Source organism: Schistocerca serialis, chromosome 1, assembly GCF_023864345.2.
Source record: "Schistocerca serialis cubense isolate TAMUIC-IGC-003099 chromosome 1, iqSchSeri2.2, whole genome shotgun sequence".
NCBI lineage: Eukaryota > Metazoa > Arthropoda > Insecta > Orthoptera > Acrididae > Schistocerca > Schistocerca serialis.
In genome coordinates this window covers 100,833,474-101,986,906 of record NC_064638.1, presented here as the reverse complement: position 1 = coordinate 101,986,906, position 1,153,433 = coordinate 100,833,474, and the positions used below count along the sequence as shown (strand labels likewise).

At 43.4% G+C, this 1,153,433-nt stretch overlaps 2 protein-coding genes and 2 pseudogenes across 2 annotated transcripts; 1 reads left to right on the top strand and 3 right to left on the bottom strand.

Annotated features, from left to right (window-relative positions):
* The first annotated feature begins 86,246 nt into the window (after window positions 1-86,246).
* LOC126425672 (5S ribosomal RNA) lies at window positions 86,247-86,364 on the top strand (annotated as a pseudogene).
* A 127,575-nt stretch (window positions 86,365-213,939) lies between these two features.
* On the bottom strand, window positions 213,940-1,028,215 carry LOC126462756 (EGFR adapter protein-like). Its single transcript, XM_050096097.1, has 7 exons — window positions 1,028,091-1,028,215; window positions 712,494-712,571; window positions 343,867-343,965; window positions 274,290-274,510; window positions 249,756-249,950; window positions 240,669-240,840; window positions 213,940-216,476 (listed from the first exon to the last, which is right to left on the bottom strand). Exons 3-7 carry the CDS (start codon window positions 343,924-343,926, stop codon window positions 216,279-216,281), a joined length of 846 nt encoding a protein of 281 aa, XP_049952054.1. The 5' UTR covers window positions 343,927-343,965; window positions 712,494-712,571; window positions 1,028,091-1,028,215; the 3' UTR covers window positions 213,940-216,278.
* Window positions 345,170-347,757, bottom strand: LOC126424626 (uncharacterized). Its single transcript, XM_050087734.1, has 2 exons — window positions 347,580-347,757; window positions 345,170-346,071 (listed from the first exon to the last, which is right to left on the bottom strand). Exons 1-2 carry the CDS (start codon window positions 347,755-347,757, stop codon window positions 345,170-345,172), a joined length of 1,080 nt encoding a protein of 359 aa, XP_049943691.1.
* A 66,977-nt stretch (window positions 1,028,216-1,095,192) lies between the features above and the next one.
* Window positions 1,095,193-1,095,311, bottom strand: LOC126427285 (5S ribosomal RNA; annotated as a pseudogene).
* Between the last annotated feature and the right edge of the window lie 58,122 nt (window positions 1,095,312-1,153,433).

Here is a 1,153,433-nt window from a genome sequence, read left to right as displayed (position 1 = left end):
AGAAATTTTGTGAATTTTTTGTTTCATTTCCTTACAGCGGACGACTCCAGAAGATATTTATTGCTGAAAGTTTTTCAGGCATTTCTCTTTAGAACGTTAGGAGCGTCTGTCTGTCTTCTGTAGTAGTGTGGGGGTGGAAATTGCATCTTGCAGGAGCCACAGGGTAAAGGGTACATCTCAGATTAATCCGTTGCGCAGAATGACAGAATAGCACTCACACGCTCACAGTGTTACAAGTGGAAATTGGAAATGTGTGGTAAGGCCTTACGGGACCAAACTGCTGGGGCCATCGGTCCCTAAGCTTACACACTATTTAATCTAACTTAAACTAACTTACGCCAGGGACGACACACACACTCATGCCAAAGGGAGGAATCGAAACTCTGACGGGTGTTACAAGTGTTTCTGATTTCAAACCCCTTGTCAGTAACTTTGCTTAGTAACAGTGTTTTGTAAAAGCCGCAACGTACTTCGCAGAGATCTTAACTGATATCTATTTAAAGAATTTTGGGAGGTCAAAGAACAATTTGTTTTTCCAATATAGGTTAGGTACGGCTTCTAAATACACTGAAGTCTTGTGAGAATACAGTCCGTGTGAGACAAGTTCAGAATGCAAATTAGCGAAAGACAACGGAATATCATTATTTGGAGACGTGATAGCTTCAATCAATTTCACACACAGTAAATCACTGCGAAGTGAAAGCGCTGAGTGGATTAGCAATTGTGCTAGGGAATGTTAGCGTTTGCCACTGTTAATTAATTCATTCACTTACTACATGTGGAAGAAAGTACGGCGTACACCAACCATCATTTACAAACCTGGAATACACATAATCTGTCACTTACAACTTGTAGTTACTACATCTTAATGTCAGTCACGAATTCATTTCATATGGATAACAACCTCGGTTACGTTGTGGAAAGTAATACTTTACCTACAGCGAAATTAGGCAAATTATATGGCACCGTGAAAATAATTGAACTGTTATCAACCACTCACAATATTTAAACAGCTTTATACGCTATATTGGTGTTGCTTTTGCTGCCTGAGAATAACCATTGATGAAAGAACGACCAACTTCGGGTGCTGTGAATTAATTTATTCACACACTACATCTTTCAGAAGGCAGACATCTATCATCAGGAGACGTAAGGTAAACAATCAACTATTTCCGTGAATGTATAATCAAGATACGGCACCAGCGACCAGTTTAATTATTCGTCTTACCGTTCCAAAAATTGTCATTGATCGGAAGAATTTCATTATTAACCTTAAAACGCTTACTTAAACATGTAGAGCGGTGAATAAATTAATTCGCAGCGGCCGAGGTTGATCGCTCTTTCACCAATGGTTATTCTCAGGATGCAAAAGCGACCCCACTCTACAATTTAAAGATGGCTACGTTTAGAGACTAGACGATTTTCGTTTTGTTAATTTGATGGTATAATATAGTTTGCCCAATCTTAATGTGGACACAATACTACTCCCCGCATTTTTACCGAGATTCTCGCCTCTATGCTGTCAATACCTTACTGACACTAAAATGTAATAACTACCCCTAATATTCTGTAAATGACAGAGAAAGTACATTTTTACAGGTGAGGAACAGATGTTTGGTATAAGCAATAGGAATAAACACAGTCCATTATGTTTAGACTACCTGTAAACGAATCAATCAGTTGAAAATGAATCACACGATACAAAAATAATTTGAGTAGTTCGATAACAGCTTGTGCGTGCTCGAGAAAATTCTTGTGTAGTAATTTCTTGGTAACTGATTTATGACGCCTCATATTGTGATGTATAAAAGGTCGTATCTCGTAATGTGTAGCTACAAGGAGCTGCTGAAAACTAATGCCTCCCAATTCTTTATGTAAAAACTCTTAAAGTTTTTTTTTAAATAAAACAAACTTCATTAACATACTACGTCTTTCTTCTTAATGTCTACATAATTATTTCTCAACATAATCGCACTGGAACTGAACACATTTCACTTAATAAGGGATCGGTTTGATGAGAACGTCATTGAACAATGTTTGACTTTCTCGACAGAGCTACAGTCTCAACTCTGCTTACACTGCTTCATCACTACGAAGGCGAAGCCTTCAAAGGTGTTTTGAAAACAGATGGTAATGGGGTGGGGCCAAGCCAGGACTGTACGGGGGATGATAAATGACAGTATACACAAGGCGCCCGATGGTTGCAGATGTCGCTTCGTTCTCTACAGGCAGGGAGTTGCAATTAGGGCAGCGAAACAGGAAAATCAACTGAGTAATACTCATGACATGTAACGCCTCAACCGATATTGAGAATGGAATAAAATACTCGGAGATATTAATATTCAAAACGTAATGAAACTCTGTTTATAGTACATAATACAAAGTCAAGTAATTTTGTAATTTTTTTGGAAAATGTGTCGTTGTTTAGAATAAGTAAACTAGACACACAGACAAGTGGATAAATAATTACTGTATAAGTAACTGTTTTGGACAAATCGTTTAACTGTTTACGAAAATATTTGCTTTTAACGCCGGCCTGTGTGGCCGTGCGGTTCTAAGCGCTTCAGTTTGGAACCGCGTGACCGCTACGGTCGCAGGCTCGAATCCTGCCTCGGGCATGGATGTGTGTGATGTCCTTAGGTTAGTTAGGTTTAAGTAGTTCTAAGTTCTAGGGGACTGATGACCTCAGCAGTTTAGTCCCATAGTGCTCAGAGCCATTTTATTTGCCTTTAAATTTTATTTATGTTTGTATGGGCTCGAACCAGTGACAGAGATTTTTTTCTCTCTTTGATGCTGGTACATCAAAAGCGTTGGTTTCGAATAATTTAACAGCTCCTCGAGGTGATGGAAACTGTCGTCCTCACGTAATTTACGTAACGTAGAAAAAAAAAACAAACAAACAAACAAAGAGAAGACGTCCGGCCATGAATCAGATGAATACGGACAATGAGTCATCAGTTCATTGATTTCTGCGTCAAATAACCAATTGTTTCAGATGCTTTTCGACAGCATGCGACATTTTGGTTTCATGGATGACAGGTGGCAAACAACTTGTTGTACGCTACTTAGCATTACTTGATCGCCAGTGCATAACTATTGTTGAGAAACGTCTTTTTTTTTTTTTTTTTTTTTTTTTTGGACAGCTGGATTGTGCAAATACAATTAAGTACGACTTTGCACATGAATTTTATATTTCCTCAGGCGTATCTTTTCAGTAGTTGCTTACACTGGTTGACGCAAGCTTATAGTTGAGTTCCGGCCAGATTGTGCAGTATCCTCCGGGATGAGACCTTTTCCACTACTATAAATTCATGCAAGTTGCTCGCCCCTTGGATGCCCCTGTCTTCAGGAAAGTCGCACAGCGATCCTCTTAAATCTTACTACCCGGAGTGTAGATGTACGAGTACTTATGGAGTAACAACCATTTTTCGTCGAGCTTCATGAAATCCATCTCTGGCGAAAGTAAGAGCATGACGACAAAATGTAAACCAATTGTAAACAGTCTTTTCTGAAAGTGATCGTTTACCGAAAGTCTAACGAAGTTATTTAAGTAAGTAGTACAAAAATCATGGAAAGAAATATTAAATTTCCTTTTTTTTACAGCACTGTTTCTTCAGTGCAGTCGTTTTCAAAATAATGGTAAAACAATAGTAATGACACATCTGAACAGCGGTATCCAGCTGTCACTTCAAAAACGTTTTTAACACTCATATCTAAATTACTTTTTTATTTCGTCCTACGTACGCAACTAGAGTAATTCCGAGAGCGCAAGTGACCTTTTGGATGAAATAGAACATAGAGGCTAGGAAATAAAGCATGCGATACCTTACCAACCAAGCAGTTCTCACGTTTAAACATTCCCTTTCTCAGAGGGAGAACTTATCTTTTCTTCGGCGTTGCACGTGGAACAGCATGACATTTCCCCGCAGAGATGTGCCTGTTCATTGATATTCGCCCGGAAGGAGGGAAAAAAAGATAGATTGTGAAGGAAACGTTTCTGAAAGAAATTCGAGCCAACAGGCAGATCTCGCGGCCATAAAAAGTAATCTCGGACTTTCTGGCTGAATTCCTCGTGAAGGGGATTCAAGGCCAACGGCCCGTGCCGTCATTTTTCTTCACACCCTTGCGGAGACACCGGTAGCGCCCGATTGAGGTACAAACGCTCTTTCACAGATACGTCATTCCTACCTCTGCTCGCCGCAGTACCTACCACCGTAAACCAGGAGAACAGCCATAGGAGCGCAACATGTAGCCAAAGCTGCACGTTATAATGGAAATGGTCCCGTCTCTCGCTCATATCGTAATATACAATACTCACATTAAATTTATGACACGAGCCAACGGAATCAAAAATCCAAATAGCAAAATTATTTTCATGTTTTTTCATAAATGAAACTAACATATAAAAGCGAGACAAGATTTATTACCAAATTAATTTGAAATTGCTAATATAATTTGAAATTACGTATAATTTACTTTGAAAACATTTTGTGTCACCGTAAAATTAGAGCGCCCTCAACCTGTTAGCGAAGATTGCTTGCTAATGTGCACCATCCTTCGTAACTTCTGGCTGCTTGGAATCATCACGACGGAAGGATTGCCGTTTTAACGTTTTTCAGAATGGCGACTCAATTTTTTCGTCTTTTTTTTCTCTTGAACACCCAGCTTGGATTGAATAGCTAGAGCTGGAAGTTTTCGAAAGAGTGGTTAACTGTGGTTGGATGCATGGATCTTAATCTTTCGTTTGTGGTATTTGGGATTGTGTGGTATCCTTTCGTTTTTGATATCGCTGTTGGTCTAGTTAGCATAGTTAGGTGTGTAGTCAGCTGGCATACCTATGACAACTTTATGTAAAGGTTTTTAACTACCACCACCAGTCACAAAATTTGTTAACTAATGTATTATTTATTTATTGTGCGACATGTTTCAGGGGAATACCTCATCATCAGGCTGTATGGCATTACCAAAACAATTTCACAATAAGATTATATAGATGTTAAATAGTCTTTTTCATAAATGCTGTGGTTATCCTGTGGAAGAAGAGAAAACCTAGTAAGAGACGATATCACTTTGTAAGCTGCACTAATGTTTGCATCAAAATGTTATGTAACAGTCACCACTTTGTTCTCATGGCGTGGCAGTCTCGTTGTGCTGAGCTGAGATGTTTCCATTTCTTTGGGTCTCTTGGTTTTCTTGATCACTGTTCATTAATTTTCACAAAAGTGCCAGTAACTTGGAAACACGATCACAAAAACACTAATCCGTAGTGCAGTGGACAAGATGGCGGTCGAAATACAGCTGGCTTAAATTTGACTATCGATCGGTCGATCTATGTGGTGTCAGATGTTTACATGTCTCCTGCACATCTTGTTATCGTATTATAGATGTAGGTTAAAGAAATTCATTACAGGTTGAGCAACTGTTACAATATTGTTGTACAAATGGTGATATAAGCACTATTTATTTTACATATTTCTAAGCTATTGCTGGGGCTAGAGTCAAAATACTGTGGTGTTATGCATCTTTTATTCTGAGAGTATTGTACTGAAATTGGAAAAGAAACGCGAATTTTTGAAATATGTCATTTCATTCAGGACACAGTTTTACTATAGACAACGATCTTAAAGTACTACATAATTTAGAAAAGAGCTGTAAAATGGACATCCTGGAAGAAATGGAAATATTCATCTATGGCCACATGGGGAACAATGAGATCCGAAATGAAATGACAGATTTTAAAATTCACGTTTCTACGGAAAAATTTCGGCTGAACTTATCTCCGACTTTAGGCAGCTTTCAGCGCCTACAAAGACTTGGACATCACCATTCTGTATTCATGAAGAGGCAAAGTTAGTTCTCTTTGCTGATGATACAAGTATAGTAATCACACCTGACAAACAAGAATTAACTGATGAAATTGTCAATACTGTCTTTCAGAAAATTACTAAGTGGTTCCTTGTAAACGGACTCTCACTGAATTTTGATAAGACACAGTACATACAGTTCCGTACAGTGAATGGTATGACGCCATTAATAAATATAGACCTTAATCAGAAGCATATAGCTAAGGTAGAATATTCCAAATTTTAGGTGTGTCCATTGATGAGAGATTAAATTGGAAGAAACACATTGATGATCTGCTGAAACGTTTGAGTTCAGCTACTTATGATAAACATCTTAGTAAATTAGCTTACTACGCCTATTTTCACTCATTGCTTTCATATGGTATCATATTTTGGGGTAATTCATCACTGAGGAATAAAGTATTTATTGCACAAAAGCGTGTAATCAGAATAATAGCTGGAGTCCACCCAAGATCATCCTGCAGACATTTATTTAAGGACCTTGGCATATTCAGAGTAGCTTCTGAGTATATATACTCTCTCATGAAATTTGTTATTAACAACCAAACCCAATTCAAAAGTACTAGCAGTGTGCATAACTACAATACTAGGAGAAAGGATGATCTTCACTATTCAAGATTAAATCTAACTTTGCCACAGAAAAGGGTGAACTATACTGCCACTAAAGTCTTTGGTCACTTACCAAATAGTATCAAAAGTCTGGCAGATAACCAACAAGTATTTAAGAAGAAATTTGTAAGTAGGCTGTTTAGGTTTTTTTTTTTTTTTTTGGTAACGCCACCTTTCTATAAAAATCACTGGCTGTGTTGTGTGCAGTCTGTGGCTAGTTTGCATTGTTGTCTGCCACTGTAGTGTTGGGCAGCGGCAGCTGGATGTGAACAGCGCGTAGCGTTGCGCAGTTGGAGGTGAGCCGCCAGCAGTGGTGGATGTGGGGAGAGAGATGTCGGAGTTTTGAAATTTGTCATGAACTGCTATATATATTATGACTATTGAGGTAAATACATTGGTTGTTCTCTATCAAAATCTTTCATTTGCTAGCTATACCTATCAGTAGTTAATGCCTTCAGTACTTTGAATCTTTTATTTAGCTGGCAGTAGTGGCGCTCGCTGTATTGCAGTAGCTTGAGTAGCAAAGATTTTTGTGAGGTAAGTGATTTGTGAAAGGTATAGTTTAATGTTAGTCAGGGCCCATTCTTTTGTAGGGATTATTGAAAGTCAGATTGCGTTGCGCTAACAAAATATTGTGTGTAAGTTTAAGGACTGTCGTGTATAATTGTTCTAAGGGGACGTTTCATAAGTATGTTTTGTGGCTGCCAGCGGTGTGAGTCATTGCCTATAGTCTCTTTGTTGGCGCGCGTCGTTATTGGGATTTGGAGACCTAACTTCTACAAATTCACCGTGACGAGAGGGCCCTGCCCTGTTTAAATCCCGCCAGTTCTGATGCAATTCAGGTGTGTCGTTACGATCATATCGTCTGTCGTCATGTCGGTAGATTCCATAGTTCCTTTCTTGTCGGTCACGTGGTGGAGAATTTCTCCCTGAGTCGTAACTGCGCGCTGGACCGTTGCGTCTAAAGTTATTCTGTCTCCCTTGATAATAATTATTTTGGTTCCCATATTATCTGTTTCTCTGATTGTCTCTGTGATAGTCATTACCGCGGAGAGGTGATCTTTCCCTGTAATAATTACTACTCTGCCAACGGTTGTCGTACGGGTGGTGTCTATTTTGGTCACGATTTGCGTTGTAAGAATAGACCTGTCTTGTCCAGTTATTGTTTCTGTCGTCACGGAACTGTGACGGATGTGACCTGTAGTGATTGTTTTCCTGTTTTCGCATCCCGCGACTGTCTGTGTCAATTTCTAATTCTTGTAAGAGTCCCTGAAAAGCTTCTATGTCGTCTTTGCAACGTCCTGCAAAAATAATATGTCGTAAATGTTCAGATAATTTGATTAAGCAAATGCGGATGAGTTCTGAAGGGCTGTATGGGTTTGAAAGATATTGATTCTTATGCAACATGTCTTCAAAATATTTGACAAGACTGGAAAATTCAGATTGTTCAAAGTGTTTCATCATCATGATGCTATGTTTTACTTGGTCTTGTGTAGCTTAAGACCAATATGCTGAGAGGAACGCATGATAAAATTCTCCTTCACTGTGGCAATCGTGAATGACCGATCGCATTCGCACAGCTGGTTCATTCTCTAAGTAGCCACACATAAATTCTAATCTATGCTCTAATGACCAGTTGGGAGGAAAACAATGAGAGAATTGATGGAGCAACGCTTTAGGATGAATGTCGTTGCCAGAATTCTTAAATGTTTTGAATTTACGTGTAGTAATGAACAGCTTATAGTCAAAATCATCATGTCAGCGAGTCGCATGTCGGTCATTGTTACGTCGTGTCGGCGGTTCAATCTCAAAATTCGGTGCATATTGCCAATTTCTTTCATAATTTCCGAAATGCGCTGTGTTATAATTTTGTGGCTGTTCCGTATTTCTATGTCCCTCTTCCCGTATTGGGGCGCGAGTGTCCTCTGAAATACGTAATTCTTGTACTACTTGTGCCAACTGATCTTGCACTTCCCGGATTTCTCTTTTGTACTGTGTATTGATTTGATTTTGATTTTGTTTGAATTTTCTAATTTCTTCATACTCTTCAGTGTCAGTGAAGGCTACAGGTGTTGTGTCATTCAGATCATCATCTACCTTTGTAGATAAGTTAGTGAACTGATCTGAAAGTTCGGCTACTTTATCCGATAGTGAAATTATTTCCTCTGTATGTTTTTCTGAACCAAGTTTCAGATTGTCAATTTGTGTTGAAATCGTATCTACTGTGTCCTTTAAGTTTTCCTGAGTTTTTGCAAGTTGCGTAAACGTATCGGTAGATGTAACTGAGTCAATTTTAGCTTGCAAGATCTCATGATTTTCATGAACAGTAATTTGCAGTTCTTTTGTGGCTGCTTCGTGATTCTGTAATGCATTTTCATGCCGCGAAAAAATAGGTTGAAAATGCTCACAAATTTGTGTTTTTACGTAATTACAGACTTTTTGACATTTCGATTCAATGTTATGTAACTCAGTAGTTAAATCTTCACGTGTTTGTTCAAGCGTGGTGTGAAGATTTTGTTCCATTGCGTCTAACTGTTGCAGTGTTTGTCTCTGATTTTGTTCCATTGTGTCTAACCTTTTGAGATTTTGTTCCACTGTGTCTAACTTTTTAAGATTTTGTGCCACTGTGTCTAACTTTTTAAGATTTTATTCCACTGTGTCTAACTTTTGAAGCTTTTGTCCCATTTCTTGCATTAATTGTAATAACAATGCAGTGGTGTCTGAAACATGTTCCTCAGTGCTTTTCGGCAGTGAATTTGCACCGGCAACATTCACATTTTGACAAGCGGAAAATGTGTCTTGACTCATTTGAGAAAACGGTGAGAACCCAAAACCTGAGTCTACAGTATTTGCAATATTGTGTTCTGTCATTCCTGATTCCTGAGGCGAGCTGTTGCCGACCGATCGATCGATAATGCTTCCCTGTTCGCTACCTGTTTCACTGTCTACACCATTATTTGACGCCCGTTCCATTTCCCTATGCACAGTTACCAAATTACTACTTTGAACGTCTGTTAATTCATTACACAGTGGTGCTGATAAGCTACGCTCGTCGTCACTATTATTTCTCAGTTTACTTTGTAGCCTAGTGTTATGTTTTTCACACGCCGTTATTGTCACAATATATCGCACGATAACACAGAAAAGCACAATTTGAAGAGCAAAAACAAGAGAACACATTAACATAGCACTGAAAATATTATCTAGTTAATTGCAGCTGCGAAATACTTGGTGCAAATCTACATGCATGCCACAACTGTTTTACTGTAAAACAATAAAAAACTACAACTACAAAGGAAATTCTCTCTATGATTACACGCTAGCAATGAACAATAGCTACACTAATTACACAAACTACAAGAAAAAAATCAGAAGATTCCAGTGAGGTATCCTAGGCTAAGGTACGACATATGAAACGTATCCTTAGAACAATTATACACGACAGTCCTTAAACTGACACACAATATTTTGTTAGCGCAACGCAATCTGACTTTCAATAATCCCTACAAAAGAATGGGCCCTGACTAACATTAAAATATACCTTTCACAAATCACTTACCTCACAAAAATCTTCGCTACTCAAGCTACTGCAATACAGCGAGCGCCACTACTGCCAGCTAAATAAAAGATTCAATGTTCTGAAGGCACTAACTACTGATAGGCATAGTTAGCAAATGAAAGATTTTGATAGAGAACAACCAATTTATTTACCTCAATAGTCATAATATATATAGCAGTTCATGACAAATTTCAAAACTCCGCCATCTCTCTCCCCACATCCACCACTGCTGGCGGCTCACCTCCAACTGCGCAACGCTACGCGCTGTTCACATCCAGCTGCCGCTGCCCAACACTACAATGGCAGACAACAATGCAAACTAGCCACAGACTGCACACAGCACAGCCAGTGATTTTTATACAAAGGTGGCGTTACCAAAAAAAAAAACCTAAACAGCCTACTTACAAATTAAAAGAATTTCTGAATGATAACTCCTTCTACTCCATAGAGGAATTTTTAGATATAAATTAAGAAAAAGAAAAATTATTAAAAAAAAATTTAAAAAACCACAAAAAAATAAAAAAGTTGTTATATTAACTTAAGTATGTTGTTAAATTAACTTAATTATGTCATCTATTGGAAAATTTGACTCGTTCCACATCATTACGAAATATCGTATTCATGATCCATGGAACTAGTATTAATCTAATCTAATCTAATCTAATCTGCCTTCTATTAGCGCTTGAAGCTCTGGTACTTTCCCAACACACATACGACAATTTACAACAGTTATACACATGGTTTCTATATGTACTATCTTCCTAGGTTCCGCCTGCACCCTGTGAGAGTGAAGACCTTTTTGTATTTTCCCGAGACTCTCTAACCTAAAAAACCGCCCAGTCCATGGCACATAGCCCCTGCTATCCGTGCAGTTGCCTCCTGCGTGTAGCGGACTCCTGACCTATTCAGAGGAACCCGAAACCCAACCAGCTTGATTCCTCAAGGTGAACCGAAAAAGCAGGACTGGCACGGTTGATCGTATTGTCGGACAGCGGAACCATATTGACTTTTTTGAGAAAGTTTCTCCAAGCACGCACTGTACTACACCATTTATACATGTCACACTAAATTTTCAGCTATTTAATGACATTTCCCAGTTTAATCAGTTCTGTAGCTAACGCGATAAGGCGCTTCAAGAAAAGTACAGAATATGGATCGAGAGGAAATCGAAGAAAGACGAAAGTAATGAGAAGTAACAGAACTGGGAAAAGCGAGAAACTTAACATCATTATTTGTGATCGCAACGTACATGAAGTTAAAGGATTTTTCTACCCAAGCAGCAAAATATCAAACATAGGACTGAATTTGGGGATGAAATTTCTGAGAACGTACGTTTGGAACACAACAGTGTATGACTGTGAACCATGGACTATGGGAAATACAGAACAGACTCGAAGAATTTGACATGTGGTGCTACAGAAGAATGTTGAAAATTAGATGGATTGGTAAGGCGAGGAATGAGGAGGTACTCCACGGAATCGGCGAGGAAAAGTGTATATGAAAAACACAGACAAAAAGAAGAAAAAAGTTGTTGGCCGTCTGTTAAGATGGAATTACTTCCATGGTACTAGAGAGCTGCAGAAGGTAAAAACTGTAGAGGAAGACAGAGCAGGAACTACATCCAGCAAGTAATTCAGGACGTAGGTTGTAAGTGCTACTCTGAGATGAAGAGGTTTACACAGGAGAGGAATTCGTGGCGGAGCTCACGAAACGAGTCACAAAAGTGATGACTCTAGAAAACGTATTGCACTCCATTGCTCGAAAGTGCTAAGGAGTAAAACATGTGCCATAATGAAGTTGTACTCAGGGTGGGCAAAGTAAAATTAACCCGGAAATTACACTACTGACCATTAAAACTTCTACACCACGAAGATGACGTGTTACAGACGCGAAATTTAACCGCTAGGAAGAAGATGCTGTGATATGCAAATGATTAGCTTTTCAGAGCATTCACACAAGGCTGACGCCGGTAGCGACACCTACAACGTGCTGACATGATGAAACATTTCAACCGATTTCTCATACGCAAACAGCAGTTGACCGGCGTTGCCTGGTAAAACGTTGTTGTGATGCCTCGTGTAAGGAGGAACCATCACGTTTTCGACTTTGATAAAGGTCGGATTGCAGCCTATCGCGATTGCGGTTTATCGTATCGCGACATTGCTGCTCGCGTTGGTCGAGATCCAATGACTGTAGCAGAATATGGAATCGGTGGGTTCAGGAGGGTAATACGGAACGCCGTGCTCGACCCCAACGGCCACGTATCACTAGCAGTCGAGATGACACGCATCTTATCCGCATGGCTGTAACGGATCGTGCAGCCACGTCTCGATCCCAGAGTCAACAGATGGGGACGTTTGCAAGACAACAACCATCTGCACGAACAGTTCGACGACGTTTCCAGCAGCAAGGACTATCAGCTCTGAGACCATGGCTGCGGCTACCCTTGACACTGCATCACAGACAGAAGAGCCTGTGATGCCGTACTCAGCAACGAACCTGGGTGCACGAATGGCAAAACGTCATTTATTCGGATGAATCCAGCTTCTGTTTACAGCATCATGGTGGTCGCATCCGTGTTTAGCGACATCGCGGTGAACGCCCATTGGAAGCGTGCATTCGACAGCGCCATACTGGCGTATCACCCGGCGTGATGGTATGGGGTGCCATTGGTTAAACGTCTCGGTCACCTCTTGTTCGCATTGACGGCACTTTGAACAGTGGACGTTACATTTCAGATGTGTTACGACCCATGGCTCTACCCTTCATTCGATCCCTGCGAAACCCTACATTTCAGCAGGATAATGCACGACCGCATGTTGCTGGTCCTGTACGGGCCTTTCCGAATACAGAAAATGTTCGACTGCTGCCCTGGCCAGCACATACTCCAGATCTCTCATTAATTGAAAACGTGTGGTCAATGGTGGCAGAGCAACTGGCTTGTCACAATACGCCAGTCACTACTCTCGTTAAATGTGGTATCGCATTGAAGCTGCATGGGCAGCTGTACCTGTACACGCCATCCAAGCTCTGACTTAATGCCTAGGCGTATCAATGCCGTTGTTACGGCCAGAGGTGGTTGTTCTGGGTACTGATTTCTCAGGATCTATGCACCCAAATTGCGTGAAAATGTAATCACATGTCAGTTCTAGTATAATATATTTGTCCAATGAATACCCGTTTATCATCTGCACTTCTTCTTAGCGTAGCAATTTTAAAGGCCAGTAGTGTATTTACAATGTAACAAAACCAGTCGTAGCCACAGCAAAGCACAGCTTTAGGAGATTCATTATTGCATTTTCCAGCCTCAGTTTTTGTCCTCCAGATGCGGTAGTAGTGAGGCACCTGCTTGTCATCGGTATGCTGTAATCTAGTGGGCTGCAACAAACAGACTTACAAGACTTTCTGTGGTTCGATCCTCTACTGCTCGATAACCTTCAGTCAACCCAGACCACAGCATTTAAACCCCAGACCTCAAACCTCTCTCCCCCACCTGACCTCCGGAGCGCGTGGGCAGTTCTGGATTCTCCTGCCTGCAAGGGACCATTGCACATGCTTCCAGCCATGCTGCATCTGCGAAGGTTCGACAGTGAACGCCGTCGCTCTGTGCCAGTAGGCGCTATTCATGATGACAGCAGTGATATTGGACCGTCCAGCTATGGGCTGTTAAGCAAATCCTGAGGCTTCATTTGATACAGCGGCCACAGTATTAGCACGTGGCCTGCATTACCAGCATTCGGAAAACAGCACACATTAGATGACTGAACTTTATGACTATAATATGACTAAATCACTGGAAGCCGAACGGAGAGCACATGCTGCATTTATTCTGGGTTTACCACCTAAACGTCATGCAGTGTTGATATGGAATTCCCAAAGATGAAATGAAGAGCGCGAAGTAGTAGCAACCGTAGCTGAAACTCATGCGGTTACCAAACCACGGGAAAAGTAATTTAGGATACGGCGGGATTGTAAGAATAATTTCAACTTACATCAGTTTTTTTCGGAAAAATATTACCTGAATTTTCGTTTTATACATGTAGTATTATTTCTATGGGTATACCTTGTAACGTCCCCTTTGAACAATTTATACATGACTGTGCTTAAACTGACACACAATATTTTGTTAGCGCAACGCAATCTGACTTTCAAAATTCCCTACAAAAGAATGGCCCTGACTAACATTAAACTATACCTTTCACAAATCACTTACCTCACAAAAATCTTCGCTGCTCAAGCTACTGCAATACAGCGAACGCCACTACTGCCAGCTAAATAAAAGATTCAAACTATGGAAGGCACTAACTACTGATAGGGATAGTTAGCAAATGAAAGATATTAATAGAGAACAAACAATGTATTTACCTTGATATCATCATATATAAATATAGCAGTTCATGACAAATTTCAAAACTCCGCCATCTCTCTCCCCACATCCACCACTGCTGGCGGCTCACCTCCAACTGCGCAACGCTACGCGCTGTTCACATCCAGCTGCCGCTGCCCAACACTACAATGGCGAGTATTACAACAATGCAAAGCAGCCACAGACTGCACACAGCACAGCCAGTGATTTTCATACAGAGGTGGCGTTACCAATAAAAAAACCTAAACAGCCTACTTACATAGCCCCCATGCTCCCCACAAAAAATTTTACAAATTGGATTGGGCAGTGGCCAATACAGATTTGATAAAATTTTTCATAATTACAATAACAAAGAAATCAAATGCACACACTTATTGATACAATGTTGGTCAAAAGCTAAAATTTTCTCACAGTCTATAAAGACAGTCCTCATCATTCGTCACAGTAAAATTGCCAATTCTTTTCTCAAAGTCTGAGCAGTAAAAGAAAATGCACACCGAAGTAGTGGATTTCCATGCAATCTTGAAGAAGTAGTGTTGTCCTTCCAACGGAAAGACAGTGCTGACTCTTGACATGCAGACAGGTAATGGGCCACAACAGAGCAAACCCACAGCAGAGTCAGTCGTAGTTTGGAAGAATATTGGTAGGTAGGTCATCACAGAGTAGACCCACTGTAGTCCTTGTAGAGATTACGGTATTGGTGGGCCACCAGAGGTGCAGACCCACTGCAGTCCTTGTAGAAATAATGGAATTGGTGAGCCATCGAAGGTGCAGACCCACTGTAGTCCATGTAGAGACGGCCAGCAGCCATCTGATGCGACTGTGCAGGTGCACAATCACCATCGAACAGTCTTGCGGAGAATATAGCAAGTCCATAAACCACCACTTGTCCACTCACAAAAAATTTTTTTTTGAAATGTCCTTAGAACCAGCCATGCTGTTATCCAGTCCCTTGCTGAATTATTAACACATGTGCAAACACTATCAGTCCCTACTTCTCACATATTGTCCATATACTATGACCAACAGAAACGTGTGCAGTGAAATGTAACTTACAAGTTAATAATAAGATGAACGGGTGTCAATTACAATTTTATAACATGAGAATACAATTACAAAGGTACAAAATACATCATTAAAGAACATAACAATACAGATAACATTTGTAGTACAGGCTTTACAAAAAGAATCGAACTAACATATACATCAGTGGAATTATGACATGAGTACATACATAAAAGATCACAATAACTTTTGAAACATCAACTTCACACATGAGCATTAAACAGAATAAATAATGTGTAAGCATATCTATAAGGTAAATAACATATTATTAATGCCAATTATATTTGAGGATAACAGTATTCCTCATCATAGTGAATGTAGCTTAATATTAAAAGAAGAAAAAATTCTATGAAACTACAGAGAGACAGGAAGAAAACAAATACACAAGGGTACACAAACACATAGGGGGATAACACAAAAAGAAAGGACAGGGTTTGTTGTACTGCAGTATTTTGCATTATTTCTCGGAGATCTCCCTTCATTCTTCATTATTTCCAAAAGTTCTATCTATACCTGCTTTCTGTACTTTTCTCGTATAGCCTCTCAGTGCATTTCTTCAAATTCATCGCAACTCATTCTCTTAGAGGCTACCCCCTCTTAAGCTAACTTAAATCTACTGAGCTCAGATGCTAAACTAAGGGACGAGGCAATGCAGCAGCACATAAAATAATTAATATAAACAGCAATAAAAAATGGAAAATCGCAAAGCAAGCTACAGTAAATCTCAATTACCAAGCAATGCAACATTACAACTAATATGAGCCAATTTGCAGCAACAAGAAAAATAAATGAGTAGTAAAACTGGCTTAGCAGAGTAACAAAAAGTCAAATTCAGTAACACTATGCCTGGCAAACAGCAGTAACTTATACCCAAACATGACATAGCTCAAGCAGAAAAAATAGTACACTAAAGATAACAATGCAGATAAGGGAAATGTATAATCACATCTTAATGTCTAACTAATTAAAGTGGTGCACCACAACAACTTATTGTAAAAAAAAAAATATTACCATGTACTTGAAAAGAAAATTATGTGTTACTGTTACTAGTTCCTTCTTATTGTTCTTTCCTTTCCAAGTGCTCCTTTTTTAAAGAATGTGGATCATAAAATAATTATTTAATAGATCTGTTGACAGAAAGTGTTCACATTAGCAAATGCATTTCATTTTATAAAAGCAATGCTGCAACACAGCTGGAAACCAGACATCAAATGAAATAAGCAACTATGAGAAGCAAAGCATAAAAATATCATTCAATAGTCATGCGGCATTTCGTAAGTCAGTAGCACTCAACTCTTGGAGAAAGACACTTGTCATAATCAGGTGTGCAGATGTACGAATATTTCCCATCAATTCATAAGCATTTCAGTAATTAGCACAAAGTGCGAGTAATCATATGTTTTCAAGTAACGAGGGTGTCGCATTAGCGATGAAAGGCACACTCTAATGGCTTGTTCTCCAGGTGTTTGACACAGCTGTGTGCCCACAACGCATTACAAAAATCATATGTTTTCAAGTAACGAGCGTGTCACATTAGCGATGCCCTCTACAAAGGAATGTCAACAGCGAGTTTAATGGCCTCCCTTTTTCCTTCTCTTCCACCTGTGCCTCTGGAAAGGCACACCCTAATGGCTTGTTCTCCAGGTGTTTGACACAGCTGCGTGCCCACAACGCATTATGTGCAGGTGGTCACTTAACTTTCTTACGGAAATATTTACGACAGCAGTTTCCGCTACAGTGACAGTCTCACATAAAAATATTTCACAGGTCAAGAATTAGCGTTGCAAATCTGTAGAAACAAAATCCTATAAATATAAGTGTCCAAAAAAATTTTCGCCGGCATTGTGATACAGTCACGCATTTACACACACATTTCATAACTCTTAAAGTACGATTCTCGGTTTCCAACATCCTTTTTCACAAGTCAGCGTCCCTAACAACTATTCATTACTCCTTACCTTATTCGTCGACACTTCTTCAATATTGCATCATAACAGATAAGTATCATAATCAAATAACTCATATAGCATCAGCCTATTAATCATAAACATACCTCAGCAGCATAATACACATCGTCGTCGTAAAAATAACATCATAACACCTCAGTAAAATCTCAAAATCGTCGTAGCTTCCTCCAATAATTAAAAAAATTCTCTGCTCATGTCAAAAGTGTCATCTGCCTCAAACGTACATTAAAAATCATGAATCCATATCAAATACATCATTCAAAGCTCTCATAGTATCACAATGGTTCCGAAAAAATATGAAGAGTTCACACAGTACAGACAAAATACAATTTCGTAAGTGTGAAGTTATCCAACGGTGTAATTACGTAAACATGTGTCACTGATGTAGTAAAAAAATGTTTATCTCTCAGTTAAATCATCAGATAGCTGGGTAATTTGTGTGTTAGAGAAATATGGTACTGATGTGTAAAGTTGTATAAGCAAATACCATATTAGCTAGGGTTCCTTGTGGTTGCCAAACACATGGTACACAAAGTAAGCGTGTACCCCCCTGAGGATTAATGTAATTATACCCTCAGGTGTTACAGATTACAGCAATGGAATGAAATGTATCACGGAAAACTTTCTTTGTAATTCAAAAATCTTTAAAAATAAATGTTTTAAGTACAAAATTAATCACTGAAATGCATGTCCTGTAGAGCTAAATGTGCATCTTGTTGTAAGATAATCTCTGTGGAAGTGTCGTAGTTATTTTCCTCCGAAAGCTAAGTTCTGCAGAAGCCATTGTACTTACCTCATGATAAACAAAAGTGAAATGCTTTGCGTAGAGATATCTTAGTTATTACGCTTATTGTTGTGATGATGAAAGTACTGTGCTGTAACGTATTGTTGTGCTATGGAAAAGGCTGTCTCCTTGTAGCTATACCACAAACGTTACTAATAAAACATGTTTTGATTTCCAGAAGAATTCAGAAAAACTGTGCAGATATAAAACAGATACACCGCAAAAGCAACATTGTAAATTGTCACTCATTAGTAGCGTCGTGATAAAACCGTGTAGTTGTCACTTAAACTAACCACTGTGTCGTCTGGTATCTCACAGAAAGTACATTAAATCCAGAATATATTTTCAGGTCAACCAAAATGTTGCATTAAAATCTCATTAGCAGTACTGGTAAATGTTCTAAGTATGTAAGCCTTATAGTCGTTCCATAATCGTGCAGCTAACAAGCAAGAATGTACACACACAATAACACTGTGTCGTCTGTCCACAATAACACTGCATTCGTAATTTCTGTTGAAATAAGTTCTCTTGGTTCTTGACTGGATATTTAACTTCAAACATTGATGCATGGTAACAGTTTCTAAGTCTGACAATGCATACTAGAAATGTGAAGTTAAGAGTTTTATGGCAAAGACAACATGTGAAGTGTGGTGCAATCCTTTACTCTTCATAGTACTCAGAGTTTGAACTTGAATGCAATTGTCAGGCGGTATACGTCGGTAAAGAACGCTGAAATTTTTCTCAAGGCTAGCGTCTTATGTTATTTTTCTCGGAGCCAGAGGGCGCACGCGGCTGCCTGCGGTGCGAGTCATTGTCTGTTCCTTTGTTGGCGCGCGTCGTTATTGGGATTAGGAGACCTAACTTCTACAAATTCACTCTGACGAGAAGGCCCTGCCCTGTTTGAATCCCGCCAGTTCTGATGCAATTCAGGTCTGTCGTTACGATCATATCGTCTGTCGTCATGTCGGTAGATTCCATAGTTTCTTTCTTGTCGGTCACATGGTGGAGAATTTCTCTCTGAATCGTAACTGCGCGCTGGACCGTTGCGTCTGAAGTTATTCTGTCTCCCTTGATAATAATTATTTTGGTTCCCATATTGTCTGTTTCTCTGATTGTCTCTGTGATAGTCACTACCGCGGAGAGGTGATCTTTCCCTGTCATTATTACTACTCTGCCAACGGTTGTCGTACGGGTGGTGTCTATTTTGGTCACGATTTGCGTTGTAAGAATAGACCAGTCGTGTCCGGTTATTGTTTCTGTCGTCACGGAATTGTGACGGATGTGACCTGTAATTGTTGTGTCCTTGTTTTCGCGTTCCGCGATTATCAGCGTCAATTTCTAGTTCTTGTAACAGTCCCTGAAAAGCTTCAATGTCGTCTTTGCAACGTCCTGCTAAAATAATATGCCGTAAATGTTTAGGTAATTTGATTAAGCAAATGCGGATGAGTTCTGAGGGGCTGTATGGGTTTGATAGGTACTGATTCTTGTGCAACATGTCTTCAAAATATTTCACAAGACTGGAGAATTCAGATTGTTCGAAATGTTTCATCATTATGATACCATGTTTTACGCGGTCTTGTGTGGCTTGAGACCAATATGCTGAGAGGAAGGCATGGTAAAATTCTCCTTCACTGTGGCAATCGTGAATGACCGATCGCATTCTTACAGCTGGTTCATTCTCTAAGTAGCCACACATAAATTCTAATCTGTGTTCCAACGACCAGTTGGGAGGAAAACAATGAGAGAATTGATGGAGCCATGCTTGTGGATGAATGTCGTTGCCAGAATTCTTAAATGTTTTGAATTTACGTGTAGTAATGAACAGCTTATAGTCAAAATCGTCATGTCGGCGAGTCGCATATCGGTCATTGTTAGGTCGTGTCGGCCGTTCCATCTCAAAATTCGGTGCACATTGCCAATTTCTTTCATAACTTCCGAAATGCCCTGTGTTATTATTTTGCGGCTTTTCCGTGTTTCTAAGTCCCTCTTCCCGTGTTGGAGCGCGAGTGTCCTCTGAAATACGTAATTCTTGTATTACCTGTGTCAGCTGATCTTGTACTTCCCGGATTTCTCTTTGGTGTTGTGTATTAATTTGATTCTGATTTTGTTTGAATTTTCTTATTTGTTCATACTCTTCTGTGTCAGTGAAGGCTACGGGTCTTGTGTCATTCAGATCATCATCTACCTTTGTAGATAAGTTAGTGACCTGATCCGAAAGTTCGGCTACTTTCTCCGATAGTGAACACATTTCCTCAGTGTGTTTTTCTGAACCAAGTTTCAGAGTGTCCATTTGTGTTGAAATCGAATCTACTGTGTCCTTTAAGTTTTCCTGAGTTATTGCAAGTTGCGTAACCGAATCGGTAGATGCAAATGAGTCAATTTTAGCCCACAAGGTCTCATGATTTTCATGAACAATGGTTTGCAGTTCTTTTATGGCTGCTTCGTGATTCTGTAATGCATTTTCATGCCGCGAAAAAATAGGTTGAAAATGCTCACAAATTTGTGTTTTTACGTCATTACAGACTTTTTGACATTTCGATTCAATGTTATGTAACTCAGTAGTTAAATCTTCACGTGTTTGTTCAAGTGTTTGTTCCAATGAGTCTAATTTTTTAAGATTTTGTTCCACTGTGTCTAACTTTTGAAGCTTTTGCTGTGTTTGTCTCTGATTTTGTTCCATTGTGTCTAACTTTTGAAGCTTTTGCTTTTGCCTCTGATTTTGTTCCATTGTGTCTAACTGTTGCTGTGTTTGTCTCTGATGTTGTTCCATTGTGTCTAACTTTTCAAGCTTTTGTCCCATTTGTTGCATTAATTGTTATAACAATGCACTGGTGTCTGAAACATGTTCCTCAGTGCTTTTCGGCAGTGAATTTGCACCGGAAACATTCACATTTTGACAAGCAGAAAATGTGTCTTGACTTATTTGAGAAAACGGTGAGGATCCAAAACCTGAATCTACAGTATTTGCGAGATCGTGTCGTGTCATTTCGGCTTCCTGAGGCGAGCTATTGCCGACCGATCGATCGATAATGCTTCCCTCTTCACTAATTGTTTCACTGTCCACGCCATTGTTTGACGCCCGCTCCATTTCCCTGTGCACAGTTACCAAATTACTACTTTGAACATTAGTAAATTCATTACTCGGCGGCGCTGATAAGCTACGCTCGTCGTCACTATTATTTCTCAGTTTAGTTTGGATCCTAGTGTTACGTTTTTCACACGCCATAATTGTCACAATATTTCACACGATAACACAGAAAAGCACAATTTGAAGTGCAAAAATAGGAGAACACATTAACATAGCACTGAAAATAATATGTAGTTAATTGCAAGCGTAGCTGCGAAATACTTGGTGCAAATCTACATGCATGCCACAACTGTTTTACTGTACAACAATGAAAGGCTACAACTACAAAGGAGATTCTCTCTACAATTACGCGCTAGCAATAAACAAAAGCTACACTAAATACACAAACTAAAAATCAGAAGATTCCAGTGAGGTATCCTAGGCTAAGGGTCGACATATGTAACGTCCCCTTTGAACAATTTATACATGACTGTGCTTAAACTGACACACAATATTTTGTTAGCGCAACGCAATCTGACTTTCAAAATTCCCTACAAAAGAATGGCCCTGACTAACATTAAACTATACCTTTCACAAATCACTTACCTCACAAAAATCTTCGCTGCTCAAGCTACTGCAATACAGCGAACGCCACTACTGCCAGCTAAATAAAAGATTCAAACTATGGAAGGCATTAACTACTGATAGGGATAGTTAGCAAATGAAAGATATTAATAGAGAACAAACAATGTATTTACCTTGATATCATCATATATAAATATAGCAGTTCATGACAAATTTCAAAACTCCGTCATCTCTCTCCCCACATCCACCACTGCTGGCGGCTCACCTCCAACTGCGCAACGCTACGCGCTGTTCACATCCAGCTGCCGCTGCCCAACACTACAATGGCGAGTATTACAACAATGCAAAGCAGCCACAGACTGCACACAGCACAGCCAGTGATTTTCATACAGAGGTGGCGTTACCAATAAAAAAACCTAAACAGCCTACTTACAACCTATCCTACTGATGAAAGGTGATTATGCTGTTATTCGATTTATCCTTCTGATTGGACAAAATTGCATTTCAGTGGGGCTATTCGGATAGTAGTCATGGCTACTGAAAAAGGTAAATTACTGGCAGACACACAATTACATGGAAGGTTAGATAAAAATACGCTAATTTCTGTTTAATAGTCATTACCTCTAATAATACTGTAATAATTACAATACTAATTTCACATTAATGGAAAGGAACCTTTCTGAAATGTTTCTGTCTCGCAGAATCACCTGCAGCGTCCACAGATAAACTGCTTGCGACTTGTCGCACCGACACAGTATTGTTGATTGGCATTGTGTCCATTCACTGCAACAAGTGACCATTTCCCGTGCCAGAATCCAAATTTCCATTCCGTCGGATCACAAGCTCGAAGATACTGGAATCTGAATCAGTGTCTACAATTTTTCTTTTAATTTTGTTGGCTGTCTTCTTGAATAGGCCAACATTAGGACTCTAACTGGCATCGGCACTTCTTTTTCCGTCACCTTTTGGTTGAGAAGCTTTCTATTTTGCTACTTGTCGCATCACCAAGCTACAATACTTCTTTTCTCTCACTCTGGAGACGTGTAACAAGCGCTTGGCACAGCTCTGGAGATTTTTCTTCCATGTTGTTTGTGTGGAGAAGGAAGGATATCCTGAAGTCTTCTGGAGTAGCTGTTGATGAATTACCGAGTGCTGCACCATTTTCTGTGGTTATTTGCGTTTTTGCTCTTAGGGCTTCAGAAGGAGCGAACCGCCGGGCGTCAGTAGCATCTGGTTTAAATGAGTAGATCCCCGTACAGGAAAATCCACTTACAGCTAAGCGGACTGACGCAGTTGACATCCATGCTTCGCAGAATATCCCACCGAAATGAAGTTTACCAATTTTGGTGTTGGGGTTTCTTTGTTGCCATTTTGTTGCCATCTCAAAGTAGTGTGTTTTGAGGGTCTTAAAAACACATCTGTTCAACGGCTGTAGTACGTGGGTAATGTATCGCGGGAAACAGAAGATTTCGATCTCTTTCTCCCGGCAAAATTCCAGTACTGATAGTGAAGAATATGACAGATGCCTACCCAAAATAAGAAGTACTTTTCCCACAACTCAGTTTTCTCGAAAAAGTTTAAGCCGTTATGGAAATATTTCCTTACTTCTGTTATGGAACAGAATGGTTCAAATGGCTCTGAGCACTATGGGACTTAACATCTGAGGTCATCAGTCCCCTAGAACTTAGAACTACTTAAACATAACTAACCTAAGGAAATCACACACATCCATGTCCGAGGCAGGATTCGAACCTGCGACCGTAGCAGTCGCGCGGTTCCAGACTGTAGCGCCTAGAACCGCTCGGCCACCCAGGCCAGCTGAAATAGAACATTGGGCAAGTTAACAGCTCGGACCTGTATCTTTGTCCCTTGAAGATAACAAGGGGAGGTAAATGTGAACCTGCTGTGTGGCAATAAGCAATAACCGTAATGATCACACCTCTTTTAGCGCTTATTAAGGAAAGCACTTCCTTATATATATATAGATATATATATATATATGCGAGTTCGAAATATTGTTTCACAGTCTCTCCGCTTAGTGCGGCTGCTCTTTCTTTCGAGAGATCCTCTGGTTTATCAACCAAAGATTGTTTCTTTTACAGAAAGTAACACACAAGACCTTTGCAGCTATGTCTGTCGTTGTTTCTGACAGCTATCTTGAAGTCTGCAATATGCACATATTTCTGTGTTACTCCAAACCCTCTTTTTCCATATACGTTATTCTGTTGGAAAGAGAGGTTTCCAAACACTTGGAAAATATACTTGAATGTCCAGCAGCGTTACCCCATGCATCTTTTGCTAAAAGATTACTGATACCCATAATGTTGTATTTCTCCAGTTGATAACTACAGTACAAACTCGAACATGGCATTGCGTAAGCTTTAGTGGCTTCTAGTAGTGATATCCCCTTCATCACAGCTTCAACTGCCTCCTTAATCGACCCCTCGTCCAGTTCCATTCCGCCTTCTTTCCTTTTATAGGTCCTCATTATCTGAAAAAGATGAAGAAATAATCACTTCAGTATTACAAAATAGAAAATATTCTGTAAATACGCCGTACCTATTGTTCAATCAGTTTTCCACTATCTATTCTTAAAAGTCCCGTTCTTGGTTATTCATTCAACCGCAAAGTACATTTAAACCCTATTGTGAAGTAATTCCGCAAAACACTAACAGATGCCACCACCAGGCACCAATCTGGCGTAGGAAGGACCCAGCATCATGCCTCAATAATCCCTAGCGAACACCATCTTAGTTTTACAAATCATGCAATGACCAGTTGTAAGCCACTTACCGTCTACATTTTAAATAAGTCTTGAGTAAATTTCTGATGTCAGAAAGCTAAATAAATCACTCACACAATAGCGTTTAACCTTTGTTGAACGACGTGACAACCGAATCTTCCTTTCTTCTTTTTTGCTGTGTCGGCGAGTGCGCAAAAGCTTACATTTATTCATGTAATCCCTCTATTCAATTAGCCCCGCTTTACCCTATTTGGTACAGACGATAAGTGTTTTAAATCAAGTCGTCCAAGTTACACTAAGCGTAATTGCAGGGAGCAACAATGTCAAACATGTAAATCTTTTGAGCACTCCGAACTGCACACGCAATGCACGGTTTCACAGAAACAGGAGTCTCACAGGAATGACCTCCACCCTCTCTGTTAAAGAGGACGGAGGGTGCTGTGTCCATTGTGCAAAACTCTCAGTTAGGGCTGGACAGACTTCCTTCTGATCGGCTTCGTGAAGGGAGAGGTGTGCAAGCTCGTATTACATATTGGGTCTCAAGAATCGGTGGCAACTAAGTATACTTGGTGAAGTAAAGTGAATCTCCCAAGCTGGGTGATAAGCGGCCAGTGTGGGGTTAATTGATTTAGTTCTACAGTTGCGACCTATCAAAACTAAGGTTCGGTCATTTTGGTACAATAAGTAAGCTGCGTAATAAATTGTTGGATTACGAGTAGTATTGGTAGCACTGATAGGGAAATAAATATAAATAAATGTATGTAAGAGAAATAGGAAGGCGACGACTTCACTTTGTTTTCTGTTTGTCTGCATTGCATATACGAGGGGCGTTCAGAAAGTAAGCTCCGATCGGTCGCGAAATGGAAACGACTATGAAAATCCGATAAAGCTTTGCACAGATGTGTTGGGTAGTGTCTCTAGTATAACCCCAGTTAGCATCACGTCGCTCTTCTCATTTCTGAGCTCGCAGTGAGTGCGTAAAGATGTCTAGAAAATAGTGTCTGCCGCCAAGTACGAGGGCCTGGTGAGAAATTTCGCCTGAAGCTATGCAGCTAACATTACATAACTGTCATGCTGTTTCGTCTTCACGACAATTCTCAGCCGCATTCTGCAGGGGCAATGAAGATGCTCCTGCATCGTTTTCAAATGGAAATGTTAGATTACCCACAATACAGTCCGCAATTGTCTCCCCCTGAGTTTCATCTCTGGTCACATGAACCGCTGTCTTTGAAGACAACATTTTGACACAGACAACGAGGTGTAGGCCAGCGTGGAGAATTGGCGGAAAGCACTGGCGGCTGCCTTCTATGATGAGGCTATTGAAAAGTTGGTACAACGCTATGACAAAAGTCTAAGTCAGAACGGCGACTACGTAGAGAAGTAGCTGAAAGGTGTAGCTAATTGTTACAAGTAAAACATTTCTGATGTTCACTGTGGTTTCAATTTGGCAATCAATCGGAGCTTACTTTCTGAACAGGCCTCGTAATTAGAACAGCACATCGTTGAGCATTAGTCCAGCGTGCGTTCTATATCCTTAAAAAATATAAATTGCATTTCATAAGTAACAAAAATCAGTTTGTGGCATAACTTCTTCGTTTGTTTCATATGGTTTTGTTTTGCGTTTTTTTCTTTAAATTTCACCTTTTTTGAGGAAACTGCGCTGTATATGTTTTTGTTTCACGTTTTTTCTTTAAATTTTACCTTTTTTGAGAAAACTGCGTTTTCTAGAGGTATGTGATATATCTGTATTGTTTTTTTTCTATTTGTACTACAACATTCCTCTGTTTCACGTTAAAAGTCAATAGTTTTCGAATAAAACGAGAATAAATATTGATAGTTATAATTTTGCCATAAAACTGTTTCTTTTTAATTAACAGACAGGAGGATAACTATGCAGAACAAAAATGTTCCGCAGGTTATGCAACCCTTTATAAATCTTCACTGAGTTTCTAGGCTGTTCACCACTTCCGGTTTCTAGAGGAATCTAGTAATACAATGAGTGGACACGCAGACAAAGCAACCAGAATGAGGGAACGTCCGATAGGGGTGTGTATTGTGTACTAAAGCGGGGACCTAGAAACGACGGAGAGTCTTCGCCCCGCCGTGGCCCTCAGTGGTACACAAGCACACAACAGGCCACAGCAGCCCACTCACCCCACCGCCGCCCCACACCGAACCCAGGGTTATTGTGCGGTTCGGACCGCCGAGCGGATCCGTGCCGGGGACCGGCACGCCTTCCCGCTCAGGAAGCAGCGCGTTAACGCGCGACAGGTACGCAGTATTTCAGGCAAAGCAGTTAAGATCTTAACTGACCAAGGGTACTAGGAAAACAACAGTAACGTAAGCTTCTTTGTGATAATCTACGGTAGCCTACGGAAGTTTTGCAACTGTACAGTACTCGGATTCAGAAATAAGCATCGTAGGTCGCTCTCAGGGCAACCTGAAGGGATAGTCTCAAGTAACGGCATGAAAAATATCGCCGAAACATCACAGAAACAAATCCATCCTGAACTGCACCTTCCACAGTCTGAGCGCTAAACGCCTCATTAGGATGCAGAAAAAAGCGGCGCGTTGCGGCACTCTGATTCTGTCCATTTAGGGAGTGAGCGAGAAGTGATCTTTTAGGAATTACCCTGTTTAGTATGCCCATTGCAAGCAGTTCCCTTCGCAATGTTCACACGTAAATTAGTTGAGATAGACTTGCAAACAATGACACAAACATTTCGTGGCGTGTCTGAAACTAATTTTCACTGAGCACACACTACACTCGTCTCTGGTCTGTATCAGTTAGGATCTTCTGTTCCTATGATATGCCCCATGGCTGTGAGTGATACACAATTCTTTATAGCAGTGTTGTGCATTCCCCATTGATGCAGCAGCGAACTAACCGACTTTATTTACTGTGTGGTCATGGGCACGAACTAACACGGTAGCTGCTGCTTGCTATTCCATCATGTATTATCGCCGACCTTTTTTATTGTGCTGAACTCGTGCAACCGACTGGATCAAACACACACGTATATACATATAAAGGGTTGAGAAAAATTGTGTCATGATATCTTAACAGTGGATAGATGATGCCAGTAGGAACCAAAATGTCGCCAAAATATCACAGAAACACATCCAGCCTAAACTGCACCTTCCACTATATATATATATATATATATATGTATGATCACCAGATCTCACGCCGTATGACATTTTTCTCTGGGGACACATGTACCGCCTCTACTACGCGATGTAGCAGAACTTCGGCAGAGAATGCGGGAAGCGACTGCCACAGTCGACGATGCCATGCTTGGACTGGTATGATAAGAATTCGATTACCGTGTTGACGTGTGCCTTGTCACTCACGGTTCACATATCGAATGATTGTAAGAAAAAAAAAATTCATAGTTTCTCTTCAGAATGCAATATATATGACATCTGTACAATGTTTAGTTCTTGTGCAACAAATAATTGAAATTGTTCCCGCGCTATATGTACACCCTATATATACGAGGGTCATTCCATACGAAAAACATTACAGACTTTAAGCGACATATTGCGACCGCATGCGAGGATGGCTCGGTACCCCAGTGCCTGAAACATTTACTGTGTGTTCAAATGTGTGTGAATTTCTAAGGGACTAAACTACTTAAGTTAACTTAATCTAACTTGTGTCAAGAGCAACACACGCCCATGCGCGAGGGAGGACTCGAATCTCCGGCGGGGGGGGGGGGGGGGGGGGCACGTAATTAGTGACATGGCGCCTCTAACCGCGCGGCCACTCCGAGCGGCTTAGTGTGTTTTTGGCCGTGCTACAAGATGGATCGTCCCCTACCAACCCTACTCACCAAACCTCAGTACATGCGGCTTCGACATCAGTCTACAATTGAGGAAATCATTGAGTGGCAGGTGCTGTCCACAACGTTGGCAACGCTGTGTGTATGCAATGAGGGACTATGTTGAGGCACAGTAGTTGATTTCGATTCATTTTTCTTCTAGTTGTCCTCGCGCACAATAAATTTACACAGAGTTTCAATGCGTGCGTTTCGCTTCAACCCTTGCAGTGACCTCCTGTACTGGAAGCCTGTTTTATGTTGGCATTCAGATACACACTGCCGTACCGGTTCAGTGCACATCATGGAATACCGTAGTTACTATGATTTGTGGAATGACCCTAGTATATGTATCTTAACTACTACGATTCCTGTCAGCTGTGAAGGGTCACACACACGCCTAGTACCACTTCGACACCATCTGCGGCGTTTTCATTTTATTTCGAGTATAAATGAATCCTTCAGCGATATTTGAGGACCGTGCTTTATTCGCTCTCGATCGCAACAGCAAGGCGTCAACGGCGTTTAAAATGCCCCGTATGTCCTTTTATGATGACTAACATTTTGTACCGTGAGTTGAGTTCGTTATGACCTTTCCAAAGCTGCTCCATCACAGCACTGCACAACAGGGGTACTTTATTGAGCCCGAATCTAAAATCGAATCTCTTTCAGTCTTTGTGCATGCCGTTGAACTACGTCTTGGAATTATGTACTTTTAGGCTGGGTCAAAAGACCTCTTTGTATCATGTATTCCGTGACAACGTTACAAACTTTCAGGTATGCTGGAGATGTGTAAAGTTATCAGTGTGAGGAATGGGGCCCACAGTGGAATACGTGCGTCGATACTGATGTTGCTCAGGGTATAAACTGGTAGCTCTCAAAGGTGGAAGTATGGATTAAAACAAGGAAAAATGTTTAGTAAATACAGGCTTTAAAATGGATACTTTAAGAGCTATCAGCACTTGTTCATGTTCGATACTGTGAAACACACCGCTTCTACTGCAAGTTCTTTGGTTTTCATATTTTTTGAGAAGATAATATGGACCAAAACAAGGGAAAACTGCCCAGTAAACACTGACTATAAAATGCATTCCTTAACAGCTCTGAAGCGTTTGGCAGGAGAGAAGATGAAATTTTCTCATCTCTCCTAAGATATACATTTCAGAGGCCACATTTAGTAGACTTTTTTCCTTGATATTTGTCCATACCACAACCTCTGAAAGCCGCCTACACTACATTCCCAGCAACAATGGTACCGAAACATGTATTCAAGTCTCAGAGGTATCAGAACGATTTTCGCCTGTAGCTTTCAACTCTATCATTTCCGGACTAGGATCCCTTACGTCAGACTGCTACGGTTAGCTGTTTCCAACATACTTGAAAGTTTGTAACATCATCATCAAATCATTCTGTTCATTAACATTTCACCTTAAGTTAATTAGCTGTATAATATTTAACAAACAGAAAGCTGAGAGTGAGCACGTCGACGGTTTAGATACGTGATTAAATCTTAAAGATAGTTTTGTAGTTTTCTTAGGTCAACCAGTTCGGTTTTCTTTTCTCATATGTACGAGGGCCGTCCAATAAGTAATGCAACATCTTCTTTTCTTTGCCGATTTCAGTGTAAAAAGTGTGTAATTTGTAATGGGACATCATGGAATATTTTCTCTTCAGCCTCTATAATTTCACTGAGTTCCGATAGGTGGAGCGCTATACGTAACCTTTAAAATGGCGCCTATATTGTATCTACATTCCAATCAGAGAGCTGTCAAAGAGCTTCTTTCTGCAGAAAACTGGAGCATCGAAGATATTCATAGGCACCTGCAGAATGTCTATGAAGACCTTGCAGTGAACAAAAGAGCGGTAAGTCGTTGGGCGTGATGCCTGTCATCATCGCAACGATGTCTAGCAAACTTGTCCGATCTTGCACGTCCCGCGTGCCTCCCGGCAGCAAGTAGCTGTGATTCCTGGCATGTGTGGACACTTTAATTCGAGGGGATCGACAATCAAAATCAAACACCTCGCTGGTCAACTGGAAATCTCTCTTGGTAGTGCTGACACGCTCGTCCACCAGCCTGGGTACTCAAAGGCGTGGGTTGCCCGCTGGATTAGAAGGCCATAAAGAGCAGCGAAGGACCATCTGTGTGGAAATGCTTGCGCGTTACGAGATGATGGTGAGAATTTTCTGTGCAACATCGTCACAGGCGATGGAACATGGTTCATCACTTCGAACTGGAAACAAAACGGTAACCCATGGAGTGGCCCCGTACCACCCGTCCTCCGAAGAGAAAGTTAAAATTAAATCAAACAACAAGCTTACTGTTACCAGACACTGTTTCTTTATCTCCATGATGCATTTCAAAGGTTTAAACCTCCATCATTTGTTAGTGCGACATGTGTGTTACGATATTTTGGAGGAACTTTTGGTGCTGTCTAGTGAGAGAAGCAGGACACTATTTGATAACATCGTTTTGGTTTTCTTTTGACAAAAAACTAAATATGTATCTAACGGTACAAACAAAACAGTAAAACAGAGTACTTCCAATGGTCGCAGGTTCCTTTCACTCCCATAATACATCATATGTATACTGTCATATTTTGTAAGCAAATATGGCGTCGAGAAACTATTAGGTGCTAGGATCATATAGCAGAAGGGAAACATTACCACAAAGTGCAAAGAATATACTTCCAACAAAATTATTACAGAATAAATTATAAAGGACTTCGAAGATCTTTATTTTGAGGTGATGAATACATGCATTGGTACAAGTATTTCAGATGGTATATAAAGCCGATTTTGACAACGTAATATATCTTCAACTACATACTCTATGTAATAAGATGTTGCAACCGTTAAGTACAATAATTATGTTGGTTACAGTGGTAAAATTATACACAAATAACAAGTCTGGTTGGGAGTCACAGCTAGCAAAGCAAGGGGAAGAGAAAGAGACGGGGAAGGAGTGATTGGATACAAACGGACTTTATAAAACTAGGGTTCTTAAGATTATATCTGCTACATGTAACAACTGCCTAATGGTTGGGGTAATACATTGGTTAATGCTTTAAGATATGCAGACGGATGTACAGTTTGTGCCATTACTTGATGTGCATGTAGTTTCAAGCTGACAGGGGGTACAAGCTGTTGGTGTAATGATATATTTGTAAATGAGTTCAATACTTTGTACATTTGGTGGATGTCATGTAACATAACTAAATATTTATGGTAAATATTAACGGGCGCGCGCTTTGTTTGTGTTTGTGTGTGTGTGTGTGTGTGTGTGTGTGTGTGTGTGTGTGTGTGTGTGTGTGTGTGTGTGTGTGCGTGTGCGTGCGTGTGCGTTAGATAAACGTTTAGTTTTTTGTGAAAAGAAACCCAAAACCTCGTTCTCAAGTAGTTGTTTCTCCCACTAGTCAGTGGCACAAGTTTCTCCAAAAAATCGTAACACACACACACACACACACACACACACACACACACACACGTCATACTAAAAAATGTAAATCCACCTGATGATGAAGGTTTAAAACTTTGAAACGCTCGTGGAGATAAATAAACAGTGACTGGTAGCAGTAAACTTTCATTTAATGTCAATAACGGTCACGGTAAACCTAAAAATGTTCGCATTTAAATAGTTTAAATCCGCACCCTTAGCTCGTGAAATCATGGCGACGGCCTTCTGCTGGGACTCTGAAGAGGTTATTGTGTTTGATGTCCTCCCTAACAATGTAACGATCAACAATGAACTGTATTTATTTTTGTATCTTCAGGAAATTGAAGAAACGACGCACCGAGTTTGGCTTAAATGGCTCTGAGCACTATGCGACTTAACTTCTGAGGTCATCAGTCTCCTAGAACTTAGAACTAATTAAACCTAACTAACCTAAGGACATAACACACATCCATGCCCGAGGCAGGATTCAAACCTGCGACCGTAGCGGTCACTCGTTTCCAGACTGTAGCGCCTAGAACTTCACGGCAACTCCGGCCGGCACACCGAGTTTGTCGCCACACATATGCAAACGAACTTCTCCTTTTCCCAACGCACGACTTTGCCCAAGTCTGTTCCCGAGACAAGGGGTTGGGTTGTTTGGGGAAGGAGACCAGACAGCGAGGTCATCGGTCTCAACGGATTAGGGAAGGAAGTCGGCCGTGCCCTTTCAAAGGAACCATCCCGGCATTTGCCTGGAGCGATTTAGGGAAATCACGAAAAACCTAAATCAGGACGGCTGGACGCGGGATTGGACCGTCGTCCTCCCGAATGCGAGTCCAGTGTGCTAACCACTGCGCCACCCCGAGACAAGCTCACAACACTTCCTTGATCTGTTCTTCCTCATCCTGCCTACAGCTTGGATCTCGCACATTCCGACTTACTGCCATTGGGCCAAACCAATGACAGACGCAGTCCACGGCATGATAGGTAGGTTATTGATACAGCAAGACGTTGTTTCAGACGTCGACCAGTGGTGTGGTGCCATGTGGGCACACAGCCACTGCCAATGAAATAGCGTAATTCCATCGCGTTGAACAGACGTTATGTTGAAAAACAGAGTTTTGTAGCCACATAAGTGGGGGATAATATGGTAACCCTGAATAAAGCAAACCTGCTTTCAGAAGAAAAAAGGTCGCATTAATTGTGAAACCTCACTCACGGGTAAAAGAAAGAAAATTTGTATTCAGCTGATCTCAGGAACTGGCTCGCAAGCAGAGAACGTGCTGCGGTTGAATGAATGGGCCCGCACGCTGAGAGGAACACGACTCGCGGAGCAGAAAACAATTCGCATGCTCGCAGGCCGGCGACTCGTTACTGCGAATGATCGGGCGCGACCGTAATGGAGTCAGGCTTTAATCTGGGTGGGGCCTGCACGCCGTGAGGAATTGCAGGCCCCACAGCCGACACCGCACTGGAAGACGACCAAATGCGGCCGTGCGGCGCGCCGCCCTCGGGCTCAGGCGGTGCTGCGCTGGCTCCGGCGTCCAATCTTCCCCTACCTCGCCGCTGGCAGTGCTCCAGGCAACCGCTAGGCCCCGCCGCCTACCTGCAAGTGCCGAAGACCCTAGTACGGTGAACCTCATTTGTTGCTGCTGTTAACTCTTCACGGCCTTATCGGTTCAGACCTCCAAGTGCCAGGTGCTTATAATTCAACTGCAGCTACTCTGAGAGCCCAGTGTGGGTTGTAATTACTGTATGGCTTCGGAACTTGGTAGATATGCTAATGCGTTAATGCGGAACCGATTTACACTGGAAAAGAATTAAATGTTCTTTATTCCAGTCTTGGATCGCAATATCAATTCTTGTGACGATGACCGGTTTCAGTGGTCCAAATGGCTCTGAGCACTATGGGACAACTTTTGAGGTCATCAGTCACCTAGAACTTAGAACTACTTAAACCTAACTAAGCTAAGGACATGACACACATCCATGCCCGAGGCAGGATTCAAACCTGCGACCGTAGCGGTCTGTAGCGCCTAGAACCGCTCGGCCACCCCGGCCGGCCTGACCGGTTTAGGTCAGTAATGGCCACCCTCACATCTTTTCTACACCATGTCCTAAACCGATAAGGCCGTAATGGCATCGTCAAAACATATAAATATACTCAGCACAGCATCGTCACATAGATCTAAAGTAGCCGGCCGAAGTGCCCGAGCGGTTCTAGGCGCTACATCCTGCCTCGGGCATGGATGTGTGTGATGTCCTTAGGTTAATTAGGTTTAAGTCGTTCTAAGTTCTAGGGGACTGATGACCTGAGGTGCTCAGAGCCATTTGAAACAGATCTAAAGTAAGGTGCAGAATAGGCCACATCGTCCACACAGTCATTTTTGCATTTTTGCGGCCTTATCACTTTAGGACATGGTGTTGAAAAGATCTGCGGATGGTCATTACTGACTGAAACCGGTCATCGTCAAAAGAATTGATATTGTGACCAAAGACTGGAATAAAAAACATTTGACAGTATTGGCTGGGGAAAATAATTAGTTCCAGTATTGGTCACCAGGTGCAAATCTGGCGCTATGCGCCTTTTGTGTGATGCCACGCTGTTATTTGACAGGTCGTAACGTGAGTGACATCATTCCTAAGATTCACTGACATTACTATCGTAGGTGAAAGTGAAGAAGAATTACAGGATCTGCTGATTGGAATGAACTGTCTATTGAGTCAGAATATGGACTGAGAGTTAATCGAAGAAAGGCGAAAGTAACGCAAGTAGATAAATGAGAAAGTTCACATCATAGCTGGGGATCACGAAGTAGGACGTAAAGGAATTTTGTTACCTAGACAGCAAAATCGGACGGAGTAGGAAGGACATAAATAGCAGACTAGCGATGGTAAAGAATGAAACGTCCCCTTAGAAAAATTAAGAAATTACTGTGCTGGTAAATCTCTTACATTATTTGATTTACGAACAACTCAGCGAAACAGTTTTCTTACTACTTATTCTGACCCTCACTAAACTGACACCCAATATTTTTAGCGCAACGCAATCTGACTCTCAATAATCTCTACAAAAGAATGGCCCTGACTAACAATAACCAATACCTTTCATAAATCACTTACCTCACAAAAATCTTCGTTACTCGAACTACTGCAATACAGCGAGCGCCAATACTGTCAGCTAAATAAAAGATTGCATCTACTGAACGCACTAACTACTGATAGGCATAGTTAGCAAAAATGAAAATTTTGATAGTGAAAAAACAATGCATTTACCTTAATAATGTTCAAAAGTCATCATATATATCTATCAATTCATGACACCCATATTTACAAATTTCCTTTTTCTCGCAGACACACGTCCAAATCATCCGCTTATAATAACCTCTCAAAACTCTGGCATCTCTCTCTCTCCACATCCACCACTCACCTCCAACTGCGCAACGCTACGCGCTGTTCACATCCAACTGCCCAACACTACAACAGAGAATATTCCAACAATGCCCATCAGCCACAGACTGCACACAGCACAGTGATTTTCATACAAAGTGTTACGTGGCGTTACCAACATAAAAACCTAAACAGCCTCCTTAGTGTAAGTTGTAATGTGTCAGTTTAGTGATGATCAGAATAAGTAAAGAGAAAACTGTTTGAGTACGTTGAGTTTTGCTCAGCTGTTTGTAAATCTAATAACGTAAGAGGTTTACCAGCATAGTAATTCATAATTTTTCGTAATGGAACGTTTCAAGAGGGCCTTCCTCGCCAGGAGAAGTCTACTAGTATCACACATAGGCTTTAACTTGAGAAAACAATTTCTGAAAATGTTCGTTTGGAGCGCAGGATTGTATGAAAGTAAGACTGGATGAAAGCAGGGACGGAATGTAATAGAACCATCTGATATATGGTGCTACAGAAGAATGTTGAAAATTAGTTGTAATGATAAGGTGAGGGAAGAAGTGGTTCTCCGTAGAAGCGGCGAGGAAAGGAATACAAGGAAAACACTGACAAGAACAGACAAGATGATAGCACATTTGTCAATACATCAGGGAATAACTTCCATGGTATTAGAGAGAGCAGTGGAGGTTAAAACTTTAGACGGTGAAGAGCTTGGAATATATTCTGAAAATAAATTTAGGACTTAGGTTTCAAGTGCTAGTATAAGATGAAAGCGTTGGCACAGCTGAGGAATTTGTGGCGGGCAGCATCAAACGAGTCTAAACATAGATGACTCAAAAAAATAATAAATAAATAAAAGTAACGTGAGTGAACATTATGGCCACCGAGGAGAGAGACCGTGCGCTACTAAAAAGGTTTCATGTGAACGGAAGCAATTATGGTGCTGCTCTGAGAGAGTATCGCTGACTGAAAGTTCTGAGGTGAAGCCCAAAGTCATTAAATAGTTTAAAAATGGTAACTGAGCCGTGACGGCTTTCCTGCTATCGATTTTCCTACAGAGATCGCCCCCTTTCGGCGCTCGTGATGCGGTCGGGAAGCAGCGCGCACGAGAGAGGATTGGCGGAGCGAACGCGAGGGGTGAGAAAGTGAGTAACAGAGTGTGTTTGGTATTGGACACGAGAGGCAATCTTGCCGCCGAAGACCAACTCTATGAAAACGTCCATTCGGCTCGGCGCCTACTGTATTGTGCGCATGGACAACGTAGCGAAGAATTTTTCTGGCCATTAGCCGATTATATGTTGTCGGTGGTCCTAACTTGTGATCTGCCTTCCCGGTGCTGTTGGACATGGACTTCAAGTGACGTAATAAGGTGATGTCATTGTATTTACGTCATTCGACGGAGACACAGTTTCTGCCCTCCGTATTGCAAGTGTAATGAATCTGGGACAGATTAATGGTTGTTTCTGAACCACGAAACTCTGCGGAATTTATCTTGTGGCTCGCCGTTACGAAACCTGTTGTACCATTTTGACTCTAGTAATTCGCGTTGGCGTCTGATTGCGTCGATATTCAGGTTTACAATTTAAACCTCGGGGCTTCCTGTGTATTATTTCTTAACCTTGGTTCTTATTCTGTTTCAGAAAGCACTCTGCCTCAGCGAACAGACCGATCCACCAATGTATGATCATTCCGCCAGATCATTCTGCGGAGTCTTGAATGTTTGGATCTATCAGGTACGTGTAACTATTGTAAAGCTAATTTATCATTTTATCACTTTCTTGAGGTGATCTTACGTTAGTGTAATTTGAATAACTTCTTTAAAATACTGGGGATCTGAATGTGATTTGGTTCCTGCTTGGAGGCAGTGACAATTTGTTTAACGCGCTAGGTATTAATTTGATGTTGTTTTATATAATATTGATCTAAGTGCACTGCCTTGGGTTTATTAGGATAGGATTATTTATTTAAGGAGTTTAAGCAGCAGCGCTTTTGCTAACGTGTTGAGACGCGCTTTTTATTGAATCGTAATTTCTTACGATTTGTTGTATCTCATAGCCTAGGTTGTGGGTTTGAACTATGCCTTCGGGCCCTTGCGTGCCTTTCTCTTCTAGTATATTCTAACGTTCCATTTGTGCTCCAAGCACATCCAGTAACAGTTGCATGTTTTGAAGTTAATATTGTTTGAGGAAGTATATGTGATACAAAATCGGTCTGAGACTTGTATGCCGGCCGGTGTGGCCGAGCGGTCCTAGCCGCTACAGTTTGGAACTACGCGACCGCTACGATAGCAGGTTCGAATCCTGCCTCGGGCATGGATTTGTGTGATGTCCTTAGGTTAGTTAGGTTTAAGAGTTCTAAGTTCTAGGAGACTGTTTACCTCAGAAGCAAAGTCCCATAGTGCTCAGAGCCATTTGAACCATTTTTTGAAACTTGTATAGCTCGCACCGCTGGTCGCGCCGGCAATTGGTGGTCGAGCGGGACAACTGGCCGTCGTCCACGCTGTGTACGGCGTTCGTGTCTGTACCTGGTTGGTGCCTGGAGCTCAGATATATTTGTAAGGTTAGTGACTCCTGCTAGGCCAAGACCCACAAACGTAAAAAGAATTTCTGTATATGTAATTATTGCCTGTCCTCTCCAGGCGTTAGTCAAGTGGTGTTTCAGATAAAATACGACATGTTTAAAGTTGCTTATTCTATTTATTTAGTTACGAATGCTTTCACCAAGTGTGTCATTTACTGTCTGCAAGTCATGTTGGTCACCGACCAGTTTGTCCTCCAGATACTTAGACTGAAAGCATTTTACTGCAATCGCATTCCATGAAATTTGCATTTACATAAATTGGCTTCTGCAGTTTGACCTGTAACGCTTGATTGACGCCATTCTACTGTTAATCATGGTACAATAATCCAAAATTAGCATCATTCGACTACTGCCATCTGCTGTGTAACTAGTATTCACTATAACGACAAGCTGTTCAGGGAATTATTATTTAATCCTGGTTAGTTGCTTTTACTGATTCAGTCGATATTGGAATTATTGTCTTAAGGGCAAACTTGTGCAAGTTTAAACATCTGCTAGCCATATATTTAGCAAAATTTTTCATTACAATTGTTATTCGATATATATATAAGTAAATTCACTAATTTACACACACACACATATATATATATATATATATATATATATATATATATATATGTGTGTGTGTGTGTGTGTGTGTGTGTGTGTGTGTGTGTGTGTGTGTGTGTGTGTGTGTGTGTGTAATTAGTGAATTTACTTATGGCACTTTCGTTACCTATGCCTATGGCCAGTTCCTTAATTGAAACTAACAATCAGATTATTTAATGCAATAAGATTGAACTTTAAAATTCCAGTGTACCCATGTAGCAGCACAACAACAAAATAAAAACAGTGAATTCTTGAGGGCATACGAATGAGAACAGTTGTGTATTCAGTTAATAAAATAATGACATGCTTTATTAATCCTTTTGTAATTACAACTAGCTGATAAATCTTACACAAAAAAGTGATAAATACAAAGCAGTAAAGGAATGATGTTCGATTGGTAAAGCATACATTGTGATGGAAGCTATAAAAATGTTCCCCTGAATTAATCCCTTTTACAACACAATCTGACTTTGTTTACATGAATCCTCTGTGAGGTCCAATTCTATTCAAATGGAATCAACTACGACCAAATATACCTAAAACTGTTGTTCACACGAGAACAGGGAGTTGTGAACATCATTGAGCAACCCCATGCCGGTGCAGCAGTATTTTACCCTATCATCTTGATTCTGGGGCGCTGTGCCCTAGGAGTTACGAGCTGACTCATCCACGAAAATCCACAAACCATTCGGTCGGGCGTTCCGATTATCAGAACGCGGGACACTTCCCTATCAGAGCCCTTAAATCTCAGCATATTTCAGTGTGAGGTGCACCCGTTCACTGATCTGGCCAAACCACTGATCTGGCCTCCTCCACCTTACCGATGGAGCTGGACCCGCCCACACCGCAGCAGTCGCCGCCTTCTTCATCTGATTCATGGCAGCAGGAGGTGGAACCGTACCTTTCTGGTCGTTTTCCGTGATACGTTTCCACCAGAGCCTGTTGCGTGCTTCATATATTTGTGAGACAACGTGATGGTAAACTAAACGAAGCAGGTAAGACCAATATTCGCCCAGGAAACTATATCTTGAATATCTGTGCAATAAATGAACGTGCTTCGCAGATGACTCAATACAATTGTAAATACTATTCTAAATCGTTCAAATGGCTCTGAGCACTATGGGACTTAACGTCTGAGGTCATCAGTCCCCTAGACTTAGAACTACTTAAACCTAAATAACCTAAGGACATTACACACAGTCATGCCCGAGGCAGGATTCGAACCTGCGACCGTAGCAGCAGCGCGGTTCCGGACTGAAGCGTCTAGAACCGCTCGGCCACAGCGGCCGGCTCTGTGATACACAATTCTTGTCATTGGATCTGATAAATAGTGTGTCACGTTTCCTGGCTTGTGTTTTGTGGTAGCCATCTGAGTTCAAAGAGCAGTCGCAGCTACACTAGCGAACGAACGGGTCGTCCTGTTTTTCGTTTCGTAAGTCTGGCATTTCCTTCTCCTAAGTGCTCTACACACCTGAACCGTGAATTAGCTTTCAAAACAATTATCTTAAGAATTTACTTTATTTTCTAGAAATTCACCAAGATGATTAACACATTTAATCACACTATGTGAGCGTGGAAGGAGTTGCCAGTGGTAAATGAAGAAACAAATTAAAAAATTTTTTTCAACAAATGGAAATTTCATTCCTAAAAGCCCTTTCTTTTAACATATTTAAAATTATAATCAGAAAGCACCCTGTAAATATCAAGTTACAGTTTATTCAGAGGCAGAAATAACAATTTCTTTTTTATAGTATGAGCTTTCGGGCTGAGAACCTTGCCGCTCCTTTTTAACACGGCCATAGTCACGACCGCTCACAACAACCTCTGAAAGACTACACTGGTGCAAATCTGCAACACACCAGATTACTTTAAACTAAAAATTTTAACAACTCACACAAACACATAAACTATGAACCCAGCAAGAGGGATGGAAACGGTACGAAACACATTAAAAAATATTTGCCACCGAAAGTGCAACTTGTTTTTAAAGAACTCTTACGGTGGAAGGGTGGCAACTTTACATACTAAAATGACCATTTAAATAAAATCCATAAAATGCAGTTTTACATAAAATGTACCAACATGCTCTACATTATACATATACTACCTCGCAAGATGATAGGCAAGATAAAAACACATTTCAGGAATTTGGCCTTTACGCTTTAAGTAATAAATTCGTTAACACCGAATCCGACAAACATCACATAGGCACCTATTAACGTGCGGCAGACCGACAGACAGACAGAAGACAGACACTAACTCCCTAACAAATGCGGACGAGAGACTGACCAAGAAAACAAGTAGAATTTAATCAGTAAATGAAACAACATATCTCCAGTCACTTAACTTATAATAAACTGCGATTTCTGGCGAAGACCTAGCGCAGCACCCCCAAATCGCTCTCTCGAACCGTCAGCTGCCAGCCGCTTCAACGGACGCAGGAAGGCGCGCCGATCTCCCGTCTCACGGCGTCGCAGCTCACACTGGCCAGACCGATGTCGTGGGTTGACTCCTGTTGCTCTCGTGTCGGCCGCGAACCCACTACCCCTCGCTATACGGCGCGGCTCACTGGACTGACGTGGCGACCTCACATGCGCCGACGCTCAAGACGGACAAGTCATCTTTTGTCTCAGTGCGCGATCAACCTACCGATCGATCCAACCGCCAATGACCATTGCCTGAGCAAAGTCGAGCAGACTGGCGGCCTAACACATACTGGTACCCGGGACGACAGACAGACACTGACTGCCCCACACTGACCCGGATGACCAACTGAACAGACTCGCCGAGACTGACAGACTGACCGACTGCCGAGCTGATAGCGCCCCTTAAATACACGTGAACAGGCAACCTTTCCCACCAGAGGGAGACACCAAAGCTGTGATTGCCGCAGCGGCGCCACCGCCAGAACGGAGGGCGACTGCTTCACACTACGCGCTGCGGCGGTATCTACAAAACAGCAATTTTTACCACGGCTCAACACCAAACCAGTTTTGCGTGTGAAATTGCCCAAAGAGTAAGTTTGTATTGCATCTCTAGTATTTTTGCGACAATAAGCTTCGTGGTTACGCGGAATCCCTCACCACTGTATTGTGTTACGTCCTCAAATTCACTTGACTCTACAGTATTTCTTTGTCAATGCTCAGTAGTGTATATTTTTGTTGAGGACTTTGTTGTGGTCGCTATGTCGCTTTTTGCCTCATCCATGTTTCATACTGCGTGGATGAGATGCCGAGGCGCTGCTGGATTGGTACTCACGTATATGTAAAGACGCTATTGCTACTCAAGGCCGGTTCACACCATAGCGCGGCAGCGCGTGGTGCGGCAACGTCAACGGCAAGCGTTTTCCGCTTTGACGCGGCAGCTCGCGGAATTTGCGTTCCCACCTGGAAGCGGCAGACGCTAGCGGTAGCCCATGACGGACAGCCTCTGAGGTACAGGGCGGGACCCACTGGTGATGGACAGCCACTGAGGTACGGGGCGGGCCCCACTGAAAGCCCGGTGCGTTTGATTAACTACATCTTACACTTACATGAAGGAAAGACGAAGTTGGGTGAAGACATACCAATTTTTAAATTTCTGTGCAATGTACTCTTTCACATATTTCATTATTCGTGTTTTCTCAATTCACCATAAACAGATTTCATGACTACCGTTCATGATTGTTCACTATCTCCTAACACATTGAAACAATGTACAACAAAAGAGATTATACACATAATTAAGCGAGACAAAAATTTAAAATGTGATATGGTAGCAGGTACAGGAAAACAGTAAGAACACAAAGGCTTGGGGGAAGGGATGAAAGTGGAAGCCACCTGATAGAATTTCGCACAGAGCATAATGTAATCATCGTCAGCACCTTGCTTAAGAATCATGAAAGAATAATACATATTTGGAACAAAATTTTCGAAACCAGATTTTAAATTATAAGACATTTCCCTGTGCAGACCCAAACCTGCAATACTTTATTGGGTACAAGCTGCAGTTTACAACCAAAGAGGCAGTAAACGGTAGCAAATTAAGGAAATGGAACTTGAATAAGTCAAGACCCACAGTTTTTCGATAATCTTAAAGTTACCGTAATGCAACGACTGACTGAAACAGAGGAAGGAATCCGCTAGAATAGAAATGGATATCTTTGAGAGAAGAAGTGGTGAATGCAGCAGAGTATGTGAACGGGAAGAAGGTACAGTAGAAATCGTTAGATAAAATGTGATGTATTAAATTTGACAAGAGGGAAAAATATAAAAATGCAGCAAATAAAGTAGGCCATGGGAAATAGAAATGTCTAAACATGACGTTGACAGAAAGTCCAAAATTGCAACGTGATTTTGCACTTGGAAAACATAGAGGAATGAAAATGAGAAAGAACAAAGAAAACTTTGCTCAAAGGAGAAGCAACTGTCAAGAACTCATTTGGCAAGCCAGAACTAAGCAAATAATAGAAGGCTAGAAAGTGGAAGGAATATGTAGAGTGGAGAGGGGGAGGGGTTGTACAAACTAACATAAGCACAATGTTAGATTCCTGTGAGATGTCTGAACACGCAAGGCAATACTGATCCTACCACTTAGCTAAGTAGACACACTGATGAAATGCGAAACTGTGTCTATAGCATTTACATGTTTAGAGAAAGGTTTTGACAATCTTAATTAAAACGTTCTTTGAAGCTCTGGAGATGTCATCGATAAAACACAGGGCCACAAGATTATCTACAACTTGTACAGAAACCAAACTGCATTTCTAAGTGAAGCAGTAATTGAGAATGCAGAAGTACAGAGGATATAAAATAAAGACTGTGAATAGCAAGAAAAGCGTTCTGAAAAAGAAAATTTGTTCACATCGAATATAAATTGTAATGATTGGATACTATTTTACAAAGGTATTTGCGTGGAGTGCGGTATTTTTGTGGAGTGCAGCCTTGTATGTAAGTGAAACGTGGGCGATGAACAGTTCCCCATGCGGTTCTACGCGCTACAGTCTGGAACCGCGCGGCCGCTACGGTCGCAGGTTCGAATCCTGCCTCGGGCATGGATGTATGTGATGTCCTTAGGTTAGTTAGGTTTCAGTAGTTCTAGGGGACTGATCACCTAAGATGTTGAGTCCCATAGTGCTCAGAGCCATTTGAACCATTTTGAACAGTTCTCTCAAGCAGACAATGGACACTTTCAAAATGTGGTGATCAATGATAATGCTGAAGATTAGATATGAGAATCATGTAACTAAAGAAGAGGAAATTACGGCACAAATTTGACTACAAGAGGGGTAAGTTGACAGGACATATTATGAGGCGTCAAAGAGTGAGGACAAAGGGGTTAGGTGATAGTATTCTGATAATAATCATCTGTTGAACTGCTATTCTACTATTTTATCTATTAATGTAAGCACTGAATTTACTCTTTCATGCACTCCTCCACAATACATTTAAACCAAAACTGAAATCAGCTGAACACCAAATCTTTCTCAACCACCGTCTGACAACTACTGCATTCACTTTCAACTTTCTATAACTATCACTGGCTAGCCACACACACATACAGATACAAGGAGAACAGAAATAAACAAACATTAGTTTTCAGTGTATAGTTCTTTAGGTAGGCAATATGTACATAAACAAACCAAACAGGAAGGGACATGAGGTGAACACACTATAGTTACGACTTCAAATCAGTGTTTTCGGTAAAATGTCTACAGTGTGTGACAGAAGAAAAAAGAGCGAACATGAACATGTGCTTATGTTCCTAATCTAACTTTTAGTTCAACCTGCAGCATGTGACCAGGTGAGGGAAAACGCAGATGTCCGCCAAAAACTGTAAGTAATCAGTTATTCACGTAAAAAAAGATGTGAACTGTTTAATAATCTGCAAGTATCACATATCAAAACAAAACTGAATCATTCTAGATTCCACCGAAGATGCCTTAAAGTAAAAGGCGAAACGCATCTTGAACCAATAAAATACACTGGATAAAGAAAAAAACGTTTGTTACTTACCAAAGGAAATAATCAATAGCTGCAGATACTTTGTAAGTAGGCTGTTTAGGTTTCTTTATTGGTAACGCCACCTCTGTATGAAAATCACTGGCTGTGCTGTGTGCAGTCTGTGGCTGCTTTGCATTGTTGTAATACTCGCCATTGTAGTGTTGGGCAGCGGCAGCTGGATGTGAACAGCGCGTAGCGTTGCGCAGTTGGAGGTGAGCCGCCAGCAGTGGTGGATGTGGGGAGAGAGATGGCGGAGTTTTGAAATTTGTCATGAACTGCTATATTTATATATGATGATATCAAGGTAAATACATTGTTTGTTCTCTATTAATATCTTTCATTTGCTAACTATCCCTATCAGTAGTTAGTGCCTTCCATAGTTTGAATCTTTTATTTAGCTGGCAGTAGTGGCGCTCGCTGTATTGCAGTAGCTTGAGCAGCGAAGGTTTTTTTGAGGTAAGTGATTTGTGAAAGGTATAGTTTAATGTTAGTCAGGGCCATTCTTTTGTAGGGATTACTGAAAGTCAGATTGCGTTGCGCTAACAAAATATTGTGTGTCAGTTTAAGCACAGTCATGTATAATTGTTCAAAGGGGACGTTTCATATGTCGACCCTTAGCCGAGGATACCTCACTGGAATCTTCTGATTTTTTTCTTGTAATTTGTGTAATTAGTGTAGCTATTGTTTATTGCTAGCGCGTAATTGAAGAGAAAATCTCCTTTGTAGTTGCAGTCTTTCATTGTTGTACAGTAAAACAGTTGTGGCATGCATGTAGATTTGCACCAAGTATTTCGCAGCTGCAATTAACTAGATATTATTTTCAGTGCTATGTTAATGTGTTCTCTTATTTTTGATCTTCAAATTGTGTTTTTCTGTGTTGTCGTGTGAAATACTGTGACAATAATGGCGTGTGAAAAACGTAACACTAGGCTCCAAAGTAAACTGAGAAATAATAGTGACGACGAGCATAGCTTGCCAGCACCACTGTGTAAGGAATTAACAGACGTTCAGAGTAGTAATTTGGTAACTGTGCATAGGGAAATGGAGCGGGCTGCAAACAATGGCGTAGACAGTGAAACAGGTAGTGGACTGGGAAGCATTATCGATCGATCACTCGGCAACAGCTCGCCTCAGGAATCCGAAATGACAGGACACAATTTCGCAAATACTGTAGATTCAGGTTTTGGGTCATCACCGTTTTCTCAAATAAGTCAAGACACATTTTCTGCTTGTCAAAATGTGAATGTTGCCGGTGCAAATGCACTGCCAAAAAGCGTAGAGAAACAGATTCCAGACACTAATACATTATTATTGCCATTAATGCAACAAATGGAACAAAATCAGAGACAAATGGGACAAAATCTTAAAAAGTAAGACACAGTGGAACAAAATCTTAAAAAGTTAGACACAATGGAACAAAATCTGAGACAAACACAGCAAAAGCTTCAAAAGTTAGACACAATGGAACAACACCAGAGACAAACACAGCAACAGTTAGACGCAATGGAACAAAATCTTCACACCACGCTTGAACAAACACGTGAAAATTTAACTGCTGAGTTCCATAACATCGAATCGAAATGTCAAAAAATCTGTAATGACGTAAAAACACAAATTTGTGAGCATTTCCAACCTATTTTTTCGTGTCATGAAAATGCATTACAGAATCATGAAGCAGCCATAAAAGAACTGCAAACTATTGTTCATGAAAATCACAACACCTTGCAAGCTAAAATTGACTCAGTTGCATCTACCGATTCGGTTACGCAACTTGCAAAATCTCAAGAAAACTTAAAGGACACAGTAGATACGATTTCAACACAAATGGACACTCTGAAACTTGGTTCAGAAAAACACACTGAGGAAATAAGTACACTATCGGAGAAAGTAGCCGAACTTTCGGATCAGGTCACTAATCTATCTACGAAGGTAGATGATAATCTGAATGACACAGAAGAGTGCAAACAAATTAGGAAATTCAAACAAAATCAGAATCAGATTAATACGCAACACCAAAGAGAAATCCGGGAAGTACAAGATCAGCTGACACAGTTAATACAAGAATTACGTATTTCAGAGGATACTCGCGCCCCAATACGGGAAGAGGGACACAGAAATACGGAACAGCCACAAAATAATAACACAGGGCATTTCGGAAGTTATGAAAGAAATTGGCAATGTGCACCGAATTTTGAGATGGAACGGCCGACACGACCTAACAATGACCGATATGCGACTCGCCGACATGATGATTTTGACTATAAGCTGTTCATTACTACATGTAAATTCAAAACATTTAAGAATTCTGGCAACGACATTCATCCACAAGCATGGCTTCATCAATTCTCTCATTGTTTTCCTCCCAACTGGTCATTAGAGCACAGATTAGAATTTATGTGTGGCTACTTGGAGAATGAACCAGCTGTAAGAATGCGATTGGTAATTCACGATTGCCACAGTGAAGGAGAGTTTTACCATGCCTTCCTCTCAGCATATTGGTCTCAAGCCACACAAGACCGAGTAAAACATAGCATCATAATGATGAAACGTTTCGAACAATCTGAATTTTCCAGTCTTATGAAATATTTTGAAGACATGTTGCATAAGAATCAGTATCTTTCAAACCCATACAGCCCCTCAGAACTCATCCGCATTTGCTTAATCAAACTGCCTGAACATTTACGACATATTATTTTGGCAGGACGTTGCAAAGACGACATTAAAGCATTTCAGGGACTCTTACAAGAATTAGAAATTGACACTGACAATCGCGGAACGCGAAACCAGGAACACAACAATTACAGGTCACATCTGTCGCAATTCCGCGATGAAAGAAGTAATAACTTGACACGACAAGGCTATTCTCACAACACAAATCGTGACCAAAACAGACACCACCCGTATGACAACCGTTGGCAGAGTAGTAATAACTACAGGGAAAGATCACCTCTCCGTGGTAATGACTATCACAGAGACAATAAGAGAAACAGACAATATGGGAACCAAAACTATTATAATCAAGGGAGGCAGAATAACTGCAGACGCAACAGTTCGGCGCACAGTTACGATTCAGGGAGAAATTCTCCACCACGTGACGGACAAGGAAGAAACTACGGAATCTACCGACATGACTCAGACGATATATTCGTAACGACAGACCTGAATTGCATCAGAACTGGCGGGATTTAAACAGGGCAGGGCCTTCTCGTCAGAGTGAATTTGTAGAAGTTAGGTCTCCTAATCCCAATAACGGCGCGCGCCAACAAAGAGACAGATAATGACTCGCACAGCAGGCAGCCGCGTGCGCCCGCTGGCTCCGAGAAAAATAAAATAAGACGCTAGCCTTGAGAAAAATTTTAGCATTCTTTACCGATGTATACAACATGATAATTGCTTTGAAGTTGAAACTCTGTGCACTAGGAAGAGTAAAGGTTTACACCACATTTCACATGTAAAACCGTTTATTGAAAGATAATCTGCTTTTTAACTTTGTCATTGCCATAAAACTTTTCACTTTACATTACTACTATGCTTGTCAGACTTAGAATCTGTTAACATGCAACAATGTTTGAAGTTAAATATCCAGTCAGAACCAAGAGAACTTATTTAAACAGAAATTACGAATTCATTGTTATTGTGAACAGACGACACAGTGTTATTGTGTGTGTACATTCTTGCTTGTTAGTTGCACGATTATGGAACGACTATAAGGCTTACATACTTAGAACATTTACCAGTACTGCTAATGAGATTTTAATGCAACATTTTGATTTACTTGAAAATATATTCTGGATTTAAGGTACTTTCTGTGAGATACAAGACGGCAAAGTGGTTAGTTTATGTGACAGCTACACGATTTTATCACGACGCTACTAATGAGTGACAATTTACAATGTTGCTTTTGCAGTGTTTCTGTTTTATATCTGCACAGTTTTCTGTTTTATTCTGGAAAGTAAAATAGGTTTTAGTAGTAACTTTTGTGGTATAGCTACAAGGAGACAGCCTTTTCCATAGCACAACAATACGTTACAGCACAGTACTCTCATCATCACAACAATAAGCGTAATAACTAAGATATCTCTACGCAAAGCATTTCACTTTTGTTTATTATGAGGTAAGTACATTGACTTCTGCAGAACTTAGCTTTTGGAGGACGATAGCTACGACACTTCCACACAGATTATGTTGCAACAAGACGCACATTTAGCGCTACAGTACACGTATTTGAGTGATTAATTTTGTACTTAAAACATTTATTTTTAAAGATTTTTGAATTACAAAGAAAGTTTTCCGTGATACATTTCGTTCCATTGCTGTAATCTGTAACACCTGAGGGTATAATTACATTAATCCTCAGGGGGTACACGCCTACTTTGTGTACCATGTGGCAACCACAAGGAACCCTAGCTAATATGGTATTTGCTTATACAACTTTACACATCGGTATCATATTTCTCTAACACACAAATTACACAGCTATCTGATCATGTAACTGAGAGATAAACTTTTTTTATTACATCAGTGACAGATGTTTATGCAATTACACAGTTGGATAACTTCACACTTATGAAATTATATTTTGTCTGTACTTTGTGAAATGCTCATATTTTTTCGGAACCATTGTGATACTATGAGAGCTTTGAATGATATATTTGGTAAGGGAGCATGATTTTAAAGTACGTTTGAGGCAGATGACACTATTGACTTGAGCAGAGAATTTTTTTAGGTTTTGAAATTATTGGAGGAAGCTACGACGATTTTGAGATTTGACTGAGGTGTTATGATGTTATTATTACGACGACGATGTGTACTATGCTGTTGAGATATGTGTATGATCAATAAGATGATGCTACCGTATATGAGGAATAAGAAGTATGTTGGAAACCAAGAATCGTGCTTTAAGAGTTATGAAATGTGCGTAAATGCGTGACTGTATCACAATGCTGACGAATATTTTATTTGGACACTTATATTTATAGGATTTTCTTTCTACAGATTTGCAACGCTAATTCTTGACCTGTGAAATTTTGTATATGAGACTGTCACAGTAGCGGAAACTGCTGTCGTAAATATTTCCGTAAGAAAGTTAAGTGACCACCTGCACGTAATGCGTCGTGGGCACGCAGCTGTGTCAGACGCCGGGAGAACAAGTCATTAGTGAGTGCCTCATCAGAAGCACAGGTAGAATAAAAGAAAGGGGAGGCCATTGTCCTCGCTATTGACATTTCCTTGTTGAAAGCATACTGTGGAGCTCGTAATTTATGATATTTACTAAAATGCCTAATGAAATGATTAGAAACATTTTACATCTATTGTCTTTGTAGTTAAGAGATTGCTCATTTTGTTTAATATCTGGTTTCCAGCTGTGTTGCAGCATTGGTTTTATAAAATAAACTTAAATGCATCTGCTAATGTGAACACTTTCTGTCAACAGATTTATTAAATAAGTATTTTCTGATCCACATTCTTCGAAAAAGGAGCTCTTGGAATGGAGAGAACAATAAGAAGGGACTAATAACAGTAACTGCATCTATAATTTTCTTTTCAAGTACTTGGTAATTTCTTTTGTAGAATAATTTGTGGTGCACCACTTTAATTACTTAGACATTAAGATGTGATTATACATTTCCCTTGTCTGCATTGTTGTCTTTAGTGTACTATTTTTTTCTGCTTGAGCTTTGTCATGTTTAGGAATAAGTTATTTCATTTTCTGTTGTTGGTTGCCAGGCATAGTGCTACTGAACTTTAATTTGTGTTACTCTGCTAAGCCAGATTTATTTTTCTTGTTTGCTGCGCATTGCCTCATATTAGTTGTAATGTTGAATTGCTTGGTAATTTAGATTTACTGTAGCTTGCTTTGCAAATTTCCATTTTTTTGGTCATTGCTGTTTGTGTTACTTATTTTGTGCTGCTGCATTGCCTCGTCCCTTAGTTTAGCATCTGAGCTCAGTAGATTTAAGTTAGCTTAAGAGGGGGTAGCCTCTGAGAGAATGAGTTGCGATGAATTGGAAGAAATGCATTGAGAATTTATACGAAAAAAAAGTACAGAAAACAGGTTTAGGTAGGATTTTCTTGGAAATAAATGTTGAGGTAAGAAATGTGTGAACATATAAATACATAAAGCATGCTTAGATAGAATTTTTTGGTGGAAACAAAGGATGAAATAAGAGGAAAGATATATGAAGTTTTGGGTTGGACTGCAGTACCAAATGTTACACTGAAAACGAACCCTGTCCTTTCCTATTGGTGTTATCCCACTATGTGTTTGTGTACCCTTGTGTATTTGTTTTCTTCCTGTCTCTGTGTAGTTTCACAGAAATTTTTTTTTTTTAATATTAAGCTACATTCACTATGATGAGGAATACTGTTATCCTCGAATATAATTGTCATTAATAATACGTTATTTACTTTGTAAAGATGTTAGACATTATTAATTCTGTTCTGTTTAATGCTCATGTGTGAAGTTGATGTTTCAAAAGTTATTGTGATCTTTTATGTATGTACTCATGTCATAATTCCACTGATGTATATGTTAGTTCGATTCTTTTGTAAAGCCTGTACTACAAATGTTATCTGTATTGTTATGTTCTTTAATGATGTATTTTGTACCTTTGTAATTGTATTCTCATGTTATAAAATTGTAATTGACACCAGTTCATCTTATTATTAACTTGTAAGTTACATTTCACTGCACACGTTTCTGTTGGTCATAGTATATGGACAATATGTGAGAAGTAGGGACTGTTAGTGTTCGCACGTGTGTTAATAATTCAGCAAGGGACTGGATAACAGCATTGCTGGTTCTAAGGACAATTAAAGAAAAACTTTGTGAGTGCACAAGTGGTGGTTTATGGACTTGCTATCTTCTCTGCAAGACTCTTCGATGGTGATTGTGCACCTGCACAGTCGCAATAGATGGCTGCTGGTCGTCTATACAAAGACTATAATAGGTCTGCATCTTTGATGGCCCACCAATACCGTAATCTCTACCAGGACTACAGTGGGTCTGCTCTGTGATGACCTACCTACCAATATTCTTCAAAACTTCGAATGACTCTGCTGTGGGTTTGCTCTGTTGTGAGCCATTACTTGTCTGCATGTCGAGAGTCAGCACTGTCTTTCCGTTGGAAGGACAACACTACTTCTTCAAGACTGCATGGAAATCCACTACTTCCGTGTGCATTTTCTTCTACTGCTCAGACTTTGAGAAAAACACTACTATTTTACCGTAATGAATGATCAGGACTATCTTTATGGACTGTGAGAAAATTTTAGCTTTTGACCAACATTGTATCAATAAGTGTGTGTATTTGATTTCTTTGTTATTGTAATTATAAAATTTTTTTTTCAAATCTGTATTGGCCACTGCCCAATCCAATTTGTAAAATTTTTTTGTGGGGAGCATGGGGGCTATGTAAGTAGGCTGTTTAGGTTTTTTTATTGGTAACGCCACCTCTGTATGAAAATCACTGACTGTGCTGTGTGCAGTCTGTGGCTGCTTTGCATTGTTGTAATACTCGCCATTGTAGTGTTGGGCAGCGGCAGCTGGATGTGAACAGCGCGTAGCGTTGCGCAGTTGGAGGTGAGCCGCCAGCAGTGGTGGATGTGGGGAGAGAGATGGCGGAGTTTTGAAATTTGTCATGAACTGCTATATTTATATATGATGATATCAAGGTAAATACATTGTTTGTTCTCTATTAATATCTTTCATTTGCTAATTATCCCTATCAGTAGTTAGTGCCTTCCATAGTTTGAATCTTTTATTTAGCTGGCAGTAGTGGCGCTCGCTGTATTGCAGTAGCTTGAGCAGCGAAGATTTTTGTGAGGTAAGTGATTTGTGAAAGGTATAGTTTAATGTTGGTCAGGGCCATTCTTTTGTAGGGATTACTGAAAGTCAGATTGCGTTGCGCTAACAAAATATTGTGTGTCAGTTTAAGCACAGTCATGTATAATTGTTCAAAAGAGCAAATTACATCTTATGACATACCAGCAAATTAGTCTCGGTGTAACTTCTCATTCCACATGCTATTAAATGCCGTTCAAAAAAATTCATCCATCCCTTCTGAAAAACTGTAGTTACTTTCATATCTCGGTAGATAAACAGAGTTTGAATATTTATCATGCGACGAAATACATGACTTGTTACAAGTTATCGTTTGCAAAAAAAAAAAAAAAAAAAAAAAAAAACCGTTTCGATTTCTTGAACCATTTACGAAATTTGCAGTTGATACAACCACATGGTTTACGACGAGCAGCACGAAGTATCGGTCGCGTCGCGCGGCAGCCCTAGTGGGAACCGGCCTTGACGCGTCGGCTGGCTGTGCAGTCGCCATCACACGCCTCCTCCGTCACCGAAGACGAAGTCCTCGCTGGCCGGCGGTGTGACAGCTGGTGCCGGCGTTGCTGCTGATGTAAGCTGCACTCTGCGTGGCCTGAACGATGACAATGACTCTTCATAGTCCGACCCAGCGTGACGCGGCCTGGCCGTGGAGAACGATTACTACACACACAGGCGAATACACGTCTCTTATTATCACAGTAACATCTCAACGCATCGCACAGACTCACATCAGTATTGATGACATTACACGCACTTGCTAACCGAGCGCGAACATTAGTGGAATACGTATCTCACAACAAATACGTAATTCGAACACAGTCAACATTAACCCACTACCGACATGGCGAGCACCTTTTCCCGTGCTCCTTCCCCACTTGTACAGTCTGACTGGTTTCATGCGGCCTGCCACGAATTCATCTCCTATAGTAACTCCATCTTCTCAGAGTAGTACATGCAACCAGTGTTCTCAGTCTCAATTATTTCTTGTGCAATCTCTGCCTTCCCGTATCGTTTTCACCCTCTACAGCTGTCTCTAGTGTTTCTATAGTTTTCTGTACGTTCCTTTTCTCGCCGATTCCTTACCTTATCAGCCCACCTAATTTTCAACATTCTTCTGTAGCACCACATCTCAAATTCTTAGACTCCCTTCCGTTCCTTTATTTCCACAGTCCATTGTTAAACACTATACCATGCTGCGCTCCAAATACAGATCCTCAGAAACTTCCTACTCAAATTAAAGCCTACATTTGATACCAGCGGGCTTCTCCTGGCCAGCAATATCCTCCTTGCCTGTGTTATTCTGCTTTCATGTTCTTATTCCTTCGTCCGTCATCGGTTTTTTTGCTTCCAAGCTAGAAGACTTTTTAACTACATCAACTTCGTTATTACCAGTTTTCATGATCAGTTTTCGCTGTTCTCATCTCTGCTACTTTCCAGTACATTTGTCTTTTCTATTTTGTTCTCAATCCATATTCTGCACTCATTAGACTGTTCGCCGGCCGCGGTGGTCTCGCGGTTCTAGGCGCGCAGTCCGGAACCGTGCGACTGCTACGGTCGCAGGTTCGAATCCTGCCTCGGGCATGGATGTGTGTGATGTCCTTAGGTTAGTTAGGATTAAGTAGTTCTAAGTTCTAGGGGACTGATGACCACAGCTGTTAAGTCCCATAGTGCTCAGAGCCATTTTTCATTAGACTGTTCATTCATTTCAACGGGTTCTGTGATTCTTATCTGCCTTTATTCAGGATAGTAATACCATCTGCGAATATTATCATTGATGTCCTTTCAAAATGAATTTTAATCCCACTCCTGAATCTTTCTTTAGTTCTGCCATCGCTTCTTTGATGTATAAATTCAACAGTTGGGACGAAAGGCTACATCCGTATCTGAAACACTGTTTCATCCACGCACTTCTTTCTTGGTCTTCCAGCCTTATTGTTCCCTCTTATATTTTGCGCACATATTACCCATCTTTTCGTATAGATTTATGAAACGTCCCCTTTGAACAATTATACAAGACTGTGCTTAAACTGACACACAATATTTTGTTAGCGCAACGCAATCTGACTTTCAGTAATCCCTACAAAAGAATGGCCCTGACTAACATTAAACTATACCTTTCACAAATCACTTACCTCACAAAAATCTTCGCTGCTCAAGCTACTGCAATACAGCGAGCGCCACTACTGCCAGCTAAATGAAAGATTCAAACTACTGAAGGCACTAACTACTGATAGGGATAGTTAGCAAAATGAAAGATATTAATAGAGAACAAACAATGTATTTACCTTGATATCATCATATACAAATATAGCAGTTCATGACAAATTTCAAAACTCCGCCATCTCTCTCCCCACATCCATCACTGCTGGCGGCTCACCTCCAACTGCGCAACGCTACGCGCTGTTCACATCCAGCTGCCTAACACTACAATGGCGAGTATTACAACAATGCAAAGCAGCCACAGACTGCACACAGCACAGCCAGTGATTTTCATATTGAGCGCTACGTAACGTTGCCAATAAGAAAACATAAACAGCCTACTTACATAGAGAAAACATAAACAGCCTACTTACATAGAGAAAACATAAACAGCCTACTTACAGCTTACTCCAATTTTTCTCAGAATTTCTAATATCTTGCACCATTTTATATTGTCGAGTTCTTCCTTTGAGCGTATCTTGGGTTTACTTCAGCCTTGCTTCCGATATGAAGTGCAACGTCAGAACTGCCTCCCTGATGCCTTAACGTTTTCCAAACTGTTCGTCATCCAACAGATTCTTAATTTTCTGTACACTGTGCCAACTGATGGAGTTTTCGCATCTGGAACAATTGAAATGGCTCCGTCAGTGCCATGGATAAACATGCAAGCATGCCCAAAGGAACTTTGCACCGTAATTAAGAACAACACAAGCACCGCAGTATCGTAATTATCAGCCGACACTGGGTAAGCGACATTCAAGTAAACTGTCTTATCTGTACGGGAATATACGTACGTAATGGATGTAAGAGTGCAGCTGGTAGTTGAGGACATATGGAAGTTTCGTCTGGCCGTAGAGTCGTGCACAGATAACGAAATGGCAAGGCGACCGTTCGTATAAGCGGGAAATCCGGGTTCGAATCCCAGCCCGGCAGAGATTTTCATTGCCGTCATTCTATTCGCAATTACAAATACATTTAACGTATCCTGATGTAGGGTTTCCGTGTTTTCGTTAAATTACTTCCAACCAATACCGGGATGAATCTTACTATAAGACCACGGTCGACTGTATGACACATAAAACTTCCTGCCAGATTCAAACTACAGAGCATTTGCCCGCGAAAGGCAAAGGTCCCGAGTTCGAGTCTTGGTCCGGCACACAGTTATAATCTGCCGCTGCAGAATGAAAATTTCATTCTGGACACATCCTCCAGGCTGTGGCTAATCCATGTCTCCGTAATATCATTTCTTCCAGGAGTGCTAGTTCTGCAAAGTTCGCAAGTGAGCTTCTGTGAAGTTTGGAAGGTAGGAGGCGAGATACTGGCAGAAGTAAAGCTGTGAGGAGGCGTAGTCAATGGTGCTTGCGTAGGTCAGCAGGCAGACCACTTGCCTGGGAAAGTAAAGGTTCAGAGTTCGAGTCTCGCTCCAACACATAATTTTAGTGTTCCAGAAAGTTTCATATTAGCCTACATTCCGCTGCAGAGTGAAAAATTTCATTCTGGATACATGTCTCATCCTTGTCAAAGCAGGCCTGTAGCTATGTAAATGTTTGTGTATATGACATGTCCTATATCCTTGTAAAACTGCTATCTGTTTCAGTTAAACTACTCTTACATGTTCCTCGCAATTTCGAAAGTCTTTCACACCACTACATCGCCGGCCTTGGTGGCCGAGCGGTTCTAGGCGCTACAGTCTGGAACCGCGCGACCGCTACGATCGCAGGTTCGAATCCTGCCTTGGGCATGGATGTGTGTGATGTCCTTAGGTTAATTAGGTTTAAGTAGTTCTAAGTTCTAGGGAACTGATGACCTCAGCTGTTAAGTCCCATAGTGCTCAGAGCCGTTTGAACCACTACACACCGCTTCTTCGAGACCCCTAGTTTACTGCCATGCCTATAGCATCAGCCTGTCATCCACAGAGTTACATCTCCACACATTTGGCGTCCTTTCGATCCACCTCCCCTCTCCAGGCCATGAAATCGTTCAGTCAACATAAACCACCAAACATACGGAGCTACGTAGCTAATTTTCGTTGGGCAGGAGTTAAAATTTGGTTACTGTATATTTAGCCTTTCACATCGTATGCCCATAATAACTCGCACGTTTTACGGTTATAATAGCGCTACTAATTTTCGCTGTTGTTACGTTTACTATCAATGTATGTACTTCTATACTTCGATTCATCTTGACTGAGGCAAGCACCTATAATTTCTAAATCGATCACGTGAACTAAATATCATCAATAAGACGACTGAATGTATTATTCAATAACGGTATATCAACGAAATATAGATGAGGCTTCCATCCATGAAGACGAATCACGCAAAAATAAGTATACGGTCTTGTTTCTGGTGGTTCGTTGCACATTTTCAACTTTTGGTGCGTTACTTGTTATTTTTAATAAACACGTTTCTGTTATCCTCTGCCCTACAACTTTCCCTCATACGGATTGTTCCAGAGTGAAGTAAACCTCATTATTTTCCAGTACGACTTTTCCATTGGTTTCTGAAGTTCCCTCTACCGAATTCCCTACTACATAGTGCCTATTTTACCAAGCTGCCAAAGTTGTATTACTCGTTGATACGATGCCAGACGTATAGTTTGAAGAATTTGTTGCTGAAATCTATATTAATTTCTCATGTGACTTATATCTTTGCTGAATAAATCTTTCACCGTTTACATCAATCTTTTTCTGGTGTCTTCTATTTTAACCACCTTATGTACCCTGGCATGACATTTGACAGCGTACTATCTTGTTTTCTGAAGTTCAGAAGTTTAACATGTAGCTACTGCCCTGGAATTTTGTGACAAAAATTTTTCTCATAACTGGCGCTTGGATGCAAGACGTTGTCTTCGAGGAGGAATACAACTGTTCATTACTATTGATCTCATAGATCAGGCTCTACCAGTACCTCTCTTCTACTTCCCAATTTATGTGGTAGTTCCCCTCCGTACATTGCTTGACCGGCATCTTTGGGAGATAGCGAATACTGATGAATGGGCTAGCCACAATAGCTTACGGTATATACCGAGTATCAAACTTTCACTCCACAGTATTCTTTTCAGTGTTATTTATTCCATGGCAGATTTAAAGGATCTGACCGTCAGCCCCTATACAGCGCTATGTTTTAATTTTTCGGTAAATTTTATGATAAAGATATTTAGTCGTAGATTGAAAGAATCAATTTGACACTTACTATCAGCCTCATGACGTCATCTTGGCGTTCACCGGTTCTGTTTGAGGGGCCCGTAGAAAAACAAAATGGGATATGAACTACTGCGATTTTCAAAAATTTAAACGAACCGCACATTTTCTCTTGCCACAGACATGAATATCTTCATTATCTTATCTGAAACAATACTTACAGTATCGGGTAGGGAAAGTAACTGTGTTTACAAAAAATATCTGCTATCCTTTTTGTCTATGTCTGCTACTTCCAAGCTAGTGACACAAACGCAATTGGTGAAAGCATGTATGAAGAGACAAGACCCTAAATTGCACTTCAAAACAAAGCCGCCATGCCTGCTTCTGTAACATAATTACTATGTGTTTCTGGAGAAAGGAGACAAACTGGTAAACAGTAAAACAGGCGCTATATAGTATAGAACGAGACTGTGAAATTATTATCGATGAGATGGAGGACGTTACATCGTCACAGTAGCGTTCGAATGGATCTGTCAAATTATGTGGCGCAGCAGTTGAAGTACAGAACTTTCATTTGGACAATGGTTTTATAATTCACTCTAGAAAAGTTGATGTCCAAAGAATGTCGAAGCTAGAATGTCGAGGGTAGAATGTCGAGGGTATGGCCTCTGCACAGCCTCTGTCGTTAAATTACCTTCTTTTCCCTTCTTCCAAGTGAATTTCCGAAGTTCTTATGAGCACATAAGTAGTTTCTCACAATCCTAGTCACCTACTATGAAATCTAGTACTACTCTTTTTCCGAATTACGTTATCCGAACTCAGGACTATTTTTCGCATCGCTCATTTAACTAAATTGCTCTTTATTTCCGAAGCGACGGAATTTTAATATACAAAGTTGAAATTAGCTGTGAACACTTTCAGGAAACCTTCCGTTGCAAATGAAACTTTGCCTTAAAAAGTTGGAGAAGCTAGATACAGCAGCACTAAAAATTTGGAGTATTTCATGACAGAGGAACGGCTTCTCGCTTGAAACATACGCGCCTTATCAGACATTCGTTTCACCTGCTCAGTCGGTACAATGGGATTACTATTATAATGTACACTGGTTCTCGAGCGAGGTGGCGCAGTGGTTAGCTCACTGGACTCGCATTCGGGAGGACGCCGGTTCAATCCCGTCTCCAGCCATCCTGATTTAGGTTTTCCGTGATTTCCCTAAATCGTTTCAGGCAAATGCCGGAATGGTTCCTTTGAAAGGGCACGGCCGATTTCCTTCCCAATTCTTCCCCAACCCGAGCTTCCGCTCCGTCTCTAATGACCTCGTTGTCGATGGGACGTTAAACACTAACCACCACCACCACCACCACCAGCCACTAATTTTCACGACTGAAATGTTAATTCCTAGTTCTCACTTTCCTGGTTGGGTGTTACGTATCAGATTTTCTGCTACTAGCAATAGTTCAGTTCGTGCTCAGTCTAGAAAGTAGCTTTATTTGCAGCTTCACTTGGACTTGAATCAAAATGTCATTTTCTGACACGTGAAAGAAATACAAGGTAATGTTATTTGTCGAATAGGGTTACACGTAAATGAAAACTAATTATAATCCAAAAGAAATTTAAAAGCGTCTTTGGCCCGTGGTTAAAAGTACGAGGCTGAGAAGTGGAACCAATAATCAGTGTGAAAGCAGAGTCGTGAATTTACTTGTTGGTAGGTACCACAAGGGGAGGTGAACGGGGAGAACTCCACAAATACGTGATACGGCAAACCTTTAGGTAGGCTACACACCACAGTCAGTAGAAGACACCAACGCAAAGGAATGTTTATGTGGTACCAAGTTTTGTTCAGCGATTCACGTGAGGAACGTGTTTGTGACCTGCTTCTCTTTCTTAACAACTATCTTTTTACAGCATCTACGCCGGTGGCGCTACTCTCATTTTTCTCCAACGTCGCGACATAAACAGAACTAACCAAAAGTAGTACACCCTGATACTCACCTCAGATTATGTGGCGTCAGTCGACTTTTACGATTTCCCTTTTACCCCAAGTTACTCTCTTCATCCACATAGAATATATATGGTCTTCTGAAAGCGAATGAATCTTTTTGAAACACCCTGTACTACGGGATTCTCTTTGCCTCTCTTCCTCTCACGATCCCCATGCGAGCTGTGCGACTGAGATAGCAAAAATGTCACACAGTGTGCTTCGAAGGATGATTTTCGTAAGCTGATTAAAAAATAAGTGATTCAAATGGCTCTGAGCACTACGGGACTTAACATCTAAGGTCATCAGTCCTCTAGAACTTAGAACTACTTAAACCTAACTAACCTAAGGACATCACATACATCCACGCCCGAGGCAGGATTCGAACCTGCGACGGTAGCGATCACGCAGTTCCAGACTGAAGCACCTAGAACCGCTCGGCCACAGCAGCCGGCAGAAGATTGAAAGCTGACCCTCTGTATGATCGGTAATTTTCTCTATGTCTTCTATGACGTATCTGATCCCAGGACAGCGGCCGTACGTCTGCAACTATATCTCAAATTTGATATTAGTTATTACGTTTGATGGATAAGGATTCCTAATGGTCATATAGTACTCTACTGCTGATCTACCCGGAAGCTTGTTTCCCATTTCCTTTAAGTTTTTCAGCGAGCTTCCTTACTATATATTTTATTCGATCGTGCAATTTGAGATATCTTCTTACTACTCTTAGTATATCATCTTGAAACTGTTGAAGTCCACTGATGGACAAAGGCAATCTCTAAATTTTTTAAAGCCTTACGTTCTTCAGCAGTGAGCATACACGTTACTGTTGCTTGTTTTCTAGTGCCATCTTTCCACTTTATAGTAGCTTGTCGTCTAGGACCTTTTACTCGTTTTTCGATTTTGCCAGCTCATTTCTTCAATCGTCCAGTAGTTCAGTGTTAATTTATTGTTAATTTTACGGCTGTACTTATTAGTGGTAAATTACTTTAGTCAATCTAATTGATTTTATGGCCTGCTTTCAAACTTGATAAAGCTCTTCCATTTGTTCGGCTGCAAGTGATACACAGTTCTTCCATTTGTATAGCTGCACTAGAGACCCTGCGTCATACGAAAAAGTAAGACGAGTCAGTCCTCTTCATTTTTTCTTTTCCCGGTTTAAGAAAAAACATACTGCAGGTGTAATACTAGTCCTAGATATTTAACCATTTAATTCACGACATTGCTGTCAAGCAACACCGACAGTACCGATTTCCAACAGCCATTATGCGAACAAAAAAAACCTTAACCCATTTCAGTAGAACGGAAAACGAGATCAAGTTGCAAATTTTTACTTTTTATTCATTCTAAGATTAGTTTTGGAGTCGAGACCCATTTTCAAATCATCAGAACCTAGTCGAAAAAAGCATTTCCGAAGATGTCAAAAATGTGCAATGAACATTTACAGTTCATACAGATAACTATGTTCTGACGATTTGAAAATTGGGTCTCGGCCCGAAATTAGTCATAGAATGAATAAAAAGCAAAAATTTGCAGAGTGGAGCGGTTTTCCGTTCTACTGATTAACCTAAGTTACTGACCCTAGGTTACTCCAGCATGCTGGAAGTTCGTCCCTTAATCCATTTTCCTCTCAGTTTTTCATCGACTACGGTTGGCAGCGCTCCCTTGTACGGTACTTTCCCACCAGATGGCAAATATTTGGCAGGCTGCTCGAAGTTGCTTTTTTTATTTTTTTTATTTTTTCACTCCGAATGAGGAAAAACTGTCACACAGGCTTTCACAAAACATGTCAAGGTAATTATCTTGGCTCCGTGGCTGGATTATGAGGAGTTCAGTGGAAAGTCATTTTTCTTCGGTTTACAGGGGCTATTTTCACAGCAGGTTTCCACCCTGTTGCATTTATACTTTACTTTATCTGCAGTTGATTTTGAAGGCTTTGTGTAGCTTCATCCTTACTTTCATTTCCATCGCTGTGTCTAAGGGCCTTAGTATTGAAACGGATTGTAAATCAAATCACGATCTTGTATAATTTTTAAATCTGTACTATAACTCGGTACACTCTCCAGACTTCCGCCTGCAACAACCGTCTAATAGAAGTTCAGTACATTTTCTTATTCCATTTTTAAATGACCACATTCACTTTTTGTATGCTGCAGTGATTTTCTGAAATAAAAATAATCACACTGGAAAGTTCAGGATTTTCCAAACGCACAACATCGCCTTGTACCTAGGAACAAATAATCGATTGAAATTTAAAATTGTTACCGTCTAGAAAACCATGTCAATATCATATTTCCTGGTCTATCTGTTACATTACTGCTCTACTACACAACAATAATCAGTAAGGGAAAACAAATGAAGCAGAAGTATTATGGAAAAACAGTTATAAGTACATTTTGAGATACTAGTAACTGAAAACGAACACAATTTCCATTTTCACGACAGGTAAAATCGTTCAGACATGAACAAAGCTAAGTACCACACATTACGTGTCAAAAGATATTTTTCAGTTTGAAGATACAACATGGTGCACAACCGACGAAGTATGGCTAAAATGTCCACATGTAGATAGCTTCATAAGGTTGTGTATCTGAAGAATGCTAAATATTACACATTTTTAAATGTGTAGAAGGCAAAATATTTGCAGATGATGTGCAAAACACCACCTCGTTTCTAACATCATAATGTTCGAATATAGTATCAGTACTGTGTTACTTGACACAGTCCTGCCGATTAAATATCTGGTCGTAACGTTGCAAAGCAGTACGAAACGGAATGAGCATGTAAGGACAGTATAAGGGAAGGCCAATGGTTGACTTCGGTTTATTGGGATAATTTTAGGAAAATGTGGTTCATCTATAAGGAGAAGGCATAAAGGACACTTGGGGACCCACTGTGGAATACTGTTATAGTGTTTGGTACCCGCACGGATCGGATTAAAGGAAGATATCGAAACACGTTAGAGGAGGGCTGCTAGATTAATCACCGGCTGGCTCGAACAACACGCACCCCGTGGAGATGCTTCGGGAGGCGTCGTTCTTTTCGACGAGAACTATTGAGAAAATGTAGAGAGCAAGCATCTGGCGCTGACTGCAGAGCAATCTACTGCTATCAACGTACTACCATGCTCAAAAGTATCCGGACGATCTGAGCTGCGTTTCACTGATTGACACGCAACTCACATAACGTAACTGTCTTCAGGTCGTCTGCTCTTTTTACGCTACAGTCGTTTGACTAAACAAAATGGTTACTACAATAGGCCAAAAGAGTTAACTACAATGTATGGCTATCATTCCAGATGCAAATTAATATCACGACAATGCAAATATCGAAAAACACGTAATTAGACGTGACACAACCATTACGCTTGTAAACACGTATTTATTACAGTAAATGGCATTGCAAAGCAAGTTTATACTTTTTATACTGGACTGCGATCTGGCACTACAAACCAATAACTATTTTTCTTGTTAACTACGTACGAAAGATAGTAACTACTGTTTCAGTCGGAAATAACGAAGTAGGCGCAGGTTTAAACCTGGCCTTCACCTCTCAATGATGTGAAAATTCCACGTAAAACGGCAGATTCACCTTTTATGAACAACATCGTCTTTCATTTTCAAACAATACAGATAGTTATTTGTTTCACCAGTACCTGCAATATATTGCTCATGTAGCAGGAATTTGTAGCAAGAGATCATCCTTTATTTCAAGAAGAAGTCATTTACTTGCTTTATTGAAGATAATTCTGTTATGGAAAGATTAATAATAATGGCGACGAAGCCATTACCGACAAACGCGATCACGGCGAGCACCAGGAAGACCACAAATGGAACAGAGAGGCATGTAAAAAAAAAAAAAAAAAAAAAACAGGAAAAAAGTGATGAAAAAACAACAAAGTGGCGCCCAATAGAAGGACTTGTACAAGGGCATTGAAACAGACGAAATTATCATTGTTATTATTATTATTATGATTATAAACATAATGTCTCATGAAATTGATATTGTTATGGTTATTATTACTGTTATTACATATAAGTATAATTAAGTTTGAACTGAATTCTCAGAATACGACTTCTACTGGCAGTAGTCTAGCTTTTTAGGCAAACTTTGCCCAGCGGGATTACATACATTAATACTCTTCACATAATATGCTGCATGATAAAAGGTCACTACGTCCTTACCTACATATTTATATGAGACGAAATGCGAGTTAAAAATGAAAAGAGGACAATCTGCTCGTTAGCTGGCCTTCGCGTTTACAGTGCGCCATATTTACAAGTCGACCATAAATATCGTATATACATCAGCACACAATCAGAAGTGGAAAGCCGCAGTTTCAGAAGAAAATTCCACATCCTACTGTATAGCCTGTTCGTGCAGTTGGCTGCCTCGTGACTTTAATTTAGTGATTAAAAAATCAAATCAAAAACATGCATTATGTGGACAGCTAGTGAATACTGATGTAAGCTAACACGGAAATGAGTGTATCTAGCTGGTTGTAGTTAACCTCCATAAACCGTGGAGCAGCCTTCTTTGAGGCACAATCACAAAATGTCCTGTGTTTAGCTTCGTGGTCTGTTGAAATGATTTTATCTACGTGTGTGTAAGATCCTGGTTCGGTTCACGCATCAGATAACCATTTTTAACAAGTACAAACAGATCCTTTTCACCTCCGGTACTGGAAGTTGAACTATGTAGGTTATGTACCGTGGTCTCAGATCCACATTTAATATGACATCCCCACATTTAATATGACAAGAGTCGGGTTGGAGTGGGGCACAGCAGAGGAGGTAGTTGTGCTAGGTAGATACTATGATACGAATTTTCTTTCTCACACGATTTCTTTTTGTTAATAAGCGAATCGTCATGTAAGCCCAACAGGCACTCGTTTCTTATTGTATTTGAATTTGAGATATTGAAAATATTGATGCTGGACTGGGTTTCGAACTCAGATATCTCCTTTCGTTGGGTTTGATGCCTTCGAGACGATGCAGTTCCATCGTCTCGATGTTTCTCTAAGATTCCGAACTCCCCACGATCTCCATGAAGTGCATAACTCGATTCGAATCCCGATCTGGTACAAAAGTTTCCATCGTGTCATTTCAAATTTTAGCAAGCTCACACAAAACAACAGGCAAAGAATGGTTATGATTTGTGACACATCTCCGCGCGTTTCCAACAATATAACGTTTCATACCGCTTTCGACTCATTGTTAGGCACAGCACATTAAATCATGTTATTTCCAGTTCAGAGATGTGCACATATCGCTACTGTTAAAATAAACCGATTTTTAACGTCTACTCGAGACTATAAGTCAACGACGAGATGTTTCCGAATACAGGTAGGAGATAACTCTTCGAGTCGTATTTTCTGTTTCTATCAGTTCGCTGTTGGTTAAAAATTACAATTTCTAGTATTTGACTGCACTTAGTTAACAATCCTATTGTGTCCTGGATTCGAATCACCGTCCAGCAAAAGATTACTGCCTTGTCAGTTCAGGTTTAAATTTGTGAAAACTTCGTTACTTGTGATCGAAACAATATTTAAGATCGTTCGTATTTAGTTAACAGGGAAAATAATTACTGGACCGGACTGGCGTGTTCTAATCAAGTGAAAAATGTTCGTAATGTAATTTCGGGTTGAAACTTGTCTTTTGAAATGTCACTTACTGTCATAATTTGTGTTTACTAGCGTAATGGTTGTGGAATCTCTAAAATAATGTGTTTGTGATATTTACATGATCGTGCTATTAATTTGCACCATGCCGCGCGGGATTAGCCGAACGGTCTATGGCGCTGCAGTCATAGACTGTGCAGCTGGTCCCGGCGGAGGTTCGAGTCCTCCCTCGGGCATGTGTGTGTGTGTTTGTCCTTAGGATAATTTAGGTTAAGTAGTGTGTAAGCTTACGGACTGATGACTTTAGCAGTTAAGTCCCATAAGAGTTCACACACATTTGAACATTTTTGAATTTGCATAACGGTTGAGAAATATACAGAGCATTTATTTCTTGTGGCCTCTTGAAGTAACCAGATAGTATAGTCAAACGACTGTACCGAAAAGAGTGCCGATGCTTGTGCTAGACAGTTACGTTATGTCTGTTACTTAGAAATCAGGCGAAACGCAATTTAGGTCATTCGGATATTTTTGAGCGTGATAGCATATTTCGCGTAAGAACCATGAAGATAAGATTAGACAGATTAAGGCTCGTACAGAGGCATACAGACAGTCGTTCTTCTCTCCTCCTGTTTACGAGTGGAAAAGAAAAGGAGATCACTAGTAATGGTACAGGTACCCTCCGCCACGCACCTTACGGCAGCTTGCGGAATATGTGTAAATATGTAAATTTAGATGTAGAATATCTAGAAGAACTGTAGAAAATGGTGGAAACAGCATATGGCAGTCCCTAGTGCCCATTCCTTCGTGTGATTCTTAGTCACTAGACTGATGTAACAAGTACATCGTGTGTTCCTTGGTACACTGTCCTGCAGGTACAATACTCTCCACTAACAACAAAACAGTTGACTCAGTTATACATTAAGGTGGTATTATAGGCCCTGTATTTCGGAAAAGGTAAATATAAGTTTATATAAATACGAGGACTATCCGGAAAATAAGGCCTATCGGTCGCGAAGTGGGAACCACAGTGAAAATAAAAATTGTTTTCTTTGCAGTAGTTTGCTGCACCATCCAGCTACTACTCTACACAGTCTCCGCTACGAATTAGACATCTTGTCACAGCGCTGTACCAAGTTTCAAATACCCTCGTCGTAGAAGGCACCCTCCTGTGCCTTCCGACAGTTTTCTAAGAAAGACTGCAGCTCGCTGTCTCTGCCAAAATGTTATTTTCATAGCCAGCAGTTCATTCGAGGAGAGACGAAAATCAGAGGAAGCCGAGTCAGAGGTCTTTGATGTGTGTACAAACACTTCCCATCGGAACCGGTGCAGGAGCATCCTCATTGCCCCTACGTTGGCAAGAAGTTAGAAATGCATGACAGGTACGTGAGGATGCATGGAATCAGGCGAAACCTCACGGCAGGCACCCATACTTGGCGGGAGACACTATTCTCTAGGCATCTTTATGTGCTCAGTGTGCGCTCAGATCTGAGAAGAGCGACTTGACGCAGTCTATAGGCATACTAGAGACACTTCCAGACATCTTTGCGGAGCTTCATGGGACTTTCATTGTGGTTCCCATTTTGCGACCGGTCGTTGTGTACTTTCCGAAGAGCCCCCTTGTTTCATTATATTCAGGACGAGAGTAAAAGCAGGGCGAATTGAAGGCTTAAGCGATTCCATCAAGGTAAAGAATATGGGAACTCCAGTTCTCCTGCATAGACAAACCATTGACAGAAACACCCTAACACCCAAACCTCCTCATGTCCGACACTCAGATCGGTATGAAACGCTGTACGTCGATAGAGCATCAACCAAATCTCCGATTTACTTCGTACTATGTGCTGTCGTCCAGCAGAACGGTCGTAAACGTTAATTACAGATAACACCAGAACTACAGGAGAAGCGTAACTGTGAGTAGCTAACATGTATTGCTTCTGTGGGGGAGTTGGTTGAGCGTTAGATGTATCGAGAGTCGTGGATTCATATTCCAATGATGACAACTTTTTTTACAGTATTGTGCGTGCATGGGTTATATGTACTATTAATCTACATCTACATCTACATCCATACTCCGCAAGCCATCTGATGGTGTGTGGCGGAGGGTACTTTGAGTACCTCTATCGGTTCTCCCTTCTATCCAAGTCTCGTATTGTTCGTGGAAAGAAAGATTGTCGGTATGCCTCTGTGTGGGCTCTAATCTCTCTGATTTTATCCTCATGGTGTCTTCGCGATATACACGTAGGAGGGAGCAATGTACTGCTTGACTCCTCGGTGAATGTATGTTCTCGAAACTCCAACAGAAGCCCGTACCGAGCTACTTAGCGTCTCTCTTGCAGAGTCTTCCATCATCTCCGTAACGCTTTCGCGGTTACTAAATGATCCTGTAACGAAGCGCTATGCTCTCCGTTGGATCTTCTATCTCTCTTCTATCAACCCTATCTGGTACGGATCCCACACCGGTGAGCAGTATTCAGGCAGTGGGCGAACAAGTGTACTGTAACCCACTTCCTTTGTTTTCGGATTGCATTTCCTTAGGATTCTTCCAATGAATCTCAATCTGGCATCTACTTTACCAATCATTAATTTTATATGGTCATTCCATTTTAAATCACTCCTAATGCCTACTTCCAGATAATTTATGAAATTAACTGCTTCCAGTTGCTGACTTGCTATATTGTAGCTAAATGATAAAGGATCTTTCTTTCTATGTATTCGCAGCACGTTACACATGTCTACAATGAGATTCAATTGCCATTCCCTGCACCATGCCTCAATACCCCCGCATGTGTGATGCAATTGTTTCTTTGTTCTACTGTTCCGACAGTTTATGTTCATTCTGTGAAACTACAAATGCACTAGCTGCTTCATCACGAGTGGTGTCTGTTCTGTCGCACATGCTCGACAGAACACGACACCTACCTGTATGAATGCACTCTATATGTCTGCTAGCCCTTTTACATGTGATGAAAATGTTCCTCCTATATAGCAGTTTCACGCGCAAACGGTTACATAAACGCGTGACGTTTGGCACGACTCACAGATGGCCGTTTCGTGTGCTCCTTACTTCTCGTGTAAGTTTTAAAACTGGTGTTTTGGTTGATACTTTATCTACACACAACGTTTGGTACCATTCTGAGTGTCTGACATCCGCCTGCAGCGAGACCTGTGGACTGTATCTGTTGCTCAGTCAGAGAGAAGTTTGCAGGCAGCGGAGACAACCCTTGCGCTAATTTTGGCGGCAGCTCGGCGTCTTGAATCTCGGGTGAGCTGGCAGCGCCGGCGGTCGCCGCGGCGGCTAATCGAATCATCGCGGCCGCTGGCGACGCCGACACCGACGCCGGGACGCCATTGGGGGGGAGCGGGGGAGGGGGCGCTCGCGAGTCGCGCCAACTTGAGGACCCCTCCCGGTCGTGGCGCGGCCGCCCCCGCAAACATATCTCTTACGGACGGGCGGGCGCTCGGCGCTTGGCGGCGTTCCGCCCGACTGACTGCTCCGCCGCCTCCAACCCCACCGCCCCCGCACCAACCGCGCTCGCAGCTCCCTGGCCCCCACGTCCGCCGTCCCGTGACGCCGGCGTGCTCGTCGTGGGCAAGATAGCGTGCCTCCCACCAGTAGCGCGGAGACAACATCAAAGTAAACTCTGAGCGAGGAATAAGGGTGTGGCACAGTGCGGGGCGTCTTTCCCGTCAAATGAGTATGCGCGCGGAGGAGATCTTCTTGTACAGTAAACTTGCAGCCGAGCTGACACTGCCGCAATTCATCATTTCACACACTCTGGGAACGAGCGCAGCACTCCCTCGAACTAAACATGATTTTCCTTTCTCTTACGTATTTTGTTGTTGTGGTCTTCAGTCCAGAGACTGGTTTGACGCAGCTCTCCATGCTACTCTAACCTGTGCAAGCTTCTTCATCTCCCAGTACTTACTGCAACCTACATCCTTCCGAATCTGTTTAGTGTATTCATCTCTTCGTCTCCCCCTACGATTCCTACCGTCCACGCTGCCCTCCAATACCAAATTGGTGATCCCTTGATGCCTCAGAATATGCCCTACCAACCGTTCCTTCTTCTCGTCGTGCCACAAATTCCTCTTCTCTCCAATTCCGTTCAATACCTCCTCATCAGTTATGTGATCTACCCATCTAATCTTCAGCATTCTTCTGTAGCACCACATTTCGAAAGCTTCTATTCTCTTCTTGCCCAAACTATTTATCGTCCGCGTTTCACTTCAATATACGGCTGCACTCCATACAAATACTTTCAGAAACGACTTCCTGAGACTTAAATCTATACTCGGTGTTAACAAATTTCTCTTCTTCAGAAACGCTTTCCTTGCCGTTGCCAGTCTACATTTTATATCGTCTCTACTTGGACCATCATCAGTTATTTTGCTCCCCAAATAGCAAAACTCATTTACTACTTTAAGCGTCTCATTTCCTAATCTAATTCCCGCAGCTTCACCCTATTTAATTCGACTACAATATCCTCGTTTTGCTTTTGTTGATGTTCATCTTATACCCTTCTTTAAAGAGACAGTCCATTCCGTTCAACTGCTCTTCCAGGTCCTTTGCTCTCTCTGACAGAATTACAATGTCATCGGCGAACCTCAAAGTTTTTATTTCTTCTCCATGGATTTTCATTCCTACTCCAAATTTTTCTTTTGTTTCCTTTACTGCTTGCTGAATATAGAGATTGAATAACATCGAGGATAGTCTAAATCACTTGGCGAAATATCTACTATAGATTAACGGCTCTTTCCTCGTGCTTGCTTTCTATTTTACACAGAGAAGTTACGGGATTCCTCCTATTATCGTGTCGGACTTACTTTTGCCTGGAGTAGTGCAGCAGCACGGCGTGGCATGGACACAAATGGTTGGAAGTCCCCTGCAGAAATGTACATCCACGCTGCCCCTATAGCCATCCACAATTGCGATAGTGTTGGCTGTGAAGGATTTTGTGCACGAACTGACCTGTTCGATGGTATTCATGACGGGAGATCTGGGTGACCAAATTGTTCGCGAAAAATTGTGGCCCAGTGACGCAGAGCGTTGTCACCTATAAGAATTCTCTCGTTGTTTGCGAACATTACGTCCATGAGTGTTTGCAAATGGTCTGCAACTAGTGGAGCATAAACATTTGCATTCAGTGATCGCTTCAGTTGGACCAGAGCATCCAGTCCAATCCATGCAAACACAACCCACACAACTACGAAGCCACCAAAAGCTTCCAGAGTGCATTGATGACAACTTGTGTTCATGGCTTCGTGGGATCTGCGCCACACTCTAGTCCTACCATCTGCTCTTACCAGCTGAAATAGGGATTCACCCGACCAGATCACGGTTTCGTAGTCGTCGAGTTTCCAACTCACACGGTGGAGAGCCCATAAGGGGAATGCAGGCGATGTCGTGCTATTAGCAGAGGCATTCGCGTCGGTCATCTGCTGCCATAGAACGCCACATTTCTCCACACTGTCAAAAATGGGTACGTTCGTCGACCGTCCCACATCGATTTCTGTGTTGCTTGTCTGCGTGTCTGCTAACACCGACAGCTCAACGCAAACGTCGATGCTCTCGGTCGTCAAGTGTATGCCAACGGCCACTGCGTTGTCCGTGGTAAGAGCTAATACCCGACATTTAGTATTCTAGACACACTCTTGACACTGTTGTTCTCGTAATACTGAATTCCCTATCGATTTCCGAAATGGAATGTACTACCATTCAGCGTTCAAAATTCCCGTCGTGCGGCCCTAATCAAGTCGGAACACTCTTCACAGGAATGACCTGAGTACAAGTGACAGCTCCGCTAATGCGCTGCCGTTTTATAGATCGTGTAAGCAATACTGACTCCATCAGCTTATGAGCATATCGGTATCACATGATTTTCGTCACCTCACTGTATATTACGAAAGAATGTCAGTAGATGAGTACTGCTTTATTAAGATATTGCTTGAATAAGTTCACAGTACGTTCCTGCTTCTGACTTTAAAGTCATTCCATGACTTATTTGTTTGTTGCTATTTTCTGGCATGCAACATATCATCTGCAAATTTCTGAGCGACTGTTATTAACAAATATCAATATGTGAAAAACAACATAAACGTTCGTGGTCGGCATTTAGATGCGCTGAAAACGTATGAACAGCTTTACTTTTGGTCTTCGCAGTAATTCAGATATTACGTCATCTATTGCTTGACGTGTGTCACGAGATGTACTGCGCAGTGCGAGAAAATATTGAAAGCAGTGACGGGAATCCTAACCACTCAGTGTGTGATTTGGAGTAATTATGCGTTTAGATGTGTGTGTGTGTGCGTGTGCATGTGTGAGCGTTGAGGATTATTTCCCTTTTGGTTCAAAAATGGTTCAAATGGTTCTGAGCGCTATGGGACTTAACATCTGAGGTCATCAGTCCCCTAGAACTTAGAACTACTTAAACGTATCTATCCTAGGGACATCACACACATCCATGCTCGAGGCAGGATTCGAACCTGCTACCGTAGCAGTCACGCGGTCCCGGACTAAGGTGCCAAGAACCGCTCGGCCCCAGCGGCCAGCCTTTCCCTTTTGGTCCTGCGTTAGTTGTCCTCCAGCGGTAAAGATTATCTTGCTGCAGAGTGTTGTGTGTTCATTTGTTACGTTTTTGCTTACCACTATAGCGTTTTGAAAGTAACAGTTTTCTAATTTATAGAATAAAAATCAGCTTCAGTTGACAGCAATTTTCTTCATTTATTCTACTACCTGTTTCGAAACTTAAAGCTTCGTCTACATGTAACAGCAAATAATTATATGAACATAAATGCGTGGCAACCCGTCCAGTGAGTTACTGGGGATTACACCAACGCCGAACATACGTATGGGAGCAGAGGACCAGCAACTACAGCGCCCGCCCGGACACCAAGACACGGAAGCTACGAAACCGGTTGTGGAACAAATAAAGAAAATTACTGGCAACTAAAGATGATTTTTATTCTATAAATTACGTTCTTCAGTTGCGGATGTTCATCTCATCAAATATTTTGTAATAATTTTCTTCTAGATGTTCAGATATGTGTGAATTCCTGAGGGACCAAACTGCTGAGTTCATCGATCCCTAGACTTACACACTACTTAAACTAATTTATGCTAAGTACGACACACACACTCATGCCCGAGGGAGGACTTGAATGTCCGGCAGGAGAATCCGTGCAATCCGTGACATTTTCTTGTAACTTCACTTTCCGGTATAAGCAGTTTCTGTGTTTCGTGATGTGCAGATGAGTTTCTATATTTGTGAAGTGGTGTATTCAGTTTTCTGAAAAAGGGGAATCGTTATATTCCTGCATAGCTGAATTTGTCTGTAGTTCTTGTGTCTAATCCTAGTCTTGTTTGTGTTATGTTGTTTGTTCTGAATGTTGCGGAGATCTCTCGCTTCCTCATTAAGTTTCCAGTGCTATGTACTACTTTATTATTACATGTTAGTGTATAACACATGTTTCTTTGTTCTGATGTGGTGTGGTCGGATTCAGATCAACTAAAAGCCAACCAACGAACATGAATACATAGCAGATTATTTTAAAACCTAGCACCCATAAAAATTCTATCACAATACTACGGCAAATAGTAATAGCACTGACATTTGAAAGTTTAAGTTTTCCTATTTCTTTGTGGCAGCCTCTCACACTTCGTAGATGACACGCTGTATGCCAAAGAAACGGCAGTTACTCACTGACTAACGTAAAAAGGTACTATAAAATTATTCCCTCAGTATCTGGAAGAAATAGTAATCATGTAATAACGTTTCTTTCTCATAATGTATCGTAACGATTCTAATTTTACATATCTTAGAACAAAGAAACCCACTGTTGATGGCGGTATTTCACTGAATCGGTTGCGGAAGTAAATAACAAAACGTGTTTTGCATCGAGGTGGTTCAAAAAAAATGGTCCAAATGGCTCTGAGCACCATGGGACTTAACATCTGTGGTCATCAGTCCCCTAGAACTTAGAACTACTTAAACCTAACTAGCCTAAGGACATCACACACATACATGCCCGAGGCAGGATTCGAACCTGCGACCGTAGCAGTCGCGCGGTTCCGGACTGAGCACCTAGAACCGCGAGACCACCGCGGCCGGCTAGAGGTGGTTCAAATCCCATATTGTTTATATTGTTTTACCTAGACAGGAACCAGTAGAGGGGTTCAAGTTACAATGACTTGGTTCTATATTTGCAGCATCAAGTACAGCAGATCTACTGGTGCTAAGTTTTTCTTCAGACCGGTGAACATTAGTTGGAAATTGCAGTGTTAACAATGCTAGGTTTGTGATTCTAGCGGCCATGTGGGTCAGTGGTTCGTTTCAGTCGAGTGGAAGCTGTCAGGATTTAGAGGAACAGCGTTCTGTCACAAGAGTGAAACATTACGGGAGCCTGTGGCCGGCTCATGTGACGAGTACTGAGGAGTGATGAGCTCTCATGAACCCATGAGTTTGTGAAGAGAAGAACTGCATTTTGTATAAGAACGAGTCACACATACATTAAGCACCTCTTGTTGTGTCAACAGATGGATGTAAGAGGTAAGATTGGCCTATATCTCAACTAGTATTTGTTTGTGGACAGGTGTTTACGCATCTTTCCCGTCCTTTTGACAAGTACTACCTGTTGTCACTATACTGAAATACTGGTCACAAGAGAACTCGGCAACTGTGTTGATATTTATTTTTTTATTATCATCTGTTTTTGCCCTCTCAGTTGCAAATTTATTGTGCAGTATGAATAGTTTTGATCGAAGATGATTACCTTCACGTCTATAATCACAGTAAGAAAACTGAGTAGCCGGCCGAAGTGGCCGTGCGGTTAAAGGCGCTGCAGTCTGGAACCGCAAGACAGCTACGGACGCAGGTTCGAATCCTGCCTCGGGCATGGATGTTGGTGATGTCCTTAGGTTAGTTAGGTTTAACTAGTTCTAAGTTCTAGGGGACTAATGACCTCAGCAGTTGAGTCCCATAGTGCTCAGAGCCATTTGAACCATTTGAGCCAAAACTGAGTAAGTAATCCCGTTATTTTACAGTAAGTGGAAAAGTATTGGACATAATTGTTGAATGTGCTAATGTAAATGCTTAAGCTACCAGCCAAGTCCATACAACAGACACACATCACTAAACAATGATATACTACTGTCATCTATTGATTTAACAGGTTGATGTGTTGGCAAATGTGCCAACACCTTGTAGATAGAGGAGGCCGAAATGCACGCTATCTAACGCAGACGGGCGTGAATTCTGGAACAGGATAAGTAGTGAATGCTAATAAGAAAAGTATGCAGCTCCTCGAATACTTAACTTTTATTCCTTCATGTGAATACAGCATTCTTGATGAGACATGTCATACGATAACTATCAAACTATGTAAGGCTAATGGCGCCTTGCTAGGTCGTAGCCATGGACTTAACTGAAGGCTATTCTAACTGTCTCTCGGCAAATGAGACAAAGGCTTCGTCAGTGTAGTCGCTAGCAAAGTCGTCGTACAACTGGGTCGAGTGCTAGTCCGTATCTCGAGACCTGCCTTGTGGTGGCGCTCGGTCTGCGATCACACAGTGGCGACACGCGGGTCCGTCATGTACTAAATGGACCGCGGCCGATTTAAGCTACCACCTAGCAAGTGTGGTGTCTGGCGGTGACACCACACAGGTAACTGCTGGAGCTCCATATTTAAGCAAAAGTAAATACAATAAACGATAAAAAGAATAAATCTACCTCCTGTACGAATATGGAACACGTTCCTGAACGCTCTGCATGAATTAAACCAACTATTCCTTAAACGTGAGTCATTTTCATATGTTTCAATTAGTACTGATCATAGATTCATCAATAAATATTTATTTATATTTAAAAGATTTTAATTCAATTTTTAAATTGGATAAAGACGTAACAACTTCTTTTAGCCTCATACAGAGTCCTAACACCATACAGATTGCCTTAGAGATTTTTGATTGCGAATCTTAAATAGCTACGAAAAATCTTTAAAAAATTGTTGGAAATTTGTGGTAAGTTCATATGGGACCAAACTGCTGAGGTCATAGGTCCCTAGGCTTACACACTACTTAATCTAACTTAAACTAACTTACGCTTCGGCAATACATATACCCATGCCCAAGGGAGGACTCGAACCTCCGACGGCAGGGAAGGCGCCTCACATCGCGCGCCACTACCCCGCGCGGCAAAATACTTCTAAGATTTATAACCAAAGATTTTCGTGCATCACTACTTAATTTAAACATAGATAGTTCACCTCCCAACTATTATCTATTGCTTGTACTCCGCGTTTTTACGTAAAAATCTTACGAGTATTATCACAGCTATTAAAAATATATAAGCTGATATCTTCCGGGCAATCTCTGTGTGGGTCTACAAGACATTGTTTTTTTTTCCTTTTTAGCCTACTTTAAGAACATGTTATATTAATATTTTATTTTTGTTTAACCGATTATTTTCTCCTTTTTTAATCTTCTCTGTGTGAAATTTCTCAGTGGTTATTAAACGGTATCTTTTCCCCTGATCATAACTACCGTCTAATAAGACCTCAATCTGGTTAACTGTTATTCCGTAGAAAATAAAATAAAGTAGCAAATAAAATTAATTTTGTATGATTTTTACAAGACTTTTATATTTATTGTTGATGGGAACTGCTTCAAGAACTAGCAGAGACTGGGCAACTGGCCTGTGGCCATCTACAGTGGTTATCAAAATATGAAATGGAGAACAACAACACGAGGGTAACAGAGATGGCAGAGCGGAATAATAAAGCTACAGCGAAAAGTCCAAGACCGAAAACATAAGGCGTAATGAAATCTCAGACATAATTAGTGGTGTGTAATGAGAACGATACAAGAACACAGAGAATACATAAGTGAAGGCAGAGCTGTGATGTGGCTAGCCTTAAAGTTCCGGGGTGAGCACCAATTGGCTGGTGATGTGCTCGTGGCCCTGTGATGCCACGAAGTCAACACAGCAGAGGTGAGACTCGGTCATACATGTAACAGTTCCGTCTGGTGTCCGTCCACAACTACCTGCACAGCACAGTGGTCCTGAAGGGCAGCCAAGATGTCAGGCATTATCAAACCCCTTCACCTGCACCATCACACTTATAGCAGGTACATGGATCAAACAAGAAGCAGAGTTAATTTTTGTTGTGATCCATGCCTGAGCTACGTTTAAAAGTTAAGGTCTCTAGCTCACCAGGAAGTTAGTTTAATTTTAAAAATTTATACTAAACTGACAGACAGACAAGAAAATGACCTAAAGAAAATCTTACAAAAACTAGAATATCGTGGAGTAACCTGGCAATCAAACTTTTTGTGGTTGACACCAACTATTTCGTTTATTTCTGCAAATTTTCTTATGCTTACGTCATATGCGTGGCTTAGGAGGTGCACTCATAAAATTTTAATTATGACATTGACAAGAAATAAACAATCAAAGAAACTGTGATCTTCAAACTTGGTGATGATTTTAGTCCATCTTTGCATTCTCGCCCTTAAACGCAAGACATTATTGAAATAATGAATGACTTAGACGAAACTGTGGTTGAATATGTCTACATTTCAGCTGTCTAGTTCGAAAATAATCTCAACGTCATTCTAGAAATGATTCACATATTTCTTCGTCCAAGTACACCAGTACCAGTGGGTGCCATGTACGGGGAACACATGGGAACATAACTCAATGAATCAGCATGTGTAACTGTGTTCTGTGCAGAATGACCTGGGCCGTTCTAGTGGAGCAAAAATTTCCCATGGATGGCTTCCCACGTCCTTCATCTTGACACTGTTGCATGACCACATCAGCAGATTCCGGTAGTATGCTCCGGTGGGCGTTTGCCCCTCACGATCACAACCTTTTATCACTACACCATGTCAGTCCTAAAAATCATTCAGTAAAAACTCGCCTATTTCGTCCATGGTGAATCCACATGCTTTCAGTGTACGATATCGGATAAATTTTTCAATATTCAGCGGAGTCTGTGGTGATTTGAAACTTCCTAGCAGCTTTCCCTTGGCGAGATCCAGCGAACAGCAACATCCGACACGTTGAAAACGTCATGCAACATGTTGGAAACTCCAGAATGAGATTTTCACTCTGCAGCGGAGTGTGCGCTGGTATGAAACTTCCTGGCAGATTAAAACTGTGCGCCCGACCGAGACTCGAACTCGGGACCTTTGCCTTTCGCGGGCAAGTGCTCTACCAACTGAACTACCGAAGCACAACTCACGCCCGGTACTCACAGCTTTACTTCTACCAATATCTCGCCTCCTACCTTCCAAACTTTACAGAAGCTCTCCTGCGAACCTTGCAGAACTAGCACTCCTGAAAGAAAGGATATTGCGGAGACATGGCTTAGCCACAGCCTGGGGGATGTTTCCAGAATGATATTTTTCACTCTGCAGCGGAGGTACTGGCAGAAGTAAAGCTGTGAGTACCGGGCGTGAGTCGCGCTTCGGTAGCTCAGTTGGTAGAGCACTTGCCTGCGAAAGGCAAAGGTCCCGAGTTCGAGTCTCGGTCGGGCACACAGTTTTAATCTGCCAGGAAGTTTCATGTTGGAAACTGATCCGTGACTGATTGTCATATGCCAGTCTTCGAACGGAATCTCTGAAAGCATTTGCTCTACTGACAAAGCATCCAGGCGCAAACTGCCCTCCTGGTGATTACGTGGGTGTGCTGCAAAGCAGTGCCTCCGAATTTTTTATTTTATTCTCAGTATTGGAGGTGTTACATGTCATGCATATTACTCAGGCGACGCAATTTGCAACACTCTGTCGCTAGAGGCTTCGAACTGTAGCGTGTAAAGTGACAGGGTGTAATGTAACTATGCCGGTTCTTGAAAAACGGCGTGCTGTAATCGAGTTTCTAACTCAGAAAAGGTGCCTCCAGTTGAAACCCACAGGCGAAAGAAAGGTGCGTACGGTGATGATCGATCCGACATCAGTAATGTGACGGGTTATAAATGCTAGGTTCCCCACTTTCATCCAGGAATATGAGAAAGTGTACATGGAGTTTCGCCACAAAAGATCACAGACGCTAAAAAAGTTCAATACCATGTCGTCAGCAGGCAAAATCATGCATACAGTGTTCTGCGATGTGTAGGGCTTTTGGAATTCATCCCCAAAGGCACCACCACAAACTCTGCAAGGCTTTGCGAGGCCCTCACTGAATTCGAAGAGTTCGTCGATACATCGAGCACCTGCTCCTTCAGCATGACAATACCAGATTACACGCGAGCGCTGCGACATCTGCAACAATCCGACGCCTTGGGTTCTCTGTCATCGACCGTCCTTCATGGATTCCTGCCTGGGCTCCATCCGATTTTCATCTGTTTCCAAAACTTAAAGAACATCTTCCAGGATTTCACTTTGGCAGTGATACAGTGGTGCAAGCAAAGGTGAGGTTGTGCCCCTGTCAACAAAGTCGAACATTCTGCACTGACGGTATGTACGAACTCATGTCTCGTAGGAGAAATGTGTTCGTCGCCAGCTTGGCTACGTTGAGAAATAAATAAATGGACAGGAAGAATAATTATTTCGAATGTTAACAGTGTTTCTTTTTATTATAAAAGCTGTAAGAGTTTCACGAAAAAAAGTCGGAAGCATTACTTTTCGGCATGCTTCGTAGTTGGCTACAGTAGTCACCCAATTGATTCTATCTGACCAGGGCCTCCTCTTCTCTTGCGATTGTCGGTTCTTCACAGGAAGATCAAGTGTGCTACTTAGTTCTACATACGCCATTTAGATCTGTTTGACCAAATATGAAGTATCTGTGCCACTTACCAGTGAGCCATATGATGGTGCATTCTTACCGGACACTTACAACGACACCGCGCAGGTATTTTCTAGTGTTGGTCCTCATTAAATACAAAAAACTAATTACCACACGGCACCCTACCTTACCAAAGTGGTGCGTCATTTAGTTTTAGTATCTGTCCATTCTCATATTGGATGGTTGTGAGACATCGGCTGTGCATTATAAAATCTCAAATCAAACCATTATCAGCCGTTTATACTTCCAGTTTTATTTTAATTTAGCTACCAGTCGGCAGATGACGATCTAAAGGTTAAAAGAAGTCTACGGATATCAGTGAGTGTACGACAGCACCTATTTTCATTGTACATGAGGCGGAATTCTTCCTACATATCAGTAAGTGAATGTGAAGATCGTGTAATTCAACGCTGAAACTAGTAGCAAAAGTAAAATAAAACTAGAAGTTTATACGGCTGAAGGTGTTTTGATTTGACAATTTATTGGCTTTTCACTCCACTAGCGTCTTGATAAGATGCTGCGGCGTGCGGATTTCTACGTTCGCTACTATACCAGACATGTGCCACTCACACTTCACGTCGGGGCTCGTCTCCCCTTTTCTTCTCTACCCATCCCCATATCATTCCCCCTGCAACCACTGTGCTACCCATGAGACACACCGCTCCTCACTCTGTCTTTCCCAACGACTGTCTTCCCCACTGCCCACCTCAGCTCCCACCTCTCATCTCCATAGCTTTCCCATCTAATAGATCACCGAGCGAGGTGGCGAGTGCTTACCTTACTGAACTCGCATTTGGAAGAACGACGGTTCAAACCCGCGTCGGGACGTGCTAAGTTAGGTTTTCCGTCATTTCCCTAAATCGTTTCAGGCAAATTCTAGGATGGTTCCTTCCCTAATCGAATGAGAACGATGACCTGTCTGTATAGTGCCTCCCCCAAAACAACCAACAAACCAACAATGCACCTGCAAACCAAACAAATATTACATAACCTTTATTACGATGTATTTAAAACTCTGTTGACATCCCTCGTGCATGTGTTGGTTACCAGAGCTGCGCGATGCCAGTAACGTCTACGCGTCAGAGGCTAAAGCCTTCGGGCCAGAGCAAGGCAGCTAGAGCGGCAGCATCCGTTTGCTCGCTCCAGACGCAGACCGCAGATAGGGTGCAGAGATAGCTCCGCCGGATCCGATCTGAAGCACTGTGCGCCCGCCGTAAACACACCCGATCGCCGCTGCTACCCGACTCGCTTCATTTCCGGCACGGAGCGAGCGCCGGTGGCCAAGGTAACCAGGAGTTCTTGCACCGCGCCCTCTGCCTCCTGACTTGCAGCAGGAAATTAGACCCCGCCTGCCTTATCGATGGGTTCACGCCTTATTGCGGCGCGCCCAAAGGGGCGAACGTTTTGCATGTGACTATCAGATACGTGGAAGGCAAGTTACGGCACTCTGATTCCCCTCCAGAAACAGGTTTCTCAAATTGTCACCACGTCCTGCCCATCATCAGCCAGCACATTTCTTTCATTAGACATCACCATCCGCAATGGGCTCTTCCGTTTCTGGAGCAGTAATGGTGTGGTCCACAAGTTTCTAAACGGTAGCTCAGTGTTTTAGAGAGATTGGCCACCCTCTGACATAAAAAAAAGAAAAAATTTTGTGGAAAAATCGCTTGGAAACAAATAGAAAAAATTACTTTTGAATGCATTATGGGAACAGCAGTGATCAATGTCTTGTAAATAATTACTATTAAAAACAGTCTTGATCACGATTTATTTTACAAGGTGACCGGTTTCGACCACTACTGTGGTCATCTTCAGACCTACAAGATGTATACAAAGCACTAATTAGAGGGCTACATGCATTAATGAAAATAACATAGAGTTATACGGCTATAAAGCTATAAAACGTTGAATTACCAATGAGTAGGAACCCCTTTCTGTTGGAGAATCACAACTGGAGAAACCAGTGCACGTCTTACTTTATATAATGGAGGCTCCACCCACTTCTGACTGCATGATGTCATTATTAACCAATGAGTTATAAGTCGAATTACAATTTAAAATTTCTTAGTTAAAAGAACATTGTCAAGAATTAGAAATAAATACACGTTAAACTTAGCTTATTTAACAGCTATTGTCAATTAAAAAGCGTTAAAAATATTAAAAAATGTAGGAAAATGAACTTCAGTTTGGCAGTACATGGGTTGCCCTCTCGTGGCCTGTCAGTGAACCATTTGGAACCACTGGTTGCTATGGTGAAGTTAGACGCCGTTGCAAAGATGAAGGAGCAAGCTTTTTCCACTGAAGTTGTTGCAGAGTCGATAGTTGAACTAGTGGTTGCCATGGTGAGGACAAACGCCGATGCAAAGAAGTGGCAGCAGGCTTCTTTCCAATGAAGTTGTTGCAAAGTGGAATGGAAAAGACTGTGGCGTCAGACGATGTATTATTGAGCAGCAACTTGCCTTTATTGAAACGAAAAGAGTAAGCTACAATAATTTGTAGCTGATATATATAACTCATGCTGCACAAATACGCTACGAAGTAGTTGACCGTATATGTGAAATATTATCTATGAAGTTAGTATGTAGATTACAAGTGCCATTTTTTTTATACGGCATTGCTATTCCTCAAGTTACATACCAGTCATATAAGCAAATAAAATTGAAAGAATTTAAAATTATAAAATTATTAAATTATGAGCCATTGTCAATAACAAAATAAAACGATGTGAATTGGCAGTCTAAAAGTATAAAAGCAATAATTCTAAAACAGATAAAATAATGTTTGGTAAAATACAATTACAATGTAAAGATAAAATATTTGCTAAAAGTCTTAATAATTTGAAAGACCTTTTTTTAAAACAAATACAGAAGAGTAGACATTCTAAAGCAGATCATCGAAAAGCTCAAAGAAATGTTTGTCTTTGAACTGAAGTTGTTCGTTTAAAACAGATAATGGATTATTTTTGTGAAGTGAAAAAATTTCAATTTCTTCTAAGGTATTTAGCAGTGGTCCTTTTGGCACAGTATGTAATATTTTCAAATTGCTAGAAATGCAACCCTCAGAATGATTGTATTCATCAAGAATGTTGACCGAATATTGATTTGATACGTGCTGCACCAGTAGTATGTTCTCTGAAACGTGTTAAAAAGTTTCGGCCAGTTTGGCCAATATACTGTTTCTCACAGTCATTACATATTATTTTATAAACACCTGACTTTTGGTATCTATTTGAGTCTCCAATTGTGTGTTTCAGTTTCATCTGTAGGGGGTTATTAGTTTTAAATGCTATTGCCACGCTTGTGTTCTTAAATAATTTATTTATTTTATCTGAGATAGGTCCCATGTATGTCATTTGTGTAAATCTCTTCTTGATCTGGTATTAAAACTAATTTTTACATAATTAGGAATCACATTATTCATCAGGCATTGTTTGTTAAAAGATATTTTGGTTATAAGTTTCATAATTTTAGTGCGTAACCCTCTACACTTCTTGTAATCTCCCAATACCTGACTAGGCAATAATTGAATTACTTTTGAATGCATGTTATTTTCATTAATGCATGTAGCCCTCTAATTAGTGCTTTGTATACATCTTGTAGGTCTGAAGATGACCACAGTAGTGGTCGAAACCGGTCACCTTGTAAAATAAATCATGATCAAGACTGTTTTTAATAGTAATTAAATAGAAAAAAATGGAAGTGTCTTTCAGTAAGAACCTAAACGCGATGGGTTCCGGTTACATTCCAGCTACTACTTAAATCAGCAATGCTGGCCGAAGATCTCCGAGATGTGGAGTGGTACTAATTCTGCCAATGGCCTTATCAAAGAGAGCAGAAGAATGGACAGAGTTTGGGATAGTTAACATCCGTCAAAACGTGGAAAAATCAGGAATTATAAACGACATAAGAATGCAAGACACATAAGATACATACACAGCACATGTGGTCTGTAGCTGAAAAAATGACATGATGATTCCTCCATTGGGAAACGATTCCGGATCTCCGGGAAGAGACTTCTGTGGGGGAGGGACAATGAGTGAAAGATGGTGTAAGCGACGAAGGGATAACTTTCGAGTCGGAGCACGACATTTCAGGAGTCTGAACGTGGTAGGGAAAATATAAAATCTGAAAAAGGACTGAAAGGTCTCAAACTAGAGAACTCGTGATCAGTGAAGTGAAATGATCAGCAGTGCCATGAAATGTTATAACGGCAGTAGAATTCCTTATGAATAGGAAGGTAGGATATAGAGTGACTTACTGTGAATAGTTCACTGATAGGGTTGTTCTCATCAGACACGAAAACAATGACAACACAAATTTTCGAGTCTACACATCGACGTAACAAGGAGAGGTAAAGAATATATGTGAGGATACTGAGGGGGAAATTCGGTATGTAAAGGGAGAAAATCTAATTATCATGCGGATTTGTAACGCGGTAGGAGGAGAAGGAGTAGAAGAACAAGAGAATATGACACTGGTATTAGTAATGCAGGAGAGTAAAGGCTTCAGTTTTGAATTTCTCCTGAACACCGTTCAAAAAACCCGAGAGAGGGAGATATGCCCGGAAAAGGCCTCACGGTTAGACATTCCGAAATCAGATATTGGATTATAAGGCGTGCCTAGGATCTGTTATAAACTCAAGTCACAATTTAATAATCATGAAGAGTAGACTAAGATTCAGGAGAATCGTTGCCGGCCGTGGTGGCCGAGCGGTTCTAGGCGCTTCAGTCCGGAACCACGCGACTCCTACGGTCGCAGGTTCGAATCCTGCCTCGGGCGTGGATGTGTGTGCTGTCCTTAGGTTAGTTAGGTTTAAGTAGTTCTAAGTTCTAGGGGACTGATGACCTCAGATGTTAAGTCCCATAGTGCTCAGAGCCATTTGAACCATTTGAACCAGGTCTTAGGCTATAACGATGCAGTGATGAATATCACTGAATTGACTGCTCCAAAAAGAGCAACACCAGAAGGTGGATTTATAAACATGGGTACAATGAAGGTAACGGCGAAGAAACCGTGAATAATAAAAGAAATACTTATGTACGACAGAAGGAAGGACAAAAATGTAATGGAAAAACAGGACACAACATTGTAAGACTCTTAAAAACGAAAGTCATAAGAAGTGCTGCAAAGCCATAGAGAAATGTTTGAAGAAATGGATAAAGAAAAGATGGTCAACGTGATTAATTCGACATATAGAAAACATCTTCTGTGAATTTAAAAGAACGGGCATCCTACTATCAAGCGCAGAGAAGAAACTGGATGGATCGAAAGAGTACATTTCATGTCCCTACAAGGGAGAGGACGAGTCTGATGCGGCTATAAAACAGATGTGGGCAATCTTTGGGGACTCAGGGGCCCGGTTCACATACACTGACGAAATAAATAACAGCAGCACCAAGAAAGAATTGTGCGACATAAATAAAAGATGGTAGACATCTCTCTACATCTGACAGATCGTATCTATTCCAATTTTGCGACAGTCGCACCAGAGTGGCGCCAGTAGCTGCACGTTGTAACTGTCGTGAGTCTTAGATAGCTTTGAGATTGGACATGGTGGGTTGATGTACGTACGTACTGCCTTTAAGGTGACAAAGACACCACTGACAACTCACTGACTTTGAAAGAGAAAGTGTAATAGGGCTACGGGAAGTTGGATGATCCTTCTGTGATATTCCAGAAAGACTTGGCAGGAGAATGTACAGTCCCAAGAAGATAAGGCTCCTGACAGCTGCGTGGCAATATCCGAGAGAAAAGAAATGTTCAAATGTGTATGAATTCCGAAGGGACCAAATTGCTGCGGTCATTGATCCCTAGAATTACACACTTTTTAAACTACCTTATACTAACTTATGTTACGAACAAAACACACACCCTTGCCCGAGGGAGGATTCGAACCTCCGGCCGGAGGGAACACGCAATCAGTGATATGGCGCCTCTAAGCGCGCGGCCACTCCGCGCGGTAAGAGGGAAGACCACCGTGTTCGGTATATGGCGCTGGCACATCGTACTGCATCTGTAGCAGCAATCTGAGCAGCAGTTGCCACCACAGTGACAAAAAAAAAAAAAAACATTGTGCTCTGCCTGACGGCAGGTCTTGTCACGAGGGAAGCCTCGTCAGAGAGATCCACCGCATGAGCGTCTTGGGAAGTGATTCCAGTGGTGACAGTGACAAAACGAACAATTATAAATTGATCATTTCAAGGACAGCGCCCAGCCAGACGTCCTGTGGTTTGGGTTTCAGTGACCCCAAACCACTTTCATTTGCGACTTTAGTGCTTTCAAGCGAGAGCTCATTGGAGGACAGAGTGGTGGTCTGTTGCGTTTTTTGATGAAAACTGATTCTGCCACGGTGCCAGTGATAGCTCTGAGTTGGTTAGAATGAGGCCAGGTGAGTCTAGACACACCTGCCCGCAGTCTAGACGCAGTGGACCTGTACCTGGAGTTATGGTCCGGAATACGATTGTATATGACAGCAGGAGCACTCTCGTGGTTCTCCCACTTATCCTGAACGATGATTCGATCTGTTGTGTTGCAGTTCATCAACAGCATTCCAGAGACTGGTTTCCAGTATGATAACTCTGGCCCACATATTGCTGTTGTTGCCAAACATTCTGCACAGCGTGCCGACTCGTTGCCTTGGCCTGCTCGATCACCATATCAGTCTCCAATTAAGCACATTTGGGACATCATCAGACAACTCCAGCGTCGTCTAGAAACGCCATTAAACGCCCTGTATTGACTGACCAATTGCAAGAGGCGTGTACCTCCATCGCACGAACAGACATCCGGCACCTGCACCGCACAATGCATGCACGTTAGCATGCTTGCATTCAACATTCTGGCGGTTACACCGGTTATTAATGTAGCAACACTTCACATTAGCTATGGCTTGTCTCTCCCTTACATCGATCTGTGATATTGCAATGTTAATCACTTCTATAAGTTACCTAGACAAATGTATTTCCAAAATTTCATTACCTTGCATTAATTATGGTTCGGTATTGTCATTTTTTTCCATCGATGTATTTACATGAGCTCGTAACTTGCTGTCAAAATGATGGCGACCGTGACATTAATATTTATGAGGTAACACACCGATATGAATGACATGAATGGAACCCGAAAGCCTACACCAACAAATTATGCCTCAAACCATGTGTTTTGGTGAACACACTCATTTTATGTTCACCGCAGGTTCAGATGTTTACATTTATTTACGTGTAGTGAACATTGTTTTTATACTTACTACGTTTTGGAATAGCTGTCTTAAAAACTGCCAACGGCCTTCCCACAATGGTATCACCGGTTCCCGTCAGATCACCGAAGTTAGGCGCTGTCGGGCTGGGCTAGCACTTGGATGGGTGACCATCCGGTCTGCCGAGAGCTGTTGGCAAGCCGAGTGCACTCAGCCCTTGTGAAGCCAACTGAGGCGCTACTTCATTGAGAAGTAGCGGCTCCGGTCTCGGAAACTGACATACGGCCGGGAGAGCGGTGTGCTGACCACATGCCCCTCCATATCCGCATCCAATGACGCCTATGGGCTGATGATGACACGGCGTCCGGTCGGTACCGCTGGGTCTTCTTGGCCTGTTCGGGAGGAGTTTACTTTTACTTTTAGTCTTAAAAACTACCAGTGCGAAATTCTGTAACCCCATTTGTACAGAAATAATTTTACCAACACTTGGATAAATTTAAACATCTGAAAATGGAGTACCAAGCATCCTGAAATGTGATCGTGGGAAAACAAACGCCTATGAAAGCAACTGGTTGCAGTAAATTCACACAAATTACAAAACTCGATGTATTCCACATCTTCTCCTACGCCACCGGACCGATTTCAATCAAACTCTGTATACATTTTACTGACTATCATGTAAGAACCACCCACGTATCAAAGGAGTGGTGATGAGGATGAAAAAGCACTTCAGCCAACAACGTGAGGGCACCCACACATCAATTACCCATTGTTTGAGAATAAGAGCAATTAGAGACTTGCAACAAACATTACACTTAATTTCAAACATTTACAAAACTTTTTCTCGCTGATGACTCTCACAAAATTATGGCTCTGAGCACTATGGGACTTAACATCTGAGGTCATCAGTCCCCTAGAACTTAGAACCACTTAAACCTAACTAACCTAAGGACATCACACACATCCATGCCCGAGGCAGGATTCGAACCTGCGACCGTAGCGGTCGCGCGGTTCCAGACTGAAACGCCTAGAACCGCTCGGCCACACCGGCCGGCGACCACAAAATTATGGAAGCAGGAAATGTGTGGTGCTCTGGGCTGCCACTTCTTTTCATGGCAGAATCTCTTTGGTTGTCACTTGCATCAACCTTACAGCACGGTGGTACGCCGACGATATTCTACGCCCCGTTTTGTTGACATTCATGGCAACCCATCACAGGCTTACATGTCAGCAAGGGAATGACCGCTCGTACCAGGCTAGAGATTGTATTGCATGTCCCCGTGCTTACCAAACCCTACCTTGGCCAGCAAGGTCCCCTGATTGCTCCTCAATTGAGAACGTATGGAGCACTACGGGCAAGACCCTACAACATGCTCAGGATTTTGCAGTTCGACTGAATCTGGGACGATATCCCTCTGGAGGACATGCAACAAATCTCTCAATCAATGCCAAGCCGAATAGCTGTGTACAAGGGTCATACTTGCTCAGTTCGTGAAGTCCTTTCTCTTGAATAAATGCTCCAATTTATTTGAAATTGTCAACATTTGTTGGTCTGTACCTGTACATCACATCTCCCGATTTCTGTCCTATTTGGATAATTCCTTCGTGGTGCGTCGTTCTTTTGTGTTAGTGTGTATTTAGCAATAAAATTAAACAGCCACTATCAAGTATTTGTGGAAAGCGCTACAATGTATCTAAGACAACACGCAGCGATCTATAAATTGCGCCCGCATCTCGTGGTCGTGCGGTAGCGTTCTCGCTTCCCACGCCCAGGTTTCCGGGTTCGATTCCCGGCGGGGTCAGGGATTTTCTCTGCCTCGTGATGGCTGGGTGTTGTGTGATGTCCTTAGGTTAGTTAGGTTTAAGTAGTTCTAAGTTCTAGGGGACTGATGACCTAAGATGTTAAGTCCCATAGTGCTGAGAGCCATTTGAACCATTTTTTTCTATAAATTGCTGGAGCTGCTCTCAGAGCACTTGGAGTGTGGGGTGTTCATGTCTTTGTTGTGTTGTCACCTTTGGAATCTGTGTACGGAAAGTGATCTTGCATCCCAAAACCCAGGTCGTACAAAAGTAATATGGTTTTCTGAGACATGGCGAACAAGTGTTCGTTTAGCTAGTACAATAGATAACAGTTTTGGTTCTGTATATGCCAAAACTGTGACATGCACTTTATGGTTGTCAGAATTCAAAACTCAGTTTCCGGATAGTCTTTTCCACTTCGTAGAAGTTCAGCCGACTGTAACTGAGAATGACGACACCAGATGGAAAGCGTTTGCAGAATGCTACGTGAGCCCTGAAGCTGTCGCAGTGAGTAATGACGGGTTGCAGATGAGATTCAGCCTAACATGAAATTACACTTTAGAACAATGAGTTTGTTGCGCTTTTGTCCTGCGGAAAACAACTGCTTCGTCATTGTGAAGTCATTGTTGATCTCCCCTCGTTCCGCACTTCATTCGCGTGCAGCGAACAAGCGTGTTCTGTATATGTTTACGTATTTTCTTTCATTTGGCTCCCCTACAATGGCTTGCGTAATTGCTCTTTGAAGGAGCACATACGGGGTGCTATTCAATGCGGTATTTTGAAAAAGCGTAGCCATCCACTTTAATTCTGCAACATTTTCGCGTCGTTGCTCTTTCGCGTACAAGCCGGCGGACGCAGGCAACGTGTAGCCACTCATGCGTCGCGTTTGTGTGTGTACGCTGCGTATGAGGTTTACATCCTCTGAGATTGTCCGTACCTCGCCACTCGTGCCCATTGAGGAAACTTTTGCTCAGGGGGGTATTTCCGACATGACTTGCCGGGTTATTGACTTTGAAGCTTAAATTCTCATTACGGCAGAATTTCCATTATACCGCGCCACTTGTGCGCTCATATCCTTTTGTTTTAAACCCTCCTCCTTAATCTTTCGTTCTAATCCTCTTATAGTTGTTACTTGCTCAAATCCCCTTCCACTCTCGCCGACAGGCTCTCGTGCAAGTGCTGCAAGTAGGCACGGAGAGGGTGGGAGAACCTGGAGCTCTACTGAAACGCACACAAAATCGTTTTGCAGAGAGTCTAAGCTGCAGGAAACAGAGGGAGAACGGAACGTTTTGCAAGTGGACCGCCAAACGAAAGAGAAAATATTATGTTTTGGAGAGTAATATTTCGTGGCTGGAGTACATTAACCTGGTTTACTAGCGTTCGTACATCTCACCGATCACAGTGCTGAATTAAGTTACCTTTTCAGTGGTCTAATCGTGTGCAGACTCGGTGTCATATACATTTTGAGCCATTGTCTACATTTACATGGAGACTTGGCAAGCCACCGTACAGTGCGTGGCGGAGGGTACCCTGTACCACTACTGGTCATTATCTTTCCTGTTGCACTCAACAAATACAGCGAAAGAAAAAGGACTAGCTATATGCTTTTAAATGAGCTCTAATTTCTCACATCTTATCTTCGCGATCCTGTGATGTTAGCGGCAGTAAAATCGTTCGGCAGTCAGCTTCAAATGCCAGTCCTCCAAATTTTGTCAATAGTGTTTCCCTGCAGGAATTCTCATTTGAGTTCCCGAAGCATCTCCGTAACACTTAAGTGTTGTTCGAACCTGCCGGTGACACATCTAGCAGCCCACCCTTGAATTGCTTCGATGTCTTCCTTCAGTCCGACATGGTACGGATCCAAAACACTCGAGCGTTACTCAAGAATAGGTCGAACCAGCGTTGTATATGCGGTCTCCTATACAGGTGAACCACTGTTCCCTAAAATTCTCTCAATAAACCGAAGTCAACAATTCGCCTTCTCTACCAAAATTCTCACATGCTCGGTCCATTTGTTATTGCTTTGCAACGTTATGCGCAGATATTTAAACGACTTGACTGTGTCAATCACGAGAATAGTAATACTGTAACGGAAGATTACAGGTTTGTTCTCCCTACTCATCCGCATTAACTTACATTTTTCCACATTTCGAGCTACTTGTCATTCATCACACCACATACAAATTTTCTCTAAGTCGTCTTATATCTTCCTGTAGTCATTCAAATTCGCCACCTTTCCGTACACCACAACATCATCAGCAAACAACCGCAGATTGCTGCCCACCCTGTCCGTCAAATCACTGATCTATCTAGAGAACCACAGCGTACTCCCGACGAAAGCCTTGTCACTGATGAACAGATAACCTATTTGTTGCTTTATAGCCCAGCACTTTACAAGCTGAGCTACAATTTTCGCACATCTTTACAGGCCCTATGCATCCAATGAATGTCTCCACAGGTGGGTAGTCACCTAAGAAAACTTGACTGCAGTGTGGTGACCAACATAAAGCTCTGTTCCGCTCAGCAACCATATTTTTCCATATTTTTTTAGATCTTTAAATTTTTTCCCGTTTTTCCATAGGTTCGTAAACTTTTCCATATTTTTCCTTGAAAATGTGTAAATGTATTTCTTATCTTTAGCCTGCAATAGTGATTCGAATACCCAGTCAAAAGTGCCTGTCAACCCAGAAAAATAAAACTTCCACCAACATACAATGATAACTGCGAAAGCTAACATTTGTATATGCTAAAACACACATGGACTGTGCGGGAGGTTGAGTTCTGTCTTTAGATATCTCAAATGCAGCTGCTGCTTGTTAAAAAATACTTGTATCATGCCATGACCACCTAATAACGATGGCATCCAATTTCACTTATTCATATGTTGATAACACAGAATAACATTAAACTACGGCTGCGAAGTCTTTGTGTATGCTCTAAAGATAGAAATCGTATGTAATAAGTGGTAATAATTAATTGTAACTATCAAAGCTGCTACTAAGGGTGAGTTATCTTGACGCAAAAATAATCTCAAAAACTATGCATCGGACTATAAAAACGAAGAACACCTGTTGAATATCTTTCAGAATGCTGTCTGATGATATGAATGTTAAGCCTCCCATGGCCCAACTGCAGGGGGTGGTAGGGCAGCTTATAAATCGTAAACAGGAACATCCGATTTTCATTGTAGATTCGCATTCTACAAAGAAAATTACGTAACTTTTGAAAGTAACACATTTGTCGTTGTGAGACAGATGATGCTGCAATCGACAAATAACACAGTGGAATTCCAAAACAGTTTTACCTCGAGAAAAAAGCAGTCGACAAAAAAAGAGAATAAGTGCTCAAAAATCGCCACTTCAATGAACTTATGTATTTGCACACAACTGACAAGTATTTCCGACGTAGTCTGCTGACATACATTCGGAGTACGCCTTGTTGGCAATTAATTATAAACTTCGCTGTTCAAGTAGTCCCACGAACAAACGTCAGACGAAGTAAGGCATGGCGATCTTGCAGTCTAAGGCACTGGACCAACGCTGCTGATCCACTGACTACTGTACCGCGATCTAATACTCCTCGAGCTGCTACAGAATAATGTGTTGGACAAACATTACGTTGAAACTACACTGTTCGTCGCAAGGCCAAGGGAAGATACGAATGCAACATTGGGAGATCGTCCTCCAAGAATGATCGATTTTTTTCACCACTTGAGGTGCCATCGATAAAGAATGGATCAATGTGTTTGTCACCAATTATTCCGCAACAGCCATTCTCCTATCCGCTGACAGTGCCGTTCAACATGGCGTATGCAGTGTGGGTTTTACACATTGCAATAATTTATGTTGTGAAACCTACAATTGTAGATCAAGGGATGTAACGCGAAAGGTTAGCACCCATGTACCACCAAATGACATTTCCTGTTACTACCTCATCGACATAAATACCTCCGAAACAGGTAGGTCTTTCGCAATCTCAGTTTCAGTTCATTACAACACAGATTGAGCAATTCAGACCTCAGTAATAGAGCAATAAAAATATATAGGCCTTGATTAATAAGAGTTTCACCTAACACAAATTGTGAAACAGCTTTTAATTTAATTAAAAAGGGAACAGGCAGGGCTTCAATAAGAACAGCTTCAGGTAAGTAAAACTATCAAACAGAAAACGGCCAGGCGTTCTTTAATAATAGCATCAGCTAAGCAAAATTACTAAACAAAAACAGACAGCTTCAGTCAAGCAAAATAACAAAATGCAAAACATGCCGGCCTTCTTTAAAAACAGCTTGACTTAAGTAAAATTACCAAACATAAGACGGCCAGGTGTTCTTTAATAACAACCCTAGTTAAGCAAAACTTACCAAACAGAAAACAGGCAGGCCTTCAGTGATATGAGCATCAGTTAAGCAAATTACCAAATGCAAAACAGGCAGCCCTTCAATATAAACAGCTTTAGTTAAGTAAAATTACTAAATAGGAAACAGATAGGCCTTCTTTAATAACAGCTGCAGTTAAGTAAAAACCAAATAGAAAACAGACAGGCCTTCAGTAAAAACAGCTAAGACCTCAAAAACGAACATTTAACTGGAGTCCACGAATCGAAGCTGAAACTTGCCGGTTCCAAAGGGGGCCCAGAATTCAACCCTGCGAAACTGGCTTCATCTCTCTCGTCGGTGTGCCACGTTCCAGAGCTGGCTAGCCAGGCTATGCACGAAGACGGCACTCGAAGTCAGCTACGAATTCAAATCGGCATACAAACATGAGCAGCAACCACTCGCCGGACTACTTGCCCAAGACTTTTGCGCAAGTGCTCGCCTTCCTCGCTGGGTTGACCTCTCACTCTGTCCTCATAGCTCCGTTACCACTCTCCAGCTCCCCACGCCACAACACGCTCCGTCCCCATCAACAGCCTCGAGCATAGTCTTACACCGATCGCCAGCGACGTCAGCACGACTCACGTCGGGTACTCATAGATTAATTGTTTTATCATGACAAAAAATAAAAACATCTACAGCCGTCCTTATGACTTTATTTTATTTTGCCGCTACCAGTTTCAACGCTTCAGGCTGTTTTTGCTGCGTTACAGGTCGATATGACCCCTATGCAGAACCCATCAATTGCCAGAATTACTGGAAACGCAGATAACGTGTCAACACTCCAACCATTAACTGATGTCTTCTTTGCCCTAATACTCTGCTTCCTATATCGCCCTTGCTTTAACCGTCTTGTATTGTTTCACTTCGCTTATTACGTGGCACTGAATTTTGATGTTAATTTAATCATTGATATTATTTCTGGTACTGCTCTTTGCTTCCATCTTTCTTTGGTGCACTGTCATTTCACTTACTTTGCCTAGTTAAAAGATTGGGTAGGGTTGTTTGGGGGGAAGAGACCAAACAGCGAGGTCATTGGTCTCATCGGATTAGGGAAGAAAGTCGGCCGTGCCAAGGACCCATCCCAGCATTTGCCTGGAGCGATTTAGGGAAATCACAGAAAACCTAAATCAAGATGGCCGGACGCGGGATTGAACCGTCGTCCTCCCGAATGCGAGTCCAGTGTGCTACCACTGCGCCACCTCGCTCTGTAGTTTGATACTTCCTCACATTCACTGAGGACAGCCATGTCATCAGCGAATATCAGTGGCATCTTTCACCCTAAATTTTAAACACGCCCCTTTAAGCAGAAACCTTCGGTTTATTTTGACCATTGATTTTTCGATGTACAGGTTGAACAGTAGGGGAAAGACGCTATCCTAGCAATATATATATTCTTTAATTTGAGCACTTCTCTCTTGTTGCTCTCTTTTTATTGTTCCCTGTTGATTCGTGTACATGTTGCACATTATCTGTCTTTCCCAAGAGCTTACTCCTATTTCTACGTGAATCTAAAACATCTTGCAACAGTTTATACTGTCGATCTCCTTTTTGTATGTTGCAAAATCCTATGAAAGCATCTTGACGTTTCTAGTCTTGCTTCTGCTGTCAAACGGAACTTAAGAACTGCTTCTATGGTGCCTTAAATTTTTCTATAGACGATATAATCGTCATTTAGCCGATTTCCAATTTTCTTATCCATCCTTTCTATATATTACTCTTGTTAGGAACTTGGATGCATGAACAGTTCAGCTAACTGTGGAATAGTTCTCACATATATAATCCTTCCAGATCTTCGCATTAGTTTGAATAATATTCTTCCTGAAGTCTGATGTTCTGCGTGTCTACAGTCTCCGTAGATTCTACAACTTAATTTGAATAATTGTCACTTACTCCAATGATTTTATAAACTCGGACGGAATATTGTCTTCCCCTCCTACATTCTTTGCTCGTAAGTCCTCCAAATACGCTTTAAACTGTTATTAACAGCGTAACCTCTATGTCTTCCAAATCGACAAATATTTCTTCTTATATCACAACACGAGATGGTTTGTTCACCTCATAGAGATCTTCAGTATTTCTACCTGTCCGTTGTGTGCCATGAGTTTATTGTGGAATTCAATTTGTACTTCACGCACTTGATTTTAAATTCTCCAGAAAACTACAATTAGTTAGCTTGTCCTTGTATATTAAAACTGTGGACACGTTTGCGACCTAACACTGTATTTTTCTTGCACAAAGCTATTACGAAAATCCAACAGATTACATTGATTCCCATTTTTCTCGTTTTATTTCCTACAATAATGAAAGTAGCCGTGCTTTACATGCACTGAACATGAATATCACACAGGATGAACCCAGTGATTTGATTGGAGATTTAGATATTCCACGGCATAAAACCGAATTCTTGGCCACCCGGCTGCAGCAGTTTAATCTCCTCACTGATACAGAACGTTTGTCTGCGTTTCAGGAGCATAAAAAAAACTTGAGTGACGTTTCATCAATGAGAGGAGGCTACATTCCGCATTGAGAATGACGGTTTGTTGCAAGACCTGAACACTGCAAACAAACCAGTCGAGTGGAACCACTTTATAGATGGCTCGAAAATAATACTGAGGACAATACTATCGCACAATATTAATGAAAGGTCATCCATCCCTACTGCATATGCTGCCATATCCTAGGAATGTTATACCATGTTAATTACAGTCATCAAGAATGGCCGGTATGTGGAGATTTCAGTCATTGCGATGCTGTTGGATTCTGAAGGCGGTTACACCAGTTATTGCTGTTACCTGTGTGAGTTGGACAGTCGCTCAAGAGAAAAACTCTACGCACAAAAGGAATTGGTTCCATGAATAGCCTTGGTTCATATACATATTTCCAAAGAACCTCGAGTGAATCTGAACAAAATCCCACATTAAGTTGTTATGTTGTGCACAGGGATGAAGCGGCGTTTCACTATCTGTGTAAAAAGTCTCCAAGACTCAGCGTAAAGAAGATCACAGAGGGGATATTCATTGGTTCAGAGATACGTCAACTATTGGGGGCACGCACTTTGAGTCCACTCTAACATCTGATCAGCTGCATGCGTGGCATTGTTTTCGTACCGTGACACCGTTGTTCTTGGGAACCAGGACATCCCAAATGAACAGGGACCTCATGGACGAACATGTTTATAAGGTTTTGGCTGCACCTTGATCATGAAGATGCACTTCCTTTACTCCCATCTTAGTGTGTTCCCGAAGAACTGTGGTGCATTCAGTGAGAGCACAGCGAACGGTTCGATCAGCACATTTCTGTCATGGAACAGCGGTGGACTGCTGTTGTGTCGGCTGATTGTCCGCTGGATATTACAGAGAAATGCTGCAGACACCACGCACAAGAGGAAGGCAAATAAATGGTGCGAAGAAACTAGATAAGTTCAGTTAATGTATATATCCTATTGATTACGGTAGCAACACGAGGTCTGCTCAAAAAACTCCGGGACCTTGTCCACAACTCTTTTCTAAGCTTACCTTTGAAATACTCTCCTCCACAGTTGACACACAACTCCCAATGCCGTTTCCACTTCCGGAGACAGTCTTGGTGCCCCTCTTGCTGCATCGTGCTAAGCGACGTCTGCGAATGTTCCTTTAGCTCGTTTATGGTTGCAAATCTTCGTCCTTTCAATGGGGTTTTCAACTTTGAAAATAAAAAGAGACTGTAGGGGCCTAGTCTTGAGAGTATGGAGGATGCGGCAGCACTGCGATTTCGTTTCTTATGCAGTAGTCACGCACCAACAGGGATGAACGTGCAGTTGCGTTATCGTGAAGCAAGATCCATGAATTGCCCCCCACATTGCAGGCTGTTTCCTTTTCACACTCTCTAGCAGGCGTCGCATTACGTAACGGTAGTACCATCGACTAACAGTTCGTTACTGTGGCACGAATTTGTGATGAAGTAATCCTTCAAAGTCAAAGAAAACTGTCAGCATGGTTCTGACATTTGACCTGATCTGACGAGCTTTTTTTGGAGAACCTTTGCCAACCCAGTGTGAAGACTGAACCTTAGTCTCAACATCATAAATTACCTAGTAGATAGTGTCGGAAGTTCCATGCGGCTTTTCGTGGATGATGCTGCAGTATACAGAGAAGTTGCAGCATTAGAAAATTGCAGCGAAATGCAGGAATATCTGCAGCGGATAGGCACTTGGTGCAGGGAGGGGCAACGACCCTTAACATAGACAAATGTAATGTACTGCGAATACATAGAAGGAAGGATCCTTTATTGTATGATTATACGATAGCGGAACAACCACTGGTAGGTTCTGTGAAATATCTGGGAGTATGCGTGCGGAACGATTTGAAGTGGAATGATCATAAAAAATTAATTGTTGGTAAGGTGGGTGCCAGGTTGAGATTCATTGGAAGAATCCTTAGAAAATGTAGTCCATCAACAAAGGAAGTGGCTTACAAAACACTCGTTCGACCCATACTTGAGTACTGCTCATCAGTGTGGGATGCGTACCAGGTCGGGTTGACAGAGGAGATAGAGAAGATCCAAAGAAGAGCGGCGCGTTTCGTCGCAGGGTTATTTGGTAAGCGTGATAGCGTTACGGAGATGTTTAGCACACTCAAGTGGCGGACTCTGCAAGATGTAGCTTGCTGTCCAGGTTTCGAAAGGGTGCGTTTCTGGATGAGGTATCGAATATATTGCTTCCCCCTACTTATACCTCCCGAGGAGATCACGAATGTAAAATTAGAGAGATTCGAGCGCTCACGGAGGACTTCCGGCAGTCGTTCTTCCCGCGAACCATACGTGAGTGGAACAGGAAAGGGAGGTAATGACAGTGGCGGGTAAAGTGACCTTCGCCACACACCGTTGGGTGGCTTGCGGAGTATAAATGTAGATGTAGATATAGATCATAACCGTAGATTCACGTCTCATCACCAGTTACGATTTCCTTACGAAACATCTCGTTCCAATTACCGCGATCCAAAAGCTCTTCACAGTTTGCGAGCCTGAGGTCTTTCTGGTCTTGGTTCATGAGCCTTGGGACGAACGTGGTGACAACACGATGCATTCCAAGATGCTGTGGCAGGATTTCATGACGTGACCCAACTGAAATGTTACATTGTTCTGCAGTCCCTCGGGCAGTCAGTCTTCGATTGGCACGCACAATATCGTTGACCTTCCTGAGCGTCGTTGGTAGACGTCGAAGGGCATCATGAACGAGAGCCATTCTTTAACATCCGTCCGGCCATTTTAAACCGTGTGAATCACTCATAACACCGAGCACGGCTTAAGCACTCATCACCTTAGGCTGGGTAGCATTCATCTCACGTTAGATGAGGAAAGCTCTACGTCATAGTGACGAAACGCTACGTCATCGTGACATAAATAAACCTAAACCGACTTCATGAGTACGTATATCGATCTTTGCAGTTGTACCACAGAGGTTGCACGGTAACGTGAAAGCTAAATGTAAATACATGTGTAGAAACGAAGTTACAGCAGTTGTGTGGTATGTTCAGCCCGGTTGAATTAGTTATTAAGCTGGAATCCCAACAATTTTGGATGTTATTGTGTGTTACTTGTTACATAATGAATGTCTGAACGAGGGAACCATAAGGAAAGAAAAAAAGATAGGATTGCAGTCATTTTCTTTAAATCCGATGAATCGTTCGTAAATCATGTGGACAGAAACGTGAAATAGGGAGACATAAAGTGTTTCGTATTTTTATTAAAGGCAATGGATTGTACACAATTTTTCTGGGCAGAAACGTTAAACCGAGAAATTAATGTGGTTCCAAAGATAATTCCGAACGTTGGTGGTTCAAATTGCTCTGAGCACTATGGGTCTTAACTTCTGAGGTCATCAGTCCCCTAGAACTTAGAACTACTTAAACCTAACTAACCTAAGGACATCACACCCATCCATGCCCGAGGCAGGATTCGAACCTGCGCCCGTAAACGTTGGTGGAATTTTAACTTTGCCTTCATGTTGCAGATCAACTCAGAAAATTTTGCTCTTCAGAAATAAATTATTGCTGATGATTATAATGTATAATGTAACCTGTTTATAACACGTCATTATTTGTCTTTATACGCTGTATACTGTGAAAAAACAATGATATTTCGTCTATAATTGTTACTCACATTTTAATATTTAAGCAGTATCAACTATAAAAAAAAGTAAGTTTGGTGGTAGTTGCCAAATGATGTTGAACACTGACTGTCACAATGGGTGAGCTACTTGACAAAATAACCTCAACAGCCCACAGTTTTTAGCAGCATGAAGTGATGTTTCATATGCGATGGTGGACTACTGGGTTTATTTAGTCCCTCAATAGACATGGTATAAATTTTGGGGGTGTTTGGCATAATTACTATAGCTATTTCCATATTGCCTAAGAGTCATACAAAAATTATCTAAAAATGGCAACAAATTATGACATGTGTTATAATAGGTCAGTACATTATAATAATCAGCAATAATTTATTTCTGAAGAGCAAAAGTTTCTGTGCTGATCTACAGCATGAAGGCAAAATTAAAATTCCAGCAACATTGGGAATTATCTTTGGGACCACATTAATCTCTCAGTTTAACGTTTCTGCCCAGAAGAATTATGTACAATGCATTGGCTTTTATAAAAATACGAAACATTTTAATTTTTCTCTATTTCACGTTTCTATTCACATGATTTATGCACAATTAATCTAATTTTTTGAAAATGACTAGATGCTATTTCTGACTTTCGTTATTCTTATGGTTCCTTAGTTCAGACATTCATTACACCAAGAAACACGCAATAACATCAAAAATTGTTGATATTACAGCTTAATAAGTAATTCAACTGGGATGAGCATACCACACAACTGCTGTAACTTCGTTTCTAGACATGTATTTACATTTAGCTTTCACGTTACCTTGTAACTTCTGTGATACAACTGCAAAGATCGATATACCTACTCATGAAGTCGATTTAGGTTTATTTACGTAACTATGACGTAGGGCTCTCCTCACGTAAAGTCAGATGAATGCTACCCCCTTAGGCTTCCTGCATCATTTGGTGTGACTCTGTAAAGGTTTTCTTGATTTCCACGCAAAATTTAATGCAGACGTGTTGCTTCTCTGGGCCTGCCATCTCGAAATTCGCAAAATATGCGACATCACGCTCTAACTCAATACAGCACTGAATAATAATTATCAGACTTGCGACAATTAAACTATGTGATAGGTGACAATTTTAATCGCGATATTCCTGTTGAGTGCTTCGAAATCTACAAAGAGCGTCTACTTTGGTTTCTGCAAAAAATCCATTGCGGACCAGTGTTATTCACCATCAGTTGAGAGTACTCTAACTTGACTGGCATCTCTCACTTCGAGATACTGCTGCTGCCGCCATTATGTAGTGAAGCACACTCGGTGTGAGCTGCCTGCGCCGCGGGTTGTCTGCTGCAGGTACTCGGCGAGACAAGAGGCTGCGTAACGTCAGCCTAAGCGGCTTACGCGACCTCGCCGGCTGCTCGCGCGGTGGAGTGTGGCACGCAAAGCTATGCTTAGGCGCGTACACAGGCGCCGGCCCGCGTCAGGGGCTCCGCGCGCCTCGGCGTCTCCTGTCGCACCAGGAGGCAGCCCGCAGACACGTGTCAAGCGTTGCGGCACGCGTGGTACCACACACGAGGCGGTGAGAACACAGTGGGACTAGTATGATCTGGGGATGGCGGTTATCGCTGAAACAACCGCTTTTGGTTTTATCGTTCTTCAGCGACAGTTTAACATTGCTGTGAAAAAACCTCAAAATAACCGGTTTGTCAAATAACCGATTTCCGATATTTTATTCCTACTATTTCCTGCCATAAACGTAGAAATCGATCGAAAACTGGAAAATTTTGTCTCCCTCAGTTTTGTGATACGTGGCGGCCGCTGTGGCCGAGAGGTTCTAAGCGCTTCAATCCGGAAACACGCGGTTGCTAAGGTCGCAGGTTCGAATCCTGCCTCGGGCATGGATGTGTGTAACGTCCTTAGGTTAGGTTTACTTAGTTCTAAGTCTAGGGGACTGATGACCTCGGATGTTAAGTCCCAAAGTGCTTACAGTCATCTGAACCATTCGAGACACGTAGAATCAAAATATTGAATTAAACAGTCAAATAAAAGAAAACTTAGTCCGTCCACTGTTCGCTGCTTTTCTCTAAAAGAGATAAGAGGTTAAATACCACAAAAAATTCCAAGAGTACTATTTATTCCAGTTTTTGAAACTGTTCAAAAGGATGAAACAAAGGTTGAAAAACTCTGTTGTTCTTATTAATCTGTCCGTTTTCAAGGGCTACAAGCAGGTAAGGCATATTATGTAAGCATAGGCAGCACATCAGCTACTTTCTGTTTTTATTATATACTGTTGATATAGCCCGCCCGGTTGGCCGTGCGGTCTAACGCACGGCTTTCAGTGCGGGAAGGAGCGCCTGGTCCCCGGCACGAATCCGCCCGGCGGATTTGTGTCGAGGTTCGGTGAACCGTCCAGTCTGTTGATGGTTTTTAGGCGGTTTTCCATCTGCCTCAGCGAATGTAGGCTGGTTCCCCTTATTCCGCCTCAGTTGTACTATGTCGGCGATTGCTGCGCAAACAGCGGTGGGGACGGAGCCTCTCCGTCGTTTCTAGATCCCCGGTTAAAATACAATACAATATACTATTGATGAATTGTTAAGTTTAGAATTTGTTACTGTTACCATTATTTCCTTCTTCTTTTATTATTTCATAAGAATGGCACATAACTCTGTGATCATTTAACGCAAATGAAGCATTATGCTTCACTGCTACGCCACATCCTAAACATAGTGTGTAAATTTTAAGTTGACAAACCAGAAGAACTCGCAAAATAAGCTTCTCACGAAAAAAGGTGTAGAATCCAAGGCTGATTAGTTTCGAGGATGACATCTGCTGGTGCTAACATCAGCCCGCCACCCCAGCCCCCTGGGAGTGGGGTGGGAGGCTATTTTAAAATTTCAGATGGGAACCCCCATTTTTTATTTCAGAATCAGATTCTACATAAAAAACTACGTACATATTGTTTTAAATATTTGTTTTGATTCTTGGTAAGTGTGTTGTGTTGGCAGAAGAGCCAACACCGTGTTACTAGTGGAGGCCGAAAAGGCACGCGTTTTAGCTCACGCAGGCTGGCGTGAGGAGGGGAGTATACTGACGTGACGTCTGGTACATGACAACGAATTGAAATTCAGAAAGCGGACGTAATTAGTTTGATACTTAACTTTAATCCATTAATGACGAACATCGCTTTCGACGGTACATGATTCAAAATATTATTTGTTCAGAATACATACATAGTAACTGAATATGGCACCTTGCTAGGTCGTAGTAAATGACGTAGCTGAAGGCTATGCTAAACTGTCGTCTCTGCAAATTTGAGCGTATGTAGACAGTGAACCATCGCTAGCAAAGTCGACCGTCCAACTGGGGCGGGAGCTAGGGAGTCTCTAGACTAGACCTGCCGCGTGGCGGCGCTCGGTCTGCAATCACTGATAGTGGCGACACGCGGGTCCGACGTATACTAACGGACCGCGGCCGATTTAAAGGCTACCAACTAGCAAGTGTGGTGTCTGGTGGTGACACCCCAAATTGGCGCTGTAATTCAAGAAAATCCATTTTCTCATTTTTGCGTGGAAAATGGTGACGGATAAATAAAAAATATTTATTTACTTCGTAAATTTTGATTCGCTGAAACTAAAACTCTCCCTCTCTCCCCACACGGTGGGATTTGAGAGAGAGATAACCACAAAACAAACAAAACTTCTTCGAATCTGCTGAAAAAATTAATATCTGGGTCAACATTTCTAAAACTCTAATTCCTCTCTTTCAAACCCCACCCTATGGGGAAAGAGAGAGAGAGTTTTAGTTTTAGCGAATCAAATTTACGAAGTAAAAATTTTTTATTTTATTCGTAACCATTTTCCACGCAAAAATGAACATGTATCTATTGCCCGTTTCTGTCGGCAGTATTATTAAAATAGCACAGATCGCAATTTATATAAAAATACAATATTTCGAACCATTGCAATTTCTTTTTTTTTTTAGATGTTTATTTAAAAACGAAAAACTTTAGTACTGCTGCTACGGCTAACTGATATTTCGGTTTTTTACTCAGATATTAGCAAAAAAACTGGAAGCATATTTATAACCGAGAGCATACAAATATTGAAAAATCCGCTTATTCAGAACTAAAAAAACCAGTAGCGGTTTTAATTGGTCGGTGTTTCCCATCCTTAGTATGACCTCACCAGGGATTGTCTTTCGTTGTTTGAAAGGTTTGCTGTATTAGAGAAAAATTCTGTGTACTTTATCCGTGGTGACTTGCTGTGCGGATACAATATGAGTAACTCCTTTAAAAGAGCACATTGGTTGCTTTAGATCACTGTACAGCATAACCAGAAGTAAAGTGTCGATTTTCTTGAAATAATTATTGTACCCTTTTTATTTTATGTACCATATAATATTAATATACATTATTATATATGATTTCCATGTATCATTATATGTCATTACTATATATTACATACTCTGTTCTTTATAATGCCACATATTTATTACATGTTACATGCAATATCCTTTGCTATGCAAAGTACACAGTTAATTAAGCATGTTTAGATTAAAATAGAAGGCAATGCCCCATTGGTTCATTTGGGATGTGAACCGTGAATTTACTTTCAAAACCTTTTCTTAAGAATTTACTTTATTTACTAGCGATTCATCAAGAACATTAACACATTTAATCACACTATGTGAGCGTGGAAGTAGTTGCCAGTGGGTAACTGATGGAAACAAATCAAATTCTTTCAACAAATGGAAATTTTATTCCTAAAAGCCTTTTTTTTTTAGAAACAGATTTAAAATTATAATCAGAAAGCACCCTCTAAATATCAAGTTTCAATTTATTCAGAGACAGAAAGAACAAATTTTTGACTATGAGCTTTCGGGCTGAGAACCTTGCCGCTCCCTTCTGACACGGCCGTAGTCACGACCGCTCACAACCACCTCTGAAAGACTACACTGGTGCAACTCTGCAACACACCAGTTACTTTAAACTAAAAACTTTAACAACTCCCACAAGCACATAAACTATACACCTCGTATGAGGGATGGAAATGGTATAAAACTCTAACATTAAAAGATTAACTTGCCACCGAAGGTTCAATTTGATTAAAAAAAAAATTCTTACGGTGAGAGGCTGGCACCTTTATATACTAAAATGACCATTTAAATAAAACCCATGAAATGCAGTCTTACGCAAAATATACAAGTTTGGTCAAACATGCTCTACATTAGACATATACCGCCTCTCGAGATGATAGGCAAGATAAAAACATATTTCAGGAATTCGGCCGTTACACTTTAAGCAATAAATTCGTTAAGACTGAATCTGACAAACATGACAAAGGAAGCTATTAACGTACGGCAGACCGACAGACAGACAGACAGACAGACACTAAGTGCCTAACAAATGCGGACGGGAGACAGACGAGCATGCTGGGGACGAGAGACTGACCAAGAAAACAAGTAGAATTTAACAAGTGAATGAAACAACATATCACGAATCACTTAACTTCTAGTAAACTGCGATGTATGGCGAAGACCTGGCGCAGCACCCCCAAATCGCTCTTCCGAACCGTCCGCTGCCAGCCGCTTCAACGGACGCAGGAAAGCGCGCCGATCTCGCGTCTCACGGCATCGCAGCTCGCACCGGCCAGGCCGATGTCGTGGGTTGACTCCTGTTGCTCTCGTGTCGACCACGAAGCCACTACCCCTCGTTATACGCCGCGGCCTACTGGACTCACGTGGCGACCTCACATGCGCCGGCGTTCAAGACGGACAAGTCATCTTGTGTCTCAGTGCGCGATCGACCAACCAATCGATCCAACCGCCAATGACCATTGCCTGAACAAACACGAGCAGACTGGCGGCCTAACACATACTAGCACTCCGGACGACAGACAGACACGAACCGCCTCACCAATGCGGACGAGAGACACCAAAGCCGCGATTGCCACAGCGGCGCCACCGCCAGAAACGGAGGGCGACTGCTTCACGCTACGTGCTGCGGCGCGCTCTTCAAAACAGCAATTTTTACCATGGCTCAGATGATTTTGTCAGATTTATTTATCATTTTTTGTGTTGAATTTGTATGCTATTTTTTCAGAGCGTTACTGTCAGACACCATGGACATTGTTGTCTTTTAGTGTTACTTGTTACACTTTTACTGTGTGCTTGTTGAAACATGTGGGGTATTGTACCTGCCTTTTGGCGGCGACCGTAGCGATACATCAAGGCATGTACTACATGTGACGGACAGGGTAACCTATAGTGAACTGCCGAGTGCTTCACAGACCCTAATCAGAGCGATCACGTGGGCCGGTGAAATGCTGTGACAGAGCCATTGAAGGCTTGGGGAAATACTGGCCGTTACAACTCGGTACTGTAAGCAGGGGCGGATCCAGGATCTCGCTCGGGGGGGGGGGGGGGGGGGGGGGGAAACTTTTTGGTACCTGCCTTCCAAAAAATTAATTACAATTCCAAATAAAACCATTAATACTCTATAAGCGCACACACACACACACACACACACACACACACACACACACATATATATATATATATATATATATATATATATATATAATTTTGTTTTTAGTTTAATTGTGTATCACTATATGTTAAGTGTGTTTAATTAAATAACTTACTGCATTACCTAAAAAATATTCTTCAAATACGACACTTGCACTTGAAAAACTCTGTGTTTGTCTGCGAATGGAAAATAATCTATAAAAATGCTAATGTTCATTTGTTTCCATTCTTAAATCTTCGAAATTAGTTCACCAATTTCTTTCATTTGACGGAATGTTGCCATCGAATTCGCGCATGTGTTTATACGCAGCAAAGACGATACGACTGCGAAAAGTTATAGTAGGATATTTGACTGTGTTCAGGAAATCATCTTATACTCTTAATTACGTCATTTTATGCTCATAATGAGCTGTTTTCCTCATGGATGTAAATATTAATAATAAGATATTTCTATCTTTCTTCTCGTAAAAAAAATAAGAAATAAAATAAAAATGCAAAAGTGTAAATAAAATGAAATTTAATATTAAATATGTATATTCAAAATACTGCTCTTAAATATTAAATTCTAATCTCCTTCTACGCCCACCTTTTTAAAATCTTGTAATTACTTTTTCTACATCTACAGGAGTCTGGTAATGAATATGCATAAGTGCAAGACCAAGGAGGCGGTTTTCATTCATCGACGTTCTTAAATAAGTTTTCAGGCGCCGCAACGACGAAAACGATCTTTCAGCAGATGGAGTTGTCAATGAAGCGTTGCCAGGACCAATAAAAGCTTACGTATTATAGGATATGCATCCTTATCACATCTAGCCAATATATCAAGGGCGATGGTTGGAAGCTCTTTTTGTCGTTTCTTTTCTTGATTCCATTTCTCTCGCCACATCATTTCATCCTGTAACAAAAGAGAAGCAAAGCCTTTGTCCACGTCAAACAACGAACCGAAGCGGTTGGTGAGGGACTCTGCAATTTTTTCAGTTTCACCTGCAGAGATCTTCACAATACTTTCTGGACTGGAAACAGAAAGGTTGAACACATCCAAAGTTTCAGCAGAGAACCTTTCTCGTAAATCAGTTATAGTGAAGTCCAGTAGGGGAGCATAGACTGTTACTCTGTAATATTCTTCTGCCGAATTTGTTTGCAGGTTGTAACGATAAACTTGGCGTCGACCGTGGCGAGGTGTGCGAGGGATATTGAGCTGGATGCCGGTGGCCACCCAAAGTGTTCGCACGCTGTCAGTTTCTTAACAGTCAAACCGCACCTCAACACAACCTTCTTGACTCCATCGGTTCGCAGTAGTTTGTAATATATGATATTTTTTTCTGTCAAATCACGCTTCTAGGCCTACTACAGTGGTGACTTACATTATCACTATCGTGTTTCACTGAATTTGAGAAGCATTAAATGCGAAGCCTACGTTTTTTTTTACGTTGTTGTTTTACGTCCTGTTGGCAATGTGGTCATTTGAGACAGCTTAGTGCTAACTTATTGTAGCTTAATCTACATACATCACTAACACCGATACCCAAGGGGGGACACGAACACAGTCTTCGCGTACGCGCGGCTCATGACAACGCCTAAAGCTGTTCCGCTACAGCGACCACGTACCATTGGGTTTTCAGAGTCCTGTGAAATACTTATGAACTGGTAGCGAAATATATATTACCAATAAAATCTTGTGGGAGGAAAGCAGGTGGGGAATGATGGCATTATAGGTTTCAGAAACAGGACGTAAACAATAAAAGTTCATGAACTAGCAACAGTAGCTCATTTTTTCTTTAAATACAGTTATGACAGTTTAGCAAGCTCTAGAGCAGATTCTTCCTTCTACTCCGGCAGTTTCCTTGGCTATTTGCAATCACCATTTCGTTTCTTCAAGATTTGACTTCCGAAATAAGCAAACGGTTTAGAACAAAGCCACAGCTCTAAGTTCTAACACTGTTATGAAATTCATGCTTTTTTCAGATTGTGGCAGAAGCATACGCTTAGTACCTCAGAATAAATTATATTGATGAGGAAAACGCATCTTCCTCAGTCTTTGGCAGAGTTGTCCTCTGCACTCTGGAGAAAGAGAAATGAATCTGAGTTTTCTAGATTTCAGTATCTGTTTGAACCTGCTGACCGTAACATTTATATTCTTACTGGACAAAATAAAAAATAAAATTGGGGAATGGATTGTGAATGAATCCACAGACGTTATTTTCGTGTACATTATTACATTTGGCTAATTAATGTTTGTTCACATTCCGCATCAAAAGTGAGAAGAAAGCCAAAATGGGGGAGAAGCGTTCATCCAGATCGAAACGTGCAATTGCAGAATAAAAGGGACTGTCGTAAGGTTCTCACTATTTGCAATTAATGAGAATATTTTCAGGTATTCCTTCAGTGCTCATTGCCTAATTATCAACACCATCTCTTTGCAAATTGCCACTAGAACCAAAGTCTTACATACGCACTGCAAAGAAAGTGCTAAAAAAAAGGACACACATCGCTCATGCCTCAGCGAATATTATCATTTTATTCGCAAGTATAGTTGTTTCTCCTGTAGTTTATTCGCTAAATGGAAGAGGCTTAAACGTCTCTTTTTGAATTGTTACATCAAACTGTGTGTCATTGTTTACATCTTCGACTTCAATTAAAACATACTAGATAGGCCGACGTAATCAGCCCCTAAAGCAGTCGGAAAAAAAGATCGGTCAAGCACCAGGGGGGGGGGGGGGGGCAATTGCCCCCCCCCCCCCCCCCCCCCCGCTTGGATCCGCCACTGACTATATGTGACTCTCGGACACAGTGCACTCACGCCTCCATTTAGAACATCACTGCAAACATTAATAAAGATAGAACCAATGTAGGTACAGAGGAGCCAGTAGGCTCATTTTATAGGGAAAATTATGGCGATGATGACCATCGAGACGTGCGACCCTTATAATAAACACTTCTTATAATACAGAAATTTGAATAATTACTATATTGTACGAACTTTGGAAAGTTACACCCCAGCAATGCATTGTGCTATTGAAACAGATGATACATCAGTAGAAAGGTGTCGAGTCCTATCAGGTTACCGTAAGAGAATTGTGTTTCGACGTCCAGTTTTAGAATTATGGGCGAAACCATGTTTTTGCAGTTAAAAACCTTTACTTTTTCACTAAATAAAAATAAAATGAACGGAAATAGCGGTAGCACCCTAATTTAGGGATAAGGAAGGAACATTAGAAGACTGAAACTTATGGATTTATATTTATGTAACATGGAAAAGCTAAAAAACGCGTAAACGTCTACCTGCAACTATGAATTATAAGTAAACTATCAAAGATAGTAATAAATTATGCTCATAAATGAAAAGCTAAGAAAATTTTCGTATAAATTCATGTATAATACGTGCATAAAATGTTGAAATTGTAATTTTTGTATTTAAACTACATTAAGTGTTTAGGATACGAAGGGTTTAAACAGGCGGCAGCCATCTTGGATCGGGATAGTGTGATCTCAACTCTAGTTGAGGCAAAATCTGTGTCAGATTGCGGTTCGGGAGTCGCAGGACGCGTATGGCGAAATTTTTCTAAGTATTGAATTTCGGACATGTAATTTTTCCTAGAGCTTCGTGGTCTCCACTTAGAATAATATTCGTGTCGACCAGCGGTCGCAGACTTGGAATTTTTCTACGATGCACGCCACCAGTACGCTGAAGTTGTAGGAATTTGACGAGTTTTCTTCAAGGCTTAGAATGTTTTAGAGGTTGTTCGCACTTGCAACATTTTCCGTGCCGTCATGGATTCGTGGACTTGACTTGTTTCTGTGGATGTACTCAGATAGTGAGGCGAAACTGTGAAAATTTTCCCGATATTCGTCAGGTGAACTTTGAATATTTTCGTGGTGAGAAAGAGTTCATGCTGAACGACACTCATGGACTTCGATTTTATTTCGTGGTGTTGGAAATACCCAGTCAAGCACACTTATGATCTATTATTATTAAGAACAACAAATTTTACAAACAAATAAATATACTAATTCCATCATTATTACAAAGATTATTAAACTAAATCAAGAATCTTAATATAATACCTAAAACAATTAGATAATCAAATTATAAAATAATGAACCACGTCGTAATTTTAAACATTGTGAGACAATGGGGACTTGTGTTTTGGTAGTATAGCTAGTTTCATAATATCGTCCTTCCTTTTGTCATCTATTCGGAATATTAACCGTTCATTCACGATCGCTATCTCGAAAGTGAAGCCCTTGGTGCTGAAATCTGATTTTGTTGATACAATACAGTTTCTTGCAAAGATAAAATAATTCGTTTTTACTCTCAGAAACATTTCATGTGAGTGTGTTGGTGTGTTAATCAGCCTGCACTGTCTTAGTCTGTCTGCGCTGTATATGAATAAAATTCAAATTTAGTGACTACAAACAGTGAGTTATGCAATGGGTACTTGTGCTGGCACCCATAGACGTCAGTGAAGCCAGATTTACTTACGTCAAGCCCTTTGTTTAGTGTGATGAGTGTTACAGTTGCTTCAAATCTTTCTTTAATGTTTTGTGTAGCCGCGCGGGATTAGCCGAGCGGTCTAGGGGCTGCAGTCATGGACCATGCGGACGTTCGAGTCCTCCCTCGGGCATGGGTGTGTGTGTTTGTCCTTAGGATAATTTAGGTTAAGTAGTGTGTAAGCTTAGGGACTGATGACCTTAGCAGTTAAGTCCCATAAGGTTTCACACACATTTGAACATTTTTTTTTTTTTTTTTTTTTTTGAGTACCGGACACCTTTTGTACAGAACAAACGTGTGGGCTCTGAGCTAAATTACATACTTCTCAGACAAATTAAGCAGTGAACAAGTGTCAGTTCACGGAATCTGATATTTTCTGTTTCAGTATCGTAACATGTCTTAAGACAGTAATTTAGCACTATTATACACCACCCAATCTCAATAATGACAAATAATGCTCACGAAAAAATACAGTTTACACTTAAACAGTAACTGATTGTCACCAAACAAACAAAAATTGTATCTTACACTCCTGGAAATGGAAAAAAGAACACATTGACACCGGTGTGTCAGACCCACCATACTTGCTCCGGACACTGCGAGAGGGTTGTACAAGCAATGATCACACGCACGGCACAGCGGACACACCAGGAACCGCGGTGTTGGCCGACGAATGGCGCTAGCTGCGCAGCATTTGTGCACCGCCGCCGTCAGTGTCAGCCAGTTTGCCGTGGCATACGGAGCTCCATCGCAGTCTTTAACACTGGTAGCATGCCGCGACAGCGTGGACGTGAACCGTATGTGCAGTTGACGGACTTTGAGCGAGGGCGTATAGTGGGCATGCGGGAGGCCGGGTGGACGTACCGCCGAATTGCTCAACACGTGGGGCGTGAGGTCTCCACAGTACATCGATGTTGTCGCCAGTGGTCGGCGGAAGGTGCACGTGCCCGTCAACCTGGGACCGGACCGCAGCGACGCACGGATGCACGCCAAGACCGTAGGATCCTACGCAGTGCCGTAGGGGACCGCACCGCCACTTCCCAGCAAATTAGGGACACTGTTGCTCCTGGGGTACCGGCGAGTACCATTCGCAACCGTCTCCATGAAGCTGGGCTACGGTCCCGCACACCGTTAGGCCGTCTTCCGCTCACGCCCCAACATCGTGCAGCCCGCCTCCAGTGGTGTCGCGACAGGCGTGAATGGAGGGACGAATGGAGACGTGTCGTCTTCAGCGATGAGAGTCGCTTCTGCCTTGGTGCCAATGATGGTCGTATGCGTGTTTGGCACCGTGCAGGTGAGCGCCACAATCAGGACTGCATACGACCGAGGCACACAGTGCCAACACCCGGCATCATGGTGTGGGGAGCGATCTCCTACACTGGCCGTACACCACTGGTGATCGTCGAGGGGACACTGAATAGTGCACGGTACATCCAAACCGTCATCGAACCCATCGTTCTACCATTCCTAGACCGGCAAGGGAACTTGCTGTTCCAACAGGACAATGCACGTCCGCATGTATCCCGTGCCACCCAACGTGCTCTAGAAGGTGTAAGTCAACTACCCTGGCCAGCAAGATCTCCGGATCTGTCCCCCATTGAGCATGTTTGGGACTGGATGAAGCGTCGTCTCACGCGGTCTGCACGTCCAGCACGAACGCTGGTCCAACTGAGGCGCCAGGTGGAAATGGCATGGCAAGCCGTTCCACAGGACTACATCCAGCATCTCTACGATCGTCTCGATGGGAGAATAGCAGCCTGCATTGCTGCGAAAGGTGGATATACACTGTACTAGTGCCGACATTGTGTATGCTCTGTTGCCTGTGTCTATGTGCCTGTGGTTCTGTCAGTGTGATCATGTGGTGTATCTGACCCCAGGAATGTGTCAATAAAGTTTCGACTTCCTGGGACAATGAATTCACGGTGTTCTTATTTCAATTTCCAGGAGTGTATATGATGAAAGGAGCCAATCGGAGACGCCTCTGCAAGATGGCAGGATAACTGTGAGGAACCTGTGAAGCATCTTCGACGACTAGTAAAACATTACTAGAGTTTATTTATTCACAATGTTTATCATTCGTCGTTCTTCTGCATTAGCCTCGGCTGATACTTCTTGCAGCTTGTTGGAGTCTAGCTGAGGTCTGTCGAGTCATCTCGGCATCTGTACGCCCAGGTGAGGTGTTAGCGACCTTGGTGCGTCGGTGGGTTGCTGTAGAGCAAGTGCAGCCGATGCCCAACGTGAACTGGTCTCGTTCTGGATGCTGGGGTGTTCTTCTTCCCACTCCAAATTCTACGCTGACGCTTGACGATCCGTCAGCGGTGTAACAGGTATCGGTTGTCCTGTGGTCAGTTGATGTCCACCCTTCATACCGGCCTGGTAGGTTTTAAGTCCTGGAGGCGCCTGGACGTTGAACAGGAACGTGGATCCCTAGTGGCCCTGTTGCTGGCTTGTGCATTGAAGTTCAGTACTGATCGCACCTTGTGAAGAGGTGTTGTTAGAAGACAGTTTCTCCATCAGTAGACTGTAGGCGGCGAGCTCGAGAAGTTCATCAGGTGAAGACCATCAACATGACCACGTCTTCAGCTTGTTCGTAGACTGTGCTGTCGCATCTAGGACATAGATTCATTACAGTATCGCAATCATGGAATAGACCGTTACTGTTATGAATGCCATCTATCGCAAACATCAACTCATGATGAGAACTGGACGGCTGGAGTATTTAAAGGGAGGCTGTACGCAAGGCTCGATTCGTAACGACCGCACGTGGCCTTCTTATTTTGCTACTTGTATATTCACTTAACTGGCTGTTAACAGCTGCGTCAGTTCCTCGTCACGTGTTCTTATATAGGAGGCAGTGTTTCCTGCACCATATCTTACAAGCTCACGAATACGCTTGTCTCACTTCCCCTGTCGCAGTCTTCTTTCTGCTGAATGCATAGTCTCACTCGGCAGATGGTGTCATAATGTATCAAGGGTCCTGACCCACTTGAGACATACTGCCTCGCTCCCTGCTTATGCGTCTCTGGCGTGACTTGACTTTGATTGTAAAAATTTTAACGTGTTTTAATAAAAATTTCTAATTCCCTACACCTTACTATTCTGTGCAGTTACAAAACACAGACCTCAGTCAAAGTGGAGAAACTATCAACAGTAATAACAAATATCAAAATTTTAAGAACTGGTTAAAATGCAGTAAGCAGGCAGCAGTCAGGTGTATCATATACACACGAAGTCTCTCAGTGACGATTAGATGCTGTAGAGCAACCAAACTGTAGAGACGTTGATTCATACGTTTCATCTGATCTTCCAAATACAGATTCTTTCCATGGGATTGTGATAATATATTGGGTCAGTCGACGTGCGGTAAAGTGCCTTCGTGTTCGTCAATCGAGGCATGTATGCTTGCAAACCTGTGAACACTGCTGTTGCCGTCTTGGAACATGGGTGTCTCCACAGTATACACATCATGAAAATGTAGAAGAAAGAACAACACTCTGTCAGTGAGAAATTTCATATAAACATTCTAGCCCACTCAACGCCTCGCATCACTGCAGTGATATAATTTTCCTGGTACATTCATTGTACATGCGAATACTGTCTGCATAATGTGTCACGAATACAGATGGCACTAAAGAAGCGGTAAATGAAAACGTCTTGCTACATGCCGCAGTTTCACTGCATGAACAACGAAAATGTAGTAAGAGATAAATTTTTTTCTTTCATCGCTTTTTGGTGGCCGTCAGGGACAAAAAATTTGGTATAAGTTTCAAATTAAATGTAAGATTTGTTGTCAGTCTGTTAGCGCTTCATCCTCAAAAACTAGATGACTCAAGTATGGGTATTCTTATGTAGTGCGCTACACAGCTTCCCCTCCCCCTCCCATCTCCCACCTCTTTAATAGGTTCGTGGTGCTTACCCCACAATGACGCTCCCCCAACAATATGTGATACGTGTACCAAGTTTGTTTGAAATCGGTCCAGTGGTTTAGGAGTAGATGTGCAAAAGACATTCATACGTATATACACACATTCATTTTCAAAATCTGAATGGATTCGTAAGCTATTGTTTTTTCAGTATTTCATTACCCAAAGAACTAGTCATACAGCCATTCACATCGTTACTGGCCTAAAATTAAATACAGAAGTAAGTTTCCTTCTATCTGGCAATTTGTATAGTGAAATTAAGATCAATACTTTTGTCGTTACGCTGCAGTTACGTACATGACATTCTTCTATTTATTTACACTTAATGTATCAATATTGTGAGCAGATATACACAGTGGGACTGTGCTGACAGAAAGATAAAGGTGGATGTCTCTGAGTTCTTTTTATCTTGCTGCTCTGATGTGCTGTGATATTGCTCCGTTGCGAGTAAATCGGAGTTATGGAGCGGCATTGCAAAGACTTTTCCTCTAGGTGTGTTAACTTTCATGATGCCGCTAGTCGCGATGTATCTCCTGGATACATGCGGCGATTTCTGTCGTCTGTTTTCATTTCTTTTACTTGCAGTTCTTATTCGTATGGATTTGGCATGTACAGAACGGAACTCAGGGTGTTCATTAGATATTGAAACTAATGTTAGTACTTAACATAATGTCTTGCGTGAAATGTATTAAATAGTTAGACCTAATTATAGATTTAAGAAAATTATTGAACTAATCAGATATGTATGGGAATCTTGCTTACCGTTTACAGATACATTTTTTCACAAACTGTTTTTGCGTGCTCTAATAAACAAATATGTTGTTGTTGTTGTGGTCTTCAGTCCTGAGACTGGTTTGATGCAGCTCTCCATGCTACTCTATCCTGTGCAAGGTTTTTCATCTCCCAGTACTTACTGCAACCTACATCCTTCTGAATCTGCTTAGTGTATTCATCTCTTGGTCTCCCCCTACGATTTTTACCCTCCACACTGCCCTCCAATACTAAATTGGTGATCCCTTGATGCCTCAGAACATGTCCTACCAACCGATCCCTTCTTCTGGTCAAGTTGTGCCAGAAACTTCTCTTCTCCCCAATCCTATTCAATACTTCCTCATTAGTTATGTGACCTACCCATCTAATCTTCAGCATTCTTCTGTAGCACCACATTTCGAAAGCTTCTATTCTCTGACGAATACTTTCAGAAATGACTTCCTGACACTTAAATCAATACTGGATGTTAACAAATTTCTCTTCTTCAGAAACGCTTTCCTTGCCATTGCCAGCCTACATTTTATATCCTCTCTACTTCGACCATCATCAGTTATTTTGCTCCCCAAATAGCAAAACTCCTTTACTACTTTAAGTGCCTCATTTCCTAATCTAATTCCCTCAGCATCACCCGACTTAATTAGACTACATTCCATTATCCTTGTTTTGCTTTTGTTGATGTTCATCTTATATCCTCCTTTCAAGACACTGTCCATTCCATTCAACTGCTCTTCCAAGTCCTTTGCTGTCTCTGACAGAATTACAATGTCATCGGCGAACCTCAAAGTTTTTATTTCTTCTCCATGAATTTTAATACCTACTCCGAATTTTTCTTTTGTTTCCTTTACTGCTTGCTCAATATACAGATTGAACAACATCGGGGAGAGGCTACAACCCTGTCTTACTCCCTTCCCAACCACTGCTTCCCTTTCATGTCCCTCGACTCTTATAACTGCCATCTGGTTTCTGTACAAATTGTAAATAGCCTTTCGCTCCCTGTATTTTACCCTTGCCACCTTTAGAATTTGAAAGAGAGTATTCCAGTCAACATTGTCAAAAGCTTTCTCTAAGTCTACAAATGCTAGAAACGTAGGTTTGCCTTTCCTTAATCTTTCTTCTAAGATAAGTCGTAAGGTCAGTATTGCCTCACGTGTTCCAGTGTTTCTACGGAATCCAAACTGATCTTCCCCAAGGTTGGCTTCTACTAGTTTTTCCATTCGTCTGTAAAGAATTCGTGTTAGTATTTTGCAGCTGTGACTTATTAAGCTGATAGTTCGGTAATTTTCACATCTGTCAACACCTGCTTTCTTTGGGATTGGAATTATTATATTCTTCTTGAAGTCTGAGGGTATTTCGCCTGTCTCATACATCTTCCTCACCAGATGGTAGAGTTTTGTCAGGACTGGCTCTCCCACGGCCGTCAGTAGTTCCAATGGAATATTGTCTACTCCAGGGGCTTTGTTTCGACTCAGGTCTTTCAGTGCTCTGTCAAACTCTTCACGCAGTATCATATCTCCCATTTCATCTTCATCTACATCCTCTTCCATTTCCATAATATTGTCCTCAAGTACATCGCCCTTGTATAGACCCTCTATATACTCCTTCCACCTTTCTGCTTTCCCTTCTTTGCTTAGAACTGGGTTTCCATCTGAGCTCTTGATATTCATACAAGTCGTTCTCTTATCTCCAAAGGTCTCTTTAATTTTCCTGTAGGCAGTATCCATCTTACCCCTAGTGAGATAGGCCTCTACAACCTTACATTTGTCCTCTAGCCATCCCTGCTTAGCCATTTTGCACTTCCTGTCGATCTCATTTTTGAGACGTTTGTATTCCTTTTTGCCTGTTTCACTTACTGCATTTTTATATTTTCTCCTTTCATCAATTAAATTCAATATTTCTTCTGTTACCCAAGGATTTCTACTAGCCCTCGTCTTTTTACCGACTTGATCCTCTGCTGCCTTCACTACTTCATCCCTCAAAGCTACCCATTCATCTTCTACTGTATTTATTTCCCCCATGCTCTCCCTGAATCTCTGTACAACCTCTGGTTCTTTTAGTTTATCCAGGTCCCATCTCCTTAAATTCCCACCTTTTTGCAGTTTCTTCAGTTTTAATTTACAGGTTATAACCAATAGATTGTGGTCAGAGTCCACATCTGCCCCTGGAAATGTCTTACAATTTAAAACCTGGTTCCTAAATCTCTGTCTTACCATTATATAATCTATCTGATACCTTTTAGTATCTCCAGGGTTGTTCCATGTATACAACCTTCTTTCATGATTCTTAAACCAAGTGTTAGTTATGATTATGTTGTGCTCTGTGCAAAATTCTACCAGGCGGCTTCCTCTTTCATTTCTGTCACCCAATCCATAATCACCTACTATGTTTCCTTCTCTCCCTTTTCCTACACTCGAATTCCAGTCACCCATGAATATTAAATTTTCGTCTCCCTTCACAATCTGAATAATTTCTTTTATTTCATCATACATTTCTTCAATTTCTTCGTCATCTGCAGAGCTAGTTGGCATATAAACTTGTACTACTGTAGTAGGTGTGGGCTTCGTATCTATCTTGGCCACAATAATGCGTTCACTATGCTGTTTGTAGTAGCTTACCCGCATTCCTATTTTCCTATTCATTATTAAACCTACTCCTGCATTACCCCTATTTGATTTTGTGTTTATAACCCTGTAGTCACCTGACCAGAAGTCTTGTTCCTCCTGCCACCGAACTTCACTAATTCCCACTATATCTAACTTCAACCTATCCATTTCCCTTTTTAAATTTTCTAACCTACCTGCCCGATTAAGGGATCTGACATTCCACGCTCCGATCCGTAGAACGCCAGTTTTCTTTCTCCCGATAACGACATCCTCTTGAGTAGTCTCCGCCCGGATATCCGAATGGGGGACTATTTTACCTCCGGAATATTTTACCCAAGAGGACGCCATCATCATGTAATCATACAGTAAAGCTGCATGCCCTCGGGAAAAATTACGGCTGTAGTTTCCCCTTGCTTTCAGCCGTTCGCAGTACCGGCACGGCAAGGCCGTTTTGGTTATTGTTACAAGGCCAGATCAGTCAATCATCCAGACTGTTGCCCTTGCAACTACTGAAAAGGCTGCTGCCCCTCTTCAGGAACCACACGTTTGTCTGGCCTCTCAACAGATACCCCTCCGTTGTGGTTGCACCTACGGTACGGCTATCTGTATCGCTGAGGCACGCAAGCCTCCCCACCAACGGCAAGGTCCATGGTTCATGGGGGGAAAAAAATATATGTACCTTGTTTTTCACACACACACTGGAGGCAAGCCCTTTACGTCTCCTTGTAACATGATTGTCCAAGTTTTCTTTTCCTCTCCACTGGTACCAAAGAAAATTCAGCGTTTTCTTGCCATGCTCCTTCAGGCTTGTATTTTGCCAGGATTGACTTTATATCATCTGGTGGTTCTGTAGTCAGCGTTGTTCTTTTGAGCTAATCTTGCAGTACAGACGGAACCAACGCTTTGGGATACAAGTACTCAAGCCTATCCCAGTATTTATTGTTCATTATAGTGAAGTATAATTTTTGGCTTTATCTCTAACTCCTCTGAAGCCTCATTTAATTATACATACACCCCCCATATATACATCCCCGTAAGGAGGACCACATCACCCCCCCCCCTTTTTTTCGGGATATTAGAAACAAGTTTTTCATTTTTGGTATAGCTAAACACGCGATCACGTAGCTCTCTAACCTTTGGGGATATGAAATTTGAAGGCACTTCCTTTATGCTTTTTCTAAATGTGCCTGCGAAACACTACTACTGAAATTCTCTTACTAATTTCAACGCAGAGAACCCATTATCTGCCGTAATGTTCTTACTAATCTCGTATATTGGTTCAGTAAGTCCCAAAAATTACAGCTTTGGCAGAACTGATATTCTGCAAGGGATCTTCTAGCCATACTCCAGAATATATAGGGTGGTCCATGGATAGTGACCGGGCCAGATATCGCACGCAATAAGCATCAAACGAAAAAACTACAAAAAACGAAACTCGTCTAGCTTGAAGGGGTAAACCAGATGGCGCTATGGTTGGCCCGGTAGATGGCGCTGCCATAGATCAAACGGATATCAACTTCGTTTCTTTAAATAGGAACCCCCATTTTTTATTATATATTCGCGTTGTACGTAAGGACCGCTTTTTTCACTTCGTAATAGATGGCACTGTAATAGTCACAAACGTATAAGTACGTGGTATCACCTAACATTCCGCCAGTGCGGACGGTATTTGCTTCGTGATACATTACCGTGTTAAAATGGACCGTTTACCAAATGCGGTAAAGGTCGATATCGTGTTGATGTATGGCTACTGTGATCAAAATGCCCAACGGCCGTGTGCTATGTATGCTGCTCGGTATCCTGGACGACATCATCCAACTGTCCGGACCGTTCGCCGGATAGTTACGTTATTTAAGGAAACAGGAAGTGTTCAGGCACATGTGAAACGTCAACCACGACTTGCAACAAATGATGATGCCCAAGTAGGTGTTTTAGCTGCTGTCGCGGCTGATCCGCACATCACTGACAGACAAATTGCGCGAGAATCGGGAATCTCAAAAACGCCGGTGTTGAGAATGCTACATCAACATCGATTGCAGACGTACCACATTTCTATGCACCAGGAATTGCATGGCGACGACCTTGAGCGTCGTGTACAGTTCTACTACTGGGCACAAGAGAAATTACCGGACGATGACAGATTTTTGGCACGCGTTCTATATAGCGACGAAGCGTCATTCACCAACAGCGGTAACGTAAACTGGCATAATATGCATTATTAGGCAACGGAAAATCCACGATGGCTGCTGTGGTGTCACCGCCAGACACCACACTTGCTAGGTGGTAGCGTAAATCGGCCGCGGTCCATTTAGTACATGTCGGACCCGCGTGTCGCCACTGTGTAATCGCAGACCTAGCGCCACCACCAAGGCAGGTCTCGTGATACGAGAGAGCACTCGCCCCAGTTGTACGAGAACCTAGCTACCGACCAGATGTACGAAGCCTTTCTCTCTCATTAGCCGAGAGACAGAATAGCCATCAGCTAAGTTAATGGCTACGAACTAGCAAGGCGCCATTAGCCATACAGTGATTGTACTTCAAGTCTCCTGTGTATCGTCAAGATCGATGTACCACAATGATATTAAAGATAAGTATTAATCAAGCTACGTACTTTTCTTCTTAACATTAATAACGTAGCCTGTTCCAGTACTTCACGCCCGTCTGCGTTAGTCTAGCGTGCATTTTCAGCCATCTCAACTTCACGGTGTCGGCCCAGCTACCGACACAACATTGGCGACGAGATAAAAGAGTTCTTTCTGATTGCTTACATTTAATTGTGTCATGGCTTCGCCACATTCTCCAGATGTACTGTCCGAATTTTATCGCTTGCAGAATCAGCAGACGCAGGCGTTACTGGATGCCCTTGGACAGCTCGTCCAGGGTCAACGTACCATTCAAACCGATGCGGCCGCCGCCGCTTCTTCGCTACCGCTGCCACTAAACGCTGTTGCACCTCCCTTTCGACCATACGTGGCAGCCGATGAGACCTGGCACGAGTGGTCTCGCCAGTTCAACTTTCATCTAGCAGCCTACAGAATTCAAGGTAAAGAGCGGCAGCCGTTTTTGTTTTCTTGTGTCGGTGTGTCCACATACCGTGTGATAGTGAAATTGTTTCCCCGACGCGACGTAGCAACTCTGTCCTACGAGGAAATTTGGTCTGCATTAGATGCCTATTTCAAAGAAACAGTTAATGTGGTTGCAAAACGGTATACGTTCTTTCGTACAAAACGTACGGCCGGTCAAACTAATAGGGAGTGGGTAGCAACATTGCAAGGACTTACTAGGGACTGTGCCTTTGAATGTGACTGTGGTCTTTCTTATTCAGATACAATGGTGCGTGATGCAATTGCACAGAACGTTTCTGATGTTCGCATACGGGAGCAAATTTTGAAACTAGTTAATCCCTCCCTTCAACAAGTGATAGACATATTGGATAGACAGGACACACTTGACTGTGCTCAGGAATCTTTTGAAACTTCGCCAGCCGTGTGTAACATTAACCGGCCCGCTGGACGCGCTGCGCGGCCCGGTAACCGGGCCTCGTGCACGTCCGCACAGCTGCCGCCGCGCGCTAAGCCACGTGTGCCGCGCCAGCCCACAAATGTAGTGAAATCGTGCCCGCGGTGTGCTACTAGACATTCGCGTGAACATTGCCCGTCACGCCAAGCTATTTGCTTTTTCTGCAATAAGAAAGGACATGTTCAAAGTGTTTGCCAGAAAAAGCTCAGATCAGACAATCACAATCATTCCAGGCCCTTTGCTTCGCGCCGGAATCGAACCAAGGACACTCAGGCTCGTGGACCTTCGCCTATGGACATTCATGTCGTTAATTCCGCTTCGTCCAGTGACACTTTCTCTAACAGTGACTGTGATCGTCCCACAAAAACTGTGCGTCGACGTCGCCGGAAATCACGTCAATTAGCAAGTGATTCTGTACCAGTGTCTATTCAAATTGCACAAAACAGTCGCTTTTGTCGTCAGCAGGACAATAAACTTTTTGTGGACTTAGACTTTGAAGGCAAAGTGATACCATTCCAGCTCGATACCGGAGCTGCAGTTTCATTGCTCAATCACGACACGTACAAACAACTGGGCAAACCTCCGTTGCGTTCCGCAAATGTTAAGCTAACTACATATTCCGGACAGACAATTCCTGTGTTAGGACAGTGCCGCCTTCTTGCAACATACAAGGGACAAACAAAACTTGTGTCGTTTTACGTTCTTCGTTCTTCTTCTGCAGTGAACTTGTTTGGTCTAGATTTATTTCAGTTGTTTAACATGTCTATTGTAAATCAGGTCCTATCAGTGAATCAGACTGTGCCTACAGACAGTGTTTCTCGGCTGTGTGACGAATTTGCAGCCATTTTTGCACCGGGCTTAGGTTGCGCTAAAAACTATGAAGCACATTTAGAACTGAAGGTAAACGCGCAACCGAAATTTTTCAGGGCGCGCAATGTTCCCCACGCATTGCGTGATGAGGTCGCAAGAACGTTACACGATCTCGAATCGCAGGGTGTAATTGAACGTGTGCAAGCTTCTCTCTGGGCCTCACCCTTAGTAATTTTGCCAAAACCTTCCGGAAAATTGAGACTTTGCGTGGACTTCAAGGCCACAGTGAATCCACAGCTAGTGACTGCTACTTTTCCTTTGCCCCGCCCGGAAGATCTTTTTGCTAAACTGTGCCCGGGAAAATATTTTTCAAAGTTGGACCTAGCCGATGCGTACTTGCAAATACCGGTGGACGACGAATCCCAGCGCGTATTGGTGGTTAACACGCATCTTGGATTGTACCGCTTCAAAAGACTGCCATTCGGGTGTGCATCCGCCCCTGCCTTGTTTCAGCAATATTTACAAACTATTTGTGCGTCGGTCCCTACTGCAGCAAACTATCTGGACGATATAGTGATCTCCGGACAGACAGAAGAAGATCATCTTGCGAACTTACGAACATTATTTCAGGTCTTGCGACAAAATGGTCTTCGCTTGAGGAAGGACAAATGTGTGTTTTTTGCTCGTGACTTACCATACCTGGGACATGTCATTAATGCCCAAGGCATACATCCGAGTCCAGATCACCTCCGTGCCATACAAGAATTGCCTTCCCCTCAAAATGTGAAACAGCTACAGAGTGTGTTGGGTAAAATTAATTATTACAATAAATATGTGCGCAATGCCTCTTCCATTTCAGCTCCGCTTCATCGCTTACGCCCTAAAGGTGTTCCGTTCGTCTGGACGACGGAATGCGAACGCGCCTTTCGCCAGTTGAAATCGGCGTTGCTTTCTAATACTTGCCTTACGCCATTCGATCCCCAGAAACCCCTTTTGTTGATGGTAGATGCATCGGATTTCGGGATCGGTGCTGTGCTTGCGCACAAAGTTGGCTCGCGTGATCGCCCTATTGCCTTTGCGTCCAAATTGCTCTCGTCTGCGCAAAGAAATTATTCACAGATAGAGAAAGAAGCTTTGGCTCTAGTGTTTGGTGTTACTAAGTTCCATGATTTCTTGTATGGTCGTCACTTTACCATCATCACAGACCACAAACCTTTGACATCGCTTTTTCATCCGACCAAGCCTGTACCTCCACGTACAGCGCAGAAATTCATTCGCTGGTCTATTTTCCTCTCGCAGTACCGCTACGATATCTTGTATCGGTCCACTGCTAAGCACGGAAACGCCGATGCGTTGTCCCGTTTGCCTGTTGCTGAGGATAAAGCATTCGATTCTTCCGAACTTGCTTGCATGTTCATTGATTCGGAAACCGATGAAGTGGTCGAATCGTTTCCGATTGATTTTCGTCGTGTCGCTACAGCCACAGCTGCTGACCCTGTCCTTGCTACTGTTTTACGTTTTGTTGCTACGCAATGGCCTTTGTCAAAGTCTCGGATCGAGGATCCGTTGGTTCGCCGATTTTTTGCTCACAAGGAGAGACTTTTTGTTCGACGTGGTGTTTTGTTGTTGCGTTCTGATAATGATCAGTCCAGAGTCGTGGTCCCACGTTCGTTACAGTCCTCTGTTTTACGGCTTCTTCACCAAGGACATTGGGGTATAGTGCGAACGAAACAACTTGCTCGTCAGCACTGTACTTGGTTCGGAATCGATGCTGCGATTACGAAAATGTGTTCTTCGTGCCCGGCGTGTGCCGAACAACAGTCCGCACCGCCGCGGAAAGTCTTTGCGTGGCCAAAAGCCACTTCCCCTTGGCAACGCTTGCACATTGATTTTGCTGGTCCATTCTGGAATGCTCGATGGTTGGTTCTGGTCGACGCCTTCAGTAATTTTCCTTTTGTTGTCCGGATGTCTTCCACGACGTCCTCCGCCGCCATCCAAGCGTTGTCTGCTATCTTTTGCATTGAAGGTCTTCCGCAGACTATTGTTTCCGACAATGGCCCACAATTCATGTCCGCAGAATTTCAGTCATTCTGCCAGGCCAATGGTATTCAACATCTGACATCCGCGCCGTTTTCGCCTCAGTCCAACGGTGCCGCTGAACGATTGGTCCGGACTTTCAAGTCACAGATGTTGAAATTGAAAGAGTCGCATTCTCGGGAGGACGCATTGTTGCTCTTTTTGTCTTCGTATCGCTCTCAGCCCCGAGATGGTCGCTCGCCGGCTGAGTTGCTCCACGGTCGTCCTCATCGCACCTTGATGTCTTTGCTGCATCCGCCGCATCAGGTTCCTGTGCAGCGGCAGACTCCTGCTTTTGCTCCAGGCGACGTTGTATTTTATCGCAACTATCGCGGTTCACGGCGTTGGCTCGCAGGGCGCATTCTTCGCTGCCTCGGCCGCGCGATGTATTTGGTTTTGGGGGCCTCTGGTGAGGTGCGTCGGCATCTCAATCAGCTGCGCCTCTGTCGTCGCTCGGGTTCTGCCGCTCCCCGTCTGCTTTCAGCGACGGTGCCGTCCGGTCAGCGCCCTGGGGACCCATCTACTGGCTCGCCTCATCCCCAGGTGTTACCGACGATGCCTTCCATTTTGCCCCATGGCGACGCGCCGCCGCCGCCGCAGCAGCAGCAGCCGCCGCCGCCGCCGCTTGTTCTCCCGCCGGCGCCGCCCGCGTTCGACGCTTCGTTGCAGCCGCCAAGCGCCTCCCAGGGTCACGCGCCGCCGATCGCTTCCCGTGACCAGCTGTCCTCCGCCATGGAACTCCCGCCCGCTCCGGACCACATGACGTCATCGCGCGTCGGCTACCCCGACGCAATGGAGGTTGATCCTTCGGTCCCTCCTGTCTCTTTACGGGCGCATACACCGCATGTTGACGTGCACCCTGGACTAGTTTTTCAGGCGTTTCCTCGCTCCCCTCGGACCGAATGGCCGGGTGCGGGTGGCACAGCCTCGCCTGTTGTTAGGCTCCCCACCTCATCGCATACGTCAACATGTGGTCCTCCCCACGGCGGGCGGAAGCCTTATCACACGACCGTTCGCCGATTTGCGGGGGAGGAATGTGGTGTCACCGCCAGACACCACACTTGCTAGGTGGTAGCTTAAATCGGCCGCGGTCCATTTAGTACATGTCGGACCCGCGTGTCGCCACTGTGTAATCGCAGACCTAGCGCCACCACCAAGGCAGGTCTCGTGATACGAGAGAGCACTCGCCCCAGTTGTACGAGAACCTAGCTACCGACCAGATGTACGAAGCCTTTCTCTCTCATTAGCCGAGAGACAGAATAGCCATCAGCTAAGTTAATGGCTACGAACTAGCAAGGCGCCATTAGCCATACAGTGATTGTACTTCAAGTCTCCTGTGTATCGTCAAGATCGATGTACCACAATGATATTAAAGATAAGTATTAATCAAGCTACGTACTTTTCTTCTTAACATTAATAACGTAGCCTGTTCCAGTACTTCACGCCCGTCTGCGTTAGTCTAGCGTGCATTTTCAGCCATCTCAACTTCACGGTGTCGGCCCAGCTACCGACACAACAGCTGCGATAAGCGGAAGATCAGCGAACTTGGCGGGTTAATGTACGGTGCGGCATTATGGGAGGAAGGATAATTGGCCTCCATTTTATCGATGGCAATCTAAACGGTGCAGTGTATGCTGATTTCTTACGTAATGTTCTACCGATGTTACTACAAGATGATTCACGGCATGACAGAATGGAGATGTACTTCCAACATGATGGATGTCCGGAACATAGCTCGCGCGCGGTTGAAGCGGTATTGAATAGCATATTTCATGACAGGTGGATTGGTCGTCGAAGCCCGCACGTTCACCGGATCTGACGTCCCCGGATTTCTTTTTGTGGGGAAAGTTGAAGGATATTTGTTATCGTGACCCACCGACAACGCCTGACAACATGCGTCAGCGCATTGTCAATGCATGTGCGAACATTGCAGAAGGCGAACTACTCGCTGTTGAGAGGAATGTCGTTACACGTATTGCCAAATGCATTGAGGTTGATGGACATCATTTTGCGCATTTATTGCATTAATGTGGTATTTACAGGTAATCACGCTGTAACAGCATGCGTTCTCAGAAATGATAAGTTCACAAAGGTACATGTATCACATTGGAACAATCGAAATAAAATGTTCAAATGTACCTACGTTCTGTATTTTAATTTAAAAAACCTGCCTGTTGCCAACTTTTCGGCGCCATCTGGTTTCCATCTTCAAGCTGGAGAAGTTTCGTCCTTTGTAGTTTTTTTGTTTGATTCCTATTTAGTGACATATTTGGACCACCCTGTATATCCATGTTGTAAGTGTAATACAGCTTGGCGTCACACAGACAGAAGATTCTTAAGCCGTATTTACATAGCATCAACTGGCGAAATCCCCGCCGACCACGAAATGCTAGTAGATGTTCATCGACAGCGACGTTTGGACAGAGGGAGCTATGTGCCTTGCAGTTATTTACAAACACTGTGAACATTTCACCCACGGCAGCTTTTTTACTTGTTTTACCATCATCAAAACGAAAGCACCTTATCAGGAATCGGAAATTAGAAATGAAAGAGTCATTCTGCTGTCCAGAATTTCGTATTCTCTCGTCCACTACAAAATATACCAACAAGATACAACAAGCCAAAACAGCTTTTATTTTGGCTATGTCTATATCTCTGCACTAACTCTAACGTTCAAATTTCCCTTTGAAATTAGCTATGAGCCTGTTGGTATTTTCCAGAGATGTAGTATATCACCACTGGTGAATATGCTCCAGTTATCAAATTTTTGGCCTTTCTCACTACCCCAGGCATTTTGGTGACTGTATTGTAGGGCCATGTGTGCGTTTCTTTCTACAGTCTCTTCTTTATTTCGTTTCATCCTTACCTGAAATTTAAAATAAGTATGTTATTATTATATTATTATTAATCATTACTATTATTACAGGAGGATTCTACCAACAAATGGAAGACGTTAAGCAAATAACTCAGTCAACGTTTCTTTAGGTTCTTCTTCCTGTTCCAGAAGCCTTTCACTCTTTCCGAGAAGGTTTGTTTACATTCTGCCCAACACTTTGGCCTGCACTGTTTTTCTTTTTGTTGCTCTGATGTAGCTGCATTTTTGTCTACTATGTGTCTGAATATACTCTCTATAATGTCAGTTGGTCTTTTTGCATTTTTTAAGTCCTTTCGAATTACGTTCACCCAAGGTATTGAGTTCTTAAGTGACGATACATGGTCTGTTATTATATCAGTCAATCGCTTTTCTAGTAGGAAGAGCAGATTGGTATTTAACGTCCCCTCGACAACGGTGTCAATAGAGACGGAGCACAAACTCCGGGAGGATGGAGAAAGGCTGGGGAAAGAAATCAGCCGTGTCCTTTCAAAGGAACCATCCCGGTATTTGCCTGAAGTGATTTAGCGACTTCACGGAAAACTTAATCAGGATGGCCGGACTCGGTTTTGAACCGTGGTCCTCCCCAATGCAAGTCTGGTAGTCTGTTGAGATGCCTAAATAATTTCATTCGCCTTTTCTTATGTGATTTTTGAGGTTTGAAATCCTTTTTTTTTTTTTTTTTGTTTCGATTCATTGTGACCTGTAACCGTCTTTGGTATGTCTTTCTTCTAAAATTTTCCTAACGATCTTTCTCCTTTCTTGATTTCTGCAAGTTTGTGTTTTCTGTTAAGGGTCAGTGTTTAGCTTGCGTAGAGGACTGTTGGTTTTATGACTGTGTTGTAGTGCCGAATTTTTGTCTGTCCTGTCATGGATTTATTGTTGCAGAGGTTTTTGACTAACCCCAGTGCTTTTCTTTACCTTTTGAAGGCGATTTCTTCGAGGCCCGTCAGTTCGACGAATTCAAAGTACAGTATTCTGTTGATTTTGCCGTAATTTGTTTTCACCCTCACGATTTCTGTCTCTGAACGTAAGAATTCAGTTTTCTCGAATCATATTTGCAACCCTACCTTTTCTGCACATTATTTAAACATCTGGAGTTGCTATACGTCGCTCTCTTCCATTGTAAGTATCGCCAGGTCGTCCACAAGCATGATGTATGGTACGCAGAGGTTCTTTTTGGGAATGCGCAGTTGGACTGGCCCTAAAACCTAGGTTCCTTGAGTTCTTTCTGCCATGCTTCCGTAACTTCGTGTAGGGCGACGTTGGACAGAATAGCAGAGAGTTAGTCTCACATCTGTTTGAATGTCAAAGGGTCCTCAGGTTTCCCCCATAAATTTATCTTTAAATTTCGTGTCAGTTGGTGTTTGTTTTTGCTTTACAAGTTTTCGTTTCTTGAGATCTAGTTAACTCTCTTCTAAAATATGGAATGGTGAGGGTCTTTCTATCGAGAAATACTCTAATACGCCACTGTCACTACGGAAGCTATTGTCATCGAAGTTGCAGGATAAGAATATCCCCAGCAGATGAGGTAAGATATGTACATTTCCGCCGGCCGGAGTGGCCGAGTGGTTCTAGGCGCTACAGTCTGGAACCGCGCGCCGCTACCTTCGCAGGTTCGAATCCTGCCTTGGGCATGGATGTGTGTGATGTCCTTAGGTTAGTTGGGTTTAAGTAGTTCTACGTTCTAGGGAACTGATGGCCTCGGAAGTTAAGTCCCAAAGTGCTCAGAGTCATTTGAACAAATTTTTGTACATTTTCTGTGCAAGATAAAAACAACAAATATTAGGTTACGTGAGGATTAATTTGATGCACACAGCAGCACCTCCTGGGACTTACCACGTCATTCTCTTCGTCGTATTATCACAGTCTCTGTCCCTTCAACAGTTCAGTTTCTCACTAGTATCTACTCATGCAAGTTAATTTCTTGCAATTAGACTGATTCTTGTTAATTAAATGAACTGCTACAACTACCTTCACCGAGCAGAGCCCCATCTTCGATAGCGAGCCACGAACAGTGAACAGTAGAAACTGTATAACAGAGACATCACATGTCTACTTCCACATCTACATCTATACTCCGCAAGCCACGTTGCGATGTGTGGCGGAGAGAACTTTGTTCCAGTGTCACTTGCCGGCCGCGGTGGTCTCGCGGTTCTAGGCGCGCAGTCCGGAACCGCGCGACTGCTACGGTCGCAGGTTCGAATCCTGCCTCGGGCATGGGTGTGTGTGATGTCCTTAGGTTAGTTAGGTTTAAGTAGTTCTAAGTTCTAGGGGACTTATGACCTAAGATGTTGAGTCCCATAGTGCTCAGAGCCATTTGAAGCCATTTTTCCAGTGTCACTTGCCCCTCTTCTCGTTCCAGTCGCGTATCGTCCGCGGGAAGAATGACTGCTCGTAAGCCTCCGTGTAGGCTCAGATGTCTCTAAATTTATCTTCGCAATCTTTTCGCGACATATCCTTAGGAGGAAGCCATTTATTCGTTGACTCATCTGGAGACGTTCGCTCCCAGAACTGTAAAAATAGTCTATACTGTGTTGCAGGACGCCACTCTTGCAGCGTCTGCCGGTGGAGTTGGCTGAGCAGCTCCGTGACGCTTTTGTGCTTGCTGAATGAACCGTAACGAAACGTGGTACTCTTCTTTGGATCTTCTCTATTTCGTCTATCAGGCCTCTCTGGTACGGATCCCAGACTGAAGAGCGCTATTGGTCGAACGAGGGTTTTGTAAGCTACTTCCTTTGTTGATGGTCTACATTTCTGAGGATTCTTCCGATTAACGTCAGTCTGTCATCTGCCTCTCCCACGATTAATTTTATGAGGTTGGTTTGCTTCAAATGCCTCCGTAAGCGTACTCTTAGATACTGCATGAATGTGGCTGCTTTCAGTTATTGATCTGCAATTTTGTAAAAATTCAGTAAGAAGTCTTTCCGTTTATGCAATCGCAATATGCTAAATTTGTTTAATTTGAATGTCAGGTGCCACTCCTTGCACCAAGTGCTGATTCTCCGCAGGTTTTGCTGCATTTCACTATAACTCCTACGTGTAAACGGTACCATCCGTGAAACACCTCATGGCATTTCGGACGTTATCTACTACGGTGGGTCGTATATATATAAGCTGGCACAAGGTTTTCGACAGAGTCACTTGGAATATATTGATGAACATCCTTAAGGAAATACGAATCAACTGGAGAGATCGGAGACTTATAAGGAACTTGTACCTGGGACAAAGGGTAAACTATGGAGAAACGAACAGTGTGGAAATAGGAAGGGGAGTGAGACAAGGATGTTGTCTGTCGCCAAGTCTCTTCTACCTGTATGGGGAAATACTGGCGAGAGAAGCGCTGAAAGGATGCGGAAACTTCAAAGTTGGAGGACGTCTCATCAACACCATCAAGAATGCAGACGATCTGGTAGTGCTCGCCAAAAATCAGAGACAGCTGCAACAGATGATGAACAATTTGGTGGAAACGGGAAGAAAATACGGCATGGAAATCAAAAGTGATGCGCATATCAAAACATGATAAACCCTTGAAGATAACTGTTGACAATCGGGAACTGGAAAATGTGAATTAGTTCAAGTACCTGGGAAGTTTTGTCACAATGGATGCCCACTACACCAACGAAATTCGAGCAAGAATCGCCATGGCCAAAGCTGCTTTCAACAAGAAGAGGACTCTGCTGACCAGTTTGGTATGGAGGAAAAAACTACATTTGGTGTATTGCACTGTATGGAGCAGAGACATGGACCATGAGAAAGAAGGAGAAAAAAAGAGAGCTGTGAAATGTGGTGCTGGAGTAGTATGGAAAAGATCAAGTGGACAGATCGCATAAAAATGACGATGTACTGCGAAGAGTAAGGGAGAAGAGAAGTATTCTGCGTACAATTCTTCAGAGAAAGGCCAACTGGATTGGACATGTACTTCGGCACGAGGGACTCATACGTGATATCATCGAAGGGAAACTCAGAGGAAACGCAGGACGAGGAAGAAGAAGAATTCAAGATCTGGACGACATGAAAGATGGAAGGAGATACAACAGACTGAAGGAAGAAGCTGAAGACAGGGAACAGTGGAATCAGAAATTCTCCGCACGAAGACATGGACCTGCCACTAGGCACTAACGCTACCATGGAGCCCGTTCAGAATAACATGTTGTGTGCTGTTGTTCTGTTTGCTAGAAACTCTTCAGTCTAGTGAAGCAGTTGGTCTGATATTCTGTACGCTCGTATTTTGTTCATTAGGCGGCGGTGCCTAACTGTATCGAATGCCTTCCATAGGTCAAGGGTCTGTGTGCTGTTTCTCAAGGTAGCAACACCAACACGATGCGATCGGCAATTGTTCGTTACGAAATAGAAGCAGTTCAGAAAGAAGCGTCTCGCACGCATAGCCCATTCAAGATTCCGTACCGTCTGAAACACTCATTTCCGACAACTTGTTTCTTAAAATACGCAGTTTAAGATTGTGCGTGACGTCCTGCGATGCTCTTGCTTTCGTGGAGTTTCCTCTGTTAAAAAGATATGCTTTGCGGCGCGATGGTTGGCGAGAGCCTCCGTGATGTGCTGGGCCCGTCGCTCTGTAGAAGGAAGGAGTACGGAGCGTATCTGCACGGGGCATCGCAGGGGATCAGTTGGCGAGTGGTGCACCACTGGTGTTGTCATTGGGGTGCTACTGACTGTTGGCGAGCAGAACTGGAGTGTGGCTACAGTGTCTACGGTGAGCAGTAAACATGGGATCTGTCCAAGAGTCTTTCCGCTTTCGCGCTGTGACGAGATTCCGGGATTTTGATGTGGCTTGAACATCTACAACGGCTCCCTTGATTAATGTTCAAATGGTGAGCTATTTGTCTGGTGGATCGTTTATCGTTTACCTTCCGTGATTGCTCCTTGTGTCCGCCATGTTTACTTGAAGGGAAGGTTGTTCTTCTAAATCGCTTGAGTGTTGCGTTTGCGTCACTATTAATCGCGAGTGAAATTAATTGATTTGCAACCTGGCTGATTTTGCTATCAGTTTTTGATTTCTGTCAATTCAGACTCATATTCGGCAAATGTGTATCTTACTGAGTGAATTGCTACTTCCAGGGTTTGTGCTGAAGGTTAACTTCCGACTTAAACTGGATTTTGCAATGCAACGTTTTGCCTGTGGGCAGCTGTAGCTTGCCGTCAAAGGTTGGTACTCTTTTTAGTTAAAATTGTGTGCTGGCTTTCGTTCTTTACAAGGTCAAAGTCGTGAGTGACTCTGAAGATTACCTTTTATGAATGTTAATTTGATTCAGCCTCTCTTAACGCCAGAATTAACACCAACTGTAGTTGCAGTTTATTACGCAATCACGAATTTAAGAGACTCTGAGCCGAATCTTATCTCCATTTGTTTTCTACCTTGATGATGCTGTATTTTACTGTTGTAGTGGTTTAAATGAATTGTATATTAATGTTGGTTTGTGTGAGTTATACAGGCTGTTGTCAGTATACAGCCCATGCTGGCTGTTTTCTCCTGTCGGATCTCGCTCACGGCATTCAGGCACGCGGCCGGTTTTGAACGTCAACCGTCAGTAGTGTGCTAATGTGTGTTTACCCTTTTCAGGCTACTGCGTTAAGCAATGATCACCGATAGTTATTGTTATACTGTACTCTGTAAGCTGCAGATTCTTTGGGCATTAATTAGCTTGCTCAGCTGTGATAGGCTTCTGATGTTAAGACAAATAAAACAATTTACATTTGAATAGCCTGAAAGATTGCTTGCTATAAAATGGGTAATCGATATTTGTTGTTTTCCTTCTCTCTGCAAGATGAAGACTCTTTAGTTATTAATCAGGATGTTCAATTTGGTATACTTTTGCTCTTAAGCTAATCTACATTTGAATCGTTTGAAAGCTTGCTTGATATAGCTGTGTTAGCGATATTTGTTCTTATGCTTTTCTCTGTTCAAATGGTTCAAATGGCTCTGAGCACTATGGGACTTAACTTCTCAGGTCATCAGTCCCCTAGAACTTAAAACTACTTAAACGTAACTAACCTAAGGACATCACACACATCCATGCCCGCGTCAGGATTCGAACCTGCGACCGTAGCGGTCGCACTTTTCTCTGTAAGATGACGATTCTTTCTTTATTAATCAGGTTGCTCAACTGCGATAGAGACTTACGCTGTCAAGACAATTTACGTTTGAATAATTTGAAAGCTAGCTTGCTATAAACTGTGTTACCTTATTGACATTCGTAAGGGACTATCGTTTACATGGGCGGAAATTCGTTTATTCAACTTACATCAGTAGTTAAGTTTTTTTTTATTTTGATTGTGAAGTTAAGTCTATGTTACAGTAATACTGTTTTTATTAAACTTTTGGGCCCTAATGCTGTTTACCTTGCACCCCTTCGAGAACTGCTGGTTTAGATGAGAGGTAACTTGTCTAAAGTTAGTTTTAGTTAATTTTGTAACCATGAGTATAACACTGGCTGCTTATGCTAGTATTATTCTATAACCGTATTGTTACTAATGTTTACATCTCTTTTTTATTCTATTCTCAAATAGTGGCTCAGCATTTTACTCCAGCAGTCATGTGCCCTGCTCCCTACCTTATCAAAGAACTTCTACCACTTGGTTATTTTGACTCGCTTTACGCACTCCATCTCCGATTTGTGAGGACAGAAGGTGCTGGCGGTGATGGAGGAAACTTATCGACGTTAGAAACTGTCGCTCTGATCTTCACACCAATGAAGCGGAACGCCGCGCGGGATTAGCCGAGTGGTCTAAGGGGCTACAGTTATGGACTGTGCGGTTGGTCCCGGCGGAGGTTCGAGTCCTCCCTCGGGCATGCGTGTGTGTGTTTGTCCTTAGTATAATTCAGGTTAAGTAGTGTGTAAGCTTAGGAACTGATAACCATAGTAGTTAAGTCCCATCGAATTTCACACACATTTCAGCATTTTTTGAAGCGGAGCGCACGCCGTCGACTCATGTTACTGTCATCAAGTTTACTTGTGTATGGGACCACGATCGCAGTAAACATCTGCATCTGGAACAGTACTCAGCAAACCATTGTGAAGTGTTTGCTATAAAGGTACTTGGCTCGGCTATGGCCACGTCCATATACGTTAGCTTCTTTCTGCCACTCTGTCACATCGACCTACCTTACTGCGCCGGTTCATACAGCCGGCTGGCACATAAACTGACAAGGCGTAGGAGGATCGCATAGCCTCCTCCTATCAGTTTACACTATCTACAACGCTCCAAGGCGAGCAGTATGTTTTTTCAAGGTAGTGGTTAATATTTTGTCCGTCGAGTTTATGTACTGACACGGGCAGGATGGCAATTCCACCGCCGTTTGTAACGCGCAAACCTACTTGTCGAGTGAACGGCCATCGCAAAAGCAGCGTCTTATCGTGTCAGCTTCCAGTGTCGTCTTTGAGACGCGCTTCACGTTGCTACACGTAGCTTTGAAGTGTCACGGCCAGAAGTCGCCCCGCCTTTGGAATAAATCCTGGTCAGAGCTCGGCGTCTGCGCCGTGGCGGACAACGGAAAGCAGAATTTCCCCCGAGGGCCGCTGCAATCGCGCCAGCAATACGGCGCGGGATACGCCGTAAGCCGCTTACGTCTGCGTCCGCCGTCTCCAGCGGCAACCGGTCGTACACGGCGGCTGTTAACTTGAGAGAGCCACGTGCACCACTCTGGACCCGACTACCCGTACAGGGAAGTTAACTGACACGCTGAACGGTGAATCATCACAACGAACTACAAGGTGTTCAAAAAAGTTTCACCCGGTTTCAATGGACTGTGTCATGTACAAAAATGATGGTGGCAACCTTAGGCGAGTTTTAATTTACGCGTCGTAGCTAAAACTCTACCTCGTGGCCAGTGATAAGTTATTGGCTTGTATGCTTGCCGTTACGGAACTACTTCTTGCAACTTTTCCGTTTATTAAACAACTACAAAGGCGTTTTAGGTTCTACCTTTCAACAGGTGTAATCAGTGACAGCAGTTAGGTGTACTTTTGGTCCAGAGTGCGGCACTGCTCTCCTGAAAGTCACATTATTCGACGATGATTGCAACAGTGTCAGTATACTGGCTTTCAATGTAAGGGGAAATCCAAAGGTCGCCCCCGTGTGCTCGTTCAAGACGTTGAGCGTATTCAATGCTTTTGCACATAGACCACAGTGGTCTCTTCGCGGTGCTCAGATGGTTCAAATGGCTCTGAGTACTATGGAACTTAACATCTATGATCATCAGTCCCCTACAACTCAGAACTACTTAAAACTAACTAACCTAAGGACATCAGGCAGCACCCAGTCATCACGAGGCAGAGAAAATCCCTGACCCCGCCGGGAATCGAACCCGGGAACCCTGGCGCGGGAAGCGAGAACGCTACCGCACGACCACGAGCTACGGAGTTCGCGGTGCTAGCCGACAGTTATCTATTCCTTATTTGTCTGACTGGCGTGTTTTTACGCGACGTTTCAGTTACAAATAGAGGATTCATTTGCTACGAGCCCTTCATAATGGTGACAAACAATTACGAGTACAGTTTTGCGAATTCATTTCAGGCGTAGAGATGGAAAAGTAACAATTTCTTTTCACGTTCAGAATTGGAAATGAAGCTACGTTTCACATAAGACAAAAAGTGAACTATGACAAAACTCAGAACTCAGCACCTGAGAACCTCAGTGCAGCAGTGCGGAATAGCCACGCGATCTGAGGCGTCTTGTCACGGTTCGCAGCGGCTCCACCCGTCGGAGGTTCAAGTCCTCCCTCGGGCATGTGTATGTGTGTTGTACATAGCATAAGTTAGTTTAAGTTAGTCGAAGTAGTGCGTAAACTTAGGGACCGATGATCTCAGCGGTTTGTTCCCATAAGAGCTTACCACAAATTTCCAAAAACATTGGTGTTCTCCAGAGTTTCAAGGACTTTGCACCGTTTCCAGGATAGGGCTTACGGTTTTTACTCGATGCACAGTAGTAACGGTAATTGCTAAAAATTTATACAAGAAGCATGTAGTCAGTAGAATGTGTCATGAAAGTGAGGAAAGAAACTTCTAGAGATGATCTCAGAATAACTAAAGGACTGAAACAATGTCTGCCTCCGACACTCTTTAAAATGTATGTGCGGAAGGCATTGGTTATCTGGTGCAAAAAATGCATGGGCATGAGGACTGAAGTATTGAGAATGTATTATTGCCGGCCGGTGTGGCCTAGCGGTTCTAGGCGCTTCAGTCTGGAACCGCGCAACTGCTACGGTCACAGGTTCGAATGCTGCCTCGGGCATGGATGTGTGTGATGTCCTTAGGTTCGTTAGGTTTAAGTAGTTCTAAATTCTAGGGGACTGATGACCTGAGATGTTAAGTCCCATAGTGCTCAGAACCAACCCAATCTATTATTAAAGAGGGGAAAGAAATTTCTAGAGAGGACATCAAAATAACTGAAGAACTGTAACAAGGTCTGCCTCCAACGCTCTTTCAAATATATGTGCGGAAGCTACTGGATCTCGTGTGTAGAAAATTCATGGGCGTGGGAACTTAAGTACGGAGCAATGTATGTACACACTTTTCTATCCTGATGATCAGATAGTTGCAACTAAGGTTGAAGAGAAAACATTTTATACCCTTAGAAAATTGTTACAACAATTTTAAATGTATTATTTAGAAATTAATTTTGAGAAGACGGAAAATCTATGTTGCGAAGAGGAGGAAAGGAGCTTGGCGGACATAAAATTAACGTATGTAAAGAAAGCACCAGCGTGGTATCTTATCACGTGGTGGAAGATGCGGCAAAGATATCCGACAGCGGATCAGGTAAGCAAGGTCGCCTATTCAAAAATTAAGTCCTATACGTTGGTCTTTTAAAGGTTAAAATGCGCTGATACAAATCCATTGTGGAACCAATAACACATTACGGGATTGAGTGTCGGGTACTAACAGAAAGAAATAAGAATTGAGTTAGAGCTTTAGAAATGGCCCAGTTGAGAAAGATAATGTAGGATTTTCCAGACTGACAGAGTAGGAAAGGAGGAAATAAGAGAAAAGATGCATATCCGTTATAATGTTACAGATGTAAAGTAGAAAGACAGCTCGGATGGTTAGGGCATGTTAAAAGGTTGTATGAGGACAGATGCCCAAAGACAGCACTTCCTTACCAACAACCTGGAAGGACAAGAAGAGGAAGGCGACGAAAATGATGGATAAGTAGCATCCAAGAAGCGATAGAGGGAAGACGACGAGAATATTATGAGGAAGAATGCAGTGATCAAGGCTTTTGTCGCCAGAGGTGCGATGTATGGCGATTGGTGTAGAAAGCCCGCGGCAATGTTACAGATATAAAGTAGAAAGACAGCTAGGATGGTCAGAAGAATGTAATTCTTCTTTATTGTCCCAGTAGCACATTTTTAATTAAATTACAGGTTTCAATCACTCTGTATTATCTTCAGATCTAAAACATAGTAAAACAGAATATGTACCGTGTAACATTTTGGAGTAAATAGAAAACTAAAAATTTTTAGATAAGAGTGGAATTTACCTAAGTAATTGCGTCACCAACCCGTCTCGTCTACTCTGATCCACATATCAGATTACTGTGGTTAGGAACTGCAGTCAGTATTTCAAATCGGTACATGTTGGCAGCGGCCAGGGACTGGGGGGGGGGGGGGGGGAGGGGGGGGGAGGATCGGAGATTGGGGAAAGGTATTTTAAGCCGTTTACATTTTACCCGTTATTCTACATTATTAGTGTTTCAACGAGAATTTTTGCATAATTATACGTTATATGACAAGCCCATCACATCATCTCCTCCCTGCAGTTGCTAAACACAATACTCTGATATGTGAATCTGAGTAGATAAGACGGGTTGCAGACGAACTACTTAGGTAAATTCCACATTTATGTACAGTTCTTTTCTACTTGTCATATAATATTAGGTGGTACATAGTTTTACTTTGTTTCGGACCCGAAGATGATCTAGAGTGATCGAAACATGTAATCTAATTAAAATTTGAACTAAGTCAGAATAATAAAGCGGAATTATTTGAAATATCTAGACAAATGCTGAATCTCTCAAGAAAATTGTGTCGACGTCAGTGAACCAGAAGAAGAAGACGAAGGTTTAAGGCCAGTTCCTTTTAGCAGGAGAAGTCGTTACTGGAAGCGTGACCCGGGGTATGCACAAAATTTGTATGTCCAACAGGACTAAACGCAAACCCCGCTGAGATGCGCGTTTAAGAGTATTTCTTAATATTTTAAATTTCTTAACACTGAGCTACCTTCACGATGGCTCAACCGTAAGAGGCACATGGACCGCGTTCCACCACTGGGGTCCAAGGTCTCCTGGTCTCAATGTAGCTGATTTCTGTTCTTCTTTTTGGGAAGGCTTCTTAAAGACTGTGTCCATGTGCCTAACTTTCCACCAACTTCGAGAGAACTGCGATGACGCATAACAATAGCAGTGAGTGTTCGCAAAACTATGGAACGAGAATGGCTACCGCTTGTGTGTCGTGCGTCCAGAGTAAGGTACAATGAAACGTGTGAAAGGAATACTTGGGTAATAGGTACTAGGTAAACTTATATACTAATCGTTATTGTGAAATGCAGCCCATGGTTGTACAGTCACGTAAAAGATATGTACTTGAAGAATCATATGATTCTTTTGAAAACCAACCATTTGTGTTCCTATATGTAATTTAAAATTCATCCCAAGGCTCTATTTTCTTTCATTTAAGAGATATAGTCTTTTGATGACGGCCGCATCAATTTCAAACTCTCCATCAATAAATCTGAGCTTTTGGCGACATTATAAAGGAGCACGTACTATCAATATTGATAGCTACAATAGAAACTGGAGCACGTTTTGTGCCAGGTAACTTGAAAGAAACTGTATACCGAAACGACATACTGAAGGATGTGTGTTCTTGGGCGTGGCAGTGGGCCTACTACTAACAGCAATCACGTCGGGACTGAGAAATGTTACTCTGTAAACTGGACGAAGGTTAGAGTATGATTCTCCAGGCTTAGCATCGCCGTAAGCTTAGTAGCGCTAATGGCTGCAGGTTGTCGCGGCGTATACATTTCTTACCAAATGATTAATTTCATTGGTAACATAAAAAGCAGAACTAATTGTAAAAGAGAAAATGTATTAAAAATGCGAAGAGTAATCATAGAAACATAAGGCAATCTACAAGATGATTTCGCAATTCCCTTGTCAATTTCAATTCCCTTGTCAACGGCACTCAACACTAGGTGTGAGTAAACCGGTAGTCACGTTTCACGAGAACGATGTTTTCTAAACGAATGTTGTCTGATTGTCAATAAACCGTTCTCTTAGAGGTAATTCATTATGTTGGAACACAATGTATGTTCCTAAATGCTGCTGCATATCGACTTTAATGATATGGGCCTGTACTGGATTGTTTTGTTTTACAGGTTCATCTTGATCGCACATACTTTTACACTTCATTGTTATCGGTTTCGGCTATTGACATCTTCAGCTCATGAAGTATTCTGATGTTGTATCAGCGTCAAACTAAACATGTGGTGCTCTAGCTTTTACTAAGTTATTTTTTTTTTTTTTATCAGGCTACTGACTGATTTGATGCGGCCCGCCACGAATTCCTTTCCTCAATATTTCACAAGTAATGAATTTATGTTGCCCCATATAGATAGCGATTGCAATAAGTATTTATCTTGATTACAACCTCAGTACAAAATTAAGTACTCACGTAAGGCTGCTTTGAAATCACAGCATGTGTCCATATGTACAAGTGAACTTTGGCGTGAATTAAATACCTTCTCACAAACAGTACTTGTTTTGTAATGTGAGTTTCGTTTTGTGAAATACGGAGGACATCAATGCTGAGTTCTCTGACTGTGAGAAAAAATCTCCCAGAAACAGATGGAATTGCACGAAGGGAAAACTTTGCAGTAAAGCAGGACGTACGACGTGAAACCAACAGTACCCAATTAAATGGCATTTCCGAAAAAAATAAGCTGAAATCCAGATGAACCATGCTTCAAGATAATGTTTGCTGACTGCCTATGGAACTGTCTACAACCAGGGATCGTGTAAAGTCTTAAACATAAAACCTGTCCAGCTGCCACAAAGGCAGTCAGAATCGTTCACTCAAGATGGCCACTATAATCAGCTGGCCATAAGCATTCTATGTCTGCCCATCTGCACTACCTGGCAACACTGTAGGATGCAAACGTGCATGGAGTAAGTGCTGTCACCCTCCACGATCTGTCGCAGTGCTGTATCTACTCAGGGGCTAGTGTTAAGCACCGTCCAATGTAAGTAAAAAGTTTCGAGTTCCTGTGCTAACCTCTTCATCTCAGAGTAGCACTTGCAACCTACGTCCTCAATTATTTGCTTGACGTATTCCAATCTCTGTCTTCCTCTACAGTTTTTGCACTCTACAGCTCCCTCTAGTACCATGGAAGTCATTCCCTCATGTCTTAGCAGATGTCCTATCACCCTGTCCCTTCCCCTTATCAGTGTTTTCCACATATTCAAAAAAAATGGCTCAAATGGCTCTGAGCACTATGGGACTTAACATCTGTGGTCATCAGTCCCCTACAACTTAGAACTACTTAAACCTAACTAACCTAAGGACATCACACACATCCATGCCCGAGGCAGGATTCGAACCTGCGACCGTAGCAGTCCCGCGGTTCCGGACTGAGCGCCGGAACTGCTACACCACCGCGGCCGGCTCCACATATTCCTTTCCTCTCCGATTCTGCGTAGAACCTCCTCATTCCTTACCTTATCAGTCCACCTAATTTTCAACATTCGTCTATAGCACCACATCTCAAATGCTTCGATTCTCTTCTGTTCCGGTTTTCCCACAGTTCATGTTTCACTACCATACAATGCTGTACACCAGACGTACATCCTCAGAAATTTCTTCCTCAAATTAAGGCCGGTATTTGATATTAGTAGACTTCTCTTCGCCAGAAATGCATTTTTTGCCATAGCGAGTCTGCTTTTGATGTCCTCCTTGCTCCGTCCGTCATTGGTTATTTTACTGTCTAGGTAGCAGAATTCCTTAACTTCATTGACTTCGTGACCATCAATCATGATGTTAAGTTTCTCGCTGTTCTCATTTCTACTACTTCTCATTACCTTCGTCTTTCTCCGATTTACTCTCAAACCATACTGTGTACTCATTAGACTGTTCATTCCGTTCAGCAAATCATTTAATTATTCTTCACTTTCACTCAGGATAGCAATGTCATCAGCTAATCGTATCACTGACATCCTTTCACCTTGTATTTTAATTCCACCATTGCTTCTTCGATGTACAGATTGAAGAGTAGGGGTGAAAGGCTACAGCCTTGTCTTACACCCTTCTTAATACGAGCACTTCGTTCTTGATCGTCCACTCTTATCATTCCCTGTTGGTTGTTGTACATATTGTATATGACCCGTCTCTCCCTATAGCTTACCCCTACTTTTTTCAGAATTTCGAACAGCTTGCACCATTTTATATTGTCGAACGCTTTTTCCAGGTCGACAAATCCTATGAAAGTGTCTTGATTTTTCTTTAGACTTGCTTCCGTTATTAGCCGTAACGTCAGAATTGTTCTCTCGTCCCTTTACTTTTCCTAAAGCCAAACTGATCGTCACCTAGCGCATTCTCAATTTTCTTTTCCATTCTTCTGTATATTATTCTTGTAAGCATCTTCGATGCATGAGCTGTTAAGCTGATTGTGCGATAATTCTCGCACTTGTCAGCACTTGCCGTCTTCGGAATTGTGTGGATGACGCTTTTCCGAAAATCAGATGATATGTGGCCAGACTCATATATTCTACACACCAACGTGAATAGTCGTTTTGTTGCCACTTCCCCCAATGATTTTAGAAATTCTGATGGAATGTTATCTATCCCTTCTGCCTTATTAAACAGTAAGTCCTCCAAAGCTCTTTTAAATTCCGATTCTAATACTGGATCCCCTGTCTTTTCTAAATCGACTCCTGTTTCTTCTTCTATCACATCAGACAAATCTGCACCCTCATAGAGGCTTTCAATGTATTCTTTCCATCTATCTGCTCTCTCCTCTGCATTTAACAGTGGAATTCCCGTTGCACTCTTAATGTTACCACCGTTGCTTTTAATGTCACCAAAGGTTGTTTTGACTCTCCTGTATGCTAAGTCTGTCCTTCCGACAATCATACCTTTCTCGATGTCTTCACATTTTTCCTGCAGCCATTTCGTCTTAGCTTCCCTGCACTTCCTATTTATTTCATTCCTCAGCGACTTGTATTTCTGTATTACTGATTTTCCCGGAACATGTTTGTACTTCCTCCTTTCATCAATCAACTGACGTATTTCTTCTGTTACCCATGGTTTCTTCGCAGCTACCTTCTTTGTACCTATGTTTTCCTTCCCAACTTCTGTGATGGCCCTTTTTAGAGATGTCCATTCCTCTTCAACTGTACTGCCTACAGCGCTATTCCTTATTGCTGTATCTATAGCGGTAGAGAACTTTAAACGTATCTCGTCATTCCTTAGTACTTCCGTATCTCACTTCTTTGCGTATTGATTCTTCCTGACTAATGTCTTGAACTTCAGCCAACTCTTTATCACTACTATATTGTGATCTGAGTCTCTATTTGCTCCTGGGTACGCCTTACAATCCAGTATCTGATTTCAGAATCTCTGTCTGACCATGATGTAATCTAATTGAAATCTTCCCGTGTCTCCAGGCCTTTTCCAAGTATACCTCCTCCTCTTGTAATTCTTGAACAGGGTATTCGCTATTACTAGCTGAAACTTGTTACAGAACTCAATTAGTCTTTCTCCTCTTTCATTCCTTGTCCCAAGCCCATATTCTCCTGTAACCTTTTCTTCTACTCCTTCCCCTACAACTGCATTCCAGTCACCCATGACTTTTAGATTTTCGTCCCCCTTTACATACTGTATTACCCTTTCAATATCCTCATACACTTTCTCTATCTGTTCATGTTCAGCTTGCGACGTCGGCATGTATACCTGAACTATCGTTGTCGGTGTTGGTCTGCTGTCGATTCTGATTAGAACAACCCGATCACTTAACTGTTCACAGTAACACAACCTCTACCCTACCTTCCTATTCATAACGAATCCTACACCTGTTATACCATTTTCTGCTGCTGTTGATATTACCCGATACTCATCTGACCAGAAATCCTTGTCTTCCTTCCACTTCACTTCACTGACCCCTACTATATCTAGATTGAGCCTTTGCATTTCCCTTTTCAAATTTTCTAGTTTCCCTACCACGTTCAAGCTTCAAACATTCCACGCCCCGACTCGTAGAACGTTATCCTTTCGTTGATTATTCAATCTTTTTCTCATGGTAACCTTCCTCCTTGGCAGTCCCCTCCCGGAGATCCGAATGGGGGACTATTCCGGAATCTTTTGCCAATGGAGAAATCATCATCACACTTCTTCACTTACAGGCCACATGTCCTGTGGATACACGTTTCGTGTCTTTAATGCAGAGTTTTCCATTGCCTTCTGCATCCTCATGTCGTTGATCATTGCTGATTCTTCCGCCTTTAGGGGCAATTTCCCATCCCTAGGACAAGAGAGTGCCCTGAACCTCTATCCGCTCCTCCGCCCTCTTTGACAAGGCCGTTGGCAGAATGAGGCTGACTTCTTATGCCGGAAGTCTTCGGCTGCCAATGCTGATTATTTATCAAAATTTAGGCAGTGGCGGGGATCAAACCCGGGACCGAAGACGCTTTTCATTATGAATCAAAGACGCTACGGCTAGACCACAAGGTTATCTATTTCGAAGTTACTCATGTTGCAGCAGTTATTGTTTCGAATTCTCCATGGTGGAGAAATTTCGGGAGGCTATGGTTAGTATTTATTTGTAAAACCCTGTATTGCAAATTCGACCATATGGGTTTTGCCAACTGGAAATTATGTTCCTAATTACCACCTTATAGTGTGTATTGCGTTATTTGAATTGTATTCTAAATATGGTACATGTATTCTGCTTAATTTTTCCTCTCACTTGTAATACTGGATGATATTAATGATACCATACTGGAATTTAGTTTCGTCGCATGGTTTTCTGGGGATTCATGTCTATTTGTTACTGCTTATGGTTCCATATCCGAACTGCTCGATTTAAATGCATTTTAAGTATATTGCCCTTATTTACCGTTATTTTTGATCCCATCTGTGTTTCGCGCTCTAGCATTTAATGAAAGTTAAGGAGAGTTTCATTGATTTCTGCTCAAATCTACTGTTTCGGGTACCTGTTAATAACTTGTGACAACATTTGCTATACTACTCCCGCATTTTTAAGATTCGCGACAGAAAATGCTCCAGTCACAAAACTACAAAGTGTATTAATCTACGTCTACATCCATATTCTGCAAGCCACTGTGAAATACATGACACTCAGCGATAAAAAGCAAAATGACAAGATGTAGTAAGGCTTAAAACTAATACTGTCAAAATTTGCTAACATGTAGTTCACCATTAAATGCGAGAAACTGCAGAAAACTTACGCAACCAAAAATGAAGTAGAATAAAGGCAACGTACTTACAATGCATTTAAATTTAGCAATTAAGACAAATTCGTAAGCAGTAAGGATTACACGTAAGTCCATAGAACACAATTCAAATAAGTAGCTACTGGTTTACATGAAAGCAAAACAAACATGGAATCATCAACCTCACTCAGTATTACGGACGCGAACAGAACGTAATATAAATAAGCACGACATATCTTAGAAGCTAGATTAAGGAAAGGCAAACCTACGTTTCTAGCATTTGTAGACCTAGAGAAAGCTTTTGACAATGTTGACTGGAATACTCTCTTACAAATTCTGAAGGTGGCAGACGTAAAATATAGGGAGCGAAAGGCTATTTACAATTTGTATAGAAACCAAATGGCAGTTAAATGAGTTGAGGGGCATGAAAGGGAAGCAGTGTTTGGGAAGGGAGTGAGACAGGGTTGTAGCCTCTCCCCGATGTTATTCAATCTGTATACAGAGCAAGCAGTGAAGGAAACAAAAGAAAAATTCGGAGTCGGTATTAAAATCCATGGAGAAGAAATAAAAACTTTGAGGTTCGCCGATGACATTGTAATTCTGTCAGAGACAGCAAACGGCTTGGAAGAGCAGTTGAACGGAATCGATAGTGTCTTGAAAGGAGGATATAAGATGAACATCAACAAAAGCAAAACGAGGATCATGGAATGTAGTCGAATTAAGTCGGGTGATGCTGAGGGAATTAGATTAGGAAATGAGACACTTAAAGTACTAAAGGAGTTTTGCTATTTGGGGAGGAAAATAACTGATGATGGTCGGAGTAGAGAGGATATAAAATGTAGACTAACAATGGCACGGAAAGCGTTTCTGAAGAAGAGAAATTTGTTAACATCGAGTATAGATTTAAGTGTCAGGAAGTCGTTTCTGAAAGTATTTCTATGGAGTGTAGCCATGTATGGAAGTGAAACATGCACGATAAATAGTTTGGACAAGAAGAGAATAGAAGCTTTTGAAATGTGGTGCTACAGAAGAATGCTGAAGATTAGATGGGTAGATCACATAACTAATGAGGAGGTGTTGAAGAGGTTTGGGGAGAAGTTTGTGGCACTACTTGACTAGAAGAAGGGATCCGTTGGTAGGACATGTTCTGAGGATCAATGAATCACCAATTTAGTATTGGAGGGCAGCGTGGAGGGTAAAAATGGGAGAGGGAGACCAAGAGATGAATACACTAAGCAGATTCAGAAGGATGAAGGTTGCAGTAGTTACTGGGAGATGAAGAAGCTTGTACAGGATAGAGTAGCATGGAGAGCTTCATCAAACCAGTCTCAGGACTGAAGACCGCAACAACAACAAACATATTGACAACGCAATTCAAAGAGTGTAGTACACACGAAAAGTCATGATCAGAAGCACAATGTGTTGAAAAAACTTCTGTTAGCGATTGATGGACTGATAAGCTAGTAGCGCTTCAAATGGCGTGACGGCAGAGCAACGTCGTGTTGCCGAAAGTCCCCATATCAACTTCAGCCCGGTGACACTACCCTCCAGTCAGACGGCCATTTGTTTGCTGGTTCGTGTGGTGCTGGTGCAGAATCCACACTTGATACCAACGCCCTCTCGGCAATGAGAGAAACTGCTAAATCGCTCGGGCCACCTGTTGAGCAATGCGGAACTCGAACTGTGCCGTATGCTGCTAAATCACGGCACAAATACACAACGGGGGCAAATAAAAGGGATCCGGGCTTCGGTGCGTTACATTGACAACATTTTGAAACAATTTGGGCAACATTAACGGAGGAGAAAAACACTTAGAGTTACTTCCATCAGGCCCGCCCGGCTAGCCAAGCGGTCTAACGCGCTGCTTCCCGAGCGGGAAGGAGTAGCAGTCCCCAACACGAATCAGCTCCGCGTATTTTATTGAGTTCCGGTGTGCCTTTGAATGGTTTTTAAGGCGGTTTGCTGTCTACGTCGGTGAATGCGGGCTGGGTCCACTTACTCCGCCTCAGTTACACTAAGTCGGCGATTGCTGCACAAACACTGGCTCCACATACGTGTACACCAGAATTACTCTGCCACGCAAATATTTGGAGTTACACTCGTCTGGTATGAGACGTTTCCAAGGGATCCACTGGGGGCCGAACTGCACAATAACCCTGGGTTCGGGGTGTGGCGGCGATGGGGTGGGTGGACTGCTGTGGCTAATTGTGGGGATGTGAACCACTGAGGGCTACAGCGGGACAAAGCCTCTCCGTCGTTTCTAGGTCCCCAGTTTAATACATAATACACAACACATCCACCAGGATGGATCATCTGCCAATATAGCCTGCGGAACCTTGGAGCACACAGTCTTCACGCCTCACAGAGCCGTTAGCAGAGGTCAGTCTGGCCGCGGCCTAACTGGCCACCCAGCCCAATAACCTGATCTGTCATTGTGCGATTACTTTGTGTGTTGAGCTCTCAAGTCTAAGATGTATTGTAACAGCTCTCGTAGTCATCAAGAACTGCACCATAACATTTCGGATGAGACTGCAGCAACTCCAGCAGTTCAGCGTCGATACGCCTTAAGTAACTTGATGACCAGGGCCCAAAGTGCCAAGAGACGTTTGGTGGTCACTTCATAGTCAGATAGTACTCTATTTCCTTCCTTCTTCTATGTTTGTTCGTACCCTGGAATTGTGTTCTCCGATCCAGTTTGTCCCACCCTGTATAAGGCTGCCACTGGTTTACACCAGGAAAAAGAACATGGACATTGTAATTGAAGTATGGAACATTCATTTAACATCATACTCAGAACATTAATATATGAAACGCAAAGTATGACAAAACCTTTTCACTGCCATCAACGGTAACAAAACACGTAACTTGAATTATTTGTCCTTACATCCTTGAAGAAATGTATGATAAGATAAAAGAAATAATGCAGATAGTGAAGGGGGACGACAATTTAATTGTCGTGGAGGACTGTAATTCGATAGTAGAGGAGAAGGAAAAGTAGTAGGTGAATTTTAATGGGCGTAAGGAATGAAAGAGGAAGCCACCTAGTAGAATTTTGTATAGAGCATAACTTAATCATAGCTAACACTTGATTCAGGAATCATGAAAGACGGCTGTATATAGGTCAGACGCCTAGAGACAGTGGAAGGTTTCAGATACGATATATAATGGTAAGAAAGAGATTTAGGAACCAGGTTTTAAATTGTAAGACATTTCCAGGGGCATATGTGGATTTTGATCACAATCTATTGGTGATGAACTGTAGATTAAAACTCAAGAAACTGTTAAAGGGTGGGAATTTAAGGAGATGGGATATGGATAAACTGAAAGACCGAGGGGTTGTAGAGAGTTTCAGAGAGAGCAATAGGGAACGATTGACAAGAACGGGGGAAAGAAATACAGTAGAAGAAGAATGGGTAGCTTTGAGAGATGAAATAGGGAGGGCAGCAGAGGATCAAGTAGGTAAAAAGACGAGGGCTAGTAGAAATCCTTCTGTGACAGAAGAAATATTGAATTTAATTGATGAAAGGAGAAAATATAAAAATGCAGTAAATGAAGCAGGCAAAAAGGAATACAAACGTTTCTAAAATGAGACGACAGGAAGTGCAAACTGGGTAAGGAGGGATAGCTAGAGGAAAAATCTAAAGATGTAGAGGCATATATCACTAACGGTAAGGTAAATACTGCCTACAGGAAAATTAAAGAGACCTTCGGAGAAAAAAGAACCACTTGTATGAATATCAAAAGCTCAGATGGAAACCCAGTTCTAAGCAAAGAAGGGAAAGCAGAAATGTGGAAGGAGTATATATAGGGTCTATATAATGGCGATGTACTTGAAGACGATATTAAGGAAATGGAAGAGGATGGAGGTGAAATGGGAGATATGATACAGCGTGAAGAGTTTGACAGAGCTCTGAAGGACCTAAGTCGAAACAAGGCCCCAGGAGAAGACAACATTCCATTAGAACAACTGATAGCCTTGGGAGAGCCAGCCCTGACAAACTCTACCATCTGGTGAGTACGATTTGTGAGACAGGCAAATTACCCTCAGACTTCAAAAGGAATATAATAATTCGAATCCCAAAAAAGGGGGTGTTGACAGGTGTGAAAATTACCGAACTATCAGTTTAATAAGTCACGGCTGCAAATGACTAACATGAATTCCTTACAGACGAGTGGAAAAACTGATAGAAGCCAAGCTCGAGGAAGATCAGTTTGGGTTCTGTAGAAATGTTGGAACACATGAAGCAATAATGACTCCACGAGTTATCTTAGAAGATAGATTAAGGAAAGGCAAACCTACGTTTCTAGTATCTGTAGACTTAGAGAAAGCTTTTGACAACGTTGACTCGAATATTGTGTTTCAAATTGTGAAGGTGGCAGGGGTAAAATATAGGGAGCGAAAGGCCATTTACAATTTGTACAGAAACCAGATGGCAGTTATACGATTCTGGGGGCATGAAAGGGAAGCAGTGGTTGGGAAGGGAGCGAGACAGGGTCGTAGCCTATCCCCGAAGTTATTCAATCTGTATATTGAGCAAGCAGTGAAGGAAACAAAAACTTTGAGGCTAGCCGATGACATCGTAATTCGGTCACTGACAGCAAAGACCTGGAACAGCAGTTGAATGGAATGGTCAGTGTCTTGAAAGGAGGATATAACATGAACATCAACAAAAGCAAAACTATGAAACGGAATGTAGTCGAATTAAATCGGTTGATGATGAGGGAATTAGATTAGGAAAAGAGACACTTACAGTACTAGATGAGATTTGCCACTAGGGGAATAAAATACACTTCTGCCCATTAAAATTGCTACACCACGTAGACGACGTGCTACAGACGCGAAATTTAACCGACAGGAAGAAGATGCTGTGAGATGCAAATGATTAGCTTTTCAGAGCATTCACACAAGGTTGGCGCCGGTGGCGACACCTACAACGTGCTGACATGACGAAAGTTTCCAACCGATGTCAAATACACAAAAAGCAGTTGACCGTCGTTGCCTGGTGAAACGTTGTTGTGATGCCTCATGTTAGGAGGAGAAATGCGGACCATCACGTTTCCGACTTTGATAAAGGTCGGATTGTAGCCTATCGCGATTGCGGTTTATCATATCGCGACATTGCTGATCGCGTTGGTCGAGATCCAATCACTGTTAGCAGAATATGGAAGCGTTGGGTTCAGGAGGGTAATACGGAACGCCGTGCTGCATCCCAACGGCCTCGTATCACTAGCAATCGAGATGACACGCATCTTATCGGCATGGCTCGATCTCTGAGTCAACAGATGGGGACGTCTGCAAGACAACAACCATCTGCACGAACAGTTCGACAACGTTTTCAGCAGCATGGACTATCAGCTCCGAGACCATGGCCGCGGTTACCCTTGATGCTGCATCACAGACAGGAGCGCCTGCGATGGTATACTCAACGACGAACCTGGGTGCACGATTGGCAAAACGGCATTCTTTCGGATGAAGTCAGGTTCGGTTTACTGCCTCATGGTGGTCGCATCTGTGTTTGCGAAATCGCGGTGAACGCACATTGGAAGCATGTATTCGTCATCGCCATACTGGCGTATCACCCGGCGTAATGGTATGGGGTGCCATAGGTTACACGTCTCGGTCACCTCTTGTTCGGATTGACGGCACTTTGAACAGTGGACGTTACATTTCATATGTGCTACGACCCGTGGTTCTACCCTTCATTCGATCCCTGCGAAACCCTACATTTCAGCAGGATAATGCACGACCGCATGTTGTAGGTCCTGTACGGGCCTTTCTGGATACATAAAATGTTCGACTGCTGCCCCGGCCAGCACATTCTCCAGATCTCTCACCAATTGAAAACGTCTGGTCAATGGTGGCCCAGCAACTGGCTCGTCACAATAGGCCAGTCACTACTCTTGATGACCTGTGGTATCGTGTTGAAGCTGCATGGGCAGCTGTACCTGTACAAGCCATTCAAGCTCTGTTTGACTCAATGCCCAGGCGTATCAAGGCCGTTATTACGGCCAGAGGTGGTTGTTCTGGGTACTGATATGTCAGGATCTATGCACCCAAATTGCTTGAAAATGAAATCACATGTCAGTTCTAGTATAATATATTTGTCCAATGAATACCCGTTTATCATCTGTATTTCTTATTGGTGTATCAATTTTATTGGCCTGTAGTGTACCTGATAATGGTCGAAGTAGAGAGGATGTAGACTGGCAAAGTCAAGGAAAACGTTTCTGAAGAAGAGAAATTTGTTACCATCGAGTATAGATTTAAGTGTCAGGAAGACTTTCTGAATGAATTTGTGTGGAGTGTAGCCTTGTGTGGAAGTGAAGAGAATAGAAGCTTTTGAAATGTGGTGCTACAGAAGAATGCTGAAGACTGGATAGGTAGATCACATAAGTAATGAGGAGGTATTGAATAGAATTTGGGAGAAGAGAAATTTGTGGCACAACTTAACTAGGAGAAGGGATCGGTTGCTAGGACATGTTCTGAGGCATCAAGTGATCACCAGTTTAGTATTTTAGGGCACCGTGGAGGGTAAAAAACGTAGAGAAAGAACAAGAGATGAATACCCTAAGCCGATTCAGTAGGATGTAGATTGCAGTAGGTACTGAGAGTTGAAGAAGCTTGCACAGAATAGAGTAGCATAGAGAGCTGCATCAAACCAATTTCTGAAGACCACAGCAACAAGAACAACAACATCCGCCTTCATTAGATACAAATACCACTGAAGGGATCTTATTACTCTCGAGTCATAAATTGGAAAGATCTATAACTTCTACTTTAATTAGTTAATTTTTCGTTGTAATGAATCTCCTCCTTACCTAGAAAAAGAGTTTTATATATTTAAATAAGAGTAAAGGTATATGCTGTAGGTAGCCACACTTCATTACCAGACAGGACTGGCCCTGTTGGCCTGCTAGAGTTACAGGAGTGACAGATGTTAGATATATATAGTCTGAGATCCGACACAGGAACGTGCGAGTCCCAGGCGTGGCGATGCAGTCACTGTAGGCGCTATACTAAATTTTTGCAATTTATATTATAAGCGAAGTAGCTTACAGCAGTTAGTAATTATCTCAGGGAAAGTAGCATTGTTAACTACAATGCCGCGGTGATACCATGATATCAAAATACACTGATCTGCAAAAGTTAAAGGCGTGATAGATAAAGTAACGTAAAATAGTAACGACTTGGCGGAAATGAATGAAAGTGTTGGTGCATGGTTCTAGACGACTAACAGTCGTGCACAGAGAGCTGGACGTCACGTGGCGTGAGATCGGTGTGCCGACAGTACAAGGCACTAATGGCCCACGTCACACAGTGGGTACCATTGAGACCACATTTAAAAGGACTACAAGGGACGCAGTCTTACATTCCACAGTGCACGGCGACTTGTGTGGTAGTCTCTCTGCACGACGAGCAGTATGTCATGTTCCTTTCTCAACTGCATACCAGCGGCAACTTTTACCACGGTGCCAAGAGCAAAGCGATTGGACCTACGAGGAGTTGAGTTGCGTGTTCCTCTCGGATGAGAGCAGATTCAGTCTGAGCGGTGATTCTGGACATTATGCTTACACGGCCACAGGTGGAAACACGTATTAGACCCAGTAACATTGTCGATCACAGTCGGATGGTGGTCCAGGTGCTATGGTTTCTGGAGGCATATTGTTGCATCAGTGAACTTAGAAAATCCTTGAACACAGCACACTCAGCAGTAAACAACAGTGTAACACTGTACTCCATCCCCATATGCGTCTTTCTAGGGGAACATTCGCCCCTGACGTCATTTTTATACGTGACAATGCGCGACCGTATCCAACATGGCAGGCGGAGGAGCTCTTGGAACGACAGGATGTTAGCGAATCAACGATAGTTAGAAGGATTTTTATAAATTTCTTTATACATACAGGGGATAGGCAACACCATGTGAACAGTGATAGTAATAGGATTGTTGTGTTTGACAGTCAACAACACAGGTAAGGCGAGCGTCGCGCTGGACTGTGGTTTTGAGTACGGACTAGGCATCAGTGCAGGTTGTTTACGAGTAGTGCACACTTGCATTCAGAGGCCGAGGTCGAAGTGCAGTGAAAGACCTAACAGAGATCAAAAGATGGCAGGTCGTGGGAGCCCGATTAGCTGCAACGTCAGTAACCAAGACAGCCAACTGATTGAATATTTCAAGAGCAAATGTTTCAACAGTCATGACAGCCTACACAAAACATGTAAAGTCATCATCGTGTAGACTTAATAGCGGGCGCAAATGAAAACTAAGGCGAATTGGGTCAAAACTACAGCAGCTAATAACCATCTTCGGAACACCGTATCTATCGACACTGTCCGCCGAGAACTCCATAAAGCGAATATTCATAGACGACCTATACCGAAACCATTAGTGGTGACAACCAACGCAAAGAAGCGCAAAACGTGTTCTCAGGAGCACAAATACTGGACGGCTGGTCAGTGCAACCATGTCATATTGTACGACGAGTCAACGTTTTCGTTATTTCCAACATCGGGCCGGGATTACGCCTGGACAACGCCAACAGAAGCCTACAATTCTGATTGGTTGATACCAATCAAAAATCATGGAGCTGGAAGTGTAATGGTGTGGGCAGCCGTATCAAGGTATTCTACTGCTCCCATTATTACTCTCAAAGGCCGTGTTACAGCCAACGATTATTTGAACATTTTAGGTGATCAGGTGCACCCCATGATTCAAATTTAGTTCCCCAACAACGATGACATATTTCACACACCCATTCACACAGCTAGAACAGTACAGTCGTGGTGTGAGGAGCATGCAACTGAAATACAGCGTCTTCTCTTGCCACAGCAGTTCCGTACTTGATTATTATCGAACCCTTGTGGGCGGCATTGGAGCGCAGACTCCGGAGCAGACATCCGCCTCCCTCATCAGTACAGAAGTTAGAAGAGATTCTGATCGAAGAGTGGTATAACATTCCACTGGAGACTGTTGTTGTTGTGGTCTTCAGTCCTGAGACTGGTTTGATGCAGCTCTCCATGCTACTCTATCCTGTGCAAGCTTCTTCATCTCCAAGTACCTACTGCAACCTACATCCTTCTGAATCTGCTTAGTGTATTCATCTCTTGGTCTCCCCCTACGATTTTTACCCTCCACACTGCCCTCCAATACTAAATTGGTGATCCCTTGATGCCTCAGAACATGTCCTACCAACCGATCCCTTCTACTGGTCAAGTTGTGCCACAAGCTTCTCTTCTCCCCAATCCTATTCAATACTTCCTCATTAGTTATGTGATCTACCCATCTAATCTTCAGCATTCTTCCGTAGCACCACATTTCGAAAGCTTCTATTCTCCTCTTGTCCAAACTATTTACCGTCCATGTTTCACTTCCATACATGGCTACACTCCATACAAATACTTTCAGAAATGACTTCCTGACACTTAAATCTATACTCGAAGTTAACAAATTTCTCTTCTTCAGAAACGCTTTCCTTGCCATTGCCAGTCTACATTTTATATCCTCTCTACTTCGACCATCATCAGTTATTTTGCTCCCCAAATAGCAAAACTCCTTTACTATTTTAAGTGTCTCATTTCCTAATCTAATACCCTCGATATCACCCGACTTAATTCGACTACATTCCATGATCCTCCTTTTGCTTTTGTTGATGTTCATCTTATATCCTCCCTTCAAGACACTGTCCATTCCGTTCAACTGCTCTTCCAAGTCCTTTGCTGTCTCTGACATAATTACAATGTCATCGGCGAACCTCAAAGTTTTTATTTCTTCTCCATGGATTTTAATACCTACTCCGAATTTTTCTTTTGTTTCCTTTACTGCTTGCTCAATATACAGATTGAATAACACCGGGGAGAGGCTACAACCCTCTCTTACTCCCTTCCCAACCACTGCTTCCCTTTCATGTCCCTCGACTCTTATAACTGCCATCTGGTTTCTGTACAAATTGTAAATAGCATTTCGCTCCCTGTATTTTACCCCTGCCACCTTTAGAATTTGAAAGAGAGTATTCCAATCAACATTGTCAAAAGCTTTCTCTAAGTCTACAGATGCTAGAAACGTAGGTTTGCCTTTCCTTAATCTTTCTTCTAAGATAAGTCGTAAGGTCAGTATTGCCTCACTTGTTCCAGTATTTCTATGGAATCCAAACTGATCTTCCCCGAGGTCGGATTCTACTAGTTTTTCCATTCGTCTGTAAAGAATTCGTGTTAGTATTTTGCAGCTGTGACTTATTAAACTGATAGTTTGGTAATTTTCACATCTGTCAACACCTGCTTTCTTTGGGATTGGTATTATTATATTCTTCTTGAAGTCTGAGGGTATTTCGCCTGTTTCATACATCTTGCTCACCAGATGGTAGAGTTTTGTCAGGACTGGCTCTCCCAAGACTGTCAGTAGTTCTAATGGAATGTTGTCTACTCCCGGGGCCTTGTTTCGACTCAGGTCTTTCAGTGCTCTGTCAAACTCTTCACGCAGTATCGTATCTCCCATTTCATCTTCATCTACATCCTCTTTAATTTCCATAATATTGTCCTCAAGTACATCGCCCTTGTATTGACGCTCTATATACTCCTTCCACCTTTCTGCTTTCCCTTCTTTGCTTAGAACTGGGTTTCCATCTGAACTCTTGATGTTCATACAAGTGGTTCTCTTATCTCCAAAGGTCTCTTTAATTTTCCTGTAGGCAGTATCTATCTTACCCCTAGTGAGATAAGCCTCTACATCCTTATGTTTGTCCTCTAGCCATCCCTGCTTAGCCATTTTGCACTTCCTGTCGATCTCATTTTTGAGATGTTTGTATTCCTTTTTGCCTGCTTCATTTACTGCATTTTTATATTTTCTCCTTTCATCAGTTAAATTCAATATTTCTTCTGTTACCCAAGGATTTCTACTAGCCCTCGTCTTTTTACCTACTTGATCCTCTGCTGCCTTCACTATTTCATCCCTCAAAGCTACCCATTCTTCTTCTATTGTATTTCTTTCCCCCGTTCCTGTCAATTGTTCCAGTTATGCTCTCCCTGAAACTCTGTACTGGAGACTATGAAGTCATTATATGCAGTACACCGAGAAGAACCGCAGCTGTATTTAAGGGCAAATGGAGATCCAACCCCTTATTAATAAACTGTTCCCAAGTAAGTACAGCTATTTGCATTATTTTGCCTATCCCCTGTATCACTCGCTGACTTTCCCTGCAGTTTTCACCCCCTAAAGCTCCCACTACCACAATGGAAGTTATTCTCTAATATCTCAGTATATTATGTGCTATCATTCTGTCCCTTCCTCTTTTCTGTATTTTCCACATACCCCATTCGTCACCGGGTCTGCACAGAACCGTTCCATTTCTTATAACTCCACCTAATTTTCTACATCTTTCTGAATCACCATAAATCAAACGCTTCAATATATTTCTTTTCCACTTTCCCCATTGTCTGTTATTCGTTTCTTTTTTTATGCATAACTCCAGACATACAGTCTCAGGAATTTGTACTTAAGAAGTGTTTGATAATAGTAGACTTCTTTTGGCCTGGGATGCCGTCTTGCACTGTGCTACTCGCATTTTAGTCCTCCTTGCTTCCTTCGTCGTTCATAAATTTTCTTACAACGTAGCGGAATTCCTTCACTTCGTCCCAACAGTTCTCAGATATCACAGTTTATAAGGTGACTTCTCACGTTAAACAAGAAATCCGCTTTCGATTCTCGGTTTGACACAAATATTCAGTTACCACGACAAACTCTTTATATAGAAAGTTAATCATATACAGGGTGAGTCAGTGAAACGGCACGATTTTGTAAAACCACCAAAGATTTATTTACAAGTAAAATCATAATAGTTGAACATGGATCTCAAGTACAAGAGTGGAAATTAAAGATTTAACTTAAAAAGAATCATTTTTTAAATATGGTGTCAGTGAGGTGTCGTCCTTGGTTTTGCACACATTGTCTAAGCCTGAGATGAAATTGTCCCATGACGTTTCGTAGCATCTGTACTGGAATGTTGTTAATTTCCTGTCGAATTCGCTCCTTCAGGTCTTCTTTTGTTCTTGGTGGATTTTCCTGGAAGACTTTGCACTGGAGGTAGCCCCAAAGAAAAAAGTCTGGTGCCGTCAGATCTGGTGAACGGGCAGGCCAGGGGAAATCGCCATTCCTGCTGATTAGACGTCGTGGAAATGCAAGTCTGAGCAATTCCATTGAGACATTAGCAGTATGGCTTGTTGCACCATCTTGCTGGAAGAGTGTTTCAGCATCTGGATCATGTCGATCAATTCCAGGCAGACCAAAAATGGTCAACATGTCAGCATAACGTCCAGAGGTTACCGTCACTGTGTTGCCATCTTCATCTTCAAAAAAATAGGGCCCCACGATTCCACGAGATGACATTGCGCACCAGACTGTTACTTTTTCAGAATGGAGAGGTTTTTCATGAAGTTCGTGTGGGTTATCTGAGGACCAATATCTGAAGTTTTGCTTATTTACGTACCCACTAAGATGAAAGTGGGCTTCATCACTCATCCATAAGTTATGCACTCTTTCTTCATTTCGTTCAATAACGTTAAGCATTGACTGGCAAAAGCGTATACGGTTATTGTAGTCATTAGGTTTAAGGGCTTGCACTACCTGAATTTTGTATGGATGATAGTGAAGGTCACTCTTCAAAATCCGTCTTACTGATCGATTGCTGAGACCAAGTTCTGCGCTGTGCCGTCTCGCGGATTTTCGCGGACTTCGTCCCAACGCTTCGCGCACACGATTAATGTTCTCGGGTGTCCGGATTGTTTTTGTGCTGCCGCCTCTTTTCTTTGTTGTGCTAGCAGTAGCTTCAAAGGTTTTAACCCAAAGGAGAATGGCTTTCCTTGATGGCACGGGAGCCCGTGGCGGCAGGTTGAATTCACGACGAAAGGCGCGTTGAGCACCAACCACACTATCCGCGTTTTTGTAATATGCCTTTACGGCATATGCACGTTGCGCACTCGAGCAACGCTCCATGGCTACTGAGACTTCCACCACTCTAGACGCCCAAGGTCACTTCCCCCACTCTCGCAACCCCCCTCCGCGCCCGACAACCACTATCGAAATCGTGCCGTTTCACTGCCTCACCCTGTATCAACTGTTTCACGTCATTGCATCTCCATTGTCTTCACGCCTATCGTCCCATTCATTTCGAACTAAAGAGCTGTGATGAGAAGTATATTTTGGTTGCTCTAACAGTCCACATGCAATGATTGGGAGCTTTTGTCGTTTGAACAGAAAGGGACCGAAGCTGAAAACTCTCTTTAAAATGATTCTACAAGGTGTTTTGTGATACCAGCATCAATTCACCGAGAGAGGTGGTGCAGTGGTTAGCATACTGCATTCGAATGCGAGAGGACGACGGTTCAAGCCCGCCTCGTCCGACCATCCTCATTTAGGTCTTCCCTGATTTCCCTAATTCGTTCCAGGCAAATGCCAGTATGCTTACTTTGCAAGGGCACGGCCGAATTCCTTCTCCATCCTTCCCTAACACGATGGGACTGATGACCTCGCTGTTTGGTCCCCTTCTCCAAATCAAGCAAGCAACCAACAAAAATTCACATAGATATTGTAAAAAATCACTTTTGGCTAGTAAAAAAAATCACTTTCCTTAAAATACAACTGCCTCATATGAAGTGGCGCATCTGCGCTGGAAGGTATAAATGGCGGAGATAATCTATAGCACCGCGGAAATCCACGTACAGAAACGTTTGGGATATTGGAAGCAGAAAATTCGGTCGAAAGTATTCCAAATGGAATCTATTTTGAAGTTATCACGTCTGACTACTTCTATTTGGTGCATATACAAGTCTACAGCATCAGTCTGGATGACTGCGTGGGGTAGCCGTGCAATCGAAAGCGTCTTGCCATGGGTGTGTGTGTCGTCCCTAGCGTAAGTTACTTTAAGTTAGATTAAATAGTGTGTAAGCTTAGGGACCGATGATCTCAGAAGTTTGGTCCCATAAGAGCTTACCACAAATTTCCAAAATTTTTATGTTTGGATGCTCGTCGACGTCGTTTTGGCGCCTGCCCGCAGTCAGTACCGCTGCCATAATATCCAAAGTGTCAAGCTGATTGCATACACTTCAGGCGTCGCGGCTTCTCTCTCCATTGGTGAAAACCGTATGTGGGTGTCAACTCGTTACTGAATAACGTCAAATTTGTGCATGGTGTTAACATTGCACATAATGATATACATTTTCTTCGTGTAGCCGTAAATAAAATAATATGTTCATTCCTGTCACCATGCGTAATACATACTGGTTACGACACCTTCTCTCTCTCTCTCTCTCTCTCTTTCTCTCTCTCTCTCTCTCTCTCTTCTTGTAGTTTTAGTATATACAGGGTGTTTCCGTAAGAACGTGCAGAACTTTAAAAGGACACAGAGGATGGGAAACTTCTCCTAAAGGTGGAAGAATGGGCAATGAGCAACTGCAGGAGGATGCAGAAGGCAATGGAAATCACTGCTTTAAAGATATATATTGTGTATTCACAGAACATGAGGAGTATAAATAAAAAAGCCAAGAGGGAAGTGAGCATAACAAAAAGATTGAATAACCACCGGAAGGATAACATTCTACGAGTCTGGGCGTGGAATTTCAGAAGCTTAAACAAGGTAGGGAAGCTAGAAAATCTGGAAAGGGGAATGCAAAGGTTCGATCTAGATATAGTGTGGGTCAGTGAAGTGAAATGCAAAGAAGACAAAGGTTTCTGGTCAGATAAGTATATGGTAATATCAACAGCAGCAGAAAATGGTAGAAGGGGAGTAGGGTTCATTATGAACAGAAATGTAGGGCAAAGAGTGTGTTACTGTGAACAATTCAGTGGTAGGGTTGTTCGTATCAGAATCGACAGCATACCAACATCGACAGCAATAGTTCACCGACGTCGCAAGCTGAAGTGATACAGAACGTAATATGAGGATAACGAAAGGGTAATAAAATACGTAAAGGGAGATAAGAATCGATTAGTCATGGTACAGGAATGCAGTTGTAGGGAAACGAGTAAAAGAAATGGTTACGGGAGAATATGGACAAGGAAGAAGCAATGAAAGAGGAGAAAGACTCATTGAGTACTGTAATAAATTCCAGCTAGTAATGGCGAATACTCTGTTCAAGAATCACAGGAGGAGGAGGTATACTTAAAAAGCCGAGTCATACGGGAAGATTTCAGTTTGATTACATCATGGTCAGACGGAGACTCCGAAATCAAATATTGGATGGCAAGGTGCACCTAGGAGCAGATATGGACTAAGACCACAATTTAGTAGCGATAGAGAATAGGCTGATGTTTAAGACGTTAGTCAGGAAGAATCAGTACGCAAAGAAGTGGGATACAGATCTACTAAGCAATGACGAGATACGCTTGAAGTTCTCTAAGGCTATAGATACAGCAGTAAGGAATAGCACAGTAGGCAGTACAGTTGAAGAGTAATCGACTTCCCTAAAAAGGGCCATCACAGAAGTTATAAAGAAAACCATACCAACAGAAGAAATATTTCAGCTGATGAATGAAAGAAGGATGTACGAAAATATTCAGAGAAGTTCAGGAATACAAATACAAGTCGCTGAGGAATGGAATAAATAGGAAGTACAGGGAAGCTAAGACGAAGTGGCTGCATGAAAAAAGTTAATAAATCAAAAAAGAAATGATTGTCGGAAGGAATGACTCAGCATATAGGAAAGTAAAAACAACCTTCGATGGCATTAAAAGCATTGGTGGTAACATTAAGAGTGCAACAGGAATTCCAGTGTTAAATGCAGAGGAGAGAACGGGTAGACGGAAAGAGTACATTGAAAAAGCGGAAGAATTGTCTGATGTGATAGAAGTAGCAGCCTGAGTCGGTTTAGAGAAGATATAGGTTCCCATATTAAAAACAGAATCTAAGAGAACTTTGGAGGACGGGAACAAAAACGTGGAAGGAACAGATAAAGCTGCATCAGAATAACAGAAGTCATTGCGGGAAGTGGCAACAAAACGACTATTCAAGTTGGTGTATAGAATGTATGAGTCAGGCGACATACCACCTGACTTTCGGAAAAATATCATCCATACAATTCCGAAGACTGCAAGAGCTGACAGGTGCGAGATTTAAACAGCTTAACAATTCAAGCATCAAAATTGTTGGCGAGAATAATACACATTAGAATAGAAATTAAAATTGAGGATGTGTCAGATGACGATCAGTTTGGCTTTACGCAACAGAGAGGCAATTCTGACGTTGCGGTAGATAATGGAAGCAAGACTGCAGAAAAAGCAAGACACATAGATAAGATTTGCCGACCTGGAAAAAGCGTTCGATAATGTGAAATGGTGCAAGGTGTTGGAAATTCTGAGAACAATATGGGTAAGCTATACAAGAGCCAAGAGAGAATAGTAAGTACTCGGATTAAAAACGGTGTAAGACAAGGAAGTAGTCTCCCACCCCTTCTGTTCAATCTGTACATTGATGAAGCAATGATGGAAACAAAAGAAAGGTTCAAGAGTGGGCTTGCAACTCAAGGTGACAGGATATCAATCATACGATTTGTTGATGACATTGCTGTCCTGAGTGAAAGAGAGGAGGAGTTGCGTGATATGCTAAATGAAATAAACAGTCTAATAAGTATAGAATATGGACTAATAAAAGAACATCGAAGGAAGGCAAAAGTAATGAGAAGTAGCAGAATCGAGAACAGCTAGAAACTTAAGGTCAGGATTGATGGTTGCGAAGCAGATGAAGTTAAGGAATTCTGCTACCTAAGCAGCAAAATAACCAATCCCGGACGGAGCTAGGAGAACGTCTAAAACATACTAGCAATGGCAAAAAGGACATTTCTGGCCAAGAGACGTCCACTAGTATCAAACATAGGCCTTAATTTGAGGACGAAATTTCTGAGAATATGCGTCTGGAGCACAGCATTGTATGGTAGTGAAACGTGGACTGTGGGAAAACCGGAACGGAAGAGTATTGAACCATTTGAGGTGTGGCACTATAGACGACTGTTGAAAATTATGTGGACTGATAACGTAAGGAATGAGGAGGTTCTGCGCGGACTCGGAGAGGAAAGATATGTGTGGGTAACACTGACAAGGAGAAGGGACAGGATGATAAGACATCTGCCTAAGGCATAGGGAATGACTTCTATGGCACTAGAGGGAGCTGTACAGGGCAAAAACTGCAGAGGAAGAGAGAGATTGGAATACATCCAGCAAATAGTTGCGACCGTAGGTTGCAAGTGATACTCTGAGATGAAGAGGTTGACACAGGTGTGGTATTCGTGGCAGGCCACATCAGACTAGTCAGAAGACTGAATACTCAAGAAAAAAGAAGAAGAAGAAGAAATATTCCATTAAAAAATTTCAGAGAGGGGACCTGGGGTCGAAGAAGACAGCTGAAGGAGATAATTGGAATAAAATCACTTTATTGCCCACTTTTTCATTTACATTAGTTACAGTTGACTGTAAATACCATCACTGACACAATGAACATACCATCCTGCCTCGAGCATGGATGTGTGTGATGTCCTTAGGTTAGTTAGGTTTAAGTAGTTCTACGTCCAGGGGACTGATGACCTGAGATGTTAAGTCCCATAGTGCTTAGAACCATTTGAACCATTTGAACAGGAAAGTCTACTAAACCTGACACTGAATTGTGTTTCAGATTTTCAAGTAGATGTGTTTAAGGCTATATCGTTCTTCACTAAATACCAACACAAACTTTCAAATCTTGAAAGATCTTCAGCTTGTGAGAAATGGGCCATCGACATTTATTTTCTTGTTTCGTTTGTATTGTGGAGAGGGAGACTGTTTCGTACCAAAAAAAAAAATATTCCAAGATATATTTATTTCGTTACACATAAGAGCAAAGTAAATTACTATAGTTGTAACGCAGGCATCGGTATTTTGACTTCTCATTATACGGTTTAATCAAATGTTGCCAACATGAGCGTAACGAACTATTCACCCACGTTAAAACCTAATGTCTGCAAGCGCACGCAGCTACAGAACCTTATCTTTGTGTGTTTGCAGAATTTTTAAATATAAATTTCTAAGGAAAATTGAAAATTTATTCTTGTTAACATGATAAATGAAAGGTTTAGCAAAATGGCAACGTATCGCTGCACATCTTCAAACCCCTACGACACTTCAGGAGCTTCGACAGGAACTGGTGCAAGAGAGGGAGGCTATACCCTTACAGCTGCTCAACCACCTGATCCAGAGTATGCCAACCCGTTGTGCGGCCTGTGTACGTGTGCATGGTGATCATATCCCATATTGATGTCGGGGTATACGCGCAGGAAACAGTGGCGATTTGTAGAGGAGAGGACACGTGTTTCGAGACGGTTTTCTCAACTTATACCCATACCGTGGACTTACAGATCTGTGTCGTGTATGTTCCCTATGTGCCTAGCCTATTAGCGCCAGTTTTGTGTAGTGCCACGTTGTGTGGCACCACATTAATTTATGAGCATGAGTGTAGTTGGAGCTAGGAACATAGGACATGCCATTTCGGAAATCGTTAGGGAATTCAATATTCCAATATCCACAGTGTTAATAGTGTCCCGAGAATACTAAATTTCAGGCTTTACCTCTCACCGCGTACATTGCAGTGGCTGACGGTCTTCAACCAAAAGCAGCGGCGTTTGCGCTGAGTTGTCAGCGTATCCAACGCATCCATTAGGATAGAGGAGCGAAATTTAGCGTGCATGGACTATGGCAGTAGACAATCGATGCGAGTGTGTTTGCTAATAGGACGACATTGCCTTTAGGACCTCTTCTGAGCTCGTGACCATATTGGTTGGATAATAGACGACTGGAAAATGTGTTCTAGTAAGATTAGTACCGTTTCCAATCGATAAGAACTGATGGCAGGTTTCGAGTATGGCATAGACTCCACGAAGCCTTGCACCCAAGCTGTCAAGAAGGCACTATGGAAGCTGGTGACAGTTTCATAATGGTTTGGGCTGTGTTTATATGGAATGGACCGGCCAGTGTAGTGTTGGGCGCCGCGTTTCTGCAAACCTGGTAGAGTGCCTGCTCGTGAGTATTCCATAGATGTCGCTCGCTGTCGTCAAATCTTCTGGCAGGTCGATCTGTCCGAATGTAGCCATATTAAAAAATCTCTTATATGATGAAATCATTAGGAAATGTTCTTCACTATCATCAGAACATTTCGAGAAGCTGTTGCCAGTTCGTCTGTGAAGAGTTCCGACGGACTCGGCTGTTGTCTATTGCACGTTATCAACATTGCGCTAAGATGAAGGGTCACCGTGCGATCGTCAACGAGTATAAGCCCGAGGCCTCCTCTACCAATGGGCAGGGTCTTGAAGAGTAATCATGCACGGAAGAAGTATCCAAATGATGTCAGCATGCATCAGAACAATCTGTGCACCGTGGGGGAGACGTGACACCAACTAGGTATTTCTCTAATCAACTCGTTGAATCACTTCCAAGGCTCAAAAGCCGTTCCCTCTGACACCTTCCGGACAACCAGGAGCAACTTCTTGAAGTTCATCGCCACCATGCGTCTTATGTCATTCATGAACACAACCCCCAAACACATTATACTGCCCCGTATCTGGAAGGGTTCAGTGCAGTCAGCAGGTAGTCAGTATTAATATTCAGGGCGACCAATATGTGCGCGTTCATAGGCTACCCATAGCGGCACCGTACATGTTAGTCCAATCCAATGCATATTTGCGTAATTGCCAGTCCGCAACATCAGTAATAGGTCATCCGCATAATCCTTGCACTGAAAAGGGTGTTCCCATATGGTAAGTCCTGCCATGGGTTGGCGAAGACCGCTGGGAAGTGATTCAAGGACCAATGCACATCTGATCGTGGATAAGGAATATCCTTGCCAAATTTGTCTCATAGTAAGGGCCCTACCAGTCGGCCATAACAAGCACTTTACAGGTGGCTCTGTGTAGTAACCGCATCACCGTAGCGACATATGGCTGCAGGAATTTCATTTGTGTGAGCACCTCCGTATTTAGGAATGGCTGGACCTGTCTAAGGCTAGTTCGAATTCTATGGATGTCAGAGTTCCGCGTGGTCGAAATGCTTTCACCACTGCGATCGAATCTCGGTATTCGCCGGGTGCCACCTAGATGCGGCTGTCGCCGTCGATGGATGACTGGTCAGGTGACACCCAGCGATGCAGTATTCTCTTAAGTCGCGCCGCCATAAAGCTGCTGAAAATCTTAAAATCACAGTTTTGGCAGTGGATAGCAGTTCAGAGTCATGTGTTACCTGAAGGTGTAGGTATTGGGATGACCAGCTCCTCCACAAAGGCAGGCGAAAGTCGTACATGAGGAGGCACTAGTTCCTAGCAGATTTCAGTTCAACGGAGAATCATCAAGACTTAAATGGTCCGGTGAAGCTGAATGGGTATTCCGTTTGGCCCCATCGACTTACTTACCGCCCCCTTGCCTATAGCATCTACGACCTCGTCCTCATTAATTTCCTCCAGTCGTATGGCCTCTGCCTCTTGATCAAGCACCCCAAAGAACGTATGAGTAACGTTTTGTATGTCCATCCTCTTGTTTTCTTCTTCGATGTACAATCGAGTATAATGGTTAACGAAGATAGTTGCTATGTCAATTTATGGCGTCAGATGTGTGATATCTTCTGCGTCATTTATATGCATTAGAAGTCTGCTGTGTCGCTTGTGTTCGTCACCGAGCGAGGTGGCGCAGTGGATAGCACACTGGACTCGCATTCAGAAGGACTACGGTTCAAACTCGCGTCCCGCCATCCCGATTTAGGCTTTCCGTTATTACCCTAAATTGCTCCAGGCAGGGCACGGCCGACTTCTGTCCCCACACTTGTCGTAACCGAAGGGACCTAGCCGTTTGGTCCCGTCCCCCTAAACAACCATCTTATGGTGTATCGATGAGCATCCGGCCGCGGTTCCAGCTAATGTCCTACCTTGACCAGCTGCTCCTCCCAGACGACAATGCACAACAGCAATGATTTTTTCCCTTCGCTCATTGTGTTATCGCCTTTCGTTCAGGAGAACGGCCTAGTTGGTACATCTTCGTAATATCATGAAACAGAATGTCAAGCCTGCTGCCTCCAATGTGAATGTTCGCACCCCAACGCAACCAGGGCACGCCATATCGCCTGCCAGGAACATTTCAGCCCTCAACGTAATGTCGTAGGTGATATCCATCTACGCCCTTCACAAAACTGCCAAACTTCTTCATTAACTTGGCAACACCACACCTGCTGACTATGGAGGGCGATCGTGTAGCTATATACCATGTGGTTGTGGACGCCGCTGGCCACAATTCTGCATCATGGATGTCAAGTTGAAGGCGCATTGGGACGCAGACGCGATCGATGCACCTGGCGGAGTGGCTAGTTACGTGTGTATATCCAGTTCCATCTCCATGGACGTGTTCCCACGAATCTGCCAAATGCAGATCTCGTACCAATGTTCTCAGTTCTGAACATGGGAACTAATCCTTCAGCGCCAGCACGCAATCAGAGTCGTCGCAGAGGATGTAATGAGCGTGCCGTCCTAGAAAGAGCGGAACTATTTCTCCGCAAAGAAGCGTGATCGTTCTCTTCTTTTGTTCACGCCTGACGGCGCATAATGTTGATACTCCCAAATCCAAGTACTGTTACAACCATTCCGCGTGCCGGTGCTTGCCGAGTGACGTCCTCCACTAAGATGCCTTCGTTAAGGATTACCGCTTTGCTACCAGTTTCAGCGGCTGGTAACATTGAGTTTGTCGTAACCATAGAGGGATGATAATTCGTAGACGTATAAATCCTGTAAAAGAGTAATATCTTTATCTGATGCAATAGCATATCTTTGAGTGATGTCGCCTTGCCCGGTGATTGTACGGTATTAGTATTAGTAGATGTGATGTGGCACTCCTGTTGACATCCTGCATGTTAGGTGCACATTGCTTCTTTCACTGTGTCGCCGTAAGGGGCGTCTTGTGACTGATTACATACGGCCCACCTCTTCATCTCAGATAGCACTTGCAACCTACGTCCTCAATTATTTGGTGCACGTAATCCAATCTCAGTCGTCCTCTACAATTTTTGCCCTCTACAGCTCCCTTTAGTACCATGGAAGTCACTCCCTGATGCCTTCACAGATGTCCCATCATCCTGTCTCTTCTCCTTCTCAGTGTTTTCCACTTATTCCTTTCCTCTCTGCGTGGAACCTCCTCATTCCTTACCTTACCACTACATCTGATTTTCAACATTCTTCTGTGCACCACATCTCAAATGCTTCGATTCTCTTCTGGTTTTCCCACAGTCTATGTTTTACTATCATATAGTTCTGTGCTCCAGATATAAAGAAATTTCTTCCTCATATTAGGACGTATACTAGCAAGGAACGCCCTTTTTGACAGTGCCAGTGTGCTTTTGGTGTCCTCCTTGTTCCGTTCGTCATGCGTTATTTTTCTGCCTACATAGTACAATTCCCTAACTTCATCTACTTCATGACCTTCAATCCTCATGTTAAGTTTCTCCGATTTCACATTTCTGCTGCTTCTCATTACTTTCCTCTTTCTTCGATTTACTGTCAATCGATATTCTGTACTCATTAGACTGTCCATTCCATTCAGCACATCATGTAATTCTTCTTCAATTTCACTCAGGATAGCAATGTCATCAGCGAATCGCATCAGTGGTATCATTTCATCTTGAATTTTAATTCCACTCCTAAACCTTTCTTTTATTTCCATCATTGTTTCTTCGATGTACAGATTGAACAGTGGGGGCTTAAGACTATATCCCTGTTTTATTCCATTTATAGTCCGGGAACTTCGTTCTTGCAGTCCACTCTTAATACTCCTTCTTGGCTCTTATACATACTGTATATTACGCGTCTCTCCAGATAGCTTTCCCCTATTTTTCTCAGAATTTCGAACATCTTGTACCATTTTACATTGCCGAACGCTTCTTCCAGGTCAAGAAATCCTACGAACGTGTCTTGATTTCTCTTTAGTCTTTCTTCTATTATCAACCCCAGCGTCAGAACTGTCTCTCTGATGCATTTATCTTTCCTAAAGCCAATCTGATCGCCACCTAACACATCCTCACTTTTCTTTTTTTCCTTTCTTCCGTATATTATTCTTGTCAGGAACTTGGATGCATGAGCTGTTAAGCTGACTGAGCGATAATTCTCACACTTGCCAGGTCTTGCAGTCTACGGAATAGTGTGGACGATATTTTTTTCCAAAAGTCATACATTCTTCACACCAGTGTGAATAGTCGTTTTGTAGCTGCTTCCTCTAATGATATTAGAAATTCTAATGGAATGTTATCCATCCCTTCTGCCTTATTTACTCGAAAGTCCTCCAAAACTCTCATAAATTCTGACTGTAATACTGGATCGTTTATCTCTTCTAAATCGACTCGTGTACCTTCTTCTATAACATCAGACAAATCTTCCGCCTCATAGAGGCCTTCATTATACTCTTTCCATCTATCTGCTCTCTCTCTCCTATGCATTTAACAGTGGAATTCAGGTTGCACTCTTAATGTTACCATCCTCAATTTTAATTGCCCATAATGTGGGGGCGGTGGGGGGGGGGGGGGTCCCCTCAATCATCCTGTCAGAGAGGTCACAGTTCGTAGTAATTGGCGGAAAGTCATCGAGTACGACAGAGGTGATTTCTGGCGTTCCGCAAGATAGCGTTATAGGCCCTTTTCCGTTCCTTATCTATATAAACGATTTGTCAAATCTGAGCAGCCGTCTTAGGTTGTTTGCAGATCTTAATCGACTAATATAGTCATCAGAAGATCAAAACAATTTCCAAAACGATTTAGAAAAGATATCTGTATGGTGCGAAGATTGGCAATTCACCCTAAATAACGAAAAGTGTGAAGTCATCCACATGAGTGCTAAGAGGAATCCGTTAAACTACGGTTACACGATAAATCAGTCAAACCTAAAGGCCGTAAATTGAACTAAATACCTAGGAATTATAATTACGAACAACTTAGATTGAAAGGAACACATAGAAAATGTTGTGGGCTAGGCTAATCAAAGACAGCATTTTATTGGCAGTACACTTAGAAGATGAAACAGACCTACTAAGGAGACTGCGTATACTAGACTTGTCCGTCCTCTTTTAAAATACTGCTGTGCGGTGTGGGATCCTTACCACGTAGGATTGACGGAGTACTTCGAAAAAGTTCAAAGAATGGCAGAACGTTTTCTATTATCGTGAAATACGGGAGAGACTGTCACTGAAATGATACAGGATTTAGGGTGGATAACATTAGAACAAAGGCGTTTTTCTTTGCGGCGGAGTCTTCGCACGAAATTCCAATCACCAACTTTCTCCTCCGAACACGAAAATGTTGTTGACACCGATTTGCATGGGGAGAAATGATCACCTTGATAAAATATGGGAAATCAGTGCTCGTACGAAAGATATCGGTGTTCGTTGTCTCCATGCGCTATATAAGATTGGAGTAACAGATAATTGTGAAGGTGGTTCGATGAACCCTCTGAAAGGAACTTAATTGTGATTTGTAGAGTATCCATGTAGATGTAGATGTAGAAACGTGATATCTGCATTTGCAGGCGGAATGATTTCCTCACTATTATCCGCCCAGTTCTGCCAAGACGAATCCTGTGGCCGGAACTTATCAGACTCAGCTGTTATGGCCACGTCTTCTCTCTGTGCCCAGTTTTAGGAGTTCCTGTCATATGCCTTAAATGTGTCGCAGATGTAAAAGGGCCACCGCATTCGGTGGTGTAACGTCAGCCGTCGTCGTCGGAGATCCAAGCACTCTTTACTCTGGCGTCGTCGTCATTTTTTTGTTCGTGTTTATCTCATCTGACACAAAAAAAGCAATAGTCCGATAATGTGCAACGTCTTTTCTTTCGTCATTTTAAGGACTTCTGTTTGTGTTGTCGTATGTCCATATCCATATCAGGATGTCGTTTAGAGGCCTTGTCGTCTTGAATGTCGGGGAGAAAAGCAGCTGTTGGTACCACCAGCCTCTCAGTTTCGTTATTCGTTTCTGTACCTGTGACATCGGACTTCTGTTGCAGCTGCTCGGGCGGTGGTTCCTCATCTGACGTCTTGGACGCATTGTCATCCACCATTGTCGACTGCACAATGGGGCTGACCGTCATTTGGTATCGGGTAACGTGCAATGTGGAATTCTTCCAGAAGGCGGAAACATACGTCAGATGGATGGATGCTGTCATGAGTGTGGGTACTGCTTCGTCAGCCAGTACTTGACAATGCTCCCATGGGCGCATTCTGAGCGTACATGGCAACCCTTCCAACAACCTGAGAAGGCCTTCGACAGCTCATCGTATGTAATGATTACTCTGCAGCCACCAGTAAGGAGTTAAGATTGGACACATCATGTGAGCTCTATCTGAATTTACGTCATCCTGTTATTAAAAGGATAAGTCATAAAAGTGGTCCACTTTTGCAACAGAGCTTAGCGCGTGACCATGTGGCTGTAAAGCATTGACCATTAAATCTTCTGGAAACTCCAAGGGAAATTAAAAAACTCTACTAGTGACGAGTCTGAGTATCACATGGTCGATTGACAGTGTCCCCACATCGCCGTCGGTAAGTTTGAATTTTGGCTCATCCTTGTGGTCACGTTCAGTTCTATCACATATTACGTCACTGATCAGTTCTGAGGTAAACTGCACTACTCGTAATAGAGAGGTGTATGCCTATCAGATTCTGTGGGTCTGTTTGGTCTCTTCCCACATGAATCATACGATTTGTAAGTTTTGAACAATGCGAATCCAGTACGAAGCTGAATTTGCTGCCTGACTTTCTAGATAAATAAGCCACGTTATGCCAATGGCATAGTTACTGCCGAGAGACACAAGATGTAAGCCGGCCGGGGTAGCCGAGCGGGTCTAGGCTCTACAGTCTGGAACTACACGACCGCTACGGTCGCAGGTTCGAATCCTGCCTCGGGCATGGATGTGTGTGATGTTCTTAGGTTAGTTAGGTTTAAGTATTTCTATATTCTAGGGGACTGATGACGTCAGAAGTTAAGTCCCATGGTACTCAGAGCCATTTGAACCATTTTTGACCACAAGATGTAAACAACCTCAGACGCGCAACGCTCCGCAGTGTAGATGTATACTGCTGTCGGTGCTCCGTTGCTGGAGGCGAACTGTCACCACTCAGCTACGCAGGCAGACAAAATGCAGGGTGGTCCAATGATAGTAGCCGGGCAAAATATCTCACGAAATAAGCATCAAACGAAAAAACTACAAAGAACGAAACTCGTCTAGCTTGAAGGGGGAAACCAGATGGCGCTATGGTTGGCCCGCTAGAGGGCGCTGCAATAGGTCAAACGGATATCAACTGCGCTTTTTAAATAGGAACCCCCATTTATATTACATATTCGTATAGGTTTTTTAAATTAAAGTACAGAACGTAGGTACGTTTGAACATTTTATTTCGGTTGTTCCAATGTGATACATGTACCTTTGTGAACTTATCATTTGTGAGAACGCATGCTGTTAAAGCGTGATTACCTGTAAATACCACATTAATGCAATAAATGCTCAAAATGATGTCCGTCAATCTCAACGCATTTTGCAGTTCGTGTAACGACATTCCTCTCAACAGCGAGTAGTTCGCCTTCCGTAATGTTTGCACATGCATTGGCAATGCACTGACGCATGTTGTCAGGCGTTGTCGGTGGATCACGATAGAAAATATCCTTCAACTTTCCCCTCAGAAAGAAATCCGGTGACGTCAGATCCTGTGAACGTTCGGGCCATGGTATGGTGCTTCGACGACCAATCCACCTCGCATAAAATATGCTATTCATACCGCTTCAACCACACGTGGGCTATGTGCCAGACATCCATCATGTTGGAAGTACATCGCCATTCTGTCATGCAGTGAAACATCTTGTAGTAACATCGGTAGAATATCACTTAGGAAATCAGCATACATTGCACCATTTAGATTGCCATCGATAAAATGGGGACCAATTACCCTTCCTCCCATAATGCCGCATCATACATTAACCCGCCAAAGTCACTGATGTTCTGCTTGTCGCAGCCATCGTGGATTTTCCGTTGCCCAATAGTGCATATTATGCCGGTTTACGTTACCGTTGTTTGTGAATGACGCTTCGTCGCTAATTAGAACGCGTGCAAAAAATCTGTCATCGTCCCGTAATTTATCTTGTGCCCAGTGGCAGAACTGTACACGACGTTCAAAGTCGTCACCATGCAATTCCTGGTATATATTTAAACCGACAAACTCGGGGAGGTTGCAGGGGACATCAAAACAAAATTTTTTCCGTAATGTCATTTTTTCCTATGAGGATTATTTACACCGGTGGAGGCCCTATTACGCTCTTCAGTTGTTCAAAAATGGCTCTGAGCACTATGCGACTTAACTTCTGAGGTCATCAGTCGCCTAGAACTTAGAACTAATTAAATCTAACTAACCTAAGGACATCACACACATCTATGCCCGAGGCAGGATTCGAACCTGCGACCGTAGCGGTCCCTCTGTTCCAGACTGTAGCGCCTAGAACCGCACGGCCACTCCGGCACGCTCTTCAATTGTTAGAGGCCGTATTACGATCTTCAGTTGTTAGAGCGCGTTTTACGCTCTTCATTTGTAGGCAACTGCTGTCTACCAGTGTAGTAGTGCATTTTCTCTGTTTACTAATGGAGCGATACACCTGGAGTGAGTTCACTGATATGGTTGGTGCGTACTACGTAGCGCACCACAAAGGACGAGCTGCACTGCGGGTTTATCAACAATAATATCCTAATCGCCGTATCCCGCATCATACGACCTTTGCTGCTGTGTACCAACGTCTGCGTGAGACTGGGTCACTTAGCAGATTACCTGGACAGGGACGCCGTCGCACGATAAGAGCGCTGCAATTTGAGGAAGCTGTCTTGCAGCCTGTGGAGCGGGATCCTTCAATCAGCACTCGTACAACTGCACGTAACATGGGGACGAATCAGATGAATGTAAGAACAGTGCTTCAGGAGGCATTTGTTACGTCCATTTCACTTACAGCGTGTGCACAACCTGGAACCAGTTGATTATCCATCCAGAGCACAGTTTTCGCAGTTGTACCTGGAACAGTGTGAAATACATCCTACATTTCCCTCCTCTGTGATGTTTACCGATGAAGCAACGTTCGGGCGTGATGGGGTCTTCAACATGCACAATTCGAATGTTTGGTGTAATGGTAACCCACATGCCACAGTTACTAGCGCTCAAGTGCGGTTCTTCGTTAATGTGTGGGTCGGTGTTGTTGGGGACTGTTTAATTGGGCCGTATCTGCTACCTAGACCATTAACTGGCAGGCACTAATATAATTTTCTCGCCAGAGCATTGCCAGAATTGCTGGAAGACGTCTTGCTCTCTACAAGACAACGCATGTGGTTCCAACATGACGGGGCGCCGGCACATTTCAGTCGTCGTGTGCGTCGATTCCTGGACTGACGGTTCCCAGAAACGTGGACTGGCAGTGGTGGTCCTGTACTATGGCCTGCTAGATCCCTAGATATGTCCCCTCTGGACTTTTTTGTGTGGTGAGAGATGCGCAACCTTGTTTACGCAACTGCTGTTGCATCAGAAGAGGATCTGGTTGCCCTGATAGTAGCAGCAGCAGGAACAATTCAGGATATTCCTGGTTTTTTTTTCCCGTGTCAGACAGAACATGATCCGACGCTGTAACATTTGTTTAAGTGTCAATGGAGGCATTTTTGAAAATCTACTGTAACTGAAATTGGGTTGTGTAAATGTGTTGTCTCTTGGTCATAAAAAATGGAAAGGTGTTTGTTGGTTTAATTAATTTGCCGCCAGAAAGATCTTCCTCTACCGGTTTAAATACTCCTCATAGGAAAAAATGACACTAGGGAAAAATATTTGTTTTGATGTCCCCTACAACCTCCCAGAGTTTGTCGGTTTAAATTCATTTCACCCTGTAGAAATATGGCACGGGCGCAATCGATATTGATGTAACATTCTCAACAGACGCTTTTGAGATTCCCGATTCTCGCGCAATTTGTCTGCTACTGATGCGCGGATTAGCCGCGACAGCAGTTAAAACACCTACTTGGGCATCATCAATCGTTGCAGGTCGTGGTTGACGTTTCACATGTGGCTGAACACTTCCTGTTTCCTTAAATAACGTAACTATCCGGCGAACGGTCCGGACACTTGGATGATGTCGTCCAGGATACCGAGCAGCATACATAGCACACGCCCGTTGGGCATTTTGATCATAATAGCCATACATCAACACGATATCGACCTTTTCCTCAATTGGTAAACGGTCTATTTTAACACGGGTAATGTATCACGAAGCAAATACCGTCTGCATTGGCGGAACGTTACGTGATATCACGTACTTACACTTTTGTGACTATTACAGATCCATCTATCACAAGTGTTCCAACTAAAACATTCTTATTTCTTTACGTACTACACGAATATTTAATGAAGAATGGGGTTCCTATTTTAAAAAACGCAGTTGATATCCGTTTGACCTATGGCAGCGCCATCTAGCGGGCCAACCATAGCGCCATCTGGTTTCCCCCTTCAAGTTAGACGAGTTTCGTTCTTTGTAGTTTTTTCGTTTGATGGTTGTTTCCTGAGATATTTGGCCCGGTCACTATCAATGGACCACCCTGTATAAACTGCTGTCCGCTAATTCTGCCCTGACCTACCGGGAGTGACTGATATGTTGTTGGTAATGTTAGCTGAACGAGACGTTATTTATCAGCCTACGTGCTCCAGAGAATACATTTTTTACACGTTAAAGAGTGCTACGATTTTAAATCATTGCCCAGTGGCCATTTTGATTTATTACACGTGATTATAAGATGGAAGTCTTTCTAAGGATTTTCTGTTTTGTTTAATCAGTGTGGCGGCATCACGTAGGGGTACATAAAATTGTTGTTGTTATTATATTGTTGTGCTCTGTGTCTAACACTAAATTGTTTTAGGGAAAGTTTAATGTAGTGGCCGATTTTATATATTGTGATTGTAGGACCAAGATTATGAAGTATGTGCACTGAAATGAGATGGATGTTTAAAAGCAGCCAACTTGAGCGAGATGGACTGGTGTCTAAACCTGGAATCATTGAAATCCATTGCGGGATGTTATGTGTTTTGTCAGCTTCTGTAACTTTTGCATTCTGTTTATATACTGATTTTACAACTGTTAAGCTGCATTTTACACAGTTCCGGTTTTTACACAATGTTTTCATGTTGTTATGCTCCGTTTGTACTCTCGAGAGGTTTCAGTTAAATATTTATCAGCCTTATGCAGCGTTTTGAAGTTAGAGTTGAAATGGTATGTTTTCTGTTTTTTCAAGTTGTTATTTAAATAAACGCACTAGATTTGCAATTGATAACTCAACCAATAGGCCCTAATCTTCTTCCTTCTGCACAATTCTGCCACGCACATATGGCTTCAATATCATGGAAGGTAGTCCACAACATTTCTATCCATATCCTTTTTCTAGACGGAATTTTTCGTCCATTGCCATTCTCGGCAATTCTGAGGGTAAATCTCGTCATTTACTGTATTTTATCTCTCCATTTACTTTTCAGCATTCTTTTGCCTCAGAACGTACAAAACACAGAGATTCTTACCATGTCAGGTTTTTCTACAGTCCATGATTGCTTGATGCGCTCCAGATGTGATCCAGACGTACCTTCTCAGGAAATTCTCTCTCAAGCTAAAACTTGTATTAGATACCACTATACTTCGATTAAAGAGAAGCGCCCTCCTTGCCTATGTTAGTATGCTTCTTACATTCTCCATTTTTCGACCATAATAGGCTGTAATGCTTCCTTAATTTCGTCTACTATGAGCACACCAATCGTGATAAACGAGGCAGAAATCTTGTTTCTGCAGCTTTCATTGGTTTACTCGCAAACCATATTTTACTTTTAGTTTACCTTCAGTTATCGTAATTATTCCTAATTTTCAATGAAGATAGTATGATGACTCTGCAATCGTAATTGCGGCACGTGTAAGGAACCAAAACGTACCGCATCAAACCAAAACAAAGAATTTCTAATGGTCCATCAATCAGGTGTATCAGTGAAGTAGTTGGCTCAGAATAGAAGTAGCACGGAGATCTTACGTCGGCTGCTTTTCCTGTGATGTTCAATGGAGCTATCAAGAAACTGGCTAAGGAACGGTCTTAGTAAAATAATGTGACCGTGTTTTATAGGGAAGCCAGCTACTTTCCACTCTGCATGTTTAATCAGGTAAAGTACCAAATTGAACAACAAAGTTGCGTAGTAATATGTTACTAATCATTCCTACTGTTCAAAATACAATTCCTTCTCACTTTCAGACCGAACGGCAAATATTAACGTCTCAAAAACTAAGATGCACTTTCCAACACATAACAATAATCAGCATTGCTCGCAAATTCCCAACCTTAGACACACACCGCAATCCACCCAACTTATTTGTTAGACTTCCCAACTAATAATGTGTCTCCTACATCCCAACTAACACTGTACGGCCCGTGACTTGCAAGTGAACTGCACTCCATTTATCTTAACTCTGGGCTGTTTGATGCCAACCATCTTGCTAGTCCGTTATTAGGCGCGAAGACGATGATTATGGCTCTTCTGGTCAGTGAAATAGTACTAGAAGTTAAAGATAAAGTATTAAGAGATTATCCCATATTTTTATGTATTTCCATAAACATAATCTGAATTTTAGTCTAACAATAATGAACAACAGAAAATAAGAATTTTTGAGCCCAGGCCAGAAGGCAGTCCCAACTTTCGATGCAGTAATCAGTTGGCACTGTTTCCCAGCCGGATTTTATTAACTGCCGTTCTTACGTCGGTCCTCTTCATGACGTCATTTGTTTGCTACTGTGTCTTTGCTCATCTGAGATGTGACATTAGCAATAACGCTACGACCACAACACCCAGAAATGTTATATATCCTCTCCTTTAAGAGATCTCGAAATCTTTCGAAGACAACAGACTATTTTGAATTAAGTAACGCTTAGTGTATTTCAATGGGAGCAAAGAAACAAGACCTCTCAATAGTAATGATACCACAGCTAACTCTTACCCCTAAGTGATTCCCAGAATTATTCGTTAAAATCGTTACATTCAAGGAACAAGTAAATAACGTTAATCTTAAAATATAATCGTGTTATTAAAATACTTAAGGGAAGCCGATGTATTAATAATAATTAATTAGTAAATTACAACTTCGTTACTGTCTGGGGAAAATGACAACAGAAAACTAGTAACACTAAAGCAAAAGAAATGTACTTCTTTATTATGTATTCTCGTAAACAAGCAAAATAGTCAGATGAGATTTTAACAACTGATAACAAATTTCCCTCAAGCACAATGAATCACAATGATACGTATTTGTAGTTTTAAGTAATGCATATTATTGTATAAGAAAATTGTGTGCATTACCTTATCCATTTCATTGGTTGTTGAGATCTGTGGCTGTGGATTATATATAATTTTAAGAACAACAGCAACCAGCTTCTTTTGAGAGTATTTTTATTTATGTCAACATGCGTTTCTGGCTTTCACGCATCTTCAGTTGGCGTAAAATAATTTAATCTCCATATTAACAGAAGTTTAAATATGTACTACGTCAATTGAAAGCGTATTGACAAAAATAAAAATACATTAAAATGTGCTGGTTGCTGTATTTCTTAAAACAGTATAAATTATATACAGATTTCATGTTAGAATTTTTGTGTAAAATTAAGTTCGCAACTTTATTTATGACCCTTTGTAAAAGTAATTATAAGATCTGGGTTCGGTAACACAACAGTGAACAAAGTCCTCACACATGGTTCACACACAAACATTAGTATACCAGATTACATACATGGATATAAACGAAGAACAACTGAAAGACACTGTTCACAATTAATAAAGAATGTTTATACGAAAGAACTCTTTGACTGAAAATTGTCCTGCAGTGCGGCATTGTTATGTTTTCGTGATTTAATCCACGTATTACCTGATGCTATTTTTCTGCTTCACACAATTATATGTACATGCAATGTGTGAATACGATGGTGAAGAGAGAAAAGAGAGAGAGAGAGAGAGAGACGAAGAGAGGATTCCCCTCCAGGTTTGTGAGGATGCCTCATGTCTCGCTATCCAGTATCACACTACACAGAGCAGGATTACATCCAGATGTTGTCTGGCTTTCTATGTCATATCCAAGTTGCTTTGCAGAAGTTACGAGACTCATTCCTCTCCACATCTCTCAAATGTATTTTGGGTGTCTGATTTTGTAAAAGAACGTCAATGTGCTGATTGTGATAATATAAAAGGATGGCACTTTGCTGTAGAAAAGAGCTGGTATAATGACAAATATTAATGTTAGTTTCTGTATATTCTTCTTTTCTTCTTCTTTGGCTACTGCCTTTGTTCTGCATCAGACGCAGGGTCAGCGTGGTTAAGTACAGATTTGGCACGGTTAATTTTAAGGGGTGGCCAGGTGCCCTTCCTGCCACCACCACATACCCCCTGGGGTGGAATTAATGTACCCCAGCTGCCTGCATACAGTGTAAATCAAGAAATAGTCCAAATGTGTTTCAAATGTCTGTGAGTCGTGTAACTGAGTCGGAATGTGGGGACCAGCCTGGTATTCACTTAGTGGGATGTGGAAAACAGCCTAAAATCCTCATCCAGGCTCGCTGGCACACCGGCCCTTGTCGTTGACCTGGCGGGTGGATTCGAACCGGGGCCGGTGTGCATATCATCGACCAGGAAGCAGCACATTAGCACTCTCGTCTGACATGGCGGGTTAGTTTTTTTATCTTCTAATGTAAATTAAGATCTGAAGAGAACTTCGATGACTTGTGTCATGGTTGTACTAGAACTTGCACATTGAACTATTAAACTGTTTTCTTGCTTCACTTTTACATTTAATCCTTCTGTATACAGTTTTCTCTTTTATTCTACTTAATGTTAATTCTCTTTTTTTCTCATCCACTGACATTTCTTCTACACTTGAGAAACTTAACAGTTGTTCGTCATTTCCAATGATGGCACCTACACTGAGTAAAGTATTCATTCATAATATCTTAAAGTCTTTTACTTACCTACTGTTTATAATGTTTCTATCAGCAGTAAGTTTTGAACGCCTGTTCATACTGATGGGTTACACTTTAGGTAACATTTGGCCATGTAGATTGGTTTTATGTCGGTTTCCCATAATATATTTATCCATTATTGCGTATCCTCATCAATACTCATCTCTGGTTTGCTGACCTTTATCGCATAAGCATTCTTAATTTTATCTAAAATCATCTTCCCTGTGTTTCTCCTTTACACATGCATCTTCACAAGCCTCGATAAAATATATGGAATAAAAAGAGCCATCAGTTGCTGTAGTTAGTATCAAAAGCTCTTGATCTAGATTTCAATCCATATAAATGGATCTTCTTCAAAAATCTTGTTATCTGTCTTAGAATTTTAAAAGATGCATCTATGTTTTTGATAGCAGCCTTGGATACCTGGGCAGGTGCAAACTTTTAAATCCTGCACTGCTGCTTAGCAACTCCACAAATGTAATATACAGAATAAAAGTAACCACCAGTTATGGAAGTTAGTGGTCAAATGCCCCTGACCTAGATTTCAAGCCATATAAACGGGCCTTCTCCAGAATATTATCTTTTAAATCTATCTTTTAAAATTTTAAAGACAGGTAGTGAGAGTGAGAAGAAAGCCTTATTATATGGGTTGAAACCTAGGTCAAGAGCTTTTGGCTACTAACTTCTGCAACTGGTTGCTGTATTTATTCCACATGTTACATTTCCACAGTTGCTGTTGCAGCCTTGCTAGAAGTTTTTTCAATACAATGTTCAAAACTACCAAAACGTCTCTGAGTATCTGCTAGTTGGGTGTATAGATCCATTGCATCACACACCAGAACTTTTGTTGATTTAATACTATTAATTTCTTGTTTTTCTGATTGCTTTTAATGTTTCGGTTATGTGTCATATGTCACAGAACTTCCAAATTCTGACCACTCTCTTCTCCATAATGTTAAAATAACAGGCCTCTTTGCGTTACTCCGCAGAGTTTCTTCCCACTGAAGTGTGTTAGGTGAAATGTATATAATAGAAAAGTATGTCAGTTGGCCGACCGGTGTGGCCGAGCGGTTCTAGGTGCGTCAGTCTGGAACAGCGCGACCGCTACGGTCGCTGGTTCGAATTGCACTCCTGAATCTTTCTTTTATTTCCATCATTGCTTCCTCGATGTACAGATTGAAGAGTAAGGGCGAAAGGCTACAGCCTTGTCTTACACCCTTCTTAATACGAACACTTCGTTCTTGATCATCCACTCTTATTATTCCCTCTTGGTTGTTGTACATATTGTATATGACCCGTCTCTCCCTATAGCTTACCCCTACTCTTTTCAGAATCTCGAACAGCTTGCAAAATTTTATATTGTCGAACGCTTTTTCCAGGTCGACAAATCCTATGAAAGTGTCTTGATTTTTCTTTAGCCTTGCTTCCATTACTAGCCGTAACGTCAGAATTGCTCTGAGCACTATGGGACTCAACTTCTGAGGTCATTAGTCCCCTAGAACTTAGAACTAGTTAAACCTAACTAACCTAAGGACATCACACACATCCACGCCCGAGGCAGGATTCGAACCTGCGACCGTTGCGGTCTCGCGGTTCCAGACTGCAGCGCCAGAACCGCACGGCCACTTCGGCCGGCGCGCATTCTCAATTTTCTTTTCCATTCTTCTGCATATTATTCTTGTAAGCAGCTTCGATGCATGAGCTGTTAAGCTGATTGTGCGATAATTCTCGCACTTGTCAGCTCTTGCCGTCTTCGGAATTGTGTGGATGATGCTATTCCGAAAGTCAGATGGTATATCGCCACACTCATATATTCTACACACCAACGCGAATAGTCGTTTTGTTGCCGCTTCCCCCAATGATTTAAGAAATTCTGATGGAATGTTATCTATCCCTTCTGCCTTATTTGACCGTAAGTACTCCAAAGCTCGTTTAAATTCAGATTCTAATACTGGATCTCCTATCTCTTCTAAATCGACTCCTGTCTCTTCTTCTATCACATCAGACAAATCTTCACCCTCATAGAGGCTTTCAATGTATTCTTTCCACCTATCTGCTCTCTCCTCTGCATTTAACAGTGGAATTCCCGTTGCACTCTTAATGTTACCACCATTGCTTTTAATGTCACCAAAGGTTGTTTTGACTTTCCTGTATGCTGAGTCTGTCCTTCCGACAATCATATCTTTTTCGATGTCTTCACATTTGTCCTGCAGCCATTTCGTCTTAGCTTCCCTGCACTTCCTATTTATTTCATTCCTCAGCGACTTGTATTTCTGCATTCCGGATTTTCCCGGAACATGTTTGTACTTCCTCCTTTCATCAATCAACTGAAGTATTTCTTCTGTTACCCATGGTTTCGTCGCAGCTACCTTCTTTGTACCTATATTTTCCTTCCCAACTTCTGTGATGGCCTTTTTTAGAGATGTCCATTCCTCTTCGACTGTACTGCCTACAGCGCTATTCCTTATTGCTGTATCTATAGCGTTAGAGAACTTCAAACGTATCTCGTCATTCCTTAGTACTTCCGTAGCCCACTTCTTTGCGTATTGATTCTTCCTGACTAATGTCTTGAACTTCAACCTACTCTTCATCACTACTATATTATGATCTGAGTCTATATCTGCTCCTGGGTACGCCTTACAATCCAGTATCTGGTTTCAGAATCTCTGTCTGACCATGATGTAATCCAATTTAAATCTTCCCGTATCTACCGGCCTTTTGCAAGTATACCTCCTCCTCTTGTGATTCTTGAACAGGGTATTTGCTATTACTAGCTGAAACCTGTTACAGAACTCAATTAGTCTTTCTCCTCTTTCATTCCTTGTCCCAAGCCCATATTCTCCCGTAACTTTTTCTTCTACTCCTTCCCCTACAACTGCATTCCAGTCGCCCATGACTATTAGATTTTCGTCCCCCTTTACATACTGCATTACCCTTTCCGTATACTCATACACTTTCTCTATCTGTTCATCTTCAGCTTGCGACGTCGGCATGTATACCTGAACTATCGTTGTCAGTGTTGGTTTGCTGTCGATTCTGATTAGAACAACCCGGTCACTTAACTGTTCAAAGTAACACACCCTCTGCCCTACCTTCCTATTCATAACGAATCCTACACCTGTTATTTTCTGCTGCTGTTGATATTACCCGATACTCATCTGACCAGAAATCCTTGTCTTCCTTCCACTTCACTTCACTGACCCCGACTATATCTAGATTGAGCCTTTGCATTTCCCTTTGCAGATTTTCTAGTTTCCCTACCACGTTCAAGCTTCTGACATTCCACGCCCTGACTCATAGAACATTATCCTTTCGTTGATTATTCAATGTTTTTCTCATGGTAACCTCCCCCTTGGCAGTCCCCTCCCAGAGATCCGAATGGGGGACTATTCCGGAATCTTTTGCCAATGGAGAGATCATCATGACACTTCTTCAATTACAGGCCACATGTCCTATGGATACACGTTACGTGTCTTTAATGCAGTGGTTTCCATTGCCTTCTGCATCCTCATGTCGTTGATCATTGCTGATTCTTCCGCCTTTAGGGGCAATTTCCCACCCCTAGGACAAGAGAGTGCCCTGAACCTCTATCCGCTCCTCCGCCCTCTTTGACAAGGCCATTGGCAGAATGAGGCTGACTTCTTATGCCAGTAGTCTTTGGCCGCCAATGTTGATTATTTACGAAAATTTAGGCAGTGGCGGGGATCGAACCCGGGACCGAAGACGTTTTCGATTATGAATCAAAGACGCTACCCCTACACCACGGGTACTGCCTATTTTTTTATAAGTGTAGTAATTAAGTAGAATCTATTGCTAACACATTTTCTAAATATCATGTACAAGTAAAATGTTTTTGTTTCTAGACACTCATTTCAACATTGTTACACTAACAAATAAGAATTATTTCCAAGAATTGCTTTGACAAAGAAATATACATACACAAGTATTGAGATGTTATCCTAACAAATGGTACAAATGTTAAAAAAAAAGGAAAACATCCAACAAGATAATTTTTTATTCTTTGTTTTTATAAGGAGAAAATAAGTAAAATATAGTTATTCTTTTATTTTTATGAAGAGAAAATAAGTGGCATATAGTTTTAGTGTTTATTATGCCATACTTTCGTTCTTTATATACTGTTCATTTCAGAACTAATGACTTATTTTTATTGATAGTCTATTTTTTACTTAAGTCCATAGTCAATGACTGTTATTTTGTAGTTTATTAGCTGTCTGGTGTGCTTAACTTATTTAGTTTTTCACACGTTTCTTTTGCACAATTCCTACATCATATAATTTGATTTCACACATTCACACAATCCTATGAATGTTTAAGCATGAGGTTGGCGAATGTTTTTGCATGAAGGTGATGGACTTGAGCGAGATGGTTGTGGGTAAGTATTTGATGTACAGCTTCGTTTGCCGTTCCTTGTTGGCTTTGCAAGTGTGTGTTGCTGTTGTGGGGGTCCCATAATGGAATAGAGCTGTGAGTGCAGAATCTCGTGGTTTACTGGCTTTGTATGCGTGAAAGTCATTGTTATGTGTCGCTGAAAGTGGTCGTTTTTCGTTGTAATACTTCGCAGACGACTAGTTTACAATAGGATAGGGATTTGGGAAGGTATGTCGTCTATTCTTCACCCATCTTCTTTCTTGGTCTCAATCTTGCGAATCTTCAACTTCTGTTCTTCCTGCTTTTTCTCTGCTTCTTACTTGCTTCTTGGTTCTTCTCTGGGTAGGATACGGAAATATTTATTGATAACTAGTCGCTCTGAAGTTCTCCTCCTCGTAACAGTTTGATAAATGGTTTGGACATGTCATTTCTACTTTGTGGACGTTTTCTTCAGTTTCATGCATCAGCGTGTTGTTTAATAGCGGTAGTGTGACTTTTACACATATTTTTTGGCCAGTGGTGGCTTGCCCAAACCGTCTTCTCGTCGGTCCGTTTTTTGCTCACTCCGCCGAGTGGGGGCATTCGGGGGTTTACGAGTGGTGAAAATCTGGTGTTTACTTGTCAGTCCCTGCACCGGTCTCTTCTGGCGTTCGGCGTCCCGTCGCGTCTCTCCAGGGCTCCGCTACTGTGCGGCTCGGTGTTCCATCCCAGCAGGGTTCCGCCTAGCGGGCAGACTTATTGCCCACTCTACGAGGGCCCTCTGTTGGTCTCACTGTCCTTTCCCTTCTCTCGACGCTTCTGCCTTGTAGGAGACGTGTCTTGCTAATTACGTCCTTTTCTTTCTTGATACTTCTCGCGTTGCAACTTGTGGGTCGTTGCATCTGGTCTTTGCTGGAGTTTTTTACAATGGTTCTTACTAAAAGTTTTACTTATAATCATCTAACATATGTCTAGTACCTACATTGTTTTACGCCTTCTTAAAAAGATTTACAAATTTTGGCGCCCTTTCCATGTTACAATTCTAAGATATTTTGAGTCTTAACTTGTACAAGAAACCTCAAATTCGTTTTTTATTTTTGTGTACTGTCGTGGTGTATAGCATTTTAGTATTTCATGCTGTTAGACTATCTACGCTTTATCCCTTCACCTTAATCTATGGTACTATTGGTGTTATTTTTGTTTTTGTTTTTATTGAAACTACTTTCTTTTTCCCACCTTCCTCTCTCTTCATTCTTCTTTCTCCTGACGATCTTACCTGCAACATAATCTTGAAATATTGTGCTGATTATTTACCAGTAATAAAATTAATCTTCAAACTTGTACTGAAAGTGTTTAATACTGCCAGTCTTATGTAAAAATACCTCTGCTTTATCTCCTAAAATACCCTCTAATTTTCTTTTACTGTGTTCCAAAATACCTTGAACTTCTTGCAATTTTTCGTCGATTTCTTTAATAACTTCTAACATGAGTTGAGGCGATTCCCCCTTTGTGCATACCATTCTAATTCTTCATCCTCTTTATCTTGCGTCATTCTTAATTGTTTGTTTATGACTGGTATTTCTTCTAATTTTAGCTTTTGCTCAAAGAGAAGTGTGACAATCCCGAATGTTACGCTACCTTTCCCCATATCTATTATCGCTCGTCTCTCATTTAAAAAATTTGCACCTATAATCAAATCTACAGTTAGTTTAGGTATAATCACGAAGTTGGCTTCGATCTTTTGATCTTGGCATGAAAGAGTTAACCTTGTTTGTCTCGTAACTTCCGCAGCATTGTTTCTAATAGGACCTCTCACTTTAATCATACGTGTTTTCAGAACTGGCAGTTCCTCATTGGCATTACACTGCATGAATAAATTTTCTGAGATCGCAGTCAGTTCACTTCCCCTATCAATTACAATATTGACTGGGATATGCTTTACCATGACCTTCACAATTGGTTGAATTTGAAAGAGTTGGTTCTGTTCTTCTTCTTCTTGCATCAACGAATCCTCCACTGAATCATACATGAGTCTTTTTAGGAATTTCCCTTGTGAATTCAAACTTTCTGTAGGATAAACTTCTCTCTCTTTTATTTCCTCTTCTCTATTTCTTCCTTCATTTACGCTTTCTTCAACATCCTCTACTTTTTCCTCATCCTCGTCTATCTTCTCTTTCTTCGTCGCTACTTCCACATAATCGCATCTAAAATGCTCTAATTATCACTTCATAACTTCCTTCATTATATACGTTGGGTTGTGTGCCCACTAGTAACTTATGTTCAACTTCTGTAGACTGCGCATTATCCTCATTGAATTCGCTTTCACTGGTTTCCATCTCAAATAGCTCTGCAATACTCATTACATCGTCCTTTCCTCCTACATTCGTTGTGCATGCCTCTGGTAATTCATCTTCCTCGTCAGTATTCTCCCAATTAATTTCGTCCCAACACGATATTGTTATTTTTTTGTCTTCGTTTTCATCTGGTCTCTGCGGATTTGTTTCTTCCTTCTTCTCCTCTCGTGATAAGATTTTTACTTCTCTGTTCAAGGTGCTGCAATTGTCCTGGGTCGGTGCGTCATTCTCTTTGGCATGGGCGCTTAGCTGTAATTTCGAACGTTTACCGGGGTTTGGTGGTCTTACCTCCACCTCTTCTATCTGTATTCTCTTTTCTTGTTCAGCTTGTTGATAGTGGTTTCTTTGTCGATAATTTGTCGGTCTATTGGTTCTCCAGTACCTGTTCCGGTTGTCGTTATTCCCTCTGTAATAGTTGTTGCCGTTCCTGGGTGAATTATAGTTATTGCCATATTCTCTTCTAAATCCATAACCGGTTCCTTGTTGAAATCTATTGTCGTTTCTTGGTGCGAAGTTATCACATGGCTCGTAATTATTGATTCTTCGCACTGTGTCTTGTGGAGTCCACTGCTTTTTGCTTTCGTTTTCACGTGCGCTTCGTCGTTTTCTTGCGTCATCTTCCGAAAACATGAACTCTAGTTCCCTTAGAATACCTTTAAATGCTTCGACATCATTGCCTCCGCGACCTACTAATGATTGCTGGTATTTCAATGGTAGCTTCATTGCGCATAATTTAATCAACTCTCCGTCACTGTATGGTACATCTAAGCATTGATTCTTCTTTGCCATTAATTCGAAAAATTTCACGGGACTCTTCTCTCCTGAATTTTCAAAATATGGGTTCTGCAATAATTCGTACTTCACTTCACTGGACCAATATCGTGAGAGAAACTTCTCTCTGATATCTTCGTACGATCGGCATGTCGCTGCAACATTCTGCATGGTTTCTGCGACTGTTCCTGACATGTGTGCACATATAAAGTCTAATTTGTGTGCTAGCGTCCAGTGTTCTGGTAATCCTACTCGGAATTGATCAATAAAAGTTCGTGGATGTAATGAGTTTCCTTCTCGAAAGTGTTGAAATTTTCTGACTGTGAGGAAAGGATCGTTGTCGTACTTCATCACAGTTCCATATGAAATTCGCGATTCTCCGCCACTTTTGTTTCTGATCATTTCTCCCGTCGTTCTTTCCGGTTGTGGTAGATCCGTTGGATATTGTCCGCTGTAACTTTCGCCTACCCTTGCGTAGTATCGTTGGAGTGGTACGCAATAATTTTCTTCCATCGGTTGTGAACGTGTAGCTGAATGCATTGCACTGTACTCTTCGCGACCTGGCTTTCCATTGTCACGTATGTTACTTTCCGCCTGTGATTGGAATCGCAAATGCGTAATATCTTCGTCAATTGCTTGTTTTTCAAGTGCTGTTACAGATACGGATGTGGTTACAGACTCTGTGCTTGTTCGATCCTGTTCACTACGCTCTTCAATGGTTTGCAACAACTCTGTTCGCAATTTCTGAAATTGTCGCTTCGTTTGCGCTTCTATTTTGACTATGTGACTATGCGATTATCATATCTTTTCAGCGCTGCTTTTGTGATACGTTCGTGTAACACACTACTTTCAACAATTTCACGCGCTGTACCTGCTGCTTGTCTAATAATTACGTTTATCTGTTTCTCTAGTTTCTTGACTTCTCCCTGGATGTTGTTACGTAACGTTTTGATCTCGTCCTGAGTGTCATTACGCAATGTTTGAACGTCCACTTGTACCTTGTCAATGTCTGTTCTCAATTGATTGTGACCTGTTATTAAGTTTCCTATCATTTCTCGAGATTCTTTTGCCTCGTCTTCAATACGACTTAGGTGTAACTGAATTTTTTTGTTTTGTTCTTTAATCTCACGCATTTGTCTCGTGGTTTCTGCATTCTGAATTTGAATTTGATTCGCTGTGTCTTTATATTGCCTTGTCATGATTTCCGTAATTTGTTGTAATAATTCTGCCAGATTGGTGGGTCCTATTGCGTTTTCTTCCGACGTCCTACGCTCTGTGTTTTCGCCCAAGAGTTGGTTCGCAACCGATTGCATTGAACTGTACGGTGACACGCTTCTGCTCGAATTCCTTGTACTCTGTGGTGATGGAGCTCTGATTACTTGTACTATAGGTTCTACGTATTCAAGACGCAAGTTAGAATCCTCATCGACTGTCTCTCTACTTTCCTGCTCCTCTGTCGTATGCTGACGTACGTTTTCTGTGCCTTGACGTACATTATCCTCATTATGGTGCGTTATATGTCCTATTTCTCGCGATATTGCATTGTCTGTTGTACTGTCCTCTATTCTCTGTCCATTTTCATGCTGGGTCTCTACCTCAATTCGGTCAAGGTCTCGATCTGCCATTGCTAATCTTTCCGAATCCCTTATTTTCTGTTTTAAAAGCAATTCACGCGCCCTACTTCGTGTCATCATGCGCTCATACGATCTCACGCATTTCGTAAACTTTTTGCACACACAACTTGACAAACCATTCACTTACTTGCTGTGTCAGAACCAACTTGTCAACGATGTATCCGCCACCTGTGCGCTTGCATTGGAGAGAAAACTTAATTCTAACAATTTTTAAAATTCATAAATTAATTATGCTATTGTCTCTGCCAGACTCACTTTCTATCGAATACTTTTACTATCTATCGCTGCAGCTACTGCTTTCGACATGTGTAACTTTAGAAAAAAAAAAATTTTACTACGAAAATTTTTCAACAGGATATTTTTCTGACCTAGTTAGGCATGTGGTCGACCTTCAACCATGGTATTTTACCACCCTGGCAGGGACGCCATTTTATAACATTCTGTGTGGTGTCTGTTTGTTCTATATCGTGTCTCCCTACCACTTTCGCGCAACGACGCTCTGAGCGTGTTTTTTAGGGAATTGATTAGTTTGAACCTGGGACCTGTTGCTGGTAAGGAGACGACAGACCACACATGATATGTAGAATTCAGAAGAGTTCAGTGAGACCAGCGATGATATAACCAAATACTTAATGATTTCAGCGTCAGCTCCACTGCACTCCCTGTAAAAGAATCTTAATACTAAGTAAATTTAGTGGAAGGGGTTCAAGGCTTTCCTATTTTTAGTTAGCTGGTAAAATAACGTCGAAAAAGCAGTTAAGTTTACCATTGGAAATTTTATTCTACTCACAAAACATCGTTTATAAATTGCACTAATGATAAATGGAAATGTTTTAATGCAGTATGGTAAAAACCAACTGCGTTCAACAAAAATGTGAACGAATATACCCTGAATGGGTTTCCAAGTTCTACAATGGATCGAAGGATGACCTATGCCATATCACATCTATAATCTAGGTTTAAATTAAGTTTCACAAGAGAGAAAACTATCAAAATGGTCTACAGTGACCCTCAATTATCTTTAATTACTTATCTAACTTGTCGTAAACTACAGTGGCTGATGTGGCTTCTCAATAACTACATAACAGAAAAATCATCGTGTTTCAGATTTTTACTTCAAGTGGCAAATGTGAACACCATGAGCTTTAATTGACGATCGACACTAGTATTACGCAAAAAGGGGTGTAACAGGTGAGACTTCTGCAGTTCTGAGTGAAGTTTTATTCGCTGTTATGCGGCATTGCGTGCGTTCATTACCTTGTCGGTGTTCGTCAGGGGGCGGCGGACAGCACGGCTCTGCTCACCTCGCCGTCTCGGAAGGAACTCTTTCCTAACTTCTCCTTACTACAATTTACCGAAGTTGGTTTAAAAAAAACTATCTGGCTGTGTTTTCATCTGACCAGTCAGGGTCTCAATGTTAACCTGAAGCTCCGCCTACAAAAATTCTATCTATCCAGTGAGAAATGTTATACTTTTCGTGGTGGGGCAATGTTTTTAAAGTTTGCAACGTAACAGAGACGCGAAAAAGTCTCATGCTAAAACTTGCAGCTGGTGTGGTCCTTTAGTGTTATCGTAACATATATACTGTTCTTCTGGAGGGCTCTAGCTTTTAACATTGGCTGGGGGTGGTCTTGACGTAGCAGACGCGAAAAAGTCTCACGCTAAAACTTGAGGGTGGTGTGGTCCTAGCGGTTAGCTGGCGACGTGGGTGTCCGTCCGTCCCTTATCGTAGGTCCTTCCAGCTTAACACGGTTCTGCTCTCGGCTTCTGTTCTCGTTTCTCCCCTCAGAACTGCGTCTGTCCCACAGTGGGAAGGTATGACATGCATTTAGGCATTCTTGTGTTAATCTGTGGTATTCCGTTTGCTCACTCGTTACTCGTATTACTTTGGTTAATTTACTGTCACGATTTATTCGGAGCTATGTGACATACTACTGGATTTGCTTATCATGTCAGGGTTTTCATGGAAGGTGTTGGTTTTTCGTGACACCTTACACAGCAATGAAATTACAGAGTTCAACACTAATTCTGATAGTATTTCAGTCACTAATCTAGTAAGAATTCTTGTACCTTATGGTCAGTATGTACTTTCACTTTTCACCTGACTACATAATATCGCAACTTTCATATGCCAATGCTATGTCTATTCCTTCCTTCACCAATACTGAATATCTTATTTTTCACATACTTAATACACAACTGGCAAAACTAATCGTTCATCTTTCAGCTGAGGCGCCAGGTTTCACAAACTGACACACATGTAATCTGATGCTGCATTCTGAGCTGTCTGAGAAAACTGAAAAGGGAGAATTGAGTTCAGGATGTGCCAAAATAACATTTCTTGAATAGTTCTTTAATTTTCTTGAATTCCTTTTCACATTTCTTGGTCCATCTCCAGGTGACATTTTTGTTGTTTAATCCTAGCAAGGCCTTTGCATCAAGTGCTTGAATGGTCTTAAATTTCCGACAGAAATTAGTTAACCGAAATAAAATTTCAGTCTGGTTCTTGTTCTTGGGCTGAGGAAAATTAATTCCTAACAGGTCCAGATGTGAATTGATGCCATCCACCGTCAGATCTGGGATCTGCCCTATAAATTTAATTTCCTTTTCGGAAAATTCTGGTTTATCTTGACTAGCGCTGATATTGTTTTCTTCAAGTCCCAACAATACCAGTTCGAATACCTCATTATGTTCTTTCCAGTTAATTTTTTATATAATTATTTTCATCACAGAGAATTTTTAACAGTATCCAACAAAATAAATGTTAATTTTTACATATTTATGACTTGCTACAGTGCAGCAAAATGAGAGATTCTGAAGATGGCTACCGCATAGCCTAAAATGGTAATCTTGTTCAAAAAAAATCTTCCAGTCAAGATGATGAAATGAAAAAGTACGTAGAGCATATGCTCGCCATCCAGGTGGCCCTTTCAAATCGAATTTTACTCTTCTTTCCCATGTTAGGCAGCAATTTTTTGTGTCATGTACTTATACTGTAATTTTGTTCAAAACTCTTCTCCTTTGCCCTGATTCAACACACAAATTATTAATCTGCATGTCAGGACTCTAAACTGTTAGCTTCTTCCTAGATAAATAAGAGTGTACAAGTTTAATTTTTTACATTTTTCAGTTTTTGAGCATGGCCTCTTCACACTTTCTGTCTGTCCAGCTGCAGAATTCTTATATCGTTAATGGCTCTTACATCTACTGCTGATGCATCAGTTTATTTTTCGTTGATTTATAATCGCTTAGCATCTTATTTGTTTCCTTGCGCACCGTATCCTTTTTGGATACGGGAATGGTGTATAGTTTGCCTTTAAATGTGTCATGAGGCTTAACTTGGAAGCAATATTTATAATTCTTCATACGCCATGGTTTCTTGGAATCTGCTTGTTACGTTTAAGCAGCTTATAAGCTTCGTCTTTGCTCAACCTTTTTTAACCCTTACATCCATTCCATCTTCTTCTTCAGCTTGCTCAGCTCCTTCATGTGTGCGAATAATTTCTTCAAAAATCATCTCTCTGTCAAGATTCTAGTACATTTGTTGCTTCAGTTTTTCTGTATTGCTGCAATTTTATTGTTAGATCTACATATATATACACGCTCCGAAAGCTTCTGTATGGTGCTTGGAGTAGGGTCCACTGTACCCTACTACTAGCCATTTCATTTCCTGTTCCACTTGCAAATAGACCGAGGGCAAAACGACTGTCCTTGTGCCTAAGAGCCCTAATTTCTCTAGTGTTGTCTCCGTGCTCCTTACGCGAAATTTACGCTGCTTCCAGTAAAATCGTTCTGTCAGCCTCATATAGTTCAAATTTCCTTTGAAGCTGAACACCTTACCGTAATTGTCTGTTACTTTCATGGCAAACTCAGTAAAACCTAACCGTCCATTCCTAATATCAAATTTTTGCTCACAACCCAGACGCTACCATCCCCACTCACAGTAAATATCTATACTGAACACTAAATTCTGAGCCTACCGGGGTTACCGAGTGGTTGTAGGCGCTACAGTCTGGAACCGCGCGACCGCTACGGTCTCAGGTTCGAATCCTGCTTCGGGCATGGATGTGTGTGATGTCCTTAGGTTAGTTAGGTTTAAGTAATTCTAAGTTCTAGGGGACTGATGACCACAGAAGTTAAGTCTCATAGTGCTCAGAGCCATTTGAACTAAATTCTGTAAGTACACTCATGTTCAGACAAAACCAGTGCGACTAGAGGTAGGACGTTCGTATTCACAAGACATGTACGTTAGCATGTACATTAGTGTGTTCCGCAGAAATGATTCGCATTTGAACCATGTCGGATCGCGGGTTCAGGGTCAACATTGATATCACGGCGAAACACCACCTACTGGTAAAATGTGCCTACGGCTCTCGTTTTCGCTATAAATGAACGTAATGAATCAGTGTTATTTCAGCAGATGTGCAGGATGCCTCGCAGACATAAGCGCGAACCGTGCCGCCAAATCAGTGAGTTTGAAAGAATACACATTATAGGCATGAGAGAGTCTGATGTATTCATCCGAGAAACTACTACTCGCATGGGACGAAGTGTTTGAACAGTGCGGCGGGTGTGTGCAGAATGTTCCAAGTAGGCTGTAGAACGCGACGGGATGGGCAGGTTGCACCACCCAGACCGCCCCTTGACACCTCAGCTGAATGGGATTGTAGGACAGATCTGCGTCCTTCTAGGCTCTGGAACAACAGTGGAGCAGTGTAACACATTGCACACTATCAAAGGTGAGAGTCCGTCGCCGTTTACTATCCATGGCTTTCATGAGCATTGTCCACTTCTCCGCCTATCTTTGACGAATATGTAGAAACATGCTAGACGGCACTGGTGTATGGAACGAGTCACTGTGGACAGGAATGGCATGAGATAGTGTTTTTGCACGAATTCGTTTTCTGTTTGTTTGAAGATGATGGCCGCATTTTCGTTCGCCACAGACGGGAGTAATGGCATCACAGTGACTGTATTAGCACAAGACAAACAGCGTCAACTCACAGCCTTATGGCGAGAGGTGCTATTAGTTACAGCCACAAATCACAGTTGTTGAGTGTCCAAGGCATTGTAATCAGCGTGACCTACGTGAATAACCTCTTACGACCTCTTCTGCAGAATACCTCAGACGTTATTTTTCAGCAAGACAATGCACGACTGCACGTTGCTGCATGAACACGAGCCTTCTCGGTGTCACAGGGTGACAGCCTTTTGCCCTGGCCCGCCAGATCACCACACTTATCGCCAATCAAATATATGTGGGATATGTTTAAATAATGGATGCAGTGCTGTGATGCAGTGTCAAGCACCACACATGAACTTCAGAACCAGATGATTGCACATGGATGGCTATATAACAGGAAGGCATTCTCGCCTTATATGCGTCGATGCCATCACGCACAGAACAAGTTTTCAGGGCCGATGAGGGGCCCTGTGCCTACAAGGTAACAAACAGACCACATGCTGAACCGAAGTGACTGAAAGTCTAATCACTTCTGCAGAACATGTTAACGTATGTGTCCTGTCAATATGAAGGCCCTATCTCTTGTCGTTCAAGGTGTTCTGTTTTTTTCTGAACTTGAGCGTATTTTTTTACACAATTTTACCTGGTTCCAGAAGTTGACAACTTTTGCTCCATGCATAGGTAACTCTGGGATCTATATTTTCTTCTTTATGTTTTCAAAATTGTCTGTGGCTCTAACCTCGATTCCAAAAACTAGGATCACTACTGTTTTCCTGTTTTGTCTTCCGACCTCAGTTGTTAGCTGCAAAGCTTATGTTACTTCGTTTATTCGCTCTTCGACAAGAACTTATTTGCCACCGCTCATTTCATCATATCCTGGGAACAGCATAAGTGGTCCATAACATTCGACTGCTCATGAATGATCCCTGTCTGAACAGCCCTCTAATTTTCCTGTACATCCTTATCTGTAACCCTTTTGAGTATGTGTTCCCGATTGTTGCCACTCTGAAAATCTCTTGTGTTTCTGTTATAGCTCCCTCGATTTATTTCTCTCTGAAATGCTCTCTTTCTTCTTCTTTACAGACTACGGCAAAATCATGGCAGCCTATTTTCTTCCTACTGATCATAGAACACTGATGGCGTAACATACTGACGACATTCTGTGTGCACGTATCTGCGTGTATTCCACCTGAGAATCAATATTCGTTGCTAGAGGTACAATGTTCGTTGCACAGTCTATAGAGTTACCATCTATATTTAATTTAACCATGTCACTTTACCTTCTTCAAACTCAAAATTATGGAATTTGTTTTCTTTACATTCAGTGTAACAGTATTAAGTACTGATCAACTGAAGATTTCTAAATCGTTCAAATGGCTCTGAGCACTATGGGACTTAACTGCTGTCGTCATCAGTCCCCTAGAACTTAGAACTACTTAAACCTAACTAACCTAAGGACAACACACACACCCATGCCCGAGGCAGGATTCGAACCTGCGACCGTAGCGGTCGCGCGGTTCCAGACTATAGCGCCTAGAACCGCTCGGCCACTCTGGCTGGCTGAAGATTTCTCTTATTTTTTCTGTCAGTATAATATCTTTGTCACCAGCAAAGAGAATTTTTCGCAGTGTCTAGCACAATTATGAAAGCTGTGGATGTATGTAGGAACAATATTAGCGCTAATATGCTAACTCGAGGAAAGCTTTTATTTACATAGTTCGGTTCTGAAGAACGTTTCGCTAAAAATTCAAAACTGTTGAGGTTCGTATTGTCTTTGGCTAGAAAAGGAAGCTGTACAGTTTCTGCCTCCGTCATTACCCTATCCAAATTTGCCCTCTGCCTCTAATGATATAGTCGTCGACGGAACAGTAAATCGTAATCACCCTTCTTCGAGTGCATCTACAAGGCGCTTTAGGAAGTGGTCGCTGACATACTTTGTGAACGTTCATTGTCAGTACAGATGAATTCTTCAGTAATTCATATCTGTATGCCATTCATATTCTCTTAATAAGCAGCTGGGTACAAGGAAACGTACCACTCTCTCCTTGTAGACCTAATTTCCCTTCATAGCGGAGGGAAAGTTTTATTCCTTATGCGTCTCCCCTTTCCTTGTCCCGCGCCTGCGTCTGCTACAGAGCCCCAGAGAAACTCTTATACTTGCATTTCGGATAACCAGCTGTCGCCGCTGCCACGAGGATACACAGCCGAGTACGCCGTCCGCCTTAGAGCAAAGTAGCGCTTATTAAGCGGTCAGAGCAGCGGAGAGCCTGAGACGTTCATCTGGAGCAAACAAAGACGCGACTTGCTCGTCGGGAAATAAGAACCCAGCGTCCCCGAAGCCGCTGCGGCTTTGGGGACATAACGTCTCTCCTTATAGGACACTGGCAGAAAACAGCTCCTCCAGGGCGCGCAGGGTTGACGACAAAGGAGCGACTTGATTGCCAGTTTCCAAAGAAAGGAAGTCGCTTTCCGGAGGAGGAGGAAGACGCGAGGCGCAGCAGTGGGTGGCCAGACGTGACTCATCGGGACGTTAGCAGTCCCCTCCCCCCTCCTCCCCTCCACCTACTGTCCCGCTACTTCTTCCTCCACCCACCCCTCCACCACCACCCACCCTCCCACTCTCAGCGAACGCGGCCGTTAAACAGCGTGGCGCCGGATATACGTCGTAATTTCGTCATAAGTCTGGAACTGCGGGAAGCAGCGATGCAAGGGCTCTGAATGCGGTGCCCGCCGAGATGTTACGACTGGCAAGTCAAGGACGAGGAATGTGCAACACAGTAGGGCAGGGCATGTAACAAACACTAGCCTGTGTGTGCTTTTGTTATTCAATGGAAACCCCATTAACAGGTACTCAAGTTTACAGCTCAAATATACTAGGACAGCGCGTCAATTGAATTTTTGTTTCATCTACAACGTTTACGCCATATATTCCGGTAAAATACTAACATATGCCTCTTTTTTACGCTTATCATTGCTGAAATTTACTTGTACTCAGCAGTACTTGGATTTTATTTGCCTGCCAAATTTGATAAAGTAGTTGTTTTTATGTTTAAAATTAAATGCCAACAACGGGAAAAATTTTGTGAGGCTCTGTTATGGAGAACTATTGAGTGTGGTTTGTATTCACGTATCTGATGCTTCAGCTATTATCGACACAAGACCTCCCTGCCAAAAGCTACTCTGTTTTTCTATTTCCCTAATTTTTCTGTGTATTCTAGTTTTAAGGATTTTACCATACAGTCTCGAGGCTGTATGGTTTTGTTTTGCGACTTCTAACAGCGTTTACTTACAGCTTCTCCTGCTCGTTTGAGCGTTTGCTTAGGGTGTTGAATAATGTTTTGTTGCAGAGTATTGTTTGATCTTTGATGACTTGACATTCTCTAATTCATTGGTGGTGTTCTGGTATTTTATTAGAATGGTATTTAACGCTTTCATTGTTTTCCAAACTATCTTTCATTAGAACAAAGTTTAACGCTTTCATTTCTTCTCAAACTTGTTTCATTTATTTGTTTTTTTTTTTCATTGCATTCTGCATATACATATCTCTTCCAGGAATTAGGCGTTATTTATGCCTTATGTGTCGAACCCAGGGGAAAACTCGGAAAGACCTAACTGTATGCTTTGGCTCGTCTTTTGGCACTCACGAAATTATTATGTAATTTAAACTCTTAATAAAAACTAAACTCTGTTCGAAAAGAGCTCGGAAGGTCCAACAGCGCCGGCCAACCGCCGTGTCATCCTATGTCTACAGGCGTCACTGGATGCGGATATGGAAAGGCAATTGGTCAGCACACTGCTCATCCGGTCGTTATAAGTTTTCGTGACCGGAGCCGCTACTTAGTCAAGTAGTACCTCAGCTGGACTCAGGACTGAGTGTGCAGCACTTCTCATATATATGTGGAAAAGATATCTATTTTGGTAAGACAGTTGGCCGGCTGATTCTAGTAAATCCGCATTACTTGTCATTACATGTTTTCCGAAGCAACCGTCTGTGTAATCGCTTGTGATTTGTTTAGCGGACGTTTCTACCCGCCGAGCTTAGTTCATTTCGTCTGTATAGTTGGTCAGCTACAGCCACGAGATTATGCGTTTTCCTCGCTTTGGTGTTTTATATTTCAATTCCGCGATTTAATGCAACTGATTTCTTTTAAATCCCGCTTATGTAAATCTAAGCAACAACGTTTATAGGATATAAGTCCAGTCTAAGCGTTTTGGTTGGCAAACTGTGTTTATAAGCCTAATAACATGCCTGCCTGCTGAGGCTTGTTCGCATGTAAACTTAAGATACATCAAAACAGTTATAAACGGATTTCTTTTTCTTTTAACCAAATTTCATGTAAACCCTGAAGCCCCTTCACCAACTGCTGTTTGCATTGCCGCAGGCATTTAATTCAGTTATTTTGTATCTATCTCAAACGCTATTAAAGTTGAAACTTCCTGGCAGATTGAAACTGTGTGCCAGACTGAGACTCAGATTCGGGACCTTTGCCTTTCGCGGTCAAGTGCTCTACCAACTGTGCTACCCAAGCACGACTCACGGCCCGTCCTCACAGCATCAATACCGCCATTACCTCACCTCCTACCTTCCAAACTTCACAGAAGCTCTCCTGAGAAACTTCCAGAACTAGCACTCCAGGAAGGAAGGATATAGAGGATACATGGCTTTGCCACAGCCTGCAAGATGTTTCCAGAATTTCATTCTGGCTATTAAAGTTCCTTATAATGGAAGTATGTTCAAATAAGAATGGTCAGTGTCACGATAAACTGTTCTTTATGGCCGAGGCACCGTGTACCTGAATGAAATTTGTATTTAAACCTATATTACTTGAAATGGCGTCGCCGAGGCAGACATTTATCATTGAGCCGTAAGCCATTTCTGTAGTTTCTAAGTATAATTATTTGCCTAATCAGTCGAAGTTCTTGATCTGTCATTGACTACTAATAACTATGCTGCAACTGCTTAATAATTTAAAATCTATTGGCTTCGCCGTGATAGACATTTATCATTGGGCCTTAAGCTTTTTCTGCAGTTGCCAAGTACAGTTATTTGCGTTATCTATTGCTGTTCTTGACCTGTAATTGTCTGTTAACAAGCAATGCCATATGGCAATTAATCATTTGGTTTCATCTGCATAGTAGTTTGAATTATTTTAATAATTTTATTTCGGTCTGGCAACATGAAGGGATCTTGACTGTTTTTTTTTACTTTTTTTAAAATCAACGTCTTGCTACTACGTACAGGATGATTATTATTGACGTTTAGAAACCTCCGAAGGGACATAGATGACACTGAGAAAAGTAATTTAATGTACGACATATGAAACTGAAAATGTAGGAAAGTACTCCAAAATGGATGGCGCATGTTAACATGTGACCTCACCAGGTGAGGTACTTTGCTGCAAGTGCAGTGGTTGAAAATGTCGATCCAACCCTCGCTGATAGAGGGCAGTGGTACACATCTCGTACCTGCTTTCAAGCAAACGGTGCTATATTCGAACATCCTTTTGTAAATGTGATCTGTTATAAACGTAGTGATTAAAAGGTTGTTTTACTCACTGCAACTAAGCAAAACCTGTTCTTATTTTGTTTCTTTTTTGTCCCCTCATTTTTTTTCCTTACAGACATAATTTAGTAAAGAAAACATAGTTCATTTGCTGGTAACGAAGCAATTCGGGGTCTTACATTGATTTACTTGTGACGCTTTACGTTGGGCTGCAATAAACCTGCGGGTACCGCGAGACCGGTAAAAAAAGTCTTACCTCAATGTGAGCACACAATAGTCTAACACAAATAAGAAAACACTGCGTGCCAGGCGCAAGTCTTGAACCCTAAGCCCTCCGTTGAACTGGAACCAGAACGACGTGAATATCGGATTGGGATTGGGGTGCTCAGGTGCGACAGACCGATATACTCAATCGCTGCACGTACAGCTAGGATCACATGTTCGGCGTTTGTCACCCACATTTGTGGTATTTCGTGCCTTTGCGACCCCATGTGTCTTACATTAAACTACCTGTCTAAAGGTCATCTACGTATCTTCAGAGGTTTTTAAACGTCAGTATGAGTCACCGAGTATAATATCACCTTTTCTTGCCTGATCTGACAGTTCAGGTGTGTCTGTGTCAAACCATTAACAGTAGTAGATATGTGTATTGGCAGTACAACACTGGTTGACAAACAATTATATATGTATTACATTGCAAACGTCATGCACTCTGCAATTATTATTCTTTGGTAGAGAGTATTGTGACATACCCATTTGTGTAATTGTGCGTTTTTGGCTTTGTATCTGTTCATTACGGAAAAGTTGTGCAGAACGTTGTTAACAGGACGTAAAATCAGCTGAAATACATGTAACTGGATGGAAAAGGCATTCTCAGAAGGAAGAAGTCAAATAGAACACCGCAAGTGAGGCTTAAACCAAATTATATAGGCTTCATGTTTTAGTAATCAGTAATCAAGGTTCCAATTACAATGGTACTGGCTTAATGGAAGTATTGGATGTTGCAACTGAGCTTGCTGCAAGGTCAACATTATGTCACATCTCTGCTACGACAGCTTTCAGTTTCACTGCGTGGCCTGCGCAGCATATACCGACGGCCCTCCGAGCTGCTACCTCGTCTGAATCTTCTGTTCAGACTTCAGAAATAAATCATCAATTAAATTTTAAAACTTAACAACATATAAACTCATTCATAGTCACAATAGCAGAAAATATCATAAAACATAATTCAAATACGTTTAAAGGATTGCATTTATTTGTGTATTCTCTCACTGTAAAGAGTTTAATTGTTCTGATAATAAATTTCTGTTCTAGTGTATTTTATTTGGTGGTCGCAGTATCCCACCACTTTCTTACTGAAATATCGTTACATACTAGGCACAACTCACGAAGATTCACCACCGACGCTCCTCGCCTTTTGGATGCCAAACTTTTTTTTTATTTGGAAGTGTATAGCAATGAATCATCTCTTCATGTTTAACTGGTACGATCACAGTTAGATTTTTATCTACGTATTTATTTAAGTGTCATGAGTTAGAGTACTGTTCTGAATGTAAATCATCAAGCGGGTTGCTTTAGACCCAGATTCTGTGCGGTGAATAAGAGCGTCTCTGAAGTTTTTTCCCACGCTGCTAGCGCCTAAGGCGTCAGTTTGCCGGGGACTGTGTGTGTGGTACTGTACCATGTGAAGAGGAGAGTGTCACAGGAGTGTCGTGGCGACCCCCACTCGTACTGGCCCGCAAACATCAATGGCGTTTTTGCGTCAGCAATAAATAAGAGTGTCTTCTATATGATACCACTGAAAACGTTACATACACTACGAGAGTCCCTTAGAACGTCAGTGCTCGTACAACTAGTTAAATGGCGTAATTAACTTTACCACCCACTCAACAATAGTAGAACAACCGAGTATCAGTCGCTTTAAGAAAGTGACCAACCTGCTTTTTCGTTTTTTCTTTTGCGTGATCCGTTGTCTGACTGGTTTAGCCTTGACTTCTTCTCCCGAGCCAAATTCTTCACAGTAGCAGCTACACACAACACCCGAATCATCTGTTGAATACATTCCAGTTTCTCTCTTCCCTTACAGTTTTGTTCTCTACAGCTTCCTCTCGTACACTTGAAAGACAGTGTTTTACATATGTTCCTTTACTCGCTTATTGTACGGAGAACTTCCTCAGTTTCTGTTTTATCAGTCCATGTAGCTGTCAACATCTACATCACCATAGCTCATACGTTTCGATTCTTTTCTTTTCGGATATTCACACCGCCCCAAACGCATTTCCGTACAATGCTGTGCTTCAGACATAAATTCTCAGAAATTTCTTCTTCAAATTAAGCACAGTGTTTGATACTAATAAATTTCTTGAAGCCAGGAATACCCTCTTTGCCTGATCGAGTTTGTTCTTTGTGTACTCCTTGCTTAGTTTGTCATGTGCTATTTTGCTTAAACGCTAGCAGAATTCCATCATCGATCACCTCGCGGTCTACAATTTCGATGTTAATTTTTTTGATAATCTCATTTCTGCTACTCTTCATTACATTTGTCTTTCCTCGGTTTACTCTTAATCCATACACTGTATTTAGTAGACTCTTCTTTCCATTGACTATGTCCTGTATTTGTTCCGAGCTTCCACTAGGGATAGCAAAGTCATCAGCGAATCTTCTCGTCAATATTCTTTAACACTTAATTTTAATCCCATTCTAGAACATGTGTCTTATTTATGTCATTGCTCCTTCGATGTACAGATTGAACAAACAGTAGGGGAGAACGACAGCACAAATGCCTTGCACGATTTTTAATCGGAGATTTTTCTTTCCCAATTTTTCATTCTCATTGTTCCTACTTCATTTTTATTCGTATAGTATAGTAACAATCTTCCCTTTAAATCACTCCTATTTCTGCCAGAATTCCGCACATTTTGCACCACTTTGCATTGTCCAGCGCTTGTTTTAGCTCGACAAATCCTATGAATGTATCTTTATTTTCCTTAAGCTTTGCATCCAGATCAACCGCAACTTCGGAAGTTCCTCTTTGGTGCTTTTATCTATCCTAAATCGAAACTGACAGTCACCTAGGAGTTCTTCGATTTTGTTTTCTTCGATTTTGTTTTCCGTTCTTCTGTACATTATTCTTGTCAGTAACTTCGATGCATGAGGTGTTAGGCTGTTTCTGTAATAACTCTCGCATTTATCTACGATCCTGCCTTTGTTTGGATGCTTTTTTTTCCGAAAGTCTAGTGCAATGTCTCCAGTGTCATGGAAGCCACACACCAGAACGAATACTCGATTGTTTGGTACTTTCCCGCAATGATATTAGAAACTCCGCAGGAATTTTATTGTTCAGCGTGACCACAAGAGCCGCCACGAAGATGAAGAACGCGAGAGCAGAGATGGCTGTGAGACGACGTCAGCCAATAGGTCACTGACTGGGACCGCACCTCGACAGGACCGGCCTCTGCAAGAAGAGAATATAAAAGCCGCTCCTGCCAGCCTCGGCTGCACAGTAGTAGACCGACACGAGCAGATCAGTTATTAGTGATCCATATCCATTGCTTACATGGACATTGTATATAGTGAAGGACACTGACTAATTTACATGTCTCCCATCGCTTGTGACAATTCATTATAAATCCAAAGTTAAGTATTGTCAATTTTCTTTATTGAAATTTGCTTGAATTGTTGAAAAGCTATCCGAGAACGCAGCATCATTTAGGCAGCCTATAATAGACGAGTGGGCAGGGCCCCATAGTTACCTATGCCGTCCAGCTTATTTGTTGACAAGTCTTCTAAAGCTCTTTCAGACACTGACTGATGACTAATAGTGGATCTCTTCCATATCGAATTCAATTTCTCCTTTAATCAGCTCAGTGTGCGGTGCCTCCTTCTCATACAGACCTGCGATGTAGTCTTGCCATCTATCTGCTCTCTCCCTTAAGCTTAACAGCACAATTACTCCCGCACTATTAATGTTCATACTCCTCCTTTTAATTTTACTAACGGTTGTATTGACTTTTCTAAAATCTGAAACTGTCCTTTTGATGATCATAACTTCTCATTATTCACATTTTTCCTGCAGTCATTCCTTCTTAGCACACCCACACATCATATGTGCTTCATTCCTAAGTGACTTGCACTGCTGCCTTCCTGTCTTTTCATCAGCATTTTTGTACCAATTATACACTCCAATTAGTAAAGCCAGCAGCAGACTCATCAGTTACATCGCATGAAAATAGTACTGTCTCTACATACCTTTTATTATATTTTTGGTAATATGAAATGAGAAAAGTTAATAAATGCATTTAATTGTCCTTTGCTCTTAATATATTGTGCTTTAAATACCTGCACCAAATGGGGAAAATAATGTGAGAAAAGCACAAATGAATCCGTGACTGAGTTTAAACTTTGCATTTGAGTTTAGCTGTCATTTGCCAGTTGTTGCAGAAGAGAAAGAACCTCTGAAAACTGCCTACATTAGGCTTTCAACATCTTATGATAAAATGGTTAAAGTTCTTTCTGTAAATATTGTTGATTTTTTATCTGATACTTTTCCAATGAAAATAAATAGTAAATCTGTAGAGAAAAACGTTCTTGCTTTAAATTGTCAGAGATCTGTACACTCGTCCGCATATTCTGCACAGCAATTCTCGCCCACAGCATCAGAATCTCTTCAGCTAAAACCTGAAGTATTCAGTCATTCATGAATTATGCAGTGAATTTTTCAGTACAATATTAGTTTTCCCATGTTGACTGGATACATAGGACCAGATTTCTCAAAGTAAAGTGTATATTACTTTCTTTCCATTGAACGATAATTTAAAAAAAGTTTGACCATATAAGGTTTGCAGGTTTGTATTCTTGTACCCAATTCACTTCTATACATAACTCGTATAGAAAAAACAGAATTCTGAACATATAAGCTTTAAGTGTTATTCAGTATCATGTTTACAAAACATATCCTATAGTTTGAACTCATTGTGAATATATTTTCCTGCACTACAGTGTTTGGTGTATATTTCTCTTTACATCTGCTTTTCCTTCTGGCTATTAATTACAACTCCATTTCATAAATTCACAGATGGATGAGCTACAACAATGGTTTTTGCAGTTATCTCTACCATATCACATAATCTACTCAACTCCACCACATCTCACTGTCCCAAATCACACAGCAGCAAATATTAACCAGTGTTGCACAGTGTAAATATTAGCACTCTCAGTCAAAAATAACTATGGTCTGCTACACATAGCTGTTACACTGTTTTCTTAGCCTTCACAATTAATTTGGTCACTGAACCCACAGGTAGACTCGATCAATGTTATATACCACAATGTAATGTTTCTAGTTCACGTAGCTCCCACAACAAATATTCAAAAATGTAAAGTTCCCCTTCTCAGTTGGTCTTAGACAGCTTTCAACAAGACACAAAATTACGTGCTCTAATTTGCAATAAAAAACTAGGAAAAATAGAATAAAATAAAACAACACTAAATCCAACCTAACCAGTAGCCACACTATTCCCAAGAAAATAAAGGGTTGTTCACACACAGCTTCCAATACCAAGACAATATGTGATATGGATCTGTAGACTCTAAAATCTTCATATGCAATTTAAATGAACTAGCAACATTCTCAGCACCTTTCTAAGATTAAAATCACCATAAAAAATTCGATACCATATTCACGAGCAAGTATGTAAGCTCTGAACAAAAATTAAGCTCTGAAAAGCACATGGCTATATATGGAGTAACTTCTTGGGAAAAATGTGTTCCACTCACACCAAGAGTCTCCAACCACTTCAAAGTAACTCTGTGGCCATGAGATGAGGTGGACCAGAACATGAAAAATGTATTTGACAAACAAAAATGATAAGCCATACCAAAAAACTGTTTACCAAAGTAGGTGCAATTCAAAGAACCATAATCCAACTGAACATTTAATCCACAAAGGCAGCAGAATGTACAGAACATTGAACATAATTATTTACATTTGGCATCCAAGGAGTTATAACTTATAAGCACAAAAGAGGACCCCTGCAGGAAAGACAAATCCAGCTAGACTACACAACAGAAAGTGAAAGAGAAAACCAAAGATATAAACCCACTCCAGATAGAAACAAACATTCTTACTTATAATGAGGACAAATGTACCCATTGGATTCTCTGTGTTTCTTTGGAAGGGAATTATAACTTGAAGTCAAATTCTTCCTTTGTACATTTCATACTAGATCAAACCACTGAAGGAAACAAATCTTCATACAGAACAGTACAAACCAAATGTAATTGTAACTTTCAATATCTTGACCCAAACCTCAGAAATAATTGTAGCCAATAAATTAGAGTGCTTCAGTGATGAGTATGCTAATACTGAGTACTCCTCCACTGCTGCATTCCATTAGCATACTGATGATTTTTTCTGCTGGGACTACAGTGACAAGGTGAACTGCATGAATTAACATGTGCTAAAATCTGGGAAGTGACTCATGGGAATGAAAAAAAAGAGCTCACCAAAAATTTAAGATACTTGTTTCCTCATAACACTTTGAAAGGAGTAGAATTTTCACTATATTCAATTACATTTCACATTCACTAAGACGCTATTATGAGCATAGTAGATAATTTCTTTTGCCAGAGAATAATTCAAACTCATGCAATAATATTGATCCTACTGATCTATCACCTTGCTGATAACCAAAATTATTAATTAGTCCATTCATTAGTAGCAAATACCATATAAATGGGCAACTTTGCCTCTGGAGTACTACTTTGTGAGAACAGCACAACATTGCTAAGATTGCTCTGCAGCAGTGTTTTTCAGATTGTACTACCATTAGTATTGGATGCTGTAAGTATGTGCATTATCCTTGAATTGGTCGCAGAGAAAGTTGGTTTGTTTATAGGTGCAAAAAAATGTTTGCGAATTTCCTGGAAACCTACTTTTATTGCTGTTGACCTTGAAGAGCTGAAGGTAAGTTGATATAAATAAGTTATATGTGCAGACCACTTTACATGAAATTTAAATTTTAGTGAAATTTTCTTGAGCTACTGAAAAGTGAAAAGGGTTATATCCATAGTTGATAGCAATAACTTTGTGGCAGCATATGAAGTCTTCATAATGAAAATACAGGAATTTGTGAATGTTTTAATAAATAGACCAAGTTTCTTCCACAACAGAATTTTTTTCCAAATTTTGCGAACATCTGCTCAGAATATTGTATTAATATCATGACTTCGTTTTTTCTGATACCATTGAACTTGTAAGCAAGCATGTAAGAATTTGATATAATTACTTTATTTAAATACTAGTGTGCTAAATGTTTTCTTTCACACAGTTCCACTGAACAGATATGTAAATATGTGTCACAATTTTGTTTAATCAGACTGCTTAATCCTACTTGGGTTTTTTTTCATTCCTATTTTCTTTCCACATAGGTTGGCCTAAAATGGCGTGATTTTTAAGAAAATTTGAAAAATTAATTTACAAAATTAGGAAAAATAGCGAAAGATATTTTTTGGCTTATGGATAAAACAAAATTTATAGAAAAAGGTAGATTTCTAACAAAGTTACAACTGTGTGTCACTAAGAAACAGTAAGTCAGCACATTAAACTCAATTTTCCATACAATGTTGTCCTCAGCTGGAGGCAGCTTTCTCACAGTTAATTCCAAATTCCAAACATTTCCTTCCACATAAAAACTTTATTACTGCCAAAATTAAGGGATACAGTTTACAGAATTCTGTAAACATGGAAATTAAATGTTGCAGTTCATATTTTTGTAAGTTTACATTAAATCTGCTTAAAAGTGTCACAAAGTTACTCATTTTTACTATAAATATAAAACTTGTAGTGTATCAAATGAGACACCAAAAACCTATAGTATATCATTGTATTCTGAAAAGTGTACCATGAAACATAGTTTTTTTCTGCTGCAGCCCACACTTAGGTTTTGTCCTGTATTAGTGGAAGGGCTATAGAAAGAATATATTACTGCTTATAAACCTCAGAATGATTTGACTGTAGTTCCTATTACAAAATTTACAGAACATTTGCAGATTTGCTGACTATTGTTATATTCTTTCCACATACTCTGATTGTATATTGGTTGGCTTTGATGATGGCCATTTAATTTTACTCTGTATTGTTAATTATTGTACACTGTAAATTATTTTACATCTGTTTAGATGTGTACAGTTCCACAGTTGTAAATATTGTTTATGGGGTTGACAAGCAGTTTGCAGGGTAACTGATATTCAAACTGGATATTACAAGCATCTTTCTGTAGTGTGATCCCATTATAAAAGCTTTGGTACTGCTCTAATAAATTAAAGTTTGATGATTATGAGCTTGCACATAGATGCCAGGGTACCAATTTCTAACTGATGTGCTGCAGTTAATCAAAAAAAGGATTAAAACGCAAAGGTAAGCAGTATATGATTCTGGAGAGGTACAACTACCATAACTGAAATCTTTAGAATTCAATATCTGTTACAAGAAGCACTACAAAATCATATAGATTTAGGGATATAACTGGCAACAATTGTTTCTTGTATACTGTTTCTTATTCAGCATCAGCAATAACTGAAGGTTACTGTTAAGAAGAGATACTTTTAACGTGGGGCACTGAGTCAGATCATAAGAACAGTGGCAGAGACAGATGTAGAAGGAATCTGGGGTGGAGGGGAATGTAACAGAGGTGTCTGCCCTGGGTGGCAATATCAGGGGGCACCAAATTCTTATTCTTGAAGAAAAGGTTTGTTTCACAAAGTGCCTAGGATCAGTTGCACATTGGTCTATCTATTATTCATATGATTTTCAAATACATCCCTGTTGGATTTTCAACATTTTTGAATATATTTTACATTGATTTCAAAATGAATCATAACATGATTTTTAAAGCATGCATAGTGTATGTGATGTTTCTACCAGGAGAATCTCCTTTCGCATCAAGAAATAAAGAACTTTCCCACAGACAAAAAGGGATGGAGTTATACGAGCTGAGCTGAATAAATCTGAATGGGTGAATACCAATAGCTGTTTTTTATGTGGTTGATTGGGTATGTAAATGATAAGGGTTGTCATAATTATTAGCAAAAATCATACATTCAGACTACGAGAGTGGAAATAAAAGACTAACAAGAATAACAGATCAGAAAACACCTTCTCAGTGTACCAAAGAAAGTGAAAGTTTGACAGAAAATTTGTGCCATGACACTACACTAGTAAGGGCCAGTTGAACAGTCCCCAGGTAGCAGCCACCTACGTTCTCTTATCAGAATAACACAGAAAACGTGTTGTATGAACACATAATAATGCCTAGCCAGAAAATAAAAGTGGGATAAGTAAAACAGTGATTCTGGCCGGATTAATGAAGTTAACTGGTTAAAAAGTTTTGACAATGGCAGGAACAGTTAAAGAATTAGTGATGACAAGATTATTTGTTAGAATGAGGAAGGAGAAAAAATGGGGACATAACACAAAGTATATGGAAAAATATGATGATTCCATACTTAAATAACAAATGAGAAACAATTTCCTAGTATAACACTTTTTGCTTCTATAGAGGCCTGATTGATATTGGTACTTCATGAATATATTCTGTTATGTTATTTATGTACATGGGCTAGATAAAAACTGGCCATTTAGGCCAAAATAGTCTTGCTGCAATGTTAGAAAGGCCTATTTCATATTATCTAGCAGAAAGTGACAAAATAGATGTAATCGAATCGAAAAATCACATCACCCTAGGTGCTATTCATATTAACAGCTGTTTCAGTATTGGACAATGATATCTGGACTTTTTATGTAGCAAAATGTTTGATGTACTTTGATGAGATAATAGAATCTTTCTCAGAAAGGAAAGCATGCCACATAAAGCTGTAGCAAGATTAGAGAGAAAAATGCTGAGATATAAAGATTGATTAAATGTGCACTGCCTTGATTGTTTTTGCCTTTACTGGTTTCACGTTTCCTATATTTAATTTAATATCATAAAAAGAGAAAGCTGTTAGCTAATAGGCAATGAAGAGTGCAGATTTTCTGAACATTTCTCATTCTCCTGGTCACAAATAATTCCACCCAGTATTAATTGTGTGCTCATTTTAGGGGGGTAGGATGTCAAGCTGAGGCACCACAGGATATTTAAATTTCCACTGTCCTTGACTATAGGTTTGACAGCTTCCATTACAACATATGTAAGTTTGAATTCCACAGAGCAAAATGTGACAGAAGAATGTTGTGGGTAGAGGTGTGGCACTGCACTTTGCCACGTTTACACACAAATAACATCTCTTACATTTCTGTGAACATATATATGCATACATCACACTTTTCAGAAGTGCAAAATGAACATATTTTTGAGAAATAGAATTTTTAATTTTTTTGCATCCTATTTGAAATGCAGGAGTGGGAGGGGTGGGGGGGGGGGGGAGGGCAATATCAAATTGTTGCCCCAGTTCAGAAATATCGTACATACAGGGCTGAAGAAAATCATATACCTGATAATTTCATATATAATTTAATATCAGAACTCATTCTGGTTAGCGAAGAGAAAGAAGGATTAATTGTGTGAATACTGCAAAAGAATTGTGTATTTATGAAAGTGAAACATACTATGTTGGTATCAACAGTGTGAAGTTGGCAAAATACAGACTACTGTAGTAGGAGCAGTCATAGCAGTAAGCACTTAACCTAAAACAGAAATAATGAGTTTAAGATATTATGAAATTAATAAAAGACTGTTAAGTCATCTCAGAAAGAAGTAGTTTTTTTCATAAAATAATAAAACAAGATAGTGTAATGAATACAGTGTTTCCTTTTAAAGAAATAATATGTATAGTCAATACAGAAGTCCTCTACTTAAATTTGTAACTTTATGAAATTCCTAGCGAATAAAATGCCTTATGTCAGAGGGCATATAATATGGGTTTGTAGCTTGATTAACTAAGAATGAAAAACATTTTAGTTGTTCACAAAATAGGTCTCACCAATCAGACCAGAGAGCCATTTTCTCTCCTAACTATACATGGTACATAGATAAAATTTTATTCTTAACCAGTAGACTTGAAGAAAATACTGGAGTATCACTTAGATGGGACTGAACATACAACTGTGGTCAAAAAGATGTTAGTACCACTCAAAGCACCACAGGTATATGAAAAAGTTAACTGTGATATAAAGTCATGTAAGAGGTATGTCCTCATTCTGAATATTTTAACCATGGAAACTGTTCCAATGTAACATCAAGTGCCAGCACATCGGTCTGGAATGTAACAGCCGAGAAGGAGGAGAGAGGACATCAGCCAATAGTACGCTGGCTAGGACTGCACCATGGGAGGAGAGGCCCCTACACAAAGAAAATGTAAGCACCGATCCATGCTAGCCATGACCTCATGAGAAGATGAGCCATCATACTAACTTTTTAGTCGCGACTTGTGAACTATACTATTTGCTTGCATGGAAATCATATAAATCAAAGGATATTGATTATTTGCATGTCACCATTTTTTGTGACCCATCTTTGTAAATACTGCAAGTACTGTCAGCTTGATTTACTGTAATAAACTCCATTAATAAGATTGTTGCCTAGCTATTTGAGAAAACACCTTCCTAGGCACCTACATTAGACAAGTGCTAATATGGACATTGCAAGAAATGTACAGGAGTTACAGATACTGTGGTGACTCATTTGTTTAATGATGTATTTAAATACATTGTGATTATCTAATGATGGTTATACTGAAATGTTGTTGTTGTTGTGGTCTTCAGTCCTGGGACTGGTTTGATGCAGCTCTCCATGCTACTCTATCCTGTGCAAGCTTCATCTCCCAGTACCTACTGCAACCTACATCCTTCTGAATCTGCTTAGTGTATTCATCTCTTGGTCTCCCTCTACGACTTTTACCCTCCACACTGCCCTCCAATGCTAAATTTGTGATCCCTTGATGCCTCAAAACATGTCCTACCAACCGATCCCTTCTTCTAGTCAAGTTGTGCCACAAACTTCTCTTCTCCCCAATCCTATTCAATACCTCCTCATTAGTTACGTGATCTACCCACCTTATCTTCAGCATTCTTCTGTAGCACCACATTTCGAAAGCTTCTTTTCTCTTCTTGTCCAAACTAGTTATCGTCCATGTTTCACTTCCATACATGGCTACACTCCATACAAATACTTTTAGAAACGACTTCCTGACACTTAAATCTATACTCGATGTTAACAAATTTCTCTTCTTCAGAAACGCTTTTCTTGCCATTGTCAGTCTACTTTTTATATCCTCTCTACTTCGACCATCATCGGTATTTTACTCCCTAAATAGCAAAACTCCTTTACTACTTTAAAGTGTCTCATTTCCTAATCTAATTCCCTCAGCATCACCCGACTTAATTTGACTACATTCCATTAGCCTCGTTTTGCTTTTGTTGATGTTCATCTTATATCCTCCTTTCAAGACACTGTCCATTCCGTTCAACTGCTCTTCCAAGTCCTTTGCTGTCTCTGACGGCATTACAATGTCATCGGCGAACCTCAAAGTTTTTACTTCTTCTCCATGGATTTTAATACCTACTCCGAATTTTTCTTTTGTTTCCTTTACTGCTTGCTCAATATACAGATTGAATAACATCGGGGAGAGGCTACAACCCTGTCTCACTCCTTTCCCAACCACTGCTTCCCTTTCATGCCTCGACTCTTATAACTGCCATCTGGTTTCTGTACAAATTGTAAATAGCCTTTCGCTCCCTGTATTTTATCCCTGCCACCTTCAGAATTTGAAAGAGAGTATTCCAGTCAACATTGTCAAACGCTTTCTCTAAGTCTACAAATGCTAGAAACTTAGGTTTGCCATTTCTTAATCTTTCTTCTAAGATAAGTCGTAAGGTCAGTATTGCCTCACGTGTTCCAACTTTTCTACGGAATCCAAACTGATCTTCCCCGAGGTCGGCTTCTACCAGTTTTTCCATTCGTCTGTAAAGAATTCGCGTTAGTATTTTGCAGCTGTGACTTATTAAACTGATAGTTCGGTAATTTTCACATCTGTCAACACCTGCTTTCTTTGGGATTGGAATTATTATATTCTTCTTGAAGTCTGAGGGTATTTCGCCTGTCTCATACATCGTGCTCACCAGATGGTAGAGTTTTGTCATGACTGATATTTAAAAAACCAATCACTACAAAATCTGTGACTTTTATATATAAATTTTTAGTACCTGTATTAGCACTGTTTCAGTAGTTAAAACATGAAAAACTATATCCTCTTGGACTTAAAGACGAACTCATAGAGTCAGTAGTGTTCAAAATTCTTGATTATGTTGATTCTATTGTTCAAGTATTATCATGCAAGAGCTAATGCTGGATGAAACTCACGGCGAAAATTTTTCTGTGATATGTTTGTGTTCTTTGTTTTTTTTCTGTTTGTAAATATCTATCATTACTGTTTGCAGATTTGTATAGAGACTGACATATTCTCCATTTCCTCTGTCTACTTGTCTCTTCACTCTTTTTTCGTCTTCACATCTAACAGTTTACCTGAACACCATGGCAGAAATACATACACTCAACATAGTCCTCTTTGTAGCACTACATAACAGAGCCACCTTCTCGAAAATATTTTCTGTGTCACAGAGGCTTTTTAAAGACTTTTCTCAAAATCTCACAGTAATTACACTCCTTTCCAAATTCAAAATAATGTTAATGGTCCACCCTATGTTAGTGATCTAACAATACCTTGCACATCCCACATTGTCTAACAATACCTCCCACATTCTTTGGTCTAGTTAAACTGATGCACACCTCACATTTCCTTAACCCTCTCTGCACAGTCCTCTAATGAAATGGGAAGCTCTTACTAAATGGTTAATATAGGATTCAAATATAATGTTATCTGGGTGTTTAAAAAGGGTGTGACAGATCACATTGGCTTTCTCGTCCAAGACTGTATGCAGTAAATACTGGCTGTCTGAGAAAGGAATACCTCATTCAAAAATTCAAATATATTTAAGTATTGTAAAAATAATAAATGAATTTTACTACACAAAAATAAGATTAAATATTCTAATACCTTTAAGTGCAGAAGTTGTGCTACCATGAACCAGTCTAGGCATCAGAATTGCAAAGCTAAGAATAATCCAATAGTTGGAATAGAATACAATATGTAATAAAAGCTGCAAACAGATTATAGGCCTTTAGGAAACATCTTTGAGTTCATGGTTGCTATCTCAACAAGATAACCTTGTTGCTTTATGAGATGGAGTTCTGTAAAAGTTACTCTCAGCCAAGCATGGTGATTTGCGGAGTATCAACGTAGATGTAGATGTACTAGAGAGAAGGGAAAGATGTTGTACTACATTTCCATAGATAGTGAATTATGAAACGTGATCCTCCGTATGTGAGAGACCTTGTAATTTATGACAATGTGTAACCATGTATCAGTAAATAACCACTCCCTCCCACGTAACTGAAATATGTAGGATGTGTACAGTGTGTCTATTTCGATTTGGAGTGCTTAATGCACAGTATTTATTGCCAAAACCTTCATGTAAAATTATTTAATCTCTTGTGGAATTAAAATTTCTAAGATGATCTTTGATGTTCTTAATAATTTCATTGTGTTACATTTGAGAGGTTAAGTGTAACAAATTTTATAACAGGTAATTCATTATTCAAGTGGAGGGTATTTTTTTTTCGTTTACATCAGTTTGTTTCTGTATCCTGTGATTATCATTTCTGATACATAACCTGTGTTCAGTATTTTGGTGTTGTTTAATCTTAAGAGATTTCTAGAAAAATATTCATTGTAATATGCTGTAGATGATGAAAAGTCTTATGGATCCAACCTGCAGAAATTCTGTAAATTGTTTAACATAAAAAGTCAACAGGATTCAGACATCATTTGTAAACAAGTGGGAAACAAGAATTAGTAAGAGAGTTCCCAGCTTTATAAAAGACATGAGAGTAGTTGAATATAAATATTTGTATACAGCTTATAAGTTCCAAGATGAACTGAATCATAACAATAAGACATTATACAAAATGTACTACTGTTAATATCATTCGGCCACACAAATACAAATAATGCAGATTAATAATTATCCACGCATAATCAGTTCAGTCAATGATCTGGTTGTAAAGGTGGGATGTTAGTGTGATGGAAACAATAAACTAAGCCACCCATAGCACACTAAATGCACATGTAACTGAGTAACAACAGAACTGAAAGGAAAAAATAACCACCTGCTTTCCTCTCTTAAAGCACCGTCACAAGGAAGAGTGGCATCCACATGGCAAAAATTAGGCTATGTGATCAATAAAAACTAGCATTTATCCACTCACTAGTCTCAGAACATTATAAGTGCATGAAAAATCCCAAGAGCCATTGAGCAGTGAGTCCTTCTATGGATTTACTAATTAGGTCAGTATTTTAGCAGATGGCTGAATAACCCAAGACTAACTGCACACCACCAATTACAAAAAGTTTTCTCAATGCTGTTGGCTTGTGGTATAGGCTCCAATAATGTGCTGAACTGAAATTACAACATCTCACATCATGCAGAGAATTTGTTGTTGAGGATCTTCTACCTTTATCAAAATACTAATTACTAGCAACTCCTGGATGGAGTGAATAGCAAAGCCACAGGATATCTGGTGAACGAAGTAACTGAATCTGTAAAATGCAACAGAATAATTTCAGTAATGTATCACCAGTACTTACTCCAACATGACGTTTCTTTTGAAAATGATTTTTCAAAAATGACTCATTAATGTTTTATAGAACAGAAATATATCGCTTTGTTTTTCAGTCTTATTTTATTGACTGATGACCGTAGATGTTAAGTCCCATAGTGCTCAGAGCCAGTGATTTCCGCTTATTTTATTTCTGTTCAAAATAGGATGGCTCCCACAAAATGTGAAAACTGTTTCATTTCCCACTTGATTTATTTCTTATTTTCTTTGTACTTTAGTGTTGTGTCCCTATAATTAACTTATAAAAGGAAATAAATGATATTATTCTTTATTATGATTATTGATGTGTTTGACTGACATTAATTCTCACAGTTTATAGACCATGTTATTTTAATGATTCAGTTTGACTTAACACTGTTTTAGCTCATATATTCTTCAAAACACTCTGTATTTCATTTGCAACTTTGTTTATTACAGATGGTATTCCATTTTTAATATTTTTAAATATATCTAATTATCTGTGCATTATATGCTGTACATTACGTAATTATAAGGAAACAAATTTCCTTCTGTGCTGTATGTGAAATTTGAATGCCTGACGTTATATAGGATAAGAAATTCATGAATTTGGTAATTATGTCCTCTCTGCAACCAAACAACATAAAAATTGTCACCCACCTGATAAGAGACTTACGAAACAGCTACATGTGAATTTTTTTATTGATGGACTACAATATTTTCTAAACCATGTCCTCTCCCTAGGCATGAAACACACTTAGCCACAGGAATATAAAAAAGTGAACAATCAGACGAGTGTGAAGTGATAAAATGTTTGTTTTAATGGCAAAAAGGTCTTCAAATATGGCCACCATATCACAGGATTCACTGGTAACCTATTCATTTGTTTTACAATTGTATACTCCTGCCTTGTATTTACAAGTAATGTACCATTATAGTAATACTATTATTGATGCTATGGAACAAAATTTTAATGTCACCATACTGTGCTGTAATCCAAACTCTTACATAGAATTTCTGTGTAGATAATGTGTTTCTCTTGATGCTTTAGTTACACTCAACAGTACATTATTGATATCATGTATAGTTTCAATAAATTACAGCACCTTTGTGCTGTAGCTCTGTAGTAATTCCTGACTTATGTGAAATTCCTTCTTTAATTTGTAAGTTCCATATGCATCTATTATACTCTGTCGACATAGGAAGCTTTAATAACCTGGGTTTCATATATCTATTCAGTAATAAAATCAAGATTCTGTATTTGGAAATCAGTATTTCAATTTTTTCCATCCAATACTAGTTTAATTTATAACAGTTTATTATGACTCTATGAACCAGTGTTAACAGAGAAATAACATTTTGTGGCATTCCTCCTCAGTCAGTACTTAAATAGAAAAATTCTGGAATATGGTAATAATTGCTTTAACTACAGATTTAGTTTAATGTTAAATCTGTTTATTTTTACACAACCCTGAACATTAGTTCCAACACTTTTGATGAATTATAAGCTCTGAAATATAAATAAAATACAGTACATTAGTTCACTCATGAATACATAATATCACTTTACATCACAGATTTAACATCTATGTTGCCATTAACTTTTGTTTCTCCCACCATATATAACATGATCATAAAAATACGAATTCCAAAAAAAAATAGGAATTTTGTAAGTATTTTTATCAGTTGTGTATGGTTAGCTTCATGTTTTCTTTGGTTCTCATCTTCTTATCAACTATCCAAAGTTGGCTCCAATGTTTACTGCAGAACTTTATTGTAGCCTGGAAACTAACCAAAGTACAAAACCTGTTCAAGAAATGGAGAACATAAACCTTGCTCTTGAATTAGCAATTTTTTTCAGTAAGAAGAAACAAAAATCAGGCATGGACTAGTTCATGTGATGTACATCGAAAAAAAGCAACATTCATTTAACACAAGAAAGTAGTTTTTCTTTCTTCAAATAGCATTTGTGAAACTTATGGTCTTAATAAGACTAAGCCAAAATGATTGTTTGATTTTTCTACAAGATACAACTGTTCAGATGTTCACACAGCACACTGTGAAGTACATCTTACACACGTGTTGAAACTGTGAACAAGATGCATGTTTAATTAAGTGTAAGATGTTTACTATAAGATTATAATCTTCAGCCAAGACCTTGGAAACTGTTCCAGTTCCAAATATTATTCCATATGCATCTTTCTTCAAAAGAACTCTAAATAAATGCACACTTTTATTGAGGTGCACTTAGTATACATGGCAGTACATGTTTGTACATGTACTCTTTTACACACCATAAAAATCACTATCAAACACCATGTTTGACATAGCATTCTGCACACGACTATAGATAGACTAGTTCATCATCACACTGTCTCAAAGCAGCAGAGATTGACATACTAAGGTACATTCCACAAAGTCAAATGGATTAGATTGCTAAAAACTGCCACAGATATATATCATAAACATGGCCTACAGTCCACTCAAATGGATATAAGTAGCATTGTCCTTAGTAATGCCTTTTAGGTGCAGCATTAGTTCTTAATGCACTGCCAGCTGGCACTGGTGAATAGTGGTATTTGGTACTCATAACAAAAAGCTTTGATACAAAACTTTCATGAGGTGACAAATACGTCCAAAGAATTGTAATGAGCAAGCAGAATTCCTCATCATCTGATCATCTTAAACTCCATACAGATAATGAGGACAATAATTTTCTTTGCAAAAAACACAGAGTTAACTGCATCATATGGTGCATTGGTTGCCTTATATACACGGAATAATGGACAGAGGTTGTGTAGCAGTGAGTTTTCCAGGCTGTGAGAGAGACCATCAGACTAAAGATGTTCATATTCACTGATGACAATTCCACATTTTAGTTACCAAAACAACTAAGGGATCAGATGAGTGAAAAAAATCGCTTCCCCTTGACAAAAATTAGAATTCAAGCAAAAAATACGACGAGTCACACATTCAGTGCACCACTCATATCTGATATATGGAAAGCACAGATATAACTACCTGTTACTGATGAAGGAAACATACCGCTCTTGGAGAAAGCTTCACATTATTTTGTCTTCCTGTTAGGAGCATGCAAAAAACTTTTAAGTTGAAAGAATTTTTCATGTTTGTGGAAAACATAACTGTCCCAAATTTCTGTAGTTAGGCAGAATTAATTTCCAGGCAACATGTTATTACCTTATTTATTACTGTATGGTGATCAAGATAAGTATTTATCAAAATATATATTACCATCTTGCTTCAGTATAATTGAAAGTTGGTACAAAGGCTTCCTTTCCACGAGAATAAAGATGTGTGTTAGAGTGGAGAGCAGACGTTTTTGTTATTTGACTATCCGCTGCAGTGTGTCCCCACAGACATCAGAGTTTTTGACACTCAGCACCACTCTCCATCGCTCGGAAGAAGCGACATCTGCCAATTGACTGTCCTTTCAGACGTTCAGGTCGGCCATCATCTTGCGGAAATCGGCGAGCGTGTTGTAGTCGGGGTCCGAATCGCTGTCCTTGGAGTCAGACTTGGGGAAGCTTGGGTTGTAGCGGCTGAGCGACAGCGGAACGGGCAGAAGCTCCGGCATCACAGAGTGGTGCGTGATTAGCGCGGTCAGGCTTGAGAACTCTTTCGTGAAGCCCTGCAAATGAAAGAAAACATACGGTTGCAGTTTCTAACACTACGAAATTCCCTTAACACGTATAAACAGTGTAAGACCATGAAACGATTTTATTTTTCTGTTTCGGCGCTTCAGTGCGCCATCTTCAGATCTTGGATGATGCTGAAGGGTTTATCTTAGTTGGTAGTTGATGGTTAGAGTGCAGACATCGCAGTTACAGATACACTATGTGATCAAAAGTATACGTTTTTCATATTAGGTGCATTGAGCTGCCACCTACTGCCAGGTACTCCATATCAGTGACTTCAGTAGTCATTAGACGTCGTGAGAGAGCAGAATGGCGTGCTCTGCAGAGCTCAAGGACTTCGAACGTCGTCAGGTGATTGGGTGTCACTTATGTCATACGTCTGTACTCGAGATTTCCACACTTCTAAACATCCATAGGTCCACTGTTTAGGATGCGATAGTGAAGTGGAAACGTGAAGGGGCACGTACAGCACAAAAGCGTACAGGCTGACCTCGTCTGTTGACAGAGACCGCCGACAGTTGAAGAGAGTCGTAATGTGTAATAGGCAGACATCTATCCAGACAATCACACAGGAATTCCAACTGCATCAGGATCGCTGCAAGTACAATGACAGTTAGGCTAGAGGTGAGAAAACTTGTATTTCATGGTCGAGAGGCTGCTCATAAGCCACACACCACGCCGGTAAATGCCAACCGACGCCTCGCTTGGTGCAAGGAGCGTAAACACTGAACGATTGAACAGTGGAAAAACGTTGTATGGAGTGACGAATCACGGTACACGATGTGGCGATCCGATAGCAGGGTGTGGGTATGGCGAATGCCCGGTGAACGTCATCTGCCGGCGTGTGTAGTGCCAACAGTAAAACTTGTAGGCGGTGGTGTTATGGTGTGGTAGTGTTTTTCATGAAGGGGGCTTGCACACCTTGTTGTTTTGTGTGGCACTGTCACAGCACAGGCCTACATTGATGTTTTAAGCACCCACTTCTTTACCACTGTTAAAGAAAAATTGGAAATTTGTGGCAAGGACTATGGGACCAAACTGCTGAGGTCAACGGTCCCTAGGCTTACACTCTAATTAAATTAACTTTAACTTAAGCTGCAGACAACACACACACCCATGCCAGAGGGAGGACTCGAACCTCCAACGGGGGGAGCCGTACGAACCGTGACATGACGCCCTAGACCGCACACAGTTAAAGAGCAATTCGGGGATGGCGATTGCATCTTGCAACACGATCGAGTACCTATTCATAATGGACGGCCTGAGCCGGAGTGGTTACACGACATAAACATCCCTGTAATGGACTGGCCTCCACAGAGTCCTGACTTAGATCCGACAGAACACCTATGGGATGTTTTGGAACGCCGACTTAGTGCCAAGCCTCACCGACCGACATCGATACCTCCCCTCAGTGCCGCACTCCGTGAAGAATGAGCTGCCATTCCCGAAGAAACCTTCCAGCACCTGACTGAACGTATGACCCGCTATATTGAATTCCAGTATTACCGATGGAGGGCGCCACGAACTTGTAAGTCATACTTTTGATCACATAGTGTAGTTTGCGTAAACCAGTTATGTTGGCCACTGATGCAGCGTGTAGCTGAATCGTGATAACCCTATCAGCATCAACTAAGGCCTGAAGATAGTGCAATGAGCCACGAAATCGATAGCTACACAATAAATAAGACCAAAATACGGCTGTAGGAGTTTCTTTTTCTTACAATATTGGACGGCCAAGGTCCCCAAGACTTCCAGTCAAAAGGATGGACATACAAAAACTTCTGCAAATAGTATCTCTTAATGGTTTTATGCAGCTAAGTGAATCAAAACAAGACTGTTAATATCATCTCGAGCAAATGACATTAGGCAGCTATAAATGACGGTAGAAGCCTGCTAGTTTCGTCTGAGAGGTTGAGAAGAAGAATCTTGATCTCGTTTACTTCCACAACTTATAGACACTAAAACTAATGATTAACGAGGACATATTTATCGTGTCATGACTGGTTTCGTTCTTTTTGAGTACCGTTAGGTTACCGACTTGCGCCAATAGCACGATATACTTGTACAGAGGGTGGACAAGAATGTGGAAATACCAAAAGCGCAACACATCACTATGCCAAATACGGTGTTGGAAAATGACACGAACATTGCTTCCAGGCGTCTCGGAATGGATAAATATAGGTAATGAATGGTTTCAAAGGCAACTTTGCACCATTCCTGCAGAAAAATAGTCATGTTCAAGTAACGATGATGGTGGTGGAGAGCGATCATCCACCCCTCTCTGCAAATTAAACAACAAAGGCTCAATAATATGGAGATCTGGTGACTGTGATGGCAGCAGACATGCGTCAGTTCATCCTCGTGCTCACAAAACCAGCCCTGAACGATGCTACCTGTGAGAATAGGGGCCCTTTCTTCTTCGAAAACAGTCACGATCTCGGGACCGAACGGCTCAGCCAAAATAGTCACTTACTACTTGGCGGTAATGCGATCTCGCAGAGTAAAAGTACTACGATACGGCTGCTCAAATCATTGCCGAACCCCAACTGTGTTTTGCCCTTAGGACGTAAACTTGGCGTCAAGCTGAAAACATTGTGAAGCAATGTTAATCCGACCAAATTACATTCTTCCATTGATTTTTAGGCCATATCTTGTGGCTTCAGCACGTTTTCCTGTCATATGCGTTTACATCACTGATGAGTCGTTTTGGGATTCTACACATAAGAGCCAAAGAAACTGGTACACCTGCCTAATATCGTGTAGGGCCCCGAGAGCACCCAAAAGTGCCGCAACAAAACGTGGCATAGACTCGACTACTGTATGAAGTAGTGCTGGGCGGAAATGACACCATGAACCCTGCAGGGCTGTCTATACTCGTAAATCTGTAAGAGTCCGAGGGGGTGGAGATCTCTTCTGAACAGCACGTTGCAATGCATCCCATGCGTTCATCTCTGGAGAGTTTGGTGGCCCGCGAAAGTGTCTACGCCCAGAATAGTATTTCTGGTGCCACTCTGTAGCAATTCTGAAAGTGTGGGGTGCAGCACTGTCCTACTGGAATTGCCAAGTCCGTCGGAATGCATAATGGACATGAATGGATGCAGGTGACCAGACACGATGCTTACGTACGTGTCACCTGTCAAGAGTCGTATCTAGACATATCAGGGATCCCGTATCACTCCAAATGCCCACGCCCCACACCATCACGGAGCCTCCACCAGCTTGAACAGTCACCTGCTGACAAGCAGACTACATGGGCTGATGAGTTTGTCTCCATATCCGTACACGTCCATCCGATTGATACAATTCGAAACGATACTCGTCCGACCAGGCAACTTTTTTCCAGTCACCAACAGTCCAATGTCGATGCTGACTGGCCCAGGCGAGGTGTGAAGCCGTGTCTGATGCAGTCATCAAGGGTACACGAATAGGCCTTCGGCTCCGAAAGCCCATATCGATGATGTTTCGTTGAATGGTTCGCACACTGACAATTTTTTATCACCAAGCATTGAAATCTGCAGCAATTTGTGGAAAGGTTGCCGTTCTCTCACGTTGAACGATTCTATTCAGTTGTTGTACGTCCCGTTCTTGCAGTATCTTTTACCGGCCGCAGCGACGTCGGAGATTTCGGACTCCTGGCATTCACTGTAGACTCGTGAAATGGTCGTACGGGAAAATTCTCACTTCACCGCTACCTCGGATATGCTGTGTCCCATCGCTCGTGCGCCGACCCTAACACCACTCTCAGACTCACTTAAATTTCGATAACCTGCCACTGTAGCAGCAGTAAGCGATCTAACAACTGCGCCAGACACTTGTTTTCTTATATAGACGTTGCCGGTCGCAGCGCCGTATTCTGCCTTTCTACGCATCTTTGTATTTGAGTACGCATGCCTACACCGGTTTCTTTGGCGCTTCAATGTAGTTCGTCCTGCATACGCTGCTTATGGAGCTCCCTCCGTGTTGCTTTGACCCTGACAGGGTTCGCGAGTGGAACATTCGTTTCCTGCAGTGACTTTTGTACCTCTCTCGCTCTTATTTCTCGTCACAATCGTCTCCAATGACCGATTTCCGCGATCACTCATTTCACACTTTCGCCCGCGAAGTGACATAGAAGATGTTTTTGCATTTACACTGTATGCAGTATAAATCTTTGTGTATTGTGTATTTAAACCGGGGACCTAGAAACGACAGAGCCAAATGTTTGCGTGGTAGATTAATTATGGTGTACGCGTACGTGGAGACAATGTTTGCGCAGCACTCACCGACATAGCGTAACTGAGGCGGATTAAGGGGAACCAGCCCGCCTTCGCTGAGGCAGATGGAAAACCGCCATCAAAACCATCCACGGGCAGGCCGGCACTCTGGGCTACGACACTATTCCGCCGTTCGGATTCATGCTGGAGACCAGCACGCCTTCCCGCTCGGGAAGCAGCGCGTTAGACCGCGGTTATGGCAGCATTCGCCATACGGGCACCAAATATTTGCGACGTTCGAATTTACTCAGCTCTGAAACAATGTACTCGCAACTACACAGAACACTGTTCTGATCAAGACCAACACTTGTAACGTGTTGGGGGCATTGCAACAACCTGCAGGCTTGGGTAGCAGCTGCACTGATGTCTCACCGTGTTTCGAAATTTTTTTTCTAACCCCTGTACGTAGCGTCAGTGACAAAATCAGCAGATGACTGTCTTGGATGCCGCATCGCATGCACTTACTGCTCTCCATGCTTCCGCCAGGTGACGATCGGTAGAATGCTTACGTAATGGTCGTTTCCAGATTTTGTCTCTCTAACGTTACATGTGACAACTATACCGCCCATATCTTGACGCTAGCGCAACTCGCAAATCTGATGATGTTATAAATGATCGAAACCGGTCGTGATATAACAGATGTGTATAACTACTTCTATTTTGGGTCTCACAAATCATTCATGTTGTAAAAATGTTTTGACAAATGAATATGACTGAGTTAAAGTAAATTACTGTGCAGTATATAATCGTAACGGTCCGCAGCTGCAGGCCAGATTAAACAGTTATTTCAAATGTCTCTAAATTTGTGTAACTAAAGATTATTGCTTCGGCTCACCTGGTAACCAATTTGAATGTGAGTGTATCACGAAGTAAATTCATCTCTGGCTAACAGAAAAACAGCTGTATTGGCTGTTGCTTAAGGTACATTACTACATACCAAGTCCATTGAGAACTAGTAGCTAATGAAACAACAATTAAACCTTATTTACTACTGCACTGTAGTGTCGGCCAAAAGAGGAGGTGTAAGTTATGCTTATCCGATACGAAAATTCTAGATAACGTGACTGTGTATTAATTGAATGTAAAGGGCGAAAACGACAAATTCACTTTAGAACTATTCGTTTAGTCCCATGAAATAGTTTTCAAACCTTTTCAGGCCCTTCTTCAGACGGGGCGTACAGAAGTCACAACTATACTTTCGTAGGGTGATACTGGTAGTATGAGCGGCATTGTAGTTATCGAACTATAAACATAGAACCATCCGTTTTAATTGCCTATTGCTCGAAGATTTATCACTTTTCAGTATAAATACTGATTATCATCATAAATCCACCAGCATCCAGGACACAGAGTATAACTGACGTACAAATGATTGCCAGTAGGGAATTAAAGTGGAAGATGCCAGGCGGATAGTAACTAGAAGGCCGCCTATATTCCCGAAACCCAGTAGCCAAAACCGCGCTACAAAATTATATATGTAACTTCTTAATAGGATAAAGGGATCGGAAACTAGTTTATGGGAATAATAAAAATTTGAAAAGTGTATAAAATGCATGTTTGACCATCAGCCGCTCATGGACCATCTTCACGGGTAAGGGTTAAAATGGTTCAAGCCACAAAATTACAATTTTCGTTACTTAAATAATGTATAGAACATGCCATGAATATCAATATACGACACAGGAATTTTAGAAGCAAACATACTAACAACAAGTGTACACTGTTGACTGCTATGTGTTGAACTGTTATTAGTATGTTTGCTTTTAAAGGTCCTATGTCGTATACTGATATTCATGACATGCTCTATGCATTATTTAAGTAATTAAAAATGTAATGTTGTAATGTTGTGGCTTAGACCATTTTAACCCTTATCCGTGAAGATGGTCCACAACTCAAACAGGTCGATATTAAGTTTAAAATAAAAGCGGCTGATGGTCAAACGTGCATTTTATACATTACTTCACGGCTGTTGATAGTCACCTTCCAAAAATGTTTATATGAAAAGTAACTGGTCGAATTTCTCTGCATTTGTACTCTATTCAATATAGACTAATGGGCCAAAACGCTATGACCACCTGCTTAATAGATTGTTGGTCCGTCTTTGGAACGAAATACATCATTGATTCTGCGTATCAGGGATGCGACAGTTTTTTGGTAGATTTGCGTAGGCATGTGGCATATATTTCTACGCATATGGGATGTAATTCGACTATATAACGGGCCGCTGGTTTGCCACCATCTGTCCTATTTTACACAGCAGACAACCCTTGGAGTCCCACGTTCTGTGAAGAGTTGTGGACGTCTAACTTCTCAGCTTCTACTGGTAGTTTCACTGACTTTCTACCTTCTGCCTCTTCCTGTAGATGCTCACGACAGTAGTACATGAACATTCGACCAGCTTCGCCGTTTTGAAGATACTCGTTTACAGGCTCTGCAGAATAATACTCTGTCCCTTGTCAAAGTCGCTTTTCTCAATGGATTTCTGCAACCCATATCGTCGCTAGGGTGATCCTCCACCCGTGGTCTGCTCCCCTTACATACTTTTGTTACCGCGTCTCGTGCCTGCAACGCCAACAGACAGCATCCAACGTAGGATGGACAGTGGTCATAACGTTTTGGCTGATCAGTGGAACAGACATAGAAACATCTTCCCGTGATTTGTATAGTGCCCCCCCCCCCCCCCCCCCTTTTGGGGCCGTCATCTCTGTACTCATTACTCTTTTGGTCAAAGCTTCCAACGTTTATGTCAACAGAGTAACATTAACAGTGCCATAAGACATAATCATTTACGAAGCGAGATGTTTTCTTAATGACCTTTTAGTTTACCTCTTAAACAGTTTCTGGCTCTGTCGCAAATAAATTAACGTAGGACCCAACGAGATATTGGATGTTCTGTGACTGACTTCTATTTATTCATATTAAAATGTAAATGTTGTTGCTACAGTTAGCTGTCATCTGATATGGACCAAAAAGCCGAAGGCACTTCATGATACAATAAAAATGGTTGCATAACATCAAAATATTGTTTCTTTCTACCGTTATCGCAATCTTCTGTCAAGGCTAGACGGAAAAGCTATTTATTATTATAACGAGCTGCTGCTATTAAGGGGCTCCGGAAAGGCTCAAAATCATGAAAAGTTCAGTTTTTACTTTTTTGCGTTTTCTAAATCTGCAGACACCTTTTAACAGATATATAATTTATTCAATTCCGAAGACTACAATTATTTTTAAATTTTTTTTGAAATGTGTTCTACATGGACGTGACCCACTGTGGCGCTGCTAAACTGCTGTCAAATGGTGTTATTATTAACGTCCGTGTTCATCAGGTACATTTTAGTGATGTGAGATAAAGTATGTGTTGTGGCTAACCTGTGATGGTTCAATATATATCGCTGGTGTGATTGTCGATTGTTTCATGTTTATTTACTCTGTCGTTATCTCGAAAATATTCGTAATTAATTCTGTTTCTTGAGTCTCTGTTTTGTTGAAGTATAATAATGAGATAAAGTAAAGTTATTAGAAATCCTCTGAAGGCTTTGAAGAAAAGGAGAAATGTTGGAAAGCCAAAGGTATGTGTTATTACTGTAAACAATAAAGACGATAACCAAGTGAGTGAACCTAACCTCTCAAGTACACCTGCCCATAGCAGTCAAAGTGGGAAAGAAAATACTTCACAGAAGAAGCTTGGTTCAATGAGTGAAAACTATGAATGTTTTATGGGCGAATCGGATGTGAATGAAATATTTGATATGTCGGTTCTCAAAGGAATTTTTTCAAACTGTGTAAGATGTATTCATTGTAGTGAAGTTGGTCTGGAACTCTCCATAATAAAGCACGTAGGACTTGCTAGTGAAATACAACTGAAATGTGATAAGTGTTCATACATGACCACCTTTTGGAACAGTGTTGCAGTAACTGCAACTGAAGAAAATGGTAGCAAAATCTACGAACACAACAACGAGTGATGCTTGCTTTAGACAAGGAACGCCTTCGGGCTGCAGACAGGGCTGTAAAGAGTCTAGAAATACAAGCAAGAGTAAACAGGAAGAGGAACAAGAGGAAGCTGGAGGAGGAGTTTGCAGAGGATGAAGATAATCCATCCTATGGACCTGGAATGCACTAAAAAGTTAATCCAATCTTTGACGCTCGATTCCCAAAACTTTTATTTTCTCATACTAATTACATGTTTTCTAAGGATCTTCCAAACATATTTGTTTCAAACTTTCAGTAAATGTTACACAGTACCTTCTGCATAATTTAACACAGCCTTTTTCCAAAAGACTGTATATTTTTGAATATATAAATAAAAAATTGCAAAAAAATGTTGTGAATTTTCATTACAATTGAAAAAAAATCATCTTTAATAATTGAACTAAAATTTTGTAAAATCCCTGTGTTAAGTTGTAGCCCATATTCCAATAAATAATCTGTAAAAAGTTCAACTTCCTACCTCAAATACTTTGTGAGGAAAGATGTAATTCATAAGCGTTATTTTAACATTGCAAGTATAGGGCGTTCCGGAGCCCCTTAAAAGTACATTAAATCGATTAAAAGTGATAATTATCGACTCCTTCCGACTGATTTCTAACAACTGGGAACGAAACTTCCGTCTATGTGCAGATTTTAAGAAGAAGCTGCTGTTCGCTGAATCAGACGTGTAACAAACTGCCGCAAATAATTTACTTAAAAAAAAAGAGACATACGTTGTGGTACCACGAAAGTATGGGTACAGAAAATGTCGGGGAACGAGAACAGCTTCAGAAGCTAGTCGAGAAGCTCATTGTTCTGCACTTCGAGAAGTACAATTTTCTGCACTGCGACACTTACAAAGCGCTGCAAATTACCACCTGCGCAAGCAATTATATGCGCGGTAGTGGGAAGCGGCAGAGGAGTTGGTAATCACTCAGACGGCCCGCTGCAGGCTGCAGATAACGAGAAGCGAGCACGCAAATGTCGGATGTGCCTGCAAAGCTTTGCGTCACGCAGGGATTGATGGAATAAGACAACTTGTTCGAATTGCCATAAGTTCTTGGTATCCCTACGGCTCAAGAATAAACAAATATACAGCATCGTTTATTCTTAAGAGTAGAGTTCGGTATAAGAAGAGGTGACAAGGGTTTCGCAGCATCGGTTTATGATTTTGGACTTGTAACTCTACATTTGGGTGTTGTACAATTAAACTGTGCTGTATTCACAACACGACAGACGGTAGAAAGAGAATAATTTGGTGAGCTAGAAGAGGCGAGGAGTAATGTGTCCCATACAATAAGGCAAACAATGAATGGAGCAGTGTTTAAGAGGAGTATCAATGCCTTATCCTGATAATGTTAAGTTTGATGCATTTACAGGGTGTAACAAAAATGTATGGCGCAAATTACATGATACATTCCCCATAAGTGGACCAAAAAGTTATCTTATACGAACATGGATCAGGATACGCTTTGTTTACATGTTACAACACATTATCTCCAACTCATAGATCGTGGGAAACACATAATAACAGAACACTGGAATCATGGGGAACATGCACTCTTGGTAACGTCTGGTTACGTTGTGAACCGCCAGTGTTTTGTTTTACATGTTCCTATTGCCATGCAGCATACGACAGTACTTTTTTTGAAGGTAACACCAACTGTTCCAACGATCAGTACGACCGTTGCAAGCACACGGATTACTATGTAGAGTTAATCACAAATCTGGCTCGTGCAACGGCAGTGTACACAAATGCAATAATAGCAGATGCCCATTTGATGGATTAGCTGCAAAGCCGCTGGCGCTCAACGTTTCTACCGGGAGAGATTTCCGGGACGACGGTCCCCCGATAGGAAAACGTCTGACGTCATTGATAGTCGACTTACGAAACATGGGGCATTTAAGACTGAGACCTAGAAGGACGATGACATCGGAACGGGGCCGCGCGGGGTAACCGAGTGGTCTGCGACGCCTTGCCACGGTTCGCGCGGCTTACACCGTCGGAGGTTTGAGTCCTCCTTCGGTGTGTGTGTGTTGTCCTTAGCGTAAGTTAGTTTAAGTTAGATTAAGTAGTGTGTAAGCCTAGGGACCGATGGCCTCACCAGTTTGGACCTACAGGACCTTACCACAATTTCCAAAACATCGCAACGGGAGTTGACAACGACCCTAGTGTAAGAACAAAATATGTAGCTGCAACACTGAATGTTGATCACACGAGCATCTGGAGGATTTATGCATGTATCAATTCCCATCGCGGGTATTCTTGTGTGAAACACAGTTGCGTGTGGTATGCTGGTGCGTTCTATTAGCCGGCCGGAATGGCCGTGCGGTTCTAGGCTCTACAGTCTGGAATCGCGTGACCGCTACGGTCGCAGGTTCGAATCCTGCCTAGGGCATGGATGTGTGTGTTGTCCTTAGTTAGGTTTAAGTAGTTCTAAGTTCTAGGGGACTTCTGACCTCAGCAGTTGAGTCCCATAGTGCTCAGAGCCATTTTTTTTGCGTTCTATTTGTGGGTGCTTCCCATAATTAATGAATGAGTTGGAGAAAAAACTTGGGAACAAAATGTTTTCAGAACCATGTTCATATAACATAATGTCTTCGTCTGTTTGCGAGGAATGTGTCCGGCAGTTTGTGACATACATTTTTGTTACACCCTGTGTATCCCGTTTTCTCAGAAATTATCCATGGTAATAAAACGGAACTTCGCCACGATATAGTCATATCCTATACATTCACTGATCTAGTATCAAGTATCGTTGTTAGGAATCGAGATAAAAAATTGTTAATGAAGTTCTTAAAAATTTATGTAGTTAAAAAAAATTTGCGATCAAACGGCGAGTGCTACCTCTACTATTATCGATCCATTTAACCGTAATACCAGTGTCAGTAAGAGAAAAAAACTTCAGAGCGTAGTTTTTGAGATTAATGAGAGACATTTTGCAAAAAACCTTTTCCAAGTAATGGAAAACACTGCAGAATGTAGAAACAGCCTAAAATTCTCCAGCTTTGTAACTTTTTTCTTCTTGAGGATCAACCAACGCATTCTCCTTTTCCGTCTGAGTGACTTTTCTGCTTATACAGACGAAATGACACAAATTCGGAGACTTTACTTGTAGCATACAGATATGATTTTATGTATACAGACTGAAGCGACGAGTGAAAATTTGTACCAGAGCCACGAATCGAACCCTGATCTCCTGCTTGCTTGGCCCGAACAGTATTTCCGAGGCTCTCCATATTCTGGAATAGCAACTCAGGGCTCTCCATATGCTGGAACAGTACCTCAGCGTCTAGCGTGAAACCCAAGTGCAGGTACTTACACAAATGAAATAACACAACTTTGGAGACTTTACTGGTCTCATATAGATATGATTTTAGGCATATAGTCTGAAGCAGTGAGTGTTAATTACATGTGCAAGGGGAAACTTACAGTATACTGGACCGTCAGCGAGACTTCGGATGGAGGAGGGAGGCATGCCAGGGTAATCTGTGCAGTTTTGTGAACCGGTAAGCGAATGTGGCTTAGTCGCTATCGCACTTGTCTAGTAATCAGGAGAACAGGATTCGATTCCCCGACTTGGTACAAATTTTCACACGCGCTTCAGTCTATATACATAAAATCTTACTGCTTCTGTTGAATTTTCGCCCATAACTTCTGCCTTGGATACTCGCTGTCAATCCAGTTCTTGTAGGATTGCTTCTGTATTAAGGCCATACTTAATTTCTAATTCCTTCAGAACCTTAACACCACCGGCATTTCCTTCACTGAAGCTGATCACAGCATCACTGAGCCCAATATTCACTATATTCAAGACCACAAATACGTTTTGGGGCATCCTGCTCCATACAATATGTCTACAGACTCATTTAAACTGTTTTTCCTGTAAGACATTTCTTCAGAAGATTTGGATGTGCTAGATCTCTATATACTGGCTTTATATACTGGCTCTATATACTGGCTCCAACAGCTTCAGGCATTGGGTTCCTGCTGCCTCAGCTTTGCTGTATTTACACCAGCCAACTGAACCCAAGTTGTGTGTGGCTTCACATCACTCGACATCTTGTGGAAAAGTGTTGCACGTACTGCTTTTATCATTCGTTCCAAGGTTGTTTGTATTTTGGCTATATTATTCAACTTAGGTGACTGACTGTTTTGTCACTTACACGACCTCTAATAGTCTTGCCTTCTTCAGGCTTTCTGCTAGAAAAGTTTTGCCTGATTTTACGCAGTCGGGTACCCATCCGTTTCTACACATGACAGACACAGCGTAAAACTTTTATCCCTTCTGGATTTGGAACACTGCGACTGTCTTGTTAAAGATTTCAGGAATTACTGCAACCAATCGCCGTTTTTTCTTCAATTTTTATTTATTTATGACCTGTTTTGAATCGCCTGGCGATTCATCATCAGATAACCCACACAATACTCCAAACTAAATTGTATCGTCTGATGATGAATCGCCAGGCGATTCGAAACCGGTCATGAATAAATAAAAATTGAAGAAAAAACGGCGATTGGTTGCAGTAATTCCTGAAACCTAGATACAGTCTAACTTTTGCTGTGTTAGACCATCATAGGCCCTGTTGTCAATGATTGATTTGAATGAACTGAAATCTCCATCACCAGTAGCACCTTTAGCATAGCGAACCCCAAGTTGTTCTTGAGAACACTGAAAGATCCTCACATCTAAGGCACTTTCCGCTCCTCCACTGGGTCCCCCCTAAGTTTTCTTAAGTTGTATTCATGTAATTGATTCATTTCGTTATCGGTACCCACTTTCGCATATCCATGGCAATGTTTTGACAATACTTCAAGTATCTTCCCTGTATCAACACTTTCGCCAGCTGCACGCCAATAATTAGATTAATGGCCCCTTTTCTGTCATTATCCGTCAAACGCTATGCAAATGCCATTGTTACCATCATTTTCTTCAACTGGTTACACTGTTGCATATTTCATTGATTCCCTGCAATTACTTCTATTGTTTCCCCTGAAGCACCTGTGTGTCTTGAAACATCAGTAGGGGGCATGACGGATTCACAAGTGCACAAAAAGTTTAGCGATGCACCCAAGCCCATACAAGTATCTGACATTCGACTCAAAAAGGTTACTGGTTTTTGTAAGGGCATTTTCAGAAATTACTATCTCTGTACCATACAAATTACAGCAGGCAGTTAGATTAAACATTATTTTTAGTAAACTTAAACGTAATATTAAACTGATATCACTTGGACAGGTTCTACTATTCGCAAGCTTCTTCTTACGAGCGCTCGGTGATGAAGAACTTCGTTCAATGTTGCTTGCTCTAACTTCATTCCCTAGATGTTTACTTCCCACAGGACATGTTCTGTAGAAACCATTATCCTTATTTCTACCATTCTTAAACATTTACTTTGGTGGAGTCATATTAATGAGAGAAATATAACTCAGTGGGTAATGAGCCTTACAGAATGTGGATAATATCATGCATTACATCACAAACAGGAAGTGATATAACAGGACCTGTACCAGAAATCAACATAAATCACTTCCTTCTAGAGAAACCATTTTCAAAGATATCTTGTCGTAACTGAGAAAGCGTTCATTAAACGTGTAGAAATTACTTTTGCAGTAAATAATTTCAAAATAATTTAAAATTACTTACACTCATCCAAAATGAACGAATCATTCAACAAATTAAAGAGAAATCTCCGAAAGAAAATTTTCCATAAAAAATAAAAATCAACATTTTATACCCACACCACCGTTCGGCTCCCAATTAAGTGCCATAGAGGCGAACACAAACGACCAAAGAAACTGGATTAGGTGATTCGTAGAGAGGGTTGTCTCTGGGAGACTTCTGATCCCAGAGGTCTACGTGTTGTGACATTCCCCAGCATAAGGAAAGAGATAAAGCATCCCACACGTCACAACTACCTAAATATGTAAGGTCGATTTCTCGTAAGGTGAACTAGGTAGGTACAAGAAAAGGGGCGCTTTAGGTGGCTGGCTGCCCCAGAAGCAGGTGAGTTGTGATCAGCCCGTAGAATGAACAACAGAATGTATTAAAAGAAGCTGAAACGCCCGCGGGTCACAAGAGGACGTTTTCACCCAGTTGGAAAAAGACGATGAAAGGACAAATGGCATTTTGGACCTATGTGTCAACATTTATTGAAATAAAACACAGCAGTTATAGCAGAGTTCTGGTCAAACAACCAGACTGGACTCATTTAAGAATAATTTTCAAGTGTGTTAAGTGCTTTAAGCCAGGAGAGCATGGGGACATTGCAAAGAGTAAAAAATGAAATATGTTTTGTTTTTTTGTGGAAGGGATGTGGTTTTTGCTATATAGTGTATACACTGGGGAACTTATTGGCCCCAGACGGCTAGACAAATGTCCAGATTTACATCTCTGAAGTGACAAGAAGATTAGATACCCAACATAGGAAAGAGATGCTATTATATGAATAATTTTGTTCTGAAGTGACAAATTTGAACTAAACTCCCTTTGAATACGCATTGAAGGCCCAACGGTACCGACCGACCGCCGTGTCATCCTTCGCCCACAAACGTCCCTGGATACGGATATGGAGGAGCATGTGGTCAGCACACCACCTTCCCGGCCGTTGTCAGTTTTCGTGATCGGAAACACTACTTCCCAATCAAGTGAAACATGATGTATATATATCGTTTCTCGACTCTTTGTTAGTTAAGTTACATTTGTTCCGTAATAAAAGTTGGCAGTACAAACTGTCTGGAGGCGGTTGAAAGGCTCTCATGTAAGGAAGAGGATTCCAGGACAGCTCATGTGTATTGTCGAGATGTGGAAGAAAAGCTTTCCTTAAGAAATGGGTGTTAGTCATGGGAGCTTACCAGGGCCCGTTCGCACAAATTCTGAAGTAGCTGTTTCTTGACGTAAATCCTTTTGTGCGACAGGAAGCGAGACTAAGTCCCAAATAGCCATTTGAATTAAGCATCTATTCAGTATGGATGTCAATAAGAATCCCGCCTTTTCGTTTTCGCTGCAACGTGAGAAATTTCGTACCATCTCAAGAGAATTTCTGTCGGTCAATGGCCTCCTAGAGCAGAAGATCGTTACTTGGTACCAACCTAATAAATAGTTTTTGGGTGCTTGCACGCTATGTCAGTGAAATTTCTGCAGCATACCAGCATACTCCTCTATTACAAACTTAAAGCCACAGCTACAAGAATGCTGTCGCCCCTCCAACGGTAGCTGGGGTGAGAGGCGAGAGCTTTCGACTTCACATTTCTCGATTCCTCGCTTTTGTTCCGTACTGACTGTGCTGTTCAAAGATGTAAGTGTTTTGTTTGTTAACAACGTGAAGTTCTATTCCCGTATTTCACAGACCGTACTCTGAGTAGCTCACGTTTAATTCGTTCTTTGTGCATCTTGAAGGAGTTTATTAGGTTATTTCTCTCGTTACTTTTGAAATGTAAGCTGACCAGATGACGAATTCTAGTTTTGTTCTTCCAGTCTTCTTAACAATTTCAATCCAAGTTCTATGTAACTAGCTTACTTTTTGTGATAGTTTTCCGATGTTTTTAAGAGCAATATTGTAGTGAGATTTCATGTTGGTTTTTGAATTTGGATAACAATTTGGTATTGTGAAATTGGCCCCATTGATGTAGTCCACTTTCTAAAACGTTTCCTATGATTAGGCGACCCTTATTGAACAAATTTCATCATGAATACTCTACGCTGTTACGTCAATGTGATGGTGTTTCCGCTGGGCGCAGTGACAATGATTGAATCGTGAATGGAATGACATAATATGAATATGTGTCAACTGTACTGACGAATGGTGACACATTGTATTTTATAGTTAAAATCAGTTACTAACGCAGATTCGTCTCACATTATTTTGCTTCACAAGAGATAGTAAATTAGCTCTCCTTTTTGAAAGTTCTTATGTTATTGTCTATTTAGTTCTACGACAACCTGACTTTTAACGGAGACGACTTACAACGAAAAGATCAAGTTCGGCACAAAAATGAACCGTCTACCTATTGTTCATGACGTCTCTGTGATTAATGGCATGGACATGGTAATTATACATCTTTTACACTCCTGGAAATTGAAATAAGAACACCGTGAATTCATTGTCCCAGGAAGGGGAAACTTTATTGACACATTCCTGGGGTCAGATACATCACATGATCACACTGACAGAACCACAGGCACATAGACATAGGCAACAGAGCATGCACAATGTCGGCACTAGTACAGTGTATATCCACCTTTCGCAGCAATGCAGGCTGCTATTCTCCCATGGAGACGATCGTAGAGATGCTGGATGTAGTCCTGTGGAACGGCTTGCCATGCCATTTCCACCTGGCGCCTCAGTTGGACCAGCGTTCGTGCTGGACGTGCAGACCGCGTGAGACGACGCTTCATCCAGTCCCAAACATGCTCAATGGGGGACAGATCCGGAGATCTTACTGGCCAGGGTAGTTGACTTACACCTTCTAGAGCACGTTGGGTGGCACGGGATACATGCGGACGTGCATTGTCCTGTTGGAACAGCAAGTTCCCTTGCCGGTCTAGGAATGGTAGAACGATGGGTTCGATGACGGTTTGGATGTACCGTGCACTATTCAGTGTCCCCTCGACGATCACCAGTGGTGTACGGCCAGTGTAGGAGATCGCTCCCCACACCATGATGCCGGGTGTTGGCCCTGTGTGCCTCGGTCGTATGCAGTCCTGATTGTGGCGCTCACCTGCACGGCGCCAAACACGCATACGACCATCATTGGCACCAAGGTAGAAGCGACTCTCATCGCTGAAGACGACACGTCTCCATTCGTCCCTCCATTCATGCCTGTCGCGACACCACTGGAGGCGGGCTGCACGATGTTGGAGCGTGAGCGGAAGACGGCCTAACGGTGTGCGGGACCGTAGCCCAGCTTCATGGAGACGGTTGCGAATGGTCCTCGCCGATACCCCAGGAGCAACAGTGTCCCTAATTTGCTGGGAAGTGGCGGTGCGGTCCCCTACGGCACTGCGTAGGATCCTACGGTCTTGGCGTGCATCCGTGCGTCGCTGCGGTCCGGTCCCAGGTCGACGGGCACATGCACCTTCCGCCGACCACTGGCGACAACATCGATGTACTGTGGAGACCTCACGCCCCACGTGTTGAGCAATTCGGCGGTACGTCCACCCGGCCTCCCGCATGCCCACTATACGCCCTCGCTCAAAGTCCGTCAACTGCACATACGGTTCACGTCCACGCTGTCGCGGCATGCTACCAGTGTTAAAGACTGCGATGGAGCTCCGTATGCCACGGCAAACTGGCTGACACTGACGGCGGCGGTGCACAAATGCTGCGCAGCTAGCGCCATTCGACGGCCAACACCGCGGTTCCTGGTGTGTCCGCTGTGCCGTGCGTGTGATCATTGCTTGTACAGCCCTCTCGCAGTGTCCGGAGCAAGTATGGTGGGTCTGAGACACCGGTGTCAATGTGTTCTTTTTTCCATTTCCAGGAGTGTATAAATGCCAATACGACGTATAAACTGTTTATTGGTTCCCAGCAAACTTTAACTTCCACACCCACACATCCGTAATCTAGACTAATAATTTGTTATTCCGGAGATGTTACCATTTAACTGATCTTGATTCTTTCATCAGTACAAGTTACAACTTTTACTACAGTCCCTATGGGTCGTTAATTCACATAATTTTCAATTTGTAAATTAGAAAGTCTAAGACTCCCTCCTTCTCCTTGGTTTTTAGTTATATGATTATTAATTTAGAACCGCTGGACTTTTTAATGCAGTTCTCCCTCTCAACACCATCTTTAGCTGACACCGATCCCCATCTTAACGATCTGACTAACGCTTCTAGCTTCTGACAGCTTTCTAATAGCATGGTCGCCTGTTGCTTAATTGACCAATGCTGGAACGACACGACAATGCTCCTGCCGCCAAAAAAAGCCCGTAACGTACGTCCTGTTTACAAGGAGAACGAATTTTGAGGGGGTGCGAAGAGCAGAGGATGAAACCCTGCCCACCTGCTCCCAGCACAATGGCTGCCGAAGAGAGAGGGGCAGTGATGGGGGAACAATTCGCGGTTACATTAAGCAGTGCTGGCACGACACTTTTTCCCCCCTTGGGTGGTTGGAGCAGAAGTGCTACCACCTCGTGGCTGGACTTCGTAAGTGTTGAAGGTAAATGGGTAAGAATCTCTTCATTAACACTCTAGGGAAGAACTCTGGGCCCTTGGTCAACCAGTCCCTCTGATGTGTTGGTTGTGTTACTTTATTTAGTTGGTTATAAAAAATACAACAGTTTACAGTGGTACATCAGATATGGCTCTAGGCATCCGAACACGGTGCCATCTTGCAGGAGCGAGTCGTGGGGCGCAGTGCTTCAACAGTGGCGAGAAGTTTGTGCGTCAAGGAGCGTATTGCATCCCGAATGTTTTCTACATCCAGTTCGTGACGCAAGTCCCGAACTCTCGCCCACTGTAGATCTCCCAGTATCATACGTAAACACCGATATTGAAGTTTTTGTAATGGCTGTAAATTTGTGTTGCAGTTGGTTCCCCAAGAGGAACAATGGTATAGCATCGCGGGCAGGATTGTTGCTCTGTAAAGTCGGAGCTTTGTGCGAACGTTAAGTTGCCAGCTCGAAAATAATGGGTTTAGTTGGTGAAATAAGTGCGTTACTGGGTCACGCCACTCCAGCACATGATCTCTGAAAAGGAGTTTGTGGTGCAGTATGGCTCGAAAGTACTTAATCTGAGTAGTCCAGGGAAGTTCTACATCCTGCAATATCAGTCGATGGTGGGTGAACATGATAACTTTTGTTTTGAATGCACTCGCTGTTAATTGGGGCACTGCACTTGCGCTCGCATGTCAACTTATGCTCCATGCAGTGTTGACAATGACATCAATTGGCAGCGGTACCGGCTGTCTACTGCTATTTATTGCATGACTACGAAAGTGAAAACTGTGACAAGGGCGTAACTAAAGCTTACACAACTCGTGAAATCGAAATTGGCAGTTTCATGTTCAATAATGGTGCTTCCTGCCCCACACATCAGTTCTCAAAGATAATTAGAAACTAAAAAGAGCCAGTAGTGAAACGTAAACTGTGGCAGTAACTGCGGCGTTAGTCATGTAATGGATCATAGGATTTTTTTTAAATCACTCGTAAACAACTGCATGCCGGGGTAAACGATTCAGGGTGTTATACAAGGAGCCCTAACTTTCACAACCACATATATGGTTTCAAAAAGTCTCCTTGTAAGGCAAACTGTACCAGGAATTCCTGGGATCAATAACGGTTATTTTACACACACAAGAAAAATTACACTTTAAAGCAATTCAGACAAAGGGGAAGGCAGTATCAAGTCACTGTCGAACCGAATAATTTGAAGTGAAATTTACCTCTTTTTGCCGATAGTTTACGGTGATTTCTCAGGATTATCTTTGCAAAATTTTCGAGTCCTTTCCAGGGCGTTGAAGCTTGTTTCTTCTAGATCACTGTTCGTCACATCGGCTGAGAAAGAGAGGGTGGAGCAAATCTTTATTTTTGCTCTGCTACTGGCAACATTCACTGGCATTGTTAATTACCAACTGACAAACTCGGCATTGCCCGAGTATTCATTTCGCCAGTTTTCTATTAGAAACGAACCATATATGTAGTCCTGCACTAGACTCGCTGTGAAATGATCCCGGACTATTTCTGTACGCTGGCCGCAGAGGCTTCACGTGTTTTCAGTGCAATTTTGTAAACGTCTATACGTCAACACCTCTTCCAAGCTCGCTATAGACGGCAATTGTTTTCGCCTATAGCCGTTCACGGAACGGAGTTGGAAACAGCCAAAATCGCTGCCAGCTGTCAGGGATTTCCTTAAGCTGACTCGATTGTAGGAGTGTCTCAGTAGTAAAAAGTAAATGCATTAAAACTTAATAGTAAGTAATAAATTTAAACGTCACGTACAACGCGGCATTTTTTACGCATCTCAGTTTTTATGACGTCATAGCTCCAGATCTGTTTGTCAAACCCTGACGTAATTTTGTAATTTTCTAGGTACATTCCACGGCATGTGTGGATATTGTTTGCGAAACTTATTGCGAATAGAGATAGTAGCACAGAAGTAACAACTTTAAACGTCATGCATAATGGAGCAGTTCTTCATGCGTAGCATTATGACGTCGTATCTCCTGAGCTGTGATAGGTAGGCAGCGATTGTTGCCTGACAGTAATGGATATGTGTACCAACTTTGGTTGAAATTTCTCCAGTGGTTTAGGAGGAGATGTGAGACATACATACACACACACATTTTTATAATATGTATATATTTTTCTTGCTCCACTCCTTAGTACTACCAGTTGTCCAACTCCGACGAGAGGAAAGTTTACCTGGCGCTGCCCGTGATGCGCCAGAAACCGCTTCGTCAGTCAGTAGTAGATGTATTAATGTGCGACACAACACAACAATCCCTTTTCAATGGCTACATATGCAATATTGTAGGTTAGATTGCTGAGGTTGTCAGCGGACAGACACAGAACTTCAGCGGGCCGAAATCGACCAACTTCTGCCGATTCGGAACCAGGGAACCGGTGTTGTTCCCTTCTTGAACAAACTGTACAGAAGATTCTGGAATTTCAGGCTCTCCGGCTAGCGCATGCACAAATGTTGCAAACACAGCACTGTTACGAGTGAGTACGCTAATACGCTGCTCATATTAACAACTCGAGAGGTGTAAAACAGAGAGGTCATGGAAATATACACAAATTAACTTAAAATAAATATATTTTTAACTGTTAAGAAAAGTTTTTCAAAAAATGTTTGTGGTAAATCTTCTAAAAATTACAATTTCTTTTAGGATTTTACCAGGTGAGCAGCTTGTAGTGGCTAACCCTCGTTTGTTGTGGAATCAAGGTACAACCATTTTCACGATAATGAATCTCATATTCAGATTAATCTACAAGAAAATACACACGAATTAGAGGCAGTTAAATGAAAAAAAACTAATAGGTCCTACCGTGAAGGAGATAGAAAAGTACCCACTTGGTTGGATTACATTAAGCTATTGAAGCAATACGATCTCCCAACTTTCCATAAGCCGCAAACCCAGGCCACATCAATGGACACTAAAACATGTATCAATAATCTTAGATAAATATTGGTCATCGCTGAGGGACATACTAATTTAGGCCTGAAAAATAGTGCGGATAAGCGCACTGTGGCGTCAGAGTCCCGTAAATGTAGTACGATAGCAACTTCACAGCGCTGAACAACTGATAGTACTTAGAAAAAAAAACTGCTACCTCGGCTGCGATGAAGAAATGATAACATTGTGACCAGAAGCAACCGCTAGTAAGTCACAGCCGAACCTGACAGGTGCAATGTGCCGTGAATGTCACACAAGTGCTAGTAGAAGAGTTGTCATTGCGACATACTAGCGGTTGCGTCTGCAGACGATCTTACCATTTCTTCATCGCAGAGGAGGTAGCTGTTTTTCTAAGTACTCAGGCAAGCTGTTACCGTACTACATTGAAAGCCAAAGAAACTGCTACACCTGACTAATATCGCGTAGAGCCCCCGCGAGCACGCAGAAGTATCGCAGCACGACGTGGCATGCACTCGACTAATGTCTGGAGTGAACTGACACCATGAATCCTGTAAAGCTGTCAATAAATCCGTAAGAGTACGAGAGGGTGAAGATCCCTCCTAAACAGCAGGTTGCAAGGCATCCCATATTTGCTCAATAATGTTGATATCTGGGGAGTTTGGTGGCCAGAACATTGTTCCTGGAGCCACTCAGTAGCAATTCTGGACGTCCGGGGTGTCGCATAGTCCTGCTGGAATTTCCCAAGTCCGTCGGAATGCACAATAGACACGAATGGATGCAGATGATCAGACAAGATGCTTACGTATGTGTCATCTGTCAGAGTCGTATCTAGACGTATCAGGGGTCCCATATCACTCCAACCGCACGCGCCCCACACCATGACAGAGCCTCCACCAACTTGAACAGTCCCCTGCTGACATACATGGTCCAAGAATGCATGAGGTTGTCTCAATACCCGTACACGTCCGTCCGCTCAATACAATTTGAAACGAGACTCGTCCGACTACGCATCATGTTTCCAGTCATCAACAGCCTGATGTCGGAGTTGACGGCCCAGATGAGGCGTAAAGCTTTGCGTCGTGTAGTCGTCGAGGGTACACGTGTGGACCTTCGGCTCCGAAAGCCCATATCTATCATGTTTCGTTGAACGTTTCGCACGCTGACACTTTTTGATGGCCCAGCATTGAAATCTGCAGCAGCTTGCGGAAGCGTTGCACTTCTGTCACTTTGAACAATTCTCTTCAGTCGTCGTTGGTCCCGTGCTTGTAGGATCTTTTTCCGGCCGCAGCAATGTTTTACGGTATTCCTGATATTCACTGTACATTCGTGAAACTGTCTTACGGAAAGTCCCCACTTCATCGCTATCTCGGAGATTCTGTGTCCCATCGCTCGTGCGCCGACTATAACACCATGTTCAAACTCACTTAAATCTTGATAACCTGCCATTGTAGCAGCAGACACTTGTTGTCTTAAATAGGCGTCGCCGACCGCAGCGCCGTGTTCTGCCTGTTTACATATCTGTGTATCTGAATATGCACGCCTATACCAGTTTCTTTGGCGCTACAGTGTATATTTACGGGATTCTGATGCCACGGTTTCCTATTCTTCCGCTTATGCGTCCTATTTTCAGGTCCAAATTAGTATGTTCGTCAGTGATGACCAGTAATTATCTAATATTATTGATGGATGTTTCAACATCCATTCCACTTTATGATGCTACGATCCGTGCCTTACAGAACGTTGGGAGATCGCTTTGGTTTAATGTAACCCAGACGCCAAGTGAGTATTTTTCTATCTCCTTCATAGTACGCGCTATTAGTGTTTTTACTCAAGGGCCTCTAATTCGTATGTTTGTTGCTGTAGATTTAACATGAAGATGCGATTCATTATCGTGAAAGCGGTTGTACCTGACTCCACAAAAAACGAGGATTAGCAGCTACAAGCGGATTCTACAGTTTTTTAGAATTTTTTACCACGATTCTTTTTTTAAACGTTATTGTCACTATGCATAGATCAAGTTTTTGTATGTCCATCCTCGTGTTCTACGATCGTTGTGACTCCAGCCGTTCACTTACGTAATTGAACTGACAACCTGCAGCCGTCATTTTGAAATTGGAAATTTGTGGGAAGTACTATGGGACCAAACTGCTGAGGTCATCGGTCCCTAGGCTTACGTACTACTTAATCAAACTAACGTACACTAAGGACAACACACACACCCAAACCCAAGGGAGGACTCGAACCTCCGACGGGGGCGTCGTTTTGATATTATTTTATTATACTGTAACCAGTTACGGTGGCTCAGTGCACCATCTTCAGGCATTAGCTGACGCTGAGAGGGTGAAATCCGATCGTATACACAATACCGTTAATAGCGAACATATATGAACTGGCTCTCACATGCTGCGAAAATGTAGAATAAATTTCTTTTATTTCACGTTTATGGTCACAAAGTCCTGAGGACAAGTTTGTGGCTATCGAAGTGAAATAAAAGACATTTATTCTCTGAACTGGTTTCCGTAGAATCCTATAACAGCGATGTTGTGTCTGCCCCCTCAGCGTAGCTAAGACCTGAAGATGGTGTATTAAGTAACCGAAACTGGTTGCAATATAAAAAAAAAAAAATATCAAAACGACTGCTGCAGATCATTCATTTTATTATGAATAGATTAAGCTGCGGTTGCCCACATCGAAAATTTATATTTGCGATTGTGTTCGATTCCGGGTTTCGAACAGATACCTCGTTTTCTGGCAAGTACGGGAGTTCCAATAAATCAAATAATTTGTATATCCTAACAAGTTCCACTGCACAGTTGGCATTCCTGCACAATATGACAGATATTTTCCGGATATTTGTCACTGGCGTGACGAACCCACCTTGATCTTGTATCCCTTTGCGGTGCGCAGGATGAGGTAGTGCGCGATGCCGGACGGCTGGAAGTCCCTGGGGACGCGCAGCGACAGCGCGTAGCAGCCGGGCTTGCTGGTGCTCTCGCGCACCATGAACGCGCCCTCCGGTTCACGGCCCAGCACCTCCAGCGCGATCTCCCTGCGAACAGAGACACACAGCTCGAGTCGGAGAACCTTACAACAAGCGGCAGTTAGCCTCCCAAGAGATCTCGTGTACCGTGAATGCGACCTCCACGTCACAACGCAGCGACTCCAAAGTAACCTCTCTGCAAACAAACTCACACGTACGCGTAAGGGCATAGAGACAATGGCATAGCAGTCTGGCTTACTTCTGCTCTTGTGTCCATTCTTCACACCAAGTCTCAGAAGCTCCATCGTAGTATTCGCCCAAGGTCACACATGTAACCTCTGGGGTTGCCGTGTTCCTTGACTTCAAGAAGGCATATGACACTATCTCAAAATGGAAATCTGTCGTTCCATGAACCAGACCTCAGGACTGGCGTCCAGTGCCTCCAGTGCCTCCCTGCAAACACTGTCATACATGTAAACTCGGAACGCGTTGAGCATGACTTAATATGGCCGTTCAAGTAGAAGTTTATCGTAGATCGCTGGAGAAAGTGTAAGCTGCAACGGAAGATAAGGTCTTTCCATATTTCAAGAAGGGCCGAAGGACAGATGCACACAATTATACACTCCTGGAAATGGAAAAAGGAACACATTGACACCGGTGTGTCAGACCCACCATACTTGCTCCGGACACTGCGAGAGGGCTGTACAAGCAATGATCACACGCACGGCACAGCGGACACACCAGGAACCGCGGTGTTGGCCGTCGAATGGCGCTAGCTGCGCAGCATTTGTGCACCGCCGCCGTCAGTGTCAGCCAGTTTGCCGTGGCATACGGAGCTCCATCGCAGTCTTTAACACTGGTAGCATGCCGCGACAGCGTGGACGTGAACCGTATGTGCAGTTGACGGACTTTGAGCGAGGGCGTATAGTGGGCATGCGGGAGGCCGGGTGGACGTACCGCCGAATTGCTCAACACGTGGGGCGTGAGGTCTCCACAGTACATCGATGTTGTCGCCAGTGGTCGGCGGAAGGTGCATGTGCCCGTCGACCTGGGACCGGACCGCAGCGACGCACGGATGCACGCCAAGACCGTAGGATCCTACGCAGTGCCGTAGGGGACCGCACCGCCACTTCCCAGCAAATTAGGGACACTGTTGCTCCTGGGGTATCGGCGAGGACCATTCGCAACCGTCTCCATGAAGCTGGGATACGGTCCCGCACACCGTTTGGCAGTCTTCCGCTCACGCCCCAACATCGTGCAGCCCGCCTCCAGTGGTGTCGCGACAGGCGTGAATGGAGGGACGAATGGAGACGTGTCGTCTTCAGCGATGAGAGTCGCTTCTGTCTTGCTGCCAATGATGGTCGTATGCGTGTTTGGCGCCGTGCAGGTGAGCGCCACAATCAGGACTGCATACGACCGAGGCACACAGGGCCAACACCCGGCATCATGGTGTGGGGAGCGATCTCCTACACTGGCCGTACACCACTGGTGATCGTCGAGGGGACACTGAATAGTGCACGGTACATCCAAACCGTCATCGAACCCATCGTTCTACCATTCCTAGACCGGCATGGGAACTTGCTGTTCCAACAGGACAATGCACGTCCGCATGTATCCCGTGCCACCCAACGTGCTCTAGAAGGTGTAAGTCAACTACCCTGGCCAGCAAGATCTCCGGATCTGTCCCCCATTGAGCATGTTTGGGGCTGGATGAAGCGTCGTCTCACGCGGTCTGCACGTCCAGTACGAACGCTGGTCCAACTGAGGCGCCAGGTGGAAATGGCATGGCAAGCCGTTCCACAGGACTACATCCAGCATCTCTACGATCGTCTCCATGGGAGAATAGCAGCCTGCATTGCTGCGAAAGGTGGATATACACTGTACTAGTGCCGACATTGTGCATGCTCTGTTGCCTGTGTCTATGTGCCTGTGGTTCTGTCAGTGTGATCATGTGATGTATCTGACCCCAGGAATGTGTCAATAAAGTTTCCCCTTCCTGGGACAATGAATTCACGGTGTTCTTATTTCAATTTCCAGGAGTGTAGATCTATATCGTTGACGTCAGTCTGTTGAACAATTATGGCACACGTTTTATACTCAAGAATTATGACGTTTTTAGAAAACGAAAATCTCCTCTACAAAATAATCATGGATTCCGCTAACAGAGATCTTGCGAAAGTCAGCTCGCTCTGTTCCTCCACGTCGCTTTAGACAACGGCGCTCACGCTGAAGCCGTGTTCCTTGAATTCAGGAAGATATTCGATTCCGTCCAGCACCGCCAGTTAGTGAGAAAACACGAGCTTTTCGAGTATCGGAACAGATTTGCGATTGGGTTAAAAATTTCCTTGCGGACGGAACACGTCGCCCTTAACGGAATAAAATCGACAAATGTATAGTTATTTCCGGAGTACCCAAAGGCAGTGTGATAGGAACGTTATTGTATACAATTTGTATAAATGATATAGTAGAAAGCGTCGGTAGCACTTCAAGACTGTTCGCATATGATGCAGGTGTCTAAAGGAAAATAGCAACGCCGGAAGACAGTACAGATTTGTAGAATGACCTGCAGAGGATTGAATAATGGTGCAGGCTCCGGTAGTCGACACTGAACATAAATCAACATAATATATTGAGCGTACGTAGGAAGAGAAAGCCACTACTTCACAACTACGTTACTGATAACAATCTGTAGCAAACAGTATCTACCGTAACATCTCGAGGAGTAAACTATTTCAAAGCGGCCGTAAGTGGGATGACCACATAAAGCAACTAGCAGGAAAAGCAACTGGCAGACTGTCATTCGGAGGAAGATCTTGACTAAATGTAAGTCGTCCACGAAGGAAGTGGCGGGTAAGGCGCTTGAGTACTCTTCATCAACATCGAATCATCACCAGACAAGACTTATAGAAAAGATCGGGACAATATAACGGAGAGCGGCACGCTTCGTCACGGGATCGTTTAGCCGGCGCGAGAACGTTGCCGAACCGCTCAACAAATTTCTGTGGCAGATGTTGCAGGAGTGGCATTGTGGGTCACGCAGAGATTTACTCCTGAAATTTCTAGAGAGCATTTTCCGAGAAGAGTTGGACAACATTACTTCCTCCAACATACATATTGCGTAATACCCGTGCCGGAAAATTCAAAACATTAGATCTCCCTCCAGAAAGGGTTCAAAAATGGTTAAAATGGTTCTGAGCACTATGGGACTTAACTACTGAGGTCATCAGTTCCCTAGAACTTAGAACTACTTAAACCTAACAAACCTAAGGACATCACACACACCCATGCCCGAGGCAGGATTCGAACCTGCGACCGTAGCGGTAGCGCGGTTCCAGACTGTAGCACCTACAACCGCTCTGCCACCCCGGCCGGCCCAGAAAGGGCCACTCCGGCAAACTCTCCTCAGACACATAACCAGAGTGTGCGGTAGTAGTGCTCACTGGAGACCTCTCGTTACAAGTATGAGCACAAGGATGCGCGGGCCTCAACCTCCAACACTTTGTCCCTGCAAAGAAGAGCACGCTGATAATCTCCTGGGATAACAAGTAACAGTACGTGCTAACTGGTGCTTTTGTGAACCATAAAAGAGAGCTCGAGTTTGCAGCTCATCATCTCTAGAGCACCACACTGATAAAAGTCGACGCTACAGGATACAGCAAGGCATATGACACTATCTCAAAATGGAAATCTGACACGCTCCAGAAACATCTCGATCAACTCATGAGCCACTTCCAGCTCGAACTGCCTACAGACGAGGACATACTTGTAGACTCGCTGACACAGGATACACCGAATAGCAACTGTTGTAAATATGGTAACTTTGGATAATTCCATAACATGCAAAAACTAATTGTTGCCGCTGGGCATACTGGAGCTCTACTTCACCACAAATGTTCGCTACAGTTTACGGTCAAGCACTTCCAGCAGCAGCTTTAAGGACAGACCACAAAAGAGTGCAGCAGCTGGGCTCATTTGCAATTCTGTCGTTGTACGACAGGGCCCTTGGTTCGCGGCCAACACCTCCAACACGATCTCTCAGCAAACAAGATCACATTGGTAACGTCTGCGAAACGTAGCGAAAGTGTGTCGTAGCCGTGCTTGCTGGTTATCTTACATACCATGCATGTGTGCTTTGGTACGCAGACTGTCACCTTTAGCACAATGTCCCTGCAACGAATTTCGCACCGGAAAACATTGTAGGCACCACCTACAGCCTTCGCTGGAGTTCTCGGGGTCTATGAACGCAAATCCCCATCCCAAAGACCAAAACCTCCAGCACGATCTCCCTGCGAAGAGTCACACTGGAAAGCTCACCTTGTTTATCCTGTAAACAAGATCACAATGGAGACGACTAGTAACAACATAAAAATGACATATGTAGTGTGCCTTCACACACTAATAATGCGTGCTATGGTTCGCGGGTCATTGCCTCTAGTACGGTCTCCCTGTAAACACAGGACTCACAGCAGCATAGATCGCTGACAAGAAGGCTTATCTCACGGATCTGGTAATGAGATAAGAGTATGAGATGGCAATGAATAGTATCACATCAAATAAGTCAGCAAGTGTTGAGGTTATGCTGCCAGGGGTATTAGAAAGTAGTGGTAAACATAGGTATAATAACATTTTTGATCTGGAGTAAATAATGTTTATGAAACAGGTGATAAGTATCGTTTTTGTAAGGAGACGATGCTTTACAGCTTTTAAATATTTTTGAAAAATTATGATTTGCGCAATAGCTGTACTTTATAAGATTCTGTTATCCTGCAAAAAGTCATTTTCTTTTAAAAAGCTCGTGTTTTATGTATAGGAAAGTGTTATCTTCAAGTACTCAGAAAGGATCAGATGGATGAATACGAAGAGTAACTGGACAACGAGTCTCACGCTGCTGCACTGTTGCTTAGCATAATGTTTAGAAGAAGAGGTAAAGAAATTGAAGGTGAAGCGGACGATGACCACTTGGATTAAATAAAAGGTAAAAGTACTAACGAAAAATAAGTAACATGAATAACTATCACGAGACACCACCGTACCACGATTAAAAACAGTTGAAGCGGAGGATTAATTCAACGTAATCATAAGGAGTAATTTAAAAAGTAAATGGTAAAAGTGTCAAAATACAAAGGGGCAACATGTTCTTAATCTAAGAACAAACGCCTGACTGGGACTAGGGCACCGCGCGGAGGTAGTTCCCTCGCCCGCGAAAGACAAAGATCCCGAGGTCGAACCTCCGGCACAAAGTTTTAACCTGCCTGGAAGTTTCATATCAGCGTACACTCCGATGCAGAGTGAAAATTTCATTCTGAAAGCAGACGGTGTTTATGAATCACTGGTGCGGTTTTAATAATAAATAATAATAAATAAGTTTATTACTTGTATAGGCGAGCCGTACAGCTAAAGCAGCGACAATTGTCCTAATATTTTATGCTCTACCGGCTGTTCGCTTGTCACGCTTACTACACAGGAGTAGCGCCTGTTTGCAATAGGAGAATGCTTTCTGTGTGCTCCGTTTTGAGGTGTGCAGGTCTGTGATTACAGTGCAGTATGAGTTCTGAGCACGGTTTAGGGAAGATCCACCACAATAGAATAATACAGGTAGGTGATACCGACAGTTCATGGAAACCGGGTGCATTTGTCAGGGAAAGAGCTGTGGTCGGCTTCACGTGCTTTATGCAAACGTCGAAAGAATGCGCGAGGTGTTTCACCGAAGTCCTCGCAAGTCACTTAGTGAAGCAAGAAAGGCATATTTTATGCCAGAGATTATAGTGTGGGAAGAGTTGGGTAAGCCGCTGCGTTTTTAACCGTAAAAAGTAGGATTATTATAGACCCTTACACCAGAAGACAAAGTGAAAAGGGGTGTCTCTTGTGAATCGCTGCAGTTAAAAACGGAGTACGTTGGTTTTTAGTAAGAACAATCTTGTGCGATGCAGCCATTTTCCATGTGCTGACAACGTGAGCACGCACTAAGTCCGTATCTGAGGAAGCGAGAAACAATATACGCTTGTTGAAAACAGCCGGCCGCTGTGACCGAGCGGTTCTAGGCACTTCAGTCTTGAAACGTGCAACCGCTACGGTCGCAGGTTCGAATCCTGCATCGGACATGGATGTGTGTGATGTTCTTAGGTTAGTTCGGTTTAAGTAGTTCTAAGTTCTAGGGGACTGATGATCTCAGCAGTTAAGTCCCATAGTGCTCGGAGCCATTTGAACCTTTGTTGAACAACAGAGTGGCTCTCCAGACGTGAACGTTTTCTCTGTGTTGTCGTGGGAGAAAGTGCACTGTCAATTTTTGCTCAAACAACAAACAGTGACGGGTAACTCATTTGCAGACATGTTGGAAACCTTGTTGTTACCTCGGCTGAACACCAGTAATGACAATTACATTTTGCAGCTGCAACATTTTCACATGGATGTACGAGAGCTTCGTAATCGTATTCTTCGTCAAGGTTGGATTGGACTTCCTGCTACAGCAGACAACAACCTTCTCCCCTGGCCACCCCGTTCGCTGGAGTTAACACACTGCGATTCCTTTCTGTGTGGGTTTGTGAAAGACGGAGGACGTATAAAGCCAATGCCCGTGCCCCTCGAGAAGGTTTACTGCAATTCACCACGGAGGACATGCTAAACCGAGTATGGGAAGAATATAAGTACCCTGTAGATATGTATCGTGTGACCAAACTTAAACTGCACCATTCATTTATAAACATCCTGTATAAAAACGAAGAAAATGGCTATGTCATGGTCGCTAGCCTGCACCCAAGTTGTCGACTTCGCGCAGCGTGCTAAGGACAATAAAGTGGGACTCAGCTTACTGCGATTTTTGGCCGAAAAATAACGCCGTTCTGCAGTAGCCCGACAAGCTCTCATGAAAATAGCTTGGATACAGATGGCAGCCTAACAGTAAGACCTCGCGCTTGCGGAAATACACTAAGATGACAAAGGTCATGGGGTAGCGATACGCACATATACAGATGGTAGCATTGCGTACACAAGATATAAAAGCGTAGTGTATTGGTAACGCTGTCATTTTTACGCAAGTGATTCACCTGGAGAGGTTTCCAACGTGACTATGGTCGCACGACGGAAATTAACAGACTGAACGCGGAATGCTAGTAGCAGTTAGACGCACGGCACATTTCATTTCGGAAATTGTTGGGGCATTCAATATTCCAAGATCCACAGTGTCAAGAAAGTGCAGAGAATACCAAAAGTCAGACATTACCTCTCACCACGGACCATGCAGTGGCCGATGGCCTTCACTTAACGATCGAGGGTAGCGGCGTTTGCTTAGAGTTGCCAGTACAGATATGCAAGGAACGCTGTCTGAAATAACCCCAGAAATCAATGTGAGACGAACGACGAACAGTGCGGCCAAATTTGGCGTTAATGGGCTACAGCGCCTCTCCTGCCATATCGGTTGGACCATCGTCAGATGAGCTCTGATTTCTGTTAGTGAGAGCTAATACCGGTGTTCGAGTATGGCTCAGACCCCACGAAGCCATGGACCCAAGCTGTCAACAAGCTGGGGGCTGTGTTTACATGGAATGGACTGAATCCTCTGGTCCAACTGAACCCCTTTGTGACTGGAAATTGTTACGTTCGGTCACTTGGGGACCATCTGCAACCGCTCATCCATCTCTTGTTCCCAAACAACGATGGAACTTTTATGAATGACAATGCGGCATGTACCAGGTCAACACTGTTCGCGTTTCGTTTGAAGAATATTCTGGACAAATAGAGCGATTCATATGGTCACCTAGATTGTACGACATTAATCCCACTGAACATTTATGGCACATAATGGAGAGGTCAGTTCGTGGAGAAAACCCTGCCCCGTCAACCCTTTCGCAGTTGTGGATGGCCATGGCTCAATATTTCTGCAGGTGACTTCCAACAACTTGAAACTTCCTGCAGATTAAAACTGTGTGTCGGACCGAGACTCGAACTCAGGAACTTTGCCTTCCACGGGCAAGTGCTCTACCATCTGAGCTACCCAAGCACAACTCACGCCCAGTCCCCACAGCTTTACTTCCGCCAGTACCTCGTCTCCTACTTTCCAAACTTCGCACAAGCTCCCCTGCGATGCTGCAGAACAAGCATTCCTGGAAGAAAGGATATTGCGGAGACACAGCTTGCTACAGCCTGAAGGATGTTTCCAGAATGAAATTTTCACTCTACAGCGGATTGTGCGATGATATGAAACTTCCTGGAAGATTAAAACTGTGTGTCGGACCAAGACTAGAACTCGGCATCTTTGGCGTTCGCGGTCAAGTGCTCTACCTTCTGAGCTCTGAGTACGGGGCGTGAGTCGTGCTTGGGTGGCTCAGATGGTAGAGAACTTTCCCGCGAAAGGCAAAGGTCCCGAGCTCGAGCCTCGTTCCGACACACAGTTTGAATCTGCCAGGAAGTTTCATATCAGCGCACACTCCGCTGCAGAGTGAAAATTTCAGTCTCTTCCAGTAACTTGTTGAGTCAATGCCACGTCGAGTTTCTGCACTACTTCGGGGAAAAGGAGGCCCGACACAAGATTAGGAGGTATCCCGCGACTTTTGTCACCTGAGTGTAAAGAGGAGAGAGGCTAGTAATCTAGAAACGGCTGCCTGGGACTAGGCAGCGGCGTGGTGTATCTCAGCATATTTGCAAAGTATGAAACGGAAGAAAGTAGCTATCTTAGGGTCGGGAGCCCAAGTGGTTGACTGGTGAGCGTGCTAAAACACAATAAGGAGAGACTCCGCGTGGTGCAATATTTGACTGAAAAGAAGCCCAACCAGCTGTTTTGAAAACAGCTTGCATACGGATGGCAGCCTAAAATCAGGGTCTTGCGGTTGCCAGAATAGAAAAATGTGGGAGGTTGCTTGCCCAGGGATGCCAGCCCAAAATCACGGCGTGCCACACGATTCGTGCACCATACGTGCCAACATACGAACATGTGGCTTACACACGGAAGTCAGCCTAAAAACGGATTAGAGAATTAGAATGCTGCTTACCTAGGGATGCCAGCCTGAAACCAGGGCGCTGCTCGGAGGTGGTGGGCCTCGGATCGCGTGCCGAGGCTGTCGCTGCGCTCGGGTGGCGGCGGGGGCGGCGTGGAGGCGGGGGCGGGCGCGACGCCTTCCAGCAGCGGCAGCTCGGAGCCCACGGAGACGCACCGGCGCGGCTCCTCTTCCGAGCTCTGTGACGACCTACACAGTCGTCACAACACAGAGTTTATCTCCACTCCACTTGCGCGACATCACCATACCACAAACAGGCTTGCAAGATTAACCTTCACACGGTATCAGCTTTGGAAAAACACAGCAGGCTTTTACCAGAAATATTGACCCTCAGACAATGTGTCTAACAGTGTATTTTAAATACGACAGTATGCCATCTTAGGCATTGTAAAACATTAAAACACTTGATAATGGGAATTTAAAGCCGAAATCATGATCGTGTAAATGTAACACTGCAAATAAAAAAGTCTAATGTCGGGACTAACTTTAAAGAAATATATCATGACTGTGGCCCCACATCATGAAAAAATTGTTATATTACATGTATGCGGTCTTTTGTTAGCCACCAAGTGATTCTAGCAACTATATTGCGATATAGTGTAAAATACTACCACATAAATAATAATGGCTTACCGTGAGACCCATCCCTACTGTTGAAATTACAAAACCATTCTTTCATGCTATAATGAAGTTGCAAACTAGTAAAAAAAATCTTTGTGGTAATGTTCCCACACTTTCCCTGAGGTGATGAACTAAATCACGCACCACTCGTTTCCCTTTCTTCAGCAGATTTCCCTGTATACAGTTGCGTATTTACGCGATAATTTTGTCTCACAATCTACAGGAGGCCACATTGTCATCCTGTACTTTCCAGGTTTTGAACGAATGCACACCTTGGATGGACACCGTCCCCTGTAACCACACAGGTGCTCATCAACTGTAAGATAAGGCCCAAACGAATAAGAGGAAATGCATGCATCAATGCACATTTCAAACACAGAACACATGCTGTATATATTCAGCTTTTCATCCAGTAACACCATTTCTTTTTTACCAAACCAGAGCCATCTCAGGATACCACGAAATCTTGGAAACCTCTTTATGGCTAGAAAAATACGGAAGTCACGTATTCCTGAAGCCTGTTTCCAGATGGTACTGTCATATTTTATCCGTTCACAACTAGATACAAAATCAGGCGCACTAGTTGCCTGAATATCATTATCATCTTCACATTTATTCACATCATTCTCATCGTATACACAACTCTATCACCTCTCTTATCTGCATTTCCAACAACTGATACATTATCACTATGACTCTAATCTGCATCTGCTAAAGCCTGTTCCAGCCTGTAGCCCCTTTCAAAGCCTGTGGAATTACTCATTGTAAATAAAATATAATACCACGGTCGTACTTCAACAAAGCGCAATTCCTGTGAATTTCTTCCAATAATGCACGTGTATGTATTTTCTAGGAATTCGTTACAATACTGTTAGTTCAGAAGGTACATTGTTGCCAAACTTTTATTTATGTATTAAGGTTGAAAGAAAACAGTGAAAAACACATTTGTATACGTGACGTTTTTTCTGAGCCGATTCATAAAACTTCAAATTATTGTACAACGTACCGTGACATAACCATAAATATTTTGTCCTGTTATAATAAATGGACCATCAAAATTCCTCTGGAGAATGAGAAGGTTACGTCTACGTTAAAACGGTACCATCATAGTTAAAAGAGCCCTGGGGTCTAAAAAGACCCCAGTCATCAAGCAAAGTTAAAATTGACGAAATTACCAAACATTGCCTCAGGACAGGATTTCCTGGTCTGAGGCCTGCGGGTGGACACAATAAAACACTTAGCAAATGTTAAAAATTACATTTATATTGCTAGTTATGTCTTTCGACAAATTTTTATTACCTTAAATTATTTGCTAAAGTCGATGCACGTTGTAAACTTCGAATTACAACGAATGCATAATTCTGGTTTTACAACACCAACAGTCAATTTGTTTCTAGAATTACATCTTAAAAGATTCATGTGACTGAAGATTCTTTCAACATGGGCATTGCTGCATGGAATCGCCATTATCGTTGGGATAATTCTTTATGTTAGGTGTGCCATTGTTTAAAATCGTATTCAAAAAATACCGTACCACTCATTATTCGGTACCGGTCATCGCACACGAGGCTAGAGTGACGATCAGTTCGGTAAGAGACCGAACACATCGCAACCCAGACCGCAATCGGGGAACTGCAAGGTTAGTTCCATCATTCTGCTGCAGCCATGTGTCTACAAAAAACTTGTCGCTTTGTGCCAGTGGTACAAGTAACAGTGCTACCAGCGCTGATTTATCACATGAATTTTTCTTCTGCAAGTCGCCTACACATGTGACAATCAAATACACTCCTGGAAATTGAAATAAGAACACCGTGAATTCATTGTCCCAGGAAGGGGAAACTTTATTGACACATTCCTGGGGTCAGATACATCACATGATCACACTGACAGAACCACAGGCACATAGACACAGGCAACAGAGCATGCACAATGTCGGCACTAGTACAGTGTATATCCACCTTTCGCAGCAATGCAGGCTGCTATTCTCCCATGGAGACGATCGTAGAGATGCTGGATGTAGTCCTGTGGAACGGCTTGCCATGCCATTTCCACCTGGCGCCTCAGTTGGACCAGCGTTCGTGCTGGACGTGCAGACCGCGTGAGACGACGCTTCATCCAGTCCCAAACATGCTCAATGGGGGACAGATCCGGAGATCTTGCTGGCCAGGGTAGTTGACTTACACCTTCTAGAGCACGTTGGGTGGCACGGGATACATGCGGACGTGCATTGTCCTGTTGGAACAGCAAGTTCCCTTGCCGGCCTAGGAATGGTAGAACGATGGGTTCGATGACGGTTTGGATGTACCGTGCACTATTCAGTGTCCCCTCGACGATCACCAGTGGTGTACGGCCAGTGTAGGAGATCGCTCCCCACACCATGATGCCGGGTGTTGGCCCTGTGTGCCTCGGTCGTATGCAGTCCTGATTGTGGCGCTCACCTGCACGGCGCCAAACACGCATACGACCATCATTGGCACCAAGGCAGAAGCGACTCTCATCGCTGAAGACGACACGTCTCCATTCGTCCCTCCATTCACGCCTGTCGCGACACCACTGGAGGCGGGCTGCACGATGTTGGGGCGTGAGCGGAAGACGGCCTAACGGTGTGCGGGACCGTAGCCCAGCTTCATGGAGACGGTTGCGAATGGTCCTCGCCGATACCCCAGGAGCAACAGTGTCCCTAATTTGCTGGGAAGTAGCGGTGCGGTCCCCTACGGCACTGCGTAGGATCCTACGGTCTTGGCGTGCATCCGTGCGTCGCTGCTGTCCGGTCCAAGGTCGACGGGCACGTGCACCTTCCGCCGACCACTGGCGACAACATCGATGTACTGTGGAGACCTCACGCCCCACGTGTTGAGCAATTCGGCGGTACGTCCACCCGGCCTCCCGCATGCCCACTATACGCCCTCGCTCAAAGTCCGTCAACTGCACATACGGTTCACGTCCACGCTGTCGCGGCATGCTACCAGTGTTAAAGACTGCGATGGAGCTCCGTATGCCACGGCAAACTGGCTGACACTGACGGCGGCGGTGCACAAATGCTGCGCAGCTAGCGCCATTCGACGGCCAACACCGTGGTTCCTGGTGTGTCCGCTGTGCCGTGCGTGTGATCATTGCTTGTACAGCCCTCTCGCAGTGTCCGGAGCAAGTATGGTGGGTCTGACACACCGGTGTCAATGTGTTCTTTTTTCCATTTCCAGGAGTGTATACCGGGGAGTTATAATTAAACTTCCCTATTTAACACGTTATAACACGGAAACTAATTACCGTAAGAGTACCAAACTTAGTATCATTAATAACCCAGTGTATGGCATGCCTGATTTCCATGTGTCACAGCGCCACGTCCAGATCCAACTATAGCCAACAGGAGTCATCGTGATCCGTAGTCTCACACACCTGACCACACGCAGTGCACTTGTTGACGTGTCAACATGGGCTTGGACAAACAGGGCATTACTGAAGAAACTCTATTATCAAAACAACAGAACGCTGCAGCTGCACATCGAGAATACCGCCTGCTGGAAGGATTACGGAAGGGTTCACTTTCTCCACATGCTGTGTGGAGCATGATGAAGAAGTTCGAATCAACTGGAGAATTGAGCGTCTCTCCGGGAAGAGGCCGACGACCGGTTGCACCACAGGTGGTTGATAATATCGCTGTTTCTATGGCAGACAACGCTGCGCGCAATTCCCTATCGTCAGGCAGCGCGCGTACTGTCACGACAGTTGGACATCCCGTGCGTGATCTACTGTACGGAAGGTGCATCCAACCGTTCTCGAATGGTTTCGGTACAAGATCCATATCGTACAGCAGTTTGCACCACAGGATGCACAACGATATGTTGACTTCGCACTCCACTTTCTCGCAAGGATTAAAGTTGACGGGGTCACGCCCTGGACCATCCTATGGACCGACAAAGCTCATTTTTCTCTGATAGGGCACCACCGCATATCGCTTGTGAAGTTCACCTGCTTCTCCGAAACGCGATCGAATTATCAGCCGATCGTTTCCAAATACTTGGCTGGCACGATCAACTGATCTCACTCCTTGTGATTTCTGGTTGTGGGGCTACCTGTAGGACAGGGTTTACAAGGGGAACATTCACACATGTAGTGTTCTACTTTAATGATGAGCAATTCTGCTAAAGACTACAAAATTGTCCTGCAAAGGTTTCGTATTATTTTATAAATAATTTCCTCATAGGGAGTAAGCTAATCGTCCTTCAAGAAACTTTGAAACGGTGTGCCTCGTCGTACGTTTCTGAAGATTAAATCTAGAATTATTGCTGTCATACATGTGGGGTCCCATTTCTTTGCTCTCCTCTCTCTCTCTACTACGCCAGACCAGCTATGGCTAAAGAAAACACACAGATACTACCCTAGTGCCGGCCGCTGTGGCCGAGCGGTTCTAGGCGCTTCATTCCCGAACCGCGCTGCTGCTAAGGTCGCAGGTTCGAATCCTGCCTCGCGCATGGATGTGTGTGATGTCCTTAGGTTTAAGAAGTTCTAAGTCTAGGGGACTGATGACCTCAGATGTTAAGTCCCATAGTGCTCAGAGCCATTTTTGAATAATATTTAATATCCAAAACAAAATACCAATTCATTATGATTTTTCAAAATATTATAGTAATGGAATTTTTAATAAACTAAAATTATATTGAGGAACGTAATATAACTCGCGCAAAAGATAAGAAATCGTCTGCCAAAAAGCATGCCCTAGTGCCGACCGCTGCCAAAAGGCATGACACCCCATAAAAAACTAAAACTCCTCCCGAACAGATCATGAAGGCCCAACGGTACCGCCGTGTCATCCTCAGCTCATAGACGTCACTGGATGCAGATATGGAGGGGCATGTGGTCAGCACACCGCTCTCCCGGCCGTATGTCAGTTTCCGAGACCGTAATGACACACCATAAAATATAAAAGGCAACCTACATTGAAAAATTTTAAAAATTAAAATAAACTCACCTGAATCAGTCATTAGTAGAGAGCGTAGGACAAACCGAAAATGCGTTTACCTCATGGAGGCAACGACAGGCATAGCAGAGCAGAACAGAACCTCGCGTGCAACCCGAAAACAGCCGAACACTACAACGGTCCCCGAGGCCCGTCCGCGTTCACATAGAGTATACTTATGGAAGATAGGAGCTCATGCAAAATATTGGACTAGTAGTAATGACAGTCACCATGCGGCGCTGCCTCGGGTTTAGTGTGATAACGGCGTAAAATACAAATAGTAATGGGTAAATTAAGAAATAAATAAAACGTAATAGATCATATGGAAATATACACTATGCAGAACAGGCCGGACCGAAAACTATGCACAGAGACATAGAAAACCCTTATATTCAAATGCGGTGTTAGAGAATAATAAAATAGAATGTGTAGAGCAATTAAATATAGATTAGACTACGAATCGATGGCTAAAAGGCAACAATGAAGAAAAGACAAAATACAACTGCATACACGTGATAAGTGACCGAGGTCCTGGTAATAAAAAGCTACAAACTAATAAATTGTTTAAAAAAATGAGAAGCATGGAATCATAGAAAACCTGATTCTTGCTTGATAACTGATCATTGAGTAATGTATCCTTCATGGAGTGTGAATTTTTAACAGTTTCGATCTCTTGAAGCAGTTTGAGCCTCTTACCCTTTTGTGTGTGGTGAAAAACCCTTCAGTTTCCGATCGTAAGTGGCTGGTGGCCGCTGGATAATTATTCTTAACTTGTCCCTTCTTAGTGAGTTAACGCTCCTGAAACCTAATTTTAAAAGCCCTTCCCGTCTAGCCAATATAATCGGCTTGACATTCACCGCATATACGCCAGAGACAGCGTGTTTACCTTTCTGGTGAGCCTAATTGTCAATGCATTGATACTGGTTTTTATTGGAGATAGTAAACACCATTCTTGTATTTCACCACGAAAGAGATTAGCTGTGACATAGGACACATTACCTAAAAATAGAAGCTTAGTAAACCAGTAATTTTGAGGAGCAGAATCGAAGGAGATTTCTCGATCACGAGGCAATGTTTTTGACATGTATGATTTGTAAATTATGGAGGAGCTGTAGCCATTATAGAAAGCGACATTTTACAAGTTTTCCAGTTCCTTTCTTATAGGTTGAGTGGTATGTGGAATTTTAGTGACACGTTGTATCATTGAACTGAAGTAGTTCGTGTTATAGGGATGACACGACATATCGTGTATAGCTGAGTCGCTTATAGAAGACTTGAATTATCCGATCGGTTTTTGAAGCTTATTTTGTTTTTATAGAAGTCGAGAATAGGACCACGGCGGATTTATTGTAATATCGTCACTCCCTTATATATTCAGATAACCTGATGATGCCCTGTCCGTGGGCAACGTGTCGCTCTTAAGTTAATAAATAAAACTCTGTAAACTACGGCTGTTTTTAAATAGTATAAATTCAGCTTTAAAATAAAACCATTTCAGTGCAATAGGTGACTGTTGACATCAGTTTTGGCGATACACCGAGAAACGCCTTACAACGTTCACATAATGGAAAACAGTAACATGGGAAAAGGTTTGAACCGAGACATTACAGGAGGGGAAAAGTATAGCGTTTGGAGTTTAACAACAATTTCGTTAGAGACGGAGTACAAGTTTCGGTTGCAGAAGGAATTAGTTTTGGAGTGAGGCACATGGCAGCATGCTTACATACGGGAGTTATTTCAAGGAATAAAATCAGCCGCATCCTTCTTTAAGTAACTATCCTTGCGTTTATTTTGAGAAGTCAGTGAACGCTCATATTAACATAGCCAGACGATGGTATGAGCTCAAGTCCAGTGCTGTAACTACTGTATCGCCTATTCGAGCCGAAGCAGAAAAGTGGTATGTCATACGAGGCCTGTCCAAAAATATCCTACCTTTGGTCAAAAAAATATTTCAAATGCCTGACGGGGTTGGGACCCCAATCCCCTTCAAAGTAGGCCCCTTGTGCCCACCGATTCTTCCACTGCTGGAAACACCTCTGGAAGTCTTCTTTTGGAATGGTGTTCATCTCCGTCGTCGTGTTCCGCATTATCTCTTCGCTACTCTCAAAACGGGATCCTTTCAGTGGCATCTTCAATTTTGGAAACAACGAGAAGTTGCAAGGAGCTATGTCTGGAGAGTAGGGAGGTTGTCGAACGACTGTAATTCCATGTCTGGCCAAGAAATTTTGGATCAAGTGCATGAATGTGCGAGGGCGTTGTCGTGATGCAGTTGCCAGTTTTTCGCCGTCCAAATGTCTGGTCTTTTGCGCCGAACTGCGTCACTGAGTCGCCGGAGAGCACCTTGATAGTACTCCTTTGTCACTGTTTGTCCTTCCGGTGCGTATTCGTGATGCACAATTCCACGGACATCAAAGAAGACAGTTAGAATCACCTTGATTTCGCTTCGCACTTGCCGCAGTTTCTTCGGCCTTGGAGACTCGGGATGCTTCCATTACGAAGGGAAGGCTCTGAGCACTATGGGACTTAACTTCTTAGGTCATCAGTCCCCTAGAACTTAGAACTACTTAAACCTAACTAACCTAACGACATCACACTCATCCATGCCCGAGGCAGGATTCGAACCTGCGACCGTAGCGGTCGCGCTGTTCCAGACTGTAGCGCCTAGAACCGCTCGGCCACACCGGCCGGCATTTCCATAGCGAAGACTATCTTTCTGTTTCTGGGTCGTACCCGTACACCCATGACTCATCTCCAGTTATCACGATGTTCAGAAACCTAGGATCAGTGTTGGAGGTGTCTAGAAGGTCCTGTGCAACGTCTTTTTGTTCTGGAGACAACAACTTGGGCGCGAATTTCGCAGCCACTCGGTGCATGTTCAAATCATCAACCAAAATTGCATGTGCAGAAACTTTACTCACTCCATCCTCTTGGGAAATCTCCCGCACGGTCAAACGACGATACGCCATCACCAAATTTTGCACCCTCTCAACATCAGCTGCAGTCCGGGCAGTTTCCGACCTGTCAGAACATTGGTCACTCTCCGCTGATGTGCGGCCATTTTTCAGTCAGTTGAATCACTCCTTGATTTGCGTTACACCCATCGCATCTTCTCCAAACACCTGCTGAATCTTACGAATTGCTTCGCTTTGAGAATCACCAAGCTTTTGAGAAAATTTGATACAAAGTCTTTGCTCAACACGTTCAGCCATCTTGAGAGAATTGGTAATTCGACGAACACGTTGTGTAATACCTCACTCAGCGACCGACAGGCAGCGACTGACGCCCTGAAAGGCGGAGACAAAATTCAAGCATGCGCATAAAGGTCTCTTCCTTTACTGTGTACAGTGGCACAGCGCTATCGCCTCGAAAATCAAATGTCGGATACTTTTTAGACAGACCTCGTGTTCTTCTTCCTGGTGACGTGAGTTCCCTATAAAACCCGTCAGAATTGTTGGGCGCTATTCTCCTTGCAACTGAAAATTCCTCATAGCTCTGGATTTTATAAATTTTCTGCAGCACTGTCACTGCAGTTCTTGGGGTTTTTTCTCGAGTTACCAGCCGATGTAGAAAACTAGTTACAGTATTTAGAAAGTAATCACAGTGATCTGAAGGTTACCTATCTCAAAGCAACTTACTATGTATAAATCTCATACGTACTATATGTTCTCATTGTCTAAAACTTAACTCCGTCCGAACAGGCATTGGAAGGCCCTACGGTACCGACCGGCCGCCGTGTCATCCACAGCCCACAGGTGTCACTGGATGCGGATATGGAGCGACATGCGGTCAGCACACCGCTCTCCCGCCCGTATGTCGGTTTACAAGATCGGAGCCGCTACTTCTCGATCAAGTAGCTCCCAGTTTGCCTCACAAGGGCTGAGTGCACCCCGCTTGCCAACAGCGCTCGGCAGACCGAATGGTCACCCATCCAAGTGCTAGCTCAAACCGACAGCGCTTAACTTCGGTGTTCTCATTGTCAATTAATTATAAAGTAGGTAGCATTAGCCGGCCTGTGTGGCTGAGCGGTTCTAGGCGCTACAGTCTGGGACCGCGCGACCGCTACGGTCGCAGGTTCGAATCCTACCTCGGGCATGGATGTGTGTGATGTCCTTAGGTTAGTTAGGTTTAAGTAGTTCTAAGTTCTAAGGGACTGATGACCTAAGAAGTTAAGTCCCATAGTGCTCAGAGCCATTTGAACCATTTAGGTAGCATTAGTGTGATTAACAGAGGATTGTGTTTCAATAGGTTTTCATGAAAGTAAAACAACCTTTCCTCCTCCATTTCGTTGGTTAGCCGGTCTACACAACGAATCTGCAGTATTCTTCCATAATTTAGTTTAATGGTGTTGGCTTACGTAGCAACGAATGGTGCAACTAATCAGTGTGTCCTTGTGGCTTCGACTTCTTGCCATGTACAACTTCATCAACATTCGCTGCTACACTGTCATCACAAGCAATCAGCGATTGGCGAAATCCTTCAAATTTGAAAGGACTAGTCAATGAACAAGTATCTTGTGCACAAACGAAACAGTGTTTGAAATATGCTGGTGGGCATTTTCAAATGGCAATGCCGATATAGAAACGTAGTGAAGAAAGCGTAATGCTCTGGGTATCTATGAGTTCCATGGCCTAGCTATTGAAATTAACCGAAATCGATGCGCCTCGGATTTCACCTCTGTAGTATTCCAAACATGCGTCGGCACCAATGGGTTCCAGCCTGAGTCGTGGCAAGAAAGTGAACAACTTCTTGACAATCAACAGAACTGCGTCTCTATTGTCAATCCCACTACAGCTGTAGGTATCCGTTTTGGCATTGGTAATATCCTCAGAATATGCAAGCCGTCCCGAACGCACTAGACACAGAGGAATTTTGAGGACAGCCAAAGAACATTTGCTGGACTAATGCAGTGTACACCCAACACTAGGTGTGAAGCACTACTACTCGTCATGGCTACGAAGATATCATTGTTTGCAACTGTTCTTGTTTTTTTCAACCCATATTTCCTCAAATACGTCGTTACAAGCCATACTGATAGCAGTTTCATTACACGATAAATTATACTCACGAAAGCTCATAATCGGCCAATATTCGAGCTCCAGTACGTATTCAAAGGTCGTTTGTTTTAAACCGTCGCGATATAATGATCTCCTAGCAAACGTTTCACACGCAACATATCGCCGGCCGAAGTGGCCGTGCGGTTAAAGTCGGTGCAGTCTGGAACCGCAAGACCGCTACGGTCGCAGGTTCGAATCCTGCCTCGGGCATGGATGTTTGTGATGTCCTTAGGTTAGTTAGGTTTAAGTAGTTCTAAGTTCTAGGGGACTAATGACATCAGCAGTTGAGTCCCATAGTGCTCAGAGCCATTTGAACCATTTGAACACGCAACATATCCATGTTGCTGATTAACCCACGCACCCGCTATCGCTTTGTAACCACACTACTTTTGACGTCATATTTGTAATTTTTGAACCCGCATGCTTCCCTTGGCGTTTAAAAAATTAATAATTTATTACATTTGATAAATGTGTTACGTTCCTTGATTTATTAAACTGGTCGTTATCCTGCTGGGCACTTGATGTACGGAATTCCGCCACTGTGTGTCCACTGCAAAAGCCGACATAAAATTACGTTCTTTTCGAGGGAAACAGAACGCGTTCCCGAATACTCGGATTAACAGAGCTTCGTGGTAATGTTCTCTGAAATCCTAACACTTTCTGGGAATGAATATGGACATGCAGGACGTGTTGTTATTTCAGGCAGACCAAATTGCTTGCTCGGGCAAACCTACATTACGAACGAGATGAAATTTGAGGGCCGCACAAACGCAAATTACACATGACAAGAGCCAGTCGATTGATCACCTGTGCTCATAAACGAAACATTTCAGTCCCAAAATTGCTATACTTGTCCATTGCATATGAGATCAAGCTGTGCGAAATCATCACACTCACTATGCTCTGTACTCTGAAAATACATTTTGATGGTATTTGCTCCACAAGACACGAGAGATCAAACTAGGAAAAAGAGATTACAAAAAGTTACACCATGTTCGACTGCTGCAAACACCGACCCTTTGCGAATTTTGATAGGCTAATCAGTAACCAAACAAGTGGAGCCGTTCGCTGAGTTTGCTTCTTACTCGCGGCTGTCGCGTTAATTCGTGCTCGTAAAGTCAGCACCGGAAAGCAGGGAGGAAACATAATTAGCGAACTTAATTAGTGAAGTCTGGCACGGAACTTGAAACGTAGAGGCACAGCTGCATATTGAATAAATTCCGCTTCAGTTGGAACTTAAGTGGTGCTCCAGTAACTTGAGCCTAAAGAAACTCTATTAACTGCTCCAAGACCACTGGAGTCGAGCGATCAAATCAAATAGAGAAGCAAAGGTCGGGCGATGCAACCAACTGCAGAATGTCTGAGCTGCACGAACGCCAAGGGGCCCGTCGGTTCTTCACAGCGTGAAATATCGCAGATCGTAATTGCCTTAGATCGTCGCTCGCAACACCGTGTTCTGCAATTCTCTGAAGTTGCACCACCTTTGCAAAAGCTACTATAAAGGGCGTTTTTTCTATTTTCCCATAACCATGTGAGGTAATCAATGTTACTCACATGAGCTGACACCCCTACTATCACTTCTTTTGAAGAGATCGTTGGAGCCTCTAAAGAAGAGGCAGCTAAAACACAAAAGCACAGAAATATAAAACCATGGTCACCAGTGGAAACAATGTTATTATTTAGGTTACCTTGTCTTTATTGCAAGTTACTGGTCTTACGAACTAACTGGTTTATATCTTGCAAAAAAGTTAATGTCTGTTATTTCAAGTTCAGAGATACCACATACACGCAGAAACAGGGTCTCGCAATGGGTTCACCATTATCCTGCTCCCTTATTAACATATTCGTTACTATGGTTGAACGTAATATGATCCAAAACCTTAAATTATTTTACAAAAAATGTAGTGATTCGGGAAAGGTACACTGATGACATTATTATATTATGCAGAGGCTCTTTTCAGGAATGTGACAATTTTATGGAGTAATTAACCAAAATACAATATTCAGTTCACTATGGAACGGAGTGAAAATGGAATCTTTTTCGTTTTTAGACTTATGATGAAGTCTGAAGCTAAGTCGCAAAAATTATTCCATTCCACTGTGTCAGGGTGCTACAGTAACAAATTTCGAATTATTTCAGAATAAAAACAGACTTGGATGGGAAATTATTTAATATCAATGACGAGTTTCATCCTTTTGAGGCATCATCACACTGCGTAAAAGAATCTGGATATGTAACCCGCCCATCATAAAGCCATATAAAATGGAACATGGACATAACACTAGCGGTATACGTAATCCGTCCGCCATACGAACATGTAAAGTGCAAGGTAGACCTCGAGCACAGCAGCTGATTTCACCATAGCAAAATAAAGAAGGGCCACGCTTGCGAAATAAACGCGGTATGAGCCAGCCGCACACAGCACACTGTCCGTTTGGCGTGCACACAAATATTACTGTGAGAAATAGTAACATTTGTGCGCACGCCAAACAGAAATTGTGTGTGGTTTCATATCAATGTCTCACGTGTAATGGCAACTAAAAGATGAAAAACTGCCTATCAGTCACAATAAAATTAAGCACTTGTCTAAAACGATGAACTACATACCAGACGAATATCAAGACTCTTATAGATCATTGTTCCATGGTCAAACAAACAATTCTTTCGTTTGATCAATATATATTATAAAAGTAAGTATACACTGTGCATGCCACTAGAACTCAGAAACAAGTCTCGGTACGATCAAGAGAATTACATGGTGCAAAAGCCGTCTATTTTCCAGCCATGAAGAAGAATCCCGTCTTTACTTGCAGGGCGTGCTTTTGAAGATACAAGAGCTGTGAAGTTTTTCCCTCAATAAATTACTTAAATATTCCAGAACATTCGAGAGCATTCCAGAACATTATAGAGTATTCGAGAGCACTGCACAACATTCCAGAATGCTTCGGAATGTTCCACAATGACCCGCGATGTTCTGGAATGTTCGGGAATAATCTGCAACATTCGGGAATATTCCAGAATGTTCGAAAACATCCCGGAACATCCAAGATCATTGTGTAACATTCCGGGATACTCTAGAATGTTGTGGAATGTTCTGGAACATTGTGGACCATTCGAAGGCTTTTTTGGTATGACTGGAATTCGCCATTGGTGGGGCTACCCATTGGTAGGAGTATATAAAGCAAGACCCGTCGTGGGCGCGAACGTCAGTTTCCTGTCAGTACGAAGAGAGGAACCGGAACAGTAGTGCAGTGAGTGAATAAAAACAAACAGTGAAGTGTGAGTAGTCAAAGTGATACAGTGACTGAATATAAATCGAAAATAAAGTGTGAAAAGTGTGTAAAGTGCGCTTATTATATTTGTTAACAAAAACTTAATTTGGTTAATATTTTAGACAATGCTCAAACGTTAAAGAGGAGGTGGTCTTACCAGTTCCGGAACAAAACGGCGAAAACAAAAAGGACAGTGAATAAACGAAACAGATGAGGAGCGCGAAGCACGTTTAAGTTCTCAAAAACGACAATGAGCACAGTGAGAGACAAAGAAACAGAAGAACAAATAATAAAAACGGACTGAAGAATGAAGAACTGTGACACAATCTTATAATAAAAGACTGTGAATCATGCCAGCCATGAAGATATCACCCTATGAGTAGCGCGGACAAGAACTGTGACACAATCTTATAATAAAAGACTGTGAATCATGCCAGCCATGAAAATATCACCCTATGAGTAGCGCGGACAAGTAAATAGCTCAAAAAAATGGCTCTGAGCACTATGGGACTTAACTTCTGAGGTCATCAGTCCCCTAGAACTTAGAACTACTTAAAGGACATTACACACAGCCATGCCCGAGGCAGGATTCGAACCTGCGACCATAGCGGTCGCGCGGTTCACCTAAAAAGTGAAGCCCTCCACTTCGACTCGACGAAAGAACACAACAAACGCAAAGATGTCCTAATCGGAAAATCTGATAACATCTGCCAATTCTCAAACGCAAAAAAATTCAGTAGACAAACGCCAGGATTCCGTTGCATGAATGGAAAAATTATTACTAACTTCTTGAGCGAACCCGGGTACCACAGACAGTTATATTTTATATCTCACTGGAGTTCGTTAAATAACATCATATATACCTTTGGCCTCTCGTTTGTTCTACAAGACGTGAAAATAAAGCATTATTAATAGACATTTAATATTATTCACTGCTTTTTTTCTCCAACGAAAGATCATCGGTTCTGCTATCACAACAGACACTACAGCTTCCACTACTAAAAAATACCATAGGTTTCCTTTCTTCGGAGATATTTCTGATAGGATGTCTGATTCCGAAAAAAACACAACCCTGGCTTATGATATTCTCAGAACATTGGCCAAAAATTTTGATGCAAGGGATGAATGCTTTGTGGTAGGTTTACGTTATCAGGTTACTACTGCATCTCTTGTCAACAATGTGACGGCAAATATATACGTCAAACAGGCATAAGTCGGTTTAAAGCGCATACTATTTGCGTGAAATCAGGATCAGCACTAAGTGCGTATTTAAGCGACGGAGGACATCAGTTCACGGACATACACTAGTATATGCAAACCATATACTTGTTGAATAACTGTGAAAACCTTCATATTTTACAGCAAACAACAATTTTCCGATCTTTAAAAAAAAATCCTGAAAGCACCTTAGACACCAAGACACAACTCAGACATAGATGTATTTGGGAAATTTTGACTTTCTAACCAGGCGGACCAGAGTTCTTATTTTTCGACAACGAGTTTTGCTGCATTAAAAACTTTTACTGTTTATAAACTCTCCACTGATTTTCAAATTGCGTGGAACAATCTCCATTACAAATATTAGTAGCCGCATCGCACGGGATTTACCGTATTAGTTTTCTATCCATATATTTTGTACGTTTTGTATCATTTGTGATTTAAATTATAATTTATATTTATGTACGGCATTTTCCCGTCTTTCACTTTGTCATTCAGTGTACTACCCCACTTTCTCTAGCGCAATCTCGCTCGGTTTCCAGATACCACGGTCAATACAGTTTTCCTCATAGATGCTTGCATAAGGCTTTGGCAAGTTCAGTGTTCCTTATGGCCGTGCCCGCATCGTCTCCAACTGATAATCTGGTACGTTTTTTAACTTTTTGAATCTGGGATTCACATTCGTGTAGAACTTTATAAAAGACATCATATTTACGCCAGTGATTGTAACACTTCCTTTATTTCACGATTGCAATTTCGGAATTAGGCCATTACCAAGTGCAGGTTTTTCTGGCTTTAACCCATGTCAACTTAAAATGAGCTGACACTTTCTATGTCGTTGTCATTACTATTAAATACATTCGTGATGCTGTTACATATTGCGAGCACATATCCATATGTCATAAAACAACAAAGTCTGTACACACTCATGTACGTTAGCCGATTACTAGTGACGACATGTAAATGTGTCACCTCATTTTACGTTCACATGACTTAAAGCCACAAAAATCAGCACTTGATAACGGCCTATGGCCGAAACTGCAATCGTGAAATAAAGGAAGTGTTATAGTCACTGGTGTAAATGTTGTCTTTTATAAATTGTACATTTTATTGGTATTTAAAGATATTTTTTTACGCTTTGCAGAGCTTATTTTATTCTCCACGCTGCAAATACTCGTCTTATTTTGTTTTATGGTCACACCGTTTTTTTATAAAATTGACAAACGCTTCCAGACTGTTTTATCAGTGACGTGAAGGACGGTGAAAGACTTCAGGACGGCGTAAAATATTGTTGTAAAGACAATTTATGTAAGTATCTAATGTACACGCCTATTATATTCCATATAACAATATTTACTAAATCAGAGCTAAAAAAATTGTAAAATACTTCCTTTTTAATCCCTGTTTAGATTACCTGAGGATGCGTCTAAATTGGCGTGAAACCAGTCGTGATTTTTTTCTGTCTTACAAAAATGTGGACATTTGGGTGCGGTTGCCCGCAATTCAAAATAATACGATGTCTTTGCATCTCTACCATACACTGTATCCACAGTGTTTCGCCTTTCAAAAAGCAATCCTTCGTGCGTCCGCCCCCCCTCCACCCCCTCCCCCGACAAATGCTCTCGATCTCTCCATAATTGTTCGTTTCACTGCCAATTAATCATGGCTGCTTTTTACTTATTTCGCCCTTTGGTAATGTGAGACGCAGATGTCTTTCTTCGTCTACTCTTGATTTAAGATCTGTTAAAAACTTTTTTTTTCCTTTTTTCAAAAAAAATCTTCAGTCGGAGTAGCCATGGTCGTTTGTATCTATATCTTACCCAAGAAGAACAAAGTGTGAGGCGTTTCTAAGCGTATTTCATGTGACACTGATATGTAAAGTTTAGTGATGAACTGAAAAGGTTTTAGTGCTAAACTAATTTGTAATTGCAATTTATGTAGCCGACAGGCGTCGATAATACAAGAATCCTCTACAGGCGGGACTGCTTTTGAAAGCTACCTCGGTTAGTACGCTCTTATAAGGTTATATTGTATTGTATGGAACTGGGGTCCTAGAAAGTACGGAGAGGCTTCGCCCCCGTCGTAGCCCTCAGTGGATCACAACCCCACAACAGGCTACAGCAGTCCACTCAACCCACCGTCGCCCCACATCGAACCCAGGGTTATTGTGCGGTTCGACCCCCAGTGTACCCTGGACCGCCCCCCCCCCCCCCCCCCCCCCCGGAACATCTCACACCAGACGAGTGTAACCCCAAAGTTTGCGTGGTAAAGTAATGATGGTGTACGCGTACGTGGAGAAAGTGTTTGTGCAGCAATCGCAGACATAGTGTAACTGAGGCGGAATAAGGGGAACTTGCCCGCACTGGCCGAGGTAGATGGAAAACCGCCTTAAACAGCACCCACAGACTGGCCTAGCGGGTTTGTGCCGGGGACAGGCACGCTTTCCCGCCCGGAAAGCAGTGCGTTAGACCGATCGGCTAACCGGGCGGACATTTCCACGTAACTAGCAACTCGCCCCTGTTTCGCGTCCTCATGGAGTTGTGGCAGATGTTTACTGCTTTTCGCGCCAGAGACCGCATCCTTTTTAGCTCGTAGCTGCCTTCATTGCCATAAGATGTCACACCAAATGCCAGTTGAATACCGAAAAGGTAACAATACATATATGAAACACTCACCATTACTGCAAACAATAACGTAGATACACAAAGCTTCCTCGTGAATCAGTCTTTAGCCTGAAAACAGAAACAGAAAAACGCGGAGGGGGCTTTAATTTATAATACGAGTATGTACAGATATTTCGCCAGTACTTAAATCAAACTACACATGATTCATTGTCTGCTTAGGTTTAGTAGTGTAGCATTCCGGTGCTGTCAAATTCCCTACTTATGCAGCAAATCCAGATATCTACCGTTTCCAATTTTTGCTCTATTGCGCTGAGATCGCACTCTGGACGTTAAGACAAAATCGGAAGAATTCAGTGAAAAGTGAAACGGTGCGGGAGATATGGGAGAGTGAGGGACCAACAGATCTTCCAACTGTATTCTTAAATTTCTTCTCAGTACCTGTTCTCCTTTAATAACAGATTGATATGTTGCCCTAAGTCAATTATCATGGAGATCTTGGACGTCTAGGTGTACTGGGATGTCATTTCACAAGCGTATTTGCTCAGGGTTGCTGAGGAGGGATTGCATGTCTCAAAATAGGTAGAAATTACGTGGGGGTTGCTTTTATACACTCCTGGAAATGGAAAAAAGAACACATTGACACCGGTGTGTCAGACCCACCATACTTGCTCCGGACACTGCGAGAGGGCTGTACAAGCAATGATCACACGCACGGCACAGCGGACACACCAGGAACCGCGGTGTTGGCCGTCGAATGGCGCTAGCTGCGCAGCATTTGTGCACCGCCGCCGTCAGTGTCAGCCAGTTTGCCGTGGCATACGGAGCTCCATCGCAGTCTTTAACACTGGTAGCATGCCGCGACAGCGTGGACGTGAACCGTATGTGCAGTTGACGGACTTTGAGCGAGGGCGTATAGTGGGCATGCGGGAGCCGGGTGGACGTACCGCCGAATTGCTCAACACGTGGGGCGTGAGGTCTCCACAGTACATCGATGTTGTCGCCAGTGGTCGGCGGAAGGTGCACGTGCCCGTCGACCTGGGACCGGACCGCAGCGACGCACGGATGCACGCCAAGACCGTAGGATCCTACGCAGTGCCATAGGGGACCGCACCGCCACTTCCCAGCAAATTAGGGACACTGTTGCTCCTGGGGTATCGGCGAGGACCAGTCGCAACCGTCTCCATGAAGCTGGGCTACAGTCCCGCACACCGTTAGGCCGTCTTCCGCTCACGCCCCAACATCGTGCAGTGGTGTCGCGACAGGCGTGAATGGAGGGACGAATGGAGACGTGTCGTCTTCAGCGATGAGAGTCGCTTCTGCCTTGGTGCCAATGATGGTCGTATGCGTGTTTGGCGCCGTGCAGGTGAGCGCCACAATCAGGACTGCATACGACCGAGGCACACAGGGCCAACACCCGGCATCATGGTGTGGGGAGCGATCTCCTACACTGGCCGTACACCACTGGTGATCGTCGAGGGGACACTGAATAGTGCACGGTACATCCAAACCGACATCGAACCCATCGTTCTACCATTCCTAGACCGGCAAGGGAACTTGCTGTTCCAACAGGACGATGCACGTCCGCACGTATCCCGTGCCACCCAACGTGCTCTAGAAGGTGTAAGTCAACTACCCTGGCCAGCAAGATCTCCGGATCTGTCCCCCATTGAGCATGTTTGGGACTGGATGAAGCGTCGTCTCACGCGGTCTGCACGTCCAGCACGAACGCTGGTCCAACTGAGGCGCCAGGTGGAAATGGCATGGCAAGCCGTTCCACAGGACTACATCCAGCATCTCTACGATCGTCTCCATGGGAGAATAGCAGCCTGCATTGCTGCGAAAGGTGGATATACACTGTACTAGTGCCGACATTGTGCATGCTCTGTTGCCTGTGTCTATGTGCCTGTGGTTCTGTCAGTGTGATCATGTGATGTATCTGACCCCAGGAATGTGTCAATAAAGTTTCCCCTTCCTGGGATAATGAATTCACGGTGTTCTTATTTCAATTTCCAGGAGTGTAGTTGGAGAAACAGGGTAATTCACATTGCCTACCCATACCGTACTGTTTAGCCACACAGTAGAGCAGTACTCTACAGTTCAATGTACAACAGAGTAAAGCGCATAGAAGGAAGAGATCCACAGGAGATGTCACCAACTTGCGCACAATGTTATTTCAATTTCTGGAGTTGCAAGCTGTTTTAGAGAAGTACTCCTTGAAATGTGTTGCATCAAACATCATATCAAGATAGTCTGTGTCGTGGTAAATGCATCTGATTTCGGAACGTAAGTCGAACTTTCCTTTTACAGTGTTAAGATGGGACGGTACATCTCTGTTTTAGGTGCGTTGAGACAATAGATTGCTGATTGTTAGTCACTGTGCATACCTCCGTGACTTCCTTTCGCTATACACTAGACAATGACATATCTAAACGTATTTCAGTGTTCGCTACAGTTGTTACAATACAGCTTATTCTCTTGAGGATAAGACGAAGTTTCAAGTATGGCGGAAAACCGGAAGATACCGGTCCCTGACCAGGAAACTTCTGAGATGGATGTTATACGTGAAAATGAGAGCACTGTTAATCAATAATTGGTCTGCTGACGAAGATTAAAATCCACGTAGACACACTCTTGTAAGAATTTTATAAACCTGCTCAAATTGCACAAAGTCCTGTTATGTCAACAGCTGTTCACAATGACGTCATTAGCTTCTGAACACGTCATCACCCTTATCAACAAACCACGGATGATACGTTTAGTTGCTCCTCCCATTTTACTTGTGACGCAGTATTCTGAGCGATACCCACGTGAATTTATTTTGTGTTGCCACTTGCCCTGTTTTCCTTGACTGTTGGAACATTAGCGGACATGCCTGCAGCGAGCGTACTTGGCACTATGAAGTCTGTCGGGTTCCATAATGTTTGCATCTGCTTATCCGAAAACGTAAAATAAGTCTGCTATTACCGCAACCAGAAACAACGCTATTGGACTTGGACTGATCGACTGTACACATCCGATTCTTAACACAGTTTGAAGTCGTAAAACTTTTGCGTCGACACCACGTCAGTGAAAACAGCACTCCATCTGCACTGTAGTAGTAGTAGTAGTAGTAGTAGTAGTAGTAGTATTTGCTGTCCCCATTCCCCGTGATGGACTTCTAAATTTCGGGCAGGCCTGCCTAGCATAAGCATTAGCAGCAACTACATAATAAATGAGTTTACTATACAATACAAACAATGGTTCATAGTTTTCCATATTCCACAACCAGTGTTCACCTCAGTAGGTGTATATTATACGTATACAAAGATGGGCAGGATGAATGACCAAAACCTTTACGAGGAGATACCTGAGGACAAACGTCAAAGATTCCACGAAAGCATGCTAACAAAGTTCCAGTGAGGAAGGCAGGAATGTACTGAGTGCCCTTCGTACCATCCTTGTAGGAACCCAAAAGGCGAGATTAATCATAGCACGCCCAGGGCGTTTAAGTTGTCATTGTTTCTGCTTGCCATACACTAATGGGATGAAAAGAAACCATAACACAGAATAAGGGTAAGTACCCTGTCACAAGCACTTTACAATGGTGTCCATAATTTCCTTTCCCCTGGACTCTTGTCCAGAGACTGCGATGCCACAGCAAAGTCGGCAGCGCGAATCAGTACCTTCGACATTATCGTGGACTTGCTGCAATATACAACTACGTGCCGCGCGGGATTAGCCGAGCGGTCTCAGGCGCTGCAGTCATGGACTGTGCGGCTGATCCCGGCGGAAATTCGAGTTCTCCCTCGGGCATGGGTGTGTGTGTTTCTCCTTAGGATAATTTAGGTTAAGTAGTGTGCAAGCTTAGGGACTGATGACCTTAGCAGTTAAGTCCCATAAGATTTCACACACATCCAACTACGTATGGGAGGCGCTCCAGAACACCACTTCTCCCTCTTAGCCACAACAATGCCCTCGCACTGAGGCCTATACAGTGTTGCCCACGCAAGAGCTCAATCCCAGTCCGAGATCTCAGCTACAGCAGTTGACACCATTGTCTAGCACCAACGAGTAGCTAATGTTTATCCAAAACTTATAGTGTTGTTAATGCTGGACATTGTACCTCACGATAAATGTTTCTTAATAAGTGCATCAGGTGATGCTTTGCTAGTCTATAACAGATCCAAATTATCCAGTACTACTGTGGCAAGAAAGCGTGTCAAAGTACAGTAAATCTGTCATTCATTAATCCAGTAAAGTGAACTAATATTTCATGAGTTCTAGTTTCATGAGCCTTCTCCAAGAGCAACCGAAGAACGCACAGTTGTGGTCAGATGAAAGTAGTTTCGCCTGGTTACAACACCAGCAGTTCAATCAAGCTGCAAGAACCTAAGTCCTGAGCAATACTTTATAGAACCTCAGCAAGTGGCTGATGTTCTGGTCATTTACTATGACAGAAAAACAGAGACAGATACACGGAGATGACAAAAGTCATGAGATAGCGATACGCGCATATACAGATGGCGGTAGTATCGCGTACGCAAGGTATAAAAGAGCAATGAATTGGCGGAGCTATCATTTGTGCTGAGGCGCTTCATGCGAAAAGGTTAATAATATTATTATGGCCTCACGACGGCAATTAACAGACTATGAACGCGGAATTGGAATGGCAGTTGGGGATAGACGCATGGAACATCGAATTTCGGTAATCTTTTGGAAATTCAGTATTCCGAGATCCCCAATGTCAAGCGTGTGCTGAGAATAGAACATTTCAGACATTACCTCTCACCATGGACAAAGCAGTGACCGATGGCCTTCACTTAACGACCGAGTGCAGCGGCGATTGCACAGAGTTGTCAGTGCTAGCAAAAAAGCAACACGGCGTGAAATAAACGCAGAAATCATTGTGGAACGTACGACGAAAGACTCTGTTAGGACAGTGCTATGAAATAAAGCGTTTTGAGCTGTGGCAGAAGACGACCGACAGTAGTGCCTTTGCTAAAAGCACGACATTGCCTAGATCTCCTCTCCTCAGCTCATGACCGTTTTGGTTGGACCCTTCGCCACTGGAAAACCGTGGCCTGATCAGATAAGCCCAGGATTCGAGTATGGTGCAAACCCCACAAAGCCATGAAGTGCAGTTGTCAGCAAGACACTGTGCAAGATGTTGCTGGCTCCATAATGATGAAGGATGTTAAGGTTTTTAACATGGCTGTCAATCAGCGACTGTTGTATAATACAAAATTTTGAAAAACACAGCTCTCAGTCGCGAACACAATTAATATGTGACCTACTACTTTTTACGGCTCACATACGTACATCAAAACTTTTTTGGTTTTTATAACGTATCTATTACAGCAAGCAGTAATGTCATTTAATGGATTATTTCGTAAATGTCTTCTTTATGCATTTATTCTGGAATTTCTGCACAGCAACCAGTCATTCATTAGTTGTATTTTATATTGTGCAGTATACCGATATTGTAATTACTTCATGTACACCGTTCACTTGTTTCTTTATTTCCCTCTCTGCAGTTACGAGAGATATCTACAAAATAGCTTGTCATACCAATTAGCCACCAGATGGCGGTATTGTCTTGAAGTTGCCGTGGCGCTCAAGTCACATGACGTTTCAGTTTTGTACTGACTGTAGCAGAGGACACATGGCAGCCCCTAGTGGCTTCCACCTCTGTTGCATTTTAATTTATTTCTGACTATCTGACGCTGTCAGGTATGACCGCAGCTTTCGTATTTTTTGGTACGTTATGCTGTAACATTTAGTTTTAATTTTGTCCGAAGAAGGTGTCCCTTGTGACACCGAAACCTAAAAATGGCTCTGAGCACTATGGGACTTAACATGCGAGGTCGTCAGTCCCTTGAACTTAGAACTACTTAAACCTGAATAACGTAAGGACATCACAAACATCCACGCCCGAGGCAGGATTCGAACCTGCGACCGTAGCGGTCGCGCGGTTCCAGACTGAAGCGCCTAGAACCGCTCGACCACCCCGGCCGACACCGAAACCTAGGTCACAAATTAATTGTGTTCGCATCTGAGGGGTGTGTTTTTCAAAAGTTTTGATGTGGGATGTATTTACATGGAATGGCCTGGGTCCTCTGGTCAAACTGAATCGATAATTGACTGGAAACGGTTATGTTGGGGTACTTGGAAGCCATCTGCAGTATTCTTTGACTTCCTATTCCCAAACCACTATGGAGTTATATTGGTGACAATGTGCGACAATTGTCCACGATTCGTCTGAAGAACGCTGACAATTCGAGCGAATGACTTAAACACCCATATTGCTTTAGTTGAAAATTGTTCAAATGGCTCTGAGCACTATGGGACTTAACATGCGGGGTCATCAGTCCTCTAGAACTTAGAACTACTTAAACCTGACTAACGTAAGGACATCACAAACATCCATGCCCGAGGCAGGATTCGAACCTGCGACCGTAGCGGTCGCGCGGTTCCAGACTGAAGTGCCTAGAACCGCTCGGCCACACCGGCCGGCCTTTAGATGAAACCAGTCGATCACCTTTCGGGCATAATCGAGAGATCAGTTTGTGCACAAAATCATGCACTGGCAACACTTCCTCAATTATAGACGGATATGGAAGCAGCGTGGTTTCGTGCAGAGGACTTGCAACGACTTGATGAGTCCAAGCCACGTCCAATTGCTGCACTATACCTAGCAAACGGAGGTCCGACAAAAAATTAGGAGGTATCCCACGACTATTTTGACCTCAGTTTTGTCACATACTTGACGCTCACGGGGTACGCTACTGCTTGGACGGCTTACCTGCTGCCGGCGAGGTGGAAGACGCGGAGCGCGGGCGGCGGCAGCGCCTTGGCAGCCTCGTTGACGTAGCCGCCCAGGCCGAGCCCCAGGCCGGGCACGCCGCACCCCTTGCGGCGGTGCGCGTGGGCGGCGGTGGGCGACGCGCAGCCGCTGCCCTCGCTGCTGCTCCCAGCGGGAGACGTGGCACCGGTCGGGACGCCCACGGCTGCTGCCGTGCCGTCCTGCTGGCGACAAACAAGACGTCATGCGATATAAAGAGCTGTTGAGTGGGTGCAGCGCGTAGGCGGTGCTAAACACCACTGTAGTGGGCAGGTATCATCGAGTAAATCATGAGAAATTACACAGGCTGTAGTCAAATGAAAACGAGATACAGTACTGGCCATGAAAATTGCCTCACCAAGAAGAAATGCAGATGACAAACGGGTATTCATTGGACAAATATATTATACTAGAACTGACATGTGATTACATTTTCACGCAATTTGGGTGCATAGATCCTGAGAAATCAGTACCCAGAACAACCACCTCTGGCCGTAATAACGGCCTTGGTACGCCTGGGCATTGAGTCAAACAGAGCTTGGATGGCGTGTACAGGTACAGCTTCAACACGATACCACAGTTCATCAAGAGTAGTGACTGGCGTATTGTGACGAACCAGTTGTCGGCCACCATTGACCAGGCGTTTTCAATTGGCGAGAGATCTGGAGAATGTGCTGGCCAGGGCAGCAGTCGAATATTTTCTGTATCCAGAATGGTCCGTACAGGACCTGCAACATGCGGTCGTGCATTATCCTGCTGAAATGTAGGGTTTCGCAGGGATCGAATGAAGGGTAGAGCCACGGGTCGTAACACATCTGAAATGTAACGTCCACTGTTCAAAGTGCCGGATTGAATGAAAGGTAGAGGCACGGGTCGTAACACATCTGAAATGTAACGTCCACTGTTCGAAGTGCCGTCAATGCGAACAAGAGGTGACTGAGACGTGTAACCAATGGCACCCCATACCGTCACGCCGGGTGATACGCCAGTATGGTGATGACGAATACACGCTTTCAATGTGCGTTCACCGCGATGTCGCCAAACACGGATGCGACCATCATGATACTGTAAGCAGAACCTCGATTCATCCGAAAAAATGACGTTTTGCTATTCGTGCACCCAGGTTCCTCGTTGAGTACACCATAGCAGGCACTCCTGTCTGTGATGCAGCGTCAAGGGTAACCGCAGCCATGGTCTCCGAGCTGATAGTCCATGCTGCTGCAAACGTCGTCGAACTGTTCGTGCAGACGGTTGTTGTCTTGCAAACGTCCCCATCTGTTGACTCAGGGATCGAGACGTGGCTGCACGATCCGTTACAGCCATGCGGATAAGATGCCTGTCATCTCGACTGCTAGTGATACGAGGCCGTTGGGATCCAGCACGGCGTTCCGTATTACCCTCCTGAACCCACCGATTCCATATTCTGCTAACAGTCATTGGATCTCGACCAACGCGAGCAGCAGTGTCGCGATACGATAAACCGCAATCACGATAGGCTGCAATCTGACCTTTATCAAAGTCGGAAACGTGATGGTACGCATTTCTCCTCCTTATACGAGGCATCAGAACAACGTTTCACTAGGCAACGCCGGTCAACTGCTGCTTGTGTATGAGAAATCGGTTGGAAACTTTCCTCACGTCAGCACGTTGTTGGTGTCGCCACCGGCGCCAGCCCTGTGTGAATCCTCTGAAAAGATAATCATTTGCATATCACAGCATCTGTCGGTTAACGTTCGCGTCTGTAGTACGTCATCTTCGTGGTGTAGCAATTTTAATGGCCAGTAGTGTAGATGGAAAGAAGTAAGGAAACATTATTATTTCAAAAGAAATCGTCATAACTACTAACATATTTATTTCTTGGTGAGACAAAACGATCAGCACCAGCATGAAAAAGTATTTGTGGTTGCCTACGTATCTATGATTATTTCAGGCTTTCACCTCTTCGTCCGAAGCAAGACGATTGCCACGAATGTCTATTTCAGGGCTCCGACAACGTGGAAATCACACGGGGAGAAATCGGGATTGCTATGGGATATGTAATATCTTCCCGGCGAAACTTCTGCACTGTAGTCGACAGGACAGACATGGCAGCTCCGGGAAAGTCATGATGACCTTGTTTGACTGCACGGACCCGCTGCTCATTGACCTATTGCAACACGGCGCCACAGTTAACGCACAGCCGTATGAGCACACTTTGCAAAAACTGGAGCGCATAATCAAATCCAAAATGTCAACACGGCTTCATTCTGTTGCAGGACAATGTCCGCTCATGTTTTGACAACGTCGTTTAGACCCCGCTGCAGAAATTTCGCTGGGAGATCTTACACATCCTCCATAGTGTCCTGATCTCTCCCCAAGCGATATCCGTATTTTTCAGCCCTAAAGAATGACGTTCGTGGACGTAAGTTCCCTTCCAACGAAGAGGTGCACGCCTAGATACAATCATGGCTCCGTAGACAACCGCGTACATTCTTCCAGGAAGGCACTGGCCCTCTTGTCGCAATATCTTTACAGTTATGACGATTACTTTCCAAATAATGAACAGCTTGCTTATATTTATTCCATCTGTCTCGTTTTCATTTGACTGCTCCTTACGTAATACTACGTTTTCGATGATCATGCAGCAAAACTTCAGAATCACGCATGGCGTTTTAATTTGTTTCTTCTTTACACCACACTCTATTCGCAGCACATTTTTCAGATAAGATGCTGATGAACGTACATGCCAAATTATATCATTTTACGACACACGGTTCAGGTGTGACGTAATAAACATTGAGAAGCGTAAAAAACTACGTTTTCCAAAAAAAGAGAGCGCAAATCTACATCTACATCTTCAACATACTCCACAACCCACATAACGCTCTGTGGCGCATAGTACTTCTGATCCGACCTTCCCTGTTCCACATGCGAATGGAGCGTAAGAAGAGTGGTTGTCGGTAAACCACTGTATCAGCTCTAATTTCTCGAATTTTCTCGTCGTGTTCATTTCGTGAGATGTATGTGGCAGAAAGTAATATATTGTCCGAATCTTCCCGGAAAGTGCTCACCCGATATTTTAATAGGAAACGTCTTCGTGATGTCCAACACCTCTCTTGTAACGTCTGCCATTGCAGTTTGCTAAGAATCTCTATATTGCTCTCGCGCCCACAACTAAACGAACCAGTGACGAAATGCGCCGCTCTTTGTTTAAATAAAAACAAATTTTTAATATAACATCTTTTTAAATTGGACTAAAAAGTGTAAAATAATTTCTCATCGACCCAAACAAATTCCTAATGGCTTATGGATATCCCCGGGAATTTGTGACAGTGAATTTTTAATAGCTGCGAAAATACTTGTAAGATTTGTAACGACAAACGTGGAATGCATGCATCAGATAATCGGATGTGGACTATTCAGCCATCAGTTATGTATTACAAGTGCCCCACATTCACCGTTACATATAAGTAGTTTCATAGCTAATCAAAATTCCCAAGCACAAATTTTCAGGACTGTCTGTAAGAGGTTGGGGTCACAGCTACGAGAAATAATTTTATATTTTTGAGTCTAGTTTATAAACATATTAAAAACTTATTTTATTTAAATATTTGTTTTCTGAATTTTAGTCTTGTCTGTGGGACATTTTGGTGAGATTACAACAGAGACATTTGGTAATTTTTACGTTTTTTTCAGTTTCTTTTCAACTGAGTCAACCATTATAATGCTTTCTTCTACGTACATCTCACGAAAAGACCGTGATAGTAAAAATTAGAGAGATTAGAGCCCATACTGAGGCTTACCAGCAATCGTTCGCCCGACGAACCATTCGCGACTGGTATAGGAAAACGTGGAAATGACTGTAACACGCAAAGAACCCTGCGCCACTCACCAAACAAGAAAGCAAGTTAATACTGAATTGTCAATGTTGAAAGTTCCGCGTCTATAGCTCATCCATAAATGACAGTGGCACATGAAGTACCTTACCCCACACACCAGACAAGAAGGGAAGTTAACACTGCAATGTCATTCTGTCCCGTGCTGTGTTGTGTTGAAAGTATCAGGTCTCTAGCTCATCAGGAACCAATTTAAAACCAACTGCAAAACTTTTCCAAGCAGACAGGCAAGAAAGCGCCTAATAAAAACGTGTTAAAAATAACTACGTGTTTATTTTCATGTGAGAGATTCTGCAACTTAGAACAACCTTGTATCGGAGGCCGAGAATGCTTCCTTAAACGTGATAAAGTTAGTCCGTTATTTGAATATGGTCACTTGATTGAAACTGTCTGTGAATAGATACACGATATAGCAGATCCTAAACATCCGGCATGTCATAGAGACAGCAAGGGAACATAATATCAAGTTGTTCACATACTTCATGGATTACAAGAAAGCTTTCGACAACGTGACATTCAGAAAGCTATGGACTATCTCACCGATACGAGCACGCCGAGACGCCTGATATACCTGACCCGGCAACTGTATTTCTCAAACAAAGCGACAGTAACAGTCAATAACACCTTGAAATGAAGCAATTTCAGAGATTTTACTGGTCTCATACGGGTATGATTTTATGTATATAGACTGAAAGTGGGAATTTAAAGTGGACTGGAGTGGCAGTGAGAATTTAGATCGAGGAGAGAGGCTTGCCAGGGTAATCCACGCAGTTGTATCAACTGCTCTGCCAAGGTGGCTTAGAGATTAACGCACCTGCATAGAAAGCGGGAGACCCTGCTTCGATACCAGGCCTCAGTACAAATTCTCACTCGTCGGTTCAGTCTATATGTATAAAATCAGTAACACCACACACATCTTTTCTGCTAATGCCGGCGTGAGACCAAGTTGCGGTCATTCACCACTATTGTTCATTACGTATAGTGAGGACATCATGAGAGAGTTTCGTGAATACTAGTATGACGGCACCGTTGCAGGTGGCAGAATAACTAACAGTATCAGGTACGAAGAAGACACTTGGGTAACTGCGACAGAAGGACATCAATTGGAAATCATCATACAAAGACTGGCCCAACGAAGCGGAGAATGTAGTCTTAAAAACAAAATCGAAGTAATGGTTGTAGATCGCCCTAATGACAACAGAACTGTCATAATAAGAATTGCTGGCTACAAGGTCGTCAGTCGCTTGTCACCAACACTAGAGACTGCAAGCCTGCGATCCGTAGGCGCATTTAGATTGCGAGAAATTTCTACAGCAAAACTTGCTCGCATTTGGAACAACATCTGCATCACTGCCAAGAGGCCTGCCCTTGTCCGAGCACTAATCTTCCCTATCGAGACCTACGCATTAGAAATTTCGAAAATGAAGACGGCGGATCGTTGCAGGATTGCTGGAAATGTGGTTCTATAGAAGATCACTTCGAATATCGTAGCACGGCGAATTAATGAATCGATCCTGAGGCAGTTCGGCATCAGAACATCTTGTCAACAAAAATCAGTTGCAATATTTTGGTCACTTTACCAGAAGGCAAGTGTCAATGGAAAGAACGATCACAGAACGAAAAGCAGACAGCCGAAGACCTAGAGGACGCACAACATTGCGCTGAATAGACAAGATCCATATCCTGACCGGGGTTGGCCCAGAGCAAGCAAGTCACCGTGCCCAAGACAGAGCGTCTTGGCAATAGGTCGTCAAGAGCCATACCACGTGAAGCCACACACTGCTACGTAGAGTTATACCAAAGAGAGGCACAGCGGCTTTTGCTGTTCTTCACACTCAGGCTATCTAAATAAAATACGAGTGTTATGGACCGAACGGTGTGGCTTTCAAGTGTAACCATCGGCTTTGATCACTTCCCTGCTCAAAGCCTCACTCCGCGATGACGTCTCTCCTACATTCCATTCTAGACGACCAGATAATACGAAGTCTGACTGGGAATAAAAAGAGCAAACAGAGTGCTGGTGCTACTCGTGAAAGTTATTTTTCATCAGTGCTCTTCGTGAAAGTTATTTTTTATCCTATAGTGGAGCAGGCTGCCAATTAAAGCTGAAGTGCATGTATAATTATTTGCTCCGTAGGAGGTAAGCAGAAACTCCCGATGGATCAAGGGCGACAAGCCTCGAGGCGTAACATCAATCAAGGTAGGCAAGGTCACGCTGCACAAGTGAACGCCTCGTTTGCATTCGCAATTAATCACGTACTTCGACCGCCGCGCACAACAATAGCTACATTACTCCAACAACTTATCCGTTGATACTGTGAACGTAATTCGTTTTATGTAATTTTCATTATAATAGGTAATCAATTACAATAAGTGATATCCTGTCACTAGCAAACTGAAGTTAATCATAATAATAAATTGAAACTTGAAAATCCTGCGTGATTGTTATTAGCCTGTGACCCGAAAAGCCTTAGAATCGTTAGCTCACAGTCATTTCCTAATAATGCAATAACGCACTGTCTCTGGACGAAACAAAAAACCGACTGTAGATACAAAGACCGGCAGTTTTGTGACTGTCACCCCATCACTTTGTCGACTCGTCATGTTCGTTGGTCTATACGACGAGAAGTTGGAATTCATCAGCAATTAGTGGATCGGTTAATTAGCTACATATTACGCGGAACATAGCAAGACGTATGGCAATAACCTGGAACGACACAGTTTACGATTTATTGATATAATTCACTATTGTGATACCATAAGAAGGAAGACGAGAACTTGGGTTACGTCAACGTCTACGTCATTAGAGACAGAGAGAAGTTCGAACTGGATAAGAATGTGACAGGAAAACCGCGGTAGGGACCATTTCATCGATAACCTAAAGCGATTTATTAATACAACGTTAAACACAAATTTCGATGACCAGATGTGAGCTGAACACAGCTCCTCCGAAATACAAACCAAGTAGCAAACCTCTTGGCTATCTCACACGTTTCAGTGCGTACACAGATAGATGCCACAAACTGTAGAAGACTATATACATATATAAATAACGAAGCTGGCTTAAGATTGAGATCTCCATGAGGAGAGTGGAGAGTTTTACAACCGTAGGAAATGTGTGCCCATAACAGCTGCTCTAGCTGTTGTGTCTTTTATTTTAAACAATGTAACGATTAAGTACACAGTAAGGTGTGATGTTTATGTGTAACAAGGAACAGTTATATGAAGTGGTATGCTGACTGCGTATCTGATTACGTGTGTGTCTATTTTTACCTGATACTGTTTTAAACAAATTGTCCACTAGCAAGAGAACAATACTAGTAAACCAAAACTGATTAAAGCTCGTGCGCGATAATGGCAAATTAGAGGTAAGCACATTCAGGCAGCACGTTTTGTACTATCGCGAAATATGGGAGAGAGTGTCACAGAACTGATACGGGATTTGGGCTGCGATTCATTAAAAGAAAGGCGTTTCTCGTTGCGATGGATTCTTCTCACGAAATTCCAGTCACCAACTTTCTCCTCCGAATGCGAAAATATTTTGTTGACACCGACCTACATAGGGAGGAACGATCGCCACGATAAAATAAGGGAAATTAGAGCTCGTACGGAAAGACGTAGGTGTTCATTCTTTCCGCGCGGTATACGAGATTGGAGTAATAGAGAATTGTGAAGGTGGTTCGATGAACCCTCTGCCAGGCACTTAAATGTGATTTGCCGAGAATACATGTAGATGTAGATGTACTCGACCTTACTACGGTCCTGTAAATCCGAGTAAGTACAAAAGTGGTCCCTGTGCGAAAATCCATAAACCGTGTCGCCCTTGATAACGCGTTGTCCTGCTCTCAGGACTAATAAACTAAATACAGTTGCAAAAGCCAAGATACAAGATATTTGACTGAAACACATTTAGAATTTGATTAAAGAAAAACGACTTGGAACTGGGAGGTGGAACATGACTGAGGAGCATGACTGTAAAATCTTACTATAATGTCAAACTGACTTGCAGTTGTTAAGCCATATCATGAAAATTACATTTACGTAAACAAATGATCTTAAAAAATACAATAAAAAACAAAGCTGGTCTCATTAAAACTCGTTCCACAGCAAAAGAGCACAAATACTTGAATATTGATTACCTTATTGTAGATCGAAGTGACAATATGTACAAAGATTCATCACAATTTCGTAATAATATTAGTAGCATTCTCTTACATAATTTTACTTCAAATCTTATTTACTCTGCCTGAGCGACAGCTGCCTCGCAGTCTTCTTCGACACGTACATATTTGTAATCGATACATCGCTTATGCTCCCGGATAATAGGTTAAAACTTAAAATTTTCATTACATGTACCTATTTCAACGCATAAGCTGTTTCTGCCTCATAGAAGGTCAACGTTTGATGACTGAACACGTAACGAATGTTACCTCAGAATACCGAAAATGGCGTATTTTAAAATTTAATTTTTTTTATTATCACATTGCTGCAATTTACACCAAACAACGCTAACAAGTATAAATATTAAATTAACAACGTGCACTGAAGTCAAATAAACGGAACTAAATCAATGGAGATGCAACGACACGGGATAATACAGTATAACATCATTCCAGTTTGGGGATTCCATCTTTTAAGTGAAATTCTGGACGATCTTTAAAATACCCATTCACAACCATTGTAACCTAGACAAAGGACTGAAAGTTTCTACCCGCAAATATCCTTATACGTGTGAATATGTGGAAGTAGGAGGATTCCAGCCTCATGAACTAAGTGGATGTCCCTATAATTCATACTTAAAATCCAACAGTTCCTCTGTCACCGGAACACAGTGCGCACTTTTCTTCAGTTGAATCCTCTTCTATCGTACTTTCTCACCTAGTTGATCACGAAATTTTTGTCGTATTCTGCAGTCATTGTTTTGCCCTTTGCAAGATAATCGATGTATGTTCAGGTGTCAGACACCGCGGTCGTTCACCTCTATTTATTTCCAGCTGTGTAGTGGAGAAAACTGCAAGAATTTAGAATGATAAATCTAACGAATCCAACATGTCGCCACTTCTGCTAGGGAGAATAATTTTTGCATTGCAGTTACGAATAATTTTTGCAGGCCCGACAGATGCAGCTGCGAAAATCAATTATCTGGAAGACAGTCAGAGCGGCGCTAAAGAAACTCTGCAGAGAAAAAAAAATGTAACAAACATAAAAAGTGCTCCTAAATATTTAATAACGTATAAAGGGCAAGAGGAAAAAGTAAAAAAAAAAAAAAAAACAAATATTTTGGGGACATTGTTCGAGGAAACGGTTTAGAAAAATCTGTATAGTGGAAAGGATAAACCAGGTAGAAAAAGCGTATAGTATAACTGATAGCAAAAAGTGCAAGAAACTTAATATAAAGCACAGCAAATCAGTAGTGAAGCCAGAGTGCCTCTACATAGCGAACGTCAAGCCTGATAAATTAGAAATATTTGAAAAGACAACTATATGGTATACATTAGGCGTTCAGAAACAAGCAGCGTTTTGGGAATTACGAAATGACGACAAGATGTATCAGAACATAGAGAATATGTCATAAACAATAACGAAGAGGCGATTACTACTTTTGGACAAATTTACAGAATGAATGACAATACGCTCACCAAGCAGATCTTCAACTATCTTAGACAAAAAACTATGAACCACGTTGAATGAAGAAGTTAGGGGACATTCGTCCCGAATAGTGTGTTCGTGCGACCTCCGGACCCCACTAGTGTTTTGTTTCAACATGCTTTCGCAATTAACAGCTGAATCGAAAAAAATTCAACTAACTTTAAGAGCTTCTGAAGAGCGTAGTTTTCCTGCTTAGTAACAAACAAAATTAATTACACAAACAGTGATACATTTAAGATATGCTATATTTTAACGCGAATTCGGCCGTGAGCTGAGTAAAATTGCCGCCTGCTCACAGCAGCACGGGGGGGTAAGTAGTGCGGCCACTGTGGGATTAGTGGATGTGAGAGGGGAATGTTTTTTGGTTGTTTTCCAGTGCTGAAAACTCATGGACGTGTGTGCCTCATACCGATAATCTGCTATAGCATAAATTTCAAATGGAAATTATATCGATTCTCGAGTGTACATTACGGAGACTGCCACCTTCAAACGTGGTACGTAATTGTAGCGGAGAATATGAAATGAAATTAAGTCTGTCGCATTTAAATATATGTACAAGTACTGTCAGTAATCAATGAATCATCCGATCGCACAGGCAACATAACAACGCTTCGTCAAGCACTTACAGTTCACAGTTTTGGGTTCGCAGAAGGTGTCACCAATCTGAAACAGGGAAATGTCAACACGAAGTGTTCCTTCTAGTGCGGTATTTTAAAGATTAGTGCTTCGTTGGGAGGGGGGGGGGGGGTGATCGACGGTCAAATTATAGCGCACTATATACAGCTGATGTGCTGGGGGCTCGTAACAAATGAAATTACAAATTAATGATAATATCGCTACGTATAGGCCCCAGGTGTCGCCGCACAATGTCAGATTGGCTCTGAATAAATAAGTTTGACGACCACTGCTCTAGAATGTTCTGAAGAAGAAGACGAAAATTGTGTGCAAAATCTGTCCTGCGCGCCTTGACTACCGAATAAAGAACAACGACACGTCGACGCCTGACGCCATATTATCGAAGTGCAAGTCGTGGGAAATTCTTTCCTGTAAATATCATGGGTGTTTTGATTTGGTGCGATCAATACAAAACTATCACAAAATGTCAAAGCCCAGAAATTCACACGAAATGTCAACGCTTTGACGACATATCCGATGTTCAAGCCAACGTGAGAAGCCAGTTGAACAACTCAAACTAGAGCTTTTTCAACAATTTCTCTGCGTTGTACGAAAGACAACTTTGTAGACTTGGTAGAATGTCTGAACCATTAAAACCACCGGCTTATAGTTTCTCTATGTAGTATTAACGCAATCCTCAAACTTTCCGGACTGGGTTATTGGTGCCCTCTCAAATCTCTATGCTGCATTTCCTATGAGCGGCAATAACGAGGGCAACTTTAAAATCCTCGGTAACGTACACTACCGCCTATTAAAATTGCTACACCACGAAAATGACGTGCTACAGAAGCTAAATTTAACCATATGATATGCAAATGATTAGCTTTTCAGAGCATTCACACAAGGTTGGCGCCGGTGGCGCACCTACAACGTGCTGACATGAGGAAAGTATCCAACCGATTTCTCATACACAAATAGCAGTTGACCGGCGTTGCCTGATGAAGCGTTGTTGTGATGCCTCGTGTAAGGAGGAGAAATGCGTACCATCACGTTTCTGACTTTGATAAAAGTCGGATTGTAGCCTATCGCGATTGCGGTTTATCGTATCGTGACATTGCTGCTCGCGTTGGTCGAGATCCAATGACTGTTAGCAGAATATGGAATCGGTGGTTTCAGGAGGGTAATACGGAACGCCGTGTTGGATCCCAACGGCCTCGTATCACTAGCAGTCGAGATGACAGGCATATTATCAGCATGGCTGTAACGGATCGTGCAGCCACGTCTCGACCCCTTAGTCAACAAATGGGGACGTTTGCAAGATAACAACCATCTGCACGAACAGTTCGACGACGTTTGCTGCAGCATGCACAGTCAGCTCGGAGACCATGGCTGCGGTTACCCTTGACGCTGCATCAGACACAGGAGCGCCTGCGATGGTGTACTCAACGACGAACCCGAGTGCACGAATGGCAAAACGTCATTTTTTCGGATTAATCCATGTTCTGTTTAACAGATGTTAAGTCCCATAGTGCTCAGAGCCATTTGAACCATGTTCTGTTTACAGCTTCATGATGGTCGCATCCGTGTTTGGCGACATCGCGGTGAATGCACATTGCAAGCGGGTATTCGTCATCGCCACACTGATGTATCACCCGGCGTGATGGTATGGGGTGCCATTGGTTACATGTCTCGATAACCTCTTGTTCGCATTGACGGCACTTTGAACAGTGGACGTTACATTTCAGATGTGTTGCGACCCGTGGCTCTACTCTTCATTCGATCCCTGCGAAAACCTACATTTCAACAGGATAACACACGACCGCATGTTGCAAGTCCTGTACGGGCCATTCTGGATACAGAAAATGTTCGACTGCTGCCCTGGTCAGCACATTCTCCGGATATCTCACCAATTGAAAACGTCTGATCAATGGTGGCCGAGCAACTGGCTCGTCACAATACGCCAGTCCCTACTCTTGATGAACTGTGGTAACGTGTTGAAGCTGCATGGGCAGTGTACCTGTACACGCCATCCAAGCTCCGTTTGATTCTATGCCCCGGCGTATCAACGCCGTTATTACGACCAGAGGTAGTTGTTCTGGGCACTGATTTCTCAGGATCTACGCACCCAAATTGCGTGAAAATGTAATCACATGTCAGTTCTAGTATAATATAGTTGTCCAATGAATACCCATTTATCATCTGCATTTCTTCTTGGTGTAGCAATTTTAATGGCCAGTAGTGTATGTTTTTTACTAGATTAGATAAAACTGCACAGAGAATCGATTTCTTGTAAAAAGGGCTGGCTAAAACTTACTGAACCTCAGGGGCATTCGCAACGGTGGAAAACCAGTGGGGTGATGAGTATTATTTCAGTAAATGATATGTTTTGTATTCAGAAGAGTGGATAGGATGTGGTCTGAAACATATTGTTTCAGAGAGCCTTTCAGCACACCACAGATGTGTCACTGGGGTATGCAAAAGTAAACAGCTGGGAGAAATTAAAGAAAACTTCAATTCTCAGTGGATACAGCACGGAACAGAGGCAAGAAAGAGGCTGAGTAAACTTGAAGCTAGCGTGTATTGCAATTTAAATATACATTCGGTGTTATCGCTTTCATCGCCAGACGGAGAAATATATCAAGCGGTCGTTTTCACAACGAACAGATATTTCACCCACGTATTTTCAGAGGTTTCGCGTACGATAAGCCGTCGGCAACCTCTGTTTGTGTGAGGAGAATCTGAAACCAGAGAGAAACGTTTAGTGACACAGCAAAGGTAATAGTACCACAATCAACAAGAGGGATACGGGAATATGCTTCCTACGACGTTGCGAAACAAATACAACCTCTGCTCTTTGAAGGAACGACGGATTAGAGGCGCGGTACAGATTGAGACATACAGTTCGAAGAAACTGTGTAACAATATTAACAGTCTTCAGCTGAACGGAAACTTCATTTCGCGGAATAAATATTTTTATAAGTCTACACATCTTGACGTTTAAACATTTCTGCTATCTGATATCAGGTATGTGCGCACACTGGGAGCGTGCATGGAATGTTTGTAAAACGAACAATTATAGCAATAAATTACGTTGTTAACTGTATATAGGATCGCCATAATTACCTATTGTTTTATTTGTCACTATATCATTACTAATTTGTGATCCATTTCAACGTGTGCTCCTGGGTACGCCTTACAATCCAGCAGCCAGCCGCTGTGGCCGAGACTTTCTAGGCGCTTCTGTCCGGAACCGCGCTGCTACTACGGTCGCAGCTTCGAATCCTGCCTTGGGCATGGATGTGAGTGATGTCCTTAAGTTAGTTAGGTTTAAGTAGTTCCAAGTCTAGGGGACTGATGACCTCAGATGTTAAGTCCCATAGTGCTCACGGCCATTTGAACCATTGTTTACAATCCAGTACCTGATTTCGGAATCTTTATCTGACGATGATGAACTCGTAATCCAGCTGCAATCTTCCGGTATCTCCACACCTTTTCTAAATGTACTCCCTTTATGGTGATTTTTTAACAGTGTATTCGCCATTACCAGCTGAAATTTATGACGAAAGTCAACTGTCTTTTCTCGTCTTTCATTCCTACTACTTAACTCAGTGTTCTAGTTCTTCCCCTATTAACACGTCCAATGTCTCATTACTATTAGATTATCGTCTCCTTTTAAATACCAAATTACTCGTTCAGTATCCGCATGCACTTTCTCAATCTTTTCATCTCCTCCTTATGACGTCGGCATGTGTACCTGAACTATTGTCGGTGGCATTGGTTTGCTGTCGAGTCTGATGACACTAACCTTATCACTGAACACTTTACAGTAACTCTTCGCCCCACTTTCATTTTCGTAACATGCTACTCCCGTTGTACCATCTTCTGCTGATGTTGATATTACCCTATATTTGTCTGATCGGAAATCCTTATCACATTTCCATTTCACTACATTGAATCCACCATATTTGCATTTCCTTTTTAGGATTTTTATAGCTTCCCTATCACGTTCTGGTTCTATGTCACCCTTATCTCATGGTTACATTCCCCTTGGCACACACTTCCCACAGGCACAAATGGGGGACTAATTCGAAATCTTTTGCCAAAGGACATACATTAATCAATTATGGGCTAGATATCTTCTGGGTATACATAAAGTGTTTTAATGCAGTAGTTTCCGTTGCCTTCTGCGTCCTTACGCCGTTGATCGTTGTTGATTCTTTCACCTTTTAGGGGGAGTTCGCCACCGCAAGAACAAGAAGGTGGCTTAAAACTATCCGTTTCTCCGCCTTCATTCACAAGGCCGTTGGTGGAACGAGGGTGGCTCTTTATACCACGAATCTTTGGCCTCCATTGTTAACGATGTTCAGTCAAAATTTACGGTCACGGGACAGAGGACGCCAGTCAAAGATGCTATACCTACGAAGACGCGGACATACACTCCTGGAAATTGAAATAAGAACACCGTGAATTCATTGTCCCAGGAAGGGGAAACTTTATTGACACATTCCTGGGGTCAGATACATCACATGTTCACACTGACAGAACCACAGGCACATAGACACAGGCAACAGAGCATGTACAATGTCGGCACTAGTACAGTGTATATCCACCTTTCGCAGCAATGCAGGCTGCTATTCTCCCATGGAGACGATCGTAGAGATGCTGGATGTAGTCCTGTGGAACGGCTTGCCATGCCATTTCCACTTGGCGCCTCAGTTGGACCAGCGTTCGTGCTGGACCTGCAGACCGCGTGAGACGACGCTTCATCCAGTCCCAAACATGCTCAATGGGGGACAGATCCGGAGATCTTGCTGGCCAGGGTAGTTGACTTATACCTTCTAGAGCACGTTGGGTGGCACGGGATACATGCGGACGTGCATTGTCCTGTTGGAACAGCAAGTTCCCTTGCCGGTCTAGGAATGGTAGAACGATGGGTTTGATGACGGTTTGGATGTACCGTGCACTATTCAGTGTCCCCTCGACGATCACCAGTGGTGTACGGCCAGTGTAGGAGATCGCTCCCCACACCATGATGCCGAGTGTTGGCCCTGTGTGCCTCGGTCGTATGCAGTCCTGATTGTGGCGCTCACCTGCACGGCGCCAAACACGCATACGACCATCATTGGCACCAAGGTAGAAGCGACTCTCATCGCTGAAGACGACACGTCTCCATTCGTCCCTCCATTCACGCCTGTCGCGACACCACTGGAGGCGGGCTGCACGATGTTGGGGCGTGAGCGGAAGACGGCCTAACGGTGTGCGGGACCGTAGCCCAGCTTCATGGAGACGGTTGCGAATGGTCCTCGCCGATACCCCAGGAGCAACAGTGTCCCTAATTTGCTGGAAAGTGGCGGTGCGGTCCCCTACGGCACTGCGTAGGATCCTACGGTCTTGGCGTGCATCCGTGCGTCGCTGCGGTCCGGTCCCAGGTCGACGGGCACGTGCACCTTCCGCCGACCACTGGCGACAACATCGATGTACTGTGGAGACCTCACGCCCCACGTGTTGAGCAATTCGGCGGTACGTCCACCCGGCCTCCCGCATGCCCACTATACGCCCTCGCTCAAAGTCCGTCAACTGCACATACGGTTCACGTCCACGCTGTCGCGGCATGTTACCAGTGTTAAAGACTGCGATGGAGCTCCGTATGCCACGGCAAACTGGCTGACACTGACGGCGGCGGTGCACAAATGCTGCGCAGCTAGCGCCATTCGACGGCCAACACCGCGGTTCCTGGTGTGTCCGCTGTGGCGTGCGTGTGATCATTGCTTGTACAGCCCTCTCGCAGTGTCCGGAGCAAGTATGGTGGGTCTGACACACCGGTGTCAATGTGTTCTTTTTTCCATTTCCAGGAGTGTATATACCTTTTCAATATATGCTTATCCATTTCAGAACGAATGAAGTACGATAGGATTGTAACTTATTACGCAAATATATCTTACATCGGTTTCAGATTACATGAAGCAACCGATACCGCATAATCACCAATTATTGGACAAACATTGCTGGTAAGAGGACTCCCCCACATGTCTCCACGCTCTATGCATCTACGCTGCTGCTGCGTGTTTTCTAATGCTATCTACACAGTTTTCGAGAGTTCTTCATCTACGTCATTTCTCACCTCTTGGAAGGCGCCAGGAAACTTCTTTGGTTGCATGGCGACATGTACGGCCCGCTTCCATCTCATTTTCGTTTGTGCTGTAAATATCTCCACCTTATACCAACCTGTTTCCTGATCCACTGCTTTGTTTATCTGTCTCTTCAAGCACTTCCCATCATGCATCACATCGCTGCTCTCTGAGAACCATCATTTTGGCAGTCAAAGTGTATATTCTACTATCACAAGTTAAAATTAGAGATCTACGTTGCTGTAGGTTTTGCTGTTTCGGACACAATGGAATACTTTTTTACCAGAAACACCGTGTGCCATTCTTTCTTTATTTGTTACTTACGTCCCGCCCCGGCTTCGAATGGGTAACATTAACAAAGGGAATCCACCAGAGGTCACTTTCTGACACAGTCGAAACCTATCAGGGTGAAAGAAGAGTGCAAGTAAAGGGATGCCTATTTTGAATTAGGCACCGACTCTCAATAGTTTCCGAGAAAATGGCTGTCAATGTTTCGATGTCTCATCACCATTCCGCTCACGAATCGAACAAAATCTAGATACTCAGCAGTGCAGTGGCTAAGAGCATAGGTTCGAATTTCTGCGCTCCTTGTTTCTTTCTCTTTTTTGTCGCGGAAGTAGCTGTTCGCCAATACTTTTTTGTGACTTAAAGGCAACATAACTACTGACAGAAGAAATAAGCATCTCCAATCTTATTCGGAAATAATTTTATCATAACAAAACTTGTATAATCTTATACAATTAATAGCAACCGGAAATGAAAAACATGTAAATTATAGTATTTCAGTTTTTCCTTTGATTTTTACTTTCGCACTCCAACAGAAGCAGGACATTTCCCAGGCCGATATACATCGTAAAAATCATTCAAAACATGAAAACTAGGAGCACCACGAGTACCTTATTATTAGTGTGAATATAATTAGGAATAACAACTTCATTAACTTTGCTAAATACCTCACGATCCAGCGATAATTTCGAGGCAAACCACACATATCGAAACATTATCTCGAATTTCATCACCTGCAGCTGATTCTGGGTTGCTACAACGGCATACACACTGATGGAATTACTTTTAATGACTCTATCGGTATTCCAATTTCATTGACAAACTGACCACCATATGAGGAGGAATCGTTTCGCCCACGCTACGAGTCGGTAATGTGCAGAAAATGCTCCATTTTTATGCAAGGTCACAAAACTTAAAAGCCAAGAGAGATTGGATGAGAACACGTGGTGAAAATATCAAAACTGCTCTAAGCCACTGCGCTTCCTACGCACTTTGTTTTACGCCCTGCGAGAGAACTGAAGAAATGACGTCCAAATTTTTACCGTTATTTTCTCGGCACTATTGAGTGTCCGCATCTAAGCCATAGTGGATGTCCCTTCAATTTCAACCTTCTTTCACCATGAGAAATTTCGGACTGTGTCAGAGAATGACTACTACTAGAGGACGTATCTGCTTATCGGTAATGAATTATATACGCAAGCTTTCCTCGTGAATCAGTGTATCTGTTAGTGAAAACCATATAAAAATCCTTCAGTAGCTCCTGAGATGAACCTTCCCATATATACAGGAAAATGCATCGGTGAACTTTAAATTCTCTACTGTTTGTTTATTACGTTATCCACCTTGTAGTTACACTATGTTAAATAAAAAAAATCATCGCCTGGTTCCACGTCATTAATTTTCCTTCCTTTATCGCTCCGCATCTCAGTTGGTAAAAACGGAACCTTTACGGGATGACTTTGTTGTCTGTCTATCCGACTGTTAAGGCTCCATTTTCTAAGGAAAGCGTAAAGGCATCACGCTGAAATTTATGCCACGTATTAAGATCTGCAACCTCTTGGCCATCGGAAACATTTCAGCTCCTAACTCAATGAAATCGAAAGATACGGCCATTTATGTCACGTATGTCGATACTAGCGTGTGTCGGGTCTGGTTGTCTAGTGGGAAAGTGCGTGTCTGGAAACCGAGACGTTGTGGGATCGAATCTCGGTTGGGCTTCGGATATTTCAGTCTTCGTTTTAACCCAGCCTCCACCTTTCCACGATGTGGAGCGTCGCCAGAAACGACTAATGGTTCGGATTCCACGTAAAACTGTAGGTCCCATTTCCCCCAAATGCACGATTGGCGTAGATTCGGGGCGCTCACATTGCCGAAGTGACGTCCACTGAGCCACACGAAATAATTATTATTATATGTACTCATAACTAAGTTTACACGCAACCCTCAGAGCGCGGTTTCTTCTTCGATGTGTTCACACCAAGATGATGGTGTGATTGCGACGTGAGAGTCGAATTCGAGGTACCGGCGGTTCAAATCATCATACTGTGCTCCAGATACAAGTTTCCAAGTTTACGTATATAGCTTACGGAAAAAAACAGGGTAACTGCTTTGGAAAGAGCACAGCCTCTTTACCCAACCTTCTTTACCCAGTCGGAGCTTCTGTTCTGTCTCTGATGACCTCGATGTCAACGTTGGTGGGACATTGAGTTGTTCCATCATTGTTTTCTCCTTTTCAGTTGATCATTCTACATTATGTTGGCCATATGATTTTTGACTTCATATCTGTTCTGCGCTATTACGTTCTTCATTATTGTTTAAGGTCCATCTACACTAGAATCAAACGGTATTATCTCACTAGCAAAACTAAGGTCGTTCATATATATTTCATTGTGCCTCCTCCTTCTACTTAGTTCAAGCGGATCCAAGCCGTCTTACACTATGTGATCAAAAGTGTCCGGACACCCGGCTGAAAATGACTTACAAGTTCGTGGCGCCCTCCATCGGTAATGCTGGAATTCAATATGGGTTGGTCCACGCTTAGCCTTGATGAAACTTCAACTATCGCAGGCATACGTTCAATCAGCTGCTGGAAGGTTTCTTGGGGAATGGCAGCCCATTCTCCACTGCACTGCTGAGAGGTACCGATGTCGGTCGGTGAGGCCTGGCACGAAGTCACCGTTCCAAAATATCACAAAGGTATTACGTAGGATTCAGGTCAGGACTCTGTGCAGGCCAGGCCATTACAGGGATGTTATTGTCGTGTAACCACTCCACCACGGGCCGTGCATTATGAACAAGTGTTCGATCATGTTGAAACATGGAATCGCCATCCACGAATTGCTCTTCAACAGTGGGAAGAAAGAAGGCGCTTAAAACATCAATGTAGGCTTGTGGTGAGGTGCAAGCCAACTCCATGAAAAAACCACCGCCTCGGAATTTTCCTGTTGGCACTACACACGCTGGCAGATGACGGTCACGGGGCATTCACCATACCCACACCCTGCCATCGGATCGCCACACTGAGTACCGTGATTCGTCACTCCACACAACGTTCTTCCACTGTTCAATCGTCCAATGTTTACGCTCCTTACACCAAGCGACGCGTCGTTTGGCATTCGTAGTACATAACAGTGGATCCTGTTGCAGTTTGGAATTCCTGTGTGATGGTCTGGATAGAAGTCTGCCTATTACACATTACGACCCTCTTCAACTGTCGGCGGTCTCTGTCAGTCAACAGACGAGGTCAGTCAACAGACGAGGTCGGCCTGTACGCTTTTGTGCTGTACGTGTCCCTTCACGTTTTTCACTTCACTATCACATCGGAAACAGTGGACCTAGGGATGGTTAGGATTGTGGAAATCTCGTGTACAGAGGTCTGACACAAGTGACACCCAATCACATGACCACGTTCGAAGTCTGTGCGTTCCGCGGAGCACCCCATTCTGCTCTCTCACGATGTCAAATGACTACTGAGGTCGCTGATATGGAGTACCTGGCAGTAGGTGGCAGCAGGATGAGAAATGTATGTTTTTGGGGGTGTCCGGATACTTTTGAGCACATACTGTACACCTGTCATGTTAAATTTTGGGAATGTTTTCTCATACGACGGATGCACTACAAGGATAAGTTTTTGGAGTATCGTCGTGGCCATGTAGGGCACCGTGTGATAAAGGCATTTAAAAACATCCGTAATTATTGTTCCGATTTCTTTTATAGCTGAAAAAGTTAAAACAAGTGTTTCACCAATTTCTGCTGGCAACGACGTTGTATTTTTTGATATATTACGAAAAGGCTGTGATGGAATGTGTATATTTACATCGTTTACAAACGTTCATAATGTTATATCTTTATCTAAATACTTCATTTGAAAATCTTCGTTATATGATAAAAATACACTTTCGCGGAAGCTATATTTGAAGTTCCAACAACCGTAACATGTAGTTCCTGAGTCGACGTCGGATTTTTGGAATAACTGCAAACTCTTCTCTTATGTGACTTTCAGTAGCTTTCATCTACTGTGCAGCTTGCCTCTCAGAATTTCTCTGCCTCTAATTGTCTACGAATAGCATAGCGCTTATAATTTGTTTACCCAAGCAGATGACATTTCCTTTGTAATTCGTGGGAACAACATCATATACTCCAAAGTGTAACGCACTCTGTCAGCAGTTACTGCACCTTACGTGAAGCAATGGTGCGTCCTAAGAGCCCGGACACTTGGTGCAACTACAGTAGACACCATGGACCACAGCAAATTTATAGGAGTAAGCACAGCCAAATATTTGACAGACATTACAAAGCTGGTTTCCAGAGATCTGTCCGATACAGAATTACAGGAAAAATGTATTTGCGGTCGTATGCAGAATCAGAGTGATTAATGTGTTTTGGAAAAGAATTTTGGTTCTCAAGTCCACGAAACTTCAATAAAATGGATGTCGGCGTGAATGCCTCCTAAACTATATCTGACTACCGCCAGCAGCACTGTCCGCAATAGTAGAAATGTAATCATGGTCATATAAAGTGTCGGAATTATAATGTGATTTGGAAAGAATTGTGTTTCTCAGAGCCACGAAGCTTCAGTACAATGGGTGCCGTAGTCGATGCCTCCTCAAACAATATCTCACGACCGCTAGCAGCGGTGTCCGCATCATCTGTTACTTACGTAGCTCCTTGGACGTTCCTTCTGTTTCAAAACTCGATGCGGCATGTTAGTACAGACCTAACAAAACAATTCATAAAGCAGCAAGAAAGGTATTACGTTGTTCTTGGGACTCGTCGTGTGAAACGGAAACAATTACCATATTAGCCAACTACAGGGATCTGTGCCGCTGAGTATTGTTCAGGAATTACTGAAAAGTTTGCATGTCTTATTCTTTTCAGTGGTGCAATCCAACTCCATGAAAAAAACCACCGCCTCGGAATTTTATTGGACCACAGCAGATTTATAGGAGTGTGCACAGTCAAATATTTGACTGACATAGCTAATGAGGAGGTATTGAACAGAATTGGGGAGAAGAGGAGTTTGTGGCACAACTTGACAAGAAGAAGGGACCGGTTGGTAGGACATGTCCTGAGGCATCAAGGGATCACAAATTTAGCATTGGAGGGAAGTATGGAGGGTAAAAATCGTAGAGGGAGACCAAGAGATGAATACACTAAGCAAATTCAGAAGGATGTAGGTTGCAGTAAGTACTGAGAGATGAAGAAGCTTGCACAGGATAGAGTAGCATGGAGAGCTGCACCAAACCAGTCTCAGGACTGAAGACCACAACAACAACAACACAACATTCTTTTCACAGAGCATGTAGCTACAAACCTATGTCAGTATATTTTTAAAAAAATAAATTAAAGTCTGTTAGAGTTAAACTAAATATAAAATACTCACAAACGCGTCCAAATTCAGTCTCCAGCCGGCCGAGGTGACCGAGCGGTTCTAGGCGCTTCAGTCGGGAACCGCGTGACTGCTACGATCGCAGGTCCGAATCCTGCCTCGGGCATGGATGTGTGTGATGTCCTTAGGCTAGTTCGGTTAAAGTAGTTCTAAGTTCTGGGGGACTAATGACCTCAGATGTTAAGTCCCATAGTGCTCAGAGCCATTTGAACCATTCAGTTTTCAGATCGCATTGATTTATTTCCACATAACTGGTTTCGGGCCAGTTGGCCATCTTCAGATCATCTGTTACTGAGAGACCTGTAGAATTTAGAACTGAGAGTTCACCGTCATGACAGTTGCGCAGCTGACCCGAAACCGGACATATGGAGATAAAGGACAACGGTCTGGAGACTTAATTTATAAGTAGCGATCGCGGTAACTCCATCAAGATAATTACGTCTAGTTTTGTGAAAATATGTCATTTTTAAGACAAAGGTCTCTTAAATATTAATAAACAAATAACTCCAAAATGAAGTTTTCATTCTCTTCTGGATCCGGATCACACTATGGACCTTAAAACCTTCTGCAGGGCTACTGAAAGTAGTTGCGGAGATGGTCTCGTTACTCGACTTATTTCTTTTTTTTAATTTTCCACTACAGCGATGATGAGGATATAGGTTCTTACAGCGAACTACCATAATCAGAATTTATGCTTTGTTGAAACTGAAAGTTTCATTTTTCCCCACAGCAAAATTGAACATTACATCTGCATTACCACGTAACTGCTGGGATAACACGCGATGAACAAGCTTGAAAGCAATCAGTGGAAGCGTGCGTTTCGATTCCCCTGTCAATTTATCCGGCGTAGGATTTCGCAGCAAGCATATCCATATTTCACTAACTGCATCTTCACCGCAGCCGCGCAGCTAGTATCTGTGTTAATTTCCTGGGGGCTTAGCGGTGAAGTGGGCTGCCATAGCGACCACAGATTTCCAATGCGTCCGACATAATAGCTGCTTACGTCACGCGGGCAGACCGCACAGTAATGCCCGTATAAGCCGTCGCTCCAGTTACAGGGGCAGCGCAGCGGCGCGCAATCCGCCGACATTTATGTGACTGGTTGCGGGCGAGGGCAGTGCGAGGCCAGTAGCCTCCGTGTGTGTTTGTGCGTGCGTGTGTGCGTATACTCGCGACTTGGCCTCTACCACCGCAGGCTTACAAAGTGGTTACGTCTGTGTTAAGTAGTCTTTCAGTGTCACACTGGATGCCAGTGGCTGTCAAGTAACGTCGAGCAATAATGCTTTGCCGTGGTATTCTGTACTCAGTGAAGTTACTCGTAATTGATTGCCGAAAGTAGCTTTCCGATGGGCTGTCGTCGCTAAGCGCTGAGACTTCACACAAAGGATTACGCGAGTTACCAGAAGAGGTAATTCTGTACATTCTGTACATTGCTTTACAACAGTCACAGACTATACTGGACGGTTTAATGAAATACGAAATCTGTACCAAGAATGGACCTATTACTCTGTAGCGTAGTGTGCACCGTTTCGAAACTTCCAGGCAAATTAAAATGTGTACTAAACTGGGACTCGAACCCATAACCTTCCGTTCGAGAACCATGTTCTTACTAAGATTTTTTACTCCGCATTATTTTCTTCTTCATCCACCGCCTCCTCCAACTCTTAAAATGATTCAAATGGCTCTGAGCACTATGGGACTTAACATCTATGATCATCAGTCCCCTAGAATTTAGAACTACTTAACCCTAACTAACCTAATGACATCACACACATCCATGCCCGAGACAGGATTCGAACCTGCGACCGTAGCGGTCACGCGGTTCCAGACTGAAGCGCCTAGAACCGCACGGCCACACCGGCCGGCCATGCACCCATGCTGGCTGCGTATCACCGGCAACGAAGGCTGGAACTGACACGACAGTTTCGCAGCTGGACATCCAGTAAGTGGGGACAGGTGTCTTTTTCAGATGAATCACGTTTGACACTCCATCGGCCAGACGGCCATTGGTGTGTACGGCCCTGCAACAACCTTTGTAAGCGTTCAAGCTGAGCAGGGAGCGTTTTGGTCTGGAGAATGTTTTTGTAATTTTCTCTGGGTGATCTCGTCACTCTGGAAGGCACAATGGATTAACATAAGTATGCATCTATCCTTAGGGACCGTGTCCCTCTGTTAACGGTATACTACGCAGTCCACATAGCTGGCAACGGCTTCTACACAACGGTGGTGACTACTTTGAAGGACAGTAGCAGGTGCCAACAACTCTTTTGCATCGGTTTTGAATAAATAGTTGCCACTATTTAAGTTCCAACCTTCGTAAATTTTTAATACAACGTGGTTTTAAATCGGGCTGAAAGTATCAAATAACTTCGGCTAACCCCGTAAAGATTCATAACCTCAAGCAAATAGTCCTGAACATTTGTGGATGTGAATTTTTAATAGCTATGACAATTCTCATAGCAATTATATAGCAGAAAGTAAGGCACATGCAATAGATACCTGATGCACGGATAGTTCAGCGCCTAACTACTATCTGCTGAATGTGCCTCACGTTTTTTGTTATAAATGTTGTCTCTTCTTTCCGACATGTCCGAAAAAAACACACATCGTTTTGACCCTGCACCTATTATGAATCAAGAAACGAAATAGTTAATGATATTAGCTGCCAGTGGGCATTGATTTACATCAATGAGGCCAATTGATAATTTGTGCCAGACCCGAATTCGAACTAGGATCTCCTGCCCACTAGGCTGATGCACTGACCACTACACCATCCAGTAGCAGTGATCACAAGTACCTCTATCGGTTCTCCCTTCTACTCCAGTCTCGTTCGGGGAAAGAAAGATTGTCGGTATGCGGGTTCTAAAATCTCTGATTTTATCCTCATGGTCTCTTCGTGAGATATACGTAGGAGGGAGCAATATACTGCTTGACTCCTCGGTGAAAGTATGTTCTCGAAACTTCAACAAAAGCCCGTACCGAGCTACTGAGCGTCTCTCTTGCAGAGTCTTCCACTATAGTTTATATATCATCTCTGTAATGCTTTCGCGATTACTAAATGATACTGTAACTGGGTGGACTACCCTAGCACGTTCCCGCCAGACACAAATTTTCAACTTTTACCACACACTTCTGATGTAATGACCCTGCCCTTTAGCCTCATTGCTCGCGGCATCTCGCTGATTCCCATAAGACGTCGAACGAGTGCCCCACCGGTAGCGTACTAGAATAGTCCACGTGGTTGTGGTTACCACTACCTCCGGATGGCGTAGTGGTCAGCGCAGCTGCCTAGTAAGCAGGAGACTTGGGTTCGAATTCCAGTCCGGCACAAATTTTCAGCTTACCCCATTGATATAAATCAGTGGATTGTGGCAGCTAATGTCTTTAGTTTGAAAGAATGAGATTTTCACTCTGCAGCGGAGTGTGCGTTGACATGAAACTTCCTGGCAGACTGAAACTTAGAAGACGAGGTATTAGCGGAAGTAAAGCTGTGATGACGGGGCGTGAGTCGTGCTTAGTTAGCTCAGATGGTAAAGCACTTGCCCGCGAAAGGCAAAGATCCCGAGTTCGCGTCTCGGTACGGCACACAGTTTTAATCTGCCAGGAAGTTTCAATGTCTTCAATTCCTTCGTATATCGTCATACCAATTAAAAACTCACTAGCACCAACTTTCAGGACCATCTGCTTGGGATTAGGAATCTGTATGGGTCTAGGAGAAATTATTTTACACTTTTTAGCCGAATTTCAAAATGTGTTAGATTAAAACATTATTTGTATTTAAATAATTATTTAAGAGCTCCACTTTCGGGGATGCCCTTCGTGGTCCATAATACCATACTCGAATCCATCAGAGAAGTCACACCAGTGAACAACCGACTGATAACCATGCGCGTTCAGTGCGCCAACAAAAAATACACACTAATCAATGCATACGCCCCTCCTAACCATAGCAACAAAGGAGACCCACAGTCTGCAAATAAATTCTGGTCAAACCTTGAGAAAGAATTATATATAGTCCACAAGGATGACATCAAACTTCTTATGGACGATTTCAGTGCAAAGATCGGCTGAGAAAAAATGCACAGGAAAAGGGAAATTATCCCGCACACAAATTCACCAACAGATAGGGCACACAGCTCATAAAACTTTGCCAGCTGCACAGTCTCAAGCTCTTGTCGACATCCCTCAGAAAACACCCCAGAAAACAGAAAACCTGGCGTTCACCAGGCCAGCAGTTAGGCGAGTTCCAAATTGACCACGTGGCAATCTTATAACCAGCTCAGTAAGAGATGCGAGATATAAAGGTACGCGGGGAGCCATCATTGATTCTGACCACTACCTAGGAAGCATCAAAGTCAAGTTCACCCCCAAGAGAATTTTCTGTAAGAAAATTCCCCTACTGAAATCTGACACGAAAAAGATCACTGACTCTGGAGTGAACGAGGTTCGGGGAAAAAAAAACAACATACTAATGACTGACAAAATTTCCGCCAAAAAATCACAGAAAAAGTACAAGCCCTCGTTTCTCTGAGGAAGAACACCAAGCACCCTTGGTGGGACACTGTGAGAATGCACTCGTCACCAGGAAATTGGCATACCAGAAATACAACAGTAACAAGCCCCAGAAAATTTACAGGTGTTCAACAAAACAAGAAAGGCAATAGAAAAGATTATTACACAATTCAAGAGGAAATACCTGAAGGAGCAGCTAGACTCTATAGAGGACAACTTCCGCAACTACAACACAAGGGACTTCTACAGGACGTTTGCAGGGTACATCCGATGATACACACCACCGATCCTCTGCTTTATAAATAGTGACGGAAAATTGGCACTGACGGATAAGGAAAACTGCAAGGTGCTGGCACAGTACTTCTCATAACTTCACAAATGCCCAGAACCCACAGAGAGATTCCCAGGCGAAGAACCTATAGACAGACACACAGACTCACTATCCCCGACACAAGAGGAAGTCCACAGGTACATCCTCAGCCTCAAAAACAACAAGATATCTGGTGAAGACGGCATAGTGGCCGAACTACTGAAAAACCTCGGACCAAACTCACTCGAAGAACTCACACAGATCATCACAGATATATGTACGTTTGTAAAGTTGCCTGACGACACTGACAGACACGACATCTAAGGTGAAGTTCAAGGGGAAAATCTCCGAACCATTTGAGACCCCGACAGGCGTTCGCCAAGGTGACGGACTCTCACCGCTCTTCTTCAGCCTAGTGCTGGATAAGGTCATCGAGGAATGTGAGAAAGAGATGCAAATACAAGGCCCCTGGAAGCCAGTGCGACTTGAACGACCCAAGAACTAGTTGGAGGTCGGCTGTCTAGCCTTTGCAGACGATCTGCCACTACTGAGAGATAACGAAACCACAGCAGTAAGACAGGAAGAAGAACTCAAAGAGTGTTCAGAAAAAGTAGGGTTACAGATCTCCTTTCATAAAACTGAGTTCTTCTGCACGAAATTAAACATACCAAATTTGAATACAAAGTATGGCAAGATCAACAGGGTCACACAGTTTAAGTACCTAGGTGAAGTGCTAGAACCGACAGGGAAGGAGAAAATTGCCCAGAACACATGGTTATTGAAAATGAAGAGAGCCTTAGACAAGACACAGGGTATTTACAACAAGAAATGTCTGTCCACCAGCACCAAAATTCGCCACTACAACACTGTAATTAATCCTGAGGTACTATACGCCAGTGAGACACTGGTCACACACAAAGGCCGACCTTGAGAACATTCTCACATAGGAAAGAAAAATCATTAGGAAAATTATTGGACCAAAACTCACGGATGAAGGATATAGACTTCACTCCCGGAACACAACAGAGAAGTTCTCCAACATCGCAGCGGACATTAGGAAGAGGCGACTAAAACTTTATGGACACATCAGCAGACCTCCACAGACCAGATACACAAACAGAATCCTCAGATACATCCAGGGACTCAAGACCACTACACCCTGGATGACATAAGTCTAAATTGATCTGGAAAGACCTCACATAGATTCAGCGGACGTCATGGAAAAAGGCATCTGTAAACACACGGTGTACAAGTGGAGAGTGGGCTCAAAGAAAACGGCACCTAAAGCCCAAAGGCCAAAGTGGACTGAATAAAAGGAGAGAGGCTTTAGTGAACGAATGGAGTACTGGAAGAACAGGAAGAACAAGTAGTCATGAATGTTTCGCGTGCTGTGGAAAAAGGCCTGTAACGTGTATATAATAATAATTATTATTTTCTGCCTTTTAGTCTTGTGTTTGTGAACTTTCTCAGTATATTTTAAGATTTTGCCGAGAATATATGTTATATTTAAATAATTATTTTATATTTAAATAATTATTAATATTATGTGCGATTGGACCCTAGCAGATCACTCAAATCTACAGAGTTTCCAAGTATCTATCTTTGCTCTCTGTGGACCTTTCCTAATAATTTACATAATATCGCTTTCTTATTTGTCTTTCTGTGTGGTACCAGTTTTGCAGTTTGCTTTGAATTAACTTCGCTATCAGCTCGAAATTATAAACATAGAATAGAACCAGATGACAAGGCAATATTAACGCTCTCTCATGTGTATCTGATCCGTTAAGTGCAAGGGTAGCGGCGACTAGTGTTGATAACGCTGCCCTGCACGACCGGCGTGTTGTGCGGGTAGCATGGGTATGCTTTCCAGGCGTTCGCACAGCTCAGGGTTTCGCTCTCGGCTTACTCGTTTCAACGTTGTTATTCTGCCGTCTCGTTTCCGTTCTCCGGTTTCCTCTTACTGTTGTTCTCCTGTTCCCCTTCAGCTCACAGCTGTTGACAGACTCTGTCCGGTCGGCCAATCTGCTGCTTCTTTCTGTCGCCCCGAATCCTTGTCACAACATTTGCAACAATAATATAACAGTATTAATAGTGAATAGCGCTTTAGCAACAGTTTCTTCGATGGTCCAAAAGGTAGCAAGCCAACACAAGCGACGCCTATAGAAGGAGAAACAAAAAGTACATGAGAAACTTCGACAGGAATCGGAAGCAAGTAAGTCTGCAAGTTTAGCCAGAGGGCGTAAGTGGGCTCAAGAAATTTCCGAAAAGCAACTCAGTGTCAGACGTGAAAATTCCAAGTAACGAATGCCTCAAGGACGATTTATTGAGTCAGTGGAGGCACCTTTCACTTCACTTGCCAATGACGAGAATGACGTGTTCAAGCAAGATCAAATGCAACAACCAAAGAGCATATCTATCGCTTTGCTAGTGACTCACTTCGTCATGCTCAAAGAACAGCGATTGAGACTACTGAAGCGCATATACGAGTATGTGTCGACTGGAATCAGATGTATTGAGGCACAAGGAATTAAGAGCGAGAGAGACTAGTCAGAAACTTGAAGCAAGTATACGAGATCAACGTGAGACCTAAGTTCAACGGGTAGCTCATGAGGCATATTGTGGCAAGTGCTGTGATATTTGTCAGAAAAAATACTAGCATAATCACATAGTGGAACATCGTTTGATTACGCCAAAGCAGTATTTGCCACCGGAAATTGATGCTAAAACAGACTTATTAGTTTGCTCTTGACGCAATATGTACTGGAAGAGATCAGAGAGTCATGCTCCGTCCGAGGTGTATCGAAATAACTTCCTACTGGGTGATATTCCTGGTGAAACTGCGGTTTTAAATGAACCAGAACAATGTTTGTTTCAGCGCGTCACTCCGTATATCAATGTGATGAAACTGGCACTTAGTATTGGTCAGTAACAACTCGAAGGACATTCAACACAATTTGCTCTCGATATCTTTCAAGTCAGTGACGAGATGTCTGAAATGCCTCCTCTATCGAGCACAGACGTAGGAACAGTTGTGGTGACCGACACTCTCGAGAACAGGAATTTATCCAGATATCATAACATTTCATCGAATCGTGTCTACAGCGTACTTGAGTGGCTTACTGCAAATAACCCACTCTACAAGGATGAAACAGTAAATCGATTTGCGTGATTAAATACGCTGCATGTCGTCCGCGTTATTGCAGCCAGAAAGCCGAAGCAAGCTACTTATGTACCAAGTCGTTTACTTTACATGCAAATTAACAAAACAATGCAAATCGTAAATGCTTCCTGTACTCAAAGAAATGAAGGGATCTTTTAATTCGGACCTGCTGGACACGAATGTTTCACCACGGAAAATTTAATTCGTGCTGGTATTCTACCAAAAAGCCAATAGGTTATCAATTTTTGATATCGAAAAATTATTTAAGACAATGAATTTTACGAATGACTTGATTCGGAAACTTGAAATCAACCAGGTCCGTTTCCAGTTGACAATCGCGGCTATTTTAAAGAAATCTTGATGCTGCAAGGCATGACATTCTGGTGTTCGACAATGCCTTTGTTGTTGAATATGATTACCTAAGTGACACTTTCAATGGCAGTTCATGCGACAGGGAAAGCTATGGAAATATTTTCCCGAATCTTTGTACTTCGTTAAGCTTACTGTTCGCCGGACATAATTTTGTAATTCTGATTGTTGTTGGGAGTGCGTATGGTCTTGTGTGTCATGATAACAGGTTTTATTTCACCGATACTGCTAACTAATTCCTTCATACTATCCGCTGAACTGTGCATTCCACTGCAAGTAAATGGTTTTCAATTGATGCCACTAGTGTTGGCGTCAAAGGAGGAATTATACCAATGGAGGAGTATTTACTGGCACCTTCATCGATACAGACTTTGAAGAAGTTCTTGTCCAAAATAATCCAGAGCCAGAGCCAGTAAAAGTGTCACATTTAGTTCCTGAAAAAACAACTGTAATGGCACGAGCAGCCATACGGAAATGATGATTTTCAGTAAAATAGAAACTTAAACAAAATTGTTCAGAAAACTAAGGACAATGCTACGAATGTGAATAGAAAGGAGAAAGCAAAGGTATTTTCAAGGATCCACCTCTTTCTGTAAGGCAACAACGGCCTGAACGTACTGTGCTTGGTAAAAATTACGCAAAGAGATTATTTCCAGCAGTGAATTCTAGGATTGGATACTCGTTTTTAAAGAGCTAACTTTGTTTTATGCGCTCTCAATGTTTCAATATTTTCGAGTGCAGCTGACGATTAATGCATATGACTGAGCCATAAGAGAAGAAGGTGTTGTCGAGGACCATCACTTAAGTCTAAAGAATAAAATCAGATAATTAACTGCTTTAGTTAAAAATAGTTTTATTACTTCAAAATCAACGAGTAGTTTCGAGAACTTATAAGCCCGTATTCAAGTGTACAAAACAGCAAAAGGGAAGATAAAGAAGCTATAATAAGACACTATGTACGACTTCACGCTTGTTTGTTATAATAGTCGGAGGAATTCACTGTCCAACTATAAATACGTGGCTGATAAGAACGGTTTGGATAGAATGAAAACATAGATGTTGCAGCAGATATCCACAAAATATCATAAGAAAAGTGAGCTGTCAACGGACCACGCTGTGATGTCACAAAACTCGATCAGCTCTTCGTCCATGAATCCTTTCCCGCCCCGTGTGACGACGGCTTTATAGTGTTGGTTAACAGCAGTGGTTCTATTACGTGCGCCGGCGATGCACCAATTATTACTTCCAAGTCTGTAAATTCGATGCGCCCTGTTAGTCAGGAAATTTTCGATCCAGCCGCAAATCTGGGTAGAACGCACTTTCTTAAGAAGGCGCCGACGAAGAGCGCGAGCTACGTATAATGGGTGTTTCGGAACTCGTGCTGGTAACCACGGAGATAGTTCTTTTGTTCAATATATGTGGTTACTTAGTAAATATTGTTAATGTTCCAGTATTATACAATAAAAAGATGTTAATTATGTAGGACTACAGTTACCTGTATGGTAGTGATGAACCTTGGAAAGTGGGAAAACCGGACCAGAAGAGAATTGAAGAGTTTGAGATGTGGTGCTATAGAAGAACGTTGAAAATCAGGGCCGCCCGGAGTGGCCGAGCGGTTCTAGGCGCTACAGTCTGGAACCGCGCGACCGCTACGGTCGCAGGTTCGAATCCTGCCTTGGGCATGGATGTGTGTGATGTCCTTAGGTTAGTTGGGTTTAAGTAGTTCTAAGTTCTAGGGGACTGATGACCTCAGAAGTTAAGTCCAGAGCCATTTTTTTGAAAATCAGGTGCACTTATAATGATTAAGGAGGTTCTCTGCAAATCGGTGAAGGAAGGAACACACGGGAAACATTGACAAGAAGAAGACACAGGTTGCAGGACATGTGTTAAGACTGTTTTTCGAAGTTTCTGGGAATCGTGAAATTGAGGTGGGACACGGGTGCCAGCCCGATATTCGCCTACTCGGAAGGGGAAAACCGCCTAAAAATCACATCCAGGATGACCAGCACACCAGCTGTCGCCGTTAATCCGCGGGTGGATTCAGGTCGATGCTGGCGCGACGTCGAATCCCGGAAATGGCGTGCTAACACGCGCGGCTGTCCGGACAGGAGTTAACAGTACAAAAAGTCTTTAATAAAATTTCGTTTCGTGGATATTTTCATTCAAAAGTATCTTGAATTCATATAGAGTAACAGCCGTGCCCAATTGACGCAGTGGGTACAGATTTCGGATAGAATGCTGGAATTCGATAGTTCGACACTGGATCTGTGTGTAATTCTCTTTTCTAATTTTTTATTTTTATTTTGAGCTGTGTGATACTACATATGGCTTCTTGATCGCTATACAGGAATTAAGCAGGTCTTTTACAAAATACGTGCAATTATTTAATACCAACACAGGTATGAGAGTACAATCCTTTCTATTAGTCCACTCTTCACGACCTATTTTGCCTTTGAACGCTTACTCTGTATGTACCCTTGTACGCGCTGTACATCTTCATGCTTTCCGGTCCGTTGGGACCATTGCTTACCTTCCCCATATTAAAAATAAATATAGCACAAAATAAAAGAATTTTTTTTAAAGAAGTCAGCCCCTCTCCTTCTTGGTCTACCCCTGCTGTTTTTATGTTAGATAATTCTCCTACAACAACATAAATCACGCATCCAGTTCGTCTGAGATATTGTGTCGCACTGTTTCATCATCTACATTCTACACCAGTTTCCAGTATACCATTCTGCGATTTGTTCTATCTACTAGCTACAGTGACGAAAAAAAATCGCAACACCAATAAGATTGTGTTACACAAACGAAAGTTGTTAGACGTCTGAAAGACGATATCTATCCAAATTTCGCACCAGTCGCATACGGGTGGCGCTAGTTGCCCCACTATGAGGATATTTTGAATACACGCTGTAATGATGGCGAGCGTTAGTTACCTTTGAGACTGGACGTGATGAAGTTATTCAAGAACACCTTCAAGGCGACAAAGACGCCATTATCAATCAACTCCTCACTGAGTTTGAACCAGGTCGTGTAACAGGGCTACGAAAAGCTGGACGTTCCTTCTGCGATACTGCAGAAAGACTTGCAGGAATGCAACCACTGTACATGATTGCTGGCAGAGGTGGTCGCGAGAATGTACGATCGCAAGAACATCTGGCTCCGGTTGGCCACGCGGCGCTATCGACAGGCAAGACCATCGTGTTCGGCGTATGGCTCTGGTGCATCGTACTGTATCGGCAGCAGCTGTTTGAGCAACAGTTGCCACCACAGTAACACAACGAACTGTCACTAATCGGTTACGTCAAGGCCAGCCAGAAAACCAGAAGCTCTGTAGCGTGCATTCCACCGACCCCAAATAAGCCATTTACGACTTCATTGGTGTCCAGCGAGACTTTATTGGTGGGCAGGGTGCAGCTCTGGTGCGTTTGGGTGCCAGTGATTGCTGAGTGTTGGTTAGAAGGAGGGCAGTTGAGCACCTGCAATCAACCTGTCTGCGGACTAGACACACTGGATCTACACCTGGAGTTACAGTCTGGGTTGCGATTTCTTATCACAGCAGGAGCACTCTCGTGGTTATCGCGCAGATCCTCACTACAAATTTATTCGTCAGTCTGGTAGATCGACCTGTGGTCCTGCCATTTACGAACAGCATTCCATGGGGGAGGGGGTTTCCAACTCGATAACGCCCACCCACATACCGCTTTTGTAATCCAACATTCTCTACAGAGTGTCGACATGTTGCCTTGGCCTGCTCGATCACCAGATCTGTCCCCAGTCAAGTACATATGGGGTATCGTGGACGACAACCCCTGCGTCATCTAGAAACAGCACTAACCACCCCTGTATTGAACAGCCAAGTGGAATAGGCATGGAACTCTATCCCACAAACTGACATACAGCACCTGTATCATGTAATGCATGCTCGTTTCCATGCTTTCAGACAACATTCTGACATATACACCGCTTGTTAACGTACCAGCGTTTCACATTTGCAATGGCTTACCTTGCGCTTATATTAACTTTTTTTTTTTTTTTTTTTTTTTTTTTTTTTTTTTTTTTTTTTTTTTTTTTTTTTTGCTGCGACATTTTGCCGACAGTGTAGGATGGTTCAAATGGCTCTGAGCACTATGGGACTTAACGTCTGAGGTCATCAGTCCCCTAGAACTTGGAACTACTTATACTTAACTAACCTCAGGACATCACACACATCCATGCCCGAGGCAGGATTCGAACCTGCGACCGTAGGAGTCGCGCGGTTGCGGACTGAAGCGCCTAGAACCGCTCGGCCACCGCGGCCGGCAGAGCAGGGTGTCATGCCTACCACTTTCATGATCATTATATTTCTTTACGTCATTGCATCACCAATAGGTTAATAAACCTTTTATAGGTAATTACCAAACTCCGTTACTTTTATTCTACTTTGAGCACGCTTTCATGCTGCTCTCGCAACTGCGGATGTAGCTCTGCTGCGAACAGGTCAGAGAAGCTGAATGTTTGTGATATGCAGAGAGATTTACACGAGCACCTGCTCTGACGAGAATGTACCTGTTGTGAAAAACGTCCTACCACTAGTAGCTCATTTAATTGTTACAACTACCTGCTGTTACTGAATGTAGTGTGTATGTTAACACCTGCACTAATGGATTTTGTAATTATTATTCTTCTATAACAGGTTCTTTTATAAAATGCGTGTTTGACTGCTTTTTTATTTAAAACCCAACTATCGGCTGGTTTCAGTCACATACCATCTTCACGGATTAGGGATAAAACAGTTTAGGTTACAATATCTGCCACTACTTAAATAATGGGCACGTTCCGTATAAAGAGTACACCATGAATTCCAGTGTAAGACACACGACTTCTAAAGGCAAACACAAATAACTTGCGTAAACAAAGCAGTACTGCGTTGGTCGTCTGCTACCTTAACCCATTAACGCCAACCTTCACCACGCTCTCCTAAAGGATAGGTTCGTTGTACGTTCCATATTGATTTCTGCGGTTATTCCACGCAGTGTTGCTTGTCTGTTAGCACTGACAATTTTACGCAAACGGCGCTGCTCTCCGTCGCTAAGTGAAGGCCGTCGGCAACTGCGTTGTCCGTGGTGCGAGGTAATGCCTGAAATGTTGTATTCTTGCCACACTTTTGACATTGGGGATTTCGGAATTTTGAATTCTCTAAACATTTCCGAATTGGAATGGCCCATAAGCCTAGCAGCAACTACCATTTGGCGTTCAAAATCTGTTAATTCACATCGTGCAGCAATAATCACTTCGGAAACCTTTTTTTCATAAATCACCAGAGTACAAATGACTGCTCCGCCAATGGACTGCCCTTTCATATCTTGTGTACGTGAACGCACCGCCATCTACATACCAGAATATCTCTATCTCATTACTTTCGTCACTTCAGTCTATGAGAAACATTTCCACGTATGTAGGGACGACAGCGTTATTCTACACAAAAACACCACCAAGTAGAGCTAGGGAACTGATTGTTGAAGCTGACTGTAAACAGTCATAATATCTCTCTTGTGTACATAGTTCCGCGTAGTCAGCGCGTACACAACTTTCCCACTAGAGCGCGCCCCACTAAGCACAACAGCGCAGGCGCAGCGCTCGTCCGTCTCCGCACCACAAGATGGCGCTGCCATAGAGACGGACCAAATTCTGCTTTCGCCGATCCGCGTATTAATATGTAACGCAGCCAAAGAGATTGCTGCTAACGTAGAACCTTTCCTCCTCGCGGATCACACTCGCGCAATGATACATGAACGCGCAAGGTATTATAACGAGTGTACAGACCTCCGATTAGTCAGTCTGCATTTGTCTGCACCAGTCTGTACAAGTCTGCATTAGTCTGTACCAGTCTGTACGAGTTCTACATTTGTGTGTAACAGTCTATAGTCAAGTTTCAGTCTGTGCTTAATTAAGATTACCATATTCCTGTACGTAGCCATGAAGATAAATGTATAGACACTTTTGTCAAGTATCAGAGATATATATGAGAATAAGATTAACGTACCAATACCAAAGGAACTTCAGATTGTCGATTGTAAATAGCATCCAGAAACAAGTTAAGTAATTTTTATGCTTTTTATTATTTTAATAAATGTGTGTGAAAATTAATCAAGTTCTGTTTAAAGTTGGTCACCGTCAATCTGCTACTCTAAGCGTGCAAGTGGCATTTCTATCGTCTGACCTAACGGCAGAAGATAAACACGCCACGATGAGACCACGAGACATATTGCTGACACTCGCCTACTTCGTTAGAGCGACAAGTCAAATAATCTGATGGTGTGTGTACTGAAGGTCTCACAGTACGCACACCACAATCTCCGTAGTGCACCCTGCATGCGGACCACTGGGATAAGAGAGGATGCGAATGCAACTATTTTCGCGTTAATTATTGCCAGTGTCTCATTTCATGCTTTAATTTGGCATAAGTGGTTGTTTATTTAGCAGTGTTGTGCAGATTTCTCAGACAAGCAGACGCTCCTGATGTGTGGTCCGTAAAGAGAATTTGCCGTGTTTAGCTGAGGGCGAGATGGAGGGGAGCCGGCATACCTGCGAGGCTTGGCTGCCTACCTGGGGAGTAATCGGCGCGTGTAGGCGCTAATTAAGACTGCGGAGGAGTGCCGCCTGATGGATATTGATAACGCCGCCTAACAGGTTTCCCGTGTCCGTGCCACACCGCCCCACGGATGCAGTCGCCCGTGAACACTGCAGCTTGCGCCAGATTCCATGCGCCTGCGGCTAGGCTGTCTCCAGTAGCCACAGCCGACTCCACACGGCGCAGCTGACTTGTTGCTAATCACTCGTGACCGTGTCTCTTCCACCACAGACATCCTGAAGGGAGGTTGTGGCGAGGTGCGCGCACGGTTGTCCCCTACTGGAATCCGAAAAACTAACTTTTAATTCATTCCAGAATTCTGACGTCTGACGTATTTCTAGCAAGTGATTCCACAAAACTGCAGATTTAGTATTGCTGAAGACGACCAGAAAAATATTGTGACTTTAGCAATAGCTAGATAACTTGTTTTTCGTAAGTTATCACAGCTTTGGTTTCGGTGCTATCCTGACATCAAGGCAGATGTGAAACAGTATAGAACATTACCAAAGCAGAATCCTCAAACTGCCACTTATTTGTACATCCCATCAGCAAGCTGCAGAAACGAAATGGTATGACCTAGCGAAGAATCTGAGCCCAGTTGCCTCTCTCGCCAGCAGCACACAAGACGTTCGCCTGCTCAGCTGAGTGGTTAAGTGCTTTCCCATGTAGTGGGCCCAGGTTCGATTCCCAGCCGGGTTGGAAATTTTCTCCGCTCGTTGACTGGGTGTTGTGTCGTCCTCATCATTTCATCCTCATCACCGGCATTCGTGTGAAATAAGACTTGCACTCGGCTGCCAAAATCCCTGGATGGGGCCTCCCGGCCAGCAATGCCATACGACCACTTCACTTATTTTTTTCAGTTCAAGGATGATTCAACTGCCCCTACAGCTGCGTTGCATGCAATCTGCAACACCTTCAAATGCCAGATTTTTGTATTCTCTCGCTCGCTACCACAAACCGTCAGCCCTACAGAAAAAATAAACAGAAGCTTTTTGCAGGAAATTTAATTTAGTTAAATTTTGTACTAGCATACGTTTTCGCTCTCCACCGTAGTTTTCGAATTTATTCACGAAAAACGTACAGAGGTAACTTCAAACGCATATTTCTTCAATCACTAGAGAACTATGGCCTCCAGAGAAACGTATCCCAGAACAAACATTAACTGCATTAAGTTTCCTGAAAAAAGGTCCTATTCATTTTTTTCTGTATCATTAATAGTTTGCTAATAGTAAGTGAGAGAATATGAAAATTTCGTATGTGGGTTTTTAAAGTGTCGTGGGTTGCATAAAGCCCAGTGATAGGGGCAGCTGAATGAACCTATATAAACGTGTTGTATTAAATGCCTGGCTGGCATCCATATCCAGTCCCAACAATGACACTCCCCCTCGCTGCACAACTTGAAACCACAAGATTAGTTTGTTTTCTACTTATTGACAAACAAAACTTCTAATAGCTTAGAATACAATCACTTTAAATGGCAGATTGATTTTAATAGACCCTGAACAAAACGGTCGCGGCCGGCCGGAGTGGCCGTGCGGTTCTGGGCGCTACAGTCTGGAGCCAATCGTTCGCTACCGTCGCAGGTTCGAATCCTGCCTCGGACATGGATGTGTGTGATGTCCTTAGGTTACTTAGGTTTAATTAGTTCTAAGTTCTAGGCAACTGATGACCTCAGAAGTTAAGTTGCATAGTGCTCAGAGCCATTTGAACGATTTGAAGCAAAACGGTCGCGTTCTGCTGTAAGCGTAGTGATCTATGTTTTGTTTGTGGATCCAAATGCCGTAGATGAAGAAAAAAATGGTCGTGAAATTTTAACATCTAAAACAAGTCCTCTTCAGAAAGGGTTGGTTGGTTGGTTGGTTTGGGGGAGGGGACCAAACAGCGAATTCATCGGTCCCATCGGATTAGGAAATCAGCCGTGCCCTTTCAAAGGAACCATCCAGGCATTTGCCTAAAGTGATTTAGGGAAATCACGGGAAAGCTAAATCAGGATTGCCAGACGCTGGTTTGTACCGTCGTCCTCCGGAATGCGAGTCCAGTGTGCCAACCACGGCCACCTCGCTCGGTTTCAGAAAGGGCAGTCTAACTCAATAGAAGGGAAACACATTGTGTTTTGTAATGCAGGTGTCACGAAAACACAGTCAGATATCGGGTAGGTAGATCAAGGCGCTCCAGTGCTACACTGTTTTAGAGTTTACTGTTTCTGTCTCATCGAATCAGTAACATAAAAAGTGGCCGTACTCAAAACCTTTCCTCCTCTTAGTCAAATTAGTTTCCCTCATATATTCCAGTCTCTGGGTCAATATTCGTAGAGGTACGGAATCGCTGAGAAATAGATATCCGCAGACTGAGGATTGTTTCCGAAATGAAACATATCGCTGCAGAGTGTCCACTGTTTCGAAACTTGCTCGCAGATTCAAACAGTTTGTTGGACCAAGATTCGAATCCGCAACCTTGAGACAGCCAGACAATGCTCAACTACTTTCTAGGTTCGAGCTTCAATTCTACCAGTACCTCTGCATACTTCATAGAAGCTCTTCTCGATGGAATGCTAATCTAGCACGAGCAAGGTAATTTTCTCCTCTGCAGACTTCACAGAAGCTCTTCTCGATGGAATGCTGGACTAGCACGAGGAAGGTAGTTTTATGTGCACGAGTCTCGGTCCGGACAACAGTTTTAATTTGTCAAAACTTTCCACAACAGCGGTTACTAGGTTATGTGGTGAAAGACTCAGTTTGAAAACAATTTCTACAATGCGGCTAGGTCGTTTCTCAGAGATACCTTTCGTTCCGCATCCACCAATGCAACAAAGGGTACAAAAGAGTTCCTGTGAAGTCTCTAAACGATGAAAGAGATACATCCAAGAATTAAGATTTGAGAGCAGGTCCTTAGAAGCACTTGTATGCGCCATTCAGTGAGAGTCCTACGTAGTTTAACTTCCGTGTTCTGCCAACAAAACGAATCGTAAGCGCATTAATTTCATCCTTCTTGGAATAGTAATTTTAACAAACGTTGCGGGCGAGTGCCGTTCGAGCATGCGAAATATTACCACTGAGGCTATTATACTGCTTATTTTGAGCTCTGAGCCGTTAAGGTCCATCCTCGTCTCTCATATTTGTGTTGAAGCTCTTCAGTGGTTGATTTTTGGGTTATACAGGGTGTTTCTGTCTTCTCCGATAGAATGACGAATTGTTTGCCGTCGATGGCGATGTACAGTGTCATAGCGGTTTGCGACCGAAGATGGTACTATAAAAGTTGGGAATCGGTGACACTGAAAATTACATACGCAAACGAGTGGAAACGAATATTAACGACTTGCTCCTTGACATAGCAGCGCTTATCAAGACCTGAATGTTGAAAAATGGAATGAGACTTCTGTTTGCAGATGATGTGGTGATTGTGCTCGAAACTCTGAATGAGGTGACACAAGATACGAGTACCTCTCAATTTACGCTAGAAGTGAGGAAACTAGGGTTACCTGTCAAGTTGAGAAAACGAAGTACGGTACTTTCTCGTCGACAAGACGATACTGACGCCATCGCTATAGAAGGTCACAATTTTGAAAGAGTTGCAAAATTCAAGTATCTGGGGTCAACATTGCCGAATAAAAGTGAGGTACAGAAGGAAATTGGACAGTAAGTGCGAACCAGGTTTACTACAGTTTACCACCAAACACATGTTACGCATCGTATCCCAGGAAAGCAATATACAGCTATACATGCCACTAGGGCGACATGTTGTATAGTATGGTTGTGAGACATGGGCAAGTACACGGACAATGGAAGAGCGCATTCGGGCGTTTGAGAGGAGGATTTTAAGGAAAATTTGTGGCCACGTATACAACGCCGAAGCTACATTGTATCCCGTTGTAAACTATTCCTCCACCTCTGTTTATCTGAGTAAGGCTCTTCATCTCCTCGTAACAGCTGCAACCGGCACCTATCTGTACCTGCTTACTGAGTTCAAAGCTTAGTTTCTTTCCATAATGATCACGCCCCAACACTACCCTCCATTATCAGACTATTTCCTATCAAGCGTTCCTTTCTCTTAAGTCATACCATTCATTACCCGAACTAGCCATCTGATTTTCATCATTCTACATCTACATCTACATGGATACTCTGCGAATCACATTTAAGTGCCTGGCAGAGGGTTCATCGAACCACCTTCACAATTCTCTATTATTCCAATCTCGTGTAGCGCGCGGAAAGAATGAACACCTATATCTTTCCGTATGAGCTCTGATTTCCCTTATTTTATCGTGGTAATGGTTCCGCCCTCTGTAGGTCGGTGTCAACAAAATATTTTCGCATTCTGAGGAGAAAGTTCGTGATTGGAATTTCGTGAGAAGATTCCGTCGCAACGAAATCGCCTTTCTATTAATGATTTCAAGCCCAAATCCTGTATCATTTCTCCGACGCTCTCTACCATATTTCATGATAATAAATAACGTGCTGCCTTTCTCTGAACTTTTTCGATGTCCTCCGTCAGTCCTACCTGGTAAGGATCCCACACTGCGCAGCAGTATTCTAAAAGAGGACGCACAAGCATAGTGTAGGTAGTCTCCTTAGTAGGTCTGTTACATTTTCTAAGTGTCCTGCCAATAAAACGCAGCCTTTGATTGGCCTTCCCCACAACATTTTCTATGTGTTCTTTCCAATTTAAGTTGCTCGTAATTGTAATACCTAGGTATTTAGTTGAATTTACGGCTTTTAGATTAGACTGATTTATCGTGTAACCGAAGTTTAACGAGTTCCTTTTAGTACTCATGTGGGTGACTTCACACTTTTCGTTATTTAGGGTCCACTGCCACTTTTCGCACCATTCAGATATTTTTTATAAATCGTTTTGCAGTTTGTTTTGATCTTCTGATGACTTTATTAGTCGATAAACGACAGCGTCATCTGGAAACAACCAAAGACGGCTGCTCAGATTGCGTCCCAAATCGTTTATATAGATAACGAACGGCAAAGGGCCTATAACACTACCTTGGGGAACGCCTGATATCACTTCTGTTTTACTCGATGACTTGCCGTCATTTACTACGAACTGTGACCTCTCTGACAGGAAATCACAAATCCAGTCACATAACTGAGACGATATTCCACAAGCACGCAATTTTACTGCGAGCCGCTTGTGTGGTACAGTGTCAAAAGCCTTCCGGAAATCCAGAAATCCGGAATCGATCTGAAATCCCTTGTCAATAGCACTCAGCACTTCATGTGAATAAAGAGCTTGTTGTGTTCCACAAGAACGATGTTTTCTAAACCCATGTTGACTGTGGAATTACCTTCGAGGTAATTCATAATGTTCGAACACAATACATGTTCTAAAATCCTGCTGCATATCGATTTTAACGATATGGGTCTGTAATTTAGTGTATTACTTCTATTACCTTTCTTGAATATTGTTGTGACCTGTGCAACTTTCCAGTCTTTGGGTACGGATCTTTCATCGAGCGAACGGTTGTATATGATTGTTACGTATGGAGCTAGTGCATCAGCATACTCCGAAAGGAACCTAATTGATATACAGTCTGGACCAGAAGACTTGCTTTTATTAAGTGATTTGAGTTGCTTCACTACTCCGAGGATATTTACTTCTACGTTACTCATGTTGACAGCTGTTCTCGATTCGAATTCTGGAATATTTACTTCTCTTTTGTGAAGGCATTGTTCTGTAACAGCACATTTAAAAAGCTTGCATTCTCTTCTTGCCTGCTGAAACACTTTTCTTACTTTTATAAGCGACTAAACTCCCGGTAGACGAAAAACATCATTGGGAAGCCGTTTTCGACTGTCGTGTTTGCAAGTTGAGGCCGAATCCATTCTGCAAGCCAGGTCAAATATCGGTTTTCTGATCGTTAGTTGTTTTACACAAATTGCATCTGGAAATTAGCTGTTAAGTTTTATGATTTAGTCAGCACTGTAACTGTTACTCTTCAGCCAAATATTAGTGCCTAGATAACTTCTTGCTAAGTCAAAAGTTTCTTATTCTCCTTTGTTGTACCGTCTCCATTCACTTACTTTTTCTTCTGTGTCGTCCAGATTAAACAAGGACGGAACGTGACTATCCGCAGCACGTTTCAAAACGATTGAGCGCTTACATGAGAACGCAAAGAGGAAATCTGGCTTGAAGAACCGCATTTTCAAAATCAGTATTGTGTTTACATAAACAACCAGAAGGCGTACTGAGAAATAGGTTTGCGAAAACATTCCGTGAACGTAGAAAAAAATGTGAGTGAATCGCGGCGGACAGTGTCAGAAGACGCAGTAACACGGAGCCGTCATCGCACAAGTCTCGCTGGCGGTCTACAGACTTGTAATTCGGAAATAGCTCTCTGCCGAGGTAGAACCTGGGCCCACCCGTTAAAGCCATTGACGGGCTCGTCTTGACTGCGGCTCTCTCTCGTCTTCTCCAGCAGAGGCGCCATTAGCACGGTTTACGGCACCTGCTCTCACTACCGCTGTGCCACCCCCCCCCCCCCCGCCTCCCACGCGCATCGGCCCACACTCAGCTCTTCCGCCGCCTCACTCAGCCTCCCACCCCCACCTCCTTACCTCCTTACACCCACACACCAACCATTTGCCCTGTCGTCTTATAGCCGCTTGCTCTGCCTTTAGAGAACGGCGACCACCAAGTGCGGCGCGCTTCTGTGTGATTGAGCAATCCGAAAGGGCAGCAGGGTGGGGAACAGAAAAAAAGCTGACGACGTGATCGCAGACTGTGAATATACTATAATACACGATGAATACTCATCGTCAGATAAGTAGTGAGTACCTAAATCTGCATTCACACTTACACGCCCGAAAACCACTGTAAAGTAAAGTAAGTGGCAGAGATAAGAAACAGTGCGAGTACGAGATAGTTGTTGGTAGTTGCATATATCAAAATCAAGGAGAAGGAAATTACTATTCCTGAATGAACGCCGGGAACAGATGTAAAAACAAAACATTACGTAAAATATTTATGTATTTAATGAACACTACAACTACGTACCCTCAATTTTTTTTCGAAATCTTCGTCCCCTGCCCCTCACTGTTTTGTTTTTCATTTCGACATTTGACTAATAGCAAAACATGTAGCATCGATAATACAAAATTGAATCATATATCATGAAGTATTCCAAAGCAGCGTTTGTCAGAAATAAGCAAGAAACATGTTTATACTGCTGTACGTGTGCCCGATACGTATATCTCTAAATGCCAGTTTCATGTTCAGTTGCCTAATAAGTCTTCCCAGATAAATATATTCTAAACGTATATTCTCCGTCTCTTGGCTCAAATGGCTCTGAACACTATGGGACTTAACTTCTGAGGTCATCAGTCCCCTAGAACTTAGAACTACTTCAACCTAAATAAGCTAAGGACATCAAACACATCCATGCCCGAGGCAGGATTCGAACCTGCGACCGTAGCGGTCGCACAGTTCCAGACTGTAGCGTCTGCATCTTTTAATTTTGTGAAATACACAACATCTTGTATTTTCGTTTCCCTTTTACATTTGGTATACATCACTTAATTTTCGTCTTACCGTGTCGCAAAAAATAGTTTTGGGACCTTGTGATCCCGGAAATTGGCCATCCTAACAAGGAATACACTTCAATTCTGATCGTCTTTGAATATGTTGTGGTTAGAGCCACAGCAGACGGAGTATTCCACCTTCATCATGGATGCATACAGCTGCATACACTGCGTCACGTGATACACTACGTTATCAAAAGTATCCGGACACCCCCAAAAACACACTTTATTCATATTAGGTACATTGTGCTGTCACCTACCGAAATTTACTACATATCAGCGACCTCAGTAGTCATTAGACATCGTGAGAGAGCAGAGCCGGCCGGAGTGGCCGAGCGGTTAAAGGCGCTACAGTCTGGAACCGCACGACCGCAGGTTCGAATCCTGCCTCCGGTATGGATGTGTGTGATGTCCTTAGGTTAGTTAGGTTTAAGTAGTTCTAAGTTCTAGGAGACTTATGACCACAGCAGTTGAGTCCCATAGTGCTCAGAGCCATTTGAACCATTTTTGAGAGAGCAGAACGGGGTGCTCCGCGATCTTCGGACGTGGTCAGGGGATGGGTGTCGCTTGTGTAATACGTCTGCACGCGAGATTTCCACACTCCTAAACATCCCTAAGTCCACTGTTTCCGATGTGATAGTGAACCAGAAACGTGAAGGGACACGTACAGCACAATTTCGTACGGGCCGACCTCGTCTGTTGACTGACAGTTGAAGAGGGTCATAATGTGTAATAGGCAGACATCTATCCAGACCATCACACAGAAATTCCAGACAGCTTCAGGATCCACTGCCAGTGCTACGACAGTTAGGCGGAAGGTGAGAAATCTTGGATTTCAAGGTCGATTGGCAGCTCATAAGGTACGCATCGCGCCGGTAAATACCAAACGACGCCTCGCTTGGTGTAAGGAGCGTAAACATTGCACGATTGAACGGTGTGAAAACGTTGTGTGGAGTGACGAATCACGGTACACAATGTGGCGTTCCAATGGCAGGGTGTGGATATGGCGAAAGCCCGGTGAACGTCATCTGCCAGCGTGCGTAGTGCCAAAAGTAAAATTCGGAGGCGGTGTTGTTATGGTGTGGTCGTGTTTTTCATGGAGGGGGCTTGCATCCCTTGTTGTTTTGCGTGACACTATCACAGCACAGGCCTACATTGATGTTTTAAGCACCTTCTTGCTTCCCACTGTTGAAGAGCAATTCGGGGATGGCAATTGCATCTTTCAACACGGTCGAGCACCTGTTTATAATGCACGGCCTGTGGCGGAGTTCTGACACGACAATAACATCCCTGTAATGGGTTGGCCTGCACAGAGTCTGACCTGAATCCTGTAGAACACATTACGGTTATTTTAAAACGCCGACTTCGTGCCATGCCGCGCCGACTGACATTGGTTCATCTCCTCAGTGCAGCACTCCGTGAAGAATGGGCTGCCATTCCTCAAGTAACCTTCCAGAACCTGATTGAACGTATGCCTGCGAGAGTGGAAGCTGTCATCAAGGCTAAGGGTGGGCCAACACGATACTGAATTCCAGCATTACCAACGGAGGGCGCCACGAACTTGTGTTACTTTCAGCTCGGTGTCCGGATACTTTAGATCACGTAGTGTACCTTTCAGTACAAAGTACACTGAATGAAAGAAAATAGCAGCACCAAAAAATAATTAATTTAGAGCAAGAAATTTCGGCAAGTGATTTGTCTAGGTAACACATTTAAGTGATCAACATTGAAAGACCTAAAGTTATCAACATTGCAAGACCTAAAGTTAATGTAAGTTATAAGCTACTGCAGAAGTGAAATGGTTGCTGTAACCGAAAGAATGTTGAAAGCAAGCATGATAACGTGCATACATTGTGTTGTACATGTGCTGGATGTCAGTTTGTGCGACGGAGTACGATGCCTGTTGCACTTGGTCGGTCAATACGGGGACGGTTAATACTGATTGTGGAGTTGTGGAGTTCTCGTTCGACGATGTCCTGTGTGTACTCGATTAGAGACAGATCTGGTGATTTAGTAGGCTAAGGCAACAAGTCGACTCTCTGTAGAGTACGTTGGGTTACAACAGCAGTAAGTGGGCGAGCGTTTACATCCTGTTGAAAACACCATCTGGAATGGCCTTCATGGATGGGAGCACAATAGGTCAAATCAGCAGATTGACGAATAAATTTGTAGTCAGTGGGTGTGGGATAACAACGAAAGCTCTCCCGCTGTCATACGAAATCAGATCACAGAACAACCTTGAGATGTAGATCCACTGTGTCTAACACGCAGATCGGTTTGATGCAGGTCCGCAACTGGTCTCTTTAAACGAACTAATAACCACAGTGGTACCGAGGCAGAACCAGCTTACATCAGAAAACACACCAGACCCCACCCTGCTCTGCAATGAGCTCTCGAGTGACACCACTGAAGTCGCAAAGTGGCGGCGAAGGTTGAATGCGTGCTGCAGGGCGTCTGAACACGATGGTTTTTCCTCTGGGTAGTACTAAATGGCCGTATGGACCACGGTATTCTTTCGACCGAACATTCTCCTGACCTCCGCTGCCAGCTATCATGTACAGTGGCTACATTCCTGCCACGTATTTCCGGAATACCGCAGAAGGAACATCCAGCTTCTCGTAACCTTATTACACGATCTCGTTCAAACTCAATGGAGTGTCGGTAATGGCGTCTTTGTCGCCTTAAAGCCTTCTACTTTCTTCGCTATAGTCAGTTCGGAGTAAACAGTACACGCGTATTACAAGCATTACATTCGGTAGGAGAAGTAATTCGCCCTCCAGTATTTTAAACCGGGTAAAACTTGCGTCCTCCCTCCACACAGTTCTCACCCTTACCTTCCGCTCCCTTAAATGCGAACAACAAAAGAAACTACAAATAAGGCAACAGGATAAACATATTGCTACTGCTAGGATAAATCACGTTAATACTGTGTAACACCGCATCTGGCCATAACAGTGACTTCAGTTCATCTAGGAAGCGAGCCTATGCATTTCTTTTTGACTAGCATCAACTCACCACGTCCAGTGTCAGAGGTAACTAATGCTCACGACCGTTACAGCGTGTATTAGAAGCAAACCCGATTTATACCCCCCATAGTGCCACTGGTAGCACCACACTTATGCGATTGGTGCGAAATTTAAATGGACATCACGTTTCAGACGCAGAAACACGCCTACCAACTCTCATTTATAGGCAAAGGTCCCGAGTTCGAGTCTCGGTCCGTCACACAGTTTTGATCTGCCAGGAAGTTTCATATCAGCGCACACTCCGCTGCAGAGTGAAAATCTCATTCTGGAAACATCCCCCAGGCTGTGGCTAAGCCATGTCTCCGCAATATCCTTTCTTTCAGGAGTGCTAGTTCTGCAAGGTTCGCAGGAGAGCTTCTGTAAAGTTTGGAAGGTAGGAGACGAGGTACTGGCAGAAGTAAAGCTGTGAGGACGGGGCGTGAGTCGTGCTTGGGTAGCTCAGTTGGTAGAGCACTTGCCCGCGAAAGGCAAAGGTCCCGAGTTCGAGTCTTGGTCCGTCACACAGTTTTAGTCTGCCAGGAAGTTTCAACTCTCGTTTATGTCGCACTTCTCATTCTTGGTACTGCGATTTTTTTTCAGTCGGTGTTATGTGTGTCAGACAATCAAGTGCAGATGTTATACAGCTGCTATGGCCACTGGACGAAAATGATGTCATGCCCCGTCCATCTTTACACGTAAGAAGCCCTCTGGTTGACCATTTCAAAGGGGAAAAAATAGAAATTGTGGCAGAGGGTGGGATAAAAGAGGAGTGAAGAAATGTGATTGGACGAGCTGATACGCAAGTAAAACATTGACGTGTGGCTAAACTAAATATTTCTAAGACAGAATAGGCTTAGAATCACTCTGATTGGTTACCAAATAGAAAGGGGAGAGGGATGGGGAGGGGAGAGGACGGGGAGAGGCGGTGATGTGGCTTAGGAAAGGGGCTCGGCTTAGGAGAGGAGAGTGGCGTGTTAACGTCATGAATTTCGCCCTGTCCTTGTATTTATGAAACGTGACGGTCAACAGTCATATTTTGTTCAGAATACATTAGTCTCGGTCAGTCGATTATGAACGTGTTTCGATTTAAGTAACAGTCAAGCAGAAGATAAACTTTTGTTTTAGGAAATGTCAGACTCTGTAAAAGTCAGTAGGAGAGAAAAACGACAGTGGAAATAAAATTAACAATGAGGCAGAAACTGATAAAGTATAATTAGGTAAGTGTCCCTAACTGCTGAAGACACGATTTACTGTCTACAGTGGGAGTCCGGTAAGCAGTGAATGACCAATAGCAATTAATGCGGGAAGCGCTTTGCGGGCAGCAAGCGGCCGGCATTACTCTAATTACGGCCACAGCCACAAAGCGGCTGAGCGCCGGCCCGTCCGCGTCTCACGGGACGCGGCGACAATGCCGTCTGGCGCTGTCCCTACCCCGGTATCCCTACGCAGCAAGACGGCCCTTGCAGTTAGGGCCCCTAGCAGTTCCATTAGCAGCCGCTCCCGGAGCTGTGAGCCGCTGATTGCCGAGGGGCCCGCGCTGCGCGCTCAAATTACTCCACCTGCTGCGTCCGCCAATGGCTCTCCAGCAGCAGCCGAGCTCAGGCGTACTGAGTCACACAATTCAGGTATAACGCTTAAGGGGATTAGAGGGGCCTTCTTGCAACCAACTACTGGCGTTGTATTTTACACCCTTGTGGTCACGCAAATAGACTGATAATCGTTTTCGACTTCTTACCAAGAGACATCAGATGAACTGAATGCCTTACGTAGTACATTATCAACGATTTTACGATGCGTTTCTTTAAAAAATAACTTTTCTGCAACGAGTCACGATTATCTGGAAATTCCATTTTTCTGTGTGTACTAGGCTATTTTTACGTAATTTTTTATGTGTGACATTGCAGTAAAATCAACACAACGTGAAATGGCATAGTACACAGAGAGAAACTCACTTGAAAATGTGAATCATTTCCCCAAACACGACGTTTAATATACTCTACTGGCCATTAAAATTGCTACACCACGAAGATGACGTGGTACAGACACGAAATTTAACCGACAGGAAGAAGATGTTGTGATACGTAAATAATTAGCTTTTCAGAACATTCACACAAGGGTGGCGCCGGTGGCGACACCTACAACGTGCTGACATGAGTAAAGTTTCCAACCGATTTCTCATACACAAACAGCAGTTGACCGGCGTTGCCTGGTCAAACGTTGTTGTGATGCCTCGTGTAAGGAGGAGAAATGCGTACCATCACGTTTCCGACTTTGATAAAGGTCGAATTGTAGCCTATAGCGATTGCGGTTTATCGTATCGCGACATTGCTGCTCGCGTTGGTCGAGATCCAATGACTGTTAGCAGAATATGGAAACGGTGGGTTCAGGAGGGTAATACGGAACGCCGTGCTGGACCCCAACGGCTTCGTATCACTAGCAGTCGAGATGACAGGCATCTTATCCGCATGGTTGTAATGGATCGTGCAGCCACGTCTCGATCCCTGAGTCAACAGATGGGGACGTTTGGAACAGTTCGACGACGTTAGCAGCAGCATGGACTATCAGCTCGGAGACCATGCCTGCGGTTACCCTTGACGCTGCATCACAGACAGGAGCGCCTGCAATGGTGTACTCGACGACGAACCTGGGTTCACGAATGGCAAAACGTCATTTTCCGATGAATCCAGGTTCTGTTTACAGCATCATGATGGTCGCATCCGTGTTTAGCGACATCGCGGTGAACGCACGTTGGAAGTGTGTATTCGTCATCGGCATACTGGCGTATCACCCGGCGTGATGCTATGGGGTACCATTGGTTACACGTCTCGGTCACCTCTTGTTCGTATTGACGGCACTTTGAACAGTGGATGTTACATTTCAGATGTGTTACGACCCGTGGCTCTACCCTTCATTCGATCCCTGCGAAACCCTACATTTCAGCAGGATAATGCACTACCGCATGTTGCTGATCCTGTACGGGCTTTCTGGATACAGAAAATGTTGGGCTGCTGCCCTAGCCAGCACATTCTCCAGATCTTTCACCAATTGAAAATGTCTGGTCAATGGTGGCCGAGCAACTGGCTCGTCACAATACTGTCGTATCGTGTTGAAGCTGCATGGGCAGCTGTACCTGTACACGCCATCCAAGTTCTGTTTGACTCAATGCCCAGGCGTATCAAGGCCGTTATTAGGGCCAGAGGTGGTTGTTCTGGGTACTGATTTCTCAGGATCTATGCACCCAAATTGCGTGAAAATGTAATCACATGTCGGTTCTAGTATATTTGTCCAATGAATACCTGTTTATCATCTGCATTTCTTCTTGGTGTAGCAATTTTAATGGCCAGTAGTGAATAAATAAAAGGTAATCGTGACTGGCAGAAAAGTTATTTATAAGCTGGTTTCACGGTCGCTGGCTTTCACAAAACCATTTATAATGGATCAAAGCAAACTGTCTGAGGTATTTAGATCATCTCACGCTAAGAAGACGAAACCGATGATGAAAATATTTGCGTGATCCAGGGCTGTTAAATCCAATAAAAGAAATCGGATGGTGAGTCACATTCCACAATAGCGACCGTTTCTGCCAGTTATTGATCTATAAATCCTTTTCTGCTCCTGTGGTCAGTATCGAATACTAATCTCTTGTTTTTGTTATTCTTATCCACTTTCTGTATTACATCAATTGTGGCCTTTTGCGGATCGCACCTTTTACTTGGTCTGCTAATATCTCCTTTTTTCCTTTTCGTTCAAAGTTCTTTATATTGCGTGGTAGTCTCTCTTCAGCCATTCTTTGTATATGTACCTTCCGTTCCTTTTTGCTTTCATTCAGTGTTTCTTTCAGATTCCATATTTTCAGTTCCTTTTAAATATCTTTATTTCGTGTTCTTTGACATCCCTTCACTACTCTACGAAAACTCATTTCAACTCCTCATTTTTCTTGTCTTTTATTTAACAGCCACGACACACTTGCATACAACCAGTAAGGCAATGCGAGTGTTTTACAAATTTCAGTCGCGTTTCTTTCTGTGTTTTCTGGCATAAAATTCTACTAAATATTCCAAAGATAATTCCAGTTCTGTTCAGTTATATGAACGCGTGCGTCTGTTCTTTAACAGCCGGCAGCATTCATATAATACAGTTAACAGCATCAGTTCCTTTACTTCCCCCCCCCCCCCCCCCCCCTCGCCCGCGCCATCAATTTACGTAATAAGATCTGTTCAGCATAATCTGTAACGTTCCTCGTTTTCATATATCTAAAATGGTTAAAATATTTTATCTCCTCACTTGTTTCTTCATTATCTACCATCTTAAAAAATGGTCCAAATGGCTCTGAGCACTATGGGACTTAACTTCTGAGGTCATCAGTCCCCCAGAACTCAGAACTACTTAAACCTAACTAACCTAAGGACATCACACACATCCAGGCCCGAGGCAGGATTCGAACCTGCGACCGTAGCGGTCGCGCGGTTCCAGCCTGTAGCGCCTAGAACCGCTCGGCCACTCCGGCCGGCCTCTACCATGTTAGTTCCCACTGAATATTTTCCACAGAATAACATTAACTTAGATTTACTACCAGATATTTTCAATTTACATTTCGTACTTAATGTATTTAGTTTGTAAATTCTTTTTTCTGAATCATTTTCTCTAGAAAAAATCTGTGTAATATCAGCAGCATTTAGGAGTAATTTTAGCTTTGCCAAACTGTTTACTGTTTATTTGTACCCCCTGCGTCATAAGTATAAACACTGAGCAGCGGAGGGAATAAACTACAGCCTTATTTTACCAGTTCATTAATTTCTGCCTGTTCTGTATATTGCCCTTCTATATCTACAACTGATGTTTATTTATACAGATTCTTGGTATGTGATGTAAGCTACAAAATATAGCCTCCGTGCTCCCTTAATTCTCCAGAACTGTTCTCTAATCACATTATCGAAATCTTTCTCAAAATCTGGAACAGCAATATATGCCTTTTTACTGAACTCTCTGTTCTATTCAACAAGATCTCGTAAAATAGAAATCGCATCAGTAACTGCTGATCGTACCTTTCTAAATTTGAAGTGTTCTGTCACTAGCAAATATTGCTGTAGTTTTGCAAACGTTTAGAAACATTACAGTTCGCAAAAAACTCGGCTGAAAGTAATCAAATGAGGACAATATGTAGTACAAAGTACCAGCACCAAACGAATAAAATTGTGGATAAATGAATTACAACTACCACCAGCAGTACTCTTTCTCGTGTAATTGCAAAATCTCACTATACTACGTCATACACGACAGCCAGTTTTCCGAATAAATTAATGCCGAATAACCACCAAGGAAGCGTAATAAACTTCTAATGTTCTCGTTACACATAAATCATTAATCAGACAGCACCAGCGCCACTATGAGATTGTTCGCTGACGACACTGTTATCTACGCGACGGTAGCGTCGTTGGACGATCCGTAAATTTTCCAATTGTTGTGATGTACGTTAGCACAGTTTAAATATGGATCAATAGAATGTAACAGAAGTAACTTAGTAATGTATAAATAAATACCGGAAAAAATTAGTACACCCTATAAGAGGTTTCTATTTCATTCAGGATTTATTGTCGCAGCAGCGCGCATAGAGTACATGAATTGATTACATTTACAAATCAACAGCAGAAGCGGTTCTGAGGAACCAGATATTACCCCCTGCTGAAAAATCAATACTAATGCGTGGGGTAGCCTCTAGGGTCGGCAATGCAGACGCTGACACTGGCATCCAGTCGATCGAACTTATCGTACTGTCCTGGGACACGATATTTCACACTTGCTCGACCTGTTCACGTAGTTATGTAAGAGTTGGTGGTTGACGGGTCGCACGAGTCATTTCTCGTGCCATCATAACCCGCACGTGGTCGATTGGAAACAAGTCTGGGGATCGTGCTGGCAAGGGAAGTTGCTGCACGTCTTGGACGGACCGTTTCAAGGGCAGTGTTTAGGCGAGAATTACTCTGCTGAAACAACTCATCATCTTCCTGTTGCAAAAAAAAAAAAAAAAAAAAAAAAAAAAAAAAAAAAAAAAAAAAAAAACGAATATAACAATATTCTGCACATACCGAGAGCTGGTTAACGTCCGGTTCAGAAACACCAGAGTTGAACGAGAGTTGTAGCTTACCATACCCCCATACAATAAGGCGTACAGTGGGACAGTGTGTCTTGGACGAATACACTCTACGAGACAGCGCTCATCAAGTCTTCGTCGTACGTACAAACGACTGTCACTAGCGGACAGGCAGAATCCGCTCTCATCGCTGAAGATCACGGCGCACCATTCTCCCTTCCAAGTAATCCTCTGACGGCACCAGTTGGGCCGTGCAGTTCAATGCTGTGGCATGAGTGGAAGACGGGCTAGAGATGTTCGTAACTGTAGTCCCGTGGCATGAGTGGAAGACGGGCTAGAGATGTTCGTGACTGTAGTCCCACTGCTAATAATCGGTTCGCAACAGTTTCGTTTTGCAACGTCTGGGCTTACAGGCCCTGTTATCTGTGCTGTGGTAGCTGTACCATCGTCACTGCTACGCTTAGAATACGGTGATCAGGGCGTGCGTCTGAGCTGCGTGGACGTCCAGAACCTCGTCTACGGGTGTAGAGTGTTCACCTGGCCACTGATACCAGCATCGTTGCACAATTGACTCATCACGTCCAACTTGTGTGGCAGATCTCCGGAAGGACCGTCCCGCCACTCGGAAGGCCACAATTTGACCTTCCAAACTCGGTTAGTTGGCTGCAGGTAGCACGAGTGCGTCTCCGAGGCATAGTACCTGCTTGCTTCACACGTTTGAACCACAGTCTTCTGGTCTGGAGCACTCCTTATTAAAGGATAGACGCATATAGCGCTCTGACAGCTATGCCATTACGCTATCTGCTGGCGGACGACTTTGAAACCATTATCAGTACATCTACTCTCCCAAGGTGGCATAATATGCCGTCATCGGATCAAAACCGACGTCGTTTTTCGAGGTGTATTAATTTTTTTCCAGCAGTGTATTTAGTGGCACAACTAAGGAGCGGTTTGAAATGGCACCTTCATGTAATAGTGAAGATGAATGGAGACTTAAACTTGCTGGAAGGGTCCTGGGAAAGTGCAGTATATCTGTACAGGAAATCGCAAACAATATTCCAGTGTGACCAACTCTGGAGTATTGTTCCAGCACTGGAGGCCTTTTTAAATGGACACAATAAACAGTGGGAAATATTTAGAGATGTCCGTCCCTGGTAGCTGAGTGGTCATCGTGACGGAATGTCATACCTAACGGCCCGGGTTCGATTCCCGGCTAGGTCGGAGGTTTTCTCCGCTCAGGGACTAGGTCTTGTGTTGTCCTTATCATCATTTCATCCCCATCGACACGCAAGTCGCCGAAGTGGCGTCCTCTCGAAAGACTTGCACCAGACGAACGGTCTACCCGACGGGACGCCCTAGCCACACGGCATTTCCATTTAGAGATGCTGTTCTAGGATCGTTACAACCAGGTATCGTCCATAAGCAAGTGTAGCACAGATTAGAAGGGAACTTTAACGGGAACAGAGGTGACGTAGGTCTCGCGAAGACTTAGTGCGTATATTTAGAGATCATCTATTCGATAAACACTGTGCCACCATTCTACATGAACAGTTAATTTAACCATTAGGCTACCTGAGCACGCTTTCAGCATTAACTAAAACTTTCATTGCCACTGATTTTTCGTACTATTCTTCCCTGACACTCCAACAAGAGGTTCTCCAACGGGGTTTTTGGGAATACCGCTATAGGAGTTTACCCTGCCATTTAGAACTGCTGAAATGAAACTCACGGAATAAATGGGGATGAAATCAACGCAGATTCAGTAGTAAGAAATGGTATCTGTAAATTCTGTTAGGAAATGTTGAACGTACGAAAGTTTATAGTAATATAACTTCAGGTAACGGTTATTGATTTGAACCCTATTGATTTTATTCGTTCATTTCATGTCAGTGAGTTTAATTCAGTTACTGAAAACAAGTCTCAGTTGGCTTCTCCCGTCTCAAAGCCCACTGTTCAACCCTGTAAGTGTGTTACAACGGGGAAAAAGATATGTATACTGGAAAGAGGTTTCTCATAACATGAAGTTGGTGGAACGGTATCTTTCGGAGAATACCGAGAAAACGGAAATGGTGATACTTTAGCTACAAACGGAACTTTTGGGAAACTCACAGCAACAAGCTGTTACTTGTGCGTCAGGCCTTCAATAGTCTTCGCAGTCAGAACCTAATGCTGGTTCTATGAAAAGCAGGTTTTAACTTCTACCCGGGACATCAGTATGACTTATAAAAAGATAATTTATTCTTACACAGTTACAGCCTACTGCGTTACGTCATACAACCACACACATTATGTTATCATATCTGCGTATAAAACTTCCTTCAACTTCAAACTACCATTGACGCCTTGTCCCAAAAACAGTCTCCTAGATCTACCTTTGCTGCTGTTCCTGTTTTCATCACACAACTATTGTGAGTAGTTCCACCAACACGGTCACCATTTATTTTCGTTTCGTATATGCAAAATTTATTTCACCCAGCACCAGCCAAACATTTTTTTGCTTGCATACCGCTTTCGACGTATGACTCAATGTTTCATTCAACGATTTGTTTCAATAATTTAATGCTGTACTAACACTATATCAGAGAACTGACCATTAGCAATTAAAAATAGTACATACGCACTTGAAATTTGTTAACTGTTAATCCCAACACATATTATGATGACAAACAAGCAGGGCGGCGAACCCGGCTTTGTTTTTGATGCTGGTCAGCGCAACACCTGTGCGGCAATTCGTAGTGAAACGAATATTCTGATACATTACCACGCACCCAGAAGTATGCTCATAATATCTGACACATGGCCCTTGGTTGTATGTCGGAGCGACCACCCAAAGTGCGGCTGGTCCCGGCGGAGGTTCGAGTCCTCCCTCTGGCGTGGGTGTGTGTGTTTGTCCTTAGGATAATTTACATTAAGTAGTGTGTAAGCTTAGGGACTGATGACATTAGCAGTAAAGGCCCATAAGATTCCACACACATTTGAACATTTGACTACCCAAAACGGCCGCTTCTTGTGATAGGAAGTGAGCTATGTCGTCATGTACAAACTCGGTGGGGAAGACATTCAATCACGGCCATTCGGCAAAACCGACCAGGAAACGTAACAGAGGCAAATTCTTCTCCACGACCTTTATCTCACTTTCAAAGTTTCTCCTTGATTTTGTTTACGGCTTTGTCGATATACAAATCGAATAACAAACCAGTCTCACTCCCTTACTAAAAATTCGTTACCTTTTATGTCCTTCAACATATCATGAAGAATCAGTGCTTGTGAAGTATCCAGTACAAAAGTAAACAGTGAGAATAGCTCAACGGAAACAGGTAAAGGTTGGCGCCGACAGATCTAGAGAAACGGGGTTAACATAAATAAATGCTTGCAGAAGAAAAAAAGTTCCGACGTAGTATTTCCATTCACACCGTTCAGTAACGACCATTTTGAATCGATGTGCGGCACGCTGTAAACAAAAAAAATAAAAAATAAAAAAATACACTTTGCGGACGATCTTTCGTGAGAAAGTAGTTTGCTGAACACATACGGAACGAATGTGTCATCTGATTCACGGTTCGGTCGTCATATACCATACCTTCATTTTCTTACTGAGTGACCCAAATCAGTAAATCGGCTTTTAGGCAGCAGGAACATGCACTAACGCTGATACGTCAGTTAAGCTTTGAATAATGAGCCACAATTATAACTGCCAGAGCATAGAAAATGGAGCACTGAGAGATAAAAAACCATGTCTATGTTACTCGTGCATATTTTCAGACTGATATGTAAAAGGAGTTCTCATTATTTATGCAGCCCCTATCAGGCACCGTTATTGCCAAAGCGCGCTGGATGCACTGCGTCTTTCCGTCAGTGTACAGTCTCAAGTCCTACAGTTATTGTACGAGTAAACACATGCTATACGGATAATCAAGTATAATGTCAACGTTTTCATTCTGAGTACCGAGAAACACGAGATATTTGCTAAAATTTAAGGACTTTTTCGACAAAATAAATTCACCATTTGTTTCAATTTAGGTGCAGTTAGGATAGTTGGAGAAATGTGGAACTGTTAAAACTTCGTCTCCAATAAAACTAAAGCTTTCCAGAGCTAAATTTTGACACACGGCGACAATAATCTGAGGCACTAATTTCTTCTAAATTTTAGCAGCCACTAGAAACTCAAGGTGTTCAGAATAATGAAACTGGCTCGTTAAGTAAGACAGCTGGGAAACCGCCAGTAAAAGGCGAGAGAATCAGCAATTATCAACGGCATGAGGATGCAGAAGGTATTAAAGGCATACGGTGTGTATCCACAAGACATGTGGCCTGGAATTCAAAAAGTGTTACGATGATCTCTCCACCGAGTAAAGATTTCGGATTAGTCCCCATTCGGATCTGCGGAAGTGAGTGCCAAGGAGGAGATAATCATAAGGAAAAGACTGAGTAAAGTTTGAACGTGCCAAGGAAGCTACAAAATCGGGAAAGGGAAAAATAGTGTTTCGGTGGAACCAAATAGAAAGAAGATAAACATTTCTGGTCATATGAATGTAGGGTAATATCAACAGGAGCAGCAAATGATAAAACCGAAGTGAGATTCGTTATGAATAGGAAAGTACGACAGAGATTACTTCGAACATCTCAGCGCTGGGATTCTTGTTATCAAAATCGAAAGTAAGCATACGCCAACAACAATAGTTCCTATGTACAAGACGACGTCACAATAAGAAGATGAACCGGTAATTTATTGGTTGGCCCGTAAGTTCGCAACGTTTTTTCATATCTTTGATGAACACAACAGATTCACAAAACAAAGACTTTAATCATCAATAATATACTCTCCTTCACTGTTTACAACACTCTGCCAACGCTGGGGTAATTTGTCTATTAATGATTGTAGCAATAACGTAGTTTTGAGGTAAAAACTCGTCGAGACATGTTAAGAACGCATTTTCACGCGGAAAGAAAGTTACTTCAATGTTATTCGATAGGCAGCGGAAAAGATGAAAATCTGAGGGCGCAAGAGCAGGTGAATCAGGCAGGCGCAGAATCACTTCCAAATCCAACTCCTGTGTAGTGATTTTAGTCATTCTAACAGAATGCGAGGGGGCGTTGTCCTAGTGTAGTATCACTTCATGCAGTCTTCCTGGTATTTGTTCTTGAATTGCGTCCAAGGTCCATAACATTATCCTTTGTGGATGCGCATATGGCCACCCGCTGATTTTTATGATTTTGGTTTAGAACCTGCGGTACCCATATACCGATTTTTGAATCTTCGGCATTGCACGCAGATGTCGTACGATGATGGAAAGATCGCAGTTCATCACATTTGCCAGTTATCAAGTGCACTGACGTGGATCATTGTGGATTAATGCGTTTTAATGAGCTTCATCAAACCGCGAAGAACTTGAAATGAAGAGTCACTAATGTCAAAACGGTGCTCTGTAAAGGAAAAAACCATAGCCGTGCTATGTGCAGTGGCTTCATCCCCACACACGGTGCAAATTTTTCTGGCTGCCTCCATCGCTGTCGCCCCTCTACTAAACTCAAACAGAAGAATATATCGTAAATGTTCCAATTTCACCACTTGGCACTCCATTTTCTAGCGTTCACAGCTCTGCTCACTGCCTCGTAATGACAAAACGACAAGATACAAACTCAAAAAGCAAAAGTTAACTACAAATAAAAAATAAGCCCACAGCAACCAGAATACCAAAATGCAAACAAAACCGCTACGAACGTATAAGGATGAGAGTCAACTCTAAACCAAACCTTCTACTGATGCTATAGGCGTGGCGAACGAACTCTCACAATTGTAAAAGAACTATATGAGAGTGACTAGTTACTTAGTGGTAGGACGAGTATTCCGGTAACACACATGGCATTCAGTATTGATATTTATTAAAATAACTGCTTGGTGTTGATAACCAGTTTTTACAATGCCAATGAATTTTCAAAAACCGTTTATTTACTGCAGTTTAGACTTCAGTTATTTTTTGCTACTTCCAGCCAATACACCAGAGTCAAATTAAAATAAATATTGGCTACACAATAAAATACGGCTAGTGACACTTGTAAGAAATGGTCTCAATAGGACCACACAAGGCAGTCAAACGACACGAATGAGACGGTGTCTCGCAAGGATCAGTATTTGGCCCACTCCTGTTCACAATCCCCATTAACGAATTACACGGTACATTGGCGGACTCATCAAATCTTTGCTCATGGCACAGATATCCTGATAAGGGCCAAATCACATTGGTACAAAAAAAGCCAGCAGAATATAGGAACAAGCTTTCAAATGGTTCACAGCAACAGCTTAGCCCTCATTTTACAAAATCTAAATACAAACAAATCAAAATAACTTATAGGTACACAAAGTACAGATCAGTGGGTGTGCACTGTTGGGGAGCCCACTGTGAAGTTTCCGACTATCTAGGTGAATGATAAATTCAGGTGGAACCACCATGTGGATGAGTTAAACAGGAACCTGAGATCTTCCTCCCTGCACTTAGAAATCTTTCAGTACATTCTCCTGACAGACTATTGACTACCTCCATCCGGTACTGTGGTACAACATAGGCCAATCTTCTGAGATAACGTAACTCAGCTGAAAAAGATACTTACTCGAAGAAAGAGTGCAATACGAATAAACTGATGGGTCAAAACATTATGACAACCTGTGTAGTAGCTTGTTTCTCTATCTTTGGAATGAAATACACTGATTCTACATATCAGGTACCCAATGTTCGTTGGCAGGTTTGCGGAGGTATGTGGCATTAGATGTATACGCGGGGGTCATGTAATTCATGTAATTCGCGCAAATAATGGGTCACTGATACGCGTACTCGGTAATATAGCCAGATAGCGACCCAGATAGGTTCCATACGATTTACGTCAGGCAAATTTGGTCGTCGTAACATCAATGTGAGTTTAGTCAAGTCACCGTAGTACCGTTCTGTCTCCGAGGCACGGATAATTATACTGCTGTAAGATGATGTCGCCGCAGGGTAACACATCAAGCATGAAGGGATGCATGTGGTTTGCAGCTGTCAGCGTGTCTTTGATTACTACCACAGGTCCCATGCAAGTGCAGGAGAATGTTTTCCGTAGTAAAATACTGCTCCCACCAGTCTGCGTCCGTTGCGCGCTGCACGTTTCGAACCTCTGTTCACCTCGATGACGGCATTTGTGGAGACGACCATCGACTTAGTGCAGCAAAAATATGATTGACCCGAAGAGCCGATAGTTCCAATTAACTGTCTGACGATTGGGTTAGCATGTGAACAAATAGGGGTGTTCTGCTGTGGATCTCCAAGTTCAGCAACATGTGATGAAAGGTGTGCTCTGAAATACTTTTGCATATACCAGCATTGCGCTCTTTCAGCGGAAATACCACAGTTCATCAGTAGTAGGCAAAGTTCGTGTTACCCCACTCTGCAATGGTGCCAAATTTATTCAAGATGGCGGATCCAGATGGCGGCGGTAGATACGGCAATGGTACAATGACGTCATGGTAGGAAGTTCAAATTTTGGCGGGAAAATAGGTCAATTGGGGAACCTGCACTAACTTAACCCCCTCCCCTCCCCCCAGAAAATGGCGGGAAGTTCAAATTTTGGTGGGAAAAAGGTCACTTGGGCTACCTCTACTAACGTCAGAAAATGGTGAGAGAAAAATCACTTGGGCTTCCTTCACTAACCTAAGTCATCTGACCACCACCTCTTCCTAGGAATTGGTGGGGAAAGGACTCAGCCAGTGCTGGGCTGCTGGACAGGATGGATGTAAGTCTTTATTCTGCATGCAGTGTTTAAAACTATTTGAGGCAGTAGCTCCATCCAGTGTGTTCACAATGAGGTCTGGAGTCCAGCTGATCCAGTACACAATACTGCCACCAGAGGGCATTGTCATCCCTTCCATGACATAATCCAAGATGGCGGTCTGGGGGAGGGGAAATAGCGGTAAGGGGACTCAGCCCATTCTGGGCTGCTGGAGAGAGGATGGAGTTTACTTTATTTATTCTGGAAGAATTTATATAGCGATGGATTTCACATAGTACATTAATTATACTGATACAAAAACATGCTACATAGCCTACAGACCTGCAGACTACACACAAATCACCGAAATATTGCAGTACACTGATATACATACACGCAAACAGATCGTAAATTGTCAAAAAACAATGCATGAAAAAGGCTCTGCAAATATGCTGACAACGCATAAACAAACGAAAATAATACAGTGCACAAACCCTCATTGCATGTAAAAAAAGCTTTCAAACTATTGTCATCCGCAGCATATCAGAGGGCTGACACTGCTGCGAGTCACCGGCCGACAGATGAATGCAGAGGCGCAAGCTATTGATATCAGGCCACTACCACATACAGCTAGTAGGTGAAAATCGCGTCTATTTTCAGGTACACAGTTACAATTCTTCGAGTGCTATACTGACATCATATGTCCACGTAAATAAGAGCCATGTCACCATCTGGATACGCACATGTTCACTGTTGCTGGCGTGATGCCTCTCTACCTTCGTTCCAGTTAAGGCCTAACTACCAAGTGACTCACCCTCACAGACACTGCTAAAAGGTTTTTATAGCTATGCGGACGTCATAGGTCGCGCTATAGAAGTCTGTTACAATGCTTCCCAGAACAGCACAGAGAGCATTGTTCCTTGTGATCCTAACAGGACGTAAGAGACACCTCCAGCCACGCATGTCTTTACTGTGAGTGACATCTACCTGCAAGACCAGTGTCAATTGAGAGATGTCTGCATAGTAGCTCACCCACACAGGTTCTCAATGTTATACTGATGTCACATGTCTATGCAAATTAAAAATGGTTCAAATGGCTCTGAGCACTATGGGACTTAACTACTGTGGTCATCAGTCCGCTAGAACTTAGAACTACTTAAACCTAACTAACCTACGGACATCACACACATCCATGCCCGAGGCAGGATTCGAACCTGCGACCGTAGCAGTCGCGCGGTTCCGGACTGAGTGCAAATAAAAGCCAAGTCTATCTCTTGGAAATAGTAAAGTGCTGCAGAAATAGTTAACAGTCACTTCTGTAGGAGCTTTCGTGTCTCATCTTGTCTGTATGGAAATTGTTGTCCCAACAGGAGGTGTTTACGAAAGCAGCCCAGAATAACACCAAAGGTGTTGCCCCTCCACCAAAACTCTTTCTCCATCGTAAACAAGCGATGTCAGTCAATCATTATGTGGTACCCAACAGCGTGTACCAGTGGACAGATGGGATGGAAAAGACACCGTCGATGTACTATAATAATAAGCATCACAGTTGATAGTGGGAACAGTTTTAGCAATTTTACAGTAATTTCGATACCAACCAATAATGAGACAGCATTTTTCCCTATTTCAGTATCATCACTAAACCGCCCCTTCTCTACTTTGCAAGTATCATACTAAATGTATATCTATTCATTGTTAATTCTCAAACATATACATCATCAAAGTATACCAGACATTGCTCTACATATTTCTAGCATCTCAAGCAACATGCTCGATTTATGATCTATGTGGATGGGTCACAGAGCATTTTCGCAGTCTCAGGATAAAATTAGAGACTGAAAGACCACCTTGTACTGCCTTTGACCAACGCCACCCCCCCCCCCCCCCGCCCCCCGCGGGAACCATTACCGATTTAATTCGCAGCCGACCAGAAGTAGACTTCTACATTCCAAATCCCGTGAATGAATGGAGCTTGCTGAGTCACCGCCCATCCCAGTGCATAAGATTTCTCCAGATGGGTCCATGTCGAGGACGTTAGCACTTATTATTGTTGTACAGTAACAGATTTGAAAGTGTTGTAATAGCAGACGGTTAAGAAGAACAAGGAACGGGTGATTTTTACACATGATAGAGCTCCAAACGGATGGAGTGCGAAGCATTTTACGTAAATCAACTGTGCTAACAATTTTAAAGTATTGTTCTAGTGTCTGAGATCAGTACCAGGAGGGTACTGCTCAGAGACAACATAAACACACGCACTCCTATGGCTACATGGTTCTGCACTTAAAACAAGTTATAATGTTAGATCACTTGAGTTTCCAAGCTATCAGCTGTGTGGAATGCATGTAGAATGCAGCGCTGTTAATATTCCAAGGTAAGAAATATATTTCCAGAGCATGTCATATATTCTTCTTATCTCTACGATTAACTGTGGTAACAAACTGTAAAATGAAAAAACTACTTCCTTAAAACATTGGCTCTGTGTGATACATGCACAGTATAGCTTTCCAGATATACACTCCTGGAAATGGAAAAAAGAACACATTGACACCGGTGTGTCAGACCCACCATACTTGCTCCGGACACTGCGAGAGGGCTGTACAAGCAATGATCACATGCACGGCACAGCGGACACACCAGGAACCGCGGTGTTGGCCGTCGAATGGCGCTAGCTGCGCAGCATTTGTGCACCGCCGCCGTCAGTGTCTGCCAGTTTGCCGTGGCATACGGAGCTCCATCGCAGTCTTTAACACTGGCAGCATGCCGCGACAGCGTGGACGTGAACCGTATGTGCAGTTGACGGACTTTGAGCGAGGGCGTATACTGGGCATGTGGGAGGCCGGATGGACGTACCGCCGAATTGCTCAACACGTGGGGCGTGAGGTCTCCACAGTACATCGATGTTGTCGCCAGTGGTCGGCGGAAGGTGCACGTACCCGTCGACCTGGGACCGGACCGCAGCGACGCACGGATGCACGCCAAGACCGTAGGATCCTACGCAGTGCCGTAGGGGACCGCACCGCCACTTCCCAGCAAATTAGGGACACTGTTGCTCCTGGGGTATCGGCGAGGACCATTCGCAACCGTCTCCATGAAGCTGGGCTACGGTCCCGCACACCGTTAGGCCGTCTTCCGCTCACGCCCCAACATCGTGCAGCCCGCCTCCAGTGGTGTCGCGACAGGCGTGAATGGAGGGACGAATGGAGACGTGTCGTCTTCAGCGATGAGAGTCGCTTCTGCCTTGGTGCCAATGATGGTCGTATGCGTGTTTGGCGCCGTGCAGGTGAGCGCCACAATCAGGACTGCATACGACCGAGGCACACAGGACCAACACCCGGCATCATGGTGTGGGGAGCGATCTCCTACACTGGCCGTACACCACTGGTGATCGTCGAGGGGACACTGAATAGTGCACGGTACATCCAAACCGTCATCGAACCCATCGTTCTACCATTCCTAGACCGGCAAGGGAACTTGCTGTTCCAACAGGACAATGCACGTCCGCATGTATCCCGTGCCACCCAACGTGCTCTAGAAGGTGTAAGTCAACTACCCTGGCCAGCAAGATCTCCGGATCTGTCCCCCATTGAGCATGTTTGGGACTGGATGAAGCGTCGTCTCACGCGGTCTGCACGTCCAGCACGAACGCTGGTCCAACTGAGGCGCCAGGTGGAAATGGCATGGCAAGCCGTTCCACAGGACTACATCCAGCATCTCTACGATCGTCTCCATGGGAGAATAGCAGCCTGCATTGCTGCGAAAGGTGTATATACACTGTACTAGTGCCGACATTGTGCATGCTCTGTTGCCTGTGTCTATGTGCCTGTGGTTCTGTCAGTGTGATCATGTGATGTATCTGACCCCAGGAATGTGTCAATAAAGTTTCCCCTTCCTGGGACAATGAATTCACGGTGTTCTTATTTCAATTTCCAGGAGTGTATATAGCGTCCACTGTTCACGTTCTATCACGGTTCAGAAATTATACTATGCCCACATCAGTCCTATATAAAATGATCGTTAGTAATGGAGAATACCTCTTACAAGGAAAGAGATTAACACATAGCAGCAGCGTCCGACATGTGTAATTTCAAGTCATGCCACCACTATCTCTGTAAACAGCACATCTGTCAAGCAAATGTATACATGGGGATTGCAGTGCCTCACAAATACCTACCGCTAACTTAGAATCATCTTAGTTATGAAACTGAAGTCTCAACTTTACACCCAAGATGCGACAGGAGGAATGTGTTTAGAGGAATGTGTCGAAGCAGGACGGTCACGTTTCATCACGCATGAGATGGAAGTCCTCTGATGACCGAGAGGATTGTCGTTAACAATCCCAAGTAGACAGTACTCTAAATCACATACAGCACACGTGGTTGTATACGAGGCGAATGCAGGCTATGTCACGCGACTGATGCATCCCGATAGAACAGCGGAAAAAATGGTCGAATGACATGCAGCAACATCTCCCTCTCTAGAATGCATCATCATTCTGCCATTAAATCGTACCTCGTTACAGCTCCATCTCAATTGATCACCCCGTCCACTCTCTGTTACCCTTTAACGCAGATGCATGAAAGTTTAGAGGCAGATGTTTCTCTGTCTCCATGAAAAGCGTCGAATACAGTAGTCAACTCGCGTGTCTCACTGTTACCTCAATAGACACACAGTAGACTGCTGACTCGACGGACAAAAGAGGTTGTTTCCCTGGTTCGTTTCACTTCCATGTCGACGTTTTCTCGGATTCCTCTTGCTGTCGCGTACTTGTTCCCATGTACAAATTGTTCTGCACCAACCAGAAGACACGCAAGTACTTCCTCAATTTCCCCGCATTTCGGTGTATACTCCCTCAATTTATACGTATTTTTCTGTCATTTTTCGCAATTCACCGACTTTTTGTCAGTTCTGCCCATGCGGCCATGACATAACCTCTTGTTCCCTGTTCTACTGGGAGGCACAGTATGCACTGTACTCGATTGCATCCAGACGCCTCCATCCCATATATTCCATATTTGCTGAGCGTGTGCTCTGTTTCCTGTATGTCTGTGTATGTGCAAGTGTCACGGCTCCCAGCTACGATTACACACTTTTGTTGCCGCCTCACGTGCCCGCAGCAACACCAGGCGGCATCCAACGTCGGGGTGGAAGTGGTCATAATTTTTTGGCTGATCAGTGTATAGTGTAATGCTCATAACCAAACATACTGCAGAAGCCTTTTGAGGAACCATGAGATTCTGACACTTACTTATGATATTTGTGGTTGATATTGGGAGTGAATTTGGACTGAATTCTGCTTTGCATAATACCAATACTAGAAGAAGTAAAAATAATTTTGATACAGAAAACTAATATATCTCTGTAGGGTTCACAATGGTGTTTTGTATCTGCTTCAGGAATATATACTGCAGAGCCAAAGAAACTGGTTCATCTGCCTAATACTGTTTAGGGCCCCGGCGAGCATGCAGAAGTGTCGCAACACGACTTGGCACGGACTCGACTAATGTCTGAGGTAGTGCCGTACGGAACTGACACCAATAATCCTGCAGGGCTGTCCATAAATCCGTAAGAGTACGAGGGGGTGGAGATCTCTTCCGAAAACTCGAGGCAGATTAATCTACCAAGTCCCGTACGAGTTCGGGTATAGCGTGTGCGTTCGCACACAAGAAGGTCAATGGCTGGGAAGCCATATTTTAACTATATATGACGGTAGTATCTGTTCCCGAAAAGTTACCGTAGATGACCATGCAGCTTTGGTGCCACGAGTAATGAGTATGCTGGGCAAACATCCATCAGGCGCACTACGAATGTAGTGGTGTGGACATGCTGGGAATGTGGGTCTCACGGGGAGCGTGCAAGGGATAAGTCCCTGCTGGCGCACTATTCTCTGTGCACTCGGTGGCTCATCTTGGGTCGGACAATGAGATGGAATTCCGCGTTTACATGAAGTGTGAATATGCAAAAATCAGGACGTATCGCAACCGCAAGAAGCGCTACGGCAACATGCTGAAGGTCATTTTTGAAAGAATGGGTGTCGGTTAAATATGTGAAACCCCTACAACACCCTGAACGAGAACGAACAGAAGAAAATTAAAAGTCACTTGTGTTACACGAAGAGTTTTTTTCAAAACCTTTTGTTCAGAATTACTCGTGTTCGAATTCTAAAGATTTTGTGTGATTCAAGAAGAATTGTTAAGTTTTATCAGTGTTCATTTTCTACTTAGAGAAGAGGTTTCTTTGTCTTTCTGACATCAGAGAATGGGAGTTTTGTGATAATATTTCTGCACACTTAGTGCTATGACCCAACAGGGGACATGAAAAAAGGGGTGGCAGGGGTTTGGGCCTCGACGCACTGGCAGTGCGGCGTGTACCACGCCCTGACCATCCTTCAAAAAAAAATAAATAAATAAATAAATACTGTATATATTAATGCGTTGTGTGATAGTGTACAATTTTCTGAATATAAAAAACACGATGGATAGAGCGTCTGCCATTAAAAAGTCGTAATCGTAAAAAAAAAGCGTGTTCGGTCAGAGGTTTAGCTGCTCTTTGTAATACACTCCTGGAAATGGAAAAAAGAACACATTGACACCGGTGTGTCAGACCCACCATACTTGCTCCGGACACTGCGAGAGGGCTGTACAAGCAATGATCACACGCACGGCACAGCGGACACACCAGGAACCGCGGTGTTGGCCGTCGAATGGCGCTAGCTGCGCAGCATTTGTGCACCGCCGCCGTCAGTGTCAGCCAGTTTGCCGTGGCATACGGAGCTCCATCGCAGTCTTTAACACTGGTAGCATGCCGCGACAGCGTGGACGTGAACCGTATGTGCAGTTGACGGACTTTGAGCGAGGGCGTATAGTGGGCATGCGGGAGGCCGGGTGGACGTACCGCCGAATTGCTCAACACGTGGGGGCGTGAGGTCTCCACAGTACATCGATGTTGTCGCCAGTGGTCGGCGGAAGGTGCACGTGCCCGTCGACCTGGGACCGGACCGCAGCGACGCACGGATGCACGCCAAGACCGTAGGATCCTACGCAGTGCCGTAGGGGACCGCACTGCCACTTCCCAGCAAATTAGGGACACTGTTGCTCCTGGGGTATCGGCGAGGACCATTCGCAACCATCTCCATGAAGCTGGGCTACGGTCCCGCACACCGTTAGGCCGTCTTCCGCTCACGCCCCAACATCGTGCAGCCCGCCTCCAGTGGTGTCGCGACAGGCGTGAATGGAGGGACGAATGGAGACGTGTCGTCTTCAGCGATGAGAGTCGCTTCTGCCTTGGTGCCAATGATGGTCATATGCGTGTTTGGCGCCGTGCAGGTGAGCGCCACAATCAGGACTGCATACGACCGAGGCACACAGGGCCAACACCCGGCATCATGGTGTGGGGAGCGATCTCCTACACTGGCCGTACACCACCGGTGATCGTCGAGGGGACACTGAATAGTGCACGGTACATCCAAACCGTCATCGAACCCATCGTTCTACCATTCCTAGACCGGCAAGGGAACTTGCTGTTCCAACAGGACAATGCACGTCCGCATGTATCCCGTGCCACCAAACGTGCTCTAGAAGGTGTAAGTCAACTACCCTGGCCAGCAAGATCTCCGGATCTGTCCCCCATTGAGCATGTTTGGGACTGGATGAAGCGTCGTCTCACGCGGTCTGCACGTCCAGCACGAACGCTGGTCCAACTGAGGCGCCAGGTGGAAATGGCATGGCAAGCCGTTCCACAGGACTACATCCAGCATCTCTACGATCGTCTCCATGGGAGAATAGCAGCCTGCATTGCTGCGAAAGGTGTATATACACTGTACTAGTGCCGACATTGTGCATGCTCTGTTGCCTGTGTCTATGTGCCTGTGGTTCTGTCAGTGTGATCATGTGATGTATCTGACCCCAGGAATGTGTCAATAAAGTTTCCCCTTCCTGGGACAATGAATTCACGGTGTTCTTATTTCAATTTCCAGGAATGTAAAACAAACTGATTTAATGGATAAAAAAACAAAAAAAATGGATAGAGCGTCTGCCATGTAAGCAGGAGATCCCGGGTTCGAGTTCCGGTCGGGGCACACATTTTCAACATGTCCCCGATGAAGTACATCAACGCCTGTTTGGAGCTAGGGTGTCCATTTAATTATCATTTCAGAACACTTATGTACGCCGAAACCGCATGCGATTAGCTTGTACAAAGCGAAGCTGCGTTAGTACCGGCGGTGTTGCCGCTGACTTGCAGTAGCTCGTGGGGGCAGAGCAGCGGGTGGCTTACCCAGCGGTGAGGAGGGGCCGGTACGTCCCTGCGCTTGTGCAGCTGCGCCGCGTACGCCATCCGGAACGCCTGGCCCACGGCAGCGTGCAGCTCTTCTGCCTGAAACACAGCACGCCGTCAGCTGGCCTCTCAACAAAACAGTACATAGCGCAAAAGGGTAGTACTGGGAGCTAGGATGACAATTTTGGTTCATTCACTTACCGCTGCGTCACCCGCAGGTTTTCGACGAGATTAGACCGCACATCGGGAATTAATAGACTTTGAAAGGGAAATGTATCGGAAATAGGAAATTCAATATTCTGCGATCCACAGCGCCAAGAGTGGCCGACAGCACCATATTTCAGGCATTACCTCTCACCACGGACATTTAGTGGCCGACGGTATTCACTTAACGATCGAAAGCAGGGGCGTCTGCGTAGAGTTGTCAGTGCTGACAGACAAGCAACACTGCGTGAAATAATCGCTAAGATGAATGTGGGACATACGACGAACGTATCCGTTAGGACAGGGCGGTGACATTTGGCGTTAGTGAAACAGGGCAACAGACCAACGACGTGAGTGCCTTTACTAACAGCACGACATCGCTTGTAGCGCCTTCCCTAGGCTAGGGGTCATATCGGTTGGACCTTACACAATTGGAAATGAATCTGGATTTCAGCTGTTAAGAACTGATGGTAGGGTTATAGTGTGTCGCAGACTCCATGAAACCATGGACCCAAGTTAGCACTGAAATTTAATACATGCAGATGACGGCCAATGATCCTTTCAGTGCGCATGCACACCAAGCACAAACTCTTACGCCGCTTTCACACTATACGGTTTTGACCGTACGGCAAAAAGCCGTACGAGTTTTAGCCGTGCCTGTGTTGCTTTCACATTACACGGCTTTTTGACGTGACCAGTTGTTGGTGTCTATTCAGTTTGCTTAATGTGTGTATCAAGATGAACCGTAAACGAGTTGTTGCTTTGTGGTTGCTTCATCGTCGCCGCAAAAGAAAAGGTCGTCTTTTGTGGGTACACCCCATTAACCAGAGAAGAGACGAAGTGGGTTTATTTTATACACTCTTTGAAGATTTGAGGAACGACGGAAATAAATTCTTTAACTATTTCCGAATGTCTATTACCTCGTTTGACGAATTACATAGAAAACTAAAGGATGTGTTACAACGACAAAACACACAATTCCGCAATTGCATCCAACCTGTTCAAATGCTGGCTATCACGTTAAGGTAATTTAATACATAAAAACTAGTTCTGTTTATTTACTTATTTATTTGTGTTTTACATTTTTATTACGCTCAGATTATGAAGTAGAAAAGTCAATATCAATATCAGCAGTTGAAACCAAAGAGTTTGTAGCAGGACTGACTGTACTGTCACTTTGTGGCGACAGGCTCTCTGCAAAAACGTTGTAGAACTGCGTTGTTGATGGTGGGCCTTCATGGCTACTTGTGGAAGGCGAAGGGTATGGTGGTGGCACTTTATTAATTCGTTGATAAGAACTGCGACCTTGAGAAGTCTGTAATGGTTGTTCGAGAAAAGTAGTTGGGTTTGGTGCAGCTGGAGGAGGACGAATCTGATGCGTATGGTAAGAGGATATTGGAGCAGCATTTTCCATAGGTGAATAAGAATAAGCTTGAAATCTATTATTATAGGGCATGGGAGGTGTGTAATGGGTAAATGGAGGAGGTTGAGCTGTCAATATATTTCTCCTTTCATATATATTTTCTATAACTTTGAGGACTCCCATCTGAAACTGAAGATAATCCTGTTCATCAAATTTTTCCAGATGAGGCTTCAGACTAAGTAAAAATGACATTTTGCTGCAAGGTTTGTCTTCTTCCAGAGCTCGTAATATTTTCATTTCGATTGCATCAGGTTTTCTATGTTTTCTGTTTGTATGGCACTCGCTTTTGGATGTTTGTTGTGTGGGTGCTGTATCAAATGGCCCAGAAACATTCTCAGTATTTTCGACGGAGCCCTGCGTTTCTATATCTTCTTCCAGTCTGGCGGTGCGTTCCGATTGAAAACTGTCCTCCGTCTCTCGAGCATCATACAGCTTTTTTAGAAACTGCAGCTGATCAGAATATACATACTTTTTCATTTTCTTTGCTGCTGAGCCACTTTTTTTCGCAGCTTGAATTTTTATGTTTGACTTCACAAAGGAGTCTCGTAGATTGGTCCACCTCCGTATTACTTCTATACCTACATCAAAAGAAAACAAAACTGTATGAAAACATTTTAATTTTGTATAGAAAAAAGCAAAACTGTAACAAAAAATGTCCACTGCAAACTAAATGTCACTGATTTTTTTTCGTTTTGTTCAGGTATCTGGCAAGCGGTTGTTCCTTCACTGACTTACATTTCCAGTACAGAATTGGGATTTCTACAGCAAGTAAAGTGGTTAATGATGTATGCACAGCAATTTGGTCATCACTGCGGGAAGAATGTATACAAAGACCGACCAAAGAGGTATGGGAATCAATAGCGGCTGGATTTGAACGTACTGCTAATTTCCCCCACTGCTTAGGAGCGGTGGATGGAAAACATATCCGTCTTACTGCCCCATTTAATAGCGGATCAATGTACTTCAATTACAAAGAATACTTTTCTGTGGTTCTGATGGCTGTAGCGGATTCCAACTACAGGTTCATTTATGTCGACGTAGGAAGTTATGGCAAAGACTGTGACTCTTCAGTGTTCAGACGGTCCAGTTTATGGAAGTCAATAGAAAGTAATTCCCTGGAATTTCCAGACGTCCAATGTCTGCCTGGTACGGAAGGTCCAAAAGTACCCTACTTCTTCGTGGGAGACGCAGCATTTGGCCTACACACGCATTTGCTCCGGCCTTTTGGGGGAACAAACTTGACAGTTGAGAAACGTGTATTTAATTACCGTTTGTGCAGAGCAAGGAGGTATGTGGAATGTGCTTTTGGCATCCTCACCAATAAGTGGCGGTTGTTTCACCGACCTTTAAATGTTCATCCAGATTTTGCAGTAAAAATGGTTAAAGCTTGCATTGTTTTACACAATTTTGTACGTCAGAGAGATGGATTTATAATTGAAGACACCACATCCTTCACTGGTTTGGAAGACTTAGCCCAAGATGCCAACATAAGAGGAGGACTGACAGCCAACGCCATAAGGAACACTCTTTGTAAATATTTTATGACAAATGCTGGAAGCGTGTCATGGCAGATGTCAAAGATATAAATTAACAAGCCTTTTCCTTTTTGTAGATTGTTTGTGAAAGCCTGCGACTGTATAGTAAATAGTTTTCTTTATAAATAAATTACTGCTACCACTCACGTTTTTAATCGTTTTGTTTATATTTTGTACGACGCGTTTCGGGAAATAATTCCGATCTTCAAGTGCGTTTTTTTCTCTAAGTTTTCATTATGTGTAGTGTTTTTTTATTTGTGAGGTCTTGTGCGTGTTTCTCTTATAAATTACAGTAAAGAAAACAGAATGCAAGACCTGACACATAAAAAGACACCACACATGATGAAAACTTAGAGAAAAACGCACTTAAGGATGGGAATTATTTCCCGAAACGCGTCGTGCAAAATATAAACAAAACAAAAAAAACGTGACTGGTAGCAGTAATTTACTTATAAACAAACGATTTACTTTTAGAATAAAATTTATAACGTTAAATAAAAACTGTTTAAAACGTATTAAATGTAATATTAATATATTAAATAAATACTTACCAAACGCATTTTTATCTTTGTCTTCCATCTCATCAAAATCTTGCTTCAGTGCTACGCAAACTTCCCGCCAAGCATTCTTTGTAGCAATACGATCTCTATACGCATCTAGAGTTTTGTCCCACAGAACAGGTCTTACTTCCACCAAGGTTATCAAAAGTTCAGTATCAATTTCATCCATTCTTCTACACTTTTCAGTAAACAAGAATAAACACAAATGAATAAAACGACACTACAACGAACTAGTCGACGCCGTACGGCTCAAAACCGTCCAGTGTGAAAGCATGCACTTAGTCACGTAGGCCACTGTTGTCGAACTTGCCGTACGGCGACCGTCTGTTGTAGTGGCAAGACACGGCTGCAGCACGGCACGGCAGCGGCATTTTGCCGTCGCCGTATAATGTGAAAGGCGCCATACATTTCTTCACACCTACAGCCGTACGGCTTTTTGCCGTACGGTCAAAACCGTATAGTGTGAAAGCGGCGTTACGGTAATCGGAAAGATGCCATGAGAAATGAGGCTAATGACTAGGAGCACTCCATCTGTTAGTGTGTACTATAAGGTGAGTATTTGGGTCTGGCGGGAGCCATCCTGGGGAAGTCCGTGCTGTTGCAGTGACCACTGTGTTTGGATGGCTTCGTGGTCAGCGTATCTGCCCAGTAAGGCAGGAGACCTGGCTTCGAATCCCTATCCAGCACTAGCACACTGGACTCGCATTCGGGAGGACGACGGTTCAATCCCGCGTCCGGCTATCCTGATTTAGGTTTTCCGTGATTTCCCTAAATCGCTCCATGCAAATGCCGGGATGGTTCCTTTGAAAGGGCACAGCCGACTTCCTTCCCCGTCCTTCCCTAATCCGATGAGACCGATGACCTCGCTGTTTGGTCTCTTCCTCCAAACAATCCAATCCAATCCTACCCAGCACAAATTTTCAATTTGCCCCATTGACAGAAATCAATGCCCACTGGCAGTTAATGTCTTTAATTCCTTTGTATATTAATACATACAGATGGGTTCCACGATACCACCAAAGAACTGGAGTATAACAAATGAAGCTGCATACTTGACCATTACCTACATTATAGTCTATAGGAGAAAGGCACGAATCTCGGCGTGCAGCCAGCAAATACATTGTCCATACCTTTTAGTGTTTTCTTTCGCTAAAATATGAAAAATTGTGTGGAGTTGTGATTTACAGAAATTCTTTGTTTATTAATTTATGAAAAATTGTACATTAAAACATGTAGCGCAAGGATTCTTGTTGCGGTGAGCGCTTTTTCCATCACCAGAAGACTGAAATCTCAAACACAATACACAACACAGTTAAAGGGTCAGCTTTTCGAAACCTCATAATTGTCTCCTATTATGACATAGAAGTCATAAATTTGGTTCAAAATGCCTAAAACCTGCGTCTGTATTGGTGAAAAATACTTGCCACCATGTGACGTCACCGTCGTGCTCGGCGCAACCTCAAAAAGTAACTTGTTGACACATACAAAAAAAAAAAAGGCCTGAGCTCGGAAGTTCATGTGAGGTGTAAGGTGGCTTTTTACCCATCTGTTCATCTGACTGCTTCGATACGCCTTGCCACGAATTCCTCTCCTTTGCAAATCACTTCATCTCTGAGTATCAATTGCAACCTAGGTCCTCAATTATTAGCTGGATGTATCCCAATGTGTGTTTTTACCCTCTACAGGTCCCTATAGTACCATGGAAGTCGTTCCCTGATGTCTTAACAGATGTTCTACCATCCTGCCCATTCTTCTTGTCAGTGTTTCCCATTTTTTTCCCTTGACGAGTCTGGTTCAAAAGGTTCAAATGACTCTCAGCACTATGGGACTTAACATCTGAGGTCATCAGTCCCCTACACTTAGAACTACTTAAACCTAACTAACCTAAGGACATCACACACATCCATGCCCGAGGCAGGACTTGAACCTGCGACCGTAGCAGCAGCGCGGTTCCCGATTGAAGCGCCTAGAACCGCTCGGCCACAGTGGCCGGCTGACGAGTCTGCGAAGAACCTCCTCATTCCTTACCCTTTCAGTCCACCTGTCAAATTCTTCCGTAGCACCACATCTAAAACGCTTGTGTTCTCTGCCCTACAACGCTGTGCTCCGAACGTACATCGTCATATGACTTAACGATGTTATGTTGGCACCAGATTTCGCCACAATTCTGCCCAGCACTACCATGGACATGTCACCCCCCCCCCCCCTCCCACCACCCTACCCACATTTTCACCCCTTATCTTGACGCCTTTGCGATGGAGGTCACAACAGCGACCCCAGCGTTGAAATAACGCTGTTTTCTTATAAGTAGCCGACGAAACACGTCAGATACACCGTCGATCAGAATCGACAAGGAAGGCCTCAGGGGGTGGCGTGAAGGATGTCAATGAAATGATCTCTGTCGTTGGAGCGTGCATTTCCACACTTTTCGCAGTCGAAAACGACAGTTTGCAGTGTGTTGAGCAACCTTTGACACTGCTGAGAGCCCCGGACGATTCAGCCTAAGGACATCGTGGGCCTGAAACCTCACTGAACGTGACAGCACGCGTTTTGAGTCTAGAGCGACCGCAATTTTTGCTTTGGGTGCAGGGTGGATCCACGAGGGACCGTTCTAGAAAATCCGGCGAAATATGAAACTGATCCGAAGCTGCGAAAGGGATTTATGCTTTTTCAGCACGTTTCGCGCCCTCCTGTAACAGCATCACGTGGGAGAGGGTGGGGGTATGGAAGTGTGACATTGATACATGTATAAATAAAACGCCGAAGGGTCCGTCTAACACCACCAGTTCACCAAATACCCTCGGTGCCACCCGTACTCCTTTGTTCGGCACCGTAAAAACGTCCTGAACAAAGTCAGCCATTCACTGATTCCTAAGCGCAGATGTGATATGCAGCATAGAATAAGGGATCACCCAGCACGTAGCACGTAACGACGTTAGATTTAGCAGCGGCCTCCTCACCCGCTGTAGCTCAGGTCTGCCTAAGCATTCAAGTAACACAGGTGCTATTAACCTGTGCTGCACCTGCTAGAATTTAAGAAACATTTGCATTACTGCCCCAGTGATTCACGCTCAAGCGCGTAGTCATTCGGACACAATAAACTAGAACTGTTACACTGATTACAGTGTGGCTTTCGTCCACTGTTATATCTTTTAATGAGTGTCGTGTTGCTTCTGACAAGACGCTGTCCGCGTTTTCGAGCCACTGAAACGCTACCCCCCTCCAATTCATCATGACGTATATTGTGGATGAATTCTTGCGACCAGTAATTGCGCGAGTGGGTCGTTACATACGACTACCGCCCTAGTCATTACTGGTCAGAAGGTTTTCTTTTTGCAACTCGGACTAGCAACAGCAGGGCGGGGGTCGGGCGAGGCTGGGATACCGCGGAGCTTTACGAGCCTGCGATCCTCCGAGCGCCACCCCTGCTAAGTTACGTCCTCTAATTACATCCGCCGACACGCACCGCGGCTATTTACGTCTTCCCAGAATCCCCGCATCTGCAGGGAAGTCCAATCTGCGCACCGCGTTTGTACCCGTCACGAAGATTAACATCTCGCGGGCAGACTGTGTCCGATGCTATCGCAGCGGGCTGTCAGTTATAACAATTGTCCGTGATCGATACTGCATCCCAGTAAAAGCTGCGATACGATCTGGTAGCCGCTTGGTGGTCGATGCAGCAGAGTGATGGATCACGCTAGGGAGGGAGGGTCGCCAGTCGTACAGGCTGTGACAGTGACAAGTTCATTAAAGCCCAAACAACTGACAATATTTGGCATCGCTATCCTGAAGTATAGTACAAATGGTAGAGCGAAATACCTTTTCCGTCCTCAAACGTTTTCTCTCACAGCAACGTCATATACAGGGTGTCCCAGCTATCTTGTCCACCCAAAATATCTTTGGAACAATAACAGCTATTGGAAAACGACTTTCACCGGTATCAATGTAGGGCTGGGGCCCATGAATGTACATATTTGGAAACATTCTGAAACGAAAGCATATGTGTTTTTAACACAAACTTGTGTTTTTTTAAATGGACCTCCTATATTTTTTCTTCAGCAATCCATAGCATGACAAAGCACATACACAATGGCGTTGATTGCATCGCAATATTCCCATTACATCCCGAGATATTAAGACGCGAAGTTGACGCTTGAAACACCCGACATGCGCTGCTAGTGCACGCCCTGAGGCTCAGGCGTGAACCCCATGCTGCCCGTAATCGCGATGTGATTGACATGCGTAATCACACTTCCATACTTATCAAGAGGTCCGAAACGAATAATACGGTCTGCTGCCATCCTGCTGCGATTGCGGGCAGCATGGGGTTCACGTCTGAGCCTCAGGACGTGCGCTAGCAGCGCATGTCGGGTGTTTCAAGCGTCAACTTCACGTCTCAATATCTCGGGATGTAATGGGAATATTGCGATGCAACCAACGCCATTGTGTTTGTGCTTTGTCATGCTATGGATTGCTGAAGAAAAAATGTAGGAGGTCCATTTAAAAAAACATAAAAAACACATATGCTTTCGTTTTAGAATGTTTCCAAATATGTACGAGGGGCGTTCAGAAAGTAAGCTCCGATCGGTCGCGAAATGGAAACGACTATGAAAATCCGATAAAGCTTTGCACAGATGTGTTGGGTAGTGTCTCTAGTATAACCCCAGTTAGCATCACGTCGCTCTTCTCATTTCTGAGCTCGCAGTGAGTGCGTAAAGATGTCTAGAAAATAGTGTCTGCCGCCAAGTACGAGGGCCTGGTGAGAAATTTCGCCTGAAGCTATGCAGCTAACATTACATAACTGTCGTGCTGTTTCTTCTTCAAGACAATTCTCAGCCGCATTCTGCAGGGGCAATGACGATGCTCCTGCATCGTTTTCAAATGGAAATGTGAGATTACCCACAATACAGTCCGAAATTGTCTCCCCCTGAGTTTCATCTCTGGTCACATGAACCGCTGTCTTTGAAGACAACATTTTGACACAGACAACGAGGTGTAGGCCAGCGTGGAGAATTGGCGGAAAGCACTGGCGGCTGCCTTCTATGATGAGGCTATTGAAAAGTTGGTACAACGCTATGACAAAAGTCTAAGTCAGATCGGCGACTACGTAGAGAAGTAGCTGAAAGGTGTAGCTAATTGTTACAAGTAAAACATTTCTGATGTTCACTGTGGTTTCAATTTGGCAATCAATCGGAGCTTACTTTCTGAACAGGCCTCGTACATTCGTGGGCCCCAGCCCTACATTGATACCGGTGAAAGTCGTTTTCCAATAGCTGTTATTGTTCCAGAGATATTTTGGCTGGACAAGATAGCTGGGACACCCTGTATATACGAGGGTCACTCCAAAAGAAATACACACTATTTTCTTTTTAAATCCGTCTTTTATTCTACATGATTGAAACTTTTACAGTGTGTAGATACACCCTTTAGGAACAATAATTTCATTTCTCCACATAATTTCCATCCCTCTCAACTGCCTTACGCCATCTTGGAAACAGAGCCTTTATACCCGCACGGCAAAATTCTGGACCAACCTGTTGGAGCCACTGTTTGGCAGCGTGCACAAGAGTCATCACCTTCAAACCTTATTCCATGAACAGAATCTTTCAGTTTCGCAAAGACATGATAGTCACATGGAGCCAGGTCAGGACTGTAAGGTGGGTGTTTCAGTGTTGTCCATCCGAGTTTTGTAATCGCTCCCAAGGTTTTTTTAACTGACATGTGTCCGTGAACTGTCGTGCAACAGCAAAACATCCTGCTTTTGCCGATGTAGTCGAACACGACTCAGTCGAGCTTGAAGTTGCTTCAGTGTCGTCACATATGCATCAGAATTTATGGTGGTTCCACTTGGCATGATGTCCACAAGCAAGAGTCCTCCGGAATCGAAAAACACCGTAGCCATAACTTTTCCAGCAGAATGTGTGGTTTTGATTTTTTTTTCTTGGGTGATTTTGCATGATGCCACTCCATTGGTTGCCTCTTCGTCTCTGGTGAAAAATGATGAAGCCATGGAGCCATGTTTCATCACCCGTCACAATTCTTCCAAGAAATTCATCTCCACCATTCTCGTACTGTTCCAAATTATTTTTTTTTTTTTTTTTTTTTTTTTTTTTTTTTTTTTTTTTTTTTTTTTTTTTGAGAGCCACTGTCAACATCCTCGGAACCCACCTGGCACAAACCCTTTTCAACGCCAACATTTTCAGTATTCTGCAAACACTTCCTTCCCCTATCCCAACGTAGCATGACAATTCGTTCACTGAGATGCGTCTGTCAGCAGTCACCAATTCGTTGACTCTCTGCACATTGTCTGGAGTGTGTGCAGTACGAGGCCTGCCGCTGCGAGGACAATCCTCAATATTGCCGTGCCCGCTTTCATCACGTAACCTGCTTGCCCACCGACTAACTGTACTGCGATCGACATCAGCATCTCCATACACCTTTTTCGACCTCTTGTGGATGTTTCCCACTGTCTCGTTTTCACAGCACAGGAATTCTATGACAGCACGTTGCTTCTGACGAACGTCAAGTATAGCAGCCATCTTGAAGACATGCTGTGACGGCGCCACTCACGGGAACAGGCTGAACTAAGTTTGAAAACAAGCGGGAAGGATGTATCCTTTTCACACATGCAGAATGAAAACTGTATTTTTACAAAAATAGTGTGCATTTCTTTTGGAGTGACCGTCGTATGTACAGAATATAGACTGAGAATAAACGTAAGTAAGATGAAAGTAATGAAGAGTCACACAAATGAGATTAGTAATAAACTAAACCACCTAATAGACGAAGTAAAGGATTTCAGTTATTCTGGCAGCAAAAGAAATCTTATTAGCAAAGCGAGGAGGAGGTTACAAGAAGTAGACGAGCACAGGCAAAGATGTCATCCCCCGCTAAATGAAGACACTTGTTATTCATTTCATAAAGGTCAACCCCTGGTTTTGTGCCCACATTCCGCTTATAAAGCATGACGAACATCGATGTGTTGTACCTTTCCGCAATCGTGGAAACGTCTTCTTTTATTTGTTGCGCATATTACATTTTAGATGAAAAGGGGGCGACATATGCGGTAATACTTAAGAGAACAAGTATGTTATTTCGACCGTTTTTGAGCGTGTGTCAACATTGAGAAGCTATGGAAGCCAGAAGAATTACTTTTTCACACCTTAAAGATACAACCTGTTTTTCTATTTGCAGGCGGATTGTCGTTATTTTCTGGTTAGCCGTTCAGTCGCTATAATGTCAAACGCAAGACGCTGTGATTGTGCTCGCCATATTAGCTACTGCGGTGGAGGGAGCACGGTTGTAAAGCTTGAACGTCCCTTGGTTACATCGTAAGTCATTACTAATGCAGGACCGTATTTGCAGAGCTTAATGGCAGACCTAACATTCCCGTACAGCATTGCCGCGTTAAGTTATTGTTGTAGGTATACGCCAATAAAATGGGAAACTGCAAGTAAACACTCGATATACAAGCAGCAGCTCTCAATAAATGAACAATTAAATGTATTGTTATTGAGGGTAAGCCATTGTCCTGCAAAGGCTGTTTTTATTTTTGAAATAAACACTATTTCAAGCTTTGGCGCTAATTTCACCCAGTTACTAAATGGGAAATCGTTTAACTTGAAAAGATTATGCAGGAAAGAATGATGAAAGATATAAAACGTATCTTAACCGCTTTCGCTGCTTGCTGAGGTCTCGCTCCTGTTGCTACAGTCGCCTAATTGGATCAGCATCGGCTCTGTTGATATGTTAAGCAAGTGGATTCTTTGTTCACATCTGTTTTCAACTCACTGAATTCCACCAGAGCCTTTGGGCAACAACTTCTAGAAATTAGCGACAAAACTGTAATTAACTTAATCATTTATCTCAACATTCTTCTTCTCCTTTCCTACCGTGTTCTTGACAAATGCCAAAATAAGTTCAGTGGCGTTGAAATTGCAGTGGGGCACAGGCAATGACACACGTTCAGTTCCCTTATCAGTGAATTCCTCGTATGACGTGTGATCAGATGCTATTGCTTTCTAGCCATTCAGTTATAAGAGTCCCCCCTCCATTTTATAGGTCGATTTTGTGATGCTAGATTATCATCACGTGCTAATGAGCTTGTTCTACAACCGCAGGTCTGTTTCGTACGTCTCGAAAACACTCCTGAGCCATTCCTTGTGATGTCTGACATAATCTCACAATGACAACCTGCACCTCCTTTTTGCGCAATAAAACATAAGCCAGAATCTTGCACCAACTCATCTTCGCTCCTATTATGGGAAATTATAATCGTTGTTCCAGAACCTGGAGATGTTTGAATTTCTCGTTCCTGCTATCCAAAGTTTCCGGAACGATCGGCAGCACACCATCTCTCAAGTGTTTAATAAATAGTCCACCCAGTGTTTTGCAAGTGTCTTGTTTCCCGCAAGACCTGCTCCCTTTTTCCTGCTACTCGGTTATTTTCCATCAGCACAGGTTTTTTGTTGAAGCCCAATTTCCAAATAGTACACCAAAGGGTCGTTTCACTCATACCAGGCAAGTCCTCCACTACAGTCTTCAACTTTTCCAATACTACTGCTGCAGCTGTAAACATTATTTCCCACATAAAAGTCATGGATTTTCTCCTGACGACACCCTGTACAAACTCGTCCAATCCAAGCTTCTGTCACCTACTAGAGCACTTCTCTGGTGATTTAACACATGAAGTTTCTCTTCATACTCTCGAAATTCTCTTCCTTGTACTTTCACTAATAAAGATACATTCAAAAGTTCTCTTTACTGGCTGTAATGCGGAACTGTGCATGCCCTGTTCTTTTTTGCCTCAAAGTAAGCACGAGCACTGAACACCCATGGGCTTTCTATAACATCGTAAATGATTCATGGTTTCACATAACTACAAGACAACTACTAATATCACGATGACTCTATCAGTCGGGTACACAGCGAATGGCAGAACTGTTGTTTCGCATCTGACAGGAAGCGCCAATGTAAACCCCGCAACTATCGACAATAAAGTGGAAATATTTGTTCATAGCTCTCGCAACCTAACATCCATGAGCACTTGGTGCATACAGGCGCAAAAGCAAATAAATTAAACCTGTGATTTAGAGCTTTATGTACATTTACATGTATAAACACAAAGAGCCGTGAAAAGCAACAACAGAGCTTGCCTTTACATTTTTCTTCTTGTTCATACGTATCAACATTAAGCGAAATGCAGCACTCTATGTCCGCTATTATTCCCACAGGACTGACCCGACAGTAACGATAGACTACTTATACGTAGAGAATAGCTGTATTTTTAAACGGAGCAAAGAGAAATGTTAATGTAATAACAGTCTGGCTTCCGTGACCCTTCGGAGTTGTTACTCCCTAAGAAATGCTCCAGTAAATACGATTTAACTACTACTGCATACGTCGCCATCTTTTCAACTAAAACGTAATACTCATACACCAAATAAAAGCAGACATTTCCACGATTGAGGCAAGGTACAAGGCTGTTCGACATACGATGTAACCAGAATACGAACTCATAGTGTAATTTCAGCCATTATACACGCAAAACGGACAGTAATATGAAGCACAGATCTTATCCCGAGAAAAATATTTGAGAATTTATCGTTGGAGAACAGCACTGTGAATCGTGTATTATAGAAAACCCGAGCAAAATGAGAGTCCAAGTTTTTGAGATGTTGTGCTGTAGAAAGATCTCGAGATTATGTGGATTGATAAGAAACGAGGAGGTTCTCTGCACAATCGCCGAGGAATGGAATGTATGGAAAACACTAGCAAACTGCCGCAGGACAACAGAGCTGTTAAGACACGGGGGAGTGTATTTACATGGTTGTGGAGGGAGCTGTACAAGGTGATCACTACAGGACAAGAGGGAGACTAACTAAAGCTACTATGCGAGATTAAGAGGTTGGCACAGGACGGAAAGTCAATGCGGGCTGCGTCACACGAATCAGACTACTGATTAAAAAAAGAATCTTCAGTTAATTTGCTCACAGCACGACGTGTCTACAACTGATTTTGGTGAAAATGTGCAACGTCACCTGGTCGTAGCACATTCATATCTACTGAAGGTTACATGATCACGAACCTTCGCCTGAAACTTGACTATTTTCTATGAGATGCTAAGAAAACCTCGGTTTTCACTACTCCTATAATATTGGACTCGCCACTTGCTTGTTCATCCACGTTGTGCTATCATGTATATTATTTTTTAATCACTTTGACTCGTTATTGTACGATATGCAGCTGTTCTTGAGTTTCTCGGCGAAATGTGTAACCCATCACAATAAACGAACAGTTGTCAAATTTCGGTGGAGAACACTACCAGACCCACAAATCTCTGGACAAAGTTGTCTTGAAAGAAAGCCAGTCAGTCTGATGTCCCGTCTTACATGAAAATCGTTGTCATTGTTGAACCTACATTTAATGCCACGAACATAGACGTACGACTTCAAGAGGAGGAGGCATCGATAGTGTTATGAACATGGACCCACGACCTGTGACGTATCATATCGCTCCATATCACGGTAACAACTAGTAAAACAAACTGATCGCCAAAAGCAGCGACTAAGGTGGTCACATCTGACGATGTGCCGTGTGTAACACCAGAATGTTGCGCCTAGCCGCGGCGCTTAGCGTGAGTGTAGTAGATACAGTACCTGAGACGTTTTTCACAGACTGGTACGTAGTGAACACATCAGAATGCAGCAAATAACTGACTTCGAACAGTGTTGATGTTCGGTGCAAGACGCATGGATATCGTACCAGAGATTGCAAAAGAATTAGGACTGCCGAGGTCAACAGTGTCTATCGTACATCTTCAATATTGTAATGTTCCCATACACGTAGGCCGCCACAATGGACGAGCATGGAACAAACGGATGCCACATTGTCTCCGTAAAGTCGTACGGGGCGATCGACGGTCTTCGGCGAGTCAGGTCGGTTTAAATTTGGGTCGTAAGGAACCTACACTGAAGCGACAAAGAAATTCGTATAGGTATGCGTATTCAAATACAGGCTATGTAAACAGGCAGAATACAGCGCTGCGGTCGGCAACGTCTATATAACAAGTGTCTGGTGCAATTGTTAGATCGCTTACTGTTGCTACAATGACGGGTTATCAAGTTTTAAGTGAGTTTGAACGTGGTGTTATAGTCGGCGACCGAGCGATGGGACACAGTATCTCCGAGGTAGCGACGAAGTGGGGATATTCCCGTACAACCATTTCGCCGTGAATACGGTAAAACATCAAATCTCCGACATTGCTGCGGCGGGAGAAAGACCCTGCGAGAATGGGACCAACGGCTTTTGAAGAGAACCGTTCAACGTGACAGAAGCGCAACCCTGGCGCAAATTGCTGCAGATTTCAATGCTGGGCCATCAACAAGAGTCAGCTAACGAACTAACGAACTATTCAACCAAACATCATCGATATGGGCCTTTGAAGCCGAAGACCCACTCGAGTACCGTTTATGACTGAACGACACAAAACTTTACGCCTCGCGCGGTCCCGTCGACATCGACAGTGGACTGTTGATGACTGACAACATGTTGCCTGGTCGGCTGAGTATCGTTTCAAATTGTATCGAGTAGATGGATGTGTACGTGTATGGAGACAACCTTATTAACCCATTGACCAGGCATGTCAGCAGGGGACTGTTAAAGTTGGTGGAGGCTCTGTAATAGCGTGGAGCGAGTGCAGTTGAAAGTGACCCCTGATACTTCTACATACGACTTTGGCAGTTGACACATATGTAAGCATCCTGTCTGATCACATGCATCCATTCATGCCCATTGTGCATTCCGACCGACTTGGGTAATTCCAGCAGAACAATCCTGATAACATTGCTATCCTGAATCAAAGTAAGAAGAATTACATGATCTTTTGAATGGAATGAACAATCTAATGAGCAAAAATTATGGACTTGAAGAAAGACGAAAGTCTACCGAGACAGCAAAAGAACCAATGACGGACGGAGCAAAGAGGACATCAAAAGCAGACTAATACTGACGAAAAGGGCATTCCTGGCCAAGTGAAGACTACTAGTATTAAACAGGCCTTAATTTGAGGAAGACATTTCTGAAAATGTATATTTGGAGTACAGCATCGTATGGTAGTGAAACGAGGACTGTGGGAAAGCCAGAAGAGAATCGAAGCGTTTGAGATGTGGTGCTACAGACGAATGTTGAAAATTAGGTGGACTAATATGGTAAGGAATGAGCAGGTTCGGCAGAGAATCAGAAAGGAAAGGTATATGTGGAAAACACTGACAAGGAGAAGGGACAGAATAATCGGAAATCTGTTGACCTCAGGGAATAACTTCCATGGCATTAGGGGGAGCAATAGAGGGTAGAGATTACGGAGGAAGACACAGATTGGAATATATCCAGCACATAATTGATGACGCACGCTGCAAGTATTAGGATGAGATGAAGAGGTTGGCACAGGAGAGGAATTCTTGGCGAGCCGCGTCAAGCCAGTCAAAAGACTGATAACTCAAAAAATAAAATAAAATAAAATAAATATCTATCCTATGACAGCCAGTGTGGCATATTATTCCCATTTAAAACGTTTGACTTGAATGTGAAGTACTCCACCCGAACAGTTCTCAGAAGTTCCAACGATAACGGCCGACCGCCACGTCATCTCAGCCGATAGGCATTACTCGATGCCCATATGGAGGGGCACGTGGTCAGCACACGACTCTCCCGGCCGTTGTCAGTTTTCGTGAGCGGAGGACCTACTTCTCGATCAAGTAGATCCTCAATTGGCTTCACCAGGGCTGAGTGCACCCCGCTTGCCAAATGCGTTCGGCAGACCCGGAGCAACTTAAATAAATACAGTTTAAAAATTAATATCATCCGAAAATCTACGTCAGATAAATGTTAGGTAGGTATATTCCAAGTACGCCAAAAAGTGTAACAAAACAAGTAAAGCGAAAGTGAAACAATTAACTGGTCACGCAGTTCCCGCGAGAAATACGACTGTGACCAGCAAAGAGATTCCGTAACGCTGACAGCTAAGCAACGACATTTTACTTCTTTTAGGTGACGTATGGGCCAACAAGGAGGATTTAAGATTACAATGCTGTGAGTCTGAAAACTGACATTTTGCCAACTTCATCACGTCTGAACTTGACGGTCACAAGAGATATACCTCGTGGCCTGTTATCGAACACTTTCATGGGTAAATGAAGTCATCATAAAGGAACATAACAAACTAACCTGAGATTGCACGAGTCGTAATCTGGGCGCCTGCAGGTCGTAACTGGTTTCTGGCTGCACGAAAGGTCAAGAAGCGCGTGACGTGGCAAGGTCACAGCCGGCGCAGTGCAGTCTGCCGTCCAGGCACGACGCCTTCCTCCGCCGGACTCGGCAAGACGGTCTCTGGAGTGGTGCTACGGCTACTGCCGAGAAACGCGTAAAAACAGATCGCCAGTTTCAAATATGTCTATTTCATTTGCTTTCGTTATCTCTGACACTCTGTTCTCTGAGCTTGGGCGTGTCGGCAACTTAGAATACTAAGATCTTTGAAGCGTCAGAGTCGGGCAGTGCCAAGGTTATCTTGCATGTTTCTGGCGTGTGGTCAGCGAACACACAAAATTTATTAATTCGAATGTCCTGCGTGTTTAGGTCGGAGAACTTGCTACGCAGTTCCTTGTGTGAAAGAGACAGGCAGACAAACAGACAGACCGACACAGAGAGAGAGAGAGAGAGAGAGAATTTGCTCCCTACCGATTATGCAGTGTAAAGAATGAGCTACGCTCATCTCTTGTTTTTGAGACACAATCATTTGTGCTAGTAGCTTTCGATACTCCGATATAGATTTTTTTTTTTTTACGATGCTGTGATGAAGATCATTTCTGACATTACGTGTCAGAAATGACCTACAACGGATGCATCAAAGCCGCAAAGCCCCCAGCTATTTGGTGTTAGAAATGACTTTCATCTCATGCATTAGAGCTGCACAGCACTCAGATTTCAAGGTGTGTGTTGATTTCGTTGGAGCCACATAACGAATGTCAGTTATATATTTATTAGGTGTGCTTACCATTCAGTTGATACGCTCAGCTGCCTCGCATTATATAAAATTTATAATGCTGATACCAAAACAACAACACATACTTCAATTCCATCCTCATGAATGAAAGTATTCCTCTTGCACTGCATAATACCACCGTGAGACGTTTCTCAGCAGTCACCCACGCGTATTAAAAACAAGACACACTGCTGCACTAAACAAATTTGAAAACCAATTGATTCAAAAGAACAGCAATTGCGGAGATGGGTTAATTGCTTGCATCCAAAAATGGGGCAGTTTATTATTATTATTATTATTATTATTATTATTATTTCTTGAGAGTCGTCTTTCATTAATTGGTTTTATATTCTCCTTAACTCCGTATGTTGTGCTAATATTTTCAGCCCTATATACATCAAGAATATGGATTGAACGCAAATTAAAGCATAACACAACGAGTAGCATCAAAAATTAGATTAGTGATAAACTTAACGTTAAAATTGGTCACCACAAAGTAGCTGAAGTGGAGATATTCTCCTACTTTGGAAGTTAAATAATAAATAAAGGACGAAGTAAGGAGGACTAAGGAGGAGAGTAGCACAGGTGAGGTGGGCATTTCTGGCCAAAATAATTTTTAATTTGAGGAAGAAATTTCTAAAGATTCACGTTTGGAGCACAGATAGTGAATCATGAACTGTCGAAAAAGTGGAAAACAACACGATCAAAGCTTCTGAGATGTGTTGCTACAGGAAAATGTTGAAAATTAAATGGATTGATGAGGTAAGAAATGAGGAGGTTCTCCGCAGGATCGACGAAGGAACGAAGGAAGGAACACAAGGAATACACCAAGAACAAGAATGATCAGGATGACAAGACGTATGTTAAGAGATGATGGTACCAGGGAGGTGAAGAGGGTAAAAACTGCAGAACAAGACAGAGATTAGAATTTATCCAAACTTAGGATGTAGGGTACATGTGGTACTATTTGATGATGATCGTCAATTCTTTAAGTGAACAATAATGTCTACCCCCCCCCCCCCCCCCCGCCCCTCCCAGACATTCAAAAAATAACTTCATTCACTGTTCCCCGGCAGAGTTAAAGAGTCATAAGGGGGAAAGTTAAATCCTCTACAAATCTGGTACACATTGCGATCTCCGTTCTACGATATCGTAGCACGCCAGTATAGGAGCCTCAACGAAGTGGCGTGGAGGTTTTAATGTCTACCATAATTGCAGATACGTTTAAGGAGGGTGTTGTTATTCCCATTGCAGTAGGTTTGTTTATCGATTGTCTTTTTTTATCTGTCGTTCACTGTTGTTTTTTGAGTTTACATATTGCCATTTTGTCATCTAGAGATGGTCAGTGGAGCTGTGGAAGCTAGGAAACTAAATGTTAAGTGGGATAAATCGGAACATTTCCGAAATATTCTTCGGTCTGAGTTCAAAAGAGGGGTGATGGCAGGGCAGGCAGCCAGAAACACTTGCGTCGTGTATGGGAAGGATGCCACTGCACAGAGCACGGCAAGAAAATTGTCTTCTCGTTTTAAGGAGCATCATTTTGACATCAATGACTCTCACCGTAGAGGAAGACCTGCGAGGTTTGATGAAGATCGTTTAAACGCATCAATCCGCAATGCTCCATGTCATTGTACTCGAGAACTGGCAGATGTCATGAACCCATCATGGTGCGACATCTTCATGCAATGGAGAAGATTCAAAAATCTGCTGTTTGCGTACCGCATGCTCTAAGTCAAAATCACAAAAACGATCGTGTGACCATGTGTGCATCTCTGCTTGCTCGTCATAAAGTGGCTCGTGAACGATACCGACTACTTCCATCCTGTACCGTTCCTGGCGACGAGAAATGGTGTCTTTATGCTGACGTCAGGAAAAGAAGGGAATGGTTGAGCCCAAACAAAGCAGCAATTCCCCGTACGAAGACCAGCGCGCATCCACACAAGATAATGTCATCCATCTGGTAGAACAGCGACGGTCGCAGGTTCGAATCCTGCCTCGGGCATGGATGCGTGTGATGTCCTTAGGTTAGTAGTTCTAAGTTCTAGGGGACTGATGACCACAGATGTTAAGTCCCATAGTGCTCAGAGCCATTTGAACCTCTCTGTATCGAACAACCTTCAAGGAACTTCCTTTCCGGATAATAATGCGCTCCGAAGATGGCTCGACGAGTTCTTCACCTCAAAACCACATGAGTCCTAAAGTCGCGGAATAGAAAATTACCATAACGTTGGCAGATTGTTGTAAATAGTAAGAGAGAATCTATTATTGATGACTAAAGTCTTTGTTCAGTATACCTGTTGTATTTGCACCAACCCAATATGCCGCGGGGGATACACGCACGGTATCTGGCGCCTTGCCACGGTTCGCGCGGCTCCCCCCCCCCCCCCCCCCCCGTCGGAGTTTCGAGACCTTCCTCGCGCATGGGTGTGTGTGTTGTCCTTAGTTAACTTAGTTTAAGTAGTATGTAAGCCTAGCGACCGATGACCTCAGCAGTTTGGTCCCAGAGGAACTTATCATAAATTTCAAAAACTTATACTAACCCATTATCTACCAGGAAACAAAAAATTGCATAATTCTTTTTGGAGGTGGCGAAACTCGACGACCATTGCTCCCACTTGACTAGGCGAACTCGTCCTGCAGGAAGTACCAACGCTAAGACGACAGGAAGCAGCTATTAAAGACTGTAGATCGATCATGCAAAAAATTTACTTAGTCGCAATACAGTAACGAATTTACTAAATACACGTTCGAAGTCACGCAAGTCAGTATGGAACAACAGCTATGTGAGATGATTGAATGGCTTTAACCTAACACGCACGTGGAAAACTAACTGTGATACCTCGGTGATCATCATCTTGCAACTGATCCCTCGAAACTATTGCAAGTGTTCAGATTCCAAAGAAAATATAAATGGGGACTTGGTGGAAAGCCCAGTTCGTGACTCTGGATTACCTGAGCAGACTCCGAACCATACCATAAAAGTGTACCCTTTAAGAAAATATGGATCAGCTGACGACTTTACAGAAGCCACGCCGCTTGCTATGAAGTGGATACAAGATGTGGACACTGTAGTCAGCAACTAGTCTCGCTTGGTACATATCGTAATTCTATGTGTTTCTTGTGCGATACTATGTTCTTTAAGTTCTCATGCATGTGTTGCCCATTCTTATTCGTATTTATTGTTGCATTTATATTTCTGCTATCGTCAATGCTTCGCAGTTGCTAAGTGCTGGGTGGCTATTATTAAAGATCAGCAACACACAGAGGTCCAATGTGGGCGATAATAATCATCTGGTAGCGAAATTTGGTAAATAATATGCATGCATTAAAGCTGAACCGATCTATGCTGAAAAAATTTGTTCCAATTTTGGCCACCAGGCCCAAATCTGGCACTTTGAATACAAGAAAGACATATAGAAATGTTTCCATATGTAGTGGATTAGGAGCGGGATGTGGATTGAAAAGGTCAAACAAGTGAGAAAGGCATAATGTTGATTATACCGGGTGATCAAAAAGTCAGTTTAAATTTGAAAACTGAATAAATCACGGAATAATGTAGATGGAGAGATACAAATTGACACACATGCTTGGAATGACATGGGGTTTTATTAGACACAAAAAAACACAAAAGTTCAAAAAATGACCGACAGATGGCGCTTCATCTGATCAGAATAGCAATAATTAGCATAACAAAGTAAGACAAAGCAAAGATGATGTTCTTTACAGGAAATGCTCAATATGTCCACCATCATTCTTCAACAATAGCTGTAGTCGAAGAACAATGTTGTGAACAGCACTGTAAAGCATGTCCGGAGTTATGGTGAGGCATTGGCGTCGGATGTTGTCTTTCAGCATCCCTAGAGATGTCGTTCGATCGCGATACACTTGCGACTTCAGGTAACCCCGAAGCCAATAATCGCACGGACTGAGGTCTGGGCACCTGGTAGGCCAAGCATGACGAAAGTGGCTGCTGAGCACACGACAATCACCAAACGACGCGCGCAAGAGATCTTTCACGCGTCTAGCATTATGGGGTGGAGCGCCAGCCCGCATAAACATCGTACGTTTCCAGCAGGTGTTTATCAACCAGGCTGGAGATGATGCGAATCTGTAACATATCGGCGTACCTCTCACCCGTCACGGTAGCAGTTACAAAACCAGAATCACGCATTTCCTCGAAGAAAAAAAGCCCATAACGGTAGATGTGGTAAATCCAACCCATAACGTGACCTTCTCGTCGTGCAATGGAGTTTTCACGACATTTCTAGGATTTTCGGTAGCCCAAATTCTGCAGTTGTGGGCATTGACAGACCCTCGGAGCGTGAAATGAGCTTCGTCTGTCCACAACACATTACTCAACCAATCGTCATCTTCCGCCATCTTTTGAAACGCCAACACCGCAAATGCCCTCCGCTTCACTAAATCGCCATGTAACAGTTCATGATGACGATGGACTTTGTACGGATAGCATCGGAGGGTATGCCTCAGTGCTAACCAAACAGTAGTGTATGGAATGCCGGTGCGACGTGCGACTGCACGAGCGCTGGCTTCCCCGTGCATAGACGAACCCGCTACAGTCTCCATTTCTTCCTGAACTGTCTCAGCAGCATTACGCCTTGTGCTCTGTCGGTCATTACGGGGTCTATCGTCTAAACAACCCGTGGCTTCGAACTTCGAAAACATTCTCGCCACAGCTGCATTTGTCAACGGAACTTTAATCGTTCGAATCCCCTTCCTATGGCGATAGGATCATAACGCTGAACTATCACATTCCCCATTCTGATAATACAGCTGGCTCTCTCTCATTACAGCTCCTTTTATACACGATTGTCATGCGCAGTCACTGACATTTTGCTGTCCATCGCCATCTGTCGGATATTTCGTCAACTATGTTTTTTTGGTTGTAATAAAACCCCATGTCAGTACAAGCATGAGTGTCAATTTTTACCTCTCTGCGTTATTCCGTGGTTTATTAACTTTCCTAATTTATACTCACTTTTGCATTCGAGCAAACGGTGTCAATTTCGAACATGGTTTCTTTTTTTTTTTTTTTTTTTTTAATGTGAGCTGTTGCAAACGTAGAAGTTACACAATTACTGTCCTCGCTGTAAATCAAGTAAAAGGTCCAGAATGAGATTTTCCCTCTGCAGCAGAGTGTGCGCTGATATGATACTTCCTGGAATATTAAAACTGTGTGCAGGACCGAGACTCGAACTCGGGACCTTTGCCTTTCGCGGGCAAGCGCTCTAACAACTGAGCTCTCCAAGCACGACCCACGCCCCGTCCTCACAGCTATACTTCCGCCACTTGCCCGCGAAAGACAAAGGTCCCGAGTTCGAGTCTCGGTCCGGCACACAGTTTTAGTCTGCCGGGAAGTTTGAAGTGAAAGTTGTTCTTATTTTGTGTTTCTTTCCTTTTGCCTCTTCTTTTCTTGTTTACAGACATTATCTAGTACAGAAAACGTAAGTAACTTACTGGTAACGACGCAATTCGGAAGCTTGTTTACTTGCGTCGCAATCAAATGGTTCAAATAGCTCTGAGCACTATGGGACTTAACATCTTAGGTCATCAGTCCCCTAGAACTTAGAACTACTTAAACCTAACCAACCTAAGGACATCACACACATCCATGCCCGAGGCAGGATTCGAACCTGCGACCGTAGCAGTCCCGCGGTTCCGGACTGTAGAGCCCCTGGAACCGTACGGCTACCGCGGCCGGCGCGTCACAATCCCATAGCTTTCTGTTGTACTAGGTGCACTGTGCAATAAATCAGCGGAGACGGGCAAATAAAATATCTTATCTCAACATAGACACATAACTGTGTAACGCAACGAAAAAAATGCAGCCTGCCAGACGCATGACTCGAATCCCGAGCCCCGAGCGCTTAGTTGCGCACGTATGCCTATAGTCTCACCGACGTGAAAATTTGTCTTGGGTTGGGACGTTCAGGTGCGAAAGACCAGCAGACTCAACCGATGCACGTTCTACGACGTACCTGATCTGACAACGTCACATGTTCAACAACTGTCATCCACTTTTGAGCTGTTTTCCGACATTCGCAGCCCCATGTGTCTCGTATTACATTACTTATCCCAGCGTCGTTAGCGTTGCTTCGGTGGTTTTTAAACGTTAATAACAGTCACCCTGGGTAGCAGCTGCCATGTGCCATATGATAAATAAAATAATCACTGAATAGGTTGGGCGTGGGTAGGATGCTGCAAAAACCAGCACGGTTTTAGGAAACAGCGGTCATACGAGACACAGCTGGCCCTCTTTGTGCACGATATACAACAGGCTCTAGATACCGGCTCCCAGGTTGATGCCATATTTCTCGAATTTCGAAAGGCGTTCGAGTCAGTTCCGCAATGTCGCTTGCTACAAAAAGTGCGCGCTTACGGCTTATCCGATGACATATGCGGTTAGATAGAAAGTTTTCTAACAGACAGGGAGTAGTATGTCGTCCTGAACGGGGTGACTTCAACAGAAACAAGAGTAACTTCAGGTATGCCACAGAGCAGCGTAATAGGTCCTCTGCTTTTTACGATTTACATAAACGATCTGATTCATGGTATTTACGGTGGCCTTAGACTGTTTGCCGATGATGCTGTAGTCTACAGGAAAGTAGTATCACACGAAAGTTGTGAACAAATCAATGAGGATTTGCAGAAAATGAATGTGTGGTGTAATGACTGGCAGTTATCTCTCACTATTAGTAAGTGTAACCTAGTGCACATAACAAGGCGAAAATCCCCATTAATGTATGAGTACAAAATAAATGATCAGTCTTTGGGAGCGGTAACATCAGCCAAGTATCTGGGTGTAACTATTCGAGTGACTGCTCGGGTAAGGCGAACTCTAGATTGCGGTTTATTGGTAGAATCCTGAAGCGATGCAGTCCTTCAACAAAGGAAATAGCTTACAATACGTCAGTTCGTCCAGTCTTAGAGTAGTGTCCGTCTATATGGGACCCTTACCAGTTGGGTCTGATTCAAGAGATTGAGAAGGTCCAAAGAAGAGCGGCAAGATTCGTGACTGGTACAGTTAGCTACCGCGAGAGCGTTACAAATCTCATAGAAAGTTTGATGTGGGACACACTTGCCCGCATCTCATGGTCGTGCGGTAGCGTTCTCGCTTCCCACGCCCGGGTTCCCGGGTTCGATTCCCGGCGGGGTCAGGGATTTTCTCTGCCTCGTGATGGCTGGGTGTTGTGTGATGTCCTTAGGTTAGTTAGGTTTAAGCAGTTCTAAGTTCTAGGGGACTGATGACCATAGATGTTAAGTCCCATAGTGCTCAGAGCCATTTGAACCATTTTTTGACACACTTGCAGATAGACTACGCGCTAAACGGAAGTGGATGCTCACTAAATTCCGAAATCCAATCTTCACCGAGGATGTAGAGCATATATTATTACCACCAACTTTCAAATCGCGCAATGATCACGATTCAAAGATAAGGGAAATAAGAGCTCGTACTGAGGCGGTTAGACAGTCTATTTTCTCTCGCGTGATCCGCGAGTGGAACAGTGGGGGGGGGGGGGGGGGGGGGGGGGAATATGGCTTTGGTGCGAATTATGCCCTCCGCCACACACCGCTTGGTGGCTAGCGGAGTATATATGTAGACGTAGATGTAGAGGGAAGTGAGTTAGTTTTCAACGATAGTAGTGCCAGAGGAAAGGCGGGCGAATCTCAGTAGGCGGTAGCTTATCGCAGCTTCGACTGCGCGACAAGAAAAAACACACAGCTCGCATACCGCGTTTCCGGGCCAGCGCAACTGTCGCTATCAGCCGTTCCGTAGCAGCGGGATCCGCGTAAATTCCGCGCCACAAAATGTGTATCCACGGAGCGGACGCCCCGCGGTGTTACGTGCTGCGTGTACCGACCGACTGCCCCTGCAGGTTAGCTTTCTGTCTGCCCCCACCCCCCTCCCCCCCTACTGCCGCCGTGTTGTGTTCCAGCACCGTGCACGCGTCGCCCTGGGATTTACTGCGTCGTGCTGGAGTTACGCGTGTGGGACACGCCTCGGCTGTTCCTTGCTTTGTTCGTCCACGATTCCGCCTGCGCGCAGACGAGCTGCCGTAACACAGCACAACGCCGAGATCCTTCGTGCACTTGCAGGATTTTCTCCACCACTTAACCCGTCTCGCTGATTTGCCTCGGTTTTTTGTTTCCTTTTTTTTTCAGACAGCTACCGAGCGACGAACGTCTAGCGGGAGGCAGCGACTCCATTTAGCTCTTGCACGGCAGTTACTGACCACACAGCAGTTTTAGCTTCAATGTATACCGTGACATAAAGTCCGGGAACACTTCCAATTATTTATTGCACAAGAACTAAACATTGTACACACGTCACACATATTGCATTTTGAAGAGAAACTATGAAAGCTTTTTTTTACAAACATTCGACATGCGAACCATGAGTGACCCGGCAGATGTCAATACTGTAACCGATTTCTTGCCACACCCTTGCCAGCATGGCATCGTCGACTGTGGCAGTCGCTTCCCGTATTCTCTCCCGGAGCTCTGCTACATCACGGGGTAGAGGCGGTACATACACCAGATCTTTAATGTGTCCCCACAGAAAAAAGTCACACATAGTGATCGGGGAGACCATTTCATGAAACAGCTGTCCCCTTCTGTAGCACGGCCGATCCATCGATGCGGCAGCTCCGTGTTCAGGTACCCACGAACTTCACGATGAAAATGTGGTGGAGCCCCATCCTGCTGAAATATGAACGGAGATTACGATTGCATTTGAGGCATCAGCCATTGCTGCAACATGTCCAAGTAGGAATATCAGCGACAGTGCTCTCGGCGAAGAAGTTTTCGACGTGACAAGGTACAAAAAACATTTACTTTTGGGGAATCACGCTCAAATGCAGTGCATTCGTGTGGATACCTTATACCCTAGTTCCAACAATTATGCCTGTTCACTTTCCCATTAGTGTGAAAAGTGGCTTCGTCGCTAAAAATTAAGCGATCAACAATGCCATCCCCATCCTCATTCAATTGTTGCAACTGCGAACAAAACTCAAAGCGCTTGTCTTTGTCGTCGTCACTGAGCTTCTGTACTAGCTCCAATTAGAATGGTTTCATAGACAGCTTCTGTAACAGGGCTTTCCACACTGTCATTGGAGCCATTTAGAGTTCACGGGATGCACGACACACCCATTTCTGATTCCTGTGGCGAGTACAGGTGCGGAGCGAGCTTTCTGTGTGTTGGAGTTCGACAAAAACAAGTGTGCTGCAGCTGTTCAACGGATGTTTAGAACCAAGAACGGTAAGAAGCCACCGACAAGGAAGGCCATTCGTCACTGGCACAACAAATTGATTAGGACGGGCTTCTTGTGCGCATCAAAGGGAAGCGGACGTCCCAGTGTGAGTGAACTGAATGTGGAGCGCGTACGAGAGACATTCTGCTCCTGCAAGAATTATACCAGCGACGACTGAAGAGAATCGTTCAACGTAACAGAAGTGCAACACTTCCGCAAATTGCTGCAAGATTTGAGTCTGGGCCATTAACAAGTGTCAGCCTGCGAACCATTCAACGTAACATCATCGACAGGGGCTTTTGGAGCCGAAGGCCCACTCGCGTATCCTTGATGAATGGACGACACAAAGCTTCACGCCTCGCCTAGGCTCGTCAAAACCGACATTAGACTGCTGGTGACTGGAAACATATTGCCTGGACGGACGAGTCTCGTTTAAAATTGTATCGATCGGATGGACGTGGACGGGTATGGAGACAACCTCATGAATCCATGGACCCTGCATGTCAGCAGTGGATCGTTCAAGCTGGTGGAGGCTCTCTACTGGTGTGGGGTGTATGCAGTTGGAGTGATATGGAACCCCTGATACGTCTAAATAAAACTCTGACATGTGACACGCACGTAAGCATCATGTCTAATCACCTGCATCCATTCATGACCACTGTGCACTCCGATGGACTTGGGAAACTCCAGCAGAACAATGCGACATCCCACACGTCCAGGATTGCTACAGAGTGGCTCACGGAACGCTATTCTGAGTTTAAGCACTTCCGCTGGCCAGTAAAGTCCACAGACATGAACATTATTGAGCATATCTGGAATGCCTTGCAACGTGCTGTTCAGAAAACATATCCACCCACTCGTACTCTTACGGATTTATGGACAGCTCTGTAGGATTCATGGTCTCAGTCCCCTCCAGCACTACTTCAGACATTAGTCGAGCCCATGTCACGTCGTGTTGTGGCACACTCGCGGGGGCCCTTAGTATATTAAGCAGATGAACCAGTTTCTTTGGCTCTACAGTGTATTTTACATCACATTTTCTGAATTTATGAGAGAAAGCCTTAGGGCTCGATAACCTTGCTAGTATCCAAGGCTGAAGTATTGCCGTCGGTAACAATTCTATACAAGGTGTCACTCTTATTGTCGCGTTAGTCGTTGTATTGTTGCAAACCGGTCAACATGGCAGCTCCGTTGCCGATCTACACCTAGGAGGAAATGAGGGCAGGAATGCGCTTTCTGTTGCGAAAGGCGTTAAACCTCCGGAAATTATTCGTCGAATACAAATGCAGTATGGTGACAGCTGTTATCACGAAGCAAGATCTACGAATGGGTTGACCGTTTCAGACAGGAAAGAACGGGTATGCCATCGATGGCAACAACTGAGGACAATTTTGAAGTCGTTGAGGGTATGGTGATGGAAAACTCACGAATTACAGTGGACGAAATCGCCAATACTTTACATAGTAATAGTTCAGGGTATCCACCTTACACTATAGGCTAAGTTTCAGGAAACTGTGTGCAAGGAGGGTACCGAAAGAACTATCAGCGCAGCGTAAGTCGCATAGGACGGGCATCTCTCGTAAAGACGAGGGTGGTGAATTTTTACAGCAAAGCATTACTGTAAACTAAACGTCAATGTATCATCCCGAACCGGAAAGTAAGGCTGCGAGCGTGGTTTGCAAACACCCATCATCACCAGAAGTTGAGAAATTTAAACGTCAGCCACCAGCTGGTAAGATTACGTTAACACTATTCTGGGACAAGTAAGGTGTGATAGACGCTCATTTCAGCCCAAGAGGCGAAACTGAGAACAGTGAGAGCTATTGTGATGTGTAGCGAACTAAGCTGAAGCCTGTAATCAAATCCAAAAGTAACGAAAAATTGTGAAATCGTATCATCCAGCAGCAAGCTAAAGCTCGGCCATATTCTGCCAAACGGACGACCGAAACAATAAATGAGTTGGAATTCGAATTGCTACTGGAACACACGCCATACGGTCCAGACCTGGCTCCAAGCGATTTCCGTCTGTTTGTTTCACTGAAGGAAGCGCCCAAGGGAAGAAGATTTGCAATCGATGTAGAAGTCATTGACGCGGTGCAAAATTGGTTGCACCTGTAACCAAAAAACTTTTTTTTCGACAGATTCAAAAAACTGATTAAAGTTTGACAAAGTGCGTTGAAGTGCCGGGAAGTTATGTAGAAAAATAATATATGCATCAGTCTTCTAAAATTAGAAAAAAATGTTCTTTTTCTAAGTCCCTACATTCTTCGACTTTCCCCTGTAAATAATAGTTTAATAAAATAATTTTTAAACAATTACAAATTATTTAGAAGACACTCTACTGCTCCTATTGATTGTTTAGAATTTTCGAGAGTACTATGGAGGTCTGTTTTTCCTGTTGATGGCATTTCAGCGGTATAATGCGTCGATAACATACACTCGACTGTTCTGTAGCTCCACTTCAGTGTCATTAGTGCCGCGTGGAGTGGCTGCGCGGTTGGCGGATTGCGCGGCCCCTCCCGCCGAAAGTTCGAGTCCACCCTCGGGCATTGGTGTGAGTGTTGTTCTTAGCATAAGTTAGTTTAGGTTAGTTTACGTAGTGTGTAAGTCTAGGGACCGATAACCTTAGCAGTTCGGTCCCTTAGGAATCGACACACAATTGAACATTTTGTCAGCAGCAAGCTCGTCCAGTTTCCAGTTCTCCTATCTGCAGCTTGCTTCAGAGGATCCGCGTCTTCTTTACCGACTGCGACTGCTCCTCTGTCGTACAAATACTGAAAGAGATATGAACCTGTGTGTATCATTTGTCGATGTAGAGATGGCGTCCTCTTGCCAAATAAGATTCCATAATATTTGTAGCCATATTTCCGAGTTTTATAAATACTTTTCAGTAGCTACTAATGTAGATCAGCCGCTGTCCCGGTGTAAATTAATAAACCCAATAAAAATATAGTTTCACAATTACACAAAACAAACTTCTTCTTCAGACTCAACCTTTTTCCGACGAAAAATATCGTGTGTTTATTAGCCATTTGTACAAAAATATCCTTTGACTGTGAAAAAGGTAAATAACTTATAGAAAAGTTTGATACAGCATTGAATATAGTGTATCTTCAAGTTTGATTTACAAATCTTCAATGTGACTTCCCTTTTGTCACATGACAAAAGCCCTATCTGTAATCTGTCGAAACCTGTGAAGCAAGCCTTGATGTATGGTGGAAACATGTTGTGTTAACCGTTGTCACAGCTCGTCGACACTCCCCGGAAGCAGAGGAACAAACAGTTCGTCTTTAATGAACCCCATATACAGAACCCCACACACAGAAGTCTGTTGGGGTTAAAGCATGTGGTTGGGGTGGTCAGGGCATTGCTCCACCCCGCCCAATCCAAGTCGGCAGATTGCTACAGATACACGCGACAAATTCACGATTATAATGTGGTGGTGCGCCATCTTGTTGGAAAATAAATTCCGTGCCCATATCATATTGTAATTGCAGAATTAGATAATGTTCGAGCATGTCAATTGTTCAATTGCTGCGTCAGAGACTGTTGACCGACCCTGACCTGGCGTCGTATATGGTATAAGGATGTACCAGTTAATAACAGTTTGTCTTTGAGGTGATGACTTGCCATATTCAGTCCTGAATTGTCTCTGAACTATAGTAGCGGATTTGGATTCATGAAACCATAAACCATAGTGCGCACGTCCTGCACCGTTATATGGCTCCATGATGACTGTTGGGATAACTCATTTCCGCATGCCACCTAGCGGGAACGCCGGGAACTAACAGTGTTAAGCGTGAATAAAACTTGAAGATATACTGCGTTCGGTGCTGCGTCAAACATTCCTGTAAGTTAAATACCCGTTTCATGATTAAAGGGTACTTTCATATAATTTATACACAGCCTGTACTTTCTGAAAGCCATACGTTTAGAAATTGAGTATGAATTGATCTGAACTCTTCTGTAACGTACACACCAACAGATATTATCGTGAACAATTTCGTTCCCGGAGAGCGAGTGCTAGTAACACGAAGAAAGATTTTCTCAAACTCGAAATGCAGAAGGGCCAAGATCGACAATAGCCCTAGTACCGTTATCCAAAGACGAAGCAAAATTGAAATTCTCCTCCGGCACTATTCATAAACAGACTTCCTACCTCTGAGTTTGGCAATCTGCGCTGTAAATCTTTCAACACCTACGTAACATGCTCCTGCACAGTAATCTCGTCAAGAGGTGCTAATCGCGAGTAGAAAAGCTTCGTCTGCCGTCACTGAACGATAGTAATAATATTACCAGCACTACAGTCATATGAAGCGCCGTAGGTCACGTAGTACAATTAAGCTGTGATAAAACACAAAAAATGGTTCAAATGGCTCTGAGCACTATGGGACTTAACTTCTGAGGTCATCAGTCCCCTAGAACTTAGAACTACTTAAACCTAACAAACCTAAGGACATCACATACATCCATGCCCGAGGCAGGATTCGAACCTGCGACCGTAGCAGCAGCGCGGTTCCGGACTGAAGCGCCTAGAACCGCTCGGCCACACTGGCCGGCTGATAAAACACAGAAACGTACATTCGGCACTAGCGCTATTGACCTCTGCTGCATACGTCGCTAGTACAAGGCGCGCGCAAATTCGCGACGTATGTACGCAGCTAAAGGTTAGCCAACCTCTTGACTGTAATCCGTGTTTTCACAGTTGGGTACTATGTACCACTAAAGCCACAAGTGAAAGTTTGCCTGACTTCGTATTATATGTTTGCTAACCGCTGCGCGTTTTAATAGTATAATGTCAAGCAGTGTAAGATTAAACACAGAGAATTGTATGTAGTGGAATGTGAGAAGAACACTTGCGTGGCTACTAGTCGACAGAGTCAAATATGGTCGCAAACCATAGCCGTCGTCAAGCGAAAATAGAGGTTGTTAACCGCACGCATCGTATATAAGAACGCTCGTTTCGTACTGAAAAACGGAGCAATGAATATGCCACTTTCTCTGGGATACACAGATTTTGAGAAAACTTCCAATTAACAATTTTTAATCGTATCTTCTATCCTAAGGACACAAATGATATCATTACCCTTTCGCACATCTTACCAAGTCATCATCAGAAGTGACCCCCATGCACATTACGAACGCCGATCAGGTCTGTAGATGGCCTTTATTTAGGCCCTTTTTCAGTCTGATGATGACTCACTAAGAAATGGAAACGGTAATTATACTATATGCGGGAAATGACGAAATATACACCCATGTTCAGAATAAACAGAACACCTTGAACGACTAGTGACTGGACGTTCATATTCACAGGACGTGTAAATTATCATGTTCTGGAGAAATGATAGGTATTTGAACCATGCTGACCCGCGCATTCAAGATCCCGCAACATCACCTAGCAGTATACCGTGCCGGGGGCTCTCCTTTACGCTATAAACCGAAGGTAACGGTTCAGTGCGACTTGAGCAGACGTGCAGAATGCCTCGCAGAGACGTGTTATTGGAATTAGAGAATGCGATGTATTCATCCGGAACATTGCTGCTCGTGCAGAATGGTTCACGGCAAACCGAAGAACACGACGAGACGGGTCAGGTCGCACCACCCAGACCACCGACGCCTCATCCGAAAGGCAGTGTAGGACAGATATGCGTCCTCCACGGCAGTAGTGGAACAGTGTAGCACATCGTTTACTATCAGGGAACAGTGAAACAGTGTAGCACAACTTATACTATCAGGGAACAGTGGAACAGTGGAAAAGTGAAACACATGGTATACAGTGGAACATTGTACCACATCGTATATTCTCAGGCAACAGTGTAACTGTGAAGCACATCGTATACTATCAGCGAACAGTGGAACAGTGTAGCACATCGTATACTATCAGGGAATCAGGGAACAGTATAACACATCGTATACTATCAGGGAACAGTGTAACACATCGTATACTATCAGGGAACAGCAGAACAGTGTAGCACATCGTATACTATCAGGGAACAGTGGAACACATCGGATACTGTCAGGAAACAGTGGAACAGCGTAGCACATCTTATACTATTAGGGAACGTTGGAACAGTGTAGCACATCGTATACTATCAGGGAACAGTGGAACAGTGTAACACATTGGATACTATCAGGGAACATTGGAACAGCGTAGCACATCGTATACTATCAGGGAACAGTGGAACAGTGTAGCACATCGTATATTATCAGGGAACAGTGGGACAGTGAAACACATCGTATATTATCAGAGAACAGTAGAACAGTGTAGCACATCGTATACTATCAGTGAACAGTGGAACAGTGTAACACATCATACACTATCAGGGAACAATGGAACAGTGTAACACATCGTATACTATCAGGGAACAGTGTAACACATTGGATACTATCAGGTAACAATTGAACAACAAAACACATCGTATACTGTCTGGGAACAGTAGAACAGTGGAACACATTGCATACTATCAGGGAACAGTGGAACAGTGTAGCACATCGTATACTATCAGGGAACAGTGTAACACATCGGATACTATCAGGGAACAGTGGAACAGTGTAACACATCGGATACTATCAGGGAACAGTGGAACAGTGTAACACATCGTATACTATTAGGGAACAGTGGAACAGTGTAACACATCGTATACTATTAGGGGCGACAGTCCGTCGCCGTTTATTACGGCGTAGGTCACGTGTGCGTCGTCCACTTCTCCACTTTTGACAAATGTGCAGAAGCATGCTAGACGGCAATGGTGTAGGGAACGACATCACTGGGGACAGGAATGTCATCAGACAGAGTTTTCGGACGAATCCAGCTTCTGTTTCTTTGAAAACGACGAGCGCATTTTGGTTCGCCACAGGCAGGCGGAGCGATCCGTCACTCCACAAAACGTTTTTCCACTGTTCAATCGTCCAATGTTTACGTTCCTTAAGCCAAGCGAGGCGTCGTTTGGCAATAAACTGGTGTGATGTGTGGAATTCCTGTGTGATAGTGTGGATAGTTGTTTACCTATTACATATTACGACCCTCTTCAACTGTCGGCGGTCTCTGTCAGTCAACAGACGAGGTCGGCCTGCTCGCTTTTGTGCTGTACGTGTCCCTTCACGTTTCCACTTTACAATCACATCGAAAACAGTGGACTTACGGATATTTAGGAGTGTGGAAATCTCGCGTATAGACGTATGACACAAGTGACACCCAGTCACCTGTCCACGTTCGAAGTCCATGTGTTCCACGGAGCGCCCCATTCTTCTCTCTCACGATGCCTAATGACTACTACTGAGGTCGCTGATATGGAGTACCTGGCAGTATGTGGCAGCACAATGCATCTAATATGAAAAACGTATGTTTTTGGGGATTGCCCGGATACTTTTGATCACATAGTGTAGCATGGATGGCTACCCCACAGAACGACATTCGCTCCTTATACAAGGCGTGCCATCACGCATGGAATAAGTTATCAGGGCCCATGATGGACCCTGTGCCTACCAGGCACTGAACAAAGGTGCCTGCAGTACTAATGTACATGTCCGTGAATATGACCGTCTTGTCTCCAGTTGTTCAATGTGTTCTGTTTTTTCTGAACATGAATATTGCCTGAGAAGAAAGTGAAACATTTACAAGTCATTGGCGGATATAAATGCGATCTCGGACATGTATACTCCATCGGCGAGTATGTAAATGATTAGTGTGGCGCCGATAGTTGCGATGCCACAACGTAGGTGCACGCTCTCGTATGTTGGCACTACGAGAGAAGACTAACTACGCCGACCACAGCGCCCTATGGCCGACTCTGTGGAGCTTAGGCAGTGACATCTTGATTTCGCCCATTTCATCAAGAGCAGACGGGCTGGAAATATCGCTTCTACCTGAGAGTGGGCTACCTTGGTACATCTACATCTACATCTGCATTTATACTCCGCAAACCACCCAACGGTGTGTGGCGGAGGGACTTTACGTGCCACTGTCATTACCTCCCTTTCCTGTTCCAGTCGCGGGAAGAACGACTGTTTGAAAGCCTCCGTGCGCGCTCTAATCTCTCTAATTTTACATTCGTGATCTCCTCGGGAGGTATAAGTAGGGGGAAGCAATATATTCGATACCTCATCCAGAAACGCACCCTGTCGAAACCTGGCGAGCAAGCTACACCGCGATGCAGAGCGCCTATCTTGCAGAGTCTGCCACTTGAGTTTGTTAAACATCTCCGTAACGCTATCACGGTTACCAAATAACCCTGTGACGAAACGCGCCGCTCTTCTTTGGTTCTTCTCAATCTCCTCCGTCAACCCGATCTGGTACGGATCCGACACTGATGAGCAATACTCAGGTATAGGTCGAACGAGTGTTTTGTAAGCCACCTCCTTTGTTGATGGACTACATTTTCTAAGGACTCTCCCAATGAATCTCAACCTGGTACCCGCCTCACCAACAATTAATTTTATATGATCATTCCACTTCAAATCGTTCCGCACGCATACTCCCAGATATTTTACAGAAGTAACTGCTACCAGTATTGGGTCTTTGTATTAGTTCAGTTAAAGTTTGGAGAGCAACGAGTATTTGTTAGTTTTGAGATTATACAGAACAGTCATCCTAACTTCACATGATTAGACATGGACTACGGCTTCACATCTATGTGCCCATCCTAGCCAAAGTTATGTATGCATTTGATATTTACTTGTGTTTTTGACTCTATTAAAGTTATATGCAGTACCGAACTGCTTCACCTCTCCTGCTCCTACTCTCGGCCTATATCACAGAAGCAGTTCACAGGAGCAGACCCACGCACCGCCTATCCTGGCGGGATACAAAAATTAGAGTTGCAGTTCTCTGCGTCACATGGAACGGAAACCAAAAGTCTGTAGTGTTTATAGTGTATAGTTCCGTTACCAGGCCTGGTAGAGCAATAATGTGCGTGAGTAGCATCAGATGTTGTGTTATCATAGTCAAAGACACGCAGGTGATGCGAATTTGTATGTGACAGCGTCATCACCAACAGACAGAATATGGAAGGGCCTCGTTGAGCTCTCCATTTGGCCGGCTTGTCGAATCGTGCAATATTCTGATCTATGAGGCATTCGGATGCCACAGTGGCCTGATGGCGGAGTTCATGGGAATGTTTGGACGGGCGTACTCGTCATCAGGTTCCTGATCGACCACATCTCACCTTCGCAATGGAGAATCGACGTAATATTCATCGAGCACATCATAATCCTTTCACTTCTACGTCTGACATCCAAAACAATGGACCCACTGCCACATACAGTGTCATCCCGCACTATTGGTCGGAGAATAGCGGTAGCCAGACTAGGGAATTATCGTCCCTTGCGTATGCTGCCGTTATCATCAACAAAAAACAAACGGCTTTGCTAGAAGGGGTGCCATGGCTGGGAAGTATGGTCTGCTGATCAATGCCATCGCACCGTGCTCAGCCATGAACGCGGTTCTGCACTGCCGCAGATGTCCATCGTCGATGAGTATGGCATGTGATCACCGAGGGAACTCCGACGGCACAACGTACGTAATGGGCATAAGGCATCATCAAGCGTTACCTCTCACACGACACTATCGTGGGGCCATTATGCAATATGGTAAGTCTCGTACATACATAGCACATATCCTTATAAACTACGGACGTGATTAGGAGGTATACTGTCCCAGTGTCATTATTCCGTGTATCAAGGATCAGTCACAACAGTTGTGGGCCAGCTTGTCTTCAGAGAGGTTGCAACAGCTTTAGGACCCTTCCCAACTAAATCAGTGCATGTATCCAAGTGGGAGGGCGTGCTACGTCATATTGACAAGTGGGCTCGTACTGTTCTTTCTAAATTTGACTCGAATTTCTTATCACCGAAATAACATCACATGCCCCCTTGATACGTAAAGCGCCTAAGGTATCCTGAATTACAGATAAGAGAGCAATTTACTTTATTTCCAGTTTTACTATTTCACATACCTGAAAGTAAATGTATGGGCGCTGTAGTACGTACGGAGTAAGGAGTCAGCGGAAGTTTCTTACGCTGGCTAACAGAGGCGGTTTGCCATATAGCGCTTTCAGAGCCAATGGGATCACATGCCAATGCAGAAATCGCTCGTGACGTCAGCGAGGAGATACGTAGGGAAAGCGCATTTATTCTGGCGCGAATAAACACATGGTAATAAAAGTTACCTTTTGCCGCTAAGACATCAGGTCGAGTCTGTGGGTCATAAATACTATATTGTAAGAGGTCCATGATTAAGGAATTTATTGCTAGCGCACTCGAGCAGATGTAGTTTCGATGCACTGCTCACGCACTGCCTGCGATATGTAAGCTATAAGAGAATCTCAGACCAGAGAACAGTAAGAGCTGTGTCAGTAGTAGTAGTAGCTAGCAGTCGCGTGTATGGAGTTGGCTGGGCCGGTCGTGGGGAGCGGTGGCGGTGTCTGAGCGATGTAGCATAAGGTAAAAATAGCCGCGCGTATATGTAGTTTGTTAAACTAAATTTGTACTATTGTTATATCAAGGCCCATGTAGATGTTTAAAAAAAAGTTTAATAAAAATCTTTTTTACATAATTAACTATTTGACAATCATTCATCTTAATTTAAAGAATTTAATGATTTCTGCAATCCATGGTCATCCCGATTATCGTAAAGAAAAATTAGTTGTTTCTTTTTATACAGGACAAATATAGCGGCCAGCATTGCACTGGGCTGTGCCAGAAAAATTTCTTATATGAGCAGATATATACGCGTTATCTGGCGACTTCATTGAGGTGAGAATTTTCCGTTTATTCAGTATGATCTTTCAGGGCCATGACGCAGCACTGCTGACGTCCAACACAACATTTCAATAATTTTATAATGCTAGGAAACCCCTTAATATTAATAAATACATGAATAACTTCAGGATAACCGAAGATGCACGATCTTATACGAACTACACCGATTGTACCCTCAAGTTACAGACTGTGCGCCATAGACGGCAGTCGTCGAGAGGATGCCTTTCGATCTAGTCATGCGGTAGACCATGCTCTTCTACCATTAATAGTTAGCTTATAATCAGCGTGAACAAGTTCATTTCGCGGTGTTTACTGAATAAACGCACCATAATGGAATCTCGAGTAAAAATTATTTGTACAAAAAAAACTTCTTCCCGCTTCATTACGTAAGACGTAGACAGTAGTATCGCACTTTCAGAATCCGAGGGCGCTGCTACGGCTTTGCAAGTAGACATGAAACTACGAGAGCACCGCCACATAACAGGTAGGAATAATTCCTACGTGGCGGCTCACTAGGAATACTCAAGGACGGACTGGCTTAACTATCGCAAAACTCGCGTGCGAAAGCTTGGGCACCCGATTTTAATTCCATTCGGACTAGGTCCTTTTTTTTTTACCTGTAATAATATTATATTTCGTTTGATAGTGTTCTTACTAAAATTGAGTATGTCTAACGCATCTATACTTGTTACCAAATTAAAGCCTTCCATCCGGTTTTTCTCTCTGTAAGTGAAGACCAATCTCAAGAACTACTGTAGGAATTTGGATGCGGTTTTCTCTGGCAAAAAGACTGATTCAGGAGGAAAGTTTGTCTATACAATGTACGTCGGCGTGCTGAAAAGCAATACCTCCCATTTTTTTTTTACGTGAAAACTCTTGAGGCTTTCTCAATGAAACTAACGTTATTACCATTCTACATCTTCATTCTCCATGTATACATATTTGTAGCTCTCTGCTGCCACAGGTTTCGAATTGCAGCTTGTAACGTGGCAGCGCGTAACGTAGCTATGTCCGAGCGTGAGGAACGACGTGCTACAATCGAGTTACGAATTCGTAAAGTTCCTGCTCACATGAAACACCCTCTCCTTCAGCAATGCCAGACACTGTGACATCTGCAACGATGCGACGCCGTCGGTTCATCGTCATCAATCATCCTCCATACAGTAAAGACTTGGCCACATCCGCTTTTCATTTGTTTTCAGAACGTAGAGAGCACCTTTATGGACTTCATTTTGACAGTGATGAAGTCAGCAAAGTTAACATTCTACAGTGTCGGTATCAACAAACTGGTTTATCGTGGGAAGAAAAGTGTTCCTCGCCAAGGTGACTGTTGAGAAATAACTGTGTAAACATGAAGGATGAAGATATAAAACGTTAATAACATTTGTTTAAAAAGCTTTAAGATTTTTCTCATAAAAAATCGGAGGCATTACTTTTCGGCCCTCCCTCGTATTACTTCCATAACTCACATTAACGTTATCAGATTTACAGCGCAATAAAAATAATTACAATTACCATGTCATGTATTACATATCGTGTTCATCATATTCATAAATTCAGAAGTCTACTCCATCATAACACTCTCAAAGTGTTGCAGCCTAACGACTAAAACAGCTTTTACGATGTTGTCAAAGATGCACTTATTCCAAACATTACAAACCTGTCGACAGCCATGTGCAATAACATTACATTTACTACTGGCGTGCCAGACTTAGTTGAACTATTGTGTGCTCGGTAATCAGTGACTAAAGGTCACTTAACGGCATGTATATTCTTTACAGTACGATAAAATCATATATGAAAGTATAAATATCGTGAAATAATGACAGAGATAGAATTTATTTATTGCTGACGTGCCAGAGTTAACGAAAATATTGTAAGGTAGATCATCAGAGTCTTAAGGTTACATACAGATATACGCAGACCAGCTTATTGACAAATTGTATAGATGAATGAGTCACAGAAACACAAATTTCAAAAATATTTTAAGTGTATATTCTCTGTGACAGATCAGTAGGACGAGATGACAATCTATGACAAGAAAATCTGTAAGTATGAGTCTGCCTTTTATTACATGAAGTTGGGTGATAACAGGAACCAATAAAGATATTGGTGTATGAGTACACTTAAATTTCACTTGACAGTATTACATACAGAAAAATGACAAAATATTGTTCTAAAAACCATGTATATGTATCTCACATTAAGCAAAACACATAGCGCAAACCACATTATGTAAAGAACAAGGTACGGAACCAAGCAGCAATGTCCGGAAAATACAGGTGACAATAATTCCAAGACATGCTTCGATTAGGTGCTTGATAATGGCTCACGGCCGAAAGTAGCTAAACGCACGAATACAATACAACCTACGACGGAAATTTATTCTTTTATTAAACACTTAGAGGCTGTGGATCCCCACGGAAGCAAAATCGAAAGAGAATTATAGGTGATGGATGGAAACCACAGAGAAGAGAACGACAGAGCTTCAATAAATTTAAGTAAACAAGTAATTTTTCATTTATTTAAACACAAACTCGTAATGCAGTACCAGTCATTAACCTCTTAAAATCTCCCAAAAATCCATATTAAATGCCGGTAGTACGAAAACATGACAGTATATAAATACATAAATTTTGAAATTACATCATTTTTAGAAATATACTTTTTACTCTACTCTCTTTGAAGTAAGATACATTGTTTGTCGCTAAGAAACTTGGCCATCCTTATAATCTTTCGTGTATAACCGAAAACTGTGAAAAAATACATAAGTGAAATCGGGTAACCCCGGAGACTGAATGAAAACATTCGTATCACTGACGTTACTGTCAGAGATTTGTGTCAGTCGCTTGTCTCATACTGAGTGAAACCACTATCAGTTCCCCACGTAGTCAGACAGAGTCAACGTAAAGGGCAGCGCTAAATGTAGGTACGGAAAAACGCCTAAGTTCAAGATATTTCAAACAAATAGTCATCGAATTAGATTACTTTTGGTACCCAATAGAGACGACTTATTTTAAATCGTCAAATGGCTATGGCACTGTGCTTTCCCATTACCCCTCAAATAACGTCAAATAGGTTACAGCGGGACTATACCGTTCATTTCAGCTATAAGCCCTGTATAATATGACACGAAACCTTTTAAAAATCTGTCAACGTGATACAGTCACGGTACATTCACTGAGAATATACTCCAATATATAAAAGGTCGAAATTCCTTTACACGAACAAAGTATTAAACAAACGTCTGAAGAAGGCAGAAATCACGGTGTATAAAAATGGTGGGGCTATTCCACCCAGTCAAGAGGCTATTCTGCCCAATGTGCTCCAGTGCCAAAATCTCAGCTATTTGTCACAAGTAAACATTTTTCGTCCTTTTGCACCAACACACACTTCGTGAAACCACGTAGCGTATTTCTGGCACTTTATCCAGAGCAGCTGCCTACAACACTTGCTAGTGCTTGTTCCATATCTTCCTCGGGTCATGAAGCACTTGGCTTTTTTCACTTTCAACGTACGAACCCTCTGAAAAGAAACCAATAAAACGTATCCTCTAGAATTTCGTAATAAAGCATTAAACTAATAATTTGACTGAGGGGAAGTAGTTCCACGTGTAGGGGGTGAAGTATCCTCATGTGCAGGCCTTTGACGAAAAGCCAGCAATATTTGTTGATACACACTGTGTAACAATAGGAGTTTAAAATTTCACGTTATTGTGCATCGTTCACTTTAATTTCTTAGGTTATATTCCTTAACGTGGCAATAATCCATCATTTGTTCTTCTGTCCTGTCAATACTTTAAGAGAAAACACATTCGGCGACAGAGAGATACTGGCACAAACTTAATGCAGAAAGACTTTGACTCTGTGAACTAGCACACTGTTGCAGCATTTCTTATTTAAGGTGGATTAGCCCCGTGAACGGAATAGCCCCGATATCCTATGCTGTTCCGTACTAAAACGGGAAGAGTCGTCAAAAAGTCCCATTAATAAGATGGAGACGGGCCGCGACATTTTTGTTATGGCTGTGCTAGCAGAGTGCTGCGGTACTGTAGCCAGAGGATTTCAACGTGTACCACAGCTGCAAACAGAGAAAAAATTAATTACATAGCTTTATTTGTTCAAGGTGATAATTAAAATACCTATCCTCGTAATGATCTTCGCGCATATACCTTAACGAAGTCTGGAGACAGATCTCTATGTGGGCAGAATTTTAAAACTGATTATCTGCGAAAGGAAACAAAAAAAAAAAGGAAAAAAAAGTTTCTGCGGGAAACAGTGGCTCAGATACAGTACGCCGCAGCAAGCAAGCGAGATAATCGAGACAGGAAAGCGGTGTTTACGGCGTCGGCTCGGAACGCCTACTCCGATGAGGCCGAACGACTCACTCGCGGCCTGCTTAGCATGGAAATGAGGCCGGACGCAGTGTGCCGCGACGCACCCCCGCGGTGCGCAATCTAATTGCGTGCACGCACGACATGTCGGCAGGCGTGCTGCGCCCACGCACGCACTGCCGGCCCGCACGTCATGTCAGATTGCTGCCGATTACCGGCGTCCGCCTAGGTGCACGGACACGCATCCGAATGTTTACATTTCTGTCCACCTTTAGAGGTTTACATTCCAGTTACAGCAAACTCAAAATCCTGTACTAGCGAGGAGCTGACACTGGTAAAGCGTGAGCAATAAATGCAAACAAAAGTACAGCGCAGTTTTAGAATTAGAAAAAATGGCTCTGAGCACTATGGGACTTAACTTCTGAGGTCATCAGTCCCCTAGACCTTACAACCACTTAAAACTAACTAACCAAAGGATATCACACACATCCATTCCCGAGGCAGGGTTCGAACCTGCGACAGTAGTGGTCGCGCGGCTCCAGACTGTAGCGCCTAGAATCGCTCGGCCACCCCGGCCGGCTAGAATTAGAAACTTTACAATTTAATTGAAGATACCAATCTATTAAGCTTCACCTCACTTCGATGTTTCTTTTACAACACAGATTAAGAAGCACAGTAGTAACTAAAACAGAAGGAGTAACACTTCCATTAGCAGATGCTGCGTACCAAAAAACTAACACGAAGGACATTTAAGCATGTATTTACCAACTCAGATCAGGCAATGGGCCACTATTAAATAACACTACAAATCAAACGGGCAACGACAACAGACGTACAGATAAATTTAAGAAACAACGCCCAACTGGCTTCAATTAATAGTGAAAGTGTGTTCCCCTGCCAGCCCAAATTGTGCTCCTAAATTACAAAGCAAGCTCGAATCTATTAAGCAGCAGTATTTGTAACATAAACAGACAGCAAAACTCAGAAATGTACATAGCTTGTCTTTCCAAAATTCATATAAAAGTGTATAACTACAAAGTGTTCCAAAATTCCCGTTACGAACTTCCAGAACTTGTAGAGGAGAGTGAGCACACTATGTTTTGAACAGGAACTCAAGTCTGGAAACGTACCGTACCCGTTTACGACGGTTTCAATTCAGATGTTTAACTCGTCCACTTCTGGTTGAGGAATCGAATTGGGCGTGACGCAGTACAGTTATCTGGTAACATTTCGAAAAGGAACATAATGAAACATCCATTTATCACTTCAGCACATTTGTATGTGTTAACACATACGTGTTTACATTATTCCAAAACAGAACGAAACCCAGCATACTGTACGCGCAGAACAGTACTGATGCATTACAACAGTGGCTCGATGTGGCGACAACCAACGTTGATGTCTCTCCATCCCGCCAGGTGTCTCTTCAGTTTCTAGCGCAGCGGCCACTAGATCTTCCTCTCTCTACATCAGTCTCATAGCATATGTAATGCATCACTAACTCAAGGTATTTTCCCAGACAGGTTAAAATATGCCATTATCACGCCTCTCTACAGAAAGGGGGACACCACAGATGTCAATAACTACGGCCAGTATCCTTGCTTACAGCATTTTCAAAAATCTTCGAGAAACCAGTGTACTCAAGTGTGGTTAGCCATCTCAACAGTAATGGGATACTTAGTAAATCACCTTTCAAAAATGCTGTTCCGTTGAGCAATATACAATTTGACTGTCCACATAATAGAGTCTTTAAATAGTAAAATGTCACCAATAGGAATTTTCTGTGACCTGCCCAAAGCATTTGATCGTGTGAACCATGACATTATGTTACAGAAATTACAATTCTAAGGTATAAATGGAATAGCATATGAGTGGTTTAAGTCATACCTACAGAACAAGAAGCAAAAAGTTTCCTTATATAGGTCATGTGATTTAAATAAGTTTGCCACTTCATCTAACTGGGGTGAAACAACGTTAGGTGTTCCACAGGGTTCAATCATGAGTCCCCTCCTGTACTTGATATATGTGAAGGACCTCCCATCCTATCTGAAAAATGAAGCTGAACTGACACTGTTTGCTGGTGATAAAAGCATCATTATTAATTCAGTAAAAGAAACTCCAATTGAAAATGATACAAATAAGGTCTTTGTAAAAGTGATTAATTGGTTTTCTGCAAATGGTCTTGCTCTAAATTTTGAAAAAAACACAGTACATCCAATTTTATGCTTCAAAAAGTACGGTTCCTTCAATAAATACAGGGTGTTTCAAAAATGACCAGTATATTTGAAACGGCAATAAAAACTAAACGAGCAGCGATAGAAATACACCGTTTGTTGCAATATACTTGGGACAACAGTACATTTTCAGGCGGACAAACTTTCGAAATTACAGTAGTTACAATTTTCAACAACAGATGGCGCTGCAAGTGATGTGAAAGATATAGAAGACAACGCAGTCTGTGGGTGCGCCATTCTGTACGTCGTCTTTCTGCTGTAAGCGTGTGCTGTTCACAACGTGCAAGTGTGCTGTAGACAACATGGTTTATTCCTTAGAACAGAGGATTTTTCTGGTGTTGGAATTCCACCGTCTAGAACACAGTGTTGTTGCAACAAGACGAAGTTTTCAACGGAGGTTTAATGTAACCAAAGGACCGAAAAGCGATACAATAAAGGATCTGTTTGAAAAATTTCAACGGACTGGGAACGTGACGGATGAACGTGCTGGAAAGGTAGGGCGACCGCGTACGGCAACCACAAAGGGCAACGCGCAGCTAGTGCAGCAGGTGATCCAACGGCGGCCTCGGGTTTCCGTTCGCCGTGTTGCAGCAGCGGACCAAATGACGCCAACGTCCACGTATCGTCTCATGCGCCAGAGTTTACACCTCTATCCATACAAAATTCAAACGCGGCAAACCCTCAGCGCCGCTACCATTGCTGCACGAGAGACATTCGCTAACGATATAGTGCACAGGATTGATGACGGCGATATGCATGTGGGCAGCATTTGGCTTACTGACGAAGCTTATTTTTACCTGGTCGGCTGCGTCAATAAACAGAACGGCGCATATGGGCAACCGAAAAGCCCCATGTTGCAGTCCCATCATCCCTGCATCCTCAAAAAGTACTGGTCTGGGCCGCCATTTCTTCCAAAGGAATCATTGGCCCATTTTTCAGATCCGAAACGATTACTGCATCACGCTATCTGGACATTCTTCGTGAATTTGTGGCGGTACAAACTGCCTTAGACGACACTGCGAACACCTCGTGGTTTATGCAAGATGGTGCCCGGCCACATCGCACGGCCGACGTCTTTAATTTCCTGAATGAATATTTCGATGATCGTGTGATTGCTTTGGGCTATCCGAAACATACAGGAGGCGGCGTGGATTGGCCTCCCTATTCGCCAGACATGAACCCCTGTGACTTCTTTCCGTGGGGACACTTGAAAGACCAGGTGTACCGCCAGAATCCAGAAACAATTGAACAGCTGAAGCAGTACATCTCATCTGCATGTGAAGCCATTCCGCCAGACACGTTGTCAAAGGTTTCGGGTAATTTCATTCAGAGACTACGCCCTATTATTGCTACGCATGGTGGATATGTGGAAAATATCGTACTATAGAGTTTCCCAGACTGCAGCGCCATCTGTTGTTGAAAATTGTAACTACTGTAATTTCGAAAGTTTGTCTGCCTGAAAATGTACTGTTGTTCCAAGCATATTGCAACAAACGGTGTATTTCTATCGCTGTTCGTTTAGTGTTTATTGCCGTTTCAAATATACCGGTCATTTTTGAAACACCCTGTATAACACAGCAACAGAAGTCAGTAGACAGGGTAGAGCATACTAAGTTTTTGGGTGTACATATAGATGAAAATCTTAGTTAGAAAATTCATATTTCGAATCTTCTAAAGTGACTAGGTTCAGCAACTTTTGCAATCAGAATAATTGCAAATTTTGAAGATATAGAAATTAGTAAGGTAACATACTTTGGATACTTTCACTCTCTGATGTCATACGGAATATTATTTTGGGGTAACTCAACATTTAGACAAAAAGTATTCACTGCTCAAAAGAAAGTGGTTAGAATAATGTGTGGGGTTCATAGTCGCACAACATGTAGGCATCATTTTAAAAGATTGGGAATTCTTACAACAGCCTCACAGTACATTTACCCACTAATGAAATTTGTTCTCAACAACATGGACTAGTTTAAAAACAACAGTGACATTCATGATTATAATACCAGAAAAAGGGAAGACTTACATTATCCTTTACTCAACCTATCTTTGGCACAGAAAGCGGTAAAATATGCTGCTATAAAAGTTATAGACAAATTACCAGATGAAATAAAATGTCAGACAGCAGTACTAGCTTCAAAAATAAATTGAAATCATATCTCGACAACGCCTTCTATACCATAGATGAATTCTTGACTAGAAATAAATAAATCTATAAATATAGTATATGCATTTTGTACCATTTATGCGAATGGGGTGAATAATAGAAATATTAATCTTTAACTATGTATTGTAATATATAAAAAATCTTGTTTCATACGTGCATTTCTTGTGCACTTGACACGTTCCACATCGTAACGGCTACCGTACCGTGCAATTGATCAATGGAACACGCAACCAACCAACTAACTAAATGAAATTAGGTGACCATCTGACGTAGTACACGTCATCCTGTGTACCCTCTCGCATACCAGGACAAGCCACCGTGAGACTTTTCTCTTTCCCTCAGCAAAGATAAACGCGTTATACATCTGAAACGAAACCTTCGTAGAACGGAAATGGTACGTTTCCGGACATGTGTGCCTATTCAAAATATTAAGTATTTACTCTCTTTTACAAGTACTAGAAATTTGTAACGGAAATTTACGAATACCCTGTACGATTTGAACCAGGAGACACACGGTTTCAGTTAAGACAGGGTAATTACACTTACTTTTATGCTGAGTACACATTACATGCACAACTCATAATATTCGTAAATTAACCACAGAGCACAAAGGCAATGGACACGCATAAGCGTGAAGCAAAACAAATTTACGAATGTAGCTACCGGTAAAAGCTTCTAAGGAACAATTGAGTTAACTGAAGCAAAAATGACAGTATAGAAACATCACTGCACATCGGATGACTCCAACTAGCTTCTCGAACAGTCTGTGCTTAGCCTTAAATGTCTGTACATTCCAAACAGCAGAAGTAATATCTAGGCCGTCTTTCACCACATTCGTTCACTGTGTTCCTCAGCCCTGTAGACTGACAGACTGGCAATGCAGACTTTCGCTGAAAGTACTACACAATTCTGGCCGATACTCCCAGCGTCCACGTAAATACAAGGCACCCAGCCGCTGCCTTTGGATGGCCATCCTCTGTTACCGGCCGGCAACAACTGAAGCCGAGCTGATGTGGGCGGCGTTAAGTCGACACGACAGACGGATAGTGTGCCCCGTGCTTAACAACAGGCAAAGAGGTTGAATCGCACTTCCCATTACATATTTTAAGGGCCAATGGATCACAACTAACGTGCGACAGATCAAGTTACACATACATATCCTGCTCGCTACAAGGACACTACAATGTCCAAATTTCATCTACGTATTATCGTATTATCATTTTCTGAAAAATTATAAAATATCAGCGCCAATTAGTTACAGAAACTTCTTAATTAGCCAAATAATATCGTATACAAGCTACAGACTCAAAATATAGGAAACATAAGAAGGGTAGGAACACTGTTTGCGTATATGCGCACACACAACTCTTTCCCAAATCAAAATAATACCTATGGCACGGGAAGATAACCGAAATTTACTTTTTGTGCTTAGAAAACATTTACTATCTCTCGGGTGCACAAGATTGTTAACTAAAGTCATAACTCAGACACTTCTCAAAGGCATTTTCTAATTTTTAGATTCTGACTTTTACTGATTTTGCCAACCATTTTCGATCTCTGCATATTAAAGGCAGGATGACAGCATCGAACTAAGGACTGATGAAGAAATGCAACAAGTGCCTTCTTTTATATTGGACTCGCTAGGCATATCTCGTTTTCTTCGACGCCATTGGTATTAGTTATCGTGACCCACTGGTGTCTTTCATGTTTGTTTTCTATCTCTAACCACGGCGACAGTAGAGCGGGTGAACAACGGTGAAGTGTAACCTACGGAAACGGTTCTTAAGGGAACGGCCAATAAAGTGAAGAGTTCAACGGTTTAAAGGGTGACATTTTGATTAACTCACAGCGTGCCCTTATGTCCAGAACGATAATCGGTATAAATGAAGAAAATCTTCAAATAACTTACGGGTTTGCTGCCGGGTGACGTCGTCGACCACTGCCGATATTTCGACAGGAGCACACCCTGCCATTCTCAAGGCAGTTGTGCCTTGAGAATGGCAGGGTGTGCTCCTGTGGAAATATCGGCAGTGGTCGACGACGTCACCCGGCAGCAAACCCGTAAGTTATCTGAACATTCAGTTCGCCGAGAAAAGTTAAAGAAAACCTTGATTAAAAATTAGGTGGTCTTCCAGGTTGGGGTGGGGGGTGGGGGAGTGAGGCGCTCCTAACACTTGGAGAATTTTAAACTTCTAAAAACCCAAGACTAAAGCCACGGAACAAGACCAGAATAAAACGAGAACTGAAGGACGATCTGTTTAACTGCTAATATCCATTCAACAGCCCATATCGCATATATATATATATATATATATATATATATATATATATATATATATACACATAATGTTTAAGACAACTGGTTTAAACATACTATGCTGTCATCTTCACGTCTTAAAATCTTTCTTTAGTAAAATGAACATGTTTTACAACAAAAAATTGTAATATCTGTAGATGACAGCATAGCCTGTTGAGATCGGTGGTCTTAAATTAAAAAAAAATTTGGACAAAGAAGGGGATATCTGTTGCAATTCATAAAAAGTGAGAACGCAGCATTAGGAAATGGGACAAGTCAAGGAATGTCTGATATGAGAGTATCTGAAGCTCAATGGATACGATGCTGCGATGATTGCAAGACGTGGACCCACAGATAATGCTAATGACGTTGAGAAGAATAATTTGTTTAATGTTTTGACGAACCTCATAGATGGCATTGGCAATATGAAAGAGCTCTATCTTTTAGGAGATTTTAATGTTCGAATGACTAAGCAGGATGCCAGAAAGACTGCACAAGAATCTGGGGCAGAAGTAGGCAGGAACGTGTGAGCCGTACTGTCTTATGATATGGAATGGTTTTTTTCAAAGCGAAGACATGTATTAGTATACATGGATACAGTCTACAAAGAAATTAGATTCTATTGCTGATTATGCTATAGGAAAACAAAGTACTTGTATTAAGGTGGAGGAATGCAGAGTCTACGAAGGATCAAGATGTGGATGTGACCATTTCCTGCTTCGGTGTGCACTTTGATTCTCCTTTTTATACGGAGTTGTTGAAGGCCAGGCCAAACGTATTATTTGAACATTTCGTGGAGCTATGTAAGATCTGTCTTGGTAGACGGCAAAGCCATGTCGAGTTTAAAGAAGACTTCATCACAAACACATTTAGAGAAGTCGCAAGAATGATTGTGTAAAATATTGAGACTCTATGGTGAGATCGTTAAAACTAGTATCGAAAGAAGAACTGAGGAAGTAGACGAACAAAGTGGTTTCCGGGCAGACTGGTCTTGTATTGATTGTATCTGCAGAATTGGAAGGCAACTGACAAGGGACTGGCACGGAACTTGGTGACACGCATAGGTTTTTATAGAATTGCGTAAGGCCTATGACAGTGTACCATTTTCTATGATGTGAGAAGCAATGAATACTCAGAGTATTCACAAATATCAGGTACCAGCCGATAGAAAGCTGTATTCGGATAATACTGGTCTTGTTAAAGCTGGGAAGCTACTATCACAGAAATTTAAGGTTAGTTAACTGAGACAAGGATGCTATTTAGCACCTACCCCTTTAAAAGTGAAGCTTTGAAATATACGAGAAGGATGTGCAAAAACATGGCAATTTAATACATGATGAAACCTGTTTCTCCCTCAATTTCGCCGAGGAAGAGGAGGATGTGTATTTTATATTAAGATGCCTTCAAGAGGAATATCAGCAGTGTGGTATGGAAATACACTTGATAAAGATTTAATACTTGGCTGTCGGAAGTACAGGAAGGGATATTGTTATGTATGATGGATCTATGGTGAAGTATAGCCGAGCATACAAACATTTAGGGACAATCATTTCGGATAAAGATGGAAGCAACGAGGAAATAAAGCACAGAATGGGGAAGGAAAATGTAGCAATCAAACAGCTACACTCCATAATTTGGAATAAAATTACGTGAAGAAATTTAAAAGGAGGATATACAAAACTCTAGTAGAGAATATTGCTCTGTATGGTGCTGAACTGTGGTAAGTGGCCAGGATCAACGAAAAGAAATTAAAGGCAACGAAGTTGTGATCTAACTCAAAAATAAAATAAAACAAAATAAGAAATTGTTACTAAAACAGATGGGATTTTTCCAGGATATTGCAGATGCAACGGAAAACAAACGCTTAACACGGTATGAACATTTTAGAAGAAAGACAGGGGAAAGCGACCCTCTCAAATATGATACTGGAGACCGCCATGACACAACAAAACAGAACTGCCCTGACTACATTGGAACAATGAAGTGAGGCGTGCGACACGAGACAGAGCCAAGAAAGAAAAAGACTGTCAAGATAGAAGGAGATGGCAATTTGGATGCGACGGACGCCGCATGATGTAGAGAACTCGTAGAAAGAGCAATAGGTGTTTGTTGAAAGTTAATTCCTGATGAGTTACGCAGTGCCATTTCATCGTAATGACTCAAGGATCTGCGAAACCTAATTACTTTTTAGAGCCAAAGCGAACGTGTTCAGAGACACTGGGGGCGAGGGTTGCGGGAAAGAGAAAAGTAAAGCCTCCGCGACTACTCTAACATACGAAATGTAAAATTAAAAACACCTTCAGCCGGCTGTGATTTGAATGTTATTTTATGTGCGCAGTTTCGACGTTTCACTTCGCCGTCTTCAGGACAACAACAATAATGACAATGTCAACTACATAATACAGCGGCAGTGCAAGATTTAAAGGGATGAATTATACACAGTGGTAACATGTGGTAAACACTTAACAAAAACCAAACTATACAAGGTGTGACATCAAAGTCAAGATGAACTAAGCTATAAAATGACAGAACAGTTGCACACTGTATGAATATAGACTCGGAAACCAAATATGTATGTGCCGTATAGTAGTATAGTGAAACTACCAATCGTAGATCAAAACTGCATGTCATTTTTACACAACTACAGTGTCATATATTCATAAACAACTAGAAAGTAGTGCTAATGTCAATGTCCGTGAATCCAGTGAAGGGAAACCATCACAGTTATATTACATGGCATATGTATATTTTGTTCCCGAGTTTATGTTCGTACAGTGTGCAACTGTTCTCTCGTTTTATTTCTTAGTTTATCATTGACAATGACGTCACACTTTGTACAGTTTGGTTTTTGTTAAATGTTTACGACAGATTAAATTTTACACCGCCTCTTTATTACGTAGTTCAGACTCTCATTATTGTTGTTGTCTTTGCAAAGGAGCCTGAAGATGGCGTAGTGAAACGCCGAAATTGGTCACGTAAACAAATTACGTTAAAAATATAGGCTGGTGGAGGTGTTTTTAATTTTATATTTTATACTGAACAACCAAAGTCTCTCAGACATCTTGCAGAAAGATGGACTTACAGAGACAATAAACATACGGGTTGCTCTATCGTGGCAGCATTATGATATTTCACTCCTCCCACTTTGCTGAGTGCTCTCATTGCTGACGGATGAGCTGCCGGGAAAAAGAAGGCTGGTGACCATCTGGCAGCACAAACATGCGTGGCGAGACTTATCTCCGGAATTCATGACTCCTCGTCGCGCAGTTAAGACATCCGACATTAGCGAGAAAGGAGCCACGCACACATTCCTATTATAAATTACCACAACTCTCGGACAAATGGGAGACCTTTATCCACGGATGTTTTCACGACCATTAGGATACAGGGCGCGTTTAGACCGCGGAGATGAATCCAGACGTGGCGTAACGCCCTGGCGGAAGATGAAAAATTGCTGCGGTTATTAATCATGACACGCTCGCTCCCTTCATTAGCCATCGCGGAGCGCCAGCCATTTGCGTCGGCATGGATATTCTCGCCGTCATTAGGTTCGGTCTTTCCTTTGACCGCGCTAACCATGCAAAATGTACGTATCTCGTAAGCTGCGATCTCTGAACGTCGTCTGAACAATGTCGCGCCTGCATTTGGAGCTTTAACATCTAGTAATAGGGAGAGACGAAATCGATCGCTTGAGTTTCAAAACATTAAAATGTAAAACTTAAATATATCCTCGTGATATACGAGGGCAGTTCAATAAGTAAAGCAACACATTTTTTTCCTCGGCCAATTTTGGTTGAAAAAACCGGAAATTTCTTGTGGAATATTTTTAAACATTCCCGCTTCGTCTCGTATAGTTTCATTGACTTCCGACAGGTGGCAGCGCTGTACGGAGCTGTTAAAATGGCGTCTGTAACGGATGTGCGTTGCAAACAACGGGCAGTGATCGAGTTTCTTTTGGCGGAAAGCCAGGTCATCTCAGATATTCATAGGCGCTTGCAGAATGTCTACGGTGATCTGGCAGTGAACAAAAGCACGGTGAGTCGTTGGGCAAAGCGTGTGTCATCATCGCCGCAAGGTCAAGCAAGACTGTCTGATCTCCCGCGTGCGGGCCGGCCGTGCACAGCTGTGACTCCTGCAATGGCGGAGCGCGCGAACACACTCGTTCGAGATGATCACCATCAAACAACTCAGTGCTCAACTTGACCTCTCTGTTGGTACTGCTGTCACAATTGTTCACCAGTTGGGATATTCAAAGGTTTGTTCCCGCTGGGTCCCTCGTTGTCTAACCGAACACCATAAAGAGCAAAGGAGAACCATCTGTGCGGAATTGCTTGCTCGTCATGTGGCTGAGGGTGACAATTTCTTGTCAAAGATTGTTACAGGCGATGAAACATGGGTTCATCACTTCGAACCTGAAACAAAACGGCAATCAATGGAGTGGCGCCACACCCACTCCCCTACGAAGAAAAAGTTTAAAGCCATACCCTCAGCCGGTAAAGTCATGGTTACAGTCTTCTGGGACGCTGAAGGGGTTATTCTGTTCGATGTCCTTCCCCATGGTCAAACGATCAACTCTGAAGTGTATTGTGCTACTCTTCAGAAATTGAAGAAACGACTTCAGCGTGTTCATAGGCACAAAAATCTGAACGAACTTCTCCTTCTTCATGACAACGCAAGACCTCACACAAGTCTTCGCACCCGAGAGGAGCTCACAAAACTTCAGTGGACTGTTCTTCCTCATGCACCCTACAGCCCCGATCTCGCACCGTCGGATTTCCATATGTTTGGCCCAATGAAGGACGCAATCCGTGGGAGGCACTACGCGGATGATGAAGAAGTTATTGATGCAGTACGACGTTGGCTCCGACATCGACCAGTGGAATGGTACCGTGCAGGCATACAGGCCCTCATTTCAAGGTGGCGTAAGGCCGTAGCATTGAATGGAGATTACGCTGAAAAATAGTGTTGTGTAGCTAAAAGATTGGGGAATAACCTGGTGTATTTCTTTGCTGAATAAAACAACCCCTGTTTCAGAAAAAAAACGTGTTGCATTACTTATTGAACTGCCCTCGTAGATCTCAGTGACAAAATATCTCAGACTCTTTTAATAGCAATTTTTATTTTATGACGATGCTTTTCAGCAGCAGCTGTCATCATAATGTGTACATCTATAAATTAATCAGGATTTTAATTTTTAAACATATTATCTATTGCTTGAAAGTAATTACTAGGTTATTCCAATCAATCAGTGCCACGTTTCGTTACAAAAAGTTTTTGGATCGTAACTCACTGTAAATTTCTAAGAACAACGTTGACACTTAGCTCCATTGCTACACATAACAAGCAAAACATTCTTATCTCTGGCGTAAGTAGTCATAGAAATACAGAAATTAGTGCAGAATTAATTGCTGTGCTCTAGAGGACGGATGCATGCTGAAGAAAATATTGCTATTAAATGTGACTGAATCAAAAACATCTGTTGTTCAAAAGAAATATTAAAATTTAATTTCCTTTAAGCGCTGTTGGTACACATGTTAACCCTTTGAGTACCAAGGATTTCTGCTTGAAACAACCATTTTAATAACTTGTTCTTTTTTGAAGTGTCGATGTCTTTCACCTGAAACCACCGACGTTATCACTAAACAGAGACATTCAGGGGAACATTGACGTGCTTCTACGAATGTAGTGATCGTAGCAGTCACTTACAGCGTTCAAAGGAAGGGTCGGCACAGAATTAGCGCTACGTGACAAATGTTAATATTTGTGTGAATCCCCAAGGGACCAAACTGCTGAGGTCATCGATCTCTAGACATACACACTACTTAAACTAATTTAAACTAACTTATACTAAGAACAACACACACACTCATGGTTGAGGGAAGACTCGAATCTCTGGCGTAAGAGGCCGCGCAATCTGTGACACGGCGCCTCAAACCACGCGGCCACTCCGGCGGCAGTGCTGCATGATTGCAGATTTTGGCAGGTGCTTTTCTTTAATTTTTTTTTTCTTTTTTTTTTTTACAGTGATCATACTGAGGAGTTCATTGACAGCGAAAGTAAGCATATCTTAAGTCACTGTAACAAACATTTGAGTTGATACTACTGCTTTTACGAGTGATTTCGAAATGACAGAAAGTACTGTTCATAAGAGTTCTTTAAATTTTAGGCCCGTTTTTGCTTGTTATTTAGGACAATAATATGTTCACCTCTCTTCCCCCTCCCCCTCCCCTCCTCCCCTTGAACCATGGACCTGGCCGTTGGTGGGGTGGGTCGCGTTCATCTGCAGCACAGATAACGTGTGGTTCCTGAAGAGGGGCAGCAGCCTTTTCAATAGACGCAGGGGCAACAGTCTGGATAATTGACTGATCTGGCCTTGTAATAACAAGCACACAACGGCCTTACTGTGCTGGTGCTGCGAACGGCTGAAAGCAAGGGGAAACTACAGCCGTAATTTTTCCCGCGGGCATGCAGCTTTACTGTATGGTTAAGTGATGATGGTGTCCTCTTGGGTAAAGTATTCCGGAAGTAAAGTAGTCCCTCATTCCGATCTCCAGGCACGAACTATTCATGTGGATGTCACATCAGGATAAACAAAACCAGCGTTCTGCGGATCGGAGCGTGGAATGTTAGATCCCTTAACCGGGTACGTAGGTCAGAAAATTTAAAACAGAAAATGGATAGGTTGAAGTTAGATACAGCGGGAATTAGTGCAGTTCGGTGGCAGGAGGAACAGGACTTCTGGTCAGGTGAATAAAGGTTACAAATACAAAATCAAGTAGGGGTAATTCAGAGGGGCGTTTAATAATGAATAAGAAAATAGAAATGCGGCTAAGCTACTATGAACAGCATACTGAACGCATTATCTTTGCCGAAAGAGACACGAAGCCCACGCCTACTAGAATAGCAGAATTTTACATGCCAATTAGCTCCACAGACGATAAATAGATGGACGAAATGTATGATGAGATAAAAGAAATTCTTCAGATAGTTAAGGAGACGAAAATTTAATTGTGATGGGGGACTGGAACTCGATAGTAGGAACACGAAGAGGACGAATAGTAGGCGAATATGGAGACGAACAGTACGTGAATATGGGCTTGGGGAAGTTGTCATGCCCTCGTGAGCACGTCGGAAAGACATTTTCTGCAACGCTTGCGTCAAATATAACTAGAAGATGTTCACAAATGTTCGATATGCTGTCGTATACTCACCACAACTCTGATATTTGCCGTCACAATAGAAGGCCGTCACAATCCCGAACGGTTGATGTTTTTGTTGTTGCTGTTGTCTTCATTTCGAAGACTTGTTTGATGCAACTGTCCACGCTAGTCTTTACTGTGGCAGCCTCTCCATTTATGCATAACTGCTACAATCAAAAGCTACTTGAACCTCCTTACTGTAGCAAAGCCTCGGTCTTCCTCCAGTATTTTTATCCCTTCTGCTAGTCAAGTAGTACCACAAATTTCTTTTCTCTCCAGTAGGATTAAGTCCTTCTTCATTAGCTATCCGATCTCCAAATATAATCTTCAGAATTCCTCAGGAGCTTCAAATTCTCGTTTTATGATTTCAAACAGCTTTTTTCTCTCTCTGTAGTATCGTATATCTTTGTGTTCCAGACGCGTTTCTCCTTTCCCATTCAAGATACTTCAGTCCATTTTTTGTGCAATGATGCAGCTTTGTTGTTATTTATAGATTCACAACAGTTCACACCAGAATTTGTGTTTCGATAAAATGTTACACTTACGCGTCTGTCTAATCAAAATCTGCATTTACTGTCATTTAGCGATATGTTAGAGAGTGTTACGGAAGAGCGCGCTGCAATATACTCTGTCCAGTCCCATTAATGTGAGCACATGTCAGAAGCCTGAATAACCACCTTTTGCAGCGCGGCCCGCTGCGAGATGTGGAGGAAGAGAGTTAGACTGTGGAAGGTACCGATAGGGATGTGGAGCTTTGCTGACTCCGGTACTGTGGCCAGCTGCGCAATGTTTCTCGGTTGAGGATCCACGACACCAACAGCCCAATCGTGCTCGTCTCCCCGATACTCGACTGGGCTTAAATACGGGGAGTTTGGTGGCCAGGAGAGTACGGTAAACTCGTCCTACTGCTCTTCGAGCAGCGCACGTACACTGCGAGCTGCGTGACTCGTTGCGTTATCCTGCTGGTAGACGCCATCGTGCTAGGGGAAAACAAAACTGCATGTAGCGGCGGACATGGTCCCAAAGGGCACATGCATACTTCTGTTGATCCACTGTGCTTCCTGAATGATGAGATGATCCAGGGAACGCCACGAACACATTCTCCATACCACAACGCTCACTCCTCCGGCCTGGAACCATTCGTTCGTCCGATGGAACACAGAACGTGATTCATTTGAAATCGCTGCCTGTCGCCACTCAATGAAAGTCAAATTCTGCTACCACATCCTACACAGGAAACAAAAATGGAAAATTATCCCTCGTCTCGATGCCCCACTTGCTTCCCCATCCACTGTCTGCAAGAAATGGTGTGTACATTACCATTTCTAGGTGAGGTATCATATATTGTAGCCAAAGCACTGAAATCCTGCAAGTATAGGCTTTCCTACTATGTCAGGAACACGACAGCCCAGTGTGTTTTGAATATCAAAGATAATATCCAATTATTAGCCAACAGTGGGGTATACAAAATCATCCTGATTGTGACAAATTTTACATCGGTCAGTCAGGCAGAGACATAGCAACTAGGCTGGCTGAACATGAACGTAGCTGGAGGTTACTGTATTCAGAGTCTTCATTTGCTAAGCATGTACTGAATGAGGGTCACGTATACTTCACCTATATACTTCACCTACCAAACAAAGGCCATAAACTCAGCCTGCTGGAAGCCCTGGATATTAACAAACATTTTGCTCACAGTCCTGATCTAATCCTAAATGACCAGACACAGCTCAACACTTCCCCTCTCCTAAACTTCGTATAATCATCTCTGTTGTGCATTACTTCCCAGGCTGTCTCTTCCCACATATTCCCATTTTCCTGTATTCATTAAGTTCTTCTGTATTGTTGAAGTTGTCTTTGTATTCCATATAGACTGTAGTTTCTATAGTTAAGGCTTTCGTTTTAACTGGTACTTGTATTACCGTCCATGTTCAACACCCCTTTTCGTTGTTTCATCAAATATTGTTAATATTTTACTTTGTGCATTTATTTAATACAAAGTGTTACACAGCCACTGTTTTGATTATAATGTTAGTACCCCCACACTTTCAAAGTTTGTATTTACTATAGGTTCCCTCAAACGCCTCCATTTTCCTGCATTTATTTATTTCTGTTTATCTTATTGATACTGCTTAAGTTCCTTATGCATTCTGCGGTTAAACTGATAATTGTCTCTTCCTTTAATTGGTTTGGTTATCACTCTCCATGTTTCAGACCTCCTGATGTAGCCTTGTCTAGTACTAATTTTATTTTAATTTATTAGTTTTGTTTATTAATAGAAACTGTTATGTAGGCATGCTATTCCTACTCTGTGTTAAAGGTTTTCATGTCTAGTCCATTGTTATTTACGTATTTTTACCTCTTCACCGCATTACCACCACACTGTCAAAGATGTTAGTTACTTTCAGTATGTTTCTACTTCATTCTAGACGCGTTACTTCTCTTCCAGTGTTGTTTGCGAACATTGTAACTTCTTTGGTGATAATACTCAGTAAATGTCTGAAGATGGCCTTGTAAGCCGAAAACCGGTTAACAATAAAAGTAATACTGTAGAACAAAAGAAAACTGGTGCTTTTCATTTATTATTCTGCCACTGACGTGCAAATTCCAACCTTCGTCTCTGATGAACAGCAGTCCGTTTGACTGTATGAACCACATGCCTGCTGCGAAGGTCCATACGCAACAATGCTCGCTGAATGGTCGCCGAGGAGACACTGATTCGTCTGGCCGACAGTTGCTCGTCTCCTTACCCTTACGCATCTCCTTAGCCAATTGTGTGATTGGATTGAGGAGTTCCTAGATAACAGGACGCAGCATGTCATTCTCAATGGAGAGAAGTCTTCCGAAGTAAGAGTGATTTCAGGTGTGCCGCAGGGGAGTGTCATAGGACCGTTGCTATTCACAATATACATAAATGACCTTGTGGATGACATCGGAAGTTCACTGAGGCTTTTTGCGGATGATGCTGTGGTGTATCGAGAGGTTGTAACAATGGAAAATTGTACTGAAATGCAGGAGGATCTGCAGCGAATTGACGCATGGTGCAGGGAATGGCAATTGAATCTCAATGTAGACAAGTGTAATGTGCTGCGAATACACAGAAAGATAGATCCTTTATCATTTAGCTACAAAATAGCAGGTCAGCAACTGGAAGCAGTTAATACCATAAATTATCTGGGAGTACGCATTAGGAGTGATTTAAAATGGAATGATCATATAATGTTGATCGTCGGTAAAGCAGATGCCAGACTGAGATTCATTGGAAGAATCCTAAGGAAATGCAATCCGAAAACAAAGGAAGTAGGTTGCAGTACGCTTGTTCGCCCACTGCTTGAATACTGCTCAGCTGTGTGGGATCCGTACCAGATAGGGTTGATAGAAGATATAGAGAAGATCCAACGGAGAGCAGCGCGCTTCGTTACAGGATCATTTAGTAATCGCGAAAGCGTTACGGAGATGATAGATAAACTCCAATGGAAGGCTCTGCAGGAGAGACGCTCAGTAGCTCGGTACGGGCTTTTGTCAAAGTTTCGAGAACATACCTTCACCGAAGAGTCAAGCAGTATATTGCTCCCTCCTACGTATATCACGCGGAGAGACCATGAGGATAAAATCAGAGAGATTAGAGCCCACACAGAGGCATACCGACAATCCTTCTTTCCACGAACAATACGAGACTGGAATAGAAGGGAGAACCGATGGAGGTACTCAAGGTACCCTCCGCCACACACCGTCAGGTGGCTTGCGGAGTATGGATGTAGATGTAGATGTAGATGTAGACAGATTTCAACAGCCGTAGTTCACCCCTGTCATTTATGACGCGAGGTACACCACAGAATCCTCGGCGCCGGTTTTGGATACCGCCATTTTGCCAATCACGATATACCTCAACCACGGGGGCTCGCGAACAGTTTACAAACCTAGAGCTTTCGAAAATGCTTCTACCCTAGGCTCGAAAGCCAATAATCATGCCCATTTCGACGTGGGTAAATCGCTCCGTTTCCGCATTACGGTAAAGACTGCACTGTTCCCAGTGTCGCATCGACGCAATTTATGTACCCTCCACTGCTGGTGCTGCCACCTGCTGCCTGTGACTGATTACTGCACGCTGACGTCGAACATAGGCGGTATTCATATTAACGTTATTGGATCGTGTATGACCAGATGACATGAAAAACAGACTTTGGCAGAATAGACGAGCAAAACTTTGACTCCATACATGTACGAATTATGCTGTGAAATGTTGCGAATCTATAAACAAAAAGAAAACTGTAGTATTCTTCAATAATTCCCTTAATGTAGAAAGAAAAACTCGTCTGGACCGCAAATAAATACTAAATTGCAGGAAAAAAGCCTTTGAAATAAAAAATAAATATTTATCTACTTGCTGCCCAAAACGGCGTCACAAATTTATTTTAACCTAAGCTAACGTAACATTCTTCTCTTATGGGACCTGTTCGTTATCCAAGTTCCACTTCAGCACCAGGCAACATGACACTTTATATTTATCAAATTCTGCGAAAATTTCACATTTGTGGCTTACCTCGAACTGCTAATAGGTTCTGGTCTGCCACAGTTGTATGGTTAGATTTGAAATAGTTGTGGCATGAAATAATTTACAGGTACTGAATAACGGTTGCACTGCATTAGACAGTTCTTTCTTTCCTTTTTGTGTTTGTAGTCAGTAACAGAAATCTGATTGCCAACTACCTGTTGAGTTGTTCCACAGTTTTTTTTTAGATAGCGAATTCGCAGATGTTGTTTGTGAGCAAAGAGATATTCCACCAGTTAGTGGTTAGAGTTCTCAATTCATTTTTCTTATTTTTTATGTCTACTGCATCCTATTAATGGTCTGTCTGCTGCGAAAAACTAACAGCATTGTAGTTCTTGTTTATACATTTTCCTCACAAATGCTGCTAAAGAGCCCGCGCAATGGGACGCAACGCATATCTGGAACTACTGTATGGTGTGCAACTGCTGTCAGCTCCGTCAGATATGTCTCATCGCTTTAGCATTACACATATTCCTTAAAGGTTTCATTCCGATGCACGAAAAGTTGCCTTGGAAGACGAAATGACATCGACAGATATGTCTGCAAAGAACATGCACATCGCTTCTAAGTACTAAAAACAGCAGTATTATTATCCTCACATAACATAGGCGTTGTCGACCGCAGCGCAGTATTCTGCCTGTTTACGTATCTTTACATTTGAATAAGCATCCCTACACCAGCTTTTTTTTTTCTTTGGCGCTTCAGTGTAAATATGTGGAAATACTGACAAGAAGAAGGCAAAGGATGGTAGGGCACGCGCTAAGACGTTAGGGAATAACTTTCATCGTACTAGATAGAGCTGAAGAGGATGGAAACTGTGAAGGAAGACAGAGACTACAATACATATAGTGAGGACGCGGAGTGCATGTGCTACTCTGAGATGAAGGGGGTTGGCACAAGGAACTCATGAAACACACAAAATGAAAAAGAAAAATATACGAGGGTCACTCCAAAAGAAATGTACACTACTTTTTTTTTTTAATCCATCTTTTATTCTACATGTTTGAATGTTTTGCAGTGTGTAGACACATCCTTTAGGAACAATATTTTCATTTCTCCACATAATTGTGACAGCCAGAGCGAGAGCACCAGCAGCAGCGAGTACTGTTTGTATAAAGCGTTTATTTTGCATTTTGTTTACGACCTTCCACTAAGGAAGGGATTCTATTTGTGTTTATCTGCTCTGCATAGTAACTAACAGTTCTTGATAAAACTTTACGTAGTTTTCGTGTTAGATTTCTTAGTGTTTTCTTGATCGTTTAGAACAGAAAGCGCCCTAAAACCGTCTTTTGTTTGTTTCGCGGCCGTTAGCCACTAGTCACTTGAATCAGCAGTTGCCTTGTGACAGCCAGAGCGAGAGCACCAGCAGCAGCGAGTACTGTTTGTATAAAGCGTTTTTGTACTTATTTGCTGCGCTTAGCTTTTAAATAGTTTTTCTGGGAAAACCTAGCGTAGTTTTCGCGTCTCGTATTTCAGTGAGTGTTTCTTGATTATCAGAGTAGCTCATCAGAAGATTATCTTGGGAATTTGTCACCGTATAGAGTAGGGTAAACATAGTCATGTGTAGGGACTGTGGTTGTTGTGAGCGGACGCAAGGAGAATTGGCCACTCTTCGGGGGCAGGTGGAGGCTTTGTCTGTTAGGCTCATCGAGCTCGAGGCGCAGGCGTCGGCTCGTAGTGGCGTTGGGGCAACTGTGGTGAGACCTATGCCTACTTCGGTGGCCTTGGAATCACATGGAACCCCTGATGTCGCTGCGTCTTCCGGCAGTGAGCATCTTACCGGTCAGCCATCACTCCAGGGTGAATGGCGGACAGTGGTGGGCTCGCGCGTGCCTGGCCGAAAGGCGAAGGTGGGATCTGGCCGCGTGGCAGCTGCCTTACCCCTTTCCAACAGGTACGGGGTGCTTCCTAGTGGTGATGACATCGTTTCCGAGCCACCACAGGATGCCTCGCCTGTTGGGCCAGTGGCCGATTCTCCGGCAAGGTCCCGACAGTCACAGAGGGCGGGCCTATTAGTTATAGGGAGCTCCAACGTTAGGCGGGTTATGGAGCCCCTTAGGAAAATAGCGGGTAGGTCGGTGTGCTTGCCGGGGGGTCTCGTCCGTAATGTGGAGGAGGCCCTTCCGGCAGCTATTGAACGCACTGGGTGTGACCGGCTGCAGATAGTAGCACATGTCGGAACGAATGACGCCTGCCGCTTGGGTTCTGAGGCCATCCTTGGTTCCTTCCGGCGGCTGGCTGATTTGGTGAAGACAACCAGCATCGCACGCGGAGTGCAAGCTGAGCTTAATAGCTGCAGCATAGTGCCCAGAGTCGATCGCGGTCCTCTGGTTTGGAGCCGTGTGGAGGGTCTAAACCAGAGGCTCAGACGACTCTGCGACTATGGTTGCAAATTCATCGACCTCCGTTATTGGGTGGAGAACTGTAGGGCCCCCCTAGACAGGTCAGGCGTGCACTACACACCGGAAGCAGCTACTAGGGTAGCAGAGTACGTGTGGCGTGCACACGGGGGTTTTTTAGGTTAGAGGGACCCCCCCCCCCCCCTTGGGCGAAACGATAAAATACCTGACGGCTTACCAGAGAGGACATTATCATCGTTGATAAAGAACGTCCGTCCTCAGAGACAAAAAACAGGAAAAGTTAACGTAATATTGGTAAACTGCAGGAGTATCCAGGGCAAGGTTCCTGAATTAGTATCTCTTATTGAAGGAAATAGTGCGCATATAGTATTAGGAACGGAAAGTTGGTTAAAACCGGAAGTGAACAGTAACGAAATCCTAGACACAGAATGGAATATATACCGCAAGGATAGGATAAACGCCAATGGTGGAGGAGTATTTATAGCAGTAAAGAATTCAATAATATCCAGTGAAGTTATTAGCGAATGCGAATGTGAAATAATCTGGGTTAAGTTATCAAAGGTGGGTCAGATATGATAGTCGGATGCTTCTATAGATCACCTGCATCAGCAACCGAAGTAGTTGAGCGCCTCAGAGAGAACCTGCAGAACGTCGTGAAGAAGTTTCGTGATCATACTATTGTAATAGGGGGAGACTTCAATCTACCAGGTATAGAATGGGATAGTCACACAATCAGAACTGGAGCCAGGGACAGAGACTCTTGTGACATTATCCTGACTGCCTTGTCCGAGAATTACTTCGAGCAGATAGTTAGAGAACCAACTCGTGAAGCTAACGTTTTAGACCTCATAGCAACAAATAGACCGGAACTTTTCGACTCCGTGAATGTAGAAGAGGGTATCAGTGGTCATAAGTCAGTGGTTGCATCAATGACTACAAGTGTAATAAGAAATGCCAAGAAAGGAAGGAAAATATATTTGCTTAACAAGAGTGATAGGGCACAAATCGCAGAATATCTGAGTGACCACCATCAAACGTTCATTTCTGAGGAAGAGGATGTGGAACAAAAATGGAAAAAATTCAGAAACATCGTCCAGTACGCCCTAGATAAGTTCGTACCGACTAAGGTCCAAAGCGAGGGGAAAGATCCACCGTGGTATAACAATCATGTACGAAAGGTACTACGGAAACAAAGAAAGCTTCATCATAGGTTTAAGAGTAGTCGAATCATAGCTGATAAGGAAAAGCTGAACGAAGCGAAAAAGAGCGTAAAGAGAGCAATGAGAGAAGCATTCAACGAATTCGAACATAAAACATTGGCAAACAATCTAAACAAGAACCCTAAAAAGTTTTGGTCATATGTAAAATCGGTAAGCGGATCTAAATCCCCTATTCAGTCACTCGTTGACCACGATGGCACCGAAACAGAGGACGACCGAAGAAGGCAGAAATACTGAATTCAGTGTTCCGAAACTGTTTCACTGCGGAAAATCGTAACACGGTCCCTGACTTCAGCCGTCGCACGGACGCCAAAATGGAAAATATTGAAATAAACGATATCGGAATTGAAAAACAACTGCTATCACTTAGTAGCGGAAAAGCATCCGGACCAGACGAGATACCCTTAAGATTCTACAGTGATTATGCTAAAGAACTTGCCCCCTTTCTATCAGCAATTTATCGTAGATCGCTGGAAGAACGTAAAGTACCTAGCGACTGGAAGAAAGCGCAGGTCGTTCCCATTTTCAAGAAGGGTCATAAATCAGATGCGAATAATTATAGGCCTATTTCGCTTACGTCAATCTGTTGTAGAATAATGGAACATGTTTTGTGTTCTCGTATTATGACGTTCTTAGATAATACAAATCTCCTTCATCATAACCAACATGGATTCCGCAAACAGAGATCATGTGAAACTCAGCTCGCCCTATTTGCCCAAGAAATTCACAGTGCCGTAGACACTGGCGAGCAGATTGATGCCGTATTCCTGGACTTCAGGAAGGCATTTGATACGTTTCCGCACTTACGTTTAGTGAAAAAAATACGAGCTTACGGAATATCGGACCAGGTTTGTGATTGGATTCAGGATTTCCTAGAAGAAAGAACACAACATGTCATTCTTAACGGTTCAAAATCTGCAGATGTAGAGGTAATTTCGGGAGTACCGCAGGGAAGCGTGATAGGACCTTTATTGTTTACAATATACATAAATGACTTAGTTGACAACATCGGTAGCTCCGTGAGGCTATTTGCAGATGACACGGTTGTCTACAAGAAAGTAGCAACATCAGAAGACTCGTACGTACTCCAGGAGGACCTGCAGAGGATTAATGCATGGTGCGACAGCTGGCAGCTTTCCCTAAACGTAGATAAATGTAATATAATGCGCATACATAGGGGCAGAAATCCATTCCAGTACGATTATGCCATAGGTGGTAAATCATTGGAAGTGGTAACGACCGTAAAATACTTAGGAGTTACTATCCGGAGCGATCTGAAGTGGAATGATCACATAAAACAAATAGTGGGAAAAGCAGGCGCCAGGTTGAGATTCATAGGAAGAATTCTAAGAAAATGTGACTCATCGACGAAAGAAGTAGCTTACAAAACGCTTGTTCGTCCGATTCTTGAGTATTGCTCATCAGTATGGGACCCTTACCAGGTTGGATTAATAGAAGAGATAGACATGATCCAGCGAAAAGCAGCGCGATTCGTCATGGGGACATTTAGTCAGCGCGAGAGCGTTACGGAGATGCTGAACAAGCTCCAGTGGCGGACACTTCAAGAAAGGCGTTACGCAATACGGAGAGGTTTATTATCGAAATTACGAGAGAGCACATTCCGGGAAGAGATGGGCAACATATTACTACCGCCCACATATATCTCGCGTAATGATCACAACGAAAAGATCCGAGAAATTAGAGCAAATACGGAGACTTACAAGCAGTCGTTCTTCCCACGCACAATTCGTGAATGGAACAGGGAAGGGGGGATCAGATAGTGGTACAATAAGTACCCTCCGCCACACACCGTAAGGTGGCTCGCGGAGTATAGATGTAGATGTAGATGTAGATGTAATTTCCATCCCTCTCAACTGCCTTACGCCATCTTGGAACCAGCGCCTATATACCCGCACGGTATAATTCTGGACCAACCAGTTGGAGCCACTATTTGGCAGCGTGCACAAGGGAGTCATCATCTTCAAACCTTGTTCCACGAAGGGAGTCTTTCAGTTTCCCAAAGAGATGATAGTCACATGGAGCCAGGTCAGGACTGTAATGCGGGTGTTTCAGTGTTGTCCATCCGAGTTTTGTGATCGCTTCCATGGTGTTTTGATTGACATGTAACCGTGCACTGTCGTGCAACAGCAAAAAATCCCGCTTTTGCCGATGTAGTCGAACACGACTCAGTCGAGCTTGAAGTTTCTTCAGTGTCGTCACATATGCATCAGAATTTATGGTGTTTCCACTTGGCATGATGTCCACAAGCAAGAGTCCTTCGGAATCGAAAAACACCGTAGCCATAACTTTTCCAGCAAAAGGTGTGGTTTTTAATTTTTTTTTTTTTTTTTCCTTTGGCGAATTTTCATGATGCCACTCCATTGATTGTCTCTTCGTCTCTGGTGAAAAATGATGGAGCCATGTTTCATCACCAGTCACACGATTCTTCCCAGGAATTGATCTCCACCACTCTCGTACTGTTCCAAAAGTTGACTGCATATCGTTTTTCTTGTTTCTTTATGAGCCACTGTCAACATCCTGGGAACCCACCTGGCACAATCCATTTTTAACGCCAACACTTTCAGTATTCTGCAAACACTTCCTTCTCCTATCCCAACGTAGCGTGACAATTCGTTCACTGTGATGCGTCTGTCAGTAGTCACCAATTCGTTAACTCTCCCTGCAAATTGTCTGGAGTGTGTGCAGTACGAAGCCTGCCGCTGCGAGGACAACCCTCAATATTGCCGTGCCCGCTTTCATCACGTAACCTGCTTGCCCACCGACTAACTGTACTGCGATCGACATCAGCATCTCCGTACATCTTTTTCAACCTCTTGTGGATGTTTCCCACTGTCTCGTTTTCACAGCACAGGAATTCTATGACAGCACGTTGCTTCTGACGAACGTCAAGTGTAGCAGCCATCTTGAAGAGATGCTGTGACGGCGCCACTCAGTCACGGGAACTAAGTCTGAAACCAAGCAGGAAGGATGTATCTACACACTGTAAAATTTTCACACATGCAGAATGAAAACTGTATTTTTACAAAAATTGTGTGCATTTCTTTCGAAGTGACACTCGTATACAGGGTGTTACAAAAAGGTACGGCCAAACTTTCATGAAACATTCCTCACACACAAAGAAATAAAATATGTTATGTGGACATGTGTCCGGAAACGCTTACTTTCCATGTTAGAGCTCATTTTATTACTTCTCTTCAAATCACATTAATCATGGAATGAAAACAGACAGCAACAGAACGTACCAGCGTGACTTCAAACACTTTGTTACAGGAAATGTTCAAAATGTCCTCCGTTAGCGAGGATACATGCATCCACCCCCCGTCGCATGGAATCCCTGATGCGCTGATGCAGCCCTGGAGAATGGCGTATTGTATCACAGCCGTCCACAATTCGAGCACGAAGAGTCTCTACATTTGGTACCGGGGTTTCGTAGACAAGAGCTTTCAAATGCCCCCATAAATGAAAGTCAAAAGGGTTGAGGTCAGGAGAGCGTGGAGGCCATGGAATTGGTCCGCCTCTACCAATCCATCGGTCACCGAATCTGTTGTTGAGAAGCGTACGAACACTTCGAGTGAAATGTGCAGGAGCTCCATCGTGCATGAACCACACGTTTTGTCGTACTTGTAAAGGCGCATGTTCTAGCAGCACAGGTAGGGTATCCCGTATGAAATCATGATAACGTGCACCATTAAGCGTAGGTGGAAGAACATGGGGCCCTATCAAGACGTACTGATGTGCTTGATGCTAGTACTATAGAGCAATGAGTCGCATGTCAACACAAGCACCGAAGTTAACATTACCTTCCTTCAATTGGGCCAACTGGCGGTGAATCGAGGCAGTACAGTACATACTGACGAAACTAAAATGAGCTCTAACATGGAAATTAAGCGTTTCCGGACACATGTCCACATAACATCTTTTCTTTATTTGTGTGTGAGGAATGTTTCCTGAAAGTCTGGCCGCACCTTTTTGTAACACCCTGTATACTTCGACGCAAAGTGGCCCTCATTCGTGTGCCCCTACCTTCTTGCGTCCATCGTCGATTTTGAATGCGTCAAAACTAATGAATGCAGCACTGAACTTGTGCCACGCAGACGCCGTTTCCTGCCGGAAGGTGGACGCAGTACGGCAGAGCAGCGGACTGGGAGGCTGGGGATCTCGCGTGCGGCAAGCGGCGCCGGCTGCTGTTGCGTGCAGCCTGGCCGGTGCTGCTGTCTGATGCAAACTGCCGGCTACCGTTAGCTGCCGCCGGCTCCCCGCTCCACCACAGCATCCCGCCTGCGGCCGTGGACGTCCCAAAACGGCTCCACTACTACACAGGTCTGCACGGCGTTGTCATTGGTGATAAAACATTCCGAGTCTTTAAAATAAGGATCCGTCGTATTCCTATTCAAACTTCTCAAATGCTCGACGTTTCCATACCTTTGATAGTTAGAGATAGCGGTTATCGCTGAAGCAACCGTTTCTCGGTAATATCGGTTTTAGTTTTCCGCGCTAGCTGAATATGACTGTTAAAACCATTCAAAATAAACGCTTTCTGATATAATCGATTTTCAGTTATTTAATATTATTGTTTCCTGTAATAAACCCTGATATCGAACAAAGACTGAAAAATTCTGACTCTGTCAATTTCAGGGTACACAGAACCAAAAAATTTAATTAAATAAACAAATAAAAGATAACTTACGCCGTCCACGGTCCACATCTTTTCTCGAAAAGTTTTGAGTGGTTGAATATAAAAAACAAATATCAGCGTTCTCCTATTCTCCTACTGATTCCTGTTTTTAAATAGTGTTGTAATCGGGGATCATATCACTATTTGGGAGCTACGAGCGGGTGGAAACTGACGCTGAAGAATTCTACTTTTCGTGTTAATTTGTCCGTTTTAAAGGGCTACACGCAGATATTATGTAGACACAGGAAGCAGATAACTTACTTTCCATTTTTATTATAGCTATGAATTGCTGTTAAGCTTTTAATTTGTTACTGTTACCATAATTTCTTTATTATTTCATCGATATCGAGAACAAATCTATAATATTTAAACCAAAGGAAGCATTGTGCTTGCTGCGTCACTTCGTTAAAACTTTTCAGGCTAGGGCTGGGTGCAGGTCTGAAATATACCGGATGTTTGGTGACAAAAGCGGGATACTACCGTATACAGCAGTTGGGACCCGTCTTGCACACTCAACGTACTTTACGCCATGACTCACGGCAAGAAGGACATTATTGTCTCAGCAGTGGTATACCAGTTCTTATACCATGTGTTTGTTCATCGGCAATGTTACTAAAACAGCACTAATAGTTTTCCCATATATTTTAAAACAATGCAAATTTTGAATAAAAATTACTGCTTTTTTTAATAAAGGTGTATTTAAAAACGAAAGATTTTATTGCTTCTGCTATGCCTAATTGATATTTCTTTTTTACGCAGTTGTTAGTAAAAAATGAAAAGCAACTGTTATAACCGAGACCAGACAAATACCGAAGAATACCACTTACTCGGAACTAAAATACCGATATCGGTTTTAACCGGTCAGGTTTTTCCATCCCTTCCACAGGTGTGCCACCACATGATTCGCCCCTGTGTCTTCCCCTTATCTATTTTGACAACGGTGGCACTGTTTTCTCCTGAGGATACTGTTTTAATGCAATGCAACCGGTTGTGACAATAAAGAAATCAGCAATTACAGTTGTCTTGCGGTTCATTTTACTTCCATTCATTATGAAGTTTAAACGGCTGTGGCTGCCCGCATTAGAAAGTTCTATATGGCAAATAAAGTAAGTAAATAAAAGAAGACATACTTCGTCCACCGTTCGCTACCTTTCTCGAAACATAATGAGAGTTTGAAAACTACAAAAAATTTTCCAATGTTCTCCTACTGATCCTACGTTGTAATCACTCATCGTACCATTATTTGGGTATTGCTAATAGTCAGTGGTAAAAGGTGAAAACAAAGGTTGGAGAACTCTATTTATCGTGTTAAGTTGTCCGTTTCTAAGAGCTACAAGCAGAGAGACAGAAGGAAACTGCGTTGACGCAGGAAGCAGATCAACTAATTTCCGCTTTCATAATAAACTATGAATGAATTGTTAAGTTTCTAATTTATTACTCATGCCATAAATTCCTTTTTTACTACCTCACACAAATGGCAGACAAATAATAAGCTTTTGTGTGAAATTTGTAGCGTTCCTTTTCTTTAACTACTTCGCATGAAAAAACCATCTTTTAATTCAAATATATACCTTTATTTTTAACGGAAATTTTCTGCCGACAGTAACAAAAACGCTGTTTCAAAAAAAAAATTCAAATGATCAATTTAGGTAGTTGTTTTTTTTTTTAAATGTTGTCTACTACCTAAAATTTTAACACCACTGCTACGGCAAATTGATACATCGGTTTTACGCGCGGTTATCGGTAAAAAAGAAAAATACCTTTTATAAACGAGATCAAACAAGTACCGAAAAGCACTGGTCATTCGGAACTAAAATACCGATATCGTTTTAACCGGTTCTTCCCATCTCTACTGTTGCATCTTCTTGAAAATTCTACTGCCGTCCGTGGATGGATGAATACTATAGACTCTAAAATAAAGAGTGTTTTCATGCACATTTTTGGAGTAGTATAGTCGCTGGGTAAGAATCTGACGGATACGTTTGTTACTTTGTCTCCAACACAGAAGAGCTAGATAAATTCCTCGCCTTTCTGAATCACATTCAGCCGAAAATCAGGTGCAACATGGAGATTTAGAATGAAGTCGGCCTCCTGTTTTTAGATTTCTTGATGTACAGAAGACCTGACAACATTCTAAGGTAAACAATTATAGGAAATTACCAAAGCAAAAGCTTCATACCTCCACCCAGCCTAAAACTAAGCCGTTCTAAACAGTCAGCATGAGTGACAATAAGAGCTTGCGATCAGAGGTAAATTTCGTTACGGAAACATGGATATCCAACGGCTGTGATGGCCCTCCCATGAATATGGCCTCCGAACGAAGAGGTATTAATAATTATGCAAACAACAACGAGGGACGTCCTGCACATTTTAAGGCTACCGTTAGTGTCTAGACGAAGCGACCGCTTAGGCAGAATCTTTCGGAAGGATGGTTTAAGGACTACATCCTTCAGTCAACACAAGATACAAGATTAAAGTCACAACACTCCATCTTTACTCTAATGGTACAGCAACCTCTTGAGATGTTGAAAGAAGAATAGGCATTCTCGGTTGAAAAATGCTTTTTATGTATTTTATTTTTGAAGCGTTTCATTCTCACAGAAGCATCATCAGACGTCTGGTAGAAAAACAAGTTTCCTCTGTAAAAATTCATGAGCCAGGAATCACCTATAAAGCTACATTACCAGTGGAACGCGTCACAAATTAAATAAATAAAAAACCATTTTGCGACCGAGACCGCGTGTTCTTTCTTGAGATACACGATTTTTTCCGATCTACACAAAACGTGCCTGACTGTATCCTCACTGTGGGAGACTATGAAGTAACGAGTGGTTATAGCAAATAATATATCGGCGAGACCGGAATGACAGTTAAAGAATGCGTTGCAGGGCAACAACTCCTCACACTTTTATGATAAAAGATGAAATCACCTGTAGCGGAGCACCAAGAAGAATGTAGTCAGGTTACAGATTTTTAAGAACATATACATGCCAGCCAGAGAAGGAAATACTTCCAGAAGGAAAGCCAGTGAAGTAGTCGAATTATCGAAAAATGCATTCAGTTCAAAAGAGACGAATGCTACAGTCTTCCGTCTTCGTGGCTACCCGGTATCACAGAAGTACGCACCAAATCACAGCTTGAAGATAGCACACTGTGGTTAATCATGGCAACAGCAACTTTTTCAACAATTTCTGGCGCAATTGGCCATATGCCTCCCCGAGGAGCAATCCCCAATTCGCCAATTAATTCAGATTACCGAATCACGTTTTTCGAACCTAGTGTGGAAAGACGACCTCTCCGTATTCCCTTAATCCGCCGATACTTGTGTACAGCATCAGCACTATTGCTGATGTTTTGATCAAATGCCTTTATGGATAAAGCCCTGCTAATCTTGCCCGGATCCATGTCGACTTCTAGAAGTGTAATGCACACTTATTCTTGTGTTTAAACAGCACATCGCCGTATCAGTATTGGGGCCTAACGACAAGTCATGACATTAACACTACTAACAACGCAAATCCTGTAGAGCACAGTCTGACCATTCTTTCTTTCTTTCGCTGACGTTATAGTCACGCAGCGGTCGCAGGGTCGGCTTGGTTACAATGGATTTCAGCCTCGTGATGCCAACTGAGGACATACTCGACTGAATAGTAGCTGCCTCGGTCAAAAATACCATCTTACGACCGGGAGTGCGGTGTGCTGACCCCACGCCCCTCCTATCCGCATCCTCCACCGAGGATGACACGGCGGTCGGATGGTCCCGGTAGGCTACTCAGGCCTGAGGACGGAGTGCTTTTTAGTGTTAGGGACGGCCGGATGATCTTCCTGCCGCCACCCCCCCCCCCCCCGCTTCCTCGCAGGACGGAATCAGTGTACCCCAACTGTCTGCGTTGAGTGTAAATGTCTGCAACGCGTGTAATTGAGGTGGAAAGTGGGGTTCAGTCCGGTATTCACCTAGCGGGATGTGGAAAACCGCCTAAAAACCACATCCAGGCTGGCCGGCACAACGGCCCTCGTCGTTAATCCGCCGGGCGGATATGATCCGGGGCTGGCGCGCCTACTCGAGTCCAGGAAGCAGCGCGTTAGCGCTCTTGGCTACCCTGGCGGGTTTAGAGAACAGTCTGAACATAACTTCTATAAAATTAGGTACGCATACGGTAAATAGTTTTCCATCTAAAGTGACCCAACCTGCATGTAAGCTGTGCATAAAGGAAAGAGAAATGCGCGTGGTCCAAATGGGGAAATACCTTGACATGAGACACTTCGATTAGATTGTTATGGCCCAGCACCCGTGAACCAGCATCTCGGAAACGATAAAGTTGGTCTGCTGTCCGTGTACTACCGTCATGCTCATCTATCAAAATTAGTTGAAGAACGGCCAAACTACGAGTAGGCGACAAGGTGGTTGGCGTACACCCCTCATCACACAAAATGGAGGTTGGAGGCTCACGCACTGTTCCAGGCGGCGACGTCTGTACAGTTCTGGTGCAAGCTAAAGTGTTTCGGAGCACACAGTTCAGCGTACGTTGTTCAAGAAGGGACCCCGCAGCAGGCGACCGCTATGTTTCCGTGGTGACTCAACGACACCGTCAGATACGATCCCAGTGGACACAGGATCACTGGCCATTCATCAATGCAGACGTGTCGCCTCATCAGGTGAATCGCGTTTCTTGTTAGACTTTGTGGATGGTTCTGCCCGGGTACGACATCATCTAGACGAACGGTTGCTCGGATGCACCACGCCACGGACACAGGTCAGTGGTGGCAGAATTATGCTATGATGAACATTCACGTAGGCTTCCTTGGAATCTGTGGCAGAAGCCGAACAGGTTTGGACTATTGATGAACATTCACGTAGGCTTCCTTGGAACCTGTGGCAGAAGCCGAACAGGTGTGGACTACGTGAACGTTACTACGGACTTCCTGTATCCCTTCATGCTTGATGTACTTCCCGACGGCGATGGCATCTTCCGTGAGGATAGCTGCCGTGTCACATGACCATAGTGGTTCTCCCAGTGGTTTAAGGAGCATGAGGGTACATGTTTTGTTCACTAAGTTTGCCTGATATATACCAGATGGAACACATTTGGGACAGTACTGGATACCAACTCCGAGTCCATAAACCATCGGCCCATAATTTGCGGGAATTGCATGACCTGTCCACAGAGATCTGTGTCCAAATTCCTCCAGAAACCTGCGAAGCCCGTGTGGAATCCATCCCATGCTGAATTGCCGCTCTACTGCACTCCCAAGGTGGACCAACTACACATATGAAGTGGCTTAGAAAACACTTATCCGACGATTCAAAAGTATTGCTCGTGCCTCTGGGAACATACCAGTTTGGATTAATGTCAACAGATAGACGAAAGTCAACGAAGAGTGGCACGTTTTGACGTGAGACATTTATGGATATGCTCAGCTTCAGTTGCCGACGCTTGTACAGTTGAGTTGTGCTTCAGGGAGAGGTTTACTGTTGTAATTCCCAGAGAGCATGTTCTGGGAAGTGTCAGAGAACAAGGAAAAAAGAGGTACATCCATAACTAGTCACGAACCTCCAGACGGTGTCAACTTACATTTGATCTACGGCATCTATAACCGTGTAAAACGTTACCTCCCTCCTCTCTCTATCCATCCCCCACGTCCCTGTCCCTTTCTCAGTTCATCTCCACCATCCCCTCTCACTATACCCCCTCTTTATCCCCTCCTTCCCCTCTCCCATTTCATCTCCTTCTCTTTCCTTTCTATGTCCGTCTCTCAATCCATCTCCCCCTCCCCTATCTCAGTCCATCTCCTCTTTCCCCCCTATGTGCACTCATCTGCTTCTTCCTCATCGCTGTCTGTACTTGTCCTCCTTCTTTCCTAAAGCTATCATGCTCACCCCAATATGAATCTTTGATGCACCTGCAACTAAAATGTATTTGTAATTAGCTGATCTCATTGCACAGCTCTACATACAGTCCTCTATAGTTAGTTAAAACCACAGCCATTATTAAAATGACACACTTAATTCTGAAGGGTACTAGACACTAAGGTACTCAAAATCACCCTCGATATCTTCGGTAATAACAATCCCCGGAACGTAGGGTATATCAAAGACGAAACGGCGGTAAAGTGGTATCGCAAAATAATAGTTCAGCCTCTCTTTACGCAGAACTGCTTAGCGCAGTATCAACTGGAAAAGCAGTCAGGAGTAGATATCCAACTCAGTCCCCCCCCCCATGTGAAATTGCAGAATCAGGATTGTGTGAACGGAAGATGATTATCATCTCCGCTTTTTCAATGTTTTAGTAAATTTCAGTTCATACTTTCGTGAATGCGCAGACATTGGATGCATAGCTGTGAACCAAATTATATAAGTTAAACGTTTTCTACAAGTGAGAACATGGAACTACTGTGAGAAACTAATGACAACTCCAAGTTAAGAGTCGTCGGCCCGCGAAGTGTGCTCTGGTATCACATTTTGTTGGAAACTATGTAGATTCGAGCACCGAACCATTTCACAGCTGCATAATTAATAATCTGTTACATGTCACCAGAAACTTTACTTCTGAGTTGTTTTAAGAAATAAGGAACTCCGAAAAGCTCTACCGACAACCTGTTGCACACCTCCCATTCAGAAAGTGAAATTCCTTTCAGACGACGACTTTCAAGGTAGCGCAGGGGAGCCATTTGCGGTTTCTTTTGCCAAGTGCCTCGAAGTCAAGCAGTGTGAAGGTCCAATGTTGTGTGACCGGATTAAAAATCGAGTGCGCTGAGAGCGACCTACAGACGGCACGGCAAGTCTAACAGCAATATGTAGGTACTGCATGTTCATCCTGAGAAGGTGATGTATCGGCGAAACCAGATGTAAGTGGTACATATTCTCTGATTTTTCTTTGCGGAGAAGTGGAACGAAATACACTTAACAATAACGTAGGAATAGGCTCTTAACTGAATAATAAATTAAGGTACTAACAGTGTCTCTAATTCTTACCAATAGGCACCAGCGAAAACTACTTCGTCTTCTTCCAAGGATGCTCTTTTAAGGTCTCAGCACATTATGAATTCCTTCAACGTCAGTCGTCTTGCCTACTTGAGAAGAGTCTCGAAACAGTAAGACGATATTCTACAATTCGTCGCACTGGCGTCTTGAATCTCCCTTACAGATGCATATAAGGTTTCCCCAGAACCAATTCAACAGATCGAAGTCTTCAATTCGCCTCCCTAACGCTGCCAAACCACCCTGAGATTACTCACTACGGTGACCGTAAACAGGCACTTACGAGTAGTGCAGAGTAATAATATAAGAAAGAAAAGGAAATTGAGTAATGGGGTACCACAGTCATCAGCATTATACGCTATACTTTTCAACCTTGTCCGCCCCGATAGCTGAGTGGTCAGCGCCGCGGTCTGTCACGCCAAAGGGCCCGGGTTAGATTTCCGGCTGGGTCGGAGATTTTTCTCCGCTCAGGGACTGGTGTTGTGTTGTTCTCATTATCATTTCATCATCATTAGTGGAAGGCAACAGGAAACCACCACTGGAATCACTTCCCAAGACGCTCATGCAGTGGACCTCTCTGACGAGGCTTTCCCCATGACCAGACCTGCCGTAAGACAGAACACAAAGTCATTTTTTTCAACTTTAATATTTCTGACACTTCTGAAACCAGTTAGGATATGCTGACGTTATAAGCTTTTATTTCAGCACAAGGTGTTCCGAAGTGCTGAAAACACTCTGACTGATGATCTCAACAACTTACACTGCCAGAAAAAGAAAAAGTAGTAGCGTTTCAGAGTTTTACAGTTCAATCAAGATTCATTGTTGCAACAGTGCACATGTAGTACATGAACTGATTACAAAAAAATGTTTCAAATGGCTCTGAGCACTATGGGACTTAACTTCTGAGGTCATCAGTCCCCTAGAACTTAGAACTACTTAAATCTAACTAACCTAAGGACATGACACACGTCCATGCCCGAGGCAGGATTCGAACCTGCGACCGTAGCAGTCGCGCGGTTCCAGACTGTAGCGTCTAGAACCGCTCGGCCAATCCGCCCCGGCAACTGATTACATTTACAGATCAATAGCACACGCGGTACCAAGTGTCGACTCGTGCTGAAACATCCATATTAGTACGTGATGTAACCTCTACGGTCGGCAATGCATGGAGTGGCTCAAGAATCCAGTCGATCGTAAAAATGGCGAATGCTGTCTGGGATAGGTTATGTAAATCTTGCTCGCCCTGTTCGCGTAGTTCTGTAAGTTTTGTTTGTTGACAAGTCGTACAAGTCACTTCTTGTCCGATCATATGCCACACGTGCTCCATTGGGTACAAGTCTGGAGATCGTGCTGGCCAAGGAAGTTGCTGCATGTCTTGCAGAGCACGTTGAGTTTCACAGGCAGTGTGCGGGCGAGAATTATCCTGTTGGAGTGACACATCACCTTCCTGTTGTAAGAACCGCAAAAGAAGAGAATTGTAGCATATCGCTCCCAGACCATAACGCCCAGGGTCCGGTCAGCACTCCACGATAAAGCGCTCGCCAGGTCTACGTCGTACACACAAACGACCGTCACTTTCGTCCGTGCAGAACTCGCTTTCATCGGTGAAAAGCACGACGTGCCATTCCATCTTCCAAGTGGTCCTCAGACGTCACCAATCGTCGCGCGGGATTAGCCGAGCGATATGAGGCGCTGCAGTCATGGACTGTGCGGCTCGTCCCGGCGGAGGTTCGAGTACTCCCTCGGGCATGGGTGTGTGTGTGTGTGTTGGTCCTTAGGATAATTTAGGTTATGTAGTGTGTAAGTTTAGGGACTGATGACCTTAGCAGTTAAGTCCCATAAGATATCACACACACGTCACCAATCGAGCCGTGCACCTTAATGCCTTTGCGCGAGTGGAAGACGGGCTAGAGGTGTCCGTGCTGTCTGTTGGCGGACGACGTTGAAACAATCATCAGTACATCTACTGTACCCCAGGTGACATGTGCTGTCGTCGGCTCAAAATCGACGTCGTCTTTCCAGGTGTACTAATTTTTTCCGGCAGTGAAATGAAAACGTGGCAAATGGGAAAAAAGTAAGTAACCTGCTTATTATTTCAGGAGTAATCGCCATAATTTAATTATTTACATCTCTGTGAGGCAAGACGGTCAATGTCTTCGTGGAAAAATGTTTGAGGTTGTCGTATACGGAACAGTGATTGTACCCAAGCATGTACCTCTTCAGCAGAAGCAAATCGCAGGCCTCGAATATCTTTCTTCAGGGCTCCAAAAATATGGAGATCACATGGGGAGAGATCGGATTGTAAGGAGAATATGCAAGCGCTTCCCAGGGAAAGCCGTGGTAGCTGGCCCTCCGCTTTTGTTTTTGTTTTTGTGGCTGTGACCCCCATGATTGACTGGCCCGACCGCCACACAATTATTTGGTGGCACCTGAAGAAGCTTTATGCTTCGCAACTTGTCGTGCAGTAAATTACGAAACTATTGGCAACTGAAGTGGATTTTTATTCTATAAACCTGAAGAATGACGCTCGTGATCGTCGATTGCTTCTTTCGAAGAAGTTCATGCCTTGGTACGGTCATGGTTCCGTAGGCAACGCAAAAATCCATGAAGGCACTGACCATCTTACCTCTCAGTGGGACAAATTTATTAATAGCTATGGTGATTACTCTTACTTTTTCTTCCTCTGTCTGGTTTTCATTTAAGTGCCTCTTACACATACATGTTTCACCATGTGGAGACTCATATCCAATCTTCCTAAAACCGAAGTTAGCCGTTACCACTTACAGAATAGTGCTGCAGATTATAGAGTGGAGGTCTGTGTGAACGACACAGTGATTCACTATCAAAAAAATGGCTCTGAGCACTATGGGACTTAGCATCTTAGGTCATCAGTCCCCTAGAACTACTTAAACTTAACTAACCTAAGGACATCACACACATCCAGGCCCGAGGCAGGATTCGAACCTGCGACCGTAGCAGTCCCGTGGTTCCGGACTGCAGCGCCTAGAACCGCACGGCCACCGCGGCCGGCGATTCACTATCAGTCACCCAAATTAACATCGATTTACTCTTGACAGGACGCTTTCAGGAAGAATTTTAAAAAACATTAAGCACATCACACAACCTTATCTTGAAACATTGCACTACTAACTGGGGAACGTCCACAGGTACGCTTCGAACTTACGCGCTCAGGCTGAATATTGAGCTCCGGAATGACTGAACAGCCCTCACGTAAATAAGATGGACACTTATCTCTATAAAACCATGAGAATCATCTCTGGATACCTAAGAACTACTCCATTATACTGGCTTACGACGCTCAGCCACATAGCTCTTCCTCTGTTAAGACGAAAAGAAGTCCTGTTGAACGAAAATTCCAAAAAAGAATAATCTTCAACTTCCCAACCGTAAAGATATTCGCGGTTTGAGAACAAACCGAGAAATTCACCTCTTTCCAACAGCTTGCTGACAAAACTTCACCATTGGTATCAAATGGAGTGAGACCTGGACTACGAAGGCTCCACCTGAAGAGAAACGTCTTATTGGTCCCCTAAAGAGACCTAAGAACTCTGAAGTCCCACGGCATGAATGGAAGAATATAGATCGCATCTGAACACGGAGTCTGCGCATACAGTCTGCACAGATGTAAGTAGCCCAGCCCAAGCTGTGACTGTGGAGTGCAGAACCAGACAGTGTGATACACTGCCGAGGAATGTAAAATGAGAGTCTACCTGAATTAACAAACGACTTTTTGATGGCTACACCATCAAGCCTTGACAGGATAAGGAGATTGGACATCAGCATGTAACACCTGTTTCTTTAATGTATTATCTGTTTTTATATCCATTTATATATTTTTATGTGCTCTTGACTATATTTCATGTGCAGTCCTATACACTTAAAACGTAGATAATTCTGATTTTAAGTCATTACCTTATTTCATATTGCTGCTCAGTATTACACTAAATACTTACACGACGTGTGTTCAAGATATTCATCACTAATGTTGAAATCAGATACTATCGGATTCTCTCCATTACGGGCCTTACCAACCTTTTCACGCACCGAAAAAGAGCTATTATTCGCAATAGCAAGTGGAAATTTCGTATAAGGCTTTCTGCATTCCCCTATGATCATCCAACGATGATACTATATATATACAGGCGCATCGTCAGCGAAGTATCTTATACTCACTGAACGACAGTGCCTCAGGTTGTCGAAAAGTGGTACATACAGCACATACATACTTTTAAATTGACATAAAATCCACCTGATGATAGCGGTTTAAGACTCGAAACGCAATGTGGAAAGTTAAGTAAATTAGTGTTCATACCTATTTCCGTTTTCAGTTGATTTTCATTACGTTCATCATCAAGCCTAATCTAAAATGTTTGCATTTAAAGCAAAATTTTGATCTAAAGAGCCACAAAACAGGGCCATGAGAATTCCAGAAGGCCATTAACGTCACTTTACTTACAGACATCTGGTTCATGGACATGTTGACTGCAAGAATACTTTGACACAATTGATTTTGCGGATTATTATTAGAGACCAGTACAACCAATTAATCAAGTAAGGTAGCCACTGATGATATTTGTCTATAATATGCAGGCGTATCAAAATCACCACCTCGAATCGATCTGAGTCAGTATCACATACCTTCACGTAAATTAGCGCGTTGCATGTTACGCTACCTGGTAGTCCTCGTACAGTTTCATCAAATAATAATATGCAATTTTCCGATAATGCATGTTAATGATTGAACAATTGTATAATTTCGAAACTTCCCTCTTTCTGACGATTCAGTTCTAGAGAACATGTAGTACTGCGAGGCAGTGAATCATTGGAGTTGGAGCAACCTTGGCAAGCGAAAGGTGAGAGGAAGAAGGCAGAAAGGGAGTGGAGTGTGTGTGTGTGTGTGTGTGTGTGTGTGTGTGTGTGTGTGTGCGTGCGTGCGTGAGTGAGTGAGTGTAAGAGAGAGGGAGAGGGAGAGAGAGATAGGATGAGAAGGAGAGGAAGGGGTGCACATTGAGAAGACACAAAATGTATTTGGTATCGACACAGCCACAGTCGTCATCATCCTAATCTCCTGGCAAGTAGTGAAATTGGAGGGCCGTGAGCTCGTGACCTCACGTCTTCCCGGGACGCCAGAATTCAAACCCGGAATCCTCAACGCGGCTGGAGTACCAGCTCGCAGACAACTGGCAGTCACGAGCTGTGTCTGCAGAAAGGATAATGTCCTGAGGCCGAAAGTTGTCCCAAGACGTCCCGAACTCTTTGAAGCTCTGGGCCGCCGTTTCATTGCTTTGTCTCTATAGTTGCTTTCCATGGAAGAGCTACGACCAAGGATTAATGAATTTTACTCAAGAAAAATTCAAAGAATTCGGAATGGTCATCGAAAAGTCTGATTCAATGTACAGAAAATTCAAAATAACTTTCGGTGAAACTAAAAGCAAAGCCGTCTACATTAAAGGACGACACGGAGCTCGAGTGTTCACTGCAGAGGAGGGGTCAGATAGGACAAAATAGGACATTACGGGCCTCTAGGAGAAGCAGAAACTGTCTGCAGACTTGACAGAAGCAAAAAAGGATGTTGGGTTGAAAGAAATCAGGGATCCAATATTAGCGTTTGAGAGAGAGATGCGTTCAAAAAAGCCAAGGGCACAGGTAACAATCCTTTGGAATTTCTAACACCGCTGAAGCAAGAGACAACCAAATAACTACCAAGATAGTGTGTCAAAAATATAAGACCTGAAATCTAACATCGGGCTATCGAAAGAATATCATTCATAAAATCCCAAGAAACTAGATGAATGAAGAACAATCAGTTTCATAGTTCATCAGTCGACGTTATTGCGAAGATTAATATACAGGAAAAAGAAAAAAAAAAGTGGAGCTTTAGAAAAGTTAAAGGCACCTGAGAAGCAGTTCTGACGTTGCACTTGGAGCCAAGACTAGGTACGTTCATAGGATTTGTCGATAAATAGACAGTGTTCGACAACGTATCTTTATAATCGTGTCAGATGTTTGAAATTATCAGAAAAAACGGTATACGTTGCAGGGAAAAACGAGTAACACACACAATAAGAACACGAATCAAGAGTGGCCAATAAGAATGGAAGATCAAGAATTAATTTCTCAGGTTAGGAAGGCTGCAAGAAAGGGATGAAGTCTTTCTTGCCTATAGTTCAGCCTGCACGCCAAGGAAGCAATGGCGGAAAGCAAAGAAAGATTTCGAAAGTGGAATTAAAATTCAGGATGGAAAGATGTCAATGAAGGGCTTCACTGATGAAATTTCTACCCATCCACAGTGAAAGTGAAAAGAAATTACAGGATCTGTTGCATGGAATGACCAGTATAATGAGTACAGAATGTTGACTGGGAGTAAACCAAAGAAAGACGAATATAATGAAGAGTAGCTGAAGAGAAATTAATCATGAACTTAAAAGCAAAACTAATGACCGAAAAGATGAGAAAGTAAAGAAAATCTGTTACCTTCAAAGCAAAATAACAAGTGACGGACGAAACAAAGAGTAGGGGAGACTGTTGTACCTAGACGATGATTGTGGTCCCTATTTCAGTCTAAGGACTAGTTTTAGAATCACATGAAGGCTTGCGCTCGCGAGCATTTTCTGCCATTTTCTGCAGTTTTTTTTATTGCTAGCCGGCCGGTGTGGCCGAGCGGTCCTTGGCGCTTCAGTCTGGAACCGCGCGAGCACAGTATTGAATGGAAGTGGCCCATGTATTGTGGGAAACCAGAACAGAATAAAATCGAAGCGCTTGAGTTGTGGCCTTACAGAAGGAAACTTAAAATTCTACAGAGCGGTCAGAAACAATTTGAAAAGCTGTAAATATGTTGCAGGGGAGATTATGCTAAGGAATAACTGTCAAAAAAAAATTCGAGACGTTGTTAAGTTTTCGAATTATTTAGAAATGAAGTTAGCCAATCAGGTAATCGCGCGCGTAGATTCAAGCACTTGCATGCGCTAAAATGTGGTAACGCACAAACATCTGTAGATCCTTGAGTTACCACTTGTTCAGTTGCTCATTACAAATTAAAAATGTATCTTTTTCGGAAGTGATAAATTTAAGCTAGGTGAGCGAAAGCTACGACTGTTCGATTTTAGGAAACAAAACGAAGAACACCTTTGTCGGCACTGTCTCTGGCAAGCTGCTTAGATTTACACACGGGACGACCTGATCGCCTAATCTGAATGCTAAATAGTTCGGAAACGGCGCTGTGAATCGAATTTTGTATTTAACAATTATTTCTCAGCACAGCCTCTCCTGCAATACACTTACAAGTTTTCAGACTGTTTCTGATCATCCTTGTCTCAAATGGTGTCCGCAGAATCGGCAGAGGTAAGGAATAGGTGGAAAACACGGACGACAAGAAGGACTTCAGGGAATAGCTTATATAACAAGTTTGTGTGGCCATCCTCCGCAGGAAGCATATAAATACCTGTTTTGCAAATCAAACTGCCTTTCCCTGCTGCTGCTTACTTTATTTATCCCACACGCGTTTCGCCTTCTTTTAAGGCATCATCAGTGGGATCTATAATAATACAGTTTTGTTAGTTACAGATTATCAAACAGTCCACTTCGCGATTTTTTGTAAAAAAGAAATTGCTTACGACTTTCTGATCTGCGATTCCTCACATCTGGTCTGGAGGTCGCACTACCACTTTTATCACTGCCATATATTCACATCTTTGTGTTTTCGCCATCCACACACTGTTCACCATGTTTCTCACTCTTTTCTGTGGTGGACTATTGTTCTTTTGTCACTCGATACAACTATTTCATCGTACACTTCTTTTCACAGCGTAAATATTGCAACTCCATTACGTGTTTCATCTTCTTTGGTATGTTTACTTATTTGTTGCCAACCTAACGAAATATATGTTCGTTACTAACTTCTATTTATGATGTTTATACCGTGTGTGTGTGTGTATGAGTGAGAGAGAGGGGGTGGGATAGAGCCGTTTTTTGAGGGGGATGGGAGGGGGTGGGTGGCTGAAAACTTTGGTGACAGCTGTTTTGACTTTTCGTTTCAGTATTCTGGGGGGAGTCATGGATGAGTCAGTGTAAAGGTGTTGGGTTCTATTATTATTACATTGGACAGTATTATTATATTTATCCTTTTTGCGAACATCATTCTATTATCTTATCTATTAGTTAAATAATGAATTGCTTGGCATATGTACTTGGTCATTCAACAGGATTTTCCCCTCTGCTTTGGTTTTATGTATGTGGTAATTTTCTTGCATGGTCAGATGGTGTTTTTTATTGTTGATTCTAATTATTTTCATGTGATCTTCTCTACTGGTTGGTTTGTGGTCATTTTCTCTTAGGTGTTCTGCAAATGTGGAGTGGTTTGTACCACATTTTCATGCTCTCATGTGTTCCATGTACCTGACATCAGATGTTCTCCCTGTTTGCTCTATGTATGTGCCTTCACAAGTGTTACACTGTAACTGGTATATACCTGCTTTCTGGTATATGTCTCTGTTTTTTGTCAGTTTTGGGGTGTGTTTTTGTATAGAATTGTCTCTTGTGTATGCTATGTTTATTCCCTGTCTTTTGAAAATGTTGGTGATTTTATGGGTGAGTTTGTGTTTGTATGTCATTGTGTGCCATCTTGTGGTTTCTTTCATCTTTTTCTGATTACTAGGGGGAGGTGTAGACATCCGAGCAGCTGGAACTGCCACATAAAATCTCTCGCAGTGTTTGGAAAAGAAAATTGCAGGTGGTGTTTCATTTGGAGAACGGTAGATGAAACGTAATTCATCTACGAAAGAACTGAGGAAACAAACCTACAAAGAAAAGCGGCGTTTTTCGCGATAGGGTCGTTTAGCAAGTGCGAGAGATTTACGTGTGTGACATTTTAAGACATTTTAAGAGAGACGTTATGTTCCACTAAGAAATAGTGTATACGTTCCAACATTAATCACGAGTCATATTACGTCCCGACCATCCCTCCCAAACGGATATCGCGATATGGCTATGGCGGGAACATACCAGCAATTAGAGCTCACACGTAGACTTAGCGAAGTACCTTTCGTGAGTAGAACCTCCTGCCACACGACCTAGGTTAGCTTGCGTCGTATAGGTTTTTTTATAGATCGAGGTATCACTTACCAGACGGAAACTATGCAGAAGGCCACTGGCAGAACATTACCAGCTCAGAGGTGGTCAGCAAATTAAATATTCTTTCTTTCATTGTTCGTAGACTTCAACAATAATTTCCAATCAACAGCTACGTTGACCGATATGTGCTGCTACACATACGAAATAATAATAACGCCGTCTCCGTCACAAACAATTTCTGCAGTCAGCCTCACATCACAGAGCACTGTTCGTCAAACTGTGGCAGGCGGGTCGCATGCGGCCCGAATAAAGCATACGCGCGGCCGCGGTCCTCAGTTGTCTTTCATAATATTGTCCATCTAGCAACTAACAGCCGAGTCCAAAAACATCAACTAACGTTTACATATTATTAAGAACGCAGTTTTCCTGCCAAGTAAAAATCAACAACAATTAAAGGGGCAGTCATATTTTAACATTTACTTAATTTTTATTGACTCTGGTGCATTCGGCCGTGAGCTAAGTGAGGTTTGCTGCTTACCTCAGGGATAGAGGTGTAACTAGCGTGGCCGCTGCGGAGTTACAGATTGTGAATGCAGCAATGTATTATTGTTTGTCTTCCAGTACTGCTGGCCGGAGTGGCCGAGCGGTTCTAGGCGCTACAGTCTCGAACCGCGCGACCGCTGCGGTCGCAGGTTCGAATCCTGCCTCGGGCATGGATGTGTGTGATGTCCCTAGGTTAGTTAGGTTTAACTAGTTCTAAGTTCTAGGGGACTGATGACCTCAGAAGTTAAGTCCCATAACGCTCAGAGCCATTTGAAATATTTCTTCCAGTACTGATAACTCATGGGCGTACGCGACTTGAGCGATGTTACTACGGTATACACAAATAAGCCAAAACATTGTGACCACTGTCCATGGCGACGTTGCATGCCGTGTGGTGGCGTTGCGGGCGCGTGACGCGGTAACAAAAGTACGTAAGCCGAACAGACACGTACGGGGGATCACCCTAGCGAAGATATGGGCTGCAAATGGGGAAATCCACTGAGTGACTTTTACAAAGGGCAGATTATTGTTACGCAGAGTCTGTGAACGAGTATCTCGAAAGTGGCGAAGATGGTCGAATGTTCATTTGCTACTGTCGAGAGTATCTACGGAAAGAGCAGGAGGGGCGGTGAGACTGCTCTAGGGTAAGGTGGTACAATTGCGATCATTTCGGACAAATGTTATTGTAACTGGAATTGTACTGAGAAAAGAAATAATTTTAACTATGGCACTTGTTCTTGGATGCATAATGAATATGTAACACAAACATTAGACACTTACAAATGCCGGCCGCGGTGGTCTAGCGGTTCTAGGCGCGCAGTCCGGAACCGCGCGACTGCTACGGTCGCAGGTTCGAATCCTGCCTCGGGCATGGATGTGTGTGATGTCCCTAGGTTAGTTAGGTTTAAGTAGTTCTAAGTCCTAGGGGACTGATGACCTCAGAAGTTAAGACCCATAGTGCTCAGAGCCATTTGAACCACTTGAACTTACAAATGTTGGTATAAACACAAAAATAGATTACAGAATTGAGAAAAATCGATCGAAAACTACAAATCTGCAACCTATGACTGTTCTTACAGTCAACTTATAATAAGGTTGCTGCACCAGTCTGCCCCTCACTGAATGAAATAGTATTTTTTTCATTATTTTGTTTCTTTACGTTACCAATGTTTCTCTCTTAGACCGTTGTTGTTGTGGTCTTCAGTCCTGAGACTGGTTTGATGCAGCTCTCCATGCTACTCTATCCTGTGCAAGCTTCTTCATCTCCCAGTACCTACTACAACCTACATCCTTCTGAATCTGCTTAGTGTATTCATCTCTTGGTCTCCCTCTACAATTTTTACCCTCCACACTGCCCTCCAATGCTAAATTGGTGATCCCTTGATGCCTCAGAACATGTCCTACCAACCGATCCCTTCTTCTGGTCAAGTTATGCCACAAACTTCTCTTCTCCCCAATCCTATTCAATACTTCCTCATTAGTTATGTGATCTACCCACCTAGTCTTCAGCATTCTTCTGTAGCACCACATTTCAAAAGCTTCTATTCTCTTCTTGTCCAAACTATTTATCGTCCATGTTTCACTTCCATACATGGCTACACTCCATACAAATACTTTCAGAAATGACTTCCTGACACTTAAATCTATATTCGATGTTAACAAATTTCTCTTCTTCAGAAACGCTTTCCTTGCCATTGCCAGTCTACATTTTATATCCTCTCTACTTCGTCCATCATCAGTTATTTTGCTCCCCAAATAGCAAAACTCCTTTACTACTTTAAGTGCCTCATTTCCTAATCTAATACCCTCAGCATCACCCGATTTGACTACATTCCATTATCCTCGTTTTGCTTTTGTTGATGTTCATCTTATATCCTCCCTTCAAGACACCATCCATTCCGTTCAACTGCTCTTCCAAGTCCTTTGCTGTCTCTGACAGAATTACAATGTCATCGGCGAACCTCAAAGTTTTTATTTCTTCTCCATGGATTGTAATACCTACTCCGAATTTTTCTTTTGTTTCCTTTACTGTTGCTCAATATAGAGATTGAATAACATCGGGGAGAGGCTACAACCCTGACCATGGTCATTGTAATACCTCTCGTGGTAAGATGCGCCATGTTGCATGCGAGTGGCTCATACCACTGTTTTTGCGATAAACGATTTAAATTCTAATGACATTTGCGTGCGATTAGGAACGTTGGAAGTCACGCACTTCCTTTGTTAGGACAGTTTGTCTGGAGTAAGTCATTTCACGGAAATCAGATAAGGGTCGGAAAGCGAGAATATATGCACAATAGAAATATTGCGCTAAAACGGACGCTAAAATTTAAGTGTAGAGATATGGAAGAGCTACTAGGAAGTCGAATGTTAACGGCACATTTTCAGAGGGATCAAAAATATTTTTGCAGTGACAGGTGCAGTGGAAGGAGAATGTATATATGGCAGACAGATACTACGTGTCGGTGTTGGAAGTGGTAAGGACAGTATAGAAAACGAAACAATATCGTGTTAACCAGGCTAATGTCTGACAACATCAAGAAATTCTAGGCTCACTGAACTTTGCCCCTTTGAATCCAAGGAAGTGGATGAAAACTGCAAAACTTATAGTAGATGGAAAACGCATGCAGGCAGACAGATGTCACAGACGTTTGGAGACTTCCTACACACCCGTTTCTGTCGCGCTCGTGGTGGCGGTGCGTAACACCGATTACGGCGGTCATACGCTCCCTGGAACAGCTCGGTCTTCCAAGAATCCGTCTGTTACAAGGGAAGAGAACACATAGAATGTTCATTGCTACATATCACTCGTGGCTGTCGCATACTAAGAAATCTTGATGTGCCGCTGGGAGATTCCCACGAAGTCCCGCACGTCTGGAATAGTTCGGTCGCTTGTTGTTTCCCACGCTGCCTCCTCCACAAGATGTGCTGACCATCTGGGTGTGTTCTCGACCACACAGCGACCTCTAACAGAGATTCCCACTGAAACTAATGTATTAAAGTTTAGTAATGTCAGCTTTAATAACATCCGAAGCTTCTATTTTTATTTTTTTTTTTTTTCGTTTCGAATGCCACAGTCACAAATTTATTGAAAGATATTACTATTTTCCACCATGCCTCTTACGCTGTCACTGTCATTTATACCGCTAGCAGATGATTTCGGCTGTTCGCCATTTTCAAGTGTGTACTGCTATATTCGTGAATTTACAACATCACCCTTCGTGAGTGTATACAAATATGCATCTGTTATTTTAACATGTAGCCGCTGTCGTAGTAAACACGGTCCAGCACAAAGTTTCACATTCATTAACGCTTTAAAGTAACATTAATGCCGTAGTGGCATACGTGCGTTAATATCAAAACTTACTTGCAGGCTGAAAACACGAATCAACTTTTGTACCAAGGCCAGGATTCGAACCCGATGCGCTAACCACTGCGCGTTCTACCCCAGCACACCTCAATCCCCACTCCAAATTCCCACTCACACCTCGGCGCACTTAGTTTCATCTGATAAAAACTTGTATCGCACAGAACATTGATCAGCCTTGGCTGATTCAACACCGTCCAGTTTATAGTCAACAGTTGTTCAAAAATATACCAACAAGGAGAAGAAAGCTTGATACTTCATCGGAGGAAGACAGTAGCAAACCACGTCACTAGGATCTTGCCCGAGGCCCACGAGAAAGACAGGCAGCGGCGCGTACGTCACGAAGGTAGTCCTGAACGCACTCGCTCGCTCAGCTCAGCAGACAAAATGCGTTTCTTAACCTGTTAACTCGCAGCTGGGCGTGTAAGTACTAACGAGAATTGCATCTTCCACTGAAATCTGCTGTTATGAAGTCTTACTGATTAACAGTACTACAGGAAAATTTAATTTAAGATCAGTACTCGATAAAAATGGTATAACGGCTTGTTCATAGCATTCAGTCTCTTCTGCTTAACAGTACTCATTACATGCTGGAAGTGGTGCCTTATGCAACTGATAATCGTTTTAGCATGATTTTATTTTATTGTACGCCAATACAGCCGTAACTAATTATAAGTAGGCCCAGGGACTTCCCATCATTATAGGACTAATAACAGTAAGAGTCCATAATAGCGGATTGCAGTGGAAGATTCAGTTTTCGTTGGTACGGTCACGCCTAGTTGCGAGTTAACAGGTGCAGAAACGTACTTTGTCTGCTGATCTCAGCGAGCGAGCGGAGGACTAGCTTTGTGACGTACGCGCCGCGGCCTGTCTTTCTCGTAGGCCTCGACCTTGCCTAGAACGGCGATGCTCATTGCACGCATCTGGCCCCCTACGCTCATTCCCTGCGTGTGGGGCTACTCTGACTTAAGCTGTCGCCACTCATGGTGCAATTTAGGATTTTTCACATATGTAAGTGCAGTCCAGAGATGAAAGAAATGATAACACACAGAAAAAAATGTAGTGACCGACTGAGGATCGAACTCCAGACGTTTGTATTTGTATTCTGATACTAATCCACTTGGCGAACAAACGGAAAAATCAAAACATTTGATTTATGTGTGTCAGTGAAATCAAGTACCATACTTCCGAGGATACACGGAACAGAGACCTTTACTTTCATTTTCTTTTGTTGGTGGATTCAATGGCCTCTGTAAGCACACGATATATATGTAAGCGTGTGTCCATTTTGTTACGAGAGACCAGAATATATCGTGTTACTCCGTTGCTGCTTTAGAGGTAAGGCAATTTAATTTATTTGCTATGTGCACAGGGACCAAAGTTATCAGTTTTGAACGGGGCCAGATGACTCAGTGCGTAAGGGGCTGAATGTATTTTGGCTCCGTTACAAAACTAATAACTTTGGTCACTGTGCGTATAGCAATAAATTAAACTGTCTTACCTCTAAAACAGCAACGAAGTAACACGATATATTCTGGTCTCTCAAAAAATTTATATATAAATATGCTAGCTACAGGCTCAGGCGTGCGCCATGCTCGCCATAATACTTGAAATGCACATGGACTTCATTTGGCTGATAAACAAGACCATTTAAAAAATCCAACTTTTTTGAAAAATATGTGACCTGGACTGGGAGGCGGTACTGATTATGGTAAATTACTAACACTCAGTTTCTTCAGCAAAATTGCATTGCAAGTGAAGTTTGTCTTTTCAAAAACATCTGACAACTGAAGTAACATTACTCACAATTGATTCACAAACAATGAGATTTAGACAGAAAGTATTATCTAACTTCATTTATCCAACAACAATGCAGATCGTCAAATTACACATAGCTCTGTCAGCAATTCTTAAAAGTATTACAAAAATGAAATATCTAACTAGCCTTTTTATCAAAACAGTTTACGTAATTTCCGGGATTACTCAACAATTGCAAATTATCAGCCAACTCGTCTATACTAACTCGCTGGCAAAAACAGAATCATAATTAAGTAATATTTTTAGCTAGATTCTATGAAGACTTCTGCCTCCATGTTCAACAATATTGACATACCTAAAGTAATATAACTCTTGGTGGCTTCACACAGTACACCACAGAAACCGCCTACTCCGTCGTCTTTTCCTCACAGATAGCTACCAACGACTGTGCGCCCAGCGCCCTCTTACTCCAACAAAGCAGTACAGTATCTTTGGCTCTGTGATAGCGCACAGTCAGCGATCCATATTATCCAGTCTATCAGAGACATTCATTGTTTATAGTACACTAGTTTCATTTTAATTTATTAATATTCGCCGGCCGGCGTGGCCGAGCGGTTCTAGGCGCTACAGTCTGGAACCGTGCGACCGCTACGGTCGCAGTTTCGAATCCTGCCTCGGGCATGGATGTGTGTGATGTCCTTAGGTTCGTTAGGTTTATGTAGTTCTAAGTTCTAGGGCACTGATGACCTCAGAAGTTAAGTCCCATAGTGCTCAGAGCCATTTGAACCATTTTTATTAATATTCTTATCTTATTCTGGTGCCACATACAAGTGTGCCCCAGTATACACTCCTCACACACTTTATATGTTGATGTTTAGCCAATGTGTATAGTTGCTACCTCAACACACTGTAAATGTGCCAGTGGCGGAAAGTAAGAAAAGAACAAAGCTGTTAAATGTTAACACAACCATTATTTTAGAATTACATGATAAAGATGCAGGCAATAATTCGAAAAGAACGGACTCTTATTAGTAAAATAAAGGTGCTAGTTCTTCATGCCAACGCATATGTTGGACTGTTCCTGTACATGAAAGTGATAGTTCTCTGGCAGTTCCACGTTTGCTGTTCTAGTTTCCCGCGAATCTATTAACAGAATATCGTTGATATTATAAAATACGAGTCTAAGTGATCCTTTTTTTGTTAGAAACTTGGTTGCAAGTTTATTCGTTCCAGCGGGAAGCTTTACATGGCTCCGTTTTTCATAGTGGGACAGAAACAGACCTCGCTGCCAGCGATCCTAGTCCAACGGGTCACATTTATTCGACAGCCAACAGCTCCTCAGGACCCAGATATACCAACATAAATAAACTCGCGGCCGCGAGAGAACTCCCGCACTGGCGTCAAGGTCCACTGTTTGCAACCGCCAGGTAGAGCAGCACGGGCAACAGCCTATCCTACAACCACCCACACAGGCATCTAGGCTTTAAAAACCGCCCAATGACGTGTAACAAAATAATGCCGGATGTCACGTTTCAACACAAACTGGACAGTATGTACGGAAGACAATCACCAGAAAACAGTAGTTTAGTCGCCCTGAAGAGGATCGAGGACCGTCATAACGCCAAGACGCTTTAGTTTCAATACCAGTAAATCCTCACTCCGGATTCTTTAAAGAATAGAACTGCCATCTAGAAAACAGCTTCAAACGTATGATTACGTAACAAATAAATTAGTGTATTGAATATTTGATGTCAAGCATGTAAAAATTTTGTGAAGACGCAATACCACAATTATGTTGGTTTGTTAGTTTTGGATTATTCATCCATAACTACTGAAAAATTGAACAAACATTTGAAATTGTGCTTATAGGTTGTTGGAATCGCTTATTGCTTTCATTCAAAAACACAGCAAGAATATAACCTGGATAATTTCCACGCCATGGGTTACGTTGCTGGAAGACATACACAGTTCCAAATTTCATACTTTTCTCACTGAGTTTAACAATTAACGTAAGAATATACCTCTCAATAAGGAGGTTAAGATGAAACTTCCCGTTTGAACAATTATACAAGACTGTGCTTAACCTGACACACAAAATATTTTGTTAGCGCAACGCAATCTGACTTTCAATAATCCCTACAAAAGAATGGGCCCTGACTAACAGTAAACTATACGTTTCACAAATCACTTACCTCACAAAAATCTTCGCTACTCAAGCTACTGCAATACAGCGAGCGCCACTACTGCCAGCTAAATAAAAGATTCAAACTATGGAAGGCACTAACTACTGATAGGGATAGTTAGCAAATGAAAGATATTAATAGAGAACAAACAATGTATTTACCTTGATATCATCATATATAAATATAGCAGTTCATGACAAATTTCAAAACTCCGCCATCTCTCTCCCCACATCCACCACTGCTGGCGGCTCACCTCCAACTGCGCAACGCTACGCGCTGTTCACATCCAGCTGCCGCTGCCCAACACTACAATGGCGAGTATTACAACAATGCAAAGCAGCCACAGACTGCACACAGCACAGCCAGTGATTTTCATACAGAGGTGGCGTTACCAATAAAAAAACCTAAACAGCCTACTTACAAAGACAATGTTAAAATCCATCAATAAGTATGTGAAATATATAAGCACTCCGTCTTTAGGCCACAAGTGGTCCATCGGGACCATCCAACCGCCGCGTCATCTTCAGCTGAGGATGCGGATAGGAGGGGCGTGTGGTCAGCACATCGCTCGCCTGATCGCTATGACAGTTTTCTGTGACCGGAGCCGCTACTATTCGGCTGATTAGCACCTCAATTGGCATCACGAGGCTGAGTGCACTCCGAAAAATGGCAACAGCGCATGGCGGCCCGTAAGGTCACCCATCCAAGTGCCTGCCACGCCCGACAGCGCTTAACTTCGGTGAGCTGACGGGAACAGGTGTATCCACTGCGGCAAGGCCGGTGGCTGTTATGTGAAATACTGAAAGTCCAATTTCTGTTGTCTCAGGAATGGGTTAGAAAGGCAGTCTTAATATGGAATCGGGTGACTGGATGATTGTGTTAGCCGTTCAGTAATATATTTGACGTTAATGATTTTAGATTTCGCCTAACATGAAACTGTGAATACTTTTAAAAACCTGATGATGGCAACTCAACGAAACTGGTTACGTAAATGAAGAATTTTATCAGCAGCTCAAGGCGGTAACCTGACATTTTTTAAACACCGGTATATAAGAGTTTTGGGGCGTCACCTCCTGAAAATATATTTAGTAATATAGGTATGACACTATGTAATGTCCAGAGAGAATTTATTAAAATTCGCACTTTTATTTAAATGTTTTTTCCTTCAGTCGGTCTACTTCCGTCAGAAGAAGCGTGCGTGCCCAATTCGTGCTACTCTGAGTATTAGCAGGCGTGACAATATTGTGACCCGACAGCGTAAAAAAAGGTGAAGTTATGTGTCATGATTGAATAGGAGACACGGAAGGGGAAGTTCGGCCGCCTAATTGGAAAGGTTTTTCCTATCCTAAGCGCCCGCGAGCTCCGATCTCTGATCCGTCACGAAGTACGACTAGGAAATAGTATTCAAATGGTTCAAATGGCTCTGAGCACTATGGGATTTAACAGCTATGGTCATCAGTCCCCTAGAACTTAGAACTAACCTAAGGACAGCACACAACACCCAGCCACTACGAGGCAGAGAAAATCCCTGACCCCGCCGGGAATCGAACCCGGGAACCCGGGCGTGGGAAGCGAGAACGCTACCGCACGACCACGAGATGCGGGCGGAAATAGTATTAAGTAGAGGTCACTGTAATCTGTTGTGTTATGTTGTGTATGTGTGTATGTGTGTGTGTGTGTGTGTGTGTGTGTGTGTGTGTGTGCGAGCGTGAGTGTGTGTGTCAAGCATCAAGGACGCCGCCAAGTTTGTGACCATCCGACAGAAGGATCACCACCAACAGTATCACAGGCCCTCACTTCGTGAAACACTGCGGAGAGGTTTGGAAATTAGACCAGAATACTGGTGCAGAGACTCGTGATCAAGGACTTAACGCTAGCGCCCCTCCTTCCGCTCCGCCGTAAAGACAAAGAGAAAATTGTCAACAGCACTCGGACGGTCACCCATCCAAGTAATGGGCCCGCCCCGACGGAGCTTCGGTCATGTGACGGGAGCCAGTGTATCCAACTCTGGTAGGCCACTGACGCTCAACAACGTAAAAGTGGTAGGCCAACATTGTCGGGAGTACCAGACTTGCAGCTTACCGCTGACCACGGCGGCTGTGGCTAGCACAGGACACGGCAGGCGGTTCGCACATAGAGCGGTGGCGGCGGCGGCTCGCGTTATGACAGCGGGCGGTCTCATTAGAGCGGCGCGCGGGTAAGTAATTGCAATTATAATGGCGGCGCTTTAAAGTCACGTGGCACGCCGCGCCGACACGTGTGCCTAACGGCCGGCCGGCGCCAACAGTAGTCGCAATTAATTACCACACGTGTCCTGCTCGGGCCCACAACCTGCCGCTGCAATACCGTTACGGCGCGCGTGCGTGTCTGTGACTGCCACGTAGGTTCTGGAAACGCAGTTATTTCTACTGTCACATTCTGCTCGTAACTTCCAAGTAGTGAGTTCATGATTACAAATGGTGACGGGGAAAGGGGGGGGGGGGCACAAGAGAAGTTTGAGCAACAGATTTTTTTTATTTACTGCAGAATTCTCACGCATTTCTATGTGGTGCGTCTATAATGCATGTTTCCGATTCGTCCCACTGCTATCAAACCATACGATGCGCGTTTACGTGATAGACGGGGTCCACAGGAAATACGGGCCCTGAAAGGAACTTGTCACCTCACTCTAGTTGCCATGCCGGACATACAGGGTGGTTATAATTGAACTTTCACGGCTTGACTCAAAAGGAGAGGTTCCCAGCGGCGCGATCCACTTCTAGAAACTATGATGTAGGTTAAGATTCCGGGTATCACACACTGTAGCCATTCACCCTGGTGGGCCTTCATTTACGAGTAACTGAAGAAAAAAAAATCGGAATTATACGTATGTCTAAGTCAGCAGCTTTAAGATAGTTACGATACGTTGTATGGTTGCGTGGTATAACGACTAGGAAATAACGTTCACAAGCCGCCACGTGTACGACATTATTTTTATTTTTAAATCTTTATCGAAAAGACGTTCGTCATGATTTTTGTTCAATTAATTGATGTAAATGTAATTTTTTAATTCCATTCCTTTGTCACATAATTTTAATCATGATATCAACTTCTTCATTTGCTCTTATTTTTCTTCCTATCATTCTTCCTCCGCTTCAAATCTTTGTACTTTTGTCTTTAATTAATTCTATGTATTAATTTAGATTTAATTTCTTCTGTATTATCGCCCTGTTAGTTTGTCCAAGTTATTGCGTTCGTTCTATCTATGTCTCATTTTTCTTTCATTCCATTTCACTTATAAACCCGTCTTTCATTTAAATTTTCATCTGCGTTATTTCGTCCATAGTGCAATAGGTATTTAGTTAATGTTTTAAATGTTTGTATGACGATTACTGTGCGAGAAAATTGCATATCTGGTAACAAAAACACATTTCTCACGCCTTTTCACAAATTCAAATAAAATATTTCGTGTTTTCTTTTATAACTGATAGATTGGAATTTTCAAATAATTTAACAATATTATAGAAAAATACAATTGAATTAATATTCACAAAAATTCGGATTGGGTAAAGAATGTTATAAAAAATTAAACAAATAAAAAAATTATACGGTGATTAAAATGACGTGACAAAAGAAGAGAAGTAAACAATTACATTTAAACCAATTTGCTGAATAAAAATAATTATCGAAGTAATTTCGATAAAGATTTAAAAATAAGTAAAACTACTGTATCTAACGAGATTCGAACCTACAACAACCTCCAGGTGAAGCTATTTCCCTACCCATTATACCACGCAATTAGACTACATAACGCAAATTTTTAACCCTATGGAGTGCCATATAATTCCGAAATTTTTCCGTCAGCTACTTACAAACGAGAGCCCACCAGATTGAATGGCTCCAATGTACGATACGTGGGATCTTAACGTAGATCAGCGTACAGATAGTTTCAAAAAGTCGATCGCAACGCTGGGGACCTCACCTTGCCGGTGTAGGTGGAAAATTATTTACCGCATCGATATCCAGCTTCGTAGGAACGATGTTCAGACTGTCCGCCGCTGGATTTGCGTTGTTGGTAGTGTTAGTTTCATGACTCTCCATTAGACGCCGGTACGGGTACAGTGACATGGCTTGAAACTCGAGCTCAGTGTGCATTACAGTTGCAGTCACTCGATATGGGTCTGGACAGAGAGAGAGAGAGCAGGTGTTCACTCGTAAAACTGTTTTAGCAAAACAACACCAAGAGTGCTGCTGCTCTTTGCGAATATCGACGCACTGAAAAAATACAGAGAAGTCCCCTTTCCGCACCGGGGTTGAAGACCATGATTCGGAATTTAGAAGTAACTGGTGCTTTGGGAACTACCCCTGGAAAAGTACGACGGCCAGTTGCGCCCCCAGCTGTTGAAGAACTTACTGTTGCCCTGGCTGAGAATGCTGCATGCAATGTGAGACCTTCAAGCAGTGCACGAGCTGTGTCACGACTGCTGAACGTTCCACCGTCAACTGTTGTTTCGGACAGCAGTAGAGCAATCTCTGGTACCTTCCAGGCTGTCGTGGATGCGGACGGTTGTCACACGGAGCAGTGTTTGTAGCCAGCAACGCAAACAAGATACATGTGGAAGTTAAAATGTGTTTATTTCAAATGTTTACATGTTATTTCTCTTCCGCGTGTCCTTACAAACGTTTCCACAACGTTTCATTGTCCTACGATCACTAGTTTTCCATGGAGGCCCGCTCAAGCAGCGAAAGTTGAATTATAACCAATCTGTACACTGTGAACGGTCACTGTATCCGGGGCTAGGCGGGAAATCAGTGTCTCGCTGTGAAGATACCCACTGAAGTCCGTAAAGCCCCCACGTGTTATCGACAGCGTGAGTATGTTAAAACGCGCATCTGCGAAGTATTAAAGAGGTCTAAAATAGTAACTCGCTCACCCCCACAGGTGGTCGCTGTGACTAGTGAAGTTTGTAGTGTCACGTCCTGCGACGCACACCACAGGGGCCGTGTATCTCGTTAACCCCGGAGGTAGAGTAATGATGTGGCATGGCGCAAGCGCTAATGGAACTTCCTGATGTTTCATAGTAGCGGTAAAAAACGGAGGCTCGTATTCCGGTTGGCACCGTTTGTGAACTGCGGTCGGTAGTAAAATTTTTGAATCCACGGAACATAGTGCGAGTTGAAATTTAGCGTCAGCTGTGCCAGGTCTGCGGGTCTGACGTCTTGAGCAAGCAGATGGTGCGTCTCTGGTGTAAATGCTTTGCATCGCCAAAATGTTTATGCTGAGTAGCACAGCGAGAGGGCATCCATCATTACAGGTGCCCTTGTGGAGCTTGTGGGGGAACGCATTATGGAGAATCGCTTTACAATCATTTCCCATAGATATGCCACTCCTTGTTTCACGAAATTCTCACGGAGCACCCTTTGTTCCTGAAATAGTGCGCCAGTTGGGTGCCAAAGCAACTGACAACAGAACAGAAAACAAACAGGTATGGTGGCAGCTTTGACTTTCTTTTCTGCAGCGGTGCCATGATGACGGCGCCGTGTTTCTGGAACGGATCGTCACAAGTAATGATACGTGTGTTGCACGCAATGCCCAGAGACCAAGAAAATCAGTGCACTAACGTCACAGTGGCTCTACCTACATAACAAAACTTGGGCAGACTGTGTTGGTGCAGAAAGTACTTTCAGCGTTCTGAGGCAGACGAGTGATTTCTCCACAATAGAGGTGAAATGGCGAATGCTGAGCATTACTGTGAAACACTGCCCGTATTGCGATTGGCCATTAAGAACAAACCGCGTAGGATGCTTTGTGCCAGCATTGTCTTGCAACATGATAACGCTCGGCCATACACAGCTCAACGGACAATCAAGCTCCTGCCAAACTTTGGCCGGGAGATGTTTGATCATACACCCCACAGCCTTGCCCTCACTTCCAGTGAGTCCTATCTATTCTGGAACCTCAAGATATTCCTGTCCACTTGGAGTTAGCATTTTCAGAGGGACAAAGGGGCACAGACCGTTGTCAGACAGTGGTTCCAATTTCAGGTGGCAGACTTATATGACATGGGGACATAAAACATGGTCCCACTGAATACCGGTGGTCAATATGTTGAAAAATTAGCTCAAAATTTTCTGCATTTGTTCCAGTAAATCTTCCAATTAAATTTTGTTTTGTTTCTGTTCGTGACCCTAGAGAAACTTAATTTATAAATGTGCCTTGGAGAAATGATTGTCAATGATTTGTTAGTTGCGGCTTGGGTTCTCTAGTGGTAGGTCACAGCAAGAGTCACAGATTTGGTTCCGTTCAGCTTGGTATTAGTTGATTAACTTTTTTAGTCTAGTTTACAACAGAGATCTTCCTGTCATGTATATAGGTGGCAGGGGGAGAGTCCGACATACAGTACTCGGCAGTGAAGCCTATGGCTGCCACCATCAGGTTGTTGCAGGAGAGGAGTGACTTTGCATGGTATGCATTCCAGGCAAATTTCAGAGCTGCATCAGATGCTGGCCTTGCACTCAGGCACTGCTATTCTGCTAACCAGGCGTGCTGGAGGCCTGCTTCAGCTGTGGTAATTGCTGAAGGAGAAAATCCTGGCCTCTACCTCTGGCTGACAGCAGTGGATGTAAGCAGCTGAGAGTTTCACTTCGATCCTCAGCTCACTGGAGCGGATGCTGGAGTCCAAAGGCAGGCAGTCCCTTAGGATGGCGAATGGAGATGACTGCTCCAACACGTATTAGCTGAGTAACAATGCTTCCTCGACCAACTGAGGTAGTTCACAGTGATCGCCGATTCAAAGCAGTGTGTCCGGTATTTACGCATCAGAAGGGCTTGTTCGTGAGCAGATGGCCCAGCTATCTGGACCCCTTTGCCGCAACACTGCCAAAGCATTCCAGATTTCGGTAATACCATTGACCATCGACCGAGCAGTCATGATGGTGTACCGAGTAGAATGTGGTGGCGAAATGCTGCGCTAGCTGGTTACAGCAAGCAGCAAGATTATGGGAATTTGCATTTCTACTAGCCAGCGTCGTTACATATTGAACATCAAATTTCACGCTACCAAGCGCAATGAGAAATTCTATGCTCTTAACAGTCACTACATAACTTCACAGAAAACTATTACATTTCCTTGGTACAGTGGTGATTTCAGTGCTCTCCTACGGTGATGGGGATATGAAGTTTCCAGACATCCAGACATTGCCGAAGTAGATTCTCCATCTTTGCTCTATACTTTCATCAAAAGGCCGTTACTGAATTGTAGCGTGTGATCTCCTGGCACACAGACTCTGCCACCACTTCTCAGCACAACGTAAATGTGAGTACAGATATACTTGTCTCACTTTGGATTCGATTCCATGTAGATAACCCCTCCTTCTTCTGCACAGATTAATGACAACAGCAGTTTACCAATTGTCTGTAGACAAAGAAGACTCTTCAAACCTTCACAAATATTCTACCACTGCAGGACGACTGTAGCAGACCCTGAAGAACATGACCATGATATACTGTGGGTGTACTTCATTTATGGACACAAAAGTATCAGTTGAATGAAAACTAGTTATTTAATGAAAAATAAATTTTTTACGTGCGAGGTTTTAAGTCGGATTACAAAGAATAAAGCAATTTCTTCTAGCCACACATGGTTCGCTAAACCTACACACAGTGCAGAAAATTTTTGACTGTGAATTTTTAACAGCTGTGAAAAGACTTGTGATATTTAAAACGAAATTTGAGGCTCATAGAATAGCTAACAATTAGAAGATCAACTATTGTTGCAACAAGTTTTCCAACTCGTATGACACATATGTTGCACACATCTTCTCTTCTCCTTCTCTCTGTCCGTCTGCGCCTCCCCTCCCCACTCTAATGATCTTCTTCCCCCACCACCCTTTCTGTCCATCTCCTCGTCACCACACTCCCTGCTCAGCCACGCCCACCCACTTGTATCCCCATTGAAATGCAATCCGATACTACCCAAAAAAACATGCCAGTCATGTCACACAGGTGGTGTTACCTAACTGTTTCACCTTGAACCCCAGCCCTACTAAGCAGATAAAAGAAAGGGAGTTAGTAAAACTGGGGTACAATACCATTTTCTGTGCTACAAGAAAGCAATTAAGAGTGAAATTTCAAGGGCGAAAAGTCTCCCGTTCAAGGGTTGGGATCTTCTCATACTCTACTGAGTGGAGTACAGAGGAAATGCAGACATAAATTCCTGCAGCCCATGTGAAAATCTGGGGAAACAAAGATTATCATTGTTCAGTTTTAGGGAGTTAAGAATCATTGTAATGGCGAAATTGAGCGTTGTTTGGAGAGGTTTTCCGTATTCATTTACCAGATGCTGGCCTTCGCTTACACTTTAATGAAACAATCCAGAAGCTGAGCTTTGAAAACAGATTTTGTTCCACTTTAACTATGGCAGTCAACATTACAACATTTACAGCTTAAAAATACTCCAAAAATTCCATTAAGGTAATGAAAGCCAGGTTGTGTAACTGATCTATAGAAGGAATCAAAGTTGAATTAACGTTTTTAATGACTTTCAGAATTAATTAGTGGCATTCTAGGTTTTTTTGTATTCATTACGATTTTCTCCATAGTTATGATTCTTTATTCTGTATCAGATTTTTCATTTTCGTTGTCAGCATTATTGTTAGGTGAATATTGTTGTGATCTTCAGCCAGAAAACTGATCTGATACAGAGCCACAAGTCAGTTTGCGCAATGGAAGTGTTTTGTATTTGTGTGATTACTGAAACCTATAGCCACTTGAAGCTGCTTACTGTGGCCACAGTCTTCCTATTCGCTCTTCACTCTTCACTCATCCGTCACAAAATTAATTATTTGCTCATGCTTTATTACCTGCCCTATTAGCCTGCCTCTTCTTTTGAAGAATAATTTGTTAAAATGTCGGCTCAACCGCCCTTCGCAATGATAAACAAAAAATTACGCAAATTGTAGGAGCAAGCTGCATCATCAGAATTATTCTGCTAGAACAGTATAAAAGTGGTTCTTGTAGAATAATTCTGATGAAGAAGACCTGCTCGTTTGAAATGCACCAGTTTCAGTCCATTCCCATCGTGGAAGCTATTTGATATCTACAGTTTAACAATTATTTTAACAACTACTATATCGTATCCATTATAGGTAAAATCAAAAAATTATCTCTTCTGAAAATTTATAGCTCTGTTACCTAATGAGTTAGGTGAGATGGATTTAATCATATAGGGAAGTAATCAAAAAGTGGTATCCGAATTCACAGTAATGATATTTAGAAGATGTACTTCCAATACGCTAGTGAGAAATGCTTACCTGTTAGATATGAAAAAACCATATAACAACCAACAGTCTGAAACCAAGTAAGATGTATTTTTTGTCGAAATTAATTGTTATGCCACAAAATATTCTCAAACTTACCGAACCAGTTACAGAAAAAATGGGAATTTCTGAAACTGGCCCCTTCCCTAATACAGTTTAGCGGTTGTCCATGATCAGCACCCTGTAAATGCAACACGACGTTAAGAGATGTCACCCAGATAAATATAAATCCCCCTTAAAGACAGTCTGGTTCCAAATTAAACGGGGATCTCTAAGACTCAGAAAGGAAAGTTAGATCGCAGGCCGATCAAAAGATCGAACAGGACTTGAGATTTCCCGAACTGTGACGTCAACTGTTCGAACAGTTCGAGTTGTGTTCAAACACAGCCCTATTTTAAAAACTGAAAAAACCGAGCTGAAAGAATAGAAGACGAATTCTGCAAATACGCAATGAGATACTTATTGCAAAACGTAACAACTGATAGCGCATCTATTCATCTTTTCATACAGGGTCAAATGGCTCTGAGCAGTATGGGACTTAACATCTGAGGTCATCAGTCCCCTAGACTTAGAACTACTTAAACCTAACTAACCTAAGGACATCACGCACAACCATGCCCGAGGCAGGATTCGAACCTGCTGCCGTAGCAGCAGCGCGGTTCCAGACTGAAGCGCCTAGAACCTGTCGGCCACCGCGGCCGGCTTCATACAGGAGAAGACGTATTCATTCACGGCAGTTCGCTGACACCCAGTGATTCAGATATGCCATTCGATTTAAAGCAACTGCAGTTTCCCATGAGCCTTGCATTCGCCCTGAGTACCAACAAGGCACAGGGTCAGTGACTTTGTGTGGCAGGTATTTAACATCCTGGGCAATTCCGGGCACTGCAGCTAGCTCCATGCAAAAGTACAATAAAAGACGGGATGCTTCTGATCATAGAGCGTGTGTAACGTATAAGTGTTACTAGCCCTGTAGACTGTTTCACTGCGACACAGATCCTACAGAGAAGCGGTAACGCTTCCGAAATAAACTGCTTTCTTGCTCTGGGCCAGATGAGATGCCACGGATCGTGAGATCGCATCTAGTGGCCGCGCACGTTGCCGCCAAAAGCAGGCTCTGTGTCCAGACGGAACAGGACGAGGCCCAAGGCTGCCCTCGTGAATGGGAGCTTTCACACAGCGCCCGCGCAGGCTCGCCCCTCTGAGACACAGAAGCGGCCACAGATAACTTCAATGGCGCTGCTGTTCGCGAGCGTTTATTTTTTCCCCTGACGGGCGCTGATCGTAGCTCGATATAGGACGCGACGTCAACGTCACGGACAGCAAAGCGTTTGTCGTGGACTGGTCGACCGCCCTGTCAGCGAATTTACGCCCTACTGACGACCACGTGGAGGCTTTTCCGGTAGCGGAGCTTCCCAGCAAATTCATTCGAAGCATCCGAGGTGGAGCGAGGGAATTTGAAACGGATATAACATGTAAACTGCGCCAGTACAACAATCTGTTACATGTGCGCCAAGTAGTGCGTAGTTCGTACACCTGGTTTGTTTTACTTACTTAGGATACGTCCATTAAGTACGTGATCTCATTAAAGGAGGGGCAATTCAAATCTCATGTCAAATTTTTAATTCAGAAAATATACATAATTACGAAAGATAACATTTTGTTTTATGCAATTAACTCCGAGCAGAGACAATAATACTAACCAGTCTTTGCAGCCCCTCTGAAATGACCACTCCGTCCTCAGGCCACAAGCGGTCCACCGGGGCCATCCGACCGCCGTGACATCCTCAGATGAGGAAGCGGATAGGAGGGGCGTGTGGTCAGCACATCGCTCTCGACCGGAGCCGCTACTATTCGGTCGAGTAGCTCCTCAAGTGGCATCACCAGGCTGAGAGCACCCCGAAAAATGGCAACAGCGAATGGCCTGTCTGGATGGTCACCCATCCAAGTGCCAGCCACGCCTGACAGCGTTTAGCTTCGGTGATCTGACGGGAACCGGTGTTTCCACTGCGGCAAGGCTGTTGCCCCCTTTGAAATGACGTGAATGCTTTATACGTGTGTATACCCGGGGTTTCCCACTTTGAAACAAGTGTCGCACAAGTGTCAGATTTCATCTGAGAAGCTCCCTGCCGTGCCGGTCGAAGTCACTGCGTGCCAGTCAGTCTGTCATGCTATTCTGCAACGCATACAAGGCCTACGTTATCGAGCTAGACATGAATTTGTATCAAAATTTTTACTGTTCCTATGGTAATCGAGCAAGAAGTTAATCGTTTGTGGTAGGAAGCCAACCTGAAATTCACCGACAAGAATTCTCTTAGCGATCATATAAATGAAGAGAATGAAACAGCTCAAAGGAAGATACAAACAGTATTTTCTTTCGTCCGCAAAGAAAGTAAAGGTTTAGTGACATTTAATGTATATAATATAGCAACAAAAGGGCGGTTTCTTAGCGATCTGTCAAGACAGTCAATGCTATTTTGGTGAAGCCTTTTTGTACTCCGTACCTATGTCTGTCTGTCCTTGGGAATACTACAAGAGGGTTGGCTTATTCAAAATTAAGTGTTTTTAATCACGTATTAAAGATATTGTTTCCTACAATTTAGAAACAAAACGGTTTTATTAAAGTGTTTTAACTGACGTTTATAAAAATTTTAAAAATCATTTTTTCGTATCTTTACCCAACTACTGGGTAAACCTCACGTTAAGGGGTAGGGTTGGGCCCCACCACATCTCAAAAGATATCTCCGTGGGGTTTGGGCGGTTCATAGTTTAAACAAAACGCCTCATGTAATCACTGGACGTCCCTTTATAGGCGAGAGATGTGTCAACAATTATTCGCGGTAAATCATGTGCCCACTGCGAACGTTACTCGCATTTCATAAAGACAGCCAAAGAATACGGCACTGTGATCTAGCGCTGTTAAAAACAGAAATCAATGTAATACCATTGTATACTCTGACACGATTGTCATAATGAGCATGATTAAAATATAATTTAAAAGTTTATTTGACACTACAATAGTGAGGCCATTGTCTCAGTATATGAAAACTTTTCTTTGAAAAGAAATGGTTACATTACCGGTTTCAGCGAACTACGTCGTCATTTTCAAATGTAAAAACATAATTGGAGAATGTATAATGGGAATTATAACCAAATGACAAAAATTACGAGAAATAATGACAGCAGGCAACTGAGGCAATGGTTGCACAACCAAGCTACTAAAAGCTGTGCCTATGCTTGCCCAAACGTTCATTCCATGTCCTAATGTAGAATAGATAAAAACTACACAATGGTGAAATTTGCCAAGAATTCTTATAATGTGTCCTGCTGTGACACAACGATCGTATGGCTGATAAAAATTCAGAAATCGTAAATGTATCAAGCACAGCAAGCTTCCATGTGGAATGCAGCACATAATTTTACAACGTTCGGAAAAAGAATCTCAAAACACAACGTTTTTTCCTGTAGGACTGACACACTACTAACCTGTTAACATAATGTTGCTCCATTTGCCTGGTAGCCCATTGGCCGCATTCCATATGGAAGCTTACTGTGCTTAATACACTTACGAATTCTGAATTTATATCAGCCATACGATCGTTGTGTGACGACAGGACACATTGCAATGGTTCTTGGGAAATTTCTCCATGGTGTAGTTTTTATCTATTCTACATTAGGACATGGAATGAACGTTTGGACAAGCATAGGCACAACTTTTAGTAGCTTGGTTGTGCAACCATTGCCTCAGTTGCCTGCTGTCATTATTTCTCGTAATTTTTGTCATTTGGTTATAATTCCCATTATACATTCTCCAATTATGTTTTTACATTTGAAAATGACGACGTAGTTCGCTGAAACCGGTAATTAACCCTTTATTTTTAAAGAAAAAATTTTATATACTGTGACTACGGCCTCACTACTGTAGTGTCAAATAAACTTTGTATTACCATTGAATGCTTAAAGCAAAATTTTGTAATGTGCTTAATTCAAAAGAGCATCAATGGACAGCTCCGAACGACACTCACTTAGACGTACATCAGACTGAATCGGCGAAGAAGAAGACACAATAGGAAGGGACTTAGATTTCGAAATGTATTCGGAAGTGTCTAGTGACCTGCACAGTCTATCGTAGGGTTTTTGAAACTGAAATGTCAAAGGCAGTAAGCTACGAAGAGGACGTTATACAAGCAGAAATTCAGAAAGAACCGGAATCTCGGCAGGCGGTTGACCTTCAAACAGAGCTACTAACTAAGAACAGCGGTAGCAATTTTATTTCAAGTGGCGCATCTATTGTACATTACGTGTACCCGGCTCTGGACCATATTTTGTTTGAAGTGCATTTTTAAGTACGCTTTGTGAAGCAGAACAGATACGATTTTTAAATTTTATGCGTCTAATCTGGTTTTTAAGTTTTTCATTGTAATTGCTGAAGCTCGGGTTAAACGTTACCTTGGTTATGTTTACAGGGGAACAGTTTCAATGGCCACCCTACCACACCTAATGATGGAAGTCAGTTGTCCGAAACGTTTACTCTGATAAATAAATTAACTTAGAAGGTGAGTTTGAACATCCCTTTTACCATTGTAGCCCTGACAATGGACATCCTAAGTCTGGCAGACGTCGATTTGGTCGATCCTCGAATATTTCGGACAGACGCGTAGGAAACGTGAAGCTGCGACAGCAGGAGATGGTCTTGTGCCTCACACCCGCTGCAGTCTTGATCTTCACTGTATACTGACGGTATCGAAATGAATTATAAAACAATCACTCCTCCGTGAAACGAATGCCTAGTGGAAATCTCAATATCTCTCAGGCAAGCAAGATATACTGCCTCATTAAACTGCAGTTACTAATTACTCAATATTTTACTGTTATTTATAGAGTGATTTAATATGCTGCGTTTCTTGCCTAATGACGACAATTTGTATCCGGAACCGGTTGTCGGAATAAAAATTCCTCTGTGATGGCCAGTCATCGCTCTTCCTCATCTGCCTCTGTCGACCATTACGGAGTACTGCCGCAGTTCCTCTCGCCTCGGGTCGGGTACTAACCGACCTCAAGCCCGGCTTTACGAGCAGTGTTTATTATAGCCGTGTGTCGGGACGGATGCGTCTCTCTTTAGTAGCAGCGCAACCAACGCACCTGTCACATAATTTCTATCTAATATTGCTTTACAGCGCTCCCCGCTATAAATGAGTGCGGCTTGCCCCTTTATACAGTTGTTATTGTCGCTTATTACGTCGTATTATTATTCTTCTGGCTGCCTCCCGGAATGCCACAGTTACCAGGCTGATTGTTGGCATGAAAGTCTTCACATCAATTCCCGGAAATTCGTCAGATGTTTTCCTACCCTTTGAGACAACAATTGTGCTCACTTACATGAGCCAATCTGGTATCCGTCGGGATATAAGGAACATCATAGACAAGAGCATAGGACAGCAATGAACAAATTAACTATCTGAGAACATGTCGTGAGAAGCTCAGAACTCACAGATACAGTCAAACTTCTTTTCGCTGTATAGAAAAGGATTATTGGCTATCCGGAAACCATGTACATTATGAAAATGGATGTACGTATATACACATATTATCCTAAACGACTGAACTGATTTCAACCAAATTTGGTAGACATATCACTTACTATCCAGAAATCATCGCTGTGGGAGTACGAACAACCTTTCTATCAAAGGGGCGGGGTGGGGTTGGAATCTCTATACTCCACTATGCGCTTATACCCACATTTTAGTAATCCAGTAATTGAGAGTGAGAGCACTTAGACACTTGTAACAAACTGTATACACAAATTCAAAATGATAAAAGAGAAAAAGTTTATCTAACTCCCTTCGAAAAGGCCTTGGAAGGCCCAACGGTACCGACCGGCCGGAAAAAAATTTATCACTTACTATATATTCGCTGTTCATCTAGTAAAGTTGACACATGAAGAATGACGTTCTAGTTTATTACTTCTTTACTACACCCTCTATTCGCAACGTATTTCGCAGACAGTATTCAAATACATCGTTGAATGTGCTTACAAAGACAAGATAATATACCATTGTACGACACATAGTTTGGAAAATATGTCAAATACTGAGAAGCGTGAAAAACTGGATCATCAAGTATGACGTTTTAGTTTCTTGCTTCCTTAGTACTAACTCTGTTCACAACATATTTCGCAAGACAGTATTCACAGATGGCATTAAATGTACCTAGTAAAATATATCATTGTACAACACAGAGCCCAGGAGATATGACGTCATAAACATTGAGCCGCGTGGAGATGAAACTGCAAGACCAAATTAGCTAGAGATAACAAGTGAAATATATATAGAATACGTGTGGAATATTTTAAATGTATATGAAATATATTTGTCATATGGGTACGCGGCCAAGGCCACCGTTAAAAAGCACATCCTAAACTCCTGGTACGATTTCAACCAAATTTTGTACACATATTATTTACAACGTGCAAAGAACTGCAGTGGGGATAAGACCCACCAGCTTCCTATTGGGGAGAGCGTGATAACGTGGAGAGAGAATGGGGAGTGGGGAAAGGGATTGGCCGGCCCGTGTCACCGAGCGGTTCTAGGCGCTTCAATCCGGAACCGCGCTGTTGCTACGGTCGCAGGTTCGAATCCTCCCTCGGGCATGGATGTGTGTGATGTCCTTAGTTAGGTTTAAGTAGTTCGAAGTCTAGGAGACTGATGACGTCAGACGTTAAGGACCATAGTGTTTAGAGCCATTGGAACCATTTGGGAGCGGTTGGACAGACAGCGAGGAGAAGGAGCAAATGGTCTACATCTACATCTACATTTATACTCCGCAAGCCATCCAACGGTGTGTGGCGGAGGGCACTTTACGTGCCACTGTCATTACCTCCCTTTCCTGTTCCAGTCGCGTGTGGTTCGCGGGAAGAACGACTGTCTGAAAGCCTCCGTGCGCGCTCTAATCTCTTTAATTTTACATTCGTGATCTCCTCGGGAGGTATAAGTAGGAGGAAGCAATATATTCGATACCTCATCCAGAAACGCACCCTCTCGAAACCTGGCGAGCAAGCTACACCGCGATGCAGAGCGCCGCTCTTGCAGAGTCTGCCACTTGAGTTTATTAAACATCCCCGTAATCTATCACGGTTACCAAATAACCCTGTGACGAAACGCGCCGCTCTTCTTTGGATCTTCTCTATCTCCTCCGTCAACCCGATGTGATACGGATCCCACACTGATGAGCAATACTCAAGTATAGGTCGAACGAGTGTTTTGTAAGCCACCTCCTTTGTTGATGGACTACATTTTCTAAGCACTCTCCCAATGAATCTCAACCTGGTACCCGCCTTACCAACAATTAATTTTGTATGATCATTCCACTTCAAATCGTTCCGCACGCATACTCCCAGATATTTTACAGAAGTAACTGCTAGCAGTGTTTGTTCCGCTATCATATAATCATACAATAAAGGATCCTTCTTTCTATGTATTCGCAATACATTACATTTGTCTATGTTAAGGGACAGTTGCCACTCCCTGCACCAAGTACCTATCCGCTGCAGATCTTCCTGCATTTCGCTACAATTTTCTAATGCTGCAACTTCTCTGTATACTACAGCATCATCCGCGAAAGGGGGGATGAAAGGGGGGAGGTGGGGGGGAAACGTTGTCCATCTTCTTCTCCCCTTTCTTTGGACAAAAGGAGATGGACAGAGAAAGGGGGAGAAGAAATGGACAAAGACAGAGGAAGGATGGACAGAGTGGAAAGGAGCAGATGGACAGAGTGGCAGAATGACATGGACAGAGGAGGGTCGAGCAGATAGACAGAAAGAGGGATGGAGGAGCTGGACAGAGTAGGGGTGGAGGAACTGGACAGAATAGGGGTGAAGGAGGAGATGGACATATAGAGGAGGAAGCTGGAGTTGGACTAATACAAGATTGGAATAAATACATACCGGGCAATGCCGGGTACTCAACTAGTTACGTAATAAACTACGTCTCTGCAAAATGAAACTGGTACTCAACTGTAATTTAGACGTCCGTCTAAAGAATTCACGGTTAACTGGTGCGGGGAGGAAAAGTAAAGAGGAAAAATGATGTGGTCATAAAGTCAAGGGTGCTCCAAAACAACCACTCCAGTGTATTTAAAATACAGAATTTTTTTTTTTAAACGAGGGTCTCTTATTGCTACAGGAGGTGGTAATACTCAAAACAAAAAGAGAAATTCTTATAATTCTATTTCCGAAAACGTACACCTGCTGAGAGATGGGCCGTTTAACTTGCGACGAGTAGCTTCTACCTATCGGTGGTGTGGGCAGAATTCACAAGAGATGGCGTAGTAAACTACCAAAATATACACATGAGGGCACATACAAATCATCGAGCAATCACGGAGCTGAGGTAACTGGATCGCTTCAGTATCAATGTATGGGCAGGAATTGTCGGTTACAGACTCATAGGGCCACACACTTTAACAAGAGATTATCAGGTGCTTTGTATCACCGACATCTGCGTGTTAAATCGATCTTGCGACAGTATCTCAGCGCAACGTTTCAAGGGCGATGGACTGGTCAAGGAAGTCCGGAAGCGTTTTCTCCAGTTCAACGGACCTGAATTTAATGGAGTTCTGTCGATGGGAACAGTTAAAGGAACTGATGTGTTTCCAACCCATGGAGGATGTGGAGAAGTTACATGAGCGTGTGACCAATGTATGTGACGCAGTTCGAACGAAACCAGGTGTATTTGAAAGAGCGCGTGATTCACTGCGAGGAAGGGCTGAAAGCTATGTCAGGATACTCAGTCATGATATGCAGCATGGCCGAGCGGTTCTAGGCGCTACAGTCTGGAACCGTGCGACCGCTAGGGTCGCAGGTTCGAATCCTGCCTCGGGCATGGATGTGTGTGATGTCCTTCGGTTAATTAGGTTTAAGTAGTTCTAAGTTCTAGGGAACTGATGGCCACAGCAGTTAAGTCCCATAGTGCTCAGAGCCATTTGAACCATTTGATATGCAGCACTGCCTGGAGTCTACTCCTACATAGCAGAGAGACAGATGTGAACGAGAATGGTCCACACATTAACAGGTATTATTTTTTTAGTTGACGAACTTTTCTTCTGATTTCGACCTAATATTACATCCTGTAGGGTAATGTGACACTTATTTTAAATACCCTGTATTAATTTGAAACTGTAAATCTATACAACGTGTAAGTGCAGATATTATTGCTGGTGACTGAGGTCTATATACTTCACATCATTACATCAATAACTGCGTCATTTGCAAACTAATAATTACAGCTATTATAAGTCGTATATTTTCATGTTGGTTAGTTCCTCCAAATATTTGTGTCAAGAGCGAGCCATTAATGCTTATTTTCCGCTGGGGAGCAGGTCAGGTGTTTACATGTGAACGCAAAACGGTAAGTCTATACTGACAGGCGTGGTCCACTTAGTGCAGTTACGACCATGTGGAAAACATCGGGTCATAAAGTTTGTAACGTGTTTGTGAAAGAAGTTTAAGTCCAAGAATTTTATGAAAGTCAAGTTTACATTTTGAAGTTCAGAAAGGGTACTTTTGGAGACCACTCTGAACAGTTTCTTTTTTTCATGTTTCTCCCCTAAGAAGAACAAGAAAAGTTTAGGGTTTAACGTCCCAAGGACGACAAGGTCATTATAAACAGAAGTTTGGATTACTGGCGAAATGGGAAGGAAATCAGTCTTTTCCGACGCATCATCTCGGGACTTATTCGATTTAAGGAATCCTAAATATGGACGGCCAAATGGGGATCCGAACCACTATTCTCTCGAATGCAGGACTCGGAGCTGGGGCCTTTGCCTTTCGCGGGCAAGCGCTAAATTGCTGAGCTAATCAAGCACGACCTACTCTCACAGTGTGACTTCCACCAGTGCCTAATCTCTTACTTTCCAAACGTCACAAAAGTTAGAATGAAATTTTCACTTTACAGCGGACTGTGCGCTGATATGAAACTTCCTGGCAGATTAAAACTGTGTGCCGGAGCGAGACTCGAACTCGGGACCTTTGCCTTTCGCGGGCAAGTGCTCTACCAACTGAGCTACCCAAGCACGACTCACGTCCCGTCCTCATAGCTTCACTTCTGCCAGTACCTCGTCTCCTACCTTCCAAACTTCACAGAAGAACACAGTTTTAATCTGCCAGAAAGTTTCATATCAGCGCACACTCCGCTGTAGAGTGAAAATTTCATTCTAGAAACATCCCCCAGGCTGTGGCTAAGCCATGTCTACGCAATATCCTTTCTTCCAGGAGTGCTAGTTCTGCATCGTTCGCAGGAGAGCTTCTGCGAAGTTTGGAAAGTAAGAGACGAGGTACTGGCGGAATTAAAGCTGTGAGGACGCAGCGTGAGTCGTGCTAGGGTAGCTCAGTTGGTAGAGCACTTGCCCACGAAAGGCAAAGGTCCCGAGTTCGAGTCTCGGTCCGGGACACAGTTTTAATCTGCCAGGAAGTGTCACAGAAGTTGTCCTGCATTCCTTGACTAGAAATCCTGGAAGAAAGGATATTGCGGAAACAAGGTTCGGAAGGTGGGAGATGAGGCACTAGTGCAAGTCAATCTGAGAGGTTGGTGCGTGAGATGTGCTTTGATAGACCAGACGACGGGTACTTGCCCGCGAAAGACAAAGTCTCGAGTTCGAGTCCCGACCTGACACGAAGTTTTGATCTGTCAGGAAGCTTCATTAATTAATTGGGTTTCTCTTCATGCCGGGTGTTAGGCAATATGTGTAAAGAGAACGTATTTCTCGACTATTTAGTTTTCTCTCCTTGTGGTTACTTGGGTACCCTCTCAGGACTGCAAGATAACGACAGTGGCAACGTAGAAAGTGAAAAGCCGTTTTTCGGGTTCGTACCTCAAATGGCTCTGAGCATTATGGGACTTAACATCTATGGTCATCAGTCCCCTAGAACTTAGAACTACTTAAACCTAACTAATCTAAGGACATCACACACATCCATACCCGAGGGTTCGTACCTCAATCGGTAAACACGGAACCATTACAGGATAATGTTGTTTTCCTCCTGTCTGTGTGTCCGTCCGTCTGCTGGAAACTCCATTTCACAGGAATACTAGCGTGTCTGAGCCGTTGCCGATCGCATGTCAGGGTCGGTTCTTGTTTTGATATCTTTGGTGTTGTCCTCTCTTCACAGTCTTGCCTTCTTGGTCCGTTTTGGCTTTAAAATCGGCTAGGGACGGAGTGAGCAGCGAGTACTTGGACTATGGGCAGGGGGCGTATTCGTGGCAGCGAACGTGTAAACAGTGTAAAAGTGTACCGAGTTGGCGGCCGTTAGGTGTCGCACGTGGAAGCTTGCTGCTGCGTGGCGTTGGTTGGTCGCCTTATGCAGTAGGACGTGCAGTTCTGCACGACTCGGCAGGGACTGCTAACTCAACGCGAAGTGGGCTTCTGCTATTATCAGCCGCGGACGTAAAGCTGTATATCGAAATACTGACTGAGTGTCTCCGGCCACAGCAGCACGCTGGTATTGTATACCTGGTCGTGGCCGTCTTTTAAAGTTATGACTGCTTGAAATCAATTAGCAATTGAGCTCGCTAGTTATCTGTTTTGGTTCAGGGTTATCGCTTTTGTGATCCGGTACTGGCTCAACCTCTCAGTCTTAACGCTATATCACTTTAGTGATGTTTGAGTTCCAAGCTGTTATCGGTCATTACACAGTGGCATGTACACTGTCTTACTAAAAGGGAATATTTTATATTATAGGCTAACCTATTTCTAGTTGGCCTGTGATCAGAAATTTGTTTTAATCACTGATCTGTACGGTTGTTTTCCTCACTTGTTGCAAGGAGCTTTAAATGTCTACTGTCCAAAAGTTACTTGTGCATATTTATTGTTTTTCTCACTGGTAGTTTTAAAATAAGTATAAGCAAGTTATCATTTACTTATAGGCAAAACAGCTCAAAACCGTTTTCCCCTTATTTACGGAGATCTATACATATACATATATTTGCCGGCTGCTTTATTCCTAGTAAATTCTTATACGCTGCCCCTTGTGCCGCTTGGTTATGCGTTCATCTGTGCGGTGAATCATCCTTCTTATCATCTGCGTGGAAACTAACTGGTGACGTTTGTACGTTATAGATTTCATATGTAATTCTGTTTGTGGTTGTTTTGGCTCGGCGTTGGTGTGGGGATTCTAGTTGGGCTGTCCGTTGTCCCACGCCGGCAGGTCCGCTGCGTGGGTGTGGTCCGGTGGTTGTACCGGACGCTGCAGACCTCGTGTACACGGCCATTGAATGAATGCTTGTGGGTGCACCGTTAAGTGCAGCCTTATGTTCTTCGCTTGGATTGCTTTCTTATTGTAATCTTAAGGTTTTGCTTAAGTATTAACAGCTGTAACTACTGCAATTTCGTTGTTTTGATGTTAGGCGGGTGCCCCATTTTTTGTTTTCATTTTGATCTACGCCCTTGTCCTGAAGATAAAGGCGTCTCTGATCAACAGGAACCGGCTACCTAGTTCCTGGTCCTTGTATGAATTTGTTTTACTGTTTTTAATTTAAACTATTGCTTGATTGCTTTATTCCTCTCTTTTATACTTTCCATTATTATAACACGAATTGTACTACACTCGAATGTTTAGTATAGTTATATCAATTTACTATAACTATGTTAGTAAGATGTCACGGTAAATGATGTTCAGTTATACCATCTTGGCCAGTCCGTCCATGAGTCTGTTTCTCAGGCACTACAGCTGCTGGTTCCTGGTGAGGTGTTAATTACTATTGAAGGTTGTATGTTTTGGTTTGCACGCCTCTCTAGGGCAGCGGTATAATAACGGTATCAGTACCGAGTGGTAATTTATATCACACATTAAGGTCTGACGGTCGAAGAAAGTTAACTTCCTAAGTCAGTGCAGGCGAAAGACACGGCCATTTACGTCACACATTTTGATACTCGCAAACTCGTATGTGAAAAGCTGTAGCGCACTTCCCGATGACCTAGAATCAAGAAATTTGGCAAAAAGTACGTTTCCACGGTGAAACTAAAGGAAAAAATTCGAAAATTGTTAATTTTTAATTATATCACAGGGAAAAGTTCCTATCTTTATCATTTGTTATTCAACTGGGTGTCCGTCCGAAAAAAGTGTTTTTCTGTCATTTCTTATCCGACTGTTTGTTCTTCTGTTAAGACCCCATTTTCTCAGTAGACGTGTATCTTACCTATATCGATATTGACAACACGCGAATATCGTCGAGATTCCCTTTCCTGGCATGTATGAACTATATGTACACATAATTAAGTTGTACGGTATGGAATCCTCAGTGCGCGTGGCCCTCGGTGCGCGAGTCCCACTCGCACTTATCCGACTTTTTTTTAAATTCTACGTTGCCTTCATGCAGCGGATAGATTACCAGAAGTTTACTGGTTTTAGTTACCATTTCGGATCTTGAGTCGATGTGACCAAGATGGTCGTAATTTGAGTGCTCGACATGTTGATTTTCTAAAAAGATTCTGATTCTGACAACGGCTCATAAGAGTCGAAACTAGTAACCTGTTGTGTGTCCATCCAACGTGATCAAGGCATTTCTGTAAAGAAAAGTTCACTAAGGTGACAAAACCCGTGAGACACGTTCTAACATCGTGTCGAACCCCCTTTTGACTGAGGCAGAGCAGCAACTCGACGTAGTATGGATTCAATAAGTCGCTTGAAGTCACCTCCAGAAATATTGAGACACGCTGCCTTTATAGCCGTCTATAACTGCGACATTGTTGCTGGTGCAGAATTTTGTGCACGAACTGACCTCTAGATTATGTCTCATAAATGTTCTGTGGCATTCATGTCGGGCGATTCTGGGTGGCCAATTCATTCGCTCGCATTGTCCAAAACGTTCTTCAAACCAATCGTGGACGATTGGGGCCCGGTGACATGTCATCGTTGTTTGGGAACATAAAGTCCATCAATGGCTGCAAATTGTCTTAAAGTACCATTTCCAGTAAATGATCGGCTCAGTTGGATCATAGGAGCCAATGTGCTCCATGTAAACATAGCCCAAAATACAGTACTGGCCATTAAAATTGCAACACCAAGAAGAAATGCAGATGATAAACGGGTATTCATTGGACAAATATATTGTACTAGAATTGACATGTGATTGCATTTTCACGCAATTTGGGTGCATAGATCCTGAGAAATCAGTACCCACAACAACCACCTCTGGCCGTAATAACGGCCTTGATACGCCTGGGCATTGAGTCAAACAGATCTTGGATGGCGTGTACAGGTACAGCTGCCCATGCAGCTTCAACACGATACCACAGTTCATCAAGAGTAGTGACTGTTGTTGTCTTGTAAACGTCCCCATCTGTTGACCCAGGGATCGAGACTTGGTGGCTGCACGATCCGTTACAACCATGCGGATAAGATGCCTGTCATCTCGACTGCTAGTGATACGAAGCCGTTGGGATCCAGCACGGCGTTGGGTATTACCCTCCTAAACCCACCGATTCCAATTTCTGCTAACACTCATTGGATCTCGACCAACGCGAGCAGCAATGTCGCGATCAGATAAACCGCAATCGCGATAGGCTACAATCCGACCTTTATCAAAGTCGGAAACATGATGGTACGCATTTCTTCTCCTTACACGAGGCATCACAACAACGTTTCACCAGGCAACGCCGGTCAACTGCTGTTTGTGTATGAGAAATCGGTTGGAAACTTTCCTCATGTCAGCACGTTGTAGGTGTCGCCACCGGTGCCAACCTTGTGTGAATGCTCTGAAAAGCTAATCAGTTGCATATCACAGCATCTTCTTCCTATCGGTTAAATTTCGCGCCTGTAGCACGTCATCTTCGTGGTGCAGCAATTTTAATGGCCAGTATCGTAGATAGGTGTGTTGTAAACGTAAGAGTACCGACTTTGAATGTGGGACGATAACCGATGCGAGCTGCGTGCGTCATAGCACTTCGAAGCCAGTTGTTCGGCCACCATTGATGAGACGTTTTCAGTTGGTGAGAGACCTGGAGAATGTGCTGGCCAGGGCAGCAGTCGAACATTTTCTGCATCCAGAAAGGCCCGTACAGGACCTGCAACATGCGGTCGTGTATTATCCTGCTGAAATGTAAGGTTTCGCAAGGATAGAATGAAGGGTAGAGCCACGGGTCGCAACACATCTGAAATGTAACGTCCACTATTCAAAGTGCCGTCAGTGCGAACAAGAGGTGACCGAGACGTGTAACCAGTGGCACCCCAAGCCATCACGCCGGGTGATACGCCAGTATGGCGATGACGGATACACGCTTCCACTGTGCGTTCAGTGCGATGTCGCCAAACACGGATGCGACCATCATGATGCTGTAAACAGAACCTGGATTCATCCGAAAAAATGACGTTTTGCCAATCGTACACCCAGGTTCGTCGTTGTGTACACCATCGCAGGCGTTCCTGTCTGTGGTGCAGCGTCAAGGGTAACCGAGCCATGGTCTGCGAGCTGATATCCATGCTGCTGCAAACGTCATCGAACTGTTCGTGCAGATGGTTGTTGTCATCTGTTGACTCAGGGATCGAGACGTGGCTGCACGATCCGTTACTGCCATGCGGATAAGGTGCCTGTCATCTCTACTGCTAGTGATACGAGGCCGTTGGGATCCTGCACGGCGTTCCGTATTACCCCTCCTGAACCCACCGATTCCATATTCTGCTAACAGTCATTGGATCTCGACCAACGCGAGCAGGAGTGTCACGATGCGATAAACCGCAATCGCAAGGCTACAATCCGACCTTTATCAAAGTCGGAAACGTGATGCTACGCATTTCTCCTCCTTACACGAGGCATCACAACGCTTCATCAGGCGACGCCGGTCAACTGCTGTTTGTGTATGAGAAATCGGTTGGAAACTTTCCTCATGTCAGCACGTTGTAGATGTCACCACCGGCGCCAACCTTGTGTGAATGTTCTGAAAAGCTAATCATTTGCATATCACAGCATCGTCTTCCTGTCGGTTAAATTTCGCGTCTGTAGCACGTCATCTTCGTGGTGTAGCAATTTTAATGGCCAGTAGTGTATTATGGGACCACCACCAGTTTCCACAGCGCCTGGTTGAAAACTTGAGTCCATAGCTACGTGAGGTCTGCGTCACACTCGAACATTACGATCATCCCATACCAACTGAAATCGGGACTCATCTGCCAGGCCATTGGTGTCCAGTCGTCTAGGGTCCAACGGATATGGTCACGAGCCCTGGATAGCGCTGCAGGCGATGCCGTGCTAGGCAAAGCCACTGGCGTCGGTCGTCTGCTGTCATAATCCAGCAACGGCTAATTTCGCCGCACTGCCCTAACGGATGCCTTCGTCGTACCTCTCACACTGCTGCGGTTGTTTCACGCAGTGTTGCCTGTCTGTTACGCACACGCCACTGTTCTCGGTCGATAAATGTACGCCGTCGGCCACTGTATTTTCCCTGGTGAGAAGTAATTCTCGGCACAGTCTTGACACGGTGGATCTCGGAAAGCCCGCATCTCGTGGTCGTGCGGTAGCGTTCTCGCTTCCCACGCCCGGGTTCCCGGGTTCGATTTCCGGCGGGGTCAGGGATTTTCTCTGCCTCGTGACGGCTGGGTGTTGTGTGAGGTCCTTAGGTTAGTTAGGCTTAAGTAGTTCTAAGTTCTAGGGGACTGATGACCATAGATGTTAAGTCCCATAGTGCTCAGAGCCATTTGATCTCGGAAAATTGAATTCTCTACCGATATCCGTAATGGAATACCCCATGCGTCTAGCTCCAACTACCATTCCACGTTTAAAGTTTGTTAATTCCCGTCGTACTGCCATAATCGGAAACCTTTTCACATGAATCACTTGAGTACAAATAACATCTCCGCCAATGCACTGTCCTTATATACCTAGCGTACGCGATTCTACCTCCACCTGTACACGTGCATATTGATATCCCATGACTTCTGTTATCTCAGTGTACTGACCAAAACAGACAGCGTGCCCCAACTGACGTCAGGTAGTGTCGCACCGTGTGCGAGGATCAGACACGGCGCACGCCACGTGTAGGTGGCCCCTATGAAGGCGTGCTGGCACGCTCGGCTGTCTCATCGGAAGGTGTCGCTGCTTTAAGCGCCCAGCACGGCCAGTCGGTTCGCTCAACGCGAACACTAGGTTATCCCCGAGAAACGCAATAAAACTCCAAGGAGGAGTGAGCGCTCGTGCTAACACGGGGCGACCCCACAATCACCTCAATCTCCCGACAGCGTTCGAGGGACAGGGTGCGCCCGTTTTTCATCATTAGGCCAGCGCTTCGGCGCGGTCGCGAGCGGAAAGACGGCCATTACACAAATTGAAGACCGAAAACAAATGGGCTGATTCGCTCCGACGTACCTCTTTCACACGGCTATTGTTCCTGTCGGTAACTCGACATCCACGGTAATAATGGTGAGGATAGCAATCTGGCTGTTTAATTAAAAGCAAGCAAGCGGGCGTTCTCAGTTCACGGGCACAGCACTGAGAAATCGACTTAGCAGGTACAGACTGTTAAAGAAAGACAGTTGTCAGACGCAAGGTGAAAAAGCATACACTGTCGACATAGTGCTCATCCGAGCCAAAACTATTGCCAGAGTCAGGGAGGCGAGATGGTCTCAACCAGACAGAAAGGACCTCATTTTTGTGGAGGGGAGGTCGATCTTCTGACGGGTCTGATGCGGCCACGAATTCCTCCCCTGTGCCAACCATTCCATCTTACATTAGCACTTTCAGCCTACGTCCTAACTTATTTGTCTTCCTCTACAATTTTTACCCTCTACAGCTCCCTCTAGTACCACGGCAGTTATTCCCTGATGCTTTACCAGTCCTATATCGTCACGTCTCTCGTTCAGGTTGGTGTTTCCCATACATTCTGTTCCTCGGCGATTCTGCGAAGAGCCTCCTAATCTCTTACCTTATCAGTTCACCTAATTTTCAACATTCTTCTTTAGCCTCACATCTCTAAAGCTTCGATTCTCTTATGTTACGGATTTCCAGTTGTCCATGTTTCACTACCATACAATGCTGTGCTCCGAACGTAAATTCTCAGAAACTTCTTCCTCAAATTAAGGTCTATGTTCGATACCTGCAGTTGTCTCTTGACCACGAAAGGGACCATAAGAAAGACATTGTGACAGAGCTATCTTGTATCTGTGTGTTAATTTCGAAGTATATGATTTCATCACCAGAATCTACTGACTTTCAGTGGACAATAACTTCCTTGCTGTCTCTCTCTGTTTAATTAATTCATTATTAGGCGACGAAACACTTGTATTAGGAGACGAATTCTGATTCCTGTAACACAAGATCAGCAGGTTTTCGATCTGTTAGGGAACAATGACAGTTAGGACAAAGATACTTATTCCATTATTTCCTAGTCCGCGTAATAATAGACCAGCTAGACACTTTCGTTCTTAATGAAATTTTCCATAATTTTTCTCCATAATTGCGACTCTATTTCTGAAATCACACCTTGAATCTCACCCTCGTGCTCTGCAACTGATCGTGGTTTGTTGGCGTCCACAAGAGACTTGAAACACAACCACATGTAAAGATGACATGGTGTCACATCATAAAATCAGAGTGCCCAACTGAGACTATAGTTGACAGAAATCACTCGGCCAGGGAACCTGTATCGTAACAAGTCCATTGTTGCAATCGATATGTGACAGATCTTATTGAAACTAAACGTGTTCAGGATTCACACGATGCAGCTGAGACTACAGAAACTCTCTAAACATACTGTTGTAAGATTCACCTTCCTATGTTAATGAGTTTCCGTCACCATCTTCGAAGAAGTACGGGCCAATTACGCCCTCAGCCCAAATGCTACACCACACAAAGTAACTCTTCGTGGCTGTAATGACTTCCCCATAACTAGTCCAGAATTTTCTGTGCCCCTTTGCCTAAAGCTTTGCTTGTTCACGAAGCCATTCAGCAATAAGTGCAGATCATTAGTGACTTAGTTTCTTGGTTAAATTGTTAGCCACTCTTAGTTTCGCTGCCACCCAGTGCCAAAATTCTCGACGCTTTTCGTGATCGATTGCAGTCAGTTCATGTATCAGTTGGATTTTAAAGACCCAAAGGTCCAGATCTTTTAGAACTCGTTGCTTGTTGGTTGTGGGAATACCCAGTTGTTGTGAACGTCGGCAAATAGATTTTCGGGCCTAACGGCTACATTATTACTCGCGCTGGCGATGCTGTCCGTGGAACGACTGTCACAAGGACGCCCTCAGAATTCGTTGTCCACAGCCGAAACGGTTCTCTCTGATCTAGCGATCAGCCTTATCACAGTGGACCTATACGGTGCTTTATGACGACCAAACATTCCAGAGGGTTTTCAAACAGTCTCCGCACAACATTTACCACATATTCAATCATGTTTAACAACGACAATATGCTGTTCCGTTGTGTAGCGCTCCATTACCGTCCCAAAGAAAACAGTATTAGGCCTGGTGCCACCACAGTAACGCCAACTTGCGCGTGGGCGGGACGAAAAGTCCCTCGGCTGGAAGTCTAAGCGACCGTCGGCACGCCCGCCCCCGCTCATGTTGGCAGCAGGAACATGTTACTGGAAGCATACAGTGTACCAGTACCCGAAATCACAAAATTACTGAGAATCGCCCTCACATTTCTTCGCAGTGCTTGGTAGGCTCCGTTCGTGACAGTACACTGTAGGCTTTATTTCGTGACCAGCCGTTGCGCGGTAGTATCCGCTTCATGTGTTCTTCCCGTCCGCCACGGAAACAACCGGAGACCGTTAAGCTTAGTTTTCTCAGCTTTTATCAAGTCATTCGCGCGAGAACGCTCGTAGCAGAGCCGACAGTGTTTGCAATGCAAATATTAGTTTTGCACCTCGACAGATCAGCCTCACGGTTTTATGACTGTTAATTCGGTAGTCTTTTTCTTGCTGCCGCCCCCTGCCCGTGTACTCGCAACGTGTTTCCACTCGTGTCTCTTTACCGTAACACGTAATTCGAACCCTGGGGTTCATCTTTGTTAAGTGGCATCGAAACACCCTCTATCGACTGGAAAAGTTATCGTTTTCTTTGTTCCTATTTCAGGTCTTCCCACGTACTTGTGACATGCCCCACAACAAGCCTAAGGATCGCCTATGTAGCCAGAAATAGTGAGCTGGCTACTTACCATCTATTTATATAAGGACTGTTTACGAGAATATATCTCTCCTTAGCTTACTCACGTTGAGCTCGAACTGGCGATCGGTAGTGATTAGTGAGGAGTAGAAGAACTTCTTAGCCGAGATCGCTATAAAGCATTATTGTAGGTAACCTGGTTTCGGTAAAACTAAGCTACCATCTTCAGATCTACAATCAAATTACAAGAAGCGCCACAAACTATTAAACAAATATTGCAATATTAACCCATGGAAGAATCAAAATGACAATATACCTTCATAAAGGTTGTTACAAATATCTTGTGCCAGCTAGGTTTGTGAGTTGAGGATTGCGTTTTGGTTTCTCGTGGTCAGGATACTCTGGCTACAGACGTCCTTTAATATTCGGACTGTAATTATTTTTGACGGTTGTCTGTTGGTGTCCGCGTAGTATTCATGGTCCTGATATAGGCTATCACATCGTCTAAATGTACCTGGAAATACAATGGAAAGTTTTTGTGTGTAGTTGGCACAAGATGTTAGTCATAACCTTTATAACGGTATGTCGTTATTTGGTTCTTCTATGGGTTTATGTTACATTGTCTGTATAGCATTCTATAGCGCTTCTTGTAATTTTATTACAGATATGAACATGGCAACTTAGTTTCACCGAAACCGTTTATCTGCAATAAAGTTTCTGTAGCGACCTTGAATAAGAAGTCCTTCATCTCCTGTGAAAAAAAAAAATCTCTTCTATATTTTTCTATATAGAAGTGTATTACTGCTCTGTAGTCTCTCCCTGTTCACTAACCAATTAATTTCAATCAGCAATGGAAATCTCTGCCGTACGTGAAGGAGAGTCCGACGCCATCATGGTCCAGAGAGCAACAGAGCATCATGTGAGGTTCTCCTAATATGATAGCAACGAAGACGGTGACAGGCAGAACTGATTCATTTCTTTCATCTTGATCCCTCTAAAGCCAAAAGAAAAGAGCAAGTTACAATCACGCGGAGATCCCCAGCAAATATTTTACAGCGACCACCTAGACATAATCCAACGAACCAAGCGTCTGAGACGAGTTACAGAGAAACAGGTTCTCAACGCGAACTGCTATATATTCTGGCTGGGGAGATCGATGACGTGACCTAAATGTCACGTGTTTTCAGCCTGTTCTACGCGTGCTACTGTACGGGATCTTCAGCGTGAAAACATCAAAAAGAATAATGTTTTCATCAGCATGGAGGTGCCAGAAGTACAGAACTGAATAATTATGTCCTCTCGCAATATTTATTTCTCGGGAAAAGTCCCGTACCGTGTTTAGTTTATGAACTCAACACCGAGGAATCTGGTACAATTAGGTGGTTATATTTATGCAAATTGATACGCAACGTCCAGTATGTAAATGTTGGAAAAATGTTGCCGAAGTGTCCGGGAGATATAAGGCACTGAGGCTGGTTTTTATCTCAAGATCTCCAAAATGCTGCTAGCCAAGTGGATACCGTGTATCAGAAAATCTTGACAATCAGCAGCACTGACGCAGGTAGAAATCCCTTAAAAGAAGTATTTGGAACTACTTACACTCTATTATCTTACCTGTCTTTAATTATGTCAAGAAATGAAACAAATGTCAATATCTGAAAGAAATGAAAATGATGCGTTAGTAGAAATATTCGAGATAACAGCGCTAGAGGAATTTTTCATATCCTAAACCGGGGAAAAGAAGAAGACATGTCAACGAATTATCCCTGAAAGAAAGATGAGGAGACTAAGATTTAATGACCCATTGATGACAAGAGCATTAGAGACGGAATACAGAATCAGGCTGTGGAAGGATGGGAAATAAAGGACGTACATCACTGAGGACGATAACGTGTCTGTAGTTGTACCTTTAAAACAGTCGACGATGCGTGCAGAGGCGCCTGTAGCACATCCCTCGAAGAACTATCGAACCATCTTGATGCCCCAAGCTATTGGTGAAGTTAGGTTGTCTACTTAATCTAGCCGAAGTATTCAAAAATTTACAGGCAGCTGCATGTCCTCGGGATACAAAATTGGTGTAGCTACCCGATTTTCAGCCGCTTTGAGTACCAACATAGTAAAGCCATTATGTTTAACGTAACGAGACCAGGCCAGTAACTCATCCAGACTAGTTCCCCGTTAACTATTGAAAAAGCTGCTGCTCCTCTTTAGGAACCATGTTGTTGTTCTCGCCTGTACAGATACTCCTATGTGGTTTCAAATCCGGTATGGCTGTCTTTATAGTAGAGGCAAGCGAGCCACCCAAGTCGCCAAAGACCGTGCTTGTATGGGCCAAGTATCAATTTTGTTTTGAAATTTACATAAAAACATATTTTGTAGAATATTGTTTGGTTTGTGGAGTGCTCAACCGTGCCGTCATCAACGCCCGTACGAAGTCCCAATTTTCACACGAATGATGATGATGATGATGATGAAGATAATTAAATGAGGACAACACAGACACCCAGTCCCCGGGCAGAGAAAATCCCCAACCCGGCCGGGAATCACACCCGGGACCCGTGATCCAATTTGACATGACTCATACAACACTGAAACATTAAGTCAGCCAGTCAATTAAAAAAAAAACTACTGCGTTTACAACAAAAAATCTATTGTCTGAGCTTTAGTGTCCCTCAAATCGTTGACAATGGCATTACTTTAAATTCAGCTTAAGAGAAGACCCATCGAAATGTGTGTGACTTGTGTTTAGAAGCTTGTTACTCATATAAATCGGATCTCTTCCCCCAAGAGTTAAAGTAAAACACTCCGCTGCAGAGTGAAAATCTCATTCTGGAAACATCCCCCAGGCTGTGGCTAAGCCATGTCTCCGCTATATCCTTTCTTTCAGGAGTGCTAGTTCTGCAAGGTTCGCAGAAGAGCTTCTGTAAAGTTTGGAAGGTAGGAGACGAGATACTGGCAGAAGTAAAGCTGTGAGTACCGGACGTGAGTCGTGCTTCGGTAGCTCAGATGGTAGAGCACTTGCCCGCGAAAGGCAAAGGTCCCGAGTTCGAGTCTCGGTCGGGCACACAGTTTTAATCTGCCAGGAAGTTTCATATCAGCGCACACTCCGCTGCAGAGTGAAAATCTCATTCTTAAAACAAAATAAGTCATATAGTTGCTTTCATTGCAGATGAATAAAAAGCTCGGTGATTAATCTAGAATGAATTTTTCATCCACAGGCGAAGTGTGCGCTGATACGAAACTTCCTGGCAGATTAAAATGGTGTGCCGGACCGGAACTCTAGCCCCTGAACGTTGCCCTTCGCAGGCAAGTGCTCCACCAGCTAAGAAGCCCAAGCACCATTGGTAAACTGTCCTGGAAGCTGTACTTCCGCCAGTTCTTTGTCTCCTACCTTCCAAACTTCATAGTCCTTCTGGGAAACTTGCAGCACTAGCTCTCCTGGAAGAAGTAAATCTGGCTGAAGTGAAATTGTGAAGACGGGTCGTGAGTTGTGGTAGGGTAGCTCAGATGGTAGAGCACTTGCCCGCGAAAGACACAAGTCCTGAGTTCGAATCCCAGTCCGGCACAGTTTTAATCTACCAGGCAGTTTCATATCAGCGCACAATCCGCTGCGTAGTAAAAATTTCAGTCTGGAAACATCTGTACGCTGTGGCTAAGCCGTATCTCCGTTATATCCTTTCTTCCTCTAGTGATAGTCCTCCATGTCTCGCCAGAAAAATCCTGCGAAGATTGGAAGGTAGGAGACGAGGAACTGGCAGAAGTAAAGCTGCGAGGAAGGGTTGCGAGTAATCCTTGACTATCTCAGCTGGTAGAGACTTGCCTGCGAATGGCAAAAGTCCTGGGTTTGTGTCCCCGTCCGGCACCTTTACTATGTCAGGAATTTTCAGCCAATTGAGGGCTCAGTTTTCGTCCTCCCCAGCCCGCTTTTCCCTGGTGTTGGCACCGGTTGTGTTGCGCCCTTTATACACCTCTCCCTTTCTCTGCCACTCACGATGAGACCGAGTGAGATAACAGGTAAACAACATGGTACACACTTGGAGGCACATGGTCGCTGTTTGCTTACTGCGATGATTACACACAACAGATGTGAGAGAGCCGCCTTTTAGGAGAGGATGCGAGAGGGAGGCCTTTAAACTATAACTCGCGCAAGCGGACAAAGATGATGTTATTCACAATCTCGTTTAGAAGTCGACGTTACGTGAGAATTTAGTAGAGAAAAGTTTTTCTATCTCTCCTGCGTTGAGTAGGGAGCAGTGTGCCCACAGAGACCAGTTGCGCTGGCAACACGGGACAATGCGATTGTGGGAGAATCCCTACAGCCAGTGGCATTTAAAAAGTGAAAGAATTTTAGTAGTCGAACAAGAGTCACTTCTAGAGGGCAGTGTTAGGCAGCGGATGTGGCGTAGCAACAGTCTGCGTGCAACATGAATATTGTCTTGAAAGTGACTCATGGTAGTCGGAAGCTCAATCGTGTAATATAACTACCGTTCCATACCTTCTCTGTGATGAGTCTTGAAAACGCCATACATTCACACTTGGTCAGGTTGATGAAGAATGAGCTACCTATTAATCGTAGGAAGAGATCGACGCGAAAGTTCTGCCACAAAGTAATATTTAAATTTTCGAGCACTTCTTGATTTTGTAATTTTAAAAAATCACTATGGTTTTACTTTTCTTACCAGTAACAAATGGAAGAAATTTTTTAGCGATATAAATTACGGTAGCACACCTAACACTTGTACCCATTAAAACAGCGATACCATGAAGAAGGTATGCAGCTAACGTGTGAATGTCCAACTAACGAAATGTGCAACATACTTAAATATGCAAATCCATATCTCCTTCCATACTCAGCAAGTCACCGTACGACGAGTTGCGAAAGGTGCCCTGTACCATCACCAGTAATTTCCTGTACGTTCCACTCGCAAGTACAGTGAGGGAAAAACGGCTGTCTATAGGCCTCTATATGAGCCCTAACTTATCGTATCTCATCATCGTGGTCCCTGCGCAAAATTTATGTTGGCGGCAATACAGTTGTTCCACAGTCAGCTTCAAATGCCGATCCTCTAAATTTTCTCAACAGTGTTCCTCGAAAAGAACGTCACCTTCCCTCCAGAGATTCCCAACTGGTAACAGATCTAGTAGCCCGCCTCTGAATTGCTTCCATGTATTACTTTAATCCAATCTGGTGCGTGTCCCAAACACTAGTAATACTCAAGAATAGGTCGCATTAGAGGAGGAGGAGATTAGTGTTCAACGTCCCGTCGACAACGAGGTCATTAGAGACGGAGCACAAGCTCTGATTAGGGAAGGAGGGGGAAGGAAATCGGCTGTGCCCTTTCGAAGGAACCATCCCGTCATTTGCCTGAAGTGATCTAGGGAAATCACGGAAAACCTAAAACAGGATGGGCGGACGCGGGATTTTTTATAAATTAAAATAACAAAATGCGTACGTAACACAAATGGGCATTTATTTTTTTTTTATAGCCAGCTATCCTAGCCACTTTTTTTAATAAAAAAGGAAAAAGGATTTTGGAAGCTTTGTTTTTCTGCTTTTTTATTTTTATTTTATTTTATTTTTATACAAATGGATAAAAGGAAGGCCGTTCCTCTTCGGCTACATAAACAGAATAATAGAAAGTCGTCCCGTTACGACAAAGGATGCTCCATACTATAGCCCGCTGCGAATTTTTCGATGACTGTCTTCTCGTTGCTGTGTTGTTTCCGTTGTTTGTTCCATCTCATACAAAAAAAAAAAAAGAGAGGAACTGGGAAGAGGTGCTATGGTTGTCTTCTCATGTCATCGATAATCCAGCAGCGAGGTGGATTATGGAATGCGCTCCGAAGAAAATTAGAAAAATATTGCCTATATTTAGGGTTCTTGACGATCGCACAATGTCGTTCATTGAGATAATACCAAAAATCGGGTACTGTCTTTTCGCCATTACCGAATGGGTAGTGAACAGCGTGGCCGCTGATCCACGTCACAGAGTTCGTTTTTGCTCTTGGGAAATAAATCTTGTCGGGGAAAAGAAGTGATCGGGTAGTTATCCTGTCGGGAGTCGTGCGTGTGAGAAAAGCCAATATCTGATGCACCAAATACCAAACGTCCTTTGCCGACCCGCATTCGAAACGATGTTCATCCGTGGCAATCACTTGGCACACTAGGGTGAATCAGCGAGGTGAATGTGATGTAGGCGGGAGTGGCACAACTGTTTCCCATTAACAGTTACGTACCATGCAGATTGCACGTCAGTATCAAGGGTGGTGGCATTCACTGCCTGCCACACAGCGCGCCACTTTGTAGTGGGGTGTTGGCTTTCAATCACATTCGGCGTCCTGTTCATTTGCATGGCAGCATATATCGCCCTCGCCATCATCAAGCGTGTGGGTAGTAGTGCGGTGTGGATGTGGAAGAATTGGCTACTGTAGAAGAAATCACAGGGGGTGCGAGTGAGATTGGTCGTAAGGCTTCCAGTAAGAGACTTGTGAGGCACGTCGGACTTCGTTGCCACAGTTGCAGGTGACAGCTGACGAACAGGGCCTTCGTTCTGTCCTGAACATGACAAAGGCCTAAACTTCCTCTGCTCCTCGGGAGAGTTAGGGACTCGTAACGAATCTTAAATAACATGCCCGTATTAACAAAGGATCCCAAAACCGCCAACATGCGGCGAGCCAGGGTAGGTGGTATCGAGAGTATCTGTGCAAAATGGGGGATACGTGACGCCAAATAGACGTTAGCATACCGTGTCCGTTGCAGGAGGTCTAGATGTCTCAGACGGTGGTCACTTATTCCTGCTCTCATATGATTCAATAAACTCCTGTAGTTAAGGACTGTTGAACGCTTCATGTCAGATGTGAAATCAATGCCAAGACAGCGGATTGTGTCACTGATTCGTAGCGGTGCGACGCTCTCGTCGGGTAGACCTCTGCCTATAGACAGTGCGTGTGATTTGTGGAGATTGAGATGGCTCCCCGATGCCGCGCCGTAGGTCGCCACCCACGCCAGTGCTGCACGAACATCGTCATTATTGCGAAGAAGGAGTACCAGATCATCCGCATAGGCAGTGCAGTAAAAAGTTTGCCCACCAAGGGACATCCCAGTCAGGCGTTGTCAGAGGCCGCGGAGGAGTGGTTCCAAGACGAGGGCGTACAATATCGCCGAAAGAGGGCAGCCTTGTCGCACCGATCGCTGAATCTGTATCGGCGGCGTGAGACGGCCATTATATAACACCTTGGACGTCGCGCCGCGTAGGAGACGCAGCAGTACATTAACTATGACGTCCGGATACCCCATGTGTCGCAGTACCTCCATCAAAAAGGTGTGGTCGACTCTGTCAAAGGCCTGACTAAAGTCGAGTGAGGCTAAAACCCCTGGCAGTTGGCGAGCTTTGGCTAGCGTGATCATATCTCTATATCGGCACAATGCAGTGCGAATATTATGGTCACCACCTAACGATGCCTGGTCCTGCGACATAACACATCGTCCTGATCGCTTTAGGCGTGCCGCCAGAAGCCGAGTGAAAATCTTCAAGTCACTGTTGAGTAAGGTCAAGGGCCGATAGTCACTGATCTTGGATCCGCCTCGTGGTTTGTGTACGGGCGCAATCAGTCCTTCTAGGAAAGCCCCAGGGATCTGCGTCGTGGGAGACATAAGATCGCGGCAAATGTCAGTCCATGCTGGTGCCAGTAATTGTTGATATGTCCGGTAAAATTCCAGAGGAAGGCCATCAGGTCCCGGGGACTTATGAGCAGCCCCAGCCTGTATTGCTTCAATGATTTCCTCTTCCGTTACATCTGCAGTCAAATCCGCCGCCGCTGTCGGAGAGATCGTGCCATAAGTGAGTTGAGAGACTTCGGCGAACACCTCTGGGGGATGTCGGTGTTCCGAGTACAGCCTAGTGTAGTGAGCATGAAGGGCGTTTCCTATGTCGCGCTGGGTATCAAGGCGTCGTCCGTCTTCCGTCGTGATAGCTTGGATCAGGGTCCTGCGTCGGCGCCGTCGTTCTGCAATGACGTGGTACATGGACGGTTCCTCCTGTGCCAATCTGTCTTGAGTGCGCGCTCTGACGATCGCACCCTCAAGGCGGCAACGTGTTAATCTGATGATCTATGCCTTGGCACGGTTCACTGCCACCTGCCGTGCAGGTGAGTAAGGCAGTGTTGTACATTCCCTTAAGATGCTGTAGTAAAAGTCCATGGTATGTCTCTTCCATGCTGCAACATCTCGGCCGTAGCCTATCAAGGTCTTCCGGAGGACTGGTTTGGCGCAGAGTAACCACCACGACAGTGTAGACCGGTAGGTGCCACGCCGGCGGCTACAAGAGTCCCACGTGTTCTCTATAAGGCGGCGGCATTCCTGAGAACCTAGGTGGGCAACGTTCAACTTCCAAGGACCACGGCTGTGCCATACCTTCTGGCGGCCGATGATGATGATGATGATGATTAGTGTTTTAGGGCGCACAACAGCGAGGTTATCAGCGCCCGTTCCCAAAAGTTCAATTCAGAGCCGAATCGTGAGAGAAGTGGTATTGTTCAAATTGCAAGATCGGACACAGCACATCAAAACAGGGAGATAAAACTAAAAATAAAATAGCAGTACAAACAGGGAAAAATAAGTAACGGTGGCTGAGTGACCACTTACAAATAACGGGTGACCAAACCACTTTACAGCACATTAAGATCTCAATCCCAATATTTTGGGAAGAAGGCCAGACAACACACAAAAACGTAAAACTCTAGTGACACTCGCCTCATTATTAGTTAAAAGAGAGGGTAGGTCCGGTGGGAAACTGAAATCTTCCCTCAAACCTGCATATAAAACACACTCAGTTAAAATATGCCGTATCGACAGCTGTGCCCCACATGTCTGACACGTTGGTGGCTCCTCACGACGTAACAGAAAACCATGAGTCAAAGGACAATGTCCTATTCTAAGCCGTGTAAGGGCGACTTCCTCAGCGCGTCGTTGTCGGAAGGAGGTGAGCCACGGTCGGACAGAATCCTTCACCGCTCGCAACTTATTATCCCTCACGTCCAGCCACTGAGCCTCCCACCAACGCATGACCTTCCGAGTCACGAAAGACATAATGGCCTGCAGGGGGACGGAACAGCGAGCAGGAGGTGGGATGGAGCAAGCCTCCTTGGCAGCCGCATCTGCAAGTTCATTTCCAGGAATCCCTACGTGCCCTGGAACCCAGCAGAAAATCACATCCTTACCCTGCTGTTGCAAGAGCAGGAGTGCGTCCTGCACCTCTTGCACCATCCGATCTGCAGGGTACATTTGTTGAAGAGCGTGTAGAGCACTTTGGGAATCGGAGCAGATGATGAATTTCGTGCCACGATGTCGGCGCATAGCGCAGATGTAGGCCTCGTGGTCAGAAAAAGCTGTGGGCCAAACTTCGGCAGCTCTTGTCCCCACAGCTATGGAGCGCGAGATGCAAATCCGGTCGATGCGGCTGGAGGAATGGCTGGTGTAGTGAATAAATCCGGGCCGATCACTACAAACATGTTCCCACGAGTCCACAAACTGAAGATTATTTATAATTGTCGTAAGTTCTGCGCAGGGAGAATGATGTGGTAAATGGTCCTTAGGTGCTTGGCTACAGTTGAAATCCCCTCCGATTATCAAGGCGTCCTGACGGCCAATAAAGAGGGGCGTGATTGTATGAGCGAAAAAGGTGGATCGTTCGCGACGCCGACCAGATCCTGACGGTGCATAGATGTTAATAAGTTTTACTCCTTGGATAATAAGAGCCATGCCTCTGGCGTCAGGGAGATACTCGACGTCTTCTGCGGATATACCTTCGCGGAGGAGGATCGCCACACCACTGCCATTGGCAGACCCATGTGAGACCCAAGTCTTGTACCCATAGGGTTCCTTGAAGTCTGCGACATACACCTCTTGAAGCAGCGCAATGTTTATGTCTGCTGCGTTGCGTAGATCCTGTAGCATCGCTAGTTTATGTCGGACACGTATGTTGTTGATGTTAATCGTCGCTAGACGGTATGTCTGGTCAGCCAAGTCGGCAACTGGGTTGTGTAGGAGGCCAGGTGTGGGCGGCAGGGCGGCCCCACAGAGGCTGACGATACAGCCGTAGTCACTGTGGTTGGTTGGTGCTGGGTACAGCCGAGGGAGCATCTCTGCCTTCGGCGTCCTCCTGGTGCTGTGGCTCATCCTCGACATCATCCACCCAAGAATCAGATGCAGCAATTGGTAACTGTTGATTAGTGCTGCCAGTAGAGCGCTTGCGCGCATGTTCGGTAGCAGAAGTGATGTTGTCAGACCGAGGCCCAGAAACTGTATCCGCCGTAGCATCGTGATGGGAAGGGTGAGTTGTGGTGGTAGAGTCCTGAGTGTCGTCCGATGCCGGATGTTCGTCCGGGTCACACATCCGAAGCAGGCAATCATCGGATGGCGTATGGCGCCGTTTCTTGCGTTTTCGAGGGGACCGTTGTTTCTGGACATGTTGTTCTGTGTCAGAGTGCGGGCGACAATCATCTGATGCGGTCTCCATTGGTAGGAAGGCAGAGGTCGGGACAATTTCCGTTTCTACTTCCATCTTCTCTTTAGGCTCGTCTTGGTGGCACAATTGATCACCGTCTTGAGGCAAGTCTGCCGATGACGTGGTAGAGGGGGATATGCTGTCCGCCACACTGTCATCGACCACTGACTGCAATACGGTGTTACGATCCTGGGCAGGAACAGCTGTTGCGGTTGCAGCCGCTGCATACGTGATGGGGAGTGAAGTAGGCGTCGCCGTGGATGGAACTTCACCAACCGGTGTCTGAGTCAGTCGGCGTTGAATGCAGGCCGATCGGACATGTCCTTCCTGGCCACAGCCGGCGCAAGTACGCGGTTGTCCGTCGTACATGACAATGGCTCTGCAGCCGCCAATTACTAAATAGGATGGCACATGCTTCGTCAGTTCAATCTTAATCCATTTAAGACGGGGTACGTCTCAAACGTTTGCCATTTTTCAGCCAAGTGGCTTAGCACGTTACGGTTTGAAAGCTGTCATCACAACATCTGGCGGGACTTCGAATGGCAGCTCGAAGACCCTCAGAGTGCGAAGGCCTAATCCAGCGTGGTCGATCGTGACAGTTCCTACCTATGTGACCATCAGAATGCTTAAATTTGAGTCCATGAGTGTGTCGGCACACAACATCAGTGCACGCCTTTTTATTGATCAGTTTTATGTAGACGACACTTTGTGTTATAGAAAAGTGGATCCCAATGATGTCTTGAGGTGCAATATGAAGTTCTTCCCGGATGAAACGTTCAATGTCAAGTGCTCGAGGTCCTGCGTAGTCCGCTTGAAATGTGATCTTAATTGTGGACTTGCGATACGAGTGCGCCATGGCACTACCGAGACACGGACGCGTGACACTCGCCGCAGCGGAAGGTAAACAGTAAACACTCGCGCGCGCGGTGCGCTAACACGGGGACACAGGCACGACGGCCTTGCCCCACCGCTGCTAACAGCGGACTGATTGAACCGTCGTCCTCCCGAATGCGAGTTCAGTGTGCTAACCACTGCGCCACCTCGCTCGGTTCGCACTAGAACCCTATATGCTGTGACCTTTACTGACGAACGGCATTTTCCCTAAATTCTCCCAATAAACCAAACCCGACCATTCGCCTTTCCTACTACAATCCTCAAATGCTCGTTCCATTTAATATCACTTTAAAACGTTACGCCCAGAGACTTAACCGATCTGACTGTGTCAAGGAGGACAATACTAACGCTGTATTCGAACATTACGGTTTTATTTTTTTTAGGCTACTCATCCGCTTTAAATAATATTTTTATACATTTAGAGCTAGTTGTCATTCATAATAGTGGTCATATAACACTTCCTTGGGGTATTCCTGTCGATACCTTCGTCCGTGATGAACAGTTGCCGTCGAGGACAGCATACCGTGTTCTATTACTTAAAAAGTCTTCGAGCTACTCACTTTATCTGATAACCCATTCCATGAGCTCGTATCTCCGTTAACAGCCTGAAAAGGGGCATCGTTCAGATGCTTTCCGGAAACCTAGAATAACGGAATCTGCAGTTCCCCTTCATCCTTAGTTCTCAGTATATCATGTGACCCAAGGCCAAGCTGAGGTTCGCACGAGCGACGCTTTTTAAAACTGTGCTGATCGTGTGTTGTGTACATAGTTCCGCGTAGTCAGCGCGTACACAACTTTACCACTAGAGCGCGCCCCGCTAAGCACAACAGCGCAGGCGCAGCGCTCGTCCGTCTCCGCACTACGAGATGGCGCTGTCTTAGAGACGGACCAAATGCTGCTTTCACCGATCCGCCTATTAATATGTCACGCAGCCAATGAGATTACTGCTAATGTAGAACCTTTTCTCCTCGCGGATCACACTCGCGCAGTGATACCTGAACGCTCGAGGTATTATAACAAGGTACAGACCTCCGATTAGTCAGTCTGCATTAGTCTGCAGTCAAGTTTCAGTCTGTGCCTAATAAGATTACCATATTCCTGTACATAGCCATGAAGAGAAATGTATAGACGCTTTGTCAAGTATCAGAGATATGTGAGAATAAGATTAACGTACCAAGACCAAAGGAACTTTAGACTGTCAATTGTAAATAGTATCCAGAACCAAGTTAAATTATTTTTATGCTTGTTATTATTTTAATAAATGTGAGTAAAAATTAATCAAGTTCTGTTTAAAGTTGGTCACTGACAATCTGCTACTCTAAGCGTGCAAGTGGCATTTCCATAGTCTGACCTAACGGCAGAAGATAAACACGCCACGATAAGACCACGAGACACATTGCTGACACTCGCCTACTTCGTCAGAGCGACAAGTCAAATAATCTGTTGGTGTGTGTACCGAAGGTCTTACAGTACGCACACCACATCGTGGAACCCCATCGAAACCTAAGAGGAACTGTGAACTATTTCCTCATTGTATGCTGGATATGTTCGTTTAGCCAGCATGGGCTTGTACATTAACAGAGCAATAACACAGACTTTCTATTCATTTGAAACTGCCAACTTTCACTCCCTTATCTTTTTGGGACATTATTTTAGCTAACATGTGTTTTGAACAGTTGCAGAACAGTAACGCGAACGAGTTACATGCAGAAATATTATTTTCGGGCTCCAATCTGCCCTGCATAAAGTGTGTTACATAAATCAAATTTTGCTCATTTTCAAGTGCGACTCAACATGTATGTTAGATCACTAGTGTTACCTGCATTTTAATAAATTATGCATTTTAGAAGTGGGAATATCGTAAATTACACCAGTACTATCAATAACTTTACATATTTTTGGTAAATAATATGGACATTTTAGACTTCGTAACCGCTCTGTGAAATGTAATGTACACATCATTGTGTGTGTGGGGGGGGGGGGGGGGGGAGGGGGGGAGGGAGAGGGAGAGGAGGGGGACGGCAGGTGTTTTACTGATGAAGTTTATGTATTTTTCATGAATAATGCAGACATTAGATATGGAAATCCTGTAAGTTTACATCAGCTTGTCAACATTATTTCGTATTTCTGATAAATAATTCTGCTCTCTCGAATACTATATAACATTGGGCTACTTTAAGCAATTCAATTCATTCAGATACTTTTGAACATTGGCAACATTCCGTTAGAGCTACTGACAGCCTTGGGAGAGCCGCCCATGACATAAAACTGGTGAGCAAGATGTATAAGACAGGCGAAATACCTTCTAACTTCAAGAAAAATACAATAATCCCAATTCCAAAGAAAGCAGGTGCTGACAGGTGTGGAAATTTCCGAACTATCAGTTTAATAAATCATGGATGCAAAATGTTAAAACAAATCCTGTACAGAAGAATGGAAAAACTCGTAGAAGCCGGTCTCGGGGAAGTTCAGTTTGGATTCCGCCTACGCGAGGCAATAATGAGTCTACGACTTCCATAGAAGATAGGTTAAGGAAAGGCAAACCTAAGTTCACAGCGTTTGTAGACTTAGAGAAAGCTTTTGACACTTTTCACTGGTACACTCTCTTTCAGATTCTAAAGGTGCCAGGGTAAAATAGAGGGGGCGAAAGGCTATTTACAATTTGTACAGAAACCAGATGGCAGTTATGAGTCGAGGGTCATGAAAGGGAAGTAGTGGTTGGGAAGGGAGTGAGACAGGGTTGTAGCCTATCCCCGATGTTGTTCAATCTGTTCAAAAAAATGTTCAAATGTGTGTGAAATCTTATGGGACTTAACTGCTAAGGTCATCAGTCCCTAACCTTATACACTACTTAACCTAAATTATCCTAAGGACAAACACACACACCCATGCCCGAGGGAGGACTCGAACCTCCGCCAGAACCAGCCGCACAGTCCATGACTGCATCGCCTTAGACCGCTCGGCTAATCCCGCGCGGCGTTCATTCTGCATACTGAGCAAGCAGTGAAGGAAACAAAAGAAAACTTTGGAGTAGGAATTAAAATCCATGGAGAAGAAACCAAAAACTTCGAAGTTTGCGATGACATTACAACTTTGTCAGAGATAGCAAAGGACTTGGAAGGGCAATTGAACAGAACTGACGGTATCTTGAAAGGAGGATATAAGATTAACAAAAGCAAAACAGGAATAATGAAATGTCGAATTAAATCAGATGCTGAGGGAATTAGATTAGGAAATGAGACATTTAAAGTAGCAAATGAGTTTTGCTATTTGGGAAACAAAATAACTGATGAGCTCGAAGTAGGGAGGATATAAAATGTAGAGTGACAATGGCAAGAAAAGCATTTCTGAAGAAGAGAAATATGTTAACATCTTGTTTAGATTTAAGTGTCAGAAAGTCCTTCCTGAAAGTATTTGTATGAAGTGCAGCCATTAATGGAAGTGCAACAAGGTCAATAAACAGTTTAGACAAGAAGTGAATAGAAACTTTTGAAATGTGGCGAAGATTAGATGGGTAGATCAGGTAACTAATGAGGAGGTACTGAATAGAATTGGGGAAAAGAGAAATTTGTGGCACAACTTGACCAAAAGAAGGAGTCGATTGGTATGACACGTTCTGAGGCATCAAGGCATCAGCAATTTAGTACTGGAGCGAAGTGTAAAGGGCAAAAATCGTAGAGGTAGACCAAGAGATGTATACATTAAGCAGATCCAGAGGGATGTAGGTTGCAGCAGTTACTCGGAGATGAAGAGGCTTGCACAAGATAGAGCAGCACGGAGAGCTGCATCAAACCAGTCTTTGGACTAAAGACCACAACAGCGACGACAATTGACGTAAACTATGTTTAGTAGTATAAAATAATCATTTATGAATGAATCTGTACGTGTGTTTTCCTGATGCACCTCTTATATATTTCATAAATAATACAAACATTTTAGATGTGGAAATAACGCAGTTACACCAATTTTATCAATAACTTATATATTTTGAGTCTCGGTGCGGACATATATGTGTGTGTGTGTGTGTGTGTGTGTGAGAGAGAGAGAGAGAGAGAGAGAGAGAGAGAGAGAGAGATGATATTTACTGACAAGGGAGAAATTTTACTAAAGAAACTGTCTCAGGATCTTGCAGCGTCTCGCCGCCTTCTTCTGCGTCTATGGATGACGATGTTTCGTTTGTGGGGCGCTCACTGCGCTGTTATCAGCGCCCGTACAAATTCCCAATCTTTGCTCAGACCAATCTCGCCACTTTCATAAATGATGATGAAATGATGAGGACACACAAACACCCAGTCATGACGAGCAAGGTGAAAATACCTGACCCCAACCTTTTTTTTTTTTTTAATCTCATTTTGTTCGTTTTTGTTCGTTGCATATTCTCGGGGCGGATGTCGCAAGACACCCGTTTCAGTTCGTCGCCTCTGACCGAACACGTTGCGTTACCGTGCCGGCCGCCCTGAATCGAACCCAGGACTTCGTTCTCGGGAAGCGAGAACGCTACCGCGAGACCACAAGCTGCGGACTCCGTGTATGGAGGCAACCCTGATGTGTGACCTCATGGGCACGGTATTAGGTACAGTACGGTACGCATGTACGTCCCAGAAGTGTCCTGGAATCGGCACAGCTGTACTATTAACTAGCACAAAAATTGTTGCCTATCCATCACGTTCTCACCAACTGGAAACATTTGGTCCTGGCTTGTCCAAATAGTCTGGCGCCGCCAATATTGTTCCAATGGCTCTGAGCACTATAACTGTTGCGGTCATCAGCCACCTAGAACTTAGAACTACTTAAACCTAACTAACCTAAGGATATCACACACATCCATACCCGAGGCAGGATTCGAACCTGCGGGCCGGCCGGAGTGGCCGTGCGGTTCTAGGCGCTACAGTCTGGAACCGCGAGACCGCTACGGTCGCATGTTCGAATCCTGTCTCGGGCATGGATGTGTGTGATGTCCTTAGGTTAGTTAGGTTTAAGTAGTTCTAAGTTCTAGGGGACTGATGAAGTCAGACGTTGAGTCCCATAGTGCTCAGAGCCATTTGAACCATTTTTTTTTTCGAACCTGCGACGGCGCCGCCAATATATCAGCGTCCATCATTCAAGCTGGCTGACTCGATGCTTAGTCGGGTTAGGTCCGTTGTTCCTGCACACGATTCTGTGCACTTCCACACTGAACCCATAAACCAACAAATGTGATCATTTAAGCTTTTACTGTAAAAGGTACGCACAATAAGACAAATTTCGTTGTTTGCTGTCCTACATGACACTGCAATTTCAAGGGCCAGCGGTGTACGCTCGCGTCTGGCATGTGCGCGAAGCTTGGTTCTGCTAAAAGCCCCAGCATTTGAAGCATACCACACACAAGACGAAGTAGCTGGACCCTGGCGGCAGATCGGCAGTCACGGCGGTGTGTGCTCAGTGAGTAGCGGGCGCTCGCGTTGCAGTGTCAACAGGGGCGTGGCGCAGCGTGCCGTGGCCGGCAGGCAGGTTGCGAGGGCCGGCGCCGCCCACGGCAGAGAGTAGGGGCGACGGACATGGCCACAGCACGGCTGGGCGACACACCTGCCGCGGCAAACACGAGTGGCTACCGGCGCCCGTCTCTGCAAACACGCCGCCTCACCTAGGCTCGCCTGTTTGTCCACAAATCGCCGCCAACTTGCGTCATCCAAACCACTCACACCGGCCATCGGCCAGCACAGCAACGCCGCCTTCGTATTCTCATTGTCTGCAACACCTTCACTCCCGTTGGTTAGTTTGCAAATTTAGTTTACCGACAAAATATTCATTACCCCCGCCGCCCTCCACCTTGTAACCACACAGTTGTCGATTTACAACGCTGCCGAACGTGTGTAACTGGTATCAGGCGATCATGCGACCATCCACTGCTGACTTACGTTATAGCAGTGAAGTACACTACTGGCCATTAAAATTGCTACACCAAGAAGAAGTGCAGACGATAAACGGGTATTCACTGAACAAATATATTACACTAGAACTGACATGTGATTCCATTTTCACGCAATTTGGGTGCGTAGATTCTGAGAAATCAGTACCCAGAACAACCACCTTTGGCCGTAATAATGGCCTTGATAGGCGTGGATATTGAGTCAAACAGAGCTTGGATGGCGTGTACAGGTACAGCTGCCCATGCAGCTTCAACACCATACCACATTTCATCAAGAGTAGTGACTGGCGTATTGTGACGAGCCAGTTGCTCGGCCACCACTGACCAGACGTTTTCACTTGGTGAGAGATGTGGAGAATGTGCTGGCCAGGGCAGTAGTCGAACATTTTCTGTATCCAGAAAGGCCCGTACAGGACCTGCAACATGCGGTCCTGCATTATCCTGCTGAAATGTAGGGTTTCGCAGGGATTGAATGAAGGCTAGAGCTACGGGTCGTAACACATCTGAAATGTAACGTCCACTGTTCAAAGTGCCGTCAGTGAGAACAAGAGGTGCCCGAGACGTGTAACCAATGGTACCCCATACCATCACGCCGGGTGATACGTCACTATAGCGATGACGAATACACGCTTCCAATGGCACCCCATACCATTACGCCGGGTGATACGCAACTATGGCGATGACGAATACATGCTTCCAACGTGCATTCACCGCGATGTCACCAAACAAATGCGACCGTGATGATGCTGTAAACACAACCTGGATTCATCCGAAAAAATGACGTTTTGCCATTCGTGCACCCAGATATCGGTTGGAAACTTTCCTCATGTTAGCAAGTTTTATGTGTCGCCACCGGCGCCAACCTTGTGTAGATGCTCTGAAAAGCTAATCATTTGCATATCACAGCATCTTCTTCCTGTCGGTTAAATTTCGCGTCTGTAGCACTTCACCTTCGTGGTGTAGCAATTTTAATGGCCAGTAGTGTATTATTTGTCAAAAAATCTCGTTCCGATACACTGAACGGTTCAAGGAATTAAAGGCTTGCAAATTTTGGGTGATTCGCCCTGCAGTCATCCAGTCACTTATTTGTGCTCAAAGAAGGAAGGCACGGAGAACTCACTTGTGCCGCTTGTTTACTACGAAGCTCTCGCGGCCGGCACTAAGTTGCGTATGGCGGAATTTAGTCCGCGCGTCAGCTGCAGCCGGCTGGGTCCTCCGTCACTCCGTGTTTTATTAAAAAGCAGGCCTCGCGCCGGGAGCCACTCTAGTGCGCCGCCTTGCGTAATAAGCGCAGCAAGTTCCGTCACCGCTCAGACCCCTACTTTGGGCGTAGCGTCTGACGGAATGGAGGCAACGACTCCGAGAGGAGATGTCGCCGCCGAGGCAACCGGACGAAGGTGAGACGGCGGCGTGCCTCACATTCCAACAGGTCTTTGGCGGAGGCGCCGGACACGGCGAGTGGGCGGCGGGGGTAGCGCTCGACAAGCACCGGCGGCGTCCCCATTAGCATGGCGGACCTCTGCGTGCCACACCCTCCATTGCTCGGGCACTGTCGAGCCACTGTCCTCAGTGTCTTTGCGGAATGCTGCCGCAACTTAAACAGGAACGTATCCTAGTCGCTTGTTTTAGCGGACGAACAAGCACTTCCAAATTATTTTTTTACTCACACTCTCTTTCGCCGATCTTCCAGTTGCTTTTCAAAAGAAGAGCATAAAACATTAGCAACATGTTCACAGCAGTCGTACAATCGCATTCGGTCAAATTCAATTAATACTTAACTAAGACTGCAATTCTGAGATAGGGAATGGTTCCTGCAGTTTGGATGTGATTGTTTACTCCTAAATAGCAAAAGGGCTATGTATTGGGGGTACTATGTTTCAATCCTGTTGTATGCCTCACAGATGTGGGTAATGATGTCAGGGAGAGAATTCTTGAGAAATAATATTCTGATGACAAATATGGGCAGGTTATGGTATGAGAAGGTCAGGGAATCAGTGAAGGGGGAGCTGTGGTATCGTCCAGCAATCGCAGTGACACACCAAAGTCAGCAACGCACGTCGATACCCTAGACATTAGTGATATCTCGCTCCAGTCCGTAATGGCAAATCGAACAGGCTGAAGAGACATATCAATCGCATTACCCTCATATGGAGGTCAATTAGAACATACTTCGTGACCGCCGCAGAAGTAGTCAACATCATCGAGTAGGACTAAAAAGTCCCAGATGGAAACGTACTTTAGTAAATGTTGAACTTCGTTCTTCAAGAGAACGGTCTATTAACTAGTGCACGAAGTGATATTTTAATAGTAAATGACAGTAACGAACTATCAATCACTCCAGTGGCAAATGTTATCTCCCAGACCAATAAAGGAACCCACAGTTAAGGTTGGACAATTGTAGTTTCTTCTCATTGCCTAGATGGTACAGACATGCTAAGAGATTGTAGAAGGGGGATAACGAAAAGGTACACGTGGTGAAAGGAAAGGGAATAACACATTGAGGAAAACCAAGGGACAGGTCGCAGAAAGAAAGGGGTGAAGGACTTTGTACGAAAGAGAGGAGAAGACTGGGTTAAGGTGAAGAAGGTGATTAAATTAAGGAAGACAACCACAAATTGTATTCCCCGTGAGCTAAAGGCTTGAAATTATAAACATTGCTCATAAAGAGATGACACTACAGTATTAATTCGCTTTCTTGTCGGTATGTTTGGTAGGGTGAGGGTGAATAATATTGGTAATGCCTGACATCTGAGCTGCCCTGGACGACAGGTGTGTTGTGTGCGTAGCATCAGAAAGCGTTTCAGGCAGCAAGTGACCAGATGGACATGGATGAGCAGGCAGAGGGGTGGCGGGGTTGAGGGTGGGGGTGGGGAAGACGAATATAGCTTCCTTCTCTTGTTTGTCTGTCTGTTCAGTACAAATTTTCCATTTGATTTTAAACTAACTTCCCAAAGGACTAGAGACTTGAAATTGTAAACAAAACTCAGAACTGAATGACCGTGCAATATTAGGACGCTTCCTTGTCTGGTGTGTGCCAGAAAGGTGCATTCTGCACGACTGCCATTTGCCCCTTTTCCTATTCCAGATGTGGTTGGTCCATGAGAACAACTACTGCTAGTAAGCCACTGTGACAGCTCGACTGTTTCCAATTTCTTCCTTCACGGACTACAAAATACATTTAGGAAGTAGCCATATATCGTCTGAGTCGGGTGAAGAGAAACTGAAATAAACCTGAAACTTACCAAATGTCTCTGTTCTAATCCCATTAAAATGTTTGCAATCGATAGAAAAAGTCACTCACACAAGACTGAAAAGCAGAAAATAATTATTTAAACAATATGAATTTTTAATGTATCACGCTTTTAAATAGGACTAGGTTCCTAACACCATACAGATATTCCTGACAATTACTTGGTTATGAATTTTCAATAGCTATGGAAATACTTGCAAGACATGATCGAAAAGCTTGGGCCCAAGCAACACATGACCAACACGTGAATAGGTCACGTGCCTGCTATTACACTAATTAGTAATTGATGCATGACTACTTCACCCACTTCATTATTATCTGTTGCATGGTCCCTGTGTGTTTCGTTTTAAATCTTACAAATATTTTCTGTCAACAGAGCATTACATAAAATTTGCGGGCTAAATGTCTTGGTGTCTCACTGGGTCAGAATGTAACGTATAAAAGACTCCTGGAAAACACTAGCCAAAAGGTGAATACCCGAAGTAACATCATAAAGAAACTGACTAGCACAACTTCGGGTGCTGAAGCATCCACTCTATGCAGCCCAGCTTTGGCACTACTATAAGCAATGTCTAAACGCTGTGCCCCATTATGGTAACACAGTGCTCATACGAGCAAACTAGACGTCCATCTGGTTGAATCAATGAGAATTATTATGGGTACACCGATCTCTTGTATCACCACCTGAGCTGCGACACGAGGAAGCAACCAATCAAGAATGCAGGGAGCTGCATCATCTTAACTAACCCCAACGGCCGTCCTCAAGACTGCTCGATAACACGCGGCGTAATGGAAGAAATAACAAGAAGTTTGACATTAAAGAAGACTGGTGCAAGAGATGAATGTTGCAACAATAAAATATCAAAATATTCAAGATCTATCTGTCAGCCTACCAGGATTTGATATGAAGAGAAATAAATGGACAAAATTGAAGAAGATGAGAACTCGTCACGCCAGGTGCCACGTTCTGGTGCACAACTGGGGACTCGAAAACTGCGATTGTGCGGCCCGAGGACAAACCGTTCAACGTAATGTCACAGACTGCCTTCTGAGAAAGACGCCAGGACTATTTATAGTCTTTATTGATGCTGCTCCCTCTGCTATCAATTGGCTTCATTCACTAGATGTCGCCGGCCGGAGTGGCCGAGCGGTTAAAGGCGCTACAGTCCGGAACCGCATGACCGCTACGGTCGCAGGTTCGAATCCTGCCTCGGGCATGGATGTGTGTGAAGTCCTTAGGTTAGTTAGGTTTAAGTAGTTCTAAGTTCTAGGGGACTTATGACCACAGCAGTTGAGTCCCATAGTGCTCAGAGCCATTTGAACCATTTTCACTAGATGTCCAACTGTATCTATTTTAAAGAACAGTCGTAATTTTGTAGTTTCAATGTTCGTCTTGTTAACAATATTAAATTATTAATTCTCAGAATTAGTTTTTTGTCTAAATTCTTAAAATTTATAATTCCACATAATATGCATTTCTTAAGATTTGCTGTTGTCACCATACCGTAAATAAATAAACGGCTACTGAAAATTCGCTGTCATAGATTTTCAGAAGCAGCTATATGGGGTTCGGAATTTGTATGGGGCCTGGAGAAATTATTTTATACATTTTATATATCCGACATAAAAACGTGATATATGAAAAATTCATGTTTATTTAAATATTTAATCTCCAATAACGTAATTACATTTGAGCATAGGATATGCTCCAGGATGCTGTAAAAGTTGGACTTTACCGTCTTTGGTTTGTTCTGAATGCATCTCGACCGGTTGAGACTGGACGTGGTTAGTTCATGTTAATCAAGACTGCCTTTGAGGCGACAGAAGAGGCCATTATCAACACCGCACTGAGTCTGAAGAGGCTACGAGAAGTTGGATGTCCCTCCTGCGATACTCCAGAAAGACTTGCCATAAAAGTAGCCACTGAACATGATTGCTGGCAGCGGTTGTCAAGACAATGTACGGCCAGATGGGCAAGAGGGAAGACCATCAGCGTGTGGCTCTGGCGCATCCTACTGCAGCTGCAGCAGCAATCTGAGCGGCAGTTGGCACCACAGTGACACAACGAACTGGTGCAAATCGGTTACTTCAGGGACAGTTCTGAGCCAGTCGCACTGTAGCGTACCTTCCTTTGACCCCGAACCAACGCCGGTTACAATTTCAGAGTTGACAAGTGACAGCTCATTGGAGGGCAGGGTGGAGGTCTGTTTTGTTTTCTGACTAAAGCTGGTTCTGCATCAGTGCCAGTGAGGGCCATGTGTTGGCTACAAGAAGGCCACTTGAGGGCCTGCAACAAACCCGTCTACCTGTGGTAAGGTCTTATGGGACCTAACTCCTGATGTCATCGGTCCCTAAGCCTAGACACTGCCTAATCTAACCAACTTACGGTATGGACAACACACATACACACGCCCGAGGGAGGACTCGAACCTCCGACGGGGAGAGTCGCGCGGACCGTGACAAGGCGTCTCAGATCGCACGGCTACCCCGCGCGGCTGCCTACTAGACAGACTGGACCTACAACTGGAGGTATGGTCTGGGGTGTGTTATCGTATTACGGCAAGAGCACTCTCGTGGTTACCCCAATCATGCTGACTGCCAAATTATGTATCCAACAGGATAACGCTCGCTTACATACTGCTGTTGTAACCAAACATGCTCTACGGAGTGTCAACATGTTGCATTCGCCTGCTCGATCACCATGTCTGTTTCCAATCGAGCACATACGGGTCATCATCGGACTAAAACTCCAGCGTCATCCGCAACCAACATTAACCGTCCCTGTATTGACAGATCAACTGCAACAGTCAAGGAACTCCATCCCACAAGCTGACATCCAGCACGTGTTCAACACAAGGCATGCACGTTTGCATACTTGCTTTCAACGTTTTGGTGGCCTCACCGGTAATTAATGTACCAGCATTTCACATGTTTAATGAATTATCTCACTCTTAGATTAACCTGTGATCTTGAAATGGCAATCGCTTAAATATGCTGCCAACACAAATGTATTCCCGAAATTTCATAGGGTAATGAGTCGTGCGCAGCTCTTGTTTACGCCATTTACCTTTTGTCACCTTCTTTTACGGTACTGCCTCCTCGTTTTCTTATTCCACTTGAAACGTCCCCTTTTTGAACAGTTATACAAGACTGTCCTTAAACTGACATACAATATTTTTTAGCGCAACGCAATCTGACTTTCAATAATCCCTACAAAAGAATGGCCCTGACTAACATTAATATATACCTTTCACAAATCACTTACCTCACAAAAACCTTCATTACTCGAACTACTGCAGTACAGCGAGCGCCACTACTGCCAGCTAAATAAAAGATTCAAACTACGGAAGGCACTAACTACTGATAGGGACAGTTAGCAAATGAAAGATATTAATAGAGAACAAACAATGTATTTACCTTAATAGTCATAATATATATAGCAGTTCATGACAAATTACAAAACTCCGCCATCTCTCTCCCCACATCCACCACTGCTGGCGGCTCACCTCCAACTGCGCAACGCTACGCGCTGTTCACAGCCAGCTGCCTAACACTACAATGGCGAGTATTACAACAATGCAAAGCAGCCACAGACTGCACACAGCACAGCCAGTGATTTTCATACAGAGGTGGCGTTACTAATAAAAAAACCTAAACAGCCTACTTACACACTTACTGGCGTAACTAACTTCTGCCTTACTTGCCCATGAGTGGTTGCCAGCAGTGCTTATTGATAAGTGCACTGTCGTACCATCTCTGGAGCGACCGATAGTATTTCCGGATCGTCGTGTGTCTGGAAGTCAGTTGGAGACGGACCAGGAGTGCAGCCGAGCACAGAGCAGCGTCAGGGACGGAGCGCCAGTGAGGTGCTGACAGACAGTACTTAACGATCGCTGGCGACACACATGCACTGTCAGACGGAAGGATACTGGAGCAGGAACGACTGTTGGTTGGTCGTACGGTCGGTCGTCTCATCGGCCGAAGTCTATTTAGTCTTTTGACCGTTTCCGAGTGTGAGGCAGTCGGTCGTTTGGGGCAAATCAGCGAGGAAGTCTCCGTGCCGCATAGTTAGGCCGGAGCCGCTGGCGGGGTGCAAGCGCGGTTGGAGTTACGAGGCGCATCTTGCGAGGTTACGAAGTTCGTGGCCCTCCAATCCTGGGCACTAAAGTTGAGTGCTCACTTAACCTACTACGAAGCTTCAGCTGCTGTCACATCTTTTCGTTTGATCCTGGTTGTTACTTCCTGGGAGGTTCCCGTGAGCAACAATGTGTGTGCACTGGAGTCGGCTAGTATTGCAGCCATCCTGCCTGTGTGTTGTTTAACTTAATTTAATTCATTCCTTAATTGATGAAGTGTACCAGCTGTATATTCTGCCTTGTGGCCGTTGACGTTTTGGTTACTTGCCCTGGTCGTTAACGTAGTTTTCGGCAGCGTTGATGCTGTCCAGCACGGCGTGTAGTTCGACAGCTGAGGTGTTGCTGGTAGTTTTGGGTGTTTGTTCTGACTTGACTGGATTGGGCACCACTATTCAGAACATTGCTCTGTTGATATCTTGTTGTCGGTATGGTGGTCGAGTGGAGCAGAACTGATCTTGTTGGTTGGTTCGTCGATTGGCAGTCGGTTGGGTTGCTTTCCGACTGCTCTGGCTGCCTGTCTCTCCTAAACGTGCGTTAGTGTTACCTTCCCAGGCCGATCCTTTGAACCTTAAAAGCGCCGCTCCTTGTGTTTCACATACTGATTTCCTTTTTAATCTTAAGTACTCTGTGTGCTCTTCAGCCGAGTTTTCGCTTAATAAAGTTGGAAGACTTTTCTTCTTAGGCTTTAAGCCGTAAAAAAGAAAATTGTTTCTTGTTTGGTATGTGGCCTTCAGCTGAGTTTCAGGATTTCAAAATTAAAATTGAAACTTCCTTGTGCCTAGATCTCAACCCGTAAATTTGTTTCAAGTTGGTATGTGGCTTTCAGCCGAGTTTTCAGCCTTTTCAGATCAAAAGTTGAAAAATTTTGTCTACGCCTTAAGCCATAAGCAATATTTTCTAGTTTGTATGTGGCCTTCAGCCGAGTTTTCCAGCTTAAATTACAAATTGGAGATTTCTTTGTCTGGGCTTTAAACCTTGAGATTGTTTGGGTTTCGTATGTAGCTTTCAGCCGAGTTTTATGTGAAGCATTTTAGGATAAAGCCTTTAGCCTATTTCAGCTGAAATTTAGAAGCTCTTCCATTTAGGCCTTAAGCCGTACAATTGTTTTCTGCATGGTATGTGGCCCTCAGCCGAGTTTTAATCTCTCTTAAATTAAAAATTTTAAATCCGTCTTGTCCTTAAGTCACAAGACTGTTATTCTTTACTATGAGGCCTTCAGCCGATTTTTACACGAAATATTTTAAGATAAGGCCTTCAGCCTTTTCAAATTGAAAGCTATTCTTCCTAGGCCTTAAGCCATTAAATTGTTTTGTTGATATGCAGCCTTCAGCCGAGTTTTTAGCCTATTTATCCTGAAGATTTTTTTTCTTTTTTCTAAAGAAGTGAAACCTCCAGAAGAACTCTTGTACCTCAATTCCTTGCTTGGGCCTTGTGCATTGGATTTTCGATGTGACCTTCAGCTGATGTAAATTAAATCAGTCTTTCGTTAAAAGCTTGAGAGTTTTTGATTCTTGCTTGTGTGATTGTCTGTTTTAAGAAATAAAGTTTGTATGTTGAGTACAACTGACAGTAATCTATTTTGGCCCCTTTCTACAAATATAACCGCTTCCGCTCTGTACTGCTAGCGCAGGGATTTCACCTTCATTAATTATTTTTTGGTGCTGCCACTTTTTTCGTCAGTGTATTTTGAGCGTATCTGATATGAAAACGTGATATGTGAAAAACCGATTTTGAATTTAAGTATTCATTCTCCAAAAGCGTAATCACATTTGAGCATAGGATGTGCTCTAGGATGTTGTAAAAGTTGGACGTTACCGTCATTGGTCTGACCTGAATGCACCTGGATCGGCTGAGAGCCTGCAAAGCCTGACCACAGCAACAGCGAAGTACCGCAGTGATGGAGCAGAGGTGGCTTGTCGGTGTTGGTCTGCTGTGTCGCGGCGCCGCGCGACAGCAGGAAATTAACTCAGCGGCGATGGCGCGGGGAGGGTTCAGGCCAGCGCGGAGCATCTGCCGCCCCCGCACCCAGCAGCGCCTGTCGCAACCTCCGGTCGCACGCCGCGGGCCGCCAGCTGCCAGCAAACAGGCCGCATACGGGCAGCCGCCGCTGGAAGGTACTCGTGAATCACTGAGGGCGCTGGTGAAAAACCAGGCCCTCCCAGGAGCCACAGCACTAACGCCTCCTCTAGACTTGGCAGTGACCTCGATTAGGCGAGAACGTAAGTCCGCGAGTTCTTTCAGGTACATCATTCGACTCCACCTGTAACCATTCACTGATGATCGCATTCCGCAGAGCTAACAGACTGCGCCGGTGTTAACTGGTACCTTTCATCTTCTGTTCCAAACAGTCCTAGACATTTTTATGGGATTCAGATCTACATCGATACCTACATGTACTAAGACGAAAAAGATGATGCACCACGAAGGAATTATGCGAAAGATTTATTCAAGAGAAAGAGCTTCTCAAACTGAGCAAGTCAATACTGCGTTGGCCCACTCCTGACCCTTATTCAAGCAGCTATTCAGCTTATAGTTCATAAGACTTGTTGGATATCCTCCAGAGGGCATCGTGCCAAATTCTGTTCCAATTACGGGGCCCTGCCCATTGTGCCCCAAATGTTCTCAATTTGAAAGAGAAGTGACGACCTTTCTGATCAACGAAGGGTTTGGCAACTACGAAGACAAGCAGAGACTCTCGTCACATGCGAGCGGGCATCTTCTTCTGGAGTGTAAGGCAAGGATTGCTTGCCGTGAAGGGCACAAACGTACGTACTTGTGCTGTAAGGGCGCCGCGGGTGACAACCAAAGGGATTCTGCTATGAAATGTCACCCCAGACCATCGCTCCTGGTTGTCGAGATGTGTTGCGGCCGACAGTCACGTTGGTAGCCCACTGGTGTCCGGGGCATCTTCAGACACTCCTTCGATCTGGAATCTCATTGATTGGATAAGAATTGTCCTCAGTGAGGAGTCCCGCTTGGAATGGAGCCTCGACGAACATCGAAGCAGTGTCTGGAGGAGCCTTTCGCTCGCCATACGATCTGACAACCAGGAGTGCTGGTCTGGGATGCCATTTCTTTTTATAGCAGAACGCCCTTTGTAGTCATCTACATCTACATGGTTACTCTGCAATTCACACTTAAGTGCTTGACAGAGGGTTCATCCAACCATTTTCATACTACTTCTTTATTATTCCACTTTCGAATGGCGCATGGGAAAAAGGAACACCTAAATCCTTCCGCTCGAGCTCTGATTTCTCTTATTTTATTATGATGATCGTTTCTTCCTACGTAGGTGGGTGTCAACAAAATATTTTCGCGTTCGGAAGAGAAAGTTGGTGATTGAAATTTCGTAAACAGATCTCGCCTTTGTTTCAGTGACTGCCACCCCAACTCGCGTATCATATCAGTGAGACTCTCACCCCTACTGCGCGATAACACGAAACGAGCGGCCCTTCTTTGCACTTTTTCGATGTCCTCCATCAATCCTACCTGGTAAGGATCCCACACCGCGCAGCAATATTCCAGGAGAGGACGGACAAGTGTAATGCAGGCTGTCTCTTAAGTGGGTTTGTCGCATCTTCTAAGTGTTCTGCCAACAAAGCCCAGTCTTTGTTTCGCCTTGCCCACAATATTATCTATGAGGTCTTTCCAATGTACGCTTCTCGTAATTGTAATTCCTAGGTATTTAGTCGAATTGACAACCCTTAGATTTGTGCGATTTATCGTATACCCAAAATATGTCGGATTTCTTTTAGTACCCATGTGGATGACCTTGCACTTTTCTTTGTTTAGTGCCAATTGCCACTTTTCGCACCATACAGAAATTCTCTCTAGATTATTTTGTAATTGGAATTGATCGTCTGATGATTTTACTAAAAGGTAAATTACAGCATCATCTGCAAACAATCTAAGGGGGCTGCTCAGATTATCATCTAGATTATTTATGTAAATCAGGAACAGCAGAGGACCTATGACACTACCTTGCGGAACGCCAGATATCACTTCTGTTCCACTCGATGATTTACCGTCTTTCACTACGAACTGTGACCTCTCTGAGAGGAAATCACGAATCCAATCACGCAACTGAGACGATACTCCATATGCACGTAATTTGATTAATAGTCGCTTGTGAGAAACGGTATCAAAAGCCTTCTGGAAATATAGGAATATGGAATCGATCTGAGATCCCTTGTCGACAGCAGTCATTACTTCATGAGAATAAAGAGCTAGCTGCGTTGCACAAGAACGATATTTTCTGAATCCGTGTTGGTTATGTATCAATAAGTCATTTTCGTCAAGGTGAGTGATTCATATTGTTCGAGTACAGTACATGCCCTTTCAGCACAGCGGTACGTCGACAACACTCCGGTGCTCCGCTTAATTGCCCAAGGCAAGCCATCCTGGATAAGAAAATGCGCACCCTCAAAATGCGGGAGTTTCTTAATGCTTTCCAAACCCTACTTTGGCCAGAAAGGTAGCCGCATCCTTTTCCAGTTTAGAATGTTTGGAGCCATATGGACAGGACTCTCTTTCCAGATGAGAATTGGAACACTACGGACTCAGCCCTCGATAAGCTGGGGATTGTGACGATCTAACGCACCAATTGGATAAAATTTGGTACGATATCCTTCAGGAGAACATCCAACAACTCTGTGTCGGTGCCAAGCCGAATAATTGCTTGTATCAGGGCCAGAGGTGGACCACACATTACTGACTTGATAATTTGTGAAGCTTTCTCTGTTGAATAAATTATTCATTCTTTCTTCAACTGTAATAATTTGATTTTCTGTACATGTACATCACATCTACCAATTCCTGTCCTATTCGGACATTCCCTTTATTGTCTGTACACGTACATCACATCTACCGATTTCGGTCCTATTCGGATATTTCCTTTAGGGTGCTTTTTTTCTTTTTCTTTCTTAAAGATTACGTACTCCGTAAGCCACCTTCTGATGTATGCAGTGGGGTGCTATGTACCACCACAAGTCGTTTGCCTTCCTGCTCTACTCGCAAACGGAAAGAGAGAAAAACGACTGCCTATATTCCTTCGTACGACGCTTTTCTTCCCGGCACCAATGCCCCATTGTAAAACACTTTTCCCTACTCAAGAATGGTTTGCTTAAGTGTTCTATACGCGGTCTCCGAACCGTGACCAGTATGTCTCCACAGATATTCTTCGTGAAGGCGAGGAAGGCAAGGCAACACTTCATGACAGATAATGTTGAAATAAACCTCCTGGTTAACGTTGACGGTAAGGTTTTTTTGCGACCACGTTTGGCAGTGTTACATCGTTGCAAGCGATGCATATTTCCTTGCAGACACATTAGATAATACGTGTTCGGGTAAATTAATTCATGATGTGGTCATGGGTAAGCGGAAAACGCGATAGGTCGTTTGTGCCACCCTACCTTCACGTCGACCCACGTTACTGGACTGATTACAAACAGCCGACCGGCACATACACACTGTCGCGAATAAGCCGCATGAAGTGGTGAGTTGCCAACGTAGTAATGCTGCACAATGTGTGCATGGAGAAGGCCAACCTAAAGTCAGTAGGGACGCTAGGAAGCAGCATCGCTGTAGCAGGTTGTAGAACAAGCTGCTGGAAGGATAAGAGGGCAGGAGGAAGGTGCGTGATCGCGTGAGAGGCGCTTCAAGCGAAGCTTTATAAACGGCGCCGCCGGCGTTGCAGGAGACTCCGAACTCGCTCTGCTTCAGATGCTGGACCTGAATTCCTCTGCCCCGGCACGGGACTTGGCTCCTCGTGGCACTTATCCGCAGAGGGTACGTGCAGCATTGCGCAGCATAGTCAGTGTGTATGTGCCTCGTACGGATCGACAGTAGCTTCCTATCCCTTGTTGTTGAGTCTGTCATTTATCAGACTTCTTCGTCCTTTTCGCACAGTTTCCTTATCTGCGAATAGTAAAACCTGGGTTAGACACCTGATCTACGAGTTCGACGAGCTTCAGCTGCTATCCCGATCTCGATCCGCTCGCAGAACACTAAAACTGCTTCACTACCATTGCTTTCGTCCGTAGTCGCGTGTCACGTGATCGTCTAGTACGAGTCTTACACTGCCTACAGGCCATTAAAGCGACCAGTCTGCTGTTCTAATTTAATGACTAACACACTGTTCCCTGAGCTTTATCTTTCGCGGTAAGCAATGATGACAATCTCTGCAGTGCAGACACAGTGATGTCCTATAAAGCGTGTTCACAAATTCCCATTACAAACTTCTAGGACTTGGAGAGGGGAGTTAGTAGATAATACTTTGAATTGCAGCCTATGTCCGGAAACGTATCATCTGTGTGTTATAGCCATGTCGGAACGTGACCACTTTTGCAAGTAACTGATTCGGCCTGACTCAGCAGATCAACTGTTTTACAGTTCCATTCATTAACAGCCAAAGACATTGCTCGTGTAGTAGACGGGCCTCTTCAACGCGTTGTAGTACAGCTTCTTCCAATACAGATGTGCTGCGCCTCCCTGGAGGACCACAGCCACGCCTACTGGCGGTTTCTTGAAGTCGTTGCGTAACTGTGGCGAAAAGGATGTGAGATGTAGTCGGACGCTGTGGGGAACGATCTTGATTAAGCCGACGAGCAGCTCTTCCAGTACGGTGAGCTTCGCCATTCACATCATGGCGATCCACTCTGCAAATGTACACTCAACTATGTTGCTGTAACAATCACACACATACGTGAATGAGGCTCGAACCAGGTCAGAGAGGTAGGATAGACGTCAAATGACATCAGCCAATCCGACGTAACCACCTAACGACCCACCACCATAACCTCCATTTGCATACCTACCGAACAAATATGTTTTCAAACGGTCGTTGCACGGAAATGGTACGTTCCAGGACATGGGTTTCTATTCAAAATATTATGGACTCACTGCCCTCAACAACTTTTAAAAGAACGTATAGGGAATTTCCGAACATACTGTATCTCTTACGTCTGTCTGCTGTAGAGGTGTATGGAACAAGTGTCACGCTCGTGTTTAATGATCGTTTTGGAGAGCGAGCAGACCTTTGTGGGAATAAATGTGGATTCAGAAAAGACATATCGCTTGAAATTCAACTCGTGATTTTTTAATGTAATGTGTTACGTCCCCCCCATGAACCATGGACCTTGCCGTTGGTGGGGAGGCTTGCGTGCCTCAGCGATACAGATAGCCGTACCGTAGGTGCAACCACAACGGAGGGGTATCTGTTGAGAGGCCAGACAAACGTGTGGTTCCTGAAGAGGGGCAGCAGCCTTTTCAGTAGTTGCAAGGGCAACAGTCTAGATGATTGACTGATCTGGCCTTGTAACAATAACCAAAACAGCCTTGCTGTGCTGGTACTGCGAACGGCTGAAAGCAAGGGGAAACTACAGCCGTAATTTTTCCCGAGGGCATGCAGCTTTACTGTATGATTACATGATGATGGCGTCCTCTTGGGTAAAATATTCCGGAGGTAAAATAGTCCCCCATTCGGATCTCCGGGCGGGGACTACTCAAGAGGATGTCGTTATCAGGAGAAAGAAAACTGGCGTTCTACGGATCGGAGCGTGGAATGTCAGATCCCTTAATCGGGCAGGTAGGTTAGAAAATTTAAAAAGGGAAATGGATAGGTTGAAGTTAGATATAGTGGGAATTAGTGAAGTTCGGTGGCAGGAGGAACAAGACTTCTGGTCAGGTGACTACAGGGTTATAAACACAAAATCAAATAGGGGTAATGCAGGAGTAGGTTTAATAATGAATAGGAAAATAGGAATGCGGGTAAGCTACTACAAACAGCATAGTGAACGCATTATTGTGGCCAAGATAGATACGAAGCCCACACCTACTACAGTAGTACAAGTTTATATGCCAACTAGCTCTGCAGATGACGAAGAAATTGAAGAAATGTATGATGAAATAAAAGAAATTATTCAGATTGTGAAGGGAGACGAAAATTTAATAGTCATGGGTGACTGGAATTCGAGTGTAGGAAAAGGGAGAGAAGGAAACATAGTAGGTGGATATGGATTGGGGGACAGAAATGAAAGAGGAAGCCGCCTGGTAGAATTTTGCACAGAGCACAACATAATCATAACTAACACTTGGTTTAAGAATCATGAAAGAAGGTTGTATACATGGAAGAACCCTGGAGATACTAAAAGGTATCAGATAGATTATATAATGGTAAGACAGAGATTTAGGAACCAGGTTTTAAATTGTAAGACATTTCCAGGGGCAGATGTGGACTCTGACCACAATCTATTGGTTATGACCTGTAGATTAAAACTGAAGAAACTGCAAAAAGGTGGGAATTTAAGGAGATGGGACCTGGATAAACTAAAAGAACCAGAGGTTGTACAGAGATTCAGGGAGAGCATAAGGGAGCAATTGACAGGAATGGGGGAAATAAATACAGTAGAAGAAGAATGGGTAGCTTTGAGGGATGAAGTAGTGAAGGCAGCAGAGGATCAAGTAGGTAAAAAGACGAGGGCTAGTAGAAATCCTTGGGTAACAGAAGAAATATTGAATTTAATTGATGAAAGGAGAAAATATAAAAATGCAGTAAGTGAAACAGGCAAAAAGGAATACAAATGTCTCAAAAATGAGATCGACAGGAAGTGCAAAATGGCTAAGCAGGGATGGCTAGAGGACAAATGTAAGGATGTAGAGGCCTATCTCACTAGGGGTAAGATAGATACCGCCTACAGGAAAATTAAAGAGACCTTTGGAGATAAGAGAACGACTTGTTTGAATATCAAGAACTCAGATGGAAACCCAGTTCTAAGCAAAGAAGGGAAAGCAGAAAGGTGGAAGGAGTATATAGAGGGTCTATACAAGGGCGATGTACTTGAGGACAATATTATGGAAATGGAAGAGGATGTAGATGAAGATGAAATGGGAGATATGATACTGCGTGAAGAGTTTGACAGAGCACTGAAAGACCTGAGTCGAAACAAGGCCCCCGGAGTAGACAATATTCCAGTGGAACTACTGACGGCCGTGGGAGAGCCAGTCCTGACAAAACTCTACCATCTGGTGAGCAAGATGTATGAAACAGGCGAAATACCCTCAGACTTCAAGAAGAATATAATAATTCCAATCCCAAAGAAAGCAGGTGTTGACAGATGTGAAAATTACCGAACTATCAGCTTAATAAGTCACAGCTGCAAAATACTAACACGAATTCTTTACAGACGAATGGAAAAACTAGTAGAAGCCAACCTCGGGGAAGATCAGTTTGGATTCCGTAGAAACACTGGAACACGTGAGGCAATACTGACCTTACGACTTATCTTAGAAGAAAGATTAAGGAAAGGCAAACCTACATTTCTAGCATTTGTAGACTTAGAGAAAGCTTTTGACAATGTTGACTGGAATACTCTCTTTCAAATTCTAAAGGTGGCAGGGGTAAAATACAGGGAGCGAAAGGCTATTTACAATTTGTACAGAAACCAGATGGCAGTTATAAGAGTCGAGGGACATGAAAGGGAAGCAGTGGTTGGGAAGGGAGTAAGACAGGGTTGTAGCCTCTCCCCGATGTTGTTCAATCTGTATATTGAGCAAGCAGTAAAGGAAACAAAAGAAAAATTCGGAGTAGGTATTAAAATTCATGGAGAAGAAATAAAAACTTTGAGGTTCGCCGATGACATTGTAATTCTGTCAGAGACAGCAAAGGACTTGGAAGAGCAGTTGAATGGAATGGACAGTGTCTTGAAAGGAGGATATAAGATGAACATCAACAAAAGCAAAACAAGGATAATGGAATGTAGTCTAAATAAGTCGGGTGATGCTGAGGGAATTAGATTAGGAAATGAGGCACTTAAAGTAGTAAAGGAGTTTTGCTATTTGGGGAGCAAAATAACTGATGATGGTCGAAGTAGAGAGGATATAAAATGTAGGCTGGCAATGGCAAGGAAAGCGTTTCTGAAGAAGAGAAATTTTTTAACATCCAGTATTGATTTAAGTGTCAGGAAGTCATTTCTGAAAGTATTCGTATGGAGTGTAGCCATGTATGGAAGTGAAACATGGACGATAAATAGTTTGGACAAGAAGAGAATAGAAGCTTTCGAAATGTGGTGCTACAGAAGAATGCTGAAGATTAGATGGGTAGATCACATAACTAATGAGGAAGTATTGAATAGGATTGGGAAGAAGAGAAGTTTGTGGCACAACTTGACTAGAAGAAGGGATCGGTTGGTAGGACATGTTCTGAGGCATCAAGGGATCACCAATTTAGTATTGGAGGGCAGCGTGGAGGGTAAAAATCGTAGAGGGAGACCAAGAGATGAATACACTAAGCAGATTCAGAAGGATGTAGGTTGCAGTAGGTACTGGGAGATGAAAAAGCTTGCACATGATAGAGTAGCATGGAGAGCTGTATCAAACCAGTCTCAGGACTGAAGACCACAACAACAACAATGTGTTACGTAACAGGCTCCACCATTTTATGGCACAGAAACAACTCTAAAAATAAATCTGACGTTTCCAACATTCCTAGCTGTCCTCTACAGGATGATGAGTCTCTTTAAGAGGGTCATATATCACTGGCGAATAACTTTTCGACTCCTCTCAACAATATCTCTTCCTAGTTTGTTTCTGAGCGCATATAGAAGAGTAGCACTGTTTATACAAAAGTCGTGACGACAAAAAATCGTACCGAAATACTGAAAGCCCCGTACGATGCAGAGGCCGGTAGCTGAATTCAAATATTCAACGATGTGGTGTATTCCAATTAAATAAGCGAAAAGACGCATTGCTGTTCGATCACACTATTCGCAATTAATCAGTGGAAAGATCTATAGGACAATGAGAACACAAAATTAGTTGAAACTTCCTGGCAGATTAAAACTGTGTGCCGGACCGAGACTCGAACTCGGGACCTTTGCCTTTCGCGGGCAAGTGCTCGCAGGAGAGCTTCTGTAAAGTTTGGAAGGTAGGAGACGAGGTACTGGCAGAAGTAAAGCTGTGATGACGGAGCGTGAGTCGTGCTTGCGTAGCTCAGTTGGTAGAGCACTTGCTCGCGAAAGGCAAAGGTCCTGAGTTCGAGTCTCGGTCCGGCACACAGTTTTAATCTGCCAGGAAGTTTCATATCAGCGAACACTCCGCTGCAGAGTGAAAATCTCATTCTGGAGACAAAATTAGTTGTAGTAAAACTGATGCCAGGCACATATTTATTGAAATCGTAAAAAAACGTGATCTACCCAGAAAAAGTAGATTACAAATGTCTTTAGACCAATTCTTGAGTATTCCTTGGCAATCTGGGACCCTTACCCTATAGGATTAATAGTGCAGACTGAAAAGATCGTGTAAGACGTTCGCCACGGATTCGTTTAGTGACACTCCACTGCTGACGGAAGCAATGGGAATGAAGTAGCGTTGTAGTGTCCTGCGAGCGGATCAGGGTGAGAGCTGACGCTATTTCCAGTTGTGAAGTGGCTCGTCCAACTAGTAGACCAGGTGTTTGAAAACGCAAGCTGAAATATTTGCAGATAAGGTAACTCGATGGGGGTTCGATTCCCAGCGGGGTCAGGGATTTTCTCTGCCTCGTGATGACTGGGTGTTGTGTGATGTCCTAGGTTTTAGGTTTAAGTAGTTCTAAGTTCTAGGGGACTGATGACCTCAGATGTTAAGTCCCATAGTGCTCAGAGCCATTTGAACCATTTGAACTCGATGGGAAAAAGACAGGAAGTCTGATAAATGACTGACAGTCAACAACAAATTTGGATAGGAACTACCCTCAAATCCTACGAGGCTCTAACACATTATGTTGTGCAATATTGCCCGTGCCTTGTGCGGCTAACTGCCATGAGAAAGTGTCTCTTGCCGGGGGCAGAGAAACGCAGGTCCAGCGTCTGAGGCAGTGTGATAGCGTCGCGGAGACGCACATCAAACTTCTGTGGCAGACGGTACAAGATCGTGGGAAGGTTTACTGTTAGAATTATCACCAAGAGTGAGGCAACGTATTTCTTCCAATTTACATCTCGCGAAATGACCGTACCGAGAAAGCAGAGATACTCGAATTCACACGGTCTTACTAGCAGTCGGGTTCCCCACTCCACACTGGAAACGTGTTGGTTGGTTAATTTGGGCAACGGGACCAAGCAGTGAGGTCACTGGTCCCATCGGATTAGGAAAGGATGGGAAGGAAATCGGCCGTGCCCTTTCGAAGTAACCATTCCGGCATTTACCTGGCGCGATTTACGGAAATCACTGAAAACCACCGAGCGAGTTAGCGCAGTGGCTAGCACACTGGACTCGCATTCGGGAGGACGACGGTTCAATCCCGCGTCCGGCCATCCTGATTTAGGTTTTCCGTGATTTCCCTAAATCGCCCTAGGCAAATGCCGGGATGGTTCCTTTGAAAGGGCACGGCCGACTTCCTTCCCCATCTTTTCCTAATCCGATGAGACCGATGACCTCGCTGACTGGTCTCCTTCCCCAAACAACACAACACAACTGAAAACCAAAATCAGGATGGCCGGTTGTGGGTTTGAACGGTTGTCCTCCCGAATGCGAGTTATAGAAACAGGAGGGGCGATACATACTTGTTATGTATGTGAATGAGCACGACCATGTAGATCATTAGCTGCTTTTCTCGTGGTCTAAAACACAGGAGCAACACGTTTAAGCCTTCGGTAGCTTCAAGGGCGTCCATACGATAGTTTGTAGGAGGGTCCTAGACCTGAGGAAAAACAGTAGTTTCAATATTTTGCTGACTCGTAAGTAACCATAAAAAAGTTCCAGTTCTGGCACTCTTAAAATCCTGCGCAACGCCGACCTATAAATCATTTTCTTAAAAGATGGTACAATATTTTTTTCCTTCGCTGGGAGCTAGGGGAGGACCGCGGCAACTCCTTGCGCTTTGGTATGGGCGACCTTGAATAACTTGAAACTATTAAGTATGGATCTTGATTTAAAACGTTCAGTCCCGACACCTATTAGAAGACATCAATATGGCGTGTGTCCACGCTTCGCCTTTACGGCGTCTCTTCCTGTGCTGGGGACAGTTTCAATAAGGTGTCTGAATGTCTGTGGCGGAATAGCTACACATTCTTCCTCAAGAGCCGAAACAAGAGAAGGTAGAGGACGTTGGGGTCTGCAGTGAAGTCCTCAACACGAAGCATTCCACTGGGCCCAGGTAGGGACACTAGACAGGCCACTCCAGATCAGAAATGTTATAGTCTTCAAATAATAGCCACACAGATGCTGTTCTATGGAAGGGTGCAATGTCATGCTCATACAAGCATCGTATCCGAACCTTTTCTCAGCAGTACACAGTAATGCTCTAAAGTGTATTCATGTCCTTCCGCAATTGGCATTGTCTTAAGCGCAATAAGGGACCACACCCTGACCCCGAAAAACAATTCCAAACTGTAACGTCACTTCCTCTGCGCTTCACTGTTGGCCCTAAACACGATGGCATATTAATGTTCCCCAGGTATTCACCAAACATATCTGCTTCCATAGGATTGTCACAGGGTAAAACGTGATTCTTCGCACCAAATCACTCGATTCCATTAATCCACTGTGCAATTGCGTCGCTCTTTTCACTACCTCAAGGGTCGCTTAGTGATTTGTGGCTTATGAGGAGCTGCTCGCCTTTGAAACGCATTCTCTGCTGGGCTGCTGGTAGCACTTTGGGAGTCACGAATCATTCGTTCCGCTGACTCCCTGCGACTTTCCACAGCCACCTTGCGTAATGCTTGACAGTCCTATGTCCGTCACTACATGAAATCCACCTCGCCTTGGTTTAGCGAGCCCATAGGAGTCCATAATAGCCTGTTGATTTACTGTATAAATACACTTCCTGCTTAACCTGGGAGTTAATGTTAATGGTCAGTGTTTGATAAAAACTAACAATAGCCATCCCACGCGTTCTATCATTTGTAAACCCAACAGCTTAGGGGTCACACAGTGCATAGGCTGAAGAGTATCAAAATAAGCAATATGTGCTTCGAGTCACTTGCTTGCTGGGTGGTAGAGATCGAGATCATATGCATCATAGTGAATATCATTAGCATGATGATTTATATTGCTCCGGCCGGCCGGAGTAACCGAGCGGTTCTAGGCGCTTCAGCCTGGAACCGCACGACCGCTACGGTCGCAGGTTCGAATCTTGCCTCGGGCATGGATGTGTGTGATGTCCTTAGGTTAGTTAGGTTTAACTAGTTCTAAGTTCTAGGGGACTGGTGACCTCACATGTTAAGTCCCACAGTGCTCAGAGCACATTGCTCCGAGTGGCTACTGCGATAAATCCCTTAACAGTGGTTTTTTCCTAACAAAATATCATAACTGGAAATTTTCTGCCAATAATGGTAGAAGACACAAAATTGTTTAAAAAAAATTATTTTTCAACACATGCGTGCAATCAATTCAAATCTTGTACAGTTTTTTTTCTGCAGGAAAGCGATATTTTAATTTTACGGATGGGAAATTTCTCAGTTTACTTATTTCTGCGAATTTAAGAGATCAGAGCCGGGCGTAGTGCGTGGTTAGATTAGACTGATGTCATGAAAAAGAAGAAGTGGAGAAGAAAAACTGCAACACTTGCACCCGCGATTACCAAGACTCTGTAAGGGCTCCCTCTGTTCATTTTCTTATCTCCCTGTGATTTAATGTTCCCTGCAAAGCCTGGCATTTGTAGGAAGATAACGTAAAATAATGGTGCCAGCTAGTTCATCCGAAATTTACTGAAGTAAACGCTTATTTTGTTACTGCGCTTACAGACAGAAAAGGCAAATGCAACTACGAATTCATCGAAGCATTTTTACAAAGGAAGTTCCATTTTGCCGTGACGACGGCGTCACATCGTCCGTTGGCAACAAGGATTTCATTAGTGCAACTGAATTGTCTACCAAAAGTATTACCTGCTGCTGCGTGAGAAATTGTTGGTGGCTATGGAAGTATGTGCGTTTCTTTGGTATTCCTGCATAGGCGATCTTGAAAGCATGACTTGGTGCTGTCTGATTTATGAAACAACAGAGCTACGAATTAGCTCAGCTCCTTTTCTTCTACTATATAATTCTTGAGTTTATGAATTCATGCATTTATTACTCTGTAGTTGTGATTAGAGCAGGTCAAAGCACTAACCTCAGTGAATCGTAACATGTGTTCTTCCGAGCCGAGAGCGTAGTTCGCTTCTGTCGATTATGTTTGCTAACTAGATAAATAGTTAAGACAAAATTATGATAGCTTAGCGTCAGACAAACTCACTTCAGAGCGTACATTTACGATTTTATCCAGGACGCAAATGGTGTCTTGCCCGTTTTAGTTTACTGTTGACTCTGACAGCGGCGGTCCCCGAACCCAAATAATTACGGTACATATAAAAACACAACGTAACTATTCACTGAACGTTAGCATTGGATATGGGAAGCTCTGCTAGGTAACTGCTAAACGAAGATGCAAAGGACGGTAGACATTTAGACATTGGAGTTCCCAGCACTGGAACCTTCACCAGATATAAGAGCAAAAAATCGGGAACGCTTCGAAAATAACGAACTTCAAGTATCGTGGCTGGATGCGTTGTGTTTCCTATGTATATTTTGTTGAGATAGTCACGGAAACATCGTACCAAACATATAGTAACCTGTGGGTCATGTGATGGGCCGCCCAAAAGGGCAGAGCCACAGAGAATGTAAAAAACTGAAAAAGAAGACAGGAGAGAAAGACTTTTCAACAGTTGACCAGGAGAGGTGCTGTACGTCGTATCCCTCGTGTTCCTAACTCCTCGCTGTGAAAGAAAGCCTGTTCCTTGGCCTACGAAAGCATGAAATAGGAGGAAAATTATGATTTAAGGCTCAGTTGACATCGAGGCATTTACAGGATGTTCCAACAATGGGGAAAGAAACTGTTCGTGCCCTTTGAAACATATCATCCCGATATTAGCCTGGAGAGATTTAGAGCAATATCGGTAAATCTTAATCTGGATAGCCGGTCACGGATGTCACCCATCGTCCACTCGATTTCGAGTCCAGTGTGCTAAGCGCTACGCCACCTCGCTAGGTTGTAAACGAACTCTTTTGTCGCAGTGTCACTATCACGGTATCATTGCGTCCAAGTAGTACAAAAATGTCCGGGATAATGCAGGAATTTAAAAAACAGGAAATGTAGGGGAGCCCACGAGAAATGGTTGCAGGAGATACGTGAAGAAATCAAAAATGAAATGGTTGTTGGAAGGACTGATTCAACATAATCAAAAGCCAAAGTGACCTTTGGCGAGATTAAAAGCAAAAGCGATAACATAACGAAGACGAGAACAGTCCTGTTAAACGTAAAGGATAAAGCAGTTAGGTTAAAAGACTACATTGTAGGGGTGAGGAATTGTCTGATGTGTTAAAAGAGAAAATAGAAGTCAGCGTCGAAGACAAGGAGATCCAGAATTAGAATTCGAGTTTAACACAGCTTTAGAACACTTACCATAAATTAAGGCAGAAAGGGTAGGTAATAATCCTTCGGAATATCTACGAGGGTGAGTAAAATGAAAACCTTAACTTTGTAGCAACAAATCGAAATTTCTCGCCGTTATCCTGTAAGTTGGTAAGCGTGCTACAAACAGCCTGCAGAATGGCCTGTAGGTGGCAGCATAGTGCAGATGCACACATACCGTCGCAATATCAATATAAAGATGGCTGCCCCATTTGGGACTTGCACCAGGGAAGAACAGCGTTCTGTTATTCGGTTTTTGCGTAGTGAAGGTGTGAAACCTATTGAAATTCATCGACGAATGGAGGTTCAGTACGGTGATGCATGTTTGTCACAGCAGCAAGACTAAGAATGGATCAGGAAGTTCGCAATGGTGTGACTTCAGTGGAAGATGCTCATGGTCCAGGTCAGGCACAAGGAGTTGGGGCTCCATAGAGAATTGCAGCAGTTGAAGCCATAGTGAAGGAAAACCGCCGAGTGACAATGAATAACATTGCAGCCTGTTTACAGATTATCCATGGGTTCAAAATGGTTCAAATGGCTCTGAGCACTATGGGACTTAACATCTATGGTCAGCAGTCCCCTATAACTTAGAACTACTTAAACCTAACTAACCTAAGGACATCACACAACACCCAGTCATCACGTGGCAGAGAAAATCCCTGACCCCGCCGGGAATCGAACCCGGGAACCCGGGCGTGGGAAGCGAGAACGCTACCGCACGACCACGAGCTGCGGACAGCCATGGGTCAACACACCACATTGTGCATGATGTGCTCCAGTTTCACAAAGTGTCTGCAAGATGGGTGCCACGTCAGCTGACTCCTGAAATGAGACAACGATGTGTTGAGGCTTGTGAAGAACTTCTTCGGCGCTTTGAAAGAGAAGGTGATGGCTTCCTTGCAGGAATCGTAACTGGGGACGAAACCTCAGTTCACTTCCACCAATCGGAAACGAAGAGAGCGAGCAAGGAATGACGCCATTCCTCAACACCAAAACCAAATAAGTTTCGGACAGAACCATCAGCAGGGAAGGTTATGCTGACACACTTTTGCGACGAAAAAGGAGCATTACATGCCTAGAGGGACCACTGTCACCAGTGCATCATACGCAGATCCACTTAAAAAACTATCTGTGGCCTGCAATCAAATCAAAGTGATTTGGATTGCTGTCAGCAGGTGTCCTTTTGCAACATGACAATGCAAGGCCTCACACTGCCCGTACAACAGTTGCAACAATCACAGACCTGCATTTTCAGTGTCTTCCTCATCCACCATACTCGCCAGATCTTGCCCCGAGTGATTTCCACATGTTTGGACCACTCAAAGGCGCAATGGGAGGAAAGAAGTTCTGTTCTGATGAAGAGGTAGGTCACGCGGTGCATGAGTGATTGCGCGGACTACCAAAAGAATTTTTTTCTAAAGGAATTTATGCGCTTTGTAAGCGCTGGAGGACTTGCATCGACGTGGAGGAGATTATGTTGAAAAGTGATACAGCTTTGTACCACTTCTGCACAATAAATAATATTTAAAACAATATTTAAGGTTTTCATTTGACGCAACCTCGTAACACCATTGGAAAAAGCGGCAATCGAACGAATATTCGAGTTGGTGTGTAAAGATCTATGAGCCTGGAGACGCACCATCAGACTTTCGGAAAAATTTCATCCACACGATCCCCAACAGTAAGTGGAGGAATTATTTCAAAACCAGCTTAACAGCTCATACGTCTAAATTACTTTAAGAATTATACACAGAAGAATGGAAAAGAAAACTGAGATCGTTAGCTGACGATCAGTTTGGCTTTAGGGAAGTTAAACGCACCAGAGCCATTTTCGACGTTGCGGCTGATAAGGATAAAAAATAAGAAATGGCTAGACACAGTCGTAGGCTCCGTCGACAAAGAATCTAAAATGGTACAAAATGTTCGAAATTCAGAGAAAAATAGGAATAAGCTATTGGAAAAGACGGGTAACACACAGTATGTACAAGAATCAAAAGGGAATAATAAGCATGGAAGACCAGGAACGAAATGCTCAGATTAAAAAGGATATAAATAAGACAGGGATGCCGTCTTCCGCTCTTACTGTAGGTCGAAGAAACAATGACAAAAATAAAACAAAGATTGAAGAGTGAGATTAAAATTCAGAGTGAAAGGATATCGATAACATCTGCTGATGACATTGCTATCCTCAGTGAAAGTGAAGATTTAGAAGTCCTGTTCAGTGAAATGGTCTACTGAGTACAGAATATGTGTTGATAGTAAACCGAAGAGAAGCAGAAGAAATGAGATAAGAGATAAACTTTAACATCCAAAATAGACGAACTGAAGGAACTGTGCTAGCATCGAAGCTCAACAATGCGTAATGGACAAAGCAGGAAGGACATAAAGAAGAGACCCGTGCAGACAATGAGGGCTTTCCTGGCCAAGTGGAACGTACTGATATCGACATAGGGCTAAATTAGAGGAGAAATTTTCTGACAATATACAATCGGAGCACAGCACTGAATAACAGTGAAAAACGGACTGTGGAGAAACCGGAAGCGAAGAAAATCGAAGCATTTTAGATGTGGTGCTACAGAAAAATGTTGATAAGTAGATGAGGTGATAAGGAATGGAAATGTTCTCTGAAGAATCGGTGAGGATAGAAATATACGAAAACACTGCCAACAAGGAAGGACAAGAAGGTAGAACATGTGTTAAGAGGTAGGGGAATAAGGTCGATGATACTGGAGGGAGCAGTAACGGGTAAAAACTGTAGAGGAAGATATAGACTGGAATACATCGAATAAATAATTGAGACAGGGTGCAAGTGTTACTCTGAGACGAAGAGAATGGCATCGAATAAATCATAAGGCTGAAACAAATGAATGAATGAATAAATAAATAAATAAACGTTCTGCTATTAATTTTGAACAAGTTGCTGTTTGAAATATCGTTTTAACCTGTGACATTCGAATCAGTCGTCATGTATTTTAGTAAAAATATTTTTTGTTCCACCGTCCTCTCGGAAAGTGAAAAAACACTACACGAAGCAATAACAGCTTGAAAACCACTGACTACATGATGTTATTTCATTTAAGTATACGTTCATGCGACAGAAATGGCTTTTTGCTAACTTTCCGGAAGGTCCATCTCAGGGTGCATTCGTGTGCTCTACGTCTCGCTTTTCCAGTCTCTTTGCGTATTTTCCTTAAAAAGCAGCAAATTATTAAAAAATTCGCCTAAGGTGTTATGTTGCAATTTCTGTAAACACAGCTGCACCTTTCGCGGTTATTCGACATTCTCGCAACTAGCTGTGAGTAGCGACACGGTACGGCAAGTAGAACGCTAGCCAGAAATACACCCTGCCTCGCCAGCTAAACGAAGCTTTGTCTCCGCTAATGGCGATTCCCTGTTCGCTTTAATCACTTACGCAAACTGCCAGCACTTTTGGTGCGTTTGGACACCACACAAGGCGGTGCGAGATAGCCGTCACCCCGAAATTGCTACCAGTACTTGGTAGGGTGTTTGTGCCCGCTGCGCGATAAAATCATGATACACTTATGAGCTGTTTACGCTGTCACTCTGCACGCTTTTCTCTGACGGTGCACGAACAAAACGGCGTTCCTGCTATACAGGAAGATATGAAACTATAAACTGTAACACGAAAGAAAACGCAGCGCCGACAAACGTACAGCGAAAAACGACTAAGACAAAACGAATTTAGCGATCAAAAGATGCATGAGGGAAAACAAATAATACAATGTTTTCGACCTCGTTTAATACTACTGCAACACAGTGAATGGATTTATTTTAAAAATTTATTCTCTTTTGCACACATTGCACATTGAAAATTTAATACAGGGAAAACAAATAATACAATGTTTTCGACCTCGTTTAATACTACTGCAACACAGTGAATGGATTTATTTTAAAAATTTATTCTCTTTTGCACACATTGCACATTGAAAATTTAATACAGGGTTGTTTTCAGCTGGGGGGAGGGAGCACAGGGGGAAAGGGGGCATTGGGGCGAATCTGTTACTGTGTTTTGCATTGTTTTCTTCAGCATCAGATTTTGACACACTGTTCCATGTTGTCCATCGTTTCATTAATTCTCCCATTCCAATGCGCATCTAAATACACTGACGGAAAAAAATCGAATCACCTTAAAATAGCTAACGTAGAGTAATGAAACTTCGGAAGTAAATTTGTCTAGGTAACATATTCAAGTGATTAACATTAAAAGGTCACAGGTCAATGTAAGCACGAGATAAGCAATTGCAAATGTGAAATTATGATACATTAATAAGTGGTGAAACCCCCACTACGTTGATTACCAGCGTGCAAACGAGCATCTATTGTGTTGTACAGGTGTCGGATGTCAGTTTGTGGGATAGAGATCTACACTGCTGGCCATTAAAATTGAAAAACTACTGGAAACAGCATCTACTACAAAATATCTAGAAGTAAATATCCAGAGCGGCCTCAAGTAGAATATCCATATAAAACAAATAGTATAAAAAGTACACTACTGGCCATTATAATTACTACACCACGCAGATGACGTGCTGCAGACGCGAAATTTAACCGACAGGAAGACGATGCTGTGATATGCAAATGATTAGCTTTTCAGAGCATTCACACAAGGTTGGCGCCGGTGGTGACGGCTACAACGTGCTGACATGAGGAAACTTTCCAACCGATTTCTCATACACATGACCGGCGTTGCCTGGTGAAATGTTGTTATGATGCCTCGTGTAAGGAGGAGAAATGTGTACCATCACGTTTCCGACTTTTATAAAGGTCGGATTGTAGACTATCGCGATTGCGGTTTATCGTATCGCGACATTGCTGCTCGCTTTGGTCGAAATCCAATGACTCTTAGCAGAATATGGAATCGGTGGGTTCTGGAGGGTAATGCGGAACGCCGTGCTGGATCCCAACGGTCTCGTATCACTAGCAGTCGAGATGACAGGCATCTTATACGCATGGCTGTAACGGATCGTGTAGCCACGTCTCGATCCCTGAGTCAACAGATGGGGACGTTTGCAAGACAACAACCGTCTGTACGAACAGTTCGACGACGTTTGCAGAAGCATGGACTATCATTTCGGAGACGATGGCTGAGGTTACCCTTGACGCTGCATCACAGACAGGAGCGCCTGCGATGGTGTACTCAACGACCAACCTGAGTGCACGAATGGCAAACCTTCATATTTTCGGATGAATCCAGGTTCTGTTTACAGCAACATGATGTCTAGCGACATCGCGGTGAACGCACATTGGAAGCGTCATCGCCATACTGGCGTGGTGGTATGGGTTGCCATTGGTTAGACGTCTCGTTCACCTCTTGTTCGCTTTGACGCCACTTTGAACAGTGGACGTTACATTTCAGATGTGTTACGTACGACCCGTGGCTCTACCTTTCACTCGATCCCTGTGAAACCCTACATATCAGCAGGATAATGCACGACCGCATGTTGCAGGTCCTGTACGGGCCTTCCTCGGTAAAGAAAATGTTCGACTGCTGCCCTGGCCAGCACATTCTCCAGATCTCTCACCAATTGAAAACGTATGGTCAATGGTGGCCGAGCAACTGGCTCGTCACAATACGCCGGTCACTACTCTTGATGAACTGTGGTATCGTGTTGAGGTTGCATGGGCAGTTGTACCTGTACACGCCATACACGCTCTGTTTGACTCAATGCCCAGGTGTATCAAGCCCGTTATTACGGTCAGTGTGGTTGTTCTGGGTACTGATTTCTCAGGATCTGTGCTCCCAAATTGCGTGAAAACGTAATCACATGTCAGTTCTAGTATAATATATTTATCCAATCAATACCCGTTTATCATCTGCATTTCTTCTTGGTGAAGCAATTCTAATGGCCAGTAGTGTATGACTGTTGCACTGTATCGGTCAATACAGGGACGATTAGTGATGTTGGTAGATGAAGCTGGAATTGTCGACCGATGATGTCCCATATGTGCTTGATTTGGAGGCAGGTCCATTGAATGAGCAGGCCAGGGCGTCATGTGGACACTCAGTAGAGCATGTTGGGTTACTACAGCCGTATGTGGGCGTACGTTACCCTGTTAGAAAATATCTCCTGCTGTTCATGGATGGTAAAAGAAAAGGTCGTAACACGAGACTGACGTACAAATTTGCAGTCAGGGTGCGTCGGATAACCACGAGAGTGTTCCTCACACCACAGGTCCAGTCTTACGGCTCACTGACAGGTGGGTTGCATACCCTCAAGTGGCCTTTTCCTGACCAACACAAGGCTACGAATGGCACCGAGGCAGAACCAGTTTTCATGAGAAAACACGACGGACCTCCGCCCTGCTCTCCAGTTGGCTGTTGCTTGACAACACTGAACTCGCAAAACGGCGGTGGTTTGGAGTCAGTGGAATGCATGCTGCAGGACGTCTGGCTTGGAGCTACCATTAAAATAACCGATTTGCAACTGTTCGTTGTGTCACTGTGACGCTAACTGATGCTAAAATTGCTTTGCTGCTGCAGATGCAGCGTGATGCGCCAAAGCCAAACGCCGAACACGATTGTCTTCTCTCTCGCTAGCGCCAAGTAGCGCTCCGGAGCCCAGTCTTCTTGCGACCATAGATTGTCGTGACCACCGCTGCCAGCAATGCTGTACTGTGGCTACCAAGGCTTTCTGCAATATCGCAGCAGCATCCAGCTTCTCGTAGTCCTATTATACGACCTCGTTCAAACTCAATGGAGGTGGTGGTGGGGGGGGGGGGGGGGGGTGATAATGACATCTTTGTCGCCTTAAATGCATTCTTGACTAACATCAACTCATTACGTCCAGTCTCAAACCCAACTAACGCTCATGACCGTTGCTGTGTGCATTTAAAGGAAACCATATTTGCATTCTCGCGAAATTTGAATAGACATTATCCTTCCGGTGTAGAAACAGGCCTACTAACTTTACTTTATGTCGCATAACTCCTCCTTGGTGTTACGCTTTTTCCCCATTAGTGTAGTTGTGCATACTTTTCATAATGGTCTGCTTTTCTTATGTCTTGGTGTAGGAGATGCAACTGTGATTTCGTTGTCAAATAAGTCTATGTCGCTTACATCGATCCGATTTATTGAGCTTTGAACGATCTCCAAAATGTTTCCGTCTGTCGTAAGAGGCGCTGATCACACATCATCACTGACTGCCACAAATTCATCCAAATATTCTGTAGGGCATTGTCATAATATGTAAAATTTTCGCCTTCTATCCCACTGGGTAAAAAAATTATAGTATTTGTATTTAAAACTGCTTTGACACTGAATTCACGCTGACTTCGATACACTAAACGCCGGATTCGAAAACTGACTAGTTTTGAAATTGTAACGGTTCAGTTACATTCGCAATTTTTATTCCCTCTTAAAGCAGTGATTTAAATCTTACAACTAGGATAATGTTTGCTGATTGATGATATGTGGAGTTCAAGTGGGTGAAAATCCTTTCATTAATTGTTCATAGTATATGTATTACATGTTCAAAACGTTCGACTCACCACCCAGATGCACACTCCATGGAGGGATCCGTAAATAAGAGATGGAACAATGAACCATGAAGCACAGAGTTTACAAATACTGTTGGCGTGTCAAAAGAGTAGTGATTCTCCAGCAGAAAGTGGTTCCTACGCAATGGTCTGAAGATGACCACAGCAGTGGTCGAAACCGGTCACCTTAAAAAATAAATCGTGATCAAGATTGTTTTTATGGTAAATATTTGTAACACATTGACCACTGTCACTCCCATAATGTATTCAAAAGTAATGAAAAAGTTTTGTTTCATACCTTTTTGTAGGTGTTCAATACGCCCCCCTTGAGATGCAGGGCAACGGTATTCAAATTGTTCCCACACTGCAGCTAGCATGTCTTGAGTCACAGCTTCCACAGCTGCTGTTATGCGATGTATCAGTTCATTCATTGTTGTTGGTAACGGAGGCACATAAACAGTCATTTATAAACCACCACAAGAAATAATCATATATAGCCAGATCCGGCCAGTAATGTAAGGCTGAATCGTGTGGTCCATAATACCACACGTTGTTTGTCACCTCCACGAAGAGCTTGCAGTAGCTGAATGGTTTCGTGTGTAAACGTCGACGCAACACATACCAGACGGACGTCGGGGGCATGTTCAACTGTCGAGCTGCACGTCAAACAGATTTCTGCGGACTCCTTGTGAAAATATGGCGGATGTGTTCGACGTCAGTCTTAAGATACGTGGGAACGGGCCGGCGATTTGCATTACACAAACATTTTGTTTCTCGGAATTGTTCATGCAATCGTCTGATGTTCTGTGGTGTAAGAGGATCCACACCATACCTAGTAAGAAAGTCACGCTGAATCGTTGTTGCTGCCCTGCATTGTGCAAAACATAGAACACAAAACGCTTTCTCTTGTCCCACACCATTTTTACTACAGCTGAAGTGGGCGCATATTGCTGCTACCTAGCGGGAACCATGTAAAACTCGGCAGTTTCCTCTTTCCAACAATACGTTTTTCACGTACATATCCAAAATAACATAATAGTTATGACTTTTTAAAATCGGATGATTTTTATACGCCCTGTACAGTATTTATAGCTGTGACAGTCACCCCGTTCGAATGCACAATCTTCATTTAAATTTATCTACAGATTTGTACTCATTAGTAACCTATGAGGGAGGTAACGTGAGGAGACTGCAGCTGTGAAGTCGCACGATCGGGTTCCGAAGCGAGCATGAGTGTGAAATTTAATCTGAACCTTTAATTAATATGTTGTTCTAGGGCAGTGACAGTGCATAATGAAGCTGATCAAATTACCGCAGAGGCAAACCAGCACATCTGTACCTAGTGTGGCGCGAATTTGAAAAAAAGACACAGCAACTCGAGGCATGAGAGAAATTAATGACGTACCAGCTTCCCGTCAGCAACTCGAAATAAAGTGGTATGGAAACTGTTAGAACGTCATCGCTGAGTGAACTGCGAAACTGCACATCAAATTAACGAATAAGGAAACATAGCTTAATTTTCAAATATAAGGAGAAACAATTGGTGTTACTCAAGAGAATTTAAGAAAGCAGTCAATATTCGGAACAAGATGAAGGCGCTTGGAGAAAATCAAATAACCTCAGAGATGGTCAATACCCGGTTAAAGAGTTGATAAGACTAATCAAAATAATATGGAAGACGGAAGAAATACCAATCGAATGGAAGCTAACTCTCTTTGTACCAGTCCATAACAAGAAATGAAAAACAGACTACAAAATATTCGATTGGTGAACGCCAGCAACTGAGGAAAATATTTATAGAATAAAAATCCGCTCCAGTTCGTAATTTATTCCACGACCGTTATCGTAGCTTAAAGCTTCATCTTCAGGTGTCACCAAATAATTACGAAAACATGTATGCGTGGCGGTCGGGCCAGTCAGTCAGTGGGTATCACGCCCATGTAATGGGAACATAGGAGCAATGATCACAGTGCCCGTCCGGGCAGCACGACACGGAAGAGACTATAGTAACTATAGAGTGTTTTTTACTACTGAATACGATCGACGAGGTGATTTCCTTGATAATACTGGAAAATCTTAAGCCGTACGCCAAGGAAATAGTAGGGTATTAACAAGCATGTTTCCCGTCGAAAAATCTGTAACTGACCACATATTTAGTGTGAGGTATGGGAGAAGTATAGGGACTTTAACAATTCGCCGCATTCGTAGATTTTTTTAAGGGCACATTATAGTATTCATAGATCGAGCCTATACAACATCCTTGTTGGAATATGGATTTCCTGCCGAATTATGTGTTATCAATTTTACCTTATAGATACATTTCACACAATTTGATTTATTTAAATATACTTTTTTTCTAATTAGACAGTGTCATTTACAAAGAAGTTCTTTTTTTTTGCTTAATTTTTCGTAAGGTCAGAATAAGATGAAAATAAAAGAATATCGACAATAGAAGCAGTAGAGTTTACTTGGAGATTACAACTATTATAATGGCTTAATTGAAAATGTTCACTTGTCATGTAATCCGCCGATGATGGAATAGAAGTATAGAAAAACGGAATGTTTAAAACTACTTAATGTATAATAATAATAATAATAATAATAACAATAATAAAATAATAATATAATTATTCCCGTGGAGGCCCGGGAAAAGAATAGGCCTCCGGTATGTTCTGCCAGTCGTAAAAGGCGACGAAAAGAACAAACCACTAATAGGGCTAACCCCTCTTTTAGTGTGATTAGTTGGTTCAGGACAGAACTAAAGAAGCCTCGGACAAGCGCCGTCATGGTCGGGGACGACGCTTGAATCCTATGCCCGCCCACAATGGTAACGACACTGCTAGCCAACTGGAAAATGATTCAAATCCAAATAGAAGTGTTTTGCAGGATATGCTTCCTGCAACCACCCTAGAAGGAAAACAAAGACAGAGGATGAGATGGTCAGATGAAGTTAATCGACACCTCATGTTCTGTTATTACCAAGCAACAAACCTAGGAACCAACACAACTGGATACAGATCACAAGCATACACAACATTTATTACCAGATACCCAGAATTAAAATTTTTAACAGAACAACGACTAGCTGATCAGATCTGTGTAATAATGAAAAATAACAGGATACCCCAGTCAGAATTAGAAAACATCAAACAACAAGTACAACAAATACTGGAACAAAATAACGTGCAATCAGAAGAAGAAGAAAATACAGTAATGCACTCAAACATCCCAGAGCAAACAAACATAGAACAACACACATCAATTAAACAGTCAGAGGAAAACGAAATCTTAAGACAGCCACCAGAACAAGCACAAATAGAACACGAAGTGACACACATGTTAGATACAGAAGAAAAATTTCAGCTGACATATGTAGAATACAAAGACACAAATACAGACATTAGACCATTCTTGCATAGACCGCCAAATAACCCACAAGTCGAAACAACAATAAAAACTATCAACACAATCATACACAACAAAATAAATGAAAACACAACTATGGAAGAGTTACAACTACTGGTTTATATAGGAGCACTCACTACACTAAATATACACACTAGGCAGAGATCAGAACCAACCAACACACAGTAGAAACCCACAAAACCAGCATGGCAACACAGGCTACAGATCAGAATAGAAAAACTGAGAAAAGACATCGGACAGCTAACACAATTTATAAGAAATGAAATGTCAGAAAAAAAAACGAAAAAGGTTAGGTAAAATCTCACAACAAGAAGTGATAGAGCAATTAGATGAAAAGAAGCAGAAATTACAAGCATTGGCCAAACGACTTAGAAGATACAAAAAAAGTGAAAACAGAAGTAAACAAAACCAAACAGTCAACACAAACCAAAAGAAATTTTACCAGACAATAGATAACACACACATTAAAATAGACAATCCACCAAACATAACAGACATGGAACACTTCTGGAGCAACATATGGTCAAAGCCGGTACAACATAATAGGCATGCACGGTGGATATAAGCAGAAACAGATATGTACAAGATGATACCACAAATGCCTGAAGTGATAATTTTGCAACATGAAGTCACCCAAGCAATTAATTCTACTCACAATTGGAAAGCCCCTGGAAAAGATAAAATAGCAAATTTCTGACTAAAGAAATTCACCTCAACACATTCACATCTAACTAAATTATTTAACAGTTACATTGCAGACCCATACACATTCCCTGATACACTTACACATGGAATAACTTATCTGAAACCTAAAGATCAAGCAGACACAGCAAACCCAGCTAAATATCGCCCTTGCCTACCAACAATATACAAAATATTAACTTCAGTCATTACACAGAAATTAATGACACATACAACACAGAACAAAATTATAAATGAAGAACAAAAAGGCTGTTGCAAAGGAGCACGAGGATGTAAAGAGTAACTGATAATAGATGCAGAGGTGACATATCAAGCTAAAACTAAACAAAGGTCTCTACACTATGCATACATTGATTACCAAAAAGCTTTTGATAGTGTACCCCACTCATGGTTACTACAAATATTGGAAATATACAAAGTAAATCCTAAATTGATACAGTTCCTAAACATAGTAATGAAAAATTGGAAAATCACACTTAATATCCAAACAAATTCAAATAATATCACATCACAGCCAATACAGATTAAGCGTAGAATATATCAAGGAGACTCATTAAGTCATTTCTGGTTCTGCCTTGCTCTGAACCCACTATCCAACATGCTAAATAATACAAATTATGGATACAATATTACTGGAACATACCCGCACAAAATCACACATCTGCTATACATGGATGATCTAAAACTACTGGCAGCAACAAATCAACAACTCAACCAATTACTAAAGATAACAGAAGTATTCAGCAATGATATAAATATGGCTTTTGGAACAGACAAATGTAAGAAAAATAGCATAGTCAAGGAAAACACACTAAACAAGAAGATTACGTATTGGATAACCACACTGACTGCATAGAAGCGATGGAAAAAACAGATGCCTATAAATATCTAGGATACAGACAAAAAATAGGAATACAAATATAAAGAAGAACTAAAAGAAAAATATAGACAAAGACTAACAAAAATACTGAAAACAGAATTGACAGCAAGAAACAAGACAAAAGCTATAAATACTTATGCTATACCAATACTGACCTACTCATTTGGAGTAGTGAAATGGAGTAACACAGACCTAGAAGCACTCAATACACTTACGCGATCACAATGCCACAAATATAGAATACATCACATACATTCAGCAACTGAAAGATTCACATTAAGCAGAAAGGAAGGAGGAAGGGGATTTATCGACATAAAAAACCTACATTATGGACAGGTAGACCATTTAAGAAAATTCTTTATAGAACGAGCAGAAACTAGCAAAATACACAAAGCAATCACTCATATAAATACATCGGCTACACCACTGCAATTTCATAACCACTTCTACAAGCCTTTTGATCACATAACATCAACAGATATGAAGAAAGTAAATTGGAAAAAGAAAACACTACATGGCAAGCACCCGTATCATCTAACACAGCCACACATTGATCAAGACGCATCCAACACATGGCTAAGAAAAGGCAATACCTACAGTGAGACAGAAGGATTCGTGATTGCAATACAGGATCAAACAATAAACACCAGATATTACAGCAAGCATATTACTAAAGTTCCCAATACCACAACAGATAAATGCAGACTTTGCAAACAACAAACAGAAACAGTAGATCACATCACAAGTGGATGTACAATACTAGCAAATACAGAATACCCCAGAAGACATGACAATGTAGCAAAAATAATACATCAACAGCTTGCCTTACAACATAAACTTATAAAACAACACGTTCCCACATACAAGTATGCACCCCAAAATGTACTGGAGAACGATGAATACAAATTATACTGGAACACAACCATTACAACAGATAAAACAACACCACATAACAAACCTGACATCATACTCACCAATAAAAAGAAGAAATTAACACAACTAATCGAAATATCCATACCCAATACAACAAATATACAAAAGAAAACAGGAGAAAAAATTGAAAAATACATCCAACTGGCTGAGGAAGTCAAGGACATGTGGCATCAGGATAAAGTTGACATTATACCAATTATACTAACAACTACAGGAGTCATACCATACAATATCCACCAGTAAATCAATGCAATACAGCTACATCCAAACTTATATATACAACTACTGAAATCTGTAATTATTGATACATGTTCAATTACCCGAAAGTTCCTAAATGCAATATAACACATACCATACAGTTAAAAGGAAGTCACGCTTGATCAAGGTCCGTGTCACTTTCCATTTTTAACCAGACTTAACGTCTGAGAAAGTAAAGAAATAAAATAATTATAATACAACAACAGAAACGGAATCCCCTTCCAGATGTTAAATTCCAAACAAGTAAATAAAATGTCGACTACAAAATGCAGCTCAGAGCTTTTCTTACGTGTTGTACCTGTGTAACTTCCAAGACAACTTCCTCTCTATCCGCTCCAACAGTCAAGTATATGCGGCTTCGTTAATGACTTCATGTTCCATACCGCATTTCACAGAGGGCGGAATTACGTGTAATCACTTTTGTTAATGGCAACAGATGAGTTGCTGGTAAAGTGAATGCAGACGTCTCCCATGTAACGATGGTATAACCGACTGGTTTTAAGAAACGATGGCCACTCTAATGTTTTTTTTTCAGTCAGTAAGATTTTTTAGTCGAAAGAAACAACCGAATGTAACTGACATAATGTTCTCACTCATTCTCTGGGTTAGAGTGATTTCATTTACATACTTTTGAAGCCTTTGTGGGTATACATGAATTTGCTCTAGGTTTGCCAACCTTACTGACTAATATCGTATTTTACTTCAAGAATAATTTCTAAAAAATGAATTATTTTCAAAATTAGCGTTCATTTTCTTAAATACGAATTTCGTGAACTACTCGCATTAAATACTAGTTGGTTTTAAGAAGTTAAGAGCTGGTGCTGTATTATAAATTTATATTTAATTGTGCCAACTGTAACTTTTTAAAAAGCTTTTGAGCCTCCATTTCCTTCTTCCTGTTAGCATACACCTATAATCAAAAATTCTGTTTCGGTAAATGCTGAGATGATGCGAACATAAAGTAAATATGACAAAATTTTTCAATTGCGTGGTGACACACTTGTTTTTTAAGCATATATTATTGTCTGTCGGAAGTTTATTTATTTATTTATTTATTATAATTATTTGCCACAAACATTTGTCATCATACTTTTCTTAACTCCTTTAATTGATACAGTTCCGTAATACGAACCACCATTGCCGATATTGTATATTGGAGTCAATTCATTTTGATCGCTTTTTACGCAGTCATGAAATTTATTTCATTCCCACATCACGGAGCGTTTCGGTATTATGATCCAGACACAGAGTTTACTGTTAAGAAAAAGCCAGTTCACAATCATAGACAAAAAACTCAACTAACAGCTACTTATTGACGCTCAACAAAATGCAAATATCGGAACAGCGATAACGGAGTGCGTCAGCAATAATAATGTAACAATGGCAAAACGACGGAATGTTTCTGCTCAGAATTGTCACCGGACTACATGGACTACTTCCAGTTGGTTGCTCTCACAGCCTCATTCCACCCAAAAGAATGACTCGATAATTCAACCGATACATCAAACTATAAGCCATTGAGTCGATTGCTTTCCAACAATTGACTGAATCGACTTTTTCTCTCACCACCATTCCACCACCATTTCCCATCACCATTTTCATGGCCGGGTGACAGTATTCTTAATGAATTATATCTGATACTCAATTAGAGCCCAATGCTTCGCTCGCGTATGGCCTGCAAATATTTTTTTATTTTATTTAATCGAATTTTTATGTTGTTCACAAATTGCAACACCTTCTAGGCTTTTCACAATAATCACGGCCATATAAGCATGGTCTTTTCCCAATGCACTTCTGACCAAAAAGCGATTGTGGTAGCTGGAGTAATCAGTTTTTGTTAATCATGCCTCTTACGTTGTTGTGGAGCAGCTTTCATCCTCTAACAAAAATTTCTTTGTATCTAACCAAGAAGTGAAATACCAATGTTCATAAATTTAGCTTTAAAGGTTTTTTAATGTAATGAAATATTTTCTTAAGAATTCTCATCCCCTGTTTCACAGCGCTGAATTTCCAGAAACACAAACAGGTATTCTAACTGAGGACTCAAATACCAATTGTCATAGATGTGGTCTTACAAATCCGTTAGTAGTTCTCTAGTAATTATTTATTTTCACCTACTATTTTACCCTCTTAGTGGTTAAATTTCTAAAAACGCTGAAACATGTATTTTATTATTTTCCGATTGAGAAATCAAATACCAGTTTTCGTAGTTCTAGCTTCAAAACAGCCATAATACCGAAATTTTTCAAAAAAAAAATCTGTCACCCCTCTTTCACCTCCTTAGAGTTGGAATTTCAAAAAAGCCTTTTTAAACGACGCCTCTGGATAAGATCCTCATCCTCTCCAAACTTCAAGGTTCTATCCTTAGTGGGCTGGGCTGGGCGATGATGAGTCAGTGTATCAAGCTCATCCTCTTTCACCCCCTTAGGGGTTGAATTCCCAAAACCACTGAAAAATGTATTTTTTCATCTCTAACCGAGAAGTCAAATACCAGTTTTCAAAGATTGAGCTTTAAAAATACTTTTGCAATGAAATATTTTCATAAAACGTTTCACCTCTTATTACACCCTTAGTGGTTAAATTTCCAAACACAGTGAGAAGCTTATGTTTTTATTTCTAACAGAGAAGCCAAATGCAAATTTCCATAGACTTAGCTTCAAATAATCTTGCAAAATGAAATATTTTCATTAAAACTGAATTTCCAAAAACAGTAAAAATCTTATTTTTTTATTGCTAACTGGGACGTGAAATCTAAATTTTCACAAATTTAACTTTAAAATGAGTTCGTAATAAAATGTTTTTACAAAAAATCTCATCCCCTATTTCATCCCCTTAGGGCTGCGATTTCGAAAAATCCCTTCTTAAACGACGCCTGGATGTATCAGATCCAAATTTAAAGTTTCTAGCCTTAGCGATTTGGACTGGGTGACGAGTCAGTCAGTCAGTCAGGACATTGCCATTTATGTGTTGTTGTTGTTGTTGTGGTCTTCAGTCCAGAGACTGGTTTGATGCAGCTCTCCATGCTACTCTATCCTGTGCAAGCTTCTTCATCTCCAGTACCTACTGCAGCCTACATCCTTCTGAATCTGTTTAGCGTATTCATCTCTTGGTCTCCCTCTATGATTTTTACCCTCCACGCTGTCCTCCAATACTAAATTGGTGAGCCCTTGATGCCTCAGAATATGTCCTACCAACCGATCCCTTCTTCTAGTCAAGTTGGGCCACAAATTTCTCTTCTCTCCAATTCTATTCAATACCTCCTCATTCGTTAGGTGATCCACCCATCTAATCTTCAGCATTCATCTGTAGCACCACATTTCGAAAGCTTCTATTCTCTTCCTGTCTAAACTATTTATCGTCCACGTTTCATTTCCATACATGGCTCCACGTTTATATATAGAGATCAACAAACGGTAGCATTTTATACGATACCAACGTTCTACGGCGTTATATAATTCCCTCATTTTACACTATATGCTTCTATTAAGGGATACTATAAAAGGATATGGTGTCACTGAAGAATTCATTTCCCATCCAGTTTAAGACAGAGTCTATGTAAAACTTTGGAAGGAGCTAGAGACACGGCCGCTTTGCTCTGCCCCAGTTTTACAACTTTCCAGATACCGGCTGCGTTCGCTACGGAGACTTCACCTTCAAGCGATTATAGCACAAGTCGAAGAGCCGCCGGCAGCCGGTATTCAGAGGCAGATAAAGCCAAGTTTGGACGGCAGACGCCCCGCTCGGCAGCCGCTTACTCGAGTTTGTTGAATCAGCGGATGGCGGCGATGTTGGATCAAAGGATAAATCCCGCGCGGCCCGATCCGTGGAAGAAGCGACTTCCGCGAGTTATTAAGCTGAGTTACGCTCCAATTATCACGCTCCGACTAAGCCGTAGTTTACACTCCGCAAGAGTCGTTCCCTGTGGCGGCGGCGGCGTGTGAGCGAAGGGGCTGGTGCGGCGCAACCGGAAGACGGAGGTGGCGAAGTTGGCAGCAGTGACTGCTGCACACGTGTGCGAGCGGGGGCCATGTGATAGCAGCCTGCTGCCGCTCAGCTGGCGCCCCACACCGGCGTACAACGGAGACTCTCTTGGGAACATCTATTTTTACCGGAAACGGCTCAGAGGGGAGGAAAATGCGTTGTGCCATAAGCGAAGGACTACAGGAAACAGAAACAATTCGGCGCGAAATGCATCTCTTACTCAGTTGACTGTTAAGACTAATTTTATGTTAGTAAACCGTGAATGTAATTACCCCACTACCAAAAAGACCAGTTGCTGACAAGTGTATTACCGCACTATACGAGAATTATTTACAGGATAGAGGCTGAGAGGGGCGGCAGAGGCAACCATATGCAAAATTTGAATACAAGGGCCGGCCGCGGTGGTCTCGCGCTTCTAGGTGCGCAGTCCGGAACCGTGCGACTGCTGCGGCCGCAGATTCGAATCCTGCCTCGGGCATGGATGTGTGTGATGTCCTTAGGTTAGTTACGTTTAAGTAGTTCTAAGTTCTAGGGGACTGATGACCACAGCAGTTGAGTCCCATAGTGCTCAGAGCCATTTGAACCATTTTTTGAATACAAGGTTTATCATAATCAATAATGTTATAAAAAGTATCTACACTCCTGGAAATTGAAATAAGAACACCGTGAATTCATTGTCCCAGGAAGGGGAAACTTTATTGACACATTCCTGGGGTCAGATACATCACATGATCACACTGACAGAACCACAGGCACATAGACACAGGCAACAGAGCATGCACAATGTCGGCACTAGTACAGTGTACATCCACCTTTCGCAGCAATGCAGGCTCTATTCTCCCATGGAGACGATCGTAGAGATGCTGGATGTAGTCCTGTGGAACGGCTTGCCATGCCATTTCCACCTGGCGTCTCAGTTGGACCAGCGTTCGTGCTGGACGTGCAGACCGAGTGAGACGACGCTTCATCCAGTCCCAAACATGCTCAATGGGGGACAGATCCGGAGATCTTGCTGGCCAGGGTAGTTGACTTACACCTTCTAGAGCACGTTGGGTGGCACGGGATACATGCGGACGCGCATTGTCCTGTTGGAACAGCAAGTTCCCTTGCCGGTCTAGGAATGGTAGAACGATGGGTTCGATGACGGTTTGGATGTACCGTGCACTATTCAGTGTCCCCTCGACGATCACCAGTGGTGTACGGCCAGTGTAGGAGATCGCTCCCCACACCATGATGCCGGGTGTTGGCCCTGCGTGCCTCGGTCGTATGCAGTCCTGATTGTGGCGCTCACCTGCACGGCGCCAAACACGCATACGACCATCATTGGCACCAAGGCAGAAGCGACTCTCATCGCTGAAGACGACACGTCTCCATTCGTCCCTCCATTCACGCCTGTCGCGACACCACTGGAGGCGGGCTGCACGATGTTGGGGCGTGAGCGGAAGACGGCCTAACGGTGTGCAGGACCGTAGCCCAGCTTCATGGAGACGGTTGCGAATGGTCCTCGCCGATACCCCAGGAGCAACAGTGTCCCTAATTTGCTGGGAAGTGGCGGTGCGGTCCCCTACGGCACTGCGTAGGATCCTACGGTCTTGGCGTGCATCCGTGCGTCGCTGCGGTCCGGTCCCAGGTCGACGGGCACGTGCACCTTCCGCCGACCACTGGCGACAACATCGATGTACTGTGGAGACCTCACGCACCACGTGTTGAGCAATTCGGCGGTATGTCCACCCGGCCTCCCGCATGCCAACTATACGCCCTCGCTCAAAGTCCGTCAACTGCACATACGGTTCACGTCCACGCTGTCGCGGCATGCTACCAGTGTTAAAGACTGCGATGGAGCTCCGTATGCCACGGCAAACTGGCTGACACTGACGGCGGTGGTGCACAAATGCTGCGCAGCTAGCGCCATTCGACGGCCAACACCGCGGTTCCTGGTGTGTCCGCTGTGCCGTGCGTGTGATCATTGCTTGTACAGCCCTCTCGCAGTGTCCGGAGCAAGTATGTTGGGTCTGACACACCGGTGTCAATGTGTTCTTTTTTCCATTTCCAGGAGTGTATATCGAGCGTCCAAGAAACGCTGCGACAAATTTCGAAGGGTTGTCGAGGATATTTTGTGGAACAAATCGCGGATAGGAAACTGTGCCTGAAAACGTCATCCAACAGGGCGTTGAAGTTTTAGCCACAGGCACCTGTCAGAAGGTCATCACTTCGGCAGCAAACGTGACTTTACACGCTGACGGACTGTAGGCGCAACATTGTTTGTTACTCAGTGATCACGACAGATTGTCACGATCGCCAGTACTGTCACATGTGCTGCAGAAGGGGTGACATAGTGGCAGGCGCGGTCACCTATAATTTCGTTGTTCTGTTGTATCGTTGGATGACAATTCTAGACAGGGGTTCTTAGCCTCGATTTGTTCCTGAAGACATTCTTCTGGGAGTTTGTCGCAACATTTCTGGGTTTCCCTGTATATGTACAATACATTCCTATTATATTAGTGCCTTTTCTGTCTCTAGTTTAAAACATGTGAGATCAAATCTGTTTCAGAGACGGAGATTTAGAAGCAGCTTTAACCTTACATGTTTTAAATGTGAGACAATATAGACTTAGCAAGCAACTTTTGCTATGTGCAAATTGATGCAAACAGTACTAGGCGACTTGTTTGAAGGTCTATATGTGGCTATCTTCAATCCACACGATAATAGTTTGGCCTGAGTATTCCAGTGTGGGCTAGACAGCAATGAACAGTTTATATTTTTCTAATAGTGACTATCTTCCTTTCTTCATTTCTCCTTTCCGTTCTTCTTTCCATTCCTACTCTCTGACCTTTTATTGTTATTTAATCAGTAATAGTTAGCTTGCAGCTAGTTCTTAGAAGAAACAAATGTAGAGGAACACACAATGCCGAAACGGTCGTGCGATGCCAAGTAACGAAGTCACTATGACACATTATGTACTTTAATAAATAACAGTAAAAAAATATACGCTTTTTGTGAACTTATTTCAAAATGTAATTTGTAAATACATAATCTATTTAGCTACTTTGCTAATGAAGATGGATAAATGTACAGAAATCTGTCGCGGCAATTTAAGCATGTTCTAAAGATGGCCGCATATAGCGATCTAGACATCCTGAAAAGTGTTCAGCATTACACTACGGCACATACCACAGTTTTATTGTTTTTCATGTCAAGAATAGTCTACATCGAAATCATGACACAATGACTAGGCCTTTATATTCTGATTCTGTAGATCAATGGTGATGTTGCAGAGCGAAGATGGTGGCACAATAAAAAAAAAATTTAAAAAATCACTTACAACCCACAAGTGTTTTTTCCATCGCTAACTTCAAAAAACATAAAATCGCAGCAATACACTCGAAACGTTAACTCTTTTAGTATTTCACATTTTATTTTAAGATGGCACAGTGACTGTATGTCATGATGACGACTTTAATGAAATTCTGATGTCACTCACTAAAAACAAGAATTCTTCTTATTTTTGTTTCGTATATTTAATATTACACCGGGGAATTTCTTTAATACTGTGACCTATAAGGTATTTTAAAAAGCACAGCTAAACAGAGTGAAAGAACAACTAAATCCACAAATTGACGAGTACCAAGAAGGCTTCAGAGAGGAGAGATCATGCGCAGAACAGATCCTGAATCTAAAACTTATACTCGCTTATCAAAAACAGAGGAGCAAAAAGTTCGTGGTTACATTCAGAGACTTCAAGAAAGTCCATGATTCTGTAGACAGACCCACACTGTTCCTAATTCTAGGGGAGATGTGTTTTTTGCCCGCATCTCGTGGTCGTGCGGTAGCGTTCTCGCTTCCCACGCCCGGGTTCCCGGGTTCGATTCCCGGCGGGGTCAGGGATTTTCTCTGCCTCGTGATGGCTGGGTGTTGTGTGCTGTCCTTAGGTTAGTTAGGTTTAAGTAGTTCTAAGTTCTAGGGGACTGATGACCATAGATGTTAAGTCCCATAGTGCTCAGAGCCATTTTTGGAGATGTGTTTGGATGAAGAATCCAGTGAACTGGTTAAACGTACGACACAACATCAAAGGTCAAGTTCAGAGGAAAGTTGTCGGATGCCTTGTAAGATTAAAACTGGGGTGGGACAGGAAAATGGACTCTCCTCTTTGCTCTTTCATTGTGTCCTCGATAAGGTGATCAGAGACTGAAAGGACTGAGTGAAATACACGTGGGGTGTAAGAATAAAGGAGTACGGGTAGATTGTCTAGTATCCGCAGATGACATTGTGATCTTGTCCGGATCACTAGAAGAGGCAGTTAAGCAAACCACAGAACTGCAGCGACAGGCAGCTAAAGCAGGCCTACGGATCTCTATCGAGAAGACGCAATATATGAAAACATCACGACAGCTCCTAGATGGATGACAATAGAAGGAGGGAAACTTCAGAAGGTGGAGAGATTCAGATACCTTGGAGAATGAATAGGTATCGGACTGACCGAAAAAGAAGCAATGGGAGCACGAATAAACAAAATGAACTTATAAACTATCAACACCTACAATAAAAAGAATATTTCGATAAATGCAAAATTGAAACATTACCAAACAGTGATCCGCCCTGAAGCTCTATATCCAGCAGAAACTCCCAATTTAGCAAGAACCGGAGTGATCAAGAGGCTAGACCTGATAGAACGAATGATTCTCAGAAGAATATTAGGCTCTCGAAGAACAGAAGATGGTCAATTTAGAAACCGAGCCAGCCTGGAACTGTATACCAAGATAGGAAAAAATTATGACGTCTTCAGGGAAAGGAGCATGTTCTTCGGACAAATCCTCAGAATGGACCAGGGGATGTTAACACGGCGAATCACACAATTTGTGGTGAACAAGAAAACCAAAGTAAGATGGATCCTAGAGATACAAAGAGATCTGGAAGAAATGAGAATACAGGAACCCGAGATATACAACAGGGTGATTTTTAAATAAAAAATTCAGCCCTTCATAGCTTTCGAGGACAGAACGAGACCCAGAACAAAATCTCTTTGGACAGAAGAACGAAGAAGGCTGCAAAGTATGAGAATGAAAGAATATTGGGAAAGAAGAAAGACCATAAGGAACGAAGCTGAAGCGAATTACCGTGGTCCTAAGAAGGCCACAACGAAAGAAAAAAAAGAAGAAGAAAAAGATTACACTCGATTTTTGCACGAACACGGAGAGGAATCCGAGTCCTGCTTTTTGTTCGAGATGGACGTCAGACGTGCCTTGCCCTACGGCGACCTCCGAACATAATCGTGAAGTTCAACGAACTCCGAAAGCGAGACGGCTGGAGTCAGATTACACGCGTACTTTACAAGCGAGGCAATCTTGTTTGCCAATAAACCAATAAACGGACGCGCAGTCCAGCCTGTTGAAGCGCCCAGGGTAGAGGCCACGTCAGAGCCACAATCTGCAATATATGAAGGCGGAGGTCGATCGCGTTACCGTCCAGGCCCCAGATCAAAGAACACTCGCTGGCTTTTCGCCACGGATATTGGTGGAGCACAGTGCGGACCACACACAGTTTCGTTTAGTAGCTACAGTGCAACTTCTATTGTCGCTATTGAGATACAAACGAGCATTGGGGTACAGCAGTAACATACGAACGGACCCAGCCAGGCTTTACGCAATAACAATTCAATAAACTGTGAACACTTCGACAACTTGGAAACAAACTCGATTCATGGTTAGCATCAGTGATTACCAACAGAGGAATCATGGGCTCGGATATGTAAGAGTTTTCTGTGGAAGGAGCGGCCGGGAATGGCGTGAGTGTAGACACGATATCGCAGAATTGTGTCATACACTACTGGCCATTAAAATTGCTACACCAAGAAGAAACGCAGATGATAAACGGGTATTCATTGGACAAATATATTATACTAGAACTGACATGTGATTACATTTTCACGCAATTTGGGTGCATAGATCCTGAGAAATCAGTCCCCAGAACAACCACCTCTGGCCATAATAACGGCCTTGATACGTCTGGGCATTGAATCAAACAGAGCTTGGATGGCGTGTACAGGTACACCTGTCCATGCACCTTCAACACGATACCACAGTTCATCAAGAGTAGTGACTGTTGTTGTCTTGTAAACGTCCCCATCTGTTGACCCAGGGATCGAGACTTGGTGGCTGCACGATCCGTTACAGCCATGCGGATAAGATGCCTGTCATCTCGACTGCTAGTGATACGAAGCCGTTAGGATCCAGCACGGCGTTCGGTATTACGCTCCTAAACCCACCGATTCCATATTCTGCTAACAGTCACTGGATCTCGACCAACGCGAGCAGCAATGTCGCGATCAGATAAACCGCAATCGCGATAGGCTACAATCCGACCTTTATCAAAGTCGGAAACGTGATGGTACGCATTTCTTCTCCTTACACGAGGCATCACAACAACGTTTCACCAGGCAACGCCGGTCAACTGCTGTTTGTGTATGAGAAATCGGTTGGAAACTTTCCTCATGTCAGCACGTTGTAGGTGTCGCCACCGGTGCCAACCTTGTGTGAATGCTCTGAAAAGCTAATCAGTTGCATATCACAGCATCTTCTTCCTATCGGTTAAATTTCGCGCCTGTAGCACGTCATCTTCGTGGTGTAGCAATTTTAATGGCCAGTATCGTAGATAGGTGTGTTGTAAACGTAAGAGTACCGACTTTGAATGTGGGACGATAACCGATGCAAGCTGCGTGCGTCATAGCGCTTCGAAGCCATCATAAGAATTGGGATTTCTGAGGTTAATCGGTGGATCTCTAATATCAATGAGACAATGTATCTACACGCGTGAACCACCGCAGGGGACATCCCAGGTATTTGAAGAACGGACATATGTCATATCCGATCGACGGTATACTATGAAGTGAATTGTCACCATTTTGCAATGAAAATAAAATGGATGTGGCCGAAACGTGTATCCAGGCGAGAGAATGATACGGAGTCTGCAGAATAAAAACTAGCCTAGAAAACACATTGCTTGACAAAAAAGGTGAAGCACGCAAACGACATGGTCGGTCCGATGGAACCTCGTAAACGTGCATACCGTCGGCGGGTACGTACGAGGGGCATTCAGTAAGTAACGCAATAGTTTTTTCGGCCAATTCCGGTTGAAAAAATGCAGAATTGGTATGGGACATCACATAATATTCCCACTACGGCCCGTATGGTTCCATGGAGTTCCGATACATGGCGGCGCTATATGCAGCCTTCGAAATGGCGTCTACAAAAGAGGTGCCTTCCAGGTAAAGAGCTGTCAATGAGTTTCTTTTGGGGGAAAACCAGAGCATCGCAGATATTCATAGGCGCTTGCAGAATGTCTACGAAGACCTGATGGTGAACAAAAGCACGGTGAGTCGTTGAGGGAAGGCGTCTGTGTTCATATCAACAAGCTCACGCAAAGCTGTTCGATGTTCCGCGCGCCGGCCGGCTGCACACAACTGGGACTCTTGCAACGTTGGGAAATGCGGATACTCTCATTCGAGTGATTGACGAATGACAATCAGACATCGCGCTGCAGAACTGGACGTCCACCAGTTGGGATACTCAAAGATGTATACCCGCTGGGTTCCTCGTCACCTAACACAAGATCACAAAGAGCAATGAAGGATCATCTGTACGGAACTTCTTGCGCGTCACAGGGCTAATCGTTACCATCTTCTATCGAGCGTAGTCACAGGCGATGAAACATGGATTCATCATTTCGAACCTGAAAGGGAACGGCAATCCGTGAAGTGGCGACACACCACTCTCCTCCGAGGAACAAGTTCAAAGCCGCACCCTCACCCGGTAAATTCATAGTTACTGCCTTCTGCAATCCTGAACGAGTTATTCCGTTTGATGTCCTCCGTCATGGAAAACGACTTCATTGTGTTCGTCGCCACAAAATGCAAACGAACTTCTTGACAACGCAAGACCTCATACAAGTTCGCAGACCCGAGGGGAGCTCACGAGACTTCATTGGACGTACAAGTATACACCTCGGCGGGTATTTATAAGGCGCAGTCAAATGAAAACGAGACAGATGGAAAAAAAGGAAGTAAGCTGTATCTTATGTCAAAAGTAATCGCCGTAACCGTGTGGTCATAATTAAAGTGACTGTGTTCCAAGCGCTGCAATGTGGGCTGTATAGAGCGCAGGACGCTGCAATATCGTAGGTAAATTCATTAATCGCTGTGCTTGCGATGTATGCTGAAAAAAACAATACTACCGTTTTCCGCCACTGTAAGCAGTCAGAACGTGGTTTCGGTGCAGGAAAAGAAGAGTAACGACCAAACACAGGCTACCGGTGTTTTCCCCACGGCCGTTCGCGCTTCGCAGCTGAAAGATGTCAAAATCGCTGTCACCTGTCAGGGATTTCCTTAAGTTCACTCGACTGTAGGGGTGTCTTAGTAGCGAACTTCATGCATGCTGTAGCATCTTTTTACGCATCTCACTATTTATGACGTCATATGTCCTGAACTATGTGACATGTGTCATGTTGTTGTTGTTGTGGTCTTCAGTCCTGAGACTGGTTTGATGCAGCTCTCCATGCTACTCTATCCTGTGCAAGCTTTTTCATATCCCAGTACCTACTGCAACCTACATCCTTCTGAATCTGCTTAGTGTATTCATCTCTTGGTCTCCCTCTACGATTTTTACCCTCCACGCTGCCCTCCAATACTAAATTGGTGAACCCTTGATGCCTCAGAACATGTCCTACCAACCGATCCCTTCTTCTGATCAAGTTGCGCCACAAACTTCTCTTCTCCCCAATCCAATTCAATACTTCTTCATTAGTTATGTGATCTACCCATCTAATCTTCAGCATTCTTCTGTAGCACCACATTTCGAAAGTTTCTATTCTCTTCTTGTCCAAACTATTTATCGTCCATGTTTCACTTCCATACATGGCTACACTCCATACAAATACTCTCAGAAATGACTTCCTGACACTTAAATCAATACTGGATGTTAACAAATTTCTCTTCTTCAGAAACGCTTTCCTTGCCATTGCCAGCCTACTTTTTATATCCTCTCTACTCCGACCATCATCAGTTATTTTGCTCCCCAAATAGCAAAACTCCTTTACTACTTTAAGTGCCTCATTTCCTAATCTAATTCCCTCAGCATCACCCGACTTAATTAGACTACATTCCATTATCCTTGTTTTGCTTTTGTTGATGTTCATCTTATATCCTCCTTTCAAGACACTGTCCATTCCATTCAACTGCTCTTCCAAGTCCTTTGCTGTCTCTGACAGAATTACAATGTCATCAGCGAACCTCAAAGTTTTTATTTCTTCTCCATGAATTTTAATACCTACTCCGAATTTTTCTTTTGTTTCCTTTACTGCTTGCTCAATATACAGATTGAACAACATCGGGGAGAGGCTACAACCCTGTCTTACTCCCTTCCCAACCACTGCTTCCCTTTCATGTCCCTCGACTCTTATAACTGCCATCTGGTTTCTGTACAAATTGTAAATAGGCTTTCGCTCCCTGTATTTTACCCCTGCCACCTTTAGAATTTGAAAGAGAGTATTCCAGTCAACATTGTGAAAAGCTTTCTCTAAGTCTACAAATGCTAGAAACGTAGGTTTGCCTTTCCTTAATCTTTCTTCTAAGATAAGTCGTAAGGTCAGTATTGCCTCACGTGTTCCAGTGTTTCTACGGAATCCAAACTGATCTTCCCCGAGGTTGGCTTCTACTAGTTTTTCCATTCGTCTGTAAAGAATTCGTGTTAGTATTTTGCAGCTGTGACTTATTAAGCTGATAGTTCGGTAATTTTCACATCTGTCAACACCTGCTTTCTTTGGGATTGGAATTATTATATTCTTCTTGAAGTCTGAGGGTATTTCGCCTGTCTCATACATCTTCCTCACCAGATGGTAGAGTTTTGTCAGGACTGGCTCTCCCACGGCCGTCAGTAGTTCCAATGGAATATTGTCTACTCCGGGGGCCTTGTTTCGACTCAGGTCTTTCAGTGCTCTGTCAAACTCTTCACGCAGTATCATATCTCCCATTTCATCTTCATCTACATCCTCTTCCATTTCCATAATATTGTCCTCAAGTACATCGCCCTTGTATAGACCCTCTATATACTCCTTCCACCTTTCTGCTTTCCCTTCTTTGCTTAGAACTGGGTTTCCATCTGAGCTCTTGATATTCATAGAAGTCGTTCTCTTATCTCCAAAGGTCTCTTTAATTTTCCTGTAGGCGGTATCTATCTTACCCCTAGTGAGATAGGCCTCTACATCCTTACATTTGTCCTCTAGCCATCCCTGCTTAGCCATTTTGCACTTCCTGTCGATCTCATTTTTGAGACGTTTGTATTCCTTTTTGCCTGTTTCACTTACTGCATTTTTATATTTTCTCCTTTCATCAATTAAATTCAATATTTCTTCTGTTACCCAAGGATTTCTACTAGCCCTCGTCTTTTTACCTACTTGATCCTCTGCTGCCTTCACTACTTCGTCCCTCAAAGCTACCCATTCTTCTTCTACTGTATTTATTTCCCCCATTCCTGTCAATTGCTCCCTTATGCTCTCCCTGAATCTCTGTACAACCTCTGGTTCTTTTAGTTTATCCAGGTCCCATCTCCTTAAATTCCCACCTTTTTGCAGTTTCTTCAGTTTTAATCTACAGGTCATAACCAATAGATTGTGGTCAGAGTCCACATCTGCCCCTGGAAATGTCTTACAATTTAAAACCTGGTTCCTAAATCTCTGTCTTACCATTATATAATCTATCTGATACCTTTTAGTATCTCCAGGGTTCTTCCATGTATACAACCTTCTTTCATGATTCTTAAACCAAGTGTTAGTTATGATTATGTTGTGCTCTGTGCAAAATTCTACCAGGCGGCTTCCTCTTTCATTTCTGTCCCCCAATCCATATTCACCTACTATGTTTCCTTCTCTCCCTTTTCCTACTCTCTAATTCCGGTCACCCATGACTATTAAATTTTCGTCTCCCTTCACAATCTGAATAATTTCTTTTATTTCATCATACATTTCTTCAATTTCTTCGTCATCTGCAGAGCTAGTTGGCATATAAACTTGTACTACTGTAGTAGGTGTGGGCTTCGTATCTATCTTGGCCACAATAATGCGTTCACTATGCTGTTTGTAGTAGCTTACCCGCATTCCTATTTTCCTATTCATTATTAAACCTACTCCTGCATTACCCCTATTTGATTTTGTGTTTATAACCCTGTATTCACCTGACCAGAAGTCTTGTTCCTCCTGCCACCGAACTTCACTAATTCCCACTATATCTAACTTCAACCTATCCATTTCCCTTTTTAAATTTTCTAACCTACCTGCCCGATTAAGGGATCTGACATTCCACGCTCCGATCCGTAGAACGCCAGTTTTCTTTCTCCTGATAACGATATCCTCTTGAGTAGTCCCCGCCCGGAGATCCGAATGGGGGACTATTTTACCTCCGGAATATTTTACCCAAGAGGACGCAATCATCATGTAATCATACAGTAAAGCTGCATGCCCTCGGGAAAAATTAAGGCTGTAGTTTCCCCTTGCTTTCAGCCGTTCGCAGTACCAGCACAGCAAGGCCGTTTTGGTTATTGTTACAAGGCCAGATCAGTCAATCATCCAGACTGTTGCTCTTGCAACTACTGAAAAGGCTGCTGCCCCTCTTCAGGAACCACACGTTTGTCTGGCCTCTCAACAGATACCCCTCCGTTGTGGTTGCACCTACGGTACGGCTATCTGTATCGCTGAGGCACGCAAGCCTCCCCACCAACGGCAAGGTCCATGGTTCATGGGGGGTACATGTGTCATACAATGATATAATTGTTTAGGTACATTCCGCGTCATATGTGGATACTGTCAGCAAAATGTGTTGCGAATACATTTAGCAGCAAAGGTCACAATGCGGAAGTTTTTCACGCATCTCATGACGTCATAATTCTTGAACTGTGATAGGTAAGTGATTATTACCCCCACAGCGACTGTTGCCTGAGAGTAAGGGACGTGTGTACCAAGTTTAGTCGAAATCGGACAAGTAGTTTAGGAGGAGATGTGGAACATACTACGGCTATTCGGAAAGCAAAGTTCGATCGGTAGCGATATTGAAACTGCTGTGAAAATCAAAAGTGATTTATTTGTTCCAGTTAGCTATTCATTCTAGCTACTTCTCTACAGAGACAACTCTCCAACACCCTCGTCATAGAAAGCAGCCGCCTGCACTTCCCGACAATTCTCTAAGCTTGTCTACATCTCTTTGTCCGTGCCAAAATGTCTCCACAGTCGCGCTTCGTGTGAGCTGAGATGACCTTAGGGAGAGCAAATTGCAGGCTGTATTGTGGGTGATCAAATGCTTCCCATCGAAAACGCTGCAGCAGCGTCTTCACTGTCGGTGCTGAGTGCGGGTGATAAATTGTCATGAAGATGGAAATGCATGACAATTATCCTATGTAGACTGCATGTCATCAGGCGAAATCTTTCCCAGGCCCTCATTCTTGGCGGAGATACTGTTTTCTAGGAATCTTTAAGTTCTCACTCTGCCCTCTGAACTGACAAGAGCGACGTGACGGAATCGATGCGCATGCTATAGACATTGCCCAACACATATGTTCAATACTTCATAGGATTTTCACTGTGGTTTCCATTTCGGCCATCGCATCTTACTTTCCGAGTAGCCGTCGTACATACACGTTTACACACATTCATACACAATTCTTATAATATGCATCGATATCAGAGTGCTAGTTTACATGTAAAAGAGAACTTCCCACAATTTCACCAACAATCCAGCCAAATGCTATAATTCCAAACTATCTACGATCGCCACCTGATGCGCAAAGTACCAGAAAAAAAATTGTTCTTTCTGGGAAGTCAGCATGTATTGCAGCTACGCTTGTGGCTCCGCAATAAATTATTGTAAGAGGGCAAAGCGAAGAGTGGAAGCATAAAAAGAATGAACAGAAGGTGAATAAAAAGGAAGACAAAAGGGAGAACTAGACTGAGTGATGTAGCAACAGTTACTGGACGTGATCGTCGCTCAGAAAATATGTGTGACACACATAACCATCGTTACTCCATAAAACTTACAAATAAACTGATACACAGCGAACTAGAGACTAGTGTCGCGTGCAGATGTTGCGTGCACAGTGAGTAATGCAAGCTAGATACGTATCTACTGCTAGCTAGGACTTGACAACACGAATCCGCAGTGAGTCTGCTACATTACTGTAGTTTTGTGCTGTGTGCCTCTTCCCGCTGCACATTTAGGTAACGGCCGTTTTATGTGACTGCACGCTGCAGTGCAGTTTGTGACCGACATAGTGCTGACGAAATAACGGTCTCCTGCTGGCGGAAGCATTAATAAAACTTTATTGGCAGTAAAATCTGGACAAAGGTTAGTGTAACATATAAGATGACGTTGCGTATAGCTGCCTCCGGGTCCTATGGAAATTTTATGCCTCTCCCTGTTCTCGGTTACTTCCGCGGCGCTGAGTTTAAACTGCCGAGTCTGCTTTTGCTGCCGTGCGCAGCCGCTGCCGAGAATAACGAGGCATATAATCAACGTGAGCCTACACAAATTACAATGTCTGTAAAACTGTTAATAATTCATCTTCTTTTGCGGCGGCCTGGGGTGAGGGTGCATGCGTTACATCTGAGAAAAATACTGAGAGAGGTGGCTCAGTGGTTAGCACACTGGACTCGCATTCGAGAGGGCAACGCTTCAAACCCGGACCTGGCCATCCAGCTTTAGATTTTCTGTGATTTCCCTAAATCCCTCCGAGCAAATGACGGGATGGTTCCTTTCACGAGCCAAGGCCGATTCCCCCCCCCCCCCCCACCCCTCCTCACCGACACAGAGCGAGTTCGAACTGCCTAATGGCCTTGATATCGACGGGATGCTATAAGAGAGAAGTTTAATCATCTCCACAAGCACGTTGGCATTATTTACGATAGTTTGGAGGACGGACAGTGCGATAGTAAGCTGTCAGTTGTACACTACGGGCCATTAAAATTGCTACATCAAGAAGAAATGCAGATGATAAACGGGCATTCATTGGACAAATTTATTATACTAGAACTGACCTGTTGAGTACATTGTCACGCAATTTGGGTGCATGGATCCTGAGAAATCAGTACGCTGAACAACCACCTCTGGCCGTAATAACGGTCTTCATACGCCTGGGCCCTGACTCAAACAGAGCTTGGATGGCGTGTGCACGTAAAGCTGCCCATGCACCTTCAACACGATACCACAGTTCATCAACAGTAGTGACTGGCGCATTGTGACAAGCCAGTTGCTCGGCCACCATTGCCCAGACGTTTTCAATTGGTGAGAGATCTGGAGAATGTGCTGGCTAGGGCAGCAGTCAAACATTTTCTGTATCCAGAAAGGCCCGTACAGGACCTGCAACATGCGGCCGTGCATTATCCTGCTGAAATGTAGGGTTTCGTAAGGATAGAACGAAAGGTAGAGCCACGGGTCGTAGCACATTTGAAATGTAACGTCCACTGTTCAAAGTGCCGTCAATGCGTATAAGAGGTGACCGAGACGTGTAACCAATGGCACCCCATACCATCACGCCGGGTGATAGCCAGTATGGCGATGACGAATGCACGCTTCCAATGTGCGTTCACCGCGATGTCACCAAACACGGATGCGACCATCATGATGCTGCAAACAGAACCTGGATTCATCCGAAATAATGACATTTTGCCATTCGTGCACCCAGGTTCGCGGTCGAGTTCACCATCGCAGGCGCTCCTATCTGTGATGCAGTGTCAAGGGTAACCGCAGCCACGGTCTCCATGCTGCTGCAAACGTCGCCGAAGTGTTCGCGCAAATGGTTGTTGTCCTGCAAACGTCCCCATCTGTTGACTCAGGGATCGAGACGTGGCTGCACGATCCGTTACAGCCATGCGGATAAGATGCCTGTCATCTCGACTGCTAGTGATACGAGGCCGTTGAGATCCAGCACGGCGTTCCGTATTACCCTCCTGAACCCACCGATTCCATATTCTGCTAACAGTCATTGGATCTCGACCAAAGCGAGCAGCAATGTCGCGATACGATAAACCGCAATCGCGATAGGCAAAAATCCGACCTTTATAAAAGTCGGAAACGTGATGGTACGCATTTCTCCTCCTTACACGAGGCATCATAACAACATTTCACCACGCAACGCCGGTCATGTGTATGAGAAATCGGTTGGAAAGTTTCCTGGTGTCAGCACGCTGTAGCCATCACCACCGGCGCCAACCTTGTGTGAATGCCCTGAAAAGCTAATCATTTGTATATCACAGCATCGTCTTCCTGTCGGTTAAATTTCGCGTCTGCAGCACGTCATCTGCGTGGTGTAGCAATTTTAATGGCCAGTAGTGTATTATTTTTCTGCGTGAAATAGTTTCTCTTTTTTCCTGGCCTTTGTCTCATATCTTCACAGGGTTGGCATGTTGATGTTGTACCCATCACTTTGTGTTCAGTTTTATTGCTTGCAAAGTATGAGAACGTTCTTCGAAATGTTTGCGAATCGTGATAAGGAACGTGGGTACCAGGACAGTACTCACCCAGTCGGGTGTAAGAGACTCCCTAAAAACCACATCCAGGCCGGCTGCCTCATCGGCCCTTGTCGTCAGTTCGCCGTGCGGATTCGCTGAAGAACCGGCGCGGCTCCCCGAATCCTGGAATCGTCCCGCTAGCTCGAGCGGCCATCCGAGAGGGTCTTCTGCGTCGATAACTGATACTCACTATACCGGGTGATCAAAAAGTCAGTATAAATTTGAAAACAGAAAAAATCACGGAATAATCTAGATAGAGAGGTAAAAATTGACACACATGCTTGGAATGACATGGGGTTTTGTTAGAACCAAAAAAAAACAAAAGTTCAAAAAATGACCGACAGATGGCGCTTCATCTGATCATAATAGCAATAATTAGCATAACAAAGTAAGGCAAAGCAAAGATGATGTTCTTTACAGGAAATGCTCAATATGTTCACCATCATTCCTCAACAATAACTGTAGACGAGGAATAATGTTGTGAACAGCACTGTAAACGATGTCCAGAGTTATGGTGAGACATTGGCGTCGGATGTTGTCTTTCAGCATCCCTGGAGATGTCGGTCGATCACGATACACTTGCGACTTCAGGTAACCCCAAAGCCAATATTCACACGGACTGAGGTCTGGGGACGTGGGAGGCCAAGCATGACGAAAGTGGCAGCTGAGCACACGATCATCACCAAACGACGTGCGAAAGAGATCTTTCACGCGCCATCTGTCGGACATTTTGTGAACTTTGGGTTTTTTTGCTTCTAATAAATCCCCATGTCATTCCAAGCATGTGGGTCAATTTTTACCTCTCTATCTACATTATTCCGTGGTTTACTAAGTTTTCAAATTTATACTGACTTTTTGATCACCCTGTACTTTGAGGATATAAACAAGCAGTTACTTGATAACAGAAGCGGAGTGTGTGCTGTTTTGAAACTTCTAGATAGATTATAACTGTGCGCAGTGCTGGGCCTAAAGAGTTATCCAGGCACGACTTATGACACGTAAAAAAGCTTCACGCCTGCCAGTACCCCAGACTTTACAGCTGCTCCTGTGAATTCTTTGCTGTACACGTACTCCTGGAAGTAAGGATATTACCACAGTCTAACATAACAGTAGCGACACTCCGTCTCGTTTCTGTTACCCACAGCACCCCAAGAGGCCAGCAAGCGTCACTTCCGAGTACGATAACGGATGAGTGGAACTACTAACGTTTAATATTGATTTGTAACATAGTATTTACAATAGGGGGTGTATGTAGTACCATAAAAATCGCCAGTAACTAAAAAATGACACCACATTTGTCATTCATTAGTTTCCACAGGACTCTGGAGATACGAAACGGTACATCACAGAACAGTTCATTTACGACTGTCTTGTAATGTACAGATGTATACTGAATAATGTCGTTTTCCTTTAATACCAAAAATTGCTAGTAACCAGCAGAACACCTGACGTTTTGCGGATAGGAGCCGTATATCTAACCCAAAATGCGGAGTAATGTTTGCTACACATTCAGCCAAATCACTGAATGTGGAACGTAGAAAACCTGTATGGAATGTAATGCCTACATTATTTAACGTAGCAAATAACCCACCGCACCTGTAGCTTAAGTGAAGACCACATAAACGTACTAATAAATCGTCAAAAGCAATAAAACTGTTTCGCATCACAGAAGAAACCAGTTCTACAATTGTTGCTAAATCTGAGCCAGAAGTGCAAGAATCTTCAACACATTCGTTTTTCAAGCAAAAGTAATTCCGTTTTCAAAAATATTTGCGTGTTAGGAAGTCGAGCAAAGTGTAAGAATGGAAGAATCATTAGACTCTACAAAAAAATTTTAAGTATCAAGGAAAGTGCCTATGATAACAATAGACATACATGCTTCTCACGCGTGAAGTATGTTTTTACATTCTCTTACTTTCAGTAAAATAAGCTGCAAAGACACGCATATTGGAAAGCATTCTTCGTGAGTAAGTTGACGTTTATGTCACTGAATCAATGTTACTCGGTTGTTTATACGTGTATTTCACGATAATTCATGTCTCTTGGTAATTTACTAAAGCATGGAACGCAAAGGTATAAGAAATATTTCGTTAATTAAGCGGAAAGGAACAGTATCCTTGTGACGCTTGTGACTGCTTCCTCACCGCTTGGAGCGCTAATGTCGCTCCAGCTGTCAAACGGTAACAACTTTTCGCACGAGGGAGTGTCGTTGTGTGTGTGTACTAGGCTGTGGTATTACTGTGTGACGATCTTAGGCACATTCGATTCGTGAAGAACATCTTTGGCTCGCGGCGATAGACCCTTCGATATCAGTGTGAGGAGCATGTGAAGTAGTCAGTATGTGGTGAGCTGTGACGCAACACGTTCCGGCAAGCTCTTGTGGTGAGGGGCCGTGGTTAGCCGAGGCGGCTGCTTGGTGTGTGTTGCGGTTGTGCTCAGCCCTGCATACAGTTATCGGGACTTGGTTGTTTAACAGCATTGGTACCAGATCAGATTTTCTGGCCGCTATTGACTGAAGTGGAATTAACTATTATACCGTGACGGATTACATCGACACAGCTAATTTTCAAAGACGGAAGATGTCTCCTCATTGAGCCACAGCAGTACAAGGAATAGTACATATACCGCTACATTTCCTCTCAAACTTAAAAATGCTTGACTTAAAATTATACTTCAGTGCTGTCTTTCCGTCTTCGTGACTTCATTAATCGCATTTGAACTTTCTTGATGAATCCTACTTTCCGCTAAACAAATTATTGGTACAGTGCTTACAGGTGGGGTTCCCATTTTGACATTTATTCATGTGATCAATTAGCCACTGACGCTTGTATTTATGAACATATTTACACGTGTATAGTTCGCATTAATATACAAGTTGTCAAGTCTAGTAAGTAATTAACCTCATAATTTTAAGTTTGATGTCTAGTGCATCTAGTGAGAATTAAATCTAAAACGTGTTTTATAATTGTTACTGGTGGAATACTGTTATTTCTTTTTATCACGTGTCGAGATCTTTTAGAAGATTAATGCATTTCCTCTCGGCAGTAACACCATAGGTCAAATTGGTTAGTCTCCTGTTTATTAAAAAAATTAACCTACCTAGTGTGAGCTGCCACATCTTATGGTACGCAACATAATATTGGAAAATGTATCTAAAATTCCTTGTTGTAATTTGGAGAGTAGCTCTGAGTGCCATTTGTTTTTGTTAACTAGTGTCGTGCCGCAATCTGATGGAGTAATATGCACAGGTCCAGACTGGTGCGATACCGAATGTAATGGTTGTTTGATGAATGCTAATGTTTGTTATTTTTCAGATGACCGTAAGTATTATCTGATGTAATCTGTCCTGATGGCCATAAGGAAATTCCGGCGGGCGCACTCCATTCGTTTCCCAGCGCCACTTCTTGTGGTATGATGTATAATTGTTTACACAGCTTTCGTTGGACCACTGAACCAGATAGCTTAGATTATTTTGTTAACTAACTGTATTTTGTTAAATTGCCAAATTATGGTTGGTTCTTAAAATCATATCATCACCTTCAAAGTGTGTTTCATTCCATTCCTAAAATCATTATTAAGTAATTGTATTGTTTTTTAATTCAAAAATTTACTTCCTTTTATCGAATGCATGTCTTTAATCAAGAAATGTTTGAAATTGTCATTCTGCACATTGTTCACCTAGACTTCGCTCCACACAACCCAGTGACACAACAGTGATGTTTTGTCGTATTGTATCTCGATAGCTGAGATGCACTGACTGTCAAAGGCAAAGTTCCGGGTTCAAGTCGTGGTCCGCCACACAGTTCCAGTCTGCTACGAACTTTCAACCATGCGGTACACTACACCCTGGAAATGAGAAGAATTACATATTACCCAGGAAAAGCCCTGATCGGTTCACGGAAACTGTGCCGAACAGGTGAGGGAAGGTTCCGAACTGGAATCATTTACACAATAGGCACCAGCTTGTGACATACCTTGTCATATCAGGCCCCATACGCTGATCAGTCAGAGCATTACGACCACCTACCTGATGTAAGTAGGCTGTTTAGGTTTTCTTATTGGCAACGTTACGTAGCGCTCTGTATGAAAATCACTGGCTGTGCTGTGTGCAGTCTGTGGCTAGTTTGCATTGTTGTCTGCCATTGTAGTGTTGGGCAGCGGCAGTTGGATGTGAACAGCGCGTAGCGTTGCGCAGTTGGAGGTGAGCCGCCAGCAGTGGTGGATGTGGGGAGAGAGATGGCGGAGTTTTGAAATTTGTCATGAACTGCTATATATATTATGACTATTGAGGTAAATAAATTGGTTCTTCTCTATCAAAATCTTTCATTTGCTAACTATGCCTATCAGTAGTTAGTGCCTTCAGTACTTTGAATCTTTTATTTAGCTGGCAGTAGTGGCGCTCGCTGTATTGCAGTAGATTGAGTAGCGAAGATTTTTGTGAGGTAAGTGATTTGTGAAAGGTATATTTTAATGTTAGTCAGGGCCATTCTTTTGTAGGGATTTTTGAAAGTCAGATTGCGTTGCGCTAAAAATATTGTGTGTCAGTTTAAAGACAGTCGTGTATAAATATTTCAAAGGGGACGTTTCACTGATAGCGAGTGTGTCTACCTTTGGCAAGGATAACAGCGGTGACATGTCGCGGCATGGAAGCAATGAGGTATTGGTAGGTCGCTGGAGGGGGTTCACACCACATCTGCACACACACACACACACACACACACACACACACACACACAAGTCACCTAATAAATTCTGGGGTGGGGGCGGTAAGTTGAGACACCACGTTCAATCACATCCCAAATGTGTTCATTCAAGTTCAGATCTGGCGAGTTGGGCGGGCCAGTACATTACTTAGAATTCGCCAATGTGTTCCTCGAACCGCTCCGTCACATTCCTGGCCTTGTGACATGGTGCATTGTCTTGTTTGTAAAGTGCCACTGCCGTCGTGGAACATGATCCTCATGAATAGGTGTACGTGGGCTGCAACCAGTGTACGATACTCATTGGCCGTCATGATGTCTTACATCAGCTCCAATGTATCCATGGATGCCCCTGTGAATGTTTCGCAGCGTATAATGGAGCCATCGCCAACTTGTCTTAGTCCTGTATACAAGTGTCAAAGAGCTGTTGTTCTGGAAGGCGACGGATTTGCTCTCTCTCATCGTAATGATGATATAAGTGTCGGGACTCATCAGACTATGCAACGCTCTGCTACTGCGCCAAAGTCCAGTGTCATCGACAAGTGCCCATTTCAGTCGTAGTTGCGAGTGTCGTGCTGCATGGGTCGTAGCCTGCGAAGGGACCTCGTTAGGAGTGTTCGGTGCACTGTGTGCTCAGACACATTTGTACTCCGCCCAGCTCTTAGTTCCTCCACAGTTCGTCACCTTTCGTGTTTTATAAGGCTGTCCAGCCTATGACGATCGACATCTGTAATGAAGGGTAGCCGCGCAACCTAAAGATGTATATACGTGGTTTCACCTTCGTTTCGCCACGTGTTGAAGATACTCACCATAGCACTCCTCGAAGACCCCACAAGTCGTACAGTTTCCGAAATGTTCGTGCCGAGCCTGCGGGCCAACACAATCTGCCCTCGATCAAACTCAGATCCCGCGCCGTCCCCATTCTACACACGGACAGCACGTGCACTGATACGACACGCACCGCGCGTGTGTCTGAAAGTTATTTCTCGACAGGTGACGCTGCTACCACCTGGACGGATTTATATCGTTATTAGGACGGTGGTCAGAACGTTCTGACTGATCAGTGTAAGTATTTTATGCAAATAGAATTTTTATGTGTCACAGAAATTCAGATATTGCAATGTTTTTACGAGCAGGAGCTTACAGATCCATAAAACTGTAGCGGGAGGATGGTCCCAAGGGGATATATGAAAACTGCGCCCAGTGAATTTCGCACCCAATATTACTAGAAACAAAGTTGCGGCCTACAGCAGCTCCACAGTTCTCTCCTAAGGAAACTGCTTCCTATGAGTCATAGTCTACGTACGTTCCCAGTGACCTCATCACCCCACAAGATGACCATCTGAACTATCACCCTTAGTAGGACGCTTAACTTGCATAGTGTTCAGTTCGCTCGAAATGGTTCAAATGTCTCTGAGCACTATGGGACTCAACATCTGTGGTCACAAGTCCCTTAGAACTACTTAAACCTAACTAACCTAAGGACATCACACACATCCATGCCCGAGGCAGGATTCGAACCTGCGACCGTAGCAGTCGCGCGGTTCCTGACTGAGCGCCTAGAACCGCTAGACCACCGCGGCCGGCTCAGTTCGCTCGCCTTGTTTGTTTGTGTACTTATGGGTTCTACATGGAAGCATCAGCGACCATCCATGCTTATCCATGTGGTCACTCGGAAGACTACGCTCATATTATAAAAAGAATCAAAAGAGACGAGACGGCGATTTCGCGCTGTTCGAAACAGAAGTCAGTCTACTGCCGCGGAAGGCTAAAGACCAAAGATTGTGAGTTGCTTAGTTCAAACGAGCATCAATCTGGAGCCATGGATGACGCCCGCTTAGAAGCACAAAAGATTCTGAATGATGCGAAGAAGAGGGCACGAGAGGAAGAGACTGTGGTTTCGAAATACCGGCATATGCCGAAGAATTAGGTACTTGCACAATCGACGGTATCATTATGTTAGTGGAATACCTAGAACACCAAGTAAGGAAGACTACATTATACAACTATTGGGTCAGCTCACATGAAAAAGAGAAAATTTTTCTGATTGCGTCACACAAAAAATAAATAAATTATTATCACATTCGACTGTAAAAAAAGCTGGTGTTACATATCTCCTTTAAACATCTCCAAGTCAGTGTTATACAATAATACCTCACGAGACAGCCCTCATCTCGATTACGTGCGGAGTTGGGACAGACGTATTAATGAATCTTTGATAGAACTTTTCTGGGAGCGAATTTCACTATGCCCAGTTTACAGTACACCATTCGGAAGGCCAGAGAGAGCTTCGACAGTACACAAGTCGCGAAATATGGTAGGCCTACTTACGCAAGTCGGCTGTGTGAGAAGTGGCTCGTTACATAATTAAAATTCATTTTTCATATAGAATATATTAGGGGCAGTCTATCATTAGACATAAAAATGGCATTACGCTTCCACTCTTGTCCCTCTGTGATTTTAAAGCAAGACAAAATTTTTAGTTTTCAAGTGGTTTTATAGTATGACTACTACTATCTCTGATTGACGATTTGAATACGGACAGACGAATGATGTGAATGTGTCGCTCGAAACATGTTTCTGTATGTTAACATTGCTTTATCGATTTTTATGCTCAAGTTATCTCATACAAATATAATTTGATTTCACAATATCGCCTTCTTTAAAAATATACCGATTTTGTTAAATAAAGGCTTAAAAACAAATTGAAAAGAAATAGGCTCTACCTTGCGTTACTCATCCTATCGATACTTTCGTTCCGAGATTTCGACATTAATATCGACACCAAATATCGTATCGAATAAGGTGCTGAAAGAGCCGTAGTAGAGATTATCAAACTTATGTACTCACTCTACGGGAAAGTGACATCACGGGAAGGTTCTCCAAACTTACCTGAAAGAAAGAAAAAATTTCATTATTTGCTAGTAAATCTACAAAACTAAGCATCAATTATCTTACAGTAGGTCTCTGCTTATTTTACGAACGGAATGTAAAAATGCATCCAATCTTGTCATTGGCAGAAAACATTAACGAGACTCTCTATGTTCATGTGATCAACAATACTACGACCGTGGCTATGGAACTAAAGTCTCAAAAAAATATGTGGAAGCTCTAACTGTACCTTTAATTATTACGAACACTAGAGTTCATTACAGGAATTTATACCGGACAGAGAGTCTTTTACACACATAGTAATGAAAACAGCTATTTGCCGTAAATAATTATTCACCATCAGATCCAAGGAAGGTTGACGATCCATTCGAATGAATACCCAATTTATTATAGATGAGTTTACATCATACCTTTCATAACGAGCACCAGAACAAGAGTAAGTACGTATTCTATGCTACAAATCATTATGTTGTTCATTACTAGAGGCTACGGAAAACCATTTTTTAGTACAAAGAGTTATACAGAATCACAGCTTTATGGTCCACGACTGTTTGTCGTATGCGGTAAAGATGTGAACAGCATGCCGATGCAGGAGACTGATTCTCTTAAAATGTGACAGTATTCACTGCCTTGTCGCGAAAACATAAACACTAATGTAAATGTCAGAACGACGTGCCTATATGTGAGTCTTCATGTTTCAGAAATACATTAATAATGGGTCTTCTTACATTTGATCAGAGAAGTAACATTTGATTCAGCGAGAGAAACTGTTTCTGTCTCCAGTGTGTATTCTGATTACAAACTTATCAGCAAGAACAATATGACCACCAACCTACTATCGACATAAACTGGTCCAGTCGATAGCAGCGTCACCTGGCGAGGAATGACTGCTGGTCAGACGGTGCATGTGGTGAGCATGTTGTCCGTGTATAGGGCGGGTGAGGTGCGCAATCTATCTACGTTTGGCAACTGGAAGATTGTGATGAGCCGGAGGATTGGCACAGCATTTCGGAAACTGCAGGACTTGTCGGGTGCTCGAGGAGTGCTTTGGTGAGTGTCTTCAACATCTAGTGAGACAAGGTGAAACCACGTCCTGACGTCGTGGGGTTGGGCGGCCACCCTTCATTACAGATGTCGAATGTCGTAGGCTGGGCAGATTGTCAAAACAGGGTAGGGGGCGAACAGTGACGGAACTAACGTCAGACGATAATTTTGGATAAAGTACTAGTGTTTCTGAACACACACTGCACCGAACACTCCTAACAATGCAGCCGACGACCCACGCATGTGCCACGACATCGGCAACTATGGCTGAAATGGGTACGTGACCATCGGCACTGAACGTTGGCGCAGTGGCACAGCGTTGCATGGTCTGGTGAATCCCGATACCTTCTTCTCCGCGCCGATGGCATGGCGCTTATCCGTCGTCTTCCAGGGGAACAGCTCCTTGACACTTGTACTACGCGATGGGGACATGCTTGCGGCACCTCCACTATGCTCTGTAACATTCAAATGGGCAACCACGGGTCCAGTGGGGCTCGGGCAATGCACCATGACGGCCAAGGAGTATTGTACACTGATTGCAGACCACGTACACTCCTTCATAAGATTACGTTTCCCGAAATCCGTGCGTTTTTCAGCAAGATAATGCGCCATGTCACAAGGCCAGTAGTGTGATGGGATGGTTCGAGGAAGACAGTGGCGAGTTCCAAGTAATGTGCTGGCCCGCCTAACTCGCCAGATCTGAACCCGATCGATCACATCTGGGATGTGACTGAACGTGGCGTCAGAGTTCATCGGCGCCTCCCAGGAATTTATGGGAATAAAGTGACTTGAGTCTGCAGATGTGATGCTAACTCCCTCCAGCGTCCCTGCTAGGTCTCACTGCTTCCATGCCACGACGCACCGCTGATGTCATACGTGCCAAAGGTGGACATAGCGGCTATTAGGAAGGTAGTCATAATGTTCTGGCTGATCAATGTACTGGTTTTACAGCCACAAGCCAATTTATTCTAAAAACGCAAAGTAGGGTGATATTATTCTGTGTGTGGACAATTTTATTGAAGCTGTAGTGCACAATATCCTGTGTAAAAACCTAAATTTTGTCGCTACAGAGCTTGACACTTGCATTAACCACGACAGTGATCTGTAATTCGTTATCAGAACAACGAAGAATTTCCGTTTTCTTTTACAATCATGTAACACTTCGGACTACAGTTAGTGAACAATCACAGTATCCTGGTGTATCCGACGGAAAATTTTGTGTCTAGGATACTGATCGGCTGGACTGTAACTACTGATTGTTGCTACAAGAACAAGAAAATAGGTCGTTCCTTGTAAGGACTGTTACGTGGCTCTTCGCAAATATGCGAGTCCAGGAGTCGTAAGTATACGGTACAAAGACGTCTGTAACGGAAAGGGGGAAAATGCCTTTCCTGCTATAATCTGGGGTACGGACTTCATAAAACTCGTTATTCATTACAGAATTGTCACACATTTCTAAAAATGACTGTCTCTGATTACACTGAATCTTAGATGTTGCATTGCTGAGTGCTATGGACAATGTTATGGCTTTACCAAAAATGGTTCAGATGGCTCTGAGCACTACGGGACTTAACATCTGAGGTCATCAGTCCCCTAGAACTTAGAACTACTTAAACCTAACTAACCTAAGGACATCACACACATCCATGCCCGAGGCTGGATTCGAAACTGCGACCGTAGCAGCAGCGCGGTTCCGGACCGAAGCGCCTAGAACCGCTCGGCCACAGTGGCTGGCTATATGGCTTTATCAATCACTATATAATTTGTATTTGTTTGGTTGCAGGTTACTCATGGGAATTGCGACTTTTTCTCGGAGAAGAAATGGTGTGCTGGGTTACAGATTCCACAGCCTTCCAGAGCCTATTCAGAGAAGAAAATAAATATAGCTGCTGTATATATGCCCAGAGTTCCATTCCTCCTGCTCCACAACTTAATCACAACAGTAGTTCACCATTTGCCTGTGGCCACAGACGACAGCTTGCTATGAGCGTATTCAGTTTTACAATCGCTCAGCGAATATAGCTGACTCCAAACAGCACGGTATTCCTATGTAAAACGTAGGCTAACTTGTACTTCTTCCGTGAACCCAAATTCATCAGTGGGAAAGACAAAATATCATTTTCTAAGCCGGATGGACTTCTGTTCCATGAATTGGGACCTTCTTATACTCCCTGGAGTGCAACATACAGTCATAGAATTACGAATTTAACAGTCAACTCGTCATGGCTACACACGAATCTTCTTGACTCTGAAGCGCCACGGAATAATATGGTTGTCACAGTCGAGTAAAATTTTGAAGCCTTAGTCTGGTAGAGCAAGAGGTGAGCAAAGCAGGACAGGATCCAACAGCTGGGTGGAATGCCAACAGGGAGGAACTGTAAATGTTGCATGACGTACAGATGCAAGAGAGAGCTAATCGTTTCACACCATAAGAGGTGGGTGTCCAAGGCCCCACTGCAGCAGAATGCCATGATAAGGGGTGAGGGATGCTGTCATTGTGATAACTATGCAGACTACGACTACGTGATTACTCTGCTACTCATAATAAAGTTCCTGGCAGAGGGTTTAATGAAACACCTTCGTGCTGTCTCTACCGTTCCACTCTCGAACGGCACGCGGGAAAAATGAGCACTTCATTTTTTCTGTGCGAGCCCTGATTTCTCTTATTTTATCGTGATGATCATTTTTCCCTATGTAGGTAGGCGCCAACAGAATGTTTTCGCAGTCGGAGGAGAAAACTGATGATTAAAATTTCATGAGAAGATCGCGTCTCAGCGAAAATCTTCCTTGTTTTAATGATTGCCACTCCAATTCAGATATCATGTCTGTGACACTATCTCCCCTATTTCGCGATAATACAAAACGAGCTGCCCTTCTTCGGTCATTTTCGCTATCATGCGTCAGTCCCGCCTGATGCGGATCCTACACCGCATAACAATAATCCAGAATCGAGCGGATAAGCGTTATGTAACCAGTCTCTTTAGTAGACCTGTTGCACCTTTTAAGTGTTCTGCCAACGAATCGCAGTCTTTGGTTTGCTCTACCCATAACATTATCTATGTGTCGTTCCAGTTTAGGTTATTTGTAATTGTAATCCCTAGGTATTTAGTCAAATTTATAGCCTTCAGATTTGTGTGACTTATCGTGTAATCGAAATTTAGCGGATTTCTTTTATATTCATGTGAATAACTTCTCACTTTTCTTTATTCTGGGTTAACTGACACTATTGGCACCATACAGATACCTTACCTAAATCATTTTGCAATTCGTTTTGGTCATCTGGTGACTTTACAAAACTGTAAATGACAGCATCATCTGCAAACAATCTAAGAGGGCTACTCGGATTGTCTCCTATGTCGTTAATATACACTCCTGGAAATTGAAATAAGAACACCGTGAATTCATTGTCCCAGGAAGGGGAAACTTTATTGACACACTCCTGGGGTCAGATACATCACATGATCACACTGACAGAACCACAGGCACATAGACACAGGCGACAGAGCATGCACAATGTCGGCACTAGTACAGTGTATATCCACCTTTCGCAGCAATGCAGGCTGCTATTCTCCCATGGAGACGATCGTAGAGATGCTGGATGTAGTCCTGTGGAACGGCTTGCCATGCCATTTCCACCTGGCGCCTCAGTTGGACCAGCGTTCGTGCTGGACGTGCAGACCGCGTGAGACGACGCTTCATCCAGTCCCAAACATGCTCAATGGGGGACAGATCCGGAGATCTTGCTGGCCAGGGTAGTTGACTTACACCTTCTAGAGCACGTTGGGTGGCACGGGATACATGCGGACGTGCATTGTCCTGTTGGAACAGCAAGTTCCCTTGCCGGTCTAGGAATGGTAGAACGATGGGTTCGATGACGGTTTGGATGTACCGTGCACTATTCAGTGTCCCCTCGACGATCACCAGTGGTGTACGGCCAGTGTAAGAGATCGCTCCCCACACCATGATGCCGGGTGTTGGCCCTGTGTGCCTCGGTCGTATGCAGTCCTGATTGTGGCACTCACCTGCACGGCGCCAAACACGCATACGACCATCATTGGCACCACGGCAGAAGCGACTCTCATCGCTGAAGACGACACGTCTCCATTCGTCCCTCCATTCACGCCTGTCGCGACACCACTGGAGGCGGGCTGCACGATGTTGGGGCGTGAGCGGAAGACGGCCTAACGGTGTGCGGGACCGTAGCCCAGCTTCATGGAGACGGTTGCGAATGGTCCTCGCCGATACCCCAGGAGCAACAGTGTCCCTAATTTGCTGGGAATTGGCGGTGCGGTCCCCTACATCACTGCGTAGGATCCTACGGTCTTGGGGTGCATCCGTGCGTCGCTGCGGTCCGGTCCCACGTCGACGGGCACGTGCACCTTTCGCCGACCACTGGCGACAACATCGATGTACTGTGGAGACCTCACGCCCCACGTGTTGAGCAATTCGGCGGTACGTCCACCCGGCCTCCCGCATGCCCACTATACGCCCTCGCTCAAAGTCCGTCAACTGCACATACGGTTCACGTCCACGCTGTCGCGGCATGCTACCAGTGTTAAAGACTGCGATGGTGCTCCGTATGCCACGGTAAACTGGCTGACACTGACGGCGGCGGTGCACAAATGTTGCGCAGCTAGCGCCATTCGACGGCCGACACCGCGGTTCCTGGTGTGTCCGCCGTGCCGTGCGTGTGATCATTGCTTGTACAGCCCTGTCGCAGTGTCCGGAGCAATTATGGTGGGTCTGACTCACCGGTGTCAATGTGTTCTTATTTCCATTTCCAGGAGTGTAGATCAGGAACAACAGAGGGCTTATAATACTCCCTGGAGTAAGAAAGCGTTAACTCACACACAAGAGAAATTCAACAGTACACTGACTTCGCAAAACATGCCCCTCCCACTCCTGAAAGACAACGTTGAAATGCTTTTCAGTTCAGGGTGATCAGGGAAACTGAATTGGACAAGAAAAACAGGCCATTTCATGTCACTGCCACCTCACAGAAGCACAGAATCACACAAGCCAGTGCCGTATACATGTTTCTCCTGTTCGACTGGAGGTCTCAGTCTGCAGGCGTCCAGTCTTGGGGGTGGACATCTGTTGCTGTATCCACTGCTCGTCTAGCCATCTTCAATCTTTGATGGGACAGCAAGTCCTTCTGGGGGAAAAGGGGGGGGGGAGGGGGACATAGTCAATGTGAACTGCAATGCCACCATCTGAGTTAAGACTTATGAAGCTCCATCATCCAGCGAGCTTTCTGGTGGCCCAACCAGCAAGTCCTGGGAGAGACCATCAGCTGTCATTGTGGGTGTGTGCAGCTGCCTCTGAGCGTGTTAATTTCGGGCATGCACATTTCTATGTTGCTAGCCACAGCGTGCCTCAGTACGATTTCACACACTTTTGTGCAGAGCCGGTGGTGCATCTCCAGCATGCAATCCACGGTACATTCAGACAAGTTCTGGTCACTCACTTTCCGGAGCTTCTAGCGGCCATGCTAGCGCTAATGACTGCTCACACAGTGTGACCAGTGGCTTGGTGACGTTGGAGGCCACTAAGGCCGCAGGCAGCAGCAGGTCGAGGATGCACGCCGCGCGCTGGCGTCATAGCATTCCTGGCGAGGTGCACGTCACTCCTGTCCCACTTCTGCAGGCGGCCTGAGACTCAAGACACTGTGCATTTTTTAGCAATAAAGGTTTACTATTTTAATCATGTTTCACTAGCGCGTTCTGGCGTCCCGCAGGCTGCCATACACCAGCTAAGGCAGCAACTTTGCCGGTGCTGACTGTATGGATATCAGTGACTGGAAGTGACGGTCTGCCTGAGAGGTCAGCGCGGCTGACTGCCAAGCGGGGGGGGGGGGGGGGGGGGGGGGTCTGGATTCGACTCCCAATATTACGAGGGCCCTTCCTTGGTGGGAAGATTGGTACAGAGTGAAAGCCTCGTGAGACCAGCTCGGGGCCTACTCGACTGATCAGCAGCAATTCCCAAAGTCATGAAACCCGACACGTCCGGAAGAACTGTGTGCTGACCACACGAGTCTCCGTACCACGTCACTAGTAGAGGATGACACAGCGGACGGTTGGCCAACTTTGGCGCGTGTAGTACCAGAACACGGCAGAACTGTATCCTTGCTTCAAAACACAACAAAATTATTACTTTTGATGATTTACTATAAAACACGGATGGCGATGAAGTGACGATGGTATAGTGATGGTGACAATAACGAAGACACAGTCGGTAAATCTCTTGGGATCAATTCCGAATGGGTTTGTGGTGGATAGGAATGAAGGATGGAAGGGCACGGAAATAGGGAGATCTTTTTGAGCTGGAAATGTAAAACAGGAGTGAGGGTGCGTCTGATGATCTCAGAAAGGGTATGGTAACTAGGACTATACCCATTATGATGCATGGCCTTAAAGCTAATTTCTGGGTTAGGAAGATAGTGTGTATTGAAGTTACCTTGAGCAGTATACAGAACACCGTAGACGACGCAGTTCTATTGAAGAACGTTGAAATATATATTGGATAAGATATGCAGTTCTCCGCAGAACCACCGAGGAGATAATATTAACAAGAAGACGGTACAGGATGATGTGACATGGGCTGAGACAGCAAGGAACAGAGGCGCAATACACAGAATTCTAGAACTTGCAAGGTCCGGGAAAATTTTGGGGATCTGCAGATTCATGCTACGTTGGCAAAGGTGGCGATATATAAGTGTTTTGTAGGTGTAGAAAATTATGGGAGGTTGTAATCCTCATGTGTAACCTATTAACAGTTTACGTAATTTTAGAGTATTATAGACATTTTGTTGTGTTATTAATAGATGGGGACGTCATGTTAGTTTGTGGTCGAGGTGTAGTATAAAATATCTTATTGTGTTTGCAAGATGGAGCAGACGGTTATAGATGATGAGGTGGAAGACACGAGGTTGGAAGTGAGTGGAAAGACGTCCCATGATTATATGCTGGGTTTCCACAGAATCACTTCTGAGGTACCAGTGGTTACATCAGGAGATAAAGTCAATTATGTGGATATTGAAGACTAGTGAGTAGCTTGGAGGGTAGGTGGGAGGAAAAAGAAAGTACTGGAGTGGATGTTTGGGGATAGGAGGCTCAAGGGTGTCAATGATATAAAGAAGTTAGAGTACACAGTATAAAACTCATTTTTGTTGTACTCCTACGAAGTGAAGGGGGTATGGTATGCGGTAACATAAGAGGAGCGGTGTATCAGAAAGGAAGTTATAACACAAACCTTATTAATTGGAAGTGCGTATATGTAAGTCTGCAGGCTTTCGTGGCCGTTGTCACTGAAGTTAAAATCTTCTGGGTTATTAGGCCGCGTCATGTTTCTTCTAAAATGTTCGAAATTTCGACCCCTCTGCTGGGATCTTCCTCAGGATCTTTTGGTGTCCACTACTGCTAGAACACTGTCAGAGACGAGTGTCGCGTCCACTTACAAAGGGGAGTTTTCTGGCGTTCTGCTGGAGAAGTGATGGTATTGGTTAAAATTCATATGGCTACCATTGGTGGGCCATAGTCATAGGCTAATGCAAAAGAAGGGGCGTTGCTATCTCATCTCCTGTGGATACCATTGGCGGTCATGGTCACTGAATAGAAAGGCACTATTCCACACTCATGCTGGAGCAGGATTGTTGGTTGCAACCCTGCAACCGCTATTGGTTGGTCGTCATCAGTGGCTAGATTCGAAACAGACAGAGCAAGAGAGGGGGAATATTTACCCGAAATATTATTGTCCGCCGAGGTGACTTGCAGCGCTTTGTTTATGCCGCTCATACACGGCGGCCGCGTATTTACTTCCTTGATGGCGGGGAGCCACGATGCCTGAAGCCTATAGCCGTCGTCTGTATTGAAATTACAAGCATACTTGGAAATTTCAACCGCTTCTCGGACCTTTCTTCTATAAATGTTAGTTTCGTTAGCCAGTACACGTATGTTATTAAAATCGATGTCAGAGCCATAGTTCTCGAGATGTTCCGCTACTGCCGATTTTGCACTTTGTTTTAGCCGCATGTGCCGTTAGTGTTCCTTACTGCGTTCTTTAACAGTTCTTCCTGTTTCGCCTATATACACTTTGCCGCAGCCACATGACACTTGATAGACGCCTACATTGTGGAGGTAATCAGGTGCATCCGTTTTCCGTAGGAAAAAGTCTTTTATTTTGTTTTGACCAAAGCCGGTCGGAGTGGCGGAGCGGTTCTAGGCGCTACAGTCTCGATCCGCGCGACCACAACGGTCGCAGGTTGGAATCCTGCCTCAGGCAAGGATGTGTGTGATGTCCTTAGGTTAGTTAGGTTTAAGTAGTTCTAAGTTCTAGGGGACCTCAGCAGTTGAGTCCCATAGTGCTTAGAGACATTTGTTTTGACTAACGAAAGATGTCTGAATACCATTTTTCTTTAAAATTCTGCTTATGCGATCAGTGACCCCAGAAACGAACGGTAACCTGACGGAGTGAAAAGGCGGTTCGTCGTCATTCTTATCAGCGGTATAAATATTCCGCCTAAAAGCCCTCTCGATTGAGTAACTATCATACGTCGAACATTTCAGAAGAAACATGACGCGGCCTAATAACCCAGAAGATTTTGGCTCTGGCTCTGAGCACTATGGGACTTAACTACTGAGGTCATCAGTCCCCTAGAATTTAGAACTACTTAAGCCTAACTAACCTAAGGACATCACACACATCCATGCCCGAGGCAGGATTCGAAGCTGCGACCGTAGCGGTCAAGCGGCTCCAGACTGTAGCGCCTAGAACCACTCGACCTTCAGTGGAAGTACGTATGTTTGCTCGCCGTGTTCGTGTTCGAAATGCGGGTCGTTCTAAAGGCCGCTGAAATTTTGTATGGCGTGACTGCCAGCACTCTTCCGCTTGTACTGTCGCCTGTGTGAAGCTGGTGCTTCCGCCAGTCACACAGTTCATCAGCAGGAGAGATAGAGCAACGTAATTATTGTGGTCTGCCCTGCCCTAATGTTATTCTCTCGGGATTATCTGTCAGACAATGTTCCGACGTGTTTCTGGACGACTTTGTACTGGCTCGTGAAGAGTTGCCGGTAGCAGGGATTCGCAGTGGAGCAGCAGCGCTAGCGGCAGTGTTGCGGTGGCAGGTGAACAGCACGGCGGGGAGAGCCACAGGTGCCGCCTGGGTTGTGGCCTAGACTGCGGCCGCGGCCGACGCCCCGGCCGTAATTCGATCAGGCGGGGAAAACGGCGAAACGCGACACGCCGCCAGCCACCGTGTCGCAGCGGGGGCCTTCCTGCCGTGCCGGGGGCGCGCCCTGGAGGCGGCGCTGCTACTGCGTGCAGTGTCTGTAGCCCCGTAGTCTCGTTACCGCAACAGCATGCTGCTACGACAAGATCCACGGCGTCTTATCCGGTGCTAGGTAAGCCCATAAGAGACTAAAATTATACCGTGTGACAAAAAAAAGTAAAGAAAAGAACTCACGATGCACCACGAAACAGTTATCCGATCTGGACGGTAATTGATAGCTGAGATATGCAAGCACAGACAAACAAATAATTACTGTTTAAAAAGGATTGGTTGATTATGTTGTAAGGGGTTCATTATGTAAAAGGTTTACTGTTCACTACCCTATTGGAGTAACTGTAATTTCGATGTATTGCTCACGCGCTGCCTGCGATATAAAACATCTCTGCTGCAGCAGAATCGCAGGTCAGAGCAGTCTCGGCCGAAGTTGTAGTCGCTCGCTCTAACAGAGCAGAAGTAAGTAGTAGCTCACCGCTACAATGCAGTTGCTAGCCATGTAAGAGCAATAGCAGTCGCAACTGGTGCAGCGAAGTTTATTGCCATGTAGTGTAACGTAAACTTTATTATTGTTCATCGCCATGCGCGTACTTAAATTTGTTGTCTTAGGTGTTAATATGAATCTGTTTCAATCCTTTTGTGATTTGTCAGCTCTAATTAAGTCAGACTTGTAATGTTCAGTTTTTTATGTAATGGTTTACAGAAATGTTTTCAATTACAATGTTCTTCAGAACATAATTTTTTACCAGTTATTTACTTAAGTTTAAATATTTTACAAATTTTCCCATATCGTAGTCATGTGTTGTTTAATAAACAGAGGACCAGCTATCCAGCTCTGTCAACAAGTAAAGTCAGTCTTTTTTCTAATAATGCAAGCCTCAGACTAATGTTGTTCAGTAGTAGTAGATAGGCCAGCATTGCACTAAGCTGTGCCATTTGGGAGCAGATATATAGACAGCGTTATCCGGCGACACCATTATGATGTAAGAATTTTTCAGTTTATTCAGACTGATTTCACAGGGCCATTATGTAGCGCTGCTCAACTCCAAAATTTATCAGTTTCAATTCTCAGTCAAATTAGTACAGGAAATCCTTTTATTTACGGGAAGTCATTTAGTCCAGAGAAAAACTTTCACAAATTGAGCAAGTCAATAACGCGTTGGTCCACCTCTGGCTCTTTTGTAAACAGTTATTCGGCTTCGCACTGAATGATAGTGTTGTTGGATGTCCTCCTCAAGGATATCGCGTCAGATTCTGTCCAATTGGCGTGTTACATAGTCAAGATCCCGAGCTGGCTGGAACGCGCTGCCCATCCTGCTGCAAGCGTTCTCAATTTAGAGAGATGCGCCGTCCCAGCTGGCCAACGTAGGGTGTCGCAAGCAGTAGAAATTCCCGCCGTGTGCGGGCGTGCATTATCTTGTTGAAATGTAAGCTCAGGATGTCTTGCCACAACGGACAACTAAACGGGGCGCAGAGTATAGGATGCCTACTGCTGTGGTGTGAGGATGCCGCGCATGACAACTAAAGGGGTCCCGCTATAAAGAGAAATGGCACCCCAGACCATCACACCAGGTGGGCGACAGGTAGATATCGCCCCGTCGTCCGGGACGTCTCTAGACACGTCTCCGCTGATCATCGAAGCACGACTCGCCACTATTCTACTGGAGTCAATGAGTTTCCAGACCCTATGCTTGCGTAAGGACCAGAGGTGGACCAACGCGTTATGACTTCTCAATTTGGGAAGCTCTTTCTCTCGAATCAATCATCCGACTTTTCTGAAATTCCAATCATTTGTTTGTTTGTACATGTACGTCACATCTACCGATTTCCGGCCCATTCGGATAGTTGCTTCGTGCTGTGCCTTTTTTTTTAATGCCAGAAGATGAGGAACAAACGAAACGGAAGAAAATTTACAGGTTGAAAGGGTACGTCAAGTTACTGTGGTCATTACAAAAATCGACTGATATTTAAAAAGAGCTTGGCGGTAAGAGACCAGTTTTCAGTATGACGTTGTCCATCTCACTGTCCCCCCAGCCACCTTCCACCTCCCCTCCCCCCCCCCCTTGCGTTCATGCCAGCACTGTTTCCTTTAGGAAGGGCGTCGCAAAGCGTTGTTGCCTCCGCTGAGGCAAGCTGGTTCACAACTGTTGTAACTGCTCCTCAGTACCCTGAATAGGCCTACTGGCAATGCAACGGCAGAGCAGACAGTTCACAGTGTCAAGAGCAGTTAGCTGGTCGATGATTGTCCCGTTGGAAACTGCATCCGATACTGTCGCATGTGAGGTAACACATGAGGATACAAGATGTTCATACAGTACCGTTCCACCGTCAGATTTCCCTCAAGCCCCACTCTATGACAGCAGGGGCTACACCGCAGTGACTCTTAGAAACATTGGACGAATAGGACGGCCGTGGTTGCCGCCATACTTGCCAATAATGCTCATTCTGTCTTACGCCGAACTGCGAATCATCGCCGCATACAGTGCGACACCCATAATCCGCAGGCCATCGTTCCAGGTCACGGCACAACTCCAAACGCAGCCGTTTGTGTTGTGTTGTCGGCAACCTACAGATGGGACGTAAATTCCCCAGTCTGGATGCTGCTAGTTTCTAACCAACGGTGCGGGAAGGACAGAATGTTGCAAGAAGTCCATTACTTGTTCTGGCATGGCAGCTGTGGATACGAGGAGGTGACGACGTGCCTGATGCACAACACGGCGGTCCTCCGTGGTCATGGATAGACGTGGTCGACCGTAACATTGGCCGTGACCATGCCTGCCCTCTTGTTCACATACAGTCCAACACAGGGCCACTGTCACACCAGAATCATCCAAAAATCTGATTACTACAAGATTCGAACAATTGGTCACATGGAGACTCACAATGAGACCCCTTTGAAAGTATGTCAGGTGCTGACAACGCTTGTCCCAAGGATGTGACTGTTTCGGTTTATGTTACAAGGGTGGCACCACTCTAGGTCGCTGAGCAGAGATGGTTTATGCTTCCTCTGGGGATAAAGTGATACACTATCTGATTAAAAGTATGCGGACACCCCCAACGACATAATTAAGTGCATTGTGCTGCCACCAGGTACTCCACATTAGCGACCTGAGTAGTCATTAGGCATCATGAGAGAGCAGAATGGGGCGCTCCGTGGAACTCACGGACTTTAGAACTTGGTCAGCTGATTGGGTATCACTTGTGTGATACGTCTGTACGTGAGATTTCCGCGCTTCTAAACATCCCTAGGTCGACTATTTCCGATGTGATAGTGAAGTGGAAACGTGAAGGGACACGTACAGCACAAAAGCGTACAAGCCGACCTCATCTGTTGACTGATACAGACCGCCGTCAGTTGAAGAGGGTCGTAAGGTGTAATAGGCAGACATCTATCCAGACCATTACACAGGAATTCCAAACTGCATCAGGATCCACTACAAGAACTATGACAGTTAGGCAGGAGGTCAAAGCGGCTGCTCATAAGCCACACATCACGCCGGTAAATGCCAAACGACGCTTTGCTTGGTGTAAGGAGCGCAGACATTGGACGATTGAACAGTGGAAAAACGTTGTGTGGAGTCACGAATCACGGCAAACAATGTGGCGATCCGATGGCAGGGTGTGGGTATGGTGAATGCACGGTGAACGTCGTCTACCAGCGTGTGTAATGCCAACAATAAAATTTGGAGGCCATGGTGTTATGGTGAGGTCGTGTTTTCCATGGAGGGGGCTTGCACCCTTTGTTGTTCCGCGTGGCACTATCACAGCACAGGCCTACACTGATGCTTTAAGCACCTTATTGCTTCCCACTGTTGAAGAGGAATTCGGGGATGGTGACTGCATCTTTCAGCACTATCGAGCATCTGTTCATAATGCACATAATGGGGCGGAGTGCTTATACGACAATAACATCACTGTAATGGACTGGCCTGCGCAGAGCCCTGACCTGAATCCTATAGAACACGTATGGGATGTCTTGGAACGCCGACTTTGTGCCAGGCCTCACCGACCGACATCGATACCTCTCCTCAGTGCAGCACTCCGTGAAGAATGGGCTGCCATTCCCCAAGAAACCTCCCAGCACCTGACTGAGCGTATGCCTGTGAGAGTGGAAGCTTTCATCTAGGCAAAGGGTGCGTCAACACCGTACTGAATTCCAACATTACCGATGGAGAGCGCCACGAACTTGTAAGTCATTTTCAGCCAGGTGTCCGGATACTTTTGATCACATTGTGTATACTGCTGCTCCAAGCGGTGCTGAGAAGTTTCATGTGAGCCGAGGTGAGTGATGTTGATCACGGAGAGTGCCAGGCGACGGGCGTCAGAAGCGGAGGCAGTGTCCTCTTTAGCAGAGTACACACTTAGTTTTTTTTTTCTCAAACGTGTGGCTCACCGCTGTCGAGTGTGCAGATGTGGCTGAGATTTCTGACATTTTGGTCACGTTACGTAACTGCGTGTCCCGCAGGGAAATGTGGGCTAAAAAGATAATGCTTCGATCAGGCACCTTAGCTCAATGTTTTTGGTAGTTCTGCCATCCCGTGATTCAACTGTTCTGGTTCGTTGGAAACTTATGTAACTCGTTTGTTACATAAACTGTCCGTTGGTAATTACGTTACATACCGCGATGAATGAAGTTTCCATTGTGCATTAATCGGTGCAACTATTCGGAATCAGGTACCGATTTAGTAGATTTAAATTGATATATGTATTTGTTCCCGGTGGTAGGTGCGTAATGATTTGAACTTATTACGTGCTGTTGTACACGTTCTAGCTTTGGAGGAGGCATCTGAAGTATTTAAGCAGTTAACAATAGAGGCCTACTTAAAATTAATGTTGTTAACATGTTGTGTCTTGGGTCTAATACGTTACTATGTCAGGTGAACGTTTGAGTAATGGCTCACTCTGATGTAAAACTAAGTGCACGGGTGATGATTAGTTGTCCAGCTAAAATTGTGACGTAACCTGTTGTCATGAGTAATGGAACCAGGTGGATGCTGAACAGCTACAAGGCCTGAGTAAGACTGTCTGAGATGCAGACACGGAACAACGAAAGTTTTTTATCGAAGGCAAGCTATCTTTCTTTAATGTTAGATTTTTAAGGTTGTATCATATAACTGTCAACTTCCGTAATCATTCTGAAGTTCTGTTTTAATTTAGGTTTAACTGTCATTAAATTGCTTGTGAGCTTTGTTTTTACAGTTGTGGGTCTGTCTGAACTTGTTTCTCTTTACGAGATATTATCTGGCATAATTATCAGCGTTTAAGCTGTTAGTTGACCTCAATTTAAATTTCATTACTGAAAGGTGCTTGCTGACATGCTCTAAGGCGCGATTTGTTCATGTTATTGTGACGTGCTACATGTTTTTAAAGGCCGTTATTTAAATAAATGTACAAATTTTGTCTATTTCTAACTCATCTCAATCAAACGGCCCCAACCTTCCATACTACCGCTCAGTAGCGCCATAAGCTGTCTCACACCAGTACACGCCATCGCCGTGTTCTTCAGAGCGATCACACAACATGTGTGTGCACCGTATTAGCCGTTGCAACAACACTAAACACGAACAAATGTAATACACTCAAGTGGACTTTCTATCTGTCACAGAGAACTTCAGTTCTAATCATTTACATACCTGCCGATGGCCTGTACATGTACCAACTTACAGGATACATTAACGACCGACCATCTCTTCTGCTTGCTTCACTTTTCTTTTTTTTTTTTTTTTGTCGGGTGGTATAGTAACTGGCTAAGATAAAACGCCAAGCTGTGTTCTGAAGGCAAGCATGGCCAGCGTACAAACTGCACTAACGCATACAACAAAAGAGTTTTTTTCAGTTTAGATATGTTTCTTCAGTATTTAAAGTTTGTACGAGTTGAGCTCCCACTAAAGATAGGTAATGCGAAAAATACTGAAAAGTATAGGTGAGTTACCCTGCAGTCATCATGCTCAAAAGCAACATAATCTATAATGAAAGACAGAACAATGAGTCACCTGAATAAACGAATAAACGCAATCTTCTTAGTACAGGGCAGCTTGGCTACCGAGTCAGCAAAAGAACAATATCGAACATAACAGAGTTTAATAATGCGCTACTTGAAGTTATCGATGGACTGTGATATGGGCATTTTCTCGGCTTGTCCAAGTCTTATAACCAGTTGACCATGAATCATTTGTAATCGTTGAGTCGGCGGAAGGTTCTGGCCTCAGTGTTGCCACAGCTTTGTAGAGGATAATTGTTTTCACCTGCAGCCGTTTGCGATTCAACCTGAAAGCTGGCAACAGTGCTGGAACTTTCAGGGATCTTCTTATGCCGTCTCGTCTACAGAAGCAGTAGTTGTAACAGGAATAGTGAATGAGTGATTCAAGTTAAACTTGGAAAATAGGGTGTATCAGGTAAAGATCGCCCACATAAAAAATCAGTGAAACAATTATCAAACCGGAAACATGCAAAGGTGTTCCTCAGGAGATTATATATGGACTTTTCAGACAACATAAGACACTAAGGGAAAATTTCTATTTGCTGATGACACAAACGAAACGCCACAACTCCTACAATTCTGTCAGTACTTACCCTCGTGCTTACCGCATATCTATTCTGGCAACGTAGATTTTCCTCGATTGTGATGGTTTGGAATAGGGTTTCCAGCACGCCCCAAGTGCACTTTGTTAGAGAAGCTACAGCACTAACATGCAAGCCGTGAAAGGAGCTTACTCACGCGTAACAATAAGACATTTACTTTCAGTAATTTTTACTTGAAAAGCCATCTTGAATATCGGAACTCTTCGCCAGAAGATAAGCATAAAAGTAGTAATATCACATAGTTATTCATTTGCTTTACACATGAATAAAATCTGCATTCATGCATCTGTAAGGAAGTGGTTTGTCCTATTGAAGAAGATGGAGTGTCAAATGGAAAAGAAAAGATCATTTCTAATATGATCTCATGCACTAAGATAAACATCCAACAAAATTATTTATAAGGACCAGACATAAGCAAAATTGTAAGAAGCTTTATATAGGACAAGTACGGTGCAGCTAAGTTTTGCTGAAATAAGTTAATATGTTGTTGACTTCTCTACACTTTTTTTGACATCTTCGTGCTTCTCTGTATGCATAAACGCCTGAAGATGAACAGAACATGTTCGAAACGCGTTATATTATGTTAGATTGAACATAAAACAAATAAAAGTGACAGGTAGCCGAAATTACAAATAAATAATTATCCCACACAGTCACTGTTCACAAACGTAGCCACAAAGACCGAAAATAAGTAATTTGCTAGTTTGGAAGCTAAGTAAGTTCCGCATATGAAAGGATATGAACAGTTACTTCGTAACAAGAATATTTTTGGGACTTGGTTATTTATAAACATGCAGCCAGTCTCGTCTGAAAACGCTTGTTTACTCCAAAGAGATAAATGAAACCAAGATTACCTTCAGGAACATTGGCCTTTCTTTTTGGAACATCTTGTACCTTCGCCGTTTTCAACGCTTGTGCTGGATAGTCATTTCAAAGAGAATACCGATTGCTAGTATGTGGATATCTGCCGCATAATAAGGTTCACAATCGTTTTCAGCTCCTACAAGCCAATAACCACCAATGTCTTGTAAAAATAAGTACTAGTAAACATGTCCCAAAAGTTATGATCCACAATGGAATATCTTCTCAGGCTCTCGTGGATTCCCCGAGTCAGTGTCACAAAACGTGTGCAATGTGTAATATTATCCACAGTACGTGATTGCGATATTTTTATCAGTTTTTCGTCTGGGTTTATGAGGTTAGCGGCGTTTCCGTCTCTCGTTCCTAACTCTTCATTTCAGAGAACCAACTACAGTCAATCCCCTCAGTTATTTATTCAGCATATCCCAATATGTCGTCAACTACAATATGTTCCCTCTACTATGAAAACTATACCCTCACATCAAAGCACATGTGCTATCGTCCTTGCCCCTCTCCTACTTAGCATTTTCTATACATTCCTTTACTCGCAACAGATTTGGAGAAGCTCCTCATATCTCAGCATTCCAACCCACTTAATTATAAGCGTCCTTCTGCAAGAATATATTTCAAACGCTTCGGTCGTCTTCTTTTAGCTTTTCTACTGTCACTTCCGTGCAACTGTGTACTTCACACGTACATTGCCAGAAAGTCAAGTAACGGTCTCTCTTTGGTACCGGCAGATTTATTTCAGAGAGGAATGTTCTCTATGCCTTAGGTAGTCTACTTCCGCTATTGTATTTGCTACAACCGTGGTCCATTTTTTCTACCAACATAACAAAATCCCATGACTTCGTCTCTACGTTTTACGCCTGTCTTAATTTTGGAAGGAGGTCATCCTAAGCATCCACTGTGATCTCGCATTAAAAACTTACGTAAGGAAATTTGATAGCAGTATCAGACGACTGTTTTTGTACCAGAAGAAGATTATGAATAGATCACACCACATATTTCAGATCTCAAAATAACTGCAGCTTTCATAGAAGGAAGTAAGGTTTTTAACGTTAAGTGTTCATCTGTGTATGGTATAAAGTAAATCCAGATACTGTCAACCATAACTGAAATGTAGACTGTTTCCCTGAGAACAGTGAGAAATTTTAATGTCAATGCGTGAGGTTGACTTTTTCATGGTCGTTTCAAATTCTCCAATGTCTCAGTGAGAGCCTTGCCTCCATTAGGAAAAGACTACTTCATGATGTGGGTCATATTATACGCATTTCAGGATTTGTGTTCGTGCCAGTACTAAAGCTTCCATTATTTCACAACAAAACATCCCAGGAAGGGTACCAGTAAAGACAGCAAAAAAGTGAGGAAACTTTTAGTACTTCGTAATTCAGTACAGAACTGAGTGGGACTCCAGCTATAAATTTGTATTCAAACCACCCCGGTATTAGGTGTTAGATGCTAAGACGTCGTTAATTCAGGAACAATAACAGTGTACTGCAAAGTAGCACGGAGTCTCACCTTTCTAATTTATTGAAGGAAAATTATATGGTTCAAAATGTGGCTGAAGCATGGAGGGGGCAGTAAGGCAGTGCCCAGAAGCAGCGTAGCGGGCTATTATTCCCAAATTACAGGTGCAGCGCTCTGGTGAGCATAGCAAGAACTGCTGTTCTCCTCCAGAGAGTATGGGAAAAACGGAATATAAAGCAGGATCAAGAACGTTATTAAATTTTCTTTAATGTAAGTAATATGAAGGTTGTCTTGTGGAACATACGAATTATCTGTTTTACTTGAGGTATTATAGTTTTACGAGTCGAGAAATAAACGAAACTATCTCCAGGAAGGGAAAGCTTCGAGAAGTGCGAATTACGACCCTGCGCTCACCGAACGTAGAACCCAAGTCCGTTCAGCATAAAACAGAGCTGACGAACGGTTTTTTCAACTACTGCCGGACTGGAACAAAGAGATTCAAGCTCCACTGTTGTAAAGAGAAATTGCTGGAAACATTCCATCGGTAACGGGGCCAATGATTTTCTGTTCCAGTGCGTCATTGATTCTTTCGGACTAACGACGGTATTTTCTCGATTTATTGCACTTGCTAGTGGCTGGCCAAATCAAAGTTAATGAGGTCCCGAATCTGTAACAAAAGTTGAGTGCGTCGACAAAGTGAACAAACTGTGTTTGACAATTAACGATTAAAGGTATGTAGGTGACGTCATAGACAAATCAAAAAGAAAGAAAGTAGTATGTCCATTCTAAATGAATTCTGAAAGAGGAAAAAGGAATAAACCATTCTAAATGAATTCTGAAAGAGGAAAAAGGAATAAATAAAACTACGAACTATTCTGCGCCCATTAGCATATTGGGAGCTGAAACAGTTGCCATCTACGACCAAGTGGCAAAATATGTCAACAAAGGAAATTTACGCATTTAGTTCATGTATGCTGGTATGCTGCATCTCGTGCCTTAAGCGAGTAATAATTCAGAATTCTTCGCTTTTAATGAGGAATGTCCAGGAACAAGTTCGTCTTTTAGTCCATGCAGTTCGCATGTGCAAACTTGTTCAAATAGCTCTGAGCACTATGGGACTTAACATCTGAGGTCATTAGTCCCCTAGAACGTAGAACTACTTAAACCTAACCTAACCTAAGGACATCACACACATCCATGCCCGAGGCAGGATTCGAACCTGCGACCGTAGTAGTCGCACGTTCCGGACTAAAGCGCCTAGAACCACTCGTCCACCGAGGCCAGCAATTCGCATGTACACTTATGACCGAAAAGGAGGCCCTGTGTATGAAATTAACTGAAGTCTATGCTTTGCATTTTTTTCTGTAATCCGAGTACTTACTCTCTCTATGTCGTTGGACGTGCCTTTTTCATGTTTGAGAATTATTTGTGAAATACATGAACTGTGTTTGAGGCCATATTTACTTCACTGCATTATTTACAATTTTAAGTAATGTGCTACTCGGAAAAGAAGTCCGATAGAACAGAAGAAAATCATAATTAAAGGACGCCATTATTAAATAAGCCGATTCCAGGTGTTTATCGTGAGTTGATAGCAAAATTTTTAAAATAACATTTTACACTTCCCCCTCTCTATCAAAATTACGCAATGGTTTACAAGGTATCAAATATTCGTTCCAAACACTTACGGAACTTCCCCTTACAGAAGTCAAATACGGTGTTATTGGGGAGTGGAACAGTCCAAAAACAATCTTCCACTTACTCTTTTCCACACATAACCCGCTTACCACGACAGTGGTTTCTCATAGACATTCCGAGCGAATCTTAGCTTGCGCACGTATATGAGAGGGCTGCAGAGGTGGGGCGTTGATTAATCGTGTACAAACGTCTGTTGCTGGGGCACTCCTGTGCAAGCTGATGGTAAACAAGTCGAGTTAATATTGTACCACCACATGAGCCGCTATGCACAAGTTACACTGCCTCGAACTGATTTCTAGCAACAAACAAAACAGCGTAACATTCTAAGGTCAAAAGGCGAAAAACACACACTAAAACACTACATTTCAAGTTTAAAATGGCACAAACCCTGATCTTATCTTCTATTAATTCTCACCGAGTTCGCAACGTTCATTACACTTCAGTTGCGTAACGGATGAATGCGCTGCAATTCGGCTTCTTCCCACAGCGTACGTCTACGCGCTCTATACAGCGATACTCGGCTAGAAAACCGGTAATTACGAAAAAGTTTCAAAATTCAAGCTTTTCACCAAGTGAGCCACATTCGTTTTTCGGAGTACCCGCTGGTCTTCCGCAAAACGCATATATCTCTCATCGTTTTCCAGCCCTTATGGCCGTCGACGTCTTAATGGTGTGCTAGACCTCAAGCTGTGCTTAGAACGAAACTTCCGTTCCGCTTTATAGTGTTTTCCGACATTTTTATTCCAATAGACTCTTTAATAACGCTGTTCCGGAAACTTCACGCTAGTCTCTTCGTATTTCGTTTCACGATTATATTCGAGGCTGTTCTCGGCGACTACGTGTTGTTTTTGTAGGCTGTGCCGTTTATGTCCTTCTTGCATCTCTCCTCGAGTGTGCTAAAAAACTAACTCACGTAAGGCAAGCCACGTTCGCAGGGAATGCGTCACACATCTGGCGTCTAGTGACTGTGAAGACATTGCCAATTCTGAGTGGTATTATCATTTCTTTCTTTTCCTTTCACTTATTACATCACTGTACATTGTCAATTCTGAGTGGCATTATCTTTTTCCTTTCCTTTCACTTCTTACATACTGCAATACAGTAGCATTCCACGTATCTTTGTTGGTTCGTTTGTTTTGTTCTATATACTAAAAGTATTACTGAGAATCGTTTTTATGATGTACGTATTCGTTATCAACACTCTTTTTTCTTTCGGGGGGGGGGGGGGGGGGGGCGATGTCCAGTATTTTAGTTCCGTGTGAATCGTTGTAGGTACTTTAGTGAATGGATTGTACAAACTGGAACTGCTATACGAGAGGGACATGCCGAGTGTGTGCGGGAGGCAACGCAGAGAGGGTAATAGGTCGGTGTCATATCAGAGTAAAATACATGCTATATACTGCTGAGCATTTACATTTCGAATACTGTACGGACTTATTATAGCGATGAACACTGCTTGAAGAAAGTATCCGGCAGATGTAAATAGCATGAGCCTCCAGAAAAACTACAGGCTATCTTGACAATGTACACATGAGTAAGCTGTGATTGTTGCTCGGCTGGACAGAATTTTCAACCGTGAAGTGGACTGCGGAAACTGGTATGTATTATATCTTCCTCGATTGCAACTTAACGCGAATGTGATCGGCCTGATTGTAGTTCGCGAGTGTGTCACGTGTGGAAAAAATGGACGAACTACGATTACTACATCTTCCCAGAACTGATATGATTTTTGCACACCGTAAACTTGATATTAACAACTGTATTATGTGACAGAAATGTTATCGTCGTGCACATGCGCACGACAATGAATCACAGTCCAGTCCAAGTCGCTTCTGACCAGCCTGTATCCATCAGTAGTCGACAGACGGAAATTATCACCGTCAAATGGATTATGCTTATGTCAAGAGGAAATAAAAGCTGCATGTTAACATTGACCGACCAGTTACAATTATGCCACCGCCGCCACCTAGCCGCTGACGACAACGTACAGCAATATCCATCTCGCGCATGTATACTTTACAATTTTGCACTGCCATAAAGCTCTCCCAACGTAATGACTCTGAAAGCAATTAAATAATATCTAATGCGCTTCATCCTCATTGAATTAATCAAATATGTCCTTTCCAATACATATAGTTTTAAAGTAGTTACATGAAAATATCTATGTTCTCACTGTATGCCACATCATTTCTATGTACATTATGGAAATGTAACCATTATAAACCTCAAGATGTGTCTATATTGACGTGAAACCGATAGCTGCGAATAATGCACCTTCATATAGCTATGGGGCTTTTGGAAATACCGCATAATTCTTGATTTTTTTAACTGTTAAAATTTTTATGATAATATGAAGGATTATTGAGCGTCGAGTGTTGTTAGTGTTTTTCAGCTACCATTTCGTTTGCCCACTTTCCCCCATTTCGCTTTTGTTTGCCCTTATATATATCTTCAGGTGCCATTTGGGAGATGTACTTAGGCTTATGTATATTCAGTTACGTTGTTACGTAATATTACGTATCTGTATGACGAATTTGATAAAATGTGAACGAGCTGTGGTGCCCGCGATTAGGCTTCTGTTCGGAGCAATGTGAATAAAATAAGTTTTTTTTTCTCGTTGGTGCAAGGTCAAAATAAAGTTGAGGTTCTGGAACTCGTCATACTGTAACATTCCCGAAGTCCTGAGCCAGCTTACTCACTTTTTACAATTAATTTTTGAGCAACATTTCAGTGTGTTTGGCTATTTTACGAAAGTACTCATGGTATTTCTGTAATTTATATTTTTGTGGATTTTGTGGACTTGACATATACAGCAACTTTAGTACTGAAATGGATTCTTCTAACTCTCAAATCATTAAATGTTACATCATTAATGTTGCGAATCAAATATTCAAACATATTTCCAGTCACAATTCAGTAGTTTTATGTCTTCGGAACCGGTTTCGTTTCCGTGCCTAGATCCTCTTTGACATTACAAAGAAGACTTCTTTATTTGTATTTCCACTGTATGTCATGTCTCCTTCTACCGATGGTTCCGGGAAATGGGCCACCACAAGCCAGAGAAGCGATTCTAGACTTTTCCCTGCCTCAATCTTTTCGCCAGGCATGGCGATTTAGAATGCTATGCCCGTTCAGTTTGACGACCTGGGTACACATTCCTTCGGAACGGTAATGGAAGGTGGTGTTACTCCTCCGCGAGGCTTTCCTATCGCCGAAATAAAAAGGGAGTTAAATGCTCCGCTGTGACGTACAGCCGTCTGCGAAATCCAACATTTTCTGCCACTCATTAAAGACGTCACTGACAACTTAGGGAAGATCTTGATGAAACAGAATATCGCCATCGTCTACGAACCCACCCGAAAGATACAGGAACATGTCAGGTCGGTCAAGGACGCAGACAAACCGGTGGAAAATGAGGAATTTACAGAACGGCACGTCGTTGTAAAGAGGTGTTTGCGGATACTGCACAGAAAAAAGCCACCAGTAAAAAGACTGGCCAAATGTCGGGGCCATCGTACAAGGGTAGAAACAGATAGGCGTTGGAGAACACGCTTTGCAGCCTGAGGACTATCAGATTTGATTTGATAAGACTCACTGGGTGCCACTAGCGGATATTACGATAGGCTGTTTAGAGAGGCTATAGAAATTGCTAAATGCGCTAGTAATTTTAATGGGAAGGAAGAAGTTTTAAAACTGAATGGTATGCGGATTCCGGGGCTGACGAAGATGTGTGGCCGTCTTTCACGATGGGGCTATGGCAAGAGAGGGCGACAGTCAAGGACAATGGCCAGTTGCACTCCACTTTGTGACGTCATCTCTCTGGACGCGAGATAGCAGAAACGAGCCGGGTTGTAAATCGGGCAGCCACAAAAGCTACAACCCCCTTGCAGACATCCTCTGCAGATGGAAACGAAACATTCCATTTCTCCAAGAAATATGTTAGATCACAGCATAATAGCCTAGAATATCCTAATAAATTTAATATTTATCCCTGTACAATGAGATCTAGGGACACGAATGGATGGCGCTGGTTCGAAGTGTGGAGACAGCTGGTACGTAAGCTTTCCATAAAATGCCTGGGAATAAGCGTACGGAGCGATGTTACTGTGTACGATCACATAATATTAAACGAGGGGAAAACAGATGCCTGACTGTAAATCAGTGGGAGGATCCTCAGGAAAACTAGTAATCCATCAACAACGGAAGTAGCTTACAACACACTCGTTCGACTAATACTTGAATGTGCTCATCATTCTGGGATCCCAACACCTATCAGAACTTCATGAAACTGTTATAGGGGGAATATTCCACGCTGTCCGGCAACAAATTCCACATTTTTTCAAACTAAATCGGCCGAGACAAAAAAGTCTGTTGCGTTACTTATTGAACGCCTGTCATAGGATGAGTAGGCTTTAAAAATTCCAAGATTCCTGATTGTTGTCGTGACTCCCATGTACAGGGCAACAAGCAGCGCGCTAGCGTTCGCGACAGGAAGGTACATCCGACCAGGGTCGAATGCGCGACAGACGAACGAGTGTGGCTGGTGCGCAAGCTGAGTGAAGACTTTTGGCGGTTTTCGCTTGGCTCGACTCGAATTCCCGTCTCAGGAAGTACGATACCAAACAGTTGAAATACGATCACACACAGTACAAAATTTATACGATTCACGAACAGGGGCGCACACGACTTCCATCTCTTAGGTTACCTCAACGATTACAGCGACAGGTAGGGCGGCTGATCGCAGAATTAAATAAATTTTTACAAATGTAGAGCGCAGCGAAGTTAACGCAGAGATTAAGAACAAGAAGAAGAAGAAGAATCGATTGCCCACGCCAAAATCGCATTCCATAGCTCGGAGAGTGCGAGCTCCGTAATACTGCTAGAGCTCCAGTGGCGGGAAACGCCGAGTTTTAATTATGGGACTATCTCACTGACGTCAGCCTTCTGCAGAATTATGTAACAGGTTTTTGCCTCATATGCAGTGCGGTGACAAAAGTCATGTGATACCTGCTAATACCGCGCCTGGCGTCCTTTTCCCCGGTGTACCGGAGAAACTCGACGTGGCATGGGCTCAACAAATCCCTGGAAGCCCCCTCCAGAAATACTGACCACGGCAACAGCTCATGAATTCAGGAATGTTGCTGGTGAATAATTTTGTGCACGAGCTGTCCTCCCGATTATGTCGTATAACTCTTCGATGGGATTCATGTCGGGTGATCTTGGTGGCCAAATATTTCGCTCGAGCTGTCCAGAATGTTCTTCAAACCAATCGTGAACGACTGCGACCCCGAGAGACGTGCATATTCAAATGGTTCAAATGGCTCTGAGCACTATGGGACTCACCTGCTTTGGTCATAAGTCCCCTAGAACTTAGAACTACTTAAACCTAACTAACCTAAGGACATCACACACATCCATGCCCGAGGCAGGATTCGAACCTGCGACCGTAGCGGTCGTGCGGTTCCAGACTGTAGCGCCTTTAACCGCTCGGCCACTCCGGCCGGCCGTGCATATTCGTCCACCAAACTTCCACTGTTGTGTGGATGCAAATGGTCTCCATGTAGCCAAATATAACCATTTCTAGTCAATGATAGATTCACTTGTACCTGAGGACTCAGTCCATTCCATGTAAACACAGCCCACACCATTATGGAACTACCAGCAGCTTGCACAGTGCCTTGTTGACAACTTAGGTCCATGGTTTCGTGCGGTCAGCGCCACATTCGAACCGTACAATCAGCTCTTACCAACTGGAATCGGGACTCATCCGACCTGTCCATCGTTTTCCAGTCGTCTAGGGTCCAACCGATATGGTCACGAGCCCAGGAGAGGCGCTGCAAGCATTGCCGCGCTGTCAACGACGCCACTCGCGTCGGTCGTCTGCTGCCAAATCCCATTAAAGGCAAACTTCGCCGTACTGTCCTAACGGATACGTTCGTCATATGTCATACATTAATCCCTGCGGTTGTATCACGCAGTGTTGCTTGTCTGTTAGTACTGACAACTCTACACAAACGGCGTACCTCTCGGTCGTTAAGTAAAGACCGTGGGCGACTGCATTGTCCGTGTTGAGAGGTAATGCCTGAACCATGGTATTCTCGGCACACTCTTGTAACTGCGAATCTTGGTATATTGAATTTCCAAACGATTTCCGAAACGGAACGGCCCATGCGTCGAGCTCCACCTACCATTCCGCGTGCCAAATTTGTTATTTCTCGTCGTGCGGCCAAAATCACGTCGTAATCCTTTTCACGTGAATCAGCTGAGTATAAATGATAGCTCCGCCAATGCACTGATCTTTTATGCCTTATGTCAGCGATACTACCACTATCTGTGTAAACGCAAATTGGTATCCCATGACTTTTGTTACCGCAGCGTATTATGATGTTTGTGGAAAATGTTGTGTCGGTAGCTGGGCCGACACCGTGAAGTTTAGATGGCTGAAAATGCCAGCTACACTAACGCTGTAGCCGATAGGGCACGCACGGCTAAAGCAGACGGGCGTGAAGTCTGGAACATGAGAACTTATAATTGAATAAGAAGAAAAGTATGTAGATGCTTATTACTTATCTTTTAATTGTTCTTTGGAATACATCTCTCTTGAATACTCGTAAGCTATAGGCACTGATACAACTGGCGCCTTGCTAGGTGGTCGCTATTAACTTAGCTGAAGGCTATTCTGTCTCTCGGCTAATGAGAGCGAAAGGCTTCGTACATCTTGTCGGTAGCTAGGTTCTCATACAACTGGGCGGTAGCTAGGTTCTCGTACAACTGGGCGGTAGCTAGGTTCTCGTACAACTGGGGCGAGTCCACTCTCGTATCACGAGACCTGCCTTGGTGGTGGCGCTAGGTCTGCGATCACAGTGGCGACACGCGGGTCCGACATGTACTACATGGACCGCGGCCGATTTAAGCTACCACCTAGCAAGTGTGGTGTCTGGCGGTGACACCACAGAAAACGAAAATCTCTGTATAAAAATGAACATGGATTCTGCGAAAAGAGATCTTGCGAAACTCAGTTCGCTCTTTTCCTGCATGAGATGACAGCGCTTACAAACATCGGCCCAACGATTAATGGCATGTTCCTCGATATAACGAAGTCATTTGATACTGTCCAGCACTGACCTTTAGGGAAAACAATAAGGGCTTACCGTTTATCGGATCAGGCTTGGGACCGAATTCAAGAATTCCAAGCGGAAAGGACAAGTCGTTCTCGTCGGAGCAAAATCGATAGCAGTAAAGGTAGATTCGGGGGTACTCCAAGGAACTGTGTTATGGCCATCACTGTTTACAATGTACAGTCGGACACTAAAGTCTACATACACCCTAAAAATAATACTTGAAGTCAAAATCAATCAAGAAAATATTATGTACTGAGTTTTTGAGACATAACCAGACATTTTAGGAACTGAAAAAGAACAAATACACTGCATAATTAATAATAATTCGATATATTGACATCTTGAGCATACAAATAAAACAGCGGTCAGATACAAAAGTAAACATACTCTTCTTCACTTTCAGGCTCAATTCAATATTTTGTATTGCCACCTTCTGCTTCGATCACAGCTTCCAAACGTCGAGAGATAGATTACACCTATTTTTTGTGTATGCAGGTGTAAAGTTATTACACTCTTTCGCTAACGCTGCTTTTAAATCATCTTTGCCGGCCGTCGCGGACGAGCGGTTCTAGGCGCTTCAGTCCCGAACCGCGCTGCTGCTACGATCGCAAGTTCTAATCCTGCCTCGGGCATGGATGTGTGTGATGTCCTTAGGTTCACTAGGTTTAAGTACTTCTAAGTCTAGGGGACTGATGACCTCGGATGATAAGTCTCATAGTACTCAGAGCCATTTGAACCATTTGAAATCATCTTTGCTTTCGATGTTGTATTTTTTTTAGACAACACTTAAGTTCTCCCCAAAGATGTTCAATTGGCTTAATGTCTGGTGACTGGGGAGGCGAATGCAACTGTTTTGGTACATTGTAAGGTAGCAATTCTTTGACGACAATGGCTGTATGCTTGGGGTCGTTGTCTTGCTGAAACACACAGTCTGTTCTTAGTCCCAGTTTCTCCGCAGATTGCTTCAGACTCTCCTTTAAGATTATACATAATACCTTCAATAAATTCCCAACTCCAGCTCCAGATAAGCACTCCCACACAAGAATATTTTCTCCACCATACTTCATTGATGGGACGAGATTTCTCTTCTTCCAACTTTCATTCCTTTTTCGCCCACCTTTGACTGTCCACCAAGCTGGAAGATGTTAAACTTACTCTCATCCGTGCAAAGGGCTGTATTCCAAAATGTGGAACCTTTATTTAGCTGCAAATTCTAGGCGCTTCTGTTCATTTACCCTGCTTATCATACTGTTATGGGATGAACATTATTTCCACTAGTGTTTGCGACATCTAATGCCAATTCCGTAGCTGTAATTCTAGGATCCGCATCCACTTTCCTAATGGTGTGTTGGCGCTCCCTATTAGTTAATTTTGGTAGTCGTCCACATCTAGCTTTGTTTTCTGCACTTCCTCGATCCCTGTAATTTCGTATTACGGTTTGGACACTTACATGGTTCCTCCTAACGATTTCCCTAATGAAAAGCTCTTTTTGCTGAGATCAATAATATTTTTCCTCACCTCTTTTGAATGCATGTTAAGCGATAGAACTATGTATTGCAATACACGTCGATTATATCCTCAAATAGCACCACTTGCAATGTGTTCACTGCAACGTTCCTCTTGCAACTAACGACAGGCTCGAAGTGTATGTTGACTGTACCGGAGTAAACAAACACTGTTGCTTCTTTAAAGTCAGCACCGTCATTAGATTGTTGTTTATTTACAGTGTTACATTTACAATTACACAATCATGATTACGGCTTCAAAGTGCCACTATCAAGTGTTTTAGGTGTTATACAGTGCCTAAGATGGCATACTGATTCAGTCAAGATGGTATACTCAGTGATGAAACAAAGCACTGGGCTCTGCCAGAAATATCGACTCTTAGACAATGTGTCTAATAGTGTATTTTAAATACGACAGTATGCCATCTTAGGTCCTGTATAACACTTAAAACACTTGATAATGGCACTTTGAAGTCGAAATCATAATTGTGTAAGTGTAAATGTAACACTGTAAATAAACAACAGTCTAATGGTGGTACTGACTTTAAAGAAATGTATTATCACTGTGGCCCCGCATTATGCCGCGCGGGATTAGCCGAGCGGTCTAGGGCGCTGCAGTCATGGACTGTGCGGCTAGTCCCGGTGGAGCTTCGAATCCTCCCTCGGGCATGGGTGTGTGTGTTTGTCCTTAGCATAATTTAGGTTGTGTGTAAGCTTAGGGCCTGATGACCTTAGCAGTTAAGTCCCATAAGATTTACACACACATTTGGCACCGCATTACGAAAAAAATTATTAAACACTGTTGCATGTATCACGCTTGCAGTGCACGATACCAGTCTGAAAATGTTGGTTTATGTTATCGTGGACGTGGACGCAGGAACAGAATTGCACGTCTACCTCAGTGCATCCAGGCTGTGCGCAACGTGCTACAAAATGGGAATGTATGTTGGCTTTAGTGTCCGACTGTATATAAGTAGTCTAGTAGAATGCGTCGGGTGTTGTTCAATGCTGTTTGCAAATAATGCGATTGTCTATAAGAAGGTAGCAAACCCAGAGGACATTAACAAATTGCAGAAGGACTTACAGACGATTGATGAATGGTGTAGGGACTCTGTTGATGATGGAGGTAAATAAATGTCGCATATAGCCCACACAGAAGAAAGACGTCCTTTATTGTACAACTACACTACTGATGACAAATTGCTGGCAACAGTAACCACCGTAAAATATCTAGGAGTATGTAGCCTGCCGGCCGCTGTGGCCAAGCGGTTCTAGGCGCTTCAGTCTGGATCCGCGCGACCGCTACGGTCGCAGGTTCGAATCCTGCGTCGGGCATGGACGTGTGTGATGTCCTTAGTTAGGTTTAAGTAGTTCTATGATCTATGGGACTGATAACCTCAGATGTTAAGTCCCATAGTGCTCACTGCCATTTGAACCATTTGATTATGTAGCCTAAGCGATCTTAAAGGGAATGAATACATAACACAAATAGGAAGAAAAGCATATGCCAGACTGTGATTCATAGGAAGAAACTAAATGTAACGAAACTTCCTGGCAGATTAAAACTGTGTGCCCGACCGAGACTCGAACTCGGGACCTTTGCCTTTCGCGGGCAAGTGCTCTACCATCTGAGCTACCGAAGCACGAAACTAAATGTAGTTCATTCGCGAAGCAAGTGACTTACAAGGAGTTTGTTCCACCGATTCTTGTGTACTGTTAATCAGTATGGGAGCATGATCTCGTAGGACTGATAGAAGAGACAGAGAAGATCCAACGAAGAACGGCGCGTTTCGTCACGGGATCGTTTACTCGGCGAGAGAGCGTTGCAAAATTGTTCAAATGTGTGTGAATTCGTAAGGGACCAAACTGGTTAGGTCATCGGTCCCTAGACTTACACATTACTTAAACTAACTTAGGCTAAGAACAACACACACACCCATGCCCGAGGGAGGACTCGAACCTCTGGAGGGAGGGGCCGCGCAGTCCGTGTCATGGCACCTCAAACAACGCGGCCACTCCGCGCGGCGAGAGTGTTGCAGAGATACTCAAAGACTGCGGTGGCAGACGCTGCAACACAGGCTTTGCTATTGAAATTTCGAGGGGCTACATTCCAGGAAGAGGCAGACAAGATATTTCTTCCTCCCACATACGTCTCGCGAAACGACCAGAAAGAGAAAATTCGAGAAATTGAGAGCTACCGACAACTATTCTTCCGACACGTCGGTCGCGAATAGAACAAGAAATGGGGGATCAGTTAGTGGTACCAGAAGTACCCTCCGCCACACACCATCGCATGGCTTGCAGAGTATTGATGTGGATGCAGATGGAGTTCTGAACACGTACAGGAGAGTGAGTCGTGAAGAATCGGCCAGCCTACGGTACCGGTCACAACAGTGATTTTCGTTTCTGCTTCCAAATGGGAGAAGTGTACAGTAAGCAGTAAGAAGCTTCTGTACCCACGCGCACTTGAGTAGAATATCTTCGTCTACACTGGAGATATTTTAAGGCCTGTGGTACCGTTTTTTAAGGTAGATAATTAATCTAATTGCAATATTTCGGTTATCTATAAGGACCACCGGTCTTGCCGCTGTGGTAACACCGATTCCCCTCAGATCATCGATGTTATGCGCTTTCGGCCTTGGGTAGTCCTCGATTGGGTGTGTCAGACTCTGTTGCGAGCTGGGTGCAATGGCCCTTATGAGGCCAGTTGAGGAGCTACTTGACTGAAAAGTCGCTCTCTGGTTATGAAAACTGTTCACGACCGGGAGAGCTGTGTGCTGACCACATGCTCCTCCATATCCGCATCCATTGATGCCTGTCGACTAAGGATGACACGGTGGTCGGTGGGCGCCGTTGGGCCTTCCGAGGCCTGTTCGGATGTTGTTTTATATTATGTAAGGCATGGGATCTAATAAACGTTTCATGATAATTTCTATAAAAGAACGCCCTAGATACTACTGTGTGGTTAATTATATTTTCTTCCCCTCACTTCTTTTTGGTCTGAAGCGGTGGAAAGCGAGTGCCCGAAAATAACTGTGAGCCAAGTTATGTCTAACGAAGTGACTGCGAGGGATTTATCTGAAGCGTTTTCAACAATTAGAACAGACTGCCACCGAAGATAAGAGAGTAAAAACAGAAAAAATAAAGTGTGAAAGAGAGTTGAAGAAAGCTCAGTTTAAGCCGGTTGTTCCCAAATAAATTAAACATACAAATGGTGACCATGGAACACCAATTACAAAGCGCCAAAGAAGACTGGAATTTACTAAAGGCAACGGGTCAACAGAACAAACTGAAAAGAGTATCATGTGTCTGGAGTCATTTGAAAAAGACTGGGTCCTGTGTACCAAGTGTAGAGGCTAGGTACATGTTGCATGTGTGGATCAGGAGAATATTTTGTATTTTATTTGAGATCTCTGTAAGACAGTGAGATAACATTCATGAACTGAGCTGAAATAGATATAAGTTCCATGCTTGTGTGTTCCATTATTATTTTATAAGTATCAGTGCAGATATTATCACAGGAAAAGTCAACGGCCGATCCTGCAAGACACTTCCTACAAGCTTTTATACTTTCCATGTAATAAAATACTATAAATAACAAATAAAAGTCATTTTACTGTGCTATTCATAGAACACATTGTGAGGTAAGGGAATATTCCTATTAACTGCCGTAGTTACTCAGTAAAGTCTAATAACTTAAGTTAGCAATTACTGCATGACTTTCTTTCTTTTGCTACTGTCTTTATCCCGCATTGTGCGCAGGGTCGGCAGGGTTAAGTACGGAGTTGGCATGGTTAAGTTTAAGGGGTGGCCGGATGCCCTTCCTGCCGCCACCCTGTACCCCAAGGGACGGAATTAGTGTACCCCAGCTGTTGACGTCTAGTGTAAATCGTAAAATAGTGTGGATGTGTCTCAAATGTCTGCGAGTCGTGTAACTGAGGCGGGACGTGGGGGCCAGCCCGGTATTCACCTAGCGGGTTGTGGAAAACCACCTAAAAACCACATCCAGACTGGCCGGCACACCAGTCGTCGTCGTTAATCCGCCGGGCGGATTCGATCCGGGACCGGCGCGCCTACCCGAGTACAGGAAGCAGCGCGTTAGCGCTCTTTTTTATTTTTTATTTTTTTTTAATCTCATTTTGTTCGCTTTTGTTCGTTGCATCTGCTCGGGGCGGACGTCGGAAGACACCTATCGAAGTTCGTTGTTGATCGATTAACTCGGTTTTTTTATGACAGAGGACATGTAACCCTCTGATCGAACACGCTGAGCTACCGTGCCGGCACACTCTCGGCTATAGATAGTTGTAGCATGACGCTCCCGCATATACTTCTACAGCTGCCTGACTTCGGTGCGGATTGGTCGGCGGCGTACAACGCAGTAGTGACAACGCTGCACTGGCTGGGGGTCGTGTGTGGGGCGTAGCAGGCGACGCGGATCGCTGCTGTTAGGGTGCCACACAGAGGCACAGGAACAGGCAGGGCTGGCCGCCCGCCTGCAGAGTCTCGAGTTTCCCGCCGCCTTGTCAAACAAGCCGCCTTTACGCCCCGCTGCCTCGTGGCCGTGACAACCTCCCCGCCGTGACGTCGGCGGTGCGAAAGGTGCCGGGGCGGAAGCGGAAGGACACCGCCGCAAATTTCCCAGCACATTGACAGGCGAGACTCCACCTCCAACCCCGCCCCCTCCCTTCAACCTTCCTCAGACTTCATCAATAGCTTCTTCACTCCGCTGTCGTTTGTCACGTAAGTCTCATTCGTTAAGCTGCCGGCACACGAACCGCGACATTCAACGTTCACCTGTCGATTCGATGTCCGCCGTGCTGTTAAAAAAGGTGCGTTTACACTGCGATTTGTATCGGCACATGTATGAGATACATGTATATGCGACTTTGCGACATGTATCGCGACTTGTATGAGTTGACAAGTATCAACCTCATACATGTATGAGCGCGCGTTTACACTGGTTGATATGTATCACTCTGCGATAGCTTCCGACGACGATTTGGAAGATTTCACATTTTTATGTGCTGATACACTTGCTCTTTTGGAAGATGATAGGAAGAAAAGGCGGGAGGAAGCGTAGATGGTGGCACAGAGAGTTTCTCGCGAATTAACGCTAGAGGATGGCGCATATTTTAGAAATTATGTTAGGATGAGTATGGAGGATTTCCGCGGTTTGTTATCACTTGTGGCTCCTCTTGTGTCCAAAACCAACACAAACTTTCGGGAAGCGATTCCACCAGAGGATCAGTTGGCAGTAACACTCCGTTTTTTAGCCACTGGGGATTCCTCGTAAAACGAAAATTTCATGACAAAACATTTGCATTGTCGCGCGATTGCTAATGCCAACGTCTCACACACGATTGTCGGCATCCGTTGTCAACGGAATAATAGCAAAACATTGATATACGTGCCAGATGCATGAAAAAAATATATAATGTATTACATACTCTGATATATATATAAAACTTTTACCTTCACTTCTTGGGATAAAACTTGCACAATGGCCTCGCTAACACGAAGAATAATGTTGCATATGGTACTTTTTGATATTCTATGCAGATACATTAACGTCGAAACGACAGTCGGCACCTTCAAAACATAAACAGCCGCCAAAGAGCCTGGTACTACGCATGCGCTAATCGTCGAAATAAGCGGCAGTCGACAAGACGACAGGAAATGATAGTACTGCGCATGCGCGAGTTCTTCAAATGTCGCTCATACATGTCGCGTATATGGCCAAAAAGCGATATACAAAATATATACGCGACATGTATGAGCTCGAGGTTCCGCATACAAGTTCCATGAATTTTTGTATGTGGTGATGTATCGCGACATGTCAAATTGACATGTCGCTCATACATGTCGCGATACATGTATCCCAGTGTAAACGTACCTTACAGCGCGCTCCTGCGGCAGTTTTCGCCTGTATATGGCCCGAAAGGCACGCGACATGTTTCCTAAAAGGACGGTCGTAACATTCGTAGATTAGCTACATTAAGATGCCTATATTCTTCTTGTACATAGGATGGTCGTGTTGTTATGTCTGTAATACACATCAACAAAAACTTCAGTGCTCTTTCTGTAGCATCGAGTACAGAAATGCTTTCTGGATTCCATTTCTAGGCCTTATTTAATATAAAATTCGTCTGTATTCTAATTACACGAAACCCCCCCCCCCATCCTTTCGTTTTTTCCTCTCCTACCACCCTTTTTCTTCCCCTCCTCTGTCAAGGTCCCTCCTTCGATCTGCCCTTGCCTGTGGAGTATCATCTTCGTGCCGACATTTTAGTGCAGTATTCCTAGTGATTGTTAAGTGTTGTGCCTCTTTTCCGAAGTGTTGCCAACGGACATCATGCTGTCGCAGGGTGTGATTTTTTTTTTTTACATTTCTTGCGAACACTACAGGTTCGAATGCTGCCTCGGGCATGGACGTGTGTGAAGTCCTTAGGTTACTTAGGTTTAAGTAGTTCTAGGGGACTGGCGACCTCAGATGTTAAGTCCCATAGTGCTCAGAGCCATTTGAACCATTTCTTGCGGACAGAATCCAGACTGTCGCCGTGTTTTTTTAATTGTATGTCTACTTTTTCCCTGTCTGCTTCCTGTGTATTTTACACTCCTGGAAATTGAAATAAGAACACCGTGAATTCATTGTCCCAGGAAGGGGAAACTTTATTGACACATTCCTGGGGTCAGATACATCACATGATCACACTGACAGAACCACAGGCACATAGACACAGGCAACAGAGCATGCACAATGTCGGCACTAGTACAGTGTATATCCACCTTTCGCAGCAATGCAGGCTGCTATTCTTCCATGGAGACGATCGTAGAGATGCTGGATGTAGTCCTGTGGAACGGCTTGCCATGCCATTTCCACCTGGCGCCTCAGTTGGACCAGCGTTCGTGCTGGACGTGCAGACCGCGTGAGACGACGCTTCATCCAGTCCCAAACATGCTCAATGGAGGACAGACCCGGAGATCTTGCTGGCCAGGGTAGTTGACTTACACCTTCTAGAGCACGTTGGGTGGCACGGGATACATGCGGACGTGCATTGTCCTGTTCGAACAGCAAGTTCCCTTGCCGGTCTAGGAATGGTAGAACGATGGGTTCGATGACGGTTTGTATGTACCGTGCACTATTCAGTGTCCCCTCGACGATCACCAGTGGTGTACGGCCAGTGTAGGAGATCGCTCCCCACACCATGATGCCGGGTGTTGGCCCTGTGTGCCTCGGTCGTATGCAGTCCTGATTGTGGCGCTCACCTGCACGGCGCCAAACACTCTTACGACCATCATCGCTTACGACTCTCATCGCTGAAGACGACACGTCTCCATTCGTCCCTCCATTCACGCCTGTCGCGACACCACTGGAGGCAGGCTGCACGATGTTGGGGCGTGAGCGGAAGACGGCCTAACGGTGTGCGGGACCGTAGCCCAGCTTCATGGAGACGGTTGCGAATGGTCCTCGCCGATACCCCAGGAGCAACAGTGTCCCTAATTTGCTGGGAAGTGGCGGTGCGGTCCCCTACGGCACTGCGTAGGATCCTACGGTCTTGGCGTGCATCCGTGCGTCGCTGCGGTCCGGTCCCAGGTCGACGGGCACGTGCACCTTCCGCCGACCACTGGCGACAACATCGATGTACTGTGGAGACCTCACGCCCCACGTGTTGAGCAGTTCGGCGGTACGTCCACCCGGCCTCCCGCATGCCCACTATACGCCCTCGCTCAAAGTCCGTCAACTGCACATACGGTTCACGTCCACGCTGTCGCGGCATGCTACCAGTGTTAAAGACTGCGATGGAGCTCCGTATGCCACGGCAAACTGGCTGACACTGACGGCGGCGGTGCACAAATGCTGCGCAGCTAGCGCCATTCGACGGCCAACACCGCGGTTCCTGGTGTGTCCGCTGTGCCGTGCGTGTGATCATTGCTTGTACAGCCCTCTCGCAGTGTCCGGAGCAAGTATGGTGGGTCTGACACACCGGTGTCAATGTGTTCTTTTTTCCATTTCCAGGAGTGTATTATCATCGCCCGCATTTGTTTTATGTTTTAACTTTCCACAATTTTTTGCCGTTTTACATTTTATGTCAGCGTTTTATCACCTGTTTTTGTTGTTTCTTATCTTCTTATGTTTTAAAAATTCTGTAGGCTGAAAAGCGGCGTACTAAGCTGCTGCCAGCCCGCCCCCTTCGGGGGGGGGGGGGGGGGAATCGAAATCCAATAAAGGAAAAAAATGATTACACTAACAATAACTTTCAAAAAAATCGCATTCAAAATCTCAAGTCTACAGTTACTCCTACACGCAATTCACGAGTGTATCAAATCAGTTGTCATACGTGTCCCCTTTATAACTCAGAAGCGCCAATAAAACTGGTATAGGCATGCGTATTCAAATACAGACATGTGTAAACGGAGAGAATACGGCGTTGCCGTCGCCAACGCTTACATAAGACAACAAGTGTCTGGCGCAGCTGTCAGATCCGTCACTGCTGCTGCAATGGCAGGTTATCAACATTTAAGTGAGTTTGAATGTGGTCTTGAGCTTTGGGACACAGCATCGCCGACATAGCGACGAAGTAGGGATTTTCCCGTACGACCATTTTACGACTGTACCGTGAATATCAGGAATCCGGTAAAGCATCAAATCTCCGACATCGCTGCGGTCCGAAAAAAGTCCTGCAATCACGGAACCAATGACGACTGAAGGGAACCGGTCGACGTGACAGAAGTGCAAATCGCTGCAGATTTAAATGCTGGGACATCAACAAGTGTCAGCGTGCGATCCATTCAATGAAAAATCATCGATGTGAGCTTTCGCAGCCGAAGGCCCACACGTGTATCCTTGATGACTATGCGACACAAGACTTTACGTCTCACCTAGGCCTGTCAGCATCGAAATTGCACTGTTGATGATTGGAAACATGTTACCCGGTCGGACAAGTCACGTTTCAAATCGTATCGAGCGGATGGATGTATACGGGTATGGAGACAGTTTCATGAATCCATGGAATCTGCATGTCAGGAGGGGACTGTTCAAGCTGATGGAGGCTCTGTAATGGTGTGAGGCGTGTGCAGTTGGAGTGATATGGGGCCCCTGATACGTCTAGACACGACTATGACAGGTGACACGTACGTAAGCATCCTGTCTGTTCATCTGCATCCGATCATGTCCATCGGACGAACTTTGGCAATTCCAGCAGCACCATGCGCCACCCCGAACTTCCAGAATTGCTACAGAGTGGCTCCAGGAACACTCTTCTTGTATATAGGGCAACCTGGAAGGTCTTTTAGTGTCAGATGCTAGCCACATTTGTTGGGAAAGAGAGGCACGCAATTCCACCTTTGCTTATCATCTGCTAATTTCCAAATGCAAACTGAAATGCGTTGAAGAAATTTCCATTTTACATAGAGAAAAGGGTCATAAGCCCGAGATACTCGAAGAGCTAGAAATTTTCAAGCATATTTCTAAGAACCATGGCCTCATCCTCAATGTGAGATTGGATTGAAGAGTTCCTAGATAACAGAACGCAGCATGTCATTCTCAACTGAGAGAAGTCTTCCGAAGTAAGAGTGATTTCAGGTGTGCCGCAAGGGAGTGTCGTAGGACCGTTGCTACTCACAATATACATAAATGACCTTGTGGATGACATAGGAAGTTCACTGAGGCTTTTTGCGGATGATGCAGTGGTATATCGAGAGGTTGTAACAATGGAAAATTGTACTGAAATGCAGGAGGATCTGCAGCGAATTGACGCATGGTGCAGGGAATGGCAATTGAATCTCAATGTAGACAAGTGCAATGTGCTGCGAATACATAGAAAGAAAGATCCCTTATCATTTGGCTACAATATAGCAGGTCAGCAACTGGAAGCAGTTAATTCCATAAATTATCTGGGGGTAGGCACTAGGAGTGATTTAAAATGGAATGATCATATAAAGTTGATCGTTGGTAAATCAGATGCCAGACTGAGATTCATTGGAAGAATCCTGAGGAAATGCAATCCGAAAACAAAGGAAGTAGGTTACAGTACGCTTGTTCGGCCACTGCTTGAATACTGCTCAGCAGTGTGGGATCCGTACCAGATAGGGTTGATAGAAGAGAGAGAGAAGATCCAACGGAGAGCAGCGCGCTCCGTTACAGGATCATTTAGCAATCGCGAAAGCGTTACGGAGATGATAGATAAACTCCAGTGGAAGACGCTGCAGGAGAGACGCTCAGTAGCTCGGAACGGGCTTTTGTTGAAGTTTCGAGAACATACCTTCACCGAGGGGTCAAGCGGTATATTGCTCCCGCCTACGTATATCTCGCGAAGAGACCATGAGGATAAAATCAGAGAGATTAGAGCCCACACAGAGGCATACCGACAATCCTTCTTTCCACGAACAATACGAGACTGGAAGAGAAGGGAGAACCGATAGAGGTACTCAAGGTACCCTCCGCCACACACCGTCAGGTGGCTTGCGGAGTATGGATGTAGATGTAGATGTAGAACGTAACAACAATTTTTGAACTGTTTCAATCTACTGCTCGCGGAATTTCAATTGTTTTATTTTTGCTATATTTTCCTAGTTCTAGTACCGAACATTTTCTTCGAATCTCATAGACATGTGCTACTAAAGTTAAGGTCATGCAAGTATTTTCTGGATTGTACAGCTGTCTGAGAAATTTTTCTGTATCATTCTGTCCTTTAAATAATAGCAGTTTCTGTAAAGCCTAACAGATGGCTCTTAGTTATACTTAATCTGCTTGACCACTGTGTATTTTCAAAAAGACATTAAGCTCTCTTCCTTCATATTTGTTTTTAAAATTAACTGTCTTTTTTCCAATTATTTCTCTTATAATATTTCAAATGGACACATCTGTCCGCGCCTGATAGGCGGCGCAAGTTGTATTGTTTTCCTGGCAGCAATGAAAGCCACTCAGCCGATCAGTTTGGTGTTGTTCCCAGCTACGCACACGCGTCAAAGGCAGGAACGTTTTTCTTCATTTCTGAGCATAGCTGCTCTGAATTCTACCACTGCTGTTTAGCAATGTAATTTTCCGTAGATAACATTTGTACGACTTGAAAATTGTCATCTTGGTTAATGTGTTTTTTGTCATACTTAATTTTCTATATATTATTTTTGTAGGATTTATCAAAATTTCATTTTGATGAAGACACCCTTAGTAGGTCAATATACTTGACAGCTGCAAATACACTGGTCGGGTTTGCCGCCGGATCTTATTGCGTAACTTCCACAATATTTCATCTATGCAACTGCTCAACATCATCAGGTGGTGGATGGTAGCTGCAAAACGTGACTGATGATAATCGAGTGGCGGCGTCGAAATTTATCATCTCGGAAGCGGGCAATACGCGTGCGCGGTAAGACGCTCGTAGTTGGAGGAAAGCGGCGCTCCTGGTGCCCCCTTCTGGGAGTTTTTGTTTCGCCTATTTTGATTTAATGGCAGCCAGTGCTGGATTTCAGGCGACGCTTATTTGAAAACCCGCATCCCTGTTGCTAAGATTGTCCGCCGTACGGAAACGTTTGACCAACTTAACAACACAGTCCCATAAAAATGACGCTGGCTATAAAATTTCAGTCTTTTCGTAAAACATACGATGCCCCGTGTCCAAGCAACGCTCCGCTACTGCAAATTTATCAGGTTGCCCCAGGTGTGTATGACGATGAGGTTCGACGCAACCTTCCTGCACGGTTCGGCATGTCTGCCCAATATAAAATTTTCCGTATGGATAAGATTTTGTACACGCCATGTTTCCTAAGGCCAAGGTCGTCTTTGACCTAGCACAATAAATTTCCCAGTTTTGCTGGTGGCTGAAAAACACACTTGATATCGTGTCTTTTGAGGGTCCTTTCAATTCTTGAAGACATGCAGCCTAAACAGGGCGAGAACGTTGTTGCAGTGGGTGCCTCCGCATCTTTATTTACGTTTCTGCTTCGAATTTGTTTATATCAATATCAATATCTGAGACCACACGTCTTATACACACCAAAGAGCGTAAGACACTACCGGTTTGCGCTGGGTGATAACAAATTATCGCCTGCAAATATAGGTCTGCGTGACTTTGTTTACGATAGACGCTATGTTCCAGTGTAGCATAGCCTTTTCTTCTGACCATGACATGTAAGAATGGTAAAATGCCATTTTCTTCCACCTCCATTGTGAACTGCACATTCGGGTGGACCGAGTTCAGATGCCGAAGAAACACAGGTATGTCTCTATTCCGTGGGCCACACCACAAAAGTATCGTCCACACACCTTTCAGAAGCAGGAAAGTTTGAGACTTGCCGAATGCAGTGATTTTCCTCAAAGACTTCCATAAAATAGTTGGCCACCATGGGAGACAGAGGACTTCCCATAGCGACACCGTCCACTTGTTCAAAATACTGGTCATTGAATAAGAAATAAGTTGGGGTCAGCACATGTTTAGACAATACCACAATATCTTTCTCAAACTGGCTGCTGATAAGCTCTAACGAGTCTTGCAGATGTACTTTCATAAATAAAGATACAACGTCAAAGCTAACGAAAATATCCGACACTTGCAGCTTAAGTGTCTTCAGACGTCCTTTGAATTTCTCTGAATTCCGGATATGGTGCTCACACTCGCCTATGAGACGGTCCATCAGTGTAGTAAGATTTTTGGCCAGAAAATAGGTAGGCGCTCCAATGCTGATTACTATTGGGCGAAGAGGAGTCCCATAGTTATGTATCTTGAGTAGGCCGTACAGTCATGGGGAACTGCAGTCTGCTGGTGAAGGCTCTTAGTCACTTTACAAGGAATAGAACTCTTCTTGAGAAGATCTAATGTTTATCTCTGGATTTTGTCAGTCGGATCCTCTCTTAGCTTGCGACAGGCAGGATCGTCGAGCAGCGCCTCCATCTTGCTGTTGTATTCAACTCGTGAGAGAAGGACGACGGCGTTGCCCTTGTCGGCAGGTCAAATGACGAGTTCTTTGTCCGCTATCAAGTCTCGCAGAGCCTTCCTTTCTGCTGAACTGATGTTAAACTTTCTTGGTGGAACTCTTGTTAAAATGTGTCCATCCTAATCTCTGCTGAGTAACTGGGAAACTTAAAAATTGCCTGTTCTGTGCTAGCTATGACGTCTCTTATTGGAGCTGTCCGTGGTGTTGGTGCATAGTTCAAACTTTTCTCGAGCACTGCAACAGTTGCGTCGTTCAGGATTCTGTCCGTGAGATCGTCGGCGTGGTGCATTCCCTTCCTGCGGTTGGGCCTAGAGACGAGAATACTTCGACATTTGGCGAACCTTGGCTTGTTGTTTTGAGTAGTCAGCTTAGAGCCCAGGTGGCACTGTCCACCCAATCCCAGGATAACGCTGAGAGTTTCGAAGAGATCTTCAGATGCAGTGATAGTACTCGTAATTTCGTGGACACTTAACAGTTATTTGCAACCGGTTGGCTGTATAATCCTTTGGTAATGGTGTAAGGCAAAAAGGGAAGTTCCACGTCCACTCAGTAAGAACACCAGCTGATAACAGTACGATTAAAAATAGTTCTGTATAAATTTACAAAGGTACTCTTAAGGCAGACATAGTTGCACCATCCTTACACTTTTACAGAAATAATAATGTCATTCTTGCTTGATCACAGTTTCTATTCAGTAGCAGTAGCTTTAGAACATGTGAAATAGAACACTTTAAACAAAATGTCACACTGGCCGTGGAAGACTACGATCTTACAGCCGTTGTCTTTGAATTAGAAAGCTCTTCACTTTGTTTCCACACGGTCGGCTTTCTTGAATCAATTGATTACTCGAGACAAGTTCGTCTACTGCAGCGCCCCTGGCGTTCATTTCCCTTACTGAGACTTGTTTTCAGTGGTCATTTTCGTTTACACGCCAGCGCCAAAACTTGCCGCTATATAAACTGAAGGCGGAGACAGGGAGAAAGGAAAGAAAAGGAATTACTGATGTCAGTCACATAGGGACATTACGTGGAATTAGCGAGGACGAGTGAAAATGTGTACCAGACCGCGGTTCGAATGCGAGACCTGCAGCTTACTAGGCATGTGCGTTAGCTGCTGCGCCAGCCGGGACGCAGCGCTATCACCATTGTGCGGACTACCTCGGCACGCTTTACAGTCTACCCACACTCCTACCGAGCGCCACCTGTCAGCAGTCTGTCCATTTCCTCCATGCTCGCAACTCTGAGATTCCCGCAGGAGGTCGGACGCAAATCGTGCGTCCGCACTGAAGAAGGTAGATCCATTGCCCATCCAGGCATATTACTTACTGTTATTATTACACTCCTGGAAATTGAAATAAGAACACCGTGAATTCATTGTCCCAGGAAGGGGAAACTTTATTGACACATTCCTGGGGTCAGATACATCACATGATCACACTGACAGAACCACAGGCACATAGACACAGGCAACAGAGCATGCACAATGTCGGCACTAGTACAGTGTATATCCACCTTTCGCAGCAATGCAGGCTGCTATTCTCCCATGGAGACGATCGTAGAGATGCTGGATGTAGTCCTGTGGAACGGCTTGCCATGCCATTTCCACCTGGCGCCTCAGTTGGACCAGCGTTCGTGCTGGACGTGCAGACCGCGTGAGACGACGCTTCATCCAGTCCCAAACATGCTCAATGGGGGACAGATCCGAAGATCTTGCTGGCCAGGGTAGTTGACTTACACTTTCTAGAGCACGTTGGGTGGCACGGGATACATGCGGACGTGCATTGTCCTGTTGGAACAGCAAGTTCCCTTGCCGGTCTAGGAATGGTAGAACGATGGGTTCGATGACGGTTTGGATGTACCGTGCACTATTCAGTGTCCCCTCGACAATCACCAGTGGTGTACGGCCAGTGTAGGAGATCGCTCCCCACACCATGATGCCGGGTGTTGGCCCTGTGTGCCTCGGTCGTATGCAGTCCTGATTGCGGCGCTCACCTGCACGGTGCCAAACACGCATACGACCATCATTGGCACCAAGGCAGAAGCGACTCTCATCGCTGAAGACGACACGTCTCCATTCGTCCCTCCATTCACGCCTGTCGTGACACCACTGGAGGCGGGCTGCACGATGTTGGGGCGTGAGCGGAAGACGGCCTAACAGTGTGCGGGACCGTAGCCCAGCTTCATGGAGACGGTTGCGAATGGTCCTCGCCGATACCCCAGGAGCAACAGTGTCCCTAATTTGCTAGGAAGTGGCGGTGCGGTCCCCTACGGCACTGCGTAGGATCCTACGGTTTTGGCGTGCATCCGTGCGTCACTGCGGTCCGGTCCCAGGTCAACGGGCACGTGCACCTTCCGCCGACCACTGGCGACAACATCGATGTACTGTGGAGACCTCACGCCCCACGTGTTGAGCAATTTGGCGGTACGTCCACCCGGCCTCCCGCATGCCCACTATACGCCCTCGCTCACAGTCCGTCAACTGCACATACGGTTCACGTCCACGCTGTCGCGGCATGCTACCAGTGTTAAAGACTGCGATGGAGCTCCGTATGCCACGGCAAACTGGCTGACACTGACGGCGGCGGTGCACAAATGCTGCGCAGCTAGCGCCATTCGACGGCCAACACCGTGGTTCCTGGTGTGTCCGCTGTGCCGTGCGTGTGATCATTGCTTGTACAGCCCTCTCGCAGTGTCCGGAGTAAGTATGGTGGGTCTGACACACCGGTGTCAATGTGTTCTTTTTTCCATTTCCAGGAGTGTATTAGTACATAAAATTACCAGTGTCGTGAGAGCTGTCTGCTGTACAGTTTAGCCGGTCGGAGTGGCCGTGCGGTTCTAGGCGCTACAGTCTGGAGCCGGGCGACCGCTACGGTCGCAGGTTGGAATCCTGCTTCGGGCATGGATGTGTGCGATGTCCTTGGGTTAGTTAGGTCCCACAGTGCTCAGAGCCATTTCAACCCCCTTTTTTTTTCGTATCTCAATGGTGAAAATGAGGTTATGAAGGACAACCTTTTTTACGGAAAAACTGAAATATAGTAACAAAGTGTAGGAACAAGCTGTGACAGTAGACTTTATTAATGATCAAAGCAAAATTCATAGCAGAAGTCCTTGTCAAGGGTCGTGTGGTAAATTCTCTGCACTCTGCACTCATGACAACTGAAATAATACGAAACGTGTCATCCAAATATTTCAGAACATATGCAAGTATTTTCTCGAGGAAATATGTACGAGGGTAATCCCAAAAGTAAGGTCTCCTATTTTTTTATAAGTACATAGACCTGTTTAATTCTACAATGGTTTACATTTAGCTATTTTTCGACATAATCACCATTCCTGTCGATGCATTTTTGTAGACGCTGTGGCAGTTTTTGTATACCCATGTCATACCAGTTCGCCGCCATGCTGTTCAGAAAGTTATGAACCTCTTCTTTCACCTCGTCGTCGGAACTGAATTGCTGGGACAACAATTAACGCTGCCGGGTACTATGAGACTTTAAAAACTTCAAACGGGCAATTCAGAACGGGAGAAGTGTTGAGCAAGGGCGTACCCATTCTCCACGACAACGCTCGCCCACACATCGCTCGGCAAACCGTTGCTCTCCTGCAACAGCTTCAGTGGAACATAATAACCCACCCACCGTATAATCCTGACTTGGCGCCCAGTGACTATCACCTGTTCCCTAAGTTAAAAGAACATTTGGCCGGAACGCGGTTCAGCTCCGACGTCGAGAAGAAGAGATTCATAACTTTTCGAACAGCATGACCCCGAGCTGGTATCACATGGGCATACAAAAATTGCCACAGCGTCTACAAAAATGTATCTACAGAAATGGTGATTATGTCGAAATATAGCTAAATGTTCAAGCTGTAAACTGATTTAAACCATTGTAGAAATAAACAGGTCTATATACTTACAAAAAATAGGAGACCTTACTTTTGTGGTTACCTTCGTAGTTGCAAACACATCAGGCAATATGAAGAAAGCAGTAAGTAGTGCCTTTTTTTCCTTACCCTTTGTATCTTGTTTTCGTGCTATGCGCCAAATAACAACAAAATTATTATTCTCGTCCAAGAAATCCCTGTTAACATTCTCATTTTTCCATAGTGTAGGTTTTATCTCTGTAAAACGTAAACTATTGTGGATTGGCAGGAGAGCCAACCCAGGAATCTAGAGGAAGCCGAAAGGCACGCGTTTTAGCTCACGCAGGCTGGCGTGAGGTCTGGAACAGGACAAGGAATTTAGACTTTAGAAATAAACGGACGTAGCTGGTGAACGTCGGTCTGACGGTACATGATTAACAATATCAATAGCAACTGATAATGGCGCCTTGCTAGGTCGTAGCAAATGACGTAGGTGAAGGCTATGCTAACTATCGTCTCGCCAAATGAAAGCGTATTTTGTCAGTGAACCATCGCTAGCAAAGTCGGTTGTACAACTGGCGCGAGTGCTAGGAAGTCTCTCTAGACCGGCCGTGTGGCAGCGCTCGGTCTGCAATCACTGATAGTGGCGACACGCGGGTCCGACGTATACTAACAGACCGCGGCCGATTTAAGGGCTACCACCTAGCAAGCGTGGTGTCTGGCGGTGACACCACATAAACACTTCTTGCTTTCAGATATTTCGCCACTCTTGTAGAACACTAGTAGGAAGAGATACCAGGACATTACGTAACTTTTCAATATGCTACGAGGATAAAGCAAATGACATACTAAAGAATAAGGAGACACGGAAGCACAAAATCAGTGATAGGATTGAGCTGGACCAGAATAGGTTATAACTTCCGACGCCTCTGCGCATGTGCAGTGCGCACCATACTCGGAAATTCAGAACTCCACACTCGGGACAATCTGTAGATCATTGATGTCACAGATACACTGGTGTCATTTAAACACAGGCACGAAAGGGGTACGCACTCTGATTAGTCGATTTGGACCAAAAAGTCGCTGGTGTAAAACGGGCGTAACGGGCAAGGCGACGACCCTGAAGCGGTGGGGGTAGAGAAGTTGGCCCAGTACAAAGCTGCAGGCGGCCGCGGTCTGAGCCGACAGCAGACATGGGACAGTAGCAGCGGCGGCGACGGCGGCTAGCGTTACGCCGCTATACAGTTACACCACACTGGTCGCCAGTCAGCAGCGCAGCCTTTCTCACGCGGACTAATATCAACGGCCGCGAGCTGCCACACCGCATCCACGTTTTACGTGTTCTTTCTGAAAACAGCACCGCCGCGAAGAAACCATCACAAATGAAAGTGATTCAATTCAGTGACAGGGCAATGAATTCACGTACTGGTCATTATCACACTGATGGTCCAAACCACGTGTGTCGTAATGGCATCAAACTCTATTATATGCCAACAGAGTTGCCGCAGTGGTAACACCGGTTCCCATCAGATCTCCGAAGTTAAACGCGGTCGGGCTTGGCTAGCATTTTGATGGGTCACCGTCCGGATGTGCCGAGAGCTATTAGCAAGCACTGTGCCCTCAGCCATTGTGAAGCCAAATGAGGAGCTATTTGACTGACAAATAGCGGCACCGGTCACGAAAACTGACAACGGCTGGCAGAGCGTTGTGCTTACCCCACGTCCCTCTGTATCCATACCCGGTGACGCCTAAGAGCTTAGGATATCATGGCGGTCGGTCGATACCGTCGGGTCTTCAAGGCCAGTACGGATGGTGTTTGTCTTGTTCTTTTATCGGATTCTACCATACGAGATCATATCCCAAGACAGGTTGTAGTACGCCACAATACCGCTAACTGTTTCAACATCTTCATGTATATGTTACTGTCCACTTTTGGCTCTCTAGGGCACACGGTAAACGTTCGAGTTCTGTGCCTGTTTTGCTTTAAATCCTGATGTACGCTGATGCGCAAAAAAACTGGTATAGGCATCCGTATTCAAATACAGAGATATGTAGAAAGGCAGAATACGGCTCTGCAGTCGGCAGCGCCTATATAAAACAATAAGTGTCTGGCGTAGTCGTTAGATCGGTTACTGCTGCTACAATAACAGATTATCGAGATTTAAGTGAGTTTGAACGTAGTGTTATAGTCGGCGCACGAGCGATGGGACACAGCGTCTCCGAGGTAGCCAAGGAGGGAATTTTTCCGTACGATCATTTCGCGAGTGTACTGTGAATATCAGGAATCCCGTAAAAGATCAAATCTCCGACATCGCTGCGAACGGAGAAAGACCCTGCAAGAACGAGACCGACGACGACTGAAGAGAATCATTCAACGAAAAAGATGTGTAGCCCTTCCGCAAATTGCTGCAGATTTTAATGCTGGGCCATCAGGAAGTGCCAGCGTGCGAACCATTCAACGAAAGATACGGGCTTTCGGAGCAGAAGACCCACTCGTGTACCCTTGATGACTGCACGACACAAAGTTTTACGCCTCGCCTGGGCTTGTCAACACCCACATCGGACTGCTGCTGACTGGAAATATGTTGCCTGGTCGGACGCGTCTCGTTTCAAATTGTATCCAGCGGATGGACTTGTACGGGTACGGAGACAACCTCATGAATCCATGGACCCTGCACGTCGCGGGTGACTGTTGAAGCTGGTGGAGGCTCTGTAATGGTGTGGGGCGTGTGCAGTTGGAGTGATATGGGACACCTGATACGTCTAGATACGACTCTGACAGATGACACGTAAGTAAGCATCCTGTCTGATCACCTACAACTATTCGTGTCCATTGTGCATTCCAACGGACGTATGCAATTTCGGCATGACAATTTGACACCACACACGTCCAGAATTGATACAGAGTGGCTCCAGGAACACTCTTCTGAGTTTGAACACTTCCGCTGACCACCATACTTCCCAGACATGAACATTACTGAGCAAATCTGGGGTGGCTTGCAACGTGCTGTTCAGAAGAGATCTCCACCCCCTCATACTCTTACGGATTTATGGACAGCGCTACAGGATTCATGGTGTCAGTTCCCTCCAGCACATTAGTCGAGTCCATGCCACTTCGTGTTGCGGCAGTTGCGCATGCTCTCTGCGGCCCTGCACCATATTAGGCAAGTGTACCAGTTTTTTTTTTCAGTGTATTATAATGTATGGAGTTCGATGGGCTAAGAGAAATTACTGTTTGCAGAAATACTTCACTTCATTCTAGGCCATACTGCACGCCAGCGCTGCTCCAATCATACTTTCGTAATGATACATTAAGTAACTTCTTCTAAAAAAAGAAAGAAGATTATAATTTAAAGGTCCGTCGACAACACAGCCATTGGTGACATAGCCTAACCTCAGATACGGCAAGGCTTGGGAAACACTTCAGCATTGCCCTACATCGATTTAGGGAAACAACGAAAAGTCCCCATATATCTGGATCTGGCTTCACATGTTAAGAAGTGGAAATGTAAAATAAGGCCAGACGTGGGTGCACATCACTTCGCCAGGTATACATTCTCCCAAATGTAACACAGTTTTTAGCGCTGATGGTTTCATTCTGCCGTTTTTGGCATGTCTACACGCTAAATTCTACATTTCCTCCACAAATTTCTACCGCAATATCAATATTCCTTATGTTTATTTATACGTACGTCATAGTCTGATGACGTAATTGTAAACTGAAATGTGATTAACTCTCTCAGGGTCAAGCCCTGGTTCTACCGGCCCGCGTATTTTGTTGATTAAAAAGCGCTGCACGGTATTTTCGCACCTCTGCCTATTCATATACGATGTTTATACTGCTGCATGGATAGATGGCGTGAATGTGTGTCTTGCTCCCGCTGTATTTCGTTCTTTATAGCTCATTGTTTTCGCCTGCTGATAGAACACATTATTGGTATTCTGCGTAACAAAAATGGCGCGCCGTGGTTCATCTGATGAAGATATTACCGATTTGCTAATTTTTCGAGACATTGTCGATGCTCTAGATAGAGAAGATGATTTAGACGACACAAGTGTCTTTGAAGGCGACTGCAGTACAATGCGTTCAGGCACAGAACTGTAAAATGGTGGCGGAAACAGTTTTTCCATTTGCTCTTATTAGGGCTATCGAATGCACTTTCGTTACACAGTTCATTTCAGATCAAGAACTGATTTCATTACCAATCTTGCCGACAGCTCCAAATAACTGAAACGGAACAATAGCCTGACTGACGCAGAGACATTTATCACACGCAAGCAAAAAATATGCATCCTGAGTATGTTATGTTTGTTCTTCAAAATGAGAGAAAGAAAGTGGGAAAGCATGTCGAAGGAGACACGTTATCAGTGCAAATAGTGCTGCGTGGGGTTCCGTATGGAACCCTGTATTAAAATATCTCATGCGAAAATGCAGTACAAACCCATGTAGAAAATGCCATTTTATTTAAATACGATATTCAGCACGGATCACTATGTATTTATGAACTCATTTACTTAACCTGAATGAACGTATGACTTACGAAAATAGTGTCATGCATAATAAATTTTGTGGTAACATCCTATGCGACCAAACTGCTGAGGTCATCGGTCCCCTTACACACTACTTAATCATCTAACTTGAACTATTGAACTAACTTATCCATGCCCGAGGGAGGACTCGAACCTCCGACGTGCTGGGGGGGGGGGGAGCGACAAGGCGCCTCAGAGCGCGCGGCTCACGTGTAGTAATTTGTCCATGTTATACGAGACAGTATTTGGTTCATAGTTGCATGTTAAAGAGGACAAAATGTGCTTAAAATACTGTCAATTTTATGTTTAGATGCTCGATATTTTCCAATATATAAAAATATGAATACACCTAAAGTTGCATGCATTCTGTGAACATGGGCAAGTATTGCGCCGGTACTCAGAGTGTTCATAACCAGGTAATTGGAGTACAAAAACCATGTTTTTATGCCAAAACGAGAGTTTCGCTCTGCAGCGAAGTGTGCGCTGTTATGTAACTTCCTGGCAGATTAAAACTGTGTGTTGGACCGAGACTCGAACTCAGGACATTTGCCTTTCTCGGGCAAGTGCTGTGTCGACATAGCTAGCCAAGCACGACTCACGATCCGTCCTCACAGCTTCAGTTCTTTGCGAAAGGGAGAAGAGCTTCTGTGAAGTTCGGAAGGTAGGGGACGAGGTACTGGCAGAAGTAAAGCTGTGAGGACGGATCATAAGTCGTTCTTGGGTAGCTGAGTCGATACAGCACCTGCCCGCGGAGGTCCCGAGTTCGATTTTCCGTCCGGCACACAGTTTTAATCTGCCAGGAAGTTTCACATTTTAATAATTTTTTTAACGATGTGGCAGAAGAATCCCTTCACGAATGGCCTGACTGCTACAAAACAGGGAATAATACAGTACTGAAAAGTTCTTGTCAAGTTGAAACCAAGTGTGAAATCAGGACTCGAACTCGGAATAGCGCGTACTAGACTGCAAAGGGTACGGAATATTGATTACTAGAGGGAATCTCACAAAACTATGCACAGTTTATAAACTGAATGTAAAACTGGGTTGAAAGAGCATCTGTTGTACTAAACGAATTATATAGAGCACGACTAAACAATTTTAGACGATAGTTGCCTATCTAACAGCTTTCAGGATTATCAATAAGGATTTCATACAATTACTGACCGAATTTAAAATGCTGTCCTAGTACAATCATTAAGAGGTATAAATTACAGTTAGAAACTCTGTAAATTTGTTGAGGGAGCGTAACTTGAAGATGCGTAAATACCCGAACTTGATTCCTACAGTGCTTGATAATAAGAACACTTAGCAACTTCCGACAAACTTTTCACATGATTTCAAACATTTTCTTACCTTATACTCGCTTAACGACAACTATATAACACGTAACCCATTTGTAAGGTAATCTTAAGTGTGAAGCTGTTGTGCACATGGAAGTTCAATTCTTTACAGAAGAGGGCGTTTACTGGTGAATTTATTTAAGGCGAAAATTTTGTTGACTGGTGCGAATGAGAGAGTGACAGAAAGTGGTTGAAGAGACACGGTTAGTGGTAGAGCATGAGGGACCCGTGGGGGATGAGGACAGGAGCACAGGACGGACAGTGCATTGTGAAGGACTGTGGAGTGAAATTTCGCGCGGTCGAACACGTCCTACTGCCTGCGAATATTGCGCATTGCTCGACTACTCGCAGGAATGCGACGCCCTTATATGTGAGGGCCATGTCTCTGCAATACACGTCCGTTCGATGTCCGGCGAGCGTCGCTGAAGCTCTTGGGCTACTTACAGAAATCCAACCGCGAACCCTTTGGCAATTCACAGAGAAACAGTGAAGTCTTTAATTTCATCAATACGAACAAAAGTGGCAGTTATGGTTTTTGCCAAACGGGGAGTAGAGTCAGGATTTTCTTGGTCCGCAGCTCGTGGTCGTGCGGTAGCGTTCTCGCTTCCCACGCCCGGGTTCCCGGGTTCGATTCCCAGCGGGGTTAGGGATTTTCTCTGCCTCGTGATGACTGGGTGTTGTGTGATGTCCTTAGGTTGGTTAGGTTTAAGTAGTTCTAAGTTCTAGGGGACTGATAACCATAGATGTTAAGTCCCACAGTGCTCAGAGCCACTTGAACGATTTTCTTGGTTACTGAGAATGGATAAGCTAGATTTATTGGAAGTGTTTCGGAGAAGCGCAATGCCAATGTAAAAGAAATCGCATACAAGGAGAAAGTGAGACCAGTTCCAGAGTACTGTTCCAGTGTTTGGAGTCCTTACCGAGTAGACCAGACAACAGACAAGCGACGGATTCAGAGACGCGCTGCTAGGTCGTAACTATGTGTAACTCATACGAAAGAGAAACGGAGGGGGTAACGCTCTGAGAAATTCTTCGACATTGTTTTCGCAAAACCCTGTTGGATAATTTACAGAACCTGTATTCGAAATATATGCGGCCATTATGCTACCATCAACGACACCACCTTTAGGAGTAATAACGATGACATAAGAGAAATTAGGATTCGTATAGAAGAATGAAGAGAGCCATTATCCCCTCGCTCAGTATGCGAATGGAACAGAAAATAAAATCGATAACCAATATTTTACTGTACAGTGTCTGTCTTTACAATTGAAATTGCACAAGCATGCTTGTCTGAAGGAAAATTCTGTAGTGTGAATTGTAACCAAAGACATTGTATAATAAAATAATAAGTATTAATCGCTTCGACGGATTAAATGACAATCACAGGGAATGTCCCTCTTTGTTGTGGATATCACGTAATGTGTGTACGAACTTTAGGAGATTTGGGCAAATGTGGTTTACGTCAGTTCTGGAGGCGTGCACAGATAGATGTATTGGTTACGGCAAAGATACGCTTACGCGAGATATGCGCGTTCGAGTCCTGCTTTGACACGAATTCTTCTGTGTCACAAATGAAATGCACGGCTGAAGTCAATTTAGATTCGTTCATTCCGAATAAAACTTTGTCATACTCGGTAATACTGGTATCGCCAACGGTACGCCACACAGCTGTACAGTGGCTTATCTAGTATAGAGGGTGGTCCATTGATCGTGACCGGGCCAAGATGGTACGAAATAAGCGTCAAACGAAAAAACTACAAAGAACGAAACTCGTCTAGCTTGAAGGGGGAAACCAGATAGCGCTATGGTTGGTCCGCTAGATGGCGCTGCCACAGGTCAAACGGATATCAACTGCGTTTTTTTTTTAATAGGAACCCCCATTTTTTATTACATATTCGTGTATTACGTAAAGAAATATGAATGTTTCAGTTGTACCACTTTTTTCGCTTTGTGATAGATGGCGCTGTAATAGTCACAAACATATGGCTCACAATTTTAGACGAACAGCTGGCAACAGGTAGGTTTTTTAAATTAAAATATAGAACGTAGGTACGTTTGAACATTTTATTTCGGTTTTTCCAATGTGATACATGTACCTTCGTGAACTTATCATTTCTGAGAACGCATGCTCTTACAGCGTGATTACCTGTAAATACCACATTAATGGAATAAATGCTCAAAATGATGTCCGTCAACCGCAGTGCATTTAGCGATACGTGTAACGACATTCCTCTCAACAGCGAGTTGTTCGCCTTCCGCAAATGTTCGCACAAGCATTGACAATGCGCTCACGCATGTTGTCAGGCGTTGTCGGTGGATCACGATAGCAAATATCTTTCATCTTTCCCCACAGAAAGAAATCCGGGGACGTCAGATCCGGTGAACGTGCGGGCCATGGTATGGTGCTTCGACGACCAATCCACCTGTCATGAAATATGCTATTCAATACCGCTTCAACCGCACGCGAGCTATGTGCCGGACATCCATCATGTTGGAAGTACATCACCATTCTGTCATGCAGTGAAACATCTCAAAGTAACATCGGTAGAACATTACGTAGGAAATCAGCATACATTGCACCATTTAGATTGCTATCGATAAAATGTGGATCAATTATCCTTTCACCCATAATGCCGCACCATACATTAACCCGCCAAGTTCGCTGATGTTCCACTTGTCGCAGCCATCGTGCATTTTCCGTTGTCCAAGAGTGCATAGGGTTCTAGGCGCTACAGTCTGGAATCGCGCGACCGCTACGGTCGCAGGTTCGAATCCTACCTCGGTCATGGATGTGTGTGATGTCCTTAGGTTAGTTAGGTTTAAGTAGTTCTAAGTTCTAGGGGACTGATGACCTCAGCAGTTAAGTCCCATAGTTCTCAGAGTCATTTGAACCATTTGAATAGTGCATATGATACCGGTTTACGTTACTGCTGTTGGTGAATTGACGCTTCGTCGCTAAATAGAACACGTGCAAAAAATCTGTCACCGCCCCGTAATTTCTCTTGTGCCCAGTGGCAGGACTGTACACGACGTTCAAAGTCGTCGCCATGCAATTCCCGGTGCATAGAAATATGGTACGGGTGCAATCGATGTTGATGTTGCATTCTCAACACCGAAATTTTTGAGATTCCCGACTCTCGCGCAATTTGTCTGCTACTGATGTGCAGATTAGCCGTGACAGCAACTAAAACACCTACTTGGGCATCACCATTTGCTGCAGGTCGTGGTTAACGTTTCACATGTGGCTGAACACTTCCTGTTTCCTGGAATATCGTAACTATCCGGCGAACGGTCTGGACACTTGGATGATGTCGTCCAGGAGAGGTCTGATATATTTTTGTTTTACCTTTTTTTGAGGAAATTGCGTTTTCTAACATCACGTGATAAATCTGTACTGTTTCCTCATTCGTGCTAAAACTTCCCTCCGTCTCACGTTACAGATCAACAATTTTCGAATAAAATCTGAATTAAATATTGTCAATTTCAATTTTGCTATAAAAACTGTTTAATGTTAGGTAATAAACAAGAAGATAGATACGTAGAACAAAGGTGTTCCGTACGTCACGTAGCCCTCTATATATCTTCACCGAATTTTTACACTGTACATAGCTCAAATGGTTCAAGTGGCTCTGATCACTATGGGACTTAACATCTGACGTCATCAGAACTACTTACACCTAATTAACCTAAGGACATCACACACATCCATGCCCGAGGCAGGATTCGAACCTGCGACCGTAGCAGCTCCGCGGTTCCGGACTGAAGCGCTTGGAACAGCTCGGCCACCGCGGCCGGCCTGTACATAGCTTCCGGTTTCCAGGGGAACCTAGTAAGACAATGATCGCATACGAAACAAAGCGATCGAAATCAGGTAACGCCCGATAGGTAAACAACATACTTACGGTACCGGTAAAGCGGTTACGATCTTAACTACTACTAGGAAAATTACCGTAGTCTACCTCGAGGAAAATTACCGGAGTTTTCGCTTACTTGTGAAAGTCTACGGTAGCCCACACTACATATACAACTCTATCAGCAGCTGGTTTTCGAGCACGAATGGTTCATTAATAGTGTGACAACCCTCTCTTCAGTGCAAATGTGCTGCTCAAGGACGAGGATTTGTTTCAAAGTAGATGATTAATTTGTTGAAGACATGTAGAAGCTGAGCTCTAACATGCAAATGAAGTGTTTCGACACCCCTGTCCATATAAAATATTTTTTTCTTCTATGTGTGAGGAATGTTTCATGGAAGTTTGCACATACCTTCGTGTTACACCTTGTACGGTGATGTAACTAATGCTTTCAGACATCGGTTACGGTGTTGTGGAGAGCGTCAACTGGCGCCGCCTCCGCCACGCTACTAATGTTTTCGCCACTCTCGTATCTCACAATAATGCTGTTGTCACCTTCACCGCCGCTCGCCATTTTCTGATGCAAGGAAGTAGTGGCGGCTCTCCCAATCCGCAGAGGAAACCAGAGTGTAATTTATATAGCTGTTAGTCCTACCCACATTCGTATGAGTTATTTTCGACGTTCGGTACGCTGGTGACGTCGGCGCCCCATCGGTATTGACTCGGCAACCCCTGGCGGACCGCAGTGTGCCGTCCATCATTTTGCACGGTCGTTTGTCCCACTGTAGCGTTGCTCGTGGCCTGTAAATAAGACCTGGAGAGCGGCTCAGAGGGTCGTCTGCGTCCACATAGCACAGAAGTAAGTAGAACGGCCTTTCCCGTGGCAAAGGACCGGAGAGCGTGTGTCCGGACACCCTATCCTTTGGGTACCTACCGTTCCTAGCGCAGCACTAGTCGTGCAGCTGTTTTCCTTGAGTTTGCTTGTTTACTCACTACCTCATCTCTTTCTATCGGATTTCCTTTAGATTTTTTAGTTTTCAAGTTAACTATAACTTGTTCATTTTACGATTCCGGTGTTAAGATCAAAAGAGGGATATGTCACTCAACAGTAGTTTTGGAATCTATTGAAAAAAATGCAGAATCTAGAACAGCATTATTCCCAAACCTTATAGTTGCTCCCACATGCTCATCAGTAACAATACAACCTTATAACAAAATCTATAATCATACAATAAAGGCAAACAACAGAAAATAACCGACATACCCCCTCTACGATTTAAACAACACTCTTTTTATCATAAGTATCGTGCAACAAAAGAAAATAGTATACTTCGAAGCAAAATTTTACTAACTATTTCCACATGTTTATACGCATTCCTGTTATTTGTATAAACAAAATGGTTCAAATGGCTCTGAGCACTATGCGACTTAACTTCTGAGGTCATCAGTCGCCTAGGACTTAGAATTAATTAAACCTAACTAACTTAAGGACATCACACACATCCATGCCCGAGGCAGGATTCGAACCTGCGACCGTAGTGGTCGCTCGGTTCCAGACTGCAGCGCCTAGAACCGCACGGCCACTCCGGCCGGCCTTTATACAAACATTAATAATTAAACAGTACATATCAAAATAGACAATAAAACGGAGATACTATCCTTTTTACTACCTTGGCTTGGAACATGGAAGAGTTAATCCTGCATTTTTTAATTACTTGTTTATTTTGACCAGCACATATATTCATAAACTTATCACTCCTGATCGCAGTCCGGAACTCCACATCCAGATTCATTGTCTTCCGCTCCACCACTCACTTTATTAATGGCACGTTTATTTAGAATATTATCAAAATACTCACGAATTTGCAAAGAGGTAACGTCAGTAATGAAAAATCCTGGCCGGCCGAAGTGGCCGTGCGGTTAAAGGCGCTGCAGTCTGGAACCGCAAGACCGCTACGGTCGCAGGTTCGAATCCTGCCTCGGGCATGGATGTTTGTGATGTCCTTAGGTTAGTTAGGTTTAATTAGTTCTAAGTTCTAGGGGACTAATGACCTTAGCAGTTGAGTCCCATAGTGCTCAGAGCCATTTTTTTGAAAAATCCTGTAGTTTCTCACGTTTCAGAGAAATAACGTAAATATCTGCTCTTGGCAAATTGTGAAAACGAGGGACTATCCCAGTATTAACCAGAGGAAATTAATATTTCACCGTTCCACTGCTAACAGGTGAAACAGAAACGTACTTTGACTGAACACTGTACTCAAATATTTAATTTACTGCATCCCGCAACAGTGTTGTCATCACGCCTCACGTTCTTTCATGCAATATAGGGACGTGTCGCCATGATAAATTCTCTTTGTGCACGAGACGAAATTTCGACACGTGAAGACATGGGAAAAAGATCACTGAATAAGTCTCATTTTAGGATCAACAGATACAATCGTGTGATAACAACAACTTCATTAATAACTCATATACGCCAAAAATGTAAGTCCGCACTTTGATCTCAACGCCTTAGTTAGTGACTTTGGAAAACGGAACTAAACTTTGTTTACGTACAGGCGTCCGATAATACTCGACAGTACACGACTGACACACCTGGCTCGGCATCGTACACTCACGTTATAGTCACAGTGCGTATTCTTAGCGTCTGCTGAAATGGACAGTAGTCGCGCAAATAAATTTAATCGAAGAGTATGCTCAGGTGGAACAGCGTTTATAAATAACGTAGTTCTGTTCTGCGAGAAGGAAAACAGAAAGGTCTATTACGTTTTACAAAAAGAGGAAGGAAACTGCAGCAGGGCGTGCACACTCTCTTGGTACAATGAGAAAAAACGACAATGGTGAGAAGAAACCTAAAACTGTGATCGGAAGCCCAATTCCAGTTATTAGATCGGAAAACAACAGTTTTATTTTAATTTCGTGTGCTTCTTTCTAGAAGAATGTATTATCAGCAATTGTATTACACGTTCGGTTCAGTTATTAGGCAGTAACACAAATTTCATTTCTTCCCCATTTCCTACACTTCCCTGTAGAATATGTTAAAAGCAAAAGTACCGTTGTTTCCTACACACACACAGTTGCATTGTTCGACGATAAAACAAATTATATTTCCCTCGTGTTCCTGTTCTTCAGTCGACGTGTGTTAACGGAATGTATGTTTGTTCTATTTGCTCCGCTTATGGCAAGTACAGTTCAGGAAACACGTTACATTTTGATTGAGCGCAGTTATATCACTCGTGCGCCACCCGAAATAACCAATAGCACAACATGTCAACAGTACGCAGTTCGCTTAGCTGAAATGGCAGTCGTAAGGTGAAGAAAAAAGTCCGAACAGGCCTTGAGGAGCCAGCGGCACCGACCGGCCGCCGTGTCATCCTCAGACCGCAGGCGTCACCGGATATGGATACGGAGGGGCATGTGGGCAGCACTCCGCTCTCCCGGCTCTGTCAGTTATCGTGACCGATGCTTCTACTTCCCAATTAAGTAGCTTCTTGAGCCGTGGTAGAAACTGCTGTTTTGAAGAGCGCGCCACAGCACGTAGTGTAAAGCAGTCGCCCTCCGTTTCTGCCGGTGGCGCCGCTGTGGCAATCGCAGCTTTGGTGTCTCCCTCTGGTGGGAAAGGGGAAAGTTTGCCTGTTCACGTGCATTTAAGGGGCGCTATGAGCTCGCCACTGGGTCACTCTGGGGTCAGTCGGAGTCAGTCTGGGTCAGTCTCTCTTCCCCAGCTTGCTAGTCTGTCTCTCGTCCGCATTTGTTAGGCAGTTAGTGTCTGTCTGTCGTTCGGAGTGCTAGTATGTCTGTCGTTCGGATCAACCTTTAAGGCCGGCAAATGAGAGTCTTTCCACACCGCCAGTAAGAGAACTCAGCCCGGTCGGGGCTTAGTTCCTGCATCTGAGTCTGCGCGTTAGGCCGCCAGTCTGCTCGAGTTTGCTCAGGCAATGGTCATTGGCGGTTGGATCGGTCGGTTGGTCGGTCGCGCACTGAGACACAAGATGACTTGTCCCTCTTGAGCATCGGCGCATGTGAGTCCAGTGGGCAGCGCCGTATAGCGAGGGGTAGTGGCTTCGCGTTCAACACGAGAGCAACAGGAGACAACCCACGACATCGGTCTGGCCGGTGCGAGCTGCGACGCCGTGAGACGGGAGATCGGCGCGCCTTCCTGCGTCCGTTGAAGCGGCTCTTCTCGAGAAATCGCAGTTTATTAGAAGTTCAATGATTGGTGATACGTTGTGTGATATACTTTTGTTAAATTCTACTTGAATCTTGGTCAGTCTCTCGTCCCCAGCTTGCTTGTCTGTCTATCGTACGCATTTGTTAGGCAGTTTGTGTCTGTCTGTCGTTCGGAACTGCCTCTGTCATGTTTGTCGGATTTGGTGTGTTAACGAATTTATTGCTTGGAGTGTGACGGCCTAATTCCTGAAACGTGTTTTGATCTTGCCTATCCTCTTGAGAGGCGGTATCTGTGTACTGTAGGGCATCTTGTTTGGCCAACCCTGTAGAAGTTTATATGAGATTGCATTTCATGGGTTTTTATTTAAATGATCATTTTAGTATATAAAGTTGCCATTCTTTCACCGTAAGACTTTCTTAGAAATTAAAATCAAGTTGCACCTTCGGTGGGAAAGTTAATATTTTAATTTTTAGTGTTTTGTACCATTTCCATCCCTCCGACGGGGGTGCATAGTTTGTGTGCTTGTGTAAATTGTTAAAACTTTTAGTTTAAAGTAATCTGGTGTGTTGCAGATTTGCACCAGTGTAGCCTTTCAGAGACTGTTGTGAGTGGTCGTAACTACGGCCGTGTCAAAAGGGAGCAGCAAGGTTCTCTGCCCGAAAGCTCATACAGTCAAAACTTGTTTGTTTCTGTCTCTGAATAAATTGTAACTTGATGTTTAGAGGTTTTTTTCTGATTATAATTTTAAATCTGTTTCTTTAAAAAAAATGCTTTTAGGCACTAGTAAAGTGAATAAAATTCCCATTTGTTAAAAGCAATTTGGTTATGATTTCATCTGTTACTCCCTGGCAACTACTTCCATGCCTACATAGTGTGATTAAACGTGTTACTGTTCTTGATTAATCGCTAGTAAATAAAATAAATTCTTAAGAATATTCTTTGAAAATAAATCACGGTTCACTCTTCAATAGATATCGCGATATCACATGGACTGAGTGCATCATGCTTGCCAACAGCACTCGGCAGACCCGGACGGTGACTGAAAAGTGAACAGGTTATACATAAATCAGTGAATAAATTGTATAATGTAGATAATGTCGTGAACCAAATAATATACGTAATAAAGCTTCCCGAAACCAGGCAGTATGGACTGAAAAAGAAACAGTCAGGATAATGACGTATCGTTTCATATCATTAAGTTTTTCTCTCACTTCCAGTATACGAAGAAGATCTCCACACCCTGCATTTTTCTTTTTTTTTTAGTCATCAGTCTGCTGACTAGTTTGATGCGGCCCGCCACGAATTCCTTTCCTGTGCTAACCTCTTCATCTCAGAGTAGCACTTGCAACCTACGTCCTCAATTATTTGCTTGACGTATTCCAATCTCTGTCTTCCTCTACAGTTTTTGCCCTCTACAGTACCATGGAAGTCATTCCCTCATGTCTTAGCAGATGTCCTATCATCCTGTCCCTTCTCCTTATCAGTGTTTTCCACATATTCCTTTCCTCTCCGATTCTGCGTAGAACCTCCTCATTCCTTACATTATCAGTCCACCTAATTTTCAACATTCTTCTATAGCACCACATCTCAAATGCTTCGATTCTCTTCTGTTCCGGTTTTCCCAAAGTCCATGTTTCACTACCATACAATGCTGTACTCCAGACGTACATCCTCAGAAATTTCTTCCTCAAATTAAGGCCGGTATTTGATATTAGTAGACTTCTCTTGGCCAGAAATGCCTTTTTTGCCATAGCGAGTCTGCTTTTGATGTCCTCCTTGCTCCGTCCGTCATTGGTTATTTTACTGCCTAGGTAGCAGAATTCCTTAACTTCATTGACTTCGTGACCATCAATCCTGATGTTAAGTTTATCGCTGTTCTCATTTCTACTACTTCTCATTACCTTCGTCTTTCTCCGATTTACTCTCAAACCATACTGTGTACTCATTAGACTGTTCATTCCATTCAGCAGATCATTTAATTCTTCTTCACTTTCACTCAGGATAGCAATGTCATCAGCGAATCGTATCATTGATACCCTTTTACCATGTATTTTAATTCCACTCCTGAACCTTTCTTTTATTTCCATCATTGCTTCCTCGATTTACAGATCGAAGAGTAGGGGCGAAAGGCTACAGCCTTGTCTTACACCCTTCTTAATACGAGCACTTCATTCTTGATCGTTGCATGGGGGCTTAATTATTATTAAATTTGAAAATAATTTTTAATTTTGGTGCTGTATGTCCGATTACGCTGTGTCTCGTAAACGGTTGGCCCTGACTAGTTTTAGTACGCAATCTGACTGCATAGAACAACAACAAAGAATGAAATGAAAATTTCCTGTTAACACAATTAATTAATTAAGTCCCCAGCAACTATAAAACCTACGAAACCAAAGCACAAGTATAACTGTTCTGTGTGTGGAAGTATGACTCAACGTACACATCTGGCACGGTTCTTCTTCAATAAGGCAAGAAATTTTAAATATCATTTATACTGACGTGATAAAAAAAAATTAGAAACACTATAATTGCGCAAGAAACCCAGAATTACACTCTAATACAAGAACACACGCCAGATGCTTTGTTGAGTGAACCTGTAATGACGCATTGTTTAGGGCACTGAAATAATGGGAGAAAAAAGAAAATTTTTTTTTACCTTCATTTATATTGATGAAAAGCACTCTAATCATTACAATATATCACCATACCGAGTCGCTACTACCACATCTCAACAAGAACTGAGTACTGCCACATCTCGACACGCACTCTTCACTACGACATCTCAGAAAGCACTCTCTGCCACGAGTTCTCCCCAAGCACTGACTACTACGAGTCCTCGACAGGCACTGACTACTACGAGTTCTCCCCAAGCACTGCCAGTGGAGGCGGCTGAATAATACTCTTTGGCGCAATCTCTGGCGCTGTGGCTCAGTGCAGCCACCTTTCATCGTCCACTCTTATTATTCCCTCTTGGTTGTTGTAGATATTGTATATGACCCGTCTCTCCCTATAGCTTACCCCTACTTTTTTCAGAATCTCGAAAAGCTTGCACCATTTTATATAGTCGACCGCTTTTTCCAGGTCGACAAATCCTATGAAAGTGTCTTGATTTTTCTTTAGCCTTGCTTCCATTATTAGCCGTAACATCAGAATTGCCTCTCTCGTCCCTTTACTTTTCCTAAAGCCAAACTGATCGTCACCTAGCACATTCTCAATTTTCTTTTCCATTCTTCCGTATATTATTCTTGTAAGCAGCTTCGATGCATGAGCTGTTAAGCTGATTGTGCGATAATTCTCGCACTTGTCAGCTCTTGCCGTCTTCGGAATTGTGTGGATGATGCTTTTCCGAAAGTCAGATGGTATGTCGCCAGACTCATATATTCTACACACCAACGTGAATAGTCGTTTTGTTGTCACTTCCCCCAATGATTTTAGAAATTCTGATGGAATGTTATCTATCCCTTCTGCCTTATTTGACCGTAAGTCCTCCAAAGCTCTTTTAAATTCCGATTCTAATACTGGATCCCCTATCTCTTCTAAATCGACTCCTGTTTCTTCTTCTATCACATCAGACAAATCTTCACCCTCATAGAGGCTTTCAATGTGTTCTTTCCACCTATCTGCTCTCTCCTCTGCATTTAACAGTGGAATTCCCATTGTACTCTTAATGTTACCACCGTTGCTTTTAATGTCACCAAAGGTTGTTTTGACTTTCCTGTATGCTGAGTCTGTCCTTCCGACAATCATATCTTTTTGGATGTCTTCACATTTTTCCTGCAGCCATTTCGTCTTAGCTTCCCTGCACTTCCTATTTATTTCATTCCTCAGCGACTTGTATTTCTGTATTCCTGATTTTCCCGGAACATGTTTGTACTTCCTCCTTTGATCAATGAACTGAAGTATTTCTTCTGTTACCCATGGTTTCTTCGCAGCTACCTTCTTTGTACCTATGTTTTTCTTCCCAACTTCTGTGATGGCCCTATTTAGAGATGTCCATTCCTCTTCAACTGTACTGCCTAGTGCGCTATTCCTTATTGCTGTATCTATAGCGTTAGCGAACTTCAAACGTATCTCGTCATTCCTTAGTACTTCCGTATCCCACTTCTTTGCGTATTGATTCTTCCTGACTAATGTCTTGAACTTCAGCCTACTCTTCATCACTACTATATTATGATCTGAGTCTATATCTGCTCCTGGGTACGCCTTATAATCCAGTATCTGATTTCGGAATCTCTGTCTGACCATGATGTAATCTAATTGAAATCTTCCCGTATCTCCCGGCCTTTTCCAAGTATACCTCCTCCTCTTGTGATTCTTGAACAGGGTATTCGCTATTACTAGCTGAAACTTGTTACAGAACTCAATTAGTCTTTCTCCTCTTTCATTCCTCGTCCCAAGCCCATGTTCTCCTGTAACCTTTTCTTCTACTCCTTCCCCTACAACTGCATTCCAGTCGCCCATGACTATTAGATTTTCGTCCCCCTTTACATACTGCATTACGCTTTCAATATCTTCATACACTTTCTCTATCTGTTCATCTTCAGCTTGCGACGTCGGCATGTATACCTGAACTATCGTTGTCGGTGTTGGTCTGCTGTCGATTCTGATTAGAACAACCCGGTCACTGAACTGTTCACAGTAACACACCCTCTGCCCTACCTTCCTATTCATAACGAATCCTACACCTGTTATACCATTTTCTGCTGCTGTTGATATTACCCGATACTCATCTGACCAGAAATCCTTGTCTTCCTTCCACTTCACTTCACTGACCCCTACCATATCTAGATTGAGCCTTTGCATTTCCCTTTTCAGATTTTCTAGTTTCCCTACCACGTCCAAGCTTCTGACATTCCACACCCCGACTCGTAGAACGTTATCCTTTCGTTGATTATTCAATCTTTTTCTGATGGTAACCTCCCCCTTGGCGGTCCCCTCCCGGAGATCCGAATGGGGGACTATTCCGGAATCTTTTGCCAATGGAGAGATCATCATGACACTTCTTCAATTACAGGCCACATGTCCTGTGGGTACGCGTTACGTGTCTTTAATGCAGTGGTTTCCATTGCCTTCTGCATCCTCATGTCGTTGATCATTGCTGATTCTTCCGCCTTTAGGGGCAATTTCGCACCCCTAGGACAAAAGAGTGCCCTGAACCTCTATCCGCTCCTCTTTGACAAGGCCGTTGGCATAGCAGATGTCATTAACGGGGCGTAGATGGCAACCTTGTCGCGGAGAATCTGCTATATATCTCACGTATTTTCTCTAGAATAGAAACAGGAGCACTTTTCTTCCATTGTTAAAAACAATTTCGATATGTTAGCTATATTTCGTACGCAGCAATCTATATCCTGAAACTCCACAAATATAAACTGTCCAGCGACTACTTTTTCACTGCTAACTTCTCAAAATATGCGCGGTATTGTACTATACTCCGAAGTATCACAAGAACTATACGCCACAACGAAAACAAAACAAGTTCTTATCAGGATGCAATGGTTATAAGATATGGAAAAATAATATTGTCTTACCGAATAGTTTCCTCTAAATCGAATGAGAAAGACTGCATAGCGGAGAACACGTGCGAATACCAAAACAGTGCTTTCTTTTATACGAAAACTGAAAGTTTCACTGAGAAGTTAACTACAGAGACAGATGTAGCTGTGTTTCATCTACGTAAAATTCTTGTTTCTAGGCAAATCGGATGACTTGAAATTCCACTCCCTATGTATCGTGCGATACATGCTGTTTGGAGGAGCCAGCACCGCAGCTGTTGTGGGTACCGCTAGCTCTGAGTAACGAGCATTTTAGGGTATTTGTTTTATCTCGTTTATGACAGGTCTTTTTCTTATTTCTCACTAATAACCCAGTAAAAAAAAAAAAAAAAAAAAAACACGAAATATCAATCAGCCGTTTTTAAATAACCGCCTAAAAAAGAAAGAGTAATTTTTATTCATAAAATTTGCATTGGTTTGAAGTCTTTCATTATTATAGAATATCCGAAAAGTGATAAGTGATGTTTTATTAACAATGCCGACAGAAACGAGCAAGAAAGACAAGGCATAATAATTGGTACAGCATTGCTGATACAATACTGTGCGCGTTGCCGTGTGTCATGGCTAAGGTACAAGTGTGCATGCAGTGTGCAAGACTTGACCCCCCCCCCCCCTCCCCGCCACGGGTATTAGTGTTTCTCGCTGTCTTCGCCAGACACATGTTGTATAGCAGAATCGCATTAACCCTAATATGGAAATACATTTATGAAGTGACATAGCAACGTAGTACAGTGTCTCATTTGCTTTACAAGATTATATGTTTGTGCGTTGTTTCTATGAAATAACAAAGAGGAAATAAATTATTGTAACAGCAACAAATTAAAAACATAATAACAACTAATTCATAGTTTACAATAAAAATAGAAAGTAACTGGTTGCCTGCTTGTGTCTTCATGATATTCCTTTATCTACTTGTAGCCACTGAAAATGAGCAAATTAACCTCGACTTCCATCATTCGTAATGCCCAAATAGTGGTACGATCACTGTTATTAGTTCATGATTTTTGAACAGAGGAACTGAAAATTGAAATCTGTGGTAAGGTTTTATGGGACCAAACTGCTTAGGTCATCAGTCCCTAAGCTTACGCACTACTTAATGTAACTTAAACTAACTAACGCTAAGGACGACACACACACCCATGCCCGAGGGGGGACAGCGTTGAACAGAGGACCAAGAAAATAGAAAGAATAGGAGAACACTGGTGATGATTTTGTAGTATTCACCCGCATCACTTTTCGAGAGAAGAATCGAACGGTGGACGGGCAAAGCTTTCTTTATTTGCCTGTTTAACTTAATATTTCCATTCTGTGTATGTTCAAAATAAGAGAGCCAAAATTTTTCAATCTTTGATCGATTTCCGCGATTATTACAGGAAGTGACAGGAATAAAAAATGGTTCAAATGGCTCTGAGCACTATGGGACTTAACTTCTCAGATCATCAGTCCCCTAGAACTTAGAACTACTTAAACCTAACTAAGGACATCACATACATCCATGTCCGAGGCAGGATTCGAACCGGCGACCGTAGCGGTCGCGCGGTTCCAGATTGTAGCGCCTAGAACCGCTCGTCCACTCCGGCCGGCTGACAGGAATAAAAAGTGAGAATCGGTTATTTCAGCAACCAGCTATTTTGAGCGGTTTTAACAGTCAAGTTAAACTGAGGTTGAGAAAAACCGCTATGACAGAAGACGGGTTGTTTAAGCGATAACCGCCATCCCTAGTACCCAGGGGGAGGGAGAAACTTGACGCACCTCGCGCGGCCAGAAGGCCTCTCTACTTGCTTCTACGCACTGTGTCTGAACCCCGAACAGTACGCGGCTTGGCGTTGCCTTCCCACAGCGGTGCGCTTCCCACGCCGCCGGCGGTGCCCTTGTAATTAAGAGCCGCCTGCTAGGGGCGCCTGTCAGTCACGTGTCATGCGGGCTGCAGTATGGGAGCGAGGCAGGCTACACACCTGCTGATGGGCGCAGCCTCAGGCCACGGACATTGCCGACTCTGTGCCAACGCACAGATACCCATCACTCGCCAGGCGTCTATCCATTACACAGTTCTCAGAAGAGAAACCATTACGTCAAAACACGAAGTAGTGGCTGCGAGACGGGGAGGGAAAGGAGAATGGAAGGAGAGGAAGGAAGAAGATTAAGACTTAATGCCCCGTCGGCGAAATTCTAGGAACGAAGCACTAGCTGGAACTGGAAACGCATGGAGAAGGAAATCCACCTTGTGCTTTCGTAAAGGTAAGGGCACCGGCGAGGCAGTTATGGCGTTGAGGTTGATAATGAAAGCAAGATTAAAGAAAATACACTTTCACGGGATTTCTCAACGTGGAAGACGTGTTCCGAAATTCAGAGAAATAAGGAACAGTAGGTAACATACAACATGTGTAAAAAGGAAGAAGTAACTATAAGAATAGAAGACCAAAAAAAAAAATGCCGGCATTAAAAAATGTGTAAGACGGCAATACAATGTTTCGTCTCTATCGTCCAGTCTATAGAGTATTCAAAAATTCGTTGTCCAAACAGGAATGTTAACGAAAACAAATACAAATATATTTAGCAAAGCAACTACGTGTCGAAAACGCATATTGTTGGAGTATTAAGTATGCAGGAGACTATTGTGTGTGATTGAGGATAAAACGGGTTTAAATGTTTCTGACTGCTTTATTGTTCTGATTACTGCAGCATAACAAAAAATGTTCAAAATGAGCACCATTAACACCAGCGCAGAGCAGTGTCGACATAGCAGAGAGTTCCACGCTCTCTGGAAAATGCGTGGTCTTCAAAAAATGGCTCTGAGCGCTATGGGACTTAACATCGGAGGTCATCAGTCTCCTAGAACTTAGAAATACTTAAACCTAACTAACCTAAGGACAGTACACAAATCCATGCCCGAGGCAGGATTCTAACCTGCGATCGTAGAGGTCGCGCGGTTCCAGACTGAAGTGCCTAGAACCGCTCGACCACACCGGCCGGCAATGCGTGGTGTGTTCGGTATTTGCGTGGCTGCTGCAAGAATTCTTGCAGGGAGTCCCACGCTCTCTGGAAAATGCGTGGTGTGTTCTGTATTTGCGTGGGTGCTACAAGAAGGCTTGCAACCAATTCCGCGTCCAACGTCACCAGGGGTGGAATGCACCTCGGCTTCCGCCTAGCCCCAGAGAAAGACGTCTAGTGGGGCGAGGCCCGTGGATCTTGCAGGCCAATGTACAGGTCCTCCCAAAAGTACTGGTTGTTACATGTTACAGCTCTGACTAGTTCTGCAAAGTGCGCTGAGGTATCATCATGCTGAAACCAAGTCCTCCTGATATCTAAGGATAACTTCTCCAACAACGTTGGCAGATGAACTTACAAGAACACTCTGTACATTGGTCACCTGAGTCGAGCAGGTAACATGTAAGATCGAAGCAAGTAGTCGCCCACTATACCGACCCACACATTTACTGCAGAATTTCTCTGATGACCACGCACAACTGTAATACGTGGATTTTAATCCGACAACACATGCAAATCATGACTATATTAAATGTCTTGAGGCACGACTGGAAACGTTACAGCTTCAGGAAAACAAGGGTATTAATTAGCCTGTTGCAAGAACCAGCCTACGTACTCAAGACAAGGCGGTTATTTATCTCGTACCATGGCTAGCGCTCTCATAGGAATGATTCGAATGAAACTACCTGTTCATGCAACACATCGCTTATTAAAGTAAGTTGAATACAGAGTATAACAGAAATTACTCGTATACTTGTCTCAGGATTGTTCTGAAAGTGTCTGGATTGTTTCTTCCTCAGTGTTAGGTGTACGCACCGTCTGCGGTCTGACATCATTATCTGTATACCATTGACGAGCCGGTATTTCCCAGTCGAGCGTGGACTCCGTTAAATGTGTGATAATGGGAATATCTGCGGGCAAGGAAATGTTGGCGGTGCATTCGCTGCGCTCTTCGACTACTGCCTTCAGCCGTACCGTAAACAAAGCGCATGTCTCGCAGCTCTCCCCATATGTGGCGCTCCATGTTGACACTATAACTGTCAAGCGGGCACTAGTGCTACCCGCTGTTTACTGACTAAGTGTCGAAGAACATGACATCATAACATATTACCTATCTCATATTAACTTTTGATGTAACAACGTTAGACACAATACATTTTATCTGCTCCAATTGTGTATTACCTACGCATGTTCAGTGAACACGCAATATGGGTTTCCAACACATGGTTGTCTTACGATATAATTTGTTTTTTTCTCCTGTATCATCCATTTTGGTTAGGGCACTGAATTTTTGAACGCAGAAGCAATTACAGCAATATAAGAAAGCCTCAAGAGTGGCATTAAATTTCAGGACGAAAGAATATCAATTATGAGATACGCTAATGACACTGCTATCGTCAGTGAAACCAAGGAAAAATTGCAAGATCTGCTGAACGGAACGAACAGTCCCATGAATACAGAGTACGGATTGAGTGTAAACGTAAGTAAGACGAAAAGTAGTCAGAAGTAGTAAAAACGAGATTAGTTGGAAACTTGCCATCAAAACTGGGGACCACAAGGTAGATGAAGTTAAGGAATTCTGCTACCTTGGAAGCGAAATAATGTATGACAAATCAGTATAGAAGGGCATCGTAAAAAGCAAATTAGCACAGGCAAAGAAGGCATTTCTGGCCAAAGGATATGTATTAGTATCGCACATCGGCCTTAATTTAAGGAAGAAATTTCTGATAATGTACGATGCAGTACAGATTTAAATGGCTGTAAACATGGGCCGTGTATGAGAAAACCGGAAAAGAAGAACATTGAAGCGTTTGTGATGTGGTACAACAGATGAATGTTGAAAATTAGGTGGGCTGGTAAGACGATCCATCGGGGGAGTCTGAAACCCCTAGAGGGCGCGTCGCCAGGTGGCGGATCGGGGAACGCCTCCCAGATACGTGTGGTAGGAGGGAAATCACAATACATCCCGCGGACTGACAGGCAGCTGCAGTGTTTGACGCAGAGTGAGCGACTGCAAACAGCGTCTGACCCAGAGTGGGCAGACGTAAAGGAAAACGTTGAGCATTTTCCTGACTCGGTAACACTTTCGTTTTATAGATCTGAATCCTGGTACAAGATGCAGAGACTTTTCTTTCCTGGGGAAGGCTGCGGTCGCGTATATTATTTGATGAAATACATACAGTACTGGCAGTTTTACAGTCCGTTCTTGGAATGGGCAATGTACGACCTAGCTTATTGGCTCGGCTCGCCTCAATGACATAAGCGCTTTAAAGCACAAGCATTTATTACATAACTGACCCTTATATCATTATAATGTACTATGCAGGTTAGTGAAGTAAATTATGAATAAATATCCGTCTACTCCATAGATGAATCATTTACTATGTCGTCGAAAGACTACTTTTGATATATTTCCCGGACTTGAAATGTAGACTATTCTGGTGTTTGCTGACGTCGTTAGTTTTCATTTTATATTTGATGCAATGTGATCACTCCATCGGTTCAATTGTTATTAATTTCTATTGTCCCGCGTAATTTCCACAAAACAACATTTTCTTTATACCGGGTGATCAAAAAGTCAGTACAAATTTGAAAAAACTGAAATCGATCATTCCCCATTACTGCCCTTATGTGCTTCTTCTTTTTCACATCGTTTGCAACCTTATGCGCAGGTAGTTAGTCGACGTGACTGTGTCAAGCAACACACTACTAATGATGTATTCGATCATTGTGGGATTGCTTTTCTTCTGCTCAGAATTAACGTACATTTTTCTACATTTAGAGCATGCTGCCATTCATCACAACAACTAGAAATGTTGTCTAAGTCATCTTGTATCATCGCTCTACGACGAGACCTTCCCGTACACTACAATATGTTGTTAGCACACTGCTGCAAACTGCTGCAAGCCGTGTCCATCAGATCATTTGTGGATACTGAGAATAAGAGCGGTCCTTGAATCCTGATGAACTTTCACCGACGAGCACTACGTTCTGGGTTCTACTACGTAAGAGGTCTTCACTCGCATATTTGTGAACCTATTCCGTAAGCTGCTACGTTCGTGTCAGGCGTTTTTAGGATATGTAGGAATATGGTATCTGCATGTTGTCCTTCATCCATGATTCGCAGAATATTGTGCCAGAAAAGGGCAAGCTGAGTTTCGCACAAGCGACATATTTCCAGCACGGGTGCTTGGCACTCCCTAAGAAGGACTCAAGTCGAACACGCGATCGCAGATTACATGTATTCGTGGCGATATTGCCCGAAGTCCTTCCCACTTGCCACCTGTAATCGTCCTTCCTCATATCAAGGACTCCAACGTAAGTTCCGTCTGTAGTTTCTTTCCACAGAAGGGAGTTTCTGTGAATTTTGTACAGTCATCTCACTTAACGAGTGTTCAAGAAGGCCGCTTTCTCCGTCTGCTGCTTCTGCAATTTCGTTTATGTTTCGCAGGTCAAAGAGTCTGGAGTAACCTGATCTTCCCGATAAGAATAGCTCGCTTTGCCTTTGGGCTATCTTCCACAATCACTGATTTTCTTGGACGTTCTGCATACTTCTACTCCGTGGTTTTTGAGTATATCGCCATGGTAATATTGTCTGGAGTAGACTGCTGGATATTGCAAGAAGGACAACAACGTTTTTCAAAGCTCAAGGCTTCGCACAACCCCTCCCCTTCCTTCCTCCCACACGCACACACTTATTTGTATCTCCATGAATCCAATCCGGCGCAAGAAAAAGGTGTACTCAGCACGCTCTTGTACTCAGCCCACGTTCTTTCCGATTAGGAAAGTCTCCAACGAGAAAAAACTAAAAACTGGATCGGTACAGAAATCGGTACATAAGATACACTTTCTGCCCCAGACCGCGGCTGCAAACATGTGAGTTGCTATGGCAAGAACCACACGCCGCATCTTGTTTTCTGTTCATCGTTTATTTAGATGACAAACTATTTTTTCTCGTCATTCTCCATTCTGCTACCTCATGCACTGCGAGAATCATCCATACGTAATGTGAGAAAGGTCGGAACTTGGCACACAACACCTAAAGTGGCTGTGTTAAACTCAGGACCCGACGGAACACCACCGACCTCATGCGGAAACCGGTTCGACATCTCGAACCAGTTTGATCGACTTCCTTTAACTTTTGTTTCTCAACGGGCTGCATCATTTAACTAAGACTAGAATACAAATAACGTAATGTACTTGATACAGAAAAGGATATTTAGACAAATTATATGGGCGAAACATAGCGATGAAACCTGTAGCGGTTCGGCTAGAAGAGGTTGCATGCAACACACATTAATCAATCGATTACAATGATTTTGCGCGAACGTTGCACCATGTGCGGACGCGACACTTCCATGAAAGTTGGTAGTTCATTATGACTTTCTTGTTTGACTGAATCTGCAACCGTTATACAAGGGCATTCGCTCTGATAATACAACTAGCAACTAAATCAAAAGGTAAGTAAATATTCAGAATCTTAAAAATGGTTCAAGTGGCTCCGAGCACTATGGGACTTAACATCTTAGGTCATCAGTCCCCTAAAACGTAGAACTACTTAAACCTAACTAACCCAAGCAAACCACACATATCCATGCCCGAGGCAGGATTCGAACCTGCGACCGTAGCAGTCGCGCGGTTCCGGACTGAAGTGCCTTGAACCGCACGGCCACTGCGGCCGGCTAGTAATCTTATCTCTCTCTGTTGTTCGGATACAGTCTCAGCATTGGAACACGGGTCAATGAATCATCATTCACCTTGGTGTGAACGTTGAAAGTGACGCCAAATGGAATTATGAACATCTTGCTTAAGCGGTGGTCGACAGAATGAACGAATTTTAAATGATGAAGTCAGGTATGTAGTGACTAAGGTAGTTACCTGGTTGTAGCCTGGAGGGAGTGTGGTGTTGAGTTACAGATCGCATTTCTATGAAGTACGAAGTTAGACTGAAAGGATTCAGATTATACCCTGAAATTCGAATACAAAATTACTTGGAAATTAAGTTACCGTCCCTTTCGTGATAAAGAATCTGTTTTTATAATCAGAGAGAAAGATATTTGCCATCAAGACAATATCGTTTAAGGGGAGCCGGAACGATGAAAACGACAAAATTAGCGTTTTTTGTTTTTTTTTCATTATAAAATTATTTGGGGTTTTCTGAATAAAACAACTCAAGTTTCGCCCTTCTAAGTGAATTCTAAGTGTGTTTTTTATCACTGCAAACTTGACACGCCGCGTAAACGGTTGTAGCGGCTTGGTGTGTCACCTCTGACGGCACCGCACGCTGGCTGCAAACAGGGTATCTTTGCGGAATTAGACAGTGTTTCGTTTTCCAACGTTGTATGACTTTACCTCTGTGACAAATGACTGTTCATATAGTTAAACAATAACGCCATACCGTGTGTGTTAACTTGCGGAGTTTGCTTTGTGTTGTTAGCTGCTCAATTTTGCGTATTTGACGAATTTTGCTCGTACCTGTTTTACGTATTGGTTTGTGGATATCAATATGTCCTGTTTCAGCCATAGAGTGATTAAGAAAAGGCGCAATAAGTGGAAGAAGAAATCTTTTGTTGTTTCGAAGGCAGATGCTGCTCAGACTGCTTCACCGACTACTCCAAATGAATGTGACAGAACTTCTTCCAGCAAGAAACTTTGTGACAGCAAAGAAAAATTTGAAAAGTATGGAAGTGAGAGTATTGATTTGATTGAAATAATTAACATTTCCTTGTTCTCTAATATTTTGAAACATAATGTACGGTGACAAGTTTGCAAAGAAAGAGGACTTGAATTGAAAATAGCTTCACACATTGGTTTGGCATGTAAATTGTTATTGAAGTGTAACAAATGTGCTGCAGAAGTTTCGTTTTCTAATTCTAACAGTATTCCTTGTAGTGGTAACAGTGGAAAGAAGGTGTATGATATAAATGTTAGGCTAGTGTATGGCTTGCGCTGCATTGGTAAGGGCAGTGCTGCAGGGACAACGTTATGTGGGATTATGAACTTGCCAAAACTACCAACCAAGTTTGGATTTTATAATGAATTTGTGGGATCTTCTGCTGAAGATATTGCTCAAAAAACAATGAAGAAAGCAGTTGAAGAAGCTGTGACAGATAATGGCAATTGTAGAGACTTAACTGTTGCTTTAGATGGATCATGGCAACGTAGAGCTCATAAATCTCTAAATGGAGTTGTGACAGCTACCAGTGGAGACAGTTGCAAAGTAATTGATGTTGCTATTCTCTCGAAACATTGTAGATGTAAGGGCAATATCAAGAACGAACAGAGTGAAAGTTGTGAAGCAAATTCTCACGACGCGAGTGGAGCGATGGGAGTAGAGAGAGTGAAAGCATTTTTTTTCCAGATCACAGGAGTGGTATAATGTACGATACACTAACTATCTAGGAGACGGTGATTGTGAGGGATATAAAGCTGTAGAGGAACTCAAACCTTATGGCAATGAAATTTACATTAAAAAACGGGAGTGCATCGGACATGTGCAGAAGCGCATGGGGACTCGCTTGCAAAAACTAAAGCAGACATTGAGATCCCAGTAGCTTAGAGATGGTAAGATCCTTGGAGAAAGAGGAAGATTGACAGATGAAGCAATTGATAGATTGCAGAGGTATTACGGGTGTGCAATTAGGCAAAATACAAGAAGCATTGAGCCAGTGAGGAGAGCAGTATGGGCAAAATTTTTTATACTGCATCAACAAATGAGCACCCACAACCTGCACTGTGCCCCAAAGCTGATGACTCATGGTGTAAGTACCAACCAGGAAAGGAATATGCCCATAAAAACAGTTTACCAAATGCTGCAACTAAGCCCATGTTCACAGATTTATCTCAGCCAAATTTATTGGAAAAGTGTTTACATGGGAAAACACTAAATCCAAATATAGTGTAAATAATTTAATTTGGATTAGGATTCCCAAAAGAGTGTTTCTACAGATAAAAACATTGCATTTTGGAGTGTATGATGCAGTGGCAACATACAACGAAGTAAACATTATCAAATGTGATGTTCTGAAACGTTTAGGTTTCCAACCAAGACGCAATACCATTTCCACAATGGGCCTAATTGATGAAGAAAGACTAAGAGGTGCAGAAAGAAGAGACAAAAGCCTACAACATGCAGCAAAAGGGAAGGAAAGACCAGTGAAAAGGAGACTAACACTGGAAAAAGAAGAGGATGCTGATAATCCATCATACGGGGCAGGAATGTATTAAAAAAACTTCGGAAACCATTTCCCGCAACTTTAGAATTTTCATCTTTGAGTAACATTTTCTCAAAAACTGCTAACAGTATATCAATGAAATTTCTTCATTATTATAACAAATTGTAAAAAAATATTGTATAATTCAAGAGTTATAGAAGAAAAAGTGCAAAATTTTAGAGAAAAAAATTAGCATCTTCTTTAAACAATTGTAAAATAAAAACCAATATATATTTCTTAACATGGCATCATAACTTTGTAGAGAAATATATACTGAACATGTAGCCCAAATTTCAGAGCAATATGTTTAATGGCTTTAGAATAAATGTTCCTTCTATTTGCAAAAATTAACATGGAGAAGATGGATCGTTCCGACTCCCCTCAAAATTATGTTAATTAATCTTCCGTAAGTTGTTGGAAGACTAGTTTCGTATTTACAGATGAAACGAAAACAAAAGACAATATTAATACTACAGTTTTATATAATAACTTATGGGGTCACTATATTGGACTGTGGCAACAAACAAGGCAGTCGGCAATTCCAGGTTGCATAGGCGAATTTCAGGTTTTGTGCGTGGTATACGCACAGGCTAACCAGAAAAGAAATAAAATGACGTTGAAAATGCCTCGAGCAATGTATGACAATAACATTAAATGGGGAAATCAGCTTGACAGAATGAGTTCCAACAAGCTTCAGTTAATGACGTTAAATTATGACATACGCAAACACAATGAAGGTGAGAATCTGAAAGGGTCAGTTTTAACACTCTTGAAATTTCAATCCTCGTAATGATAAACATACTTGATGCTGACGCTTATAGTGATACTAGTAGAGGACATTCTGCTAAAATTGCTATCTTTACTGCAGACTGTGTGCTACACGTCTTTTGCTTCCGATCTAATCATGCTCCCTCCGCTGAGACAGAAATCGAAGCTCAGACGAATCTGTCCAGGATATTTTCCTATTTATCTCTGCCACTGTTGTTGTTCTGATTATTTATATTAATCTAGATTGATACCGTTTAGAACAAAGGACAACAAAAGAACTGATTTTTATGACCCTAACAAAGAGCCAAGGCGAAACAGTCATACCTGAGACAGCAACATTCATATGCATTTCTAGTGTGGGTCACTGGGCGGAAACTTTTCAATGCTTAACGGAGCTCGACACGTTCCATCAACAAACTTCTTTGCAACTAAATAGTCACAATATACGTCCAACTGCTGTGTAGTCTGTCTCGCCTTCGCTGGTTCTAGATTACAATGACAGCCTGAATTTCCATAAGAGTGACAAGAGGAAACATGATTTACTGCGGTCGAAAATATGGGCACATCTTTCACACTGGGTAGTGTGACGCATCTATTATGTCTGGGTTGTATATATGCGTGGACGTAAACAGTGCAATGAAGAGTGCAAAATAAGCACCCAGGAATGTCAGCGGGCCCATGTAATGAGTCCACTGCGATTCGCCGTTTTATTTCTAGCCCCGAAAGTGTTGATAATGAACATAAAATTGAAGTAAGAGAATAAAATGCAGTGAAGACGAAAAAGATGTCGTTTAATATTTTAGCACATCATCGTATGTTAACTTCCATGCCTATTACTGCCTTCAAAGCATTGTAAGAGGGAAAATCTCGCTATATGAACGTGGCATTAGTTTTGTACAGGAAGTTTTCCGTTCTAACACACAAGGCTGTGAGATAAAAGGTCGAAGCTTTATGCATAGATCACTACTTTAATTTGAAAGCTAACATTCTAGCATTAATAAAGTTTCTTACTTCAGCTTTATTTGAAATATGCATGGTTACAACTATAGGTTTAGGCGATATGAGAAAAGAAATTAGTGATTTAGCATTTTCCCACTCATCAATACTTCTGTTACCCAATTTATACCCATAGTATTTTCAGTATACAGAAGCGTGTTATAAGAAAAATGTCTGGTGTTCGCTCTAGAATATCCTAAAGAGATAACTTCAAAGTACATTGTATTTTGACGAATGTTTACCAACATTTTATTTTTCTCAAAAACAGTGGCGAGCATGACTAGGAACCAAAATCAACAAATACTCCAAGGATGTAGGACTGTACGTAAGACAGTCAGACGCATGGGTGTTTCCAACTCGTTCAACTCCACTGGGAAAAAGAGGAAGAGGATGGCCAGACGTGGGTGTGAAACGTCGTCGTCCCGAATGGGAGTCCAATGTGCTAACCACTGCGCCACCTCACTCGGTCCCATTGGGAAATACCTCCAAACTTAACAATAATAAATTGGGTTATAATTAATATTAATCAAGTCATAAAATTAAGTGATATGGTTTCTGTTGTTCTTAAACAGAATGTACATCTTTGGCTTATTTCTCTGTCCCAGAGAAAAGCAGTGTAACAGACCACGTAATTTATGTCTCTTGAGAACACAAACTTAGAAAATTCTAAGAACTAGCTTTCAGAGCAGAACATACTAGTACTCAACATCATCCCATGTAGCGATTATAAAGGGAAAAAAAGGAAAGAAATCTCGCGCAAAGGTTTACTATCGTTTCTTCCCAAGTCCTCTCCACCAATGCTACAAGAAGAAACAATAACATACGATAGTAAGAAAGTACGTTTTGTCACGCTCATTACAGAGATTCGCAAACACAGAAGAGATGTGGAGTACACTCCCCTCTATACCTCTTAGCTTTACTCTGTTCCTTATTTTTCCAGTGATGCAGTGCCAAGCAGTTAGTCGCAGTTTTTCTTCTGTAAAGGTTTTCACGAGATCATGCCTCTGTACTGCAGTTATATGTTCAGTCAATTCTAAGTGCTGCTGCAGAATTATCCCCAAGTTCTTTGAGAGGCAACAGCTACTTTGTGGGCGACTACGTGCTGGATGGCTGTGTACAGGTTCGTTGGGCATTCACTTAGGTATAGCTCAACGTTTTTTAAGAACTGACGTATTGCCAACTGTAAGTAATGTTTGTGTACTAATTCATTGCATTATCGATCGTATAGATGTATAAAATTATTCCGCTTTCGGCAAATAGTTGTCATCTTCAGATGTGGTTAATGCACAGAAAGCTTCGTACAGACAAACAAATATAGTTAGACACTTCCAATATCGTAAACTGTCTTTTATCATGCAAAGACCTGTACCTTCATTGAAATTTTTAATGACTTTATGATGTTCAGAGTGCCTAACTACACACATATTCAGAAAAAATTGAAAACCTTGAGTGACTACAGATAGGACGTTCATGTTCACAGGACATGTCCATTAGTACACTGAAGCGCCAAAGAAACTGGTATAGACATGCGTATTCAAATACCGAGATATGTAAACAGGCGCAGTGATCAGCAACGCCTATATAAGACAACAAGTGTCTGGCTCATTTGTTACATTGAATACTGCTGCTACAATGGCAGGTTATTAAGATTTAAGTGAGTCTGAACGTTGTGTTACAGTCGGCGCACGAGCGATGGGTCACAGCATCTCCGAGGTAGCGATGAAGTGTAGATTTTCTCGTACGACAATTTCATGAATGTACCGTGAATATCAGGAATCCGGTAAAACATCAAATCTCCGAAATGTATTCTGCCGGAAAAATATCTCGCAGGACCACGACCAACGACGACTGAAGAGAATCGTTTAACGTGACAGAAGTGCAACCCTTTCGCAAACTGCTGCAGATTGCAATGCTGGGCCAACAACAAGTGTCAGCGTGTGAACCATTCAACAAAACATCGTCGGTATGGCCTTTGGGAGCCGAAGGCCCACTCGTATACCTTTGATGACTGCACGACACAAAACTTTACGCTTCACTTGTCCCCGTCAGTACTGACATTGGACTGTAGATCATTGGAAACACGTTGCCCGGTCGGACGAGTCTCTTTTCAAATTGTATCGAGTGGATGGACGTGTACGGGTATGGAGACAACCTGATGAATCCATGGACCCTCTATGTCAGCAGACAACTGTTCAAGCTGGTGGAGGCTTCGTAATGGCCGTGTACAGTTGGATTGCTGTAGGCCCCTGATACGTCTAGATACGACTCTGACAGGTGACGACACGTACGTAAACATCCTGTCACCTGCATCCATTCATGTCCATTGTGCATTCCGACGGACTTGAGCGATTCCAGCAAGACAATGCGACACCCCACACGTCCAGAATGGCTACAGAATGGCTCCAGAAACTCTTAATTTTAAATACTTTCGCCGGCCACCAAACTCCACAGATATGAACATTATGCAGCATATCTGAGATGCTTTGTAACGTGCTGTTTAGAAGAGATCTCCATCCCCTCGTACTCTTACGGATTTATGAACAGACATGCAGGATTCATGGTGTCAGTTCCCTCCAGCAGTACTCCAGACATTAGTTGAGTTCATGCCACGTCGTGTTGCGGCACTTCTCCGTGCTCGCGGAAGGCCTACACGATATTAGGCAGATGTACCGGTTTCTTTGACCCTTCAGTGTATATTCCGCAGAAATGAGTAGCATTTGAACCATGTTGGCCTGCGGGTTGAAGGTCAACATGAATATCGCGGCACCATCAATCTGTAAAATATGCCTGTTGCCCTCGTTGTCGCTATAAATCGATGGTAATGGAGCAGTGTGACTTGAGCAGACCGCCGTGTTGTGTACGTGAACTATACAGTCAAATGAGTGACTTTGAAAGCGGGCGCATTATTGGCACGAGAGAATGTGATGCAAACATCCGAGAAATTGCTGCTGGTGTAGGACAAAGTGTTTCGGCAGTGCAACATGTGTGTGCTGGATGGTTCACGGAAGGCTCTGGTGGAACCGTTGATCAATGTTACACACCGTTCAGTATCAGAGGCGTCAGTCCGTCGCCGTTTATTACAGCATGGATTGCATGCGTTTCGTCCACTTCTCCGCCTAGAATTGACGAATGTGCAGAAGCATGCTAGACGGCAATGGTGTAGGGAACGACAACACTGGGGACAGTACCGGCATCAGACAGTATTGTCGGACAAAGCCTGGTTCTGTTTGTTTGAAACTGATGGCCGCATTTTGCTTCGCCACAGACAGTGGGAGGGGCATCTCTGTGATTGCATTCGCACAAGATATACAGTACCAACTGTAAGCCTTATGGTATGGGGTGCTATCGGGTACAACCGCAAACCACAGTTTATGAGTGTCCATGGCACTGTGACCAGTGCAACCTACGTGAATGACATCCCGTGACCTGTAACCATACCCTTCCTGTACAGTAACCTAGAACCACAATTCAGAAAGACAATGCACGACCACTTGTTGCTGCACGAACACTTGCCTTGTTGGTGTCACAAGATGTTAGCCGTTAAGCCTGGCCTGGCAAATCACCAGAATTGTCAAATGGTTCAAGTTCTAAGTTCTAGGGGACTCATGACCTCAGATGTTAAGTCCCATAGTGCTCAGAGCCATTTGAACCATACTGAGAAAAATAATGGGCCCATTACTTATCCTTGTGGGACCCCTAATGTGACATTCCTCCGTTGTGACCTCTTTGGTCCGATCATTGCACACTGTTGGTGGGCTGTAAGGTATAAGTGGAACTACTGTACAGCACTTCAAGAAAAGTTTTGACTTTTGAGTATCGCAAGTAGTGTATCAAGGTCGATAGTGTCGAAAGTTTTGCTGAAATCCAAAAAGCACATTTGTTCGTCCACAGCTTATTTCAGTTCGTCAGTCATTTTTATAGGAGCAGTCGTTCTGCAGCAATTTTTCCTAAAACCAAACTGGTATTCGTCCAGAAGGTTATCTGATGTTAAGTAATTTGTGGGCTAATTGTGAACTACATATTCTAAAGCCTTAGATAACGCTGACAGAATGCAAATGGGCGTGCAGTCGGAAGGTTCTTTGGTAGATTCTTTTTTTGGGTAGAGGTTTTGTGGGCCCCTGCTTCCAGGCTTCTGGGAAAACGCCGGGGTCAGAGAATGGGGAAAAATATCCGTAGTTGCTTCGCTTCACAAGGGTGAGCACAGGCCTTGAAACATTATGTCAGAGTCACTGAGCAGCGGTCAGTTACTGAATTGGTTGGCAGAAACAAATAGTGCAATCTCGATTTAGATATTTGCTTCCAGTGTCTAAAGCAAGTCACGGAATGTGTGGCCGGCGGCAGCCGATAAGAGATTCCTCGCACTGTGTTCACAACTACGCATCCAGGGCTTTATCGCTGTCAGTCTATCGGATCTCCATAACACGGCCTGTCTCCTTGGAACACGGCCACGGACAAACAGCAAATGCTTTTATCGACTGATTTTTACGTCTTCTGTAATCTTGCGATGTTCGAACCCTGCAAGTAAGGCATTCGAGGCGCAGCGTCACGGTTGTAAACAGCGCATAGCCGACAGGAAGTATTTCACTAGCGGCATTAACTCCGGGCAGAGAGAGTGCGTTGCTCCGTCTCGTACCGTTACACGACTCTGCACGGCTGACACGAATCTCGTCAGAAATCTGTACAGTGTCTCCAATGCGTGTTAACTTACCTTGAACCCTACTTTCCTTAACTGTAGATCGAGATAGGATAAAAGAGGAAAGAAGACACGTTATCTTTTCTGCCTTTGACGATTTAACAATAATCAAGTTGACCGACGTTTCTATTGTACGGTACTTGTTGGACGATGCGAAGTGATACGACAGTTCTTTTTTATGCAGTCTGACTGTTAGTGACACCTCGTAAATGTAATGTGACTTTGACGAGAAACAAATTTACAGTGTCGAGTTTCTTTTCTTTTTTTAGGTTTGTGAGAAAAGTAATGAGACTGACAACACTGAGAGCGATCTGGCAACGCTGCGTTGTTCTACTTATGTAGACTGGTGTGTTCATCCCTTGCAGATGCTCAGTCGAGTTTCAGATCTATACAGCAGTCGCGGGATTTTTAAGAGTTTCCTCAGCGAAGTTGCGTTACGGAAATGGAAGAGCGGGATTTAGAGCAAAGTTATGGAATCAAGTCTTTTGTTAAACTTGGGGAATCCGCTAGTGTGACGTCGAAAAGTTGAAACAGGCCTGTGGGGAACATTCCTTATCAAGAGCATAGGTTTTTCGCTGGCACAAACCTGTTTTGGAAGTCCGAGAACACGTTGAAGATGAACATCGCTCAAGGAGGCTTTCAGCTTCAAAAATCGAAGAAAACGTCGGACGTGAGCGTGCTCTTGTGGTATTAGACTGACGTTTAATAATAAGTATGTTGGATGATCTGTTAAACTTGAACCCTTTCATCGCCATCAAATTTTGATCAAAAATTTGCATTGCAGACAGGTGGGTCCTCCATCACGACAACATCCCATGTCACGCGCCCACATCCCTTACGGAATTTTTGACCTCAAATTGCATGCCTGTTGTTCCACGTCCTCCCATATCTATTTAATCTGGGCCCTTGTCACTATTTTCTTTTAAAAAATTGAAAAATTTCTTAAAAGTAGATTATGCTGAGTCTCTGGACAACATTCAGAAGAATGTGAACGACAAGTTAAAGGCCCTGCAAGTTGAAGCCTTTCAACGCTGCTACCACGACTGGGAACAAGGACGCCGCCAGTATATAGCTGCCGAAGGGAACTATTTTGAAGGGGATTGACTATACCGTTGTTTGAAAAAAATAATAACTTTCATTGATAAAAAATCAGTCTCATTACTTTTCTCACTCGCCTCGTGCACTAGTAAATTAACAATTTTCGTGGTTTTTCCTTTACTTGTACGGGAAAATTTTGCTTCTTACGAAGTCTCATGATTCTAGGTCAACGGAAAGTATGTTTTAGCTTTTTACAAGTGAGTCTGTGGATATCTAAATATCTTTATCAGCATCTACACTCTGCAAGACACTGTGAAGTGCATGGAAGAGGGTAGCCCCTTTTACCAGTTATTAGAGCTTTTTCTCATTCGGTTCACAAATGGAGCGTGGGAAAAATGAGTGTTTAAATGCCTCTGCGCGTGTTGTAATGTATCTAACCTTATCCTAACGATCCCTATGGGCACCATATCTAGGCGGTTGTAGTGTATCCCAAGAGTCATCGTTTAACGCCCGTTCTCGCAACGTCGTTAGTAGACTTTCTCGTGACGGTTTCCGTCTGTCTTCTGGGGTCTGCCAGTTCAGATCTTTCAACATCTCGGTGACAGTCTCCCGTGGGTGAAACAAGCCTGTGACCATTCGTGCTGCCCTCCTCTGTATATGTTCAATATCCCCTCCTAGTCATAACTGGTACGGGTTGACATACTTGAGCAATATTCTAGAATGGGCCGCGCGAGTGATTTGTAAGTTATCTCCTTTGTAGATCGATTGCATTCGCCTAATATTGTGCAATAAAGCGAAGTGTGTTACCTGCTTTAACTACAACTGAGCCTTTGTGATCGTTCCATTTCATGGCCCTACTAAGCGTTACACCGAAGTATTTGTACGAGTTTACTGTGAAACGTCCCTTAGAAAATTTAATGAATTACTGTGCTGATAAACCTCTTACATTATTTGCTTTTCAAACACCTGAGCAAAACTGAACGTACTCAGCCATTACTCTCTTTACTTATTCTGATCAACACTAAACTGACACACAATATTTTTAGCGCAACGCAGTCTGACTTTCAAAAATCCCTTCAAAAGAATGGCCCTGACTAACAATAACCTGTACCTTTCATGAATGACTTACCTCACAAAAATCTTCGTTACTCAAACTACTGCAATACAGCGAGCGCCAGTACTGCCAGCTAAATAAAAGATTCTAACTACTGAAGTCACTAACTACTGATAGGCATAGTTAGCAAATGAAAGATTTTGATAAAGAACAAACAATGTATTTACCTTAATAGTGTTCAAAAGTCATAATACATATATCATTTCATGACATCCAGTCTTACAAATTTACTGCCTCTGATGAACACACGTCCAGATCATCCGCACTCAAAACTCCGCAATCTCTCTCCCCACATCCACCACTGCTGGCGGCTCACCTCCAACTGCGCAACGCTACGCGCTGTTCACATCTAACTGCCCACTACAATAGAGAATTTTTCAACAACGCAAACCAGATACAGACTCCCCACATCCACCTCTGCTGGCGGCTCACCTCCAACTGCGCAACGCTACGCGCTGTTCACATCTAACTGCCCACTACAATAGAGAATTTTTCAACAACGCAAACCAGACACAGACTCCCCACATCCACCACTGCTGGCGGCTCACCTCCAACTGCGCAACGCTACGCGCTGTTCACATCTAACTGCCCACTACAATAGAGAATTTTTCAACAACGCAAACCAGACACAGACTCCACACAGCACAGTCAGTGATTTTCATATAGAGCGCTATGTGGCATTACCAACAGCCTACTTACACAGCCTACTTACAACTGATGGCAACCGTGACCCACTGATATTATACTCAGCAACTTGACAATCATTGCACCACTTTGAAATCTTATTCAGGTCTGATTGAATATCCGTACAGCTTCCTTCAGACAGTACTTCGCTGTAGATAATAGCATCAACTGAAAAAACTTTGAAGCCACTGTTAATACTGTACGCAGTACCGTTAATACGCAACATGAACGGCAACACTCTTGCCGCAGTATAAATGGCTGTATATTCTGTTTGCATTCACTTAGACGCTTAAATTTTTTCACCGCGAAGGGACTATAGAGCTTTCTGTTTCACGTTAATTTCACCTCGTTCAAATTCAACTATATGGTTCCAGAGACCCTTTCAAGTCTCAAACATCTACGACGTATGTTGCAGACTGAAGCGTGAATGAAAATTTGTTCCAAGGTTGGGATTTGAACTCAGGTCTCCTGCTCGCTAGGCAGATGCGCCAACCACTACGCCACCACGGCACAGTGGCTTTGCACAACTTCACAGGCTACCCTAGCACGCCTCCCTCCTCAATCCAAAATCCCATTCGCATCTCAGTTCACTTAGCATTCTCCTAAACTCGGAGAACAGTCGAAGAGCCTCTGCAATGCTTTTCGAGTTATAGTAGAATACATAGTGGACTGAGGCGTGAATGGATATTTGGATGTATGAGGGAGGCATGCTAGGGTAGCCCATGTGGTTGTGGCATCTGTGTAGTGAGCAGGAGACCTGGGTTCAAATCCCGGCTTTCATTCAGATTTTTATTCGTTGCTTCAGTCAATATCCATACATCAATTTGAATTTGACACCTCTACCCGTTTCTGAGAAAAGGAGGTCCTCACAGACGGAGAGATAGACAGACGGCCAACAATGTTGTTGTTGTTGTTGTGGCTTCAGTCCTGAGACTGGTTTGATGCAGCTCTCCATGCTACTCTATCCTGCGCAAGCTTCTTCATCTCTCAGTACTTACTGCAACCTACATCCTTCTGAATCTGCTTAGTGTATTCATCTCTTGGTCTCCCTCTACGATTTTTACCCTCCACGCTGCCCTCCAATGCTAAATTTGTGATCCCTTGATGCCTCAGAACATGTCCCACCAACCGGTTCCTTCTTCTTGTCAAGTTGTGCCACAAACTCCTCCCCAATTCTATTCAATACCTCCTGATTAGTTATGTGATCTACCCATCTAATGTTCAGCATTCTTCTGTAGCACCACATTTCGAAAGCTTCTGTTCTCTTCTTGTCAAAACAATTTATCGTCCATGTTACACTTCCATACATGGCTACACTCCATACAAATACTTTCAGAAACGACTTCCTGACACTTAAATCTATACTCGATGTTGACAAATTTCTCTTCATCAGAAACACTTTCCTTGCGATTGCCAGTCTACATTTTATATCCTTTCTACTCCGACCATCATCAGTTATTTTGTTCCTCAAATAACAAAACTCCTTTACTACTTCAAGTGCCTCAGTTCCTAATCTAATTTCCTCAGTGAAGTGGACTGACAAGGCAGCCAGTCCACAGTGACGGGTAGCCGATAGAAAGGCACGCGTACACACTCACGCCGACGGGCGTCAATTCTGGAACAGGATAACTATTGAATGGTAGCAAGAAAAGTACGTAGCTGCTTTATACTTAACTTTATTATTTGATGACTACAGCATTCTTCTTGAGACATTTATACTATAACTCTCAAAGTAGGTAAGGCTAATGGCGCCTTGCTAGGTCGTAGCCATGGACTTAGCAGAAGGCTATTCTAACTGGCTCTCGGCAAATGAGAGGAAGGCTTCGTCCGTATGGTCGCTAGCAATCTCCTCGTACAACTGGGGCGAGTGCTATATCGTCTCTCGAGACCTGCCTTGTGGTGGCGCTAGGTCTGCGATCACACAGTGGCGACACGCGGGTCCGACATGTACTAAATGGACCGCGGCCGATTTAAGCTACCACCTAGCAAGTGTGGTGTCTGGCGGTGGCACCACACTCAGCATCGCTCGACTTAATTCGACTACATTCCTTTATCCTCGTTTTGCTTTTGTTGATGTTCATCTTATATCCTCCTTTCAAGACACTGTCCATTCCGTTCAACTGCTCTTCCAAGTCCTTTGCTGTCTCTGACAGAATTGCAATGTCATCGGCGAACCTCAAAGTTTTTATTTCTTCTCCGTGGATTTTAATACCTACTCCGAATTTTTGTTTTGTTTCCTTTACTGCTTGCTCAATATACAGATTGAATAACATCGGGTAGATGCTACAAACCTGTCTCACTCCCTTCCCAACCACTGCTTCCCTTTCATGCTCCTCGACTCTTGAGAGGAAGATAGACAGAAGGCCAACAAAGTGATCCTCTAATTGTGCTGTTTTCACTGATTGAGATACGGAACCCTAAAAATGAACAGTTGAATGATTGCTGGAGAGAGCTTAAAAGTAGTCCTGTACGAAGAACACTTCTGGATGGTAGGCTTTCTGTTTGGTTTCAGCCGCCGGTCGATGAGACCGCAACGTTCCACTGAGTTATATTGTCCACATGTATTTGGTGAAAGTTGACGGACCGACGCAGCCCGTCTGCCCCGGTGGACGCCACTGTGCGTGCGTGCTCGGAACGTAACGGACTCCCCGCTGGCGGAAGCTGGCGCGGCTAGGGTTACGCCGGTTTTGTGTTTCCACACAACTTTGTGTGACATCGGCAGGCGCGGTGCGACGCCGCGGCTCACACGGCTCCCTCCGCGTTTGGCTTTTTTTTCTTTCGTCTGTTCTGTCCGTCTGTTTTGCCGTGTGGCGGAGTTGCCTCATGTTTTGCAAACTGCGAGGCGCTGCGCGGCGTGTTGGCCTCGCTGCTGGGGAGAAGCACTCAGCCGGGAGGCGAGTCACTGAACTCGAGTTTAGAGTGCGTACGTGCCGGATGGTCCAAACTGTAATGCAAAGCTAACACTGTCGTTATGCTGCTCTGGAGCTCGCACTGTCGAGGTTTGTTCAAATTAAAAGCACGACATTCTGTCCAGCCTCCCTTACCGTTGACGGATTACGTTGTTTGGCTTCACAGGTCACCAATACCGCTCCTCAATTCTAGAAGTCTGGAAATCGATGGGGTCATTAAGAAGGCACCCTTCAAGTCGAAAACCGAACTGTCGAACTCCCAAGCATCCTCTTGTCACGTGATGCAAACCAAATCCAAAAAGATATGGGAGAGGGCGAGCAGCAGGAACCACAGCAAGTTGGGTCTAAAGCAACTGACTGGATGGAAAACATGAACATTAATCTTTGGTTTCTTTCTTATGGTTATGACATCATTGTCTGGAATTGTTAAAGGACTTCTGTATAAATATAAAAAATGATAAATTAACAGGTGATCACTAACGTGTCTTGAAAAGTTTTACTTCACAGACATCCTACGTACGCCAATTTCCATATCCAAAAAATGCTTCAAATGTTCTAAGCACTATGAGACTTAACATCTGAGGTCATCAGTCCCCTAGACTTAGAACTACTTAAACCTAACTAACCTAAGGACATCACACACATCCATGCCCGAGGCAGTATTCAAACCTGCGACCGTAGCAGCAGCCCGGTCCCGGACTGAAGCGCCTACAACCGCTCGGCTTTCCATATCCAGTTAAGGGGTTTCAGCCTCTATTTCTTTTCAGTCCTTGTAAGTCTTCTGATGCGGTTCGCCACTATTGTTCTCTTGTCCCAATATCACAGTAGCACTTTCACCCGATGCCGTCAATTATAAGCTCAACGGATTAAATAATAGTTCAAAACTGCATGCTGGTCGTTTGTAGCGCTGTAGATGGTGTAGAACACGCTATCACATGACCCTCCGTCGTTGTACAGGAATTTTTCCATATGGGAGGAGGCGGAGGGGGGTCGGGGCGGGGAGGGTAAGAGTTCAGCAAGATTAAAATTGCCATTTTTTGTCGCTTTCTAGACATGTCGTGACACAAGAACTACATCTACATCTATACTTCGCACGCCACCTTGCAGTGTGTAGCAGAGGGTGCTACGTGTTCCATTGTCACTTCCCACCCTTTCCTGTTCCAGTCGCGAATAGCTAGAGGGTAAAACGATAGGCTCGCACGTGTCTAATTTTATCTTGATGGTGATTTCGCGAGATATACGTAAGTGGAAGCAAAATATTTGTTGACTCTTCTAGGAACGTACGCTCTGGGAATTTCAACGGTAAATCACACCGCGATAAAGCACGCATCTCTGGCAGCGTTAGAGTTTATCATCTCCGTGACGCCTTCGTGGTTACAAAGTGGACATGCGACCAAACTCGATGGCCTTCTTCGGATCTTCTCTATTTCCTCTGCCCGTTGCCTCTGGTGCGAGCAACATTCAAGTATTCGTGGAAGGAGTGTTCTGTAAGCCGCTTCATTTGTTGGTAAACTACATTTCCTAAGAATTCTTCGAATGACTTTCAGTCTGGCATCCGCCTTACTCGCTATTAATTTTATGAGGTCGTTCCATATCAGATCGCTCCGCCCGCATACTCCTAGATATTTTGCGGAAATGCTTCCAGTGAGCGTTCTGCAGTTGCCTAATCATACCACAAAGGGATCTTACTGTCTATGTATTCACAGTGCGTTACATCAATTTATCATTAAAGTCATCTGGCACCTGCTGAACCAAGCCTGAATTCTCTCCAGATCCTCCTGCATTTCTCTACAGTTTTCCACCGTCGAGATTTCTCTGCATACAACATCATCATCAGTGTAAAGCCTCATGAAACTTCCGACTTTACCTACCAGGCCTTTTACACATATTTTGAAAAGTAAGGGTCCTACAATTCTCCCCTGCGGCACGCCCGGAGTTACTTTTATGTCTGAAGACTTCTCTCCATTGAGAATGTGTTCCCTCTGCTTGAAACTCTTCGGTCCAGTCGCACAGCTGATCTGATTTTCTGCACACCCATATTTTGTTCATTGGGCGCCAGTGAGGAGCTCTACCGAATGCCGTCTGCAAGTCAACGATCACAGGATCTTCCTGGGTCTCGTGGAAGGAACAGAGCGAGCAGGGTTCTAGACGATCGTTGCTTTTGGAATCCATGTTGGTTCCTTCAGAGGACATTTTCGACCTCCAAAAATGGCAAAATACGTGACCATGAAGCGTCAAAAATCCTACAATTGACCGGCATCATAGATAAAGGCCTATAGTTTTGTGTGTCTTTTCGGTGATGTTTCTAAATTTTTTAAGGAACGCGAAAAACATATCCTTGAGAATTGTTTTTCACTCCCTTCTAGAAGTGTACAAGTATTTTGTAATGAATAAAAATTCTGTGCTCCAGATTCCAGAGCGGGACAACTGCCCGTCTTTCTTGTCCCCCCTCTTCTCGCTTGAGGACGACTTTACCGTTGCGGTAAACCGTAGCAGCAGTGAAGTGGTGTGTGTGTGTGTGTGTGTGTGTGTGTGTGTGTGTGTGTGTGTGTGTGTGTGTGTACTTACTTCAGTAAGATCGGTCGACGAGCCCATGGCCATATCGAGAACGACATCGCTCGATTTGTTGGTGATATCGACACGAATCTCCATCGTGTCTGCCTACCATTCACGACCATCAAACATACTGTAAAACGATGTTAACTGACAGGGACCGGAGGCGACTCTCTCGTTTTGTCAATCGTGATCGGTGCTAAAAGCATTAGCAAACGGGCGGATCGCCTTTCGTGGACACATTGGTCGTTGGCCGCTGTAATGAATATTCTAATAAAACAGCCACAGGTCTCGCACTAATCCCTGTTAATGATTTCGCTTGTCAGACACGTATCTGGAGACGCTCCAGACAGCGGTGGGATCCTAAATCCTCTGTCGACCGCCATACGACCCGCTGGTCTGGGTTACCATTCCATTTCATAGCAGGTTGCCTTTGCTTGTCATCCGCGGCCCTTTACAACACACGGTACCTCGACGCTACTCTACGCCCCGTTTTGTTGCCCTCCATGATGAGTGAGCCTGGACTTACATTTCAGTAAGATAACGCCGAGACGCACACGGCGAAAGTTTCTATTGCTTGTCTTCATGCTTAACGAACATCCTTCCCAACAAGGTGGCAAGATCACTCCCCAGCTGAGAACAGTTGGAGCATTATGGGGAAGGTCTTCCAAATATCTCGGTATTTCGAAGATGTAACGCGCCAGTTTGACAGAATCTGGCAGGATGCTCCTCAGAGAAAGATATCCAACAAATGCATCAATCAATGCCAAACCGAATAACTGGTTCCATAAATGTCAGCGGTGCAGCAACGCCTTATTGACCTGCTCAGTTTCTGAAATACTTTCGCTTGAAAAAGTAACCCAATTTTTCTGAAACTGTAATCATTTGTTTGTATGGAAATCTACATCGCACATACCGAATTCCGTCGCTGCGTCTCTTTTTGTCTTAGAGTGCACTTTTTACAGACAGTATTCACATACAGAGTGGTCCATTGATCGTGACTTGGCCAAATATCTCACGAAATAAGCGTCAAACGAAAAAACTACAAAGAACGAAACTTGTCTAGCTTGAAGGGGGAAACCAGATGGCGCTATGGTTGGCCCGCTAGATGGCGCTACCATAGGTCAAACGGATATCAACTGCGTTTTTGTAAATAGGAACCCCCATTTTTATTACATATTCGTGTAGTACGAGATGGCGCTCTAATAGTCACAAATATGTAAGTACGTGGTATCACGTAACATTCCGCCAGTTCGGACAGTATTTGCTTCGTGATACATTACCCGTGTTAAAATGGACCGTTTACCAATTGCGGAAAACGTCGATATGATGTATGGCTATTGTGATCAATTTTTACGTACTACACGAATATATAATAAAAAATCGAGGTTCCAATTTAAAGAAACGAAGTTGATATCCGTTTGACCTATGGCAGCGCCATCTAGCGCGCCAACCTTAGCGCCATCTGGTTTCCCCCTTCAAGCTAGACGAGTTTCGTTCTTTGTAGTTTTTTCGTTTGACGCTTATTTCGTGAGATATTTGGCCCGGTCACTATCAATGGACCACCCTGTATATCACTCAATGCACCTGAAAACTTATATCATTGTACGATAAATAGTTCAAAGAATATGACGCCATAAACATGGAGATGTATGAAAAACAAGCGTTTGTTTAAAACGAAGCTTCTTTAGCCATTAAGATTCCACATGCTTAGCCTCTGGTACAACAAATTAACTCATCTGCAAAGTAATCAGACGTGTAAAGCTGTTTTATACAAGAGAGTTCGACCCCTTAAAGAGTGGCTGGAGGGGGACGGACGGAGGGAGCGGTGGATTATTGGGACATACTAATGGCAGTTTTACTCATAAGGAACTGTAGGTACAGATTCAACTTGACGGCGCGTGCAGTGGGAAAGCAACCCAGAAGAGCATGCAATAATGACGTCACTTCCGAAGCGTACGCCTTTCATGCTCTATTAGCGAAGCGTACACTTTTCGGGTAAAAATGAACATCCAGAATGAGATTTTTACTCTGCAGCGGAGTGTGCGCTGATTTGAAACTTCCTGGCAGATTAAAACTGTGTGCCGGACCGAGACATGAGCTCGGGACCTTTGCCTTTTGCGGGCAAGTGCTCTACCAACTGAGCTACCCAAACACGATTCACGCCCCGTCCTCACAGCTTTACTTCCGGCACTACCTAGTTTCCTACTTTCCAAACTTCACAGAAGATCTCCTGCGAACCTTGTAGAACTAGCACTCCTAGAAGAAAGGATATTGCGGAGACATGGCTTAGCCAGAGCCTTGGGGATGTTTCCAGAATGAGATTTTCACTCTGCAGCGGAGTGTGCGCTGATATGAAACTTCTTGGCAGATTAAAACTGTGTGCCAGACCGAGACTCGAACTAGGGACCTTTGCCTTTCGCGGGCAAGTGCTGTATCATCTGAGCTACCCAAGCATGACTCACGCCCCGTCCTCACAGCTTTACTTCCGCCAGTATCTCGTCTCCCACTTTCCAAACTTCACAGAAGATCTCCTGCCAACCTTGAAGATGGTTCAAATGGCTCTGAGCACTATGGGACTTAACGTCTGGGTTCATCAGTCCCCTAGACTTAGAACTACTTTAACCTAACTAACCTATGGACATCACACACATCCATGCCCGAGGCAGGATTCGAACCTGCGACCATAGCAGTAGCGCGGTTCCGGATTGAAGCGCCTAGAACCGCTAGGCCACAACGGCCAACCTTGCAGAACTAGCACTCCTAGAAGAAAGGATACTGCGGAGACATGGCTTATCCAAATCCTTGCGGATGTTTCCAGAATGAGATTTTCACTTTGCAGCGGAGTGTGCGCTGATTTGAAACTTCCTGGCACACTAAAACTGTGTGCCGGACCGAGATTCGAACTAACTTCAAAAATGAAGATGTAGGGCGACCACGAGAGGAGGCAGCATTGTGGGCTCTGGACGGCGAGCAGGGGGACGCCGGCCATTGTACGCCGGCAACAATGCCCGCCGCGGCCCGCGGCGGAACAGACGTCGGGGACGGCACCGGCAGCGGCAGCAGCAGCAGCAGCAACTCCTGGCTGGCCGGCTGGTTCGTTGCTCCCGGCTGCAGCGGCGGCGGCGGCGCCGTGCAGGAACCCGCGAGCAACGCCGCGCCGTCCACACAATGTGGCGCCGCAAAAACTACCCGGCCGGCCTGTCTGCTATACGCCCGCTGCTGCGGGCTGCCTCGCCGGACCACAGCTGTCTGACGTGCCGGTTCCCGCTGTTGGACGTCTCTGCTTTAGTAGGCCGGCTGCCTTCACAAAATCTCCGATACACTTCGTCCACTCTACAGTTTTCATTAGAAGACTTCGCGCCGTTCCAAAATGGTTCAAATGGCTCTGAGCACTATGGGACTTAACTGCTGAGGTCATCAGTCCCCTAGAACTTAGAACTACTTAAACCTAACTAACTTAAGGACATCACACACATCCATGCCCGGGGCAGGATTCGAACCTGCGACCGTAGATGTCGCGCGGTTCCAGACTGTAGCGCCTAGAACCGCTCGGCCCCTCCGGCCAGCCGTGCAGTTTCGAGAAAGTGAAAAACTTGGACGTAAAATATTCAGTGGAACTCTGTAAGTCAACGTCTGCAACATTAGGTCACGTAAGGTTTGGAGCGTTAACCTGTCCCTTCGCAATACCTTTTCAGCTAACTGGTCGTTACATATCTTCGCTCTTTCCGTAAATCGAAGGCTTCGCATTCGAGTCACATATCGGGTACAGGTGTGCCCTTCAGACGTGACAGTCTACGACCGTTCAAAGATGATGAGCAAAGGCACCTGTTTTTCGCAAAGCGCGAAATCGCGAAATTTTCACGAAATTTTACACATCTTGCTGAAAACGTGAAACTATTTACTTTTAAGCAAAATCGCGAAATAATTGACGAAACTTTGCAAAATCTCGTCATTTGAACTTAACTGCGGAAATGCGATTGGAGTTATGGTAATACAATCCGGATATCGATTGCACACCGTTTCGATATATATAATATATCGAGTATTCCAAAGACATTCTACAATGTTCTGGCGGTGTATTCAGTATTGCGTGTTGGAAACCGTTGTGGATCGCCGGTGCATTGAGTGTGGTATTTTGTGTTTTGTTTTCGTGCTACAGATCATTAATATGATAGTGGCAGTTTTCGACCGAGAAAAGGAATTTTCGTCAGAAGCATTTTATGTTTCGACAAAAGTAGGAAGACACTTAAGTGCAAATACTGCAATGTGCGTATTGAGTGGCAGCGGAAGGACACGTGCCTGAAACACATTAATAACAGTTCTTCTCATAAGAAGAACAAGGAGAAGGCACTAACAACTACTGATATAAAAAGACAAGCTACGCTCACGGAAGTCACTGCAGCGGCAAAACGAGCGAAAAATGATAAAGAATCAATTTTATCGACTATTCGAGCTTTCACTGAGGCTTACATTCCGATGGGAAAAGTTGATCATCCGAAGCTGAGAGAATGGATGAACAAATACATACCAGGTTTCTGTAATAATTAATTTACCGTCTGCAGCAAAGATTAGGTAATCCCGATAGCCAATAATTTTTGTTGGTCAGACTAGGCCTATATTAAAAGTAATTTTTCCTCGAGCACCCTCTTAAAAAAGTCTTATAATTGGGTAATGTGGTAATTTAATTCGTTACATAGTACTCTAATAGCAGTTTTATTGACATTTTAAAAATCATTGATTAGTCAGACGATGCAAATGGCAACAAATACATGCCGTGAGATTCAAATAAAGGAAACCTTTAAAATATAACGATTATTAGGCGTTCAGTTCACATTTCAGAGTTTGAATCTTCCTACAAAGTATCCACAACATACAGGGTGGGCAAAATAGAAATGGACAGGAAAATGCACTCTAAGAAAAAAAAGAAAAACCGAATGGGACAGAAATCAGAAGATGTGACGTACATATACAGACAAATTGTAATGAATTCAGAGAAACTGGTTGATGTATTCAAGAGATAGAGCTTCACAAATAGTCCAGTTCATTAAAGCTTTGGTTCGCCTCTGGCCATTATGGAAACAATTATTAGCCTTGGCATTAATTGATAGAGTTGTTGGATGTCATCCAGAGCGATATTGTGCCGAACTGCGTCCAACTGGCGCGTTACATCGTCAATACCTGCAGCTGGCCGGAGGACATTGCCTATGATGCTCTAAACGAATCAGTTGGGCAGAGATCTGGCGACCTTACTGCTCATGGTAGCGTTTGATAAGCACGAACACAATCAGTAGAAACCCTCGCCGTGAGCGGACGGGCATTACGTTGCTGAAATGTAAGCTCAGAATGGATTGTCGTAAAGGGCAGAAAACGGGATGTAAAATACAACAGACGTAACGCTCTGCTGTAAGGGTGACGCGGATGACAATCCTGCTGTGAAATGAAGTGGCATCCTGCTTGTTGGGTCGCATGGTGGGCGAAAGTCAGGCTGGTATACCACTGCTCTCTAGTGCGTTTCCAGACACGTCTTCAGACTTGATTCGCATTGACTGGAATAGAATTTCTTCAGTGGTGGGTATCGCTTCGAACTGAGCCCCGATGACTAGCGAAGACCTTCCTGGAGACGCCTCTGCCAGCCTTGGGTACCAGTCTGTCTATCGCCCGACATACAGACCTTCAGTTAGGTTTAATGGTCTGGCGTGCCAGTTTTTCTCATAGCAGGACCACTTTCGTTGTCATGCGTGGCACCTTTACAACACGGCAGTACCTCTACGATATTTTATGCCCCATTCTGTTGCCCTTCATGGCAAACCATCCTGGGTTACATTTCAGCAAGATAAGACCTGAAGGACATTTTCACTCTGCAGCGGAGTGTGCGCTGATATGAAACTTCTTGGCAGATTAAAACTGTGTGCCGGACCGAGACTCGAACTCGGGACCTTTGCCTTTCGCGGGCAAGTGCCCTACCAACTGAGCTACCCAAGCGCGACTCACGCCCCGCCCTCACAGTTTTACTTCCGCCAGTACCTCGCCTCCTACCTTCCAAACTTTATAGACGCTCTCCTGCGAACCTTCCAGAACTAGCACTCCTGAAAGACAGGATATTACGGAGACATGGCTTAGCCACAGCCTGGGGGATGTTTCCAGAATGAGCTTCTGTAAAGTTTGGAAGGTAGGAGACGAGGTACTGGCAGACGTAAAGCTGTGAGGACAGGGCGCGAGTCGTGCTTGGGTAGCTCAGTTGGTAAAGCACTTGCCCGCGCAAGGCAAAGGTCCCGAGTTCGAGTCTCGGTCCGGCACACAGTTTTAATCTGCCAGGAAGTTTCATAACAGCGCACACTCCGCTGCAGAGTGAAAATCTGATTCCAGAAACTGCCGCAAGGCTGTGGCTATGCCATGTCTCCGCAATATCCTTTATTTCGGGAGTGCTAGTTCTGCAAGGTTCGCAGAAGAGCTTCTGTAAAGTTTGGAAAGTAGGAGACGAGGTACTGGCAGACGTAAAGCTGTGAGGACGGGGCGTGAGTCGTGCTTGGGTAGCTCAGTTGGTAGAGCACTTGCCCGCGAAAGGCAAAGGTCCCGAGTTCGAGTCTCGGTCCGGCACACAGTTTTAATCTGCCAGGAAGTTTCAAGACAATACCTGCTCGCACACGGCCATAGCCTCTACTTACGGTTTTCCAAACGCTATCTTGTCCAGCAATGTCGCCGGATCTTACCCCAATTGAGAACCTTTTGAGCATTATGGGCAGGGCTCGTGATTTTGACGACCTAAGCAGTAGTTGGACACAATTTGGCACGATATCTCTCTGGAGGAGCTCCAGCAGCTCTATCAATGAATGCCAAGCCGAATAACTGCTTGCATAAGGGCTACAGATGGACCAATGCATTCTTGACTTGCTCAATGTGTGAAGCTCTCTCTCTTGAATAAAGACAATACTTGGTCACAGCAGCTACGCCCTGGTCCGAAGCCTGCCTGATCAACTGGAACGTTCTCTAGGAGAGCGCTACTTATTCTGTTATATACTAGCCTTTACTGTTAACCGGTGTAATGCCTCCCGATCTACGTAGATGTACTGCCCTTATGAGAGAATTCCACAAGATCTCCAGGAATTCTAACCTACCTGCGCATAGCGACCTGCCACTTTTAAATCATAAGGGACTGAAATTACGCCATCCAACTCTGTGCGATGCTGCTGACATGGCTGCTAAGGATTTGAAACCTCTTGAAGAATGGAAAGGTCGGTGGGAAGCAGTGACAGATGTGCACCTGCATAACATCTTCTCAGGTGCTAAACTTCCAAGTGGATTCGACCTACCACACAAGACCTGGACTACGCTCAACAGAACCCGTACCGGCCATGGCCGATTCAGGGATGATCTCTTTAAGTGGAAGAAGCTGCCTGATCCAGCCTGTGACTGCGGGGCTCCATGCCGGACTGTTCACCACATTGTCAGTGAATGCAGGATTCGAGCCTATCACGGCGCCAAAGAGGACTTCCTGCTAGCAGCTCCAGATGCAGTGCGCTGGATTGAAGGACTGGATATTAAGTTGTAAAGACAAACTTAAGTTTCTTGTATGTCAATATGTACATATGTATGTATATGTAATTTAATTTCATGATATGTCTGTATTAGCCACACGCTAAATAAATAATCAATCGTTTGTATGTATACATACATCACATCTACCGATTTCGTGCAATTCGGATAACTTCTTCGTGATCCGTCTTTTTTTTTTTTTTTTTTTTCAAAGTGTATAACGATTGGTAGCAGTTGGGTTAATACCTCAGAACCTAAAGCTGCTGGAAATAAACAGTTTGGACAACTGAAATGTGAATGTCACTTATTCTTCACACTACGCTCAACTGTATTTGTGAAGATAGTTTTCATTAGGACCTATCTACCACATACACAGGATGGGCAAAATATAGCTGGCACGGAAAATAGAAAACGCAAGTGATGATGATGATGATTGGTTTGTGGGGGTGCTCAACTGCGCGGTTATCAGCGCCTGTACAAATTCCCAACCTTTTCTCAGTCCAATCTTGCCACTTGCATGAATGACGATGAAATGATGAGAGCAACACAAACACCCAGAAAACGCAAGTTACATCATCTGCATCCGGAGCAGTTGAGGTAAATTAGGTTACCTCTTTGTCGATGCATGAAATATTTTCCGGCCGAGACGTATTTCGCCCACTCTGTGTTTTGGCAGTGGTATAAGTTCGTTCTCTATCTTTGTAGGACAGGCGTAGAGTCACAGCTTATAACGAGTTTCTCTCCTATGGCTCGTCAGGCGCATTTTCTCTGGCGTGTCATCAGATATTTACCATTTCATTCTTGCAATGTGTAGCTGGAATCAGCTCATACAAATATTGCTCATTAAGTCTCTCATATCACGTCCAATATCGACGAAAATCGTCGTTTTGTTTCCCATTACACACAAAATTATTTTTAAATCGAAATTTTACAACGGAGTGGTCCTAGTTTAGTCTGATTTTGTATTAACGGGGACAGTAAAACACGAAGAATAACCTGGAACTCCAGCAGCGCTGCTGCATTGCGGTAGCACCCACCGCGGACCAGGGCTGACCTGTCGTTGATGGAGTACTGATAGTCCATCGTGTCTTACCGTTACTGGTACTACATGTAGATAAAACGAATATCGCACTAGTCTCAACCGCCACCTCTCTGTGGGATGGGCACGCAAGATTCCGGTAAAAATAAAAAGTGAAGAAAAAAACATTTTCTTTGTAACGAGAGACAAAGCGATGATTTTCGTTGACGGCTGGCGTGGCATGAAAGACGTGACGAGTGATACTTGTTTGGGCTGACTAGCTAAACCTCGCAAAAACAAAACTGCAAATATCTGCCGAAACATCAGAGACGCGTGACGACTCTTTGGTGGGGTTCCCTGTGTATGTCGTCTGCTGAAGGTACGCATCATTTGCACACAAAAGCTCCTCGTCCACGGCCAACGATTCAGTAACTAAGTAACGTCAAAGTTTTTTATATTTGCGAATAGTTTCCATAAAACACCTCTGCCTGGACCAAGCAATCATGTGCGGAAGTCGGAACAAGTACTTCCTGGTTCCTGAAGTCAATAAATGACAGACGAGTTTTCCGTATTACGGCGGAGTCTGTTGTACTCACACCATCTCCCGTCAGACTGAGGCGTACGTCGCTCGCATACAAGGAAAAGCGTGCTACAAAAATGGTTCAAATGGCTCTGAGCACTATGGGACGTAACATCTGAGGTCATCAGTCCCCTAGAACTTAGAACTGCTTAAACCTAACTAGCCTAAGGACATCACACACATCCATGCCAGAGGCAGGATTCGAACCTGCGACCGTAGCCGTCGCACGGTTCCAGACTAAAGCGCCTAGAACCGTTTGGCCACACCGGCCGGCAAAGCGTGCTCCACTTCCGGAACATAATTCGTTAATTAGCCCTGCCAGCCAGACCTGGTGTTTCTAGCGTTACGACCCATTTTGCCTGGTTCGCTATTGAAATTTACGTGCATTTTACGACCAACGTGCCTTATATAAATGAAGCATATCCACAAAACCTTTGTAATCCGAACATTTTACGCGCAGATTAGGAAGTTTCATGTTCTTCCATCTAGACCTTTGCCAGCTATAGACAAATAGTGATACTTCTGTAAATACTGGTTTTCATGAAAGATGGTAATACGGGTATATACAGAGTGAGTCCCCCAAGAAGAAACCCACTTCATTTGGTGATCGGTTCAGAATTTTCGAAACGTGTTTCCGGGACATGATATCAAGTGCAGGTGAACGTAGATTTTTGCATGCTTAATAGCAACTCTTTTAGGAACCGAAATATTATAGACAGTAGTTCTTAACTGCGCAAAGGCCTACATTTTTTAAACTGCATTAGACAGCTCTTGAACAAACGAGTAGAGTAATGTAACGGTTATTAATGCCAGTGATGAAACCTTTCCGCGAAAGATGTTAAAACTGAAAGACTCGGTGCTCAGAATTGGCTACTTCGGTGCATTTAACGCCAAGTGGATCTCCCACGCCAGGTTCCGTTGATGTGTGTAGCAAGAGGATAGGCGTGTATCGGCGGATATACACAGGGTGGTCAAAAACGGCCTCAAAATCTTGTAAGGGTGTTTGGTAGGTTGTGCTAAGCAATAATTGTTACCAAAAAATTCGATACGCTGTGCCGTTTCCGAGTTAATTAGCACTGAAGTTAGCCAATCAAATTCAAGCGGCCCGGCAGATAAAATTAGTGTCAATTGTTCTCATAGCATAGGCGATAGAGCATGAGATTGTGTGGTCTTTCGCTCGAGTTCGATCCCTATTAGTGTCCCACGTCCAGTATCTGTATTGCTCTCTCGTTTGAGTTCAGGAAACCAAATGAAAAACAAATTTGGCGACACCGAGTTGGCCAAATTGGCTAACTTCAATGCAAATTAACTCAGAAACGTCGCAGCGTATCGAATTTTGTTCTTAACACTTACTTCTCAGCGCAATCTACCCTGCAACACCCTTACAAGCCCTTCACACTGCTTCTGACCACTCTGCATAGCGTACTTCTTCTCGATCCTACTTTATACAGGATGTTACAAAAAGGTACGGCCAAACTTTCAGGAAACATTCCTCACACACAAAGAAAGAAAATATGTTATGTGGAAATGTGTCCGGAAACGCTTACTTTCCATGTTAGAGCTCATTTTATTACTTCTCTTCAAATCACATTATTCATGGAATGGAAACACACAGCAACAGAACGTACCAGCATGACTTCAAACACTTTGTTACAGGAAATGTTCAAAATGTCCTCCGTTAGCGAGGATATATGCATCCACCCTCCGTCGCATGGAATCAAATGGCTCTGAGCACTATGGGACTTAATTTCTGAGATCATCAGTTCCCTAGAACTTAGAACTACTTAAACCTAACTAACCTAAGGACATCATACTCATCCATGTCCGAGGCAGGATTCGAATCTGCGACCGTAGCAGTCACGCGGTTCCAGACTGTAGCGCCTAGAACCGCTCGGCCACCCCGGCCGGCCGCATGGAATCCCTGATGCGCTGATGCAGCCCTGGAGAATGGCGTATTGTATCATAGCCGTCCACAATACGAGCACGAAGAGTCTCTACATTTGGTACCGGGGTTCCGTAAACAAGAGCTTTCAAATGCTCCATAAATGAAAGTCAAGAGGGGAGGTCATGAGAGCGTGGAGGCCATGGAACTGGTCCGCCTCTACCAATCCATCGGTCACCGAATCTGTTGTTGAGAAGCGTACGAACACTTCGACTGAAGTGTGCAGGAGCTCCATCGTGCATGAACCACATGTTGTGCCGTACTTGTAAAGGCACATGTTCTAGCAGCACAGGTAGAGTATCCCGTATGAAATCATGATAACGTGCTCCATTGAGCGTAGGTGGACGAACATCAAGACATCACCAACAATACCTGCCCAAACGTTCACAGAAAATCTGTGTTGATGACGTGATTGCACAATTGTGTGCGGATTCCCGTCAGCCCACACATGTTGATTCTGAAAACTTACGTTGGAATGAAGCCTCATCCGTAAAGAGAACAATTGCACTGAAATGAGGATTGACACATTGTTCGATGAACCATTCGCAGAAGTGTACCCGTGGAGGCCAATCAGCTGCTGATAGTGCCTGCACACGCTGTACATGGTACGGAAACAACTGGTTCTCCCGTAGCACTCTCCATACCGTGACGTGGTCAACGTTACCTTGTACAGCAGCAACTTCTCTGACGCTGACCTTAGCGTTATCGTCAACCGCACGAAGAATTGCCTCGTCCATTGCAGATGTCCTCGTCGTTCTAGGTCTTCCCCACTCGCGAGTCATAGGCTGGAATGTTCCGTGCTCCCTAAGACGCCGATCAATTGCTTCGAACGTCTTCCTGTCGGGACACCTTCGTTCTGGAAATCTGTCTCGATACAAACGTACCGCGCCACGGCTATTGCCCCGTGCTAATCCATACATCAAATGGGCATCTGCCAACTCCGCATTTGTAAACATTGCACTGACTGCAAAACCACGTTCGTGATGAACACTAACCTGTTGATGCTACGTACTGATGTGCTTGATGCTAGTACTGTAGAGCAATGAGTCGCATGTCAACACAAGCATCGAAGTCAACATTATCTTCCTTCAATTGGGCCAGCTGGCGGTGAATCGAGGAAGTACAGTATATACTGACGAAACTAAACTGAGCTCTAACATGGAAATTAAGCGTTTCCGAACACATGTCCACATAACATCTTTTCTTTATTTGTGTGTGAGGAATGTTTCCTAAAAGTTTGGCCGTACCTTTTTGTAACACCCTGTACAACTTAGGTACAGGTTTGGCAACGATTCTTATAAATGAAAATCTGTGCTAACGTCTAGTGTATGAGAATGGCCGTACCAAAAGTATGTCCAATGTGTCTATATACCCATGCTTAAGTAAAGAGCAATCTGCGGAGACAACATTCGACGCACGTGATACAATGACGGAGCCTGGCACACTGGCCTCAGGGTCGATTCCAGCTGCTTCGCTTTTCCATTTCGTCACATTTCACGGCTATTTTTCCGAAAATTACCAATTGTCGTTGAAAAGAGTTATGTTTCTGGACTCGTCTTTTGGAGACCTTCACAAGCCATTAAAAAGTGACTGACTGCACATGCAACAAAATTATATACCCCTTCGTGTACTATTATTTGCCATAAATTTCGTTTCGATGTGTTGAACCGTTCACAAAACTTAGGGAGTGTTATGTCGTACGCGGCACAACCTGTATTACAAGGATACTTCCTGTCAGCCGGCCGTTGTGGCCGTGCGGTTCTAGGCGCTTCAATCTGGAACCGCGTGACCGCTACGGTCGCAGGTTCGAATCCTGCCTCGGGCATGGTTGTGTGTGATGTACTCAGGTTAGTTAGGTTTAAGTAGTTCTAAGTTCTAGGGGACTGATGACCACAGCAGTTAAGTCCCATAGTGCTCAGAGCTATTTTAACCAACTTCCTGTCTTCAAAAAATATCTCGCAATACTTTCATACAGTCATTGGCAGGGTAGTCACGGGCCATAAAAGTTCATTAATCAGGTAATTAATTACGGTCAATGATGACCATATACCAACATGAATAGACCAAGCATATCACGCAGTTCGTGTCAATGCTTATATACAGGGTACAGTTACATTAATCAGCCATATAAGCTTAATGTAACTGAACCATCTGCACACGCAGTGACACGAATCGTGTGATACGCTGGATTTACTCAGGCCTGAAGATGGTCACCGTTGTCCTAAATTAATTACCTGATCAATAAAGTTTTGTGGCCCGCGGCTGGATTCACAATACAATAAATACTTCCTGGGTCGTGCAGGAACCTTATTGCGAATATGTGTCGACTCTTGAAAAAATAAATAAGCTCGGTAAAAGGCAATACACGTAAACGCGAAGAATTTGAGCTATCTTATCAGATAATGCAAGCTAGGTAAAGGAATAATACGAAACAAAAATAACGTATTGCACCACATTACCGACGTCAGTAGTACAGTGTCATTCAGAATGACCGACAATAAAGAAGAAAGAAGGAGTGGGGAAACCACGTCAAAAGGAAGAAAAATCATAATGATCATTTTAGGACTTGAAGAATTAGGTTACTGCCAGAGGAGGAGGAAGGAATCAAACACAATACACAACTCCTGCAAGTAAGTTCGAAAATGAAAGTGTATGTCAAAGAAGAAAATTTTCAGTTGCAATTTAAGAACGGTGATATAATACGTTGAAAAAACCCTTACTTGTAGCATACTCCTTTTATGCTCTGCAGGCGTTCCTTTCAGAAGCTTGGAGCCTGTTACTGTATTTTCTATTGTAAATCTAATCCGTATTTTTTTGATTTCTAATACTTAAATTTCGTTATTATATGTCTGTGCAGAATGTGACACGTAATTCCTTGATGAAGTAGCTTTGAATCACATGATTCAAAAGTGCCTTTTGGGTTTATTTATCTTTTCTGCACATATAAACTGCCTGTTCAAAAGTATCCGGCCACATGTCAGTGCACATTAATATGGAATGTATCCATCCCTTGCCTTTTTTAACCGCTGTAACAAGTCGAGTGCAGCGACAGACCAATGAGGCATTTACCAGCAGTTTGTGTATGCTGTAGTACAGACCATAAGTGGTTCCGTGACACTTGGGCGTAATTTGCGTACAATTACTTGTGACCATTCATAATTATTGCCGCTAACACGAACGTAGGTCTTTTTGTCAGCATTCTCGGAGATTAAGTATCAACCCTTTCTTCAAATTTTTTAATGATGAGTTTGCTGTGGACCACACGTCGCTCGAAACAACAGCCATCCTCATAATGGTGATCACTCAGCTACCCCAGGTAACAATGACTAGGTCGCTAGCTCAACCAGACTTTAACACCACAGAAAATATCCGCGACCATTAGTGACAGCGAATAAAACATAGCAATCAACATCCTCACAGTTTGGTAGCTGTACGAGGCTTAATAATCACTGTCTTAAGCAGGATACGGCATTCCTGAAGGAACATGTGGACATACTTCCTTGCCGAATAAAGCCCTCGTCATCAAGGCTAGAGGCGGTGTAAGGTGATACTTCCACATCTACATACATACTCCCGTACGGCGCCTGACGGAATACACTGTACAACTACCAGTCACTTCCTTCCCTGTTCCACTCGCAAGTAGAGCGAGAGAAAACCGACTGCCTGTATGCCTCCGTATGAGCCCTAATTTCTCGTATCTTATCGTGGTCCTCACGCGAAATGTATGTTGGCGGTAGGTAGAATCGTTCGGCAGTCAGCTTCAAATGCCGGTTGTCTAAATTTTCTCAATAGACGTCCTCGAAAAGAACGTCCCCATCCCTCCAGGGACCCCATTCGAGTCCCGTTGTTCGAACCTTCCAGTAATAAATCTAGCAGCCCGCCTCTCAATTACTTCGACGTCTTTCTTCAATCCGACCTGGTACGGATCCTAAAATGTTGTGCAGTGCTCTATAATCGATCGCACTAGCGTCCTATATGCGGCCACCTTTACAGATCAACCACTCTTTCCCTAAATTCTTCCTATAAACCGAAGTCGATTCTTTCCTTCCCTACCACAGTCGTCACACGATCGTTCCATTTCACATCGCTTCGCAGCGTTACGCCCAGATATTTAAAAGACGTGACTTTGTCCGGAACAACACTACTAATGATGTGTCCAAAAATTAAGAGTAGGTTTTTCTTACTCATCTGCATGGATTTACATTTTTATATGCTTAGAGCTAGCTGCCATTCGTCACACCAACTAGAAATTTAAAAAGTTATCTTGCTTCCTTCTTGCATTTTTCTGTGTTTAGAGCTAGCAGCATTCATCACGCCGATTAGAAATTTAGGCTTCTGCAGTCACTGAACTTCGAAATCTTCCATTACACCGTGGCATAATCAGCAAACAACCGCAGACTGCAGCCTACCATGTCCGCCAGATCACACACCGACCTGCCAAATTCATGGAATAGTGATATTCACCTATACCGTTGCTGGTAGTATCGCGCACACAAATTATGAAAGGTCATTGCATTGGCGGAGCGGTGGTTTTTACTCAGATGAGTCACGCGAAAAAGTTTCCGTAATGATTACGGCCGCGCGACGCGAATTAACAGATTTCGAACGCGGAAGAGTGGTCCAAGTTGGCCCTTGGACATTCTATTTCGAAAATAGTTAAGGAAATCAATATTCCGAGATCCAAATGGTTAAGAGTGTGCCGAAAATACCAAATTGCAGGCGTTACATCTCTTCATGGACAAACAGACAACGCGGCGTGAGCGTGACTCCCCCCCCCCCCCCCCCCTCCCCGCCGTCGGAAGTTCGAGTCCTCTCCATCGGGCATGGGTGTGTGTGTGTGTCCTTAGCGTAAGTTAGTTTAAGTTGGATTACGTAGTGCGTAAGCTTAGTGACCGATGACCTCAGCGGTGTTTGGTCCCCTAAGACCTTACCACAAATTTCCAAATTTACCACGCGGCGACTGCGGCGGTGTCTGCGTCGAGTTGCTAAAGGTAATAGACGTGCAAAATGCATGAAATAACCGCATAAATCGATGTGGGATGTACGACGAATGCACTGTTTACGACAGTTCGGCGAAATTTGTCGTTAATGGGCTATGGCAACAGACGACCGACAGGACTGCCTTTGGTAACAGCACGACATCGCCTGCAGCGCCTCCACTGGTTTCGTGACCATATCGGTTTGGGCTCTAGAAAACTGCAAAACGGTAGCCTGATCTGATGAGACCCGATTTCAGTTGGTAAGAGCTGATAACGCAGACTTCAACTAGCAATCGATCAGTTGTCTACAGGGGACTCTGCAAGCTGGTGTTGGCTTCCGGGTTGGGTGGTCTGTGGGTCCTCTTGTCCAACTGAACCGGTCATTGACTAGAACTGGTTAAGTTCGGATACTTTGGGGACCATTTGCTGCCATTCATGATCTTCATGTTCCCAAACATGTCACCGGGCCACAATTGTTCACGATTGGTTCGAAGAATATTCTGGACAATTCGGTCGAATGATCTTGCTATACAGATCGACTTACATGAATCCCATCGAACATTTATGGGACACAATCGAGAGGATACGTCGTCTACAAAATGGTACACCGGCAACACTTTCGCAGTTAATGATGGCTGTAGAGGCAGAATGGCCCAGTATTACCAGGGCATTTCCAACGCTGAGTCCATGCCACGTCCACTGCTGCACTACGCCGATCAAAAGAGAGTCCAACACAATATTAGGAGGTATCCCATGACTCTTGTCACTTCAGTATATAAGTAAAAAAATAGCGGCCCTATCACTCTTCGCTGGAGTTGTCCTGAAGATACCCTTGTCTCTGATTAACACTCTCCGTCGAGGACATCATGTCCAGAGACTGGTTTGATGCAGCTCTCCATGTTACTCTACCCTGTGCAAGCTCCTTCATCTCTCAGTACTTACTGCAACCTACATCCTTCTGAATCTGCTCAGTGTATTCGTATCTTGGTCTCCCTCTACGGTTTTTACCCTCCACGCTGCCCTCCAATGCTAAATTTGTGATCCCTTGATGCCTCAGAACATGTCCTACCAACCGGTCCGTTCTTCTGGTCAAGTTGTGCCACAAACTTCTCTTCTCCCCAATCCTGTTCAATACTTCCTCATTAGTTATGTGATCTACCCACCTTATCTTCAGCATTCTTCCGTAGCACCACATTTCGAAAGCTTCTATTCTCTTCTTGTCCAAACTATTTATCGTCCATGTTTTACTTCCATACATGGCTACACTCCATACAAATACTTTCAGAAACGACTTCCTGACACTCAAAACTATACTCGATGTTAACAAATTTCTCTTCTTCAGAAACGGTTTCCTTGCCATTTCCAGTCTACATTTTGCTGTCTCTGACAGAATTACAATGTCATCGGCGAACCTCAAAGTTTTTATTTCTTCTCCGTGGATTTTAATACCTACTCCGAATTTTTATTTTGTTTCCTGTACTGCTTGCTCAATATACAGATTGAATAACATCGGGGAGAGGCTACAACCCTGTCTCACTCCCTTCCTAACCACTGCTTCCCTTTCATGCCCCTCGGTTTCTGCACAAATTGTAAATAGCCTTTCTCTCCCTGTATTTTACCCCTAGCACGTTTAGAATTTGAAAAAGAGCGTTCCAGTCAACATTGTCAAAAGCTGGGTTCTATTACTTAAGAAGTCTACGTGCCACTCATGTATCTGAGAAGTTGTCCCACGCCCTCGTACCTTCGGTAAAAGGCTACAGTAGTATTGCGAGATGGCTCCTGGAATGTGACCTTTTTTTTATTCTTCCACTGAGCTAGCATCCGGTGTACGAGTTCACTACCGAGCAAAGTGTTTACGTGTATCCTCGCCCGTAACTGGAGCACCTTGCTGCTCGCACCTCCCTGATTTTCATCTCCTTAAACTTCCGACATTCTGTTAAGAGGCGCGCTCCATACGACGCTAATTAAGCGCGGGCTGATTTATTTTTCATACGGCCGTTGTTCTGGGCGCGCGCAGTCGCCGGTTACCTTCGCCGTTACGCGGGCACAAAATTACCTCGGCAGCCGTGTCCGCGCGCCCGCGTGAGCACCGGCCACCAGCCACCAACCCGCTACCGGCCCAAAAAGCGCGCCCAGTTGCGCCGTTTAATAAATATTCATGCAGCCCGGATTATGTACCGTGATGGCTTCCTTGTCGTCCGGAGTTGGGTCCGGACACTTATATGCACTCGTAATTTACATAATCTATCCTCCGAAGCAATTAACTTTTTCATCACCGCCGTAATGGATCATAGAGTGAGGGCCCGTCCACCACGGCCCGGCGGACAGTGTCCGCTCGGCCGTACATTTTTGCGTACAAGAGAAGTTTGCACAGTGGACTCCTCCCAGAACGGAGCAAACCGAAACAAATGAACGATGCAGTATGTACCACAGTTACGATCACAAACATCGTAAATGATTACTATTGCTTTGAAATATTAAATATACCAACAACGAAACAATGCGGCGTGGCTGGGGGTGTGACTGGATAGCTATCTCTATACTCAAATCAATCACATGCTGAAATTTATAGACTTTTCGTCATTGCTACATCAGTCCCAAATCCCATATAGTAGTCCGATATATATCAGCGGTGCCCAATTATCTGCGTCCTATTCTCGAGTCTCGTTAGAAAATGAAAACCACATTAATGACAGTAATACTTATTTTATCTGATGAAACCTGACTTGGGAGAATCCACTTGTGAAAATGGACTTAAAATGCAGGACATTTTGCTACTATACATGGTAAGGCAATGGAGATAAATATTCACAAGCTGCGTCATGGCCGCGAACAGAACAATATCTAGAGAGTGTAGAACAAATTCTTTATTTCAGTATATGATCACATACTTGTTAGGTCCTTAGACTACCGGTTTCGGTCAGCAATGCCCATCCTCAGATCTGCAGCAAATATTACTTTTTGTGATACTGGATTTTTTAAAGAAGTTAAAGCGAGTAATGTATCTTGTATTTCATGTCTCAGTTTTGTTCTGTATACAGTTTACTAAACAAAAATTTGGATAAATGACTTTTATCAGCAACAGATTTGAGAAAATCACTCGCCATTAGTGTTTCTGAAGTAACCGTATCTCTTTTGTTTTTTGTTCTTTTGTTTAAAATAACCCGAGTTCTAAGGCAAGAATTACAGTTCTGCTTTTAATTACTTTAGTATCTACCTAAAACTAGTTCAGATAATATACCAACATAGTATGGAGGGAATCTGGTGCAAGAATACGTTAACTGTATTTATTTGTTTAAAATGAAGTTATATTCTTGTGGATATAAAAATTTACACATATTTTGTGCGTTATTTATGTACTTAACGTATTTTACGTAAGTAGTTTAAAGAATGTGCTGATAATTATTAAGCTTCGAATTAACGTTTGTATAACTGTGTAGCTGACTGTATTTCAGCACACTAAAACAGTTTTTGTGAAGGAAAGATATTGAAGGCACGTAACTTAGAAGGAAAGACCACTGCTCCCTAATAGTTAGTGCATTCCAGTTACGTATGTCACAAGGTTTTGTCAGCCAAGTGGTTTCAAAAAAAGCGTCCACTCAGTTCAAGAGTGAAATAGTGGTTCTACAAATAAGTAAGGTGTTATACTGCATTCTTCTTTCTTCTCGCATTTTTCGTTCTCTATGGAGAATTGCTATAGAAATTAATGGAAAGTACTGAATTGGACTGCGGCGAGAAGAGATTTACGATGCAACTTGACTAAAAGAAAGGAGAAGTTGACAGGAAACATTCTAAGGGATCAACGAATAATTAATTTGGTAACTAGGAAATTGTGTGTGTGAGTAGTGTGCCGGGGGGGGGGGGGGGGGGGGGGAGGTGGAAATTGCATTGGAGACCAAGGTGTGTATGCAGAGAGTACGTTCAAATGGATACATTGAATACGAAAAAAGGGATTTTCACAAGCATACTTGCGTCTTGGGGCTGTACACAAATAACTACAACTTATTTTCATATAAATACGCAAAGAATCTAAGTTGCAAGTTTCACAGGATTTAGTTTTGATCCGACAATGCAACTTCCCATACGCAACGGAGATTTTAAAATAGGTTCGCGTAATGAATGACGGATTACACTATAATAATAACAATAAAAATAATAAATTGACCTTAGGAGACAACTGTTTTGCCAGAACTTCATGTTTGATAAATTTATTCAGTAGAGGTCACTCAGAAGTTGCACAATTTCCAATGCAATGTCGAATATACGGCCACAGACAAGATAATGGAATATGAGCAGGAAACTGCAGACCTATACACGCAAGCTGATACTGACAAAGAGCACCCAAACCGTCTGGAATTACAGGATGTTCATAATTAAACTTCGTTTCAAAACGCTGTAGAAAGGAAACCACTGCTCAAAATAACGTAAAATTTGAACAGCATATTAATTACGCAGGGGAAAACCTCATGGAAATTTGCACACGGTTGTTTCTCAGTTTGCGTCCGAAACGTCCAACACGACTGAGTTCATGAAGGTTCGTGCAATGCTGGTGAAGCTATTTTACAAGAACGATGATTGTGCGGCTGCTGCAGAGGCATTTCGGAAATGCTAGAATTATCAGCCGTCATTTCGCTACAGCCGGGCCGCCCACATCACCTGGTCTTTAATCCGTCGTACTTCTGGCTGTGTGGTTATCTCAAAGATGTTATGTTCAGTGACCCAATTACGAACGTAGCTGCATTGAAGGTGAGCACTGTGCAACGCATTCTGAACGTGACGCCCGAGACACTCCCATCTGTGGTGGAATATGCTGTTTCTCTATTTCAACTTGTGCAGAAAACGGTGGACAGCATACTGACCATGTCTTGCGTCAGTCTCGCGAAAAATTAGCATCCGACGTCATTTTGATTTTTATGTTATTTTAGGCCTCAGGACAAGTTTCCTTTTTTACTGTTTTTGGCTTCAGGACAAATGAAAACCGACTGTTCAATTGGTTTAAATGGCTCTGAGCACTATGGGACTTAACATGTGAAGTCATCAGTTCCCTAGAACTTAGAACTTCTTAAACCTAACTAAACTAAATAAATCACACACATCCATGCCCGAGGCAGGATTCGAACCTGCGAACGTAGCAGTCCCACGGTTCCGGATTGAAGCGCCTAAAACCGCTCGGTCACAGCGGCCGGCGCGGAAACCGATTGTCCGCAAGCTATTTGATACGACCTCGTCTACTGAATCGGCTTACCTAACTAACAGTGCGACAACAGTTGACTGCTGAACTTTTGCAGTCATGGTGTAATGTGCAATTTGTATATTGCAATTTGTGTGTCATTTGTAGCCATCCCCATTAGGTTAAGACGCTTACAGCGCGATCTGCGGGGCAAATTTCCGGTTTTTTTTTCATTTTTTCTTTCATGGCGTTCCCCCTGCGTCAGTAATGTGCTCTTCAAATTTGACGTCATTCGGACCGGTGGTTCCCTTTCTGCGGGATTAAATTAGCGACATCCTGTACATGGATCTGTTTGGAAAATAAATAACATCAGACTCAACGAAAGAAAATTAAGGGTTTTTGATTCAAATAAAAATCTACATTAACTGATTGAGACAACTAAAGAAGTTTTACAAGAAATGCGTGTCACGGACTATAAGAAACTGTGCAGTTTTTGTCGCACAGTGCTTAGGCAGAGATTCATGGACAATTGTGCGAGAGAAATCTGGAAAATAATGTCAGAAGAACGGAAGTAATAACACAGCAAAGATATCTTGGAAGAGTAAGAGGGAAACAACGTCGGTTACCCAGCTTTAAACGGGCATAACATAACAAGAAATAAGAAGATTAATAACATGAAATGTCGATACAGCTGCAATTCTATATATACGATGCAACACGAAAAAATTGTCTTTAAATTATGAAGGGGATAGTATGTAAGATCAGGAACGATTCAATAGCAAAAATTGCTTAGCAGGAACTTGCACCTGAATTGTGCTGGTAAGCAACGATGCTTCAAGTATGAACCTAAAAAGGTAACATAAAATGACCAGCAGCAGATGTACTGATCCAGACAGTATTAACAGATCGAAAATTAGCAAGTCTTCCTGATGTTTTTTTTTTTTTTCCTGGAAATGTCTAACCGCTCGGCTTTGTTCATTAACACCGCATATCGGAACGGCAATACTTGAAACACATGGCACAGGGAGCAAATAGATATGCTAAACTGGCGTAAACACTAGAGAGATACTAGCATGTTGCCGGCCGGTGTGACCGTGCGATTCTAGGCGCGTCAGTCTGGAACCGTGTGACCACTACGGTCGCAGGTTCGAATCCTGCCTCGGGCACGGATGTGTGTGATGTCCTTAGGTTAGTTAGGTTTAAGTAATTCTAAGTTCTAGGGGACTAGTGACCACAGATGTTGAGTCCCATAGTGCTCAGAGCCATTTTTTGAGATAGCATGTTACGCGTGTTAGTTGTAGCAATATTGTACAGACGTGATACCTTACGTTCTGCGTCTAAGTCCACGGGAAACGGACGTTACAGCAAAACTAGCAACACTGATGCAGAATGCTGTAACACGTGCGACAGTGACACCCAAGAACAAAGAGAAACTTAGAGAAAAAGGAAAAACTGTTCTGGGTTAGTTTTCAATAATTTCTTCGTCTAAATTTTTGAATGTAAAATTGTAATAAAGAAAGTAATAAAAATAACAATGATTTTGAAATTGAAATGATAGCGTCACATTTAAAATAAGTCCGCCCCTCTTAGCTGAGTGGTCAGCCTGACGGAATGTCGTACCTAACGGCCCGGGTTCGATTCCCGGCTGGGTCGGATATTTTCTCCGCTCAGGGGTGTTGCGTTGTCCTAATCATCATCATTTCATCCCCATCGACACGCAAGTCGCCGAAGTGGTGTCAAATCGAAAGACTTGCACCAGGCGAACAGTCTATCCGACGGGAGGCCCTAGCCCTACGGCATTTCCATGAAAAATACGACTATAGTGAAGCAAAATAAAATAAATTTTCGATAAAACCGGAACTCTCCGTATTTATACTCAAGTACTGCATGTATTTAAATTACAATTTACTTCAATGTTTTACTGTTCCAGTTTTCTCAAAGCAGCAATAGTAGTTATTACAGGCGAAACCGAGACAAAGAGATGAATGACAAGCTTAATAAAGTCTGGCAGCGTTTTAATCACTAATACCATCATCAACATCGGCAGCATCAGCACATCAAAGGCACCAACCTGTTGATGTGGTCATTCTTTTCTTCACTCGCTGTTTGTAGTTGTTGCAATTCATTAGACAGGACTTTTGCTTCCAAGATGTTTTGTCCTGAAACTGTTATGACGAATTAAATGACGAATTAGAGTTTCTTCTCTGTATAATGATCCTCAGCGTCTTTTTCTCTTTAATTACATTCAGTATTTGTTCATTCGATTTCCTTTCACTCCAGGATATTTCTGTAGCTTTTCTCTGTATCACGCCAACGGCCCTGCCGCAGTGGTAACACCGGTTCAAGTCAGATCACTGAAATTAAGAGCTGTCGGGCTGGGCTAGCACTTGGATGGGTGACCATCCGGTCTGCCAAGCGCTGTTGGCAAGCGGGGTGCACTAAGCCCTTGTGAGGCAAACTGAGGAGTTACTTGATTGAGAAGTAGCGGTTCCGGTCACGGAAACTGACACAAGGCCGGGAGAGCGGTGAGCTGACCACATGACCCTCCATATCCGCCTACAGTGATGATGCCTATAAACTGAGGATGACACGGCGGCCAGTCAGTACCTTTGGGCTTCATGGCCTGTGGGGAGGAGGAGAAGTTTTCTCTCTATCCACATCTCTGTTTCTCGAAATTCTTTTCTGTTTCCCCAGAGCCCATCCTTGACAACCACAGCTCACAATACTCCAAATAAATGTCTTGATAAACTTCTTTCTCGTTTCCATATTAAGGTGGTGTTTGTTAATAAAATTACTCTGATACGTGTGTGTGGTTTTGGGATCTTATGGGCGCCCAACGGCGAGATTATCAGCACCCTAACAATGATTAGAATAAACGAATTTGGATAAGAACGAAAATCGTCGTACATGCATGCATACGAAATGACCACACAATTACTCTATCGCACAGGCACTCCCACACGCACTAAAACCAATGAAGAGGCAAGACAGCTAATCAAGAAATTAAAAAAGAGGGAAAACAAAACACAGAAGAGCTAAAAGAACAGCACAGGGAAATGTGACTGGCTGACCACTTACAAAAACTTGGGTGAGCCAGCCACCCTGTTGACACATTAAAAACATCTCCCCAAAATCTTGTTAAAAACGTGGGATAATCAACAAAACTTAAAAACACGATCCAATTTTTCTTTAAATGCCCACTTCACTCGCCGGCCGTGGTGGTCTAGCGGTTCTGGCGCTGCAGTCCGGAACCGCGGGACTGCTACGGTCGCAGGTTCGAATCCTGCCTCGGGCATGGGTGTGTGTGATGTCCTTAGGTTAGTTAGGTTTAAGTAGTTCTAAGTTCTAGGGGACTTATGACCTAAGATGTTGAGTCCCATAGTGCTCAGAGCCATTTGAACCATTTGAACCCACTTCACTCATTTTTTCAGTTTCCTTTCGGAAAAAAAAGCTGTTAATTAACTTTTCATAACTGGGATTCACAGTCATGTGTAATTTTTTGAAAGACATTATGTTTATGCCAGTGACTCTTGAACTTTTTATTTCCACTATTGCAATTTCGGCCTTAGGCCATTATCAAGTGCAGATGTTTTGGCTTTAAGTCATGTCAACTTTATAAAGGCTAACATATTTCTATGTCGTTGTCATTTGCTGTTATATAAATACTAAGCACCGTTACGAATGTATATAACAGCACATGACAACGACATAAATGTGTCAGCCTGTATAAAGTAGACATGGCTTAAAGCCAAAACAACTGCACTTGATAATGGCCTAAGGCCGAAATTGCAGTAGTGAAAATAAAAAGTTCAACAGTCACTGGCGTAAATATGATGTCTCTCAAAAAATAAACTGTGTTTGCATTCTAGTAGCGAGGTTCGAGTCCTCCCTCGGGCATGGGTGTGTGTGTTTGTCCTTAGGATAATTTAGGTTAAGTAGTGTGTAAGCTTAGGGACTGATGACCTTAGCAGTTAAGTCCCATAAGATTTCACACACATTTGAACATTTTTTTCTAGTAGCGAAAAAGTTTCATTTCCATGCATTCGCGAAAACACCTTTGGAAGTATGAAACAGAACCAAGAAATAGGGGTACTGTACAAATTATAAGCCAATATCCAAAATTAGAAACATGATAAGGGGCAGTTTCTGCCCGCTGGGCGCCACTGCTTCGCGCGACTACAACGCGATTTTGTGAGTTTCCATGTGTCAATGCCTCTTCATTGGTCTTTAGACGGCTACTGTTTTCACGTACAGCCGGTTGCACTTCGTAGTTGAAAGCTGATAAAAGCACTACCAGTTGTCAGGGATTTCCTTAATTTGACTCGGCTGTAGGACTGTCTAAGTAGTGCAGAACAAATGCATCAAAAACTTCATATATGCTGCGGCAATTTTTCACGCATCTCAATGTTTACGTAGTGTCTCTTCCACTACGTGTCCTACAATCACGTGTTTGAAAAGTACATTCAGTGGTTTATGTGTATACGAAGTACACTGATGGGCTAGAACATAATGACCACCGACGTATTGTCGATATAAACCCGTGCAGGAGGTAGCAGCGTCGCCTGGTGAAGAATGACTCTAGTCGTACATACGCACGGTGCATGTAGTATCAGTGAGTGTGCTGTGTAGAATGGGGAAGACGTGCGGCCTATCTGAGTTTGACCGAGGACACATTGTGATAGCGCCAAAGCGTAGCACAAGCATTTCGGAAAATGCACGACTTGTCGGACGTTAGGTAAGTGCTGTGGTGAATGTCTTCAACACACGGCGAAACCAAGGTGAAACCACGTCCAGACGTCATGGTGTTGGGCGCCAACCCTTATTACAGTTCTCGGACGTTGTAGACAGGGCAAACTGGGAAAACAGGATAGGCGATGAACTGTGGCGGAACTAACATGAGACTTTAATGCTGGGCAGTGAACAAGTGTGTCTGAACATACAGTACACCGAACACACCTAACGGTCGGCCTCCACCGCCGACGACCCGTGCATGTGGCAATGTTAACACCACGATATCGGCTACTACGACTGAAATGAGCACGGTAACATTGGCACTAGACGTTGGCGCAGTGGCAGAGCGTTGCATGGTCTGCTGAATCCCGATACCTTCTTCATCATGTCGACGAGTGGGTGCGGATCTGTCGTCTTCCAGGGGAACAGCTCCTTGAGATCTGTACTGTGGGACAAGGAAAACTGGCGGCGGCCCCATTATGCTCTTGGGCAGATTCACTTGGACATCTATGGGTCCAGTGGAGCTCGTGCAGGACACCGTCACGTCCAAGGAGCATCGTACACTGGTTGCATACCCACAACGCTCATGTTTTCCGACGGCAGTGGCTTTTCTTTTGAGTCATCAGTCTTCTGACTGGTTTGATGCGGCCAGCCATTAATTCCTCTCCTGTGCCAACTTCTTCATCTCAGAGTAGCACTTGCAACCTACGTCCTCAGTTACTTGCTGGCTTTATTTCAATCTCTGTCTTGCTCTACAGTTTTTACCCTCTACAGCTCCCTCTACTACCATGGAAGTCTTTCCCTGATGTCTTAACAGATATCCTATCATCCTATCCCTTCTCCTTATCAGTTTTACAGATATTCTTTTCTTCTCCAATTCTGTGCAGAAACTCCTCATTCCCTACCATATCAGTCCACCTAATTTTCAACGTTCGTCTGTTGCACCACATCGTAAATGCTTCGATTCTCTTTTGTTCGGGTTCTTTCATAGTCCAGGTTTCCCTATCATACAAGACTCTACTCCAAACGTACATTCACACGAATTTCTTTCTCAAATGAAGGCCTATGTTTGATACTAGTAGACTTCTTTTGCATAGAAATGTCCTTTTCCCCGTCTACTTCGTGGCCATCAAACCACATGTTAAGTTTCTCGCCGTTCTCATTTCTGCTACTTCTCATTATTTTTGTCTTTCTTTAATTTACTCTCAGTCCATATTCTGTACTCATTAGATTGTTCTTTCCATTCAACAGATCATGTAATTCTTCTTGACTTTCACTCAGGATAGCAATGTCATCAGCGTTCATATCACTGATATCTTTTCACCTTGAATTTTAACCCCACCCCTGAATCTTTACTTTATTTCCATCATTGTTTCTTCCATGTACAGATTGAACAGAAGGGGCGACAGACTACATCCCTGTCTTACACTCTTTTTAATCTGAGCACTTCGTTCTTGGTCGTCTACTCTTATTATTAGCTCTTGGCACTTGTACGTATTGTATATGACACGTCTCTGTCTATAGCTTAGCCCTATTTTTCTCAGAATTTCGAACTTCTTGCACCATTTTACGTTGCCGAACGCTTTACCAAGTCAACAGATCCTAGGAATGTCTCATGATTTTTCCTTAGTCTTGCCTCAATTATCAGCTGCAACGTCAGAACTGCCTCTCTGGTGCCTTTACCTTTCCTAAAGCGAAACTGATCGTCATCTAACACATCCTCAATTTTCTTTCCCATTCTTCTGTATATTATTCTTGTATGTACCTTTGATGCATAAGATGTCAAGCTGATTGACCGATAATTCTCGCACTTGTAAGCTCTTGCAGTCTTCGGATGTGTGTGGATGATATTTTTCCGAAAGTCAGATGGTGTATCTCCAGAAGTGAATAGTCGTTTTGTTACCATTTGCCCCAATGACTTCAGAAATTCTGATGGAATGTTATCAGTCGCTTTTGCCTCATTTTATTTTAAGTAATTCAAAGCTCTCTTAAATTCTGATCCTAAAACTGGATCCCCTATCTCTTCTAAACCTGCTCCTATTTCTTCTTTTATCACATCAGACAAATCTTCTCCCTCACAGAGGGTTTCACTGTACTCTTTCCTTATCTGCTCTCTCTCCTCTGCATTTAACAGTGGAATTCCCGTTGCACTCTTAATGTTACCACCCTTGCTTTTAATTTCACCGAAGATTGTTTTGAGTTTGCTACATGCTGGGTCAGTGCTTCCGGCAATCATTTCCTTTTTCGACTTCCTCACATTATTCATGCAGCTATTTCGTCTTAGCTTCCCTGCACTTACTATTTATATCATTCCTCAGCGACTTGGATTTCTGTATCCCTGAATGTCACTGAAGGTTTTTGAACTGTATTCTTTCATCGATCAACTGCAGTATTTCTTCTGTTACTCATGGTTTCCTTGCAGTTAGCTCCATTTCCAACTTCTGTGATCGCCCTTTTTAGATGTATTCATTCCTCTTGAATTGCCTACTGAGCACTTCCTTATTGCTGTACCTATATTCTTAGAGAACTTCATGCGTATCTCGTCATTCCTTAGTACTTTTGTGTCCCACTTCTTCGCGTATTGATTCTTCCTGGCCAATCTCTTAAACTTCGACGTACTCTACATCAGTACAATATTGTGATCTGAGTCTATATCTGCTCCTGGGTAAGCCTTACAGTCCAGTATCTGATTACGGAATCTCTGTCTGACTATCTCTGAAATCGTCCCGGATCACCCGACCTTTTCCTAGTATATCTCCTCTGCTTGTGATTTCTACATCTACATCTACATCTATACTCCGCGAGCCACCTTACGGTGTGTGGCGGAGGGTACTTATTGTACCACTATCTGATCCCCCCTTCCCTGTTCCATTCACGAATTGTGCGTGGGAAGAACGACTGCTTGTAAGTCTCCGTATTTGCTCTAATTTCTCGGATCTTTTCGTTGTGATCATTACGCGAGATATATGTGGGCGGTAGTAATATGTTGCCCATCTCTTCCCGGAATGTGCTCTCTCGTAATTTCGATAATAAACCTCTCCGTATTGCGTAACGCCTTTCTTGAAGTGTCCGCCACTGGAGCTTGTTCAGCATCTCCGTAACGCTCTCGCGCTGACTAAATGTCCCCATGACGAATCGCGCTGCTTTTCGCTGGATCATGTCTATCTCTTCTATTAATCCAACCTGGTAAGGGTCCCATACTGATGAGCAATACTCAAGAATCGGACGAACAAGCGTTTTGTAAGCTACTTCTTTCGTCGATGAGTCACATTTTCTTAGAATTCTTCCTATGAATCTCAACCTGGCGCCTGCTTTTCCCACTATTTGTTTTATGTGATCATTCCACTTCAGATCGCTCCGGATAGTAACTCCTAAGTATTTTACGGTCGTTACCGCTTCCAATGATTTACCACCTATGGCATAATCGTACTGGAATGGATTTCTGCCCCTATGTATGCGCATTATATTACATTTATCTACGTTTAGGGAAAGCTGCCAGCTGTCGCACCATGCATTAATCCTCTGCAGGTCCTCCTGGAGTACGTACGAGTCTTCTGATGTTGCTACTTTCTTGTAGACAACCGTGTCATCTGCAAATAGCCTCACGGAGCTACCGATGTTGTCAACTAAGTCATTTATGTATATTGTAAACAATAAAGGTCCTATCACGCTTCCCTGCGGTACTCCCGAAATTACCTCCACATCTGCAGATTTTGAACCGTTAAGAATGACATGTTGTGTTCTTTCTTCTAGGAAATCCTGAATCCAATCACAAACCTGGTCCAATATTCCGTAAGCTCGTATTTTTTTCACTAAACGTATGTGCGGAACCGTATCAAATGCCTTCCTGAAGTCCAGGAATACGGCATCAATCTGCTCGCCAGTGTCTACGGCACTGTGAATTTCTTGGGCAAATAGGGCGAGCTGAGTTTCACATGATCTCTGTTTGCGGAATCCATGTTGGTTATGATGCAGGAGATTTGTATTATCTAAGAACGTCATAATACGAGAACACAAAACATGTTCCATTATTCTACAACAGATTGACGTAAGCGAAATAGGCCTATAATTATTCGCATCTGATTTATGACCCTTCTTGAAAATGGGAACGACCTGCGCTTTCTTCCAGTCGCTAGGTACTTTACGTTCTTCCAGCGATCTACGATAAATTGCTGATAGAAAGGGGGCAAGTTCTTTAGCATAATCACTGTAGAATCTTAAGGGTATCTCGTCTGGTCCGGATGCTTTTCCGCTACTAAGTGATAGCAGTTGTTTTTCAATTCCGATATCGTTTATTTCAATATTTTCCATTTTGGCGTCCGTGCGACGGCTGAAGTCAGGGACCGTGTTACGATTTTCCGCAGTGAAACAGTTTCGGAACACTGAATTCAGTATTTCTGCCTTTCTTCGGTCGTCCTCTGTTTCAGTGCCATCGTGGTCAACGAGTGACTGAATAGGGGATTTAGATCCGCTTACCGATTTTACATATGACCAAAACTTTTTAGGGTTCTTGTTTAGATTGTTTGCCAATGTTTTATGTTCGAATTCGTTGAATGCTTCTCTCATTGCTCTCTTTACGCTCTTTTTCGCTTCGTTCAGCTTTTCCTTATCAGCTATGATTCGACTACTCTTAAACCTATGATGAAGCTTTCTTTGTTTCCGTAGTACCTTTCGTACATGATTGTTATACCACGGTGGATCTTTCCCCTCGCTTTGGACCTTAGTCGGTACGAACTTATCTAAGGCGTACTGGACGATGTTTCTGAATTTTTTCCATTTTTGTTCCACATCCTCTTCCTCAGAAATGAACGTTTGATGGTGGTCACTCAGATATTCTGCGATTTGTGCCCTATCACTCTTGTTAAGCAAATATATTTTCCTTCCTTTCTTGGCATTTCTTATTACACTTGTAGTCATTGATGCAACCACTGACTTATGATCACTGATACCCTCTTCTACATTCACGGAGTCGAAAAGTTCCGGTCTATTTGTTGCTATGAGGTCTAAAACGTTAGCTTCACGAGTTGGTTCTCTAACTATCTGCTCGAAGTAATTCTCGGACAAGGCAGTCAGGATAATGTCACAAGAGTCTCTGTCCCTGGCTCCAGTTCTGATTGTGTGACTATCCCACTCTATACCTGGTAGATTGAAGTCTCCCCCTATTACAATAGTATGATCACGAAACTTCTTCACGACGTTCTGCAGGTTCTCTCTGAGGCGCTCAACTACTACGGTTGCTGATGCAGGTGGTCTATAGAAGCATCCGACTATCATATCTGACCCACCTGTGATACTTAACTTAACCCAGATTATTTCACATTCGCATTCGCTAATAACTTCACTGGATATTATTGAATTCTTTACTGCTATAAATACTCCTCCACCATTGGCGTTTATCCTATCCTTGCGGTATATATTCCATTCTGTGTCTAGGATTTCGTTACTGTTCACTTCCGGTTTTAACCAACTTTCCGTTCCTAATACTATATGCGCACTATTTCCTTCAATAAGAGATACTAATTCAGGAACCTTGCCCTGGATACTCCTGCAGTTTACCAATATTACGTTAACTTCTCCTGTTTTTGGTCTCTGAGGACGGACGTTCTTTATCAACGATGATAATGTCCTCTCTGGTAAGCCGTCAGGTATTTTATCGTTTCGCCCAAGGGGGGGTCCCTCTAACCTAAAAAAACCCCGTGTGCACGCCACACGTACTCTGCTACCCTAGTAGCTGCTTCCGGGGCGTTCAAAAAGAAACGAGCCGGAGGCATAATTACAGTAACCAGTATTTGTGCGTCAGAAGTATTGACCCTGGCTGTTGAGACATTTGTCCCACTGTGGCACAAGGCGGTGGATGGCTGTCTCATAAAATTCCTGGGGCTGCGATGTTAACTAGTTCCGCACATACAGCTGGACGTCGTGCGGGTTCATATTACTATAGTTATTATCGATTAATACTTTCTGATAAAGTAAACACTCTTCTAAGTAATACCATCCGTCAAGTCAGTCAGTCAGAGTAACAGTTGCATCACACTTTGTTGGGATACGTCCGATATTAGTACCGTGTTTATGAATCACAGTACTATCTGCCTAGTTTTCAAATATGTAGTGTCGGCAGACTTGCCAAGACTACGTACACTAATAGAAAGAGGCGGCCAAGATGCACGCGCTAACTCACGCAGGGTGGCGTGAGGTCTGAAACAGGATACGTAATGAATGCTATAAAGAAAAGTACGTAGCTGCTGGAATACTTAACTTTAATCCATCATTTGTATACAGCGTTCTTGATGATACAAGTGAGACTCTGTAGATTCATGCAATGTAATGCTAATGGCGCCTTGCTAGGTCGTAGCCATTGACTTAGCTGAAGGCTATTCTAACTATTGGCTCGGCTAATGAGCAATGCTTCGTCAGTGTAGTCGCTAGCAAAGTCGTCCGTACAACTGGGCGAGTCTAGTCCGTATCTCGAGACCTGCCTTGTGGTAGCGCTCGGTCTGCGATCACACAGTGGCGACACGCGGGTCCGACATGTACTAATGGACCGCGGCCGATTTAAAACTACCACCTAGCAAGTGTGGTGTCTGGAGGGTGACACCACAAAATATTTCTCAAGCCTGGCGCAATAGCAGCATAGAACCTTTTGGGTCAAATTGAAACAGGCGACAGATGGTCCACAGCCGATTATATTAAGCTGGAGATAGTCGAAAATATACATTTATTGTGTTAGGGACATACACAGCGTAACCCGTATAGCAACAAGGTAGCTCACAGTCACTGCTCAAAGTGTCGACTGCCAGTCTCAGTGCATGCACATCAACAGCGCCTGAAGTTCTGCCGCCCTCTCTCAAAGATCCCTCGTGCCTCTTGTACCACGGGACACGCAGCTTTCACCCTAGCACATCAGATCCTCATCCATCTACATTTCTACAGGGGTTTCATACACAACGTCTTGACGTAACCCAGAGGAAAATGTCCAGAGTGCGATGGAACTGCATTCCCTGCCTCAATATAATTATAATGTTAGATGACATTATTCGGATTAATCAGCGATCTCAGTGAAGTAACATTAGGGTCAGCACATCTGTTTCACGCGTCATCATCGTTAGCCAGATGGTTTACTATCTGAAGATCGCCCACTAGTAGAGGCCGAAACCTGGCACATTTTTTATAAATGATTGCGCGATCGAGACAGTTCTTTACTAATTTTACTTTTTAAATGTAATCTACATCGACATCCATACTCCGCAAGCCACCTGACGGTGTGTGGCGGAGGGTACCTTGAGTAACTCTATCCGTTCTCCCTTCTAGTCCAGTCTCGTATTGTTTGTGGAAAGAAAGATTGTCGGTATGCCTCTGTGTGGGCTCTAATATCTCTGATTTTATCCTCGTGCTCTTCGCGAGATATACGTAGGACGGAGCAATATACTGCTTGACTTCTCGGTGAAGGTATGTTCTCGAAACTTCAACAAAAGCCCGTACCGAGCTACTGAGCGTCTCTCTTGCAGAGTCTTCCAGTGGAGTTTATCTATCATCTCCGTAACGCTTTCGCGATTACCAAATGAGCCTGCAACGAAGCGCGCTGCTGTCTTCCATCAACCTTCTCTTCCATCAACCTTATCTGATACGGATCCCACACCGGTGAGCAGTATTCAAGCAGTGGGCGAACAAGTGTACTGTACCCTTCTTCCTTTGTTTTCGGACTGCATTTCCTTACGATTCTTCCAATGAATCTCAGTCTGGCATCTGCTTCATCGACGAGTAATTTTATATGGTCATTCCATTTTAAATCACCCCTAATGCCTACTCCCAGATAAATTATGGAATTAACTGCTTCCAGTTGCTGACTCTCTATATTGTATCTAAATGATAAAGGGTCTTTCTTTCTATGTATTCGCAGCACTTTACACTTATCTACATTGAGATTCAATTGCCATTCCCTGCACCATGCGTCAATTCTTTGCAGATCCTCCTGCATTTCAGTACAATTTCCATTGCCGCAACCTCTCGATATACTACAGCATCATCAGCAAAAAGCCTCAGTGAACTTCCGATGTTATCCAGAAGGTCATTTATATGTATTGTGAATAGCAACGATCCTACGACACTCCCCTGTGGCACGCCTGAAATCCCTCTTACTTCGGAAGACTTCTCTCCATTGAGAATGACATGCTGAATTCTGGTATCTAGGAACTCTTCAATTCAATCACACAATTGGTCTGATAGTCCATATTATCTTACTTTGTTCATTAAAGGACTGTGGGGAACTGTATGAAACGCCTTGCGGAAGTCAAGAATCACGGCATCTACCGGGGAACCCGTGTGTATGGTCCTCTGAATCTCGTGGACGAATAGCGCGAGCTGGGTTTCACACGATCGTCTTTCTCGACACCCATGCTGATTGCTACAGAATAGATCTCTAGTCTCCAGGAAGTCATTATACTCAGACATATGTGTTCCAAAATTCTACAACTGATCGACGTTAGAGATATAAGTCTATAGTTCTGCACATCTGTTCGACGTCCCTTGTTGGAAACGTGGATGACCTGTGCCCTTTTCCAATATTTTGTAACGCTACGCTCTTCTAGAGACCTATGGTACACCGCTGCACGAAGGGGGGCAAGTTCCTTCGCGTACTCTGTGCAAAATAGAACTGGTATCCCATCAGGTCCAGCTGCCTTTCCTCTTTTGAGCGATTTTGTTATTCTATCCCTGTGTCATCTATTTCGATATCTACCATTTTGTCATATGTGAGACAGTCTAGAGAAGGAACCACAGTGCAGTCTTCCTATGTGAAACAGCTTTGGAAAAAGACATTTAGTATTTCGGCCTGTAGTCTGTCATCCTCTGTTTCAGTACCAGTTTGGCCACAGAGTGTCTGGAAACTTTGTTTTGATCCATCTACCGCTTTGACATAAGACCAAACTTTCTTATGGTTTTCCGCTAAGTCAGTACATAGAACTTTAGTTTCGAATTCGTTGAACGCCTCTCGCATAGCCCTCCTCACACCACATTTCGCTTCGTGTAATTGTCGTTTGTCTGCAAGGCTTTGGCAATGTTTATACTTGCTATGAAGTTCCCTTTGCTTCCGTAGCAGTTTTCTAAATCGGTTGTTGTACCACGGTGGCTCTTTTCCATCTCACTTGGCGCATACTAACCTAATGCATATTGTACGATGGTTTTGAACCATCAGTTGTAAGCCCACCATCATCTGTTTCATTTTGACACAGAAGGTTTGACTCACCCTGTATTTTCTACAACAGGCATTCATGTCTTCTTTCTTCTACCCAGTGCTTCACGAAAAGTCAGTTGTAGCCGCGCGGGATTAGCCGAGCGGTCTCGGGCGCTGGAGTCATGGACTGTGCGGCTGGTCCCGCCGGAGGTTCGAGTCCTCCCTCGGGCATGGGTATGTGTGTTTGTCCTTAGGATAATTTAGGTTAAGTAGTGTGTAACCATAGGGACTGATGACCTTAGCAGTTAAGACCTATAAGATTTCACACACATCTGAGCAGTCATTTGTACGAGACGCTGTGACGTGACGTCGTTGTAGCAGTTTCCACTAGGGCGATCGCTTTTGTACAGCGCTCTACTGTGAATCCAGGTCCTCGTTTGTTACACCTCCACGAGCACCCGTTTCAATTTACGCGCCCGCATCAATTCTCGCCCCTGGCGGGTGCTGACGAGAGGAGCTCGCGACCGCATTCGTGCTCAGACAGCGTGACAACACGTTCGATTGTGCTGCCTTCGGCACGCGGGCATTTATCAGCGCTGGTCCGGCCCACGGAGCGGGAGACCCCGGACAGGGCGAGTAGCTTCCGGCAGGGCGCCACCCCAGCCCAGCCCAGACAGAACACCCGCGATTTGTCACGCCTGCGACTCGCCCCCGCCCACCTCCCGTCTTTGTGAGAGCACTCAGCGCGGCACTGCCAGTCGGAGAGAAATATCTTATCTGGCATTGGCCGCCCACGCTTTCAAGAGGTCTCGACCGGCTCCTTGCCGTCTCGCGCCATTCGCCGGAAGCAAACCCACCCGCGCACATCTGAGGCGACGATACAGATCTGCTTCGAACAAGTGTCTCGGAAGGGCGTTTGAAAGGAAATGTCTCCCTACGTCATCTATGAGTTTCACACGCAGCATCTCCGGATTCTGTCCTCGACAGGCGCCTCATTTCTCGGTACTGATGCAGCGGCATGAGGTCAAGTGGAGTGCTGATCTGCTGATTTCCAGCAGTAACAGAATTCTTAAGTTCAACAAGCAATAAAGGAATAAAAGTGGTTGGAACAAACATGCCAATTATTAAAGCAATTGTGGAATGACAGGCTAGTCTACTGATGTCCTTAACCTTGTACACAAGCCTAGTCGTATTTAGCAGCCTGATTTCGCACAGATCAACATCTGTTTATGAAGATCGGTCCAAACGAACTGCACAATATTTTTATCAAAAATCCAAAGTCTGTTCTAAATCTTGGATATTCTAGAAAATCATAGAAAGATTGTATTCAAAATCATTTCACCCTATTTCTGCATTTCACGTTGTCGTTGCACTCTTTCAGGATGGATGCTGTACTTGCTCATCTCAAGATTCGTATTGTTATAGAGTACCTGTGTTGTGAGAGCTCAAATAATTCAAATGGCTATGAGCACTATGGGGCCGACCGAGATGGCAGAGCGGTTCTAGGCGCTACAGTCTGGAACCGCGCGACCGCAACGGTCGCAGGTTCGAATCCTGCCTCGGGCATCTATGTGTGTGATGTCCTTAGGTTAGTTAGGTTTAAGTAGTTCTAAGTTCTAGGGGACTGATTGATGACCTCAGAAGTTAAGTCCCATAGTGCTCAGAGCCATTTGAACCATTTGAGCAATGAGCATTTGTCATGTAGAGCTCTCGCGGCGAAGTGAGTCCGGTTTTCGCAGCCGTGCAGTACGGACGTGCTGTTGTTTCCGCCTGCGGAGCGCGCGCGCTCACTGTTGTTTACGTTTCAGCGCCCGACACTTACGTGTCGCTTACGTGTAGCAGAACCACGGTCAACTGTTTTAGAAAATAAACACTACGATTCAGCTTGTGCAACGACTACATATGACTAAAAACCTTGGAAGTGGATCATTTGCTAAAATCCCAGCTTCCGACATCTTGGGCATCCATCTGTCCATATTAAGCAGTACGGTGTACGTCAACGTCATAAGTGACGCGGTGTGTGAAATAACACTTTATGACACCAAACGCGGACTACGCTTTTGCCGCGCCGACGGAAAAGGCGGTGCGGTCACCGTCGAACACGCAGGCTTGGGAATCCGCACCATACGAGTTTTCGAACTCCCGTTCGAGCTCCCGGCGGAAGACGTTATCGCGGCCCCTATTGCACTGTACATAGCCACACTGTTGAACTCTGTGCGCAATTCCAAACGTAGCACAACAGATCACCATCGATCTCCATCGCCAAGTACCATCTTACCTGCAAACCAGCGGGTGCAGTGCGGTCGTCATATACGACGGCCTCATCAAGATTTGTTCCGGGTGCGGCAAAGAACGCCAATTCAGGTCTGAGCGACGAATCAACGAATTGCTAGCCGCTACCGTGGCGCCTCCGACGACGGTTTTACCGATCACCTACGCATCGGCGCTCTCTTCTCCTCCCACCGACCACCGTCCATCGGACCATGTACCGGTGACCCTTCCTTCGTTACAGATACTGCAAGGGTCGGCGCGTCGCGCTCACAACCTGACGCTACTCCTGCTCCTCTACGAACAGCGACGACTTCCGACCCCCCCCTCCCCCCCCCCCCCCCGGCCGAAGATATGGACGCCCCTTCACTTATCGTTTCCGCGACGGCCTTCCTCCCCGACCGCCGCGACTCCCTTCCGTCTTCCGACACAGGGGGACGAACACGCAAACAACGTACACCTAAAAGGCGTAAGAGGAGGCGACGTACAGTCTCGGAACGAGACAAATCACCTTCCCCTTAGGCTCCACAGGCCGTCCGGCCCGATGAGGTCTCAGAGAACCTGCACGGCGACACGAATGACGACAAAGCGACGTCCCGGTGCCTACTTTGCTGGCTCGCCGAGGTGCACCTGAACCCGTGGACTCCACCGTTGTGAATGCCGCTCCTACGATCGAAGTGAAAAGTAAGAACATCGCAACGACAGCGCCTTCGATGGCGTGGAGTGACGACGTTGACGAAGGCCCAAACCACTCGTAGGGGTCGGAGTTACCCCAGACGGAAGCCCAGTTACGCCGCCGATAACGCCGTTGCCTCGCCCCTCTTCACCCTCCGCTGATGGATTTCCCCTCCACGGCGGGGTATGACTCCAAATCTACCGAGTAGCGACGATCAACACTAACTCCATTAGCTTCCCCGAGAAAATACGACTGCTGCGAGAGATGATCGGGCATAGGACGTCGACATCGCACTAATACAGGAAGCACACTTGGCCACACTTCCAGACGTCGCGGGTTATCTTATTCTTCTCCTGGTGACTACCTGGGGCATGGCGTAGACATCTACGCCCGAGAACGCGTTCCGGTGGCTGATATCACATACCTTCCATTAGCCAGAGGCATGGCCGTCACAGTCATGGGGACGCGATTTGTCAACATTTACGCTCCGGCAGGCTCCACCCGCAGACGCCACAGGGCACACTTCTATTCGGAAGAATTCGCCCCTTTCTTTCTTGGACGCTGTGACCATTACTTGCTTGGAGATGATTTTAATTGTATCTTGCATCCTAAGGATCAAGTGCCGCCGGCCGCGGTGGCCGAGCGGTTCTAGGCGCTTCTGTCCGGAACCGCGCGACTGCTACGGTCGCAGGTTCGAATCCTGCCTCGGGCATGGCTGTGGGTGATGTCCTTAGGTTAGTTAGGTTTAAGTAGTTCTGAGTTCTAGGGGACTGATGACCTCAGATGTTAAGTCCGATAATGCTCAGAGCCATTTTGATCAAGTGCCCCACTACAACACTTGTCAAGAACTGCGCCTCGTCGTCCGTGATCTGTTGCTCCGCGACACTTGCAAAGTTCGGCACGGCGACGCACCTGGACATATTTACCAGACGAGTCACTCCGCGAACCGCCTTAATAGGATTTACGTCTCTCGGGATCTGACACCTGCAGTCCAAGGTGCAGAACTCAGGTCCTTGGCCTTTTCGGACCACTGTGGTTACACCTGCAACATTCTCACTTCTGCAACAAGTGGTCTGGCGCAGTCGTGCACCTCCCATCTTCATGATCCAGAATGTCTTCAACGTGCTATCGTGACTTGGGCCACCTATGAACGTCGCTTACCTAAGTACTGCACAACCTTGACTTGGTGGCTGGAATGTGTCAAACCTGCCATTCGATGTGCCTTGATTCAGTATGGCAAGGAAGTATCTGCGTGGCGCCCGCACATTACCGACTATTTCTACGCCGTTCTCCGCGGCCTGGATGCTCAGCCACCCACCCCTGAAACCCAGAGGGAACTAGCAGGATTAAGGCACAAATTGTAACGTTGACACGCCGTAGACTGCAGGGCGATGGTACGGACCCAACATCAAGATTCGGCGGAACAAGAACATCCCACCATGTATCATGTCACCGGTGATAGGAAACACCGACGACAACGACTCATCACCGAGATCTACACCTGTTGCGCCCAGCAAATCACTTGCTAGGCAAAAACCGTCAATGCGTTTGTAGACCACTAGCGCACATTGTACCAGGAGGACACTACTAACAACCGCGCTGAGGAGTTTGTGTTACCACACGTAACTCGCACCCTCCTCAGCGACGAAGCGGACGAGCTGATGGAGCCAGTTACGCGTGACGAAGTCCACGATGCAATCAACGAAGGTGCTCTGAATAAGTCACCTGGTGTCGACGGATTGCAGACAGAATTTTATCGCGCTTTCCTCGCGCTAAATGCGCCACGGTGGACGACAATGTTTCATGAACTGATGACGATGCGGAACGCCGTACCACCGTCCTTTGTCACAGGAATTATTATTTCCATCCACAAACCGACGCCGGGAGTGACGACAGCACATTACCGTCCCCCGACTCTGCTTAACGCAGACTATAACATTATTACACGACTCCTGGCGACGCTATACCGCAAGATCCTGCCTAGCATTCTATCCCCGGAACAGACAACTCCGGGAGGCTCAGATAATATACTAACGACCACAGGAGAACGTGATTTAATTGCACTGGCAACGGTGTGTAGACTCCGCGCCGCGGTGGTTGCCGTTGGTTTTGACAGCGCATTCGACAAGGTGCGGCATTGTTTTCTGTTCTCAGTAATGAGCCGAATGGGTTTTCCACTCGCCTTTATCGATGTCATCCGGGGCCTGTACGTCACCGCCGAATCGCTGATTCACGTCAACGGCCGTGTGTCGGGACCACTGACGATCCGGCGTTCCATAAGGCAAGGCTGCCCACTTTCGGCCCTACTCTAAGCCATAAACTTGGAGCCACTCATCGGGAGTTTGACGAGCCACCTTTCAGGCCTCATTTTGCGACAGCATAGCTTTAGGTGTCGTGCGTATGCTGACGACCTCCTCCTCTTGGTCCGCTCACGGAATGTAACACAAACGGCGCTTGATTTGATATCAGCGTACGGAACTGCAGCGGACAATAACATGAATGTGGCTAAATCCACGGCAATGTCCATTGGACATGACCTCTCACACGACGGATAGCAAATGGCTCTGAGCACTATGGGACTCAACTGCTGAGGTCATTAGTCCCCTAGAACTTAGAACTAGTTAAACCTAACTAAGGACATCACAAACATCCATGCCCGAGGCAGGATTCGAACCTGCGACCGTAGCGGTCTTGCGGTTCCAGACTGCAGCGCCTTTAACCGCACGGCCACTTCGGCCGGCCACGGATAGCACCTCTCCCAGAAACTACGATACCTTGGTATGATTTTCACCTCCACCGTGCGCCGCACCGCTTCATATATTTTCAACGTACACTCCAAATTATCCCCACGGCGGTGCGACAAAATCTCCTCCGCCGACTACATTCTTCACAACGTGTCCAATACCTCAGTCAAGAAGTCAACAAGTGGCGTCCAGAATGGACATCGCACAGATCCTCCCGCTGCATCAACCATTAGACGTAGCCTCCAGGCTGCTTTGGGATACTCTCTTACGGCCGGTACGCTCTTTAAGGTCCACTACGAAACCCTCGCCCTCCCCCCGTGAGCGGAAGGTCTCGGCCTTGCGAATGTGCGACTCCGAGCGGCATCCTTCTACGTGTCTACCATGGAGAAGCAGTGGAACGAGGGCCGGTCCCTTACGCGCAGCTTGCTGGAAATCCTTATGCCCGCGTGCACAACGCCACCAGCACCAGTCGGACACATCATGCACCATCTGAAACACATATCTGATAACATCGTCGACTTCAGTTATGTTCACACACCCTTACCGAACGCGCGTTCTCCTCGGCCACCGCTTTGTTACATATCCAGCAACAACATCGAACTCAGACACCCATCGACGCAGTGGTCCACGGTTTGGCGTCATATCCACCACCTTTTCCTTTCCTCCAAGCTCCGGGCAACATGGTACCACGTCGCATGTGGAAAATTCGCTGCAAATCAACGTCTACACGCCATCGAACTAACTGACTCTCCACTGTGTTCCATTTGCCACCTCATGGATGACGATGTCCGCCAACTGACTTGTGCTGCCACCAGTGACGTCTGGAAACTAGGGCGACAGTTTCTTGCCTGTTACCTCCGCGTTCGGCCGGATTCGGTTCACCCACGGACTTTAATCCATCCTGAGGATTCTTATTTCCCCGCCACCAAAAATCATGCGACTGTTTGGGTCAAGGGGTGGACGGTCACCTAAATGTATAATTATGGCGACAAATCGCGTCTTGACTTCTGGCAGTACTTACAAACCGCCCACAATGAAGTAGAGCACCGACCGCGTTACCCCGCCTCCTTCGCCAATTACCTACAAGCGATCTTTACGTCACCCGCGCTCAGCTGGATGGTGCCACACGTGGATGACATTCCCGCTCCCCCTGCTGACATCTGACACTCTCCGCGCTTCTTTCTATATCGTAACCCACAGTGGAGTAGGCGCATGGATAAGTGCCCTATATCAGAGTACTCTGGCCATTCCTCCAACTCTACTGTCCCCTCCTCTTTGGCTTCTGCCCTCCTTTCGGGTGCTTCTTCCCGGTAGCGGTGCCGGGGACACAGTGGCCAGGCGTCGCGTGCTGACCCCTTCCCACTCTACCGGGCAGTTGCCTGCAAGTCTTATCATACCCCCGCACCTTCTTCCCTTTTTGTCTATTGCCTCACACCTCTTAACTTACTTCAGTATTATTGTTATTATTTTTTTCCAACAAATTGTTAATAAAGACTTCTGCTCGCCTCGTTCGCGTGTAAGGTCTCGTGTTGATTCCGCCGGAAGGATGACATTTCTGTTGTATTTATGACTGTAGAAATAAAGATATTTTCTTTAGTTACCCTATAACCAGTTGAAAAAAAGACTAAAGGGGAGTGATTCAGGAATGGGAAGGGGGAGGCATCATGCCCAGGCCTCGGGTTTCGAAACCTGCCCACCTTGCTCCACAAGCTCAGAACTGATCACGGTACTCCTGACATTTTTTTTATAATTAAAAAAGAAAAAAAATTGGTTGAACGTTAGTTTGCCGTACTAAAGGTCCCAGGTTCAACCTTCAGTAATGCCAGTTTTTTTTTTTTTTTTTTTTTTTTTTTTTTTTTTTTTTTTTTTTTACGTGTCAAAGTGTTCCTTTTCGGAATTTATAGCCGTACGTCGGTGATCGGTGATGCCATCTAGCAGTCAATTATTATTGTTACTATTATTATTATTACTATTATTACTTCCGCGCGTGCGATGAAATTGTTTATTTTCTGTTCCGACTGTCTGTCTTTGTTCTGTGAAACTACAGATTATAAACTTACTACTTACAAATAAACAAAAGTGAAAGCGGACTACCAATAGAACACTGCTATAAACTCCGAACAGTCGATTTACATGTCAGGATCATGTCGCTCCATATGACAATTTCATACGTACTAATGTACAAAAACTGGGAAGGCCAGGGCTCGAACCAGGAGCCTTGGTACGACAAAACAACGCTCTGCCAACTTCCCCACGGGAGCTCTACACGATAGGCGCTCAGTTGTGCTACTCCTATGCTCCGTAAGTCACGTCTTACCTATTACCTACCGTTTACGCTCGTTCTGCTGGACGACAGCACATCGCACAAACTATATCGGAGTTTTGGTGGCCGCGCGCTGTTAGCCGAGCTGTCTCAGGCGCTACAGTAAGGGACTGTGCGGCTGGTCCCGGCGGAGATTCGAGTCCTCCCACGGGCATGGGTGTGTGTGTGTGTTTGTTCTTAGGATAATTTAGGTTACGTAGTGTGTAACCTTAGGGACTGATGACATTAGCAGTTAAGTCCCATAAGATTTCACACACATTTGAACATTTGCAGTTTTGGTTGACACTCTGTCGAGATACAACGTTTCGTACCGATCACATCGCCTGACGTCTGGAGGTTGGGGTGTAAGCTAAACGTCAGTCTTTCACCACGACCACCACGCTCTCTGCTGTCACATTTGTTGGCTTCGCCAACTTTCAACAAAACTTGGCGACTAATAGAAGTTTTTTCAACATACACTCCTGGAAATTGAAATAAGAACACCGTGAATTCATTGTCCCAGGAAGGGGAAACTTTATTGACACATTCCTGCGGTCAGATACATCACATGATCACACTGACAGAACCACAGGCACATAGACACAGGCAACAGAGCATGCACAATGTCGGCACTAGTACAGTGTATATCCACCTTTCGCAGCAATGCAGGCTGCTATTCTCCCATGGAGACGATCGTAGAGATGCTGGATGTAGTCCTGTGGAACGGCTTGCCATGCCATTTCCACCTGGCGCCTCAGTTGGACCAGCGTTCGTGCTGGACGTGCAGACCGCGTGAGACGACGCTTCATCCAGTCCTAAACATGCTCAATGGGGGACAGATCCGGAGATCTTGCTGGCCAGGGTAGTTGACTTACACCTTCTAGAGCACGTTGGGTGGCACGGGATACATGCGACGTGCATTGTCCTGTTGGAACAGCAAGTTCCCTTACCGGTCTAGGAATGGTAGAACGATGGGTTCGCTGACGGTTTGGATGTACCGTGCACTATTCAGTGTCCCCTCGACGATCACCAGTGGTGTACGGCCAGTGTAGGAGATCGCTCCCCACACCATGGTGCCGGGTGTTGGCCCTGTGTGCCTCGGTCGTATGCAGTCCTGATTGTGGCGCTCACCTGCACGGCGCCAAACACGCATACGACCATCACTGGCACCAAGGCAGAAGCGACTCTCATCGCTGAAGACGACACGTCTCCATTCGTCCCTCCATTCACGCCTGTAGCGACACCACTGGAGGCGGGCTGCACGATGTTGGGGCGTGAGCGGAAGACGGCCTAACGGTGTGCGGGACCGTAGCCCAGCTTCATGGAGACGGTTGCGAATGGTCCTCGCCGATACCCCAGGGGCAACATTGTCCCTAATTTGCTGGGAAGTGGCGGTGCGGTCCCCTACGGCACTGCGTAGGATCCCACGGTCTTGGCGTGCATCCGTGCGTCGCTGCGGTCCGGTCCCAGGTCGACGGGCACGTGCACCTTCCGCCGACCACTGGCGACAACATCGATGTACTGTGAAGACCTCACGCCCCACGTGTTGAGCAATTCGGCGGTACGTCCACCCGGCCTCCCGCATGCCCACTATACGCCCTCGCTCAAAGTCCGTCAACTGCACATACGGTTCACGTCCACGCTGTCGCGGCATGCTACCAGTGTTAAAGACTGCGATGGAGATCCGTATGCCACGGCAAACTGGCTGACACTGACGGCGGCGGTGCACAAATGCTGCGCAGCTAGCGCCATTCGACGGCCAACACCGCGGTTCCTGGTGTGTCCGCTGTGCCGTGCGTGTGATCATTGCTTGTACAGCCCTCTCGCAGTGTCCGGAGCAAGTATGGTGGGTCTGACACACCGGTGTCAATGTGTTCTTTTTTCCATTTCCAGGAGTGTATATTGAAATTAATTCGAAGTAAAACGTCTCACAGATCACAGCACGTTGAGCTACACTGCTCGACAGTAAACAAAATCATAGGCTGCCTGTCTACTACCTACGAAGAGCTGCATACACCAGCAATAACCCTGGACTCCGCAGCAATGTCTCTCCGCAGAGATGTCACGCTGTACCGCAAGATTGATGTCCCTGCCTTGAGGAGAGACAGTATATGCGAATACATTTGCTAAGGAATACCCTTACGAAGATGAACTGCGGCAAGTATGATGAATGAAAGCTCATGGTGAAGAACCGCACTACAGATGGCAGGATGGACGGTACTTGTTGCAGAGGCTGACACCCGCAGGTTTTTAATGAAGAAGAGGAACAAGAATATCATACTTTGCTTGAAAAGTACTTATTTAGCGGAGGATAAAATGAGTTTGACACAAAAATAGCGACGCGCTTTATTCGGTGCCTTGGCCAAGGACGAAGCAGGTGTCGGTCGGTAAGGCAGCTACCGCGCTTGTTGGCGCCCGCGGTCGACCCAGTTTGCAGTCGCGCGGCGAAACCGCCAGCGTAATTGGCGCTGGCAGAGGCACCGTGGTGGAGTGGGGGGAGGTAAAGGCGGGGGACTGGAGGGATGTGGGGGGTGGGGGGAGACGGCAGGCTGTTCCGTCCCGCTAATCCGCGGCGCCCGTTTGGCCCGCGCGCACTCCGCTGCCCACTTGCGAAATTGGCGGCGGCCAAGATGGCGCAATTTGCATAACGGATGCCCTCGCACAACAAACTCCATACATAACTAAATAACGCTCCGGCCGCGCTCCTCGATTACGCGAGCCGTGTACATTTTGCATAATACCGCTATAAATTTAATGGAGCGACGTCATCGCCGGCCGTCGGAAACAGAACAGGGAGCGCTCGCGGCCGCTACCGCCGATGCAGTCGCTGTGTGTCCGGACTGCAGCGCCGCATCAAGTCTCGCTGCGTTGCATACGAACAACTCTCGCCCCTATGTCTAGAGGTTGAACGTTGTTCTCGGAGCAGAAATCTCTCGATACAGATATCAGTCCGTAGATTAACTGTACGTGCAGAGCGAGAGAACGCAGCTGTACGGCAAATATCTTCAGGGATTTCCCGAAAAAAAATCCGTGCAGCATGGGAGCTCTCATTTCCCCTTTCGTCAGCACACTTCAGGACAAGGAAGAAATTTTCCCAGATCCGAATGCAGTGTGGTACTCGATATTCTCAGTGTACTGGTCTTCAGTGGGTTTTCCATTAGGCCACAAAAACTTCACAGTTATGGTATACTTGCCGGGTCTGCTGCCAGATCCTCAAATAAATTCGGCGTAATAATTCGGCTTTTCAAGTTCCAACTGGCAGCTATCTTCAGATGAGAAGCTGAACAAAATGAGAGGCGTACTGTTTACTTTTCTGTTACCTTTGTTACTAAACAACTAAAAGGGTGCACAGTTCCTGTTGAACATTGCCTGTCTAACGACTTTTATCTATCTATCGTTTGCGCCTTTGTCCCGCATTGTGCGCGTGGTTAAATCGGATTTGGAATGTTAACTGGAAGGGGTGGCCGGACTGTAGCGCCTGGAACCGCTCGGCCACTCCGGCCGGCCTATACGTTACACAGGAACGACGATATATGGAAGTCCATCCTCTGCTGGAATATCGGTCTGGGATCCTTACCAGGTAGGATTGACGGAGGACATCGAAAAAGTTCAAAGAAGGGCAGCTCGTTTCGTGCTATGGTGCAATAGGGTTGAGAGTGTCACTGATATGATACGCGATTTGGGGTGGCAGTCACTGAAACAAAGGCGGTTTTCTTTGCGGCGAGATCTATTTACGAAATTTCAATCACCAACTTTCCCTTCCGAATGCGAAAATATTTTGTTGACACCCACCTACGTAGGAAGAAACTATCAACATAATAAAATAAGAGAAATCAGAGCTCGAACGGAAAGATTAAGGTGTTCCGTTTTCCCACGTGTCATTCGATAGCAGAATGGTAGAGATGGAGTGTGAAAATGGTTCGATGAACCCTCTGCCAGGTACTTAAGTGAGAATTGTAGAGTAACCATGTAGATGTCGTTGAAGTTTGGGTCTGGCTCTGAGCCGTGTACCGGTAGCGACCGCTCACGTAAAGCAAGAAACCAGGTTCGAGTCCCGGTTCTTACAATACCACCACTTGCAAAGTAGGTTAGAAATCAGATTAAGAATATTGCTCACACAGCATATGTTCCCTTTATCGGGCAACAACGAAGTTATTGACTGTGGATGGTATCGTCAGAAATAATGAAGTCACTGTAAAAAAAGTCATTAATTTTGACACTTATCTTGAATGAATTCCCACGTAGATTTCGTCGAAGTTGTTATGGCTCATCTTGTTGGTTCTAGGGTGAATCCACTTTGACTGCTAGAAGGTACAGATCTATATTTTAGCAATATTTGAAGACCGAACAAATGCGTTTTTCGGGAAATTCTTTATGATCAAACAATCCCAGATCAGAACAATGGTATGGTAGAAATAACTCTTGACTTGGTGTTCACGATCCACATTTTTATTAAACTTATTGTAAATTCACATATACTTCTTCTTAATTGTCACATCATCAAGAAAACAGTTTTGTATCAATCTTCATATATTTAATTTCCACTTTAACCAAACACAAGACGTGACTGTTCTTTTACAAAGTGAAATAACAACTTCTGCAAAGTGAAGCAATGACTGGTGTCTGTGCGCATTCGCGCCAAAACGGTTACAAGTAAGTCAAAGATTATGACAGTCTCACAGAAATGAATACACACAAGAACCATATCACTGTAATATATCGATACAAAGGAGTACCTATACATTTATAAAACTAAATGTGAATATTGTCACAAAAATATGCCTGTTACTTCGCAGAAAAGTAGTGCGATATTACTGGTACCGATAACTGGGGTTGGAGTGTCGTAATAGTCACGTAAATAAAGAACCATTACACGATCCAGCACAAATTTTCATTCCCGTCTGTCTCTTGTAAAGCTGCTGGTTGTTCCATTCGCAGCTGTGAATACATTTCATGTGCTTTAATTTATTATCTCTTTACTACTAACTGTGCTCGTAACACATTTTCCAAATGTATCCATGTATATCACAGAATGTAGTTGTGAAATCATGTCATTGTACGACACATAGTACAGGAGATATGGCGTTTCATACAAGAGGGTTCGATTCTTTAAAGAATCACCGGTGGGGCATCAGTGGTTTACTGCTAGAATCGGCTAATTGTAGGTTTAGAGGACATGTCTCTATTTAACATCTGGGTAGCAAGAACTACGAATTAGTCATTTTTCTTCAGATACGTCTCTGCACTCTGTGTGCCACTGGCAGATTGTAGCGGTCTAGGTTGTCATCCGGCCTTCCTAAGAGCCAGATAAGTGCGTTTGTTGACAATCTTATGTGCTTGTAGAATTTTACAGCTATCTTCTTAAGTATTTCTAGTACCTCCTCCAGCACTTCGGCGTCTTAAGTAATGTGCTGGAAAGTTGGCCGGCACAGGGAACATCGGTGTTGGAACACGCAGTGACGCTTGCACAAGAAGAGACTTGTACCGGACCTGGGGCTCTTGCCGAGCTAACCCCTTTTCACAGCTACAGGCACATCAAGAAGTCTAGCAGTTCAGTAAAGCTGTCCGTGCGAGCTAGCTCGCGGCCACATAACACCAGTCAGCAGTGTTTCGCTTCAGGGTGGCTCTCTAACGCGTTACGTGGCAAATTTATTTTTAAGACTACTGTATTAATGAGAACTGACAATGAAATTCAACGTAATGAGAACTGGCTATGAAATTCAACATCTGTTTTAATATTCTGATGATGCAAAGCACAGGGGCAGCTAAGTAAAAAAAAAGCACGGCATTTCTTACAACTGCTGTTTTAGAACTAAATTTAAATTGACAAATTTGTATTTCGTTATCATTTTAATTAAACGCTGAGCACAAAAACACATAATTTCAATGAATATTACTTATTTCGCTTTTCACTACAGGAGCAACGTCTTGTACCACGTTTCAAGTTATGCTAATTCGAAGACAAGCTTTTAAGCTGAAATCTGCCAGTGAGCTTATTTGGCAGCAAAGTGTCAACATCTGCAATGGTGTTTCTTTCCTCCCAAGAACGATTAACGTCAGCGTGGAGTATAAATAACTGTCCAAACTGCTTGTTCGAACTCTTGAACGTTCCATTCACAAACAACGACTCGCAGTCTGATAATCACACTTCTCCCCTATCGCTGGCAAACTCCAGTATTCTGTCATTCGGACCCCTGTTATCATGTGCAAGTAAAAATTTGCTACCATCATTCATCAGTAAATTATTCTTTTGGAAGAATACTCCTCCAGACTCGGTGCGATCTCGTGTGGTTCCCATACATTTTTGCCTAATGCGATTAAAAACTGTTTCGCACTTCTGTGTGTGTTGGTAACAATGTTACTAAGACGTAGCCTCGACTGAAGCGCTGTTGTACTTTTTCAAAGTAATCTGATGTAACTGTAGCGTCTGTGTCTTTTGTCCGCTTCTTTAGACAGACAAAATGTTTCCGCAGTTCATTTGCTGCGTCATCTGGAATGCAAACATTGCTAACTTTCCTAAAACTGTGGTTTTTTTGTGGATAGTCTTCCTCTGCATTTATTCTTTTTGAAGTTTACACAACACCAGTAAGTCACTTCTTGTTTGCCTGTATAGTCCACTATATACTGATCCACGTTGAAGATCAATAGAGGCTTCTCTTCGGTGAACTCAGTTATCTCAGCAGTAAAACGCGGAAAACTACTTGCTAATCGGAAGTCAACTGCAGTACTGAATTCTGGGAGAAAGCCACTCACACTACATTCTGGTGCGGTGACAGGGAAGTTTATGAAGAAAACCGATTTTGGCCTTTCCCAGAATACATCGCAGGTAGCGGCGGACAGGCTGTATATCCTGTGGTGTCACCGCCAGACACCACACTTGCTAAGTGGTAGCCTTTAAATCGGCCGCGGTCCGGTAGTATACGTCGGACCCGCGTGTCGCCACTGTCAGTGATTGCAGACCGAGCGCCACCACACGGCAGGTCTAGAGAGACTTACTAGCACTCGCCCCAGTTGTACAGCCGACTTTGCTAGCGAAGCTACACTGACCAATACGCTCTCATTTGCCGAGACGATAGTTAGCTTAGCCTTCAGCTACGTCATTTGCTACGACCTAGCAAGGCGCCATTACCAGTTATATTCAGTGTAATAATATCTAAACAAGAGCGATGTTCTCCAGTTGTGGATTAAAGTTAAGTATTCCAAGAACTACGTTCTTTTCTTTATAGGATAATTACTTTACCTTGTTCCAGACCTCACGCCAATCTGCGTGAGCTTAACGCGTGCCTTTCGGCTACCTCCGAGTGGCTTGGCTGTCTTGCCACGCCACTACATATCCTATTTCTGGAACACACTGTTCTCTGCCTACAGTGTCTTGGGCTCCATAAAAATGTCAACACATTCGCTCTCCGTAAAAGTGTCACTCCGTGCAAGAATCACAAACTCGGGAACATCCTCCACAGCGCCTTATATCTGAGGGCCAAGAGCCTCCTGTGGTGTTACATACTTCCGACACTCATTTTTCATAACAGCCCATCAAATGTATGTACTACACGTTTCAGCAAGATTTATTATGTTTTGAATTAGGTGCAGATGTATTACGACACTGTAAAAAATTGTGTTTCGTTGTTCCTGTAACGGCTAATCATCTGGAGAATTTGCGTGGCGCCCCTGAAGACCGATCCGAGTGCCTGGACTCCAGCTACAATGCGTCGAAGGCCATAGCTCCTCACAGAAGAGTTGGCGTACAATCTACAACTCATCGCTGCGGCCGTCACCAAATTAGGCGTGCCACGGTCATTTCGGCATCGCGACGTCGTCATGCTCGAAACTCTGTGATTTTACCGCTTCTCATCATTTTTGCACGATAAGCAATGCACCAGCAATGGAGGTCAGTGCCAACTATAGTGTTAAGTGTCCCCGTGCGATATCGTGCGTTCACGTATGGTTTCAGTCTTCCGTAGAAAGATTCAATGGCTCGTGTTTTGTGGGGAGCGTAATGCCGGAGTAAGGGCCTGCACTAATCGGTGTGCGTAAAGGGCGACAAGAGGTTCGAAAACAGACTAAGATTGTTGTATCTAATGTGCCGAAGAGTTTTTTTACTGATCTGACCAACAGTGAAGAAGTCAGATTATGAATTCATAAACTGGCAGCAAAACTTTTCAGTATTTCCGAATCGACTCTATTCCATGTTAACAGCACAGTAAGATGTGGAGAATTTTGAGATGTGGGCGGGTGTTCCGATTCTTCAAGAAAGGGATGTAAACGAAAATGGAAATCTACAGAAGTGGCCGATTTCAACAAAACGTTAGTGCCTAGAGCTGTAATTGGTAACTACGGCAGAAGACAATGTGCTACAGCTAGAAAAATGCAGGATGACATCCGTGAGAAAACTGATTCTATCTAGGAGACCTCTGTCCTTTTTTTTCTCCGTTCACTTGGTTTACGATTCAGAAAGTATAACGATGGACGAAAATTTTTAATGAAATGCAAAGACATTGCTGCAGCAAAAGCGAAGTTTTGTGCACAGTGCACTCATTGTGGGTTCAGAACAATTAACTCCTTCAAAAAAACTTCGCTTTCACAAAACAATGCTAACAAATATATTTTGCCCAATTTCAAGGAAAGTAGTGGCCTGAAACTGCCTACAGTTACTTTTGGATAGAGTACATCGCCGTTTAGGGTGATGGGTGTAGTGATGAAGACCCTGTGTCAGAAACAAATAAAAATTTTTCGCGAGACAGGGAATATCCTCGGTCCTACGAAGGCCGTTGTGATACAAGCGGAAGCCTCCAGGTACTCGTGAATTGCCACATACAGAATCTCACGTTAATAAACTGCGTTCATAGGTGACAATCATGTATCAGATGTCATCAATTAAAGTTTTGTTTTCTTGGCAACTTTCTCACTGGATGTTCCTACGGTGTCTAACGGAATGCAAATTCATCAGCGACGACATTTTTTGTTACACAGGTGAAAATGTTCCATACTCATTACGATATTTTATTTTTTATCTCAAAATTCTTGTATGTTTTCACGGTAAAATATTCATCACATGCATCTAGTTTCATGTCTTTTTTCAGTTCAAATAGAATGTTTAAAAAGCATTTTTCTTGAAAATACGAGGGCAGTTCAATAAGTAATGCAACACATTTTTTATCTCGGCCAATTTTGGTTGAAAAAACCGGAAATTTCTTGTGGAATATTTTCAAACATGCCCGCTTCGTCTCGTATAGTTTCATTGACTTCCGACAGGTGGCAGCGCTGTACGGAGCTGTTAAAATGGCGTCTGTAACGGATGTGCGTTGCAAACAACGGGCAGTGATCGAGTTTCTTTTGGCGGAAAACCAGGGCATCTCAGATATTCATAGGCGCTTGCAGAATGTCTACGGTGATCTGGCAGTGGACAAAAGCACGGTGAGTCGTTGGGCAAAGCGTGTGTCATCATCGCCGCAAGGTCAAGCAAGACTGTCTGATCTCCCGCGTGCGGGCCGGCCGTGCACAGCTGTGACTCCTGCAAAGGCGGAGCGCGCGAACACACTCGTTCGAGATGATCACCATCAAACAACTCAGTGCTCAACTTGACATCTCTGTTGGTAGTGCTGTCACAATTGTTCACCAGTTAGGATATTCAAAGGTTTGTTCCCGCTGGGTCCCTCGTTGTCTAACCGAACACCATAAAGAGCAAAGGAGAACCATCTGTGCGGAATTGCTTGCTCGTCATGTGGCTGAGGGTGACAATTTCTTGTCAAAGATTGTTACAGGCGATGAAACATGGGTTCATCACTTCGAACCTGAAACAAAACGGCAATCAATGGAGTGGCGCCACACCCACTCCCCTACCAAGAAAAAGTTTAAAGCCATACCCTCAGCCGGTAAAGTCATGGTTACAGTCTTCTGGGACGCTGAAGGGGTTATTCTGTTCGATGTCCTTCCCCATGGTCAAACAATCAACTCTGAAGTGTATTGTGCTACTCTTCAGAAATTGAAGAACCGACTTGAGCGTGTTCGTAGGCACAAAAATCTGAACGAACTTCTCCTTCTTCATGACAACGCAAGACCTCACACAAGTCTTCGCACCCAAGAGGAGCTCACAAAACTTCAGTGGACTGTTCTTCCTCATGCACCCTACAGCCCCGATCTCGCACCGTCGGATTTTCATATGTTTGGCCCAATGAAGAACGCAATCCGTGGGAGGCACTACGCGGATGATGAAGAAGTTATTGATGCAGTACGACGTTGGCTCCGACATCGACCAGTGGAATGGTACCGTGCAGGCATACAGGCCCTCATTTCAAGGTGGCGTAAGGCCGTAGCATTGAATGGAGATTACGTTGAAAAATAGTGTTGTGTAGCTAAAAGGTTGGGGAATAACCTGGTGTATTTCAATGCTGAATAAAACAACACCTGTTTCAGAAAAAAAATGTGTTGCATTACTTATTGAACTGCCCTCGTATCTTGCAAAATTAATTTTTATTTTTTTCGCAACATCTTGCAATATTTTGTTTCGAAAATACTATATCATATGCTAGACTAAAACTTTTTTTAGGAAATTTTTCTAGTATTTTAAATTATTACTAACTGACAAAATTGTACGAAGGCGACATGGTCTTGATTTGCGTAGTTGTATGACGGACACTGCAGTAACGAAGGTGTATAATTTCTTGTTGTCTGCCGTACGAACGTGATTCAGTTATTGTACAGTTGTTCTTGTCAGCTTAACATCGGAGATATTAAAGGTTAAACTTGTAACAGTGCTGGTGATGTTAATTCTCATGTTATATATTAACGGAAAGCAATGTACTTCCTTATTCAGATGACGTATCAAGTAACAGATATATTTTTACGATTTAGAAAGTCAGAGAAAGCTTTTTGAAAAATCATCAGAGTATGTAGGTTTTTGAAAAGATGGAGTTAATATTTTTATTATTGAATAGAAGAGGAGAGAAATTTGTGGTACAACTTGACTAGAAGGAGGGCTCGGTTGACAGAACACATTCTGAGGCATCAAGAGATCACCAATTTAGTATTGCAGGGCAGCGCGGACGGCAAAAATCGTAGAGGGAGACCAAGAGATGAATACACTAAACAGATTCAGAAAGGATGTAGGTTGCAGTAGGTACTGGGAGATGAAGAAGCTTGCACAAGATAGGGTAGCATGGAGAGCTGCGTCAAACAAGTCTCTGGACTAAAGACCACAACAACAACAGGGAAGAATTTACGGTGATTTTTTGCAACTTTACATATAAATTCTTTGCCGCCCAGTGGCGAATAATTGAGTTGCTTGACGAACGTTCCGACTGAAGAATTTAATCACTGTCTCATGCCTGCTATTTTCCTACTAAACTTTCTCTAAATCTACATCTACGTGATTACTCTGCTATTCACAATAAAGTGCCTGGCAGAGGGTTCAATGAACCACCTTCAAGCTGACTCTCTACCGTTCCAATTTTGAACGGCGCGCGGGAAAAACGAGCACTTAAATTTTTCTGTGCAAGCCCTGATTTCTCTTATTTTATCGTGATGGTTTTTTCTCTGTGTAGGTGGGTGCCAACAGAATGTTTTCGCAATAGGAAGAGAAAACTGGTGATATTTAATGAGAAGATCCCGTCGCAACGAAACACGCCTTTGTTTTAATGATTGCCACTCCAGTTCAAGCATCATGTCTGTGCCACTATCTCCCCTATTTCGCGATAATACAAAACGAGATGCCCTTCTTTGTACTTTTTCGATGTCATCCGTCAGTCCCACCTGACGCGGAATCCACACCGCACAGCAATACTCCAGAATAGGATGGACAAGCGTAGTGTAAGAGGTCTCTTTAGTAGTCCTTGTAAGCGATCTGCCAAAGAATCGCAGTCTTTGGTTTACTCTGCCCACAACATTATCTATGTGATCGTTCCAATTTAGGTTATTTGTAACTGTAATCCCCAAGTACTTAGTTGAATTTACAGAGTTCAATTTTGTGTGACTTATCGCGTAATCGAAATTTAGTGGATGTCTCTTGGTACTCATGTGAATAACTTTGCACTTTCCTTTACTCAGGGTCAATTGACACTTTTCGCACCATGCAGACACCTTATCTAAATCATTTTGTAATTCGTTTTTGTCATCTGATGACTTTACAAGACGGTAAATGACAGCATCATCTGTAAGCAATCTAAGACGGCTACTCAGATTGTCTCCTATGTCGTTAATATAGATCGGGACAATAGAGGGCCTATAACACTTCCTTGGGGAACGCCGGATATTACTTCTGTTTTACTCTATTACTACGAACTGAGACCTTTCTGACAGGATATCACGAATCCAGTCGCACAACTGAGGCGATATTCCACAGGCACGCAGTTTGGTTAGAAGACGCTTGTAGGAAACGGTGATGAAAGCCTTCTGGAAATCTAAAAATATGGAATCAATTTGACATCCCCTGTCGATAACACTCAGTACTTCATGTGTATAAAGAGCTAGTTGTGTTTTGCAAGAACGATCTTTTCTGAATCCGTTCTGACTGTGTGTCAATTAATCGTTGTCTTCATAACGTTCGAGTACAGTGTATGTTCCAAAACCCTACTGCAAATCAGCCGGCCGCTGCCATCCAGCGGTTCTAGATGCTTCAATCAGGAACCACGCGGCTGCTACTGTGGCAGGTTGGAATGCTGCTTCGGGCATGGATGTGTGTGCTGTCCTTAGGTTAGTTAGGTTTAAGTAGTTCTAAGTCTAGGGGACTGATGACCTCAGATGATAAGTCTAATAGTGCTTAGAGCCATTTGAGTCTATTGCAAATCAAAGTCAGTGATATGGGCCTTTAATTACTCCTACTTCCCTTTTTGGGTATTGGTATGTCTTGTGCAATTTTCCAGTCTTCAGGTACGGACCTTTCTGTGAGCGAGCGGTTGTATATAATTGCTAAGTATGGAGCTATTGTATCAGCTTACTCTGAGAGGAATCTGACTGGTAAACAATCTGGACCGGAAGCCTTGCCTTTATTAAGTGTGTTAAGCTGCTTTGCGACACCCAGGATATCTACTTCTATGTCTTTCATCATGGCAGTTGTTCTCTCTCATGTTGCTAGCAGGAGAACCTGCAACAACAACTTACTGAAATGAATTTTTGATTCAGTCATTTACATACTGACGAGAAGCAAGCTCACTCGGAAACAGAGATCCTGTACAGATGACTGCTGATGTCGGTTACAAAACAAAACAAAAAAAACAAAAACAAAAAAAAAATCATGTCTACAGTCCGACCGCGCATTAGGTAATTAAATAAGTAAATAATCGTCTCATGACACTCTGTATGTGTGCCTGAGCGGCGTTGCGCGAAACAAATGGTTCAAATGGCTCTGAGCACTATGGGACTTAACATCTGAGGTCATCAGTCCCCTAGAACTTAAAACTACTTAAACCTAACTAACCGTAGGACACCACACACATCCATGTCCGAGGCAGGATTCGAACCTGCGACCGTAGCGGTCGCGCGGTTCCAGACGGGAGCGGCTAGAACTGCTCGGCCACAGTGGCCGGCTGCGTGAAACAACAGTACCGTTGTGCATAACTGGCCGAAGGCAATTCTGTAGACCGTATTTTTCTTCGTCGGAAGTGTGAAGGGCATCTGGTCAGGACATCTCCACCTGCCTTCTCTGTTACTTTCTTGTAGTTCATCACAATAAAGAAATAACATTGGTAGTGCGACGAATAGAAGCTGAGGCTACCTTTTACTGAAATTACAATGAAATGAACACCCTTCGCTGCTCACAGGCGTTGACATACGTCAACGGGGACAGATAAAAATGTGTGCCCCGACCGGGACTCGAACCCGAGATCTCCTGCTTACATGGCAGACGCTCTATCCATCTTCTTCTTTTTTTTATTTATATAGATATCAATGTGTGAACATTCATAGTTAATCAAGCCTGGAAAACTAAAACAGAATGAAGACGTCATCGAAGATATGAAACATAAATAACATGAAAAGAAAGCTACCACGTCGTAGTGAGGCTTCCCAGCGACTGCGCCCACTGATCACTGATAAAGATTGTTCAATATATGCTCGTTTGCAGTTCGTTCTGACCTCATCTGCCACTGGCTGGAACATTCCAGCTGCACGGCGGGCTGTGAAAGGCACTCCATAGGTAGTTTGCGAAGCAGTGTCGATATCTGGTATGGCCGGAAATAGCATGATGTCTTTCTTGCAAATAGAGCCAGAAGTCAAGGAAATTCTTGTGTCCGTCACGACAGAGGTAATGGACTGCATGTCCACGTATCCAGGTGACAGAGTTGGTTCGAGTCTTGGGGTAAAATGTCTCATCCGGAAACAATAACGTGCGTGCAGAAATTTGCTCAGGCCTAACTCGCAAGAGATAAGCCAGCATCTGCCGCACTAGGTGCCAAACCGGTTCCGCCTCTCCACAGATGAGGCGGTGCTCGTCAGAATCTACTGTATTACAAACCACACAATTGGGAGATTCTGCCATGTGGATATTGTAGAGACGTTCTTGCGTCACCAGCTTCCCATTAACGACGACGTACCATTGGGAAACAACATCGGAATCAAGCATGGCATCGTGTACAGTCTTCCACACCACGCGCCACCGTACGTCAGGATATTTTAGTTCGACCACATTTAGGGGGCGGCGTTGCAGCATGTCATGATAGAGGTGTCGAGTTGTGGCCATTTGTGGTGTCGTGAGCGCGACACTGCAATAACTTTGTTCTAAATAGAAACGTCCTCTATAAAAGAGGGGCGCTGGGATGTCCTGTAGTGGCACCGGCGCTCTTAGTGAAGCAGGTCGTAGCGCCGTCAGAAGCAGACTCGTGAGGCTCGTAGGACAACGGCGCAGAAGACATAAATGTGAGCTAACATAGAGGGCAATGGCCCTATCATGGACGTTAACTAGGCCGAGACCACCTTTTTCATTGGGGAGGGTAAGAGATACGTATCTGATCTTCAGTAACATACCAGCGGTGACGAAGTTTCCCAGCGCTGCCATAATGCTACGAGCCAAGGGCTTCGGAATGGGTAGCGTTTGGGCGACATGCGGTATGCGGGACGCAAGGTAGACATTGGCATAATACGCCCGCTGAACGATGTTGAGGGATCGCAAGCGCTGATTTGAAATTCCGGTCCTAATTTGGTTAAGAAGGCGTCGATAATTGAGCGTCGACGCGCGTCGCATGTCGTTCATGAAATCTAAGCCCAGGCAGCGTATCACTGAAGCGTAAGGGGGCAATGTGTTCCTGCGGTAGCCCAATCCCGATGCTCAAGGCGACGGACTTCTCAACGTTGATTTGGCTACCAGAAGCTGTACCGTAGGTTGCAATCCAGTCCAAAGCCGCGGCCATGTCGTCAGCTCCACGTATGACGATCATCAAATCATCCGCATATGCGGTGCAACGATAGATGGAGCCGCCGAACTGTATCCCAGTGAGCCTGTCTCGGAGACCACACAACAAGGGTTCTAAGGCCAATGCAAATAACAATGTGGATAATGGACATCCCTGTCGTACTGATCGGCGGATCGGCATGGGTGCCGTCAGTCTTCCATTGACAAGAACTCGAGAAGTTGCACCATGTAGTAGGCGTGTCAACACTGTGATAAAGGGGTCGGGGTATTCCATGCGCCGTAGAACGGCCGTGAGGAAAGTGTGGCCCACACGGTCAAAAGCCTGTCTAAAGTCGATAGACGCGAGGGCTGCCGGCAAACGTCTCACCCGTGCAAGGGAGATGAGATCTCTGTAACGACGTAACTCAGTTCTGATGTTGTTGGATCCCCCCAAGGACGTCTGATCGCCGGACAAGACGTGCAATAGTGTACCGCGAATACGTTCTGATAGCAGCCTCGAAAAGATCTTGAAGTCGCTGTTCAATAACGTTAAGGGACGATAATCGCGGACATGATTCCGTCCCTTCGGCTTATGGATGGGGACAATCAGACCTTCCAAGAACGGTGCGGGCAATGTTATACCCGGGGACATCAATTCCTGACAAATTCCAATCAAACACGGTACCAACAGTTGTTTAAAGGCTCGATAGAACTCTAATGGTAATCCATCGATTCCTGGTGATTTATCGGGAGCACCTTTACCAACGGCGTCGAGCACTTCCTCTGCTGTCAGTTCTCCCAGTAAAGTCGGGACCATGTCTGGCGGAACTGTGCCGTGGACATGTGCTGAAACGGTGTCTACCGTCGCCATATCAGGGAGCACTGCTGAATAAAGTTGAGCGTAATGCCCATAGAAGGCTTCTGCTATATCTGCTTGTTCTACCACGTGTCGACCGTCGTCCGTTATAATGTCGGTTACCAGTGCCCTACGGCGCCTCCTGCGTTCTAGGAGCACGTGGTGCATAGATGGCCTTTCTGATTGTATCATGTCTGGAGCACGCGACCGTATAACAGCGCCTTGTAAATGATGGCGTGCTAAGGAGACGAGCTGCGCTTTCGCGCGACTGACTATGATCTGCCTGTCAGGTGAGTGCTCCATAGCAAGACATTCCCGTAGGACGGCGTAATAAAAGTTTTCCGTGCTGCTCCTCCATGCCGCTGCTTCCGGCCGTAAGCCATGAAGGTGCGCCTAAGAGCAGGCTTCGCACATTCAATCCACCAACTGAGAGTCGATCGGTAACGACCACGACGCTGTAAGGACGCGTTCCACGACTCTTCGACTGCACCTTTACATGCCGGCTCGTCCAGATGGGCGACGTTCAGTTTTCAGGGGGGCCTACTGCGCCACACACGTGCAGGTTGGAGAGCAATGGTGCAAATATAGGCTGTGTGGTCGGTGAATGCAGTGGGCCAGAGCTCTGCTCCTCTCGTCGCCGTCGAAAGGGTGCTTGTGACGTAAATCCTGTCCAACCGACTTGATGAATGGCTTGTATAATGGGTGTAACCAGGAGCGGGCCATGGATGTGGCGCCACGTGTCCATCAGGTGGAGGTCACGCACTAGCATTTCCAATTTCGCACACGGGACGTGATGTGGTTGCTGATCAGACGGAGATAATGTACAGTTAAAATCTCCTCCGATCACCATATCGTCTATGCGGCCCATAAATAGACGCGTAATATCTTCCGAAAAAAAAGCGGGCCCGATCTCTCCGTCTCCCTGATCCTGAAGGGGCATATACATTGATGAGTCGTACATCGTTGACAGTTACTGCCATGGCTCTTGCACTCGGTAAGTACAGTACGTCCGTAGCCGCCAAACCGTCCCGTAGCAGAACAACACACCACAATCGGTAGAAGAGGCGTGGGAGATGTGGGCGGTATATCCGTAGAAGTCAGGGAAACTAGCGACACATACTTCCTGTAAGAGGGCTACGTCGATGTCCACCGCATCAAGCATGCGTTGTAGCATTGTCAGTTTGTGTGGTGCCCTTATCGCGTTGATATTGATTGTGGCAAGGCGAAAGATGTGCTGCCTAGCCTCTTCACCTAGGGTAGACGCCATGGCAATCAAAGCTAACCGCAAGAGATGCCGGACCCACCAAACCCGTTACAAATTATGAGTCTTTCACGCTAGGAGTGGCATCCCCAATGCCGCCCCCTCCCTTGTCACCCGTGCCCTCTTCAGGAAGTTCCTCAACATCGTCCGACCACGGTGGGTGCAACACGTTGCTGTGTAGCTGATCGGCACCTAAATCTCTCTCACGTACGTCGTCTTTGTTAGAGGTAGACGGAGCGCCATCCATCGACGCGACCTGCCGCGTTTGTGGTGCAAGAAGTAACTGGGAACTAGTGGGATTGGCAAGTGAACCGTCTACACCACTTAGATCCTCAGCAGGCACAGCATCCATGCCGTCTGATGAGATGTCACCTTCTTGACCGGCCGTGTGTAGGAGGCAATCGTCAGAAGGGGTCCGCCGACGTCGCTTGCGTCGTCGATGCGAACGTTGCTTTTGAACGTGGACATCCGTATCCGAATGTGGGAGGGAATCCAGCGTCGTATCACCTTCCGCTAGGAAAGCCGCGGTCGAGACAATGCTCGCGTCCACGTTGCTGCTGTTGTTGCTGCTGTTGTTGCTGTGGAGAGGGCGACATATGGGTTGGCACCGAGGGTCCTTCCTCTTCCTCCCTTGGTATTTCTGACGTTGATGGATGTGTCTGATCGCCCGTTTCGTCCTCAACTATGGTGCGCATCGTCGTCTGAGCGTACGTGAGGGGCAGGATTGTCGTCCCCGCCGGGGAAACGGAGTCTCCCACTGGTATCTGCGTAATTCTACGTTGTAAGCAGCTCGATCGAACATGGCCTTCCTGCCCACATCCGGAACAGGTACGCGGTTGACCGTCGTACATGATGATTGCACGACAGCCACCGATGTTCAAATAGGACGGCACATGTTTCTTGAGCTCAAGTTTAATTTGGCGCACACCGTTGTAGACCTTATACGTCGAGAAAATTTGCCACTTTTCTGCAACGTGGCTGATAACATTGCCATATGGTCGGAAGGCGTCCTTGACAACTTCCTCTGGGACCTCGAAGGGGAGCTCAAAAACCCTTACAGTCCTTAGGCCCATGCCTGCATGATCCACCGTCACTGCACCGATATGCCCGTCAGAATGTTTGACTCTGAGAGAGTTCGAGTATTTAGAAACCACTGTCGCGCAGACCTCTGCACTTGTCATTTTAACATAAACCACGCTCGCCGTTATAGAAAAATTTATTCCGACGACAGTCGTCGGATCTAAACTTAGATCGTCGCGTATGAACTGTTCTATTTCATAGGCTCGAGGACGCGCGTGACCTGGTTGGAAAGTAATTTTGATCGTATCGTGGCGCCATGTGTGTGCCATAGTCGCACTGAACTTGGAACAAATACAACTCGCGCCGCGAGAAGGTAAACACAAGCAAGCGCTCACGGTCGCGCACGGCGAGGCGCAGCGGACGTCCTCGCCCCACCGCAGCCGAAAGCAGACTGCATCTGAACCACCGAGGACACAGAGGACAACGCGACTGCAGGGAGTTATCTACATCTACATCTGCATCCATACTCCGCAAGCCACCTGGCGGTGTGTGGCGGAGGGTACCTTGAGTACCTCTATCGGTTCTCCCTTCTATTCCAGTATCGTATTGTTCGTGGAAAGAAGGATTGTTGGTATGCCTCTGTGTGGGCTCTAATCTCTCTGATTTTATCCTCATGGTCTCTTCGCGAGATATACGTAGGAGGGAGCAATATACTGCTTGACTCTTCGGTGAAGGTATGTTCTCGAAACTTTGACAAAAGCCTGTACCGAGCTACTGAGCGTCTCTCCTGCAGAGTCTTCCACTGGAGTTTATCTATCATCTCCGTAACGCTTTCGCGATTACTAAATGATCCTGTAACGAAGCGCGCTGCTCTCCGTTGGATCTTCTCTATATCTTCTATCAACCCTATCTGGTACGGATCCCACACTGCTGAGCAGTATTCAAGCAGTGGGCGAACAAGCGTACTGTAACCTACTTCCTTTGTTTTCGGATTGCATTTCCTTAGGATTCTTCCAATGAATCTCAGTCTGGCATCTGCTTTACCGACGATCAACATTATATGATCATTCCATTTTAAATCACTCCTAATGCGTACTCCCAGATAATTTATGGTATTAACTGCTTCCAGTTGCTGACCTGCTATTTTGTAGCTAAATGATAAAGGATCTACCTTTCTGTGTATTCGCAGCACATTACACTTGTCTACATTGAGATTCAATTGCCATTCCCTGCACCATGCGTCAACTGTCTGGTACGTGTCCTAACCGGTCTGGCAAGTCTGAACCTGCGCGCGATATGTATATACATTCGTAGTGCCCCAGCCCATTATACTCATTACGCGCGGCGCGTTGCCGATTCCCGTAGGAGTTCGGGCACTGTTTGCGCATTCGCACAGAAGAAGAAGATGGTCAAGTGGCCGGTGAGCCTTAACTATATATATACTAAGATGGTATCTGTTCTTTCGGACATGTCCGAAAGAACAGATACCATCTTAGTATATATATATATATATATATATATATATATATATATATATATATATATATATACCTTTTAATGAGCGGGGCGCACTGCTCAGTTTACTTGTTATAAAAGACTGCTCACACAAGGTGAGAAAGCCTACGTGCAGAACAAAGCAAAGTGTGCTCACCTTCGCTATCCAGAAGATCCTTACGTGAAGAAGCCACTCCGTCTCAGGCGTTGAACCACAACTCCTCGTTCCGCAGTGCCAAGGCGCTAGCGACCTAGGAAAGTAGAGGAACAATTTCGTCGAGCTGCAAGGCGGTAACGGCAGTTCCGGCGGCAATAGCCGCAGCAGTTGCAGGCCACGTCCGAGTGCGGTGGCCGCAGGTGGCACGCCGTGTGGGCGGCGGCCAACACATTGCGCCACGCGAGACATGCCGCAGCGCGTGGGCGGGTAGCGTTACATCTGCCTGCTCCTGTTAACGCAGTAGCCAAATCGAGTCGGCCATCAGAGCGCGATATCGCAGTACAGATCAAAACGATAGAGACTAATTGAGCAAGTGGTGGAATATTTTAATAACTACAGTTTTTGTGCCAATATATAACATCCAATTGGATGTGATAATTGATGACGAATACAGAACAAATTATGGCGTTAACATGAAGCTGTAACTCTGGAATCAGGCGATGGAAAGGAAAGGAAATTATGAAATTACTAGTATAGGAAATGAATGTAAGACTTGATGGGCGAATGAACGGATAAAAAGACTCTACCAACAAAAATAATCCGCCATGAAAATCAATCTACCAATAAAACTTTATACAAAACAAGTGCGAATCCGTATCAAACCTGTCTGACACCAGTCGTCGAAGGACTGCTATAATTGCTAAAAGTAGCCACACCGGAAAGGCGTAAGTCACACTAGGATAGTAACTCGTCGAACCACACTACATTCGCTCGGTTCAAAGTGAGATTTTCACTCTGCAGCGTATTATGTGCTGATGTGAAACTTTCTGACACATTAAAACATTGTGCCTAACCGAGACTCGAACTAGGGACATCCGCCTGTAGCGGGCAAGTGATATTCCGACCTTTTTCTTGCTGATCTCATTTTGATCGTTACTGCTGCACCGTTGCATTTGTTTGGGTCGGACGTCTCATGACACCCGTTCAAGTTCATTGTTGACCCATTCACTCAGTGTTTTTTTTTTTATTTTTTTTTTTTCAGAGGACAGCTAACCCTCTGACCAAACACGCTGAACTACTGTGCCAGCGTACAGACTGAGCTACCTTAGCACGACCCACGACCCATTCTGACAGCTTTGCTTCCGCCAGTGCCTCGTCTCCAACCTGGAGGACGCACACTCCGCTGCAGAGTGAATATATCACTCTGGAACACCCCCCAGGTTCGCAGGAGAACTACTGTAAAGTTATGAAAGTTGGAGACGAGGTACTGGCGGTGCTAAAGCCGTGTGGATGAGTCGTGAGACATACTCTTCCGGTGTAGTTTGTTCTGCTGAAGACGTGCAGCTTTATTTGTGACGGTGAGCAAGGTACTCGCTTCCAAATGCCCACTCCCTGCAGCTCTTTTCTTGATGTTCGCTCTAAAACTAGATTCGATGGGCCCCAATCATTGACAGCAGCAGTTCCTCTCGGGGCTGAAACCGACCGCCATTGGCAAGAAGTAACTCGTCTCGAGTGCCTGGCGGTTGAAATAGAGCGAGGTTGTGATTAAACTTTCAACGCCTGAAAGGGCTTATGAAACGCGTGATCGTCGGACAATGAGACATTCTGGAAACATTTGTAAGGACATGCGAAAGAGTAATAACAAATAAACCGTTCAAACAAAAACATTTTCATTTTCACCTGAGACGTTTCAAATCTAGAGCTCCTGGTCGTTACGCAGTTGGGAACGATCGACCAATAATTCGGTTTTCTCCAATCGTGTGACGGAGTGACCGAGTGACCTCACGAGCAAGTGAGGTCGAGCTCCATCGTTCATCAAAACAGCTGAAATGGTTCAAATGGCTCTGAGCACTATGGGACTTAACATCTGAGGTCATCAGTCCCCTAGACTTAGAACTACTTAAACCTAACTAACCTAAGGATATCACATACATCCATACCCGAGGCAGGATTCGAACGTGTCACCGTAGCAGCAACGCGGTTCCGGACTGAAGCGCCTTTAACCGCGCGGTCACAGTGGCCAGCTAAGTCGACTAATCATGAACAGTGCCATGAAGTCATATCACAAAGTGATTCGTTCAGTACTCAGGGGAAACTTCATGAAAATTTGTTAACCTGGGACCGATGACCTCGATGTTTGTTCCCTTCCCCCTAAACAACTAACTTTCGTTGACAGTGACGATCCCCAAATGCGACAATCATGATTGTTGACTGCCCCAGTGACCATAAAGTGTGCTTCATCATTCAAAAAGAACTTCCACGTTCACATGTCTTCAACTTCAAACCTTGCAATAAACGTAAGAGCGGAGTTTACTCGAACGTCTCCATCACATGGCAAAAGTTTGCGAGTAATGTGAAGTTTGTGAAGTTTGTAGGGACACCAATTCATAGCTGTTCACAGCCCTTTTCGAACTGTGGACCATGGGATGTTCAGCTGTCGTGACACATATCGTGTGCTGCTTGAAGATCGCACATTGTGTATAGCTTTATCAGCCATGGCAACAGTAATGTCTTCAACAGTTTGTGGCGCAATTGGCCGTCGGCTTCTCCCAGAAGCAAATCAAATCATTGGCCAACCGTTCCAAACTGTGTCACCGCTAAGATCACCAGATTTGAACCCTCACATGTGGAAATTACAATGTGTTCCTTTCAATGGTTCATTCGTTACTTCTCTTCCGGAAGTCCTTACTAAATTCTCCAAAGAGTTTCATTATCCTGCGATCACTCGATCTTCATGGGAGCCCTCTGAAATAAACTCCGTCCGAACAGGCCTCGGAAGACTCAACGGTATCGACCGACCGCCTGTATCCTCATCCGACAGGCGGCACTGGATGCGGATATTGAAGGACATGTGATCAGCACACCCCTCTCACAACCGTTATCAGCTTTCGTGTCCGAAGCCGCCACTTCTCGATCAAACAGCTCTTCAATCGGCCTCAAAAGGGCTGGGTGCACCCCGCTTCCCAACGGCGTTCGCCAGACTCGGAAGGTGACCCATGCAAGTGCTAGCCAAGCCAGACAGCGCTTAGCTTCGATGATCTGACGGGAACTGGTGTTACCACTGTGGCAAGGCCGCTGGCTTGAGCTTAGTTACAGCTCAAAAAAATGGTTCAAATGGCTCTGAGCACTATGGGACTTAACATCTGAGGTCATCAGTCCCCTAGAACTTAGAACTACTTAAACCTAACTAACCTAAGGACATCACACACATCCTTGCCCGAGGCAGGATTCGAACCTGCGACCGTAGCAGTCGCGCGGTTCCGGACTGCAGCGCCTAGAACCGCACGGCCACCGCGGCCGGCGTTACAGCTCAAACAAAAGTGTAAAAGAGACACAAAGCGCAATGGAAATCGTTGCAAGATAGGCGGAGTTATATTCATAAATCCCCCCAGGATAAATTTTGAGAGTTTAACAGTTAAGCTGCTTTTACTCTTTCCTAATATAAGGATCATTACAATATGATGAGAGAGATTAAGAAGTGATCGCATGAGGCATCAAGTGTCAGTTTGGTAATGGGGGATGTATGGAGGTTGGGGAAGATGTGCGTTGCATTAGTTATGAAGACACTTTTACATGATCGGACTGAAGACCACAACAACAACAAGAAGCGAGATTAGGCGTTCACGGAAGCATACAGGTAGTCAGTTTTCTGTAGTAATAAAAGCGATCGAAATAGGTCACAGAGGGTTTAATATTTGTATGATCTGCCATTTGCCACGTACATTCTGTGAATTGTGGACGTAGATGGGTACATACAACTGTGCTGGGTTTTCCAAGCTGCCAGAACTCAAAGTGGTCCTGCCTGCCATGTCAGGATGACACACGCACGCCGGCCGGCGTGGCCGAGCGGTTCTAGGCCATTAGTCTGGAACCGCGCGACCGCTACGGTTACAGGTTCGAATCCTGCCTCGGGCATGGATGTGTGTGCTGTCCTTAGGTTAGTTAGGTTTAAATAGTTCTAAGTTCTAGGGGACTGATGACCTCAGATGTTAAGTCCCATAGTGCTCAGAGCCTTTTTTTTTTTTTTTTTTTTTGACACACGCAGAGAAGATAAGTGGTGGTCGGATTTTCAGAGGGACCTGTGGTTATGGCCACACCTAGAAACTGAGAGTACAAAAACTTGTCTAAGCGGCAACTGCATACAGGGGATAGGTCTACTAAACAAACAGTGAAGAGTATTGTACCTAGCAGATAGTGCATCTAGAAGCACTTGACTTTTTGGTAGGTACTTCTGTCCAATGACCGGCTTAGAATCACGTAAATGAATTAATTAGTTGTTTATAGCGTCACGTAAGGTATACGGACAAATATATACCCGTACCATTTCCAAGACGAAAAACTTCAAGCATTGCTTAAATAAATAACATATAATACCTCAACTCACTTGCATGCATCTGAACAATGTAGGGGTTGGGGAAACATATGGAAACGCCGCGAGAAAATTACGCTTGTACATAAATGCGTATGCTAGCCAAGCCTGCAGATTGTGCTCTTGCCTCTAACCACGAACGGGACGTTTGCAGTTTTCTCAATATGTTGCACGTTCCAGTCGTGATCAGAACATTGTTCTGTGTAGCTGCCATTGCATTGTGTCGGAATTAAGTAAATTAGAACGTGAACAAATTACTCGTTGGTGCCCTTATAGTGGTGCTTTCGTAACCAAGGTAGCCTAAGTGTTTAGTATTTGAAGAGGCATCGTATCGAAGATTTATACCGCCTGCAAGGAAAGCGGGAAAATATCATCCCCTAAGTCACAACGCGCACGAAAGTGAGTGAGTGATCGTGACGCGTGACGGGCGGTCATTCGAGAGATTTGAGACGAAAAATAAGACAACGATAGCTACATGAGTCACTGAAGAAGTGGAAGTCACACTCGCGAGCGCTGTCAGAACCAAAACAACGCGAAAGGAGCTCCAGATGCAGGGAATTGAAGGGACACCTGAAATTGACACCTGAAATTCCAAAAACACTCATCAGTGATGCAAATGCCCATAGCAGGGAAACGTGTTGTCATAACCATAAAACCCGGTCTATGCAACAATGGAAGAAAGTAATCAGGTCGAATGAGTCTGTATACCACTTCTGGCCGACAGTTATAGCTGGTGGCAGCCATATCGTGGTATTCCTTGGGCCCTTTCGTTACTCTGCAATGCTGCATTACTGCCAAAGGTTATGCGATTACTTTGGCTGCTCAGGTCCACCCCGCGGCACAACGTTGGTTCCCCAGTGGCGATGCTGCATTCCAAGACGACACGATCCCTGATCACACCGTTCGCATTGTCCAGGGTTGGTTTTGTGAGAACGAGGATGAATTGTGGTATCTGCTCTGGGCACCACTGCCACCAGACGTCAGTATTAATGAGGCTTTGTGATCTATTTGGTAGAGAAGGGTGCGTGATCGCTATCCAACTCCATCGTCGTTACCTGCAGATGCATTCACCTGGTTCAGAAGTTCATCTGTGGTGGTCAGCTTTGGGTCACAGCACTCCACCCACCATTTCACCGTATACCATAAATTTTCTATTGGCTACAAGTCTGGCTGACATCTTATACACCAAGAAAGCACGTCCTCGTGTAGCAACATGTGGTCTTGCATTGTCTTGCTGAAAAATGGCGTCTGGTTATCATTCACGTAGGTCACACTGGTAATGACGCCCTGTGCACGTGTCAGCTGTGATTTGACGTTGCACCCAATAGCACCCCATACCATAAGACCTCGAGTTGGCGACGCATGTCTTGTGCGAATGCACCCACTGTGAAGCCACTCACCATGTCTGCGACGAACCAAAATGCGGCCATCATTTTCAAACCAACAGAATCTGGATTCGTCCGAGGCCGGTCTTAGTGACCGAGCGGTTCTAGGCGCTTCAGTTTGGAACCGCGCGACCGCTACGGTTGCAGGTTCGAATCCTGCCTTGGGCATGGATGTGTGTGATGTCCTTAGGTTAGTTAGGTGTAAGTAGTTCTAAGTTCTATGGGACTGATGACCTCAGATGTTGAGTCACATAGGGCTCAGACCCATTTGAACCATTTGATTCGTCCGAAAAACACTGTGTGGCGCTGTTTCTATCCACTGTAACGTCGTTCCATACACCATTGGCGTCAAGCATGTTATTGCACATTCATCATCAAGATAGGCGGAGAAGAGGACGACGTTCACGTATCCCGTGCCGTAATAAATGACGAAAGTCTGTCACCCTTGATAGCGTACGATGTGTTACACTGTTCCACTGTTGCGCCAGAGCCGACGACGATGCTGATCTTTCCTGCAAAGCCATTCGGATGAGGTGTCCATCTTCTCTGGGGGCGGCGCGGGTGGTGTGACATGACCCATCTCGAAGTGTTCTATAGCTTCCCGTGAACCGTTCTGCACACACTGCCGAAGCACTTCGTCCCACATGAACAGCAATTTCCTGTATGTTTGCATCGTATTTTCTCGCGCCAATAATCCGCCCACTTTCAAACTCATTGAGTTCACGGTGTGGTTCGCATATACATCTGCGAGGCATCCTACACGTCTGCTCAAAGCCACACTGATCCGTTATCATAGGTTTATAACGACAGTGAGAGTCGCAGGCACATTTTACCAGTAGGTGGTGTTGCGCCGCGATATCCATGTTGACCTTGAACCAGCGGGTCGACATGGTTCAAGTGCTAATCATTTCTGCACAACGTACTAACGCACATACCCGGTGAATACCAACGTCCTATTTCTAGTCGTCCAAGGTGTTCTGTTTTCTTGGACATGAGTGTGTTCGCAGTTGCGAATACGAAATACCATTAGCTGTATATAAGAATGGCGAAAACGAAAATCTATACAGGACTGGGACTGGAACCTATATTTCCCGCGTTACGCGAGCGGTCTCCTTGAACCATACTAAGTTTGTGTCTGTCCGTCATGTGTCACATCCTGTACTCATACGTTACGTATATTCACGTCCAAGAAGAACATACTTATTATCAGCTGAGGGCCTGGTATTGGCGGTTCAATACGAAACAGGAGTGGCCTGTGTCATTAAGTAGTGTGATGCAAAGTTCCTTCGGATATGCATGCATTCTTAATAACACAGGCACTGCTATTTCGTATTAATCCACGTTCTTGTTCAAGGAAACGTATACCACGTCACAGTTCTGAGCAAATTTACCACGAGTATGTGTTTTCCCAATTATTCACAGCGATGGTTCAAAATGGTTCAAATGGCTCTGAGCACTATGGGACTTAACATCTGTGGTCATCAGTCCCCTAGAACTTAGAACTACTTAAACCTAACTAACCTAAGGACATCACACACATCCATGCCCGAGGCAGGATTCGAACTTGCGACCGTAGCAGTCGCGCGGCTCCGGACTCAGCGCCTAGAACCGCGAGACCACCGCGGCTTCACAGCGATCTTTCACGTCAACTCTACCTGTTCAGAACATTCTTTTGTCAACCGGTTTTCTCAGTATTGTTGTCAGTATCCTGTGTAGTATTTTCATTTTGCTGTTCAGGTTTTCCCAGTTCGTCATCCTAGTGAAGGATGATAACGTAAGGGGGTCGAAGAACTGCGTTAATTCACAAAATACAAATAAAAACACAAAATTTCAAGCAAGTACCTTAATTAGTAATAATGGTATACAGCGCTGAAGAAACGCGGTACGTTTTCGATGATTTCGTAATCTGGCAAAAATTTTCTAGGTGCAAAACATGCAGGTATTCGGTAGTGGGTTTTTACATTTTAAAGTCTTACTGATGCGATGTAAGCGTGGAAATTGGAAATCATGTGATTTACATTACAGTACGTAGATATCACAAGGACAGCACCAGTAAAATGTACGAAGTAATTCGTATACAAAATTTTGTTGTTCAGAACTAAATGCTGAATTCACCTGTCTACAATAAAAATGCTACTGAAGCCGTGTATGTTGCTTTACTTTATCACGCTGTCAGGCTGAACAATGTGTCTATAATCTACAGCGTTCTCTAGCTCTGTTCCATCAGGAATCGGACAGCAAAACGAATTCAAAATGTCTTTCCTTTCTTATACGAAGCTATTTTTTCGGACAGACATGTTTATTAAAACATATTTACTTTTATTACATACTAATTTTAAAAGTTAAGCTGACTGATAAGTTGCGAAATGTTCACTTATTACGACCAAAATTATTTCTCAGAAATTTCTTCCTCAATTTAAGACCTACGTTTGATACTAGTGACTTTTCTTGACCAGGAATGCCCTCTTCGGGCCGGCCGCGGTGGTCTAGCGGTTCTAGGCGCTCAGTCCGGAACCGCGCGACTGCTACGGTCGCAGGTTCGAATCCTGCCTCGGGCATGGATGTGTGTGATGTCCTTAGGTTCGTTAGGTTTAAGTAGTTCTAAGTTCTAGGGGACTGATGACCACAGATGTTAAGTCCCACAGTGCTCAGAGCCATTTTGAACCCTCTTCGGCTGTGCTAGTCTGCTATCTATGTCCTCCTTTCTTCGTCCGTCATGGTTATTCTAACTTATCATAAATTTTGATGTTAAGTTTCTCGCTATTCTCATTTCTCATTACTTTTTCCTTTTTCTGGTTTACTCTCAGTCCATATTCTGTACTCATTAGACTGTTCACTCCGTTCAACAGATCCTGTAATCCTCCTTCACTCTCACTCAGGATAGCAACACCGTCAGCGTATCTTACCAACTCGAATCTTAAGCCCACTGTTGATCCTTTCTTGTATTCCCGGCATTGCGTCTTCAATATAGAGATTAACAGTAAAGGCGAGAGACTGCATCCCTGTCTTATACCATTTTTAATCCGAGCACGTCGCGCTCGGTCTTTGCTCCCTCTGCGTTCTCGTAGGTATTGTGTATCAACCCGTCTTTCCCTACTTTTCTCACAACTTCGATCATTTTGCACCATTTCACATTGTCGAACGCTTTTTCTATGTCGACAAACCATATCAGGGTATTTCGCTTTTTCTTCAGTTTCTGCTACCGTTATCAACCGCGACGTCAGAACTGCCTCTCTGGTGCCTTTGCGTTTCCTGAAACAAACTGATCGTCGCCTAACAGATCCTCAATTTTCTTTTCCATTCTTCAGGACGGATGCAGGAGTGTGAAACTGATTATGCGGTAATCATACAATGTAGGCTTTCACGGCCGGTGTTGTCTTCAGTTAAAACTTCCGAACGACCTCAGAAGATGTCTCCCGCAGATGGAGACGAAACGTCAGGTGGAAATTTTATAATAGACCACGGCCTCTCAGCCCCGAAGTTTTAACTGATTATGCGGTAGTTTTCGCACCTGTTTGCTTTTGCTGTCGTGGGAACTGTGTGGATGATATTTTTCCCAAAGTCTGAAGGTACGTCGCCAATTTCATAAATTCTACACACCAATACTGTTCGGTTGCCATTTAACCAGCTAATTTTAGAAGTTCCGATAGAATGTTGTCTGTCCTTCACGCTTAATTTGATTTTTAGTTTTCCACGCATTTTTAAATTACGGCAAAGATTAGAATAGGTAAAACATTTTATGGTGGGCGTTGGGTGTAATACGTGCGAAGATTAGCCCAAGATCTGTAGTTGAAGGGTACGATTCGATGTAAGACATCAAAATATAAAACATAAAACAAAAAGGCAGGTAACGTTTCCCTTTCGTCATTTGCTCCGTATCACTGTTTCGAATGATCTGTCAGTGAATATCTTCTCCAAAGAATACAATTTGTTCCGCATATATGCCAACAAAAATTGTTAGTTTTTAGCTTTTTGATACTACCACACAAAACTGAAAATTACATAATAAAGAAAGAAAGAAACAGAAAAACAAGATATGCACTATTTTAAAAATACTTCTTATATACTTCAAGATTCTTGACGTGTTGTGCGGTTCCTTCCTCCTTAAAACAGTTTGCACGTTGCGCTTTTCCCAGAATTTCTCTGTCTTCAGGCCTGACAGCAAATATTTACTCGATCGCCTACCAAACAAACACGCCTTAGAGAATATTATACGTGACAACCGACAGAGACAAATTTCGAACAATAAACTGGCACATCAGTTTCCGTTCTTCTGTAATATGTATGTTGATTACTGATTCCTCATAGATAAGTCTACATGTAATTTCAAGACCGAACCGTTTAATAATTTACATTCATTTTATCTTAATTACATGGCTGGAAGAACATGAAAGAAAATCGGCTGATGAGTTGTCACGACCGACAGCAATCTGCGGCATTAGCATACTAATTCGAAATAACGGTTGTCAGATTTCTTAAAATGTTTTCAACAACTGCAATTACATCACTCGAATCAATAAAACAACGTTTCACTCGCTTCAACTTTTTTCATACTAGCCCGACAATTTTCTGTATAATAACAGTCTGAATATAAGGAGCAATCAGATATTTTGTGTCCCCCTAAATGAACCTGTTAGAGGACGGAATAACGTCATCCATATTTCCTCCCTTGTCAAAGATCGATAGTGCGACCACGTACGGTGGGCCCTTTCAAATTATTTTGTTAATTAACACGAGGTTTGTTTAAAGCCTGTTTAATCAACCGGCAAATTAACCTTAAATTACATTCATAAACAGAAATTATAATTTATTTCATTACCTTGATTCAGAAAATGCTCGCAAATATAATGCAAACCAGCTGCTACACCATTAGGGATATTAACTCCAAATCACGTACCTGCAATGGAGAGAAAATTTTCATTAGAACAGATAAAAATTTACAGTGAAGCAGGAAAATTTAAAAATCAAGCTAGCCTTTACAAGTCTAGAAATTACTGTGGATTCATATTCCCAGGACGCCCTCACAAACACTAAAAAGTCTCCCATGGAAATAAATCATTTCCTGAACTAAATCCAAATAACACTTTTTTTCTGTGTTTTAGAGATTAGAAACGGACCGAGTAGAAGTCCAACGGTTAGGCTGTAACGTCAGTGCTATTATACCGGATTCATTTCTTGGCACTGTAGTACCGCGAGTGTAGATAGTCTGCCGTCGTTTTCTACTCGTTGACTTGTACTCTCTCAGTCAATACGTGCAGGAGTTTAAGACCGCGACGTAGAATAGGAGTTTAGTGCAAGATCTTTCTGTCATAGTGTTGCGCGACAGAGCTAAAACCAACTACTCTCAACTCCACATGGCCTCTAACGAAGCTGTGTCTTGTGAGACGGAAATTAGGTGTTGCAATGTATACAGTCGGCTCCTTAAGAGGAAGAATGATGGCTTGAGAAAGTTCAATGTTATACAAACATCAAAAGAAGTTTTGCATCACACCGGTTCCCAGAACGCCTAAGGACAGACGATGACTGAGGATATTGTATCACACAGTCCCTTTCACTGTTCACAAATGTCACTAAACCCGCACAACGATGTAAACAACGATGTATGAGCAACGTCTATTAGACGGAGAGGATCCGATAGCCGATCAGTTCCAGTCATTCCACCAGGAAGGAGGTACACGGCTTGTGTTGTCCGTAGTTCAACCATGCCTAGACGGTGAATATCGCGGTTCGATCGCGTCCGCATTGTTACTTGTCTTCCAACCTTGAAACATTTCGTAAGTCCCAGCTTGGAAGCAAGACTAATTTTTTCCAGCGTAAAACGGTTTTGCAGTAATGAATTAGAATATCTACCAAGTTTCGCTGTCGTAAAATACTTACAGTCCACCTGGACCTTTGTGAGCAACTGCACTTCAGTTGTAACCCCCCAGTACCACAGAGACAAAAACGCGACTGGTGTATGGACAAGGGAGGAAACGTGCATCTACTAGAGCTAACGTATTAATTTTACAACATTGCATTTCTGTAAACGAATTGTGTGGTTTTCACGCGAAATACTGCGACAACTTCCGCTGGAGAACGTTGCAGCGTACCCAGATGAGAAAATGGTACGTAGTAATTATACCGACAACGATGAAACTGCGGCCATCAGTGAGGACTTTGACTGGCACATCTAGAGATGCGCTCTACCAAATCTACAGTTTGTTAGTTTTGGGACACTACGTAAATGACGTAGTAAACGGTAGTATTACCAGTGGCATTGGTAGGACTGGCAGGGAAAGAAATGTAAATGAATGTTTAAAAGATAAAATGGCAGCCGACGAGTTCTTTTCCCTATCGGGTTGGTTCTTTGTTTGCACATAATTAGTCCACTGTGTACTCTATATCCTCACAGAATGTTGTTGTTGTTGTGGTCTTCAGTCCAGAGAGTGGTTTGGTGCAGCTCTCCATGCTACTCTATCCTGTGCAAGCTGGTTCATCTCCCAGCACCTACTTCAACCTACATCCTTCTGAATCTGGTTAGTGTATTCATCTCTTGGTCTCCCTCTACGATTTTTACCCTCCACGCTGTCCTCCAATACTAAATTGGTGATCCATTGATGCCTCAGAACATGTCCTACCAAGCGATCCCTTCTTCTAGTCAAGTTGTGCCACAAATTTCTCTTCTCTCCAATTCTGTTCAATACCTCATCATTAGTTATGTGATCTACCCATTTAATCTTCAGCATTCTTCTGTAGCACCACATTTCGAAAGCTTCTATTCTCTTCTTGTCTAAACTATTTATCGTCTATGTTTCACTTCCATACATGGCTGCAGTCCATACAAATACTTTCAGAAACGACTTCCTGACACTTAAATCTATATTCGATGTTAACAAATTTCTCTTCTTCAGAAACGCTTCCCTTGCCATTGCCAGTCTACATTTTATAACCTGTCTACTTCGACCATCATCAGTTATTTTGCTCCCCAAATAGCAAAACTCATTTTTTACTTTAAGCATCTCATTTCCAAATCTAATTCCCGCAGCATCACCCGATTTAATTCAACTACATTCCATTGTCCTCGTTTTGCTTTTGTTGATGTTCATCTTATATCCTCCTTTCAAGACACTATTCATTCCGTTCAGCTGCTCTTCCCGGTCCTTTGCTGTCTCTGACAGATTTACAAAGTCATAGGCGAACCTCAAAGTTTTTATTTCTTCTCCATGGATTTTAATTCCTACTCCAAACCTTTTTTTTGTTTCCTTTACTGCCGGCTCAATATAAAGATTGAGTAACACCTTTCTATCTCACAGAATATAAATTGTATATATAAGAAATAAAAGTTAGTTGATTAACTTACTTCTGCACTTTTGTGTAACCAAAGCTATTACTCTTGATGTAAGGGCACTTTACATTATTGTTGTTATTTTGCACTCAATAGGCAACAGTTTCCTGTTATTACTGATAAATGTGAAAGATGTTCGTGAATAACAGAAACATATTTTATGTAAGTCTGACGAAGTATTGAAGCAATGTTTGACATATTTATGTTTTGCCGTTAGTTCCATTTTACTCTGTTGTTGAGGAAATCACTTTTTCTAGCAGTATGTAATAAATATGCATTGTTTTCTTCATTTTTACTGCAACATACCCCTGCTTCACGTTACAAATCAACAATTTTCGATTAAAAAACCTAAATAAAACATTGACAATTTCAGTATTGCTATGAGGACATGTTCTCAAGTGAGAGACACAAGGGTAACTGGGTAGAACAAAAATGTTCCATAGGTTAGCTGCAACTCTCTATGCCCTCACTCAGTTTCTACACGGTTCACCATTTCTGGTTATTATGGGAATCTACTCTACTGGCCATTAAAATTGCTACACCAAGAAGAAATGCAGATGATAAACGGGTATTCATTGGACAAATATATTATACTACAAGTGACGTGTGATAACATTCTCACGCAATTTGGGTGCATAGATCCTGAGAAATCAGTACCCATAACAACCACCTCTGGCCGTAATAACGGCCTTGATACGCCTGGACATTGAGTCAAACACAGCTTGGATGGCGTGTACATCTACAGCTGCCCATGCAGCTTCAACACGATACCACAGTTCATCAAGAGTAGTGACTGGCGTATTGTGACGAGCCAGTTGCCCGGCCACCATTGACTAGACGTTTTCAATTGGTGAGAGATCTGGAGAATGTGCTGGCCAGGGCAGCAGTCGAACATTTTCTGTATCCAGAAAGGCCCGTACAGGACCTGCAACATGCGGTCGTGCATTATCCTGCTGAAATGTAGGGTTTCGCAGGGATCGAATGAAGGGTAGAGCCACGGGTCGTAACACATCTGAAATGTAACATCCACTGTTCAACGTACCGTCAATGCGAACAAGACGTGTAACCAATGGCACCTCATACCATCACGCTGGGTTATACGCCAGTATGGCAATGACGAATACACGCTTCCAATGTGCGTTCACCGCGATGTCGCCAAACACTGATGCGACCATAATGATGTTGTAAACAGAACCTGGATTCATCTGAAAAAATGACGTTTTGCCATTTGTGCACACAGGTTCGTCCTTGAGTACACCATCGCAGGCGCTCCTGTCTGTGATGAAGCGTCAAGGGTAACCGCAGCCATGGTCTCCGAGCTGATAGTCCATGCTGCTGCAAACGTCGTCGAACTGTTCGTGCAGATGGTTGTTGTCTTCCCATCTGTTGACTCAGGGATCGAGACGTGGCTGCACGATCCGTTACTGCCATGCGGATAAGATGCCTGTCATCTCGACTGCTAGTGATACGAGGCCGTGTTCCGTATTACCCTCCTGAACCCACCGATTCCATATTCTGCTAACAGTCATTGGATCTCGACCGACGCGAGCAGCAATATCGCGATACGATAAACCGCAATCGCAAGGCTACAGTCCGACCTTTATCAAAGTCGGAAACGTGATGGTACGCATTTCTCTTCCTCACATGAGGCATCACAACAACGTTTCATCAGGCAACGCCGGTCAACTGCTGTTTGTGTATGAGAAATCGGTTGGAAACTATCTTCATGTCAGTACGTTGTAGGTATCGCCACCGGCGCCAAACGTGTGTGAATGCTCTGATAAGCTCATCATTTGCATATCACAGCATCTTCTTCCTGTCGGTTAAATTTCGCATCTGTAACATGTCATCTTCGTGGTGTAGCAAGTTCAATGGGCAGCAGTGTAGTGTCGCATACGTAAAGTAAGTGATCGTTATGAGGGTACGCCTGACATGTATGCAGTACACCCAACATATAGGTAACGCGGGTACTTCCTTAAATGACCCGAGCTGCTACGAAAACTAACGTAGTGTGCGCTTACTTATGGTAGTCAACGCTAGTGTCACAACTCTAGCCACATCCTAGCACTTTCTGCGCAGCCTGTCGCCGCCACGGCCGATGTCGCCGCATCACATCACCGCGTCGCGCCGCGCGCCCTCCTAATTTGGAGACGCGGCTGGGCTGATTTGTGTGCTGTGCGCTGGTAGACCAGACCAGACCAGACCAGACCCCGCCCGCCGCTTCCTTATTACCGGGTCGGGCGCGCCCCGGCGGCCGCCGCGGAGCGAGAAACGCCGCTCGCTGTCGCTGATGCTCGCCCGGCCCGTAAACATATATGGCATCGGCGGGTCGACTAGCTTCGCTATAATTAGCCCCGCCCGGCGCGCTCACCGTGCAGACCTGCGACCTAAAGAGTGTCTGCCGGATGTGCTGACACCGACCTAGCTCTGATTTACATTACAATGAACACATCGTTGCCGCTCCCACATTCTGCTCTCGTGCTAGACTGAGAAGAGTGCAATTACGTGGTCTTCGGACGCGGAAGACAGTGTTTAAAAGTCTAAGCGGATCAAGAGGATGGCAACTTGTTAATGGTCTGTTCACTGACGAATGTTTCGCAGTCCATTCGTTCCTTTTCCTAACGATATACTGGCAGGAAAGTCAGCAAAGAGTGAATGGTACCGACCACCGTACGTGTTGTGAAAAGGATCCTATTCAGAATTTAAGAATATCGACCGTATACGCCAAATATTTGATTATTTGTACGTAATAGCCGGCCGGGGTGGCCGAGCGGTTCTAGGCACTACAGTCTGAAACCACGCGACCGCCACGGTCGCAGGTTCGAATCCTGCCTCAGTCATGGATGTGTGTGATTTTCAAAATAATATTCAAATGTGTGTGAAATCTTATGGGACTTAACTACTTAGGTCATCAGTCCCTAAGCTTACACACTACTTAGCATAAATTATCCTAAGGACAAGCACACACACATGACCGAGGGAGGACTCGAACCTCTGCCGGGATCAGCCGCGCAACCCATGACTGCAGCGCCTAAGACCGCTCGGCTAATCCCGCGCAGCGATGTGTGTGATGTCCTCAGGTTAGTTAGGTTTAAGTACTAAGTTCTAGGGGACTGATGACCTCAGAAGTTAAGTCCCATAGTGCTCAGAGCCATTTGAACCATTTTGTACGTAATAATTTGCCAATATTGGGATACAATCGTACACGATGTACGAGAGCTGTAGCTAGAAACAATGCGGATCGTATATGGTACTAAACTGAGTGCTTTGAAATAATAAACCAATGCTCAGTGGTACGTGAGTCTTTCGGAACAGGCACGTAACATACTTGTGTGCAAATTCACATTCACCCTCAAGCCGAATACGTAATTGCATATCGAGAAATGAACTAAGATTAAGGGACGATGTAATGGATTTTGGTCCATGAGCCATGGCGCCATTAAGTTAGTAGACTGTTCCGTCTGGCGCCTCTAACTCAAGGGTAGTATCAACCATCCCTCTGTGCGCCCCCGGTAGCTGAGTGGATAGCCGTCACGGTAGCTCAGCGTGTTCGGTCAGAGGGTTAGCTGCCCTCTGTAAAAAAAAAAACTGAGTTAATCGATCAACAACGAACTTAAACGGATGTCTGACGACGTCCGCCCCGAGCAGATGCAACGAGTAAAAGCGAACAAAATGAGATTAAAAGAAAAAAAAAAGTGGTCAACGCGACAGATTGTCAATTCTAAGGGCCCGAGTTCGATTCCCGGCTGGGGAATCATCCCCATCGACGCGCAAGTCGCCGAAGTGGCGTCAAATCGAAAGACTTGCACCAGGCGAGCGGTCTACCCGACGGGAGGCCCTCCTCACAGGCCATTATTATAATATAACTATCCCTCTTGCGGCCCTGTTGCCAATATCTATGAGTAAGAGTTGGTATCTGTGGGTTGTGCCCTTAGAAGTTCTTTGCTTCCCGGTATATATACGGGTTCGCTGGCCCGAGGAAGGAGGCACCAAGTTCGGGGAGTGGCGGTAGCGTCGCGACAAGAGGCGGTCACGAGATCCGAGTGGCCGAGGCCACGTGCGTCCGCAGCTCGTGTAATAAAAAAAAACTGAGTTAATGGATCAACGACGAACTGAAACGGGTGTCTGACGACGTCCGCCCCGAGCAGATGCAACGAACGAAAACGAACAAAATGAGACAAAAAAAAGTGGCTGACGTCGCTGCCTCTGGATCACGGAGCCCTGGGTTTGATTCCCGGCCGGGTTGGGGATTTTCTCCGCCCGAAGACTGGGTGTTTGTGTTGTCCTCATCATTTCATCATCATCATTTGTGACAGCGGATAGATTGGGCCGTGTAAAAACATTGGATTGCGTCAAAATTTGGACTATGTACGGGCGCTGATGACCGCGCAGTTGAGCGCCCCACAAACCAAATATCATCGCAGCCACGAGCTACGCAAGGAACGCCTGCGCAGGGGAAAGATACCGGAGTATTTCCCCGGGGTCAGCGTCGACTACAAGCAGCAAGGCGACATCCCGTAGGTTGGTTGGCAACGTGTCGTGTCGGACGACCGCTGCCCCCTTCTACCTGGCTGTCACCGGCACCACTCAATAACCGCCGCGGCACACAGTGGATCCATGGAGCTGCTTCCTGATAAAGGGGAGTAACATTCTGTATTCCTCGTGGTGACTTGTTTCTTTGTCTACCCGACCTCCTAATTGTTTTCTGGTTTGTACCCGACCTTCAGAGTTTTACTCGGTCGGCTATTTCGTCGCAAATATAGTCCATACTATTTTACTAAGACACTAGTTGTCGTTTAAAAATTTCTTATATTACATTTCCCTCCTTTCTAGTTGATACCCGATCATTAATGTTTTAATGAATCAGCTCCTGGTCGAAAATACAGTCGGAACAAATGTACCAAGGTCCAGGTTGCCGTTTAAACAAACAGGGGTCTTGTGGTTAGATTTAGATGTTAACCGGTTCAATTCCTTGATTTTAATTGTATTTGAGGTAATCTGAACTTCCTGCTGCACTAAGCTGTGAGTTCCTGTCTTTGAAAGACCGGGTCATTATTTGTGTATTCTTAACTGGATCTTGTGGTTCCGCCGAGTGAGCACTCATACGTAAGATTTTACAATGTTCCTTCAGAGTGGCCTTCATAACTGAGAAGCAATTTAACTTTTGGCATATTAACAGCCAACTGTCACCAGGGCTTTAGTCAGAATACGATTGTCAAAAGGGCCGGGTGGGATCCAGTCGCACCTTGGTTGCTGATTGAAATGAAAAGGTTGCTCGCTTTGAAGCAAGTCTTATCATAACTGTTTTCTGATTTGTTTAACCTTTAAGCATAGGTGCGCATCTTAACCCCCAACCTTTCGAGATACAGTTTCCAAATAAAAAAAAAAATTACGTCATTTTTTTGCGTAATTGAAACAGTCTTGTCATCAATATTACTTATAGGTTTTCATGTGTTGCAGAAGGGCATTTAATAAGAGAAACTGTGTCCAGCGCGGTAGAAACACCGCTGTTTCACCCGATGGCGGGGGGCTGCATGTCCGGGTCCTTAAATTATTGTTATGTTGTTTTTGTTTTGACTTCTCTTGTAAAAGCTTATTCATTTCACAAATATGTTAATTTGTAAGGATAACAAATGTATGATTATATATTGTAAAATAAACAGGTTGTGTGGTGGGTCCTCCGTTCCACGTTTTCCTCAATATCAGTAAATACCAAGTCTTAGTCCAAAAAACTGATTTTTCAAAAATATTATATTTTTCATCTACACAGTTTAATCTATGTTGAGTGTGAATTTTATCGTGATAGCAGCTTGGTCAATGCGATGGCTATTTTCTTTCGGTATCTTTGGCTGACATCTGTATCTCTGGTTGACATCTGTATCTTTGCCTGAAAACTTTCTTGCATGTGGTTTATTTACGTTATAATGTTTACACATATTAGTATGTGGAAGGCTGATTTCGCAAACCTTTTAGGTGGAAGTCAAGATTTTTGCATAATGGGTGATGGAAAAAGTGTGTTTAGGAAACGGAGGTTTCATGAAAATCGGTTTACGAACAAAGAAAGAGGAAGCAGCTCGAAAAGAAGCTCTCAGCTTCAGCATCAAAACTTCGGGCAGGAGGATTGAACAGATGCGTGAATGATGTTCATATGGGCACTACTACAATCAGATTTATTGATTTAGAGCTTCTCTGTCAGGCTATAAAACTTTCATGTTCATGTGTTAGCTGTAAAAATACAAAATGCATGATTGTTGTTGAAGAAAGAAGAGTGGGAATAGTTTGTTATTTTAAATTAATTTTTAATTCGTGTGGCTATGAATTTTCATTTTCCTCCAAAAAAAACTGACACTGGTACCTGTGAAAGCAATTTTAGGTGAGCATACGCTCTGAGACGCCTTGGACGGGGCAGGGAAGGAGGTAATCTGTTGTGCGGTTTTCTAAAAATGCCTCCACCTTGTGCAAGGTTTGAAAAACTCAGTAACGAAATGTCTGTTGCTGTATGCGATAGTGCCAAAGTTTCTATGAAGAAAGCATAAAATAAACCAAAAAGAAATAGATCCGGGGTAGACATTCATGACAGTGAATCTCCTACAAATGTTACTGACCTGTGTATGTCTGTAGATGGGACCTGAATGAAAAGGCGTCACACGTATCTGTATGGAGTTGCATCTGTTATTGATACTGACTCGGGTAAAGTTTTAGATCCATAAATTATGTATAAATAGTGCCACCAGTGTGCAACAAGGAAAATGTCGGACAATGAAGACATTTGGAAGTATGAGAAGAAAATCTTTGAATCTCATTTTCTCTGTTTTACATTTTTTAAGTTATTAGAAGCCTTTTCTCAAAAAGGATATGAGCTACTGCTATGATATTTTCGGGAAATGTTCGCAACGTGTTGCTATCTCCCTAAACAAAAAAATACGAGATCCTGCAATTACAATCTGATTTTTACATGATTGTATGTAGAAAAAAAGTTAATTTTGGATGTCCAATATTAAGAACTCGTTAATGATGCACTTTGTACCATCAATTAATAACTGTAGTTCAGTGGTCTTATAACGTTCTCAGGACAATACAATATTCTTTCAGATTAATTACATGATTAGAATTTGAGTTATGGCTTTTCATAAAATATACAACAACAAATTAAAAATTCAAATTTCTGGCAAAATATTATTATTGCATATTTTATTGTATTTTTCCGTTAAAACACAGCTCTTTTTCTTTACACATGCAAAATTTTACATTTTTACATTAATAAATATAGCTGTAATGATTTTTTAAATAAATTTTTACATTTTCCTTTACATCCCGCCTTAAATGTAAGAGCGATAGTCAGTTTCCGTAGTAATCGAAGACAGATTTGCATGCTGGTTGGAAGTAAGTGAATGTTTTGTAAGTACACAAGGCGATACGGGTCTTGGATGAAATCACTTTCTGATGGCAGACGTTCCTGATTTGAGATATGGCTTCGGCTCTTGGGAAGATAAGCACTGCTTTGCGAAGTGAGGTGACAGGAACGGTTCGATATCGTCCATTCTGAGACAACAATCTCGATACGCGTGCTTTTATCCAATTTAACTTGCGAAATCACTAAATTCTTTACCTTGTCTTCTCGAATGAAACAGATTATTTGTTCATGAAAATTGCCTCATTTTGAAATTGGTTCCTTTTACAGGCATGATTAACCTATTTTTCAACACTAATACGTCGACCGATGTTAATATTTTTGGACTGCCACAGTGCGTAAGCTTTGTGACTCCTCTTGTTAAAGTTGATACCTTTAAATTCTTGTCCCTCATTTGTTCCTCCTTGCGCCGTCTCATTCCCCTGATAGCCCATAAAGGTACTGCATTAATGACTATACTTTCCCCCCATGATGTATCAACTCTGTGTAATCTGGTGCGATGTTCGACCATAAAAGATAAAAAATTGTAAGAATTAATATAAACGAACAGTTTCCTTCTGAAGGTAGTATAGTCCTCTATCTGATTACCGAATGATTTCAGTAATACCAGCACTTGCAGTTGAATGTATCTCATACTTTTCAGCTAAATTAGATCCCGTAGGAAACATTAAATTACATCAGGGTGTGTGAAGTGTAGATCAACAGTCTTTCTTACAGCGATTCGTGCTGTTAAGCGTATGGCAATCATTACATCCAGCCCATACAAAGAAAGACCTTTTGTAAACCCAGACAATTAAATTCAGATCACAGATTCTGACAACTGATGAAATTACAATTGCAATTTCCGGACTCCCAGGTGGATTACATTATCTTAAACAAGTACACAAATTTAATAAGCACTAATCTCGCAGTAAATCAATTAGAAGTGATATTCTGGAACTACCGGTGTGTTGTGTAAGGGCAGGACTATCAGACAGTGATATCACAATCATTATGTGATTACCATCAATAACTTTTATTGACAGTCCCAATATGTTACCATTTAAGACAACAAGTCCCTCAGTAGATCTGCGAACCTCTCTACCACTGAACAGTAATACTTTTCTTCGTTACTAATAGGGCCTACAGTTTCTTATTTACCATCACATTACACTGTTTGCGGTAACCCCATAAAAAGATCTGTGGTAAAACATACTGTATTCTACAACGTGTTTAAAACATACATTACATCAACACAGTGAAGCAGCAAACGTAGCAAAATTAATATAAAGTATCCTGTCATCTTCTCCTCCATTCCCAAATAGATTCGGTGCCCAAACAACACACAGTGATGCTCTGTGTCTTCGTGTTGACAGCTGGTGGAGAGGGCGACCCTAGAGCTGAAAATGTGCTCTCCCTGCCATAACGAGTAACAGGTGTTTGTTAGTGCAGTTACCATGTATGGCTGGAAACGCGGACAATGTTTTCAGCTGTGCAGGCACACTGCCCAAGTCACAAATGTCGTGGAGAAACCGTCCTCCACCTTGCTCACACGTTCAGTTCACTCGCACATTTCGTCTTGCTCGTCGGATTCGTGTACACTAGCGCACCAGTCTGTCACCATGCTAGATAAAAGCGTGCTCTGACTGTCATTACTTCGGAATCAGACATGCAAAGTCCATGCTTACAATTAATTTTACACATTGCAAACCACTGTGAAGTGCACGGCAGAACGTGCTATCGCATGTTAAGGTTTCTTCTCGTTCCAATCGCGTATAGAGCATGGGAGGAATGACTTCGTCCCCTGGCACAGTATCACGAAATGTATGCTAACTTCCCTACGATTTTAAACAATGTAATTAAAAAAAAAGAAATAGTTAACCACCAATGAACGTGCAGTGGTGCCAGGGTACTCCCAGAGAATAGTTTGCTACGCAAATACGGAAACTGCCAGAGTGACGGAAAAGTGCATACAAACTGACGGGGAGACTTGTAATATAATCTGTATTCGTTTTTTCAGTAAATGATGTAAGTAGGCTGTTTATGTTTTCTCTATGTAAGTAGGCTGTTTATGTTTTCTTATTGGCAACGTTACGTAGCGCTCAATATGAAAATCACTGGCTGTGCTGTGTGCAGTCTGTGGCTGCTTTGCATTGTTGTCTGCCATTGTAGTGTTAGGCAGCTGGCTGTGAACAGCGCGTAGCGTTGCGCAGTTGGAGGTGAGCCGCCAGCAGTGGTGGATGTGGGGAGAGAGATGGCGGAGTTTTGAAATTTGACATGAACTGCTATATTTATATATGATGATATCAAGGTAAATACATTGTTTGTTCTCTATTAATATCTTTCATTTGCTAACTATCCCTATCAGTAGTTAGTGCCTTCAGTAGTTTGAATCTTTTATTTAGCTGGCAGTAGTGGCGCTCGCTGTATTGCAGTAGCTTGAGTAGCGAAGATTTTTGTGAGGTAAGTGATTTGTGAAAGGTATAGTTTACTGTTAGTCAGGGCCCATTCTTTTGTAGGGATTATTGAAAGTCAGATTGCGTTGCGCTAACAAAATATTGTGTGTCAGTTTAAGCACAGTCTTGTATAATTGTTCAAAGGGGACGTTTCATATGGCGACCCTTAGCCGAGGATACCTTACTGGAATCTTCTGATTTTTTGTTGTAGTTCGTGTAATTAGTGTAGATTTTGTTTATTGCTAGCACGTAATTGTAGAGAAAATCTCCTTTGTAGTTGCAGACTTTCATTGTTGTACAGTAAAACAGTTGTGGCATGCATGTAGATTTGCACCAAGTATTTCGCAGCTGCAATTAACTAGATATTATTTTCAGTGCTATGTTAATGTGTTCTCTTATTTTTGATCTTCAAATTGTGTTTTTCTGTGTTGTCGTGTGAAATACTGTGACAATAATGGCGTGTGAAAAACGTAATACTAGGCTCCAAAGTAAACTGAGAAATGACAGTGAAAATGAAAGCAGTGTGTTAGCGCCACCGAGTAATGAATTAACTGATGTTCAAAGTAGTAATTTAGTAATTGTGCATAGGGAAATGGAGCGGGGGGCAAACAATGGCGTGGACAGTGAAACAATTAGTGAAGAGGGAAGCATTATCGATCGATCGGTCGGCAACAGCTCGCCTGAGGAATCCGAAATGACAGGACACAATTTTGCAAATACTGTAGATTCAGGTTTTGCGTCCTCACCGTTTTCCCAAATGAGTCAAGACACGTTTTCCGCTTGTCAAAATGTGAATGTTGCCGGTGCAAATTCACTGCCGAAAAGCACTGAGGAACATGTTTCAGACACCAGTGCATTGTTATTACAGTTAATGCAACAAATGGGACAAAAGCTACAAAAGTTAGACACAACACTTGAACAAAATCAGAAACAAATGGGACAAAATCTTCAAAAGTTAGACACAATGGAACAAAATCAGAGACAAACACAGCAAAAGCTTCAAAAGTTAGACACCACACTTGAAAAAACACGTGAAGATTTAACTACTGAGTTACATAACATTGAATCGAAATGTCAAAAAGTCTGTAATGACGTAAAAACACAAATTTGTGAGCATTTTCAGCCTATTTTTTCGCGGCATGAAAATGTATTACAGAATCACGAAGCAGCCATAAAAGAACTGCAAACCATTGTTCATGAAAATGACGACACCTTGCAAGCTAAAATTGACTCAGTTGCATCTACCGATTCGGTTACGCAACTTGCAAAAACTCAGGAAACCTTAAAACACACAGTAGATACTCTGAAACTTGGTTCAGAAAAAACATACAGAGGAAATAATTTCACTATCGGATAAAGTAGCCGAACTTTCAGATCAGTTCACTAACTTATCTACAAAGGTAGATGATGATCTGAATAACACAACACCTGTAGCCTTCACTGACACTGAAGAGTATGTAGAAAATTCAAACAAAATCAAAATCAAATCAATACACAGTACAAAAGAGAAATCCGGGAAGTGCAAGATCAGCTGACACAGGTAATACAAGAATTACGTATTTCAGAGGACACTCGCACCCCAATACGGGAAGAGGGACATAGAAATACGGAACAGCCACAAAATAATAACACAGCGCATTTCGGAAATTATGAAAGAAATTGGCAATGTGCACCGAATTTTGAGATTGAACAGCCGACACGACGTAACAATGACCGATATGCGACTCGCCGACATGATGATTTTGACTATAAGCTGTTCATTACTACATGTAAATTCAAAACATTTAAGAATTCCGGCAACGACATTCATCCACAAGCGTGGCTCCATCAATTCTCTCATTGTTTTCCTCCCAACTGGTCATTGGAGCACAGGTTAGAATTTATGTGTGGCTATTTAGAGAATGAACCAGCTGTAAGAATGCGATCGGTCATTCACGATTGTCACAGTGAAAGAGAATTTTACCATGCCTTCCTCTCAGCATATTGGTCTCAAGCCACACAAGACCGAGTAAAACATGGCATCATAATGATGAAACATTTGGAACAATCTGAATTCTCCAGTCTTGTGAAATATTTTGAAGACATGTTGCACAAGAATCAGTACCTGTCAAACCCATACAGCCCCTCAGAACTCATCCGCATTTGCTTAATCAAATTACCTGAACATTTACGACATATTATTTTGGCAGGACGTTGCAAAGACGACATTGAAGCTTTTCAGGGACTGTTACAAGAACTGGAAAGTGACACTGACAATCGCGGAACGCAGGAGCACAACAATTACAGATCACATCAGTCGCAATTCCGCGATGAAAGAAGTAATAACTTGACACGACAAGGCTATTCTCACAACACAAATCGTGACCAAAACAGACACCACCCGTATGACAACCGTTGGCAGAGTAGTAATAACTACAGGGAAAGATCACCTCTCCGTGGTAATGACTATCACAGAGACAATCAGAGAAACAGACAATATGGGAACCAAAACAATTATTATCATGGGAGGCAGAATAACTTCAGACGCAACAGTTCGGCGCACAGTTACGATTCAGGGAGAAACTCTCCACCACGTGACGGACAAGGAAGAAACTACGGAATCTACCGACATGACGACAGACGATATATTCGTAACGACAGACCTGAATTGCATCAGAACTGGCGGGATTCAAACAGAGCAGGGTACTTTCGACAACGTGAATTTGTAGAAGCTAGGTCTCCTAATCCCAATAACGACGCGCGCCAACAAAGGGACAGACAATGACTCGCACCGCAGGCAGCCGCTTGCGCCGGCTGTTTCAGAGAAAAATGACATAGATGCTAACCTTAAGAAAAATTCCAGTATTGTTTAACGACGTATACCGCACGATAATTGCGTTGAAGTTGAAACTCTGCGTACTAGGAAGAGTAAAAGTTTACACCACATTTCACATGTAAAACCGTTTATTGAAAGATAATCTACTTTTTAACTTTGTCTTTGCCATAAAACTTTTCACTTCACATTTCTAGTATGCTTTGTCAGACTTAGAATCTGTTAACATACAACAATGTTTGAAGTTAAACATCCAATCTAGAACCTAGGGAACATTTTTAAACAGAAATTGCGAATGTATTGTTATAGTGAACAGACGACACAGTGTTGTACACTCCTGGAAATTGAAATAAGAACACCGTGAATTCATTGTCCCAGAAAGAGGAAACTTTATTGACACATTCCTGGGGTCAGATACATCACATGATCACACTGACAGAACCACAGGCACATAGGCACAGGCAACAGAGCATGCACAATGTCGGCACTAGTACAGTGTATATCCACCGTTCGCAGCAATGCAGGCTGCTATTCTCCCATGGAGACGATCGTAGAGATGCTGGATGTAGTCCTGTGGAACGGCTTGCCATGCCATTTCCACCTGGCGCCTCAGTTGGACCAGCGTTCGTGCTGGACGTGCAGACCGCGTGAGACGACGCTTCATCCAGTCCCAAACATGCTCAATGGGGGACAGATCCGGAGATCTTGCTGGCCAGGGTAGTTGACGTACACCTTCTAGGACACGTTGGGTGGCACGGGATACATGCGGACGTGCATTGTCCTGTTGGAACAGCAAGTTCCCTTGCCGGTCTAGGAATGGTAGAACGATGGGTTCGATGACGGTTTGGATGTACCGTGCACTATTCAGTGTCCCCTCGACGATCACCAGTGGTGTACGGCCAGTGTAGGAGATCGCTCCCCACACCATGATGCCGGGTGTAGGCCCTGTGTGCCTCGGTCGTATGCAGTCCTGATTGTGGCGCTCACCTGCACGGCGCCAAACACGCATACGACCATCATTGGCACCAAGGCAGAAGCGACTCTCATCGCTGAAGACGACACGTCTCCATTCGTCCCTCCATTCACGCCTGTCGCGACACCACTGGAGGTGGGCTGCACGATGTTGGGGCGTGAGCGGAAGACGGCCTAACGGTGTGCGGGATCGTAGCCCAGCTTCATGGAGACGGTTGCGAATGGTTCTCGCCGATACCCCAGGAGCAACAGTGTCCCTAATTTGCTGGGAAGTGGCGGTGCGGTCCCCTACGGCACTGCGTAGGATCCTACGGTCTTGGCGTGCATCCGTGCATCGCTGCGGTCCGGTCCCAGGTCGACGGGCACGTGCAGCTTCCGCCGACCACTGGCGACAACATCGATGTACTGTGGAGACCTCACGCCCCACGTGTTGAGCAATTCGGCGGTACGTCCACCCGGCCTCCCGCATGCCCACTATATGCCCTCGCTCAAAGTCCGTCAACTGCACATACGGTTCACGTCCACGCTGTCGCGGCATGCTACCAGTGTTAAAGACTGCGATGGAGCTCCGTATGCCACGGCAAACTGGCTGACACTGACGGCGGCGGTGCACCAATGCTGCACAGCTAGCGCCATTCGACAGCCAACACCGCGGTTCCTGGTGTGTCCGCTGTGCCGTGCGTGTGATCATTGCTTGTACAGCCCTCTCGCAGTGTCCGGAGCAAGTATGGTGGGTCTGACACACCGGTGTCAATGTGTTCTTTTTTCCATTTCCAGGAGTGTATTTATACATTCTTGCTTGTTAGTTGCACGATTACGTAACGACTCTCAGGCTTACATACTTAGGACACATACTGGTACTGCTAATGAGATTTTAATGCAACATTTTGGTTTACTTGAAAATACATTCTGGATTTAAAGTACTTTCTGTGAGATACCAGACGACACAGTGGTTAGTTTATGTGACAACTACACGATTTTATCACGACGCTACTAATGAGTGACAATTTACAATGTTGCTTTTGCGGTGTATCTGTTTTATATCTGCACAGTTTTTCTGAATTCTTCTGGAAAGTAAAACAGGTTTTAGTAGTAACTTTTGTAGTATAGCTACAATGAGACAGGGTTTTCCGTAGCACAACAATACGTTACAGTACAGTACTTTCTTCATCACAACAATAAGCGTAATAACTACGATATCTATACACAAAGCATTTCACTTTTGTTTATCATGAGGTAGGTACATTGACTTCTGCAGAACTTAGCTTTCGGAGGACGATAACTACGACACTTCCACACAGATTATGTTGCAACAAGACGCACATTTAGCGCTACAGTACACGTATTTGAGTGATTAATTTTGTATTTAAAACATTTATTCTTAAAGATTTTTGAATTACAAAGAAAGTTTTCCGTGATACATTTCATTCCATTGCTGTAATCTGTAACACCTGAGGGTATAATTACATTAATCCTCAGGGGGGTACACGCTTACTTTGTGTACCATGTGTGTGGCAACCACAAGGAACCCTAGCTAATATGGTATTTGCTTATACAACTTTACACATCGGTACCATATTTCTCTAACACACAAATTACACAGCTATCTGATCATTCAACTGAGAGATAAACATTTTTTTACTACATCAGTGTCACATGTTTACGCAATACACAGTTGGGTAACTTCACACTTATGAAACTGTATTTTGTCTGTACTTTGTAAACTGTTCATATTTTTTCGGAACCATTGTGATACTATGAGAGCTTTGAATGATATATTTGGTAAGGGAGCATGATTTTAAAGTACGTTTGAGGTAGATGACATTATTGAAATGAGCAGAGAATTATAGGTTTTGAAATTATTGCAGAAAGCTACGACGTTTTTGAGATTTGACTGAGGTGTTATGATGTTATTATTACGACGACGATGTGTACTATGCTGTTGAGATATGTTTATGATCAATAAGATGATGCTACCGTATATGAGGAATAAGAAGTATGTTGGAAACCAAGAATCGTACTTTAAGAGTTATGAAATGTGTGTAAATGCGTGAATATATCACAATGCCGGCGAAAATTTTTTTTGGACACTGTTATATTCATAGGATTTTGTTTCTACACATTTGCAACGTAAATTCTCGACCTGTGAAATTTTTATATGAGACTGTCACTGTAGCGGAAACTGCTGTCGTAAATATTTCCGTAAGAAAGTTAAGTGACCACCTGCACGTACATTGTCGGCACAGCGCTGTATCAGACACCTGGAGAACAAGCCATTAGGGTGTGCCTTTCCGGAAGCACAGGTAGAAAAAAAAAAAAGGGAGAGGCCATTATCCTCGCTATTGACATTTTCTTGTTGAAAGCATACTGTGGAGCTCGTAATTTATGATATTTACTGAAATGCCTAATGAAATGACGAGAAATATTTTTACATCTGCACACCTGATTACGACAAGCGTCTTTCTACGAGAGTTGAGAGAATTTCTACTAACTTATGAAATGTCACATGACTATTGAATGATATTTGTATGCTTTGGTTTGCGTAATTGCTTATTTCATTTGATACCTGTTTTCCAGCTGTGTTACAGCATTAGTTTTATAAAATAAACTTAGATGCATTTGCTAATATGAACACTTTCTGTCAACAGATCTATTAAATGATAATTTTGTAATCCACATTCTTTAAAAAAAGGAGCACTTGGAAAGGAGAGAACAATAAGAAGGGACTAGCAACAGTAACTGGACACATAATTTTCTTTTCAAGTACATGGTAATATTTTTTTTACAATAAGTTGTTGTGGTGCACCACTTAAATTACATAGACATTAAGATGTGAATATACATTTCCCTTATCTGCATTGCTGTTTTTACTGTAATATTTTTTCTGCTTGAGCTATGTCATGTTTAGGTATAAGTTACTGCTGTTTGCCAGGCATAGTGTTATTGAATTTGACTTTACATTATTCTGTTAAGCCAGTTTTACTAATGATTTATTTTTATTGTTTGCTGCACATTGCCTTAGATTAGTTGTAATATTACAATTGCATTGCTAATTTCTTAATGCTGCTTGCTTCACAAATCTGCGTTTTTTTTCATTGCTGTTTATATTAATTGTTTTATGTGATGCTGCATTGCCTCGTCCCTTAGTTTAGCATCTGAGCTCAGTAGATTTAAGTTAGCTTAAGAGGGGTAGACTATATAAGAAACTGACTATGGAGAGTAGGTAAAAAACGCATTGAGAAGATATAAGAAACAGATTTGGCAAAAATGAGTATTGTGCACTGAGAAATAATTATTTTGAAAGAAATATGAATAGAATACAGAAAGCAGGTATAGATAGGACTTTTTGGGAATAATGATGAATGAAGGGAGATCTCCAAGAAGTAAAGAAAGTTTAGTTTGCAAAATACTGCAGTAAAACAAACCCTGTCCTTTCCTTTATATTATTATGCTATGTGTTTGTGTACCCTTGTGTATTTGTGTACTTCCTGTCTTTATGTGTTTATCTGATAAGACTTATGTTGTAGAATTTTTCTAGTACTAAGCTACATTCACTATGATGAGGAATACTGTTATCCTCAAATATAATTTGCATTTATAATATGTTATTTACTATGTAAAGATGTTTAGACATTATTTAATCTGTTCTGTTTTAATGCTCATGTGTAAAGTTGATGTTTCGAAAGTTATTCTGATCTTTTATGTATGTACTTACGTCATAATTCCTGTAACACTGACGTATATGTTTATTTCTACTCTTTTGTAAAGCCCCTATTACTACAAATGTTATCTGTATTGTTACATTCTTTAATGATGTATTTTGTACCTTTGTAATTGTATTTTCATGTTGTAAATTTATAATTGTATAGACACCAGTTCTTCAAATTAAGTTCCATTTCACTGCACACGTTTCTGTTGGTAATCGTAATGCACTATATGTGAGAAGTAGGGACTGTTAGTGTTTGCACGTGTTACTAATTCAGCAAGGGACTGGATAACAGCATTGCTGGTTCTAAAGACAATTCCAAAAACTTTGTGAGTGCACAAGTGGTGGTTTATGGACTTGCTATATTCTCCGCAAGACTCTTCGATGGTGAATGTGCACCTGCACAATCGCAACAGATGGCTGCTAGCCATCTCTACAAGGACTACAATGGGTCTGCACCTCTGGTGGCCCACCAATACCATTATCTCTACAAGGACTACAGTGGGTCTGCATCTATGATGACCCACCAACGCCATTATTTCTACAAGGACTGCAGTGGGTCTGCACCTCTGGTGGCCCACCAATACCGTAATCTCTACCAGGACTACAGTGGGTCTGCTCTGTGATGACCTACCCACCAATATTCTTCAAAACTTCGACTGACTCTGCTGTGGGTTTGCTCTGTTGTGGCGCATTACCTGTCTGCATATCGAGAGTCAGCACTGTCTTTCCGTTGGAAGGACAACACTACTTCTTCAAGACTGCATGGAAATCCACTACTTCTGTGTGCAATTTCTTTTACTAATGAGACTTTGTGAAAAAACCCTGTAATTACTATTATGATGAATGATCAGGACTATCTTTATGGACTGTGAGAAAATTTTAGCTTTTGACCAACATTGCATCAATAAGTGTGTGCATTTGATTTCTTTGTTATTGTAATTATGAAAAATTTTATCAAATCATTATTGTCCACTGCCCAAAAAAAAATTTGTAAAATTTTTTTGTGGGGAGCATGGGGGCTATGTAAGTAGGCTGTTTATGTTTTCTCTATGTAAGTAGGCTGTTTATGTTTTCTTATTGGCAACGTTACGTAGCGCTCAATATGAAAATCACTGGCTGTGCTGTGTGCAGTCTGTGGCTGCTTTGCATTGTTGTCTGCCATTGTAGTGTTAGGCAGCTGGCTGTGAACAGCGCGTAGCGTTGCGCAGTTGGAGGTGAGCCGCCAGCAGTGGTGGATGTGGGGAGAGAGATGGCGGAGTTTTGAAATTTGTCATGAACTGCTATATTTATATATGATGATATCAAGGTAAATACATTGTTTGTTCTCTATTAATATCTTTAATTTGCTAACTATTTCTATCAGTAGTTAGTGCCTTCAGTAGTTTGAATCTTTTATTTAGCTGGCAGTAGTGGCGCTCGCTGTATTGCAGTAGCTTGAGTAGCGAAGATTTTTGTGAGGTAAGTGATTTGTGAAAGGTATAGTTTACTGTTAGTCAGGGCCCATTCTTTTGTAGGGATTATTGAAAGTCAGATTGCGTTGCGCTAACAAAATATTGTGTGTCAGTTTAAGCACAGTCATGTATAATTGTTCAAAGGGGACGTTTCAATGATTCCTATGAACACGCTAAAGTTGTAGCGCCAGGAATTTTTGAACGCCTCAAGTTTATGTATTTTCGGCGGCAATCACTATCTCCGCTTAAATTATCTCTGATTTTCCCCTAGACACCTCTGTAAACCAATGTGTCTTGGATTGTGAAACATAAAAGATACTGTTGCTGGAGATAGTCTGTCGTAACATTTACCGGCCGTTTATCGTGATTTTCTCTTTTTACGACTTGCTGTTTACAAGGAAGGAGATTCTGAAGAGCAAGTCGTAAACAATGGATATCGCTACAAACGTCCAATAAATGTTACGACAGAAAGTCTCTAGAAATACAAAATATATTTTCTTGCCGTCATTTATTTCCGAATATGAACACAGGTCACAGTTCTCAAAGACATTTGCATCCTCTTCTGCCCGAAAACCGGTTGCTTCCAGTCCAGAATTGTACTGTGTATTTTGTTACAGAGCAGATCGGCTGTGTTACAGCCATTTTGATGGTTCTAGATTTCACTTTACGTCGTAAACATCCTTAATGTCGAATCGTGATCATAAAATATATGTCTCGATTTTACATCTGTAAGCGTGGACAGTCTGGTGGAGTTTAGGTCTCCTGCCCGCTTCTAAAATATAAACACGAATATAAACTGCAAACCCAGATTTTACATTTACCGGAAATTTTTTTTTTCTGAAACTATTCTTCGCTACATGGTTCGAAAAAGTTGAGCATAGTGAGAGAAAAGGATGAATGATAAAAGGTGCAGAAAAAAGTGTTAAGAAGTACTTGAAATGTAACAGGAGAATGCTGAGGCTTGAATTAATTGACTGGTACTGAATGTTATCAAGAAGGAAACTGCTTCATTGAAAAAACTGAGTAAAAGAAAAGATAGATTACTAGTGAACCATCTGATTCGCCATACGTCACAGTGGGGTAGAATGAATTACAGAAGTACTGATGATTTACCAATAATCTCATACTAGATAATGACGTTTTAAAGCAAAATCTTGCTTCTTCTATATATAATGAGATCTAGGTACGGAGACAGATGAGAAGATGAATATGGGAAGTAATCTGTAAGAGAAATAGGTTATCAGTTTCTGTGCTTTGAGCAGTTATCAAATCGTGATGGCTTGAAACAACTCTCATCCAAGGGGGATGATAAGTAAAAAAAAATGAAACACTAATCGTGGTGATCCTTAATCTTGAAAGGTTTGTTAGAAGGAAGGAAGATTGCATTTTAAGGTTGGTGTCTTTTGAGAGAGCTGGGAGCAGTCATTTTCCTACTCTTTATCATACTTCTGATACTGTTACCCGACAAATGGAACTGAAGATCTGGCTTGGGTGACAGCACTGTAATGTTTACACTGGAAAACAGGAAGCCGCGGGAGGGGGCGGGGCCGTAATTGGGTACACTCCAGTATTCTTACAAGTCGAGCGCCGTCACACACTAATCGCCTAGACGCCCAGCACAACAATTAAGCAATGACCGTCACTTTAGGATGATAATATTCCTCGGACACTATCAATATGCTGGGATTTATTCCTTTATTGTTATTGTTACTGTTATTATTATTATTATTATTATTGTTATTACGATTAATCAAGATAAACCACTGGCCACTTTAATCCTGATACTTCCTTTTCTCGAAAAAATTTAACAAAGTTTGCTTCGTATGAAACTACATAGAATCGTTCGCATATGATGACTGTTTACTTCGGCACGTCTTAAAATCAAGTCCCACAGAAAGATCTTCTTTACTTACCTAGATGTTCAATATAATGTGAAATAGGTTGGTATTTCGTTATAGTGTTCATATTTGTGCAGAAATTGCTGCTTAATAACACATGTACCCATATCGTGAGATCTGCGCTGCTTCTTTTTTGGGGCTGTTTTTGTGGCCTGCAGACTGCAAACTGATTTAATGCATCTCCACACGCTGTTTTCTGCAAGCCTCTTTATCGCCGAATAACTGATGCAACCTACATGCCACTAAATCTGCTTACTTTATTCATCTCTTAGTCTCCCTTCACAATTTTTACCCCCACAATATACTCGAGTACCAAATTGGTGATTCCTTAATACCTCAGAATATGTCCTATCAACTGAGTCCTTCCTTTCGTCAAGTTGTACCCTAAATATCTTTTCTCTCCCGCCCGATTCAAAACATCATGATTAGTTACACTATCTACACATCCAATCTTCAGCATTCTTTGACAGCAGCAGATTTCAAAACTTTATATTTTCTTCTAGTCTGAACTGCTTACCGACCAGTTGATGCTGTCGTGATTCCGGTGATGCTGTCATGATCACGTCGGTCGCCTTTTGACATGAATCACCTGAGGATAAGAGACAGCTCCGCCACCGCACTGCGCTCTTGCACCTTGTGTACGCGATATTACCGCCACCTATATATGTGCATGTCACTGTCCCATGACTTTTGTCACCTTAGCGTAATCAACTCAATGCATTCTAGCGTGACTATTACCTCTACAGCAAAACTTTCAAAATGTTAATCACAGCAAAATCCGAGTGTGTTATGTTTTCATATTCGTATCCTTCTTAATATTAAAGTCAATTCCGGGTTCAAGCCCACTTTTCAGATTGGTTAGTGCTCTCCGAACAACTATATCTCTTATAGTTATTACTCCATGCGGGCATCGCGAATCGAAAGAGAACTACAAATGTACGCTTAGTGAATAGACAAACGAGTCGCATCAAAGCAACCATATTGTCACACGTGAGCAATCCGTCTCATGCTTCCCTCACATTGCTTGGGAAGTCTGAGCGACAAGCGATCTGTAGTTGCCATCTGCGATTTCCCTACACGCGTACGATCTGCAGACATATTCCTGTTATCCGTCGCTCTTGTGTTACGGTCTTTAGGACTGGTTGTCCACTGGAAGCGTATTCGTACGAAAAACAGATCAGCGAAGACAGCCGATTTATCTCGAGACCGAAAAAGGTGTTGGGTAAGGGTCTACTATCAAGGCCTTTCACGCTGATGCTCAACAGAGCAGAGAGATTCAGCTCTTACTGTAGGGAATTGGGGGGGGGGGGGGGGGCGGGGGTAGTGCCTTGGAGACGGGAGTGTTGAGTCCGGTGCGACATGTGTTGTACAGCTGGCCGAAGCGCAGTCTATCGTCAAAGCGGCGTCGTAAATTACATACAGCAGTCGCAAATGAGCTTCTACTAACCAAGTGCCTTTTGGTTCCCAGTTCGACCTTTATCTTTCTCTAAAGGTCCGAAACTGTTTCCCAGGTCAAATAACACGTTGCCTCTCTGAAGACTTGGCAGGGGGGAGGGGTGGGAGCTACAACAATTTGGTTTGCAGTATGTCAAATACACTACTGGCCACTAAAACTGCTAGACCACGAAGATAACGTGCTACAGACGCGAAATTCAACCGACAGGAAGAAGATTCTGTGATACGCAAATGATTAGCTTGTCAAAGCATTCACACAAGGTTGGCGCCGGTGGCGACACCTACAACGTGCTGACATGAGGAAACATTCCAACCGATTTCTCATACCGGCGTTGCCTGGTTCAAAAATGGTTCAAATGGCTCTGAGCACTATGGGACTTAACATCTTAGGTCATCAGTCCCCTAGAACTTAGAACTACTTAAACCTAACTAACCTAAGGACAGCACACAACACCCAGTCATCACGAGGCAGAGAAAATCCCTGACCCAGCCGGGAATCGAACCCGGAAACCCGGGCGCGGGAAGCGAGAACGCTATCGCACGACCACGAGCCTGGTGAAAAGTTGTTGTGATGCCTCGTGTAAGGAGGAGAAATGCGTACCATCACGTTTCCGACTTTGATAAAGGTCGGATTGTAGCCTATCGCGATTGCGGTTTATCGTATCGCGATATTACAGCTCGCGTTCGTCGAGATACAATGACTGTTAGCAGAATATGGAATCGGTGGGCTCAGGAGTGTAATACGGAACGCTGTGCTGGATCCCAACGGCCTCGTATCACTAGCAGTCGAGATGACAGGCATCTTATTCGCATGGCTGTAACGAATCGTGCAGCCACGTATCGATCCCTGAGTCAACAGATGGGGACGTTTGCAAGGCAACAACCATCTGCACGAACAGTTTGACGACGTTTGCAGCAGCATGGACTATCAGCTCGGAGACCGTCGCTGCGGTTACCCTTGACGCTGCATCACAGACAGGGGCGCCTGCGATGGTGTACTCAGCGACGAACCTGGGTCCACGAATAGCAAAACGTCATTTTTTCGGATGAATCCAGGTTCGGTTCACAGCATCATGATGGTCGCATCCGTGTTTGGGGACATCGCAGTGAACGCACATTGAAAGCGTGTATTCGTCATCGCCATACTGGCGTATCACCCGGCGTGATGGTATGGGTTATGCGTCTCGGTCACCTCTTGTCAGCATTGACGGCACTTTGAACAGTGGACGTTACATTTAAGATGTGTTACGACCCGTGGCTCTACCCTTCATTCGATCCCTGCGAAACCCTACATTTCAACAGGATAATGCATGACCGTATGTTGCAGGTCCTGTACGGGCTTTTCTGGATACAGAAAATGTTCGACTGCTGTCCAGATCTCTCACCAATTAAAAACGCCTCTTCAATGGTGGCCGAGCAACTGGCTCGTCACAGTACGCGTCACTACTCTTGATGAACTGTGGTATCGTGTTGAAGCTGCATGGGCAGCTGTACCTGTACACGCCATCCAAGCTCTGTTTGTCTCAATGCCCAGGCCGTTATTACAGCCAGAGGTGGTAGTTCTGGGTACTGGTTTCTCAGGATCTATGCACCAAAATTGCGTGAAAATGTAATCACATGTCAGTTCTAGTATTATATATTTGTCCAATGAATATCATCTACATTTCTTCTTGGTGTAGCCATTTTAATGGCCAGTAGTGAAGTAATGGTTGAAATTTAAAACTTACAATTCTCTCATAATCTACTCATTAATATAATAGGTGTAATTTGCTAATGCTTAATACAATGTCAAGTATTTAATTCTGTGCGTATGTCGTGAGGCTGCGTAACTCGCGGGACGCAAAGAACTCAGAGTGCATCCATACACTATTTGAGAATGGGAGCATTCAGCGACTCCTTCCCACGCCCGGGTTCCTGGGTTCGGTTCCCGGCGGGGTCAGGGGTGCCTCGTGATGACTGGGTGTTGTGTGATGTCCTTAGGTTAGTTAGGTTTAAGTAGTTCTAAGTTCTAGGGGACTGATGACCATAGATGTGAAGTCCCATAGTGCTCAGAGCCAACCAGCGACTCCCAGGAAACATTACACAGAATTTCAAAACTTTGTGAATATTGTTCTCTTTGATAACCGCAAGAAAATCATTGCTCATTACTCTTATCTATTCATGCAGTAAAACTTCAGCATCACCCAAGACGTTTTATTTTATTACTATTTCACTATGCATTCTGCAAACAGTGTCCACATACACCGGCCAATGAACCAGCAATATTATGTCATTGTTCGACACATAGTTCAAGAGATACGACGTCATAAACACTGAGATACGTGAAAAACAAAAGTTTTGCGTCGTCAACCATAAACGTTTTACATGTTTCATCGTCAAATATTTAATACGTTCACTCATTTGTAATCAGACGTTTGAAGCGCTTTTATACATGGACGTTCTATTTTTTAAAGAATCGGGAGTGAGGATGCTTTACTGGTGTTAAGATAAAGAATAGTATTGCAATTTAAAAAAAAAGAGTGGTTAATATTATCATTAACACCCTATCTGACAATAGGATCACGATAAAGTTGAAAAACTTTTAATATCCACGATCGTATTAATTAATATTTATTAATACATATTGATTACATCTCAGTCAACGTACATCTTGGACTCTATATGTCACAGTTGTACAAATTATTGTGTTTACATAACATGTTGTATACATCATGGATACATCTCACTTGAAGTATATCTTCGACTGAGATGTATCCATAATGTACACAACATGTCATGTAAACGTAAACAATTGTACAAATGTGCACTTGTACTATACGGTATACCTTGCACTGTACAAACTAAGAAGCCCCAATGGAGTGCTCCGTGTGTGAACATGCCCATTTGCAAAAGGTGCTTTTTATCTGCCTATGGTTTTCCTTTTGACAAACCGATGTGTGTAATCAACTGCATATTCTCCATCTTAGTGGCGCCATGGCATGATTGTAAATCTCATAATGGATGAGAGCTTCAACTGCCGAAACCGGTCGTCAGCAATAGATTTTAACTAATGCGAACTTGGCTACATTTTTTTTTTTTTTTTTCAAATTAAATGTTGTCGCTCCTTCCATTTTCTCAAAAGGGGTAACTTAAATCACGAAAAATTGTTAAAAGAAAATAAATCGTGTAATAACTAGCTTCACTTGCGAATACTTTTATGCAGAAAATACTTTTAAGCTAACGATAAAGTTCGATACAAAACACACATCAGTAAGCTAAATCTCGCGCATTTTGTTTTGGTTTTCTTGTTTTTTTTTTTTTTTTTTTTTTTTTTGTCGTTTTAGGTACGTTCGTGAGGCCGACTATTTAGCCAAATGTAAGAGTCTATTTGTACTTATCTCGCACTTGGGACGACGCAACACGATCTGTATCACCAGTTGACGCATCAGAAGTATACCGCGGTAATGTTTACCACTGCTGAGCCACGAGGCCCCACCTCTATTAGGCACGGTGGGTTTCTTACAAGGAGCCGCCATTTTGTTGGGTTCACAGATTTACTTCAATCTTAGTACACGTTTAGTAGGTCATTGAAACAACGTAATGTGCGAGTAGTACGGTGCACTTTTTTATCACATCAGCTAATCCTCTAGCCGAACACGCTCGAATCCTGCTCGGGCATGAATGTGTGTGATGTCCTTAGGTTAGTTAGGTTTAAGTAGTTCTAAGTTCTAGGGGACTGATGACCATAGATTTTAAGTCCCATAGTGCTCAGAGCCGTTTGAACCATTTGAAACGAACACGCTGAGCTACCGTGCCGGCAGCGGGATTCGAACCCTAGCCTGGTGCACGATCTTCTTCCTATGCGCGAACACTAACGTCTTGACCTCAATGACTTCCTATGACAGGAACATCCGCACAGGTACATCAGTTACGTAATACACGCGTAAAACTTCTCTTGTGATCTTCTCGGAATTGGCATAGTAGTGAATCTTACTACTTGCGCAGTACGTTGTTTTACTGGCCCCCTAAAATTGTACAAAGTCTGAAGTAAATCCCTCATCCCTGGTCAGTCTGTCAACTGCCACTAGTCTAGCATAGCAACGTCCACATCAATGTGCGGCGGAGACTGGAGCGCTGACAAACGTGACGATTCATGGGCTCATTTCTAACCCTCCACAGAGACCAACTGGGCTGAAGTAAGCGTCGAAGAGCGAGACTGTAACAGCTCGTAGCTATAAGCTGCCGCGGCGTCTGTTTCAGGTTGCCTCGCCGTGTGTGTCCCGCCAGAGGCCACTACAGTCAGAAATACCGGGCCGCCGCCTTCCCAGGCAGTGTTCCGGCCGGAGGCTTTCATCATGTTTTATGGCCTTCCGGGAACGGAGCGCAGGCCGGTCGCGCAGCTGTTTACGCGGCGCGCAAACAGTTTACCGTGGCGGGCCCCCGCGCCAGCTGCGGCGCTCGTCATCATTATGAGCAGTGACTAGGCGCAATGTGACTCGCCGAGGCGCCGCCGAGTCCTCTCCTGCCTAATCCACCTCCGCTGATGCCCGACTCAACTCCGCTTCAAGTGACCGCTGCCACATCCGGCGCACCAACCGACGTCGCGGACTTTCTCGTCTCCATTAGGCACTCGCGGCAGGTGAGGCCGTAACAGCCTGCCCTTTGTCAGAGTCACTTATGTCTGTGGGTTTACCCATTTACGGGCCCGTATCTGTACCAGAATGAGTCCCCATTCGTCTCACTACCGGTTATGTACTCTGCTTGCCGCGTCACGTGCTTGTAATATACACTACGCTGCATTCAGTCTCACTGCGCGATAACACGGCTGAAGTCACTGATGACAGTGACAGTAAAGCAGAGTTATTAAACACGGTTTTCCGAAACTCCTTCACCAAAGAAGACGAAGTAAATATTCCTGCATTCCAATCAAAAACAACTGCCAAGATGAGAAACATAGAAGTAGATATCGTCGGTGTAACAAAGCAGCTTAAATCACTTAATAAAAGCAATGCCTCCGGTCCAGATTGTATACCAGTCATCTTCCTCGCAGAATACGCTGATAAAATAGCTCCATATTTAGCAATTATATACAACCACTCGCTCATAGAAAGATACGTACCTAAAGACTGCCGGCCGCGGTGGCCGTGCGGTTCTGGCGCTGCAGTCCGGAACCGCGGGACTGCTACGGTCGCAGGTTCGAATCCTGCCTCGGGCATGGGTGTGTGTGATGTCCTTAGGTTAGTTAGGTTTAAGTAGTTCTAAGTTCTAGGGGACTTATGACCTAAGATGTTGAGTCCCATAGTGCTCAGAGCCATTTGAACCATTTGAACCTAAAGACTGGAAAATTGCTCAAGTCACACCAATACCCAAAAAGGGAAGTAGGAGTAATCCGCTGAATTACAGGCCTATATCACTAACGTCGATTTGCAGTAGGGTTTTAGAACATATACTGTATTCGAACATTATGAAGTACCTCGAAGAAAACGATTTATTGATATATAGTCAGCACGAATTCAGAAAATATCGTTCTTGTCAAACACAACTAGCTCTTTATACTAACGAAGTAATAAGTGCTATCGACAGGGCATGTCATATTGATTCCATGTTTTTAGATTTCCAGAAGGCTTTCGACACCGTTCCTCACAAGCGTCTTCGAACCAAACTGCTTGCCTACGGAATATCGCCTCAGTTGTGCGACCGGATTTGTGATTTCCCGTTAGAAAGGTCACATTTCGTAGTAATAGACGGAAAGTCGTCGAGTAACACAGAAGTAATATCCGGCGTTGCCCAAGGAAGTGTTATAGGCCCTCTATTGTTCCTGATATATATTAACGACATAGGAGACAATCTGAGTAGCCGTCTTAGATTGTTTGCAAATGATGCTGTCATTTACCGTCTTGGAAAGTCATCAGATGATCAAAACGATTTGCAAAATAATTTAAAAAAGATATCTGTGTGGTGCGAAAAGTGGCAATTGACGCTGAATAAAGAAAAGTGCGAAGTTATTCACATGAGTACTAAAGGAAATCAGCTATATTTCGATTACGCGATAAGTCACACAAATCTGAAGGCTGTAAATTCAACTAAATACTTAGGGATTACAATTATAAATAACCTAAATTAGAACGAACACATAGATAATATTGTGGGTAGAGCAAGTCAAAGACTGCGATTCATTGGCAGAACACTCAGAAGGTGCAACAGCTCTACAAAAGAGACTTGTTACACTACGCTTGTCCGCCCTATTCTGGAGTACTGCTGTGCGGTGTGGGATCCGCATCAGGTGGGACTGACGGATGACATCGAAAAAGTACAAAGAAGGGCAGCTCGTTTTGTATTATCGCGAAATAGGGGAGACAGTGGTACAGACATGATATGTGAAGTGGAGTGGCAATCATTAAAACAAAGGCCTTTTCGTTGCGACGGGATCTTCTCATGAAATTTCAATCACCAGTTTTCTCCTCCGATTGCGAAAACTTTCTGTTGGAGCCCACCTACATAGGGAGAAATGATCATCACTATAAAATAAGAGAAATCAGGGCTCGCATGGAAAAATTTAAGTGTTCGTTTTTCCCACGTGCCGTTCGAGAGTGGAACGGTAGAGAGACAGCTTGAAGGTGGTTCATTGAACCCTCTGCCAGGCACTTTATTGTGAATAGCAGAGTAATCACGTAGATGAAGACTCTGAACAGTGGCCACAATATCTTCGCTCATCAGACTGGTGTCGCAATGAAACGCCGTCTTACAAAGGCAGACTTTTCTGTTAAACAGCATATTCGTCACAAAGAATGCGAATGATCTTTTTGTGGGTACTGTATAAAAAAATAAATTCAGTTTCTGCTTGTCGAGCTCACAAGCGAAACTTCCCATCGCACCCCCCTCCCCCTTCCAAGTTTACGGGTTTGATGGGCGAGTGGATAGCCCGTCAAAAACTGAACACAGATCAAGCATGAAAACAGGAAGAAGGTGTACTGAGCTGTGAAAACAAAAAGCAAAATCGAAACAGTGAACGGTAAAATGTCAGCATGGACAACAGTAAGCGAACTGCAAGAAGCATGGTGTAGACTGGCACGCGGGAGATCCGATTTCAAATCTCCAAATCGTGAGAATATCGTGCTGCAACGAAAAACGCGTTTGTTTTAATGACTACCACCCCAATTCGTGTATCCTATTTCGCGATAATACAAAACGAGCTGGTCTTCTTTCAACTTTTTCAATGTCCTTCGTAAATCATGCCTGATGCGGATCCCAAACTGTACAGCAGTATTCTAAAAGAGGGCGGACAAGCGTAGCGTACGCAGTCGCTTCAGTACGCCTGCTCCATTTTACAAGTGTTCTGATAATAAATCACAGTCTTTGGTTTGCTTTCCCCACAACATTATTTATGCGATCGTTACAGTTTACGTTATTCCCTAAATATTTAGTTGAGTTAACAGCCTTTAGATTTGTGTGATTTATCGTGTAACAGAAATGTAGCGGATTCTTTTTAGTACTCATGTGGATGACTTCACATTTCTCGTGATTTAGAGTCAATTACCACTTTTTGCAACACACACATATCTTGTCTAAATCATTTTGCAATTTGTTTTGACCATCTGATGACATTACGTGACGGTAAATCACAGCGTCGCCAGCAAACAGTCTAAAAGCACTGCTCACATTGTCTCTTAAATCGTCTTCGTGGAAGACCACGAGCAACAGAGGCCCTGTAACACTTCCGTGGGGAATGCCAGATATTACTATTAGTTTACTCGATGACTTTCTGTCAATTATTACGAATGTAACGTTTCTCATAGGAAACTACGAATCCAGTCACACAACTGAGACAACATTCCGTAGGCACGCTATTTAATTAGAAGTAGCTTACCAGGAAATGTGTTAAAGGCTTTCTGGAACTCTAAAACTATGCAATCAATTTGACGTCCACTGTCGATAGCACTCATTACATCATAAGAATAAGGAGCTAGTTGTGTTAAACAAGAACTATATTTACTGAATCCGTGGTGGCTGTGTGTCAATAAATCGTTCTCTTCGAGTTGATTCATAATATTCGAGCACACGTTAGTAGGACGTTAGCGATATGGGTCTGTAATCCAGGAGATTACTGCTATTCCTTTTTGGGTATTGGTGGGACTTGTAGAGCTTTTCAGTGTCTCGGTACGGGTCTTTGTACGAGCGAGCGGTTGTATACAGGGCGAACATTAACAAAATCGACAATCTGTAGGGAGGGATGCGTGACTGGAAATGGTGGAAAATGGTCCTATCAAAATGTGTCCGGAAATGCATCGTTGCCAGGGCGAATGCTGATGACGTATGAAAGTTTCTCTGACCATGTGCCGCGTGTTCCTTGTCTGTTGCAGGCTGTGTGTGATTGACGCAGCGTACTGTAAGCAGCAGAATGGTCTGTTATTCACGTCGGGAACAAGTTGAGATGGTGTTTGTGTACGGCCACGCAGATGGAGACGGTCGAGAGGCAGCACGGCTATATCAAAACAAGACACCAAACATTTCAAGCCCTTTTGGGCGTTTGTGTGATCATGGGTCTTCCAGACAGACGGACTTGCGGGCTAAGTGGCGAACTGTGCGTATACCAGATTCGAAAGATCTTGTTCTCGCTTTATATAGCTGTGCTTTCATAGTTCTCTGGGTAAAGTGTCGTATTCGGTAGTTTTTTATATTAAATCTTATGAAAAAATCCTTTCATAAGGAAACAATTAGTTAGTTGCGAGAAGAACTCGCGCACTGAGGATTTCGTACGAACTTAATTAAGTTTATAGACCATCCATTCTGGGACTCTAGTATCTCGACGATTTTTACCTGCCATCGATATTGACACTTCTAGATATTCCCCTAAAAACGACAATATAAAGGTCTTTTTCGTGTGATATATTACAATTATCAATTTGCTGATTCTTTTCCTTTACTTGTACTGTGGAACTTCTCTTCGTGCCAAATTTCATGGCTCTATGTCAAGGGCAAGTACCCGATAGGTTTTAATAAGTGAGATTTCGAGTTCGAAATATATAACATAAATCGCCGTATCTTTTGACTGCACTGATTTAGTAGCGACCATTCCTGACAAAAAAGGACCTTAAAAAACCGAGGGACAGACAGTCAGATAATAACTGACCTAAAAAATTCTTTTTGTGTGATATAATTACAAATTAGCATTCTTAAGATTTTTCCTTTGGTTGTACTGAGAAACGTCGCTTCTCGGCAAATTTCATAATTCTAGGTCAACGGCAAGCGTCCTGTAGGTTTTCATGAGTGAGTTTTCGAGTATCAAAATAGGCGACACAAATGGACGTGTCTTAAATGGTTCAAATGGCTCTGAGCACTATGGGACTTAACATCTATGGTCATTAGTCCCCTAGAACTTAGAACTACTTAAACCTAACTAACCTAAGGACAGCACACAACACCCAGCCATCACGAGGCAGAGAAAATCCCTGACCCCGCCGGGAATCGAACCCGGGCGTGGGAAGCGAGAACGCTACCGCACGACCACGAGATGCGGGCGGACGTGTCTTAAAGGCTTCACCTTTTTACATCGCCAAGGAACCGTAGATTTTAATATATGACGTTAATTTCATCTAGATACATCTGCCCATTGCTGAGACAAAGAGTTCTGAGCAGTCCGACAGACGGACAACAAATTGATCCTGTAATGCTTCCGTTTTTACCGATTGAGTTACGGAACCCTTAAATTAGGATGGTGAGGAAAGTGGCCACTGTCGCATAAGAAATCCATCGAAAATACGTAGTTTTTTATGTGAATTGTTAAACGATGATACACAAAATGTACCGTTGTTGTGTCTGAGTGATTTGAATGTAAGAGCAGTTCAACTGCGTAGCGTAGTGCATGAATCTGCGCACGGATATGGAGACGTGTGAGGAACGAAAACTTTTAAGAAATACCGAACCGGTATGGATATTCAGCATCAGCATATATGATTTGCAATAGGCGTAGTGGAAATGCCGTAGCTATCCGCGACAAAAGTCCATTGATAATGCAGAGTTCAAACATGGTTCAAATGGCTCTGAGCACTATGCGACTTAACTTCTGATGTCATCAGTCGCCTAGAACTTAGAACTAATTAAACCTAACTAACCTAAGGACATCACACACATCCATGCCCGAGGCAGGATTCGAACCTGCGACCGTAGCGGTCGCTCGGCTCCAAACTACAGCGCCTAGAAACGCACGGCCACTCCGGCCGGCAATGCGGAGTGGGCAGTGCCTATTCCTCAACTCCTTTACCTGCGTGCTGTGGTACTGTGGAGTGGAGATATCAGTGCGCACGACGACTGCAGACATCTATCAACAACTAACCAAACAGCTGATTCCGTAACTGCATTTTCCCCAGATGATAATTAAAACTTTGTGACCAACCGTTGCCTGGCAGTAGAGCTTTGGCCCACACGGTCCGGCAGAACCTCAGAGGAAATAAATGGCAACGGCTGGGGAAACTGCCAGCTGCCTTGGAAGCAGACTCGCGCTCTTCGGAACGCCGGCTGCCGTCCTGCCTGTGGCGTGGAGAGCCCATTCCGCGCCCTGCCAGGTCCGGCAGCAGTAATTGGCGCGGTATGCAGCGGCGCATTCCAGGCGCTCTTGCGCATGCGCGTCCCGGCCTGGCCACATGGCAGCCGTCCTTCCCCCTCCACCCGCCCGCCCCACAGCCGCTCACAGCCGCGCTACATTCATTAAAGACGCCACTGCCGGCGCCGAACACGCGGGTCGCTTCGTGAGCGTCGTGTGCGCCTCCGGCAAAGCCGGCAATGCGGTCCCGGGGACGCAGCGACATTTTCAACTCCGGAAATCCTCAACGCTCACCTTAGTCGTGGCGGTATGTCTGCGGAGAGCGACAAGCCGAGTTCGCTGAGTTGCCTACTCAGCTGAATGCCGGACATTTGCCACTTGCCCCTTCGCCAGGTAGCGATCCCTCAGGTAAGGGACGCCCTTCCTCGTACTTCTTCTGTCCGCTTCCAAACCGCCGTCTTCACATCTTACTCGATACAACCAGTACGTAAGGGGCCTTCTTCTTCGACATCTTGGCCAAATACAGAGCTTCTTTTCCGAAATCGAAATACTTGTAACTTTTGGGAAACTAAAGTAATGCCGACGAATATGTCAGTATGTAATTAGTTCTGCCAAGAATAAATATAGATCCCTCTGCCTGTACGGTAGCTTCCTTTCACGCTTACTGATTGCGATAGAAACAGTCCATGGCCATGGGAGCAACAAGAAAGGAACGATTCAAAGAGAATGCGAATGTACGCTAATCATTTCTTTTTGATCACTGCATTTGTGCCAACTTTATGTACGCTAATCATTTTTTTTATCACTGCATTTGTGCCTACTTTAATTACTACAACTCCATGTCCAAAAGACAATAAGGAAAGAAGAAATGGGTATGTGAATGTGAGAAAAGAAAAACGACATACTCCATATTAATTTACTCTCTAAAATGCGATATCTCTTGCGGCGAAACATTGGTTAATAAATTGTAGCGGGACAGTGTTCAAAACACGACTAAAATTACGTCCACTAAATAGAGATAAGAACATGTATGATTGACATGTCATCTAAAGTCGACGTACAATTTTAAAATGTTAGAAATAAGGAAATGAAGTAATGCAAAATGCTATGCTTGTACGGTACGTTGTTGTTAAACATTGTTCAGCTCTGGTATTTACAGGGTCACAGAGAAAGGGTCCTAGGTTTTGGAGGGAAAAGCCGTAATTGTAATGATCTGCACTACAACAGAAACAGAAGCACAACTTAAAGTAACGCAATGTGTGTTCCAGCTTACATTTGACACTGAAGCAGATAGATCCTATGACTTAGTAAGGGCAGAGGCTATATTCGACAACCGGAATAAATTAATAACTGGCTCCATTTACCGATCCCCGGTCTCAGGTGAAACAGTTGCTGAACAGTTCAAAGAAGACTTGACTCTCATCACAAATAGGTTCCGTAATCATACAGTTGGCAGTGACTTCAAGCTAACTTCCGTATGTTGACAAAAATACATTTTCAGACCCTATAGTAGATAGAAAACAAGTTCAGTAATTGTTCTGAATGTTTTTTTTAATTATTTTGAACAATTAGTTCACGAGGCTATTCAAATTGTAAGTGGTTACGAAAACACACTTGACCTCTTAGCCACAAATAATCATTAGCATCACGACGGATACAGTGATTAGTGAACACACAGTCGTAGCGAGGCTCAGATCAGTAACAAGGAAATTCACCAAAACTAAACACGAAATACACTCCTGGAAATGGAAAAAAGAACACATTGACACCGGTGTGTCAGACCCACCATACTTGCTCCGGACACTGCGAAAGGGCTGTACAAGCAATGATCACACGCACGGCACAGCGGACACACCAGGAACCGCGGTGTTGGCCGTCCAATGGCGCTAGCTGCGCAGCATTTGTGCACCGCCGCCGTCAGTGTCAGCCAGTTTGCCGTGGCATACGGAGCTCCATCGCAGTCTTTAACACTGGTAGCATGCCGCGACATCGTGGACGTGAACCGTATGTGCAGTTGACGGACTTTGAGCGAGGGCGTATAGTGGGCATGCGGGAGGCCGGGTGGACGTACCGCCGAATTGCTCAATACGTGGGGCGTGAGGTCTCCACAGTACATCGATGTTGTCGCCAATGGTCGGCGGAAGGTGCACGTGCCCGTCGACCTGGGACCGGACCGCAGCGACGCACGGATGCACGCCAAGACCGTAGGATCCTACACAGTGCCGTAGGGGACCGCACCGCCACTTCCCAGCAAATTAGGGACACTGTTGCTCCTGGGGTATCGGCGAGGACCATTCGCAACCGTCTCCATGAAGCTGGGCTACGGTCCCGCACACCGTTAGGCCGTCTTGCGCTCACGCCCCAACATCGTGCAGCCCGCCTCCAGTGATGTCGCGACAGGCGTGAATGGAGGGACGAATGGAGACGTGTCGTCTTCAGCGATGAGAGTCGCTTCTGCCTTGGTGCCAATGATGGTCGTATGCGTGTTTGGCGCCGTGCAGGTGAGCGCCACAATCAGGACTGCATACGACCGAGGCACACAGGGCCAACACCCGGCATCATGGTGTGGGGAGCGATCTCCTACACTGGCCGTACACCACTGGTGATCGTCGAGGGGACACTGAATAGTGCACGGTACATCCAAACCGTCATCGAACCCATCGTTCTACCATTCCTAGACCGGCAAGGGAACTTGCTGTTCCAACAGGACAATGCACGTCCGCATGTATCCCGTGCCACCCAACGTGCTCTAGAAGGTGTAAGTCAACTACCCTGGCCAGCAAGATCTCCGGATCTGTCCCCCATTGAGCATGTTTGGGACTGGATGAAGCGTCGTCTCACGCGGTCTGCACGTCCAGCACGAACGCTGGTCCAACTGAGGCGCCAGGTGGAAATGGCATGGCAAGCCGTTCCACAGGACTACATCCAGCATCTCTACGATCGTCTCCATGGGAGAATAGCAGCCTGCATTGCTGCGAAAGGTGGATATACACTGTACTAGTGCCGACATTGTGCATGCTCTGTTGCCTGTGTCTATGTGCCTGTGGTTTTGTCAGTGTGATCATGTGATGTATCTGACCCCAGGAATGTGTCAATAAAGTTTCCCCTTCCTGGGACAATGAATTCACGGTGTTCTTATTTCAATTTCCAGGAGTGTATATCTATTTATAAAAGCAACTTAAAATTCGGTTGACGTCTTTCTAAGAGACAGTCTCCAATCCTTCCAAACTATGTAAGTGAAGACCATATGTGGCTTAAGTTCAAAGAAATAGTATCAACAGCACTCGAGAGATTCATAACAAATAAATTAATAAGAGACGGAATTAACCCCCCATGGTATACAAAACATGACAGAAAGCTACTGCAGGAGCACCGAAAAAGGCAAGTATAATTTAGACGAACGCAAAATCTCCAAGATTGGCGAAGTTTTACTGAGGCTCGAAATTTGGTGCGGATTTCAATGCGAGATGCATTTAATAGTTTCCACAACGAAACTCTCTCTAGAAATGTGGCGGAAAATCCAAAGAGATTCTGGTTCTACGTTAAGCAAATCAGCGGAAAGTCTCAGTAAGCGATGTGGAGGAGGAGGAGGAGGAGGAGGCGGAGACAAGGGACCCAGCCCTTCGGAGCAGGTAAAATCGTGGAAAGTGTCCGGCGTGGCAAATGTCCGCACACCACTCAGCAATGTCGCAAGCAGCGGCTACAGGATGCTTCAGACTCTTCGGCGTTCCGAATGGAGAGTGTTTGTTTTCCACCAAATGCGTTAGAGAAGAAGGCAGGTTTGTTTTTCATCGATAAAAAGAAAACTATTAACTGTACTTCCGTGGAAATTGGCTTGTCTGTAGTCTACAATTAACTGCTCACTTTCAAATATTTCACTATCTCAGTCATTAATTGACACGCATGTAACATCTGAATTTCACAGTTCAGTATTGAAAGTATGGTGGTAATATGAAACACTAAACAAAATTAAGAAATTTTAAGCCAGAAATGAAAAATACTTGTTTTATTGTTTTAGCGTTGGTAACAAAGGACTATGTAAATCATAACAAGGAAAAACAAACATGAATACAAAAGATTAAAAAAATGTGACCAGACAACAGTACCCAAACTATGGAAAATTACATGTTGAACAGTGGCCTCAACAACTTTATCTATTTGTTGTAGAAACAATAATCGCAAATATAGTTAACTTTCTCCACGTTTGTACATTCTGTGTGCACCGGTGTGCTACACATCAGGCACTGAATTCATTTTTCTACATGACAATCGTGAGAAAATTAACAATTGCAGAAAATACAAACTGCGCCCGTTGTGTTGCGTCAGTCCTGACCTTCTACTGAGAAAAGATAGTCGTCAGATTCACTGAGTCTTCTGATGCCTCGTCTTCGATTTTTCTGTTTTTTCTTTTAGCTCGTCGGCTTCTTACGTTAGTACATCCGGGTTTGACTTTACTGGGGTTAGTTGCTTTTATAACTGTTTTTGTTGCTGAATCAAATTGTTTTTGTTTGGAATGAAGTGATTAAAGATTAACTAGCTTTCCGTTCCCGGTTAGAGCTTCTCACTTTCAGTTTTGGAACAGGCAAAATTTCGCTAGGAGATGTCAATGCAAGTCTAGGGCTATCTTCGTCTGAAGTCTGGGATTGAAGAGTGACGTTTGGAGAACATCGCGAATGCGCAAAGGCGACTAGTAGATGTTGGTTAAGCTAATTTGCACCTTGATTATGACGCTCTTGCTCTTTGTTTGCATTTGTTATTTGTGTTGAAATGTCTTCTCCGTGTGGCACTTGAGCTGGTAGGTAGTCACCATCAGAAAAAATGTTTCTATTAAATAGAAAGAGTTCTGTCACACGAAATCCGTTAATGGCGATCTCAGAAGTTTGCACTTGCATGTAAGCTTTCACTAGCAGTTCCGCAATGTCGAATGGACTTGATGCTCTCTATTCAATGCGAAGAAACAGGCGAACTTCTTCACTATAATAAGACGCCAAAGGAGCCATGAATGTTTTCTCCAGTGGCTGTAATCTGTGTGTCGTATGTTGTGGCAGAGAGACAATTAATAGTTGATTGTTTCTCGCCAGTTCAGTTACGTCTATGTTCCTGGTATGACTGTAATGGCCAACTGATACAAGTACAGGAGTTTCCTTAGTTGGTTTTACTTTGCTATACTGAAAACAGGATTTATTAATCAGTAAACTCGCACCCCCAAATCATAACGAATCAAACTCCTACCTATATAACGTCGTATCTAACAATCCTTGAACAAATGGCTCAAATGGCTCTGTGCACTATGGGACTTAACATCTATGGTCATCAGTCCCCTAGAACTTAGAACTAATAAAACCTAACTAACCTAAGGACATCACACAACACCCAGTCATCGAAAAGCAGAGAAAATCCCTGACCTCGCTGGGAATCGAACCCGGGAACCCGGGCGCGGGAAGCGAGAACGCTACCGCACGACCACGAGCTGCGGACAACAATCCTTGTGTCGTACAGTGACAAGGCTTTGCAGGTCCCCACTCACTTGTACAAACTATACGGGATGTATGAGACTGAAAACAGTGCGAGCGATCTGGCAACGCTGTGTTGTTCTACTTGTGTAGACACATTTGCTCATTCCTTCCAGATGCTCATTCCGAGTCTCAGCTCCGCACAGACTTCACTTGATTTTTGAGAGCACCATCACTGAAGTTGTATCAAAAATTGAAAAGCGGAATTTAAAACAAACGTTATGCCATCAAGTTTCGCGTTAAGCTTGGGGAACCCGTGAGTGTTACCTCCGAAAAGTTGAATCAAGTCTATGAGGATCATTCCGCAACATGAACACAACTTTGCCGCTGGCACAAATAATTTTTGGAAGGGCGAGACCGCCGTGAATATGAACCTTGCACAGCGAGACCATCAGCTTCAAAAACCGAAGAAAACGTTGAAGAGGTATCGTGCATAAAGTGTTTCTCAAGGACAATCTGTCAACCCAGTGCTTTACAAGAATGCTCTTTAAACTCTAAGGAAAAGAGTGAATGAAGTGAGGCAGGACATCGCAGACAAGTGGAGGCTACATCGTGACAACGCCACATGTTACATCACGGAATTTTTGATATCAACAGGCTTTGCTGTTGTTCCACAGCCCTGCCCTCCTCCCCCCCCCCCCCCCCCAACCCCACCACCCCCACCCCTCGCCCAGATCACCTGATCTTAGGCCTTGAGACTTTTTCCTTTTCCCAAAATTGATAAATGTCTTAAAAGTACGTCGTTTTGGGACTCTGCTAAACATTCAAGAGAATGTGACTGACGTGCTAAAGACCCTAATAGCTGAAGCTTTTGAGTGCTACTACCAAGAATGGGCCCGTCGTTGTATAGCTGCCGAAGGGAAGTATTAGACTGCAAATGAAGTAAATACGTGTGTAATGTTGTTGAGTACTCCGTCCTCGGTCGCCAATAAAAATATCTGCACTTATACACATTACACCCTATTCATACAGTTTCTACCTACAGCCCTTGTATCTTACTGAAGCTTTAACGTAAGATTATAGCCATTAAAGGGCATTTAAAATTTTTAAATTCGATCCGTAGCTGTATGAAATACTGAAAATCAGATTTCTGTTGCCCCTGCAAGTCGTTGGATAAACAACCCGCACCTGGGGTCGTGTCGTAGGTTAGACGTTTAGTAATAAATATATAATTAACCCTAGAAACACAATTCGCCGGCCGCGGTGGCCATGCGGTTCTGGGCGCGTCAGTCCGGAACCGCGCGACTGCTACGGTCGCAGGTTCGAATCCCGCCTCGGGCGTGGATGTGTGTGATGTCCTTAGGTTAGTTAGGTTTAACTAGTTCTAAGTTCTAGGGGACTGATGACCTAAGATGTTAAGTCCCATAGTGCTCAGAGCCATTGGAACTATTTGAACCAAACACAATTCAATGAAATATATGTAAATCACTAAATGCTGCACTGCACTGACGGATGGGAAAATAATTCTTAGTCATGCTACACAGAAGCCGAAGGGTTCTTCTGGGACAAGGCCTCTTCACCAACACAGTGACTCCTCGCTCTTCATTTTACGAAGTTCCCTGTGCCATATGGAAATTGTCTACTGTTTTCTCGGAGACTGACATCGTGAGATCGTAGTTGTGTAAAAATACTGAGTACCTCTCACAATATAGTAAAAATAGAAAAGTGTCACTGTCAGTAGTGCATTTGGTCAGGAACAAATGCGGCAGTTACCGTTTGTAGGTACTGGAAAGAACTGCAGAAAAAAGAAAATTATGACACAGTTTCAATTTAAAAGGCAATCGGTTCATAGGACACATCCTGAGGCATCAAGGAATGGTTCAAATGGCTCTGAGTGCTATGCAACTTAACTTCTGAGGTCATCAGTCTCAAGGAATGGTCTTTTTGATAATGGAGCGGGGATAAAAGTTGAAGGGGAAGACCAAAGCTTAAGTAATCAGCTTGAAATGGATGCAATTCGGAGATGAAGAGGTCCGCACAGGATATAATCAAACCAGGCACGGACTGAAGATCAGAACACCAAAACGAAAAGGTGTCTATTACGGATGCGGGGTATCACTGTTAATTCATGGCAGCTGAGAGGAGCGGGTGGACATGTACTTTACATAGTACTCAAAAGAATTAGTGGAAAATGACTTCAACCGTCTGCCATACTCCATTGAGCAATAACTGAGAACTGGCAATGTTACCGAATTATACTTTCATGTTTCAAAAATTATTTACGCAACGAAACATCATTGCATCAGCAAACGTTTGTAGAAATAGAACATAATTGTCCGACAGAAGTCGAAAACAAGTGAAAACAATCATTCATCCTGTGTGCTTTTCATTGGACTGACAACTTTAGTAACACGCATGCCCTCCGTGTACGTTTATCACTGCCTTACACCGACGTGGCATGCTCCGTATAAGTCTACGGAGGTTTCCCTGTGATATCCGTTCCCATTCTTCAAAGTGAGTCCATGAGAGTCCTTGGAGGGTCTGTTAAGCATGTCCCACATATGCACGATGGCGTTTAGATCGGGACATGCCACCCCATTACTTCATTGACCAGGCTCACCACATAGTCCCTGGCATTAAAAGGAATTCAGGGGCACCACCGCGTACAGCATCCATCACGTCGTCCAACGTGCTCTGTTCGATGTACTGCCATGTAACGAAACCATGGACAGAGGCAAGATTCGAATGGCTGTCAACACTGAACCCTCACCACAACATCACAAACCCTTGGTAATCTGCCGATTTCCTGGACAACATTTCGAAGGTACCACTCACCACGAGTCTCCATACATGGCCATCCCATTGCGTCAGAGGATATGTGGACTCGTCTGTGAATAACACGTTTCGCCATTGAAGAAGTTGCCAATTGACTTGACAACGCCAGGACTGAAGACTATCTGCAAGACGTTGTCGTGTCAACAGGGCTACTCAAACAGGACGTCTAAGTGGTAAGATCCTTTCTCGTAAACTCTTCATTACAGTATGATCGGACACAGCTGCTCCAGTGACCCTTCTGAGATCGTCTTGCAGTGATCTGGTGGTATTCGTGCAAAAGAGAGATGGCCGAATATTGGTCTTCACATAGGGTTGTAATACGTCGGCGAGCTTCTCCAACTCGCCTTGTGTACTGACCTGCCTCCCTGTAGCGCATCCACAGCTTATGAACGAAAAATAGAGAGACACTGGAATCTTCAGCTATACCGAAAGTCTGTCCTTCATGGATCGTGTTGCACTGCATTAACATGTCGCACTGCATGTGTTTGGTTGAATACAACCTTCTCAAATGACAGCTGCCTTTTGAGTACCTTACCAGGAAACACTGAGACACTGATACTTACTTGCTTCTGAGGGGCACCTGGCACTGTAACGCATGACGCAGCCAAAAGATGGCGAATGGTTTTAATTGCTACATTCATTGGGAGCGAAGATCACAAGCCAAGCAGTAGGCCCACAGGTACTGCCTGTACCAAAGCAGCTTTAACATGCCGGAAGATGTTCATTAACATGTTCCTTTAATTCTTATGAACAGTGTATTAGCAAGTTGGGTGTTTATTTGTGTGTTTTATGCTACCCAATAGACGTCATGAAAGTACTCGGTCAACTACTTTATAATCAAGACAAACCTCTGGAAATCGTCACCGCCGACGTTCCCGTCGCTGTTTGTGGGTACGAATAGAATAATCCTTCAAGACTTGCTATATTAATGAAAAGATCAGGAAAGCAAGGTCTGTTTTTGTTGTTGTAACCTACATGAACAGAAAAGAGAGGAGGAATCAGCAATCATTCGTTAATTTATTCATTCACCCATTGATTGACAGTAAAATATCTCGTGTACATCATGATTCATTTAACAATTGTATTCTCCATGAAGAGGAAGACAAGTTCCCCAACTACAGATACATTTTGGCAAAAAAAGACTTTTATTATAAAGTGGGGTCGATTGCAGCCTCATTTGAGTTTATTCTCGAGTGACATCAACCATAAACGTAGCGAAATGAACGTCAGCTATGAGATGAGTTTAGTGAACTTGACCAAGCATCTATACGTTGTGTGAAAATGTAGGATCTTCAATTTTCCATTCTGAGATAGTTAAAGACTTATATCAGTGTCTCATATTAAGCACAAAGAAAACATTTGGTTGTTGAACAAACAACGCTATAGTGTTTTTTCAATTTTGTATGCCCAGCAATTCAGATACGACATCGAATGAAAGAATTGCTACACTACGAAGTACTATAAAATGCCACGTTTTGGTTCGCGGCCAAGTAACTCACATTTCGCTCGCAGCAACTGACGAAGGTAGATCAGTCTTCAAGATATTGACGCTAAAAATGGTGTTATCAACTCAGATGGACACACGATTTCGCTCCGTGTAACTTCTTAAAGTATTTTTCCACAACACTTTCAACCACACAAGAAACATGTTTCTACGCATCATTTGTCTACTGTTTGTACAGTCAAAATCCTTAATATTATTTGCAATCTCTCTGGTTAGACACAAGCTTGGACAGGCTACTCGGACAAACGCTCATTCCCTGGATAGGAGGTAATAGACAACGTACCTTTGCAGCGGATGTCCGACTCCGGTAAATCCTGCGTAATTTTATTTCAGTTTTTATTAATAATATCAATATTATTTTTCGCATCCCATTAATCTTCTCTACAGAGACACCTTACGAAAAAACAATGTTTTCGCTTGTTTGCAGAGTGTATCAACACGGAAATGCGCAACATATCGAACTTTTAATTTCATGATGAACATTAAAATGACGGAATTAAGGTCTCGATTTCGTGGAATTTATTTTGTGTACGATAAATATCGCAGTATTTGAAACGAATTCCCATTGCGAAACACGACAGCGGAATTTCTGTTACAAAATATTCGCTAGCGAAACGACATTGACGAGAACAATAAATCACGTAGTGTCCATTATACCAGTCCTCGGTACACATTAAATGTCACCGGGCCAGTAGCTGCACTGAGCCACCAACGCTCACTCCGAGGTCAAAGATACTTGTTTCTGGGAATCAACTGTAACTCACTTAGCAGGGACAGTGATGGTCTTTTTGTGGTTAAAATTCCAACTTTGTTTCAGAGCAGCTGCCAAAATGAAACAAACGCGAAAGTGTTACTTCACTATGACTTATGAATCCCATTTTCCAGCTCATTTCGTTTCGTTTCACCGGTTGTCATGTTACACCTTTACCAGCTGTAAGGCAAATTAATGTGATCTGTTTAGTTTCGTGGTTGACAGCAGCATTTGAATTTCTCGTATTGGCGTGTTTTGCGATCGGTGAGGAATTCGCTTGGGCAATTGCATCTGTGCTGTCGCATCAGAATCATTTCTCATAAAAGGACGAAGAAAAAAAATGTGTGTGAAATCTTATGGGACTTAACTGCTAAGGTCATTAGTCCCTAAGCTTACACACTATCTAACCTAAATTATCCTAAGGACAAACACACACACCCATGCCCGATGGAGGACTCGAACATCCGCCGGGACCAGCCGCACAGTCCATGACTGCTGCGTCCTAGACCGCTAGGCTAATTCCGCGCGGCCAAAGGACGAAGAGGAAAACAGCATAAAATGCCCATTTCTTTATGATTATCGCCCATACCACAGTATAGTCGTGACAGTCCTGCTCATGTTTGTTATGCACTGCGACAGCAGCGCGCCAATTGGTCAGTAAGCTATATTGTTGAACACGACCTCCGATGAATGACATTACTGTTGTTCATATTGATCTGTAATATGGTTTTACAAAAGAAAGCGCATACAGCGGAATGAACTGCAGAAATAACGAAAATAAAAAGTCACATTAGTCATTCTTAAGTTTTCCAAGAATCCTGAGGATTTCAAATATCACATGCAAGGCTCTTTAGTTACCGTTGTCCTACAGACATTAAAATCTTGGATGCTTGTTGCTCTGCAGTGTGTAAAATACGTTACAGGCCATTTTCTAACGGCGGGTTACTGTGGCCGAGCGGTTCTAGGCGCTTCAGTCCGGAACCGCGCTGCTGCTACGGTCGCAGATTCGAATCCTGCCTCGGGAATGGATGTGTGTGATGTCCTTAGGTTAGTTAGGTTTAAGTAGTTCTAAGTCTAGGGGAATGATGACCTCAGATGTTATGTCCCATAGCGCTCAGAGCCATCTGAACCAAATGGCTCTGAGCACTATGGGACTCAACTTCTGAGGTCATTAGTCCCCTAGAACTTAGAACTAGTTAAACCTAACTAACCTAAGGACATCACACACATCCATGCCCGAGGCAGGATTCGAATCTGCGACCGCAGCGGTCTCGCGGTTCCAGACTGCAGCGCCTAGAACCGCACGGCCACTTCGGCCGGCTGCCATTTGAACCATTGAACCATTTTCTAAATGCACATAAAATATTATTTAGCCAAATTGTTATTCACGTGTATAACCCATCGTCAGTGTCATCTTACACAGAGGACAACAAACAACCGAATGTGCATCGATATCTGCACCATGACAGTTCTAAAGGTAAGAGCAGAAATATCTGTCTGCTTACATTATGTATCTCTACATCAGTGACATGCATGTCAGCTATAAATTTCTTGTGGTGTTCAGTTTCATGCCAACTAGGAACCAAACAAACATGTGGATACCTAAAATCCAGTTACAACTGTGTCTACGAAAATATGTTAGGATATGAAATTCGTCCTACCTAACAGGACACAGAATGTCATGTATGTTATTGCTTTCAGTTCTTAGGAACTGACATTTCTTGATCACATCTGATGTAACTGTCATATAATGTAAATATGGAACTAGCGGATAGGCCACAGAGTCCATAAGTCTGGTATCATTTCTGAGATCACACACACAGGGTGATACAGGTGCCACTAGCGATGGGTTTTGTGAAACCCAAAATGACTTCAAATAACACATGCAATGCTTCCATATTCTCTCGGTCGCTACGTGCAAACTATTAATCCTATAGCAAAAAATTAACAGGGCCTTTTTGTAGGAAATTTAATGCAGTTAAGTTTTGTACCAGAATACATTTTCGCTAGGGGCCGTATTTTTCGATTTATTCAAGAAAAAACTACAAAAGTAACCTTCATACGCGTTTTTCATGAACAACTCGAAAACTGTGACCTCCAGCAAAAACGTATCACAGTACAAAATACATGTACATTAAATTTTCTAAGAAACGGTTTTGTTCATTTTTTACTGTAGGGTTAATAGTTTGTGCTAGCGATCGAGAGAATATGAAAATCTCGAATGTATGAATTCTCCGCCCTGAGAACTTTCTGCCCCACTAGAAATCTGCGAACTCTCCACCTCGTACCTGCGTCCATTGTGTCCCGTCCTACCTGCAGCCGGACCGTCCCAATCATCTTGCTCTACCTGTTCCTTCGATTCCGCAGTACTCTGCCTGCACAGTCCCAATTGCCTATTAGTATCGCTCTAGTTTTCGTAGACTTCACATCGTGCTACTTGGATATTACCATCTCAGTAGTTGTGATATGGAAGTTTCAACGACAATTCGTGTTAAGCGTAGTTGCCACTATGAAGGTTATTCTTACACAGTGAAGAAAACAAAGGAAAATGGGACTGTGATTTGACGCTGTTCAAAACAGAAAGAGAAGCATTGCCGTGGAAAGCTTAAAATCAAGGATTCTACAGTGCTCTTGTCGCACGAGCCTCAGTGTGGAGCTCCGGATGACACAAGGTTGGAAGTTCAGAGGACTCTGAACCAGGCAAAGAAGAGAGCACGAGAGGAAAATACGTCTATTTCCAAAATCTATTCAGAGGAGCTAGGTGGCTTGCATAATAGAGGGTACGAACTTGTGACAGAAATACCAGCGCAGCGAACAACGAAGAGGACGTTATACAAGCAAAGGACAAAGTCGCAGGGAAGTGAGAGGGATCCAGAGAGAAAGAGAAGAGATTGAACTTAAAGCAGAGCTAATAACTATGAATGATGGAAGCAGTTTCCTGTTAAGCGACGATAAATCAGGAGACGGGATAGTAGTTTTTTGTGGAAGAGCAGGGAGAAAGACTCTAAGAAGTAAACGAGACTTTTTTATGGATGGTACTTCAAGGGCAGTAGCAAACAGTCTTCACAGATATATACAATTCATGCAGATATTCGACGTAATAAAAATGAGACTATCTACCCAAGATGCATTTGCATTATTACCAAATTGCCTGTGGTAAAGAGAGCACAACAAGAACAGTACAAACTGTGATTTTTAATTGAATGTGCCATCCAAGTTCTAAAAACACTTGAAACACGTATATTGTGTGGCGGCGATGGCGAGGCATTGCAGAGTCTCTGACCAGAGAGCCATTTATCGTGGCTAGTCTGCGCTTGACCGCGCGAGAGTTGCGAGCGGTACTCTGTCAGTAGTAGTCGTGCAGTACAGTTGCGAGCAGTAGTCAGTGGGCAGTCTGTCGGTAGTAGCAGCCCAGTGCAGTTGTGTGTGAGGAGTCGGCGGGCGTCGACATGGCACTCTGGTCAAGATTCAGGATGAGGTATATTATTTTTAAATGCGCTCAGCTAATAATGTAAATTAACTGTAACTAATTTGTGCAACAATCGCCCCAATAATAATTTTGGTTTTCATAGCAATATTTTTAACAAAAGAACTATTTAATTGAACGAACGATTTTCTTCCATTTCCTTTAAAGAAAAGTTTCAATTAAATTAAAAAAAAAAAAATATTACTTGCGATGCAGTTCCTCCAAGCTGTGGCCAACAATAAGAGCAGAAATTTGACATGCAGTTTCAATGAGGTAAGAAATTAATTATGATTTTTTTTGCACAGGGCCAAAGAGCGATGTTTCGGTTTAATTGAGTTTACATTGTCACTGAAGTCTCATTAGCATTGAATTGTTTTTCATTATTTTCGTGACAGCTTACACCTTGAGTCAGATTGCGATTCTCATTTTTATTGTCATTAAATTTAATTGCTAGGGAGGTTACGCTTGGCTCCATTTCTATTAAAATAATAATCTTTAAAATTTCGGTCGGGAGGTTACACACTCTCACGCAGTGGCTGATATAGAAGGAGTCAGACGTTAACCGTTAGTTAACGCTTCTTTTTATCTCATTGTCTGTTAAACAAAAACGAATGTGTAATCTTTATTTTTTAATTTTTTGTCACTATTTTGATGATTCAACTATTAAATTTCCAAGACAGTCACAGGTCACTGACAGATGTCAGAAAAGAAAATATTACTACTTCTTTCATTGGATTCTTCTTCATTTGCTCTTTCTTCAACTAATACACTGTCTTCTTTTGTATGACAGTTATGTGCAAGATTTTCTACGTTTTCTTTAAGTCCTTCAGTTATATCAAGAACCACCTCCTCAATAGGTTCTTAATTTTTGTTAGTCTCGTCAATTTTTTGATCATCTACAAATGCACTCTTGAACTACAATATTTTTGGGCCTTCTTTCATGTGCTTTGGGTCGAGTGCTTCTCTGACGTAAGTTTAACAAATTTCGGCACTGAACCAGCCAACAAATGGCCCTTCAAAAACCTGACCGCAATTTACTTGTTTATTTATTTATTTACTTATTTTGTGCTTCACTTGGGCAACGTCGCTGTCTATGTGTTCTAAACCAAATTTCTGCATAAATTAATAGAATCATTTTTTCTACTTTTAATCAGTAAGAACTCTCTTCGTTAAAACATATAGATATCAGAACTAATAACACAGAAATTGTTACATGGAACATACAGTATGGCTAGTACCGTACGGCTTGAGCTTGCTAGCTCGCGTCCCCAGGGGATTAGTGGACCCTTCCTCGGCCTTTTCTGGGTGGAAAATTCACAGGGCGGAGAATACACGACACCGAAATCCTCACACATGGTTTTTGAAGGCATTGCGGGATGCATAAAACCCATTGGTACGAGGGCAGTTCAATAAGTAATGCAACACATTTTTTTCTGAAACAGGGGTTGTTTTATTCAGCATTGAAATACACCAGGTTATTCCCCAATCTTTTAGCTACACAACACTATTTTTCAACGTAATCTCCATTCAATGCTACGGCCTTACGCCACCTTGAAATGAGGGCCTGTATGCCTGCACGGTACCATTCCACTGGTCGATGTCGGAGCCAACGTCGTACTGCATCAATAACTTCTTCATCATCCGCGTAGTGCCTCCCACGGATTGCGTCCTTCATTGGGCCAAACATATGGAAATCCGACGGTGCGAGATCGGGGCTGTAGGGTGCATGAGGAAGAACAGTCCACTGAAGTTTTGTGAGCTCCTCTCGGGTGCGAAGACTTGTGTGAGGTCTTGCGTTGTCATGAAGAAGGAGAAGTTCGTTCAGATTTTTGTGCCTACGAACACGCTGAAGTCGTTTCTTCAATTTCTGAAGAGTAGCGCAATACCCTTCAGAGTTGATCGTTTGACCATGGGGAAGGACATCGAACAGAATAACCCCTTCAGCGTCCCAGAAGACTGTAACCATGACTTTACCGGCTGAGGGTATGGCTTTAAACTTTTTCTTGGTAGGGGAGTGGGTGTGGCGCCACTCCATTGATTGCCGTTTTGTTTCAGGTTCGAAGTGATGAACCCATGTTTCATCGCCTGTAACAATCTTTGACAAGAAATTGTCACCCTCAGCCACATGCAAGCAATTCCAAGCAATTCCGCACAGATGATTCTCCTTTGCTCTTTATGGTGTTCGGTTAGACAACGAGAGCCCAGCGGGAACAAACCTTTGAATATCCCAACTGGTGAACAATTGTGACAGCACTACCAACAGAGATGTCAAGTTGAGCACTGAGTTGTTTGATGGTGATCCGTCGATCATCTCGAACGAGTGTGTTCGCACGCTCCGCAATTGCAGGAGTCACAGCTGTGCACGGCCGGCCCGCACGCGGGAGATCAGACAGTCTTGCTTGGCCTTGCGGCGATGATGACACACGCTTTGCCCAACGACTCACCGTGCTTTTGTCCACTGCCAGATCACTGTAGACATTCTGCAAGCGCCTATGAATATCTGAGATGCCCTGGTTTTCCGCCAAAAGAAATTCGATCACTGCCCGTTGTTTGCAAAGCACATCCGTTACAGACGCCATTTTAACAGCTCCGTACAGCGCTGCCACCTGTCGGAAGTCAATGAAACTATACGAGACGAAGCGGGAATGTTTGAAAATATTCCACAAGAAATTTCCACAAGAAATTTCCGGGTTTTTCTACCAAAATTGGCCGAGAAAAAAAATGTGTTGCATTACTTATTGAACTGCCCTCGTAGGTGCAGCTGAATCACACTCTATATGCATACGTGAAATGCATTTATAAATGTAAGATATCATGGTTGGACAACTTGTATGTAAGGGTAGAACAAACGAAAAGTATGAAATTGTAAAGAGATGTATACAAAGTAAATACTGATGTTGATTGTGCTGTGTCGAGCCGTTGCGCTTACTCAACCAGGAACCAACAACAAACATGGGGTATGTGGGCGCGGACCTCGCCGGGACCTCTACAGACGAATGACGAGGAATGTTCGTGCTCCGGCCGGCCACCAGGCGGCAACCCAGGCGCCGCCAGAGGTCACTGGCCCCGCGGACCTCTTCTCCTCCACGGACCATGTGACCCACATCAGCACCTGCAGTAGCCTGGCGCCAGCGCAATATTTAGGGCTGCGCCCGGGCTAACTCTGGCCGTTCGCTCCGGGTGAGTTAACGGGTCCAGGCGCCCACTGCGAAAGCAGTGTCACAACCAGGACGTCACTCTGGCGCCGCCACTACGACCTTCGCCTCCAGGAGCTGCCAACTATGGATCTACACGATTTGTGGCATCTAAACCTAAAAGACGTCTCCTACAATGCCAGCAATTAGATTTTGTAATATTTAGCTTTGTTTTTCATCGGCAGTACACAGTCCCCGTCCGGACTTTTGATTGCGGCGTGCCTAGTGTGTGGGCAATGGATTTTGGAACTTTCAATTTTGGACACATTTCCAGGCCTTCAGCTTTGAGATATTACTATTGTTCTTTCAATATTCAAAAAGTGACTTGCTTTTAATTATTTTGTCCCAAATCAACTCCCGTTAGAGAAGACTTTTGGAATATGTTCCTATTCATTTTATACCTGGTTATTTTTCCTATGCAGTCTTCGACGGACCATCAAATTGACATGAACTACACAATCTGCGTTTATTGTTAATGAGGTTGTCAAGTCGGACTTGGATCCTGTAGTAAACCAACATATCATGTCAAATTAGATACTTTTTAATATATAAGGAACTATCAGCCTCGATTGTGGTAATGAAACCAACCTTTACCTAGGTTTCAGCCCAAATAATTGAGCTTTCTTCAGAAAATATATCTGAACTATAATTTGTCTAAGAGGGCATGGTCTAGGAATAAAACTGAAACAGCCTGAATAGGCGTAGTCATATTTTAAAATGCGGTACATAAGTACTAAGTCAACATCAAGACTTAAGCTCTGTCGTGCGCCTCGTCTCCATGGACGCCGTGCGGTGGGCCTCGGGAGCTCACGTGAAACTAAGTATGACTAGACAACGCGCTGCAAATCAACATGGCGGGAAACATTGCGCATGTCTGAGACCCTGACTGTCAAAGATAAAAGACCAACGCAGTTATATCTTAAAACAAATAACTTATAGAAAGATTGAAAATCTTAAACATAAAGCCCCTGCACCAGGTCATGACTAAAATGTAACAAACTATGCATGGGTTCATATAAGTTCGAACACACTACCCCGACTTACACTATTAGAATGTATCGGCCCTTTCACAAACGAATGCTGCATAACGCACCCATCGTTATTAATGAAAGACGACACAGGACATAAAACAGCGAAATTGTAGTATGTAAACGCCCTAATGCAATAATCTCGGTTAATCTGTACACAAATCGTCGAGTAGGTGTTTTTATCAGTTGACGTAAATATACTTCTTACTGCTGGCGCGCACTGAATGAAGATTATTATCAAGATTAATTTTTTATCCTATTAAAAATAACGCTTGCGTGAACGAACAACGCCACTTCATCGTCATGTAATAGCAAATGACCAGCACAGGTCAAATTATGTTTTACGCGTAAAAAATATGGCAATTTCGTGAACGGACATGCAACGCCCTTTCATCGCTCTTATTCTCTATCGACCGACAGAGGTCAATTTCACTACGCGCTACAAAAGAGAATTTTCGCCTATTATATTAAAGGCTATTGTTAAATAGATATGATAAAACGTGCTTGACCCGAAAAGACACATAGGAAAATTTTATGGACACTTGAAATGGGAAAACGGCATGTTCTTCACAAAAAGAAATAAAAGATAGCTACTAATATGCCCATGAGCATGCCATAAATGGACTATGATGAGGCCGTCTCTGGATTGCAACTACAGATAAATGTGCAGGGAATTACATTTACAATTGAAAATACAAAATAGATATTTTTTCATGCAACAGATGGAAAGAGAGACTCCAAACCAAACTTATTCAGTTAAAGGCTGTTAAAGTTTTGCTTATCCTATTCTGTAACGCTGTTCATGAAGTATGTTGTCGGAGTGTTTCGTCATATGATTGTGTATCTCAGTTTCTTATAGAATGCTGATGATCGCTTTCTCGAAATGGCAACTGTCTTACCTTGGAAACACCGCCACAGTGAGAGTCCAATTCAGTCGTCCTTGACGATATTTATTTTCAATGGAAGGGTCGCCTCATCGGAACTTTGTGGACGGAAATGGTGGAGTGAGAAAAAGTCATCCTAAAAATACTAGTTTATTTGCTCTCAATCAATATTGTTCGAGCTGAAGTTTGATTGATTTATAATTACTTTCATCAAACAATGTAAAAAGCAATATGCATTCAATGTTAAGATATTTCTGAACCACCAGCGTGATAATATTCAGATTTATAAACGCTATATCTGTGCGGATGACTCACAAATACTGTCTGGAAGACTGAAAACTGATATGAGAATCACTTTGCAAAGTGTGCACAACTCACGAAAAGGGCATATACCGGATAGCATCGACTTTTGATCCCAGTACGATAGACAGCTAACCACACAAACGCTCAACACGACACTTACTCCAAAACAACGAAGGCGACGTTAAGCTGAAGCACGGCATTTAATAGCGGCTTTCCAACGAAGAGACACAAACCTCTGCCTTGTTCTAGCCCCAAAAACGACTGCACACCCTCTCACCCTACTCAGAATTACCGCATGTTGGAGGAAATCGCAAGGTTTGCCACCGTGACAACTGAAAAATGGTTCAAATGGGTCTGAGCACTATGGGACTCAACTGCTGAGGTCATTAGTCCCCTAGAACTTAGGACTAGTTAAACCTGACTAACCTAAGGACATCACAAACATCCATGCCCGAGGCAGGATTCGAACCTGCGACCGTAGCAGTCTTGCGGTTCCAGACTGCAACGCCTTTAACCGCACGGCCACTTCGGCCGGCAGTGACAACTGAAAATCTCCCTTTATCTCCCTGTATGCACTTGCCGCATTCTCTTTCAACGAACTGTAAGTCGGCAATGCACCGGACTTCGCATGACTGGCGGAACGATGTCTGGGTGTGCTCATGCAGCTCGCTTCTCACGTTGTTCACGGACACATAGCGGTGGTCCTGATATCTCTTCCGCTTTTAGGACGACCTGTAGGTTTATGTCAAAATCTATCGGGAGCTCATGTGGCTCGCACTGCTTTGAAAGACGCTTTTGAAGTTTTCTGGTTTATGAGGTACTCCAAGCGCCTTATTCGCGCAGTCACTGCCCGTGTGAGTCCCAGTGGGAAACCTTCCGGATTTCCGCCATTGTCTAGCCACCTCCTAAGACTTGCTGGTGGCACGTCTTGCTACATTGCAGCAACTAGGAGCAACAAGAGCTGAAGTGCCAGAATTCGCAGGCACTGCCCTTCCATTCAAAAAGTTGCCAAGAGTACAACATAAATTTTCATGCACCTGTCGATATATATATATATATATATATATATATATATATATATATATATATATATATATATATATATAGAGGATGTACATACAGTCCGCGACACTTTCAATTATTTATTGCACAAGAATCAATCATTGCAGAGATATCATATATATGTCATTTTGAAGAGAAACCCTGAAAAGTTTTTTTCATGTATACCTCCACAGTGTAGTGTGGTAATTTGCCTATAGCCAGCACTAGTCGTACATCAACATCTACATTTATACTCCGCAAGCCACCCAACGGTGTGTGGCGGAGGGCACTTTACGTGCCACTGTCATTACCTCCCTTTCCTGTTCCAGTCGCGTATGGTTCGCGGGAAGAACGACTGTCTGAAAGCCTCCGTGCGCGCTCTAATCTCTCTAATTTTACATTCGTGATCTCCTCGAGAGGTATAACTTGGGAGAAGCAATATATTCGATACCTCATCCAGAAACGCAACCTCTCGAAACCTGGCGAGCAAGCTACACCGCGATGCAGAGCGCCTCTCTTGCAGAGTCTGCCACTTGAGTTTGTTAAACATCTCCGTAACGCTATCACGGTTACCAAATAACTCTGTGACGAAACGCGCCGCTTTTCTTTGGATCTTCTCTATCTCCTCCGTCAACCCGATCTGGTACGGATCCCACACTGATGAGCAATACTCAAGTATAGGTCGAACGAGTGTTTTGTAAGCCACCTCCTTTGTTGATGGACTACATTTTCTAAGGACTCTCCCAATGAATCTCAACCTGGTATCCGCCTTTCCAACAATTAATTTTATATGATCATTCCACTTCAAATCATTCCGCACGCAGATAATTTACAGAAGTAACTGCTACCAGTGTTTGTTCCGCTATCATATAATCATACATACGTAGACATGGCGAGTTCAGGTGCGGAGCGAGCATTCTGTGTGGTGGAGTTCGACAAAAACAAGTGTGCTACAGCTGTTCAACGGACATTTAGAACCAAGTACGGTAAGAAGCCACCAACAAGGAAGGCCGTTTACCACTGGCACAACAAATTCGTTACGACAGGTTGCTTGTGCCCGTCAAAGAGAAGCGGACTGTGAGTGAAGTGAATGTGGAATGCGTACGAGAGACATACATAAGGAGTCCAAAGAAATCGGTGCGTCGTGCATCCCGTGAACTCGAAATGGCTCCTATGACAGTGTAGGACATTGGAGCTAGTGCAGAAGCCACAGACAACGATGCCATGCTGGGACGGGTATGGCAAGAATTCGATCACCGTATTGAAGTCTGCCGGGTCACTCATGGTTCGCATATCGAATGTTTGTAAAAAAAGTGTGAGGATACTCAGCGAATGGAATTGCTTGGCCCTCTGCCCCCGTCCCAAACAGGCACGAATGGCCATCCAAAACGCCCTACCACAGAACTTCCTTACCAACCTTGTGACCATCATGGGAGGTCGTTGCAGAGCGTGGGTTACCGTCCTTCGTTATTACGAACCGTGTCCCGCCTTTTGTAATGTCCAGGGCTTTTGAATAAAAGTGTCGTTCGTCTTACTTCGTATTTCTTTCAGTTACCTTATTTAAAATATTGTACCAGTTCTCTCTCTATGGTCAAAGTTTCACTGAGTCCGTTTACAACCTGCACCACGCAAGAAACGAGCAGCCCTTAGTGGCTCGCCATCAGAGTTTTTTTTTATCTTAAATATCTTTGTGACTAATGCCCTTTTGGCATATTTATTATTTTACACTCCTGGAAATTGAAATAAGCGTGAATTCATTGTCCCAGGAAGCGAAAACTTTATTGACACATTCCTGGGGTCAGATACATCACATGATCACACTGACAGAACCACAGGCAACAGAGCATGCACAATGTCGGCACTAGTACAGTGTATATCCACCTTTCGCAGCAATGCAAGCTGCTATTCTCCCATGGAGACGATCGTAGAGATGCTAGATGTAGTCCTGTGGAACGGCTTGCCATGCCATTTCCACCTGGCGCCTCAGTTGGACCAGCGTTCGTGCTGGACGTGCAGACCGCGTGAGACGACGCTTCATCCAGTCCCAAACATGCTCAATGGGGGACAGATCCGGAGATCTTGCTGGCCAGGGTAGTTGACTTACACCTTCTAGAGCACGTTGGGTGGCACGGGATACATGCGGACGTGCATTGTCCTGTTGGAACAGCAAGTTCCCTTGCCGGTCTAGGAATGGTAGAACGATGGGTTCGATGACGGTTTGGATGTACCGTGCACTATTCAGTGTCCCCTCGACGATCACCAGTGGTGTACGGCCAGTGTAGGAGATAGCTCCCCACACCATGATGCCGGGTGTTGGCCCTGTGTGCCTCGGTCGTATGCAGTCCTGATTGTGGCGCTCACCTGCACGGCGCCAAACACGCATACGACCATCATTGGCATCAAGGCAGAAGCGACTCTCATCGCTGAAGACGACACGTCTCCATTCGTCCCTCCATTCACGCCTGTCGCGACACCACTGGAGGCGGGCTGCACGATGTTGGGGCGTGAGCGGAAGACGGCCTAACGGTGTGCGGGACCGTAGCCCAGCTTCATGGAGACGGTTGCGAATGGTCCTCGCCGATACCCCAGGAGCAACAGTGTCCCTAATTTGCTGGGAAGTGGCGGTGCGGTCCCCTACGGCACTGCGTAGGATCCTACGGTCTTGGCGTGCATCCGTGCGTCGCTGCGGTCCGGTCCCAGGTCGACGGGCACGTGCACCTTCCGCCGACCACTGGCGACAACATCGATGTACTGTGGAGACCTCACGCCCCACGTGTTGAGCAATTCGGCGGTACGTCCACCCGGCCTCCCGCATGCCCACTATACGCCCTCGCTCAAAGTCCGTCAACTGCACATACGGTTCACGTCCACGCTGTCGCGGCATGCTACCAGTGTTAAAGACTGCGATGGAGCTCCGTATGCCACGGCAAACTGGCTGACACTGACGGCGGCGGTGCACAAATGCTGCGCAGCTAGCGCCATTCGACGGCCAACACCGCGGTTCCTGGTGTGTCCGCTGTGCCGTGCGTGTGATCATTGCTTGTACAGCCCTCTCGCAGTGTCCGGAGCAAGTATGGTGGGTCTGACACACCGGTGTCAATGTGTTCTTTTTTCCATTTCCAGGAGTGTATATGTCATTTTGAAGAGAAACCCTGAAAAGTTTTTTTCATGTATACCTCCACAGTGTAGTGTGGTAATTTGCCTATAGTCAGCACTAGTCGTACATCTACATCTACATCTATATTTATACTCCGCAAGCCACCCAACGGTGTGTGGCGGAGGGCACTTTACGTGCCACTGTCATTACCTCCCTGTCCTGTTCCAGTCGCGTATGGTTGGCGGGAAGAACGACTGTCTGAAAGCCTCCGTGCGCGCTCTAATCTCTCTAATTTTACATTCGTGATCTCCTCGGGAGGTATAAGTAGGGAGAAGCAATATATTCGATACCTCATCCAGAAACGCACCCTCTCGAAACCTGGCGAGCAAGCTGCACCGCGATGCAGAGCGCCTCTCTTGCAGAGTCTGCCACTTGAGTTTGTTAAACATCTCCGTAACGCTATCACGGTTACCAAATAACCCTGTGACGAAACGCGCCGCTCTTCTTTGGATCTTCTCCATCTCCTCCGTCAACTGCTACCAGTGTTTGTTCCGCTATCATATAATCATACATACGTAGACATGGCGAGTTCAGGTGCGGAGCGAGCATTCTGTGTGGTGGAGTTCGACAAAAACAAGTGTGCTACAGCTGTTCAACGGACATTTAGAACCAAGTACGGTAAGAAGCCACCAACAAGGAAGGCCGTTTACCACTGGCACAACAAATTCGTTACGACGCGTTGCTTGTGCCCGTCAAAGAGAAGCGGACGTCCCACTGTGAGTGAAGTGCATGTGGAATGCGTACGAGAGACATACATAATGAGTCCAAAGAAATCGGTGCGTCGTGCATCCCGTGAACTCGAAATGGCTCCTATGACAGTGTAGGACATTGGAGCTAGTGCAGAAGCCACAGATGACGATGCCATGCTGGGACGGGTATGGCAAGAGTTCGATCACTGTATTGAAGTCTGCCGGGTCACTCATGGTTCGCATATCGAATGTTTGTAAAAAAAGTATGAGGATACTCAGTGAATGGAATTGCTTGGCCCTCTGCCCCCGTCCCAAACAGGCACGAATGGCCATCCAAAACGCCCTACCACAGAACTGCCTTACCAACCTTGTGACCATCATGGGAGGTCGTTGCAGAGCGTGGGTTACCGTCCTTCGTTATTACGAACCGTGTCCCGCCTTTTGTAATGTCCAGGGCTTTTGAATAAAAGTGTCGTTCGTCTTACTTCGTATTTCTTTCAGTTACCTTATTTAAAATATTGTACCAGTTCTCTCTCTATGGTCAAAGTTTCACTGAGTCCGTTTACAACCTGCACCACGCAAGAAACGAGCAGCCCTTAGTGGCTCGCCATCAGAGTTTTTTTTTTGTTAAATATCTTTGTGACTAATGCCCTTTTGGCATATTTATTATTTTATAAATGAAGTGTAAGTACTGCCAGTCTTTCACGATAATTCCGTACTTATAATTTGTATCATACGTTTTTAATCATAATTCTGTGACCATATTATAGACCATTCTTTGGTTTAAATTCTGAGAAAGACACTCCTAGTAGTGTTGAAACCCGGTTAATTCGTTAAAAATTAGTGACCGAGGGCTGTTTTCTTTTAATTGAGCTATATTACTTGGTAGGGAGACATCATGCGAAAGTTATTAAACCGTGCCGCAACCCGGTTGGTCGCTCCACATTCTCAGTAATAGTCCTGTTTGGCCAGTGGGCGTAGCTTGTGGCCTTAAAGGCGCGACGTCGGCGGATTCGCTCGCTTGAAGTTCTGTTGTGGGAGAGTGGTGATGGTTGAGGAGCAGAGCCGGGAGTGGGTCGCAATTTCGCTCGGTGTTGTCTCGAGTGCCCTCATACTCTGGGTGTGTGTCTGGTAGCCGCAGTCTTTCGTGGCGCACGCGAGGCGTGCTGGTCGTGTCGATTTGGACGCATCAGAGTGGGACCGGCGGCGAGCGGTATACCGCCTGCCGCTTACCGCCGTGGCAGCACTCTTGTGGAGAGCTGGCAGAGAAGTAGTCCTACCACGGGGGAAGACGGCTCTCACACCGACGTCAACTTGCGTTTTATAGCAGCTTACCGGCTTTTATTAAGGGTGAGCACGTTTTTGAACTTTCCCAGTGATTGACATCGTTGTGGCTCACCTTGTGGTGTTCGTGCAAGCAAGTTGGCTGTGCGACCAAATCTTTGAATCCCTTCAGTGGTGCTGTGTATTCTGCTCCACTGGCTGGCGTAGATATGATTTTCTACAACGGGACAAGCATGTTTTAGGTAGTTAAACTGTATGCAGCGCAACTCAGCCTCCGTGAGTATTTCCGGTTTTTGTAATTATGTTTTTGAGAACTGTTCTCTTTTAAATTCTGCGGTTCGAAAAGCAGTTTTGAAATGCACTGCCCGCTTGTGCTCCGTTTGAATGGCCTGTCTAACCAGGCTAATTTGCGAGAGAAATTTGTGAATTATTTCTGCTCCCTTCTGGTGTGTTAATGGAAGCCGCATTTTTCTTGGTACAGTAACTCGATGTGCAGGACGCCCTAACTGTTGTTTATATGGCGAAGCGGGTTCGCGAGCAACTGGTGTTGGCATTTACATCACTTGTTAAATAACATGATTTATATTAAGCAATTAATTCTGATGTTACTTGAACGCCTGTTGGCTCATTATTCAATTCTAGACATTAGAGCATTGCAGTAATTCAGCCTTTGTCCTCTAACCCAAGTGCGAGTTCACTGGCATTCATATAAATTATTTTGGTTCAAGTACGTTTAAAATTTTCAAGTCAAGTGTTAAGCTAAGAGTTCTTGTTTAAGCGCACGTGCGTTCGTTAAATTACGGACACCTTCCTGTTAAATTCTGGTGATCGTACATCTGTAACATCTTATTTTTGGTATATACACTGATATGTACGTTTTGCACACCTTTTCGAGCACACTCTAGCCATTAGAAAATAGAGTTGATCGCATTAAATTTTAATTGTTTTAGGAAAAGAGATTATTGTGGATAATGGCAGTACGTATGATGTAAATCTGATCACTTATCACACGCACTTTAATGTTATATTACGTCTGTGTTTTAGAATTAAATGGGGTGTCTATTCCTTGATAAGTGTAGCACAGTGGTTCCCGGCATGGAAGAACTTACCCCCTGAGGGGTAAAATGAAACTTCCTGAGTAGTAAAAACTAACTTATTTTCAAAAGATCATTACTGTTATCACGGTTCTGTAAGACTTGAGTATTAATTACATAAGTTATCAACAATTCTTTTTTTATTTAATAACATTAATGCAATGGAGGTTACAGGTTCTTCAGGCAGTCCACCCCCCTATACAAAAATGTTGTCCTTTGTCCCGTATATCGCTAACGAAAAAAGTGACTCATATACGCAACAAACGCCAGGAAAATATCTACCCCAAGTTGTAGATAGTACCTGCAGTAGTCCAGAAGTTGCTTCATTACTCGCTTCAAAACAGATGAATGAATTAATTGACACCATGACACAGCAGTACCCTATTATAGTGCTGCGCACAGTGTTATGATTATTATCATTACAGTGGTCAGACACGAAGCATTAACAGCCTGAAATTGTCAAATTTCTGCCAGTTCGGAAGTAAGGAGTGCAACAATAAAGTGATTTACAAACAGTATGTGTAGTGCACACATGTGAACGTGCTTAATTTTAAATGGGGTTGCAGTGCGCAGGTCAAGCAAGTGGCGCAATGGAGAGGAGTAATGCAGGGGAAGTATATTCGTAACAGGTGTCTACCATCTGCGGATAGTTAGCTTTCTTATCTGATAAGGAGTTGCGGGTAGTACTTGAGATGCACCACTAATTCTTTCGTTACTCATTCTAACCCCCCCCCCCCCCCCTCCTTTCCCTCCCCCACACAAAAATTAATTATCATTGATCTGTCATAATTTTAAAAGTAATAGTGTTCCAGGACAAGTCTTTCGTTCTACAGTTCAGTTAGGTGCTAAGGTTGGTGATAATGTGTGTGTGTGTGTGGGGGGGGGGGGGGGGGGGAGACGACACTAGCTAAAAGCTAAAGTCTAATTCCACTCAGGGGTAATGGCCACAGAATGGTCATGATTTGCCGGTAGCGTAGGAACTGAAACTTATTTAATTTGATTTAAGTTGATATTTTTCATTGTTATGCTTATCCATTACGGATATTTTAGAACCGTGACTGTTAATCTACTGTAAATAAGTCATATAAAACTGCAACCAGTAACTTTTTTGAATAATTATATTTGATTCCACGACCCGTTTTTCGAGCCTTTTCAGGTTCATCTTCAGATGGTTTCTTGAGGTTACATCATTATTTCTACCATAATGCTGGGCGCTGGCTCTATGACAAAACGATGGAACACGCTTTAATGTATTGGCATGACTATTGCTTATCTTTCGATATGGATGTAAATTTAGTTTTTCACTTACTGCGACAGTATTGGCGGCTATTTTCCGTTAGTGTCCATCTGTCTGCATCCATTTTGATGTCCAGTTCTTATATCACTACACACACTTTCACAGAAACTATATTAATTTAAACTCTGGCAGCGAAATTTTGCCAGCATCCAGCATGCATGTAACAAGTGTTGCTTGTATCAAAGATCTTGACAAAAAGATAGGCCTACTTTGCACACAGATATAACTTGTTCTTTTGTACATCGATTAAAGTCGACCTAAGGGCAAATATTTTAATCAAACTGGCGATAGCATGAGAGCACAAAATAAAATAAATAAATTACTACAAGAACAAACTTCAAGTGACCTGATGTCTTATTTCTATTTGTATACTAACGTATAAACAGGCATTTTATAGCAAATACACTCCTGGAAATTGAAATAAGAACACCGTGAATTCATTGTCCCAGGAAGGGGAAACTTTATTGACACATTCCTGGGGTCAGATACATCACATGATCACACTGACAGAACCACAGGCACATAGACACAGGCAACAGAGCATGCACAGTGTCGGCACTAGTACAGTGTATATCCACCTTTCGCAGCAATGCAGGCTGCTATTCTCCCATGGACCGACGATCGTAGAGATGCTGGATGTAGTCCTGTGGAACGGCTTGCCATGCCATTTCCACTTGGCGCCTCAGTTGGACCAGCGTTCGTGCTGGACGTGCAGACCGCGTGAGGCGACGCGTCACCCAGTCCCAAACATGCTCAATGGGGGACAGATCCGGAGATCTTGCTGGCCAGGGTAGTTGACTTACACCTTCTAGAGCACGTTGGGTGGCACGGGATACATGCGGACGTGCATTGTCCTGTTGGAACAGCAAGTTCCCTTGCCGGTCTAGGAATGGTAGAACGATGGGTTCGATGACGGTTTGCATGTACCGTGCACTATTCAGTGTGCCCTCGACGATCACCAGTGGTGTACGGCCAGTGTAGGAGATCGCTCCCCACACCATGATGCCGGGTGTTGGCCCTGTGTGCCTCGGTCGTATGCAGTCCTGATTGTGGCGCTCACCTGCACGGCGCCAAACACGCATACGACCATCATTGGCACCAAGGCAGAAGCGACTCTCATCGCTGAAGACGACACGTCTCCATTCGTCCCTCCATTCACGCCTGTCGCCACACCACTGGAGGCGGGCTGCACGATGTTGGGGCGTGAGCGGAAGACGGCCTAACGGTGTGCGGGACCGTAGCCCAGCTTCATGGAGACGGTTGCGAATGGTCCTCGCCGATACCCCAGGAGCAACAGTGTCCCTAATTTGCTGGGAAGTGGCGGTGCGGTCCTCTACGGCACTGCGTAGGATCCTATGGTCTTGGCGTGCATCCGTGCGTCGCTGCGGTCCGGTCCCAGGTCGACGGGCACGTGCACCTTCCGCCGACCACTGGCGACAACATCGATGTACTGTGGAGACCTCACGCCCCACGTGTTGAGCAATTCGGCGGTACGTCCACCCGGCCTCCCGCATGCCCACTATACGCCCTCGCTCAAAGTCCGTCAACTGCACATACGGTTCACGTCCACGCTGTCGCGGCATGCTACCAGTGTTAAAGACTGCGATGGAGCTCCGTATGCCACGGCAAAATGGCTGACACTGACGGCGGCGGTGCACAAATGCTGCGCAGCTAGCGCCATTCGACGGCCAACACCGCGGTTCCTGGTGTGTCCGCTGTGCCGTGCGTGTGATCATTGCTTGTACAGCCCTCTCGCAGTGTCCGGAGCAAGTATGGTGGGTCTGACACACCGGTGTCAATGTGTTCTTTTTTCCATTTCCAGGAGTGTATTTTAATCATGACTGGCATTAGCATGAATGCCCAGGATCAATAATACAGCGTTATTGTATTTGCAATGAGATACAGCTGTTTGTACGCGATACATTAAAGCGTGTCCCATCTTTTTTGTCATAGCATTATGCTAGAAATAATGATGTAACTTCCAGAAACCATCTCGAAGACCGGTTCAAGGGATAAAACATATTTATTAAAAAAAAGTTACTGGTTGCAGTTTTATTCTACTGTTAACTTCCATATGTTTTGCAAGGAACTTGGTCATTGTAAGAACGAGTATTTAAATTTTATTGGTGTCACGAATGGTGACCAAACCCTGTTTGCGTAGTCCGTCCATCCCCAAGGCAACCAGGCAGCAGGCTGACTTTCAGCTACTCGTCCTTAAGTTTTGCATACCAGTGTGTCTCCAGGCAGAGACAGAAACGTTAACTGTGCCGCTTAGCCCAGCGTTGCCAGTTACATGGGTAGCAATGGCTCGAGCCGTAGGTGTGCGGACATTTGCCACGCCGGACATTCCCCACGACTTTACCTGCTCCGCAGGGTTCAGTGCCTTGTCTTCGCCTCCTCCTCCCCATTGCCTACTGAGCCTTTCCGCTGGTTTACTTAACATAGAACCAGAATCTCTTTGGATTTTCCGCCGCATGTCTAGTTAGCGTTTCCTTGTGGAAACTATAAAATGCATCTCGAATTGAAATCCGCACAAAATTTCGAGCCTCGGTAAAATTTCGCCAATCTTGGAGATTTTGCGCTCGTCTAAATTATGCTTGCCTTTTTCGGTGCCCCTGCAGCAGCTTTCTGTTGTGTTTTGTGCACCATTGGGGATCAGTTCCGTCTCTTATTAATTTATTTATTTATTTGGTATGAATCTCGAGTGCTGTTGATACTGTTTCTTTGAACTTATGCCGCATATCGTCTTCACTTACATAGTTTGGAAGGATTGTAGACTGTCTCTTAGAAAGACGTCAACCGAATTTTTAGTTGCTTTTATAAATAGATATATTTCGCATTTAGTTTTGGTGAATTTCTTTGCTACGGAATTGAGCCTCGCTACGACTGTGTGTTCACTAATCCCTGTATCCGTCGTGATGCTCAGTATTATTTGTGGGTAAGAGATCAAGTGTGTTTTCGTAACAATTTGAATGGCCTCGTGAACTAATTCTTCAAAATAATTTTTAAAGAAGCATTTAGAACAATTACGGAAGTTGTTTTCAGTTCACAAAAGGGTCTGAAAATGTATTTTTGTCAACATACGGAGGGTAGATTGAAGCCACTGCCAACTATAATTGTATGAGTAGGGTACCTATTTGTGATGAGACTCACGTTTTCTTTGAACTGTCCAGCAACTGTTTCATCTGAGACCGGAGGTCGGTAAAAGGAGCCCGTTATTAATTTATTCCGGTTGTCGAATATAACCTCTGCCCATACTGAGTCACAGGAACTATCTGCTTCAATGTCATTTGTGAGCTGGAACACACATTACATTATTTTTTCTCAAGTTGTGGTTTTTGTTTCTGTTGTAGTGCAGATCGTTACAATTACGACTTTTCCCTCCAAAACCAACGATGCTTTCTCTGTGACCCTGTAAATACCAGAGCTGAACAATGTAGAACAACAACGTACATTACAAGCATAGCATTCTGTATTACTTCATTTCCTTATTTCTAACATTTCAAAATTGTACGTCGACTTTAGATGACATGTCAATCATAGATGTTGTTATCTCTATTTAGTGAACGTATTTTCAGTCATGTATTGAACATTGTCGCGCTACAATTTATTAACCAATGTTTCGCCGCAAGAGATATCGCATTTTAGAGAGTAAATTAATATGGAGTATGTCGTTTCTCTTTTCTCACATTCACATACCCATTCCTTCTTTCCTTATTGTCTTTTGGACATGGAGTTGTAGTAATTAAAGTAGGCACAAATGCAGTGATAAAAAAAATGATTAGCGTACATAAAGTTGGCACAAATGCAGTGATCAAAAAGAAATGATTAGCGTACATTCGCATTCTCTTTGAATCGTTCCTTTCTTGTTGCTCCCATGGCCATGGACTGTTTCTATCGCAATCAGTAAGCGTGAAAGGAAGCTACCGTACAGGCAGAGCGATCTATATTTATTCTTGGCAGAACTAATTACATACTGACATACTCGGCGGCATTACTTTAGTTTCCCAAAAGTTACAAGTATTTCGATTTCGCAAAAGAAGCTCTGTATTTGGCCAAGATGTCGAAGAAGAAGGCCCCCTACGTACTGGTTGTATCGAGTAAGATGTGAAGACGGCGGTTTGGAAGCGGACAGAAGTAGTACGAGGAAGGGCGTCCCTTACCTGAGGGATCGCTACCTGGTGAAGGGGCAAGTGTGGCAAATGTCAGGCGTGGCAAATGTCAGGCATTCGAGCCGTACGCTGGCGCTGATGCAAAGTATTCTCCGTCTCTCTCTGCACAGAAGTCAACACGCCACACCTTCTTACTTGCACACCACTACAGTTCGCCTGTCCTACGACGTAGAGTCAGCCCCAGCTTCCGTTGCATTGCACCCCCTGTCTGCATCCCCTCTTCCGAGACCGCAGACGTACCTCGCGATAAAAAGACGAAAACACGGGGCGCCGCCTTCGGGCCGGATGGGCGAGAAGGCTAGCGCCTCCGCGCCGCACCGCCCCTGTGTCAATATTGGCAGTGCCCTGTAGAACAGAAGGCGGCAAGGAGCACAGTAAGTACATTATGCAGAGGAAGCAGCGCGCCCGCTCAGAGTCAACAGCACCCCCCACCACGCGCCGCGCCGGATGTGGGCTGGCGGCGCGGACCCCTGGTGGCAGGAAGCGGCGACAGAGCAGGTGCAAGCGCGAAGGCCCGCCACAAAGAGCGCGGTTCACACCGTCTGTATGGAGCCTATACTGTGATTTGTACGAGGGTCGTTCAATAAATACAGCCGTGAAGTTTCTTACTGCTGTTAATATACCGGGCTACTATAGATCATTCATTCGTTTTCAAGCTCTGTACTTTGCAGAAGTATTACATGTACAGATATGGTCCACATATGAGTTACAACTTTTTCTACTTCTTTATTTTTCGTCATCTGCAGTCTACTCAGCTGCTCTTCTTTGTATCCGTGTCTGTGTATGCTAATGCCAAACAATACAACTGGTGTAACTTCAGAAACGCTATCTGATAAAAAATAGCTGTCAAAACTAAACATGTATAACGTAATTTTTAGTTAACAATTGGAAAACCAAAACTGTAATCTAAATAAGCTATCCCATGCAACTGTTTGTGCGGTACAGCGAGCAGAGCTACAATACGATTATATTCTGGGGCAACTCATCAAACCGAGAAAATGTTTTTAGGGCGCAAAAGCGTATGATAAGAATCATCTGTGTTGTAAATTCAAGAACATCACGTAGAAACTTGTTCAAGGAACTTTGTACTCTAACCACTGCTTCTCAGTGTATTTATTACTTAACGAAATTTGTTGCAAGTAGTATATCTCTATTTTCTACCAAAAGCTCAATCATAGTATAGGAATAATAACAATCCCATAAAGACCTAAAAACAAGTACCTTTGTGCTAAAAGGGGTCCAATATTCAGGAACACACATTTTCAATAAGTTACCGTCAACCATTAAAAATTTGGGTTCTTGAACAGAGTCTGAAAGACTTATTGACAGGCAACTCCTTCCACTTTGTAGATGGATATCTTATCAGAGACTGTTAAGCAAGCTTAAGTAAAAATGTCTGTTAGATTTCAGTTTTGACACCACTTGGTCACAATAGTCAAGATTAAGTATTTTGTGTACGATAAATTTATTAATAGTGCATAACAATATTTCATTTTGACAGCGTGTTAATTCTGTAAATATTCATCTTGAGGTTGAAGCTCTATTTTTTTCGTGTTACCTTTAACAATACGTATGTTTTAGGATAGGGTCCGCCTTTAGCAAAACACAGTTTTGTTTTTTAACCCAAACATGTTTCACTGCAGTTGCAGCATCTTCAGTAGGCTTTTATTTTATGGCCAGCCATAAAATAAAAGGCCCACTGAAGATGCTGCAACTGCAGTGAAACATGTTTGGGTTAAAAAAAATTGTTTTGCTAAAGGCGAACCCTATCCAAAAACATACGTATCTGTAAATATTAGCTGTTCTAGTTTACCGTATTGTATTCACCTATTTCGACAATCTCATAACAAATGATCGGGGTAGTAAGTATTATATTCAAATGTTTTATGTTTCTACACTCCTGGAAATTGAAATAAGAACACCGTGAATTCATTGTCCCAGGAAGGGGAAACTTTATTGACACATTCCTGGGGTCAGATACATCACATGATCACACTGACAGAACCACAGGCACATAGACACAGGCAACAGAGCATGCACAATGTCGGCACTAGTACAGTGTATATCCACCTTTCGCAGCAATGCAGGCTGCTATTCTCCCATGGAGACGATCGTAGAGATGCTGGATGTAGTCCTGTGGAAAGGCTTGCCATGCCATTTCCACCTGGCGCCTCAGTTGGACCAGCGTTCGTGCTGGACGTGCAGACCGCGTGAGACGACGCTTCATCCAGTCCCAAACATGCTCAATGGGGGACAGATCCGGACATCTTGCTGGCCAGGGTAGTTGACTTATACCTTCTAGAGCACGTTGGGTGGCACGGGATACATGCGGACGTGCATTGTCCTGTTGGAACAGCAAGTTCCCTTGCCGGTCTAGGAATGGTAGAACGATGGGTTCGATGACGGTTTGGATGTACCGTGCACTATTCAGTGTCCCCTCGACGATCACCAGTGGTGTACGGCCAGTGTAGGAGATCGCTCCCCACACCATGATGCCGGGTGTCGGCCCTGTGTGCCTAGGTCGTATGCAGTCCTGATTGTGGCGCTCACCTGCACGGCGCCAAACACGCATACGACCATCATTGGCACCAAGGCAGAAGCGACTCTCATCGCTGAAGACGACACGTCTCCATTCGTCCCTCCATTCACGCCTGTCGCGACACCACTGGAGGCGGGCTGCACGATGTTGGGGCGTGAGCGGAAGACGGCCTAACGGTGTGCGGGACCGTAGCCCAGCTTCATGGAGACGGTTGCGAATGGTCCTCGCCGATACCCCAGAAGCAACAGTGTCCCTACTTTGCTGGGAAGTGGCGGTGCGGTCCCCTACGGCACTGCGTAGGATCCTACGGTCTTGGCGTGCATCCGTGCGTCGCTGCGGTCCGGTCCCAGGTCGACGGGCACGTGCACCTTCCGCCGACCACTGGCGACAACATCGATGTACTGTGGAGACCTCACGCCCCACGTGTTGAGCAATTCGGCGGTACGTCCACCCGGCCTCCCGCATGCCCACTATACGCCCTCGCTCAAAGTCCGTCAACTGCACATACGGTTCACGTCCACGCTGTCGCGGCATGCTACCAGTGTTAAAGACTGCGATGGAGCTCCGTATGCCACGGCAAACTGGCTGACACTGACGGCGGCGGTGCACAAATGCTGCGCAGCTAGCGCCATTCGACGGCCAACACCGCGGTTCCTGGTGTGTCCGCTGTGCCGTGCGTGTGATCATTGCTTGTACAGCCCTCTCGCAGTGTCCGGAGCAAGTATGGTGGGTCTGACACACCGGTGTCAATGTGTTCTTTTTTCCATTTCCAGGAGTGTATGTTATACTTCCTGACACGTTCCACTCCCACGAGAATCATCTCATTCTTTGGGTCTATGGAACAAAAACTGAATCTAATCTAATCTGATCTACACATAGCGATACGTCGTTTTAGCTGCTACAAATTTTGTTTCCTGTGCAGCTGTGTGAAGTGCGAACAATTCCGACAGATGGCAGAGCCGTAGACCATCAAATTGGTGTGTACGAAGGATGCTCGTTACAAGCAGTGCGCTGTAAGCGAATAATTGGTTGCGAAAAAAGAAACCTTGCTGAACATCCATCAGTATTTGGGTGCATCGTCTGTTAATAACGTGTTTGATAGTAGTGTTGGGCGGTGGGTAAAGGGAGTTAATCCGTCAGGAACAAACTGTGCTCGATGATAATTACATTAGAGACAACCTGTCAAAGCCAGTGCTCTCGACATCCTGAATCACGCAAATCTCATTGGTGTAGACCGGCATATCATAACTAGACAACTGGCTCTCGATGAGCATTGGAAATGGTTGTGCAATGACTGAGACTCTTTGATGTTAAAAAGCACACCGCTTGAGATGCGTTCCACGAATGCTCACAACACACCACAAAATTCGAAGAAAAACAATTCTGACCTTTTGGAGCATTTTTAGGCCAACGCAGATGCCTTTGTGTCACGGGTGTCGTGAACAGGTGACGAAACCTTGGTGCATCACTGTGAGGAGGGAACAAAAACGTAGTCACTAGAGTTGCACAGCCTGCAATCACCAAAAAAAAGAAGAAATTCGAAGCACCTCCCTCTGCTGGCAAAGTCATCATGACATTATTTTGCGATATCGGTAGTGTAATTGTCGTGGAAGTATTGCCAAAGGAAATAACCGTCAATTTAGTGGCATGGGGGAAGAGTCTGAACAAACTCAAGAACCTTTTCCGAACTGTTGGCTCTGATATGAATCCAAAAGCCAATTTGCTCCAACACGACAATGCGCACACACACACACACACACACACACACACACACACACACACGACCACCCTGCAACACAGAACTGCCACTGTCGGCCTTCATCTGTTTGGGCTACTTAGAGATCTTCTGCGTGGACTCATTTTGATGATGAGAGCTTAGTTCTTCCAGTGAAAACACGGCTACGAGCACAGGACAGCAGCCTTTAGAAACAGGGAATACAGGCTCTTACACAACGCCAACGCAACGCCTCAAAACGTGATGAAGACTGTGTAGAAAAATAGTGTAAAGGAAATGCTGGCCGATATTGCTCCCGAAATGATAAATGTTAAGAATAAATTTCCGACAAAAAAATTGTGAGGCGTTGTTTATTGGGTGAGCCTACAACAACGAATAATGCAGCATTTTTCTGCTTCAGTCACGTAAATGTACCCTGCACGGAGAGTCAAATCGGTATTACCGACATGAGTAGGTATCGCCAGATTTGTTTCGATACCTTGCTGCTAATACCCAAGGGACAAGAATACGATATGTTTGACCGAAGGGAGAGCTGAAAATCTTGAAGTTACAAACGATTAACGATAGATGCCAACGATACCGTGAAAGTCTACATACAATTTTTGAATAGACAGTAGTGATGAATCAAGGAACATACTACAGATCTCTATCTCCCCCGTTAGGGACACTGATGACAGGAGCAGACAAATTATTGCACGCACAGGCGCGATTAAGCTTTCGTTCTCCCGCACTGCTTACGAGAATGGAACAGGAAGATACTCCAAATACTCAGCACCACATCTCGGCGATGCACTTCCTTGTAGTTTGGACAGCCTTGATGTGGATGTGCATATGGGTGTCTTCCAAAAGCCTTATACCGTCCTACGCGGGACGCGATCGTCGGGGTGGTCGTGGCTTTTGACATTAGAACGTGGGAATTCAAGTTGTAGATAATTCCCAAGCGTGACAGGCAGAATCAGACACAGCTTCTTGGAGAGGAGCGTGGCCAGTGAGATGCAGGATAGCTTTCACATCACAGGCAGAACTTCGAAGATGCCATACTGGTTTAGGTCGTTTGCATCTGAACTCCTTATCTCGGGATTTCTATGTTATGACTTACATGCTATGAATATACGCCAGTTCAACGCACCAGCGTGTTGAAGATTTAGTAAGAACTCGCTGCTTCTGGCATGACTTGTAATGAAATGTTAGCTTTCGACATAACGGTGGTTGAAGCATTCAGGGTGCAATAAGATACAGACATTGAAGAAGTTCAAGGCCATTTCAAGTTCACGAAAATTTCACCAGTGGACAGAGTTCAGAAGCCATACAAGATTTTCGTTGAAAAATTTTTCCGGTCTCGCTTCGTTCTCGAGATACTGGTAACCTAGGAAAGTTACAATGAATTGCCCCCTGTCGACAAACTATTGGTTTTTCAAAAAAAAAAAAAAAAAAAAATGTTTCCTACAAACAATGCATTTTTTCACGTAGAATACGAATATGGCATTAAAAATAGGGGTTACAATTTGCAAAAATGAACTTGACTTTGGTTTGACCTTGAAACGGGGGTTCAGGTCATTTCGAGGCAACCATTCCAGGACCCCCTTTAAACGTTACAACTTTTACCAGAGACTGCTTTTGCAGAATTGTGCCGCTGCAGAGACAGCGGCCAGTATAGATTAAGATGGGACACCCTGTATATATTCTTACACGAAGTACACAAAACTTAACGGTAATAATGAAGCAAATAAGTCATATTCGGGCTGTATCAAAAAGAGAACTCGCACTACTCGCAGTAACTTTTGACCTTTCTGGTTTCAAGTCTCAAGTATTCCCAATGTTGTAAAATATTGCAACTGAATAGAAGCAGGAATCCAATAAGAATATCCCTTGAGATACGCTAATGACTTTGATCCTATGTGGAACATTATTGCAACTTCGTGTCGCACTATTTTTAATGATAAGTTTTCAGTACTTACTGATTAGGCACGGAACTTTTTGCCTTGTATCAAGTTCATGGATGCCGAAGGTTTTATTTTTTTACACTACAGTCAGAAGAAGATGGTTACCACACAGATAAAGGCATAGACGTACGGTTCATTAGAGCTACGTAGCACCTTTCGAGCGTCCGTTTTCGTAATCAGACTGTGCGGTTTACAAGCTAAATATGGCCGTCAACTGCTGATAGAGAGAGTTGCAGTCCCTAATTACGATGAGGTGCTTTGTCAGTGTATGTACCAGTTCGTTTACGAGCGTATACTAAGCTCGATGCCGGCCGAAGTGGCCGTGCGGTTAAAGGCGCTGTAGTCTGGAACCGCAAGACCGCTACGGTCGCAGGTTCGAATCCTGCCTCGGGCATGGATGTTTGTGATGTCCTTAGGTTAGTTAGGTTTAACTAGTTCTAAGTTCTAGGGGACTACTGACCTCAGCAGTTGAGTCCCATAGTGCTCAGAGCCATTTGCACCAACCACTAAGCTCGATGGGAACCATGTTTTGCGTGTCTCATGACGAGAAACACGTCCAGTGTAAAGAATGCTTTATTGAGTCGTTTCATAGAGATTAACCTGGAAGATATGACTCTAGACGGTCGTACTCCAGTGACAGAGCACCCAGCGAAAAAAAGCAGTACGTGTCATCTGTCATAAAGAGGGTGCTGAACGAACTCCCGCTATATACATGGGTGAGCGTAGAGACCCTCGCTCTCCACAGCAGGTAGAAGCGGACAGGACCAGAGGGGGTCGCGGACGGACGCGCCCCTGACCTACGTCAACGCCTGTGGGTCGGCGGTGCTCGGCTGCTCACCGCCCGCGTCCATCTGCTGGGCCAATCTCCGCACACGCCTACTGACACGTATTTCACTGTCGTCACAGAAATACCACCCTTAGTATCAGAATGTTGCTCAAAATAATTACGGCGAATTCTTATGTTGCTATTTTCTCGTTCGATACATCTTTCCAGATCATTGTGTCGTAAGCAGACCTCTTCATCTCAATTGTTTCATCATATTTCGCGAGTGCATGATATCCAAAGTACAATCACTTCTTTTCTCCGGATGCGATTAGCACCTCTCCGTTAGTTATACATTCGACATTTCTAATATTAGGTATTCTTCTGTAGTACTCCATTTCGAAAACTTCTCATCATATCTGTGCTGTTTATCGTCCATGTTCCACTTCCACTTCATAAGACATAAATTTAAAAATATATATTTTTATCAGTAACACTTTTCTTGATATTTCCCGTCTACATTTTATATTTCCTTACTTCGCCCATCACTAAGTTACCGTATCGCCCAAATAGCAGGACCCGCCTTCCACTTTCATAGTCTTATTTTCTGATCCAATTCACTCTCCATCACTTGAATTAACTTTACTACACTCCGTTATCCTTGTTTTATCTTTATGTTAACCTTATAACCTCTTTTCAAGACTTCACCCATTCCTTTCAATTGATCTGGGAAGCCGTTTGTTGTATGTTAGTCCTTAAATTATTATTCTCATTCCAAATTTATTGTTGGGTTCCTTTGCGGATTGCTTAATGTAACAGAATGAATAAAATCTGGGCTGGACTACAACCGTGTCTAACTACCTTCACAAATACTGCTTCCTTTTCATGTACCTCGACAATTACAACTATTGATTGGTTTCTGTACACGTTGTAGATATCCTTTCGCTCCCTCTATTCCATCCCTCCTACCAACGATATTTCAGAGAGTGTATTTCGGTCAACATTGTCAAAAATAGTCTCTAAATTTACAAAATCTGTAAATATAGGTTTCCCTCATAAACGCTAAACATTAAATCACAAAATAAAGTAATAAGAATACGTCGACAGTAAAGAAACTATTGGCCAGGCGTCATTTATTTAAGGACACGCAGGCGTCAAAAGTTTGAAATAATAAGAACGATAAAGGTTAGAGAAATAGCATCCACATGACGTACAAGAAAATCGCACTCTCTTAGCAAATGGGAATTCCAAGTATCTTCAAAAGGAAATATTTGAAATGGGAGCAAACTGAAATCAATAGCCAGTATTTACCTAGAGAGATGATATATTACAATCAATTAATGCGGAATTATTAATACTCGAAATATTTTATTATCTACGTAAGGGTTTTTGTTTGTGTAAACCATGATTTCCTCATGACGATATACTGGAATAATGGATACAGTAGGTTCAAGACGGCGTAAAGGAGTACGTTTTACTTGACTTTCAATAACCTAAGCAGCGTGTACTTGGAATTAGAAGCCATCAGACACGGTGATTATTTTGAGCCCTTCGTTGTTTCTTATTCGCATAAATTATCTTACATTTTCTACGTCAGAAGATGTATAAGAAGGAAAAACATTACAAGATACCTTACAGAAAAGGCAGCAACGGAAGCATTTGAAAATGTCAACAGATCGTTCAAACCAAACGGTCTATTACGAAATTTTGATAAGACTCAGTAAATAGTATTCAATAGTTCTCGCAGAAGTCCACAAGCTAACAAATAATGTTTCTGTTTTAAATGGAAAATCCAGGCCCTTGAAACAATGAAGCGCCTCTTGCAGCTATATGTGAGTCATTCATAATGACAACTGTAATGATTTGAAAATAACAATTTACTTCATAGTATTTAATCTGTTGTTTACACTGATGAAAGAATTATGTAATAATCGTTTAGAGGAAGTCAGTATTCTAGTCAATATTGTCAAAAGCTTTCTGTAAGGCTGCACACGCTATAAACGCAGGTTTGCCTTTCCGTAAACTATATTCTACGAGAAGTATTGGAGGCATTATTGCCTCGCGTGTTCCTATATCTAAGTCACAAGGCAACTGGTTGCCTGTTATAACTACATAAACTGCCAATTTAAACGATAGTTATAGTATATGTATGTATATAATGATTAAATATAAGAGCATGTTTCAAGTATTTTGGTCGGTGTTCGTTCGTGAACAATGTACAGAAATCTCTTGGTATTCTGGGAACTGTTTCACAGTATCTATCATAACCTTCGGCGTCAAGAATTTCTCATTTCACAAAAAAATAAAAATCAAAAATCGCAAAACGTGAATACTAGGACAAGAAAAATCTGTACCAAAGTTTTGACGTTAGTACAGTACGAAGACAGATGCGTAGGTATACATATATTTAAAAGTGTTTTTATAATGTAGTGACGTTTAAGGGTGAAATGGAAAAACTTTCGTTGGGTAATTCCTTCTCCTCCATTAAAAATTAGCTTCATACAAAATCTTAAGATTAATAAAAAATTTAATTAAAAAGCAGTCTTGAGAGCTAAAATAATTTGTTTATCTTAAAAGTTAACTGGTTTTGATGTGTGTGATATCATGTTCCGACCAGCTACTCTATGATGACCGTTGGAGTAGGTGATTTGGAGCAGGAATGTATTACCTTCTCCAATGGTCATCATAGAGTGGATGGTCGGAAGATGATCTCACGCAGATTGAAACCGGTAGCCTTTTGAGATAAACTTCAACTATTTTAGTGACCATACAGTTTAAAAATTAAAAAAAAAATAGTAGTGATTTTGGACCGCTCTTATTTCCATGAAAAATGTTTTAAAATTATTGGGATTGCAGTGTATTTAATACTGAAGTGATATTTTCATCTTGATGTTAAACAAAAAGTACGTCTTTTGTTTGTTTCCGTTTTCCGTGCGACAGCTAAAGTAACACTGCTTGTGTCCGCTGTGTTGTTCGGTAAACGTCCTAGACGTTGAGCAATATACGCAACATTGTTAAGGAGTAAACCGTCGACTGTATTTTCAGGTACGTCCCATCCTGGTATCGACCACTGCGGAATTCAACGCACACGTTCGCCTGCAAGCAAAACGAGAGCACAACTCAACCGCTGATGGGGCTGGCCGTGTGGAGTACAGCAAGTGTGGCCGCCCACTCCGTGAGCCCCACGCGTTCGCATCTCGGCGATCCCCGCTACAGGCGGGAGCAAGAAGTGCTGCACGTGAGCCGTATGCAGAGCGGGGGGCCGTGCACGGAGAACAATGAAGTTCTTGACGCTGAGAACAATGGCTGTTTACCGATTCCAAATGGAAAAGAATGTGCTGTCTCTTTATGTACAGTCCGCTGGGAAACATTAGTCACAAAAAGATAACTGCATCACGTTGCATACAGACTCTCTCTATTGCACCATTTAAAAAATGAGGTTCTTTTTACCTTATATCTGCAGAACGCCATGTACTAAACTGGTTTTATTTTACCATTTGTCAGTCTCAGGAATGCTCGGTCCGCTGAAACTGTATGACTGAAAGAAAGACCCAAGGTTGCGTACTAGATCGTCATGATTTCACTTGAGGTACGAAATCACGAATGAAAGAAAAAAGGAGGAGGACGAAGATGGAGGGGGCAAAGGGCGATTGACACACCTTAACACACGAAGCCTAGAATCCGGTGTTTATGGGAGATAGCGTTAATTCGAAATGCGTGAGAACAGTGAAGCCACTGACACTTTCATAAAAAGCAAAGAATGGTAGTGTAGATTACCTATATTGGAACCAAAGAATAGTACTGTAGAAGACTTATATTGACGTGTTATTTATGTAGCTAATGAGAATTTTTCGCGCTATCAAATTTTTTTTCTAATAAAAGAAGACAGAGACTCGCGATTAGGTAACAATCTCAAATTGAATTATATATAGGAAATGTACGAAATGAAAATTAGCTCCACATGTTGTCAGTGCACCTGAACTTGTATGTGTGATAGATTATTAGAACGATGGTAGCATCGACAGTTCAGTATTTATTTAACGATATATTACGATGTAATAAGTGTCGTACTCATCGGATCTTGTGAGACTCCCACAGTCAAAAGGCTGCATTTTGACAACGACACGTACTCATGTCAGATAGTTTTATATTCTGACACAATGAAACTTTTGCAGTGTTACTTGAAAATGGCCACAAGGCCGAAATTGCAATAGTAACAATAGATATTTTATACAGTCAACGGCGACTATGATGTCTTTTAAGAAAAACGAAGATAATATACTGTTCGGTCTACAACTTTGCTTCTGCCGTTTTTTCTTGAAGTTAGAGACTATATTGTGAAAAACAAAAATTTTACTATTCGAAGTACTGGCCACCGCTGGCCACTACTTTCTCCCATATTTCGGACAGCATACGAATCCCACGGCGGAAGAACTTTGTGTCTTTTTGAGGAGATTCGTGAATCGATCCAATTGGACTTGTTCATATGACCAGCAGTCCCGGTCAGCCAGGCTATATTCCACTGTTTGAAACAACTGAAAGAGGGAGAATATGGCGGGTGGGGTAGGACTCCCCATTTCAACGTTTCCAAAGTATGTTTTGACGGGTTTGGCGACATAGGGTCGGGAAGTGTCATGCTGCAAAATCACTTTCTCGTGTCTATCCCTGTATTGTGGCCGTTTGTCTTTCAGTATTCGGCTCAAGGCCCGCCCGGCTAGCCGCACGGTCTAACGTACTGCTTTCCGGGCGGGAATGCGTGCCGGTCCCCGGCACGAATCCGCCCGGCGAACCGCACAATAACCCTGGGTTCGGCGTGGGACGGCGGTGGCGTGGGTGGACTGCTGTGGCCTATTGTTGGGTTGTGTACCACTGAAGGCTACGGCAGGACGAAGCCTCTCCATCGTTTCTAGGTTCCCGGTTCAGCAGACAATAGACTCGGCTCAAAATCATCAGTTGTTTTCGAAACTATCTCCTGTGATTTTTTCCGTTGGTTTCAGCAGCTCCGAAAACCTCTTTTCCAGCGACATCGAACTAACTGTTCTTGAAGCGTTGAAATCACTCTCTGCAAATTCTTTCACCAATAGTTGTCGCGCCATGCGTCTTACCCAGAATTTTACGATCCTCAGCCGCAGATTTCATCATAATGAAGCTGAATATTAAAACCCCGCAAAGACGAGAATCGGGTTCGTAAGTTATTCATTGGATAGGAACTCTGTGATGCTATCACATACCGACTAATCGTTTGACGGCGTTATGTTTACAGAAGCCTAGCTCGTGCTATGATACTTACAACCTACCAGCTGCACAATTACTTGCCACTACTGCCATCTATTGCAAAACGGGGAAAACGTTAGTTGTAGCCCTGATATTTTCATCGGAAAAGGATTACGACCAGCCTAATTTAACGCAATGGACTACAGTTTTGTTCCACATCAGGAATCTGCTGATATGGACGATGGGTTTGTGTGTAGCAGAGAATAATATGGACTGCGTAGAAAGCCGCGAATTGGAATTACGTGTGCAGAAATCAAGCATTAAAAATTAAAATCTTAAACATGGCTGCGAATCAGCAAATCGTAAGTCTGAAGAGGTTGAAAAAGTCAGCCAACCAGTTGCAAAACAAAGGTTTACTAGCCCTTGACATAGGTTTCGATATTTTAAAAAATATCTTCTTCAGAAGGAGTGAGCCTTATGACATATTTATGTTAGTTTTATGTATGACACAAGCCGCTCGGCTTGAGCTAATGTAAAGTCCGGCCATCCTGATTCAGGTTTTCGGTGATTTCCCTAAATCATTCCAGGCAAATGCCAGGATGATTCTTTCGAAAGTAAACGGTCGGTTTCCTTCCACACAATCCCAGCTAGAGCTCTGTCCCTATTGACCTCCAAGTCGATGGACCGTTAATCTTCCTCCCTTTTAACATGGATCAGAATTTGGACATCCTACACACAGCTCAAAAGGGACAGCTCCTTAACGTCTTGGAGGAGCTCGCATTTTTCGGTCGCAAAAACCAGTATCCGGATATAATTTTGAACGAGCAGAACAAATTTAATCACAGTTTCACTTTTAACATTTATGACGACTTATTATGGTGGTGATTGTAGCTTATGGATGTCCACGGTGACAGGGGAGAGAAAGTGTGTTGTGCGACAGCTGTACATTTGAGCTGCGCCTGACACTGGTGAGGGGACACCCCTGCGCTCCCCTCTGCCCTCGGCAGCGGTTACAAGACGACTGCTCGCATATCACCATGACGTCACAGTAGCAACCACGACTTGTTAGTTTGGAAACTCTGTACTGAATTTCTTCCTACTCTACTGCTTCAGTCATTAAGAAAGGAAAAGAAACTCCTGCAAGTGAAACGACCAGCAACGATATTTGTCCTTGGCTTGTTGCGACTACGTTGCTGTTCAATTTGAATATGTCGCAATTTCCAAGGATGTAGCTGGACAGGAACCTGAGACTTAGGAGCACAGCTTAAGGGGGAAACCACATTAGGAGGTACAAAAAAATCCCATTTTTACTGCATAAAGTGTTAGCTTAACTATGCAAGAATACGCTGTCAAAATTTCAAAGCTCGTACATTCGCATTCGTTTACATTTTATGACCACAGATAGTGTGCAAGAGATGAAAGAAGCAATTATGGCGTCATACTATGGTGCGATTTCCACGGATGAAAATCCTCGACACGAGTATTGCCCAGAGGCAGAAGACAGCTTGGAGCGAGTGCAGAAACGAAGCCGGCCGAAGTGGCCGTGCGGTTAAAGGCGCTGCAGTCTGGAACCGCAAGACCGCTATGGTCGCAGGTTCGAATCCTGCCTCGGGCATGGATGTGTGTGATGTCCTTAGGTTAGTTAGGTTTAACTAGTTCTAAGTTCTAGGGGACTAATGACCTCAGCAGTTGAGTCCCATAGTGCTCAGAGCCATTTTTTTGAGCAGAAACGAACAGCCCTTGGAATGGAACATGAACCGCACCCTACTCAAAAGATGGTTCAAATGGCTCGGAGCACTATGGGACTTAACTTCTGAGGTCATCAGTCCCCTAGAACTTAGAACTACTTATACCTAACTAACGTAAGGACATCACACACATTCATGCCCGAGGCAGGATTCGAACCTGCGACCGTAGCGGTCGCGCAGTTCCAGCCTGTAGCGCCTAGAACCGCTCGGCCGCCCCGGCTGGCGCACCGTACTCCATTGCACTCCAACGTACAGAAGGAATTTTTTCGCTATATGAAGATTTATCAAGGTATAAGTTACTGGAGACATGTTTAGGTCGCCACACACAAAGTGCGAATGGAAGTTTTAATTCCACTATTTGGCGATTAGTTCCTAAACACTTCCACTCCGGACTAAAAGTCGTTGAATTGGCATCATATTTAGCAGCGGGCTTATTCAATGAAGGAAATTCAGGCCTTCTGATGGTCATGAACGAGGCAGGAATTGTAGTAGGGACGCTTTAATTATGCCGAACAAATGGATAACCAGCGCGTGAGCCGGCAGAATCGACGTAGTTAATTGGAGTCGAAAGAAGGTCGGAAAGCAATGCTGGAAGCGCAAAACGAAGCCTATGAGCCGGCCGGAGTGGCCGTGCGGTTCTAGGCGCTACAGTCTGGAACCGAGCGACCGCTACGGTCGCACGTTCGAATCCCGCCTCGGGCATGGATGTGTGTGATGTCCTTAGGTTAGTTAGGTTTAATTAGTTCTAAGTTCCATGCGACTGATGACCTGAGAAGTTAAGTCGCATAGTGCTCAGAGCCATTTGAAGCCTATGAGGAAGAGGAACGATTACTATTTGGTGCAGGAATCGCAGATTAAACGGAAAGCATTTTACATTATTACTAACTTCCTTGAATTTCTGGTTTCCGAGTGTTTATTTTTCAAACGCGTAATGACTATTTTCACATTTGCGTGCAGTCTAACTCATAAAGTATAGAACCGATCATTATGAAAATTGATAGTAAGATTCTTTATAAAGTTGCGAATCATAACAACTAATTTGATATGATTGTAAGAGTATTTTCTTTGCATAATTAGGGAAAAAATAGTGAAAAATCAAAGTAAGTTGTTCCAACGCATGCATGCATTATTTTCACCTGCATTGAGAATCATATTCTTAGAAAATAAGTTATTAATGTAAAATCAAAACCATTTTGATTTCAGATCAACATCGGGATGGCTACACTGCACGCAATTGGAAAACTATCGTCACAATCTTCAGCATAGTTATGTTTGGCTGAAATTTTTCAAAAAAATTCACAAAAACTGTCGAAAATATGAACGAAATGGTGTCACAATTTGATTAAATTATAATTAATTCTTCCCACCCAAAAAATCACTGTCAAAAAACCTCCTAATGTGGTTTCCCCCTTCAAACTACTGCGGATGAAAAGAGCAGCACTGATATTTACTCTTTCTTCAGAAATATTTAACTGCGATCGAATCGTTACAACACTTTACTAAATTCAGTGATCAAGATAACGATCGCACTACACTACGAGTGTTAATGAACCTGTGCAAAATAAGTAACAGACATTGATGTTGCGGTGTCTGACTGTGATTTGTATCGTTATTTCCATATTTCACTTGTTACATCTCACTAAATGACCATTTACACACGAAATATACACTTAAATTCACCGAGAGAACTATTCAATGAACGCTGTCCCACAAATTACAAAAAAAAAGAAAAAAAATTAGGTGAATCCTTACATACGTCAATGTTCCAAAAGCAGAATAACTCACTACCAATACAATGGACCAAGTTTTATTGCCCTCCCCGTTTTCAAAAAAAGATTTGCAGTGGTAAAATACACTATTTCATGAATGCTTTGCAGACAAATTGTTCTCGCAATGTTTCACATATAAACATTCAGTTTTCGTTATGTCTGTCGCAGCGCCCGCGGAACACCAAGCGGGAAATGCAAGTTCGAATTCCTATCCGGATCAAATTTTCAGTATCGTCATCTCATTATACAGCTGATAGTTGTTCATATTTGCAACTGCGAATACATTTCATGTATGTAAAGATAAAAACGTATCCGCCGGACTGCACTCAAGCTAATTCGAAACGAAGCAATTCTACTGACTCTCGCTACTGCTATTGGTTATTCACGTTTCTGGCCGAGCTGTCCCTACCGATAAGTGACGAAAACAGGTCAACAGCACAGCCATGGATCCAGAGGCCATCCGCCATCCAAACAATATATTTTTGACAGCCCACAAGTTTTATGCAGGTATTTCCAAGCCGCGCCGTTTGAGGCGCCATGTTACGGATTTCTCGGCCCCTCCCGCAGGAGCCAGCTGGAGTGGCCGAGCGGTTCTAGGAGCTACAGTCTGGAGCCGAGCGACCGCTACGGTCGCAGGTTCGAATGCTGCCTAGGGCATGGATGTGTGTGATGTCATTAGGTTAGTTAGGTTTCAAAAGTTCTAAGTTCTAGGCGACTGATGACCCCAGAAGTTAAGTCGCATAGTGCTCAGAGCCATTTGAACCATTTGAACCTCCCGCAGGAGGTTCGAGTCCTCCCTCGGGTATGGGTGCGTGTGTTGTTCTTAGCATAAGTTAGTTTAAGTAGTGTGTAAGTCAAGGACCGACGACCTCAGCAGTTTGGTCCATTAGGAATTCATACACATTCGAACATTTGAATTTCCAAGAACAGTGTTCTCAACAAACAAGTATACTTACTAAAATAGAAAGTTTGTTGATTAGTTATTTTACTTATATCTACAGATCTGAGGACGGTTCATGCTGAACCAAAACCGGTCAGCTTTCAAGCCGTATGGACTATAAGACGCACCTTAAATTTACAGCAATTTTTAAAAACAATAACTTACCATTTTTATTAATAGACTGCAAAGCCAGACTAAAAATATTCTTAGTTTATGAAACCTACTGACCTTTAAAAACGCTGAAAATCGTCATCTGAACTTTCTTCTTCTTATTCTTCTTCTTCTCCTTCTTTTTCCTCTTCGTCACATTGTTGTCCTCCTCATATACAAGATGGTCTTCACTATTATCGAGAGCGTTACTTATGCCGCACTTCTTGAAAGATTTAACAGTAATGCCTACTCTCTCTCTAAACTACAACTGTTTTATCCACTGACCTACTTGTTTTCTCGTCGTTTTAAAGCTTCCTTCGATGTAAATTCATGTTGGGTTTCGCGCTGTTCCATTCCTCACTCATATACACTTTAAATGGTTTATTTATCGGGACATCAAGAGCTTGCAATTGTGAAGTAAGTCTACTCGGAATAACAACAAGCTCTGTATGTCACTGTCTCAATTCGTCTTTCATAGAATTTTTCAAATGACTGCTCAAACGATCTAGCATAGGAAGGCAACTCTTCTTCAATAAAACACCTTTCCCTCTCTCCCACACTTTGTTAAACCATAATTTCGTACCAATCCTTGCCACGTACGTTAACAACACCTGGCTGTATTTCGTAAGATTTTGGCATTGTTTTGTGCTTAAAAATGACCATTGGATTAAATTTAGTACCGTCAGTACAAAATGAAATGACAACGGTGTACTGCATTTTGTGAGATATTTTGCGTTTGGTTCGCATGGTAAGTCCATAAACCTGTAACAGCAACCAAATGCACCCTCAAAGTCTGTTAAGTATTACCGTAACGCTTTGATGGTGTCCTTGAATCCATTTCAAAAAGTCGTTTTCTAATTATGGCCATTTTGCATTCAGTCCTCTGTTGCACATTTAGTGTTCCTCATTTTCCCAATTCTTTTTTACTAGCCTGCCAATAGCGATTGGTTTTTCCTCTGGGTGGAGGGCTGAAATGCCGTTCAGCTCCTCTGTTTCGATGTTCTTCTGCATATGCTATTACTTTCAATTTAGCCCGCACTCATATGGATACCATTTACTTTTTTCCATTACAAAACTGCAACTAACAAAGATATTAAACTGTTACCGATACCACAAATCGCTTTGTATTCAAGTTCACTGATACCGTAGATTGCAATTACGAGTCATTGGCTAGACAGTGTTCTGGGTTTGTAAAGGCGGGGACAGGGAGGCACTGTTAGCAAGCTTGTGAATCCCTGCAGCTCATGCCAGTTGAATCCAATGTCGACAGACAGACATACGTTTTCCGCGGCATCACATACGGCCATTTTTATGACTAGCGGGAATTTTTAATCAAACAAAAACATTGTTCAAATGGCTCTGAGCACTATGGGACTTACCATCTGTGGTCATCAGTCCCCTAGAACTTAGAACTACTTAAACCTAACTAACCTAAGGACATCAGACACATCCATGCCCGAGGCAGGATTCGATCCTGCGACCGTAGCAGTCACGCGGTTCCGGACTGAGCGCCTAGAACTGCACGGCCACCGCGGCCGGCTTTAATCAAACACTGGACATTTTTATATTAATTTCGGGTATGATGCACCTGAATTATGGGGGCAATTTTTCGAAGAAAAAAAAGTGCGTCTTATAGTACGTAAAATACGGTGTACCAATATTTGTAAACAGCATTTAGTTTCCCTTTTTTTACTGGACCATATTTTACGCTCCGAAGTCAATGCCTAGCGTTCGGCACGAAATGATGAAACGAAACAATGTAGTGTTTGGGCCCATTCTAGAGATACGTATCGCTTTTTAATTTTCTGTACACTTATGGATCTGGAGGTGGAGTGATAAGCCGCGCTCTGTACAGGACGGAGTACCGAGTTAATGAAGTTCCGCGATATGTAGTGCGCAATGGGGCGAGGCGGGAGTGCGTTTAGCATCCTGACAGCGCAATTAACTCTCCGCGGCGGCCATTGTCAGCGACAGAGGGAAATACGAGCCGTTGGCTGCGCTCTTGCTCTTGACAGCGCCGCAGTCGGCAAACTAACCATCGACCAAATATTCCTTCTGTAGTTCCGGCCGCTGATGTGCTTCCCGCAGCGATACAGGATGCAACAAAAATATACGGTACAAACTGCAGGCCACATTCCCCACACGTAGGGGAAGAAATTACGTGGTATGAAAACGGGTACGTTTCCGTGTTACAATTCATGTCCTCCAGCACATTAATCATGAAAAAACACACAAGAACAAACACTAGAACCGTGGGGAACTTGCACTCTTGGTGCCGTCTGATTACGTTGTGCACCGTCAGTTTTTTGTTTTACATGACCCTGCAGTGTTGGAGCCGGAATTGTTGGTGATTCTTTGGTACGGCCTTACTTTCTCCCACCCAGGTTCCACGAACAATTTATCACAGTTTCGCAGAGAATATTCTACCTGACCTGTTACCAGATGGCCGGCCGGGGTGGCCGAGTGGTTCTAGGCGCTACAGTCCGGAACCGCGCGGCTGCTACAGTCGCCGGTTCGAATCCTGACTCGGGCATGGATGTGTGTGCTGTCCTTAGGTTAGTTAGGTTTAAGTAGTTCTAAGTTCTAGGGGACTGATGACCTCAGAAGTTAAGTCCCACAGTGCTCAGAGCCATTTGAACCATTTTGTTACCAGATGTGCCTTTAGCTGTACGACAAAACATGTACTTCATACTTCAAGGACACTTCCTCATTTCAGTGTTAATCTTGGCGGCTTCTAAATAACAAAGAACTGAAACATTTGTGATAACTTAATGTACATTTGTCTGTTAGTCATCCAGCTGATCACATAGAAAATTACGCATTTCCTGAACAAATCTGAGTGCCACTTGATGCATGCATAAAACGTTGGCAAAAATTTCTTTCCCCAAGTTAAGTGACGTGTTAATTTTTTTTCAGCCGTTTCTGGGTTGAAGATTCAGCAATTTTCCTCACTGTTTCCAAGCGTTTATCCTATGACGTGTTTCGTTATTTCATGTCAGTTATGTTCGAAAGTGCAGCTTGCATATAGTATACGGTGTACGAAAATTTGTACCACTCATGACGATTTGCACTCCATCTTTTTTCCCCCATAGCGATCAACATTTTCTAACGACTACTGCCGCTGTTTTCTTTTAACGCAAATTGCAATCCTAATTCTTGGTTTAGTCTATGAAATCGGCAATAACAAAAAAAGGTCCAATTATACGACAAAAAGGAATCGAATGAATAAAAAACGGCTAACAATTCTCACGTCTACACTATTTACGTAACCACTGCAAGAAAAATGAAAAAATACCTTCATCCGCAAATCGTCTAACAAGACGACCGTATCGACGACGGTACCGTATTGGAAGCAATCGACTGCGGCGTTTCAGACGAGCCAATATCACAACAACCCTAAGGGATTTAGGAAAACCATGGGAGGAAACAGCATGTTGTAAGCACTGAAGTAATTGCTGGTCTGTCGCTGCGTAAGTGCGTTGGACAGGCAATCGACAGGGGTCGTACATGTTCTCTAAATATTCATAAAGAGCAACAGCTTGTAAATCTTAAATCAAGTAGAAGGTAATAGACGTAAGCCAAGTCGAGAGTCCGTGCAGCAAACAAAGGAGAGCAGGTAGTTTACAGGCATTAATCGGCAAGGCGAACTGGTTACTCGGCAGTATTGGCAAAGAACTTGTCCATATCACTAGATACAATCGCTTTGCAATTCAAAGTAACAGACGTTCTTACTTCGTGGTGCGAGCTCGAAATCTGATCACAAGCAATGGACGCGGAAAATACTTTCACGGTAACTGGCAAAGATTTGATAGTACCGACATAGAAAGCGACGGAAGCTGTAAGCAGAGTGAAAATGAAGTAGGTCAGTGGTGTCGAAACTACGGAAGGAAGGAAACGATGCCGAGTGGAGGCGGATTCAGGAATGTGCCCCAAAGCAGAATAAGTAAAATGTACACAATAAATATTTCCTTAATTATATACAGGATGATTCCTTAATGACGGATATGGGTAAATGTTTCAATCTGAGGTAAGGGACCCTGATCCGGGGACGACCGAATGGAAAGTTATATGCGAAAATGGTTCTGACACCCCTGACACTGGAATACACGTACCTGTACTGTTGTTGCTAAGATTGTATAGTAGCCAACTTTCAAAAGTGGCAGTAAGTATTAAAACAAGAAAACAATGTCCAGTAAACATCGGCTTCAAAACGCTTGCCTTAAGAGCTGCGGCCACATGTTCAGTAGAAGAGATGGGTCTCACAGTAGTGAAGACGAACAAGTGCTCGTAGTTCTTAAGGTACGCTTTTTAGAGCCCATATTTATTGGAAATTGTTTTCACGTTTGGATACATACTACCACTTCTGAAAGTTGGCTACCATACAATCTCAGCAACAACAGTACAAGTACATGTATTCCAGTGTCAGAGGTACCAGCACGTTTTTCGACTGTAACTTCCGCTTAGTCTTTTCTGGATCAGGATACCTTACCTCAAATTGATACATTTACCTTTCTCTACCATCTCTGAAAGTTCGTAATATCTCCTCGGGATCAACCTGTAGATGAATGCACCATTGCAGAGGTATTTCTGTGATATTGTGAACAATAAGAGGAAATACCGTCTTTTCAAAATGTATATGAAATCTTATTGGACGTAACTGCTAAGGTCATCAGTCCCTAAGCTTACACACTACTTAACCTAAATTATCCTAAGGACAAACACACAAACCCATGCCCGAGGGAGGACTCGAACCTCCGCCGGGACCAGCCGCACAGTCCATGACTGACTACCATCTTTTATAAAAGGAATACTGAAAAAAAAACTGTTGTGTCTATGGCATTTGATTTTAAGAGGTTCTAGAAAGAATGTGTCAGTATTTGTGGATGAGAGAACATGCATGCAAAAAGAGCTTACATTAGATTTCCTACGAAAAAATTAAATGTCAAAATCGAAGTGGCCAGCAATCTGTTTATATTAACTGTGGATTCAAACACTTTACACTGTGAATAAATATTGCAAAACAGAGGCGATTCTAGAAGTCGGTCGTAGGGGGGCAAATGGGGGGGGGGGGGGGTTGAGGGAATGGAATATCGCTTAACAAAAGGAGAGTCTTCCGCCGACCAACTGGTAAAATTTGATGTTGCTCAAAATAGGTTTTGATAACTGTTTTGGAGTTCAGGGTAAAAATCTAATTTTAATATGCGAGATTTTATAAATTACATAAACCGTAAAAAAGGTCAACTTAACAAATAAGTTTTCATAAATTTTCTGAATACAGAAGATGACATGAATGTAAAAACTTGAACTTGACGTGGATATAAAAAAAATTATGTAACGAAGTTCACTGGATATTTCCGTCTTCTGCCCAATTTGTCATGTTCATTGCTGCGAATACAGAAATTCGTTCTCTACGTTTATAATAGGGAAACTCAGCCTACCATATTGGAATGGCGGAAAACTAAGAGACAAGATGAGCTCAAGGTTTGTCATTAATTAAGAAGCGCAAACCTTCTCGTCTTTATTCCATTAACAACATTTTACAAAAAATGGTTCCCTTCCCACTGCCACAACACTAGCAAGCCACACAATGCCTATAGAACGGCTCTAAAATCATACAAACAGTAAGATACATAGTCTTAATATGTCAAGAATCTTGTACTCCAACCAGAAAAAGATCGGTCGGAATCAAACACGGAACGTTGGCGTTACCGGCCAAAAACGCAAAATATTAGACCGCGCGGTCACCTTTATTTCACAGTTACCAAAATATCTGTTAGTGTTGTAACGTTAAAAGACTAAAAAGGTCGTATATGATGCCAAAATAATGTGTGATGATTGCTGGCAAAGAGATACTTTCGCTGTCGAGAAAAGTAAAAATATAATAAAGTCAGTCGACAGAAATTTGAACAAAGAGTCGGCATTATCGTCCGCGACTTCGAGAGCAGTCTACGAATCAACAGACACAGCTCTGAGAAACAGCATCGTCACTGGAGCGAGAGCAGTTTTAGGGATACTGTCAGCGAAACATTACATACACACAAGGTGACTACCGTACATGTGGGTGGACTGAAATATGGAAACACCACAAACACTGGACATTACTACGCCTAACACGGTGTAGGAAAACCTTCGGCATTCAAAACAACTTCCAGTCGCCTCTCAATGGATAAACAGAGGTCTTGCACGGATTTTTTTCTCCCTTGGAAATAATTGCAAGTTCAGGTAACGAAGATGGAGTTGCATAGGGATCACATCTACATCTACATGGATACTCTGCAAATCACATTTAAGTTCCTGGCAGAGGGTTCATTGAACCACTTTCACAATTCTCTATTATTCCAATCTCTTGTAGCGCGCGGAAAGAATGAACACCTATATCTTTACGTACGAGCTCTGATTTCCCTTATTTTATTGTGGTGATCGTTCGTCGCTCTGTAGGTCGGTGTCAACAAAATATTTTTGTATTTGGAGGAGAGAGTTGGTGATTGGAATTTCGTGAGAAGATTCCGTCGTAACGAAAAACGCCTTCCTTTTAATGACGTCCAGCGCAAATCCTGTATCATTTCAGTGACACTCTCTCCCATATTTCGCGATAATACAAAAAGTGCTGCCTTTCTTTGAACTTTTTCGATGTACTCCCTCAGTCTTATCTGGTAAGGATCCCACACTGCGCAGCAGTATTCTAAAAGAGGACGCACAAGCGTAGTGTAGGTAGTCTCCTTAGTACGTCTGTCACATTTTCTAAGTGTCCTGCCAAGAAAACTCAGCCTTTAGCCTTCCCCATAACATTTTCTATGTGTTCTTTCCAATTTAAGTTGTTTGTAATTGTAATACCTAGATATTTAGTTGAATTTACGGCTTTTAGATTAGACTGATTTATCGTGTAACCGAAGTTTAACGAGTTCCTTTTAGTACTCATGTGGATGACTTCAGACTTTTCGTTATTTAGGGTCAACTGCCACTTTTCGCACCATTCAGATATTTGTTTCTAAATTTTTTTGCAGTTTGTTATGATCTTGTGATGACTTTATTAGTCGATAAACGACAGCGTCATCTGCAAACAACCGAAGACGGATGCTCAGATTCTCTCCCAAATCGTTTATATATATATAAGGAACAGGAAAGGGCCTATAACACTACCTTGGGGAACGCCTGAAATCACTTCTGTTTTACTCGATGACTTTCCGTCAATTACTACGAACACAGTGACCTCTCTGACAGGAAATCACAAATCCAGTCACGTAACTCACACTTCTCTCCGAAGTAAACGACAAAGGCTCATTAATATTGAGATCTGGTCACTGTGGTGCCCAGGTGATACGAGACAACTCATTCTCATGTTGAGAAAACCAGTCCTGGAAGATGAGAGCTGCGAGTACATGGGCCCTGTTGCGGAACAAACATCGTAGCACGGTATGAACACGATCCACGAAAATGTTCCGATGACCCTTGGCAGTAATGCAACCTCGCGGAGAAACCATGGGGCTCATAGTATACCACGATATCGCTGCCCAAATCATAGCCTAATCCCCGCCGAGTTTCGCTCATGGGACGTAAACTCGGCTAGAAGTTGAAAACAGTCTGAAACAAGACTCATTCTACAAAATGACATTCCTGAATTGCCCCGTACTCCAGGTTTTAGGACCTCTGCACCACGTTTTTCTGTTATGGGCATTTGCATCATCGATGAGTGGTTTTGGAATTACAGCTTGCCGTGCAATTTCATGCTTCTGGAGCTCTCTTCGTGTTGTTTTCGTGCTGACAGGTTTGCGAGTGCATTATTCAATTCTGCACTGACTTTTGCAGATGTTTTCTTGTTTAGCGTCCCTCTTACTTATGTCCTCGTTCTGACTTTTAGCAGAAATTGTTTTTCCGCTTTGCCAGTATGCGGTGCATCCTGAAATACCAAAATTTCGGCTCCCTTGGTTACGGACCCATCAAAACTGGTTCAAATGGCTCTGAGCACTATGGGACTTAACATCTATGGTCATCAGTCCCCTAGAACTTAGAACTACTTAAACCTAACTAACCTAAGGACATCACAAACATCGATGCCCAAGGCAGGATTCGAACCTGCGACCGTAGCGGCCGCGCGGTTCCTGACTGCAGCGCCTAGAACCGCTCGGCCACTTCGGCCGGCTATGGATCCATCAATCATATGAGCAGCAACAATGTGTCCACGTTCGAATTCACTGAGATGCAAAATAATGTGTCCACAACTACACAGAACACTGTTTTGATCACGAACAGCACCTGCAACGTATTGCACATGTGCCGTTCGTGTTCAAAAACAACAGCGCAGCCAGCCTCCGCATTTGTGTTCAAGCATACATTTCTCGCGGTGTTTCTATATTTTTGTCCAATGTCTTTGTTGTAAGACGTTCTCGTTCCACATGGGCCCTTCATTCAGTGGCGCGTAGACTCGTGTAGCGTTGAAAGGTGGCTACACTGAGCCACAGCGCCAGAGATTGCGCCAAAGAGTATTATTCAGCCGCCTCCACTGGCAGTGCTTGGGGAGAACTCGTAGTAGTCAGTGCCTGTCGAGGACTCGTAGTAGTCAGTGTGCTTGTTGAGAACTCGTAGCTGAGAGTGCTTGCTGAGATGTCGTAGTGAAGAGTGCGTGTCGAGATGTGGCAGTACTCAGTTCTTGTTGAGATGTGGTAGTAGCGACTCGGTATGGTGATATATTGTAATGATTAGAGTGCTTTTCATCAATATAAATGAAGGTAAAAAAAAATTTTCTTTTTTCTCCCATTATTTCAGTGCCCTAAACAATGCGTCATTACAGGTTCACTCAACAAAGCATCTGGCGTGTGTTCTTGTATTAGAGTGTAATTCTGGGTTTCTTGCGCAATTATAGTGTTTCTAATTTTTTTTTATCACGTCAGTATAAATGATATTTAAAATTTCTTGCCTTATTGAAGAAGAACCGTGCCAGATGTGTACGTTGAGTCATACTTCCACACACAGAACAGTTATACTTGTGCTTTGGTTTCGTAGGTTTTATAGTTGCTGGGGACTTAATTAATTAATTGTGTTAACAGGAAATTTTCATTTCATTCTTTGTTGTTGTTCTATGCAGTCAGATTGCGTACTAAGACTAGTCAGGGCCAACCGTTTACGAAACAGCGTAATCGGACATACAGCTACGAACGAAAAATAAAAATTATTTTCAATATATTTAATTAAGCCCCCATGCAGCGTGTGGCAGCGCTCTGCTTGCTAGAGTACTGGAGTGTACTCTGTCGCTACTTCCTCGCCCTGCTGCTCGGGCGTAAACACGACGGGGCGGCCACTTTGGCCAGGTAACCAGTTCGCTTAGTCAGGTAATATGTGGACGTACATACACAAACACGGCAGTGATTGCCTGGTAAATCACAGGCGCCACCTATGGACGCGAACACATTACAGGCAAATTTCTAACCTTAGGACCGCACCCTGTCGCATTATAAGGTGGACGCCTAGAGATACCTTACGCTATTCAAGATGCTCGTAAAACTGTCTGATATATTATTCGCTTGTAACACTGCTTTTACAAGACTCCCCCTCCTTTCTTAATACACAATGATGAGCCCAAACATTATGTCACTGCCCGCCGCGACATTCAACATCCGGTAGCGTTGCGGACACAAGACGTGGTAAGGGGAGTACATCTGTGTAGCAGGGACTAAAGAGCCGACGTTAGGAGTGCAAAATGCGACTTTGACCATGGGAACGAGCGTCTAGGAGATAGCGAAGGTGGTCGGCTGTTCGCGTTGCCTATCTATGGGAAATGCTTGGTGAACGGTGAAATCACGACTAGGCTAAATGATGCTTATCAGTGAACGAAAAAAAGGAAAATTAGGGTTTAACGTCCATCGACATGGATTTCATTACAGACGAAGCACGAGCTCGGATTGTTTCATCGATGAGGAAGGAAACTGGCCGTGCTCTTTAAAGGAACGATCAGGCATGTGGATGGGATGATTTAGGAAAAATCATGGAAAACCTAAATTAAAGACGGGAAAATCTAAATTAAGATGGCTTGACGCACAGCTGAATGGTCGTCGTCCCGAATTTGAGTCTAGTGTGCCAACCACTGCGACACCTCGCTCAGTCATAGAACGTGACGGGTGGAGGCTTTCCCAGTCTGTAGAACAGGATAGGCGGCGTTCTGTTGTAGTTGTGACGATGGATCACAGTGCTGGGACAGACGCAAGTGTTTGGGAGCACATTTGTTTTTTTGTACTGAGCATGCAAATGAACCCCACTTATTGCCATGCTGACCCAAAGATATCATCAATTAAGACAGCACTGGGATCTTCGAGATCGGACCAACGATCAAGGGAAACGTGTCGCCCGATCCATGTTTCTTGTTACACCAGTGCCAGAATACGCCGTCATCCAGCAAACATTTGCTACTAATACCTACGACACCACAGGCGCAGGGCGATGGGAGGGGGGGGGTGTGTGTGTGTGTGTGTGTGTAGTATCACGATAGTGCGGTAGTGATCCAAGACACCATGAAAGCTGTGGTCATCGTGAACATTACTGCGGACAACCCGCATCCCGTCATGCCTGATGTCTTCCCTGACGGCGATGGCACCTTCTAACAGGATAACTGTTCATGTCAGGAATCGAGTGAGCACGAAAGTGAATTCTGTTTGGTCACGGGCCGGCCGGAGTGGCCGAGCGGTTCTAGGCGCTAAGAGTCTGGAACCGCGCGACCGCTACGGTCGCAGGTTCGAATCCTGCCTCGGGCATGGATGTGTGTGATGTCCTTCGGTTAGTTAGGTTTAAGTAGTTCTAAGTTCTAGGGGACTGATGACCTCAGAAGTTAAGTCTCATAGTGCTCAGAGCCATTTGAACCATTTGTTTGGTCGCCAAACTCGCCTGATGTGAAACCAGTAGAGCACACCTGTGATGCCATCTTTGCCAGCACTGTGTCCAAAAACCACGGATCCATAATATACGGAAAATGCGTGATCTGTGCATAGACATCTGCAGCCACAAACCTCTGAAAAGCGTAACAAAGATCTCATCGACTCCGCGCCATGCAAAATCCGAGGGCGGATCAAATATAAACAGGATTTTATTATTTATTTAAATTCATTAATTGAAAAACTCACGGCAATTATATTTTTCCACATAGTCTCCTGCTTTGGAAATGCATTTGCCCCAGAGTATGGGCAGCTTTTTGATGCCCTCATCATACAAAGAACTGGGTCGTGTCACCAGCCAGTTGCGCACGAAGTTTTCCAGACTCTCGTCATCTTCAAATTGTCGCCGTCCTAGAGCTTCTTTAAGCAGGATGATAAGTCCGGGCTGTAAGGAGGATGATCAAGTGTAGTCCAGTGCATTTTCTGTAGCTTGGAGACACTTAGAGCTGCAGTATGGCGTCGCGCATTGTCGTGGGGAAGGATGACCTGTCGAATCGATTGGTCTCATCTTTTGCGGCGGTATGCTACTCTCGCCTTGTTAACAGTTCGCAGTAGTAAGTAGCATTGATTATGCGTCACACAAAAAATCAGTCAGCAAAATGCCTCACTGATCGAAAAAAACGGTTGAAAGAACCTTACCAGCTGACACTCGAGTCTTGGCTTTCACTGGTGCCGCCTCCCCTTTCCTCCGCCACTCCTTACTGGCTTGTCTGCATTATGGAGTGTAGTGGTGAACCCATGTTTCGTCACAGGTGAGGATCCAACTCAAAAATGCATCACCTTCTAACGCAAACCTTGCTGTAAGCCTCTGACAGACCTCCATACGTCTCAACTTCAGATTTTCGGTCAAAAGTTTAGGGACCCATCTGGAACACACTTTACGGAAATGTAGGTCGTTTGCGATGATTGCTTGACAGCTCCCATAACTGATTCCGACGTTTTGTGCAATTTCTGATACTCTCCCGTCGATCGTCGTCAATAATGTCTTTAATAGCACGAAAGTTTTTGTTTGTAATGCTGGTGCGAGGACGGCGATCGTGTTGCTGGTTTTCCACACGTTCTTGTCCTTTCTTTAACTTTTTATGCCAGGCAAACACACGCGTCTGTGATAATGTTTTATCACCGAACCGTGCAGTCAATCTGTGGCAAATTTCCACCGCTGTAACTCCTACACGAGCAAGAAATTTGATATTTATGCGTTGCGCAATGGAGCGGTGCACCTGTTGCTCAGACATCGTGAGCGTTACTGACGGAACGGCGGGAAATGTCTAATAGTAGGTAGCAGAGGCGTGGAACCAGTCGTACCAACTGTTGATATTCACGAACAAAAATCTCGTTTGTATTTGATTCTCCCTCGTAGCTGCTGTACTGCTCTCCAAAAGTGGACCAGCGCGCTACTACGCATGTATTTCAAATGTTTTGGCTGATCAGTGTACAGTTTGACCAAAAAGTCTGTTAACTTTTGAAAAGGTTCAAATTCACGGAATAATGTAGGTAGAGAGTAAAACTTGGCACACATGCCTGGAAAGACATGGGATTTTATTGAAAAGAAATTTAACGCAAAAACCGACCAACGGATGGCGCTAGACAGCGGGGTGCAGCTTCTCAAACTGTCAGCGTGAGTGGTGCGAGGTACGCCGATATGTTACAGAACCGTATTATCCCTAGCCTGGTTGGCAAACACCTGTTTGTAGGTACGACTTGTTTATGCAGGACGGCACTCCACCTTATATTGCTAAACGTGTGAACATCGCGTGCTGACCGCCACTTCCGTCATACTTGGCTTCCAATGTCCCCAATCCTCAATCCGAGTGCCTTCTGGTTGTGGGGTTACCTCAAGTCGTAGTTCTACCGCAATCGTCTGATTGCACTAGAGATGCTAAAAGTCGACATCCGACGGCAATTTCTCAACCTACCTACTGATGAGCGGTACAGTGCTGTTCACAACATGAAAAGTCTCTGATCTTCTATAGTGTCTGGTGCAGTCCTGTCGCAGCTGCTACAGGAGTCCACGAACTGGGCGCCATGGGGTGCACAAGACGAATCACGTGACCTATTGCTCCTTAAACTTCCTCCCAGACATTTGTTGGAGGGCCTGGATAATTTCTGGGCCCTGTTGCACCTACGTTATTAAGCCAAATACAGGGCTATTACAAATGATTGAAGCGATTTCATAAATTCACTGTAACTCCATATGGTCACGACACACTACAGATACGTAGAAAAACTCATAAAGTTTTGTTCGGTTGAAGCCGCACTTCAGGTTTCTGCCGCCAGAGCGCTCGAGAGCGCAGTGAGACAAAATGGCGACAGTAGCCGAGAAAGCGTATGTCGTGCTTGAAATGCACTCACATCAGTCAGTCATAACAGTGCAACGACACTTCAGGACGAAGTTCAACAAAGATCCACCAACTGCTAACTCCATTCGACGATGGTATGCGCAGTTTAAAGCTTCTGGATGCCTCTGTAAGGGGAAATCAATGGGTCGGCCTGCAGTGAGCGAAGAAACGGTTGAACGCGTGCGGGCAAGTTTCACGCGTAGCCCGCGGAAGTCGACGAATAAAGCAAGCAGGGAGCTAAACGTACCACAGCCGACGGTTTGGAAAATCTTACGGAAAAGGCTAAAGCAGAAGCCTTACCGTTTACAATTGCTACAAGCCCTGACACCCGATGACAAAGTCAAACGCTTTGAATTTTCGGCGCGATTGCAACAGCTCATGGAAGAGGATGCGTTCAGTGCGAAACTTGTTTTCAGTGATGAAGCAACATTTTTTCTTAATGGTGAAGTGAACAGACACAATGTGCGAATCTGGGCGGTAGAGAATCCTCACGCATTCGTGCAGCAAATTCGCAATTCTCCAAAAGTTAACGTGTTTTGTGCAATCTCACGGTTTAAAATTTACGGCCCCTTTTTCTTCTGCGAAAAAAACGTTACAGGACATGTGTATCTGGACATGCTGGAAAATTGGCTCGTGCCACAACTGGAGACCGACAGCGCCGACTTCATCTTTCAACAGGATGGTGCTCCACCGCACTTCCATCATGATGTTCGGCATTTCTTAAACAGGATGGATCGGTCGTGGTGGAGATCATGATCAGCAATTCATGTTACGGACTCCACGCTCTCCCGACTTAACCCCATGCGATTTCTTTCTGTGGGGTTATGTGAAAGATTCAGTGTTTAAACCTCCTCTACCAAGAAACGTGCCAGAACTGCGAGATCGCATTAACGATGCTTTCGAACTCATTGATGGGGACATGCTGCGCCGAGTGTGGGAGGAACTTGATTATCGGCTTGATGTCTGCCGAATCACTAAAGGGGCACATATCGAACATCTGTGAATGCCTAAAAAAAACTTTTTGAGTTTTTGTATGTGTGTGCAAAGCATTGAGAAAATATTTCAAATAATAAAGTTATTGTAGAGCTGTGAAATCGCTTCAGTCATTTGTAATAACCCTGTAAGCATCTCCAGCTTCGCTATGGTCCCGCGAGGCACGGTTAAAGCAGTTACTTGCGCTATACTACTAATTACTTCATACCCTGCCGCAATTTGACTGATCTCAAAAGACTCCCACGTCCGACCAATGGCCTCGACAACAACACCGCTGTCAGTCTCTGCACCGTCACCAACCGGTTTCTACTATCTCCTCTGTAAAAAACACACCAACACAGTCTAAAGTCGGACTGGCAACGGCGTGCAAATTCCACGCGGGCCGAGTGTGCAGGCCATGTGTGGGCAAGACTCCGCCTGTATCACCTTTATTCGTTCCTTCCCGAAGTACTCGATCCAGCGCGACATTGCATTTCGTATTGCGGTGTGGCATTTTTCGGTCGGCACAACTTTCTTCAGTTCGGCAGAATCGTGGTGACAGAGCTGTTTACCTTACGCTATTTGTCCGTGGTATGAAGGACGTCCACACGTCCAGTGGATATTTGCACAAAAAGACGCTGTCTAGCGATCTATCGTCACAAGCCTTTTAAAAATGAATGGGAATTCTCAGTATATATTACGTAGTCGCATAAGCGACAGGTACTGCAGATTTCTTAAAAAACGGTACTTCTACACCACGCTGAAAGAATTTAAAGATTTAGTTGACAATGACAGAGCCAAAAATAACAATGATCGACAGATGGAATTCATTGTTCACTGCATCAAGAAGTACTTTATGCTAAGTTTTCAGGCATGCAGCACTTGATGATATTGGTAGTGTGAAGAGCGTAATTTTCGATGTCGTACACATTACTCAGTCATTTGAAACTGTTTTCCATGGAAAAGTACGGTGTCTTTATATATTGCTGCAAATCACGTTGGTTAAGGGGCAAGCCCGGAACGACTTTTCGACTTAAAACTCTTTATTGTTGAATTTATGAAGCAAAAAGGAGTGCAGGAACTAAAATTAGAACATTCTGAATGGATTGAGTACCTCGCATTTTAAGTGGACTTGGCTGTACACTGTCAGCAGTAAGACACTGCGAGGTGAGGAACAACTTTTTGATTTGATGGGGATGCATTCAAAAAGAACATCGCGTCATAGAAGGGACATATTTTGACAAACAAACTCCAGTTTACTTAAAGAAAAGGCGAGCCTTGAAGAATTCGTCGAAACCTTGAAAGAATTACAAGAACTGTTTCCTAAACCTTTTCAGGACATTGTCATCTTATGTATGTTTTCGAGGTGTTTTCGAGACTGTTCGCCGTTTCAGATGAGAACGCCCCTGTGCATGTGTATCTGTAACTAATTGATTTACAAGGTAATTCCCATTTTAATGAAAAATCCTTTTACGTTAAAACCAAACAGGTTGTCGACATTATTTGCCTCAGTCTCAATAATAAGGTTACAAAAGTGCTACAATATTTCGATCAACATATACGTGTCAAAGGCACTTTTTCAACTATGAAACTAAGTGAGTCACGATTATATGACAACATGAATGCGAATAATCTCTGAAATCTTCTGCGTCTGTCCCTATGCAGACGGTTTGTACCTGATAAAAATAATTAAGTAATACTGAAAATTTGTTTTCTTTGTGAGCTGTGTTGTTGAAAAACGTGAAATATAAAACCAAATCCTATCCAGTGCGACTGCTCTGCCACATAAATGCGGCACATTCGCATTTTCCCCTCTCCCCTCATTCAAACAGCAAAGCTCGGCGGTGGGGGAAATGCGTAGCGAAGCTCAGCGGTGTGTCAGTCGTGCCAAGTATCGGCTCGCAATCCAAAGTTTTCGCCGCCCTCGGCCTAAGGTCAAGGAGAGTAACGGCATACACGAGAAATCCACTCTTGAAATTTCTATTGCCGGCCGCTGTGGCCGAGCGGTTCTAGGCGCTTCAGTCCGGAACTGCGCGACTGCTACGGTCGCAGGTTCGAATCCTGCCTCGGGCATGGACGTGTGTGATGTCCTTAGGTTAGTTAGGTGTAAGTAGTTCGAAGTCTAGGGGACTGATGACCTCAGATGTTGTCCCATAGTGCTTCGAGCCATTTGAAATTTCTATTGAAGCAGAGCACAAAAGTACAATTTATCTGTTCTAATATGTCTTGCCAAGTCCGATTCGTCCGTCAGTCAACGATCCCAGACCGTTGCTTCACGCTCCGTAAGGCCGCCAGTTCGTGTATGCTCGCTAACATCAAACCATCATCTCGAAAACTAGCGATGGTTTAAGTCGTTTCTCAACTCGCGAAAATTTTTGGACTTCACATCTGGAGAAACAACCTTACTACTCCCTGACTACGAACTTTCAAAATACGCTTCCTGACCATTTCCGCGTCAAAGAGTTCAACTCGCGTCCTGCATCCTACCACTGCCACCGAACGACTCTTCGGTTTCGCCAGCTGCCCACAGCTGCACAACACTGTTTTCACCTGCCAACATTTCGGCCGATCAGCCTGCAAAACAGAAAGTAGTCACTGCGATTAGCCGCTCATTAAAATTGCTACACCACGAAGATCACGTGCTACAGACGCGAAATTTAACCGACACGAAGAAGATGCTGTGATATGCAAATGATTAGCTTTTCAGAGCATTCACACAAGGTTGGCGCCGGTGGCGACACCTACAACGTGCTGACATGAGGAAATTTTCCAACCGATTTCTCATACACAAACAGCAGCTGACCGGCGTGGCCTGGTGAAACGTTGTTGTGATGCCTCGTTTGAGGAGGAGAAATGCGTACCATCATGTTTCCGACTTTGATAAAGGTCGGATTGTAGCCTATCGCGATTGCGGTTTATCGTATCGCGACATTGCTGCTCGCGTTGGTCGAGATCCAATGACTGTTAGCAGAATGTGGAATCATTGGGTTCAGGAGGGTAACACGGAACGCCGTGCTGGATAACAACGGCCTCGTATCACTAGCAGTCGAGATGACAGGCATCTTATCCGCATGGTTGTAACGGAGCGTGCAGCCACATCTCCATCCCTGAGTCAACAGATGGGGACGTTTGCAAGACAACAACCATCTGCACGAACAGTTCGACGACGTTTGCAGCAGCATGGACTATCAGCTCGGAGACCACGGCTGCGGTTACCCTTGACGCTGCATCACAGACAGGAGCGCCTGCGATGGTGTACTCAGCGACGAACCTGGGTGCACGAATGGCAAAACGTCATTTTTTCGTATGAATCCAGGTTCTGTTTACAGCATCATGATGGTCGCATCCGTGTTTGGCGACATCGCGGTAAACGCACATTGGAAGCGTGTATTCGTCATCGCCATACTGGCGTATCACCCGGCGTGGGGTGCCATTGGTTACACGTATCGGTCACCTCTTGTTCGCATTGACGGCACTTTGAACAGTGGACGTTACATTTCAGATGTCTTACGACCCATGGCCCTACCCTTCATTCGATCTCTGCGAAACCCCACATGTGAGCAGGATAATGCACGACCGCATGTTGCAGGTCCTGTACAGACCTTTCTGGATACAGAAAATGATGGACTGCTGCCCTGACCAGCACATTCTCCAGATCTCTCACCAATTGAAAACGTCTGGTCAATGGTGGCCGAGGAACTGGCTCGTCACAATACGCCAGTCATTACTCCTGATGAACTGTGGTATCGTGTTGAAGCTGCATGGGCAGCTGTACCTGTACACGCCATCCAAGCTCTGTTTGACTCAATACCCAGGCGTATCAAGGCCGTTATTACGGCGAGAGGTGGTTGTTCTGGGTACTGATTTCTCAAGATCTATGCACCCAGATTGCGTGAAAATGTAATCACATGTCAGTTCTAGTATAAGACATTTGTCCAATGAATACCCGTTTATCATCTGCATTTCTTATTGGTGTAGCATTTTTAATGGTCAGTAGTGTATAAATTGCTGCTGCCTGCCGACTCCTTCAGAATTGATCTTCAAGGCCACTCTTTGGGAAAATCACACGCCTTGTGAGACCACCCTGTCGGGCCAGGCCAGTAGCCGTTAGTCGGATTAAGAGAAGCCCGTCCTTTATATACAGGATGGAGAATAGCCGCAGTGCCAAACTGGCACTGTCATCCAACATAGCGACCGGCACTCGCCGACCTTCGCGGCCCCGGAATGGTCCGTTACATACATTGTCCCCCGACTACAGGTATCGTTGATGAATGACGGCCGACATGTTGAGCAATTGCAATAAACAACATCGTCTCTGATAAAAAGCAATTGTTGGGCAACTTACAGCGTTTTTATTATATGAAGCGCCATCTATTGGTCAATTTGAGCCATTTGTTTGGTTTCAATAAAAATGTCAGTCCGAACATCTCTGTCGATTTTCACCTCTCTACCTACATAATTCCGTGTAGTACTGAATTTAGCGGACTTTAGGGTCACCCTGTATGTTGTATTCAGTTTCTTTACCTCCTCTTTGTTACTTTCGGTAATCTATGCTCCCACACCTCTCAGTACCTACTCATTTTGCTCCCAGCACTGTCGCTGAGCAATAATAATAACATCAATGGTCTCGCGCCCCGGGCGTGGGAAAATTGATGACGTACGACGTCGGCTATAAGCGGCGTTGCTCGCGGGTTCGGCGTTTGCACAGAACAGCGCGTGCGGCCGCTGTACGGTACGTAAATCCTGCGCGGCGTGGCGAGCACATGTTTGGCTTTCAGGCCTTTGTGCGGTCGGCGCGTTGGGCGTGCGCTGGTGGCGGCATAATGGCGCGAGCACGCGCCGCTCGATGGCCTTTTCGTGTAATCGCCGTTTCCCGAAATGCAGCGCGGCCGGAAGCTGGGGGCGCCGCACGCTGCTGCTGCCAGTGGCCAGCGCACCCACAAATCATGGCGGGCCTGTGGTACAGCCACACGCCCTGTAATCGGTCCTCTCACACGGCCACAAACGGGCGCTACTCGCTCTCGCTTTTCATGCGCGCTGCGCTGCTCTACAGCGAAATCACCTACCAGCAGCACTGCCAAACGCTGGTGTTGAGAAGTATTCCATTCACAAACACGCTGGCGCCTCTGTTAGAAAATCCTCTGACAGGAGTGTTATGCCATCAGCACTTTAACCGAACGCTAAGGTTCAAATGGCTCTGAGCACTATGGGACTTAACATCTGTGGTCATCAGTCACCTAGAACTTAGAACTGCTTAAACCTAACTAACCTAAGAACATCACACACATCCATGCCCGAGGGAGGATTCGAACCTGCGACCGTAGTCGTCACGCGGTTCCAGACAAGCGCCTAGAACCGCACGGCCACACTGCCCGGCTGAACGCTAAGGAAGGGACACGCAAGTATTAGGCTGGTGCACAAGTTCGTAGCGTTTTTACATAAGTTTAATAAACATGGCAGAAATATTTGTTTTGCAAATCAAACTGCCTTTTCCTGCTACTATTTATTTTATTTAATCCATACGCGTTTCGCCTTCTATTGTTTTAAGGCATTATCAGTGGGATCTATAATGATACAGTTTTGTTAGTTACAGATTATCCAACAGTTCACTTCGCGATTTTCTGTAAAAAATGTAATTACTTACGATTTGCTTATCAGCGTTTTCTCACATCTGGTCTGGACGTCGCACTACCACTTTTATCACAGTTCTATATTCACCTCTTCGTGTTTTCGCCATCCACACACTGTTCAGCATGTTTCTCACTCTTTTCTGTGGTGGACTATCGTTCTTATGTCAGTCGATACAACTATTTCGTCGTACACTTCTTTTCACAGCGTAAATATTGCTACTCCATTACGTGTTTCATCGTCTTGTTTACCTATGTGTCGCCATCCTAACGAAGTATATGTTCGTTACTAACTTCTGTTTAACTTCTGTTTATGCTGTTTATACCGTGTGCGTGCGTATGAGTGAGAGAGAGGGGGGGAGATAGCGCCGTTTTTTTTTTTTTTTTTGGGGGGGGGGGGGGGGGTGTGTGGAGGTTGTACTAGCTGTTAGCGAGTGGCTGAAACCTCGGTGACAGCTGTTTTGACTTTTCGTTTCAATATTCAGGGGAGGGATCATTGATGAGTGAGTGTAAACAGGTTAGGTTCTATTACTATTACATTGAACACTATTTTTATATTTATCCTTTTTGCGAACATTATTCTATTATTTTATCTATTAGTGTAAATAATGAATTGCTTGGCATGTGTACTTGGTCATTCAACAGGATTTTCCCCTCTGCTTTGGTTTTATGTATGTGGTAATTTTCTTGCATGGTCAGAAGGTGCTTTTTATTGTTGATTCTAATTATTCTCAGGTCATCTTCTCTAGTGGTTGGTTTGTGGTTATTTTCTCTTAGGTGTTCAGCAAACGTGGAGTGGTTTGTCCCATATTTCCGTGCCCTCATGTGTTCCTTGTATCTGACATCAGATGTTCTCCCTGTTTGCCCTATGTATGTGCCTTCACAAGTGTTACATTGTATCTGGTATATACCTGATTTCTGGTATATGTCTCTGTTTTTTGTCAGTTTTGTGGTGTATTTTTGTATAGAATTATCTGTTTTGTATGCTATGTTTATTCCCTGTCCTTTGAAAATGTTGGCGATTTTAATGGGTGAGTTTGTGTTTGTATGTCACTGCGTACCATCTTGTGTTTGCTTTCATCTTTTTCTGATTATCCTGTGTAGTTGTTAAGGGACTGTGTGTTTGTGTTTGGTACTGTTGTGTTGTTATCTGTGGTTTGGACCTTTCTGCTTTTATTTTACTTATAATCACAGAGACTTCAGCCATCAATAACACACTGACGGAAAAAAACTGCAATACCAAGAAGAGGTCTATTCAAATTTCAAGACAGTCGCATAAGTGTGGCACTAATGGCGCCCCTCTCTCCTCCCGAATAGGCCATGAAGCCCCAACGGTACCGACCGGCCGCCGTGTCATCCTCATGCATGGGCGTCACTGGATGCTGATATGGAGGGGCATGTGGTCAGCACACTACTCTGATGGCCGTATGTCAGTTTCTGAGACCGGAGCCACTACTCTCATTCAAGTAGAGTCAAACTTACGTCAGTGTTATTGTGAATATTTTCCGGGAAATCTTATTTCACCAGTAGGTTCGAAGCTACTCATACTTAACTCACATGTGAACGCAATTATGACACAAAATGAAAGAAATTGTAAGATGTAATGATATAGGTGGTTCTTTTGCCAAAGGAGTGTCGGAATCCCACAAGAATATTTAACGACTAATTCTGCTCTAACTGAACATCGTCTTGTCAAGGTGTTACGAAGCTACAAGGTACTATCTCTAGAGTCGTCTGCCGACGGACCGTGCCTTAGAACGTCAACGTTGAACTTGCCGACTTTGACATCGCGGCGTGGAATAAGCACCTTGGAAAGTTTTTCCGAACACCTAGAGCAATATCAAGCGTGACAGGTATTCTGAACGTGCGTTTGAACGAAGACCAGTTATGTAGAAGGATGCCACCTACGTCACAAGCACGCCACCTCTCTTCAGTACAGAGACTGGAGACGCCATTTTGGCTTGTAATTACAGCTCATATTTGATGACTTTTATATTTGGATCTACATCCTACGAATATATGGAGTTTCAAAGCACCAGCAAACTGATATTTCAAAAATCTATCGTTTATTGATATTGTCTGTTGTGATGAAATGACGAGGAACGTTATATTGGTGATTAAGGAGTTTTCGAATTGTTATTAGCGTGTTATAAAGGTACGACATATCAAGGAAATGCACACTCAAGAATCAAAACCACATTTTTCTTGACACGATTTGTTATAATTACGTGTCACAATAAAGTACCTGTGATTAATGCCTTCAGATGATAGCAACATGAAATGGATCACGTGTTTTGGAAATTCAGTGTAGTTTAATGAATAGAGACATTAAGTTATGAAGTCATGTCTGTATGTGCTGCTGGTTCGCGTCTCACTATAACCAGAATTTTCTTACTCACTTTGGCGTTTTCTAATAGGTTCTGAGATATTCTTATTAATTTAATACGTGATAGTATATTCTATAATATTCGATGTTATGTAACTACAAGGGCGCTCTCTCACAGGAGTGTGTGAGTTCGGTTGGATTTATCTACAAGAGAGTTCTATTAGCGGCAAATTATTTTGCACTTTCTTCCATAGATTTGTATTTTATGTTCCAATAGAAACAACAATCAAACAAGAATGACCTTTTATTAAAAATTGGGAGCGATGCAATAATTTTTATCTCATGTGGAGAACTACTGAAGACTACCGTAAATTTGTATCCCACCATTTGTATGGAATTTTTGTAAGCTGAAGTGTTTACCGACTGTACAATAAAATTTCCTGTTTGCCTAACAACACGTTCAGTTTTAATTTATGTATACTACTGACAGAGCAACAGGACTAGCTTGAGGATAAGGGAAGAAATGTGCATTTGAATAGAACTGAAATTTTACGATAGTCCCTTTCGTAAACAAACTGTGTAATCTGCGAGCCAGATGCAGCCGATAACAGCCGATGTGCCGACAGGGGTGGCCGATCGGTTCTAGGCGCTACAGTCTGGAACCGCGCGACCGCTATGGTCGCAGGTTCGAATCCTGCCTCGGGCACGGATGTGTGTGATGTCCTTAGCTTAGTTACGTTTAAGTAGTTCTAAGTTCTAGGGGACTGATGACCTCAGAAGTTAAGTCCCATAGTGATTAGAGCCATTTGAACCATTTTATATTCTCGTAAGGATGGTTATTATGCTATACTTCGGAAACATAAATACATCGCTGCTCCATGTACTCTAGTGCGTACAGAGATCTACGTACGTTCTGAGCGGCAACGTAACGTACCAGTGTAATTCCGATGCTCGAAAATCCAGTATGACGCAAGTTTTAATCCGCAACTTCAATGATTGGACCCTGTTTAGAACGGCAGTTGCGCTCTAGATTTTCTAGAGTCCATGCGGCGCCGGAAGAAGTTTCCGGAAGAAGTCCCGGCCGGCGCCTTGGGCTCAGCGAAGCTGCCTCGTCCCTGGCGGGTAAACAGCGTCGGTTATGCATATAAAACGCCAGGTGGGGCGTGCCTGAAATCCGCAACCATTAGCCGCGCCTCGCCTACGAAATTGAGGCCTAAGCCACCGGAAACAGGTTACGTGCTGATGAAGCCCGCCCTAGTTCGCTAGAAAATAGATGCTGAAGATACTGTTAGTTCCACAGAGAAGCGGAGACACGGTGGCAGAAGCGCTGATCAGCAGCTGAAATCACGTGACTGTTTTCGGCACTCAGACGCGGCGATTGGTCAGCGGCCGTGGCTCACGTACACTGGTGGTGTTAAGCTCATTGAAGCAGATCCAACTCATGAGTATATCTTATTACTAAGTCACTGTAAACGGAACTTGAAGATAATCTAATGCATCAACAGCCATCAACGTTCTTTTTAATTGTACTTCAGCTATGTCGTTTTTATTTTAAAAAGTCATATGCAGTTCCTCTTGTGCGGTTGTCGCGCCGTTAATACGCACTGTGGAAATGGCTGACGCTGCTTCCCGCTGTGCAGTAGTGAAACTCCCGCGCGGAACACCGGGAGACGCAGACTCAGAAGCGTTAGATTTTTGCCGCGTGGACAGGAACGTGGCAAATGAGATGCAAGGCCGCTTTATATGGCACAAAATGAGCTTAGAAGACACCATATTGGATGACGTGGTTCGTAGCTGAAGCAGGTATTTGTCGCTTTTTTTTCTTTTTTGACTGTTGTAACTTAAATGGTGTGAATGTACCCTCTTTAAAAACACCGGTATATTGGGAACGTACGATTTGTTAGAACACAATGACACAACGTAATATTTCCGTTTTGGTACTTTATTTATTATAGCTTGTGAGCTATGAAATTATGCTGTTTCAAAGCACAGTTGCATTCAAATTTATCAAACATGGGTCGTTTCTTTACTATCTGCTGTGATTAAAAATAATGACACATAGATGGTTAAATTCTTTACGACACTGTAAGAACATAGACACAGTCTCGAATATCATCCATCACTGTGGTATGGTGGACTAAGGAAGCAGCCCTGCTCACATCCTGCTTCCTACAAATGGGGTTAATCGCCTTCATGTTTTATAAACTATTCTGTCGCCTTATTATTCATTTAACTGGAAATGAATACTGGAATTTTGAAGTCATGCACACTGAGGTGACAAAAGCAATAGCGTAGCAACGTGTCCACATACAGATGACGGTAGTAGTGCGTACACAACGTATAAAATGCGGTGCATTGGCGGAGCCATGATTTGTACTCAGGTGATTCATGTGAAAACGTTTTCCACGTAATTATTGCCGCACGATGAGGATTAACAGATTTTGAAACAGAATGGTATTGAGAAGTGGATGCATTCCTTTTTGGAAACGGTTGTGTTGTTGTGGTCTTCAGTTCTGAGACTCGTTTGATGCAGCTCTCCATGTTACTCTATCCTGTGCAAGCTTCTTCATCTCCCAGTACCTACGGCAACCTAAATCCTCCTGAATCTGCTTGGTGTATTCATCTCTTGGTCTCCCTCTACGATTTTTACCCTCCACGGTGCCCTCCAATGCTAAATTTGTGATCCCTTGATGCCTCAAAACATGTCCTACCAACCGATCCCTTCTTCTAGTCAAGTTGTGCCACAAACTTCTCTTCTCCCCAATCCTATTCAATACCTCCTCATTAGTTACGTGATCTACCCACCCTATCTTCAGCATTCTTCTGTAGCACCACATTTCGAAAGCTTCTATTCTCTTCTTGTCCAAACTGGTTATCGTCCATGTTTCACTTCCATACATGGCTACACTCCATACAAATACTTTCAGAAACGACTTCCTGCCACTTAAATCTATACTCGATGTTAACAAATTTCTCTTCTTCAGAAACGATTTCCTTGCCATTGCCAGTCTACATTTTATATCCTCTCTACTTCGACCATCATCAGTTATTTTGCTCCCTAAATAGCAAAACTCCTTTACTACTTTAAGTGTCTCATTTCCTAATCTAATTCCCTCAGCATCACCCGACTTAATTTGACTACATTCCATTAGCCTCGTTTTGCTTTTGATGATGTTCATCTTATATCCTCCTTTCAAGACACTGTCCATTCCGTTCAACTGCTCTTTCAAGTCCTTTGCTGTCTCTGACAGAATTACAATGTCATCGGCGAACCTCAAAGTTTTTATTTCTTCTCCATGAATTTTAATACCTACTCCGAATTTTTCTTTTGTTTCCTTTACTGCTTGCTCAATATACAGATTGAATAACATCGGGGAAAGGCTACAACCCTGTCTCACTCCTTTCCCAACCACTGCTTCCCTTTCATGCCCTCGACTCTTATAACTGCCATCTGGTTTCTGTACAAATTGTAAATAGCCTTTCGCTCCCTGTATTTTACCCCTACCACCTTCAAAATTTGAAAGAGAGTATTCCAGTTAACATTGTCAAAAGCTTTCTCTAAGTCTACAAATGCTAGAAACGTAGGTTTGCCTTTTCTTAATCTTTCTTCTAAGATAAGTCGTAATGTCAGTATTGCCTCACGTGTTCCAACATTTCTACGGAATCCAAACTGATCTTCCCCGAGGTCGGCTTCTACCAGTTTTTCCATTCGTCTGTAAAGAATTCGCGTTAGTATTTTGCAGCCATGACTTATTAAACTGATAGTTCGGTAATTTTCACATCTGTCAACACCTGCTTTCTTTGGGATTGGAATTATTATATTCTTCTTGAAGTCTGAGGGTATTTCGCCTGTCTCATACATCTTGCTCACCAGATGGTAGAGTTTTGTCAGGACTGGCTCTCCCGAGGCCATCAGTAGTTCTAATGGAATGTTGTCTACTCCCGGGGCCTTGTTTCGACTCAGGTCTTTCAGTGCTCTGTCAAACTCTTCACGCAGTATCTTATCTCCCATTTCGTCTTCATCTACATCCTCTTCCATTTCCATAATATTGTCCTCAAGTACATCGCCCTTGTATAAACCCTCTATATACTCCTTCGACCTTTCTGCCTTCCCTTCTTTGCTTAGAACTGGGTTGCCATCTGAGCTCTTGATATTCATACAAGTGGTTCTCTTCTCTCCAAAGGTCTCTTTAATTTTCCTGTAGGCAGTATCTATCTTACCCCTAGTGAGAAAAGCCTCTACATCCTTACATTTGTCCTCTACCCATCCCTGCTTAGCCATTTTGCACTTCCTGTCGATCTCATTTTTGAGACGTTTGTATTCCTTTTTGCCTGCTTCATTTACTGTATTTTTATATTTTCTCCTTTCATCAATTAAATTCAATATTTCTTCTGTTACCCAAACGGTTAGGGAATTTAATATCCCGAGATCCACAGTGTCAACAGTGTGCCGGGACTACCAAGTGTCAGGCATTACCTCTCAGCACGGACAACGCAGTAGTCAATGGCCTTCACTTAACGGGTAGCGGTGTTTGAGTAGGGTTGTCAGTGCTAACAGACAAGCACAACTGCGTGACATAACCACAGAAATACATGTGGGACGTACGACGAGTGTATCCGTTAGGATAGGGCCGCTGTGCTGACAGCACGACATCGCCTGCAGCTCATCTCCAGTGACCACATCAGGTGGACCCTGGGCGACTGGAAAACCGAGGCCTGGTCAGACGAGTACCATTTCAGTTATCAAGAGCTGATGGTAGCATTCGAGTGTTGCGCAGACCCCACGAAGCCATGGAACCAACTGGTCAACAAGGACTGGAATATTTGGAAATTTAGGGTAAGATCTTATGGCACCAAACTGCTGAGGTCATCGGTCCCTAAGCTTTCACACTACTTAATCGAACTTAACTTACGCTAAGGAAGGACAACACACACACCCATGCCCGGGGGAGGACTCGACCCTCCGACGGGGCAAGCCGCACGGACCGTGACACAAGGCGCCCCAGACCGCACGGCTACCTCGCGTGGCTCAACAACGCACTGTATAAGATAAGCTGATGGTGGCTCCATAATGGTGTGGGCTGCGTTTATATGGAATGAACTGGTTCCTTTGGTACAACTGAATCAATCATTGACTATAAACGGTTAGGTTCGGCTACTTGGAGGCCTTCTGCAGCCATTCATGGACATCATGTTCCCAAACAACGATAGAATTTTTATGGATGACAGTGCGCTTTGTCACAGTGCCACAACTGTTTGCGCCTGGTTTGAAGAACATTCTGGAAAGCTCGAGCAAATGACTGGGCCACCCAGATCGCCTGGCATGAATCCCACCGAACATTGATGGGACATAACTGAGACGAAAGTTAGTGCGCAACTTGTTGAGTTCATGTCACGTCAAGTTGCTCCACTATGCCGGGAAAAAGGAGATGCGGCACGATTTTAGGGGTATCCCTTTGTGTATAAAAAAGTGTACTCTCCTTTCAGGTTTGAGTTAATTTTATGAACGTGCCAGGAAACATCAGCCTATAAATTACAAGACTGCTGGCTGCATCACTGGCTGGTTCCCTTGCAATTCAGTATACTACAGACAAATCAACATGGCTAGCCTTTGAAAAAGGGAGCAAATGTGCATTTCAATAGACGCAGGGGAAGAGGAACAATGTTTGTACAATTTCAAATACACTCCTGGAAATTGAAATAAGAACACCGTGAATTCATTGTCCCAGGAAGGGGAAACTTTATTGACACATTTCTGGGGTCAGATACATCACATGATCACACTGACAGAACCACAGGCACATAGACACAGGCAACAGAGCATGCACAATGTCGGCACTAGTACAGTGTATATCCACCTTTCGCAGCAATGCAGGCTGCTATTCTCCCATGGAGACGATCGTAGAGATGCTGGATGTAGTCCTGTGGAACGGCTTTCCATGCCATTTCCACCTGGCGCCTCAGTTGGACCAGCGTTCGTGCTGTACGTGCAGACCGCGTGAGACGACGCTTCATCCAGTCCCAAACATGCTCAATGGGGGACAGATCCGGAGATCTTGCTGGCCAGGGTAGTTGACTTACACCTTCTAGAGCACGTTGGGTGGCACGGGATACATGCGGACGTGCATTGTCCTGTTGGAACAGCAAGTTCCCTTGCCGGTCTAGGAATGGTAGAACGATGGGTTCGATGACGGTTTGGATGTACCGTGCACTATTCAGTGTCCCCTCGACGATCACCAGTGGTGTACGGCCAGTGTAGGAGATCGCTCCCCACACCATGATGCCGGGTGTTGGCCCTGTGTGCCTCGGTCGTATGCAGTCCTGATTGTGGCGCTCACCTGCACGGCGCCAAACACGCATACGACCATCATTGGCACCAAGGCAGAAGCGACTCTCATCGCTGAAGACGACACGTCTCCATTCGTCCCTCCATTCACGCCTGTCGCGACACCACTGGAGGCGGGCTGCACGATGTTGGGGCGTGAGCGGAAGACGGCCTAACGGTGTGCGGGACCGTAGCCCAGCTTCATGGAGACGGTTGCGAATGGTCCTCGCCGATACCCCAGGAGCAACAGTGTCCCTAATTTGCTGGGAAGTGGCGGTGCGGTCCTACGGTCTTGGCGTGCATCCGTGCGTCGCTGCGGTCCGGTCCCAGGTCGACGGACACGTGCACCTTCCGCCGACCACTGGCGACAACATCGATGTACTGTGGAGACCTCACGCCCCACGTGTTGAGCAATTCGGCGGTACGTCCACCCGGCCTCCCGCATGCCCACTATACGCCCTCGCTCAAAGTCCGTCAACTGCACATACGGTTCACGTCCACGCTGTCGCGGCATGCTACCAGTGTTAAAGACTGCGATGGAGCTCCGTATGCCACGGCAAACTGGCTGACACTGACGGCAGCGGTGCACAAATGCTGCGCAGCTTTCGCCATTCGACGGCCAACATCGCGGTTCCTGGTGTGTCCGCTGTGCCGTGCGTGTGATCATTGCTTGTACAGCCCTCTCGCAGTGTCCGGAGCAAGTATGGTGGGTCTGACACACGGGTTTCAATGTGTTCTTTTTTCCATTTCCAGGAGTGTAACTGCCACAACGAACATTACCGAATAGTGGCGTCTTCTTGCATATCTGAAAAAGTAAATTGCGTTTGGCAGCACAAATCCAACAATCATTAACAGAACTAACGTAGCTAATTTTAAGCGCGTCCAATTTCGTACATGTACTGTGAGGTTTGCGCCCCATATACAGTCAGCAGATACAATTGGAGAGCACTGCGCTTGCAACTCGTGTTGAAGAGCACATTCTATGTGATACACCGTCTCCTTTCTGAGCGTGCACCAACCACATTGGAAACTACGTTTAGTGTGCTTTACGTTGAGAAACACGCCCATTATGTTTAAAGCATACGTTTAATGGAATCTGTGTGTCTTACCTCTGCTCTTTAGGGCAGTAAGCGATATGGTTAATATTTGAAGAAGGAACCAAGGTTGCGGATACTTTTCAAGATCTTCTTTGTGGCGTTATAAATGCTGTGCTCGTAAAGTGTGTGGTGTCCCAGTTCGATGATATTGCGACCACAGTACCTCTGTTCGTTATCCCGTAACACGAGGTGAAAGGGGACAACACGCATGTTGTGATCGGCACCGAACATGGTATCTAGGTTATCTACTATCTCTTTATTATAAGAAACGTCATGAATGGAGGCCTTTATATAATCAACAATATACTACCTCCTCCCTCAAAACGCACCTTGAAGGCGATTCTTTCCTCCTTGACATCAAACGTAATAATGATAGAGTACTGAAGTTTGCTGTTGGAAGAAAATCAGAATGTAAAGTTATACAAGCCTTCAACAACCACGCGCGAGATTTTCATACTCTCTCGCTCGCTACGCGCAAACTATTTGCCCTACATAAAAATGAACAGGACGGTTTTTGTACGCAGTTTAACGCAGTTAAATTTTATACTGCATCGTTTTCGCCAGAGGCTGTAGTTTTGGAGTTGTTCAAGAAAAATGTACAGTAATGACCTTCAAAACGCACTCACTTCCACGCTCAACCCTCACCGGTAGGGATTTCTGCTATGTTCTTCAACACGCACCCCGCCTACCACTGCACAAAAATTTGCGACTGCACGAATTGTTTCACACGTTCGACCTTTTTTGATCTTCACTGACTAGCCTTATTAAGCCAACGGCTTACTCGAGCACTTACAAACTGTATAACTGAGGTCTATGCAAATTTTGCCCGACAATTTTGTGAGTGTTAACAGCAGAAAACAAACAATCACACAATTACGTCGTTGTTCTCGTCACGCTTTCTGAGTACGAAACTACTGAGCTTGTAAGGGTTAAGTCTGGATCCAATTGTCAACGTAATTAGTTTTAACGTAATGTTTATAAAAGCCGTTTTTCTCTTCTTAGCCTTATGGGCACGTTTAAATTAGTAATGTTAACGAAATAGCCGACCAGGATGGTGGCATAATAGCCTACTCAACAGTTCGGAAAGGTCGAATGTCGGGAATACACCGTATAGTCGGAAATTTTGGCACAGTAGTAGGAGGGAGTGCCACGAACAACACAAAAGAAATCCTCATTGTCGAGGGATAAGTGTGGGGGTGGAGGTGCATTCGCAGGTCACTATTGTAGGTTTTTTAAAAAATAACTCGGAAACTGAGGCTTCCAGCGAAAACGTATCCGAGTACAAAATTTACCTACATTAAATTTACTACGAAAAAAGGTCCGGTTAATATATTTTTCTAGGACTAATAGTTTGCCCATAGCGAGCAAGACAATATGAAAATTACGCCGATGGCCTTTAGATGCCAGATCTAACATTGTAAATTGCATAAAACTAGCGGTAGGGGCAGCTGAATCACCCTGAAATGATCTAGCTAACTTCATGATATTAAGGATTGTAAATGAAAAAAACAAAACAAATATTTAATACAGAAATTGTGTACTTTCATGTAAGAGACAATTACATTACTCTACTAACCCATGATAAAGAACAAAGTGGGCATGGCTGCCTAATTTTATTATAGTATACCTAATTGTGTACACTATATACTTTGTGATAATGTGCTTAATTCTGTGGCAATTTTCTTTTAGATTGTTGAAGTTCACTTAACACACTTTTCGCACATTTTCAGCACAAGTATCAATGTCACTAACAAACATTTACACAAATATTACACATAAACCCGTAGCGACAGGGGAATCGATGGACTGACAACTTTCAAGGGACCATCGCAGACAAAAATAACACTGAGCACAAGCACTGTTATTCTTTCCACAGCTGTAGCTCTTTACAAGTGGCACAAATGTCATAACTTCTTTTGTTCTTTGAATTCTGTGTATCCTTAGACATTTAAAAATGTGTTGGTTTATTTATTAACGCACCTCGTATTTCGACCAACAGGAATCCGAAACATGTGTCACACCCTGCCACCGGTCGGTTTCAAACCCGAGAGGAACTGCTGCTGTGGATTACTGCAGGTCCACGTGCAATGGTCATTTGAAGTCGGTTATTTCACCCATAGCAGCACACATAGCTAGCTGTACGTCTTCAATGTGCCAAACAAACAGAAACTAAACGGTAGCTAACTGGGAGCGTGTGGTCCGCGAAGTCAGTCTCGTTGATGTGGCTTACAGCTTTCTGGAGTGCCTACTATTTGCAATAAGAGCGTGAGTGTGAAATCCATCGTCACCTGCTGTCAGGCCGGTTTGATATCGATTCGCACTTGAGTTTTATATGAAGTTTTCTTGCCAGATGCCTTTTATCCTTTAATGCCCCCATCAAATCTTACATGCAGTTCCTCTACTAGTAATTTCACATACATATTATAGCAGTGTTAGTCAACCTGTGCACCTCGGCTTACTGGTGCACCAAGAATGATCACCTGGGGGACCAAAGATTTGTTTCAAAAAATGGTTCAAATGGCTCTGAGCACTATGGGACTTAACTACTGAGGTCGTCAGTCCCCTAGAACTTAGAACTACTTAAATCTAACTAACCTAAGGACATCACACACATCCATGCTCGAGGCAGGATTCGAACCTGCGACCGTAGCGGTCACGCGGTTCCAAACTGACGCGCTTAGAACTGCACGGCCACACCGGCCGGCAAAGATTTGTTTCGTAATTAGTGGCAAGGAAGGTAGTTGCGGAAAATTTCGTTCCTGGTGTCAACCTGGGTTGGCCAGCGTGTCCTACAACAAATTCTGCATTTTTCAATTGAAACTGGCTAGGAAGAACGTGTTGCATTACTTGAAGAACTACCCTCGTAGTAATGACCGTCCCTACACTGCTCTATGGAACTGAATTGTGGACAATTTACAGACAACAAGAAAGTTAGACGCAGGACTGATTAAGAAACAGTGATATTAGGAAAGAATTGTACATATTTAACGTAAGTAACAAAACTGAAGACAACAGAAGGAAATGGAGTGAACATCTTGACAGAATGAACATTAGCAGACCACGTTACAAAGTCAGAAATTATAATCCGGTAAGCCGAAGACGTTTGTGAAGCACAACGAAGGGTCGGACACTGTAACACGCAAATGCCTAATACCTGAAATGCGAAAGAAGAAGAAGAGAAAGAGGAAGAAGAAGAAATGTTTATGGTTACACGTATAATCTCTACTGACTGTGCAAATCTGCTCTCGCTGAATATGAAAGAACGAAAAATAGATTAATATTTAATAACATGGGAAACAATGTTTTCAGACGCGAAGGAGTAACGATCGTATTATTTATACATTAATGTAGCATCACAAGTTTAAGAAATCTATAGCAGGTTTTCCTTGTAGCTGTTTTAGTTGCGATCCTTTGTCCACAGACGTACGTTTCCATTCTAGTCTGCCCACACAAGTCACTTCGTCTTTGAGTAATTACAGCCTTGTTTCTTTTTACCACAGTACAGCCTTGAATCAATCTTTAACTTTTAGCGTTGATTCCCTTGACAATATTTAGCCCTAATCCTCCCTCAATTACCAAATCAAATGTTCTTTGATATTTCAGGGCACGACGTACAATCCATCGTTGAAGAATGTCAAAGAAAGAGCATGACAAAAGGCAGATAGAGACTGTGATGTTTCTGAGAATTTCAACATACATGTTCTCCACAACTTACTGTGAGAGAAAGCTGAAGGTAGTTGAAGAAGATGCTGATGGTTAATCATAAAATTACTAGAGAAGTTTCCATCGGAGGTTCGAGTTCTCCCTCGGGCATGGGTGTGTGTGTTTGTCCTTAGGATAATTTAGGTTCAAGTAGTGTGTACGCTTAGGGACTGATGACCTTAGCAGTTTAAGTCCCATAAGATTTCACACACATTTTTGAACTAGAGAAGTGGTAGTCGTTGTGGTAGAAGGTGGAGGACTAGCAAAGGATTCACTTATAGGTTCCTGAACATAAACTAGTTTAATACCGAATCACTAGAATGACCAGCTGAGGTGACGAGAAGAAGAACTTTAACCTGGGCAGTGTATAGTGAAATCTACAGCTAACCTTTCTGAACGTGCCTAGCCGCACGATGCATATCTCACCGTTACAATGGATACTCATGTGATCCTTTGGCAGACACAGGTATCTATCTTGTTAGCATACCTAGCCGACGTCGGCCGTACAAAGCAGTGAGAAAGCCATTCTCTTCCGGCAGTGGAAAGGGAAACGCGTCAGCCTACATTACGCCTCCCCATAGAAGGAAGTGGATGACCTTAACGAGACGTTTAGCTTGACAGTTGGGAAATTCTGCAGCTGCATGTATGGACGAAGGGTTTTAAATCAAAATGCTGCGCACAAATTATTCATCTTTCACCTATGGCTGAAAAATGAGCACCTCACAGTATAATTTCCGGTAGCTATTTTAAATAAATTAAGGCTGTACTTTGGTGGGTAATTCTGTGTTCCAAACCACTGTAATCAGAAAATACTTATTTTGTTTTAAAATATACTCGTATTGCTCTGAGAATGTTGTTCTCCGCAACTCCTAGTGCGGATTCAGATTGCGGAGAAATGGAGCGTCTTCGAGAATCAAACATGGATGAGATTCAGCAGCAGGAGAGGAGAAAAAAATTAAATACACATATAATGTACGAAATCAATTTGAGAACAAAGAAGTCCATGACAGACACAAATACTGCGGACAGGTTAGTGGGACATCAGCTACGGTAACGACGCTGGAGGGAGCAGGGGAAAAGCTGTGTAAGGAAACAAGAACCTGTAAAAGTAATCATGGATGATATTGGATGCAACAGCTGAGCAGAGGTGAGAAGATCATCACAAGACAGGAAAGGTGGACGAGGGCATTAAACCAGTCGCAAGATGACTTTTCTCTCGCAGAGTTGTACAGTACACACTTAATATAAGATAGCCATGATGTGTATCTATCCATCTGTCACATTTATGACACATTCAGAAAATAAGCAGAACAGTTTTTATTATTATTAAGCACTGCACTGTAAACAGTATGTTGGGTTTCTTTTGATGATGATGTTGTTTGGTTTGCGGGGCGTTCAACTGTTCGGCCATCAGCACCCATACAAAGTCCCACTTTTTACACAGTCAAATTTTTTAGCCGCTGTCACGAATGATGATGATGATGATTATGAGGACACCACAAACACCCAGTCCCCAGGCAGAGAAAATCCCCAACCCCGTGGGGAATCGAACCCGGGACCCCGTAATCCAGAGGCAGCACGTTAGCCACTAGAGCACGAACTGCGGACGGGTTTGGATTTGTTTATGTTTTGTAAGTTTCCATCACCTCTTTCTGTACACAAGACGTTGTCCTACCGTTGTCAGAGTTCGTGTCTACGTTGCAGAATCAGTGGTGTAGATATAGTTTCAGTGAAATACAAATGTATCTGTAGAACAAAGGGAATAATAACTTACGGCCGAAAAAAAGCGGGCTAAAGATTAAACTGCTGAGGTCTAGTTCTAAAAGTTTCTTGGTAGAGTTCAATCACCCTATTTACGAAAGACGATTGAGAACTTTGAGTGAGTTACATAGCATACCCAAGAGCAGATATAGACTGAACTCTCAAATCACAATTTGGTAATGCTGAAGGCTAGAATTAAGTTCAAGAAAATCACCAATCAAGAGAATCGCCAAGAAGAATCGACGTACAATGGAGTAGTAAAGTATTACGTGTTCGAAGTTCACTGAGACTGTAGAATAATGCGACAGCAAATAACACCATTTCAGTTGCGAAGTAATCACTGAAAACGCGCAGAAAAATAAAAGTGTTAGTAAGGAACGAGAAAGAAACTGGGGATAACAAGAAACACTTCGGCTGATCAACGAAAGATACAAAAAAATAAGGAAAATAAAGGATTATAGCACATATAGAAAATAGTAAACTAAAGAAAAATGGGTGCACAAAATTGTGATGTAATCGAAAAGGGAATGGTTGTCATAAGAAGAGATTCAGCGTATAGAAAGATTCGGTGAAATTAAATACAAAGGTGCCAATGTTGGAAACGTGATTGCAATTCCTCTGTTAAATGCAGAGAGAGCAGACAGGTGAAAACACAACACTGACGGCCTCTATGAGTGGGAGGAACTGCCTAGTGGCGTGATAGAAATATGGTTGTCAAGTTGGAAGGAATAGCGGAATCAGATGCTGGCAGAGCAATGTAAGGTGATGGTGACATACGTTGTGCGGACGACATTTGGGTCTTTGGAGCCCTTAGGAAAATCTGTAAGATATGAGAGTGGTTAAAGTAAATCGCTAAACCCGCCCGGCGGATTAGTGTCGAGGTCCGGTGTGCCGGCCAGCCTGTGGTTTTTAAGGCGGTTTTCCATCTGCCTCGGCGAATGCGGGCTGGTTCCCCTTATTCCGCCTCAGTTACACTACGTCGGCGATTGATGCGCAACATGTCTCCACGTACGCGAACACCATAATTACTCTACCACGCATACATTGAGGTTACACTCATCTGGGACGAGACGTTACTGGGAGGGTCCCCTGGCGACCGAACCGCACAATAACCCTACGTTCGGTGTGGGGAGACGGTGGACTGCTGTAGCCTGTTATAGGCTTGTGTACCACTGAGGGCAACGGTGGGGACGAAGCGTCTCCGTCGTTTCTAGGTCCCCAGTTCAATACATACATACAAAGCACTCTGTTTCACTCACTCATTCACACACACACACACACACACACACACACACACACACACAAACACAGCATCATCAGTGTAATCGACCACATTAAAACTTAAGACAGGGTTGATGCGATGAAAGACGTAAAATAGTAGCGGCTGGTCCTGGCGGAGGTTCGAGTCCTCCCTCGGGCATGGGTGTGTGTGTTAGTCCTTAGGATAATTTAGCTTAAGTAGCGTGTAAGCTTAGGGACTGATGACCTTAGCAGTTAAGCACCATAAGATTTCACACACATTTGAACATTTGTAAAATAGTAGAACAAAAATAGTGACTGGCTAAACAACTGACTAACAAATGACGAGGCAGCCACTCTGCAAAGCACCAAAACCTACAACCTAAGTAAGAGGTTTGGCTGGAGTCTGGACACTTTACAAACTTTTGAAATTTCTTTCGTGATGCGCTGAAATAGAGAGGAGGTCCACTCTTTACTGCTGCCCTACCCGTTATAATTTTGACATACCGAAATGTTGACGCCAGAGGCATCACAGTTAAAGTCGAGTGAGTACGACTTCATCCCGCCCGTGTGACTGGAAGGAGGAGCATAACGGACGTACAGTGCTCTACACAGCCCGCGGCTTCTTGTCGTTTACCTCCAGCCACTCTTGCTCCACTTCGCGTATGATCTTCCGGCTCACCAATGATTTCAGAGTCTGTAGGGAACTGGGATATAGTTCAACTCTGTCATCACTATAGGCCTTCTCAGCTGCTATGTCAGCTTTCTTGGCGTTCGGTCAACGGAGTGACAGGGGATACATAACACCCTTTCGATTACAAAGTCATTGTAGGAAGCAGAAAGCAAATGACCATAGGAACAATATAAAAACAAACTTCATATGCATTTATGTATTAGGTGAATCATAAAAGATAACTAATGAGGAGGTATTGGATAGAATTGGAGAGAAGAGGAGTTTGCGGCACAACTTCACTAGATTCCAATTAGGTTTTAAAGAGAGTACTCTACTGCATTGGCTCCTTGCTTAGCTTGTATTTATCGCGAATATCTTGCCCAACGTAAAGTCCCGAACGACTGGAATAAAGCGCAGGTGACGCCTGTATATAAGAAGGGTAGAAGGACGGATCCTCAAAATTACAGACCAATATCTTTAACATCAGTTTGTTGAAGGTTTCTCGAACATATTATCAGTTCGAATATAATGAATTTCCTTGAGACAGAGAAGTTGCTGTTCATGCATCAGCACGGCTTTAGAAAGCATCGCTCCTGCGAAACGCAACTCGCCCTTTTTTCACATGATACCTTGCGAACCATGGATGAAGGGTATCAGACGGATGCCATATTCCTTGACTTCCGGAAAGCGTTTGACCCGGTGCCCCACTGCAGACTCCTAAGGTACGAGCATATGGGATTGGTTCCCAAATATGTGAGTGGCTCGAAGACTTCTTAATAGAACCCAGTACGTTGTCCTCGATGGTGAGTGTTCATCGGAGGTGAGGGTATCATCTGGAGTGCCCCAGGGAAGTGTGGTAGGTCCGTTGTTCTTTGCTATCCACATAAATGATCTTTTGGGTAGGGTGGATAGCAATGTGAGGCTATTTGCTGATGATGCTGTGGTGTACAGGAAGGTGTCGTCGTTGAGTGACTGCAGGAGGATACAAGATGACTTGGACAGGATTTATGATTGGTATAAAGGATGGCAGCTAACTCTAAATATAGATAAATGTAAATTAATGCAGATGAATAGGAAAAATGTTTGAATACTCCATTAGTAGTGTAGCGCTTGCCACAGTCACGTCGATTAAATATTTGGGCGTAACATTGCAGAGCGATATGAAGTGGGACAAGCATGTAATGGCAGTTATGTGGAAGGCGGATAGTCGTCTTCGGTTCATTGGTAGAATTTTGGGAAGATGTGGTTCATCTGTAAAGGAGACCCCTTATAAAACATTAATACGACCTATTCTTGAGTACTGCTCGAGCGTTTGGGATCCCTATCAGGTCGGATTGAGGGAGGACATAGAAGCAAGTCAGAGGCGGGCTGCTAGATTTTTTACTGGTATGTTTGATCATCACGCGAGTGTTACGGAAATGCTTCAGGAACTCGGGTGGGAGTCTCTGGAGGAAGGGAGGCGTTCTTTTCGTGAATCGCTACTGAGGAAATTTAGAGAATCAGCATTTGAGGCTGACTGCAGTACAGTTTTACTGCCGCCAACTTATATTTCGCGGAAAGACCACAAAGATAAGAGAGATTAGGGCTCGTACAGAGGCACATAGGCAGTCATTTTTCCCTCGTTCTCTTTGGGAGTGGAACTGGGAGAGAAGATGCTAGATGTGGTACGAGATACCCTCCGCCACGCACCGTACGGTGGATTGCGGGGTATGTATGTAGATGTAGATGTAGAAGAAGGGATCGGTTGGTAGGGCATATTCTGAAACTTCAAGGGATCACCAATTTAGTACTGGAGGGAAGCGTGGAGGGTAAAAATCGTAGAGGGAGACCAAGAGATGAATACACTAAACAGATTCAGAAGGATGTAGGTTGCAGTAGGTACTGGGAGATAAAGAATCTTGCACAGGATAGAGTAGCATGGAGAGCTGCATCAAACCAGTCTCTGGACTGAAGACCACAACAACGTGTATTAGGTTGGTGCATAAGTTCAGTTGTTGAATACAACCAGCGCAAGCTGAAGAAATTTCTCGCGATTTTTACATATTTTTGTCCAACCCCTATATTTGCTGACACGGAACTGATGAAGAGTGGCTGGGCAGTGGGTTGGAAGTCGACCTGACGGCTGCTTGCTTCATTACCGTCTTTTGAGACGGCAAAGAAGGCGCTCCGTCGCGACCTCCGAACTCTTTGCCTCTGATCGGCCAGCACACCCAGGAGCTTTCACCAGTCGAGGTCAGCGACGCTCCTCAACATAGCTAGGCTATCGATTGTGTCCGCAGCGCTTGTGTTGCGCCAGCTGTTCCTGAGGACTTCCGCCTGGCCGGCGGCCTGGGTCCTCCCGCAGATCGACGAACTGTCGGCGCGAACTCGACCGCGGCGTGCCTCGTTATTTATGCCCGGACAAAGGCCCGGCGCCTCCAATTAAGGCTGTTACACCGCGGTCGTTCTGGGACAGCCCAGCCTCCTTGCCTTCCGCAGGGTGAATTGCTAACAGAGTGCAGATTAATTAAACCCGCGTTGTTTTTCTTTTCCGCGCGGCCGCCATCACCCCTTCTGAGATAGCGAGCTTGTGGACGCGTACGCTTTCGGCTTCGTAATTAACAAGCACAGCAGCCGTCTGGCCACTGGTGAGCCGTCCTGTCTACTGTAGTACACAGTTCCCGATTTCGTCATGAGAAGCCGACTACAAGCGCGAAACACTCACTACTAGGGCCTGTGCCAAAGCTATGTTACAAGGCGTAGTATTTGGTAGACGGGATCATGTAAGCATACACTGAGGTGACAAAAGCCACGGGATACGTCCTAATATCGTGTTGGACCTCCTTTTGCTCGTTGTACTGCAGCTCTATGTGGCATGGACTCAACAAGTCGCTGCAAGACCCCTGCAGAAATATTGAGTCATGTTCCCTCTACAGCCGTCCATTACTGCGAAAGTGTTGCCCGTGCAGGAGTTCGTGCACCAACTGACATTTCGATTACGTCCGATAAATGAGCGATGGGATTTATCTTGGGCAATCTGTGTGGCCAAATCATTCGCTCGAAAAGTCCAGAATGTTCATCAAACCAATCGCGAACAAACAGTCCTGCCGGAGAACATATGCAACTGAGCATTATAGTAGAAGTTGAAAACTTCGCTTTAGATGCAGGTTTTTTTAATTTTTCCGTGCTTAGACCACAAGTTTCGGGCTGTTACATGCTAATCACGTGCGGTAATTTTGTGCTGTGACACCGAGCGCCGCGATGGAGGGTACAGGACGCGGCGTACCAACAGCGCGTCTTATACCCTCCATCCCGGCGCTCGGAATCACTGCACAAATAATTATCGCACCTGATAAATGGGCATGTAATAATCCAAAATTGTTCGTGGTCTAAGCATTGAAAAATAAAAAAAAGCAAAAACGACCTTACAATCCAAGTAGTATTTTCAATCAGTCGCGAACAGTTGTGCCCCGGTGACATGGCACATTATCGTCTATAAAAACTCCATCTTTATTAACGAACGTGAGGTCCATGAATGGCTGCAAACGGTCTCCAAGTAGCCGAAGATAACCATTTCCATCCAACGATCGGCTCAGTTGGACCTAGATGACCCAGGGATCAGCTCATACCAACTGAAGTCTGGACACATCCGACCACATCACGGTTTTCCAGTCGTGTAATGTCCAACCGATATGGTCACGAGCCCAGGTGGCTTTGCAGGTGATGTGCTGTTAGCAAATACACTCGCGTCGGTGGTCTGTTGCATAGCCCAGTAATGCCGCATTTTGCCGCGCTATCTCAACGGATCCGTGTAATGAACGTCCCACATCGATTTCTGTGGTTACTCCACGTATTGTTGCTTGTCTGTTAGCACTGACAACTCTAGACAAACGCCGACGATTTCCGAAATGGAACTCCCATGCGTCTACTTCCGACTACAACTCCCCCTTCAGAGTCTGTCAATTATCGCTGTGCGGCCATTATCACGCAGGAAACCTTTGCACATGAATCACCTAAGTTTAAATGACAGCCCCGGCAATGCACTGTTCATTTGTGTCTTGTGTTCGCGCTATTATCGCCATCCGTGTATGTGAATATCGCTATCCCACGACTTTGTGACCTCAGTGTATCGTGCCAATAAACGAGTTCGAAAACGCTTCGTTTGCATGCTATTTTCTCTGAAACGTAACCAGTTAAGGTCGCACAAGCTAGACAACGTGTAATGTAGACAATGTACGTTACATCAGTAACCACGACTTTATTTCAATTACAGAAGGTGCTCAATATGACCGCCACGAATTTCGATACATTTTGTATATCCCTTGATTGTAACTTGCCGAACTCTTGGAAATACCCCGGTATATCATGTAAGACTACAGGTACTCCTTGTAATCGTACCACAAGATGTTATGGTAGGTGCAGATGTGTCTCGCACGCCGCGGTTTCCCTGTACCCCCAGGAATGAAAAAATCTACATCTACATCTACATTAATACTCCGCAAGCCACCCAACGGTGTGTGGCGGAGGGCACTTTACGTGCCACTGTCATTACCTCCCTTTCCTGTTCCAGTCGCGTATGGTTCGCGGGAAGAACGACTGTCTGAAAGCCTCCGTGCGCGCTCTAATCTCTCTAATTTTACATTCGTGATCTCCTCGGGAGGTATAAGTAGGGGGAAGCAATATATTCGATACCTCATCCAGAAACTCACCCTCTCGAAACCTGGCGAGCAATCTACACCGCGATGCAGAGCGCCTCTCTTGCAGAGTCTGCCACTTGAGTTTATTAAACATCTCCGTGACGCTATCACGGTTACCAAATAACCCTGTGACGAAACGCGCCGCTCTTCTTTGGATCTTCTCTATCTCCTCCGTCAAACCGATCTGGTACGGATCCCACACTGATGAGCAATACTCAAGTATAGGTCGAACGAGTGTTTTGTAAGCCACCTCCTTTGTTGATGGACTACATTTTCTAAGCACTCTCCCAATGAATCTCAACCTGGTACCCGCCTTACCAACAATTAATTTTATATGATCATTCCACTTCAAATCGTTCCGCACGCATACTCCCAGATATTTTACAGAAGTAACTGCTACCAGTGTTTGTTCCGCTATCATATAATCATACAATAAAGGATCCTTCTTTCTATGTATTCGCAATACATTACATTTGTCTATGTTAAGGGACAGTTGCCACTCCCTGCACCAAGTGCCTATCCGCTGCAGGTCTTCCTGCATTTCGCTACAATTTTCTAATGCTGCAACTTCTCTGTATACTACAGCATCATCCGCGAAAAGCCGCATGGAACTTCCGACGCTATCTACTAGGTCATTTATATATATTGTGAAAAGCAATGGTCCCATAACACTCCCCTGTGGCACGCCAGAGGTTACTTTAACGTCTGTAGACGTCTCTCCATTGATAACAACATATATTGCTATTAGGTGCGGTTAGAGAGGGGGTCATGTTACTGGGCCTCCACGTCTAATCCATCCAGAGATGTCGTTAAAGTGGTCACTTACCACATTCTTAAAGTGTGCTCCAGGACCATCCCGCTGAAACCACATGGCGCGACAAATGTTCGAAGGCACTTTGTACACCAAGACTTCTGGCGCTGAACATTGTTCCAGCAGCCACCTCTGATATGACGAAGAAGAAAGTTATCCTGTCATTCATTGAATGAGTCTTCTGCAGTTTCTTGGTGCCACAGAAGTGCCACAGAACAAAGTGGTTCGCACCGAGGGTGTGTCCTACAGCTCGGGTGCCCGTAGAAGGGTGCTCTGGAAAACGCTGACGTACAACTTCTTCAAACTCTGGTGCACGACTGATGTTGCGACCGTCTGGACGTAAGCTACTCGTTTCATGCAAACGCCTCTTCAGCCTTGCAAACATGATGTGGGCTGGGTGACGACTGATGCGGTAACGTTCTTCATAGAGCCGGCAATTACTTTGCATTCCATTGGGCTTGCTCGTACACGGGATGCAGGTCGTTGTACTCTGCAGTTCTGTACACGAGCGCCGTTGTTCATTATGGTTTTACAACAGCACTACGAACGACTCAAGAGTGTACAGTGTGAAACTATGGAATACAAGACAGTACTGTACTCTTCCGTCGTCTATGTAAGACTACGGAGCGCTGCGCGTCTCATGTTAACAAATGAAGCAGTACAACCGGTAAGCACACCGACCTCACAGTACACACAGTATGTATCTTCTGGTAAACCTTCCGGGATGTAAGGTCGTGGTCCATGAAACTCTTCAGCTCCTAACGTTTCGTCCAGAGCTGCGCTGGGCATCTTCAGAGGGGTGTTTCTCCTCTATGTCATCCGGTCGTGAAAGCTTTCATACACACAGTATGCCCTGGCTGCTTCTCCGTTTTGGTTTGCTTACCTACAATCCCGTTTCGGAGACCCTATTGCATCAACAGTTTCAGAGCGATTGCAATTCACATTGTCTTCGTTTCATTGACAAGTTATTCCTCGAATAAACTTGTTGTAGCTGGGATTCAAAGCCATAAAATTTGCTTTAAAGGACATCATTTTTCTGCCAGTGACTGTTATAAGTTTTCATTAAACTACTGCATGTCAACGTTATGTAAGCTGACACATTTGTATGTCGTTGTCAATACTGTTACGAGTGTATTTAACAGTATTGACAACGACACACAAATGTGTCACCTTACATAACGTTGACATGGCTTAAAGTCATAATATCACTTGATAATGGCCTAAGGCCGAAATTGCAATAATGTAATGACAAGTTATAACAGTCACTGTCAGAAAGATGATGTCCCTTCAAAAAAGTTATTCCTTGATTTAAAAGTAAAAAAAATTGTTCAAACCAGAGTTTTACCTCTTTGATATTACCCACTTAATGTTCTTCTGAGCTGCCTTACGCTCATTTATCAATTTGTGCGAAAAAAGGAGATTCTTTCACTAACACAAATTTTTGTGATAGCTGAAACTGTCTTCGCTAGTTCCCAGTTCCACGATATACTGAGCACCGAATTATGTAGCGATCATCCTGACATGTCAGCAATTTCCCTGATTGATGCGCGCCAGCCTGCTGAAGGTAAACTAACAATAATCAAATACATGAAGTTGGTGACATACCAAAGGAACGAGAATAATAACTACGAACTCGTACATGTAAACAAACAAATACACGTTAATTTGTTTCTTCCATGAGACAAGGAAGTTAACCAATTGCCCAGTACATCTCAGAGTTACCTGGCGTGGCTCTGAGTTAAAATACTCATTAATTATTCCATAAGAGCACCTGAATGCACTTACATGCTATAATAGAAAAGACTGAAGGGCACATGTGTGTGGCGTTTCCCTCACTCAAAAGAATGTGATCCTGATTCATAATTCTGGCCGTTAGCCTTCTTTGTCTTCAACTTCGAGAGGATGTTAGAAAGGTACTTGGTAATAATCAGTAGACTGCCTGGCGCTCTTTGTCCCAATGAGGTGCCTGATTTCAATGTATGGCAAGAAGCTCGTGAATGACTATCAGTGCCTAACCAGATGACTGCAGGTTAGTGATACGTGACACCTGGCAGATCAAAAGAATCTGCCCATTATTTGCATGTGGGTATCTTTTACGTGCTGCTAGTCGGAGGAGGAGGATATTAGTGTTTAACGTCCCGTCGACGACGAAGTCATTAGAGACGGAGCATAAGCTCGGATTAGCAGAGAAAAGAGGAGGAAATCGGTGGTACCATATCAAAGGAACCATCCCAGTATTTGCCTTAAGAGATTTAGGAAAATCACGGTAAACCTGAATCTGGATGGCGGAACGGGTTTGAACCGTCGTCTTTCTGAATGCGAGTCCAATGTGTTAACCACCGCGCTACCTCGCTCGGTCTGCCAGTCGGCTTCCCCTCTACTGTACCTCCTGCAATTTCAGTCTCTACCGTTTTGTCCCATTAACAGGATGTAACTGTATCTTGCCAACGATAAAGCTGTTATTGCTAAATTAGACTTCGCTTCCCATTCATGAAGTTGTTTAGATTTCACTATGATATATATATATATATATATATATATATATATATATATATATATATATATATATATACGTAGTTTCAGACTATCAGGGTATCGGTACATCAGTTGTACAGCACATGCTGGATGCTGCTGGATTTATCATGATGGTGCTTATAGCCAACGGTGATTAATTCTGTGCACAATATGCAATTAAAATGGAAACTGTCAGGGAAAGAGCTGCACATATCAAGTGTTGAAACTAACACAGCGCATCGAAGATGGTTTTCAAATGGAAGAGATCACAGGAGCTGTATTTATAGATCCAACAGCAGCTTATGACACAGTTAAGCATAGAAGACTTCTTATGAAGCTGTACAACGCGACAAATAGAAATTTTTTTTGTTGAATTCCAGGGCAAGAGACGCAAATGGAGATCACAGGAAAACGGATTACCCCAGGGAAGTGTGCTTGCTCCAGCTTTGCTTAACATCTACACAAATGATCATCAACTACCTGAAGTAACACAGAGCTTCATCCATGCAAATGATTGTGCTATCACCGCCCAAGCCCGCTGCTTTGAAACTGTTGACGAGAATCTGTCGAAAGCATTGAGGGAATTGTCAGCTTACTACAGGGAAAACCAGTTGAGACCAAATCCTGGTAAAACACAGACATGCGCTTTCCATCTTAAAAACCGGCAGGCAACTAGAGCCCTCAAAATCACCTGGGAAGAAACATCACTAGAACACTGTACGTATCCCATATACCTAGATGACCGTGCATTAACATAGAAGAGGCACTGCCTAAATACCGAGCAAAAAGTGGCAGCCAGGAACCATGTCATCAGAAAGCTAACAGGCACAAGGTGGGGAGCACACGCCAACACTCTGAGAACCTCTTCCCTTGCACTGTGTTACTCTGCCGGAGAATACGCATGTCCAGTGTGGTTCAATTCTTGCCATGCCAAAACAGTACATGTCGCTCTTAATGATACTTGTCGTATCATCACCGGGTGCCTGGAGCCTACTTCTCTGGATGATCTGTACAGCGTCGCGAGAATTGCACCCCCCGACAGGGAGCAGCAGAAGAAAAAATCAGAAACTTCTGAAGCTCACCTCCTATATGGCTATCAACCAGCAAACCCACGACTAAAATCCAGAAAGAGCTTCCTCATACCTACCGAGGCTCTAGTTGGGGCACCACAGCAATGCCGAATCGAACTATAGCGTGCAAGGCTTACCGGTACTTTGGGATGGATTACACCAAGCGAGAGACTACCACGCGGCTACACAGAGAATTGGAGTACATGGAGATCCCTCGACAGACTACGCTCGGGTGTCACGAAATGTAAGAGCAATCTCACCAAATGGGGTTTCCTAGAGGAGCAGCCACTTTGTGGGTGTGGAGCAACGCAGACGGCCTCCCACCTGCTCCAGTGACCCAGTGTCCAGCAACATGCACAACAGAAGATCTGCTACATGCAACACCAAATGCAACAGAGGTCGCTAACTGGCGGCAAAAGTGTAAATAATTGTCTCTACAAAAGTATATACACACTAGATGTAAATATTGTACATTATTTTATACGATCGTAAATGCTTCTGACACGAATAAATAAATGAACCTGCGGATATAGCATGTTCTTTCCTTTTCTATATAAAGTATCAAGACTGCCGCCCCTTGAAGTGTACTTTGAGACAGGGAAATAAAAGAAAGTCACTGGGAATGAGGTCCTGTGAATGAAAGACGATGAAGGGGGGGGGGGGGGGGGGGAGGAATGCTATATATGGCTTAAAATTCATCGTCGAATACAACAATGTGATAGGAAGCTTTGTTATAGTACACCTCCAGTTGCACACAATAGTTGGACGCTCGTCCTTTTTTTCCTTTCAAGAACATACAGATTACAAAAAATTTAACAGTTAATCCTGGAGCCATAAATCCTGTATGGACGATATCTCGCCTAAAAAGAAAACAATAAAAGGAAAAAGAATACATCGGCTTAGTTTTGGGTTTGCTCGTTCTAGCTTTCGTGGTATGGGGAGATCTATAGTGCATCACCCCTGTTTCGTCACGGGGTTGCATTCGAAAATCTATCAGTCGTCTCCTGAGAATGAGTGACTGATGAATTTTGAGTTCCTCTGAAGGCGCTCGAGAAGGTACGAAGCACACGTTCCTCCGACAGTCGTACGTCGTGACGTTCTCTGCGACAATCTTTAGGCAGGGAATATCTTTAGGCACACTTCCTAAGCGTCCAAACCCTGTCTTGAAATTTAACTTACTACTAATCATTCTCGCTGCCAATCGACGATGTGACTAATTGTATCCACGTTTAAATAAAAATTTTCTGAATTTGTGACCGCATTGTCAATATGTAAAACTACCAACGTTTCGGTCACTGTTGCAAGTGACCTTCAGCATGTTTTTGTAAACGTCAGTAGTTTTACATATTGCGGTACAAACCCAGAAAATTTTTATTGATTGTGACAATGGTCGCGGAAGCCAACGTTTATATGTTTCCACGTTGTCATATGTTCTTGAAGTTGAAGTATCTTTTTTTTCCTTCCACATCGTCACGGCCTTCTAAAGATAATTTGCGCTATCTGAACTGTAGGCAGAGGGAGGCAGCCTAAACACACCGTTGCCCAACGTTGTCAGATCATGCTCATGTTTACTACTGTTATTACGTACGAGAGTAATGTGCGGACACTAAAATGACGCTCACAGCGGACTCCTAGTGATATCAGTTTGCTAATGGTGCCCTTAATTGCTTAGTGCTACGCCTTCAGAATGAACCCACATATCGGAAGCAGGTGCATTAGCACTAGTATTCGTAAACACGACTGCAGCAGCTAAAAGGCACAAAAATTGTTATGATGTTAGTGGCGATATTAACGCCCGCGCGCGTGCGCTCCTGTGTGTGTGTGCTACTGGACATTAAAACTGATACACCACGAAGATCACGTGCTACAGACGCGAAATTTAACCGACGGGAAGAACATGCTGTGATATGCAAATGATTAGCTTTTCACAGCACTCTCACAAGGTTGGCGCCGGTGGCGACACCTACAAGGTGCTGACATGAGGAAAGTTTCCAACCCATTTCTCATACACAAACAGGAGTTGACCGGCGTTGCCTGGTGAAACGTTGTTCTGATGCCTCGTGTAAGGAGGAGAAATGCGTACCATCACGTTTCCGACTCTGATAAAGGTCGGATTGTAGCCTATCACGATTGCGGTTTAACGTTTCGCGACATTGCTGCTCGCGTTGGTCGAGATCCAATGACTGTTAGAAGAATATGGAATCGCTGGGTTCAGGAGGGTAATACGTAACGCCGTGCTCGATCCCAACGGCCTCGTATCACTAGCAGTCGAGGTGACAGGCACCTTATCCGCACGGCTGTAACGGAGCGTACAGCCACGTCGCGATCCCTGATTCAACAGATGGGGACGTTTGCACGAGAACAATCATCTGCAAGAACAGTTCGACGACGTTTGCCGCAGCATGGACTATCAGCTCGGAGACCATGGCTGCGGTTACCCTTGACGCTGCATCACAGACAGGAGCGCATGCGATCCTGTACTCAACGACGAACCTGGGTGCACGAATGGCAAAACGTCATTTTTTCGGATGAATCCAGGTTCTGTTTACAGCATCATGATGGTCGTATCCGTGTTTGGCGACATCACGGTAAACGCACATTGGAAGCGTGTATTCGTCATCGCCATACTGGCGTATCACCCGGCGTGACGGTATGGGGTGCCATTGGTTACATGTCTCGGTCACCTCTTGTTCGCATTGACGACTCTTTGAACAGTGGACGTTACATTTGAGATTTGTTACGACCCGTGGCTCTACCCTTCATTCGATCCCTGCGAAACCCTACATTTCAGCAGGATAATGCACGACCGCATGACGTAGGTCCTGCACGGGCCTTTCTGGATACAGAAAATGTTTGACTGTTCCCCCTTGGCAGCACATTCTCCAGATCTCTCACCAATTGAAAACGTCTGGTCAATGGTGGCCGAGCAACTGGCTCGTCACAATACGCCAGTCACTACTCTTGATGAACTGTGGTATCGTGTTGAAGCTGCATGGGCAGCTGTACCTGTACACGCCATCCAAACTCTGTTTGAATCAACAACGCCCAGGCGTATCAAGGCCGTTATTACGGCCTGAGGTGGTTGTTCTGGATACTGATTTCTCGGAATCTATGCACTGAAATTGCGTGAAAATGTAATCACATGTCAGTTCTAGTATAATATATTTGTCCAATGAATATCATCTGCATTTCTTCTTGGTGTAGCAATTTTAATGGCCAGTAATATATATATATATATATATATATATATATATATATATATAGAGAGAGAGAGAGAGAGAGAGAGAGAGAGAGAGAGAGAGAGAGTAGAGTTCTTTATCCTTATTAGACTGATGAACCAAAACATTATTACCACTGCCAACTGCGAGGCTGGATGCTTCCCGGTGGCGCTGAGGGCACGTGACGTGGTGACAGAATTATATGAGCAGAGCAGGGAAAAATAGTGAATCATTCTAGCGAAGATAAGTGGCGCAAATTCGGAAATCCGCCGACTTAAACGACATTCACAAAGGCCAGACTGTTGTGGCCCAGTGCCTGGGAGCGAGCGCCTCGGAAACGGTGAAGCGGGTCGGCTATTGGCGTGCCAATGTCGTGAGCTTCTGTGGAAAGTGGTTGAAGAGTGCTGAAACCGCGAGTAGGCGACAAGAAGTAGGACGTCCGTACCTCATCACAGAACACAGGGATCGGAGGCCTGCCCCCTCTCTACAAATCGTTCAAATGGCTCTAAGCACAATGGGACTTAACATATTAGGTCATCAGTCCCCTAGACTTAGAACTACTTACACCTAACTAACCTAAGGACATCAGAAACACCCATGCCCGAGGGAGGATTCGAACCTGCGACCGTAGCAGCAGCGCGGTTCGGGTCTGAAGCGCCTAGAACCGCTCGGCCACAGCGGCCGGCCCGCTCTCTGCAGCAGGATAGGCGGCGATCTGTGGCAGATCTGAAGACAGAGTACAGTGCTGACGCAAGCACCATTGCTTTGGGGCATACCGTTCAGCGCACGATTTGAACAAGGTGTTCCGCCGCCGAGGACCCCTACGTGTTCCCATATTGACCCAGCAGCATCGTTAGTTGTGATCACTGTGGGCACGAGATCATCGAGATTGGACCGCGGATCAGTGGAATCGTGTCGCCTGGTCGGATTGATCCCGTTTGTTGTTAAACCAGGGTGATAGTCTTGTCCAGATAAGCCGTCGTCAAGTCGAACGCCTGCTCAAAACATGCAAACGCACCACGGTCGCAGTCCAGTGGGAGCAGTATTATGTTATGGGGGACATTCAACTGGGTTTCCATGGGACCTGCGGCAGTAATCGAATGCACCACGACATCTGGGGACTACGTGGACATATTCAGCGACCACTTGTAACCCTTTATGCATGATGTCGCTCTCAACAGCGATGGTACCTTCCATCACAATAACTGTCCGTGTAACAAGGCTAGAACCGTGCTGCAAGGGTTTTGAAGAGCATGATAGCGAACTCACGTTGATGTCTTGGCCATCGAATTCGGCTTACCTGAATCCGATGAAACTGGGACGTTTTCGGGCGCCGGTTACGAGTCCACAAATCGTCCGCCCGTAAATTACGGTAAATGTGTGACCTGTGCGTAGGCATCTAATTCCATAAACCTCTGGAAACCTATCAACTACTTGTTGAAGCCATGGCACGTAGAATTACTGCTGAATTGCTTTCCAGAAATGTACCAACACGCTTTTGTGTAGGTAGTTATAATGGCTTGGTCCCGCTGTGTATATCGTCGCCTAAGAATTGTTGAGCTCCCACGTCTAACAATAGCATCAGCACTTGTAGGATGGTTATGATCAAACAAAAACTTTCTTGACACGTAATAGCGACTTTCGCCGATGTTGACGATGTCCACAACATTTAGGTGCAATATTCAAGACCTCTCAGTGAAAGTTCCGTCCTTGCAAGAGGCGAGCAATCGGCGAACACAGTAAGTTTTTCTTTAGTTTGCCCAGTTACAATTGCATATGGAAGTTTCTGACAGATATCACTTTATATCTAGCGCATTCAGGTACTGAAATAATGAATTACCTGTATGACAAGGCATTATTGATTTCTTCCTCGATGAGAGTTGCAGAACTCTCGTTTTTCTGTCAATGTTTTCAATACGACTTCCTTTAAAAAAGAAAGTGAAGCTACTGCCACAAAAATAATTGAAATAAACAGACCAAAGAAACTGTAACTTTGCTCCACCTCGACCGTCAGAAAAAAATGATTTTTGGAGGTGCGTAGGTTCAAATGGCTCTGAGCACTATGGGACTTAACTTCTGAGGACATCAGTCCCCTAGAACTTAGAACTACTTAAACCTAACTAACCTAAGGACATCATACACATCCATGCCCGAGACAGGATTCGAACCTGCAACCGTAGCAGTCGCGCTGTTCCAGACTGAAGCGCCTAGAACCGCTCGATCACACCGGCCGGCGGAGGTGCGTAGGAATCTTACTGTCAGGTTTAACGACAGGTGACCGAGAGCTGCATAATTGTTAATTGACAGTGTTCACAGTTCATTAGAGACTTCAATGGATGCACTTTAAAAAACACTGACTATCGATCTAATACCTCAGCTGAGTGCATAGTGCGTCTGCTTCAGTATGTGCCCTGCACATACCTAAAATTGTATACAGTGCAGCCATTTCGGACTCGATAGTGGAGATACATTTACATCTACGTCAAAACTGCAAACCACAGTTAAGTGCCTAGCAGAGTGTTCTTAGATACTTATCACGTATTATGGTTTATTCCCATTCCATTCAAGTACGTATCGCTGGAAGAATAATTGTTTAAATGCCACTTTGTGTGCTATAATTAGTCTTATCTTGTCTCCGCAAACTCTCCGGGAGCGATACACGCATAGCTACAGTATATTCCTAGACTGCTCATTTACAACTGATTTTGATTTGAAAGTAGTAATTAGAGAAAATTCACCATACATCTTCCAGTACGTGTAAGTTCCATTTTCTCAGTATTTCCATTACTCTTTCTCGGGAGTCAAACAAAAATGGCTCTGAGCACTACGGGACTTAACATCTGAGGTCATCAGTCCCCTAGAACTTAGAACTACTGAAACCTAACTAACGTAAGGACATCACACACATCCATGCCCGAGGCAGGTTTCGAACCTGCGACCGTAGCGGTCACGCGGTTCCAGACTGAAGCGCCTAGAACCGCACGGCCACACCGACCGGCGGAATCAAGCAGACTTGCGAGCATTCGCGCTTCCTTCTTTTTTTGTATATACGTTTATATCACCTGTTAGTCCTATTTGGTAAGGGTCCCAAAAACTTAAGCAATATTCTAGGACAGGTCACACGAGTGTGTAACCAATCTCCTTTGTTGACTGACTCCATTTTACGGGAATTCTACCGATGAACCAATGTGTGTCATTACTTACAACTGATCCTATGAAATTATTCGATTTGGTATCCCATAAACTGCTACGTATTGTATAGGCTGATTGATTCCATTTGTGCCTCACGGGTCTTATAGTCATTAGTTTCTACGTTTTTGCTTGAAGTATACAGTTTTACTTTTCTGAACGTTTAAATTAAGTTCCCAGTCTTTGCGACAATCTGAAATCTTATTAAAATTTGTCAAAATTTGTGCAGGTTGTTCAGACAGTACTTCGTTATAGATAGCTGCGTCATCTGCAAAAGGCCGGGGATAAGTATCAGTACTGTGAGCTCATTAACATATAATCCAAATAACTTAATATGCAGTATTGCACAGCTTACTCGCGATTCATTGTTTTGGCCGTGGACTATATGAAACAAGTCATGCACTACTAGTCCTTAAATGGTAACAGGATTTTCCGTAAAATAAGAAATCTGATTAGATTTGAGGGTGTCTGAAGCTTGTCATAAAATTTTAATTATCACCTTGAAACACATAAACGTACGTAAGTACATGACCACACTCATTTTATAAGACTTCATGTACACGTGACGTAATTTTGACGTCACACGCAGTAACATAGACAGTAGAAACTACTATAGCTTTTCGTTAGCATTCTCTGCGGGGTACTTGGAAGTCTCTATTTTTTATTTCGGATCATAACTTGCGTGTTATGAAAGTATGCTGTTTCAAGACAAAGGCACATAGAAGATTTATAAAAACACATCTTTCTTGGTACGATTTGTATAATTAAACGTCTCATAATGACATATCGGCAGTTTTCATGAGACGTGTGTTATAGGATAAAGTTTCATGTTCCGTCTGGTCATCGTAGTTTAGAGGTTGTGAGTGCGGCGTTAAGAAAGTAATAAAGTGTGAAGTAATGGGTACGTGTCCAGCCACTGGAGTTTCTTGTGCGTCTCTGTAACGGTCCCGCGCAGACAGGGCTTTTGAAGAAACACGCCGTTCTTCGTTATATGGACTATCTTTTCCATCAATTTGTAAATTTGTGGTAGGGTATTATGGGACCGACTTAATATAACTTAAACTAACTTAACACTAAGGACAACACACACACCCATGCCAGAGGGAGCACTCGAACCTCCGACGGGGGTACCCGTGCGAAGCATGACAAGACGCCTTGACCGCGCGCCTACTCATCGCGGCTTTTCTGTCACTCCTACCTGCTAAGGACCCCAGCCTGGAGAACAATATTCAAGAATCGATCGAACAATCGCCTTGTGAGCCACTTTCTTCGTGGGTGAGTTACATGTCCTTAAGATTCTTGAATCACAATCAGGCATGTACACTACTGGCCATTAAAATTGCTACACCAAGAAGAAATGCTGATGATAAACGGGTATTCATTGGACGAATATATTATATTAGAACTGACATGTGATTACATTTTCACGCAATTTGGGTGCATAGATTCTGAGAAATCAGTACCCAGAACAACCACCTCAGGCCGTAATAACGGCCTTGATACGCCTGGGCGTTGTTGATTCAAACAGAGTTTAGATGGCGTGAACAGGTACAGCTGCCCATGCAGCTTCAGCACGATACCACAGTTCATCAAGAGTAGTGACTGGCGTATTGTGACGAGCCAGTTGCTCGGCCACCATTGACCAGACGTTTTCAACTGGTGAGAGATCTGGAGACTGGTGGCCAGGGCAGCAGTCTAACATTTTCTGTATCCAGGAAGGCCCATACAGGACCTGCAACATGCGGTCGTGCATTATCCTGCTGAAATGTAGGGTTTCGCAGGGATCGACTGAAGGGTAGAGCCACGGGTCGTAACACATCTGAAATGTAACGTCCACTGTTCGAAGTGCCGTGAATGCGAGCAAGTGGTGACCGAGACGTGTAACCCATGGCACCGCATACCATCACGCTGGGTGATACGCCAGTATGGCGATGACAAATACACGCTTCCAATGTGCGTTCACCGCGATGTCGCCAAACACGGATGCGACCATCATGATGCTGTAAACAGAACCTGGATTCATCCGAAAAAATGACGTTTTGCCATTCGTGCACACAGGTTCGTCGTTGAGTACACCATCGCAGGCGCTCCTGTCTGTAATGCAGCGTCAAGGGAACTGCAGCCATGGTCTCCGAGCTGATAGTCCAGGCTGCTGCAAACGCCGTCGAAGTTTTAGTGCAGAGGGTTGTTGTCTTGCAGACGTCCCCATCTGTTGACTCAGGGATGGAGACGTGGCTGCACGATCCGTTACAGCCATGCGGATAAAATGCCTGTCATCTCGACTGCTAGTGATACGAGGCCGTTGGGATCCAGCACGGCGTTCCGTATTACCTTCCTGAACCCACCGATTCCATATTCTGCTAACTGTCATTGGATCTCGACCAACGCGAGCAGCAATGTCGCGCCGACTTCGGTGGCCGTGCGGTTCTAGGCGCTCCAGTCCGGAGCCGCGCTGCTGCTACGGTGGCAGGTTCGAATCCTGCCTCGGGCATGGGTGTGTGTGATGTCCTTAGGTTAGTTAGGTTTAAGTAGTTCTAAGTTCTAAGGGACTGATGACCACAGCAGTTGAGTCCCATAGTGCTCAGAGCCAGAGCCAGCAATGTCGCGATACGATAAACCGCAATCGCGATAGGCTACAATCCGACCTTTATCAAAGACGGAAACGTGATGGTGCGCATTTATCTTCCTTACACGAGGCATCACAACAACGTTTCACCAGGCAACGCCGGTCAACTGCTGTTTGTGTATGAGAAATCGGTTGGAAACGTTCCCCATGTCAGCACGTTGTAGGTGTCGCCACCGGCGCCAACCTTGTGTGATTGCTCTGAAAAGTTTATCATTCGCATATCACTGCATCTTCTTCCTGTCGGTAAAATTTCGCGTCATCTTCGTGGTGTAGCAATTTTAATGGCCAGTAGCGTACTTTTTCTAATATTTGTTTTGTATAAACATTGTACTTGAGGCCGCTCTGGATATTTACTTCTAGGTATTTTGTATTATATGCTGTTTCCAGTAGTTTCTCGACAGTAGTGATTTGTAGTGCTTTCTTTTCCTTTTCACGCACAATATGTTATGTTTATTTACCTTCAGGGTCAACTGCCAGAGTCTGCACAATGCATCAGTCATCTGCAGGAATATATTCGCTGTTGCGAATATAGAAAATCTTCAGCTATATAATGAAATTACGGTAATTTTTGGCGTTCCGAGACTCGAACTAAGATTTTCCGCTTATCGCAAGCGCTAGCCTTACCATTGCAGTACCCGTGCACGACTCACGGACAGACCCAAACCTCCATATATCGTCAACCGCGTGACTAACAGCTGTAGTCGTTCATCCATTACATACATTGCCGTACAGGGGAGACGTTTTACATGAAACTCGCTTGTCCGTTGTCAGCAGATAAATACGGTATTGCAGTGTCTGTGTTATTTCGAATTACTCTGCAATGTTCCTTCGGGCATGCATGCAATATCGTAATCCTATGCAAGTCATCTTGCAAATCAATACTCTCTTCTGGCGTTGCTACTTTTTTATATACGACCGCATCATCTGTGCACTGTTCGAAGAGTATCCGAGGCTTTCTGCCAGATCAGTTAAATACATTGTTAACAATATCGGCCTTATCACGTTTCCTTGGGGTACTCCGGAAATGTTTACGTCTGTCGACTATGTTGCCGCGCGGGAGTAGGCGAGGGTCTAAGGCGCTGCAGTCATGGACCGTGCGGCAGGTCCCGGCGGAGGTTCGAGTCCTTCCTCGGGCATGGGTGTGTGTGTTTGTCCGTAGGATGATTTAGGTTAAGTAGTGTGTAAGCTTAGGGACTGATGATCTTAGCAGATACGTCCCATAAGATACCACACACATCTGAACATTTTTTGAACATTTGACTATGTTCCGTTAAGGGTGACGTGTTGAATTCTGTTGGTAAGGAAGTCTTGTATCAAGTCGCAAATGCGGTCCGATACTCGGTAACTTCTTTTTCTTTTCACTAGACGCTAGTGCAGCACGGTGCCAAACGCCTTCCTGAAGTCAAGGAACACGACGTGAGACTGAGTGCCGTTGTCTACAGTGCTATGGACCTCATGGAGGAACAGAGTTTTGCAGAATTCATGTTGAAGTTTGCAGAGGAGATTTTCCTTCTCCAAAAACATAATAATACATTATCACAAAACATGTGCCATAATTCTACGAGGGAGGATCAAAAAGTAACGCACAATAATTTTTTCAGCCCTGTTATTGCAGCTGGAATTCTAAAATTTCACTACGAAATAGTCTGAAGTTTACGCTACAGAGGGTATTTCGTTTTCATTTGCAGCTCTAGCGAGAGGAGCCTGAACAGCGAAAATTGGAAATTGGTGGTAATTTCCTATGGGACCAAACTGCTGAGGTCATCGGTCCCTAGGCTTATACACTGCTTAATCTAACTTAAACTAACTTACGCTAAGGACAACACACACACTCATGCCCGAGGGAGAACTCGAACCTCCGACGGGGGGAACCGCGCAAACCGTGGCAAGGCGCCTCAAGCGCCGCGGCTAACAAGCGTGTTAGAGCTGCGAAAGAAACATGGCATGCATGTTACTATCGTGAACTTGTAAACAGCACCGAAGTTAGTTAGATATTTGTGGGCCAAAGGGCATAAAATGAGTGTAATTCAAAGGGGCATGCGTGGCGCCCTGGGCAAAAATGTACGGAGCGTAGAAGTGTCTTCAGGTGATGTGCATTAATCCACGAGACTGATTAGTGATTCGCCACGCTTCAGGTGGCTGCAACCCCGCAGAATGTCGGAGCCATTGAGGCAAAAATTTTGAACGATCGGCGTGTGCAGCTGCCAACCTTACCACAGCAGTTCAATGTTGCCTACGGTGCGGTGTACGATATTGTTCGTGACACGTTGAAATTTCGTGAAGTTAGTGCTCGATTGGTGCCGAACCTGATAGACAACCAGCTGGGCCAGGAATGAAGACAAGCCTGGATCATTTAACGCTATATGGCGCAGAATGGCATCACTTTCTGAAATGAATCTTCACTGGTTATAAGTCGCGGGTGTGCCACCGCACACCTGAAAACAAGCAGGCCTCGGCCTCTATGGTGCGGAAAGATGCTGTTTCCCCAGTACGAAAAAAATTCGAAGTGAATCTACCTGCTGGGAAAGTACTTGTGACATTGTTCTGGGATGTGCATGGTGTGTTATTGATGGAATTTGCTGAGCACAGGACCACTCCCAATTTAGCAGCCTACTTTAAAACTGGTGAAGTTGCGTTGTGTCCTTCGTGATAAACGCCAGAACATTCACTACGTGTACTTGCGACACATCTGCCGAAAGACGAAAACAGAATTTCGGAACGCGGTTTTCGCTGTCGAGTTTTCATGTTAAGATCTGAAGCGCATTTGCTAGCCCAGTTAAATATGGCGTCTGGAAAACAGCTGATCCAGTTTCTGATTCAGTCAACACAGTCGTTATTTCTCTTCACCTAAATATTACAGGTAGACAGTTTCATACGCAGTCTAACATTTCCGCTTCTCCTTCACTGCACAATAAGTTCGTATTAACCGAATAACGCAACTTGGCAACTTGGCAGCCCAAGCACGTTTCAAAACCGACTGCGTTCAGATAGGTGCGAAAATCGATTGCGGAATTGGAAAAAAAAAGGCTCAAATCGCTCTAAACACTATGGGTCTTAACATCTGAGGCCATCAGTCCCCTAGACCTAGAACTACTTAAACCTAACTAACCTAAGGACACCACACACATCCATGCCCGAGGCAGAATTCGAACCTGCGACCGAAGCAGCAGCGCGGTTCCAGAACCGCTCGGCCACAGCGGCCGGCGCGGAACTGGAAAACCGGCAGCTAGAGACCGATTTCCAGAATCCGTTTTGAAGTGTTTACGTGGCCACGCAGAAGCGGTATTGGGAAAACAGTTTACGAAATCCGGCATGGGAGCCCAGTGTAAACGAGCTGATTAATGCTGAAGGTGTCACACATTTTCATGACAATGCTCGTCCTCATGTTGCTGCTCCCGTCCGTGAAAAAATACCCAACTTGGGGTGGGAGGTGCTCCAGTACGATCCACAAACTCAGGAATTTGCACCGTATGACTTGATCTGTTTGGTCCCAAGATTTTCCTGGCCGGCCAAAGCTTTGAGACAGATGCGGAAGTGAAATCAGTGGTCTGCACATGCCTGTACTGCAACCAAACGGACATCTACGAACAGGGCGTATTGAAAGTGGTACCACGATGGGAGAAATATGTAGGTACAAGATGTAAGTTCATTTGTAATCTTCTTGGTGATAAAATTATTGTGCATTTCTTTCCGCTTTTCCCTCGTAAAGCACGTTATGAGTACCCGTCGTAGATACCACAATGAATGCGTATGAAGAGGGTTTTTGCCGGCATCTGGAACGCCTGACGGAAAAGGCCTAGATGTCTAAGTTTGGAAACGAAGCCACTTGGCTGTCTGTCGGCCCAGCACATCTGGGCACCTTCAACATGATGAGATTTACGCAACGGCGAGCGAAGGACTGTACACAGACAGTATTGTGGGCTGGCAGGGTGGCTGGCTTTATGCGACGTAAGGCAGGCACCCCCGCCAGCTGCTCGGCCGGTGAATGGGGCGCCTGGGCCTATTCAGCGCCGGCCTCTGCCCTCTGGCCGCCATTGTGCCTGACCACCGCCCTGATCCGCGACACGGCCGCCGACGCCACGCGATACACGCGCCGCCGGAGCCGCCACAAAGGAGTAAACTAACTTCAAGGGTGAGAGTGTTCATAGCCGTCGCTGCCCGCTGCCAGCCACTTCATTATCTACCTGTTTATTGTTGTCTGCACCGGCGCCGCACCTGCCGAGGGGAGGATACCGGCTGCAGCTGCTTCGTCTGTCAGCTTCCAGAGGAAAGGCAAGGTAAACATTCGGTGGAAAGACGCATCCTGCAAGGAAATCATACCTCAAGTGAAAGCTCTACGGTATGGTGAATCAAGACAATTCTCATTTATTGTTCCGTCTCAATTGCACATTTTTAGTTAGGTTACGTGTTTCCATCACTTTGGATTCTCTTCAGATCAAAAGCCCATCTTGTCCAATCAGAACAACGTAACAGAATACTTTGATGCATGGGTATGAGTTGACAAGACGCAACTACTTAGATGTGAAGATGATTCAAAGGACCGTAACATATAATCTAATTAAAAATGTGCAACTGAGGCGGAAAAATAAATGATTATCTTGATTATCTAAATACACTACTGGCCATTAAAATTGCTACACCAAAAAGAAATGCAGATGATAAACGGATATTCATTGGACAAATATATTATACTAGAACTAACATGTGATTACATTTTCGCGTAATTTGGGTGCATAGATCCTGAGAAATCAGTACCCAGAACAATCACCTCTGGTCGTAATAACGGCCTTGATACGCCTGGGCATTGAGTCAAACAGAGCTTGGATGGCGTGTACAGGTACAGCTGCCCATGCAGCTTCAACACGATACCACAGTTCATCAAAAGTAGTAACTGGCGTATTGTGACGAGCCAGTTGCTCGGTCACCATTGACCAGACGTTTTCAGTTGGTGAGAGATCCGGAGAATGTGCTGGCCAGGGCAGCAGTCGAACATTTTCTGTATCCAGAAAGGCCCGTACAGGACCTGCAACATGCGGTCGTGCATTATCCTGCTGAAATATAGGGTTTCGCAGGGATCGAATGAAGGGTAGAGCCAAGGGTCGTAACACATCTGAAATGTAACATCCACTGGCAGCCATTGTCTCCGAGCTGATAGTCCATGCTGCGGCAAACGTCGTCCAACTGTTCGTGCAGATGGTTGTTTTGTTGCAAACGTCCCCATCTGTTGACTCAGGGATCGAGACGTGGCTGCACGATCCGTTACAACCATGCGGATAAGATGTATGTCATCTCGACTGCTAGTGATACGAGGCCGTTGGGATCCAGCACGGCGTTCCGTATTACGCTCCTGAACCCACCGACTCTATATTCTGCTAACATTCATTGGATCTCGACCAACGCGAGCAGCAATGTCGCGATACGATAAACCGCAATCGCGATAGACTGCAATCCGACCTTTATCGAAGTCGGAAACGTGATGGTATGCATTGATCCTCCTTACACGAGGCATCACAACAACGTTTCACCAGGCAACGCCGGCCAACTGCTGTTTTTGTATGAGAAATCGGTTGGAAACTAATCATTGGCATATCACAGCATCTTCTTCCTGTCGGTTAAATTTCGCGTCTGTAGCACGTCACCTTCGTGGTGTAGCAATTTTAATGCCTTCTATTTTCGAGGTGCATTCCGAAACAAGTCCCCCCTTCTTTTTGTGTGTGCTTACTTTCAGTATCCGAGACAGATTATGTTTGTATGGTACTAGTTTTCGAACTTCCCTGCTAACGTCGTCTCGCCACAATGAATTTTCACTTTGTAGTGGAGTGTGCACTGATACGAAACTTCCTAGCACATTAAAACTGCGTGTCGGACCGTGGACTGAACCTGGGACCTTTGCCTTTCGCAGCCAAATGCTCCACCAAGTGAGCAGCACGATTCACGATCTGTCCTAACGGATTTTCTTTCGCCATCCAAACGTCACAGAAGTTCTCCTACGAATCTTACGGTATTATCACTCCTGGTATAAAGGATGTTGTGGAGACATGGTTTAGCCACGGCGTGGAGGACTGTTTCCGGAATGAATTTTCACTTAGCAACTGAGTGTTTGCTGATACTAAACGTCCTGGCTGACTAAAACTGTGTATCGGACCACGGCTCCAATCTGAGACTTTTGCTTCTCGCAGGACAACGCCTGTGAAGTCTGGAAAGTAGGGGATGAGGCACTGACGGAAATAAAGCTGTGAGGTCGAATGTGAGTCGTGCTCGGGTAACTCAGTTGGTATCGAACGGGGCTGCACTCTGGCATTTCATTATCAGCGGTAAATTCCCAGCCAATCGTCAACTTTATCATATAGGACTGGCTACTCTGCCACTCTTTGCTCTGTCTGCCAACTCGGCGACACCGACAAGCATCGCAAAGGGACGTTTGGCTCCTCATCCAGCGCATCGTGGGCTGTTATCTCCGCGACCAGCAACGGTTTTCCCAGGTTTCCAACTGTTGCCTCAGACTTCACACAACACCAGGTACATATTGTTCATGACCAAATCACTGAACACTTGCATGAATTCAGCCTATATGACAAATTTCAATCCGGTTTCCGTAAACATCACAGCACAAACACTGCTCTAATTAAAGTAACTGATGACCTGAAATATGCCATCGACAATCGAAAGGCAACAATATTGACGCTACTGGACTTCAGCAAAGCTTTTGACACTGTTAACTTTGACATATTGCTCAGAAAAATGCAACAGCTTAATTTCTCTGATAGTGCAATGAGATGGTTTGAAAGCTACTTAAAAGACAGACAGCAATGTGTTGTCTGCGTAAATGAAAAATCTTCCTGGAAACATGTTTCCTCGGGAATGCCACAAGGATCAGTCTTAGGACCACTTTTGTTTTCTTTATATGTCAACGATATTTCGTCGGTTCTGTCCTCCTGTAAATATCATTTCTATGCCGACGACCTCCAGCTCTACCTAAGCGTCAGACCTGAAGATGTAAACACTGCAATCGCTCAGATGAATGATGATCTGTCTTCAGTAGTGAGATGGGCGAAAAACCTGGGGCTTAAACTAAATGCAAAAAAGACGCAAGTAATCTTAATAGCCCATCAGAAATTAATAAGTTCAGATTTCCGCGAACGGCTGCCTCCTATTCTGCTCGACGGTACTCCAATACCATATCAGAAAACAGTGAAGAACTTGGGTGTAACTTTGGATGAGCATCTCAACTGGGCGGTGAATACAGTCGCAGTGTGCCGAAAGACGTCTGCTTGTCTCTATGCTCTCAAAAAGTTTTGGAACATATTTCCACAGGACTTGAAACGCCAGCTCGTGCAAGCACTCGTTCTACCGAACCTCCACTATTGTGATGTGATTCAACAAGGCATGAGTAGTGAAAACAAAAGACGGCTAGAGCTAACCGTGAATGCCTGTGTGCGTTACACCTGCAACATTCGCCGATATGATCATGTTAGTGCTTCATACTCCGAGCTAGGGTGGCTGCGGCCGGACAAATTGCGTGACTACCACACTCTATGTCTACTCCACCGACTCCTCATCGCGCAAGCACCCCAGTACCTTGCTTCAGAGATTAAAAACCTGTCATGTCATCATAATCGAAACACGAGGTCACTCTTATTTGGTATCCTAACTGTGCCCACTCACAAAACAAAAACTTTTGCAAACTCCTTCTCAGTTGCCGCTGTCCGCCTCTGGAACAAACTGCCCCTTACCTTGCGCAAAATTCGATCTCCTGCTGCTTTTAAGAAGAAGTTGAAGCATTTCCTACTATCATCCTCACAAAGTTCTCCACAAAATTAATGTACAAGGACAATCCCCTCATCTGTCAAATAGCAAAGCTAGCGTCTCCTATCTTGCTCCTGAGATGCCTTCCTCTTCACCTTTCTCTATTAGCCACGCAATCTTCTTTTCCTTTATATTTCCTTAATTATGTTTCATCATGTCTCTATTCTTCTCCTCCCTTCACCATGAGTCTCCCTCATACTCCCTGCTGCCGGCACTCCTATCTAAAATCTGTCTCTTCAATAATGTCTAATTATAACAGTACTTGTGACCTAAGAATATAAACTCTATATGTATGTATTTTTCCAGGTGTACCTTTCAAATTGTTTATTTCACTTTTTGTACTAGATGTAGTTTAACATGCCTACTAAAACATATGAATGTAAAATAAGTAGAATGCCTGGTTAGATGTAAGAGAGGGCCTGATGGCCCTAATCTTGCCAGGTTAAATAAATCAATAAATAAATAAATTATCTTTCGAGAACAGGCTTTAGAATGCCTTTTTCACAACGGTCCACATGCGATCCTCGACTTCTGGAATCCGATTGTGATAATGGACAGTACGCTTATCTTTCGTGATCCCTCCCCTCGCCCCTCCCCCATTTCATGATGCATCCGTTATCATCTTCCACGGTAGGGTGCACCGACACGTACAGGCCAACGAGCGGATACGAAAAAAAAAAAAAAAAATCTTCGTTTCATGGTTAGTGGGATCAGCTACTCCAAATTCCAAACATCCTTAAGGCCTGGCGCTAGAACGACTGCCGCTTTTAGTCTCCTTAGATCCTTTAGGTGGGTGCGTGGGGGGGGGGGGGGGGGAGGGGCTTACGTGTAGTTTGGATGGCAGCAACTAAAGAGGGGCTGGCCAGTGTGGCCGTGCGGTTCTAGGCGCTTCAGTCTGGAACCGCGTGACCACTACGATCGCAGGTTCGAATCCTGCCTCGGGCATGGATGTGTGTGATGTCCTTAGGTTAGTTAGGTTTAAGTAGTTCTAAGTTCTAGGGGACTGATGACCACAGATGTTAAGTCCCATAGCGCTCAGAGCCATTTGAATCATTTTGAACCTGAAGAGGGCAGGGTCATAAATGACAGCACCCCATAGCGTTAGTTCTAATTTTTGTTTCCTTTTGCTAGGTGCCGTTAACGCGCCGATCAATAAAAGTGCGTGCTGTTGAAGATTGGTGATGGAAGAGTCTCAGGTTCGAATTTCCTTTATAAAATGTTTTACTGTTATTTAAATAAGAAAAAAGTTGGTAGGGCACTTGTCTGCGAAAGGCAAAGGTTTCAAGTTCGAAACCCGGTCCGTCACATAGTTTTCATCGATGAGGAAGCCCCAGTGTTCTAAAGGTTTCGTTGTGCTTACGACCATACAGCAGCATGAGAGGAGCACTGCAAAATGTTGTCCAATATGGAGGGGTCTATAAAACAGAGACTGTCATTGAACTCCTGACTGTTGAATAAACCGTCACCAGAGATTAGACGTCGTGCCAGCACTAAGAGCCCACATCCAAAAGACAGTTGTTGGAATGGCGGGTTCCGAATACTGCAAGAACAAAAAGTGAAGATACAGCCATCTGCAGGCGAAATGATGTGCTCAGGGTGCTGGGCTAGACATGTTGTACCCAATAGAAGAATACCAGTCGCCATTGTTTAGGTTTTATTTTTAGGCTACCAGTTTCGACGATACAGTACGTCGAAACTGGTAGCATAAAAATCTAAATAACGGCGACTGGTATTATTTTATTGGATATGACCAGCCGTAGTCCCATACTCCAGACAGCAGAGAGAGTTACATTCAGACAAGGTGTAGTTCTTTTGAATGTCTTGGACCCTATAAAACCTCTCAATTCTGGGCACTACATGACGACACTGGCTAGACTAAAAGCACGAATTTGCAGAGCCAAGCCAGAGAAAAAGAGAAATTTCCTTTTGCAACAAGCTATCTCCAGGTCTCATAAAAGATTTTTGACCGTACAGTTCAATGGCAAATTATCCGCCTCCATAGTCGGGATCATTAACGCACGCATATGCGGCGGCGCTTGACTCTGAGGTGAACCGGCTACAATTCTGGTGGTGCATGAAACATTCCCACGTTCAGCATTTGGCATGCAAGGATAGGAAAGGTGATGGCGCAAAGTTCCTGATCACCAGCCTGTGCACCAATGTTCTGGACTGAATCCCACACCTCTCAGAAGTGTCCTATGAAGTGGGGACATATGACACTGTTGTTGGTGATCCGTTCGTCGGGTGGGAACATTAAACTCGCCGGTTCTCTTCGTATTTTTCGAGAGAAATAGGCTGTGTACTTGCACCCTTTACCCTTCTCAAATCGTCATCATCCTCATCATCATCTTACCAGCATACAACATAAACATAACATCACACTTTAACACATCCACTACACTCGCCTACATTCCACACATACACTTAACGACACAACTCTCAGTACCCACAAGGAAAGTGGCCTGTGTGCGCGAATCGTCTGATGCCATCCCAAAGGAGATCCCAGCCAAAAATGCAAAAAATGCCAAATTTGACTTTCACCACATAGTCCTTATTTAGCACATTCACAATTCCACCTCTACAGGCCTATGAAAGATGGACCACGTGCCCAACATCTTCCAGTTACCGTCAAAACTATGAGACAGTGAATATCCTCAACTAGTTCAGTTCTTTGCGAACGCTGAATTCAGGCTCTTGCTAATCCTTGGCGGTAGTGCTGAACAAATGGTGGTGGCTTTTCATATGTGGGGATGTGCGGCTGTACAGTTCTTCCTCTGGTTCATCAACAGTAGACCAATAGGATGGCCAAACTGAAGCCGATACGTCGGTTTCATCCAATAAGTGACAGCTATTTTACAACATAGCGCGGTTATACACCCACAAAACTTCTATATCAACTGGCTCTGGCCGCAGAAGCCTACGCTCTTATATAATGTATTTGTTAAAAAACAAAGCTTTGAAGTGAATTTCATTTGATAATAACGTTAACAGAGTTGACATCAGCATCTGACAGCAGTAACACACTATTTAGACCAGGCTCCTCGAATAGCAAAACGGAGTAGAAAACGTAGCACACACGCGTTGTTGAAAAGAATAAAATGTATACATGTTTATTTATTTTTTTAGCATATAGCTACGTTACTATAAATTACTATTTACATTTAGCTCAGATTACAAACTACGAATGCAGTAGATTGATCCTTTCATCTTCAACAGGAACTTTGTTGGATCGCCTATGAAAACTGTCAGAGATCATTCTTGAACTACATGGAGAATAGTCTGGTTTTCAGCACCGTAGCCATAGCTTCGAGAAATTATTTTCTTCCACTTGTGCAGGGAATTGGCACACCTGCCACTTTTCGTTCTTTTTCGCTTAGGAACCGACTAAATATCGCTTGATAATTCAAAGCCAGCCAACGGCCTTGCCGCAATGGTAACACCGCTTCCCGTCCGATCACCAAAGCTACGTGCTGTCGGGATGGACTAGAACTTGGATGGGTGACCATCCGGTGTGCCGAGTGCTGTTGGCATGCGGGGTGCACTCAGCCACTGTGAGACAAACTGAGGAGCTACTTGATTGAGACGCAACAGCTCCGGTTTCATAAACTGACATACGGCCGGGAGAGCGGTGTGCTGACCATATCCTCATCCATATCCGCATCCGGTGACGCATGTGGGCTGAGGATGACACGGCGGCCGGTCGGTACTGTTGGGCCTTCCGAGGCCTGCTCGGACGGAGTTAAGATTTTAGTTTAGTAATTCAAAGCCAGGTGGCGATGTCGAATGCATGGCATCTTATGTCTTTCTGTCGCAGCGTTTCCATGTGCGTCTCCATGAATCCAAGCTTCTACGGCCATAAACCATGATTTTAAATAATTTCATTGATAATTTTATATAACTGTGAGTTACTGAAGAATGACCATTTCGAAAGAATAAGTAGTGTACTAAGAACATCAAGGCGTAAGAAGTTATAATTACGTCAATTTTTGTTTTGTATAAGTTTATAAATAGTCGAGACAATAGTCTCTCGCTCTCTTTTTTTTTTTTTTTTTTTTTTTTTTTTTTTTTTTTTTTTTTTTTTTTTTTTTTTTTTTGCAGTCTCGCCTTACCGTTGTCTGTATTGTGTTAGCTCGTGTGACCGTTTATTACTTGTAATTGTGAAAATATACACTCCTGGAAATTGAAATAAGAACACCGTGAATTCATTGTCCCAGGAAGGGGAAACTTTACTGACACATTCCTGGGGTCAGATACATCACATGATCACACTGACAGAACCACAGGCACATAGACACAGGCAACAGAGCATGCACAATGTCGGCACTAGTACAGTGTATATCCACCTTTCACAGCAATGCAGGCTGCTATTCTCCCATGGAGACGATCGTAGAGATGCTGGATGTAGTCCTGTGGAACGGCTTGCCATGCCATTTCCACCTGGCGCCTCAGTTGGATCAGCGTTCGTGCTGGACGTGCAGACCGCGTGAGACGACGCTTCATCCAGTCCCAAACATGCTCAATTGGGGACAGATCCGGAGATCTTGCTGGCCAGGGTAGTTGACTTACACCTTCTAGAGCACGTTGGGTGGCACGGGATACATGCGGACGTGCATTGTCCTGTTGGAACAGCAAGTTCCCTTGCCGGTCTAGGAATGGTAGAACGATGGGTTCGCTGACGGTTTGGATGTACCGTGCACTATTCAGTGTCCCCTCGACGATCACCAGTGGTGTACGGCCAGTGTAGGAGATCGCTCCCCACACCATGATGCCGGGTGTTGGCCCTGTGTGCCTCGGTCGTATGCAGTCCTGATTGTGGCGCTCACCTGCACGACGCCAAACACGCATACGACCATCATTGGCACCAAGGCAGAAGCGACTCTCATCGCTGAAGACGACACGTCTCCATTCGTCCCTCCATTCACGCCTGTCGCGACACCACTGGAGGCGGGCTGCACGATGTTGGGGCGTGAGCGGAAGACGGCCTAACGGTGTGCGGGACCGTAGCCCAGCTTCATGGAGACGGTTGCGAATGGTCCTCGCCGATACCCCAGGAGCAACAGTGTCCCTAATTTGCTGGGAAGTGGCGGTGCGGTCCCCTACGGCACTGCGTAGGATCCTACGGTCTTGGCGTGCATCCGTGCGTCGCTGCGGTCCGGTCCCAGGTCGACGGGCACGTGCACCTTCCGCCGACCACTGGCGACAACATCGATGTACTGTGGAGACCTCACGCCCCACGTGTTGAGCAATTCGGCGGTACGTCCACCCGGCCTCCCGCATGCCCACTATACGCCCTCGCTCAAAGTCCGTCAACTGCACATACGGTTCACGTCCACGCTGTCGCGGCATGCTACCAGTGTTAAAGACTGCGATGGAGCTCCGAATGCCACGGCAAACTGGCTGACACTGACGGCGGCGGTGCACAAATGCTGCGCAGCTAGCGCCATTCGACGGCCAACACCGCGGTTCCTGGTGTGTCCGCTGTGCCGTGCGTGTGATCATTGCTTGTACAGCCCTCTCGCAGTGTCCGGAGCAAGTATGGTGGGTCTGACACACCGGTGTCAATGTGTTCTTTTTTCCATTTCCAGGAGTGTATATTGTGAAAATATTCAAAACTTTAATTTCAGTAGTACCTTCCACCTTATCTGAAAGTAATTATCTTTGTGAAAAGGAAAAGTTTTACTACTAAAAAGAACTGATGATTAATTTTTTAAATGTGTTCAGCGACGTCAGATAGGAAATTTCAGTGGACAGCAATTAATTCAGAGCTGAAAGTGTGAGAACTTCAATTATTTACGATCTCTACATTACGCAGCGCAGCGATCGTCATTTTTTCATCAAATCGAACGAAAGTTAATATTGGCATAGGATCTTTGACTGACAGTATTAATGAACATTGACTTTATAATAACTAGCAAAAATGACTTTTGGCGTGAGTTTAACTTGCTTTCAAGAGTTTGAAATGCTTTCAAGAGTTTAAAATTAATTTGAACGGGACTCACTTAAAGATTATCGTCTTTATTCATCAAAGTTAAAGAAATATATTACGAAATATTCACTTCCATTACAGACGCTATTTTACAACGACTTTTAAGGATGGTAAATTGTGGCGTCTTCTAGCAAAGAAAGTTAGCAATTACCACGCCCCGAGATCAGAAAGAAACCGTTATTAATGACGACTAACCATTACATATTAGTCAAGAACCATCAAGATAACGAAAGCGACCACATCCAGCAGGCACTAGTATTAAGCCGTTGCTAACAAACGTCGTTTCCCGTTTTCAAGGGTGGGTGACGAGAGCGAAGCCTTCTTTTAATGATGGTTAGAATGTGTGTGTGAACAGGGATGCGATGATTCTTCTGTAGATTTTCGTACTTCCGTACAAGCGCTTTTTCTCACTGTAGAGATAGCTGTGCTATGTAGCTACGTATGGGTAGCCAAAAGGTAGATGTAGACTTGATTGTACCAGTATTAAGACGTATCGTACGGAGGAACTGTGTGTCAATAAATCTTGTGTCAGCACTATTCAGCAAAGTTCGGGAACAACATTCCGCAACAGAATAAACCAATCCCTGATCTGAAGTAATTAGTGTCAAGGCAGAGGATTACCATGGTATGTCACAGAGTTCCTAGAAAATGTTATTTCGAGTCTTGGTTTTGGCAGCTATTCTTAATAAATGTTGTTTGTAACTGGTGTTCTATCTAGAGCAGGGCTTCACAACATAAGTGCTCGCGGAGCAAGCTGTGAGCAGCAAGGCGCGAGCACGGAGCAGCGCGAGCACGCTACCCCCACTACCGGGCCAGAGCGGAGAGTGGGGAGAGTCACGTGGGGTACACAACAGCTGCCGCCAGTCGATGTAAATCCGCGGCCACCTGCAGGGATATCACTCACGAATTACTACTGCGACAAATGAAACAAATAAAGGAGAATGTACACGTGCCACATAATTTTATTAGCTTAGTGTATGCCTCTACCATCTGTAGACACTGAAACTAAAGAATTCCACGACAATCCTATATCTTCAACACTTTCTTCAACACTACTTAAAATATCACCTCCGGTTGTAGTGTTCTTCATGGCTACTACATCGAGGAGCTCCTCCCTCACCTGAAGATCTCTATTAACCCCTCTAATAAATATGGCAAGCTGCGCTGTTCCAGTGATATCAACACTTTCGTCCAGAGCTAGAGAATACGCCATAAAATCTTTACAGATATTTGCAAGCTGGCTCTGGACGTCGTCTGCCATGTCCTCTATTCGACGCATAATGGTCATGTTAGATAATGGTACAATCCGAAACTGTTCAACTTGAGATGGACACAAATGTTCCGCTGCAACTACCAAACATTCTTTTATTAAATCGCCATCAGTGAAGGGGCGCAGGGATTTTGCTAAAAACAAAGCAATTTTGTAGCTCACTCTGAGAGCTGCCTCAGTTGATTTTTCTTCGTCGTCCAGATCTTCTTCGGATAGCTTCCTTTTAAGTTTAATAACTTCCTGTGCACGATCTGGTCAATCACATTCTCCACGTCCGTAGTCTTTCGCGTGGTACGACATATAATGTCGCTGCAAATTAAATTTCGTAAAAGAATTCAGCGTTTTGTGACATACTAAACATTTTGCAACATCATCTTTTTCAGTAAACAGATACAATTCCTCCCAATGGAGGTTGGACTGCGAAAGCATGGTTGGGGTTACACAACGGCGACTTGACATGATTCTTAACCAGCGAAGTGACTGTTAAGAGCTGATCGTAGTACTTTAAACGTTACACAGTTGGCGCGAATTCAATAGGCACGCTGCGGCCCTATTCAAACGTGCGCGCACATTTCCCCTCCCTCCCTACTCCGCGACCTTGCACCTGCTCGCGAGCACGGGCCTGAGCAGACGCGAGTACTCGCGCTCAAAACCGGCCAGTTGTTAAGCCCTGATCTAGAGTGAAGCATAGATATTTCGGGTTTCTGTTACGCTCGAGTAGCCTTTCTCGCAAGCTGAGAGTGAGCTTCCAGAACTAATTTTCACTCCTCAGCGGAGTGTACGCTGGTTTGAAACTTCCTGGCAGATTTAAAACTGCGTGCTGAACGTATTTCAAGTTTGAACGGTACTGGCGGAAATAAAGATGCGACAGCGGACCATGAGTCGCGCATAGACAGTTCAGTCGTACAGCAAAGGTCTCAGGTTCGGGTGCCGGTCCAGCAAACTGTTTTCACCTGCCAGTAAGTTTTGGACCGTCACTTCCTTAATGTTTTCTCTGCCTCGTGATGACTGGGTGTTGTGTGATGTTCTTAGGTTAGTTAGGTTTAAGTAGTTCTAAGTTCTAGGGGACTGATGACCATAAATGTTAAGTCCCATAGTGCTCAGAGCCATTTGAACTTCTTTAATGGCCAACTTGTTCTGTAGCTGAAACGTTGAGACTTCTTAGTGACACAGGACTGCAACCTCCACTGGCGTAAAAATTCATTAATAATCGATAAATCACTGATCTATACGGACTCGGTAGCTTCAAAATATTTATGCCTCATTGCTTTCCTCTTCCACCGGGTCCGGATCAAGTGCCTTTCGTTTTTATTGCTATCACGTTTCAGTGTGAAAATTATTCTTGCAAAGGAATTTAGTGGCGGTCCGTACAGGACATTTCTGACAGTGATCGATGCGGAATGCCGCGAATGCACGCATCGTCCATCATGTTTACCAGTCACGCCTGGCGTTCGGCGGCCAACAGGTTCGGCGCAGCGCGCTGGGAAAAAGCGGGAGTGTTGGCACGGCAGGCAGCGCTGAACATGCAGTTTCTTCCCTCGCCAGCCCAAGTCAACGTCCGCGCCCTGTAATAGGCGTACTCGCATCTCGCAGTAGAAATCAGGTGCTCGTCATGATAGCTCTCTCTGCTGCGATCATTTTCCTTTGACACCGTGTAATGTTTAAATTTATAAACTGAGGGGCAGTACTTCCAAGTGACGATTTACGGCAAAAGCCAGGAATATTTTTCACGTTTTCAATTGCTGTTGCATGTACAGAATAGTCCGAGCTACAGCGACAAAAATTTGGAGGTTGTTGATGGATGTTTTCTGGGTAATTTGGTATAAGGAACTTGTGGTCACGAGCTTTCTTTGACACACTGAAGAGCGTCACCGAAATCCTGAAGAACCTGAACTGACAGATGAGTTAGAAAGGACGCCCGTTTTCAGTTGGCTATTGTCGCCGTTGGTGCACGCGCAGGTAGTCGGTGACACTTTAACAGTACTGAAAGGGAGTGGGGAATCCAGTTACTGTACTGTGGAGTGTGTAAGGCCGTGTCCGTGTGGTGCTTTATATTGAAACGAAGACAATAGTAGCAACCTAACGACCTTCCTGCAAGATTAAACCATCGCAGACACGTCATACGGAGATGCATAGCTAAGTGGTGCAAGGATGCTTCTGATCACCGCGTGATAGGAAGTCTCCTGGGCGACTCCGAAGTGTGAGAATACGGGAAAATATCGACCGTGTACGAGCATCACTTCAACCGACCCGACAGTTCCCAATTTCTTACCCTTCGAGTATGTTAAGTCCAGAGTGTTCGAAAATCGCTGTGCAAATCCTCAGGCGATGATGACCAACATCCGTAGAGAAGTCGCCAGTATTCCCGTTGCTCTACTGGAAAATACTTGTCTACACGACTTCTTCAATAAATGCTTCAAATGGCTCTGAGCACTATGGGACTTAACTTCTGAGGTCATCAGTCTACTAGAACTACTTAAACCTAACTAACCTAAGGAGATCACACACATCCATGCCCGAGGCAGGACTCGAACCTGCGACCGTAGCGAGTTCTTCAATAAAAGCGGTGCTCATCTGAGTGGTATGACCTTTAAGAAGCGAGCGCTATATACTGCATGAAACTGCAAAGACCCACTAACACGTCTGCATCTGTAAATCATGAAGACCTGTGTGAATAAAGTTTTTGTCGACAGTTGAAAAGGTGCGTTCTTTCTGGATCATGGTGTACTACAACATCACACGTATCGCACCCGCAGAGCAGGAGTTCCCAAACATTTCCTCTGATGTTTGGTGAAACACTATTTTAGTTTCAATAATTTGTTCTCATGTTGGTGATTTCTTTAATTCTTCAGGGTAGTCTTTTTGTAAAAATATCTATTTTGAAGGTTGATACAATTTCAAAAAATTAGAACAACTTGTTTTATCCCATGATTAATTTTAAATATGACTAATAACACAGAAATAATAATAAAATTAAAAAAATGTTATTATAGTCAAAATGTACAAGAAATTGCCATGTTGTTAATAGATTTTTGCGGAGCACTTATTCACTTTCCGTGGAACACCATTTTTCTGTGAAACGCAGTTTGGCGAACCTTGCCGCAGGGACCGCGAAGCAAAGCTTAGACTGACTACATTGCGCAGAGATACCTTTACTCAGTCGTTCTTCTCGCGCTCAATATACGGAAGCAGCGGGAAGAAAGCTTATTTATTTATTTAGCGTGTGGCTCATAACATCACAGTAAAAATTACAGAAACAACACGATTTTAAAAAAATTACATATGTATAAACAGAACAATAAATAACAGTTTGTATATAAGGACACCACCAATTGTAAATTTACACTCACAGTAGAGCAAACAAACGTCCAGCTTAGATAATACACAGTCGATTGCCTCTTGGGTCGCCATTAGGAAATCCTGTGGGTCACCCTCATATGCCCTTAGTGGGCATTCTTGCACGATGTGTTTGACCGTCTGTCTCTCAGCGCCACAGTCGCAAGCGGCCGAAGGAAGTTTACACCATCTGTGTAAGGAGTCGGCGCATCTCCCACAGTTCTGATGCGATTAAGATTTGACCAAACTTTGCGAGGGCAGTCAAATACTTTTGGTTTACTAAAGATACGTGGCATATTGTGGCAGTTTACTGCTGTTCTGCTCTCCCATTCCTCTTTCAATCGGCCATTTATTTTAAAGTTGGTTTGGTGCAGCGCTTCTGCGGTCTTTAGTGGAGGGTGCCTAGACTGGAGTCGGTTTCCTTGGATGTCGTGAGTATCTTCATGGATTTGTAGTTGCGGGTTGGTCATGATTTTTGGAAATTCTTTAACCAGAGCGTGTTCTCGGCCCAGGTTAGGAGGGGCTATGTTACTGAGAACAGGCAGCCACACTGTAGGAGTCGGCCTCATTGTGCCTGATATAATACGCATTGTTGCATTAAGTTGGCTATCTACCATGTGTGTGTGTTTGCTGTTGAGCCACACTGGGGCACAGTATTCTGCCACTGGATACACCAAGCCAAGTGCGGATGTTCTTAAGGTAGATGCTGTGGAGCCCCTAGTGGTGCCACAGAGCTTCTGCAATATGTTGTTGCGTGTTTTAAGTTTCGCTGCAGTTTTCGTCAGGTGTTCTTTGAATGTTAGTGTCCTATCTAGGGTAACCCCAAGGACTTTGGGTGTTTGTTGTGATTTAGTATTTTCCCGTCTAGATATACATGTAGTTCTTGTTGGCCATTTTGTTGTTCAAATGGAAGGCAGGTACTTCCATCTTTGTAGCACTAGGTTGTAGCCTCCATTTTCTAAAGTACTCGCTGAGAATCCCTAGGTCACTCGTAAGGATATCTTCGGCAGTTTCTATATTTCTGTGGGCTGTCGCCAGAGCCCAGTCGTCAGCACAACCAAATTTGCGCGATTTGGTTGCAGGCATGTCAGCGATGTAAAGGCTGAAAAGAAGGGGGCGCAAGGACAGATTCTTGTGGGAGTACATTATTGAGTTTCATCTGTTTACTTCTCTCATTCCCCATTATTACTTGGAAGGTTCTATTTAACAGCATATCGTCAATGAGGTTGGTTATCTTCTTGCACGGGACGGCACAGAGTAATTTGTACATGAGTCCCTGTTTCCAAACTCTATCATAGGCTGCTGTTAGGTCTATGAAAGCTTAATATCTGGTACAATGAAAGGTGCCCTTTGCTATACGCTACTCAGTGGTTGACAGAATATGGATGTGGATGCAGATATGTTCCCAATCGCCGGCCGATGTGGCCGAGCGATTCTAGGCGCTTCAGTCTGGAACTGCGCGACCGCTATGGTCGCAGGTTCGAATTTTACCTCGGGCATGGATATGTGTGATGTGCTTAGGTTAGTTAGGTTTAAGTAGTTCAAAGTTCTAAGGGACTGATGACCTCAGATGTTAAGTCCCACAGTGCTCAGAGCCATTTCAACCATTTTTTGGCCCCAATCGAGCGTCGTCGGACTGCAAATTCAGCGTCGTCCACAAACAGCATTAGTCGTCCCTGTACTGACCGATCAAGTGCAAAAGGTCCGGAAGTACATCCCTCAAATTGACCTCGGCCACCTGTGGAATACAATACATGCACGTTTGCCTGCTTGCACTCAACATTCTGGCGGTTTCATCGGTTATTAATATACCAGCAAGTCACATTTGCAATGGCGTACATTGACCTGTGACCTTTCAGTGTTAATCACTAGACAAATGTATGCAATTTTAATAGACAGTAGCGTAGCAGATAGTGTCGGAAGTTCCATGCGGCTTTTCGCGGATGATGCTGTAGTACACAGAGAAGTTGCAGCATTAGAAAATTGCAGCGAAATGCAGGAAGATCTGCAGCGGATAGGCACTTGGTGCAGGTAGTGGCAAGTGACCCTTAAGATAGACAAATGTAATGTATTGCGAATACATAGAAAGAAGGATCCTTTTTTGTATGATTTTATGATAGCGGAACAAACACTGGTAGCAGTTACTTCTGTAAAATATCTGGGAGTATGCGTACAGAACGATTTGAAGTGGAATGATCATATAAAATTAATTGTTGGTAAGGCGGGTACCAGGTTGAGATTCATTGGGAGAGTCCTTAGAAAATGTAGTCCATCAACAAAGGAGGTGGATTACAAAACACCCGTTCGACCTATACTTGAGAATTGCTCATCAGTGTGGGATCCGTACCAGATCGGGTTGACGGAGGAGATAGAGAAGATCCAAAGAAGAGCGGCGCGTTTCGTCACAAGGTTATTTGATAAGCGTGATAGCGTTACGGAGATGTTTAGCAAACTCAAGTGGCAGACTCTGCAACAGAGGCGCTCTGCATCGCGGTGTAGCTTGCTCGCCAGGTTTCGAGAGGGTGCGTTTCTGGATGAGGTATCGAATATATTGGTTCCCCCTACTTATACCTACCGAGGAGATCACGAATGTAAAATTAGAGAGATTCTAGCGCGCACGGATGCTTTTCGGCAGTTGTTCTTCCCGCGAACCATACCCGACTGGAACAGGAAAGGCAGGTAATGACGGTGGCACGTAAAGTGCCCTCCGCCACACACCGTTGGGCGGCTTGCGGAGTATAAATGTAGAGGTAGATGTGTAGATGTAGTCACTTTGGCCACCAAGCTATACCACGGGGACGGCCGCTGTTAGACCTCATGGCTACGCGAGCAGCTGGGCTCTGGGCAGACGGATGGCCGTATCCAGGGGAGGCGCTGCCGCCCCTGATGGGGCGGGCGTGGCCGCGCCACCGATGTCGGCCGCCCGGCTCACCGCTCACGAGGCCGTTAACTCGCAGCCGCCGCTGTAAATAATCGCTATCTGTAGCGCCGGACCGCGGGCAGAAAGATACACATGTTCGCCGGCGGGCTATTGCCCCGGAGAGGGCCGATAAAATGGTGGCCAGTCGGGAGCGGCGGGGTAGGGATAAACCGGCTACTACACGAATGCGCCTCGTCAAACGATAAAGAAACGTCCCGTGCGAGCGGAGCGGTAGCTCTTCCCCAGCATACGACACACACTACACTGATAGTAACTCCTCTCGCGCCCGCTGTTTGAGTGCTGTGGGTGCTACATTGTTGCTGGAGACGTATTACAACAGTGCAGTTCTGCGTCAGTTGAAACTTCCGGACTGTACAAAACGATTTCGTCTACGACTGCGGGAGAAATCTTTGTACATAAAACTGCCCTTTAACCCTTTGGTGAATTTGCCGTTTTATCTCACACTCAGGGGTGAAACATTACGGAATAGTCTTTAAACATCGAGCACAAACATTCAGTAGGGACTGTAACTAAAATAAACATCGACCGTGAATGCCTACACTGCACGAATAACACCGTTCTGATCGATTTTATTTTCTGACAATAAGGCTACTCTCAAACAAAGATTGAGGTCCGGTAACTGAAAGATATACATACATTGCATTGTATGCTGCAAAAATTATTAGGCGGATAGGGTAATTTGAGGCTGCCAATACCCCAAATGCTGGTTTAAACCAGGGGTGTACGCACGGTGGCCAGCAGCTCGTCCGACGGCGACCCACCCGTATTTTTTTCTTTTTTTCGTTTCATTCATTTTCACAAGGTAATGCCACAGCTACGTTTCTTTAGCATCCCTTATGCCAATTTGCCTTAAAATGCACCAGTAGCGTTTCAACTGAAACTTACGGACAAACAAAATTATACGACACTGCGAATTACGATGCAGATTACAGGGGCGCTCCAAAAGTAATAAAACACATTTTTTCTGAAAGGAGATTCTTTTTATTCAGGATTCCAATACGCCATTTTATTCCCCACTTCCTTGGTTAAAAATTCCTATTTTTCAACAAAATCTCCGTTCAGTGCGACGGCCTTACGCTATTCTATTGGGAGACCCTGCATGTCCGCATTGTACCAACCTACTGGTCGATGTCGGAGCCAAAGACTTATTGCTTCAATAACCACGTACTGGGTCCCGCGGAGTCATCCGTCATTTGGCCTAAGAGAGGGAAGTCGCGAGGTGCGAGATCTTCACATCAAAATACACACAGTTTACGAATTTAAGGTAATCTGATAATTTTGAAGCAAAATGACATATGGTGAACAAAGCAAAGTGGCCACTCCTAGCCAAAAGGAGTCTAAAAGTAAAACCTCCGCCCGAACAGGCCGTAAAGGCCCTACGTTCCGACCGACCGCCATGTCGTCTGACCCGAGGGTGTCACTGGATGCGGATACGGAGGGGCATGTGGTCATCACACCGCTCTCCCAGCCGTATGTCAGTTCGCGAGACCGCAGCCGCGACTTCTCAATCAAGTAGCCCCTCAGTTTTCCTCACGAGGGCTGAGTGCTCCCCGCTTGCTAACAGCGCTCGGCAGACCGGATGGTCACCCATCCAAGTGTTAGTCCAGCCCGACAGCGGTTAACTGCGGTGATCTGACGGGAACCGGTGTTACCACTGCTGCAAGGCCGTTGGCCCAACGGAAGTCTGCTAAAATCAAACATGGGCCTTGAGCTGAGGGTGAACGTACTAAGAATGTAGCTGTGGTAGTCAATCATAAGCTGTGGGAAGACCGAAGAAGAAGAGAATCGAAGCATTTAAGACGGCGTGCGATAGAACAGTGTTGAAACTTAGCTCGACTGAAAAGGATTGAGATGGTTCTCTGCAGAGTCGATGAAGTAAGGAACATACGCAAGCCACTAGCAAGAATGGCGGACAGGATGATAGGACAAGTCTTAAGGCGTCAAGGAATAACTCCCATGATATGAGAGGGAGCCGTATACGGTAATAACTGAAGAGGGAGAAGGAGACTGAAATACAACAAACACTAGATGACTAAGGGTGCAAGTAATACTCCTGGGTGAAGAGGTTGGCACAAGAGAGGAGTTAGTGGCGATCGGCATCGAACCAATCAGAAGACCGACCTCACCAAAAAAGTGGCCCACAAGGGCGCCACGACGTTTGGATCAAAGATCCACTTCGAACTTTGTACACCTTTAGTAGTCCATTAGGAGAACAAATGTGCAAGTAGTAAGGCGTACTACCTTAGCAATTTCGAGTAAATGTCAAGAGATGTTTTATTCGTCAGTGATGTACCGGTGCGTTGCGCTCCTAGGCAGGAGCGGACGGCAGTCATGAGGTCAACGTTCAAATTGGATCGAGTTTCGCTCATCTTTTTAGTTTGTATGTTTTCCAACACTAATGATATTATTTAGTGCATGTTACATCTGAAAGTTAATCTGATGAAAAGAGACGCATGTTCGCATGAACTTTATTGAATTTCCAACGTTATTTAGCTGTTTACTAATTTTTATTATTACAACAAATATTATGCGACTTTTATTTCCACAGGCAGTTGAAAACTTTGTCAAGTGCCTTCAAACTTTTTCATATCTGATTGACAACGAACGAGAAATTGCTTCCGTTGGAGCTGCTGTTAAAATATATTCAATCGTACATCGCCAATTTTCGACACCGATATTTACGAAAATGTTGCATTAAGCATGATTTGCATCAACACTGTCCAAATCTCAAAGAGCTTTGTTTCCCCTAGTTGAAAATTTGATGTAGTAGATGCCGTTTCAATTTGTTTTCCGTTTCTGCATGAAAAATATCATCCTGCAGTTTATAGTGCCGAAAACATATCTGATAGCTAATAGTTAATTACCTTCATATTCAGGCATATTGTAACTAATTCTATTATTGAATAAAGTTATTTACACCTTTATTTGTCGATTTTTGACCTGGACATTCCAAGTCTGTCCCTCGTCTTTGAAACCTTTGTCTGCAGATCGAAGTGTCCAGGATCAAAGCAGTTCTCGATTCCTAATCCAGTAGCAGGTATAAGGGATTTGGGAAATCCCCACAGGCATACATTTTCAGGAAAATTTATTTGTCTGGTCGCTTATGTGTCGATAATTGTAAATATTACATTTTTTGTGACAGTAAAAATCAGCAAACAACCGAATAACATTAGAAATTCAATAAAAGTTCGTCCAAATATGCATGTTTTTCCTTATATTACCTTTAAGATGTAATATAAAAACGAAAAAATCGATTATTGATAAAATTACTTACATGGACTGATAAAAAAATCTACTCACCAAGCGGCAGTAGAACACACACATAAAAAAGACTGTTGTGATTGGCAAGCTTTCGGAGCCAGTGGCTCCTTCTTCAGGCAGAAGCGTTGAAGGGAAAGAGAGAAGGGCGAAGGCAAAGGACTGGAGAGGTCTAGGAAAAGGGATAGTTTTTGGGAAAGTCACCCAGAACCGCGGATCAGGGGACACTTACCATACGGGATATCCCGTACGGAAGTTTCCCCTGACTCGCGGTGCTAGAAATCTACCCCTTTTCCTAGACCTCTCCAGTCCTTTCCCTTCAACCCTTCTGCTTGAAGAAGGAGCCACTGGCTCCGAAAGCTTGCCAATCAAAACAGTCTTTTCTGTGTGTGTTCTCCCGCCACTTGATGAGTAGATTTTTTTATCTATCCAAGTAAATAATTTTTAAAATGTAATGTATGAAGTAATATAACTAGTATTGAAAAAAACTATGAATTAAAGAAAAAAAGATGAGCGGGACTCGATACCGCGATCCACCGACTACGGAGCTTGAACGCTTATCATACGATCGCCGCCATTTCGTACTCATGGTCACAACGCACCGGTACGTCACTGTCGCGCAACCTGTTTCGATTTTACCTAATTCGCCTTACTACTTGCGCATTATGTCATCGCAGAGGATTACTATAAATGTACAAAGTTTAAAGTAAGTCAGTGATCCGAACGTTAGTACCGCAGGAACGATCTGTAGCCCTGAAAGTTGGTGTTGCAAGAGGCGACGCGAAGCGCGCTGAACAGGGGACCTTGAGTGGTGGGGCGGACTACTTAAAGACTGCCAGATAACGGCCGGCCCGGCCGGATGTCCGTGGGCTGAGCGGGAGCCATCTGGCGACACGGCGGGCTGCTTTAGGCCTGCTTCAAGTGTTGAATAATGGCCGACATTAGCGCAATCTCGCCACAATGAGGCCCGTTATTAAAATCTATGGCAGGAAGTGGCTGCGCCGCTGTGGGACTCCGCCGCGGCAGTCTCTCTCTGTCCGTCCCTCTGTCACATACCCCAAACCCCCCCCCCCTTCTCTCTCTCTCACTTACACACGCACACACACACACACACACACACACACACACACACACAGCCCACACGGGACCGTGCATGCACTTCTTTCAGTCTAAGATTTCATTTTTTTTTTCCGGTGGTTATGAATAAATATTTGACACACAGAACCCCTTATGCCACAATGCATATCGAATGCCCCACAGAAGGAAAGTATCACTTAGCCTGCCCCGAGGAAGCGTAATCGACGTCTGTAATATCACATTTGCTTAGTACATTTGTACGTGGATGTGTAGAGAGTAGACACCACAGATATTGTTGCTAAGTGACACCGCTAAGAGAAACGAACATGGATAAATTGTATCTTAGTGTTGCTGCGGAGTTGGAAGATGGGGGTCTTCTTTCGGTAATAGCTATTCGTACACCACAATACAGAGAAGTAATAAAGGGGTGCTCACCAATGGAGAATATATTATTTTTGAAAGTTATTAATAACAGTAACAACGAGTTTCAGAATTTCTACGTCGATACGGCGTGGGAACAACGCTGAGGAACTTGCCCAGGAACCTGCACCTTCGGCACGGCAATTTACTTCGGGGCCGGGTCGGCGATTAACAAAACTATTTTCAGCTCTCTATTGACACACAAATCTGCGACATAGTAATTCAAACACGAGATTAATTTGTTTGAATGTGACATTAGACAGCATTACATAACAATAACAAACAAACAAATTCCCAAAAAATTTTAAGCATTAATAAGAAACAAAAAAAAAATGGTTCAAATGGTTCTAAGCACTATGGGACTTATCATCTGAGGTCATCAGTCCCCTAGACATAGAGACCGAGCGAGGTGGCGCAGTGGTAAGCCACTGGACTCGCATTCGGGAGGACGACGGTTCAATCCCGCGTCCGGCCATCCTGATTTAGGTTTTCCGTGATTTCCCTAAATCGCTCCAGGCAAATGTCGGGATGGTTCCTTTCAAAGGGCACGGCCGACTTCCTTCCCCGTCCTTCCCTAATTCGAATAGACCGATGACCTCGCTGTCTGGTCTCCTTCCCCAATCAACCAACCAACCTAGACATAGAACTACTTAAACTTAACTAACTTAAGGACATCACACACACCCATGTCCGAGGCAGGTTTCGAACCTGCGACCGCAGCAGCAGCGCGGTTCCGGACTCAGCGGCCGGCTAATAAGAAACATTTCACGTCTATAGTTCCCAGAAAACATAAATCATTTAGTATTTGTCCCCCTTCAGGAACTGTATTTCCATTTGTTGAAATAATCGGCGACCAGATACACAAAAGAAATTTTATTTCTTTGGCGATATCAGGAACGTAGTGCACTTCTTTTGAAAGTTATAACTATCTTATTATTTGCGGGCGCCAAAAATAAGATGTATGCAGCGTATTGGTTGAAATGGCTCTGAGCACTATGGGACTTAACTTCTGAGGTCATGAACCCCTAGAACTTAGAAGTACTTCAACCTAACTAACATAAGCACATCACACACATCCATGCCCGAGGCAAGATTCGAACCTGCGACCGTAGCGTTCGATCGGTTCCAGACTGTAGCGCCTAGAACCGCTCGCCCATCTCGGCGGCGCAGCGTATTGTTGTGGTCGTGAGGATCATTGTGAGCACAGCAATACGCTTAATACATCTGATTTTCTGACGCTTGCAAATAACGAGATACTAACCTTCTAAAGGCGAGCACTGGTTGAAATGGTAGCTCACTCTTCATTTTGTTCTTTCAGTTAGCCTTAATTCTGTCTATTTACTGGCTACGCTTTACACAGGATTTGCATTTCTGTTAAGTGACAGCTCCTTTTAAACGTGGATACATTCGATTGCGTTAGGTTAGTGATTGACGTCCCGTCGACAACGAAGTCATGAGAGACGGAGCGCAAGCTCGAGTTAGGGAAGGATTGGGAAGGAAATCGGCCATGCCCTTTCAAAGGAACCATCCCGGCATTTGTTTGAAGCGATTTAGGGAAATCACGGAAAAAACCTAAATCAGGATGGCTGGAGACGGGATTGAACCGTCGTCCTCCCGAATGCGGGTCCATTCGAGGTAATGCCTACAACAAATGGGAACGCGCCGATACTATCCGACTGCGAGATATATGGGAACATCTGGAGCATATCACACAGTGTAAGAAGGGTGAAGGTGCCATCGATGAGCCGGCTCCATCGATGTGCTGACTCGATTTCTCTGTGGCTACTGACAATACGTGCAGCTAGTGGTCATTACGAATATGTGTACCCCCTTCTGCCACAGATTCACCATGTCAGTGAGCTGTTCCGCGAAGATAAAAAGCAAAGTAAAACAAAGGAGAGATTTACACTATTTGTTCGTTACTGATCAGTATCAATGATTGGAACGTCATTGTGATACGGTACTAGTGATTAAAATTCTGCTGACAACATTGGAAAGTACGAGCAATTAACGCCACGTTTTTCATATTCACAATATAAAGTTAAGTGCTGTGAAGACCAGGTGCTGTTAAGTGATACACTGCGGGTTACCTTGAATGAGCCACCACAAATTTTGTCTAATCTTAGGTCTAAGCCGGTCAATATGAGCAAAATTTAAGTAATTTTTGATAATCAGTCAAACGCTATTTTTAATGTTTAAATTTTTTTTTTACATTGCAAAGAGACATTTCTAAAAGTCCGATTAAAATTACTTGATAGCTGACACACGTTGGAGCTGGCTGGCTTCCTCCAATCAGAGTGCTCAACGTCACGACCGAACCGTTCGTCGTTGCCTAGCTGCCACAATTGGTCAGCTCACTTCCAATTCCTTGCTCGGCTTTCTTCCTTGATGTGTTTCTATTTCGTATTTCATTGCAGATGATAACCACATCAAAGACAACACACACACACACACGTGTACAAGGATGGTAATAAAATACACATCTATCATACTTCATACGCAGCACTAACCAAACACTACTGGATACTTCCGCACAAGACGCGCCGCAGCGTCATACATACAATATTCATAATCACAGAGATTGGATTGCGTTGGATAAGCTTCGCACAACATTGCTTGAAGCCGAATTTTTGAACTCCACAATTCATCGTTGCGACTGGATGGCTACACTTTAAAAATAAAAAGATAACACAGTGTTCTGCCATATCGCAATGGTTGGAGTATAAACCTGGTGTGTAGAAAGGTCGTCAGACGAAGAGAATTATTTTAATTTCTAAATCTAATCAAAAGATTTTATTATTTTTATCTATTTAAGTGTTTTAAATGTATTTTTTATTTCTAGTATTTTGCCGCGTCATTTTCATCATCGTATTGACTTTTTTATTTACTCTTATGTTTCTTCCTCTCTTTTTCCATTGTAACCTGCCTGTGTCTCCTGTAATCTGCAACGAAGAGTCAAGGAGGATTTGTCGTCGGTTGATAACGAGGCAGCTCGTGTTGCTAATATCAGATTAGTTTCACGTAACTAATGACAGAGAGGAGTTATAGTTTGCTGAAAGCGAATCTTCTATGTCTTGGGTTGTAGTTTTAATCGCTGTGAACAAAGCGATCGTGATTTTAGTTTTGGTGTGGATTGTTGACTGTGAAACACGTATGTAACATAGCAGCGATGGCGAGGCATTGTAGCATCTGTGACCAGAGAGTATGCGCTTGACCGCGCGAGTGTTGCGAGCGGTTCTCTGTCAGTAGTAGTCGCTGCGAGTCTGTCAGTCAGTCGTTGCGAGTCCGTCAGTAGTCGTTGCTCAGTCTGCCAGTAGTCGTTGCGAGTCTGTCGTTGCGAGTCGGTAGCTCGGTTTAGTTGAGAACAGTACTCTGTCAGTATTCGTCGCGTGCTGTACGCTAATAGTCGTCATGCAGAGCGGTCGGTCAGTAGTAGCAGCCCAGTGCGGTTGTATGATGTAGGCGGTCGGCAACACTGGTCAAGATGGTGAATAAGGTATACCATTAATTAATATAATCATTAGATAATGTAAAAATTTATTTATTGTAATTATTCTCCAACAAGTTCCCCAATAATAATTTTTATTTCAAAAGCATTTTTTCAAAAATTTAATTTTTTATTGAACTAAAGATTTCGTTGCACTTCCCATTTCATTCCACTTCTTTTAAAGAAAATTTTCAGTAAAATTACAGAAAAAAGAGAATATTATTATTTGCAATGCAGTTCCTCCAAGCGGTGCGCAACAACAAGAGCAGAAATGTGACATCCATTTATTCTGAGGTAAGACTTTAATTCTGATTGTTTTACACAGGGCCAAAGACCGATATTTCGGTTTAATTGTATTTTCTTGTCACTGAACGGACTTTAAATTTTGTGAAAAATTTATATTTGAGTCAGATTGCGAATTTCACATTTTTGTTGCCATTTTCAATACCTCTCATTGTGGGCGAGGTTACAATTAGCGCAATGTCCATTAGCATTCTTAAATAATATTGTCCATACTTTTTCAAAATTATTGTGGGGAGGTTACACTCGGCTCCCATTTGTATTAAGTATTGTCATTTTCTTTTTCTTTTAAAATTACGGTGGGGAGGTTACACTTGGCGACACCCAGTCCAGGATCGTATTTCGTTGAGAGTCTTTTGAGCAACAGTCAGATATCTGCTCTTATTTGCTTAAGTATAATTAGGATTTGGCGCTACGCTTTTATTAACTTGTAACTTTTTTTCTACAGGTCAACGGCAATTTGTTGCTTTGTTGTATTTGTGTGTTGCTTTTGCATATGTGCTTAATTGTTTTGTGAATAATTTTGACTATTGTTAAAATGCCGCGAAAGACTGTGAATAGTGTATCGCGAGGTATTATGAATGAAATTACCGACGCAAACAACTTTACCGATAGGACATGTGACACGCAGTGTAATGATGACAATCCTGCGTTCACTAACAATCAGTGCATTACAACCACTAATGATGACTTTCACCTTAATGATGAACAAACGAACTCAATTGTCTCGTCTGTTAACTTGACGACAATTGATGACGCAGAATGCTCTATAGTAATGAGCGCTGCCGAGCCTAACACACCCGGTTTGAAAAATTCTCGTGAAAGTGGTCAGTGTACCGAAAATACGACGGACTCGAGTGAGAAACCTTTTTGTAAATTACAGAATGACCAAATGGTCACGCAAAACAAGACAATTCCAGATCCACCATTAAACACCACAGAGAATAGAAATGCTAATTTTGGTTCGGATCAAAGTATGACACTATTGCTGCAACTAATTAACCAAATGATAGAAAAGCAAGACAACAGTCGTAAAGAGTTACAACAACTATTTAGTGAACGGAACAAGAAACTAGACAAACTTATTGAACGGATCGGACAACAGAGTGAAAGTTTCGACAACCATTACAAACAACTTAGCGAAACAATTGATGAAAGTTTCAAACTGACGAACGAAAAACAAGACGACCTTAAAGAACAGAACAAACAAGTTAGTGAGCAGATTACAGCTGTTACCGTGCAATGTCGGGACAATAAAGTACATTTACGTGAAGATACTGAGGCTTGTGCTAAAAACAGTAATAAAGAAGTTGGCACTGTTGCACAGGAATTAAGTAGTACACGTGTAGGCACAACAGAATCACATAAAGACGAGATTATTGGAGTCACCGAACAATGTTCAGCAAACGAAACACAGGTACACGAAATTAATGCAATCACTGAACAATACCCTAAAAACGCAGTACAGATTTGCGACGAAGTTAATTTAGAGTCAGTGGAAGTTTCACACACTGCGAATACGGAAGTCAATTATAAGAGTGAACGACACAACAACCAAATTGGCGAAAATATTAAAGTAACAGAATTAAAAACTATTTCAGTCACCAATACGTCACAGAATCCGCTACTTTGCGAGCATTTGTCAGAGTCACGCAGCGTGTATAATGTGAGCAATTTACAGAGACTGCGAGATGTAAAATCCGAAAAGCCACGTGACTTAAAATATGAAAAGATACGCAACTTGAAGTACGAAATGACACAGACAAACAGACTTTCACACAAACCCGAACGTGTTTTCAAATTCAATGACGAGAACGTAGATTACGAGCAATTTTTATCCGCCAGAAAATGTAAGGAATTTAATAATGACAGCGTACAGGTACACGCTTTGCACTGTATACGACAATTTATCTTTGTACATTCACCGCTATTGCCTGTAATGCAGAAGCTAGCTTTGAACCAGATGCGACAATTTATTTTTGTATTTACAACAGCATTGCCTGTAATGAAGAAATTTGAATTAGCACGAATACAACAATTTGCCTTTGAAATTTTACCGCTATTGCCTGTAACACAAAAGCTAAAATTTATTTGCAGTGCGTAAATGACCTCAGGGGATTCATTACGCTTTAATGAATATGTGCCGTAGCGAGCATAGGGCCCCGAGCTGTAGTAGTGCTATTTCATCTTTAGTTTTCTGCACTGCTGCCTTTTCTTCTACTATCCTTTATATCCATCCAAACTGCTCTTTAACTATTGCTCTACCTAGAATTAAGAAATATTGTACTGAAAACCCGATATGACAAATCTTTTACCGAATGTGACAATTTTCATTAGGCACTCCAGAACCAGCGTAATTTTAATAACGGATAAAAATCGTAATCATCAGTATGTGTAAAATTAACAGCAAACGCATTTTTTGGTGACAATAGACGTTTTCCACCACAATAGCATGAAAGTCAACCGCTTAGCATACCTAACCAACAATGCAGTCTACAAGGTCAACCAAACTTTTATGTTTCGCCGCGTGCACGTATAGTCCCAGCTCCAACAAATAGTAATGCATGGCAGCAAAGAAATAACAACGTACAGACAACACACCATTTCAATTCGTATCGCAATGCGCCGTATAGAAATTACTGTCATGACAGACGTAAAAAAAAATGATGAGCACAATTTTCAGCGTACATTTAATAACAGTCGATCTTATGAGCAGCAACAACATCAGCAACAACAAATAATAATGAATGAAACAGACAATAGGTGTCATCCATAGCGTAACACGTCAGTAAGAAATAACATAACAGTTCATATAGTGGATATGCCACAACATTCTCCCGTAAATAATAACACGTACGCTAGAATTTTAACCAGATAGAGCACAGATTGCATATTACAGTAACGCAAACATTACTTTTGACACGCAGAATTTTGTTCACGAGAATGTTATTTGAAACATGCTTTGTTGAATGCTCCACTTTTATCGCACCCAGATCTTACTAGAAATTTTTCCATTGCCACCGACAGTTCCGACACCGCTTTAGGCGTACACATTTTCCAGGAAATTGAAGAAGATGGTTCTACAGTAATTAAAAACATCGCATTTGCAAGTCGCATTTTGTCACCTGCTGAGCGAAATTATTCTGTTACAGAACTTGAAACATTATGTGTTGTATGGGCTTTTATGAGATTTAGGCACTTTCTTTATGGCAGACATACCACAGTTTACACAGATCACAGAGCGATACAATTTTTACTTTCGGCCAAATTCACGCACGACAGATTAAGCAGATGGAAACTCTATTTACAGGAATTTAATTTTACGATTGTTCACATTCCCGGCACGCAAAATGTTATAGCAGACGCACTATCGCGTTCTCTCAGCAACAATCAGCAAGACGTAGCAACCAACTTCTGCAAAACAAATTTCAGTGTCATGTACATTCAGCAAGTTGCATTTGAAAACTTTATTTCATCGTCTTTACAGGACATAGCACAAGAGCAAAATAAAGACAATGTGTGGAAAGAAATTAAACACCTTTGGCAAGATAAGAATAATATTACGATTAGAAATCACTACACTGTACGCAATGACATTCTGTTTCGCCGCTCTCATCCTGACAGCAACATTTGGTTATTATGCATTCCTGACGAACTGGTCAACAAATTAATTTGGTACACTCATTTAAGCTACGCACATTACGGAGCACGAAAATGTTTTCTTATACTGAGACAGAACTGTTATTTTTCTAACATGGAGAAACGTATACGACGAGTTCTAGCGTCTTGTAAAATTTGCCAAAAAGCTAAATCAGACACCACTTCACATATTCCTCCTTTATATCCCATTATACCTGTTAAATTAAGACACATGGCTGCTGTAGATATTTTTGGTCCGATTCCCAGAACTAACAGAGGTTTTTGCTACATATTTGTCGCTGTTGAGCTCACTTCAAAATTTGTTACTTTCACCCCATTACGCAAAGCTACTGCTAAAACTGTTTCGAAAGCATTTGTAAAACATTTTCTATCTCATGTAGGGCATGTAATGAAAGTAATTTCAGATAATGGATCACAATTTCGTAGTAGCGTATGGACACGTATGTTACGAGCCAGAAACATTTCTCCAATTTATATATCCAAGTACCATGCTTCTTCGAACCCTTGTGAAAGATTAATGAAAGAAATTGGTAAGCTGTGTAGAATATACTGCCACAAAAGACATATTGATTGGGATACACACATACTCTCATTCCAAGATGTAATTAATTCCATTCCAAATGAATCCACTATGCTATCTCCGACTGTTATACTGAAAAACGTTGAACCACCGAACAAAATTAAAGAATTAATAGAATTTCCCAAAAGTCGTCGCCTACGACACCACGAAATAATTGACATTGCGCTGAAAAACATCAAACGTGCCGCAGAGCGCCGGAGAAGACAGCAAAAACAGGTTTGTACACGCCGCGACTTTCACGTTGGACAGAAGATATTAATACGTACACACTATTTATCCAGTAAATTAAAAGGTAAGTGCAGTAAATTTGAACTTCTATACGCAGGTCCATATCGGATTCGCAGCATTCCTCACCCCAATGTTGTACACGTCGAAACTTTGAGAACCAGAAAATCGAAAGGCAATCACCATATATCAAACATTAAACCGTTTATTGAGTGAAACCACTGTATGATTCAACACACTATGATGCCATTTACTAATGCAATTATTTCACGTGACTAATTACTGATGATTATCGTATTTTTTCTTGGCAAGTGCCCGGCAAGGTAAGGTTAGCAGGTCGCTCTTCTTGTCGTTACACATCAGACCGTGCATATTTTTCCAGATGAATTTACACATTTACGACTATTTCTGCAATTATATTTATGTGAGTACTTATTGATGATTATCGTATTTTTTCTTGGCAAGTGCCCGGCAAGGTAAGGTTAGCAGGTCGCTCTTCTTGTCGTTACACATCAGACCGTGCATATTTTTCCAGATGAATTTACACATTTACGACTATTTCTGCAATTATATTTATGTGACTACTTATTGATGATTATCGTATTTTTTTCTTGGCAAGTGCCCGGCAAGGTAAGGTTAGCAGGTCGCTTTTCTTGTCGTTACACATCAGACCGTGCACATTTTCCACTTTTTTGTGTGTATGATTGTACTCCAGTTTTGTTTGTATGCACTATGAAATAGTTAAGATATAACACACACCAGTCGACGTTGACATTTTTTTTTGCCCTATGACATCTCAACATCGTGACTGTTTTACATTTTTTTTTGCTACTGCATTGTATTATTCTGTGTACATTTTTGCATCTGAACACTGTCAATGCCTTTGACATATTACGTTTTCTGTCATGTTATGCTGTAGGGTTAATTATGTTACCATAAACCAGTCATTATCTAGTGGGTATATGATTTAAATGCAAGACATTAATCTTTGTTCATCAATTTCAGAAAGGAATGATGATTCTAAGAAATAAATTTAACATAAATGGGAATTTCACCTACGGAATAAACGATAGAAGATGCAATAACTTTATAAGGAAGAGTAAATGGATCAGGATTAACAAACATTAACAAGAATATACTATACTCATCACAGAATAGCAGTCTTAACTAATTTTTTCTTTCAGAATACAAGGTGATTGATGCAGGCTGTCAGAGAGAACTACACATCTTAGTTTTAGTGATGAAATATGCTAGAGATAAGGAATAGTTATGTAATGAGTAATGAAGTGATTTTTTGCAGATGATAGTGAATACTGATGAATAATGATGAAGGATATGGTATTATGAATAATGAAGTTTTTCTTTACAGGTGATGATAATGGTGAAGTTATGATGATATGGATAATGAAGTTTTTTTCTTTACAGATGAGGATAATGTTGAAGTAATGTATTTATGCTACGTAGTTATTTAAGTATTTGTTGCAGTTTGCTTTGACAGCAGGTGTTACATTGCATAGTAGGATGACTGAAAGTTTTGGAAAGGACAGCTATGGAATACATTTTTATACACACTTCACTGCCTGTTAATTCGAAGTTCACTACTTTTCAGCATAGTGTGCGTTTCTTCTTTCAGGTCAATAATCCATTTTGTAATTTTTCCAGGAGAAGTTTTTCATGATACTTACTAAACCTGTTACTTATTATACCTGTTCTAGTACTTGCATTTTTATGTTTTTACCCATTTGTGTCTATCGTTTATAAATGTGATCACATGTACTGCCTTGTTACATAATCTTGCTACAGCTGACTCATGACGAATGACGTTACCTATCCTCATTTGCAGCAATAGGTCAAAAGCAAAACGTATTATGCCTCAGCAATTAATTATCGATCCCAACGCAATGCATTGCTAACCAAAAAAATGTATTACCAGTCCCACATAATGTCACTAGTTTATGATAATTCTGAATAATACTGATCAACTCTGAATAGCATGTCACTTGAGTAATGACCTCTTAATGAGACTATGTTCAAAATAATGCTTTGTCACTAGCTAATAACTGACACTGTTTATTGTAATGATACTACTTATAATGCCTGTGATTATTAATGATTTGACTGTAATTAACTGATTTTAATAATGACTTTGTAATGATCTGAATACTACTGAAGGAGGAACACTGTTTACTGTAATGTTACCACTTATAATGCCTGTGATTATTAATGATTTGACTATAATTAACTGATTTTTAATAATGATTTCGTAATAATCTGAATAATACTGAATGATGATTCTATTCAATACTTGCTGGCCACTGAGTGCCAATAATTAATGTCACTCCAAGAATTGTGATTAATTATGCCATTGATTAGCTCTTGTTTCCAATGTTGATACTTTGTAACCAGAAAAGACTGTGACTGTTTAATAATGCTTTGTAATTAGAAGAAGGCTAATGATTCTTAATAGATTGGAATGACAAGTGATTAATTAACTGTCATTAGGATGTTTTGTAATTAGAAGGCTAATGAATCTTAATTACTGTTTAATAATGCTTTGTAATTAGGAGAAGGGTAATAATTCTTACTACATTGGAATGACACATAATTAATTAACTCTGGTACTGTTTAATAATGCTTTGTAATTAATTAAGGCTAATAATTCTTACTATATTGAAATGACAAATGATCAATTAATTAACTGTAATTAGACAAATGATTAATTAACGACAAATGATTAATTAACTGTAATTAGACAAATGATTAATATGATTAATTAACTGGAATTATACAAATGATTAATTAACTGTAATTAGACAAATGATTAATTAATGACAAATGATTAATTAACTGTAATTAGACAAATGATTAATTAATGACAAATGATTAATTAACTGTAATTAGGAGAAGGTTAATGATTCTTAATTATACTCTGTAACTGAAAAGAATGCAATTATTTCATAATGCTTTGTAACCAGGAAAAGAAGGCTACTGATTCTATGTAAAACAATTAATGGACATTTTTCTGTAATACTACATACTTGGTACAGAAATGTTCAATAACTGGGCTATGAATGCCACAAACTGCTAATTAAGTCTGTAATTGTCAATATTATGTGACTTGATGTCCTTCACCTCATAAGCTGACTACCCTGAATTACTGCAATGTCCATTTGTCCTGTATATCCCACTGATCATGGAGCACTATATTTGGTTTTGCACTAATTCTACGTTGGTGTGCCTTGTAAGAGTGTGGTGTTGACACGACATGCTGTCCACCACCATGAGCGATGAAGACATTATTATGGTCCCACTGTTTGGTGTACGTAATGTACCGCCAAAATGAAAACATGGAACATTACTACGACAGTTCAGTGTCTTGGCTACACTGATAAATTCTGATGGGAAAAGAACTTCAAGTTGTGTCACTTGGTGTTGTACTTCTGTGGAAAGATATGGACTTTCAGAGCAGCTGTGTGCAATCTAAAGTGCTACAACCATGATGCAATCCTTCCCTTTCCTATCCTGATTCTTGTCACATAAAGAAAAAATTTTTTGGTAACATCATTTATGTTCATAGGTTATACATTTTTCGATTCGCTGAACTCCAATGCGAGTACACTTATGTCACTTGTCAACATAATATTTTTTGCCAGTCTGTTCATTTGTTCTGAATATGCTAAAGAATTTTCAGTGCCTGTGCACTTTATTATCTGTCAAATAATTTGTATATACATTTTTCTGATTTGCTACTATGTTTTGTATTCACATTTTGTCTTTGTCTGATATATTTTGTACTTAGTGCGTGTGCACAACATTTAAATATTCTGTAAGTTGTAGGATTTTGTTAATTAAAGAAAAATTTTGCCGCGCTTGGCAAGTCCAAATGACTCACCATCGCTGCCAAATTTTTGCCCCCCCAGTGGAGGGTTATGAAACACGTATGTAACATAGCAGCGATGGCGAGGCATTGTAGCATCTGTGACCAGAGAGTATGCGCTTGACCGCGCGAGTGTTGCGAGCGGTTCTCTGTCAGTAGTAGTCGCTGCGAGTCTGTCAGTCAGTCGTTGCGAGTCCGTCAGTAGTCGTTGCTCAGTCTGCCAGTAGTCGTTGCGAGTCTGTCGTTGCGAGTCGGTAGCTCGGTTTAGTTGAGAACAGTACTCTGTCAGTATTCGTCGCGTGCTGTACGCTAATAGTCGTCATGCAGAGCGGTCGGTCAGTAGTAGCAGCCCAGTGCGGTTGTATGATGTAGGCGGTCGGCAACACTGGTCAAGATGGTGAATAAGGTATACCATTAATTAATATAATCATTAGATAATGTAAAAATTTATTTATTGTAATTATTCTCCAACAAGTTCCCCAATAATAATTTTTATTTCAAAAGCATTTTTTCAAAAATTTAATTTTTTATTGAACTAAAGATTTCGTTGCACTTCCCATTTCATTCCACTTCTTTTAAAGAAAATTTTCAGTAAAATTACAGAAAAAAGAGAATATTATTATTTGCAATGCAGTTCCTCCAAGCGGTGCGCAACAACAAGAGCAGAAATGTGACATCCATTTATTCTGAGGTAAGACTTTAATTCTGATTGTTTTACACAGGGCCAAAGACCGATATTTCGGTTTAATTGTATTTTCTTGTCACTGAACGGACTTTAAATTTTGTGAAAAATTTATATTTGAGTCAGATTGCGAATTTCACATTTTTGTTGCCATTTTCAATACCTCTCATTGTGGGCGAGGTTACAATTAGCGCAATGTCCATTAGCATTCTTAAATAATATTGTCCATACTTTTTCAAAATTATTGTGGGGAGGTTACACTCGGCTCCCATTTGTATTAAGTATTGTCATTACATTTCTTCTAAAATTTCGGTGGGGAGGTTACAACTGTAATACACTGTACATCACGTAAATGTGGTTAGCTTGGTACATGAGTTTCGTTTCAGAACTACAAAACGCGTCGTCTGCCGCTGTTTAGCCGTTGGTCACTTGCAGTCAGCTGTCGACAGAGGAGACAGCCCAAACAAATACTCCTCATTATGTCTTTCTGGCCGGCTGCGGTGGTCTCGCGGTTCTAGGCGCGCAGTCCGGAACCGTGCGACGGCTACGGTCGCAGGTTCGAATCCTGCCTCGGACATGGATGTGTGTGATGTCCTTAGGTTAGTTAGGTTTAAGTAGTTCTAAGTTCTAGAGGACTGATGACCACAGCAGTTGAGTCCCATAGTGCTCAGAGCCATTTGAACCATTTTTTTAGTCTTTCTTGTAGCGCCCAATGACGACGGAAAGCGTGGGTTTGTTTCGCGTTACGAACAAAATGATTTTTAAAGCGGAATTTTTACGAGCCCATTCGATGGTCCCATGCGAGTCTAGTGCGATACTTCTTTTTCGTTATGTACGAGGGTCACTCCAAAAGAAATGCACACTATTTTCGTAGAAATACAGTTTTCATTCTGTACCTGTGAAAGTTTTACAGTGTGTAGATACATCCTTCCCGCTTGTTTTCAAACTTAGTTCAACCTGTTCCCGTGAGTGGCGCCGTCACAGCATGTCTTCAAGATGGCTGCTACACTTGACGTTCGTCAGAAGCAACGTGTTGTCATAGAATTCCTGTGCTGTGAAAACGAGACAGTGGGAAACATCCACAAGAGGTTGAAGAAGTTGTATGGAGATGCTGCTGTCCATCGCAGTACAGTTAGTCGGTGGGCAAGCAGGTTACGTGATGAAAGTGGGCACAGCAATATTGAGGATTGTCCTCGTACTGCACACACTCCAGACAATGTGCAGAGAGTTAACGAATTGGTGACTGCTGACAGACGCATCACAGTGAACGAATTGTCACGCTACGTTGGGATAGGGGAAGAAAGTGTTTGCAGAATACTGAAAGTGTTGGCGTTAAAAAAGGTTTGTGCCATGTGGGTTCCCAGGATGTTGACAGTGGCTCACAAAGAAACAAGAAAAACGGTATGCAGCAAACTTTTGGAACAGTAGGAGAATGGTGGAGAATAATTTCTTGGAAGAATTGCGACAGGTGATGAAACATGGCTCCATCATTTTTCACCAGAGACTTTCTTCGTGGAACAGGGTTTGAAGACGATGACTCCCTTGTGCACGCTGCCAAATAGTGGCTCCAACAGGTTGGTCCAGAATTTTACCGTGCGGGTATACAGGAGCTGGTTCCAAGCTGGCGTAAGGCACTTGAGAGTGATGAAAATTATGTGGAGAAATGAAAATATTTTTCCTACAGGATGTATCTACACACTGTAAAACTTTCAAACGTGTAGAATAAAAGATGGATTTAAACAAATAGTGTGCATTTCTTTTGGAGTGATCCTCGTATTAACAGAGACAGTAAAACACGGAGAATAAAGAGCAATCCAGCAGGGACTGCGCAGCGCTGCAGCAGCAGTCAGAACGGGCCAGGGCGGTGCTATCGCGTCTACTGTGCTGGTTGTTGGTTCAAATGGTTCTGAGCACTATGGGACTTAACATCTGTGGTCATCAGTCCCTAGAACTTAGAACTACTTAAACCTAACTAACCTAAGGACATCACACACATCCATGCCCGAGGCAGGATTCGAACCTGCGACCGTAGCAGTCGCGCAGTTCCGTACTGGTTGTTGTTAGTGTTTTACTGTCTCTGTTAATACACGTCGATGAAACGAGTGCCGCGATAGATTCACTTAGGACCGTCCAATCGAAATTCGAAAGGACACGTAAAACCCCATTTTAAAAATCATTTCGTTTGTAACGCGAAACAAACCGACTCTTCCGGTGGACAATGAGCGTCGCACGAAGACGTGATGAGGAGTATTTGTTTGGGCTGACTCCAGCTACACATTGCAAATAGGAAATTGTGAACTTTTCCCGAAACAGACAAAGTGCGCCTGACGACTCTTAGGAGATGCACTCGCCTGGAATCTCAATGGCAGCAGTAGAATTGTCTTGAGTGACGAGTCTCTCTTTGAACTGATCCCCAGTGACCCAGTGAAGACATGTCTGAAGACGCCCCGGAAAGCGGTGGGTACTAGTCTGACTGTTGCCCGCCGTACGGCCACACAACAAGGAGTGCCATTTCGTTTCAAAACATGGGCCCTTCGGTTTTCACCAACTGCATCCTTATAGCACAGCGGTTCCGTCGACGACATTCTACGCCACGTTCTGGTTTCTTCATGGCAAGCCATACTTAGCTTACATTTCTGCAAGGTAAAGGCCGCCCGCACATGGCCAGACTTTCCACTGCTTGTCTTTGTGCTTGGCTAACCTTATCTTGGCCAGCAATGTCGTTGGTTCTCTCCCGAATTGAGAACGACTGAAGCATTGTGGGCAGCGCCCTTCAACCACCTCGGAATTGACGATGTAATCCGTCCGTTGTACAGAATTTGGCATGATATCCCTAGAAAAAGAGCATCCATAAGCTCTATCGATGAATGCCAAGCCGAGTAACTGCTTGCATAAGGACCAGACGTGGACCAACTCCTTATTGACTTGCTCAATTTGAGAAGCTCTTTCTCTTGAATATATCATCCAATTTTTCTGAAACAGTAATCATCTGTTTGTCTGTGCCGGTCGCGGTGGCCGAGCGGTTCTAGGGTTCTAGACGCTGCAATCTGGAACCGCGCGACCGCTACGATCGAAGGTTCGAATCCTGCCTCGGGCATGTATGTGTGTGGTGTCCTTAGGTTAGTTAGGTTTAAGTAGTTCTAAGCTCTAGGGGACTGACGACCTCAGAAGTGAAGTCCCATAGTGCTCAAAGCCATTTGAACCATTTTTGTGTGTCTGTACGTGTACATTACATCTACCAGTTTCCATCTCACTCAGATAATTCCTTCATGGTCATTGTTTTTTTCTGTTTTGTATTACTCATCTATGGATAATGTAAGTGAGAAGACTCTGCCATATCGTCTTATTTAGAATACTGATACATATGTTGAGGTAGGCACTAGTGTAACACTTTTAAGCGGGGTGTATATTCTGATAGTTTTTGAACAGCTGTTAAGGAGAGGAAGTTCATTACCAAATAAAAAAAATATAGAGCATTATTTTAAAAAAAGACTTATTTCTGTTGATATACTTGTAACGATGTTACAAGAAAGGCAGTCATGCTGGTTACTGTCCTGCTGGTAACTAAACAACATTTCCTTGGTACATTTTTTTTTTTTTCTACTGCTAGATAAAGTCTTATTCGGTGCGGTCAAGGTCATTGGGATGCCCTGCACAGACGTGCAGAACTAGATAAAAAAAAAAGAAACTTGTAGCAAACGTGCAGCGACATCACCGAAAGGGTTGAACCAGCGGGCAGGGAACACCGTAGCGAAAGGGGAGACTGGCGAAAGTTAAGACCGGGGCCAAGTACTTACTCGAAAATTACAGGACTTAACAGCGCCCCAGCTTACGTGGAGAATCGCTAATTGTGCCGAAAAAAAGGGGTTAAATAAACGTGCGCAGCCAGGCACAGCAGCGGCGCACAATCTCGCGGGCAAACACTCGTTACTTATGAAACCGCTGGCGCAGCGCGTCCCGCACTAAGCTCGTTAGCACCATAATTTCTTAATAGGTTTGCTTTTGCGGTGGCAGGGAGCACCGCGGGAAAAAGAGGAGCGCGAGGGGGGGGGGGGGAGGGGGGGACAAGAAAAACTGATTTCACGCTTCTGACGGATCGGCGGGCGCGCGGCGCGTTTCCGGTTTAATGAGTGAGTATTACCTGTTAGCGGGGGTTGGTAAGGCACGCCCGTGAAATTGCGTGCCGCGCCCGCTCTGGGTTTTTACGGGAGCTTCGCGCCGGTTCAACATACTCGGCCTTCATTTTCTTTATTTACTGTACAGCGCCGCAGTGGCGATGGACATCCGTCCCATTAAATGGCAAGATAACAGCTACGCACAATTAAATTTTTACAAGACTCGATATAAAATTTGCTGAGAGCTGCGCGTGGAAAGACGACGTCGGTTCTTTATAACAACACGTTACACATTAAAAACAGTTTTCAAATGTGAAAAATAAAAAATAAATAGTATGATCGTCCGTGTTTTATTTGCAAAATGAGTCCGTGATACTATTGTTATGCGAGGGGCATTCATAAGTAACGCAACATTTTTTTTTTTCTGGAGGCAGGGTCGTTTTAGTCAGGTTGCTCTACATCATGTTATTCCCAGCAAAGCACTGTTTCTCAGATTAACTAATCTTCGTTCAATGCGACGACCTTACGCCACCTTACACATTAAATCCAATCAAACTGGAATTTCTGCCTATCGACCCAATCGAAACTGCGAGGATCAGGTCCTCGCATTAACAACGTTCATTGAGCGGGGCTATGAACAACGCCTGAAAACAGGTTCGGTTTTCATCGGTTTGACAGCAGCATTTGATACTGTCTAGTTCCTAAAGGCTACTAGACGTAAAACGATGACGTCTCTTTTAGAGATCATGTAGCGAAATAGAGTCTTGCAGATCTCAGTGGGTGGCTCTTTCAGTAAATAAAAACTCCTGAGTAATGGTCTCCCAGAAGGATCAGTGCTTGCGCCTCTGCTTTTCAATCTCTATGTAGCCGACCTACCAACTACCGCATCCCGAAGATTTATTTACGCATTTGACATCACTCTTGCATGCCAACATACTGATATGATTTCACTTGAACAGACTCTCACCCAAGATCTAGAATTTATGGCTGAATACTTCAATAAATGGCGACTAATCCCAAGCGCACTTAAAATAGACCTGATGCTTCCATCTAAATAATAGGCTGGCTGAAACACCTCTACAGGTATCTCTGATTGGTACTGCGCTTCCTTACAATTCCCATCCAAAATATCTGGGCGTAACACTGGATCGCACTCTTTCTTATAAAAAACATCTATCAAACCTGGCCGCAAAACTGAAATACCGAAACAACGCAGAGACACACTGTACCACCGCTCTAAGCTTAGCCTACTCAACAGCTGAATACTGTGGATCGGTGTGGCTAAACAGCCAGTACGTGGGCAGAAGATGCGAATAATTGCTGGAACTCCATTCTACTGGCTACCAATTCTCAACAACATCGAACCGCCTTACATACGACGATGCAACATACTCATGAGAGAGTTTGAAAAGATCTCCTGTAATACAGCCCTGCCAATCCACCAGGACCTTACTGTATTTAGAAGACTCAAATTCAGAAAACCCCCTGCGAAGACTGCACAACAACTTCTGAGCCAAAACTACAATGGCGTTGAAATCTGGCGAATGGACTGGAGAAACAGAGCCAATCCAAGATGGCATACTTTATTTGAGACTCCCAACCATCCAGCGAGCTTTCCCCCTGCCAAGGAGAACCTGCGTAACACTAAACAGAATACGGACAGGTCATGGCCGATGCGGATCCTCGATGTACAGATGGAACTTGAGACCTGACCCTTGGTGCGACTGTGGTGCCAAAGAACAAACCGTCCACCACATCGTCAGCGGGTGTCCACTGAGGGCGTTCACCGGCATGATGACGACTTCCTGAGGGCAGCACCACAAGCTGTGGATTGGCTGCAGAATCTAAGTGTGGAATTGTGATTGCTGAAAATACTGGAATCTGAACTTTATGGAATCTTATTGTTTTGTAATGTAGTTATACCTTTATTGTTATGTGCCAATGGTCAATTTACATTATTTTATTATGTTTGTATCCTGTATTTTAACAATGTATATTGTCTTTTATGCTGTTTCGAATGTAGTGCATCATGCCATAAGCTAAACAAATAAATAACGCCACCTTACTGGCAGGGCCTGTATGCCCGCATGGTACAACTGTACTGGTCGACATCAGAGCCAACGTCTTGCTGCGTTAATAACCTCCCTCGTAACGCGAAAAATTCCGTTAGGCGGTAAGGAACCCAGCACACACACCTTTGATTTCCCCAACTCGTAGACGAGTGTGCCAGCACTACCAACAGAGACGTCCAGTAGTGCAGCGAGGTATTTCATTGTGATCCAGCGATCACCTCGAATGACAGTGTCCGTAGGCTCCAACATTGCAGGAGTTTGAGGCCGGCCAGCACGCGGGAGATCGGGCAGGTTTTCCCGACCTTGTTGCGATGATGACAAACGCCTCGCCCAACCACTCACCGTCCTTTTGTTCACTGCCAGGTCTTCGTAGGCATTCTGCAAGCGGACATGAATATCTGCAATGCTCTGGTTTTCCACCATAAGAAACTCAATGACAGTGCTCTGTTTGAAACGCACCTCCATCACAGACGCCAGTGTGAAGGTTACGTATAGCGCCGCCATCTATCGGAACTTCATGAAACTACAGTAGGTGAAGTGGGAATATTCCACGATGTCCCACAACAAATTCCGCATTTTTCTCTACCGAAATTGTCTCACAAAATGTGTTGCATTACATATTAAACGCCGCCGTTATATAAATGCTGACACTAATAACCAGGTAGGCGTAAATCACCAGCTATAGCTCATTCCAGAATTTTTCAACAGCAAAGATAATATCCAATTACAAGCTAACAGTGAAGTATTCACAATTTCTAGCCTCGACTGTAATTAGTTTCGTAATGGGGTGGAGACATTGATACAACACGATATTGGAGTGTCTTTGTAAGAAATACGATAAAAAGTAGACATTCAATCATTTAATCGAAAGCTGCTGGGCTGGTATCGGCGGGTAAATACGTTACTGCAGTGCAATGTTCCCTTCGGACATGCATCCATGTCCGAAAGAACAGACACTGTGACGACTAAAGTCATTATGAAATATAGGAAATGTGTTTGGAGCTGTGAATGCTGGCAGCGTCCAACTATAGAAAGGAATGACGTCATTGAAAATTTAATCCGGACCCGGACTTGAACCCGGGTATCCCGTGTGTCCGCTACCCCTGCACACTTCACGGCCAGACTCAAATTTACATATGTCGTCCTCATGCGTCAGTAACCTGTACTCGTACATTTACTGTAATCCTCTGTACAGGAATTACGTGAAATGTATTTGCACTTAAGAATACGGACAACACCCAATTGTATTCCCTGTATTGGAATTACAGTAAATGTGAGAGTGCTCGTTAATGACACAAGGGCGATAACGTATGGAAGTTTGGGTCTATTCCTGAAACGTGCACGTATCGCCGAAATGATTAAGGCGTTCGCTCGGAACAAGCGGGAAATTCAGGTTCGAGTCCCGACCCAGCACAAATTTTCAATGTCATCATTCCATTCTATAGTTGCAGGTTGTCCGTATTCGCAACAAGGCTGGCTGACCATGAACGGAACAAAATGGTTCAAATGGCTCTGAGCACTGTGGAACAACATCTGAGGTCATCAGTCCCCCAGAACTTAGAACTACTTAAACCTAACTAACCTGAGGACATCACACACATCCATGCCCGAGAAGCGAGCAGAGAGTAAACGTTACATACAGTGACACAAATTTTTTTTTCCGCTGTAGTCCAGAGATCAGTCCACACGGTACAGGAAAGTCGCATAAAAGTATACCACGTAAGTTAAACTTATCTTTCCTTAGCCAGTATACTACCGAAAAGTTACGGAAATTGTTAAAATGAGAGAAAAAGAAACAAATGAAAGCAATTTGTTTTCGCAAAGTGACCTCGAAATTGATTAAAATGGAAAATGTGGCGACTGGTGATGGGGTAGAGCTATGATTTTCTTAACCCTACATGTAATACATACAGATTAAATTTCACTCGTTTCTGGTAACTCCCTTGCCGTGCTGCTGTGTACAGAACAATAGCATACGTCCAGATGCGCATCCCCGGATTTTATGTTTACTCACTGTCCATCGAGATGGTGCGTAGTGCACAGTGGCAGGTCCTCCGACGCTTCGCCTGCGAGCTGGCGAGAACACGTAGCACGGATGTCCCCGCGATAACGGCCGCCAGCTCTAGACTAGAAGATAACGGCGTGGCAACGCCGCCTCCCTGCCTACCGGCCTGGGACGGCCGGGCTCGACTCCCGGAACCAGACGGCTAGGCTGTCACCGCCCACGACGCCGCTGCGCCTGCCTCTAGCCACCGGCCGCACGTCTCAACACCAGCTCCGCCCTCTAAAATGCAGTTCAGTGCAGTATCACAAGTACGCCTGTTCAAGTGATACTCTTAGATTTTGATCGGCTTTGAATATGTCGTAGAGTAAAGCAAAATATGAGACACATATTTTTTTTATACTTCCCGTACCGCCGCTGTGGGGTGAAACGAAACACTCCATCGAAAAACGTCTCAGCACTAGCTCCGCCCTCTACAATGCAGTTCAGTGCAGTATCACAAGTACGCCTGTTCAAGTGATACTCTTCGATTTTGATCGGCTTTGAATATGTCGTAGAGTAAAGCAAAATATGAGACACATATTTTTTTATACTTCCCGTACCGCCGCTGTGGGGTGAAACGAAACACTCCATCGAAAAACGTCTCAGCACTAGCTCCGCCCTCTACAATGCAGTTCAGTGCAGTATCACAAGTACGCCTGTTCAAGTGATACTCTTCGATTTTGATCGGCTTTGAATATGTCGTAGAGTAAAGCAAAATATGAGACACATATTTTTTTATACTTCCCGTACCGCCGCTGTGGGGTGAAACGAAACACTCCATCGAAAAACGTCTCAGCACTAGCTCCGCCCTCTACAATGCAGTTCAGTCCAGTATCACAAGTACGCCTGTTCAAGTGATACTCTTCGATTTTGATCGGCTTTGAATATGTCGTAGAGTAAAGCAAAATATGAGACACATATTTTTTTATACTTCCCGTACCGCCGCTGTGGGGTGAAACGAAACACTCCATCGAAAAACGTCTCAGCACTAGCTCCGCCCTCTACAATGCAGTTCAGTGCAGTATCACAAGTACGCCTGTTCAAGTGATACTCTTCGATTTTGATCGGCTTTGAATATGTCGTAGAGTAAAGCAAAATATGAGACACATATTTTTTTATACTTCCCGTACCGCCGCTGTGGGGTGAAACGAAACACTCCATCGAAAAACGTCTCAGCACTAGCTCCGCCCTCTACAATGCAGTTCAGTGCAGTATCACAAGTACGCCTGTTCAAGTGATACTCTTCGATTTTGATCGGCTTTGAATATGTCGTAGAGTAAAGCAAAATATGAGACACATATTTTTTTATACTTCCCGTACCGCCGCTGTGGGGTGAAACGAAACACTCCATCGAAAAACGTCTCAGCACTAGCTCCGCCCTCTACAATGCAGTTCAGTCCAGTATCACAAGTACGCCTGTTCAAGTGATACTCTTCGATTTTGATCGGCTTTGAATATGTCGTAGAGTAAAGCAAAATATGAGACACATATTTTTTTATACTTCCCGTACCGCCGCTGTGGGGTGAAACGAAACACTCCATCGAAAAACGTCTCAGCACTAGCTCCGCCCTCTACAATGCAGTTCAGTGCAGTATCACAAGTACGCCTGTTCAAGTGATACTCTTCGATTTTGATCGGCTTTGAATATGTCGTAGAGTAAAGCAAAATATGAGACACATATTTTTTTATACTTCCCGTACCGCCGCTGTGGGGTGAAACGAAACACTCCATCGAAAAACGTCTCAGCACTAGCTCCGCCCTCTACAATGCAGTTCAGTCCAGTATCACAAGTACGCCTGTTCAAGTGATACTCTTCGATTTTGATCGGCTTTGAATATGTCGTAGAGTAAAGCAAAATATGAGACACATATTTTTTTATACTTCCCGTACCGCCGCTGTGGGGTGAAACGAAACACTCCATCGAAAAACGTCTCAGCACTAGCTCCGCCCTCTACAATGCAGTTCAGTCCAGTATCACAAGTACGCCTGTTCAAGTGATACTCTTCGATTTTGATCGGCTTTGAATATGTCGTAGAGTAAAGCAAAATATGAGACACATATTTTTTTATACTTCCCGTACCGCCGCTGTGGGGTGAAACGAAACACTCCATCGAAAAACGTCTCAGCACTAGCTCCGCCCTCTACAATGCAGTTCAGTCCAGTATCACAAGTACGCCTGTTCAAGTGATACTCTTCGATTTTGATCGGCTTTGAATATGTCGTAGAGTAAAGCAAAATATGAGACACATATTTTTTTATACTTCCCGTACCGCCGCTGTGGGGTGAAACGAAACACTCCATCGAAAAACGTCTCAGCACTAGCTCCGCCCTCTACAATGCAGTTCAGTCCAGTATCACAAGTACGCCTGTTCAAGTGATACTCTTCGATTTTGATCGGCTTTGAATATGTCGTAGAGTAAAGCAAAATATGAGACACATATTTTTTTATACTTCCCGTACCGCCGCTGTGGGGTGAAACGAAACACTCCATCGAAAAACGTCTCAGCACTAGCTCCGCCCTCTACAATGCAGTTCAGTGCAGTATCACAAGTACGCCTGTTCAAGTGATACTCTTCGATTTTGATCGGCTTTGAATATGTCGTAGAGTAAAGCAAAATATGAGACACATATTTTTTTATACTTCCCGTACCGCCGCTGTGGGGTGAAACGAAACACTCCATCGAAAAACGTCTCAGCACTAGCTCCGCCCTCTACAATGCAGTTCAGTCCAGTATCACAAGTACGCCTGTTCAAGTGATACTCTTCGATTTTGATCGGCTTTGAATATGTCGTAGAGTAAAGCAAAATATGAGACACATATTTTTTTATACTTCCCGTACCGCCGCTGTGGGGTGAAACGAAACACTCCATCGAAAAACGTCTCAGCACTAGCTCCGCCCTCTACAATGCAGTTCAGTCCAGTATCACAAGTACGCCTGTTCAAGTGATACTCTTCGATTTTGATCGGCTTTGAATATGTCGTAGAGTAAAGCAAAATATGAGACACATTTTTTTTTATACTTCCCGTACCGCCGCTGTGGGGTGAAACGAAACACTCCATCGAAAAACGTCTCAGCACTAGCTCCGCCCTCTACAATGCAGTTCAGTCCAGTATCACAAGTACGCCTGTTCAAGTGATACTCTTCGATTTTGATCGGCTTTGAATATGTCGTAGAGTAAAGCAAAATATGAGACACATATTTTTTTATACTTCCCGTACCGCCGCTGTGGGGTGAAACGAAACACTCCATCGAAAAACGTCTCAGCACTAGCTCCGCCCTCTACAATGCAGTTCAGTCCAGTATCACAAGTACGCCTGTTCAAGTGATACTCTTCGATTTTGATCGGCTTTGAATATGTCGTAGAGTAAAGCAAAATATGAGACACATATTTTTTTATACTTCCCGTACCGCCGCTGTGGGGTGAAACGAAACACTCCATCGAAAAACGTCTCAGCACTAGCTCCGCCCTCTACAATGCAGTTCAGTCCAGTATCACAAGTACGCCTGTTCAAGTGATACTCTTCGATTTTGATCGGCTTTGAATATGTCGTAGAGTAAAGCAAAATATGAGACACATATTTTTTTATACTTCCCGTACCGCCGCTGTGGGGTGAAACGAAACACTCCATCGAAAAACGTCTCAGCACTAGCTCCGCCCTCTACAATGCAGTTCAGTCCAGTATCACAAGTACGCCTGTTCAAGTGATACTCTTCGATTTTGATCGGCTTTGAATATGTCGTAGAGTAAAGCAAAATATGAGACACATATTTTTTTATACTTCCCGTACCGCCGCTGTGGGGTGAAACGAAACACTCCATCGAAAAACGTCTCAGCACTAGCTCCGCCCTCTACAATGCAGTTCAGTCCAGTATCACAAGTACGCCTGTTCAAGTGATACTCTTCGATTTTGATCGGCTTTGAATATGTCGTAGAGTAAAGCAAAATATGAGACACATATTTTTTTATACTTCCCGTACCGCCGCTGTGGGGTGAAACGAAACACTCCATCGAAAAACGTCTCAGCACTAGCTCCGCCCTCTACAATGCAGTTCAGTCCAGTATCACAAGTACGCCTGTTCAAGTGATACTCTTCGATTTTGATCGGCTTTGAATATGTCGTAGAGTAAAGCAAAATATGAGACACATATTTTTTTATACTTCCCGTACCGCCGCTGTGGGGTGAAACGAAACACTCCATCGAAAAACGTCTCAGCACTAGCTCCGCCCTCTACAATGCAGTTCAGTCCAGTATCACAAGTACGCCTGTTCAAGTGATACTCTTCGATTTTGATCGGCTTTGAATATGTCGTAGAGTAAAGCAAAATATGAGACACATATTTTTTTATACTTCCCGTACCGCCGCTGTGGGGTGAAACGAAACACTCCATCGAAAAACGTCTCAGCACTAGCTCCGCCCTCTACAATGCAGTTCAGTCCAGTATCACAAGTACGCCTGTTCAAGTGATACTCTTCGATTTTGATCGGCTTTGAATATGTCGTAGAGTAAAGCAAAATATGAGACATATTTTTTTATACTTCCCGTACCGCCGCTGTGGGGTGAAACGAAACACTCCATCGAAAAACGTCTCAGCACTAGCTCCGCCCTCTACAATGCAGTTCAGTCCAGTATCACAAGTACGCCTGTTCAAGTGATACTCTTCGATTTTGATCGGCTTTGAATATGTCGTAGAGTAAAGCAAAATATGAGAAACATATTTTTTTATACTTCCCGTGCCGCCGCTATGGGGTGAAACGAAACAATCCCTCGAAAAAGAATGAAGTTAAGTATTTCTGAATGAATACCGTTGAAACGGTAATAGATATTTTAAAAGAACCTTCAAATAAAAATTCTATAACAAAAATATGCTCAACATATACGCAAGGCCTCAGACCATACCGCCCAGACGTGGGAAAGTCGCAAAACTTCACTGGACCTTAATCATCTCGTGATGTTGCAGTTCTTCTTGTTACGTCCGTGCTTGCTACGAAAATAGGACGAGGAATTCCGCCTTATGCAAGACACCTTTTTCTGTTTTGTTTTACCTAGACATGTTTCAGCACTTTTTTGCAATTCAGTGGATTATTTTTTTATTTTCTGACTGTAAAATTGTTGTTATATATTAAAATTTAGCGAAACTTTTGGTACATAATATTTAAAATTGTGAATGAATAATTGCTGTAAAATGTTATATATCATTTGCTCATAGTTCACAGCAGAGATTTGTATCAACGACCTGATTCACTGCGTGTTGTTTATAACATTATGAGTTCTACTCATAGCTTAATTGGCAAAAAGAGTGATGTATGCATTAGTTTACATACCTTACATGATGCTATTGGCCATTTATTTTAGTTGCTATCTGCTACACAATCTACAACTTCTCATCTGCAAACCGCAAAACGTAATTTTTATTTTTCTGTTTATTACGCATTTACAAACGGAAACGAGTATATAATATCACGTTTTTTGTGTGTAACTTAAGGCTTTGACATTCTAGTGTTTTCTCTTATGTTGTTGGCGAAGTGACCTATGGTCGCTAGACACTGCACTTTCTCCGATTTTTCAAAACATAGGCAGAGTTTTCGCCACCATTACGTGTTGTTGTTAATACCTAACAACAATTTTACAGTTAGAAAATAAAAAATAACACACTGACGATAGCACAAAAAGTGCTGAAACATGTCTGGGTAAAACAAAACAGAAAAAAGGTGTCTTGCATAAGGTGGAATTCCTCGTCCTATATCCTATTCGCTGGACCGTTTTTCCTCATCCACCCTACAACCCAGATTTCGCATCGTCCGACTTCCATCTGTTTAAGCAATACTGACCCTACGACTTATTTAGAAAATGAGATCAAGAAAGCGAATCTAAATACGTAACCACCGTAGGTTTAGAAATTCTTTTTGACAATATTGCACGGAATCCACTCTATAAAATTGTTAAGTTATTAGTGATAAAACATGGGGAGTGAAGTTTTATTCACAAATTGTATAGAAACAACTGTCGAATTACACGAAAGGGGCGCAGTAATTCTCTATATTATTGAGGCAGTACACCGAATAACCATTAAGGAGGAATTCGGAGAAGGAGTTAATGTTCAGGGAGAACAAAGAAATACTTTAAGATTTGCCCACAACAGTCTAATTCCGTCAGAGACGAGAAAGTACATAGAAGGTCAGTTTAACGGAACGGAATTTTGTCTTGAAAAGAGCTGGTGAGATGTACTTTAGCAAAAGCAAAACAAGGGTAAAGGAATACAATAAAATCGAATCGGTCATTACAGGGAGTATTAGACTTGGAAATAAGACACTATTTTGTAGATGGATTTTGGTAGTTGGGCAACAAAACAGCCGACGACAACCAAAGTAGGATATAAATTCAGAGTGGTAATAGCATGAAAGGTGTTTCTGAAAAAGGAGGAATTTGTGAATATCGAATATAAATTTCCTCAAAGTAACTGTTTGGAGTTCAGCCTTAATATTGACTTAAATACTGATGTTTGACTACTTCAGTCAATATTAAGAGAATTATGGTTAGTACGGTAGAGAGGAAGATGCTAAAACATTCTTCCGGTTCGGTCCACAGACTTTATCTAGCACCACATTTCAGTAATGTTTACACAGAAGCTGGTGGTGTAAACATGTCTTTCATTAGATACATAGATCGTATAGTTAATAACGTGGCACTGAATCGAATGGGACAGTAAAGAAGTTTGTGGTCCTACTTAACTAGAAGAAGAAGCCGGCTGACAGAACACATCCTGAGGGAATCGTCATTTTAGTAATGCATGGAAGTGGAGACGACGCAGTAAATATTGTGGCGGGAGAGCAATTTTTGACTACAGTGAGCTGTGAGTCAAATGGACGTAGTTAGTATTAGTTATGCAGAGACAAAGATGCTTGGACAGTCTTCGGACTGAAGACCACGACAAAAACGACGTATCAGAGTATTACCAGGGTTGAGGTTATTGTAATTGTTACATTCATTATTGTAATTATCTTCATCATCGTTATTATACACTGAGGTGACAAAAGTCATGGTAAAGCAATATGCACATATACAGACAGCGGTAGTATGGCGTACACAAGGCTTAAATAGGCAGTGCATTGGCAGAGATGTTACTGGTACTCAGGTGATTCACGTGAAAAGTGATTATAGCCATACAACGGGAATCAACGGACACTGAATGCGGAATGGTAGTTGGAGTTAGAAGAAGCACGGGGCATTCCATTTCGGAAATCGTTAGGGAATTCAATATTCCGAGATCCACAGAATCAAATGTGCCGAGAATGCCAATTCGGGTATTACCTCTTACCACGGAAAACGCTTAACGATCAAGCCTAGAGGACCAAACTGCCGAGGTCATCGGTCCATAGACTTACACACTACTTAACCGAAGTTAAACTAACTAACGCTAAGAACAAGACACACACCCATGCCCGAAGGGGGACTCGAACCTCCGACGTGAAGAGCCGCGCGAACCGTGGCATGGCGTCCTAGACCGCGCAGGGTAGCAGCAGCGTTTGGGTAGAGTTGTCAGTGCTAAGAGATACGCAACACTGCGTGACATAACCATAGGAATCAATATGGGACCTACGACGAACGTATCCGTTAGGACAGTACAGCGAAATTTGACGTTAACGGGCTATGGCACCAGACGTTCGACGCGAGTGCCTTTGCTAACAGCACGACATCGTCTGTAGCGCCTTTCCTGGGCTCATGAACGTATCGTGGACGCTAGATAACTTAGCAAACCGTGGCCTGGTCGGATCAGTCCCGATTTCAGTTGGTGAGAGCTGATGGTAGGGTTTGAGTGTGGTGCAGACCACACGATGTCATGGACCCAAGCTGCCAACTACGGATTGTGCAAGCTGGTGGCGGGTTGTGTTTACATGGACTGGACAGGGTCATTTGGTCCAATTGAACCGAACACCGACTGGAAATGGTTATGTTCGGCTACTTGGAGAATCATCTGCAGTCATTCATGGACTTCATGTTCCCGAATAACGATGGAATTGTTGTGGATGACAATGCACCATGTCACGGGGCCCTAATTGTTTACAATTGTTTACAATTTGTTTGAAGAACATTCTGTACAATTCGAGCGAATGATTCGCCACCCATCGAACATTCATGAGACAAAATCGAGATGTCAGTTCGCGCATAACATCCAGCATCGGCAACACTTTCGCAATTATGGACAGCTAAGAGACGGCTTGGCTCAATATTTCTGCAGGGGACTTCCGACTTGAGTCCATACCACGTCGATCTGCTGGGCTACACCGGGCAAGAGGCGGTCCGACACGTTATTATTATTATCCCATGACTGCTGTCATCTCAGTGTATGAACCCCATTTATAATACAGCAATGTCAACTATGTTCAAAGAGAATATCTAAGGATACTTAGAGAGCGCTTCATGGATCTACTCCTGTCAATTAAAATAAATACACAAATACATAAGCTTGAGGGAGGATGTATCGAGTAACAGAACACTTAAGAACCTTCGTCAACAGCGCATTACCTTCATTTGATTCAAGATTACAAATATCACACGTTTGATCTCAGAAACAGATTTAGCGCGCTTCCCTTGCATAAACTGAAGCTATGTGTGCGTTACGAGTTGCGTCCAACGCTTCTCACGACAAACGGCGTCAATGTTATTAGAACCATCACCCGGCGAACAGGTAATCCAGCACCCATTTGTTGGAAAACGCTGCGTCAGGTGGCCGCAAGAAACGGACGGCATACGGCAGATGTGGACTCGCTCCTCGTCACGTTGGCGTCGTAAAACTGGGAAGACGGGCTACCTGCGAGAAGTAGCGCGGCCATTACTGTGGGGAGCCACCAGCTGCGAAGTGCTTGACGCCTGTCGTTCCAAGTGGCGGGCACCTGGCTAATACACGCGGCCAGCGGCCGCTCGCCGATGGATCTTAATACTTACGCTGCACGGTGTTTCTTGCTGCCGGCCACTGGAGCATTATTCGCAATTTCTCTCACTCTCTTTGTGGTGCTCAGCCACCGGTAACACGTCTACCTAAGGTCGTTTGAAAGCCACACCCTATTAAGATCCCAAGATATGTACGTTTGTGTGTGTGTGTGTGAGTGTGTGTGTGTTTGTGTGTGTGTGCCCAGGTAGAAGGGGATGGGGGAGGGCAGTAAAGGAGTGGAATGCAATGACTACCATATCAGCCACGATCGGCCAACGACTTGTGGCGCTGCATTCGTGTCCGAGAGTGAGTGAACAACATGGCGAAGTAGTTACGATGCTGACGACATGCATATCACATTACAGCAACAGCGAGGCTCTGTTCCAGCTGGTTGCACTTAAGAGTAGCTATCTTTCACTCGCCACACTGCATCACAAAAAAAATGTTACTTAATTTCTTCCCCGATCCGCTAACAGTACGTGCATTTTTGCTCCGCCTGTACTAACCTCTGTCCGCGACAAACACCGTGAGATTTCTGTACTGTGAAATTCCGTTTAGGGTGTCAGGATTTTTCTAAATCAAGCCGATATTATTTTGCGAGCCTAACAGTTATAAACTGAACAAAATCTAGATTTTTTTCAAATTTTTAGGTAGACATACGAGATGTTTCATAATTTCTATTACGGAGAGGACATGGCAGATGAATTTATGACAAGTAACTTATGTCTGCCGTTTGGATATGAAATAAATTTGAAGATCGCATCACTTCCAAATCTACCGCTTCTTGGTACGCACACAAACTGAGGAAGAGGGCGCCGTCGCCACTTCTTGTTGTGATACTACATATCATTTTCGCCAGAGCAGAAAAACGGCTGCGAGGAACAGGGACGTTCGCAACTTGGACAGATCACTATAGTGCTCCACGGACGCGCCACATCCTCGAACAGTGCTCGAAAGCGTGTCCAAGCTGTTACAGCGAACACAGGTCGGAGTTCGTTGTGTCCGCTGTGTGCATATCGTGAAGCGCGACATTTGAATGTGGTTCGATCCTCAAGCTTATTTCATACCCAAACGGCATACTGCTGGAGATACATGGTGACAGTTATTGAACTACATGAAAAAAACCGTAAATTAGTTACAATTTCGATATGCACACACTTTATTCAACATACAAACGTCGCTACAGATATTCTGATTCGGGTTATGAGGTGTTCGATATGCCTGCCATTATTGGCGATGATACGGTGCAGACGAATAGCGAAATTCTGCATGACTCGCTGAAGTGTTGGAACATCTATGCTGTCGATAACCTCCTGAATGGCTGATTTTAGCTCAGTAATGGTTTTGGGGTTATTGCTGCGCACCTTGTCTTCAATACAGCTGCTCAAAAAGGCGTCGCATGTGTTCAGATCCGGTGAATATAGCGGGCAATCGAGGCCCATGCCAGTGGACCCCGGAGCCAGAATGCGGTTCTCAAAGTGCTCCACCAGGACATCAAACACTCTCCTGCTTAACTGGGAGCGAGCTCCGTCTTGCATGAACCACACCTTGTCGAAATCAGGGTCACTTTGGATAATGGGGATGAAATCATCTTCCAAAGCCTTCACGTACCGTTCGGTGGCCACCATGCCATCAAGGAATATCGCACTGATTATTCCACGACTGGACATTGCACACCCACAGTCACCCGTTGAAAGTGAAGAGACTTCTAGATAGCGAAATGCAGGTTCTCAGTCTCCCAGATGCGCCAATATTGGTTACTGACGAACCCATCCAAAAGCAAGTGGGCTTCATCGTTAAACCAAACCATGCATGCGAATACTAATTCCCATCATGCCCTGAGGCCAACCGTTAGGTTTGAACGCCGTAACGCAAACCGTTCAGAAGTCGGAATCTTCCGTCATAGATTCCTTTCAAAAGTCCGCTCTACGACGCTGTACAGGCCGCCTCTTTGGAGGAATTACAGCAAAACTTCATTACTGATTAACGTGAAATTAATTTGTTTTTCTTATCCTGGTTCGGAAATGTCACTTATTCGTGGTGCCGGTCACATGGCTTGCGTGCAGTACCGGCCTGTGTTGTAGGCCACACGTAATCTGAATCAGTTGACGATTACTGGCAAAGCACGCTCTGTCAGTGATGTCTGCAGCAGCCAATGGTCGGCCGGTGTGGCCGTGCGGTTCTAGGCGTTACAGTCTGGAGCCGAGCGACTGCTACGGTCGCAGGTTCGAATCCTGCCTCGGGCATGGATGTGTGTGATGTCCTTAGGTTAGTTAGGTTTAATTAGTCCTAAGTTCTAGGGGACTGATGACCTCAGAAGTTGAGTCGCATAGTGCTCAGAGCCATTTGAACCATTTTGATTTAGCAGCCAATGGGAAGTGCGAGAAGATTGTCACGTGGGGCGCCGGAGATGCAGGCATGGCGTAGGTTCCAGACCGGATATGCTGTCTGCTCCCAGCTCCCACCTAACAACATGCATTACCCTTTCAAGCACCTATTTTTCCCAATTTCGGTTCACCGCAGCTTAGATGTGATTGCTTCTCCAAACAAACGGTGGTATGTTCGGCTTCTCTAGGCGCGCCCTTAATATCCCGTATACCAATAGAAGACCTTTAATTACTGTTTAATGCTACTGCTCCTATACGAGGCTTCCCTTATCGGTTGCCCATTCCCTCGCCCACCTTGGCGCCTGTGGAGCCCCTAGAACTTGGAACAGGAATTGTGAGACAACCTGCATTTTGTACAGTTTTGGTTTATTATTTTCAAGCCTGACGCGAATAACACATCATAATTAGGAATTGAAGCAAAAAGCTACATTTTACCTTCTTGACATTTCAGCTCGCTTTTCAACCTGTTTCTTTTCCGTCGTGAAAACAAAAAATTTCAGCTGTAGCCCTCGTAGTTTCATTTCTGCCACTGCCTACCTTCCGAACTGAGAAGGTGCTCTGCACACGTTGTTTGGCTGGCACTCACGGCAGAAAGGATATAGTGCAGAAATGGCTTAGCCAAAGCTTAGAGGATAATCTCCAGAATGACCTTTCATTCCAGAATGGAATATGTGTAGAGTTTAAACTGGAAAGTAGGACAGAAACGATGGCAAAGGTAAAGGTGTGAGGGCGGATCGTTTGTGGCAAGGTGTCAGGTTCACGTCGAGTGAGGCATGGAGTGTTAATTTGAGAGAGTTTAATGTGAATGCGTAGTTCATCTCCACCATTAATTCTACTCCTAACTTGGCCATTGACAGATGGTACCTGTTGTTTGCATACGACTTTATACACAATGGTAAGGACGGGCTACAGAATGGTGCAGTAACTGTCGTTGTAGGACAGCTGGACAGAAGCAAAAGTGTTTAGTGAACAAGTTAACACAGTAAGCCAGCTCGGCTAGCCGCGCGGTCTAACGCGTTTCCCGAGAGGGAAGGCGTGCCGGTCCATGGCACGAATCCGCCCGGCGGATTAGTGTGAGGTCCGGTGTGCCGGCCAGGCTGTGGATGATTTTTAAGGCGTATTCGGGATGGTTCCCCTTATTCTGCCTCAGTTACACTATGTCGGCGACTGCTGCACAAACACTGTCTCTACGTACGTATACGCCATAATTACTCTATCACGCAAACATTTGGGGTTATACTTCTCTGCTATGAGGCGCTGAGACGTTGTGTGTGTGTGTGTGTGTGTGTGTGTGTGTGTGTGTGTACGCGCGCGCGCGCGCACCTGGAAACACTCACAACCTACACAGGAAACAAATGAATACACACAGTGCTGCGTGCAGAACATGTAAAGACTACAGTAGTTGCCGGCCGGGATGGCCGAGCGGTTCTAGGCGCTACAGTCTGGAACCACGCGACCGCTACGGTCGTAGGTTCGAATCCTGCCTCGTGCATGGCTGCGTGTGACGTCCTTAGGTTAGTTAGGTTTAAGTAGTTCTAAGTTCTAGGGCACTGATGACCTCAGCAGTGAAGTCCCATAGTGCTCAGAGCCATTTGAACCATTTTTGAACTACAATAGTCCTTCACTTGTGAAATTTCCAAAAGTCCGATGAAGTACAAATATCACATATTTAGTGTAATGAGAAACGGGATAACAAAACGCAAAAGAATTGCGAAAGGAGGTGAATGTACAACTACATTCTTTCAGCTTCAACTTCCGCTGAGAACGGATGGAGAAGCATCTGAATGAACACAGAAAATGTTTTATAAATAAAAGAGAAACGTGCCTAATGAAAAATACTCTTTAATATCAGTAAACTTAAGACGGAAAAACCCGTAATAATTGGCTATCAGAGCTGCCGCTCAAAGTGGACCAGCAAACACACATAACATGCAAGTATTGTTGGCGAGCTAATGATATGAGACCACAGTATCCAACATGCCTTCTTCTTCTTTGTCTTCTTCTTCTCTGCCACCATCTTCTTCTTCTAATTCGCCTGTTTACTGAATTTCACACAGGCCGCTAAGGTCTCACTTCCTGTGGCAGCTTAGTCATCCTCATTCCACGGTTACGAGAGCTATTCAGAAGGTAGGGTCCGACCAGACGCGAAAAGAAAAGCACAGTGAAAACCTGACAGATGTGTCTGGCAGTCTCTCTAGTACTCCTGTCGATCGCGTCACGTCGCTCTTTACGGTTTTGGGCGCACAGTGAGCACGTAAAGATGTCTAGATAAGTAATGTGTCCCGCCAAGCATGAGTGTCTGTGAGAGATTTCGCCTCCAGCCCACATAATGTAATTGTCATGCGTATCCTTCTTAGTTTCGATTCTCGGTCTCACTCTGCAGGGGCATTGAGGACGTTCCCGCGGCGTTTCCGATATAAAGTGTTTGGTCACTCACCATACAGCCTAGACGTGGCCCTCTCTCATTTTCATCTCCACTCACATGAACCGCTGGCTATGAAAACAACTTTTTGGGGAAGACAACGAACTGTGGACTAGCGTACAGAACTGGCGAAAAGCAGGGGCGGCTGCCTTCTATGACTAGTGTACTGGGATGTTGGTACAGAGCTACGACAAACGTCCGATCGGAGCGGCGATTATGTAGAGAAGTAGCGGAAAGTGCACCTAGCTGTTGCTACTGTGGTGTCACCGCCAGACACCACACTTGCTAGGTGGTAGCCTTTAAATCGGCCGCGGTCCGTTAGTATACGCCGGACCCGCGTGTCGGCACTGTCAGTGATAGCAGACCGAGCGCCACCACACGGCAGGTCTAGAGAGACGTACTGGCACTCGCCCCAGTTGTACAGCCGACGTTCATAGCAATGGTTCACTGCCCGATACGCTCTCATTTGCCGAGACGATAGTTAGCATAGCCTTCGGCCACATTTGCTACGACCTAGCAAGGCGCCGTATTCAATTGATAATTAATATTATGAAGCACGTACCGTAACGAGAGATGTTCTACAATTATGGATTAAAGTTAAGTATTAGATCATCAACGTACTTTATTTGCAATTCTCAAGATATTGTCCTGTTCCAGACCTCACGCCACTCAGCGTGTAATTAAACGCGTGCATTTCGGCCTCCTCTAGAAAAAACAGTGTTGGCTCTTCTGCCAACACTACAGCTACTAAAACAGTTTTTTAGTTTGACAATGGTTTCCATTCCGCGACCGAATGGACCTTACTTTCCGAACAGCCCTAGTATTTGCTGGATATGTTCCGATTTCTTAGTTCTTCCAAAATGCACCTTGGAAGCTAGTCCCTGATTTATTAACACATGTCCCATCATTCTGACCCCCCTTCCATAATGTACCACGAGCAACTGTGGAGCTTCTCACGTCTACAGACGTTAAAGTAACATCTGGCGTACCACAGGGGAGTGTTATGGGACCATTGCTTTTCAAAATATATATAAATGACTTAGTAGATAGTGTCGTAAGTTCCATGCTGCTTTTCGCGGATGATGCTGTAGTATACAGAGAAGTTGCAGTATTAGAAAATTGCAGCGAAATGCAGGAAGATCTGCAGCGGATAGGCACTTGGTGCAGGGAGTGGCGACTGACCGTAAACATATACAAATGTAATGTATTGCGAATACGTAGAAAGAAGGATCCTTTTTTGAATGATTATATGATAGCGGAACAAACACTGGTAGCATTACTTCTGTAAAATATCTGGGAGTATGCGTACAGAACGATTTGAAGTGGAAAAATCATATAAAATTAATTGTTGTTAAGGCGGGTGCCAGGTTGAGAGTCGTTGGGAGAGTCCTTAGAAAATGTAGTCCATCAACAAAGGAGGTGGCTTACAAAACGCTCGTTCGGCCTATACTCGAGTATTGCTCATCAGTGTAGGATCCGTATCAGGTCGAGTTGACAGAGGAGATAGAGAAGATCCAAAGAAGAGCGGCGCGTTTCGTCACAGGGATATTTGGTAAGCGGGATAGCGTTACGGAGATGTTTGGCAAACTCAAGTGGCAGACTCTTCAAGAGAGGCGCTCTGCATCGCGGTGTAGATTGCTCGCCAGGTTTCGAGAGGGTGAGTTTCTGGATGAGGTATCGAATATATTGCTTCCCCCAACTTATACCACGCGAGGAGATCACGAATGTAAAATTAGAGAGATTCGAGCGCGCACGGAGGCTTTCCGGCAGTCGTAATGACAGTGGCACGTAAAGTGCCCTCCGCCACACACCGTTGGGTGGCTTGCGGAGTATAAATGTAGATGTAGATGAGCACGCACGGCAGAACAGCCGATCGCGGCCGTGAGTGCAGATAGGACAGCGCACCGTATGAGGCAGGCCATCTGCGTGGGAGTGTGCCGCGTGGGGTCACCAAGGCCGGCGCCCCGCAGCAATGGGTCGCACGGCCGACTGACGGAGCGGCGCCTCCGGCCCACGCAACATCCCGCCCACGCACCTCTGCTGTCGCCGCTGCGACAGCACGCACCACCTGCCGCTCCACCAATTGCCGCTGCACCTCATGTTATATATACAGAGTGTTTCAAAAATGACCGGTATATTTGAAACGGCAATAAAAAGTAAACGAGCAGCGATAGAAATACACCGTTTGTTGCAATACGCTTGGGACAATAGTACATTTTCAGACAGACAAACTTTCGAAATTACAGTAGTTGCAATTTTCAACAACAGATGGCGCTGCGGTCTGAGAAACACTATAGTACGATATTTTCCACATATCCACCATGCGTAGCAATAATATGGCGTAGTCTCTGAATGAAATTACCCGAAACCTTTGACAACGTGTCTGGCGGAAGGGCTTCACATGCAGATGAGATGTACTGCTTCAGCTGTTCAATTGTTTCTGGATTCTGGCGGTACACCTGGTCTTTCAAGTGTCCCCACAGAAAGAAGTCACAGGGGTTCATGTCTGGCGAATAGGGAGGCCAATCCACGCCGCCTCCTGTATGTTTCGGATAGCCTAAAGCAATCACACGATCATCGAAATATTCATTCAGGAAATTAAAGACGTCGGCCGTGCGATGTGGCCGGGCACCATCTTGCATAAACCACGAGGTGTTCGCAGTGTCGTCTAAGGCAGTTTGTACCGCCACAAATTCACGAAGAATGTCCAGATAGCGTGATGCAGTAATCGTTTCGGATCTGAAAAATGGGCCAATGATTCCTTTGGAAGAAATGGCGGCCCAGACCAGTACTTTTTGAGGATGCAGGGACGATGGGACTGCAACATGGGGCTTTTCAGTTCCCCATATGCGCCAGTTCTGTTTATTGACGAAGCCGTCCAGGTAAAAATAAGCTTCGTCAGTAAACCAAATGCTGCCCACATGCATATCGCCGTCATCAATCCTGTGCACTATATCGTTAGCGAATGTCTCTCGTGCAGCAATGGTAGCGGCGCTGAGGGGTTGCCGCGTTTGAATTTTGTATGGGTAGAGGTGTAAACTCTGGCGCATGAGACGATACGTGGACGTTGGCGTCATTTGGACCGCAGCTGCAACACGGCGAACGGAAACCCGAGGCCGCTGTTGGATCACCTGCTGCACTAGCTGCACGTTGCCCTCTGTGGTTGCCGTACACGGTCGCCCTACCTTTCCAGCACGTTCATCCGTCACGTTCCCAGTCCGTTGAAATTTTTCAAACAGATCCTTTATTGTATCGCTTTTCGGTCCTTTGGTTACATTAAACCTCCGTTGAAAACTTCGTCTTGTTGCAACAACACTGTGTTCTAGGCGGTGGAATTCCAACACCAGAAAAATCCTCTGTTCTAAGGAATAAACCATGTTGTCTACAGCACACTTGCACGTTGTGAACAGCACTCGCTTACAGCAGAAAGACGACGTACAGAATGGCGCACCCACAGACTGTGTTGTCTTCTATATCTTTCACATCACTTGCAGCGCCATCTGTTGTTGAAAATTGTGACTACTGTAATTTCGAAAGTTTGTCCGCCTGAAAATGTACTGTTGTCCCAAGCATATTGCAACAAACGGTGTATTTCTGTCGCTGCTCGTTTAGTTTTTATTGCCGTTTCAAATATACCGGTCATTTTTGAAACACCCTGTATCTGCTGATTAGTTCCTGTTCTAGCATGATGTATGCACTTCTTGTTTCGCTTCTTTACGCTCATTTTGTACAGACGCTATGAACAACATGACCATTGCATTTTGCTGTATGCACCTCATTGCTGACAATCGCAAAAAATGCGGTAGGTTTAGCCTTCTGAATAAGGGCACTAAGCTCCAGAAACCGGTACAGAAATTAAATTTCTTTTATGCCACGGGTCTCGACTTACACAAAACTTTTAGTTCAGCGCCTGCTAACGACAATAAGTACGATGATCATACAGTGTAAGCTTTGAGGGCAGATACTGACTTCACTTGAAACTTCCGAGCTAAAAGGCCGTGGTCGACGTATAAGTCCAGGACGTTCCTTCCATACGTAGGCACCTTTGGTTTGAAGTACGCAGGACCCTAAGAAAATATCAATTGATAATAACCTTCCAGCCACTGACAAAGTTTAGGGCTGTTGTCGGTTTGATAAAAAACGATCTGGGACTGCAAAGTCCAGGAAGTTCCTTCCATACGTCGGCACCTTTCGTTTGAAGTACGCAGGATCCTACGAAAATGTCAACTGATAATAACCTTCCAGCCACTGACGAAGTTTAGGGCTGTTGTCGGTTTGATAAAAAACGATCTGGGACTGCAGAATGCCACAATTTACAAAATTCTTTGAAAGTGTGGTAAAGCCTAGATAGGTCAGACAATATGAACAGTACAAAAAGGTGAATTGAAATGGGCGCCACACTTGCCTTTCACAGCCCTGTAAGTCGGCCGTAGCTGAGCACTGTATTACGACAGGATACTATGGATTAGTCTGCCACAAAAATTTTGCCCCCAGCGAGACGCTTTTGGGATTCAATAATAAAAGAATTTGTGGAAATGCGTGTAGCACAAGATCCTATAAATCGTGACGGCGGCTTTGAACAGGACAAGGCATGGGACCCGAAGATCTCACTAATTTCTTCTGAGAAAAAACATTTTTATTCATAATGACACGGCGGGTGACATCTGACGTTTGTTTCTAGGGCCGCGAGCGCGTGTTCCAACAGAGGACGGACACGTAGTTTCACCTTTTGAGCTTGCGCCTGTATGCCACAGATGGAATATTATTTGCAGAGGGCTCCCACTTCGACAGAGGACGCGCCTGTGAAGGCCGTCAATGCGGATGTGTCTTCGGGCCAAGTTTTGCTATATAGCCGACACCGTGAACTAGCAGTCTGCATGAGTCAGTCAGGTTGGAGCCATGACAGTATTTATTTGCGAGTACGTGCCCGTCGTTCGTTATGGTCAGGAGTTCTACTCGGCATTGTTTACTACTAGTGTCTGAGACGACGTTGATTTGACGTTCGCCTTCTAAGGCACCGTTGTTTTCCGTACGTGTCCCGTTCTATTGGGGATTTATAGGCGACACGAGTTAGCATATTTTGCCTATCAGGGTCCTGGCTACGTCAGTCGGACCGAGGAAAAGCTTGAATAGGGCCAAGGACAGGAATCCGCGGCTAGGCCACTCCTTCGCCGTTCCTTCGCGCGGCAATTTAACACCGGCAGTTCGATGGCAAACTGCTGGAGGCGCCGATACTGACACCACCCAACGGGCTAAGGACCAAGCTCACCGTGCCTACCGCCACAAGTCACCGTAATCATTGACAGTGACACCGATTCATGTGGACCCTGTCCACAGCCTCGCGTGAGGGACTGATTTTCCTCTTCTTTATCCGACGACTCCCTTGGTCGCCTGGTGATAGAACTCTCATCCAATGACGGTCAGGACATGTCAGCCCCCAGCTTTGATACAACCGACCACCAGGTGGACGCCCCATCGGGTGCCTTTTCGCCTACACCATCTCGTTGGCTCAATGGGCTTTCTGGAGATTCTCACCCTGCCGGCCCAGAAGAACCCCCACCACAGGATGTAGAAGCAGTTTCATGACCCTCAGGGTAAGCATCACAAGAGGTGTCGCCAGTGTCGATTCTGCCCCCAGCTCGCCGACCAGAAAACAGAACAATCGCAGGCCAAGATGTTCGCCTTTTTCCTCCAACATAAATCAGAATGGTCTGTTGTCCGAGCCTTACAGCGCTCCACAGTGAGGACCAACCATCCCATCCGGACTGTGGGTGGCTTAATTAATGAAGCCGTCCATGTGGTAAAAACTCTGGCCAAGGCATCTGAGTCCCAGAACTAATTGCTCGTCCAGGACCTTACACCTGATGAACTTGAGGATGAATGCGATATTCTGGCGGCCGTTACCGCTTTCAGACAAAGACCGCCTCTTACATCCCCTCACCTTACATCCCCAGCAGAAGTCCTGCAGAAGCGCGGCAGTCAACTCCAGGTTTGAATGGCATCGTAAATGAACATTTCGGTCGGCTCCCGCACAACCATTTGATCTTATTTACCAGCATCTTCAACTACTGTCCCACAATTGGCCTACACGGGCACGGCACGGGATACATGCGGACGTGCATTGTCCTGTTGGAACAGCAAGTTCCCTTGCCGGTCTAGGAATGGTGGAACGATGGGTTCGATGACGGTTTGGATGTACCGTGCACTATTCAGTGTCCCCTCGACGATCACCAGCGGTGTACGGCCAGTGTAGGAGATCGCTCCCCACACCATGATGCCGGGTGTTGGCCCTGTGTGCCTCGGTCGTATGCAGTCCTGATTGTGGCGCTCACCTGCACGGCGCCAAACACGCATACGACCATCATTGGCACCAAGGCAGAAGCGACTCTCATCGCTGAAGACGACACGTCTCCATTCGTCCCTCCATTGACGCCTGTCGCGACACCACTGGAGGCGGGCTGCACGATGTTGGGGCGTGAGCGGAAGACGGCCTAACGGTGTGCGGGACCGTAGCCCAGCTTCATGGAGACGGTTGCGAATGGTCCTCGCCGATACCCCAGGAGCAACAGTGTCCCTAATTTGCTGGGAAGTGGCGGTGCGGTCCCCTACGGCACTGCGTACGATCCTACGGTCTTGGCGTGCATCCGTGCGTCGCTGCGGTCCGGTCTCAGGTCGACGGGCACGTGCTTCTTCCGCCGACCACTGGCGAAAACATCGATGTACTGTGGAGACCTCACGCCCCACGTGTTGAGCAATTCGGCGGTACGTCCACCCGGCCTCCCGCATGCCCACTATACGCCCTCGCTCAAAGTCCGTCAACTGCACATACGGTTCACGTCCACGCTGTCGCGGCATGCTACCAGTGTTAAAGACTGCGATGGAGCTCCGTATGCCACGGCAAACTGGCTGACACTGACGGCGGTGGTGCACAAATGCTGCGCAGCTAGCGCCATTCGACGGCCAACACCGCGGTTCCTGGTGTGTCCGCTGTGCCGTGCGTGTGATCATTGCTTGTACAGCCCTCTCGCAGTGTCCGGAGCAAGTATGGTGGGTCTGACACACCGGTGTCAATGTGTTCTTTTTTCCATTTCCAGGAGTGTAGTTGGGTTCCCTATTGTTTGCTATTTTGAATTTTGGCCGTCAGAAGGTGCTACGGAACTTCAAGTCCCACTGCTACACCTTCAACGTGCACTCCAACGAAGTCACTGGAATAGTGTCATCGTAGGACAGAAAAAATTTAATCCTCACACCAAGACAGTAAGACAGAGATCCACTGGTGACGTTGTACCCGAATCTACCACAAAAAGTCTCCAGTGGCGGATACTCACCTGAAAATAGGTGAACAGTTGCCAGCCGAAATATTGTGGCAAGAAGTCAAAAATATCCAGCTGCAATCCCGAAACATCATACAACAACTTGACACATAGAAACCGCTGCACTGCCATGACTTACGTCGGCGTTGAGGTGTCGCTAGACCGGCTTGTAGCAGTCTGCACCACCTACAGCGTTCCAAAGTGACCGGCGTGCTCTTTGAGGCGAATGACTAATACTTCGTCCGGAGAGCTTGGCCTCGGTGTTGGCTGTTGTTGCGTAACAGCGCGGTACCTGCAGCTCGGTGCCAGATACTGCGCAGCCGGCGCGCAAGCTGCAGCGACTACTGCTATTGGCGGCAAGAGTGGTGGCAGTGTCCGGCGCCCGCGTTGCAGGTCGTGTCTCTTGCTGGCCGAGCCTCGCAGCCTGCTTAATGGAGTGTGCAGGCCTCGCGCCCGTAATAGCAGCCGCGCCGGCACTTGCTGCCGACTCGGCCTTCACTCGGCGAGTAATCGCAGTTGCGCGACCTTTCCTTTCCTGCCCCACCATTTCACGCCTTTCATTGAGCTGCTACCTATTTCTCGCGAAGGTCTGTGAAGTTATTTATGCATCTCATGACTCATTTTAGACGGACAGGATACACTGCTGTTTCAGTTGTGACGCTGCGTTTGAGACTTTGGAAGATAACGATCAGAGAGAACAGTCGCTCTGCTGGAGGAGGATGAAAGAGTTTCCCTTGCCGTATCGAGGGAATCTCCTCAGAATTCTCCTAGAGCTATTACGATGTGTTGTTCTGTTCTGAATGACACTACTATTTCCTCAGGGAACTACATAAATCTGAAGATGATTACTTGTGATCGATAAAAAAACGCAGATGAGACGGAAGGAAGCGATTTATAATTTTTTAAATATTTTAGAACTCCTGGTCAGCTCAGTCAGCGATATGTTCGTTGTGTTTCCTTTTTTGTGCCTTTCAGTCCATTCCTTTCCTCCTCCTTTAATTCTTCTTCTCCCTTGTACTTCGCCTTTTTTTTTTTTTTTTTTTTTTTTTTTTTTTTACAGGATTCGCGTCCCGGCGGCCGTACCCTAGTTAAGCTATTTTGCATCAGGTAGCAGTTATAAGAGATGAAGGGTATGAGAGGGAAGGGTTGTTGAGAGGGAACTGACACATAGTTGAACTCTATCCCCAGTCTTATTCATTCTGTAAATTGACCTGGCAGTAAGGAAAACGAAGGAGAAATTTGGAGTTGTCCAGGGATAAGACATAAAAACTTTGAGATTTGCCGATAGCGTTGTATTTGTATCAGAGACAGCAGAGGAAACAGCAGTTGAACGGAATAGATAACGCCCTGAAAAAAAGTTTACAAATGGGACATAATCATGAGTTAAACGAAGGTAATGGAATATAATTGAATTAAAGCGGCCGACGCTGTGAGAGATTAGGAAATGAGACACCAGGAGTAGATAAATTTTCCCCTTTGGGCAGTAAAATAACTCATACTAGCCGAAGTAGCGAGGATATAAAATGCAGACTGGCACTAGAAAGACAGATGTTTCTAAAAAGAAAAACTGACGAATCTTTAAATATCTAGCGTCAATGTAGGTAATAGGAAGTCTTTTTGGAAAATATTTGTCTGGAGCGTAAGCCTGTGTTTAAGTGAAAGGCGGATGGTAAGCGTTTCAGACAAGAAGCGAAGAGAAGCTTCTGAAATGTGGTGCTACGGAAGAATGTTGAACATTTAATCGGCCACATCATCATTCGTCCCTAGTTATACACCAAACGCTGAGCATTTGATTTGAAAGCGTCTATTTATAAACTACTGAAATATGGTCAGGACGAAACGACGAAAAGCTACATCGCAGTTACGAGACGGTTGTTCGAGTCCTGCCTTGACCACCGCGTCAGTTTGATAGATACGGCAACAGACTTGTGTTTGGAAAGGAAGATGTTTAAATTGTAGGCACTCTTCGTTTTGCTATAATTTATGTTTGCTAATTCACTTCGATTAAATTCCAGGATGCTACCTTCTACATCTACAACAACATAGATACTTCGCAAGCCACCGTGCGGTGTATGGCGGACGGCTTCCGGTACTACTATTTGTCATTTCCTTCGAAAAGGTCACAACTTATCCCCTACCACCGTTGGGCTATAGGGTTAGTACTTCGTCTCTGTCCATCAAGCCGTCGAAGGTAATAAACGGTTCAAATGGCTCTGTGCACTATGGGACTTAACATCTGAGGTCATTAGTCCCCTAGAACTTAGAACTACTTAAACCTAACTAACCTAAGGACATCACACACATCCATGCCCGAGGCAGGATTCGAACCTGCGACCGTAGCGGTCGCGCGGTTCCAGACTGAAGCGTCTAGTACCGCTCGGCCACACCGGCCGGCCCGTCGAAGGTATTTTATAAACTGTAGCGTTCCGTTCTTCGCAACAGCTACCTAAGCAGAAAACAAGCTATTAGTACATACACGCCCAGTAATTCATCATTGTTGGCCCACATGGAAGGAACTATCAATATTCTTAATCCTTAAAATAGATGTTATTCCCGTTCCAGGTTCACATCTTCATCAGACGTCGGTACCATTTGTTCATTCCACTGCCGTTGAGCGGTGTGTCAAAGGAACTGTAACGTGGCTACGGAAAGCAGCTCCCATACCGCAGGCCCGGAGTGGGGTGGTGGTTGGTTGGTTGGATGGTGGTGGGACGATGACTTTGAAGGTATGAAGCCTACACTCCGCTCAGCCAGAGAAGATGCGTTGCAGTCACAAGTGCGCCGTCAGCGTATCATTCAGTGTTGCTGTTGTTGCCAAGTCATGAATCTTAGACTTGGCTTGACGAAGTTCTCCAGTTCTCTCACTTGCCAGCTGCCCCCCTCCCCTCCTTCATTCCAGCAATACTGCTGCATCCAATATCAGCCAAGCAGCTCACCTCAGTTATCTCCGGAACCACTGAAGATATCGCAATTTACAGGGGTAGTCAGGTAGTCAAAGTTTTTGTTCTTGTGGTCTGCAATCCACAAACTAGTCTCCCTCCACTCTATTTAAAGCAAACCTCTTCGCCCCGAATGGCTACTGCAACCTATATACCGGGTGATCAAAAAGTCAGTATAAATTTGAAAACTTAATAAACCACGGAATAATGTAGATAGAGAGTTAAAAATTGACACACATGCTTGGAATGATATGGGGTTTTATTAGAACAAAAAAAAAAACCACCCCATATTGCTAGACGCGTGAAAGATCTCCTGCGCGCGTTGTTTGGTTATGATCGTGTGCTCAGCCGCCACTTTCGTCATGCTTGGCCTCCCAGGTCCCCAGACCTCAGTCCGTGCGATTATTGGCTTTGGGGTTACCTGAAGTCGCAAGTGTATCGTGATCGACCGACATCTCTAGGGATGCTGAAAGACAACATCCGACGCCATTGCCTCACCATAACTCCGGACATGCTTTAAAGTCCTGTTCACAACATTATTCCTCGACTACAACTATTGTTGAGGAATGATGGTGGACATATTGAGCATTTCCTGTAAAGAACATCATCTTTGCTTTGTCTTACTTTGGTATGCTAATTATTCCTATTCTGATCAGATGAAGCGTCATGTGTCGGACATTTTTTTAACGTTTGTATTTTTGTTTGGTTCTAGTAAAACCCCATGTCATTCCAAGCATGTATGTCAATTTGTACCTCTCTATCTGCATTATTCCGTGATTTAATCAGTTTTCTAATTTATACTGACCTTTTGATCACCCGGGACATTTGAACCTCCTTAATATATTAAGTCCTTGATCTTCCTCTACAATTTGTGCCCCGCCCCCCAAAACACATACACACACACACACACACACACACACACACACACACACACACCACATCCATTACCAATCTGACGATTCGCTGATAGCTCTCGACATTACCCTTTCAAGTGATCCCCTCTTTTAGTCAAGTTGTACATCTCGAGCTAGTCATCAGATCTGCAGCATTCTTCCATAGCACCAACTTTCAAAGGCATCAAGCCCCTTCTGTATCAACTGCATATCGTCCACATTTCAATCCCCTACAAGCCCATGCTTCGGACAAATAATTTCAGAAAAGACTTCCTAACACTTAAATTTATAATAGTTGCTCACAACTTCCGTTTTTCAGAAATACGTGTCTTGCTGTTGCCAGTCTGCGCTTTGTGTCCACTCTACTTCAGCCATCACCAGTTACTTTGCTGCTCAAAGGGCAAGATTCATGAACGATTTTTCGTATCTCATTTCTCAATCTTATTTAATTCGACTACATTCCATTACCTTTGTTTTATAGCCCTGAGTTCGATGTGGGGCGGCGGTGGGGTGGGTGGACTGCTGTGGCCTGTTGTGGAGTTGCGAACCACTGAGGACTACGGCGGGACGAAGCCTCTCCGTTGTTTCTAGGTTCCCGGTTTAATACAAAAGACACACAATACACACTTTTGTTTTACGTTTTTAGGTTCATCCAAAAACTCTTTTTAAGACAATCTGCATTCCATTCAACCACTGTTCCAAGTCCTTTGCTGTCTTAGACAGAATCACAACATTATCGCCAAATCTCAAAGCTTGTATTTCTTATTCCTGCGCTTTAATTCTCTCTCCTAATTTCTCCTTCGTTTTCTTTTATGCTTGCTCAGTTTACAGAACGAATAACGCTGGGGATAGACTAAAGTCATGTTTCACACTCCTCTCGACCACCTTTCCGTCTCATGTCCTTCAACTTTTGTAGAAATTCAAACTAGACTTTCACTTCATTTTATTCATGCTACCTTCAGAATTTCAGGCTTTCATCCAGAAGAATAAAGTTACGTTATTAATGCTTTATTTGTTTGTGGTCCTGGAGCACTCAAAAATTCTCGCAGCTGTGACGTAGCACGCGGCTAGGAAAGCAAGAAGAAACCAGAGCACCTCACTAGTGGAGTATCACACGGTAATTCGTTTTTGCCAGCAGTGGAAGATTTGCAACTGCGTCAGGGTAATATAGATGACTACAGTAGCCCTCTCTAATTGCTTGGACACGTTGGACAAATATTTCGTTTTTACAGGAGCTGTGTCAAAAACTGCATGCTTTGGGATTTATTGCACTTACAGCGCTATTCAGTTCTCGGAAAATCAAGTGCTGGTGTTACCAACTATCCTATTAGCTAGACCACTTACATTAAATTACACGTTCTTCGCAATAACATTTGTGTCATGTGCAAAGAGAATATTTTTTTTGAGTCCTGTATCATCTTTTGTGACAGATCAAGGATATAAATCAAGAGAAGCTACAGATCCTGAACAGGGCCCTGTTGCAACCTCTATTTTACACGACCCCGATCCAAATGTGTTTTCTGTTTGTCGACACTGGGGAATTATCTTCTGCTTCCTAATTTTTTACATATGAAGTGAACCGTTGTTGAGCTTTTTCCCTAGAGCCATGGTGTTTAAACTTCGTCTACACAAATAAATAATTTTATTGAATGTAGGAAATAATATGACAGATGCACAGCATACACATTATTTCTCAACGGCGCTTTTTGTCAGTAGCCAAATTAAGCGTATTACATGATCAAAATTAATTGCTGGGACATAATTTTCAAGATTTCGTTCAGCACTAATAAAGAACAATACACAAATAGTTAAAAGTTACTGTTCTCGTTAAAAACTTTATTTTGAAAATATTTATATAAAAACAACGTAGAAGGTGCCGTCTATGGAGAATCTGTTTAATCGACATGAACGACATCTGCTGCAGTTGTCTAGTTTCTTCAAACAAAGCGATGTCGGTCAAACCTGCCGCTGTAAGCAATTTAGATGACGCCATCTATTGACAATCTAATTTTATTCTAATGCAGCGGTAAATAAATGTCGTGTGACTAGGGCCTCCCGTCGGGTAGACCGTTCGCCGGGTGCAAGTCTTTCGAGTTGACGCCACTTCGGAGACATGCGCGTCGATGTGGATGAAAAGATGATGAGTAGGACACCACAACACCCAGTCCCTGAGCGGAGAAAATCTCCGACCCAGTCGGGAATCGAATCCGGGCCCTTAGGATTAACAATCTGTCGCGCTGACCACTCAGCTATCGGGGGCGGACTATGCAGGGGTTAGAGTTGTTTACTTTCTCTGAACAAGCATTGTGTATTGCGAGACAATGATAAGAAAACAATGTCTAATAAAAGTAGCCTTCGCCGTGACTATTAATGAAGCACAAGGCCAGACGATTCAAAGGACAGGATTGTATTCACCAGCACCTGGGGCTTTCTCACGTGTTCATAGTTTCATTGATATTTACGTTTGTATTAAAGACACATAGAGCCAAAAAGTAAAGAATGATCACATTTTAAGTTATAACGTTGTTTTCGAAGACGTTTTGTAAAATACAGTAGTTTTAAAAAATAAATTTATTTTGACAAAGGCAGTATCTACTTTTTACATGTTTTACAGTTAACCATACTGTATATAACGACATGGTTTTTTTAGTGTGACTAATATTTGTTACTGCTATTAAAAATATAATGTCTTTCAATAATAAATACTTGAATTTACTAATTTATACATTACTATATTACCTATCAGTGACTGATCAGCGCCGGCCGAAGTGGCCGTGCGGTTAAAGGCGCTGCAGTCTGGAACCGCAAGACCGCTACGGTCGCAGGTTCGAATCCTGCTTCGGGCATGGATGTTTGTGATGTCCTTAGGTTAGTTAGGTTTAACTAGTTCTAAGTTCTAGGGGACTAATGACCTCAGCAGTTGAGTCCCATAGTGCTCAGAGCCATTTGAACCATTTGACTGATCAGCATAGAGTGCAAATTATTTGCACGGGTCAGCTAACCGTATTTTACATTACTTCAGTGCTCTCGAAATACTCAGAACGTCTTCATAAACTTGGCAGACGTCAGCACCGATAGGATGGCGACAATCAGCTCCAGCACTTGAGAGACACAATCGCTCGCATTTGCAAGGCAGCTGCCGCGGTCCCAAACACACACGCACAGAGTGAGCCGGCGAACTGCTGCAGAACGCGGCCCCGTATATCAACCGCTACCCGGGGCCGACTTTACGAGGCATTTATTATCATTTCATACTCCTAATTCCCAGGTAATACTAAAACATGATTTATGCCTGCAACTGGCAGCCTATACGCCTTTGTGCTTCATTCATGAATAAGTACAATTGGAACGTGGCCATCTTAAAGAATGTTTTAAAAATGACTCACTCAAAGTAAGAGAAAATTCCGTCAGCACTTGTTTCGTTCAACTTCTCTATTGTAACGTAGTTTCCTGCCAATATTTTGTCTGAGATGGGAATTAAGTAAAGCACTCAACAATCCGAAGATTGTGTTGAACACCGCACTGCTTAGGTATCCCTCTATCTGAGCTGGTATGCCACTGAATTCATCCAGCCTTTGTACAATGAACAGAATCACTTACAGTGGAAACTGCTTACTAATTCAAAATACATAAATCGGTGCAGCTTCGTTATTTCACATACACGAAGCACAGCCAAGAGAGACAGACGGGGAGGGTGGGCAGTATCGGGGACTTTACTTATTCATTGCATCCACCCACTAGACCAAATGCTTGCTTTACCTTTCTCTTCCGATTGAAAATTATTTCCATGTTTTTAACAAAGTTGTCTGCTCTTCTGAACGACAGATCATTGACTATTGAAGGTGTTTTTCTTAAACCAAGAGACTTTTCATGTTGTGAAAACTGGAGTTTGATGTGGAGTTAGAGCGACATGGATTACTGGACCGATGTTTTACCCCATACCATAACGTCTGATACGTACACGAGCTAGATAATGTACCCTTTTTCAGAGGACTTATAACGAAAAGACCATTAGTTATTTCATATGCAAGTCTATGCAAGAGCACTCACCACTAATCCGTCTATGACAATATTACACGATGTTTCTGGTGCTGCGATAGTGCCAATAATTCGTTTTGCAATAATTACTGACTAAACTACCGTTTTCACACCATGTAAAAGTTGATGATACAGCTGACGCGAATTTTCAGAAGTCTGACGGTGAATGTTCTGCGAATTAGAACACTCCGATAATACAGCCACGCTTCATTAGAAATAAAACCATTCCAGTGTCAGATTCTCCATTACCAGCTGCAGCACTAACGTCTAGCAATAGTTTCATTTATTTATAAAAGGTGGTCAGAAACAGTCTGAAAAGTTTGTAAATGGGTTTACATGGTAGGTTTTGCAGACAAATAATTCTTCAGAAACAATTCGATACGCTGCGCCCTTTCCGACTTAGTTAGCATTGACGGCAGCCAATCAGGCAGTTGGGCGCGAATTCAAGGCCCCCCAGGTACAATTAGTGTCAATTGTCCTCTTAGAACGGCCGGAGTGGCCGAGCGGTTCTAGGCGCTTCAGTCTGGAAACCGTGCGAACGCTACGGTCGCAGGTTCGAATCCTGCCTCGGGCTTGGATGTGTGTGATGTCCTTAGGTAAGTTAGGTTCAAGTGGTTCTAAGTTCTAGGGACTGATGACCTCAGATGTTAAATCCCATAGTGCTCAGAGCAATTTGACCATTTGAACAGATGATAGCGCACGAGACTACCAAACCTTTGGCTCGGCCTCGACCCTTACTACCATCCCGTGCCCAGTTCTTGTCTCGCTCTCTTGTCCAGTTTTAGGAAACCAAACAAAGAACACGTTTAGTGACACCGTCTTTGGCTAGCTGTTCCGGCGTAACGACAAGCGCCGGCACCAATATCAAGAACTTTACAGCGGAGAGGGGTGTGAGGCGTCAGCCAATGCCACGTTGACTATGACGTCACCGCGGCAGGACCGGCATCTACACGAAGAGAATAAAAGCGATGCGCAGCCTAGACTCTGCAGCAATAGAAGAGAGGACTAGAAGAGTCGCACTAGAAGAGCCGCAGTGATATTAACGATAGCGTTTACTTATGAACTTGTGTGATTAGCTTGCGTGGAAATCATATATGTCAAAGGACATTGATTATTTGTGTGTCGCCAATTGCTTACGACCCATCATATAAAAACGAAAGTTAATTATTGTCAGTTCAATTACTGTAATAAACTTCATTAACATGATTTGCTTGTATGTTGCTGAGCTATCCGAGAAAACAGCTTCCTAGGCACCCTATTAGAGGCGAGTGAGCCGGATAAAAACGGGCGCGCCCATTGGCCTGATTGGCTATCTTCAATAGTAATTAACTTGGAAACGGCGCCAAGTATCGAATTTTTTTCTTATCAATTGTTTCTCAGCACAACCTACCCTGCAACAACGTAGCAAACTTTCCAGACTGTCTCTGACCACCGGGCACATTTATTTTTCTGTGCTGTCTCTTAAAAAAAAAAAAAAAAAAACATGTTCAGAAGTTGAGAATGTTAGAGGCGATAAAAAGAAATAATTTTTTATTTGACCAAAAATGTCAAAAGGACATGGTTTCCCCGCTAGGGGTTAATGAAGGTTTAGACGCTAATGATGTTCAGAGCCGATGTTTGAATTGTCGTGTGATGGATATTGTTTTAGACATGTTGCTGAAAATGGCGTCCGTTTACATTAATATACGTGCTAGCATCGGCGTGCTAACGGCTCTCTAACACGATCAAACCATGCAGGTCCTTCGGGATTAATGACTGCAGCTTCAGCCAAACAGGTAACCAGCTGCTCTGGAGTGTCTATCTCTATCTCGTACAACAAACGTTACAATCCCGCTCCCCTTCCCCCCCCCCCCCCCCCACACACACACACATACACACAAAACCATAGGAGTGAGACCGGGAAAACGCAGTGGCCACGGTACTCGCCCGGAAAACTTCCACGTAAATACAACACAGCAAAAACAATAATAATGTAACCGTTTATCCACAGACGTGGACACACTTAGCAGATGTGTGTTGCAAATCAGATTCCAATATCAATACGTTGCATGCAAAGCAGTCGAAACAACTCTGAAACTGGCGTGAGGGGAGTCCAACTGTCACACCGTTGACGCACCTCTAATGGGCAAACGATGCACCTGTGGCGTCTGTGTCAGATAACGAAGGTGTTTCATTTTACCTCCTTTAATAACGCTTCAAATTTGTATACATGTTTCTTTTTTTCTGTGTATTTCGCCCCAGACCACACATGTAGTATAGTTCCCGGTTTCCACTTATTAGCATCTGGTTCAACTGGCTCTGAGCACTACGCGACTTAACTTCTGAGGTCATCAGCCGCCCAGAACTTAGAACTAATGAAACCTAACTAACCTAAGGACATCACACACATCCATGCCCGAGGCAGGATTCGAACCTGCGACCGGTGCGATCGCTCGGCTCCAGACTGTAGCGCCTACAATCTAAGCATTCTCTCTGATGTTATAGGCCATAGTTCACTACATCTTCTATCTGTATTTATATCTTTATATATTTTAAATTATAGCTACAGCAGTGCTTTCTGTCTATATGTTCAGGCCAACCTCAGGAACTACAATAAGGATTTTTATACTATTTTCAGTAGTACACAGATTAATTCACGAGGAAGTTTTGTGTATAAATGTGTAACTGAATTCCATTTACAGAGTTTGAGAACAGATTCCTCATAACAAAACGAGGAAAAAAGTCCAGTAAACATGGGTACTAAAGTGCCTACAGTAAGAGCTATGAGCTGTTCCATCTCCGATACTGAGAAAAACATATTTTCTATTGAACAAGTGCTCATGGCTCTTAAGATATGCATTCTAGAGCCCAAGTTTACTAGACTTTTTTTCTTGTTTTGGTCCACACTAACTCCTCCCAAAACATGAAAAGAAAAGAGAAGGGAATTTAGTTACACCACGTACAATTGATAACCGCTACGCCGGACAAATCGTGCGCTTGTAGAACATTAATGCCACACGTGCGAAGCCGGGGCGGGTTGCTAGCAGTAATATAAAGTGGGCAATTCTGAAATTGCAACAGTTTCTGACCTATCAATCGCCGTTCTACTGTTATTTCTTACACAGCTCTGTGAGCAGACACTGCTGACAAGACCAGTCTGATGTGCTAAGTAGGGCAAGAATTTTCTCAGGCTTTCCAAGACCGCTTTCTTATTCGTTACATTTATCCTGTGTTAAAACTGATAGGTCAGCTGCCGAAGTTTCAAAGCAACAGTCCTTAGTATCTTACTGCAATTACCAGCACAACGCTAGACGTTGCTTGCATCGTACATGATGTACGACGAGGCTATAGGTGTGTTGGTTGTGTACGAAGTACCATTGGGTTGTCCCCGTCTGATTTCGAAATGCTCTAGTGGTTTACGTGAAGCTGAGGGATTGGCGTTTGTGTGCCTATTTTCTGTGTGTAAACTTGTGTTTGGTGTTTTATGTATGTGTTATTAGTCTCTAAAGAGGCGTGTAAGGGTTAATTTTGGGCGTATGAAAAAGTGGGGCGAAGTTTGTGTTGTTTCGTAAAATTTTGTGGATTTTTCTTGAGTAAGTACGTAAATGGTGTGTTGGCCTAGGAAGTCTCTTATGTGTGTGCTGGGAACGTATCTGCCAGCGTCTGAGTTGACACGGAAAATTTTGTTCTGGAGGCGTTGCAGTCGGGACATGATATACAGGGTGAAGAAAAATTCGCGCATTCGGACTTCGGAAAGCGATGCCTCACATCCTAGCAATACAAAAATATCTGTCTCAAAATTTCGTCCTGACAATCTGGCAACACTGTAATTACATCAGCATCTGAGAGTTGTGCTGTGCAGTTGTTGCAGTATATAGCGATTTGTATTACCATGCAACAGGTCGAAGTTTCGATTCTGGGTCGATACGTAGTTTTTTATTTGACAGTTTCATTCTGCCACGTAATATTGTAGTATACACAGTTTGTTAAGCCATACGTATCCGCATTTACATAGCGTAGCGTTCTGTAATGACCAACATAACAAAAATGTGGTCAGACAAGTCAGTAATTGACAGCTGAAACAAACTGAATTGTCACAGAACAGAATATCTACGAAAACTGTATCAGTTTCGAGATGCTTAGATTGTTGCGCAGTTAAATAACTCATTGTCTACTACTCACGCAGTACGTCCGTCAGATGTAACACATTAACAAGCAGTGACATTTAATTTCCATATTAATGACCGTATGGCATTTACAAAAGAATACGTTGTCCTCAGAGCTGACAAATGATAACGATTGTACTTCCATTTCTGTGTTTTGTAGAGGACCCTCTGGAATCCCTTTTTGACGATTAAGACGGCAGATACCGTACCACGTAGACTTCATTTGCGAATAAGATCAAATACGCCTCGACCGAGAATCGAACTCTCGACCTCCTGCATGCTAATACAAAACGCTATCTACTGCACAGACTGCACCGCGCTACTCATATCTGCTGACAGAGGTAGTTACTGTACATGTAATTAAAGTTTTGCCAGATTGCCAATCTTTAACGTCCATTTATTGACGGAAATACGCGCAGGACGAAATATTGAGAAACATATTTTTGTATTGCTACTAGGTGAGGAATTGCGCTATGAAGTCCGAGTGCGTGAATTTTTCATCACCCTGTGTACTGGTTGCTATGAGTCCTCATAACTGCGTGGCGACTTACAACTGCGCGCTGTGGAACACCAGGGAGTCAGCGAGCCGCTCGGCTGAAACGCAACATCTTACCCGAACCGCCACTAAAAACCATTCGCGTCTCCCCAAGGACACTTTCCAGAACTGGCGGCAGCCGCCGAGGGGAAGACTGTCATAACGAGGATGTTTTTACGAGCCCGACAGAAACATTAGGAGTCCGCTTTCCGCCGGAAGCTCTAAAATAGCGGATGTATAAATTCTGCCCCCGAGACTCGTCACCGCGCACCTCCCGGTCGAACCGCGGCGCCGCTCGCGAGGTGGGGGGTCTGCGATGAGTCAATCACGAGCCCTGAGGGCCTTCCCTGCCAACGGACTCGGCTCGTTCGCTTTGTATTGGAAACGACGTGCTATCTTCGTTTTACACGCGGTTTTACGAGGGTCACTCGAAAAGAAATGCACACTATTTTTTTTTTTAATCCATCTTTTATTCTACATGTTTGAAAGTCTTACAGTGTGTAGATACATCCTTTAGGAACAAGATTTTCATTTCTCCACATAATTTCCATCCCTTTTCAACTGCCTTCCGCCATCTTGGAACCAGCGCCTGTATACCCGCACCGTAAAATTCTGGACCAACCTGTTGGAGCCACTGTTGTTCCACGAAGAGAGTCTTTCAGTTTCCCAAAGAGATGATAGTCACATGGAGCCAGGTCGGGACTGTAAGGCGGGTGTTTCAGTGTTGTCCATCCGAGTTTTGTGATCGCTTCCATGGTTTTTAGACTGACATGTGGCCGTGCATTGCCGTTCAACAGCAAAACATCCTGCTTTTTCCGATGTGGTCGAACACGACTCAGTCGAGCTTGAAGTTCCTTCAGTGCCGTCACATATGCATCAGAATTTATGGTGGTTCCACTTGGCTTGATGTCCACAAGCAAGAGTCCTTAGGAATCGAAAAACACCGCAGCCATAACTTTTCCAACAGAAGGTGTGGTTTTGAATTTTTTTTCTTGGGTGAATTTGCCACTCCAATGACTGCCTCTTCGTCTCTGGTGAAAAATTATGGAGCCATGTTTCATCACCTGTCACAATTCTTCCAAGAAATTCATCTCCACCATTCTCGTACTGTTCCAAAAGTTCGCTGCATACCGTTTTTCTTGTTTCTTTGTGAGCCACTGTCAACATCCTGGGAACCCACCTGGCACAAACTTTTTTAACGCCAACACTTTCAGTATTCTGCAAACACTTCCTTCCCCTATCCCAACGTAGCGTGACAATTCGTTCACTGTGATGCGTCTCTGCACATTGTCTGGAGTGTGTGCAGTACGAGGCCTGCCGCTGCGAGGACAATCCTCGATATTGCAGAGCCTGCTTTCATCACGTAACCTGCTTGCCCACCGACTAACTGTACTGCGATCGACAGCAGCATCTCCATACACCTTTTTCAAGCTCTTGGTGATGTTTCCCACTGTCTCGTTTCCACAGCACAGGAATTCTATGACAACACGTTGCTTCTGACGAACGTCAAGTGTAGCAGCCATCTTGAGGACATGTGGCGGCGCCACTCACGGGAACAGGTTGAACTACATTTGAAAACAAGCGTGAAGGATGTATCTACACACCGTAAAACTTTCACACATGCAGAATGAAAACTGTATTTTTACAAAAATAGGGTGCATTTCTTTTGGAGTGACCCTCGTACATAACTCCTACTCAAGGCATTGTACAGTGTTCGGTGGAGGGTACATCGCTCTAACGTTATTATCGGTTTCATTTCCTATTCCGCTCGAGTACTGAGAGAGACAAAACAGCACTTGGCAGACCCTGTCTTTGAAAGATTCAATTGCTAGCCAAGCCCGACAGCGCCTAACTTTGGTGATCTGACGGGAAACCGGTGCTACCACTGCGGCAAGGCCGTTGGCAAACAATAGCGTAAAACCGCTCATATACAGGGTGGTAAATTGATCGTGACCGATCCAATATCTCACGAAATAAGCGTCAAACGAAAAAACTACAAAGAACGAAACTTGTCTAGCTTGAAGGTGGAAACCAGATGGCGCTATGGTTGGCCCGCTAGATCGCACTTCCATAGGTCAAACGGATATCAACTGCGTTTTTTTTAATACGAACCCCCATTTTTATTACATATTCGTGTAGTAAGTAAATAAATATGAATGTTTTAGTTGGACCACTTTTTTCGCCTTGTGATAGATGGCGCTGTAATAGTCATAAACATATGGCTCACAACTTTAGACGAACAGCTGGTGACAGGTAAGTTTTTTAAATTAAAATGCAGAACGTAGGTACTTTTGAACATTTTATTTCGGTTGTTCCAATGTGATACATGTACCTTTGTGAACTTATCATTTCTGAGAACGCATGCTGTTACAGCGTGATTACCAGTAAATACCACAGTAATGCAGTAAATGCTCAAAATGATATCCGTCAACCTCAATGCACTTGGCAATACGTGTAACGACATTCCTCTCAACAGCGAGTAGTTCGCCTTGTGAAATCTTCACACATGCATTGACAATGCGCTGACGCATGTTGTCAGGCGTTGTCGGTGGATCACGGTAGCAAATATCGTTCAACTTTCCCCACAGAAAGAAATCCGGGGACGTCAGATGCGGTGAACGTGCGGGCCATGGTATGGTGCTTCGACGACCAATCCACCTGTCATGAAATCTGCTATTCAATATCGATTCAACCGCACGCGAGCTATGTGCCAGACATCCATCATGTTGGAAGTACATCGCCGTTCTGTCATGCAGTGAAACATCTTGTAGTAACATCGGTAGAACATTACGTAGGAAATAAGCATACATTGCACCATTTAGATGCCATCCATAAAATGGGGGCCAATTATCCTTCCTTCCATAATGCCGCACCATACATTAACCCGCCAAAGTAGCTGACGTTCCACTTGTCGCAGCCATCGCGGATTTTCCATTACCCAGTAGTGCATATTATGCCGGTTTACGTTACCGCTGTTGACGAATGACGCTTCGTCGCTAAATACAACGCGAGCAAACAATCTGTCATCGTCCCGTAATTTCTCTTGTTCCCAGTGGCAGAACTGTACACGACGTTCAAAGTCGTCACCATGCAGTTCCTGGTGCGATCCATGTTGATGTAGCACTCTCAACACCGACGTTTTTGAGATTCCCGATTCTCACGAAATTTGTCTGCTACTGATGTGCGAATTAGCCGCGACAGCAGCTAAAACACCTACTTCGGCTTCACCATTTGTTGTAGGTCGTGGTTGACGTTTCACATGTGGCTGAACATTTCGTGTTTTCTTAAATAACGTAACTATCTGGCGAACGGTCAGGACACTTGGATAATGTCGTCCAGGATACCTAGCACCATACATAGCACACGGCCGTTGGGCATTTTGATCACAATAGCCATACATCAACACGATATCGACCTTTTCCGCAATTGAGAAACGGTCCATTTTAACACGGGTAATGTATCATGAAGCAAATACCGCCCGCACTGGCGGAATGTTACGTGTTTCCACGTACGTATACGTTTGTGACTATTACAGCGCCATCTATCACAAAGCGAAAGAAGTGGTCCAACTAAAACGTACTACACGAATATGTAATAAAAAATGGGGGTTCCTATTTAAGTAAACGCAGTTGATATCCGTTTCACCTATGGCAGCGCCATCTAGCGGGCCAACCATAGCGCCATCTGGTTTCCCCCTTCAAGCTAGACGAGTTTCGTTCTTTGTAGTTTTTTCGTTTGATGCTTATTTCGTGAGATATTTGGCCCGGTCTCTAACAATGGACCACCCTGTATATATACGAGGGTTGGAACTTAAATAGTAGCAGCTATTTATTTACAACCGATGCAAAGGAGTTACATGTTTGCATCTATTACTGGTCTCAAAGTAATCACCATCGTTGTGTAGAACCCATTGCCAGCAATGTGGAAGGCGTAGTATCCATTAGCAGAGCCCGTTCTGTTGATGGTGCGAAAGGCGTAGTATCCATTAGCAGAGCCCGCTCTGTTGATGGTGCGAATGGAGCGGTCTACTGCATGTCGAATCTCTGGAACAGTTCTGAAGCGATTGCCACGAAGTGTTCATTCATCTCCGGAATCAAATCAAAGTCACAAGGATTTAAGTCCGGGGAGTATGGTGTATGGTACAGTACTTCCCAGTCCCATCGACCGAAGAGACCAGCCACAGCTTCCGCTCTAAGCGCCTGCGCATTGCTGTGCAAAATGATGGGTGGGTCGCGTAGAAAGTGTCGCCGCTTCTTTCGCAGAGCTGGTCGCAGGTGATGCTCCAAAAACAAACAGTTATACGACTTAAGTAAATAACAGAAATATTAAGCTTTAACATTGTACTGTAATATAAATATACTTTTAAAAAATCTTGTTTCGTATGTGCATTTCTTGTGCACTTTATACGTTCCTCGTCATAACGGCTACTGTACCGTGCGATTGATCAATGGAACACGCAACTAACTAACTATCTAACTTCCCGTCAAGAGGTACCAGAATGATTTTCGATTATAAATTTCGACCTGGTCGTTTCTGGACCAGGGTCCCTTACCTCAAACTAACACACTTAACCTTTTCCATCATCGAGAAGGCTTAACATCAGCAGTGATGATTCAGCTCGTTATCACCCTGTATTCGTCCAGTATTTCGGAATCAGAGCACTTAGCGACTCCCAAACAAACTTTACATGCAATTTCGAACCTATCCGAAGCTTTTTCCTTGAACAACCCCCCCCCCCCCCTCTCCCTCCGCACAAAATAATTAAAGGAAAGTGATGTGTCGCCTATTACATTTTTGCTGTTGATGCAGTAAATATTCAACGTCGGGCACGACGTTTCAATTTATTACTACTGTACCGCTACCTCATTCGCAACAATTTTGCAGACAGTTTCCACATATACCACTTAAAATACCTGCAAAATTATATCATTTTACGGCTCATAGTTCAGGTGACATGACGTCATAAACATTGAAATGCGTGAAAAACTTTATTTTCGTAAAACTTACGAAGCGCGTTCGTTCTGTGGATGACTAATCTGCAACTAATGTAGTCAACATATTTACGGTTTTGCGTCTGCAGTAATAGAGGTTTCACATGGTTAAGCTCGAAAAGTTAGTACATTAACTCATTTGTAAAGTAATCATATGTTTCTGTTTTACACTGGGGAGTTCGATTCTTTAAAGAATCGAGGGAAGGAGTATCATTGGTCCATTCTAAATCACGCTACAGAAAATGTCGTACCGGATGGGCTCCTACACTTTTATAAAAAAATGAGGCTCTTAAGCGGCGAAAGATGTCATCTTTTACAGCAGAAAGGAGCTGAACTGTAAAAAAGAAGAGGAGGTAGGGATAGTAGCCAGTCTCCTAGATTGCCTGGCGGCACGCGACCGGTTCTTAGGACGACGTTAGTGACGAGAAAAAGAGGGCGGTCGAGGTGAGCGACGGAACGCGAAAGTCACGAAGAGGAGAATGTGGGGCAGGCAGAGGCGGCCTGCAGACAGCAACGCGGCGGGAAGATCTCCGAGCGACTGAGTTTCTCCCGCTGGGAAAGCGGCGTACGCAGGTGCAGCGAGCAGCAGCTGTGCAGCTGGCCCTGCGCGGGAAAGCTGCAGTCAAGCCGATCACTGACTGGCCCACACTGTCAGCTGGTCGGTGCCGGTATGCTACACCCGTATCGAGGGAAGCTCAACGACGATGGGACGATGACATTTGCAAAGAGAGGCCTTAGCTTGAGACCCACCACTCTGACGAGCTACGGCACATTTTTTTGTTAGGGATTGAAAGCCCATGATGTCAAGGTCTCACATAAAATCTTCTTTCTTTGGATGGGTTACTAGTTTCCGTTAACAATCTAACCCTCTTCAGATCATAAAACATTCTTGATTAGTGTTGGTGCCATACTGCTTCACACATCGTTAATATCTTCCTTAAAATGACAATATTCTCACATGACATAGTTAAAAATAGCTTTTCATCGTACGTGGCTAGTGTAATTGAAAGAAGGCGATGCCGCGCGGGATTTGCCGAGGCGCTGCAGTCATGGACTGTTCGGCTGATCCTGGCGGAGGTTCGAGTCCTCCCTCGGGCATGGGTGAGTGCGTTTGTCCTTAGGATAATTTAGGGTACGTAGTGTGTAAGCTTAGGGACTGATGACCTTAGCAGTTAAGTCCCATAAGATTTCACACACATTTTTTAACAAGGCGTTATTCCGCCAAAACTTACTGACACAATTAGGACACTACTGGCCATTAAAATTGCTACACCAAGAAGAAATGCAGATGATAAACGGGTATTCATTGGAGAAATATATTATACTAGAAGTGACATGTGATTACATTGTCACGCAATGTGGGTGCATAGATCCTGAGAAATCAGTACCAAGAACAAACACCTCTGGCCGTAATAACGGCCTTGATACGCCTGGGCATTGAGTCAAACAGAGCTTGGATGGAGTGTACAGGTACAGCTACCCATGCAGCTTCAACACGATACCACAGTTCATCAAGAGTAGTGACTGGCGTATTGTGACGAGCCAGTTGCTCGGCCACCATTGACCACACGTTTTCAGTTGGTGAGAGATCTGTACAATGTGATGGCCAGGGCAGCAGTCGAACATTTTCTGCATCCAGAAAGGCCCGTACAGAACCTGCAACATGCGGTAGTGCATTATCCTGCTGAAATGTAGGGTTCCGCAGGGATCGAATGAAGGGTATAGCCACGGATCATAACACATCTGAAATGTAACGTCCACTGTTCAAAGGGCCCTCAATGCGGTGACAGAGACGCGTAACCAATGGCACCCCTAGTCTACCATCACGCTGGGGGATACGCCAATATGGCAATGACGAATACACGCTTCCAATCTACGTACACCACGATGTCGCCAAACACGGATGTGACCATCATGATGCTGTAAACAGAACCTGGATTCATACGAAAAAATTACGTTTTGCCATTCGTGCACCAAGGTTCGTCGCTGAGCACACCATCGCAGGCGCTCCTGTCTGTGATGCAGCGTCAAGGGTACCAGCAGCCATGGTCTCCGAGCTGATAGTCAATTCTGTTGCAAACGTCGTCGAACTGTTCGTGCAGATGGTTGTTGCCTTGCAAACGTCCCCATCTGTTGACTCCGGGATCGAGATGTGGCTGCACGACCCGTTACAGCCATGCGGATAAGAAGCTTATCACCTCGACTGCTAGTGATACGAGGCCGTTGGGATCCAGCACGGCATTCCGTATTACCGTCCTGAACCCACCGATTCCATATTCTGCTAACAGTCACTGGATCTCGACCAGCGCGAGCAGCAATGTCGCGATACAATAAACCGCAATCGCGATGGGCTACAATCCGACCTTTATCAATCTCGGAAACGTGGTGGTACGCATTTCTCCTCTTTGCACGAGGCGTCACAACAACGTTTCACCAGGCAACGCCGGTCAACTGCTGTTTGTGTATGAGAAATCGGTTGGAAACTTTCCTTATGTCAGCACGTTGTAGGTGTCGCCACCGGCGCCAACCATGTGTGAATGCTGTGAAAAGCTAATCATTTTCATATCATAGCATCTTCTGCCTGTCGGTTAAATTTCGCGTCTGTAGCACGTCATCTTCGTGGTGTAGCAATTTCAATGGCCAGTAGTGTGTGCACTCTTTTCTAGTTGGATACATATGGTCACCCTATGTACGCAGGTGTCTCCGTGTCTACAATTTTCTGAAACTGGTTTCACGGAAAGAATTTCGCAACCTCGTGTCGTCGAGTGACGTTGCCTTTAAGGTCTACAGTCGCACCGCTGTCGCTACAAGAGCTGTTTGCCGGCTACCACCGTAGCGCACCCGTCTTCAGAGGTAGAAAATCACGAAAAATGCTGAAGCTCAGTTACGGAATAGGTTAGTATAGTGGCTCTAAGCAGGTCAAAATTATGTCCCTAATTTCCTAATTCAGAAATGGCAAGCCCGATGTTCCGTGGAGCAAAAGTGGCAACGGAACGGCAGCCGACAAAGCCAAGCGTACCGTTTGGCGTATTGTTGCCGGGAGAAGAGCGCTGACAGCTGGCAGCGCTGGAAGTGCAGTAGGCCGGAGACGGGTGGGGGGTGGGGGTGTGGGTGGCGGAGGGGCGGAAAGCGGACTGGCGATCGCAACGACAAAGGCTTCGGTATCTTCGCTGCTGCTGTCCTCATGGTATGATAAATGAATTATAATATTTTGTATGGATTCTTCCTTACGCCTTCTTTTATCAAGGTGTATACGGCCTGGGAGATCCGGGAAAAACCCGGGAATTTTTTCATCCGGGAAAAACCCGGGAATTTCTTAGAATTCCGGGATTTTTCATTGTTTTAGATTTCAGTTAAAGTTTTGTACGTTTGACGTGTAAGACCTGATACTCTTGACAAAGAACTTTAGTCCACTACTGCTGAATAATACTGCAGCAATGAAACATAAACCAGAGAATAACACCAAAATAAAAGTTTAGTAGCATAGAAAATGGGTAATTTACACAATGCACAGACCAGTTTGCCGTCACCGAAAAGTGTCAAAGGCTTTAGGTCGAAGATTGTGCAGTACGTCCGTAACAACTAACGTGCATTCGATGTGCGTGACGTCACAATTGTTTACATTTCTAACAGATCACCAGAAAATATTACGAATAGTGGCTTGAGATGCGTTGCTTTCAAAGTAAATTTCCACGCAAGATGATTTATGTTACGTGTGAGAATGTGCAGTGAATTTCTTAAATCACAGGGCGTTATAACTCTCATTCAAAACGTAACACTTTGAGGATCAGTCATTTGAAAAATGTCGGGCCCAGAAGATAAGTCATTTATGCCACTATTTAAAATTTTACCGGCACATTTGTGTTTGATAAGACTTAACGTGTAACACACGCTAAAAAAAGACCGAGCTTCAAGTTAGTTTTCATATTTAATGTTGTTCTTACATAGATAAAAAATTATGCGATCGATGGCCAAAAGTGTAATTGACTTTCAAAAAAAATGTGCATAACGTGTTACTGAGCAATGTCACAAGTCTTTTCATGCCAGAACACCTCGACTTTTCTACGCAACTGATAATCATTTTCTCACGATTTTAACTGCCAAATTAGAGCCTGTTAGTAGGCCTACGGACTTCCTATCATTGTAGGACTAATAACAGTGGATGCCAATAGACGATGCAATTCTCGTTCGTACATACACATCTACTTACGAGTTAACCGCTGTAGAAACGCACTTTGCTGAGTTGAGCGAGCTCGGCCTACCTTGGTAACGTACGCGCCGCGGCCTGTCTTTCTCGCAGGCCTCGTGCTCTGAACAACTGCCGTCATTCGCTAGCGAGATCACGTGACATGAGCTATGACTGGCTGACAAAAGTGCATCGCTCAACGCAATCTCTATTTTAGAGTTTCGGAAGCTACCGTGCTGTAATTTGTGGAATTTGTGTACATACTTTCGCAATACTAAAGTAAACTCTGTGCACATTGTCTCGCATCAAACAACTTTCCAAACGCATTGTTTTTCCTGGATTTCGTTTCCTGAAGTGCTGGGACGTCCTTTGCCGTTATAAAACCTTTTCGATTCAAGGGACTGATAGGTTTTACAGCTTCGAGGGAAAGCATACTGTTACTTAAACAGGGTGTATTTTCACCCGCTTTATACGTAATTTCATCCGGGAGAAATTGTGTTTTTAACCGAGAAATACGGGAAAAATCCGGGAATTTTTTTTTTCTTGTTCACGTAGGCACCCTGTTTATGTTCGACATGGTTCACGACGTTCTTCCGATAATATGGAGTTATTCGTGTGACCGCGTCATTTACCAGTCTCTGTGTCTCGCAAAGTGAAGGTTTTATTTCACTATGCGACGTCTGCTTTTATTTGATCCCATACAAGCAAGATGGCGTTGTAATGGCAACGGTACGGTGGAAGACGTAACTTTGTGGCAGTGGTTCTCTTCTGACATATCAATTACACACTGCGTCTCCTGTGGCTTACACTGTTTCACTAATTTCAGAAGTTCCGCTTTTCGCACAGTCTGTTTAAAGCCTATTTTGTTATCTTTCAACCAGCTGACTATTTCGTATCTTCTAGCAGCAGCCGTTGGTGCCTTATTTAATTATACAGAATGGTTCAGCGCGCTGTCCATTACAAAAACGCTACCAGAACTGACATATGGTACCAAAAGAGTACAGAAACAGACTTGAAATTTATCTGCATTCATTTCTTCCTGGTAATTGACAATTTTTTTGTTTACTGAAATATCATCTCAGAAACAGGCACAAAACCGTTCACAGAGCTAGCATGAACAATAATTAGTCGTCCTACCTTACCAGCTGGCACACTCACAGTTCGTGGCGCGTGTCGTCTCCTCTCCCCCACTGCTAGCAACTCACGCAGGTAACGGCATCTCCGTGCCACAATGTCTCCGCGTTCCATTATTACCTCTCTTCCTGAGAACTTTTTACACCGAAAACAAATTTTTTTTTTCAGACAATGCTGAGGCTTGAGCAAACCACTGAATGACACTGATGCCACCTACTTTTTAAGTGTCGGGTACTCCTCCTTCATGCTGTAGTATGCGTATGTATGTTGACATACAGCAATTACGTCACGACGCGATCTCTGCGTTGACTTTCCAGGTGTAGCAAGAACATGGCTCCCAGCTGAACTCGCAGCCTCATTATCATTTGAGAGTCTCCATTGTCGCTGTAGGGATGTTCAGTGCTTTTGCCACCCTGACAATCGTTTTATTCACTAGTATCAAAGGCTCACCGTTGTCCCTTTCCTTTTTAAAGTAAAATCTGTATATAAATTCGCGTGCTTGAAATTTCAGCGTAACTCCTTTTCTAAAAGTCTTCCTCTCCACACACATGGCAAGAAACACGCAGAATTAGTAGAATGCCCACCTACACAAACACAAACCTGAACGGCGCACTCGACGCCACTGAAATGTGAGTGACGGCAGGCGTCGCCTATGACCGTCGTGGACGCGCGAAGCACGTGCACCAAGGTCACTTCAATTGTCAGAGCTCTTATCTCGCCATACGGAATACAGCTGTCAAATGCAAACTAACTTAAATCAGAGTTTCCAAGAAATCGAACCTTTTGTCGTTTTCATCCGTTGCAGGTGTATCTGAGGAGCAAAGCCGTTTCTGAGGGAGCGCCGAGAAAATTTCCTTTTGAGGAACGAATATTCAATATGGAGAAAGCATATTGCATAACAAAGAGTACCTACAACAGAAAGTGTTTATCTAACGAACTTAAAATAAACCGCTGTAACACAGTGGCGAGACCCAAATGCATTTGTGCTAGTGAGTCTCTAATACTAAATTATAAGCTTGAAAAATTAGAAATGTTAGAAGAAGAATTATACAGAAAATAGTAGGTCCTCATTACACTGGCGGAAGAATTATACAGAAAATAGTACGTCCTCAGAAAATGCAGCTTTTTGGAAATTAAGAAGTAACAATGAAATTTATCAGAACATGGCAAACGTATCAGATGCAATATGGAAGAGACGATTACTGTATTTTGGACATATTTACAGAATGGATGGCCACAGACTCACCAAGCAGATATTTAAATATCTTAGGAGAAAGGAATTAATGACCATTTGGGTTCAACAGGTTAGGAAAAATTCGGAAAGGAAGAAGTATTAGAAAGAGAAATGTTTAGGCAAAAAACTTTACAACTAAAAAAATTCCAAGGAAGGAGGGAAACCAAATTAGCACACAGTCGTATGAAGACAGTTAAAAGAAACAGTTAAACAAAGAAGGAATACTGGAAGAAAGGGAAATAATAACAAACGATTAAAACTGAAATTGGAAAGAGGTCCACAGAAGGCATTAATGCAAAAAGATTGTAAGCAGTCGTGAATGCTCAGAGATCCCAGTCACGTTCCAGGTGTGTGTGTGTTCAAATTGCATATCTTGCAATATTTTTTATTGTTGAGCGAGTCTACGAAGATTGTCGCAAAATTTATATGTTATTAATTTAATAAAATATATTGTAACAGATAAAAACCACGTAACACGTATTGTTCGCTCTTTCATCTTCACATTGCATATAAATGGACAACACATCTTATGAAAAAAAAAAACATAGAAATAAAACGGAAGCCCGCCGCGGTGGTATCGCGGTTCTAGGCGCGCGGTCCGGAACCGCGCGACTGCTACGGTCGCAGGTTCGAATCCTGCCTCGGGCATGGATGTGTGTGATGTCCTTAGGTTAGTTAGGTTTAAGTAGTTCTAAGTTCTAGGGGACTGATGACCACAGTTGTTAAGTCCCATAGTGCTCAGAGCCATTTCAACCAAATAATACGGAAGAACATGCAGTCTGCACCGAGGATCGCCTTCGTCTTTTTATCTCCGTTTCTCTACTATCCACGGCATTCTTACATCAGAGGACTCCGCGCCAGTTGTATCTGAAAAACACAAATTCTGCAGTGTTTTCTTGCTCATACTCGTTTCAACATATATTTTCCACCATCAACGGCCCCGTATTTTATAGATAATCTTAACTATTAGTCAAGTAGGTTTTTAGAGCTTTCATTAAATGGGTGGAGGGCTTGCCACAATAATTTACCGGTGCAGCCATCCCCACGACATATTCTTTACGTAAAGACGGTGTCACAAAAACGGTGCATACGCTGATTTTAGTATCGGCACTTGCAGTTTGGTAAGCATTAACTTCAGAAACAAAACTTTCGTGGTCGTACAGAACACGCGTTTATGTGAGGAACAAGCACAAGAAAATACGAGCATCACGAATGACAAGCTATCCATCCTAACTGGCTGGTAATTAAGACAATCAACAAAATAACGACCCAATGATGATTTCACAGATGTGCTGACACTTGTTTGGGCAAGTAAGCAAACACGAATTTGCTTTTTTCTGTGCGAAAACAGTGGAAGCTGGTTGCATAACGTTTTCTGCAACATCAGCCACATTTGACGACATCCGTAGTTAGTTTTATCCGTTTCTACAATTTTACTCCCACTTTGCTCCTTGCAGTGTAAATTAAGAGTTTTTGGGTACCTTAATCGATTGTGGAATTATCCTAATAATTCTAACGGTAATTGTAATTTTTTGACTTTTTTCCTCCATCAATTTTTTGGCAAGTGTCTCTTCATTTCACAATTTTCCTATTCGACTTTTGAAAGTTCTTGTTTAAAACCACATTTTGGAGATTTTCACGTACTTTCATACGATGATGTGCTTGAGACGTTTTTGTAATGTTTCTCAAGTTTCATGTTCTCTTATTACTATAACTTTCGACTAAATTTTGTTCACGTTTAGCGAAATTATGCTGCAAACGGTGCTACAGAGTGAAATCTGCTTCTGTTCTAGTTTCATCAACACTCGATTCGAGATGAAAGCCCTAACAGACGAATGACGGGTTGATTCCTTTAAAAGGCCAAAACAGAATTCGTTCCCCATCCTTCTTGAAACCGCGATTGTGATCTGCTACTATTGATCTAGTCGTCGACGGGACGTTCAGGAATAATTTTCCTTTTTTTCTCCTAAGATTCCCCTGTGTTGGTTCAGTTCACGGTGGCGACTCTCGCATCAGCAGTTTTAAAAAGTTTTTCATGTTGACAGTTCAAATTTCCCCCAAACAATTTCAATTGTATGTGAGAGCAAACGTTACTTTACTACTTTTCATGACAGCAAATATGTTTTTGGAGGTTCCCACGTCTCGTATTAGCCATTACTTATAACGCCCCTTCGGCCTTAACTGTTTCAAGAAACCGGTCTGTTTTAAGAAAAGCTAGTTTTACACGCTTCTCAGTGATTATGACGTCATATACCCTGAACTGTGTGTCATACTGTGATACAATTTTGCAATTCATTCAGTGGTATATGTGAACATTGTCTGCAAAATGGGTTGCGAAAGAAGTTAATAATAAAGAAGAAATAAACTTCATGTCTGTTGCTGGGATTTTACTGCATGAACAGCGATATCATAGTAACCGATAATTTTTGTTTCATTATTTTGTGGAGGGTGTAAAGGAGGAAACAGTTCGAAATTGTTTGGAATTACATGTAAAATTTGTTAGAAGAGACAGTATTCTCATTCTCAAATACTGGAAAAATACAGTCTGCGTAATTTTCGTGTTTATTATTTATGTTGTCTCAAGACATATAAACTTCTAACTTTAATACTTGACTTATTGTGTTAAATCTGTATCATAAGATTACACCTCCTAATGAATATATTACGTTAGAATTTTAAATTTTTAAATTCGGGCACCAGTCATTCGAAATAATGTAAATCAACGTCAATGTCATGCGTCATCATGCCGTAACCTCAAGTATATTCTGGCAGGATAACTTTTAGAACTGTTTTACTGAAATGTGATATCAATACACTTTTCTAGCATCGACGCATCTTGTTTCAAAGTGGACGCACCACAAGCTATAGTCACAGCTGCGACAAATTCCTCAAAGTACAGCTTTGCACTGGAATTAGTTTTAAAAAAATCTGAGGCCAGAAAATTCGTTACCGATCTACAAAGTACGCATATGCGAATAAGGATCTCTATTCGAATCCTTTATGAAATAAAAACAAAGAATCTTTTGCTTTTTTGTGACTCACAAATTCACAACTACGTGACAGAAATCTCAAGCGCACGTTAAATTTTGTGTTACTATCATGAAATGGGAAACGGATATACAGCTGGGGGAATCACGAACAACAAACATATTTCGACATCCGAGGAAACGGCTACCAATACAGACAATGCATTTCTGACACTGACCTTTCCACTGTGTATAAAGAAGAAAAACAAAAGAAAACGCTGGTCCATGGAAAGATTGAACTGGAGAGATAAATATACACCCGGTATTGCGCTAAAGCAAGTACGTATTACATTCAGAACGTCGTGATTACATCAACTTCTGCCGAACAGACAGTCACATTTTTAGTAACATGTTAAAACTACGTTGCACTCACACTGAAAAAGACATATATTCTCTTCTACTTGGTCCTCTAATCAAACAAATAACTTGCTGCTGAGGGCAACCGCAGCTGAAGTAATCCATGTTTCTGAAATAAACGACTTTCAGCTGTATATGCACTTTTACAGCAACACTGACGTATGTAACCTGAGGAGTGATCTGAAATTACGAAACTGGTCATGTTACTGGAAAAGTTAATATGCAGCTGAAAGCGGTTAATCTCAGAGACATCAGAAACCTCTAATGAAAATTAACTGAAATACCACAAAGTGGGAACATATACATCGCCCGTGGAAGAACCGGAGAGCTTTGATTTTTTTTTTATTTTATTGAACTCCCGCTTTTATGTTGTACGTATCATATTCATTTTCTTCCTGCGTTTATATGGCTGGGAAAGATGAAACACCTCTACTATTTTCGTAAATGCCCCTGTTCTTTCGTTTTTAAACGTATAATTATTCGACCGTAGTTTCACGATACAGAGAGATAAATTGTAATAAAAACTGAAACTTCCTGGCAGATTAAAACTGTGTGCCGGACCGAGACTCGAACTCGGTCCGGCACACAGTTTTAATCTGCCAGGAAGTTTCATATCAGCGCACACTCCGCTGCACGGTGAAAATCTCATTCTGTAATAAAAACTGTTTCTCACTAAACACACACTGCGAATCACCAACACAAACAACGTCCGACATTTTGTCAAATCGGCCTTCAGTCAAAGTTTCTCTCTAAGACAGTCTATGTTAGACAAGCACGTGAAACAACGTCGTCAAAAAATTTGACAAACTATTGAATTGTGACAAACTATGTGATCATTTGTAGGGGCCTTAACGATGATTTCCGGACAGTGAGTACGTCAGGGGAAGGCGCAGTCGAGCTACAAATACTATACCGCTATTAGGATTGCGCTCTACCAAACTGCGGGTTTTGGTGCACTAGATAAATGACTTGGTAAATTGTAGTATTGACAGCACTCGTAGAGAAAGAAACATAAAAGGATGGGTATTAGGGAAACTGGGAACCGACGACTACTTTTTGTTTCTTTGTTCGTTTGTTTTGCAAATAATTAGAACCGCACTTGATTAAGTATTAGTCCACTGTGTATTTTGTATCCTTACCGAATATAAATTGCATCTGATGAGTAATAAAAATTAGTTCATCGCGTAACTTCTGCACTTTCATGTAATCAAAGCAAGTACTTTTAATGCAAGTGCAGTTTACGTGCACAAACATGAATAATATATAATTACTGTTGTTATTTTGCACTCAATACAACGTTCTTCATCACAATCAGACAGGAGTTTCTTGTTATTGTTGATAAACGCGAAAGTTGTTTATGAATATCAGAAACATGTTTTATATGAGTTCGAGGAAGTATTGAAGCGATGTTTTATATATTTTTGTTTTACGTTTTTTTAATTTTGTCTTTTTGTTGAGGAAATTGCTTTTTCTTGCGCTATATGATACATATGTAATGTTTTTATTATTTCTACTATAACACCCCTCTGTTTCACATTATACATGAACAATTTTCGAACAAAACCTGGATTAAACCATTGATAATTTCAACTGTGCTATAAATGCTGCTACTTTTAATTAACAGACAGGAAGATAACTATGTAGAACAAAAACGTTCTGTAGGTTACCAGCCACTTATCTGTTCTGTCACTTTCTAGACATTTCACTGTGGTGTCACCGACAGACACCACACTTGCTAGGTGGTAGCCTTTAAATCGGCCGCGGTCCGTTAGTATACGTCGGACCCGCATGTCGCCACTATCAGTGTTTGCAGACCGAGCGCCGCCACACGGCAGGTCTAGAGAGACTTCCTAGCACTCGCCCCAGTTGTACAACCGACTTTGCTAGCGATGGTTCACTGACAAAATACGCTCTCATTTGCCGAGACGATAGTTATCATAGCCTTCAGCTACGTCATTTGCTGCGACCTAGCAAGGCGCCAGTACCAGTTGCTATTGATACTGTAATAATGTACCGTCAAGACCGACGTTCACCATTAATGGATTAAAGTTAAGTATTCCACCAACTACGTCCGTTTTTTTCTAAATTCTAATTTCCTTGTCCTGTTCCAGACCTCACGCCAGCCTGCGTGAGCTAAAACGCGTGCCTTTCGGCTTCCTCTAGTAACGGTGTTGGCTCTCCTGCCAACCCACAACATTCACCATTTTCGATTTTCAGGGGAATCGCATACACAAAGAAAGCGATCGTTACGAAGTAACGCCTGATAGGTATGCAAAACACCTAACTTACAGGTAATGTGGTGTCACCGCCAGACACCACACTTGCTAGGTGGTAGCTTAAATCGGCCGCGGTCCATTTAGTACATATCGGACCCGCGTGTCGCCACTGTGTGATCGCAGACCGAGTGCCACCACAAGGCAGGTCTCGAGATACGGACTAGCACTCGCCCCAGTTGTACGACGACTTTGCTAGCGACTACACTGACGAAGCCTTTCTCTCATTTGCCGAGAGACAGTTAGAATAGCCTTCAGCTAAGTCAATGGCTACGACCTAGCAAGGCGCCATTAACCATTTTAAGATAGAGTCTCACTTGTATCATCAAGGAATACTGTATACCAATGAAGGATTAAAAGTTAAGTATTATAGCAGCTACGTACTTTTCTTGCTACCATTCATTACGTATCCCGTTTCAGACCTCTATCTAGCCTACGTGAGATTACGCGTGCCTTTCGGCTACTTCAGTGTGGCGTAGCTGTCTTGTTACGCCACAACAGGTAATGCATGTACGACCTTAACTGATCAAAGCTACTAGTAGAACTACAGTGGTGTACACTTACTTACGGAAGTATATGGTAGCCAAAAGTAGTTTTACAACTGTAACCGCGGTTCAATGGATGTCTTTATCCACAACCGACTGCTTCCGAAGCAGGATCTCAGAATGATTTGCAAAAACTGACAATATTTCTCCTTCCACGATCGCTTAGAAATCCCCGAGATTTCCCTGACTTTTCCAATGAATTAAATTCTCCGAGAATTTACTGCCGGTTCAACATAAAGTGGTGCAGGAGGCGTTCGAGCGTGACGTAAACTTGAGGAGACTTACACCACTGCTAAATAGGTCGCTAGAAAAACTGATTACTTGCTGCTCAAAACGTATTATTTACTGACGCGTTTCGGGTACGGTTTCTGGCAGCCGTCAGCATCAGTCCTCAACAGGTGCGTCAGTGAGTCACGATTCAAAAATAAAGAATACCCACGCTACAAAGAAGTTTCAGTTGGGTACTCATGCTGAAATCTGACGCACCTGAGTGCGTACGTACTTTGTGCGAAGACTTTTCTTTTTGACGTTCTGATGATGAACAGTATCCGAGACGCGTTAGTAAATTAGTATTTTTGAGCAGTAAGTGACCACTTGTTCTAGAGACCTATTCAGCAGTGGCATATGCCTCCTACACAAGTCGTCCTCTGTTCGTTTTAAGGGGGCCACACCCTGCCTATCTAACCCGTGTTAATTTAGGCAAGTATTTGACCCATTTCTGAAAAAACTACTTGATGCAGGACCTTAATATTTTCACTCTATGTTACATGATGCTAACAGAGTCAACTGTACTGAAATCTACTTCATACATTTTATAGTTTTTAAGAAATACATTTTAAAACTTTTTAACAAAAATTACTAAGTTTTTTCTGCAGAAAATATTTTTTGTGTACTTCCTAATGGGGGAATAGTAATGAATGTAGTACCAGAGGTGACTTTTTATGTTATGCAGAGTCTCTGAAAATTTCATTCATTTATCTATGATAGTTTGTGATATAATGGGGCATATGTACCGAAAATTTTAGTTTGCGGGAAATTGACTTTACACAAAAAACTTTTGAAATTTGTTACTTACAGTTAATTAAAACTGTCCTGCTGCTTCTTTGGTCTCTAGCAGGTCTTCCAGCTTCTTTTTCACCTTCCTTGATGTTTGTATTGCTTTCTTGGCCATATTAGATGCAGACCTGTCTGCATCGGCTATCCTCATTTTATCGCATCGTTGTAGCCCAGTGATCATATTTTCACCAGGATTAATTCCCAGCTATTTTGGTACCCAACACTTTCCAATATTACCACAACTAAATGTAATAACAGCATCATGAACTCCTAGTTCCATTGTATGCATGCCTACAAATACAGTTTTAGGAAGGCGGTTCCAAATTATGATGTTGAAACATTCATTTGGGTTCTGTGTCTGCCCATGCACACATTTCCTTAGGTCAGGATGAGCCAAGTCTCTGAAAATAGGTTTAATTGCTCTAATAACAGCAGCAGGAAGAGAATGCTGGTGAGAATAAGATTCTCCAGTTGCCTGAGCCCTATTGTATTTGCACCACGAATTTTCTCCTGATGGACACAATCCATGACATGGCTTATCATCAGTAGAGGACTTATGGAAGAATATGGCCCAAACATCTCTCTTCATTGGCTCCAGATTTTCTTTATTTCTCCTAATTGCCTGCCCATAGTATACTTGCAAGTTTTCTATTTCAGTTTTAGTTAACCGACGCTGTCCGGTCAACAATTTTCGATCTTCTAATTTTTTACCTCTCATATCAACAGTTAGTTTTCTCAGCCTTGTTCCCAAACGTTTTTTAGCATGGTCTACATATTCTATTTTTCTAATAATGGCATTTCCATATGGCTTAGAGTTCACCACATTGTTGTATGCCTTACTGTCACCATCGCCTAAATATTTGGTGTACCATACGCCTCTTGTTTCTACGGAGCGATGAAATATTTGTTGTACTCCATGAACTTCTATACCATCACTTGATCCTCTAAAATTAACCACACAGTTGTGTTCTTTATGTTCATTGACTTTACAACATTTGCAATAGTTAGACATTATCTCCACATCTAACACTTTATCGGTGTCTACACTCGTGGCAGTCACTACTCCATTCAGAAAAGTATGTCCTCTTTTCTGCCAACTTCCATCGAGTGCAACTGCAATATCCGAACATCCATCATTTTCTTCCACTGCTAACGTCAATGTGGGGGATATAAAGATCTAAAATACAGGGTGTTACAAAAAGGTACGGCCAAACTTTCAGGAAACATTCCTCACACACAAATAAAGAAAATATGTTATGTGGACATGTGTCCGGAAACGCTTAATTTCCATGTTAGAGCTCATTTTAGTTTCGTCAGTATGTACTGTACTTCCTCGATTCACCGCCAGTTGGCCCAATTGAAGAAAGGTAATGTTGACTTCGGTGCTTGTGTTGACATGCGACTCATTGCTCTACAGTACTAGCATCAAGCACATCAGTATGTAGCATCAACAGGTTAGTGTTCATCACGAACGTGGTTTTGCAGTCAGTGCAATGTTTACAAATGCGGAGTTGGCAGATGCCCATTTGATGTATGGATTAGCACGGGGCAATAGCCGTGGAGCGGTACGTTTGTATCGAGACAGATTTCCAGAACGAAGGTGTCCCGACAGGAAGACGTTCGAAGCAATTGATCGGCGTCTTAGGGAGCACGGAACATTCCAGCCTATGACTCGCGACTGGGGAAGACCTAGAACGACGAGGACACCTGCAATGGACAAGGCAATTCTTCGTGCAGTTGACGATAACCCTAATGTCAGCGTCAGAGAAGTTGCTGCAGTACAAGGTAACGTTGACCACGTCACTGTATGGGGAGTGCTACGGGAGAACCAGTTGTTTCCGTACCATGTACAGCGTGTGCAGGCACTATCAGCAGCTGATTGGCCTCCACGGGTACACTTCTGTGAATGGTTCATCCAACAATGTGTCAATCCTCATTTCAGTGCAAACGTTCTCTTTACGGATGAGGCTTCATTCCAGCGTGATCAAATTGTAAACATCAACATGTGTGGGCTGACGAGAATCCGCACGCAGTTGTGCAATCACGTCATCAACACAGATTTTCTGTGAACGTTTGGGCAGGTATTGTTGGTGATGTCTTGATGTTCTTCCACCTACGCTCAATGGAGCACGTTATCATGATTTCATACGGGATACTCTACCTGTGCTGCTGGAACATGTGCCTTTACAAGTACGACATAACATGTGGTTCATGCACGATGGAGCTCCTGCACATTTCAGTCGAAGTGTTCGTACGCTTCTCAACAACAGATTCGGTGACCGATGGATTGGTGGAGGCGGTCCAATTCCATGGCCTCCACGCTCTGCTGACCTCAACCCTCTTGACTTTCATTTATGGGGGCATTTGAAAGCTCTTGTCTACGCAATCCCGGTACCAAATGTGGAGACTCTTCGTGCTCGTATTGTGGACGGCTGTGATACAGTACGTCATTCATCAAGGGCTGCATCAGCGCATCAGGGATTCCATGCGACGGAGGGTGGATGCATGTATCCTCGCTAACGGAGGACATTTTGAATATTTCTTGTAAGAAAGTGTTTGAAGTCATGCTGGTACGTTCTGTTGCTGTGTGTTCCCATTCCATGATTAATGTGATTTGAAGAGAAGTAATAAAATGAGCTCTAACATGGAAAGTAACTGTTTCCGGACACATGTCCACATAACATATTTTCTTTCTTTGTGTTTGAGGAATGTTTCCTGAAAGTTTGGCCGTAGCTTTTTGTAACACCCTGTATATGCAGAAAAGTGCGTGACAGAAAAGTGGGCGAGGCACATAAACACACGTGGTCGGAAAATGCTCTTTAAATGGTCGGAAAAAAATCATTTTCAGCGAAATCCTTTTCAGAGTACTTAAATAAAACCTTAATCTATCGAAATATGATGAAAACCAAAAATCGATTTTTTTCGAACGGAAACACGGGGGGGCCCCCTAAGACATGTCGCCACCCTGTTCACGGACGCCGGAAAGGTCGTTTCTACAGTTTGTTCCACGCGTGGCTGGCAGGTCTTCCTGCCGCGCCGCAGACACGCTCCCGGCCGAGCTGCGGACGGGAAAGTTCACACGCATCGCGGCCTACGATCGGAGGTCGTGCATCTCAGCCAGTACGGATGGCTGCTGGCTCTCGCGACCTCAGGAGCGCCGCTCCTCGCCAGCACTTTTGCTTCGATCTGATTGCACCCGGAAGTGAGGTCGGAGCAGCCCGAATGCGAATGCGACTGTGGCGCGTCCTCCGCCTTCTATCGCCGACGAAATCGTTTTGCCGTTACCGGCGGAGGACAATAAATGCGACTGTTGATCAGATACCGGCCGAAACGGCGTATTCTCGTAATGACTTTCGGGGGCACCAACGTTATGCCCGTTGCTCGAGGTGCTTAGTTCGCCACAAGCAAAGAATGTAAATCAATGTTGTGAGCCATTTTTTTTTGTGCTTCAATGGGTCACGATTCGAAAATAAGCAAAAGCTACGACATACAGAAGTTTCTTTACACGTCGGGGCAATTACTGGAGGCATGATCACGAAGCGATATCTTTCGTCTACAGTAAAACTAGCCCTTATTTAGCGAGTTATACGAAGAAGGAAATGGACCCGCTAAGCACAAATCTCCTCTCGTATCTTGATGGCGTTGCAAGTGCCTTTCGAACAATACCATGCGTCCAGCTTCCAGGTGTTCGAAAATACTCTCGGTAAAGTAGTCTCTGCTATCAGATACTTCGCGTAATAACTTGGCAGCTAATATGCTGTATGGACAGATGAAGCACGTTTGTGAGATAAATAAACATTACATCGAAAAGCTCGTCAGATTTTACGGTCTGTATCTACTCCGTGCTAAACAATGTTCACAGAACCATTCATAAGTTTTAATCATTTGAACGTGGATTACAGACAGACATAGTAGGTTTCAGAGAAACACTGAATTACAGAAGACGCCCTGTTTCGTGACCAATGACTACTTCATACTAACCAGTATTCAAGTAACTACTCATGTTCTCACCCAGTTGGACGATAGTTGGTTACTGAGCAACGCTTCAGCCCTACTGTTCTGTTTTTTCTATTCATTCGTGAAAATGGGGGTATGACATCTTCAAGAAGACCAATGCCGTTTGCCGGCCGTTGTGGCCAAGCGGTTCTAGGCACTTCAGTCCGGAACCGCGCTGCCGCTGCGGTCGTAGGTTCGAATCCTGCCCTGGGCAAGGTTGTGTGTGATATCCTTAGGTTATTTAGGTTTAAGTAGTTCTAAGTCTAGGGGACTGATGACCTCAGATGTTACGTCCCATAGTGCTCAGAGCCATTTCAACCATCTGAACCAATGCCGTTTTTACACTGAATGTATTCGCAATTGCGACTACGGGCAACCATCAGCTGTAAAATGGGATAACGGCAACGAAAATTTGTGGTGGATCGGAAATCGGGGTCTAGTGCAGCAGGGGATACAACCCGTCGGCTTTGAACAATGACGTCATTCCTTAGTCATAGATCGTAATGTCTTCACTTCGAGGCATAGATAATATAGCGATCGCTTGATATTGGGTGCATCATTAAACGTGTGACTTAATTAACTTAATTATTTGTTTTTTATTCACGAGATAGAATAAACTGTTATGTTTTAGTTTAGTTTTTTTATTGATTGCTTAATAAAGTAGGATCAGTTTATTCTATCTCGTGAGATTTTTTTTAAAAAAAGCCAAAAAACACTTATCAGCTACTAGCTACTGTGAGATTTTTTTTAAAAAAAAATCCAAAAAACACTTATCAGCTACTGCTAAAACATAACAGCAAAAGCTGTTATGTTTTAGTTTCGTTTTTTTATTGATTGCTTAATAAAGTAGGATCAGTTTATTCTATCTCGTGAGATTTTTTTTAAAAAAAAGCCAAAAAACTCTTATTACTTACTGAAGGGAGCTAGAACACTAAGAAGAATCGCTTCTCGGCTTTTGACAAGATATTGCTTAATAAAGTAGGATCAGTTTATTCTATCTCGTGAGATTTTTTTTTTCAAAAGCCAAAAAACTCTTATTACGTACTGAAGGGAGCTACAACACTAAGAAGAATCGCTTCTCGGCTTTTGACAAGATATTGCTTAATAAAGTAGGATCAGCTTATTCTATCTCGTGAGATTTTTTTTTTCAAAAGCCAAAAAACACTTATTAGGTACTGAAGGGAGCTGCTTAATAAAGTAGGATCAGTTTATTCTATCTCGTGAGATTTTTTTTAAAAAAAAGCCAAAAAACTCTTATTACGTACTGAAGGGAGCTAGAACACTAAGAAGAATCGCTTCTCGGCTTTTGACAAGATATTGCTTAATAAAATAGGATCAGTTTATTCTATCTCGTGAGATTTTTTTTTTTTTTAAAGTCAAAAAACACTTATTACGTACTGAAGGGAGCTGCTTAATAAAGTAGGATCAGTTTATTCTATCTCGTGAGATTTTTTTTAAAGTCAAAAAACACTTATTACGTACTGAAGGGAGCTAGAACATTAAGAACAATCGCTTCTCGGCTTTTGACAAGATATTGCTTAATAAAGTAGGATCAGTTTATTCTATCTCGTGAGATCTCGTGAGATTTTTTTTTTAAAGTCAAAAAACACTTATGCTTTTGACAAGATCAATGTTTATCTCTCTCGCATTCCTTTGTTTCTCAACATTCTCCTCAGCTCTTTCATCTCTGTAATACATGCTCTCTGGCGACTTGTGACGTCATTGTTCAAAGCCGACGGGTTGTATCCCCTGCTGCACTAGTCCCGGAAATCGCACGCGGATTTCCCTCTTATCGCGAGCGGCCGCCTTGCCATTTGGCTATCCGTGCACGACTGACGCCCAGACCGAAGCTTCCATATGTCGTCAACCATGCGTCTACAACCTTTACATTGTGTACATTCTTGTACAGATGAGACGTTTCACTTTAATGCCGCTTTCCCCGTGTCGGCGGATAAATACGGTATCGCAGTGGCTGTGTTATTCTGAACTACGATGCATAGTTCCTTTGGACATGCATGTGTCGTTAATTCAGAATAACACAGGCACTACAATTTCTATTTAGGCACACTCTTACGCCATCCTATTTCGTGTACAACGGCCAGTATTACGATCAGACAGACGGCGTAACAATGGGTAGCCCGTTGGCGCCAGCTTCATGGAGAATTTTGAGCTTTTTGCCATAGATACTGCGCCATTGAAATCGAAGTGTTTCTTTCGATACGTTGACGACACGTTCGTCATTTGGCCACACGGACGCGAGAAACTAGAAGAGTTTTTGGAACACCTCAATGGCATCAACAGTAATATCCAGTTCACCATGGAGGTGGAAAAAGATAATGCACTGCACTTCCTCGACGTCCTCGTCCACCGTATACGAAATGGGTGCCTCGGCGCTGCGTCTAGAGAAAACCCACCCACACAGACCTGTACCTGCACGCCACCAGCCATCATCCAGCACAGAAGCGCACAGTATTACAAACATTGGTACATCGTGCAATAGTGATATCAGACGACGATAACTTGCCCCATGAACTGAGCCACCTGCGCAAGGTTTTCAGGAATAACGGATACAGCGCCCATCAACTGAAAGAAGTGATTTCCGCGAAATATCAGAATAAGACCACCGACAAAGAACAGGAAAAGAAACTTGCTTTGCTGCCATTCTGAGGCTCTGTGTCGGGTAAGATAAGCCGCCTGTTGAAAAGACATAAGATCAAATCAATCTTCAGGCCTCCAACGAAAATCCGTCAATTATTGAGACCATTTAAAGACGCAGTAGGTCTCAGAACACCTGGAGTCTACGAAATACCTTGTGAGTGTGGCCAGAAACAGTGCGGACAAACAGTGCGCACTGTGGAACAACACAGGAATGAACATGAGAGCTATTATCGCCTACACTATCCAGAGAAATCTGCGTTAGCTGAGCATGCGTTAGAAGACGGACACCACTTAAAATTTGAGGATACCTCTGCCGTGGTTCGCACTAACGGCTTCTGGGGCAGTTTAATAAAGGAAGCTATTGAAATAAAAATTACCGCAAACACCCTGAATAGAGACGGTGGCTTGCAGCTCAGCGCTGCATGGGATCCAGCGATCGCGCGGTCGAAGAGGGCACATCGAACGCCGACTCAAAACATGCCCATATATGGAATGTCACGGGCACCAATGACGTCACAGCCGGCAGTTGGCATATATAAGGGCGCACCAACAGCCCACTGGCAGTCATATCACTTGACAATGGCCAAGGAGTGCTTGGCCGAAAGCTCGTGTAGTTTTAAGCAATTGACGCGGTTGGAAACCTGAGAACATTTTATTCAATATCCTATTTATCTGCCGACGCCGGGCAAACGAGTACAGGTTGTAGACGGATGGTTGACGACATACGGAAGCTTGGGTCTGGCCGTCAGTCGTGCACAGCTAGCCCAATGGTGAGGCGACCACTCGGAATAAGCGGGAAACCGCGTTCGAATCCCGGTTCGCCACAAATTTTCGTTGTCTTTATACCATTCTACATCTGATGGTTGTCCTTATTGGCAACTGCGAATAAATTTAATGTATTTCATAACGGCTGTAGTCGCTGCAGTGCCTGTTCCTTTGGACATACATGAATGTCCAAATAAATTTTGCTTCGTAATTCAGAATAACACAGGCAATGCAATATCGTATCGTGTAGTAAAACTGTTTTTATCCTCCGTCTTTCTCCATCCCTATCACGAACACCAGCTGTGAAAATATATTATTCGCGTCCCACATCTCAATGGGTCAACGGAACCTTTCGAGAATCTGTCTGCACATTGAGCACATTATGAAATCTGTTCGGATAACAGGTATTTGAAATCCTTCAAGTAGGTCGTTTCCTTCCCTACTTCTCTAGGTGCAGTACATGTAGATCCTCTTCAATTCACTATAGCCGACATATTCGTCCTGAGAGAAACAGCAGCTGCATTGATATTTAAAAGAATTCTCATTTATTCTTCTGTCTCAGTTGCACATTTTTAATTACCATTTTCGGTCACTCCGGATCATCTTCAGATCTAAGTAGCGATCGAAACACGTCATGTAACTAAAAATGGGCATCTGAGACTGAACAATAAATGAAAAGCCTTTTAAATTAAACCTCTTCAAAGCCGCGCGGGATTAGGCGAGCAGTCTGAGGCGCTGCAGTCATGGACTGTGCGGCTGGTCCCGGCGGAGGTTCGAGTCCTCCCCCGGGCATGGGTGTGTGTGTTTGTCCTTAGGATAATTTAGGTTAAGTAGTGTGTAAGCTTAGGGACTGATGACCTTAGCAGTTAAGTCCCTTAAGATTTCACACACATTTGAAAATTTTGAAACCTCTTCAAATGCTCAAATGGCTCTAAGCACTATGGGACTTAACATCTGACGTCATCAGTCCCCCAGACTTAGAACTACTTAAACCTAACTAACCTAAGGAAATCACACACATCCTTGCCCTAGGCAGGATTCGAACGTGGGACCGTAGCTGCAGCGCGGTTCCGGACCGAAGCGCCTAGAACCGCTCGGCCACAGCGGCCAGCTAAACCTCTTCAATTCCTTTTGGTGTGTGGCCCGATTTATGTATGTGCTAGGCTACTGCCCATTTTCCAGAATCGTCTAGTGTAATGGTGTGTGTTCGTGCGTGCTATTTGTATCCGGTATTGGCATAAACATAGCACATTTTCTTAAACTACTGTAATATTTGCTTCAGAAAAACCCTTCGTCCTTTTCTTTGCGACAGTTGATTACTCGTTCCGTTCGAGTGAAATAGTGCAGTTTATGTTCGCTGGAAAAACCAGTGCAGTAGAAATCAGCTGGTGTGAGAACAAGTTGACACGGTCAGAGACATTGCTGAAGGAAAGAAGATACAGAGACGAATAGGCGGTACGGCGATGGGAAGGAACAGTTGATGAATTTATTTTTTGACTGTTCCTTCGAAAAATTCAGGTACTTCCGATTGATGGTTTAAACATGGACAGCCATGATAGCGTCACTTTCGAGCTAGATAGATGTGTATTACCAATGTTTTGCTGCGGGCTGCATGTTTATTAAACGTAAAGATTCATTTAAGAACCTTCAAATGTCGCGTGTAGGTCTGTTAACTCCATAAAATGGATAAGACACACATGTTGTACATTTTCTGGTTGTTGTTGTGGTCTTCAGTCCTGAGACTGGTTTGATTCAGCTCTCTACAGTAAAGCTGCATGCCCTCTGGAAAAATTGCGGCTGTAGTTTCCCCTTGCTTTCAGCAGTTCGCAGAACCACAACAGCAAGGCCGTTTTGGTTAGTGTTACAGGGCCAGATCAGTCAATCATCCAGACTGTTGCCCCTGCAACTACTGAAAAGGCTGCTGCCCCTCCTCAGGAACTACACATTTGTCTGGCCTCTCAACAGATACCCCTCCGTTGAGGTTGCACCTACGGTACGGCTATCTGTGTCGTTGAGGCACGCAAGCCTCCCCACCAACGGCAAGGTCCATGGTTCATGGGGGGGGCATTTTCTGGTATCCGGGTGAAAAGAATTTACATGCCTGCCAGAAAAATGGTCTTATATGGGGGAAGCGCTATAATGTTCAAGACATCGCCTACTACACGTAATTCCTCACCACTCAAAAAATAGTCACAAACTTATGCACAACTCCTTGAAGACACATGGCGGTGATCCGTCATTCTGTTATTCGACACACTTGAGTATAATTACCGTGGAACGAGACCGGATTGTCTCTATTACATTATCTCATCGTCTGGATTTCTTTCTTGGTCGCGCTTTGGAATGTTCGCTGGTTGTTCATCTGTCCGTCTAATGTCGCGAACGTCTCGTGTACGGCATTTGTCTTTCGTTCTTTCCGTCGACCTCCGGGTCGGCTCAAGTCCTATCCGACACCGGTCTCGAGTTCTTCCTACACCGTCTGAGATTCTGACGCCTCACGGCTGCAACACATTTTTAAACATCTGTGTCGTGTATGAAAAATATATCAGATTTGAAGGGGAGATAAATTACGTTGAATCAATTATCCCATCTGAAGCCACTTCGCTATCAGCAGATAAAAAATATTAAACTTCCTGGCAGCTTAAAACTGTGTGCCCGACCGAGACTCGAACTCGGGACCTTTGCCTTTCGCGGGCAAGTGCTCTACCAACTGAGCTACCAAAGCACGACACACTCCCCGTCCTCACAGCTTTACTTCCAGCAGTACCTCGTCTCCCACTTTCCAAACTTCACAGAAGCTGTCCTGCGAACCTTGCAGAACTAGCACTCCTGGAAGAAAGGATATTGCGGAGACATGACATAGCCACAGCCTGTTATCGCCTGAGGGTGGGACGGCAGTCGGTCGGCACCGTTGGGTCTTCCAAGGCGTATTCAGACAGAGAGTAGATATGGTGTTAGCGTTACAAACTATCGATTTCGAAACCAAATAGCTTCTTCCAGGTCATTGATTGGATGCGTGAGACAATCAAGATCTGCAAAACACTCCTCTCTCACACAAACCCGGAGCATAAAATCCTTACTTGCATATTCCATCTTTACATGAAAGTGATACGTCTACAAAATTGCGTTTTTATGGCTATATCGTCTTTTAAGTATGCAGGTACTTGTTTAGTCCCAGTAGCAGCATGAAACTTTTTTTTTCCGGCGGAGACGAGTCAGTATGTTATCCCGGACATGGCGGCATGTGTAAAAGAGCGCATAACGCAGTGGAGGATGCGACACCGTTGCTAGGGAACACGTAACATGGATAACCGGTCGGGAAGTTCGCGTACTGGGTGCAGCTAAGGAGGTCGAAGCCATAAAACGAGCTAAGACCATTAGCGAAACTTAACGTGGCGGTCATTGTAGTCGCCGTGCATCTAAAGGCGGGCCGCAGTTAACAGTCACTTTATATCCCCTGGAGAGGCTATGTACGTCTCCGTTTATTGCGGATGTTCAGTCGCCTTTCAAGACAGTATGAAGAATAGCGAGGCACTGTGAAAGTTCCGCCATGCAGATGTACTTGCCCACCGCGAGCGAAGCGAGGTCCGTTGCGAAAGGTACCACCGAGGTAATAGCTGCGTTTAATGTCGGCGACGTTCCGCTAGGAATGACAGAAGATTATTCTTCCCGACAGCAATATAAATTGTGCTTTAATACGATATTTACTGCACGGTTCTCTTAAGCACGTAGTGAAATGAGACATTCGTTTTGCGTAACCGTAAGGAACGAAACCTAAATTTAGGTTGACCAGTCATGTGCTTCACGATGCATTGTCCTCTTGAGGTGGCACGCCCTTGTTTTCTACTGGCGTAGCCTGACCGAGGAGATAAGATGCTGGACTCGCATTCGGGAGAAACTGGCTTCAAATTCTTCCCCGACCTCTCACGTTTCCATTTTCCGTTTCCCTAAACCGCTTAAGGCAATTGCCAAGATCGTTCCTTTGAAAAGGACATCGATTTCCCGCACAATTATTTTCAATTCTGACCTTCGTCTCTAATCATCTTCTCGTCCCTGGGATGTTCAACCCAAAAAATGGAATTTATCACTTTGTTGTCCGTCTGTCTGTCTGCCTAGCTGTCCGACTGTTAGGAACCCTTTTTCTCAGGAACTTGAAGACGTAGGCTTATCATGTTCAGAATTATGTCGTATATTAAGATCTCTTGTCTCTCGGCGACGTAAAAATTGTAAGTTTCAAAGTCAACGCAACCAAAGACAGGACCATTCACGTCTCATTTTGAGACTAGAAAACGCACCCGTCTAAACCTATAGTGCCTCCTTTTGGCTTAGAACCATGAAATTTGGTAACAAGCACGGCTTCACAGTACGAATAAGGTAAAAACCCCGAAACTTGTTAAACTGCAATTGCATCACATAAAGAATATATTTTCCTGTTTCAACATACACTGCATTCATCATCCGTGTAAAGCGTAGTAGACGAACGTCACTGCATGCAATCATAAAATGTAAGCTGTAGTCTTGTTTTATTAAGGAAGTAAAAATTGTTTTATTAATTCTTCTCTCTCTCTCTCCCTCTCTCTCTCTCTCTCTCTCTCTCTCTCTCTCTCTCTCTCTCTCTCTCTCGCTCGCATCTTTTTGTATGTCCGCACTAGTCTGAGGAACTACTGATGAGTATTTGATACGGTCTTAAAATTCCTTGGATCGGTATCTTGCCAGTATCGATATCGATAACATGCAACAATCGTTTTTGCAGGATATATATATATCCTGGGAATCGAGTACACCAACAACATGCAAATATCGTTGGAATCGAGAAACCGAACGTTTTTTGAATTTTCAGCAACCGTTTTTGAAGAATGCCGATGAGAAGAAATAGCACACTAGTTGCATTAAAAATTGGTGTGCTGCTTCTTCACCACGGAATTCTTGTTATTCAATTCACACCGACACCACCAGTGCAATCGGACTTCTTTTGTGGAACATATACTTGCTTTACATAGGCAAAGAGAAAGATTGGACGTAGTGAAAGTAAAATTATGATCTACTACAATTTCATATATTTACCGAAAATTGTGAAGCAAATACAATACATTTTAAAAATATAGGCACCCGTTATAGCCATTTTGATATCGATATATAGTGTGAATAAATGAGGCCTTTATATATCGATATTTTTAAAATAATTTCGATGCATCGATATTTTACCAATAGCACTGGTCCTAGTCGCACTTAGCAGATTTTTCAGTCTTTACCGACACAGGGGCCACTATTTGAACCAGCTGCTGAAATACTTCGGTACAGTACGACATTTTCCCATTCATACACTTTCAATGCAAATAGCAAGCGGAAGAGAAGACTGAATATTAGGATTTAACGCACTGTCCACGCCCAGTTCATTAGAAAGGGAACAGCAGATCAGGTTGGACAAGTATAGAACCAATGGACTTGCTGTCTAATATTTAATCACTGAGATATCTATAGGGTATAGCTACCAAATCCACTATGTAAAACGTTGTTTTACGTTTTATCTGCAATGTCATAAAAACATCGCATTCGGGAGGACGACGGTTCAATCCCGTCTCCGGCCATCCTGATTTAGGTTTTCCGTGATTTCCCTAAATCGTTTCAGGCAAATGCCGGGATGGTTCCTTTGAAAGGGCACGGCCGATTTCCTTCCCAATCCTTCCCTAACCCGAGCTTGCGCTCCGTCCCTAATGACCTCGTTGTCGACGGGACGTTAAACACTAACCACCACCACCTCATAAAAACATAAACGGCAAACGCAAGAAATAAATCTCCAATCTCTACAGAAAAATGAATCCCTCTGTATTACACCGACCTGGATTTGAAACACTATTCTTATCTCTCGCATCCGAGAGATAGTGATCCAATCACCGTCTCTTCATCCCGATTTACTTTTTCTGTGATTTAGCTGAATTACGTAAAACAAAAACGTAGTGAAAGATGGAAGGATGAAGTGAAACAAGTAACCAACAGATAACAAGAAGGAATGGACAAAAGTGGAAGTAACAGCAATCTTAGTGACGCAGTGATAAAAGTGAAAGAGTCAGTGAATGATATATGTGAAGTGAAAGAACTGACGAAAGAAGTGAAGGAATCAGTTAAGAAAGTGAGACAAAGTTCCATAACAGAAATAAGAATTTCATTGGCAATTCTGAAACAATGTTTCTTTTCAGCTACGACAAGTGTTGAGTCCGGAAAGCTCTAAATCAATTAGCAAAACGTTTCAATATTGATGTCTTTCTTTGCTGCAAAAGAACAAAGGAAATAGTAGGATAATGTTAAAAAGGACCTGAATGATGAACAGTATGGCTTCTGAGGGACGAATATAACATTCGTAATTGAGAGAAGAAAGACAATCGATAATACCATCAAGGCATTTTATAGTCTTTGCGATTGGGAAACAATATTTCTCGAATATTTGAAAATAATGAGAATAAAGCCTAAAGACAAATAAATAACATAAAATCAACAGAAACAAAGTAACACTAATAGAAGTGATTAACATTCATACAGAATATTGTCTTGCTATATATTGAAAACAGGAAAACGATGTAATGTACTTAGTGAAAGAGTCGTTCCGCTCAGAAAGCAAAATAATAAAGAATGGAAGAGGGAGAAAGACGTCATGAACAGGTTACTCCAGACGAAAGACACTAGTAAACACATGCTTATTTGCAAATAACGAAACACGCGACCATAAATATCAAAAATGAAGAACTTCAAATCATTGAAAGAAAGACTTCAAAAATTAGGATCGACAAAGTACCATACCTTAGGTTCTATATTACATAAATAGAATAATTACTTCGTTGTTTTGTAAGATTTAAATTTGGTACCTTTCGTATTTTTCCGAACGTTACTCTGGAGGTTCCTTGTATTTTACAGAAGCTTCGAAGATTTTAGACAAAATCTACTCTACGGAATAACAATATTCAGTGATTTAGGAACTTGGATATTTGCTCACAGATAGGGCTGCTACTTCAGAGACTGAGATGTCATCGTGCTCCTGTGGGTCCAGTGAAGGACATTACTACAGTTTTATGTGTGTATCGCTCTTATAGTATTTCCCTCTTCACCGATAAAATAATTTAATAACCTGCGGATGGACAAAAAAATCCACCAAATTCTGTACTAAAATTTAAAAGTTAGAGGTTTGTCTGCAAACTCTATTGACATTGTCAGCAGGGAGGCTAACAAGCAACACTTCCTGAAGATGTATATTCGGAAGTCGAGCCTAGTTGATACCGTTAGCGTAATATTTCGACAGGTTTTGCAAACGCTTGTCTACAAGATATGCACGCAGCCTGTTCGATCATAACTTTATTACCATAGTACTTCCAACTCAGTTTCTTCAATATTCCTCATTTTATTTCAGTAAGCTAATGTCTTGGTCCTTGTGCATGCCCCTCACTGTGGGAATCGTAAAACGTTGTTTGATGCTTGAATTTTGTACATGTTAGACACCTGTATTCTTCCATGCCACTAGCGTTTTTTGGCTGCAAAGTTTAACGGAAATTAGGTTGCTTTTGTTGATAACGTGCACTGTTACGTTTCGTAGACGTGGAAAAATGTTGATATGGTCACCTCAGGAAAATGTTCATTGTAAACATTAATCATATTTCATTACGTCACCTAAAAGAGTGTAAAAACGGTTGTAATTCGATGAAACTTGCTAGTAACAACTCGCCTCCAGAGTTGAGTTCGACAATGACCGTCTTTGCAGTGACGCTCCAAGTAGAGGTATCTGGTTCTAATCCTTGTGGTAAAAAAAAAAAAAAAATTCACCGCTAGTGTTTGTCCTGAAAGGTGAAAAAGAGACGGCGGAGTAAAGCTCTTGATGGCCAGATATCGCTCAGTGTCCAGGAACAATTTCCAAACCTCTCCATAGTGTCTCATGGAGTGGGGACGTCTGGCAGTGTTGATGGGATCCGTCCGTCGGATGTGGACGTCAAACGGCAATTCGTGGCTGTATTGGACAAGGGTGAGGAAGAGAAATGGCCGTACCTAGATTAAGGTTAAAAAATCACGGATATCATCATTCGAGATGACTGAAGAGAGAAAGATGCCAAGCGCGCTCCTCCCGAAGTCGGATCTAGCATGCTGCACATTGTCAGTGAACTAAATTTTTCGTCAGTGCCAAAGCAAGTTTTGAAGGTACATTCCTCTTCCTAGGAAAGAACAGATATCGTGACCTTATCTCCGACAACGCTTCTGTATGTCGTTGACTACAATCAGAGTGAAAGTTGCTGGTGGCGTAACACAGTGCGGCAAGTAGAGCACCACTGTCACCGGCTAGTTGCCTGAGTGAGATGGTGCACCTGTCGCGGTGCCTTTCCACGCACAAGATGCTGTTTTCAACCACCAGTACTTGGTTTTTCTTACGGACAACAGGAGTCAAAGGATGAACAAAAATCATCCTCATAATGATAGATATTCAGCGTCGGACTAGTATCGCACAGGACACAAGGTCTGAAAGTGATCATGCCGTTCACAATATACATAAATGAAGTAGTAGAAAACGTCGGAATTTCCATGAGGCTTTACGTGGATGATGCTGTTACACACAGAGAAGTCAAGAGGCCACAGTGAAATCAGGAAAGACCTGCAGAGGAACGACTCGCGGTGCAGACAGTGGCTCTCAGTACAGATAGCTCGAAGGTATTGTGGGCTAGGGGCAGCGTCTTTGATTTATAATCAACACGTTTTCGGTCCCGGGTTCGAATCTCGCCACTGCTTAAATTTTGATTAATAATCAGCATTGGCGGCCGAAGACTTCCGGCATAAGAAGTAAAGCCTCATTCTGCCAACGGCCTTGTCAAAGAGGGCGGAGGAGCGGATAGAGGTTCAGGGCACTCTCTTGTCCTAGGGGTGGGAAATTGCCCCTAAAGGCGGAAGAATCAGCAATGATCAACGACATGAGGATGCAGAAGGCAATGGAAACCATTGCATTGAAGACACATAACGTGTATCCATAGGATATGTGGCCTGTAATTGAAGAAGTGTCATGATGATCTCTCCATTGACAAAAGATTTCGAAATAGTCCCCCATTCGGATCTCCGGGAGGGGACTGCCAAGGGGGAGCTTACCACGAGAAAAAGATTGAATAATCAACGAAAGAATAACGTTCTACGAGTCGGGGCGTGGAATGCCAGACGCTTGAGCGCGGTAGGGAAACTAGAAAACCTGAAAAGGGAACTACAAAGGTTCAAAAAAATGGTTCAAATGGCTCTGAGCACTGTGGGACTCAACTGCCGTGGTCATCAGTCCCCTAGAACTTAGAACTACTTAAACCTAACTAACCTAAGGACATCACACACATCCATGCCCGAGGCAGGATTAGAACCTGCGACCGTAGCAGTCGCACGGTTCCGGACTGCGCGCCTAGAACCGCGAGACCACCGCGGCCGGCACAAAGGTTCAATCTAGCTATAATAGGGGTCAGTGAAGTGAAGTGTAAAGAAGACAAGGATTTCTGGTCAGATGAGTATAGCGTAATATCAGCAGAAAATGGTATAACGGGAGTAGGATTCGGTATGTATAGGAAGGCAGGGGAGAGAGTGTGTTACTGTGAACAGTTCAGTGACAGGGTTGTTCTTATTGGACTCGACAGCAAACCAACACCGACAACGATAGTTCAGGTATACATGCCGACGTCGCAAGCTGAAGATGACGAGATAGAGAAAGTGTATGAGGATGCTGAAAAGGTACTACAGTATGTAAAGGGGGATGAAAATCTAACAGTCATGGGGGACTGGAATGCAGTTGTAGAGGAAAAAGTAGAAGAAAAGGTTACAGGACAATATGGGCTTGGGACAAGGAATGAAAAAGGAGATAGACTAATAGAATTCTGTGACAAGTTTCAGGTAGTAATAACGAATACTCTGTTCAAGAATCACAAGAGGAGGATGCATACTTCGAAAATGCAGGCTGATCCGGGTAGATTTCAGTTAGATTACATCATGGTCAGACAGAGATTCCGAAATCAGATACTGGATTGTAAGGTGCACACAGGAGCAGACATAGACTCAGATTACAATATAGTAGTGATGAAGAGTAGGCTGAGGTTTGAGACATTAGTCAGGAAGAATTAATATGCAAAGAAGTGGGATACGGGAGTACTAAGGAATGACGAGATACGCTTGAAGTTCTCTAAGGCTATAGATACAACAATAACAGTTGAAGAGGAATGGACATCTCTAAAAAGGGCCAGCACAGATGTTGTTAAGGAAAACATAGGTACAAAGAAGGTAACTGCGAAGAAACCATGAGTAACAGAAGAAATACTTCAATTCATCGATGAAAGGAGAAAGAACAAAAATGTTCCGGGAAATTCAGGAATACAGAAATACAAGTAGCTGAGGAATGAAATAAATAGAAAGTGCAGGGAAGCTGAGACGAAATGCTGCAGGAAAAATGTGAAGAAATCGAAAAAGAAATGCTTGTCGGAAGGAAAGGACAGACTCAGCATACAGTAAAGTCAAAACAACCTTCGGTGACATTAAAAGCAAGGGTGATAACGTTAAGAGTGCAACGGGAATTCCACTGTTAAATGGAGACGAGAGATCGGATAGGCGGAAAGAATACTCTGAAAGCTTCTGTGAGGGGGAAGATTTGTCTGATGTGATAGAAGAAGAAAGAGGAGTAGATTTAGAAGAGAAAGGGGATAAAGTATTAGAATCGGAATTTAAAAGAGCTTTGGAAGACTTAAGGTCAAATAAGGCAGAAGGGATAGATAACATTCCATCAGAATTTCTAAAATTGTTGGGGGAAGTGGCCACGAAACGACCATTCACGTTGGTGTGTAGAATGTATGAGTCTGGAACATACCATCTGACTTTCGGAAAAGCATCATCCACACAATTCCAAAGTCGGCAATATCTGGCAAGTGTGAGAATTATCGCACAATCAGCTTAACAGCTCAAGCATCCAAGTTCCTTACAAGAATGATATATAGAAGAATGGGAAAGGAAAGTGAGGATGCGCTATATGACTATCAGTTTGGCTTTAGGAAAGGTAAAGGCACGAGAGAGGCAATTCTGGCGTTGTACAGCAGCCAAGAGTGGACGACCAAGAACTAAGTGCTCGTATTAAAAAGGGTGTAATACAAGGATGTAGTCTTTCGTCCCTACTTTTCAGTCTGTACATCAAGGAAGCAATGATGGAAATAAAAGATAGGTTCAGGAGTGGAATTAAAATTCAAGGTGAAAGGATATTAGTGGTACGATTCGCCGATTACGTTACTATCTTGAGTGAAACTGAAGAAGAATTACATGACCTGCTGAAGGGAATGAACAGTCTACTGAGTACAGAGTATGAATTGAGAGTAAATCGAAGAAAGGCAAAGGTAATGGGAAGTAGTAGAAATGAGAACAGTGGGAAACCATCAATTGATGGTCACGAAGTAGATGAAGTTAAGGAATTCTGCTACCTAGGCAGTAAAATCACTAATGACGGGCGGAGCGAGGAGGACATCAAAAGCAGACTTGCACTGATGAAAAGGGCTTTCCTGGCCAAGAGAAGTCTTCTAATATCAAATGTCGGCCTTAATTTGAGGGAGAAATTTCTAAGAATGTACGTCTGGAATTCAGCACTGTATGGTACTGTAGAGGAAGACAGAGATTAGAATACATTCAGCAAATAATTGAGGACGTAGACCGAAAGTGCTGCTCTGAGATGAAGAGGTTAGCAGAGGATGTAAGTATCTCTTCAAGATTTCTGTTTGTTTCTGATAATATTGGACTAGAGTATGTTTGGCATATGCTAAATATGCTATCATACCTCACACTGTCACGTAAGTGATTGTTTATTTCATCACAACAATACTGTCAAATTTTTTCCATGTAACTCCACGCCTTTAATATCTTGTCTTATTTAGGCCCAGAACAATAATTTACATCATACATGAACTGATTAATTTCGGTGTACATCTGCGCTACGAAATTCGTAGATAAAATGGCATTCTCTATATTTTCATGAGAGCAAACAGTGAAACTATGTATCCAGTGCAGCAGCTCTTGAATCGAAGCAGCACGAAACAATGATAACAGAAATGGAATATTGTAATGAATCAAGAATAAATCAGAAACTTTCTGGAACCGATAACGAAGAGAGGCTGTTAGAATAGCGTTGCTAAAGTATGTGAGAACGATACCTACCTCTTAGCCGGCCGCGGTGGTCTAGCGGTTCTAGGCGCTCAGTCCGGAACCGCGCGACTGCTACGGTCGCAGGTTCGAATCCTGCCTCGGGCATGGATGTGTGTGATGTTCTTAGGTTAGTCAGGTTTAAGTAATTCTAAGTTCTAGGGGACTGATGACCACAGATGTTAAGTCCCATAGTGCTCAGAGCCATTTGAACCATTTTGAACCTACCTCACTGTGTGAATATCTAATAAGTCAGTTGTGAAAATGATCGCAATAATGCGTTCAGAAAAATGAGGCACACCACATGTCATTAACAAAGCGATTTCTGCGCCGACTCTAACGTAAATCGTGTACGTGGGACGTGGGTACATTATAATAACATAATTTGACTTTCAGTGCGACACACTGATTTACTGATTTCAAATACACCTTGCCCATGCATGGCCCCAATAGAGTTGTGAATGCATCATAAAATACGCTTATAGAGTATTCATGATCTGTGTGGGCAGTATTCTCCTGAGAAGCGGACGCTGTATTCTACATGAGAATAGCGGAGAGCAGATCGATTATGAAGATAAGTCCATCAGGCGTTCATGTCGCCAGCGAATCGCGGCCCTGCACAACGCTTCTACTGTGGCTTCTCGATACGGACCACTAAAGTTACTTTTGTTACACACTGCGTTCGTAAATTTCAAACATGGTGCTGAATTAATAAATCTGTTATTTAAGAAACTGGCTAAATATGGCTCTGAGCACTATGGTACTTAACATCTATGGTCATCAGTCCCCTAGAACTTAGAACTACTTAAACCTAACTAACCTAAGGACAGCACACAACACCCAGTCATCACGAGGCAGAGAAAATCCCTGACCCCGCCGGGAATCGAACCCGGGAAGCCGGTCGTGGGAAGCGAGAACGCTACCGCACGATTTAAGAAACTCTACTAGATAATAATGATCATCCTTGTGATGTAAATTTTCACGAATATGTACGCAGACATTTTTTTCATTGAGGAGAGATTCCAAAGATACCATTTGTACACTGATCGGTCAAAACATTACGGCCACTGCCCACCTTGACGTCGGATGCCGCCTGATGGAGTTGCGGGTGCGTGACACGGTAACAAAAGCATGTTAGAGGAGCAGACACGGACGGAAGGGGGAGGGGGCGGGGCAACCTAGCGAAGATATAGGCTGCAAATGGGGAAATCCGTTAAGTGGGTTTAACAAAGCGCAGATTGTTATAACACAGAGACTGTGAACGATTATCTCGACAATGGCGAAGTTAGTCGAATGTTCACGTGCTACTGTCGTGGGCATCTACGACAAGAGGTAGAAGCCAAGTGAAACTATCACTGGGCGATAAATGATTGGATGTCCACGACTCTTCACAGAATCTGGGCGTCGGAGGTTTGTCTGCACTGCAAAGTAGGATAAATTGTCATCTGTGGATCTCTGCCAAAAGAGCAATGCTGGAACACCCACAAAGAGTTTCGGAGCACACCATTCATCGTACATTGTTGAAAATAGAGTTCTGCGGCAGACAATCACCACGTGTATACTTTCTGACCAAACGACATCATTAATTACAACTGCAGTGGGCACGGGACCATCGGGATTTAACCGTCGATCAGTGGAAACGTGTCGGCTCTTTAGGTGAATCATGTTTTTGCTGCGCTAGGTCACTGGTCGTCTCCACAAATGCCGTCCTCGAGGTGAACGGCGGCTCAAACGTGCAACGCGCCACGGACACAGGCTGGTGGGAGGGGGGGGGGGAGTAGTATTATGCTATGGGAGACATTCTCCCTCCCTTGTGGCAGTAATCGAAGACACGCTAACAGCTGCCAACCACCTGCATCTCAATTTAGCTTGATGTAAATCCTATGCAACTCATGTGTGTCGCTATCAGGCGCCTTCACCGCGTACGATAATCAGCGAATTACATGCCGTGTGCGTAGACATTTTATGCCACATACTTTCGAAAACTCACCAAAACTGTCGGATCCCTGATAAGCAGAATCAGTGACTATTTCGGCACAAAGACGGAGAAATTAGCTATTAAGCAGGTAGTCATAATGTTTTGGCATATCAGTGGATGTTATACCAATAACGTACACAGCACCTCAGTTTGGGAAAGCGGTAGTGGGAGGTAACTCATATCAGTTTCGTGTTTAATGATGGAATGGTTTGAGATTTCACAACAAATGGTTCTGGGTATACTTGTTACAAGCAAGTTCAAGAAAATGTTCGAATGTGTGTGAAATCTTATGGGACTTAACTGCTAAGGTCATCAGTCCCTAAGCTTACACACTACTTATCCTAAATTATCCTACGGACGAACACAGACACCCATGCCCGAGGGAGGACTCGAAACTCGGCCGGGACCAGCCGCACAGTCCATGACTGCAGCGCCTGAGACCGCTCGGCTAAACCCGCGCGGCTACAACAAATATCCACTACTTGTTCTTGCTTTCTTGAAACTGATGCTGAATTGCTATGACTGTGAGTTCGGATTGCGAGGATTTATTTTTCTGGGGGGGGGGGGGGGTGACAATTACCCTATCCACTCGCTGCGTACGTTCTTGTCTGATGCAGTAGAGCTACATCTCTACATCTGCAAAGGCACATGCGAAGCACTTGATGCACATGTTTTAGTTCGTTGCTTTCATATTCGTCTGCTGTATTCGTAAGAGTCAAAAGCAACGATGCCAAATCGTACGCTTACTATTGCTAAAACAATGGAGTTACGACGAGATGTATGTGTTCCTCAAAAATCTTAGTGAATAGTATACGTAATGTTTTCCTTCGGTATATTACCAATCGTTGCGAAATACTGAGTCTGGATACAATAGGTAAAATTCAAATATTTGAAGTATGTCTTGACCATTGGCACTCGTCTCGTGGTCTTCGCCCGACGGTGGTTGCCAGACGTTTCACCGCACGAGGGACTCGCATTGTAAGAGTCGACGGGTGATCAATGGAAACTTGTCGGTTCTTCGGGCGAATCACAATCCCGAGGCGAGCGCCAATAAGAAACATGTCGAGAAATGGCCGCGAGAGCCCCACAGTTTTTTTAATTGTAGAAGGAAGCGGTGAAGTTTCTGAAAAATCACCCAACCAGTAACCGTTGTGAACCATTGAACAGTGGTAACCCAACAAACACTATCCCGTATTTTCTTTCCGAAAAAATTGGCCCAGCCTCTTATACCACATTCATTATAAATCTTTCAGCTCCAGAGATGAGCTGAACTACATGACAAGAATCGGAAGAGATGACAAAATAGTAAAGACACTGGTCCCATATTCGGAAGAAGTCTCGATAGGATAGCAATGATTTAGGTTCTGAGCGATTTCCCTAAATCAAGTCTGATGGATACCCTTTTCATTCGTCTAATAGGTCGGGGTTGCTTCCTTTCCGGAACTCTTGTAAGTGATGCTACTGTTCCGTTTATAAATACTCTCTGAGACAAAAAAAAAAAAAGACGCACAAGGATTTATACGAGTCAGACGAGAATCGATGGACGTAATGTACGAGTACAGACAAACAAATGATTACGATTTCAGTAAAATTGAACGATTTATTCAAGAGAAGGAGTCTCACAAATTGAGCAAATCAGTAACGCATTTATATAACCCTAGCCCTTATGCATGAAGTTATTCGGCCTGGCATTGATTAATAGATTTGTTGGATGACCTCCAGGGAACAAACGGTGCGTTAGACAGTCAAAGTCCCGAGTTACTGGAGGGCCCTATCCATAATGGTCCTAACGTTCTCAACTGGGGAGAAATCCAGCGATCTTCCTGGCCAAGGTAGGGTTTCCCAAACACAAAAACAAGCAATAGAAACTCTCGCCGTGTGCGTTGTTGAAATGTAAGCCCAGAATGGCTTGCCTCGAAGGGCAACAGAACAGGGCGTAGAATATCATTGAGATACCTCTGGCTATAATGCTGCCGCGGACGACAACCAAAGGAGTCCTACTGTGAAATGAAATGGCATCCAGACCAACACTCCTCGTTGTCGAACCGCACGGTGAGCGACACTCAGGTTAGTATCCCAGCAAGACTCATCACTGAAGACAATTCTACTTCAGTCAGTGAGATTCCAGACCGAAGACGTGTCTGCAGACGCCTCTGAGAGCGACGGGATTCAACATGACTGTCGCCTACCATACGGCCCGACAACCAGTGTTGGTTTGAAATGCCACAATTTCTTTTCACAGCAGAACCCCTGCAATTATCGTCCGCGGCACCCCTACAACATTTGTTGGTCTGATATGAACATCTCATCTACCAATATCCTTCTCATTCGCACAATTCTTCGTGGTACGTCTTTCTTTTATGCGAGGGTGAGTCAAGTAAAAACCTTAAATTTGTAATAACAAATCGAAATTTCGCGCCGTTATCCTGCAAGTTGGTAAGCGTGCTACAAACAGCGTGCAGAATGGCCTGTAGTTGGCAGGATAGTGCAGATGCACACATACCGTCGGAGAATCAGTATAAAGATGGCCGCCCCACTTGTGACTTGCACCAGGGAAGAACAGTGTTCTGTTAATCGGTTTCTGCATAGTGAAGGTGTGAAACCTATTGAAATTCATCGACGAATGAAGGTTCAGTACGGTGATGCATGTTTCTCACTACGAATTGGTTAGGAAGTTCGCAAACAGTGTGACTTCAGTGGAAGATGCTCTTCGTCAAGGTCAGGCACAACGAGTTGTGACTCCACAGAACATTGCAGCACTTGAAGCCATAGTGAAAGAAAACCGCCGAGTGATACTGAATGACATTGCAGCATGTTTACAGATTAGTCATGGGTCACCACACCACATTGTGCATGATGTGCTCCAGTTTCACAAAGTGTCTACAAGATGGGTGCCACGGCAGCTGACTCCTGAAATGAGAGGACGATGTGTTGATGCTTGTGAAGAACTTCTTCGGCGCTTTGAAAGAGAAGGTGATGGCTTCCTTGCAAGAATCGTTACTGGGGACGAAACCTGTGTTCACTTCCACCAAACGGAATCGAAGAGAGCGAGCAAGGAATGGCGCCACTGAAAAGTGATACAGCTTTGTACCACTTCCGCACAATAAATAATATTAAAAAAATATTTAAGGTTTTCATTTGATATATTGACATCCATGGTACGACTTCACCTTTCTTTGGGCGCTCCTTACATTAATAACCAGTGTGAAAGATAAAAATTTGCGAAATAAATACAAAGGAAGATAAGGACAAGTGGAGGTCAATATAAAGACAAAGATTCAGGACATACTGAAAATACCTTTTCGGTGATACCGATAAGTACTTACGTCCATCTGACAAACCACTATAAATGCTGTAACATATCGTTTACTAACTGTCCATGTGTGCTAGCCCAGTCCGGTATCGAAGTCGCCCCAACCAGTATCTGGCTACAGGCGGGGTTTTATCTTCGGCCTGGGTGGGCATTCCCTCATCGTCCGAAATGGGTTGTGACCGGCATCTGTATGGTACGCTTACCGAAAGGGCATTTTCCCCACGATGGTCAGTGTTGCAGAAAAAGTTTTTAATGTTCTGCGACGAGGCGGCACATTACAGAAGCGCTGTAAGCAGGGAGAGGAAGTGACCAATGACAATGCCTCCATTCTGCTCCTGATTCTGATTGCCTGAAAGGCCTATATGTTAAATAATTTCGTGGAGTGGTGTAAAGTGGTGTGGGGCTCGCGAAATCGAAGAATTGCCCAGCAGCCTTCGTGGGGTTCAGATGGCAAGTCGTGGGTTTACTGGGGCAGGTTCTCTGTTTCTGAGTGCGGGTCATTTCAAAGATTTGGGGTTAGCGATCTTCCGTGAGCAGAGAGAGGCCTTCCCAGTAGGGTGGCGTAAGGGTGCCGTATGGAACGGAGACCATGTAGAAAAATAGGTTTAGCAGCCAAAAGAGTGGGAAATAATATAAAGTACTAGAAACCTCAATAAAACCAATCTGCTTTTAGGGAAGAAAAATGTGTTGCACAACTTATTGAACGTCCCTCGTACAAACTTCCCAGGTTTCTCGGGACCCTGGATATAATGAAGTTAGAAGAAGCCATATCAATTACGTTAACAAACAAAGAAATCACTCTGGATTTTGTAAATATGTTAAGACACGTACCACGGGGAAACTGTTCCACCTCTTCCAGAGAGGTGCCGCAACGTATTAGATTTTTCCCGAAACTTTAGCTGGACCACCACAGCCGACTGAGAGCACTGCGTGTCACAAACCGTGCGTGTTGCATAGTTGGGAGCCAGTCTCTTATTTGGGGAGTTTTAAGGTACTTCTCTGTTTCTCCCAGTGAGGATTGTGGACTCTTGAAATTACAATGGCCCTCAGAGCAGAGGGTGGAACCATAATTTAGCTGAAAGTGGTGGTGGAAAAACTGACAAACTTGCCTACAGTCAATTGATACCAATAAATTTCGATTTTTTCTTCCTAATTTGCGTGTGCCGTTTCTGACTGGCTTTTCTCTAATAAATTTGAACGGTGTTCTTGTTTTGTTGTTGAAAATATTCCAGTTCAGTGATCGGATGCTGGAGTATTTTCTGGAAGTAGTCACGTAGCTACGAGGGATCCACCAGGTTAGCCGAGAGCGCTAATGCGCTGTTTCCTGGAGTCGTGTAGCCCGCGCCTGCCCCGGATCGAATCCGCCCGGCGGATTAACGACGAGGGCCGGTGTGCCGGCCAGCTTGGGTGTGGCTTTTAGGTGGTTTTCCACATCCCGCTAGGTAAAGACTGGGCTAGTTCCCACGTCCCGCCTCAGTTACACGATTCGCAGACATCTGAACACGTCCACACTATTCCATGGATTACATTAGACTCAGACAGCTGGGGTACAGTAATTCCGTCCCAGGGAGTACGGGGTGTCAGCCAGAAGGGCATCCAGACACCCCTTAACATTAACCTTGCCAAATCCGACCCTAACCTTGCCGACCCTGCGTAACCGCGGGGTTAAGGCATAAGCGAAAAAAGAAGAAGTCACGTAGCTACGAGGGTTTTAATAACTGACTTTGGAGTAGTGAGAAGTTTTTCTAGTGGGTCAAAGCGAGGCTGATGACCCTTATTCTTTTATGTGTAGCAGTGGAGGGTTCGTCAGTAAACGTTTAAAATTAAATCAATGGAGCCGTACGTCGTGTGTCGCACATCGCCAAGAGTGCGTGGATTATGGCTCGGGTTGAGAGTGTGATGCTACAGAAGGTTTGGAGCACGACGGAAGAAACGTTGCAGCGCTACGACTTCTTTTTACTTAACTGTTATTTACATTTCCCCCACTGAGGGTGTGTTGGCAACGACCAAAGATCCGTTCTTCTGCGTTTCAATTACATAATTTCAAAACTTTATGACCAGATGATGGTGATGTAATGGGGGCTCCTGGTATCTGTGGTTAAGGATCGTGATGTGGGATGTACTGGGGAGGATGTTATGACGAAAAAGATGTGACAAAGAACTGACAGGTTGGTTGTAGCTGTTAGGAGATGAGCTGGATGCGAATACGGCAATGAAATGGTGAGTCATATTCTTTATTTGGAATGGTCAGGTCGGATGTGTTACAGTTAAGAGAGAATGGTAGAGTTCTGCGATGAGCTCACCTTGTGTGCGTGGAAGACTATTGAAATTACGTAGGGGAAAGACATGGAGAGTTTGGAGTGGATTTGTTTGATAGAGATGCGGTAGAAGGGACAGGGTTCTCAAGGACTGCAGGATGCGTAAGAGCGTTATGAATGCGTTTAGCAGTGTCATTTGCAGATGAGGAGAGTTAGCAGCTTTAATGCTTTACTCGAAGGTTTTGGCCTTAGATGTTAAATACTTCTGAAATAAACAACTACTATTCCGAGCGATGACAGCGTTACTACTGCTTCCCGTTTCTTATTTGAAAAGCAGCATGCATAAATGCAATCTGATGATGGCTGAAGGGATCTACGTTCATTGTGACATATGTGGACATAAACGTGATATCGGCGTTATACGTGAGCAACACGGAGGCATCCACGACGGCTAAGACTCATATTAACCCCGACAGAAGAGGACGTAGTGAAAACGGGAGTACTAATTTTTGCCTTTTGACACATAAAAATGAAGTCACTAGACTCTTCGTGAAGTTGAGGTAACAACCAGTTTTGTAGCATGTATAGATATGGGATTCCTGCCACAGTTTCCTGTGCAAAACGGAAACGTATATAAGCTTAGTGAACAAAAGCGGTTCAAAATTATTTCAGTTTCGGTGAGTATCTTTTATGCTCGAAGTCGACGCCACGGTCTTGCGACCCCCAAATTCTTACATTATGGCTATTTACACTCCTGGAAATTGAAATAAGAACACCGTGAATTCATTGTCCCAGGAAGGGGAAACTTTATTGACACATTCCTGGGGTCAGATACATCACATGATCACACTGACAGAACCACAGGCACATAGACACAGGCAACAGAGCATGCACAATGTCGGCACTAGTACAGTGTATATCCACCTTTCGCAGCAATGCAGACTGCTATTCTCCCATGGAGACGATCGTAGAGATGCTGGATGTAGTCCTGTGGAACGCCTTGCCATGCCATTTCCACCTGGCGCCTCAGTTGGACCAGCGTTCGTGCTGGACGTGCAGACCGCGTGCGACGACGCTTCATCCAGTCCCAAACATGCTCAATGGGGGACAGATCCGGAGATCTTGCTGGCCAGGGTAGTTGACTTACACCTTCTAGAGCACGTTGGGTGGCACGGGATACATGCGGACGTGCATTGTCCTGTTGGAACAGCAAGTTCCCTTGCCGGTCTAGGAATGGTAGAACGATGGGTTCGATGACGGTTTGGATGTACCGTGCACTATTCAGTGTCCCCTCGACGATCACCAGTGGTGTACGGCCAGTGTAGGGGATCGCTCCCCACACCATGATGCCGGGTGTTGGCCCTGTGTGCCTCGGTCGTATGCAGTCCTGATTGTGGCGCTCACCTGCACGGCGCCAAACACGCATACGACCATCATTGGCACCAAGGCAGAAGCGACTCTCATTGCTGAAGACGACACGTCTCCATTCGTCCCTCCATTCACGCCTGTCGCGACACCACTGGAGGCGGGCTGCACGATGTTGGGGCGTGAGCGGAAGACGGCCTAACGGTGTGCGGGACCGTAGCCCAGCTTCATGGAGACGGTTGCGAATGGTCCTCGCCGATACCCCAGGAGCAACAGTGTCCCTAATTTGCTGGGAAGTGGCGGTGCGGTCCCCTACGGCACTGCGTAGGATCCCACGGTCTTGGCGTGCATCCGTGCGTCGCTGCGGTCCGGTCCCAGGTCGACGGGCACGTGCACCTTCGGCCGACCACTGGCGATAACATCGATGTACTGTGGAGACCTCACGCCCCACGTGTTGAGCAATTCGGCGGTACGTCCACCCGGCCTCCCGCATGCCCACTATACGCCCTCGCTCAAAGTCCGTCAACTGCACATACGGTTCACGTCCACGCTGTCGCGGCATGCTACCAGTGTTAAAGACTGCGATGGAGCTCCGTATGCCACGGCAAACTGGCTGACACTGACGGCGGCGGTGCACAAATGCTGCGCAGCTAGCGCCATTCGACGGCCAACACCGCCGTTCCTGGTGTGTCCGCTGTGTCGTGCGTGTGATCATTGCTTGTACAGCCCTCTCGCAGTGTCCGGAGCAAGTATGCTGGGTCTGACACACCGGTGTCAATGTGTTCTTTTTTCCATTTCCAGGAGTGTATTTTACTCGATAGATGAAACGTCGATTCGTACGAACAAACGAGTCGTTCAGAAAAGTGTCCTCTGCCAGGACAAATGAAATGCAAAGTTCGTAGCTTCTGCTATAGTCGCTGGAACGCGATTGCTGCAGAAACTACATCTTGTAACCCTTCATGTGTAAGCATCGTTTCAGAACATCCCACATCGTTGTTTGAGGAAGTAGAAATTCCTGACCCTCTCGTTTTGTGGATTTCCGAGGGCGCCGTTTGTATGCATCTCGGATACGCTCGGCATTTTTATCAGACTTGCCTGGCCGACCAGTGCTCTACCCTTTGCGTATGCAATCAACTTCCAACAGTTTAGTATGCCAGTCAAAAATGTGCTTGCGATGAGGCGACTTCTTGCGGAATCGATGGCGGAATGCATGTTGCACTTGAATAATGGATTCTTTTCGCGCAGATTCCTACACACGAAATTATTTATCTTGTGGTGTAGTCTCGATGTTGTTATAAAACAACTTTGAACGATCCTCTCTCCAGTGACATGCGCAATGTGTTTCTACCTTTTATACACTAAAGCGCCAAAGAAACTGGTATAGGCATGCGTACTAAAATACGGAGATATGTAGATAGGTACAATACAGCGTTGCGGTGGGCAACGCCTATATAAGACAACAAGTGTCTGGCGCAGTTATTAGATCGGTTACTGCTGCTACAATGGCAGCTTATCAAGATATAAGTGAGTTTGAACGTGGTCTTACAGTCGGCGCACGAGCGATGGGATACAGGTAGTGATGAAGGGGGGATTTTTCCGAACACCCATTTCATGCGTGTACCGTGAATATCAGGAATCCGGTAAAACATCAAATCTCCGACATCGCTGCGGCCGGAAAAAGATCCTGAAAGAATGGGACCAACGTTTAGCTTGACAGAAGTGCAATCCTTCCGCAAATTGCTGCAGATTTCAGTGCTGGGCGTCAAAAAGTGTTAGCGTGCGAACAATTCAACGAAGCATCATCGATATGGGCTTTCGGAGCCGACGTCCCACTCGTGTACCCTTTATGACCGCACGACAGGAAGCTTTACGCCTCGCCAGCGCCTGTCAACACCAACATTGGACTGTTGCATTGTCGGACGAGTCTCGTTTCAAATTATGTCGAGTCGGTGGACGTGTACTAGTATAGAGACAACCTCGCGAATTGGGGGACCCTGCATGTCAGGAGGCTCTGTAATGGTGTGGGGCGTGTTCTGTAAGAGGTAATATGAGACCCCTGATACGTATAGATACGTAAGCACCCTGTCTGATCACCTGCATCCATTCATGTCCATTGTGTATTCCAACGGACTTGGGAAATTCCAGCAGGACAATGCGACACTTGACACGTCCAGAATTGCTACAGAGTGGCTCCAAGAACACACTTCTGAGTTCAAACACTTCCGCTGGCACCAAATTTCCCAGACATGAACATTATTGAGCATATCTGAGATGCCTTGCAACGTTCTGTTGGATCTCTGCCCCTTTCTACTCTTCCGGATTTGCAAGATTCATGGGGTCAATTCCCTCCAGCACTACTTCACACATTAGTCCATGCCACGTGGTATTTCGGCACTTCTACGTGTTCGCGGTGGCCCTACAAGATTTTAGACAGTTGTACCAGTTTCGTCGGCTCTAGGTGTAATTTCTGAGTAATAAACAAGCCCTAAACGATATTAGACACGATGTACCAGTTCTACGGCTCTAGGTGTAATTTCTCAGTAATAAACAAGTGAAATTTATTCTTTCTTTCTGAATCACCCGATATTTCATCGCATTTAACGCACTGGCCATAACTGGAACGGACTGCCCAATTCAGTTCCGTGTCATTTGTGACTACAACTCAAGATCACCGAAACCAGACGGCAAGTAAGAATCGCGAGAGACGCCCACTAGACACGCGGCGCCCAACCCCGGGGTACACCGAACCCCATAGCCGGCCGTTTTGTCCTTTTTTGACCCCTCCACGTGTCCTTCGTTTTGTTCACCGGTTCGGCCGATCTTTTGTGGTCACGAAATAACTGTGGCCATCAGCGCATCGGAAGCGCGTGCCTGAGCACGGCGCGACCGCGTCCTCATTTAACTAATGACAACGTCCTACAGGAATTAGGCGCAATATTTTAAAAATGCGAGCATAAAATGACGCCCCTATTTTCTTCTACGTGATCCGCTTGCGAATTTAAGAGACTCGCGAGTCGTCCGGCGGGCACTTATAGATTATATATGGTCCTCATTAACTGCTGCCGCCTCCTTTATGAGACGATAGGTGGTATTAGGAGGCCTCACCCAAGATTTTGGCAGAAGAAACGAAGTAAAAAGAAAATAGGAGCTCCAAGCTTTATTGCACCAAGTAGCCTATTCTTTTTACCTCAATTTTATAAAAAATCTGTGATATTGTTTTTGACTCTGATACTGTTTTACATTAAACCTAGTGAACAACCCAACAATATCTACATTGCAGAGATAAACTCAGTTTCTTCAGATATTCAGCATTTAAGTCAGATGCAGAGTAGCTATTATATTCCGATATTCGGTGAAAACACCATTACATATCTCGTAGAAGAAGTAATGTATGAGATACATCTGACGTTGTTTCACTAAGCTTCTTTCTGTAAGTTTCATCCTGTCCGCCAAATATTCACACCTTTGTCTTCATCGCCCACTTTTCACTACGACTGTTGTTTTTTATAACTTGTTTCTCACATTATTTGTCTGCTCCTCTTCGTCTCCTTCACTGCTAACACGTTCAACATACTTGTCCCTTGCTCTGGTAACTTCTATTTCTACAGCCTCCTGTCCTCACCTATTTTTTGTAATAGTTCTTCATCTGCAGTATTTCATTTTTAGTATCTCTGGGACTGAAATTCACTGAAATTTATTTTACTGATCAACCTATTCCCCGTGACAATACATTGGACAGTCGATTCCGACATCAAGAACGTTACATCGCGCGTTGAATACCCCACGCAATAAAAGCAGCAACGAATGCCTCACGGAAAACGTTTATCTACATCTACATACACTACTGGCCATTAAAATTGCTACACCAACCAGAAATGCAGATGATAAACGGATATTCATTGGACAAATAGATTATACTAGAACTAACATGTGATTACATTTTCGCGTAATTTGGGTGCATAGATCCTGAGAAATCAGTACCCAGAACAATCACCTCTGGTCGTAATAACGGCCTTGATACGCCTGGGCATTGAATCAAACAGAGCTTGGATGGCGTGTACAGGTACAGCTGCCCTTGCAGCTTCAACACGATACCACAGTTCATCAAGAGTAGTGACTGGCGTATTGTGACGAGCCAATTTATCGACCACCATTGAACAGATGTTTTCAGTTGGTGAGAGATCTGGAGAATGTGCTGGTCAGGGAAGCAGTCGAACATTTTCTGCATCCAGAAAGGCCCGTACGGGATCTGCAACATGCGGTCGTGCATTATCCTGCTGAATTGTAGGGTTTCGCAGGGATCGAATGAAGGGTAGAGCCACGGGTCGTAACACATCTGAAATGTAACATCCACTGTTCAAAGTGCCGTCAATGAGAACAAGAGGTGACCGAGAAGTGTAACCAATGGCACCCCATAGCATCACGCCAGGTGATACGCCAGTATGGCGATGACGAATACACGTTTCCAATGTGCGTTCACCGCGATGTCACCAAACACGGATGTGACCATCATGATGCTGTAAATAGAAACTGGATTCATCCGAAAAACTGACGTTTTCCCATTCGTGGACCAAGGTTCGTCGTTGAGTTCACCATCGTACGCGCTCCTGTCTGTGATGCAGCATCACGGGTAACCTCAGCTATGGTCTCCGTGATAACAGTCCATGCTGCTGCAAACGTCGTCGAACTGTTCCTACGGATGGTTGTTGTCTTGCAAACGTCCCCATCTGTTGACTCAGGGATCGAGATGTGGCTGCACGTTCCGTTACAGCCATACGGGAAAGATGTCTGTAATTTCGACTGCTAGTGATATGAGGACGTTGGGATCCAGCACGGCGTTCCGTATTACCCTCCTGAACCCACCGATTCCATATTCTGCTAACAGTCATTGGATTTCGACCAACGCGGGCAGCAATGTCGCGATACGATAAATCGCAATCGCGATAGGCTACAATCCGATCTTTATCATAGTCGGAAACGTGATGGTACACATTTCTCCTCCTTACACGAGGCATCACAGCAACGTTTTACAAGGCAACGCCGGTCAACTGCTGTTTTTGTATGAGAAATCGGTTGGAAACTTTCCTCATGTCGGCACGTTGTATGTGTCGCCACCGGCACCAACCTTGTGTGAATGCTCTGAAAAGCTAATCATTTGCATATCAGAGCATCTTCTTCCTGTCGGTTAAATTTCCCGTCTGTAGCACGTCATCTTCGTGGTGTAGCAATTTTAATGGCCAGTAGTGTAGATATTCCGCAAGCCACCGTACGGCGCGTGGCGGTGGGTACGTTGTGTCTGTATGCCTCCCTATGAGCTCTAATTCTCGTACCTTACCTTCGTGGTCCTCACGCGCGACGTACGTTGGTGGCAGTAGAATCGTTCGGCAGTCGGCTTCAAATGCCAGTTCTCTAAATGTTTTCAATTGTGTTTCTCGAACGGAACGTCGCCTTCCCTCCAGGGATTCCCATCTGAGTTCCCGAAGCAACTGCGCAACACTTCCGTGTTGTTCGAACCTACCGGTAACAAATCTAGCAGTCCGTCTACGTACTGCTTCGATGTCTTCCTTCTGTCCGACCTGGTACGGATCCCAGACACTCGAGCAGTACTCAAGAACAGATCGCATCAACGTTATGTATGCGGTCTCCTTTACAGGTGAACCACTCTTTCCTAAAATTCTCTCAGTAAAACGAAGTCGACCGTTTGTCTTCCCTGCTAAGTTTTCACATGGTCGTTCCACCTCATATCGCGTAAGAGCTTATATGTTGCACAGACACAAACGCCTTGTCAGGTAGTCAGGACCAATCTCTGAGTGTTCGCTGCGATGTTATTGTGTACGGGAAGGAATCGCCACTCGGATATTCATCAAGAAATCGAGAGCGACTATGTTATCAACCTACTTGAATGAATAAATGTAGGACAATACGCGCTAACAGGAGACAGATTTCATTTCTATGTTACAGAATTAGTGGTAAACTTATGTAACATGTTAAATTGATGTTCTTTTTTTTGGGGGGGGGGGAGGGGGGGAGAGGGGGCGGGTGACATTAAGAAGCCGTAGGAAATAGAACATGTGAAAACGATTTTATAGAAGGCGAAGGTGTAAGCATTTATTTGGCAGGAGAATGGGAGAGTGCAGTCCATTGTTAATCTAGTGCGACATTGTCTAGATACGGATTGAAGACTTAGGACGAGTCCTCCTGTGAGGGCGAAAGAACACGATAGATGAGGAGAGCTTGAAAACGTACCGTAAGCTGATTGTAAAGCACTCTACATTTGATTGTAAAAACAGTGATAGACTACACATTTGTAATTTATTTACTTCGCGTTTAGCCCGCACAGGGCTTCATCAGACAGTCTCAAAGAATAGAGTGACGACAAAGTTGCAAGCAGCTGGCATAGTCAGATTCCATATTACCAAGGTGATCTAATAGCATTAGCGGGAAAAGGAGATAAAGTGTAAAACGTTGGGGACTCATATTGAAATTAATGTCACGGGTACATACCCCTATAAAGTTAAGTGAGGTAAGACGTCAAACGGGCAGAATTGGAGCAGGAGAGGCACCACAGGACATTTTAATTTCCACTACGCTTTTACAAATAAATTCATAAAACTTTGTGAGCGTGTCAAGGAAGGATTCAGGATTCACACTCATAGCAGTGGAAGCTCAAAAACGTAAAAAAATAAATTTTCTTTTACATGTGAAATTTCATCATTTTTTCACTTACTATTGGCTGCATTTGTTGCTATAGGTGCACTTTTCTTCACAAGTAAGAGAGACTCTTCGATGAATTTTGCACTGATTATTAAACGCAAACTCCTTAATGCAAAACTCTAGAACTTTCAAAATCTATTAAAAACTGTGGTAAAAATTGAGATAATTAACTATTAAATTAGAGTTTTTTTTCAAACATGAAGTTAAAAATGTAACAGCTTATTCATTTTTTCATAAACTAAATAAATTCTAGAGTTTCATACACCTGTAAGTACGGTTTGTATGCTGTGCAAAATTCATCGAAGTATCTCTCTTACTCCTGAAGAAAAGTGTACCTACAGCAACAAATGCAGCCAATCGTAAGTGAAAAAATGATGAAATTTCACATGTAAAAAAAGTTATTTTGCTATGTTTTTTAACTTCCATTGCTATGAGTCTGAATGTTGAACCATTCCTGGTCATGCTGACAAACTTTTATGAATTTATTTGTAAAAGCATAGACAGTGGGAATTAAAATGTCCTGTGGTGTCTCTCCTGCTCCAAGTTGGCCCGTTTGATGTCCTGCCGCCCCCCACTCCCCCCACCCCCACCTATGTCAACGGCAAATGTCACATCGAAAGGAATACCAGAAAGGAAGGTTTTGGATGTGAAGAATACATAAACGTCAGTTTGGCGATGCAAAGACACAACGATACACGTGTGTATGAAATGTAAGGAAGTTAGAAATACCTTAGGTACGACAGAAGCTGTCGTAGCCGTAGAGAATAAGACCACGCGTACATAAATATACGCGGCCCCCATGCAGAGGCTGCGTCGCAGCTTCTTCCACTCTGGTAGATGACGCATAAATAACTTACACGTAGCTGCGTGGGCTAGGAAGTTAGCGCAGAGAAGAAGTAGAGGGCGCAGCACAGCGTGGTACAGTAAGCTTGGTACACGATTGATGTAGAACAGAGAAAAAGGAACATAATCAGTCTAAAATCACCCCCCCCCCCAAAAAAAAAACAAAACTGGGAAACTAAATATATAAAGTATATGACTGTGTTAAGTATAAAGAAAACGAGTAAGCTGTCAACAGATGTAGCAAATTGGAAAATGCCAGGAGACCAAGATCAATATGGGAGTATGAAATAAAAAAGAATAGAAACACAGTATAGTCGAACTATAAACAATGAAAAGCAAAAAGTCACTAAAATGCGGTGAACAAGAAGGAAAAAGAAAATAAGAGCGTCCCAAAGAACGGGAACAGCCAACGGTGAAAACTAAAATCGGGAACGTGGAGAACAAGAAGTCCTATAAAATATTAAAGGAGCTTAAAAGCACATATGAGGATTGATCTTTAAATATTGAAGTGTTGGCATATAAAAGTGACCTTAATAACCGTAAATCATGAATCATAAAAACTGAGAGGAAGGACTACAACTACATGGACAGCATCTGATCGTAATAAACTTTATTTTTGGTGGCCAGTGGATCGTTCAGCAAATTTTTTTTTTTCACGCACACGTATTTGGAAATTTCGATCTCTTCTAAGAGATTAAGCCTCCTCACCTTTAGTGCTGTAGGACTTCGAGGATAGGAAACTTGGATGATGATCGGCGAAACTCGATCCATGTTTCATATGTCCCATTTTTTGTCAACATGCGCTCGTGATATCTAGTTTTAAAGGCACTGCCTTTCTGTTCCTTGTATGTTGCTTGACAGTCCGGGGGTTTAAGTTTACAATTGCCAGAGGGTGTGTATTTATCTTTATGGAGGAGTAGTGGTATTGAATGTTATTAACAGTCGTAAATACTATTTTTATTTTCTGCCCCTGGAAAAGCCTCGCTAAATTGCAGGAAAAGCTGCTTAAAAACGGAATTTTTTATAAATGCTTACAATTCATGATGTAAACATCACATACACATGTTGTTGTTGTTGTTGTGGTCTTCAGTCCTGAGACTGGTTTGATGCAGCTCTCCATGCTACTCTATCCTGTGCAAGCTTTTTCATCTCCCAGTACCTACTGCAACCTACATCCTTCTGAATCTGCTTAGTGTATTCATCTCTTGGTCTCCCTCTACGATTTTTACCCTCCATGCTGCCCTCCAATACTAAATTGGTGATCCCTTGATGCCTCAGAACATGTCCTACCAACCGATCCCTTCTTCTGGTCAAATTGTGCCACAAACTTCTCTTCTCCCCAATCCTATTCAATACCTCCTCATTAGTTACGTGATCTACCCACCTTGTCTTCAGCATTCTTCTGTAGCACCACATTTCGAAAGCTTCTATTCTCTTCTTGTCCAAACTATTTATCGTCCATGTTTCACTTCCATACATGGCTACACTCCATACAAATACTTTCAGAAATGACTTCCTGACACTTAAATCAATACTGGATGTTAACAAATTTCTCTTCTTCAGAAACGCTCTCCTTGCCATTGCCAGCCTACATTTTATATCCTCTCTACTTCGACCATCATCAGTTATTTTGCTCCCCAAATAGCAAAACTCCTTTACTACTTTAAGTGCCTCATTTCCTAATCTAATTCCCTCAGCATCACCCGACTTAATTAGACTACATTCCATTATCCTTGTTTTGCTTTTGTTGATGTTCATCTTATATCCTCCTTTCAAGACACTGTCCATTCCATTCAACTGCTCTTCCAAGTCCTTTGCTGTCTCTGACAGAATTACAATGTCATCGGCGAACCTCAAAGTTTTTATTTCTTCTCCATGAATTTTAATACCTACCCCGAATTTTTCTTTTGTTTCCTTTACTGTTTGCTCAATATACAGATTGAACAACATCGGGGAGAGGCTACAACCCTGTCTTACTCCCTTCCCAACCACTGCTTCCCTTTCATGTCCCTCGACTCTTATAACTGCCATCTGGTTTCTGTACAAATTGTAAATAGCCTCTCGCTCCCTGTATTTTACCCCTGCCACCTTCAGAATTTGAAAGAGAGTATTCCAGTCAACATTGTCAAAAGCTTTCTCTAAGTCTACAAATGCTAGAAACGTAGGTTTGCCTTTCCTTAATCTTTCTTCTAAGATAAGTCGTAAGGTCAGTATTGCCTCACGTGTTCCAGTGTTTCTACGGAATCCAAACTGATCTTCCCCGAGGTTGGCTTCTACTAGTTTTTCCATTCGTCTGTAAAGAATTCGTGTTAGTATTTTGCAGCTGTGACTTATTAAGCTGATAGTTCGGTAATTTTCACATCTGTCAACGCCTGCTTTCTTTGGGATTGGAATTATTATATTCTTCTTGAAGTCTGAGGGTATTTCGCCTGTTTCATACATCTTGCTCACCAGATGGTAGAGTTTTGTCAGGACTGGCTCTCCCACGGCCGTCAGTAGTTCCAATGGAATATTGTCTACTCCGGGGGCCTTGTTTCGACTCAGGTCTTTCAGTGCTCTGTCAAACTCTTCACGCAGTATCGTATCTCCCATTTCATCTTCATCTACATCCTCTTCCATTTCCATAATATTGTCCTCAAGTACATCGCCCTTGTATAGACCCTCTATATACTCCTTCCACCTTTCTGCCCTCCCCTCCCTGCCCAGAACTGGGTTTCCATCTGAGCTCTTGACATTCATACAAGTCGTTCTCTTATCTCCAAAGGTCTCTTTAATTTTCCTGTAGGCGGTATCTATCTTACCCCTAGTGAGATAGGCCTCTACATCCTTACATTTGTCCTCTAGCCATCCCTGTTTAGCCATTTTGCACTTCCTGTCGATCTCATTTTTGAGACGTTTGTATTCCTTTTTGCCTGTTTCACTTACTGCATTTTTATATTTTCTCCTTTCATCAATTAAATTCAATATTTCTTCTGTTACCCAAGGATTTCTACTAGCCCTCGTCTTTTTACCTACTTGATCCTCTGCTGCCTTCACTACTTCATCCCTCAAAGCTACCCATTCTTCTTCTACTGTATTTCTTTCCCCCATTCCTGTCAATTGCTCCCTTATGCTCTCCCTGAATCTCTGTACAACCTCTGGTTCTTTCAGTTTATCCAGGTCCCATCTCCTTAAATTCCCACCTTTTTGCAGTTTCTTCAGTTTTAATCTACAGGTCATAACCAATAGATTGTGGTCAGAGTCCACATCTGCCCCTGGAAATGTCTTACAATTTAAAACCTGGTTCCTAAATCTCTGTCTTACCATTATATAATCTATCTGATACCTTTTAGTATCTCCAGGGTTCTTCCATGTATACAACCTTCTTTCATGATTCTTAAACCAAGTGTTAGTTATGATTATGTTGTGCTCTGTGCAAAATTCTACCAGGCGGCTTCCTCTTTCATTTCTGTCCCCCAATCCATATTCACCTACTATGTTTCCTTCTCTCCCTTTTCCTACACTCGAATTCCAGTCACCCATGACTATTAAATTTTCGTCTCCCTTCACAATCTGAATAATTTCTTTTATTTCATCATACATTTCTTCAATTTCTTCGTCATCTGCAGAGCTAGTTGGCATATAAACTTGTACTACTGTAGTAGGTGTGGGCTTCGTATCTATCTTGGCCACAATAATGCGTTCACTATGCTGTTTGTAGTAGCTTACCCGCATTCCTATTTTCCTATTCATTATTAAACCTACTCCTGCATTATCCGTGCTTTATTGCTCCATTTTATATTTTTTCAAATATATTATGTATTTCAACCTGTTGTACTCCATCTTTCTGAGTCTAGTTTTCACCATTGGCTGTTCCCACTCCTTCGGACGTCCTTACTTTCGTTTTCCTTCTTATTCTCCGAAATTTAGTGATTTATTACTTTTGCTTGTTTATAGTACGTTTTTATTCGATTTTTTTCCGTACTCCCATATTAATATTGTTCTCCTGACATTTTCCAGTTTACTACATCTTTTGGACAACTTGTTTTTTTTATTTAGATTTAATACATTCATGCATTTTATATGCTTAGTTACAGCGGTTTTTGAAATTGTGATTGGTACTAGGTTGACTGTGTTCAACATTAATAGTCTACCACTCTTACTACGCCAGGCTGTGCAGCGCCCTTTACTTTCTCCTGCGCTAACTAACCTCCTATTTGTGCCATCTACCAGAGCAGAAGGAGCTGCGACACCGCCTTGAGTGGGTGTCGCGTATATTTATATACGCATACTATGACTACTTCGGTCGTTGTACCTTAATGTAATTCTACAGTCTCTTTCTTATACTTCATACACTCATGTGTAGTCGTTTTTTTGGAGCGCCTAAATGTCGTTTATTAAGTCTTCATTTCTAGAATCTTCCGTTCTGGTGTCAACGTGAGTCCCCACTATATCATACTTGACCTCTTTTCCAAATTTATGCTATTTATTAACCGAGCGAAATGCGTATAAATAAGTCTGCGACTCTTTTTAAAATCAACTTATAATAATGTTGCTGTATTGACTCGCCACCATGGAATGGAATTCTTTTCATTCTATATTTGTTGCAGATTAATAAAAACATGCAGAAAAACGAGGCATGTGGCGCTGCAGGCTGGCAGATCCCGAAATGTTTTTCAGTCGCATATTCGAAAAGCGTTTTCTTACTCCGCGCACATATATTGCTTTCCTCGCGGTCCATGAGAGTGTTTTACTTACACAGTCGGTTCTTTGTAATTCTAAGAACATTGTGTATACGGAAAAGTTAGAATAATTTATCGAAGTTTGAATGGTCAATGTAAACACTGTTACAAATTCATATTTTTAACGTTAACAGTACTTTTTTAGAAAAGCCAGTTTTATCTTCAGCAAAAGACGCAACATAACCTGCGCTGAACTTGGTCTGCTGCTGTCAAAAGGTGTCTGTGCTCTTCACTAACACCAGCAATATAACTACACAATTCTCGACCTGAAGATGATGGTGTGAACCGTCGAAACGCGCCGTGGAAACATAAATAAGTGACTGATACTGTCAACTGTTCATTTATCCTTATTTATATGATCAATTTATTACCAGGACAAAGTCAAAATAAGGTTATAACTTACAAGTTTCAAAATGGTACTGCAGTTGAAAGGAGTCTACTGGGGCTCATTTGTATGTGGACCCGAATATGACTTTATAAACGATGTATGTCTTTGATAGGCTTTATATGGATGACTGTGTAAGACCGCAGACGCAAAGTACTGCTAGTGTTGAAATAAGAGAGCGCTTGGCGCACAGTTGTAATTAGCTGTCTGTGAGGAAAAGACGATGGAGTAGGTAGTTTTTGTGGTGTGCTGTGTGAAGACCACAAGTGTTAGATAATGTAGGTATGTCATTATTGTTGAACTTGGAAGCAGAAGTCTTCATGCAAGCAAGGTAAAGATGTTAAATAATTATGATATTTGTTTGTGCCAGCGCGTTAGTATAGATGAGTTGGCTAATAATTTGTAATTGTTCAGTAACCCCAGAATGTACGTAAACTGTTTTGATAAAAAGGCTAGTTAGATATCTACCTTTTGTAATGCTTCTAAGATTTGTTAAAAGAGCTATCTGAAATTTGATTATTTGCATTTACGTTGGATTAGTGAAATTAGATAATACTTGCTGTTTAAATCTCATTGCTTGTGAATCAGTTGTGAGTGATGTAACTTCAGTTGTCGGATGTTTTTGAAAAGACTAAGTTAACTTGTAATATAATTTTGCAAAAAAAAATAAGTGTTAGTAATTCACCACAATTAGTACCACCTCCCTGTCCATATTTTTCAAAGAAGTTGGCTTTTTCATAAATGTTTTCATTTGTCAGCCAAAACAATTTCATGCGCATTTCGAAGTATCACAGTCAGCATTGCACATCGCTGAGTCTGTAGCTAGCATATTTATATTTTTTTATGAGAGTCCAGAATATATCGAGTTACTCCTGCCGCCCTAGAGGTAAGACAATTTAATTTATTTGTTATGTGCACAGTGTTAGTTTTGAACGGGGCTATACGTTTCAGTGCCTAAGGTGCTGAATATATTTTGCAGTTACTGTACTTGTTTATTGATATTGGGAGTTGCACTGCCCAATCGATTCGTATGAAGTTTTGCCAACAAGAACACAGAGTATGTACACCAATTGCAGTTACAACAAGCTACACGACAATGTGAGTTTTGTATCTGTTCCACAGTTGAGACATTCATTCATTGTACTCGTAAAGATACTAATCGTTTTTAAAGAACGTTACGCACTTCCAACCATACTCGTATTGTTGCAAAACTAACAACTATAACTCAAATTAAAAGAAAGATTTTTTTACCTAGTGTTTTATTTTTATTTTTTTACATATGTGCACAATTAAACCGAAAGACACGTATAGGTTTTCGAGAATACAGAAGGAAACTTCAATTTCATTCTTTTTTTTCATGTTTAACGAACTGCTTTCGAAGCTTGTATTTTCTTCACAAATTTTCTTACCAACGTTGTCTTTTTTTACAATTACTGCGTCTCTATTCACTAACCGTGAACCCTTAAATGCCCAGACTAACAGCGAATGACATCCTTTTTTAAGGATATAACCTCCGGTACGTATGCTTTGGTCCCGTCCGTGTAAAAGGAGGCGGGGAGTATTGTGTTGTGTTGTCAGTATACAGGGTGGTCCAGTGATAGTGACCGGGCCAAATGTCTCACGAAATAAGCATCAAACGAAAAAACTACAAAGAACGAACCTTGTCTAGCTTGAAGGGGGAAACCAGATGGCGCTATGGTTGGCCCGCTAGATGGCGCTGCCATAGCTCAAACGGATATCAACAGCGTTTTTTTAAATAGGAATCCACATTTTATATTACATATTCGGTTAGTACATAAAGAAATATGCATGTTTCAGTTGGACCACGTTCTTCGCTTTGTGATAGGTGGCGCTGTAATAGTCACAAACGTGTAAGTACGTGGTATCACGTAACATTCCGCCAGTGCTGACGGTATTCGCTTCGTGATACATTACCCGTGTTAAAATGGACCGTCTACTAATTGCGGAAAAGGTCGATATCGTGTTGATGTATGGCTATTGTGATCAAAATGCCCGACGGGCGGGTGCTATGTATGCTGCTCGGTATCCTGGACGACATCATCCAAGTGTCCGGACCATTCGCCGGATAGTTACGTTATTTAAGGATACAGTAAGTGTTCAGCCACATGTGAAACGTCAACCACGACCTGCAACAAATGATGATGCCCAAGTAGGTGTTTTAGCTGCTGTCGCGGCTAATCCGCACGTCAATAGCAGAAAAATTGCGCGAGAATCGGGAATCTCAAAAACGTCAGTGTTGAGAATGCTACATCAACATAGCAATAGGGTGTGATACATCAGTTTAATTTTCTCGAGACAGGTGTCTGGTGACAGAGACCTCCGCCAGCGTCTAAAGAAAACTTCAGTATGTCAGCTAAATTTCATACGCAGCAACATATTATGTAATAAGCACCAAATGCAAAATCATAGCGACCCGCATTTTTCATTGTAAATGTTTTCAAATTTCTCTTAGTGTCTTACTTACATCCAAATATCACAATAACTATTAACGAAATGATGTGCGCTTCATGATGAAGTTGACATATACAGCTATAAGTAACGCAAAAATGATTTTTTTACCTAATAGTTTGTGGAAAATCGTTTGAGAAAGACTGCAAGGGGTGCGCCCCGACTCTGTCAACGCAGCTCTTCGCCGACCGGCCGAAAATGGCTGGCCTCCTTTCCGAAGACAATAATGAACTCGCCCAGCGCGTTGGAAGAAACTCTGCACGAACTCTAGCACATACGTTGCCGGTCCTGATGGGTGAGGCCATCGACAATGACTACAGACGACAATGTCCGCGTAATTGAGCAATTGATTAACAGCACTCGCAGAGTGATTGTGGCGGATTTTGCTCAGCAGATGCGCATCTCAACAGGCAGTGCTCATTCTATCGTTCGTTATTGTCTTCAGGATTGGAAATTGGACTCGGGTCGGGTGTTTCAGTCACTTGTCACCTGCACACAAAGACACTGCGTTTACGTCGTCTTCGGATATCCTTGAACGTTACTCCGTGAGAGGTAATGACTTCCCAAGCCGCATCATTAGGAGCGATGAGACATGAGTCCATTGTTTCACAACAACAATAAAGAGAGCGTCTATGGAATGGAGACACATCTCTCCTCCGTGGAAGAAATGCAAAGTGGCGCCATCAGCAGGGGTCAGGGCCATCGTTTTTTTCAACTGTTGAGGAGCTGTTTACACAGAGTTCGTGGCAAACGGCGCAGTCTTTAATACCAATTCGTACTGTGCAGTACCGACATCGACAGGCAACATCATAACAACGGGCGTGGAGAAATAAGCAAAGACATTGTTGTCCTGCACGACAAAGCAACATCCCACACAACGCGCATGACACATGCTTTTCTTCAGCTTTTTCGACGGGAGGTTTGGTATCATCCGCTATACGGCACAGATATTGTGCCACGCGATTTCCATTTTTTCGGCAAGATGAAAGAACACATGGAGAGGAAACAGATTTTCCAATGATAAGGCGCCGGCCGCGGTGGTCTAGCGGTTCTGGCGCTGCAGACCGGAACCGCGGGGCTGCTAAGGTCGCAGGTTCGAATCCTGCCTCGGGCATGGGTGTGTGTGATGTCCTTAGGTTAGTTAGGTTTAAGTAGTTCTAAGTTCTAGGGGACTTATGACCTAAGATGTTGAGTCCCATAGTGCTCAGAGCCATTTGAACCAATGATAAGGCGTTCACACAGCGAGTTTTGAATGGCTGAGCGGATTTCTATCGTGGAGGAATTGAAGTTGTGACAGAACTTTCCTACTTTTGTTTACACATATTTGGTCAGTGTTAATAAAAATTAGTGTCATGTATCTGCGTCACTTGGAATTGAAGTGCATTACTTAATAGAAGTTACCTGACCTGCAATGATAAAGTGTTCCATATTATTACTATACATGCTATGCGTGCACACAACTTAAACGTTGAGAATTTCTCGAAAACGCATCATCAAAAACATGGCTCTGAGCACTATGGGACTTAACTGCTGAGGTCATCAGTCCCCTAGAACTTAGAACTACTTAAACCTAACTAATCTAAGGACACCACACACATCCATGCCGGAGGCAGGATTCGAACCTGCGACCGTAGCGGTCGCGCGGTTCCAGACTGTAGCGCCTAGAACCGCTCGGCCACTCCGGCCGGCAAACGCATCATCTGTGGTACGATATGTTACGGTAAAATGCCAGATAATGACGTATTAACGGTTAAAACTTTTGGGACATCGTAAGATAAAAGGCATAGACAGACTCGTACAAAGTCTTTCAACCGTAGCGTAGTGGATAGAGACAGTGTGAACTGAAAGGTTGGAGATTTTCGTCGTGCTTTCTGCCAATATTATTTTATTAGTCTTCATGTTTCCGCAGAACTTCTGGGGCGGTTATGTAATAGAAGCATGTTCCGCGATAGTCGATGTTACGTACGAAGTCTGTTCAAAAACTTCCGGAACATTTGTAATTTCGCGCCAATCGTATGTTGGGAGCGAAATGCGGTTGACGTCCCTGCACACGTCTGTGTTAATGTGGAACTGCCGGATGTTTCATTGTTGTATGTCTGTTAGTTGTACTGTGCTGTATTGAGTAGAGCGCCGTGTCACAGTTTGCGGGTTTCGAGATAGCAGATTTAGAGGAGCAACGCGTCTGCATTAAATTTTGCGTGAAACTCAAGAGAAACTTTACAGACACACACCAAATAATGCAGGAAGCATACGGTAATGTGTGCTTCAGCTGTACTAGATGTCCGCCTCCGTAGCGCAGCGGTATCGTTACCGCCTACCACGCAAGGAGGCCCGGGTTCGATTTCCGGCAGGGGACAGGATGTTGTGTGTTCTTCATTATCATTTTTATTATCACTGACACGCAAGTCGCCGAAGTGGCGTCTTAGTTGACGCCATACGGCGGCCGAAGCCTGAAGGGGATATCCCGGTCAATAAATGGCATACGATCTTTTCATTTCACTGTACTCGATGTTACGAATGGTTCACACAGTTGAGAAATGGCCGGACGGAAGGTGAGGATGGCCCTCGTTCATACTGCCCTTGACGTCTACCGATGACGCTCATATCAGGGACGTCAACGAAACTGTGGAGATTGCAGAAGAACGTAACATTTCGGTTGGATCATGTCATGAAAGCATGTGAGAAGGAAATGGCCTGAAATGTGGCAGGACAATTAAAGGCTCTCACATCAGGGTAATGCACCCGAACATTCATCCCTGGTGGTGCATGACATTGCTCAAAAACCGAAATCACTGTGCTGCCTCATCCTCCGTACTCTCCGCACCTGGACCCTTTTTTTCTTTCCAAAATTGAAAATTCCACTGAAAGATTTACAACGATAGACGAGATAAATGAAAATTCGCAGACGACGCTTTGCGCGATCCAGCAAGAGGCGTACCAAGACTGCTTCCGGAAGTGGAAACTGTTGTGTTGGCAGAAGAGCCAACACCGTGTTGTTAAAGGAGGCCGAAATGCACGCGTTAAGCTCACGCAGACTGGCGTGAGTTCTGGAACAGTTAAGGGAATTTATAGTAGCAAATAAAGTACGTAGTTGATGTAATACTTAACTTTAATCCATAATTGGAGAACATCGCTCTTGTTGATACATTAATAACAATCTCAATATAAACTGGTAATGGCGCCTTGCTAGGTTCGTAGCAAATGACGTAGCTGAAGGCTATGCTAACTATCGTCTCGGCAAATGAGAGCGTATTTGTCAGTGAACCTTTCCTAGCAAAGTCGGCTGTACAACTGGGGCGAGTGCTAGGAAGTCTCTTTAGACCTACCGTGTGGCGGCGCTCGGTCTGCTATCACTGAGTGGCGACACGCGGGTCCGACGTATTCTAGCGGACCGCGGCCGATTTAGAGGCTACCACCTCGCAAGTGTGGTGTCTGGCGGTGACACCACAGAAACAGTGTATCAATTGCGGATGAGAGTATTTCGAAGGAGACCTTCCACAATGAGTAAAAAGTAAACGTAGAAAAGGACAAAGTTCCGGAAGTTTTTGAACAGCGGTCATATACTACGCACAAGAGAGCCGTGCGCGATGGCTTCGCGCCCAGAGTAGTGCCTCTCTGGTTATTTATTAATCGTCGTCCATGGTTTGGTCTTCCGATCTGGTTATCAATCGTCGTCCGTGGTTTGGCCTTTTGATCGGAGACGCTGGTCTGAGGATCTTTGGCTGGAAGACTGTTTAAGCACGCGCGGCGTGTCGGTTTCTCTCGAGTCCTTCAAGTTTGGTTCCGCGGGCCGGCCGCGGTGGCCGAACGGTTCTAGGCGCTACAGTCCGGAACCGCGCGACTGCTACGGTCGCAGGTTCGAATCCTGCCTCGGGCATGGACGTGTGTGTTGTCCTTAGGTTAGTTAGATTTTAGTAGTTCTAAGTTCTAGGAGACTGATGACACTAGACGTTAAGTCCCATACTGCTCAGAGCCATTTGAACCATTTTTTTGGTTCCGCGGTGGTGCGAGGTTACTCCGCGAAGTAGCGGGTCACGCGGTTGCTAGCAGACTGAGAGACCGAGCGGGCGGTGCAGCGAGGGGCGTCTTGTCCGCTGTGATTAATCGGAGTTTTGGAGTTTCGCTGAGAACGGTACTGTACTAGAATCTGAGGGGCTCATTTGCATCGGTGTTCACAAACAGCAGTGACGGTCTGTCAGTTTGTTTGATTTCGTGGCTAAAATGCTGTTTAAGGCACTATTGTATCCCACAGCCTGGTTAGAGTGGTAGCACGAGTACAGTTAACGCTGTTATATACCAGTCTGTGATCGGATTACACTACTGAGGAGATAAGTTATGTACAGCTGGATGGTCTCAGTGATTTGATATTAGCAATTTGTCCACGTTTTACAGTTCAAGCTCATTTCGCCCGTTCAGAAATGTCTAAAGTTGAGTTGGCTGTAATTTAGTACGATGTGCATATTTAAAGAACTATCCTGTGCTGTTGTTGTTTTACCGTACTTAGGTTTTTTTGCATTAAAGGGACATCCTTTTTCTTAACCATCACGTAAAGATTAGCTGGTGGATGATCACTGAATTGTTTATAATTCTAGTAGGGTTAAATGCGCTGAGCGTGTTGCTTCTTGAAACGGAGGAGGTGTTTGTGAACTAGTTGTTGACTTGCTGAGTGCGTGTGGAATACGAGTACTGGCTTAAATTGTTTGCACTGCTGTTGATCTGGAATCTCCTCCTCTCCCCTCTCTCTGTCTGTTTCCTACTCTCCCTCTCACTTTCCATCTCCTCCGCCATTTAAATCCATTTTCTCCTAGTCCTCCGCCTCCCCCCCCCCCCCTCCCCTGCCACTGCCTGTCCATCCCTTCCACCCTCTTCTCTCTTCACGTTGTCACGCTAACCCTTATAGGACGTTGGTGGTTCTCAGTCCCACACTACTTCTTTTCAGATCGGACTAACACGTGTACCAAAATTAGCTGAAATCGTGCCAGTGGTTTAGGATGAGCTTTTTACCCGTGCCCTTGACGGCGCACGCACGTGTCAAATACAATTTACATATATTTAACATGTTGTTATTGTTGTGGTCTTCAGTCCTGAGACTGGTTTGATGCAGCTCTCCATGCTACTCTATCCTGTGCAAGCTTCTTCATCTCCCAGTACCTACTGCAACCTACATCCTTTTGAATCTGCTTAGTGTATTCATCTCTTGGTCTCCCTCTACGATTTTTACCTTCCACGCTACCCTCCAATACTAAATTGGTGATCCCTTGATGCCTCAGAACATGTCCTACCAACCGATCCCTTCTTATAGTCAAGTTGTGCCACAAGCTTCTCTTCTCCCCAATCCTATTCAATACCTCCTCATTAGTTATGTGATCTACCCATCTAATTTAACATATTTCATTTTCATGCAACTTAATGTTTAGTACGTCGTATTTCCTCAACTATCTGCTGTACAACGGTAAAATTTTGCACATACATCGAGCGGTATATGTGGTTACTATCTACGAATACAGTTAGTAATAACAAAGTAATAAAGTAAAACGTCATGCATCGTGCTCCAGTTTTTCACGCAACTCAGTGTTTATAACATCGTATCTCCTGAACTATGTATCGTGCAGTGATATAATTTCGCTGGTACATTTATTGACATGTGTGAATACTGTGTCGAGAATGCAAGTAATAAATAAAAATTTCATGCTTCATGCGGCAGTTTTACTACGTGAACAGCGTAAATGTAGTAAGACTTTTCTCCTTTCATCATTTTGACGGGGTTGTCAACGAGAAAAAGTTTCGTAAGTGTTTGAAATTATTTGTGAAGTTTGTTGCAACTCACTAAGTGCTTTCATTCGCAAGTAATGGATGAAGTATATCTATTCGCTCGTCATTGGCTACACTGCTGTATCATCCCCCCATCCCTTTGATAGATAGGTAGTTGTTACCCACACAACGATGACGTCCAGATAGTAAGTGTCATGTGAACCAAGCTTGATTCATATCGGTCCTGTGGTATAGGAGCATCTGTGAAACATACATACATTTGTGGTCCATTGACAGTGAACGGGCCGAATATCTCACGAAATAAGCACCAAACGAAAAAAACTACAAAGAACGAACCTTGTCTAGCTTGAAGGGGGAAACCAGATGGCGCTATGGTTGGCCCGCTAGATGGCGCTGCCATAGCTCAAACGGATATCAACAGCGTTTTTTTAAATAGGAATCCACATTTTATATTACATATTCGGTTAGTACATAAAGAAATATGGATGTTTCAGGTGGACCACGTTCTTCGCTTCGTGATATATGGCGCTGTAATAGTCACAAACGTATCTAAGTACGTGGTATCACGTAACATTTCGCCAGTGCGTACGGTACTTGCTTCGTGATACATTACCCGTGTTACAATGGACCGTTTTTCCCTCCAGCTCAACTCCCGTCGCTCCGCCATTTTTGTTTCCCTTGACCTCCAAAATGCCTATGACCTTGTATGGCATCCCGGTCTCCTCTTTAAACTCCAAACCTACGCCCTGCCTATCAATTTTGTCCGTCTGGTCGCTTCCTTCCTCTCGCACCGTCCTTCCTATGTCACCCTCCACAACACCAACTCCCGTATCTTTTATCCCACGGCTGGCGTCCCCCAGGGTTCTGTCCTCTCCCCTCTCCTTTATCTCTTGTATACAGCTGATATGCCCAAGCCACCCCCACCAGTCCACCTTCTCCAGTAAGCTGATGACACCGCCTTCCTGGCACTCTATCCTACCCTTCAACGGTCTCAACGTACCCTCCAAACCCACCTTAACCAGTTCACCACTTGGTGTAACCAGTGGTTCCGCCATCTCAACCCCTCCAAAACTCAGGCAATCATCATGGGCCGCACCACTCGCTCCTTTCGCCTCCATGATTTCTACCTCACCCTTTATGGTCGTCCTATCCAGCTCACCCCCACCCTGAAATACCTTGGCCTCACCCTCGACCGACACCTCACCTGGACCCCTCACCTCCAGACCATCCAGCAGAAAGCCCATTCCCGCCTCCGCCTTCTGAAACTCCTGTCTGGCCGGATATGGGGATTGCATCCTTCTACCATCCTCCACACCTACAAATCCCTCATCCATCCTATCCTCTGTTATGCCAGCATTGCCTGGATCTCCGCCCCCACCCGCTTTTACAAGGCCCTCCAAATCCTTGAACGCCATGCGCTCCACCTTGCCTTCCGTATCCGCCTTCCTTTCCCCACACGGCTCCTGTATGAACTTATCCCCTTCCCCCGCCTCCTCCTGTTCCTCCAACATCTCCGCATCCTTTACATTGTTTGCAGGCTTGATCCCCCCCCCACCCTCTGGTTTAATCCTTCCTCTCCACCCCCCGCCCGTTGCCGCGCCTCTATCGCTGTATCCCTCCCTCTCTCCACCTCCACACCCTCCATCTCCTTCATCAGGGCAATTTCCAACGCCTCCCCCTCCCGGATGACGAACTTCGCCGTGACATCTACCCTTCCTTCCAACTATAACCTGGCCTTGTTCACTCCCCCTCCCCAGGGCACCCTTTTCCTCTTTCCTCCTTCTCCCAAAGCGGATTTTCCTCCGTCCCCCCCTCCCCTGAGACCCTGCACCCCCATCTCTTCCCCTCCCTCCCTTCTTCAGGTCTCCCTCATCTCCTAGCGCCTGGCAGATTCTCTGTATTGATCATCATCAGTGTGCCACATCAGTGTTGTGTTTAGTGCTGTTTCTCGTGTGCGTCTAGAGGTGTGATTTTAATTGTGTACTGCCTTGAGGTTCGACGTCAGTGTTACGTTATGTGCTACGCCATCCGTCGCTACCTTTATGCTCTTGTCGTACTGTGCCTTGTGTTCTTTTAACCGTCGCAGTGTGTGGCTTTTTGTGTGTGCTACTTTTAAACAGTTTTTTATCTCCATTTTACAGTCACCCCGTTTTTTGTCTATTGCCTTCCATGATGTTCCCCCTTTTATATATCTATGTTCACCTTATTCTCTCCTTTGCTGTTTTTAAATGTCTTCTATTGTTTTGTTCTATGTCTTTCGGCTGAAGAGCAGCGCTTATGCTGCTGCCAGCCCGCCCCGATGGGGAATTGAAATACAATAAAGAAAAAAAAATGGACCGTTTAGCAATTGCGTAAAAGGTCGATATCGTGTTGATGTATGGCTATTGTGATCAAAATGCCCAACGGGCGTGTGCTCTGTATGCTGCTCGGTATCCTGGACGACATCATCCAAGTGTCCGGCCCGTTCGCCAGATAGTTAAATTATTTAAGGAAACAGTAAGTGTTTAGCCACATGTGAAACGTCAACCACGACCTGCAACAAATGATGATGCCCAAGTAGGTGTTTTAGCTGCTGTCTCGGCTAATCCGCACATCAGTAGCAGACTAACTGTGCGAAAATCGGGAATCTCAAAGACGTCGGTGTTGAGAGGAATGTCGGACACGTATTGCCAAATGCATTGAGGTTGACGGGCATCATTTTGAGCATTTATTGCATTAATGTGGTATTTACAGGTAATCACGCTGTAACAGCATCTCAGAAATGGTAAGTTCGCAAAGGTAGATTTATCACATTGTAACAACCGAAATACACTCCTGGAAATGGAAAAAAGAACACATTGACAGCGGTGTGTCAGACCCACCATACTTGCTCCGGACACTGCGAGAGGGCTGTACAAGCAATGATCACACGCACGGCACAGCGGACACACCAGGAACCGCGGTGTTGGCCGTCGAATGGCGCTAGCTGCGCAGCATTTGTGCACCGCCGCCGTCAGTGTAAGCCAGTTTGCCGTGGCATACGGAGCTCCATCGCAGTCTTTAACACTGGTAGCATGCCGCGACAGCGTGGACGTGAACCGTATGTGCAGTTGACGGACTTTGAGCGAGGGCGTATAGTGGGCATGCGGGAGGCCGGGTGGACGTACCGCCGAATTGCTCAACACGTGGGGCGTGAGGTCTCCACAGTACATCGATGTTGTCGCCAGTGGTCGGCGGAAGGTGCACGTGCCCGTCGACCTGGGACCGGACCGCAGCGACGCACGGATGCACGCCAAGACCGTAGGATCCTACGCAGTGCCGTAGGGGACCCGACCGCCACTTCCCAGCAAATTAGGGACACTGTTGCTCCTGGGGTATCGGCGAGGACCATTCGCAACCGTCTCCATGAAGCTGGGCTACGGTCCCGCACACCGTTAGGCCGTCTTCCGCTCACGCCCCAACATCGTGCAGCCCGCCTCCAGTGGTGTCGCGACAGGCGTGAATGGAGGGACGAATGGAGACGTGTCGTCTTCAGCGATGAGAGTCGCTTCTGCCTTGGTGCCAATGATGGTCGTATGCGTGTTTGGCGCCGTGCAGGTGAGCGCCACAATCAGGACTGCATACGACCGAGGCACGCAGGGCCAACACCCGGCATCATGGTGTGGGGAGCGATCTCCTACACTGGCCGTACACCACTGGTGATCGTCGAGGGGACACTGAATAGTGCACGGTACATCCAAACCGTCATCGAACCCATCGTTCTACCATTCCTAGACCGGCAAGGGAAGTTGCTGTTCCAACAGGACAATGCACGTCCGCATGTATCCCGTGCCACCCAACGTGCTCTAGAAGGTGTAAGTCAACTACCCTGGCCAGCAAGATCTCCGGATCTGTCCCCCATTGAGCATGTTTGGGACTGGATGAAGCGTCGTCTCACGCGGTCTGCACGTCCAGCACGAACGCTGGTCCAACTGAGGCGCCAGGTGGAAATGGCATGGCAAGCCGTTCCACAGGACTACATCCAGCATCTCTACGATCGTCTCCATGGGAGAATAGCAGCCTGCATTGCTGCGAAAGGTGGATATACACTGTACTAGTGCCGACATTGTGCATGCTCTGTTGCCTGTGTCTATATGCCTGTGGTTCTGTCAGTGTGATCATGTGATGTATCTCACCCCAGGAATGTGTCAATAAAGTTTCCCCTTCCTGGGACAATGAATTCACGGTGTTCTTATTTCAATTTCCAGGAGTGTATAATGTTCAAACGTACCTACGTTCTGTACTTTAATTTAAAAAACGTACCTGTTACCAACTGTTCGTCTAAAATTGTGAGCCATATGTTTGTGACTATTACAGCGCTGTATATCACGAAGCGAAAAACGTGGTCCAACTAAAACATTCATATTTCTTTACGTACTACACTAATATGTAATAAAAAATGGGGGTTCCTATTTTTAAAAAACGCAGTTGATATCCGTTTGACCTATGACAGCGCCATCTCGCGGGCCAACCGTAGCGCCATCTGGTTTCCCCCTTGAAGCTAGACAAGTTTCGTTCTTTGGAGTTTTTTAGTTTACGCTTATTTCGTGAGATATTTGGCCCGGTCACGATCAATGGACCACCCCTATATACGTACCTCCATTTTTATCGTATGTATGAATGTATGGATTCACAATCAACCGTAGCGTTACCTTGCAAGCAGTATAAGCGGTTTTGGGTCAGCGGTATAAAGGCTGTGGTTGCGCAGCGTCCACCACACAGCCGTAGGCGGCCAGGCAGTGGCGGAAACAGCATCGCATCGGGTCCGGACCTGCCTGTGGGAAGGGACGAGAACGGGTTCTGCCGGCCTGTGCAGCTTTTTCCGCGCGGGACCTGCAGCGTGCGACCGCGTCGTCGACATGCGCGTCGCCACGGCTGACTCTCGCCGCGCTCCCGCAGCACGCAACTGCCCTGTCTCCTGCTTTACTGCACCATCATCACTTAAACAGCACTTCCTGCCCTATTTTTCTCCCTTTTCTGTCGTCATACGCTTTTACTGCAGCGTACTCGTACCTGCTAAGAGTGTACATGTTTATGTTACGACAAAGAGGCTAAAATATGGCTCTCACAGATGGCTGGTCTGCCTCATGTAAACCAACTCTATTCCTTCAGAATCATATTTTCCATCATCAATATCGTGTGATTTTTGCCACTGCAAGGAAATAATGTAGAGATGGGCATTGAAATTTCGACTTATACAAGGCACTATGGATTAATTTTTATTTCTCCCATGTATGACTGAGCACATTACGCTTTATATTACGCTTTATCTTCACTGACTTTGTTATTTATATATGCGAATAAAAAACTTTGTCAGGCGATAACAGCTTTTAAAGACAGTTCTTACGAACAAAGCCGCATACTAGTTTCATAATTTTAATTCATGGTCGGACATGTAGTTACGGACTGTGATACACGTTAGGAAAGGAAGTTATGTAACACACAAGGTTTGTGTTTAAGGTATAAGCCTATAAAATTAGTCCCTTGCATGAAACCAGCTACAAAAGACAAATAAACAAATCAACAGCTAGCCTTATGGAAGATACATTAATGCATTTTATTCTCTTTATATGTCTAACTCTCCAAACAAGCGTAGCATAGGTTACCATGCCTTCCAGTTTACCATTTACTGATGTGCATACTCTTACGATACAAATACGAGATTCTGAAGAGGCAGTGCTGGAAGAGCCGGCCGGTGTGGCCGAGCGGTTCTAGGCGCTACAGTCTGGAACCGCGCGACCGCTACGGTCGCAGGTTCGAATCCTGCCTCGGGCATGGATGTGTGTGATGTCCTTAGGTTAGTTAGGTTTAAGTAGTTTTAAGTTCTAGGGGAGTGATGACCTCAGCAGTTAAGTCCCATAGTGCTCAGAGCCATTTGAGCCATTTTTGAGTGACGGATGAGAAGTTGGCAAAGTCTTCAAGGGAAATTGAGTGGCGCCTAGACGTTCTGCAGGTAACAGACGGAGCATACGTAGAAGTGCATCCATAAAAAAACTTTACAATGAGGTGACAAAAGTCGTGGGATACTTCCTAGTATCGTGTCGGACATCTTTTTGACCAGTGTAGTGCGTCAACTCGACGTGGCTGGACATAACTTGGAACTCCTCCGCTGAAAGTATGAGCCGTGCTGCCGCTATTACCACCCAGAATTTCAGAAATGCTGCCGGCGCTGGATTTTGTGCACGAACTAACCTCTGGATTACGTCCCACAAAAGTTCGATGGGATTCATGTTGGGCGATCTGATGGCCAAATAATTCGCTCGAACTGTCCAGAATGTTCATCAAACGAATCGCGAACAATTGTGGCCCGGTGACATGGTGCACTGTCATCCATAAAAATTTGATCGTCGTTTAGGAACATGAAGTTTATGAATGGCTGCAAATGGGCTCCAAGTAACCGAATATAACCATTTCAGCCAGTGTTTAGTTCAGTTGTTTTCATATCATATAAGGGTTTTGTTTCGTACAGAAAATGGAAGTTCTGGTAATATTTTGTATGTCACGCGGAAAAGTAATGCTTTAATAACATCTGAGTAATAGTGGGCAACATCTCTGCCAAACAGGTTGCGCTGCGAGACATTGTTAGTAGAACCTTTGTGAGTGGAATGCAATCTTGGGGAGGGAGAGGAGGAGTCGATATGTATCTTGTGATGAAGTAAGATGTGTTTAGGCCGTGCTGTGTGCTGGCAGTTATTTTCTTATACTATTTTCATTTACGGAGACATATTTTGTAAATTCATTCAGAAGACTTCAAAAGGAACTGTAATAGGGCATTTGCCGAAACGTCCAAGAATGGCAATTAATGTGGCCAGGGATTTAGAATTGGTGATTTTTATGAAAACGCAACAATGTGCGATTTACTGATATTTCTTCAAAGATGGATGACATGTGTTTGTAAGAAAGTAAAGAGAATTTGTTCAGGTTTTTCCACTATCAACCTAAAGTGAACTTCTAATATTTCAAGTGTCAAAACATTTTGTCTTAGTGATGTAAAGTTTTATTAATACAGTTACTTTATTATTTTTCCATCAATCAGCATTCGTCTCTTGATTTCAAGTTTCAGATAGATAATTTTGCTTTCCCGATTTTGTCAGTAACACAACTTTTATAGACAATGATCACTGCAGTAATGAAATTTATTAGCACAGAAGTTTTGTGTATTACTCTATGGTTTGAAGCAAGCATTGCACATGGCGTTGCTAGTATTTTGAATTTTTATTTTTTAACTAGAATAGCTGCAGCTGCTGCAGTAGTTTGGAGACAGCAGCAGCACAGCATTTATTCACTGCTCAAAAAGATAGGCTGTTTATAATTAGCATGTGATATAATTAACATTTCAACAGTGACATCCTTTTCAGACAGGGTCATTTTGATAGTTATTTACATTTCATATTTTTCTCGCAGCCAGATTGCTCGTATTATAGCTATTAGGGCACTTTTCTTAAATTTAGTTGTTAATCAGATGAGACTGAAACTCTTGCCACGAACATTGTAGTACACTGTTTGATGTTGCATTTGTGATTGATTTCTGCATTGCTGATCGCTTTTCAAAAATTACGAGATTACTTACGAACTTAGGTTCGAGCTTAACTGTTTCTCTAATCACGAGTTCAACTTTACATTACCCACAGACAAAACACCCGTAAATATAACTGTAGATTACCATACAACAAACCTGATTAGCCATTTTCAACCATTATGGAGCCACCACCAGCTTACACATTGCTTTGCTGACTCCTTGGGTACGTAGGGTCTGTACCACACTTGAACCTTACTGTGACCTTGTTGTTGTTGTTGTGGTCTTCAGTCCTGTACTGGTTTGATGCAGCTCTCCATGCTACTCTATCCTGTGCAAGCTTCTTCATCTCCCAGTACCTACTGCAACCTACATCCTTCTGAATCTGCTTAGTGTATTCATCTCTTGGTCTCCCCCTACGATTTTTACCCTCCACGCTGCCCTCCAATACTAAATTGGTGATCCCTTGATGCCTCAGAACATGTCCTACCAACCGATCCCTTCTACTGGTCAAGTTATGCCACAAGCTTCTCTTCTCCCCAATCCTATTCAATACTTCCTCATTAGTTATGTGATCTACCCATCTAATCTTCAGCATTCTTCTGTAGCACCACATTTCGAAAGCTTCTATTCTCTTCTTGTCCAAACTATTTATCGTCCATGTTTCACTTCCATACATGGCTACACTCCATACAAATACTTTCAGAAATGACTTCCTGACACTTAAATCTATACTCGATGTTAACAAATTTCTCTTCTTCAGAAACGCTTTCCTTGCCATTGCCAGTCTACATTTTATATCCTCTCTACTTCGACCATCATCAGTTATTTTGCTCCCCAAATAGCAAAACTCCTTTACTACTTTGTCTCATTTCCTAATCTAATTCCCTCAGTATCACCCGACTTAATTAGACTACATTCCATTATCCTTGTTTTGCTTTTGTTGATGTTCATCTTATATCCTCCTTTCAAGACACTGTCCATTCCATTCAACTGCTCTTCCAAGTCCTTTGCTGTCTCTGACAGAATTACAATGTCATCGGCGAACCTCAAAGTTTTTATTTCTTCTCCATGAATTTTAATACCTACTCCGAATTTTTCTTTTGTTTCCTTTACTGCTTGCTCAATATACAGATTGAACAACATCGGGGAGAGGCTACAACCCTGTCTTACTCCCTTCCCAACCACTGCTTCCCTTTCATGCCCCTCGACTCTTATAACTGCCATCTGGTTTCTGTACAAATTGTAAATAGCCTTTCGCTCCCTGTATTTTACCCCTGCCACCTTTAGAATTTGAAAGAGAGTATTCCAGTCAACATTGTCAAAAGCTTTCTCTAAGTCTACAAATGGTAGAAACGTAGGTTTGCCTTTCCTTAATCTTTCTTCTAAGATAAGTCGTAAGGTCAGTATTGCCTCACGTGTTCCAGTGTTTCTACGGAATCCAAACTGATCTTCCCCGAGGTTGGCTTCTACTAGTTTTTTCCATTCGTCTGTAAAGAATTCGTGTTAGTATTTTGCAGCTGTGACTTATTAAACTGATAGTTCGGTAATTTTCACATCTGTCAACACCTGCTTTCTTTGGGATTGGAATTATTATATTCTTCTTGAAGTCTGAGGGTATTTCACCTGTTTCATACATCTTGCTCACCAGATGGTAGAGTTTTGTTAGGACTGGCTCTCCCAAGGCCATCAGTAGTTCCAATGGAATGTTGTCTACTCCGGGGGCCTTGTTTCGACTCAGGTCTTTCAGTGCTCTGTCAAACTCTTGACCTTGCCCCAGCAGAAATCGGCACTCATCCGATAAGGCCACGGTTTTCCCGTCATCTAGGGTCCAATTGACGCGGTCTCGACCCCAGAAGAGGCGCTGCAGGTGATTTCGTGCTGTTACCAAATTCACTCTCGTCGGTCATCTGCTGCAATAACCCATTAACGCCAAATTTCAAGGCATAGTCCCAGTGCAGACGTTCGTCGTACGCCCCACAGTGATGTCTGATGTTATTTATTCCATGTAGTTTTTGCTTGTCTCTTACCACTGACAACTCTACGCTAACGTCGTTCTCGGTCGTTAAGTGAAGGCAGTCGGCCACTACGTTGTCCGTGGTGAGAGGCAATGCCTAAAATTTGGTATTCGCGGCATACTCCTGACACTGTGGCTCTTGGAGCATTGAATTCCCTAAAGATTTCCAAAATGGAATGTCGCATATTTTCTAGCACACACTACAAATCCGCGATGAAACTCTGTTAATTCCCTTCAGGCGGCCATAATGACGTTCACACCTTTTCACATGAATCACCGAAGTGCAAATCACAGCTCCACCACTGCACTGCAGTTTTATACCTCCTGTAATCGATACTACCTCGATGTGCACATGTGCATATCGCTATCCCATGATTTAAAAGAACGCAAAATCCCCAAGATTGGCAAAGTCTCACAGAAGTTCGAAATATAGCGCGCACTTCAATGCGAGATGCTTTTAATATTTTCCACAAAGAAATTCTGTCTCGAAATCTGGCAGAAAACCCTAAGAGATTCTGGTCATACATAACGCACACCAGTGGCAAGACACAATCAATACCTTCACTGCACGATAACCACGGTGAAGTCACTGATGACAGTGCCACTAAAGCAGTGTTATTAAACACGGGTTTTCCGAAACTCCTTCACCAAACAATACGAAGTAAATATTCCTGAATTCCAAACAAGAGCAACTGCCAAGATGAGAAACACAGAAGTAGATATACTCGGTGTAACAAAGCAGCTTAAATCACTTAATAAAAGCAAGGCTTCCGGTCCAGATTGTATACCAGTTAGGTTCTTCTCAGAGTATGCTGATACAATAGCTCCATATTTAGCAATTATACACAACCACTCGCTCAAAGAAAGATACGTACCTAAAGACTGGAAAATTGCTCAAGTCACACCAATACCCAGGTAGGAGTAATCTGCTGAATTACAGGCCTATATCACTATTTGCAGTAGGGCTTTAGAACATATACTGTATTCGAACATTATGAAGTACATCGAAGAAAACGATTTATTGACATATAGTCAGCACGGATTCAGAAAATATCTTTCTTGTGAAACACAACTAGCCCTTTATACTCATGAAGTAATAAGTGCTATCGACAGAGGATGTCAAATTGATTCCATATTTTTAAATTTCCAGACGGCTTTTGGACACCGTTCCTCACAAGCGTTTTCTAATGAAACTGCGTGCCTACGGAGTATCGCCTCAGTTGTGTTACTGGATTCGTCATTTCCTGTCAGAAAGGTCACAGTTCGTAGTAATAGACGGAAAGTCATCAAGTAAAACAGAAGCAATAACCGGCGTTCCAATTGTTATTGTGCCTGATCTATATTAATGACATAGGAGACAATCTGAGTAGCCGTCTTAGATTGTTTGCAGATGATGCTGTCATTTACCGTCTTGTAAAGTCATCAGATGAGCAAAACGACTTGCAAAATGATTCAGATAAGATATCTGTATGGTGCGAAAAGTGGCAATTGACCCGAATAAAGAAAAGTGCGAAGTTATTCACATGAGTACTAAAAGAAATCAGCTAAATTTCGATTACGCGATAAGTCACACAAATCTGAGGGCTGTAAATTCAACTAAATACTTAGGGATTACAATTACAAATAACCTAAATTGGAACGATCACATAGATAATATTGTGGGTAGAGCAAACCAAAGACTGCGATTCATTGGCAGAACACTTAGAAGGTGCAACAGGTCTACTGAAGAGACTGCTTACACTACGCTTGTCCGTCCTATTCCGGAATACTGCTGTGCGGTGTGGGATCCGAATCAGGTGGAACTGACGGATGACATCAAAAAAGTACAAAGAAGGGCAGCTCGTTTTGTATTATCGCGAAATAGGGGAGATTGTGTCACAGACATGATACGTGAATTGGAGTGGCAACCATTAAAGCAAAGGCGTTTTTCGTTGCGACGGGATCTTCTCATGAAATTTCAATTCCAGTTTTCTCCTCCGATCTACATCTACATGACTACTCTGCAATTCACATTTAAGTGCTTGGCAGAGGGTTCATCGAACCACAATCATACTATCTCTCTACCATTCCACTTCAGAACAGCGCGCGGGAAAACGAACACCTAAACCTTTCGGTTCGAGCTCTGATTTCTCTTATTTTATTTTGATGATCATTCCTACCTATGTATGTTGGGCTCAACAAAGTATTTCGCATTCGGAAGAGAAAGTTGGTGACCGAAATTTCGTAAATAGATCTCGCCGCGACGAAAAAGTCTTTGCTTTAATGACAACTCGCGTATCATATCTGCCACACTCTCTCCCCTATTACGTGATAACACAAAACGAGCTGCCCTTTTTTGCACCCTTTCGATGTCCTCCGTCAATCCCACCTGGTAAGGATCCCACACCGCGCAGCGATATTCTAACAGAGGACGAACGAGTGTAGTGTAAGCTGTTTCTTTAGTGGACTTGTTGCATCTTCTAAGTGTCCTGCCAATGAAACGCAACCTTTGGCTCGCCTTCCCCACAATATTATCTATGTTGTCTTTCCAACTGAAGTTGTTCGTAATTTTTACAACCAGGTACTTAGTTGAATTGACAGCCTTGAGAATTGTACTATTTATCGAGTAATCGAATTCCAACGGATTTCTTTTGGAACTCATGTGGATCACCTCACACTTTTCGTTATTTAGCGTCAACTGCCACCTGGCACACCATACAGCAATCTTTTCTAAATCGCTTTGCAACTGATACTGGTCTTCGGATGACCTTACTAGACGGTGAATTACAGCATCATCTGCGAACAACCTAAGAGAACTGCTCAGATTGTCACGCAGGTCATTTATACAGATCAGGAATAGCAGAGGTCCCAGGACGCTTCCCTGGGGAACATCTGATATCACTTCAGTTTTACTCGATGATTTGCCGTCTATTACTACGAACTGCGACCCTCCTGACAGGAAATCACGAATTCAGTCGCACAACTGAGACGATACCCCATAGGCCCGCAGCTTGATTAGAAGTCGCTTGTGAAGAACGGTATCAAAAGCTTTCCGGAAATCTAGAAATACGGAATCAACTTGAGATCCCCTGTCGATAGCGGCCATTACTTCGTGCGAATAAAGAGCTAGCTGCGTTGCACAATAACGCTGTTTTCTGAAACCATGCTGATTACGTATCAATAGATCGTTCCCTTCGAGGTGATTCATAATGTTTGAATACAGTATATGCTGCAAAACCCTACTGCAAACCGACGTCAATGATATAGGTCTGTAGTTCGATGGATTACTCCTACTACCCTTCTTAAACACTGGTGCGACCTGCGCAATTTTCCAGTCTGTAGGTACAGATCTATCGGTGAGCGAGCTGTTGTATATGGGGAGCTATTGCGAAAACATTCTGTTGGCACCCACCTACATAGAGAGAAATGATCATCACGATAAAATAAGAGAAATCAGGGCTCGCACAGAAAAATTTAAGTGATCGTTTTTCCCGCGTGCCGTTCGAGAGTGGAACGGTAGAGAGACAGCATGAAGGTGGTTTATTGAACCCTCTGCCAGGCACTTTATTGTGAATAGCAGAGTAATCACGTAGATGTAGATGTAGATTATTGTCACCTCAGTGTAGGAGTTAAGGTACCATCTGCAAGAAAGCACGTAGCGGTATCTAGTACAGTCCCACAGAAATATTTCCAGCCAGAGAAAGACTTTACTTCCACCTGGTACGTTCACCGCGCCGGCTACCTGCGAAGGTTTGCTGCGGACAGGTGCCGGCAGCTATCACACGGCGCAATGCAGGTGCGCGGCCGCACATCGTGGCCGGGCGTGCACCGCGCCGACTGCAGCGGAAGCCGACCTGCTCCACCTACGTGCCGCCGAGCCGGCGGGTTGGTGTCCGGGCATCGCACCCCTGCGCTGCGCTGCCGCCCACGAAACGGCCGCGTCCTTTACGAGGTGCGCCGCTGCAGCTGCGGTCTGGCGGCAGATTTCTCGCAATTAACGAGCCAGTAGCGGCGGCCGCAACCGGCGAGCGCAACTGGTTTACGGCGCGGGCGGTGAGCGAGCTCGCAGATGCGATACGATGCGAGGAGAAGTCCACCGCGCCGCGCTACCGTGACAAATTCGCGCCGGACGGCAAACAGCCGCGACCTTGCGGTGTTCGCCCGCGGGCGGCGCCGACTGTCCGGCAGGTGCCACACCGCCCAGCAACTAATTGGTTCGATCCGCGTAAACACGCGGCGTATTAACGACGCCCACGCGGAACCTGTTCCTAGGAATCTGGCCGCTCGTAAAGAACGCCCCCTCCCCCCACCCCCCGCCTTTCCCGGCCATCCGCTTACGACATATTTCCACTTCGTTTGTTCTCCCGACGGCAAGTATGCGAGGCGGCATGCGCGACCGCTCGACCCGCGAGCTCCGAGGTGCCCGGGCGACAACCCTAACCTCGCGGCCCAGCAGCCGTGCAAGCTCAGAAAATCTCACCTTGCTGTCATCAAGCTGTTTCGACTTGCAGTATCATTACTGTGCTACGACAGAGAGGACACAGATATTCAAAAAATACCGAAAAATTGAACAGTAAAGCAGTACTGAAATCAAACAAGTCAAGGGCCTTAGTTATAAATAAAGCAAAACACCTATTAAAGTCGTGTACTGACTGTCAAGGTTATATTTTATTATTAATATCCTGTCTTCTGCCACAATATTTTTAGTAACATGGTTTTAGTGGGTCGCTTTTTTATCAGTCTTTCAGTACAAACTCTACAGTCGATTTTAAACTAGTGATTAAAATTCTTCTGGGTATTATACCGCGTCATTGCTAAAAACTGACAACAATAATAAACTGAAACCGACGTTCCGGCAGAATTGCAAACGGCCTTCTTCAGGGCACGACTGGTTTTGCATGGGGATAGGTGCTACTATTTACTACAGACTATCGATGTCTCAAGTCACTGTTGTAAAACTTTTAATTGGCCCTCTAGCCCTCTAATATGATTGGCTAGTCATGACGTAAGGGAAGATAGAAAGAAAGAAGCTATTCTTGGATATCCATGTCGTCAACGATTGGTAGCTGTCCGCCAGTCAGCGTTCGGCTTCTGATCGGCAAGTTTTCCTCCTGGTGTGCGCGGAAGTTTTCTAAAAATGGTTCAAATGGCTCTGAGCACTATGGGACTTAATTGCTGAGGTCATCAGTCCCCTAGAACTTAGAACTACTTAAACATAACTAACCTAAGGATATCACACACATCCATGCCCAAGGCAGGATTCGAACCTGCGATCGTAGCGGTCGCGCGGTTCCAGACTGTAGCGCCTAGAACCGCTCGGTCACTCTGGCCGGCGGAAGTTTACTGACAGTTGCTCTACAGCTTTTTGTGCAGATACGTCGGTGTCCCGTGTAGCTTCTGCCCCGCGACCACTCGCGGCCCGTTGGACTGGGATGGCCGGCAGCTCGGACGCCGGGAGTTTGTAGCCATCTTCTCTGTGATGTTGTCATGCTACTTAATAATTTCGATCGCCTCCCGTATTTTGCGTTCTCGCATCAACGATTATTTCGCCAGTACTCGGGCTTCCTGGAACCTGATAGGTTGTCCACAGTCACGGTGGTATTCAGCTATCGCCGATTTATTATGTTGTTGTAATCGTACATAGCGTTCGTGTTCTGTTACTCGTAAGCTGACAGGTCTCCCTGTTTCTCCTATGTAGGCACCTCCGCACTCACACCGTAGTTCGAACACACCTGCAGTGTTAAGATCGTTGATTACATCCTTGGTGGAACCTATCATTTCGTGGATCCTGTGACTACTTCGAAAAATCGGTTTGAAACCTCGTCGGCGGAGGACGTTGCCTAGCCGTTCACTGACGCCTTTTACATATGGTAAGTGTACCAGTGGAAGCTTCTCTTCTTTGTCTCCTTCTCGTGTTCTCCTCCCCTCGGTTGGTTGGTTTGTGGGATTGAAGGGACCATCTGCTCCCTTCGGTTTTAGCTACCTTTCTTATGATGTTATTATCATAGCCGTTGGCACGAAACGTGTGTTGTAGCTCCTTTAATTCTTCTTTGATGTTATTTTCATCGCTCATCCGGTAGGCTCAGGCAGTTAACATATGCAGAACAGAATACTTTTGAGCTGGCTGGTGGTGGCTCTCCGCGTGCAGGTACCGATTAGTGTGCGTTTGTTTCCGGTATACTTTGTGTCCCAGTTTACCTTCGGCAGCTCTGTATACTTCCACATCCAGAAATGGCAAGGTACCTTTGTTTTCAGTCTCATGTGTGAACTTTATATTTTTGTGCATACTATTTAAGTCGTGGAGGAAGTTTCCCAGTTCCGCTTCCGCTTGACCCAGGAGAATTTTGATCACTATGACACCGGCCGCGGAAACCCACGTTCTTATATCAGTGATTTTAAACTAATTTCCCGATGAGCCAGAGACCTGACATTTTAAACACAACTCAGAACTGACTGACAGTGCAACAGAAATCCCTTTCTTTTCGGTCTGTTTTCTAGTGGCTGGGGACGGGGGAGAAAATGGCTGGTTAACACCTGACATCTCCGCTGCCCTGTAGGACCACCATGTAGAATGCGTTCCATGCCGTCTGCGAGCTGTAGGACTCGGCTGAGTAGAGATAGGGGTGGTGGGGATGTGTGCACAGGTCTACAGAGGTGAAGCCTTTTGTCCCATGAGAAATGGACGTTTTCAGGGGTATGGGATGAATGATTATTCGAAGCAAAAATGTTCAGTAAACATAGGACCTATGAGCTCTTCTTCATCTTCGGTATTGTGAAAGAAATATCCTTCCCTACAAGCCCTTTTCTCTCCATATCTTAGGAGGAGGTAGTATGGGCCACAACAAGAAAGAAAAGCCCAGTGACCATGGCCTCTAAAACGCATATCTTAAATTATTCTGAAATATCAGGTACGCCAAATCGCTTGTAAATCTTTTATTGATTACCGCTTTCGACAGATGTGTGCTGTAATCACCATACCTTTGTAATATATTAACAAAAGTTCACGATATTTACAAACTTGCAAGTCACATAGTGATGCTGCGTCGTTTTAGAATATAAGGCAGCAAGGAGCATCAGAATGTCAAACATAAAATACCACAAATATAAAACATACATAGTATTGTTCTGATGTCCTAGTGCACTCATTCAATTAACACCACACTGGCGACTGACCATAAAAAACTTTGAGTTAAGCTGTTGTGTCATGTGAATGAGTGCATTAGAATATCACCACAAAAAAATAACGTGTGTTTTATATTTGTGGTATTTTATGTTTAACAGGCTGATATTCCTTACAGTCTTTTTTCGAAAAATGACGCAACATCACTATGTGACTTACAAATTTGTAAAGATCATGAACTTCTGTTAATTTGTTACAACATCCGATGACAGCACAGAGCTGTAGAAACCAGTAATCAATAAAAGGGTTACAAAAGACCTTGGCATACCTGATATTCGAGAATAATGTAACAATTCAGATCGCCCCAGCTGTTGACACAATGTCAGACATACGTAGCATACCTTACGACCTATGAGTTCTCGTTCCGTAGATGACAGATGTTTCAGGGTAGAATGTGCTCATAGCTCTTGAGATATGTACTTTAGAGCCGATATTTGCTGAATATATTGCTTGTCCATATACCACCTCTCAAAATATGGAAAGCCAAGATAAAGAAGAGCACATAGCTATTAAATACTAATTTTAGAGCCCATGTTTAGTAGACTTCTTACTTCGAATGATTGTTCTTGTCGTACCCCTGATTATTTTCCATTTCTCCTCGGATACCCTGTATAAGTACGTACTTAAATAAAAGCACAATCTCATCAAAATGTTTAAAATCCATTGAGAAATGTCACACACACGAGACTAAAAAGCAGAAAATAAGTATTCAACTAAAAATAAAGTTTTAGTACAACACACAGACAGTCCTGATAATCTGTGCTTGCGAGATTTAAATAGCTATGACAACACTCGTAAGATTTATAACGAAAAACGTGGAGCTCATGCAACAAATATTAGGAAATGAAGTATTTATGCATCAGTTGTGTACTGCAGTACGCCCAACGTTTTTCGTTATAAAATTTCAAGTATTGTCATTGCTATTAAAAATTGACTAGCACAATTTTTGAGAACAATCTCTATGGCATTAGCGATTTGTATGGGCCTAGGGGAAATTATTTCTACTTTTTAGTCCGCTTTTTAAAAAAAATGTTGTATTAAAATGTATTTTTATTTAAATAACAATTATCTAATTTCTGTACAACGCGTTTCGGAGCTACAACTCCCGCTTTCAAGGACTGCATAGACGTAATGGTCGTTTACATCTGCTTCAGTTTTTTACCTAACAGTAACACGACAGCAGAGATTTAGCGAAAAGAACTATCTCGGGAGGGAGTAATGTAAGAAACGCTAGAGCAATGAGAGAAATAAAACATAGTTAAATTTTACCTGCGTCTGACCACATAACATTCGTCTCTTGCATTGGTGAGAAACCTCCTTATTTGCACTTACATTTTGAACGATGTAATAAAAGTGTTGTGACTGAAAATGGATATATATATATATCCTCCTAACCTAAGAGCAAAAGGTAGCCTTTCTTCTACTGTACAAGCCCTACAACAGAAGTAGGCGCTACTCCAATGTCTTAAAGTGGTCCGATGACGCCACAAACCGATTGTTGTTTGATTAAGTACAAACAATTCGGCTTGCTAAGCTTGTTCTTCTTCTACTTCTTTTTCTTTCACTTCATGGACTAGACTTACAGCCTGTTCTGCCTTCACCGAAGCCAATCGCTCTACGGTCTTCCTCCATAGCACTTTCCTATTGGTTTATGATTAATTACTTGTTTAACTAATTTGTCTTGCCGCTTTCTGTCGATACCTACTTATCAATTTCATGCATCCTCGCTCTATTTTCCATTCATAAAATATATATTAAGTTCTTCCTTCTTTTTATTCTTCAGTCGTTTTGGCCAACTAGGAACCATGTCCATTCAACCATCTCTTTTACCGAGCATTAACTGCCGCCCAATTTCTCTTGCATTCACTTCTTTCGTTCTTTTATCTCTTGCCCTACGCTTTCCCTGTCTGCAGTTTCTGCCTGCCCTGGAAACCTTTCTGTATTCGTAGTTTTTCCTTAAAGCGGCTCATGATCTTGGAGGTCTTTAGGAGAAATTCACTCTTCTGGTAGATCATTTTCAACTTCTATTAACCATGCGTCTTAAGTGTTTTATCTTAAATGTGTAATATCGTTTTACATACCTTGTCTTGCCCCTTTCTGTCGATACTTAATTTTCAATTTCATTCATCCTCGCTCTATTTTTCCATTCATAAAATATATATTAAGTTCTTCCCTCTTTTTATTCTTCAGTCGTTTTGGCCAACTAGGAACCATGTCAATTCAACCATCTCTTTTACCGAGCATTAACTGCCGCCCAATTTCTCTTGCATTCACTTCTTTCGTTCTTTTATCTCTTGCCCTACGCTTTCCCTGTCTGCAGTTTCTGCCTGCCCTGGAAACCTTTCTATATTCGTAGTTTTTCATTAAAGCGGCTCATGATCTTGGAGGTCTTTAGGAGAAATTCACTCTTCTGGTAGATCATTTTCAACTTCTATTAACCATGCGTCTTAAGTGTTCTATCTTAAATGTGTAATATCGTTTTAGATACCTTTCTAGGGCTCATTCGCGTCAGCGGCCGTAGAAGGCAATGTGATCTGAGAAGGCAATCTTTTTCCGAATCGGGTCACTTATCTACATGGTTACATATTTCGTGGTTCTGATGCCTCCAATAATCGCTGTTTTTTATGAGACCCAGAATTTTTCTCAAAAATCTTCCTTTATTTGGCCTCAAGTTACTCCATTAGACTTTTCTTGTTCATTTTAAGAGTATCTACCGCATGAGGAGCCTCCGGGCAAATAACAGTATAGTAGTGTCTAATATTGGAGTTTAACGATAGCCAACAACGTTTCCATTCGTCGATGGTATTGGATTCATTAAGTAGGAATCCTGGTCATGATAAGAGTGGGGTGTCTTGATCTTCATCTTTTTCGTTCCACAGGAGATACATCGCTCAGCACTTAAGGTCTATGTTATCAAAAACCTTCTGCTATTCACGTAGTAGAGCACTCTCACACGTGATATCGGGGAGGTGAGATGTGACTCAAGGTCGATTTCAAGCAGATCGTACTGACCCACAGTGCACATTGATTCGCTAAGAATAAAAGTGTGTAGGAGTGGACATTCCCGAAGTCAGCTAGGGCAGATAAATTACATTCAGTTTACAAGCTGATGCACCCACTTTGTTGACAAAAATAACGTACGGAAAAATGGAAAGGACAATTATGGATACATTAAATGATTTTCCTTTAGGAAAGGTAAAGATAACAGAGAGACAATTCTGACGATCAGCTTTATGATTCACGTAAGGTGTAAGATAAATCACGAAACCTTCATCGATGTCATCCTAGGAAACGCATTCGACAGTGTGAAATGGTGCAATATACCTGAAATTCTGAGAAACATAGGTACAAGCTACAGCGACAGAGACGGCTAACAGAATATGCACGGAACAAAAAGCTGTGTGGTCAAGACAGCAGTGCTTAGATTGCAAATAGCATAATTCACGGGTGCCGTCTTTCTCCTCTACAGTTCAAAAGAGAAACAAAATGACAGAAATGAACGAAAAATTCAGAAGGGATTGAAATTCAGAGTATAATGATACCAATCGTCAGAATCTCTGATGAGAATGCTGTCTTCGGACGAACGTAAGCGGTGTAGCAGGAATTAGGTAATCGGTAAAAGCAACAGCAAAGCTGGAGACGACGAAGCAGACGAAGTGAAGGAAGCAAAATTACGAGTGAGGCAACTGGGGTGAATGAAGAAGACCAGAACGAGCAAAGTGGACATCCTTCGCTAAAGGAAATCTGCTAGTGTCAAACACACACCTTAATTTCAAGAACACATTCTGAGAATCTATAGAAATAAGGAACACCAACAGCCGTGCTTTTTATAAAATAATTACGCGACCAGTTTCGTCACTACACTAGTGTCAGCTTAAGGCCCCTATGCAAACTGAATGCTGATATCCAACCCTCCGAGCCTTAGGGCGGGTGCTATATATATTTACTGGTCTCACAGATACTGCACTCCAGCCATCTAACAGCAACTGCGAAAATAAGTGGTTGATACAAATAAGAAATCACTACAACCAGCAACATATTTATCAACTGAACAATTTATTTATCGATACAAATTACAAAATTAAAGCCCATTTTTTTCTGTCTGAAAGTGGAGGCTAGTATCAGGAACCGCTGCAGGGGCCGTGATGCAGATTTCCCGTAGGTACTTAGTGCTACCCATTCGAAGTAGGGTAAGGTCGCAAGTTCATAACTAGTTTTTGGGCGTACGTCTATCTTCAGATGTGTTAAATTGCATAATAAGAAACGTGTGCTGTCAGCTGAAAATATGATTAGCTGCGAAACTAATTTCAAATACACTGCTTATTACTGGTTAATGGTGGAGCCGTTGGGGGAGGTGGTTGCAATCTTCCTCGCAAGCTGACAGAATTCGCATCCTCGCCAAAGAGAGAGACATGTTAGTTCAGTATCAGTTCCGAGAAAGCTACAACATTTTACGAGATACTGTCCACAGGAAATATACCCAGAGCCATTTGTCGCGAAATCACGTGACTATTTTTTCATCGCGCAACTAGTACGAGTTAACGTCATCCCTTCCCGAACCCTAACTCAGGTTCAGGTACGTTCAAGGCAATGTTTCTTTTGTTACAGCCTTTATTTATTTTTATGTGTCTGTGTGTGTATTTAAATGAGAGAGGACCATCTGCTGGTATTCAGTTATTTCTGGATTTGTGAAACGCTCTGCAAAACAGGCTGCCATTTCTCAAATAACGCTTACACTTATCCTCACATCCTACAATAGTCATAGATAGGAGGAAAAGTCTTCGGCAGGTAAGAGTTTATTGTCATCGATTGTCTACTGTTCTCCTCCTTAGTTGCCTTAATTAGACTTGTTTTATGCACAATGTGATTGACGAAGAACAGATGAAACAGCAGTTCTTAAATGGGTGATTGATTTTATACACGGTGTAACTAGCGATAATAATTTCAGATTACGTAGCATACGGTGGCGCTCTCCGTTATTTTTACCTAGAGTTTAATACCATCGACTTCAAATACGGCGAAAATCATTATTATTAGCGACATCTTCAGCTCCTCATTTTCCTAAGAATACTGTCGTCCTTTCCACACGTTTTGCATTTTATCGGACTTGAAGTGGGAATTGTTAAATATTTATACACACTTTAACTTTAGCATTCAACCACACAAACTGTTAAAAACTTGAATACACAGTATTAACGTCCCACAATAATAATTTGTATTCAAGTTTTTAATATGTCTATGTTTCTCCATGAACTGACGGAATATTCAATAAATAACATAAGTATTGTCTTGTAGCTAGAAATCAAGAACAGTTTAAAAGATTAAGTGGAACAGCTGATGTATTTGAGTTTTAAATTCATATCAATCAATGCTCACACAATTTTTATTGGTTTGCTTTACTGATTGCGACTACTTAGTCTACATCTACATCTACATCTACATTGATACTCCGCAAGCCACCCAACGGTGTGTGGCGGAGGGCACTTTACGTGCCACTGTCATTACCTCCCTTTCCTGTTCCAGTCGCGTATGGTTCGCGGGAAGAACGACTGTCTGAAAGCCTCCGTGCGCGCTCTAATCTCTCTAATTTTACATTCGTGATCTCCTCGGGAGGTATAAGTAGGGGGAAGCAATATATTCGATACCTCATCCAGAAACGCACCCTCTCGAAACCTGGCGAGCAAGCTACACCGCGATGCAGAGCGCCTCTCTTGCAGAGTCTGCCACTTGAGTTTCTTAAACATCTCCGTGACGCTATCACGGTTACCAAATAACCCTGTGACGAAACGCGCCGCTCTTCTTTGGATCTTCTCTATTTCCTCCGTCAACCTGATCTGGTACGGATCCCACACTGATGAGAAATACTCAAGTATAGGTCGAACGAGTGTTTTGTAAGTCACCTCCGTTGTTGATGGACTACATTTTCTAAAGACTCTCCCAATGAATCTCAACCTGGTACCCGCCTTACCAACAATTAATTTTATATGATCATTCCACTTCAAATCGTTCCGCACGCATACTCCCAGATATTTTACAGAAGTAACTGCTACCAGTGTTTGTTCCGCTATCATATAATCATACAATAAAGGATCCTTCTTTCTATGTATTGGCAATACATTACATTTGTCTATGTAAAGGGTCAGTTGCCACTGCCTGCACCAAGTGCCTATCCGCTGCAGATCTTCCTGCATTTCGCTGCAATTTTCTAATGCTGCAACTTCTCTGTATACTACAGCATCATCCGCGAAAAGCCGCATTTCAATAGCCCATAATGTTTCTTGGCGGACGGCTGCGTCTGAGTGTGGAAGATGCGAGCATGTGAATAGTCCTACTAGAGAACTCTAGGATATGTCCACTTCTATCAGACTCTGACGCAACCGTTATAGACTACTGATAATACAGTAAAAGTCGAAACGAATATAATCACTGACTGATAGAAACGTTCTAGTGAAAATTAATCAGCTCACGGGCGCTCTCCCGCATATAAAAATAATGAAACGGCTTATTTTTTAAGGAGAATTTCATGTAACCGCTATTCTTCTGGAAATAACAGTTCTACAGTTACATTAATTTCATTTCCTATTTCTATGATCGCTGCTACTTTCGCGGGTCGCTGTCCGAGTCTGAAGCGCTCATTCTAGTTGCAAGCTTTAACGTTGCAAGCCGACGCCATTACTGTCATAGTTATATCCAAATGAAGCATAGGTGTGGGTCATTCATTTCCAGAAGTGTGTTGCTATAACAATTTCATCACGTCGCGATTGCTTAACTATATACAGACGTTCACTTTACCGGTTTCGCAAAGTAGTTGCTATCATCAGTTGTAATTAAACTAAACTAAGCTCCGTCCGAACAGGCCTTGGAAGGCCCAACGGTACCGACCGGCCGCCGTTTCTTATAGATATACAACTATAACAAATACGGTTAACTATTTCGAATACCGTGAAGCCATCTACGATATTTCGAGGAATGTACATCATATCGTCACAGTATTGCCGGTTTCAGTAAGTATATATATGTACGAAGATTTTTTATGAAGTAATCGGTTGGGATTACTTCATAAAAAAGCTTCGTACAGATATATACTTACTGAAACCGGCAATACTGTGACGATATGATGTACATTCCTTGAAACATCTTAGATGGATTCATGATATTCAAAAAAGTTAACTGTATTTATTTTACCTGTATACCTATAGGGAACATTTCGCATATTAATGGAACCTACTTGCAGTATGTGTGGTGTCACCGCCAGACACCACGCTTGCTAGGTGGTAGCTTAAACCGGCCGCGGTCCATTTAGTACATGTCGGACCCGCGTGTCGCCACTGTGTGATCGCAGACCGAGCGCCACCACAAGGCAGGTCTCGAGATACGGAATAGCACTCGCCCCAGTTGTACGACGACTTTGCTAGCGACTACATTGACGAAGCCTTTCTCTCATTTGCCGAGAGACAGTTAGAATAGCCTTCAGCGAAGTCCATGGCTACGACCTAGCAAGGCGCCATTAGCCTTACATAGTTTGATAGTTATCGTATGAAAGGTCTCATCAAGAATGCTGTAAACAACAAGGATAAATAAAAGTTAAGTATTCGAGGAGCTGCATACTTTTCTTATTAGCATTTACTACTTATCCTGTTCCAGAATTCACGCCCGTCAGCGTTAGATAGCGTGCATTTCGGCCGCCTCTATCTACAAGGTGTTGGCACATTTGCCAACACATCAGTATGAATATCTTTTATATACGAGATGGTGAAAACGGACTGTTCCACAGGATACAGAAACAAATATTTTTGGTTAATGTCATAATTACTTGTGAGTATTTTTTAATCCGGTAGAGGGAGTAATCGCTCTCAGCACTCGTGCAATTGCCCATAACATGTGGACGAATCAGACGAATGTAAAAAATGTCCTTCCTGGGCTATTGCTAATCCATTCCACTTACAGCAAGCGCACAATCTGAAGCCAGATGATAATCCACTCATTGTACAATTTTAGCAGGGCCACCAAGAACAGAATCAAATCCACATACATTTCCGCCCTCTCTGCTGTTTACAGCTGAAGCAACGTTCGAGAGTGCTGGGGTTTCCAGCATCCATTTTGAATGAGGTTAATCCACATGCCACGTTTCCTTGCGCTCATCAATTGCATTTCTGAGTCATTGTGTGGGCAGATAACGTTGGTGACTGTTTAATTGGACTATATCTTCTACATAGTCCATTATATAAAGGCGTTACTACAGTCTCCTCGCCAGAGCATTGTCAGAGTTGCTAGATGACGTGCCACTCGCTACAAGACATGTGGTTCCTTCCAGATGGGGAGCCGGCCAAGTTTCAGTCATCCCGTGGGTCGGTTCTGGAACGGACAGTTTGCAGGGAAGTGGACTGGCAGTGATGGTCTTATACCATGGCCTACTCGATTCGCTCCTCTGCACATCTTTGAGTGACATGTGCAGCCTTGTTAACAACTCCTGTTGATTCGGAAGAGGATGTGGTTGCCCGGATAGTAGCAGCAGTAGTACGAATTAAGGACACTCCTGCAGTCTTTGAGCGAGCTAGACAAAACAACGGTGCAACCTCTGTTTACAAGTCAATGGTGGCATTTTTGAACCACTTCTGTAGTTGAAGTAATTGTGTAATGTTAATGTTTTTATCTCTTGTTAATAACGAATTGAAACTTGCCCGTGTTACGTTGTGTCCTCACAGGACAACACGTTAGAACCCATGCAACCTCCATTAATTTGTTAGTATAATTACTTTTCATCCAGAGAAAACTTCCTCTACCGCTTTCAAAAACATTAGAGAAACATATTTGTTTCTCTCTCTCCTCAGTTTAAATAATTTCGTCATGTACATTTAAGCGATTGCGACGTAATAAAATTCTACAGGGGGCTTGGGAATTCCCATTACAAACTTCTGAGTCTTGTAGAGGGGACTGATTACATAATATTCTGATTAGGAACCGGTTTTCGGAAACTCACCGATTCCGTTCTACGACGGATTCAATTTAGATGCAAGTCATACACCTCTGCTTGAGGAACTGAATTTAGGCGTGACGCAGTACAGTTATTAGATAACAAACGATACGAATGGAAAAATAACGAAACATCCACTTATCACTTAAGCACATTTGTTTGTACTAGGTGTTAACTTTACTATAAAAAAAAAGAACCCAACACACCGTACGCAAAGGACAGTACTGATGCATTACAACAGCGGCTCGAAGCACCTTGTGGCACACAGTCTCAATCCCACATGGCGCCTCCTGGATTTCTAATACAACATCAAGAGCTCGTGTCAGCAAGTCTTCCTCCGTCTCTGCAAGAGTCTCGTAAATTGAACTTTGCAAGTGAAGTGACATTAAGTGACCGTCTGACGTAGTACATGTAATCCTCTCTATCCTGATGAATACCAGGACAGGCAACTCTTGGGACTTTTTTCTTTCCCTCAGCAGACGTGGGCGTATTAAACATTTGAATTGAAACCGTCTTAGAACGGAAATGGTACGTCTCCGGACGTGGGTTCCTATTCAAAATACCATATACTCACTTCCCTCTATAAGTTCTAGAAGTTTGTAACAGAATTTCCAAACACCCTGTATACAGACATTCACGAAGATCATATACCGGGTAATCAAAAAGTCAGTATAATTTTGAAAACTGAATAAATCACGGAATAATGTAGATAGAGAGGTACAAATTGACACACATGCTTGGAATGACATGGTGTTTCATTAGAAACAAAAAAATACAAACGTTCAAAAAATGTCCGACAATGGTGCTTCATCTGATCAGAATAGCAATAATTAGCATAACAAAGTAAGGCAAAGCAAAGATGATGTTCTTTACAGGAAACGCTCAATATGTCCACCATCATTCCTAAACAATAGCTGTAATCGAGGAATAATGTTGTGAACAGCACTGTAGAGCATGTCCGGAGTTACGGCGAGGCATTGGCGTCGGATGTTGTCTTTCAGCATCCCTAGAGATGTCGGTTGATCACGATACACTTGCGACTTCAGGTAGCCCCAAAGCCAATAATCGCACGGACTGAGGTCTGGGGACCTGGGAGGCCAAGCATGACGAAAGTGGCGGCTGAGCACACGATCATCACCAAACGACGCGCGCAAGAGATCTTTCACGCGTCTAGCAATATGGGGTGGAGCGCCATCCTGCATAAACATCGTATGTTCCAGCAGGTGTTTATCAGCCAGGCTGGGGCTGATGCGATTCTGCAACATATCGGCGTACCTCTCACCCGTCACGGTAGCAGTTACTGACGTTTTGCTGTCCAGCGCCATCTGTCGGACCTGTCGGACATTTTGTGAACTGTTTTTTTGTTCTAATAAAACCCCATGTCATTCAAAGCATGTGTGTCAATTTTTACTTCTCTATCAACATTATTCCGTGATTTATTCAGTTTTCAAATTTATACTGACTTTTTGATCACTCAGCACTATCAGTTGACGATACGTCAGATAATTAATCATGTCGAGGTTTTGTATCATCGAAGACTCTTGATGACAGGGACACAATAAAAGGAGACACACCGGCCAGTGGACACATATTTGTGTATTTGAATATTTTTCTCTGGACACAGTACACGTGTGGCACTGACAACAAGTCCCTTGCCTGCTTGGTGAATACGAAGGAATACTTCAAGTAGTCTGTCTGATGGAGTCCTTCGTATTTTAAGCCGACAGTTGACGTCATGCATTTTGAAGGGCGTCGCGCATTTACCTTGAGCATCTGCGTGTGTCCGCAGCGGCAGCAGCAGTAGGAGAGGTACTCGGGAGGCAGTGGGGGCGGCGAGTCCTCGGAGAGGCGGCGGTAGTGCGCGCGGAGGCGGCCCATCTCTATGGCGGAGCCCGCGCCGCCCCCGGGGCCCGGCAGCGCCGCGCCGCCCCCGCCACCCCCTCGCCGGTGCCGGAGGCCGCGCAGGCGCAGCCGCCAGGACCAGCGTCGCGTCGCGTAGCGCGCGGGACCCGCCGCCGCCGTCGCCGTCGCCCTGCGCAGCGCCGCCGACACCAGGCCGCCCAGGACGCCGCCCCCCGCCCCCGGCGCCGCCGCCGCCACCGCCACCGCCGCCCCCGGGCCCGCTCGCCGCTGCGGCAACGCTCCCGCGGGCGCCGGACGCCCTTCCGGAGGCGAGTCCGCGCCGTTGGCTGCCGTCCAGCGAATTGTTGCGTCTCGCAGTGGGCAACGGCGTCGCGAACCGCCGAACCACTGGGCTCTGCGGAGCGTCACTTGCAGTCTACGCAAACACTCTCCCCTTAGTGGGCGAAATATAGCTCAGTAACAGCTGGGCTAGATTCACAATATCCTGAGTCCGTTCAAATAGCAAAAAATATGTCTAGAAAGAATCAATCTTCTATGTATGTGACAACACTACTGAACTTTAGCACCTTTAGCAAGAATGGAACTGTGAAATTCGAGGGACGAGCTGCGGATGCACTGGCAATCTACACGTCCACGAGAATCCTGTAATTACAATGAGAAAAACGTACCCCGTACACAGGAGAAACCAGACACACGCAATAACTTCACAGTTGCCGCAGCCACAGTAAATTTCGATGCAACACTAAGGAACACTTAACAAGTAGTAAACACTGCACGATCCATTCACAACGGCTACGCAACAGAAATGTACGATTGTTGAGAGGTTTTTTAGCTGGTGGCAGCAGAAGCCAGACACACGAAGATTTTGAACATTTCAGTTGCCACCCTGTCTGTAACTACTCGTAAAACACTCTGTAGCACTCAATAACTGGCAAAAGCTGCACGGTTCACTGCTGGACTTTTGACATTCCATTCACAACGGAAACCACAGCTGGATCCACTGAAACAACAGCAGGGACGCTGTAGCCTGATAATATCACACCAGTAGACGTCAACTGTAGTCACTGTAGCAATACAACGGGAACTTGTAACATTTCGAAGTTAAAATCGCCGCAGTAGCTAGTAAACACTACACATTGCGTTGGAGCGGCCTTCACATTCCATTGGGCCGAGCAACATTCCGGTAACCAGCAGCTGCACTCGTCGACGTACCTCCTGCCACGTTCTTCAGAACTATAAATTAGAAAATGATATCACAGCAAGAGAGTGAGCCACTCACCGTAGTCTATGTTGAATACTATCGGTAAGCTGCTACATTTCGACCTCGAATCCGCGCCAGGGTACGCAGCACACGGTAGAAACGCCCTCGTGGCATTCCATTTCGCCGCACTGATTGCGGGTTGGGTGTTGACGTATCCACGCGCAACAGGTCACAGTGCGGATTGCGCGCTGCGACGTCTAGTAGCAGACTGCCAGCACGGTGTCTGCGGCCGACGATTCCCACGAGCCGGCTGGCGTCCTTCGAGGAGCCCCGCGACCGGACCGCGCTTGGAATGCAGCTGTACCGACGAGAGCCCAGCGCCTTCTCGTCTCGCGTGCCTGCGTTCGTGCCCACGGCCTCGCCTGCTCCCTCTCTCCTTCTGTCTCTCTCTTTCTCCTCGCGCGCAGCTGACGAGCAGCCCACTGTGGCTCCGAGCGCCTCGTAACAACTGACTGTGGAACGCAGTGACGTGTTCGGGTTACGGGCGCGCAGTGTTGCCAACGCCTGCCGCGCGGGTTACTTTCGGACCGGAGCTGACGTCACGGAGCGCCGCCGCGTAGCGCGGGGATTTCAATGCTCGATGGCACAGCAACTCCTCCGGCGTAGCCAACGTCGCGACAGCACCACCTGTTGCTGGCGCACTCTCTGCTGCGCCTTTCATAAATCAGTTGTAGCAAGGCAGTACGGCTAAAACACGGCTAACGAATAACCCAAATATGTTGGGATGAATCTTCCAGACGCACTATTTCAACTACTGGCAGTGAAAGAAGATGATCGTATAAAATAAGAATACATACTCAAGTTTACCATTTCTACCAGTGAAAATACGGAACACTTGCAAAACGCTGTGAGGAAATGATCAATAATTTCTGAAGTCCTGTGTTAACACAACATTAGGACAACGGAAACATGATAAACGCACTTTGTTTTACAAAACAATAATTAATATATTAAATGAAGTGCAGTTACAAATCCTTCATATTGCTAGAATTTTATCTGCATCTACATCTACATATATACTCCGCTAGCCACGAAACGGTGTGTGGCGGAGGGCACAATTCGCGCCAAAGTCATATTTCCCCCCTCTGTTCCACTCGCGGATCCCGCGAGGGAAAGACAACTGTCTGAACACCTCAGTACGAGCTCTAATTTCCCTTATCTTTGAATGGTGATCATTGCGCGATTTGCAAGTTCGTGGTAGTGACGTATGCTCTACATCCTCGGTGAAGATTGGATTTCTGAATTTGGTGAGCAGCCCCTTCCGTTTAGCGCGTCGTCTATCTACAAGTGTGTACCACTTCAAACTTTCTATGAGATTTGTAACGCTCTCGCGATGGCTAAATGTACCAGTCACGAATCTTGCCGCTCTTCTTTGGACCTTCTCAATCACTTGAATCAGACCCAACTGGCAAGGATCCCATACAGACGAACAATACTCTAAGACTGGACGAACTAACGTATTGTAAGCTATTTCCTTTGTTGAAGGACTGCATCGCTTCAGGATTCTACCAATAAACCGCAATCTAGAGTTCGCCTTACCCGTTACTTGTGTAATCTGATCATTCCATTTGAGATCATTTCGAATAGTCACACCCAGATACTTGACTGATGTTAGCGCTTCCACAGACTGATCATTTATTTTGTACTCACGCATTAATGGGGAGTTTCGCCTTGTCATACGCAGTAGGTTACACTTACTAATATTGAGAGATAACTGCCAGTCATTACACCACGCATTTCTATTCTGCAAATGCTCATTGATTTGTTCAAAACTTTCGTGTGATACTACTTTCCTGTAGACTACAGCATCATCGGTAAACAGTCTAATGCCTCTGTCAATACCATTAACTAGATCGTTTATGTAAATCGTAAAAAGCAAAGGACCTATTACGCTGCCCTGGGGCACACCTGAAGTTACTCTTCTTTCTGTTGAAGTTACGCCGTTCAGGACAACATACTGCTCCCTGTCTGTTAGAAAACTTTCTATCCAACCGCATATGTCATTGGATAGACCGTAAGCGCGCGCTTTTTGTGTTTGTATTAGTCCATTAACTTTCGGGCATGCAGCCGCACAAATAAAATTTCTTCCACTGATATTTCGGCCGCGTATCGTCCGGTCATCCTCAGAGTGAGTCGCACGACTGCACGCCCGAAATTTGATGGGCTATTCATTACGCAGCTGCTGACTGAATTTGGTCACAAAACTGCCTTTTGCATGACAATGTACCGTTCAAGCCTATACATGAAATGTTTAGGTTACACTTTAGAATCACTGCATTGGAAATTATGCCATCTAAAACGTTTCTTTTATCACATGACCAGTAATGATTCATTTCTGAAAGCAAATGCTCAATTCCTACGTTCGACCCCAGGATTTACAGAGCGAGTTCTACAATACTAGGCAGGACTCTTACTTTATGTATTTTTGTTTCAATACCTTAAATATTTCAAACCATCTATTGCGCACTTCTTCCTTGGAATCGTACCAGGAACTTAATTTTTAAACAACAACCGTTTTGACAACACAATATTCATCAAACAGGTCTGCACTATTGACTTCTACACTTCTTAGTTTCTGCATCAAAGGTATACTTGATTCTGTATCACTCCAGTGTAGCTCATTTTTCACGATGATCCAACAAAGTTACCTTTAATCTGAAAACTGCAACCCCCCCTTAATCAAATATTTAAGTGCTGTATTATCAAACGAATGAACACAGAGATAAAACCTACCGTGAGCAGCTTGATCACCGTCATACAATTGCTTCAACATATATATGAAGATACACTACTCTTCATTAAAATTTCTACTCCAAGAAGAAATGCAGATGATAAACGGGTTTTCATAGGACAATTATATTATATTAGAATTGACATGTGATTACATTTTCAGGCAATTTGGTTGCTTAGATCCTGAGAAATCAGTACCCAGAACAACCACCTCTGCCCGTAATAACGGCCTTGATACACCTGGACATTGAGTCAAACAGACCTTGGATGGCGTGTACAGGTACAGCTGCCCATGCAGCTTCAATACGAAACCACAGTTCTTCAAGAGTAGTAACTGGTGTATTGTGACGTGCCAGTTGCTCGGCCACCATTGACCAGACGTTTTCAATTGGTGAGAGATCTGGAGAATGTGCTGGCCAGGGCAGCAGTCGAACATTTTCTGTATCCAGAAATGCCCGTACAGAACCTCCAACATGCGGTCGTGCATTATCCTGCTGAAATGTAGGGTTTCGCAAGGATCGAATGAAGTGTACAGCCACGGGTCGTAACACATCTGAAATGTAACGTCCACTGTTCAAAGAGCCGTCAATGCGGACAACAGGTGACCGAGACGTGTAACCAGTGGCATCCCATACCATCAAGCCGGATGATACGGCAGTATGGCGATGACGAATGTGCGTTCACCGCGATGTCGCTAAACACGGATGCGACCATCATGATGCTGTAAACAGAACCTGGATTCATCCGAAAAAGTGACGTTTTGCCATTCGTGCACCCAGGTTCGTCGCTGAGTGCACCATCGCAGGAGCTCCTGTCTGTGACGCAGCGTCAGGGGTAACCACAGCCATGGTCTCCGGGCTGATAGTCCATGCTGCTGCAAACGTCGTCGAACTTTTCGTGCAGATGGTTGTTGTCTTGCAAACGTCCCCATCTGTTGACTCCGGGATCGAGACGTGGCTGCACGATCCGTTGCAGCCATGCCGACAAGATGCCTGTCATCTCGACTGCTAGTGATACGAGGCCGTTGGGATCGAGCAGGGCGTTCCGTACCCTCCTGAACCCACCGATTCCATATTCTGCTAAAAGTCATTGGATCTCGACCAACACGAGCAGCAATGTCGCGATACGATAAACCGCAATCGCGATAGGCTACAATCCGACCTTTTTATCGAAGTCGGAAACATGATGGTACGCATTTCTCCTTCTTACACGAGGCATCACATCAACGTTTCACCAGGCAACGCCGGTCAACTGCTGTTTGTGTATGAGAAATCGGTTGGAAACTTTCCTCATGTTAGCACGTTGTAGGTGTCGCCACCGACGCCAACCTTGTGTGACTGCTCTGAAAAGCTAATCATTTGCATATCACAGAATCGTCTTCCTGTCGGTTAAATTCCGTGTCTGTAGCACGTTATCTTCGTAATGTAGCAATTTTAATGGCCAGAAGTGTATTTGTATTAGTTCATTAAATTTAGGGCATGCAGCTGCACAAATAAAATTTCTTCCACTGATATTTCGGTCGCGTATCGTTCGATCAACCTCAGAATGAGTCGCACGACTGCATGCCCGAAATTTGATAGACTATTCATTACGCCGCGAAAAGTTGAAAATGCACATTTATTTGTATTCTTCTGCTGACTGAATTTGGTCGCAAACTGCCTTTAGAGTGACAATGCACCGTTCAAGCCTACACATGAAATGTTTAGGTTACACTTTAGAATCACTGCATTGGAAATTATGCCATCTAAAACTTTTGTATTATCACATGACCAATAATGATTCATTTCTGAAAGCAAACGCTCAGTTCCTGCGTTGGACCCCTGGATTCACAGAGCATGTTCTATAATATGAGGCAGGACTCTTACTTCGATGCATTTTTCTTTCAATACTTTAAATATTTCCAATCATCTATTGCGCAGTTATTCCTTGGAATCGTTCCAGGAACTTAATTTTTCAACTACAACCGTTTTGACAACACGTTATTCATCAAACGGTTCTGCACCATTGAATTCTACACTTCTTAGTTTCTGCATCAAAGGTATACTTGATTCTGTATCACTCCAGTGTAGCTCATTTTTCACGATGATCCAACAAAGTTAACTATAATCTGAAAACTGCTACCCCCCGTAACCAAATATTTAAGTGCTGTATTATCGAACGAATGAACACAGAAATGAAACCTACCGTGAGCAGCTTGATCACGGTCATACAATTGCTTCAACATGAAGATAGTAACTGTTCTCGAAAGAACAGATACCATCGATGAGCGTGCAGCTTCTCTAGAATAAATGATAATTGATTGAAATCCTCAGCTGCCGACAGGTGTTGTTGATATACCTCGATGGGGACAGCTGAAAATGTGTACCCCGACCTGGACTCGAACCCGGGATATCCTGCTTACACGGCAGAAGCTCTATCCATCTGAGCCACCGAGGACACAGATGAAAAGTGCGACTGCAGGGACTTATCCTTTGCATACGGGAATCGTCACCTTAGTGTGCGCGAGTAATGAGTGGGGCAAATGTCTATTAAGTACGTTACGTATGTAGATTGTGGACAGTTGAGAATGTGGGTCTCGCGGGAAGCGTGCAAGGGATAAGACCCTGCAGTCGCGTTATCCATCTGTGTCCTCAGTGGTTCAGATGGGTAGAGCGTCTGCCAAGCAAGCAAGAGATCCCGGGTTCGAGTCCCGGTCGGGGCACACATTTTCAGCTGTCCGCATCGAGGTATATCAACAACACCTCTCGGCAGCTAAGGGTTTCAATTAATCAGCATCCTTCAACACACACTAAATCTTATAACTCAAAAAAATCATTTTTTTCCTGTTTTTTTTTTTACCTTTGTAACGAGGAATTAATAACAAGACATTGTTTCCTTTCCGATTTCTCCATTGCTTATTTCTAGAAGATTATGCTGACTTTAAGCAAACCACAATTGTAATTGAGATTTCTCCTTACTCAAAACTCTCATTCAGAGAGGAAAAGTGATTTTACAGCAGGATATAAGTTCAAAATTCTTTTAAGAGCAGGAAGACGTGTTTGGTAATGCCGACATCTTGTACTGCTGTAAGCTAGCAATTGACGTTAAATGACATTTAAAAAACCGCAGTATCCTTTGAGTCTTTCGACACTTACAGTATAAATATGAAAATGAATAAGTGTCTTAAATCAGTCGCAAGATCGCTTTCCCGTTTCGGGCGATATGTTCCTCTTTAGTTCATTTGCTACAGTCACAGATTAACCTGTTGAAGATAGGCAGCTGCTCCGAAACTGGAGACATGGAAATAACGGAAAGCGATCTGGAGACTGAATTTGTTTTTGTAAGTAACGATCGCGGAAAGTCAATGAAGACGAATATGTCTAGTTTGTATAAAATACGGAATTAATTGTAAATTTTACAAACTATATTCGCTATATCAATTGGCAGCTTCACAACGCTGTTTTCATACTGTTGTTGATGATATGTGCCATACAGCCCACATCTATAAGACCTGCTTGTAATTTATCAAAATATTTTCTGTCACTTGTGTTTACTCCTTCAAACATACTGGTCGTACTGCCAGCAGATAAAGATACAAACACTTTTTCTAGGTAATGATGAGCGTTTGGGGTCACTGGCCGGGTGGCCCTCTTGCGGGGCAGGTCCGGCCTCCTGGGTGCATTCGATGCCACATTGGGCGACCTGCGCGCCGGATGGGGATGAAATGATGATGAAAACAGCACAACACCCAGTCCCCGAGCGGAGAAAATCCCCGACCCGGCCGGGAATCGAACCCGGGCCCTTAGGACGGCAGTCCGTCACGTTGACCATTTTCTTAAAATCTCATTTTGCTCGCTATTGTTCGTTGCAACTGCTCGGGGCGGACGTCGTAAGACACCCGTTTAAGTACATTTTTGATCGATTAACTCAGTTTTTTTATTACAGAGGGCAGCTAACCCTCTGACCGAACACGCTGAGCTACAGTGCCGGCCTCAGCTATCGGGGCGGACTTTGTAGGTAATGTCATGCGGAACTAACATCACATTTTTAGATATGAGATTAGGATCACAATTTTCAATAGAAATGAAGTACAATATTTTTTGATGAACCCCGCTTCCTGAAATGAAATGTTTAACCAATATTACAAGAAACATTGTTTATTTGTGACTACTGATCTCAGTGGATAAACTTTCAAGGCTTACGTAGTTCGTTAAGAAGTTGTTCGCACCACGGAGTTAATACATTGTGAACAAGGGCTTCAACTTTCGTTCGTTTGCAACTGAACGTTTGCAACGTTTGTTCTGCAGTCCATAACTCAGTAGCTACAATTACGACAAAATGTACGATAGACCAAAGTTCTCTCAGCTGCAACAGTACAGCTTCTTAATTTACTGGAATTTCACAAATGACGCCTTCAATATTTACCCACTCTATGAGTTCTCTCAGCTGCAGGCAGTGCAGCTTCTTAATTTACTGGAATTTCACAAATGACGCCTTTACTATTTACCCACTTTTTTTTTTTGTCATCAGTCTACTGACTGGCTTGATGCGGCCCGCCACGAATTCCTTTCCTGTACTAACCTCTTCATCCCAGAGTAGCACTTGCAACCTACGTCCTCAATTATATGCTTGACATATTCCAATCTCTATCTTCCTCTACAGTTTTTGCCCTCTACAGCTCCCTCTAGTACCATGGAAGTCATTCCCTCATGTCTTAGCAGATGTCCTATCATCCTGTCCCTTCTCCTTATCAGTGTTTTCCACATATTCCTTTCCTCTCCGATTCTGCGTAAAACCTCCTCATTCCTTACCCTATCTGTCCACCTAATTTTCAACATTCGTCTATAGCACCACATCTCAAATGCTTCGATTCTCTTCTGTTCCGGTTTTACCACAGTCCATGTTTCACTACCATACAATGCTGTACTCCAGACGTACATCCTCAGAAATTTCTTACTCAAATTAAGGCCGGTATTTGATATTAGTAGACTTCTCTTGGCCAGAAATGCCTTCTTTGCCATAGCGAGTCTGCTTTTGATGTCCTCCTTCCTCCGTCCGTCATTCGTTATTTTACTGCCTACGTAGCAGAATTCCTTAACTTCATTGACTTCGTGACCATCAATCCTGATGTTAAGTTTCTCGCTGTTCTCATTTCTACTACTTCTCATTACCTTCGTCTTTCTCCGATTTACTCTCAAACCATACTGTGTACTCATTAGACTGTTCATTCCGTTCAGCAGATTATTTAATTCTTCTTCACTTTCACTCAGGATAGCAATGTCATCAGCGAATCGTATCATTGATATCCTTTCACCTTGTATTTTAATTCCACTCCTGAACCTTTCTTTCATTTCCATCATTGCTTCCTCGATGTACAGATTGAAAAGTAGGGGCGAAAGGCTACAGCCTTGTCTTACACCCTTCTTAATACGAACACTTCGTTCTTGATCGTCCACTCTTATTATTCCCTCTTGGTTGTTGTACATATTGTATATGACCCGTCTCTCCCTGTAGCTTACCCCTACTTTTTTCAGAATCTCGAACAGCTTGCACCATTTTATATTGTCGAACGCTTTTTCCAGGTCGACAAATCCTATGAAAGTGTCTTGATTTTTCTTTAGCCTTGCTTCCATTATTAGCCGTAACGTCAGAATTGCCTCTCTCGTCCCTTTACTTTTCCTAAAGCCAAACTGATCGTCACCTAGCGCATTCTCAATTTTCTTTTTCATTCTTCTGTATATTATTCTTGTAAGCAGCTTCGATGCATGAGCTGTTAAGCTGATTGTGCGATAATTCTCGCACTTGTCAGCTCTTGCCGTCTTCGGAATTGTGTGGATGATGCTTTTCCGAAAGTCAGATGGTATATCGCCAGACTCATATATTCTACACACCAATGTGAATAGTCGTTTTGTTGCCACTTCCCCCAATGATTTTAGAAATTCTGATGGAATGTTATCTATCCCTTCTGCCTTATTTGACCGTAAGTCCTCCAAAGCTCTTTTAAATTCCGATTCTAATACGGGATCCCCTATCTCTTCTAAATCGACTCCTGTTTCTTCTTCTATCACATCAGACAAATCTTCACCCTCATAGAGGCTTTCAATGTATTCTTTCCACCTATCTGCTCTCTCCTCTGCATTTAACAGTGGAATTCCCGTTGCACTCTTAATGTTACCACCGTTGCTTTTAATGTCACCAAAGGTTGTTTTGACTTTCCTGTATGCTGAGTCTGTCCTTCCGACAATCATATCTTTTTCGATGTCTTCACATTTTTCCTGCAGCCATTTCGTCTTAGCTTCCCTGCACTTCCTATTTATTTCATTCCTCAGCGACTTGTATTTCTGTATTCCTGATTTTCCCGGAACATGTTTGTACTTCCTCCTTTCATCAATCAACTGAAGTATTTCTTCTGTTACCCATGTTTTCGTCGCAGCTACCTTCTTTGTACCTATGTTTTTCTTCCCAACTTCTGTGATGGCCCTTTTTAGAGATGTCCATTCCTCTTCAACTGTACTGCCTACTGCGCTATTCCTTATTGCTGTATCTATAGCGTTAGAGAACTTCAAACGTATCTCGTCATTCCTTAGTACTTCCGTATCCCACTTCTTTGCGGATTGATTCTTCCTGACTAATGTCTTGAACTTCAGCCTACTCTTCATCAATACTATATTGTGATCTGAGTCTATATCTGCTCCTGGGTACGCCTTACAGTCCAGAATCTGATTTCGGAATCTCTGTCTGACCATGATGTAATCTAATTGAAATCTTCCCGTATCTCCCGGCCTTTTCCAAGTATAGCTCCTCCTCTTGTGAGTCTTGAACAGGGTATTCGCTATTACTAGTTGAAACTTGTTACAGAACTCAATTAGTCTTTCTCCTCTTTCATTCCTTGTCCCAAGCCCATATTCTCTTGTAACCTTTTCTTCTACTCCTTCCCCTACAACTGCATTCCAGTCGCCCATGACTATTAGATTTTCGTCCCCCTTTACATACTGCATTACCCTTTCAATATCCTCATACACTTTCTCTATCTGTTCATCTTCAGCTTGCGACGTCGGCATGTATACCTGAACTATCGTTGTCGGTCTGCTGTCGATTCTGATTAGAACAACCCGGTCACTGCACTGTTTACAGTAACACACCCTCTGCCCTACCTTCCTATTCATAACAAATCCTACACCTGTTATACCATTCTCTGCTGCTGTTGATATTACCCGACACTCATCTGATCAGAAATCCTTCTCTTCCTTCCACTTCACTTCACTGGCCCCTACTATATCTAGATTGAGCCTTTGCATTTCCCTTTTCATATTTTCTAGTTTCCCTACCACGTTCAAGCTTCTGACATTCCACGCCCCGACTCGTAGAACGTTATCATTTCGTTGTTTATTCAATCTTTTTCTCATGGTAACCTCCCCCTTGGCAGTCCCCTCCCGGAGATCCGAATGGGGGACTATTCCGGAATCTTTTGCCAATGAAGAGATCATCATGACACTTCTTCAAATACAGGCCACATGTCCTGTGGATACACATTACGTGTCTTTAATGCAGTGGTTTCCATTGCCTTCTGCATCCTCATGTCGTTGATCATTGCTGATTTTTCCGCCTTTAGGGGCAATTTCCCACCCCTATGACAAGAGAGTGCCCTGAATCTCTACCCGCTCCTCCGCCCTCTTTGACAAGACTGTTGGCAGAATGAGGCTGACTTCTTATGCCGGAAGTCTTCGGCCGCCAATGCTGATTATTTATCAAAATTTAGGCAGTGGCGGGGATCGAACCCGGGACCGAAAACGTTTTGATTATGAATCAAAGGCGCTAGCCCTATACCACGGGTACGGTCAGTACCCACTATATCATACAAATTAAAGCTCATAACAATAACATGTGGGATGCTCTCTATATAGAGCCGACTTTGATGAGATATCAGAGCAATTACGGGGAAGTACCAGCTCAACCCTCAACGATAATATTATATCTTTTGTTAATATCATTAATGTGAAATCTCTGGGTCCTGAATACTAAGGATTTAATTTCATGATAGGTTTTAATAAAACATATTTATGCCAGCAATTTTTTACATTTTTAAATGCATGTTTTATAGAAACAACGTAAGCAGAATTTCTTAGGGTGTGTGAAATGAAATCACCCACGATTAGATAGAGAAAAAGTCATGTGTTTTAGAAGTTACTGCAACAGCAGGCAGAAGAAGCCAGCTAATGTTAGTTTGATTTGTCACGCTGAACGATATCCGGGCTCCCATCATGTGAAATGGCAAATGTGACATAGCAAACTTTACAGTGAACTTCATAATTAAGATTCGTCTCTTCGAGGAAAGGATATTTTTCCTTTGAATTGCAAGAAAAGGTGCATTTGCGTTTAGGTATAATATCTTAGTTCAATAGCAATACGTCATATCAACTAACACTAGACTAAGCAGACGTCTCTCTTTATTGTCCACAGTATACGCTAAACAACGAAAACCGTATGTGAGAAAACCGCTGACCCAGCTTTTCTCCTGTCGGTGTCAAGAATAGTTCGGTTTTTAATTGAGGAAGACGGTGCCAAGAAATGCGGGACCTATTCGGGTCCCAACAAAAATTCTGGAGATGCAGGACACGCAGGACTGTCAACATACCACGACCTCGCAGGCTTTTTGTGGTCTATTGTTCCTTCGTCCCGAAATTGGTTATTAATACTGCGTTAGTGCACCGATTTTGTCCCAGCTACTAAAATAAAGCAGATTGTTCGATAGACAGGCATGTTTTGTTTATTTTTTTCCACGTCATTTTCACTTGTCTATAATACCGCATACAAAGTAAAGACACTTAGAATGTCAAAATTCTAATAGCGAAGTTTAGTAAAGTTTCGAAGTATTTGTAACAAAGTTCCTGAATTTAATACCCTCCAGGAAACACGTCGGACTCAAATTATCATTGAAACCGACTGAAGCATAATGCTCCGAAATATTTTGCAAAGCATGGAAAGTACATAGAACAGATAGATTAGGCGCCTTGTTCATTGCAGTTGACAAAAATGTGCCTATCGAGGTTGTTATTGAGTCTATCTTTGAAGTTATCTGGACGCGAGTAACGTGCCAAGGTGGTCTCAAATTAAATATCGTATTTCTTTTATTTTATTTTAAAACTGGCCATCCGATGCCGCCGTGTCGGTTTTACAATTAATGATTTTACTTTGATGTGGAGCCACAGTCATATGAAACTTTTTGAAAGATATAACCCCATTTGGCTGTGCAACAAGTTTTATTCCACAATCTAGTTTTCGGCCTTAGTCCATTTTCAAGGGTTACAAGTATAAAAAATGATTACACTTGAGTCATTAGACTTGTGTTCTACTCAATTCTAATGATTTTTGATGCCTGTAACACTTGAAAACAGCCTACGCCCGAAACATAGATTGTGGAATAAAACCTGCTGTACTGTCAAATGGCGTTTATATCTTTCAAAAAGATTTTCAGTCATTCAGAGAAAGACTACGTTCAATAGCGCGAAGGTACTCAGATCATGAAGAGTAGTTGGAGGCGACTTTAGCCTACCGACTTCAATGAATTCCTTGCAGCTAGTAGGGACAGGCTGTCTTGCGAAATAGTTTTGAGCACGATCGCCGAAAACTGTCTTGAGCAGACCGCTCACAGTGGAGATGTTTTAAACCTTGCAGCTACAAACATGCGTCTTATCGACCATGTCAGTGTAGAGACGGGGATTAATGATCCTGATGTCACGACAGCGACGATGGTTACTAAAGTTAATATAACCATCACGAAGGTTAGGGTAGTTATTTACACTTGAAAGAACAGAGAAGAATCCGTTAGCTTCCCACTTAGACAAAGAATGGACACCACTTAGTGTCTGTACGACGGCGTAGAGAGATTATAGGCAAAGTTGAAACTGACGTGGTTAGTTTGGGGGCGATATGCAATGAACAGTAACTGAAGAATACAAGCCAGGATCGATAAAAAGCATTCTTTTGGATAATCGGTTTTGACAGAGCTATGCTGTCATCATCGGATCTTATGTTTTAAAATTTTTTTACGGCCTGTTGCCAATCAGTGTTGCAACTTACAACCTTAATGGACAACATGTTGTAAAAAATTTTAAAGCACAGGATCCGATGATGACAGCATAGCTCTGTTGATACCTCTTGAAGCGTATGATCCGATGATGACAGTATGTATAGCTCTGTCGGTACCAGTCATCCAATAAAACAATTTTCACGGATTTAACTTGTGAAATTTTCTTCTCTTATCAAAGTCCAAACTGATTGTATAAAGCACTTTGGAGAAATATGTACCAAGTAAGTGGGTTAAAAACGGAAAAGGCCCACTGTGCCTTAATAACAACATTTGGAAACTGCTCAGGAAGCAGAGACTCTTGCATTCTCGGTTCAAAAAAGAACGCTCAAATAACGGCAAGTAAAAGTTAATACAAATGGAAACCTATGGGAAGGGGGGGGGGGGCGGGGGGGCGTAGCATGCAAAAGCTTCCACCGTCATAACTTAGCAAAAGCTCTAGGCGGAAAGCCGACAAAATTCTGGTCCTATGTAAAATCACTGAGCGGTTTGAAAGCGTTGACCTATCTGGTGGGGCAATAGAGGACAGCAAAGAGACAGATGAAGTTTTAAATTTAGCGCTGAAGAAATCATTCATGCAAGAAGATCATACAGACTCCGGTAGGGAGAACATAATATCAGTCATCCTTGGCGCAGAGAGACAACGAAAGAGTTGAAAACAAGTAAGTTCACAGGTTAAGATGCAATTACTGATATTACTGTTTGCTTTTACATTTACAGTTCGGTTATCAGAAATTTGTACATTAATTAAAGTAAACCAAATTTGAAGTTAAATAAAATTACAGACTTTTTGTGAAGCTTACACAGTAGTAATAATTGTCAATATGCAAGCTTTCATAATGGAGCAGTATCGTCTTTTAAGTCACACACTGCTAAAAAGCTTTATATTTTGCAAAGTAAACGTCATTTTTATAGGATTTAAAAGTAAGCCAACAAAAGATTTTCAATTTATGGAATTTTTAGATTTACTGTCACTACACATCGTAAGTACTGTACGAAAATTAAGAAAAAGTGACGACTATAATATAAGGCAGGCAATATTTTTCTCATGATTTCTTAGTTTTATCTCTAAAGCAACCTTTTCTGGACACTTCGCCCTTTTATGTGTAACGTATTTTACTGCGACATTACCATTTTTTATTAAGGTAGCAGCGTCACAAAATCACAAACCTCTACCGTAGCAACATCAATGTACAATCACAACACAATGACATAACATTTCAAGTCATACAATATACTACTATCCAATGAACAATAACCAAGACTACATGTCACATAATTTCTATATGATATCACACATTCGGTAACAATTTTTTTCGTAATGTGACCTTACCATAGGATTTTACATGAATCTCATGTTTTCTCATTTATCTGTATATTTATTTTTAAAAATTTCCAACCTTCAGGGATACAAAGCTTATACTAACTATCATAATAACAACATTTTTATTGTGGATTGTATGAATTCGTGTGAAGAATTATTCCAAAACTTCATGTCACCCGATGCCTAGGTGAAACCTACCAGATTTACGATGTGACAGTCACAGATCTGTAAGTGATACTGTCATTTAAGACAGTAACAAGGTTTCTACGGCTAATTACATAGTATGATTCCGCTATGGTACTGGCGAAGCTGTAATTTGTAAGCTATACCTGGTAGAATAATTATGAGCCTCGTTACCCTACGCCTAGATGGGATAGGAGTATTTTTATGAATTATTTTCCCAACGGCAACCACATAAGGTTTTTATACTGGTGTACAGTTACGCAGTATATGCGTAGTACGATAAGTTAAATGCAACATCAACGCTTCATAAAATACATGTTCATGATCTTGAGAATCGTCGGCTGACGTCTAGGTGAGAGAAAGAGACTATTCATCAACCAATCTATGGAAAAAGGAACCACAACTAAGATTAATGTAAAACAACTCATTACCTGTCATTGTTTGCACTTGATGTATCCTGCAATCTACATTAACATCCCTTTTAGAGTACAATCTCATAGTACGGTTACGAAAAAGATGTTATTCGGTTTCAAGAGTATCTACGATAAAGTGTTGCAACAATTTACATTGCTGATGTATCTAACCGTACTTTCATATTCAGCGAAATAGTGGAGACCGAGAATAGATAGGCAAGTGATTTCTATGAGTGGTTTCGGTATATAATAAACATGGGTGCGTTATGATGGCAGAATATTTTTGTGGACGTCTAAGTGGGTAATCTGTGAATCACACTGAAGTACCTGCTGAGAATTCATCGAACCATCTTCACATTAATTCTCTATTATTCCACTCTCGAACAGCGTGCCGAAAAAAAATGAACACCTATATCTTTCCATGCGAGCTCTGACTTTCCTTATTTTTATTATGATGGTCGTTTCTCCCTCTGCACGTAGGCGTCTACAAAATATTTTCGCTTTCGAAGGAGGAAGTTGGTGACTGAAATTTCGTCAGTAGGCTCCGCCGCAACGAGAAATGCCTTTGTTTTAATGACGTCCAGCCCAAATACGTATCATCTGTGACACTCTCTCCCCTATTTCTCGGCAGTACAAAACGTGCTGCCGTTCTTTGAAACTTCTCGATGTACTCTGTTAAACCTATATGGTACGGATCTGACATTGCGCAGCAGTACTCCGAAAGCGAACGGACAAAAGTAGTGAAGGCAGTCCCTTTAATGGATCTATTGCATCTTCTCAGCGTTCTGGCGATAAAACGCAGTCTTTGGATCGCCTTCCCCACATCATTTTCTATGTATTCTTTCTAATTTATGGCGTTTAGATTTGATTCATTTATCGTAACACTGAAGTTTGAAGGATTCCTTTTAGCACTCACGTGGATAACCCCACATTTTTCAATATTTAGGGTCAATTGCCAATCATGTAGGTATCGTTTCTAAATTGTTTTGCAATTTGTTTTGATCTTCCAATGACTTTACTGGGTGGTAAACGATAGCGTCATCCGCAAAAAAATTAAGATTGCTGCTCAGATTGTCTACTAAATCATTTATATAGATAAGGAAAAGCAGAGGCCCGTAACACCACCTCTGGGAACGCCAGAAATCACTTTTGTTTTACTTGATGACTTTTTGTCAGTTGCTGCGAACTGTGATCTCTCTGACAGAAAACCACGAATCCAGTCGCATCACTAAGACGATATTCCACAAGCACGCAGTTTGATTACAAGCCTTTTGTGAGGTATGGTGTCAAAATCCTTCTGGAAATCTAGAAATACGGTATAAATTTTAAATTCCTTGTCGATAGCACTCAACACTTCGTGTGAGTTTGTGTTTCACAAGAACGATGTTTTCTAAAGCCATGATGAATGTGTGTCAAAAGACTGTTCTGTTCGAGGTAATTCATAATATTAAAAAAATAACTTATTATGTGTTACAAAATCCTGCTACATATGGAAGTGATTCATATGCGCCTGTAATTTAGTGGATTTCCGCTGCTGTCTTTCCTGGACATTGGTGTGACTCGTGCAACTTTCCAGTTTTTGGTTACGGATTGTAACGTAGCAAGTTATTACGAGATAACATTCGTCGCAGAAAGGCACGCATCCATGTAGCGCGGTGGCTTCAGTATGGCTATGTTTTTTCTTCGCTCCGACTGACAGCGCAGCTGACGTTACCAGCCGTGACAACAGTCTCAAGTAACATTTTGCTGGTACGCAAATTCAAACCGCTACGAATCTAAATAAACCATAGTAATTATCATCCGATTTTGTTCAAACTTGGTACGCAATTTTTTGTTATTAAGGAAGGGATTCTGTCAAAATTTCATATTTTTATCTATTATAGTTACAGAGATTGTGAAAAATTACTTAAATGTCCAAAAACCGACACTTATGTTCCAAAACTCAGTTAGAAACAATAATCAAATGACTTCTATTATCACCTGAAGTAATACAAAGCTCACAGTGTATAAAATCACTTACTTAATTGCAATTTTCTTTTCAAAAGTTTAATTATCTACGATATGTAGCATAAAAAAGCATTCAAAATTATTATTTGCTTATTATTTTTCTGTGTGAATACATGGGAATGAATGAGAGAGTGTATGCGGGACATACATTAAAACTTAATGTCATTTTATGTAAAACTTTATAAAATTGAACTGTGGGAAAATTGTGTTGCAACCACGATACTGCGAGTAGATAGTTAGGTAGGCAGAGAGGAGAGGAGCATCGAAAGAATCTCTCGCTAACCTGTTTCCGAGTGTAAGTTAGGAACATTTTGAGGAAACTTTGATGTTTCTGAATAAGGTAGTTGAAGTTTTATAAGTGTGTGATCTTTTGGTCTTAGAGACAATTCCGTGTGGCATATTCCGTGTTCTTTATGGTGCTTTGGCGGGCACTTCTTACATAGAAGACCAGTGAAACGACCGAATGTTCAGCTCGCTAATAGTGGTGGGTCAAGTGACAGTTATATCGTAAAATTAGGTGGGTCGGACTTTCAGGAAGTTGGAAAGGCAGAGAGGAGAGTAGCATCGAGAGAGTCGTCCGCTAATCTGTTTCCGAGTAACACCACGCTAGATGTCTCCGCGAAAATAGTATGTAAAAATGAAGAGCTAGTGAGATCATTTCAGATAAAACGTGTCGGGACTAAAGTGCTTTAAGTTACGAATATTTTGAGGAAAGTTTGATGTTTCTGAATAAGTTAGTTGAAGTTTTATAAGCGTATGTCTTCTGACATAGAAGACCACTGAAACGACCGAATGTTCAACTTTCTAATAGTGGCGAGTCAGTGACTGTTAGATCGCAGGATTAACTGGGTCGGACTTCTAGGAAATCTGGCTGCTTTTACGTGTGAAATATGTTTGATAAATAGTGAACTTGGAATGATAAAGCATTTGCATTATTAAATACGGACTTGATAGCCATTTCATGTGCTTCCTTATCAATAAAAGGGCGTTAATAGAATTTTCAAATGATTACTGCAATTAAACTGCGTTCTCATACTGCCTGAAATTTGTGAAAATGAACTCACGGGAACTGATTTGCAACTTCAGTTATGCGGCCTCTGTGTGGCCGGTATTAGGTAGTGGTTTCATCAATGCTGCTTTACACTGCCTAGCGTGTATCTACTACGGCAGAGCGAAGGGACGTCGGAAGGAAGAAATATAGAGGTAGGTGAACTGTCTGATGAAAGTGACTGAATGAGAGTAAGGAGACGAAAGAACGACAGACCGACCCCTCCCCACCGCAAGTGGTGCATTTAATGTCCGGGAAATTATAAGTTCGGGTGTATACGAACTTCAAAAGTAGCAGTGTAAATAAACCGATAAATGAAAGACCCACACGTCTATAAAGGAACTTTAATAGGACAGCAGTAGCGAAGTGGAGAATATAGCGGCGAGAACAAATGCGGTAGAAAGCGGCTGACGATGTCGGCAACAGCTGGAATTAGCAAGGCAACGAGCAACAGCAGCCGGGAGTCTGCGGCAGTTGGTAGCAGTGGCCGGAGTGTGGACCCAGACACTACACCTGTGGGGCCAAAGCTTGGCGAACGGTCTCGCTGGAACATCTCGCCGTACTGATAATGGTAGAGAAAAGCTAAGTAGTGTTCTACTTCGTTTGGTGTGTTTGTGTGCGCAAAGAAACTTGTGAACATGGCGGAAAATAATAACCATGAGATATTAGATGAGAAAGTGAGGGTGGATTTGGGTAGAGTAAAATATGAAGACGATACAGTGACAAGTGAATTTAGTTTTGATGTATCACAAGCAAATGATACTGGTTTACCAGACTCAATGTACACTACTAGCCATTGAAATTGCTGCACCACGAAGATAACGTGCTACAGACGCGAAATTTAACCCACTGGAAAAGATGCTGTGATATGCAAATGATTAGCTTTTCAGAGCATTCTCACAAGGTTGGCCCCGGTGGCGACACCTACAACTTGCTGACATGAGGAAAGTTTCCAACCGATTTCTCATATACAAACAGCAGTTGACCGGCGTTGCCTGGTGAAACATTGTTGTGATACCTCGTGTAAGGAGGAGAAATGCGTACCATCATGTTTCCGACTTTGATAAAGGTCGGTTTGTAGCCTACCACGATTGCAATTTATTGCTGCTCGCGTTGGTCGAGATCCAATGACTGTTAGCAGAATATGGAATCGGTGGTTTCAGGAGGGTAATACCTAACGCCGTGCTGGATCCCAATGGCCTCGTATCACTAGCAGTCGAGATGACAGGCATCTTATCCGCATGGCTGTAAAATATCCTGCAGCCACGTCTCGGTTCCTGACTCAACAGATGGGGACGTTTGCAAGACAACAACCATCTGCACGAACAGTTCGACGACGTTTGCAGTAGCATGGACTATCAGCTCGGAGACCGTGGCTGCGCATACCCTTGACGCTGCATCACAGACAGGAGCGCCTGCGATCATGTACTCAACGACGAACCTGGGTGCACGAATGGCAAAACGTCATTTTTAAGAATGAATTCAGGTTCTGTTTCCAGCATCATGACGGACGCATCCGTAGTTGGCGACATCGCGGTGAACGCACATTCGAAGCGTGTATTAGTCGTCGCCATACTGGCGTATCACCCGGCGTGATGGTATGGGGTGCCATTGGTTACACGTATCGGTCACCTCTTGTTCGCATTGACGGCACTTTGAACAGTGGACGTTATATTTCAGACGCGTATACGACCCGTGGCAGTACCCTTCGTTCGATCCCTGCGAAACCCTACATTTCAGCAGGATAATGCACGACCGCATGACAGCAATGCTTCACCAGGCAACGCCGGTCAACTGCTGTTTGTGTATGAGAAATCAGTCGGAAACTTTCCTCATGTCAGCACGTTGTAGGTGTCGCCACCGGCGCCAACCTTGTGTGAATGCTCTGAAAAGCTAATCATTTGCATATCACAGCATCTTCTTCCTGTCGGTTAAATTTCGCGTCTGTAGCACATCTTCGTGGTGGATCAATTTTAATGGCCAGGGCATTGGAATGATGTAAAATATTTTCGTTACAGGCATTCTCAACATCTAAAATGTTATCTAAGAAGCAGCGATACCTGCCTGAAGATCTAACTGCTGAAACTGAAAATGTAAATGTAAATAATGGTCTTCCAAAACACTTTGCGTCCAAAAAGTAAAATATCCGAAGAGCGTTTCTTCTGAGACACCTGGAGGAGACATATAGAAGTAGTGAAAAATGACGTCAGCTATATCTGTTTGAGAAGGTTATTCGTAATTGGTTCATACAATGTAGTCGATGCCTTAAGGATGCAGGTGATTTTGGTATATTAGAGGACCCAACAAAAGTATTTATTGGTGACGAACACGTATTTTATTCAATCCAACAAGCTTTAACGCGTTGGGACCAAAGGGGGCTAAAATGTGTATGAAGTCGAAAGAGGAAAGACTAAGTCCTCATTCAGAGCTCTGTTTTTCTTTTTTGCATCAGGGATGATGGTCCCAGCAATCATAATTTTTCCATATCAGAGGATTCTTGCGGATATTCTGCGACCTGTTTCAAATTCAGTGGGTATTGGTCGTGGTGAGAGAAGGTGGATGAGCGCCGAATTCTTATATGAGTGTATTGGCAATATATTTGCCCCATTTATCAAAAACAGTAATATCGAAACCCCAGTAGTATCTCTTTTGTGATCGCGATAAGGGTCATCTCAACTGTGAGTGATTTGTGCACTCAGCTTTCTGTTGTAGCTTTTTATCCTAATGCCACCCGCATTCTACAACGGCCAGACGTGGCAGCATTTATGCCATTTAAAGAGGGGTGGAGGAGAGGAGCTGTTGAATGACGGGAAACCTAACCAAGGGTCAGTTCTGCCCCTCTAGAAAGCTACAAACATATGAAACCAGAAACCTTAAAGAATGTTTTCAGGCCTGTGTTGTAGTCTCTTCAAACGTAGACGCAGGGGATTTTACAGAACATCTTGGCACTTCAAATGTTGGACGTGAGACAATAAAAGCAAATGAAATGATCGAAATACGACAATTATATTTTGAATCTTTCAGTGATACAAATGAAAATGAGTTACTACAAACGTTTGCCAGCATAAAAAATGAATGTGCAGAGGAACATAACAATGAATTTCACATTCTCTTTCGTATGTGCAATGAAATTTTCAATAAAACCATCCCACACAGCGTAATAGCTAGGATTCAAGAAGATGGACTGGCGGCTGCGCAACCGAAACAGCCACCTAGTAGCACTGCTAATAGACACACCACCGTCCCCGGGACTACTGATACAGCTCCAAATATAAGAGTGCACCTGTGTCTTTTATAGCCAGAGGGAAAGATGTTCATACTGTAACGCACAACAGTGTAGCTGAAAGAGAAGACGCCATTTTGCTGGGAGATGTAAATCTGACACGATAGGAGATGACCCTACGCAAAATCAATGCACTCGCCCAATGAAGTGCAAGTTGTTTGATACCCCCGGGAAGCATGCATACTCTTCGAAATTACTTGAAATTTTGGTGTGGCCTGAATCACCGACAAATACAACCACTTCTTTTTGTTGTAACAAGCGAAGCCTGGATAATAATTCAGCAAGAAAAGGCAACAAAAAGGAAAGAAGAAAGTGAGAAGAAACTTGAGAGGAAAAGAGACGAAAAGAAGGACCTGAATGCCAAGAAAAGGGATGGACCTTTATAAGTAATTAGACCTACTAGTAACTGTCCACTAATTGACGCAGAAAGTAAATACTGTAAGCAAGGCCTTTGTTCTATGGGTGCTAGAAATATCAGGCCACGTAAACAAGACTCACTAAAGCGCTCCATGAGAAAAAACTTCTCCATGAAAAGTGTGTCCTAGAAATCATCAGGTACTTAAGCCCGAGGATATAGAGCACGTCACTTGTCACCTGTTTTTTTCAAAATGGATGACATAGATTTGGTTGATAGTTGAAGTTCTTCTCTGAGCGTTAATACCTACCTTTTGCTTCTGGATCTAATTTGACACTAGATTTGGATGGACTTGTAGTCCGGGGTGATATGTTACAATACAGCATCACCGGTCTATTACGGTCTAACTGTGTTGGTGGGGCAGTGAATTTCCACAGGGCAGTTACTGCGTCACTGCAATTCACTTTGGAGGTGTGGCGGTGGGACTTCTAGTCCCGTACCACCCTCTGACGGTGATAGTACTACGTGAGTCAGGCAGAAAAATTTAGCCTAACATGGGCGGGTGAAGGTGTGGCGGTGGGGCTTGTAGTCCCGTACCACCGGGTGATGTGCTGCAAGTGTGGCGAATTATTAATGTCGAGATTAGTATAAACTGCCTGCGAGAATTGGACGTTCCGTGCTACGGACGCATCTCTCTGGAATAAGTAACCAAAGATGTATATTCGAGGATTGTGTGAAGCGATTACAGAGATCGGACGAGTTTTATGCTGGAGAGATTTTGCTATTGTTATGCGACGCTATTAAGCTCCATTGTGAATGTTAAGTTAGTCGATGGCACAATAAACAAATTCGAGAAAATAATACGCATTCTAGGTGTGTATTTATCAATTTATAAAAGATTTGACAAACATTCTTCAAATATCAAGTGACGTAGATCGATCAGAGGTGCAGTGTGGAATGATAGTGCGAGCCTACATCTTTTCACGGTTAGTATTCTTCGAGAGAATATCTCACAAGCAATAAACTTTTCGTTGTTCAAAAAGTTGGACACATCAATCCATACGCATCATACAACAAAGCACCTAGTTGTACTGAACGATCTTCGCAGCGAAATAAACATTTTAGAGATTTCAGGTGGAGCAGTTCCGACGAGGAATATCAGCGAGATCGACTCTGCGGGACATATATCTAGCTCCCCTGTGGTATTTAAAACCAAAGCTTTTAAAAGACTGAAGCTAAAACCTAAATAAAACCACTGGAAATCATAACCAAAAATACCAAAAATAAATAAGAAGCAGAGAATTTTCTTAAACAAATGTCGTAAATAAAGAAATAAATTAAATAAAAATATAATAAAGTGGGCTAATGACCTAATCGCTCGAAATAATTTTCAGAGAATGCGTATAGCACAATTTTGGATGATGCACTTCCAGATTTAAACATGCATTTTCGCCAACATATCAAGGGTGAAATGAAGTCACCACCAACTATAATTGTATGAGTCGGGTATGTATTTGAAATCAGACTCAAGTTTTCTTTGAATCTATCAGCAGCTTTATCATCTGAGTTGGAAGGTCGATAAAAGGATCCAATTACTATTTTATTCCAGTTGCCAAGAATGACCTCTACCCATACTAACTCACAGGAACTATCTACTTCAAATTCACTACACGCTGCACATACGGAGGAGCGGTAACAGGAACTAAGGAACGGGCCAAGTTTTAATTAACTGAATATGACTGTGAAGTAATAACCAGATCGCAAACTGTTGGATTACAGGAAAAATCGATGTGGCGTACTGGAAAATTAAACATAACTTTGGAGAAGTAAACTGAAGATGTGAACTTACGAAGTACAGATGGAAAATCTCTATTAAATGCAAGAAGAAGAATAAACAGATGGAACGAGTACGCCGAACGTATATACAATGCAGAGGAACTGTTCCCAAGAGTGGTGGAAAAAGACACAGCAGATGTCGGAGATGAAGGTGCTCCAGTAACGTGATCTGAATTTGATAGAGCACTGAATTATTTGAGCTCTAGGAATACTGATGTCGGCGATTTAGATTTGCCTTCAGAATTACTGACATCTGCTGTGGTTGTAAGAATGTTAAGGTTATTTGGATGGGACTCAGAAATGAGTGAAACTGATGACTTACTATCAGAACTCCAGTAAAGCTTTATCGTCACTTCACGAAGATAGCACAGACGGATGAATATGGAAATTATCGGGAGATGAGGCTGACAGCTATGCTAATCGGGAAAATATAAAGAAGAACAGAAAGAAAAATTTAAGAAGTACTGCAGGAAGACCATTTTCATTTCAGGAAGGGGAAAGGTATCGGGGAAACAATTCTGACATTGAACTTAACGATGGCAGATTGAAGAAAAATGGAGACCCATAGAAAGTCTTCGACAACGTAAGGTTAAGATAACAATTCATAGAAAATTGTGCGTAAGTAGAGAAACATACGAATAATATTCGTCCAGAAAATCAGTGAGGGAATCAAAAATGGGAAGTCACGGCCAGGTTCACGTTACGCAGCTTGTTAAGAAGCATTGAAGCGTATCGCCATTGCTTTTCAACTTGGAAGCAATAAAGTAAGTGAAGGGAAATTTCGAAAGAGGAATGAAAGTTAAGGCGAACAAATATCAGTGCTAAGGTCTGCAGACGTCGTCCCTTATATAGAGAAGTGTACGGAAGACTTAGCAGAAATATTAAAAGGAAAGACCAACGTAGTTTGCGCGGAGTATAGCGGAAGCATGAAGACTCAGAAGATGTTGGCGAATACTAGTGGAAAGGAGAAATAGGATACGTTCAACATCAGAGCTGGGAGCAACTACGCAATAGTGGAATAAACCAAGCACTTCTAAGAAACAATATCACACAGAATGGCCAACGCAGGGAAGACATCAGTTGACTGGTACAGCCGAAGCAACCTTTCTTCGATGAAAGAGCGCTACTGATATTAGACACTGACGTGAATGCCATACAATCATTTCATTTCATTTAACGTGGAAATGACTAAAAAGTTCCTAAAAGTGTATTGTTGCTCATCACCACAGTTATTAGGAAGCTTGTTGCCTGTTGGTGCAAAACTTTCATCTCGACATTGTCTGTTTGTACATTTCTGAACAAATAATTTAGAAAAAACCTCTGACTGTTTAAAAGCATCGACTTCCAATGTTTATGACGTCATATCTCCTGCACTGACTGTCGTACAACGATTTTAATTTTGCAGGTTGAAACACGTATGTAACATAGCAGCGATGGCGAGGCATTGTAGCATCTGTGACCAGAGAGTTTGCGCTTGACCGCGCGAGTGTTGCGAGCGGTTCTCAGTCTGTCAGTAGTAGTCGTTGCGAGTCTGTAGCTCTGTCTAGTTGAGGGCAGTACTCTGTCAGTAGTAGTCGTGCAGTGCAGTACGCTAATAGTCGTCATGCAGAGCGGTCGGTCGGTAGTAGCAGCCCAGTGCGGTTGTCTGATGTAGGCGGTCGGTAACACTGGTCAAGATGCTGAATGAGGTATACTGATAATTAATATAATCATTAGATAATGTAAAAATTTATTTATTGTGATTATTCTCGAACAAGTGCCCCAATAATAATTTTATTTCAAAAGCATTTTTTTCAAAATTTTAATTTTATTGAACTAAAAATTTCGTTGCACTTCCCATTTCATTCCACTTCTTTTAAAGAAAATTTTCAGTAAAATCACAGAAAAAAGGAATATTATTATTTGCAATGCAGTTCCTCCAAGCCGTGCGCAAAGATAAGAGCAGAAATTTGACATCCAGTTATACTGAGGTAAGAATTTAATTTTGATTTTTTGCACAGGGCCAAAGACCGATATTTCGGTTTAATTGAATTTTCTTGTCACTGAATGGACTTTAATTTTTTTATGAAGAACTTATATTTGAGTCAGATTGCGAATTTCACATTTTTGTTGCCATTTTCAATACCTCTCATTGTGGGCGAGGTTACAATTAGAGCAGTGTCCATTAGCATTCATAATTAAATATTGTCATATTTCATTTTCCTTTTAAATTACGGTGGGGAGGTTACACTTGGCTCCCATTTCTATTAAGTATTGTCATTACATTCCCTTTAAATTTTTGTGGGGAGGTTACACTAGGCGACACCCAGTCCAGGATCGAATTTCGTTGAGAGTCTTTTGAACAACAGTCAGATATCTGCTCTTATTTGCTTAACTATAATTAGGATTTGGCGCTACGCTTTTACTAATTTTGTGACTCTCTTTCCACAGATCAACGGCAATTCTTTGCTCTGTTGTAATTGTGTGTTGTTTTTGCATTGTGCTTATTGTTTTGTGAATATTGTGACTACTGTAAAAATGCCGCGAAAGACTGTGAATAGTGTATCGCGAGGTATTACGAACGAAACTACCGATTCAAACAACTTTACCGATAGGACATGTGACACGCAGTGTAATGATGACAATCCTGCGTTCACTAACAATCAGTGTATTCCAACCACTAATGATGACTTTTGTCTTAATGATGAACAAACGAACTCGGTTATGTCCTCTGTTGATTTGACGACAATCGATGACGCGGGACGCTCTATTGTAATGAGCGCTGCCCAGCTTAATACACGCGATTTGGAAAATTCAAGTAACGTACAGACAAATTTGTCTAGTGAAAATGAACAATGTACTGAAAGTAGGACGGATTTATTTAATTCCGAAATAATGTCTGACAGTGTACATTCGACTGACAAACTTTTTTCTAAATCTCAGATTAACCAAATGGTTACAGAAAGCGAGACAATTCCAGATACACCGTCAAACAGTACAGAGAATAGAGCAGGTAATGCTACTGAGGCTCAAATTATAGCATTTTTGCAACAAATGTTTAAACAACTTAATGAAAAACTTGATAAGCAGAACAAACGACTGGAAGAAGAGATCAAACAATTTAGAGAACGGAACAAACAATTTTCTGAAGGTATTAAACAGCCGAGGGAAAAACACGATAACCTTAATGAACAGAACAAACAAGCTAGCGAACAGATTACAGCTGTTACCATACAATGTCAGGACACTAAAGTACAATTACGTGTGAATACTAAGACTTGTGCTAATAACAGTGATGAAAAAGTTGGCACTGTTGCACAAAAATTAAATAGTACACATGTAAGCACAACAGAATTACATAAAGACGAAGTTAATGCAGTCACTGAACAATGTTCAGCAAACGCAACACAGATACACGAAATTAATGCAGTCACCGAACAATGCCCTAAAAACGCAGTACAGATTCGCGACGAAGTTAATTTAGAGTCAGTGGAAGTTTTACACACTATTAATACGGAAGTTGTTAATAAAAGTGAACGACACAACAACCAAATTGACGAAAGTATTAAAGTAACAGAATTAACAATTATTTCAGTCACCAATACGTCACAGAATCCGCCACGTTACGAACATTTGTCAGAGTCACGCAGCGCGTATCATGTGAACAATTTACAGAGAATACGCGAATTAGAATCCGAAAAGACACGCGACTTAAAATCTGAAAAGCTACGTAACTTGAAGTACGAAATGACACAGACAAACAAATTCTCACGCAAACCCGAACGTGTTCTCAAATTCAGTGACGAGAACGTTGATAATAAGCAGTTTGCATTTGTAAGGAAGTGTAAGGAATTTAATAATGGCAGAACACAGAGACACGATTTGCGCTGTATACGACAATTTGTTTTTATGCTTTCACCGCTACTGCCTGTAATGCAGAAGCTAGCTTTGAACCTGAGGCGACAATTTATTTTTGTATTTACAACAGCATTGCCTATAATGAAGAAACTAGAATTAGCATGCAGACAGCAATTTATTTCTGAATTTGTAGCGCCATTGCGTATAACACAAAAGGTGAAATTTATTTGCAGTGCGTAATAGACCTCAGGGGATTCATTACGCTTTAATGAATATGTGCCGTAGCGAGCATAGGGCCCCGAGCTGTAGTAGTGCTGTTTCATCTTTAGTTTTCTGCACTGCTGCCTTCTCTTCTACTATCCTATATATCTATCCAAACTGCTCTTTAACTATTGCTCTACCTAGGATTAAGAATATGTAATGAAAACCGGATATGACAAATTTTTACCGAATGTGACAATTTTAGTAGGCACTCCAGAACCACCGTAATTTTTAATTACAGATAAAATCGTAATCATCAGTATGTACAAAATTTTCGGCAGACGCAACCACATTTTTGTAACAATAGATGTTTTTCACCACAATAGCATGAAAGTCAGCCGGTTGGAATACATAACCAACAATGTAGAGCACAAGGTCAACCAGGCTTTAATGTTTCGCCGCGTGGACGTATAGTCCCTGGTCCAACAAATAGTAACGCACGGGAGCAGAGAAACAACTACGTACAGACAACACTCTATTTCAACTCGTATCGCAATACACCGTATAGGAATGACTATTACGACAGACGTAAAAATAATGAGCACAATTTTCAGCGTACATTTAATAACAGTCGATCTTATGAGCAGCAACAACATCAGCGACAACATATTATGATGAATGAAACAGACAATAGGTGTCATCTATAGCGTAACAGGTCAATAAGAAATAACAGAGCAGTTCATATAGTGGATATGCCACAATATTCTCCCGTAAATAATAACACGTACGATAAATTTTAACCAGATACAGCACAGATTGCATATTACAGTAACGCAAACATTACTTTTGACACGCAGAATTTTGCTCACGAGAATGTTATTTGAAACATGCTTTGTTGAATGCTCCACTTTTAGCGCACCCAGATCTTACCAGAAATTTTTCCATTGCCACTGACAGTTCTAACACCGCTTTAGGCGTACACATTTTCCAGGAAATTGAAGAAGATGGCTCTATAGTAATCAAAAACATCGCATTTGCAAGCCGCATTCTGTCACCTGTTGAGCGAAATTATTCCGTTACAGAACTTGAAACATTATGTGTTGTATGGGCTTTTATGAGATTTAGGCACTTTCTTTATGGCAGACATACCACAGTTTACACAGATCACAGAGCGATACAATTTTTTACTTTCGGCCAAATTCACTCACGACAGGTTAAGTAGATGGAAACTATATTTACAAGAATTTAATTTTACGATTGTTCACATTCCCGGCACACAAAATGTTATAGCAGACGCACTATCGCGTTCTCTGAGCAACAATCAGCAAGACGTAGCAACCAACTTCTGCAAAACAAATTTCAGTGTCATGTACATTCAGCAAGTTGCATTTGAAAACTTTATTTCATCGTCATTACAGGACATAGCACAAGAGCAGAATAAAGACAATGTGTGGAAAGAATTAAACACCTTTGGCAAGATAAGAATAATGTTACGATTAGAAACCATTACACTGTACGCAATGACATTTTGTTTCGCCGCTCTCATCCTGACAGCAACAATTGGTTATTATGCATTCCTGACGAACTGGTTAACAAATTAATTTGGTACACTCATTTAAGTTACGCACATTACGGAGCACGAAAATGTTTTCTTATATTGAGACAGAACTGTTATTTTGCCAACATGGAGAAACGTATACGACGAGTTTTAGCGTCTTGTAAAATTTGCCAGAAAGCTAAATCAGACACCACTTTGCATATTCCTCCATTATATCCCATTGTACCTGTTAAATTAAGACATATGGCCGCAGTAGATATTTTTGGTCCGATTCCGAGAACTAACAGAGGTTTTTGCTACATTTTTGTCGCTGTTGAGCTCACTTCAAAATTTGTTACTTTCACTCCGTTACGCAAAGCTACTGCTAAAACTGTTTCGAAAGCATTTGTAAAACATTTTCTATCTCATGTAGGGCATGTAATGAAAGTAATTTCTGATAATGGATCACAATTTCGTAGTAGCGTATGGACACGCATGTTACGAGCTAGAAACATTTCTCCGATCTATATATCCAAGTACCACGCTTCTTCGAACCCCTGTGAAAGATTAATGAAGGAAATTGGTAAACTGTGTAGAATATACTGCCACAAAAGACATATTGATTGGGATACACACATACTCTCATTCCAAGATGTAATTAATTCCATTCCAAATGAATCCACTATGCTATCTCCGTCTGTTATACTGAAAAATGCTGAACCACCTAACAAAATTAAAGAATTAATAACATTTCCTACATCTCGTCGATTACGACACCACGAAATAATTGACATTGCGCTGAACAACATCAAACGTGCCGCAGAGCGCCGGAGAAGACAGCAAAAACAGGTTTGTACACGCCGCGACTTTCACGTTGGACAGAAGATATTGATACGTACACACTATTTATCCAGTAAATTAAAAGATAAGTGCAGTAAATTTGAACTTCTATACGCAGGTCCATATCGGATTCGCAGCATCCCTCACCCCAATGTTGTACACGTCGAAACTTTGAGAACCAGAAAATCGAAAGGCAATCACCATATCTCAAACATTAAACCGTTTATTGAGTGAAACCACTGTATGATTCAACACACTATGATGCCATTTACTAATGCAATTATTTCACGTGACTAATTACTGATGATTATCGTATTTTTTCTTGGCAAGTGCCCGGCAAGGTAAGGTTAGCAGGTCGCTTTTCTTGTCGTTACACATCAGACCGTGCACATTTTCCACTTTTTTGTGTATGATTGTACTCCAGTTTTGTTTATATGCACTGTGGAATAGTTAAGATATAACACACCAGTTGACTTTGACATTTTTTTTTGCCCTATGATATCTCAACATCGTGACTGTTTTACATTTTTCCTTTTGCTGCTGCATTGTGATATTCTGTGTACATTTTTGCATCTGAACACTGTCAATGTCTTTGACATATTACGTTTTCTGTCATGTTATGCTGTATGCTTAAGTATGTTACCATAAACCAGTCCTTATTTAGTGGGTATATGATTTAAATGCAGGACATTAATCTCTGTCATCAATTTCAGAAAGAAATGATGCATGTAAGAAATAAATTCAACAGAAATGGGAATTTCACCTACGGGATAAACGAAAGGAGATGCAATAACTTTATGAGGAAGAGTAAATGGATCAGGATTAACAAGCATTAACAAGACTATACTATACTCATCACAGAATAGCAGTCTTAACTAATTTTTTCTTTCAGAATACAAGGTGATTGATGCAGGCTGTCAAACTGAACTACACATCTTAGTTTTAGTGATGAAATATGCTAGAGATAAGGAATAGTTGTATAATGAGTAATGAAGTGATTTTTTGCAGATGATAATGAATACTGATGAATAATGATGAAGGATATGGTATTATGAATAATGAAGTTTTTCTTTACAGGTGATGATAATAATGAAGTTATGATAATGTGGATAATGAAGTGATTGATATTGAAGTTTTTTCTTTTCAGATGAGGATAATGTTGAAGTTATATTTAGGCTATGTAGTTATTTAAGTATTTGTTGCAGTTTGTTTTGACAGCAGGTGTTATATTGCATAGTAGGATGACAGAAAGTTTTGGAAAGGACAGCTATGGAACACATTTTATACACATTTCACTACCTGTTAATTCGAAGTTCACTACTTTTCAACATAGTGTGCGTTTCTTCTTTCAGGTTAATAATCCATTTTGTAATTTTTCCAGGAGAAGTTTTTCATGATACTTACTAAACCTGTTAGTTATTATACCTGTTCTTGTACTTGCATTTTTTTTTTTACCCATTTGTGTTTATCGTTTATGAATGTGATCACACATACTGCCTTGTTACATAATCTTGCTACAGCTGACTCATGACGAATGATGTTACCTATCCTCATTTGCAGCAATAGGTCAAAAGCAAATAGTGTTATGCCTCACCAATTAATTATCGATCCCAACGCAATGCATTGCTAAAAGAGGTATTACCAGTCCCACATAATGTCACTAGTTTATGATAATTCTGAATAATACTGATCAACTCTGAATAGTATGTCACTTCAGTAATGACTTCTTAATGAGACAAAAAAAAAGTATATATTTAAGATAATGCTTTGTCACTAGCTAATAACTGCCACTGTTTATTGTAATGAGACTACTTATAATGCCCATGATTATTAATGCTTTGATTGTAACTAACTGATTTTTAATAATGACTTTGTAATGATCTGAATACTACTGAATGAGGAACAATGTTTTATTGTAATGAGACTACTTATAATGCCCATGATTATTAATGCTATGACTAATTAACTGATTTTTAATAATGACTTCGTAATGATCTGAATAATACTGAATGATGAACTATGTTTTATTTTATTCAATACTTGCTGGCCACTGAGTGCCAATAATTAATGTCACTTGAAGAACTGTTATTAATTATGCCATTAATTAGTTCTTGTTTTCAATGTTCATACTTTGTTATTGGAAATGAATGTGACTGTTTAATAATGCTTTGTAATTAGGAGAAGACTAATGATTCTTACTAGTGGAATGACAAATGATTAATTAACGACAAATGATTAATTACCTGTAATTAGGAAAAGGCTAATGATTATTATTGGAATGACAAATGATTAATTAACTGTAATTAGGAGAAGGTTAATGATTCTTAATTATACTCTGTAACTGGAAAAGAATGTGATTGTTTCATAATGCTTTGTAATCAGGAGAAGACTAATGATTCTTACTATTAGAATGACAAATGATTAATTAACGACAAATGATTAATTAACTGTAATTAGACAAATGATTAATTAACGACAAATGATTAATTAACTGTAATTAGACAAATGATTAATTAACTGTAATTAGACAAATGATTAATTAACGACAAATGATTAATCAACTGTAATTAGGAAAAGGCTAATGATTATTATTCGAATGACAAATGATTAATTAACTGTAATTAGGAGAAGGTTAATGATTCTTAATTATACTCTGTAACTGAAAAGAATGCGATTATTTCATAATACTTTGTAACCAGGAAAAGAAGGCTACTGATTCTATGTAAAACAATTAATGAACATTTTTCTGTAATACTACATACTTGGTACAGAAATGTTCAATAACTGGGCTATGAATGCCACAAACTGCTAATTAAGTCTGTAATTGTCAATATTATGTGACCTGATGTCCTTCACCTCATAAGCTGACTACCCTAAATTACTGCAATGTCCATTTGTCCTGTTTATCCTAGTGATCATGGAGCACTATATTTGGTTTTTGCACTAATTCTACGTTGGTGTGCCTTGTAAGAGCGTGGTGTTGACACGACATGCTGTCCACCACCGTGAGCAATGAAGACGTTATTATGGTCCCACTGTTTGGTGTACCTAATGTACTGCCAAAATGAAAACATGGAACATTACTACGACAGTTCAGTGTCTTGGCTACACTGATAAATTCTGATGGGAAAAGATCTTCAAGTTGTGTCACTTGGTGTTGTACTTCTGTGGAAAGATATGGACTTTCAGAACAGCTGTGTGCAATCTAAAGTGCTACAACCATGATGCAATCCTTCCCTTTCCTATCCTAATTCTTGTCACATAATGAAAATCATTTTTTTTTGGTAACATCATTTATGTTCATAGGTTATACATTTTTCGATTCGCTGAACTCCAGTGCGAGTACACTTATGTCACTTGTCATCTTGATATTTTTTTTTTTTTTGCCAGTCTGTTTATTTGTTCTGAATATGCTAAAGAATTTTTTCAGTGCCTGTGCACTTTGTTATCTGTCAAATAATTTGTATATACATTTTTCTGATTTGTTACTATGTTTTGTACTCACATTTTGTCTTTGTCTGATATATCTTGTACTTAGTGCGTGTGCACAACATTTACTTTATGTACTACATCTAATTATTCTGTAAATTGTAGAAGTTTATTAGTTAATTAAAAATTTTGCCGCGATTGGCAAGTCCAAATGACTCACCATCGCTGCCAAATTTTTGCCCCCCCAGTGGAGGGTTATGAAACACGTATGTAACATAGCAGCGATGGCGAGGCATTGTAGCATCTGTGACCAGAGAGTTTGCGCTTGACCGCGCGAGTGTTGCGAGCGGTTCTCAGTCTGTCAGTAGTAGTCGTTGCGAGTCTGTAGCTCTGTCTAGTTGAGGGCAGTACTCTGTCAGTAGTAGTCGTGCAGTGCAGTACGCTAATAGTCGTCATGCAGAGCGGTCGGTCAGTAGTAGCAGCCCAGTGCGGTTGTGTGATGTAGGCGGTCGGCAACACTGGTCAAGATGCTGATTGAGGTATACTGTTAATTAATATAATCATTAGATAATGTAAAAATTTGTTTATTGTAATTATTCTCCAACAAGTGCCCCAATAATAATTTTGATTTCAAAAGCATTTTTCAAAAAATTTTATTTTTTATTGAACTAAAGATTTCGTTGCACTTCCCATTTCATTCCACTTCTTTTGAAGAAAAATTTCAGTAAATTCACAGAAAAAAGGAATATTATTATTTGCATTGCAGTTCCTCCAAGCCGTGCGCAGAAATAAGAGCAGAAATTTGACATCCAGTTATTCTAAGGTAAGACTTTAATTCTGATTGATTTACACAGGGCCAAAGACCGATGTTTCGGTTTAATTGAATTTTCTTATCACTGAATACACTTTAAATTTTTTTGTGAGGAATTTATATTTGAGTCAGATTGCGAATTTTACATTTTTGTTGCCATTGTCAGTACATTTCATTGTGGGCAGGTTACGCATAGAGCAATGTCCATTAGCATTTCTAATTAGGATCAACATTTCTTTTAAAATTACGGTGGGGAGGTTACAAGGTACATTCAGTGCTGTATGCGGACACTGTATGCAAAATGTTTTACGAGTAAAAGTAGTAGTGAGGCAGTAAGAAATTAAAACATCATGAGTAATGCTGAAATTGTACTGCATGAACAGCGAAAATGTGTCAAGCGATAAACACTTTTCCCCTCATCATGTTTTGGTGAGATGAGAACGAAAGAAGAATTCATAAAGGTTCGAAATTATGTGTAAAATTGTTGGAAGTCGCCAAGCGCATTTATTCTCAAATGCTAGATAAACAAAGTGTGGACAGTTTCTAACTGTACTGCATGACTTATTGTGTAAAATAAGATTATACCCCCTAATTACTAGGAATTTTAAACTTTTAAACTTGGTCAATAGTTAGTGAAATATTGAAAATCAAATTTTTGCTGCTCTTGAAGCAGTAAGATAGACAACTTGCTACTGCGATTGATTGCCAGTGCCCCAGGGGTAGACGTTTATTACCATAGATTTATTAATCTAATCTCCGCACCATTCTCCTGATTCAATTCAACTACACCGCATTGCCTTTGTTTTACTTTTGTTGATGTTCATCTTACAACCACTGAAGTCACTATCCTTTCCTTTCTACTGGTCTTCCAAGTCCTATGCTGTCTGTCACAAAATAACAGTGTCATCAGCAAACCTCGAAGTTTTTATTTCTTTTTCCTGTCCTTTAATTCCGTTTTCATATTTCTCCTTCGTCTTTTACTCAATGTACAGTTTTAATCTAATCGGGAACAGGCTACAACCCAGTTTCACTCCCTTCCGACTTATTGCTTCCTTTTCATGTCCTCGACTCTACAAATTATTTGAATTTTAAAGTGTGTTATTGTAACTAGAGACTTAGATTAGGAAATGAGACACTTAAAGTAGTAGATGAGTTTTGCTATTTGAGCAGCAAAATAAATGATGATGACTAGCCGGCCGCGGTGGTCTCGCGGTTCTAGGCGCGCAGTCCGGAACCGGGCGACTACTACGGTCGCAGGTTCGAATCCTGCCTCGGGCATGGATGTGTGTGATGTTCTTAGGTTAGTTAGGTTCAAGTAGTTCTAAGTTCTAGGGGACTGATGACCACAGCTGTTGTCCCATAGTGCTCAGAGCCATTTGAACCATTTTTTGATGATGACTGAAGTAGAGACGATATAAGATATAGACGCAATGACAAGAAAGGCATTTCTGAAGAAGAGAAATGTGTTAACATCGAATACAGATTTAAGTGTTAGGAAGTCTTTTATGAAGGTATTTGTCTGGAGTGTAGCCATGTACGGAAGTGAAACATGGACGATAAACAGTTGAGATAAAAAGTTAGCTTTCGATATTTGGTGCTACAGAAGAATGCTCAAGTTTAGATGGGTCGACCACGTTACGAATGTGGAGGTATTGAATAGTATTGGGGGGACAAGGAATTTGTGGCACAACTTGACCAGAAGAAAGGATTGGCTGATACTTCACATTCTGAGACATCAATGGATCACCAGTTTAGCATTGGAGGGAAGCGTGTGTGGTAAAAATCGTAGAGGGAGACCAAGAGTTGAATTGAGTAAGCATATTCACAAAGATGTAGGTTGCAGTAGTTATTCGGAGATGAAGGGGTTTGCATAGGATAGAGTAGCAAGGAGAGCTGCATCAAACTAGTCTTCAGACTGAAGACCACAACAACATCATTAATAATCTTGGGCATCTGTGGCATGCTAAAAGGTACTGCTGAGTTAGAGTTGGGAGAGGGGAACAGACTATAGCAAACTGTAATTCCCCGCCAGAACGGACGACTGGCTCCACCTTTTATCCATATGTACCTACAGTATGGCACAGTCATTTTATTCAGTCTACACTAAAATAGCTCTGCAGAGAAAAACTGAAAGAAGAATCTGTAAGCCGTGGAGGGGTTTCTATGACGGCGGACTAACGGTGAACTCCTGTTGTGATTACATTGTGTAGCAAGGAGAGGTGGTGCCCTTGACAGGACTGGCGACGTATGTTTGGCACGTACAGAATCTGAGCAAAAACATCCCGACGTCTGCTAGTGGACATTAAAGTGGGGTATGTAAACCCTCCGACTTCATGGCGGCTTGAAGCCTGCTCAGAATGTTTCCAATGAGCTCCTTCAAAATATGTAAAGGAACGAATCCCATTCTTCCCCAAGATCCGAAACTACAGAAGGTAGTGATGTTGGACACTGGGGTCTGACTCATCCCAAAGGTGTTCCATTGGGTTCAAATGGGGACGTTTGCCAGACCAGCCCATTCTGGGAATGTTACTAACCACAAATCATTGCCTCACACATGTCGGCTTATAACAAGGTGCACTGTCATGCTGATATAGGGTATGCCCAAATGAAAAGAAGACCTTCGCTGTAACAGCGTTGTATGTAATCCAAGAGGGTGAATGTTTTTATCGAGAGATGGTATAGTGGTATTCACAGTTGCGCAAGCAGAGTTAACAGCTACGCAGAAGCTTACTCATTTCTGGGGAGTTGTTCCCGCAGTTTGTTGCGCGGTATATTCTTCAATATTAGCACAACGAGCGGTTGTTGAATTTCTTCGTGCGGAAGTGGAGCATGCTCCACAAATTTACCGCAAGATGAAAGAGGTGTCTCGCACTGTGCACAATATTCTGCCTGTGTCAGCGCTATGAAGCGAGATGTGTGGCCAAGAAGACCCTCGAGCGCTTTCAAAAATTTCTATGGGAGGTTCTGGAACATTCTCCATTCAGCAGCGATATCTCACATCTGGCTCGTAAATCTTCGGTCCCTCAAAACGATCTACGAAAGATCAGAGGTTCACCTGTGACAATGAAATGCAGGACACAGTAGTAAACTGGATCCATCAGTAACCTTCTAATATCTATATTGAAGCCGTCCAAGTCCCGTCCAATGCGCTGGGATCGGTGTATCAGTATCAATGGCAAGGAAGTATAGTTGTACTGTTCCATATGAACTGCAATTATGATACTGTCATTAAAATTTCTTTACAAATAACTGTACCCTCCGTTTCATTAGGACATATCTTATACGAGTAATCATAGCCTCCGAACATTTCTCAACTACAAGCAGTACAATATGCTGTAAAATGTGTTCATATCTGTGGTGTAACCGCCAGACACCACACTTGCTAGGTGGTAGCTTAAATCGGCCGCGGTCCACTAGTACATGTCGGACCCGCGTGTCGCCACTGTGTGATCGCAGACCGAGCGCCACCACAAGGCAGGTCTCGAGATACGGACTAGCACTCGCCCCAGTTGTACGACGACTTTGCTAGCGACTACACTGACGAAGCCTTTCTCTCATTTGCCGAGAGACAGTTAGAATAGCCTTCAGCTAAGTCCATGGCTACGACCTAGCAAGGCGCCATTAGCCTTACATAGTTTGATAGTTATCGTATGAAATGTCTCATCAAGAATGCTGTATTCACAACAAGGATAAATAAAAGTTAAGTATTCGAGGAGCTGCATACTTTTCTTATTAGAATTCACTACTTATCCTGTTCCAGAATTCACGCCCGTCTGCGTTAGATAGCGTGCATTTCGGCCTCCTCTATCCACAAGGTGTTGGCACATTTGCCAACACATCAATATCCATCCGCATTTAGCATTTTTTAAGCGCAACGACACTTATAACCGGCCTTTCCCGCAGGAGGTTCGAATCATCCCTCGGGCGTTGGTGTGTGTGTTGCTCTTAACATAAGTTAGTTTTAAGAGTGTAAGTCTATGACCTAAGCAGTTTAGTCCCTTAGGAATGCACACACACACACACACACACACACACACACACACACACACACACACACACACATAACAATACAGCATATCCTGTATACTTCACTGTTGGCACTAAACGTGGCGGCAGGTAAAGTTCTCCAAACATTCACCAAACCCAAACGACTTCTGTCGTATTGCCACAGGGTATAGTGTGATTCATCATTCGAAACCATTGGCTTCCAGTCATCTTTGATGATGTTTATCTTCACACAACCTATGGATCACTTACAAGGAAACATCACGAACTTGACCTCATGTTTCAAGGAAAACAAAGACACACTTGCAAGACATGAGTGTCAGCAATCAATCTACCGTGAAAATTTGGGCTATAATTCTGATAGGACCCAGTTACGACCTTCTGAAAGTAAAGCTCTGAAACATGAGGGCGCACAGCTTGTCACTCGCTTTGCTCCATTGCAGTCGCTTAATCGACGAGTGCGAAGTAGTTTAGTCTGGAGTGAGAAAGAGGTTAGTGAGCCCGCCCGATTGGCCGCGCGGTCTAACGCACAGTGCGGCTCTCGCAGCCGAGCGAAGCAGACGTGCGGTGTGTGCTCTCCGCTGTCAGAGAGAGCCCGCGCGCGTTGTTTACTTTCTTCGGCCGACACTAACATGACGCCGTAGCGCTGCAAGACCATGGCAAACCAATACAGAAGATCAACCTTGAAATTCACATTTCGGAACGACTTTACCCGACCAAAGGCGCTCGAAGTCGAACGCTTTTTAAAAGAGGAAGCCAAGATCCCGGCTGCCGACATTGGTGGCATTCACTTTTCGATCGTCAGTAGCACGGTCTGTGTAAAGCTCATAAACGAAACTACATGCGACAAGGTGCTTCGTGAGATGAAACAAGAACTCCGCTTCTGCCACGCAGATGGCAATGTTGGCAACGTCGAGGTCGGCCATGCCGCAATGGGACTGCGGACTATCCGCATATTCGAACTTCCATTTGAACTCCCGGCGGCAGAAGTTGTAGCGGCGCTCCGCCCCTACGGCACGGTACACGAACACGTGGCTGAAAAATGGACCCAGTTTCAAAAAATGGCTCTGAGCATTATGGGACTCAACTGCTGAGGTCATTAGTCCCCTAGAACTTAGAACTAGTTAAACCTAACTAACCTAAGGACATCACAGACATCCATGCCCGAGGCAGGATTCGAACCGGCGACCGTAGCAGTCTTGCGGTTCCAGACTGCAGCGCCTTTAACCGCACGGCCACTTCGGCCGGCGGACCCAGTTTAAGACGTACCCAGTACTCTATGGAGTACGCCAAGTGCGCATAGATCTCCAACGACACGTGCCATCCTATCTACAGATAGGAGGATGCCGGGCCATAGTTATTTATGACGGCCAGCCGAAGACGTGTTCCGGATGCGGCAAGGAAGGTCACCTTCGTTCCGAGTGCCTCCAGCGTCGGATCACACAACTCCCACCGAAGGACGTTGCACCACCAGCGACGAAGACTATTCTACCCGTGACTTACGCGGCGGCGCTCACGACGTTCTCCACACAACAGACACAGCCGACCGTTTCAGCGGTACAGGAATCACTTTCCACGGACAAAAACCTAGATGATCCGCCGACCCGGCCAGTGGTGGAAAATAGTACTACGACTCTGGAGCTACCGAACGCGACAGACATTGACGACAGCAAGATGGCAATTGATTCTCTTATTGTACCGACCGAAGCGTTTGTTCCGGCGGAGCTTGAGTCAGTGCCGTCTTCTGACAATGAAGGCCATGTACGGAAACAGCGATCACCGAAACGCCGAAAGCGCCATCGTCGGACTGTGTCGGAACACAGCAGTTCGCATTCAGCTGGGGAAGAACAACTGACCACTCAAGAAGCCAGCCGCGAAGCTCAGGCTGTTTCCACTGACTCAACCTTGCAGAACAGACAGAACAACATGCAGCTTTCGACCATCAGCCCATAGACAGAAACAGTGAGCAGCGGGAAGGTACCAGTGCAGGCAGCGAAGACGCCCGGTCCCTTACTATCAAACATTCCGAGGCTATGGAACATGAACAGACATCCGCGCCCGCTTCGTGGGCCGAGGACGTCGAGACGCAAGATCCCGATCCGCGGCCAGCTGAGGCGTCGCCGGATCATGCAGCATAAGCAGCACAAGGAGGACCGCGTTCGGCGGGGGGTGACATCACTTCCGATGTTCGCTTCTCTCCAACTTCAACATGGATAGCCTCGTCCAAACAACGCGTTGCCAGGCTTACCGCCTGGCGTCAATGAATATCAACATGATCAGTTCTCCTGTCAAGATCCAACTTTTGAAAGAAACCATACGAGCCATGGGAGTTGACTTACGGTTACGCCACTCATGTGACGCCCGGTAGCCCTGCAGACACTGGAGTGGCAATATTAGTGCGTGAAGGAATTGAAGTTACCGACGTCACGTTTCTTCCCTCCGCGCGAGGAATAGCATTTACGGCACTCAACACCCGATTCATTAATGTTTACGCGCCGTCGGGTACCACAAGACGTCACGACCGCGCCAGATTCTACTCCACAGATGTCGCTCCCCTTTTCCTTGGACGATACGACCACAGCGTCTTCGCCGGCGATTTTAATTGCGTACTTCACCCCAAGGACCAAATCCCACATTACATGCCTTGTCCGGAACTGGGTGCGGTGATCCAAGAACTTCACTCGTGCGACACCTGGGAAAAATTCCACGGTAACCGCTCTGGCCACACTCATCTTACCAGTCTTTCGGCCAGCCGACTTGACCGCATATACACTCCTGGAAATTGAAATAAGAACACCGTGAATTCATTGTCCCAGGAAGGGGAAACTTTATTGACACATTCCTGGGGTCAGATACATCACATGATCACACTGACAGAACCACAGGCACATAGACACAGGCAACAGAGCATGCACAATGTCGGCACTAGTACAGTGTATATCCACCTTTCGCAGCAATGCATGCTGCTATTCTCCCATGGAGACGATCGTAGAGATGCTGGATGTAGTCCTGTGGAACGGCTTGCCATGCCATTTCCACCTGGCGCCTCAGTTGGCCCAGCATTCGTGCTGGACGTGCAGACCGCGTGAGACGACGCTTCATCCAGTCCCAAACATGCTCAAAGGGGGACAGATCCGGAGATCTTGCTGGCCAGGGTAGTTGACTTAAACCTTCTAGAGCACGTTGGGTGGCACGGGATACATGCGGACGTGCATTGTCCTGTTGGAACAGCAAGTTCCCTTGCCGGTCTAGGAATGGTAGAACGATGGGTTCGATGACGGTTTGGATGTACCGTGCACTATTCAGTGTCCCCTCGACGATCACCAGTGGTGTACGGCCAGTGTAGGAGATCGCTCCCCATACCATGATGCCGGGTGTTGGCCCTGTGTGCCTCGGTCGTATGCAGTCCTGATTGTCGTGCTCACCTGCACGGCGCCAAACACGCATACGACTATCATTGGCACCAAGGCAGAAGCGACTCTCATCGCTGAAGACGACACGTCTCCATTCGTCCCTCCATTCACGCCTGTCGCGACACCACTGGAGGCGGGCTGCACGATGTTGGGGCATGAGCGGAAGACGGCGTAACGGTGTGCGGGACCGTAGCCCAGCTTCATGGAGACGGTTGCGAATGGTCCTCGCCGATACCCCAGGAGCAACAGTGTCGCTAATTTGCTGGGAAGTGGCGGTGCGGTCCCCTACGGCACTGCGTAGGATCCTACGGTCTTGGCGTGCATCCGTGCGTCGCTGCGGTCCGGTCCCAGGTCGACGGGCACGTGCACCTTCCGCCGACCACTGGCGACAACATCGATGTACTGTGGAGACCTCACGCCCCACGTGTTGAGCAATTCGGCGGTACGTCCACCCGGCCTCCCGCATGCCCACTATATGCCCTCGCTCAAAGTCCGTCAACTGCACATACGGTTCACGTCCACGCTGTCGCGGCATGCTACCAGTGTTAAAGACAGCGATGGAGCTCCGTATGCCACGGCAAACTGGCTGACACTGACGGCGGCGGTGCACAAATGCTGCGCAGCTAGCGCCATTCGACGGCCAACACCGCGGTTCCTGGTGTGTCCGCTGTGCCGTGCGTGTGATCATTGCTTGTACAGCCCTCTCGCAGTGTCCGGAGCAAGTATGGTGGGTCTGACACACCGGTGTCAAAGTGTTCTTTTTTCCATTTCCAGGAGTGTATGTGTCACAAGATCTCACACAAGGTGTGGTGGACGCCGAACTATGGCCTCAAGCCTATTCCGATCACAGTACCTATATCTGCACTATACACTTACGCCCCCAACAAGTCTGGCGCAGCAATGGCTTTTGGAAGCTCAACATAACTCATCTCCAGGACCTGGATTGCCGTCGGCAAGTTGCAGCAACGTGGACTGACTGTGAACGCCGCCACCCACGACACACCTCGACCCTGGAGTGGTGGCTCCTCTGTGCCAAACCAGCAATCCGTAGGACACTTATGCAATATGGCAAGGACGTGACTGCGTGGCATCGACAGACCCTCGATTTTTACTACGCGGCACTCAGGGACCTCGACGCCTTACCCCCATCCCCGTAGAGACAACATGACCAAAGCAGAATCAAGGCTCACATACTATCATTGACGAAGCGCCGACTAGAAGGTGCAGTAGTCCGCTCGCGACGGCACGACCGAACGGTTGCAGAGGAAACCACTATGCACCACGTTGTGGCGGATAAGCGCCGACAACGCCACATTTAATCACACAACTCATAACACACGACGGTCGCTTATGTACGACCCAAGAAACCATAGTAAAGGCGGTGGAGGATCGTTTTCGTCATCTTTACAAGGAAAGAACCGTCGATGACGAGGCCACTACTGAAGTGTTACACCAGGTAACACGTACTATCGACGAGGCTACCGTGAATGCACTAACAGAGGAAATCTCACTCGAAGAAGTCGAAGACGCCGTGGACAAAGGTGCGGCCAATAATTCTCCTGGACCTAATGGATTGCCCATCGAATTCTACCGAACTTTCCGTGACATCATGATGCCTCGCTGGGTTATAATGTTCTGCGAACTTATGTCTCCAGACTGTGTTGTGCCGCCAGCGTTTGTAGAAGTTCTTCTCATACCGGTACACAAGCCAGGTGGAGGGCTATCGATTAACGACTATCGGCCGCTTACAATGCTGAACGCCGATTACAAGATTTTCACCAGGATTATGGCGAGCCGTATTAAGACAACTTTGCCGATGATCCTCGCTCCAGAACAGACGTCGCAGGGGGGAGAAGCCAACATACACATGGCCACCGGTGACTGCAGGGACTTAATAGCGATCGCTTCTGCGTGCCGTCTGAGAGCGGCGATCGTCTCCGTCGATTTCAACCGCGCCTTTGATAGAGTGCACCACAGCTGCAAAATATCATGCGCTTACATGGTTCAAAGGACTTACCGTCGCCTACATCTTTAGCGACGGAGAGAAAGAGCAGCTTGATTACTGGTGGTTCCTACAAAATGCTCACAATGCCCTCGAACGCACACCGAAATACCGTACACTCTTCGCAAATTATTTACGCAGCGTTTTCGTTAACCCCCCACTCAGCTGGGGAGTGCCAAGCTGCGGTTAATGTTCTGTGCCGCATCACACTCAAGGCTGAACGTTCTGCCTTGTCAGCCATGAGCGAAGGAAGAGACAGGCTGCTGCAAGGATGCTGTTTTGCTGGAGGCACTAGCGAAGCAGAATGCCTCCGTTGCAGATGCCCTTCAAAGGCGCTATTGGAGATATCAGATAACGATGGCGAGGCTCCAAGTGGAACCAGTTACATTATTGAAGAGCCTTTTAGTTGGAATTACATCAGTGATTTATATTTTTTGATTACTCTTTTATGCCGCCTTTGTTGTTGTAGCACTTATTTGTAACATTTAGTTACTAGAATTCTCATTTGTACACGTTCCTTAAATGTAATCATGTAAAAAAAAAAAGTGACAAAGGATAGCCCTAACCTTGATTTCCCATATTTCCCATGGTATATAGGCAGCTCTCTCGGGTGGGTTTACTCAGGAGCCAACGCCTGAAGTGGATCAGATTTTTTTGTTATAGGATAAAAAGTGGCGGTATCACTTTGGTGTTTTTTTAGTTCAATTTTCCTAAGGGGCTTTTTAGGGGGAAAAAAGTGGTCAAAAAAAAAAGGCATGGCTTTCCGGGCGGGAAGGAGCGCCTGGTCCCCGGCACGAATCCGCCCGGCGGATTTGTGTCGAGGTCCGGTGAACCGGCCAATCTGTGGATGGTTTTTAGGCGGTTTTCCATCTGCCTCGGCGAATGCGGGCTGGTTCCCCTTATTCTGCCTCAGTTACACTATGTTGGCGATTGCTGCGCAAACAAGTTCTCCACGTACTCATTCACCACCATTACACTACCACGCAAACATAGGAATTACACTCGCCTGGTGTGAGACGATCCATGGGGGGCCACCGGGGCCGAACCGCACAATAACCCTGGGTTCGGTGCGGGGCGGCGGAGGGGTGAAGTGGACTGCGGTAGTCGTCGCGGGGTTGTGGACCACTGCGGCTGCGGCGGGTACGGAGCCTCTCCGTCGTTTCTAGGTCCCCGGTTAACATACAATACATACAAGAGGTTTGAGAAATATTGTTTTGACAATGGTAGCATGCTTTGCTCATTGTGACAAAGTGCGCGGTTTCTAACCTGTAGCTGGAGCCAGAGGTCTTTTTGCTTTAAAACTTTTTATGTTGCGATTCACAAACGCAGTATTAAATGGATGAAAGGTATGATGGCGTCATTAAAGAAGTAACGTGACGCTATTTAATCATCACCATCGCTGTTGTACGTTATTTTCTTTGGATTTTAAAGCTGTCACTGTTGAAGTGAAGTACATATGCCGGAGGTTCGCTGTTCTTCATTGTGACTGGCTTGATTATATTATAAATCGAAAATTATTAACTTCATTTCATAATAATTTTCAGTTGCTTAGGTTTATTTATTTTGATTCTGAGGATATATCGGCGGAATATTGCCTATATGAGTACATTGTTAAAATATATTGAATATAAATGTGCTTGAGGTTGTCGTGTTATGTATCGTATTACTGTTTTTTGCGTAGAATAGCATGTCTTGTCCAACAAGATTTCAGATGACTTTGGGCAGACGTGACTCCTACCCCTCTCCTCTTCCCTGGTGAGCAACATCACGCGAATAAGAGAGCTCGGCTGACAGTATGCTGTATCCTACTTCACGTCTGGGCGTTAGGCGACTGTATAGAGAGGCGGAGCCAATGACAAACAATCGGTGAAAGGACTATACTGGGGCGCACTGTGGCACCAGAATAAACAATAAAATTAATAAATTAAAATGAAACTAGTATATTATAAACGATGAATGTCTCTGATAGGCTCGACAATGCCGATCGCTGACTGCGCGACCGCAGAGCCAAAGAGCGCTGGGCGCTCAGTTGTACGTAGCTGTCTGAGAGGGAAAGACGATGGAGTGAGCAGTTTTTGTTGTATGCTGTGTGAAGCCACTAAGAGTTAGATTAATTTTGGGAATGTCAGTATTGTTGAACATGGAAGCTGACGTCTTCATACAACCAAGGTAAAGATGTAAAATAATTATGATTTCTGTTTTTTGCCAGCGCCTTAGTATAGATGAGTTGGCTGATAATTTGTAATTGTTGAGTAACCTCGGAACGGACGTAAACCGGTTTGATAAACAGGCTAGTTCTATATTTCCTTTTTAACGTTTCTAAGATTTGTTAACAGAGCTATATGTAATTTTATGGTTCGCATTTATGTTGGATTAGTGAGGTTAGATAATATTTGCTGTTTAAATCTCATTGTTTGTGAAACAACTGTGAGTAAAGTAACTTCAGTTGTCAGATGTTTTTGAAAAGCCAAACTTAAGTGAAATATAATTTTGCTAAAGAAACTTACTGTTAGTAATTAATCATAATCAGTACCACCTCCCTGTCCAGGTCATATTTTTTAAAGAAGTTGGATTTTCTTAAATATTCTCGTTTATCAGCGAAAGGAATTTGATGTGCATTTCAAAGTATTATGGCCAGCGTTGCACTCTGCTAAGCCTGTAGCTAGCATATTTATATTTTTGTAAGATACCAGAATATATCGCGTTCCATCTTTGGTGCTCTAGAGATAAGATAATTTAATTTATTTGTTATGTACACTGGGACCAAATGTATCAGTTGTGAACAAGGCCAGATGATTCAGTGCCTAAGGGGTTGACTGTAATTTGTAGTGACTGTATTTTTTTATTAGTATTGGGAGTTGCATTGCCCAATTAATTCGTGTAAAGTTTTGCAAACAATAACACAGAGTAAACACACCAACTGCAGTTACGACACGCAACACGAGAGTTCGAGTTCTGTATCTATTCCACAGTTCAGACATTCAGTCAACGAAATCTTAAAAAGTTTATTTCTATAAAAGAACATTACATCAGTGCGGGCGAAAGTTTAAAAGCTGTACTTTCAGAAGGTCATGGCTCAAATTTTCGATCGGGGTCGATTGCTGGGCCCGATAATTTGCAAGTATTCAAGAATTTTTCTTGAAATATGATGTGATGTTTGTAATGTTTGCTTATTAGCAGTGACTACAAAACTGTGTGGTTGATGAGTAGCTGTCCTACTACTGTACCCCCTTCTTATTAACTCCCTACGAACAGTCATTCTGCCAGATGGTCTGCTGGTAGCGGTTCCTGATTACTTTCGCTGATATCATATGATTTTTTTACAACCAAATTCCACAATGGTCGACGGTTCCTGTCCGTCAGTGTATAATTCTGCCATGTCTTGGTTGATCTGAGGGTGTTTCTTTGTGTTTCTGCTTTACAGTAATATCACCAACAGTTGATGTTGTCAATTTTAGAATGATTGAAATGTCGCTGATAGATTTGTTAGGTAATATCCAATGACAAGTCCACGTTCCAAGTGATGCAACTCCACTGACCGACCTGTTATGCTGATACTGTTTCTCTACTGACAAGATAAAGCAGCCCACTTCCTTTTACACTGGCGTGGCCAGTTCTCATGTAGTAGCCAGTCACTCAAGCCCGGATCGTATTGATCAGATAGTGTACACTGGAGTTTATGTCGTTATGTTGTGTTGGGAAGTGTCACCGGAGGCGACGCGGCAAGGGGTTGGATCGATACCTTTCTACAATCGCAGGACGAAAAGAAATTGCATCCACGTCGACTGCATGTCTGCGCCGAAACCGCCGCCGTTCCAAGGGAACAGCGTAGTTTTCTGTGAACGGCATGACAAGCAAATACATTCAAACAACGATAAATCTGCAGTTGTGTAGAATCGGAGCCAATCATATTAGAAACGCGTGAGAATTCTGTTGAGAGTAGAAAGTGTACCTGCAGTTGTGAACAGCTGTCTTGGTACACGAAGAACAATACGCTACACACACAGTAGTCTTGTCGAGTGTACACGTAGATATGCTGCAGATAAGCTTGTGCCTGTGGTGAAACAAGTACACTTCTATAAAACTTCGCTCATGCTTCGCTTTTGTCGGCTGATGTTCTGCTTTACCTTTCCGGTCGTGCAGACGCCAGTAATTGCAATGACTCACACCCGGGCGCTACAGGGAGAGCGTAGGTGGCTTCAGAACTGGTACCGCAGGTTCGCTCCTCGGATCGTACCGTGAAAGGAGAAACAACGTCGGGGACACTTTATGTGCGCAATTAAAATTCTGTCGTCGTAAACGTAGTCTCAGCGCTGACCCCATCAACGCGGTGCTAACAGAGTGTAGCAGTTCTCCTGCTTGATCGTTGGGAGTATACCCTTCGCTCTATGAAGCGGCAAGTCTATAAAAAGTCGCTGACGGCATGCGGTCTAGGCTAGTGCTTGCAGATCGATTTACATGTTTACAGACCAGAATGTACTTGTAGGATGGAACATGGATTACTGTAATGATTCATCCAAAAACCTGTAGAGCTTCATCTACAACCCGCAGAGTACGCCGTAATAGAAAATATAAATAAGCTCACCCTTAAAAAGACAACACTATGGATCGTTGTAGATAGTGTAGAAGTGGTAAGTGGCGGTCTAGTGACCATGGATCGCTGACATATTTCATTGCAGTCTATACGCCAGCCGGTGGCATGGAATTGAGCAGAAATTTGGAGAAACGCTTGAAACGTCCCCTTAGAAAAATTATACATGACTGTCCTTAACTGACACATAATATTTTTAGCGCAACGCAATCTGACTTTCAATAATCCCTACAAAAGAATGGCCCTGACTAACATTAACCTATACCTTTCACAAATAACTTACCTCACAAAAATCTTCGTTACTCGAACTACTGCAATACAGCGAGCGCCACTACTGCCAGGTAGATAAAAGATTCAAACTACGGAAGGCACTAACTACTGATAGGCATAGTTAGCAAATGAAAGATTTTAATAGACAACAAACAATGTACTTACCTTAATAGCGTTGAAAAATCATAATATACATAGCAGTTCATGACATCCAGTCTTACAAATTTCAAAACTCCGCCATTTCTCTCCCCACATCCACCACTGCTGGCGGCTCACCTCCAACTGCGCAACGCTACGCGCTGTTAACAACATCCAGTTGCCCAACACTACAATGGCAGACAACAATGCAAACTAGTCACAGACTGCACACAGCACAGCCAGTGATTTTCATACAGAGCGCTACGTGGCGTTACCAATAAGAAAACCTAAACAGCCTACTTACACGCTTAACAGGAATAAAAATGCACGTCTTATACTCGTCTAACAAAGTGGTCTAACCGTCGAGTCAGCAAGGAACTGTGTACTACCATTGTATTATTCTCAGCCTTGATTTCTTTTACCAAGGAAAATCGCCAAACAGGCCTACGTTTTGAGAAGAAATTTTGTTGCATTTAGACAACCTCTTTCAGCATTTCAACATGCTGTCTTCAGGATCCACATGCACGTCATGTGTAGACAATAAGCTGTATCGATAGTAGCACACTGGATCCATCAGCACCGTGAATTCGTTATTCGAGTGCTTCTTCGAAGGAAGCACTCGAATAACGATTCACGGTATCCAGATAATGGTGGCTCCAGTATGCTAATATCGATACAGCTTATTGTCTATACATGAAGTGCATATGGAACCAGAAGAGACAAGCTGAAGTGCCGAAACTGGTTGTCAAAATAAAATAAAATAATTTCTCAAAAGGTACGGCTGTTTCACAATTTTGCTTGATAAATATTTCACCAGGTGCTGTCCCGTGTCCACAATGGATCAACAGAGATTGGTTTCTTTTGCTCCTGTCTCATGACTGGATTGATGCGGCCTGTCACGAGTTCCCTTCCTGTGCCAACCACTTCATCTGAAAGTAGAATCGGCAACTTCGTCCTCAATTATTTGCTACATGTATTCCAATCTCTGTGCTCCACTACAGTTTTTACCCTCTACAGCTTCCTCTAGTACCATGGGGGCTATACCCTAATGTCTTAACGAATGTACTGTTATCCTGACCTATTCTCTTGTCATTCGACTTAATATTCAATTTTCATATGTAGCACCTACAATGTGGTCATCGGAATTTGCAATTTAATTATCCTGTTTTTTTAAGAAATGTGACTGTGAATATCGGACTGCCCAAAGCGTTGTTATGACAAAATTTTGAATGCGATAATAATAATTCACTTTAAGATGTACTATCTTTCTACTTGAAATTAGAGAGGATGAAAAATTTACAATATTTGGGATGATGTAGGTGTTGCTAATGATGTAATAATATTCTACAGAACTGAATGAGATAATAACTTAAGGTTGTAACAAATATGGTAATCACTCACATGATTATTTACATACAAGTTATACTACCAGTCATGAACTAAGAAATATTGACATTTACACAAATGACATTGGGTGGCTAGTGAATCTGTTATTAACTGCAGTGGCGGAGAAGAGCAACTTTATATTTTAGTGCCTAGATTCGATTACCAATTAAATTATTTTATGACTAGCTTTTCCCAGACACGCATTGCCGTGGCCTAGTGTGGTTAAATGGAAAGAAAAGAGAAAGCACACTTTTCTAACACGTATGGGAACTAGATATACGTCTTAATCTACTTCTCCCCCTGTCTCCATCCATCTATGCCTGCTTTTTGTCCAACTCTTCCTCCTTTCCACTCTCTCTGTCGATTTCCTCCTGCTCCCTCCCTCTGTCCATCACATCACCCCCTTTCACTATTCATCTTGTGCTCCCCCTCTCTAACTCCTCCTACTCCTGTCTCTCTCACCCCTATCTGTCCATCACCGCATACCCCCTTTCTCACATTTTCTTCTCCCCTTTCCTATCCATCCCCTCCTGCTCCCTTTCTCATCCCTCTCTCAATCTATATCTACGTCTATCTTATACTCCCCCACTCCCAACCTCCTCCTGCCCCCTCTCTGTCCATCTCTCACTTTCTGTTTTCGATGTCCATTTCTTGCAGCCCTCTGTCCATCTCCTCTCCACCCCCCCCCCCTCCCCCCACTTTCCTGTTCTCAATGTTTCAGGATTGATATTTGATATACACTGACCGACACGAAAAACGCAACACTTATGACACTTTTATGACACTAATCCACTAGCTTATGAAGGAATGTTGTTGTACAGTCCCATATAAGTACCCAACAATGAAAAAAGGAAGACGATTATTAACAAATGTAGCAAATTATGATAGAGATTAACACTTCCAGGACATTTTGAATGAGCTCGTAAAGATAATGCTCGTCTGTTTCGATGTTATACGCTGCACACTTTACTTCAAAGACATCGGAGACGGGGTTTGGAGACCTCTGTTCGCATGTCACCTCTTGCACCAATGACGGCATTCAACCATTTTAGGCATGCTCCTGACTAATGCGGTAATGTCCTGTGATGAATCATATCCCATTCTTCCAGGAGGGCGTTCCGCAGGACCTGTGGTAGGGTCTCTGGATAGTGCTGACGGGCTCTTCTCCTAGCTGGTCCCAAACGCGCTCAATAGAATTCAAATCAGTGCTTCGAGCAAGCCAACCTATAGCATAAATCCCTGTTTCATCTAAGAACTATTGCACAGTTTTGGCAACATGTGGGCATGCATTGTCGTGCATTAGTGTGAAATCATAACCAATAAATAGAGTGAAAGGCACAACATGCTTCAGAAGAATTTCCTCCACATATCCACGTGCGGTAAGGCTCCCATGGTTCACGAAGACAAATCCGTCTCTGCAGCTGTATTGATTCCTGCCCACACCATCACAGAACCACCCTGAAAAGGCGTCCTGGATGAGAATGTGAAAGTGGGATACCTTTCCCCTGGCTTTCTCTCCCTTCCGTCAGCTGATCGGAAGCCAAATCGCGACTCCTCGGTGAACAACATTTGATACCATTGTTGTACAGTCCATCAAAGATGTTCCCTTGCGAAACGTTGTCGAGCTGTTCAGTGCTCTCTGGTGAGTTCTAGACCCGTAGCAGGTCTTCTGGAGATTGGCTTCGAACGCTTCTCTCACTAACATTGACCCCTCTAACCTGGTGGAACCGATTTCGTGCTTCGATAGCGGTGGTGTGACGATTGCGGAGAACTTGAAGTTGTAAGAAGCGATCATCTCTTTCCGATGTTGCTCTACTCGGACCTGTTTCTGGCCTCCTTGCTAAGCCTTCAGTTTCCCTGTAGATTCGTTGGAAATCGTGGAAGGTATAGTCCTCAGTACTTCTGCAACGCAATACATGCTGCGGCCATCTTCCACCAAGTTTGCTCAAGGCTTAACGGCATTTCTACTCCAGAAATATAATTACAACAATCATAGGAAGATCCTACAAACACGTGTAACTGAAAGCAAAAATATTTGGTGCACAACAATAAGCGGTACAAGAGCTGGAAAACATTATTCGCTCACTTTCAGCGATGTGTTTTCCCGGTTGTGTGGGAAACAACAGTTGAGGCTACTGCAATAAACGATCAACACATCATTGTTTGCTCGCAAAGCAACGCAAATAACGTACCCTGCCTAAAAAAAAAAAAAAAAAAAAAAAAAAAAAAAAAAAAAAAAGAAAAAAAAGCTTAAATGCTTCACTTTGATCAAAAAGATAATCAGACAGTGATTATACATCATCTATCATCTACTAGGCGTTGCGTTTTTCGTGCCGATTAGCATAAATAGATATAAACCCAAAAACTTTTATTACTCTGATGTATTCGTATATGAAATATGAGCCCAAAAACGTTTACTACACTAATGTGTAAAAATTTGAATTAAATCGGTCGAGGAAATTTGGGATTTCATGTATTACATATCTTTTTATGCATTTCATATATTAAAAATATATGCCTTAAGTCAGTCCAAATGTTCTTTAGACTATTGCATAAAATTTGAAGTACAACAGTCAAGAAATTTTCGAGATTTTTGGTAATAATGTTTCCCCTTGTACATTACATTTGTTCAAAAAGAAGGCATGTAAAAACACGTGCATATTCTACTGAAACGTTGTGCTATAATTTCGAAACAATCGTTGAAGAACTGTTGCAGATTTTGGACAGACGAAAATTTACATATTATATAAATTTCCTCTATAGTTATTGCATGTATGCTTACATGTTATTTGTGGCGCTCTTGAATCTATATATAGCATTCGCATACTCGAACGCAACGTTGTGTCAAAATTTCAAAGTAATCGGTGAAGAATTTTGGAGAGTTACGATTTTGAACTAAAGAACATTTACATTATTATTTATATAGATGTAAATGTTCGTTTGTTCAAAATAGTAGCTCTCTGGAAAATTCTTCACCAATTCCTTTGAAATTTTAACACAACATTGCATTCGAAAACGTGTGTTTTTATTCACCTACAGGAGCGCCGCACGGAATATAAATATGTAATTATATGTACAACATTTCTATTCTTTATATATGTAATATATAACTTATATAGCATATGCGGCTCCAGTTAGTCTACAAAAACACGCGCGTATTTCAATGCGACATTCTGTCAAATTTTCGAAGGATTCCGTGAAGAACATTCGCAGATAAACTGCTTTGAACATTTACATTTTTGTTTATATATATATGATAGGTTGTAAAAAACAGTCAATAAGAGAAGCAAATTTTCCGCACCGCATTTCATTCTTGAACTGCAGAACGTGAATGAAAAGAGCTATCGACAAACTTGGCTTTGTAAACAGATCTTTGTAAATAGGACCTACCTGGACTGATGCTATAGACGTCGTGGTTCAGTGGCTGATAAACAATTCTCTTACTTACCATTATTCCTTCTGTTACAGCATTATGTTAAATATTTCACAGTGACTAACCCGCATCTCGCGTGTAACGACGTTATAAGTATTTTTCACATACTTTTCCTCACTGTCACAAAAGCGCACAGCTGTCCTCAGAGAATACACATCGATTTACTGCCGTAGGCACTACTACTCACGATGCTGTTACAATAAATAAAGTCTCTGCATAACGAATGCAATTTTGTCACAGGAATGGAAAATTTTGCTTCATAATTTGTTTCTTTTTTTAGGCATTCAACAGTTTCTGTTTCGTTTAACTTTTAAAAGAACTAATCACAAAAATAATAATATATACGATTACTATTCCGCACAGGAAAGAAAAAAATATAACGTTTGTGCAAAGTTCATATGCTGATAACAGATGTCTTACTGGTTATATTTACAGAGTATTGGTATATACTCTGAAATATCTCGAACTAGACTATGAAATGAAATTAACAAATGCACGAATGAAAATTATGCTGTGCTTTATGTTTTGAAAATGAATGTCTTCAAATGTATATTCCTGTCCTGACTTAACTGTGATATCACACAACGCATCTCAAACTCTTCGATTCGTTTATTCTTCCCACAGACCATGGTTCATTACCGTAAAATGTCGTGCTTCAGACATACATTCTCAAACATTTCTTCATCATATTAAGACCAATGTTGGACGCTAGCAGACTTCTTTTGCCCAGGAATACCCTCATTTCCTATGCTAGTCTGCTTTTCATGTCCTCCTTGCTTCCTCCGTCATGCGTTATTCTGCTTCCAAGGAAGCAGGATTTCTTCACTTCCTCTGTTTTGTGATCCTCAGTTTTGATTTTAATTTTATCAATAACTGCATTTTCGTCTTTCTTTGATTTACTGTGATTCCACATTGTGTGCTCAGTAGACTTGATTTCTTTCAATATGTCCTGTAATCTTTAGTCGCTTGCACTGAGAATAGTCATGTTATTAGCGCGAATGTGTCGTTAATATTCTTTCATGCTGAATTCCAGTCCCTCCCATGAAGCTGTCTTTCATTTTTGTCAGTAAGCCTGTGCTCTTGTCTTAAACTCTTTTTTAGCCTAGGTCCTTGTTTTTGGTCTTCCATTCTTGTTGCCCTTTCTTTGTTCTTATACATATTGTATATAATGATTCTTTCTATATAGGTTACAGCCATTTTTCTGATGATTTCGAACATTTTTCAACGTTTTACATTGTCGAACGCTTTTTCTAGGACGACAGATTCTATGAAGATGTCTATATTTTTCTGAAGTCATGTTTTCCGTGTTACGCGCAAGGTTAAAACTGCCTCTGTAGTGTGTTTACCTTCCCTAAAGCCAAACTGTTCTTTATATAGCAGATCCAAACTTTTTTCCATTCTTCTTTACATTGTTCTTGCAAGCAACTTTGATGCATGAGCTCTTATGCTGATTGTCCGACAGCGTTCGCATTTATCTGCGCTTAATATCTTCTCGATTCTGTGGGTCATATTTTCCCGAAAGTCAGATGGATTTATCCAGTCTGATATATTCTACACCAATCATGAATAGTCGTTTCGTTCCCACTTCCTCCATGATTTCAGAAATTCCGAACGTAAGTTATCTATTATTTCTGCCTTATTTGATCGTAAGTATTCTTAATGTCTGTTAAATTCTGACTGTGACAGTAGATGTGTGTCATACATATCAACTCCCAAGTGAATCGGTTATTTATGAAACCCCACTAAGTCATGTAATGTAAAATTGTGAGAAAACAGCGAAAAACCAATTTCTGAAAACATGAGAAACTATTTGTAATACCAATGCAAAGACATCATGGAAGTGTGATATGAAAAACGAACAACCTTTTTCTTACTCTACCAAAGAAAATACCAAAACCATAGTCAAAGAATTTAATGATGTCTGAATCCATTTTCTTTGAATATAAAAAGGCAAAATCATTTACAGTACCAAAATCTACACTCTCTCTCAGGTTGCTTGAATTTGCGCGCGCAACCACCTGATCTGCCTATGTATCGTAAGTTCTGTGACATGCTTTTTGGCTACTGTTCTTTTTGTGAAGAATCCAGTGGATTCGAAATGTATGTATAAGTACCTCTACACATGAAGTTGAATTAATGAAACGGTTTGTGAAAGATTTACCCTACAATACAGAATGTTTCAAGTATCTAACGAGACGTTTCATTGTCCATCAGAAACAGACTTGAAACAAAGTATGTTTGTTGGAAATGGCCCTCGAATTAAGATACTTTATTCCAACTATGGATCTTAAATGGCCGTGTGTGAGAGGGAATCTTGGGTATTACTGAAGGAAGATGTTCCAAGTTCTTCCAAATGTGGTATCACATATCGGTACCACCCCACGGGCGCCTCAAAATTGGCAACGGCAATCCGAGCTTCCGTCAGACGCCGAGAGCAGTTGAGCAAGCGGACCCAATGACGCACGCTCACTGATCCACGCTCCCAATGGCTCCGTATCGTGAGCTCCCTCTGCTGCACTGACATGGTATGGCCGGTGGCAGCCACGCAACCCATTCGCGCTTGAAGCGACTTCACTAAATGACGCTGTGCAGACGCCACATAGATGCTGCTCTGACACCATCGTTTGTTGGGTTGGGTTGGGTTGTTTGGGGAGGAGACCAAACAGCGAGGTCCTCGGTCTCATCGGATTAGGGAAGGACCTGGAAGGAAGTCGACCGTCCCCTTTCAAAGAACCATCCCGGCATTTGCCTGGAGCGATTTAGGGAAATCACTGAAAGCCTGAATCAGGATGGCCGGACGCGGGATTGAATCGTCGTCCTCCCGAAGGCGAATCCAGTCTGCTAATCACTGCGCCGCCTCGCTCGGTCCCATCGTTTATGATTTAGCACAGAGAGCCTCATCCTTGTTGACAATGAGAGCTGCATCCTATTTCTGTAATGAGTCTTTGTATACTTGGAAAAATACAAGTCGTTAAATCTTATGTTTACTGTGTTAACTTGTTCGCTAATCATTTCTGCTGCTAATATTTTCTTTCCTATGACCACAGTTGTCGCACCACTCCGTAGCCCCGCCCACCTCTCCTTACCGTTGTATGTGAAGTCATACACGACAGCAACAAACGCATATTATGTTTCTATTGCGGTCAACACGCTGGAACAGTTCACATTTGGAACTTAGTGGTAAGATCTTATTGGACCAAACTGCTGAGATCAGCGGTCCCTAAGCTTACATACTACTTATTCTAACTGAAACTAGCTTACGCCAAGAACAGTACATACACCCATGCCCAACGGAGGTCTCGAACCTCCGACGGGAGGGTCCGCGCGACCGTGACAGTAGCCGCAGGCCGCGCGGCTACCCTGCGCGGCTGGAACAATTCAGTCAGGTAGGCTGTTTGATGGTTCATTTTTTTTCCTGAAAATTTTCAGGAAGTCACTGAGAAACAGGGTGGGTGCTTACATAAAAGCATCGGAGTGGTGGAAAGACGATATCAGCGCCGCTGTAATACCAAAATGGCAGTGCAATTTGGAGTGGCAACAAGTTATCTGCACGAAATTTGGAGCGCCTTGTTTTGTTTGCAAGTAAGTAATATTACATTTTTATTCTATGTTTAGGTATAGTTGATATTATCCTGTACACTGTAGTCTATGCGAACATCCAGCCTAATAAATAACAATAGCAATGTTAAGTTACTAAAGCGGCACGTTAGGATTATAAAGGATAAAGCAAGTTCCTGGTTGCAACCGTAAAACAGAATAAAAAGAATTTACGGTTTATTTCTCTAATAGGGTAACATGAAAAAAAGCCAGTGTGTATGTGGGATGAAGATAACATGAAGGAAACCGTAGAAAAAGACATTTCTGGAAATTACAATTAGGGAAGTGAGAGAGAAATACTTAGTTTCAAAAAGTACATTAGCTGATAGACTTTTTGAGGTCATCGTTGCTGCACATTGATCGATACGAGAGCAAATACAATCTCTAAGAGGTGCGACAACGCGTGTTTAAGCTTTTATGAAAGTTTTAATCAAATATAGTGGCATGTTTTTGTGACTATAATTAAGTAACACCTTTCGACAATAGATATAATAAACTAATAGTGATATCTCACTCCACTGTTTTAACGAATTCCCCCAAACGATCGCCAAATAATACTTACAGAGAAACATCGATCAGCGACAAAGAGACCAGTCATTACCAACTAAGTAAGGCAACGAACATATACTTCATAGCTCTTCAAACGAAGGTACTTTCCTAGGCATGACAGCATCATCAACCAAAAATCTTGCAGTATTGATGAGCCTGTCCATAGAAATGTGTGGATGAAATACGTCTGCTGCCCACTGAAGCCATTACGGCAGTTACAGGCAACTGTATTCCACAGTTTCCAGAATTTCACTTCAGTGAGCGAAACCTTCACAATAAACGTCAGACAAAGTGCGCTGACCAGGAAGCAACCGATTTTCGAATGTATGTGAATTTGTGTCGTGGAGGTACGCTGATTTCATTGTGAGACGAAAATTTTTCATGTTACCCGCTTGTATACAGTATATAGCATTTCTGTGTCTCGGAGCCATTACCTCACGCCTACAGATTACACGTGGGTTGAGCGAGGCTGTAACAGCGGACGTATGACGTCACAAGGTGTGATGAGGCAACTACGACGCAGGCAGCTAGCATGACGCAGCATTCTTGGCAAATTGCGCCATCAGAAACTACTTGCTCTCTCATTGACCTCTGTAGTGAAATCTAGAGGAAACTGTGTTCCTGGCCGGCCGCGGTGGCCGTGCGGTTCTAGACGCTTCAGTCCGGAACCGCGGGACTGCTACGGTCGCAGGTTCGAATCCTTCCTCGGGCATGGATGTGTGTGATGTCCTTAGGTTAGTTAGGTTTAAGTAGTTCTAAGTTCTAGGGGACTGATGACCTAAGATGTTAAGTCCCATAGTGCTCAGAGCCATTTGAACCATTTGACCTGTGTTGCTGTATGCGTGCCAAACCACCGATTTTCAGTTCTCAGTGGTAACTAACTTAATTTTCAGACGCATTGTAAAGCAGCTTGAGAGACTCTCTCAGTACCGTAGTGTAATGATGTATTTACACATTAATTTTACAGGTAATTTTAGATAATTTGACGTTTCGTGCGTCATCATCAGTGTAACGAATAATTGCCTAGTGAAGTGTATTGCGTGTAACAGATAATGGTAAACATGATGGCGCATTGTTAGGATGTGTGCGGTTAAGCACGGTCAGCTGTACGCAAAGCAGATTATGTTACGAGCTTAGGAATGTCTAATATGTGTTGTGAGAGGGACATGTGCGTTGTTAAGTTAGAAAGTGGTAAAGGAACGATTTTGACTGATGAGATTGATAGGTGGTTTATCCTGTGAACATAAGCGTACACGTGGTTATGCAACATTGTAGACCTCTCTTACAGAATACGCTTTTAATAAAAATAGCTGGCATTGCTACAAACTACCGACTTCATTCAGAGATCGGATAAAAGCCATAGCCATTTTCACTGTAATTTCATTGAGCCTCTCATTAAAAGCAACGTACTCAAGGCAGGTCTGCTTCTGTACTAGGACGATGACATCGCACGAAGATGCTAAATTGCTGGAACTATTAGAGCTTTCGCATGTTTCTGTGATGTAGCAAGATACAGGTAGATCACTTACATGGACTGCTGTTCCAGGAAATTGGAGACAGTAACGAGCTACACGTTGTTGCACAGAGAACCATATGATCCACAGGTTCTGTAACAGTGTGTTATATTGGCCACACTGTTTATCTCTGGTGGAAAAAGTTGGCTACCGATTTCGCCGTAAGTATCAACCACACTACTGGCCATTAAAATTGCTACACAAAGAAGAAATGCAGATGATAAACGGGTATTCATTGGATAAATATATTATACTAGAACTGACATGTGATTACATTTTCACGCAATTGGGGAACATAGATCCTGAGAAATCAGTACCCAGAACAACCACCTCTGGCCGTAATAACGGCCTTGATACGCCTGGGCATTGAGCCAAACAGAGCTTGGATGGCGTGTACAGGTACAGCTGCCCATGCAGCTTCAATACGACACCACAGTTTTTCAAGAGTAGTAACTGGTGTATTGTGACGAGCCAGTTGCTCGGCCACCATTGACCAGACTTTTCTAGTTGGTGAGAGATGTGGAGAATGTGCTGGCCAGGGCAGCAGTCGAACATTTTCTGTATCCGGAAAGGCCCGTACGGGACCTGCAACATGCGGTCGTGCATTATCCTGCTCAAACGTAGGGTTTATCAGGAATCGAAAGAAGGGTACAGCAACGGGTCGTAACACATCTGAAATGTAACGTCCACTGTTCAAAGTGCCGTCAATGCGAACAAGATGTGACCGAGACGTGTAAGAAATGGGACCCCATACCATCACGCCGGGTGATACGCCAGTATGGTGATGACGAATACACGCTTCCAATGTGCGTTCACCGCGATGTCGCCAAACACGGATGTGACCGTCATGATGATATAAACAGAACCTGGATTCATCCGAAAAAATGACGTTTTGCCATTCGTGCACCCAGGTTCGTCGTTGAGTACACCATCGCAGCTGCTCCTGTCTGTGATGCAGCTTCAAGGATAACCGCAGCCATGGTTTCCGAGCTGATAGTCCTAGCTGCTGCAAACGTCGTCGAATTGTTCATGCAGATGGTTGTTGTCTTGCTAACGTCTCCATCTGTTGAATCAGGGATCGAGACGTGGCTGCACGATCCGTTACAGCCGTGCGGATAAGATGCCTGTCATCTCGACTGCTAGTGATACGAGGCCGTTGGGATCCAGCACGGCATTCCCTATTACCCTCCTGAACCCACCGATTCCATATTCTGCTAACAGTCATTGGATCTCGACCAACGCGAGCAGCAATGTCGCGATACGATAAACCGCAATCGCGATAGGCTACAATCCGACCTTTATCAAAGCCGGAAGCGTGGTGGTACGCATGTCTCCTTCTTACACGAGGCATCACATCAACGTTTCACCAGGCAACGCCAGTCAACTGCTGTTTGTGTATGAGAAATCGGTTGGAAACTTTTCTCATGTCAGCAAGTTGTAGGTGTCGCCACCGGCGCCAACCTAGTGTGAATGCTCTGAAAAGCTAATCATTTGCGTATCACAAAATCTTCTTCCTGTCGGATAAATTTTGCGTCTGTAGCACGTCATCTTCGTGGTGTAGCAATTTTAATGGCCAGTAGTGTACGTTTCATTTTCTGCTCCTACCCTGATGTTAAACAAAGGGTAATTCTCTGACTGGATTAACTTCAACTTGCGATGCAGTGCTCCTGTGGACTCTCAGTCGGAAGGACCGGGTGTGAAATGCCAGCACGGCCATCTAAGGTTTTCCACGTTTCCTACAAAATACTTACGGGAAATCTAAGCCTAAAATTTATCGCTGATAATACATTGTTAAATTGTTTTACCGAGAACATGTAATTCACGTAAGAAAAGTTGGGATGGTTTACAGGTTTCTCTGCGCTCTATTTCTTTTCCCACCGTTACCCCGTCCGAGATTGAGCTCATGCTCTAGTGATCCCCGTGTGCCGAAGAGTTAAGCTGCACAGACTTTGTTTCCAATACGCATCTATCGTAATGGCCGCATAGGCGACTTTGCGATGTTAAAATGTGCTCCCTGAATAATAGGTGTCCTGACGTGAAGCACGGGCGGGAAGACCAACGTCGAAAGCCACTCTCCTTACGTCAGCCCCTCCCCAGCCCCTTTTCACATACACCCGCTTGTCAAGGGCTGTTCAGGCTTCCGTGGACGCAGCATATCTGTCGCCTGTTGTGGAGGCCGGCCATTCAGCTGGGGCAAGACCAGCCGCTCCGTATCTGTAGGCAGCACGCCACGCACGCGCACACACACACACACACACACACACACACACACACACACACACAGGCGCGGTCACACACGGCAACGAGGCAACACTTAAACGGGAGACTGGTGTAGAACGGGATGGGAACGATTTGAGGCCGCAGATAAAGTTGTAGCTGATATACGTTTAAATCTGCATACATATTCCGCAAGTCACCTTATGATGCACGGAGGAGGGTACCACATACACCTACCATTCAGCTCTTTTCCTGTTCAACGCGTAAACAGAGCTAGAAACAGACGACCATTATATGCCTCCGTATGACCCCCAATTTATTTTATTTTATCTTCGTGGTCCTTACGCGAGATGTGCGTATAATAGTTCTGCAGTCAACTCCAGATTTCAGTTGTCTAAGTTTTTTCAGTGGTGTTTCGCGAAAACAACGTCATATTCCCTCCAGGGACTCCCATTTGAGTTCACGAAGCATTTCCGTAAGACTAGCATACTGATTGAAACTGCCGGTAACAAATCTAGCAGCTTGCTTCTGAATTGCTTCGGTGTCTTCCTTTAATCCGACCTGTGCTAAAATTCTCCCAATAAACCGAAGTCGACCATTCGCCTTCACTGCCACGGTCCTCAAGTGCTCGTTCAATTTCATATCGCTTTGTAACGTTACGCCTAGATATTTAACGGACGTCACTGTGCCTAGTAGTATATTGCCAATATAGTAGGATCTACTAAAGAAATATAATTAAATTATTAAAAAGTGGATAATAAAGAGACGTTATTTAATTACATAAATGAGAGCAAAGGACTACATTTAAATTTGTTGAACTGGAAGCTGTGATACCCGTGGAAACAGTCCTACAATACCATCATTTAGTTCACAATCGGAGCGTAGTTAAACCGGCTTCCTACAGAGCATCCTTTTTTTTTATACAGAACAGTTTTGCTTATCAGTTATGACAGTACCTAGTAACACTTATTTTGTCTAAGATGCGATGACGTATGAACTGTTCGTTGGATCCTGTGTAGAAGTTCGGTCGTCTTGCAGTAATGTGGACTTCATTTCCTTATTGCAGAGCTCTTTTTCTGTAACCCTCTTTTCCGACACAACTTGCAGTAATTTCTGATACGTATTTTTCTCTTCTGTAACGCATTTAGTTTTCCACTTCACGTAAATACACACTTTTGACTTTAACTTCAGAACAGAACGCACGACTGCAGTTGCACATAATACTAGATGACGCTGCCTTCCATCTCCATACTGCCCCGCCAGCTGACGAGTCCCTGTCCGTGACGTCTGCCTGGGCTCAACAACCACAACAGGAAAAGCTCAGCTCGGAGATATACCTGTCTCATTCAAAGACTACTCGTAACTTGTTCTTCATCCGTACCAGCAGGGTTTTCTCTGGCATCTTCACGCTCAATTTGAATATATGTACAGGGTAGTCCATTGATCGTGACCGGACCAAATTTCTCACGAAATAAGCGTCAAACGAAAAAAACTACAAAGAACGAAACTTGTCTAGCTTGAAGGGGGAAACCAGATGGCGCTATGGTTGGCCCGCTAGATGGCGCTGCCATAGGTCGAACGGATATCAACTGCGTTTTTTAAAAACAGGAACCCCGGTTTTTTATTTACGTACTACAGGAGTAGTACGTAAAGAAATATGTATGTTTTAGTTGGACCACTTTTTTCGCTTTGTGACAGATGGTGCTGTAATAGTCTCAAACATATGTCTCACAATTTTCGACGAACAGTTGGCAACAGGTAGGGTTTTTAAATCAAAATACAGAACGTAGGTACGTTTGAACATTTTATTTCGGTTGTTCCAATGTTATACATGTAGCTTTGTGAACTTATCATGTCTGAGAACGCATGCTGTTACAGCGTGATTATCTGTAAATACCACATTAATGGAACAAATCCTCAAAATGATGTCTGTCAACCTCAATGCATTCGGAAATACGTGTAACGACATTCCTCTCAACAGCGAGTAGTTCGCCTTCCGTAATGTTTGCACGTTCATTGACAATGGGCTGACGCATGTTGTCAGGCGTTGTCGGTGGATCACAATAGCAAATATTGTGGTGTCACCGCCAGACACCACACTTGCTAGGTGGTAGCCTTTAAATCGGCCGCGGTCCATTAGTATACGTCGGACCCGCGTGTCGCCACTGTCAGTGATTGCAGACCGAGCGCCGCCACACGGCAGGTCTAGAGAGACTTCCTAGCACTCGCCCCAGTTGTACAGCAGACTTTGCTAGCGATGCTACACTGACAAATACGCTCTCATTTGCCGAGACGATAGTTAGCATAGCCTTCAGCTACGTCATTTGCTACGACCTAGCAAGACGCCATTACCATTTTATATTGAGATTGTTATTAATGTATCAACAAGAGCGATGTTCTCCAATTATGGGTTAAAGTTAAGTATTCCAGCAGCAACGTACCTTATTGGATATATTAATTACATTGTCCTGTTCCAGACCTCACGCCAGTTTGCATGAGCTTAAACGCGTGCCTTTCGGCTTACTCCAAACTCCGTGAATTGGCTCCTGCCAATTCACAACAAATATCCTTCAAATTTCCCCACGGAAAGAAATTCAGGGACGTCAGATCAGGTGAACGTGCGGGCCATGGTATGGTGCTTCGACGACCAATCCACATATTATGAAATATGCTATTCAAAACCGCTTCAAGCGCACACGAGCTATGTGCCGGACATCCATCATGTTGGAAGTAAATCGCCATTCTGTCATGCAGTGAAACATTTTGTAGTAACATCGGTGGAACATTACGTAGGAAATCAGCATACATTGCACCATTTAGATTGCCATCGATAAAATGGGGGCCAATTATCCTTCCTCCCATAATGCCGCACCATACATTAACCCACCAAGGTCGCTGGTGTTCCACTTGTCGCAGCCATCGTGGATTTTCCGTTGCCCAATAGTGCATATTATGCCGGTTTACGTTACCGCTGTTGGTGAATGATGCTTCGTCGCTAAACAGAACGCGTGCAAAAAATCAGTCATCATACCGTAATTTCTCTTGTGCCCAGTGGCAGAACTGCACACGACATTCAAAGTCGTCGCCATGCAATTCCTGGTGCATAGAAATATGGTACGGGTGCAATAGATGTTGATGCATTCTCAACACCGAGTTTTTGAGATTCCCGATTCTCGCGCAATTTGTCTGCTACTGATGTGCGGATTAGCCGCGACAGCAGCTAAAACACCTACTTGGGCATCATCATTTGTTGTAGGTCGTGGTTGACGTTTCACATGTGGCTGAACACTTCCTATTTCCTTAAATAACGTAACTATCCGGCGAACGGTCCGGACACTTGGATGATATCGTCCAGGATACCGAGTAGCATACATAGCACACGCCCGTTGGGCATTTTGATCACGATAGCCATAGATCAACACGATATCGACCTTTTCCGCAATTGATAAACGGTCGATTTCAAGACGGGTAATGTATCACGAAGCAAATACCGTTCGCACTGGCGGAATGTTACGTGATACCATGTACTTATACGTTTGTGACTATTACAGCGCCATCTATCACAAAGCGAAAGAAGTGGTCCAACTAAAACATTCCTACTTCTTTACGTACTACACGAATATGTAATAAAAATGGGGGTTCCTGTTTAAAAAAACGCAGTTGATATCCGTTTGACCTATGGCAGTGCCATCTAGCGGGGCAACCATAACGCTATCTGGTTTTCCCCTTCAAGCTAGACGAGTTTCGCTCTTTGTAGCTTTTTCGTTTGCCGCTTATTTCATGAGATATTTGGCTCGGTCTCTATCAATGGACCATCCTGTGTATAATATTTCAGATTATTTTATTTAACTACTTTTAACTGAGAAAATAAAAGTAATTAAGGGAGGAATTGCATAAATAATCCGTCCTTCAAGTCCAGATAATTATTTCTTGTCATGCAGACGCAAAGTTCCACTTCACTAATGCGGTGTTCGAACATTACAGGATTGTTTTCACTGCTCGTCCATAGCAGCTTACATTTTTTTACATTTCGAGCGAACTGCCATTCATCACACCAACTAGAAATAATATGCAAATCGATTTGTATCCTCGTACAGTCACTCAGCGACGACACCTTCCCAAAGACCTCAGCATCATCAGCAAACAGCAGCAGATTGCTGCTCACCCTGTCTATCAAATCATTTATGTGCGTACAGGATAAGAGTGGTGCTGTTTTCCTTGTCTCTGATGATCGTCGAGGAAAACGCACTGGATTCTATTACTTATGAAGTCAAAAAGCCACACACATATCTGGGAAGCTATTCCGTATGCTAGTAGCTTTTTTAACTGTCTACATTGGGGCGCCGTGTTAATCGCTTTCTGAGAATCTAGGAATATAGAATTTTCCTGTTGCCTATCATCCATCGTTTGCAGGACATCGTGCGAGGAGATGACAAGGTGAGTTTCTCACGAGAAATGGTTTCTTAATTCGAGCTGCGTCTAATGAGCTGTTTGCACGTGACGTTGACTATGGACTGCGATATCCGAACGAAAAACAAACACCGTGCGGCGATACTGGCCGACCGCCCTGTCACCCTCAGCCCTTAGGCCTCAACGGATGCGGATACGGGCGGGCATGTGGCCAGCACACCGCTCACCCGGTCGTTGTCAACTTTCGTGATCGGTACCGCTGCTTCTAAACCAAGTAGCTTCTCAACTGGCCTCACAAGGGCTGAGTGCACCTCGCTTGCCAACGGCACTTGGCAGACCAGGAAGGTGACCCATCCAAGTGCTAGCCAAGCCCGACAGCGCTTAACTTCGGTGATCTGTCAGGAACCGGTGTTACCACTGCAGCAAGGCCGTTGGCATGGACCGCGATTTGATACTAGTAAATCGGTATGCTACGATGCTGCCCGCAGGAACAGCTCCGTTACGGGAGAAGGAACAGTTTTCCTGTCAATACTCAATCAGATTGGTGAAAATCTTAATCTAATTTGTAGAAGTAACTTCGGATTACTCCAAGAGAGTGTTATAGGGCTGTTCGCATTGTATAAAAATGATTTCGCGGATAATCTGGGATGCTCCTTAAGGCTGTCCGCACGTGCATTAATGTATGTAGAGATCGACAGAGAGCTGTGGAGGCTCGACATTTGGTGTTAGCATGGACAGTGGATCATTAACTATAATAAATTTAACATGTTGCGCGAAAATACGCGGAAAGGCCTGTTACTGTTAGAATGAACTGTAAGTAGGCTGTTTATGTTTTCTTTATGTAAGTAGGCTGTTTAGGTTCTTATGTAAGTAGGCTGTTTAGGATTTCTTATTGGTAACGCCACCTCTGTATGAAAATCACTGGCTGTGCTGTGTGCAGTCTGTGGCTGCTTTGCATTGTTGTAATACTCGCCATTGTAGTGTTAGGCAGCTGGCTGTGAACAGCGCGTAGCGTTGCGCAGTTGGAGGTGAGCCGCCAGCAGTGGTGGATGTGGGGAGAGAGATGGCGGAGTTTTGAAATTTGTCATGAACTGCTATATTTATATATGATGATATCAAGGTAAATACATTGTTTGTTCTCTATTAATATCTTTCATTTGCTAACTATCCCTATCAGTAATTAGTGCCTTCAGTAGTTTGAATCTTTTATTTAGCTGGCAGTAGTGGCGCTCGCTGTATTGCAGTAGCTTGAGCAGCGAAGATTTTTGTGAGGTAAGTGATTTGTGAAAGGTATAGTTTAATGTTAGTCAGGGCCATTCTTTAGTAGGGAATTTTGAAAGTCAGATTGCGTTGCGCTAACAAAATATTGTGTGTCAGTTTAAGCACAGTCCTGTACAATTGTTGAAAGGGGACGTTTCATATGGCGACCCTTAGCCGAGGATACCTCACTGGAATCTTCTGATTTTTTGTTGTAGTTTGTGTAATTAGTGTAGATTTTGTTTATTGCTAGCACGTAACTGTAGAGAGAATCTCCTTTGTAGTTGCAGTCTTTCATTGTTGTACAGTAAAACAGTTGTGGCATGCATGTAGATTTGCACCAAGTATTTCGCAGCTGCAGTTAACTAGATATTATTTTCAGTGCTATTTTAATGTGTTCTCTTATTTTTGATCTTCAAATTGTGTTTTTCTGTGTTGTCGTGTGAAATACTGTGACAATAATGGCGTGTGAAAAACGTAATACTAGGCTCCAAAGTAAACTGAAAAATGACAGTGAAAATGAAAGCAGTGTGTTAGCGCCGCTGAGTAATGAATTAACTGATGTTCAAAGTAGTAATTTGGTAATTGTGCATAGGGAAATGGAGCGGGCGGCAAACAATGGCGTGGACAGTGAAACAATTAGTGAAGGGGGAAGCATTATCGATCGATCGGTCGGCAATAGCTCGCCTCAGGAAGCCGAAATGACACGACACGATTTCGCAAATACTGTAGATTCAGGTTTTGGATCCTCACCGTTTTCTCAAATAAGTCAAGACACATTTTCTGCTTGTCAAAATGTGAATGTTTCCGGTGCAAATTCACTGCCAAAAAGCACTGAGGAACATGTTTCAGACATCAATGCATTGTTATTACAATTAATACAACAAATGGGACAAACACAGCAAAAGTTTCAAAAGTTAGACACAATGGAACAAAATCAGAGACAAACACAGCAAAAGCTTCAAAAGTTAGACTCAATGGAACAAAATCTTAAAAAGTTAGACGCAATGGAACAAAATCTGCAAAAGTTAGACTCATTGGAACAAACTCTTGAACAAACACGTGAGGATTTAACTACTGAGTTACATCACATTGAATCGAAATGACAAAAAGTCTGTAATGACGTAAAAACACAAATTTGTGAGCATTTCCAACCTATTTTTTCGCGTCATGAAAATGCATTACAGAATCATGAAGCAGCCATAAAAGAACTGCAAACTATTGTTCATGAAAATCACAACACCTTGCAAGCTAAAATTGACTCAGTTGCATCTACCGATTCGGTTACGCAACTTGCAAAAACTCAGGAAAACTTAAAGGACACAGTAGATACTCTGAAACTTGGTTCAGAAAAACATACAGAGGAAATAATTTCACTATCGGATAAAGTAGCAGAACTTTCAGATCAGTTCACTAACTTATCTACAAAGGTAGATGATGATCTGAATAACACAACACCTGTAGCCTTCACTGACACTGAAGAGTATGTAGAAATTAGAAAATTCAAACAAAATCAAAATCAAATGAATACACAGTACAAAAGAGAAATCCGGGAAGTGCAAGATCAGTTGGCACAAGTAGTACAAGAATTACGTATTTCAGAGGACACTCGCGCCCCAATACGGGAAGAGGGACATAGAAATACGGAACAGCCACAAAATAATAACACAGCGCATTTCGGAAATTATGAAAGAAATTGGCAATGTGCACCGAATTTTGAGATTGAACAGCCGACACGACGTAACAATGACCGACATGCGACTCGCCGACATGATGATTTTGACTATAAGCTGTTCATTACTACACGTAAATTCAAAACATTTAAGAATTCTGGCAACGACATTCATCCACAAGCATGGCTCCATCAATTCTCTCATTGTTTTCCTCCCAACTGGTCGTTAGAACACAGATTAGAATTTATGTGTGGCTACTTAGAGAATGAACCAGCTGTAAGAATGCGGTCGGTCATTAACGATTGCCACAGTGAAGGAGAATTTTACCATGCCTTCCTCTCACCATATTGGTCTCAAGCCACACAAGACCGTGTAAAACATAGCATCATGATGATGAAACACTTTGAACAATCTGAATTTTCCAGTCTTGCCAAATATTTTGAAGACATGTTGCACAAGAATCAGCACCTGACAAACCCATACAGCCCCTCAGAACTCATCCGCATTTGCTTAATCAAATTACCTGAACATTTACGACATATTATTTTGGCAGGACGTTGCAAAGACGACATTGAAGCATTTCAGGGACTGTTACAAGAACTAGAAATTGACACTGATAATCGCGGAACGCGAAAACAAGAACACAACAATTACAGGTCACATCCGTCACAATTCCGTGACGACAGAAACAATAACCGGACACGACTGGTCTATTCTTACTACGCAAATCGTGACCAAAATAGACACCACACGTACGACAACCGTTGGCAGAGTAGTAATAATTACAGGGAAAGATCACCTCTCCGCGGTAGTGACTATCACAGAGACAATCAGAGAAACAGACAATATGGGAACCAAAATAATTATTATCAATGGAGACAGAATAACTTCAGACGCAACAGTTCAGCGCGCAGTTACGATTCAGGGAGAAATTCTCCACCACTTAACCGACAAGAAAGAAACTACAGGAACTATCGACATGACGACAGACGATGTGATCGTAACGACAGACCTGAATTGCATCAGAACTGGCGGGATTCAAACAGAGCAGGACCCTCTCGAGGAGGTGAATTTGTAGAAGTTAGGTCTCCAAATCCCAATAACGACGCGCGCCAACAAAGAGGCAATAGGCAATGACTCACACCGCTGGCAGCCACAAAACGTTCTTATGACACTAACGACGCAGCTGCCGTAACTAGTAATTACGTAAAAATGGAAGACATTAGGGACATCTTACTCCAGGAACACGACGTAAAGCATAACAACATTGCATATCCTGTGATTCACATTACTGTAAATGACGTAAAATTTACGGCAGTACTTGACTCTGGCAGTCCCATTTCAGTAATCAGTGAAACAGCCTTTAGCAAATGCAACAAATCGAACGATTGCCCCACACTTCCGTTACGTAAGATTAAATTACAAGGTGCAATCTTTGGAAAAAGTGTAGATGTACGCCAACAAACCAATTTAGAATTCTTTTGTCAAAGCCACAGCTTCTCTATGAACTTTCTCATTGTTCCATTATTGTCGACGGAAATTATACTGGGAGTAGACTTTTTGAATGAATACAAAGCAATCTTAAACTTTCACGATGCTGAAGTAACTTTAGAAAAAGAAGGTAAGTCAGTAGCTTTGGAATTTGAAGATTGGCTCTCAAACCATGACGAAGAAATTAATCGGCTTTACCTCCTGTTAGACAACAGTTCGGAATTTTCGACGGAACTTGACACTAACAATCACTCTGCAAGTACTGACAGGGGTTATATCGACGGCGCATTTGATACTAATGAGTTAATTCAGAATAAAATTCAAACAATTGAGAATTGTAATGACAATGATAGGCAAGACCTTTTTGAGATTTTACAAGCACATTCCACAGTTTTTACTCACAAAACAGGAACAATCAAGGGATTTCAATACCAATTTCGTGTTCGTGAGCATACTAAATTTTGTGTTAGACCATACGTAATTCCGGCGCATTATAGGGACCGTGTTGGAACAGAAATACAATCTATGCTTGACGAGGGCATTATTGAGCCTGCAGTAAGCTCATACAACAATCCGTTACATGTTGTTGAGAAGAAAAATGGATCGATCAGGCTTGTCTTAGATTCGAGACAAATCAATACTATCATTATTCCTGAAACAGACAGGCCGCAGACGATGGAAGAACTTCTTCAAAATTTTAATGGTGTAAAAGTGTTGTCTTCCATTGATCTCAGATCCAGCTTTTATGAGATCGAACTTCATCCAGAATGTAGAAAATACACAGCTTTCCTTTGTTTCGGCGTTTGTTATCAGTTTCGGAAACTTCCATTTGGTGTGAACATTTCTTCAGCAGCATGCATTCGCGGGCTAAATTCCATATTACCTGAATTTTTAAAACGTCACATCACCTTATATGTAGACGATATTCTGATAGCAGAAGCCTCATGGGAACAACACAATCGCATCCTCAACAGCGTGTTACATATTTTTGCAGAATCTGGAATTACAGTTAACTTGGAAAAGTCTGAATTCGGTAGGTCAAAGGTGAGGTTTTTGGGACATATTATTTCTTCTGAAGGCATTCAGCCGGATCCTGAAAAGTTAGAAGCAATCAGAGCCATTCCAGCTCCATCTACAAAAAGACAAGTCCGCAGTTTTCTAGGTCTCGTAAATTTTTACCGTCGTTTTCTGAATATGCAAATTCTTGTTACACCAAAACTTTGTTCTCTCACTGGAAAAAATACTATTTGGAACTGGGACGAACAAGCACAGTTGGAATTCAATTATTTGAAAGAATCGCTACTTAACGCGCCAATACTAGCTCATCCAGATCTGTCACAAGATTTCTGCCTTAGCACGGATTCTTCTAAAGTCGGTCTTGGTGCCCATTTATTTCAAGAAGCCATAGAAAATGACACTACCGTTCAGAAAACCATTACTTTTGCTAGCCGAGTGCTAACAAAATCTGAAAAAAATTATTCCGTTACTGAATTAGAAGCTTTAGCTATCGTTTGGGCATTTAACAAATTCCGTTTCTTTCTTTCTGGTAAGCACGTAAAAGTATACAGTGATCATCGTGCATTACAATTTCTTATGTCTTCAAAATTAAATCATGACAGGTTAAAACGTTGGGCATTGTTTCTGCAAGAATTCCGCTTCACAATAGTCTACATTCCCGGCAAGGAGAACATTGTTGCGGACGCACTGTCACGCGCACCGGCTGGGCTTGAGAAAAGTACCACAGAAGGCAACCTCGAGAAAAATTTCAGTATTCTTTACATTCAGAAAGTCGCCTTTGAAAACTTCATCACCACATCTTTAAAGGACATTGCTCATGAACAAGATAAAGATCCGATTTGGAAAGACATCAAGAGCAAATGGCATGAAAAGACACACACTCAGATTCGGCATTATTATCTGGTTAGAAACAACATACTGTTCAAACGCTGCACTGTTGATGACAAGCTATGGGTACTTTGCATTCCTGACGATTTTGTTAATAAGCTCATTTGGTACATTCATTTCAGTTACGCACATTTTGGCCCACGAAAATGTTATCATATTCTTCGAACGACTTGTTATTTTAACAATATGGAAAAGAGAATTCGAAGAGTCTTGTCCATTTGTAAACTTTGTCAAAAGGCGAAACCATCTACTATCTCACATCGTGCTCCGCTGTTTCCTATCATTCCTTCTAAATTAAAAGAATTTGCTGCTGTTGATCTCTTGGGACCCCTTGTCAGAACATCCAATGGATTTTCGTACGTTCTAGTCGCTGTTGAACTTACTTCAAAATTTGTTTCTTTCACTCCGTTACGTAAAGCCACTGGACGATCTGTATCCAACGCCTTTGTTAAAAATTTCTTACGTGAAGTTGGCCACGTTGCTAAAGTCATTTCAGATAACGGACCGCAATTCAGATCTGCTGTTTGGTCACGCATGCTTCGCAACCATAAAATCAAACCTGTTTTTATTTCATTGTACTCACCACATTGTAACCCCTCCGAACGGATTATGAAAGAAATCAATAAGCTTTGCAGACTTTATTGTCACAGAAAGCATCAGCATTGGGACAGATATTTACACTTATTTCAAAATGTGCTGAATGAAATGCCTCATGATTCCACTGCTTTACCACCTACTCTTGTGCTAAAGAATGAAGAACCACCGAACAGAATCAGAGAGCTTGTACCTTTCCCGAATACACGTAAACTTCGACACAAAGACATAATTGATTTGGCTCTTAAAAATATAAAATCTGCAGCAGACAAAAGGAGAAAACTACACGGTAAAGCAAATGCAAAGAAATTGTATATTGGTCAGAAAGTTCTCATTAAGGCTCATTCATTGTCACATAAGAAGAAACACTTGAGTCACAAATTCTTTCTAGTTTACAATGGACCTTACAGAATCCGACGTATACCACATGATAATTGCGTTGAAGTTGAAACTCTGCGTACTAGGAAGAGTAAAGGTTTACACCACATTTCACATGTAAAACCGTTTATTGAAAGATAATCTGCTTTTTAACTTTGTCTTTGCCATATAACTTTTCCCTTTACATTACTAGTATGCTGTGTTAGACTTAAGAAACTGTTAACATACAACAATGTTTGAAGTTAAATATCCAGTCTAGAACCTAGGGAACATTTTTAAACAGAACTTACGAATGGATTGTGATAGTGAACAGACGACACAGTGTTGTATTTGTACATTCTTGCTTGTTAGTTGCACGATTACGTAACGACTATCAGGCTTACATACTTAGGACACATACTGGTACTGCTAATGAGATTTTAATGCAACATTTTGGTTTACTTGAAAATACATTCTGGGTTTAAAGTACTTTCTGTGAGATACCAGAGGACACAGTGGTTAGTTTATGTGACAGCTACACGATGTTATCACGACGCTACTAATGAGTGACAATTTACAATGTTGCTTTTGCAGTGTATCTGTTTTATATCTACACAGTTTTCTGAATTCTTCTAGGAAGAAAAACATGTTTTAGTAGTAACTTTCGTGGTATAGCAACAATGAGACAGCCTTTTTCGTGGCATAACAATACGTTACTGTACAGTACTTTCCTCATCATGGCAATAAGCATAATAACTAAGATGTCTATACGCAAAGCATTTCACTTTTGTGTATCATGAGGTAAGTACATTGACTTTAGCAGAACTTTGCTTACAGAGGACGATAACTACGACAGTTCCACAGAATTATCTTACAGCAAGACGCGCATTTAGCGCTACAGGACACGCATTTGAGTGATTAATCTTATATTTAAAACACTTATTTTTAAAGATTTTTGAATTACAAAGAAAGTTTTCCGTGATACATTTCATTCCATTGCTGTAATCTGTAACACCTGAGGGTATAATTACATTAATCCTCAGGGGGGTACACGCTTACTTTGTGTACCATGTGTGTGGCAACCACAAGGAACCCTAGCTAATATGGTATTTGCTTATACAACTTTACACATCGGTACCATATTTCTCTAAGACAGAATTACACAGCTATCTGATCATTTAACTGAGAGAGACAAACATTTTTTTTACGTCAGTGACAGATGTTTACGTAATTACACAGTTGGGTAACTTCACACTTACGAAATTGTATTTTGTCTGTACTTTGTGAACTGTTCATACATTTTTGGAACCATTGTGATACTACGAGAGCTTTGATTGATGTATTTGGTATGAGATCATGATTTTTAAAGTACGTTTGAGGTAGATGACATTATTGAAATGAGCAGAGAATATTTTTTTAGGCTTAGAAATTATTGGAGGAAGTTACGACGATTTTGAGATTTGACTGAAGTGTTATGATGTTATTATTACAACGACGATGTGTATTATGTTGTTGAGGAATGTTTATTATGCTACGTATTTCTCACGATGAAATATTGAAGAAGTGTCGACGAATATGTATATGTATAATGAGGTAAGGAATAATGAGTAGTGTTTAGGGACTCTGATTTATGAAAAGGATGTTGGAAACCAAGAAACGTACTTTAAGAGTTATGAAATGTGTGACTGTATCACAATGCTGACGAATATTTTTTTTGGACACTTATATTTATAGGATTTTGTTTCTACAGATTTGCAACACTAATTCTTGACCTGTGAAATATTTTTATATGAGACTGCCACGGTAGCAGAAACCGCTGTCGTAAATATTTCCGTACGAAAGTTAAGTGACCACCTGCACGTAATGCGTCGCGGGCACCCAGCTGTGTCAGACGCCTGGAGAAAAAGCCATTATTGCGAGCCCTTTTCAGCGGCACAGGTATAACAAAAAAAAGGGGAGGCCATTATCCTCGGAAATATTCTTACATCTGCAAACCTGATAATGACAAGTGTCTTTTTACGAGAATTGAGAGCTACTGACTTACAAAATGCCACATAGCTATTGAATGATATTTTTATGCTTTGCTTTTCATAGTTGCTTATTTCATTTGATATCTGGTTTCCAGCTGTGTTGCAGCATTGCTTTTATAAAATGAAATGCATTTGCTAATGTGAACACTTTCTGTCAACAGATCTATTAAATAATTATTTTATGATCCACATTCTTTAAAAAAGGAGCACTTGGAAAGGAAAGAACAATAAGAAGGAACTAGTAACAGTAACACATAATTTTCTTTTCAAGTACATGGTAATATTTCTTTTACAATAAGTTGTTGTGGTGCACCACTCTAATTTACATAGACATTAAGATGTGAATATACACTTCCCTTATCTGCATTGTTGTTTTTACTGTAATATCTTTTCTGCTTGAGCTTTGTCATGTATAGCTATAAGTTTTTATATTTTTTATATTTTTTATATTTGCTGCTGCTGTTTGCCAGGCATAGTGTTACTGAATTTGACTTTGTGTTACTCTGCTAAGCCAGTTTTACTATTCATTTATTTGTATTGTTGCTGCACATTGGCTCATATTAGTTGTAATTTTGCATTTTATCTGTTAATTTAGATTTGCTGCAGCTTGCTTTGCGATTTTCCATTTTTTTTCATTGCTGTTGATATTAATTGTTTTATGTGCTGCTGCATTGCCTCGTCCCTTAGTTTAGCATCTGAGTTCAGTAGATTTAAGTTAGCTTAAGAGGGGGTAGCCTCTAAGAGAATGAGTTGCGATGAATTGGAAGAAATGCATTGAGAAAACAGGTTTAGGTAGGATTTTCTTGGAAATAAATGTTGAGGTAAGAAATGTGTGAACATATAAATACAGAAAGCATGCTTAGATAGAATATTTTTTGGTGGAAACAAAGGATGAAATAAGAGGAAAGATATATGAAGTTTTGGGTTGGACTGCAGTACCAAATATTACACTGAAAACGATCCCTATCCTTTCCTATTGGTGTTATCCCATTACGTGTTTGTGTACCCTTGTGTATTTGTTTTCTTCCTGTCTCTGTGTAGTTTCATAGAATTTTTTCTTCTTTTAATATTCAGCTACATTCACTATGATGAGGAATACTGTTATCCTCGAATATAATTGGCATTAATAATATGTTATTTACCTTGTAAATATGCTTAGACATTATTTATTCTGGTTTGTTGCTCACATGTGAAGGTGATGTTTCAAAAGTTCTTGTGATCTTTATGTATTTACTTATGTCATAATTCCTGTAACACTGATGTATATGTTTATTTCTATTCTTTTGTAAAGCCTGTATTGTTATGTTCTTTAATGATGTAGTTTGTACCTTTGTAATTGTATTCTTATGTTATAAAATTGTAATTGACACCAGTTCATGATATTATTAACTTGTTAGTTACATTTCACTGCACACGTTTCTGTTGGTCATAGTATATGGACAATATGTGAGAAGTAGGGACTGTTAGTGTTTGCATGTGTGTTAATCATTCAGCAAGGGACTGGATAACAGCATTGCTGGTTCTAAGGACAATTAGAAACTAACTTTGTGAGTGCACAAGTGGTGGTTTATGGACTTGCTATATTCTCTGCACGACTCTTCGATGGTGATTGTGCACCTGCACAGTCGCAACAGATGGCTGCTAGCTTTCTCTACAAGGACTACAGTGGGTCTGCACCTCTGGTGGCCCACCAATACCGTAATCTCTACGAGGACTGCAGTGGGTCTGCACCTCTGGTGGCCCACCAATACCGTAATCTCTACAAGGACTACAGTGGGTCTGCACCTCTGGTGGCCCACCAATACCGTAATCTCTACAAGGACTACAGTGGGTCTGCACCTCTGGTGGCCCACCAATTCCATCATCTCTACAAGGACTACAGTGGGTCTACATCTTTGATGATCCACCAATACCATCATCTCTACAAGGACTGCAGTGGGTCTGCACCTCCAGTGGCCCACCAATATCGTAATCTCTACCAGGACTACGGTGGGTCTGCTCTGTGGTGACCTACCTACCAACATTCATCAAAACTTCGACTGACTCTGCAGTGGGTTTGCTCTGTTGTGGCCCATTACCTGTCAGCATGTCAAGAGTCAGCACTGTCTTTCCGTTGGAAGGACAACACTACTTCTTCAAGACTGTATGGAAATCCACTACTTCTATGTGCAATTTCTTTTACTAATGAGAAACTGTAATTACTATTATGATGAATGATCATGACTATCTTTATGGACTGTGAGAAAATTTTAGCTTTTGACCAACATTGTATCAATAAGTGTGTGCATTTTATATCTTTGTTACTGTAATTGTGAAAAATTTTTGTCAAATCTCTATTGGCCAGTGCCCAACACCATTTGTAAAAATTTTTTGTGGGGAGCATGGGGGCTATGTAAGTAGGCTGTTTATGTTTTCTTTATGTAAGTAGGCTGTTTAGGTTCTTATGTAAGTAGGCTGTTTAGGATTTCTTATTGGTAACGCCACCTCTGTATGAAAATCACTGGCTGTGCTGTGTGCAGTCTGTGGCTGCTTTGCATTGTTGTAATACTCGCCATTGTAGTGTTAGGCAGCTGGCTGTGAACAGCGCGTAGCGTTGCGCAGTTGGAGGTGAGCCGCCAGCAGTGGTGGATGTGGAGAGAGAGATGGCGGAGTTTTGAAATTTGTCATGAACTGCTATATTTATATATGATGATATCAAGGTAAATACATTGTTTGTTCTCTATTAATATCTTTCATTTGCTAACTATCCCTATCAGTAGTTAGTGCCTTCAGTAGTTTGAATCTTTTATTTAGCTGGCAGTAGTGGCGCTCGCTGTATTGCAGTAGCTTGAGCAGCGAAGATTTTTGTGAGGTAAGTGATTTGTGAAAGGTATAGTTTAATGTTAGTCAGGGCCATTCTTTAGTAGGGAATTTTGAAAGTCAGATTGCGTTGCGCTAACAAAATATTGTGTGTCAGTTTAAGCACAGTCCTGTACAATTGTTGAAAGGGGACGTTTCAGAACTATAGGCGATAAGTTACAGTATCACATGTTAAATGTGAAGGAGTAACCCTCGATAGTGTTCTACACTAGAAGAAACTGCAGGTAAAGCAGATGCCAGCGTGGCATTCGTTAGCGGAAACCTAAGAAATACAGGGTGCTAAAAAAAGTCTTCCATATTTTGAGAGGTAATAGTATGTTCACGTGGTGTAGGGGTAGCATCTTTCATTAGTAATAAAAAAATCCTGGGCCCCGACTTCGATCCCAGGGACTGCTTAAATTTTGAACAAAAATCATCAGTAATGGAGACCACAGACTTCTGGCCTAAAACGTCACCTCGCCGTACCAAACGGCCTTGTCGAAGTGGTCGGAGGAGTGAACAAAGCTTCAGGGCACTGTCTTGTCCTGTGGGTGGGAGACTGCCTTCAAAAAGACGAATAATCAGCAATGACCAGTGGTATGAGGGTGCATAAAGTAATGGAAACCACTGCATTAAAGATACGTAGTGTAAAACGAGAACGTGGCGGTAATTGAAGAAGCATCATGTGTTTCATAGTAGCGAGGACGAAGAAGTTCTTTTAGCTTTTAACGTACGCATTTTAGATCCCACTTTTGTGGGTACTTTCTTCTTGTTCGGGTCCAAACTACCACCTCTCAAGACATGAAATAGTTTTGTTTAAATGGTTCAAATGGCTCTGAGCACTATGGGACTTAGCATCTGAGGTCATTAGTCCCCTAGAACTTAGAACTACCTAAACCTAACTAACCTAAGGACTTCACACACATCCATGCCCGAGGCAGGATTCGAACCTGCGACCGTAGCGGTCGCGCGGTTCCAGACTGAAGCGCCTAGAACCGCTCGGCCATTCCGGCCGGCGTTTGTTTAAAAACACCATGTGTAATCTATCAGTGAAGATATGACCTGCAAAACAGTCTATCGGTCGACCCATGAGTGTTGCTAATCTGGAAATCTTAACATGTAAGATTAATAGAGGAGACGAAGATCCAAAGAATCTAGAAGAGTATTGGGAACAAATTAAATTTAGGAAAGGCGTGAAGTAAGTTACCACATACATTAAAACAGACAAATACTTCATTAACTAGTATTTTCCACGACTCAAATAAATTAAACAGTTGTCCAGTACATCTCAGTTGTACTAATACATCAACAGTGTTCGTCAAGCAGCTGAGTAAGGTTTGGCGCCGAGGAAAAGCGATATGCGATGCTGGCCAGTTTGGGATCTTTCAATAAGGCTGTGGACAAAGCGAAACCCTCATATTCCGCGCAACAAGTAGACTTGTCGCCTCATCAAGATCCTCATAAAGGTATCTGGCAGGGGAAACTCATTGCTCATCATCTACTTGCAAATAGCAGCTGTTTGTCCAATGTTGAATTTATTTTACGTTAGACTCAGCAGATTAGCGATGAGGGGCGTCAGACATATAATGACCTGGCTTCTTGTATGTACAGCGCTCTCTAGTTGTTTAACGTTTTTAAATATGATTGTGCTTCCGTTTTGTACCATTCGTCAAAGGTAGTGTGCTCTTCCACCAATGGTGAAAGCTGTTACTGCTCAGAACTCTTACCTTCTCCCATTTATCAGGGAATCTCTTTTGCCCCACATATTTCACTAAGTAATCTAAAAAACAAACACAAAATTGATCTGTCCAGGGCGCAGTGCACATTCTCGTACAGTGAAGATGGGCTGCGCCCAGGGCTTGGCTTTGGTTGTACTCCACAGCCTGCTGCCTGCTCAATGAAATAAGATGTACGAGAGAATGAGGGCCACGGGGAATCTTTGGCTCCAGAAAGTGCCGAGGATGGGCTGCTGTCTATGAACGAACATTGTTGGACTATGGCATAATGATGCTTTTTCGAACACTGATGTAGTGATACCTTGTCACACTGATAGCAGCTTTAAAGTGATGATAAAGGCTGTAAATCACTGCGACTTTCTTCGAGTCCGGACGGGACGGAATGCAGGGGGATGAAAATTTCATGGCTGCGTTATCGAAGGATTAATTGGTAGGTATGAATGTCGACTTAACTAAATGTAGGTCTTACACAACAAAGCAGACATCACAGAGTATTCAAGTCTAGCAATTAATAAAACGTAACATCCGAAATGAGGCGTTCATAATATTCTTCAGGTAAGTAATTGGAACTGCTTTCTCGTAAATATAATTTATTTTCTTGATTATGTTTGGAGCCGCAGTTGCAATGAATTCTTGAGAGAAGTTTCGGCAGATATGAACCAATAACTTTATTTCCACGAGTGATCAAGTTTAGCTTTAAGTCATTATCAACTGAATAATTTGGGTGCCACAGTACACATTATCTACATATAATATGGCGTATGTAGAGCCAGTGACTAACTGATATGAAGTGAAATATAATGATAACGCTGTAGCTTGATGTGCATGATTAATTATACACAGGTCACTTTACGTCACATAAGAGAGCGGAAATAATGGTTGTTTATACGTCTCCAGGCATATTGGTATGAAGCTAATCTTCGCTTTGTCATGCCTACACGAGACAGACGAAAAATAATCGTTGATTCCACCTCGTATATTTTTTTAAATGGTTCAGAATACTAAAAATTTTTAATATATTTTTAATACATTTTAATATATTCTTTGATAACGCTAATAGTGCCCATTAGTAATATAAAACTGGAGCTGACCACAAGTAAATAGCAGTCACATCATAATTTCCAACTGGAATATGTACCACAAGAAAGGTTTTCTATACAGGGCTCCGCAGCTATCAGGTATTTAACAAATCACATCATCATCACATAACCCGCTGTTTCAATAATCATTTTATTGATTTCGTGACCAATTTCGGACTACAAGATCACTACATAGCCACAGATATAATTAAAGTACCAGGTGGTTACAAGAATAGTATTGTTGCTTCAGCTATCTCAAGTTCTGGGTTCAAGCACTACACGTTGGTACGAAACTGAGAAGTTGAAATATACGAGGTTCGTTATCGTAGTAATCATAACGGTGTTACATAGTACTAGTAAACACACATCATATGAGACTTAATTTCCTAAGGTTCGAAGGTCCTCTGGATGTTTTCCCGTGTTTGCGATTTAAATATTGGGTTGTTTTGAAAATCAGTCTTATGCGAACACAATTTATTTTTGTATTTAGCCAGACATGCTTCGACATCTATGTGTCATTTTCTGATGAAACGTAAGTGTCGAAACATGTCTGGGTAAATGCAAAAATAAATTGTGTTCGCATAAGATTGATTTTCAAAAACCCATAGGTATCGAAACATCTCCGGGTAAATACAAAAATAAATTGTGTTCGCATAAGGCTCATTTTAAAAACAACTCAATTTCACGCATCATATGATTACGGTCATGACCAGACTGAAAGTCGTACATTACGGTAAAAAGTGACGAGTCTCATTCAGCTCATAAACTGGTAGAGTAACTACATATCACAACGTGGATATCACATAAAAGTTACTGATATATATTCGGTTATTCATCAATTATCCTGTAACACACACCATGGCACCTCTTGCAGAGATATGCTATAAGATAGGAATACTGCCTTTACAGACAAGTGACATACTCTATTGAATATACTACAACCTTTTTCATTTCTCTTCAATGACGTCACCACACGCAAAAGGCAATGCTTCGTATTCAAGTGCCGGTCCGGCACATGTAATCTGCAAAAAAGTATTATTGCAGTGCACACTCCGCTACGAAGTGAAATACTGAATCTGGATGCAATCCCCTGGTCTGAAGCTAAGCCATTTCTCCATAGTGTCCATTCTTCCTGGAGTGCTAGTCTAGCGAGGTGTGCTGGAGAGCTTCTGAGATATTTGTAAGTTACTGGCAGAAGTGAAGCGATCGTCATTACGGCCTGGGTAACTCAACAGTCAAATAATTTGACTGGCACAGGCAAACTTCAAGGTTCCTGTCCTGGTCCATCACAAATTTTAGGCTCTTAGCAAGTTTCAGAATAGTGAATACGTTGCTGCGAAGTGAAAGATTAATTTTGGATCCACTATCCTTATTTTATACTCGTTGTTTTTCATCTTTAAACCTCGTTCAAAATGACTGTCGACTCCCTTCAACTGTCCTTTCAAGTCCTTTGCGTTTTTGACAGGACTGCAGCGTCATCAGCAAACCACAAAGATTTCTTTCTTTGCCCTGAACTATAATTCTTTTCCAAATTTCTCTTTAATTTCTTTAATGCTTGTTCAAGGTATAGAATAACAACATGGAGGATAAAGTACAAGCCTGTGTCACTTACTACTCAATTTTTTCAATACTTCTTTTGCTCCTTCTGTTTTATCCCTGATAACCTGAGAATTTCAAACAGTCTTCCGGTCTACGACGTCAAATATTTTTCTTGATCTACATGTATTATTAATGTGGGTCTGCATTTCCTTAGCCAATTTTCGAAAGTAAGTCATATACCAAATAGTTCAATGTCTGTTTTATAATGGACTGTGCGGCTGATCCCGGCGGAGGTTCGAGTCCTCCCTCGGACATGGGTGTGTGTGTTTGTCCTTAGGATAATTTAGGTTAAATAGTGTGTAAGCTTAGGGACTGATGACCTTAGCAGTTAAGTCCCATAAGATTTCACACACATTTGAACATTTGAACATCTGTTTCATACACACATCTTGGGATGGAAAACAGAACTGACGCAATAGGATCGACCACATAAGCTCGTCCTTTCATTATGATACAGATTTGCCAGATAAAGGTCTCTTACGCTGAAACCAGTGGCAGACATACTAACATTTTTATTACAGCAGTAACTGAGGCGTTCATCATTAGGTTTTACGTATCAAGGACAGTCTGGAAGCCAGTAGCAGTGTCGCATCTATTATCGTAATGAGCGCGTTAATGTCCAACACCTAGAGACTCTGAATGACAAATAACCTGTATGAAAGTAATGCATCGATGGTTAGTCAAACATTGTAATCGGATAAATTCTTATTGCAATCGAAATAGAATTTTGTGTCCTCAGCCTGGCACGGTATGCGGTTTAAGGACACTTTTTAACAAAGGCAGCTAGGAACGAAGAATTTCATGTACAGTAGTCGCACCAAAAGATTTCCGCAGACTCAGGGTTGAGGGCACGCGTAGAGAAATGTGTCCTGTGCACATGCTCAAGACGAGCAGTCAGATCCTGGTGGCGAATGTAAACATTATTCTTAGAATGGTGTCTGTCAGTGTTGTCAGACACATTCTAAGTCATCACAGAATTGTCAGTTTCGGAATCGAGGGAAGTGAGTGTGTGTGTGTGTGTGTGTGTGTGTGTGTGTGTGTGGGCGGGTGGGAGGGTGGGTGGGTGGGGGGTAACTTTTATTTTTATTTATTTATTTATTTTTTGCTGATATCAAGGTTTGACTATAGTAAGCAGCTTCAAATAGATATAGACTGTAGGTATTTTACAGATGGAATCTACTCTTGCTCATCTTTGCTCCAGTAGAGTAGCATCGAGGACGCGGATATTCTCCGTATTATAAATGGGCCGATTTTTGGCGCCTGCAGATAATTTGGCGCTTGAGACGGTCAGTCCATCCTGAGAGAGAATACAGAACCGGTCGCAGTTGTGAACGATGAGCCAGATCGCATGAGGAAATACACTGACGGAAGAAAATGCCAACACCAAGAAGAAGTTGTGTGATGTGAACGAAAGTTGATAGGCGTGTTCCTGCGTCTGAAAGATGAAGTCTATCCCAATTTTGCGCAAGTCCCGTGAGAGTGGAGCTAATAATGTCCCCCAGCGCCACCAAGAGGATGCACATCAGGTTTGCTTTAAATACACTCCTGGAAATGGAAAAAAGAACACATTGACACCGGTGTGTCAGACCCACCATACTTGCTCCGGACACTGCGAGAGGGCTGTACAAGCAATGATCACACGCACGGCACAGTGGACACACCAGGAACCGCGGTGTTGGCCGTCGAATGGCGCTAGCTGCGCAGCATTTGTGCACCGCCGCCGTCAGTGTCAGCCAGTTTGCCGTGGCATACGGAGGTCCATCGCAGTCTTTAACACTGGTAGCATGCCGCGACAGCGTGGACGTGAACCGTATGTGCAGTTGACGGACTTTGAGCGAGGGCATATAGTGGGCATGCGGGAGGCCGGGTGGACGTACCGCCGAATTGCTCAACACGTGGGGCGTTTGGTCTCCACAGTACATCGATGTTGTCGCCAGTGGTCGGCGGAAGGAGCACGTGCCCGTCGACCTGTGACCGGACCGCAGCGACGCACGGATGCACGCCAAGACCGTAGGATCCTACGCAGTGCCGTAGGGGACCGCACCGCCACTTCCCAGCAAATTAGGGACACTGTTGCTCCTGGGGTATCGGCGAGGACCATTCGCAACCGTCTCCATGAAGCTGGGCTACGGTCCCGCACACCGTTAGGCCGTCTTCCGCTCACGCCCCAACATCGTGCAGCCCGTCTCCAGTGGTGTCGCGACAGGCGTGAATGGAGGGACGAATGGAGACGTGTCGTCTTCAGCGATGAGAGTCGCTTCTGCCTTGGTGCCAATGATGGTCGTATGCGTGTTTGGCGCCGTGCAGGTGAGCGCCACAATCAGGACTGCATACGACCGAGGCACACAGGGCCAACACCCGGCATCATGGTGTGGGGAGCGATCTCCTACACTGGCCGTACACCACTGGTGATCGTCGAGGGGACACCGAATAGTGCACGGTACATCCAAACCGTCATCGAACCCATCGTTCTACCATTCCTAGACCGGCAAGGGAAGTTGCTGTTCCAACAGGACAATGCACGTCCGCATGTATCCCGTGCCACCCAACGTGCTCTAGAAGGTGTAAGTCAACTACCCTGGCCAGCAAGATCTCCGGATCTGTCCCCCATTGAGCATGTTTGGGACTGGATGAAGCGTCGTCTCACGCGGTCTGCACGTCCAGCACGAACGCTGGTCCAACTGAGGCGCCAGGTGGAAATGGCATGGCAAGCCGTTCCACAGGACTACATCCAGCATCTCTACGATCGTCTCCATGGGAGAATAGCAGCCTGCATTGCTGCGAAAGGTGGATATACACTGTACTAGTGCCGACATTGTGCATGCTCTGTTGCCTGTGTCTATGAGCCTGTGGTTCTGTCAGTGTGATCATGTGATGTATCTGACCCCAGGAATGTGTCAATAAAGTTTCCCCTTCCTGGGACAATGAATTCACGGTGTTCTTATTTCAATTTCCAGAAGTGTACAAGCTGAGACGGTCGAGAGTGTTATTTACCTTTGAGATTGGAAGTGGTGAGTCGACGTTATTCAAGAATGTATTTGAGGCGATGAAGACAGCATCATCAACATCTCACTGAGGTTGAAAGAGATCGTGTTACTGGGATACGAGAAGGTGGATGTTTATTCTGCGATACCGCAGTAAGACTCGGTAGAAATATAGCAGCTGTACATGATTGCTGGCTGCGATGGTCTCGAGAACGTACGGTCGCAAGAAGATAGGGCTCCGGACGCACTAGTTGGTCTACCGAGGGGGAAGAACATCGTGTTCAGTGCATGGTTCTGGAGCGTTGTAACTGCATCTGCAGCGACAATTTGGGCAATAGTAGGCATCACAATGACACAACAAACTGTTACAAACTGGTTACTTCAAGGACAGCTCCGAGTTAGTCATCCTGTAGTGACTTTATTGACGTCAAGCGAGAACTCACTGTTGGAGGGTAGACTGGAGGTCTGAAGCGTTTTCTGATGAAAGATGGTTCTGCCTTGGTGCCAGTGGCGGCACAGAGAAGGAAGCCAGTAAAGGACCGCAACCACCCTGTCTGTGTGTTAGTCACACTCATCCTACACCTAAAGCTGCGGAATGGGTTGATATTTCGGAGCCAGCAGGAAAAGCCTCTGGGTACCTCACGCACCCCACTGCAGATTTGTACGTAGTCTGGTGCTTCGACCTGTAGTGCTGCCATTCATGAACAGCACATTTTCCAAGAGGGTAACGCTCGCCCAGATACCGATGTTGTTGCGTAACATATTCTGCAGAGTGTCGACATGTTGCCTTGGCCTGATCGATCACAAGACTCGGTCTCCAATCGAGCACATGTGGGACACCATCGGACGACAGCTCCAATGACATGTCCCTACATCGACAGTCCAATTACAAGAGGCACCCAACTTCGTGACTGACATCTGGCACCTGTGCAATGCATGCACTTTTGCATGCTCGCGTTCAGCATTCTGACAGATACACCAGTTATTAATGTACCACCATTTCACATTTGGAATGGCCTACCTCGCGCCTACATTAACTTGTGGTCATGAAATGTTAGTCACTTAAATATGTTACCAAGACAAATGTAGGCACGAAATGTCATTGAGATGAGATGAGATGAAGTCCCATGCTTCTTTACAGAGCGTAGGGGAACGATGCGGGAGACCCGCACGGCCTTACTAGGCAAGGTCGTGATGGAGGTGGTTTGCCGTTGCCTTCCTCCGACCGTAATGGGGATGAATGATGATGATGAAGACAACACAACACCCAGTCATCTCGAGGCAGGAAAAATCCCTGACCCCGCCGGGAATCGAACCCGGGACCCCGTGCTCGGGAAGCGAGAACGCTACCACGAGACCACGAAATGTCATTACTGTACGTTAATTACTTTTTGATGTTGCGTTTTGTTCAGTCAGTGTAAGAAAGAACACTTAATAGTAGGTCACCGTAAAGTACCTAACAGCAATGGCAAATTCGAAAGAACTGTGACAAACAAGAGATTGTGACAGTAGTGTGAATGTTCTTATGGTGCGTAGAGTGATTGTGTTCGAGTCTAAAGAAGAATAATGTACAATTTTCATTTATAGTTCTTGATCAGAAAAAGCTATTCAACGGACAGAAGTTTTCAATAGGGCACGTGTCAATAGGTCTACGGCTAGGAACTTAAATTGAAGTTTTTACTTTGGGCATAATCCAGTACTGTCATGAACTTACAGTAAACACCGAACAATTTTGACACTAAAATAACTCAAACATTTTGATAATCAATATTTAATGGCTGCTTATTGATGGAGATCTGCGTGAATCCAATCTTTGGACTTAAGACTAGCACAGCAGGCGACTTCTGAATGTAAGTGGGAAATACATGTTCTACAGTCGTATTAATACATCCAGGTTATATCTAGTCTTCATTAGAGTGGAACCGTTATTGAAATGAATGCACCTTGTCCTACTGCATTCACATTTATTACTGAACGACATGGGAGGCCGATGAGCGACTAATATGGTGAAAGAGATGCCGTTTTCCTCATCTAGATGTATGTGGAGTGGGTATTTTGCTCTCGTTCTCGGCGATTCAGTAGTACGACAGCAAAATAAAAGAGGATTGCCAGATAACGGAGTCATTATGTGAAAAGCCGGTGATATCACTTACAGTTCGCAAACAAGCACAGAAAAATAGGCAATGCGCTGGATGGCCTTTCCATTCAGAATAAAATATTTGATTATGTCCATCGTTAAGGAATATAGAAATTGCAAAGTGGTATTGTGCGGGAAAAAAACAGCTGCTATGCGGCTTACTGTGATATTTTCCTTTAGCACCAAAACAGATGGGAGAAGAGAGAAAACGAGGACGCAATAGAAAGAGCATGAATAATGAATGACGCTCTGTGAAGGGATAAATGTCGTTTAGATTCGATCTGGAAGCAACCTATGGAGCACATTTTACGTGCAGATGACAACTGCGACTCATGCATAGGGAGAAATCTAGTGAGGGTCTGTTTTTTCTCCATAACGCTTTTTAACTGATGTTAATAAGAGCAAAATATGTTTTGAATATATTCTCCAGTAGCTGTCAGAAGAAGCAAGTGAATTAAATTGAGGAACGCGTGCAGCATTTGTAGAAAGCTTTCGACAAACTCAAAAAGAAACCAGCACTGGTCCTTAACGGAAAATATCTGCACAAAAATCGAAAGATTGTTATGAAGACTTTAAGAACAAAGTCGACATATTAATAAATGGAATAATATAAGAAACGTGTCCAGTATCAATTATTTGCAACATTCTGTAACTTTATTTCTGATGACTAAAAAGTCGACATCGGCTGGAGAGAGTCCAGATCGCAAACTGATAACTATTTCAAATCTCTCGATCAAGACTGATTAGTATTTTTATTATCTGTCAGATCGTTGTTAACTTCCAAGAACGATTTCATAGTCGAAATGTTTAAAACCTTATCTCTAACACATAGACATCCACACAATGGAAAAGAGTAACTTTTTCAGTAAATAAATAAGTTCTCTGTTGAGATGCCTAACCTCATGATTCCTTCTCAGCTCCACAGACACTACGGAATGTTATTAATGTGACCACCTGTCAAAACCAAAAACAACCACCTATTGCAACGCGAACCACTACCAGTCGTCCAGGAAGAGTCACTGAGGTTCTGGAAGGAACAGACAGTGATGTAGAGCCATGCCGACTCCGATGCAGTGGCCAGCTGCGCTAGGTTTGTCGGTTGAGGCTATATGGTGCGTACAGGAGGTGGTCCGAAATATTCTTCATTGGGTTTAAAACTGGCGAATACTACAAAATTCATCTTGGAGTTCTTCGAACCTGGCACGTAAATGCGAGCTGTGTGACACATTGCATTACCATCGTGCCGAGGTAAAACAAACTCTATATAGGAGTAATCATAGCCCCAAGAATAGGTGCACAGTTAAAGTTAAAGCAATTACAGTACGCGGTCGCCAAGTTTAAGTCTTTTGACCTGGTTTCGACACTTATATCAGTGCCTTCATCAGAAATTAATTCAAATAGGTCTATAACAAGTACACAATTGTGGAAACATTTTTTATATGAAAGTGTAAGTACTAACAGTACAAGAAAGAAACAGTACTTACATGTCACATATAAAACAAATATCAAGCAATAAAGCTTCAGTCACAAAATTTTAAAAACAAAATGCGTCGAAAGTAAGCCACTGTGGGCTGTTCGCATATGGCGAGCTACAGGTGGCATCAGACTGAGACGTCCGCGTTAAATGCGGTTAGGTGAACATTGATGCAACAGTGCCATCTGGTAGCCACAAGTACAAACTGACTACTTAACGTTCAAATAAAAGCAGACTTGGCCTCTGATTTCGGGTTTACCCGTGCAGTTAGCGAAGTATTTTTTCTATGTAAATCGACTCATACTTTTTTGTTTATTAAACGGTTTATACTGGCTGCATTTCATGTTATATTGTTTTTCTGCAGGTTGTATCATTCAGCCCTCTTTGCATTTTCTATAATGGTATTTTCATCCTTTAAACTGTACTTCTAGGCTCTGATGTAGTCGTAATGTTACCTAATCTGCTGCTGTCAAACAAAATATTGTTTTTAACTTATGTACTGAATAACGTTCATCACAATATTCATCTGTTTCTATTTGAATGTTAAGTAGCCAGTTTGTACTTGCGACTACTAGATGGCACTCTCGGCGCAATGCTCACCTTCCCGCAGTTGTTAACGCGAGCGCCTCAGTCGGATTCTACCTGTAGCTCGTCGTATGCCAGCAGCCCGTAGTGGCATGCTTTCCCCGCATTCTACTTTTAAAGTTTTGTGACTAAAGCTTTATCGCTTGCTATTTATTTTATACGTGACATGTAAGCACTGTTTCTTTTTTGTACTGTTAATCAGTTTTCAGTCTTAAAAAACTGTACTTCACAGCTTTTACATAGACAAAAAGTTACCATGTCTGTTGCTGTCAAATGAAACATGTACTAAATAATGTTCATCTTAACGTTCATCTATGTATATTTTAAATGTTAAGTGAGCTACTTACATTTTCGGCTAGTAGATGGTATTCTTGGTGTAATGTTCACCTGCCCGCAGTTGCTTACGCCGACGCCTCAGTCTGTTGCTACCTGTGGCTAGACATATATGAGCAGCCCATAGTGGCTCGCCTTTCAAGTATTCTTTTTCTTTTTTTTTTAAAATTTGTAACGAAAGCTTTATTACTTGATATTTATGTTGTATGTGACATGTATGTACTGTTTCTTTCTTGTACAGTTAGTCTGTAGTTACACTTGAAAGGTCTCTGTTGGATTCCTTTCATGTTAATTTCTTAAATATGTTGTCATTTACGGCATAAATTCCTCTTCTAAATTTACTATGGTGTTTCGGACTATCTGGGAGGAGATTGAGCAGTGAAACGTGTTACTTTTACACATAAACAAGAACGATCTGTCACACTACTACACTTTAAAACACAGTTTATATGTAATTCATGTCACACAGTCTCATACGGAACCTGCATCCGCTTTCTTTTATATACTGTATGTGATAAGGTACTGTCATCCCCCTTCCCTTCTGTGTGAGAGGATGAATGAGCAAATATATTTCTAGTTGCATGCTTGAGGGTAGCAGACAAGCCTGTCTGCTAGAGAACAGTAGGACCAACGTCGGAACGGGTAGCTACGATTTTTAAAAGCAAAGAGGTTTCTATCCTTAGTATGGTCCTGTCCGTCCCTTGTCATGTTGGTATAGGAAGCTGCCTCTCTGGTCACTTCCGTTTTGTATACGGAAGCACCCTTTGTAGGAACCCAGGTCAGTCTGTCCGCGGCGAGCGTCTGAAGTGGTAAGATCTCCGGCTAAGCGCGTGTCTGCAAAGTCCGTAGGACAATGGATTTCTTAAGTTCAGCCTAACTGAAAATTTAATCACCTTTATTTCAGGTTTAGCTCTAAAATATCTAATGTTATCTTAAATTGCAACGCAGTGTGATTCGAGTGTGACGTTCAGAATGTATTCCGGTAGTTGCTTTGTCACTACATTGTGAGTAAAGTGGAACCATGTGTTGATCAGTAACTCTAACTAGCATCATCAATCTTCAATGCGAATGTGCGTGAGATTATAACGTCTCGTCTTGACAATATTTTTCAATATAGCAACTTTTCTTTATGTTCAACCCACGTGGGGTGTACTTTGTGAGACCAGTACCACGTGCTTGTACAATTGTTTGACCCATCAGGTTAATAGTAAGACGATAGTAACCAGTTCGAGGTTTTTCTTTTGTAAATTGCTTTTCGAATTTATTTTAATTATCAAAATTATTGTGGAGTTACACTCTTTGTGTAAACCAAGTTGACCACGTGAAGCATGTGGTGTAATCATCAAAGTAGCCCTCAGCTATTCTTTTCGGGAAGATTTCACAGAGAGTTAGTACGAATTTAGTATGCCAGTGTGTGGTAATTCCATGACGGACAGGATTGTACTACGAACGTAACTCCTTTGGGTGAAAATTGAATCGGTTGGTTGTGGTTAATTTCCTCTTGCATATGTTTCAACGTTCTTCGTGTGTTATTTTATGAAGGCAGTGTTGTATGCAGTCTCCCAATCTTGGCTCCATATTTGATGTGTTCCGTAAGATTACAATCTCACATTTTCACAATCCTAAATAAGGCACCAGCTTAGTTACGACTCAAGTTTAATATGCTGAAATTTCAATGATCAATGTTAAATTAAATTTCCAAATATAAACTGATTTATTTCTTTTTATTTAAATTCTCTTTTTTATATATATATATCACCGGTTGTCGTATGACTATTAAAAGATGATAAGTAATGTTAGTCTGGTAGGGAATTTGGTAAGCTGGACTGGATACCTGGTGAAACAGTTGCGCAGTAATCCAAGGTTAACTTCCTCAGACAGCTCACAGCTTTTAACCCGATTTTATTGTCTAGCAGCACCGCTTGCATAGCAAATTAAAGCAAAAACGTTACACACTTTTATATAAAAAAATTTCCAAAATTTTGTATTTATGTTATAGGCCTATTTAAATGAATTTCTGTTGAAGGCACTGATATAAGTGTCGAAACCAAGTTAAAAGACTTAATTTTTGCAACCGAGGGCTGTAATTGCTTTAGCTTTAATTTATAAATGGTCGATGACTACGCAGCCATGTTTAAAACTTTAATAGATGCATACTTACGTTGGTCCTTATTTCTCCCAGAATGACGAGATCATCTAGGAAATGCCCACCAGCCTGGACTCTTCCGGCGATTATAGCAGGATGTTTACTTTCAGATATTTCATGACGTCAACGGCCTTATGTGCGACGTAGCACAAAATGTAATTTACCTCAAGGCCACCTACGGCCAGTGTACGTCCATGAACCAGGCGTTTGCTGCGAAGGCCCATATGCAGCAACGTTCGGTGAACTGTCGTTGAGGAGACTCTGTTCGTAGCCCGTTGGTTGATCCGGTTGGTCAGTTGCTCAAGAGTTGCTCGTCTACTCGCCATCTCCACAGCATCGTTCATCCCTGTTGTATATGGACCCAGCTACCTCAACTCTGGTTTTGGATAGAGTTGTTTTGGCGCGCATGGTATACAGGATGTCGGAAAAGTCTTTCCCTGATTACATAAATTGATAACTCAGGCTAGAAGTAAGATACAAATATGAAACCGATGTCTAATTGTTTACAAACTATCAAATTTTTTTTCACACATCAGTAAACATCCACATGAGCACCCTTGGTAGCACTTAGATCTAGGCGATATTCAATTTCCGTCCACACATTAACCAACACCACTGGAGGGGTCGATTCAACGACTGTGGTTGTCCGTTGCCGCAGGGTTTCAAGATCTGGTACACGTGTTCGGTAGACTTCGTCCTTGAGATAATCCCATAAAAAGAAGTCTAATGGGGTTATGTCGGGAGAGCGTGGAGGCCAAACCGTTGGCCCATCAAGACCAATCCATCGCCCAGGAAAGGTCATATCGAGATAGGCACGGACGTCCAAACACCAATGAGGCGATGCACCGTCTTGCTGAAACAAAACATCGGGGTGATACTGAAGCAGCTGAGGAACAGCATACAGTTGCAACATGTCCAGATACACTGCAGATGTGATGGTAGCCTCAGCGAAGAAGAATGGCCCGATAATTCGATCGTGCAATAGCGCGCACCAAACATTCACCTTTGGACTGCTTCTGTTGCACTCCGTGACCTCGCCAGGGGGTTGTGAACCCCAAATGCGCACATTATGGCGATTCGCTACTCCACTGACAAAAAAGGTCGCTTCGTCAGAAAAGGCAATTCGTCTGAGATAACCACCATCGTCCTCAATACGTGATAGCATTTCGACCGCTGAGTCATATCGACGTGTACTGTCATTGGGCAACAAGGCCTGAACGATTTGCACTTTGTATGCACAAAACAAAAACGTTTGTGTCGTGGAGAGAACTTTTTGGCATCTGTAATTCAGGTGAGGCCCTGCGCACCGATTTCTTCGGACTTCGCAGAAAAGACTGCCTTACAGCTTCCTCCCTATCTGCTGAGGTTCTTGGTCGACCAGACCTCGGAAGGTCAGCAACCGATCCTATGTTCTTGAACTTCTCATACCAGCCATTAATGCTCTTGACATCAGGCGGATTCGTTCCAAATGTTGTCTGGAAGTGTCTCTGTACTGTGGTTGGTGATCGTGTCTCATGGTACCACAGGACACACTGTGCCTTCTCCTGATTGGTTAACATGGCTTCTTGGGCACTGCACCTCATCCACTACTTACGTACTGCGAACCTAAAACAGAAAAAAACTTTGATAGTTGTAAACAATTCGACACAAGTTTCACATTTGTATCTTACTTCTAGCCTGCGTTATCAATTTATGCAATCAGGGAAAGACTTTTCGGACACCCTGTACTTAAGCACCGAGCCACGCGAACAGTTGACAAACTTGGCCGTTTCGGAAACGCTTCCACCCTTCGCCCGAAAGCCAGTGACCATGCTGTTTTGGACGTCAGATAAATCGCTCCGTTACCACCTTACGACAACTGCGTCACCGTTTTACGCGTCCACCCTAAGAAGCTTCATATCATATGCCCCCTAATCCTACAGCTGCCACCTGCCGTCTGTGAGCGGTTATTGCATGTTGACATTGAATGTAGGGAGTGTCACATTAATGTGATTGAACCGTGTATATATTTTGTTTGGACATAAGATTTTGAAAACATTAACTAGCATTTCAAAATTGTTCACGTAAGCCTTGTACAAAACTGTTCACCAAGTTACGTGGGTTTTAACAATGTAATTTTAACAGTCTCGTTAGTGTTCTGTAGTGTGCCGCTATTATAGTTTCTCACGTATGTTGATATCGAATGCTTGCTGCACTCGGATGGTAGTGACGAATTTTATGTGCATAAACCGTGCAGTATTCCTTTCTACGTACACTGTATTTACAGTGACGAGTGTTCAGATTCCGAGTGTGTAGAATGGATTAGCAAACAGCTTTATCTTATTGTTGTTCACTTAAACCGTTACTTGTTCCGAAACAAGCACATAAACATTAGCCTCAAAGTGGAACTAGCGTACTGAGCAGCAGAAATTTGCCACCTTTACAAAACTATTGTGAAAACACTGAGATTATTTTTTTTTTTACAGGCAGATTTCGAGGAGCTGCGCGTTATAACTGTGATTTAAATTGTAGGTCTCATGTTATGGTGCCTGTCATGTTTCGCAGTCTGATGAATTACGATGCTCATCCTATAATTATGAACTTATGTGAACAAGTGGAAGGATCTGAGCATAATAAAACGGTGAAAATGAAGCCAGCCCATGTTTCTGTGACTGCAATAGGTATTGAAATGGAGAAAACATTCACTATATCCATTGCAGTGAAACATGATAGTGACATAAAATTCCAGTATATGATTCCTTCAACTTTCGGGCATGCTCTCTAGAAAAATATGTCTCTTCTTCAAAACCTTACGAAATAAGTAAAACAAAAAAGTGTTTCCCCAGCAGTGAACACTTTAATTTGAATAATAAGAAGAGCGTGTTTCCATATGAGTGTGTAACTGACGGACCTTTTGTGTTACGGTTGCTGTCGGTTGAAGCGTCCAAAAGACTGCAGACCACTGAAACTATTATCAAAATATAAATACCACAGAGCACATAAACTGTGGTGTCTAGATAAATCCAGGACATTAGAAGATTATTCTAGCTTATATTTAAAAACTGAAGTCTTACTCTTCGCCAATGTCTTTGAAAATTTACGCGCTTTCTATCTCCAAACTTACAGACTGGATTTAACTCATTGTTTGACTTCACCGGGTTTAACGTGGTATGCTTGCTGACAATTACTAATGTAAAATTACTGCTTGTTACTGACGGAACAATTACAATGTGTTGAGCAAGGTATCAGCGGTGGTATTGTTCATTGTTGGCACAGAAATGCTGTTGCAAACTGTAGGCTCATGTCTAATTGTAATGAAAATAACGATGATCATAAGATATATGTCAGTACTGACAATCTCTACAGATGAACTACGATGCAGTATCTGTCACTCTCTGATATTGCATGGACTACTGTTGACCGTTTAAGGCAATCAGCAAGTCAGGTGATTTAGACACAGGTTACATTTCAGAAGTAGATCTTGAATATGCAGAAAATATCCATGAACTTCACTCCGGCACACAATTATGCTCAGAGAAAACGATACCAACACCAAGTATCAACAATCCAGTAGTTCCAAAGAAGCTGATTTCCACATTATACAATAAGAAAATTGTTTGATGTCTACCGAAATTTAAAGCAATACCTGAACAATAACCTCATTCTAAGCAAAATTTACCTTCAAGCTCCACGGAGAATGTTTCCAAACTAATGAATAACAGTATTTTTGGCAAAGCTATGCAGAATGTGCGAAAAATGTGTAATGCCAAGCTAGTAACACGTAGGGAATGTAGATAAGAACTGTTTCTCTGAGACCAAGTTTCAAGTGCAGTCCCGTATTTAAGGAAGATTAGATTACTGTTGAATTAAGCAGATTTAATATTGTTTTTTACAACTCTATAGCTGTAGGAATGTATTCTGGAAACATCCCCCAGGCTGTAGCTAAGCCATGTCTCCGCAATATCCTTTCTTTCAGGAATGCTAGTTCTGCAAGGTTCGCAGGAGAGCTTCTGTAAAGTTTGGAAGGTAGGAGACGAGGTACTGGCAGAAGTAAAGCTGTGAGTACCGGGCGTGAGTCGTGCTTCGGTAGCTCAGTTGGTAGAGCATTTGCCCGCGAAAGGCAAAGGTCCCCAGTTCGAGTCTCGGTCGGGCACACAGTTTTAATCTGCCAGGAAGTTTCAATAATCTATATGGTCGGGCGCGGTTTTGAACAGTCATCTTCCCGAATGCTAGTCCAGTGTGTTAACGACTGCACCATATCGCTCGGCTGCAAGAAAGAGGCAGGGCATAAGGTGATTGGACAAGCTGATACGGCAGTGAATTAGTATTGAGCTTTTATTGGGAGATATGCTGTCTTTTAAACCCTGTTGTGAATGCGTAAATTTAGCAGCGCCCAACATAAATATTTAAATGCGTTCTAAATTGACATTCAATTACTGCATTACCCGGCTAGAATATGACATGAGCATGAATTGAAATACACAGCCTTTTTCGTATGTTCTCTGTAAAGAAGTGTATATGTTTAAAAATTATTCAGTTAGTTTCGTTGACTACTTTCATACAAACTTAGCTCACTCTTAAATATGACTTCACTTTTATAACACGGAGACACACAACACTGGAACTGGCGAATTTTACTGAAAAGATTTCTGAGCTTTAGCTGAGAAAGTTGTAATCTCTGACACAAGCAAATAAAGGTGGAAGTTAAAATAATTTCTCATAACATAGATTTTGATATGCAATCAAGATACCTCTACGTGGATTCTTTTTACGATGGCAAATATATATGTCTGAAATATTCGGCAATTTAAACACGCCGCGTAAAGCTTTCATGAAATGGCGGCAGATAAATGAACATCGGTGTATCAAAGTATCGATCCAATTAAATGAAAATAAATGAATTCGATTTGAAAATAACATTAATCAGCATTAAATAATTGTTCTCAGCATTTTCAATCTGAAATAAAACTATAACTCTTGCCAATAAAATCATATAAATATATTACCGCTAATGGCGGCGTTGTAGTTCGTCCGCAGCGAAGCAAAGATGGAATTCAGAGGGATCAAAATTAGTAAAATTCTTACAGGAAATATATGGTAAACTTGAATAACATTATTATCTATATTTCTCCAGTAATTTACAATAGGTAGTTTACATAATAGTAATAATACCAGACCATATCATAGGCGGCAGATGAAAGTGCGTCTTGCTAGCACCATGGCTACTCGAACAAGAAGAAGGAATGCAATAAAAAATCAGTGATAATAAGAATTGTTGTTATTATTAAAAGATATCATTGTTTTCAGTCTATTTTCTGTGGCTTGTGAAGATACTGTTACACCGTTTCTGCATTTTCAAAACCAAACTGTCTCTGACAACTTGTCTCTCACGATATCATATATTAAAAAAATAATAAAAAATGTTTTTATGGAATATAAAATAAGGGGGGGGGATGCTATAGAGAGCTAAATATTTGTAACACTAGCGTCTTAGAAATTTTCGGAACGGGAAATTTGCGAATAGGGGCACAGCTTAGGAAATAGGAGGAAAGGGGAACTGTGTGTCCTAGACATGGGGGATCGGTGATATGCAATCAGGATACCTTTACGTGGATTCTTTTTACGATGGCAAATATATATGTCTGAATTATTCTGCAATTTAAACTCGCTTAAAGCGTTCATGAAATGGCGGCAGATAAATGAACATCGATGTATCACAATATCGATCTGTTCAAATTATATGAAAATAACTGACTGAATTCGATTTGAAAACAACATTAATCAGCATTAAATAATTGTTCTTAGCATTTTCAATATGAAATAAAACTATAACTCTTGCCAATAAAATCATATAAATATATTATCGCTAATGGCGGCGTTGTAGTTCGTCCGCAGCGAAGCAAAGATGGAATTCAGAGGGATCAAGATTAGTAAAATTCTTACAGGAAATATATGGTAAACTTGAATAACATTATTATCTATATTTCTCCAGTAATTTACAATAGGTAGTTTACATAATAGTAATAATACGAGACCATATCATAGACGGCAGATGAAAGTGCGTCTTGTTAGCATCATGGCTACTCGAACAAGAAGAACGAATACAACAAAAAATCAGTGATAATAAGAATTGTTAATAATAAATGAAAAGCACCAGTTAGCAATAAAAGTAATATTGTAGAACAAAAGCAAACTGGCGCTTTTCATTTATTATTATAATGTTGTTCTACCAAGAACCGACGGAAGATTCTATTAATATGATAAGAATTGTTCTTATAATTAAAAGATATCATTGTTTTCAGTCTATTTTCTGTGGCTTGTGAAGATACAGTTACACCGTTTCTGCATTATCAAAACCAAACTGTTACTCTAACAACACACTTGTCTCTCACCATATCACATATTAAAAAATAATAAGAAATGTTTTTATCGAAAATAAAATAAGGGGGGGGGGGGGATGCTATAGAGAGCTAAATATGTGTAACACTAGAGACTTAGAAATTTTCTGATCGGGAAATTTGCGAATAGGGCACAGCTTAGGAAAGAGGAGGAAAGGGGAACTGTGTGTCCTAGACATGGGAGATCGGTGTGGGGAGGCGTGAGTAGAGGCGCAGCGTGGGAGCTGGTGGGGAGGGGATGGTTTTATAGTCAAAGATTAAAGAACAAATTTGGTCTAGGTGTCGCTACTACATGCCCATTGTCAGTATCGACATATTAATCTTAACAATAAATCCTGAGTTTTTTGCCAGCTGAAAAAAACCAACATTACAGTATTTGTCTAACTGCCATCAGCCATTAGTGGACGCAGTTTTGTCACTCACTTCAAGCATGAGACGACGGTGAAAGAATATGCTCCATCATTTAGATCAGTTATGTAAGGAGTATGCTGTTGAAATATCTGAAGTTAACACAAAGGTTATCTGATTCTGTGGCAAATTACACTGAAGGCCAAAGAAACTAATACACCTGCCTAATATCGTGCAGGGCCTCCGGGAGCACTCAGAAGTGCCGCAACACGACGTGGCACGGACTCGACTAATGTTTGAAGTAGTGTTGGAGGGATTTGACACCATGAGTCCTACAGTAGGGATGACCATAAATCCGTAAGCATATGAGGGGGTGGAGATTTCTAGCGAACAGAACGTTGCAAGGCATCCCAGATATGCTCAATAATGTTCATGTCTTGGGAGTTTGGTGGAAGCGGAATGTTTAAACTCATAAGAGTGGTCCTGAAACCTTTCAGTAGTAATTGTGGAGTGTGGTGTGTCGCGTTGTCCTGCTGGAATTGCCCAAGTCTGAACGCACAGTGGACATGAATGGATACAGGTGATTAAACAGGATTCTTATGTAAGGGTCCCGTGCTAGAGTCGTATTTAGACGTATCGGGGGTCCCATATCACTCCAGATGCACACGCCCCACGACATTACAGAGCCTCCACCAGCTTGAATAGTTCCCCGCTGACATGCAGGGTCCATGGATTCATAAAGCTGTCTCCATACACGTACACTTCCATCTGCTCGATACAATTTGAAACGAGACAGCCAAATAGGCAGCATGTATCCAGTCGTCAACAGTCAACGTTGGTGTAAGGTGTCTTGCAATCATCAAGGGTATACGAGTGGGCCTTCGGCTCTGAAAGCCCATATCGATGATGCTCCGTTGAATGGTTCGCACGCTGATACTTGTTAATGGGCCAGCACTGAAATCTGTAGCAATTTGTGGAAGGGTTCCACTTCTGTCACGCTGAACGATTCTGCTCAGTAGTCGTTGGTCCCGTTCTTGCAGGATCCTTCTTCTGGCCATAGTGATGTCATAGATTTAATGTTTTACCGGATTCCTTATATTCACGGTACTCTCGTGACATGGTTCTACTGGAAAATTACCGCCTCATCGCTACCTCGGAGATGTTGTGTTACACCTCTTGTGTGCCGACTATAACACCACGTTCAAACTCAAACAATGACAACCTGCGATTGTAGCAGCAGTAACCGATCTAAGAACTGCGCCAGACGCTTGTTGTCTTATATAGGCGTTGCGACCGCAGCGCCATCTTCTGTATGTTTACATATCTCTGTATTTGAATAAGAATGCCACTACCAGTTCCTTTGGCGCTTCAGTCTATGCTGATGTTTGGTTTATGAGGCGCTCAACTGCGCAGTCATCAGCGCCCGTGCAGAGTCTCAATTTTATCACAGTCCAGTTATTTATTCAGTCCAGTCTGTTCATTGTCACGAATGATGATGATGATGATTATGAAATGATGAGGACAACACAAACGCCCAGCCCCCAGGCAGAGAAAATCCCCAACCCGACTGGTAATCGAACCCGGGAGCCCGTGATCCAGAGGCAGAAATGCTAGCCAGTAGACCACGAGCTGCGGACGCGCTTCAGTGTAGAATTCTATTAGACCTCATGATATTAGAAAAAGTATGATAATTCAGCCATTTCAGGTATCAATAGGACAACTGTCAATAAAGATCTTGAAACAAAGTTGGCCGGATTTGGATCTATATGTAGCACTTAGAACAAATCTCGCCAAGATACAGAAATGAAGCTCTATAAAAATATGGCTGTTCCAAGAATACTAAGTTGAATTCACAGTGTCTAAATGAAATTTGTAAGAACAAGAGATTACTGTAAAAAAAGGAATGATTACACTAGGTCAGTAATTAATAGTACTGGGAACCGATTAGAAAATCAATAACGCAACAGCTGGAATAAACACGTAGAAATGATTAGCAATAAAAAAATTGCATAATTAACTGAAAATTATAAACCATATGGGAGAAAAAAGATTAGAAGACTTAGGAAGAGAGGAAAGCATTTGTGAAGGTATAAAATGCTGACAAGCCTAACCCATGAAGTGACGAAGAAGAAGAAGAAAAAGAAGGTAACATAACTTAATCCATCATCATAGGACATACTTTTCAGGGGTTTTTGTGAAAATTTCTGTAGCGATCATTCCTTTACGTCATTCATTTAAACCTGAGGTATTTATAAACGGAAATCAGTCACTTGAAAAAAAAATGTTTTGTAGAATAGGAATGCAGGTTTTCTTGCTGAATTTCATTACTGAAATCATCTCGAGCTGTTAGCCAAGTGTCAGTGTGTTTTTATCGTCACGTTTCGAAGAGTTCTCGCTTGAAATCTTCATGCGATTACAACGCCTGAAGATTATGAGTAAGAAACGTGTTGAAACGTTGCAACAAAAGACACCACTACCTGCGAAGATTTTATCAATGTTTTCTAGAGTGATCGCAAGTATTCTGTTATTCTTACATTAATAACACCGATAACGTGTCCGTCCCTGTTACTATCCGTACAATAAATACAGTACGTATATAGCATTATTTTCAAGTGTGGATACTGTTGTGATATACCAATTATTGTCGTCTTCCAGCAGTTACAGTTCTCGCAGATGTTGTTATGTGTGTCGTGCAGTTGATCGTTGACAGTTCGTAAATTTTCGAACGGCTTTGGTCCGTGAATATTTACCGATAACTGACGTAAAAACAAGCACTCACGTTGATTTGGGTAAATAGTTTACAATCGGCCCAATGTATGTGTTTTAAAAATGCCAGAAAATGCTGGAACAGGTTCACTTGCCTTATGCGGCTCCCATTTCCTTGATGGTTTATTCCATGTGAAATATCGTGGCACATCCGAATAAAGCAATGTTCGTGTGAACTGAACGAAAATATCTGTTCTTTTGCATAATTCGAAGAATTCAGTCAGTGAGGTTTTTGACGGGTTAAATGCTCTTCGCAGGTCATTGTCTTCTGTAAAACGAACACGTTGGCCGTTTTCAGATGTAGGGTCAGATGCATGACAGATGGGTCTCTTTCATGTATGGAATAACTCACAATACGCAAGATAGATTAGTTGCTGGTGATGTATCTGCGCATCTGGTAATGTGTTTTTTCTTAGTTTTCATTTACATTTCGAACTGCAAATACTCTCATATCGCTGCCCTTATGAACGTATTTGCAAAAGGAATTTGTTTGACGTAATTGCAAAACTCCACATCAATGTGAGCGTTGTAAGTTTTTACAAATAGAGGCAAATATAATAGTACCCATTGATTGTCAATGTCAGTCGGACTGCTATTGTTTGAAATTCGCATTGTAAATGAATCACGTCCATTGTCTTGTGTTCCTACGACGATACAATGGATAACGGTCGATATTCATAATAGTGTCGTTAGTAAACTGTTTTGGGAAACGCTTAGTACATTTTCCATCGTCCATACACGACGCTGTCGTGTTAAGTACATGGCATGGACCGTGGATTATGTTTGTGATAACTACATGGAATAATTCTTCAGCAGTTGACACATCTGAAATAATGCAATCGATTTCTTCTGGTCGTATCTTGTCGAGTATCCATATCAGATGTACGCACGTGGCAATCTCGTTTTTGTCACTCAGTAGAATACAGCCAGCAAGGTGCTGATACGAAAACGCGCAATTTGGTTATTAAATTAAGCAATGGTTTTAATTTTTGCTTGAACACATATGCAGTAATGTCGTGGAGATGCTAGTGGACATGGCATTATCAAAGTTCGTATTTCTTTCAATTTGGGATTACATGTGAACGTTATAAATAAATATAGTCGTCCTCAGAAGTGCACGAAAGTCATAGCGTCTTCTATGTATTCTTGCATATGACGTGGAGTGCCAATATATGTGGATGAAATTGCGAATGTATTTTCTATTTCGTTGATATTTACATCTGTATCTACGTTACTGACGATAACATCTCTCAAGTGAATATATTCTTCTGACGCAGCGTCGCTGATATAAAGAAACCGCTTGCTTTCGATCTTCGCATACATGTCCACGACGTATTGAAGAAGCAGCTAACGACATTTGATTGGTTCAAATGGCTCTAAGCACTATGGGACTTAACATCTGAGGTCATCAGTCCCCTAGAACTTAGAACTACTTAAACCTAACCAAGCCAAGGACATCACACACATCAATGCATGTCCACGACGTATTGATGAAGCAGCTAACGACATTTGATTGGTTCAAATGGCTCTAAGCACTATGGGACTTAACATCTGAGGTCATCAGTCCCCTAGAACTTAGAACTACTTAAACCTAACCAAGCCAAGGACATCACACACATCAATGCATGTCCACGACGTATTGATGAAGCAGCTAACGACATTTGATTGGTTCAAATGGCTCTAAGCACTATGGGACTTAACATCTGAGGTCATCAGTCCCCTAGAACTTAGAACTACTTAAACCTAACCAAGCCAAGGACATCACACACATCAATGCATGTCCACGACGTATTGATGAAGCAGCTAACGACATTTGATTGGTTCAAATGGCTCTAAGCACTATGGGACTTAACATCTGAGGTCATCAGTCCCCTAGAACTTAGAACTACTTAAACCTAACTAAGCCAAGGACATCACACACATCAATGCATTTCCACGACGTATTGATGAAGCAGCTAACGACATTTGATTGGTTCAAATGGCTCTAAGCACTATGGGACTTAACATCTGAGGTCATCAGTCCCCTAGAACTTAGAACTACTTAAACCTAACTAAGCCAAGGACATCACACACATCAATGCCCGAGGCAGGATTCGAACATGCGACCGTAGCAGTCGCGCGGTTCCGGAATGAAGCGCCTAGAACCGCTCGGCCACCGTGGCCGGTAACGACATTTGAGGATATGGTTGTCTTGACTGCGTTGAATCATCATCGGGTATGTTTCTCTGCCTCGTGATGACTGGGTGTTGTGTGTTGTCCTTAGGTTAGTTAGGTTTAAGTAGTTCTAAGTTCTAGGGGACTGATGACCATAGATGTTAAGTCCCATAGTGCTCAGAGCCATTTGAATCATCGGGTATGAATAATGGCTCATTGCGTCGACAGTTTTTGGTTTTGACGTCTAGGAAGTATGAATGAATGAAAAATATTGAAAAGAACATTACAAGAGTCGTACATTTCCCATACGAAATTTATTACCTGTCGATGGATTCCGCTGACTGACATTAATATAATATCCATCGTCTCCTTCCCAAAATAACAGTGGGTATTGTAGGGCGACCACTCACAATGGTGTGTAGAATGTATGAGTCTGGTGACATACCGTACCATCTGACTTTCACAAAGATATCATCACACAATTCCGAAGACTGTGAGAACTATCACACAATCAACTTAACAGCTCTTGCATTCAAGTTGCTTACAAGAATGATACACAGAAGAATGGTAAAGAAAATTGAGAATATATTAGATGATGATCAGTTTGGTTTTCTGAATGGTAAAGACATAAGAGAGGCAATTCAGACGTTGCGGTTTATAATGGAAGCAAGACTAAAGAAAAATCCAGACACGTTCATAGAATTTGTCGAGTTGGAAAAAGCATTCGACAATGTAAAATGGTGCAAGACGTTCGAAGTTCTGAGAAAAATTGGGGTAAGCTATTGGGAGAGACGGGTAATATTCACTATGTACAAGACCCAAGACGGAATAATAAAAGTGGACGACCAAAACGAAGTGCTCGGATTAAAAAGGTTGCAATACAGGGATGTAGTCTTTCACCCCTACTGTTCAGTCTGTACATCGAAGAAGCAGTGCTGGAAATAAAAGAAAGGTTCAGGAGTGGAATTAAAATTCACGGTAAAAGAATATCAATGATACAATTTTTGATGACATTGTTATCCAGAGTGAAAGTGAAGAAGAATTACATGATATGCTGAATGGAATGAAAAATCTAATGAGTACAGAACACGGATTGAGAGTAAGTCGAAGAAGTACGAAACCAATGAGAAGTAGCAGAAATGAGAACTGCGGGAAACTTATCATCAAGAATGATGGTCACGAAGTAGATGAAGTTAAGGAATTCTACTATCTAGGCAGCAAAATAACGCATGACGGACGGAGCAAGGAGGATATCAAAAGCAGATTAGCACTGACAAACAAGGCATTCCTGGCCAAGAGCAGTCTACAAGTATCAAACATAGGCCTTAATTTCAGGAAGGAATTTCTGAGAATGTACGTTTTGAGCAAAGCATTGTATGGCAGTGAAACATGTCCTGTGGGAAAACCGGAACAGAAGAGAAGTGAATCATTTTAGATGTGCTGCGGTAGATGAATGTTGAAAATTAGGTAGACTGAGAAGGTGAGGAATGAGGAGGTCCTGCGCAGAAGCGGAGAAGAAAGAAAACACTGATAAAGAGGAGGGATAGCATGACAGGACATCTGTTAAGACATCAGGGAATAACTTCCAAGGTACTAGACAGAGCTGTAGAGTTAAAAACTGTAGAGGAAGACAGAGATTAGAATACATTCAGCAAATAATTGAGGACGTAGGTTGTAAGTGCTACTCTGGGATGAAAAGGTTGGCACAGGAGAGGAATTCGTGGCGAGCAGCATCAAACCTGTCAGAAGACTTTTTAAAAAAAAGTAGAGCGTCGTACAAAGGGTGTGTGTCGAGCAGTCGTCTGAACTGTGTTGTCTCTGCGCTGGATTCTGATGTTTCGACGTTCAAATTGATCGCCAGATGTAACAACAATGACTTCATATACAGTGGGTGCGTTGAATCGGCCGACATGCTCTCCAGCTGGCATTTGTCGGGTTCGATGATGATGAGCAAGTGGGTGTCACTGCGTAAACGGCTTGACACTCTTATATTGGAACAAATAAGCCCTCGGTCACAAATCTTAAGTCAAAATTGACCTGGTTTCGGCGCTACTATGAGCGTAGTCTTCAGAATTAGACTAACTGTTCTAAAACATATTAGGTATATAGTACATTAATAAAATTAAAGTTTGTACTGACTGGAAAACATGCAGTACTTACAAGCCACATATTAAAAAAGATCTAAGCCGGAAAGGCGACGTCATGAACAGTTGTGAGATGGCGAGCCGCTAAGGGCCACTCGTACTGTGAACAAAAGTTGCAACCCAGTCAGTACAAACTTTAATTTTATTAATGTGCTATATACCTAATATGTTTTAGAACAGTTAGTCTAATTATGAAGACGACGCTCATAGTAGCCTCGAAACCAGGTCAATTTTGACTTAATATTTGTGACCGAGGGCTTATTTGTTCCAATATAATTCTGACACGGTCACTGAACCTTTAGCAGCTTTGTTCAAAGGCTTGACACTCTTTTGAACAATCGAACAGCTGATTGTTCAAAAATGTCTCCAACGATGTCACTGTTTCCCATTTCGCGATTCGTTCGATGTGATAATGGCATCTTGTGTCCACGCGTTCTTGTTCATCGCTCATGAAGTAAATTTGTATGGATTTCAAGTCCGCAACGTGCACTATTACTTTGGAGTCAATTCTATGGTAAAATTGGCCTGAATTTTTAGTGTCGATTTCAAATTTCGACCGTCGATGTACTGAACAATGTCGGTTGCGCCAAAAGACATCATCTGGAGGCACGAATTCAATTCGCGAATTTTGCACCATCACACCATCCATCTGCTTTTTCATTGGTTCGCATAATTCAACGCTTGTAGTACGACTTTGCCTGACACGCTACAGATGCAGGGTGTTTTTGATTTGAATGTTATGCATGAGAGTATTAGCGTTTTTTTGTCCATTTCAACCATAATAGTTTTCGGATACATCGAATATTCAGTGTCTTGATTATAGTCATACGCAAGACGAACGAATGTGGAACGCGCTAATGCACCATGTGCTGGCATGCGCTGTCGGTTCTGTTTCCTGTGTGGGTCTGTGGTACGTTGACGCGCCTATCTTTGTCTCGAAGCATTTCCTCGAAGGCAATTGTTGTGTTGAGTTGCTCTTGCCTTTTAGTTGCACATGCGTTTGCCTTTCGGTCTCGTGGGTCGGCATTGTGTGCCGTGTTTTGATTTAATGCTCTCATGTTCCTTATAGCTGACTATTCAACGTACGTCGGCCAAGATTTACCCGTGCTCTTCGTGGCACATTTCCGTACATTCACAAGATATGAATATAAAGGACGAATATTTAATTTACTTTATTTTATATTAATTTATAGAATATACTTACACGTTGCATTCATCCCACGAACCGTTTAAATTGTCACGAACAAAGCATCATCAATGAAATCACACCAATGAACACTGAATAAAATATTTGATTTAGGAGGTTAGATGCAATGCCACCAAATGATGAGGTGTATAAACCGTAATTCAAACAAAACACCTTTACATTTTCACACAGTGTTGTTTCAAATACACTTTGTTTGTTATATAAAAATCTGATTAGTCGATAAGTAATTCACTCAGTTTGTACGCAATTACAATACTCGGAACGCATCAGAACAAAATATCACGTCAAATAAACTTCAGAGTTTAGATCAATCTCGAATTAATCACTAAACAATTCACTCAGTAATCACGAAATTACACTGCATGGAATATATCAGAGCTCAACAGTCCGAAATCGAAATGACAAAACAATGCCAAGCTACGACCCAATGAGGTTGCTCATGTGTTGATGCGTAAGTCAATACTGAGAAGTGCTGGGAAGCTAAAAATTTGAGACTATCTGTTTCTTTACGTGAGAAATTCTAGAAATATTTAAATAGCATTTGGTCGGGAAAGTTAAGAGAATCCGGCTCTCAACAACAGTGACACCTACCGCGTCCAATTATAGCTAAGAATCAACCAGTTGATCCCCAGCCCCGCCACCCAACTCCCCCCTCCCTCCCCCCCCCCCCCCCCCAAAAATAACAAAATTGGTCAAGCCGTTTTGGAGGAGAAGAATTAGGAACACACTACCACCGGCAGATGAAAACTGCTAGTAATTTATTCTCAAAATCTACCTTTAAGCCTACAATTGTTTCTTACTTTGCAACGGATAACTGAAATCTGCTCTGCCTGCATACTGCAGTAACATACAGTACTGAACTAGATGGGTCTGAAGTAAAGCACTGCTCGGCTGTTTGCATCTTACTTTCGGTTGCTTTTCCAAATGAGAATATTGCTATCGTTCCAAAACGCATTACTGTAAGTTGTGACAGTGCAGCAAGATACAACTGTATTGAAATTGTAAGGACAACCGTCAGTGAAATATTTTCAAATGTATAAAAGAGTATTTTGAACTTACACTATAAGATACACACAAAAAGAAGACTTAACCACGAAGGACTTATCCGAATGAGACAAACAAATGATTACAGTTTCAGAAAGATTCTATGATTTATTCAATAGAAAAAGCTTCACAAATTCATAACGCGATGGTCCAACTCTGGCCCTTACGCTAGCAGTTATTGAGCTTGGCACTTATTGACAGAGTTGCTGTATGTCCTACTGAGAGCTGTCTTACCAAATTCTGTCTAATTTGCCCGTTAGATCGTCAAAATCCCGAGCTGGTTGGAGGAGTCTGCCCACAACGCTTCAAACGTTCTCAATTGTGGAGAGGTCCGGCAACCTTGCTGGCCAGTATCGGGTTTTGGCAAGCTCGAAGACAGAACACTAGAAACTCTCGCCGTGTACAGGCGGGCATTATGTTGGTGAAATGTAAGGTAGGGATGGCTTGCACTGAAGGGCCACAAAACGGAGCGTAGAATATCGCAGTAATGACGTCGCTGTTGACAACCAGAGGGATCATAGTGGCTCATTGCGAATCGGGATTCATCACTGAAGACAATTCTGGCTCAGTTAACGAGATTTCAAGCCGAAGAGATGTCTGGAGATGCCACAATCAACTTTGGGATACCTACTTGACTATAGCCGGCTGTAGAGCCCGACAACCCAGAGTGATGGTCTGGGGTGGCATTTCCTTTCATATCAGAAACCTTTGGTTATCATCCGTGGTACTCTTAACAGCACAGCGGTACGTCTACAATATTCTATGACCTGTTTTGTTATCCTTAATGGAAAGCCAACGTAGCCTTAGATTTCAACAAGATAATGTTTGCCCGCAGACGGCGAGATTTTCTACCACTTGTCTTCGTGCTTTCCAAACCCTACCTTGGGAAGAAATGTAGCCGTATTTCTCTCCAATTTAGAAGGTTTGAAGCCTCGTGGGCAGGGCCCTCCAATCAGCTTGGGATTTTGACGATATAACGGGCAAATGAGACAGAATTTGTCAAGATGTCTCATAGGAGGACATCCAGGAACTTTATCAGTCAGTACCAAGCCGAATAACTGCTTGCAAAAGGGCCTGAGGTAGACCAACGCATCATTGACTTGCACAATTTGTGAAGTTCTTTACATTGTAGAAATCATCCAGTTCTTTTCGAAATTGTAATCATTTGTTTCTCTATACATGTACTTAACATCTACCGATTTCTGTTGCATTCGTATAATCCCTTTGTGGTGCGTTATTTTTTTGTCATGTTACAGTTTTTATTAAAGTCCTTTTAATAATACAAAAGTGACTCGTCCTAAAATGAAATTTTTGTTTTAGCACTGTCATGCGCCATGAAAATTAACTCATACAAATAATATTTCAATTACGTAAAATATACTCTCCGCTTTTCTAATGAAAGATTTTTAACTGAAGGCGGAGGGTGAAGAATAATAATTAAGATTCTGAACATACGACTGATAATTCGCTGTGGATACCAAGACCTAAATATTGTTAAACACAACGTAGTCTTTACTCGACAATAATTACTCAGCCAGCCCTTGCTGCACATAAAACTCAATGCATATCACGTTGCTTTAAAGGTATCATCTATAAAATCATCTCAGAAATCCATCCTTTAAATTCAGCTACACCAGGAAGTATCTCAAATAAAATTCATTCTCTGTTCGGCACGTCAACCGTCCAAGGTTCTCATTGAGCGCGACCACAACACACTCTCTCTCTCTTCTTCCTCTCTGCAGCCAACTGGCTTACTCATTGGTTCGTGCTCTTCTAAAAATACGAAAGAATACGTATCGCTTATGCATTTAGGAATCCAGAGACGCTCATGGTGGCAAGTGTTTCAATCACACTGCCGTTTCTCACGGTACATACTGCAGTTTATATTGAATGCGTCTTCAGTTAATCTCAGTGGGGAGAACTATTAATATTGGGTGAGAGATGTAGATTAGGTTGTCACCTTCAGGCTTTATCATTATTATGGGACGACAGCTTATTTTCCTGAATTTTTATGTTATTATCTCACATGATAAGTACAGTAATTTGTAAAATTGACCACAAACAATTAGTTTGTGTTGCCTTATGCATGTCCTGTGGTAATTATATGATTAATACCGCTAATAAAATAGATTACACTCTGCTTTGTGTGGAGTCTTTTTTTGTATGTCTGTGAAAGCTAGACACCGAAGACGAGATAAAGAAACAAAAATGAATTCGAGGTGTTCATTTCAAGGGGAGTAAAGGAAATAAAATGAGTGAATAAAGTGATGAACACTAGAGCAGTGGGAAGGGTAAAGACATAAAGAGCTCTTACACGTCTTGTTAAGAAAGGGTGGGATGTATACTATAAGAAAAGGAATTCTAACAACAGCTATCGAAGGTACAACGCAAGGACAAAATAAAATAGGATGGAGAAGAATTAAAAGAGTAAAGAGGAAGATTGCTGACTACGAAGCAGTTGCCTGCGAACAGGATCACATGGAGACAGGTAGTGCGTAAGGAACTTGCCAATAGGCGGAACACCTTATGATAATGATCATAGAACGCAGCATGTCATTCTCAATGGAGAGAAGTCTTCCGAAGTAAGAATGATTTCGGGTGTGCCGCAGGGGAGTGTCATAGGACCGTTGCTATTCACAATATGCATAAATGATCTTGTGGATGACATCGGAAGTTCACTAAGGCTTTTAGCAGATGATGCTGTGGTGTATCGAGAGGTTGTAACAATGGAAAATTGTACTGAAATGCAGGAGGATCTGCAGCGAATTGACGCATGGTGCAGGGAATGGCAGTTGAGTCTCAATATAGACAAGCGTATAGTGCTGCGAATACACAGAAAGATAGATCCCTTATCATTTAGCTACAAAATAGCAGGTCAGCAGCTGGAAGCAGTTAATTCCATAAATTATCTGGGAGTACGCATTAGGAGTGATTTAAAATGGAATGATCATATAAAGTCGATCGTCGGTAAAGCAGATGCCAGACTGAGATTCATTGGAAGAATCCTAAGGAAATGCAATCCGAAAACAAAGGAAGTAGGTTACAGTACGCTTGTTCGCCGACTGCTTGAATACTGCTCAGCAGTGTGGGATCCGTACCAGGTACGGTTGATGGAAGAGATAGAGAAGATCCAACAGAGAGCAGCGCGCAGGATCATTTAGTAATCGCGAAAGCGTTACGGAGATGGTAGATAAACTCCAGTGGAAAACTCTGCAGGAGAGACGTTCAGTAGCTCGGTACGGGCCTTTGTTAAAGTTTCGAGAACTTACCTTCACCGAAGAGTCAAGCAGTATATTGCTCCCTCCTTCGTATATCTCGCGAAGAGACCATGAGGATAAAATCAGAGAGAGTAGAGCCCACACAGAAGCATACCGACAATCCTTCTTTCTACGAACAATACGAGACTGGAATAGAAGGGAGAACCGATAGAGGTACTCAAGGTACCCTCCGCCACACACCGTCAGGTGGCTTGCGGAGTATGGATGTAGATGTAGATGTAGATGTAAATAGCATTTTCATACACGCCGTAAACATCAAGCCCTGTAATGCACCCGCGGCATGTACATTTATAAGTGCATCCATGTTTATTTGTTCTCTTTCACTACATCGGCAGCTAGTCATATAAGGATCCGTTATTGACACATAACCGTTTTCGAAATTGTGAGCGGTATTTTGTGTTGCATAATATCAGTACTGACTGCTTCTGATTACCACTCTTTGGGCTTTAGTATCTGTGGTCACTTGATTTTGTTGTTTTAGAGTTTCGGCATGTGGAGTGGGTCGATTCATATTTCCTACTAGATTATACCTTTAACAGATACAAATTAGTCACCTCCGTCCTGATAGAATCTGCCATTTCCATGAACTTAAATTTTAGTTTTTTACTCACTCACAGATCATTTTCGAATGACATGTCAGCACAAGATAAGACAAAGTGAAAGGTAACAAACACATAGGTTAAAAAATCGCGATCAGGTCTAGTTTATTCAAAAACTAATGTTACACAATTTATTGAAAATCTCATCGTCAGTCACTATACACATGCAATCTCTGTACACACTAAAAACAAGTCATATCGTTTTGTGTTACCATTTGTCTGTCTGAAAAACTGACTATTCCCTCTCAATGAAGCAGTTAAGTTGCTCAGGAAGATGAAAGGAGGAGGGCATCTTTTCTCAGAGATACTGGGCATACGGTATTCCAATAATATGCATCTACATTTACATGGCAGCTAGTCCAGCCACCTTCACAATTCTCTGTTATTCCATTCTCGTATAGCACTCGGAAAGAACGAACACCTATATCTTTCCGTACGACCTTCGATTTCTCTCATTTTATCATATTGATCGTTTCTCCCTATGCAGGTCGGTGTCAACAAAATATTTTCGCATTCGGAGGAGAAAGTTGGTGATTGGAATTTCGTGAGAAGATTCCGCCGCAACAAAAAACGCCTTTGTTTTAATGATGTCCACCCGAAATCCTGTATCATTTCAGTGACAATCTCTCTGCTATTTCACGATAGTGAAAAACGTGCTCCCCTTCTTTGAACTTTTTCGATGTACTCCGTCAGTTCTATCTGGTGAGGATCCCACACCGCGCAGCAGTATTGTAAAAGATGATGGAGAAGCGTAGTGTGGGCAGTCTCCTTAGTAGATCTGTTACATTTTCTAAGTGTCCTGCCAATAAAACGCAGAAAGTACAGTGTCACATCAGAAGTATCCAGACACCACTTTGTAAAGCGGAAATGATCAGCAGATGTCAGGCGGGGTGCACGGGCCCGTACAAAAAATGTTGTCCGCAGAGAAGGGAAGCAGTAACAGCACGAATGGGTCCATCAGGGCAGCTCAGTGACTTCGAACGTGGACTAGTCATTGGCTGTTACCTGAGAAACAAATCCCTCAGGGATATTTAAACTCATCTAAAGCTACCGAGGTCGACCAATGGTGATGTAATTGTGAAGTAGAAACGTGGAGAATGGTCACAGCTAAGCCATGACAAGGTAGACGGGGACCGTCGGGCGTTTTGAGGGGCTGATTGTGAAAAATTGTATGCAATCACCGGAAGAAAGGACTTGTTGCTTCAAATGTGCTGCAGCATTCCAGACAGTGCAATTACTGCACTTAAGAAGTTAAAAAATAAGGTGCACAACGGCCGGGCAGCTACTGGTAAGCCACACATTTCTTAGTTAGGGCCCAGCGCCGCTTGGGGTAAGAAGGAGCGACGCCAATGGGCAGTGGATGACTAGAAATGAATGATTTCGATTGATGACCCACACTATGCCTTGTGGCAATCCGATGAAAGCGTTTGGGTTTGGCGAATGCCTGGAGTACGTTGACTGCCATCATGTGTAATGCCAACAGTGACGGAAGGAGGACATGATCTTTTTCGTGGTTAGGGTGTCGTCACCTTATTGTGCTTAAGAAAACTCAGAATGCGGAAGGACACGAACGCATTTTACAGCATTATCTACCGACTACGTTAGAGGGACAGTTCGGAGACGATTATTATTTGTCTCTGCCTGACGAAGAACTCTGACATAAAGCAGGATCTGTGAGGCAATGCCGGCCGGAATGGCCGAGCGGTTCTAGGAGCTACAGTCTGGAACCGCGCGACCGCTACGGTTGCAGGTTCGAATCCTGCCTCGGGCATGGATATGTGTGATGTCCTTAGGTTTAAGTCGTTCTAAGTTCTAGGGGACTGATGACCTCAGAAGTTAAGTCCCATAGTGCTCAGAGCCGTTTGAACCATTTTTTTTTTAGGCAATGGTTTATTAACAACAACATTCGTAGAATGTACTGCTTGCCCTGTGTCCCGCCCTGAACTCAATGGAACATCTTCGAGATGTGTTAGAAGATGGATCTTGCTCTAGCCCTATCGTCAAACATCGTTGCATTTTCTCGCTTAGGTTCTTGAGGAAAATCTGGACAGATACTCAGACACCTGACTGTCTCCGGCAGAGTTCAAATCGTTATAAAGTTACTTGGTGACCATACCCTATATTAATGTCCAGTAGTAACTCTCCGGATATTATTGATCATATAGTGTAAAATGTGGAATGACAGTGGCAAATCCTTCCATGCAACGCCTGTTGCCATGACAGTTGGTTGATTTGGTTCTAGTGTTCGCTTGTTGGATCAGTTTGGACATAATACGAGCTAAATAAGTAGCGTAATTATACTAGACATTTAATGCTGGAAAGCTGTAACAGTTGTATCTTAGTTGTCGGGAACAAACATAATGAGGTATATAGGAAAGTATTGTCTCCTCTACGTCAATCAGGATGGATTCCGAAAAAAATGGTCATGCAAAACCAAAATCAAGTAAAAAAGAAAATCGCAACACCAAGAAATGATTACTGTAGACCAGGGCTTCCCAACGTGTGGTCCGCGGACCCCTTAGGGGTCCGCCGGCTCTTTCTAGGGGGTCCGCGGCCGCCCTTTACCAAATCGTGTAAAATAATGAGTAAAATTATTGAATAAAAATGTGAAAATCAAATTCATCACTATTTTTTTCGTGTGAAAAACATGTGTACTTTTACTTCAGGTCGCATTCCCAAGCAGCCTTTGGGGTTCCTAAGTGAGAACGCATACACGGTTTAGTGCCGGAGAATGCGGCTTCTCCAATCGACTGTTTCCCAACAGTACGGGGGTCGTTTGTGCGCCAGCTCACGGCGGTAGGTGCGCTGAAACCTTTTACGCATGCGCGGAGCGAGCTTTGTCGACCAATCACACCGCTCCCTGGCACATATGCGGCCCCAGGCATCATTAAATGTTGAACTTGGTCAGTGCACTACCTATTCCATAAGTCGGTTTTTCGGGGGGGGGGGGGGGGGGGTCATTAGGAACATGGAACTTGCATTAAGAAGCTTTCAGTTCCCATGGGTTTCGCTCTGAAATTTAAAGTTACTGTGCTCTTGACTGACTAGGTGCCCGCCATGGATTTTCGACTGAAGAAGGGGTCCACCAGCTGAAAAGGTTGGGTAACCCTGCTGTAGACTAATGAAATTTCGGGAATATATTTGTCTAGGTGACATATTTAAGTGATTAATATCGCAAGATCACAAGTTAATGTAAGCACGAGATAAGCTATTGCAAATGTGACATGCTGGCACATTAATAACTGGTGCAACTGCCAGAATGCCTGCATTGTGTTGTACAGATGTCGCATGTAAGTTTCTTGGATGGAGTTCCACGCCGTTCCACTTGGTCGGTAAGTACAGAGACAGTTAATGCTGGTTGTGGATGACTCTGGAGCTATAGTCCGATGATGTGCCACATGTGTTTGATTGGTGACAAATCAAGTGATCGAGCAGGAAAATGTTCAAATGGTTCTGAGCACCATGAGACTTAACTTTTGAGGTCATCAGTCCCCTAGAACTACTTAAACCTAACTAACCTAAGGACATCACATACATCCATGCCCGAGGCAGGATTCGAACTTGCGACGTCAGTGGTCGCACGGTTCCAGACTGTAGCGCCCAGAACCGCTCGGCCACACCGGCTGGCAGCAGGAAAAGGCAACGTGTCGGATCTCTGCAGAGCATGTTGGCTTACAACAGCGGAATGTGGGCGAGCGTCTTCCTGTTGGGCAAAACCTACTGTAATGCTGTTCGCGAATGGCAGCACAACAGGTCGACTCACCAGACATACAGATTTGCAGCCAGGGTGGGTGGGATAACCATGAGAGTGCTCAAGCTGCCTTAAGAAATCGCACTGCAGACCATAACTGCAGGTGTATTCCACGTGTGTCCAGCATGCAGACAGTTTGGGTGAAGGTCCTCAACTAGGTTGTAAAGCGAAGACATTGTGAGTACTGCCCACCACGGCGTTGGATAACGCCTGGTGGCGTTGCGGCCATGTGAAGCGTTAACAAAAGTATGTAAGCGGGGCAGAAACGGACTATAGCGAAGATATGGGCTGAAAATGGGGAAATCCATTGAGACAGTGACTTTGACAAAGAGCAGATTATTATTACGCAGAGCATATGAACGAGTATCTTTACAACGGCGAAACTTGTCGAATGTTCACATGCTACTTTCGTGTGCATTTGCGGAAGAGATAGAACAGTGAAACTACCACTAGGTGCTAAATAATTGGAAGTCCACGACTCTTCACAAATGTGGGGTTTGGAGGAGGCTTGCCTGTTCCGTAAAGTAGGATAGATGATGACCCGTGACATCTCTTCCGAAAGAGCACAATGCTGGTACACGTACAAGTTTTTCGGAGCACACCGTTCATCGTACGTTTTTTAACATGGGGCTCAGCAGCCAATGGAAACGTATCGGCTCTTCGGGTGAATCACATCTTTGCTACATTAGGTGGATGGTCTTCTCCACAAACGCCGTCACTGGGTGAACGCCGGCTCGAAACGTGCAGCGCGCCACGGACGCTGGCTGGTGGGAGCAATATTATGATCTGGGCTACATTCACCTGCGCTTTCATGGGACCTGCTGTAGTAACCGAAGACACGCTGACAGCTGCAAACCACCTGCATTCCTTGGCGCTTGATGTCTTCCCCGACGGCGATGTCATCTTTCACCAGTATAATTGTCCGTGTCTCTGAGTCAGAACCGTGCTACAGTGGTTTGAGGAGTATTATAACGAACTCACGTTGATGCCTCGGCGACCAAATTCGCCTGATATAAATTCTACGGAAGCCATCTGCGTCGCTGACGGAAGCCATCGCCGTGTTCAGAAATCAGCGGCTCTTTATTTACGCGAATTACATGACCTGTGCGGAGATATCTAATACCACATACCTATGCAAAGCTACCAACGAACTGTCGGATCCCTGACTGAGAACCACTGACTTATTTCGTTCCAGAGACGGACAAGGAAGCTACTGACCAGGTGGTCGTAATGTTTCGCACATCAGTGTATTTCCCAGATCAGGTTGGTTGGAACAAAATTTGTTCGTCTCTAAGGGGTACATCCAATGATTATAAACTCGACCGCTTGCCCCATTCTCGTAGGGCATGAGAGGTCCAACTTTGAAAACTTAAATAGGAACCCTTATTTTTTAAAATTTCAGCTTCGGATTTTCCGAGATAAAACACGTAACTTGTGTATGTAACAATTTTTCGTTGTGTGACGGATGGTGCCGTAATGGACAAAAATCAAAATACATCAGTTTTCGTTAGTCGCATGAGGTTCAGGAATTTAGCAAAGAAGTGTTATGCGTATATTCCATGTTGAGCTTTGGCAGTTGGATACAACAACAGCTAGCAGCCTACGATGATTGAATTTCGCAGAGCGTGGTAGACATGGAACGTGCAACATATGACAGCAGTTAGCAATTGACTGGGACATTGAAACAACGATTTCCAGCATTTTCTATGATGGGCAGTTCTCCTGTTCATTAACAAGGGTCAGCTCCGTGTCGCTCTATAGATATTTCATTTATACACACATCAAAAAATGTTTTGCATCACCCCGGTTCTCTGAACTCCTGAAGACAGACGTAGACTGTGGATATTGTATCACAGACACAGTCCCTTTGACTGTTCAGAGATGATACTAAACCCGCCCAAAGGTGTAAACAACAATGCACAAGCAGCACCTAGTAGACGGAGGGGGCCCGACAACCGATCAGTTCCAGTTATTCCACCAGAAAGGAGGTACACGGCTCTGAGAGAACCAAAGCAATGTTGTTCGGACATGAAAGAAATACAGAAAGACAGGAATTGTCCATGACATGCCACCCTCAGACCGCCCAAGGCCTACTACTGCAGTGGATGACCGCTAAGTATGGATTATGGCTCGGAGGAACCCTGACAGCAACGCCATCACGTTGGAAAATGCTTTTCATGCAGCCACAGGGCGTCTTGTTACGAATCAAACTGTGCGCAATAGGCTGTATGATGCGCAACTTCACACCCGACGTCCATGGCGACGTCAATCTTTGCAACCACGACACAATCCAGCGCGGTACACACAGGCCCAATGACATGCCGAATGGACCGCTCAGTGTTGGCATCATGTTCTCTTCACCGATGAGCGTTCATATGCATATGCCTTCAACCAGACAATCGCCGGAGACGTGTTTGGAGGCAACCCGGTCAGGCTTAACGCCTTACCCTGTCCAGAGAGTGCTGCAAGGTGGAACCGGAGGTTCCCTGCTATTTTGGGGTGGCATTATGTGGGGCCGAGGTACGCCGCTGGTGGTCACGGAAGGCGCCAAAACGGCTGTACGATACGTGAATGCTATCCTCCGACAGATAGTGCAATCATATCGGCAGAATATTGGCGAGGCATTCGTCTTCATGAACGACAATTCGCGCCCTCATAGTGCACATCTTGTGAATGACTTCCTTCAGGATCAAGACATCACTCGACTAGAGTGGCCAGTATGTTCTCCAGACATGAACCCTATCGAACATGCCTGGGATAGATTGAAAAGTGCTGTTTATGGACGACGTGACCCACCAAGCACTCTGAGCGATGTAATCCGAATCGTCGTTGAGGAGTGGGACAATCTGGACCAACAGTGCCTTGATGAACTTGTGGATAGTATGCCACGGCGAATACAGGCATGCATCACTGCAAGAGGACGTGATACTGGGTATTAGAGGTACCAGTGTCTACTGCAATCTGGAGCACCACATCTGTATGGTGGTAAGACATGCAGTGTGTGGTTTTCGTGAGCAATAAAAAGGGCAGAAACGATGTTTATGTTCATCTCTATTCCAAGTTTCTGTACAGGTTCTGGAACCCTCGGAACCAGGGTGATGCAAAACGTTTTTTGGCGCGTGTATATTTCTAATGAATCAACTTTTACCAATTCTAGTCAGTTGAATCCGCATACTATGATTCATTGGTCAATGAAGAATCCCCTCTAGTTAAGGTGAGTCGAGCTTCATTTGTAAAAGAAATTATACTGATAATGTGGAAAAGTAATGTTTTATGTTCTGTGGACTCAAGAGCCGGTGTCTCATAAAAGATTTTAGAATAACCGCCTTTCTAACATCTTTGGATCCTAATATCATGTATATCATGTATATTTCCCAATCTTCAATGGTTTCTAACCAATTTTTGTTTTTGACAGTTACATGGGAGAAGCCCCTGATTTCAAAATTAAATATCATAAAAACTAAGATCGATAGTCGAGTACTTTAAAAGTTATGTTTATTGTGAAAGCTGTAAGAATATTATATAAATGTTATACAGAAGTTTTGAAATAGATCAGAAAGCTGCTAACACATGGCACTGTACGTTGTGCAGCTCATACAGCACCAAAGTGCATAATTATACTCGTTCGCCGCGAGCGGTCTTTCCAGTCAAACCGCATTGTTTTCGAAATGTCCTCTCGCAGTCCGGCGGTGGTGCAAACGAACAGTAAGATTTGTCTCAACAGAAACGGTAGATGGCATACAGATCGCCGACTGAAACACGTCCAGTGTGGTGGGTTGGATCCAGTACACAGTGTCTTTTACTGTACGCCGCAAAAACAAGTCACAAGAAGTCACATCGGACGAATATGCAGGTCCGTCCAACCCTGCGCTAGTAAATTTTCAGTAATTCTGTACTTGAAGTGTATATCTAGAAAATGTAGCATCTTTTTGGTGCGATATGGTGTGATTCCACCTTGCATGAACCAGAGGGTGTTGCGTGCATCGACAAACTGTTCGAAAATTGTAATGTGATGGCTTTTCGCATAAAAAGGGGTTAATAATGCTCAGACAGCAGTGGTTTCGTTTACCAAAATAGTTCAAATGGCTCTGAGCGCTATGGGACTTAATAGCTGAGGTCATCAGTCTCCTAGACTTGAACTACTTAAACCTAACTCACCTAAGGACATCACACACATCCATGCCCGAGGCAGGATTCGAACATGCGACCGTAGCGGTTGCGCGGTTCCGGACTCAAGAACAGCTCGGTCACATCGGCCGGCTTTCGTTTTACACAAGTGGAGATTTTCGGAATCCCTAATAGGGGGCTATACGTAATTTAACGTTCATTTTTCTAGTATTTAGTTGTCATGAACGCGTAAGCTCCTTTGTGTTGTTTGAAATTATAGACGCTGTGCCGCCTGGAGGCTTCCTTGGGCCACCTTTGCTTTACAAGACGCGAAGGAGATGATGCGCGCAGTTAATCGTGAGATGTGGTGACACAGTAGTCGGCAGTAGCGTGTCATGAGTAGAGGTGTATCATAGGCCCAGTTGTATGATTGTATTCATATTCTGAGGAAGTGGTAAGAAACGTCCCCCTAGAAAAATTATACAAGACTGTACTTAAACTGACACACAATATTTTTAGCGCAACGCAATCTGACTTTCAAAAATCCCTACAAAAAAATGGCCCTGACTAACATTAACCTATACGTTTCACAAATCGCTTACCTCACAAAAATCTTGGTTACTCGAACTACTGCAATACAGCGAGCGCCACTACCGCCAGCTAAATAAAAGATTCAAACTACGGAAGGCACTAACTACTGATAGGGATAGTTAGCAAATGAAAGATTTTAATAGAGAACAAACAATGTATTTACCTTAATAGTCATAATATATATAGCAGTTCATGACATCCAGTCTTACAAATTTCCAAACTCCGCCATTTCTCTCCCCACATCCACCACTGCTGGCGGCTCACGTCCAACTGCGCAACGCTACGCGCTGTTAACATCCAGCTGCCCAACACTACAATGGCAGACAACAATGCAAACTAGGCACAGACTGCACACAGCACAGCCAGTGATTTTCATACAGAGCGCTACGTCGTGTTACCAATAAGAAAACCTAAACAGCCTACTTACATAGCCCCCATGCTCCCCACAAAAAATTTTACAAACTGTTTTGGGCGCTGGCCAATACATATTTGTTACAAATTTTTTCACAATTACAATAACAAAGAAATCATACGCACACACTTATTGATACAAGGTTGGTCAAAAGCTAAAATTTTCTCACAGTCCATAAAAACAGTCCTGATCGTTCATCACAGTAAAATTGCAGTGTTTTTCTCAAAGTCTCAGTAGTAAAAGAAAATGCACATGGAAGTAGTGGATTTCCATGCAGTCTTGAAGAAGTAGCGGTGTCCTTCCAACGGAAAGACAGTGCTGACTCTCGACATGCAGACAGTTTATGGGCCACAACAGAACAAACCCACAGCAGAGTCATTCGACGTTTTGAAGAATATTGGTAGGTAGGTCATCACACAGTAGACCCACTGTTGTCCTGGTAGAGATTACGGTATTGGTGGGCCACCAGAGGTGCAGACCCAGTGCAGTCCTTGTAGAAATAATGGTATTGGTGGGCCATCAAAGATGCAAACCCACTGTAGCCCTTGTAGAGATAATGGTATTGGTGGGCCATCAAAGATGCAGACCCACTATAGACCTTGCAGAGACGGCCAGCAGCCATCTGTTGCAACCGTGCAGGTGCACAATCACCATCGAAGAGTCTTGCGGATAATATAGCAAGTCCATAAACCACCACTTGTGCACTAACAAAGTTTTTGACATTGTCCTTAGAACCAGCAATGCTGTTATCCAGTCCCTTGCTGAATTATTAACACACGTGCAGACACTAACAGTCCCTACTTCTCACATATTGTCCATATACTATGACCAACAGAAACGTGTGCAGTGAAATGTAATTTACAAGTTACTTAATTTGATCAACGGGTGTCAATTACAATTATATAACATAAGAATACAATAACAAAGGTACAAAATACATCATTAAAGAACATAACAATACAGATAACATTTGTAGTAACACAGACTTTACAAAAGAATAGAAATAAACATATACATCAGTGTTACAGGAATTATGACATAAGTAAATACATAAAATATCAGAATAACTTTTGAAACATCAGCTTCACACGTGAGCATTAAAACAAAACAGAATAAATAATGTCTAAACATCTTTACGAAGTAAATAACATAGTATTTGAAAAATTCTACAACATAAATCTTATTAGCTAAACACTTAAAGACAGGAAAAAGACAAATACACATGGGTACATAAACACATAGCAGGATAACACAAAAGAAAAGGACAGGGTTTGTTTTACTGCAGTATTTTGCATCGAGATCTCCCTTCGTTCATCATTATTCCCAAAAGTCCTATCTAAGCCTGCTTTCTGTATTCTGTTCACATCGTCTTTCAAAAATAGTTTTTCTCCACTGTACACAACTTTTTTTTTTGGCCAAACCATTTTCTTATAGCTTCTCAATGCATTTCTTCCGGGAGGGTCGCCATATGAAACGTCCCCTTAGAAAAATTTTACAAGACTGTGCTTAAACTGACACACAATACTTTTAGCGCAACGCAATCTGACTTTCAAAAATCCCTACAAAAAAATGGCCCTGACTAACATTAACCTATACGTTTCACAAATCGCTTACCTCACAAAAATCTTGGTTACTCGAACTACTGCAATACAGCGAGCGCCACTACCGCCAGCTAAATAAAAGATTCAAACTACGGAAGGCACTAACTACTGATAGGGATAGTTAGCAAATGAAAGATTTTAATAGAGAACAAACAATGTATTTACCTTAATAGTCATAATATATATAGCAGTTCATGACATCCAGTCTTACAAATTTCCAAACTCCGCCATTTCTCTCCCCACATCCACCACTGCTGGCGGCTCACCTCCAACTGCGCAACGCTACGCGCTGTTAACATCCAGCTGCCCAACACTATAATGGCAGACAACAATGCAAACTAGCCACAGACTGCACACAGCACAGCCACTGATTTTCATACAGAGCGCTACGTGTCGTTACCAATAAGAAAACCTAAACAGCCTACTTACAGTGGAACATGCTGATTTACTGATTAATTATTTGAAATGAGAAAAGAGAGTTAATCATATTGATAGAGAATATTTTATTATGATTATTTTAATGAGCAGTAGAAGAGGATCTAATTTAGGGTAACTGATTTCAGATATTGTACTTTCTTGCCGCAACTTGTAGTTACATATTCTTGGTTTAGACATACAAAGCCTTGTACATAGGGAAAGATAAGCAGCCATGCATAATTTTCCGTTTGAATTTGGGTGTAGGAATAACTGTTGAATATTTAATGTCATTTTTATTAGTTTAATTTTTGAAAAGGTCTTATTTGATATTAAAGACAACTTATGTTTGTTCACCCAAGAAATGTAATTTCTTTTTGTATAATGATGTTTTGTAAAGCAAAGAAAGCGAAATTTTTTTAGTACAGAACTTTTCTAATCAGAAGACTAATTGCATTTGATTTTATGATTTGTCCCAGGTCATTGTCCGCATCCAGTGTCCATGCCAAAATATGAGTTATTATTTTTACTTAGATTTGTTATGAAAAAAATGGTTCAAATGGCTCTGAGCACTATGGGACTTAACATCTGTGGTCATCAGTCCCCTAGAACTTCGAACTACTTAAACCTAACTAACCTAAGGACATCACACACATCCATGCCCGAGGCAGGATTCGAACCTGCGACCGTAGCGGTCACACGGTTCCAGACTGAAGCGCCAAGAACTGCACGGCCACTCCGGCCGGCTGATTTGTTATGAACCAAGTATGCTAAGCCTCTTTTTAAAAAGACAGCGCACTGCATCAGGAGCACCTCAGTACTAATTAGTTGTAGCTTAGTAAATATCACACGCTTTCAAGGCATGAGCAGTACCGTGGTGTTTTCGTTGTACAACAGGTAAGCCAAAATTAACTAACAAAAAAAAGGAACATTGAGTTTTTCCAGGGCCAATCATCTATTTATATAATGATTCTCAGTGTTGAATTCAGACAGTATTCTTACCATTACGAATGTTTAGCAGACCGGGAACCCGGGAGGCAGTTCCGAGTTACTTTCTCGCAGTTAGATCTCGCAACACACTCGCTGTCGAAGTCTTTTATGTTCAAAGTTTACGTAACTTTACAGATAGTCTACATTGCAGAAAACAAACTTTTAACAAATAACAACAAGCTTACTATTTTTATTATGGCCAGGTGGCTTTCGATTTTGAGTGGAACCATGTGTAGTTTCTGTATCAGTCTCGGCTGCAATTCTTTCGGCAGCAACAATTCGAGAAAGGGTGGTAACATTTTCATGAGCAAGTACAATTTGCATGGGATCAAGATTCCCGTTAGATAATTAGACAAGCTGCCTGTCGGTTGGAATTTGGCGAAGAGCTTGCGAATGGTTTTCGCATCGGCTCGTTTTGGAACATTAAATCGTCTTTGAAAATTGCACCTTGATGCCTTAGGATGGTGTCCTAAAGCGGGGTATTGCAGTGCCAGCAAAACACATTGCTCAGTGGAAGAGACGATTCCAAACTCTTCCTTCAGCACGGTAACGTTCCA

What these genes read in the sequence shown, in the direction of transcription:
- LOC126462756 (XM_050096097.1), bottom strand. Translation starts at nt 343,926, where the DNA reads ATGGCGTACGCGGCGCAGCTGCACAAGCGCAGGGACGTACCGGCCCCT. An exon ending in TTCCACCTCGCCGGCAGCAG is followed by an intron (nt 249,951 to 274,289) that starts GTAAGCCGTCCA and finishes ACGACTGTGTAG; the next exon opens with GTCGTCACAGAGCTCGGAAG. An exon ending in CAAAGGGATACAAGATCAAG is followed by an intron (nt 216,477 to 240,668) that starts GTGGGTTCGTCA and finishes TTTCATTTGCAG; the next exon opens with GGCTTCACGAAAGAGTTCTC.
- LOC126424626 (XM_050087734.1), bottom strand. Translation starts at nt 347,757, where the DNA reads ATGGATGAAATTGATACTGAACTTTTGATAACCTTGGTGGAAGTAAGA. An exon ending in CAAAGATAAAAATGCGTTTG is followed by an intron (nt 346,072 to 347,579) that starts GTAAGTATTTAT and finishes CTTTTGATGTAG; the next exon opens with GTATAGAAGTAATACGGAGG.